The 1,045,784-nt window shown below is 44.7% G+C and overlaps 3 protein-coding genes across 6 annotated transcripts; 2 read left to right on the forward strand and 1 right to left on the reverse strand.

Moving 5' to 3' along the window:
* Window positions 1–46,721: 46,721 nt before the first annotated feature.
* On the forward strand, window positions 46,722–266,136 carry DEPDC1 (DEP domain containing 1). Of its 2 annotated transcripts, XM_069232451.1 has the most exons (12): window positions 46,722–46,967; window positions 87,695–87,960; window positions 105,725–105,878; window positions 120,296–120,402; window positions 123,241–123,371; window positions 146,420–146,467; window positions 148,693–148,833; window positions 166,523–167,362; window positions 197,235–197,407; window positions 204,596–204,772; window positions 233,253–233,438; window positions 263,341–266,136. In XM_069232451.1, exons 1-12 carry the CDS (start codon window positions 46,920–46,922, stop codon window positions 263,479–263,481), a joined length of 2,412 nt encoding a protein of 803 aa, XP_069088552.1. In that variant the 5' UTR covers window positions 46,722–46,919; the 3' UTR covers window positions 263,482–266,136. The 2 variants fall into 2 exon arrangements, with proteins under 2 accessions (XP_069088552.1, XP_069088553.1); XM_069232452.1 differs by lacking the exon at window positions 166,523–167,362 and having other exon boundaries at window positions 46,723–46,967.
* A 65,099-nt stretch (window positions 266,137–331,235) lies between these two features.
* On the forward strand, window positions 331,236–558,338 carry RPE65 (retinoid isomerohydrolase RPE65). The gene is made up of 14 exons (XM_069232453.1): window positions 331,236–331,455; window positions 357,796–357,878; window positions 372,240–372,390; window positions 374,990–375,097; window positions 375,207–375,348; window positions 392,801–392,948; window positions 411,373–411,454; window positions 436,756–436,888; window positions 437,000–437,139; window positions 451,060–451,189; window positions 463,987–464,101; window positions 464,187–464,281; window positions 464,385–464,496; window positions 556,877–558,338. The coding sequence occupies exons 1-14, from the start codon at window positions 331,433–331,435 to the stop codon at window positions 557,026–557,028; spliced, it is 1,614 nt and encodes a 537-aa protein (XP_069088554.1). The 5' UTR covers window positions 331,236–331,432; the 3' UTR covers window positions 557,029–558,338.
* A 23,340-nt stretch (window positions 558,339–581,678) lies between these two features.
* On the reverse strand, window positions 581,679–830,780 carry LOC138293309 (methylcrotonoyl-CoA carboxylase beta chain, mitochondrial-like). Of its 3 annotated transcripts, none has more exons than XM_069232454.1 (12): window positions 830,199–830,780; window positions 805,019–805,218; window positions 788,447–788,625; window positions 786,336–786,416; window positions 764,765–764,943; window positions 742,134–742,326; window positions 719,415–719,506; window positions 663,544–663,700; window positions 655,107–655,229; window positions 630,778–630,926; window positions 625,504–625,585; window positions 581,679–583,464 (listed from the first exon to the last, which is right to left on the reverse strand). In XM_069232454.1, exons 1-12 carry the CDS (start codon window positions 830,498–830,500, stop codon window positions 583,384–583,386), a joined length of 1,818 nt encoding a protein of 605 aa, XP_069088555.1. In that variant the 5' UTR covers window positions 830,501–830,780; the 3' UTR covers window positions 581,679–583,383. The 3 variants fall into 3 exon arrangements, with proteins under 3 accessions (XP_069088555.1, XP_069088557.1, XP_069088556.1); XM_069232455.1 differs by having other exon boundaries at window positions 583,363–583,464; window positions 625,508–625,585; XM_069232456.1 differs by lacking the exons at window positions 719,415–719,506; window positions 742,134–742,326.
* Window positions 830,781–1,045,784: the final 215,004 nt, after the last annotated feature.

Genomic DNA, 1,045,784 nt, shown 5'->3' on the forward strand with positions numbered 1-1,045,784 from the left:
GGGGTCCTACCCCAGTACACATTACTCTACGGCCCTCCAGACAAACAGGTGAGTACACTGTGAGCATGATGCGTGGGCCATGAATGTATGGGCTGTTGTGTGTGTAAGCCACATGTAGGGGGGGCAGAGGGGTCCTGGCCAGAGTGCAGCATGTAAGGGGGTCAATGTATGTGTGTTAGGGGATGTGTCGGATCTGGGGGGCAATGAGTATGACAGTCTGGACGGGTGAATAATTCCCTTTTCTGCTGTCTTTTCCATGCAGGTCAGCGCCCACCAGAAAAAGGGTATTTGGCGTGCCATCGCAAAGGAGATGCGGACCCTGGGGGTCTTTGACAGGCAGAGCACCCACTGCCGCAGGAGGTGGGAGGACCTGCGCCACTGGGCAAAGAAGACGGCGGAGGCCCAGCTGGGGCTGGCCTCCCAACAAGTAAGGGGTGCCGTCGCACCATGACCCCCCCTGATGTTCTGCATCCTGGCGGTGGCCTACCCAGAGTTAGAAGGGCGCTTGAAGACCTCACAGCAGCCACGAGGGAGTGAGTACAGCATCTGAAACCTGAATTTGCGCGCATTAGGAGGTACCTGGGTGGGGGATGTGGGCTGTGCGTGCCCCTAGGCCAGGACGAACATGACAGGGTAGGTCCCTTGTTGGGCAGGCTCAGAATCACTCCTACCCCAATAGTGTTGGCGGCCATCTACTACTGGGCAGGGTCGTGTGGGTTTCAGGTGTACAGCTAATGGCGTTAGGCATTGAACCCCATGGGCTGCTGACTGTCTTAGTAACTGGTAGTGCATGGCCTAGTGCATAGGGCTGCTCCCTGTGTGTTGTGTACGCCAACAGTAGTGTTGTTGCTGGCATTGACCATGTGTATCCTCTGTCTCCCCCCCTTTTGTTTTGTCACCCTGCCCTTGTATGCATTAGCATCATCTAGTGGAGGAGCAGAGGCACCAGCGACGGAGGGAGCTGCATCCCACATGGGCCTGGAGGCCGAATCCACCGAGGGTGAGGACACCAGTGGGACGGAGGGTGAGGAGAACACCACGACGGGGACAGGAGGGGAGACGACAGACAGCAACAACTCCTCCAATGGAAGCTCCCTCGCGGTGGTGGACACCTCTGTGCCCACCCCAACAACAGGTACAGCTGCCACCCCCCCACCAGCACCGCCCTCTCAGCAGCTCCTTAGTGTGTTTCCCGTGCCCGCTCACCCAGGAGGGTGGACATCTCCTTCGCCCCAGGCACTTCAGGCCCTGCCCCAGTCAGCCCTGCTGCCCTCAATGAAGAGGCTATTGACCTCCTGAGATCCCTCACTGTTGGGCAGTCAACCATTCTGAATGCCATCCAAGGTGTCGAGAGGCATTTGCAACAAACAAATGCATACCTGGAGGGTATTCACTCTGGCGTGGCGGCCCAACAGAGAGCATTTCAGGCTCTGTCCTCAGCACTGATTGCAGCCCTTGTCCCTGTGTCTAGCCTCCCTCTTCCAACTTCCTCTACCCAGACCCAATCCCCTCAACCCCAGCCTAACCCAGGCACACCTTCAGACCAGCATTCACCCAAATCACCACACAAAGGTGGCTCAGGAAAACATAAGCACCACACTTCATCTCACAGGCACTCACACAAACACCATACCCATGCAGACACAACAACATCCACTGCCTCCACTGTGTCACCCTCCTCCTCTTCATCCACCTCCCTCCCAGTATCGTCTCCACTCACAACTGTATGCACTACATCCTCATCCACTACCTCCATCACCAGCACGCCCATCACAACACACCCCTCACTGGCAGACACCACCCCACAACCATGCACACTTCCCCTGTGTCCTCTCCCACTGTGTCTGTGACCTCTCCTCCCAAAGTACACAAACGAAAGCACCCACCAAACAGCCATCCAGCTCACAACAGCATCCAGCCCATGCACCCTCACCCAAACTCAGCAGAAAGACACCTCCTACAACCACTCCCTCTTCCTCCACTCCCAAACCCTCTCCATCTTCCCACCCCAGTGTGTCTAAAAACTTTTCCTGGCAAACTTTGACCTGTTCTCTACCCCTTCCCCCCCCCGTCCTTCCCCTCAGGCCAGGGTGTCCAGAACCCAGCCCAGCACCTCGGCTACCAAGTCGCCATCCAATGTGGAAGCTGCAACTCCCAGAGGCTCAAAGGGGGTACCCATAGGGAAAGCCAGTGTATCACCAACCCCTGCAAAGGATCAAACCATTCCGCCACCTGCCAAGGTGAAGAAGGGGCCAGCATGTAGCAAGGGCAAGGAGCATGACCCACCCAACAAGGCCTCCTCCAAACCTACAGCTGACAGAGCCAAGGGCACAACAGCATCTGCCAAGGTGAGAAAGGGACTTCAGTCGACGGAGGATGCAGGTGAAGCCCTGGTGCCCACCAGCAGAAGCGCCAGCCCCGCCACTTGCACCAGGTGCAGCACTGCCAGCCGTCCTGCCGCAAGCTCCGCCACCTGCGCCGCTGCTGCCATCACTTCTGTCAGCAGCAGCATCCCCAGTGGGCAGCCATCCGAGGCTGCAGGAGAAGGGCTGGAGCCTCCCTCCACCACTGCCAGCACCGGCACCTGCACCACGGCCAGCACCGCCAGCATCCCGCCGCAAGCACTGCCACCTGCACCGCTGACAGTAGGACCACTAACAGCAACAGCAGTCCCAGTGGGCGGCTGTCCGAGACTGCATGACACGAGCTGGAGCCTATCACCACCACTGGCAGCACCCCCACCAGCTCCGGCACTACCACCACTTAGCAGTCTTAGCCACCACAGGATGGAGTCTAGCCTTGCCTCCATGAACTATCATCCAGCCTGTTCCCTGCAACTCTCGTGCCTCAGACACCCAGGTGAGGGAATGTGTACTCGCACACCCCAAGTACTTCATCACTGAACACCAAGCCCCCTCCAGAACCAATGGAGAAAGGCATCCACTCACCCTATCCTTGGCAGGATGAAGCACTCTGGGCACAAGGCCCCCTCCAGAACCAGTGGAGAAAGTCATCCACTCACCCTATCTTTGTCAGGATGAAGCACTCTGGGCACAAGGCCCCATCTAGAACCAGTGGAAGAAGGCATCAACTTGAGAGACTGTGGCTTTCCACTCCCCAGGAGCAAGCATTCGGCAAACCACCCACTTGAGAGACTGTGGCTTTACACTCCCCAGGAGCAAGCAGTGGGCAAACCACCCACTTGAGAGACTGTGGCTTTGCACTCCCCAGGAGCAAGCAGTGGGCAAACCACCCACTTGAGAGACTGTGGCCTTGCACACCCCAGGACCAAGCAGTGGGCACACCACCCACTTGAGAGACTGTGGCTTTGCACTCCCCAGGAGCAAGCAGTGGCAAACCACCCACTTGAGAGACTGTGGCTTTGCACGCCCCAGGACATCGCTGTGGGCATTGAGTCCCCTTGAGGAGTAGTGGCGTTGTACCATCTTCCGGCTGAGGTGCCACCCCTTCCCCATCCCCGTGAGGTGCCTGCGTGTTGTCGATTGGATGCCCCTGCAGTGTTCTCTCCGTATTGAGGCTTGGCCCATCATTTTTGGCCCAGTGGCCCAGGAACATTTGTGGTGGACAATGTACGGACTTCTGTACATTTTGCATATTTGTGTACATACTGTTTTTCAAATTCTATTTCTGAAATATCACTGGTTTGACTCAGTTCCTTTTGTCCTTGCGTTCTTCCAGGGGATTACGGGGTGTTAATGTAATGTTGATGTATGTGTTTGTGTGTATGGTGTTGTGGGTGAGGGTGGGGGTGGGGATGGGGGTGTTGCGTGTGTGTCACTCTCGTTTTCCTCCCCCCCTCCCCTGTGTGCTAGGTGCAGTACTCTCCGTGGTCGTCACCGCCGACTTTGGTGTTCCTGGTAGATGAGGAGGTAGACCAGCATCGGGCGGACCTGCAGCTCGGGCTCCATGGCATTCTGGTTCTTCGTTGAGTGTCGTGCGGTGAGTGGTTTCCCTTCCAAACACTGTTTCCACCGTGCTTTTGATGGCATTGGTATCGCCTCGGAAAAGCTGGCGGATTGGCAGGTTGTAATGGGGTGGGCGGTACATTGTCTTCCGCCTGTCTGTTGGTACTGACCGCCGCGGTGTTGGTTGCTACCGCCGTGGCGGTCAGAGTGTTAAAGTGGATGTCTGTGATGGCGGTTCCCGCCGTGGTCGTAATCCCTTTTTTTTTTTTACCGCCGGCCTGTTGGCGGTAATAACGCCGCTTTAACACCGACCGCCAGGGTTGTAATGAGGGCCATTGTATTTACTTATAAGTCTCTAATAAAGTGCTACTACATGTACCGAGAGACTAAATGAAATTCTACTAGTGGGTCTACAGCACTGATTGTACCACCCACTTAAGAAGCCTTTAAAAATATGTTTCAAGCCTAGAATTGCAGACTGCATGTTTAGTTTTACAGATCCTGGTAATGAAAAACTATTAAATTTGTTTTCCATTACTACGGCAAGCTCTATCTCTCCCATAGGATAACATTGGGCTTCCTTATTACATTTCATAATGAAATATCTTTCGATTGGGAGCAAGTAGGAATGTAGACTCTGGTGTCTAAAGAGTAAGAATTTAAAGAGAATTTAAAACCCTTTTTAATGGTGAAGTTGGATTTTTTGGTCACAATTCTGAAAAATGCCAATTTTTGAAAGTTGGCATTTTCTTGTTCCAACCACTTGGTGCCTGCAGCCTGTATCCTGGGTCACATGACTAGGTGTAGCTGACAGTTGGTCTTACGTATTGTTCCCAGCAGTGAGACAAAGAGTGAATAGGCATTGGGAGGATGGGCAATCTCTGACGTGATAAGTGCGGAGCTGCCACCTACCTCACTTGCACATCCCAAAAGCACTGCCTCAGAACAGTCACAAGGGTTTTGACTCTAGCCGTTTTGTGCCTCCAGAGAAGCTGGGGCCAGGGCTGGGAGGCAGGAAATTCCAAACAACTCTGGGGGTGGAAACCTACAGAACCTTCTCTCACTTCGAAGATGGCACCAGCATAGATAATGGTCCCTCAGACCCAACTCTTATGTACACTTCTGGACCTGGGGAAGACTCAGAAGGACTGCTGTGCTGCTCTGTTGTAAGAAGGACTGCTACTCTGTTTCCCTGCTTCTCTGCTTCCCTGCTGCCTTATTGAAAGGACTGGACCTGTATCTTGAACCCCAGACCAGACCACCAGAGTGACTCCAACGGCTAGTTGGCTAGCCCCCTGATCAGAGCCTCACATAAAATAAAGGTCCCAACCACCTTGAACCCAGCCCTTGAACTCTGAATGGGGGTGTTGCGTGTGTGTGTCACTCTCGTTTTCCTCCCCCCCTCCCCTGTGTGCTAGGTGCAGTACTCTCCGTGGTCGTCACCGCCGACTTTGGTGTTACTGGTAGATGAGGAGGTAGACCAGCATCAGGCGGACCTGCAGCTCGGGCTCCATGGCATTCTGGTTCTTCGTTGAGTGTCGTGCGGTGAGTGGTTTCCCTTCCAAACATTGTTTCCACCGTGCTTTTGATGGCATTGGTATCGCCTCGGAAAAGCTGGCGGATTGGCAGGTTGTAATGGGGTGGGCGGTACATTGTCTTCCGCCTGTCTGTTGGTACTGACCGCCGCGGTGTTGGTTGCTACCGGCGTGGCGGTCAGAGTGTTAAAGTGGATGTCTGTGATGGCGGTTCCCGCCGTGGTCGTAATCCTTTTTTTTTTTTTACCGCCGGCCTGTTGGCGGTAATAATGCCGCTTTAACACCGACCGCCAGGGTTGTAATGAGGGCCATTGTATTTACTTATAAGTCTCTAATAAAGTGCTACTACATGTACCGAGAGACTAAATGAAATTCTACTAGTGGGTCTACAGCACTGATTGTACCACCCACTTAAGAAGCCTTTAAAAATATGTTTCAAGCCTAGAATTGCAGACTGCATGTTTAGTTTTACAGATCCTGGTAATGAAAAACTATTAAATTTGTTTTCCATTACTACGGCAAGCCCTATCTCTCCCATAGGATAACATTGGGCTTCCTTATTACATTTCATAATGAAATATCTTTCGATTGGGAGAAAGTAGGAATGTAGACTCTGGTGTCTAAAGAGTAAGACTTTAAAGAGAATTTAAAACCCTTTTTAATGGTGAAGTTGGATTTTTTGGTCACAATTCTGAAAAATGCCAATTTTTGAAAGTTGGCATTTTCTTGTTCCAACCACTTGGTGCCTGCAGCCTGTATCCTGGGTCACATGACTAGGTGTAGCTGACAGTTGGTCTTACGTATTGTTCCCAGCAGTGAGACAAAGAGTGAATAGGCATTGGGAGGATGGGCAATCTCTGACGTGATAAGTGCGGAGCTGCCACCTACCTCACTTGCACATCCCAAAAGCACTGCCTCAGAACAGTCACAAGGGTTTTGACTCTAGCCGTTTTGTGCCTCCAGAGAAGCTGGGGCCAGGGCTGGGAGGCAGGAAATTCCAAACAACTCTGGGGGTGGAAACCTACAGAACCTTCTCTCACTTCGAAGATGGCACCAGCATAGATAATGGTCCCTCAGACCCAACTCTTATGTACACTTCTGGACCTGGGGAAGACTCAGAAGGACTGCTGTGCTGATCTGTTGTAAGAAGGACTGCTACTCTGTTTCCCTGCTTCTCTGCTTCCCTGCTGCCTTATTGAAAGGACTGGACCTGTATCTTGAACCCCGGACCGGACCACCAGAGTGACTCCAACGGCTAGTTGGCTAGCCCCCTGATCAGAGCCTCACAGAAAATAAAGGTCCCAACCACCTTGAACCCAGCCCTTGAACTCTGCCTCCTGCGAGTTCTACACCCCCAAGTGGTGCCAGCGGAGTCTTGGACCATTTGAAGTTGGTCTGAAGGAACTCTGTCCGCCACACCCAACCAACTCAGCACAACACATCATCTTGCACCTCCACATTGGAACTGTGCAATGCATCTCTGACGCAGGACCTTGCAGCACTTCGGAACTGTTGCTGCACGATGCATCCTTAATGCAGGACCTCGCATTGCAGCCCTGCAACTCCTCAGAACTGGCATACAGCGCATCCTCAATGCAGGACCTTGCATTGCAGCCCTGCAGCTCCCTGGAATCACCACTGCACAGCACATCCTCAATGCAGGACCTGAGATTTCGGCTCGCAGCCTTCAGAACAGCCACTGGACATCGCATCCTCCATGCCGAATCTATGATGCTCCACAACTGGGATTTGAGGCATTTTGTTCAGCAGTCCTAACTTTGTCCCTGTTTCCAGCTCTTCGCACCACTATGGTTGGCCTGAACTTATACTTTGTCCAAGTCCGACACAATCAGATAACCACAGTTGACGCTTTGTGCTTTTGAGCACTATTTGCACTGAAATCTTTAAAACTGTATTCTCTGGTTCGACGGATATGATTTCTGTAGTTTTGATCTCAAATATTTTATTAAAATGTACTCTATTTGTCAAAATTGGTTTGAGATTCTTCTTGTGTTGTGCTTCCACTTTATTACTGTTGGAAGTACTGCATGAATACTTTACACATTGCCTCTAAGTTAAGCCTGACTGCAATTTTAAAGTTTTAAATAAAAATATCAGCAAAAGCAGAAAACACCAACTGAGGGTATCTGATTGAGATGGACAATGACAAAGTCACAAGTTCAGGTCGACCGGGATGGAGCACATGGCCATGTTTGGCCTGCTGCGAGTTGTACCTTTTGTCCCTTTGATGGATTTTTTGTCCTTGGTGTGAGGTCTGTGCAGTGCTGCTTTGCAAGCCTTCATGTCACTTGGTGTCAGTTTCTATGAAGCTTCCTACTGTGTAGCAAGGCTTTGGCCCTCATTATGATATTGGTGGTCTCACAGCTGACCGCCAGTGCAACGGCTCCACTGCCGGCCGTATAATGTTTTCCCTGCTGGGCCAGCAGGCGAAACAGTGTTTCCGCCCACCGGCCCAGCAGGGAACAGGGCCTTAACATGGTCAGCGGCTCCAAATGGAGCTGCCGCCAATTTTGGTGTGCAGCGGGTAAAGCAGCACCCGTTGCGCAGATCACTGCACGTAAATCGGGCAGTGACCTGCGTGGGCACTCCACGGGGGACCCTGCACTGCCCATACCAGTGCATGGGCAGTGCAGGGGCCCCCAGGGGGGCCCCGGAGCACCCCTTCCACCAACCTTTCCCTGGCGGGGGAACCCGCCAGGGAAAGGCTGGGGGAAACAGGGTACATTATCCGGAGGCCCTGTAGGATAATGTAATCCGCCATCGTCAGGCTGCCTTTCGGCGGCATCCTGGTGGTGGTGGAGGACCGCCTGTGGCGGTCTTCCCTTGTTAATTATATGGCGGTCGAGACCACCATGCCGGTGGCAGTAATTTCCGCCACTGCAGGCGTGGCGGTCTCGACCACCATGTACATAATCAGGACCTTTGTGTCACTTGGCTTTGGTTCAGATGAAGCTTTCAGTGGTGGAGATAGGCTTTGCATCACTTGGCATTGGTTCCAGTGAAGCTTTCAGGTGTGTGGCAAGACTTTGCGAAGCTTTGCATTGCACGACGTCGGTTCAGATGAAGCTTGCAGCTGTGCAGCGAGGCTGGGGGCCAGGCAGTCCATCTGAAACCTTCCATAGGTCCAGGGGTGTACTGAAGAGTTGCTCTGGTTGTCCAATATTTATACCTGGTGCCAGCCTTTGAAGTGAAGGAATCTTCTAGGATACTACCACCTCTGGTTCTGGGAAGTTATTCCCTTCCCTTGTCAAGGCTCCATGAAGTCTGGGGTGACAAAAGACTAGTGTAAGGGTCCTTTGTGTGTGTGCTACAGGTGGCCCTTTGAAATATAAGTGGGGGCAGGGAACCCCTTAGACCCCAGCAATCCAGACAGGAGGATCCATCCTTCCTACACCCAGTTCCCTTTGCTTCACTGTGTGGCAAGATTACCCCCCCAGAGCCGAGCCATTCATGATCATATAGCTCAAAGGCACAAAAATGGTAGGGCAGGAAAATGCCAACTTTCTAAAAGTGACATTTTCAAAGTTGTGACTTAAAATCAACATTACCATTAAAGAGGATTTTAAATTACAGTTCATTCGAGTCGAAACATGACATTTCTAACTGCTCCTAATCAAACATTATCACTTATTAAATGTAATAAAGCAACCCTATGTTAGTCAATGGAATATGCAGCTTTACAACTATGAAAAAAAAACTTTAGGAGTATTTCACTACCAGGACATGTAAAACTTAAACCTACATGTCCTACTTTTTAAATACAAGGCATCCTGCCCATTGAGTCTTTATGGCCTCATTTGGGGTGACCTATATGTATTAAAAAGGAAGATCTGAGCCTGGTAATTTTTTGCCAAGTCACAATGGAAGATTAAAACTGCACTACACACTACAGCAGCATTCCTCAGACAGGTTATCTTAGCGGGTGGCACAATGAGTGCTGCAGGTCTACTAGTAGCATTCATTTTACAGGCCTTGGGTACATGTAACGCCATTTACTAGGGGTTTAAAAGTAAATTAAGTGTGCCAATTAGGTGTACGCCAATGTCACCATATTTTAGGGACAGCACACAAGCATTTTAGCACTAGTTAGTTTTAGTTTAGTGAATTTGTAGAGCACGTGGCCACTCGAAGGCTTCCCAGTGCTAAAAGTAGACCGCCAAACTAAGGGATGCCTATGCTGTGACTAGAAATGTCTTCAGTTTCCTATGAAAAGAAGCTTCCAACTGCTCTTGCCAGAGTTCCAGAGGGAGTGAATTCCAAAGGTAGGCGGCTTTGACAGCAAAAGAACTGCTTCCCAATATTGCTTTCCTAAACTAAGGAGTGTTGATCAACAAGGCGGTGGAAGATCTAAGTGCCCTCTGAGGGGTATAAGGTGTTATACATTGCCTGAGAAACAGCGGACCCTTGTTATGGAGGGCTTTATATGTCATGCAAATAGCCTTAAAGTTAATACGTTGTTCTATGGGAAGCCAATGAAGCAAGGCCAGTGCTGGTTTAGCAGAGAGCCGTGTGTTCATAAGCAAATGTGCGGCGGCATTTTGCACGACCTGCAATCTCTTTTTTACGTAGCCAGGAGAGCCAAGGAAAAGAGAGTTACCATAGTCTAAATGAGATAATATAAGGGCCTGAATGATGAATCTTCTAGCCAGGAATGGTAGAACTTTTGTAATTTTTCTGATGGTTCTTAGTAGGCCAAAACAAGTTGCGGCCAACTTTTTGAAGTGGCAGTCCATCTTCAGACGAGAGTCTAGCCAGAAGCTTAAACTTTTTATGTTTTCCTTTAGACGGAGGAAGGACTTTAAGATCTTCCAATACCAGGGCTGGAGACTTAAGGAGAGGGCAGTTCCCTACTAACATTACTTCCGATTTATCTTTATTCAGTTTGAGTTTAGAATTAGCCATCCATCTAGCTACATCTGCGAGACAGGAAGATAGGTTGGCTTGTACTTCATTGCCAGTACTGGAGAGAGAAACTACCAACTGAGTATCTTCAGCATAAGATACCAGGGAGAGACCGTAAGGTTCCACAATCTTAGCTAAGGGGGACATATGGATGTTAAAAAGAGTGGGGCTCAGCGGGGAGCCCTGAGGGACCCCACAAGTGAGGGGGAATATGTTGGAGAAGAAGGAACGATCAAGGACTTGGAAGGTTCTATCTCTCAGAAAGGAGGAAAACCACTTGAATGTGGTGCCTTCAATTCCTATAGATAACAGTCTTTGGAGTAGTATATTGTAATCCACAGTATCAAATGCGGCACCGAGGTCCAATAGAATAATGGCTGCCTGTCCACCTAAATCCGGTCGTTGACGAGTTTCTTCCATGACGGCGATTCTGTGCTTTGTTGTGGTCTGAAACAGTGGTAAATTGTACAGAGACCTAATGCCAACAAAAACAGGTTCAGCGACACAAAGCAAAAATCTGGGGGAGATTGAGCAAAAAGGGCCAGGTCAAACTCTGGGTCTTCACAGGCTCCAGCCCTGGTGCATAAGCCAAAGTCAAAACCACCTAAGACACTGCCCTGTTTATTCAGGGTCCTTCTTAGTGCCGACCCTAAAATTGAAGGAGTCACAACCCATGAAGCTGGCTTCGACATCAACTACAGAGTTGATAGGTTAAAACATCATCTTTGTGGCAAAGAAGAAAATAAAGGGTAATTGCCATTAAGAACCATTATCTGATCACCTTCCTAGGGCCCAAATGTTTGCCCAATAGTAGGAGTGGCCACATCTCTGGAAGGGGACATTTCTTATCACTTTGGCCCTACTTCGCAAGAGGTCTTGTCTTTTACAAGCAATGGAGGCTCTGGAACTGACTTTGCCTTCTGTCCAACATTCCGATAGAACTCTTGCCATCCGCCACAGTTTCTTTTTAGCCCTTGCTCCCAGGGTTTTCCCAGACCCTATCATGGCAAATTTTTCTCCTACTACAGATCGCCAGAGAGATTAGTGGCTTAGATGTCACTTTCAAACTAGAACCCAAACACCTTTCATCCCACCCCTCTGGACAGTGAGTCTAAGAAACTTAGGCCTTTATTATGACATTGGCAGTAAATCCCACTTACCGACATACCAACTGCCGCCAACATAACGCCGCGGCCGCGGATAAATGCCAACCATATTATGACACACACATACCAATCTGTCACTATACAGCCACACACACAAGTCCACCAGCCCAAAGGTCAGTGATAAACTGGCGGTATCCAAACCCACACCGTTATGCCAACAGAACTACGCCGATCACATTATGGCCCATGAATCACCGAGGCGACATTCCTTGGCGGTAAACCATTGGCGGGACATATCGCTGCGCTCATATACACACACTCAAACAAAACTACACCACATTGGACAATTCAAACTACACACACCTGACACCCATACACACACCACACACACACACGCACACACCCACACCACTATAAAACACCCACCCACAATACCCACATCCCTTTACGACTAGAAATAATTGCCACTAGAGAGAGATACAGCAAGAGCACCCACACAACCAGAGCCAAATAACACCATCACCTATACACCATCCATGCACCTTACATGACACACCCCAACACATCACCCCACGCACCCTCACCCACACCACTCACACTACACCCATGATACCACAACAACACCCCTAGTTCTCAGAGGAGGAGTAGCGGGTCTTGGTGGAGGAAATCATCCGGGTAGATCTACTGCTATTTGGATCACAGGTGCAGCAGACATCAGTTGCTAGGAAGATGGAGCTATGGCGGAGAATCGTGGACAGGGTGAACGCCAAGGGACAGCATCCAAGAACAAGGGATGACATCAGGAAGAGGTGGAACGACCTATGGGAGAAGGTGCGTACCGTGGCAGCAAGACACCAACGAGCTGCACAGAGGACTAGCGGTGGACCCCCACCTCTGGGAAGAGCAAGTCTTGCAATCCTGAGGGACTCACTGGAGTAGCTGGAGGACTGGACAATGGTAAGTCAACATTCACTACTTATCACCCCCCATACCTGCATCCCATCTCACCCCCTCACCCTCACTCCATCCCACACACTGCACCTCCACATTTGACTAACCACAATGCCAAGCCCTGCATGCTATACCAACATCACTCCCAGCCCTGCATGGACACCCATCACAAAGCATGCACAGTATGGGGGAACTAACAATCCCACAAATACATCACCATGCACAAACAAAGGTGGCAGGGCAACAGCAGCGATAGAGGGGAAGCTAAGGATGTACAATATGTCACAGATATGAAGCATAATACATCACTTACATCCCCACAGTTGCCCCAGCCAATGCCAGCAGAGAGGAGGGGCCACGACAAACCAGTCCCCCAACAGAAGATGCCCCCAGTGAAGACAGTAACTCTAGACTTATGAATCTGGATGAACTTCGTGGTCCATCAGAGACCACTAGTCAGTCGTCAGCCCAGCCAACTCCCAGTCACCACAGAGCCTCCCCCATCAGTATCCAACACCACAGCACCCACCAAGCATCCCCACACCTCTGTCCCCAGGACAGGTCAATCAGCAGTGCACCCACCTGTACAGGGACCCCAGTCCACACCTTGCCCCCAAGACAATCAGGGACCTGGGCACAGTGGCAGTGGGCACACCGTTCAGGGGACACAGGCACAGGGCAACAGGGACACTGGGTGGACAGCTGTGCCTCAGGGGAGGACAGGGAACCGACTCTTCAGGAGGCACCCACCAAGATCCTGGGGGCTTACCAACAAACCCAGGACACAATGGGCCAGAACCTCACCAACATGCAGGAGAACAAGCGGCTGCAGGAGGACTACCATCAGGAGATCAGGGAGAACTTGCAGGCTCTCAACACCACCATGATCTCCATAGCAGGGGTGCTGGCAGACATGGCCAACATCATGAGGAAATCGACAGCACACCAGCGGGCCCCTACCACTAGCCAGTCTACTGACCAGCCCCTCACTTCTGCTGCAGCTAGTGGTCAGGAGGCCCTCCCTACCACAAGACCCACAGGCCACCAGCACCCCTCCCCCTGCAGGAGGTGAACCACGCTGCAAACGTTCCCTGTGACCCAGACAGAAGCCAGAGACACTTGCCAAGACCAAGACCACCGCCATGAAATGAGACTCTCCTGATTGTCCCGCTTGTGTCCCACCCTGTCAACTTGTCTACTCTAAACTGCCTTTCCTCCCTTTCCTATGGCCCCTTGGACACTAGACCTGTGCTACAAACAGACTGGAACAATACCCTGGACTTTCCTCTACCATCACCCCATTCCATTTAACTTTTCCGTCAATTATTTGCACTACAATAAACACCCTTGAACACAACTTGAGTGACACTGTTTTTTATGCGTTGAACATGTGCATTTATGGGAACAGTCACATCTAGTGCAAATGATCTGAACAGTGTGATAGCATACAAATAATGACCTGTAGCTTGTCTGTAGTAAGCACATCAGGACATTGGTGTCATATCACCATCATCTGTAAAATGACAAGCCATAGGTGATACTAAGTTGAGATGCAAAGGAAGTGAATGCCTTCATGCTACAGCCACACAGATAAATCAATAGTCAGAGTAATGGCCAGTTCCACTGTCTCACCTGTGTGTCATTGGAACTATTGACGTATAACTGATGTTCTGCTGTCCACATCCTCATCCTCTGCCTCCTCATCCTCACTGTCCTCAGGGTCCACTGCTGCCACAGGGTCATCTCCAGTCTCCTCCTCCTGCAGAAAAGGCACATGTTGTCTGAGGGCCAGGTTGTGCAACATGCACCATGCCACTACTATCTGGCAGACCTTCTCGGGTGAGTAGCATAGGGATCCATCTGTCAGATACAGGCATCTGAACCTGGACTTCAGGAGGCAGAGGGTCCTTTCCATTATTCTCCTGGTTCGCCCATGTGCATCATTATAACGGTTCTCAGCCCCTGTCCTGGCATTCCTCATAGGGGTCAGGAGCCACAATAGATTTGGGTAGCCAAGTCACCTGCAAGTATTGAGGGACAAACATTAACCTTTCATGTCATTTGTGGGGGGGATGTCTGGTGGTAGTGTACATGGTGTGTGCCGGGCGATGTGTATGCCAATGGAGTTGGAAACGGGATTTGTGGGCCATATGTGGGACAGGCTGGATTGAATGTGTAATGCTGTCCTCCTGTCTGTATTACCTCTGCAGGTCAGCGCCCATCAAAAGAAGGGATTGTGGTATGCCATTGCCAAGAACGTGAGGACCCTGGGGGTCTACAGCAGGCAGAGAGCCCACTGCAAGAAACGATGGGAGGACCTGAGACGCTGGGCACAGAATACCGCGGAGGGCCAGCTGGGGATGGCCTCCCAACGAGGAAGGGGTGCCCGTCGGAATCTGACCCCCCTGATGGCCCGCATACTGGCGGTAGCCTACCCAGAGCTGGATGGGCGCTTGAGGGCTTCACAGCAGTCACAAGTGGGTGAGTACAGTGGACATTACTACAATAATTGGTAGGTGGCATGGGATCCGGGTGGTGGCTGTGAGTTAGTGGGTGCCTCTTAATGCCAGGACAGACATTGTAGCATGATCCAGCTCAAGGGTAATGGGTGTTTGGCAAATGTAGGTAGCCTAGCTCAGTTGCATTCCATGTCAGTCAGGGCTTTGTGGGTCTCAGGAGGGGGCCCTCATCTTGCTGTGGCATATAGCTATTTGAATGCCAGTGTAATGCATAGGGCTCAAGCCTGATCCCTGTGTGTGACGGTGCTGTGTATGCCAACTGTGGTCTTGGTGCTGTAATTGACCCAGTGCTCCCTTCCTCTCCCTCCTCCCCTTTCTCTTTCTGTCATCCTGTTCATGTGTGCATTAGCATCATCTGGTTGAGGAGCACGGGCACTGGCGACAGAGGAAGCTGCACCTCACAGGCCCCGGGAGGCAGAGTCCACCAACGTAGAGGGAACCAGGGGAACGGAGGGCGAGGGGAGCACCACAGAAGAGACAGGAGGAGACAACACAGACTCTTATTACTCCCCCGATGGGAGCTCCCTGGTGGTGGAGGAAACCTCTGTGACCACCCCTGCTGCAGGTACAGACGCCACCCCCATACCAGCACCGTCCTCCCAGTCGCCCCTCAGCGAGTTGCCTGTGCCCGCTCACCCAGGAAGGTGGGCATCTCCTTTGCCCCAGGCACCTCAGGCCATGCCCCAGTCAGCCCTGCTGCCCTGAGTGGGAAGGCTATTGACCTCCTGAGATTCATCTCTGTAGGGCAGTCAACCATTGTGAATGCCATCCAGGGGCTGGCATCCCAGATGCAGCAATGCAATGCATTCTTGGAGGGCATCCACGGTGGATTGGCGGCCCAACAGAGATCGATTAAGGCTCTGGCTTCCTCTCTGATGGCAGCCATTGCCCCTGTTCCTACGGTCACACCTCCAACTATTACTTCCCAGTCCCAGTCTCCTCAACCCCGACCCATCCCATGCACACATACAGACGAGCATGCACACAAGACATCACACAAGAGTGGCACAGTCAAACACAGGCACCACACTTCAGTCCACAAGCACTCAACAGACAGTTGTATACACATTCACATCCACTGCCTCCACTGTCTCCCCTCCTCCTCCTTCTCCACCACCTTTCTCACAGTCACGTCCACACAGCATGCACTGCTTCAACAGCCACCACCAGCATCACCACACCAAGCAGCACCCACACCTCACTAGCAGACACCTCCACAACATCCATCCAGTGTCCTCTGTCCTGTCCCACCCTTTCTGTCCCCCATCCTAAAGGAAACAAACGCAGGCACTTAGACACCCAACAGCCTCCACCTCACATCAGCACACTGCCCATGCACCTGCACCCAAGTCCAGCAGACGTACTACTCCAACAACCACTCCCTCAACCTCCACTCCCATCCCTCCTCCCTTATCCCGTCCCACCATCCCTAAGAAGCTTTTCCTTGCCCAACTTGACCTCTTCCCTTCCCCTCCCCCCCATCCTGCCCGTAAGAGCAGGTTCCCAATGACCCAGCACAGCACCTCAGCCAAAGAGTCCACGGGGACAGTGGAGGCACCTCCTAGTCCTGGAGGCAAGACAGTGAAGGATCCCACTCCACCAGCTAGGAAAGGAAGGTTCCCACTCCACAAGCCAGGAAAGTGAAGGACCCCATTCCACAAGCCATTAAAGGGAAGGATCCCACTCCACCAGCCAGGAGGGGTAAGGTTCCCACTTAACCACCAATGACAGCATCGGTTCCCATTCAACCACCAATGACAGAAGAGGTTCCCACTCAACCACCAATGACAGAAGAGGTTCCCACTCAACCACCAATGACAGTAATGGTTCCCACTCAACCACCAATGAAAGGCAAAAAGCCCTCACCTCTAGCTGAGACACAGCATCCCACACCTCCAGCAGAGGCTGCCCAGGAGACACCTCCCCCAGCAGAGATACAGCAGCCCTCACCTCCAGCAGGGGCTGCCCAGGAGACAACTCCCCCAGCAGAGACAATGCATACCTCACCTCCAGCAGAGGCTGCCCAGCGGACACTCCCCAGCAGAGACACAGCAGCCCTCACCTCAAACAGAGGCTGCCCAGGAGACAACTCCCCCAGCAGAGACAATGCAGCCCTCACCTCCAGCAGAGGCTGCCCAGGAGACACCTCCCCCCTGCTGAGACACAGCAGCCCTCACCTCCAGCAGAGGGCATGTAGGCTACCCTCCAGGGACTGTTGTGCTATGGGCCCTCTCCAGAAGCATTGGGCAAGTTCCCCACCTCAGAGACTGTGACCTTGCACTCCCCAGCAAAGGGAAATGGGCATGGAGCCCCCTCCAGAAGCAGTGGGCATGTTCCCCACCTCAGAGACTGTGACCTTGCTCTTCACAGCAAAGAGGAACCGGCATGGAGCCCCCTACAGTACCAGTGGGCAAGTTCCTGATTTCAGCTGAGGTGCTCCCCACCCCTCTTCCCCCTGAGGTGCCTGTCCACTTCCGAGATGTTGCCCCTGCACAGTTTTGTGCGAAGTTAGTCGGGATCAAGTTGGGGCTTGGACTGTGCCCGGGGGCCTTATGTACTTTGGACTGGGCATTGGGCCTTTCTGGACAATTGTTTATATATCTTTGTTCTCCAATTGGTTCATATGGTGGCTGTTGATATGCAATTACAATATCAGTGCTGCCGACCTTAGTCCTTGTATTATTATGCCGTGTGTCCTGTGCCATTGGTTTTCCTCTGCAGATGGTTTTGTGTATGGTGTGTGTGTGAATGGTGTGTGTCATCCATGTGTGTCACTCTCCTTTTCCTCCCTCCCTCCCTTGTGTGCTAGGCGGCTGTACTCATCATCGTCGTCTTCTTCAGCGTTGGTGTTCCAGGTAGAGTATGGCGTAGAAGAGCATCAGGAAGACTTGAAGTTCTGGTTCCATGGCGACGCTGATCTTCTCTGTGTCTCTGTTGGTGAGTCTTTGGTCTTCTGTGATGTGTTTCCGGCAGGCTTTTGATGGCATTGGTACCGCCCTAAAAATCGTGGCGGTTTGATGTGTCATAATATGGTGGGCGGTACCTTGACTTCCGCCTGGCTGTTGATGGCTACCGCCGTGGTGAGTGGTGTTAACGTCCTGGCGGTTGGTGTGGTACATTGCCTGTCTATGGGATTTCTCACGGCCATGGTCTTAATTTGGCAGTAATTACCGCCAGCCTGTTGGCAGTATTACCACCACTTTAGTCACCGCCAATGTCATAATGACCACCTATGTAACTTATTTCCACTAACCTCTTGTGCATAAATTATGAAAAAATGGAAGTAGGGAACACTGAGTAGTTTCCAAGTTTTAGGTGGATTAGACAGAGAGCAGCTCCTTCATATGAAGCCCTCTAAGGCATCACAACACACTAAAACTGCTCACCTGAGCATAGAATTAGCACAGTACCAATCTACGGCAAGCTAGAAAAGTGACAAAACATTGTGTCATTTATGAAGCAAAGTCTCTAAGCATAGGATTAGCTGGTGCCATCCATACCAAACTAATAAGTGACAAAATAATTTTACCATTCCAGGCACAGTATTACAGCTGTGGATTGGTAAAATGCCATTCAAGCCAGGCTAGAATGTATGAAAGGAGACTCTGAGACATGTGCTTCGCTCTTAATAGCCCTCATCAGAGGTACAGCTTTGTCCAGGCACAAGAGAACACCCAATATCAGTCAAAGCAATACCTTTCAGGCTTACAGTGCCACATAGATTATTCAAAATGGAAGCAGGGAACCATAGGTACCAAGATTTAGGTGGAGAGCTTGGATTGCACTAATCCTGTGCTTAAAAACTTTCCTGCATGAATGGCATAAGACTTTGTCACTTTTCTAGCTCCGCATGGATGGCACTGTGCTAAACCTATGCTTAGAAACTCTGTTAGAAAAACAGACATTTGAAGTGAACAGTTTTAGAGTGTTATTGATATTGTAAAGTGCTCCATGTGAAGAAGCTGAGATGAGTCCCAAGGCCCACACTCATGAGTGGTCCACCTCCAACAGTGCACAGTCTTCCACTCAGCACGGCATGGAGATGTCCACAGGGTCTGGCTCCCACCTCGCTTTTTTTTAACTTAGTTTTCGATCCTGTGGGACTCTTGCTGAAGTAAGGAGGATCTTACTGGTTCCTGCAAGACTGCAGAAACCCAAAATTTTTTACATATGGCTCCAGGGCCACAAGGTCCAAGGGCTCAGGGTACCTCTACCCTGCTGCCTTATACCTTTTTTTTTTTACGTCACAGGGACCAACCTTTCTCTTCATGTTACTGCCGGCTGCGGGAGCGAGGCAGCCTATAGGAAAAAACAACTTCACCCTATCAGATCACTCTTTGATTTGAAGTTGCATGCCGGCAGGACTCCCAAATACCTAATCTTCTAACTGTTTAAATATTTTGAAACTTAATTTCTCAAAAACTATTGATTGCATTTACACCAAGTCCTAAAAAAGCATTCTAGCTTTCTTCCAAATTTGGTTTATTCTATTCAGCTGTTTTGGCTGTGGAGCTGTTCAACAATCCCTATTAAACTGCATGGGGGAAATTGTGTTTTAGAATTCCCCTCCTTTTCTCAGACCTTGCTTAATGGATCACCACAAAAATTTCAAGAAAGGTGCTAAGGTGGGTGACCATTTTTTCAGGTTTCGTCAAGCGGCTATGGTAACTGGGTCCTAACTAAAACTACACAGTGCCAGCCGCCACTGTAAGATTAGATGGATAGATAAATAGATAGATATCAAGTAAAAAATAACAGTTCTCATATGTGCTGCTAGAAATAGGGACTTTGGTTGGCAGTCGGGTTACCCCGTGTCCAAGCAAGGACCCTCACTTTAGTCAGGGTAAAGGAGAATCACCCTCAGTTAACCCCCGCTCACCCCCGTGGTAGCTTGGCACAAGCAGGCAGGCTTAACTTCAGAGGCAAGGAGTAAAGTATTTGTACCAACACAAACAGTTACTCAGTGAAAACACTACAAAATAACACAACACAGGTTTAGAAAAATAGGTAATATTTATCTAAACAAAACAAGACAAAAATCCAACATACATAAGTTATGAATTCAAAAAGCAAAGGAGTCTTAAATCCGTTAGAAAACAGTGAGAACATTGTAGCGTACAAAAGTACCTGGGTAGGGTCAAAATAAAGCTGCACGGGTGAGCGTGCGGCGAAAAAGGCCAGCAAATCGTTGATTTCTCATTCGCAAACGAGAGCGTGCATCATTCCTCCTCTGGTCCAGTCGGCGTGCGTCCTTTTCTTCTCTCCTGCAAGAGAGCGATGCATCGATTCAGACGGGCACCTCGGGTCCGGGCAGGCTTTGTGTTGATTTTCCACAGCAGGCGATACTTCGGCAAATTCCGGATGCACGGTGTCAAGAACCCGCACTGCGTGGGGGCCTCCGTTGTTACAGCAGCCACTGCGGGTGTTGCACGTCGTATCTCCAGCCATGTTGTGTCAATCTCCCAGCCGCAATGCAGGTGGAGCGGAGATTTTAGCCACGAGGCTGGTGGCGCATTGTTTTTCAGACGCGAAGCGGGTGGTGCATCGAAAGTTTCGCTACACAGCGGTCTTTGCATGGATGTCTGTTCTTTTCCACCAGCTCCACCTTTCAAGGGCCCAGAGACAAGTTAGAGCACCACTTGGCAAGCAGGACTCTCAGCCAAAAGCCCAAGTGCTGCTAGCAGAGAGTAGTCTTTGCTGTCCCTGAGATTTCAACAACAGGAGGCAAACTCAATTCAAGCCCATGGAGATTCTTCACCAGTGGGAAATGACACAAAAGTCAGTATTTGTCCTTTCTCAGGCAGAAGCAGCTATTACAGGCCAACCCAGCAAAGCAAAGTCATAGGCAAGGGGCAGTACACCTCCTCCAGCATCTCCATCTCTTCTCCTTGGTAGAGGTTCCTCTTGATTCCAGAAGTAATCTGATTTTCAGGGGTTTGGGTTTTGGTTGCTCTTCTTATACCCCTTTCTGCCTTTGAAGTAGGCCTACTTCAAAGGAAAGTCTCTGTTGTTTTCAAGATCCTGCCTTGTCCAGGCCAGGCCCCAAACACACTCCAGGGGTTTGGAGACTGCATTGTGTGACAGCAGGCACAGTGCTTTCAGGTGTAAGCAACCACTCCTCCCCTCCCCTCAGCCCAGATGCCCACCAGGCTATGCAGGCTACAACCCAGCTCCCTTTGTGTCACTGTCTAGAGGTGCAAACAGCTCAACTGTCAAACTGAAGCAGATAGGGAATCCACAAACAAGCAGAGCCACAGAATGGTTTAAGCAAGAAAATGCCTACTTTCTAGAAGTGGCATTTTCAAACACACAGTCTAAAAAACAACTTCACTAAAAGATGTGTTTTTAAATTGTGAGTTCAGAGACCTCAAACTCCATATGTCTTTCTGCTCCCAAAGGGAATCTATGCTTTAATCATTTTTAAAGGCAGCCCGCATGTTAACCTATGAGTGAGATGGGCCTTGCAACAGTGAAAACCAAATTTGGCAGTATTTTACTGTCAGGACATGTAAAACACATAAGTACATGTCCCATCTTTCCCATACACTGCACCTTGCCCATGGGGCTACCTAGGGCCTACCCCAGGGGTACCTTACATGCATAAAATGGGAAGGTTTAGGCCTGGCAAGTGGGTACACTTGCCAAGTCGAATTGGCAGTTTAAAACTGCACTCAAGGACACTGCAGTGGCAGGTCTGAGCCATGTTTACAGGGCTACTAATGTGGGTGGCACAACCAGTGCTGCAGGCCCACTAGTAGCGTTTGATTTACAGGCCCTGGGTACCTCTAGTGCACTTTACTAGGGACTTACCAGTAAATCAAATATGCCAATCATGGAAAAGCCAATGCACACATATAATTTATACAGGGAACACTTACACTTTAGCACTGGTCAGCAGTGGTAAAGTGTCCAGAGCAAACAAAACAGCAAAAACAGAGTCCAGCACACAGAAACAACCTGGGAAGTAGAGGCAAAAGGTTAGGGGAGACCATGCCAATGATTCCAAGTCTAACACGTGGCCCTCCCAGCCGAAAGGGGGGAGCAACTACCCAACCTCATGGGAGTTCTCATCACTAAGGCAGAAGAATCTGGACAGACCATCAGCATTGGCGTGGTCAGTGCCAGGGAGGTGTTCCACCGTAAAGTCTATTCCGTGTAGGGAGATGGACCACCTCAACAATTTAGGATTCTCACCCCTCATCTGCATTAATCATCTGAGGGGCCTGTGGTCTGTCTGAACCCGGAAGTGAGTCCCAAACAAGTAGAGTCTTAGCTTCTTCAGTGCCCAGACCACAGCAAAAGCTTCATGCTCAATTGCACTCCACCTATGTTCCCTGGGAAGTAACCTCCTGCTAATGAAGGCTACAGGTTGAAATGGGCCCTCTTCATTAAGATGTGAGAGTACGGCCACAATACCATGTTCTGAGGCATATGTTTGCACAACAAATTACTTGGAATAGTCAGGTGCCTTCAGCACAGGAGCTGTGCACATTGTAGACTTCAGGGCATCAAAAGCTGTCTGGAAAGAATCAGTCCAGATAACATTTCTGGGCTGCTTTTTGGAAGTTAACTCAGTCAAGGGATTCCTCACTGTGGTCAGTAGCCATGAGAGGTTGGGGTAACCAGAGTCACCTGTAAATATAGGGTGACAAATGTTAGACACACACTAACCCTTAGGGGCAATCCCATACCCAGACATCAACATATACTCGGTGTGGACCTTTGGCTCACCTATTAGCCACACCCGGTGCCTCTGGAGTTGACCCATCACATATGGGATGCTGCTATTTCTCAATATAAAGGCGTCATATACAGAGCCAGGATATTTGGCATTCACATGGGAGATGTACTGGTCCGCCAAACACACCATCTGCACATTCATCGAGTGATAGCTTTTTCTATTCCTGTAAACCTGTTCATTTCTCTGGGGGTGGGGGTACAAATGCTACATGTGTACCATCAATGGCACAAATGATGTTGGGGATATGTCCCAGGGCATAAAAGTCAGCCTTCACTGTGGCCAAATCCTCCACCTGGGGGAACACAATGTAGCTGCCCATGTGTTTCAGCACAACACTCTGGTCAACACGTTGGAGAACATTGGTTGAGACATCCCTGATGCCATGGCCACAGTTGTTTGGAAGGAACCACTTGCCAGGAAATGGAGCACTGACAGGACCTGCACTAGAGGGGGGATTCCTGTGGGCTGGCGGATAGCTGACATCAGGTCTGGCTCCAATTGGGCACACAGTTCTTGGATTGTGGCACGATCAAGTCTGTATGTGATGATAATGTGTCTGTCCTCCATTGTCGCAAGGTCCACCAGGGGTCTGTACACCGGAGGATGCCGCCATCTCATATTCTGCCTCAGCGGTTGAAGCCTATGGAAGAGAACGGTGAGCAGAGGGTCATATTTCCACGTCTATTGCACTAATGTTGATTAATTTACTTTACAGAAGCAGTATGTGAACTCGAGAGTCAGTTGATGTGCCAATGTCTGCTGTAACGCAGTTAGGTGTCATGCCCTGTGCCCCCCTGAAATGGCGGCTGCCTGACCTGTGAGGAAGGACAAGTGGAAATGAGGTAATTGCGCTGGCGTTGTGCACCGTCGCGGTAGGTGGTCGATGACCGTTGCGCAACTTCGCATTGGTTATTATTGGGCCCTATGGGTTCCAGGAGCCAATGGCAATGTACGCCGGTGGTGACGGTACGCACCGCTGCGGACGTGACCGCCATTTTCTAACTATCCACTCACATGCTACCTGACCTTCAACAGGAGAGGACCTACACTGCTGTGACCTGTGTCTGGAAGCGACAATGGCTCATGTGTCTGGGGAAAGGGCCCCTGCCTTCACTGCGAAGGAGTTGGAGGAACTGGTGGATGGGGTCCTACCCCAGTACACCTTACTCTACGGTCCTCCAGACAGAGTGCAGCATGTAAAGTGGTCTGTGTATGTGCGTAAGGGCATGGTTGGGAACTGGTGGGCAATGAGTATGATGGTACGGATGGGTGAGTAATTTCCTTTTCTGCTGTCTTTTCCCTCCAGGTCAGTGACCAACAGAAAAAGGGTTTTTGGCGTGCCATCGCCAAGGAAGTGCGGACCCTGGAGGTCTTTCACAGGTGGAGCACCCACTGCCGCAAGACATGGGAGGACTTGCGCCGCTGGTCAAAGAAGACGGCGGAGGCCCAGCTGGGACTGGCCTCCCAACGTGGAAGGGGTGCCCATCGCACCATGTCCCCTCTGATGTTCTACATCCTGGCGGTGGCCTATCCAGAGTTGGATGGGCACTTGAGAGCATCACAGCAGCCAAAAGGGGGTGAGTACAGAATCTGAAACTGACTTTGCGCGCGTTAGGAGGTAGCTGGGTGGGGGATGTGGGCTGTGGGTGCCCCTAGGCCAGGGCGGTCATGGCAGGGTGGGTCCCTTATTAGGCAGGCTCTGAAGCACTCCTACCCCAATGGTGTAAGTGGCCATCTACCACTGGGCATGGTCCTGTGGGTTTCTGGTGTGCAGATGCTGGTGTTAGGCATTGTACCCCATGGGCTGGTGGCTGTCTCAGTAAATGGTTGGGCATGGCCTAGTGCATAGGGCTGATCCCTGTGTGTAGTGTACGCCAACTGTGGTGTTGTTGCTGGCCCTGACCAAGTGTATCCTCTGTCTCTTCCCCCCCTTTTTGTATTGTCACCTGTCCTTGTGTGCATTAGCATCATCTGGCAGAAGAGCAGAGGCACCAGTGACGGAGGGAGCTGCATCCCACATGGGCCTGGAGGCCGAATCCATCGAGGGTGAAGGCACCAGTGGGACGGAGGGTGAGGAGAGTACCACAACGGGGACAGGAGGGGAGACCACAGACAGCGACTACTCCTCCGATGGAAGCTCCCTGGCGGTGGCGGACACCTCTGTGCCCACCCCAACAACAGGTACAGCCGCCACCCCCCCTACTAGCACCGCCCTCCCAGCAGCCTCTCAGCATGTTTCCTGTGCCCGCTCACCCAGGAGGGTGGGCATCTCCTTCACCCAGGCACCTCAGGCCCTGCCCCAGTCAGCCCTGCTGTACTCAGTGAGGAGGATATTGACCTCCTGAGATACCTTACTGTTGGGCAGTCAACCATTCTGAATGCCATCCAGGGTATCAAGAGGCATTTGCAACAAACAAATGCATACCTGGCCGCCCAACAGAGAGCATTTCAGGCTCTGGCCTCAGCACTGATGACAGCCCTTGTCCCTCTGTCTAGCCTCCCCCCTCCAACTTCCTCTACCCAGACCCAATCTCCTCAACCCCAGCCTATCCCAAGCACACCTTCAGACTAGCATTCATCCAAATCACCACACAAAAGTGGCTCAGGCAAACATAAGCACCACACTTCATCTCACAGGCACTCACACAAGCACCATGCCCATGCAAACACACCAACATCCATTGCCTCCACTGTGTCTCCCTCCACCTCATCGTCCACCTCCCTACCAGTAGCGTCTACACTCACACCTGCATGCACTGCATCTTCATCCACTACATCCATCACCAGCACGCCCATCACAAGACAGCCCTCACGAACAGTCACCACCCCCACAACCATGCACACATCCCCTGTGTCCTCTCCCATTGTGTCTGTGACCCCTCCTCCCAAATTACACAAACGCAAGCACCCACCCACCCAACAGCCATCCACCTCACAACAGCATTCAGCCCATGCACCTTCACCCAAACTCAGCAGACAGACACCTCCTACAACCACTCCCTCTTCCTCCACTCCCAAACCCTCTCCATCTTCCCGTCCCGGTGTGTCTAAAAAACTGTTCCTGGCAAACATTGACTAGTTCCCTACGTCTCCCCCCTGTCCTTCCCCTCGGGCCCGGGTGTCCAGATCCCAGGCCAGTACCTCAGCCACCAAGTCGGCGGACGCTGTGGTACCTGCAACTCCCAGAGGATCAAAGAGGGCACCCGTCAGGCCAGCTAGTGTGCCACCGACCCCTGCAAAGGACCAACCCATTCTGCCACATGCCACGGTGAAGAAGAGGCCAGCATGCAGCATGGCCAAGGAGCATGACCCACCCAGCAAGGTCTCCTCCAAAACTCCAGCTGCCAGTGCCAAGGTCCCAGTAGCATCTGCCAAGGTGAGGAAGGGGCAGAAAAGTCAAGGCAAGGCACTTTAGGCCTCAGAGGCTCCAGGTGAGGGCCTGGTGCCCACCATCAGAACCGACAGCCTCGCCACCTGTACCGCGGCAACCACCGCCACCTGCCCCGCCGGTGCCACAACAACTGTCAGCAGCAGCATCCCCAGTGGGCGGCCGTCTGAGGCTGCAGGAGACAGGCTGGTGCCTCCCTCCACCACTACCAGCACCTGCACCATGGCCAGCACCACCAGCATCCCCGCCGCAGGCACCGCCGCAAGCACCGCCACCTGCCCCGCCGCTGCCACAACAACTGTCAGCAGCAGCATCCCCAGTGGGCAGCCGTCCGAGGCTGCAGGAGACGGCCTGGAGCCTCCCACCACCACTGGAAGCACCCCCACTACCACCAGTTTGCAGTCTTAGTTGCTGCAGGATGGAGTTTGGCCCTGCCTCCTTGGAGTATCATGCTACCTGTTCCCTGCAAATCTCGTGCCTCAGACACTCAGTTGGGGGAATGTGAACTGCCACACCCCAAGTGCTACATCACTGGGCACAAAGCCCCCTCCAGAACAAGTGGAGAAATGCATCTACTCGCCCAATCCTTGGCAGGATGAAGCAGACTGGGCACAAAGCCCCCTCCAGAACCAGTTGAGAAATGCATCCACTCACCCAATCCTTGGCAGGATGAAGCAGAATGGGCACAGGGCCCCCTCCAGAACCAGTGGAGAAATACATCCTCTCACCCAATCCTTGGAAGGATGAAGCTGACTGGGCACAAGGCCCCCTCCAGAACCAGTGGAGAAATGCATGCACTCACCCTATCCTTGGCAGGATGAAGCACAATTGGCACAAAGCTCCCTCCAGAACCAGTGGAGAAATGCATCCACTCACCCAATCCTTGGCAGGATGAAGCAGACTGGGCACAAGGCCCCCTCCAGAACCAGTGGTGAAATGCATCCACTCAACCTATCCTTGGCAGTATGAAGCACACTGGGCACAAAGCCCCCTCCAGAACCAGTGGAGAAGCCACCCAGTAGAGAGACTGTGGCCTTGCACTCCCCAGGAGCAAGCAGTGGGCAGCCCACCCACTTGAGAGACTGTGGCCTTGCACTCCCCAGGAGCAAGCAGTGTGCAACCCACCCACTTGAGAGCTTGTGGTCTTGCACTCCCCAGGAGCAAGCAGTGGGTAACCCACCCACTTGAGAGAATGTGGCCTTGCACTCCCCAGGACCTAGTAGTGGAGCCCCCTCGAAGAGCAGTGGTGTTGTACCATCTTCCGACTGAGGTGCCCCCCCTTCTCCGTCCCCCTGAGGTGCCTGTGTGTTTACGACCTGAGGCCCCTGCAGTGTTCTCTCCGTATTGAGGCAGGAGTCAAGTGTGGGCTTGGCCCATGATGTTTGGCCCAGTGGCCCACGGACATTTGAAAAGGACAGTGTACGGCCTCTGTACATATAGTAAATATTTGTATATACTGTTTTTATATTCGTCAAGTATATTTGCATATTTCAAAACATCACTGATTTAACTCAATTCCTTTTGTCCTTGGGTTCTTCCAGAGGGTAACGGGGTGTAAATGTAATGTTGTTGCATGTGTTTGTGTGTACGGTGTTGTGGGTGAGGGTGGGGGGGTGGGGGTGTTGCATTTTGCGTGTGTGTGTCACTCTTTTTCCTCCCCCCTCCCCTGTGTGCTAGGTGCAGTACTCACCGTGGTCGTTGCCACCGCCTTTGATATTCCTAGACCAGCAGTTTGGGCTCCATGGCGTCCTGGTTCTTCATTGATTGTCGAGAGGTGTGTGGTTTCCCTTCCAAAGACTATTTCTGCCGTGCTTTTGATGTCGTTGGTACTGCCGCGGAAAAGCTGGCGGGTTGGCGGGTTGTAATAGGGTGGGTGGTACATTGTCTTCCGCTTGTCTGTTGGCGGTGACCGCGGCGGTGTTTGTTGCTACCACCGTGGCGGTCAGAGTGTTAAAGTGGCTGTCTATGTTGGCGGTTTCCGCCGTGGGCGTGATCCCATTTTTTTTACCGCCGGCCTGTTGCGGTATTACCGGCACTTTAGCACCGACTGCCAGGGTTGTAATCAGGTCCTTCCTCTTTAATGTTAGCCCTTACCCTGTCAGTCACTCTGTAAACTTTGTGTTATAGTTTAGGACTGTCCCCAGTATCCACATCATGTGTACACAAGTGTGTGACCCATGGGATCATGGAGAACAGTGAGGCGACCTGACCCAACACCTGGCGACAGTCCCTCTGGTGGCTTGGGGTCAGGGAGGGGGCGAGGGTCACTCCCTCAACAGACCCATCTTGTTCTCCAGCAGACAGGAGGTCAGGAAGAGGCCCACTATCTTCCTCCACCCCATCAACTATTGCTAGGAGCATGGCAATTTAGTCCGCTCAAAGTGTGGCTTGAGCCAGTTCACATGCAGGATCCTTAAAGGGTTCCTGGGAGTACGCAAGTCCACCAGGTAGGTGACTTAACTCTTGCACTCCACCACCTCAAATGGCCCAGTCCACTTGACCTGGAGCATCCTAGGCTCCACTGGCACCATCACCCACACTTTCTAACCAGGTTGAAACTCGACCAGATTGGCATTCTGGCCATACCAGCATTTCATGTCTTCCTGGCTTGCTTACAGGTTCTACTGTGTGAGACTCTAGAAGCGGCCAATCTGGTTTCTCAGAGCCAGCATGTAACTGAATACATCCTAAGGGGGGCTTACTAGGGGCTTTCTCCAGAGCCTCCTTGACCAGAAGCAAAGGTCCCCTCACAGGGTGGCCATATAACAGCTCAAAAGGAATAAACCCAAGCCCTTTTTGAGGCACCTCCCTGTATGCGAACAGAAGGTAGGGCAAGAGGACGTCCCACTTCCGCCTCAAGGGCTCTGACAGGCCCATTATCATGCCCTTCAAGGTGCGGTTGAATCTCTCAACCAGACCATTGCTTTGGGGGTGGTAAGGTGTGGTGAACTTATACATTACCCCCACACACCTTCCACAGAGACTTCATATATGTTGATATGACGTTGGTGCCCCTATCGGACACCACTTTCTTGGGGAACACCATGTGGGTAAAAACCCCCATCAATGCACAGCTCACCACAGGGGCAGTGATCAATCTCAAAGGAATGGCTTCCGGGTACCGGGTGGCATGGTCTACCAAGACCACGATAAACCTGTTGCTCATGGCTGTTTTGGGATCCAGAGGCCCTACGATGTCAATACCAAAACTCTAAAAGGGGGTATTAACCACAGGGAAAGGTTGGAGGGGAGTTCTACATTTCCCCCCACTCTTGCCACTTCCTGACAAGTTTGGCAAGACCTACAATGAGCATCAGACAGAGTGCCTGTGCATTTGGAGCCAATAGAAGTGGGTGATAAGCTGTTTAAAGGTCTTGTTCTGCCCCAAATGACCAGCTAAAGACACGCCATGAGCCAGACCCAGAAGGAAGGCTCTGAAGCACTGGGGACCACCAGCACACAGGCTGACCCAGGCTCAGGAACCTTAGGCTCGCTATATAGGAGGCCATCCTCCCAGTAAATCAAATGTGATCCAGGCTCCTTGCCGGATGCCTGGTCTGCAGCCTACTGCTGCAAACCCTCCAGAGTAGGGCATGACTTATGTGCCTCACAGAAGGCTTCCCGGGTGCCCCCCCCCTTCATGCTGCCACTGTGACACTCTTTCAGGCTCCAGGGTCTCCTGATCACCCTGACGGGCTGCCATAGACCGGGCAGACACACAGGCCCACCCAGGCAGATGCAACATTTCCAAGCATGACCTTCGTTCCACCTCCTGTCAAGGGCAATCCTCCAGGTTATTGCCAAGCAAACATTCTACAGGCATAGGTAGACTCACAGCTACCTTCAAGGAACCTGAGACCCCACCCCATTCAAAGGGAACTTGCGCCACTCTGCACAGGTGCTCTGAGTTGTCCACTGCAACTACTTGGTGAAGTACACAGGGATCTATCTACTCTTCAGACACCAGGTGACTCCTCACTGTAGTGACACTGGCTCCTTTGTCTCTCAAAGCCTCCACCCTCTGTCCATTGATGGTCACCCACTGCCTGTACTTCTTAGTGTTATCAGGCACAAGGGTCCTCTGGACCATCTCACTGTCCCCCAGTGAAAGAAGGGTCATCTCAGCTGGGTCACACCCACCTGGAACCAACTCCTCCCCAAGCGCTACACTGGCCAAACCCTGTGACGGAGCACCAGTGGATGCCGGTGTCCATTTGGGACATTTGGGGTCCCCCCTAAGTGACCCTCCTGATCACATGCAAAGCACTTGCAGGACCCCTTCTCTGGAGGCTTCCCTGTAGAGACTCATGGTTTCTTATCTTCTGGGGGCTGGGATTCTTTACCCTGCAAACTAGGTTGGGGCCCTTTTGAGAACGCCCCCTGTTTTCCCTTACCCCCCCACTTCTTCTGATGGGGACCCTGTCCACCCTTGGCATGGTCTCCCCCATACCTCTTTTAGACCCTGGTGCTCTCCCAATGGTCTGCTTACTGCGCAAGCTTCATGGGATCAGTCAGCTTGCTTTCAATTAGGTGCTGGCGCAGCTCTGAAAACATAAACTGTACAAGTGCTCCCAAGCAATCAAATTGTAAAACACCTCAAACGTTGTTACCTTACTGCCCTTCACCCAACCATCCAGTGACCTGCAAAAAGAATCAACACATTCCAACCATGTTTGGGTTTCCTGCTTCTTACAGGACCTAAATGTGTCATATACTGATCAGGGTGAGACCATACCTACTGATCAGGGCGTCATTCATGATAGGGTAAGTGAACCCCTGGGGCTACCCTAAGGATGTCAATCAATCAAGTAAACCACAACATTATGTCATCCTCCCTCTTGTAATCCTTCACAAAGTTCTTAGGAATGTGGACCCTCCTCTCAGGCTGCACTGTTTTATTGCTGCCACCATCCCTGCTAGACTGGCTATTCTGATCCAACTCCCTCAAGCTGAGCTCATAAGCCAACAATACCTTTTTCTCTTCTATGGCCATCTTCATTTTCTCCAACTCCAACTGGTGAGCCCTCTCTGCCTGTCTGTCCTGCAACTCCTCATGAGTCAGACCCTTGGATGACACACTGCTACCTGCCCTGGAGACCCTCTCCCTGGACATAACAGGCCCATCTACTATACCATTGTGAATACTCTGCATCTCCTCCTCCTCCTCACTCTCATCCTCATCTTCTGTGTGCCCATCAGCTTCTTTGGCTGTCACCCAGGCCCTTAGTGCCTTTTGCACCTCCTCCTTCCTGGTGGAGCTCTTAATGGGACAGGCAAGATCCTTACAGAACTGTTTCAGTGGGGCAACTGTCTAACTCTCCAATTTTCCTAAATCAAAAGCAGCTCCAGCTGATGCATCTCCAGATTGAGTCATGATGAAGAGTTATTAGTACAAAGTTCCAAAGGCAGAAAAACAAATTCCCAAATGGAGTTCAAAAGTCAATCAAAGATTATCACAAAAATGGAAGTAGGGAAAAATCCAAAACAGAGAAAAAAGCAAAAATCACAAAGACAACTAGCATGTGGTCACATAATGGTCTGCACTGAAAACAGCAGTGTACACTTAATCACTGTATGTCAAGTACAAATACAAGTCCAATCCCAACAACAGATCACCAATGTTAGAAATGGGTTCTTTGGTTGGCAGTCGGGTTATCCCCTGTCCAAGCAAGAACCCTCACTCTAGTCAGGGTAAATCACCCCCAGTTAACCCCCGCTTGCCCCCTTGGTAGCTTGCCATGAGCAGGCAGGCTTAACTTTTAGAAGCAAGGTATATGTACCAACATGCACAGTAACTCAGTGAAAACACTACAAAATGACACAACACAGGTTTAGAAAATAGGTAATATTTATCTAAACAAGACAAGACCAAAACGACAAATATCCAACATACACATGTCAAGTTATGAATTTAAAAAGCAAAAGAGGCTTAAATTCTTTAGAAAACAGTGAGAACGTTGTTAGTAAAAGTATCTGGGTAGTGACAAAATAAAGCCGCACAGGCGAGTGTGCATCGAAAAAGGTCAGCGATGCGTCGATTTCTCATTCACAAGCGAGAGCGTGTGTCATTCCTCCTCCGGTCAGCGTGTGTCGTTTCTTCTCTCTCGCAAGAGAGCGATGTGTTGATCCGGACAGGCACCTCTCAGGTCCAGGCAGGCTTTGCATTGACTTTCCGTGCCCGGCGATGTTGCGTCAAAATCTGGTCACACGGTGTCAAGAAACAGCTTGCGTCGTTAACAGCAGCCGCTACGGGTGTTGTGCATAGTTTCTCCAGCCATGTTGCATCGATCTCCCAGCAGCGATACAGGTTTAGTGTCGATTTTAGCTGCGAGGCGGGTAGCGTGTTGTTTTTCAGCCGCGAAGCGGGTGGTGCATCGAAAGTTTCCCGCATGGCGGTCTTTGCGTGGATTTATGTCCTTTTCCACCAGCTCCACCTTTCAAGGGCCCAGAGACAGGTTAAGGCACCACTTGGCAGGCAGGACTCTCAGCTGAAACCTCAAGTTCCCTAAGTGGGAAGAGTATGCCCAGGTGTGGGTTCCTTGCTCACTGTGCCACTGGATTCAAGCTAGCCTGGCTGATGAAGGGTGATACCCTAAAACCGGTCCCAGGATGCTTGTTTCCGGTCCAGGGAGGACCTGGCTTGGCAGTTCAGGCTGGACTGTTCCCGTGAGGAACAGGGTCAAGACTGATTTGCATATGGCTGGGTCCAAACTGGGGTGGCATGGTGAGCAAAAGAACGATGGATTAAACCCAGATCTGTGACTGGGGGTGAGTGTTTACATTGTTCAGCACTCTGTCCATCATCCTTTTGTGTTGCTAAAGCCCAAGTGCTGGCAGAGAGAAGTCTTTGCTGTCCCTGAGACTTCAACATGCAGTTGTAGGCATTAACCAGATGTTTTTCTTTCCAATACATCGGAAAGTGGTTTCAGTCGACACATTTACTTTTAGCTGGCAGTGCAGCACCATGTTTTTAGCTACATAACGATTATCCTTTCCTTAGAACATTTGTTTATGATACCTATTGAGTGGGTCCCTCAGATATAAAGCGCTCTACATTTATTTTTAAGTTGAAGGTCCTGTTCTCATTACTTTAAAGTGTGGTTTTGTTGTCTTTTCCCTCTCTACTTTACCCAGATACAATGTTAGCATAGTGGCTCGCCTTGTCCCATGGAGCAGAGTCCATAATACAGGATAGGTAAGCAGTGCTTTTTTCCTTAATATGGTAACATACGTACATTAATTGGTCTGTAATTCCCACACTTTTATATGGTTACCTCTGTGCCAGTTGATCTACCACATAACATGGTGGATATGTTTCAGATTATTTCCATCTCCAGGCTCTTTTAGATCCCATCTTGCTGATGTGTAACTCATGTGAGTAAGTCAACTCACTGTTTTGGCTTCCTTTTGATTTCCCAATATTTGGTATAGTTTCCATGGAATTCATATTTAAGTTCAGGAGAAGTTATTGTTGTTCATTGGTCCTGAAGAAGCGCCAGATGATCCGATTGGACGACTGTGCGGCGTCAAACATGTTGATCTTTTTTGGTGGAAGCAAGTTCCTTCTGCAGTGTTGTTAGTAGAGTGTGGGTACATTATTTCCTGTTTACTCTACTTGGTGTTTTTTAACCTTGTCCAGGTTCCTGCCATATTCAACAAACTAGGGTTTGGAAGTTCCTGAGGCAATTCTAACTTTTTTGTCTCCTCTCTCCTGTTTTTTCTAGGTCTTTGCCAGTAGGTTTGAGTCTATTCCTACGTGCTCTCCACCTTGGCACACACTACTAGTTAAGATCTCTGGCAAAGAGCCCCCTTGCGGGCCTGTCAGATATTGCAGCGCCAGTCTGACGAGGAGCTACCCTATGATGAAGCATGACATCTAATAAGATGTATGAGGGTTCTTGCTCCTGTTTATAGGAGTGCATGGTGATGTTTCCTCCTATACATTTTTTGGAACAGTGTATTTTTGTTTACTATTGAGATTGTTAGGGAGAGTGTACACTGGACCATTGATTCTCCCTGTCCCTCTTTTGATTGTATAGCCCTGAGACTTCAACAACAGGAGGCAAGCTCAATTCAAGCCCTTGGAGATTCTTCATCAGTGGGAAGTCACACAATCGTCAGTCCTTGTCCTCTCTCGGGCAGAACCAGCTACTGCAGGCCAACCCAGCACAGTCACAGGCAAAGGGGCAGTACTCCTCCTCCAGCTCTCCAGCTCTTCTCCTTAGCAGAGGTTCCTCTTGGTTCCAGAAGTAACCTGATTTTCAGGGGCTTTGGGTGTTCTTCTTATACCCCTTTCTGCCTTTGAAGTAGGCCTACTTCAAAGGAAAGTCTCTGTTGTTTTCAAGATCCTGCCTTGATCAGGCCAGGCCCCAGACACACATCAGGGGGTTGGAGACTGCATTGTGTGAGGGCACGCACAGCCCTTTTAGATGTAAGCAACCACTCCTCCCCTCAGCCCAGATGCCCATCAAGATATGCAGGCTACACCCCAGCTCCCTTTGTGTCACTGTCTAGAGGCGAGGTGCATACAGCCCAACTGTCAAACTGACACAGACAGGGAATCCACAATCAAGCAGAGCGACAGAATGGTTTAAGCAAGAAAATGCCTATTTTCTACAAGGGGCATTTGCAAACACACAATCTAAAAAACAACTTCACTAAAAGATGTGTTTTTTAAATTGTTAGTTCAGAGACCTCAAACTCCAGATGTTTATCTGCTCCCAAAGGGAATCTATGCCTTAATCATTTTTAAAGGCAGCCCCCATGTTAACCTATGAGAGAGATAGGCCTTGCAACAGTGAAAACCACATTTGGTAGTATTTCACTGTCAGGACATGGAAAACACATAACTACATGTCCCACCCACCTTTAACATACACAGCACCCTGCCCATGGGGCTACCAACGGCCTACCTCAGGGGTGCCTTACATGTATAAAAGCTTAGGTTTAGGCCTAGCAAGTCGGTACACTTGCCAAGTTGAATTGGCAGTTTAAAACTGCACTGCAGTGGCAGGTCTGAGCCATGTTTACAGGGCTACGAATGTGGGTGGTACAACCAGTGCTGCAGGCCCACTAGTAGCATTTGATTTACAGACCCTGGGCACCTCTAGTGCACTTTACTAGGGACTTACCAGTAAATCAAATATGCCAGTCATGCATAATACACATATAATTTATACAGGGAACACTTACACTTTAGCACTGGTCAGCAGTGGTAAAGTGTTCAGAGCAAACAAAACAGCAAAAACAGAGTCCTGCACACAGAAACAACCTGCAAATTAGAGGCAAAACGTTAGGGGAGACCATGCCAATGATGCAAGTCTAACACATGTACATAATGAATTGCTAAGAGTATGGAACTTTTAACAGTATAGGTTATCTTAAAGTTCTACAGAACTTTAGCACTAGCTTTGAGGAATTACATATTGCAGTACAGACTCACTGGCTGGCAGAAGTGACAAGGCAGAGTGGTAAAGTGTTATGTTTTTGTTTACTCTCTTATTTCATTCCCCTTCCTCTCCTTTTACCACTGGCCCTCATATCCCTGTGGAGGCTGTGAGAAATAGAAAAGCTCATCACTCCTGTTTGATCCTGCACACAAGGTTAGTGCAACTTTACACTTTTTTAGTGTACTTTCTGTCTGTTTGGGAAACTGCAATTCTAATTACATAGAATTCATAGTCAAGAGAGAGGCTTTTGGGGTCTTCTAGTTTACAGTCTATAGGTTCTCCTTTGTTTAATAATGAATGAGGGTCTCTAAGTGCCATTGTCAGAAGCCTGGGGCTGGATTTTGCTCCAAGGGGGTCAAAGCAGTTCAGACAGGCACACTCATCCTTTAGCTTTCCTTGGAGAACGCCAGTGGTTCCCAGCCTACCAAGAACCTTCATAAAACTCTGAGCCAGACCTATCTCCAGGATGAAGGCCTCTGCTGTCACTCCCATGGGGATGCCCTACTTGTATTCAAAGATTCGTCTTGTAAGGAAATGAATGTCTTCTTTAGAGTCTTAATATGACTCTACAGGAGCTGTCTCGAACAGAGATCTAAGTGGATAGTCAAGAGCATACTACTATGGATGAACAAGTTTGTAATGATTTAAAATTAAATAACAAAATGCTATACTGTGGAACAGTACTGCCACAAAAGACAAAGGTGTATTTAGACAGACAGACATGCTATCACTAAATGGAATCAAAGTTCAATGGTTCTTAAAGACGTTGCTGGGAAAAGGGCTCTACCGAAATTCAAAGATGTAGCTTAAATCTGAGGGCAAGTATGGATCTCAAATGCATTAAGGAGTTATTCATCACACCCTGCTCAGTAGCTACTTGTATTATATACTATGCTTCTGAACATAAAGGCTCTTCATGTCTTGGATATGTTCTTCTACCCTTTTGATTAAGAGCACAATAACTTTCATCTTAAAATGGAGTTTGCTAAGCACAGCTGCCATAATCTTTGTCCCACTCCCTCTTGCCACAGGCAAGCAAGGGACGGCAGCACAATACACCACACAAACTGCTCCCTTTGCACTGAAACTAGCAAGGGCCGTCGGTTACATGTGTCACAGACCCATATTACTCCTAGAAAGTCAAGGCAAGTCATTACACAGGGTGCGACACAGAACATTACATTGCTGCCAGGCACAATACAGCACAAAATATCACCTATTTCACCAAACCACTAGACCCCATGTTACTACTACAGCAACACACTCCTCCAGCTTCTTGTGAGAGAACCTCAGAGTTGCCCGGGACACAGGTAAGCCAAATGGAGGGAGATGAGCAGAACTCCTCAGCAAGTAACTGACCAGCTGCTTGGATGTATAGCAGACATACATTGTACATTAACTTTCCCTGCCGATGATAACATAATGATGACAACGTGGTGATGATGGCACTGTGCGGGCATAGATAGGGCACACCATACAAAAGAAGTAAACCTGCATCTCCCTTTCATCTGGGAGTACACCTTCAGAACACATGTGTATCAATTATGTTACATTATGATCGCATTTGAGGTTATTTGCACTGCAAAACTGTTGCCTAAGCTACTGGATGCAACTATTGTACTTACTTCTATCAAAGCTGTGACAAACAGTACAAAATATAGAAACTATGGGGGTCATTCCGACCCTAGCGGTAAATACCGCCAGGGCCGGGGACCGCAGGAGCACCGCCAACAGGCTGGCGGTGCTCCCTTGGGCATTCTGACTGCGGCGGTTCGGCCGCGGTCAGAAGAGGAAAACCGGCGGTCTCCCGCCGGTTTTCCGCTGCCCTGGGAATCCCCCATGGCGGCGCAGCTTGCTGCGCCGCCATGGGGGATTCCGACCCCCTCACCGCCATCCTGTTCCTGGCGGTTCCGCCCGCCAGGAACAGGATGGCGGTGAGGGGTGTCGTGGGGCCCCTGGGGGCCCCTGCAGTGCCCATGCCAATGGCATGGGCACTGCAGGGGCCCCCGTAAGAGGGCCCCACATTGTATTTCAGTGTCTGCATTGCAGACACTGAAATACGCGACGGGTGCCACTGCACCCGTCGCACACCCTCCACTCCGCCGGCTCCATTCGGAGCCGGCCTCCTCATGGAGGGCTGTTTCCCACTGGGCTGGCGGGCGGCCTTTTGGCGGTCGCCTGCCAGCCCAGTGGGAAACCCAGAATGACCGCCGCGGTCTTTTGACCGCGGTACGGTCTTCTGGCGGTTCCCTCCAGGCGGGCGGCTCCCGCCGCCCGCCGGGGTCAGAATGACCCCCTATGTCTATAACTTTATTTTCAGGGATGCAGAATTAAATAAAATCAAAATCCCAGAAAACAGTCCCAGGTATGTTTCATTTGTTCTGTCAATACGTTCCATATACATAATGTATACAGCCTTCGTATGTGAAATAATTTTTTTTAAAACACTTAGGCACAGTTATTCAGCCTCGTCTTCCAATTTGCATGACACATCAAATCAAAGGGACAACAATAACTAGAAATTATACTCTTAAAAGTGACCATATTTTATAACAGAACTTAGTGGCTCATTTAGGGTTTGGAGAAGGAGGAACTATGCAGTAAATCAGTGGGGTTTCTACTCTACAAAACGTACGGTTCCCCTGCCTCATTTCGAGGCGGTGGAATGGCTAAGTTTCTGACAGAAGAGCCTCACCTGGCTTTGCCATCAGAAACCTTTTACCAGAAGCCAAACCACAACAGGGTGATGGGTAAATGCCACGAAAGCTGTGATGTATTTAGAAGAGGTGTTCAACGGGATAATTTTGCTGCCTAGGCCTTCATGATAGGCATGGTGATCCCAGACAGGCAAAATATTCAATGGCCCTCAAATGCAGGGAGAAAACTCCCTGTGCGACAGGGCCATTAATATTTAATTGGTATTTAATGGCAGCCAACCGCCCACCATTACTATTTTGTAAAGTGATATCACCATGGGAGCACTTTTACCGAAACGACCAGGAGCTGTCTTTTGCTTTCCCTCTGAAGGCTGACACCGGCAGGCTGGCTAGGTGCCCACCAGGGTTTGAATGAATTTGTTTGTCATCAATAACTTTTCTTGCTTAGCCCGTCCCTGAAACAATCTTTCTCCTCTTCATGATCACCATTCCCAGAGTCCAAGGAGGATGCAGCACCTGCAACAATTACCCACTACAAGGATGCCATTCTTCAAACTGGAGGCTTGCTCATCTCCCGCTACATAGCTCCGACCAGCAAGAAAGACAACAGGTGAATCATTGACTCTCTCAGATCTTTCCTATATAAAGGTTTATTAAAAGCTCGGACTAGAGACTATTTCTACCCTTATTTATTAGGCAGTTCAAGACCAACTCCACCAAATGCACCCGTTTGGAACAGATTCTTGTACTAGTAAACACCCATGAAAAAGTGATTATGTTCACCGTGAAATATGGGTCTAAGCGGCCAATGGATATTGTTACTGCGAAAACATCCGAAGATGTCTTCAACAGCAATTACATCTAGCATTTACATGCACGTGGTACACTGAAGTTATTCAATGTATACCTTCAGTCTTAGATTTTCAAACTGAAGCAGCCAAGATTACTCCAACTTAATTTCAGATCGCTAGGTTAGTTTTGAATAATACCAAAAAACGTCCCTCACTTGGGGATTTATAGTGTAGGCCCTTGTTTAAGGAGCATACAATTATAATTTACTATGTTTCTCAGGACATGTGAGCAAACGCAACTTAGAGAATGGAGAGTCTACACAAGCACAAACAGCAATATCAATCTTGAAAGGCCACAGAGGCCCAAAAAGCCCAGTGTCCATCCATTCAAGATAACCCGAAAAAAATCAGCCTATTGAGGTGGTCTGTATATGCACTAAATCCCCCTATAAATATGACACGCCAGCCTCATGTTGGGTGAAGACCGGGCCATACACACAGCAGCGATTTTACACTGGCAAAAGACGCACTACGGATAAGAAAGTATCTCATCTACCTTCTCCGCCCATCGCCTTTGTATCTTAGACAATAGTAGGTATTAGGGATTATCAAGACAGGGAAGCGCTGAATTTTCTGGAAAATCACTCAAAAATATGCTTACAGGAAGAATGGCTGGAGAAACCAGCAAGGGTTAATTTTCCTCTTGGTTTCATTTTGATTATTGTGAAAACCATATGTAGAAGACAATAGGCCCTTTTGGGTGGATTGTTATAACACGGTGTTATAGCCTGTACACAAATATTTTCTGACGGAAATCCCCACAGATTACCATAGTATGCAAGTCGCGGCTCGCGGGTGTAACTGGGGGTGGGGCGGCACGCGGGCTGGTGTGCGGGGGGAATTAATAAAATAAAATAAAATAAAAAAATAATTACACTTACCTCCTCCATTGCCGCAAAGCGCTGCACCTCTCCCTCGACGTTGCTGCAGGAACAGGCTCCCAGCCTGCAATGTGCCAGGATTGGCTGGGAGCGCTCCCAGGCAGACTGGGGGCCTGTGTAGACTCTCTCCAGCCCAGCAACACTGCATGTGTGTTTGGCCGGCCCGAGACAGCCGGCCAAACACACACGCGCTCTAAGTGGAGTGCACAGTGCACTCCCCTCGTCCAGGTCGTCCCACAAGGCCCCACCCCTTTCACAAGGAAAGGATAATAAACATGATTTATTATCCTTTTGCTGTGAAAGGATTTGCAACGGGCGCTGCTGGCGGGGAGGCGACGCTCCTGCGCCGTAGCAGAGGAGCCACCATGATTGGTTACCCCGGCTGAGAAACCACATTTTTTAATTTCCTTTGTTTTTAGGCTTGTCTTTATTGCACAGTTGTCTGCGAAGACTTATGTGATCACCAAAAGAATCCATCTTCTCCAAAAACATGTGGTTGAAATAGTTGTGTTAGTTCTCCTAACTAGTAACTGAATTGCTCAAGCCTGATAGAGACATCGTTATGGCAGTCCATAGGTCAAATACAGTAGTACATAATATTGTATGGTGTCACCCAGTGACAAATATGGTAGGAAAGAGTTCCACATTGTGAACTTTTTTTCCAGATATCATAAGAAAGAGTTTTACATTACACAGTTTGCCACAAACCAATTAAAGTAGCTTCGCATTGTGAACTCAGTGGCAAATACAATAGGAGGATGTTTTATGTTCTGAGCTCCTTATCAAACACTACAGATAGGGACATTACATCGCGAACCCTATGATAAATGCAATAGGAACGAAATGTACATTGTGAACTCTATGACAAACAACATAGGAAGAGCTTCTACATTTGACAAATACAATAGGAATTCGTTTTACATTGTCAACTCCCTGACATTGGAATTAGGATAGGGTTTACTACATATATCCCTTCTAGGCTGAACCACAATGAATACTTGGTGTCTCTTAGAAAAAGCAAATGTTCATGTCAATGTATACTTTAAGTCAGCTTAAATTGGGTGATGTGTTGAGACCACATGGTAATGTTCATGCTCATGTTAAAGCCAACAGGCTTGCTTTATTGATTATTAAATGTTGTAAGTCAGTAGATCTTTCATTGTACATAGTGAATGAGTTGGCAAAGTGTCTAGTATTAACCTTTTTGATTGTGAACAGGATCATGTTTTCCAAACAGCCCATATAGAACTGTTGCTGTTTTTATGAATAGAGCATGTTAGTGCACAAACTGTCACCTGGTACCTCACAGCAAACAGGAGCACACTACATTTAAACATGTAAAAGAAAACAGACACTTATGATAGCGCATAGAAGACTAATACATGTTTAAAGCAAAACAGTCAGCAAGCATCACAAATAAGTAGGGCAAGATGCCTAAACACCAGACCAGAGATTCACCCCCTTGTCAACTGGAACAAGGCAATGCTAAAATCCATGCATCTTGGTGATACATTTATACACCATTTCTCAATGCAAGTGAATGGAAGCAGGAGCATGTAACAGACAAAAACCTACGGAAAGGCACAAATGAGCAAGTGCCAGGCTTTTCTTGTGGGAAGAAAGCCCTCAGAATCTTATACTGGTGCCTCGAACAAGAAGCTCACTCTACAACTTTCTGCAATCCTCGTTTTGAACTGCCAAGTTCAGAATGAGGCTACACTTACTGAAATGGTTAACAAAGGATAACAAAATGGTGGTTAATTTAAAATGTGTTTATATATCCAATAATAGTAAGGTTTTAGTGTGCTTTAAGCAGGTACAAAAACAATATCACAAATGATTCATAAATGACATATCAGTTCATTATGTTAAGGCACTTTTGTGGATTTACATTTTCATAGAGTATAAGCAGTCATTAAGGCATATATATGTAAATACGCATTCTCTGAATTTTAGTTGCCCTAGTGATATTTTGTGAGGGCACGACTGACACTCTGGTTAGTATGCAAACCCCCAGTTGAAGACATTCCAATTTGTAATTCCACCTGAAATCTTATAAATATTTGTCATCTTGGTTATAGTATTTCATTGTGTGTCAATTAAAAAACTTTCCCTTTCTAAAGAAAAAAACAGAGTAGACGCTGATTTATTGTTAAATGGAGCACATGGTCCTTAGTTTGGGGGCCTGGGTTACAGATTGCCCAGGGCTAGAGGTGAAAGACATCCACTGACACAACTAGATCTATTAAATTTCAGCTGCCGGGGACCTCTTATAATTGATTTCTCAAATACAACAGGAAGTGTATTAAAATTGTGAAGTCTTTTCCTAACACAATAGGGAGGAGTTTTACACTGTGAACTTTCTGTCAAATACAACAGGAAGGGTTTTTACATAGTGAACATGTGACAAACACTACAGAAAATGGCTTTACATTTTAAACTAGTTAACAGATTCAGTAGGAATAATTTACATTGTGAACTCTGACACATTTAATAGAAAGGGGTTTAGTACAAAAGACCCTGTTTAGGTTTGAACACAAATGCTAGCTAAGAAGACACATTAATGATCATATCAATATGTACTTTGGGTCTACCTAAACTGTTTGATGGAACTATCATGTAACAATCGCATGATAACATTTATGTTAATGTCAACAGGCCTACAACAACAGACATTGTGACATCCAATGTTCCTTCTGTACAAAGACAGTATGAAGGAAGTATCCACTGCCTCTAGGCTGTGCTGGCATCCAAAAGTGGAAATGCAAAACATCAATCAGTAATATTCATTTTTTGGAACCCGAAAGACGGGTGACCCACAGACTTTTCTTCTGACTGTCCATCTCTCCTGACAGGCCTCCAATTTACATTATGCATACCTTGACAAAGCCTGTAGATGTAACCTTATGTTTTTTTTAAAGCCTCCTATTTTCTAATAGGTACATATAGGACCATTGCAGCATTTCCAATTAGAGCATGCTGGTAAGCAAATTGCACGTCCAGTACATAGATGGAAATGGGCTGCTGCCTTGTTTTCTCTTTTTACACTTCTTCATCTACTGTCTAATGGTATCCAACCTTCAGGTGTTCTGAGAACCACCAAGTGGGGTACTGGTCATGATGACTTTGTAGATGATGCAGCTGGTTTTGAAAAAGGTTTGGGCTAGCAAGGGAAGCCAACAGTTCAGTCAGGATGGGGATGAGAATGAGGTGATAATTTTTCTTCAGGCCCTGAATGAGATGTGCTGCAGCTTGTGGGATGTCCTTACGGAAAAGGGTGTTTCCTCTATCCAGATGCAACAGTGCGATGGCTGTTTAGAACAGCAGTTCTAAATTTGCTTTCTGTAAGGATCGATTTCACTTTTCTTTAGGAGAAAGCTGGTACCAGGCCTACTTTGGGGAAGTCCAAGGTGAAACAGGTGACTTGGTATTCAGTGAAAGTTCTAAGATGCCAAGGTTGTTTTGATTGAGCCAGGTTTGAACTGTTTTTGTTTGTTGTTCTTACAAAATAACAGGAATTCTGCCTTGTTTAGGTTGAGCTTCAGGTAGATACTGGATCTCCGGGTGTGAATGATGTGCAGTCTGTATCTGAGATGTTGGCTATCTAAATCAGAGAAGACTTTCAAGTCGAGTTGCTTGTCATTAGTATATTGGTGAATTTAGATTCTATTTTTTGAGTGATGCACCCTGTGGCTCCATTTAGAGGTTGAAGGTGACAAGGAAAAGTATGGAACCCTGTGGGACTTCACAAATAATAGGGTTTTTTGAGGCCCGGAGGTGCCCATGTGAACAAATGGTGTTGGCTGGAAAGGTATGAAGAAAGCCAGTGAAGGTCATTGCTGCTGAGTCCCATTAGAGACTCCAGGGTAAGTGTGAGGGTGGTATGGTCGACTGCGTCAAGGGCAGCTAGGAGGTTCAGCAATATCAGGAGGCAGGGATCTACTTTGTCTGTGGAAGGAGGGTATTAACTATGATATGGACGGTAGTGGTCTCCATGCTGCAGTACGATCTCAAGCCACAATGACAGTTGTGCAGGGGATGGTTAGAGAGGCATTAAAATTGTGAGTATGTTGTGAGACAGCATTCATACAGAGAGCTTTGATGAAGGATGGGTGTAAGACATCATCTTCATATGTAGTGGCTTTGAGAAATGTGAGTATGTTGGCGAGAAAAGATAAGGCTTTGAAGAATGAAAATTGCAGTATTCAATGAGAAAGGGCAGGCACATGAGATGAAGCAGGCTTATTGTTGTTGATATGCTGTGGGACCTATTGTGTTTTTTTACTCAAGAAGTTCATAGTTAATAGCCACCAAGAAGAACTGCGCATTGGTTCGAACAGTGATGCCATCAAAATGTCAACACTAAATTCATCACAAATTTTATGCATTCCACATTACTTGTTCTGACTGAGTATACTCCTTCTAATATGTTCACAGCTTGCTGCCTCCTTTTGGACTCTACTTTCAGCCCCTTTATCTTGTCAATTCAACTCGTTGATAGTATATATTCAGTGCTTAATTTGTAAAAGAATGAGTGCTGGTGCTCAAAGCTCTGTGCAGAAGCCTGCAACTGGTGCTATTAAATGTTGGTGTACTGAATACCAAGGCTGCATAGTCTTGAATCCACGTCATGCCTGTTTAATCCACTACCAGATGCCTTGTGCCCCTTTATCACTTTCGCTGGTACCTGCTTTGTTCCTTCCTCCGTCTTTTTACTTTGTGTGTTTTCCCTTTCTTGCTCTTGGCAAATGTCTTCTGTGGAAAAATATGTGCTGCTCCCCAAAAATGAGTGCTGTCGCTTGTGGCACAGTAACTGCCAACTTCCTGTGGACACCCATCAGTGGAGACACCCCGCCTGACTCGACCAGGACCTCATTTGAGGCCATGGGAGGGGGAGGAAGAATGGAGTGTTGTCTTAGGCAGGCTAAACACATATGTGCACTTAGGTTTCCCCAAGCCGGCTGTGTTGAACAGCCAGGCTGGAGAAACTGCACAGACCCCAGGGCAGTGTCTGAGCAGCAGTCCAACACACTCAGACTAATCCTGATGCTACTCTCATGCTAGGTTTAGCATGAGAGCAGTGCCAGGATTGCTGGGGAGCCTGGGGTGGTGTCCCAGTGAATGCTGGAACACCAGAACAACAGAGGAGCAAGGCGGCAGGAAGGGTACGTGTTTTTTTTTATTATTATTTGTTCCCCCTGTCCCTGTTCCTCCCCCCCTCCAACACACTAGACATTTGCAGAGGCCGCCGCTGCCTCCCACCCTTATTCTGGCCTGGCACTGCCTGTAATTAGGAAGCCCACACAAACATTCCTGAACTCCGTTGGAGTCCTAGGCCAATCATTCTGGCATTGCATAGATCTACAGTTACAATACCGCTCTGCATACATTGCACCTGTCTTCATTCCCGACAGCGATCTGTTTGGCGTCAGCAAGTAATAACACATGATGTATTCTGAAAACGCTTGTACTGGATTGCCTGCTTTGTTTTTTAACCTTCCACTCTTTCAATTACCAGCACTTTGGGTCACTGCAGTACGTGAGTATTCCTGCCTATTTCGCCTCGCTCACTCAAGGGCTGTTGTTCTGGATGAATAACTTGGGACTCTGGGCGCATCGCTGATGTATTGCACCTGTCAGATCATGTCTCCTAAATTTCCTGCTTTTCTTCCTTATCCAGTTTAGGCCCTTTGTAGGTCCTTGAAAGTATAGAATGGCATGGTCAGCATTTGCATCAGCATGCAGCGTTATTGTAATAGGGTCCCCTATCCTCTGCTAATCTCCTTTCCTTGTTTCTTTTATGAGTTGACGGGTGTGTTGCAAACTGCTTATGGGCTATTTCCCTCCTGATGATGATTCCGTATGTACAGGGGATGGAAACATTGTCAACAATACTTTACAAACCTACAAACCATTTCGTCTATTATGTCTGTCAGGGGTACACGCCTAGGGTGATGCACTGGAATGAACTCTTCACTATGTGTATCACGTGTAAACAGTGACAACTTTCACTTGTATTTATTAAAGTTATGTCTGAATTATGACTATAAAATAAATTGTAGCAACATTTTGTTACACTGTATATTAATTATAGGAAGATGGTTAGGCTCTCATTGAAGCACATTGCTATTCACCAAATGCCTTATTGAGTTTATTTGTTTTACGTTGCTGTCATAAAATTTTGAATTTACAGTTTTTCTTTTTCACAAAGACAGTCTAGCATAAAATGTTGTGTTATGATAAAACAAAAATAAACCTGATCTTTTGTCAAAAGTATCAACTACACAATATGTGCTAATGTGTTTGTCTTTTAATTTAACCACTTCCAAAAAATGTTGTCTTCTAATTCCTTTTAATAATACTTTTCATATTCTTGTAACCAAGATGTTGCTTTTTTGAGGGATTTTCTTTCCAAGACAGCTGTGGATAAACACAAAGTTACCCAAATATTATCAAAATAGTTCCCTAACAAAAAAGCAGCCCTATTGGCTTTGGAAATATTTATTTTACATAAATAAGTTTGCATTTGGTAATATATCTAATAATAATAAGGACAACAGAAAGAGAATAGAATAACAAGGCAACTCATATATCATGTATCCAAGAAAATACAAAAAAATATATAATCAACATACCCTGTGGAAGACAGCATCACTTCCTTGGCATTCTGTTATGAGAAGCAGCACGTCCTGTCAGTTCCATGTGACAATTATGGTTCCTGTTTACTTCCATGGACAAGATATATTACGCTAATTTAATTTCTATGAACATTTCAGCCACTGAGCCCTTCGTCTGTGTCAATAAACAGCCTTCTCTCGTTCTCGCTCCTGTTTCCGTCACGTGAGACTCTCGCCTCCAATCAGAGGCCAGCATCTTGCACGGCTCGAACATTCAAACAGAATCAACGCTGGCAGGAAGCAGACGCTGCGGCTCGTGGGTCAGCGCAGTGAGACCCGAGGGCAAGGATCGCAGCGCCTGGGGTCCCCGCTGCAATGGAGAGCCGTATCGTTACACCGGGACCCTACCGGGCGACAAAGTTGGTAGGTGATTGTCCTGTTTACTCGTTAGAGGCCAAGGTGTCACAGGGACTCGAAAAGCTCGGGTAAATAGTAATAACGTAGTGAGAGCGAACTACTCACCGGTCCCGACCCTTACAGTCATACCGTGTGTCCCTTGAGTTGAAGCCCCCTAGGCGTACTGTGTCCCTTATTGGCACCAATGCTCACCCTTCAAACCAACTATATAGCCTACTAGAGTGTCTAGTAAAGGGGAACCCAGCTTTTTACCGACCCACGCTTGTTGCATTCGCGCAGGCCACGGGTTTTTTCCTTGCTTGGAGTACCACCTCCCCATGTCAGTCCAGCACTCTAAACTCACCATGTTTAATGTCGACTTTCTCAGACCTCGTTTGTCGGGTCATAGAGAGGGGGTCTTCCGCCTGACTGTGAAGGGTTTGGTAGGCGTTCTGTTCTAAGTGAATATCAGTTTAATTGTTCTGAAACATTACGAGTTTGTCTTAGAATAACGCAGATGAGGTTGTAATAACATTATCAGAAAATAGACACACCCTTCCTTCTTCAGCACACGTGGCAAGAGACTATGAATACTTTGTACGTGCCTCGTTTGCCTAATGGCTTTTCAACAAGGAGCTTGACAGTGCATAGTTGCCAAGTTTTCATTTGGCTTCCCTGTGACAGTTCCATATTCATAGGGTCCTTGGGTATGATATTTCAATGCCTTATGTCTCTCCAGTCTTTCCCTCTACATGATCCTCAGAACCCGCAATACACTTTATTTTATGTACCCGAGACTGTGTTTTCAATCGTCCCCTGCATGTCAAAATAGTTTTGAATCAAATTAAAGATGAATTTTCTAAGATGTCCATGTTCTATAGCGAAGTGTTTCTAAAGAGAATGATTTGGATCAAGTTAATATTTTGTAAGTCTTGTAAGACATTGTTTTTTCATTTGGGGTGGGGTTGGGGGATGACCCTTCTCAAGCAACAACCACAATGCCTGTCCAGGTGAATCACAAAAAGTCACTAAACTGACCTGTTCTTAACGCTCTGGTAGCTTGACACAAAAGCAGTCAGGCTTGACTTGGGGGCAATGTTTAAACTAGTTATGCAGCACTGGTACAGTACTACAGTGAAAAAACAAATTCCGAACCAGTTTAGTAAAATATAGAAAATGTTAATGCATAAAATAACACAAAAACAAATAACATCCAATCTGTAGAACTATAGTTACGAATTTTTTATTGTTTTCCTGAAACATAGTGCCCAACAGATAAAATTGCCAACTGCTGGTCACGTGAGCTAGTGCAAAGTCAAGAGTTAAGGCTGACAGCAGCGGATCGCTACACAGTGGTTTGGAGCCGGTCGAGGCTAAAACTTAGACGAAATTTGAAGAAAAAGTTGCTGAGAAGGTAAAGTTCAGTGGGGTAAGGCAGACTGTGTTATCCGGGGAGGAGATTCCCCTGGGTGAGGTGGCAGTTAAGAATTGCACATTCTGACTTTGACAATTTTTTTGTAAGTCAAAAATCTCTAATGGGACGGAGCTGTAGCTGAGGAGGGGAAAGGCCCGCTGAACAAAAGTATCTGCTGCGGAGAAGAAAGTAGTGAGAGGAACTGCAAAGTCATGCCCGACCGTTGATGCACAAAGGGCGGTTCAGCGAGCATGTAGTTCATGAACTACTGTCAGTTCTCAGGCTCTGTTTTGGTGGAAGATTTTCAAAGTCCCAAGTTAAAGTTTTTGACCTTGTGGACCACTGGAAGGACATGACTCACTTCAAGCACGGCTCAGGTGCATGTTTTAAGTTTGTTGGAGCTTGTCATGTCCCTCTAGCTCAGAACAGGTGGCCACCCAACTACCCCAGGTCACTGTGGTTGTTCTGGGATCAGGTAGCAGGGTAGTCCTCAGAAGGTACAAGGTAGTTTTCAAGCATCAGAGCAGTCCTCTGAGGGTACAAGGCAGGTTTCAAGCTGAAGGACAGTCCCTGAATAGCAGCTGGACAGTCCTCTGAAGGTACAAAGATGGCCTCAAGCAACAGGGCAGTCCTCTGAATTATAAAGCAGTCCTTCTGGGGGTCCTCCACAGATCCACGAGTGACCTGGAAAGTTGGTCTGAGAGCTCAATATTTTTACCTGGTGCCAGTCTTTGAAAGTCAGAGAAACTTCTAGATTTGCTCCCCACATCTGGTTCTGGAAATTTCCTTTGTCACTTGCATAGGCTCTTTACCATTAAAGATGATTTTAAAATACAAATCCCTTTGAGACCAAACATGACCTTTCCACTTGTTCCTATCAGAAGTCAGGACTTACTAAATGCAATAAGGTAACCTAATGTTATCCTATTGGAGAGGTAATCCTTGAAGCAGGGAAAACAAATGTGAGCTTTACACTAGTAGAACATGTAAAACCTAAAAGTACATGTCCAACATCTTAAATACACTGCACCCTGCCCTATGGGCTGTTTAGGATTTACCTTAGAGGTGACTTATATGTATTAAAAAGGAAAGTTTAGGCTTGGCAAAAGGTTTATTTTGCCAAGTGCGCTCTACAAATCAATATCACATAATATGTAGAATTGGCTGTTTTAAACCACACAGGCTGCAGTGGCAGGTCTGGGTCGTGTTTTGGGTGGCACAATAAGTGCTGTTGATTCACTAGTATCCTTTAATTTACAGGCACTGGGTGCATGTTGTACCACCTTACTAGGGACTCTGAAGTAAATTAAATATGCCAATCTGGTGATTTACTATCTTTTAAGGAGTTAATACAAACAGTTTAGCACTGGTTAAGAGTGGTAAATGGTACAGCGTCCTACAGCCAACAAAAATACACTTCAGGAAACAGCAGGTGATAAGGCAAAAAGTTTGGTGAAAGACCACACCATAGACTGTCATGTCTAATACTTATTGAATGTGCATTTTGAGCAGCTTCTGTTAGCACCAACATAGCCCTGTTTGCATGGCCTTAATTGGCAGGTGCTGTTGCAGTTAAGGAAGCATTTGATTGTAAAGTTTTTTGAATATATAGCCAAAGCCTTTGGCTCCCTCCTTGCAGATGGAGGAGTTATGACACATGCAGAAACAAATAGCTATATCAGAAACAAAACTGGTGGTTTCTTCCATTCCTAAATGTTTACGTGCATTTTTTTTCCAAATTAGGTTACGCTTCTATTCTAAATGCTACTTCTGTCTTCTTTAGGTGTTTGTTAGTCATTGGTCAGTAAATAACAGCGTTTTATCAATTGGTAATTTCTGTACTTGTTTTTTTAAATCTCAAAAGATTTTACAAATCTGTAGTAACGTGTCACAACATATTCACCGGTATAAAGGACCATATCAGAATGTTAACAAATTTCTTCATATAATAGACATTCTGTTTCCAGATAGCTATGTATAACATGTCATTAGTTATATTGTTGGAGATTAAGCATGTAGTGGAGTCTCATTGAATTCTGACATACACCAACCACAAATAGAACAAGCATTTACAATGCATCGGGTCTCGCGTTTGCTCATGTTAGAGCTGATCGCGTTGTAAACTCCTAACCTGACTTTTCACCTATCAGGCAAAAGTGCATTTATGTACATAACCCGAAAAAGTGAAATCAAGTAGGTAAAGCGCTCGACTTTTGCCAAGCGAGATCGGGCTCGTAAATTAGAGAAAAAGAAGTCCACGAGCCTGATGGAAAACAGCGAGCCTCGCATGTTTTCTATACTTGGTCGCTGCGCTGGAGGAGGGCTAGCCACCGGAAAAGGCATGCCATATGCGTGCCTTCGACTAATGAAAGCAAGCAGATTTTATTAGGGAAGCCCACCAACCAATAAAAAACACTGATGTGAAGTTGACAGGGCTCTGAGCCCTTTTATAAATACAAAAGAGTCTCGCTGCGAAACGCATGCGTGAGCGCATGCAACGCAGGCTCGACCCTAAAAAAGAAACTCTTAAGAAGGGAGGGCTTAAATCTGAAGCACAGCCTTTTGGAGAAAGGAAGGAGGGAGCGAATACTATTACAGGGCAAATGTACATTAATTACATTCCATTTCCCATGGTGACATTGCCTTGAACAGCCCATATATTATTTATCAGCATTATTTCCATTTTACATTTTCTTCAACCATCTAGTATTAGTGTCATCCTTGGGTTTCTGCGTGGCTCACATAACACCTGTGGATTGTTTCCTAAGATCTCTGTATTATTCTCTCTGTGACTACTTACAAGTCAACAAAGGACATATGTCTAAGCCTTTGGTATCCATTCTGTATCTTGTGATAGAACTGTCCGGTAACAGACCGGGGCCTCTTTTAGTGTGTCTGATTTGATACTCATCAGGTGTATACTGAAGAAGGGGAAAAAATGATGTATTATCATATGGGTTGTACAGTCATTCCATGTCTGTACATTTCAAGGAAGACTGACATCTCATCTTCCATACGATCCTCTCGTAAGATGCTATTTAATACATTTCCATAATCTACTCTCCATGCAGGTATAATATGGGGGAGCACCAGTGTCTCAAGTTCCTCATTTCTGATGAGGCTAGTGCTGTTCATAGCCATCCTCTGAGATGAGAGGATATCTGAAGTAAGTCAGTTGTATCATGTAGTAGAGCTAATTGGTTGGAAGTCCTAAAATGGTGGTCAGTGTTTTATTATAAATATCCTGCTAAGCTTGGGTAGCTGCACAGGATGTGTAACCGGTCACAATCTGGCTGTCTACAAATCCAACATTTGGAGCCCTATGAGAGACCTAATGTTGCTGATTTCTGCTGTGCCATCAGTGGTATCTGGTGTTGAACTTGATGTTTCAGGGTTTCAATACTATGCTTTATGCTAGAGAAGATTAGATCAGTTTAGTTTGTTAGCTTAATCTACAGTCTGATGGTTTTGTGATGGTACCTCTTTTATATGAAAAATGTGGTTACTTCATCAGTTTTTAAATCAAGAAGTGTCTCTCTGCTACAATTTTGCCTGTTACTAATTCACCCTGGGGAAGTTTTTCTCTACTCTTGAATGTAAATTAAGTAAAGGAATTCAACCGGTATGTTATTGATATAACTGGTATTGCTGATATGAAATGTGTTAACCATTTATTTAATTCTTGTAGCTTGCTTTCCGGTCATTGGCGTATCAACAAGTTATCATTGACCGCTCTTCCCCAATGCTTAACTTTTCGTATAGAAGACATCACTGTAAATCATTTCAGTATGACCCATGAACAGGTTAACACGGTGCACATATCTGGCTATTTTTTCTAGCTCTAGATATGTCATAATGAAAAATTAAAACTGACATGCAGCATTTCGAAGATCCTATTTGAGTCAGTATGGTGGTATGAAGTTCTTTACTGCTTGTAAGCCCTGTTCAAGTTTGATGGAAATAAAATAAAATAACTGTATCCAATGTCACCAGTAAGTAATCATCTGGCCACTCAATATTTTGAGGTTTAGGCAAACTGTCTTTGGTGTCTTGAAGGTGCAGTGGCAGAAAATCAAGCAGGTGTTTTTAAAGCACACTACTCACTCGTACGGTCTCAAAGCGCTGAGGTGTGTCCCCAGAGATCAGTTGAAGAGCCAGTTCTTGAGGTCCTTCCTGAAGTGAGGCAGCAATAGCTACTGTCTGAGATGAAGAGGTAAGGTGTTCCAACCTTTAGCACCCAGGTATGTGAAAGATCTTCCCCCAGCCAAGGACTTCTTTGTGCGGGGTATATTGGGGAGTGTCCGCCGGGACGAGCGGAGAGGTCTGGAAGGGGGTGTACCAGGTGATGTGGTTACTGAAATAGCTGTGTCCGCGGTCGTGGAGTGCTCTGTAGGCGTGCACAAGGAGTTTGAAGTTAATCCTCTTCTCAATGGTGAACCAGTGGAGGCTTTTCAGGTGTCCTATGATGTGCTCTCAACAGGGAATGTTTAGGCCACGTCTAATGGTGGTGTTCTGAATCTGTTGCAGCTTGCTTAGGTTCTTTTTGGTGGTTCCAGCATAGAGGGCGTTGCTGTAATCAAGTCTACTTGTGATTAGTGTGTGTGTGTCATCGTTTTTCGGAAGTCGGTTGGTATCGATCTGAAGATCTTCCGTAGGAATCGGAGGGTGTGGAAACAGGTGGCGGCAACAGAGTTGACCTGTCTGGTCATGGTGAGCGTTGTGTCTAGGATGACATTGAGGTTTCGTGCAAGGTCTGGGGTGGGCCTGCCAAGTGTTATGGGCCACCAGGAGTCTTCCCATGATGAGGATCTTGGTTTTGTTGGTGTTTAGCTTAAGGCAGCTTTCCCTCATCCAGGTGGCGACTGCTTCCATCCAGTTCCTGAAATTCTTCTTGGCTGTTGAGGGGTTCTCGGTCAGGGAGATGATCAGCTGGGTGTCATCTGCTTAGGAGACTATGTTCATTCCGTAGTTCCTGATGATGGGGGTGAGTGGGGTCATGTAGATGTTGAACAGCGTGGGGCTCAACGATGTTTCTTGGAGTACTCCACAGCTGATGTCTGCAGGTTCTGACAGGTGTGGCGGGAGTCTGACTTTGTGTTCTGCATGTCAGGAAGGAGTGTGTACAACAAAGGGCCTTGCTGTGTGAAGTCTAGCGCGTAGGGTGAGGTGGGATACTGTATTGAAGGAGGCTGAAAGATCCAGAAGGATGTGGGCTGCTGTATGGCCGCAGTCAAGGAGGGAGCAGATGTCATATGTGGCAGCGAGCGGGGCAGTTTCCATGCTTGGAGGTAATTATCAACACATTCAGTATATCTTGATACAAAAGGGCTCAATCCCTGAAATGATGAGGCACTCTGGAGTAGGGGAGTCTTTTTCGTGTAACCTTCGGTAGGAGGTAGAGCTCTGAAATGGCTGGGTTTGTTTTGAAGTGGTATTATTATTTTTTTTCTTTTTTACTTGTCAATATCTCATTTAGTTTTAAATTTAGTCATTGAGATGTTTGGGTTTTTACTACAGTCGTCATTGAAATATATTGGTTTTAATCTTCAGACTCCTTTTATAGCAAGTTCTGTATTGGGCTTAAGTTTCTTCAGCACTTGATACAACTCTGCATTTCAGGTTGTTTTTAGGGCTTTATAGAAAATTTCAATGGGCATAAAGAAAGAGTGGTTTTGAGTTGGTGTTGTTTGAGTAATAGTTTATTCACAACTCAGAAGTTAGATTTTAAACAGTGAACATTGTTGAGGTATATGTCAATGACCGCAGAGTAAATACATCTTCAGAATGGTGACTAGCTACATTCTTGTAAAGTGAGAATTGCATAGCTCTAAATGGGCTTTGTCTTTGTGAGAGAAGTCTGTAATTTAAGCTTCCTTTGGAATCAAAATGTCAATTTCTGGTTCCCCTATGGCCCATATAGTGGATGGTTAAAAGGAGATACCACTCTAAAAGTTTAATTAACACATGAGATTGGAAAGCCTGTTGACATCACTCCATGAGGGCTTAAAGTCTTGTCATCTTGTGATGTTTTCCTTCATTTCTGTTTATATTCAGAGATTTTTTTTTTATAACCTATTTTATTATATTACACAAACATCAGAACAGTCAAGCGACTTGTGTTATAGAGAACTTGTAGTGTTATCAGTCATGTAGACCCAAACCATAAAATTCCCACCATTTGCACAAATCTTCCCATGCTTCTGTTAACATCCCCGGCTGTATAAATGGTCTTTTCTTATTGAGTGCACCAGTCATCTCCCGTCAAGCAACCAATGAGGGAGGGGGTCCTGAAATTCCACCGCTGATGGCAATGTCCCTCCTAGTGACTAGTGGGGCATATTGCAGCGTTGCTTCTCTTCCTCCCCGCCCCCCAACAAGGCCTCTAGCAAGCGCAGAAGGGCAACTCTTGGGTAGAGAAATAAGAGCTGGTGAAGGGCAGACGAGAGTTCATACTCTATCCTCTGCCATTACAGGGTCTAAGAAATATCTAAGGAGAGGTGAGCTGCAAGAGCGTGCTCTAGTTGTAGGTACTTGTGAAATTGGGTATCAGTCTTGATACTACTTTAGTAGAGGTGGAAACTTCTGAAAGTGGGCCCCAGACCAGACATTCCGAGCTGGGTGATTTCTCTCCTGTCCCATTTTGTGAACTCATCCAGGCCTGCGGTGTGATGTAGCAATGTGTCCAACCAGAGAGTAATCATGCGTGCCAGTCTACGGTCTCAGCCTGGATGAGGTGTGAAGTGGCCTGGCTCAACACAGATGTGCCTGAGGAAGGAGATCTCCCCTCAGCAGATGGGGAAGCAGGGAGGGGAGGAGGGCTGCCAAACTGGTCTTCAAAGGCAGGAAAATACATTTGGACCATCCCAGCAACACCCCACATCCTGCAAACACAGATAATTAGGTGCCCCCTTTATTAGATTAGGAGAGGGCACGAGAGGGGTGTATTTAAGATTTTTAGCCACACCAGTGGGTGGGCTCAGCCAGATGTAACCTCCAAAAATCACTTTCAACCATGATGGATTTTTGAGGAATGTTGCTCCCTGGGATTGATTTTTGCCACACTTCCCAGGAAATGGTCATCACAGGGGGGAAGGACGCTGCCCCTGATTGGAGAAGCAGGACACCCCCCACCCCCTGTTTTTCAAGGATAAAACTGGCAGACCTGCACCCACACCTCAGATTCCAACAAGGAAGAACTACAGAAGGACTGCCCTGCTGGACCCCTGGCCTGCACCTCAACACTGCACTCTGGAGGGCTGCACACTTGGGCTTCACCACAAGAAGGACTTTTCCTGGCTTCAACTGGTTTAAGGAGGGACTCCCTGTTTGCTACAGGTGAAAACTTGCTAACCAGAGACTCCTGAAGAAACCAACCAGCTGACCACTGTCCAGTTGCCAAAAAGGAGTTTGCGCCAGGTGCATTCTGGGAGTTGTAGTCCCCACCCTCAAGGAGCATCTCAGAGCTTCTGGAACCTTGGGGTGAGCTGTGGACCTCAAAAGACCTTTAAAGGAACATCTGGAAGAAGATCCAGAAGTTTGCAGAACTTTTGAAAAAAATAAAGCTGCATAAAGGGACCAACCCGCCACAGCAACTCTAGCCGGCTTGCCTCAACCACGACCCTGCCTGACTTGCAGGTTCATTCCGGTGAAGAAAATCTCCAAAAAAGTGTCTAAGTCCGAAAGTAGGAAGTTGACCGGGACCTCCCCGGCAGTGTATCCGAAGAGGGCTTCAAGGACATCGGATCAAGATTCAGGTTTGCCCTGGTCGAAAGATTTTCACCTCGAAAAAACGACTGTGCAAAGGTAAAAAATCTCCAAGGGCTCCCGCGACGCGTATCTGAGGAAGAGTTCTAGAAGGTCAGATTGGACTGGTGACTTGGTCCTGCTGAAGAAAATCTCCAGAAAAATAACTAAGTCCTAAGGTAAACTTTAGACCGAGGCGTCCCGCGGGCCATTAAGTAAACTAAAGCATAACCTTGAAATTTTATATACTCCTGATTTGATCAAAGAAGACTTGTTTTGTTCTCCTGGTTTCAAAGTCTACCCGCTGCCATTGTAACTTTTTTGTTTCTAAACTGATGCTATCATGGAATTGCTAATGCCAGTTGTGAGACTTGTTGTGGCTTTGAGGATCTTAAGACAGTCTGAAGTTAGTGGGCACCAGTTGTGTCATATTACTTCCAGACTGTGGACCTCAAAACTGGGATCTAAATAGCACTTTTATTACTGTCTCGGGATAGTGAGGAAGAGCAGGCTAAGTATTAGTCATGGACATGATTTGGGCTAGAAACTCAGCAATGCAGCAAACACATCTTTTTTGCATCGAAAAGAAAAAAACTTTAAAGCGCACAAAACAAGATACTGGGCATAATATTCCAAATGTGTACATGATTGCAGGTGGAAATATTCGTTTGGGCTTACTTTAAAGGTCCTCAAACTACAAGTGGCACACAAGGAACAGTCACATTCACCTCAAACTATATGCAGTAATAGCCAGGCCTTGGTCAAGGATATCACAATATAATATATCAGAATATAAGTCTTGCAAAAACAATACATTTTTCACCAATGGGAACATTTCAAATTGGTACCAAAAACATGCACTCATTTTGTCTTTCATTAATAACATTCTACTCCTATGGACTTCCATTATATCTACCAATGGTAAGCCGTGCTAACTTCATTGAGTCTTATTTCAATTATTATACCACGTTAACTAGCGACCTCCAAGGAGCCAAAGTGCATCACTGCACTCTAGAGTGCCACAGCATAAGGCCCAACTCCGGGGTGCTTGAAAAATCTGAAGGATATGTTTTGCCAGGGTCACAATTTATAGGAGTAGCACACAAAGGACAAGAAATCAAAAGTGGGGAACCAAAAGAGGCTGGATCCCACCGTCTACAGACACAGCATATCAGTTAGAAAACTACCCTCACTCCCTAATAGTGACATGCTTTATCATAGGGCGATGCTGACACATTCCCACACTAGCCAACGCAGGAATGGAGCAAAAGGGAAGGGGAACAAACATTTATAGAGCCAGGAGCCCAGCTGTGCCAAATAACGAAACATTATGAGGCTTTTTGGGGATCTGCACTCCTACTGGCTGCCCACCAAATTTAAGCAACCTCTTTTTGTGATGCCTTGCTCTTCGTGGACAGGGCAACACAAAATGCATATTAACAAACGTTGAACAGGGGTTTACAAGGTGTTTATCTGCCCAAGGACTTGTCCTATTCTGTCTTTGATGTATCTGCCAGTACATCTTGTTTTCAGTTGTGCTTTTATTTTTAAAGCTTCCAGAGACCAGGCTCCCGTGTCGTGCTCTTGACCTCCATGGCACTGTGTAAATTCTGGGCTGGCTTCTTACAACTTTCTGGTGTATCCCTGTGAGACCACATTGATGGAGCCAACTTATTTTCTTCTTCTCTTGCACAAGGGAGCCACGGTGTTTCCTGCTTTGTCAGGTGCTGCCTTTCTAAGAGAAGGAGGCAGGTGTGCATGGTATGCTGCAGTCCGGGGGAGCACCCACTCTGGGCCCCCAGGTCAGAACCAGGGGCTTCAGAAGCCTGGACTTTATGCGGAGTGGCTACATTACCTCTAATAGGGGCGTAAATGAATTTCAGTGGTGTGATGGTGCCCAAAACTCTCCTGGGGAGTCCAAGTGGCTAAAGACTTCCTCTGGTAAGTCTAATATACCACTTACGATAAAAAGACATGTGGCGGTACCCCTTACCTTCTGTCCAATGCAGATCACAAAGTGCTTCACAAAGCAGGTTAACATTTTAAAATACCTTTCCTGCTTTTAGTGGCTTTCTGCCTTTTAAGATTTTTGGTTGTTTCTTTGATTGTTTTTCTGAAGCATTTGGGAACTATTGGACCTTCTAAAAGCAGTGGACTGCCATGCCACTCTTCAGTGACCCAGAACTCTTGGTCACTAGCAGGGGGCCTCTGTGCCAACACAAGCCTTGGGTACCCCTTTCTAAGGCATTTCCAGCTAGTGTCTGTCACTAAATTTCAAAGCATCCTCCAGGGGTGTGGAATTACATTAGCCCTACGCCCAGGACATATTGTTTGGGGGTAGGGAGAACAAGTTTTCATGTTTATTTTGTCCTTTGGAATAAGTAGGCCCAACTCCCTTCAGCACAAACCCTTTACATGCCAGTATACAGGGAAGGAAACTGTCTGCAGGTGAGGTAATGTGTTTAATGCAAAAACCTTTATTATTAGGGTGAGTGCTCTAAATCAACATTGTAAGATCACACTGCACTACTGACAGTGGTTACAGTAAAACAAATTGTGTACACGTGCTTGAAAGTTTAACAATATGAACTATCAGATTCCCAGAATGCTCTCTGATTAGACGCAAATGTTTGCAGAAGCTTGAAAGCAAGATTGATGGTTCTTTGGGTAAAAAACGTTTTCTTAACTTGCTGTGAAAGTTTTTAGGTACTATTTCTTCGAAGAATTATTTGCTAAAATGTGTTGGTACATGCTAGTATTATAAACAAATATTCATAATGGAAAATCAGCGTAACCATTTTCAACACGATATTGGGAAACATGAAAACAAACAAGCACTGACCAAGCCAACTGATTTGACATTGGTGGTCAGTCTTTTTGTTTTGTCAATACATGTTTTGTCTTTACATGACTTTTGTAATACTATCATTTTGGGAGCTGCCAGGCCCTCACCACTGTAACAAACATTGTCAAAAAGCACACAAAAAAATGCTGGTTTTAAAAAGCACACATTGCCACAGTAGTCCTGACACTGAACAAAACTACTTTGTGTGCCAATATGCTCCTTTTGGAAGAGCAGAAAGCTGTCACTCACAGTAAAGCCAACCTGTAGATGGATAGGGAGCAAAATAGAATTTTGATAAAAACAAAATGTCTTGGTTAATGGTTGACCTTTATAAGGGCCCCAATTCTTAAATAAAGTCACAAAAGTGCACCCAAGGTGTATGTCTATGGTTTTCATGAATTTACAGAGGTAGACCAGGAATTCGTAATTCTCAAAACTATTAGTGAACTGTATTTTAGCACAAGCAAATGAGCCTGTGTAGAGTTGCTCATGTGAAAATCTGTTGAACGTTTACAAGTTCACTTTCCCTCCAACTACTTTTATCTCAACTCTGGAAGAACTTCTGCCCTTGTCAGGAGTACATTTCCAACCTTTCACAGTATGGGAAAAGATTAGAGAATAGCTGGTGAAAATCCTTAAAACATGCAAGTTAGTAGGCTGCACAGACTCAAAGGCATTCCAGCCCTGGAACTATTGCTTACTGCTTCCTCCTGCCTCAGTATGTAGATCTGCAGAAAGGTGGCAAAATAACAAAATCTGCTATAGCAGTGCTTGAAATTGCTAGTATTCAAGCCGACTATAGTATTAGCCCTGACATAATCAGAGAGGCTATTGCATAGCTCTTACATAATGAGATTGCTGCCATAATATGTTGCTGCACTACATGGCACCAAAGGGACAATTAGATTTTTTTACAGGACATGTCGATTTATGAAGCAACCTGTCCCCTGGACAAGTAGACATTTTGTTAAATTCCACACCCCTGTCCCTCGCCACCTTTTTTGTTGTCCTCCAGAGGTGGTAGTAGTAATTTATTGGCACAAGTTCTGGCAACATATTCCACTAGAGTCTAAGGCTATAAGTCCAGACTGTTCCTCCCCTATAGACAGGGTATCGTCGGCAAACTGGTTAGTCACGTTCCTCTTCGAGATTCCAGTCTCCTCAGTCGTTACCCTTGTAGGAAAGTGCCCACTTTCTTGGCATGGGTCCCCCCTTTTTCTGCCTGTTGTCAGTGTATTTTGACTGTGTTCACTGGGATCCTGCTAACCAGGACCCTAGTGATTATGCGCTCTCCTCCAAATGTGGTTGCTACTAGCCTTTTCTTCCCACAATTGGCATACTGGTGCCCCCATATAAGTCCCTAGTATATGGTACCTAGGAACCCAGGGCATTGGTGTTCCAGGGGATCCCTATGGGCTGCAGCAGTTATTCTGCCACCCATAGGGGCCCCATGCAAAGGGTTCTGCAGGCCTGCCATTGCAGGCTGTGTGAACCGGGTGCATGCACCCGGTTTCACTACAGGTCACAGCAAGTCACTCCTATAGTAGGCCCAGTCCAGAGGGTAGGGTGCAGGTACCTGTGTGCGAGGGAACCCCTGCACTAGCAGAGGTGACCTCACAAACTCAGCTTGATTTTACTGGACTACGTGAGTGTGGGGACAACATTTTTGCGTGTACTGGACATAGGTCACTACCTATGTCCTGCTACATAATGGTAACTCCGAACCTGGACATGTTTGGGATCAAACATGTCAGAATCCTACGATAATACTGTTGCAAGTATTGGAAGTATGATCCCATGCACTCTGGGGGCTCCTGAGAGGACCCCCAGCATTGCTACCACCAGTCTTACAGGGTTTTCACAGGCTGCCCAGCTGCTGCTGCTGCAGACTTGTTTCTGCCATCCTGCTGCTTGATATGATCAAGCCCTGGAAAGCAGAACAAAGGATTTCCTTTGGGAGAGGAGGTAACACCCTCTCCCTTTGGAAATAGGTGTGACTGGCTTGTGAGGGATAGCCTCCTCAAGCCACTGGTTTTGCTTTAAAGGGCTAACTAGCAGTGCCTCATCTCTCCCAAATGGAAGAGACAATTGGGCAGCCAAGCGCATGACATCTTAGCACTTCCCAGGGAAGTCGTGGTCACTCTGGTCACAACCGGTTCTCTCATACACAGTACGGTCTCATATATAAATGACAAAGGCAGTTTAACTTTTAAAGATTGGTTTAATTAAACGACTGCATTTTAGATAGCAAAGCGTGAGCTGCAATAACCAGAACTACACAACACAGTAGTATTAAAATAGTAATGATGAGAGTGAAGCACAACAATAAGGCTATCATAGTGCCGCTAGATTATTTTCTCTCTAAGTTATATTTCGAGCACAGCATGTGAAGCTCTAATCCTGCCTTTTAGGTTCCCCCGGGAGGACATCAATCCTCATACCTGAGCAAAGGCCTGTAATCTGCAACGGGGCATTCAGCATCTAGTTGTATGTTCCTGGCCGGAATCTCCCTCTTGACGTGTACCAGGACTAGGAAGTGTTTTTATAACTAACACGCAGATGTCCTAAGAAGATGTCGCTACGTAAGGATGTGTATTTTCTACGAACGTTGGAGACTAAACTTTTACCACGTTTACCGGCAATGTACCTGACTGTAGCCTTGACTGAAGCACAGGGCGATCAAGAATGCATTATTTGAGAACACAGTGCTGAACTAAGCTAAACGGTGTGATAGAAGAAATTAAAACGACCGTAAAACTGGTTACTGTAAAATAACAATGCGAAGCTGAATAAAATATATCTAGGGCAAAGTGCACAGCGGCCTAATATGATAAACTAACATGCATGAAGCTATATTAAAAATGGCTACACTACACCCTCCCCCTTGTCGGTAGAAAGTGGTTTAAGGCTAAGCTAAAAATGCTCTAAGCTAAAATATATTTTAAAAACCCTACTGAATTTTAATATCTCAAGATGAGACACAAGCCTACCATTTGGTAATTTTAAAAATGAGCATGCGGCCAAAAAGCTGAATTCAAAGGAAAGTGTCAATTTAGGACAGTTCCAAATGAAGCATCCATCATGGAAAGCAGGAGATTTTCCACCTCAGCAGATGACAAAACTGGTAGATCCATGCCAAAAACTACCATGGAGCAGGTGTGTTCCATAGCCCCAGTGTCAACCAAGGCGGCATCCAGTGCAGTGCCTATGAACGAGTTAATGGTAACTTCCTCCAGGAATGGTAGCTTGTAATCAGCTTCTCTGAGCAAACGCAACCGCAGCGCGCATGTCTGGCAATGAACCCTCAACGAGAACATCAAGAGATCAGCATCTATCACTGAGGGGCGTTGCTGTGAGAGACAAACTTCCAGTGCAAGTTCAAAAGAGCACCAACGGCACCGAAACACGGGCTGCACACAATCCAAAACCGGTCTGAATGACAGAGACCAGTCACACCCCAAATGTTCCAGGAGTGTTGCTCCAAAGTGCTGCATCATGCGTTCACGACACAGCTGCGCTTATGGGAGCGCCCTCATTTGTCCTTGTTGCGGCGGGACAGCCATTGCGGAAAAGCAACAGCAAAATGCCGGCTAATAAAGCCAAAGTTATAGGAAATCCCCCAAAAATGCTTCCGAAAATTGAATGAATAGCCGAAGGTATTAATCCGAATATGGAGGAAAAGGTGTGAACAAAACCAATACCAACAGCTTTGAAAAAATGTGCTAATCCAGCCGCGCTGGGCACATTAAATATACGTCCCACGAGTTCACCAAAGTGTCTCGGAAAGTTCGTATTTAGCAGGGACTGTATTTCCGCCGATGACCTTGCCACCTGAAGTGCGTAGGTCTCGCGTGCAGATGTAAGGGCCACAGGCTTCTGAAACAAAGCCTTCAGTCTACTTAACTTTTCAAAATTCACCTTTTGAAGTAGCAATGTGAGGCCAAATATCTGCTACCTACCTAACTTTAGTGTGGGGAAACCAACACGTTCCCGCAGCAAGTAACGATCTTAGTGACCGAAACAACATAAACTATTCCGGCCCGCATGCCACAACCGTATTCACTATTGAGGAGGACATAGCTGCCGTTTGAAAGCACCTGGAACGTGCGTTTAATCAAGGGGACTGGAACTCCCTTCAGATAGCAAGCTAAGTTCGCAACTGAGGCATTACACGCCCCATGCAAGGACAGCTGCTTACAAATCATCGAATGGCTGACTGAAGTCTCACATTCACTGCTGCTAAGAAAGACCTCTTTCATGCCATTGCGGCATCTGTACGAGAAGGGAAGTTCCCACACGTCATGGATGTAACTATCTCCCAACTTTTCATATCTGCCTGCCGGAACATGTTTCAAACAAGAAGTGAATTGTAATGTAGAAATAGGCAGATTAATAACCCTGTGTATCAACCACTCTGCTGAGGGAATCTCGGCCACGGTAAAAGGCAATCTTTCTATCTTTTCAATGTTGAGCATGACATAAGTCGCCTCCTTTTTAGCCATTAGTTGTTGTTGTTGCGTTAAATTAAAGGAAAAAAATATTTCCCTGGCACTGATGTGCTGCCACGGAACGCGACCGCCTTCAATGTCTGAAGTGTCCAACCCAACTGCATAATGGACCTGGTCTGACTCTGTCCATGATATAAAGAAGACACATCAGATCGTATAATGTCTATAGCAAAAGAAACCATGTTAAATGTATATATCCGGTCGGACAAGGTGTGCATCCCATTATCCACAACAGCTAATGCCTTTTTCAAATTTTCCTGATCTATCTGCCTTAACCGGGCTGCAGCCTCTTGTTGGGAAAGTTTCCATATTTCATTGTATACCTCCATACAAGAAACGCTTCCTACGTGGTATCTTTGGGCCTGACAAAAAATCTTGTAAGTCAGTGTTGTTAGACAGGAGACTGAGATGTCTCTCAACTGCATCTAGTGAGGATAATTTTAGCCACACCATGCATAAACAAGTCCACAACGGTTCAAGGACCCCAGTCCCTACTCTGGCGCGAAATATGACAATGGAAAGGGGAGTGACCACTCCTCTGTCCATCAGCACCCCGGGGTGGTGCCCAGAGCTCCTCCAGAGGGTCCCTGGATTCTGCCATCTTGAATCCAAGGCTGGCAGGGAACTCTGGGAGCATCTGAGTGGCCAGGCCAGACCGGTGACGTCTGAGGCACCCTCTGATAGGTAGTTACCTGGTTAGGTGACCAAGCCCCCTCTTTGGGCTATATAGGGTCTTCCTCTGGGGTGGGTCCTCAGATTCGGCTTGCAAGATTCCAGCAGGACTCATCTGCAACCTCTGCTTCGACTTCTGGCATCAGGAACCATGACTGGACCCTCCAGGAATCTACAAGCTGCAGATCCATGAGGAAGACTCTTCTGCAACACTGTATCCAGAACTCCTCCAGCTTTGCAACATTTCCCCCAGTGTGCATCCTAAGAAGATGCACATTTTCAGACCTGCACAAGAAGGAGGAATCTCCCTTTGGGGTGAAGGCATCACTCCCCTGTAACTACAGGTACCTCGCTGCATCGACGACCGGCTGCGTGGATCTCCCCTCATCCTGAGTGGTGTGGGTCCTGCATCACGGGTGGTTGTCAGGAGACTTACCCTTGGACCTATCCACCAACTGTCTCAATTTGGTGGTGGTAAGTCCTTTCCACTCCATGCAAGACAGTACCCCCGTGCACTGCATCCTTTGCAGCTGCCAAGGCTTGTTGCTTCACCTCCAAGGGGAACTTCATGTGGCTCCAGCTGGTCCCCCGGCAGCACCCCTTTTCAGTCAATCGTGAGTTTGCCTTTGTCAAGGCTTGTTGGTGAAAATCCTTCACTGGCGCCCATCTACAATCCAGCTTCCAGCGTGGGACACCTTTTGCACACATCAGGAACTCTTTCCCCCAGCTTCTGTGATGCAGTACTGACCTGTCTTCCTTCCTCGTCAACCACCTCCAAAATGTACCTCTGGGTGGGTAGTATCTCCTAATCACCCCCCTCCCCCCCCTCTTCTCCACAGGTCTCCATCTTTTGGTTTTCCACTGTTGGTTCCTGGCAGGCTGTTCTGGGTGTCTTCATTTTCTTCTTTTCATCCTTTTGAGGTGGTTTTTTGGAAATCAAGTGTTTTACTCCTCCATTCCTGGTCACGGGGGGGGTACTGTATTACCTGTGTGGTTTCTTAGTACTCCCAGCTCTCCTCCACACGATTTACTTACCTAGGTGGGGGCCCTGTGTTTCTTAGTATATGGTTTGGGCTCCCCCTAGGGCTACTAACCTTTTTGTGCCTCTTACTTTTTTTGTGTGTGTGTGTGTATGTATGTGCAAAATATGTGTGTATTTACTTATTTTCTATTGGAGGGTTGCCTCTCTAGTATTTTCTGATACTGCATTCCAAAAATAAAGTACCTTTTTTTTGTACAGCCAAGTGTTTTCTTTGTGTGTAAGTACTGTGTGACTGTAGTTGTATTGCATGAGCTTTGCATGTCTCCTAGATAAGCCTTGGCTGCTCATCCACAGCTATCTCTAGAGAGCCTGGCCTCTAGACACTTCCTACACTTAACTAAGAGGGGATACCTGTACCTGGTGTAAGTACCATAGGTACCCACCACACACCATGCCAGCTTCCTACATTGGTGGTGCAGCGGTGGGATAAGCACTTGCAATTGCCTTACCACTCTTTCACTTGGTGCTTTCTGCAAGATAGACCACTCACTAGTTAGTTTTACACTTATACCTAGTAATAGGGATAGTCTCTTAATGTTTGGGTAAGAGAGTGGTCTGGTATAGCCTCTGCTCCAAACTTCTGCAGAAGGAGACTAGAAGTTAGGGAGGTTCGGCACACCCTACACCACTCTAACATGTCTTCAGTGCTAACACATCTGAGAACATGGATTCTCCCTATGAGGATCTCGCATTCCAGGAACAGGGGGAAGTGTTCAAGCAGGAGCCTGAAGACCGGGAGGAATCCTAATAAGACTCTGCTTCTTGGCCTGCTCCTCCAGGATGACCAGGAATAAGCTGGTAGACATGAGTAGGAAGAAGAGGAGTCTACCCTCCCCCGTTAGAAAGAGAGGATCTGTACACTGAGGAGGGTCCCTCAGGAGATCACTGGGTCTCTAGTAAACTCCCTAGTGTAGCTGCGAGCACTACAGGTAGGTCCAAGGGGGGCCATGTCAGTAGGGTCCACCTTTGTTCCCAGGGGACTAGTACAGAGGGATACCAAACCTAGGGACACATCCTGCCTCTCTCATGTCACCCTCTGTAACAAACGGGGCCAACTGGTCAACTCCAGATGACTCCTTATATAGGGAACTTAGGAAACTAAGACTTGAGGAGGCCAAGCTGAGGCTGCAACAGCTTGCTCTAGACGGGAAGGCCTTGGCAGTGGAGAGAGAGAGGCAGGGATTGGGGATCGCACCCCATGGTGGCAGCAATAACTTTGGTTTCAGGGAACCTAGGGTCAGGGAGGACTCTTTTGATTCCAGAAATCTTATTAAGGTTGTTCCCCCATACAAGGTGGGGGATGACATCCAGAAGTGGTTTGCTGCTCTGGAGAGGGCCTGTAAAGTTCAGAAGGTCCCCCGGGAGATGGTGGGCTTCTATTCTGTGGCTCTTCTTCTCTGACAAGGGTAGGGATAGGCTTCTTACTGTCTAAGAGGAGGATGCTGGTAACTACACAGTTTTAAAGTCTGCTCTGTTGGGATTTGGTCTTACCACTGAACAGTACAGGATTAAGTTCAGGGAGACTAGGAAATATTCTTCCCAAGATTGGGTTGATTTTGTGGACTGCTCTGTATAAACTTTGGAGGGCTGGTTACATTGTAGCAAAGTCAGTGACTATGTGGGCTTGTACAACCTGATTCTTAGAGAGCATATACTGAACAACTGTGTGTCTGATTTGTTGCACCAGTACTTTGTGGACTCAGATCTGACCTCTCCCCAAGAATTGGGAAAGAAGGCAGACCAATGGGCCAGAACAAGGGTGAGCAGAAAAGCTCACACTCGGGGTGACAAGTACAAGAAAAAGGAAGCAGTCTTTGTCAGGCCCACAAAATTCCTCTGGAGGTGGGTCCAAATCCACTTCCTCTTCCCACAGCAAAAAGTGTTGGTGCTATGTCTGTATGAACATGGGGCAGGAGACAGCTCCTGCCCTAAGAAAAGCACCAAACCACCCACCACTACAGCCCCCACCTCTACCACTAGTGCCCCTAGTAACAACCGTAGTGGTGGGTCAGGCAGCAATAGCAACTCCAAGGGTGTGCCCGGGCTCACTTTAGGAAGTGTGTTGAGGTCTGGCTTAGTTAGGGAAACTACTGAGGCTGTTTTAGTCTCAGATGGGGGCATTGATTTTGCCACCCTTGCTGCCTGCCCTCCTAATATGGGTAAGTACAGGCAGCTGCCCTAGGTAAATGGTGTTCAGGCAGAGGCCTACAGGGACACAGGTTCCAGTGTCACTATGGTGACTGAAAAACTGGTGTCCCCAGAGCAACACCTACTTGGTCAGCAGTACCAAGTGACTGATGCCCACAACAACACTGTAAGCCACTCCATGGCAGTTGTTTGATGTGGGGGGGGGGTGCGCTACGGGCCCTAAGAAAGTAGTAGTGTCCACAGACGTACCTGTAGAGTGTCTCTTGGGGAATGACTTGGAGACTTCAGCTTGGGCTGAAGTGGAGTTGAAGGGCCATGCAGCAATGCTGGGCATCCCAGGGCATATTTTTGCTTTAACTATCCCTAGTTAAGGCCAAGAAGCAAAAAGAAAGGAATCTTGGAGCCTGGAACAATGGCTCAAGAGGCTTTCAAAGCCAAGGGTAGGAAAGGCAAAGGTTGCCCCTTACCCCACCCTCGAGTGAGGATCCCACCTCTCAGGAGGAGGAATCCATTCTCCTGGTAGAATCTATACTTGAAGAGTTGAAAGCTGATACAGCTGAACTTGAAGGTGCAGGGGGGCCTGCCAGGGAGGAGTGCAGTAGGGAACAGCACACATTTCCCACACTGGAAGGGTTAAGAGAGCAAGCTGTCCTTTAGGAAGCAGGGGATGTCAGCAGCACCCACAGGGTGTACTGGGAGGACAATCTCCTATACTCGGAAGCAAGGTAACCCAAACCTGGGGCCACTAGGAGATTGGTAATACCTCTGCAGTAGAGAGTTTTTGTTGAAACTGGCACATGACATACCCCTGGCAGGTCACTTGGGGCAAAGCAAGACTTGGGACAGACTTCCACACTTTCACTGGCCCCATATGTCTGAAGATACAAAGCATTTTTTGTCGCTCCTGTGTCACCTGTCAAGCCAGTGGCAAAACAGGTGGCACTCCAAAGGCTCCCCCTAATTCCACTACCAGTGGTTGGGGTTCCCTTTTAAAGGGTTGGGGGTATATATTGTTGCCCCTAAACCCGCCCACTGCCCCTGGAAACAGATTCATACTGGTGGTGGTAGACCATGCCACTGTTGTATAGCCATTTTAGTTACAGCTCCATGCACCTTATTTTAGCATACTAGGCCTGCCGCTGTGCACTTTAATCTAGCTATATTTTTTGTCCTCGTTTTATTATTCTAACAATAGCCACTTTTACGGTCTTGTTTTATTTATTTCTAACTGTTTTTGCCTAGGCCAGCAATATGTTCTCAAACAAGACATTCTTGCTCACTCTGCTTCTTTCAAGGCTGCAGTAAGATAGGTTGCCGGTGAACGTGGTACAAGTTTTGTCTCTGACATTCATGGAAAACACGCATCCTTACGTAGGGACATTTTCTCAGAACATCAGCTGTTTAATTATAAAAACACTTCCCTGTCCCTTACACGTCAGAGGGAGATCCCAGCCAGAGGACCAAAACTGTATGCTGATTGCTGAACGCTTCGCTACAGCTACTTATGCAGACTCCAGGCCTTTGCTCAGGTATGGGGGATGATGTCTTCCCAGGGAAAACTGAAGGGCAGAATTAGGGCTCTGCACGCTGTACTTTATTATAGCCCATGTAGGAATTAGTCTATTGTCTCTAGTGACAATATGGTAGCGTTATTTCTATGCTTTACTCTCCTTGTCACAATTTTAATCTTGTCATGCTGTATCGTCCTGGTTATTGCAGCCTATGCTTTGCTATCTAAGATTCTGTTGCTTCATTAAAATCTTATTGAAACATATACTGCCTCTATTTTGTCATTGTGTATGTGAGACTAATGTAACTGAGAGAAACGTATGAGACCTGAGTGACCACGGTTTCCCTGAGAAATCAATTGTCATGCGCTCGGCTGTCCAATCATCCCTGCCCTTGGGTAGAGATGAGGCACTGCTAATTAACCGGAGCAAAACCCGGATTGGGGTGAATGGTGTCACTTGTAATGGGTCAGACTCGGTCTCCTACACCGCAGGCGATTCTGCTGCTCAAAATCCAGTAGTCTCATTAGAATGAGAGCCTACGCGGCACCACCAGTTATCCAGAGGCCATACCGCTAAGGACCACTACAGCTTCTCCAGGTGCAAAAGCCTTACTGGGAATCTTCTCTAGGGTGGTCTTCCCAAAATAGGTGGTACCAGTCAGAGGTACAAACTTCATGACTTCATACCTCAAAGCCATGTGGAAGGAATGTGGTGTTACTTACAAGTTCACTATCCCTTACCACCCCCAAACCAATTGTTTGGCTAAGAGGTTAAACAAAACCCTCCAAAGGTATGATTATGGGCCTCTCCGAAAAACTCAGACGGAGATGCTATGTCTTATTACCATGCCTCCTGTTTTCCTACAGGGACGGTCCTCAGAATTGAGTGGGCTATAGCCCCTTTGAGCTTCTGTTTGGTCACCCTCTTAGCGGTCCACTTGCGCTTGTAAGGGAAGGATGGGAGCAGCCTCGCAAGCTCCCTAAACAGAACATTGTACTTGGTCTGAGTTCCAGGATGGTAGAGTACATGGAAAAAGGCCACTAAAAACCTTCAGGCCAGCCAAGAACTGCAAAAGCTGCGGCATGATCAGAAGGCTGTCCTAACTGTATACCAGCCAGGACAGAAAGTGTGAGTCCTGGAGCATGTGTCTCCCAGGGCACACCAAGAAAAATGGAGCAGTCTCCACACTATATTGGAGAAAAAGGGTGAGGTCATCTACTTGGTGGACCCTGGTACTCACAGAAGCCCCCTTAGGGTGCTTCATGTGAATTGCCTTAACCCCTACTATGACAGAGCTGATCTGACCCTGCTTGTGGCAACTGCTGAGGGACAGGAAGAAGAGTGACCCTCTCCCTGATATCTTCTTCACCACTGCAGCTGATGGCTCAGTGGATGGAGTGGTCGTAGCAGAACGTTTTTCTCTGACACCTGGTCAGACTACATGGTGTGAACACACCATTGATACAGGGGACAGTATGCCTGTTAAGAGTAAACTTTACAGGCAACCTGGTCATGTTAGAGATTGCATCAAAGCTGAAGTAAAAAAAAGGTGGTTGACCTAGGAGTGATTGAGCACTCTAGCAGCCCCTGGGCTAGCCCAGTGGTGCTGGTACCAAAACCTCACTCACAAAATTGTAAAAAAAATAAATAAAAAGAGATGAGGTTCTGTGTAGGTTATAGAGGGCCCAATACAATCACAAAGACCAATGCTCACCTTATACCCAGGGCATCTGCCAAGTATCTAAGCACCTTTGACTTGACTGCAGGGTATTGGCAGATCAAATTGTCACAGGATGCAAAACCAAGAACTGCATTCTCAACCATTGGGAGGGCATTATCAATGTAGTTATGCTCTTTGGTTTGAAGAATGCACCTGCCACTTTCCAAAGGCTGGTGAATACAGTCCTCCAAGGTTTGGAAGCGTATAATGCAGCTTATCTTGATGACCTAGTTGTCTTTAGCTCCACCTGGGATGACCACCTGGTCCACCTGGGGAATGTTTGAGGCCCTGCAAAAGGCAGGCCTCACTATCAAGGCCTCTAAGTGCCAGGCAGGGGAAGGTTGTGTATATCTGGGCCACCTGGTAGGCGGAGGCCAGATTCAACCACTGCAGGAGAAGTTCCATACTGTTGTAGACTGGGCTCCCCCCTCCAACACAGACCCAGGTAAGAGCTTTTTTTTTATGCCTCAGTGGGTACTACAGGAGGTTCATTAAGAGCTACAGCTCCATGGTAGCCCCTCTTAATGATCTCACATCCCCCAAAAATGTACAAGAAAGTTTTGTGGACAGCTAGCTGTCAAAAAGCTTTTGAGTACCTGAAACAGGCCATGGGCTCTACATCCGTGTTAAAAAGCCCTTATTACTGCAGGACATTCATTGTCCAATACTGATGCTTCAGAGGTAGTGTTGAGCTGAGAAAGAACTGCCCCCACCCCTGAGGGCCAGGCTCAACCAGTTGCCTTTATCAGCAGAAGGTTGACCCCTAGAGAGAAGCGTTAGTGAGCTGTAAAAAGGGAGGCCTTTGCTGTGGTCTGGGCCTTGAAAAAGCTGAGGCTGTACCTGTTTGGCACTCACTTCATAGTTCAGACAAACCACAAGCACCTTCTATGGCTCAAACAGATGAAAGGTGGAAAACCCAAATTGTTGAGGTGGTCCATATCCTTACAGGGAATAGACTACACAGTGGAACATAGACCTGGGAGTAACCACTCCAATGCAGATGGACCCTCCAGACATTTCCACTTAAGCAATGAGACTCGGCAAGGTTAGCCTTCTTGTCCTTCGTTGGGGGGGTGGGGGGGAGTTGTGCAGGAAAGTGTCCTCTTTCTTGGCATGGTTACCCCATTTTTTTTTTGCCTGTTGTCAGCGTGTTTTGACTGTGTTCACTGGGATCCTGCTTACCAGGACCCCCGTGATTATGCTCTCCCCTTCAAATTTGGTTGCTACTAACCTTTTCTTCCCACAATTGGCATACTGGTGCCCCCATTAAAGTCCCTAGAATAGGGTACCTAGGTACTCGGGGCATTGGGGTTCCAGGGGATCTCTATGGGCTGCAGCAGTTATTCTGCCACCCATAGGGAGCCCATGCAAAGGGTTCTGCAGGCCTGCCATTGCACGCACCCGGTTTCACTACAGGTCACAGCACTTTGTAACTCACCCCTATAGTAGGCCCTCTCTGCCCAGAGGGTAGGGTGCAGGCACCTGTATATGAGGGCACCCCCTGCACTAGCAGAGGTGCCCCCATGAACTCCAGGTCCATTTTACTGGGTTTTGAGAGTGTGGGGATACCATTTTACATGTGACATAATGGTAACTTCGAACCTGGGCATGTTTGGTATCAAATATGTCAGAATCATACCCAAGTACTGGTGCAAGTATTGGGAGTATGATCCCATGCAGTCTTGGGGCTCCTTAGAGGAAACCCCAGCATTGCTACCACCAGTCTTGCATGGTTTTCACAGGCAGCCCAGCTGCTGCCACCCCTCAGACTGGTTTCTGCCCTCCTGCTGCTTGATCTGACCAAGCCCTGGAAGGCAGAACAAAGGATTTCCTTTGGGAAGAAGGTAACATCCTCTCCCTTTGGAAATAAGTGTGACTGGCTTGGGAGGAGTAGTCTCCCCAAGCCACTGGTTTTGCTTTGAAGGGCACATTTGGTGCCCTTTGTGCATAAACCAGTCCACACCAAGTCCCTACTCTGGTGTGAAACTGGACAATGGAAAGGGGAGTGACTTCTCCCCTGTCCATCACAACCCCAGCGGTGGTGCCCAGAGCTCCAGGGGGTTCCTGGGTTCTGCCATCTTGATTCCAAGGGTGGCAGGGAACTCTAGGAGCATCCGAGTGGCCAGGCCAGACAGGTGACACCAGAGGCACCCACTGATAGGTAGTTACCTGGTTAGATGACCAAGCCCCCTCTTTCAGCAATTTAGGTACTTCCTCTGGGGTGGGTCCTCAGATTCGGCTGGCAAGACTCCAGCAGGACTCCTCTGCAACCTCTTTGTCTTCTGGCCTCAGGAACTGCACCTGGACCCTCCAGGAACCTACAAGCTGCAGATCCATGAGGAAGACTGCAACATTGTATCCGGAACTCCTGCCAGCTTTGCATGTGTTTCCTCGGCTGTGCATCTTAAGAAGACTGCAACTCTTCAGCCTGCACCAGAAGAAGGAATCTCCCTTGGGGTAAAGGCATCACTCCCCTGTAACTACAGGTACCTGGCTGCATCGACGACCGGCTGCGTGGATCTCCCCTCATCCTGAGTGCTGTGGGTCCTGCATCATGGGTGGTGGTCCGGAGAGTCGCCCTTGGTTCTCTCTATCAACTGTTGCACTTTGGTGGTGGTAAGTCCTTTCCATTCCATGCAAGACAGTAGCCCGCATGCACCGCATCCTTTGCAACTGCCAAGGCTTGTTGCTTCACTTCAAAGGGGAACTTCAGGTGACGTGTATCTCCAGCCCCCAGCGTTCCCTCCTGCAACTTCTGGACCTCTGTGTGGTCCTCCAGTGACGTGGGAGCAGCTTCTCTGGTGCTGCGTGGACTGATACATCAACTTCTGTGTCCCTGTCCTGTGGGACACCTGTGGGTGCCTCCTTTGCCATTGTGGGCCTTCTGCAACGCGGAGGGTCCCCTTTGACTCCTCCAGCCTAGGTAGAGTCCTCCTGAATCTTTCTGGTCCCCGGCAGCACACGTTTTCCTCCAACAGCGAGTTTGCCTTTGCCAAGGCTTCTTGGTGGAAATCCTTCACCGACGGCCATCTGCAATCCAGCTTCCAGCGTAGAACACCTTTTGCACGCATTAGGCACTCTTCCCCAGCTTCTGTGCTGCAGTGCTGGCCTGTCTTCCTTCCTTGTCAACCAGCTGAAAAATGTACCTCTGGGTGGCTAGTATCTCCTACTCCCCCTGGAGTCCACAGACACTTCTGGACGTGGTCCCATCTCTCCATTAGTCTTGGTTTTCTTCTGCTGGTTTCTTGCAGGCTGTTCTGGGTGTCTTCATTTTCTTCTTTTCATCCTTTTTGAGGTGGTTTTGGGGAAATCCAGTGTTTTTACTCCTGCATTCCTGGTCGATTTGGGGGGCGGGGTAGGGGGTTTGATACTGTATTACTTACCTGTGTGGCTTCTTAGTACTCCCCTCAACATGATTTGCTTACTTAGGTGGGGGACCTGTAGTCACATTCCACTTTCTTAGTATATGGTTTGGGCTCCCCTAGGGTTACTATTGCATATTGCTATTTTACACTGTTTTCTAACCTTTTTATGCCTCTTACTGTTTGTGTGTGTATGTATGTGTATATATACATCGAACGTTGTCAAAACTTCACAGGGACAAATGTCCCATGACGAAGAGCAACGGGCTGTGATTCCAAGTCAAAAAACGTGTTTTATTAAATGAAAGTAATCCTGACGCGTTTCGGAGCACTAGCTCCTTGATCACAGGTCATATACACTGCTTCATTATGCATGCATTTAAATCAAGAGGAAAACAAACCACATCAACAAAGGACTCAAGGCACTAGTTACAAATGTGTTAGCCATTTTGCAGTGGAGTCCATACACTGCACTGCCTGGTCACTCCATTTTTGTTTGTCAATGTTCTTAATCTAATATTAACTTCATTACTCACATTAGTAAACAGAGACCATATTGCATGCTTATACTTCGTATACATATATCTATTTCCATTTATGTTTACATAGCTAATGAAAAAGTACTTTACTTGTCAGCCATATTTAAAAGGTGTCCCATATTTGGAAAAACTCATATGAACTTGTACATATATAACTTGAAAGGAGCCAAAGCAACACATAAAATTATGTTTCTGATTCAGTAATTCTTCGCACACAAAATCCCAAAGGAAATATAAAATTGATATATAATACTCATCTAATCTGTAGAGTGTGCTCAGATAATATAATAGCTCCTTGCACTTCCAGCGCACATTAATGTTTTTATCTTAAATGTTGGGCATTCTTATTTGAAAATAATAACCCTTTTGCATTTCCAATTTTTCTGTATACCTGTAACAAAACATAAAGAATACTTTTAAACAACAATAATAGTGCACCAGCCATATTATTATTCAATTTCCATCCTTATGCGGTTCACAATAAGACTTACTGCCCTATCAGTCTAAATAGAGCAAAGATGGACAAAAAGTTCCTCATCCTGATTAAATCCATCTGGGACACAAGTGGAATACTTAATAATTAATTTAGATGATAATTGTCTCAATTCAAGTTCTGTTGCCCCCTCTTATATTAACTGGGACATTATCCAACACACAATCTCAGCAAATCCCTGTTTTTTTTGATGAACCAAAGCAAAATGTCTGGCCATTGGGTATGTTTAATCTTCATTAGTTATAGCTCACATATGTTCCAAAATTCATTTTCTTGCTATATGAATGGTACTGGCAATATAATACTTGTTACATGGGCAACTGAGAGCACAGACACAAAATTCAGTATTACAGTTAAAATGCTTTTTAATGATAAAAGAACTTGCATTTCTTGATAGCTGAACCTTACTCGAATTGTTACTGCCCCTACAGGCTTTACATTTGCAACATATGAAAAAACCCTGAATGATGGTTCTCTCATTCCCTCAGAATATTGAATTAGGCTTTTACATAAGCAATCTTTAAGGGCTACACATCTTCTAAAAGTCACCTGAGGTTGTTGTCCAATTACATCTACTAAGTGTTCAGCACTTTTAAGAATATTCCAATATTTCAACAAGATGCGTTTAATTTCCCATGCTTGAATGTTAAATGTAGTGATAAAGCTAATTATCTGAGAATCATCCTCATTAGGGCATTTATGGGATATCAATAATTTCTCTCGATCTAATGAGTACTTTCTTACATGTATTCTCAATTAATTCACTAGAGTATCCTCTTTCTAGGAATCTATTTTTCATTGTTTGCGTTTCCACCATAAAATCACTATCCTCACTGCAATTTCTTCTAGCTCTTAAAAGTTTACCATAAGGGATGCTATAAATCAAATTTTTAGGATGGCAACTATTCGCAGACTGTTCCCTGCTGTTTTCTTACAAAAAACTTGTTAGTCTAGACCGTTAAACTTGCAATTTCAGAGCCAAAAATTCAATTTGATTGATGTATGTGTGAAGTCAGTTTTAAATTCATCTTATTTTCATTTAATTGATTCACACATTTTACAGCCTACCCTTCCAGATACAAAAAATGTCATCAATGTACCGTACCCATAATATTACATACTCATCAAACATCTGCATATTGTACACAACTTGCTCATCTTGCTCCTCCCACCAGCCAAGAAAGACTGCATAGCTTGGAGCAAAGCAAGTACCCATTGCAGCCCCTTGCAATTGTCGATACACTTGATGATTAAAAATAAAGAAATTATTAGTTAGACATATTTGTATAATATGTAATAACATTTCAGTATGCTGTAGATAAGACCTTGATCTTGGTCTGAAAAAATGTTTACAAGCAAAAACGCCTAATTCATGAGGGATACTTGTCTAGAGACTGTCAACATCTAATGTTAATAGTAAAAATTGCTCATCCCAAGTAACCTCATGAATTCTTTTTTAAAAATCCTGTGTATCCTTAATATAAGATGGTAATGCTTCCACAAAGGGTCTAAGGAAAAAATATATTTATTTTTGTACAACCAGGTGTTTTCTTTCTTGTGTGTAAGTACTGTAGTGGTATTGCATGAGCTTTGCATGTCTCCTAGATAACTCTTGGCTGCTCAGACAGGGCTACCTCAAGAGAGCCTGGCTTCTAGACACTGCCTACACTTCAATGAGAGGGGATACCTGGACCTGATATAAGGTATACCATAGGTACCCACCACACACCTGGCCAGCTCCCTACAAGGGGAATAAAAATATAAGTGGAGCGTTCTAGAATGTGAAGACAATCCAGAAATGCCATATTATCCCTCACCCCCTTACTAACAATACCTGAGAGCAGCCTCTGGGCTGTGCAGCTCTCCTGCACAAGATTCTGGAAATTTCCAAGACGGTGATTTAAACAGACTGAGAGACCTCTCTTGAGACTGACTTTTTCTTACCCAGAATTGTCTCTTCCCTCCAAAACCTCAAAGGGTTCCTGTGGGTGTCGGATCTACCCCATTTCCCTTTATGTATGAACAACATGCACAGGCTTGTCAGAGAGGCCCCCAATAACCTTATGCAGATTTCTTCCCCTCCCCGTCCAAGAGAATGCAAATGTGTAACAATGGGCTTATATTTCAGGGGGAAGCGTTAATGAGTCAGCTGGTCAACAGTAAATATCTTGACCCAACAAACCAGTTACTTACCTTCGGTAATACATTACCTGGTAGAGACTCTGTCTAGCTGCAGATTGCTTACCTTTGTTTTTCCAGAAACCTTTGCTGATCAGTACCCCTTGCTTGTGCCAACGGGTTGCTCAGTTTGGGTCTGCGTGGTGGTGTTGGCGCTGCGGTCACCTATATTGGTGCCATGCACACGCGCGTCCGATTCTTTAACCACAACGCCACGTTAGAAGCGCAGAGCAACAATAAGAACTGGTGCATAAGTGTGTCCAAACAAGGGCCCTAAAAAAGGATCACCTTAACCCTAGTAAACAATTCCTTGGAGCGGTGTGGCATGGTTTGGTGTAAGGAATCTGTAGCTAGATAGTCTCTACCAGATAATGCGTTACCAATAAGTACCTTATAATTCAGATAGACTTCTAGCTGCAGATTCCTTACCTTTGGTTAGATAACCACGCCGTATCCTCCTGGTGGTGGGCTGTGGACAATGTTTTTAGACTAGAAAGTCCTGCAGGACCAAACGGGCAAAATGCCCGTCCCTGCGGACCTGACTGGCTAGACAATACTATCTGGAAAACATGTGCAACGATGCCCTCAGTGCTACCTGGCAGATGTCTGGGACCCAAACTCTACATGCTAACACCATTGTCACAGCTTTTCCCCTGGTGGAATGGGCCACCAAGCCCTCGAGAGGCTGCTTCGTATTGTCCAGCCCTTCTTTGCTCCCACATACCTCACAAAGATTTGGTCCTCCACCTGGAAATCATTTTTGTGTGCGCTGAATGAAGAACGACAATGTGCTTTTGGGTCCAGTCAGTGTAGTCGCCCCTCTTCCTTAGAGGGATGTGGGGGAGCAAAGAAGGTGGTCAAGGTGATAGTTTGACCCAGATGTAATGGGGTCACCACCTTAGGAAGGAAAGACATTCGTGCAAAGCACTACCTTGTCTTGAAATATTGTGAGTTATGACAGCTTAGATGATAGGGCCTGTATCTCATTTACCCTCCGGACAGATGTTATTGCCACTAAGAAGGCTACCTTTTATAGTAAGCAGCCAAAGGGGACAATTGTGCAGTGCCTCAAAAAGGGGGCACACATAAAGTAAGTGGGAACCAGGCTAAGAGCCCACTGAGGCATGATAAAGGTCATTGGAGGAAACATATGTACAAGCCTTTTAAGAAACCTATTTACAATGAGGGACATGAACAGAGAGGGTTGTTCAGGCCGCCGCAGAAAGACGGACAGAGCAGAAAGATAGCCATTCAGCGTGACCAGAGCGGAACCCTGTTGGGCAAGAGAAAGAATTAAAAGAATATCAGATAGAGAAGCAGATAGAGGATCTATAGACTTCTCTCTACGATATCTTACAAGTCTTTACCAAAAGAAGGTGTATACCTTTTTTTGTGGAGGAACGCTTGGCTGTCAGGATAACGTTACAGACTTCAGGAGGAAGGTCAAAAACGATCACCTGTTGCAGCTTAATCTCCACGCATGAAAGCACAAAGTTGACCGGTTCGGGTGGAGAACCCTCCCCTGCTACTGCAACAGAAGATCCTCCCGAAGGGGCAGCCTGATCACAGGATCAGTGCTCATTTTCAGAAGCTCTGGATACCAGGCTCTTCGTGCCCAGTCCGGAGTCACAAGGACTACTTGGGGCTGGTCTGTCTTGATCTTCTTGAGTACTCTGGGCAGGAGTGGTATGGGCGAAAAGGCATACCGAAGCCCTGAGCTCCACTCGCAGTAAAAAGTGTTGCCGAGCGATTGCCATCTTGGAAACTCCAACGCGCAATACTGCTGACATTGCACGTTCTTTTCTGAGGCAAATAGATCTAAGCAAGGCGCTCTCCACTGCTGAAAGAGACCTTGCACCACTTCCGAATGGAGATGCCACTCGTGATCCGCTAGGCATCGATGGCTGAGTTTCTCTGCCCTGTATTTAGAGAACCTGCCAGGTGTTGAACCACCAGGGTTATGCCCTGCTTTTCCAGAGATGCAGTGCCTCTTGACAAAGGGTCCACGACCCCACTCTGCCCTGCTTCTTGCAGTACCACACAGCGGTAGTGTTGTCCGTGAACACATGCACTATCCTCCCATTGATTGTCCTGAGCTTCAACATGTTTGTTTGGAGTCTTAATTCTGCCAGAGACCTTTGATCTCCACCTTTCCCAGATGACTGCCCCATGCCAGGAGTGACAAATATGTCATTACTGTAAGGTCTGCTAGGGGAAGGGTGTCTAGTTGGGGAAGGAAGAGGAGTCTGCCTCTGACCCAATCGCAGTTCGAAATCCACCATTGTAGGTCTTTTGCAGTTCCCTCTGAGGTCTGGACCCTGTCGGAGAGGTTTCCGTGATGCTGTGCCCACTGAAATTTTGGCCACACTGCAGAGCCTGCTTATGCCATATGCCATGTTTTACCAGCAGGAGACCCTGAGGCCCAGCAGCCTCTGAGTCAGTCTCCCCGAAAACCAGGATAGAGGCCAAAACATCAGTATCAGAGTGTGAATATCCTGGACTCTCTGCTCGGGAGGAAGAGCACAAAACTGTACTGTGTCCAGAACAGCTCCTATGAAAGAGCATCTGAGAGGGAGTCGGGTATGACTTTGGTGTGCGTTTTATAGTGAACCCTAACGAATGCAGAAGGTTTGCCGTAGTCTGGAGGTGGGAGACCGCCTGGGGCGAGCCCGCCTTTATCAGCCAGTTGTTGAGATATGAAAATACTGAAACCCCTGACATGCGCAGATGAGCTGCAGCCACCACCATTACCTTATTGAACACCCAAGAGGTGCTGTTCAGGCCAAATGGCAGCAGGGTGAACTGAAAGTGTTTGTGGCCTACCTTGAACCACAGGTAACACCAGTTAGCAGGCAGGAAGGGAATCTGAAAATAAGCATCAGTCTTCTAGGACTAGGGCAGACAAGACCTGAGCCAACGTGAGCATCTTGAATTTCTCCCTCTAGAAGAAGAGATTTACTGTTTGTAGGTCTAGAATAGAGCGAAGACCCTTGTTCTTTTTGGGTATCCGAAAGTAGCAGGAATAAAAACCACTGCCTACTTCTAATATCTGGACTCTTTCTATGGCTCTCTTGGCCAAGAGAGCTGTCTCTTTTTCTCAGAGAAGTAACAGATGATCCTGAGGAGGAATAGGAGGAGGAATAGGAGGAGGAATAGGAGGAGGAATAGGAGGAGGAGGAATCATCCACTGACCTATGAACCACCAATGCGTAGTAGCCACAGTGTGGGGGGGGAGGAGAGACTACACCCGTATGTAGAGAGGTGCCCAGCCCATTGCCCTCTCCTAGCTCCTCATATATCAGTCCAAAGATCTCTCCAACTGGTGTTCTAAAGTGTCCAGTGACCCCCTTCCACTCTTCTCTGATGCCTGGCTGTGAAAAGTAAGGCTCAGGCAATGATCTGGCACCTGTTGTTGGTGTTCCGGATAATTGGCAATCATAAAGGGGCTGGTGGCGCCAGCGGCACTGGGAGCATCGACGTCTGGACTGGTGCCGGAGAAGGTTGCCTTGGTACAACTGGTCCGGATCTGGAATCGGATCCATGAGACTCTCCTGGATCCAAGGCTAAAGCTGCTGGCGTAGAACCGGTTGGGGCCTCCTCTGATCCCGCGGGGCCAGAGGGGTTGGCCTGCTTAAATACTCAGCGCTTGACTGCGTAAAACTCCTTGATCGGAGCAGGTGCTGCTCTGGCACCTGGAAATGGAGGGAGGTGCGGAGTGGAACTAGGCAATGGCTCCCTAGAAGCGTGCTGAGAATGCAGATGTTCCGCACTCGTCTCTTCGGCCAACTGACGAGGAGAAGTTTAATCCTCTTGGACGACTTCATATGCCTCTTTCCTGAGTGTTCTGTGGACCTCGAATGGGAAGAGGAGGACTTGGGGCTCCGGGAGAGGTCCTGCAACCTCCTTCTCGACTGAGACTTCGGAGTTGCACTTTCTAGTGTTGCTGACTGCCGAGCTGCAAGCAGCTTTAGTGACCTCTTCCTCAAAGCCTTTGATGTCATGCCCGCAGTCTGAGCACGACTTGGAGTTGTGGTCGTGCTCGAGGCTCCAGAGGCAAACAAGCAGGGGGGTGGGGGTGGGGGGGGTCCATAACCGATATTGTGCTGTAACAGGCTCCACTTGGTTTTAACCCAGCCTTGCTTGATGACCTCCCTCGACACACATGGGGAAAAAAAAAAAAAACTTGTCAAAGTTAAAAATGATGTGCACTGACTGCCACGGAAAGAAAAGAACTGGCGCCTGCTTGCCTGAGTGACGTCTATGTATGTGACGACAACATTATTTCCGGTGCCAATGAAGCTACGTGGACCTGAATAGAGCCACCCAACAGCGCACACAAGCAGTACTGCTCTGCATAAGTTTCCACATCCAGCCCGATGACTGGGAAAATCAAAGGTAAGGAATCTGCAGCTAAAAGTCTATCAGATAGGAGCGGTAAAAACCTGGATTTAATTATGGCTGCCAGAAAGAAAAATATCAGATCAACTGCAGAAGCTACCCAAAGACAAAAGGAGGACTGGGTCAGCAATATTTATAAACACGATTCCTTCTCTGTATCATTCAGCAAAAACATTCCAAATAGTAGTTGATTGTTAATCCACTCAAGATCACAAATATATGAAAATGTCAATGAATAGCAATATATGGGGACTTAGAATTTGTACAACAATCTTTTACTTATACAGATTTATCTGGAAGTTCAAATATTATACAGAAGAATCTACAACAAATAACAATGGTGTTGTGTGAAGTGAAATTATCAGAGTGCAAGTAAGAGCAGGGAATTAAAACCGTAACTAAGTCATCATCCAAAGGCAGTTAGACAATGGACTGGTCAGTTAGAGGGCTAATACATAAACTGATAATGAGGAAGGAATCCATTATTTGTGCAATGGCTCCTGACTGACCACTTTCATAATGAACTTATATGCCCTCTATTGGTGATTATGTTTTGACCCTTAGCACAATTTAGGGGCCATCATAGGGACAAGAAAAGTGTAGCAGACATAGACTAGATCCTACTAAAATAAGCAAAGGTATAGGTTAAAACTTGGTGGGTTTCAGTGACAGGAGGGGGGGGGAAGGTAATTTATCTGTCTCCAAAGGATATGTTTTTACTAAATTCACTTGATGAGGAATGTCGCTAAAACAAAAAAATTGACAAGTTAAGAATTGATCTTAGAAGAGGGGCATGACTGTGTATCGGGGGGGGTGCAAAAATGCACGACTTACAGAAAAAGAGCAGCACTGTCCTATGTGTAATGAGGATGTAACAAGAAACAGTTTGGGCTTGTTGAAGTTTTAATCGGGTAATGTGGAGAAACCACAAAAGCACAGCAGAGCTAGGGCAATGGATTAGCTTCTAGAATAGTGGGGGGGGGAAATAATTTTAATTTGTGTTTTTTTTTTTTTAATGGAATTTTGACTGCATAAGTGAAATGCAAAAATATAGAGTTTAGTCGAGCTCCAATTTAGGAGGTCCAAGCAGTGATTGGTTCCCTTGTGGTCCGAGCAGTACAAGGCTCCCTTGGTGTGTTTGGGAGAGGTGAGGGAGGGGCAGGTGGGGTTAATGCAGATAACTTAACACAGGCTCTCACCTCAAAACGCACAACAATAAATCATTGTCCAGCCAAATACTCCCTTATCAAAATAAATATTTTATTTCAACCACTTACCTATTCATTTGTTTTGCTAAGTTGGGTGCACGCAGACTAAGTGGCTGTTCTTGGTGGATGCAGGATCTCTCACTCGCTCTCCTGCAGTGATCGGAGCTTTCCTGCGGAGGTGTTTGTTCCCTTCTGATGGGGGATTGGCTATGCTGATCCTGACCTAGGTCCCTTGTTTAGGAAACGGTGCTCCCATGGTGTCCTCGCCTTTCCAGCAGAATACAAGCCGTAGTCCTTTTGTGCTTCCCTTGACCTCCTCTGACATATGGGGGGTCACCACAACTTGCTATCCACAGTCTATGGCCATTCAGCATGGTTAAGTTCTCTATAGCGGCCTCTCTTTTTATACAAGGTTGTCATATTGCTACCGCACAAGGCTTCACCCTATACTGAACGACCGCTTTTTCCACGGCTGTCCCTCCTAACATATGGGGTCCTTACAAAGCCAGTGGCTGCTTGGCAGATGACAGTTCTTGTGGTTTAAAGTTTCCCTTCGTATAGTCTTTTTGTTCAGATCCTCAAATGTGATTCATGGCCTGGGTATTTGAAGTTTTATGTTGAGATTCTTCTTGTTTTGAAGTGCCTACTATTCTGCTCCCTCTTCCTCATAAGAAGCGGTCTGTGGCAGCAGGGTTATCTCCAAAGGTGATTTTCTCACAACACAGGCCAAGGGAGTGATTGGAATGTACACCACAGTGCTATGTGCATCAAAAGATAAACCTAAGGCACCCATGCCTTTGATTTCCTTATCAGCTCCATGTCCTTCCTGGGATGTGCTCAGGCCCCTTCCTTGTGGAGATTATTTATTTATTTATTTATTTATATATATATATATATATTTCTACAGCACTTGCAATATAGCACGCACTGCCCAGCACTCACAGGTACATACACCCAGCACAGCACTACATCCTTCAGGTCTGTACCACTGACAGGCACCTCTAGCTCATGCACGCACTACTCAGTACCACATTATGCCTGCATTGCACTCTTGGTTGTCTGATAGCATATCAATGCTGAAATTTTAGTGGACCGAATATCATGTTAAAAATATTGAGGACCGAGATATTGAGAAGGTAAATGCAAAAAGGTAAGTCTAGATTTACTCTTCTTAACTCCATATCTCTGTCCTGTCTGTCAAGTGGAGTTAAGTGTAGTAAAACTTTGCTTACCCATAGAAACTTAACTTCACCATGTTCTTGTCCTCAGTATTCTTGACGTTTTGTCCACTTGATATTTTTGGGAACTATATTCTGTCCAAACTTCGCACCCTTCCTAGGCACACATACACCCAGTATAGATACACTACTTCAGCACAGCACTTCACACTAATTTGATGTAGCTGAGGAGGAGTTAGGCACGCAATCCATGAGACAGTCCTTTGTCATAGTGAAAATGATTCATGTTTGCGAATGGCGACAAAAATCAGTATTCGGGATCCAGGCATCTGTATAGTTGGGCACTCGGGACAGGGGTTCACGTCCATTACCATGCAGAGGACGTTTCCATCCCAACAGCTTCCAATTACTCCACTTAAAACCTTAGGTACCTCCTTCCTTCTTTTTTTTTTTTTTTTAATGGAAAAATCTGATGTAAAAGACCTGAAACGTGATATTACTCATGTTGTGTTTAACTCTTCAATGATCGTATGCAGGGACTCCACAATACTATTTGAGTAACTGTTTCTAGCAGAAAACAGATTTATTTTTTTGGTACACTTAATGCTGTAGCCTGAACAAATGTATGTTACTCCTTTCTCAGCTGTGTAAGTCTCATTAAGTCTGACACATTCACCTATCTGATACTTAATTTAGACATTTCAGACTTCAGTGAAGTTATTAACATGCATCTGTCACAATGGATGGACTTGTTGCAAGCTTTATGCAGAATTATTTCCTGATGCCTGTGTGTAGAACTCAAGTAATTTGTAAATTGTGCATTAATGACAGTCTTATTTTCAATAACTTAAATCCAAGCTGGATTTTTTTTCATATTTCATACAGCCATTTTATTCACAAGTAATTATTGGGATTTTAAATCATGAATCTTGTAAGAAACATTAGGAATATCACTTTGTCAATAGATATACAGTCTTCTGAATGTATGTTACATGATATACTGTTTCTTTATTAAACATAGCGTGTTCAAGTGTAAGCTCCTATCCTAGAAAATTTTGTTTAATTTGTTATGCTCCAAGGTATATGCTTAACTGAAAAAGTGCTTCAAATTGAGTCTACTACTTAAAGTGAGACTAAGGAACTTCTTCCTAAGATGGTTAAAGAAAGCTATCAGTGGTGATCTGTCAAAATCTGGCGAGTTGCTGATATTGGAGCATTTACAGAGGCAATTCCGTCATGATCTGTTGTGATTACTTGATGACTTTGCAGAGTAGCGGTCTCAATGATGTTTATAGTTTTACATTGTGAATCTCTCTATCCAATGCAAGCACGTTAGGTCTTGTAACAATGCATTATTTCAGTGGTGTAATCACCTAGTGGCTCAGTGCATATCCCATAGATTTGTAGCCCCATACGTCTGCACAAGCATCTTGTAGTAGCTTTGTTACTTTAGCAGGTTGTTCTGAATTGGTATAAAACACTGTCTCATGAAGATAATGGTTTAAGCTTTTGACTATTAACTACTACTACTTTTCACGTTGGGCAGTCCATCACTTTTCTGGGGTTCTTTGACCATCCTAACCCTCTTTAAAGAGGATTGACCACCCCCCCCCCCCATCCCCACAAAAAGAGCAGTCAGCTTTTTTAATGACTGTACCCCAAATGATGGCAGTTGATACAATCACCTTTTTTCAGGTTTCTGTGGCAAAGAATGGGACGACTCTGCAGAAAAGCACTCTGTCGAGGTGGCTAGTCCTCTCCATTAATGCATTGGGCCAAAAACAGCACCTGGAAGGTCTAGAGCCCATTCCACTAAGACTACCCCCCACTGTGTTTGCATGGAGAGAGCCCGTCCTCGACATCAGTCAGGCCATAATATGAGGGTAGGTGTATATGTTCTTCAAGCACTACTGCCTTGACATCTCGGTCCACTGGGAATGGCGTTTCTCCTGTTCGGTCCTGCACGATTTTCTGGTCTGAGATCACTTTAGACTCTCGCCCTTTGTTTGGTATCTTTTCACAGGGTGAGGAATCCGTTGTTAAAAGTATCCATCAGAAGAACAAGTTAATTACCTTTTTGGTAAGGTTCTTTCCGGTGGATTCTTTATCTAACCACATATTCATCACTGCCCTCTCACCTCTGCAACCTTTTTTTTAGATGGTAATGAGTACTCCAAAGAACACAAATTAGAGATCTGCACTTTGCTACTGACAATAGTTTTGTTCTCCATGATCCTGGGGGCAGAAACAGTCAAGCAAGAAAATAACATCAGCATGGAGAGGTGGGACTTGCATGCAGCTGTATTCCGTCACTTACAGAGGGGGAACAAAGCCTACGTAGAGTTGTGCAGCACCATCTAATTGCGCGTGGGAGCATTGCCACTGCAAAGTTTACATTTTCAGTCCGGTGTCTGTGGGATATTCTATGGTGAGGCAAGTGTAATTAGAATATCCACCAGAAAGAGTGTTACCAAAGGTAAGTAACTTGTTACTCTGCAACTTCGAGCCTTTTTTCATTTGCCTGGTTAACGCTTTTTATGCAAATCACCCTTTGTGTATTTTGAAGGGGCTTTCAAGTTTCACCCTTCTTCAGTATACTGCAGTGGGACCCAAACTTGGTCCTTGCTTGTGTGCTCCTTTGGAACCTCTTCATAGTTGTACCTTGAAGCGTCTTACTCTGCAATGAGAAATTCGGTTTTCAGTCACTTCTCCATGCTGCGTCAGTGAGCTACAGGAAATGTCAGTTAAGTCTCTGTACACTACATTGTTTTTTGACAGGCTAGTGCTTTGGACTTTTTTGTGTGAAAGTTTTATCACCTGTCTATATAGGGCTGTTCATCTTGCTCACTAAGTTCTTCTCTCCTCACATCCTTCTAAGGAGTAGTGGCTGCAGTAGTTAAATTCATGGCTGCCCTTTATCTCCTACATTAATAACTAAAGCACACCGTATGGGTTGGCATTAACTGCAAAGAAAGGGAAGACCATGGAAAAACAGAGCTTTTTGCGAAGGATAGTCCTTTGCATTAAACTATTATACATTGTCCGAAAAGCTACCCTCGGTGGTGGTGGGGGGCTCGCTGCTCATTGCAGTAGCGCAAAAGCCACAACTACAGCCCAAGTTTTAGTGTACCTGTTTTAGACATATGCCAGACTGTCAGGCAGGCATCTGTCTATTCTTTCTCCAAACACAACTGTATCGATTCTCAGAGTTGGGGGCATTGCTTTGCTATGCATGTCATAATGTGAGTAGTATGGACTTACATATATTAATCAGAAAAATTATTTCTTACCTTTTGGTGCCTCTCTTCCTGTTGGATACTCCATCGTACCGCAGATTCGTCCTGTGTCTTTGGAGTGGCTTTTGAGAGTTAATCAGGTTCAAAGTCAGATTTGGCACACTGAGGTTCTCAGTCTGAGTCATGCTCTCCATTCGAGTACAGAGAAAAAAGAAAAAAAAAGTGGCGTTGGCATGCAGGGTGGTGGCGCCATTCTGCTTTGTGCACAAAGGTGGGATGGAGTCCTGATGAAGACCAACGATACCACCTGCCAGCATGCAGGCACTAGTGCACGATTTTCCAGATCCAGTTTGTTAGCTGGGGTGGTTCCTCACATGATGAGAGACCATTATGAGGCGTAAGTAACTTATTGGATGTTTCCAAATATCGTGTTCTCTTTTGTCTTGTCTACCTAATAGGAGTATGGACAGTTTCAAAAATGTAAAATTCTGCTGCTCAAGAGATGCTTTTTAACTAATTGATTATTTATTCTTACTTTTCTCTGTTTTCCTTTTTATAGTGGAATGAAGTTACTAAGTATTTCCGTGCAGGAATGCCAGTAAAAAAGCATAGACAACATTTCAAAAGCTATGGCAATTGCTTTACTGCAACTGATGCTGTGGATTGGCTTCATGAACTGTTGAGGAATAACAGTAACTTTGGTCCAGAGGTCACAAGGCAGCAGACTCTGCAACTATTGAGGAAGTTTCTAAAGAATCATGTCATTGAAGACCTGAAAGGTAGATGGGGAACAGAAAATCTGGAAGATGACAATCATTTGTTCAGGTATGCTGCAGAGATGACTAGAAGGTATAACAATTGGTTTAAACATTGAATTAATTGATTTTATGATTTGTTCAAACGTTGTAATAGGTTGCAGTAGGCAACTAGGAACAGATAAGTGTTACTTTTTGTTAGACCCGACATCTCTGGCATGGTATTATACCCCCCACACCACACCACTACACTTTTTTGCCTTCATGTAAGAAGGCTGGCCTGGTGTGTGGTGGACCCCTAAGGTGTGTGTTTGCACCTTATACCAGGTCCAGGCAACCCCTATTAGTTAGTGAACAGTGCTTAGGAAGCCAGGGCCCTTTAGTGGTAGCGGTGGTGAGCAGCCAAGACTTCTGTAGGAGGAGTGTCTAGCACTTGCAATACCACAGTAGCCGCACAGTAACTTATCTCACAATGAAAGGAACCACACCGTGTAGCAAAAATAAAGGTACTTTATTACAGTAACTCTGAACTAGATCACTTCTAGGCAGCCCCCCAACTGGAGGGAAGTATACACTATATACACACTATATATACACACTCTAAGTACTAGGAATTAGCATAGAAAAACAACAAGCATTGGTAAGAAATAGCAAATAAAAGCTAGGGCCCTATTTGGTTGGGGGGGTGTCAAACTAACCTCTTAACATAGGCTAACAGGATTTGGTAAAGGAAGTTTGCAAAAACAGGACCAGTCCAGTGTAACCCAACTCTGGATTCTGGATGGAGGGGACCTGAAAAATAAAGGGACAGTCCAGTCCACGCAGGAGTGTCCAGGTGGGGCAGGAGCCACTGCCCACCCTTCTGTGGGAGAAGATCCAGGTCGATGGTGGAAGATGAAGGCCAGCTGTGAAGGTACCTGAAGTCTCGCAGAAGCTGTCCCATACCGGGTAGCAGATGAGTCAGTGGTCTAGAGTACCACCAACAAACCTTGGCAAGTGGAAATCTGGGCAGAAGAGGATTTGCAGAGCTAAAGAGGACCAGCAAGGACCAGGAGACTCTACTCTGGGAGGGTAGTGCAGTCTAACCCTAAGCAGTCCGAGCCAGCAGAAGCAATCGTACCCCTCTCTGGCAGCAGGCACAGTAAGTTGCAATGAGGCCCAGTCTGCACATCTGGAGAGGAGTTATGCGTCGCTGGAGCAGCAGAGGAGACTGTCCTTGCAAGGATGAAGTGCTAGAGGCCGTGGCTACTTGGAGCCTGAAGATCCCTTGGAGCAGGAGTCAACAAGCTGGATGCTGCAAGAGTATTGGTGCACAGGGATTCTGCCCTTCTGGGCGAGGCAGGGCTCACCATCTCCCAAGCTGGACAGAAGGCAGAGAGGAACAAGAGGACCACTCAGAACCACAACCTGTGTTTGGAATTCCACGCAAATCCAACAGAACAGATCCCAGCTGCAGGGCGTTGTTACCTTAGGTGCCTGTGGATGTAGGGGAGTGACTTCTTCACTCAGAAGATTTCTTTTTACTTCTTTGGTGCAGCTGAAGTCTTGCCGACCCCAGAGGATGCTCAGCGGTGGAAATATTGCAATTGCTGGAAGAGCCGGAGAAACAATGCTGCAAGGCGAGGTCATCTCAGGGGTTGCAGGCTTGTTTGATTTCCTTAAAAGTCCAGCAGTGCTTCCGATGGCCAGGAGCAGAAGAGGTAGTTGCAGAGGAGCCCTGGTGAAGGCTTGCATGTTGAATCTGGGGACTTACCCGCAAGGGAGTCTCTAAATTGCCCTAACATGGGTCTTGGTCACTATGCAGGATGACCACCTATCAAGGGGGTGAGGGGGGTCACTTGCGTCAGCTACCTGTCCTGGCCAACCATATGCTTCCATGTGCCTCTGCACATCATGTTTCTGATTCCTGATGGACAGGGGAGTGGTCACTCCCCTTTCCTTTGTGCAGTTTTGCACCAGAGCAGGGACCAGACGTCCCTGGAGAGGTGCAAACTAGATTATGCAAGGATGGCACCAAATGTGCCATTTTAAAGCAGTCTGGTAGCGCGGGGAGGCTACCCCTCCCCAACCCAGTAACACCTATTTCCAAGAGAGAGGGTGTTGCATTCTGTCTCCCACTGGAAATCCTTTGTTCTGCCTTTTCCCCGCATGAGCTGGTCGAACAGCAGGTGGGCAGAAACCTGTCTGAGGGACTGCAGCAGCGAGGGACTGCAGCAGCATGGGCTGCTCGCAAACCCTGAAAGACTGGCAGGAGAAATACTGGGAGGGGGGGGGGGGGTGTACTCTAAGGAGAGTGCATAGAATAATCCCACAAATACCGGCATTGGTATGTGGATATGTTTCCGACATGTTTAATACCAAACATGCCTAGGTTCGGCGTTACCATTACATAGATGGACCATGGGTGAGCTGTGGCCATTACACAGCTAAAATGACTTCCCTGCACTTACGAAGTCCAGTGCATTAGAACTGGAGTTTTTAGGGGCACTTTTGCTCATGCCGGGGTTCCCTCACAAACAGGTCCCTTCACCCTGACCTTTGGGCTGAAAGGGCTTACTATAGCAGGGGTGTGGAATTTATTAAAATATCTACTTGTCCAGGGGACAGGTTGCTTCTCAAATCTACTTGTCCTGTAAAAAGATCTACTTGTCCCTTTGGTGCCATGTAGTGTGGCGACAAATTATGGCAGCAATCTCATTATGTAAGAGCTCTGATAATAGCCTCTCTGATTATGCCAGGGCTACTACCATAGTAGGGCTTGAATACTTGCAGTTTCAATCCCTACTGTAGCAATTTCCTTATTTTGCCACCTTTCTGCAGATCTGCATACTGGGCCTGGAGGAAGCAGTAAGCAATAGTTCCAGGTGTGGAATGCCTTTGAGTCTGCAAACCTACTAACCTGCATGTTTTAAAGATTTTCACCAGCTTCTCTCTAATATTTTCCCATAATAAGAAAGGTTGGACATTTACTCCTGACAATGGCAGAATTAGAACTTCTTACAGGGTTGGGAAGAAAGTGGCCGGAGGGAAAATTAACTTGCAAATGCTCAATAGATTTTCACATGAGCAAATCTACACATGCGTATTTACCCATGCTAAAATACAGTTCACAAATATTTTAAAGGGGTACGACATATACCATGGGTGCACTTTTGTGACTTTCTTTAAGAATTTGGGGCCACATGTAGGTAGGTTCAGATTTGCGACCCGCAAATTGCGAGTCAGAGCGACTCGCAATTTGCGAGTCGCAAATCCAAATGTAGGATGGTGTCCCTGACACCATCTGTGATTCGCAAGGGCTTCGCAAATGCCCACCTAGTGAATAATCATGAGGTGGGTCGCAATTTGTGACCCCCTTGCGAATAGCGGCCCTCACAGGGATGGTGGCCTGCTGGAGACAGCAGACCACCATGTCTGTGACTGCTTCCTTAAAGGAAAACGAGATGCATTACAAAAACGAAAAATGAAACGTTTTCGTTTCATTTTTTCAGAGCAGGACCACTGCCTGCTTTTTTTTTTTACAGTGACATTCACAATGGGGAAGGGGTCCCATGGGGACCCCTTCCCATTTGCGAAAGTGTTAGCACCCATTTGAAATGGGTGCAAACTGCGATTGGTTTGCGCCCGCGTTCGCGGTCACAAAACAATCCTACATTGCACTGCGAGTCGCAATTTAGAAAGGAACACCCCTTCCTTATTTGCAAGTCGCAAACCTGTTTTGCGATTCGGTAACCAAGTTACTGAATCGCAAAACTGGATTTGTGCATCGCAATGTGCTTTTTGCACGTCGCAAACAGCGAAAGTCGCTGTTTGCGACATGTGGGTCTTGGTCCCTAATTAGGTCTGGTGTTAACAAAGATATTTTGTTTTTACCAAACTTCTATTTCTCTCTCTTTCGGCTGGCTTTACTGTGTGATCGCATTCTGCTCTTCCACAAGGAGCATATTGGCACACAAAGTAGTTTTGTTCAGTGTCGGGAACTACAGTGGCAATCAGTGACGTAAAGAAACTGGAGGGTGCCCCTTTGCAAAGAACATAGAGGAGCCCCCTCTCCAGACTCACTCAGGGCAGGTGCTGTGTTGAAGGGGCCCCCTGGGGGGCGGCTGTGGGGCCTTTGTTATGCCACTGGTGGCAACGTGTGCTTTTAGAGTTCAAAAACATTTTGGGTTTTTGCCAGGGTTTATTGTTGTGGGAGCTACCAGGCCCTCAACATTGTAACAAAGTGTTACAAAAGCCATGTCAAAACAAGACACTCATTGATGAAACTAAAAGACTTATAAAAAATGTCAGACCAGTTGGCTTTGTCAGTGTTTGTTTATTTTCATGCTTCCCATATTCGTTTTGAAAATGGTTACACTGAATTTCCATTAGAAATATTTTTGGGAAATACTAGCATGCATCAACACATTTTACTAAATGACACTTCATTTGCATCTAATCAGAGAGCATTCTGGGAGCAGTATACTTAGCCTCATAGGCTAAACTTTTCAAACGTGTATACACATTTTTTTTTTTGCACTGGAACCAACGTCAGTAGTGAAGTGTGACCTTAAAACATTTATTTACAGCACTCACCCTAATAATGAAGGCTTTCAAATAATGAACCATAAATACAAGTTCGAACAGCATTATCTTTTGGAAACACATTACCTCCACTGCAGAGAGTTCCACTCTCTGTAAACAAGCAGCCAAAGGGTTTGTGCTGCAGAGGGTTGGGCCTACTTGTCCCAAGGACAAAGTAAACATAAACTTGTTGCCCTTGACCCCAAACAAGATGTCCCGGGCGTCGGGCGATAGGAATTCCACATCTCTGTATAGGGATGACTTGTATAGTGACCAGTAGTGACAGGATGCATGCACCTTTTCACACAGGCTGCAAATGGCAGGCCTGCAGACAGTTTGCATGGGCTACCATGGGTGGCATAAATACATGCTGCAGCTCATGGGGGACCCCTGGTGTACCAATGACCTGGGTACCTAAATACCATATACCATATACTAGGGACTTAGAGGGGTACACCAGTATGCCAATTGTGGGGTGTAAAGGGTACCAAGGCAACCAAATTTAGAGGAGCAGGCACAATCACTGCGGTCCTGGTTGGCAAGATCCCAGTTAAACCAGTCTAAGCATACTGATAACAGGCAAAAAGTGGGGGTAACCATGCCAAAAAGAGTAACTTTACTACACTTCTCCTGTTTTTGGTAAGTTCGTTTTTGTTCGCTTTAAGACTCTGCATACTTTATTCCTGTCAAGCAGTGCTAAAGTGATGGTGTGCTCTACTTCAGATATGGTATAATTGGCTATCACCTAAGTGGTACATTTGATTTACCCTGTAAGTCCCTAGTAAATGGAACTACATACTGAGGACCTGTAAATTCAATGCTATTAGTGTGCCTGCAGCATTCATTGTGCCATCCACTGAAGTAGCAATTTGAAACCTCTCAGGCCTTCCACTGCAGCCTGCATTGCAGTTTTAAACTGCTATTTCGAAACTGGTGCAGAGTAAACTTTTTGCAAGGCCTAAACTCCCCCCCCCCCCCCCCTCCCCCCCCAAGGTATACCTTAAAGGTTAGTAGGGCAAGCTACAATGTATTTAAAAAGTAGTACATGTAGGTTTCATTCCTAGCAGTGAAAAACTCTGAAAGCAGTTTTCACCATGCAAGGCCTATCTCTCCCATTGACTAACCCTGGGTTGACCTATTATATTTACTAAGTGGTAACTTTGGCTTGGGAGCAAATAGAGATATACTACTTAGAAGTGAATGCATTGTAATTTGAAATCCTCTTTAATTGTAAAGTTGGATTTTAGGTCACAATTTGAAAATGCAATTTTTAGAAAGTTTTTTTTTCTTGTTGTTTTTTTTGTTTTTTTTGTTGTTGTCCTAACCATTTATGCCTTTTTGCCTGTATCCTGGGTCTTTTGGGTGCTGTCAGAGTAAAGTGGAGACAGAAATACATAATCTGAGCCTCTGGCTGTGACAGAATCTAGGGAAAGGTGTCCACTGGCACTGCACAAGTAAGTCTTTTGACCCTGCGCTAATGGATAATCATTTATCTTCTACCAATGTGGTTTTATACAGTTAAATCAATCTGTAGCACAGCTTATCACCTTTAGGGTTTCAAGGCACTGTTGCCGACGTGCTGCTCACTTGAATAGCTAGGTCTTAAGGGCTTCAGTGATGCTGTCTGTCTGAGTTTGAGCGGTAGCGTGTTTCATGTCTGGGCTGTGAGGTAGAAGGATCTTGGTCCTCCCCCCACCCCCCCCCCACCCCCTGCTGTGCTGTTTCAGATTCTGGGAATGGCTGCGAAGGCAAGCTGGGAAGAACGGAGTTGTCTGTTGGGTGTGAAGGTGAGGCAGTGGTTGAGTTAGGCCGGTCCTATGTTGTGTAGTGCCTTGTAGGTGTGTGTCAGAAGCTTGTAATTGATGCGTTTGTTGACCGAGAGCCAATGTAGGTCTTTGCAGTGGTAGGAGATGTGGCTGTGTCGGGGGTTGTCCAGTAGGAGCCTTGCAGCTGCATTCCAGATTCTTTCTAGTTTTGATTGCAGTTTCTTTGTGATGCTGACATAGAGCGTGTTGCTGTAGTCCAGTTTGCTAATGACGAGTGCGTGGGTGACTGTCCTTGTCTCAGCGGGGATTCATTTGAAGATCTTTCAAAGGGTGTGAAAGCATGACGAAACCGCGTTGACTTGACAGGGTAATGGACAGGGAGGAGTCCAGGATGATGTCCAAATTGCATGCGTGGTCAGTGGGAGCAGGGGTGTTTCCCAAGGCAGTAGGCCACCGGGAGTTGTTCCAGGTGGAGGGGGTAGAGCCGATTACGAGGATCTCGTCTTGTCCGAGTTGAGTTTGAGGGAGCTGGCTTCAATCCAGGCAGCGACTGCCCTCATTCCATTGTGGAACTTTCTCTTGGCCTTTGCTAGGTCGTCGGTCAGGGAGAGGATCATTTTGATATCGTCAGTGTAGGAGACGATGTTTAACCTGTGTTGTCTGATTTTTGCGAGCGGGCCATGTAAATGTTGAAGTGTCTGGCTGAGTGAGGCTCCTTGGGGTATTCCGCAGCATGTTTCTTTGGGTTCCGATGTGAATGGTGGTAGTCTGATATTCTTGTGTTCCTCCTGTAAGGAAGCATCTGATCCATTCCACTGCTTCATTGCCGGCGTCGTGGAGTGTGGCGGGGAGGTCAAGGAGGGTGGAGTGTGGCGGGGAGGTCAAGGAGGGTGGAGTGTGGCGGGGAGGTCAAGGAGGGTGGAGTGTGGCGGGGAGGTCAAGGAGGGTGGAGTGTGGCGGGGAGGTCAAGGAGGGTGGAGTGTGGCGGGGAGGTCAAGGAGGGTGGAGTGTGGCGGGTGGATGTGTCTTCATGATCCAGTATGGCACGTATGTTGTCTGGCTGCTAGGAGTGCTGTTTCGGTACCATGGTTGCTCCTGAATCCGGATTGGGATGGGTCTAGGTTCTGATGGATACAACTACCTGTGGATTCCTCACCTCATGAATACTCCCATGGCGCCAGCATTCGACGGAAATCTTCTTACTAGTCTCTGCACGTTGACGAGGACGTCACTCTAGCCCACGCGACGCCGTCTGACGTCATACAGGCAATAAGAGGTCCTCGACGACGTGCGGACGTCCGTTCCCTTTTTTCCGTGCATTCGAAACGGTTATCTTCGAGGGAGCAACTGTTACTCTTGCGGTTACAGTGTATATCTTGCTGCGTAGTCTTTCGCTGTGGAAATAATGTCGCAGAGAAAGTCTGGATTTAAGCCTTGTCGTGAGTGTGGAGGCAAGATGTCGGTGACGGATCCTCATTCCGATTGCCTTTGGTGTTTGAGCTCCGACCACGACGTCTCGACTTGTGATTCATGTCAGCACATGAATCCAAAGGCCCTCAAGGAACGTGAGGCGAAGCTGTTTATGGCCAAGTCAGAGGAGAAACATCACAAAAAGTCTTCTTCCCCAAGACATCGGCGTCATCGAGACTCCCGGCGCCGTAGAGAATCTCGGCGTCATTCAAAGGAGACTCGTTCCAGGTCTCCGGATCGGCGCCGAAGGACATGGGAGGTCAGTCCCACGGTTACGCCGCATCCTTCGACGCCGTTGCCCTCTCCGGCGTCTCCAACTTCACCTGGACAGGCGTCGGTGATTGAGGTATTGGAGCCTCAAGTGTTTTCTCCGGCGCAGACGCCGAGGCCGGCGTCGGGGTCGCCTCCGAGACAGGCACCCCAGTATCCGGCTTTTCCCACCCCTGGAGCCGATAGTTCCGCATTCTTGAATGCGATGTATGCCATCTTCCAACAGATGGCTCCAGGGGGTGCTCCGGCTGGGCCTTTGGCCTTTTCTTTGGGTGATCCTGCGCCTCTTCGGCCGGCACCCTTTATGCCCTTTCTCCCGTTTGGGAACGTGGGCTCGGCGCCAGTGTCGGCGCCGGTGGCCGCTCCGGTGGCTTCAGAAGGATTGGCCCCGGGGATTTCCATCCCGTCGGGATTTCGGCCTGTGACTCCGGTGGGTCCATCTGCTTCAGTTGCTCTTCCGTCGGCGCCGAAGTTACCTGTGGCGCCGGATGCGGCGTCGGTGGCTTCTGAAGATCGGCGCCGATCTTCGACTTCGGCGGAGGCATTGTCGACTCCGCGTATTGAGCAACGACTTCATTCAAGGAGACGTGCTCTCCGGGTATTAGAAGAGCAGGAGTACCAACGAGCCCTAGAGGAAGGAGAGCTAGAGGACTCGGGTGATGGGCTGCATGGACTGGAGTCGGCCAGTGGGCTGGACACTTCCCCTGAGTGGGACCTTTCGTCCCCGGGGGAATATACTGAGGAGGCTGCTTCCTTTCATGCAGTGGTACGGAAGGCAGCTAGTTTTTTGGACCTGCCTTTGCCGGTGGTGGAGGCAAAACAAAACCTTTTGACAGAGGTGTTACATCCGGCCTCAGCCGCGGCGGAGCCTCTGTTACCATTTAATGACACTCTGCTGGATCCGGTGTTAGAGGTGTGGAAGAGGCCGGCATCTTCCCCAGCAGTTCACAGAGCCGTGGCCAGGAGGTATCGGACGGCTCCAACTGACCCTGGTTTCCTATCTAGGCACCCTACGCCGGAGAGCTTGGTGGTGCAGGCCTCCTGTTCGTCCAAGTCAGCGCCTGGTTCTTTTCAGACGGTGCCTGGGGACAGAGATTCAAAGAAGCTAGAGGCGCAGTCGAAGAAGATTTTTTCGTCCTGCAGTCTGGCGTTAAAAGCCACCAATGCAACCTGTATCCTGGGGAGGTATATTCATGCTCTGATGGATGACATTTCCTCTTCATTTACAGAGCTTCCCCAGGGTCTTTTGGATCTTGTCTCAAATGCCCAGGCTGCTGCGACCCAAATTATCCAGACTGGACTGGATACCACCGACTCGGTAGCCAGGGCAATGGGCACAACTGTGGTGGCAAGGAGACAGGCCTGGCTCCGTAACTCGGGCTTTTCGGCAGATGTACAGTCCACATTGTTGGATCTCCCGTTTGATGGGGACAAACTGTTTGGAGCTAAGGCTGATTCGGCCTTGGAACGTTTTAAGGAAAGCAGGGCCACGGCTAAGTCGTTAGGGCTCCAAGCTCCTTCTTCCACGGCCTCTTCCAGATTCAGGAGGTTTCGTGGATTTGGGCGTGGCTCTTCCTCCTCTTCCTTTCGGGGGAGATATCAGCAACCTGCTTCTTCCCATCCCTATAGATCTTTCAGGGGGAGAGGTAGGGTCCGCACCAGAGGAGCCTCTCAGCAGCACTCTGCCTCTTCCTCATCCTCTGGCGGGGTGCAGCAGGGGAAGCAGCCTTAGGCTTCTACCATTTCCCACTCACTCCTCTCCTGTAGGGGGAAGATTACAGCATTTTCTCACCAAATGGAAGACTGTTACATCGGACACTTGGGTTCTCAGTGTTGTGGGAAAAGGCTACACCCTTCCCTTTCGGGAGTTCCCGCCCCTCATCCCGCCCCGCCCTTCGTATTGTTCAGAAGAACACCTCCTGTTGCTAGAACAGGAGGTGCAAGTCCTCCTTTCAAAGGGCGCGGTGGAGTTGGTCCCGGAGCAGGAAAGGGGTCGAGGAGTTTACTCAAGGTATTTCCTGATTCCCAAGAAGGATGGTCGTTTGAGACCAATTCTGGACCTGAGGATCTTGAATTGGTTCCTCAAGCAGGAAAAGTTCAAGATGCTGACCCTAGCACAGGTGCTTTTGGCGTTGAACATGGAAGACTGGATGGTGTCTGTCAACTTGCAGGATGCTTACTTTCATATCCCGATACTCAAGTCACACAGGAAGTATCTCCGGTTTGTGGTGGGATCGCAACACTATCAGTTTGCGGTCCTTCCGTTTGGTCTTACTTCAGCACCTCGAGTCTTCACGAAGGTGATGTCGGTGGTTGCGGCAGAACTCAGAAGGAAGGGGATAGCAGTATTCCCTTACTTGGACGACTGGTTGATCAAAGCCAAGTCCCCGGAGCTTGTGTCGCATCATCTACAGTCAACAACCCAGTTGTTGTTCGACCTGGGTTTTTCGGTGAACGAGCCCAAATCTCACCTAGAGCCCTCTCAGCGCCTCCTGTTCATAGGGGCAGTACTGGATACAACATTGGGTCGGGCCTTTCCTCCGCCTCAGCGGATTCAAGATATTCAGGATTTGGTTCCAATGTTTCGAAATGGAGCGGTAGTTCCAGTCCTCAAGGTCCTTCGTCTGCTCGGTCTTTTTGCCTCCTGCATTCTGTTGGTCACGCATGCTCGCTGGCACATGAGGGCTCTTCAGTGGTGCCTCCGAAGGCAGTGGTCTCAACACAAAGGGGATCTAGAGGGTACTGTCAAGATCTCCAGAGATGCTGCTGTGGATTTGAAGTGGTGGATTGCAAGCAACAATCTTTCACAAGGAAAGCCGTTCCAGCAGTCGCCACCAGTGGCCACAGTCCTAACGGATGCTTCCACTCTAGGGTGGGGAGCTCATCTGGGGGATCTGGAGATCAAAGGTCTTTGGTCTCCAGAGGAACAGATGTTTCACATCAATCTGTTAGAGTTACGGGCTGTACGTCTGGCTCTCAAGGCCTTCCTCCCTTCCCTTCGTGGTCAGTCGGTACAGGTCCTAACGGACAATACTACCACGATGTGGTACATAAACAAGCAGGGAGGAGTGGGGTCGTACCTTCTCTGCAGAGAAGCTCTTCGACTATGGTCCTGGGCAAAGGACCATCGGATTTGCTTGATAGCAAACCATCTGGCCGGAGTTTTGTGCGTGCGGACAGTCTCAGTCGCCACTTCTCGGCAGACCACGAGTGGCGTCTCCATCCAGATCAAGTCCGTTTAATCTTCCAGAGGTGGGGGTTTCCTCGGGTAGATCTGTTCGCCACTCGAGAGAACGCGCATTGTCCGTTGTTCTGCAGCCTTCAGTATCCGATGCAGAGAGCCTTGGGGGACGCGTTTCAAATAACCTGGTGCGGCCAGTTGCTTTACGCGTTTCCTCCCATACCCTTGATTCCTCGAGTATTGAGGAAGATTCGCCAAGACCGGGCTCTAGTAATCTTAATAGCTCCGGATTGGCCAAGGAGGGTGTGGTACTCCGACCTTCTCCAACTCTCAATGTGCCCGCCGCTCCGTCTCCCTTTCAGGGCAGACCTCCTCTCGCAGTCGCAGGGGCAGGTTCTACACCCCAACCTCCAGAGTCTGCACCTACATGCCTGGAGATTGAACGGGGCAACCTGAGTTCCTTCTCTCTCCCGCCTGAGGTAGTGGATGTTATATTAGCGGCCAGGCGACACTCCACTAAATCTATCTACGCTAATAGGTGGTCTAAATTTGTTGCGTGGTGTGGAGAGAGGCAGATTGATCCTTTGCATGCTCATCTATCGGACGTTTTGTCTTTTGCTCTATCTCTGGCGCAGAAAGGTTGTGCAGTGGCTACCATTAAGGGTTATTTATCGGCCTTGTCAGCCTTCATATGTCTTCCAGACCAACCATCTTTATTTAAATCCCCTATTGTTATCAGATTCTTGAAAGGTCTTCTAAATCAATATCCTCCAAAGCCATTCGTTATGCCGAAATGGGATTTGTCCTTGGTCCTGACTTTCCTTATGGGGTCCCCTTTTGAACCTATGCATTCTTGCCCCTTGAGGTATTTGGTTTTAAAAACAGTCTTCCTGATAGCTATAACATCAGCAAGGAGAGTGAGTGAGTTGCAGGCCTTATCAGTAAAGCCCCCTTATACAACTTTTTATGGGGATAAGGTGGTGTTGAGGACCAAGGCTGCTTTCCTCCCGAAGGTTGTTTCACCCTTCCATTTGGCTCAGGCAATTACTTTGTCCACGTTCTATCCTCCGCCTCATCCTTCCAAAGAGGAAGAAAGACTGCACCGTCTGGATCCAAAGAGAGCGTTGAGCTTCTTTATTGATAGAACAAAGGATTTCAGGCTGGAGGATCAGCTGTTTATTGGATACGTGGGCAAGAGGAGAGGAAAGGCAGTCCACAAGAGAACACTATCCAGGTGGGTTGTTCTTTGCATTAAAATATGTTACTCTTTGGCAAAGAAGGATCCTCCTGAGGGCATTAGAGCTCATTCCACCAGAGCTAAGTCGGCCACTTCGGCCTTGGCCAGGGGTGTTCCTGTGGTCGACATCTGCAAGGCCGCAACTTGGTCGTCCCTTCACACTTTTGCAAAACATTACTGTTTGGATTCTGAGGTTAGAAGGGACGGCCATTTTGCACGGTCAGTGCTGCAGGATTTCTTGGTTTGACCATTTAGGCACCCACCGCCGGGCGTGGTACTGCTTTGGGACTCTATTCATGAGGTGAGGAATCCACAGGTAGTTGTATCCATCAGAAGAACGAGTTACTTACCTTCGGTAACGACTTTTCTGGTGGATACATTAGCTACCTGTGGATTCCTCACGGTCCCACCCGCCTCCCCGTTGCCTTTCTGGTCTTACCAAGTAATCCTTGAGTGCGCTCCTCTTGGTCTTTGAGGGTGCAATAGATGTGTATATAATATATATTTATATATATGTATATATCTTTGTGTATATACTTGGTGTGTGTATATATTTTAAAAGAGAAAGTTTTATATATATATTTATATAAAAAGATTTACAGCTATTCATACAATGTTGTGTATTTTTACAATATAATGGGATGTTGCCTTGCTCTTGCATTGCCTGGTTGTTCTCATGCACGTAAAAAATGATTGGTACTGACGTCCGCACGTCGTCGAGGACCTCTTATTGCCTGTATGACGTCAGACGGCGTCGCGTGGGCTAGAGTGACGTCCTCGTCGACGTGCAGAGACTAGTAAGAAGATTTCCGTCGAATGCTGGCGCCATGGGAGTATTCATGAGGTGAGGAATCCACAGGTAGCTAATGTATCCACCAGAAAAGTCGTTACCGAAGGTAAGTAACTCGTTCATCTGGTGTCTTGAGGAATTCGGTGAGTTGACAGCCTTTTCCATTACTTTGGCTGGGAAAGGAAGCAGAGAGATCGGTCTGTAGTTCTCCAGCTCTTTTGGGTTGGAGGTAGGTTTCGTGAGTTGCGGTTTACTCTCTGCATGCTTCTAGTCAGATGGGAAGGTGGCGGTCTAAAAGGATCTGTTGATAATCCAGCAGAGCTCTGGTGTGATGGTGGCTCTGGCCAGGTTGAAAATGTGATGTGGGCATGGGTCCGAGGGTGCTCCCAAGTGGCTGGAGTTCGTGAGTTTCTGGGTTTCCTTTGTGGTGATGGGCGTCCAAGAGTTCAAGATCTAGTGCAGCATGGGGTCTGTGGTAGTGTTAGTGGGTGGTGCAGGTGGGCTTTGGTTCTTGAAGCCTTCGTAAATGTCCTGGATTTTCAGGTGGACGAAGATGGTTAGGTCATCGCAGAGGTCTTGACTGGAAAGGATGATTAAGGTGTCTGTTCCGGGGTTCGTGAACTCTTTGACAATGATGAAGAGCTTCTTGCTGTTGTGAGCGCTGGTGCTGAGGCATTTTAAATGGTGACTTTCTTAGCAGTTCCAGTGGTGCACTGTGTCTGTGTTGTAGACTGTGCGGTCTTTGGTTGATTTGCTGTTCCTTCATTTCTGTTCCAGTCTTCAGGAGCATTTGGATTCTTGAATGTCTGTTGTGAACCATCTAGGTGTCTTGCTTTGTTGGTTTCCTGAGGGGGGCTACAGTGTTAATTACCACCTTACTCCGGTTCCGAAAATATTTGAAATGAGAGAGGACATGAAGTACAGGTTGCAAATTTTATAGTACGAAATATTTATTGTTGACAAAAGTAAAATTTGCATAACTTTACATCAAGAAGAGAATGGAGTTTTGATCCTTTACATCAATGCATCAAGAAAATGCATTTGTTTTCTTCCTGTGATGATATGAGAGGCGTGTGAATAACTTTACTTGTATTTGCTTGTCTGGACTGTAAGAAGTAGCCTGTTTCTTTTGTTGCCCCTTGAACTTGATTTGCATGTCACTAGTGATTTGTTTCTGCCATCAACATCTATACTTCTTTTTTTTTTCTCCATACATCACTTCATAAAAATTTATTTCATTTGTAAGCATGGTAAATAAAAGTTGTTAGCATTTTTCAATGGGACTAACTTTACTGACCTGCGAAGGATGGAAGATTAATTCTGCTCTGTTGGAATCCAACTCATCACTGTTGGGTCGTTGATATAGGTATTTCCTTTAGTACAGGTGGAGTATTGTGGTTAAAGGGTTCAGGAACCATCAAGGGTGCCATATTATCTGGGTGTCACCAAAGTTATTTCCATTTACCTGATTGTACATATTTCGAAATAAGTGCATAGTCTTTAGTAATGTATACATAATAAAAGTACTTTTCTTTTTCAAAAGAAAAAGCACTCACTGGACAATAATTTGAATGTTGTAGTTGTGTACCAGTGAGCTGTGATTACTAGACCACCGCCTAGGGCTTTGTCTGCTCTGCTTCACTACCTAAGAGTAGGGCGCTTGGTTCCCATTAAAAAGAAAATTGCAGACCTATCACTTGGGAACAGCGCACATCCTTCACAACTAATAAACCTATTTCCTAAAATCCTACGCTCAGTAGAGGCAATAGAGCTACTTTTTAGTAGACTAACAGAAATTGTATCCAATCAGATGCAGTGCTCAAGGCAACCAACATCTGTGGAGTGTTTAAGATCCTCTATCACTAATGCTTCGGAAAGCTCTTATTTTCATGGTGTCTGTCTACAGCTTCGCTGTCAGAACAGACATAAAAGTAAAACAAGGGAAGTAACAATTATTTTAATAAAAAGTAAGGTGAAGGTTCTGAGTAAATGTACAAATGAGGAGATGGTGATGAAACAGTAAATTATGTCTTACCCACAGAATGAGGAGGAAATGGAAAACAAGGGAAAAAGCTGTCAGGATATGGCAGAGAAATAGCAAGTGAGAAAATGGTATGTAACGCCTGATAATCTGTAAAACCCTTATTGTGGAAAAGCAAAACTCCGTAAATACCAAAAGCACTCCCCTAACAGACTAGCAGTTTCGCTGCACCGGGAGCACTCCTGCACCCATTACAGGGTGCCAGTGACACACTGCTGGAGGCATTCTTTCATCTCATACGGACTAGAAGTGTTGCACTACAGATAGTATTCTACAGCCATCATAAGTAGGTGTCGTACACTACCAAACATTCTCTTGCATCCCTCACAGGGTACTAGGAGTGCACTATTGACAAGACTCTAGTCAGACACTTCTGACAGCAATCTTGCTACCCTCCCATACAAGCACCCCACACAGTCTAGCAGACGCATACTGCCAACAACACTCTGACAAGCATGCCCTCCCCCAAATGCTCGCTTGCTCAAAATGGAAGAAGCCTGCTGGATATGGCTAATAATTTAAGGTGTCTCTTCATTGATTGGTTAGTTTGTGTGGCATTGTAGATGTATGAATGGGTGAAAGCAAGACCGAGTCCTTGGGCGGCAGAATAGATGGTTCGGCGTGAATATGGGTCGCTACGTTCATAGATATGTGAATGCTAGGACTGATGGATGATTGATGTTATGGCTGGAAGCATCCAAGCCTCTTCAGTTGTAAGCTGGCAACATGAGCTTTTTCGATGCTTACTGGGCATTGGTGTTGAATGTGAAACCCCTGCCCTTTTCTCTATGGCATTGTGATGGGTGCATCTTTTTCTTTGTAACAAAGATGATCCATTACTAATACCCTCTCACTGAATTCCAATCCTGTTATTTATCTTTACTATCCTAATTTAATGCAATATTTGGAAATATTGCTGTGCACTTCACATAAAATAAGACTCCTCTTTGATTTTAGTAGTAACTATGCAGTACTTGACCTGTAATGAATGTGGACATGTAAAGAATTAGGTGTTTGTTTGTTGTTTTTTTTTTTTTTTTTTTTTGGTGAGGGTGTGGGGTGGGGGGGGGGTTGCTTCCCTTCACATGAAAGTGGATGAATGACAACCTGTCTATTGTTGTACTGGGGAAAGTGGTTGAAGGGAAAGTTAACTTGTAAACGCTCAACAGATTTTCACATGAGCAAATTTATACATGCATATGTGCTCGTGCTAAAAAGCAGTTCACAAATAATTTCTAGGACTACAATTTCCTGGCCTGCTTCTGTATATTATTGTGAATTCATGAAAGCTGTAAATCTGCATTAATGTAAGGGCATATGTCATACTGCACTTTTGTGACTTTATTTAAGGATTGAGCCCCTAATTAGGTCTTGAATTAACTGAGACCTTTTTGTTATTATTAAACATTTCTCTCTCTAAAGACTGGCTTCACTGTGAGTGACGTTTTGCTATTTCATAAGGAGCATATCGGCACACAAGTAGTTTTGTTCAATGCCAGAGACCACTATGGCAATGTTTGCTCTATGAGAATATTATTGCTTTTCGGCAGTGTTTGCTATAAAGGTGAGGGCCTGGCAGGTCCCGTAACAAAGTTTTACAAAAACCACGTCACAACAAGCCATGCATTGACAAAAACAAAAGGCTGACCACCAATGTCATACCTATCGGCTTTGCCAGTGATTGCTTATTTTTATGTTCATGTGTCATGTTGAAACTGGTTGCACTGATTTTTCCATTCTGAATACCATTTGGGAATATTAGCATGCATCAACACATTTGAGTAGATGATGCTTCGTAGTAATGGTGCCTAAATTTTACAGTAGTTTAGCAAAATCTTCTTTTTTTTTTTTTTTTTTTTTTTTGCTCCTAGTTTCAATTTTTGTGAATATTAAATTTAAAGCAAGGACTCATCAATCCTGCTTTCAAGCTTCTGCAATTATTTGCATCTAATCAGAGAGCATTCTGGTAGCATTCTACGTAATCTCATATTGCGACACTTTGCAAACGCCTGTGCACATTTTTATACTAGGACCACCGTCAGCAGTGCAGCCCAAGCTCATATTTCCTTAGGGCACTCACTGTAATAATAAAGGCTTTGCATTAATGAACCATAAATAAAAGTTCAAACATCATTAACATATGGACACAAAGATTACCTTAAGTGCAGACAATGCCCTTTCCCTGATCCATAATTCAGTACTGTAAACTGGCAGCCAAAGGGTTTGTGCTGCAGGGGTGGGGCCTACTTGTCCCAATGACAAAATAAGCATGAACACCTGTTGCCTTTGACCCCAAACAATATGTCCTGGGAGTCGGGCTATTGGAATTCCACGCTTGTATTTTCACTATGAGGTAGCCTTCCAAAATAGTATTTGTAGCCATTTTTTAAAAATGTTAATGTGGGGAACTAGTGTGTATATGTATGTATATATGTATATATATCTCCAGCTCTGTCAAGGATTCTCCTCGCACCAATAAATTGTTTAATGACTTGTCTTTACTTTTTTTAATACAGGTTTCCTACAAATTCTCCACTTAAAACTGTGCCAAGACATCCCTTGTGGAGAAGGAGCAGCTCAGAAAATATATCTAAAGATAAGGACAGCATCTTTAAACTACCTCACTTCCCCAGAAGGACTCCTAAAAAGTGTGATTTGCCTTCAGCTAAAGTAATTTTTATGTATAGAAACTTAATGTTTACTGTTTTTTGCTGTTGTTTTAAAAGCCTTTCTTTTGTTGCAATGGAGAAATAATCTTCCAGTATTCTTTTGGCATTGACCACAAAGCTATGATTGTTAAACTTTGTTTGGAATAATAATCAGTTCACCTAAATACATACAACAAATAAGAATTGTGTAGGAAATCTTTTTGTATTGCCTAATCACTTCATCGTGAGCTAGAACACCTGTGGGCAGAATAGTGCCAACCAATAAAACAATATCCTTTCCCAGGTGGTTGGTTTATTAGCTTTTATTGGATTCAAAACTAACCTGGGCAGTTTCCAGATTTTCACTGAATACCTGACAAGAACACAACTATTGCCCCTCCAGAGACTCTGGTAAGATCTTCAATTGCAAACCAGGAATGCTGATCCTCTGCCAGAGTTCAAAGGTATTTTCGATTTTTCGAGCATTGCATGAGGGTGCTAGGCAACAGCAGAGTGGGTTTAACTTATCGACCTTACTACTATAAATGGAAGAGATTCTGCATATGATATGCAGAATGTCGTGCATCAACTCTGAAATCAGTTGCTTGTAGTGCTGTCACACATGTAGGAAATGGCCAAGTACAGTATCCACCATTTATCTATTTGTGTGAGATTGATAACTGCCTAACATTACAGAAAGAAACCCATGTTGCAACCCTCCCCTTAATTTAACTCTTAGTTTGGGATTTCCTGAAAGTCCTTCTTTAATGGTTCTGTTGTTCAGACCACTTGCATAGAAACTGAATGTTGTGCTTAATGTCTGCCTGGTTTGAGCAGATGCATCTGGGAGACTTGAAATAGTTAATTTTTAAATCAAACTTCCTGGTATAGTGACATAACTTGAGTAGGAAGTGTGGGTGAAATTTGAGCCTTTTCATTACTTGAAATGTTTGCATGCAACTTGTTGGACAGGGTCACACTATAGACTTGCCAAAGGTGATTTGTGATATCCTTTTCAATGAAATGGCGGCCTCTGGTTTTGTTCAAGCAGCAGACTCTCAGTTTTATGGTACAATTAATTTAAATTATTTCTAAAAACACGAAAGTAAAATAAAATACACCTTCCTTCAGCTGTGGGGTCAAACAAACCCTTACGGAAAAAGCCATCTTTAGACCTCTCCCACCACCCCTAATTGACGTCCACGCCCTGCCTGTCTAACACAATTGTTTTGGTCTTTTAGCAAATCTTAGTGGTCACCTAACAGACCTGATTGACAGGCAGTCCTTAAGTTCCTTAGCTTCCCAGTGTTGTCCATTGTTTTTTTTTCTACCTTTCCTTTGTGGGTGGTAATCTCAACACCCCGAGGTACCTGGAGGAATTATTTTCCTACTGTTCCATGGTTAGGAGTGCAAGACACGGACCCCTCTGAATTTCAGTCTTTTTTTTCCTCGTGTTGCACAGATATGGAAGTCTTTTTCCATACCTCTTTTTTTTTTTATCCTAGATGTAGTGGAGCCCACTGTCTGTGTTATGGGACCTTGTTCGTGTCCCAGCATGCCAAAATCACCGGTTTAGCTGCACATAGAAGAACTGTATTACCCACTTTCGTTCGCCCAGAGTAAGTAAGCTTTACGGTTTACCCATAGGGTTATGTAAGCAGAGAGACTCATGATAGGGTAGTCAAACATCATATCTATTTCATTCAGTGCCTACCCCAGCATCAGGTATGCTTGGGGCAGTGCCAAAGCAGGCGTCGGAGCATACCAAACCCTCTACAACCTCACCAGCTGATCTGAGCTGTTCACTGCCTGCATTCCCTCTACAGTATAGTACCACTATGTGGTCATCTTTATCATAGTTTCCTTGAGTGCAGTTTTAGATGCTGTGATTTGTGCCTAGTGATGGACTACAATTCATCCTGTGGCATCTAGAGTCTCTTCCAAATCCCTCTCCCATTGGTTTCTGGCCTGCCAATTACCTGGGGACCTGACTGTGTAGAAGGCGTTTGTTACTGACAAGATGAATTTACTCCCTGAATTTGTGATATGCTACTTCTCAGAAGGCAGGAAGTTTCTGCACACTGCTTGTTTTAATGATGGAATGGTTCATCCATTGTTTTCCCTGGCAGCATCTAACTCTCACTCTCCTTCTGGCAACCCATAATTAGACCGGTTTAAAAGATTTGATGCCCCCCATCTCCTACAGATCCCTGTTCCTCCTGCATCTCACCTTCTGCCATTCTCAAAAGTACTCTTCCATAAGTCTGACTCGCTGATTTCCAAATCTGTGCCACAGCAATTGTCTAGTCTGTGAAGCACCAGTTATTTTCTTTGTCATTATGGTGCCATCCCACCACCTGTCTTAACTGGACTGCATTATAATAGAACAAAGTTTTGGGGTGTCCTTCCCTCCCACTTCAACTAGTCAATATATTTTTTTGCTGTCATTTTGTGTATTTTTCCCGACCACGTAATTTTTTTTGAAAAGTTGTGGAATGTGCAATAATGTGCCCTTAGCTGCTGTAGTGAAAGGGTCTGTATTAATAACAGGAGCTGGGAGCACTTTCACCTTTACTGCTGCTATGCATCCCAGCCAGGTTAGTCCGGCTTTATGCCAATCCCAGAAGTCTAATTTCAATTGCCACAACAGATCGGCATATATATCAGGGGATGTCTTTGCTAAAGACTGTGAAATTTTTAACCCTAGGTATGGGATGCTGTTTTTTTTTACCCATTGTTATGAAAGCTGAACTTCCAGCATCACCTAGACTGCCAATTTTGAATGTTCTACTTACTGTGATTGTGAGAGCATATCACGCAACATTTTTCCTGCCCACTATTCTCCTTTTAAGTATATCTAGGTGGCCCAGGTAATGAAAATCTAAGCTGACAATTGGCAGATCACCCACTGATTAGTAAACTCACATAACCAAAAGCCATCCTATTACCACCATGGTGGCTGATCGAGTACTGTAAGGGAAGAGGCACTACTGCCACATTGAAGGCCAGTGCAACATTCTTGGAAATCGCAAAGGTAGCCACATGGGAGTCCTCAGCAAACCTCTGTGAGCACTTAATCCCCAGATCCCAAGGCAGTCCAGCTCTGCTGAGGAGTTTGTTCTGATTAGGATGCACCACCTCTCCAGATCAAGGTATTTACTGTCCAGTATTTTGTTAATAAAGCATGTGAATCTAAAATAGATATGATAAGCCTAGTTCTCCAGCATTGGCTTCTTTTATAGATTTACATACAAATAAATACTACATCCACTGTACTAAAAGGAAATAATGCTGGAGAACTACCTTTACATTTAAGCAACCTAATCGTCTTTCATGGCCACAGTGTTCTAGATCCAATGTGAGGGTTATCTTCTGGCGTGCAGGAGATAGTTCTGTTATGTCAACAGCAGTATCGCAGAGTGCACATTGTGGCAATAGCAGGGCTGGTGCCGCAGTGAGTGTGGGCTTCAGGAGGATGCTGGGAGGTTTGGCTCTTAAGGAGTATATCCTTGCAGAAGGGTGAATAAATGTATTCTAATTTCTCATATATGAAATTCAGGGTGGGTACCCTGTATATATGTGGCTCAGGTAGCTCTCGCTAATAATCACTGGTAAGCATAAATAGATCACCCATAAATGTTTGTTCTACAAGGCGGGGTCCTAACAAACAGGTGGCCGTATTTGATGAAATAAGAAGGCTTTGCTGCCTGCTGCTCTTTCACTGGTGGCCATAGGAGAAGTGGCCCCATGCTTTAAATTATTCTCAGTCCGGGAGCTTGTATGCAGTGCACATTGCAGCGCTCAAGTTCTTGCACTTGCACTCTGCTGGTACCTGTAGCTTGTTTCGTCACTGGTCTGCAGTTTCTGCTTTGACTGTTGCTACTTTTTTGGCTGTAGCAGAAATAATGCCTGAGCACCAGTATGAGAGCAAATGAGCTGTCTTGTAATCTCTTGGACTTTCTGCTATATTGCCAGTCTGCCACAAGGTGAGAGGAGGGTGAGGATGGACTATTGACTTGCATCTTTTTTTGCATTTATTTATGCCTGTTGCCTTTCACTGACCTGCTTTTTTCCTGCTCCATACTTATAGGGACTTACAGGGGGTGCTAAAGGTTTTACCAGTTGGGAAACAACTGTGCAGTTTTAGGAAAGGGATTTGGCACTAGAAGATCTGGTTAGCAGGAACCCAGTGCACTTTGTCGAAATTGTATCAGATACCAGGCCAAACAAGTATGGCCTCATCATCTTCAGAGACCAAACTACAGTATAGGCTTCCCTCAATGGCACTCCAATGCTGCTCCCTGGGGAGTAACCTCCTGCTTATGAAGGCAACAGGTTGGTCATGGTCATCATCATTGATTTACAATAGAGCTGCTCCTATCCCATGTTCAGAGGCATCTGTCTCCACTATGAGCTGCTTGGTGTAATCTGGAGCTTTTAGAACAGGTGCTGAGCATATTGCCTTCAGTGTGTCAAAGGCCTTTTGACAGCTCACTGTCCAGTTCATTTTCTTGGGCATCTCGTTGGAGGTTAGTTCTGTAAGAGGTGCTACAATGGTGCTATATTCTTTCATGAACCTCCTGTAGTTCCTAGTAAAGCCAAGGAATGCCCTGACTTTGGTCTGGGTGATTGGAGCTACCCAGTCCAGAGTGATGTGGATCTTGGGTTTCAGTGGTTTTTCTTGGCCTCTGCCTACAAGGTGACCCAAGTTTACAATCTGACCCTGCCGTATCTGGCAGTTGCTTGCCTTAATAGTGAGGCCTGCACTTTTTAGAGCCTCTAGGAGCTTCCCTGGGTGTATCAGGTGATCCTGCCAGGTGGAGCTAAAGACAGCAATATCATCAAGCCATTCTCCACTGAAGTCTTCCAATAAAGCCAGGTTTTTGTTCACCAACCTCTGGAAGGTGGCAGGGGCATTCTTTAATCCAAATGGCATAACAGTAAACTGATAATGCCCATCAAGAGTGGAGAATGCTGATTTTCTCTTTTGCGCTAGATGTCAGAACTATCTGCCAGTGCCCTGATGCAAGATCAAAGGTACTGAGATTGTTGGCTGTCTCTAACCTTTCAATTAGTTCATCAGCCCTAGGAATTGGGTAGGCATCTGTTTTGGTCACAGCTTTGAAGCCCCAATAGCCCACACAAAACATAATTTCTTTCCACCCTGGGAATGAGGCTTGGGGACCAAGACAACTGGGCTGGCCGAGGGGCCATCTAAGCGTTCAATGACTCCCAATTCCAGCATTTTTCTTACTTCGGCTTTGATGCTCTCTTTGACCTGATTAGACTGTCTGTAGATTTTATTTTCGACAGGTGAGCTGTCCCCGGTGTCCACATCATGTGTACACCAGGCAGTATGACCAGGGGTCAGAGAAGAGCTCATGATGCAAGACTTGATGTAAGACTTGCTTGCAGTCAGTCTGCTGTTGGTCAGTGAGGATGTCTGAAAAGACCACTCCTTCAACTGAGCCATCTTTGGGGTTGCTGGAGAGGAGATTAAGGAGAGGTTCACTTTCAGCTTCCTGTCCCTCATCAGTACCATGAGCATGTCATTTGGGCTCTTTCATGATAGGGTTTAAGGCGATTGACATAGATAATGCTTTTGGGGTTCCTGCAAGAGCCAGAGTCCACCAAGTAGGTGACTTCCCCTTTTCTTTCTAGGATAGGGTAGGGTCTACTCAATTTGTCCTGGATAGTCCAAGGAGCCATAGGCTCCAAAGCCCATAACTTCTGCCCTGGTTAGAACTCCACCAGTGCAGCCTTTTGGTCATACCAGAGCTACTGGACCTTTTGGCTGGCCTCAAAGTTTTTGGGAGCTTTTTCAATGCACTCGGCCTTTTGAGAACGAAGACCAAGCACATAGTCTACAATATCCTATTTAGGTTCTCTGAGAGATCTCTCCCATCCTTCCTTCAGAAAACAGTGGTCCCCTTTATAGGTTGCCCAAACAGAAGTTCAAAGGGGGAATAACCTGCTCTCTTCTGTTGCACTTCCCTGTAAGCGAAAAGCAGGCATGGAAGTAAGACATCACATCTCCTTATGGGAGGGAATCCACCCATCTTACCTTTCAATGTCTTGTTGAATCTTTCAACAAGGTAATTGGTTTGTGAGTGATATGGGGTAGTGAACATATAGGCCACACCACTTTAAGGCCACATGTGTGTCAGGTAGCCAGACATTAAGTTTGTACCTCTGTCCGATACCACCTCGTTTGGAAAGCCCCCTCTGGTAATGATACCAATGAGGGCCCTAGCTAATACACATGCAGTAGTGGTCTTCTGGAATGGCCTCGGAATACCTGGTTACATGACCCACTGCAACCAGAATAAATTGGTTTCCTGATGCTGTTGTAGGGTCAAGGGGGCCAACATTGTCAATCCCTACCCTCTCAAAGAGAACCCCAACCACTGGAAGTGGAATTAAGAGGGCTTTTGGGTGGCCCCCTGTCTTGCCAGGCTTGACAGGTGGCACAGGAGTTACAAAGCTCCTTCACCTTCAGGGACATACCTGGCCAGTAGAACTGGTTCACTGGCCTACTCCATGTTTTAGCCTAACCAAGATTCCCAGCTTGGGCGATATCGTGGGCCAAAGTGAGGCGGAACTCTTTAACTGCTGAGGCACTGGCCCTCTCCTAGTTGGCACCAGGTTTGGGGTCTCTGGCCATAGTGAAAAGGAATTTGTCCTCCCAATAGGTTCTGTGGCGCCACTGATACCTTCCTTCTGATCTGCAGCTTGCTGTCTCAGGCCTTCAAGAGTGGGACAGGTCTTCTGCCCCTGGCACAGATCTTCCCTAGAGGTTCTCCCTGGGCCTAAGAGCTCTGTTGTGTAAGGCCCAAGTTCCTGAGGCTCCGTTCCTTCTGGTGCTCACAGGTCTTCTCCCTGAGGAGACTGTACCTGATCTGGTATCCGTTTGGAAGCTGGATTCCCCAGACTTCTTGCCCGTTCTCTTGGTAGGTTGGGCCTTTATTGCAGACTCCAACTCTTTTTCACCATGGACTTTGCTCTTGTTTTTACACATACCCATTCAGGTATACCCAGCGTAGCTGCATGGGTCTTTCTTTTGACCTCAACCCAAACTGAGGAGTCCAGATCCTTGCCTTGCAGACATTGTGCATGGTTAGCAGGAGATACCACCACCACCTTCTTCTGGCCAGTAGCACCTCCCCATTCTAAGGATACCGTCATATGTGATGCACCTTAGCCTGATTATCAGCACTGAGGACTGTATATCTCGCCAGTCTAGTACTGGTCTCAGGACACCAGTTGTTCAGTCACCATGGTGACATTGGCACCAGTGTCTCTCAGGGCTTCAACTCTAACCCCACTGATATGTCTGTTGTCTGTATCTCTCCAGATTACTGGGCCAGACAGCCAGGGCAGCTACATCCACCCCACCGTCTCAAACTAGCGTTGCCTTGGTGAACTCACTGACATGGATTGGGAAGAGTCTCAGTGGGCCCACCCTCCTGAGGTTTTTTTAGGGGCCTTTAGAAGACCCTTTTTTTTTTCTTTGCCCATTTACCATCTTTCCCTTGGGAGAGCTTTTTGGCCTCTTTCTTATGGTCACTGCTCTCACCTCCTGCAGATTGGCTTTTGTGGGTTTAGGCCCTGTGCCAAGTTTCCATACTTTACAGAGCTCCTTAAGCAGAGGTACCCTAAGGTGCTGATAATGTGCTAGGTTGAGTTCCTGGGAAGGCCCTTCCTCACATGGTGTTTAAAGTAGTTGGGAACTTTTTTAAATTACTTTTTAAAAATGCTAAGTATTTTTCTAAAGGACCTAACGTACTTTACTGATTTTAAGTTCTAAAGAGTTTTGCAAAAGGGACTTAACCAAGCCCCTACAGGTATTTTAAATTTAGAAAAAAAAAATTGAAAAAATACTTAACAGCAATTTTCAGATTCCTCTGTGGAATCACTTCGCAACCAAGTGGTACAGTAGATGTCAAGTCTTGTACCCTAACGCTGCCACCAATGTAGGAAGCTGGCCCTTTATGTGGTATGTGAACTCCGTGTAAGGAGTCCAGGGGTTTCCCCAGTGAGCGGATAGGGCTTGCTTTGCTCTATGTAGGGTTAGTGTTGTCGTGCAGCCACAGTTTTAACACAGGATTGCAATGCATATACAAATACACACAGTAGTTAATAAATGAGACACACGACTCAAGAAGCAGATATTGGTATATATATATTTATGTATCAGAGGAAAAATTGTTCAGGTAAGTATGTCTTTAAGTAGGAATTCTTTTCACTTAAAAAAAGTGGACACTTAGTGCAGTGTCTGAGTTCTGCAATGTTATCCTATGGGAGGAAAAAACGATTCTGCAAACCGGTAGATTAAAACACCTTACAAGACCAATCTCCTGGGGTTAAGGAGAGTAGTGGGCAAAATCCAAATCGGACGGGTGCAGAGTGCAAAACAGTGAGTGCCCAATGCGTTCTTATGGTAATTGGACACTGCGAAAAGAGGCTGCAGGCTCTGGCCAGGAGGTCAGGAGGGCTGAGCCAACAGCAGGGCTCAGGCCTCACGCCTCATGATGCTCAGGCACAGGTAGGCACCTTTGGTCCTCTTCTCCATGGCTCTGGGGCAGTGGATGCAGTGGTGTCCTTAGGTGTCTGTTTTTTCTGACCAAAGCAGTCGTAGTAGGAGAGGGGGGGCTGCTGCGTGTAGAAGCTGCAGGAGTCCGAGTCCAGAAGGGGTGAAACCACAATAAACTCGGACTTTGGAGGGCTGGGGAACTTTGCTGGCACCAGTGATCCACTTCAACTCGGGTCGGAGACAGCGGATGCAGTGGTAAATTCTGGTGTCCGGTCTTGGCAGTTCCAGAGGCTTCAGAGTCCCTTCTTTGGAGTTTGTAGGAGAACTGGTTCACTGTTCATTGAAGGTCTTGAGTCTTTTTCGAAGGCAGGCAGTCCTCCCGGGTTTCTGGAGTCACAGCTACAGAACAAGTCGACTTTGGTGCAGATTTTGATGCTTGATGCAGTCAGGCTTGCAAGGTTGGGAGCAGGCCAGCTGCTTCTTTTCTCCTCTTCTGCTTTCGTTGCTCTTCGGTGTCCTTTGGTCTTCCTAGGTCATCAGGATTTTAGGCTCTCCTTCTCTGATGCCAAAGGCTCCCCAAAGTACTGAATTTAGGGGATGTAGGTAGTAGTGAATGGGCTACTAACCCTTGGGGTCACTATGCCCCCATATATGACCACTTTGTGTGGGAAGTGGGCATAACCCTGTCCCAGAATTCTTAGGTATGCCACCTCAAAGTAGCCTACCTTAGAGGTGGTACTAGCCTGAGGTGACAATCCTACCTGAATACCTAATTTTCTTGCCTGTCCTTCCTAATGGGTTCTGGACAGGGGGTAGCTTCCTCTCCTGTGAGGGGGGGGAGGGTAGATTTGCATTTCAGAGGTTTGAGGCTTGCTGCCTTAGGAAGGCTAATCAGCTGCCCTCCTGTGGGAGGGGGTGTCACACCCTCTTCCGGGGCAAGCTTTTGTTCTTGGCCTCCTGAGGGCAGAAGGCTCTTGCCCTAGCAGTCCAGAATGGTGTCTCGGTGGCAGATTGGCAGAAACTGGTCAGCGAGGTCACCAGAGGCTGATAGTGTTTCAGGGGGCACCTCTAAGGGGCCTTCTGGGTGCATGTATTGGTAAAACCAAAGCCTGGCATCCGTGTGAGTTCACCAATACGAGATGTTTGATACCAAACATCCCGATCTTCAGTGAAGCCGTCATGTAGCTGGGGAACTCATATTGACTATCATCCAGCACATGCATTTAAAATAGTTTCCCTGGTCACTTACTATGTCTGAGAATTGACAGACATAGCAGGGGGCAATCTGCTCATGCATATATGCCCTCACGTGTAATATAATACACCATGCCTTGGGTCTGCCAGGCCTGCTAGAGGGGTGATGCACATATATTGCATACAGTGTTAGGGGACATGTGACACAGGCTGTGTGCCATGTTGTGTTTTCACTTTGAGTCTGCACCAAGACGCACCCTGCAATGGCAGCCTGCCATGTGCTGGGTGAGGGGTCCCTTAGGATGGCCCAATTTGTGCTGCAATACTCTTTAGTGTCCTAGATACCAGGCATATCATTTACTAGGGACTTGCAGAGGGTGCTGAAGGTTTTGCCAATTGGGGGAAAAAACTGTGCAGCTTTGAGAAAGAGATCTGGCACTGGAGACCTGGTTAGCAGAAACCCAGTGCACTTTCAGTCGAAATCACATCAGACACCAGATAGAATGTTGGGTGGTAGGGGGTGTAAAAACTAGACACTTGACACTTTTTACTACAATCACACTGACGTTTTCTCTGTTACTTAGACTGTTTAAGAACTTGGGCTGCTGGCAATAGTGTGGTAATTTGTTTGGTCAGATGTGGGGGGCGAAAGTCTGGACGAGACCGTGATGAGGCTAGGGGAGGATTGTGACTCAGACCAAGGTAAAACAGTTTGTCTCGCTGCAGCCTATATTTTATAATGGAGTAGAGCAGAGGGGAGTCTCCAACCTTTTCTGTAATGAGGTACTTCTGATCAGTGAGATGCATTGAGAGCTACTGAAGTTCAAGCAACTCTTGCATTGTTACCAGACACCACTGTGCCAAGCTTCATTGACTTTAAGCCTAATGTCCACAGAGGCAGATATTATGGTATGAACAAAATGCTTCGACTAGAGGGCACTATGACAGGGCTGACATATGTGTAATGTTTCAACACATTAAATTTTTCCCATTTTAAAAAAATGGCTGTATTTTGCAGTTATAAATATGGCACAGTGTCTACTAGCTACAAGATGCCTAGTGTGTAAATGCAGCCCTTGGAAATAGGTTAAAAAAATTAAATGAAAAGTTAACTTTCTCTGTTTATGGATTCAGTATAACTCAATTTGTTTTCTCCCATTTCAAACTGTTGCATCTACAAACTGTAGGCATTTTGCGCCCAGTGGCCTGCGGACATTGGTCCATATTTATAATAGAAAAATAAAGCCATTTTTTTCAATGGGGGGTTCTTCAAATGAAGAAATATACTACATAAAACATTAAGACATATTTAGCTTAATTGAAAGTGGAGAAAAAGACTTGATGGAAACTTTGTTTTCTTCACTTTAACTTTCTCCCATTTAAAACAAAAAAAAAAACTATTCTTCAGTCATAAATATGGCACAGTGTCTCCTGGCCACTGGGAGTAGGATGCCTGCTATCTGCAAATGCTTTGAAAGTAATGATTAAGTTAACCTTTCATTTGAGTTTTCTCTGATTTCAAAGTATTCAGGAACAGCATTTTGTTCTAACAATGTTAAATTGTACCCCATGCTGGGTAATAAAGCACTATTCATCATCAGGCCCTGCTGTGTGCAGCCTGAAGATGATAATGTAAAATAAGCACAGCCTTCCCTTATCTTTGAAAGGGAAAGTTACACTTATTTATTGATCTGGTGCTTCTTTAAAAATGAACTTAAGTCTGCGAGCTACTCTGAAAGTATCTTTCAGCGACTGGAGTAGGGTGATAGAATGCTTTCACCTGGGCCACCCCAGCACCTGAAGATCGCGTTTAACGGTTTTACTGGATTCTCCATGTAAGGAAATGGCTCCCTGTTGAAGTTACCCCCCCCCCACTTTTTGCCTGATACTGATGCTGACCTGACTGAGAAGTGTGCTGGGACCCTGCTAACCAGGCCCCAGTACCAGTGTTCTTTCCCTTAAAATGTACCATTGTTTCCACAATTGGCACACCGATAAGTCCCTTGTAAAAGGTACCAGTGGTACTAAGGGCCCTGTGACCAGGGAAGGTCCCTAAGGGCTGCAGCATATGTTGTGCCACCCTAAAGGACCCCTCACCTAACACATGCACACTGCAATTGCAGATTGTGTGTGTTGGTGGGGAGAAAAAGGCAAAGTCGACATGGCATCCCCCTCAGGATGCCATGCGCACACACAATGCTGCCTGTGGCATAGGTAAGCCACCCCTCTAGCAGGCCTTACAGCCCTAAGGCAGGGTGCACTATACCACAGGTGAGGGCACAGCTGCATGAGCAATATGCCCCTACAGTGTCTAAGTCTATTCTTAGACATTGTAAGTACAGTGTAGCCATATTACGTATATCGACTGGGAGTTTGTCAAAAACGAACTCTACCGATCCATAATGGCTACACTGAATACTGGTAAGTTTGGTATCAAACTTCTCAGAATAATAAACCCACACTGATGCCAGTGTTGGATTTATTAAAAAATGCACACAGAAGGCATCTTAGAGATGCCTGCTGTATTTTACCCAATTGTTCAGTGCAGGACTGTCTGTCTGTGCCAGCCTGCTGCTGAGAGAAGAGTTGCTGATCCCATGTGGTGAGAGCCTTTGTGCTCTGAGGCCAGAAACCAAGCCTGCACTGGGTTGAGATGCTTAACACCTCCCCCCCTGCAGGAACTGTAACACCTAGCAGTGAGCCTCAAAGGCTCAAGCTTCGTGTTACAATGCCCAAGGGCACTCCAGCTAGTGGAGAATCCCGCCCCCTTGACACAGCCCCCACTGTTGGCAGCAAGTCCAGGGGAGATAATGAGAAAAACAAGGAGGAGTCACCCACCAGTCAGGACAGCACCTAAGGTGTCCTGAGCTGAGGTGACCCCCTACCTTTAGAAATCCTCCATCTTGGTTTTGGAGGATTCCCCCAATAGGAATAGGAATGTGCCCCCTCCCCTCAGGGAGGAGGCACAAAGAGGGTGTAGCCACCCTCAAGGACAGTAGCCATTGGCTACTGCCCTCCCAGACCTAAACACACCCCTAAATTCTGTATTTAGGGGCTCCCCAGAACCTAGGAAGATAGATTCCTGCAACCTAAAGGAGGAGGACTGCTGACCTGAAGCCCTGCAGTGAAGACGGAGACGACAACTGATTTGGCCCCAGCCCCACCGGCATGTCTCCCTACTTCAAAGAAAACTGCAACAGCGACACATCCAACAGGGTCCAGCAACCTCTGAAGCCTCCGAGGACTACCCTGCATCTAAAGGACCAAGAAGCTCCCGAGAACAGCAGCCCTGTTCAAGAAATTGCAACATTCTGCAACAAAGAAGCAACATTTAAAGACCCCACGTTTCCGTCCGGAAGCGTGAGACTTTCCACTCTGCACCCGACGCCCCCGGCTCGACCTGCGGGAAAACTAACACTACTGGGAGGACTCCCCGGCGACTGCGAGCCCATGAGTAGCCAAAGTTGACAACCCACGCCCCCACTGCGAAGCCTGCAGAGGAAATCCAGAGGCTCCCCCTGACCGCGACTGCCTGTAACAAGGAACCCGACGCCTGGAACCAGCACTGCACCCGCAGCCCCCAGGACCTGAAGGAACCGAACTCCAGTGCAGGAGTGACCCTCTGCCTAGCCCAGGTGGTGGCTAACCCGAGGAGCCCCCCCCCATGGGCCTGCCTGCCTGCATCATTTAAGAGACCCCCGGGTCTCCCCATTGATTCATACCTGATGCCTGTTTGCACTCTGCACCCAGCTGCCCCTGTGCCGCTGAGGGTGTACTTTCTGTGCCTGCTTGTCTCCCCCCCCCCCCCCCATCCCCCCCCCCCCCCTCCCCCCCCCCCCGTGCCCTACAAAACCCCACTGGTCTGCCCTACGAGGACGCAGGTACTTACCTGCTTGCAGATTGGAACTGTGGCACCCCTGTTTCCATTGAAACCTATGTGTTTTGGGCACCATTTTGACCTCTGCACCTGACAGGCCCTGAGCTGCTGGTGTGGTATCTTTGGGGTTGCCTTGATCCCCCAATGGTGGGCTACCTTGGACCCAACTTTTAACCCTGTAAGTGTTATACTTACCTGTGAACTTAACATTTACTCACCTCCCCCAGGAACTGTTGATTTTTGCACTGTGTCCACTTTTAAAATAGCTTATTGCCATTTTTGTCAAAACTGTACATGCTATTGTGATTATTCAAAGTTCCTAGAATACCTGAGTGAAATACCTTTCATTTGAAGTATTACTTGTAAATCTTGAACCTGTGGTTCTTAAAATAAACTAAGAAAATATATTTTTCTGTATAAAAACCTATTGGCCTGGAGTAAGTCTTTGAGTGTGTGTTCCTCATTTATTGCCTGTGTGTGTACAACAAATCCTTAACACTACAATCTGCTAAGCCTACTGCTCGACCACAGTACCACAAAAATAGAGCATTGGAATTCTCTTTTTGCCAATCTTGCCTCTAAGGGGAACCCCTGGACTCTGTGCACACTATTTCTTACTTTGAAATAGAATATACAGAGCTAACTTCCAACACTCCAAGTGACGTTTTCTCAAAGGCTCTTTTGGCACTCGCAAAGAGTTCATTTTTTTTATTTTGTTCCAATCTTATATAGTGTGGTGTGGTGTGTGTGGTGTTTTTTTTTTTTTATTTTTATTGTTTTTTTTATAACCATCAAGTATTTTGGTTACAACTAACTGAGGTGACTTTATACCTAGGAAAACCTACAGGAAGAGTTGACGGCCAGCAATAAAGAGACGTTGCATTACAGGGAACTGAGGGAAGAGGAGGTGGAAGAAATTTGGCGAAACATAGTTTTGATTCAGTAAGTAGATGTTTAATCTGGGTATCTAATATCTCTTTGGAACGGTTTGCTTTAATGTAAAAGGTGTATGGGCTGCAAAACAAAAGCTATTTTGCTGGATAAAACTGAAATAAATGAGCTTGCCTGAAGGTTTAAAGGAGCTATGTCTTATTGATTAAGAGTAGAGCAGGGGAGTAGAACTATAGTTCCTTGTTGGATAACTTAATGTTTGCATTTGATCTTTCATAGACTCACATGCTTGTATCATTCATCCCCTGTCAGGCTGGGAACCTGTTATTTTAAAAATGGCAAGCAGTTTTAAAATGGTCATGCACGCAACAATAGTTTTTGTTTTAAAAAAAAAAAAGTCACCTTATTTGAAACAACCCATGTTTAAGTCTGTGAGTTGACGTTCTGAGCTCATTACTCTTTGAGACCAATTAGCTCATATCTCTAGGACAGTTGTGTGGAAGGCCCTAAAAACTCTGATCTTTGCTGAAAAAACCTCACCATTCTGGATTTTTTTCCTCTTCTTCCCAACATTCCATTGATCATTTAACCTCCGCCCTTGCAACTGTGAGATGTTTCTGAGGATTTTTTTTTTCTTAATATTCAGTGGCAGAAAGTAGGGACTAAAAAAAAAAAAAAATAGCCCTGGTCAGAGAATCACTAAGAAAGAGATTTTTTCAAAATGTATTCAGACTCCAAGAAAAAAAAAAGATATACACTGATGGACCTACACTTGCAGTGTTTCTACTGTCTTTACCCAGTGCACAAAACGTCTAGCTGTGACATGTATGATTTATTTTCTTCTAAAATCTTAAAGGACTGGGAGGAGGGGCTGTCAATGTATCTTCTTGAAATGAAGAACTTTTCCCACTCCAGTGGGGACGCCCCTCAGGGGATGATTCAGAGTGAAGTGCTCCTCCAAGCACTTCCATGAAGGTCACTCAAAAGGAATCACTTGGTGCTCCAAGAGTGGTGGTTTTCCAGAGAATCATCTGTTTTCAGCATAGCAAAAGGAAAACCCAATCCTCTTCTCAAAAGGCAGAACAACCTGATTGGAAGGTGGTGCAGAATACTGATGTCTCTGAGGCCATGTGAGCTCTGGCACCAAAACCATTGTCAGCAGGATACCCATCGTCTTTGTTGAAGAAGATGCTATTGTCGATAACGTATTGATGGGCCAAATGATGACAGTCTTATTGACCGCTCCATCGCTTAAGAAGGTATGAAGTACAGAAAGGTGAACTTTGCAGCAATTTTGAGTTTCAGGAGTTTGAGTAATGCTCAGTCTCTTCTCTGTGGTTCATTAAGTAATTAATAAGTTTCAGATGTTTTTGCCGGTTTGACGGCTTTTGATTCTATTAGAACGGAACACTGTCCATAACCATTTGAGGCTGCCATTGTGCCATGCACGCGGCTCTCTAGGCAGACTTCCTTTCTTCTAGCACTAAAGTCAGTGAGGCGCGTGTGAGAGCTTCAGTCTTTTACAATTAGATAACCTTTCTTGTACTTCTTTAAAGACAAGGTAACCTTACGAACACAAATTACATGCCCAAGATGTCTTTGGATTTTTATCTAAATGAACTTGTCCTGTTTTATTCCTTTCTTTTCCAAACTCTTTAATGTCCTCTGAGAGGCCACTCCGTCACTGGACGTCTACAGGTGCCTCAAATTTTACATTAAGGCTTTAAGCACTGTAGTGTTAGATCAGCTGGTCTCTCCTGGTCCCCAAGGCAGAGCAGCACCCCTGTTGAAACAGAACGTTGCCCACCTGCTGTCAGCTTGCATCATATTCTTTTTCAGAATGTGTGCCCTAGGATGTTGGCTGACTGCACATTCCACAAGAAGGATGTCTGCTAGAGCTTCACCTACTTTGAAGTGCCACAACCTGAGCATTGGTGAAGCAAGCATACATTAACAAAGCACTTGAATGAAGATGCCTCAGAGGGTGAAACAGTACTACGTAGCCTGTTGCATTAACGTTGAGCCCCCTTACCATGTATTAACTATTTATCATACTGCTTGCTATTCTGATTGAAGCATGTGAATCTATGAAATATCAAACTCTAAAGAAATTAGTTCCTTGTAACTCCAGTTCTCCAGCATTGGTATCTTTTACAGATTCAAATGCAATCGACCCTGGTCAGAGGCTCCCAAAATATTTACACAATAATATCTTTCACACGTGTGCTGTGAAATCCGTGGTATAGTGGCCCCTAGTGGAAACAGTGAGCTCAGCACTTCAACCTCATTGACTAACGTTCGGGTTGATTCAAAGCAGCTGGTTATGCTGTTAACTGTATACTGTACTGCTGCTGTTTAGGCCTCTGGTCATTTTAACACAGTTTTTGCTATTTCAAATGCATTGAGGATTCCCAGTCTGATAACAGGGAATGAATGAAGTCTGCAAATCTGTAAAAGACCTCTGCGCTGGAGACGTTACAGGTAATTAATTTCATCCTCCTTGCCATTTTATTAGCTAGACAAGCATGTTGGCATGAATCTTTTGCTTTGGTTGCGTGTGACTATTGATAACGTGATCAAAGAAATAGTATATTAAATAGATCACACACTTTCACAATACTTAACACAAACACACAATTTAAGTGTTTACAAATGTTTCATTATTCAAAGAACATTGTTGAAAATACTAGGTTTCTGATGCAATGTTGTGTTAGACTTTACAAAAATGCAGTTTAAGGGTAGTGTATTTTAGTTAAGTCAATGTTCAAAATGTGCCTTAGGCCTATGAAATACTAGCTGCTCTTTTCAACTTAAACATATGTTGTACTAAAACATTTTTCTTAAGGTGAAAATCTGAAAATGTAATGTAAATATTATATAATTTTTAAGCTTGCAGAAAATATTAGGCATCTCATCTCTGGAAGATGTGCTGGATCCAACACAAATTAATCCTCACTCTGTGATGTACAACATGAACAATACAAGCAAGCATGGTGTTGTGATTTTACAGAACAAGTCAGGTTGGTTTTTGTTAATGTTTGAAATGGTTTTGTTTTTAGTGCGGAAATGTATTTGAGACTGAATAATATTATTAGTTGTCGATCTGTGCTTTGGAAAATAGGGTGAGATGGCTAAAGACTGCCAAAGACACAATTATTTAAAGGTAAACTTTGTTTCCACTCTGTTTGAAAAGTGAGCTTCTTAGAAGAAGAATGTTTTACCAAAGCCCAATTTAACTCCTAGATCAAATGGAGTTTAGAGGTAGGAACAAGACCATATGTTTTGCTTAAATGTTCATGGGCTGGCATCTAGAAATATACTTCTGTGTCCTGTAAGAGTTCTTTTGAATATATTCGTACGAAATATGTAAGGCCTATCACCCTCTGAGAGCTTAGGTGTACTTCCATGGGCCATCACTGGCAGGATGGCTGGGAGCTGGGTTAAGCAAGGCCCCACTTACACCTGATTAGGCTGTGTCGTACCTTCTTAGAAGGGATTGCATACATATGTAGTTAGTCTGGAGCCAATACAAGGGAGGCAGGAACCCCATGCACTTCAACAGGAAATCTCTAGACGCTACTCCCATTTCAAAGGAGGGACCAGGGTATAAATATTGGACCTCAGATACCAACTCTTCAGTACACTCCTGAACCTGTGGATACTACAAAAGGACTGCTTTGATCCCAGAAGGAATGTCACTCTGCTGCTCTGTGTGCTGAAGTGTGCATCTCCTGCTTCCACATCCTATGCATGCTGCAAAAAAATCTTTAAATGGTTACCTCAGAGCACTAGACGGACTGTCACGCAAACACTCATCGCCAGCAGACTGGACTACAGCTACACTCTCTGTGCCGGTATCTCCAAACAACTCCTACACAGACTCCAGACCATCTAGAGCACCACTGCAAGATTTGCACTCTACCTCCTATGCTGCACCTACATTTCACCACACCTCGTGGAGCTTCACTGGCTCCCCATCCACAAGTGCAGCCAATTCAATCTTCTCACACACACACACACACACACATACAAAGCCTTACACAACACTGGACCAGAATGCTTGAACAGGCGCATACACTTTCACAAACCCACCATACACTTATGCTCTGCCTCACACACTCACACATTCCTCGTATCTGCAAAAGCAAAACTGTTGGTAGCTCATTCTCCTACATCGTACCCAAGACATGGAACAACGTCCCTCTACACATCAGAACCTCCTCCTCACTTCTTGCGTTCCACAGGAAGCAGAAGACTTGGCTCTTTGTATAAGCACCTTATGGACCACAAAACTATACACCTGCCTAACCGCCTGGTACCCTCTGGTGATTAGTGTTCTGTACCAATCAGTATAACACAAGATTGGACCTGCACCCTTTATCCCAGGCTGAAGTGATTCACAAGCTCCAGGGGCTCCATACAACTGCCCAGCTGACCTGCTGCCTGGACCTGCCTGATCAATGTTAACCTCTGCTGGAGTGAGTTCCTGACCCGCAAGTACTGGACCCTTGATGTGGCTCATTTGAGCTTTCCTGATGTTTTTGGGCTCTTTGCGAACTGGACTGTTCACGGCAAGTCCTTGCTGCTCCCACCCATCATCAGTGTGGAGTTCCAGTGAATCAACTCTTCTCATTACAGTATTGACTGCTGCGGTGACTGCCAATGAGAAGCTCCAGCCCAGTCTCTCTGCAATGCCACTAGGATGTGCGCCGTACAGCAGCGACTGACTGTGATTCCCGGCCGGCTCTTCACGCTACTTCAATGGAAACCACAACACTTTTTTCCTTATCCATGCTTCTCCTTCCACCGTGAATGGAACTCTTGCCGGTGGACTGAGAAGGTAACTCTTTTAGCAGGACTAACCTTGTCTCTGTATCTGACCCCCGTGGTCCATTGCAGGCAGCCTAAACTGATGACTTTCTCCCGGGTTTGCCAGACTAGATAGCCCTGAGTGGCACTTTGTGATATTCGGCACTATTTTCACCCATATCTGTAAAATTTCATATCTCTGGTTATACTGATTGGGTTTTTGTTGTTTAGTTTCAATTTATTTATTAAACTCTACTCTATTTTCTAAGTTGGTGTGATATATTTTTTTGTTTTGTGTGCTCTGTATAAATACTTTACACACTACCTCTAAGTTAAGCCTGACTGCTGTGTGCCAAGATACCAGGGGGTTGAGCACAGGTTAACTTAGGGTTTGCTTGTGACCTTCCTGACAAGAATTGTGGTTGCCGCTTGAAGGATTTCACCTCTTCTCAAACCGAAACCAAATTTCTTACAAAATTTGATTATTTTGGTTGGGTAACTTAAAACCTCCAGGATTAATCACAGCCCTTGTCATGGCCCTCAGAGTCACTAAATGAAACTGTGCTCAACCCCTCCCTCCACGTAGCTGTGGCACACAGCAGACCAGCTTAACTTAGGGCAGCGTGTAAAGTAATTATGTAGTACCCAAACAGTAATACAGTAACTAAATAAGAAAAATATTGTAGAATTTAATCAACAAAATGACAGTGAAATTATAAAAATCCAATAAGAGGAGCAGGAGGTATGGATTATTAAGTTTTCTTTTTTTTTTCTCCTCCAAACGAGCACCGAAAAACACAAAGCGCCAATGACAATCAATGGTTGCAGTAGACCGGGACCTACGCATGATCTGAGGCTGACTACAAGAGAGCGCAGGTTGAATAAACTAACCAGGTTTGTTCTGGTGCAAGATTTTACTTGGACTTTTGAGTCCCAATCAACCACAGGAGTACATGTCTTAAGACCAACAGGACATCAGTGGGGACAATTTAACACTTGCATGGCGTCAGGCAGAGGCCAACAGTGGGGACGAGTCCAGGTGTAGTTGCCACTACAAGCTGAGTCGCTTTGAGGAAAAAGCCTCTTGCATCTTGTCTCCCTGTGGCCACACAGGAGGTCAGCCAGCTGACCTTTGAAGTCCACGTTTATATCCTGGTTACAAGAAAGGAGGTCCAGTCCTTCGAGGATCCTCTCTGGTCACAGACAGCCGATTCACTCCTCTTCTGATCTTACGCAGGCCCAGAAAGTGTTCTGAAGAGCGTTCCTGGGGATGGTAAATTTATGCCTGGCACTAGCTACTGAGTGGGGGTGACTACTAGTCCCACCTAACCAATGGGGTAAAAGTTCCAAGGCTCTGACATACCTACTTTTGCAGTAGTTCCTGCTTTCCTTGCTACAGACCGGCCCAAAGTGCAATGGTTCGGGCAGATGCAAGATGGCGAAGGTCTTCTGCCACATTAAACTTGGGCTGATGCTTAGGGGGATGGGGGATGGAGGTGGGAGTGGGCTGTGGTGATCCTAGCGTCCTCCCAGACCTAACACTGAAATCCAGTTTGAAGCAGTTACTGTACCTAAAACAAACTCTGAGGCAGAAGCCTTTTGTACAAAAGCAGGAAGTTTCAGCAGCCAGACAGTGGGTACACAAATATTGCCTGGTCATTTTGTGCTCTTCCATTCACATGTGCCAATGGGTGACATATGGCTGAACAGATCTGTCAAACAGGATTTGACACTGTGTAGTGTCACAGGGTGCCCACAGCTCCTACTCTTGAGTTCAGTGGAGTCTCCTCTGTCCTTGCCACTGTAGGAACATGTTAACATTCATTTTTAACATATCTCACTTTTAGTACCATGCATTCTTTCTACACTTGTTCTGTCAACTCAAACTGAACTGTATTGAATGGCCTCCAAAGGGTCTAGGAAGGAACGCTGGTTATAGTGTGCAACTTTCAATTGCCATCTTAACCTATTTACACTGCCTAGGTGCCCTGTCTTGCTAAAATATAAATATAGGTTTAACTTTTTCCTCTGCAGTCAGAGGATCGTGCAAGCCCCCTATCTGCATTACCTTGATTCTTGGACTTGGTCTCTTTTCGCTTGGGAGGTACTACTAACAATTTAGGCAGTCTATTTTCCCCACCCCCAGCTGAGGGGTTCTCACTTGCATTCCATTAACCTATGATCTAACCACACAAATCGGTGAAGTCGGGGCAATCCAATGGGGGTATCCAGAATGTGCACCAATTAATCTTTTAAGTCATCTTTATGGCTCCTATTCAAGAGGGAGGTTCCTTTTTTTCTCCTGGCCACTGGGTTTCTGTAACTAGTCTACAAAAGGTTGTAATATAAGTCAAGATTCTTAATGCCCTGTCGTAACTTTAATACCACATTATCACTGGCCGAACAAAGGGTTGCTTAGCAAAGAGACTGCACATCATCTCGTCAAACCTTTAAAAATCATGCAAGATCGTGTCCTTATTTTCAATGAGTGAGCTCGCCCAGTCAGCAGCTGTGCCTCACGAGATAAGATATGATAAAGGCAATTTTAGTTGTGTCTGAAGAAAAAGCTCCTGGTTTTACAAGAAAGTGCAATTGCCACTGACTCCAGAATGCATCAAATGTATTACTATTCCCGAAATACTTTTCCGGCAAAGCCAGGAGCACAGGGACTGGAGTGGTTACAGTGCCATTCACCGGATTAACAGTTCAGGTGGCGGAAGTACTGGTAGGATTTCCCATATTGCCAAAATATGTTGGTTGTACAATGGGCCCTGTACTTTAGGGAATCCCGCCTGCCCACACGAGAGAACCAGGGTGAATTGCAGGGACAATATCGGACTATCTCATTCTTAAGCGACAGATTCTCCTGTTGCAAGGATTGAGCTCCACTTTGTACATCACACAGTGCCCTTGTTAATTCTAATGCACTTGGTGTCTTCTGATAAGGCCTGAGCTAAGTCTTGAACATGTAATTGATCGTCCATATTGTCCGATCAGTGGAAAGCACACAGCTTAGTTTCTGTCACACTCCTATCTAGTTCCGACCGCAGAGACAATGCTGGACCTCTTAGTGCCCCAGAAGTCAGCCAAAGAGCAAGGTCCAAAACCCTTTAATCATACGCTGCCCGAGAGGAAGGGGGTTGGGATATAACAAGAAAAAGATGAACTTATTTCACTGGGTCTGGAGGAAGGGTGAGGAGCAAGAAGCCCAAGAGGAGGTTGAATCGTAGCTCTGGATGCGAAGGCACAGGAGACTTACACTGAGTCAGGATCACAGGCAGGCTTGGAAGACTATAGCACTGGAGGTTTCAGGCGACTCGGAAGGTGAGTGCAGGAAATATGCTTGTGCAGGACTGGAACAAGGCCAAGCCCCAACTCTGGTTCAGACAAGACTGTTCCAGAAGGGCAAGTGGCTGACATGGAAGCCTGGAAAGTTCCAATGGAAACCTGGGCGAAAACACATGTTAACCAGACGGGTGTGACCTTTGCTGATGGCAGGTGCAAGTGACGGAATCAATTAACCAAAACAGCTGGAAACAAAGAGCATTAGCCGTTAGAGTAAATGTCATACCAATAACCAAGACGGGTGGAAAAATACGCCTCAATGGTTACATGCAATAGGTAATGGTGGATGGAGCTAATAAACTATGAAGCATGTGACTCTTACAAGAGTGCAACCAGATGGAGCAACGAACGGTACAGGTGGTCAAGGGGGTTAGGAGCTCTGGGAGGGAAGAGTAGTTTGCAGGAGGCAGTAAGGTGCCACAAGGGAAAAGCAATATGAGCCCTGTGTCAAAACCCACAGTACAGAGGGTGTGTGGGACACTGGGTTTTAAGGGGTTTGTTCCTTTTCTGTTGCTGAGGTTTTGATCAGGAGCTAGTCAGCTAGCCCTTGGAGCCATTGGTGGAATTCAAGTTTTTTTTTTTTTTTTTTTTTACTATCAGGACATATTTTTAAAAACACTGCTGCCTGCCCTTCGTGCTGTATAGGGCCTATCCTAGGAGTGACTAATATGTATTAAAAAGGAAGGTTTAGGCCTAGCAAAACATTTATCTTGTAGGGCGATTTGGCAGTTTAAAACTGCAGACTCAGGCTGCAATGGTAGGCTTTCGACATGTTTAAAAAGAGCTACTTAAGTGGGTGGCACAATACGTGCTCCATGCCCACTAGTAGCATTTAATTTACAGGGCCTGGGGACATGTACCATGGTACTAGAGACTTACATGTAAATTAAATGTGCCAGTTCGGTGTAACCCAATTTTACCATATTTAAAGGAGAGAACCCAAGCACTGTTGCACTGATTAGTAGTGGCACATGTGCATAGTCCTAAGGCCACAAAAACAGGAGGATGGAAGGCAAAAAAAAGTTGGTGGGGAGGGACCACAACAAAAATGTCTGGCCTAACACGTGATATTTGCAAGTTTTTCTTCAAACTTCTGCCCTGTTCTATTAAATTGTGACTCTGCTTTAGTGAAATTAAGGCCCTCTGTCCCATACAATACATATGTTTCTTTCTTTACTGAAAACGTAACAAACATATACCATGAAACTGCTTTGCAAACATATAAGCTAATGCACTGTTAGCAATGCTGTATAATTTCTGTGAGCTAGCTTCTCCTTTTGGTTTTTTAATCTGTACATGTCAACTCCTAGGGCTGGTTTTCTAGAAGCTCTCCAGGGCTCAAGTCTTAACCCGTTATTTTTAGATGTGGTGCTAGCCAATACCTTTTCTTAGGAAACAATGAATATAGATACTATACATATTGTGCCTTGCCGTCAAGTCCCTGGCCATCGGTCTTTAGTTGTGACGGTCATGTTTTTCGTCCTCCAGGCCATAGTAAGTAACATGGGGCACACGATCGAACCACACCTAGTGATTGACTTAATTCTGTGTGAGTGACCGCATTCTGCCTAAGCACAATGTTGTCACCAAAACAGTAAATAGTCCTGTACGGTGTTTTTCCCCGCTTTCAATCAGGCCTTATTTCCTACTTGGTTTCTGATAATTCTATAATCTAGACTATGCATATTATAAAATTGTAGGAGTGTCAGAGCGCTTGTGTTCTTCTCCAAATAAATAAGATCAGGAAATCCTCTGTATGCAGAACTCGTGCTTCCTACGCGTGCATCTACAAATAAATATTGCCAGTAGGTTTAACCCACGTTTACAATGAAATATGACGCAAGCCAACATTCCCGTAAAACACAAGAACCAACCCGCATTTTCAAGTAAAGTGCATCCGTGTAATTACGAGGAAGCCTACCAGTAAACCATACCTATATTATCAAATAAAGGATTGTGTTTTGGTATTAAATATTTCTCACGGGTTACAATATTATTTTGTACACTAACTTCATTTTGCTTTCAGGAAGCCTTTTCGTGGTTGTACTATTGCTGCCCGTGTCACCGTGAGACACTGCTCTTAACCGATTTTTAAGTTGTATATCAATCCTTGTTGTGCTTTAGGGATTGTTCGTGCACCAAAACCCTAACACTTCAAAGTGATCCATCACTCAAAATTTAATTGTTTTATATGTGGAAAAACTGTGTATAGCCAAAACGTTTTTAAGCTTTTCTCCGCTTCAGCGCACTTCGGCTCAGCACGCTCAAGACTGGCTGCTTTGTTTCCTCTCATGAGTGTGTGGTCCCCTCCTTCGCAGAACGCCTCTCCCTTTCTTCTTAAACAAAAAGCTCTCGGTGGTGTAATTTTCCGGGGCCGTTTTGTTTTAATAATAAAGTAGGCCAATGAAATGAAGTCCAGTAAAAGCACACAAGTTGTCCCAGATGCATTCTGCCCACAGGTGGTGCTCTTCTTCTTTTTTTTTTTTTTTAATTAAGCCTCGGGTATTCTGATTTCCATGGATACAGGGGGGCATCCCCTGGGTATGTTTTCATATTGCGAGTACAGTAACGGAATCTCCTGTCACGGTTAATTGTTTGTTTTGGTGTAAAACACCATTGTTTCCTCCTCTTTGTGGGTACATGTGGAGAGGTTCGAGAGGAGAACGGGCCCACTCCTTACATGCTTTACATGGAGACGGTAACATCAACTGCTGCATTTTCTCGCTCAAAGCCAACACTGCAAATTGCAAGTACTTACACTGCAGGTGTGAAGTCTCGGGTGGTTATAGGAAAAGCCTTACCGACAGGCTAGTATTATATTTGACAGGATGCAACAAAGTTATTTTTTCTTTTTTTGGTTGAGCGCGCAAGCGCTCTGACGTGTTGTGAGAATTGTGGGCTTTTAACCACGCCCCTAGTGCACACACATCATTTTCACTCGTTTGTGGGCTTGTCCTTCAAAAATCATAATTGGTAAATGCTTTAAGTTTTTTTTCCCTCCTTGAGGCGGTACCGCCTTGGCCATCGACCTTGTTACAGGAATAAATGCACGTTTGCTGATATTTTTGACTGCGAGTGAAATTATTTTTCCTTTTGTCTCTCCTTTGCTCATGGCGGCCGTGGCGCTTTGAATCTGCTCCCTTATGTCAACGGTTTTACTTTTCTTTTTCAAATTATGTGGTAAAATAAGTCCAGTTAGGAATTTTCAACATTAATAACTCTAACCCGAGCAAACGCAAGACCTATTGCATTGCAAATGTTTGTTAATCCAGTGCAAGTTGCAACTCATGTCCGAGACTGAGTCAAGGCCAAATTTTGCTTCTTTACCTGAAACGCTGACATACTAACTATTGTTAAACTTGATAAGAGTAGCCACTATCAGTTACAGTGCACAGAAATTAAACTAAATAAACAACCCCTAGAGGGACTGAAGAGCCTTTTGCTATTGATTGTGTGTTTAAAACTGTTTTTGAAGTTCATTCATCCGAGTGGGACACTGATAGAATTAGCAACGGTGTTCTTTCTGTTAAGTTGCCTTTTTTTTAGGTCGAGTGCACAAGCGCTTCTGACCTGGTGTCGGGCCTTTAACCACGCCCATCACTTTCATTCTTTCATGGGATTGCCTTTTAAAATTCCCTTGATTTCATTTGTGAAAGGCATGCATACGTTATGCCTTTCTCAGTGTTTAGCCATCCTTGAGAACACCGGCCAATTACTGAAAACATGAAGCTCCATGTTTTCCGCATGGTTTCTAGACTACTTTTTCTTTCCTACATAGCACGCTCTCGTTCTGCAGTAGTGGAGCACCTTGCATGACTACCAGTTTACTTCTATTGTTTGAGTTCCTGCTGTAAAAAAAAAAAAAAAAAAAAATTGAAAGTGCCATGAGTACGACTGAAAAACAAACAATGACAAGTAACTGGTAATTACTTGTCATTGATAGTTTTTGTTCATCAGTCGCGCTCATGGCTCTTTCAAGTTTTATACAGTGGGAACTTGATCAGCAGGTCTGCTGTATAAAACTTGAAAGCGCCATGAGCGTGACTGGAAAAACAAAACAATGACAAGTAACTGGTAGTTACTTGTTTTTATATTTGCAGGGGCAGTTTATATAGCGCAAACAACCTGACATTATTGAAGCGCTTTATATAAGCACAAGTCACATTACACAGCTGCATATTGATTTCTTGGTAGGCACTGGGATATTAAGTAATTTGCCCAAAAGCGCAGGAAGTTAAGCTGATTGCGCGACTCAAACCTATTTCACCATTGCTTGCTTTCTCCCCGACCCTACCAACCTTCCCATGTTCATGGTGTTTGTTGAAAACATATTGTTTTTACACTGGAATTTATGTCCTTCCTTTAATTTATGGGATTTTTTTGGATTGTTTCTAGTTGATTCTTCCCTGCCTTGTTGCCCCATCAGAGGCATTAATCATGTGCTTTAATTATTTACCAATGTTTTTTTTGTGTTTATGGAATTTTTGTTAATCCGGTTTTGCTGTTGCGAATAAAAGTGCATCCATGGTTTTAACTAAAATGCTTACTGCTCGCTAACTGCAGTGGGGGAAGGGACAGAGCTTCTTTGTCTCAACTGTAGCAGTGCCATCTCAAACACTAAGACACACACACACCACACCACACCACCGACCAGCTCTCCACATCACTGAGCCAGAACCCTCCCGCCAGCTCAGCGGACCCCAACCAAGCAGCCAACAACCTTACACAGTGGATCACCAACTGCGCTGACAACCTCGCACCTCTGAAAACCCATCCCATCAGGCCCAACCGCAAGAAAGCCTCCTGGTTCAACAACGACCTCAAGAACTCCAAGAAGAACTGCCGCACCCTCGAGAAAACCTGGCGAAAAAACCCGACTACAGACAACATGACCGCCCTCAAGTACGCGTCCCGTAAACACCACCAGCTGATCCACACCACCAAGAAGACCGCATTCAAAGAACGACTAGACCACAACGCACACAACAGCAAGGAACTCTTCAGCATCGTCAAAGAGCTCTCCAACCCCAGCGCCGGAAACAACGACATCACCCCCTCACAAGACCTCTGCGACTCACTCGCCTCGTTCTTTCACCGCAAGATCGCCGACATACACAACAGCTTCGGCGCACAGACCACGCACCCAACCACCAAACCGACGCCCCCAACACCACCCTCCGCTCCTGGACCCCGGTCAGCTCCGAAGACACCATCCATACGAGGAACACCATCCATTCCGGATCACCAACCGACCCATGCCCCCACCACGTCTTCAACAAGGCCGACTCCGTCATCGCACCCCATCTCTGGGACATCATCAATTGCTCCTTCAACACCGCCACCTACCCGGAGAGCTGGAAGCATGCCGAACTCGGCGCCCTCCTGAAGAAACCATCAGCAGACCCCACCGACCTCAAGAACTACCGGCCCATCTCGCTCCTCCCGTTTCCTGCCAAAGTCATCGAGAAGACCGTCAACAGACAGCTGGCCGCCTTCCTCGAGACTAATGGATCCCTCGACCACTCACAGTCCGGCTTCCGAGCCAACCACAGCACCGAGACCGCCCTCATCGCAGCCACTGACGACATCCGAGCCCTGCTCGACAACGGGGAAACAGCGGCCCTCATCCTCCTGGACCTCTCCGCAGCGTTCGATACGGTCTGCCACCGCACCCTAGTGCAGCGCCTCAGCAACATCGGAATTCAAGAGAAGGCACTAGAGTGGATCATCTCGTTCCTCACCAGAAGAACCCAGAGAGTCCGCCTCCCCCCGTTCAGATCCGAGGCCACCGAAGTCATCTGCACAAGGATCATCACTCAGCCCCACCCTCTTCAACATCTACATGAGCCCCCTCGCAGCCATCACAACCTCAACATCATCTCCTACGCCGACGACACCCAGCTGATCCTCTCCCTCACCAACGACCCAGCCACCGCCAGAACCAACCTGCACGAAGGGATGAAAGACGTAGCCGAGTGGATGATGAACAGCCGCCTGAAACTGAACTCAGACAAGACGGAAGTCCTCATCCTTGGATCACCACCCTCTGCCTGGGACGACTCCTGGTGGCCCCCTGCCCTGGGCAGCGCACCCAAACCAACAGACCACGCACGCAACCTGGGCTTCATCCTGGACTCCTCCCTCTCGATGACCAGACAAGTCAACGCCGTCTCATCATCATGCTTCAACATCCTACGCATGCTCCGAAAGATCTTCCGATGGATCCCCACCGAAACCAGGAAGACGGTCACCCAGGCACTCGTCACCAGCCGACTGGACTACGGTAACACCCTCTACACCGGAACCACGGTCAAACTACAGAAAAGACTCCAACGCATCCAAAACGCCTGCGCACGCCTCATCCTTGACATCCCCCGACACAGCCACATCTCCGGACACCTGAGAGACTTGCACTGGCTCCCCGTCAGCAAGAGAATCACGTTCCACCTCCTCACCCACGCACACAAGGCCCTCCATGACATGGGCCCCAGGTACCTCAACAACCGCCTGACCTTCTACACTCCCACCCGCCAGCTACGATCGACCAGCCACGCCCTCGCCGCCGTGCCACGCATTAGAAAAGCCACCATGGGAGGAAGATCCTTCTCCTACCTGGCAGCCAAGACTTGGAACTCCCTCCCCATCCACCTCCGTCTGACCCAAGACCACCTCTCCTTCAGGAAGCAACTCAAGACCTGGCTGTTTGAGCAGTAGCGGTCCCCCCTCCCCCAGCGCCTTGAGACCCTCCGGGTGAGTAGCACGCTATACAAATTCTTTGATTGATTGATTGTAAGCATTGCATCAACAGAAACTGGAAATGGCACAGAAATTTCAGTGTTCGTATCCTTTGATATTTTTGGATTGTGCATAGATTTTCCGGCCCATTTCCAGACAAAGCATTTTACTTTAATTTTATTTGCAGGGTGAGTTTAGTGCAAACTCAACCCTAATAGTTTGGAGGGCTTTATGCAACCACAATTTACATTACGCAACTACACCTTACTTATTATCCTTGTGCCTACCAAAAATTCATTTGCCCAAAAGCACAGGATGTGGAGATGATGGCGAGACTCAAACCTGGTTCACCAGTTCCAAAGTGGGCATCTCTGGTGGTTACTACTGAAGAGGAAAGCTACAAAACGAGCTACAACAGTTAACCTGTAGGCAAAATAGTCCTCCGGTACAAACCGCTAGAGATGCAGATGATTATAATGTAGTATGTCAAAGACTAACAGTGACCAATGGATGAACAATACGGCTGAACACTGATTTTAATTAAAACAAATGAGAACATTCTGGCATCAAAAAATATATATGATTTTATTCAATAGTTTTACAAAAGACTAAAACATTGGGAAATACTAAAAAAAAAATATGTACAAGCACAAAGAACTAAATACCTAACTCAATCATTCCACAATCATACTGAGCTAGAAACAAAAAAATATATAAGAGATACAAAAGTAAGAACCACATGAAAAATACTGAGACTTACATATTTATAATAATAGCCTAAGACGGAAAACGATTACGAATCCATGATAAAGAAATACTAATCTAAAGATATACAATAACAGTCAATGCTCTAATATTAACAAGATCTATGATTGGGAAAGAACGATGATGGAGTTATGCTGTCAATGAGATACAGTAGGAACAAGGGGCCTACGCGTGATTCGGTGTTCCTCAATTGTTGGGGTCCCCTTCATCAGGGCCATTCCCAATAGTATAATCCAATGACAATCTAATCTTAGCAGCCGAACATCCTGGTCATTGCTTGTTATAGGTTCTGGATGTGCTTGAATAATATAGGCATAATATCTAATAAAAGAAAATATAATTATGTACATATATAAATATAAAAAGCTTGTGTTCTGGAAGTAACCAATTCTGATTTTTATGAGACAGAAATAAAGGGATTGTAAAAACAATTAGTTTGAATGTGAAACTAAAGATACACGAAATCTGATGATCAGTAACCTAATATGTGGAAGTACCGTATTCAGTGCTGATTTCTACTGTATCTCCCAAATCAATAATCAAAACACCCAGGTGAGTAGTGAAGTAATATAGTTTGGAGTTTTTTTTTTATATGGTACCTGTTATATTTGTCTATTGGTACAACTGGCATAAAACGGTTCCATTCTTAAGATTATACGCAAAAATGCCATTTTGTTGTCAATAGGGTGAGACGTGCTAATGGGGAGAAAAAAGGCTCTAATTAGTAAAGGAAGTCTTAGACACAGGATATCAGTATAACTATATACTGATATGGCTAATGACGGATTGTAAAATTAGCCGACAAATAGAGAATTCTTTATATATGAGATCGAAGAATCACCTGAAGATCAGTTGAATGAAACGGACTTGCAAGTTTTATATTGCGATCTTTAGGATGTCCTCGAACTCCAATTAGGCACAATGGAAGTTCCGAGGTATATGCTTCAATAAGGGAGCTAAACAAGGTAAAAAGAAAATATCACGAGTGGCTCTTGAATAGTCTCATTCGACTAAAAAAGGAATTTATTTATATAGAAGGTGATCAAGGGGTCTCTCAAACAAAGGAAAAAACGAATATTCTTACCTGTGGGTATGACTGCTTCACGTTCGATGGATGCTAGTCGCGGCCGCCGGAAGCGTTCTATTTAATGCTAACTCTAATGGGAGGGCTCCAGGGAGCTCAGGAGCCCGCGCAATGATGTAAACATAGCAATTCACGGGGGCCGCCATGTTGAACTAAACAGTATAGACTGAGTCTGGCGAAAGTGAGCAAACCGATAACAGGATAGTTCTCGGTGAAGCCTAATACCGGCCGTCTAAAATAAGATAAAAGGCATTGTGGCTATACTTGATACCCTACAGCTGAATAAACCATATTTGACAAGGCATTCAAAGTGACTGGACGCATTGGGCTGCACATACAAAGGTATCCAATGAAAGCCAAATGGTTGCCTTAATAGAATGGACTGAATTCATTACGAAGAATTTTACATTAAAGGAAGGCTTCTGGGTCTATAGGAGGTCACAATTAGCTAATAGATATTTATATTTAATATTTCATATTTCAATACTAAATGAAAAGTTTGGAAACATATTGAAAAATATTTTTTTAATATGCTCCAGGCTATTCTGGAAACTTCATAGAACAATAGCTGGAGAGAAAGAGGATCTTATTAAATGACCACCAGCAAATGTTTTTTAACGAGAAAGGACTCCATACCCCACAAAAAATGAATAGGGATAGGATCTATTATATAATAGCATTTTCCCAGGGGATGTATTCATTCAGCCCCTTTTCACAGCTGTCCAAAGTAAAGATCCAATAAACCTCCCGCTTCTTCCTGATCTTATTGGCCTCGACCGATCTTGATTTCTTGATCTTTTCCAATACAGTCCAAGTAAGGTCATCGACCTTCTGTCCATGTTGTTTCCAGTGTTGGACTAATGGGGCATTCTCCTTATTACGTATGTTGGACATATGTTCCAATATTCTTACTTTAACTTCTCTCCCTCTTTCGCCAACATATAATAGGGGACAGGGACAGCGGATCAAGTAGATACAATTAGCTGTTTTGCAGTTGGTCTTGTCAGTGAATTTATAGTTTCTATGTTTCCATTGGAGAGAATCTGCTACTATCGCTCTAGGGCAAGCTTTACAATTACCACATTTATGGTTGCCCTTAATTGGTTGGTCCCCACAAATGGATTTCTGACAAAAATTCTCATTTCTCGGAGGAGACGCTCTAACTAGTTTATTGGAAATGTTTAGATTTTTCCTTAATGCCAGGAGCGGGCGTTCCAGTGGTACCTGGTTAGGGTTACTGTTGAGGATGTTCCAGTTGGAGAGAATTATTCTTCTGATTTTTTTTCATTTAAGTTGGAATGTTGAACCACACAGACCATCTGAGATTTAGATTTTTTTTTTATTCTGTTTCTCAAACATACTGGTCCTGTTGTAATACTTGGGCTCTTTTGTACGAGTCCCTAACAACAAGTTTTCTATGGTACCCTCGCAGAATAATTTTTTCTTTCTTCAAGATGTTAGCTTGGTACTCAAAGTCCTGCAAATTAGAACAGTTTCTACGAATACGTAGGAACTGGCAGAAGGGTATACCTTGTTTTTGGCTAGTAGGATGGAAACTGTCAAAATGGAGTATAGTGTTTCTGGCTGTCGGTTTAGTGAATAACAACATCTCAAGTTGGAAACTATTATGGCCAATCCAGATGTCTAAGAACTCTACCTTTTCTCGACTAGTGTGAATAGTGAATTTTAGATTTGGATCACATACATTGATCCACTGACTGAATTCTCTGAGATATTCTTCTTCTCCTGTCAAAATAAAGAAAATGTCATCTATCTATCGTGACCAAAAATCAATATTTTCAAAGAAAGGAGCCATCTCAGTGTAGATGTGGATTTCCCCAAAGGAGCCTACATAGATGTTGGCTACACTGGGAGCACAGGCGCCCCCCATACTGACTCCTTTCTTTTGTTGGTATAACTGTCCATCAAATTCAAAGAAATGTTCTCGTAGAACAATGTCTAAGCACTAAGATGAAGGCAGAATGTTCTGTTATGCCTTCCTTTTCGAGTAGGCAGGCAACCGAATGCCAAGCTTCTTTCTGTGGGATGTTCGTATATAATGCTTCATTGTCCATCTGAGGATCTGAGTAGTGGAATTAAAAGGGATATCTTCTAGTTTGGCGATTATATGGCTGGTGTCTCGAATATATGCAGGAAGTTGAGCTACCATACGATTCAAGAATTTCTCTACGTATTTAGATAGAGGTTCTGTCAATGCCCCTACAGTGGAGACTATGGGTCGCATCGGAGGGTCTGCTTTGTTTTGATGTATTTTGGGTACTCCGTAAAACACAGGGGTCCTAGTTTTCTGAGGGTTCAAATATTGAAAATCTTGTTGGCAAATGAGACCCTTATCTAGAGCCTCATTGCTTATTAGTGTTATCTCTCTTCACTTGTTCCTGCCAGCTTCTCCCTGCTTTTTGATGATAATCAGGTTCATTGAGCATGGTCTCTGGCGGTTACACAATATACATGGGATAACCAGGCAAAGGAAACGATTTGTTGTAATGTTTCAGTACCATACAAGTGGCTTCATTCCCAACCTTTCTGGCCTTATTCAATCATTGGTTTAAAATTACCAGTTACTGGCCTTTCAAAAGCAGCAGTTTATTATTCCAAACCTTACTGGCCTTTCTCAACCGGCTGTACATAACCTCCAGTTTCTTACTTATGATATTATTTTATTATGAATGTGATTGAATTTGCAATTTCATGAACATTACCACATCTGGTGAGTTTCAGGCGTCCCGGTTAACCTGCTCCATCCCCCACTTTTCCCAGCACAAATGTCCTCAAACAGGACTCGGGGAGCTGCTTAGTCACCATGCCCCGCTCCCCCTGCAGTGTACTAGCCAACTACACATTAATTCCTCTTGATTATTGTCCGTCTGCTATAATGCAGGTACTTTTACTTCTAACCGCCTCCCATTCCCCTTGCCCTCTGTCAAGGTGTGTATTTGTGTTGTTTACCTCAGCTTCTATCAGCATGGCGCCAGCTTCTATGCAGCTCACACACCTATCTATTCACCATGGCACATAATTCCACCTCACACATACACTACACACCACACAATTCCACCCAACACAATTCCATAACTAACAATTCCAATTCAACCCACATATTTCCACTCCAGACAACATATATCCATTCCACACTAAAACGCATAGATAAGACTTCATTTACAATGCCAATAGCTATAACTCTCGCAAATGCGAGACCAATTGCCTTGCAAATGCTTGTTAAGTTTGGACTAGAGGCCGCTTAGCTGTCTCTCTCACTTGCCCCGTTTAAAAATAAAACTGTACTCACACACTTGTGTGTGTATGTGTATATAGTGTGTGTGTGTGTATATATATATATATATATATATATATATATATATATATATATATATATATATATATATATATATATATATACATATGATTATAAAAACAAATCCCTTTCAGGGTTAGAGTGACGCATAAATTATGCAAAAAAGAATAGAGAACTCTGGGTAGTTCCCAAGTTCAGATGGAGAGCAGCTCTAGTAAGGAGCACTCTGCAACACCAGCACAGACAGTGTCAACCTTGCCGAGCTGTAAAATTACAAAAGCCATTTACCAGTCCAGGTGTCGCAGAGTGCTCCTTACTAGAGCTGCTCTCCACCTAAACTTGGGAACTACCCAGAGCTCTATTCTTTTATTTATTTATTAATTTATATATATGAGAACTCTGGGTAGTTCCCAAGTAAAAGGTGGGAAGACCTTTGCTCACTACTAAGGTGGACAGTGCAGGGCAGAGCTTTCAGGTGATTTGCATTCTTGCAGCAATTTAAAGGGAGACCGAGGGACGCTAGGGGAGGGGGGGGGCTTCGGCCCTTGTCCCCGGGCCACATTTGGCCCCAGGAACGCCATTCCATGGGACCCAGCTTTTATTCAATAGGGGAGGGCGGCCATGTGCACCCCCCCCCCCCAACCCCTCCCCGGGCTGGATTTGGCCCTGGGGCACCCCACCCCCTTGGGCCTGGCCATCTGTCCTAGGTGCCTGCATTGATCTTGCACACATGGAGCTGCTAAAGATGCAGCTCCCTCTGTGCAAGAGCAGTTGTTTCATCTCTTTCCCAGTCCGCATCCCTGTGGGCAGGGAAAGAGATAAAACCTCTGCTTTCAGTGGCCAAACGCACTTTGAAAGAGGAGTCTTTGCTCCGACTTGGCGGGAGCTGTCAAAGCTCCTGCCAAGTCAGAGCAAACAGCAATCTCCTGTGGCTATGTCTCAGGGGTGGGCACCCTGGGATATTGGGACATAGCAGGAGCCGGCCCTGGGAGGTGGTGGTCTCCAGGACCATTATTAGCTCCACGAGGGGGACTGCGTGCCCCCGCCAATGTTTAAGTTACTCCCGGGGAGGTGGTGGTCCCTAGGGGTCTGCAATGGACCCCCTTAATCATATCAGCCCCAGGGAGGTGGCGGTCTTGGGGAGGGGGGAGAAATCTTTCGGCCCACGCACATTTCGGATTTCAATTTTCCCAAAGGGAAGTAGTGGGGCGGGCTGCGTGGCTAACCCCCACAGCACCCAGAACATTTTGACATAAGGTGGCGGTCCCCGGGGGTAAAAGAAGCCCAAGAAGGGGTGTCCTTTGCATTCTTTTTTCAATCCCCAGTGCCCCCAGGCCGGGCCCACCCAGGGAGGGAAGGGGGTGGGTATAGGAAAGTGCCCTTGTTGGCATGGTTACCCCCCCCCCCCACTTTTTGCATTATATTGATAGACTTGACTGAGACTGTGGTGGGATCCTGCTAACCAGACGCCAGCACTAATGTTCTTTCTCAAAAGCTGTACCATTGTTTACACAATTGGCACACCCCTGGCACACGGTTACGTCCCTTGAAAAAGGTACCCATTGTACCAAGGACCCTGTGGCCAGGGAAGGTCCCCAAGGGCTGCACCATTTAAAAGGCCACCCTAGGGGGGGGCCCTCACCAAGCACATGCACACTGCCTTTGCAGTTTGTGTGTGCAGGCGAGGAGAAAGTCAGTCAACAGGGCACTCCTCTCAGGGTGCCATACACACAAACCACTGCCTGTGGCATAGGTAAGACACCCCTCTAGCAGGCCTTACAGCCCTAAGGCAGGGGGCACTATGTCACAGGTAAGGGCAAAGCTACATGAGCAATACGTCCCTACAGTATCTAACTCCATTCATAGATATTGTAAGTGCAGTGTGCCGACATTGAGTGTACAGGCTGGTAGTTTGTCATTACGACCTCTACAGCTCATAATAGCTTCACTGAATACTGGAAAGTTTGGTATCAAATTGCTCAGCACAGTAAACCCACACTGATGCCAGTGTTGGAAAATTACCCTGAGGGCATCTTAGAGATGCCCCCTGTTTGGTAGCCAAACTGCTAGTGCAGGACTGACCAGGCTGTGCCAGCTTGCCACTTTCAGATGAGTTTCTGACCACAAGGGGTGAGAGCCTATGTGCTCTCTGTGGCCAGAAACAAAGCCTGCACTGGGTATTGGGGGTATTGGTGCTTCACACCTCCCCCTGCAGGGACTGTAACACCTGGTGGTGAGCCCTAAAGGTTCAGGCCTCTTGTTACAGTGCCCCAGGGCACTCCAGCTAGTGGAGATGTCTGCCCCCTGGACAAAGCCCCACTTTTGGCAGCAAGTCCGATGGGGAAAATTAGGGACAGCAAGGAGTAGTGACCCCCTCAGCTGGGACCACCCCTAAGGTGTCCTGAGCTGAGGTGACCCCCCACCCCCTTGCAAAATCCTCTATCTTAGTTTGGAGGGCAGGGATCAAACGTGTTAGGCCTGTGTCCCCCTCCCCAAACAAAAGGAGTGGACACAGGAAGGGTGTAGCCACCCTCCGGGACAGTAGCCATTGGCTACTGCTCTCTGACCCCTGTAACGCCCCTAAATCTATGATTTAAGGACTCTTCTGAACCTAGCTCGTCAGATTCCTGGAGACCTCACAAGAAGGGATTGGTAAGCTGAACCCCAGCAGAGAAGACTGAATATGCAAACTGACTTGGCCCCAGCCCTTCCGACCTGTGTCCAGCTTCTAAAGCCCTGCTAAAAGAAAGCAATGCATCCTGCAGGAGCAGCAACCTCTGAAAAGCCTCCGGAGGACGACCTGCATCACAAGGATGAAGAACTCCTGTGGGCAGCAGCCCTGTCCAAGAAGAAACTCAATCCAAGGACTCCAGAAACACCCAGATCTGCAAGTCCTGCCTACTCTACACCTGATGCCCACGGCCTGTGCCCTTGTGGCCCAACTGAGTAGGTCCCCAGGCAATTCTGAGCAAGTGCCTACTCTGGGTTAACTCCTTCTGTCCAACATGATGACGCCTGAGCCCTGGGGATCCCTCTGACCACGACAGAACTGGATAAAGACTCCTGACACCAAAAGTTACCCCTGCACCGGCAGCCCCCTGGCCTTGGGGAATCTGACCTTCAGTGCAGAAACGTCCAGCAGGCACCCCTCCTCCTTGTCCAGCCTTTGGTTTCTCTGAACCAACCCACTGGACTTCAACTGTGGCATCTTTTGTGACCCCAGGGTCCCCCTATAGAGAACCATTGGGAGCCCGATGCTGTTAGTAGCACAGGGGCAGCCAGGTGCAGTGTGTGTGTTTGGTGCTGACCTGTGGCCCCCCGAGGTCTGCCCTCCAAAGACGTGGGTACTTACCTGCAAGCAGGCCTGAATCAGAGTGCCCCCCGTGTCCAGAGAGCCCATGTTAAATCAACCTCAACTTTGACCTCTGCACCCGGGCGGCCCTGTGTTGCTGGTAGTGTGTGTTTGGGGATAACTTTAGCCCCAGCCTGTGGACTTTATAATACCTGGAGTCTGGAACTATAAGTCTTGTACTTACCTCAAAACCATACTAACTCCCCGCCCCGAACTGCTTCTGAAAATTGCACTGTTAACTTTTAAAACAGATTAATGTTATTTGTTTGAAAACTGTATAACTTGCCCATTCTAAACAAAGTGGTATTGATACATATGTTGGATACTTACTTGCACATGTACTTATCTGCAACTTGAATCTTGTGGTTCTAGAAATAAAGTAACAAAATATATTTTTGCCCTATAAAAACCATTGGCCTGGAGTTAGTCATTGAGGGAGAGAGACGGAGAGAGGGTGAGACACAGACCGACAGACCGAGTGTGTGTGTGTGTGTGTGTGTGTGTGTGTGTGTGTGTGTGTGTGTGTGTGTGTGTGTGTGTGAGGCACTACCTACTTTAGCCTCTGTCAAGCCTCTGGGGAACCCCTCGACTCTGTGCACCATATCTCATTTTGATATATTTTTTACAGAGCCAGCTTCCTAAGCTTCCTACAACAGGAGACCAGCTTTTTGAAATTTATTTTTTATTTTAAATTCTCAGAAAAATATTTGGATCCAGATCTGCTGAGATTCCAGAGATAGATATATATATATATATATATATTTTTAAAGCTTTTTAGCCCTGGGACCAAGGCTAGGCGCTCAAGGTGACCCTACCCAGCTGAGTCCCAAGATAGCTGCCAACATTTCTTTGTTGAAGTGTGAGCAGCCAATCAGATATCAGCATGGGAACAGTTACATCTGCGGAGGATCGCGTCCCTCGATGTGTATATATTTTAATCTCTAATACTTCAAAAACTACTGAATGGATTTACACCAAATCACAAAAGGCACGCTTTCTGGTCCAAGAGCTAACTTCCTGCCAATTTTTGTGTAGTTCTGTCCAGTGGTTCGGGCTGTAGTCAAGTTCAAAATCGCTACAGGAAATTACATGAGAAACTCGATTTGGAATCCCCTGCTTTTTCTCAGCCCCCGCTTGACGCTCACACCGAAACTTTTCAAGACAGCAACTGAACCCACTGAAGTTCTATATATATATATATATAAGTTCAGCAGTTATAGTTATACTTATAATTATGTTAAACTTTAACTGGTTGCATAAAGTTACTTAACGGCACATGTTAGTTTGTTCAGGTAAGTATAATTGCGGAATTTCTATAGTTTTACATGGGTAAAATGTCAACCTAACTAGAACATCCCTGTAACCTTTGTTTTTTTCTTCTTTTTTTTTTTTTTTTGCAGTGAATTTCTGTGGTTTTTGTAAAATAGTATCCAATTACTGCACATTAATACAACCACTGCTGGGCACAGCCTTTGGAATTGCATGGAGAAAAAAAGTTTTGCTCCCCCCTCTCTCTTTCTCACAAAACATTCCACATACCAGCTAAAGTCACTGGCATACTCATTTTGAACATTTTGTGAAGATATGTCAAATGGCGCCCAATTTATAGGCAAAACAAACAATGTTTTTCCTATGGAAAGTAGGTCCTAACTATAACTACCTACTGGCTATCACCAATAGGTAATAAATAACTAGAGGCGCTTTGGTTTAACAGTTTTCATACACTGATGCGTTCAACTCAATTTTGTATCTTCCCTTCAGCATCGGCTAAGCGGTCAGCCCCCTTCAGGCATTGACCATTTTGCAAGTTGAGTAATGCGCTTTTTTTTTTTTTTTTGTGATCGCGTGTGTATCAGCCCTCCGAATAGTCTGCCTCAGTGCCATGGTTAGTGCGTCAAACTCTGTATTAGTTCATTATTAATGTTTTTTTTTTTTTTGTTTTTTTTAAGGATTTGTAACCCATTTTTAGCTAGAGGCATTTTTCCCTTTTTTTTCTAATTAATTTAATTTCTCTTGCATATGGTTGGAAAACATTGCACACTTACCAAGTTCAGACCTGGTGGTTTTGCCAATGCTCGTTTTTCATCAAATGTGGTCTTTGACTTGTAGCATTAACGCTTCACCTTTCAGTGGAGCATGTCGTTTATTTCTCCTACACACCCATGGATCAGTAAAAGCACTTGGCCACTTATTTGAGGATTCGTGCTACTCTGTCTTGCTTTGCAGCATCTGTATACAGTGCTGATGAGAGGCAGTAAATGTTTTAAAGATAAGCATTTTGTTAATGTTTTGTCAGACGTCAATGGAAATACAAATATTTTATGTCCTTTGAGCCCTGTTTTAATCCAGTTTAACCCTAGACTGCATTTCCTAAATCTAGTCTAAAAGCTAGTTTTAATTCACTATCTTTGGCAAGCACTTACAAAGCGAGAGCTAATCTAGGAGGTAGAAGAGAAGGTGACACAGTTAATCCCTAAACGTTTATATCATAGCATTCATTTCTACCAAATAATTAGTTAAACTATTTTTTTAGTTTTCTGACAAATTACTATTACTGCTCTGAACCTGTAGCATTTACAGAATGTACCAAAGTAATACTGCGAACTTAAAACAAAACTATTGTAAACATTGTCTGATTTTTATTTTTTATTTTTATATACAGATGATCTTCCTCATTGGGTGCTGTCAGCTATGAAGTGTCTTGCAAATTGTAAGTATGCTGCTATTTTCAATATCCCAGTAATCTTACATGTAAGACTAAGATAAAAGGTGATGCAAAATTGTCAACCAAAATAGTGCAGTCTGAAAAAACAAATTCTATTTGAGTTTACATATTAGAAAAAATTTTAAGGGTCATTTATGCTCTGACCTCAGAAAACAGTACATCCCCGTAACATTTAAATGTCACCTGACTTTCTTTTGGATCTGCAAACGTTACCTTCTTTACCCATCTGCTACTTTAAAGATTAAAGAGAGTCCGGCCCAAAGACGAACCTTGAGTGACTCCACATAGAAGCTGAAAGGGAGCGGCCCTGAAGTCACCACAGATAACAGTGATCGATCTTTCAGAGGAAGGAGTCCAACAGCTTCAGTGCCATGTCCCTCAAACCTACCTGATTAAGCCTTTGCACCGTTCAAGCTGGCGAGATGGTGTCAAAGGCTGCAGACAGTTCTAGCAGGATCGGGACAGCACCCCTCCCCTGTGCTGTGATCCTTCCTGAACCTGTTTGAGAGGTCCAGGAGATCGTGATCAAGAAGGAATTTAGCTAAATCCTGATTGATGTCTCTCCAGGATTCTTAACAGGAGAAGGTAATAAAATGGGGTGGAGATTTTTCATGACACCAAGGTCGCCCTTGGGCTTCTTTTTCAACAGAATTGCTTCTTTCCAGACCTGGGGGGAAACTCCTTACTCCAACACCCCTGCATAGGTCTGTTCCAAGACCTCTGCTACAAGCTCTGGGACTACCTGAAGAACTCTAGTCAGACAGGGGGGGTCAGCCAACAATCCAGAAGAAATACTCAGAAGCAGGGTCTTAATCTTAGAAGCCAGCAGTGGAGAAAAACTATTCAGACTGGCCCGCAAGATGTGCCGCAACAGCTACTCCAACCCCCTTACTTGGCCAGGAGGCATTTTCCAACTGATCCTCCAAAGTAGCAGGGAACTCTGCATGGATCTTCAAGATTTTGCCTTTAAAATAATGGGTAATTTTGCTACAAAAAAATTAGGAGATTTGGAGACTATCTAATCTTCAGGGTAAAAAAACTGATTTGGCCTCTCTAATAGCAGTTTTATATTTAATAGTCAAGTTTTTGAGTTTAGCTCTTTCCGACAGTTCTGGGGATAGTTTCCACTTCCTCTCCTGCCTCCTACACTGCCTTTGGAGCTCCTTCAGCTCCTATGTATACAAAGGGGCAGAGGGTTTCCTCCTATCTTTAGCATTCGTTTTTTTCCTGGGGGCTGCACAAACAAACTGGGCCGAAGAAAGTGACAATTCCAGTTTCACCTACAGTCAAGCACTCGGTGCAAGAGTACTCGCCCTTTACACCATGAAGAGGGCATTCTTATCCAAACAGGTTTTATGTGTGGTGACTCCAACAATCTGAGTTTTGCAGGTGAGCTCATTGCCACCAAGTCACCTTTGACTGTTTTGACACAACAGTAATGCTTTCTGCATGTAATGATCATTTGTATATTGCACACACCAACATGAATTACCCCTGAATGCTCGAATAATATGCACCATTTTTGTAGCATATTTGGCCAACGTAATGTTGAAAGTTTTTATCATTCTCTGATGGATAAATGGTTGCGCCTGAGCTGTTGGGTTTTTGAAGAGGTGTTCTGAAGATCTCGGGTGTGTGTATTGATTGACCTCACAAAGTTATTTCATTGTATAAGCAATGGTGAGGGTATTGATACTTCTGTGCATGATCTGATGTGGTGTTACTAGCGTTTATGGAGCAAATCCTCCCCCTTGCCTTTAACCCCCTTGTGCATTGTTTGTCATTCATTTGAATGTAACAGCCTCTACTAGGCATGTTTCCACATGACATTCAAAAATCACATGCATTCACTAGAGTAATAAGAGGGAGAGTGTGACTGGAGGACGGGTAACGTGAGACTTTTCAATTCCTAATAGTATTACTAAATGTACAGCAACAAAAAAACATATGCTCAATAGCATTTCCACTGTTCCTTGGAACATGTTTTTTTTTATGTATGTATGTATGTATATATGTATGTATGTATGTGTATATATATATATATATGGAGAGGGATAGAGAGATATGTGTATATATATATATTTTTAATATCTTATATTTCTTTAAATCTTATTTCAAAAGTAACACTAAGGTGATTTATCCTTTTTTTACAGAATTTAAACAGTTACTGAAAAGTCATATTAATTGGTGCCTTTTCTTTCTTAATATAGGGCCTAGAAGTAATGACTTGAGTCAACCAACTTATATTGGCTTTGAACGAGATGTGTTCAGAACTATTGCGGACTATTTTTTAAATCTTCCTGAACCTTTGGTTACTTTTCAGTATTACGAACTTTTTGTCAACATTTTGGGTATGTATATAGTTTTGGTAATGAGTCGAATATATTTCTCTTATTGTCTTTTGTATGTTCAACTTCTTACCTTAAGATGAAAACATAAGCTAACTTACTCTATGGAAAAATTAACATGAAATCTGTGTAGTCCATTTGGAAGACCTGCATAAATAATAAGAGGCCATTTAGAATATATTTTATTAAAGCAATAAAAACCAGTCAATTGCAGGCTTATTGGTAACAAATGTCATCACTGTGTGGTCCCTGTTTTTAGGTCTGGCATTAGTTAAGACCTTCAGATTTTGTGAAAATGACATGCAAAGTATATTTAGTTATAGGGGCCTTCAGATAGCCCTCTTGATCCACTAACAAGTCTATTGTGTCATTCTCATTTTTAGGTCATAGCCTACCAGCATTCTGGCTTGCTAACAACATCTTGGGGACGTTCAGAAAGCTGAGCTAGGAATGCATTTTGCCCATTGATTGTCATTGGCTTTGTGGTTTGTAACTCACGTTTTCTTGCTTATGATTTGCTGGCTTGGGCTCTCTAGGTTCACTTCCTCCCTCCCATGCCAGAATCTTATTTACCAGTATCCTTCCTAAGGCCCCCTTTCTGTAAACAGGCTTGTACATCTTGTTCTTATCTTGTCACATTTGCTGTGCCTTCAAAAGACAGATCAAATGTCAAGGTGTGTCTTCCAGAGAGCTCGTGTTTACTTTGCTTTTGGCTGACTTTAAAGTGAGTGTTTAGAGGAATGCACATTTATTGTAGGCATGGAGAGAAGTGACTTGTTTTTATTTGTTGTAGACACAGACACAGGTACTTTAAGCAGGACGACTTGACTTATTAGGTTGAGCGCACCAGCCCTTCTGACCTGCTATCTCTTGTCTGGGCTTTAACCATGCCCATCTCACGCCCATCACTTTCATTTGCGCGTGAGCTTGCGTTTCGAAATTCTCTTCATTTTATTTGTTAAAGGCATGCATATGTCATGCCTTTTCGGGTGTTTAACCCTCCTTGAGAGCACCGGCCAACTACTGTTAACATACGCAGCATCCATGTTTTACGGACAGTTTGTGGATTACTTTCTTACTTTCAGCTTGACCTTCTGTCGATCGGCAGTAGTGGAGTGATTCGCATAACCACCACTTGTTGTTGTTACTTTTTTCAGTCGCTCTGATGGTGCCTACAATTTTTGTACAGCGGGAACTTGATCAGTATTGGAGAGCTTTATGCTCGAGTTCCTGCTATATAAAAATCGAAAGCGTCATGAGCGGGACTAAAAAAAGATACAATGGCAAGTAACGGGTAATTATGCAAATCGCTCCAGTACTCCCGATCGAGTTTGAGCGATTTCCATAACTACAAGTTATTTGCCATTGTTTTTTAGTCCTGCTCAGGGTGCTTTTATTTTTTATACCGCGGTAACTCGATCCACACTATTGGAGCACTTATGTAAATCACTCCAATACTGCCTATTGAGTTCCCTCTGTATAAAAATCGAAAGCGCCATGAGCGCAAATGAAAAACAAAAGAAACAATAACAAGTAACTGGCACTTATGCAAATCGCTCCAATACTGCCGATTGAGCCCCCTCTACGGAAACTCGATCGGCAGAATTGGAGTGATTTGCATAACTACCAGTTACTTCACATTGTTTCTTAGTTACCTCTCTTCACAGTTAAGGAGAGGTCAGCGTATCCCATTTACGCACAGCTTACAAAATGTCAGTGCAAAACTCCACTTACATTTTGTTCATCATTGTATAGAACTGTGATACACTATCCTTCACAATTCTTGTTTCACTGTTTCTCGTTGTTTGCTTTCATCCCGCATGATCTTGTTGAGCTGCTTGCTCAGTGCTATTATGCGGCAGGAAAGGACCAAGTTGGGAGGCAGGGTTGATCAACCTATGTGGAACAAAGGTCCACGGATCCATTTACAATCCCAATAGCTCGAACTCTTGCAAATGCAAGAAATATTGCATTGCAAATGTTTTACTGATATATTAGGTCCAGTTATAACATGTTCCTCAGTTGCTTGAAGCTACTCAATATAAGATCCTCCCTACTTGGGCACAGAGCATCGTCATTTTCGACGAAAGTAAGCATCTGGCGACGTTGGTTGCCTAACATGCGAGCATTACCCCCAAGACTTACTGACTGCATAAACGGGGTGGGGTTTTACTTTCCAGGAGAACCCATTTGGTTACTTCACCTTATGTCGATCAAGTTTGGAGCCCGCTAAACTGATTTCTGATGTTCAGAATTGCTAAGTAAGCCTTCTTCTAGGAATGATTGTGCCGCAGAATGTGAACACCTTGCAAAGGTTAGGTGCTTTGCAGTCTTTAATAGTGACGTGTAACCAATAGCCAGTTTGCAGGGCTTTGTAAGTGAAGCCATGTCTTGGAAAGTTTATAGTAGAGACGTTGGGTTTAAAATATGCAATTACTATACCCACTCCACATTGATACTTGTCTGTGGTATTGGCATTCAGTTTCCTTACAATGGCATCATATTTCCAATTGGTATTGTACGGAATCTAGATTTATCCATTGAGCCTGTTTTGAGGGTGGTGGCTGTTGCTTTCAACTCACCGGTTACCTTTGCCCATGCTCATGGGTGTAGGAAGTGTAGGGGACGTGGGGGATACGTCACCCCGCCCCCCAGAGTTTGGATTGAGAGGGGGGGGGTCACAGGGGGGCAAGGGTGGGGGGTGATGAGGGGACCAAAAATAATTTCCCCTTCTCTTCTGTGATTCGCAGGGCCATTAGTGCGTGAAAACGCTACGTATACTGGCCCTGCACTTGACCTGTGACCTGCCTCCAGGACACTCGCCCTCTGCCCTTTTGTTGTGCTGCAGCACACAAGGAATCCTTTCTCACCTTGCCGCCACAGCTGCCTGCAGTCTGCACTTCAGAGAACAAAGGAAGACAAGAGAGGCCTTTTGTTGATGGCTGTCTGCATTCTGTCCCTCCTGAGCCCTACCCTTCCTGTCCCTTGAAGATCGAACCCTGAAGACAGCAGCAAGATTTGAAGAAGGTAAAGAGGTTTGGGTAATTAAAGTATTTCCAAGTATCTCCCTTTCTTTTTAAATAGGGTGGTGTGTTGCAGAGTATCTCCCTTTTTAATAGAGTATTGTTGAGTTACTGTGAGATGAGCAGGGCAGGCTTTAGCGCGCTGGTGGCACCCTGTGCGACAATGTTTTAGGACCCCCGTTTCTGTCACCACTATCCTCATCTGTATAGAACTTGCCTGCCCCAGTGCCAGTTATGGTCCTGTCCCCCTAAGGTGACATCCATCAAGTTAATTCCGGTGATTAATGGTCTTCCTGGTGAGAGATTGAAGTTTTGTCTAGTGGAAGTTTTGACTCTTCATAACGTACAGGGTTAATATGCCTGCCGCAAAGAACGTCTACATGCAGATCATAAAGTGCATATATTGTGAATAGCTCACTGGGTTACTTTTGTCAGATGTAGGAAAGTACCCTCCTTTTGGCAGGGTTGCCCGTATGTTTTGACTGTGTTCACTGGGGTCCTACTAACCAGGACCCCAGTGACTGTGCTATCTCCCTTTAAATTTGGTTGTTTGGAAAACACACACACACACACACACACCCCCCCCCCCCCCAACATCTGGCATACTGGTGCCCCCTTAGAAGTCCCTAGTATATGGTACTCCGGGCATTGGGGGACCAGGGGTTCCCCATGGGCTGCCGCATGTATTATGCCACCCCTAGGAGGCCATGTAAAATGTGTCTGCAGGGCTGCCATTGCAGCCTGTGGGAAAAGGTGCATGCACCCTTTAATGTCAGGTCACTGTCGCAGGTCCTGTAAGTCACCCCAATGGTAGGTACTCCTAGCCAAGAGGACAGAGTGCAGGTACCTGTGTGTTAGGGCAGCCCTGTAGGAGCAGAGGTGCCCCCACGAACTCCAGCTCCACTTTCCTGGACTTCGTGAGTGCGTGGATGCCATTTTATGCATGTACTGGGCATAGGTTACTACCTATGTCCAGCTACATAATGGTAACTCTGAACCTGGGCATGTTTGTTATCAAACATGTTGGAATCATACCCCAATGCTATTGTCAGTATTGATAGTATGATTCCATGCACTCTGGGGACTCCATAGAGGATCCCCAGCATTGCTCCTACCAGTGTTCTGGGGTTTTCTGGGCTGCCTACACTGCCTCCACCCCTCAGATGGGTTTCTGCCCTCCTGCTGCTTGAGCAGCTCAAGCCCAGAAAGGGTGAACAAAGGATTTCCTTTGGGAGAGGGAGACAACACCCTGTCCCTTTGGAAATATGTGTTACAAGGCTTGGGAGGGGTAGCCTTCTCAAGTCACTGGTATGCTTTGGAGGGCACATTTGGTGCCCTTCTTGTATAAACCAGTCTGTACCGGTTCAAGGACCTCAGTCCCTGCTCTGGTGTGAAACTGGACAGTGGAAAGGGGCGTAACAATCCACCTGTCCACCACCCCAGGGGTGGTGGCCACTTGATTCTGCCATCTTGAATCTAAGGTAGGCAGAGGCCTCTGGGAGCATCTGAGTGGCCAGGTCAGGCAAGTGACGTCACAGGCCCCTCCTAATAGGTGTCACCCTGACCAAGGTGACCAATCCCACTTTCTGGGCTATTTAGGGTCTCCCTCTTAGGTGGGTCCTCACATTTAGTGTGCAAGATTCCAGCAGGATTCCTCTGCAACGTTTACTTTGACTTCTGGCCTCTGGAACCGCAACTGGACTAAACAGGGACCTACAATCTCCAGCTCCATTCTCCTTCCAGCAACTGCAACATTTCCCCAGCTGTGCTTCCTCTGAGGGCGGCAAGCCTTCAGTCTGCACAAGAAGAAAGAAGGAATCTCCCTTGGAGTGAAGGAGTCACTTTCCTGTATCTGCAGGCACCAACTGCAATGAAGACTGGCTGCCTGGATCTCCTCTCCTCCTGAGCCATGTGGATTGTGTATCAGGGGTGGTAGTCTGGAGTGGTCTCCTTGTTCCTCTCTACCAGCTGTTGAACTTTGGAGAAGTTAGGCCCTTGCCTTCCCACGCAGGACAGTACCCACATGCACTGCATCTCTAGCAGCTACTGTGGCTTGTTGGCATCTCCTCCAAGGGATATTCAAGCTTTGTGTACTACCAGCCCCCAGTACTCTTCCCTGTGAGGCACAGCCCTCTGCATGATTCTCCTGTGATGTGGGACCTCTCTTCAGGTGTGCTGAATGGGCCTCTCTGACTCCTGGGCTCATTGCCTGTGGATCTACTGTGGGGGGCTGCCTCTCATTCTCCAGACTCTCTGCACTGCTGAGGGTCACCTGGGACTCCCTCCATGTGTTGAGTCCCCCTGGACCTTGCTGGTCCCCTGCAGTTTCACTTTTCTTCTACAGCAACATTTGCCTTTGCCAAGGCTTGTTGGTGGTTTTTCCATACCACAGAATGACTGCAACTCTTCATTCGGTGTAGGACGTTGTCTGCATCACCCAGGAACTCTTCATGTGCTCCAGTACTGCATTACTGACTGTGTTTGTCTCCCTGTCGACCAACTCCTGCATCCACAGACGGGTGGGTAGTGTCTCCTGCCACAACCGGACACTCCAACGTGAACTGGACTTGGTCCCCTTCTTCTCCAAGTCTTCCTTTTCCAGGATCCACCTCTGGTTTCTTGCAGTCTTGTCTGTGTCTTGCAATGTCCTTTTGGTGGGTTGGGGAAAAACCTGTAACTTACTTCTTTCCTCCTGGTCGCTGGGGGGGGGGGGGGGGGGCTCTGGTACTTAACTTTGGGATTTCCTAGTTCCTCCAGCTCCCCTCTTCTGATTCCACTTCCTTGGGTGGGGACTAGACTTTTGCATTCCACTTTTAGTATAAGGTTTGTTTCTCCCCCCCCCCTGGCCTTTAGTATTGCCTGTTGCTTTTCACTGTTGCTTTTTATGCCAATTTCTGATTGCTGCTGTACATATAAAAGTATGTTACTTACCTCCTATTGGAGTATTGCCTGTCTAGTGCTTTAGTGTTTGTGTTACTGTAATAAAGAACCTTTATTTTCGTAACTGAGTGTTTCATTCATGTGTGTAAGTGCTGTGCGACTACAGTGGTATTGCATGAGCTTTGCATGTCTCCTTGATAAGTCTTGGCTGCTCATCCACAGCTACCTATAGAGAGCCTGACTTCTAGACACTCCCTACACTTAACTAATAAGGGGATACCTGGACCTGGTATAAGGTGATACCATAGGTACTCGCCACACATCTGGCCAGCTTCCTACATCAGAGAGCTCCTTTTTTGTCCTCTGCAGTTTATAAATTGAAACCTAATATAGAACAGAGAGCAATTAACTCACCACAGAAATGCATGTAAACTTCAAGGTACAGATTAAAACGTTATGATTTTCCCCACTTTTCCATTAACTTAATGTTGCAAAACAGGTTAATTTGAGTACAAACCAATTCTTATTATTAAAGAGAGCCTCCAACCATAGTGCTATGTTTTAAATTGAGTTTGCTCTTCCCCAGACAAAGCACTCTTAAACAATACCTGCTACCAGTATGGATGAGCTGTGACTCCTACACCTTGTAGTCCTCAGTCTTATGTACCATTTCCTATACACTGATTTGCACACACATGATGATTGTCTCTGTGTAATGTCTGTGTGATGTAAAGTGCCCTGACACCCTAGACCGGAAAGAGGGATGTTTGATGGAACAACACATGTGTAAATCATGCATGCCTTAATAATGAGGTCTCAACAACGACCGTGTCTTTACCACGCATGCCTTTACAACGAATTTCGTTGTAAAAGCATGTTTGGTAAAGGAACATGCGTGGTAAATTCTCCCCGCCCTGCGCCCTTACACCTGATACCATATTCCAGCCCACCCAAGCACTTAAGTGACCCACCCCCTGCCCTGAGCCCTAAACCTCTTCCCCTTCCTCCCCCCGGCCCTGAGCCCTAAAAGTAACCCTCCCCCGTCCTAAAAACTACCCCAGCCTCCACCCTGAATCCTAAAAACCTACCCCATTCTGTCCTAAAAACTGCATGACCCCCCACCTTGTACCCTATACCTACCCTGCACTGTCCTAAAAACTACTGCGACCCCCACTCTAAACTCGACCCCAGCCCTACTTACCGCTCTCCTCTGCTCCTTCCTGTTCCACCCGAACAGCTAGATTGCATATGCGTGGTTACAGCAGAGAGAGCATAGTAAAGACGTGTGGTAAAGGCATGCGTTCTAGACCCATGTGTGTGGTAATGGTAGCGTGGTCAATGCATTGTATTGCCAACAAAGTCACACTGGGCACCACCAGGCCTAAGGCCAACCCTGTCAGACAGCACAGCGGTTCCACTTCAGTGACTGCGGATAAGATCAGGACTGGCCCTGATGAGTACCAGACCCGGATCCATCCTTCTGGCTAAGTGGCCCTGGGGTAGGTCCCTCGATATGGGAGGGTATTCCTGCCCACGGCAACCCTTGTAGGTGCAAACTTTGTGTGGGGGCCCACCTCAAGGTTGTCCTTGTCCCCCCAGAAAATGTGTGTCCTACACCCCTGCTGCAGGCTTCTTAATAAAGTAACTATATTTTGTCTATTGTGACAGACGATACAGCTGCTGCCGAGCATGCTGATACACGTAGGGTGAAAACCTGTCTGTAGTTTTCAAGGACTGCCGTAATTTCGGCCTGCCGTCCGTTGTCCATGATGAAAGGCTTAATGGAGAGAATTTTTCCTAATTTTAGCCTTTTAGCTAAAGCACAAAATGTAATTAGGACAGATCAGTTTCCCCAACTAAATTGAAAGGCAGGGAGTCTTGTGTGCTCTGAGGGAGGGAGGGGCAGACAGATAAGAAAATACTTTCTTGCCAGGCTGTCTCCTTCCCTTAAGAAATGCAAATGTGTGCAACTGGTAAATCTGCAAATGTTAAAAGGGCTTGGAAACCTGCCTTAACTTTAATCAAAGGAGTCACTTGAAGCTTTATGATCACATCTGAAGGTACTTTCTTTTAGAGAGGTACTGTAATGGTATTTCGAGGTGAGCTGTGGAGTGTGTGGTTTTAATGGACTGTTATAAAAAATGTTAGTACTAGGTATAAACTGCATATGATTCAAATCTGTATTTTAGAAGGACATTTTTTTAAATGTACCTCATAGTACTAACAAACATTGGCAAAGCCAATAGGTCTCGGTCTCGTCTACGCAAGAGTTGTTGGCTTTGCCAATGTGTTTTATTCATGTTATACACCAGAGTGGCTGCTGTTTAGCATGGCTGAAAGTTCGTGGCATAGTGGTGTGGAGTAGAGTGGCATGGGAGCAGTGACATAGAGCACAGTGGTGCAGAGTAGAGAGAAGTGGGGTAGAGTACAGTTGTTTGAAGTGCATTGGTGTAGGTTGGTGCTAGCGCGCCTTGTCCTTAGTAAGTAAACTTACAAGGGGACGAGTATAGGTCGATGAATCTTTTGGATCACATAGGGTATCCAAGTCAAGAATAGCGAGCTAAAGACAGTATCAACAAATCAATTCAATCATCTTAAATGTACCATGAACTAATTTAAGCAAAAACCACCATGACTCATATGGAAACTAGCTCTGTTTATTCCCTATTAGTTACAACTCTAATCATGAACCTCTATTCAACAATATCATGACTTTCAACCCTTATTAGGAACATAAGCAATTAATTCTCATCATTTTATTAATATGCAATCAAACTTTAAACAAAGCAATAGCAAATCATGAGCTATCGAATGATTCAGCAATATAAGTCAGTCAGTCTGAGTCACCCTAAGTCACCCTTGTCAGCCTACGTATCTCCAGATTAGCATCAGCATGTGGGTCTTCATGCTAAAAACAATTTTGTCAATCATTAATTTGGAAAAATCTATCTAGAAAGAAAAAACGTTTTAAAACAGCGCAGTTGGTACCTAGAAAGAAATACATTCATTAATCAGTCAGGTTATAGCTACCTATCCAAGATGGATCAGCAACGAGTCAGACTTCGTCATCAGTCATCAATAAGACTTGGGCTCCCAAGAAGCAAGCCCAAGTTTCAGCACTTCGGACAGTGTCTCCTGATGTCATCAACTTTCGCCTCTCCGTTCTGACTTTTCCCCTCATGTCATGACTTTTTATTAGGGTCTCTCAGTCCGTCCCACAATTTGCCCATTGGTCAACCTTATCAGGGGTTATGACTCTAACCTATAATTTTTGTTTACCACTTGTCTACGTTATTTTGAGAGTCCATTAACATGATTGGTTCTTCTGTCAATGAGAACATCATCCTGTTCTTCAGGTAACGAAATTGTTGCTCCCAGCTCTCAGTCTGTATTTCCATTGTTCAAGTCCTGGGAAAGTACATTTAGCCTACCCTACACATAATTGTATCAATTTGTTCTGATCGTCCCCTGTCCGCTAGAAGGTTTGCAGTTTTTTCTCTTAGTACGGCTCATTGTTGAACTCTGTATTGTTCAAGGTCTCCTTTTCCAGTTCCAGTCTGCGGCGGTTCATCGCGGCTCCGCGTTTAAGCAGGCAAGGCCCAGTGCTGACTAGGCCTCTGGCTAAGCTAAGAACGTATGGCATTACAAAACATAGATTATATCGTTAATTATGATATATTAATACAACTTTAAAACATTTCACATTATTCAGTATTGTTAGCACAGATGGGGACCACTCCTTTTGCACATTACACGTTAATTTCACTCATTAATATCGTTCCTCTTATTAGTATGTATACGCAAATCATTAGCATATTCTCATATTAGCATATCTGCTGCAACATTGGCATGGGGCAGAGTAGAATGGCATAGAGTGCAGTAGTACTGGGTAGAGTTGGTGTAAAGTACAGTGGCGGAGAGTGCAATGGTGCAGTATCTCGGTGCAGTGGTGTAGGATCGAGCACTGATCCAGGGAGCAGTGGTGTAGAGAACAGTGGTGCAGAGTAAACGGCAGTGGAGTGCATTGGTGTAGAGTACAGGTGCATGGGGCAGAGTAGAGTGGTATAGAGTGGAGTAGGGTGGCATACAATACAGTGGAGTGGAGTAGGGTGGCATACAATAGAGTGCAGGAGCTTAGAGTGGTGCAGAGTATACTGCTGTAAAGTGCAGTGGAGTGGAGATCTGTAGAGTGCAGTGGAATAGTGTATTGGGGCAAAGTGCAGTGGTGTAGAGTGCTGTGGTGCAGAGTAGATTAGAGTGACATACAGTGTATTGATGTAGAGTGCAGGGGCATAGAGTTGAGTGTTAGAGTAAAGTGCACTATCATAGAATGTATTAGCATAGAGTGCAGTGGTGTACAGTGCAGTGTTGCAGAGTGGTTTAGAGTGGACTTGTGCAGACTAGATTGATGTTGCCTAGACTGGAGTGGTATAGCTTGCAGAGGCGCAGAGTGCAGTGGTGTAGAGAGGCGTAAAGTGCATTGGCATAGAGTGGTACAGAGTAGAGTCAAGGCATAGTGTGAAGTAGTGGAGTGGAAAAGAGGGAGAAGAGTGAAGTGTCGTGCAGTCACATGGAGTGGTGTAAAGTGGAGTGATGCAGAGTAGGGTGGAGTGGAGTATGCATGGTGTGGTAACACACTGCCATTACAGACAACACTTTTTTGATTGAAATGACCATTACATTTGCACAGACATACAGTTTTTCAAATAAAACTAATACAGTGTACAGACCATATGTGGAAATTGCATCACCTAATGCAATTATGTGTTTTAATCATATAAAGGTATTTGTTTCCAGCACAGTTCAGAATTAACAAAAATTTACTTCATTTGTACTCCTAATTCTGATATATTCTGAAGTTTATTTAAATGTTGTCATGTGATAGAAAAAAACTCTTTCCTAACCTCAGTGTCCAGCAAGATTGTTGCATAAATCCTTTTACTTTGAAGTCAGAGAAAGAAAAGTAAACACTAAGTTCCCACCTAAGACAGAGCCTGACATTTGACCTTGTTCTTTGAATGCACAGCAAATGTGATGAGATAACAAGATTTACAGGCCTGTTTATAGAAAGGGAGCACTCAGAAGGATACTGTAAATCAGGTTTGGGCAAGGGAAGGGACGAACTCAAGTTGCATAGCCTAAAACAAGCAAAGCCATCAAACTGAAAGCAACACAATGTGAGTTACAAATCACAAAGCCAATGGGTGGAATGCATTCCCAAGGAACCTCTATGAATGTACTTAAAGTGACAGCCATAGGATACTTTTTTTTGGGGGGGGGGGGGGAGGGGGGGTTCCAGTTTTTTTTTTTTTAGTCCAGTCCATATTTTGCAAAGGTTTGGCCACATCAATATCCCAGTTAGTATGACGACAAGACTTGGAGTGGTCTCCATGTTGCAGGAAAGATCTGTACACCTATTCTGTCAGTTTGCCACCACTCCCTACGGTGTAGAACTTCTGGCACACCTCGTATAGGGTTAGTACTAGGTGGAAGACATGAAATAGGGCATTTAGTGATTGGTTAAGGTGGTTGGAAGAAAGGAATTGACCGGGGTGAAGATTGTAGCCTGCCACAAAGGTTCGGAAATGTAGTAGCTCACCATCCAGAAACAAATCTCCCAATTTTAAGACACCTGCAGCATGCCACTGATGGAGTTGCTCTGAGCCCAGCCGTCCTGTGTGAGTGGGAATGCATGGCAAAGGTAGTGCAGGAACACATGGTTTCTTCGTGTCAGTGACTTTACAGGCTGTAGCAAGGCAAGAGAAAGCTGTGCGTGATAACCCCGGATGGTGAGCCGTAGAATGGTCAGTAGGAAACAATGAGCAGTGCAGTAAGCCGTCTTTGCGGATAAACCCCATCTCATGCAGGAGGTGGGCAGAAAGCCAGCAAGCTTGGACCTGTGCAGCTGAATAATAGCGTTCTAAGTCTAGAAGGCCTAATCCGCCCTCCGTCATGGTTAGCTTTAGAGTGGAATGAGCTACTCTGTGGCCCCCTGCGACCAAATCAGATGTGTGACATATCTGAAGAAGGAATGAAGGACGACCCGGGGAAGGTTTGCAAAATAATACTATCATTGGGGTAGCTTACAATCTTCTGTAGTGCCACATGGCCCACTACAGAAAGCAGACCACCAAAAAGCAAACTGGGCTCGGAGGGACCATGACGCTCTGCTGAGATTTCCATCCCGCAAATCAGTGGGAGAATGGTAGATACTAATCACTAGGTATCGAAAGGTAACTGGTTCCCAGTTCAGTCTGAGGTCTAATTGTATATAAAGGGAAAAACAGTGCCATCTGTTAAAGAAACACTAAACACACACACTGAGACTGTACGACTTTACTGTGGCCTGTTCAGAGTTTTCGGTCAAGAGCTACAACTTTGGCAAAGGAACAGAGCGACTGTTTGACGATTAACTGATGCTTCAGCCAATCTGTTTCCTTGGTGTTTAAAAGTATGACTTTTCCACAGCGGATTGGTAGCCAGTCTTATTTTTATGGGTAATGTACAGGATCCCTTATGGGCTTCTCATTTAGCTGATATCTGCCTTCTTTGTCTGGGTGGCGATAGGCCTAGATTCGAGCAGAGTTTAAGTCATGCAGTCCAGGTCATCTATAGGCAGTGTCTGGATAATATTACAGCAGAAGTATTTGTTCCCAGTTTTGGCAGTGTCCTTGTGCTAAACTAGCGAGTATCCCAAAGTAATGTCACAATTGGACACATTTTAATCACATTTTGGCGAGAATCACATTACAGTGGTCAATGATGAATTGACAAATGCTTCAGGCAAGATTGGAAAGTAATGCAGTAGCACAGTAAGTATTTGGTGAGTGAGGGACTAGCATTCACAACTACCCCTCCCTGCAGTTTGGGACCTCTGGGCCATGTAGTCAGAGATGTAAATTTCCAAAGGTAGCAAGTAAAGCTCAGTGGTGAGAATGGAAGCCTAATAGGGCTAAACTTATCCTGTTCCATGATTGAGTGATCTTCCCCACATAAACTACGCTGCTGTAAATGGGATATGGGGCCAAGCACGAACTGCTGTAGCCAGTTTGCTTAAATAGGCCTGGCACCATCTGCACATTGTTGGTGCCAAAGCAACTAGAACGCATCACAGCTCCATCCAAGATGTCAGGGACAAAGGTTAATGCCATAGAGTGCAGAGTCAAACTGCTACTTACACCCACCAAAATCCACAGACTGAGTTAGAATCACCAATATGGTTTCCAGTGGAAGAAAGTGCCTCATTTGCTTTAGTTATATGAACTGCAGAACAAGTGCTTGATTTACAATTGCCTACTAACATTCTTCAGGAGGGTCCAACTTTTTCTGCACCATTATTTATATTCTGTGTCCCTTATGGACACCCATATGGCTACTTGGTCCAAACTGTGCTCTGTTCCTCCTGTCAATCGACCTGTTGTCAGACGACATGGACTGCCCTCCAGATTTAACAAGATGCCCTAAACCTGAAAGTCTTGGTGCAGGCGTCGACTAGTAAAGTCACTCCTATTGCTATTCCGACCAACCCTCTATATAGATTTGAAACCTGTTGATGCCTTTTGATACAGATTTTTCTCTTAAGCAATTTTGGCCTCAAGGGCCTTCCACGTAGTGTATATTCTGGGTGGTTACACTCCTTCTTTTTGGCACATTTATAGTGAAATCTTGCCATCTGTCCCAGAGGACTGCTGGCTCAAAATGTACATGATGGCCAGGATGCAGCTAAATACGTCTTGCGTGCTGTTTTGACGCCAAAGATTGTGGGCAGAGCTATTGGTATCACTGTACTGCTTAGAAGGCACACATAGATACGGTCAACTGGGTTTTCAGAGGATTTCTAGCCATCCCTAATGGACTTGCCCTTTATTGCCTCTAGATAGTTTGTGGGAAAGGCCGATTCAGTGCTTGACCAATTTTTATTTTTTAAGGACAGTCAAGCCACAGCATGATCCTTGTGACTTTTATCTCCTGCACCAACAGTACTATATGTTCTAGGGTTACTTGGTGTGTGGGGCTAGCCTACTGACAATACAAGCCTACCTAGTCTGTGCAGCAGCAGGTCCAGGCCTTTCAGGGCAGCTGGCCATGCCTGTTCAAACCGTTAGGGACAGTTCCTCTACCACCTCTTCCCCTCCTGCTGCAGAGTTGTCATCCGCCTTTAACTTGCCATTACAGACCCATGCTCAGACATTACAAGGCACGATACAATATTTCTTCCCCTTTTGGAGAACCATTACGTCAAACAAGTAAGTGTTTTAAATCAGTCAAAGAGTGCTATGCATCCCCTTCACTTTCTTCTCACCCCCTTTCCCTCCTACATTCTGCAATGTTGCAGCAAGAAGTTGACCACCTGCCATTGATCAGGTGTGGGCTTTGGAGAGAGAATGGTGTCATCTGTCCACTGAATGTCTTTCTGCAGAAAGACAAATTCAAGATGCTCACCGCATTGAAGTTTCTTTCTGCTGTGGACCTAGGGGGCAAGATGGTGTCCTTGTACAGGAGCTTCATTGTTCAGTGGGGCATGCTCTGGTTAGAGCTCTTCATCAGTGACTAGAACAAGTAGTGTCTGCTCCATGGCACTTTGGAATTTCTTCCAGGAAAGTCACTCGGAGACTCCTTCCAACTGCGATGGAACATTGGTTTCCAGTACGCCTTCCCAGCACAGATCCTCCTGTCTCAATTTTGACAAAACCCAGGGTAGACTAGGCCCAAGTCATCTTAAAAGCCTCTGACTAGGCTGGCAGAATATACTCTCCAGAGATCCTGAGAATGAGCATTTGTCTTCCGATATGACCACCACTTTGGGAGGACATCTTGCTTCAGCAGCGGGGGTGGGTCCTGCACTTGAATCTCTGCCTGAGTGTCAATGTTATCCGTTCAGCGTGATGCCTTCCGATAAACTCTAGCTACAAGTTTGTTGGTTTTTATGTGCTCTTCATATAGTCCATCCGCAGGCTAAAAGGTCGGATGCGTTTGTATTTTTTAGTTGGCCCAGCAAGGGCTTTTACCGAGCACAGGTAAGGGTTCCAACTCTATTTAAATCACCTTTTATCAAAGGTCTTATTCACATGTTTACATGCAAAGCAGTTTGTCATGGCGCAGTATGGCTTGAACTTGGTGTTGGCATTTAACTGAAGATTTTTGGAGACTTCCTGGAGGGTACAATTTGAGATGTCTTTAGTCTTGCAGTAGGCCCATTTACCTCTTCTTCAGATAAGCTATCCTATACCCTTGAGTTTCCATACTTGAAATCTTGCTCAACATTTTCCAGATAATTCACTTTTTCCCTGCCCTTATGTGTAGATTGTTTGGGTCTGTGACATGCCCAGTCTTCGCTTTTTAAGTTCTGTACATGTAACCTCTAACCACTATTGGTCCACCCTGTAACAAGGTCAAAGTACCTTTATTTGCTCCCTGCACTTCGTCCCCGGTAACAAGATGATGTTGGTCAAAAAAGTTCCATTAATACTCAGTCTTCCAAGCTAATGCTGATATTTTTCTGGAAGCTGTGAATTTTAAGGTGGAGGTGAAAGTGGCGTATTCAGAGTCTAAGTTCACTCCACTCTGGGAGACTGCTTGAGCAAAGTCAGCTGTAAAGTTAATGAGTCATTGGCCTCCAGGCTCTTCTCTAAATCGTGGTGTTGCAGTCACTATAGGTCAGGTCACAGATGGGCTGTATCCATTATTATTTTTTTCAAATGCGCAGGTGAATGCAATGCATCTTCCAGTTGGTGGCATCAAGCTTTTTAATCTTCAAGTCTATGGCTTTTTCTCCATTCTGTCCTGGTGTAGCCATTACAAGTATTGTCATTTCTTTGAAGGCTGACTGGGAATGATTGTACTTGTGGGAATTGATGCTTCTGAAACTCAATTCCAGGCACATCTTCCAGAGACTAACAGCAGTGCTTTGCCATGACTTTCCTAGCTTTTCCTTCTGATGAAAACAAGCCAAACCAATGCCACAAATAGGACTCTATAATCCAGTTGTTTGGAGGGAGGTGCGGGGCTCAAGGCTAGTGGAGAGGAAAGCAAGTGGTTTACATGGTTATTTGCCAGAGGCTTAGGCGCCCTTATGATTTCTGCACCCATTCTCATCTGACCCGAAATTCATGGAGCTGTCAAGCGTGCAGTGTAGATAGCACCATCCGTTCCATTGGTCAACTTGAGCTGTGGAATGAGTATGATCCTGAATTACCACCTTGTCAATCTTTGATTACAATTTCTGCCATAGGACCCTTTTTTGTTGGCCATCTTTACCACATCATGTCAGATGTGCAGCGGGGAGGTTGAATGGCTATGTGGTTCAGGCATGCACACTGCTGATGTGTAGGTTATCTCGTGCCATTTTACTCAGGAATATTGTTTGTTCACTGTTGAAAGCCCTACATAACGTTACATTTATCTTAAATGGCGGTGTGCACTTTTTTTAAAGAATTATTTTCTGGTACGAATGATGGAGGGGAAAATGTGATTTATTGATCACAGAAAGGAAGGACTAGCATCATGGTGGATGACCATTGACTGTTCCTATATAGTTGTTGTGCTCTGGACCTCCTGTACAAGGTGAATCTGTTTTCCCGGCACACCTCAGGAAATGGCAAGACCATAAATTGAGCAGGTAGCAATCCTTTCTGTAACCCCCAAGATGAGATGTTTCTGGGTGAGGGAGACTTTGTAGCTTAATAACCAGATGCTTGATAGAACTCTTTTCAGCGCCACACTTCTTGTTAAATGTAGTCACCACTTGAGCTTTGCTGCATTAGTGTAGTAAACCTGATGCTGTCAGTCTACAGTCTCAATGAAAGGTGGGTGGTGGGAAGTGCTTAAATAAGGGTCTCTACTTTCGTGCGTCGAGTGAACAGTGACTGCCTCTCAGTAGCCCTTCTCCAGTTAATGTTTTATAAGGAAACCGCTTTAAGATTGTTGATGAATATGTTTATGCATTGTATGTTTTCTAAAATTGTTTTTTTTTTTCTTCATATTGAGATTTGTCTGATATTGAAATGCTATATTTAGCAGTTGCTTGCTTTAAGTGGATTTATTTTTGCTTCTTTGGCCGTAAATGCGTTGCTATACCACTTATGCTTTGCTGTATGTGCTCTTATGGAAAAAAGGGTACAGCTAACTGTCCACCTTTTCAAGCAGAATTGAATGGTTCTCTCGCTCTCTCTCCTGTTCTAATGGTGGTGGTAAAATATACATCAAAGCACAAAACATGCTTCAAGGGCAAGTGTCCTCTAAATTGTTTCACTTGGTAATTTTCAATGAATTCGGTAAGCATCGTGCTCGTTGCTCAACTCCTGCAACTATTTATTGTTTTTGGTGGTGGCATTATTTTAGATTTTGGGGGCTGCGTAATGTTTCATAACAATAGGGAACGTTTGTCTTGACGTTCATTACATGCACCACGAAGCCAGGTATGATGCAAGAACATTGCATGCCATATACTTACAACGCTTTTCCTGACCTTTCTTGTTGACAAGCCGAGCAGCTTATGCACCTTGTTATGTCATGCTGTTAGTTTAGAAAAGCCATTTACTGTGCACGTGAAACACTCATTAACATTTCTAATTTGGGCGTTAAGTGCTTAACTTGAAATTCAGTGTTTTAGAATAGGTTTTCTGTGCATTGCTTTCCTTGCTTGTTAAAGTGCTACTTTAGTACACTAATACATTCCTTCTTTTAACATTCGTCTATGAAATTGTGTGATACTTGCTGACATTTGAGATTGCCTATTTGTCTTCCTCTTTGTGCATGCCCACTTTAATTTGTCTTTCATTTTGTGGCAGTTGTGTGTGGCTATTTAACAGTTCCAAATAGACCCAGTGGAAAGCGAAAAATTAAAGGAGAGTCAAGTGGGCCGCAACCTTCAAAAACACCTCACCTGAGCAATACCAACTTCTTCAAGTCGACAGAATGCCTGCTGCTAAGTTTAATCCACAAACAAAGCGAAGAAGAACACGAACAAGGTGTAGATAACATTTCCACAGAGAAACTGCAGAAACAGAATCGCCTGATTCAAGGAGAAAGTCTAAGAGTTCAAGGACATCCTGCGTGGCGAATGGCAAGTGCGGATGACCATGTGGGAGGAAGCTGTCAAAATCTTTCAGTTTCAAAGGACATTACTGTTTCAGCTCCTAAACTCAGGCCTAGATGTTACTCCTTGGAAGGTGTTGCAGATTTTCAGTCGGAGTCTGGTTTTCGAGAGTGCACAGTTACAACTGGTCAGGCATCTTTCACAGAGCCGGTTAACAAAGACATATTTACACATTCCCAGTGCCTGACCGAATCTGTGTTCGACCTCGGTCCTCCCAGCAGCGCCGTTGAACAGCAAAGGAGGCTGTCCGCTAACATCGACGATATGCACCATGAACTGCCAAAAACTAAACAACTCAGCAGAACCCGAAGTCTTGGCAGTTGTCACAGCACAAACGCTCCTGTGGCTGAAATCACGGTGAAACCGAACAATACACTCAAACAAGGTTTCTCTTCAGTCAGAAGCGAGTCAATAAATTCGAGCACCTCTGTCACAAAAAGGCTATACCAAAGCGCGAATGAGCTTGCAGAAACCTCTTCTCCTGCACCCTCTTCTCTGCCATTTACCTCAAAAAGCTGCCATGGCTCGCAAAGTAAGAATGCTTTTTATCTTTGCATTGAGTTTTCGCTTGAACTTTTTATGTCTAAATACTCTGCTACTGCACGCCTCTCACCTTATTTTAGCGCCTTCCAAGTATTTTATTTTCTGTATCTGCCAGCCTTCTCTCTCTAATACTGCTGCAGTGTTTTGTTTTTTTTTTTGTTTTTTTTTGGTGCCCCAACATAACCAACTGCGTAACGAGCTTGGAAAAAGGGGAAAAAAAAACACGTTTTCGAAAAGGGGTATCTTAATTTGTGACACACTGTATTGCCAAAATTAGTTCATGTTCTGTTTCTAGCATTTAGGACACTTTTATTCCTTTGAACCTTCTGATAAACTTTCTTTGCGAAATCTTGTGTGCATGTAACCACTTATTGGAACAAAGAAATAATTGTATGTCCGCCGGCTTAATGAAGAAAAAAATTGAACGCTAATACCAAACATCACTTCGGAGCATGGGATTAATTTCCTGCAGTGACTATTGCTTTAGCATTGAACATACTTCAGTAGCATTATATAGATCTCTCCGGAATGTCTGTAGGCTGTCTAATTCCTCGCAGTCCAGTTAGTGACCTCCTTTAGGAATCTCCCTTCATGTAACTAAAAATGTGAACCTCTTGTTTTAAGTTTCATGGTAAAAAGTTTTATAATTGGTAAGAAGTTTGTGATGCCGTGTTGCCTTGCTTTCTCTTGTTAATGGGACATACGTGGGAGGCAAATTATATAGCATAGGTAAATATTTCGGAGAAATTCCTAGCAGAAGAATTCGATTTACTCCTCTATTTAAACTGTCACTAGTCTCTACATATAGTAGTTCTTTACCATATTGTAAGGACACCGGAGTAATTTGCAACATGAAGAGAAATCATCCACGGATACACTTGCTTTTGGCCTGCATCTGCCTAGACCTGCTCACTCTGTACCAGGTAAGTGTACCCTTCCACCAGTTCCTTTCCCTCCACTGAAAAATATAGCATCTGTTTTCGCGGCCAAATAATTGGTGCCTAGGCCTGCAGTCCCTGTACACGATTGAAAAATAGGATATTTTGTTGCTAGAGGGTCTTTGGTTGCCGCCTTTATTGGTCGCCTTACCTTTCCAGAGCTTTCCTAACCACTGAAGAGTTAACAATTGCTTGCAAGAAGTGGATAGAAAGGTGGAGGTTCCAGTATGCCAACCTCAAATGAGATACTCTCAGAACCAACATTTGTTTGTGGAATAAATTCACAATGTCTTGATCACTTGGAGGTGTCACTGACAGCTCAGCACGTTTTCTGCTCCTGATGCCAGATGGAACAACCCTGTTGAAATGCTTATCCCCCCAGAGTTGGAAATCACATTTTCCATCAAACTCAACTGACAAGTGGACCTTCCCTGTTCTGGTGCATACCATGTGCCCTCCACTGCCTACATCCCTTCTGGGTAGTATTTCATTCCAGTGACTGGGGCATTTACTGACACAGTCCCCATCCACGTTCCACTACACTTCTCATAAAGGTTCTGTTTTGGGAGGGTGAGAACCATGCCTCACAGTTTTAATGTAGTCTGCGATTCCACAAGCTGCACTCTTGCACCCGACCACCGAAATGTCAATTACATTATTATCCCCACTTTGCTGGAACCCACATCTTGAGTCAACGCACCACGACTGAAAAGTTTTATTAATACACCATTGGCTTTAGAGGAACGTTCAAAAACCGTAGAGGAGTCAGTCATATCAATTGGTTCCACAGAAGAAGCTGCGATCCAGTTTGTATAGTGGAGAGGTCATGCAAAGGACAGGTCGTCCTGTCTCAGAGGTGACCATTAAGTCACTGAGGTGATGACACTGTATAGATGCTTATTTTTTTAAGTTTCCTCTCATCAGGGGTTGCAAGTTTCTATACTTCTTTTGAAGGAACTTGTACCAGTTTCATTTGGAACGAGTTTTTAGAGCTCTTTTATTATTATTATTTTTAATTATTAATAGAAGTCCTTTTAAAACTTCCACTTGAACAAAAAAAATACTTTTCATGCCTTTCCAATTTTTTGATGCGGAGGATTGTCCACAATCTTGTTAGGAAAAATTATTTAAATATCTTCATAGGTTTATAAGATGACTTTTGATGGATCTCATCTATGGAAATGGGCTGCAGTGGGCGCAGTCACCTTTTGGAGTGTTTTTTGATACTTAAGTTATATTCTGTTTAGGCAAACTATTCTCCTGTTTGCATCTACTGACTGATTTTCTTGTAGCCAGTCCAGTGCCATTGATTTTTCAAAGGCAGATGCCTAATGCAAAGCAGCCACGTGAGCAACCCACCCACTCTTTATAAGTGTTTTTATAGAACATCAGTTTCAGAGATGTTTTGTATAGTAATGGTAAGCTATTAAAACGCTTCGTCTGAGTTTTGTTCTGTGATCCATTTGATATTTTTTACTTAGTCATCCTGCATGTGAAAGCACTAGTTATCAGAGTGACTTTTGTTCTCCTACCCTGAATAACCTTTAATCTCTGCAATCCATTCTCTGTAACTCCTACTTAGTTTAAGGAGCAGGGGGAGGGGCACACCCATCCCCTCCAGCTTCCAAACTTTACTGTTGCTGTGCAAATTGCCATTTTCTGATCGAACTCGAAGAAGTATGTGCTGTGTCATTTGTTTGCTTTGTTCCTGTCCCTTTTCTTTCATTGCTTAGAGTGACAGTGGGGGGGAGTGGAGGGGTGAACGAGGAGTAGGTTGGCACTTTGAGTAACAGTACATCATATGCCCTGTGAACAAACCAGTAAAAAAAGAATTCTGTAAATCGTTTACCATTTTCATATGATTGCTGGCCAAAGTAAATAGGTTTTTTATGGATACCTCTCCTGCAGGTTCCTCACCTCATTAATACTCCCCAAGACTCCATACTAGTCCTTAAAACACTTCTCTATAGAAGAGCCGGAAGTGTAAATAAACATATTGCATTAATCCCTCTGTATTCTGAACATGTAGATACGCTGTTTTTATTTTAATATGTAAAGGATTGTAGGTCTTAGTCTCAAATCTCAGGCATCTGCTTCAGCCTCCATTGTTCCTTTACACTCTGTCGGCCTGAAGCTTTTATTTACGGATAGATTGGCTTTTTGTCTGATTGTAATACAGAAGGGAACCTATAGGAAACTGGATCCCTCCCTTTTACCAATGTACCATAACTCCTAGTACCAGATGCAGTCATAAGGACTGCACTTCCCTTGTGTACAGGATTGGCAGCGTGTCAGGACACTTCATTAACCTGAGATGGGTGTTTCTCTGTAACTGACAGTCATCGAAAGTGCAGTGTAGGAAAGTACCATCTTTCTAGTATAGTTACCGCCAGTTTTTGCCTGATGTCAGTGTGTTTAGACTGTAGTTAATTGGGCTTCTGCTAACCAGGACCCCAGTGACTGTGCTCTCTCCTCTAAATTTAGTTGCTTGTAAACTTTTCACACCCTCAATGGCATATTGGTGCACCTATGTAAGTCCCTAGTAAATGGTATGTAGGTACCCAGGGCACTGGTACAGCCGGGGACCCCCCATGGGCTGCAGCAATTTATGCCACCCTTGGGAGCCCATGCAAACTGTGCCAGCAAGCCTGCCATTGCAGCCTGGTGACATGGTGCATGCACCTTCAACTTAAGATTAAAGGCTTGCCTTATATCCTGGTCACTGCACTGAGACACTGTAAGTCACCCCTCTGGTAGTCCCTTTAGCCCAAGGGCAGGGTGCATGTCCCTAAGTGTGAGGGTACCCTTGCATGAGCAGGGTAAACCTACAAACCCCAGATCTCATTCCCTGGACTTTGTAAGTGCGGGGAAGCCATCTTAAGGCATGTAGTGGACACTGGTCAACACGAGTGGTCCAACTACATAATGGCTTCTCCGAACCTAGGCATGTTTGGTATCAAACATATTGGAATCATGCAAATACAACAGAGTCCAGCGCTAGTTGCATAATCCCCCTGTACTGGGGGATTTCTCCAGTCCTTCCTGTGCAGCTTTATGGAGTCTGGCTGCCAGCCCACGCTGACGCCAACCCCAGACACTGTTCTCCCCTCCTGCTAATGATCCTGGCTAAGGCAAAACAAAGGATTTTCTGCAGGGGAGAGGTGTCAACTCCTCCCCCTGTGTATTGGGTGTCTAAGAGCTAGGGTGGGGTGACCTCTGAACGCCACCAGACTGCTTTGAAGGGCCTTGTTGGTGCCCTCCTTGCATAATCCGATTTGCACCAGTTCAGGAACCCCTGGTTCCAGCTCAGGCGCAAAACTACACAAAGGACAGGGAAGTGAACCCCCCGTGCAGCTCCTCACTTAGGGAGGTGCACAGAGCTCTACCAGGTGGTCGATTCATTCTGCCATCTTGGAAACAAGATAAACAGAGGCCGCTGGGAGCATCTGACTGGTTAGGCCAGGTAAATGACGTCCCTGACACCCTCTGATAGGTGGTCACTGCAGAGAGTGACCAACCCCCCTTTGTGGGTTATTTAAGGGCTCCCCTGAGGGTGGGTCCTCCGATTAGTCGAGCAGATTTTACAAGCAACTCTATGCAAGACATATGCTCCTGGCCTCTGGAACCAATTCTGGTCTGCGTTGCAACCGAAACAAGCCTGCTTCTGGTGGGAAGGCTCCCACTGTAACATTGTTTCTCCAGATCCTGCAAGAATTCTGCAACATCAAAGGCTGTGCATCCTCCAGGGTGACAAGAACTCAGTTTGCACCTAGAAGCATGAAGGAATCTTCCCTTGGAGTGAAGGAGTCACTACCCTGCATTCGCAGGCACCTCAAGACAACTTCGACTGACTGGTAGGATCTGCTGTCCCATGGACATTGAAAGGCTCTGTATCGCAGATGGTGGGTCTTTGGCTTCCTCTGGGTCCTGCTTTTCTTCTGACCAACGTGGGAGACTGTGGGCCTCTGCTCCTGCCACTGACCTGGAACCCCTGTGCACCGCAACTGTTGCTCCTGCCAAGGCTTGTTGACTCCTCCTATAGGAAATCTTCAGGCACCAAGAAGCCCCGGCCTCTAGCACTCTGCAACTCTGTCAGCCCCTGCGACATGAGACAACTGTTTTGTTGTGCTGCTGAGGCCTCCTTGTGACTCCCCATGTCCATTGCCTTTGGGTCACTTGAAAGGGATCTAACGACTTATGCTGGCCTTCCCGCATGCTGCAAGCCAGCCCTGTCTCCCCCATGAGGGGAGAGTCCTCTGGACCGTGCTGATCCCCCAAAACTTTGCAAATGCATCTTCAGCTCCTGTTTGCATTTGCTAGTGCTTGTTGGTGGCCTCACTGATCACTGACCCTCCTTCAATCCGGCGACTGTTGATGGACAGCTCGTAGGCGACTCCTGGGATCTTCTGCAGCTCCTGAATCCCGCAGATGGACTTCTTCCTCTTCTGACTCCCAAGAACTTCACTTTTAGGATAATGGACATTGCCACCTGCACAACCTGGGCACCTCCAAGACTGCTAGACTCCGTCCCCTTCCTTTTCAGGTCCTCCACGTCCGGAATCCATACCTGGGTTCCACTGGCCTGGTCCATGGGTCACAAAAGCAGCTGGACAATCTGCAGTTTCCATTGTGTTCAGTGAGAGTCCTTTCTCCCCTCTGCATCTGGATCCCAGGTGTAGGGTCTTCTGGGTAGTCTTGAGTAGGGGGCACTCCAACCTTACTCTTGTCTGTTGGTTTTTTTCGGGGTCCACTGGAAAGGGCCCTGATACACACGAACGCCATCCACCACTTCCCTATGTTAGCCTTTGGGACAACTGGGTAGGTAACCTCTCTGCGCCTGATCACTGGGAACACATCATACTTATCTCTGGTGTTTTCCTCTACCCCCAGCCACTAGCGAACTACCACTTATCTTGGTTGGGTTCACTATTTCGCATTGCCCTAAATTAGTATATGGTTTGGCCACCCTATAGGGTCCTGTATATGTTATGCTATTTCTGCTGGTTATTTTGTGTGTAGATATTTCTAAAGGGAGATATACTATTGGGTGTCTAGTAGTAGTGCTGTAATAAAGAATCCTTTATTTTTTGCAACACTTGTGTGGTTCTTTCTTGTGAGTAAGTAAAACTGCCAACAACTGCTATGATGGCTGGGTAGGTCAACTTAGCTGGTTGATAAATAAAAGCTTTCTGATGCCGTGTCAGTCTTAGTCCCATGAATTTGCCTGTATTTAATCTGTCCTATTTCTAAGTCATTCAGCACTTTTGCTGAAGACGCTTATGAAAGTGGATGTGGCTAGAGACTTCAAGTTTAACTTAGAAAGTATAAAGTGTCTCAGCCGTGCTGATTAATTTGTTTATTGCACATGGCAGTATTGATTCCAGTAAGACCGCTTCTAGGCTGTTTTCTGTTGATGAGTTTTTCTTTAATATTTAGACATTGTGTAGAATTCCTGTATCCTATAGAGACTAGTTGTAGATTCCTTACCTTAGAATTTCCCCAGGTGTCAGACTGGATCCAGATATTTTTCTTTGAGTCATCCTCCTGTGTCGTTGGCGTCATGGTCACTGTGATGATCTCTTGGTCGTATATAGACGTCACCCCAGTGAGCTGATGTTACTACTTTTCACCCCAGCCTACTTGCAGACCTGGAGAAGGGCTACCTTCATTTACTTTTTTGACTGGATTTTTGACTTTATCGAGGTTTTTTTTTTTACCTATCTGGTGTTGCGATGTCATCCTGGAGGACTGGAGTTAAGCTGTTGGACTCTTGTCACCGCATGTCAGTGACTGGTCTGCAACTTGTGTGCTTGTGGTGTTTGGAGCGCGACCACGATCCGAAGTTGTGCTCAAAGTGCCGTGTCGCTCCTGGACTCGTTCAAGAGGAAGGTCACGAGACCGCTTGCTGAGCAGTCACTCTTCACCCTACTCCAAATTGTCGGGAAAATTTGGGTCACAAAAAAGTCGAACAACAGTTCTTCGGCTTCACCCTGTTGCTCGGACGATCGACGAGGAAGGAGCGTCAACGCTCTAGGCCTCCATCTTGGAGGCTGCTTCTGGGTCTGCTTCGTGCCTCCCAGAGTTTCCAGGAGCCAGAGCCACCCCTGCCCAACTCAGTTTTATGAGGCCATGCGCCTCATTTTTGGGAATTCCTACCCTCTTGTGACACCTTTGGGCCCAGTAGGGGTCAAAAAGGGCCCCTCTCAGACTCCGCAGTAGCGGCGTTGGGTCCAGACTCATACTTATTCCCAACTCTGAGCCAGAAAGACCTCGCTCGATGGCGATTTCTTCTTCAATGGAGATCTTGCTCCCAGGTTGGATCCTGACCCTCCTGCCTCTGGGTACTGGTACAGTGAGAGTATGGAGGGGTCGCTGGATCATTTGAAATGCCAGCTAGATGACCCTGACGTGGACTGGGCTGAGGAATTGGGTGAAGCCAGTGGTCTTGATACTTCCCTGACTCTGGCATGCTTTCTTCCCTACCGTGGCTACAGAGGGAGGAGTTTCATATTCAGTAGTGGTGAGAAGATGGACTGGGGTCGTAGACCTCAAGCTGCCTTCGGTGGCTGTCAGGACTAACCTTCTGACTGAGGTGCTTCAACCAGGTTCTTCTGGGTTAGAACTGCTCTTGCCCTTCAATGAAGCCCTCATTGATGTCCTGCTCGGAACATGGTCTAAACCCACCACAGGGGCTCCTGTCAACAGGATTATAGGAAAGTCCCCTCTTTCTGGCATGGTTACCCCCACATTTTGCTTGATGTCATTGTGCTTAGACTAAACTGGGATTCTGCTAATCAGGACCCCAGTCATTGTGCTCGCTCCTCTAAATTTGGTTGATTTGGTACTTCATACACCCCACAATTTGCATACTAGTCTTCTCCTGTAAGTACCTGGTAGATGATTCTTAGGTACCCAGGGTATTTGTACACCAGGGGTCCCCCATGGGCTGCAGCATGTATTATGCCATCCATGGGAGCCTATGCAAATGGTGTCTGTAGGCCTGCCATTTGCAGCCTGCGTGAAAAGGTGCATGCACCCTTTCACTGCTGGTCACTACACCAAGCCACTGTAAGTTCAGCCCAAAGGCAGTGTGCAGGTCTTTGTGTGTGTGAGCACCCCTGCATGAGCAGAGGTGCCCCTACGAACTCCAGTTCCAATTCCTTGGACTTCGTAAGTGTGGGGAAGCCATTTCAGTTATGTACTGGCCACCTGTGGTCCAGCTACATAATGGTAACTCTGAACCTGAGCATGTTTGGTATCGAACATGTCAAAAACATACCCCCATACTGATTTCAGTATTGGTGGCATGATTGCATGCAGTCTGGGGGTTCCGTTTGGGATCCCTCCCCAGTTCACCTCCTGCCAGTCTTCCAGGGTCTGCGAGCAGCCTGCGCTGCTGCAACTCCCCGGATACAGTTCTGCCCTCCTGCTGCTTGACCAGCTCGAGCAGGGGACAGCAGAATAAAGGACTTCCTGTAGGAGAGGGGTGCAACCTCCTTTCCTTTGGAAATAGGTGTTACTGGGCTGGGGAAGGGTAGCCTCCCCGAACCACCGGACTGCTTCGAAGGGCACATTTGGTGCTCTCCTTGCATAATCCAGTTTGCACCAGTCGAGGGACCACTGGTCCCTGCTCTGGCGTGAAATGCAAAAAGGAAAGGGGAGTGTCCTCTTCCCGGTCCTGCTCCACCCATTGGGTGGTGCCCAAAGCTCCTCCAGGTGGCCACTTGGTTCTGCCATCTTGGAAAAAAGATGGCCAGAGGCCTCTGGGAGCATCTGACTGGGTAGGCCAGGTAGCTGATGTCCGAGACCCCTCCTGATAGGTGGTCACCCCAGAGAGTGGCCAAACCCCCTATTTTGGGACTCCCTTGAGGGTGGGTCCCCAGATGTGTCGTGCAAGACTCCGCCAGGACCTCTCTGCAAAGACATCTTCTGCTGACCTCCAGAACTGCTACTGGGCTGCACAGGAACAGAACAAGACTGCACCTCCTGAGAAGACTTCTCCTTGCAACATTGTTTCCACGACTCCATTCAGCAACATCTCCACCGCTGTCCATCTTCTGGGGTCAGCAAGACCTCAGCTGCGCCAAGAAGGAATCTCCCATGGAGTAAAGGAGTCACTCCCTGCATCCGCAGGTACCTAAGCCAAAGAGGTCCGGATTTTGGGATCTTCTGTCCTCCAGATCTGCAAACATTCTCCAAACCAGGCGTGGTTCTAAGGGATGCCCTGGGTCCTATCTGCCTTCTGTCCAACATAGGAGACGGTGAGCCCTTGCCTCTTCCACCAGTACAGACACCTTCTGCACCTCGACTGTGGCACCAACCAAGGTTTGTTGACTCCTGCTCCGAGGGATCTTCAGGCTCTAAGTAGCCCCGGCCCTCAGCACTCTACCACTGTATGGACAGTCACCTCTATGCTGCTCCAGCGACGAGGGACTTCTCTTCAGGTGTGCTGACTGGGTCTCACTGAGACTTACTTTGCCTGCTGCCAGTGGGGGCTCCAACTGCTGTGCTGCATCATGAGGGTCAGCCCGGACTCCCCTCCGATGGTTGAGTCCCCAGGACCGTGCTGGCCCTCCACAACTTTTGCATTTGCTTGTTTGTGGTCCTGACCACTGACCCATCTGCAATCTGGCGACCGTCAAGGGACAGCTCATAGACGACTTCAGGGACTCCTTTGCAGCTATTGGACGCCACAGCTGGACTTAATCCATCACAGTAGATCCTGATCTTCAGCTACAGAAGGTTGGGCATTGGCTCCTGCCCCACTTGGACACTCCTGCGTGAACTGGACTCTGTCCCATTCTTTTGCAGGTCCTCTTCACCCAGAATCCGCCATTGGGTTCCACAAGTCCGGTTTTGCTTCAGCTTTCTCCAACCATGACATCCTCATGTTAGCCTTAGGGAGAACCCAGTAACTTACCTCCCTGCTCCCGGCCGCTGGGGATCTTCTAGGTCTTTACCTTTTGGGGGTTCCACTCAAGCCCTAGCCCTTGTCTAACTGCTTCATGCACTCTGGTGGGAGAAATTAGGCTGTCTAGACACTGTAACACTAACTACTTGGGGTTTGCCTGGACCTAGTATAAGGTGTAACACCATAGGTGTCCACCACACCCTATGTCAGCTTCCTGCAAGGACAGTCGCCAACCACCATAGATCTGCAACCAACAACACAAAAATCCTTACCCAACATCCTAGGCCTGAAAGTTTGGTCATCCAGGCTTCTTCATCTTCTGGCACATTCCCTTACACAACCTGGGATAGGGAATCAAAAAGATTGGACCAACTTGGGACCCAGCATGCCTTTTGGGCTGCTGCTCCCATACCTTATGGGATACAGCAAGTGCTGCCACAGGTCCAGGAGGAGACCCGGGCCATTCTCTCATAGGCTGTTGCTGATGGGAGATATGCAACCAAGGTCACGATTCATTGTGGGCTGGACACAACCAACTCAGTAGGACGATAAGTTGCGTCAACCGTGGTCTTGAGGCGCCAAGCCTGGTTGAGGACATCTGTCTTTTAGGGAGATGTCCAGCAATCGCTTATGGACATGCCATTCAATGGCACCCATTTTTTTGGAAACAGAGCAGACTTTGTGCTCGAGTGCTTTAAGAAGCCCTGGGCTACAGCTTGCTTCCTTGACTTCGCAGCTGCCCTTCGCCCCCTCAGTCTGCTTTTCACCCCTTTCCTGGCTACAAAAGGGGCACCCACTGCGTTAATTTCCCTCCAGCCACTGACTCCAGCGTGCTGAACATGCTGCCCAGCCTCTGTGGCTGAGGACATGGGATCCAACGTCCCTGTGGATCTGGGAGCCAGCAGTCTGCCTAACCCCCTTATCCAAAGCAGCCTCCAAGCTTTCTAGTCCGTCCGCTCCATCACAGACCAGTTGGAGGCAGGATTCCCCATCACCTGCCCCAATGGGAATCCATCACGACGGATAGGTGGGGTTTTGCAAATAATCTGAAGGGGCTACTCCCTCACCTTCGAGATTACCCCTCCAGCTATGCCATCATACTATGATTGAATGACGGAAGATCACTTGGCACTTCGCCGTGAGGAAGTTACGGCTCTCTTGGACAAGGGAGCCATGGAGAGGGTCCCTGTGCCAGAAGTAGGTAGGTCATGGTTGTTGTTCCTGCTACCTTTCTGGTGCCCAGAAAGGACAAGGGCCTCTGCTGTATTGTAGAGCTCCAGTCCCTCAGTCTCTTCCTCAGGAAGGAGCAGTTCAAAATGGTCACTCTGGTTCAGGTCCTATCTGCCCTGGACCGTGGAGACTGGATGGTAGTGTTGGACTTGCAGGATACCTACTTTCACATTCCCTGCCTGCCCACGGATGTTTCTTGTGGTTCTGTGTAGGCCACAAGCATTTTCAGTTTACAGTGCTCCCCTTTGGCCTTACCAGCGTCCCTCTGTTGGTCACAAAAGTGATGGCGGTGGTCGCAGCTCATCTACGCCGGCTAGGGTTTTTAGTCTGTCCCTACCTCGAAGGCTGGCTCACTCCAGGCTGCAGTCTCCAACCTCCAGACTACAGCGGACCTCCTGCATTCGCTGGGGTTCACTATAAACATGCCAAAGTCACACCTGACTCCCTCTCAGGCTCTCCTTTTCATTGGAGCTGTTCTGGACACAGTGCAGTTCAGGCTTATCCTCCCAAGCAGTTAGTCCAGGATATTCCGTCTGTTACTGATGTTTCAGCCTTTGTCCTGGGTTTTGGTGAGAATGACTGAGATTGCTGGGCTTCATAGCCACCTGCATCCTGCTGGTCACACATGTCAGATGGCATATGCAGGCTCTGCAGTTGGACCTGAAGTTCCATTGGGCGCAGCATCAAGAGAATGGCTCTGACATGGTCCAGATCTTGGAGGGGTCTGCGCAAGATTTGCAGTAGTGGCTTTCAAACTGCGATTGGGTCAGAGGCAGATTCCCTTCCTTTCCCAACCAGATCTGGCAGTAGTAACAGATGTGCCGTTCCTAGGATGGGGTAGTCACATGGATGAGGCGGAGATCAGCGGCATCTGGTCTCCTGCGGAGTCAAGGCTCCACATCAGTCTTCTGGAGTGCAGGGCGATCCGCCTTGCATTGAAAGCATTCTTTCTGTCTCTCAAATGGAAAGTTGTGCATGTGGGCACTTACAAAACCATTGCCATGTGGTACTGCAACAAGCAGGGCGGGCGTGGAGTCATGGACCTTCTGTCAAGAGGCTGTGTGCCTCTGGACGTGGCTGGAATGTCCAGGCATATCCCTGGTGGTTCAACATCTGGCGGGCTCGCTGAATTCCAGAGCAGACTAACTCAGGCGTCAATCCATAGGTGACCACGAATGGCAACAAATGGCATCTCCATCCGGAGGTGGCGCAAGGTTTCTTTCAGCAGTGGGGAGATCTTTGGTTAGATCTATTGGCCTTCGCAGAGAACATGTAATGTCAGAGGTTTTGCGCATTGGAGCTTCCAACTCTCGGTCTGCGATGCTTCTTGTCTCGAAGGGAACTCTGGCCTCTTATATGCCTTTCTGCCAATATCACTTCTGCCCAGAGTTCTCAAGAAGATCTAGAATGACTCGGCCCAAGAAATTCTTGTGGCTCCGGACTGGGCACAAAGAGTATCGTATCCTGAGCTTTTGAGCATGGCCATCAATCCTCCACTCAGACTGCCTCTTCGGGAGGATCTTCTGTTGCAGCATCAGGGGATGGTCCTCAACCTGAAACTGTCCAGCCTCCACTTTCTTGCATGGAGCTTGAAAGGTGGCAGTTGACAGCTCTCAACCTTCCGCCCGAGTCTGTAGTGTAATCTTGGCAGCCAGGCATCCCTCCACCAAAACAATATATATGCCTGTAGCTGGAATACATTTGTGGCATGGTGTAGCAAGTCTGTTGATCCCCTTTTTTTCCATTCTGTCTGAGGTTCTTTTGTTTGTACTCTCTTGCCCAGCAGGGCTCTGCTTTGAGGACCCTCAAGGGTGATCAGTCTGCCTTCTCTGCTTTGCTCAGACTACTCGATCAACCCTCCTTTGTTTAAATCTCCCATTGTTGGTAGATTCTTCAAGGGTCTTAACCACAAGTTTCTGTCTTCCTTGTTTATAATGTCCCAGTGGGATTTGAACTTGGTACTCACTTTCCTCATGTGTGCTCCATTTGAGCCTCTGCAGCTGACTCACTCTACATGCAACCTCTTTCTTCGAAGGACTCCCTTCAACACTGTCCATCCTGACAACGTAGTCGTCATACTAGGACCTCTTTCTTACCTAAAATGGTCAATCCATCGCCTTGCCTACTTTTTACGCACCTCCACATTCTTCTCGTGAAGAGGAGACTCCACTGTCTGGACCCAGAAACAGTGTTGGCGTTTGTAGGAATGTAACCTCTTTTAAGCATGGTTACCCCCACTTTTTGGTCTGTTTGTCAGTGTATTTGACTGTGTCTACTCGGATCCTGCTATCCAGGGCCCCAGTAGTTTTGCTCTCTCCTGTAAAATGTACCTTTTTCTTCCCACAGTTGGCATACTCGTCCCCCAGGCAAGTCCCTAGTGTATGGTACCCAGGGAATTGGGGCTCCAGGGGATCACTGTGGGCTGCAGCAGTTATTCTGTCTCCCATAGGGAGCCCATGCAAATGGTTCTGCAGGCCTGCCATTGCAGTCTGTGTGAAATGGGTGCATGCACCCGTTTTCACTACAGGCCACTACATGTCACCCCTATGATAGGCCTTCTCTGCCCAGAGGGCAGGGTGCAGGTACCTGTGTGTGAGGGCACCCCTGCACTAGCAGAGGTGCCACGACAAATTCCAGGCCCATTTTCCTGGACTTTGTAAGTGCGGGGACACCATTTTATGCATATACTGAATATAGGTCACTACCTATGTCCATCTACATAATAGTAACTCCGAACCTGGGCATGTTTGGTCTCAAACATATCGGAATCATACCCCAATACTGTTGCAAGTATTGGGCGTATGATTCCATGCACTCTGCATGTCCTTAGAGGACCTACAACATTGCTACCACCAGTCTTACATGGTTTTCTGGGCAGCCCAAGCTGCTGCCACCTCTCACAGGTTTCAGCCCTCATGCTGCTTGATCTAATCAAGCCCAGTAAGGAAGAACAAAGGATTTCCTTTGGGAGAGAGAGGTAACACCCTCTCCCTTTGTAAATAGGTGTGATTGGCTTGGGAGGGGTAGCCTCCCCAAGCCACTGGTATGCATTGAAGGGCACATTTGGTGCACTCCGTGCATAAACCAGTCCACACCAGTTCAGGGACCCCCAGTCCCTGCTCTGGCGTGAAACTGGACAATGGGAAAAGGAGTGACCACTCCCCTGTCCATCACCACTCCAGGGGTGGTGCTCCGAGGATCCACTGAGGGCAGTGTGTATACAGTTTGCAATAGAAGAAAGAAGGGATCTCCCTTCGAGTGAAGGAGTCACTCCCCTGCATCTGCAGGCACCTGCTGCAACGACTGGCCTGGCTGGTTGGATCTCCATTCATCTTGAGCCGCGTGGATCCTGCATCATGGGTGGTGGTCCGGAGTAGGCCTCTTAGTCCTCTCTGCCATCTGTCCAACTTTGGTGGAGGTAAGCCTTTGCCTTCCCACGCAGGACAGCACCCCCATGCAATGCATCTCTTGCAGCTGCGAAGGCATGTTTGCATCTCCTCCAAGGGATCTTCAGGCAACGTCCAGCTCCAGTCCCCAGCACTCCTTCCTGTGATGCACAGCCCTCTGTGTGGTTCTCCTGCGGCGTGGGATCCTTTTCTGTAGTGCTGTGTGGGCTCCTTCTGTGACTCTTGTGTCCCCGTCCTGTGGAACTCTTGTGGGTGCTACTCATGTGGACTCTGCAACACTGAGGGTCCCCTGTGACTCCCCCCTCCTGGGTTGAGACCTCCTGGGCCTTGCTGGTCCCCAGCAGCACCACTTTTCCATTAACTGCAAGTTTGCCTTTGCCAAGGCTTGTTGGTGGAATCCCTACACCGACACCCTTCTGCAATCTTCACTCCAGCGTGGGACATCTTCTGCATCCATCGGGAACGCTTCTCTGACTCCAGGGGTGCAGGAATGACCTGTTCTTCATCACAGTCTACCAACTCCTGCAACTACATTTGGGTGGATAGTAGCTCCTACTCCTCCATGACTCCACTGTGACTCTTGGACTTGGTCCTCTCTCTTCAGAGGTCTTCTGTCCTCAAGAACCCACTGCTGGTTTCTTGCAGTCTTCTTTGGGTGTCTTCTTTTTCTTCTTTTCCTCCTTTTGGGTGGTTTGGGGAAAATCCAGTGATTTACTCCTGCTTTCCTGGTTGCTGGGTGGGGGGGGGTTACTGTTACTTACTGCTGTGGTTTTCTTGTACTCCCAGCTCCCCTTTACACATTCCATTTACCTTGGTGGGGTATAGTGTATATATTTAGTGTATTACTTACCTCCTATTGGAGGGTTGCCCTTCTAGTATTTTGTAGTATGGTGTTCCAAAAATAAAGTACCTTTATTTTTGTACAACTGAGTGTTTTCTTTCATGTGTGTAAGTGCTGGGTGACTACAGTGATATTGCATGAGCTTTGCATGTCTCCTAGATAAGCCTTGGCTGCTCATCCACTGCTACCTCTAGAGAGCCTGGCTTCTAGACACTGCCTACACTTCAATAAGAGGGGATACCTGGACCTGGTATAAGGTGTAAGTACCTTGGGTACCCACCACACACCAGGCCAGCTTCCTACAGAGTTCTACTTTGAGCGTACCAAAGAGTTCCGGGTTGACGATCAACTTTTTGTGGGTGCGAAGAAAGGTCAGGTGGTGCGGAAGAGGACTATCTCTCGATTGGTCATTCTCTGCATTAAAATGTGCCACTCATTGGTGAAAACTTAACTCCTGGTGGGTTTGTGTACTCATTCAACCAGAGCCACAGCTGCAACCACTGCCATAGCATGCGGAGCTCCAGTCTTGGACATCTGTGAGGCAGCAACATGGGCATCCTTGCACATGTTTACTAAACACTATTGCCTGGACACTCAGGTCCGTAGGGATGGGTACTTTGCCCGTTCGGTCTTGCAGGACTTCCTAGTATGATCTTCGTTTGCAGACCCTACGGGGATGTTATTGCTTGGGTATTTATTCTATGGTAAGGCATTTGTAACTAGAAGTCTCTATCGGATGAACAAGTTACTTACCGTCGGTAACAAATTATCTGGTAGAGATATATTCTAGTTGCAGATTCCTTACCGACCCACCCATCCTTACCGCTCTGCGAACTGATTTCTAGGGACAGGGACCTCCCTTTCAGTGTTCTTAAAGGCTCTGCACTTCTGCCGTGGAAAGTCATGAAAAGAAACTGATGTAACTGCAACGTCATCACTGTTACCATGATGCCAGTGACTGATGTGGAGCCGACTGACACCACCTGATGGCGCGCAGGGGTACTGCTTGAGGAAAAATCTCCCAATCCAGTCTGACGCCTGGGGAAATTCCTAAGGTAAGGAATCTGCAAGTAGAATATGTCCCTACCAGATATTTAGTTACCAAAGGTAAGTAACTTGTTCTTCTGGCAAACCTAGTACCCAATCCAGCAGATAAAAGATGGGATCTGATGCTATTGAAAGGCAATCACCACACCAGGTGCGAATCTGTCTGTTTCTTATTAATCACATTTTATAGTGCGAAGTGGCGTGTTAGGCTTGTACATTTCGTAAATGGTTAGATAGGCTTATGAGTGAGAAATGTTCTACTGTTAAATGGCCATTAGTTTTTGGATATTTCTTCTAACAATGATTATTTTCCGAAGGGTTATTTTGGTAATATTTCATCTTTAAAGAAGGCCGGCAAATTTACCCCCTTGTGCTCACTCTAGACCGCGTTCTAAATGAAGAGCCAGATCTCGACCAACCTTGAACTTATCTCCACATTGGCTTCTGAGTTTACGCCATAGACCTGTGCCCCACATGTCTGACTCTGGAAAATTATACCAACAAAAAGAACAAGCTTACTGCTATATCATGTAATCATTGTCACTTCGCTGCCTTACCACGAAAAAAACTCTTGCTTTGTCAAATAAACTTTTTTTTTTTTTTAAATATAAAAAGAACCCTTACCCACCAACCTAGTTGGTGGCATGCTTCATCATAGTGTTACCACCTAGAAAGCTGACAGCATCCTAGGTGTACTATGACGCCTGATGACAGCGGAGCTGGTTTTTGAAAAGTGCAGTGGGTGCATCAGTGAAAAGGATATCCACCCAGTGAGGGGAAATTTTATCTGCAAACGTGGACCCCTGTGGTAGGATTAAAACAAAACCATTGATGGATGTGATGCTAGACATTGGCGATTTCTTACATCCTAGTGCTTGGTCAAAATGTTTCAGGCAAAAAATGTGTTCCAAAAGTCGCAATGGCTTTCTTCAGGACTGAAGTGGGTAGGGCCACGAAACAGCCCTAAAGAGTGAGCTCAGACATACTTAGGCATGTGGGTGTTTATTCGTAACTTACAATATTCCCCAAGATTTTTGTAGTATCTACTCGCATTGCTACCGATATCAGATGCACCTCCACCAAGAGTTTCTCCGATCCATGATCTTCTTACTTCAAACTAGGTATTAGTAAGAGGAGCAACAAATTTGAATCTAAATATACCCATTGCTGCAATGTCCTCTTTTGTAATGTTTGAGACTTTACATCAAAGAACAACCTCACAGCTTTAAGTTCCTCTGGTTCCCAGATTGTTATACCTGCGATGCAATTGTTTCTTACACGTGCATTAGTGAAATCTGCTCCATCTCCAGTCCTCAAAATATAGTCCACTAGACCAAGATGCGCTTGCTGCTCTTTAGAGCAGATCCTCTTCTGATTAGGTCATTGTAGCAGCAGCAAAGAAGTCGCACACTATTGCTCCTTCATCTTAGGTACCACTGGATAAAGTAAGTAAGTAAATGCACTTGGAAAAAAGATGTATAGAACATCAGCATCAACTATAAAGGTTGCTAGTGCTTCTGCTTTGTTGGGAAGATCTGATGGCTCTCTGTGGAACTAGTTAGATTAACAGAAAAACTCCCCAAAAGAAGACCAAGTTTTTCCAGAAATCGTAAAGGAAAGCAGTCTAGTGGCAAATCAGATCATGAGTGCAGCAGCTGTTACATCTGATCTGGCTGCTCATAGATGTTGTCATGGGATCTGTACATGTACACCATATTGGGTCAGACTAACCAGTGGCACAGCATTGTATTCTGAATTTTCAGTTTTCAGGGAACGCACTCTTTGGGTCTCATGTGGATGACCAGATGTACTGAATGAAAACTGAGAAAGGCATCTTGAAGGCAGTTGGCCTAGAAAAGAGACTATTTAAAAGGTGTAGGAAGCTGACCTGGTGTGTGACAGACACCTATGGTTTTAGCACCTTATACCAGGTCCAGGCAACCCCTATCAGTGAATGAAGACAGTGTCTAGGAAGCCTGGGCTCTCTAGAGGAATGCTGTGGATGAGCAGCAAAGACCTATCTAGGAGGAGTGTAAAGCACTTGCGATATCACAGCATTCACACAGTAACTTATCACACCTGACAAGAACCACAGTGTTGCAAAAATAAAAATACTTTATAGTAGTATAGTAACACTGAACTAGATTACTTCTAGGCGGTCCCACAACTGGAGGTAAGTAATATATATATATATATATATATATATATATATATATATATATATATATATATATGTGTGTGTATATGTGTGTGTATATGTGTGTGTATATGTGTGTGTATATGTGTGTGTATATATGTGTATATATATGTGTATATATATGTGTATATATATATGTATATATATATGTATATATATATGTATATATATATGTATATATATATGTATATATATGTATATATATATATATATATATATATAGTTAGTAATAACTAGGAATTAGTATAGGAAACAACAAGCATTGGCAAAAAATTTAGAAAATAGCTAGGGCCCTAAGGGAGGGCCAAATCATATACTAAAATAGTGGAATGTGAAGTGAAGTCCCCCAACCAAAGATGTAGAGTAGTTCGATGGAAGCTGGGAGAACTCAGAACTCTAAGAGGTGAGTACCTAGGTGACCCCCAGTGACCAGGAGCGCAGAGGTAAGTACCTGATTTTCCCAAGGACTAACAAGAGAACTTAGAAAAGGAAAGAACAGGACCAGACTAGAGGAACCCAAAGGTGGATTCTGGAAGAAGAGGACCTGTAAAAGAAGGGGAAAGAGTCCAGTTCACGGTGTCCAGACGTGTCAGTGGAGTGTCCAGACTGGGCAGGAGCCATTACCCAGCATTTAAGATCCGGGCCAATAGAGGATGAACATCATCTGCTGTGGAGTCCAGGACCTGCAGAGAGGTCCGTGGAGCCATGCAGTTGCAGCCCCCACCCGCCACACTGGCGGCAGGCACAATCAGCACACCAGGAGAGGAGTCCCACATCACTGGAACAGCAGAGGAGATACTGTCCTTGCAAGTATGAAGTGCTGGAGGCCGAGGCTACTTGGAGTCTGAAGATCCTTTGGCGCAGAAGTCAGCAAGCCTTGGTTGCTGCAAGAGTCATGGTGCACAGGGACTGTCCTGCAAGGAGAGGCAAGGGCTCACCGTCTCCCAAAATGGACAGAGGGCAGAGAGGACCAAGGGGACCACCTGAGACCACCAACTGTGTGGCAGGATCCATGCAGTTCCAGAGGAGGGCAGATCCACACAGCCGGACGTCGTTGCCTTAGGTGCCTGCAGGGGAGTGACTCCTTCACTCCAAGGGAGATTCCTTCTTGCTTCTTGGTGCAGCTGAAGTCTTGCCGACCCCAGAGGATGCACAGCCGTGGAAGTGAATAATGTTGCAATGCGAGGTCGTCTCAGGAGTTGCAGTCTTGTCGGTTCTGCCAGCTGCCAAAGAGGTTGATGCAGAGGAGTCCTGGTGGAGTCTTGCATGCCGAATCTGGGACCCACCAGCAAGGGAGTACCTAAAAAGATCTAAAAGGGAGTTTGGTCCCATTGCACGATGACCACCTGTCAGAGGGGGTCACTGACTTCACCTGCCTGACCCGCCCACTCAGATGCTCCCAGGGCCTCTGCACATCTTGTTTTCAAGATGGCAGAATCAAGTGGCCACCTGGAGGAGATCTGGGCAGCACCCCTGGGGTGGCGATGGACACGTGAATGGGGATTCCCCTTTGTCCAGTTTCGTGCCAGAGCAGGTGCTGGGGGCCCCTGGACTGGTGTAATCCGGTTTATCCAAGGAGGGCACCAAATGTGCCCTTCACAGCAAACCGGTGGCTTGGGGAGGCTACCCCTCCCCAGCCTTGTAACACCTATTTCCAAGGAGAGGGTGTTGCCTCCCTCTCCCACAGGAAATCCTTTGTTCTGCCCTTCCCTGCCTGCGCTGGTCAAGCAGCAGAGGGCGGAATCCTGTCTGAGGGGCTGCAGCAGTGCGGGGTGCCCGCTCGTCCTGAAAGACTGGTAGGAGCAATACAGGGGGTCCTCTAAGGAGTCCCCAGAGTGCATGGAATCTTGCCACCAATACTGGCATTAGTATTGGGGTATGATTCAGTCATGTTTGATATCAAACATGCCTAGGTACGGAGTTGCCAATATGTAGCTGGACCAACTGTGGCCAGTACATGGAAAAAATGCCTTCCCCACACTTACAAAGTCCATTGCATTGGAACTGAGTTGGTAGGGGAAACTATGGTCATGCAGGGATGCCCTCACACACAGGAACCTGCATCCTGCTCTCTGGGCTAGGGTGGCCTACCATAGGGGTGACTCACAATGACCAGTAGTGAAAGGGTGCATGCACCTTTTCACGCAGTCTGCAATGACAGGCCTGCACAGATAGTTTGCATGGGCTCCCATGGCTGGCATAATACATGATGCAGCCCATGGGGGAACCCTTGGTGTGCCAATGCCTTGTGTACATAAATACATATACCATGACTTACAGAGGTGCACCAATATGCCAATTGTGGGATGTAAGGGGTACCAAAGCAACCACATTTAGAAGAGAGCACAATCACTGGGGTCCTTGTTAGCAGAATCCCAGTGAAAAACAGTCTAAGCATACTGATAGAAGGCAAAAAGTGGGGGGAGGCATGCCAAAAAAAGACAGTACTTTCCTACAGGAGGTACAGACCCTACAATATGTTTTCCTCAGAGGGTTCAAACCCCTCATTGGTCTCACCAGCACCACCAATAGCAGCCAAAACAGCTCGATCAACCTTGAAAGCCAGCAAGCGATAGGGGAACACAGCAGCAGTCCATATCTCCTGGAAAAACTCCAGCAAAGCAATGAGCCTTTTACTTTCTTCTTCTGTTATCCACTCCGGTAGGGGTTGAATGTTCAAAATAATTATTCTCTTCGCTTCAGGTCCCCTTCCTCTGCAATTCCACCATGCAAAACATCACTTTTTCAGAAAGACCTCCTGAAAAGGGAAATCAGCAATCGGTTTCAGAAGAATGCAGTGGAGTGGGTTTCTCGTCATAAAAAATTGGAAATGTATTCCCATTATTTTTTGGTGCTGAAGAAAGGACCATACAAAGAACTCAGACCCATACTCTATCTTTGAGTACTAAACGTATACATAAAGAAGTTCAGGATGTTGCTTAAGATTTACCCCCAACTTCACCACGGGGACTTGATAGACCTGCAAGATTCCTACTTTCATGTTTCAATAATAGCAAAACATTGAAAAATTCCTTGTTTCGAAGTGGGTAAAAACCATTATCAAAACAAAGTTCTACCTTTTGGGCTAAGGTCAGCCCCTTGAACATTTGCAAACAGCATAGCAGTTTTTGAAGCGTATCTAAAGAAACAGAAAATCTTTGTCTGTCCTTACCTCAACGCCTGGCTAATAAAAGGCATAGCCGCAGTGGAGACTGAAAATGTTTCTCTGTGCTGCTTCAGAACACTAACCAACCTGTGTCTGCAGGTAAGCCTCAGTCTGCTACCCACCCAACTCAAATTATACAATAGCAGTCCTGAATATTCAGTCCACAAAAGTGCATCCTTCAGAGGAGATGTTATCATCATTCAGCCTATTACGTACTAGTCATTCAGGGGCAAGACAGATCTCATCACTACTGGGGTCAGTGGCTTCTTGCATCTTTCTAATTCCACATGCTAGGCTTCTCATGAAGCCCTTACAACAATGCCTAGAAGATCAATGACATCTGTTGTCAGATCCCTGGGAAAAGAAACTGACCCTCTTGCAGCATGTGATCCAATATCTTCCATGATGGAATCAACCGAAGAACTTATTAGGGATACCATTCCATCAGGATCTGCCAAATCAAACTTTGATCACAGAAGCCTCTTTCCAGGGTTGGGACTCAAATGGAACAGCTGCAAGTAAGGGTTATGGTTAGACAAAGAGAAGACTTAACATTTCAATCTTCTAAAATTTGAGAGCAATCTTTCTGGCCCTGATGTCCTTCCTGCCATCAATAACAACAAACTCTCTGCTTCTTCAGAAGACGCCTAGAACACAAATACATTACCTGAACAAGCAAGGAGGAACTCCTTCTTGACCCCATCTCTAGAAGCTCAAGCCATCTGGAAATGTTTAATAACTGGGAACTTAACCATAACAGCTATTCAGCTCCCGTGTCTTCAGGCAGATTCCACCAATTTATCCTCCTTGGGAACTTCTTTCCAAATCAGTGGGGCCCCTTTTTGAACCCGTACACAAAGCCACCTCACACTATTTTACATGGAAAGCAGCTTTCTACTTGCTATTAACTCTGCACATATAGTTAGTGAGATTAAGGCTGTACGCGCCACTGAACCATGCGTAGTATTCCATAGTAACAGATTGGTTATTGGGAGGCACCCCAGTTTTCTCATTAAGGTGGCTTCAGATTTCCACATAAACCAAACTATTTACTTAACCACTTTTTTGCAAAATCCTTCAACGCCAGCAGAGAAGACTTGCATTCTCTAGATTTTAAGAGTATTAACATTTTATGTAGGCAAAACTAAGGATCTAAGAAAGCGAGATCACCTTTTCACAAACTATGGTCTAACACATACAGACTTCCTTTGTCTAAAAAAATGTATATCTATTTGGATTATATTATTCTCTCATACCAGATAGCAAAAAAGCCTCTACCTGGTAGACATAGTACATTCTAAACTGGGCAAAGCTGCTGCCAAGCTCTTCTCCACAGTGTTCCCTTTTCAGACATTTGGCAGCTACCTGGAGATCTCTTCATACATTTACTAGACACTATGGTTTTGATTCAAACTCTAGAGCAGACACTCAAGTAGGGCAGACTTCTTTGGGGGAAAGAAAAAAAAAACTTTTTGGGTGATGGTTGGAGCTGTTTTTATTTCATGTCCACCTTTTTGTTGGATGGATTTGCTATTCTATTCACTGCTTAGGACTATTGATGAAGATTCCGTGGATGAGAAGGAAAAGTTACTCACCTATAAGCCTAGTTCTCTTCCAGGAGAATCCTCATCAGTCATATGCGCACCCCTCCCACCACCCTGGACAGGAACTATTACAGCTCTCTAGAATTGTTTCACCCAGGATTCCTAATTTCCGTAAAATGCCCCAGAATCCTGTTTCCAGCAGCCAGAAAAATGAACTGACCCAACTGTAACCTGTGAAGAATGAAGGGATACAGAGGGTACTGTGAGGTTCTTAAAGGCAGTGTCCGTTTTCTGTTCTGTGCTTACATTGCAGCCTATTTTCTAACAATGCCTTAGTCCATTTCTCTTCGCTTTTAAAAAGGTTTGTAAAATATGTTTTATGGTCACCTTTTTTTATAGCGACACCTGTCTATGCAGTTGCCCTCTCTCTCCTCTCCTCTCTCTCTCTCACACTCACTCACACACATACATATATATTCTAGGCATACATATATGTATACTATTTGTAGTGCTCCAGGATACCAGCACATGGGTGGAACTATTCAGTGCTTATGACTTTGAGGGTTCCCATGGAAGAGATCTAGGATTAAAGGTGAGTAACTTTTCCTTCTCATGGATGTGGCTCACCAACCATCCTAGCCTTCGTATCTTTGGTCCAGGTCCTTCTTGTTCTTTTGTGCTGTCTTTTTGCCATCCTGGACCTTCCTGGTACCCTCCGTCTTGTCCCATCTGGCTTGGTTTCTTTCTGGTCCTCTTGATCCTCATCACCTTGTCCTGGTTTTTATCATCGTGAACGTCCTAGCTCTGGTACCGCAGTTCTTTGTCCATCTGGTCTCCTTAGTCTTTGTCCTCTTGGTTGAGGTTATCTTGGTCCTCCTGGATCTTTTCCTTGTTCATTTAGTCCTGGTACTGCAGCCATTTCTTTTTGCTTTCTTCATCCAGGTTCTCTTTGTTTGGGTCCTCATGAGTCTGATCATTTGGGTCCTGTTCCTCCTGGCCACGGCTGTCAAGCCTCTATGCTCTGCTCTACTTTGAAATCCAACCCTGATCCCCTAGGTCCTAATTTTCATGGCTCTCTTATCCCTGGTATGGTCATGACCTTTTAGTTCACCTGGTCATTCTATTGCTGGTCTTCTGGGTGTCTTTGTACTGGTCCCCATAGTCTTCCTAGTCCCTGAACTGCATACCTTTGGTTTTCTGGTACTGCTGGTCATTACTCTCCAGGTCCTGATCTTTGTAGAGCTCCTCAATCTGGTCCTGATTCTCTTGGCACTAGCCCTCCTCCTGTCCATCATAGTTTTTATGCTAGATTTTGAACTTAATGACCGTGTACTTCTTGGTCTGTCTGGCCATCATTCCTATGTACTCCTGAATGTTCCTTTGTATCCTTGGTCTCCAGTTTCACAGGCTCCCACTCCTTAACTTTTTCGCCTATCTTTCCCTCCCCGCCCCCAAAATTCTCATCCATCAGTCCTCCTTGTCCAGGTTTATCTTTTACCCCGGTTTGCCTGATCCTAGTCCTTCTGCACTTGGTTCTGCTGGTCCACGTAGTCCTGAGCTTAACTCTGGTACTTTTTTTGTTTCCTTCTCATGTATTGGGCCTTCTGGTGCTTGGTTTCCATAGCCCTCCCCAGGTCCCCGCCCCTCCTCCCTCACATCCTAATCCTACTAGTTGTCCTCTGTTGCCTGTTCCACCTTGTTCTTGTCAATCTGACCTTGGTCCACTCCACCATGGCCTCCCTAGTAATGGTCCTCCTGGGCTTGGTCTTCCTCATTGTTCATGTGGTTCTTGCCACACTGGTATAGGCTCCCCCTGAGTCTGACCCTCATGGACCTTCTTATCCTGGTCCCACGGGGCCTAGACTTCTTGTTCTTTTAAATGCACCCTGGACATTCTAGTCTAGGGTCACAATGTCCTGCTAGCCCAGGTCCTTTCTGGTTGTCATCTTCTCAGTACTGGTCCATTCGCTTCTGGCCCCTTCGTCCTCTTTGATCTGCTCTGGCCTTCTTGTGTCTGGCCCTTCTTTCCATTGGTCTCCTGGCCCTGGTTGCCCTTGTTACTCTGGTCGTGGTCAGTTTTTCTAGGCCTTTCTTGTCATTATGGTCCAAAGCCTTCTGTTTCTTCTACGCTTGGTTCATCTGTTCTTTCTGGCCTGTGTCCAGATCCTCTTTTCCATATCCTCCTGATCCTTCTCACCCTGGTCCTGGTACCCTTGTCCTGTTACTTATCTATTTGTTCCTGGTTCCCTCTGGCATTGGTAACACTGGTTCTCGTACATTGGATCTCCCTTAGCCTGTTTTTTCTCGATCAAGCAATCAGGATTTATAAAGTGAGTCTAATTACCCGATAGGGTATCCAGGTGCGTCTCCCATGAATCTCCCACACAGAACAAAATGCTCATCATTGTACTTGTCCTCGTGGCTCTGATCATCCTAGCCCTCCTAGTGGGCCACCTTCTAGTCCATATTCTTCTCTCCTTATCCTCTTACTGACCTACTTCTTCCTTTCCCAGACTCCCTCCACAATTACTTTAGTCAGGTACAGCCTCCGATCCTGTCACCAAGAGCTGTTTTGTTTTTTGCCTTACAGATGTCTTTTCCTGAGATCGCACTGTCAAGGACACAAATAAGGACTCCGTAGAGACAGGGCCTTTCCCACTTAAAATGCTGCTTAGCATGTTAGAATTTAAAACTACCACTTCCAGAAAACATTGTACAGGTGACTAATGTTAGTGAGGCTAAGTGGTCCCTCATGGCACAGGACCAATAAGCATCTATGCCCGACACCTACTCTGTGAATACTATGAACAGGTGTGTTTGCTCACAGGCTGCGGAGTAATCTCCTGTCAAACATCCAGATGCCTTATTTACATGTTCCCCGCATTCACTTTTGCAGGGGCCCCATTAATGTCTCACTCAATTTACGTACCCTCCCACAGCACCACCCTTTCCCTCTCCCCCTGCAAATATCCCAAAGCACTGCCCCCAAGCACCACTTTCCTTCTGTGCGCTTCCCTCTCTCTAGGACCTAAATAGTACCTTTGTATCTTAATCCCCGGTTTACTGCTGCTTGTCGACTGTTGCTTTATCAGGCTTTAAATACTAAGCAAGCACAACCTGCCCTTTTGAAAGAAGCCTAGAGGCCTTCCATGCGAAGCGCCAAAAGAGCCCACCCCTTAAAAATCATCAAAAGAAGGTTCATGATCATTACCAATGTAATCTCACGACTGAATGAAACATTTATATAAGATGCTTCAAAACCATATTTGCAGGCAGACAACCAGTCTTAGACTGCAGCACAAAACACCTGTGTGACTTATCCTGAAGCTCCTGAAATAGAAGTTTGGTGAATCAAACTTCTGTTTCAGGAGTTTCTGGATATGGCACAGAGATGTTTTGTGCTGCAGTCTGACTGTCTGCATGTCTAATCTGAATATTAAAATAACATTTTTTTATTAAAAACTGATTTTGTTTTTCATCTGTAAACATCTTAGCATAATTCATGCACTTAACTTTGTACAAACTGTTGTATATTGGGATAAGCTCTTGCATTCAAATGCCTCACATGTTGCGTTCTCATTACAAGATGGCTACCACCCTACCATTGCTTGTTATCTGGCCACAAGTCAAAGTGAACATCATCTCTACTGTTTAGCTTGTGGCGGGCTAACAGCAGAGATTATGTACTAGTTTGGCGGCCGCCCAGTAAATAGCTGAGATTATGTACTATGTGGCCAGGTAAATAGCCACTTTATTAAAATGAGTTCTTTGAAGGTTCCAGTAACTTAGAATTAAAAAACTACAGCTCAGTCGATTTTAAGTGGAGGAACCATCAACTTTTTAATCAGTTTGCTCATGGGAAGATTGGCATCTCTACTTCATTATTCTAGAACTGAAAAAGTTAGGCTTCATTATCTCTTCAAGAACACGTTACCCTTTTTGTCTGCAGCTATACCACTGTAATGGCCTACCTGGACAGACAGCAGGCAGAGAATCCTGCTTGCCATGGACCTCAGATGCTAGAAATTGAATAGTTACACCTTTGCTTTTTTTTTTATATGAAAGAAGGAACAACTGGACGTAGTTCATCAAAAGGTTTCCAATGAAACAGCTAAATCCTGTTAAATTTAAACTTCATAGAATGTCCTGAAATTATTCTTACTTGTAGATCAATGTCTTTCTTCCCTCAGGCAAGTGAGAACATTGATATTGCTGTGTGGACTAGCACAGAATCTTTCTTTCAGTATTTGTATCATACTAGTTTGAAGATTTTCACCCCCACTGTTGTCTTCATGTGTCAAGATCTGGCCTCCCAGTAATACTGAAAGTCATCAGATTTTGGTTTGGCACTCTGGTTTCTTGAATGCCAATCGACATGACTTCTGCTTAAAGCACCCAGAGTTTAACCAGCTTATGGTTTTTATAATTTGTTTATTTTAGCCAGAAAACATAAATGTTGATTACAGAACTTTAACGTTCACACTGTTTGAGAGCACATGGAATTCCTTGCTTGGAAACAAAAAGATTAATAAATCCATTTCTTTCAATCACCTGGCCCGAGTAATTAGTCTTGCAATGCAGACCTCCCCATTTCGGAAAGGAGTCTAGCAGTTGGATGGCCGATAGTTTTCCAGAGCTGTGTTAACTGGCTGCCCCCAGGTTCCAGTTAAATACTGTGCCACATACCTTTCTTTCTCCAGCACTGGAGTGTGCCTTCTAGGTGTATTCTGTACCTTTACCCACGGTTCTATTGTCAGCCACTTAAAGTCAATTGGGAGGTTGCCAACCAGATCAGGAATGATTGTTGCATGCTCCTCGCAAGCTGATTGTTCCACACTTTGCCCCCCATTTGCAATTTCTGATTTGATCCCACCTAGACATGGGCTTCTGGCATTTTTGACTGGTGCTCATTTGGGGAGGGAAAAACCCCAGAGCCTTTTCCTTCATTAGCAGCTTAATTTTCAGGTGTGCTCAGCTGGGGAAGCTGTGCATTAAATTGCTCATAGAGAAATATCAGAACTGCCTCTGGCGGTACTGATGGGTAACATACTTACCTATGCCTATAGTTCCTTATCTAGCAATATTAACTCCACAAAACCCTGCCACCCACACAGCTCATCAGCAGCTCAACCTCTTGCTGCTTCCTTTTAGCATGGCGCTTGATCTTCCCCGGGATTATGGCAATCCAGCCCTTAAGACTTTTGTGATTTTCTTGAATATACCTAAACATGGTGTTCTCAGTGGGTATCGCTATTGAAATCTGCAGGACACAGCACAACACAGATTTCACATTTTAAGAGGTCAACGCTGTTGGAATTTAATTTAGTAATATTTCAACCTGTTTTTTGCAGTGCTTTCACATTGCAGAACAATGGTAAAAACAGATTATTTCTGTTATAAAGATCATTATGGCTGTAATTTAAAAATGTTACCTTGCAGACGCCGTCCCAATATTTTAGAGCTCACGTTGTCCTTCCTGTTCCTATGATACTAGCTGATGTCTTATTATCCCTCAGCTAGATACATTAGGTTTGATCTTCTCAAGGCAAAGACTCAGTGATGCAAAGTGGGGTAGAGTCAGAATGTGTTTACTATGTGCAGTTCTTTTATGCTTTGGTAAACTTCTTTGTGTCTCATCCAAAAAACTCTGAAAAGTAATTTCCTAAAAAGAAGGGACCATTGGCCTTTCCCTGTCCCTAGCGAGAAATCCAGAAACTGTTCTCATCTGTCCATGCTAAAGGTGACTTCATCCAAACCTTGACAGAATTCAAGCTTTTTACAATAGTTTCCAAAAAGATGGACAACAAATATTGAGGTCCTTATTACGTGGTAATGATGCGGGTGGTATTCTTGCATTCCTGCTGTTTAAAAAGATTTCTGCACCCTTATAAATGCAGAGTAGTCTGTTTCCTTTGATTATCGCCTCTTGTTTAGGACAGTGGAGGGACCTGGATGTAAAAGTGTAAAAAAGGTTACTAACCTAGGTATAGTAGTTTTAGTACTTACACTTCTAGTCCATATGCCCTGTTCATTCTGAATACTGATTTCCATCCTAGCAGCTTGTCTCAGTTATGTGCTATTGGTACATGTTTTTGGTAAGTAAATGAGAAGTGCAGTATACTGAGGTTGCACATGATGGTAGTGGGGACATGTAATTGGTGTCCACATTAGTCTTGGTCTCCTCATATTTTGTCTTACCAAGCAATGGATCATTAGGCAATGCTATTGCCATAATCTATAAAAGGAATGAGCATAAAGATCCATAATACAGGCATTGCTAAGCTTCTGTTTTGCAGTTCTTGACCCCCCCCCATCATATTTTCAACACTGCATTTGCTTTGTGGAATGCTTTATATTCAGAATGATTTAGGTTTCCTACCTTTTAAACTTCCTTACCAACTAAATATGCTGTAGGACCATAGGGCATGTGTTGTCTCAATTATAACACAAGATTTCCTGCAGACTGAATCCCATTAACATTTTGACATTATTTGACTAACTTAGATTCTGATTAACTTTTGATTCTTTCTCCTTTTAATCGTAATTGTCTTGTATTCAATATCTATTCTCAAACTTGTAGGTTTACTCCAGCCTCATTTAGAAAAAGTTGCTATTGAAGCCTTGCAACTTTGCTGCTTATTACTACCTCCACCAAATCGCAGAAAACTTCAACTTCTAATGCGCATGATTGCGCGCATCAGCCAAAATGTGGATATGCCTCGATTACATGATGTCATAGGAACTAGGTCTTTGGTAAGTGTTTTGTGATTTCACATCATACTGCTTTGAGCAAAACTGTGCTATCCATGTTGATGAGGAAATGGATGGTTTTGTGTTTAAGAAATGAATTCTTATTAGGTCTTTAATGTTAATGTATTTTGTGAGGCCTCTGGTTATGCTTGGACTGCTGAGTGAGATGGTACGGAGTTAGCTGTTCTATTGGAACCCTTTCTTCTCTGTTTCTGCATTCGATTGGGTAATTTCTCTTTTGTCTAATTGAGCCTTTGGCAATTTCCTTAGTTAAGGATTGGATTTTATTTTACAACTACCTTAACTTAATCAGTTTTATCAAAATGGGGCTGGTATTGTAACTGAGAAACTGTGCCGAAGTGGAACTGCTGTTTTAGCCCACTGTGCTGCTTAAATTGTACTTTTATTTGTGTCCAATAAGTAGTCAATGATAGATTGGCCGAGATGAGAGCTACTCGCGCTAACTGGTATAACATTTTCTGTTTGCTCTTATGGAGTAACACCATCTCCCACTAGCATCCTGTCCATCAGCGGTAACACTTTGGCCCGAGTGCAACTTGTGGCAGTTTACACTGCTTTTTGGGGTTTGTGGAGGAGAGGGGGCTGGTGCTATCAAAGACTTTTGCTAGCTAATATCCCCTCGACATCTTGGTACTACAGTTGAAGTCTTCAGTACAGTCTTCATAGCCCTTTGAAATTAACTGATAATGTATGTGAGCTATTCAGCTGAATAGTTGCATAGTTTGCCAAAGCAATACTAGTGGAAAAGTAATGGAACAACTTCATTAGTTCAGTGTCAGTAAGTTCAGACCTTTGTATTTAATAACCTTTTCTAATAAGTGTTTTGAACAATCATGCCAGTAACTTCATCTGTTGAAATATCTCTGGATAATTACATCTTAAGTCAAGTAGATTTGCCACAACTACAATTTGTTAGGCCAGCAGATTTAGCCATCAGCCGTAATAACATTTCAGAAATAAGTAATCCAAAGGAAGAATGTCTTAAATTGCTTTGGCTGGGATCATAAAAACTCCATATTAAAATATTGTCACTGGCTTCATATGAAAGAGATTCAGTTCATTGGTGTTCACTCAAGGCTTCTACAAAGAAGCATTTAAGTACCTAATGAACCTATCTCTCCTCACACTGCCCAGAGACCATTCCACTCAGTCATCATAAATGTGATCCACTTAACTACACAGAAGTGATACATTGCCCACAGACATGCCTATCTAAAACAACGTTCCCAGAGCCTTCACTTTTCTATAGGAAGTTGTGGACATATTTATCCAACCAAGCCCATAAAACTCATTTTCCCTACCTCTCTTTTCTGTTCACCATTAGGTCGATGTCTTCATGTGGTATGTTCTGTGTTAACTGCATTTTGATTTGGTTGTGCTGTAAAATATCCTTGTCTTGCGGACTGCTTTGCTGCTGTGGTCTAGGTACCAAATGTGAGCCTATGAACTCTACAGGTAGCATGTTCAAGTCTGTGAACTGGATTGTTGGGCTTTGCTTGTAATGCCAGCTTTTTAGAGTGGCGATTTCCAGGTGTAGTTTGTGGCTGCAAGTAGTAGTTATTTGCACAGATTTTAATAAAACTGTTCTGCTTGGGCAGAGGTCCCCAATGTGTAGCCTGGAAACAAAATGTTGCTTGAGGAACCCTAAAGTATTGGTTTCAACTTTTACGTCAATGCTGCACTGGTTGCACATTTTTTCTTTATCAACTTGATTGAATGGTGAAAGCTGTAGTGGCCAGATACTTGCATTTTGCATGTGGTATCATTCTGAGCACAGTCCCATAGCCAGTAATGGTAGTGCAAAACCGAGGGCTGATACTGAATGCATCATTGAATCTTGAACATCAGATTTCATTGGTGACCAAACCCTATTTTACTATCTCTAAATTTAACTCATTTTTTCGGACCTGTCCATATAGAATAAAAATGGTAAATTATTTTATTTGGTTTACATTCATTAGGGACATTTTGCATACTTGGGTTGACCAAAGTATTATCCATCTTCTACACAATAGGATGGACGGGTCTGTATTTAGCCTTTAAAAAATGTATCACCTCTGTGAACGCCCACCAATTCTTCTGGCTCCAAGCACTGAAAATAATGTTCTTTAAATCAGCCATAAGTGTGCATAAGATACTCTGCGGAACCGGTTGCAGATTTCTAATGAAAAATGTATCCAAATAAGTTCCATCTTTTTCCTTGAGGCGCAGCTGCCAACTCCTGCTGAAGGTTGTCAAGTCAGAAACATTGTTTGACAACTTTTAGAGTTCAGGCAGTGGAAGTATGAACCAGCCTCCAAACCAAAGTGCATTCTGAATCCTTGCTTATACATTTTAGAAAGAAACTCAAGACCTAGAGATTTGCAGATAATATTTCATGACTTCATTTCTAGCTACCTTACACTTGAGACGGACAGCTAATTTGATGGTGCCTTTTGTAATGGATGTTTTTACTCTAAAAATATATATTTGAGCTAATAGCATTTAAAAGCTTTTAAGAGGAACCTTTTAACAACTTAATTTGGAGTTTATTTCTTGAGCAGCACCACAGCATTGTACATAGCTTTCTCCCTCTTGCAGTTAATGTACATAAACAAGGTTCCTTTAGTAGTCTTAGTTTTTATGTACAGTGGATTTTACAGGCTAAGTCTTAACCAAAGTAAATGGCATTCTAAGCTATAAAATGCAACATTTGCCTCTACATGTCCTAAGTATTAGTAGGAGAAAACGGTTAAAATGCATTAAAGTGATTTTTCATTCTGATCAGTTGCCCCGGTCCCTCACAGCTCTTTAAATCCAGTTTTAACCAATGGTTCGGACTAAAGTTCTTAAGAAGGCACCATTTTTGTATTAAATTTCAAAGAGGGCTTAAATTGTACCACGTATTAGCCAGTGCTATTAGCCCAAAAGTTAAAGGCACAATTTGCTGACATATTTCCATGAAATCGCTTGTTGTATAACTGACTCGTGTATTGGGTCTAGCGGATTAAATCTTACAATCTGTTTAAAAAAGATTGTAGGGACAAATGCTAAACAGCCTATGTCCTACATAATGATCTTTAGTTCCTACAATGTTCCAAAGAGGCAAATTAATCTAATGTGCTTATAAATGCACCATCTACCACTAGGATTTTCCAGAGTACGATGCAAGGGAATCCTCGGGTCTCATTTCAAGTAGTCTTTAACTCCCAAAATATTTTGGCAAGCGTTACCAGGCATTTTACTTTAAAATGTTAATTATCATTACATTTCTCCAAAATTCCTTAGGGAGCATTGTCTCCATTCTCATTTTGCAAAGTGGTATTTGAATCCTAAAATGACTTCATAGATATCACTAGCCTTATATATTTAAAACTGCACCATGCAGGAAAGTAACATCATTCTGACGTACTTACCCCCACTTTTTGCCTGGTGTCAGTGTGTTCAGACTGTAGTGCACTAGGATACTGCTAACCAGGACTCCGTTGACTGTGCTCCCTCCTCTAAATATGGTTGCTGGTAAACTTTACACTCCACAATCTGCATACTGGTGCCCCCATGTTAGGCCTAGTATATGGTACTTAGTTACCCAGTGCATTGATATACCAGAGGTCTCCCATGGGCTGCAGCATGTATGGTGCTACCCATAGGAGCCCATGCAAACTGTCTCTGCAAGCCTGCCATTGCAGCCTGAGTGGAATGGTGCATGCCTCATTTCACCACCAATATAAGGCTTACCTTATATTGCGGTCACTGCACTTTAACACTGTCACCTCTCTGGTAGGCACCTTCAGTCCAAGGGCAGGATGCATGCCCCTAAGTGTGACTGTACTCCTGAATGAGCAGGGTACCCCTACAAACCCCAGACTCCATTCTGTGAGCTTTGGAAGTGCTGGGATGCCGTCTTAAGGTATGTAGTGGACACTGGTCAATACGTGTGGTCCAACTATATAATGGCTTCTCCGAACCTAGGCATGTTTGGTATCAAACATGTTGGAATCGTGCAGCTACACAGATTCCTTTGCTAGCTGCATGATCCTCTATACTCTGGGGGCTCCTTAGAGGATCCCCCCCGTTTTGCCTGTGTAGCCTTACGGGGTCTGGCTGCCAGCCCTTGCTGCGGCCAACCCCAGACACTGTTCTGCCCTCCTGCTGATTAACGTTGCTCAAGCAGAGGAAGGCAGAACAAAGGATTACCTGCACTGGCGAGTTGAGACCACCTCTCCCTTTGAAATAGGGGTCTCTGAGCTGGGGTGTGGTGGCCTGTAAGTGGCATCAGACTGCTTTGAATGGCCCATTTGGTGCACTCCTTGCATAATCCAGTTTGTACCAGCACATCTGGCTATGTGGCAAAACCACCCAAAGGACAAGAGTGAACACCGCCCTGTCCAGCCCCTCCCTTAGCTAGATGCACCGCGCTCTGCCAGGTGGCCGGTTAATTCTGCCATTTTGAAAATAAGATGTGCAGAGGCTCGGGGAGCATCTGACTGGTTAGGCCAGGTAGAGGATATCCCTGACCCCCTCTGATAGGTGAGTCACGTTAGAGAGTGACCAACCCCGTTTAGGGTTACTTAAGGGTTCCCCCGAGGGTGGGTCCTTTTTGCCTTTTCTTTCTCCTCTGGTAAATGTGCCTTATTTCTCTACTTCTACAGGAGGAATTCAAAAGAACTTTGTCTAAAGCCCCATGGAAACAAAGCATGTGTGAATCCTTGGCTATGGCCAGTGAATCAACTGTGCATTCTACTGACCCCACCAAAACTTCGGTTTTGAAAAAACTTAATATCCCTTTGAACCTTTCGGATTGAATTGAATGTGCCCACGTACGGGACGCATCCCTTACAGATCTATTAGCCAATTCTGACAGCTTGGGGTCAATCCTCTTGAAAAGACTGCTCTGTCTTTCCATACATAATTCTGAGTTTGTATTATCGAAGAGGCACATTGCCCTTTGCACCCATTTGTGTAGTTCTTCAGCATCCGAACTTGAGTTGTAAAAAATAATCTCTTCAGAACATTTTTTGTCAGTGGTCCCTATATATCTGGGAGTCTGTCCTGATATACTTTCATTCCCTTATCTGGCCCATTCTAGGATCTGTACCAAACTTTAGAAAGGTCTGTCTTCAAATTCAACTCTGGGATGAACACTATTTGGTAGATAAAGTAGGACTTGGGCAGTTAGGTTTCACAAGCGTTCTTACTTTTTGGGGCATTTCCTTTGTAATCCAATGCCTAACATATTGAGCTAAATGGTGGGCCGGTGCAATTTGATTCATTATTGACTCAGAATCACCTTTCGCCTCAAACATGTGGCCACCACATTGCTCTTTAAAGCTCTTATCCTCATCTCTTTTATAGTTGTATCTAGTTCACTAGTTTCCGACGCCCCCCCACCTCCACCCTGCTCAGCCAGTCAGAATCATTATCTGAACAACTCAGTTTAACATCTCCACTGCTTGTGGAGTTATCACATGCACCACTTTGTGGCTCTTTTTGGGCTTTTGCAGCCTTTTCCTCAGTTTTGTTATATTATCCTTATTATTCTTAATCAAACTGCCAAACCTCTTCGATTTACGTACAGCGGAATGTGTAGTTAACTTGTTTTACCTGGTGGCCCTGCACTTCAGGTTCTCCTATTGTCCAAATACTCTCTTCCTCAGTATGTTTACCAATACCCATTTTTATAGGCCTGTCTTATCCACTTGCCCAATTTTTTTGCTAAAAAAAATATAGCACAGTCTGAAGTTTCTTCTAAATGACCTTAACCTCCCTAGGAAGACTCTTTACCACTGTCCATTGCCAAAAACGCATAAAAGATCTTGAAATTATTTCCTGAAATGCCAATTCAAAATAAGTCTCCTCTGATCGATCCTCTGTGGAAGAAGTGTTTCTGGTAGAAAAGCTGCTTCGTTGGTAACACTTTGTATGGAAGATCTAACCTCTTTCCTACTCAGTCATCTGAGCCAGGCGGATCTGGCGGATGAGCCAGGAAACACAACCTCTCACCAGCTCGAGCACTCTGTTTAAAAGTCTGCTTTGCACTCATAACGTTGATTTATTTCCAAAGGGGCGTGGAGTCCGAGCTAAAGCTAAATCGAGCTTGTTGGTACACCATGTGTCCTCAGCAACGGTTGTGAGACTCTAAAGGCAACAAAAAACAAAGCATGTTTAGTGTTCCTGACAGAGCACTCGTAATTGCCCATCTACCAGTTAAAAAAAATACTGTACCTCTATTAAATTTATCCTCGTATTTAAACTGCACTTGAAAATACTCAACCCACATTTTTACCAGCAACTTATTTTTGCTTATTAAATCTCCCAAATGTATCTAAAGCATTAATATTTAAATCTGAAAATACATTGTATCATACTAGAAAGATATACACTTAACTTTCCTCTTGCTTAGTACTTTAGCACATATCTTGTGTGAGCAACAAAATGAAGATGGCTGCTGGTATTGAGATTTTAAAAATGTTATAGAATGTTGCAATTTTTAATGTCCTAAAATTGTTTTCTTGATGCTGTATATAAAGTTGTAATTCTTGCTGTAATTCATTCCAGCAACATCTCTGCCATGGTATATTCTATTGACCGTACCTGATGGATTGTTTATGGCATTACCTTTTGTAAAAAAAAAAAAAAAAAAAAAAACTTAACAATAAACCAAGTTCCAGGCTGACACGCAGTGGGTTTCACAAGAGCAGTGCACCTTAGCACTCCTTTCATATACACTTTTTTGCAAGGCAGAGGGACCACCCAGAAGAATATTCATACATTCACACGGTAGATCTGTTGTCGCTGAAATGCAAAAGTGGCCCAGTAGTACTATAAAGTATCTTCAGGTGAAAACCCACTCCATTTTTAAGGCTTTTGGTAGGGTGCTATTGTAGGCTTGCTCAGATTGGCAGGACTGCAAAGGACCTTCATGGGCGAGTTTCCTTCAAAATGCATGTCAATTTGTGCAGCTGTGCTGCTTGTTAAAGTAAAGGTAGAAAATGTGTGTATTATCAGCTTGGTGATAAAATGCATTTTTATAACAAATACCAGAACTGGAGAACATTACCTAAATGTTAATTATTTTTAGTGACTACTGTCCAACTTAGTGTATGTATTGTGTCTGTACGTCGTAGTGTTGCAGTTTTTGTAACCTAAAAATATCGTTTAATTTGGCTTTCCTCCTATTTACATTTTTAGATGGTACAGACTTTTTCTCGATGTGTGCTTTGCTGTGCAGAGGAAGTAGACCTTGATGAACTCCTTGCCACAAGATTAGTTTCATTTCTAATGGACCACCATCAAGAAATTCTTCAAGTACCAGTGTATTTGCAGATTGCAGTACAGAATCATATAGACTACCTTAAAAAGGTCCCGGTAAGTGCAACCATTGTACAATGTGTCCAGGCTCTGTAAATTAATATCTTACCTAACTTTATAATATCTAAATTAACAAAGCCCTTAGTTTGATTTTTAAAAAAAATGTCACTTTGTAGTTCAAACAAATTCTTTTCTCTGGGCTTATATTTTTGTCTTATATATACAAGAGAAAGCTACAGGGTACATTTACTGTCAGTTGGCTTTGCTTATTCTATACTACTGAAAATTACCGGTTTTATTTGAGTTGAATACTTGTCTATTGGTACATTGTACTTCATTCTTATCTTAAGGAACCTCCCTGTTTTTGACTGTCATTACTGTGTGTCATCACTTTTCTTAGAATGACCCAAAAGTCTAAATGTTTTCTCCGTCAACCCGAAATGTCCTGTTGGTAAGCAATTATATCCTGAATGTTCAGTGCCATTTCAATGGAGCCTTAAGAACATAATTTCCGTATTTTACTGTATTCTTCTATTACTAAAATATTTCACATTTTGTGTATGGGGTTTGAAAATCTTTTTCTTCATAGTAGGATCATCATTGATGGTCAAATGTTTGAATAATTCTCCACTGTGTTCATAGCAATTCTTCCATGGGTTTAACATTGTAGAATGCCTTTCAACCATAAATTTGTGATATTATGTCCAGTGGAAATCTATTGCATGCTGTTTATCCTGAATGTTCAAAATGTTGCTGTTGGATGTCTACCTTTAAGGTACGTCCTCTATCGAGGGGGGACTTTCAACACTGTGCTTGATGGTAAAAATGCAGCCTGATAGGCTTTAAGTGTAGAAAAAAATACCAGTGCTTTTAAGAGGCTGTGAGGCACCCCTTCCCACAGTGCACTGTACCTGCAGCCACGTCGGCACCTGTTTGTCAGAAGATGAACCCGAAGACTTTGAAAGAGAGGTGAAACTTTTTATGGCCACGGCAAGGAATAAGGAAAGGAGTTGTTGGAAATCTAGACCTTGTTCGGAGTCGCTGTCTCTTCATTCTTCGAAGTCATCTCAGAGGAAGCACAAGAAGAAGCGGTGTTGCAGTTCTCGACATCTCTCTTCGAGAGAGGTTTCTCCGACATTGGTATCTCTGCATCAGAGGTCGGCAGAAGGCTCTCTGGCTCCGTCTCCTGCAGCCTGTAAGGCATCACCTTTTGAGCCCTCAGACTTCACCTACTGATTCGGAGTCAGAGGTGGGCCCTTCGCCTCCAGTTCTTCCTCCACCTCCTCAACAGGGGCAAGAATATGCATCTTTCCCTGCTCCTGGAACAGAGCCTTTCAGCTTGCTAAATGCGATGTACAGCATTTTTAGCAGGGCCTTGACTCCATCTGGTGTGCCAGCGGGCCCCATGGGTCAGATGTTGTAGTTGCTGTGAGGTTTTTTGGCGCAATACTAGCAGGTGCCGTTCCGGCCATTGATGCCGATGGCCCAGGTATCCTGGTCTTTTCTGGCACCAAGGAAGGTGCCTCCTTCGCCAGTTGAGACTCTGAAGGAGTCAATGGCACTGATTGCACCCTCTCCAACATCAGATGTCTCCATGTGGTGTTGCATCTTCCAACTCCAGTTCCAGTGGGTTCTGCGGTCCAGGTATCAAAGTCTCCAGCACTGCAAGTGATGTTACAGGCGCCAGTTCAGACTTCTCCGGCGCCACAACTGCATTCAAGTCATAGATCCCCAGAGAAGCTCAGCGCCTTTTAGAGGAGGAACATTTGTGTACCCAGCAAGATCTGGCCTGGAAGAGGGTGAGATTCTTTTAAATGATCCAGATTTTGAAGTACTGGATGTTGCAAGTGACTTGGACACTTTCCCAGAATCAAAGATATCATCACCAAAAAGACATGCCTCTTCCTGAGGTCATGTCATATCATGCAGTAATAAGAAAGGCTGCAGACATGTTGGAATTGCCCAGAAATTAAGCTTAACCTGTTGACGAGAGTACTGCATTCAGCTTCCTCTGTATCAGAACCACAATTGCCTTTTAATGAGGCTTTAACTGAGCCCGTGTTGGACAGTTGGCAGAAATCTATGTCAGCCCTGCAGTGTGTCGACCCATTGCCAGAAGGTACAAGCGTGCTCCAGGTGATCCTTTAGTAATCCGCAAAGAAGGTGTTTTCTTTGGGGAGTATGGCTCTGAAGTCTGCCGAGGCTGCTTGTCATTTGGATGATGTTCAGAGACACTTTGTGGACCTGTTAAATGACAGCCAGGTGGCAGCAAGGCATGTTATTCAGTCTGGCCTGGATTCAGCTGATTCTATGTCTAGAGCAATGGAGACCTCTATTTGCTACGTTCTGGTGGATTTGCACTTCAATGGTGCAAGACTATTTGACGCCAAAGCTGTTTCTGCCTTAGAGGGATTCAGAGAGAAAAGCGACTGTGAGATCTTTAGGCTTTCAATCTCAGCCCAGAGATCACAGGCTGCTTCGCAAGTTCCAGGGGTTTGGCTGGAACTACTACTTTTGTGGCAGGCAGCAGTTCCAGCAGCAGTCTTCGAATCCACTTTACAAGTCTTACAGAGGGTATACCAAAGTTAGACAGCAAGGAGCTGCCCATCAGCCTTCCTCCTCCTCCTCCTCCTCCTCCTCCTCCTCCTCCTCCTCCTCCTCCTCCTCCTCCTCCTCCTCTTACTCTTCTTTCCAAGCCAATGTCACAGGAAAGCTGCCCTAGTTTCACCTTCTTAGAGCATGCTTTGCCAGTGGGAGGAAGGTTGTCCTATTTTCTACTATAGCAGAAGTCCATAACTACAGACCTGTGGATTTTGAGTATAGTTGAAAACTGTTACACCCTGCCCTTTCAGGTATTTCCCCCACCCTTTTACCCAACAGAGTTTTTGTTTAGAAGACCATCTTCTGCTCTTCCAACAGGAGGTCCAATCCCTACTTTTAAAGGGAGCAGTGGAGTTGGTTCCAGAGCAGGAACGGGGTCAGGGATACTATTCAAAATACTTGTTGATTCCCAAAAGACAGTTACTGTACGGTGGGGAGCACATCTGGGGAATCTGGAGATCAAAGGACTGTGATTTGAAACAATCTCTTCTGGAGACCAGTGTGTTGGAATTGCGGGCTATAGGTCTGGCTTTCAAGGCCTTCCTGCCCTTCATTTGCAGTCAGTCAGTGCCGGGCTTGATAGACAATATTACAGCAATGTGGTACGTCGTCAAACGTGGAAGTATAGGGTCAAATCTTCTCTGCAGAGAGACTCTCTCGAGACTGGTCCTGGGCTCAGGACCATTGGTTTTGCATAGCGGCAAATCACTTGGCCGGAGTTCTGGATGTATGTGCAGACAGTCTGTCTGCATTTGTCAGCCAATCACATGTGGTGTCTCCGTCCAGAGTTGGTGCTTCACATCTTAGGTCTAACTGAGGGGTCCCCCAGAGACAGGTTTGCCACTCAATAGAACACATACATCCTGTCGTTCTGCGTCCTCCAGTACCACCCCTCAACCACCTCCAACACCCCTGTTTCTTCACGTTTTGAGGAAGATTCTCCAATACCAGGCCCAAGTCATATTAATAGCTATGAATTGGCCGAGAAGGGTGTGTTACACAGACCTTCTTCAGGTTCTATACTCTCCACCTCCAGAGCCTGCACTTGCATATCTGGAGATTGAACAGGGCAACCAGAGTTCTTTTTCTCTTCACCCAGATGTGGTGGATGTTATTTTATCGGCCAGGCAACCCTCCACCAAGTTGGTCTAGGCTGGCAGATGGGACTAGGTTTGTAAAGTGGTGTGTAGAGAATATTTGAGTGACCCTTTAAAAGCCCACATGCCTGATATTTAACGTTTTGCGCTTTCCGTGGCGCAGCAAGGTTTTGCAGTTGCCACAGCTAAAGGATATTTGTCTGCCCTTTATGCATTTATTTGTTTACTCAACATACCCTGTTTATGTCCCTGTTTAAGTCCTTTATAGTGCTATGGTTTATTAAGGGACTTACTAATCAATATCCTCCCATTCCATTTATCATGCATCAGCGGGATATTAATTTAGTGTTAACATCTTATGGGCACTTCATTTGAACCCTTACATAGCTGTCCTTTGAGGTTACTTAATTTCAAAACTGTTTTTCTGGTTGCCATAACATCAGCTAGACCGGTTAGTGAATTGCAGGCATTAAGCTTGAAACCCCCTTTCATGGCTTTCTGTGCAGATAAGTTGGTATTGAGAACCAGTGTTGCTCTCCTGCTTTCCCTTCCACTTGGCCAGTCTATCACCCTTCCTACTTTGTATCCTGCTCCACATCTATCTAAAGAGGAGGAAAGGCTTCATCGTTAGGATCCTAAAAGGGGCTGTGAGCTTTTATGTGGACAGAACTAGTGATCGCTCTCTGGACGATCAGCTGTTTGTTGTCTTTGTGGGCAAGATGAAGGGAAAAGCAGTGCTTAAGAGGACATTGTCCAGGTGGATCATCCTGTGCTTAAAGATCTGCTATGTCATGGCTAACAAAAAAACACCTGAAGGTAATAGAGCTCATTCTGCTAGAGCTCAGTCTTCAACTTCTGCTTTAGCTACAGGTGTCCCTGTAGTTGGCATCTGAAAAGTGGCACCTTGGGCCTCCCTACACTAGTTTGCAAAGCACTACTGCTTAAACTCCAAGGAGGTACGGTCACTTTATTCATTCTATTTTGCAAGATTTTTTGGTACAGACACAGGCACCCACCTCTGAGTGCAGGACTGCTTGGGGATTCTATTTGAAAGTTTTTGAATCTACAGTTAGAATTATCCATCAGAAGAACAAGTTACTTAACTTCAGTAATGCTTTTTCTGGTGGATACAATGTCTACCTGTGGATGCCTCACTAACCCACCTGCCTCCCCGTTACTTGTCTGCATATGCCAAAAAGAAATCTGTTTGATATTATGTATGTATGTCTTATTTCATATACATATTTGTGTATATGTGTGGATTGCCACATGTTGTTGCAGTCATGATGTTGGTGTCACCTTTTTGCCTGAAGGCATGAAGAAAGTGTTTGTAAACTGACGTCAGTACACCGAGGACTTCTTATGGCTCCGATGATGTCACATGAAGTCGAATCCGAAGTGGTGGCATTGTGATGTGCTCATTGATGATTAGAGCTATGAAGAAAAGTTTCTGTGGAATGCTGGCACACTGGGATATTTGAAAGGTGAGGAATCCACAAATAGATACTGCATCTACCAGAAAAAGCATTACCAAAAGTATTAACTTGTTCTTTGGTGTCTAACCAACCGCTTATTGTCACAGAATCTCACTCAGATCTACGTAGCTTTGTCTATCATCTTTGAAACCTGTGACACAGCATCTTACCATTCTCACGATTTGCCAGGATCGAAGAAGATGCTGCAAATGAAAAATAAAGCAGAGACTTTGAAAGTGGTTGGTCTGGAAGAGCAGAAAGTCTTCAAACAGCAATATGGACTCAAAAACAAAAGGTATTTATATCATAGGTTTGTAACCTGAGATGGCCATACCAACCTCCGCAACACCAAAAGCAACTGCAAAGCCAGTATCAAAGATGATACCAAAATCAACAAAAAATACTCCTTCTAAAACAGCTTACTCTGGAGAGAAACTCGTTGGGTAATGAGCAGTGCTAGGTCAACATATTCTGGAGATCAGTGGTCTCAAAGAACATACAATTGGAAGACTCGATACATTTGATAGTTGCAATACAAAACTCTCTAGCATGGCAGTGAAAAAGTCAAATTTTACTATTGGTAGTTTTGTTTCCATGGACAAATTAAACTCTGACCAATCCAGAAATCTAACACTCACATTTGTCCCATATTCCAGGTATACAGGATGTAGAGGCAGATTTATTTCAGTTAACATTGCAAAGAAAGTCGCAAATGGGTGCTAAACGATGAAGTAGTACACACTATTTTTGCAGAATGGGATACTCCAACTTTAAACTTAGCCATAACTCAAAACAAAAAAACACTTAGACTTCGCATCCAGAGCACCAAAGATGAACTCCTTGAGTAGCGCTCTTTTGATCAGTTGTCAACTCAGTTTGTCTACATCTCTCCACAGCTTTCAGTGATACACTCGTAATCCTCAAACTACGGAATTTGAGAACAAAAGTGATTATAGTAGCACCTGATTGTCTGTCTGAGACAATGGTTGGACCCCGAAGTTCTACAACTGTCCCTGTTACATTACAAACAATTGCTATGCAGACCCAATCTTTTAACTTATGGGCCAAATGCAACATACAGGCCTTAAATCTTTGAATTTGGCTGCATGCGCCTGAAATCGGACGGTATAGGAAATCGGACTGTATGGTGATTTAAAGCTACCTGATGACTATATGGGTGTTTTGAAAGAGTCCGAATGGCGGCCTACAAGGTCCTGTTATGCGTTAAAGTGGAACAGAATTTTCATCTGGTGCCAATACAACGGTCATGATCCCATTACTGGTCAGGAAAATGTCATACTGCCATACTTGCTTAATCTCAAAAAAGCAAAGCTACAAATTTGATTGATGAAAATGCATTTGGTGGCTGTAACTGCTTACAGAAGATCACTGCAACTGCTGGCAGGATCCTGGAGCATTAAACTTCTCCAAATTTGGCTTTTTTCATTCAACATCTTAGATTTTTTCTTGACAACCATTTTATTCGACCTTTAGGATCTCTCCTTGGCTTTTTCCTTTTTTACCTGACAGAAAATTAAGGTATTTAGTCGGATAACATGCCTTTTTTTATTCGAAAAATGCCCAGCCTATGGGAGAAAGGCCAAAACAGACCCTCATGAAGTCTGTGTCATTGCTTTCCAGAAAGTCATGTCACCACTGCAGGAACTTTTCCAGGCGTATCCTGAAGGACAACAATTTGCCACTTTGGCACTGAGGAGCAATGAAGACAACAGACACAGCCTGAAGGTGGAACCTCACAGTGAGTAGAGGGTCAGTCCTCTAGCAGGGCTCTGTCCTTTGTCTCTGGAGTGTGTGCAGCAAAGAAAACTCTGAAAAAACGCCATCGGTCCCAGTTGACTTCGAGGAGAGTTACGGCACCTACCTGTTGGCCCTCAACAGCTGGTTTGACATTGAGGAAGCGCAGAAGATCATCATCGAGGCAAGGTGGGTCAATGTCGAAGAATCGCACAACATGGACACACAAACCTCATTCAACGTTGAGGAATCTTGGACACCAAAGCAGTCAACACTCGCCGTCAAGGTCCGAATCTGTTGTGGCACCTTTAAAGGTCTCCATCACGGGCAACATCTAAGTCGAAGGCAGTCTGAGTCTTTTAACACTGACAAGACTAAAGGAGGTAAGGACAAAGGAGGCGTATTTATTCACCAGATTCAAAGTATTCCAGAACACACTCCGCTTGTTCAATGATCGACTGTGTTTTCCAACACCAGGTCATCTCCTCGACCACCTCTGCCATTACCATTGCAGCCTCATCCAGAGCCTACTATGCCGCCTCCTACCAGTGCCACTCCTGCGTCCAGTTGACACTCCTGTAATGAGACCTATATATCAGTCCAGGCCGTGCCATCATTCAAGTCTGCACCGTCACAGCTCAAAGGTGTTCATCGATATCTACCAGGCGCTGCCGCCATTGTCATTATTCACAACGCTATCATTCAGGATCTTGCCGTCGTTCCACAGACCCATCCTTCACTTGTATGGGAAGATAGTCTCCGACACCTACAGATTCTCCACCACTTCAGATTTCACGGTGGATGATATCACCGTTCCAGGAGGCATTGGTGAGGGGAGCTGCAAAGCTCAACATACCTATGCAGACTCCAACCCCCTCAAGCTCAGTGATCTTTGAAACACTGCAGCACAGGTCAGCATCACAACCATTACTACCAAACCATTACTACCACTGGTGCCAGGTCTACTAGAACCAGCTATGGATCTTTTTCTGACTCCAGCCACAGTTAAACCAGCTCAATCAAGGCTTCAAAAGAAATATTGACCTCTGGAACAAGATCCTGTCTTCCTCCATGCTGACCTGTCTCCAGACTTGGTGATTGTAGTGGCGGCAGAAAAGCGCTGTGCCACTACTCCTGCTTCTACAGTACCTCCTGATAAGGAGAGTAGAAAGCTGGACTCTGTGAGGCGGAAGGTTCACAGCACTACAGCATGAAAGCGGCCAGTGCAACCACCCTTCTCTGTAGATGTGATAGGGCATTATGGGAATCCATGTAGCAGTTCACAGAACCTCTCCCCAGAGAAGAGAAGACTTAATGACAATTGAGTGAAGGCTTAATGGTTTCTAATCAAACTGTGAGCGCTGCAGCAGACTCTTCCCTGTTTCGGGCACGTGACTACTGCCGCAGCATTGGTCTGAGGAGATATTCTTGGCCCTGCCCTGTATCCCTCATGCCAGAGTCAACAGAGAATACTAAATCTTCCATTCTCTGGCTCTACTGTATTTGTAAGCCACATGGATGAGGAGATGGCACACATGAAGGTGAAAACTGCGATTCTTAAGACAGTAGGCTTAGAGAAACCCAAAGAACAGAGAAAATCTTTCCAGCCCTATCAACGTTCCTATACTGGTGGTGGGGGGGGGGGGGTCAAACCTCTCGGTGGTGTCAGGGTTCCCAACAGTCACAGCACCAACAACCATATCAGCAACACCAATGGAAGCAGAATGGTTACTCCACCCTCCCCACCCCCTCTTCTGTTACCCACTCCGACTGGGGGAGGAGGGGGTATTTTTCACTATCTGACAGAGTGGCAAAACATAAAAAATTGCCTCGGTTCTGAATATTGTGCAAAATGGGTATTTTGTCAAATTCATCAGCCCTTCATGCCTCAAACCGTCCAATTTCCATCTCCCATTGCTACAATCGGAAGTCAGCATAGTCTTAAAATAAGTCAGTGGAACCAGTTTCCCACAGACAGTGAGGAACATCTATTTATTCCAGATACTTTCTGGTGAAAAAGAAAGACAAGAATGAATTCCAACCCATACTAGACTTCAAATCAGCCAACAAATGGATTCAGCGGGAAAAGTTCTGGATGCTGGTAACACACTAAATCTATCCTCAACTACTCCAGGGGGAACTGGTCTTGTTCCATCGGTCTTCAAGATGCCTACTTTCATATTCTAATTACAAAACAACATAGAAAGCTCTTGAGATTCATGGTGGGCAGGACCACTATCAGTACCAGGTACTTCCAGTTGGCTTGAAGGCAACTCCCAGAACTTTCTCTAAGTGCATGGTAGTAGTTGCTGCCCACCTCAGAAAGAACAAAATCTTTGTCTACCAATACCTAGACGATTGGCTAATCAAGGTGTCAAAGTCTCAGGAAGTCCAGCTTCATTGCAACTGTACTTGCAATTTCCTTTAACAGCTGGAGCTCCATGTCAACCTCCACAAATCAGCACCTATCCCAGTCCAAACCTTGCATTATCTGGGACCCTTCATTGACACAACACAGGCAGGAGTGTCCTTCGGAGGAGAGACGCTTACCAGTCCTTCAGAAGTGTTATTCTCTCACGAAAGTCTCCCATCCAACAGTGAGGGCAGTATTGTGTCTTCTAGGCTTGTTGGCTTCCTGCATCTTCCTCACACATCTCCACGTGCCCTCTCTAGGAATGTCTTGAGGACCAATGGGACCAACTGACAGGCAACTGGGAAGACAGGATAAAACTATCTCCATGTGAGCAGCCCCTGAGATGGGTGTTCTCCAGCCAACCTGATTTGAGGAATGACATTTAATCAGCAGGTTCCTCCTGAAACAATAGTGACAGATGCATCTCTACTAGGTTGGGGAGCCCACGTGGATCCTATCCAGATTCAGGGCAAGTGGTCATAGAAAGATGACCTATTACATCAGTCTGCTCGACTTGCCCGCAGTCCACCTGGCGCTGAGAGTTTTGTCCATCGTTCAAAACCCAGTCCTTGCTTATTTAGATGAACCATACAACCACCATGTACTATCAACAAGCAGGCAGGGGTGCAAGATCCAGGCCTTTGTCACACAAGGCCCAAACAATGTGGAAATAGCTCATAGCCAGGGACCAGACGATCACGGCGATGCAACTTCTTGGTGTCCAGAATGCTCAGGCAAACGCTCTGCTCGAAAACCATGAACGGGTCTTACATGATTGCGTTGTGCAAAACATCAAGTTGTGGGACACGCCAAATATATATTTTTTTTTTTGTCCCCGCAGAAAACAAAATATGCCAAAATGTCACCTAGAGATACTTCCAACCAGGGACTCTGGGGAATGCCCTACGGATCGACTGATCAGACAAATTTCTTTATGCCTTTCCACTGATTCCCCGGATCCCATCTGTCCTCATCAAGCTGTTCCACACGAGAGACAAGATGGTCCTAATAGCTCTATAGTGGCCACGTCAGAGGTCGCTTATAGACTTTTTCACTGGTCAGAGCATCTACATTTCCAGCTGCCATGCAGAGCAGATTTCCTAACTAAATTTGGAGGGTACACCCTGATACTCTTCTCCTTGAATTTGGCTGCATGGCTCCTGAACTAGTACAGTATGGACATTTGAACTTGCCACAAGACTGCATGGAGATCTTCAAAGAGCCAAGCAGCCTTCCACCCCGTTCTGCATATGCCTTCAAGTGAAAGAAATGTTACATTTGGTGTTTCCAAGAACATGGACCCTGTGACTTGCCAAGAAGATGTCATTCTTCTATACTTGCCATGCTTGGCAAAAACTAGCTTGCAATTCTCTTCCATAAATGTTCAATTGGCAGCCCTTACTGCCTACAGAAAATGTCCTTCACAAACCTCTTGTTTCAATATCTGTTTAATAAAAGATTTCCTAGATTTGATGATTTTCCCTCCCGTTAGGTGTACTTTACCTCCTTGGGAACTCAACATAGTCCTTTCACGTCTCATGCAGCACCCTTTTGAGCCCATTCACAAGGCATCCCTGCAACATCTTTCTTGGATATCAGCCTTTCTTGTAGCAATAACTTCCGTCTGCAGGGTTAGTGAGATCCAACCATTATGTCCTCACGAACCATAGTCTTTCACTCAAAGTGGTTACGAGGACTAGCCCAAAATTTCCCCCCAAGATTATTTTTGATTTCCACGTAAATCAAACCAGCTCTTTATCAACTTTATTTCACAGTCCCTCAACTTCAACTTAGAACCCTTCATTCCCTAGATGTGGGAAGAGTCTTGGAAGTTTTATCTCAACAAGACATGTAACATCCCCAGATCGAACCAATCAACTATGGTCCGGTCCATGCTGAGTTAGCCACATCTAAATAGTCCATTTCCCAATGGATAGTTTTCTGTATCTTTTTGTGGTGTTGAAAAGCTAACAAGACACTAATTAGTAGACCAAAAGCACACACCACTGGGGTAAATTGGCTACTGCTGCTTTAATGAGGCGTATCCCTATAGCGGATATTTGCAAGGGAGCCACGTGGAGATCTGCACACTCGTTCACCATGCACTACTGCCTGGACCCAAATTCTAGAGCAGATGCTAAAGTAGGACAGTCCTCACTCAGAAATCTGTTTGCTTAATGGCTATCTTACTCATTCCTCTGTTTTACCTGCAGCTCTTAGTAGGGATGGGCTTGCTACTCTATTCAGTGCTTAGGACTATCGATGGAGATCCCTTACGAGAGAAGGAACAATTTCTTACCTGTACCTCCAGTTCTGTTGTAGGGAAAGTCCTAAGCAACCCTTCCTTCTCCCCGGCGGAGTGGACAGAGATAAATATGAGACAAACAGACATTCAAGCATAGCCTCAAAAAGAACTGAAGCAACTGCCACCTGCTGTGCATGATGGGATACTGGTGGACTCTTGGCTCTTAAAGGCACGGTCTCTATTTGTAACTCTCATAACGACAGCTTATGGGGCCACGCTGTCCTGCTTTACTTCATCTCTATACTCTATTAAAAAAGGGTTTCTAAAAGACATTTATGCTGTTTACCAAAACATCATCAGATTATATACATACATAATTCTCCTGGCCCCTTATTTAAGTACAAGATGAAGAACTGGGCCATTGTAGCCTACTCCAAGAGGTTACATAATATTTGCTTCTCTTAAGTGACTCGGCTGGCCTGCCAGAAGAAAGGCTAACATCTGCACTTAAAGATATATTATGGAAAAAGCGCTCCAGGGTCCCCGCAACTGGGCGGGACTATTCACTGCTTATTACTATCAGTGGAGATCCTCTATGAGAGAACTGGAGTTACATGAAAGGAACTGTTCATTCCCTGAGATTACTGTACTGAAAGACTTCTTTGAGGGTCTTAAGGTTTTTCCTAAATAAAAACAAGACTGTCATCTTCATAGGAGATGAATTTGATGTTTATAAAATGAGCCCTCTTTTTGAACAAACACAAATAAACTTAATATCTTTCATGGAAAACTGCTTTTTGGTAGCAATTGAATCAGCGAGATGGGTTAGCGTGCTGCAGGCACTATGAGAAGTATAACCGTTCACTGTTTTTCATGCCAACTGGATAGTCTTAAGAACTCACTTCTTAGCACAGTTTCGAGGTCAGTACAAGACGTACAGTTCTAGTCTCTGTGGGTTAGGATGTCCATAGGTTGGCGTTCAAATTAACCCCAAACACCCACCTCCAGCAACATGGAGCCAGCCTGGTTCAGAGGTGAAAGTTGGTGTTGATTTAACATGCTCACCTATGGAGACTGGGGGCAGCTGGAATCAAGCCTGCTTGCAGGTAAGTACCCATGTCTTGGGATGGCAGACCTGGGGGGCTTAAAGGGGGGAACTGGGTCACAGGTCTGCACCAAACACACAGTGCAGGCGCATGGGCGACAGGGTGCAAGCACAGCATCAGGCTCCCACTGCTTTCCTATAAAGGGACCCTGTGGGAGGGGGGGGTCACAAAAGATGCTGCAGGCTAAGTCCTGGGGTTCGGTTTCTGAAAACCAAAGGCTGGAAAAGGAGGAGGGCCACCTGCGGGAAAACGCTGGACGAGTGGTCAGATTCCCCAAGGCCAGGGGGCTGCGGGGGCAGTGGTACCTTTTGAGCGTCTGGTATCTTCGTCCGGTTCTCTCGTGGTCAGGGGGTCCTCTGGATTTAGACTGCAGGCGTCGTTGGACAGAAGGGATCAGCCTTGGGTGGACATTAGGTCAGAAGCGCTTGTCAGTTGGGCCACCTGGACACAGGCCGTGGCCGTCCGGTGCAGAGTGGGCAGTACTCGCAGATCCGGTACGGTTCTGGAGTTTTGTTGATGTTTGTTTCTGGACAGGGCTGCTGTTCCTAAGGGTGACTACACCCTTCCGGTGTCCGCTCCCTTTGGGGACCCAATTGGCCCCTGTCCCCCAAACCAAGATGGAGGATTTTGCAAAGGAGTAGGGGGTGTCACTTTAGCTCTGGACACCTTGGGGATGGTCCCAACTGAAGTGGTCACTCCTTAATTTCCCTTGAGGGCATCTCCACTAGGTGGAGTGCCCTGGGGCACTGTAACAAGAGGCCTGAACGTTTGAGGCCCACCACCAGGTGTTAAAGTTCCTGCAGGGGGAGGCTTTGTTTCTGGCCACAGAGAGCACAAAGGCTCCCACCCAGTGTGGTCAGAAGCTCACCTGGAAGTGGCAGCCTGGCACAGACTGGTCAGTGCTGCACAAGAAGTTTGGCTAAAATACAGGGGGCATCGTCAATAAATCCAAAACAGGCATCAGTGTGGGATTATTGTGCTAGCCAAACCTCCAAGACTTCAGTAAAGCCATTATGGAGCTGTGGAGTTCGTAATGTCAAAACCCCAACCCATATACTTTATATGGCCACACTGCACTTCTAGAGACTGTAGGGGCATATTACTCAAGCACCTGTGCCCTCACCTGTGGTACAGTGCACCCTGCCTTAGGGCTGTAAGGCCTGCTAGAGTGGTGACTTACTTATGCCACAGGCAGTGGTTTGTAGGCATGGCACCCTGAGGGGGTGCCATGTCGACTTCGTCTTTTTCTCCCCACCAGCACACACAAGCTGCAAAGGAGACCCGCGCACACTCAATCTAGTCCGCATCAATATCAGACAAAGTGTGTGTGTGGGTGTGTGGAGGGTACCCATGCCAAAAGGGGCACTTTCCTACAATTGTGCTTCCTACTTTCTTCCCTAACTCATCTGTGGAGGCAGCAAGCCCTACACTTTCTAGATGTTAGAAAGGTGCTAGTTTATTTAGATAAATCTAATGATGGTAGGAAGCCTAATCTGTTACTTGTAAAATATTTTGGTCATATTAGGTAGATGGATAGTAAGATGTATTTCTTTACTGCCAGCCCTCTAACAGACCTCTTCCAGGTAGACCTATGGCCAACCCACAAGAGAAGAGGCTGCAACCACATCCTAGGTTAGACATGTTCCAGTTTTGGTCAATTTTAAAGCTGCAGCATAGATGTAAGTACATAAGTTCAAGAGACACTACCATCTCGAAACAAATGGCTAGGCAGTGGTTAAAGTATATTGAGAAACACTTGAAAGCAGTGTTTATACAACAGATTTCTAAAGCTTTTATTACATTTTACTTCGACCTAACAGCCATATTATATATTGTTAGCTTGCTACGTTATTGAAGTTTTTGTGACTACCAGTGAAGATCCTATGATCTTCATTGATGTCATAAACAATGAGGTCTGGGCGAATTTTTAATTTACCCTGTTTAGGAAATCTCCCTTTTTTTCCCGTCTGGGCAGCCCTCACTTTTTTGCCTTGTAGCTGATGTAATTTTGACTGAAAGTGCACTGGGGTCCTGCTAACCAGGTCCTCAGTGGCAGATCTTTCACCCAAAACAGTTTCCCTAATTGGCAAAACCTTTAGCACCCGGTGTAAGTCCCTACTAAATGGTACCCCGATGCCTAGGGCCTCTGATACTAAAGAGGGTCCCTAAGGGCCGTAGCATGAATTGTGCCACCCTAAGGAACCCTTCACCAAGCACATGACAGGCTGCCATTGCAGGTTGCATGTCTTGTTGCATACCAAAGTGAAAACACTACATGGCACACAGCCTGTGTACCCTGTCCCCTAACACTGCATGTAGAATATGTAAGTCGCCCCTCTAGCAGGCCTTGTAGCCCTAGGATAGGGTGCATTATATTGCATGTGAGGGCATATTTGCACAAGCAGAAGTGCCCTTGCTGTTTTTGCTGATTCTCAGATATAGTAAGTGCCCGGGGAAGCTATTTGTGGTAGCTGTGCTGAACATTGGTCACTATGAGTTCCCCAGCTACTTGATGTCTTTACTGAAGATAGGGATGTTTGGTATCAGTTTTGGATTTTCCAATACATACACCCAGAGGGGACCTTGGAGGTGCCCCCTTAAAACCTACCAACTACTAGTGTTGACTCGCTGGTCCTGACCAGTTTAGCCACCTTAGACACAATTCTGACTCCCTAAGGTGAGAGCCAGTGTTTTTTGCGGCCACAGACAAAAGCCTGCACTGGGCGAGGTGTTGACCACACCTCCAGGCAGGACTGATGTTCCAGGACGGGAAGCATCAAAGGCCTAGCCGCCTTTGTAATGCAACCCAGGTCTCTCCATATGACGGAAATGACCAAAACCCCTGTCCTGACCCCACTTCTTGATGGCAAGACATGCAGGAAAATTAGTCAGATTAGGATGTGTGCCCACTTCATGCCAGTCCCACTCATATGGTAGACAAGCTGAAATGAACACCACTTTTTAAATTCCTCCATCTTGTTTTGGGTAGCATTAGACCTTTACAGTCAGGGTTATGCCCACTTCCCAACGGAAGTGGTCATAAAGAGGGTGTAATCACCCTAAAGGTGGGCAACCCATTGGCTGCCACCTTGCACTCCCTAGAACGCCCCTAAATTGAGTATTTAGGTAACACCCCTGAACTGAAGAACTCAGATCCTGACGACCTAAGAAGAACAAGGACAAAGAAGAGTCCCACCCGCAGAAGGAGAAAAGAAGCAACTGACCTGCTACCTACCCCTCCGGCCTGTCTGCTACGCTCAAGGGACTCTGCACAGAAACCCAGGAGGACTGCCTGCCTGCCTTTGACAGAGTCAAGACTCCTGTGAGCAGCGGACCTGCTCCGCAACCAACTCTAGTTTAAGGACTCTGCAGCCTCCGGAACCGCAAGGACTGACATCTGAAGTTGCCACTGCACCTGGCGTCACCGACCCGAGTGGTGCTCTGGTGCCATTAAGGTTCCCCAGAGTCTGAATCCACCATGGTTTCGCCCTTCATGGACTTCCTGAAGTCGCCTGCTGCCTCTGCATGCAAGGCCCCCTCTCTCGCAGCCTCTGTGGTGAGAGAAAACTGACACCTGAAGCACCACTGCAACAGTCGCCTATGGTCCCTTCTGAAGTGGGTCCCTGGCATCAACAATGTCCCCCAACTCTCCAGGGCTCGAGTTTACTGTGGCTGCACCCCTCCCGGACTCTGACGATGCCTGCAGCCTCAGACCGCAAGGCCCCTCAACCACGAGAGTTCACGTCACAGAAACCCAATGCCAAAGGACACCCCTGCATACATCATCCCTGGGTTTTGGAGATGAGGGCCAAAGGTGCACCTATGTTTCTGAGCACCCCACGCTTGGTACCTACCTGTTGGTTTTCCCCGATTGGCTTCCTAGCCAGAGCCTGCAGCCTATTTACACAAGACTAATCCCCATTGAAATACATTGGGTACCTGACCGCTGTAGTACACCTCTGCTCCCGGCCGCCCGAGTTCTGCCCGGAGTGACCTGTTGTTCTTCTGACCCTTGTCCAGTACTTACTGTAAGTCTCTGAGATTGGTCTTGTAAGTAGTTGTATAATACTTGTTTGCTGACTTTGTTTACCTCCCATAGGTTAACATTGAAGACCTAAAAAACTGCACTGTCCATTTTTGCAAATGAAAAGTATTTACTCCAGTATTGGAACTTTAATTGATTCACATGCTTGAATCATGGGAGTTCCCCCCCACCCCCCCTCCACCCCAGTATTGTAGAAAAGTAATGTCACCATGGACATAAACAGAGACCTTATGCCTTTAGGTTTAGTACCATATCAGTCATTATTTTAAAAATAAACGTAAATCAACCACTCAAGAGGCATCACCCTGTAGAACCTTCCTGAGAGAAGATCCAGTCCCTCAGATTTTCTGCTGCACATCGTGCTAGGGAGTGTCCACTGAGCTCTGCTGAGTTTGTTCCTGTCAAAATTCTTCAAAAGGTTTTATACTGATTTTCTTGTTGGCATTTCAGATATACCCTGTGCATTAGGTATCTGTGTTTGTGGTGTTTCAAACTGACGTTTTAATAGGTCAGCCACACCTAAAAAAGGACTCTTCGGATCTTGTGGCACTTGCAGAAAAAAGAGGCTCCACATAGACGACCCCCATCAGGATTGCATCTACTATCCTGCCCATAAAACTAAGGACTGAAAGGTATGTTGCAAGTTTTCTACTAAGACTTCAAAGGACTGTGAAGGATGACTCCTTCTATAGCTCCAAAAGCTAAAAAGCAGAGAAAGTTCTGTTTCTGATGAGTAACGCGTCGTCTATAGCCTCTCGGAAGTCGCTTCTTAGGAGAGTCAGAGGATTCTACAGCCCATATCTCTGATGAACGACCAAAGAGTCCAAGAAGTCTTCTCAAATCTCCCACATGCATCGCAGTCCTTCCATGTCACCTCATTAGAGTGACTTCTCAGGACGAAAGAGAAAGACTTGTTCACATTACTCCAAAAGGCTTCAAATGTAGACTTCTGAGCCTCCACCACCTCCATCTCAACCTTTATCTGCTTGTCTGACAGATGGCTCGTTAATGAGAAAATCATAGTTGACATTGATGATCGTTACAGCAGCATCAACTGGCTCTACTGTTAACACTATTACAGTGTCAATGGCAGCATATTCAGCATCGACAACGTCATTGTCAACCAACCGTATGCCTATTTAATCTCCAGTGAAGATTACCTCCTCGTCGATGCTCCAGTCGACGAAGACACATCTGCCGATGACGTCGACAGTGAGTGACCCATTGACAGTACTTATCCTGTCAACGACTATACACTCATCGACAGACTGAAACGATCTTTCCTTAAGCTTCCATCGTCTATGACCTCAACGACCATGACCACAATCAAATCTATGAGAAAGTAGAAATTAAGCCAAAAATTACTCTCACCTCCTGGATGAAGATTCTGAAGACAACAGTCTTCTTGGCACAGCACATAGCTCTTAAGAGCTTAATGTTACATGCCAGGAATACTCTGAAGAAGTTGAATGCTATGAACAAGACTTACCCTTAACAGTACCAAGAAGAGGTTGTATGCCTTCCTTCACTCTTTTCAGACCTACAACCTATGCTGTCAGACTCCGGAAATTGTATCTTCCAGCCTCAGGCCATGTTCATCACAGTCCGATTCCATCAGCTTCTGTGCCTCTTCAGCCTTCAACTCCCCCCACCTATGTAACAGTTGCCTACCCAACCCCCCACACACACAGGTAGCACATTCCCCACAGGTGATGAATTTTAATGACTCCACATCATCTGAGTGTTAGAAATGGGGGGGGCTTTGGTTGGCAGTCAGGTTACCCCATGTCCAAGCAAGGACCCTCACTCTCCAGGGCAAAGAAGAAACACACCTGGTTGACCCCCACTCGCCCCCTTGGTTGCTTGGCACAAGCAGGTAGGCTTAACTCAGAAGCTATATGTAAACTATTTGTACCAGCACACACAGTAATACAGTGAAAACACTACAAAATGGACACCACACCAGTTTAGAACAATAGGCAATATTTATCTAAATTAAACAAGGCCAAAACGACAAAAATCCAATATACACAAGTTAAAATATGAATTTTCAAAAGAATAAGTCTTACTCCATGGAAAACAATGGAAGCTATGATTTTGCACAAAGTACCTGGTTAGCGTCAAAAATAAAGCCACACTGGTGAGCGTGCATCGGAAAAGGCAGCGATTCGTTGATTCCTTCTCCTGTCAGGTCGTCTATTTCTGGACGGGGCACATCTGATCCACGGAGAGCCGGGTTGACTTTGACGCCCAGGGACAATGTGTGGAAAATCTGCTGCACGATGTTAGAAAACCGTGCTGCGTAGTTATCAGCAGCCACAAGCAGGTGTTGCACATCGTTTCTCCAGCTGCTATGCATCGATCTCCCAGTCGCGATGCAGGTGGAGCGTCTATTTTAGCCACAAAGCCAGCGACGTGCCGTTTATCAGCCGTGTTTCTGATGGTGCATGGAAAATTGCCCCGCACAGCTTTCTGTGCAGGAATTTTCAGCTGTTATCTGCCAACTTCACCTTTTAAGGGCCCAGGGACGGGATAGGACACCACTTGGCAGGACAGGAGCCTCAGAGAGTGCAGATGTTGGCAGAGGAATTCTTTGACGACCCTGAGACTCCAAAACAGGAGGCAAGCTCAGTTTAAGCCCCTGGAGATTCTTCACAAGCAAAAATATACCACAAAGTCCAGTCTTTGTCCCTTTTCCCAGGCAGAAGCAGCAACTCTGCAGTATAGTGCAACAAAGCGCAGTCGCAGGCAGGGGCAGCACTCATCTTCAGCTCTTCTCCTTGGCAGAGGTTCCTCTTGAATCCAGAAGTGGAGTGATTTTTAGGAGTTTTGGGGCCAATACTTATACCCCTTTCTGCTTTGAAGTAGGCCTACTTCAAAGAAATGTCTGTTCTCAAAATCCTGCCTTGCCCAGGCCAGGCCCCCGACACACACCAGTGGGGTTGGAGACTGCATTGTGAAAGGGCAGGCACAGCCTATTCAGGTGTGACCAATTCTACCTCTGCTCTAGCACAGATGGCTCATCAGGATATGCAGGCTACACCCCTGCTCCCTTTGCCTCACTGTCTAGAGGGGATTCACAAACACCCCAACTATCAAACTCTACCAGACAGGCAATCAACAAACAGGCAGAGTTGCAGAATGGTTTAAGCAAGAAAATACCTGCTTTCTAAAAGTGGCATTTTCAAATTAACATTCTGAAAACCATCTTCACTAAAAGATTTATGTTTAAATTGTGAGTTCAGAGACCCCAAACTCAATTTTTCTATCTGCTCCCAAAGGGAATCTGTACTTTAAAGTTATTTAAAGGCAGTGCCTATGTTAACCTATGAGAGATGGGCCTTGCAACAGTGAAACCTGAATTTAGCAGTATTTCTCTGCTAGGACATGAAAACAAAACACATTAGTATATGTCCCACCTGTAACATATACTGCACCCTGCCCAAGGGGCTGCCTAGTGCCTACCTTAGCAGTGCCTTACATATATAGAAAGGGAAGGTTTAGGCCTGGCAAGTGGGTACCCTTGCCAAGTAGAATTGGCAGTACAAGACTGCACACAGTGGCAGATCTCAGACATGTTTACAGGGCTACTCATGTGGTTGGCACAATCAATGCTGCAGGCCCACTAGTAGCATTTGATTTACAGGCCCTGGGCACTGCTAGTGTGCTTTACTAGGGACTTGCTAGTAAATCGGATATGCCAATCATGGATAAACCAATCACCATTACAATCACCATTACAATTTACACAGAGAGCATATGCACTTTAGCATTGGTTAGCAGTGGTAAAGTGCACAGAGTCCTAAAGCCAACAAAAACTGGTCAGGCATAAGAGACAGCACTCCATAGTTCTTAGATGCAAAAATAGATTTAATGGCGACCTGTTTTGATGAAACGACTTCACAGCCCATGAGCACTGTGGTGTTTCACTTTCTTTAAAGAGACCTAGTCCACCCACTAATAAACATAGTAAAAATACTTTGAAACATCCCTCAATTCGATCATACCACTTAATACCAAAAAGAGAAGACAGTAAAAAGAGAGAGGAAAAAAAGGAGGAACTAAAAGATACTAAAAATATATAATCAGTATAAAAGGTGAACTGGCCAAAAATAACCAATCTTCAAAATAAATATAATATTATGTCTCCAATATTATCTAATGATCCGGAAATATCATCCTGTTATTTCAATACCTTCTACCCATTCCTATTGTACAATAAATCGATTTTATAAGCTAGTTGTAGCCTCTCTTCACTTTTCAGAATCCAATTTATATTTTAATTTTGATTTCTTAAATTTACATTCTATATCTCTGGCCAAGTGGCCATAATGATATAAAGCTTCAAATCATAAACATTTTCAATTCCATTGTCAAGGGATAAATCAAAAATGCATATATTGATATCAGCAATTTTTCTGTCTATGGAGCACATATGTATGACTTTTGAAAGCCAACAAATGAAACTTTCATTTTGGAAAAAACACAAGGGCTTAAAATTCAGCCCACAGGTACAAAAACTTCCTCATCCATATTGAATCCCATTGGGGTCCTACTGTGGAGACGGATAATATATTCTGATTCCATTATGCGTAGTCTTCTTTCCCTGTCGCCACCTCTAGCAGAACACCGCACCCTATCAATGCCAAAAAATGAAAGCATATTAGGATTTTTTGAGTACATTTCTTTCCAATGCCTTGCTACTGGATAATTCTGAACACAGTTCTTTATTTCTCTCAAATGTTCAAGTATTCTTTACAGGAAAATTTGTACTACCCACATATATTAACCCACATGGGCAGGTAAGGACATAAATAGAAAAATCACTATTGCATATGATAAATTTATCAATGCTCTTGCTTGGTCCATTAGGTAACAAAGTCTTCACGTTCTTACTACCGCTGCATGCCTTACATTGTCTACACTTAAAGAAACCTTTCTGTTCCGATAACCAACCTTCCTGCCTGGTCTTCATATTCAATTTACGCTGCACCAGCATGTCTCACAAGGACCTTGATTTACGATAGGTGATCAGAGGGTATGGTGTAACTTTCTTTCCAATAACAAGGTAGATTGTTATCAAATGCCAATATTTAGTAATCATTGTCTTAATCTTTGCTGACTGAATTATAGGTGGTGATCAGTCTTGGCGCCACTTCATCTTTTTTTTAGTTTTCGGCTTCTGAATAAAGAGATCTTGTCTTCCCCGGGAACTAACTCATTTTTGGCCGCCCTTAATACATGAGAGGGATAACCTCTAGCTCTGAATTTATCTATCATAGTTTTCTCTTCCTGCATGTATGCTTTCACAGTACTACAGTTACGTTGAACTCTAAGGAGTTCTCCATAGGGCATACTCCATTTGAGATTAGTGGGATGATGACTACTCGCATGTAGTAAACTATTACCAGCTGTTTTTTTTGTTTGTTTTTTTATATAAAAAAGGAAGTACATATTTTATCCCCTTCAATCTTCACATGCACATCCAAAACATCAATTTCCGTGCTATGTATCTGATGCGTAAATGCCAAATGTAATTAGTTGCATGAAATGTGTTCCAAAAAACTCTGCAAAAGGCTTTTAGGACCATCCCATATTACAAAAAAATCAATGTACCTGTTTCATAGTACTTTATGCCTAGTCCATCTGATATTCTCTTCCGTCCAAATAAGTTGCTCATCCCATGAAGATGCCTGCAAAACGTAGAGCAAAACAACTGCCCATCACTGTACCTGTGACTTGTCTATACCACTCATCATAGAACAAAAAGTAGTTCATCTCTAGGAAAAATGTCAACATATCCAAAAGCATTGTGTAATCATTTAAGTATATGGCCTTATCTCGAAAAAAGAAACGACAGGCTCCAATCCCCAATGCATGATCTATACATGTATTTAATGAGACCACATCAATGGTAGCCTTCAAATATGTAGAACGCCAGGGTATCTCTTCAATTTTGGTGATGAAGTCAGCACTATCTCTGCAAAATGAGGATAGATTTAAAACATACAGTATAAAAAATCTAAATACATAGAAGTAGGTTCTAAAAGGCTGCCATTAGCTGAAATGATTCGTCTACCTGGAGGATTATCCTTGTTTTTATGAATTTTGGGGAGCATATAAAAACAAGGTCCCACAGGTTTGTGAACATACAAAAATGTAAACTCTTCAGTACTCTTAAACACCTTTTCCTCTCCATTCAGTTAAGAGAACTTGATATTGCACAATGGAGTGCTTATAAGAATATCTCGACATCTGTCATTTACCCTCATCAGTTGTCTATTTGTCTCCTGTATATATTTCTGAGCATCCCACAGAACCACATTGCCCCCTTAATCAGAGGGCTTGATTACAATAGTAGAGTCCCGTGTCTTTGATTTCAAAGCTGACTTTTGATTTTCTGAAAAAAATTTATTACGCTCTTACCATATCTTCATAAGATCTCCCACTACAACCTCATGAAAAGTGTCAATATTATCAGGTGTATTGGGGATATACTTTGATTTAGGTTTACGAGTTTGAAACCCTTCTATCCAATTCAAAATCCATAGACACCAGAAAAATGCTCTCTGTGTCATAATCCAACGTCTGTTCTTTAAAATCACTCAGACATGAGTCCTTCAATGTCACTGAGGCATAAACTGTCAAAAGTATAGTCGACATATAGGGGAGTGGATTTAAACTTAATTATTTTTCCCTCTTGTTGAGAGAAGAGCTTCATCAATGTAAGTTTACGAATAAACAAAAACAAGTCTATACATGTTCTGCAAAAATCCATATTGACCACAGGCCTCATTCCAACAGATTGTTCACCTTCATTCAACTTATGTGAGGACAAATTTATAACAGTTAAACGGTCCTTGGCCATCATTTTTTCTTCATCTGCAGTGTGGCCTTCCCATGCAGCATATCTGTTTTGTCTTCCTCTTCCCCCTCTCCTGGTTTTTCCCCTCTTACGTTGCTTGCATTTCTTCCTGGTCCGATGTTCTTTCGTGGACCCCGGCTGTGCTGTAAAAAATGGTACTCTTCCAACGTAGTAAAGGGAGGTTCCTTCCTCCTGATGGTATGTCTGCTCTTCCAAATACGAAAAACTCACAGATCCCGATTCTGATATCAACTCCTGATATCTAAGTGCCCCTGCTTGCTTGAATTGTCTGACTGTGTTATCGTACTTTCTACCAAAGGTTCAAATGCATCCAGTGGCATAATCTTGTTTGTCTCAAAAGAATTTCTTTCTTTTTTTCTCTCTCTCTCTCACTCTCTATATATGTAGATATAGAGATATGTAGATATAGAGATATGTAGATATAGAGATATGTAGATATAGAGATATGTAGATATAGAGATATGTAGATATAGAGATATGTAGATATAGAGATATGTAGATATAGAGATATGTAGATATAGAGATATGTAGATATAGAGATATGTAGATATAGAGATATGTAGATATAGAGATATGTAGATATAGAGATATGTAGATATAGAGATATGTAGATATAGAGATATGTAGATATAGAGATATATATAGAGAGAGAGAGTTTATTTTTTTCACAGAGAACGCACCTTCCTGATGGTTCATCCCAAACTAGATTCTGTCCTCTCTCAGGTCCCGAAATCCTTCCGCAGCCCCGGACAAGGAGGGTAGATGCCTCAATAACATGGGAAAGTGTTTTTTGGCTATGTCGGCGCTCAGAGCAGCAAATTCACTAGCTCTACTTGACAGATATGATCGGCAGCTGTACTCTGAGATTGCTCCGTATCTGGACAAGCTTCCAGATTATATCAAAGGAGGTGCTAAGAATTTTACTGGATGGAGAATGCACATCTTCAGAGGTCATGGAGTGTGCGATGGACATCGCTACTACCCAGTTCACGCAGCTGCCTGGGAAGACATTTTATGCTGTCAAGGTTTGTTTAAAGCTACCTCTTTGAGGCCTGAGGTTCAGACTGAAATATTGGACCTACTGTGTGACCGGGAAGCTTTGTTTGGGAAGCACGTCAACGACTCCCTACAGGCGCTAAAAAGTTACTGAAACAGCCAAGTGGTTAGGCACCTTGCAATAAAGAAAGTTGCCCTTTCATGGTGCCTGAGGAAGAGGGCCGCCATCTTATAGAGGTGGATACCAGCAATACCGTTATTCCACATATTTTTCCTTCTGCCAACAATTTCAGTCCCCAAACCAGCAATGGCAACCACTATCTGCAGCCTATGTCATGCCTTCTCATAGAGGAAAGTCCGCAGGGCAAGGGCATCAACTGTCGACAATGACCTCTTCCAGGCACTGGTTACTTCCCTCCCTTGTCCAATCAAGGTAGCAGGGAGAGTAACCTACCATCTGCACCGCTGGAGACAGATCAATGGGTTTACAACTAGTCCAGTTCTGACACATGCTGGAATTCATACAAACACCACCCCGTTACCCCCACGCCATCTCAATACTCTGTACAAAAACACATCTTTTTAAAAGGAAAGTCAAGACAATGATCAAGAAAGGGGTGGTAGAGTTCCATGTCTCAGACAGGGAAAGGTTTCTACTTCTGTTTATTCTTGATTCACAAGAAGTCAAAGTGTGTTAGACCAATCTTGGATTTAAGAAAACTCAACAAATACCTCAAAAAGCAATCTTTCCAAATGGCTATATTGCAAAATATATTGCAACTCCTCAACAGCAGAGACTATAGGTCGTCCCTAGACCTTCAAGACGCATATTTTCCTATTCCTATCCGTCAGAACCATAAGAGGTTTCTCGGGTTCACAGTAGCTGGCAACCACTATCAGTTCTGAGTATTACCCTTTGGTCTCAAGTCCACTCCTTGGATTTTTAAACAACGTCTCTTTCCAGTGGCGGCTTTCCTCAGACAGCAACAACAGCAAGTCTTCCCCTACCTTGACAACTGCCTGTTTCAAGGCTCCATCCAACCAGTCTTCAAGGGTGTCTACCATGGCTTGCATTCTCCTGTTCAAGTCAGGCCTAACTCTCAATCACGCCAAATCATCCTTCCAAGCGTCCAAAAGGTAAGGTTCTTAGGAGCCATGCTGGACACAAACTTAAACTGGGCATCCCCCACGAAAGAGAGGCAACAAATCTGAACAATCTGGCAAAGTTAGTACAAAAAAGTCACTTTCTGTTAACCTTCACAAATCCCTCCTGGGCATGATCTCTTCCTGCATTCATCTAATACCACACTGTCAGCTACAAATGCCTCCAGTTCAGGAAGCGTTGGACACTCTATTGGCACTGGTGACTCAAAGCTTTGACATCTTCCAAGTTACTCCACCTATTTTCAAATCGCTCTCCTGGTGGACATAGACAGTAAACCTGTCAGTAGACCTACTGTTCCCAACTCGACCCTCACCTCTGGTGATTACAACAGATGCTTCCTTGGATGGTTGGGAAGCTTAACTCAAAGATCAACAGAAAATGGCCACCTTCCCGTCAGGGTTTTCACGTCAACCTACTTTAGTTGAGAGCACTGCATCTTGCTCTACAAGCTTTCCTTCGAAGGATCTGACGGTCCTCAGTGCTCATACAGACAATATGACGATGCACTACATAAGCATGTTGGCACCAGAACTTGCCTGCTATTCTTGGAAGCTCAACTAATCTGGAGTGGTGCATTTATCCAAAAATACATCTGACTGCAGGATATGTACCTGGGCACAAAAGCAATTTAGCACACAGCTTGAGCAGGCTGAATACACCCTGTCACGAGTATGAATTGTACCATCACACACTGGATCATATCTTCCTTCAGTGGGGCAAGCCAAATCTCTACCTCTGTGCATTGCAAGACTGCATCCTCATCCCCATCCATGTTCGTGGGGAATGCATTTTTGATTGCATGGTCCGGTATATTTGCTTACGCCTTTCCTTCAATTCCTCTCCTTCCTGAAGTCCTCAGGAAGATGAAGACCACGCTGAGCAAAATAATAACCATAGCTCCAGCATGGCCGGGCAGCACTGGTTCACTGAGTTTCTCATCGTTTTAATGCAGCGTCTCATTCCATTCAAACTGATCTCATCCATATGGACGATAAACCAGGGACAAGTTGTACATTCAGACCCCAAGTCTCTTCGGTTTGCATCCATGCTCCTGAGTTCCACGAATTCGGACACTTAAACATTCCTTGGAATTGTAGGGAGATGCTAGCTAGATCAAAAGCAGACAGTACCAACACAACTTATCGCTTAATGTGGAAAAGGTTTTTCATATGGTGTCAGAACTAAAGTTCACCCCATCTTCGTCACCTGAGGAGATTTTACCTTGCGTGTTACACCTTGCTCAGTCAGGCTTAGCTCATGCCTCTACTTATAGTATACCTTGCAGCAATTTCTCACCTTAGGCGAGCACCAAAAATCCCATCTCTAGGGTCCATGAGGCTCATTAAGGAATTCCTTAAAGTATTGTTCAGAACATTCTCACCGGTGAAGCCACCTCCACCGCTGTGGCAACTTAACACATTACTTTCACAAATGATGAAACATCCTTTTCCAGCCTATCCACAAAGTAGATGTAAAATTTCTCGCTCAGAAAGTAGCTCTACTCCTCACCCTCACATTGGCTAGACGAGTAAGTGAAATTCAAGCTTTCACTATCCAGGAACCTTTTCTTCAATTCAGGGATGATATGATTATACTAAATGCCTTTCATCTCAATGAGCCTGCAATTCTAAAATAATTTTTCCTAACCCCTCAGATGTCAGATGAACGAGCATTGCACTCTCCTAATATTAAAAGGTGCTTAGAGTTTTATCTAGACCGAACTAAAACTTTTAAGTCCAACCAACTGTTTGTAGCATACAGCACACCTAGAAAGGGTTTCCCTCTAACAAAACCAAGTATCTCCAGATGGCTATCTAGCACCATTGTTTTGTCATCAGAAAGCTTGTAGACCATTGGAATAAAAAATACAAACTCTTACCACAGGAGCCATGTCCACATCCATGGCATTGTTTGCAGGTGTATCGTTACCAGAGATATATTGCAAAAGATATATATATCTATCTATCTATCTATCTAAGATCTGTGGTGTCTTTGAAAAGGAGGTCAATACTGCCCTGTACTCTTATTCAAGCATGTGAAGCTATGAAAGTTCCAATTCTGGAGGGAGGAAATAAGGTATTTACATGTATCTGTAGTTCTCCACTACTAGAATCTTTCTATGCTTGGTCCATACAAAAAAACCGTGCTCTATACCAGTACAATGCATTGTGGGAAGGGATTTATCACATTTTAGCAGATCTCTCAAAGGGGCACACAGATAAATGGGGCAATAAAAGTTTAATTCACTAATAACTCTGGCGCTGTTGGATAATTCTTTATGCAATTTGGCAGCTAGCAAATTAAGCTTGGTGCAAGGAAAGGAAGGCCCTATTGCCAAACCTTGCTTCACACAGCTGAAATGTGTTGGGTGGTGCTGGTCTTGGCTGAAGCCCGTTAACGAGCACAGAATGTGTATATAACAGGTAAATGCTGTACGTCATAAAATAAAACCTGAAATTCAGAGAGAAAACCTAGTTAATTGTATGTTAGAGATATTTTTACCCTTCGCTGATCTTTATCTTCAACTATCTATCTAAAGGCTTCTGGTCCTGGTACAGATATCCTTACATGGTGCAACTTTCAAATATGTACTTCTTCTCTTCCAAGTGTTTTCACTGGATGGATGAGGGGAGAAGGGCTGTGGCAACTTTATGGTATACCATGATTGATTTGTATTGAGAGACAATTGAATTGAAATGCATGTATTTTCTCAAACTGGTAGAACATCCTAAATAAAGTGTATTGCTTTTTAGATCACACATCCAGTGATAGCAGTGAGTGCAATGCTCCCAACCTATTCCTTCTGTAAACAGATAAGTGCCCAGGAGTTTGAAGAACAGAAACAATCTACCTCACAAGCGGCAATGGAGGAGCTTTTAGAAAACATTGTTAAGGACAAAACATTATCTCTAAAAGAGAAAAAGAAGAAACTCAAACAGGTAAGAAATGTAAAAGCATACCTCCTGGTAATGTTATCTCTCCTTCTCGACCACATGCGTGATCTAATAGAAAAGGGTCAAGTGCAGTTGTGCTCTTAGAGTGAACACGACTGCAAAGAATCAGAGCACAATACATACAGTGATTAAAGTCAGAGTAGTTTTCTTTCTTGGTCCTTGATCAGCTAAGTGTCTATGTTGGCCAATGGGAGGCTAGCCAGAAGCTTTCCCTGGTTGAGAGGTCGCATGCCTCAATAGGCATTGTGGTCCAATTCTCCTGCTCCTTTTCTGTGGTAGTAGTGCCATTCTAAAAATGGTAAGCACTGACAACCAGTACACGTCAGAATTGTAACCCCTTTAACTGCTCAGGCTTTTCTGCCCCAGTGCTGATTCCTCTTTACGTGCTTAGCCCTTCATAACTTTACCCACAGAAGATATACATGCCAGATTTGTGTCTCGCTTCCACCAACCCCACCCTTCGCCATGATCCTGGGGATTTCAAAGGTACCCGAGATTGGTAGGCTTCCCTGGTTGCAACCAACTAAATAGCCAAAGTATATCTAATTGGTCGGTGTTTTCGGAAGCATGGAAATAAAGTAAAAGGTTTGCTGTGTAGGATAGTCATCCACCCTGCTTTCAGGAAAAGCATAGTTGTATCATACACATGTTTTATACAGTTTTTCCAAGTCTGGCTTTTCCAACGAGTAGGCCGGGAGCTACTGGTAGCTCTCTGGCTGCCTGTGATTCGCTCTCCTCTATGTAGCCAAGACTAGAAAATGAAGTTTTGGTTTGGTTGGATTAGATATATTTCTTGAATTTTAAAAAGTTGCATTTAAAAGTAAAATCTGTGTTTTTTTCATATTAGCAGAGGTTTGCTGGAAAAAATATATTTAAAGCTCTCACCCCTCTAAGTTTATACCATTCCGCCAGATAAAGGCTAGGAAGACGCCCTCTGCCCCTTGGAGCAGCGAAACACTGATCACTGAGAGAAAGCGTTGCAATGTGCTTGACTGCACATCAAGAAAATCCTATGATGCTGGGGCATCATAGGATTTACAGTAAGAACTTTACAGTACTGTAAATCCTATGATGGCCACTTTACAGTAAGAACCCTGCCTAGGAAACAGTTTCCATTGTCAACAGTTAAGCAACTTCTACCATGACCAAACCGACAGAGGAATCTAATGACCACTGTAATAGAATAGCATTTGTATTTTTTTGTGGAAATTGTCAATGGTATCTGAGCCTGGTGCCTGGGGGAGAATTCAAAGATAAGGAATCTGTGGCTAGATCCTGTCTCTACTAGATAATGTGTTATCAAAGGTAAGTAACTTGTCCATTTATGCCCAGTTTCAACCTTATGCTACTGCTGGTGTTGAATCCATTGCTGAACATCAAGAGGAGGCTCTGCTTTGGTTTTACCCTCTTTTTCCGCTCTATGCCCCTCAGTGAAATATGGCTCCCCGGATGATCACCTCAATCGGGATACTATCCTAAAACTGCAGGAATTTGTTCTTCCCTGCTTCCTTGACATAGTCAGTCTTTCATTGTCCTCGACTACTGTTCCCCGGGCATGGAAGCAGGTAAAAGTGATCTTACCCCCCCCCCCCCCCCCCCCCTCAAAAAGCCTTCCTGGTAATTACCTGGTAGGTGGCAGAAAAACAGACAAACTTCTAGCAGCGTTCTTAGAAGCCAATGGCATTTTGGGCATTTCCCAAAATGGCTTCAGGTCCCATCATAGCTCAGAATCTGTCCTCTTGCCTCTCACTGAAATGCTTCAGAGTGGTGGATGAAGGTGGCTCTGCAGCCCTCATTCTTTTAGATTTGACTGCCACCTTAAACACCATCTCTTGTAAATTGCTTTTACAACACCTTCACGATTTAGGCATACGGGGCAAAGCGCGGTCATGGTTCAAATCCTTCCTTAGCCACTGTTCTTTCAAGGTCACCAGCCCCCCCCCCACCCCACCCCTCCTTTTTCTTAATCTCCCAGCCTCTTCTATCCCGCCCAGACTGCTGTAACATCCACTATCTTGGTTGCAAGAAACCTAGCCTAAAGAGATTACAGTGTGTCGCGGCAGCCACATTGCTGTTTTTCCTCGCAAAGTGTTCTTCCGTTTCGGGACTTCTTCGCAAGCTCCATTGGGGAGGCAAATTCATTTTAAAGCCCCTAGCACTCCCATCCTCTCTGATCTTATGCAACCCTATCTCCCAACTAGTAAACTTTGTTCGGCCGAGCTAAATCTGTCAGTAACTCCCCGGTTCCACCAGAAGCATGCCGAAGGCGGCTCTAATCGAATTTTGCCTCTGACCCTCTGGAACTGATTGCCTCTTGTGCTGAGAAATATCCACAAACATTTTAATTTCAGGAAAAAGCTAAAAACTCTCCTTTAATCTCTTAGGAGGTTCAAATTACTTTTGCTGCTCTTTCAGTGTGGCACTGTAGTCCGGTGGTAAGCGCTGGAAGCCCCGTTGCTGGGGCAGCTATGTGCTTTATAAATTTAATTACCATATCATATTTAAATGGCAATTCATGTTACGTTGAGGAATCTTATTAATGTATTCTTTTTCTGGTGCCGGGGGCCTTGCATGTGTCCATTTTATGACATGGAGAGGCATTCAAAATTTAAATTGATACAACTTTTCTTTACATTATTGCTGACTTTGCTTGAAGCACTGAGGTGGTCACTACAAGTAATCCTGCTTGCCTGATGCAATTTGGGCACTGAAACCCTTCATGCAATGGCCATTAGTGCAATCTTGTCTGAAGGGGTCACAGATGTAACACTGGTAATTTTTGTGTTAGCTTGGAATCTTTTTGTTATTGAACAAAAGTAGCCGTAATTCATTTTTTCCTAATTTTAGTGATTTCAACCCACTTTCATTTTGTGGTTGAAACAAGTGTTAAACCCATTGTTGATCACAAAAAGCTATACATTGCTAAAAGGTAGAACAATTTCTGAATTCAGGAAGGGGTAATTTGTGTCGATATTTGAACTTTTTCCCCAAAGAAACTAATAGTTGAGATAAAAAAAATAATGAACATAACTAGAAATAAATTGCAATTGATGACCAAGTTTTCATCTGCCCTTTTATGTCCCAATGACCAATTTACGAAAGCAATATATTGTTACATCTGTCAGACCCTTCTGGACACAAGGATATATAGTGTTTATAGGTTTTCCAAAACTGTTAGGTACTTTGAACCAACAACTAAGCAGCAGCTTATAAATGTTTACTGTGTGCAGACCATGCATCACTTCAGATGGTAAAATCTAATGAAGGAAAAAAGAATGAAGGAAACCTATATTTCGGAAATATGCAAAAACATCTGTGCTTAAGAATAGTGGTTATTTGTACAGCTCTGAATTTGGGTTTACCCTTGCATCATGTGATTGAGAGGGCATTTTGCAAAATGTGTTTTCTGGCGCACTCGCATTTGGAAGCCAAATGTTCAGGAAAATCAAATTGATAATAAAAAAATGTTAGATTGTTGTGTTCCCACAAATCTCCCAATAAGGACAATACCCTACTTGTGTATCTGCAACGGAACTCCCCAAAACACAACATCAAAAATTGGAGAGAAAAACTTCCTAGTTTGGCGAAGTGGATAGTTCAAGAACTATGGCGACGGTTCTGCCGCCACCAAGGGAAGCCTATCAAACCTAACCATGTCTAGAAACTAGACACTCGGAGTCCATGGTGCTCTGGCTTGCATGGATCCCATTGTGTTTTCATACCCACTATGCCTTTCAATCCTTTGCCTAAATGTACACATTTTCATCTCGTTTCTGTGAGAAAGTTCAGTAATGTGCAGGGATCCACACTTGCGAGCATTTCCACACATGTCCCTGTGCAGACTCTAATCCACTTGGGTAGGTGGGCTCAGTGCCCGCCATGCAACTGGCACTAAAACGCAATGTAGAGACAGTGACATTTCCTGATTATTATTATTATTATTATTATTATTATTATTATTTTATTAAATGACCTGTTGCAATGTAGTAGCTGCCGTATTTGGGGTTTCATTTGAAAAGGCATCGCTGGAGAGAGAAGACTTTCCCTTTTCCAATGACTCTGTGATGCCTTCCCCATACAGAGCAGTTGCCTGGTGGGAGATATGCCTCTGAAGATGCTCAGAGCTGAACTCTCCTGCTCCCAGTGTTTCTATATGGAGGGTGGGGCGGGAGGCGGTGTCAGTGTGATTTCACTGAGTTTAGGGGTAGGGGCTGGCACAAACGATTCAGTGTCGGCCCCCATAAGTGCACACATGAAATGAAGAGAAATAAAGTGCAAAGATTGGAGGTTCTCTCGTTCCACCCTAGCAGTATGACATGTTCATATACAATGCACTGCGGAGGGAACATAGTTTGTCAAAAGGTTGCCCCGCTCCGGCAGTTTAGTGGTTATAAAGTCAGTATATAAGTAAATATCACCACTAGCGCATTAAGGCATTACACCACTTATGTGGACCAACAGGAGACAATGTTTTCTGGATAGGAGGAAAGTTAGTGAGGGAAGGGTTTTAAAGTATAATGGGAGCATGTTGAATGTAAAATGTGCTTAGCTCTGACAATTCACTTGTAAATTTGAAAATAAATTGACAACAGTGGCGAGCTCCACCAGAACCCTGTGCACAGGGCGCAGACCCCTGACTGGGTCCTGGTGGGAGAGGGGCCCTTCCAAGCACTTTGCGGGGGGGCCTCAAGTTTTGTTACGCCACTGCCTGCATCTGAACAAATCTTTGGCTGAAGAATGCTGAATGCAAGGATACAGGGGAAAAGGATAACATAAACCAATAGAAAGGGGAAAGAGTGGGCGTAGTTGGGAGGAACAAGAATGCTGTACATACTGAGCACAACTGATCAAAAATAATTAACATGATGCCTAGGCAGAGGGACCAAACAGAGGAAAGAGAGGGGTGAGTAGGTGCAATGAGGAGCCTACAAAGGAAGAATGTTATAGAAAAATGCAAAAGTAGAAATATTTTCCTGATGCCGGTCATGGAACCATATAAGTTATCCAACCAAATTAGTTCACTGGATGGGACAATAAAATGAGCAGGGTGGAAACCCATCAAATTAGGTGCTGGGAATTTAAATAGGCAAAGCATTAATTCCTGAGGACGGGGTTTCCCCAATACTGTAAGTATATGTTAAAAGATACACGATAGGGGTACCCACATGCACCTAAAAATTTCTCTAGCAGTGCTTAAAAGTGTTTATGCAATTACCACGATAACCTGTGTTAATTCAGATTTGGGCAGTACAACCCTAAAGGTTTAGTTTTGTTGCTCTAAAACATTATGCTGTTCCTGGCCTTAGAAGGCACCTGCTCAAAGAAAGCACTGGTTCTAACTCTTGTTTCTGTTCTCTGTGCTGATGTTGACAACTTAATGATTCTACTGCCTAGGTCGGAAAAGAGGCAAACAATCCAGCTGCCCATATAATACCCTTAGTTTGTTTTCTGTTGAAAAAGGAGAAACAATCCGGGTGATTCTTATACTGCATCTTGGTTACTGTAATGTGGCAACTGATTTATTTAAGGTGACCTGTAAACATGATAAACACACATTCACTGGCCTAAAATGTCAATGTTGTCTTATAATATCAACATTAATTGGCATGGCAGCTAAGACACCTCCAGCAGGGTAGCTTTCAAGAGCTGAACGCAACACTAGCCACACATATCTAAACCAGCAGTAACACCACCAAGGACCTCTATAACTTTGTTAAAGAATTCTCCAACCCGGCATCCAGTTAAAACATCACACCCTCACAAGAGCTGTGTGACAACCTTGCCCATTTCTTTCACAAAAAGATTGCAACCATGTACAGAAACTTTGAACCCGAACCTACAGACTTCGACAGAGTCGCCACCAACACCAGACACAGACTAAACACCTGGAACTTTTGGTCTACAGAGGGCATCACCTCCACAATGAAATCCATCTACTCAGGAGCCCCAAGACCTCTGCCTACACCACATCTTCAAAAACTTTTGGTCTACAGAGGGCATCACCTCCACAATGAAATCCATCTACTCAGGAGCCCCAAGACCTCTGCCTACACCACATCTTCAATCTCTGAAACCAAAGGATCAGCCAGGAGCTCACCACTCTATTTTATCACTACTTCAACCTTCCATGACGCTTGGAAACATGCCGAAGTCAAACCACTACTGCAAAAACCCACTGCAGACCCCAACACACTCAAGGCCAGTCTCCCTGCTCCATTTCCCAGCTAAGGTACTTGAAAAAGATCATCAACAAGCAACTCATGGCCTAGTTGGAGCAGAACCAGCTATTCAATGTCTCCCAATCCTGCTTCCACATCAAAAACTGAACCGAGACCGCCATGATGCCAGCCATGGGTGACATCCATGCACTTCTTTGACAGAGGAGAAACAGCAGCCCTAATCCTCCTCAACCTCTCAGCAGCCTTCAATATCACCACACACTGATCAAAAGACTCCACATCAGCATCCAAGAGGACACACTGAGATGGATCACCTTCTTCCTCACTGGAAGAACCCAGAGGATTCTCTCGCCTTTCACCTCTGAACCCAAAGATATTACCTGTGTGGTCCACCAAGGATCCTCCCTCAGTCCCACACTTTAAAAGCATATATGACCCTGCTAGCCAACATAGTCAATTCCCATGGCCTCAACAATCTCCTATGCAGACAACACCCACCTCATCCTCTCACCGACAACCCTACCACTACCAAAAGCAACGTCCACTGATGCATGACAAGCGTTGCTGACTGAATAAAAGAAAATTGCCTGCAGCTAAACAAAGACAACACATGGAATGATGCTTGGTGGCCTTTAGAACTACGGCCCACATCTACTCCCTCCGAACATGCCAGAAACCTTGTAATCATCATTAACAGGCTCAACCTGGAATACCAGATTAACATCATCTCTTCCGCCTGCTTCTTCACTCTGCGCATGCTCCACAAGATCAAGTGGCTACCCCTGTACACAACATGCACAGTGACACAGGCCTTCCACAACAGTCAACTAGACTATGGCAACACTTTCTACATAGGAATCGCCTCACAAGTCCTACAAAGACTTCAGACCATACAGAACACAACAGCCAGCGACTCATCCTTGACCTTACTCGACAATCACATCACACCACACTGCAGGCAACTCCATTGGCTCCCTGTGTAGAGGAGGTGTGTTCAAGCTGCTGGTCATGCATACAAAGCTCTACGCAACCAAGGACTCACCTACATTAACCTCCACCTGAATTTCAATGAACTGTCCAGAAGAATATGCTCCATCTCCCTATCGCTTGCCCACACTACATACACCCACCAAAGCAGAAGTGGAGGACTTGCCTTCTTCCACATAAGAGCAAAAACCTGGAACAACCTTCCCCAGATCTGTGGACCATCACTTCTTATCCGGAATTCTGCTGAGCCCTGAAGACCAGGCTTTTTGAATGAACCACTGAGACCTCCAAGCACCTGGATACCTTTGAGGGTGATTAGTTGTGCTTTACAAACCCTGTTTGACTCCTAAAGGTCAATGAATCTATATGTAGAATGTGTGTGCATGATGCATAGAACCTGTTGGTACAAAGACCTTCGATGTACATAAGACTCTAAGACAGGCAAGAGGATATAAACAAGCTATTCTGCGAATTACTGTATTCCAGGACACTACCTAGTTGAGTTTGGAGGCAAATGTGCAAGTACGAAGGTATCTTTTAAGAAGACCGTTTTCTGGAAGTAGAATTCAACATTCCGTAAACTTTGTTAAAATATTTACAGCACATTCAGGATGAAATACAACATGAGTGTGCTTGTGCGCACTCATCAGCCCTGATCTTGATCTTAAATTACCTATAACGGTGTGAAAACACATTTATACATGATGAAATGACGGAAGTAAGCCTCATCCTTGAGGAAGGGAGGAAAATAGAAGTCTGTTAATGCACTGTAATTTTGTGCCACTAGTACAACAGGCTACATGTGAACACCCGGCACTGAATTTTCACTGTTCTTTTCATGCTTTTCAGATAGCTGTTTTGAGACCCGGAAAATATTTGTTCTATTGTACCCTTTTAAATGGTTTGAATGTTAAAGGTCTGCTCTTTATTGGTAGTGCAGTTGAGGCTTATTGGCATCATGCACAAGGGCTGTGAAAGAATCCCAGGTACTTCTGCCATGAGTTACTTCTATCTGTAAGTTGCTTGTAGGGGATTTCTGGGATTTTTCACCTCCGTACTGGCCCATGGGACTGGCAGTCAATTGTCACCAACTACTTGCACTCAAGACAAAGGAAGATTTACGATTTGAGCATATCTGATAGACTTGTAGCCGCACATTCCTTACCTTAGAATATTCCCCTGGCGTCAGTGAATCCGGAAAATCTTGCAGGTCCTCTGCGCACTGGTAGATGGTGCAAATCGGCTACGCGCAGGATGTGATCTGCGCAGTGCCTCTATATGTGCCATCCCAGCATGCTCACATTTTTCCAAATAGTGCTGATCTGCGTAGCTCCCACAGTCCTTTTTATTTATTTTTTTATTTTTTTTTACGTTTTTTGCTGAACCCTTTTTGAGGTGTGGCTCCCAGTGTGCATGAGGGATGTTCCTTAATAACCTGTGGGTTTTAAACCCTGTGAAGCCAGCCACAGTCAAATGTCTGACACATACCTGGTTTGCCTATGGTGCCTGGGGCCGGGCCACAACTCTAAGAGCTCCTGGTTGCTCGGCACCAGATGACTCCTCACTGCTTTAGGTCCTGGTCGTGTGGAAGGTCCAGGACCTGATCTCGAAGTTGCTCTTGTTGCTCTTCTAATTCTAGATCTTTTTCTGATAAGGCCCACAAGAAGTCTAAACCCTCTTCGACTTCACCTTATCAGTCCAAGTTAACGATGCCATAAGTCTAGACCTCGCTCAAACACTCCTGGAGCCTGAATTTAGGTTCACTTCACGCTTCCCTGAATTTGCCAGAGCGACCCCATTCCAACAATGAATTTTATAAGACTATGCACCTCCTATTTGGGCGAGCTGGGCCCTATGGGTACGGAAGCTGGCCCGACTGGATTTCTGCCGGTGGGTTTGCCCTCTGAATAAGTGACCTTCTCTGGAGTCCGTTCTAGTGGTGCCATTCCCAGGGCTGCTGACCCCATGATCATTTTCATATCAGATGGGGTGCCCGACCTGCATTATCTAATATAGAATCTGGCGCCAACTGGACTAAGACCCCTTCGGGTTTGAAACACTGACTCCCTTTTTTCACCAGGCCTGTGGAGCATAAGATTGCGGCGTATCTGAGGAGCCTAATGTTATCCTGACCATCTTAAATTTTAAGGAGCCCTGGGACAAGGATAACTGGCATGAGGAACTGGCTGATACCAGTGGTCCTCGCACCTCACCAGACTGACGTGGTCTCTTCTCCTAGCGTGGCTTTGGAGGAAGGTGCTTTTCTTGCCACTGTAGTGCAGGGGGCAGTTGAAATTGTGGACCTTCGCTTCCCTTTGTGGTTTTGACAGAGGTTCATCAACTCAGGGTAGCCCCCCATGGAACCTATTTTCCAATTTAATGAATCCCACACTGATGTCCTACTTAGGGCCTGGTCCAAGCTCTGCACAGGCGTGACTTTGCACAGTAGGATATCTCACCACCATCACTCTGATCCTGGGAATACAGCATTCCTCACCCAGCACCCCACCCCAGAGAGCCTGGTCGTTCAGGCCTCCATGTCCAAAGTTAACCCTGGTGTGTGCCCCTCCACCACAGCACTGGTTAGGGAATCCAAGAGGCTGAACACCTTTGGCAAGAGTGTTTTCTCTTTCAGCAGCCGCCTTCTCTGTCCAGTGAACACCATGTGCCTCTTGGGTCGGCATTCCCACACAAGAAGGGCTTGAGCCTTCCTGACCCAGGTTTTGGCAGCGGCACGGAAGCAGCAAAGTTCACAATACGCTGTGGACTAAACACAGCACTCGCTAGGTAGTGAGGTGGCGCTTCATCATCATGCCTGACCGAGGTCAACTGACTTCTCATAGGATGTCAAGTCATCCCTTATGGACATGGCATTTGCCTGATTGACAATAAGGCAGATTCGGCGCTCAAGCAATTTAAGGACAGTAGAGCCACTGCTTGATCATTGGTACTGTACATGACCCCACACCTGCCCCACTCTGCCTTCCGGCCCTTCCATGGCTACAAGCCATGTCCATTTTCACTCAGCTACCACAGGCAGTGGTCTCCCCAGTCCTTTTGTGGCCACAGATACGGCTCCCACAAACCTTGTTGGGCCCAAAGCCAGAGATCTGCCCAGTCTGCCACATTGTTGGTGGCAGGATCATGTACCACCTATTCCGCTAGCAGTCCATATTTTGAGACTAATGGATGTCACAAACTGTTCACCCCAATAGCAGGCCTATTGAGTCCTAAGACAAGGTGCAGCATATTAAACATGTGCTTAACATGTTCTGACAGTTAAAAACCCACAATTGTTTTTACTGGGAGAGACTGGTAGCCCCATTGACAAGTACACAGTTGCATGCTGACCCCTCAGCTGTGCCAAATTTTGAATGGGACTACCAAAGTTGGTAATTCAAGGTATCGAACAGCTTGTTACATTAAGCCTGACTTGATGCCCAAGTTGAAATTAATGTAACATGTTTCTACATGCAGCTTCTAGAAACTTGCCATTTTGTTGCCCAGTTTTACAGTGGCCACTTGCAGAGACTGGCCAGGAGGTAGCTTTCTACCCGCCTGTGGAGACATGTCAACAGCTTCCAGGACTGGTAAACATAGAGGCCTGCCGATGGAGGTGTTACCTCCACCTGACAGGAAGTCACAGGTGTTAGCTCAAAAGGCACACTTAAAAGATGGAATCTCCTTACAAGGGCAAATGTTGAACACATTAAAGAGGGGCTGTACTTTTGTTCAAGTAGACAGGTTGGCGTCTGGGACAGAATGGTGGAAACAATGGCCAAACCGTTTTTTCCATGGGTGTTTAGTCCACAGGTAGCCACACCTCTAAGAGAAGGGCCCTGACATCTTAGGAGTGGGTAGAATAGACTACTCTGGGATAGATGCCTCACTTCAAAGGAAGTTGTCATCGGGCATGAGGGAACCTAGTAGGTCATTGACTAGTGACTGCAACCCTGCTGTGGGCATTTTCTGGGCATCAAAGGGTCACCCCTGGCATCCAGAACTCAGATCTCACATGACTGGAGAGGAGGACGAAAGTACTGCCATGCTGAACCTGGAACCAGCAAACAAGAGGCTGCACTGATCTTGGACTGCACGTACTGTTGCTTGGGCTACTGAATGAAAAGACTTGTGCCTGCAGTGTCCTGCTTGAACCCTCAGGAGTGACGCTTATGGCCCAGAAGGAGGAAACCGCTGTGTTTTGTTGTGCCTGGTGACCTGTAGTCCAGCGGCAACTGGACTTTTGCTGGACCTGTCGTAGTTGGACTCTTGCTCTAGGCAAGCCTGCTGGTTTAAGGATGACAGTATTTTTGTTTGTAGGCGACTAGGCCACTCCTAAAACAAGTCACTACTGTCAGCCCAACCCTCCTGGCTCACAAGCAGTACCTCACCATTAACTCAGACTGTAAAAGGTAATTTGTGGCAGCCTTTACATATTGACTGAAGATTGAAACATCTCAGGGGAGTCGTGGTTAAACGGAGATAAGCCTTCTCTCACATGAGCAACAAGTCTCAGTCACACACAGGCAATAAAGGAGATGCAGTATAGTTTTCAATAGGGTTTATTAACAAGATTGCAATCTACTGTAAATTGGCTGCAATGACTAGGATAATGAACAATGCAAGAAACAGAATAGTAAAAATGAGGGTCGTAAATACAAAGACCCCCACAGTCTTCCAATAACGAGATGTGAAATAGACCCTAATACTCTAGCATGATGAACCTAATCTCTAACCTACAGAGAGCTAATTGTGTTAAACCTAATCTGCCAGTACCATGTCCATGAGAAACACCCTCCAATCCTCTTTACCTTGGAATGAGGTCTCTAGATCAAACTCTGTGGGGACACACAGGCTGGGTCTGCATCAAGGCGACGTGTAGCATAGATAGCATTAATGCCATCTGGTAGGAATCCCTCTGATAGTCCTATGTGCATGAGGTTTTTCTAAACAGATCTTGTAGGACCCCTGACACAGGTATGTTCCTAAACACTAGCTAAGAAGGCATGCTTGGGACGGCAATTATATAAACAATTCCCTGAAAAAGTATATTATGTTACTGTCACACAAGTGGGAAAGTACAAGGTGTGAATACCTACGTATATCACTTATCTTTGACGTGGATAGTGACTCCTTCAGAGTGGCACTGATAACGTGAAATTAAAACATCTTCCTAACTATAAACATAGCAGCCATTTTGGAAGAAATAATTAAGTAAATGTGCTAAAGCAGTAGGATAAGTGGGTTAAAAGGCACAAGGTGACGAGGGCACAGGCCTAAAAGCCATAAGGCTAAGCTATCTCCTTTTTCCCCAATAAAACCAAATAGGATCCACTACAGACCTATGAGGATTTTGAGGGACTTAGACCTCTGTGGCCAAAGTAAACCCACCTGGACCATGGACCTGCATCCTGGAGCATCTTCAGCATCCTGTATCCCTTGCATCCTGGCCACTAGATAAAAGTAAAAGGCAAGGAGACACTGACACTGGAACTGGCCTGAAGACTGATTTTTGTATTCAGGTAATTGTTTCTTCGGACCTTGCTGATCCTCTTGACTCACTCTGCCAGAGTTAGTCCCCAAAAGTCACTCTAAGTAACTGCATTCCGCTTAAACCAAAGTTTTTTTGAAAAAGTTTCTAAGTGTCGGATTGTTTGCTAGTGTTTGTCCGCAGTTAAATAGTCTTGATTGATTCTTCCCAGTAAAAAATATCACTGGATTCCTCTGTTGGACCTTTTTCGTTTTGGTATCCATAAATTCTTAAAAATATATTCTATGTTTATAAACTGGTGTTGGATTTCTTGAGTGTTGAGTGGCTTTCAATTGTTTGTTTGCTATTTAAATGCCTTACGCTTGTTCCTTTGTTGAAACCAGACTGCTTGAAGATACACCTGCTAAGGTTTGACAAATGAAACCGGACTGGTCCTTAAGGGGCTGGTTGTGTTACAAGGAGAGGTCGCACCACCATAAAATTTACTCCATTTCCTCACATACCTTTTTATTGTGCCGAAGTATGGATGCCTCCGCCCTATACTAGACCTGTGCCCTTTCAGCTACTTCTGAGTAAGGAGAAATTCAAAATACTCAAGTTGGCTCAGGTCTTGTCTCCCTGGTCACAGATGTTGCCTACAGTTCATGGTTGAAAGCACTTTTAGTTCTCCATGCTCCCCTTTGGCATCACAAGTACTCCTCGGTGTTTACAAAAGTGATACCAGAGGTTTTAGCATATTTGCGGAGGTCAGGGGTTCCCGTCTTCTCCTACCTCGACAAATGGCTGCTGAAGGGGGCCTCGCGCCAGGTGGTTGTCACGCACCTCAAGACTACAGAGGACCTCCTACATTCGCAGGGGTTCTCTATCAATGTGCCAGAGTCACTCCTGACTCCCTCACAGACACCTCCTTTTAGCAGAGCCATTCTGGACACAGTACAGTGGCGAGTACAGGTTATTTAGTCTATGATTCTGATGTTTCAACCTCTCCTGAATTTCGGCAAGACTGACTCTAAAACTGCTGGATCTTCTGACTTGCTGCATCCTGTTGGTATAGTATGCCTTGTAGCATATACACACACTGCATTAGGTCTGAAGCCCCAGTGGGTTCAGCATCAGGGGAATCTCAGACCTGGTCCAGATATTGGAGGAAACTGCAAAAGACCTGTAGTGGTGGTTTTCAAGCCAGGATTGTGTCACCTGCAGGCTCTGCTCCCTTCCCCAACCAGATCTAACAGTAGTGGCAGATGCATTACTTCCGGTTTGTGGTGGTCATCTGGGACAAGTGGAGATCAGGCCACTCTGGTCCCCAGCAGAGTCTCAACTCCACATCACCCTGTTAGTTGAGTGATTTCCTTGCAGTAAATGTCGTTCTTCCATCAAGGGTGCGCCAGTTCAAGTATTCAGACTGCTTCACCGCCATGTGGTCCTGCAGCAAACAGGGCGGGGTGGTACTTCAAGACTGCTCTCGCTTAGTGACTCATTTTATCATTAGTGGGACTCGGGACGCTTGTACACCTTCCTGCTGATACAGCTGGAGTGGTGAGTTCTAAAGATCAAGGTGGACCTGGCCCAAATCATCCTTGTGGCTCGAAAATAGGGCACAGGGAGTGTGGTATGTCAAACTCCTAGGCATGAGCATCGGTCTTCCAATCATGCTGCTCCTTCAGAAGGATCTCCTGTCACATCAATGGGGGAGGGTTCTGCACTCTAACCTGCACACAGTCTGGATTTATGCATGGCGATTGAGTGGCAACAGTTGAGTTTTCGGTCTCCCTTTTGATGTCTGTGAGGTCATCTTGGCAGCCAGGCATCCATCCACAAAGATATTATTCGCCGGCCATAGGGAACAGTATGTGGTGTGGTGCACTGACAAACATGTTTAATTTCTGTCTGCAGCCTTGTCTATAGTGTAATTTCTGTCTGCAGCCTTATCTGTAGTGTTAATGTTTGTTTTTAGCCTGGCAACACCTTGCTCTGGGCACAGTAAAAGGAAATCACTTAGGCATCTTTGATTTTTTTATTTATTTATTTTTTGTCTTTTTTTTTATTTTATTTTTTAAGGTTTCTGGATCAGCCTCCTGTGTTAGTCACTTGTTGAACTTTTTCTGGATGGCCTCCAACATATGGTTCCACCCAAACCTTTTGTTATGCCCCAGCGGGACCTTAATTTGGTTTTAACTTAGTGTTCACCTTTTGAACCCATGCATAGTTGTCATCTAAGACTCCTTACTATCAAGACAGTCTGTTTGGTGGCCTGGGAATATTCTGAAGTAAGGAATCTGCAGCTAGATAGTCTCTACCAGAAAAGGAGTTACTCAAGTTAAGTAACTTGTTCTTACTTCCTATTTCTCCATCTTAAAGCAACTTGCTGCAGCATCTGTAAGACATTAACTTCAGAGACTCTTAAGTGCAAGATAAGGGTATTGAATATTTCCTTTCTGGAAAGGTATAGCATTCCCATTTCTAAAGGGGGTTCCTTGTTTTTTGGGGAAGATTCAGTGAAGTCCACCAAGCACTACAATAGTGCAGCACAAAAACCAAAGAATATGGTGCTCCCTCGTATGGAATTTACTTTAAAAGCATTTATAGCCTCCTCATCCAAATTAGAAAAAGCCTTTCTTAGAAAATGTGCTAAAAAAAGAGGGGGGGGGGAATCAAGTCAAGAATAAGCCTGTGAAAAAGATTGTGCGGTAATCTAGGGCTTATGACATCCAGTAAGACTTGCTGCCCAAGTCATTGAAAACTTTAAAAAAATAATAATAATAATCTACGAGAAAGGCCCTCCTGGTGCACAACCATTCCATCAACTGGTACATTTCAAATCAAGTATATTGGCAGTGCCCTTTTGACAACTAGCAAGCAGTTGACCAGGCCCTCATGTTATGTTATGGTCTTTTATAAAGCGCATGGCTACCCAAATGCCTACCAGCACGGATAGCAGACCTCTGAGAGATAGTCTAGTGGTTATACTCTAAATGGCCACGTTTTAAGTAGTCAACAAAAGGAAGATTTATGGCTAGTAAGGCAGAGGGGAAGAGGCAGTTCCATTACTTGGCTTCAAGGTAGGCCATGGAACTTCCACCCCATCTGGATTCATTTACTCTGGAAACTGAGGCCAAAGCTGCTAATGAGGACCTAAGCTGTCTGAGGGGCCTATAGAAGGACCCCAATGCCCTTAGCAGAGGGGGGCCTCTATTATGTAAGGCCCTATGGACGCAACATAAGGTTTTGAACTTTATGCGTTGTTCCACAGGTAGTCAATGGAGGGAGGAAATAGCCACTTTGGCAGAGACATGACTCTGTATGTTTAAAAGAAGACGGGCAGAGGCATGCTGCACCACCTGCAGCTTTCTAGTCACATATTTCGGGGAGCTGATATAATGCATTTCCATAATCTAATCTGGAAATAAGGGCCCGAACAATGATTCTTTTTGTAACACATGGAAGACTTTTGAAAACCTTCCATGTGAGCCTAAGTAAGCCAAACCAAGTGGAAATGATCTTATTAACATGGTGCTCCGTGGTAAGGCGTGGGTTGAGCCAGACTCCTAGGTTCTTAATATTATTCTTCGGGGAGGGGGGGTGGGATTGTCCAAGGATTCCAAAATAGAAAGATTGGATCCAAAATAGAAAGATTGGACCCCAATTGAGGGCTGTATCCTAATATTATTTCGGTCTTGTCTCCATTAAGCTTACATCCTGACATCCATCCCAACACCGCCTCGAGACATAAGGCGAGTAACGAACAGTTGGGGCTGAAGTTGGTGGACAATGATCATACAAGCTGAGTGGCATCTGCTTAAGACACCAAGATACCAAAAGGCTTCACTATCTCTGCAAGAGGGATCATATAAATGTTGAATAGTGTCAGACCAAGCGACGAACCCTGCAGCACTCCACAACTGGAGGGAAAAGACCTGTCCAGTATCTGAAACAATCTGCCCTCCAAGAAAGAGGAGATCCATCTAAAGGCCCTACCCAAGATTCCGACCTGCCTCATTCTCAAAAGTAATATATCATGATCGACAGTGTCTAAGGCGGCACTAAGTTCAAGAAGAATAATAGCTGTCGCTATCCCATGATTGAGCCGCCTTCTGGCCCCATCCTGGACTGCAATCAGGGCCAATTCTCTGCTGTGAAGGGATCTACATCCCATCTGAGTGGGACAAAGGATATTATTATCTTCAAGAAAACTTGAAAGCTTGGTGTTTAACATGCTTTTCGATTATTTTAGATAATGCTGGCAGCAGAGAAATAGGCCTGTAGTTATTCAACTGAGCTGCATCCAAGTTAGGCTTTTTAAGCAGGGTTTTAACTATGGCATGTTTCCGTTGTTCTGGAACAAGACTCCTGTAAAGTGAAGCGTTTAGAACATCAGTAAGAACTGGGACTAAGACCGAAGCACCCAGAGCCAGCACCTGAGGAGGAGCCGGTTCAAGTGGGGAGACGGATTTAAGAGCTGCAATTAATTTGGATACCGTGTCCTTAGAGAGGAGAGCAAATTGCGAAACAGAAACGGCGGGTGATATATGCTGCTATATAAAATCAGTAGCATGAGGAGAGTTTGCTGAGAAAGCTGAATAAATATCTGATATTTTTTGGTGAAAAAACAGTGTCAGATTCTTGCTATGTTATTGGGAGGCACTCATGAGTTCACTATGAGTGTGAGACTGTGCGATTTCTTTAAGTATTTAGAAAATCTCTTTTGGCAAGTTTGAAGACTGTTCAATTCTAGTAGCATAAAAAATAGATTGATCTGATTTAATTTCTGAATGGAAAAGTCCGATAGCTTTCCTATAGTCCTGCTTCAGGGACACTTCATAAGATTTTCTCCATCTCCTTTCCAGACGCCTGCATTCCCTTTTTAGGTTGTGAAGATGGGGAGAGAACCAAGGAGCACCTTTTTATACTGCGCCCCCAGGTTTAGTAGAATAAGGAAGTAATCTGTCTAAACTTTTGGAGATTCAATCATTAAATTACTTTAGATGGCAAACTTTGTTATCTCTAAGAGAAGGTTTCTGAACCCCTCCCCTCCAAAAGCCTGTGTTCAGTGGCCTTGGGGTGTGGTCTGTGCCGCATAAATGACTGCACCTTGACTATTCCTTAGATCCCGGTTTCCCAAACTGTGGGTTGCGCCCTCTGCTGGGTCTTAGGTTTATCTTGTCTCCTTTGCCAGTTCTTCAAAGAGCGAGGTCAAATGTCAGGCTATATCTTCTGTCAAATTGCTGCTTATTCTTTTAACGTGGGATTGCTATTTACTTTTCTTTCTCTAACTGCAAAATGAGATGTTTTAAAAGCGAATCATGTGTAAGGCACCTGTTTTTTGTTTTTTTTTGTTTGTTTTATTTTTTACATTTCCGTCTTTTTAGCCATATTAATTTTTTTGCTATTTTATTGGTACTTATCCATATTTATTTTGTCTTGAATAAATGGAGTTGTACGTTGGTATATTTCCAAATTTATTTAACCGATAAACATGCGTTCACACTTGATGCCTGTCTCCTTTTAGCAAATGAAGCAGTTAAATATAGCAATACACTACAACTATTGGCATTATATGCACACATGTTGACACATGCCTGTATTTAAAGGCATCTCATCTTGTTTTTAAATCCCCATGGGGTCTATCTGCTTAGCAGTTGGTCTGGAATTCATGAAGGACAACAGTGTCACTCATAAAAAGCACAATTTTCTGTATATTTCTGCTTTTAACCCCTTTGCTGCCAGGCCTTTTCTCCCTCAGGTGCAAGGCCTTTTTTTGGCTATTTGGGGCAGTTCGAGCTTTGGCCCCCATAACTTTATGTCCACATAAGCTACCCATGCCAAATTTGCGTCTTTTTTTCCCAACATCCTAGGGATTCAAATGTCGTTTTTTTTTTGTTTTGTTATTTTTATGGGGCAAAGGAGCTAAAGAAGCCGACTTGTGGTTCTTTCTCTGAAAATGGCATCAACAAAGGGTTTGCGGTGCTAAAATCACCATCCTCCCAGCTTTCAGGAACAGGCAGACAATCAGAAAACCAAATTTTTCAACACAATTCTGGCATTCTACATGGACAGACCCAATTTTTACTATTTTGTTTTTTTTCAGCCTCCTTCCAGTTAGTGACAGCAATGGGCATGAAACCAATGCTGGTCCTGGACAGCGAAACATTTCTGAAAAGTAAACAAAATACTGAATTCAGCAAGGGGTCATTTGTGTAGATCCTACAAGGTTTTTCCTACAGAAAGTAACAGCTGAAATACATTAAAAATATTGAAATTGAGGTGAAAAAAACTGCCATTTCTCTCCATATTTTACTCTAACTTTTTCCTGCGATGTCAGATTTTCAAAAGCAATACACAATTATGTCTGCTGAACTCTTACGGTGGTGGGGATATATGGGGCTTGTAGGTTCATCAAGACCCCTAGGTACCCGGAGCCAATTGAGGAGCTGCACCTTGCAATGGGTTTTCATTGTATACAAGGTATACAGCAATTCATTTGGTGAAATGTATAGAGTGAAAAATAAGTATAAAGGAAACCTTTGTATTTCGAAAATGGGCTCAAGGTAAGGTGTTGAGAAGCAGTGGTTATTTGCACCTCTCAGAATTCCGGGGTCCCCATACTAGCATGTGAAATAGTTGTCTTTTTTTACAGTCTTACATTTGGAAGGAACAAATGTAGAGAAAGACAAGTGGCAATAACACTTGTTCTGCTATTCTGTGTTCCCACTAAGTCTCCCGATTAAAAATGGTACCTCACTTGCGTGGATAGACTTAATGCCCACGTCAGGGAATGCATCATGGACAGACACATCACTTTTTTACATTGCAATCTGATGTGTTTTTTGGAAAGTTCCTAGCTGTGGATTTTGTCCTTTAGCCCAGCCGGAACCAAGGAAAACCTACCAAACCTGTGCATTTTTTTTAAACTAGACACCTAGGGGAATTCAGAATGGGGTGACTTGTGGGGCTCTCACCATGTTCTGGTACCCAGAATCCTTAGAAAACCTCAAAATATGGAGAGAAAAAAAGAGTACTGGACTCAGCAGCCGCATAAGGAAACCTACCAAACCCAAACATTTCTGAAAACTAGACACCCGAGGGAGTCCAGGGAGGTCTGACTTGCGTTGATTTTCCCCCAGTGTTTTCTTACCCAGAATCCTCAGAAAACCTCAAATTTAGCATTAAAAAATCTAATTTTCCCACATTTCTGTGTGGTAACACCTCACTGGCACAAATTTCCTACCACCAAACGTTCCCCTCAGGCTCCCAGTAAAAAATTATACCTCACTTGTGTAGGTGGGCCGAGTGCCTGTGACAGGGAAGAGCCAAAAACATGTCAAAGATGAGGGGTAACCGGACAGGTCCAAAAGGACAGTTTGCGGGGGGGGAATATGCATTTTTAGGCTGACTAGTGGGGTAGAATTTTTATCTGTATGGATGCGACAATGCTGGGTGGTAGGAATTTTGTGGATTCCTGCAGATTCTGGCAGGTTCCATCACAAAAATGTGAAGAAAATGTGTGATTTCAAGCAAAGTTGAAGGTTTGCAGGGCATTGTGGGTAAGAAAATGGTGCAGGTGCATGTGAAGCACACCACCCTGGACTCACCCAAATGTTCAGTTTTCAGATGTGTGTAGGTCTCGTAGATTTTTCTACATTGCAGTGTCCAAAAAGTGCAGCCCTCACCATTCCAGGTGGGATGATTTTGAGAGTTAGGCTCTCATGGCCCAAATGTGAAACCAAAACCCAAAATAATGAAAGCTGAAACTGTTACCCCCTTCAGTTGGGGTGGGGGCAATAGATTTTGAAAGGGCAAACAGAAGTGCTTAACTTAAAAGACATACTAAATGCCTCAAAAGCTGAGGAGCAGGAAAGGTCTTCTGGGGTTTCAAGGCTGAAAAGAAAAAAGGCACTTCCTTTGAGATAGTCAGCCTGATGGGAAAAAAATGTTCAAGTGGGCTTTTGCTGCTGACAAATTACCCATATCTTCAGGGAACTGAAGTCTGAGCAAGGAAAGTGAACCAATTGGACAACCTGAGAAGAGCACATCCCAGTTATTCTGGAGGAAATGGAGGGTCAAGAAGATTTGGGTACAGAGAAGTACCTAATTTAGAAATACAGGTTGAGAAATATGATAGTGTGCGACGTTCAGGAAGAGGAGTAAATATAGTGTAAAGTTGATGCCGACACCACTTAGGAGGAGATGTATATCATACGACACCATCCCTACCCCATAAATCTGTCATGGGCTGATCAAAAGACACATACATATTCCAGATGGAGGTAGAACAAGTCTTGTTTCTTAATTTGAAACGTTGTCTCCTACACAGAAGAAATTAAAACATGTTGATCTTTCCTCCCATTCTCCAGCAGAGGAGGAAAGTATTTTCAGTACCAGAAATCCCCAGCACTGTTAGCCTCGCAGAGAATAGAACTATAAATCCTCATCTCAGGACCCAAAATACATTGATACACATATGGAATCAGAGACACTTATAGCTACTGCAGAAAGGAAGTGGGTGCATTCACCGGCTACTGGAGGTCCTCCACCAAAAACAGTGGGTTGCAATATGGAGAGAGCAGTGGCTACACTAAAGTGCATAGTTAATTTGAATACACTTCTCAGAATGTATGCTTGCCAGCAGTGGGAATATATAGACAATTAGATAAAATGCCTGCCCAAATAAAACTAGAGGAAATGCAAAAAACTATTGGGTCTGATTTGGAGTTTGGCAGATGGGTTACTCCATCGTGACGGATATCCTATCTGCCGTATTACAATCCCATAATAGCCTATGGCAACCGTAATACGGCGGACGGGATATCTCATGTTTGTGATGGAGTAGCCCGTCTGCCAAACTCTAAATCAGGCCCATTGTTACAGTTAAGTAGGTGGATGCTAACTGGTACATGCAGATCTATTGTGTGCAGCTGCCATTATTAAAACTACTACCGGCTGCTCTTGAGCTACAATCTTTTAAGGTTTTGTTTCTATTGGATGCTAATTGTCAGGCGCTATTCTGTTTGCTGCCACCCTTTAGTAATCAATGTAGGATCAGTGAGTTCTTCTGAATTTGTAACCATGTTCGTGTTCCCTTAAACAGTCATGGAAACCAGGTATACTGGTAAAGTCTACTTTTTTTTTTTTTTTTTACATTTTATTACATCATTTGTATAGTCTTTTGCTGTCACTAATGAGATTTCAGCATGCTTTCTAGGTTTCAAGTCAGTAGGCCCTCCGTTTGTTGTGTATTGTCAATACAGTGGGTTTACCTTGTTTGGTCTAATGTGGGGAGTATGTCGGTGTTCATTGTGGTTCAGAAGTGTGCTCCAAACATGACTCTGACACATGGTAGCGCTTAAGCATGGTGTGATCACTGAAAGATTTGGGATCGTATTATTGGCATACACTTACCATACTTTATGTTGACTTTGTAGAGATCGCTCTTAATCACTTGACTTTTAGAGGACGTCTTGAGACGTACACAAAGGGAGAGTGTTACTCTAGGATCTTAAGACTCCATCCCTATGCAGGGTCTTACATGCATAACATGGGAATAAGAAGAATCAAGAGAACTGACTCTGGCAACCAGAAGCAGATCTGACATGACTCTGGAAAATCAAGGGTGCTCCCACACTGGAAGAATACAGTGCCCCAGGAAAAACAAGACCATTGGGTACATGCCATGCAATTCTTAAAATGCCATAGTCCTCCATTTAGATTTTATTTATGGAATGGATGGATATCCACTGCTAGGTTACTTTGTTCTTTTTTTTCTTCTTATTATTTTAGACTACAGCTACTGAAGTCTGCTAATATTCAGTAACGAAGGTCTGTGTGTTACTAACTCCTTTCTAGAGTGCAGTTGAACAGTGTTAGAGCTGGCATCCCTGGTGACGTTTGGTCTAACTTTTTGCCCTGTGATGACCTGTTTTGCTTACCTTGTTTTTGCTGGTTTTAGGACTCTGGGCATTTTACCACTGCTGACCAGTGCTAAAGTGCATGTGCTTTTTTCCTAAAACATAATAAAATTGGCTTAATCCACAATTGGCTTATTGAATTCACTTATAAGTCCCTAGTAAAGTGCACTACCTGTGCCCAGGGCCTGTAAATTAAATGCTACTGGTGGACTTGCAGCACTGATTGTGCCACCCACTGCAGTAGCTCTTCAAACATGGCTCAGGCCTGTCATTGCAGAGCCTGAGTGTGCAGTTTTAGACTTTGTCTACCTGGCAAGTTCAACCACTTCCCCGGCCCAAACCTTCCTTTTTAGGGTGAGCCAATGCAGCTTGCATGCGCTGTTTCTCAGCATGCTGTAATCTACTTCTGTGGACTTTCACCACGCCCATCACTTTAAATTGTTCCTTGATCTGTCTTTCAAAATTCATTTGGTTTGTTAGGTAAATGCTTTAGGTTTGTCCTGCCTTGAGGATGTTTTGTTACCGCCATGAAGACTGACCCATTTACATGGATTATTGCTCAGCCATATTCCTTAGTGTCAGCGCACTACTTTTTCCTTTTGTCTCCGCTTCAAGCTTGTGGTGGTATGTTTCTCTCTCTGGCATCTTGCTGCTTCTGTGTGATGTCTGCTCCCAGCAAAGGCTGCAAGTTGGAGGGAGATTCACTCGACCCGAACATTGGGGTGCTTTGCATGAGCATTAGTTAAATTTGCAGCCCCATTCCTATATTCTTTGCAAGTTTAGCAGTTGAAACAATATACAAACAGGTGCCTTTTAAATAGAAAGCCACCAACGAAATCCTAAACGGCCCTCCATGGCACAGCGGGAGAGCCAATACTACAGTATTCATTGCACTTGGGAAACTCGCCCCATAATGCCTTGTGGGGTATTCCATTTACCACACATTTCTGCCCATAACTCATACTGTGATGGTCCAAGGATAATGGGACCACCACCAAAATATTCAGCACTGCGTGCTCTTTCTGTCCAACTCACCTTCTAGGTCTGCTAGGTTGGTGGGGGGCAAAATCATTACCTACCCACCATCCAATGTCTTCAGCTCTCTCATGGTTTGCTTTCAAGCTGGGGGTAGTTTGTATTCTAAGGGCCTTGTTTGTGATAATATTCTAGCAGGCCCGGTAGGCCTGAAAATGGGTAATGCACTGTTTTCTTAGGCTGAATATATTGTTCCCTTTTCATGTGGTTATACCGTATAGTTGCAGATTATATGGTTACATGGCCATGTTTCTTCCCAATGCTGTTTCTAATGTGGTGCCCGCTTGGGGATGTTCTGACCAATGCAGTCTAATGCCAAATGTATGAAGGAATGCATAGTTTATTTCTGATTAAGGTTTGATGTGCCACATGGCTAAAAACGTATAAGGTCCCAAAGGCGAGACCTATTGGGTATGCCAATTCTTGTTAATACATGCAGGTCACCGCTAAGGTAGGCCCTGGACAGCCTCATGGGCAAGGTGCACTGTATTTAAAAGCTAGCATGCAGTTTTGAGTTTTACATGTTCAGGTAATGAAAAACTCTTAAATTAGTTTTTCACCACTGTAAAGCCAGTCTCACCCAAAGGTTAACATTGGGATTGCTTTATTACATTTTATAAGTGTTATTTCCAATTGGAAAGTGATGGGACATTCACCTCCCCACCCCCTCATCCCCCCAATCCCCTAAGTTTGGTGTCTCTGGAATCACAATTTAAAATCACAACTTATGGTAAAGTCTGAATTTAAACTCTAATTCTGAAAATGCCACTTTTAGAAAGTTGCCGTTTTCTTAATTTAACCATCTGATGCTTTCTACCTGTTTCTGAACACTCATCTGGGTGTGTGACGGCAGGGCTGTTGTGTATTCCCTCCAGACAGCCAAACACAAAGGGAGCTTAGGTGTGACTGAGTAGCCATCTGCATGTTGATTAGCTATCCTGGGCAGGACTGGAGGGAGGAGCTGACACTTAAACCAGAATGGGCTGTGTCCTGAGCCCACACAAAGGGCTGCATAACCTTGTGCAGTGTCTCTGGAGCCAGGGCAGCAACAGCAGGGACTCTGTACACTTGATCTCTGTTTGAAGACTCCCCCACTTCAAAACACAACTAGGTATAAGAACCGGACCTCAGATACATCAAATCAGTATACTTCCAGACCTGAGGGCATTCTGCCGGGAAGGACTGCTGTGCTGCTGAAAGGACTGTTGCTCTGCTGGACTTCTGCTTTGCCTGCTCTGCTGCCTGCTGCCCTCCTTGTTTGGGAGTGAGAAGGACTGGACCCCCTGCATTCTCAGAATTAAAGTGACTCCAAGGGCTTGTTGGTTTGTCTCTTGTTCTGAAGTCTCATGAATATCAAAGACCTCATTCGACCTTGCTACAGCCTCAGAACTCATGTCCACTCGGAGTCCTGCCCTATCTGATAGAGACCCTCTATTAGAAAATTCCTTACCTTTAAATTTCCCACAGACTGAATCAGGCCAATTTTCTGAGCTGTACCCCTGCATGCTGTTAGGTGGTGTTGAACGGCTCCACGTCGGTTGTCTGCGCTGGATGTGATGTTGCGGTTCCTATATAGGCACCACCCCAGCACTTTGATTTCAGTTCCGTTCTTTACCCGCCAGCTAGGGCTGATTTAAAGAAAGTAACCCCAAGTAATTTTTTGACTGTCTTTTTCCGACTTTTGTCAGAATTTTTTTAATTTATTTTTTTAAGAGATTTCAACTCTTGGTACATCGATGATGCCATTGTGGAAGACAGGGTTCACTCCCTGCGGTTCCTGTCATTGGGTGATGTATGTTACTGATCCACACCTCTTATCTATGGTGTCTGGAGCGCAACCACGACCCAAAGTTGTGCTGTAAAGGTCGGCCCATGCATCCAAAGGCTTTGAGGAAGCGGTCCCGGAAGCTGATGGTGGCCTGACGCTCGACTCCGCTCAGAGATCTTGGTCAAGAGGAAGGTCTCATAATTGGTCGCGGGAGTCCTCCATTGTCCTCTCATTCCCAGCCCTCTGGGCACTAGGGTACGTCAAGGCACAAGAAAGTCTATTGTTGAAGCATTCTTTGACTTCTTGGCCGATGAGACGAGGGAGCGTCGACGTTTTAGGCCTCACTGTGCAGAGTCTGTGCCTGGGCTGACTCTGCAGCTTCCCAAGTTCCCAGGAGCCAGAGCAACCCCTGCTCACTTAAGAGTTTTATGATGCCATGCACCTAATTTCGGGGCACTGCTGGAGCATCTTCGGCCCCTGCAGATTCAGAAGGGGCCCCTTCAGGTTCCGCACCAGCATCTTCAGCCTCAGCGTCAAGGGACAACAATGGATCCAGACGTGGTTCTGGACTGACTCAGGTCGTTCCATTCTGACCTACCCTGACGGCGGTGCCGATGCTCCTGGTGCTGCCCGCACCCACAGGCAGCGCCATTCCCAATCCAACACACAGCCGGATGGGTGTCATATGGCTCCAATGCCAGCAGGAGCCTTGTCTCTTATGTCTGAGTCCACGTTCTTATAGGATAGGGTACGGTGAAGAATGGGAGGGGTTGCTGGACCCTTTAGAATTCCAGCTCCAAGAACCTCTGGACTGGCGTACAGACTTAAGTGAAACCAGCGGACTGGATACTTATCCAGATAGTGGCATGCTTTCTCCTCCTACTATCCCTTTTAATGAAGCCCTCACAGGTGTCCTACATTTTTTGATACAACACCCCACCCCTGAGAGCTTGGTTATCCCATCCTTCACTTCCCAGTGCTCGTTTTGTTCTGCACCACCGGATAGGGAATCCAAAAAGTTGGATACACTTGGCATTGCGGTCCGTGAACACTGGATGCCTTTTGGGCCGTTACTCCCACACGCTATGGAATACAGTTGCAAAAGTGCTGCCACAGGTACCGGAGGTGGCCCGGACTGTACTCTCGGGCAGTTTCTGATGTGAGTGACTCAGCAAAGATCACCATTCGTTGCAGACTAGACACTACCGACTTTCTAGGTGGAGTGGTTTCGTTGACAGTGGCACTGAGGCGCGACACCCGGTTGAGGATGTCTGGCTTTTCTGAGGATATCCAGGTTACTTTGATGGACATGCCCTTTGATGGCACCCGTCTCTTTGGAGACAAGGTAGACTTTGCACTCAAGCTTTAAGGATTCTCGAGCTATGGCCAGACCTCATTCCCTTCAGTCTCCCTTTCACCCCTTTTGTGGCAATGGAAAGGGCCTCAGACTGAGGGCGTGGGATCCTCTGACCTCTTGGATCAGGTAGGCAGCAGTCTGGCCAGTCTGCCAACCCCCCATAACCCAGACCATCTCAAGGCCAGTGGTAACTCCTCCGATTAAAGGTCCAGTTGGGACCTACAGTAAGCCAGATGTGGCAACCAGTTCCTCTTGGTGGATCCAGCATATTTACCCCAGTGTCGAGCAACTCTTCTTTTTTGCTAATAGGAAGGCCACAGACACAAACTTATGGTTTAGCAGTTACAAGTTAATCAGCCACAGCAGGCACACTATAGGACCGCAGTCCACTAGCTCAAGCACCGTAAAAGGCTGCTTAAGTAGGTGGCACAATGAGTGCTACCGATCGACTAGTTGCATTTGATTTACTGGGCCTTGGTACATTACTAGGGACTTAGAAGTACATTAAGTATACCAATTGGGTGTAAGCCTTGTTACCATAACTGAGGGAAATTGCTCAAGCACTTTAGATCTGGTTAGCAGTGATAAAGTGTACAAAGTCTTAAGGCCAACACAAACATGAGGATTGAAGGCAAAAAGTTGAGGTGGTGAAGCCACGCCAAAGATTTCTGGTCCAACAGGCTCCCATGTGGTCTGTGGAGTAGGTGGGACAGTGCCCCGCAGAGGTACAGGGGCATCCCTTCAGTAAAGACGTGCTGGCTGGCGCTATAAGAGACTCTCAAGCAAGTGCAGTTCTGGACGGAAAAAAAAGAAAACTTAAGTGTATCTATGCAGTCATGGCCACTTCAAACCACTGTCCAGGGCAAAAGTATCAGCCTACAAGCCCTTGCTGGAAACTTACCAATTAGCATATTTGGCACAGAGTGCACCAACATGGCAGGGGCACCACAGGCGGAGCAATTGTGTTGTGGTCCCACTGCCCTAAAATAACCCACAAGAGGTCTACAATCCCTTCCTACATAAGTGTCTCTTGTGCATGATTCCAAGACTCTGGGGGAGGTTTTTGGTAGTTTTGAGTACAGCTTTAGCTTTTGTCCTGAGGCTACAGGGCCTAAACGCTTATCAGGTGGGTCCTGTGAGGCTCCTAGGTGAGCTTCCAGCACAGAATTTTTTTATTGCCGCAGTATAAAATGGCATTTAAACACAATGCATATATTTGATAGTACCTTTAAAATGTTTTTCGCATTACTGATGTTTGGTTCTGGAAGAGCTTATGTTCTAATGTTGAATTACGTGGTGATGCACTGTTGTAGTTCGTAGGCTCGCCTTTGTTTTAATGCAGTCTGTTTGTGCTAGATACTTGGGAGGAGGGGGGAATTTGTTTTTAAGTGGTTAGGGTTTGATGTGTAGACCGTCAAACGTGCCTCCTGCTGCGTTCCACTGTACATTTAGGCAGTTTTTTTACCTGGGTAACCTTTCTGTGTTGTGCTCTCCCTATAGGTAGGGAGGCGCTTGAGAGAGTGTCCTCATATATATTTGGTTTTGTGTGTAAATAATTCCTCTTTTCTAAGTGATGGCTCTGATGGGGCCCAGTACACCATAGGTGAAAGAATCCCGCATTAAAATAGGGGCCCAATTCTACTGGGGCCAGCTGACTGCCCTGGGAACATCCAACTCGTTTTTCTCACATTGACCTTGTCTGAAATCTCTCCTTTCGACTCATTTGTCGAAGTGGCAGCCTCTGTGAAGGGAACAATCTTGTCCTCCAATATGTACACAGAGAATCCAAATGTCTTGAACTTGGAAAGGGCAAACAAATCTACCATTCCAGGAATCTCACGCCCAGACACGCTAACACCATAGTGATCATGGCACCCTAAGGTTAATGCCATTAGCACTTCCATGTCTGGTGGACAGTAAATTTGCACTTTGCCTTGGGGAAGAAGTAGCTGACCAAAATGTGTTGTAGTCAATGGACCTGTAAGACACTGCAGTATGCACCACCACGCTTGTATATTTAAACAGGTGGCCCAAGAGAAGAGTCCTGACTTGGTTTAGAAGTCCAAAATATGCGACCCCACCCAAATCCATTGTCTTCTGTTCAAATGATCAGACCCCTCTCGCCCTTCAGTCACCTAAGGGCTTGTTGGACCTTTAAGATAAGGTCATTTTTTGTCATGATACTCTATTCAGTGCCTCCTCTCGCTTGACCCCCTAGTCAAAGATGGGTCTCTCTTTCGTGCGGAATTCCCATTAATCCTTTAGGCTTCAGTGGTGACAAATAATTCCCAATGACTTCCTCAGAGCTTGAGCATCAATCACTGCTCCATTGCAGAGGAGAGACAGAGGCCAATTAGTGCTTTAAAATCCTGTACATTACAAACGGAGAGGGAACGAGATAAGGAATAGCTATATTTCATTTTGTAAAAATTTCTTCTACTGTGTAAAAATGTCTTCTACCCCCTTAGTTCTTATTCTATTTCCACTTGTAATGATCCTAGTATTACTCCCCCGCACTGGGTAATTGATTTAAAATTTCTGCGGATGGGGAGCCCAAGTTTGTGTTTTGCATGGACAGGGTGAATGACCCTCTTGCAAGTGGGTGTGTGAAACGTATTGCATATTCATCCTGGTCAAGCTTTGCTGCATGTTTTATATTTCAGCTTTTACCTGTACTACCATACACTTCTATTATTTGCTCCACTTTTGTTGGGGAATGTGGCACTGAACATGACGCTGAATGTTTTTCGGTCCCCTGTTGCCCCTTGCATCTTTGGAAAGATGGTGAAACAAAGTCAGGAGAGAATTGGAAGAACTACTGCTAGAACCTAAATGCCGATGTTCTTTTATTCGGTCAGAAGTTCGAAATGTCTGCTTCCAACCTAGAGCCTTCGTTTGTTTTTGCAACTCATTTCTTTTAGTGCGTCACTTACTTAATCTGCTTTAAAACATTCACAGTTGAAGGTAGGTGGTACAAAAGGGCAGGGAGCTCTACCACTGTTCCATGTTTTTCTACTGGCCCATATGCGAGTAAATGTGTGTCCTGAAGTGCTCCGGTGCACAGTCAACACAAAGAATAAAAGAATTGCAAGTTTGCCCTTAGAATGCTTTCCCTACCCTTATACGTGTGAGGTTATTATTGTAGCTAATTATGAATTTTTACAGTTTCAGAAAGAATATCCAGACATTTATCAACGTCGCTTTCCAACCACAGAAAGTGAAGCGAAGCTGTTTGCCGACAGGCCTACAATCAAGCAGCCAATGTTGACTCTGAAAAAGCCAAAATTTCACAGCTTGCGATACTGACTATCTTCTTTGTGAACTTGTTTTTATCTCTGAATTGCCTTATAATCCTTTTCGAACAAACTGGCGAGTTTGGATAGTGCATTGTTTTTAAAAGCGCCTTTATCGTCGGGTAAATTTAACTTGTTTATAAATTGATAGAATTGTACATTTTCAGTTAAAAAGAGATGGAGTCATAAGTGACCAAAGAGAAACGATTTTAAAAACACAACTGACTTTTGGTGGGACTGAAAGCCATAAAAGATTGCCTCTTAATGGAAGGTTTCATTGGCTTGCACAGGCTGTCATTTTCCCTTTAAACATTTAGCTTTGAGGTGGGTTTGTTACCACAAGCACTATGTACAAAGAATTCTAGGATAAAATAAGGTGACATTTTCACCACTTGACTTCAACCACATTTCCCTCACAAGGTTCTGATCATTAATTTTCAATACCGGAATAATTTACTATTGGAAAACCATGGCTTGAAAAAAGCAAGATGGCCCTGCCCTGTTTTCTATGCTGTGCATAGTGCTTGCCCCAGAAAACGCTACATAAATGAAGTGTACTTTCTTTGTAATTATTTACGCTATTGAAAGTCAGTTCGTTTTTATTTGGTTCATTTTCTTCTTTGACAGTGGTCTAGGTATGTTCTGATTCGGTTTGTGTTGGTATCCACTGTTTTGTATTTTTTGTTTTAGATGATGAAATGAGTGCAACCTAGCGATAGGAAACATTTGGCCTACAAATGGCTTCAGATTGTACACTGGATCCCTATCTAATGAGTCTCTCCTCAGTCCTCACACAATTTATGGAGTAAACTGGTACTGGTAACCCATCTTTATCCAGACGTCTGTAAGAGGTGGATGTGTCCCTGTCCTAAGTAACCTGTTTTAGTTTCTTTGTTTGGATATGGTAGTCTTTGTGTATTAAAGAAGTAGAATGTCCATCAAGTCAGAACAAACATCATCTCCAGATTTCAACTGAGTCTTTGGTCCAGGCTCATTCATTTTCTCTCTTCATGGTCTATACATTTTTTGGTTTCAACCCAGTGAGAGGAACACTTATTACATTGTATGAGACCACCCTCCCCCTAACATGGTCCAGAGGAGAAGTTTGTGATACAGTAATATACATTTATTGTGGCCCACTCGATCAGTCATTGGCACTTTGCTTGATAACCCATGGTAAGAACACATCAACAGTTGTTCTTTAAACAGCTTCATTCGAAAGCAAGGGAATCTCACTGCAAAATGAAAGATTTGGTTTAATTAGCCCAGAAGGTAAACCTGGCTCCCCTTAACTGAGAGCTAAATCCCAGGCAGCAAGTAATGTATTGGTGATGTGGTTATTCCAATGCCAGAAATCATTATATGCAAGGCAACCACATAATGTTCATGTGGATGTGGGACCGAAGATGGATCTTTTGATTATGCTTCCTTTCAAAATTAGTCAGTGTAACTCCCCTCCCTGTCCCGTTTTGTTCACTGAGCGATAATTATCATTGAGACTCCCTTCTTGGTAATACAAAATTTGTCATTCTGACCTTCTCAGATTACCTTTGGGTTAACCTTTTGGCTTAGATCCAGAAGATGCATTTAAACCCGAGGCATTAATAATGTACATTTGCTCTATTGTGAAGCTTCGAGTTGCAATTCCAGCAGTGTTTTACTGAACTGGTTGGAATAAAGTATCTGAATTGAAGGACAAGTCTTTACAGTAGGCATTTGCTGTGTTGTTCCCTGTTTGTGTATTTTGTGCTATTCGATGTGTTAACTGAAATTTCTATAACCCGTGTAAACCAAAGTAATAATGGAAAACAACAATCTTTACTCAATCAAGCATACTATGTGCATGGCAATGAACAATAATTGGAATATGTTTTTTACTTTTATCCAACACCACTGAGGGCTTTGTCTTGTAGCTGCTGTGAAAGCCAAAGCCCAGCCTGAAAGCCAGAGAGAGAACAATCGTATCTGCTTGTTGACCCCATGGGTCTGTATGAGTGTAGTATTAAAGATTTTTGATCTTGAGTGATTATTATTCTATCAAACATTTCTGTTGTGTCAGCTACTTGTATATGGCTCTAACTGCTAACTAGTGTTTCAGTTTTTAGTGTTGGTGACATTTGCTATTCATGTTGCAGAGAATAAGTGTTGCAGTGAACTTTGGAATTTTAAGGAGCTGCGCAAGGAACATAGCTTATTTCAGTATGAGGAACTTGACAACCTAGATTTTTCACACAATTTTTATGGGTTGTAGTTGAATTACAGGACCGTGACTTCTGATGTGTTAGCACTATTCCTCTAAGCGATAAACTATATTTCTCAACTTTGGCTTTGAACCTTAAACTAGTTCTTTACATCAAGGACTATCTATTTGAAATTTGCATCTGGAATGGTGATTTTGTTCCTAACGTCCAGATCTACAGAATAAATACAACATTTCCGTGAACCTACAGGTTTTTGCCCATTGGCTAGAGCTTTAAATACTATTAAAACATTTTTCCAGTTTGTTTGTTCCAAAGACATACATTTCGCTATCATCCATTACCAAAGCTCGGAGTTTGAAGAGATTTAAAGTATTGATTTCCCAAGGACTGTGATCATGGGAACACCTGTCACAGATGGCTTACTTTGGAGCCACAGTGTTTATTTTTTTATCCTAGTACACGTTAGTGGTATTCTGCACTGCTTAAGTCTGCAAAGTATAAGTTCCTTGGATGAAGGCTTGTACTATAAGAGGCAAGATCAGTACGTCTGCATTTCTTCATAATGTCGATTTAGTAAGTCTCTTCAGTTAGGCCCAGTATTCTCACATGATGGGTAAAGGACTCCATATGGTAGTACACTGACATTGCTGCATCATTGTTTCCTTGTAAAGCTTTACATTTGTCTCCTTCATCTGAAGTACTGCCTGACTTTTTACTTTGATGATAGAAATTAATTGGAGTGGGGTTTGGTGGGGGGGTCTTGTGCTGTCGTGCCCTGTCTTCTTAGCTGTGCCTTCTCAGTTATGTAAATATGCTAGGCTTTTTGGTGGGAAAGCATTGGGGTATGCGTGGCACAGACTCCTCAAATAGCCAAACACCAACAATAACTGAAATCCACTGACTCCTGCGCTCCCTTCCCCCATGCTCCAACACACACACACTCACACCCCGATCCCCCCCCCCCCCGCCCCCACCCACCCCCCCAGAAATAAAAAATGTTTCTGTGGTAGCAAGTGGAGACACAAAAACTTGACTTGTGCAAGTTTCTTGGAACCTTCCTAAGAGCTTTTCTGCTGCATTTTGCACAAATTGTATATAACTGTTTGAAGCTTTTATTTATAAGTGTAAGTGTATATCTGTAACTTTATTACAACATTCATATATTTTACTGTATTATTGTGTAAAGAAAACATTTGTATATATTTTAACACTTTCTTATGATACCCTAATATTTCCAAAGTTAATGTTCGTGTTTACAGCCAGCACACTATAAACGATACATGCAGATTTTTTAAATTGTTTCTCATTATTTTTGTCTCCGTTTTTTAATGTTGTATACATTACCACATTTGTTTACATATAACTATATATCCTGAATTCTTAGAGTTTTGCAAAATACTGTAACATGGACGTTAATAAACTTTAACCTATTCCTTATCTATTCTCCTGTTGGGTTTACTTTTGTAGTGTTGGTGAGCTGCAAGTATATTTGTATATTGCAATAGAGATGTCTCACGATTATATCTGTGCATATTAGCGCATCATACTCTATGCCACATCCTAGTTTTTCTGTCCCTCATATGCGCTATTAAATCTCATTGATCCACTCATAAGATGTTTCTGGCATTACATATAAATAGCTTTCTTCTGTGCATTTGTTATGGTGTGAACCTGTATTCCATGCTGCTCAAGGAGGTTCTTCTGTTTTTGCTGCTAATGCTGTTAGGATAATGTCCCAGTTACTGTATTGGTCCTTTTTCCCCCTGCCGCACCTGGCTTATGATAGCTTCATTCTCTGCGTTAGCCCACCTTCCCAAGTCTAGAAGACAACTTTTAATGGAAGGAGTCTCTTTTGCCTTCCACCTGATCACTATTTTACACTTGGTCAATGAGTACTAAGTCACATTTATTAGTGTTTTTTTGCGTTTTGTAAGGGACAGTGTATGGGTCCTGTAATACATGCTGTAGGGTGACTTCCATGGTTATCTCAGTGATCTGTGATGTTGTTTTCCCATATTGTATCATCATTGCACAGCCCCACACCATGTGGTAGAAATCTGTGGGTGATGGCTTACATATGGGGCAGTTGCCTATCAGTTTTGGGGGGGAAATAGGCTTAGTGAAGGTAGTTAAATTGCACAAAATGAAAACACAGGTTTCTAGATGCTAGTTTTGTGTATGCCCAACTCCATCAAATATCTTTATTGAGCTGTAAGGCATAAAAGGATAATACAAAAATATAATAACAATAGTAAGACATATGCAAGAATATAAATAAAACACCGCCTAAAAACAGTGATACAATAAAATCATTATCAGATTTATCAAATTGTAGCTGAATAGTAGACATCCATAACACATGGAGAGATTGAGGGAGAAGTATATGACTAGGAAGAACTCAACCGTACTAATCTCCCTATGTATGTAACCAGGAATCACACAAAGAAGTACGGGATTCACTGGTAAATCAAAAAGCGTAAACAAGGGGTAAGCTTATGCCCTCTGCCGCTTAAAGTCCTTACTAGGAAAATGGGGTCAGTGTGAGGCTGTGGAGTATTACAGAGACAAGGGGGAATTTCCTTTACGGACTAGGTGGTTTCACACACTATATAGTGTCATGCTTCATCATTTGACCACCTAGCCCCACCCAGGTAGGACAGTGCCACCTGGGCGGACTCAACCTCACTGTTAAAAGAACAGGAGGGAGTGCGTAAATAAATTCTTGGTCTGGAAAGATTTGGGATCCAGCTAAACTAGGGACAATAAAAGCACCTAACCAGTCACCTGTACTAAGTTACAATTTTAATAATGGTGTCTGTTTGGTGTGGTTAAAAACAAAAATGGGACACCTCCGTGAGAACAAGGACTCACAGGGTCACCTATCTAAAAGTCGGTTGCCAACATGTTTCTGCCCTTAATGATGAGCTAAGGAAGGTCTCTGGGCATTCGTCAGGGCCTCGGATCCCTAAGACTCAAATTAGAGTGAAAGAGCCTACTCCAAGCGGTCCAGGGAGAGGACGATATAGGCGCCTAGCGAGCGCCCCCTTTGAAGCATGTTTGACAACAAGGGGACACTCCCCCTCCTGGATACCAGAGACCTGTAGCCTCTAGGGATAGGGCCTCCTCAAGGTAATTCCTTGGGTAAGGTAGGCCCTTTACCTTATTCACCTTATTTCCTTTTCTCCACATATTGGAGCCATGCTATGATCTTTCTTGCTTTTGACAATTTCAGAACACTTTAAGTAGACTGCAGTCCTCGCACTAGTTTTGGATGACGGTTGTCATTTATTTTTCTTAATATTGCTTAATGTGTGTTTTGCACTGCACCCTCAGCCTTTGGCTCACATTTTCTGCCCCATTAAAATAAGATTGATTGCATCATAATCCCATACTCTGAAAACAGATCACTGTTCCTCATGGTCAGTGCTGCCCGTGTCCAACTTTCAACCTGGCTGCACCCCAGCCTCACTGCTGTACAACATGACAAGACAATAGCTCTTGCATAGGTGAGACCTATTGGCTTTGTGAATGCTTGTTTTTTTTTTTATAATTGTGGATCTCATGTAAATGCTGCTGTAAATATCAGATTCATTTTTGGAATATATGACCAATAAAATGCAAGCTTGTTCAGCAAGCTGTAAGTTTTCCAATATATAATATCTTGTGTAAAGAAAATGTATTGAAGAAAGTAAGTGGTAACATAATGATGAATCAACAAAAATAATATAAAATGATATAATCATTAATATTACTATTTTAATAAGTAAAAAAAGGGAGGGGGATTGTAGGAAAAAAAGCAGTACAGTTGTACATAATTGAAGAAAATTAGTACAAGAGGTAATTAATCAAAAGTGCATAGAAAAACATTAAGTAATATAATAGAATGGCATGAACATTATTATGAGAACAGTCATTGTGTTTAAGGAGTTGAGGTGGCACCTATGTAGGCATGCCAACCAGGCGTGTCATTTCTTTTTGTGCCAGCCAGTGGTGATTCAAGAGAAGAGCTACACCACCCCACCCTCCCGCGCCGGTCAATTTTAGAATTTACTTTTTGACTTTGTGGAATATTTTTGAGGTTTACCTCCTGGTGTGTCAGATGTTGTCACGCAAGGTGGATTTTAAGCCCTGCAGATCCTGTCATCGGGCGATGTTGGTGACTGATCTACACCTTGTCTGTCGTGTTTGGAATGACCCAAAGTCATGCTCAGAACCCGGGCCATGCATCTGAAGGCTTTGATGGAGCAGTCCCTAGAAGCTGATGGTGGTCAGGCATGTGGCACTGCACATGTCGATGTCCCGGTCGAGGTAAGGTCCTGGGACCAGTTCCAGAGTCATCCCACTCCAGGTCCTTTGGACGATAGGGTAAGTTGAGGCACAAGAAGAGCAAGAAGTCGAAGCGCTACTGAACTTCTCATCCTTCGGCTGACGCGACAATGGAGTCTCTGCATTCTAGGCCTTGTTCTTCAGAACCTGCACCTGAGCTGGCTCCACCCCACCCTGACGTTCTAGTAGTTGGAGCGACCCCTGCCCAACTGAAGGAGTTCTATGAGACTGTGGGCCTAATTTTTGGACGGTCTGACCCCAAAGACGTTCCTTTGGACCCTGTGAAGTTAGAGGGGGCCCTTTCTGGTTCCACAGCTGAGGCCTGTGCTCCAGTGGGCCCCTGAGGGTCCAATCCTGGATCTGGACCTAAGCTGGTTGTACCATCTCTACCTTCCCTCTGCGCTGGTCCCAATACTCCTAGTGCCCACCTGTGACTTAATTGTCATCCCTGACTCCGACCCGTAGCTGGGTGGGTGTTTTCTGATGCCGACAGAAGATTTGCCTCCTAGATCGAACCCCGAGTCCTATTCTGTTGGGCTTAGGCCTTGAGGAAGACTGGGAGGGTCCCTGGACCCTTTGGAATACCAGCCCTCTGAGAAGGAAATGGACTGGCATGAGGATTTGGGTGAGGCCAGTGGACTGGACACCTCTCCAGATACTGGTAAGCTTTGTCCCCGTACCATGGCTATGGTGGCAGGAGCTTCTTATGCAATGGTGGTGAGGATGGTGGCTGAGGTCCAGGACCTTCAGCAGCGGTTAAGAATAATCTCTTGATGGAGGTGCATCCACATGCGAACCCCTGCTCCTGTTCAATGATGTCCTCAATCAGAGCATTTGTAAAGCGCACTACTCACCATTGAGGGTCTCAAGGCGCTGAGGGGGCTGCTACTGCTTGAACAGCCATGGCTTGAGGTGTCTCCTGAAGGTAAGTAGGTCCTGTGTCTGTTGCGGGTGGGTGGGAAGAGGTCCACATCTTGGTGGCGAAGTGGGAAAACGATCTGCCACTGGCAGTCGTTCTGTGAATGCGTGGGACAGTGGCGAGGGCAAGGTCGGCGTTGGGTCGGAGTGTTGAAGGAGAGCTGTCTGAGGTATTCTGGTCCGGTGTTGTGCAGTGCCTTGCGAGTGTGGGTGAGGAGTTTGAGCGTGATTCTCTTGTTGAAGGGAAGCCAGTGTAGGTCTCAGGTGGGCTGTGATGTGGCAGGGGTGGGGGATGTCCAGGATAAGACATGCGGAGGCGTTCTCTATGCGTTGCATTCTTTTCTGGAGCTTGGCTGTGGTTCCTGCGTAGAGGGCATTGCCATAGTACAGTTTGCTGCTTACGAGGGCTTGGATGACCGTCCTTCTGGTTTCAGTGGGGATCCATTTGTAGATCTTCCGAACCATGCGGAGGGTGTTAAAGCAGAAGGAAGCAATGGCGTTGACTTGCTGGGTCATTGATAGTGATGAGTCCCAGATGAATCCCAGGTTGTGTGTGTGTGGTCGGTGATGTTTCCAGTGTGGCAGGCCACCAGGATTCGTCCCATGCAGACAGCGTGGCTCAGAGGATGAGGACCTCAGTTTTGTCGGAATTCAGTTTCAGGCAGCTGTTCTTCATCCATTTGGCGAAGGCCTTCATTCCTTCATGGAGGTTGGTTTTGGTGATGGCGGGGTCTTTGGTGAGGGAGAGGATCAGCTGGGTGTCAGCGTATGAGATGATGAGGTTTCAAGATCGGGCGATGTTTGCGAGTGGACTCATGTAGATGTTAGAGGGTTGGGCTGAGGAACCATCCCTGGGGTACGCTGCAGATGATTTTGGTGTCTTAAGAGCAGATTGGAGGGAGGCGGACTCCGAGTTATGCCGGTGAGGAAGGAGGTGATCCATCACGTACATCCTTTTGGATACTTTGTCTAAAGCCTGCACACGGATTCCTGTGAATAGGACAATTGTCTGCCACCATTGCTCCACACCTGGGGCCCAACCTTCCTCACACAACACCCCAGAGAGTTTGATGGTCCAATCCCCACCTTCCCACGGTGTGTTCCCTACTGCTGCCCCAGTTAGGGAATACAAGAGGCTGAACTAATTTGGGAAGATGTTTTCTTCCACTAGCCTGGCATTGCAGTCTGTGAACAACACACGCCTTTTGGGCCACGATTCCTACAATCTGTGGGACATGGTTGTAAAAGTGCTGCCACAGGTCCCAGGCTGTACTCACTCAGGCTGTTGCTGATGGGAGAGATAAAGCAAAGTTAACAATTAATTGGGGGACTTGACACAACCGACTCCCTAAGCAGAGCGGTTTCCATGATAGTGGCCCTGAGTCACTATGCCTGGCTAAAGACCTTTTTGGGGTGGGGGGGGGGGTCCGTATTGGACATGCCCTTCGATGGCACCCCTCTCTTCGGAGGCCAGGCAGATTTCAGCCACTCAGCTCTTAAAGGCTTCTCGTCGGGCTATGGCCAGGTCCTTGGGACTTGTGGTGACTTCCCATACCCATCTGCCTTTCCAGGCTTCCAACCACACCAATTCCCACCCAGCCCCAATGCCATGCATGCTGCTCAGCCTCTGCATGGACGAGGACGTGGTACCCACCTACCTTGTGGGTCAGGTGGCCAACAGTGTGGTCAGTCTCCCACCGTCCCCATCTGCAAGAGCCTCTAAATCCTCCTAGCCTGTCTTTTTACCACTATGATGCCACTTTTTACCACTATGCACACCTAGTTGGCAGGATTCTGCCGTAACATTGGACAGGTGGGTTTTGCAGATAGTCCGAAGGAGCTACTCCCTCCCCTTCAAGACTACCCTCTACCTATGCCACCATCCTACAATTGGATGACAGAGGCTCACTTGGCACTTGGCACTTCTCTGCGAGATGATTGACTCTCTTGTTTTTAATAAAAGGCAAGTTAGAAATTCAGGGAAAATGTACTCCCTCTTGTTTATTGCTTTGTAATCTTTTACGAGACAAGTTTTTTTTATTACAGAGAAAGGAGTTAAAATAGTATATACTTTTTTGAAACAAGATGGACTATTGATGGGAATTATGTATAAAAAAAGAATGAGGACTAACATCTTAATTGTCTAGTCTACCACACCATTATAGGAACCAAAGATGTCATTGGGAGGTGAGAAAGGATTGCATTGCAACAATGGCAGCAAATTTGAGGGGAACAGTATTTTCTTGAGTCAGTAAACCAAAGGCCTAGATATTTTTGACCTGATTCCACGGAAAATTAGAGAAGAGTAAGTTGTGCTTAAAACCTTTATTAAAAGGGAGGTCCTCATGTTTGTCAGAATTTAGTTTGTATCCTGTGAGGGAGGCAAAAATAATTTCATCCAGAAATATTGGTAAGGAGACAGTAGATGCCATTTATAAAAGGTTGTTGTTGGCATATACTTAAAACGTATTCTGCTTATCGCCATATTTAAAATCATGTCCAATTTTGGGTAAAAAAGGGTTGAGTGCTGGAATGAAAAGTAGACGTAAAAGGACATCCCTGTCATACTCTTCTGTGTAGAGAAAACGGGGTGGATATTAAGTCATTAACAAAAATTGATGCTTTGGGAGATGAGTATAAAACGGGGTCCTAAATTAATGAACATATGTCCAAAGCCAAACCAAGTGAGAGGAGAGAAAGTGAAAACGATAATGCATACAATCAAATTATTTCTCAGTGTCAAAGTAGATGCTGCTGATGAATTTTTGCAAGATTTGGACTTGCTCAGAATATTGAAGAACAATCTAGAGTTGTCTGAAATTTGTCTGCCTTTAACAAAACCTGATTGTTCCTTTCAAAATTAAGTCAGGAGTTTGGAGTCAAGCTATAAAGCAAGTTTTTCAGCAAATCTTAACCTTGATGAGGAAAATTAATTTGTAGTTTTACAGAGCTTAGGATCTTTTATTATCCTTAGGAATAAGACCCTTTAAGGATCCTGAAAAGTGGCAGTAGCGGATTTGTTAGTAACAAAATATGTAAATAACTGATGTAATTTAGGGATTAAGGTTTTTTTTTAAAGTGAAGGTTAAATTCTATGGGAAAACATTGTGTCCAAGGGCTTTCCTCTTTTAAACGGAATGCATTGTACCACAAATAACTGTAGCCGAGATACCAGCTTGAAGAGAGAAAAAATCTGTGTTTAAATCAGATTCTTTTCAGATGAAAGATAGATATTGATTAATATCTTATTGACCAGGATTAGATTCTGGTGTATGGAAAGAACTGGAAATTCAACCAAGATCTGTGGGGGTTATTACAACTTTGGAGGAGGTGTTAATCCGTCCCAAAAGTGACGGATATACCACCAGCCGTATTACGAGTTCCATAGGATATAATGGACTTGTAATACGGCTGGTGGTATATCTGTCACTTTACCGTCACTTTTGGGACGGATTAACACCTCCTCCAAAGTTGTAATAACCCCCTTTGTCTCTAAATAAAGGAAAGGTATCATCAATCATTAAATTTATAAAGTGCGCTATGTACCCGTTAGGGTTTCGAGGCGCTGTTGGGGGGGGGGGGGGGGTCGCTGCTATCGTTCGAAGAGCCATGTCTTGAGGAGTCTCCTGAAGGTGAGGAGGTCCTGGGTCTGGCGTAGTGAGGTTGGGAGTGAGTTCCAGGTCTTGGCGGCGAGGTGGGAGAAGGATCTGCCGCCAGAGGTCTTTCGCTGGATTCGGGGGACGATGGCGTGAGGGAACGTAGAAGTTGAGTCTGGTGTTCAGGTAGGTGGGTCCGGTGTCGTGTAGTGCCTTGTGTGCGTGGGTGAGGATTTTAAAGGTGATCCTTTTGTCCACGGGGAGCCAGTGGAGGTCCAGGTGGTGGGAGATGTGACATCGGCGGGGTATGTCGAGGATCAGGCGGGCGGATGCGTTCTGGATGCGTTGGAGTCGTTTGATGTCTTTTGTTGGGATGCCTGTGTAGAGTGCGTTGCCGTAGTCGAGTCTGCTACTGACGAGGGCTTGGGTCACCATCTTTCTGGTTCCTGTTGGAATCCACTTGAAGATCCTGCGGAGCATGCGGAGGGTGTTAAAACAGGAAGAGGAGACAGCGTTGACCTGTTTGGACATGGTGAGAGCGGAGTCGAGGATGAAGCTGAGGTTTCGTGCGTGGCTGGCTGGGGTGGGTGGGGGGGCCCAGAGCGGTGGGCCACCAAGAGTCGTTCCAGGCCGAGGGGGTGCGACCAAGGATGAGGACTTCCGTCTTGTCGGAGTTAAGTTTCAGGCGGCTGTTGCTCATCCATTCGGCGATGGATTTCAGTCCCTCGTTGAGGTTGGCTTTGGCAGTGATAGGATCTTTGGTCAGGGAGAGGATGAGCTGGGTGTTGTCGGCGTAGGAGAGGATGCTGAGGTTGTGCTGGCGGGCCAGTTGTGCGAGGGGGGCCATGTAGACGCAGATGAGGTTGGTGGCTTCGGAGCGGAAGGGTGAGAGTCGGACTCTCTGGGTTCTGCTGGAGAGAAAAGAGGAGATCCAGTTGAGGGCTTTGTCTTGGATACCGGCTTCGTGGAGGCGATTTAGTAGGGTGCGGTGGCAGACCGTGTCGAAGGCAGCGGAGAGGTCTAGGAGGATGAGGGCTGAGGTTTCGCCGTTGTCCATTTGTTGTCTGATGTCATCTGTGGCGGCGAGGAGTGCAGTCTCTGTGCTGTGGTTGCGTCTGAAACCGGATTGGGAAGGGTCTAGGATGGAGTTGTTTTCGAGGTAGTGGGAGAGCTGTGCGTTGACGATCTTCTCAATGACTTTCGCTGGGAAAGGGAGGAGGGAGATCGGTCGGAAGTTTTTGAGGTCGTTGAGGTCAGCCTTAGGTTTCTTGAGGAGGAGTTGGATTTCTGCGTGCTTCCAGCTGTCCGGGAAGGTAGTGGTGTTGAAAGAAAGGTTGATGATCTTGCGGAGTTTGGGGGCGATGGTGACGTCGGCTTTGTTGAAAACGTGATGTGGGCAGGGGTCAGAGGGAGATCCTGAGTGGATGGAGTTCATGGTCTTTAGGGTTTCGGCGTCGTCTACTTGGGTCCAGGTGGTGATGCGGTCGGCGTGGGAGGAGTTGTTGGGGGTGGGGTCTGGCGTAGGTGTGGTGTTGAAGCTGGTGGATGGCTGCGATTTTCTGGTAGAAGAAGGTGGAGAGGTCGTCGCAGAGTTTCTGGGATGGAGGGACGTCGTTGGCGTTGGGGTTGGAGAGTTCCTTCACGATGCAGAAGAGTTCCTTGCAGTCGTGAGCGTTGTTGTTAAGGCGTTCTGTGAAGTGGGAGCATTTGGCGAGTCGGATCATTTGGTGGTGTTCGCGGTTGGCTTCCTTGAGGGTAGCAAGGTTGTCGGGTGTGCGCTCGAGGATCCATTTCTTCTTGAGTTTCTGGCAGGTGCGTTTGGAGGTGGTCAGTTCATCTGTGACCCAGGCTGGTTTTTTCTTTTCTTGGTTGACGGTGGTCTCTTGAGTGGTGCTAGGATGTTGGCGCAGTTGAGGATCCATTGTTGGAGGTTGATAGTGGCGGAGTCCGGGTCGGTGGGGTCGGGTGCTGGGTTTTTGGCGAGGGTGCTGGCTAGTTGATCTTCGGTGACTTTTCACCAGTGGCGGTGAGGCGGTAGAGGGGTGCGGTGGTGTTCGGTGTTTTTCTTGAACGTGAAGTGGACGCAGTGGTGGTCGGTCCAGTGGAGTTCGGAGGTGTGGCTGAATGAGATGTGGTTGCTTGCAGTGAAGAGTGGGTCAAGGGTGTGGCCGGCGATGTGGGTGGGTGTGTTGACCAGTTGACGGAGTCCGAGGTTGGAGAGGTTGGTGGTCAGTGATGCAGTGTTGGCGTCATTGTTGTTCTCCAGGTGGAAGTTAAGGTCTCCCAGAAGGATGTAGTCTGAAGAGGCGAGGGCGTGGGTGCTTGCGAGGTCAGAGATGGTGTCGCTGAAGGGGGCTCTTGGTCCTGGAGGACGGTATATGAGGGTTCCTCTGAGGGTAGTGTTGGGGTCCATGTGAATCTGGAAGTGGAGGTGTTCGGCTGTCTTGAGGGTGTCGTCCGTGTGGGTGTGGATCTTGAGGGTAGATTTGTGGGCGATGGCTATTCCTCCGCCGATTCCGTTGGTGCGATCTCTTCTGGTGATCTTGTAGCCGTCGGGGATGGCGATGGCGATGTCTGGGGCCAAGGAGTCGTTCCACCAGGTTTCGGTTAGGAAGGCTACGTCTGGGGCGGCGGTGTCGAGCAGGTCCCAGAGCTCAATGGCGTGCTTTCGTGCGGAGCGTGTGTTGAGGAGGATGCAGTGCAGGTGGTTCGTGTTGGTTGTTGCTGGCTTCGTTGTTCTGTTGCAGGTGAAGTTGCAGGTGCGGCAGGAAAAAGGTCCTTTCGTGTGCTTCGGGGTGGCCTGGAAGCATTCTTGGAGGAGCCAGGGTTGAGGGCGAGGAGTTCGCTGGCCGAGTAGCAAAGGCTGGGGGTGCGGGGGCGTGCGGACCAGGGGGGGTGGCGCTGGGCGCGGTCCAGGCGCGGACGGGCATCTCCGGTGCGCCCGCTGCGCGGACGCACAGCACCAGCCAGGGAGAAGGGAGGGGGCCGCAGGGAGGCGGGAGGGAGCGGCGAATGGGCGCGCGAGGGGGGTGGGGCCGCAGGGAGGCGGGCCGCAGGGAGGCGGGCCGCAAGGGGAGATCGGCAAGGGGGAGCGCCCAAGGGGTGAAAACCAGGGAAAAACAAGGCACAAAATACAATTATGGCACAAGTTACAATCGGGGTACAGCAATCAGAGGGGCACAACGGGGGCAGAAGCGCAAGGAGGCAAGGCGCTTGAAAAAAATAGAAATGCACTTACAGGACGGCAAAAAGCGGCATATGGGTCGAGTGAAGCTTACTAGAGCCCACTAGACACCAGGGATGAGGTGCAGGAGGATGCCTGCGGGTGGAGGAGGGCCTCGAACACGCTAGCAGCAGCGTGGGCGGGGGTCAGGGGCAGGAGACAGCAGGTTGGTGCTGCGGACGTGGGGGGCGAGCTCTAGACCTAAGGCAGGTCAGAGGTCGCTCACTCGCGACGCGCAGCGCCAGCCATTAAGAAGGGAGGGAGGAGCAGCTGGGAGGGGGGAGGGAGCGGCGAATGGGGGCGCGAGGGGGGCGTAAAATAGTATGTATTTTGGCATTTTTTTTTTTTTTTTTTAACGTTGATATCTGACAGACTTCTAGCTGCAGATTCCTTACCATTTCAATTTCCTGCCGTCCGCTTCAAATCTAGAATTTTTTGCTGAGCAATACCCTGAGTGTGCCATCGGGTGGAGTAGTTCAGATCCGCATGCGTTGTTCAGCTCTGCATGCCGTCGTCGGAGCAGTCTGTGACATCATGATTGCCTATAAAGGCACCACCCCAGCGTGCGTACATCAGTTCTTTTCATTCCGTGCCGGTTAAGCGCAGGTCTGGGACCTAGCTACCCTCTGCCTTTTTTGGCAGGCCTTTTTCGACCCTTTTTCTCAAAGATTTTTTTGTCTGTTGAGGAAGACTGGGTTCAAGCCGTGTGGTACATGTCATCGCGCCGTGTCTGTGGCGGACCCCCACCAGGTATGTCTCTGGTGCCTCGACAGAGACCCGACTCTAAGTAGTGTTCCAACTGTATGCACGCTGTGGCACTCGTTGCCCTAGAGTAAAGTATCAGTAATAAATTTTCCTTGTACAAGTGTAGTTGCCCATAAGCATAATTTCTCACCTATTAGACTTATTAAGAATATACAAATAAACACAGAAACAGATCTAGTAACCTTAAATTATTTTTTTTTTTTTTACATATCTAATTAATAATACATTCAACAAAATTCCTTTCACTAATAAAACTAAAATAACGTCCCATTTCATCAGTCCATCTCCCTATAAATAAACTGAAAAAATGTAAAGAATTGTTCCATGTGTTGCCACAGTCCATTAAGTTTAAACGTTGATTATTGCCATTGCTCCTCAAGATTATGTGAGTTCCAGGTCAAAATCCAAAATAACAAGTCCAAGTCCTTAGAACGACTCCTCAGCCAACACGTGTTTCGTCATTTGACTTCCTCAGGGCTGGAAGTTAGTCGCATCTCAAATTTTGAAATTCTGGAGATCATGAGTCAATCAAAGGAAAACACAAAATTTCTTTAAATATGATATAGTTAAACAAAATAGCCAATCCATGGTGTCTTAATGTTACCAAAAAGATGTTTATCTCCAAAAGAAACTACGTAAGTAAGTGTGTTAGGTAACTCAGAAAATTCTGTGAGTGTTTTATTACTAATATTATCATGCGTCCAATCCCTGACTTGCCCCCATACATGCACTAAAAATCACCACGTTGTGATTAAGAAAGAGAGCAGAACAAAATATGCATGCACTCCATATATCTAAAAATATATAGGAAAAGATGGGGAGCATAGTAAGAAAACAGAGTTAAAGTTAACCCTTAAATAGAATAGCACCTCTATTTGTTGTCACAACACCAATAGGGGGGTTGAGCTGTGTACCATAAGTACCTGATGTGGCCTCGGGAACACAAACCCGGTCTGCAATTATCTCACTGTAAACCAGTACACTGTCTTAGTCATAAGTCTAAGGCTGTCATCTTGAATCTGCTCTTATGTTTCTTCCCAAAGAGTATTCTGTAACAAAAAACTAATTAAGAAACTATCTAGACATTTATAAATATTAACGCCATCCTTATTTTGTACTAAATCAGCTAGTCCTTATCGTGACTTGATAAGCTCAATCAAATAAAATAAATATCAAATAAAGGGCTTCATCAACCGCGAACCCCAGCGCGAACATAGCGCAAACAACCACCAAGTTCTCCCTTCCCCTAAATCGTTAGTCAGCCTCATATTGCTGCGTTAACTCAGAAAATACTCTGAGCTGTTCAATTAAATAAATTTTGCATTTACCGCTTACCTAGGAAGCTTCACACGCAACAGAAGCCTTTCAATAAGTGCCGGTGTCCTTCCTCTCACCACCAAACATTCTAATAGTTGCCGAGATCGGCGTTACCTTCCTCCATTAATGGAGGCAACACCTGACACAATGCATATTTTAAGCATTTTGAATGATGTTGAGTGGGAAGAAGGTATGTTATTAGTTACTCTTGACGTGGTATCCATTTATACTTGTATCCAACATGATGTGGGTCTAAAAGCTACAGAGTGGTTTTTGAATAAGCAACCTGTGAATAGATGGCAACATACTAGGATGGTATTGGAAATGATCTCTTTGATTCTTGAAAACAATTATTTTATCTTTGAGCAGGATTGGTTTAGACAAAGACAAGGGGTGGCTATGGGTTCCAGATTTTCCCCCTCGTATGCGGGACTTTTCATGGGCCGGTACGAGGAAAGGTGGGTCTGGGGTCCAGGAGCTGCCCAATGGCAGACTTATATCCTCTATTGGGGTCATTATATTGATGACTGTATTATGCTATGGACAGGGGGTGTCAACCAATTACTAGACTTCATCGATTATTTGAACATTAATGATATGAATGTCAAGTTTACGTGCAAATATAGTTCGACTAGCATAGAGTTTTTGGATGTGGAATTATATGTTGTAAATAACCATATTGAAAGTAAATTGTTCAGAAAATCTACTGCTTGCAATGCGGTATTACATGCGGCAAGCGCACACCCGAAATATCAAATTGAATCAATCCCCTATGGAGAGATGGCGAGGGCTCGTAGGAACTGCAGTAATGATAGGAAATTTGAGAATTGTATTGAGGAAATGGGTAACCGTTTTAGAAGAAGAGGATACAGTGACACCGTTATTACCAAAGCACAGAATAGAATTAAGCATGTTCCAAGACATATGACGCTAATACCCAAGACCAAAAAAGCACCATTGCATAAGGACAAGAAAGTAAGATTGGTCACAGACTTTACAGGTAGTAGAGGGATTTTGAAAAAATGCATTACCAAACATTGGCATATTTTACTTCGTGATGAATTGTTGAAGGAATTTGTCACGAGTAAACCTACTTTTACCTTTCGAAGGGGGCGAACATTGAAAGAGATCCTCAGCCCGAGCTTCCCAAGATCTGTTTCTAATGTCAATTGGTTGCGGGCACGGAGGATAGGATTTTACAAATGTGGTTAATGCGGATTATGCAAGTGGGCCTGCCATGGGCAGAAAGAATTTTCTAACACATTGGGTCAAATATTTCCTATTAGATCCACTATGAACTGTAATACTTCTTTCGTAGTGTACATTTTAGTGTGTAAATGTAAAAAATATTATGTTGGGAGTACAATCAGACCCCTAAAAGTAAGATTTGGAGAGCATGCTAGAGCATTGGCTCAGAAAGATATTAGATATCGCAGAATGTAAGTCTTAGATTTACTTTTTTTGGTTGTGAACAAGTATTTAAAGATGTGAGAGGTGGAAATAGGGAACTAACATTGCGTAGAAGAGAAGCAATGTGGATAATGAGATTAAGAGCAGTAGAAGACGGATTGAACACAGATAGGGAATTAGAATATTTTTTGGGTGACTGAATGTACTATTTGGAAAGGAGGGTAGAATGTTTAATTAACAGTGTTGTAAATAAGTTATCTGATTGTGGGATGACTTGCCTGGGACTAAGTTCATGTAATGTTGTTCTAATGGAATGTTATGTTTTGTTATTTTCGAATGGGGCGTCACTGTGATATACTTGGGTGAATAAGATTGTATTCATGCTGTTGGATACAACTGATAACTTTTTAAATATGTACCTAGGGTGGTAATGGTTTTGGACACAATTTATAACTCTTTAAATGTATATTTTGTGTGGATTCTGCTCTAAAATATGATCTGCATTATGAACTGTGAAGTAATGGGAAACTTGCTTAGTACTATGGATAGTATTTGAAACTCTTTACGTGGTGACTTGACACTATAGATTTTAATAATATCCTTTTCTTGCACATTTTTCTTTCTGAGACGGTACATCATTTTCAGTTTCCTAATTAACTAACTTTCACAGTTTTTAATATAAGGTGTGTTGTCTCAATAACCAATTGAGGGGCGGAAATATATCTTTGTGTCTGAACATTCTAATGTCCAACTAAAATGCTCCAATGTACTATACTTAGGAATTGTGAGATTATAGTTGAATGAGAAATATGTTATGATTATTTGCCTGGTAGCAAGGGGAGAGTGCTATTATTTACATATAAAGAAAATGGATATATATCATGGATCGTATTGTTATTAAGGAAATGGAGTGAATGGGCTTTGTAAAGACTGTAGTCCGTTTTCTATTTTTATTGGAATAGGTGACTAGTCCTTTCACTATTTCGATGGAGGAGTTGCCTCCATTAATGGAGGAAGGTAACGCCGATCTCGGCAACTATTGGAATGTTTGGTGGTGAGAGGAAGGACACCGGCACTTATTGAAAGGCTTCTGTTGCGTGTGACGCTTCCGAGGTAAGCGGTAAATGCAAAATTGATTTAATTGAACAGCTCGGAGTATTTTCTGAGTTAACGCGGCAATATGAGGCTGACTAACGATTTAGGGGAAGGGAGAACTTGGTGGTTGTTTGCGCTATGTTCGCGCTGGGGTTCGCGGTTGATGAAGCCCTTTCTTATTTGATATTTATTTTATTTTATTGAGCTTATCAAGTCACGAACATGACTAGCTGATTTAGTACAAAATAAGGATGGCGTTAATATTTATAAATGTCTAGATAGTTTCTTAATTAGTTTTTTGTTACAGAATACTCTTTGGGAAGAAACATAAGAGCAGATTCAAGATGACAGCCTTAGACTTATGACTAAGACAGTGTACTGGTTTACCGTGAGATAATTGCAGACCGGGTTTGTGTTCCCGAGGCCACATCAGGTACTTATGGTACACAGCTCTACCCCCCTATTGGTGTTGTGACAACAAATAGAGGTGCTATTCTATTTAACCGGTTCTGTGCCTTGGATGAGATGATCTCGTCCAAGGCTACAGTTCCCCTGTGCCTTGGACGAGATCATCTCGTCCATGGCACAGGGGAACTTGGGGGCGTGCTAGCGCGCCCCCGTGCACCCCCCTCCCCCAGTCTGGATGGAAGGGGAAGACCTTCCCCTTCTACCCCCCTCCCAGCCCACCCCCCCGTGACGTCAGCGCGCGAGCGCGCGCTGATTTGTCACAGGGGCCTCCCTAGTCGCGCTGGAAGCTCTGCTTCCAGCGCGATTGAAAAAGAAATGCAAAAGCATTTCTTTTTCAATCACTTGGGAGGCCCGGAGGGGCTTCAAAGGGAAGGAAAAGTATTTCCTTCCCTTTGAAGTCCCTCCGAGGGTTTCAAAAGCCGGATTGCTTGCAATCCGGCTTTTGAAACCCCACTAGACACCAGGGATTTTTTTTTTTTAATTGAAACTGACAAAAGGGAGCGACCCCTTGGGCAAGGGTCGCTCCCAGGGGGGGCATTTTTTTGAGAAGGCCTTTTCTGCCCACCTCTAGGCACCAGGGACCATTGTTTTTTTTTTTTTTTTTTTTTTTATGTTTAATTTCTTTTTTTTTTTGGTGGGGAGCGACCCCTTAGGCAAGGGTCGCTCCCCTTGGGGGCAAATTATATTTTGGCCATTTCTGCCCCCCTTGGGGGCAGATTGGCCTATTTTGATGAGGCCAATCTGCCCCCAAGGGGGGGTAGAAACCACTAGACACCAGGTATTTTTTTTATTTTTTTATTGTTATTGACAAAAGGGAGCGACCCCTTGGGCAAGGGTCGCTCCCAGGGGGGGCATATTTTCGGGAAGGCCTTTTCTGCCCCCCCTGGGGGCAGATCGGCCTACTATTAGGCCGATCTGCCCCCAGGAGGGGCAGAAACCTCTAGGCACCAGGGACTTTTTTTTTTTGTTGTTTTTTTTTTTTTTGTTTCATTTTTATTTATTTTTTGGTGGGGAGCGACCCCTTAGGCAAGGGTCGCTCCCCTTGGGGGAAAATTATATTTTGGCCATTTCTGCCCCCCTTGGGGGCAGATTGGCCTATTTTGATGAGGCCAATCTGCCCCCAAGGGGGGTAGAAACCACTAGACACCAGGGAGTTTTTTCTTTGCGTGAATTTTACGCAAAGGGAGTGACCCCTTAGGCAAGGGTCGCTCCCTGGGGGGGAGGGCAATTTATTTTAGGCCATTTCTGCCCCCCCTGGGGGCAGTTCGGCCTATTATTAGGCCGAACTGCCCCCAGGGGGGGGGCAGAACCCTCTAGGCGCCAGGGCAATTTTTTTTTTTTTTTTTTTTTTGTTGTTGTTTCTTTTTTTAGAGATGGGGAGCGACCCATCAGGCAAGGGTCGCTCCCCTGGGGGGCAAATTGTATTTAGGCCATTTCTGCCCCCCTTGGGGCAGATTGGCCGATTTTAGGTCAATCTGCCCCCAAGGGGGCAGAAACCACTAGGCACCTGGGATTTGTTTTTTGGCGCCAATGTCACGCAGGGGGAGCGACCCCGTAGGCAAGGGTCGCTCCCGGGGGCGGGGGTGGGGGCTGGGGGGGGGGAATTTATTTTAGGCCATTTCTGCCCCCCCTGGGGACAGTTCGGCCTATTATTAGGCCGAACTGCCCCCGGGGGGGGGGGGGGGCAGATTGGCCGATTTTAGGTCAATCTGCCCCCAAGGGGGCAGAAACCACTAGGCACCAGGGATTTGTTTTTTGGCGCCAATGTCACGCAGGGGGAGCGACCCCGTAGGCAAGGGTCGCTCCCGGGGGGGGGGGGACTGGGGGGGCAAATTTATTTTAGGCCATTTCTGCCCCCGGGGGGGGGGGGCAGAACCCTCAGGGCACCAGGGCAAATTTTTTTGTTGTGTTTTTTTTTGTTTTTTTCGAGATGGGGAGCGACCCATCAGGCAAGGGTCGCTCCCCTGGGGGGCAAATTGTATTTAGGCCATTTCTGCCCCCCTTGGGGGCAGATTGGCCGATTTTAGGTCAATCTGCCCCCAAGGGGGCAGAAACCACTAGGCACCTGGGATTTGTTTTTTGGCGCCAATGTCATGCAGGGGGAGCGACCCCGTAGGCAGGGGTTGTTCCCGGGCAGGGGCAGGGGGGGTCAAATTTATTTTAGGGCATTTCTGCCCCCCCCCCCCCCCCTCCCGGGGCCGGCTGAGCTAGAGGCCAAACTCCACAGGTAGGCACTTTGCAAAAAACACCTCTGTTTTCTGTGAAAAAATATGTTCTGTCCACGTTGTGTTTTGGGCCATTTCCTTTTGTGGGCGCTAGGCCTACCCACAGAAGTGAGGTACCATTTTTATCGAGAGACTTAGGGGAATGTTGGGTGGAAGGAAATTTGTGGCTCCTCTCAGATTCCAGAACTTTCTGCCACAGAAATGTGAGGAACATGTGTTTTTTTTAGCCAAATTTTGAGGTTTGCAAAGGATTCTGGGTAACAGAACCTGGTCCGAGCCCCGCAAGTCACCCCTCCTTGGATTCCCCTAGGTCTCTAGTTTTCAGAAATGCACAGGTTTGGTAGGTTTCCCTAGGTGCCGGCTGAGCTAGAGGCCAAAATCTACAGGTAGGCACTTCGCAAAAAACACCTCTGTTTTCTTCCAAAATTTTGGATGTGTCCACGTTGCGCTTTGGGGTGTTTCCTGTCGCGGGCGCTAGGCCTACCCACGCAAGTGAGGTATCATTTTTATCGGGAGACTTGGGGGAACGCTGGGTGGCAGGAAATTCGTAGCTCCTCCCAGATTCCAGAACTTTCTGCCACAGAAATATGAGGAACATGTGTTTTTTTTAGCCAAATTTTGAGGTTTGCAAAGGATTCTGGGTAACAGAACCTGGTCCGAGCCCCGCAAGTCACCCCATCTTGGATTCCCCTAGGTCTCTAGTTTTCAGAAATGCACAGGTTTGGTAGGTTTCCCTAGGTGCCGGCTGAGCTAGAGGCCAAAATCTACAGGTAGGCACTTCGCAAAAACCACCTCTGTTTTCTTCCAAAAAATTTTATGTGTCCACGTTGCGCTTTGGGGTGTTTCCTGTCGCGGGCGCTAGGCCTACCCACACAAGTGAGGTATCATTTTTATCGGGAGACTTGGGGGAACGCTGGGTGGAAGGAAATTTGTGGCTCCTCTCAGATTCCAGAACTTTCTGCCACAGAAATGTGAGGAACATGTGTTTTTTTTAGCCAAATTTTGAGGTTTGCAAAGGATTCTGGGTAACAGAACCTGGTCCGAGCCCCGCAAGTCACCCCTCCTTGGATTCCCCTAGGTCTCTAGTTTTCAGAAATGCACAGGTTTGGTAGGTTTCCCTAGGTGCCGGCTGAGCTAGAGGCCAAAATCTACAGGTAGACACTTCGCAAAAAACACCTCTGTTTTCTTTAAAAAAAATAGGATGTGTCCACGTTGCGTTTTGGGGCGTTTCCTGTCGCGGGCGCTAGGCCTACCCACACAAGTGAGGTATCATTTTTATCGGGAGACTTGGGGGAACATAGATTAGCAAAACAAGTGCTATTGCCCCTTGTCTTTCTCTACATTTTTTCCTTCCAAATATAGGAGAGTGTGTAAAAAAGACATCTATTTGAGAAATTCCCTATAATTCACATGCTAGTATGGTCACCCCGGAATTCAGAGATGTGCAAATAACCACTGCTCCTCAGCACCTTATCTTGTGCCCTTTTTGGAAATGCAAAGGTTTTCTTGATAGCAATTTTTTACTCTTTATATTTCAGCAAATGAATTGCTGTATACCCGGTATAGAATGAAAACGCAATGCAGGGTGCAGCTCATTTATTGGCTCTGGGTTCCTCGGGTTCTTGATGAACCTACAAGCCCTATATATCCCCGCAACCAGAGGAGTCCAGCAGACGTAACAGTATATTGTTTTCCATCATCTGACATTGCAGGGAAAAGTTACAGAGTAAAACGTAGAGAAAAATTGATGTTTTTTTCACCTCAATTTCAATATTTTTCTTTTTCAGCTGTTATTTTCTGTAGGAAACCCTTGTAGGATCTACACAAATGACCCCTTGCTGAATTCAGAATTTTGTCTACTTTTCAGAAATGCTTAGGTTTCTGGGATCCAGCATTGGTTTCATGCCCATTCCTGTCACTGACTGGAAGGAGGCTGAATCACAAAAAAATTGCAAAAATGGGGTATGCCCCAGTAAAATGCCAAAATTGTGTTGAAAAATTGGGTTTTCTGATTCAAGTCTGCCTGTTCCTGAAAGCTAGGAAGCTGCTGAGTTTAGCACTGCAAACCCTTTGTTGATGCCATTTTCAGGGGGAAATCCACAAGCCTTCTTCTTCAGCCACTTTTTCTAATTTTTTTGAAAAACGAAATTTTCACTGTATTTTGCCCAATTTCTTGGCGTCCTTCAAGGGAACCCACAAAGTCTGGGTACCTCTAGAATCCCTAGGATGTTGGGAAAAAAGGACGCAAATTTGGCTTGGTTAGCTTATGTGGACAAAAAGTTATGAGGGCCTAAGCGCGAACTGCCCCAAATAGGCAAAAAAAGGCCTGGCACAGGAGGGGAAAAGGCCTGGCAGCGAAGGGGTTAAGGGTTAACTTTAACTCTCTGTTTTCTTACTATGCTACCCATCTTTTCCTATATATTTTTAGATATATGGAGTGCATGCATATTTTGTTCTGCTCTCTTAAACACAACGTGGTGATTTTTAGTGCCTGTATGGGGGCAAGTCAGGGATTGGACGCATGATAATATTAGTAATAAAACACTCACAGAATTTTCTGAGTTACCTAGCACACTTACTTACGTAGTTTCTTTTGGAGATAAACATATTTTTGGTAACATTGACACCATGGATTGGCTATTTTGTTTAACTATATCATATTTAAAGAAATTTTGTGTTTTCCTTTGATTGACTCATGATCTCCAGAATTTCAAAATTTGAGATGCGACTAACTTCCAGCCCTGAGGAAGTCAAATGATGAAACACGTGTTGGCTGAGGAGTCGTTCTAAGGACTTGGACTTGTTATTTTGGATTTTGACCTGAAACTCACATAATCTTGAGGAGCAATGGCAATAATCAACGTTTAAACTTAATGGACTGTGGCAACACATGGAACAATTCTTTACATTTTTTCAGTTTATTTATAAGGAGATGGACTGATGAAATGGGACGTTATTTTAGTTTTATTTGTGAAAGGAATTTTGTTGAATTTATTATTAATTAGATATGTTAAAAAAAAAAAAAAGATTTAAGGTTACTAGATCTGTTTCTGTGTTTATTTGTATATTATTAATAAGTCTAATAGGTGAGAAATGATGCTTATGGGCAACTACACTTGTACAAGGAAAATATATTACTGATACTTTACTCTAGGGCAACGAGTGCCACAGCTTGCATATAGGTAGGCTGATTGTGTTTCAATCAGTAATTGGGGTTAGGGTGTGTTCCCCATAGTAGTGCACCGTTGCATACAATTTCGATAATTTCGATTTACATTGAGAAATGTCCTTGCTGCACCATATCTCCTCTTCAATACACCTATCTAGCGTACAAATTAGTGTTCCAACTGCCAGCCTCTGGACCTGGAAGCTTTGAGAGAGCCATGTCTGAAGCTCATGGCGGCCTGGCAGTCGATGTCGGTTGGTGCGACTCCTAGGAGGTCACTGTCCTGCTCGAGGAGGTTGTTGCCGGACCGCTCCAGGATCCCCAAGTCCTCTTCTTCGCACTTGAGGTCCTCGGGGAAGAGGCACAAGAAGACTAAAGTCCAAGAGGGCTTTGCCATGCCCATCGGCCAGCGAGGCAACTCTGGAACGCCACCGTTCCACGCACTGTTCTGTGGAGCTGATTCCAAGGCCGACTTAGTGTACCACACCCCCTCCTCCATACTTCCCCCTCCCCTCCTATCCGGGAGCCGGCATGCTCTCACGTCCTTCTGTGGCTACGGAGGAGGGAGCTTCATACGGCATGGTTGAGTGTAGAGCAGCCCAGGTATTGGACCTAGAGTTGCCTACGGTGCCGGTCAGGACTAATGTCCTGACACAGGTGCTTCAGCCGGGGGTTTCCACATTGGAACCTATGTTACACCTCAACAAAGGCCTTACTGAAGCCCTGCTGGGGATGTGGTCCAAACCCAGCACAGGGGCTCCTGTAAATAGGACAATCAGCCGCCATCATTGACCAGCTACGTCTGACCCTAGTTTCCTCACCCAACACCCCACCCTGGAGAGCTTGGTGGTCCAGGACTCCACTAACCATGGTGCCTTCCCATCCGCTCCCCCGGATAGGGAATCCAAGAGGCTGGATCAGCTTGGTAAGATGATGTTCTCTTCCTCCAGCCTGGCGTTGAGATCCGTTAACACCTCATGCCTATTGGGCCGTTTTCCCCATACCTTATGGGATACTGTGGCACAGGTGCTGCCCCAGGTCATGCAGGACACTACATCAAGCCGTCAAAGATGGGAGAGATGCAGCCAAGTTTATGATTTGTGTGGTTTGGACACGACCGACTAGCTGGGTAGGGCAATTTCATTGACAATGGCCCTTAGACGCCATGCCTGGCTTCGTACTTCTGGCTTTTCGGGGGATGTCCAGACAAACCTCATGGACATGCCCTTTGATGGCTCACACCTTTTTGGAGAAAATGCAGACTCTGCGCTTGAGCGGTTCAGGGTCTCTATGGCGACAGCCAGATCCTTGGGTCTCTCGGCGTCAGCAATCTGCCTTTTGCCCCTTTTGAGGCTTTGGAAAGGGTGGGGTTCCACGCCACCCTCAAATCAGCAACCGTCCTCCATCTCCGCATCCAGTGCGAGGACGAGGTTGTGGTACCTTTAGATCCAGAGGGTCTGGCCCTCCTCCTTCACAGCACCCAAGTTCTCCTAGTGTGGTTCTGCAAGACCACATGCATCCAGTTGGAGGGAGGATTCGATTTCATCTCCCTCACTGGCGGTTCATAACATTGGACAAATGGGTCTTGCAGATCATACAGAGGGCTATTCTCTCCCCTTCCAGTTTTTTCCTCTCTCCAAGCGTCGATTAAATAAACGGCTGATGGAGGATCGCTTAATTTTGCTCTGCAAGGAATTTATGGGTCTCTTGGCCAAGGGAGCAGTGGAAAGGGTCCCGATGTCAGACATAGGCAGTGGTTGTTTTTCCCGCTACTTTCTGATCCCCAAAAACAAGGGTCTTTGCCCCATTCTGGATTTGCAGGACATCAATCTCTTCCTCGAAAAGGAGACCAAGGAGACTAGATGGTAACGTTGGACTTGCAGGATGCGTATTTTCATATCCCCATCCTGCCCGCCCACAAGTGTTACTTGCAGTTGAAGGTGGGCCACAAGCACTTTCAGTTTACTGTGCTACCCTTCGGTCTCACCAGTGCCCCTCGGGTATTCACAAGATGATGGCGGTGGCAGCAGCTCATCTTAAGTTGGGGGTTTCAGTCTTCCCCTACCACGACGACTGGCTGTTGAAGGCTTCTACGCCCCAGGCTCTCGTCAACCACCTTCAGACTACGGCGGACCTCCTGCATTCTCTGGGGTTCACTATAAACGTGCAGAAGTCACACCTGACTCCCTCTCAGAAGCTCCCTGTCATCGGAGATTATCTGAACGCAGTGTTGTCTGGTTTATCCTCCCCAGCAGCGAGTCCAGGATATCCAGGTTATGATACCGATGTTTCGGCATCTATCCTAGATTTCGGTGAGACAGACTCTGAGCCTGTTGGGATTCGTGTCCTCCTGCATCCTGTTAGTCAAGCATTCCAGATGGCATATGAGGGCTCTGCAGTGGGACCTGAAGTTCCATTGGGCGCAGCATCAGGCGAATCTTACCGACAGTTCAGATCTTGGAGGGAACCGCAAAAGACCTGCAGTTGTGGTTAGTAAACTGCAATTGGATCAGAGGTAGACTCCTCTCCCTTCCCCAGCCAGATCTCACAGTAGTGACGGAAGCGTCACCTCTGGGATGGAGCAGCCGTCTGGGAGAGGCATAGATCAGAGGCCTCTGGTCTCTGGTGGAATCTGGGCTCCATATCAACTTAGTGGAGCTCCGGGCGATCCGACTGGCATTGAAAGCATTTCTCCCTGTTGTAAAAGGGAAGATAGTGCAGGTGTTCACAGACAACATCACGCAATGTGGTACTGCAACAAGCAGGGTGGTGTGGGGTCATGGACCCTTTGTCAGGAGGCTCTGTGTCTCTGGACATGGCTGGAACAGCAGGGCATAACCCTGGTGGTTCAACACCTGGCAGGTTCTCTGAACGCCAGGGCGGACAAATTCAGCTGTCGATGCCTAGTGGATCACGAATGGTATCTCCATCTGTAGGTGGCACAAGTACTCTTTCAGGGTTTGGGAGAACCTTGGTTAGATCTGTTTGCCTCTGCAGAGAACGTGCAATATCACCAATACTGCACGTTGGAGTTTCCAAGGTGGCAATCGCTCTGCTGCACTTTGTCGCGAGTGGAGTTCAGGCCTCCTGTTCGCTTTTCCAATCATACCACTTCTGCGCAGAGTTCTCAAGAGGATCAAGAACACCTGGGCCCAAGTAATCTTAGTGGCTCCGGACTGGGCATGGAGAGTCTGATATCCTGAGCTTCTGAAAATGAGCATTGATCCTCCGATCAGGCTCCCCCTTCGGGAAGATCTTCTGTTGCAGCAGCAGGGGAGAGTTCTCCACCCGAACTGGTCAACTCTGCGCCTTTATGCATGGAGATTGAGCGACGGCAATTGATGGCTTTTCGCCTTCCTCCTGAAGTCTGTAAAGTTATTTTGGCAGCCAGGCGTCTCTCCTCTAAAACGGTATACTTCTGTCGTTGGAAACGCTTTATATATTATTGTACAGAAAGGTCTATTGATCCTCTTTCTGCTTCTTTCTGATATCCTTCTCCTCATACTATCTCTTGCCCAGCATGGTTCTGCCATGGGCACTCTCAAGGGCTATCTTTCTGCATTATCGGCATTCCTTCGGCTGTCTGATCATCCTTCACTTTTCAAATCTCCCATTGTACATAGATTCCTCAAAGGGCTGTACATATGTTTCCCCCTATGCCCTTTGTTATGCCCAAATGGGACTTAAATCTCGTCCTTTCATTTCTTGTGTGCTCCCTTTGAGCCCTTACACAACTGTCCCCTCCGGCTGCTCACCATCATGACAGCCGTCTTAGTGGCAATAACATCTGCCAGGAGGGTGAGTGAGATGCAGACTCTTTCATCCAAGCCACTGTATCTCACCATATTTTCAGACAAGGTGGTTCTCAGAACTCGTGCCTGTTTCCTCCCCAAGGGGGTGACTCCATTTCATCTCTGTCGGAACATCACGCTGCCCACCTTCTTTGCGCCACCGCATCCCTCTAAAGAAGAGGAGCAACTCCACCGACTAGAACCAAAAAGAGTGTTGTTATTCTATCTTGACCACACAAGAGTTGCAACTCTTTGTGGGGTATGTGGGAGCAAAGAAGGGTCAGGCAGTGCAGAAACAAACCATTTTGCGCTGGGTCGTTCTCTGCATTAAGATCTGCTGTGCATTGGCCTGGAAGCTGCTGCTTGAGTGGTCATTCTACCAGGGGCAAAGCTGCTAACATTGCGCTAGTTCGGGGAGGACCAGTCCTGGATATCTGTCAGCCAGCAACGTGGGCATCCATGCACATGTTTACAAAGCATTACTGCCTGGACAATAAGGTCCGGAGGGACAGACACTTTACACTAAAAAGTCTTGTAGGACAGAACTGGCAAAAGATTTATCCGCAGCTCACCACCAGGAGGTTATGGCTTGGTTATCTATTCAAAGGTAAGGAATCTGCAGCTAGAAGTCCTATCAGATGAACAAGTTAGTTACCTTTGGTAACACATTATCTGGTAGAGACTCTATCTAGCTGCAGTCTCCTTACACCCACCCATGCCTCCCCGCTCTGTGGATAAGTCTAGCAGGATCAGGGTTTAGCCCTTTCAGGGTCCTAGTTTTGCACAAACTGTTGGTTCTACCCATGACTCTGTGCTTCTGGAGTGGAAGTTCGTGGGTAAAAAAAACTTACGTACTCGTTCCGGGGTTGTGCTTTTATAGGTGACATTACAAACAGCTCCAATGAGGCTTATGACGCCAGCAAAAAATTCTGGATTCGAAGCGGACTCTAGGAAATTCAAAGGTAAAGACTCTGAAGCTAGAGTTTCTACCAGATAATGCATTACCAAAGGTAAGTAACTTGTTATTCAAATAATTTTATTAAGTGTGTTTTCAAGAGGATACAGAAGGAAAGTAAAACAGGCAAGGATACTGGTCACATTGAGCAGGATCAAATGGTATGATCGGATTGACAGTAAATACATACTTTGCCTTCGAGGAGGGCTAGAGATAGGTAGATTAGGTTAAGTGGATAGGAAAGAAGGGGATGAGAAATGGCGCTGTCCTTGTGGTTGTATGATTTCAAAGTTTAGGAATTAGTATTGTAGTCTGAGAGGTGGAGGTTTTAACACTGTGTACGGTTGCCAAGTATCAAATTAAGAGGGTTTCATTTTCTGTAGATATAGATCTAATTACTCCATAGTTTGCGTGTGGTTTCAAGTCTGTGTTAGATATATTATTGTCCGTGCTTCTTGTAAAGCAGGTCTAGGCACACCAGTTGTGGAGAGATAAGTTTTTCTATGATTTTCATTAGCTTAAGATGTTTTTGATTCCTATAGTCAGTAAGAGGTATTCAGATTAGATTGTTGAGACCAAGGGCCTAAGGTTCCTAAGTGGAAATCGAGAGCTATGGTGTTTTCAAAGATGTCATTGATTGTATTTTGGTTCTGACACAAGTCTTTGTGTTTAGTGCAATGGAATAATTTGTTCAAGTGAGCCAGATGTTTCCTGATAGTTCCAGCAGGTGTTAGTCTGTTAATCCCAATTTTGAGTTTTTCGGGTGTCCAATAAAGTTTATGTAATGTCCAGTATTTACATTTGAAGGAAGACGGGAGATAATTTATTTTTGAGATTTTGAGAGTGGATGTCCATAGCTTTTTCCAAGTATTGTCACTAATACTAGTGTCAGGGGTGGTGTTGGAAGGGTTATTCTATCTAGAGTGGATTTCGGATACAAGTGTTTGGTTAGCGGTGGTGGCTGTTAGGGTTTTTTATATTGAGGAGGCTGCATGTGGTTGGTGGTAGAGTTTGTTAGAAATGGGGTCTCTAGCTGGCAGGGGTATGTACCCTTTTCCAAGTAGGGACCACAATCCTAGTCAGGTTAAGTCACAGCACAATCCAAATTATCCTGTGCCCACCCTCCGGTAGCTTGACACTGAGCAGTCAGGCTTAACTTAGAAGGCAATGTGTAAAGTATTTTTGCAGAACTTTATACAATAACAGTGAAAACACCACACAGGTTTAGAAAAATATGATATTTATCTAGTTATTGATAAAATGATGCAAAATCAATGTACAGTGATCAAATGATGAGTTCTTTGAGGTTTAAATCCAACCATAGTACTGAGAAGACAAAATAGCTCCAACTGGGGCTATCACTCCATCGCTAGCGGAGTCGTTCCCAACAATCCTACACCACTGGTGTTGGTCACAGACTTGCACTGACCCCCAGGTACAGTACCTTGTAAAATTGAGGCAAACCAAGAACAAGTGTGCCATATGGAGGCGGAGAGCAGCATCTGTGCGGTGTCAGTCCCTTACGGAGTACGGAGAAAGGCGTTGGTTCTGCACTGCGAAGCAGGTGGAGGTGAGGTGTTGATCCCGTCTGGATTCGGCAATGTCAGATGCATCGATCCTCTGTGACCTGGATGGTTCGCTAGTTCCGGAACATCAGGACGTAAGATGTTAATTTCGCAGTGTCGCAATGTCACAGTGACCCTGTGTGATATCGGAGGAATCGCGGCAACGTCGGACTTGCGTTTAAGGCTATGGTCATTGTGTGCAACGAGGTCCACAGAGTGGGAGCAGGCTGTGGCATTGCTGGAGGCGTTGAAGTAGTTCCAAAGACAGTGTACTAGCAAAAAGATAGGAGTGAAGGTCTTTGTAGTCCCCAACACCCCAAAACAGGAGGCAAGCTCAATCCAAGCCCCTTGAGAGCACTTTTGGGGTAAGGTAGAGTCCTTCCAGCACAGTTAGAGAACAGCAGGGCAGCAGTCCTTTGGCGCAAAGCAGTCCAGTGAGTCCTTCGTGCAGCCAGACTGATCTTCTGACAGAGTTCAGGTGCAGGTCCAGAAAATGTCTTATTTGGTGGGGGTCAGAGTCCCAGTTTATATACCCAAAAATACCTTTGAAGTGGGGGAGAATTCAAAGAGCTGTTTTGAAGTACACAAGTTCCCCTTTCAGCCCAGTCCTGTCTGCCAGGGTCACAGTGGGTGTGATCTGTCCTTTGTGCAAGAGCAGGCCTCTGGCCTTTGAAATGTAAGTGTCAGGCCCTCCATCCTTCAATCCCAGGAAGACCCATTCAGTATGTAGTGAATTCAGATGTGACTGAGTGTCCTGTGTTTGTCTGTGTGAAATGCACAAGTGAGCTGTCACCCAGCACATACCTGACGTTGATTGGACAGATGGTTCTAAGTGCAGAAAATTGCTAGTTTTTATAAAAGTGTAATTTCTAAAACAGTAATATAATATCCAACCTCACCAATTAGCAGGATTTCTATTACCATACTGGCCATACTACCACTCAAAAAGTATATGAGGGTAGTCCGAATGCTAGTCTATAAAAGGAGCAGGCCTCATAGTATTGGTGAACGAATTTAGGAGTTGTTTACTACCAGGAAGTATAAAACACATATGTACATGTCCTGCCTTTTACCTACATAGCACCCTTCCCTATGGGTTACCTAGGGCCTACTTTAGGGGTGAGAAAAAGGGAGGCAGAATAAGGGGAGTTTAAGGCTTGGCAAGTACTTTAAAATGCCAAGTTGAAGTGGCAGTGACACTGCACACACAGGCCTTGCAATGGCAGGCCTGGGACATGGGTAAGGGACTACTCATGTGGGTGCCACAATCAGTGCTGCAGGCCCACTCGTAGCATTTAATTTGCAGGCTCCTCTGACACATATAGTGCACTTTAGAAGGAACTTACTAGTAAATCAAATATGCCAATGGGGATGAACCAATGTTACCATGTTTAAGGGAGAGAGCATATGTACTTTAGCACTGGTTAGTAGTGATATAGTGCTCAGAGCCCTAAAACCACCATAAACAGTGTCTGAAAAGTGGAGGGAGGCAGGCAAAAACTTGAGGGATGCCAGGCCTAACATTGGTCGATACATCTATATAAGGTTGCTAGTGTGTGGTCTGAGGATCTTGTTTAAAGCAACTCTTATTGTTTGGAAGTTGTAGAATTCGATGTTGTCTAGTTTGTGAGAAGTGAAGTTCAGCAAATGTTTTAGGGTAAGGTGGGAGTACAAGATCTTTAATCAAAAGGATCTTATTTGATGTCCAAGAGGGCCATGAAGGAAATTTGTCATAATTTTAAATTTTATGATTGTTCCATAGGGAAGCATATTCTGGATTCTATTTGGGAGTTTTCTAATAATTTCAGTGCAAGAATCGTCTTTCAATATACTGTTTGCTTGTATGAGTTGTAGCTTTTTCATGGTTAGTAACGAGGTTAATGAGTAAGGTTTTATTGGGGACTTTTCTGTGTGAAACCACAATGGTATGTTTTGAGTTACCATTTAGATGGCATGCTTGATCAGGAAGGAAAGTTGGTATTAGTTCAAATTTGGGAGGTTTCAGCCTCTAGAATGTTTATTTAGATTTATTTTTTTAAGGCTGATTCTTTTCTTTTTCCATATAAATTGTGATTAGATTGTCTATATTACGGAAAGTTGTCAGAAAGCTGTATAGGTAACATTAATAGGATAAAGCTGATGAGGTGTAATCATTTTGATGCTTTCTAGACATCCCCACCATGTAATGAATGTTGGTGACCAGTTTGAAAGCAGATCTACAATTTGTTGGAGTAGGATATCTTCTGTTTTCTTAGTGTCATCTAGATTGTTTTTTGAAAGAGATGCCTAGATATTTAATCTTTGTGGGCAGCCTTTTTAGCTTTGTATTATGTAATATAGAGGCACATGTTATATTGTTAAGGGGAAATACTTCAGTCTTGTCAAAGTTTAGTGAGCAGCCTGAAACTTTTGCATAGGAAACTTTATCAAAGGCCTTTTCTGCATTTAAGGCCATGGCGATTGTGGGGAGGTTAACAATTTAGCTTTATCAATTGTATGGAAGAAAACTCTTGCGTTGTCCGCACCATGTCTTCCTTTAATAAATTCAGTTTTTGATCGATGTATGGGGGAGGGAAGGACTTTTTCTAATGTAGTCGCAGAGATATTTTTGCGTAAAGTTTACAGTCCAGGTTCCAGGAGGGAGATAGGCCTATAATTCTTTACTTCAAGGGAGTCTTTTGTTTCTTTATGTATCTCAGTAATAATGACTTCAGAAGCAGACTCTGAGATCATGCCAGTCTTATCAAAATGGTGGAAGAGGGATTCCAGGTTGAGGGTAAGTTCATTTTGAAACATTTTATAAAAATTTGCAGCAAGACTATCCAGTTTTAAGGACCGGATCGCCTTCGTCATTTCCAGTCGTGTAAAGGGGTGGTTGAGTTCTGTGGATTCTGATTTAGTTTTGGGGAGGTGTTTCATTTCTAAGTAATCATTGCACTCCTTGAATGTGAATTGATGTTTAGGGTTATATAAATCATGATAACATTCTTTGAAGGCTTTAGCAACTTCCAAAGAGCCTGAGGTTATTGATCCTAATTTGTTTATGATCGAGTGGATGTGGTTGAGGTGATTTTTAAATTTTAGATCGTTTGCTGTTCTGCCAGCTTTGTTGAACTCCGTGATTTTTTTCATTTTGTTGTTTTGAACCCATTTGTGTGCTCTATTACATAACATTTTATTGTATTCATATTTTAGGGCTTTCAGTAGTAGTGGAGTTCATTGGTATATATGTCCAAAGAATTTTGCTTCTAGTAGTTTGATGGATTGTTAAGATGCCAGCTCTTCAGTTCCTGTTTCTCACATGAATGCCTCATTTGTTTGAGATCTGTTGGATGTGTATTTAGAGGCTGATTTCATGTCAAGGATAGTGTCCCACTGAAGATTGAAATTGCCTGCTAGAACGATGCTGGAGTTGTTTGGAAGTAGGCATAATTGTTTAAAGAGATCCAGAATGCATAATCACCTGATTTTGGGGCATAGACATTGACAGTAAAAAGTTTGGTGGTGTTATGTATGGCACAGCTGATTGACTATCTTCCCTCATTAACATGTGTATTTCCTGTGACTAGATTGGCTTTTTGAGATATAAGGGTTAGGACTCCATTCCAATTCTTTTGGGCAGGGGAGCCAAATCCATTCTGAATTGCTTTATGGTGTATTTGTAGTCGTGACCCCCGTCGTGTGTTCAGAGATAGTACTCAGTTATTTTTATTCATTATGATAGTGTGGGGATGATGTGATCTTCATGTTGAGCTCTGTTGGACTAAAGGGGGTGTATGCTGGCAGATTTGTTAGTATCAAATGGAGATATGGTATGGCAAGATATATGAGGAGTATGCAATTAGGATGAGAGAGTGCGTTCTGTAAGTAAAAGCTTAGATCTTGCATAGCATGGTGATATATAGGATTTTGTATTGTATTAGGTTATTGGTAAGAGTTGTGACATCCCTAGGGGGGGGGGGGGTGGACAGAAGGAGGGAAGCAGAGCATATTATGAAGAAGGATAGACATAGTAGATAGGTAAACCCTCTAACCCACTCATAAACTACCCAAAAACACCTTCTAGAGAATGGGAGGTGACAGTAGAGGTACTAGGGGGATGGCCACTTGAAGGGAGGTGGGAACTAGCACGTGGCATTCGCCAAGACAGAGATAAAGTGAAGTGATTTAATAGTTAGGGTACATGGAGCCAGGTGGATGATTTGTTACGGGCGTAATACTGGATACAGAAACTTCTTAAAACAATAGAGGATAGAAGCAATGTGCCAGGAGAGAGGTTATTGGATTATGTGAGGTATTAGTATATAGTTAACCCAAAGGTAGAGCATTCCAAGAGGTAACTAGAAAGTGACTTTGTACAGGTACATATCTGAGGTGACTTGTAGGTAAGTGTTACATCAGTGAGATCAAGGAAAATAACCTGTGTTCTGTCCTTAAGATAATGCAGGGAATAATCATAAGTAAGAGAACATGACAATGGTCAACAGAGTGCTAGAGCCGTTTTAAAGAACAATTAGCAAAATAGGAAAAGGACTTTAACAGTTTGCAAACAGTATAAAGAGCTTCAGGCTGTTGTTTATTCAATATATAACATGCAATTGTCTTACATCAAAATCAACAGTGAAGTTACAAGCAAGTACGAATTGCAGTGGCATATATATGCAACAGTGATAATATGTAATGACAGGTGAATTCAAAATTCATATAAACATATGCAGCCTGAGAGGCAGTTAAAGAGAAAGGGAGTAATGTATTGGTGGAATACTTGCCAGAGGTGACTGTTACAGAGAAATAGGGTGTGATAAGTCGTAGATTCGTTATCTATTCGTATTGGTTAGTTTACAAAGGGACCAGTGGGCGGCTGCAACAGAAGAGGTCAGAAGATTAACCAGTATTAGCGAGGTGTTAGGTAATATAAAAGTAACTTGTCTATACTGTGGGTCCTGCCATTAGTAGCATTTTGAGACTTGCAAATGCTTAAGAGCACAAAGTGGAGAGAGCTAGTTATGTGTCCATGTTTTGCAGAGACAGATCTAAGAAATTCTCTAATTCCTTCGGTTCATCAAAATAGAGAGTTTTTCCCTCTTGGAAGATTCTTAGTTTTGCTGGGCCCGCAAATGAAAAATTTAAATCCATTGCTTTCAGTCTGTTCCTGCGTAGTACTGTGTGTTTCGCCCAGTCTTGGGAGATACCAATCTTATGTCGTTTCCAGGAGATTGATTTCACAGTTCTCATGTGCTGGAGGATCATTTTGGTGTGTTCCAATCTTAAGGGTCTGAAGATCATATGCCTGGGTGTCTTTAGGTGTTGTCTTGATTTTTTTGGTACTCTATGGGCTCGTTCGATTACATAGTCTTTCTTGAAGTCGATTTTAAGCAATTGTGGTATCCATGGCTCTAAGAAGGACACACAGGATTCTCGTTCATCCTCCGCTTATTCAGGCAGACCAAAGATTCTAAAGTTCCCTCTTTGGTTTCTGTCTCCTAGGTCTGTGATTTCTTTTTAAAATAGTATCTTCTTTTCATGACACTGTATTCTTTTTTCTAAATAGTGTGACTGATCTTCTACTTTGCTGACTCTCGATTCAGCTTCGTTCATTCTTTAGTTTATGTTGTATAATTATTTTTTAAATATCTACCATATCTAGTTGTAGCTTATCTTTGTTAAGCTTTGTTGACCTGGTGATCTCATGCAGTGAGTTCAGTTTGACCAAGATGACACCAATAGAGTTTCCATGCTCAGTTTTACTTTTGACAGGCGAGTCGAAGTGGTGGATCAGATATGGATCTTTTTTTTTTGTCCAGGTTTGTACGTATATGGTATGGGAGACTGCTTTTTTAGTGCATCCTTGTGCAACAATACAATTGCTTTCTCAGAGATCCGTTTAGTAACATTCAGTAGTTGTGGTTTGAAGCGTAGGTTAGCGGAATGGCCTAGAAACAGAATTTCAGCATAAATAGTATTGAGCTGATCTTAATGATACCAGTACCTTTAGTCAGTAGGCAAAGTGAATAAAGGTTGGTTGTACTGTTACTGTTATCTCTAGGGCGTAGTATACATTTATTTTGATATTATCAAGTTGTTTTGATGTTCAGATTGGGTATTAAGAAAGCTCTCAATCTGAGGGATTGGTAGTACACTGTTCTTCAGTTTTAAGTTTCACTATGCTTAAGCTTAGAGAAGTGGGTGAATTATGTCTCTTGTTTGCTGTTACTAGTGTGCTGATCGTCCGTGGGTACAGTAGAGCATCCACTTGCTGGTGTCATACTTAGTCATTAAAGTTAACTGTAGCTGGCGTGCCAGATAAGCGACACATGTATCAGTTATATCGCGTACATCTAGCTCGCAAACTGTTAGGGCGGGCAACTCCATGATGGTCTGTTAGAAAAGCTAATATGTGGAGGTATCTCAATGCAATGCACGTATAAACAGAGGCTTTAAACAATAGAGATCTAGAGTGTTTTCAGAGCTTATATGTTAGAGAAAAGGCAGGTGATATGTTTAGGCAGTGGTGCGAGGGCTGTGCAGTCCGTTGAGGGAGCCCGGTAGAGCAGACGTGTTGCGTGTATTTATTACATTTAGTGCTCCAAATCTTAGCTGCTTTACACAGCAAAAAATGGTTCAGTTGAAATATGCCCACTGTTAAAGTTGCTGTAGCATCGACCTCGGTAGTCACGGCTGAATGGTATCACTTGCGACCGTCGCGTATGATATGAAGGTGCATAGGTGGTGCTATGTTGGGGCTTCCTGGGGAATGGGTGCACGAGATGTTGAAAGGCGCTCACTTAAGTGGTCCGGGGTGAACAAAAAATGCTCAAATCGGCTGGTCTTTTGATCACTGGTTCCATGTAGGTTGGCAGATGGTCTCTCCTCGATGCGTGGAAGGAGAGCGATTAGGCAGCCATCTTGCCTGGGCTCAGACCACGCCCGACCTTTATTTATTTGTTCTTTTTTAACTTTAAGACAATTTGCCAAACATTTACTCACTTTGTTTTGTCCTCTGTAATATTTGGTGCTTAATTTGAGGAGACAAGATGTGGTATCTTCTGTAAAGAGTTTTACATTCAAATTTGGCTTTCACTAATTCACCTAAACATGACTTGGATTTGGCTGTTAAATATGAGTGTTCTAATATTATAATACATTTGATGATATCTAATGCTTTTTTTGTATCGTATTTTCTGTTTTTTAGACACCTAAATAATAATGTAGTCTCTAGAAGCCACCTAAAAATATCCCCAATAGTCAGGACAAATCAGTAGAGTTGTTAGGTGAAAACATTCAGTCATAAAAACTTCATAACTGTGAGTTAAAGTGGTGTCTAATAAGAGGTTAGTATTAAAACGCCATTTTCTATCTGTTGAGGGACAGGAAGATGATCTAGGTCTAACATAACCGGGGCATGATCAGGAATTTAACAATATTAGCATTTAAAATATGTTGTGATAAGGCCTTAGAAACAAACAGCTGGTCAATCCTGGACTGGGAGAAATGCACAGGAGAAAATAATGTAAATTTCTTTAAACAAGAATTAAATAACCCCCTGCAGTCTAAAATCGATGTTTATTTGATAACAAATGAAAAAACAATTCCTAAATGTTGTAATAAAAGTATTTTTGAGGATCCATGCTGAAAAAGATATATTACAAGATTGCAGTCACCTCTAAAAATTGAATAGTCCTTTGTGATAGACTTTACTTTCTGTGTAATAGTGGACCTGACTGATGAATCCACATGTGTGTGAAAACAAACTTTAAAATAGCAAAAGGTACTTTATTAGTTACTTTCACTGCAAGCCATCAACCTTCCAGGTCTAACTCCTGAGATATCAATGTAAATTCTAACGCAGTGATTCCCAACCTGTGGTGCCCCATCCCCTGGGGGTCTTTTATTCCTACTCAGGGGGTCTGCAACTGTTCAGAAAATTAAATAACATTAGGCTGTAGGGCTATACCCCAGGTTCAGGAGCACTTCACTTTAAACTAATATAGGGAGTTGCAGGCACATGCTGCAGTGCGTTTAGTGTGATCTGCAATTATCAGGGGATTATGAAAATGACAAGTTAGCTGTGGTGATTAATATACTTGCTGGAGAGGTCTTAGTTTTGTCTAGTGGAAGTTTTGATTCATCACAAAGAAAGATTCTAAATGTGCCTGCTGCAAAGCCCAACTTTAACCCCTTAGCTGCTGGGCCTTTTCCCCCCCAGTGCTGAGCCCTTTTTTGGCTATTTGGGGTAGTTCGCGCTTAGGGCTTCATAACTTTTTGTCCACATAAGCTAACCACGCCAAATTTGCGTCCTTTTTTTCCAACATCCTAGGGATTCTAATGGTACCCAGAGTTGGTGGTTTCCCCTGGAGGAGACCAAGAAAATAGCCAAAATACAGTGAAAATTTAGTTTTTTCCAAAAAAATGTGAAAAAAGGGCTGCCGAAGAAGGCTTGTGGTTTTTTCCCTGAAAACGCCATCAACAAAGGGTTTCTGGTGCTGAAATCACCATCTTCCCACCTTTCAGGAACGGGCAGACTTGAATCAGAAAACCAAATTTTTCAACACAAATTTGGCATTTTACTGGGACATACCCCATTTCTACTATATTTGGTGCTTTCAGCCTCCTTCCAGTTAGTGACAGGAATGGGTGTGAAACCAATGCTGGATCCCGGAATGCTAAACATTTATGAAAACTAGACAAAATTCTGAATTCAGCAAGGGGTCATTTGTGTAGATCCTACAAGGTTTTCCTACAGAAAATAACAGCTGAAATAAAAAAATATTGAAATTGAGCTAAAAACAACAGCCATTTTTCTTTGTTTTACTCTGTAACTTTTTCATGCGATGTCAGATTTCTGAAAGCAATATACCGTTTTGTCTGCTGGACTCTTCTGGTTGCGGGGATATAAAGGGCTTGTAGGTTCATCAAGAACCCTAGGTACCCAGAGCCAATAAATGAGCTGCACCCTGCAGTTGGTTTTCATTCTATACTGGGTATACAGCAATTCATTTGCTGAAATATGAAGAGTGAAAAAGAGGTATCAAGAAAACCTTTGCATTTCCAAAATGGGATCAAGATAAGGTTTTGAGGAGCAGTGGTTATTTGCACATCGCTGAATTCCGAGGTGCCCATACTAGCATGTGAATTGCAGGCCATTTCTCAAATAGACGTCTTTTTTACACACTCTCTTATATTTGGAAGGAAAAAATGTAGAGAAAGATAAGGGGCAATAACACTTGTTTTGCTATTCTGTGTTCCCCCAAGTCTCCCGATAAAAATGATACCTCCCTTGTGTGGGTAGGCCTAGTGCCCGCGACAGGAAATGCCCCAAAACACAACATGGACACATCCTATTTTTTTTATAGAAAACACAGCTGTTTTTTCCAAAGTGCCTACCTGTAGATTTTGGCCTCTAGCTCAGCCGGCACCTAGGGAAACCTACCAAACCTGTGCATTTCTGAAAACTAGAGACCTAGGGGAATCCAAGGAGGGGTGACTTGCGGGGCTCGGACCAGGTTCTGTTACCCAGAATCCTTTGCAAACCTCAAAAAGTGGCTAAAAAAACAAGTTTTCCTCACATTTCGGTGACAGAAAGTTCTGGAATCTGAGAGGAGCCACAAATTTCCTTCCACCCGGCGTTCCCCCAAGTCTCCCGATAAAAATGATACCTCACTTGTGTGGGTAGGCCTAGCGCCCGCGACAGGAAACGCCCCAAAGCGCAACGTGGACACATCCAAATTTTTGGAAGAAAACAGAGGTGTTTTTTTAGAAGTGCCTACCTGTAGATTTTGGCCTCTAGCTCAGCCGGCACCTAGGGAAACCTACCAAACCTGTGCATTTCTGAAAACTAGAGACCTAGGGGAATCCAAGGAGGGGTGACTTGCGGGGCTCGGACCAGGTTCTGTTACCCAGAATCCTTTGCAAACCTCAAAAAGTGGCTAAAAAAACAAGTTTTCCTCACATTTCGGTGACAGAAAGTTCTGGAATCTGAGAGGAGCCACAAATTTCCTTCCACCCGGCGTTCCCCTAAGTCTCCCGATAAAAATGATACCTCACTTGTGTGGGTAGGCCTAGCGCCCGCGACAGGAAATGCCCCAAAACAGAATGTGGGCACATCACATTTTTTCATAGAAAACAGTGCCTACCTGTGGAATTTGGCCTCTAGCTCAGCCGGCACATGGGGAAACCTAGCAAACCAGCACATTTTTGAAAACTAGAAACCCAGGGGAATCCAAGATGAGGTGACTTGTGGGGCTCGGACCAGGTTCTGTTACCCAGAATCCTTTGCAAACCTCAATGTGGCTAAAATACCACATTTTCCTCACATTTCGGTGACAGAAAGTTCTGGAATCTGAGAGGAGCCACAAATTTCCTTCCACCCAGCGTTCCCCCAAGTCTCCCGATAAATATGATACCTCACTTGTGTGGTTAGGCCTCATGCCTGCGACAGGAATAGATCACACAACGGTCAATGTTGGTCCTTACGTGAGGCAGCTGTTGACCCTGGGGTGATCCATTCCTGACACAGGCACTAGGTGTAGGCACTCAAGTGGGGTAGTGTTTTTATCAGGACAGGTGAGGAGTCACTGGGTGGTAGGAATGTTGTGGATCCCAGCATATTCCTGTAGTTTGTGTGACAGAAATGCGAGAAAAATAGTTTTTTTTCAACATTTCAGCTTTGCAGGGTATTCTGGGTAAGAAAACTTTGGGGAATCCACACAAGTCACACCTCTGTGGACTCCCCCGAATGTCTAGTTTCCAGAAATGTTTGGGTTTAGTGTGTTTCTCTATATGGCCGCCGAATCCAGGACCAAAAACACAGGTGCCTGCCTTACAAAACCAGTTTGTTTTGCCGTAGACAATTTTGATGTCTCCACAATATGATTTGGGTGGTGGAATTTGGGGCTGAACTAAATTGGTGAGCTCCCAAGAGAGCACTCTCTCTCTGCTTGCCACCGCATTCACCTGCTCTCTGGGTTGGCCTAACCCACTATTACCCAGTTGCACGAACAGCTTGCGAAGGGACAGCAGGACTGTCCTCATCACCTCCCTCATAATGTACTGGAAGAGGAGTTTTCGAATGGGACTCCTCTGACTGAAAAATCACTCCCAGAGTCTGCGCCATTGTCCTATCCCTCAGATGCTGTCTCAGTATCTGATGTCTCAGTCTCTGATCCTATGTCAGAGCGGTCCTCTATAACCCAAGTGCAGGCAGCAGTCATCCATCAAGATGCCATCTCTGCTATTGGCTAAACTGTTGCTCTAAAACACTAGCCTACGTAGACAGTCACAAAATCGATGGTGTGTGTGAGATACGTGCAACAGTAGAGGCCACCTTACCTGCGCTTCTTCCCTCAATCAGCACGTACTTTCAAGACACTCAAAAAACACCTTGTCACATACCATTCGTCACAGTCTTTAGCACCTCCTGCGCTCAGTCCAACAATCATTATTGGTGCTCCCACTCCCTCCTCCTCGGATTCCCTCATTACCACCCAGCAAAAGTGCCCTTCATCTCTCCATAGACTTTACTAATGTACTCAGCTATTTACATAAAATACAGATGTGCTCTTTGCAGTAGGCATACAAACCTTCTGCGCTTCTTTATGGCACTAAAACTGCCACTAGACAAGTCAAACCCTTTTCCCCCCAGGGAAACCACACACATATTGACAAAAGTGATGTATATATGACAGCCAACCACCTGAAACTCAACTCAAGCAAAACCGAAATAATCCTCTTTGGCCCACACAAAAACACCTGGGACCCCCCATGGTGGCCCACCACGCTAGGCCCTGCACCCACCCCCGCCAACTACGCACGCAACCTCAGCATCACCCTAGACTCCTCCCTCTCTATGACCCAACAAATCAACGCTCTTACCTCCTCATGCTTCAACAAACTCCGTATACTGAAAAACATTCAAATGGATCCCCACAGAGACCAGAAAAACTGTCACTCACGCACTCATCAGCAGCAGGCTTGATTACGGAAACGCCCTCTACGCCGGCACCACTCTAAAACTCAAGTGCAAACTACACGCATCCAGAACTCCGCAGCACGACTCATCCTCGACTTCCACCGACACGAACACATCTCTCCACACCTCAAATCCCTCCACTGGCTCCCCATTGACAAAAGGATCACCTTCAAGATCCTCATCCTCGCACACAAATCACTCCACAACACAGGCCCTGCCTACCTCAACGAGAGTCACCTTCCACACCCCCACACGAAACGTCCGCTCAGCTGACCTCTCTCTCGCCTCTGCCCCCCGCATCAAACACACCACCACCGGGGGCAGATCCTTCTCCTACATTGCACCCAAAACCTGGAATGCACTCACAACCCACATTCGCAAGACCCAAAACCTACTTCTTTTCAGGAAGGGCCTCAAAACCTGGCTTTTTGAACAGTGAACCTCCTAGCCCCTTTCCCTCCCCCTGTCCCCCCCCCCGCAGCGCCTTGAGACCCTCACAGGTGAGTAGCGCGCTTTATAAATCTTTGATACAGATCTACCTATATATATATATATACATATATATATATATCTCTACATAGATATATCTATAGATATATCCATGTACCTAGATATATCTATCTACATAGATATATATATATATATATAGATATATACATATATATTTTTTTTAGTTGCTGTATGGTTTCCTTGGGGGCCAAAATGGCCCCCAGGGAAACCCTACAACATCTAAAAAAAAAATTGCCCCCACGGGGGGTCACCCTGCCCACGGGCGACCCCCTGTCATTTCATTTTTTATTTTTTTATTTTTATTTTTGGGGAAAAAAAAAAATCCCCGGGGGGGGGGGGGGGGGCGCAATCGCGCCCCCCCCCCCCCCCAGGGGGCACCTACCTTTTTTTAAATAAAAAAAATTATGCCGGGGGGGGGGCGGCCCGTTTTCCGGGGGGGCCGCCCCCCAAAAGTGAAATCCCTGGTGTCTAGTGGGGTTTCCTGGCCCCCGATCGCAGCTGCGACCGGGGCCAGGAAACACTTTCAGGAAGGCCTTGTAAGAAAGGGGAGACTCTCCCATTTCTTACAAGGCCTTCCCGAACGTGTAAAAGGCCGTTTTCCCCATGAAAGCAGGAAGCGGCCGCAAGGCTGCTTCCTGCTTTCATGGGGAAACACCTTTGCAACGTCAGCGTGCCTCGCGGCGCGCTGATGTCACAAAGGGGCGGGGGGAGACACGGTAGCTTCCGTGTCTCCCGGGGGTAGTAAAAAAAATAAAAATAAATCCTCGGCCGCGACGCATTCGAGGATTTATTAATGCCCTTCCTGGTGTCGGCCACTGGTCGTGACCCGCACCAGGGAGGGTGTGTGGGCGTCGGCCAGTGGCCGACGCCCGCACTCAAGCGGTTAACATGCAGATCAAAGATTTGTATTCCATGTAGATAACCCAGTGGGCTTATGATTTTGTCATAGAGATAATTTTATTATTTGCATAAAATATAAACCCTCTAATGTGGCACAGTGACCAGCAGCAAACAGCTGAACACAAACGTCAATGCATTGGTTTAGAAACTTAGTGTTTTTTTCCCCCCTGAAGTCTTTGTTTTTATTCTAAGGTTGCTACATACAGTGCCTTTGTGTAGTAATGTTTTTTAATAGGGCAAGCAACCCCAACCACTGTTACATTTTAAATTCTGGCTCTGTTTCTCCAGGCCAAGCACTCTTAATGTTAATTTCCTACCAGTATAGAAGATATACAGCTCATACACCCTGTATCCCTCATTTCCTATACACTGATTTACACAGTTGTATGAATCAAAGTCTCTGTATAATATTTTTGTGTGTGATGCAAAGTGCTCTCACACTATATTAGGAGGAGTGGTGCTATAAAAAAATATATATATAATTATGAGAGAGAGGCCCAGGGAGATGAGGGGCATCATTGGAAGGTGTTAGTGAGAAAATCCATGGAGGACAAGGTGATTGTCAACAGAAATCGCCATACCGGGCACCATCTGCAGTGCCTGGATTGATAAAGTATGTGTATATAACCAATCTTAATTGAACATTTTAAAATGCTTTTTAAATGGGAAGGAATTTAAAACGGGAGGCTAACAATTAAGTTGATAGCCTTAGCTTGACTTTAGAAACAGCACAAGTACTTCAAACAGTAGTATGGATAATTAGTGGCCTCAATTCAATGGCAAAGTATACTAAGTGATGCAGTGGAGCACAGCATATAGCTTTTTTTTTATTTTTATTTTTTTTAGAAATAAACCCAAATTCTGAGAAGCTCCGACTTTCTCATTAAAATTATAATTTCAGTTTTTGTTTGTGAATTAAAGAACATAATTCATATTTGTGTATTTTTTTTTACATATACTTGTTTCTGTAGTTGTGTATTTTGTTGAGGTTCACATCCTAGAAATTGTTTAGGCGGGTGTCTCTGGTTTCCACTAGTGATTAAGTGGGTAGTCCACAGAAGTCAAACGTTTGAGAATCACTGACCTACTGTATGTTTTTTACGAAGAATAACCACACCATTTCGTTTACCAGATCTTGGTGAAACAAAACCATGACCAACCCATTTTCTTAACCTCTGCTTTATTACAAGAAACTCACGTAGTTGACACAATGTTTACATTTATTTTGAATACATAGGTAAATACCCTCTGTCTTTTGATAGGTGAGTCCAGCGTTTGACATTCCATGAAGTTGCACAAAGTAATTTATATAGAATTAGAAAAGAAGTGTGGGGAGTACCATACACATAAATAAATGTAAGTAAAATATATACATATAATGTAAAAATTGGTAAGCATGAAAGTCAATAGAATAGCATAAATGAGCATCATTATGAATTGTGGAAGGTATTGAATGATCAAAAGTAGAAGAGAGTAAATGAAAAAAGAGAGGATTTTATAATGGAAATGAGGTGGAAGAAAACAATAAGAGAGATAACAAAATACTAACAATAAGAGACCAAGATAAATAAGACATATCGGAATAGCATTAGTGTTTTCCATATAGGGCTTTCATCCAGTTTAAGTTCCATGGAAATGGAGGCAGGAGATTTGCCTAGAGATGGAGGGTCCTTCTAGGAACTTTTAGTTGGTAAAGACATAGGAATCTTAAAAATTCATCTTAGAAGATGTTGCATGTGAGGTTGTACCTACGGACGGTGAAGAAGGTGACTTTGAATTTTAGGCTGTTAAATGCTACTTTCCATGGTGATATCCAGAGCAGAGAATGAGTTGTACATATCTACAGTATATTGCTGTGACACAGGTGTAAGACTGGATTTCAAGAAGTCAAGAGGTAAGTACAGGGTATCTGCCAATGTATCAGCGGCAGAGGAATCCTCCTGCTGATAGGGTAGCAAGGATTCCTCCATGATAGTCTCATGTGAGGGTTATCCCTATCTGCACTACCCAAGTGGTCTGAGTAATATTGAGGAAGGTGACTGATTTTTCTTTCTCCATCCCTTGGCATCAGAAACCCTGTTCTATTCACTCTGTTGTCCTGGCCCTTGCCAGGTGGGTGAAGTACCTAGTAGGGCCCCCTTTACGGGCCACAATGAGTAGTTTTTGTCTCAGGAACTAGCCTGGTGGGAGACAGTATTCATCGGCAAGTAGTGCAAGTCATGCCAAGCATCTGCCACCGAAGGGGTAACAGTCTGAAGCACTGGAGGCTGTGTATTGGGATCCCAGAAGCATAACCTACTGTGGAGAATAAGTTAATGCCCTACATTACCTATGATATGCTAAGCAAACTAAGTTAAAATATTTGGGTGTGGTTAGGCAGGAAAGTCGTGGGGCCCAAGTATTGAGCTTATTGTAATAATTTATAATAACTGCACTTATATACATAGTGCAGGATCTGGAGGCTGCTGTTCATTCACTTGTGGTCAGAAAGCATATACATGCATCTTTCATGGTAGAGAATTGTGGTCTCATACAAAGATGATTTTTCTACATCTCTAACAAAAGTTAAGGTATTGGAGACTAATGGTCCCCTTTAAAAAAATAAGTCACATCATTTGCTAGTTTAACCTTCCCCTGTCACCTGAGTGCAAATAGATCTAATGATAAAGTATGTTAAAAGGCCCTGAATCCTGAATCCTGAAAAACAGCTGTTCTCATTAGAGCTGTACCAAACAGTTTAAGAACCTACAGGGAGTAACCTATTTCTGTTATATTCACTTGAATGCCCATTTGACATACTAAATAGGTGTGAAATACTGCAACTAAATTTAATAAAGTTACATTTTGTCACTTATCCAAGATACAGTTCATTATTGGTGCACTTGCTAGTAATGAGGTGAGCAGGATACACTGAGCTACTCACTTTTGGGGGAGGTAAATTATGGTCCAGGAAAATGGATTTAACTGCTCTGAGTATTTTGATTAAACATGTCCTTAAAATTGATTATCCTGCTCTTCATAGGCAAGCCAGCAAAAGTATAATCAGAATATTGGACACAATAGTACATTATCAGTTTTAGATGTAATGAGCTGAAATTTTACAGGTCTGGAGATACTTAATGAAAGTGGGGTTCCCAATTTAGTGGTTACATTCTTCAAAGTGTTGGGGCTCCAACTGAAAGAAATGTTAAATAGGATAGATAGTCACGTCACTGTTAGCTGTGAAGATGGTGACTGAGTAGTTATTTCACTACTTTAAAAACAGACAATAGTCCTGATGCAGATGTAAATATTCAATCCTCTGTTGACTATACGTTCTCTCAGTTTCTGGAATATTGCTGAGATAGACAAAAATTGAGGTTGGTGTGACGGGAAAGGCTTGACGTGCTTTTTAAATACATTTGTATCTAGGAATCATGAAAGTTGACATTTTCATTCCAGTGATTGCTTATGCAATATTTGTGTAAAAAAGGCATATGGGCAGGCAAAATGGTGTGCAGCTCACTTTAGGTAGTGCCAACTTGAGAGGGTAAAAAAAGAAAACCTTTGCTCAACTATAAATGTCTTCTTGCAGTCTTGATTATGTTCAATAACAATCAATGTTCAACAAGGCAGATATTGGTAATCAATGTTTGCTTGCCACCTTTGATTTCTAAGTGAAATATGCTGAAATCTACTTTAAGTGAAGTTGAATGCTGTGGACATTGGGTTACTGGTTGAGAAGTGTGAAACCTTACTTAAGCAGCAATCACAATCCTTGGCCGAGTGAAACAGAAGCAAACCCCAATTTAACCTGTGCCTAATCCTCTGGTAGGTTGGCAGAAATGTAGTTGGGCTTAACTTAGTGTGTAAAGTATTTGTGAGCACACAAACTTTAAAATGAAAACACAACACAAGAAAAATCCCACACCAATTTAGAAAAACAAAGTACATTTTAATAAATTGACACCAAAACGACAAAAATCCAATTAACCAGAGATTTGCAATGTTGAAGGTTTAAGTAAAAATTGTATTTAAAAGCATAGAGCACCAACTGTGGTTATCTGGTTGCACCGTACTGGAACAAAGTCATAAGTTCAGCCCAACCGCAATGGAGCGGGGCCCAAATATAAGGACAGGATAGGCCTGCTGAACAAAGTACCTTAAATCCTACTTGTGGAGCATTGCAAGGTCCCATGTCAAGGATGTGTCGCCCAACCATGCTTCAGAGGAGCTGCATCTGCAATGTGAGGTCCTGCATCAAGGGTGCATTGCACAGCAGCAATAAAGTGGAGCTGTGATGTGAGGTCCTGTTTCAGAGGGATTGCTAAGCTGCAATCCCTGATGATCTACAAGATCCTGCATCAGGGATGCTTCGTTCAGCAGTGGGTCCAAAGAGTTACGCGCTGTAATGAGGGGTCCTGAAGTCAAGGGTGTATCACACAACTGCGGTTCTGAGGTGCTATGAAGCCCTGCATCGGGGATTAGGTTGTGATGTGTAAACTGCTTTGGTTCTGTTTCAACCACAGCTGAGCACCTTCAGGCCAACTTCCAAGGGTGCAGGCCTGGGATGGCACCACTTAGGCACTTTGGGTAGGGTAGGTTGGGGGGGGGCAGGGGGATGGAGCAGGATTCAAAGAAGACAGAGTCCAGGTACTGGGTTAAAGGTAGAGTGATCTTTTTCTGTTCTTGAGGCTAGCCATTGGAGTCACTCCGGTGGTGTGGGTTCAAGATGCAGGTACATCCCTTCTTACTTACTCAGGTAGCAGAGTAGCAGTCGTTTTCAGTCTTCCATAGGACAAGATGTGTACAGAAGAGCTGGATCTAATGGTCCAATCTTTATACTTGGTGCCAGCTTTGAAGAAGGGGAAACATTTAGAGTCCTACCCTTAAAGGGGTGTCTGGAATTTCTTGCCTCCTTGCCCTGTCCGAGATGGCCCATCCTGCCAACACCTATTCCCCCCTTTGGCTTACTGTCTGGCAGCAGTACACAAAGACCAACTGCCTGCTACATCTAGTCATTTGACCCAAGATACAGGCTGGAGACACCAAATGGATGGGACAAAAAATAGCAACTCTTCAATAGTGGCATTTTCAGAACTGTGACTTAAAATTCAACTTTACCATTAAAGAGGTTTTTAAATTACAACTTTTTAGAGACCAGACAACATTCCTGCCTGCTCCCGATTGAAAGTCATCACTTATTAAATGTAATAATGTATCACAATGTTATTCTATGGGAGTGGCAGACCTTGCAGTAGTGAAAACAAAATTAGGAGTTATTCACTAACAGGACATTTAAAACGTACAAATACATATCCAACTTTTTGAATACACTGAGTTCTACCCAATGGGCTGATTAGGGTCTACCCAAGGGGTGACTTACACGTATTAGAAAAGGAAAGTTTATTTTGCCAGATCAAAAAGGCAGTTTATCTCCCCCCCCACAAGTGACCGATTGCACACAGTGCTTTCCCCCATTGACTTCAATGGTATTCGTTTGACAAGTAAAAGTGCATATATTTTTAGACGCTTTAAAAATCCACAACTCCAGTTGTATGTAAGATGCAAAGTTTGTTTTGGTATCTAAATTAGAATAATAATCTGCTTTATTTTACTAAATTGGTGTTGGATTTCTTTTGAGTCATGCCAATTACTTATCAATATTGGTGTTGCTTTACACATGTTCCTTTAAGTAGCCTGACTGCTCTTTGCCACTCTACCAGGACTGAGCTAGGGTTTACTGGTGTGAAACCGAGGTCCACTTCTGGGTAATGTGTTAGTATTACATGGTAAGTGTAGGAAGTTGGCTCTGTATATACTATCTCAAAGTGAGACATAGTGTGCACAGAATCCAAGGGTTCCCTTTAGAGGTTTATAGTGGCAATAATAGATAATACTAATGCTCTATTTTGTGGTAGTGTGGTCGAGCAGTAGGCTTATCAGAGGGTTGTGTTAAGCATTTGTTGTACACACACAGGCAATAAATGAGGAACACACACTCAAAGACTTAACTCCAGGCCAATAGGTATTTATATAGAAAAATATAATTTTCTTTATTTTAGAAAAACAAGATTAAGAATTCAAGCAAATACATAAATTGTAAGATACTTGGCATAAGTAAGTATGGAACTTTGAAGTAAAACAATAAGGTACACAGTTTTGCCAAAAATGGCAATAAGCTATTTCAAAAGTGGACACAGTGCAAAAATCAACAGTTCCTGGGGGAGCTAAGTACAAGTTAGTTTAGCAGGTAAGCAAAGCACTTACAAGTTCAGTCTCCAGGGCATAGGCAGCTCACTGTTGGGGGTTCAAGTCAACCCCAAGCACCCGGCACCAGCAACACAGGGCCGGTCAGGAGCAGAGGTCAAAGTAGGGCCCAAATAACATAGATGCCTATGGAGACTAGGGGTGCTCAAGTTCCAATCTGCTAGCAGGTAAGTACCTGCATCCTCTAGGAGCAGACCCGGGAGGTTTTGTAGAGCATGGGGTGGGGTGTAGGGTCACAAATAGGCACACAAAATACACCCGCAGTTGCACAGGGGCGGCCAGGTGCAGTGTGCAAAGTAGGTGTCGGGTTTAGTATTGATATCAATGGAGGGACCCAGGGTTCACTCTGGCGATGCAGACAGGGCACAGGGGACTTCTCGGGCAGGCCACTGACTGGGCAACAATGAGGGCCGCCTGCTGGTCACTCTTGCACTGGTAGTTGGTTCCTCTTGGGGGCTGAGGGTGCAGTGCTTCTTCCAGGTGTTGGGTTTTTTGTTACCGGGCAGTCGCGGTCAGGGAGAGCCTCTGGATTCTCTCTGCAGGCGTCGACATGGGGGTGCAGGGAGGTTGTCTCAGGGTGTCCACGTTGTGGAGTCGCCTGGGTGTCCTCGCTGCAGTGTTGCTTTCTCTGGAAACGAGCCGGGGGCGCCTGGTGCAGAGTGTTGGGGACTCACACTTCAGGAGTGAGGCTGGAGTGCCTTTAAAGATGGTTCCTTCTTTGTTGTTTGGACAGCAGGAGTCCACAGGAGTTTCTTGGTCCTTTAAGCTGCAGGGCAGTCCTCTTAGTCGGCAGAATTCGCTGGTCCCTCTGGATGCGTTGCTGTTGTAGGTTCTTTGAGACTGGAGACAGGTGGGTAGGGCTGGGGCCAAGTCAGTTGTCATCTCCATTGTCTCTGCTGGGCTTTCAGGTCAGCAGTCCTCCTTCTTTAGGTCGTCAGAAAATCTGTTTTCCTGCGTTCATGGTCGACCCTAAATACTCAATTTAGGGGTGTGTTTAGGGCTGGAGGGCAGTAGCCAATGGCTACTGTCCCTTAGGGTGGCTACACCCTCCTTGTGCCTCCTCCATGTGGGGAGGGGGCACATCCCTAATCCTATTGGGGGAAATCCTCCAAAGCAAGATGGAGGATTTTCTAAGGCAGGGTTCACCTCAGCTCAGGACATCTTAGGGGCTGTTCTGGCTGGAGGGTGACTCCTCCTTGTTTTTCTCATTACCTCCTCCGGACTTGCCACCAAAAGTGGGAGCTGTGTCCGGGGGGTGAAGGGGGCAGGCTTCTCCACTAGCTGGAGTGCCCTGGGGTGCTGTAACACCAGGCTTGAGCCTTTGAGGCTCACCGCCAGGTGTTACAGTTCCTGCAGGGGGAGGTGTGAAGCACCTCCACCCAGGGCAGGCTTTGTACCTGGTCAGAGTGCACAAAGGCTCTCACCCCATGCGGCCAGAAACCCGTCTGGGTGTGGCAGGCTGGCAGAAACTGGTCAGCCTAGCACTAGTAGTTGGGCTGGAATGCAGGGCGCATCCCTAAGATGCCCCCTGTGTGCATTTCTCAATAAATCCCACACTGGCATCAGTGTGGGTTTATTGTGCTGAGAAGTTTGATACCAAACTTACCAGTATTCAGTGTAGCCATTATGGAACTGTGGAGTTCATGTTTGACAAACTCCCAGACCATATACTCTTTATGGCCACCCTGCACTTACAATGTCTAAAAATTGGCTTAGACACTGTAGGGGCATAGTGCTCATGCAGCTATGCCCTCACCTGTGGTATAGTGCACCCTGCCTTAGGGCTGTAAGGCCTGCTAGAGGGGTGACTTACCTATGCCTCAGGCAGTGGGTTGTGGGCATGGTACCCTGAGGGGAGCGCCATGTCGACTTAGTCTTTTTCTCCCCACCAGCACAGACAAGCTGTGAGACAGTGTGCATGTGCTGAGTGAGGGGGTTCCCAGGGTGGCATAATACATGCTGCAGCCCTTGGAGACCTTCCCTGGCCACAGGGCCCTTGGTACCAGGGGTACCATTTACAAGAGACTTATCTGTGTGCCAGGGCTGTGCCAATTGTGGAGACAAAGGTACAGTTTTAGGGAAGGAACACTGGTGCTGGGGCCAGGTTAGCAGGGTCCAGCACACTTTCAATCATAACTAGCATCAACAAAAGACAAAAAGTTAGGGGTTAACCATGCCAACAGTGGCATTTTCCTACAGTAATCCTCACCCCCGTCATACCACATAGTAGTGCCACCTTGCTACACACCACTTGTGAAGTTTATAGTAATTGTAATGTTCATGAACAGCAAGTGCGCAGTGACCCTGTTATTCTATTCGAATAGTAGAATGAGTGTATGTATTAAAAGCTCTGCCAGCATCTGCAGTACTCCTGTCATTAGAGTTGCCTGTTCAGTTTTGTGTGAGAATGACTTTTATAAGGTGGACAATGGATGACGTCCTGAGCGGAAAACCCCAGACCCTATCTTTTAGCCTGTTCTGCTTTGTTTTACAGCTTCTCTGGAAAAATCCACAGTTTCTCTCAAGAGCAACCCCTGGAGTGTGTACCTGGCACTCTACATGTAGGCAGAGCCCCTTGCAGTGGATGTCAGGGAGCCAATGCAGTGATTGCAAAGGGCAATAACTAATAGTACCCTGGGTATCCCTCTATCTGATTGAGACTTCTAGCCACAGAGTCCTTAAATTAGAATAATCCCAGGCATCAGTCTGGGTGCAGACATTTCTTTTTAGAAATCCCCGCTGCGAGCCGGTTGTTGGGGTCGGTTGGCTCCACATGGCGTCATCCACACCAGAAGTAACCTGCGTGGTGCCTTTATAGGCCCTCACCCCAGCTTGCTGACCTCAGTTCCTTCTGATTGACTTCGACCTTTTTGTCAACAACTCATCTTTTTCTTTTTTTTTTACTAAGTCACCGAAGACACCCAGCGGGGTCAAATCTTGTGGAGCCTGTCATCAGTGATAGTTCCACACATGATCTGTTTGTGGTGCCTTGAGAAGGACCACGACTCCACATTGTATGCAGAGTGCAGGACGATGAACCTGAAGGCCATCCAAGACCATGCCATGAAGCTTTTTGCTGATCGTCGCATGACTCTGCACCGCTCCAGGTCCCGTTTGCAAAGAAGGTCGTGGGACCACTCCCAGAGGCGTTCCCGTTGGTTTTCCTCTCACTCCACGACTTCTTTGGGTAAGTCCCACAAGCAGTCGTCCAAGATGTCAAAGTGCTCTTCAACTTCTTGGCGTCGCTTCAGTTTTATAAACAACTCCACAAATCCCAAACTTGTTCACAGGTGGTCCCTGTGCAGCCTGCATGGAAACTGGGTTAGCTGTGCAGTTCCCTGAAATTCCTGGAGACTTAGCAACCCCCGCTCATCAACAGTTTTATGAGGCAATGAGCCTCATTTCTGGGTGGTTGAATTCCTCTGGAGCTCCTTTGGGTCTCACAGTTTCAGGAAGGTCTCTGACTGGACCTCCACCGTCAGCTTTGTCCTCTGCACCAGTCGACACCTTAGGATCTGTTGGTCAATCCAGATTGAGCCTGGCCCAAACTTCCTCAGAGGGCAGTTCCAGTGGCACTGTTCAAGTGCAGCTGATGCCTATTGGTGGCGCTAAACACATCATGATTCCCAACTTCAATACGAAGCCGGACCAGTATCACACATCTGTTCAGATTGAGACCAGGCCCACCTGGCCTGAATTGGAGATAGAGCCCTATTTCACAGAAGGGTTCACTGAGGAACGTGAATGGAGGGAATCTAAGGATCCCTATTTCTACACTGACCACCCTAGCAAAGGCAACTTGTATGAGGACCTGGCTGATGCCAGTGGTCTAAATACCTCACCAGACACTGGCCTCCTCTCCTCTCTCAGTGGCTACAGAGGAAGGAGCTTACTTTGAGATGATGGGCCATAGGGGGCTGAGGTCTGGACCTACACCTGCCCCTGGTTCAAGTGAAAACAAATGTTTTGATGAAAGTGTTTCAACCAGGGTTATCTGCCACAAGAGATACCCTTTCTACCCTTTAATGAAGCCCTCACTGATGTCTTGCTCGGGTGTGGGCCAAGCCCTGCATGAGCACTACTGTGCACACGTCTATTTCTCGCCACAATCGCTCCTCTCCTGGAACCCGGCCTTCCTTGCCCAGCATCTCACCAATGAGAATCTGGTAGTCCAGACCTCAATGTCCCAAATCAATCCCAGTGCGTTTCTTACTACACCACCAGATAGGGAACCCAAGAGGCTGGATACCTTTGGAAATTTGATTTTGAGGATTTTGCCTTCTGCACCTTGGCACTGCAGTCCTTGAAGACTGCGTGGTTAGTGCATCATTATTCCCATATTGTGGGGGATATGTTGCACAAGTGCTGCTTATGGTCCCTGGTGAGGCTCAGGCCATACTCTCCCAAGCTATTGATGATGGGAAAGATGCGGCAATGTTCACAATCCAGTGCAGTTGGATACGACTAACTCAGTGGGAAGAGCCAATTGATTCTTCTGTGGCACTAAGTCATCACACCTGGTTGAGGAATACTGGCTTTGCAGGGAACGTCCAAGCCTCGCTCATGGACATGCTGTCAATGGAACCTGGATGGGCATCCAATTGGTGGCAGAATCTGATACCACCTGCATCAAGGAAGGGTCATAACCTCTGACAAACAGGGGCTCCAGATTGTTCCATGGGGTTACGCCCTCACGTTCCAGCTAACCCCACCTCCACTCCCTCCATTCCCAAATCAGCCGGCAGAGAACCACCTTACAATTTTGCGACAGGGAGTATCGGCCCTTCTGGCCAAAGGGAGCGCCAGCATTGCACGTAGGTCATGGTTGCTCTTCCTTTTACTTTCTGGTGCCAAAGAAGGTTGGAGGCCTCTGTCCTATCCTACACCTGCATCCTCTCAACTACTTCTTGAAGAAAAAAAATTCAAGATGCTCATCATGGCTCAGGTCTTATCTGTTCTCGACCCTGAAGACTAGATTGTAAACTGGGACTTGCAGGATGCTTACTTATTTGTTCCTGTCCTCCCTGCCCACAGAGGTTACCTGTGGTCCACTGTGGTCCAGGAGCATTATCATTTCTCTGGGCTTCCATTCGGTCTTACCAGTGCCCCTCTGGGGTTCATCAAGGTGATGACAGTAGTTGCAGCACATCTGTGGAGGTGAGGGGTTCCAGTCTTCCTCTACCTTGACGATTGGCTGTTGAAGGCATGCTCGCCCCATGCAGTTTTCTCCCACCTCCATACTAAGGTGGACCTCGTGCATTTGCGGGGCTTCACTATCAATGTGCTAAGAAGACACACCTGACTCCCTCTCAGGTGCTCCCTTTCATTGTAGCTGTTCTAGACAGTGTAGTTTTGGGCTTATTCTCTGGAACAGCGAGTCTGGGATATTTGAGCTATGATTCAGATGTTTCAGCATCTATCCTGGATTTCGTTGAGACTGACTCTGAGGCTGCTGAGACTCATCGCCCTCCTGCATCCTTTCATCAAAACATGCTATTTGGCACATGAAGGCTCTGCAGTTGGATCTGAAGTCCCAATGGAAACACTATTAGGGAAATATCTCTGACCTGGTCCAGGTATCCAAAGGAACTGCAAAAGACCTGCAGTGGTGGCTAATGGACTGCAATTGGGTCAATGGCAGGCCTCGCTCTTTCCCACCCAGAGCTCACAGTGCTGACAGATGCGTCACTCCTGGGCTAGGACAGCCACCTGTAAGAGGAGGGGATCCAAGGGCTCTGGCCTTCAGTAAAGCAACAGCAGTTGAGGAAGGTTCTAACGCTACTACCGTTTTTGGCTAGAAGACTGGTCATTCAGGCGCTGATAGGTTCCCGGATTGATTATGGCAATGCCCTGTTTATAGGATCACCTAAATATGTTATCCAAAGACTGCAAAGAGTACAGAATGCTGCGGCACGCCTGCTTTTAAACATCCCCAAGCAACATTCTACACGAGCAGGAATCGTCCTTACACTGGCTCCCTGTAGAGGAGAGGATTCAGTTCAAGGCCCTGTGTCATATTCACAGAGCCATTTTCAACAAGGGTCCTGAAATGCTTAAAACACTGGCACAGGTCTATATTCCAGCTAGGCCACTCAGATCCTCATCAGCCAACTTGATCATAGTACCGTCGGTGAAGAAAGCAAGATGGGGAGGAAGATCACTGGCATATCAAGGTGCTTTGCTCTGGAACAACCTGCCTATCAATATAAGATCTAACTCTCAAGAGACTTCCTTTAGGAAGGACTTGAAGACCTGGCTATTTAAAATCTAAACTCCTCTACTAACAAAAATAGCTCACTTCCGCTATGGTAATACAAGCGCTACGAGGCCTTCAGGCAGTTAGGCGCTATACAAATAAGTATAACATAACATAACATAACATCAACTTGTTGGAACTGAGAGTGATCCCATGTTAGAAATGGGGTCTCTAGTTGGCAGTCAGTTTGCACTCTGTCCAAGTAGGGTCCCTCACTCTAGTCAGGATAAGGGAGACACCCGCTCAGATAACCCCAGCTCACCCCCTTGGTAGCTTGGCATGAGCAGTCCGTCTTATCTCCGAAGCAATGTGTAAAGCATTTGCACATAACACACAGTAACACAGTGAAAACACTACAAAAGGACACCACACCAGTTTTAAAAAATAGCCAATATTTATCTGTGTAAAACGAGACCAAAATGAGAAAAATCCCACATACAGTAATAAAGATAAGAATTTTGCAAGAATCAACTTAAAAATACAATTCCTTGAAGTCGATAGCTCCACCTGGGCCATCACGGCATTGTGAACAAAAAAACCTAACAGTTCAGGCCAGCTGCGGCATCACAGGCCAGCTGCGGTGCTGGGAAGACACGCAAACAGTACCTTGGAATTGCAGGGTGTCGTGATCCTCGCAATGAGATCTGGAGAGCGGCGTTGTGGTGTCTGTTCCTGAGTCAGTGCGGGGGTCGTCGGGCCCTTGAAGTCATATGCGTTGCAGATCGAGCTCCGGACTGATAGTCAGAAGCACTGGCATGGATGCCGTCGGCGCTACGGTGCGAAGCCAGCGATGCGACGTGCAGTGCCCACAGGTAACAGTACAGGCAGCAGCTCGGTGATGCCATCCAGCAGCGCCGGTGAGAACCAGGGCTACGGTGTGAAGCGGGATAGTGCGACATGCAGTGTCACCAGCTCACGGTGCAGGCAGTGACGTTGTTGCTGAAGTGCTGTCGTCGGTAGGCCCAAGTTGGCATGCGGCATCCACGGGTCGCGGTGAAGGCAGGGACGTCTGTTGACGACACTGGAGTTGATGGTGCTGGCGTTAGTGAGCTGGGCTGCGGTGTGGGGCAGGACGGTGCTTCGTGTACCTCACAAGCAGTGTCCACAGGCCATGGTGCAGGCAGTACTTAGGTAAAATACTTTAATTGCCATAAATTCACAACTAATTTACAATTTCTAAGCACGTTGCGGTCATTTTATTATGTTATGTGATGGGTGACACCATATTGAGCTCACAAGTCTAGCGCAACTTGTCTTTTCAAGGTGGAAGCTAAAGATTAATCACATTGAAGTAAGGCTCTACTGAAACGTATTCTCGAAACTTGTGTTTTGAAAAAAAATGTTTAAAATCAAAACAATTAATCTGCTAATGTGTGAAATATAAGTCCGATAAGGGTGCAGGGATGGTTTTGCTTTATGCCAAGCTGTTAGGATGCAGGATCAGTTTGGCGCACAATAGTTAGGCACAGGACTATCAGTACCCGAGCAAGTGACAGTGCCCATGCAAAGTTGGGTTTTGATGCATACACACAGGCAGATGGGTATAGGGCAAGGTCAAATTACAGTCCTTGCATCCAACCTTCTGGCACATGGCTTACAGCGAGGAAGACACATGGGTCACTGGGTGCAAGCTGGGTCTTGGGAAACAGGGGTAGGACACACGGGCAGTTGTGTGCACGTAGTGCCCCACAGCAACTGGCCTAAGGGCATGCACGCCTGGGAATGGCTGCATGAGAGGTTGGTCGCAGACCCGATCCTGCATTCAACCAGTAAGATGCATGGGCAGTCTGAAGTCTAGGACATGCATTTAAGCCATGATGCACACATCCAAAGTCTGCGTAAGTGTTAGACCTGACAGCCTTAGGGTGGTCCACCAGCTTTTTGCCTGCCTCCTTCCACTTTTATGACACTTGGTTTAGGACTGCTAACCAGTGCTAAAATGCATATGCTCTCTGCCTTAAACATGTTAACATTGCTTCATTCCAAATTGGCATATTTAATTTACTTGTAAATCCCTAGTTAAGTGTACTACACGTGCCCAGAGCCTGTAAATTGAATGCTACTAGTGGGCATGTAGCACTGGTTGTGTCGCCCACATAAATAGCCTCTTAATGTCTCAGGCCTCCCATTGCAAGGCCTGTGTGTGCAGTTTCACTGCCACTTCAATTTGACATTTAAAAGTACTTGCCAAGCCTTAAACTCTCCCTTTTGTTTTGTTTTGTTTTTTAGATATGTCATGAGGGTCCTAAGGTAGGCCTTAGGTAACCCATAGGGCAGGGTGCTATGTAGGTAAAAGGCAGGACATGTACATGTGTGTTTTATATGTCCTGGTAGTAGAAAACTCCTAAATTCATTTTCCACTACTGTGAGGCCTGCTCCATTCATAGGATAGCATTAGGGCTACTTAGGGCTACCCACATATACTGTTTTAGTGGTAGATTCTGAGTCATATTTAGTATGGCCAGAATGGTAATACAAAATCCTGCTTAGTGGTGAAGTTGGATTTTATATTACTATTTTAGAAATGCCACTTTTAGAAAGCGAGCATTTCTCTGCACTTAAAATCCATCTGAGCCTTACAGCCTGTCTCCAGTCCACGGCTGGGCTGGGCTGGGCTGGGCTGGGCTGGGCTGGGCTGGGCTGGGCTGGTTGACAGCTCCCTTGTGCAGTTCACCCAGACAGCCACAAACACAAGGTGCTCGGCCACTCCTGCACTCATCTGCATACTGAATGGGCCTTCCTAGGCTGGAAAGGTGGAGGGTCTGACACCTACATTTCAAAGGCTAGTGGCCTGCCCTCACACAATGGACTGCCAAACCCCCTACTGGGACCCTGGCAGAGAGACCTGTACTGAAAGGAGACCTTGTGCTGTTCAAAACTACTCTTTAAAGTCCCCCCCCCCCCACACTTCAAAGGCATTTTGGGTATATAAACTGGGTCCCTGATCCCACCAAATCAGACACTTCTGAACCTGCAACCTGTTGAGAGAAACTGCCTGGCTGCCCAAAGGACTCATCTGGATTGCTTTGCTGAGAAGGACTGCTGCCCTCTGACTTTGCTGAGAAGTGCTCTCCAAGGGCTTGGATTGAGCTTTCCTCTTGGTTTCTGAAGTCTCAGGGCCAAAAAGACTTCATCTCTTCAAGGAACTCTGAAAATTGATGCACAGCTTGCCGGAAACGATGCACAGTCTGCCTTGCAACGAGAAAATCGCTGCACAGCCAAACTGGAACAATGCAGCCCGACTTCCCTAGTGAAGATTCATCACAGCGCTTGCCTTATGACTGGAAATTCAACTCACAGCCCTACTGGATTAACTCACAGCCAAGCCGGAATAACGCAGCCTGACTTCCTGAGTGAAGAATCGATGCAGTGCCTGCCATGCAACAGAAAATTCTACGCATCACCACACCAGATCGACGCAACACCTGTGACTTCGTCCCGCACACCCAGGATTTCCACACATTGTCCCTGAACATCAAAAAGGTCCCCACATCGCTGTGAGGAACCCAGCCTTCGTGCCGGATATCGATGCAAAGCCCCTTGCAGCGTGGAAAGAAACGACGCATCGTCTGTGCCACGCCGGAAAATCCACTGCACACACTATTTTTCCATGCATCTCCTCCTCTGCAGTCTCCGTGCTTGTTACTTTTGATGCAAACCAGGTACTTTGTGCAAACAAGAGACAACTGTTGATTTCTAAGATTTAAGACTCTTTTTAATCTTGCAAAAGTGATATGTCAACTTGTGCTTATTGAATCTTTATCGTTTTGACCTTAATTTAACCAGATAAATATCTAATATTTTTCTAAACCTGTGTAGTGTATTGTTGTGGTGTTTTCACTGTTACTGTTGAAAAATGGATTATTGGTAAGGGCAGTTAAGTACCTACATTTAGCAATAGACCACTAACCTCCACTTAGGTCTCAATAAATTAAACCCAGCTGAACCCTTGGTAGCTTGGCAACGAACAACAAGGCTTCAGGAGACGTGTGTAAAGCATTTAAAAATCACAAAACAGTAAATAAGAAAAACCCAAACATCTAACACCAATTTATAAAAATAGATTCTATTTTTATCTTTAAAATGACACCAAAACGATTAAACTCGGATAAGGGGACCAGAAATATTAATTTTTAAAGAATTCATGTTTTCTAGCGCATAGAAGCAACTAGTGCTCAAATGGTTAACCAAGGTCACACTGGAAAGGAAGTCCAGAGTTCAGGCCACCCACGATGTAACACTGTCACACTTACTTTCAGAAGTGTTTCTTGATTCAGGAAAGTGGTCCACAGCACCAGCCAAGGGTTCAAAGGCTCTGGTTTGCCTCTTGGGGTCGGGGACTACAACTCCCTCAATGCACCTCTTCAACTTATGGAGTTGCTCCAAATGTCTCCAAACTTGTGGATCTTCTTCCAGAGGTCCTTGCAGTGTCCACAACTTGATCCAAGGTTCCAGAGGTTCTGAGTTGCTCCTTTGGAGTTGGGACTACAATTCCCAGAATGCACCTGGTCAGAATCCTCCATAGGCCGCTGGACGCTGGGCTCTACTTGCAGGACTTGATGCAGGGGACTCTGGGCAGCTCCTTTGTACCTGTAGCAAACAGGGAGTTCCTTTTTGAAGCAGTAGAAGACGGGCAAAGTCCTTTTCGTGGTGAAGCTCAAGTGTGCAGCTGTTTCAGTCCTTCGGAGTGCAGTGTCCAGGTGCAGGTCAAGGGTCCAGCAGGGCAGTCCTTCTTCTGACGTTCTTCTTTGTTGGGCTCTGGTAGGGAACTGAGGTGTGGGTGCAGCTCTGCCATATTTATTCTTGCTCTTGGGTGGAAAACAGGGGGGATCCTGGGTCTCCAATCAGGTGCAGGGTCCTTCCACCTGTGATGACCACTTCCTGGGAAGTGTGGCAAAAATCAAACCCAGGGAGCAACATTCCTCCAAAGTCCATCATGGCTGAAACTGATTTTTGGAGGTTACATCTGGCTGAGCCCACCCACTGGTGTGGTTAAAAATCTTGAACACACCCTTCTCCTGCCCTTTCCTAATCTAATCGGGGAGCACCTAATTGTCTGAATTTGCAGGATGTGAGGGGGGTGCTGGGTTTCTCCAAATGTCCTTACCTGGCTTTGAAGACTAGTTTGGCAGCTCTCCCCCCTTCCTGCTTCTCCATCTGCTGGGGGAAGTTCTCCTCCCCAGACACATCTCTTTGTGTTCAGCCCAGGCTACTTCACATCTCATCAAGGCAGCCTGGCCAGGCTGGCCAATCAGAGCAGAGCATTACAGGGCTGAAGTTGGCAACTTCTTAGGTAGACTTCTTTTAAACTCTTTACCTGAACAAGTTATATTAAATCCAACAATTGTAAGTTGTGGGATTTATTATAATAATTAATTTAATACCAAACCTGAGGTATCTGACACTTAAGGGGACTTTATAGATTAAAATAGTCTCCCCATTCTAGCCTATTGCGGCCATTCACTACAATGAGGGAAAAACTAATTTGCCTGTTTTACCTTACCAGGGCTTATAAAACTATTTTTATAAGGTCCCTGCTTATAGTTGCATGGCACCCAGCCCTAGGGACACACCTTAGGGATGAGCTTTTTGTACAAATAAGATAGTTTAAGACTTTTGGAAGTACTTTTAATTCCAAAGTCGAATTTGCATATAACTTTAATTTAAAAGCAGCCAGAAAGGCAGGCCTGCCTTTAAAATGACACTGGGCACCTCAGCAGTGCACTTATGGGTGCACTATCTATGCTGGGATCCCTAAACCTACATGCCCTACCACATACTAGGGACTTACAGGTAGGTTGACATAGCCAATTATAATTAGCCTAATTTGCATACTTACTTTATACAGAGCACAGGTCCTGGGACTGGTTAGCAGTACCCAGGGCACCATCAGAGTCAGGAAAACACCAGCAAAAAATGAAACATGGGGGCAAAAAGTTAGGAGGCCTCGGCAATCAGTCCTGTTTTCTCACAGTTACTGTATGGTTCGGTGCACAAATACTTTTCACATTGCCTTCTAAGTTAAGCCTGACTGCTCAGTGCCAAGCTACCAGAGGGTGGGCACAGGATAATTTGGATTGTGTATGACTTACCCTGACTAGGATTGTGGTCCCTATTTGGTCAAGGGAGGATACCTCTGCAAACTAGAGACCCCATTTCTAACAGCTAGTATCTGTTTGAGAAGGTGTCCACAACTAAGCATCAGTAAATATCCTTAAAAGTATAGAGTGGAAATAGGAATAGGAATGGGAAAAAAATATTCAAAATAAAAAAGGTGTCAAATTATATAAAATTAATTTAAAGAAAAATAGTTTAGAAATATTCTTTGATTGGACTGGCTGCAAAAGACACTGCATAGAAAACTCCTTATTGAAAATTGTGTCTTTAATGAGAACTGTTGGTGGAGGGGCGGGCGAATGAGCGTTTTAAATAAATATTGGGTGATGGATTGATAGAATTTGCAAGAAAAGCAGGTAAAGGCTTAAATTATTTTGTAAAAAAGTTATATGAAAGTATATTTTTGCAGAACATAATGCAAATTAGATGAGTGTTAATTAACTGCCAAATGCACCCATCACTTTTGGGAGTGGGCTAATTGGGAGCGGTTCTAGAGTAATTTAGTCTGAAATGTAAGTTTTAAAATCTAAAGAGTAAAAACTGGTTAGAGTATACAAATAATGCTCGTAAATAAAAATGGAATAGAGGGAAGAAAATGTACTTAAGTAACTGCACTAGTAAGAATCCCTTCAAAACACTCCCTTTTATAAGGAAAATACAGAGAATGGTTAAAAAGATATTTTTTACAGGAATGGCTGAAGATACTATTATTCACAATGCAGTCTTAAAATGAGGAAATTGCATCTCCATAATTAAAAAATTTTAACACACCAAATAAACAATGATAGATTGTCGCAAATATTACAATAATTGCAGTCACCTTGGAAAATAAAATGTTACCTTCATAAATAGAAACATGGCATATTTATTGCATCAGGGTCACTGGATACATGCTTCAATACTATCTCCATAGCAGGCTAAGTTTCGTAAAGAAACAGGCTAACCTCTGCTGCTCTGTAGGATTCTGCTGTACAGGAGATTGTCTTCTCTCCAAAAAAAAAAAACATTGCAGATCCCCGCTGATTCTAGAGCTCTGCAGCACAGAAATGTGAGGTAAATACAGGTTTGTAGCCAAAGTCTGCCGTTTGCAAGGTCTTCTGGGTAAGAGCACATTATAAGATCCATGCAAGTCACACTCTCCTGAACTCCCCTGGTTGTCTAAGTTTCATAACTGTCTGAGTCTGGTAGGTTCGCTGGGTGATTGCTGAACTAGGGTCCTAGTTCCAAAGTTACCCACTTTGATTAACAAAAACAAAATAAAACACATTGATTTTGCTTGGTGATGTGATGTCTCCTGACTGTGTTTTGGGGTGCTATTGTGGCTGTTAGGACCAGTCACCCATGTAATACACGGTTTTGTGTCAGGAAATATGTAAGAATACAGAATGGTAGAACATTTGCTGTTACCAATTGGATTTTTGTGTTTTGGCTTCCAAATGGAATCCTTAGTGCAACCAAGAATACATTTTGCCAAATGGCATCTAAATGTACAAATAACCACTTTTCCTAAGCTCAGTATATCGTGCACATTTCAGAAATATGTAGATTTCCTTTATACCCTTTTTTCACTCGTTAAGATACGAATTACTGTGTGATTGGCACACAGTGAAAAACAATTCTAAGCTGCAGCTCAGTGGTTGATTTTGGGTATGGAATGTTTTGAAAAAGCTATAGATCCCTGTGGTATATTGCTTTTGTAAATCTCCATTGTGGCAAAAAATTACAGATGAAAGCATTGCCACCATGATCTATTTTTCTTATTTATTTTTATTTTAACGATTATTTTCTTTATGGAAACCATGAGGGTGCTATACAAATGACCTCTTGCTTAAATAAAAATGTTTACTTGTCAGAAATGTCCAGCTTTGTAGGCTCACCCATGGATTTCACACCAGTTTCCACTGCAAACTGCAAGTAGGAAAACCCAAAAATTAGAACAAATGGACTACCTCTTAAAAAAAAAAAAAAAATGCGATAGCACAGTTTTTTTTCCCTAAAAGCTGGCTAGATTGTGAGTCTAGCACAACAAGCCATTTATTGGTGTCATCTTTAGGGGAAAACAATTTCTTGCACAGCACTTTTTTCTATTTTTCCCAAAGCACCTAAAGTGTAGCTAGATTTTCCATCCAGGGAAATGGAGATACATGGAATACCTTTAGATTCCTCAGGATGTTTGAATAAAACCCAAATGTGGTGTGGATACATTCTCAGGGAAAAAAGGTGTGAAGGTTTATGCACTAGCTACCTCAAACATCTGAAAGAGAGCTTTGCACAAGGGAAGAAGGTTGGAGTCCTAGCAGCCAAGTGGTTAATAGACCTTTCTCTAAAGTCAGACATTTTTATATCAATTTAGTGTATTCTTTCCATATTTTAAAAGTGAAATATGTTTATTCTTTCAAGATTAATTCAGATATTCAACAAAGTGATGTACATTTTTTTTTTCCTCTGAGCCCGCTCTTGTTGCATCATTTGGGGCCCACTATCATTGCCTCTTGTCCCCTTTAAGGCCCAGCGTGTGTCCTCCTTGGTGCGTTAAGAGCCTTTCTGTACAATCCATGATTAGAAATTGAGTGCAGGGGAAGGGTGGGGCTGCATTTCAGTGGTAAGGTACTACAAAAGAAAAGACATATTATACTCACTGAAAAGTGTTGTGTTGCGCTTAATCTGCACAAGTCTCATGATCTTCTTGATTTCTTTTTTCCACCTGCCTTGCTATGAAACTGAAGTAACTACCACATCATTTGTCATTTAATGCACTGATGTGCTCCCTCAACCAACCTCCTAATTTAGAATGGTTTAATTTGTGTCACAGGACAACTACCTAAAACATGCACCCTCGCGGATTTACTGACTTGCCTGATGCTCTGCAGATTCCACTGTGGCAGGCAAGTGGTTTTAATGTACTTATGCAGCTGCTAAGTGCCATTGTGTGCATCAGTGCAGTACCCCTAATGTGATTCTCTTCTTGGGATATTAGCTGCTTTTTATAGAAGCTCCTGTGTAAACAGGCCACGTATTTGTAGCTGCAGGGTGACCAAGATGCACCTAGCAGTTTCTGACCAAAAGGATAAACGTAGGTCACTGGGTCCTGTTCACATTACTTATTGGTGCGCTCAGACTGGCTCCTCCATAAAAGAAAGCATATTTCATAAGCAGGGTCTGATGTCTCAGTAGACTAATGCATCTACTCCATGAATCTGCATATCGCCTCATTGTCAGGGGGGTCCTGTCAATCCTGTATCTGCGTGCTCTTCACTTTTATCGCTTATGATAAATATTGTTTGCTATTTTGCTAACCATCGACTTTATGCATTTGTCAAGCACGCGATTATAGGTCACATGGTTTTTAGAACGTGCTCCTAGTTTTGTAGGCCATGTCCGTTTGAAAGCTTTGCTACACCCCCTTAATAGACTCCTGGCCCCCCTTCCCCACCTCCCGGGGTATGTTCATCTCACTTAAAGCCCCGGAGCACCCCGTGACCCCCCCCTGCAACCGAGGACTCTCCCTTCGTGTGCGGTGAGCTCTAAATGGCCAAGTGGCTCGAGGCAGCAGCAGTGCATGGATAGGCCGCATTGCTCCTTGGAACGCGCATAGCAGCTTCAATGTATTTCTGCCATACCCCGGAGTGAGGTCAGGTAGACTGACACCAGTGCCTTCTTCCCTCCATCGTGGATTAAATTCCCACCGGCTAGATGGCCTACTCAGGGCAAATATGTAACTGTAGTTAAAATTATATGCAATTATTTGTGTCAGAGCCAGAGGAATGGCCCCTGCTCCATAATGAATTTTGACCTTTATTCTAGTAGGGGGAGGGGGAGGGGGTCAAACCACCACTAACCTGCCTTAGTACTAAATAAAACAATCAATATGTCCACTGGTCTTTATCCTTTGGTAAGAGAGAATACAGTGACGAATCGAAACTGGAACCCCCCCCGCACAGAACACGCACCCCCCACCGTCCCTCTGGATTCACTCAGGCCAGGTGCTGTGCTGAGGAGGCCCCCGAGCGAACCGCTGGGGCTTCGGCGGCCCTTGTTAGGCCACTGAGAGAATACAGAGTGGTGTGTTTTTTGTGTGTGTGTGTTTATTTTATTTTTTTTACTACCGAAACGATTCATATTGCATCGTTTATTGATTGGAAAGTGTGTGGTAGAAATGTATAGATGACACTGGTAGTATCACTTAAATCTACCATTAAATTTACCATGCATAAGAAGAATATAAGCAAGTGGCAAATTTGTTTGTACAGGTATCGCGCATTGCAACCCATAACTACTTCCTAGAGACGAAGGTAAAAGAAGAGACAAATTATACAAAATCACCTGTGAACATAAGCCAAAAAATGTGCGCATCTTTTTCCCGGCATCGTCTGATATTTCCTTTTACAGGGCAAAAGGAGTTCAGGCAACCACACCTCTAAAAACAGCTACATATTGCTTATTACTGTGAAACGTGACTCTTGGGGAGACAATACCACTTGTTTGAAGAACACTTTAGATTCGCAGCCTTCGTTCCCCGACAAAATGTTGCAACATTTTAATTCGTGTCTTTTTATTCTACCTGCACAAAGGACGCTTCGCTGCGGCTACATTTCGCTCTGCTTACTCTAAATTGCCCCTCTTGGGAGCGAGTTACACAATGCGTGACTAAAATCTCTAGTTTCTTATTTTTTTATAATCCCTTTGTGGGTGCATCGGATTTAGAGATCTCGAACTTTCCAAAGCCGTCCTTGCGCAGAAAGAAACGAGGCAATAAAAGCAGAGCACCAAGAGGATTCCAGCCTTGAATGCAACTTCTGTTCGCATCCGCGTCCCTCATTGGCCGGCTGGGCTTGTTAAGGCCGTTATTCATCCCGCTGGAATCTGAATCCGGATAAATACTGAGCTGGAGGCAGCCCCGAGATTCTCATCCTGAAGCGGAACCTGCCGGAGGCGCACTCCCCATGCACGCTAGAATGTCCGGCCAGTAAGTACCGCCTCCTTAGCACCGTCCGTCCTCCGCGGCACAGGCTCGCAGCGACTGTTGTGTTAGTGGGACTTATTTATTTACGTAGTAGACAGTCTCTGACTAATCTGCACACTTAACTGGTTTGACTTATAGCCGAATGTTGCGCACATTTATTATCACATATTGTGCAGTGGTATAAGACAATGTGCGATGTAAGCGTGCGTGTTTGTCAGGTTAACTTGAAATGTTCGCTTAAAAAATTAAGAGTGGCTCGGGCGTTTGTAATTTTTTTAAACTGAACATAAGTTATTGGCACCGGGTAGGCGCTGGCCAGCCGCACTTATGTGATAATAACCGTACTCTGGTACCCACCACAACCATGGGCGTCAATTCACCAAAATGCTAGGGGTATTGGAAGTGACGTCGCGTGTCCTTTGACCGCCACTTTCACTCAGATACTTACACATACACTCAAATTCACACTTAGACACGCACACACTCACCTAAACACAGTCTCACCCGCACGCACACAACATGCATGTAAAATCATTTTTGCTTGTTCCAGCTGCCATGGAAAGGCATATTCACATTTTTATTACACTAATAGTTAATAGTATTTCATTATTCACTATTGGTGTTTAAAAAAATTGACGGAAACAAAGAGAGTGAGCCCCGACTTAGTCCATTAGGAGGAGCTGCAACTGTGGTCCTGGCACTGAATTTGCCCCCTCTGAGGCCAGGGGTCGCAAAGGGCAAGCTGGAGACCCCTAAATGACTTCCATGATCACAACCCTCCTGGACACAAAAATTAGTTGACTCAGGTTTAGTCTACAAGATTGCATTAGCTTTACTCATCACGTTACAAAGAAGGAAACAGTTTGACATTTTAAAATCAAAATAAGCTAAGAACCATGCCATAATCAAGTTTACCACATATGACCGTCCTTCTTTAAGCAGCTTTTACGTATGCCAGAAGAGTAAAGCATATATATATATTTTTTTTTTTTTACACACACCGCCACTGAGTTAGGACCACATTTCCCATAAGAAGATATTTCTTTGTTTTTCTTATAACTTTGCTGCCAACTAACGAATCTTCACGAAACTTTTCCAAAGAAACCTTTATCTACCGACCCTTCTTCCTTGAGAGTTTCAGGGTGATCTGTCAAGCAGAAGCTGAGGAATAGGGGACTGGACAGTAGCGGGAGGGGAGGAGGATTGGGCAGGGTCCTGTGTAACCACCATATTAGCATCATCACCTAATGTAGGTCTGGTATTGGCAAGCGTGGAAAGCCAAATGCCTAAGTCTAGAGAGGGGGTGGGCGCTCACAGGGAGCTGGGTGCAGGCCTTAGCCACAGGCCAGGTCTGCCCAACCTATCACCGTTCATGGCCTTAGTCATCTTACTTTACATTAACAAAAAATAGAAATTCACGAAAAAAACAAAGGTAAAATTGACAGTTAGGAATCGTAATAGCTAACTTTACATTTAAAATAGAATGCCTTAGAAATTCACTGGAAAAAAGTACTTTAGTCAGGTGAAAAGATCAGTTAAAACATAACATCTTAAACTAACAAAACCACTGAAGTTCACCAGTTATAATTATCTCATGTAACTATAACTTGTGCCCTAAAGTAACCATAACTTGCGCATCCACCAGAACAAACGAAGACACAATTTCTTCACGTTTACTTTAGTGAAATGTACTTTTAGTAGAAATACAAAATACAAAGAAAATATTAATCCCAAGCTCTTCCAGCCCCAATGTTTCCGCTGTGGACCTGGTCTACAGCCTTGAAATGTTCTGTGCAAAATCACTGGGAATTCTTTTTTTATATTTCTTTTTACTTCATGGTGCCCTTTTATTGGCGATAGATAGAGAGATGCAAAAAGAGTTAGACCTAGCTCGGAATTACAATAATTAAAAAAGCAGGGTAAACAAAAAAAATAGTTCTATTTACATGAGAAGGTCAATTCTTGATAGAAAGGAGGAAATATTATTATAGCTATTTGAATAAATAGGAGGAGTTTGGACATGGAGGTAGTGATGAGCCACTAGCCACCGCAAGCACAGTGCAGAAGGGGCTGGTTGTACCAGGGACATTGATGATCAGTGCTACCAGGAGAGAGGTGCAGGAAGGACGGATTGTACCAGGGACAGCAATAATTAGTGCTACCACAAGGGAGATGCAGGAAGGGCTGTTGACACCAAGGACAGTGATGACAAGTGCTACCCTGAGGGAGGAACAAGAGGGACTGATTGTACCAGGCGTCCTCACACGTAGAGTACTGCAGCCACACGAGGGTCGGGTGGCATCTGTGTGTTATTTCATGTCCCTCCATGATGGTCCCAGGTAGCAGTGGACTAGTTCGCACATCAGGGGTTATATCACAGCTAGGGGGTCTCTTTTCTGTGTTAATGTTAAGTTTGGCGGGGGGGGTGGAAGAAGCAATTTTCCAAGATGATGCTAAAGTTTGTGTTTTTAATTTTCCCCGGATCTGTGGATCCGCCAATACTCGCTGCAAATATTTTAAAACAAAATGCTGTTCTGCCCTGAGCTAAGGGTGTCCGTACCATGGTCCTTTTCTTTTTTTGTGGAACTCTGCTGAAGCCGAGTCCCAAGATGACTGCCACACTTCCTGGCGGAAGTGTTATCAGCCAATCAGAGCTCTGCATTTCCCTGTACAAGCTTGTTATTATTCACAAAACGTTCGTCCCTCTAGATATCAATATTTCTTTTTCTTTTAATATCTCAAAAATTACTGAATGGATTTACACTAAATATCAAAAAGCTCTCTTTCTGGACCAAGAGCTACCTTTCTGCCAAATTTGGTGTAATTCAGTCCAGCAATTCAGGCTGTAGTCATGTCTAAAATCCCAATGGGAATTATAATTGCACACAAAACTTGTTTGCCGCCCCGTTTTCCTCAGCCCCGCTTGACGGATCACCCCGAAAATTCCCATGTACAATAAGATTCTCTGGAACACTTTTTTTGGGAAGATTTTGTGAAGATTCGTCAAACGACACCAAAGATATAGGCAAGTCAAAAAATGTTTTTTCAATGAAAACATGGCCCCAACTATAACCACTTACTGGCGGCTGCATTATATATATATATATATATATATATATATATATATATAGAACTGCAAAAAAAAATTGTTAAATATTTCCTCAGAGACAGGAGTAGTAATGGATGTTTAAAAAAGCCATAGTGGTTCCTCTGCTGGAAAAAAAAACTCAATGATGATTCTGATTTTGAAACACTACAAGCCTATATCCCTGCTGCCTATTTGTGCGAAAAGTTTGGAATCTCATGTACCTCAGGTATGATGTACCCATTTTCATGCGTCAAACTTTCACGGCCTGACCCCCAACAAGCACATTTTTGACCAAAGCATAACACCAAAACAGTGTTTGTCATTGATGGGCAAAGGAAAGGTCTGGATGCAGGGCCAGCTATGGCATTGTTCCTGCTTCCTCAGCCTTTGACACGGTTGACCATGGAGTGCTGCTCCACCATCCAAGGCCCCTGGGTATTTTTGAAATAGCTCACAAAAGATTGAGTCCATTCTTTTGTAATAGAACTCAAGTGGTACATTTATTGTCCTTTAGAGCTATCAAAGTTAAAGCTGAATGTGGGTTCTCCGAGAATAAGCCCTTTCATCTCTTTTGTTTAACATTTAAATGCAGCCATTGCTAGAGGAGCTGACTAAAATAGGGTGGCATATTTTTAACTATGAAGATGACTTACAGATATTACTATACTTACAGTGTCAGAAGATGTCTCAGTCTCTTTTGCAAGAATCAATGTGCTTTATCCACGGTTGGCTAAAGACAAATTTCTTGAAAATAGAAGCTGAAAAGACAAAAATTGTGGTCTTCAATGGTAACCAAGATCCTAGACCCACTAATGGCCCAGTGAAAAGTTTCACCAAAAGTAGCTGTGAAAAGCCTGGTCATTACTTATCCTTGAGACAGCAAGTGAAAAATGTGGTCTCAAAAGGTGGTTTCATTCTCTGGACAGCTAGGAAACTCAATCCATATTGAGTAGAGAGTCGTAGAGTGAATTAGCATAGTCAAATAGCGTGGCGTGGTATACAGTGCAGTGAGGTACAGTGTAGCGACAGAGTCGAACATTGTAGAGTAGAGTTCAGTGAGGTACAGTGTAGTTGTGTACAGGGAACTAGCATAGAGTGGAGTAGGGTACAGTGGTGTGGCGTACAGTAAAATATAGATTGGCACAGAGTGTGGTTAGGTTCTGTGAAATAGTGGCATGGTGTACAGTGTAATAGTGTACACTTGAGTGGCATAGAGTTGCGAGGCATAGTGAAATAGCATAGAGTGCAGTGACATAGTGTTACAGTGGAGTGGCGTACAGTGGCATAGCCTAGACTGGAGTGACATACAGTGGAGTGTCAAAAAATGGCATAGCATACAGTGGAGTGATGTAGAGAGGAGCATCATAGAGTGGAGCTGCATACAGTGTAATAGCATGTAGTGTCGTAGAGTGGAGTTGTGTACCCTGGAATAGCATACTGTGGAGGTGCATACATTGGGGTGGGGTAGAGGGGAGTGGCATACGCTGGATTAGCGTAGAGTAGAGTCACAATGACTGGAATAGCATAGAGTGGAGTGAGGTAGAGGGGGTGGTGTACAGTGGATTAGCATAGGGTGGAGTGGCATAGAGTGTAATAGTGTACTGAGGAATAGCATTTGCTTGAGCGGCGTGAAGTGACATGAATAACATTGACTGTATTGGTGTACAGTGGTGTGACGTAGACTGCAGTGCCATATAGTTGCGTAGAGTGGAATGGTGTATAGTGGAGTGGTGTAGAGTGGAAGTCTGAACTGTAGTGGTGTACAGTGATGTTATGTAGAGTGACAAGCCATATAGTGGAGTTGAGTAGAGTAGAACTAGAGTCGAGTGTGGCACTTTCAACAGATGTAGCATGAAAATGGATGAACGGATGTAGATGAATGTGGCAGGAATATAGATTATGGGGTGTAAATGGCAATTTTTGATAGGTGTAAATAGTTTTATTGTTCTCTATTGCCACTTTACTAAAGTGGTAATAAGTAGAGAAATGTATTTAGATTTATTAAAAATATTTGTAAAACACATTATGGAATACTGGGCTATTTCGATTTTTTTTTTTAAGTAGCACAGTAATTTGAAGGTATTACTCTGGTACTCCCTAGACTGTTTTTTATAAAGATTTATATATATATCGCTAATACAAATACTCTGTAGTATCTATGTTTGTGAAATAGTGTATTGCAGTATATTTTTATTTTTTTACATATTTAAGTACCGCTGTACTCCCTAAGTTATATCGAGGTACTCCTTAAGTATATAGAAACTTATAACTAATGTTCCTTACCTGTCACCACTTAACTAAAGTGGTAATAAGTATGGCAAATAATAAATTTAATAGCTATATCTAAGGCCCTTCGCAAGAACACAACACATTTTACTTAAAAACAACATGGCTGCTTTTATCTTTTGTAAAGGGAGTCATTAGCCAGTCATATAATGCCTTATCTTCAGCATATATTGTGGTACTTTCTTGAAATTTCGTCAAACTACAGTTGTGTCAGATATCACCGAGTTAAAAAGCTTTGTATCTTAAAAAAATAAATACTTACCCTACTTACCTGTAGACCAAAAAGGATCATATCCACACCTTAATCTGTCATTCTGCCAAATGTCATGGAAATCCGACTGTTTTCTTTTGCACTATGTCCAGTACAAAAGTCTATGGAAAATGAATTGTGAGAAAAACATGTTATGGGACTGGCACAAAGCATCATGTGAGGACATAGGTGGCTTTTACATCTATTATCAGGGTCTTAGCATGTGAAGTGTGTGCTTTAGAAAGAGCCTTTTGTTTACTACACCAGACTGTCAATTGATAGCGAAGCACATACTTTATTTCACATCGGATGCTACAGAACCTTGCTAACGGATGATCTGTCCTGCAAATTAGCCTTGCTTTTGTGAGTGAGCACTACAACATCTTGTCTCTGCAAACTATTGTGAATGTCCACTGCTCAACTAAGAGCATGCCACTCACTAGCCACAAGCCCCGTGGACGTCTGCTCTGCTGCCACACTATTTCCCTTTAGTTTCAAAGGCTATAGGGAATCTGGCCTGATGCCACAAATATCAAGTTGGTTCAGTGCCCAGTTTAGTCAAATGGCTCCATGTCAGCGGACACGATGTTTCTGGTACTGGATTTCGATTTTACAGATCATTATCGGAAGTGTTAGTTCATTCAATGAAGCTAACCAAGATAACAGACCACCAAATGTCCTGATTTGTTAAATGCATGCTAGGACCAGCCACGTGGTATCTCTGTGATATAGGTGCAGATTTACTGTGTGTCTGGTGGGCGCTTCCACAATGCAAAAAAGCACACATTTCCTCACCAATCACCTTAAAAAAAAAAAAAAAGTATTTTGCCCGGAAAGTTGACCCTTGCAGAGATACAAAACTGCTTTACAGCATAAAGGGCCAACCCCATGGTAAATTGAGGCAAGGGGGCATTTGTGGGGTGGAACAGTGCAAACACTCGAATGGTCGTGATGCAAATCATGATCAACTAAGGCAGTGTGACCTGGCTTTTCATCAAGCCCTCATGCCACATTAAGCCTGACACAAGCAAAGGGCCATATAGTATGGGTTTTACCTACTCCTAACATGTTCTATGGGAAAACACACTATGTTGCTGACTCCCCGTGCGGTTGACTGCACATAGGCATTTTTACTCGAAGGTGTACCTAATGTACAAACAATACTCTAAACCATCCAGTAGCTTGCCTTTGTGCCATAGCGCCTGGCTATATATTGTGCACAGCAGCCCTTTTTAGAAAGACAGCTCTGTCAGTCTCGTTGTGCACAGTGTTCCATCATTCGTGCTACGCAGCACTCATAGCTTTCCTGAAGCACTTTGTTGCGTAAGATAGTAATTCTGGATCATGGAGTCTGGTCACCGTACTGTCTAAGAGGAGAAAGCCTCCTGTACTGCGATTGCTATAGGATCATGTTAAACTGCTGGCTCTGAGATTTCACATGAGGGCAAAAAAGTAGGAGTCCTCCCAAACTCAGTGCAAAAATCTGGAAGTAAAAAAAAAAAAGGAGAGATACATCGAGCATTAACTTTGCTAGCAAATCTCATAATTTGTGTTGTTGCGGTTCCCACTGTCTTGAACAAAAGATAGTTTCAGGGAAAAGGTGCAATCCGATTCAGTGTTCCAATAGCACTTACTACTGACTCTTTGTAGTAGGGTACAGAGGAAGTGCATGCAGGAGAGGGGATAGTGCATTAGTGGATTTTTTGGAGGGTGTGAGGCAAGGACAGAGGGTGTCTCCTCACATCTTTTGGTTCGGCCGATAGAAAAAACCTATAACAATTTTTAGTTGACCCCGATGTTCCATGTTTCCATGTGTTAAAGCTATTCAGCAGGGAGCCTCTCTGAATCAATAGATAGAAGACAGTTTAAAAACCTATAACAATTGTTTGTTGATATCAGTGTTCCATGTTTCCACGTGTTACAGGTATTCAGAGCGGATCCTCTCTGCATCAATAGTTAAACAGAGCACCTTGAGACCCTATCGGTGATTACCCTCGCTTTACAAATCCTTGATTGACAGTCTACCAGCGAGGGCTTAAAAAAGAGCACATGTTGCAGGCGTTTGTGTTTACTACTTTCACAACTGAGAAATTGACCTACTTTGTACATTAACTTGACAATTACTGATCTGAAATTTTGTTATGGATGCTCCTCCTCTCCAGCTGTTCCCCATGCTCAGATCAGCCCACGCCAAATACCTGGCTTCCTGCTACCCTCCCCCTTCAAAGTAATACCTGGCTTCCACCAATCTCCCCGAACACCCTTGAAAATACCTTCTCTTTCCTCCAGGCACCCAAAATATCTAGCTTTCTTCTACCCTTCCCTAACTACACTCCATTAAGCTTTATCCCACAAAACAAAATAAGGTCCCTGGCATTTCGAGTCCTTCTCACCTCAATTTATGATCATGTCCTTTCCCTTCCTGCTTGAAGCTATGCTCACCACTCTTACACAAAGAGCTGGTGCCACATTGACAGTGGCTTTGTGAGAGCCACACCTCAGGATGGCCTGCTTTACTCACAGTGCAGGTCTGCAAAGACAGAAAAGATTGCAGCTGGAGACACCCAGCACCACTCTTATTCCCACATCTCCTTCCAGTCTTTGGAGACTCATCCCCCTGCCTCTCTCAGATCTCTAGAGACCCAGGTAAGGCAGTGGATTGCTATCAATCCGAGCAGGGGCTTCAGAGCCTAGCGGTTTGCTGTTGTAATATCAGAGCAGTCAAGAAAATGAGCACGTTATATTTCATTGTTCTGACTTCAGGGCAGTTCATAATCAGATTTTGGGAACCATATTCTAGATATTGGCTTCCCGTGAAAACACTCAATAAGAAGGTACACTTTATTTCTGTGTTGTATGTAATTTGACTACATATTACCATTTCCCATGAAGTAATTAGGGTACATATATATTAAGATTTCACTTGCTGCAGCACAGGATCCAAATTTGCTCTGCTTTATGGAGAGAAAAACAGTGCAGCAGCAGAGCTACAAAGATTGACCTGCTGCTGAAGTCATCCTCTGTGCTGATGCACAGACCGCCTGCTTTGCTCTAAGCGCAGCCGTGACTCTGGAGCAAGTGAAACAGTGCACCCTTGTAGGATTCGTAGTCTAGGCATGCCTTCCATTAAAACGTTAAATGTCCTATGTGTAGATAACAGTAGGACAGTCTGACGTATTGGATGTGTCCTGTACACTGCAGCACACATACAATGTATCAGTTTCTAGGGGAAATCAAAGCACTTCCCCTTGTTTGGGCCTGCCTCCAATAGTAATTTGTGACACAAAGTCTGGTCAGACAATCTCATTTGATCGGGCTTTGTATTAAAATGTATTGGTGTTTGTGTTAACCCACTTGGAGTAACGGAAGGCTGATGGCAATTACGAAGTTAAATGTTATTCATTGTCCACTGAAGGGTATTACTCGGTCTGTAAATATGCTTGTTTTTTTAAAGCACTGACTGTGTGCATCCACCGCTGGAGGACATGCAGCCTTTTCAGAATCTGTCAGAAAGACAAGGACCATTGCTCTGGTCACCCAATGCGGCCATATCGCCATAAAACTTAAATTGTTAAGCTTGTATTTCTGTTTTGAACATGCACATGCCCATCTTATGAAGAACTGGAATCTAATATTTGCACTGGTATGCATACATCCATGTCCTCCAGTTTTTCCACACATGACTGTCAGTGGTAATTTTGGGGAGCAGAAACACAAATTTCCCCTCCATTTGTATGTGATTGTAGCAGAATGAAAACATTTGCTGCTCATGTGAGATAGGAAACCTGGATGTTCAATTCGCCGTAGATGGGTGCAGGGTTGCCAGTTGTTCCTCCTTGTAAATCTTGGTTTGCACAATAAACGCAAAAAACAGAAATGATTAGCATTTTATGGCTTTTTTATGAGTTAAGGACACCCAAGAAAGAAGCTTGAGATACGAAATTTGAAGTTTACACTAGATTTTTAACAAACAGAAACTTGCTTTCCCTTCTAATCCTCAGAATAATGTGGTGCTGTAGGTCAGCTAGAAGTTCTTTATATTTTTATCCATCGATTCATATAGCCTTTTGATCCTAAATTGGGCCAAAGATCAACAGCAGTTGTTAAACAAAATGGCTAGCTAATCTGCTGCCCTCAATCCATCACATCTAATTTTTGAGAAGGTAATGTGATACCACCTCAGTGCAACACTTTTTTGTCATTCAGCGAGTACGAAGAAGATTATTACATAAATAATATATTTGGCTATAGGTACTTGCATTCTATCCAATTAGTTAACTCCAGTCATGGCACATGGTAGCAGGAGTCTGCTTTAGACACGTTTTAGAGTTTCAAATAAATTATTTATCTCCTCACAAAACCAGCAATGTAAGCTTAGAACCAGTTGACTTCTTAAGGGAATGCTACCTGGTCTTTTCTCAGTTGCTTGATTTCACACACTTTCTGCGGAACCTGGATGAAGATGATACCCCTGACCCTCCGCTGAGTGGCAGAGTTGAAATGGTGGTTGAAATGCTGTTTTATTATCAATGGATTGGGACCCACAGTGTTTGGCCTGTGTAGATGCTCCTATCTTGTGAGTGCTGGGACTGTGCAAGCTCTCCATTCAAGATTACTAGACCTCTTCTGTGATCCTGAAGGTGCTGATGTGTGCAACTACCCATGGGCGCGGACATGCAGCTGCTGCATCTGTGCCTGAGAGTCTGATAGCCAGGGAAAAATGACTGTAAATTGATGTCATGTGACAGCCTTGATCTGTACGCCTCCTCCGTACGAGTATTGGAAAACCCAGTGCTGCCTCTGCTCATCCAGGACTGGACTGGAGAGGCTCATCCATGCTAGGTAAACTTCTAGCTAGATGGAATGTTGCAGATGACTGCTAACACAGCTTTTGCCTTTGGGAGCCTTATGGCATTTTTGCCCTGTCTTCTGGTGGTTTGGCACAGTTACTCATGAAGTTAACTATCAAGATGAAGCAAGGCATTTCCCAGCACTGCTTGTATTTGGGGTCATTGATATTGCAGTACTTGTTGTGTCCGGCTCACCAGTAGATGAAGTTTAGGTTTTGATCATGGGAAATCCTTCATTAATCTGGTTGCTATGCTCTCCTAGGGATTGGAGAAGAATGTTCAGTGTGTTGTGCTGGTCTGTGCTCTTGATGTATATGCTATTTTTCTGGGAATTGCTACTATATTAGCTCTGCACCATTAATTAACCAGAATCCACCACCATTTCCTATATGTGGCATCTTTCATTTGCAAGTAGGGACTCTTGTACACTGTGGTGGTGGTGTAGAGGGTTTCCAACCCCTCCCAGAAGTGGTGCCCTCCGGCTAGTATGGAGTGTCGTGTGGATTATTCAAGACTCATAAAGTAGTGGAATTGCACATTCGAAGCCTATGACCAATGACTTCACAAACTATCCCGGCATCTCTACAGCTCTTTTTGTAATAGAGCTTTTGATTTCAATGCCACCATATCCCCATATGACCCAAAGTCAAACTTAAAATGAGGTCAGTGGGTAGGACATTATCAAGGTCATTTGGGAATCATTGACATGTATATGGTGGAATTTCATGAAGAGACATACCTACTTGAAAAGAATACTAAATAGCCTACAACTCTCTAGGGACTTCATTTTATGAAGGGCACTTGCATTACATGACACCTGATCAAGGAAACTTCAGCACAAGATATTATAGCAAGAACACACATTTCATAGTAATTACTCTGTGTGCAATCAAGGAGAATGTTACATTTGAAATATTCTCCTTTTAAAGGTTTTGTTACAAATGCTTTCATCCTTTAACACTTGAAATGTTTGTGCAGCAAATGCTTTGTTTAGTCAATTCTCCATGCAGTGCTGAGCAATGGGGCACTATTTTATATAGCCTTCAGTCACCATGCAATTCAGAGTCCCTTACAAAATGCTCTCTGCACCACTCTAGTGTGGCACATACTAAACACTTGATAACTTTGTTTTATCGAATTTATGTGAATGTACTGGAACTTGTATCATCTTCCCTAGCATTAGCTGGAGAGAGCAAGGGAGATCTGGAAGGTGAATTCAGCAAAATAGTTTGTGGACTATAATCATGCTTCCCAAGTTGCTTGTTATTGACTAACTTAAAATCTGACATCTCTTATGCAGATGTGGTTATTCCATGGGCATATTTTGTATCTTAATATATTAGCATAACTTAGACACTAGTCCAGAAGAGATGCAGATTGGTCAAAGAAGAGTGGACAGCGTATGTTATTTTATGCACATTTATATGGTGCACAATTAACATTGGTTTGGTCTCCTAATGATGTAGGCAATCTGGGATGTATGTTACCACCCAGTTTTGTAATTTTCTCCAAGTGATAAAATGGGTAATTCTGTGATTTTGGGTTTCGAGCATTGATTGGTCCATACTTCTTCCTAGAAGGGAAGAGTAACACAATGGGCAGAGGACGGAGGGTTAGGTGCCTTGATGTTTGCTTTGAAGATATGGACTTTGAGAGTTCTGATACAACTTTATTTCGGCTAAAAGCCATAAAAGTATCCAATAAAACAACATACCATATTCACACAATAAAAAAAAAGGATAGAAAGAGAAAAATGCCATATAATACATTGAGGCCCTGCCACTTTCTTCTAAAATAGGACAGGCAATAAATATTTTAAAATGATACAATTTTATAAAATTATAAACCATTCTGACTTAGTTCCACTTAATTATCTGCTTCTGCCAAGATTGTTTTTAGGCTTTAACAATAAGTCAGCAAGATTTTCTCTAGTTCTTACAATCCATGTACTTTGGAGGTATTTTGCGACTGCAAAGACTACCTTGTCACTTGTATCACTTGCCAGTATTCGTAAGGATGTATTGTATTTCCTTATCCCCAGTGATCTACATGGAGGAATGATCCACTTCTTCCTAGGGACCAAATATCTAGGGCAGAAGAATACAAAGTGTGCAAGTGTCTCTGGTTGCTTGTGGCAGAAATGGCAGAAGCTCGAGTTGTTATTCTCCTTACTCCACCTTGCGGTGAATGTATTGAGTGGCAAGATCCCTAGCCTAAATTTAATAAAAAGGCTTTTAATGTAAGGAGGGTTTATATTGTCCATGTAGGCTTCAAACTTGGGGCTGCATTTATGGTCTAAAAACTGTAATGTCCTGCTACCTTGGTTCTTTTCAATCCACGTCTGCACCAGAACCATATCCCAGTAACACACCGCCTTATGCGTACTTTTGCTTCCTTGGTTAAATTGCAAGGATCTCTCCACGCCTCCTCAATTTTAATGAATTGTCTCATATCTCTAATGTATTTGAACCAAGGAATTTTCAATGCACCACCATCCGCTAGCAGCTCAGCTGCTGCTGCTTGATAGGTGGACAGATGTTCAGATGTCCAAAGACCAACCCAATACATAAGTGGTCTCAAAGCAATTTCATTATGGATCTCATTTAGAGCTAAGTCAAATCTGAGGGGTGTGAGAGGAGTACTAGTCGGCAAACGCAAAAAGTTACACATAAAGCGATTTTCTTCCGTTGTCAAGCTTCTGGAGTTGCAGTGTCCCCATAACTCGGCACCATAAATTGAAGCCGCCACTGCCTTATATACAGTAATGGCAGGTGAGATTTCCCCTTCCGAAATGTTTGCTATTTTCCTCCCTATCACTGCTGACCTCTGCCGGAGGACAGACAGACTCTTTCCAATCTGTGCCGACCAATGTTGGTCATCTGCTAGTATGATCCCCAAAATATCAAATTGGCTAACTCTCTCTACCAATTGCCCAGCTATAGTAATTTTTCCCCTGACTGACTTATGCGGGTTAAAAGCCATAAACTTGGTCTTAGTTGGATTTATTTCAAGGCCCCTCTTGGCACAAAAGATAGAAAAAGCATCAAGTTCATTTTGGAGGCCCATTGGAGTTCTTGAAATCAATAGAGTGTCATCAGCGAACATAAGAATGGGGACCGGGACTCCTACTAGCTTCGGGGCATCATGGTTACAATGCGTCAGCTGATCTACCACACCGTTGATAAAGAGGTTAAACAGTATGGGAGCTAAGACACGCCCCTGTCTGACGCCCCCTATCAACGGGTATAGCTTCTGTCAGGTCTCCACCTTGAGACCAACGTACCTGAGCATAAGTTCTCTCATGGAGATGTTTTATCAGTCTCATCAGTTCTTTGTCAAGTTGATAGGACTCCAAGACATTCCATAACAAGTCCCATGGAACCAGATCAAAGGTGTCCTTTAAATCAATAAAGGCCACATACAAGTGGCTCTTATTGAGTATCAAGTATTTCCAGCAGAGGAGGTTGAATCTAAATGCCTGGTCTATTTTGCTAACTCCTTTCCTGAATCCCGCCTGAAAATTGGAGAGGATCTGGAAGTCCTCTATCCATGTCTGCAGTCTGGTCAGGACCTGCTTACATTATACTTTTTGACTCACTTCAATTAAACTTATTGGTCTATAGTTGGTTGGTAATTCCCTTGACCCCTTTTTAAAAACAGGAACTATTATTGCTCCTTGCCATGTAGAGGGAAGCCCACCACCCCTCAAAATCACATTGCTAAGTACATTTAAATATAAAGACCAAGTTCTGGGTCGGGATAGATACAAGTCACCTGGAATACCATCTAGACCAGGGGCCTTTCCTTTACGTAATGTTTGAAGGGCCAGAGTAGTTTCTTTTAGGGAAAAAGGGTCCAGATCAAAGTTAGATAAAATAGCTACCCCGGAGGTTGGTATATAGGAAGTAGAAGGCCCCTCTAGTGATGTTGGAACAACGTTGATGCAGCTAATCTGAACCGCTGTATACAGATTTCCAAAGTGCAACACCCAGGTTTCTGGCAGGATTGCTGGATAGCGCTCCACGTTTTGGGGATGTCCTTTTTCTGCCACCAATTTCCTAAACAGTTTTGTGTCGTCCTCATGGAGAGCATCTACCAAAGCATTCCGATTTTTGTTTTCCCACTCTTTTTTGGCATTTTTCAATGTTATTTTGTATGCAGTCCTAGTTGCTCTTATCTCCCAGCGACTCCCTACCTGCAATGCTCCCAACAGCTGTAGTTTAGCCTGTCGGCAAGAACTAGAGAACCATCTCAGAGATCTATCCATGGTTTCTACCCATCTCCTTACTACCTGAAAGAATGGTCTTAACCAGTTGACCAAAGTACCATGCAAATTAATCACGTCAACCAGTGCAAAATCAGTGTGCTTCAGGGGAAGAAGAGTCGATATAACTACATTATATATTGATCTCTGGAACTTTGCATCTTCTGCCACCGTTTCCCATCTCACATTTTTATAATCATTTGTCGCTATTAAAATATTACCCTTCACCCATTTAGTCAGTTTGCTACAACTAAATGTGGAGGTTAGGAAAGATGTGCAGAGAGTTTGATGGTCACTATCATCTCGTGGGGAGACAACCATATCAATGAGAGAGTTCCAGAGTATATCGTCTACTAGAATATAGTCTAAGTGGCTCACATATAGTCATTTTTTATATGTAGGCAAGGCCGGAGTATCCGACTTCGTATTCCCATTTACTACTCTTAGTCCCATAGTTTTTATTAGATTCTCGAATAGGTCTAATGCTCCCCCTGTTTTCTTTGTTGTGACCTGAACCGGGCCTGATCTGCCTCAGGGGTCTGCAAACTGGGTTCCTTCTTGCTGGTAATCATCCTTATGACTCAATTGCATATTGCAATCCCCTGCAATGATTATGCCCTGCCCCCATGGTAGATGGTTCAAAAGATCTGTGAGCGAATTCAGCAAAGCAATCTGTAGGCTTTGTGGGCCAGGTCTAATGTATATATTTACGAATACTATACGAGTAGGCCCCCTTGGACTGCTAAATTCCACCTCCACAGCTAATATATCACTAGTGGGGCCCTCCCAGATGGCGATGGGAGCGCAGCCTTCTGAAAGGTCCAGTATCCTGCTCTATAAATCATTGAAGGGGCCCATGTCTCCAGTAAAAGAATGATATGATGTTGATCTATAAAACTACACCACTCTGAATTAGTTGTTTTTGAAAGCAAACCTGCCACATTCCAGGATAAAAGTTTGATTAGGGAATCATTACCATCCCCTATATTTAACAATCTCTCATTAGCCTTTTTATAGAGGATGCTACTTCACAGTCCCACCCTTCTACTTGGCCATTACAATGTGTTTCTACCTCTGCTCCCGCAATGCCCAGTGACAGATTACTAGGGGCACAGGGTTCCATAACCCTTTTAGTAGATGCACCGTCCCTCTCTGCCTTCGCTATGGGAGCTTTGCGTCAATCCTCGGTTGAAGTTGGACTAATCCTAAGGCCCTGCCTTGAGGTATATATTCTGGGAAGCAATATATTGCTAGGGCTACCTCTAAAAAACAAATTAGCCATTTATGGCGGAATCGTTTGAGTAAGAGTTACTTGGGATAGGGTACCAGGTCTCAATCTTTGCTCAAGCGCTAGAAGACCCTTTACTCAGCTCTGGCTCTTCAATTTCAACCCTATGAGGTCCGTTTCTAAGCTGTCACTTGAATATCTCTGGACATTAACTATGTCGTCCCGTATGACGGTCCTACATTTCTTTACTCCCCTTATCCAGTGGATTACTTTATTTTTGAGTGAATCCCCTTGTTCCTTAAGACCATGGTTTAACTTTGGAATGTACATCATATATATGTCATATTGGCTATGCTTGGTCTGGTTCATCAGAGTACTCCGTAGGGGGTCTTAATTACTGTTGTCTGAGGGCTTATTTCTGTGCGCCTCGTGGTTTACCCCTCTTATCAAGTTGATGACACATTTGTTTGGGTTAGCCACTTCGGGGGCTACACAGCCTTCCGATTGGCAATTTTGCAATGCCACTCCAGCCATCTTTCCCTTGTGTTTTCCTGCCGTAGATGTTTCAATTGACTGAGTTTGCATGGATAGAGAGTTAAACTCAGGTTTGAAAGAGGATTTCCTTATGTCCCCGATTACGGCAGTTATACCGTCCAGTTTCTCATGTATCATATGACTCAAGGATGTGATATATTCTCTTAAGTTCACTATCTATGCTCTTATTTGTGTTAGCTGTACCTCAACAGGGCGTTCCCCCTAGGTGACTAAGGCCCTCATTCTGACCTTGGCGGTCTTTTCGCGAGACCGCCGAGTTACCGCCGCGGTGAAGACCGCCGACCGCGGCGGTATGCCGCTGTGCGCATTCCGACCGCTGGGAGCGTTCCGCCGGGAAACCGCCAGCAGCCACACTGGCGGTCGGCGGAAAAGTGGAGACTGGTCAACCGCCACGCCAGCAGAACACCGCCCACAGAATTACGACCCACATATCTGTGTGGCGGTCTTCTGTTGGCGGTGTTCTGTTGGCGGTCACCTCCCCATGGCTCCCGTCGCCTCCCGGAGGACCAACGCACAAGGTAAGTTGACCGTCCGTGAGGGGAGGGGGAGGGGGGGTGTTGTGTGATGTGGGCGTGCATGGGGGTGTGCGTGTGAGTGTGTAGAGGGGGTGTGTGAGTGCGTGTATGCGGGCGGGGGTGCTGCTGTGTCTATGGGTAATGTGTGCTGTTCGGCAGGTGCGCCTGTCTGCATGTATGTGTGCGGGTATGTGTCCCCGTTGTGTGTGTGTGTAGGGGGTGTGTATATGTGCATGTTGGGGGTGTGTGCATGTCGGGGTGCATGTATGTGCATGTCGGGGTGGGGAGGGGGTTCGTACCACTTCTGGGGGGTGGCAGGGGGGTGGAGGGTGTGGGAGGAGGACTCGGGTGGGTAGTGGGGGGTGGGGGAGACCCCTATCAGTGCCAGGGAAGGAATTCCCTGGCCCCGATAGTGCTTACCGCCATGGTTCCCGACCGCAAGAAACCGCGGCGGTAGGCAGGGTCATGATACCGTTGGCGGTCTTGGGACGACCGCCGGGCCGGAGTGCGCAAACTCCAGCCCGGCGGTCATGACCGCCGTGGCGGTCGGAGTGGGGAAGTGGCGGTCGATCGCGGCGGTGACCGCCGCGGTCAGAATGCCATTTTTCTGACCGCCGGTCTGTTCGCGGTCCGACCGCCGCCTCTCCGCCGACCGCCAAGGTCAGAATGAGGGCCTAAGTGTGTGAATACCTCCTCAGCTTCCTTTGGTGCACTCTCCTCTATACTAGGAGTTGCCAGAGAGACTAGGGGTAAGAAACGATTAAAACAGTTTATAGGGGGTGATGCACTGTCCTGCTGATTAGGCACACTCTGTTTAGGGCACTCTATGGGGTAAATGAGGGTTTCTGATATAGTAGACTCCAAGTGAGTCCCTCGTGTGGGGTTTTTACAACAGCTCTCTGTTCGCAGGGATAAGGAAAGACTTTATGCCTTTGGTTGCAACATCGTTCCCTCTCTTGGAGGACTTGCAGGTTTTAGGGGCTAACAAACTCTCTACTTCCTCTATTAGATTGTCAATTTCGGTCAGTGTGCAATTTTCAGCAGCCTGCCGAGGTAGTTTCCTCGCCCCTCCCTGCCCAATGGGATTACCACTAGCTTTCCTTTTCCCCCTCCTGGTTAAATATAATTTCTCAAAAATGGATATGGGGGAGAAAGAAAAACCAAGAGACTAGGCCCTGCCCTGTCTCTTCTTGTCAATGACGGGCAAAGGACGGGCCTGCAAGGCGGGAGGGCGATGGTAGTTTTAAAGGGCTTGGTCCCGCCCCTAGCCGCCGCCAACAAAGTCCTGTCTTTCCCGCGAGGCGGGAGCGCGATGGTAGTTTTAAGGGGCTTGGTCCCGCCCCAGCTGCCGCCACAAAGTCCTGCGCTTCCCGCAAGGCGGGAGCGCGATGGTAGTTTTAAGGGGCTTGGTCCCGCCCCCAGCCGCCGCCAACAAAGTCCTGACTTTGAGAGTTGTTTTCAACTCCACATGAGAGGAGGTGACTCAAAAGGACATCTCAGAGCAGCCTTACCAGCAGCTGGAAGGATCCAAACCTTGATGAGGTACAGTGGGCTTGTGTACATTTAGAAGGAGTAGGTTGACTTAAAATAGTAAAGGAAGTGGGATTTGGTGGGTCACAAGATGTGAGAGAAGGAGTTGTAGATGTTCTGAATACACGTATTAATATATTGTACTGTGTCCCAGTCCTGGTGAATATCCACCCTGTTTGGCGATGAAAGGTGGCAAATATTTTGCAACTTGTGCATGTGGCAGTGTTGATAATATTGTCTAGAGGAGAGAGTGCAAATTGGTAGATCCCTGAAGTTAAAATATTTTTTAACCTGATTTTTTCATAACCAGTTCTTGATCAGGAAATAGCCACCAGTGGTGAGCAACTGAAAAATCAGCATGCCCAATTTTCCAGGGGAGGGGTAGACAGAGAGAACTAGGTGGAATGGTTTTACATACAAGGGTGGATCAATCAAGGTATTAGGGGGTTTTAGATGTACTAAGTGTGGTATGTTTTTTGTAGAAACGCAAAAGTCCATGAGGGAGATGGGAGGTAAACAATCCTGTGAACACCCTTCCATTACAAGTATACAAACAACAAAAAGGTACTCTGTTGAAAACAAAATGATGGATGGTGTAACAAATCAGTCAAAATCTATCAAGAGTTATTTATCACAAGGGGTAATCCTATGTTGGCTACAACCCTTGGTACGGTCAAAAGAGCTCACCTAAGAAGGGTTGTAGACCACATTTGTTTACCACTCTAGACTAATGTAAGAAGGTGCCTATGATGAAGCATGCCACCTATGGGTGGGTGAAGGCCTTCTGTTCTAAAAAAGGAGGACTTTTTAATGATTTCTAACAGCCACACGGGCTGCATATATATTGTACAAAAATTGATACCCATTACTTTTTTATTTAATGGGTTCATGAAACAGTATCATGCCATTGTACACTCCACTGTTGTGTTTATGTAGGCTTATGAGGCATTTCTAAAGAGTGAACCAAGCCAAAAGTCAGCAGAGCACTGTACAGGGGCAAAGACAAGTCTCAATTCAGAGTATAGGAGAAGTAGCTGTTTTGTGAACTGTTACTATTAAGTGGGCGATGATTTTAATTTGATCCTAATCATGAATATACCGGTCTAAAGACTTTCCTAGGCAGCTAGCACATTCCCCAGAGAATAATATAATAATATTAGGGCATGCTAAAGGGGGTGTAGCCGTGCTTTTAAGTAACAGATATAATTGGGAATATGTCAGCCTCCCCTATTCTACAATTTTTTGCCAAATAGTACAAGTACAACTTAGAGGGGAGAAGGGTGAGAAAATACCCGTAACTATTATAAATGTGTATATCCCTCCTGAAAAAGAATGGGACGCTTTACTCCAACAACTCTTAGTAAAAATTTGTGCTATAAGAAACCCTGTCAATTTAATTGTAATGGGGGACTTAAATTGCAAAGTTTCTAACACTACGCTTTATTCCTTTAGTAACCTAGACCGGGAAAAATAGCTTAATATCCAAGCTATCAAGTTCCCTCCTAGAATTAGGACAGATGAAAGAGGAATATCCTTGTTGAAAGGCCTAAGGGCTTGCGGCTGTATCATTCTTAATGGGCGCTACAGTATGGATTCACCTGCAGCCCCCACCCATAAGTCATTTAAGAATAACTCCATAATAGACTACATCTGTGCTTCGTATAACCTGGCTCAAAAAGTTGGGGACATGGAGGTATTTGACATTCCATACAGTGACCATAAAATCTTAAGGCTCTCCTAATGCCTGAAGTTAGGGGCAACAGATCCATGGTCTTTAAAAGGTGTAAATATAAGTAGTAAGAGAAAAATAGGAGAATGTCTTGGTCGACAGTAAAAATGCTACCGATTTAAGCCACTGCTGGAGAACATCATTGGAAATCTGGAGGTGTGGGGGAAAGATGCTCTAATACAATTTCCCAATTTAATAAGGCATATTACTGTGCATATGCAGCCCGAGCATAATTTAACAAGAGTGGATAACGACCAGCTCCCTATTCTGAACTTGAATGGAGTAATAAATAAGTTAATACGTCAACATCTGGAGTACAAGTCTAAGGAGATGAATAGGGAAATAACAAAAGTAAAGAGAGGAAGATCAAGGCTGAAACTGACAATTCAGAAAAAAAAGAGGACCAGAATTGGGTGGCACTGAGGGAAGCTGCCAAAAAGAGAAACACCAGATTATTCTGGACTATTATATCAGAGGGGTGTGGAAATTGTAAATACTTAGTGCCCGCCCCGATAGCAGAGGAAGTTTGGAAATGGTATATTCAAGAACTGTACGCTGAAAATCAGGGTGCTGACAAGGGGAGAAAGGAGATAGTACTAAATAGAGGTGGAGAAAGGGTTTATGCAGGGGCACCAGCAGTGATAGAACTAGAAGGGATCATAATATCAACACGTTCTTCAGTTGCCATGATTCCAATGACCCTAATTAAAAGGGAGCCTTTGCTCGGGGCAAAACTACTTCAACCAGTTTTTGGCCTATGTTATGCCCACGGCACCATCCTGGAATCATGGACAGGTAGTATAATAATTCCTTTACATAAAAAGGGAGATAGATCAATCCCGTCAAATTACAGACAAATTGCCTTATTAGACGCTACAGGAAAGATATTTGCAAAAAGTATCCTCCTTCAATTGAGCGATTGGGTGGAGGAAAAGGGTATCTTACCAGTGGAACAGGCAGGCTTTAGAAAAGCCCATAATACCTTAGACAATATCTTGATTATGCAAACCATAATTGATAAGTATGTCCAGACTTGGGGAGGTATATTGTATGCAGCATTTATCGATTACTCCACAGCATTTGGCAGAGTGGATAGGGGAACACTGTTGAAAAAACTCCAAGATCTAGGAGTCCCATCTGGCCTCCTGCAATTGGTGATTGCCCTATACTCATCAACCTGGTGTAAAATCTACATGGGGGGAGAACATGGACTATCTTCAAAGGTATTAACAAAAATGGCTTAAAACAAGGTTGCTTACTGGCCTATTTGCTTTTCTCCCTCTATATCCATGACCTACCTTTAAGTCTCAGGAACTCCTCTGGCGATGCCCCTGCGGTCGGGGGCCGGCCAATTGTGTGCCTGATGTATGCGGATGATATAGTAGTGTATGACCTTACCCCAAAAGGCCTAAACCATCAGTTGGCTGCTCTGAAAAGCTATTCAGAGAAACACTACCTGAAAATTAATACAGCTAAGTCTCAGGTGGTCTGCTTATCCGGGAAGATCCATAGAAGAAAAGTCTTGTTTCCCTGCGTAATAGGTCAACATAAACTGGAACAGCAAACATCATACCAGTTTTTAGGCAAGGCCTTTTTGGCTTCAATAAAAGATTCTGATCACATACGTCATAATACCAATAAGGCCCTGTCACTAGCCCAAGGCCTGTCGGCCTTTTATAAGGCTAATGGTAAGCGTCATTTTACCCACTTACTATCAGCCAACCAGGTCAAGATCCCAGCAACTCTTTTATATGCGATAGTGTATTGATACAACTAAATGGGATTTTTTTGACAAGACGGAAGGCTGCATTCTGAGACGCACGGTCTCTTGTAATCATGCAGTCTCAGGGGCTGCATTACGCCTTGAATTTGGCATTAGGAGCATCTTTGTGCAAGGCCTTGTGGCAGTGATAAAAAGGGCGTACAACCTCATGCACAGTGAAGATTGTACATTGAGAAACTTGGCATATAGTGAGATCTTTAGCAATCTGAGGGAAAAATCTGTTTTTTTAGAAATTACATCAAAGTTATACAACTCCTAGAGGTAGACTTGGAGCTTTGTCCTTCAATTCCCTATGTATCATTAAAAAAAATTCTGAAGGAAGCATCATGGTCCAAAGGCTTTTCGATGGACTTGGAGGTGTCGCAAAAGAAGAGGTCTAGAGAAGTTAACTACCTCGGTAACTATGAAAATGGTGCAACCCTACTTGACCTGGAATTTAAACCATGGGGTGAGGCGATTGTGTATGCTGGTTAGACTAAATAGATTGCCATTGAAAGATCTCACCTCACGGTGGGATGGTTCTACTAGCGTTTGTGATCTGTGTCAAGGAGGGGTACAATCTCTTATACATGTCTTATTTGTCTGCCCGGCTCTCGCCGTTCCAAGGAAATTTTGGTTGAAACCCCTTTTTTTTTTGCAGCTTAATATTAGATCTCACAGAAAGGCGTTGGATTTATGTTACACCCTCCACAATGAAAGATTTTGTTACAAGATTTTTAAGTTCTTTCAATCAGTCTTGCAGACATTCTGAATTTGGTGTTTTAAATAATGAAATATTGCATTATGTATTTTTTTTTGTGCTCTTTTAAGAAATATGTATCGTATTATGGGGAACTTTTATGGTTTTGTATCTGTATTCATGTGGATCTCTCAGGAGTTCCATAACATGATAATAAAAATGTGGATGTTTTTGTTTAGGTATTTTGTGACCCAGTTGACCTCAGTAAAATGAAACACACAAAAGTGATTGGATGATGCATGCAATAAGTCTGATCACTGGCAGTCTCTCAGGATAGCATTCCAGTCTGTCGTTCTTTTGCCCACCATGCCAACTCAGTCCAGACCCAGCCGTATGCAAATCAGTCTTGATCCTGCTCCAGTAGGAACAGTACAATCCCAACTGCCAGGTGAGGTCCTTCCGGAACCAGATCACAAGCATCTCATGACCGGTTTGGCCCTTATTAGGGCTCTTCAGCCAGGTGTAGCTTGGCTCCAGTGGCACAGTGAGCACAGGACCTATGTCTTGTCTTACCCTTGCCCACTTAAAGCATCACTTGAAATACACAAAAGATGATGGTTGTATATGTAAATGCATTTGTATGAGGTTCTGTAATGAGGCCATTTAATGTGAAGCACTACACATCATGGCTACCTGGAGGCCTCCCAGCGCTGTTAAGACACTGAAGGTGATCAAAGAAAAGGTTGGAGAAAATTTAGATTTCAGTCAGGTCTTCAAAGCTTTGCGAAAAGGAAGCTCACACTCCAAAAGACGCAACTCAGAGGGTAAAGTATCCCAGTCTGGGAGCCAGATAAGATGCAGACCGGCACCTCAGTGGGATCTATGAATCCTGGAGATCTTCACCAAATGGGCTGAAGAGGAATGAAGACCTCTCCTGGGGCCCATAATGCAGAGGGACTTAAACTGTACTCAGGGTTCCACCAGAAGCCAGTGTAGGTCTCTCAAGGCCTTGGAGGCTGAAACATGTTTAGCGATGTTCATTACCAGGTGTGCAGCAGTATTTTGCACAATCTGCAGCTTCTTGACAACATAACCGGGTGAGGCTAGGAACAGGGCATTCCTGTGGTCGAGACAGGCTAGCACAAGGACCTGGATGATAACTATTCTGCTGATAAAAGGAAGGAGATGGAGAATCTTCGATAACAGTTTCAGAGTACCATAACAGCTGGCGGTGAGCTTTTTCGATTGATGGTTCATAGTGAGGCCGGAATCATAGCAAAACCTGAGGCTCTTTATTGAACTTTTAGGATTGGGCAATTCACTGGGACAATCTGGGAGGGTGCTCAAAGTCAAATAACTAAGATTGTTGCCCAACAATATGACCTCAGTTTTGTCCTCATAAAGTTTCAATTTGCAGTCCACCATCCAGCTGGCTACTTCCTGAAGACAAGAAGCCAGAGACAGGCGACCAAAATGTACATCTGGGGAGATTGACATAACCAGCAGTGTCATCAACATGAGAAACCAACAATAGCACATGGGCTTCGACTAGCTCACCCAGAGGACCTAAATAGAAATTAAATAGAGCGGGGTTCAAGGAAGAGCCCTGAGGCACCCCCACAGCAAGACGGAAGGCTAGCTGAGAATAAGGGCTGGTCCTGGGCCTAAAAGAGTGATTCTGCAGGAAAGAGGAGAGGCAATCTAGAGCTCTGCCCATGACACCGACTTTAGATATCCTACGCCGGAGAGTAAGATGATCCACAGTGTTGAAGGCTGAACTAAGATATAACAGGATAATAGCTGCTGAACCTCCTTAATCAGGGAGGCTCCTAAGCTTCTCAACCACAGCCAATAGTGCTGTTTCTTTACTGCATAGGGGCCGAAACCCATCTGGGTGGGATGAAGCAGCACATCTCATTCCAGGAAGCCAGAGAGGTGCTTGTTGACATATTTCTCTAGCAATTTAGAGACTCCAGTTAGAATATAGATTGTCTTATAATTACTCAGATTGGACAGGTCTAGGTTCGATTTCTTTAAAAGTGGCTTAACAATTGCATGTTTCTATTGCTGAGGAACAAACCCACAGGAGAGCGAAAGATTGAGTAGCTCTGTCAATACTGGGGCAAAAACATGGGACCCTTGGCAGAGAATATGTAAGGGAGCAGGGTCTAGAGGCTAGCCTGATTTTGCTGTATTTAGCAGGTCCTTGACCATACATACAGTGAGCGGTGGAAAGACTAAAAGAGTACACTCTTGCAGATCACAGGAGGGTTCTCTGGAGCAAGAGTTGGCTGCATTGAAGGTATTAGAAAAGGAGGAATAGATGTCTATGATCTTTTCTGAAAGAAATAGGCCACTTCATTGTAGTGTTCAGTTGATGCCATTGAGGAGGGGCCGGCTGTTGAGGGCTGTGTTAAAGCACAGATTAATCCTGACTGCAACAGCATAACAGCAGTGAATTAATACTGACTGGAACACTGGAACAGATTTTGATTCCATTCACTGCAGCAAATGGAATGTTGGCTTTACGGCTCACCTGCTGAAACACATTGCAGTGAAGGTAATGTGTTGTATATGGAAAAGTTCTACACAGTACTTCATCATTTTGAACGATTGATTTTGTGTGACTATTTCTTTGTCTGGCAATCTCCCCAGATTATAAAGTCTGTTTCAGCTCCTATGCCTTTTACAGATTCTATCCAGTTTTTTATAATTGTTTTCTGCTCATCTAAGAGGACCAATATTGCAATTGTTTGGGGGCTGGGGGCTAGAGTAAAAAATTAAAATTCAATGTCATTTAACGGGATGTGATTTACAAACCCCGATTTGAATTCATTCGACCTGTTTGATGCTAATTGGTGTAGTTTTTTGGTTGAAAGCTCCATTTGTGACCTCTACAACATGCCACTCCTGACATAGTTGATGCAGTGTGAAGTGCATTGTATGACTTGGTAATAAGGGTAAACATTTCAAATATCACATTAGAGAATCATTATCTTTCTCACTTGATAGACTGCAGTGCAGCAAGGGTACACTAAATTTGAACTCTAATCTCATTAGGTAGAGCATAGCAGCGCAAAAGCGCTGCTTTTCCGACGTGTTGATATCTAGGTGGGCTTTTAACCACGTTCACCTCACGCCCATCGCCTGCACTCGTTCGCGGGCTTGCCTTCCAAAAGTCCTTTGATGACATTAGTAAATGCTTTACGTTTGTCCCGTTTTGGGGACCGACCGTGTTACAGGGATAATTGCACATTTGCCGATATGTTTGACTGCAAGCAAACTTCTTTTTCCTTTTGTGTCTCTCCGTCGCGCTCATGCACATGGCGGCTGTGGCGCTTTGAATTAACCTGCTTATTAGGAATTTACAACTCTAATAGCTCTAACTCGAGCACACGAGAGACCCATTGCATTAGCTTGTTTTTTTTTTATTGTAGTATGTCCTAACGGAGCACAGCAGTTACTGAGGTTCTTCAGTTGCACACATCTTTCTACTACCACTCATCATGAGAATAATCGCACTCGTAAAATGATCGTGGCAGGAAATTTTGCTAAAATTGATTTTGGTAATATTTAAATTTTTCAGAGTGGAGCATCCTGCAGGTGGCTATAAGAAGCTTTTTGAAACTGCGGAGGAATTGGCATCTCCAATAACAGCCCACGTGACAGGTATGTAATCTAATTTACTCTCAGAAATATCTCCTACTGCCATTATATCAATCACACCACAGTATTACCAGGATTTCTGAAACCGCCCTCTCTTTGGTGATAAATCTGTAACAGGAAGGGTATTCCTATCAGTTTTATGTGCTGATGCTGAGTTTCAGGAAAGGTTGTGAATCAGGCCCTCGCACAAAGAATACTAGATTTATGCATGGTCTTTATTTTCTAACTGTAGCTAATTCACAAGTGCATGAAGTTCACCAAGGTTGCTACCTTGCACCTGTTTCCTAACCCTCTTTCTGCATACTGTAAGCATTGCATATATTATCCATTCATTGAATTATGACCTTGTGTGAAATGTCATTGTTATCTTTTTAACGTTTTGTGTTTCAGTGCTTTCGTTATTGTGTATACTAAGTACAGTTATCCCGCGATTTTGCACAGCTTCCTTCATAAACTGTTTAGTGCAATTCAGATTATACAGAGACAGTGAGCTAAGGATTGTAATAGATTACAGGAAGCATGTAAGTGATAAACTAGTACAAAAATAATCTGTTTTGCATGGGTTTCACCTGGGAATAAAATACACTGTTTTTCAGACACCAAAGAGCTTGGAGGACCAGAGGTGGAATGTGAACTGGGTCGTGCATGTCAATGATTTCCATTTTTTTGAAAATCCTGTTAAATGAGTGAGATGCACATGAGAAGTAACTAAAAGGAGTAGTGGGCAATCAACAGCGAATTAAATAGCCATCCATAGTTACAAAATTATATTACCAATCCTAGTATTTATTTAAAAAAAAAGCTCAAACCAGCTGTTACTCAGGAGCCCTAAAACATTACTTTCAGACCCTCACAATTTGCTAAATAGAAAGATTTTTAACTCTCGTTCAGAAGCAATTGTTTCCAGAGATGTATCCAAACCCCAGGCCACCCGTACCTATTTATTCCACTGTGAGAAAGTGCCTCTTTTCCGTGATCACCCTGTTATTTTGCTGACTGGTTTTGCTGGCCTTTGAACTCTGCCCTTGATTACTTTGGCATAGTTTTAGAGATCTGCACAACTCTGTGCAGACACCATGTATAGCTTACACTTGATATTTTTAGTTTAATGCAAATGTGTCAAGCGTGAACTCTGAAGGTGTCAGAACTTGAAGGGAGAAGTTAAAATAGCTGTTTCTGTTCTAACACCCATATGTATCTTTGCTCTCCACTACAGAAAAAAGCTGACTGGACTTACTTTAGTCTTGGCATGAAGCTAGAACTTTATTCAAGGATCCGCCATCTATTGGATTGGTGTAATCCATTCAGTATTTCTAGAGAATTTTTTTGTTACAAACATGTGTTTGATGGGCTTGAATGGTTAAAGATTGAGATATTTGGACTGGTTAGTCCATGGACAGTCCTCAAACGCAATTTCGCAAACAGTCTACAGCTCTCAAATTTTCATCCCAATTGGACAAGGGACATTTTTTCTCCAGTCATCCAGTTCAGGTCCATGGTTCCAGAGTTATGAACGCAGACCTCATACTCTGCTGCAATCACTCTTACAGGATGCAGGGATTTGAACCCACATCCTGTAAAAAAGTAAATCAAGAACTGCACAAAGTGGATAACAAAGCATCACCTGAGTCAATGGCTCACATAGGCCCCCATTTGTTAAAAAAAAAGAGACTTAATAAAAATAATTTGCTTTCGGATAAAGTAAAAAAAAAAAAAGGATAAACAGAATAAAATTTAGCAAGAAGTTAAAGCTTTAATCAAAGTTTGCTTTTTATAGTTGGTGTAAATCTGTTCAATCATTTTGAGAAATGTATGTTTAAAGTGGTGCTTGGGTTGGCTTCAGGGTTAAAACTGTAACTAAATCTGGATGGTTGGTCCTGTGGCATAATTCAAGAAATAATGGCCCTCATTACAACCCTGGCGGTCAAAGACCGCCAGGGCTGTTTCGATGACAGGCTGGCGGTGCCAATCCTTGGTATTATGACGGTCGCACCGCCACGTTGGTCCCGGCGGTTTACATCCAGGTTGGTCCCAGCGGTTTACCACCACGTTGGTCCCGGCGGTTGTAATCCCCCCAGGGCAGCGCTGCCCAGGGGATTACGAGTCCCCCTCCCGCCAGCCTTTTCATGGCGGTAGGAACCGCCATGAAAAGGCTGGCGGAAAGGGGAGTCGCGAGGACCCTGCACTGCCCATGCCTGTGGGTGCCTCACAGGGTAAAGCCAGGAGGGGTTCCACAGTGGTATGCGTACAGCGCCTTGAGACCCTAACAGGTGAGTAGTGCGCTATACAAGTGCAAAGTTTACAGTTTTTACAGTGAGCGGTGGAAAGACTGAAAGAGTACACTCTTGGGGATCACTGGAATGTTCTCTGGAGCAAGAGGTGGCTACATTGGAGGTATTAGACCTCTGGCATGGGCAGTGCAGGGGCCCCCTGGCACAGCCCCATGGAGCTTTTCACTGCATAGCTGACAGTGAAAAGTGCAACGGGTGCAACTGCACCCGTCGCACCACAGCAACACCGCCGGCTCCATTTGGAGCTGGCTCCCGTGTTGCGGCCGACATCCCCGCCGGCCCAGCGGGGATGTTGTAATGGCCACCGCGGAAGTGCGGCCGCGCGGCACTTACAACTTGGCGGGCGGCGGTTGCCGCCCGCCAAAGTTGTAATGAGGGCCAATGTCTTTTGATTGCCAAAGGGAAGCTTTTCCTACTGGCCTGGCTGCACCAAGTGATCTGACTCACTGGTGGCAGAAATGGCCTAAAATAAATTTGCTCCCCCCCCACCCCACCCCCGGGAATACAATTTGCCCACCAGGGGAGCGACCTTTGCCTAATGGGTCGCTTCCCCTCTCTAAAAAAAAAAAAAATAATAATAAAAAAAAATAACCCAAATAAATTTGCCCTGGCGTCTAGAGGTTTCTGCCCCCCCTGGGGGCAGATCGGCCTAATAGGCCGAACTGCCGGCAGGGGGGGCAGAAATGGTCTAAAATAAATTTGACCCCCCACCCCCCGTGGGAGCGACCCTTGCCTACGGGGTCGCTCCCCCTGCGTGACATTGGCGCCCCAAAAAAAAAATCCCCGGTGCCTAGTGGTTACTGCCTCCTTGGGGGCAGATTGACCTAAAATCGGCCAATCTGCCCCCAAGGGGTGCAGAAATGGTCTAAATACAATTTCCCCCCCAGTGGAGCGACCCTTGCCTAATGGGTCGCTCCCCATCTCTAAAAAAAAACAAACAAACAAAAAAAAAAACCTCCCAAAAAAAATTTGCCCTGGCGCCTAGAGGTTTCTGCCCCCAGGGGGGCAGAAATGGCCTCAAATAAATTTGGCCCCCATACCCCCCCCCCCCCCCGGGAGCGACCCTTGCCTACGAGGTCGCTCCCCCTGCGTGACATTGGCACCAAAAAAAAAAATCCCCAGTGCCTAGTGGTTTCTGCCCCCCTTGGGGGCAGATTGGCGTAGCAAAAAACGGCCTAAAAACAATTTTCCTCTCCAGGGGAGCGACCCTTGTCCAAGGGGTCGCTCCCCATCTGTAAAACACCAAAAAAACAAAAAATCCCCGTTGCCTAGTGGTTTCTGCCCCCCTTGGGGGCAGATCGGCCTAATCAAAATAGGCTGATCTACCTCCCAGGGGGGCAGAAATGGCCTAAAATAATCCCCCCCCTCCCACCCCCACCCCCCCCCAGGGGAGCGATCCTTGCCTAAGGCACTAGACACTCCCTGGTGTCTAGTGGTTTCTTCCCCCATTGGGGGCAGATTGGCCTCATCAAAATAGGCCAATCTGCCCCCGAGGGGGGCAGAAATGGCCTAAATACAATTTGCCCCCCAGTGGAGCGACCCTTGCCTAATGGGTCGCTCCCCATCTCTAAAAAAAAAAACAAACAAAAAAAAAACTCCCAAAAAAAATTTGCCCTGGCGCCTAGAGGTTTCTGCCCCCAGGGGGGCAGAAATGGCCTCAAATAAATTTGGCCCCCATACCCCCCCCCCCCGGGAGCGACCCTTGCCTACGAGGTCGCTCCCCCTGCGTGACATTGGCACCAAAAAAAAAAATCCCCAGTGCCTAGTGGTTTCTGCCCCCCTTGGGGGCAGATTGGCGTAGCAAAAAACGGCCTAAAAACAATTTTCCTCTCCAGGGGAGCGACCCTTGTCCAAGGGGTCGCTCCCCATCTGTAAAACACCAAAAAAACAAAAAATCCCCGTTGCCTAGTGGTTTCTGCCCATCGGCCTAATCAAAATAGGCTGATCTACCTCCCAGGGGGGCAGAAATGGCCTAAAATAATCCCCCCCCCAGGGGAGCGATCCTTGCCTAAGGCACTAGACACTCCCTGGTGTCTAGTGGTTTCTTCCCCCATTGGGGGCAGATTGGCCTCATCAAAATAGGCCAATCTGCCCCCGAGGGGAGCACAGGGGGGAGCGCTAGCGCTCCCCCCAGTTCCTGTGACTTGGGCGAGGTGACCTCCAAGGCACACGGGAACTGGTGCCTAGGACGAGGTGACCTCGTCCAAGGCACAGAACCGGTTAAAAGGTAGAGCATGTACTGGTGTGTTTTACATGTCCAGATATTGAAATACTGGTAAATTCGGTTTTCACTATTATAAGGCCTATCTCTCCCACAGGGTAACATGGGGATGGCCTTGAAATATCTTTTAAGTGCAGTTTCCCATTGGGAGCAGACAGAGATCTGATATTTGGGGTCTCTGAACTCACACTTTAAAAATACATATTTTGGTAAAGTTGTTTTTTAGATGGTAAGTTTGAAAATGCCACTTTTAGTTGGGCTGTTTGTGATTTCACTCTAGACAGTGACACACAGGGAGCTGAGGTGTGTTCTGCGTATACTGATGAGTCCTCCTGGGCTAGAGTGAGAGGGAGGAGCCGACAGCTGCACTTGAAAGGGCTGCGCCTGACCTCACACAGTACAGTCTCCAACCCCCTAGAGTGTGGCTGGGGCAGGGAAGGAAGAGACAGGGTCTTGTGCCCTACAAAGACTTTCCTTTGAAGTTTGCCTACTTCAATGGCAGAAAGGGTTGAAAGTATTGGACTGCTGACCCACCCACTTCAGAACTCTTCTGGACTGGGGACATTCTGCCAGGAAGAAGAGCTGAATGTTGTAAGAGGAACTGCCACTCTGCCTGTTTCTTTGCTGTGCTGGGCTGATGCTTGCTACTTCTGTCCTGGGAGTGAAATGACTGGACTTTGCTTTCTACATCCTGCTTTCCAAGGTTCTCCAAGGGCTTGAACTGAGCTTGCCTCCTGTTGTGAAGGCTCAGGTACATCAAAGACTTCATCCACCAGTGCCTGGACTCCACTGCTGAGAGTCCTGGCTTGCTAAGTGGTGCCAAATCCAGTCCTAGGGACCTTAGACGTGGAAGCTGGTAATCTGAGTGAAAATCCATGCACTGAGGCCATTGTGGCAGAAAAGTAAACACAGCACCTGCACCATGGCTGAAAAATCAACACAGCGCCGGTGAAATAGGTGCATTGACAACTTAGTGCGGGTTCATCTGTGCTGTCTGGATTTTCCATGCATCATTCCTGGGCATCATTTCTCTACATCGACGCCGCTCTGCAACCAGGAATCATCGCAACGCTAGTCCGACAGGAAAAGAATCCACGCATTGCCAGCTGGGTGGAAAAACAATACAAGCATCACCAGCCGGGCATGAAAAGAATCCACGAATCACTTGTCCAGTGTGAAAATAATCAACGCATCGCTTGCTTTTCCGATGCATCACCTCCTTTGGGGCCTGCATCATCTTTGTTTGTGACGCACTTAAAATACTGTGTTATAAGCATACAACCACTGTTTTCTCAGGATTAAGAATCTTTTAAACCTTTAAAAAGTGATAACTTTATTTGTTTATGTTGGATTTTTGTCGTTTGGATCTTGTTATTTAGATAAATATTGACTATTTTTCTAAACTGGTGTGGAGTCCTTTTGTGGTGTTTTCACTGTGTTAAGGTGTGGGTTTGTGCAAATACTTTACACATTGCCTCTGAAATGAGCCTGCCCACTTATGCCAAGCAACCAAGGGGGTGAGCAGGGGTTATCTTAGGTGTGTGACTCCTTTACCCTGACTAGAGTGAGGGTCCCTACTTGGACAGGGTGTAAGCAGATGGTCAAATAGAGACCCCATTTGTAACAATATTCACTTTAAAAAACAAAAGTTAAAATAACATTATAGTTAGGTGAAATGTTCAATAACAATGTAAAGTTTTATACTCTACAAACAACAGAAATCTAACAGTTATAGTAATCTCAAGTAACTCCAAAACGTGCCATAAGGTAACTATGTATAGCTAATGCCCCCAGCATGCACAGTTTTCTCCTCAATAATCTAATTGCAAATCTTGCAGTAATATTATAAATGATGTCATAGAAGGTGCCATGAGTGATGTAATATGTGGGGTAATTAGCATGGCACGGTGAGGACATGATTTATAGTTACCTTAGGGCATGAGTTATAGTTACTTGAGATAACTATAATTGGTGAATTTCTGTGGGTTTTAAAATGTAAAATGTTACATTGTTACTGAACATTTCACCTTACTGTAACGTTACATTAACCTTTGTGTTTTTTCAGTGAATTTCTAAGTTTTTTTTTTTTTTTTTTTTTAACATAAACTAATATTTTATAACCATATGTAAAGCCAATCATACCCCATGCACGGCCTGAACTAAATGCACGGCCTCACTAAATGTTGAAGTTGTATGCAAGGCAGAGTACACTTTAAAGGACTTTAAGGCAAGTTACCCAAGGAGTACACATCAGTTTTAGATGATCAGATACTGTGACCTATTTAGACTTTAGAGGCAACTTCACATTAGGGAAGTCATGTTTTATGTTGCATGATTTAATAACAGCCATCACATTTTCCACATTGAATAGTCTAGGATTTGTGCATGTGAAAGTGCATATTCCATACATACATGTCTCTTCACGTTGTAGCTGAATGCCATTAAACCCAGTGACAGGGGATGCAACATAGCACACAGATGTAGAAGGGTTGTAGTGCAGCACTAATTGGGCATTTGAAGGGTAGATTCAGGTGACCACACAACCTGCATAATGCCCGACACATCATTGCAAAATCAATGCTTATGTTGCAGTGTTGCTTAATATTACCACCCAACAAGTCCTTCTGATTGTGCCTGATAATGCGAGAGCTCCCTCACCCACCCACCAATCCAAATAGGATGCAGCAAAGGCAGCTGAAGAAAGGGTACTCAGGCCACAATTACAACTACAACTAACCACTTCTAAGGTAAAAGGGTGTGATTCATTAATGTACAATAATAATGCAAGAGGCCTGTTTGCTGCTTTGTTGGAGGAACAACATGTATTTTTCTGTTTATTCTTATATAGGGTAATTTAAGCAAGAAACCCTGCCAAGATTGGTTGGTACTCAATGGTGAAACAGTCAGCGTATGCTAAAACGCAAAAAAAAAAAATCATCTATTGTTAATTCCCTGTTTTTCCTGCCTCTTGTGTCTTGTCAATGTAGGTTTCTCAGTGGAGGACCCTGCTCCTCCACCCTCACCAGTTTGACTCCTTGTACCACATCCTCTATAAACGAATGGCACTGAAACACTGCAGAGGCTAGATTCCATCTCACGTTGATGTGATGTGGTAATTTGCTCTGCAGCATGTCCTTGCAAAGTCTGCAGAGCTTCAAGAACTGTTATGTGCCCTAGACTTTTGGCAAAATTCTGGGTACCCTGGCCCATCTCATGTTGTATGATTACTGTTCTTTGAGTTAGGACACCGGTGACATTGACCAATTTATATACAGACCTCACATGGCAGTCTGTCTTATCCAGAATATGGTGATTATGCTGCTTTTAAGCATGACTTATTAATAGATGCATGCAGTGCAATGACAGCTTCTATTTGGGATTCAACACCTTAGGACAGTGATTGCAAGCCCTGATGAATCTATGTGCCCAACATATCTATTATATTCTTCGGTGCCTGCATGGCTGCCACTGTACAGAGCACATTGCTCCTTCCGTGACCTGACACTCCATGCTAGAGATAGATCTCTCTCCGCCCTTGAGCAACAAGCGGCATAGGTGTTGCGCCAGGTTTGCAGTTTGTGTTGCATCATCTGAGACCTTGCTGTGTAGTTTGTTAGGGTGTGTGATGTTGAAGTGACAAGTGGTTATGGAGATTTATAACAAGGTGCTCTGCACTGTAACAATGCTGGCTCTGTAGTGGAAGTGCTGTTAGGGACTGTCATTTCGTCCTCCAGTATCTCCATCCTGGTACTCTGCAGCCTCATTTCCTGGCTCTTTGTCTTCTGTCTATATATCCATGGGGTGAATGCATCATTGTTATGTGCATGTTGAAGGTGACGAGGTATACTGGATGAAAGTGTACGTGTAGATTCATGCATGAATATGATTTCAGAGAAGCTTGCAATGCACGCCAAAAGTTGTTAACAATTGTGTCCCTGCCTTGATGTACTAAAAGTCCCAGAACATTGCACTGGTAAAAGCCTCCCAGCTGCCACTCCCACCAAAGGCAAGCCCGTCTGTGCCCGTCCGCGCCTGAACCGCGCCCAGCGCCAGAACCCCTGGCCCACTCAGGCACACCTACTCCCCCCTCACCCTCTACTCTCTCAACCCAGGACCCCGCCCCACATGCACCACATCTAGCCCCACACACACACTCATGGCCTCTTCACCTGCCACACCTGCCACTTCTCCTGCTCGTCATCCCTCACACCACACACCAACCATAGCGACCCCGCCTTCAACAAACACAACACCCCCAACACAAGGCTCACCTACCCTGCCCCCACCAACCAACCCTGCAGCACACCAGCCCACAACCAGAACACACCCCGCAACAACACCCTCACGCACCACACCAACGCCACCCACCACAACCACCTGAACTGCCTGCTCCTCAACATCCGCTCCCTTCACAAACATGCCATAGAACTCTGGGACCTCATCACATCACACTCACCTGACATTGCCTTCCTCACGGAAACCTGGACCAACCCCTCCTCAGAACCCGCCATAGCCACCCCCAAAGGATACAAACTCCAACACAAAGACCGCCTCAACATGCCAGGCGGTGGCATCGCCATCCTACACAGAGACACCATCAAAGTCACCACCTGCTCCCAAGACACTATCGGCAACACTGAACACATGCACTTCCTCATCCACATCAACAACAACCCCACCCTCAGAGGTACACTAAACTACAGGCCACCCGGACCACCCCCCGCCTTCTGCAACACCATCGCCGACAGCATCAGCCCGTACGCCCTCACCTCCACAGACTACATCATCCTCGGTTATCTCAACTTTCACTTAGAAAACCCACAAGACCACAACACTACCTCCCTCACAGACCACCTCAACAACCTCAGACTCAAACAACTGGTCACCGCACCCACCCACTCAGCAGGACACACGCTGGACGCAATCTTCACCTCAAGCCAACACATAGCTTACACCCACACCACCGAATTCCTCTGGATTGACCACCGCTGCATCCACTTCTCCTTCACCAAACCCCCCACACACTACCATCAACACACCACACCCTACCGCATGTGGGACAAGATCCCCACAGAACAACTAAACTCCCAACTGGCCCTAACCCCCCCCCCCCCCACACCAACGACCCCAACACAGGAGCACACAACCTCTCCAAATGGATCACTACCTGCGCAGACACACTAGCCCCCCTCAGAAAACACATCACCACCCGCAACATCAAGAACGCCCCATGGTTCACCCCTGAAATCCAAGCGCAAATGCTGCCAAGCTGAGAAAATATGGAGACTAGAACCTTCCTCAACCAACTTCTCCACCCTCAAAACCACCATTCGCACCCATCACCAACTCATATGCACCGCCAAAAGAGATCACTACAAGACACGCCTTGACAACAACTCTCAAAACAGCAAAGAACTCTTCACCATCATCAATGAACTTGCCAAACCCAAAGCCAGCAACATAGACCCCACACACACATAGCCCCTCTGTGACGCCCTTTCCAACCACTTCCTCCACAAAATCCTGGACATCCACAACAGCTTCATACCACACACACCCACCACACATACCCCTCACTCACCCAACTCGACCCCCGCTCAAGACCCCAACCACACTATCCACATGGCCCCCCACCACACACGAAGAAACCGAAAAAAACATGAACTCCATCCACTCCGGTTCCCCCTCCGACCCCTGTCCACACCGCATCTACAGCAAAGCTAGCCCTACCATCGCCCCCATACTCTACAACCTAATCAACTCCTCTTTCGACTACGCCACCTACCCAGACCCCTGAAAGCACTGGGAAATTACCACTCTCCTAAAAAAAAAAAAAAAGCCGACCCGGAGATCCTCTCCAACTACCGCCCCATCTCCTTCCTCCCTTTCCCCACCAAGGTTGCAGAAATATTTGTCAAGACCCGCCTATCCCACTTCCTCGAAGCAACCAACAACCTTGACCCCTCACAATCTGGGTTCCGCAAGAACCACAGCACAGAAACCGCCCTCATCGCATGCACTGACGACATCAGGACCAAAGTCGACAAAGGCGAGACCGTCGCACTCATCCTCCTAGACCTCTCTGCAGCTTTTGACACCGTCTGCCACCACACACTCCACACACGCCTCCACAACATAGGAATCCGCCACAAAGCCTTAGACTGGCTCACCTCCTTCCTGACCGACCAGACCCAGAGAGTCCGCCTTCCACTCCAACACTACCAAGATCACCTGCGGAGTCCCCCAAGGGTCTCAGCCCCACACTCTTCAACATCTACATGATCCCCCTAGCCAACATCCTCCGAGCACACGGAATCAGTATCCTCTCCTATGCAGATGACACCCAACTCATCCTCTCCCTCACCCGCAACCCCACCACCGCCAAAACCAACCTACACGCCGCTCTCCTAGACACTGCCAACTGGATGACCACTAACCACCTCAAGCTCAACTCAAACAAAACCGAGATCATCATCTTCGGCCCCAACAAAACCACATGGGACGACTCCTGGTGGCCCACTGCCCTAGGTCCCGCACCCACCCACGCATGCAACCTCAGTGTCATCCTCGACCCCTCCCTCTCCATGACACAGCAAATCAATGCTCTAACCTCCTCCTGCTTCCACACACTCGGCACTCTAAAAAAAAAAATCCTTCAAATGGATCCCCCCAGAAACCAGAAAGACAGTCACCCACGCACTCATCAGCAGCAGACTGGACTACGGTAACGTCATCTACGCTGGCACCACACTCAAACTCAAACGCAAACTCCAAAGAATCCAGAACACAGCCGCGCGCCTCGTCCTTGGCCTCCCCCGCCATAAACTAATCTCACCACACCTCAAATCCCTTCACTGGCTCCCCATAGACAAGAGAATCACATTCAAGATCCTCATCCACGCACACAAATCCCTCCACAACACCGGCCCAACCTACCTCAATGAAAGAGTAAACATCCACACTCCCACATGCAACCTCCGATCAGCCGACCTCGCCCTAGCCACAGTCCCCCGCATCCAGCGCACCACCACAGGAGGCAGGTCTTTCTCCTACCTCGCCCCCAAAACCTGGAACTCCCTCCCCACCGACCTTCGCAAAACCAAAGACCTACTGGTCTTCAGAAAGAACCTCAAGACATGGCTGTTCGACCAGTGACCCTCCCTGGCCCCACCCCCCGGTCCCCCTCACCCCCAGCACCTTGAGACCCTCATGGGTGAGTAGCGCGCTCTACACATTTTTTGATTGATTGATTGATTGAAAGTGCAATGTAGAATAGATGTGCAAACTGAAGTGTTGCTGGATCTGCATACGTGACTGTATGATGTACTGCCACCACTGAATGTTCTTGTTAGCATATCTAAAACATCTTAAATTTACTTTGTCAGTGACTTGTTGGTGGCCCTGTTGTCACAGACATATATATGACCCTCAATCCTGTGACCGCCTGAGATATCAAGGTGCTTTTTATGATCTCCTCAACTCAGTAGTTCTCCACTGGTCTCCCATATTTCCTTTCTCCTGTTAGCCACATTTTCTTTGGTTCAGGAGCATGTCATGCCACCTTGGTCTTACGTCTTCCATGCTTCTTGATCTGATACGCACACCTCTGATGTATTTCTAATCCATAATTGTCTACTAGTGACCTCTGGTACTGTGAGTGAGGACTTCCCAAAAACTGGTCTTTCTGTGCCACAAAGTTTTCCTCTAATGAAGGAATATCCTGCTCATGGAAGTTGAGCTTGGGTTTTTTTGGGCCCCTTTTCACATTCTTACTCTTGGGTTGCTATTTCTAGCACTCGGTTACCTCACTTGTACTCAGCTTCTCCCCTATGCACCTATCTGGCCTCGGAAGGGGAAGGTTTAGCTCACTTATGTTTGTGAGGTTATCAGTAGCTTCTAGCACGACCTTCACTATTTACTGATTCAAAATTTGGAATTCGGTAAAATAAGAAATGTCTATTTCAGATTGTCAATGAATAACTAATTAGGACTCATTGATGCGTTATTGTGATTTCTTGAAAAATGAAATTTTCACTGCTTTCCCTGCTTCTTTGCTCAACGTGATTTTGCAATTTTTTTATTGCAATGTGCTACTAGTGTTGATTTCCAAATCTCAATCACCATATTAGTGTGTAGGGTCCCTAATTCACAAAATGCCCATGAGAACACCACCACCAACTCATACCTATATATTTCAGTGGTGCTTAGCTGAATGCAAGTAAACCTTGATCTTTCTAGGCGTCCACGTCACATAAATTGTTTGAATTCAGTCATGTATAGGTTTACCAATCTTTTGAGCTTCTCAAAAGTGACAGGAGCACTTGACTGCAAAACAAGATTTTTGTAGCTTCTCTAATTTAGGCCTATTGACCTAACCCTATGACTAGAGATAACTTACAGAACAGAGGATACAGAGGTAATGTAAATGCACAATTGTGCCTGATTATTTTTCTTTTCTTGGTAACCTTTTTTATTTCATGTGAAACAATCCTAGCCTCTTCACCACCTGTAAAACACTGGGCTGTAGAGGACACTTTCCGAGAATCCCTGCAGTACTTAATGAGGCACAGGGTAAGCAGTACAATTAGTGTGAGAAACAGCATTGACAATGTATGTGAATAAAATAATTACCACTTTTAAAAGTGTTCAACAGACTGGCAATGCCGCCTCTCAACACTCCCAGCGAAGAAGCCTTTTTCTTGCTCCCAAACCGGTGCTTATCACTGCAAAATTCCAGCCCATGATTGATTCTCTGCATTGGTAGTTGCCATTACAAAAGTTGGCAGAGCCTAATTTTGTGATTCAGTATTAGTCACTTGTTGGGCCAGATACAATTCTTAAAATATTAGGTGTGCAAAAACCTTTAAAATAGTCTCTTTGGTGTTTTGTATATAATATTCCACAGAGTGAATTAAGAGTCTGTAAGGACAAAAACGGTTTCATTTACTACTATCACTAGCTATATAAATCTAATCTGGCAGTAAATGGAATAAGATAATTCAGAAACCAATTTCTTGTCCAAATCCTCACACACAATTTAGCATGTCCTGGCAACATGAAGAAATATACTAGCTTGGCCATTGGAGTAAGGAACTCTACGGTCCAGATAAGGATTTAGTTATATTGAACACTCTTGAAGAATTACCTTGTTACTTGTTTTCATAAATGAGTCTAAAATGTTCAGTAGGTGGTTGTTCAATTACAAAAAATGGCAGGGACATGCACAAAAATCCTTTTAATCATAATTTGTCACAGTAACCATGCCGATCAGCACAGATGTCTGTTCACCAATGGAGTTGGCATGAAAATATAACAAATGTGAATAATTCTTTGCAGCAGGCTAAGTTAGGAAATGAGAGAGAACAAAATGTCCCTGTGTTCATGTTGTGATCCATGTGTAAGATACACTGCAATCAACTCAGAATCTCTTTAAATGGGATATGTAGGAAACAATTTCAGTATAAAATAAATTAGGATGAATTAGTATTGCTTATCAATGTTTTGCCCAGGGACAAATCTGATAACCTTATTCTAAATGTTCAAATGTATAGTTTCAAATATATGGGTATTAGAATGAAAACCATAGATGAAGAATTGTCTAAATATATTCTTCCACTCAAACGCTGAAGGATTTATGGGCCACTGAATATATAATTAATATTGTGTTATGTTATTGGGCTAATATATTTGATTATACTTTCTTTTTATTGTATTGTTTTTTTTTAATGCAAAGTTATGTGAATGTAATGGAGGTGTGCTTGAATATGATGTATAATACGTCTGCTATTATGTACTATGTGTCCTTCAGCTTAAATAAATGTACTTCACTTACTTGTCTTTTTCACTTCTTAGGCAGAATTCCTGTTTGGCTAACTGGAAGTCTACTAAGATGTGGCCCTGGGCTATTTGAAGTTGGATCAGAGCAGTTTTACCATTTGTTTGATGGCCAAGCCCTCCTGCACAAATTTGATTTTAAAGAGGGCCATGTTACGTATCATAGGAGGTAAGTTCAAACCATTTACAACATTTCTTAGACTATGAATATAAAACTAATAATTTTAGCAACAGATGAGGAGGCACATAAAACATTAACAGAAAAAATGATTTAACGTTGCATTTCATTAAGAAAAGATATGAATGTCTGAGGTGTGAATAGCATCTACTGGACTTAGCAGCTAAAGGCCTGTTAAATTTGGAAGCATATGGAATGTAAAATATATTAAGGCTGCAGCCGCTATCTGGATAACTGCTCCAACAGTGGTGTACAAAAGAACCTCCAACGTCTGTGTAGTGCAGTTATTAATACTGGACATATGGGATGCCTGGACTTGGATTATTTGATAAGAAATAATGTGTGTTTGAAAGGGCATTATTCAAGAGACTTTTGAATATGTTCTGGATAATTCAAGATAGTATCATGAATTAAGAAAGCAATAGTTTTTTCCTATCATCTATCAAAACAAGCAAATAAGTATTAGCACATCCAATATGTCAAGCCTTCAGCTGTACTGAAGTATGAACTGCACCACTTCTTTTTCTTATTTTTTTTCTCAAATACCTGACTGCTGCTAAGTGCTACAAAGCCACTTGCTTTATAATTTGTATTTTCATTTTACCATTCTCAAATAGCCATTTGTCATGTTGGAATAGTAAAGTAAAATAAAAAGGGCCATGGCCGCATTGTCAAATGAGAGCAAATGCTAAACGAACTTGCACCATTCCACATCAGCAGCCATTGTGGCTTTTCGGTTTTTTGCGTTGCCCTTCTAAGGCAAGGAAATGGGACAGCAGAAAAAAAAGACAACAGAGGCATAAGAAAAGAGAATATAGTGTTTTATAGGGATGGGTTAAAGGTCATTTGAAGCAATCCCTGTCTCCATTGCATAACAATAGGTAAATACTTAATCATAAATAGAACTTGAAAATAAAACCAGATTTGAGAATCAGTTGTCAGTCATCAACATAATGGTAAGCATTAAAATCAAATGGCAAGTTGAGGCAGAAGAGGTGTGTAAAATGGGAACAGTAAGGTATCATTATTATATCCTTGAGGACCACCAAAGAACAATAAAAAAACTGCAGAATATCAACTTTCCAGAGATAGAGAAGGCACACTTTGAAAGATGGGAGTGGGTGGATGGTCATAAATGCCTATGGCAGAGTGTCAGGTGAGAATACCAGGTTGAGTCTGTGTTTTAAAGACTGGCAAAACATCTTTTAAAATGAATATCTAAGAAAGTTTATGACTTCAAGATTCAGGGAGAAAATCTAAATTAGGGGAATCATGCTAGATTCTTTTGGACGTTTTAAGATTGAAGAGTGAAATAATGAGAGACCACTGCAAATAATAAAGGAAGAATTATGGTAGATGTGAGGGAGGGTGGAATTTAGATGTATTGAGGATCAAGTGGTTATCTTTTAAACAGGTAAAAAGCAATAACTGATTTTAATAAAGCTGGAAAAATGTCACTATAAGAGAAGAATTGGAGAGTAGTTAACCATGAAAAAATGTATAAAGGTATTGGACAATGGCACCTTTAAGAGTGTCCACTTGAAAGGCATTAGAAAAAGTGCGGAAAAACACAGAAGTTTACAAGAGACAAGGCAACATGAATCAAATTCTGGTGATTGTGAGCAAGGAATGACAGAAGATTAATACAATCATAGAAAAAAACGCTGATTAAATCAAATTTACATGTAAAATAGGAAGTAGTCACCACACATGATAATGCTGGGTCAGGTGGAAGTAGATGGTAAAGAAAAGAAAACATTGTTGTATTTCAAACAAATGAGTGATGGATAGAAGGCGTCCTCTGTGAATTAAAGTTTTGAAAAGTATCAAGATAGCTAGTATGTAGACTAAGAAAGGAAACATGCATTTCATGCATGTGTCAATCATTCAATATGACGTGATGTGCGAACCAGGATGGCTCAAGGATGAGTCATTTTTGAGGAGTTGTAACTGATGGCTTCAAAACATTCCAAGGATAAAGCGACCCAGAATAGAATAAAGCACTTCAGGCAGTGTTACAGAAGCCCAAGTGAGTCTGGAAAGTGAGCAGGGTAGGGCCAATGGTACAGTGTCTGTGATGACCTTGCAGATGAGGCTTTGATGGGGAAGCAGAAAGTATGAAATTAAATAAGCAATAATCATTATCAGAAGTATGAGACTGAGTAAGATGAACTGAAAGAAGTGAATAGATGATAGCATTTATGGTGACGTTAAGAATGTTTCGATAACTATTTGTAGCAACAAAAGACAGGCCAGAGTGATGAATGATTAAGTGATTGTTTAAAAGAAAGGCCCAGAGAGTGTTAATAAGTGGATATTGAATTTGTACAAAAGAGTTAACAGCACAGATGCAAGAATGCTATACAAGAGGAAAGGAAAGATACTGAGGATGATACATTATGAGTATTGATTTAAAAGTAGGTTTAAAATGAAAGATCATATGAAATTCTGGTAAAGTTGAAGGTCAAACACAATAGACCTCTTCATTTTGTTCTCTGAGCAATCTCCAGATTTTAACACAATGTGCAACAATGATAATGGAGTGAAAGATATTGTTTTATTAATCATAATTTTTCATGAACCATTTTAGGTATATTCGAACGGATACTTATGTAAGGGCTATGACTGAAAAACGAATTGTCATAACAGAATTTGGCACTTTTGCTTTTCCTGATCCATGCAAGAATATCTTTTCCAGGTAAATAAGCTTGCTTCAGTTTACACAAAGGATATACAGTTTATACGTGACTGGTTGTCAGGTTCTGAAGGCCAGACATATTAATCATGTCTTAAATTATTTTACACAGATTTCTTTCTTACTTCCAAGGATTGGAGGTTACGGATAATGCTCTGGTTAATATTTACCCTGTTGGAGAGGATTACTATGCATGCACTGAAACCAATTACATTACAAAGGTTAACCCAGAGACACTGGAAACTATTAAGAAGGTAAACTTAGTGCCCATAAATGCATTTGAACATTTGTTTCTACAATGTTTTGAAAGAATATTTCTAATAAATAACTCCTGCAGAAAAGTTGAGTCTTATTTCTTCCTTACCATGGCTACAAGACTCTTTTCTAAGTTAAAGCACTAGTAGAAATTAGAAAGCCACTCAAAAATATATATTTTGCTTGTGTGGTAACTAGCACTAAAACATAAAATACATATGTGGTTTATTAAAGAAAAAATGTCATATGTTTACACAGATCAACACTGTATAAGGCAAATGGGTTGGCACAGCATAACTGTATTTCTTCCATAGTGTGCGAGATGTTTACCACTGCTGTGATCTGGGTTACTTATATCCTTACCTAAAAGTAACAAAGTTATTGTGAAAGGTAACTACTGGTTGGTGATTTTGCTCATAACGCCATGATTTCTAAAGGAGAATTTTTCTTTGGGAATAGATATGTATTGATAGTTTCCCATTTTTATTTCCGATTGTTACATTTCATGCATATCCTTTTGTGGAGAGCACATCTCTATGGAGAACCCAGAAACTGTCCATTTGTGATGAAAATGGTAAGGATTCAAATGTGAAGTATACACTAGTAAAGAAATTCTAAAAGAAAGCCTACACTTTTATCCTTAATGCTAGTTACACACTATGGAATGGGTGCCCAACATGCTATACAAATGCAAAATATGTATAATTAGCCACCGACTATGTAACTCAGTTATACTGAGAGTTATTGTTTGCAAATCTATCCTATTTGGATATCATGAAAAAATGTCTTGGATCTAACTGTCCAGGTCCTAGGTTGGACAACCTTTTACTATGAAATCAATATACATTATAGCAGAAAGGACTAAGCCTTAACAGAAGCACTACACTTTATACATTTGTTGTTGTTGTCACCATGAACAATTGTGTTATGCATCATGGGGACATACACTCAAAGCTCTGTTTGTGGCAGAGTACTGGGGTGATCACTGATTGGATGGGGAAATTGGTAGGAGTGGTAGGTGTTACTGAATCTACTCTTTGACATGCCATCGACATTCTATGCATGTTAAATGACGTACATGAGCCATAGGAAATAGTAGTATTAGGGTAATGGGGAGAGAGGCTCCATTCATGTTGTGAGCTGCAACTGAGCTTGAATAAGACGCAAACAACCTTAACCACAAAGGTAAACTAGTTTCTGTGAGAAATCCATTGATCACCATTACGTTGCTTGCCTCAAGCAACAAGACCTTCCTATGATAAAATGCAAGAGTAAATGCGCAACAAGTAGCTAAACAGCAATCAAATACCAAAATAAAAATTAGTTAGACACAAAAAGAAGGGTATGTGTGCAACAAGTAGCTAAACAACAATCAAATACTAAAATAAGAATTAGAGACAAAGCACAAAACAAACAATAGTGAATGTAGGGATCAACATTTATAAAGAAAACCCCCTTCCCACTCTCAGGAAACCACAGAAGCAAGGCATTTGATGACACCTTATGAGAAATGAAAACATATTATGTTTATATGTATGTATGCAGTATTTGAATAGCACGAATTTAGTCATAAGGCATCAGCTTGTATACATGGTCAAAGGCAAAGATATAATCAGCAAATTAGGAAAGAGGCAGCTTGGTTCTAGGAGCAGAAGTGGACTGTTACTGCAAATGTGGAAAACGTATACTCCAGCCTCTTGATCAGAATGTCAGCATCCTCTGTGTATGACTCACAAGTGAATGAAGGATGATGAAATTTTCATGGTTGTTCCTACAGAAGACATTTCCTTTGAACTGGAGAAACACTATCTTTATGTTGGGTATGTTGATTGAACGACATGGCTCCACTGAATATCCATAGCTTTCCTTCTAGAAGGGAAAAAGGTCCTACACATTTTATTCAGTCAAAGGTGTCCAACTTGGCAGATGACCGTGGATTTCTCATTTTCATCTTGGGCATTTTGTAACCAGTGCTTCATTTGCAAAAGAAGAAGTGCCAGGGATGAATGTTTGTTTCTTAGAAGCCTGCCACTTGTGCAGTCGAACATCTGGGTTGCCTAATGGCAAAGGTATCAAGTATTGATTCCACCTCATGTCTCGTTTATCCAATGACATACACTTCATTTCCCGTAATCTCACTTATGAAGGTTCTCTTTCCTTCATGTTTTCTCTTTGTCTGTTGTTTTCCCGCCACTCCCTTCTTCCCTTTTTTCACTTTTCTGCCATTCTGTCTTTTGTTCTGGATCAGAGTTAGATGATGAAAAATAAGTCCCTGTCCCTATAAAAGAAAGCTGATGGGACCCACCTGCAAACACTGGATCAAATTAAGCACTGTGTGTGACCATTAGTTTGCCAGGTATGTTTGTATGTATATTTCTATTTAGAGTGTAAATCTGGCTAGAGAGCAGTGGATCACTAAACAAGGACAGGAGCCCTGAGTTCTGATTTTGGATAGTTTATGGTAAAGCAAATGTTCATGGGTGGTAAATGCTATCATGTAAATATCTAGTTTGTAAGTCTTCTGAATTGCATAGGGCTGGGACAGTTCTGAGGTAATGAGATAGTGTGCCAGGTCCTGTGACCACAGATGGAGATGGATTGCCTTATGTGCTTTTGTTTTGTTTCAGTTTTTTCATTTCCGGTTTTGTGATTTCTTGGCTTCTGTTTTGCCATTATCCCCCTGAAGTGGTTAATTCCTCTGCCAGGTATTGAGGGTTGCCAGTTTTGGTGGCCTTGTATCTTAAAGCTGATATATGCTTGGAGATACAGTCAGCATAGTTTAATCTGGGTTGCAGTGATATACTTGAACTTTTATATACCTTTGAGGCTAACTCCTTTATGTGAGATGCCTTTTGGACAGGCAGTGTGGTGTGTGGAGGCACCACAGCAAAATATTGACCCCCATCTTGGTACGAGGTAAGGGGACTAAGGTTTGGATAATTGTTCTAAAATTGATATCTATGAAGCAGGCATTGCTTTTCTCTCGGAGGAAGAACTGATACCAGGTTTTATTGGCAATGTGTTCTTTGATGGAAAGATTAGTGTCTATGGTGAAATTAAGTGAATTTACTGTCAGTATCAGCTAGGGAAGAGGAACCCATTCAGCTTTGTTTTAGAAAGCCAGGCTTTAATTTGATTTGTCATTGCTTGTTACATTTGGTCTACAGTAGGAATTCTTTCTTGGTCATTGTGAGTTTTATTTCAGCACTAGTCATCCAGTTCTGAATGAGAATGAGGCAGATTTGAGTTGATGGATGCCATGTGTGATGAAGACTTTCAGAGTTTTGTGTCATTGGCTTGCTGATGCATCTTGATGATAATGGTAAATGCCATTCCAAATGGTTCCATGTAGAGCTTGACAATGATGGGACATTTGGACCAGAGACCAGTGTTTCCAGAGAGCTTAATGTTCCTGTTAAGACACATTGTGGTGGTTGGAGGGTGGGAAATGCCCTTGTATGTTTTCAGCATGTGAGTTGGTGCTTGTTGGTTGACTGTGTTAAAGGCTGCATATAGAAGTTTGGCTGAAGAGACAGGTTAATTTTTGTTGGCTATTAAGAGAATGGCCAACAGAATATTCGACGGGTGCCAGTCTTTGCATCAGCACCTTCTAAACCCAGAGTGGCTGTCATGTCAGAGTTTATTCTTGCTAATATGATCTTGTATTTTAATGGAAACTGCTTGATTGAAGATTTTACTGATGAAAGGTAGGTGCGTAATGAGTTTAGTTGGCTAAATCGTCCAGTTCCAGTGTAGGTTTTTTCAACTAGGTAAGACTTTGCTCCATTTTAGGAGCATGTGGTAATGTTTGACTGAGGCAGACTTACTGAGATTGAGAAGTGTGTTGAAGATATCCCTTTGAGCGATTTCATGATGGATGAATGTAGAATGTAGTCATTATACATGTTGACCTTGAGACAATTGATATTGTTGTTATGTTTGTGAGAGGGTAAAGGCAGTCTACTTGGGGTGAATCAGTGGAGGATGTGTCAGGGCACTTAGGGCTCAGAGGATGAAGCCAAAGACACATGAAAGCCCCAGATGGTGAGGACTGCACCTGATCCTACCATTGCACGCTCCCTAAAGCCACTCACTTGTGACAGGAACCCAGTGCAGGCACCTATCTCTATTAAAGCTGAGTATCTGCCAGACTTCCACTCATCCACAGCCAGGCTGCTATCTGGGCATCCTCTGCCTCTCTCTCATAGCTACGTTTTTGCCCACTTCTTTCAATCAGTGCTTTCTTGCCCATCTGCCTTGCCTCAGGTCATATGAATGCCACCCTCCGTCACACACAGGAGGCATCTCCCGAGTCCTGGTGCTGGCCATTTGCCTCAGTGGATCTGTGGTGGTGAAGTATCTCCAGTGCACAGTGGGTATGTCAGGATGCCTTGTTGAGGAAAGAAGCTTTGTGAAACCTTTCTGACAACTTTGTTTGCCTCAGAGCTTTTACATCCAGTGCTCCTTTCCTGAACCAAATGTATTAAAGGAATCCAGGTGTTGTATTCCTTTGGAAAATGTACCCTAGATAAGATATTTCCTTTGATATTTGCCTCACCCAAGATTGTGATTTAGCCTCTTTTTTGTTGTATTGTTACTTCAAGGCTGATCCATCCACCTTGCCTATACATAGATGCCAACTGAGTCCTCCGAGGTTTTGCAACTTTGCTTGCTGTAGTTGTGGGGGCTTCTTCTCCTTGACTTTCTATTCCTGTTTTGAAATGGTTGCTGTGTTTGGTTTTTTTTTTTCTTCAGTATCCAGTTTTCCCCCCTTGATTATTAGGGCTGGAGTGGGAACTAAATGCAGTGTCTGAAAAACAGCCACTTTCACTTCATTCCTGCTTTCTCTCTGTTACCACCACCATTCTCTCTCCTGTGCTCTTTCTGTATTCAGTCTCTGAGCTCCCTCCTCTCTCTCTGCTGAAGCCCATGTTGTGGCTGCTACAATTAACCATAGGGAACTGGAGAAAGCGAGAGAGAGAGACCTTGAGCAGACATGATCTTCAAAATAAGGCCTCCGATGGCACTAGCATCTCTCCCTGCCAGTAATTGAAATGTCTCATGAGATGAATGGTGTTAGACCTCTCAGCTCTTGGCATGGTTTCCCCTGTCTTTTTGGCTTCTGACCTCCCATTTATGATCCTGTGCTGAATTTTGTTTTTGCTGGCTTTAGGACTCTGGGCACTTTACTACTGCTGATCAGTGCTAAAGTGCAAGTGCTCTCTGTCTAGATTGTATTGATGATTTGTTTATCCATGATTGGCCTATTTGATTTACTAGTAAGTCCCTAGTATAGTACACCAGGTGTGCCCAAGGCCTGTAAATCAAATGCTACTAGTGGGCTTGCAGCACTGGTCGTGCCACCCATATGAAGAACCCTGCAAACATGTCTCAAGTCTGCCATTGCAGTGTCTGTTTGTGCAGTTTTAAACTGCCATTTCAACCTGGCAAGTGCACCCACTTACCAGGACCTAACCTTCCCTTTTACTATATGCACGTCACCCCAAAGGTAGGCCCAAGGCAGCCCCATGGGCAGGGTGCAGTGTATTTAAAAGGTAGGGCATGTATTGGTGTGGTTTGGATGTCCTGACAGTGAAATACTGCTAAAATTGGTTCTCGCTATTTTAAGGACTATTCCTCCCATGGGTCCCATGGGTCAACTTGGGGATTACCTTGAAATATCTTAAGTGTTATTTCCCATTGGGAGCAGATAGATATGGGGTTGCTTTGTTGTGCTGGTGTGCTGCTTGCTTCTTCCGTCATGGGAGTGAAAGGACTGGACTTTGCTTTCTACATCATGCTCTCAAAGGTTCTCCAAGGGCTTAAAATGAGCTTGCCTCCTATCAAAAAGTCTCAGGGACATCAAAGACTTTATCTGCCAGTGCCTGGGCTCTTCTGCTGAGAGTCCTGACTTGCCAAGTGGTGCCAACTCCAGTCTCTGGGTCCTTGTAAGTGTAGTCTGGTGACCTGAAGAATGAAATCCAAGCAGCGATGCGTTGCAATAGAAAAATCGATGCAGCGCCTGTCCTGTGGCTTAAGAATCAACGCAGTTCCTGTCTCACAGCTGCAGAATCTGCGCATCACCTGTTTCACCGTGGTCCCATCAACAGGGCGCATCTGTTTTTTCTATGCATTGTCCCCGGCCGTCAATTTCTCATCTACCCCACACCACAGTAAGCAACTGATTCTGCGTGTCCTGAAATCAACGCATCACCTTTACTGCGAGGAATTAATCGACGCATCACTTCCACTGCCAGTAAGGAACCGCTGCATCGCATCTCCTGCGAGGAAGGAATTGATGCATCATCTCCCAGGGCATTAAGGAACTGTTGCATCGCTTTGATTTTTTTGGCTCCTCGTCTTTGTTTTTGACACATCCCAAGAAAAAGATACAACCATTGATTCCTATGGATTAAGACTTTAAAAAGTGATATCTTTCCTTGTTTATGTTGGATTGTTGTTTTGGTCTTATTTTACTCAGCTAAATATTGGCCATTTTTCTAAGCTGGTGTGGATACTTTTGTGGTGTTTTCACTATGTTATTGTGTGTGGGTACAAATACTTTACATATTGCTTCTGAGATAAGCCTGACTGCTCGTGCCAAGCTACCAAGGGGGTGAGCAGTGGTTATCTTAGCTGTGTGACTCCCTTACCCTGACTAGAGTGAGGGTCCCTACTTGGACAGGGTGCAAACCACTGCCAACTAGAGACTGCATTTCTAAAAAATGGCCTTGCCAGCCCTGCTTGAATATGAATATTCCATTCTGCCTATCATATCATTCTTCACTCTCATTTCCACGGTGCATAAAGAGATAGTTGCAAAAAGTGGCAGATATTAGCTCTGCATGAAGAGTGTCATTGCACCATGGTTGCCTCGTAGAACGGAGTTTGACAATATGTTTGCTTCCTTGATGTTCCCAATGTCAGTTCTGAATTTGTTTATTATCCCAGTGAACAAGTGATTGATGGCATCACATGTGTTGATTTTGGGAAGGACTTGGTCAGGTGTTTTACTAATTTGAAGCGTACTTAATTTATGTTGCTTACCTAGCTAATGATGGTGTTGTAGAAGGTGGCGTTGGCAGAAGTGATAAGGGATCTGCATCTAGATCATAATGTTTCAAGTTCAGTGACTTTTTTGGGTGTTTGGTATGCCTCCATTTCTTTTCTTGTCTTCATGTGGAGCGTCTGTTCTCTGAGAGGCCTTTCGTGTTCCATGGTGCATGCAGTTTAAGCGTGGGGTATTGTGTTTTCAGTGGTGTGTTGAGACCCACATGGTTTTTCCAGGCAGAATTTTATAAACTAAGGAGTGTGTTTACTTCTGATGTAGGCTGTCATGGTGGGGAGGGCCTGAAGAGTTCAACTTGGAGAGAGTTCATGGGAAAGTCCTTGAAGGTGTGGTAAGTTCATTTGTCTCTTTTCACCTTACCTTAAAGGGTTTTTGTGGCTTGGTGGATGGAGTAGGGGGTGCTGAGCTGATCCATCCAGTCCAAAGATAACTGGAACCTTTATTTGATTTAAGGTGAGATGGTTATGATTAAGTTTAAGGTTTTGCTTTTGGAGTGTGTAGTCTCAGTGATGTGTTCCTTGATATCCAGGCATTTAGATGAGTACATAAGTTCATTCTTTGATTATCTTTGTAGTGGAGCATCTGAGGAGGTTGAAAACTATGGGGAATTTTAGGCTGGTTTGCAGCATAGGGAAGATGTGATGAAGCTACTTATTTCTGTGGAGATGTTCATTTTGGAGCCATATTTATAGGAGTAGTGGCACATGAGGCGCTCAGATTACCTTAAAGCTGCTGCTTTGCTAAGGTTGCAGCATAAGGTGGTCTGCAAGTCCCTCTTGTGTTCAGTGTGCTAGAGGCCTGTAGCCCGATGAGATTAAGGTATCTGGTATGTATGTAGATGTGGATGTGAGTCAAGTTTCTTTTATGAAATGTGCATCAAGATTTTATGAACTTTGCAATTTTAGGTGCATGGAGAACTGTAGAGTGATATTGAGCATCAAAAGAAGGTGTGTTGTTTTGGTGATTTGTTTTGGGTGATGGATGTGTGCTTGTGAATGAAGTGTGTATGAGGATCTGGGCATTTACCATGTGAGTGTGATGTGACTGTATAGTAGTTGGGTCTGGGTGTTAGCATGGCCCATTGGGGGTATAGTTTATGAAGGACAGGATCAAGGTGAATTACCTGGTAGAAGGGCTTATTTCCGAAAGGCTTCCCTGGTCCTAAAATGTCCCAACAGGAGATGCACTTGTCAGTGCGTGCCCTTTCTTGGAGATGCCCAGGTAGTGGAATGCCTTGTGGAGTTTACTATAGGAGTGGGATAGCAAGACATTTTAGGTGGAAACTCAGTAATGTCACTTACAATAGAGGTGGGTGGATGCTTGGATGTGGGGTAGTGTCACTGTTCAAATCCGTAATAGGAAATGGAGCCAGCTTGCCTTTGTTCTTGTTTTTAAACATGGGTTTGGTTTAATCCAATGACATCATGCCTGGTAAAAAAAAAAAAAAAAAAGAGCTAGCTATTATGATGATGTCACTTCCTATTGTGATGGATGAAGAAATGGGGATCTTCTTTTCTGTTTTTTTCTATTCACAGGTAGTTAAGGTGTAAAGTGAAAGTAACTCAAAACAGAGGTGTGAATGAAATTGGAAAATAATTCAGCTGAGTGCAAGGCAGAATTAATGTATTTGCAGTTTTGTTTACTGCAGTCTGGGTTGTCAGATCACTTTACATAGGAGCATTTTAATAGCAAACTTGCAGAGCACATTAGCAGGTTTTAATGAAATTTTTGCTTTTCCATTGCTAGTTAATATGTAGGTGTAGGAAGGTAGCCTCTTTCTAGCCTTGTTACCCCCACTTTTGGCCTGTTTGTGAGTATATGTCAGGGTATTTTTACTGTCTCACTGGGATCCTGCTAGCCAGGACCCCAGTGCTCATAAGTTTGTGGCCTATATGTGTTCCCTCTGTGGTGCCTAACTGTATCACTGAGGCTCTGCTAACCAGAACCTCAGTGTTTATGCTCTCTCTGCTTTTAAAATTGTCACTGCAGGCTAGTGACTAACTTTACCAATTCTGATTGGCACACTGGAACACCCTTATAATTCCCTAGTATATGGTACCTAGGTACCTAGGGTATTGGGGCTCCAGGAGATCCCTATGGGCTGCAGCATTTCTTTTGCCACCCATAGGGAGCTCAGACAATTCTTACACAGGACTGCCACTGCAGCCTGAGTGAAATAACGTCCACGTTATTTCACAGCCATTTTACACTGCACTTAAGTAACTTATAAATCACCTATATTTCTAACCCTCACTTAGTGAAGGTTAGGTGCAACGTTACTTAGTGTGAGGGCACCCTGGCACTAGCCAAGGTGCCCCCACATTGTTCAGGGTAAATTCCCCGGACTTTGTGAGTGCGGGGACACCATTACACGTGTGAACTACATATAGGTCAATACCTATATGTAGCGTCACAATGGTAACTCCGAACATGGCCATGTAACATGTTTAGGATCATGGAATTGTCACCCCAATACCATTTTGGTATTGGGGGGACAATTCCATGCATCCCCGGGGCTCCAGCATAGAGCCCGGGTACTGCCAAACTAACTCTCTGGGGTTTTCTCTGCAGCTAGCGCTGCTGTCAACCCTCAGACAGGTTTCTGCCCCCCTGGGGCCTGGGCAGAGGGGGTCTGAATTCCTCTGCACTTCCCTCTTAGACTTCTGCCAAGGATCGACCGCTGACTGCTCCAGGACGCCTGCAAAACTGCAACAAAGTAGCAAGAAGACTACCAGCAACATTGTAGCGCCTCATCCTGCTGGCTTTCTCTACTGTTTCCTGGTGGTGCATGCTCTGAGGGCTGTCTGCCTTCACCCTGCACTGGAAGCCAAGAAGAAATCTCCTGTGGGTCGACGGAATCTTCCCCCTGCCAACGCAGGCACCAAACTTCTGCATCACCGATCCTCTGGGTCCCCTCTCATCCTAACGAGCCTGGTCCCTTGAACACGGGAGCTGGGTCCAAGTGTCCCCGACAGTCCAGTGGCCCCTTCTGTCCAAATTTGGTGGCGGTAAGTCCTTGCCTCCCCACACCAGACAGTAATCCTGTGTACTGCGTGAACTGCAGCTGCTAGGGCTTCTGTGCACTTTTGCAAGACTTCCTTCGTGCACAGCACAGCCCAGGTCCCCAGCACTCCGTCTTGCATTGCCCAACTCGCTGAGTTGGACTCCAACTTCGTGGGACCCTCTTTTGTTGTGCTGAGATGACCTCCGTGCTCAGATCTTCTGAATGCCTGTTCAGGTGCTCCTGTGGTGCTGCCTGCTTCTGCGTGGGCTCTCTGAGTTGCTGAGCGCCCCCTCTGTCTCCTCCAAGGGGCGACCTCCTGGTCCTTCCTGGGCCCTGGCAGCACACAAAACCTTCGACCACAACTCTTGCAGCTAGCAAGGCTTGTTTGTAGTCTTTCTGTGTGGAAACAACTCTGCATCCTCCAGCACGCCGTGGGACATCTTCTGGCCAAAGGAGAAGTTCCTGTCACCTTCCGTTGTTGCAGAATCTTCAGCTTCTTCCACCCAGAGGCAGCCCTTTTGCACCTTCATCCGGGGTTTAGTGGGCTCCTGCCCCCTGGACACTTGCATGACTCTTGGACTTGGCCCCCTTCCTTTACAGGTCCTCAGGTCCAGGAATCCGTCTTCAGTGCTTTGCAGTCAGTTGTTGCCTTTGCAGAATCCCCTATCTCGACTTTACTGTCTTTCTGGGATAGTAGGGTACCTTTACTCCTACTTTTCAGGGTCTTGGGGTGGGGTATCTTGGACACCCTTAGTGTTTTCTTACACTCCCAGCGACCCTCTACACACTACACTAGGCCTGGGGTCCATTCGTGGTTCGCATTCCACTTTTGGAGTATCTGGTTTGTGTTGCCCCTAGGCCTATTGTCTCCTATTGCATTATATTGTGTTCTACGGTGTTTGCACTACTTTTCTAACTGTTTACTTACCTGATTTTGGTTTGTGTGTATATTTTGTGTATATTACTTACCTTCTAAGGGAGTATATCCTCTGACATACTTTGGGCATATTGTCACTAAAATAAAGTACCTTTACTTTTATTAACTCTGAGTATTGTGTTTTCTTATGATATAGTGCTATATGATATAAGTGGTATAGTAGGAGCTTTGCATGTCTTCTAGTTCAGCCTAGGCTGCTCTGCTATAGCTACCTCTATCAGCCTAAGCTGCTAGAACACCTCTAATCTACTATTAAGGGACAACTGGACCTGGCACAAGGTGTAAGTACCACAAGGTACCCACTATAAGCCAGGCCAGCCTCCTACAGTAGGCTAATTACAGTTTCTTTGCAGTCCTATCAGTTCCAGGTTCTTACCATTTTTCACAGGTTCATAATCAGTTGTTCTGTCCATTCAGTAATTTGTGAAAAATGAAATTTTCTTTCAAAGAATATTTTCTATTATTTCCAAACAGTCATAATAGGGGTTAGTCCTTATTGTCAGAAGGATGAAGTTAGAATTGTTGGTTGCTTCCTGAGAAGGCCTTTTTTTAACGTGGTGGCATTATTGAAGAGAGGTGTTTCCAGATGAAGGATTTTTTTTTTACACTGCCAGTTTCTAGGTGTGATTTTTATCTTTGTTAATCTCCCTCCAGAGAAAGATGCCTTTGCATTTCAGGATGTGTTTTGTAGGCCTCTCATCTTGGTTCATCTTGATTAAAGACATTCCAGTTTCTGTTGCAAGGGTTTTGGGTGTCAGATTCTGTGTGGCGCTCTCAGCAATATTCTCTCCTTCAGTAGTTCCTTAGAAAACCTCTAGGATTTCTTAGCGCCAGGCCATCAGCATCCTCTGCCATGACTGATTGTAGTTTTAGATGGAATTTACATCACCTATAGCCTTTGGGCTTGTGTATGAAAGACACCTGGGTTCCTATGACAGCCTGGTTGTTGTCTTTAAAGTCACATATTCAGATCTTTATTTTTTTAATTTGCCCAAACGTTGAAATTTTGGAACAACATATTATGAACGATATAATGTAGAGGTCTGACCACTTTACTGGTATGGTGGCCTGACTCTCTATACATCCCCTTTTCAAGCTTATGAGTTCTAGAATGGCGTTTTATTCATGAGAGGGTGACATTGTTTTGCAGAAAGAAAGAAAGACGCTAGTGCAGTTGCCTTCTTACTTGACACCCCTTCTCCCAACCCCAATGCAATTTAAAGTATCTACGAAGATTTTTTGGTCCTGGTTAAACTGATTTTCTCACATGTACATTCAAGCATTTATTGTACGGAGAGAATATCTTCTATGGGAGACTGTAGACAATGTGGAAAATTGTTAGTTTGGCATTTGATGTTTGTACTTCGACTGACCGATATTAGAAGGGTGAACATTGTTCCCCTCAAAGCTTTTGAATTTAATGGAGGATCTATGAATTATTGTGATGCCCTCAACTAACTTTCCTTAAAGGTGTAGGCAGTTGGTTTATTAACCTGAGGGCATCTGGAGCTTGAGAATAGGATGGGATTTATCAGTAAGCCAAGTTTCCATTAGGAATATTATGTCTGTTATTAGAATGCATCGAATCTGCTATTTCAATTGTGTTTGGCTGCAGATCTGAAAATTTGCAGTATGCAGCTCAGTTTGGAGTGCTCAATTTTAGGTGTAGATGCTGGGTCAGAGGAAAATGCATGCAATTGCTCGGATTCACTTTATTTCTGTTTTGTCGAGAAGTTTACCTATTTTACATCTTGGAGGGAACTGTCGAGCAGATTTTAGCACTAATCAAGAGTTTGGATATGGTTTATTATGTAATCAATTTGTAGATGCTAGTTTTCAATAGAGATTGCATCTTTTCAGTCTAGTCTTTATTGTGCATGAAGATTTTCTGTGATTCACATATGGTTGTGTTTAGAAGGCTGGAAGTTGGAGACTGGGCTTATTTCCCCTTGCATGCATTGCTTGCTTCATGAGACTCACGACTATTGTAAAATGAACCCAACTTCAGCATCACACTTATCAGCACAGATTACCTATGATCTGCACATTTGGCTTTGGTATCATTTTCCAACATAAATTTACAATTTGAATGTCTCACTAAATCTAATACAACAAAAGATATTAATGGGGTAGTACCGGTGTTGATGGGGATTGTTCCACATCCTGAGAACATAGATGGAGATGGCTTGACTTCTGATTTCCTGACTTTTTGCAGATTTTTCCAGTCCAGTGATGTCTTTGCTTCTTGTGAGGCGCTACCAGGAGAACTTAAAACCTAAAATCACATTTTCTACTTTTTGAAACATGGTGAAAAAATATACATCTTTTATATTCGCTTCCCACATCTGTACAGTTGTGCCGGTAATCTTCACACATACAGCTGCCATGCCAGAGTGCTGTTATGGCAGTTTGGAAATAAAAACACGTCCTTTAGCAGAACACTTTTGGTTGGGCCTCTCTAGCATGCTCTATCCCTGCAAAGGTCAAAATATCTATTGACCACATGCAGGAAACATAAAAAAGATGGATTTCCTTACATGGGCAATAATATTTTTGCTGTACGTCAGAAGTAACGTCTCCGTTTACTGAATCATATCTAATATATTATTTTGTTTCAATTTAAAATGCATTAATTTGTATTCATTGTGAACAATCGCTTGTAGAAGCATTTCTTATAGGTGTGCTCTCAAAATTTGACTTTGGACCTGTTGTCCATTTTGACATGCACATTCCTACCTTTTATATTTTAAGCTTTGTAATATTTGCGCCCACCAGATTTACACTTTATTAGTCTATCAGAGTCAATATTTAAAAAAGGGCTAAACTTAAGAGTCCACCAATCAGGCGACACCACACTGTAGAACCCTCCCAAGAGAAGATCCAGTCCCTCGGATTTTCTACATCACGTTGTGTTAGGGAGTCTCCACTGATCTCTGCTCAGCTTTTTCCTGTCTGGAGAATTTTCTCTGCTATTCTGACTGGAAAAGTCTATTTTTGTCACAGAGTTTCTCCTCTTGGAAGATTTTCTGTACTGACGTTTTTTCGCCATGTCAGACTAAGAGAAGAAAAGTTTCTTCAGGGCCTGCAGTACCTCTGGAAAAAAGAGGCTTCCTTCAGAAGACCCACAAAAGGACATCATATATTCTCTCTATCCTGAACATTCAGCTAAGGATTGCAAGGTATGTCTTACCTTTTTAACATAGACATTAAAGGATAGAGAGGGAAGATTGCTAATCTGCATGCAAAAACAAGTCCCGAAAGGAGCCAGTGTCGGACTTGGACAGTGGGGATTCCTCGTATTCTTCTAAAAGATCAGAGAAGGGAGAAAGATCACCCCATTCAAAGACTGGTTCTGAGCAACCCAAGAAGGCCTTAAAAAAGGCTCTTCATGAGTCTTACATAGGTCGCCGTCCTTAACCATCTCCTCAGGAAGGTAAAACCTCCTCTACAAAAAAGGAGAAAAAGGAAAGGGCTACCTGTAAAAAACCTTCCTCAGCTCCACAGGCTGACAGACCGTCATAACTGATCCCACTGTATCTTTCTTGTCGACCGTATCAGTGTCAGCATCATCGATGACTTGTCCGTTGATGGTGCAGATTTAATCTACTTCCTCATCAATAACACCGATGACTCCATCGTCGATGGCCCTTGCTTTAAGGACGAAAGCACTGCTGCGGATGCCACTGCCGATGTCACCACAGCGGACAGTAAAAATAAAGATAGCTCATCCATCGACGACCTTGTCAATGGACTCGTTGACAAGACCATCAACCACAGGTTTATTTCCTAAGCAAAAAAAGAAACTGCTAGCAAACCTCTCCCAGCATGATTACACCTCTTGATCCAGCTCATCTTTTAGATGAAGAGGACTCTGAGGAAGAGAGCCTTTTTGGCCTGGCACACAGTCCCTCAGAATTGCACATTAAGTGCCAGGACGATGATGAAAATGAGGGGGAAGATAAGCAACAGGAGTACTACTCCTTACAGGAACAATAGTAACAACCATACCAAGATCAAATGTTTTGCTTGCCTGAATCTCTTATTTCACATCTTCAAATTATGCTTTCAGATTACAGAAAGGGTTTTCCAACTGAGGCACCACCTGCACAAACAGCTGTTCTTCCCATGGCTCCAGCAGCAGCTGCATTTACGCCAGCACAGAGACCGGTATCACTACCAACCACAGTTAGATGCACTCCGCGCATACCCCGACTGCATGACCCAGACACATTGGGTGAAGGGAGGGAGGAAGGAGAGTTACAGGAAACCAATGCAGAATGGGATGAATATCTCATACCTACACTAGATTCTCCATCACCTACCCCAGTGGACTCGCCACCTGAGGGCATTTGTGGTTTTCGCAACCTGCTGGAAAGGGCACCTAAAAGGTTTGCACTCCTTATGCCTACCAAACAGACAGACTGTTTCTTATATGATTTTAAGGAACTTTTCCAGAAAAGTGTGCGATCTATGCCTACAGTAAATTATATATTGGAAGAAGGCCTGAAAGTTATGAGAACTCCAGCCTCGGTGACAGCAGTTCTTCCACACCTAGAAAAAAAATACAAGACACCGGATGATGCCCCGGCCTGTCTGACGTTCCACCCAAAACCTGATTCCATGATCACATAAGTGGCCCAAAGAAGATTAAAAAAAATCCACCACACCAATCTCGGCACCTTAAATAAAACCTAGTGGTGGTCGCCACTAGGTAGTTATATTTAGGACCTAGTTTCTATAGAAAGAGCTGTTATTTGCTTGCCTATATCTTTGGCACTGCTTGACGAATCTTCATGAATTTCCAAAACAATTCAATAGTCATGTGAGCTGCTGTCTGAAAAGGTTTAGGGTGATCCGTCAAGTGGGGACTGTGATAAAGGAAGGGTGTAATGTAGAGCGTTTCCGATGTTAATTCCCATAGGAAAAATTTAACACCGATAGTGCCAAAACCACTGGACGGAATTACACAAAATTTGGCAGAAGGGTATTTCTTGGTCCAGAAAGAGCCCTTTTTGTTATTTGGTGTAAATCCATTCAGTAGTTTTTGAGAAAGTAAAGAAAATCCAAATTTGTATATATAGGGATGTGTAGGATTTGCGACCTCTCCTGATCTCGTGCTGAGATCTGATTGGCTGCCAACACTTCAACAAGGAAGTGTTGGCAGCCATGTTCGAACTTTTCTTGAGCTGAGTCTCAGATAAAAATATTTTTTTTTAAAGAAAAGGGACCAGGATGCAGACATCCTAACCCCTTAGCTCTGGTGGTGGGGGTCCCAGAGAGACCCCCCCAAGGCTAAAAAGCATTTTTTTTTTATTTACGGTGGGAATCGCAGCAGATCTGCCGTAAATTTTAAAAAATAAAAAAATAAATGAAGCACGGGCTCACACTCTTCACCTTCTTTAAGGCCCCCGGCAGGCCGAGTTCCAGGAGCATTGTTTATTTCTAATGGGGCGGCGGGCCCCCATAGCCCTGGGGACCTCCACCTCCCCAGGGCGATGCTGGAAATATGTGCAGGGCTGCATGGCCCCCGAGGACCACTACCTCTCCAGGGCTAATTGTTTTATTTCTGTGGGGGAGGCCCGTCGGCCTTCCCCACAGCCCCGGGGACCACTACCTCCACAGGTCTTTAAGCAAGGATAATAGGGGACCACCACCTCCCTAGAGCTTTAAACAGTTAATAGGTGTGAGGGGGCCACTGTTCCCCCTCCCCCCGCCCCCCAAGAGCCCCAGGGATCACCACCTCCCCGAGGCTATCTTTAAATTATGTGGAGGGTGAATTTCTATAGTTTTGCACGTTTAAAATGTGAGCCTAACAATAACGTCCCTGTAACCTTTGTTTTATTCAGTGAATATATATATAAAACGGTGTGCTCGTATTACTACTTGCCACTCTGATTCAAGCATGTGAATCTATGAAAGTTCAAATACTGGAGTAAGAAAATAAGTTACTTACTTGTAACTGTAGTTCTCCAGTATTGCAATCTTTCATAGATTCACAAGCGACCCACCCACCTCCCTGGGGAAGCTCACCTTTACCTCTCACTTCTGTATCACTGGTAAGCTCTATTGCTTCAAAAATCTGAGAGACTGGGGCTTCTCTTGGGAGGGTTCTACAGGACAATGTAATCTGATTGGTGGACTCTTATGTTTAGTCCTTTTTTAAATAATGACTCTGATAGACTTGTTTGAAGGTACCAGTAACTACCATCTCGATGACGGGGAATGATTCAATCATGTGAATCTATGAAAGATTCCAATACTGGAGAACTTCAGTTACAGGTAAGTAACTTATTTATTTTCTTACTGGTGTACCCCAGCACCTATCAAAAATTAGTACAAGTACATTTCACAATCAATGAATAACAAAACCCGAATACATTTCTACCTTGCAAAGGCTTTTCGCAATGTATCACTCATAAATCCACTACTTTTATTTTCTAGGTGGATCTTTGCAACTATGTTTCCATCAATGGTGTAACAGCCCACCCTCACATTGAAAATGATGGAACGGTTTACAACATTGGCAACTGCTTCGGAAAACATTTTTCATTTGCCTACAACATTGTAAAAATACCTCCACTCCAAGAAGGTCTGTTGAAAAAAAAAATACATTTTTGTCAACTGTTTATAGTTGTTGTTAAAACACAAGTTTGAAGTTAAGTTTCAATTACAAAGAAGTTTAAGTCGCACATAAAGAATTGCACGCTGCAGCATTGGAAACAAGCAATGGCAAAGCTAAGACGTCTAAGCTGTAATCTTCCTTGTCATAATGGCCTCAACTAACAACTGAAAATTTCCTCTTGCTTAGTGATCAATAAATATCGACAAAATGCTACCCAAGCCACGTAAAAATAAGAGCCACTGTCTAGTACATATTTAGTATTAATAATTGTGACAAATGGGGCATTAATAGGCCCTTATGAAAAATACAGTGACATTTCGGATGTCTCTAACTTTTGTAGCATGGTGCCATAAAGGCTTTTGTTATGTGCGCATTTTTTAGGCCGTTTTGATAGTATTTTTGGGGCAGTTTTGCATTCTTACCATTTCAAGAGATAGATTGAATGAATATGACTAGTGAGTGACTGCCTTTTTTGTGGTTGCTTGATGTCTCTAATTTGTTTTTACACGTTAACGCACAGTCAGTACAAATCTATATGTATTATACAGACTGTTGATGACAAGTAATTTCGGGATCTAGAATATTTATTATTTATCTTTTGAAAATCATCCTTCTTAATAACAACAACAACCCTCTTTAGACAGACCGTTGGAATTAACTGGGCTAATAGAAGCTATGTGAATACCAGCCATACGTTTTGCACAGGGCCGTTCCATAATGGTGCCATGTGTTGTCTGCGGAGCTCCCCACAGCCTGTACCATGATAGACATTCCCAATAGTAAGTGGGTGACTGTCTATGTTAATACCGTAGGGTCACACAAGTAAGCCAGGACTGGTTTGCAGAAACCCTAACCTCTCCTACCGACATAAGGCCTTTCATGGGCAAACCCACAACCACATTGAACTTTCCAAGAGGCCGGGTAATTGCTGGATTGGTGATATTTGAATATAATGTAACATAAAGTAAGTGTGAAAGGTAGGATATAGACACCAATGCCGGTGTGACAAGCACATAGCTCAAGAGTTTTCTAAAAAACAAACCACATCAAAAGCTGGAACACTTTTATGCCTAATCTCACATTTTGAAAATCAGTCTGGGATGGATAACTTCAGCACCCTTTCTTAAACGGTGACATTACATTCCGTAGAAGATATAAGTATTTCCACATTTTGGCCCTCTGAATAATCAATACACCTACAAATGCAAAGAAATAATTTGTGTTTTTTAATATACAGTTGTGTGCGCACACACACCAACCCAACATTTGAACACAGTATATACAATGAGGATACATAGAGACAATGTGCAGTGGGAGTAGACAGAATAAAATAAGCAAATCTTATTGGGCACAACAGAAATTGCAATAAGGCAAGTATTTTATATTTGCCAGCTGATTAAGTGGTGATTCAGATATTCTTTACACTAGTTGTGATACCAGTTCTGATTTTGCCAACTGAGAGTTGTAGATTCAGCTTTTCATGGCAGGAGCAGTGAATGGTATTTGAAATATTGGTAGGTGTTTTCAGTTTCTCTGAATTGTGCCCTTTATGTTACAGAAGGAAACACCACATAGGATAGGAGCACACAAATGGTGGTGCAACAGCGTGAGGCCCTCATATTCACGCACAGGCCTGCAACATCACCACAATCCCGTATATTCACACAGGGGATATTTTGGTTGTATTTAGTCAGTACAGAATGTAAAGGGTTTCAAATGTGAAATCAAAAACTAAAAGGTGGATATGCGGGTAGAGTTCTTGATGTCAATAGTAAAGCATCAGCAAATGATAATGCAGTTTGACAGGTTAGGGCTCAAAAGGCCTCCTGGATTTTTTTTGTTAACATCACCTCTTAGATGAGTGAACAGTCATCCTCAACAAGTAAGGGCAAGTGAAAATAGAGATACACACACAGACAAACACACACTCTTCCCTCTTCTCCCCGGCCCCCTTCTCCCTAGGATACACAGCCATGCACACTGTGAGCCAAATACATGTATCTAGGTACACCCAGATATGCTAACGCACACTCTGATGAACAAATACTGACATATACGGACAAATGCATAGAGAGACACTACACAAATGTATAGTGAACCACAGAGAAACACACACAGAAACATACAAAGTTACACAAACAGACACAGAGTCACTCCGGCGCATGAAGTGGCACCTCCTGCCTATGCTCTACAATGCACTCTAAGCAGGCACAGGCTGCACATATTCCTATAACAGATTGCAAACTCCACAGCTGTAGGAGCTGTATTAACATAGGACCGGCTTTACCTGTCCTGCCTTCTTCACTGAGGTGTTCATCGGAATTCACAATGTGAATTCACCCCTAGTCTAATAAGTTGTGCCTGGCTGAAATGCAAGTAGTATTTTAGATGGCCCCTAATGTGAAAGTCAGGTGACAGAAGACAGCCGCCCCTCCCCCCACCATGGCTGAGAGACGTTCTCACCTGCTGAAAGGAGGAAGCTTTTATTATCTTTTTATTTTTCTGCTTATGTAGGGCGGGGCCAGCATTTGCCACATCACTGGGTGGGGGGAAGGAGTGCCAAGGCCAGCCAAGCTGACATGCGCACTTAGAACTCTCCTCCTGGCTGTGTTTCACAGCTGGATGGAGACCAAGTGCAGGCTCCCACTCCCTCCCTGAGCACCATTTCAGCCTGCTCAGGCCAATACTGCTGCTTTGTTCATGCTGTGTAACAGCATGGATGAAGCTTCTGGATTGGATGGGGCGAGGAAGGCAGAAGCACTGGAGCGGAAGGTAGATGTTCTTTTTTTATTTTATTTTTATTTGCCCCCTCGCTCTGCATGCTGCCCGACCAGCCCTTTCTGCCAGCAGTCACCCCTGGAGTCGTGGATACATGAGCAGGAAGCATAGGTGGGGGGCCTAAGAAAAATGGTAACATCACACAGTGCTTAATTTGTACAGGATTTAGTGCCAGAGTCCAAGGATTTGCTCAGAAGCCCACGCCCATCAATAACAAAGATTAGGGTGCTAAATACCAAGGTTCCATTGTCTTGATTCCACCTCATGCTTATTTAATTCACTATCAGATTCGTTACTCCTCTTTATCGCTCTCTTGCTGGTTATTTTTCATACCTGCATTTTCCTTTCATTGCGGTTTTTCCTTCTTTCATTTCTTCTCTCTTGCTTTGGATTAACATTGGTTGAGGGAAAATAGGTGCCAGCCCCCAAAAATAAGTGTTGGTGGGCCCTTCTTGCAACCATGGTTCAAATTAAGCACTGCATCACCCCCATCTTCACGGAACTTCATTGACTCTTCTTTCCAGCCCACACTATTTTGATAACCAACTCCTTCATTTACAAAGCCATCACAACCAGCAACTCTGCTTATTTTGCAGATAGGCTCACCACCTCTGGTTGTTCTAAGCACACCTGCAACCAGGACAATATCAGACTGCTTATTAAGGAGTCTAAAGAAACAAAAGAAATAAGAGAGGCCTTCTATGCTCATAAGATTGTGAGCAAACATCCCTGTATCTATCGGTCCCAACCCAATGCTTCTCCGATTTAGAAAAAACTTGAAGACACACCTTTTAAAAAAAATAAAAATCCATCCTTAAATGCATTATTTCACTCATCCATCATCCATCCATCCATGCATCCTTTCACTCACCCACCAACCCTCTCACATTAATTATGAGCATTTTTCTGCTGAGTTGCGGACAGAAGAGAATCATCAAGAACTCCACCCTCCACTGTTGCTGCTACTGCAGGGGGTTCACGACACCCGTGCCACATACATACATACATACATACATACGTATATGAAGGATTGTAGCGGCTAACAACATTATTAAGCCTCCAGACTGATCAATAATAATCCTAAAATGGGGAAAATGATCTCACTTGCTATACGAGTTTCTTAAATCTCTTCAGTACAACTTAAGTAGGTTTCACCTAGAGGAATGCTATAGAAGATGTTGTTGGAGACAAAAAAGCAGTGGCAGCTTCTAAACTTGTAAAAAGGTGGGGCACAAAGTCATACACTGTGCTTCCCAACCCCCAACCCCAATACCTCCCACCTCACAGGCTTTCAAATTGAACACACAAATATACTTAAATGTTTAAACACGTGCTCAAGCATACAAAGACAGTCACACAGACATACACATACACTTCCTGGCACACACACAGACACACTCATAAAAAACACAAACCTTACATGCCCCCCTTTGACATTAGCGTGCACGCTGTCTAATATCCTTATCCTCCATCTTCTTACTCTAGCTAGGCTAGCAAAGCACCAATAGAATGTGCACTGGCCTATATCCAATCAGACACCAGAATAGGGTTAGAGTTACTAAGGAAGACCCTTTTTTCTCTATTCTGACTTTTTTTTGGGGTAAGAGGGCGTAAGAATTACAAGTCCTGAAGTTCCATTATCTGGCATGCTGCACTGCCTGTTGCTAGTGCAGTATGTCAGCTATGTATTGTGTCTGAGTGAGGCCGGGCTGTAATAGTCCCCTCCTGACCCATGCGCAGTACAGCAGCAAGGCCTTCTTCTTCTGCTGCTAAGGGCACATTACAGCTTTTACATCTTAATAAATGGCCCGTGTGACCGTTTGTTTTCCTGCAAAACCGATAATATTCAAGCATTTCACCCTTGGGCTCCTCCATCTCGTCCAAACCTCAGAAGTTCATCTCACCCACACCCCTAGAGTTTCTCCATCAAATCCCAACACACAAGGCTTCTCCTCACTTTCAGGTAACAAGGCAACTGCATCTCACCCAACGGTCCAAGACTCCTCCATCTCACCCACCTGCTGGCTCCTCCCTATCAACTCAGTGCTTCTCCATCTCGGCCCAGCTACAAGTCAATCTTTCCCAACTCCGGGACTCCTATATCACATCCCCTGTAGCAACGACTTCTCTGTCTTGTATCCAGACAAAAAAGGTTCCTCCACGTTAAAGCAGTCCCAGTGCTCTCCTCCCAACTGCTAAATTCAGGGCTCCTTTTCATTGACAGGAGTGCTCCATCTCAGTCTGATTCACTTTAATCACTACTTATGGACAATGGGAATAAAATGTCCAGTCAGGTGCCATGAGAGAAGGGAATGACTCGCCCATCCGGGCTTACTTAGCTAGATGGAATTTCTGTAGGGGCTGGCAGAGTCAACAGGCAGAAATGACCCTGATCTGAGAAGAGGATGAGTGAGACTGACTGTGCAGCCGGGAGAGAAACAAAATAAGGAATTTGAAGGTTCTTTGCAGGAGAAATTAAGGGCCTTCCCAGGTCTATAATTTAAGTGAGCAAACCTGTTCTGCTTTTGCTCCTGTCATATGGCACCAATGTCTGCCATTGCTGCCTGTAACTAGAAGTTACTGAGTTGCTGAACCAGACCAACTCCTCTGGCAGGTCCTTGCGTGCTTTGTTCATCCCAAGCCAGAGCTTGGCAATGAGGGGACTTATTTAGGACTATTTCCTGGTCTAGTAATTGATCACTACGGCAGGTTGTTTATGGGAGTATCAAACAGACGAGTGGTCATGCTGCTTTACTGCCGACATTCATGCACACGCATGACACTGGGCAAGGTCTCCACTCCTTAGATCTAATATGTGACTTTAGTTGTATTGGTTGTTTGGCCAAAAGCAAAGGGTGAAGGTTAAGTGAAGAGATGCTAGCTAGTCTGAATGCACCAGGCACCTCAAGAAGGAACACAGGGCCATATGTACGAACACATTTTCCCATAGACACAGAATGGGTAAAACCCTTTGCTACATCTAGCCCACAGTGTGATACGAAGGGTAGGAATGTGAGGAGACAAGTGACTGATTGCAGGAAAATGATAGAAAGTAGTCACCTGTTGCCCCCATCTTCAGTTTCAACAAGCAACACAAACGTTAATATGATCAGGGCATAAGAAACAAAGAAGGAACGATGAATACACGCAGCGCCCAACATCTAGTGACAAGAGTGCAGGGACCCAAAGCAGAACTGAGCAATGGCACACCACCTCTCCCAGGTGTATTCAGCTCTTTGGGATAGACTATAGCACACCTTGCTCACACACTAGTCTGTCACTGACAAAACTCTGTAAGTCATGATTTTCCTCTACTGATATACCAGCAGGACTTACATGGGGCGTGTTCATCCTCTCCCTCGTTTCATCTTCTTTTATTCCACACTTGAGGCAAAGACTTCTACTCCCTGGGAGAGTTTTCACCTTTGGCTTCTAGTCTGTTGAAGTTGTCATTTTCTAACACAGATGCGCGAGTCTTGAACCCTTCCAGATACGTCTTCTGCGACTGCTTCTCCTTTTCCCTTCGCGGTAATTTTATTGAAATCGAAATCATTGAGTGATTTGACCGGAAATCATATGTCGGGAATAGCAGCCCCTTTTAAATAGCATATCCCTTGTTCAATGTGCCTTTCCTTAAATGTGCTGCGATTTCTCTTGGAAGGACACCTTCCCAAACTTGGGAATACTCTACTCCCCCTCTAACATGGCACTGCACGTAATCTGCAGATGCTACTCAAGTAGGACAACACCATCACCATTTCAAATGCCCTATATTGTGAGATGGCTTGCGTTGCATTCAGTACATGGACACCGAATACCCGAAATGCCTGTGCTTTCAGAGCTGACAACAAATAGGCTTTGACGCCCCTTGTCTAATCCTTAGCCCAGATCAGTGCCGGAATCTACACACAGCAGAATCTGCAAAAAGTAAATGCGCTGTTAGATCTCAGTTAACTTTTTGTTGTTGCTGCTTCCTCCTGCCAGTGCTTTAAATGGGCCGGTACTGGCCTGTACTGAGTACCGGCACTTTTTGCTCTGAGAGGGGGAGTACCGGCACATCTCAAGAAAACCGTAATACTTTTAATTGGAGAGCACCGGCACTTCTCAGAAACAAGCAGGTACTCTGGCACAGAGTACCTGCACTTTAATGTTTCCATTTCAAGCACTGTCCTGGACCCCATGAAGCCAGGGGTCGCAAGGGAGTGACAAGGGTATTGAAGGTGAAATTAGGGTTGCTCTTACTGCCCCTAGGTCCCCCTCGTTATTGCCTTTAATTCGGCAGCCCTGAAACACTTAAACGGAATTGTGGTCTGCACATTCAGCCACCCAGCATCTCTCCTTTGTGTGCTAATGCGAAATTGTTATCCTTGGGTTTATCCCAGTGATAATTATATTTAAGAACAAAAGCCTTCTTTAGATTGGGGACTAATGCTCTCTCGTTAATTGCCCTCATGAATGACATTCTTGGGAATGTTGTAAATTTACTTTGTCTGAGTGAGCTGTGTTCTCAGGAAAGCTGCTTTCATGTAATCCGATTCACCCACAGAATACTTCATTGTGTATCCAGCAAAATAAATGGGTTGCCTTTGTTTATTAAAACTGTCTTTTTTTATGGGTGTTATACTTATTGGTGCCATTCATAAACAGTAAACAACAAATATGTCCTTCCATGTAAGAATAATATATATATGCTGAAGACTAAGCGTTTTGAGAGTATAGTTTCAAAGACAAATTTAAATTCATTAGGTCGAGCGCTTTAACCACGCCCACCTCACGCCCATCACGTTCACTCGTTCGTGGGCTTACTCTTCAAAAATCCTTTGTTATGATTGGAAAATGCTTGATCTTTGTCCCTCCTTGTGGTGGTTTGGTTACCTCCTTGGCCATCGTCTCTGTCAAATGGCTAATTGCACTTTTGCCGATTATTTTCACTGCCAGCGATCTTCTTTTTTCCTTTGTGTATCTCCTTTACACTCATGCTCGTGGTGGCCGTCGGCTCACTTATGTGAAACTGTTTTACTTTCTAGTTTCAATTTAAGTGGCAAGAAAAGTCCGGTTAGGAGTTTACAATGCTAATAGCTCTAACTCGATATTGCACGTAATTAATTTAAATGAAATACACTTCAATTTAAAACTGGTACAGGTAGAATCCTTAAATGTGACCTGATGCATTTCGAAGTGAAAAATCAAATTAACACGTTACAACCTGTATTGTTGTGTGCGGATGCTGAAGCTTTTCATTAGTGCAATGGCGGTATATTGATAGCAATTATGCAAATCAGTGCTCCGCCATCTTGGAAAGCACTGACTGTTTCACCTAAAAGGGGCAGAGGTTGATCTCACTGTAGTCCTACTTCTGTTTCGAGCACTATGTCTATATGTCTTGCTCTAAGTAGCTCTAACCGTGTACATAGGTAGATGGTGTTTACCGGCCAGTGATCTCTCTCTAGCACCCTTGCCTGTGTTCAGTGGGGTAACAAAACTTAAGGGGAGCCCTACAAAGTACCTGTAGGGGGGGCCTCTGGCATGGGCGTAGTAAGTGTGGGGGACGCGGGGGACGTATCCCCCCCAGATTTTGGAGGATGGGGGACACGGGGGACGAAGGTGGGGGGGACAAGGGGACAAAATAATTTCCCCTTTTACATCATTATTCAGAGGGCCATTAGCGCACAAAAGCGCTACTTTTAATAGCCCTGTAGGGACCATCCTCCAATCTGATGGTAACAGAATGAAGGTGAGTCAGGAGGCCCTCTGCCGTTTTGTTTGTCCTGTTCACAGCTGTGGGCATTAAGGGTGCTCATAAGAACAAAGGACACCAGGAAGAGAAGAGTTTTGGATGATTACTGTCTGCATCACCTGCCTGCCTTGAAGAGGAGCACTGCAGGAGGCCTTTAAGAGGAGCTGCAGAACAATGAGGAAGATCTAAAGAGGAAACAGAGTCCCACTCAGCCTGGTGCCTGCAGGCTAGAAAGGAGACTGTGAAACACAGTATTTGCATTTGCCTAAGATCACACCAGTTGGTGAAACAGTGAAGTCGAAATTGGGCCCAGATTTTACCCTTTCCCACAACAATTTAGGTATTAGAAGGGTATATTTTTCTAAGATTTATGCTTAATGCTTTTTTATCTAGGTAATGAAGGGCTTTATTATAGCGTGGCTAACAGGGAGAAGCCATATTTCATTTTGGGCTGTTATACCTAGCGTTATTCTTTATGTTGTTGTTATCGTTACATACTTAAGAATATTGAAGTATATTATCTTTTCTTTATCTTTTCTTCACTCTACTCTGAAACAAACTACCCTATGCCACTGCACCCTACACCACGTTTCTCCACTCAGTGCTACTCTACGCCACTGCAATCTATGCTGTACCACTCCACTCTACATCACTCTACTCTGCAGCACTCTACACTACGCCACTGAAATCTATGCTATTCTACTCTAACCATTGTACACTACACCCCTGCACCCTGCCAGTGCACTCTTCACCACTTTACTAAAAACCAATGCACTCTATGCCACTGCACTCTATGCCAATCTACTCTGCACCACAGCACTCTATTCCACAGCACTCTAGGCGACTGCACTCTATGCCACTCTACAATACACCACTGTACTCTGCGACCCTCTAATCTGCAACATTACACTCTGCTACTGAACTCCACGCCACTCTACTCTGCACCACTGCATTCAGTGCTACTGTACTCTGTCCCAATGCACTCTTTTCTGCACCACGGCACTCTAATCTACTCTACTCAACACCACTCCACTGTAGGCACTTTACTCTACTTTGAAATAATCTCCTCTATGCCACTGCAATCTACTCAATTCCACTCTTTGCTATGCCAGTCTAATCTACCCTACACCACTCCAATGTACCCTGCGCCACTCCAATCTGCTCTGCACTATGCTACTGCACTCTACATCACTATGCTCCACTCTGCAACAATCTACTCTTAACCACTATACTGTACTCTGCAGCAATCTACTCTATGCCACAGCACTCTATGCAACTCTATTCTACTCTGCACCACTGTACTCTAAGCCACTCTTCTCTACTCTGCATTACTCTACATCACTGCACTCTACACCAATGCATTCTCTGAACCACTGCAATCTATGCTGTGCCACTCCACTCTGCTCCCCTCTAATCTTCACCACTCTATGCTACTGCACTGTACGCTAAACCAGTGCAGTCTTCGTCAATGCACTCTACACCACTTTACTCAAAACCAACGCACTCTATACCACCACACTCTACACCAATCTACTTTGCACCACTGTACTCTATGCCACTTCACTCTAGACCACCCAACTCCACTCTGACACTTCACTCTGACATTACACTCCATGATACTAGACTCTGACACTCTATTCCGTTAAACTCTAACACTTTCTCCACTCTGTAACTCCCTACACAACTCCCTACACGCCACTCCATTCCACTTTACTCCACCCTATGCCACTCCACACCACTCTATGCCACTTCAATCTACGATACTCTACTCAACGCCACTGCACAACCCTCCATGCCACTCCACTATACAACAATGTACTATGCTCAACAGCACTCTACCCAACTTTCAATATGCAAGTTCACGTTGCTTTACTTCACTCTACTCCAGTTCACTCATATTTATGCCTTTCCATTCTACGACACTCTGCCACTCCACTCTGACACTCTATTACACTGTGACACTACTTCACTCTACTACTACTTTATGGCATTGGCGCTTGATTAGAGATTCAGATCTCCATTGATTGCCTTGTCACTCATATGAGACGTGAGTCAGATTTATCTTGGCCGTTTTGGTTACAAGCACTCTGTAACCCTTTTAACTCAAGCTTAACAAAGGCTTAGGATGATCCTGATACTTGTCTAGGGGATCGAAATATCATCGGCCAAAGTACCTTGACTTGAATTTGTGATATTGTACATAAGTTGGCATAAGCATAGGTACTATGAGCTAATGACTTCTTGATTCACTATTTGAGTCATTCATGTAAAAGTGGGTGTATAAAAGCTTGTAAATCATTATTGTGGATGCTTACCTTGTAGGACAGTAGCCTCTTTCTAGCTTGGTTACCCCCACATTTGGCCTGTTTGCCAGTGTGTTTGAGTGTGTCTACTGGGATCCTACTAATCAGGACCCCAACAGTTATGCTCTCTCCCTTAAATTATGGTTGTTGCATACTGGTAACTCAGTATTTCACCCAAGATTGGCATTGGGGTTCCAGGAGATCCCTATGAGCTGCAGCATTTCTTTTGCCACCCATAGGGTGCCCATGCAAAGGCTTCTGCAGGACTGCCACTGCAGCCTGCATGAAAAGGTGCATGCACCCTTTCACTGCCAGTTACACTGCACCAGGTCACTTATAAGTCACCCCTATAGCAGGCCCTCCAGCCCTGAGGGCAGGGTGCAGAGTACCTGTGTGTGAGGGCACCTCTGCACTAGCAGAGGTGCCCCCACGACCTCCAGGACCATTTTCCCAGATTTCAGGAGTGCGGGATGCCATTTTACACGTGTACTGGAAATAGGCCACTCCCTATTCCCAGCTACATAATGGTAACTCCGAACATAGGTATGTTTGGTATCAAACATGTTGGAATCATACCCCAAGGCTTTTGAAAGCATTGGTTGTATGATTTCATGCACTCTGGGGGCTCCTAAGAGGACCCCCAGTATTGCCATTCCAGCCTTCTGAGGTTTTCCAGGCAGCCCCAGCTGCTGCCACCTCTCAGACAGGTTTCTGCCCTCCTGTTGCTTGAGAAGCTCAAGCCCAGGAAGGTAGAACAAAGGATTTCCTTTGGGGGAGGGGTGTTACACCCTCTCCCTTTGGAAATAGGTTTGGAAGGGGTAGCTTCCTTCCCCAGGCCACTGGAAATGCTTTGAAGGGCACATTTGGTGCCCTCCTTACATAATCCAGTCTACACCAGTTCAGGTACCCCCAGTCCCTGCTCTGGCACGAAAATGGACAAAGGAAAGGGAAGTGACCACTCCCCTGTCCATTACCACCCCAGGTGTGGTGCTCAGAGCTCCTCCAGAGGGTCCCTGGGTTTTGCCATCTTGGATTCCACGTTGGCAGTGAACTCTGGGAGCATCTGAGTGGCCAGTGCCAGCAGGTGGTGTCAGAGCCATCCCCTGATAGGTGCTTACCTGTTTAGCTGACAAATCCTCCTTTCAGGGCTATTTACGGTCTCTCCTTTGGGAGGATCTTCAAATTCAGATTAGAAGACTCCAGCAGGAATCCTCTGCATCCTTTACTTCACCTTCTCACCGAAGAAACTGCATCTGGACCCTCCAGGAACTCCACAAACTGCAACAACGAAGCAAAGACGACTTCTGCAACATTGTAACTTCAGCTCTTGCCAGCAACTGCAGCTGTTTCCCGGTCGTGCATCCTCAGAGGACAGCCTGTCTTCAGTCTGCACCAGAAGAATAAACGAATCTCCCTTGGAGTGAAGGAGTCACTCCCCTGCTTCAGCAGGCACCTCTCTGCAATGATGACCATCTGCATGGGTCCCCTCTCCTGACGAGTTGAAGGATCCTGCATCACGGGTGGTAGACTGAAGTGGTCCCGATGGTCCTGACGTCCTACTGTCCAACTTTGGTGGAGGTAAGAGCTTGCCTTCTCACGCAAGACAGTACCCCGTGCACCACGTGTTTTTCAGTTGCCAAGGCGTGTGGCATCCTTCTATGAAATTATTTGTGCACAATTTAGCTCCGGCCCCCAGCACTCCTTCCTGAGATGCACAGCTTCCTGAGTGGTTCTCTGGCGGCATGGGATCCTTTGTTTTTGTGCTGCGTGGGCCTCCTTTTGCAACTCCTTTGTCCCCATGCTGGGGGACTCCTGTGTGTGCTGGCTGGTATTCTGTGGGCTCTCTGAGTTGCTGAGAGCCCCCTCTGACTACTCCTCCTGGGTAGAATCCACCAGGTCCCTCCTGGTCCTGGGCAGTACCATTTTCCACTAACTATGAACTTTGCCTGTGCCAAGGCTTGTTGGTGGAATCCAGCGATGCAAACCAGACTGCAATCATCCATCCGGTGTGGGATATCATCTGCACCAACCCGCATCCATCTTCTTGGGTGCAGTACTGACTGTTGTTCTTCACCAGTGGTTCTTCTTTTGCACCTTGATTCGGGTTAGCAGGGGCTCCTGTCCTCCCTGGACTCTTCTGTGCTTCTTGGACTTAGTCCCATTCTTCCACAGGTCTTTAGGTCCAGGAATCCACCCTTTGTGTCTTGAAGTATTTTCTGGTTCTTGCATTTCTCGTGTTCTTGTGTGTTCTGGGAAAGTTACTGTGATTTACTCCTGCTTTCCTGGGCTCTGAGGTGGGATCTATTACTTACCTTTGGTATTTTCTAATATTTCAGGCGCCCCTCTACATACCACACTTGCCTAGGTAGGAAACCGACATTCGCATTCCACTTTCTTAGTACATAGTTTGTGTTTCCCCTCGGCCCATTTCTAACCATTGTGATTTTCACTAATTGCACTGTTTTCTGTTTTTATTGCTATTGCTGCATACTAGTGTATATAATTGGTGTATTACTTACCTCCTAAGGGGGTATAGTCTCTATGGTATTTTTGGCATTTGTGTCACTAAAATAAAGTACCTTTATTTTTGTAACACTGCGTATTTTCTTTCATGTGTGGGAGTACTGTGTGACTACAGTGGTATTGCATGAGCTTTGCATGTCTCCTAGATAAGCCTTGGCTACAGCCACCCCTAGAGAGCCTGGCGTCTAGGCACTGCCTACATTTCACTAATAAGGGATAACTGGATGTGGTATAAGGTGTAAGTACCATAGGTACCCACTACAAACCAGGCCAGCCTCCTCCAAACCACTGTACTATATAGGTTACTTTTTACATTTTTCTTGTAATTGGCGACATTGGGTCATCCAGATAACTTGTGTAATGCCCGAATACCAGTCTTTCTCGATTTGCCCTGTTGATGTTTTCCCACTACATTTGATCTTTTATATTTTGATTGAATAAATGCATAAAACATTCCATTTGCATACTACTTTATTATCATTGTTTATGGGAGAGGTGTTGCATTTTTTTCCAGGGACCCCTGTTCCTTCAAAGTTAAGTTTACTGCTCCATTCTAGGACACTCTACTTACTCCATGATACTATGCCACACCAGTCGATGACACATCATTCTCCTTTATGCCATTAACTTTGAGCCATGCTGAATAGTAGTCTCACTAGTGTACAGCATGGCTAAAACACATTGGCAAAGGCAATAGAACTTACATGGGCGAGACCTATTAGCTTTGCCACTGCTTGTTTATAAGTTATGAACTTTAAGGTGACTTGCAATATCCTTATGTACACAGGGGGTATTTTACCCCATATAATACATGGTCACACCACCAGCTTTCCCACAAACCACTTAAAACCTTAGTGCATAGGTTCTGTCATTCCAAGCTATTAAAGTAGAGCAGAAGAAAGAAAAGCAACATTCAATTTTTTGCTTTAAACAGCTTTATTAATTATGCTCCTTGACCTGATCTGCCTTTTACCTTGGCTGCTAGCTCTGGCAGAAGGCATTGTAATGTCAGAACTCGACTGCAATAACCCTATCATAGTCATTTTCTGATGTCTTTTCTTTATAATCAGTGAATGTCTTTTCTTTACACGCTGTGACTTGGTGCATCACAAACAGCCATTTCTAAAGAAATTAGTGACTGCAGTTTATACAGAGATTAGAGAATCCATGTTTATATAGACTGTAACTCCAAGAGTTTCTTCAGTTGAAATGCTTCTAGTTATGACTGATGTTGAGCTGAGCTTCCCAAGATCACACACAGGAGTAGAAGTGTTATTAGAACTATGGTTTCCGAGCACAGTTTACAACTATTGTACCTAATCGCTTTTGATCTCTCCAGTGCGGTTCCAATTGGCATGAGGCGAAGGGCATGATGGGTGTGGGGCGCAAAGGGTATGTTCTTCCTTTTTACCCTCCTACCTTGATTTGCTTGGTGCATGAAGATGCAAGGTTAATCAACATGTTATTTTCACAATTGAGCTAATTACTTTGTGAATATAAATAACAATAAAATATACTTTCAGACTGTGTAAACATGCCTTCCTTTCTCCCTATTTCACTTCCATTATATATAATTGTGTATATTTATCGGAGCCTGCAGTTCGTAAACAACGAGCGATTTGTATAGTGTTGATTGAAAGCCCCCAAGGCTGTCCCTGTCCCCCCCAGATATTTATTGTCTCCTACGCCCCTGGCCTCTGGACCCAGTCAGCAGACTGCCGCTCGCGCACTGTGTACTGTGATGAGGGAGCTCTGGAGCTCTGGAGCTCGGGCCCCTTTAACGCAGGGGCATTTGTTACGCATCTGCCTCTTTCTATTAAGTCCGTCCACCCCTGCCTCTGTCACTTTTGAGGCTATGATGTTCTGCCTCTCTCTTGCTCGTTGTTGCTTGAAGACCCCAGCCCAAGTCACCAACCCCTTCCTGCATCCCACATGAGAACACCGCTTTCTACACTGTGCCTGTTTTTCACACAGCGCACTCATTAGTCTGTGCCTCTTTCTGGCCATTTCCTTCCACGATTCTTGACCCCTGTCCCCCTCACCCTTACACCTGTCCAATTCAGCATCCGCCTCCTGCCTTTTTCTCAGTGAGCAGTAGTGGTCTTTCAGGCTGTGGGGCTGGAATACATCTCTCATGAGACACTCATCTGCCCATTCTTAATCATGCACAATTCCCGAATCCGCCACCTTTGGATTCCGTGTTGAGCAAAATTTGAGCTCAGACCAGAGAGGTATTCTGTGCCTAAACTCCTTAAGGTGTTACTTAGAGGAATTTGTATGAAAAAAACACAGGCGACTAAAGAGGAGAGTGGGTTTAACATGCAGAAAAACTGCAACGTAACGTTGTTTCCATTCTACCTTGAAAACTCGTTGCACAAAAACAAGTAGTTGCAGTATTTTCATGAACGCCTGTAAGCCAGACCTAGCACACAGCAAGATCAATTCCTAGATTCCTTAGGAAAATGCTGTACATACTGATGGATGGTTAAGGATACTATGCCCCTGCCAAAGAAATCTGAGTGTAACCTACAGGAAATAGGCTTAAATTCCAGCAGGCCAACTCATCTTTCGGGGGTTGATTGCATGGATACCATTGGCGTAGCTAAGAGTAGACTTGCTGTTCTTAGAATAGTACACTTGCTTCTAGAAAAACGCACGCGCATATCTTAATTAGACAAGCCATGTTTTAAACTTTTCTCTGCGCTAATAAATCACTTCACTAATTGGGCCCGTTGAAAGGAGCAGTACACTTTAACATGATTTATATTGAAACTTATAGTTGTGTTTTTCCGTTGTTTAATCTTTCTCTCAATGTACTTACTTAACTTGAGAAGTTGTGCTGTTATTGTGCTTGTTTCTCAAGTGCTGCTACCCTTCTGTCATCTCTTTCTCTCTCTGTGTCCCCCTCTCTTTTTTCTCGCTCTCTCGTACACACACATACACACATCAGTCTCTATTTCTTTATTTTTCACCTCACAAACACGGACAGACACTACCTACGACTAAAACACACACACACCAACACGGACACGCGTTTACACACACAAACAAACCACCATACATACGCAAGCACACAAAACACCTGCATCTCATACCTTCAAACTTTGCATCACCACAGAAAATATACACACCATGGCACCCACACGCCAGTTGACACACCATCATTCTACAAGCACACACTACCAAATCATTAAAACAAAACCTATACACCACATCTTTCAATCGCACACACGATAACACATGCACATCTTGCAACAGTGAACCTTGCACAAGTTGTACCAGCTCTGTGTGTGTATAAAGAAGCGTGTATTGTGCTGCCAGTACAGTTATAGTTTTGTCAAACGATTCCTGAATTTTAGTTTTACATGATGCACTTATTTTTTTGTGTGTAAAGTATGGGACTGCTGTGTTCTGTGCAGTTATAGTTCTGTTTATTTCAGATAAGTTTGCACTGCTTCTGAGCATTCTGTGCATGTTTTGTGTGTCAGGAAACGTACTACTGCTGTGTTGTACCAGTTCTACATGCAAGAAGATGCATGCATTAAGCTGTCTGTACCATTACTATGTGAGGGGGAAGGCCTACACCACTTTTGCACCTGTTTTGTGTGCGTTTGCGTGAATATGTGTACTTGCAGTGATGTGTAAGTGTGCACTGCTATAACTTTCATTGTATCAGTTCTTTATGTGCTTGTAAAGCTTTCACTGTTACTGTCAGAGATTTTGTACCTGTTCTTTGTGTTATGAAAATTGCATGTGATGTGTTTGTTATGTTTTACTGAAGTATTGTAAACATCTTTTCGTCTTACAAAAGCCAGACCTATTGGCTTTGTCAATGCTTGTTTGTAATTCCAGACATTTCTTTCTTTGTGGTGGCTTTAAAGCTCCCATGATTTCGAGGTGAAATGTTCTGCTTACCTATTTTTTGAATCTCTAGTATAGTACTCGTTGAAAATTGGTCTAGCAAGCAAGCACTCTAGCCTGTTGTAATCTCCCTGTGGGCTTTTAACCACGCCCACTCTTGCTGTTCATTCATTGTTGTGCTTGTCTTAAATACTTCATTTTTATTGGTGCGTTTTGTGAAATGTTTCTTCTTTGTGTGCAGAGTTCCCTCCCCAGGCGTTTTAACTAAGCAAACATTTTAATTTTGGCCATCACACTATGTCACGCTTCTTCCTATTACTGCGTGTAATGGCCCCTCCTCCAGCTTTGGTTTGCCTTTCTGTACATTCAGCAGGGAGCCAATAACGCTCACGGCAGCGGTGGCGCTTTGAATCGGCTTGCTTCTGTCAACTGTTTTACTTTTAATTTTCAGTTTATGTGGCAAGAAAAGTCCAGTTACCAATTTACAACGTTAATAGCTCTAACTCACGAAACACGCGAGATCCATTGCATTACAAATGCTTGTTTTTATTTGTATTTGGTTGGAGGTTGACCTTTGTGTAGGGGAAAAAAAACGAAAGAGAAAAAAATGTCCAGGCATGAATGGGACAAAGAGCCAATGCTTGTTTTTATTTGTATTCGGTTGGAGGTTGACCTTTGTGTAGGGGAAAAAAAACGAAAGAGAAAAAAATGTCAAGGCATGAATGGGACAAAGAGCGCAATCATTATTGTTCAAGCCACCAGTCATAATATTAAGCACTAAGATGGTGGGGTGATAATACCACGTGAACGGCAATTGGGTTGGCGCAAATTACGCCTGTTACGCAGAACGCGTTTAACAATTTGACAGTCTGACATCAAATTTGAATGTGACAACATACCTTGTGTACTAAAAAGCCTCACAAGATATCAGCAGGAGGCATGCTCGAGCAGAAAATGTCTCTTGGCTACAGCGTATGTGAGATTTACAGCCCGTGCTAGGGACATTTTCAATTCAAATCAGTCTGCTGTGGGTGAAATAAGACGATCCTGAAATGTGAAATTAATTGCGTAATGAAAATTCTACCCAAGTCTAGTGTTACTGCAAGTGTTGCATTTGGCTTCTGTTGGGACTATTGAATGCCTTGGTGGATAGCATATAGTCATGTCTAAATATTATTTTGCTTTACAGACAAAGAAGATCCTATTAACAAAGCAAAAGTCGTCGTGCAGTTCCCGTGCAGTGAAAGGTTTAAACCATCCTATGTTCACAGGTATGCTCTTTCTAATATGACAGAAAATCTTTTTTAACGTTCTTTTTTCCCGAGTGAAATGTGCTTCTCAGGTTCTCAAAACAGGCTTTTTAGTAAGATCTGTAAAGTCAATACAGATCCTTACATGCAGAAGTTACAAGAGCACCATACCATGTCCATTAGGCCCGTATGCACATTAATGTACATAAAACACGGAGCAACCAACAGACACTTAGTACACTTGAATCTTACAGTATTTTATTGAGACAGTCAACTGATGGCATTTCCCTTAAATGTATGAGTCTAGTCTTATTATTTTCTGTTAACACATAAATTGTATTGGCATCCAAATAATTAAAGAATTGTGTCGTTTTAGGTGAATACGATATTTTACCCTTGAAACACCAAAATCTCCTATAAACTGTGGTGCCACACCAGTTATCAGGCTTTGACTTCTCCGTCCATAACCACCTATTATAAGATTTACATGGAGAAATAGGCCTGTGATATGGATCATACTGCACATCACATTCTTGGGTTTCAGCAATGCTATGGTTTCCAATACAGAGCATTACTTCGAGTTGGCTTGGGTTAGTCGTTTGCCGCACGACTTAGTTGTCTGCTCTTGTTTCAATGGTTTCCTCCATCTTGTTGGTTTCATTCAGGATTATTTCGATCTCATTGTCCTTATTGGATGAGTTTTATTCTTCCACTGCATAACCAAGGTAACTCTTGGATTTAATACTGACATGGTTTCCTTGTTTACGTTTTTTCTTTATGACCCCTCCCCATGCTTTTGCTTTGCTGACCTCTCCACAATGCTTACCGCCTAGTGCCCACTCATTATCCCTCTCCCTGTGTTAACCTTTTCTTTTAACTGTTTTAAAATGTTTGAGTCCGAGGGGCTTTCGTGCCACTCCCATTCCCCTTTGCCCCCTCACGCTCTTTTTGGTCCCCTGCCCTCCACAGTGCTCGCTGCTCTGCTCGATAATCTACTCCCTGAGTTTATCTTTTTTTTTTTATTTTTTTTTTATAAAAGGCCTTGTAGTAACAGAGTGATGCCTGGATGACTGCTTCTTTTTTGTGCTTAAAGCAATCTTCTTTTTTTTTTTTTTTTTTTCACATTTTAACTTACAGTTGTATCATAACCAATCGCCATGTTAGCATGGTTATATTAAATATGTTAGCCATGTCACAGTGCATGCTCACACCTGCTTATGTGTTATGATGCATGCATGAGCATCAACAGGTATCTTTAAATTGTTTTTCTCCAATAAAAAACCTGTTGCAAGATTGCCAGACAGGCGTGCACCATCGTCAGTGTGCACACATGGGTCTGGCAGCAAACAATGGCATATCCAGCAGCTCTGGCTTCTAGAGCCGAGAGCTATTGGCTCTAACAATACTTGTGACTACATATGATAACTCTTTTCTTTCTCCCATTTGACTGTTTTGCTTTCTATCATAGGCCATATTGTCTATTTTATAACATTGTCTATATCAGTGCACCAAGAATGCCTCCACTTCACAGTATTCCAGCACACACTTGAGGGTGCACACATTTCTGATTTTTAAAAAAAACTCTTTACTACATTTCCCACTCTTTGGTTAACAAAGTCTAGTTTAAAATGGTGCTGCTATTAGATTAGGATAATCCTGCATCTCTGGAAGGGTGCAGAAAAAAGAGAAATGTGATCGTTTGTAGCAATTCTGCCCCAAAGCTTCAGATCAAGTTAGCAAGGTGTCAGCCATTTGAGATAAGTGGGCCATCTTCCGAGTCGCCCACCTGTCCAGACCTCACTCGCCACACCGTCAACATGACCAGTGTGAACGGAATTTGTGCTGGTGGGAAGAGAGGCCGCGCTAGTATTGGTGATGCTGTACCTGTCCTAAAAAGGAAGAAATGCTTGTGCTGCTTTTGTGTCACACCTGTTTTGAGAGGGAGAGGAACTTGCCCTGCTGTTTCTGTTTTCTGCAAGGATGGGAGCTGCTTGCTAACTAAAGTCCTACCATGGAAGGCTCTATGCTGAACCCTAAATATTGAACCTGAGCTACTCTCTCAAATTGGACTATGTGCTGTCTTTCCATCCTGGACCAATGGCTGCCCCCCACCCTGGAGCCAGTGCTGAGCCTCCACCCTAAGCTCAGTGTTGTTTCACGCTTGGACCCTATTCTACTCACTTGGATCCTGCGTTGCCCCCTTAAACACTGCTGTGGACCGGGCACAGCTCATCCTACAGAGGCTCGCTCTGATCCTCAGACCATGTACTGTTCCTGACTGCACCCCGTGCTGCTCTTGCCCCCAGGATCCTCCATTGTTCGGGCACTTCTGTTCTTACCTCCTGGCCCCAAATTACTCCAACCTCTTTGAGCCGCTCCTGGCCCTTTTCCCTTTAAACCATGAAATGTTCATCCTGCCCAAACCCTGATATGCTGTCCTGGGCTTTGTGCTGATGCTTGCCTCCTGGACCTTCTACTGCTCTCTGCGCTGCTCCTCTTTGGATCCTTCACTGCTCCTCACAGTGCCTCCTCAGCACCCCGGACCTGAGACAGTGCTGCCCTACCAAGACAGATACCTGCTTGCTCAGATCCTGAGCTGCTAGCCTGATCTCCTGCACCCGTACTGCCGCCTGTTCCATATACTGCTCCCACGGATCCCCCAAACTATGTACTGCTGCCTGAGCCTCTTCCAGCATCATTGACTGTGCCACCCTCTCCCAGCGTCTCTCCGAGTAGTGCTGATTGTTCTGGGCTTGTGAAACGGTATTCACTGTGTTATACAAATATTCAAAAGAAGTATAGCGTGGACAGCACCTGTGACCCCATGCGACCTCTGCTGTCCATTACTCAAGCTTACAAACATAGTTTGGAAAATCAATAACCAACGCTCCTTTTCATCTGTCTTAGATGACTTTCTATACACAGTTCTTGACATAGGTCGCTTTTATGCCACTAAGCCTCTCCATGGCTACCTGTAGTTGTTAGTGGTGAGACTAGGGTAGGTGAAAAGACTAGAAAAGTGAAACACAAAATTCAGCCTCATTACAGAAAATCGCTTTGATTTTATCAGGAGTTTTTCTTCTGAGAGTCTTAAGTTAACTCTTGGGAGAATGTAGTATTACTTATTTTTTATTTAAAAAATAGCATATAAAATTCACGTCCCCATTACTTAGACCCTCGTTACTACCCTGACGGTCTTAAGACTGCCAGGGTTGCGGTGGTCATTGGACCGCCGCATTGGCGGTGGTCCAACCTCCACATTACAACCACAGCAGTAGCGTTGTGGTGGGACCACCAGCACTGCCACTTTTTGTCGGTGTGGCGGTGCTGGCAGTCCTAATCTGCCACGGCAGCGCTGCCCTGGGGATTACAACTCCCTTCACCACAAGCGGTTTCATGGCAGTAGCACCATCATGAAACGGCTGGCGGAAACGGGGAGCAGGTTGCCCAAGAGGGGCCCCTGCACTGTCCGTGCTCTAGGAATGGGTAGTGCAGGGGCCCCCCTGGCCAGCCCTGTCGCAAATTTCACTGTCTGCTTTGCAGACATTGAACTTTGTGACGGATTCTGGTGCACCCTACGCACTACAGCATTCCCACCAGCTCTATTACGAGCGGAGACAATGCTGTAGGTCCTTTGCCACTGGGCCATCGGGCAGAAACTTAGTTTCCACCTGTTGACACAGCGGGAAACTCGTAATGGTCTAGGTAGGAAGGCAGCCATATTGGTGGCAACCTCCATGTCTGAACTTCGGCGGACGGGCTTTTCAGTCCGCCAAAGTCAAAATGAGGGCCTTAGTGTCTGTGGTAAAGAAGTTATGTTTGATTTTATCGATGCAATAAATCCATACATGAGTGCCGATAACTACCCTTTTATCACATTACTGTGTGTGAATCAAAGACTTAGTAACAATAAAAAAAAAAATCTGTTGTCATCAAATCCGGTGGTTCTTGAAATTTATATCTGGGTCAGTATATCTGACTTGGAAGCAATACCCATTATTTATAATACTTGCCTGTCCATCAACCCAAGCTGAATGTTCGCAAAATACCTATTGTGGTTTACCAAGAACTTGCAGGGGCATACATCCTGTCCATTGCTTACCATTGGTTGGCTTTCTTGTCACTCTCATTGACGTGCTTCTAATTCAACGACTTTCCTTGTCACTCTTGTATTTGTTCCTCCCACAGAGCACAATGTATTTGCCATCCTTTGGACTGGCTGACTTATGTCCTTCCACTGCTCACTTTTTGTGGACTACTTTTTTCTTTTTAGTTAAGCACTGCATCAGAGTCCATTTATTCCCTAGCTCGCTCTCGCTTGTGTTTTTCTCCCCTCCCTATCCAGTCAGATACCCACCATGTGCTCTGTTTGCTGTCTACCTCGTTGCTTTGCGTTTTTGTACTCCTCCCCTGGACTCTGTGTTGCTGTCTCCCATGTGTGCTTCTTCCCCACCCCAATGTTTCTCTGTTCATCATGCCCACTCACCTGCTGCTTCCCCCAGCCTGTTCGCCACTTGCTTCTACTGTTGACCTCCACCCCACTGTTTTTTTTTCATAAATATATAAGACCAGGCAGCCAGTTGCTTCACAAAAGTGCTTTCACAGATTTGCATTTTTTTATTGACTAATTGAACTGACGTCACCAACAGAGGAGCATGGCACCAACATCCTTCTGTAGGCGTGCATGAACAGAGTGATGCAAGCAGGTTATTGTGCCTTTTTTTCTTTTTTTTTGCCACTACTGAAAAGCATTGGCAGAAAGCTTTGGCAAAGACAGTAGGTCCCTAAGAGGGAGAGCTATTAGCTGTGCCAAAGCTCGTCTTCCAAATTACCTGTGATCCCTTGTGTTCCCCATGTGCTGTCTATGGACTACTGATCATAGTATGAAAGAATGATTACCAAGGTTTTGCTTTCGAACAACATTTTTTTCTGTACATGCGTACCTTGCATGTATGAATGTATGCTAGGGTTTACTGTCCCTCTGAGTTTTAAACGAGTTTTATTTTGATAAAGGAGAACCGCCTCAGAAAGTCCATTAATTTGTCTGCATTTTCAGTGGCCCTCCCCTTTATATGCTAATTAACTGACCCTTCCGACCAATTTGACTTATGGAACCAGCTTGGACATTTCTCTCCTAGCTAGAAGTGGATGGTAGAAATATTGAACTCAGAAGGCAGGTGCAGTATAGATAGGCTATGTAGGTAATCAATTAATCTGATGTTTAAGAACTGTGATCCTGAACTTGCATTGATAACAGTGAAGATCTGGACAATGACTCCAACCTGGAGCTTCCCATCTTTTTCCTGTGGCTGCAAACCATTCTGAAAATGACCTGCCTGACCAATCTTTCCATCAACAGTGGTCTGTATGGGTTTATACTGGCAAGACCAGTACCAGTGTTGAGAAACCTGAAGTCTGACAGAAGTGGAGTTAAACAGAAGCCTCACATCTAGCCTCAGAAGTGACAGATAATAGTCCTGAACTCAAAGGACAAGGAGAGAGGAGCAGTGACATTGGTCCAGCATTTCTATTCAACATTCAATCTGTTCAGAAAACTAGGTAATTTCCTGGCAGTGGCATTCGTAGGACCATGAGTCATGTGTAGCATTACTACCTGGTTCCTGTCACTAAGACCTGCACAGTTCCAGTCCTGGTCTTTGGTGCAACAACGTATGCATTCTGGGAGTTGTAGTCTTGATTCACTTTAATTGAACCAACAGAATCAACACAGCTGAAAACAGTGGTTGCTTACAAGAAGGTCTAAGACCCGGCTCTGTGATCCCTTATGACATGGATCAAGGGGTGCTTCGTCCAGTTGCCCTTGGACTTCCACCAAAGGCCGTGATTGTCATGTTCTTGTGGTTCAGTTCCCTTTCAGCAGGACTGTAGTGTAGTACATGTAGGTTCACTTATAGGGGGGATCTCACAACCATAAAGCCCGAGGGCTATTCCTTTAATCCATCAGTTCCTCTAGTTAGAGCTGCAGTGACTCTTCTGGCCTGCAGATGATCAGCTGCCTTAGGGTGTGCACTCAACTGCATCTCATCTTCACAGCTCCTACATGTCTTCCAGCTCACGATGATCACTAGGCAGGCCAATATCAGCCATCCGGTCTCTGCAGGGAAACAGTGTGACTTAAAAACATCAGGGGACCTGTTATACAAGTGCCTGAGGGGGTGCATCGGGCATTAGAGCCCGCTTTATGCGCCGTCAGGGCACTTTGGTATTACATAAGGGGTCGCAGATGCTTCTGCATTCCCTGCTGTAATACAGATAGCAATGGTGCACATATAGTGCCAGCTCTATCATTAGAGAGCATGGCCCATGCAAATGTGGGAACCACTTTGTCTCTGCCCCCGCTCACAAACTTGGGCGCAGAGGCAAACATGCCTTTAGAAGGCGTATTGAATGTGTGCCAGAAAAAGGTGGTCTATTTGCAGTGCGCCTTCTAAATACAGCCCTCTAAAGGGATGAAAGGGGGTCCCATCAACCTCCCAGACATTCCCTTGCAGGCAGGAGCCCTCACTCACTGCACCAGCTGCAAGGGAATTTCTACTCCCTTTTAAAAGTGCACGCGGATTGCTACCTGCACAGAGAAACACAGAGCAGCTTTTAAACAGCAGTTCCATATTTCTCTTGAATGAACTGCCTTGGGGCAGTGCATTCTTCTTGATAGGGTGCATTTTCCATGTTTGCACCTGGCACAGCTGCTTTAAGGGGCACCGTGGCGCAAACATGGAAAATGCACCCTATCTGTAATAGCAGCTTAGTTGTTTTAACTAGCCCTACCTGATAGAGCTCACCATTTCCCAAAAGGAGAATGGGCTACAGCAATTCATTTTGTTGCGGCAGACATTTTACTCTGCTACCGCGCACAATTGTAAAATAAAGCATTGGCAAAGCCAATAGGTTTCCCCTATGCGAAAACTATTGCCATTCTCAATTATTTTTCTTACATGTTGCACAGCAGTTGATGGCCGGCTGAGCAACATGGTTTAAAGTAGTAAGGAAAACACAAAAAACACGCTATGGTGGTCAAAGCTGTTCACGTCATAGTGCTTTAAAAAAAAAAAAATTCATTCAAGCCATGTTGCTCATCCAGTTAACTGCTGTGCAACATGTAAAAAAAACACATTGACAAAGCCAATAGATTTTGCATAGGCGAAACCTTTTAGCTTTGCTATTGCTTGTGCTATCTTACGCCATAGATTTCGATCAGGTGGGCTAAAATTTGCGGAAAGACAAACAACTTCAAAATACCGAGGGGACTGAGGCTATGTCAGTCTGACTGGATTTCCCAAGCAATTAGTAAGGCCAGGGACAGGGAGAGCCAGTACAGTCAGGAGAGTTTTCTACACGTCGCCGTCCAGGAGGCACGAAAAGGCTGGGGTGATCACAGTAATCCAGACAGATGCTATTATAAGTCAGGTGGCATTGAGTGACCCCACTGCCAATTGCCTGACAAGTGCACCAGCCTCTGGTACATCTGACCTGTATGACGAGTCTGAAAAAACATATGAATGGGCAAGGTCAGACTGAGACAGAAAATATGGCTGGTCACCAAAATGAAAGTGGCCCCCATCATCAAATCAGATAGCTAAAAAAGGGGCCCACAAGTGTGATTCAGGGCAGCTGTGGAATAGTAAAGACATGCTATATATGTGTTTTGCAAGGTATGAGAGGCTGCATACATGTGTGCTTGCTGCAGACAATGGTGCTGGTAATATCACGGAAATCAACAGTAAAAACAGCCTAGCAGACCAAAAAACAGAAACAAAAGTGGCCCCCATTATCAACTCAGATAGCTAAAAAAGGGGCACCCATGTATAAATCAAGGCAGCTTTGAAATAGTAAAGACAAGCTATATACGTGATTTGCAGGCCATGAGTCTTCATGCATGTGTGCTTGCTGCAGACAATGTTGTTGGTAATATCACACTGTGCAGGAGAAAAATAAAAAAGAGAGCACAATTTAAGAAAAAGATGAGCTGGGGCACTAGTTCTGGTGGATGGGTGGAACTCATCCTCTCTATGTTGTGTTGTTCGCCATGACATCCACACACTACTGACGTGATCCAACACTTACTATGGAGGCCATGAAGTCGGTATTGCACACATAGAAACACAAAGCAGGAACAGTAGCAGCAGCTGCGCTCACAGGGTCATTAAGAGGTAAACTTCAAAGTTCATTTCACACTAGAGAGAGGAAATTCGGACTTCCACACCGCAGGAATCCGATGACTGTATTGATTAGTAGCACAAGTGAACACAGACACAATTTGTTTATAAAAGAAGATATTATTTTGAACGTATGCTAGTGAATTAGGTAATAACAGAAATCCATGTCAAAATGTTAACCAGTAAAACCTAAGGTTATTAAAAAATGTAATGCCCAATCTTATGTATTTAATGTAGTTTTTCTTATTCTCCTTGTCTAGTTTGAAGCTCCAAATTGAGAACCTGTAGCGGTGTTGCCTTTGTATATTTATTAGTCCATGCAAACAGTTCTTTATTTTTTATTGTTAAACCAAATGTGACATGTTGCCTCTGAATTTAAGCTGCAGTATTGCATTTTGTGGAAGGGACAGGAAGGGCCTCAAAACACATGCACTAAACTGATAGTGTGAAAATACAAAAAAATAAGTTCCACCCACCAAAGCAGATGAAAATGAGTACCACAGGACACTGATAAGAGAAACACACAAAGAACAACAGGAAATACAACTCTACGCACAAAAGAAAGAGAAAAAAAAAAGTGGCAAGCATAACAAGCAAATAAGAAGCAAGGGTGGGATGTAAGCCATTTCATGATATATTAAATACAATAGATTTCACAAGCATAGAACAAGCGATGTGCAGGCGAAGCCTTATGCTGAATTAACTTTCGATATGTTTAGGAAAATGGTGTAACCTCTAAATTTTAAAAGCTAGGATACTCCACTTGCATGCCATTTTTGGTTTCTAGTTTTAGATTCTATAAAGTCAGGATAGATAAGGAATCTCCTGCTGGGATGGAGACCCCAGTGAAGCATACTATTTCACAAGGCCCTATATAACTATGCATGGTTATAATGTCCCTTTCCTGTTGCGCCAATTAGCCTCAAGGAAATTATATGAGCAGCAACAGAATCTACTGTTGTGCTGTAATTCTAAATCTGATTAACTTGCTCAGCTGCTCACTATGACAGGGCTGAGATAAAGGTGCTTATGCAACTAGTCAATTTATTTCTTATTACCAAATAATACTTACCACCCGAGTTTAATCATATGCCAGTTACACAATGCATGCATTGCATAGTTTACACTCTAGCACACTGTAATTTCACTAATTCTTTACTTCGTTTATAAGATGTAGCCCTGCTATAAATGGGGAAATCTGTCATTTCAAATACCCACTCACAGAAAAACACAGGGATCATGGAAATTGTATTGGTATAATTATGTTGTATTGTATTTGCATTTTATAGCACTTTACCACCTCTTGCAAAGGCACTAAAGAACTCCAGTTGCTCTAAAGTATACAGCAGAAAAAAGTGCTATTGTTGTGTTGTTAGTAAGTTTTAAGACTTGGTGTAACATTGTCTTACGCATGAATAGGAATGTGAAAGAATAGCAAGAGATATCTTCAGAAAGAGCTTACGCAAACTATCATAATTTAAGGTCATATGTGTGATTTGGGAAAATTCCAAGTCTTCATTGCTATTCTGAATTTAAGGTGGCTTTAGGGGATTGTTAGCTATAGGAGCAAATGGACAAGCAAAGAGCTCCACCCCCTGTGCTTTTGGTGGACCTACTAGCAACAAAGGCCACGTCACCTGAGGCACTTAAGCCACCAGATAAAAATGTTTTATATGCATACCAGAGTGTAGTCGCAAACTACTGATGTGCTTATTGCACATACCACCTTTGTGGTTTGGCTGAGGACCCCTTCAGAACAGGGGTCTTCAAACTGTGGAGCGGGCCCCCCAGGTGAGCCTCAAGTCAAGGAGCTGGAGGCCTATCCCTAGGCTCTAACAGGCCCAAACATGAGCAACACGTATAGGAAGACACCCGTAACCTTCCACCTTTTACCTGACACCCAACTTGCATGCCTTGGTAGGAGAGGTTAAGTGGATGCGGGGTGGAAGGGGCAACAAATCCAATATGGTGCTATAGAAGCAGTGAAATGGGAGGTGTAAAAGTCAGAGTCACAGAAGGAAAGCAGAGCAGCCAGAATTGATGAACGCTCACCATCGTAAAATCAACAAAGCTACACTGGAACCACACAGTGCATGTTCCAAAACATTCCAAATGCTGTCAATGTGGACCATAAAGCATTTCGAGTCCCAGATATCGAGCATAAAGCATTTCCGGCAGAGTACAAATGCAAATCTTTAAATTACTGCCGAAAGCTTTGCATTACAGTTTGCAGAGAGATTATGAAACATTTCATGTGCAAAACATTTAAGAAAAATATCCTTTTTGATTGGGCCAGTCTCTCAGCTTCAAGTAGGCCCATAAGAACGTGTGCGAGGGCCTTGCGTCGGTCCTCAATACTACTACACCAAGATGTTTAGCTGGGAATAGGGAACCTAAGGAGCAGGGGCTGCGCAGGGTACCTCGAGCGACATAGCAGGGATTTGTCATGCAGTCATTGTGGCTCAGTCAGCAAAGGTGAAATAGAACCATAAAATGCATGCCACAAAATCTTTTAACTACTGTTCATGGACCGCCCATTTCATGCCACAGAACTGTACTAAATGCAGCTCATGCCAAACATTTCTAGCACCCTACAAGCACAAAACATTACTGCATTAGAGCTCATGAGCAATATAGGAAACATATCCTGGGCAAAACATTGAAAAAAATAGCTTTATACCCCTTTCAAGAAGCTGGAAGGCATTTGCATTAGCACCATGAGGTGGAGGTGGTTGGTTGGAAAACTGATGAATTGGAGTGTGGACCTTATGGGAAGCTTTTTGGTATATTGTGCACGAGTGACCGGAGTGGTGCACTTAGCCTGTCTTGGGTCATTGTATATAGGCATATAATGGCAAAAAGCAAAGAAAGCCATGTAGAATGCATGCACATTACTTTAGTGTTTTTTTGTGCATGCTTTAGGGGGTCTTCACAGGATACCCCCAGGAGGAGCAACCCAAGGCATGCACTAGAAAGCAGCAGCCATCCTAAGTGACTAAAGAGTCTACTTAGGGGAAATGGAGAGTAACATGCAGGCTTATTTGAGAAAAATGCAGCCACAGGGAATATTATTTAAGGTCTAATCAGGAGGATAGATGGTCATTGAGCTAATTGCAGGCACACAGGGTACCATTATCACAGTTGGGAGAGCATGCCCACACCAAAGTAACCACAAAAATAGGAGAAACTTGTGGCAAGTCCCAAATCAAAGAAGCTATTGCCTAACATCTAGCCCCTACAAATATCATTCACCATATTGACATTGGCAGTTGGGAGTGCTAAACAGAGTTTGCTTGCTAGGTTCCACCCAGGAGCATCAGAGGAGCAGCCCTTAGTTAGTCCTGGTTACAGACAACTAGGCTAAATAATTTATAAGGTCCACACAAGAGCAACAGGGGAGCAGACTCTGGCATACACTGGTAATAAACAGTCATGATAATGACTTTGTAGGGTCTCCCAGGAGCAAATGAGCAATTGAGGAGCAGCCCAGGGGGTGTACCTTGGTAACAGGTAGCCAGGACAAATGCCATATAGTTTCCAGCTAAAAGCAACAGAGGAGCAGCACGTGGCATGCACTAGTTATAGGCAGCCAAGCTAGATGGCTTATATGGTCCACCGAAACGGGACAGAAGAGAAGCTTACTGCCTGCATTGTTTAGAGGCAGGCAAAGTAAGGGCTCTATGAGTAGTCTGAAGTGAAGCTTACTGCCTGCATTGTTTACAGGCAGGCAAAGTAAGGGCTCTATGAGTAGTCTGAAGTGAAGTGGTGGCCACAACACATGTGGATATTGCACTTACAAAACTATTAGTGCCTACAGTGAGGTAAGGCTGTGAAAGAAATATAATTTGTAAGTTTGATCAACTTGGGAGGTAAGAATAGGGGAGGATAGGTGTGGGATGGGTGTAAATCAACATTAAAAAGGAGACTCTTTGGATTAAAAAAGTAAAGGAACAGTATTTTTGAATCTCTTATGGGGAACGTCACATTTTGTCTGTAAGTTAATGCATATGAAGAACACTGTCAGGTTAATTAAGAGAGCACCTTTTGATAGCTAAGCACCTTTTGATCCTCTGACCTCCTGGTCAGTGTCTGTTCGCCCTCCTCTGTGCACCCCCACCTGTTTGCTGCTGCCTCTGCTTGCGAGCGAACCGAGAGCCTGCCTGACTCTCAGTTCGAGATTAACCTCCACCTGCAGGCTCTTGCCTGCGCCTTATCCCTGGTGGCCTAGTGGCTATCTAAATGTAAGTATCTTGCTGTCTCTATTTACTTCTGCTTATTTTTCTGTCATTTTTATTTCATTTTTCTTGTTGTCTCTTTCTCTCTCCTTTCAGTCTCCCCGTGTTTTTCTGTGCTACTGCTGCCCCTCTGGTCCCGCCCCCTCCCTCCCTGTGAAGCGCTTTCCCGCGCTCCCGCCTCCCAGCTGACCGGATCCCCCTCCTCCCTTCCCTTCTTAATGCCGGCTGCTGCATACTGAGAGGGCAGCTCCTCTGACCTCATGGTCAGCGTCTGTTAGCTCTCCTCTGTGCAGCCCCACCTGTTCTCTGATGCAAGCGAACTGAGAGCCTGCCTGACTTAGTTTGAAGCCCACCTCCACCCACAGGCTTCTGCCTGCGCCTCATCCCTGGTGGCCCAGTGGCCATCTGCATGTAAGTATCTTGATGTCTCTTTACTTCTGCTTATTTTTCTGTAATTTGTATTTACTTTCTTTCTTATCTTTCTCCTTTCACTCTCTGTGTTTTCCCGCACCCCTGCGGCCCCACCCCCTCCCTCCCTGCGAAGCACTTTCCTGCCTTCCCAGCTGACCGGACTGCCCGCCTCCCCCTCCCGTCTTAATGGCGCCTGCTGCATAGTGAGAGGGCGACTCCTCTGACCACCTAGTCAGCGCCTGTTTGCACTCCTCTGTGGAGGTCCAACTGTTTGCTGCTGCCTCTGCTGCGAGGGAACTGAGAGCCTGCCTGACTCTGTTTGAGGTCCACCTCCACCCGCAGGCTCCCACCTGCGCCTCATTCCTGGTGGCCTAGTGGTCATCTGCATATAAGTATTTTGTTGTCTCTCTGACTATTTTTCTGTCATTTTTATTTTATTTAATTTTCTTTTCTTTCTTTCTTTCTTGTCTTTTTCACTTTCTTTTCACTCTCCCTGCATTTTCCTGCACCGCTGCTGCCCCTCTGGCCCCGCCCCTTCCTACTTGCGAAGCTCTTTCTCACCCTCCACCCTCCCAAATGACTGGACCCCCCACCTCCTTCCCCTTCTATATGGTGGCACACCAAAGGCAAGCCTGCCTGCTTCCATCCGCGCCTGGACCGTTCCCAGCACCTTGATCTGTGGCCCTCCAACCTTCCATCACTGCAACGTGGAGACCCTCCATTTGATGAACCCAGGATGATCCGCTGCCTGCCACCTTGCATCAACCAGACACACCTATGAACCGTTCCCTGGCCTCCACTGCCGCCGCACCCTCACCCTACACCAAACACCAGACACTCACACCACGGAACCATCGAACACCAACCTGGAGCATCTCAGCTGCATCCTCCTCAACATCCACTCCCCCCCACAAACACGCCATAGAACTCTGGGACCTACTAGACTCCACCCGCCTGGACATCGCCTTCCTCACTGAAACTTGGACAAACCCAGCATCTGCACTGGACATAGCCGTCGCCATCCCCAGTGACTACAAACTGCTCCACCAAGACCGGCCTTCTCGTCCAGGCAGCGGCCAGGCCATCATACACAAATCCTCCCTCTGCTTCATAGCTAATGCAGAAGAACACTCCCCCCTCATAGGGCACCTCCATTTTCAGATACAAGCCACACCCAAGTCAACTTTCTGTGGCACCCTCATCTACAGGCCACCCGTCCCCCGTCCCACCTTTACCAACTCCATCACCAACATAATTTCTCCTCATGTTCTCCCCTCCTTGAACCACTTCCTCCTTGGCGACCTCAACTACCACATTGACAGCAGCAACGACACCAACGCTGCTTCCCTGCTTGACAACCTCGCCACAATAGGACTAGAGCAACTGGTCACCTCGCCAACACACATTGCAGGACACAAGCTCAACCCCATTTTTTCTACCAGCAACATTACTGTCGACAACACATCAACACATCACTGTGCTGACCACAGCTGCATCCATTTCACCATCACCTCACCGACCATCCACCTCCACACACTTCGAGCCCCAAGCAGGGAATGGAACCAGATCACAGAGAAACAGCTATCCTCAGCAAGTCTCCCCACCCCTCACATCAGACACTAACATCTCGGCATGGAACTTCCACCAATGGATCTCCGAATGCACCAACAAACTACCAGGTCTCCACAAGACCTCAGCCAAACACCACCGCAAGAAGGCCAGCTGGTTCTTCCCCGCACCCCAGGACTTCAGGCGCTCCTGCGGACAGCTAGAGAAAAGATGGAGGAACAGCAAGTCCCCAGAAGATTTCGAGGCTTTGAAAGCGGCCACCAAATCCCACCACCACCTCATCAGAGTCACCAGAAAAGCCACCTTGCAGGACCGCATCAGTACCACCGCTCTCAACATCAAAGAGCTTTTCACTGTGGTCAGAGAGTTTGCCAACCACCAATCAGAAACAGCAAACATCCCTCCATCTTAAGACCTCTGCGAGAGGATAGCCAACTTCTTCCACCGGAAAATGAGACATGTATGACCGCTTCAGTTCCCAAGACCCACCGAGCCCTCCAACAACCCCCACATCCATCCCATCAAACCATCACAAATCCTACAATACTGGACCCCCCTTACCACATACAAGACCCACACAATCATGAGCAGCATCCACTCCGGAGCCTCTATGGACCCCTGTCCTCACCACATTTTCAACAAGGCCCACACATCCATCGCACCCGAGCTCCGACACACCCTCAACTGTTCCATAGAGTCAGCCACCTTCCCAGAGGACTGGAAGCACCCCAAGATCCCCCTGCTGTTTAAGAAACCTATGGCCGACCCCCTGGACCTCAAGAATTACTGCCCCATCTCTCTACTGCCTTTCCCAGCCATGATCATCGAAAAGGCCATCAACGCTCAGCTCCATAAGCACATCGAGGACAACAACATCCTGGACACCTCCCAATCAGGCTTCAGGAGCAATCACAGCTCGGAAACCGCGATACTCGCCACCACAGTGACATCTGCTTGTTCCTCGACCATACAGCAGCCCTTATCCTACTGGACCTATCAGTCTCCTTCGACACGATCTCACACCTCACCCTCTGCTCCGGGCTCCACGCAGCTGGCACCCGCTGAAAGGCCCTACAATGAATACGCTCCTTGCTGTCTGGCCGAACACAGAGAGTCAGACTTCTGCCTTACCTGTCGGAACCTACAGAGATGAGCTGAGGAGTTCCACAGGGCTCCTACCTGAGCCCCATTCTCTTCAACATCTACATGGCCCCACTCTCATCCATCGTCAGTGACCACAGACTAAACATCTTATCCTACGCTGACTATACCCCTCTGATCATCTCAGTGACCGAAAACCCAACTACCGCCATGTTTCCACATTGCGATGGAAGCCATCGCCGCCTGGATGAAGGACAGCTGCCTCAAGTTCAACTCTGACAAGACCGAGATCCTCATCCTGGGACCATCCACTTCAGCCTGGGATGACTTCTGGTGGCCATCAACCCTTGGCACCCTTCCACCCCAACAAACTACGCACGCAACCTTGGCATCATCCTAGACTCATTGCTCAACATTACCCGCCAAGTCAACTCAGTCACATCCTCCTGCTTTTACACCCTCCGACTTCTACGGACGATCTACAAATGGATCCCAAAGGACTGCCGCAAAACCGTAATCCATGCCCTGGTTACCAGCATAGTCAACTATGGCAATGCCCTCAACGCGGGTATTACCTAGAAGAACCTCAGGAAATTACAGCACATCCAAAACACCCCCATCAGACTCATCCTGGACATTCCCTGCAGTGAACATATCTGCAGTCACCTGAAAGACCTCCACTGGCTCCCTATCGAGAACAGAATTAACTTCATGCTCCTTGTCCATGATTACAGGGCCCTCCATGACCTAGGACCCACCTACCTCAACCAACGCATCACTTTCTACTCCCCCACCAGACCTCTCCGCTCCACTCAACAAGCACTAGCCACCGTACCCCGCATATGGAAGACTTCGGCTGGTGGGAGCTCCTTCGCCTACCTCACGGCAAAGAGCTGGGACACCCTGCCCCTGCTCCTCAGGCAGTCACCATCACTACCCCAATTCAGGAAGGACCTTAAAACCCGACTCTTCGACTGAAGCTCAGAGGACAAACGTCCTTAGCGCCTTTGAGACCCTCACGGGTGAGTAGTTGCACTTTATAAACCCTGATTTTATTTGCTTTGATTTGAGTTTGATTCCGATTTCATATTTGCAAGGGCTGTACAATATAACAATACTTTAAAAAAAACACAATGCAGTTAAGAAATGGAGCACTGAAAACTGAGCCAAGTTTTAATGAAAGAATAAAATGTATTAAGTAGAAAACATGCAAACTAGAAAAATGAAAAGAGATGTGAAAAGATAACAGAGGCTGGAATCCGGTGAGGAGAGAGTGTGACTCAATCTTTTATCTTGTTGAACCTGGTGAAAGGAGCATCAAAAATTGTTCAAGGGGGGCATCTTGTGAGGAGAAGAAAAATGTTCTCTTTACACAGTCCTGCATCACTAAAAGTCACACACAATAACTATTCCATAATATTCTTTAATTTGATGACGTCTGCTTGGGTTTAGAGAAAAATGGTGGCATTATTCAATCTATAGCCCCTTTCAAAATGACCCCCTTTAAACAGAGAAGGATTCATTTAACACTGTAATTACAACTGGCATAAAGGATAGAAGGTTATTGTTTATGATCCACTTGTCCTGTTGTATGGAAAGGGTGCGATGAAACCATCAATTTAGTGTGATAAATAAAAACAGCAAACTTCACTAAATGATATTTGATCCATGAATATAATGGGCATTTATTATCTAACCATAGGCGTGAGGCAACGATTGCTATGTTTGTAACGATCAAACCACGGATCTGCAGTTCTTTGTTTTTGTAAAAAGAGGTTAAACTGGTGAAATGTGGGGTGTTGCCACTGGAAATCCATTGCATTTAATTACTAGAATTCATCAATGAATAGCAATTAGGAAACAGGCTGAAGAAATAGCAATCTGTAGGAAGGAATCTCTCCCAGAAGGCATCAGCTGTGACTAGGGAAGAAACGATCTGACCAGGTCAATTCGGCCTATCTTTCTCAAAGAGGTGATCAAAAGTGTCCATATCCTAACAGGGTGATGTTTGATATGTGTGCCCTATCTATGAATATTATTGGAATCTAAACAGTGGTGAAGTATTGGTGAAATGCAATGTGCAGGTATGTCATCAGTCAGTCACTAACAAGGCTAATACTACATCAAACTGGATTAGCACCGACACAAAGGAAAGAGCTCTGTATTCACAAAAGCGCGTTTGTGGTAGCAGCAAATCTTTGAACAGTATTTAAAAAAAACAAGAACCCAGAGAAATGCATAAGGCTCTGTAGGTCTCACTGTAAGTGTGTGCTGTAATTAAACAGTAATTGCTAGTTACTAGGTGGTGAGGAAAGGGTTTATTGAAGAGTAAAAGTATTTTCCTTCAATCGGTTAAAAAAAAGGAATTGTGCATTTGCACAGAGGATTATGCCCCCCCCCCCTTTGTGGAGTTTTCTAATATGGAGAACACCGTATAGCAGCAATAGGAACCAAATAGGAATGTCTCATGACTTTCCCAGGTATCCACATTGAAACCCGCGCATGGCACAATCGTCCATGTGGATTCATGTGAATGTTTTTGTATCCTGGAAAGTAGTAAATCTACACTAGTACATAGTTGTAAATCTGTAAGAGTATATTTACTGTTTTCTTTGTGAATCACATCCTGTGCGTTATCATCTTTGATTCACCTTCTTAAAAGCAGCACTGTATTAAGGCATCACAAAATATCATAAAGAGTGGAGTCTGAGGCACACAGTGTGCCTTCCATCACATACATATACTTCATTTGCATTTTTTTCACATCAAATATTAGTCATGCAATGAAAATCATGCTTAATATTTATTGCTCGGCCCGAGACTCGAGTGTTGGGCTAGGGGGTCAAATTTCAAACTTCAATGGTATATACATTTGCTTGAATTTCCTAATTTTGCTCAATTTTTGAGAGAATTTCTCTTCTTGAGCTAAAAATGTTTTAGTGTTAGCCTTTTCTACTAAAAATCAACCCATGGGGGAATTGTTTTCCATAATTTGCCCCACTATTTGTCCCATTTACAAAAATGCATTCTTTAAAAATCTGAAGAAGAATGCAAAGTTAAAAAACATAGGGCCAGATGTATCATCACGGCCCTTTGCGATTCAGTAATAGCGATTTTTAAGAAATCGCTATTACTGACTCGCAAAGTCCCATGTATCACATTTGCGATTCGGTAATAGAGATTTCTTAAAAATCGCAAATGCTATTACCGAATCGCAAATTGCGATACTGGCCCCATTCGCAGCTGTGGGCCTGTTGGCCCATAGCTGCGAATTTTTTGCATTTCCAAAATTGCGAATTCTGAACCAGAAATCGCAATTTTGGAAATGCAGAAGATCAGGGTGCTGGGGGCCTAAGGCCCCCTCTGCTGCACCCCAAAATAATTTTTTGCAACATGTAAGGTACACACATGCCAAAAGGGCATGTGTGCTTTACATGTTCAATTTAAAAATGCAGTTTAACTGCATTTTTAAATTTTGCACCAGGTTACCACCTGGTTTGCATGTGCAAAATGCCATTCTGCGAAAAATCGCAATTTGCGATTTTTTGCAGCATCGCCTTGCGACCTGGATTTTGCGAATCGCAATTTGCGACTCGCAAAATCCAGGTCACAACGATAGAAATCGCTATTTTAGCGATTTCTACTTTGTGGTCTGCGAATGCCTTTCACGCATTGCAGACCACTATTTTGCACTCGCAAACGGCCGAATTTACCGATTCGCACCGTTTACGAGTGCAAAATATTTTCATACATCTGGCCCATAGTTCACTAATTTTTGAAGGGCAGACCTTTACAACTTCGCACTCACCTCATTTATTTTGTTTAGGAAGGTAGGAGCTGACAGTAGAAAAAAACAGATACGCTTGTTCCAAGTGGGAAGGGATATCTTCCTACACAAAAAGAATCTTGAGGGGCATTTTCCTCTTACTATGTGGCCTGCAGAATCCAGCACACACAGAAAGAGAAAGTAACAAGGAGTGAAAAAAGATATTTCTCCCCCTTATGCCGTGCCTGGAGAGACGTAGGAAGGGTGTTCCCTTCCTGCACAAAAACAATCCCGTCTGCAACACAGAGGCCCTTGCACCATGGTGCAAGGGTGCCTGCGTTGGCACTAGGCAGCACCTTGTGCACCAGCGCACGGAAGACAGGAATGAGTAATACAATGTTAAGTATGGCACATTACTGCCCTTTCCCCATCACCCAGCGCAGCAAGGTGTGCAGGTTTGCATCAGGGTTCTTTAGTCCAAGGGTGTCTTGCATGAATTGTTTTGCATTAGATAGGTATTCTCCTCTGTCACTCAGTTTAAAAAGGTGTATGAGTCGTGGCTAAAGAGCACACTAGCGCTCGTCCGTAACAGTTCCTCTTGTTTGCCAGACTAGTAAAATCAGCATAAGTAAACTGGGAAGATTTTACTGGAAGATCACCCCACTTGGCCACCTTGGCAGAATAGATGGAATTGATTGAGGGCTTTTTGGGAGGGGGGAGAGGCTTAAGGGGGATGGATACCATGTGTCCACTCCGCTCGAGGCACTCTGCAAGGACAGGTCTCCTGCAGCACTTGAGATTAAGCACAAACAGTCAGAAGACTGTCAGAAGCAATGCTAGATTTAGACATACATAGGGCATATTTTGTGCCAGCAGTTATTCTTAAGAATGATCCTTCCGGACTAGGCAGCTGCCCAGTTGCGAGCAGATAGTGGAGGGTTCCTGCATATAATAAGGTCCAGCCAAATTGCTAGGCAATGTTGGTAGTGAGTGGCTTCTTCTCTTCGAGGAGTGGTGAGGAACCTGTAGTACTTATTTTGAAGCAGTGTATTCTGGGACTACATTGTAGACTTAAAGGGGCAAGAATATGCTACAGTTGCATGGTGCTCTACTTCCTCCCCTCTAAGATACCTATTGAGGTGCACTTGTGACACGATATGTGTTTGTAATGAAGGGACACTGTTGTTAGAAAAAAGCTATGGCCAGGGTACGCAGAAACAAATGACTAATTAAGGGTATGGAAGAATGGGATTGGATGGCTAGTGATGAATTGCATCAAGAAGAACGTGACCATGACCTTTGAGCTAACTAAAAGTTAGGAGCTCCATGTCTTTGATTTTCCCTGTCCTAGAGAAGAAACTCCTGATAACTTCTGGTCTTCCCAAACCCCGGGGTAAGAATTTTAGCCGAATAACAGGTATATTGCACCATTTATTTAATGGATGCAATAAACATTGCGATATGTTCTAACATAGGAAAAAACTGCTTACTGCAGATGTCAGTGGAAAACGGCCTAAAGCTGGTGCAATGTACAGATTGTGGCGAGTTAGTGTGTCACAAAATAAGAAAATCTTTTTATGTCACTTTCCTCATATTCACGCCCATCTATGTGGTAACAGAGTAGTGTGCATAGAAATTAAAAGAGCTGAAACTATAACCTAGCAAAATTCAATACCTGTAAAAATAAAATCAAGGTAAGGTCAGATATGAATAGGAGGCTTTGTTGATATCTGTGCCTTTGTCACCATATGAACACAGGAATGAGTTATTTAAAGACTAGAGATGCCTTTCACTGAAGAGCCAAAATGGGACCTCACTGATGCATCTTTGAATATGTGGAGCTCTGAGGCAGCCAACAAATGCCACGTGCTACTTAAGAACACTGCAAAAAAGAGAAATACAAAAGTAATTATGACACGAACAATGGGTAGAAAAGAGTAATAACTCCGTTGATCCACGCCACATCATGTCTCCACACAGACATTTTGTTTTTAGAATTTAAAAGCATTGAAATCAGAGATGGTCTGTTTCCTAAATGATCTGCAGTAGGTGAAAGTATGCACTCTTGTCCCACATGAAACTCTTTTTATGGTCCACTACACTGTGCATGAGTCCTCTAATTTGTGTCTTCGGTGTTAGACTAAGAAGAGGAAGGCTTTCAAAAGTTCATTCATATTGCTTTGAAAAATGTGAGGACCACCTTTTCTTTTTAGTATTCCTTTTCTCTTGCCAGCGCTCTGTGTGAACCCTCCAATAATCGTCTTTATCTGTCTTCTATTCTCAAATGCTATATTATCCTTCTGGTGCAGTTAATAAATATTAATAAACAGTTGTAGTCTGTGGCACTGCATGTCTTTGTGTCTGGGTCATAAAACCGTGACCATTTGCAAAAAAATACCTGGGCGATCTGATAGCAATGGTACTGGAAATGTAACTACTTTAAAGTGACACCTTATAATTCAACATTGTATTTCAGCCCATCAGTGCTTGTTTTCAACATGCTCTCAAGTAATAAAAAACAATGTAGCTTTGTTGAAGGAAAAGCATAATTATATATCGGATGCACATTTCGTGAGAGAAAAAAGTTACTGTGCTAAAAATATATGCACTGTAATTTTGACCATAGATAGTGCTGGAGGGCTTCACATTCTTCAGTATATTTTGGCTAGCAACTAAATAACTCACAATTTTCATTTTTGTTTAGTATATGGAAACACTTGGTTTTGGACAGTTATTTGTTCCATTCGCTATCTATGAGCGACTCTATGTGTAATCTGTCTCTGTCAGAGGTAGTTTTCTTATACTTTGCTATGAAAACTGAGCGTGAATTTCCAAAGACTGACATTATTGGTGGGAGGGATGCTGCTAATTCACTAGACTTGCAATACCAGTAAAGAATGTAAGGGTCCTTAATACGACTCCTTTAAAGACCTACATGTGAAAGGTACAGCACATCTGTTGTCTTCCATGGCATATTCCTTAATCTATTACACTCAAAGAACACTAATTGAGCCGTTTCTGGATAAACTCCGGGTTTTAGCCAATTTGTGATGTCATCCTTCAGTACCTCAACCTTTAATCTGATCACTCCCAGAATGCCTGTGTAGAAACAATTGTGAAAAACGTAGAGATTGGGTGTTAGTTCCAACTGGCCGATTCTCTCACACGATCCCCATCACAGTGTGAACCTATCATACTCAGAAGTCCAAGACTTTGGTATCAAGATGTAGTAACCTGTCTGCTCACGTTTACTTCAAACTACAGGAAAAACACTCTACAAAGTTTTTTAAAATCTCATATCCTTTCCGGTTCCTGGGTTAGACAATTTAGTAGTGCATAGTCAGATTACATCCTTTATGTGCTCATTGATAAGAACTCCTTCTCCTTTGACAGTCCATCAGGCATGTTGGATCATCCGCTTCAAATCACCACTGCTATCCCTTGATGAGGAAGCTTCTTGAACTAAAAAAACAAACCTTCTTAAACATGACAAAAAAATCTATTAGAAATAACAATGAATTTCATGCAGATGGTATGGCTATTGAAAGGTTGTGGGAAAAGGTTGATAAATATATGATGCATCTGCTCCCGTAACTACAAATCAGGCACTTATAGAGCACAAGTACTGACAAAGCCAGTAGGTTTGGATTGCATTTTTTAGTGCTAACTAAAACAACAAAAGCTTGTACAGTGAAAAAACAACAAAAAACGTACTTTCTGTACATGCTGCACGTATGACATAAATAATTAAATGTGTGATGATTCAGGGTATTTTTGAGATGTAATATAATCCCTTATTCATTGCAATTTATGCATTCCACAGGAGATTGAATGACACACCAAATAGCCAATTGAGGTAGAGTAAAATCTCCTCTGAGTGAAGCCAAAACCTATCCAAAAAATAAGTGTATTTTAAAGAATTGGTAACAATTGGTCAGTGGACAACTGTGCTCTAGCCAGACCTAAAAAAAGGTCTAGAAAGCAACTGGTGCACTAAAAAGACTATGAAACAAACAATGCAACAACCACAGTAGTGTCTCTGTGTCACAAGTGCAGTGGTTAGGCCCATCTTGGGCCATACACCACCAGCAACATCTCAGTGCATCGGTGCAACTGATGCAATTTAGACACATTTTCAACAGACTTTGAGAAAACAATCTACAAGATCACAAATAAACTAAAACCTCTTGCCTCACCCTCTGGTTCTTACAAACCCTACCAGACCCCCACCATTTCTGTTCACTACACAGGTCATCAACAGCTCCCTAAAATCTGGGTTTATCAATAGGAAAATTAAAATGACTATTATTACCCCACTTCATAAGAAATCGGCAGAAGAGTCGGTAGTCCTGTCAAAATACGAATTGATCTGCTATCTGTTCTATACTGCTAAATTAGTTGAAACTTTAGTAACTTTACAACTTCGTAAGTGTCTGGAAAACAATGGCCTTGTTTAATCGGACTTCAGGCTACAGAGGAGCCAGATTACCATAAATATATACCATTGCTGATGATTTTGCGAAATACCATTACATCACGGAAATACTGTGAATGTTTAACACTAGAATAAATGTTGGTAAAGAAGCACAGAATAAAGTGGTACAATTGGTGGGGTAGCAGGTGCATTATTACCACCCTTTGGACCCCACATTTTATCACAGTTTTTTGCACCCGCTCTTTATCTTTGGGTAATACTGCACCTCAAAAAAGCAAAGTAATGTTATTACCACTTCACATTTTCAAACCAGGATTTAACATGCTGCTCTGGCTCCCATTCTAAGTTGCCAGGTAATTGGAGGTGGAGACACTTCAGCCAGAGTTACCAAATCTGGGTGGTGTCTTCACCCTTATTAATGACCATCTGAGTTCATGAGCCCAGAATGGGAAAGAACATGTAGGAGCCAGAATTACGAGATTCATTACTTCAAGTGGTTCACCATTCCAAACCCAGGATTTGGTTGCACTGGGTGCATGGACTCACCTGGTAAAATTTAGAATCATGCAGGGTGGTATTTTTTTGCGAAATACCACTCCAAATGACTCAGAACAGGGCCAACTTTAGCGCTGGTGGCACCCTGTGCAACAGTCTGTGTTGGCACCCCCTATGACCACCGCCTCGGATTTCTTCACTACCACTCGGCAAATGTGCCCCTCATTTCTCCGTTGCCCACCTTTCACATACATTCATATGTTTTAAAGCACTTGCAAAGGCTGGCTTTACTAATCCACCCAGGTATCCGCATAAAATATAGTTCTGTTCTTTGCAGCAGGAACATTAACCCTCTAGGCTACTTTACGGGGCGTCAAAGCTGCCCTTTCCCTAGCAGGGACACTAATCACAAGAGTTATCTTGGCATTTCAATTGCTTCCTGAATGCTGAGCGCACAAGGAACTTTTCAGCAGATGCTTTTAAATTGCAAGTGTCTACTTTCTTGCAAGACACAGCGCCCCTCTGAGGTCAGCACCCCCAATCCAGGTCAGCACCCATTGCGGTCGCACCGCCCTAAAGCCGTCCCTGACTCAGAATGAGGGCTTTCAAATGAGAAAATGCTGTTTTTGCCTTCAATTGGTCCATTGTAGGTTTTCTTAGTCTTCTTTGTTGATTTAATTATCCCTGGCATTTAGTAACATTTTTCCCCTTTAACCCTAGTGATGAAAATGATGTGCAGGCAGTGGTGTTGTCTCTGCACACACTTTTCCTACTTTCTTTGTGAATCGGCCCCAGAATTGTCTTAAACTCAGTGGCACTTCTGTCTGCAACAGTGTAGCTTTTTGGGTCGTTTTGTTACCTTCCTAAAGTAGTTCACTAAGAATGCATAAAATATGTTTTGAAAGCATATATACTGATGCATCCACGTCCCTAGTGGTCGAAGTATGTTGTGTGTGCCTTTATTACCAATGCATTAGGGAATGCTAGAATTAGCAATGTTGGATTGTCCTATTTACTCATTTTGCAGATTTATTCATTGGTTGTTATCGCATTAAACAATTTAGTTGTTACAGAAAAAGAGCCCCATCTGAACGACTAAGGAAAAACAACTGATGATTTTTTTTGTTCAACAGTTTTGGTCTAACTCCAAACTACATTGTCTTTGTGGAACAACCTGTGAAAATCAACTTGTTTAAGTTCCTTTCTTCGTGGAGTATTTGGGGAGCCAACTACATGGACTGCTTCGAGTCTCATGAAACAATGGGGGTGAGAGTACTGTTTCTGTAATATTAGATTAAACTACCTTTTACTATAAATAAATATAGTTTAGAAATAGAATAATTTTATAAAGCCTGACAAACATGACTTGTGTTTCAGGTCTGGATGCATGTAGCTGAAAAACAGACTGGTGAATACCTCAACATCAAGTACAGGACATCAGCTTTTAACCTCTTCCATCACATCAATACATATGAAGACCATGGATTCCTTATTGTGGATCTCTGCTGCTGGAAAGGGTAATAGCATAGGAACTGAATTACTAAATGTTATATCTATTTTTAAAACTAAATCTAAGTTTAAGCTAATAAATGTAAACTCTTTTATTTACATTTCTATGACCAGTGACGCCAGATGAAAGCAAACATATTTAGGAACACATCTTTTTATTATTATTGATTTTAAAATGTGAGAACAGTCTTCTGCGGACTCTGAAGTAGAATCTGAAGTCCCATTGGGGTAACATCAAGGGGACCTCCCAACCACATTCAGATTTCAGAGGAGACTGCAAAGGACTTGCAGTGATAATTGGTGGACTGGACTGGAGTGGCAGATCCCTCTCTCTACCCCACTTGGAGCTCACAGTGGTGACCAATGCATTGCTTCTGGGTTGGGGCGGTGTTAGAAATTAGGTCAATAGTTTGCAGCGGTATGCACCCCGGCCAAATAGGGTCCCAATCCTAGTCAGGGTAAACCAAATACACAACTCAAATTAACCTGTTCTCACCCTCTTGTAGCTGGTAGCTTAGTAATGTGTAAGGTATTTGTGCAACACAGACACAGCAGCCACAATGAAAATACCACCAAAAAAGACTTTACACAGCTTTAGAAAAATAAATTAGGTTTATTTGCTTAAAATAAGACCAATTAGTAATGAGATATTAATTTAAGGGAAACAATGCATAAGCAGTGCATTTAGGAACTGTTAAGTTTTTCCACCAGGTAAACTTAGACCAGGTAATCAAGGAATGCACATCTCTTATAAGAATTATGGTATTCTCTGCGGTCACGCTCTGCTGCCGGGTGTTGTGATCTCAGTCAAGTCTATCCCCCAAAAGAAATTCTGCTAAGGCAGCAGAGAAGCAGTTAGTGAGTTGGAGGCTCCAGGAACCCCAAGCACGATGGGGGGAGATGTCAACCAAGACACAGGAACTGCAGATATTCTAAGTTCTGGAGCACTTTCAAAAGTGTTGTGGAGAGAGGTGCTGAGCAGGACACGAGGGCTACAGTCATGTGCAAACGGTGTGTTCCTGGGAGCAGCCAGTCACAGTAATGGGGTAATCCTTTCAGTGGAGCAGCCTTTACTCCTGCAGAGGTGCTTCCTGGTCCAAAAGTGATTTGATTTTAGGGGGCCAGAGACCCAGTACTTATACCAAAAAGTTACCTTGATGTGTGGTGTGACTTCAAAAGGTTTCTCTGAAGTGCACAGCTCCCGAATTCAGCCCAGCCCTGGCTCCAGAATATCAGTGGGAGGTAATCAGACCCTTTGTGTGGGCTCAGGCCACTACCCTTTGAAGTGCAAGTATGAACCCTTCCCAACCTCCTAACAGACCTATAAGAATGTAGATGAATGCAGATGTAGTTGAGTATCCTGTGTTGTGGGTGTTTGACGGGAAAGCACAAGTGTATCTGTAACCTAGCCCACACCAGACGTGGATTGGAAACAGGCTGTAGGCACACAGAGTAGTGAGAGCAGAGAAATGCCCACTTTGTAAAAGTGGTATTTCTAAAATAGTAATAATAAATCTGACTTTACCAGTAAAGAGGATTTATCATTACAATTCCAGTGAAATTAAACATGATGCAGCTACTCCAATGCTGGCCTATGATAGGGGCAGGCCTCACATTAATGAAAAGCGACTTTGGGAGGTTTTTCATTACCAGGACATGTAAAACTAAAATGTACATGTCCTGCCCTTTATTTACATGGCACCCTGCCCTACAGGCTACCTACGGCCTACCTTAGGGGTAACTTATATGCAAAAAAAAAAAAGGAAGTTTAAGGCTTGGCATAATGTTTTAAATGCCAAGTCGAAGTGACAGTGAATCTTCACATACAGGCCCTGCCACTCTGCAGTGGCAGGCCTGTGAGATGTTTATAGGGCTGCTTAAGTGGGTGGCATAACCAGTGCTGCAGGCCCACTATTATAATTTAATTTACAGGCCCAGGGTATATGGTATCACGCTTTACAAGGGGCATACAAGTAAGTTAAATATGCCAATTGTGGATACACCAGTACTACCATGTTTAGGGGTCAAGCACGTGCACTTTAGCACTGGTTAGCAGTCCCAAGGCCAAAAAAAAAGATACAGCAACAAAACAGGAGGTAAAAGGTAAGATGTCTGGGGTAAGACCAATCTAACAGGCAGCCATTTGGGAGAGATGGAGATCAGAGGCTTGGCTCCATGTCAGCCTCTTGGAGCTGAGAGCCACCTGTTTGGCAGTGAAAGCCTTCCTTCCGTCCATCAAAGGAAGGCTGGTACAGGTACTCTCGGACAACACCTCCACCATGTGGTACTGCAACACACAGGGCCTGTGGGCCTTGAACCCTGTGCCTTAAGGCCTTGCACCTATGGAAATGGCTGGACTGCCAAGGAGTTTTCTTGATGGCAAACCACCTGGCTGGATAATTGAATGGCATGGCTGATGAGCTCAGCTACCATCGCCTTGATGTATTCCTCACCATAGAGAAAGCGAAGTGTCAGCACTTCGGCGTTCTGGAGTTTCCAGGGTGCCTTTCACTTGGGGATGCATATCACTTCAAGTGGAACTCAGGACTCCTGCATGCTTTTCCACCAATACTACACCTACCTCAAGATCTCAATAAGATAAAAACAATAGGCCCAAGTCACCCTAGTTGCTCTGGATTGGGCACAGAGTGTGGTATCCAGAGCTCCTCCACTTGAGCATATGTCATCCGATAAGGCTGTCCCTTGGGGAGGACTTGTTGTCACAGCAACAGGGCATGGTCTGTACTCAGGCTTTAGCAATCTCCACCTTCATGCTTGAAGAGAAGAGAACTATCTCTCCTGGATCATGCTCTGGATTAAGATCAGCCAAACAATGGCTAAGAAGCAGCTGCCGGAAGTACTGCGTGGTCACTCTACCAGGACCCAAGCTGCTACCACTGCATTAGCACAGAGAGTCCCAGCCTTAAACATGTGCCAGGTGGCTATGAGAGCACCCCCACATACCTTCATGACACACTATTGTCTGGACAGCCAGGTTTGTTGAGAGGGGCATTTTGCCTGCTCGGTCATGCAAGACTTCATAGTTTGAGTCCATTCACAGACTCACCTCCATATAGGTACTGCTTTGGTATCTACTCGGAATGTGAGGCATCTGTGGCTAGGGGTCTCTATCAGATGAAAAAATTACTTAGCTTTGTTAATTTTCTTTCTGGTAGAGACTCTGTCTAGCCTCAGATTCCTCACCGATCCTTCTATCCTCCCCGTTCTGTGATTGGACTGTATGCATTAATAAGATCCCAAGTCTAGGAATCTCCATGATGCTCTCAACCAAGTCTCTCTTGGGCTCTGCGTCTGAGTGCGTGGACATCCTCGAAAGCAACTGACATTAGTGTGAAGGGGTGGTGCCTACGAGGACTCCTCATGTCATTTCTGGAGCATAACAGCGTCCGTGCGCCGCAGCATGGTGCCACGTGATGGTGCGCCGAAAGTTTTCCAGATCCAGTCTGATGCTCGGGCAATATTCAAAAGTTGAGAAATCTGCAGCTAGATAGCCTCTACCAGAAAGAGCACAACTGAAGAGAAGTAACTTATTCCTTTAGCCAGGACAAATGGCCCATTGTGATGAGGACCGGTGTTGGGCATCTCTTGTGTGTCTTACAAATTTAAAAATGAGAACTGAAAGCCAAACAGGAGGTTATTTGAGACAGAAACTGATAGTTTTCCCCTGTTCTTTTTTGTGCTTCTTGGAATTAGTCGTACGTTTTAAGATAAATGTTTGTGAAAATTACCATGGAACTCAATCTTTTGTGAGAATACAATATTGAAAACATCTTAAAGTGATGAAGAAAACTTCTATACAATAGCTATTTAGAATAGACTACAACATTCCTATTTAAATTCTATTAAAAAAATAACTCTTCTAGGTATTACCATACACTTTAAGAATAAAAATTGAAGAACAGCATGAAATAAAACAGGGAAGAAAAACAAAGAGGAGGAAATGATGTAAAAGGGAAATAATAAAAAATGGTAAATGAGGATAAAAATCCAACTGAGCAAATTATTATTTCACATGTGTAGACTCCAATATAAATTTGTCTTTTAATGCAGGAGATAGAAATATTATAATTTGCAAGTAAGAAAGGAAAATCCAAGTATGTAAGGAAATGACAGTGGTTTAACAGCCTCCTTGTGTCATATTTATAATGCAGTTGAGTACTGAATAAGTCGATGGAACCCAAGTATTTTGAAAGTATCACTGTAAACAAACTGTGTGTAGATAAGGGTTCAAATCATCATTTGTCATTTGACCATTATTAGTATTCCCCTTGTTATATGTTATCTGGTGCATAAAACGGCTATTAAAAATGTTAAAAAGCTGTGTATTGATTGTAAACATCTGATATATATTTGCACACATTTTGTCCCAAGTTCAGTAGCCCACACAACATCCAAATGAAGCTTCAATTTAAAATCCAATACCGGTTTTCGTCTATGTTAATTTTAATTCCTAAAAATAGAATAATTCTTAGGAACAGATCTGTTCCTGATTGATTTGAACATCTAAAACCAGTAAGCAAATGAAATTGACTATAAAGGCCACTTGAATATACCACTCTAACAATGAATACTGAAATAAGAACAAATTAGCCCAATCAAAGCTACCATTGAAGCATGTAAGGAATAGCTTTATTACATTCAACTAGTTATGCTACCTTTATTTCTTCACCTGTTTCAAAAATATAAATTTGAATTCTGATATATTGGTTATACCAAATAGCCAGATGCATGAGTATATCAATGATTTTGCAATGGGAAAGAAGGTTGTAATAACTGTATACGTGTCTTTAGCAACTGAGTTTTTAGAAAGAAAAGGCCAGTTCCGCATACAGGTCAATTTTCTAAAGATCAAAGAACAAAATCAAAATTGTTTCTGATTTCTATTGTCTAGTTGTATTACATTGAAAAATTGACGTTCTGAGTGTCTTAGACAAGTAGGCGCTATTTATTGCATCCACTAAAATTGACTCCATGCAGTTTGGAATTTTTTAACGTCCGAAAAACAACTATTCAGATTATTTGCAGAATAACATGTCAACTTGGTGAACTAACCACCATACTGTTTTGCATAATTAAATTACAGCAGGTTTTCTCTGCCAAAGTGTAACAAAGGGAGAGGTATTTAATACACTTGGTAATTAACAGGTTTGGTAAATACCATCGAAATCATAATTCAGACCGCCTCGCAAACAGAGGTTTGTGCTGGGGTTGGAAACTAACAGATAAGTTAGTAAGCAGGGCTTCAATATTACATTTCTCAAAATAGTGAATTGATATTCTGTTTTGTAGCGTGGTCTTTTTAATTTAAAAAAAAATACAAATTGGCCTTATTTATATTGCCTAACAATGTTGTGTTTACAGAGTCAATTCATTTAATAATTTAGAAAACTAGAAATGATGTATTGGCAAAGAGCAATTGACGATACAATCCTCTTTATAGAATTAAGACTACTGCACCAAGGCAGATATAAAAGTGACAGTTTGTTAAACGGGAATTATATTTACATTAATTGTGTCATTAATCTTAAGAGAAAATAAAATACCCAGACCTTTGCACTTTTCTTTATTCATTCACTCAAATCACTCAGACAGGCTTATTGCCTAATTTATTCAAAGCAAAATTTTCAGTTTGATCTCTATTTTATAACCTGAGACACTAAAAAGAAACTAACTTCATTCCTAAAAGACTAAGGCCCTCATTCTAACCGCCATGCGGTAACCGCCATATGGCCGCTCTGCGGTCAAAAGACCGCTGGGGCCATTTCAACTTTCCCGCCGGCCCAGCGGGAAAGAGGCCTGCAACACTGAAGCCGGCTCCGAATGGAGCCGGCGGTGTTGCAGGTGTGCGACGGGTGCAGTAGCACCCGTCGCGCTTTTCACTGTCTGCTAGGCAGACAGTGAAAAGCAGGCTGGGGCCCTGCACTGCCCATGCCATTGGCCCAGGGGCCCCAGGACACCCCTTCCCGCCATCCTGTTCCTGGCGGTAAAAACCGCCAGAAACAGGGTGGCGGGAAGGGGGTCAGAATCCCCATGGCGGCGCTGCTTGCAACGCCGCCATGGCGGATTTGGGCAACCGGGGGAAATCCGGCGGGAAACCGCCGCACCCGGTTTTCTGACCGCGGCTTTACTGCCGCGGTCAGAATGGCCCAGGAAGCACCGCCAGCCTGTTGGCGGTGCTTCCGTCATCCGCGACCCTGGCGGTTTTTACCGCCAGGGTCGGAATGACCCCCTAAGTGGCATATTTAGGAAAAGTGGCACTGCACACAGTGCAGCGCTACTTTTTTTGCGCCCTTTAACGCCCCCCCCCCCACTGCCACCATGTGTGCGCTGTACCTGAAATATGGCGCACAATGGCGCAGAATAGGGGGCAGTAGCGTCATTTATATTGATGCTATTGATGTACACGGCAGGAGTATCGCCAAAATATTGGCGCTACTCCTGCAGAGTACATAGGGGCCCATTGTATTAAATGGTGTGTCCCCTTTTATCGCCTGCTTGGAGCAGGTTTTAAAAGTGCTGAAAAAAATGACGAAAGGAAATCTGTTATTGGCTTTTTGGACAGTAAAGAGAGAGATAACCTAATCGAAGCCTCCGGTCCTATAATAGAATCAATTTGTCCCTAAACCCTTGCCTTGTTAGGGATCTAATATACATGGTTGTTTCATCAATGGTAAATTATCATCTAACATTGAGATGTCTAGCTCATCTTTTTCTGTACCTAGTATCACTGGAAATAATTGAGGCTAATCTTTTACATAACTGGTGTCTCCAGTGTTTGAAATACCCTTATACGCCATTAATAGTTTGAAGCAAATTGTGTTTATTGCTAACTTTTAAACAGCTCACCAACGCCTTTCAAATGTTAGTTCTGAAACCAGTATTAGATTTTTTAAATAAAACCATACAAGCATTTCCTGTAGTCTTCCTATTAATGTTTGCAATGATCAATCATTGCAAAATGTTTTATGATTTATTAGTAAAACAAATTGTACTAATGTTTTATTTACCCGAAGTACTTTATCAGACAATCCTCCAGTTGATGATCTCTTTCGGTGCTCATATATAACATATAATGAATGTTCCTAAAGTTGCCCTATGATCATGCTAATCATAATGTATACATGTATGTCCAGTCTTTCAGTTGAAAGATTTAAAACATTAAATAAACATTAACAGACATAATATACCTCTCTCTGACTGTCCTCTTTCTATGTCCTCAAATTCGAATATCAAAATTGCAGAACCATGATCCAGAGTTAATACAGAGCCAGCCTTACAGCAGACACGTTTACAAATTAATATACAGAAGCAATAATATGATCAATTCACTGCTGAAATCCATCTCACAAAGAGAGGAAAGCAGAGTCTCTAATTTCAGAATTACACATTCTCCACAAACCTGCAAGTCCGCTAGTTGCAAAAAAAATAAAAAATCATACTAACATCATTTGGATCCAGAATGTATTGGTCCTCTAATGTTCTTTCGCTAAAAGAATCAATACTCATAAATAATCACTAGCAACAATGATAATGTCATCACCTGAATTGTATATTTGAATTTTATGTCAGTCTAAAATGTTTGATTGCACTGGTCATTGCCATGGATATTAAGAATGTTAATGCCCACCCCATTACTTTTACATCATTCATAGTGTAGCAAACTTCATCATGCATGTGCAACGTCCATATACAAAAACTTGTTAAATGGTATAGCAGCGCCAATTTATGCTCTGATGCCAGGGGAAATAATGCACTTCCTATGCATTACTGTTGCTTCTCAGATTTGAGTGCTAACAGTGTGTTTCAAGTGAAAATAGGCAAAGGATGTGCAGGAAAGCTGCCATGTCGGCATGGTCACCCTGTATTTTTCACATTTTTCCGCACCCTATTTTTGCTGCCATTAAGGCTCTTTGTATTGACACCGCTATTGAGTGGCACAGTGCTTGTGGTCTGCTTCTATAATGGTAGAATTAAAATTGGTATCATCCAATTGGCTCTCTCTTTCTTGTAATGTCAGGGTAGATGGTACAGAAAATGCATCAATGGATAGAAGTTAAATGTCATGTGGATGTTGTACATGGTTAACATTGTTTTTTTTTTCCTTTTACACCACCCATATATTTTAGACTGTTTATTTTAAAACCACTGCAAAGCCACATTGCAAGGAATAGTGCCTTTGCCAAGTAGGGAAGCCTCTTTTTATGCAATAGATAAGTTACCCCTAAAGGGTGTTTTGTTAGCCCACAGACTTTGTTGCTTGAGATATAAGATATGCCATGCTGCATATTGAGTATATCATACCCTCACAGTGGAATTACCCAAAAGCTGTTTCATTGCATGTTGATACAGCGTGATTGACCATCTTATTTTATATCATCACTTAGAAAAGATTGAAAATAGTTCAGAGTCCTTTAAACAATCTAATCAAATGGGTAGATTATTGAGAGCTTAAGTGGTAAAATGTATTTTTAAACATCTACTTTGTGCTGCCTGGGAGACAACTGGTTAAGAACTAGTTTTTCACTCAAACCCACAACAGATGCTCAATACACATTCCTATCTGACATTTAAAAAATCTGCTGCCTGAGGACAGTGGTTTGGACTGTGGAAGGCAGCAGTGTTGCACACAGAGATTAGCCATCTTGGTGGGGCACTGGAACAATTGGAAGATAAAAGTACTGCCTGCCCAATTCTTCATTTGTCTTGGTGGTACCAAATATTGTTGGATCTGCTGTCATTCATTGCAAGGTCATCCATGACTTTCTAACTTTAACCCCAGCTGGAGGGAAAAAACATTATTGACACCGCCAGAGGGAATGACACCTTGTCTAAATAGGGAAGTGTCTTTGGGGGGTGAGGGGGTTGATAGAGCCCCTCTTGATGGATGTAGGGGTTACCCATGTTGAATTTAGAGTTTGTAGCGATTTATTGCAGTACCAAAAAATGTGCCAAAAAGGAGGTGGGAATAGGATGAGAGACTAGACGGGATCAGGTGTAGGAAATCTCATCACTGCCTAATCACATAAGAATGGAACCTCACCACCACCACTGCAGAAGACTCATGGACCTTGAAAAACAACAGGTGAAGAAAGAAGACAACACTCGAAAAGTGAGTCAAGTCCCCTAACTCCTGGTGTCACCTAGAGATGGGAACTGCTTTCCAATGGTGAAGTGTTTGATCTCCAGTCCTACCCTGGTAAAATCTGGGCTGCAGGAGTGGTCTGGAAGAACTTCTCCAACAGTGGAAAAAAAGTGTGACTTGGGGCCTGATTTAGAAGTCAGCCGAAGGAATACTCTGTCACACACATGGCGGATATCCCGTCACCATATGAGGATCCCATAGGATAAAATGGAATTGTAATATGGCGGACGGGATATCTGTCACGTTTGTGATGGAGTATTCCCCTCCTCTGACTTCTAAGTCAGGCCCTTAGTCATTTTCCACCTCCGGAGGACCGGGACAAGGTGCTGAACTGTACAAATAAAGTCTGCATTCTAGGTAAGAAAAACAAGCTCATCCTGCTTGCAGATTTTTGCCACACTAAAAACAGGTTCCTTGAGAACCTACATTAAAGGTATCCATCTTTGTAAAGCCCTGCTACAGCTTTCAGCCTTGTCCTGCTGGTGGATTTTGCAATTCAAAAAAGTGACTAAACTGGAACGCAAAACCTCAGACCAGGGTGATGCAGCGAATCCATCCCAGCTGTGAAGCAACCTCAGCAGCTACAAAATCCAACTTTGTCCCACTCTGAGCTTCTGGTGCCAAAAAACAATGGCTTTAGATGACTTATCTGACTTTGAGGACCCTCATTGGCTTTCCATCTTGGACCTTACTACACTGGAAGACCTCCAAAAAGAAGACTAGGGGCCTGTTTTAGATCTTGCCGAATGAAATACTCCATCACAAACATGATGGATATCCCATCCGCCATGTTACAATCTCCGTAGGATATAATGGGATCGTAATATGGCGAGAGGGATCTATCGCGTACTATTATTTTTTTTTACAAAGTATTCCCCTCTCCCAAAATCTAAACCAGACCCTAGGTCTTAAAGTTAAACCTTTGACCCGGGTAAACATTTTGGGGTATCAGACCTCCTGTCCATTGCTATAAGCCTGAAATCGCACTTAGGTCCTGGCCAACCACGAACTGATACTTTTGACTGGTAGTTTACTTTTTCTAGGCACTTTTTACATTTAAGCTTTAAAAAGTCATATCGCTGATTCCCCTTAACTGATTATGATCAGTCTCCATTTTTGTGAATTAATTTGCCAATTCTATTGCGTTGTTTTTCTTGACTTTAAATGTATTGGGGTTGTTTGAACTTAAGTCACGTTTCTCTGGGGAATTGTCTGCTGCTTGTGCCATCACTACCAGAGGATGAGTAGAAGTTCTCTACAGTCATTGTTTTAGCCAAAGCAGATTGTTGGTGGACTCCTGTCTGACATCAAGAACCCAATTCCTGGCAAAGGCTTTTATTATTGATAATTTTCACAAAACATTGTCTTTTGTTAAAATTATTCATACTAATTCCTTTAATAATTCATGATCTTGAACTATTTGCATTCTCATAACAGCAGAATGGTAACTATATTACAGTAATTGAGACTGTATTCAAAGTTATATACTAAAACACAGGCACAACAACTGCATGAGATAGTTATGCTTCTAAACCACATTTCTGTAGTGTGCACATTAGCAAACCATTCTTTGCACATTGTGAAAATATCACTATTTTATCTTTAAGTACACGCTGTAATTTGGTAGAAGGTATTGCACACAGTATTTTTACATTTTTCAATATAAAGGCATGCACAAAATTGGCAACAGAGTGAAGGCAGAAGGTAAACGTTTTGCCAATTGTGTCCAACTATAAATGAACTTGTTACTCATAGCTGTACCTGTTTCATAATGAAAACATTTATTGCAAAGTTCATAGATTAACATGCCATCTGCTAATATAATGTGCTTTTTAGGAATGAAGCCAAAGGCTAAGTTCCTTTATACGATTATGGATTTCCTAGGTGACTTGCAATATTCTTATCATGTATGGCATGGGGTCCTTTATCCCATATAATGCACAGTCACAGCATCACCTTTCACATAAGGCACTTAAAACATTGATGCATTGCTTTTTCATATGAAAGAGACAGCATGTTTGCAAACATGAAGAATAAAAATAAAACCTCTACAGTTTTAAACACATCAACAACCTGTTACATATGTGTTGCAAAAAGACATTTGAAGCTGTTCAGTATAAGTTTGTTTTAAAAAAACAAACGCTGCAGTAGCTCAGAATGTGTAGAAACATGCAGAAAGATTCTACCTTTTTTTTAATCTAAGGAATGCAACAAATTATCATGTTCTTTCTGCTAGTCACTGTACACTAGAAAAATAGAGCAGAAGACTGGAAAGCAATGTTTCATTTCAGTTGCTTTAAACTGCTGATCCATGACCTGACCTACCGTTCACCTTGGCTCCTGGCAGCAGGCATTGTGACTGAGAATTTGACTGCAATAACTTGTTACATTTGCATTCTAATGTCCTTTTTTTATAATCAGTGACTGAGTGCATCACAGGTTGTCAACTATAAAGAAATTAGAGACAAGCCTTTATACAGGGATTGCTGAAGCCCATGCATCACAACAAGCATAATATAGTTACTTAAAGGGGCTTTCAGCCATCTCTCTTCAGTCATTGGCCTGTTGTTGTGCAATTCCCGTTTTGCTTCCGCCCATTCCAGCAAACAGCATGGGACAGTGTCCAGCCCAATTAACCAGCTGGTTAACATCACTTTGAGTGACTGCATTTTGCTCTTTCACCAGGAGCATATCTGCACACAGAGTTCCCTTTAGTCCCAGTGATGCCTGATGTGATAGTAGGACTCAACTGAAGTGAGCACATGGACCATTCCACTTTATCAGTTCCTGTCACCTTGCAATGCTGTTGAAATTTCCTTTTGAAGTGTACTCCAGCTATTTCACTGCATACCGAATGTGTTCCTGGACTCAGTTTCACCAATGGTTCCTTGATAAACTTTACCTGGAAAAATAACTTATGGTGTTTAAATTGCAGCACATTTGGTACAGTTGTATTTAAACATCAATGGGATGTATTTATATCCAATATTTTATACTGTGAACCCTCTTTCCTTCCTTCTTTCCATCTTCTTTCTTTCCTTTTCTTCATTCTTTCCTAATTTCTTATTTTGTGCCTTTTTTTTCTTTTTTGCCTTTTTTCTTCTTTCGTTCATTCTTGCCTTTCCTTTTTGCTGTTTCTTTTCTTTCCATTCTTCTATTTTTACCTTTCAGTTATTTCTTTGCTTCATTCCTTCTTTCTTTCCGCCTTTCCTTTTTTCATTTGTTTTTATTTTATCCATTCTTTCTCTATTGCCTTTTTACATTCTTTCTTTACTACTTTTTTTTCTTTTCTTCTTTCCTGCTTTCTCTATTTTATACTTTCTTCCCTTTCTTTTGTTCTTTTTTGCCTTGTTTCCTTTTTACTTTTCCTTTCCTGATTTGCACCTTTATTTCTTGCCTTGTTTTCTTTTTTCCTTTTTCTTTCCTTCTTTTTGCTTTCTTTCTTTCTTTTTAACTTGTTTCCTTCTTCCTTTTCCTTTTCTTCTTTGCTTGTATTCCTTCATTTTCTTTTTTGCTTTCTTTTTCATTCTTTCTTTTTGCCTTCATTCCTTTGTTCTTTATTTTTGCCTTCTTTCCTTTTTTCTGTTTTGCCCTTTTTATTCTTTTTTATTTTTCCTTCTTTCTTTTTTGACTTCTTTGCTTTTTCTTTTCTTTTGTCTTTTTTGCTGTCTTTTCTTTTTTCCACCAATTGTTCCTTCTTTTTTGTTCTTCTTTCCCTTTTTCTTTCCTCCTTTCTTTCATTTTGCCCTCTTTCCTTCTTTCTTTTTTGCCTTCTTTATTTCCTTGTTCTTGCCTTATTTAATTTTTCTTGCCTTCTTTTTGCCTTCTTCTCTTTCTTTCACTTCATTCCTACTTTGCCATGCTTGCCTTCTTTTTTCTGCCTTCCTTCCTCTTTGTATTTCTTCCTTTTTTTCTTCCCTCTCCTTCCTTATTTTCCTTCCATCTTTTTTGCTGTCTTTTTTCAAAGGTGAGGGTAGCAGCCAGTGCCAGACAGATGGATCTTAGGTCTGTGTTAGGCAAGACCTTTCAATTTTAATACAAGTGTGTATAACATAGGTTTTCAACCAGACTTCATCCATTAGTCTGTGATTGTGTCATTCACATTTTTCTTCCACGCTCTGTATTATTCATTAAGGGGCACCGGTAGCCCACCTCAGCCATTGGCTGACTCTACTGTGATTTATGGTATGCAGCCCTTTCACAAAGAGCACATTCACACATGAAATAGTCATTTTCTGTTCCATAGTAATGTGTCCTTTTTTGAGACCAGAAAAAACACTTTTGCCTTTAGCCATTTTTTTCTTAGACTTTTTATTTATTTATTTAGATGTAATGTGTTGCAAAGCATGATTGACTATGGCAGACCTATTGGCTTCGTCAATGCTTGTTATTTTCTTGGGTTGCAGCTAGTTAAGTGACTATTTGTTTGCTTTTGAACAGTTTATAGCTGCAAAAAAAACCTTTGGTAATCATGCAGCCTATACATAGAAAAAATGCTTACCTCCTTCACATGCTTTAAGATTCAAATTTACACTTGACATTAGTTTTGCCCTAGACCATTATTTAGATTTGTGGTTCGGTTGTGACATTAGTAGATCAATCCATTTGGAGAATAAGTATAAATCCTTCTAGATACTTTGTAGCCTGCAGGAGATTAATCAGTCACTCAAATGTCCTTCAGCTGAGACGGATCAGAGGTTTACCTCAATTAACGTTTGTAAAGGTTTCAGAAATGTCTTAGAAATACTTTTGTTTCTGTTTTCAGGTTTGAATTTGTCTACAACTATCTATATTTAGCCAATATGCGTGAAAACTGGGAAGAAGTGAAGAGAAATGCAGAGAAAGCACCTCAACCAGAAGTTAGGAGATATGTTCTTCCACTGGACATCCACAAGGTAATTTTTTCAAGCTAGGTTAGATAATTGATAAAAACCAAGCAAGCCCCTTGGCCATTGTAAAATGAAAGCAGAAAATGTTAATGTGTCTGACAAGTTCCTCTTCTGTGTACCATCTTTTGATATCATGTATGTTGAACATCGCACAGCCTCACTAGGGCTCTCTCTACCTACCCTTGTAGGACTACTCTCTCAAATGTTGTCTGACAGCAGGAGTGCCTAAATTGAACCTGTACCTGCAATGTCAGCACATGTGACCATATGGTAGTTGACTGCAGTTGTATTGAAACTACAAGTTTAGTTGGGTTCATCTTTACAACTGACATTTGACATACGTGTTTATTGAAGTACCTGTGTCTCTGTGAGTATATTTTAACACAGTGCCTACTAGTTTACTTAAATATTTTTAATAACAATGGCCTCATTTGGGTGTATGTGTGCAAGATTGATGGAGCTCCTTTCTTCAGACTAGACTTCATAGTTTGTTCCTAATTATGGGTGCTCTAAAACTTTTCATATGTGTAGAAACTGCTGTGATTGACATATCACAACTGCGAGTGTGTCTGATTTTAAACTTGAATACATTTGGGAAAGTAAAACCTTCCAACATTTTTTGGAGGGAAAATGCTTAGTAAATACAGGGGCGTGGGGGTTATTCGACAAATGCTGAGTATGATTTCCCATGTCAGGGGGAAAACTTGTAATATGTGCTATTAGTTACATCCGATATCTAACATACTGCTTAGTATTATTATTTATCAGGCACAATAAATATAACACACAGCCAATAAGGCCTTAGTTGTTAATGCATTGGAAGCATCTTAAATATTTTACAATGCAGCTAAGGCAAATTCACACCAAATTCTTTTTTATTTTTTTATTTGGATACCTTTTTAAAAAAATGATACAGCCACATCCAACATGTCAACATGTTTCATTCTATAAAGAACTTCTTCAGGGTGTTAGTGTGTTCATTGATCTGTTTAATTCCAGCCCACTAAAGGGCCAATGTCGAACAGAGCACAAACCCTCCAGACAATATTTTCAAATGTTCTTCCTATTTTAGCTCGTAAGGCAAATTGTAGACACCAGAATCTGCTAGTCACACATGGCGTTTAACAGTATTCTAATAATAAGCTTTATGTCATTCTTATTTTAACCTGCCAACGGCCCCCTTTTGATAACGTAATTAATAAGGGAGTTATCTTTGACAATTGTAACCCCTACCAGGATCCCTGAAAATTAGCATCAAAGTGCTACCCCCAGAAGAGAGATTGAGTCCACCAGCGGGTATAACACCTACTTGGTGTGGACTTGATGATGAAGCATGCTGCACCATTTTGTGCGAGTGAGAATCCCTTTAAAAATATTAATTACTCCTTTGCTGAAGTGTATAAAGGGACATGTATGCCATGTAGGGACAGGTGGGCCACCTCTTTTTGTAGGTCAATGTCACATGCCTAATGAAAATGTTCTATTTATGCTGAAATTTAAAGTTGATAGGTATAAAAAAAATCACACTTGTTCGAGGAGCCTAACACTTACCTTTTTCTTCTACTCCGATTTAGACATTTATAATGAGTTAATCTTGGGCTGGGCACTCTCTGGAGGGTCACCCCTAAACTTTTTATTTTGAGCCCCTACTGCTTTTTGCCAGGTCTAAACATTCCTTTTTAATACAGAAAAATGTTCTCTAGGTTAGGCCCTAAACAGTCCATTGGGCAGGGTCCAGTGTGTTAAAAAAAAGTTGGAGATGTACCTTTCCGTTTTACATGCCTGGTAGTGCAAAACATGCAAATTTATTTTTCACTAATGTGAGGGCCTACCTCTCCATTGGAATACAAATTGGGTTACCCTATTACACTTACTACATGATACCTTTTGTTTGGGAGGAGGTGGGAATGTCATGTTTAGAGTCTGATAAATTTTAATCGACAGTCAAAATTCTAACCATGCCACTTTTAGAAAGCTGGCATTTTCTTGCCCTCACCATTTAGTGGCTGCAATCTGGTCCTGGCTCACATAACTAGTTTTCAGCTGGTCCTTGGCCACACACTAGAGGGTCTCAGTGTTGGCAGGATTGGTCATCCTGACTTGATAAGAGGGGACGAGCTGTCACAGTTCATGCACAAAGGACTTTATACTTGCCTATTGTACCTGCAGATAAACTGGGCCCGGGGCAGGGAAGCAGGACATTCCAAACACCACTGTAAGGAGAAAACTCCAGAAGCTTTTCCCATTTCAAAGTTAGCACCAGGTAGAAAAATGGGGCACTCAGACCCACTCTTCAGTACACTCCTGGACATGTGGATACTACAAAAGACGGACTGCCTTGCTGCAGGGGACTACACTGTGGCCTGAGGCCTGCCCTGCTGTCTGAGAAGGAAGACTGGACCTGCTCTCTTCATCCCAGGCCTAGTGACTCCCAAGGTTTAGCTTACTGACTTCCTATTCTGAGCTACAGGGATACAACAAACTCTAGAGTCCTTCCTGCAACTGCCCAGCTGACCATAAACACTGGATCTGTAACTGGACCTGCCTGAGCCCTGTGGGTGCTGGCCTCTTCTGGAGTGAGTTCCTGATCACCATATGCTGCCTCCCAGGTCCTGGGCCCTTGACTGGTACATGTGAGAGCTCCTCCTGGCATAACCAAAGGCTCCACAAAGTCCGGCGCAAAGCCCCCAATGCCTTGCCAGACAGTTGCAAGTTTCACTGGAAATGATGCAGAGTGACACGAAGTCCCACAAAGCCTAGCCCTACAGCAACCAACCCCATCACAATCGACGCAGAGCAATTCAAATCCTTTCCACACAGCTGCCAGCTTGACCAGCACTGATGCTGAGTGAAGCAGGGCCCTGCAAAGCCTCACATCTCATCAGAACGAATGCTGGATGACCTGAAGCCTTGCAAAGAAATGCTGCTGAGACCAATGACGTAAGATACAATCGTCAGATGCCAAACATAGTCCTGTGCTTGTGCTCCATCACAGTCGGCCTGAACTTGTGACTTTGTGGCGGTCCAAACAGACCAGATATTTTCCGTTGCCACTACTTTTATCCAAATCTTCAAAATTGCAAACTTAATCCACACAAAAATGTTAAAATCTAAACTTGTACCTTTAACCCACACTTCTGCATGCATTGTCTGTACCCTTTCATATAATAACTCTTACATCATTTAAAATAATAGTATTTGCAATAATGGCTATGTCCATACAAATCACGTCCTTTGTGAGAACACAGTGCATGGTACAGTGGCAAATTGTAGTTAATGTAGTGCGGCTACTGAGTTGAATACACTGTATATGAAGGAGTGCAAGATATAATAATTTGACAGTGGTGGGTAAATTATAAAATAAAAAGGTATACGTTTAGAATTTAAATTTTGTTGTGTAGTTTAAGGTTCGTTTGTATATAAAAAATAAAGTTATATTAATTTATAGGTGGTTCGTAATTTATAAATTTAAGATATAACTTAAACTTTAGGATTTGTAGTTTTTGTGTATTTTAGGTTTGGTTTGTAAAGAGAGAAGTAGTACAATTTCCCAAACTATAACAAAGGTTTAATCTTTGTTTTATTTCACTGAATTGTTGTTTTTTTTATTTTATAAAAATGTGTTTCAAATGATAGTTTACTGTTGCTGAATTGAGTGTCATTCAGTGGAATGTCGTACAGTGTACTGTCATAGAGTGTAGTGTCCTGGAGCATAGTGGAGTGTGGTGCAGTGGAGTGGCATACAGTGGAGTGTTGTGGAGTGGGGTATAATGAAGTGGGGTAGAGTGGTGTGGTGTAGAATGGAGGGGTGTAGTATACACTGGAGTAAACCGTTATATGGTGCAGTTGCATGTGGTATAGTACAGAGGTGTGAAGTGCATTTGAGTGGATAGGGTAGCTTTCAGTTGAGTAAAGTGGAGTGGGATAGACTGTTGTACAGTTGAGTGGTATAGAGTAGCTTAGAGTGGAGTGGCGTAGAGTGCAGTAGTGGAGTACAATGAACTAGTGCCTTATTGAGTAGAGTATACTAATTGTGCTGGAGTGTTGTAGAGGGAGTTGCATAGAGTGCTATACAGTAAGTTAGAGTGCTGTACACTGGCAAGACAGGAGTACATTGTTGTACAGTTTAGTGCTATACAGTGGAGTATAGTGTGGTACAGTGGAGGACCATATGCTGTTGAGTGGAGTGTAGTATTGAGAAGGGCAAAGTGGAGTGTCGTGGAGTAGAGTAAAGTGGAGTGGCTTAGAATGGAGTAGCGTACAGTGCAGTGGCATAGAGTGGAGTAGCATACACTGGAATAGCATACAGTGGAGTTACACACAGTGGAATAGCATAGAGTATAGTGTCACAGAGCGGAGTGACAAGCAGTGGTATTGAGTGCAGTGGTGCAAAGTGGAGTGAGGTACAGTGTAGTCACATACAGTGCCAGAGTGTAGAGTTTAGTGGAGTACAGTGGAGAGGCATAGAGTGGAGGGTCTGTAAGATACTGGGCTCTTTGCAGATGCCTCCACCTTTTTGCCCCATTTAGACTACCTAATGTTATTATTTTGTATCTGAATGTGCACTGAGGCCTGCTAATCAGACCTCCGTGCCAGTTCTCTTTCTGTCAAATTGTACTGTGATTCTGTAAACCCAATTGGCAAGGAACTTACCACACCTGTAAGACCCTAGCTAATGGCATGTTTTGCTTTCACTAATGACCGAGCTGACAAAAATCTCTGGAATGCGCTTCTTAGATCAAAGAAGACATTTATTAGTAATTAACCAGAAGGTTCCTAAAAAATGAAGGAGATTTGTTAGTCGAAGGCACCCGTTTGAAAGTAGTCACAGCAATGAAAGGAAAATATATCAAAGTGATTCTCAACTGCAATGTACACAGCAAATATATGTGATTATATTATAGCATAATTGCAAAGCAAAGGATAAAGTAAAAATTCATCACCGTAGGACCTGACAGATGCTTCATCTTTCTCATGCCAGCAAGAAGACGACTCCTGTTCAACTGCGAGAAAGAGATATCCACCCTCACGGGACAAGTGTCTGCGTCAAGCATTCTACGTCTACTCCTGACCGAGGTCATGGAAATTCCCTCGCTACTGAGCAGGGCCACCTCTTTTATAGTTTAAACAACCATGGAAAGAGCCTTCTGAAAGGCCCTCCCCTTTCAGATGGAAATATTCAAACATGCTGGCTACTGTAAGTCAGAGTTGGAAGAAAAAAGTTGAAAATTGGCCAACCTTTCGAGGCTGTCCTTCCAGGGCCAAACTGTTCCCTGAACTGAAGAAAACAAAAAATATGCACTTTCTTATCATGCTTTTGTGTTCGGTAAGAGAAAATACGAAGAAACAAGCTTAGTTTACCATGTGGAAAAACACAGCTCAACTGCAATGTCTCAACTGCAATGTCTAACGCCACGATAAAGCCAATAGGCAGCTAAACTGAATACAAAATGTAATCTGCAACTGGTGAACACTGAACAACTAATATGCACAGTGGTGCAACACAAAGTCAGTGGTCAAACACATCTATTTTTACTACATGGCACCAGTTGGTACCCAGGGCAGGGTTGGTAAAGGGGTCACACGGCTGCAGCACTGATTGTGCCAGTCGCTGCCATGTCAGCCTGCACGAGCAGTGTGTCTGCTTGAGTTTGACTCTGCCTAGGCCAAGTGCAGGCAGAGTCCCTTCACTACCAATAGAACAGATCAGTCACCCCTAAGGCAGGCTTCCTATAGCCCAGGAGGCAGGGCGCACTGTGTTATGAGTGAGGACATATATGCATGATAGCATTAAAGCGTAAAAATGCCCAGATGTCCAGCTCCAATTTCTCCTATGTCAAACACCATGCTTTTTTAATCCTGAGCATTATTCTCATGCCCAGGATTATCTAGCATGTACGCTGGTGGTGTCCTTGGAGGATGCCCACCAAGTTGCTTTCTTTCCTTGGCACGCTCCCCAGAGCCATTTGACGCCAAGACAAGAGTCTGTCCTCCACCTGGTTGTTTTAACACTTCCCCCTAGATGGAGACAAAGGACCTGGGCAGGGAGGAGGTCACACCTCCACCCTCCCAGGATAGCTAGTGCTTATAGTAATCAAGGTGGTGAGCCTCAAAGGCTTTCACTGCCCTTGTTATGTAATCTCTTGTCCCTCACTCGAGGACAAAGCCTTTCCAGCCCTGTCCAGGCTGACAGGCGGGAAAATTAGTTATGCATGAGGCGTACACCTCAGAGAGGCTAGCCACACCTTTAGGGTGGGCTAGGACGACTGTACAGCCAAGAACAGGTTCCGCCAACCCCGAATGAATGGGTTCTGGGTAGAAAAGTGACGTACACCCACAGTAAGTCGTCACCTCAAGGGCAAACTAGCCACAGGGACCACTATCCCACTGGCCACTGTCCCTCACCCCTTTATCACCACCTGAACTAGGATTTCAGGGGCTCCCCTGACACCTGAACCTCAGTTCTGACTTTGAATCCAAGAATAGGCACAGTGAAGACATCACAGACAACAGGCCTTTGGACTCCGTCGCAACACAAAGAGAGGACACTTAAGTGCCCTGAAGAGACCATATACTGCAATTGTGTGTTCGGCGTGTGAGTGTGGCAAAATCTCAGAGGGACTCCAGTGGATCCTAGAAACTGAAGCAGAGTCCCCTGACTGATGGAGCCAGTCACCTGCAACTTGCCGAACAATCATCATACTGTATCACAAGAAGTGCATCCCGCCAGGCCCCTCTTGAGTGAGGCCCACAAAAATTGGTGACCTGCACCCTGGGAGCTGTAGTGAGCCTCAAACCAAGTTTCAAGCTGCTACACTACTCCTGTCGACCTCCAGCCAATGAAGTACCTGTGGATTACTTTTGCCACTGCCAAAGTTGTTGGTCACCAACCCAGGAACTGACCCATCCCTGGACGTCATCATCTGCAAGGCAACTCCCAGCAATTGTGACCGAGATCGGCAATGACACAATTGCTGAGATCCTGCATCCTGAAGAAGATGACTTTGACTAAGTGGCAAAGCACCTTTGGTGCAACCCTCCCATCACTGACAGCTGCAAAGCCACCTCTGCACCTAGAGCTGCCAGATGTGGTGGCAGAGTTCCAACTGTGGAATCCCGGTTCTGGGACCCCAAAGGCCTTTACTCTTCGAGGGTCGTGTGTAACTCCATTTCCAAGTTTAGTTTTGTAGAGTGCTACATCTTTGACAGCACTCGCAGTTCCTGGTCTTCTCTAAGAACAGCAAGGCTTCTTCTGCACCCAGACTCACGGGGCACGGTAAAAAGGTACTGTCTATAGAAATGTGGTCTATGGACCCCTCAGACCTTAACTTCAGGTAGGTTCCACAGAATGGGCCCCACAAGTGACTGATTGCACACTGTGCTTTCCCTACTGACCTCAATGGTAGTCGTTTGATAACTAAAAGTGCATCTATTTTTTAAACGCTTTGAAAATCCACAACGTTGGTTGTATGCGAGATGCAAAGTTCGATTTGGTGTCTAAATTAAGATACAAATCTCCTTTATTTGTCTAAATTGGTGTTGGATTATTTTTTTGAGTCGGGTCAATTACTTATCGTCCATGTTGGTTTAGAAAAATGCTTTACACATGTTCCTTTAATAAGCCTGACTGCTCTTTGCCACTCTACCAGGACTGAGCTAAGGTCTACATCTGGATAATTTGTTCGTATTACATGGTAAGACCCCCCAGTCATACAACATAATATTTCTACCTTACTACAGGGGCGTAGAGTGGAGGGACATAGAATGCAATGCGTACAGTGGAATGAAACACAGTGGGGTGCTGTATAGTAGAACAGGGTAGAGCGGAGTAGGGAAAGTGGTATAACATACAGTGGAGTGGAATAGACCAAAATGTGGTAGAGTGGAATGGTGTATAGTGGAATTGCATAGTGTGGTGTAGAGTGGACTGGCATGGAGTGAGCTACAGTGTAGTGGCGTACAATGAAATAGAGTGGAGTGGAGTGGTGTACTGTGGAATAGTATGCTCTGGAGTAGAGTGGAGTGGGCTAGAGTAGAGTAGCATACACTGGATTGGCGTACAGTGAAATAGTGTAGAGTGGAGTAGCATGCAATGGAGTGGTATTGAGTGGAATAACGTTGAGTATACTGACATGCAGTTTAGTTACGTAGGTTGGAGTGCCATATAGTGAAATAGCATACAGTGGCATAGAGTTGAGTGTGGAACAATGGAATAGCGTAGAGTGTAGTAGCCTGAAGATGCACAGAGTTGAGTGGTTTACAGTGTAATAGCACAAAGTGGAGTAGAGTGGCATACATTGGAAAAGTATACAAAGCAGTGGTGTACACTGACGTGGTATACAGTGGATTGGCACAAAGTGGAATAGTGTAGCGTTGTAGAGCAGAGTTGCATACAATGAAATAGTGTAGAGTGGAGTGGCATAAACTGGAGGGTCGAAAAGTGTTATGGTGTACAATGAAGTGGAGTGTGGTAACTGAAACAGACATAGCGGGAAAGTGAGTGAAAACATGTAGATGTAATGTGGCAGGAATATATATTTAGAGGTGTAAATGGTAATTTTTGGTTGTAGGTATAAATAGTGTGAATGTTAAATGTTTAAAATTATTTAATTACATATATTGTTATGCAGTAATTTTGCAGTATACCGCAGTACATACATATATATATTTACACCTACACACTGCTGTGAATTTTGCTATTGCTGTTAATTACAATATATGAAGTACAGGAATTCCAAGTTCATGGCAAAATACACACACACGCTGAAGAATATATACTGACATGCTGTTTAAATAGCACTTTATCTGAAAATCATCGTATATAATTCTGCAGTGAAAACTGTGAAACGGCATTGTATACACGAACTTTGTAATAAAATAATTCTGTCATCCTAAGTTTCTGAACAGTGGGCCTGATTCACAAAGAGAGTTGCAAATATGTACTCTCAAATTTCATCTACCTCCCGGTTCAGACTTGAGACTTTTTGGGAATTCACAAACATTCTTGGGAATATGCAGGGAAAGCTACCCCAAATCATATTATATTATCAGTGAGATTTTATTTCTGATGTGCAGAGGTCTCTATAGTTAAGATCAGATCCCCTATACAAATCTAGTTTTTTTTCTCTGCAGGGATAATATTTTTCCCCTAGAAGAAACCCCTTAGCTACACATTCAGCAAATCTAGAGTCATTAACCTTCCTTGAAGGCTTGATTAAATCTCTGATCTTTCCAGGTTATGAAAGGGAGAGGAGAGTAATTTGTGATTTTCAAAAAAGAGACATGTTTGTGGGTGATCATAAACTTTTAACCATTGTTTGGATTGCCCAAGTCCTGTTCCCTGAGTGGAATTAGCAGGTGTGGACAACTTGCTGATATAGCCACACACACAAACGGGCATATGTAAGGTATATTCATTCGTAAACATAACATAATACAGAATGTACTTTTCTGAATAAGTCCCCATAAGTTGGACCATTTAATTGTGAATGAATCTAGTTTTCTTTTCTTTAGCAAGGAATTGACCTGTTAATACAAACACCTTACCATTAACCTTGAAGTAAATAATATGCAGAAAAAAAAATCCGAAATACAATGCTACATTATAATATTGGTAAAAACAAAGCAGAAGCCCTAGACTAATGCAGTGACCTTGCAAACAGTTTTACAGAAGAAAACTGCTGCAAAGTAGATCTTACTCTAAAGTATACAAAAAAGTGATGGATGGAATGGTTACATTAACTTCAGCCACTGGTAATTACTCCAGCCACATACCAATTCATTGTTATTTTGCACATTATGCCACCTCAGTTTGGACCCAGCCATATACAAATCAGTCTTGACTGCTTCAGTGGGAAAAGTCCAATCCGAACTGCTAGGCAAGGTCCTCACTGAGCCAGACTACAAGCAACCCAGGAGTGGTTTCACCCTGCTTAGGGTTTATCAGCCAGGTTTAGCTTGATTCAAGTGACACAGTGTACAGGCGACTCATGTCTTGGCATTCCTGCCCTACTTAGGGTGACATACTGAAGTATACAACAAGTGGTGGCTAGAATAAATCTCAGCCACTGATAATTATTCTGGGCCACATCCCAATTCATCGCTATTTTGCACACCATGCCACCTCAGTTCGGACCCATCCATATGCAAATCGGTCTTGACCCTGCTCCAAACCACCAGGCCAGGACCTCCCTGAACTGGAAAACAAGCAACCCAGGACCAGTTTTACCCTAGTTAGGGCTCATCAGCCAGGTATAGCTTGATTCAAGTGACAGTGTGGCATGGTGTGCAAAAGAGTGATAGACAGGGATGCAGACAATCCAAAGGACAATCTAGCCACTTCAGAGTGGAAATTTCCTGTAAGGCTGTATCAGTCTCTTAAGCTTCATCTTTGCACTTCTCTGTGCATCTGACTTGTTCTCCCTAATGCCTACTCTTCTCACCGCCTGAGTAACGTTTTAGGAATAATAGAGAAAATGTTGCCTTAATCAAAAACATCCAGTAGTGAAGTCTAATTCACTGTTATTCTTTGCATATGTTTTAATTTGCCCTAACGAAACATGCAAGGGTTTATCCTCAATCAAAGAATTAAGAACATAACAAATTTGGATTACCATGAAACAAGAGCTTACAAAAGCAGAAACAAACCCAGGCTAAACCAATAGCACCATGATAAATAAGACCCATTGGCCCAACTCCCCTTTAGTTTAAAAATTGAATAACATTTTGTACAAGACACATTTCATGCTCCAAAGAAACAATGGTCAATAGGGATGTAGAAATCCTTTTGATAAAAATATACTTTCTACATTTCTCAATGTTGCTTAAGTCACTTAAAACAAACACTGGCTCCTGTGTAGAAAGGAAGCCTGGTGACATTTTGTATTTTCTTAGAGCAGACCTAGTGCTTCCTTAAGTAGCGCACCTCCTAATTTTTTTTCACTCTGCTGTTATCAATCAGATCTGCTTTCCTCATCTGGAATAACAGGACTCTTCAGGGGTCTACTCATAATACATGAAGTAGTGTCAAGCCCCACCGTTTCCTGCTGGTGTTCTTCTTGTGGTGCCTATTAACTTCACCTAGTTGTTCTCACCCTACGTGACTGTCGAAAGATTTTCAGCATTACCCTACCCCATGTTTAATACCTGTAATACTGTTATGCCCAGTCCCTATTCCTCCCATCAGTCGTTCTGGCTTCTAGGCCACTGAACAGAAAGCATATTTTCCAAAGAGATTCTTAAAAAAAGCTGGGTGCATATTTAGCCAAAGCCCTAGTGCCCAAATACTACCATGTTGCTGGCCTCCAAGGTCGCTAGATGCTGTCTGCAAACGGTTTCTTGCAGTGGCCTGCTGCTCCAATGCGGTGCCACTTTGTTTTATTTTGTTTTTGTCCTTTGGGTTTCAGTGGCGGCTGCTGCTGATCAAGGGTGGTGGTGTGGGATGGGGCTTACTATGGGGAGGTTAAAAATAATAATTCAAACAAACTTACCTGCCTGCCGCTCCCAGCTGCCTCTGTCACTCCTCTGTTCCTGGCAGTCACTGGGGCACAGGCTCCCAATCCAGGCACTGCCCTCCTGCTAAAGCAAGCATGAGAGCAGCGCCAGGATTGGCCAGGGCAGGCTGGTTTGATGCTCGCTCAGGCACAGAGACCGTATGCCATTTCTCCAGCCCGAATGTGTAACATAGCTGGGTTGTAGAAATGTAAGTGTGCATGTCGGTTTGGCCATCTTAAGATGGCCGGCCAAACTGACATGCGCATTTTATAGTGCCCTCCATTCCTCCTCCCTATGGCCTGGCCCCACCCTAGAAGTGCTGTCAAACAGTAACAAAATGATAATAAAATTATTTAATTATTTTATTATCATTTCATTTGCCACTGCCTGACTGACTGGGGGGGGATAACGCTCCTCCATAATGTCCTCTGTTGAGATTTCTTCTCCTGAGCAGGTGAGCATTCTGTCGTTCTGTGCCTTTCTTCACGGAGCTTCGCAGCTAGAGGTGTTATTCAATAATCTCTTTCATCTTGCTCCCTCACAATCTGATATAGTTCCTTTGTATTTTTGAGGAAGATAGATCAGCAGCACCCCTTCGAGCAGTACTTTATAATACTCCCTTTTAAGAGAGACAGTTAATGATACAGTCAGGCTTTCCATTTCTATGGGTTTCTGCAATGCATAGTAACATACAGCACAGTTTCTGATCATATGCTAGGGACCCATTATTTCAGGCATTTGGTACAACCAGTGAACTTGCAAATAACCTCACTTTTAGATCCATTACACATAAATGTATCTAATGAATATTCATGCACATTTGAAACGTCTGTCTGGATTTGACCCAAGAGGTATGTCAATGAGTAACTATGTCCATGTCTGTCTTCCCAGGCAGGGAAATAATGCAAGTCCCTGCGGTGCGGGGGGTTTGCAATCCTCTAATGGACACCCTATTCAGCCAATGTATATCTGTTAGATTTAGAAGACTCAGGAGCACCTCATCACATTCAGCAGGAGGCCGTCATTTGTGTTTGCCACTGTGCTCAGTTTATAGCATGCACACATTACTCTCCATTAAATAACCAATTGAAGCCACTTCAGCGTTATGCAATGATATCACTGCATACTTTGTGGGGACTATCTTATGTTAACCTCAACTGCAGGTGGAATGCCCTTGGGTCATAACAAGTGCGCACCATATGGCTTCAAAAGGTAAATCTAACCGGGCAAGCATTACAAATATGCATCAATCAAGTGAATTTACTTGAAAATGTTTTAATATGGTTCTCAAAGTTGTATTTTTGTTCTAGGTTGACACAGGCAAAAATCTAGTCAACTTGCCTTATACAACAGCGACAGCAGTTCTACGTAGTGATGAAACAATCTGGCTAGAACCGGAAGTTCTCTTTTCAGGGCCCCGCCAAGGTAACTATTGCGAAATGTAGGTAGAATCGAGTCATGATGGGGAAAACTGAGAAAATAATCACTGTCTTTGTTTTTTACTTCTCAGCCTTTGAGTTTCCACAGATTAACTACAAGAAGCACAGGGGCAAGGATTACACCTTTGCATATGGCGTCGGACTGAATCACTTTGTTCCTGACAGGGTAAATTTGCAGAACAATTTAAAAATGGGGATCAATCTGTTGTCTAATAAAATAATACAAGAATGCATGATGCCTGACACCTTTACCATCTCTTGATTTGCAGCTTTCTAAGTTGAATGTTAAAACAAAGGAGACCTGGGTATGGCAGGAAACAGATTCATACCCTTCAGAACCCATCTTTGTTGCCCAACCAGATGCGATGGAAGAGGACGATGGTAAAATCTCTTCTTGTATAACATAATTTAAATGCATTTTCCATAAGCGGTTTTTAGGTCTGCTGTCAAAACACATAAAATAAGTCAGCATTGATACAAAAGGAGAAATGCTCACTCTTAGCAAAAAAAATTCTAAGGTATTTTTTAACGTAGTGCTTATTGTCACACCTCTGCTGTTTCTAAGTGCTGTAAATAACATTTGCCACTAATATCCAATTCAGTGGTACTCAGTGTACCCTCTCTCCAAATTGAGTAGATTAAAACAGATGGTTAATGAGTAGGTTACGTACCAGAAATGTGACATTTCCACATATTTTCCAGTTGTGTCCATTCATTCACAAGTTTACATTTACAACTTAGTGGCAGAAACCAAGGACCATTTTACAAAGCCTAAAAAGCAATGTTTTGCCCATATCTACCTTGTGTTAAATCCCCTTGAAATAAAAATAATGGATAGCTATTAGCCTAGAGCCTTTAGCATTGATGGCGTGTCCATGCAAGCATCAACATTGAAGTACTCCTCATGGAAAGAACGGGGCACTATTTTCTCTCGTGCATTTCCACCATCAATGCAATCATTGAAGCCTAACCCAAATGCAACTGTGCACTATGCATGTGCTAATAAACCCTAGCCAGATAATGAGTGGGTAAGAGGTGTTGAAATCCAGTATGATAGAAGTGGATTTAGTTCTAGAATGGTGGTAGCGTCCAGACTTTGCTGACTTCCAGAGACTAGTTCAGGTGGCAGCTAAGAACATCTCTACAAGAGGTGCACGTGAAACAAATACTGACACATGACGATGTCTAATAGCATGGGTCCAGATACATGAATGTTTTAATCTGATTACTCTTACCACTCAAAATTACAAACACTACCCACTGGGGTTGCCATTATTGGCAGCATATCTTCCATAAACATTCCTGTCGTAATGGCAACTTTAAAGACAGACTTGTGTGTCCTTTGTCTGATACCTCTCAGATGACCACCCCAAAATATTTTAGCCTGAGGCGCAAAAAGAATACTGGGTACTTTGCACATGATTCTTGTCAAATTCTTTTTCACACAGCTGTTATCCTTGAAAGCACATAGTTTCCTGACTTAAATACGTCGTTATCACCTCTTTACTGTGGTGAAATTCTACTCCATTGCTTAAGTCCTGCATGACAGGTGTTAGTAAGCGTTTTCTGTTTAGTATAACTGCTAAATAGTGTCTCTGCTCTAGGCAAGAAACAACACAATGCAGGTATCCATAAGAAAAAACAAAAGGTCATTTTCTTCAAAGTAGAGCATATATAGCCCATACCTCTATCCTCTGTCGTCTCCTGTTTCCCATCCCAAAATGACACAGGCAGTCATCTTTCTTATTCAGTCTATGGCTTCAGTAGCCATCTACGGTGGGGATGAAGAGTATTTGAGTAGCAGAGTACTCTCACACAGTCATAACATGGATGCTGAAAATTTGGGCCAAGGATATGTCAAAAATCCAGCCACCCATGGATTTGTCAAATGCTTCCCCTCATAGCAACCTCCCCACCATCACCCAGGAAAAAGTCGTGCCACACAGGTGCAGCAGCCTTCAGCATTAGTGTTTCTCAAAGGGTGTACTTGTGTGTGATACATCTAATTGATGCAAAGCTTGCAGCACCAATGAGTCATATTGCAATGTTTCACAGCATAAAAATGCTGTTACTAGATAAAGTTACGAAGAAAATACAATGTGGTATATTTTCTTTTGCAGAAGTTAGTTTCATTTATCCTTTGTCTTATGAGAAGGTTGTTTTTAAGCTGTATGTGTTTTTTTGAATACTCTTAAGAGGTTATTGAAACTCAGAGAATCATAATTGTCAGAAATTAGGTTATTAATTTGGGAGGGTGAGCAGGGATGACTGGGCAGCCGAGTGCATGACACAATTGATTCCCCAGGGAAATCGTGGTCACTCAGATTGCATCCGTTTCTCTCAGTTACATTAGTCTCACATATACAAGGACAATCAGAGGCAGAATATATTTCAATAAGGTTTTATTGAAGCAACTACATCTTAGATAATAAAGCATGTACTGCAATAACTAGGATGATAAAGCATGACAGGATTACAATTGTGACAAGGAGAGTGAAGCATAAAAATAACGCTACACTATTGTCACTAGAATCGTTGAAATAATTCCTACCTAGGCTATGTTAGAGCACAGTATGTTAAGCTCTAGTTCTGCCCTTCAGGTTCCCCTGGGAAGACATTATCCCTCATACCTGAGCAAGAGGCCTGTAGTCTACATAAACTGCTGTAGCGAAGCAATCAACAATCGGCATACAGTTGTGGTCCTCTGGCTGGAATCTCCCTCTAATGGTCAAAGTAGTGTTTTTATTAAAAAAACAAAACACAGCTGATGTTCCAAGAAAGGATCCCTACTTAAGAGTGTGTATGTTTCTATGAACACTAGAGACAAAGCTTTACCATGTTTGCCGCAACATATCTTACTGCAGCCTTGAGAAAAGCACTGAGTGAAAGAAATGTCTTGTTTAAGAACGCAGTGCTGTCCTAGGCAAAGAACAGCTAAATAGAGACAATAAAACAAGACCGCAAATGTGGGTATTGTTAAATTAATAAACAAAGCTGAATAACATATATCTAGGGTAAAGTGCACAGCAGCAGGCCTAGTTCACTAAAATAATGTGTATGAAGCTGTAACTAAAATGGCTACACAACACTATGGTGTTATCACCGTATACCAGGCCCAGGTATCATCTATTAGTGAGGTGTAGGCAGTGTCTAGGAAGCCAGGGCTCTCTAGAGGTAGCTTCGGATGAGCAGCCAAGACTTATCTAGGAGACATGCAGAGTTTATGCAATACCACTACAGTCACACAGCACTTACACAGTGTTACAAAAATAAAGGTACTTTATTATAGTAACACAAACACTAAAATACTGTATAGGCAATACCCCACTAGGAGGTAAGTAAACCCACTAATATATACACATTAGCAATCAGTAATTACCATAGAAAGCAATAGGCATTGGTAAAAGCAAACGGTGAGAGCCCCAGGGGAGGGCCAAATCCCTATACTAAAAAAGTGGAACGTGAAAGGCAATCCACCCCTCCCCCCCCCCAAGAAAGTGGAATCAGTAGAGGGGAGCTGGAGGAACTAGGAACCCCCAAAGGTGAGTACCAGATTGACCCCCAGCGACCAGGAGAGCAGAGGTAAATAACTGTTTTTTCCTGTGTCCATTACACGGGTAAAATGGCTTCCCCACACTTATGAAGTCCAGGAAATAGAGCTGGAGTTTCTTTGGTTACCTCTGCTCATGCAGGGGTCCCCTCACACACAGGTACCTGCACCCTGCCCTCTGGACTAGGAGGGCCTGCCATAGGGGTTACCTACAGTGACCTGTAGTGAAAGGGTGCGTGCACCCCTCCCACGCAGGCTGCAATGGCAGGCCTGCAGACACATTTTGCATGGGCTCCCATGGGTGGCACAATACATGCTGCAGCCCATAGGGAAACCCTGGTACCCCAATGCCCTGGGTTCCTAGGTACCATATACTAGGGGCTTATATGGAGGCACCAGTATGCCAATTGCAGGGGTATGTCCTAAGCAAGCAGATTTAGAGGGAGAGAGCACAGTCAATGGGATGCTGGTTAGCAGGATCCCAGTGAGCACAGTCAAAACACACTGACAGCAGGCAAAAAGTGGGGGTAACCATGCCATAAAAGGGAACTTTCCTACATAGTTTACTTAATTTGTCACAAACTGGCTGCATTTTCAAATATCTTACGGGTTAATATCCCTGCTGCAGAGATCGTGTACCCCACAATTTTGTGTCCAGTCACAGTTTTGCCACAAAGTAGCATAGAAGGTTAATGTGCGTACTTCAAAGATTATTGTGTAACATACAGATTAGGTATTTTATTTAGATAGGCAAGTGGGCTACAGCTTTTGACACGGATATTTAGTTACTTCCAGTTTATAAACTGCATTCCTTCCAACATAGCACACTGATCTATTTACTGGCATACAGAAGCTGTATGTCAACTGTAAGTCATGGGTTTACATACTTTGGGGCAGATTTATGAAAAGTGGTGCTGCACCTAGTGTAGTTCCATTTTTTTTGCGCCCCTTAGCACCCCCTAACACCACCATGTGTGCGCCGTATTTAAAATACAGTGCACCATGATGATAGTTAGGGAACTAGCGTCATAATGTTTGAGGCTAGTTCGGCGCTTTGCAGGATTAGCATAAAATATGTTGACGCTAATTCTGCAAAGCACCCAGAGGCCCACTGAAACCCATTGGAGTCTCCTTATAATGCCTGCTCTGAGCATGCGTTAAAAATCCCAGAAAAAATGACTCTAAGAAATCTCTTAGATTTCTTTGCAACATTTTTACGGCCCCCCTAGCACATGAACGCCCCCCTTTGCATACATTATGCCTGGTGCTGGCATAATGTAGCACAATGGGTTACCAAGTGGCGCAGTGCATGCATTGCGCCACTTTGTAAATATGACGCAGCATTTTTGACCTGACGCCACATAAGCGTTAAAAAAAATGATGCTAATGTTGCGTTGGAATGGCGCTAGGCCCTTTTAAATCTGGGCCTTATTGTTTTTTCTCAATCTTTTGTTATGCTAAGATTGAAAAGAGGGGTTCCTGTGGGAAGTAATACAATTTTGCTAGTACAGACAACTACAATCACTGTTTTACGTTTTATATTCTGACTGTTTCTTACAACTGTTCATGCTACAAGTCAAACTCTTGGGCAGAACAGTAGTCCAGCTGCACATAGTTCATAGCTCCTAGATTACCCGTGCTCTAACTAGTACATAAAAGGCTAAAAAAATGCTCCATGAGATCCCAACCTCAATGAAAACTCAGCAGCATACTCCACAACCGTTCATTGTATTATTTTTTTGTGAAACCTCTTTTACAATGTGGAGGTGCTTCACAACGAGCCCACACATTTGACCATCCAGAGCTGTTCTATGCCAGCCGTGCAGTAAGAGCTGTGGGCAGGTAGTGGCACTGGACTTGGGTGACCGGCATTCCAGATTTGCTGGGACCGACCCATTTGTTCACCTGTTGTCCCGGCAGATTTCGGGAAATTTAACTCATGTCCCTGTTTTGAGAGAGGGTCGACTAAAACAGTGGGAGGTGCCTTTTAGGTTTTCCAAAGCAGAGATAGTGAGCAGCTGTTATAAGAAATCCATTTAATTAACAGGCATGATAGTATCTTTAAAATTTGCATTTTGTATATGTTCTTAGTGCCTCTGCTATAATTCTATGCTGATGAGTACTGTCATTCTGTGGGCTCAGTTGAAGTAAATGTGTAGTCCCTTTTCTATTTTTATTTTTATTATAGGTCCCAGTTTTTTACTTTCAAAATGTGGTCATCCATACACTGGACTGAGGCTGTCATCTTTGCTCTCATCTACTTTACATAGGAACCACTTTCACAACACACCAAACGGTAGATTACATAGCAGTTTAAGAAAAGAGGCCAGGTAATGTTTGGGCACATAGTCCATGACATATCTTCTCACCCTGTGGACCAGCGACAGTGAGTGTAGACCAGCTACTACATCAACCTACATTGCTGTTTACCTTGCATGGAACCTTAATTCACGTGTGCCTAGGTCTGATGCAGTTCGCTTTGTGAGCTACAGGAGAAAGCCCCCCCAAAGTGAGTTTCCGAAAGGGTTAGCAACTGTTCATTTGAACGTATCTGCCTAAGCATCAAAGCTATACTCTGAAGCAGTGGTTCCCAGCCTGTGGTCCGGGGACCCGTGGGGGTCAGCAAAGCCTCCTCAGGGGGTCCGCAACTGCTAAGAAAATTTCATAATATTAACAGATCAGGTGCCCAGCTTTCAGTAATGACCCAGTGGGGCGTCCCCGGATTCCAATAATAATTCACTGGGGGTCCCCAGGTTCCAGTAATGATAAAGTAGGGGTCCACAAAAGTCAAAAGGTTGGGAACCACTGCACTAAAGTCTAGCAGGCATCTGGAGGCAAATTAGTTTGTTGTGTGCCCTATCCACATCTCTCATCCACTGCATCTTGTAGATTCATGGCTGTGGTACCTATGTTAGTAGGACTGGAAGTCTCAGCAAAGGGGTTGGGGTGCACCGTCTGTGATAAACAGTAAGGAAGGCATGAGTAAACCGTGCCTTTTACTAGAATAAAGACTGCCCGAAATACATTCCCTGCAGTGATGTGCTGCTTAAAGATTGCTTATTTGCCCAATTCGTGGACACATGTTCAGTATTTGGTACTGGGATGCATTACCCACACCGCTTGAGTCTCTTTTCATTTTGGTCAGCTGCAGGAAAAATTGGAGAGCATTAAAATATTTCAGAAATGAAAAAGTCCTCCGCCTGCCTTTCTGCTTCTGAAGAAATGGTGAGCTCCACCCAGGTGTGACCGCATGTCCACTCCCCCAGTACCCCAACACTCCCTATCTCTAGTTTCCTGAATTTTTACCCTTCTCTTTCTCGAATTTTAATGTATTTTTGCTCTGTCTCTTCCCCTCTTGGTCTCCATTTCTTTATCTTTCACTTCCTCCCTCCGCCTTCTTCCTAACAGCTGCCTCCTGCATTGCAAAGCAGTGATCCTCCCTCATGTCTTGAAGCAGAATTCAGAAATGAATTAAGTCTCGCCGCTCTGCGGCTGGCACACACTTATACTCTCTGGCCTTCTGAACCCTCCTTTTCTTCCAACTTCAGGAGACAGTCAGTCCTCTGATGGTCCAAAATAAGATAATATAGTTTCTGCTTTCCCCATGAATAAATGAACCAATAGTCCTGGGGGCAGGGGATGGGTCAAGTTCTTTCTAGCCTCTCACCATCGTACCTCACACACATTGCTCATTAACTTCACAAGATAACTTTTGTTTTTTCGATTCCTTCTCTCTGACCACACAACCTGTGAGCAACATGTTGCTGGTGTGTGACACCTCTGCTCTGACCAACCCTCCCTTCCCTCCTTTCTGCGTGCATTGTCCTCCTACCACCCACACTCCTGAAGTGCGCACAGGCAGAAAGTGGTGAAATAAATGCAGAAAACGTGCAGGCGATGCTGAATCAGATCCTAGCTTGTGGAAATGACACTTGTATAACGTAACCAGATGTATTGGATTTGAACCAGACAGGCATGGTTTTTCAATGACTGTGCCTGCACCCTAACCTTTGTTACAGAAATAGATACATGTCCCGGTTTTGAGACAGTGTCGGGTGAGCACACACATTGATCATTGAGCTTGGAAGGCTTATGTTCACACCGGCCCCCTCTTTACACCAGGGACAGAGTTTTTTTTTTTAAATGACTCTCAGGCAGCACAGTAGGATTTTATGAGGGGTGAATCAACCACTGCAGAGCCCATCAACTGAGGCCAGAATCACAAAGCTCCCCTTGCAACAGCAAAGCAGAGAAAGTCTTTAACTTTCATGCTACAGAGGTGTGCGTTTCTGTAGCATAAAGAGAAAGACTTCCTTGTTCATGCTGTGGTATGTTCACACACACCACCACCACACTGCCAGCCGCTAGTAGGTAAAGTTAAGGGACCTAGTTTTCATAGAAAAAGTGCTTTTTGACTTACCTATATCTTTGGCACAGTTGGGCAAATCTTCACAAAGTTTTCCAAAATAAAGTGCCCTTTAGGATCTTGTTGTGCTTGGAAAGTTTCGGGATGATCCGTTAAGAGGGGCTGAGAAAAGGGGGATGGTCAAAAGAAGTGCATTTCCCACGTTAATTCCCATAGAGTCTTTAGATACACCTGCAGCCTGAACCGCTGGACGGAGGTACACAAACTTTGGAAGAAAAGTAGCTTTTGGCCAGGAGCTCAGGCTTTTTGTTATTTAGTGTAAATCAATTCAGAAGTTTTTGAGATATAAAAGGAAATCCAAATTTGCATATCTGGATGGACCCTAAGCACAGAGCTCGTGGTGAGATCTGATTAAGTGTCAGCACATCAAACAGAAAGTTATGACAGACATCTTGGGACTAATATACATGATAGCACCCCATTGATACGCATTGTAGTGAACAGCAGGTTTTGAGGGTCATAAAAAAAAGAGGACATATAAAGGGTGATAACAGATTTTTGTTACATTATAAATCATTTGTTGATGGTACCATACTAATTTTAGGAATTGTGCCTTTTTCCAAGACAATTTTACCTTGCTGAAATTTCATGAACCATGTCTGAGAGAAAACTGTTTTCTAATGATTTTTCCCTAGAGGTTATGGAAGGTGCTCCAGAAGCTAAAATGAGAGCATATTGTCTACAAATCCACACTCCTTCACAGCCAAATGAGAATGAAGTCTGACATTTTCATTAAAATATGAATTTCCAAATGGAGCACTCTTTCATTTAATTCCCTTGTTGTACTGCAGCCTCCCAGAGTGTTCTGAAGAACGACTAGAGCACTAACAGTCTTAATTTTTACACGCCTGAAGCCATCTTGATTGAATAAAACTGGTAGAACTTAAAAAATGTAATTTAGAAAGAAACACAATGAGGGGGTTAATTTGGTCATACAAAGTATGGTTAGTGCTGTAGAAAGAAAATTGGGACATGTTTTACGTCAGTTCTCAAATATCTTCCTCTTCTATTTAATTAAAACATTCTGACATGCAAATTGAAACATGCACTTTCAACACCTGCAGCAGACTGCCAGTTAACTCCCTATTGATCTGTGGCTTTACTACAATGTTCTAATGAGCAACTAGAGTGCTAACATTCTGAATGTTTGAAAAAGTGTGACACATCTGATCACCATCTTGATGAAATTGAAGTCAAAAACTGAAAGCAAAGCATTTTCTACTGAGGATACTGCAATAAATAAGGATGATCAGGGAGCTTCATAACAAATAAGTCTCTCAAGATGGCCACCAGAGAAAAAAAGAGCCAAAATGTAGCACAAAAAAACAATCAAATGTAGCCCAATGACAGAAGTGTGCAAAACACTTTGGAGGAGTGTTAATCCGTCCCAAAAGTGACGGTAAAGTGACGGATATACCACCAGCCGTATTATGAGTTCCATAGGATATAATGGACTCGTAATACGGCTGGTGGTAAATCCGTCACTTTTCCGTCACTTTTGGGACGGATTAACACCTCCTCCAAAGTTAGAATAACCCCCTTAATTTCTCTGTTTGTTGCAGTTTTATATAGCACAGACTTGACCCGAAGGTACTAGAGTGCTTTACATGAGCATCAGTTACATTACACAAAGACACATTCATTTTGGTTTTAGACAGGGGGAGATTAAGGGCCTCATTACGAGTGTGGAGGTCCAAGGACTGCCACACTCGCGTTGACGGTCGGACCGCCGCACTCTGTGTGGTCCAACCTCCCAATTATAACCCTGGTGGGCAGACCCGCCAAGGTAACACTATCTCCCCCCCTCCCATCCCCCCCCCCCCCCAGGAACATTGTTCCCAGCGGGCTGACGGCAGTCTTGGTTGGAGTCAGCCAGGGCGGCACTGAAATCAACGCCGCCTGGCTGATTACAACCTTGTTCTCTGTGGTTTCCCCACCATGAAAAGGCTGGTGGAGAACAAGTGCAGGGGCCCCCCTGCCCAGCACCATTGGAATGCTCACTGTCTGCTTTGTAGACAGTGTGCATTCCAAGGGTGCTGGACGGCACCCTCCGTGCTACGATAAAGCGATAATGCACTGCTATATCGTAGCACGGTCCGGCAGTAACATGTATTGAAATGTTCCTGCCGGTCAGCCTGGAGGGAACATACGCTCAGGGGTGACGCTACTGCCCTGGCGGTGGGGTCCTCCTCACAAGTTTGATGGTCCTGTGGTGGGACCGCCAAACTCATAATGTGGGGTAAGTGATTTGCCCACAATCACAAGATGTCAAGCTGATGTTGAAACTCAAACCTGGTTCACCCGTTGCAAATTCTGCTGCTCTGGCCATAACGCCACGTTCTCTCCCCCAAGTGAAACATATAATCAAGAGATCAACTGGATAAAAAAACATAAAGATAGCAAATCATTTAAAAGTTTATAGTCTCTATATTGGAACTCAGACAATATGTCCTCATTTTCGTTTTTTAGAGCGCAAACCATAATTACTATGGAAATAAGACTTTCTCATTTTTATAGTTTCTAAAAAAAATGCTTTAGGTGTTAGTTTTGATTATATCAAGATGACGTCAGGCTTACTACACTTTTGTAATAAATAAAGAATGTTAGCAATCTAGTTGTTCATTAGAATACTGTGGGGATGCAGGGGTCAGGGGCACGGACTTGAATAATTGAGGGCAGAGAGGAGGGTGCAGAGGAAACAAGCTGACCATGATGGGCAGGCGGGAGGGGGAGTGACACCACTATGGACTATGGAGGACAGGGGGAAGGGTGGCAGGGGCAACAAACCAACCATGCAGGCTAGACGAGAGAGGCTGTGGCAGTATAACAGACCTTTAAGGGCAGAAGGAAGAGACTGTGGCAGTACAACCATATATGTCAACAGGCCTGATTAAGGCAGGAGACTCCTGATGTCTTTAAGCCCAGAAGGGCCTTATTTTATTTGTCTCTTGCCTACAATTTCCTCTTTTTCAATGAAAGTCAATAGGGAAATTCAGTTGCACAGGTTTTGTTTTCAAAATCTCCCTCTTACCAAGTTTGAAATGTTGGTAAGAATGGTCCATTGGATCCCGGAGGGCAGGAGGAATGGAGTAGGGACATGGACTTGGATAACAGAAGGCAGGAGGGAGATGGGCAGTAACACCAAACTGGACTTACAGGGCAGGTGTCAGGGGTTGCAACAGCACAATACACAAAACAGGGCAAGTGGGACAGCAGCGCAGCACAACAGACCATGGAACACAATAGGGAGAGGACCGGGCCATGCACATGGACATGGACATTAGAGAGCAGAGGGGAGAGAGGCAAGGGCAGCAAGCGGACCATACTTGACAAATAGGAGGGACAGTTGTAGCCTAACTGACCAAGAAGGGCAGGTGGGAGGAGGCAGTGCCACACGTCTTTGTTTTTGACGGATCCCAGGTATTTTGTGCTAAAAAAGATACAACCATTGATTCCTATCGATTAAGACTCATTTTAACTTTAAAAAGTGATATCTTTACTTGTGTATATTGGACTTTTGTCATTTTGGTCTAGTTTGATTCAGAAAAATATAGGCTATTTTCCTAAACTGGTGTGGAGTCCTTTTATCTAGTGTTTTCACTGTGGGTTTGTGTGTGTGTCTGTGTGTACACAAATACTTTACACATTGCCTCCGGGATAAGCCTGACTACTCATGCCAGGATACTACCATCTAGAGACCCCATTTCTAGCAACATCTTCTATGACATCATTGATAATATCACTGTAACATTTGCAGTGAAGTTATGGATGAGAAAACTGTGCGTGGCAAGGGCGTGCTGCAGGATTGCTGGAATCGCTTTAAGCTTGTTGGAAGATGGCCCCGCCCACTCCTGGGCTGTCACTGCTAGTGCACCTCTTGGCGCGTGCAGAGTTGGGAGATGGAGTCTGCTGTGACCTGAAGAGTCGGTGGGGGCCATAGACCCCTTGTTGCACTAATAAATTACAAACACACACTTTTGGTCCATAAAGACGCTTTTTTGTTGTTTGTTGTAAATCCCTTCAGTAGGTTTTGAGATACTAAAAGAAAACTAAATATAGATATCTGAGGCTCGAAGGATTCACAAATACTCCAGATCTCGTATAGAGATCTGATTGGCTACCAACACTTCAATCAGGAAGTGTTGGCAGCCATTTTGAAACTCGGCTTCGGCAGAGTCTCAAAACAAAAAAACAAAAGAATATGTAAAGGGGGTTAGGATACTGTTACCCTACCCCGTTAGTCTTGGTGAAGGGGTCCCCCAGAGATCCCCACAAGCTTTAAAAGTATTTGTTAAATCACAGCGAAAATTGCGGCAAATTCACAAATGTCACTGTGATTATTATTATTATTTTTTTTTCAATTTTTGCCCCGGGGTGGGCCAGGTCCGTGCAGCGTACAATAAAAATAGCGCTTGTTTTCGTAATGAAGACCACGGGATTCAGTACTTCTCTCTGAACGTCAACAAACTTAAAGACAGCAAACTTCTCCTGGAGATGGTGCTGAAGAAAGCTCTGGACATGGAAAGCCACAATCAGAATGAGATGAGTCATGGTGTCTTCGACAAATGACACTGCACCCTCGTTTGATGAGACAGTGTTGAAAGGGAGTGTGATGGGCAACGCACTGGCTTGCAACCTGCTATCAAGTTGAATGCCACTGACATGGATGAAGGGTTGAATGTGGGCATCAAGTGCTCGTATGAAGAGCACACCTCTGGCGTAAGGTGCACCCTGTTCTCCTTGGAGCCTCTGATACGCCACATCTGCGTGGAGAGCAGCCTGGACTTTGAGGAATCAGGCATGTATAACATCCACATCAGGGCACGGGCCGGGAGTCCCGGAAATGGAAGGGTGCTGCCTGGTCCAGGTGCATGTAGAGGATGCCAATGACAATGCCCCCAAGATGCTGCTGACTTCTTTGGCCACCTTGGTACTGGAAAACACCCCAGTGGGCACTGTGGTTGGGATCTTCCTGGTGGGGGATCGAGATACCGGGCAGAACAGGCAGGTGTATTTGGAAATCTCACACCTTTCCTTCAGGATTAAGTCTTTGGGCAATCACTACTCGCTGGACATGTGACGGTGAAATAATACGTGGCTGTTGCCGTAAAGTGGGCACACTCCTGCTGTCACACTAGCCTGCTCCTGGGGCTATCTCGGAGACATCTCTCCACGCTCCTTGCCAATCCCACGGTAGTAGGAGGCTGTCTCTCCTCTCAGTTAATTCATTGCAGCTCTTAATGCCGCATGAGTGCCTGAAGCTGCCTTTTTCTTGCACCTTCTCGCAGCGCTCGGCTGCTCCTCTGGCTTGAGCAATTATGTGAAAAACAGAAAAATGAGTGTCCCTTAGGAATTGTGTACGTGAAGCAGAGCTGGCCTTTGCTAATATGTGCCCTGGACGCGGACGGAGAGACATTTAGCGCCCTTGGAGATGGTAGTGAATTAAATGAGGCAGCAGGGGGTCCATTTTGTGTTCACTGGTCAGTACCTAGAGGAGCAGCAACTGGCCCCTGAACTCAAACATCCCCGGACCTCCCCCAGCTCACCTAAATCACTGAAAACTTAGGTGCCTCAATGGTTTTGTTAATGTTTCAGCAGGGGTCAGAGGGTGAAGGGAGGATAAAGGAGAGGCTAAAGGGGTGTTAAAAAAGGTCGCCTGTGGTATGATAATGAAGGACTAAAATGACAGGAATGAACAGGTAGGGACGAGGCTGGAGCAAAATGACAAAGACGCTGCTGTTGGCATAACAACGCACAGAGATCCATGTGCACCTCAGAATATTGGTGACCTGGGCTCAGGCCCAACTTGCCCATGCTGAAGGGTGGGTCCTGTCTGTAGGTCACTGTGGTCGCACAGGATACTGGGAGTCTGAAACTTGGCTCCAACGTGTCAGTGGCCATTTATATTCTGAAGCAAAATGGCAATCCCCTCGTGGTGCTGTAACCCATGCCCCCCACTAAGCTCACACTGGACCAAAGTATCTGGCCCTCTTTCCCCATGGGGTTCCTGGTCAGCAAGGTAACGCCGTGGATGTGGACTCTGGCCACAAAGCATAGCTGTCCTACAGCCGGCTGCAGTCTACAGACCCTTCTCTGTTTCAGATATCTTTGCACACCGGAGAGCTCTTGGCTGCCAGGAGCTTCCAAGATCGAGATAACCTTACACAGAGAATGCTCATCCTGGTCAAGGACAACATGGACTCACCACTGTCCACCGCGGTCACCATGGTCCTGTCCCTAGAAGACAACATCCGGGAAGAGAGCCCCGGGTCTTATGATTTCCAGACACAATCTCAGGGGGGAATTGGATCTGACACTCTACTTAATCGTGTCTTTAGTGGCAGTAATTGTGCTTGCACTGATAGCCTTCACAGCCCTGTCGGCCAAGTGCATCTTGAAGGATAACACTGTGTCCTCTGGCTGCTGCCTTAAGAAGCTGAAGCCTGCAGAGGTCTCCCAGCAGTACCACACCACACCACGCCACCCTCACCCTGAACGCTGATGGCACCCTGAGGTTTTTTGGGTGTCAGTGTGTGGCCGAGTGACCGCCTTACCCAGCGCTACGGGACCTCTGCTTCCTGAATCAGACACAAGTCAGTTCACATTTAAGTGATCCGTGAACTTTCCTAAACTCTGAGAATTATTGAATGCTACAGAGTCTTATGTCTCTGATCTAGATGAGTCAAACAAACTCATCCAGGTGAGATGGTAAAGTGACATTGGTGTCTCAAAATGAGATGGTAAAGTGACATTGGTGTCTCAAAATGATTGTAGCCTGCTGGTCAAAGGGCGCCCCTGTTCTAGGCCATCAAGGGTGTAATTGGACCAACAAATACCACATCTGAGTGACCTCTTTATTACCCTGAGGTCACTCAGACACAGTGGTAGAACAAAGTGCTTTTAATAATGTGGTGTCATGCGGAGCTGTGTGTTCTTGCAACCTGATGCACAATGTCATGTGTATGTTTTGGTTGGCCCACTAAAACACTACCCCACACCTGCAGTACAATATGCAGTTGTTGTATTACACTTTCATTTACACCAGCACTTTACAATAAAATGTCATCTTATTGGATGTGAAGGGCTGCAATAGTATTTTTAATTGACAACTGTTAGAAATGGGGTTTCTGGTTGGCTAGGGTATGCACATAAGCCAGGCAGAACCTACCCATTCTAGTCAGGGCAAGAGGGTTACATTCCAAGATAACCCCTGCTCACCCCCTTGGTAGCTTGGCATGAGCAGTTAGGCCTAACCCAGAGGCAATGTGTAAAGCGTTTGCACAACACACACAACACATGTGATGCAATATATACGCCACAAAGTAAACACAACACTGGGCTATGTAAAAATAAACTGTATTGCACAAAACATAATTAGACCAAACATTACATGTCAGTAATACCCTGCTACTTCAGCAGTTGTCAGAACGTTATAAAGGTTACTAATACTCTGCAAGAATAAGCAGTAGTCACACTAGAACACATAAGTACTCAAAATTCTGCAACATAAACAGTAGTCAGGAATCACATTAAAGAAAGAAATGCACTTGTTATAAACACATCATAATTATCCATAAAAGGAACATTAGAGAACATATGGAAAGTCATAAAATATGCAGGTTACTATTCCAGGCCCATAATAGCCATGACAGGAATATTTAGCAAAGCATAGGTAGTCTCTGGAAAGTACCTGGTTTGATGTAGAGGCATAGGTGAGCACACGCCCTAGTGACAACATCACGGATAACCCCAGCCATCACGTCAGCTGGGGGCCCTGGGGTCAGTTACTGCAATGCTTGTGTGATAGAGCTCGGGTGTGGACATCAAAGAACCCCTGCCACCCTTTGTAGCACACATGAAAAGGTGGCAATGCAAGAGGGCCCCTACTCCATCTTTACTTCTGTGTGTCCACGTTGTGATAAAAGCATGGCCTCTGTGGGCACACCTCAACTGAACCCCCACTCTTCATAGAATGCCTGCTTGCTGCCATCTTTCCTGGATGCTGGGGTTCTGACTTATCGTCCCCGGCGTGAGCTGGTTTCATGAAGGCCATTTGATTAGATTGAAATAACATCACTAGTCGGCTGTTTAAAAAAGTTTTGTGCCTTTGCCATTATTTTACTAAATTAAACAGCAGCATCTGCAATTAAACACATACAGTGCTCCAGGCTGAAAATAGGCAGCGTACCCCAAGTTGAGGTCTCACAACTTATAAAATGTTTAGTTGTAGAGCTTCCTTCACATCGACTGCGCTCATGAAAAAAATGTGTTTTAAGCGATTTAATGATATGTGGTGGGAATAGGTTGTTGAAGATGTGAAATCTCCGCGGGGGACTTCATCAGTGTTTAACCTGCTACTTTTCTGACACGTTGCTTATTTCATTCTGTGAAGCATACTGTGTGCAGTCTGTCAGCTTGCTTGGTGGCCTGAAAGAAAGACGCACCCAGGGTCGGCTTTAGCGCTGGTGGCGCCCAGTGCGACAGTCATTTTGGCGCCCCCCAACAAAACTCCCCAAGTCAAAAAGGAAGATCATCCTGGAGTCATTCTGAAGTCATCTGATGACTTCAGCTGGGCTATTCATGTAATTATCTGGGGAAGTCATCCCAAGCCATCCTGAAGTATCCCTATAGGGCGAAATATTTAAATGAGATGACTCTAGAGTCATCACGGAAACTACTCCAGGATGGATTCTTGATAACTTCAGTGAAAAACATGTGATGATCATTTACTGCTGAAGGATGACCCCAGGATGATTTCTGGATAAGGCTGGATTACTCAAGGATGGGTTCCTGATTGCTTCAGTGAAAAACATGTGATGATCATTTATTATTGTAGGATGATTTCAGGATTCGGCTGGATTAGTCCAGGATGATCCTAGGAGTATTCCAGGATGGGGCTGTATTATTACAGAATGATGTTGTGACGACATAATAATGAGGCTGCATTACTCCAGGGTGGCACCAGGATAACTTTAAAATGAGGCCAAATGATGACTTCATGATGGAGATGCATTACCCCCAAGATAGCATCGGACTGTATTACTCCATGATGATTTCAAGATGGGGATGTATTACTGTACGACAGTGGTTCTCAACCGTTTGACTTCTGTGGAACCCCCACTACTTGAACTCATGGAACCAACAGCATTATTGCTGGAATCTGCCCCCCTCCCACCCCAATGAGTCATCACTGGAAACCAGGGTCCCCAGCTATGCATTTCCGATTTAAACCGCAAAATAATACACAACAAATACAAAAACAGGCATTTACTAAACAAACACACAAATGATGAAACTTTATTTCATTCACAAATAAACAAAATCAACATTTTATTAGGAATGTTGGTGCTTTCCCAAATCAATTTAGGTCACTCATCGACTATACTATACTATACTCTATTTGATGCACTTTCAATGCTCCCACAAATAAATTTGAGGATTTACAGTTGTACATTTTGCTTCTTTATTTAAATACATTTTATTAGTCTGTTAATATATATTTTTTTTTTTTAAAGTAGTCGCACACCCCCTGAGTAAGATTCTCCCCCCAGACCACAGGTTAAGAACCACTGCTCTAAGATGATCTCTAATATAAATGGGTAAACTTTGTCTGACATACCGTGGAAGTTAAGAATTCCATATATTTTTTTAATTTTGTCTCCAGAGCGGTTCATGGTTACAAAAAAATGCAAGTAACTGCTTCATGGGCTGTCCCCAAATAAAAAAAAAAAAAAAAAAAATTGGATTCATAGTCTGAACAGGAGAAAACCACAAAAACTGCTCAATGGAGGCATGCTCTGCCTATTGTAACTCTAAATGGGTACCTAGCATCCAATCAGAAGGGTCTAACCCAAGAGAAGTATTAGGATTGGCTGAAAGCAGAAATTCAGAATTAATGTAAGAAAAGGATGTGGTTAGTCTCTTCTGATTGACTTGTAGGAAGACATTCACCCTAGCACTGGCCTTGCTCACCAGTTACAGATTGTGATTGGTGGAATGGGCACGCTTACCCTCAGCATTACATGGATCACTATGGGATATTTTTAGCTGTTCACTAAGTTATGCGTGCACAGAAAACCGAAGAAGAAACACGAAAAGGCAACTTCACTTGGAAACAGAAAATTTACCTAGCCTTACCTGTGAGGACTTCAAGATACTTTTAGGTTACTACAGGGCAATTTCACAATTACTACTTTGAGTGTTTTGTGCTCTACCTAATTGCACAGGTGTGTTAAGCTATTACACAAACTGGAGAATCACTAATATTTCACTTCTTTTAATCTTGTCTCACCTCGATTATTTCATTTTGATCTTTGTCACTCCAATAAAGTAATTTTGTTAATGGAGGATGTACAACAAAGCAAGTTGTGATGTGAAAAGAAAAAAAAAGCTGCGAGTGGCTTGGTAATTCTATGTGAGGCAAATACGGTTACGCAGAGCTATGGGTGAGATGTGATTGAGTGGCTCATGTGAATGATTACATTGGTGAATGATAGTTGAGATGGGTGAATGGTGTGAGCAAGTTAGACACTGCTTGAGTGGATTCAGCTTATTGTTGCTGTGAGCAAAGCATGTGATTGTGGCTTGTGTTGCTGGTGTGAGTGACTGGTGTTTCTGACTAGCCGAGAATGAATGATGCATGTAGCTGAAGGCAAGTGGTTCTTCTGATGAGGTGGTAGCATCAGAGCAGTAAAGTGAGAGAAGTGAGTGGCTACTGGAGAAGTGTGTAGTGAAAGTGGTTTTGTCAAGGGATACGAACATCATAGTGTGGTGAGTGGTTAAAGGTAGTGGCTGAGATGAGATAGTTGTTGGGGTCGTTACTGTGTGTTGGGTGATAGTCTAAATGATTGGTGCTGAAAGAAAGTGCTGTTGCAACTGCCTGAAGTGAATGGCGTGAGTGACTGGTGTAGGAAGTGGTGCCGGAAGCATGTGTCATAGTGGTGTTCTAAAAGGATAAATGGTGTTAGGTGCAACATAATGTGTGTTGTGAGGGGTCAGTGAAAGGGTGATGGAGGAAGGTGCTTATGCATCTTGTATGTGTTTAGTGCCTCAAACTCGTGTAGTTAGATGATGGGGAGTCAATGGTGTAAATCAGTGCTGAGAGTGGGTTATCAGTTCTGCTGATGTTCCTGTGTACTATTCAAAGTGATTGAATGGTGCTTTGTGAGGATGTTATGTTGAGATAAGCGATTAGTGTTGTGAGACAGTTATATGAGTAGTGTTATAAGTGAGTGGAATGTGCTGCTGGCATGTGGATGACAGCTTTGCTGCACACAGCTAAATTACGTTAGGGGTGAATGCTTTGAACAGGTGGTTGCATGTACAGTTATAATGGAGGGTTGTTGTAAAAGACTGATAATATCAATTTTGCAAGAGGTAGGCGCTGTGTGGGAACAAAATCTTGCCTAGTTGTGCTACATGAAACAGGATTTTTTAAATTTCAGAACAGGGCAAGACCACATGAGATCCCACCCGACCTGTCACAATTCTTAGCCCAGCTGTGACCATTGCAAAGCAGTAAGCTTTATCCTGTGATCATTGCACTCACAGATCAGGCCTAGATTACAATGGGCAAACACGTTCTCAGGTGAAGGAGTATGGAAGAACTGTGGATAAGGAAGGAAGGAAACCATCAACTATAGGTGAGAAGGAAAAACAGATAAAAAGGGAGAGTGCAAGGAGAAGAGATTGGAGGGTGAGCCAAAAGAGAGAAAATGAGAAGAGAAAAGCAAACTGGGGAATGCAGAGACTGGAGTTGAAGAAAGTAACATGATGAGAATGAAAAGTGGAATGAGGGGAAAGGAAAGGGGGTTAGGAAAAGGAAGGAAATGGGAACTATAAAGGAGAGCATTAATGGGGACAGAAAGGACAGTGGAAAGGAAAGATTGAAAAGTGCAAAGCAGTTAGTGACTGATTGCATGGGAGAGTGAAGTTTAGAATGGGTTGGAGAGTGAGAGGCTGCTGCTCATTGCTGGTGTGAGTAAAAAGGATATGATTGTGGCTATAGTTGCTGAAGAGAGGTGTGGATGACTGGTGTTAACAGATGAGAATGAATGATTCATATAGCTGGAGAGCGGTTCAATTAAAAGGTGTTAAGTGGGAGGAGAGGTGTAATGACTTAGTAGTTAAGCAGCAGAGGTGAATGGCTACTGGACATGCATGTAGTGAAAAGGGTTTGTGAATGGTCAAGGAACACAGATGTCTAAGTAAGGTTGTGAGCGGTGAAGTCAGTGGTTGAGAAGAGGTAATTGAGTGGGCAAATTATTGTGTTCGTGTGATAGTGGGAGTGTTTGGTGCTGAAAGCAAGTACTGTTGCAACTGCCCGAAGGCAAATGATTGACCTGTGTAGTAAGTGCTGCTGCAAGTGTGTGTCACAGTGGTGTTCTAAAGGGATGACTGGTATTGCATGTGACTGAATGTGCGTTGAGAGGTGTCAGTGTCTGGGTAATGGAGGCAAGTGACACTGCATCTTGTGTGTTTAATGTCTCAACTGGTGAAAGATGTGAGTCAATGGTGTAAATAATTAGTTCTGTGAGTGGGTTATCAGTTTTTGCTGTGTAGCGCTGCAAGTGGCTGTGTGGTGCTTTGTGAGGGCACTATGGTGAATGAGTGAGATGAGCAAATATTGTTGTGATACACATAGTAGTGGTGTTAAAAGTGAGTGGAAGGTGCTGCTAGACTGGACAGATGAGCCTTGTTGGTCAAGGCTAAGTGTGAAGTTTGTGGGGTAAATGCCTTGAACAAGTGGTAGCGTGAATGAGTTATAATGAAAGTTGTTGTAGAAGATTGATAAGTGAATTGTGTAATAATGTAGCTTTGCAAGGAATGCATATAAGTGGAAGGATAAAAGATGCTACCTAGTTCTGCATGTAGGGAAACTGTGGTGTATGCTAACAGACGTTGTGGCAATTGGGTTCTGAACTGTACTGAGTGCTGAATAGTAAATGGCGTGGGAGAGTTGTAATGAGTAGGTTGTAAGTCAATGTAGGTGGTATCACCAATTAAATGGTGAGTGAACAGTGTCATGAGTGAACAAATGTTGATCTAGTGGTGTGTTCACACAAACTAATTTTCCTTCAGAGCCAGGGACTAATATGGCATTGTGGGCTTTTGGAGAAGAAAAATATTTCTGCTGTTAGACAATTGTTTTGTATTCATATGTGCCTGTCAAGCTGCCTAACCATGTTTGGCAAAAAACATGATAAAACAAATACAGTGACAAACCCAAAACGCTGGGGATTATTGCAAGACCTTTTGGCTTTGCCATTGCTTGTTTCGGCAGGAGAGTCACGAACAAACAGTTCTGGTGAAAACAATAATGCACAAAATTGTGTGCTAATATACTAGGCCTGGATTCCAATCTACAAACACTTTATAAAGGTGAAAGAGTAAGGAAAAAGAGTGGTGATGAAGGAAAGGAGGAGACAGGTGGAAACCATGAAAGTTATGTGCAAGAAGGAAAAACATAAAAGGAAGAGTGATGAAGGAGGAGAGGTCTGAAGGCAAAGGTAGATATGGCAAACAAAGAATGTGACGAGAACTAGGGAAAGCAGAGATTGGGAAAGCAGATTAGAGAGGAACATAAGAATGAAAAGAGGAGAAAGGCAAGGGAAGAAGAGCAGACCGAGGAGCATGTGAAATTAGAGCGGAAGGGAAATACTGGAAGGTGAACAAGCATTAGCAAAGCCAATAGGTTTCACCTAGACAAGAGCTATTGGCTTTGGCAATGTGTTTTGCCATGTTGTACACCAGTGTGGTTGCTGGTCAGCATGGCTAAAAGTTAGCGGCGCGGAGTGTCAGAGTGGAGTTGGGAAGTAGAGTGTCATAGAGTAGATTTGTTGGAATGTCCTAAAGTAGAGTAGGAGGAATAGAGTGGCGTAGAGGGGAGTAGAGTTTAGTGGCAGAGTGTCATGGAGTGGGGTGAAGTGGAATGAGGATGGGGTAGATTGGAGTAGAGTGGGGTGGACTGAAATGGGGTGATGGGGATGGGATCAGGGTGGAATTGAGTGGGGTGGATTATATTAGGGTGAGTGGTTTAGAATTGAGCGATAGGGCTCGGTGGGGTGGATTAGGTTGGACTGGAGCGAATTAGATTGGACTGGAGCGAATTAGATTGAGAGGACTGGACTGGAGTGAGGTTGATAGGACTGGAGTGGGTTGGACTGAGTGGCTTGGGGTGGGGTGCATGATTTGGAGTGGGGCTGGCTGGATGGATTAGAGTGGGATGGATTGGATTGGGATAGAGTGGGTGGATTGGAGTAGAGTGTGGTAGATTGGAGTGGGGTGGGGTTGACTGGAGTGAGGTAGGTTGGATTGGGGCATGGTGGGCTGCAGTTGGATGGATTTGATTGAGTAAGGTGGAATGTGTTGGATTGGGGTGGACTGCATTGAAGTGGATTAGAGTGCACTGGGGTGGATGGCTTGGGGTGGGGTGGACTGAACTGGGATGGGGTAGATTGGAGTGGACTGGAGTAGGCTGACTGGATTGGAGTGCAGTGGACTGGGATGAGGTGGGGTAGATTAGGGTACAGTGGGTTGGACTGGACTGGAGCGGATTGGACTGGAATGGGGTTGGGTGGACTAGAAGGTATGGATTGGAGTGGGGCGAGTTGGATTGGGGATGAGTGGGGTGGATTGCACTGAGGTGGGGTGAATTGGATTGGCGTGATGTGGAATGGAGTTGGCTGGACTGGAGAGGGGTGGATCTGTTTTGGGCGGAGTAGATTGGAGTGCGGTGGATTGGATTGAGTGTGCTGGATTGGGGTGGGGTAGATTGGACTGGAGTGGGGTGGGATGGATTAATGCGGACTGGAGTGGGGTGGATTAAAGTGGATAGTATTGGACTGGGACGGACTGTGGGTGGATTTGATTTGAGTGAGGGGAATTGGGTAGCGGTGGACTTGATTGGAATGAGTTGTTTGGATTGGAGTAGGGTGGGGTGAATTGGACTGGAGTCCAAGTCTTGTGCTTGCAGGGCACTAGAAGTTAAAAAGAACAAAATAGTACCTTGATCACGTCGGGAGCAGCAGACGTACACTGATTAAGTTGAGTCAATTAGTGCTTGGTCCCTGTGCCACAAACAGGAATGGAAATGATGCCAGGCCTGAAGTGAACGAATTACAAGGCTGTAAAGAAGAGTGCCACACAAGCCAACAAATTGTAAGTGAAAGGCTGGCTTCAAGCACTTTACTGTACACAAGAGTGTCTTGCAAGCGAGACGCATGTGCTAGCGCATGCACTCGCAGGCTCGACCCTAAAAATTACATGGGGATATTATGCTGAAACAGAGACAGAGGAAACACAGAAATAGGGCAGAGTGAAGGGAAGGAGTGAGGTGAGACAGGGAGGAAGAAAAAGCTACCACCTCTTTCAAAATAAAATCAGTCAATCCTATTCAGACAGGTTTCAACATGCACTCTTGAACTAATAAAGCACAAAATGCAGCTGAGTCTGCACCGCTGTTGCTGAGATGTAACCATACACTCTACTACACTCCTTAAGGAATTCCCACATTCGCAACACTGTCTAGGGTTTCCACGTGACAGGTTTAAAGATATCGAGGATTATCTAAAGCCGGTATTTTTAGCCTTTACCTGTACATTCTTTACATACTTTAACAAAAAATATAATTAGAAAGCACTTTTAAAAGGGTTATAACACTGAGCTAAAGATCCTTGGCTAATAAAAGTAGTAAAAGAGAGCAGACCGGATACAATTTACAATGCACAATTTTTTTAAAGTCCTATGTAGCATCACATCTGGGTCTTTGCAGACTGATAAAAAAAAAAAGAAACAACCGATATTTTACTGTTGGCGTTGGAAAGGGGCAAATTTAGCAGTGTCCCAAAGAAACCCCCACCTTCATGTACACTAATTCACAGCTTATTTCCATTCCTCTACGAAGAAAGCCACAATTTTTAAATCGCGCAGAGGAGAGATGGGACCCTGTGTTCACCTCTCTCACATAAAGCACATTTTGGCGCCGCACACACAAAGAATGGCGGGCTCCCGGCTTTGAAACAAAGCGCGGCATTTACGCGAATTCAAAGTGCGAGGAGGCGGCAAAAATCACACCTGCTTCCCTTTGCGCCTCCTCCCCCTGTCCCACCATCCAAAAATACCGACAAAACAGAGCAATGGTTTCTTCTCTCCCTCCCTAGTGAGCTCAGCCCGAATCTGCACAGTGTCCGTGCAGCAGAACTTCTCTTCACTCCTCCGTCACACTGCTTCAAGCCCTGCTTGTTACCACTCGGCTTCCGCTTCCGCTCCCGCTCCAAGACGATAATGTAGGAATGTGAGGAATAGAAAACGGACTGCATACACATACGGTGTAACTTGGCGGCCATCAAGCATTGGCAATCGCAAACAGTGTCCTTTTACCCCATGGAATGTAAAGGTGGGCCATCCAACAAGTTAACACAGAGAGCTGAATTACGTGTTGGCTCAGACTCTAAGGTCCCATGCATGATCAGATTCTTGAATATTTGGCATGCCAGCATGCATATATGCTAGTACACCCAATTCAGGTGGGAGGCTCCCGAATTTTGAAGCCAAAAATGCCTTTGTTTTGGCCGTCTCCCAGCAGAAATTGCCTCTCCCCGAATGGAAGTTAAATGGGGGGAAATACATTCGCACGTTTTTTATTTTTCAAAAATCTCCCATTTTCACTTCTAAAATATCGGCATGTATGAGAATGTAAAAAAGATCATGTTAGAATAAAATAAGGTGTCTTCAGAATGCAAGACAATATATTTTCTTTTTAACATGCTGAAGCGTCTCACCTTAGTAAAACAGAATACTTGCTATCTATTAAAATCGCACATTATTCAAGCATGAACTGAGAAACATTCCTGCCGGCTCTGATGATATTTCTTTTACTAAACTAAGAGGCATGTCAAAGTTCATGTGCCCTATGTGGCTCGTTTCTTATAATAGCTGGGGTAACATTAAAGACTATTAGATGAAACATGAGATGTTTTTCTACAGCACACATAAGGAACTCACATATTGGAAAGTGAAAAGTATGCAATACTGAACAAACAGGAGCTTCTCAGATATAAAGAATTTGCCTAGGATCACACAGTTTGAGCGTTAAGGAAAGCTAGGATTGTTCTCAGAATTTCAAATTTCAAACTTTGAAATTCAGCCACTAGGTAGGTGTCTCTTTCTTTTTTTTAATTTCTTTCTTTTTTACTTTGTTTAATAAATGGGTACTAAAAACTCAAAATGGCAATAAAGGAATTATCAAACTCCCTAACAGAGACAGGTACATTTAAGCACAATCATTTACTTTTTTCAAATGCAACACACCTATAGCCTACTGTCATGTATAAAGTACTTCTATAACCAGGCTGAGCCAGCATAGGTAGTCATATTGACCTTGTCTATTCCTTACTGTGAAAAGGGAATCTATAAAGGCCCTCCCCACACTGCAGATTCCGTTATCCCAATCTACTATGCTCTATAGTGTCCTTACAGGTAACGGACATTTCTAATATATATCCTCTTTGGTGTGTCCAAATATCTCTGGATCAAGAAGTGTAAGTCAAAACAAAAGGAGTAGACCTGGACCAAGTTATTACAGTACACATAGCCAAGTTTCCCAGGTATGTGTGATGTGCTGTTTCAGTACAGGTTTTTTCTTTGAATTCTTTTAGTTGTAGACCTGTTTATTCCATTTTAAAATGGGACTGTATGTCCCAGAATTAAAATAAAACCTAGATTCGATTAGCACATCATGCATAGACTTGGAAACCTTGCATCTATTCCTTCATGGCAGGCACAGGATCCCTGTCCCATCAAATGGCTACCCTCCTTTTAGCCAGGAGGCAGCTATAGCCATAAACCTGTTAACGCTTTCAGTGGCACCATTCTCATGACCTAATATTGTCACCAGCAGTGAAGAGTTCATCTGGCAAGCTTCCATCTCAGATAGTATTTCAAACGTTCTGAAACTATTTTGAAAGTAAAATAGAAGATTATAAATAGCATGTTTCAAAATTGCGTTAATGAAAAGCAACCTAACTGAAACGCACATCTGTTGAACGTGCATAGTTTCGGCATATACTTTGTATTCATAGCTCTGTGCACCAAAATGGAGAAACTTTACCTTCTGTGAAGGAGGGCAAAGATTCCCAACTATGCCTGAGTTCACATAGACAAAGTTTAAATCACTTGCATCGTGAACACTAGACTGTTTTCCAGCTGCAGGTTATCCCACTATGTGTCATTTTGAGGTATACGACTGGACAGGGATGGTGGTAATGCAGGACCTGGGGTATGTGATTTTAACTTTGGGGAAGGTGGATGGGCTTAGCTATAGTGGCTTTGCTGGGGGGGGGGGAGGGTAGATGGGTCAGGCTCTGATTAGAGGACATGCCAGTGGTAGGCTCACTAACTGGGGGCAGCTGGCAAGTGACATCAGTTCACCAGTGAAGCTCATAGTAGAAATATTTTTTTATTACTCAAAAGGACATTGAAGTTACCCATTTTAAACTTTAAAATAAGAAGTGAAGTTGACAGTTAATAGGTGAAGGTTACTACATAGCACAGAACAAAAAGCATTATATGCCTTTTCATGCCACATGCCACCTAAATCTAATGACCCTGCAGATGCTCAATGTACATCTTTATTGATAATACATCTTGCTAATTTAACACAGGGTGCTTGCTTTTATCCATTATAAAATCAATTTAAAAGTAAAAAAGAAGTCAATAAAAATGTTAACTTGTGACTCACATTTGTAAAGTTCTCCAAGAACATTGTATGCTTATCTGCATGTAAAAGGAAATTTGTGAAATTGCTAAATGGTGTTCATTGTTCACTAATCAACAAATAGTTGTGAAATTAAGAATAAAGCTTAATGTTTCTAACAAAAATAAAACCAAAACAGAGAAATGCTCTTGAAGTAATGAGTAAGTCCTACTCAAATCACCAGGGCCAGTTTAATCCTCTTGGTGCCTATGAAGTAATCAGACAGTCATCTTTAAATCATCCTCAAATCATCAGAAAAAACTCATCTTGAGAAGTAATCAAGTGCTAATCCTCTGATCATCAGGAACAATCACATCTTGTGGAGTCATCAGATACTCATTCTTAAATCATCCTGAAGTCATCAAGCAAATTCACACTTTGTGAAGTCATCAGATACTCATTTTCAAGTCATCCACAAATCATCAGGCTCATGTTTCTAAACTCTGCTGATGACTTCAAGAGCTTGATGATGTCTGATGATGTGAAAATGACTTCTACAGTAGTTGTATGATCATCCAATGACTCTGGAATGGCTTCTAAAGTAATCCTGTTTGACCTGGGTCCCGAGCAAAAGTGCCCCTCATCTCTCCATGGCTCCCCTCTCACATACATTTTATTTGTTTTAAAGCACTTGTAAAAGCTGTCTGTACTAAGACAAATGTATAACTACACAAACAAACCCTTTTTTAGCAACATTAGTAATAGATAAAGAAAGGCGGCATGGGGGGGAAATATTTTATGCAGTTTGCATGCAGCTCTTTGATGATAGTTGGTAACAGTCATTGTTCTATATTAGGGTTGTATCTTATGAACTGTGGAAAGAAAAGAATCTTTGTGGCAAAAGCAGTCATCCACAGAAAACACAGATCTGTGATCTGCAGGGTACATGTTCTTTGCAGCAGGCACATTAACTCTCTGTGCTACTTTGTGGCAAGTCAAAACTGCCAATAGACAAAACTCCAAGGTCCTTCTCTAGCAGAAACATTAATCACAAGAGTTATCTTGACATTTATTTTTGCTGCCTGAAAACTGGAACACAAAGAATGTGCTTTTAAGTTGTAAGTTATTGCTAAACACAGCGAGGTAGGCGCTCCCTCCCTAGGTCAGCGCCGAGTGCGGTCGCACCAGTCGCACTGCCGTAAAGCCAGTCAAGGAAAGCCAGGCAAAAAGAAAATCCCAGCAGTCAATTTAATTATCTAGCTGGGACACAATCTGGAAACCGCAAAACCAGAATAAGATGAGAGTTTAACAAAAATCTAATGGTGCCTCTGTTTTCATTTCTAGCACTGACGCCGTGATCCCAGGGACCTGCTCTGGGGGGTGTAACCTCTGCTCTCGGGGCCTGCGTTCCTAAACTCGCTTGTTGGGATTTAGGCGCAGAGTGGAAACACCAATAGACAGATGTAGAATGGTCTGCATCTGAAGTTCTAGTCCAATGAATCAGACTTATGGGCGCCCCGAGGTAGACGTCTCTCCACACTGTTGGTGCACACAGGACATGCACGACTTACCACTATTAAAGCATCGGGCTTGTAAATGATCATGGCTGGAATGTAATTTTGCAAATAGCTGCCATTGTATGAGTTCGGATGGACTTCGTCCCTTTCCTCGGTCTCGACGCACCAAGGCTCTGACAATGATCATAGGGGCATATTTATACTCCGTTTGCGCCGGAATTGCGTCGTTTTTTTGACGCAATTCCGACGCAAAACTAACTCCATATTTATACTTTGGCGTTAGACGCGTCTAGCGCCAAAGTCCATGACGTTTGCGTCATTTTTTAGCGTGGACACCTACTTTGCGTTAATGAGATGCAAGGTAGGCGTTCCCGTCTAAAAAATTGACTCCGAGGCATGTGCGCCGTATTTACACTCCCGGACAAAATTCACTCCCGGGAGTGGGCGGGTCAAAAAAAAATGACGTACGGCTGCTTTTGCGCCGTTTTTTAGCACCTGGAAAAGGCAGGCGTTAAGGGACCTGTGGGCTCTGAAGGAGCCCAGAGGTGCCCTCCCATGCCCCCAGGGACACCCCCTGTCACCCTTGCCCACCCCAGGAGGACACCCAAGGCTGGAGGGACCCATCCCAGGGACATTAAGGTAAGTTCAGGTAGGTATTTTTTTTTTGGGCATAGGGGGGCCTGATTTGTGCCCCCCTACATGCCACTATGCCCAATGACCATGCCCAGGGGACAGAAGTCCCCTGGGCATGGCCATTGGGCAAGGGGGTATGACTTCTGTCTTTGCTAAGACAGGAGTCATTTCTATGGGGGTTGGGAGTCGAAAAAAATGTCGCAAATCGGGTTGAGGCGAAAAATTTGCCTCAACCTGACTTGCCCCATTTTTTGCGCCCAAGCTCCATATCCCCCTACGCCGGCGCTGCCTGGTGTACGTCGTTTTTTTTCACGCACACCAGGCAGCGCCGGTGGCTAACGCCGGCTAACGTCATTGAATAAATACGGCGCCTGCATGGCGCTTCAGAATGGCGTTAGCTGGCGCTAATTTTTTTGACGCAAAACTGCGTTAGCGCAGTTTTGCGTCAAAAAGTATAAATATGGCCCATAGTCTCTTGATATGTCATTCCCATACATAATGTTGTGTATTCAGCTGCACAGGCCTACATTGGTACACATGCTATTCTGCCATTGCCCGCTGGGCACAACAATTCACCAAAGACGTGTTAGGTTTCGAACAATATGAGCACTGGATGAAAGCTGGCTAGATTGTAAGTTAGCAGCCCTGCCAAATGAAGCAGCCTGATGGCACTCTCCAGCTTTTCAGCGCAGGAGATTCAAGTAAGAAGAAAATGATTAATGTTGTTGTACGTTTTCAAGGGGGCGCAAAGAACAGCACTCCTCAGCGGTGTAGTGTTCTGGCGACCGTGCCCTGTGCGAGCTGCAAGAGTACAAGACACCTTGTTCTAGCATCAAGCAAGACCTCTCTTAAATGACAGCAGCGCAAGCTTCCCGGTGCACCCTTTGTGTATACCTCATGTGTCTGGTCTGAGTTGACATCAGACACTTCACATTCTGATGTAAAAACCTTTGAAATTCACTGAAAAAAAACGAAGCTGACAGGGACATTATAATTAGGAAATAGAATTTAAAAAATAGAACTTCAACGAAAAAACAAAGGTTACAAGAACGTTATTGTTGGAAAATAAAATTTAAAAAAAGTATACATTCACTGAAAAAACCAAAGGTTACAGAGACGCTATAGTTAGGGATTGAATTTACTGACACAAAACTGTAGAAATTAAGCAGTTATAGTTACCAGCCCTAAATATAACTTACGCTCCCTCAATGCACTACTCATGACATCACATATTACATCACTCATGACGTGGTCAGTCACATCACTCATGACATCTCAAATTACATCACTGATGAGAACATCCACCTAGAGACTCTCACACCCAACTCACACACCCATACACACATCTCACACACCCACTCACAACCTCACACAACTAGTCACATATACATTCACACACCCATGCAGCTACACACAAAAACTCTCATTCATTGTAAATTGAAACTGGCATCTTGTTGCAGCACCCCCCCCACACACACACGTTTTGCCTGGTTTCTGGATGCAACTTGGACTGGAGTGCACTGGGATCCTGGTAACCAGGTTCCCAGTGCCAGTGTTCTTTCCCTAAAAGCAGCTAAAGGTAATTGGCAAGACCTTTAGCTGCCACTGTTAAGTCCCTAGTAAATGGTACATAGGAATCTAGGGATTGGGGTACTAAGGGTGGGCCACTGAGGGCAGCAGCACTGATTGTGCCACCCTCTAGGCCCATGCATTCCAGTGCACCCAGCCCTACTATTGCAGGCTGAGTGCCCAAATGCAAACCTAAAAAGTAAACTTGACATGGTACACTGTCTGTGAGCCCTGTCCACTCCACACTGCATGCATTATAGATAAGTCACCCCTCTGGCAGGCTTTCAGCCCTAAGGCAGGGTGCACTATATTGTATGTGAGGGCTTAGCTGCATGAGCAATATGCCCTCACTGTGTCCTTGCCAATCCTGGGACATAGTGATTGAACAGAGCAGCCATTTTAAAGTGCATGTGCTAAACACTGGTCAGTACGAGTTTCACAACTACATGATGGCCACTCTGAACCCTGGGTTGTTTGGTATCAAACAACTCAGGATGATAACTTCCCACTGGTGTCAGTGGTGGATGTATTATAAAATGTACCCAGGGGTCACCTCAGAGGTGCCCCCTGCAAAAGCTAACTACTGTGGCATTGTTGTTGACTGGTTCTATCGAGCCTGCCACCACCAGACATCCAATCTACAACATTGGGGGAGACATCTGTCTCTCTGGATTGTAGTACAATGCCTATCCTGGGAGGAGGTGCTAACACCCCCTCCCTCAGGAATGTGCACTGCCCTGGCAGCGAGCTTCAAAGGGCTTACCGCCTTCGAAACTCGACCCCCAGGACTGCTGCCAGCAGCAGATGGCCGCCCCCATTGTAAACCCCCACTTTTTACAGGAGCAAGGGAGAGAAAATACACAAAGGTTATGAGGAGTGGCCCCACCTGGCATGCACCACCTCTAAGGTGTTGCCTGCGAGGTGTACACTCCATTTCATTTTTCCTCATCTGGGAGGGAAGGAAAATAGCCGACCAGGTATAGGGATGTGACCTCTGCCCACCTGAAGTGGTCACTCAGTGGGTGTAGCCACCCTAAGGTAGATGACCTATTGGTCACTAGCAGGTTCCCCCTAAAACACCCCCTAAATTTAGTATTCAGAGGGCATTCCTAGACAAGGAAGTCTGATTCAATTGACAAAAAGAAGACCAGCACAAAGAAGACCAAAGCACAAGAACTGTGGACCTGCTGCATCAAAGAAAAGTCGCCAAACTCTGCCTGCTGCACCCAGGACCCAGCAATCACACTGAGGGAGCTGCTCAACAACTGGACAACCCTACAAAAACCCAAGAGGACCTCCAGGCTTTACCAATCACCTGAGAACTCGCTCCAGAGTGGAGGTACCACTCTGCATCCCAAAGAAACCATCAAGCCAGTGAGGGTCACTTTACTGACCATCTGCTAACTACCGAACCGGATGCCACAGCTGGACCAAACTATATACCGATGACCACAAGGACAAACCCTGCCAGTTTGCCAAGTTTGGTGGCATTGCGACCTTCAGCGGCCACACCATGCCAATACCCTGGGTATTGGTCAGCTAACATCAGGCATCCAGAAAAACAGCTCTCTTGGGGCTGCAAAAGGACCAGAAGGAAGCCCTAGTCGAGGGACTTCAGGAACACCCTGGACCTCCCACCAGAGTGCCCCTGTTGTCCTGCAAATGATCCTTGAACCAACTCCTGCTCCTGAGGGCATCCTTGCGCACAGCTCCTGGCTCACCGATTCGCTCTGCACCCGGCTGCCCAGTGCCCTCCACCGCAGAACCTGATGTGCCCTAAGGGCCCCCCACCACTTGCAACTGTGACACTCCAAGGGGACCTCAAGGAACCATCTTTAAACTTACCTGTGCAGTGCTTTTCCAAGTGTTCCCTCGCGGTGGCCCTGCACCAGATCCAGAGACCTTTTCCCACTGCTCCAGCCGGAACCAGGAGCCATCCAAACTTCTCCAGCTGGCACAGTGTGCCCATGGATGACCTCGACCAACCTGCAAAAGAAGAACTTGCTAAACCAACTGTACTATTTTATATGTATTTTTAAAGATGATCCTCCATTGATTCCTATGGTGCGTAATTATGCATAAAAAGACGATTTTTTTTTAAACTTCAAAAATTTATATCTCTAAAGGTAATTACCCAATTCTGATGATCTTGGTCTTAAACTTTATATAAAAATCTGAAGTATCGTTATAAATTGATCTCAACTTATTCTTTTGAGGGTGTGAGTTGCAAGATTGATGCTGTGGGTACAACAAATGCTTTGCACTTCTCCAAGACTGGCCTAATTGCTCAACCAAGCTATCTTAAAAATTAGAGCATTAGGTGATCTAGTTTTTGCCCCTGTAAACCAATGTGTGTTGCCTGGACCCCCTGCATAGTGTGCCTAGCTTTGCTCTCTACATAGTGGGCCAGCCTCCTTCAGTATAATACTCTCACACACCCATTCAGTCAGTCACACAATCACTCACTTTGGCATAGAATTAGACACCAGCTTATACACCCATAACACCATTCACACACCTACACGGCCACCTATACAGCTAAAACAATTTTCACTTATTCTTATATACACCCACTGACTGAGCCACTCACACACCCATACATCCAGGCATACATCATACTACTCAGCAATACATCCATCCAGACATACAGACGTATACAGCCACCCAAACAGTGAAACACTCACCCATACAGCTACTTCTACACCCACTCATCCATACAACAAATAGCGCAACAATTCACTCGCCCACAGTTACTCACACACCCACTTGCTTACCCTTATATATACTGCCACATATACTCACTCTCCTATATAGTTACTGTTACAAATACATACTCACACACTCAGTCACACATAGTCACTAACACACCCTCTAACATGCACATACAGATACTGGCACAGCCTCTAATTCGCTCAAAGAGCCACTCACTGAGCACTCAAACACTCACTCACTTACTACTACAACTACTCAGAAAACCACTCACTCACACATAGAATTAATCTCACATCCACCTGTTTATTCATACAGCTATACACAAACCCACTCACTCAGTAAAAGAGCTAGTGGTATACATTACAAATATTATCACTGATCAGTAGCTGTGAAAGAGTACTAATTTGAGTCATGCAGTACCTTAGTATGTATGCTTTACTCACAAACATTTTTTACACACACAGACTGGATGATGTAATGATTGATGTTATCAGTGATATCAGTGATGTCACTGAGCATGTCATGAGTAATGTAATGGATGAGGTCATAAGCAGTACATTGCTGTGGCGTAAGTTATAGTTAAGGCTGGTAACTATGCAGACATTCTACGGTTTTGTGTGAGTAAATTCAGTCCCTAAATATATCATCTCTGTAACCTTTGTTTTTTACAGTGAAAACAATATATACCTAGCATGGCGTGACTCTTCCGTTCATAATCGCCGGTGGTGCCAGTACCAAACGCGTGCCACCGCGTTAAATAATCACACACTCCTTTTCTCCTTCAAAAAAGGATTTGGCACCCCACAGTTGCTAAAAAATACTAATTTATTGACACACAAAGGAACGAGTTTCGGCAGTTATGCCTTCATCAACCTCCCGGTCGCCATATTGGGTTGCTGTTATATATCACATGATCAGTACTTCGGATCTACTTATTACTTAAATATTTCTAAATTAGCCACCCTGCAAGTCAATAATAATATATAACATTTCTCACATTAAAAAACGTCAGTTATAACTTATTTTGGCTTATCTTTAATACCGTTCGTAAATCCACCTAAACAAAATAACATAACGATATGGATAGTTATAAAATATGCACATTTCCATTTCAATTACAATACATTGGAATTACTAATTATAAATAGATACTACCCCCTTTATATTTTTAAATAATTAATGGGGTTCCTTACTTCCTACTTCATATTACTAATATAATTTTATCATTTTTATACACATTTATACTATCCATTTTGAATTAACTTAAATTTGAATGCCCATAACTACCCAATTCAATTACTTGTGATCTTAAACGTTATTTTAGGAGATATACATGACATGCTCACCAGTATTAAATAACCAATATCTATTACCGCACTCTCTAACTCAATTTTCTTGCCTCCTGCTAGGTGCTTCTGAGCACTAAATATTATTGTAAATGTAATATACATTTATATATAGATGCATATATATGTATATATATATATATATATATATATAAATAAATCGGAAAAGCCGTTGACATAGAAATAGGACTACGTGTTGGCACAGGTCAGTGCAGTGTCAACATTTAGTCCTATTTCTATGTCAACGGCTGCCCCATTTTTGTGTTTTGAAAATCTAGTCATCCTACACCAGGGCAAATGCAGCATTTTTCCCTGGCTAGACCGGATCCCAGATTCAGCTCAGGAATAACTGCCAGATCAGAATACGTTGCAGGGCTAAGCTACTGAGATTTCCAGCTTTTTGCATGCACGCTGTGTGATACCTGATATTCACCAAGCGACCATGCAAAGGAAGGCGATATTGGAGTGAGTTGGAAAGTATGGATTTACCTCGTAGAATGACTCAATGCAAAAAACAAACCTTCACAAATATAATAGGTCTGGATTTATTTATTCTATACGTGGAAGTGAGTCTTCATTGACAGCTGAGATTGTTTTGATGGGTGAATGGGTACATCAGGAAGATTAAGTAGATGAACAGGTGGAGGCATGACTGAACGGGTGATGGAGAGTATGCACTGAAGAATCATTCTGGCATCCAGGCAGCATTCAATCCATGCACTCATCTCATCTATCTATGTATGCTATCAGTGTCCTATTCATCTGTCCATGCACACAGTCACTCACTCATCCATCCACTCTGACTCAATGCGTCATTCACTCCACCATCGACATTATCAGGACCATACTAGACAACAGCAAAGCTGCGGCCCTCATCGTCCTGGACCTCTCAGCCGCGTTCGACACAGTCTGCCACCACACCCTACGCACATGCCTCAACAACGCAGGACTCCGTGACAGAGCCCTGGACTGGATCACCTCCTTCCTCACCGGGAGAACTCAGAGAGTCTGCCTCCTTTCAATTCCACTCTGAAACCACCAAAATCATCTGCAGCATACCCCAGGGTTCGTCCCTCAGCCCGACCCTCTTCAATGTCTACATGGCTCCACTCGCTAACATCGCCCGATCTCACAACCCACAACCTCAACATCATCTCATACGCCGATGACACCCAGCTGATCCTCTCCCTTACCAAGGACCCCGCCACCATCAAGAACAACCTCCACGAAGGAATGAAGGCCATCGCCGAATGGATGAAGAACAGCTACCTGAAACTGAATTCCGACGAGACTGAGGTCCTCATCTTCGTCTGCACCCCCTCCGCATGGACGACTCCTAGTGGCCTGCCACACTGGGAACTGCACTGACACCCACCGACCACACACGCAACCTGGGATTCATCCTGGACTCTTCACTATCTATGACCCAGCAAATCAACACCATCTCCTCCTCCTGCATCAACACTCTCCGCATGCTTTCGAAAGATCTACAAATGGATCCCCACTGAAACCAGAAGAACAGTCACCCAAGCCCTCGTAAGCAGCAAACTGGACTATGGCAATGCCCTCTATGCAGGAACCACGGCCAAACTCCAGAAAAGACAGCAACGCATCCAGAACTCCTCCGTACATCTCATCCTGGACATTCCCCGCCACTGCCACATCACAGCCCACCTGAGAGACCTACGCTGGCTCCCCGTCAACAAGAGAATCACGTTCAGACTCCTTACCCATGCTCACAAGGCAGTGCACAACACCGGGCCAGAATACCTCAACAGACTGCTCTTCTTCTACACCCCAACAGCTTTGCTCCGCCGACCTTGCCCTTGCCACTGTTCTGCGCATCCACATCTGCTGCCAAGACGTGGAACACTCTTTCCACCCACCTGCATCAGACTTACTTACCTTCAGGAGACATCTCAAGACATGGCTGTTCCAGCAGTAGCAGCCCCGCCCCCCCCCCCCACCTTAGCACCTTGAGACCCTCACAGGTGAGTAGTGCACTTCACAAATTCTGTGATTGATTGATTGACTCCACTCACCCAATAAGACCCACAACCTAATGGTCCATGAAGAAGAATATTTTCTTGTTCCACAAATTTATCTATAAGATTTGTCAGTGCCTGTTGTTCTGCGATGCCAACCTATGTAAAACAGCCGTGATTTGTAGGTAAATTAATAAAGCATGCATTCGAAATGCCAGAGAAAATCCTCCTGCAATGTTAAGCAGCAATAGGAGAAGTGGATGGAAGATGTCCACGGGGTCCTTGCTAAGAGAGTGTCCATTGATCACTTTGTGAACAGATGGGTAGGAGGCATGTTGGAATAGCATGAATGGCACGATCTGCCTTTGAATATTGAGATTGTCCATCAGTGCCTTGTCTGCTCAGTTGCTCACCCTAAACACTGCTCTTGTGACAGTGATTTTAGATCAAGCTGTCATTATCTCTGTTTGGTGGTTTAATTACTCACTCATTTACACCTGCATGTCGCATGACACACAAAAGGACAATTTAAAACTAGAAGCCATCACAATAAGCAGCAGCAGGAATGAGGAGGGGGTTCTGCAAATACATGAATGCTGTCAGGGTGAATGTCAGTTGTTACTTCTCAGGTCATCACATCGGGGCCCATTACACCATGGGCATTTGAGTGGGATTACCATTACATCTCGTGTTTTTACATTAGGAGTGCCTACATTTTGCAGGTAAGTTTGGTAAGCATAACTTTTCATGAAACTTACCATAAAAAAGTACATCCACATCAGCTACTTCCTGGAAGGTTTATGTGTGATCATCATGCAGAGGTGGAGAAAATGATAGGGTCCCAAGACATATTTTCCCCATGTAATTTCCTACTGGAATTTTAGACAATATTTCTGAAAAACCAGCTGAGCAGATTTACACCAAATATGGCAGAAAGCTAAATCTTTACTCAGAAAGTGTGCCTTTTGTGATTTGGTATAAATCTGTTCAGCATAGTTTCAGAAATTAAGGTCCAAAATTATTGTTATGTGGACACATGGTCCAGCGGTACTCCAGTGGTATCGCAAATTAAAAATAAAGCGTTCTGAATGATCAAGGGGGCTTTATTTCCCCCACAGGTTGATACCTCTGTGTCATTGGAATGGCATGGTCCTGTGATACTGAGTGATCTGTCCGCTTTATCAAAAGAAACATTGTGGCATCCATTTTAGGACTCTGTTATCATGCCCTGAGTTTGTTTGGAAAAAAGGGTATGAGAGCGGATACTCTGACCCTGCCTTCATGTATGGGGGTAGTATGTCCCAGAGTGAAATCACGCCCTCCCAGGTAAAAAAAAAAAAAAAAAAAGAAGAATTTCAGCTTGCCTGTCTAGAAGTGGAGTCCTGTGGGACAAGGCCTGGCCTTTCCCTGTGGTCCCATGGGACCCAGGGTAGTCTCTCGAGAGTACCACAGAACCAAAGTAAAAAAAGAAAACCAAAATAAATTTGTTGAGTGGGTGTTCATCAGAGGTTGGGCAAACAAGGATGTTGATAATCTGTGGAGGGTTGAAAAGGATTAGATTGGATGATTTCATCAGTGATGTCATTTGAGATGTCATCAGTGTCACTGAACATGTCATGAGTGATGTAATGTCATAAGCACTACATGGGGGGCTTGGCCTTTAACGCGGGAGCGGGCCTTTAATAGCCGGTAGAGCCCACTACGGCGGGTTCTAAGGTTATATTAGAACATTGGAATGTTCAGATCTCCATTGCAGACAATGGAGTGCTCTGGGCTTTTACTGTCTGGTAAAAGCCCAGAGTGTCAACATTACAATGTTCTCTTTGTTCACAGCAACAGCTGTGAACAAAGCCTCAGGGAGCCCGAGGGGATTTTAATCCCCTCGGGCTTCCTGTGGAATTTGTTTTATGTAATAGAACATTCTGCCCTCTAGTGGCAGAATGTTCTAATAGCCTTAGAACCCGCCAGCTCGGGCCTTTAACGTGGGAGCGGGGCTCTAATGGCGGGTAGAGCCCGCTACGGCGGGTTCTAAGGCTATACTAAATGTATATGTATATTTCATAAAGTCAGATACTGCAATGTTTAATAAGTGACTGCCATAAAACATTTTGAATAAGGCCTTTCCCAAAAAAATTAGCACCTCTTAGAGTTTTTCTTTTAACATTTTTCAAAGCACAAAGTGCAGCCATAGAACCACTCACTAGGGTTTTCTGCACTCCAGCTGAAGAGCATGCAACTTCAGCTCTGAGTTATAAAAAATATGATAAGATGTCCTTGGGTCGTGGATTCCTTTTTTTAATGTTGCGGGGGGCTAATGCACTCCCTGCAGCCATCCACAACATTAAAATAAAATGTTTGGTTGTGCTCCTCCTTGTTCTAGGAGAACCACCAGCTAGAATATATGTTGGGTGAAAATGCTCTGGAGCATTGGGGTGCTTTTTGCTAGTTGCAGTGAATAATAAATCAGCGTCTCTTGATGCAAATTTATTTTTCATCTTTCCATTTTTTTAAATATTGGAGACAGGGGTGTGCAGACCCCCTCCCTGAGCTTCAAAAGGCCCCAGAGTCCACATTCCCTGAGCCAATACGGGCCCCAATGTCCCCATTCCCCGTGGTTTTATTAATTTTTTATGGGGGGCACTAGCCCTCCCTCACTTGATCCTTTATGAGCCCCAGGGACCAAATTCTCCTGCTCCGTATTCATATTTTAGGGAAAGGAGGTGCACGACCCCCATCACCCTGGTACCCTCAAGCCTCGGGCCTAAGTTTGGCGCCCTGGCTCCCACCTGGAGTACCAACAATGTAATATAATGTAAGGTGGATCTTTAGAGCACTGCTTGTCACCCGTGAGGGTATCCAGGCGTTGAGTAGGTGAGTGGAGGGGTGTGGTGAGGCTGGGCCTGAGGACAGGCAGCATTGATGGTCCTGCAAGAAGACTAATTAAAAAGTCAGGTCTTTAGCTTCTTGTGGAATTCAAGAAGTTAGGAGGAGGTCCTGATCAGGGGAGGTCATTCCATGATTTGGAGGCTTGGTAGGAAAATGATCGACCTCCTGTTCTGCTTCTGCGGATGCGGGATGTGAGTGATGCTGAGAAAAGTTGTCAGGTGGGTTGATGCAAGTAAAGCTGGTGACTGAGGTATGTGGGTCCTGTGTTGTGTAGTTACTTGAATATATGTGTGAGAAGTCTGAACTGGCAGCACATCTGGATGGGGAGCCAGTGGGGAGCTCTCAGGAGTAGTATGGTGTGGATTCATCCCAGGAGGACAAGGGCGAGTCTGGTGTTGTCATTTTGGATGGTTTGAAGTCTGTGAAGAAGATGGGTTGGGATGCTGGCATAGAGTGTGTTGCTGTAGTCCAATATGCTTGTGATCAAGGCCAGCATAATGGTACATCTGGTGTCCATTTGGAGCCACCTGAACATTTTCTTTAACATGCAGAGGATGGGGAAGCATGGGAAGGTGATGGTGCTGACCTGGAACTTCAAGATGATGTTGGCGTCTAGGATGAGGCATAGGTTAATAGCTTGGTCAGTTAGGGAGGGGTGTGTATGGGTCCTAGCTCGGTGGGCCACCAGGTGGAGTCCCAAGGTGAGCGCTTATTCCCCAAAATCAGCACTTCAGTTTTGTTGGTGTTAAGTTTGAAACAGCTTTCTTTCATCCAGTTGGCCATTCTGGTCATGCATTTTTTGAAGTTTGTCTTGGTGGTGACAGTGTCACCTGAGAAGGAAACAATGAGCTTGGTGTTATCAGCATATAAGATGATGTTGATTCTGTGGGATCTGATTATGTTAGCCAGAGGAGTCATGTACAAGTTGAAAAGTGTGGGGCTCAGTGATGATCCTCGTGAGACTCCACAGAGGAAGTCCTTAGAGTCTGATCTAAATGGTGTGAGCCTGACTCGTGTTCTCCCGGAGAGGAAAGAGGACATCCATTTGAGAGCTGGTCCTTGTATTCCCACTGTGTGTAGTCTGGCAATAAGTGTGTGGTGGGAGACTGTGTTGAAGGCAGTGGAGCGGTAGAGGAAGATGAGGACGGCGGTCTGTCCTGGGTCAAAGGATGATGCGTACATCGTATGTGGCAGCGATGAGGGCCTTTTCAGTGCTGTGGTTGTTTTGGAAACGTAATTGCCACTCATCCAGGAGTTTGTGGCATTCTAGGTGGTCAGAGAGTTGTCTGTTGATGGCCTTCTCAATAACTTTTGCTGGGAAGGGGGAGCAGTGAAATGGGTCAGTAGTTGCTGACTAATTCAGAAATGGCTGAAGGTTCTTTGAGGAGGGCAGTGACTTTGGAGTGTTTCCAGCTACTTGGGAAGGTGGCTGTCTTAAGGAAGGTTATGATGTAAATGAGTGTAGCACTGACTGGTAGATATAGTAGGCTGGAGTCTGTGGGCTGTTTTCATTACTGCTGCAGTGTCTTTGATGGATAGTGTCTCTTTGCTGTCAGTTGGTAGTCTTTGATTGATGATGCTAGCAGGCTGAGAAGGTCGATGTGTGGAGGCTGGGGTTCGAAGTTACTGTAGATCATGGTGGTTTTTACATGGAAGAAGTCAGAGAAGTTGTGATGGAGTTATTGTGTAGGGGTGAAGGCATTGGTATTGGCTGTTGGGTTGGAGAATTCCTTGAACATGGCAAAAGGTTCCTTGCAGTTATTGGAGTTAATTCTAAGGGTTAGGACTGTTTTCCTGGTCTCTTTCACTTGGTGGTGATAGTGTCTAAGTGCGGTCTTGTAGGTGTTTGTTGCATTAATTCCTCAGCTAATTCTCCATTTCTTTTCGAGTTGTTTGCAAACTCTCTTGGCTTCTCTGTGGTCAGCATTGTACCACCTATCTTGTTTGTTGGATCTTTTGGATTTCTATTTTTTCAGGGGCCCGAGGGCCGATGGAGGAGAAGATGGGGTCTAGGGTGTGTCTGGCAATATGGGTAGGTCCTTGTGCAACCTGGGTGAGGTTCTGTAGACTTTTCAAATCAAATCATTAACATTTATAAATCGCGCTACTCACCCGTGCGGGTCTCAAGGCGCTAGGGGGAAGTGGGGTTACTGCTGCTCGAAGAGCCAGGTCTTGAGGAGTCTCCGGAATGTGGAGTGGTCCTGGGTGGTCCTGAGGCTGGTGGGGAGGGTGTTCCAGGTCTTGGCTGCCAGGTAGGAGAACGACCTCCCACCCGCCGTGGAGCGGCAGATGCGAGGAACGGCAGCGAGCGAGAGGCCGTTGGAACGGAGGAGACAGGTGGGGGCGTAGTAGCGGAGGCGTCGGTTGAGGTATTCAGGTCCCTTGTCGTGGAGGGCTTTGTGAGCGTGGGTGAGAAGTCGGAAGGTGATCCTTTTGCTGACTGGGAGCCAATGCAGGTGTCTCAGGTGTGCAGAGATGTGGCTGTTGCGGGGTACGTCGAGGATGAGGCGGGCGGAGGCGTTTTGGATACGTTGCAGCCAGTCCGTGGAGTTGTTGTCCATGGGCTCATCGAGTTTAAACTTAGGACTGCCTAGGAGTATGTAGTGTTTGGTGTCCATGGTGAGGGGTGCAGTGAGGAGGTTGCTGAAGTGGGTGTGAGGTCTTGGGGGAGGTGAGGATGCCTTTGATAGTGGTTTTACTGTCTGGAGCTTGACGTGATTGCGTCCATAAAAGTGGCTTCAAGGGTCAGTGTAAGAGGTACACTAGATGGTCTTGCTGTGGATGTTGACAAGTCCTCCCACTATTATATAGGGTTGGACCCAGTGCAGGATTTTGTGACAAGTAGGGGATGGCTGTGGTGATGTCCAGCGGAAATGTGGGGTTGAGCAGGGTATCTGTGAAGAAGCTGAGGTCCGGTGTGTTGCAGTCAGTGAGGTCACAAATCTAGATGGTGTGCTGTACTGTGTGATTGCGGGTCTTGAGTTTGACTTGGTTAGGGGTGCGGTTTATGAATGGGTGGTGGCAGTGGGTATGTGGAAGCATGTGAAGTGGAAGTGCGAGCAGGCAAATGGGCCTACCATGGACTAAGGTGCAGCTTGACAGTAGAGTTTGTGGCAGCGTCCAGGGTTGAGCAAGTGGAGTTTGTTGGTGGCATAGGTGTGTAAGGCATTTGGACCAAGGTCCTGGCACTGGGCGTGGTCTAGGTGTGGATAGGCTTTGACAGGAATGCCTGTGGTATGCCAGCGGCATGTACACTGTGCATGGCCTTCATTAAATACAGCCTTTGAGAGTGGGAGGAGCGTGGGCCTGTGGGCGGGCTCAGCAAGAGCGGGAAAGTCTGGCAGGGACAGCAGGAAAGTCAGGCGGGAGTGGAAAGGTGGGGAAATGTGGAGCAAGTCAGGAGGCAAAAACTGGCAGAAGAGACCAAGATGGAAAATGGAGCAGTAAGAGTAGCAAACGATTGAAAAAGGGCAGTTAATAGGAACAAATGATGCACAAAGGAGCAGTTTAAAAGAGACAGTGGGCAGACAGAACGGACGGCACAAAGAGAGAGTAGTTACTAAGTTCGGGCAGAATGAGCAGCTAACAGGACAAATAGCAGGAGACAGACACCAACACAACTAAAAAGGGTAAGGCAAGGTGAAGATCTTGCTGAAGCAAAAGAGAGATATCTGGGCTTGGGGGGTGGGGGGGGGAGGTTGAGCCCAAAAGGCCCACAGCTTGCCGGCATGCACCCATCCTGAGTATAACAGGAGCATTTTTATTTTTGTCTCTGCTCCTGCCAGGTAGGAGCAATCTGTTTCCTTGCCTGCAATAGCATGGGCAGTTGAGAAAATGCATGCTCCCACCTGGCAGGAGCATATTTACAGCTCCCTCCAGGTAGGAGCACACCGTTTTTTCCATGTCTTTGCACTTGCAGACAAGGAAACAGTGTCCTGGGCTCTCTCTAACACAAAAATTGAGCCTACCCTGGGGGATGGAGTTCCCTGGGCTTCGGCAAGGCTTTGAGAGGGGGTCAATGCCACTTTCCCCTTTACATAAATAGTGGTTCCTGGAGATAGGGTCTTCTACGACCCTCAAGGGGGAAGGTTGAACACCCCCTTCCCTTTTAAGCAGTGCCACTGGAATTATGTAGCAGGAGAAGGCCAAATTATGTGGCTGGGTTAAGTAAATTATGTGTCAAAAAGAGGCCAATTATGCAGTACATTTTGTGATAGTATTAACAGCATTAATTTGTCATTTTTAAACTTAACACTGTCTAAGCATTAGTTGTCCCTCATTATTATCAGTTTAGCACCTAAATATAGCAGTAAGCTACAGAAGATTTTGCAACGTGCCTTCCACTGCACAACAACACGTGTCTCTCCAATTTTGCAATGTTAAAATCTGCAGATTATGCAGCAGACAATGGATTATGGAGCAAATGCAGTAAATTTACAATTATGCAAAAATTGCCACGCTGCAGAATCACATAATTCCAGTGGCTCTGCTGTTAAGTCATTTTGGCCCTTGGGAAGGCCTTTAGAGGTTCGGAGGGAGAGGGCTGCATGCCCCTCCCCTTTCATTCATAATCAGGCCCCCTCTTATTGAAAATGTTTTCAACCACCCCGTCCCTGCCCCACCTTTGGTGTTTTTCTTTGAAGTGCAGACCTTTTAAAAAACAAAATTACAGTGGATTCACACATCCACTGCAAATCTATGAGAAATTTGTGGTCACCAGGCCTATGCTTTTTAATGCTCTTTTTTTCCAGCGAAAGGGCCTAAATCCAGAAGCCCTAAGATGACTTCCATCACACCATTGTTGATATGGCGGCATACAATCAGATCTCTTCTCCAGATCCATGAGCTCCATGGATCCAAAGTGGCTTCAAATATAGTGTTTTTGACACCTAATTTCTCTAAAATTACTGAACGGATTTACACCAAATCACAAAAAGCTAATTTTCTGGACCACAATCTAGCTTTCTCCCAAATTCGGTGTAAATCCATTCAGCCATTTGGGCTGTAGCTGTATCTAAATTTCATATTGATAAATGAATGGGAAAAACACATTTTGGCTCTCCCTCCTTTTTCTCAGCCCCCGCTTGACAGAGATGGATGAGATTTGTTTTGGAAAGTTTCATGAAGCTCCATCAAGCGATGCCAAAGTTATAAGCAAACCAAAATGCCTTTCCTATGGAAACACAATCAGGGCAGTTAAAGCTCAGCTCCACTTTTCATTGAAAAGTCATTTTTGAATTGCTTATAACTGTTGACCTTATGAACGGACTTACATAAAACGTTCCTCTATACTAATTCAGGCAGCCAAGTTTCAGCATGCTACATTTCGTGGCTAAAAACTTTTTACATGTGGGGTGGGGGTTTGGTGGGTTAACTTTATTATTTAATATTTAGCTCCCATGGGAAATTTTGCCAAAAGATTGGAAAAAAAAAAAAGTTTAAGGGGTTGATACCAAACTCAGCATGAAGGTGGAACTTTACTCAGAAATTCTGATTTGCTTGGTGTAAATCTTTTCAGTAGTTTTTGAGATACTTTCATTTAAAAATGGTGTCCAGTGGGATTTGGAGGTTAACACTTTTATATATTTTGTCAGTTGAAAAGCCATTTGATAATTTGCATATCATTTTGGTATTGTTTGACAAATATGCCTGGAATTCGGCAGACATTTAGGAGCTCGTTTACAAAGGTTGGCACAGGGCATCTTTGCGAGCCCTTTTGCTGCGTTGCCCTACGTCAAAACAATAGAGCAGGAATGCACCTTATTTACAAGATACAGTGCATTCCTGTCCCCTGTGCTGGCGCACAAATTACTGCCATGCACATGGTGCAAGGATGCTTGCGTTGCGGAGAAGATTGTTTGCAGGAAGGGATACCTTCCTGCACAAAAACAATCACAAGACGTGTTCTCCTCTTTCTATGTGTGCTGCAGATTGCACCACTTTACCTCCACCCCTGAGGTGGTGTAGGAATCTGAAGCATACCCAGCCTTGTAAATCTGGGAATGCATCAGATTCCACAGATGTTGGGTGGGAACACCCACAGCAACACCCATGGGACGCCCCTTTCATTCAGAGTTATGCGTTAAAGGGGGCCATATTTACAAGGCCATGAAAAGCCACACAAGGTGGCTTTGTGTTTCCTTGTAAATATGGCCCTGTAGCCTGCGCCACCGGTGCATCAAAAAAAGTGATGCACTGGCAGTACAGGCCATTTGTAGTAGTATGTTTAGATATTTATTGACATTTTCAAATTTGTGTATGTCCATAGAGAAGTTAAAAAGGGGTGGGAGAGGTGTTAGGGTTCATTTGCTGATAAAAATGAGAGAACTGACAGAGGGATCTGCACAAAACGTGGCAGAAGTTAGGAAGGATTAATTTTCTAGTGGTCTGTTGAGTTTTATGCCAATCCATAAAGGGTGAGAAGTGTTTAAAGGGGGCAGAATCACTAACATTTTCTTGTAGTTAGACGCTGGTGTTGTTTCATCAATTTGTGGTAAGTAGTTAGCAAATGTTATCCAGTGGAAGTATGTTAGGTTTCAAGAAGATTCAAATGCGGGGTGAAAATAGTATGGATATACTAATAACTTTTGCACTGTTTGATGGATCTCCACAAAATGTGGTAGTATTTTTAGGTTCCTGCAGATCCACCAGGGGTGGGGGCAGTTAAAAAGCGGGGCAAAAAAGTGTTGATTTGCTAATAACATTGCATTGTGTGAAGAACCTGCACAAAGACTGGCAGAAGCTTTTTTTTTTTTTTTATTTAACTAGTGACAAGCTTTGTACCATTCCATCAAAGGGAGGGCAATACAATTCTCACTTGCTTATAACTTTAGCATTTTTGTTGGAGGCAGTTAGCAAGATACCCTCAGTGCAGGTATTTCAGGTTTTGTGCAGATGCGGTGGGGCAGTGGGGTTTGAGAGGAGTTGAAGAGTGGGTCAAAACATTTTGGATTTACTGAGAACTTTGGCATCGTCAGATGGATCTGTACAAAATTTGGCGGAGGCTTAGCATGTTCAGCCGACTCTTGGATTTATCAATTTCATGCAAGTCCATCGAAGGAGGGTGTTCTAAAGGGCAGGATGAGAGGAGTTTTCATCTAATTTGGCACTGTTTGATGGATCCATAGAAACTTCAGCAGATATTTAGTAGATTTCGCTTACTGTTAGTTATGTCAGTGTTTACGCAGATCCATCAGAGGGATGGGCAAAGATAAACAGGGAGACAGTAATAGTTTCATTCACTAAAAACTTTGGTGCTGTTCAATTAATTGCATTACATTTAGCAGCTTGTAAATTAAGCTTGGTGAAAGGCCATGCAGGCACTTCAACCACCTCCTGCTTGGACACAGCTGAAGGCACGTGGGCTCAAGGATATGCCCAGTGCAGATTGAGTACTTGTCAGGCTGTGTGCAGTGGGGCTAGGGTGGGTGGTTTACAGGCAATGGCCCTGAAGTCAGTCCCAGAAGTGCAAAGCTGAAGACCATTTGCAGTGCAGGGTGAGGTGGCCATGGCAGATCGGGAGCAGGGTCTGCCAGCAGGCCATGCTGCGCACAGCCAAAGTCCATGCACAGTGAGGTTAGAAATTAACCGGCTTTGGGAGTTAGACGGCCAGGAGGCTTCAGATGCTATAGTACTCATGTGCGTCGGATGGCTTGCGCACATGGCTCTTGCAGGCACAAGAGGGATTTCTTTTAAAATGAAACAGCCTTCCCTATTTCCAGAGGCTGTTTCTTTTGTTTCAGTGAAATAATTATCACCGCGCGTGGCGTGCTGATGTCATTTCACTGAAACCAAAAGTTAAATGAACTGATCAGCTCATTTCACTTTCAGTGCCTTAGTGCTTAGGGGGCGATTTCCTCCCCTTTCCAGTGATACCCCTCCTTAGTGGATCCCAGCTTGGGGATTGCTGCAGGAGGGCGATCCCCAAGGAGGGATCCACCCACTAGGCAGCAGGGAGGGGAGAATGGCCCCTTGGGCAAGGACCCCCCCCCTACCCCCCCTGTATTTGAGGCATTTTCTGTAGCCCCTGATCTGCCCCCCAGAAGGGCAGAAAGCCCATTAGTAACCAGGGATTTATTTTGATACACATCTAGGGGTGGGGGGTTACCCTAAATGGGCATTGTAATGCCCACAATGCCCTGAAGAAATCAGCACAGGCTTTCTGCCCCCCTGGGGGCAGATGGGGCAATACCCTCAAGTCTGTCCCCCGAAGAGGGGGGGGCGCAGAAAGCCCACTAGGCACTATGGATTTTTAAAATTCATCTAGTGGTGGGGGCTACCCAGAATGGGCATTGCGATACCCCTACACCTCCCTCCCAAAAAATCAGCACAGTCTTTCTGCCCCTCCGTACTTCCCCCCCGGCCAGGCAGAAAGCCCACTAGGCACCAGGGATTTTTGTTATTAATCAAGGGGCGGGTGCTGCTTGAAATGGGAATTGCAATGTCCCATCCATCCCCAGAAAATGGCACAGTGTTTCTGACCCCCATAGGAGTCAAATGGGGGCAATAGGCCCTCATCTGACCCCACGGGGCAGAAAGCCCACTAGGCACCAGGGATTTTTTTGGGGAGTGTAGGGGTAGGGGCTGCCAAGAATAGGCATGGCTTTGCCCCATCCTCCCGTCCCCCCCAAATAAATGGGCACAGTTTTTCTGCTCCCCTGGGGGCAGCAGATGGAGATTATTAACCCAGGGCAGGCAAAACGTCCACTAGACACCAGAAAAGCATTTTTTTTAAAGAAATAGAGGGGTGGTGTCTGGCCAACATAATGGGCATGGTTATGCCCCCCACCCCAACTGGACGGGCAACTGTCTTTCTGTAAACTTCCCAGCCCCCCCCCCCGCGCGGACTAAATCATCACATCCCGATGGCAAGCAAGAGGACATTTGACTCCTTTGGGTTTTGATTTTACATATGGGCCAAAAGAGCTCAGCTAACTCCCAATATCGTCCCACTTGCAATGGCGAGCGGCTGCACTTTTTGGACTTGGCTACGCTGCCACCTGGAAAAACCTACCAGACCCAGACACTTCTGAAAACGAAAGGTCTGGGGGAGTCCTGGGTGGTGTACATCACAAGCACCACACTCCATTTTGTTACCCACAATGCAGTGCAAACCTCCAACTTTGCCTGAAATCACACATTTTCCCTACATCTCTGTCATGGAAACTTCTGTAATCCGCAAGAATCTACAAAATCCCTACCACCCAGCATTGCCCCATCTGTACAGATAAAAACTCTGCTCCATCTGTGTGGGTGTTCAAAACAGAGTCAGCGTAAAAACGTACGAAAAAGACTGCACTTTTGGGCTTTGGTTCGCCCTCAATTTCCACACATTTTTGGCCCTTCCCTGTCGAAGGCAGTTGGCCCACCAACACAAGTGAGGTATCATTTTTATCGGGAGACCAAGGGGCATGCTGGGAGGTAGGAAATTTGTGGCTCCCCTCAGATTCCAGAACTTTCCATCACAGATATGTGAGTAAAATGTGCTTGTAGACACATTGAGATTTGCAAGGGATTTTGGGTAACAGAACCTGGTGAGAGCCACACAAGTCACCCCACAATGGATTCCCCTGCATGTCTAGTTTTCATTAATGTATAGGTTTTCTAGGTTTTCCTCAGTGCTACCTGAGGAAGGGCCAACAAACGACAGCCACCCAATTTGCAAATAATGGGTCAGTTTTGCATGAAAAAATGGGATGTATCCATGCTGCGTTTTGGGATTTTCCTGTCACGGGCACTAGGCCTACCCACACAAATGAGGTATAATTTTCATCAGAAAACTTAGTAGAATTCTGGGTGGAAGGAAGTTTGTGGCTCTGTGCAGATTCCATAACTTTCATCACAGATATGTGAGGAGAATGTGTTTTGTTTAAATCAAAGTTTGAGGTTTGTAAGGGATTTTGGGTAAAACAACCTGGTGAGAGCCACACAACTCACCACACCCTGGATTGCCCTAGGTGTCTAGTTCTAAACAATGTATAGGTTTGCTAGGTTTCCCTAGGTGCCAGATGATGTAGGGCCCAAAAACCACAGATACCCACTTTGCAAAAAACGGGTCAGTTTTGTGTGGAAAAAATTGATTTATCCCTGTTGCGTTTTGAGTGTTTCCTGTCACAGCACTAGGCCTTCCCACACAAATAAGGTGCCACTTTTATAAGGAAACTTGGTGGAACACAAAACAGTAGAACATGTGTTATTACCGACTGTCTTTCTCTGCATTTGCACTATCCAAATGTAGGAGAGAGTGTCAGAAAGAAGTCATTTTGAGAAATGCCCTCTAATTCACCTGCTAGTATGGGTAACCGTAAATTCAGAAATGTGCAAATAACCACTGCTTCTAAACTCAATATCTTGTTCCCATTTCAGAAACAGATAGGTTTCCTTAATACCTACTTTTCTTTCTTTATATTTTACCAAATGCATTACTGTATACTCAGTACACAATGAAAAACCATTGCAAGGTGCAGCTCAGTTACTGGCTCTGGGTACCTAGGGTTCTGGGTGAACCCACAAACCCTATATATCCACACACCCAGAAGGGTCCAGTGGACGTAACTATATATTGCATTTGAAAATCTACCAAAGCTAGAAGTTACAGATTAAAATGTAGACACAAATGACTGCTTTTTTAACTCAACTTCAATATTTTTTTTAGTTCAACTGTTGCTTTCTTTGGGAAAGCCTTGAAGGATCTACACAAATCACCCTTTGCTAAATTCAGAATTTTGTCTACTTTTCAGAAATGTATAGCTTTCTGGGATCCACCATTGGTTTCACACCCATTTCTACCACTAACTGGAAGTTCAAAGCCCCCCAAAAAAAGGAAAAATGGGCTATGTCCCATGGTGAGTGTAGCACTGCAAACCTTTAGTTGATGCCATTTGCAGGGAAAAAACGTATGCTTTCTTCTGCAGTATTTTTTTCCCATTTCCCCCCCAAAGAAACAAAATTTAGCTGAGTTTTGGCTAATTTCTCTGGCCCCTCCAGGGGAATGCTCAAACCCTGGGTGCCTTTAGAATTCCCAGGATGTTGGGAAAAAAGATGCAAATTTGGCATTGATAACTTATGTGAACAAACCGTTAAGGGGGCCTAAGTGCAAACTACCCCAAATAGCTAAAAAAGACTTAGCACGGGAGTTGGGGGTCCTAACTTCGAAAGGTTTAAGTAAGGCTGGGATCCTGTGTCTGCAGCCTTCCTGCATTAGAGGAGCAATGTAAGTTTTTTAAATTTTATTATTAACCCCACCCCACCCCGTGCCGCCCGCACCCTATTACTACCTCGAGCCGCTCCTGCAGCTCAGCCATGTCATTACCAGGATTGTGCTGTAAGAATGCTTGTTCCTTAACAGGGTCATAGTCTACAATGCCCCTATCTTATTACAGCTTAACTAGTGAAAGGCAGTGCAGTCTAGCATAATTTTGAAACAAAAACATGGGTAACGCTGAACAATGTTCATAGGACACACATTGCTTTGCCATATTACACAATATCATTTACACATTTCTGGGCTCCCACTGAACAAGTAATTGCAGTTCTGGGATTTGTAGCATCAAGACTAAGACATTTGCTAATCATGATTAGTAAAGGATCAGGATGGGATACAGCCATTGCATTACCAAATATGTACTTCTATCAATGGCTTAACAATTCACAAACATTCTAGCATTTCTCCCCCTTCCTTGAAAGGACTTCATTGACTGCCCCTTCCTTACAGAAACACTTCAAAGTCTGTTGTGTAATCTATAAGGCACCCACTTAAGCAAACTAGACTACTTCTTACAAAAGTCAACATGTCTGATGGATCCTGCGCTCTTAGTAGCACATCCCGGGCAAGCAGTATTCCAAAAGATGCCCAAAGAACACACTTTCTGAGTCTACAGACCAAGACTCCTTTCATTGCAACTCAGATTTACTTGTTGGTTGGTCCAAATCCGGAAACGTCCCACACTCTCTTCCTACTACTCTATGCTGGATTACTTTCCTCTCTGACCACTGCCTTTTAGGCCTAGGTTTGCACTTGAGAAATACCTCCTTAAAAATATTTGCATTGATATTTTTCAATTATGCCATCAGAACAAATGAAAACATTGCACATTTGTAGAACAGCCAGGCTTGAGGCTGAAAGAAGCATAAAAGAATAAAGACTAAAATAGCCAGACAAAAAAAGGATGGAGAAAAGCAACCAGTTTTGCCGTTTGTATAGAAAAATATTGAAGTACCATTTACAGAGATCTCACAATACGGTATTACACCCATTCTTATCAGGGCATTTAGATCATATATTCTGCTCATAGTTGAACAATACATCTTCAATCCAATCTATGGCAAAGGGGGTCGTCTATGACTTCCAAAGCTGAAAGATCAATTTTTGGCCACTATCTATCAATAGCACAGCCATAGTTGTTAATCGTGTTCTAGTTAAAATAAGAGGTTATTATATGGAAGCATACCAGTGTAGCTGACCAAGGTAAGGTCTGTCTGATAACTAAATTGTTCCCATTTAATATAAGAGTTTGAGAAATTTGCGTTATTTCCTGTTGCATAATTATGCAGAATTTCAGAAAAAATGTGAAATGCCAATCTGGAATTCATGTTTAAAACTGTGCAAAAATCACACAAATGCTGTGAACAAGTGCCACTCATGATCTGTTTGTTCACATTGTTCTGGTCCTCCAGCTATAAGATTTTTACCCAAACAGACTTGAAATTAAGCAATGTGGTGTAATTTTGCCCAACAAGCATAATGTAGAATGCCAACAATTACACTGGCATAACGAAAATATTGCCTAGGTCTATTTTAAGATATTACTCTAAATGTCCGTTTATTCTTAAAATTCCAGACTATGTGATTTAAGGTTCCTTGTTCTTTATTAAAGGCCTAAAAGAGACCAGAATTGGAAAGGCCTTAATCGTTCCTGTGTTACTGGTGCTGTCTAATTCTTCGAAACTTTCTGAAAGATCACCTGGTCTTGAGTTGACTTTGTGTCATCACTCAAGAGATAAAGAATTATCACAGTTTAAAACTAAATATTTTTGATAAGATGCCCGGTAGGGATATAGAAGCTATATTCTGAATAATATGGATCTCACCAGTAATAATCCTTAAAAGTATTATATTTGCCAGTTCCTTCTTTTTATTTTACATTTCAAAAATTAAAGAACATATTTTGCTGCCAGGCACCTCTAAACACTAAAAAAGGCAACTGTGATAAACATTCAAAGCTGGATTATTTCATACTGAGGTATTTTCATACATGCAAAATGAGTTATCATTGCCGCAAACTATATGCTTCACCTGAGCACTACTATATTTCATAGACGGTGAGACCTTTTAAGCAGGTAAATTACCATAATTTGCAAAGACATTAAACTAAAAGGTGTCACTTAGGTTTCACCAACATAGCACCAAGTCTTGATATCTTATAAGTGAACGAAATCCAAAACCACCCTGTATTTTTCATCTATTTAACAAAACCCAATAAATTTAGGATTTTTCTGCATTCATCCCACAAAACATTCTTTTAACTATTATGAAACTACTTCAAGAGGAGATAATGGAAGTGGTAGATTTTGCAAAACATGCAGGATTTTATGCAATGTGAACATTTAATTGCAGTAACTTTACCTCATAATTTCAGATGTTGCCTCTCTCTCACCTATGCAGTATGTGTCAGTTTCAACGTCTGCATGGCCCCGCTCGCTAACATCGCCCAATCCCACAACCTCAACATCATCTCATACGCCGACGACACCCAGCTGATCCTCTCCCTCATCAGTGACTCTGCCAAGACCTACCTCCACGAAGGAATGAAGGTTATCGCCGAATGGATGAAGAGCAGCTGCCCCAAACTCAATTCTGACAAGGCGGAAGTCCTCATCTTCGGCTCCACCCCCTTCGCATGGGATGACTCCTGGTGGCCTGCCACTCTCAGAACCACTTCGACTCCCACCGACCACGCACGCAACCTAGGATTCATCTTGGACCCCTCACTATCCATGACCCAGCAGGTCAACGCCATCTCCTCCTCCTACTTCAACACCCTCCGCATGCTCCGAAAGATCTACAAATGGATACCCACCAAAACCAGAAGAACAGTCACCCAAGCCCTCGTAAGCAGCAAGCTGGACTACGGCAATACCCTCTGTGCAGGAACCACGGGCAAACTCCAGAAGAGGCTGCAACGCATCAAGAACGCCTCCGCACACCTCATCTTGGACATCCCCCGCCACTGCCACATCACAGACCACCTGAAAAACCTGCACTCGCTCCCAGTCAACAAAAGAATCACCTTCAAACTCCTCACCCACGCTCACAATGGACTGCACAACACCGTACAGGAATACCTCAACAGACGATTCTCCTTCCACACCCCGACCCAGCATCTCCGCTCCGTCGATCTCCCAACCGTCCCACTTGTCCGCAGAACTACAACTGGCGGTAGATCATTCTCGCACCTCACCAAAATGTGGAACACTCTTCCCACCCACCTGCACCAGACCAAAGACTGTCTTACCTGCAGGAAACTTCTCAAGACCTGGCTGTTAAAGCAGTGGCAGCACCACCCTCCCCCCCTCCTTAGTGCCTTGAGACCCTCACAGATGAGTAGTGCGCTTTACAAATTCCTGATTGATTGATTGAATTTCTACGAATTCAACTTATACATTTCTTCTTTCATACATAGTTATAATTTCATTAGAGAAAAATATTCAGGTAAATAATACCAACTTTAGACACGTTCATATTCCAATTATTTAAATGTGACTGAAAGCAATTGAGAGTAATGAGGAAAAACCTGACTTGATAGCTTAACAAAACTATCAGTTCCAGACTGGGATTGCAAAAGGTTCTACAACCAGTTTAAACAAGCATTAACAACGCCAATATGTGTCACCCAGAAGGAAGGATTCAGTGCTATGGGCAGTGTAAGTAAACGGGGCGCCGACTTTGGAACTGAGTATCCAGGTTTGAGTGTTGGCGTCACCTCAACATCCTGTAATTCTGGGCAAATCACTACATCTCCCCTGCCTTAAAAATAAAAATGAATGTGAAGTTGTGTATGTGTAACTGGTGCTCAAGTAAAGTGTCATATTATCGGCTCGAGTTTGCACTCTTTGAAAACGCAAAAAAATTAACTAGTACCTCAATCGCAGGGAGAGGGGTGGAGGGAGACTAATTAAGTTAAATTAACCTGTATTTGGGCCGTGCTCCACACAGCAACAAGGAAGTGACAAATTAGAAGGCAGCAAACAAGTGATAATGGTACTAGCAAATGGTAAGTGATGGCAATGGGTGTTGCTGTGGCACGCCCACAGCAACACCCATTGCATGTCCCTTCCACTCCAAGTGCTGCTTGTGAAGGGGCTGTAACTTACAAGGTGGCGTTAAGCCACAAAAAATGGCTTAACGCCACCTTGTAAATACAGCACATCACGGCTCTAGTCGTGACTGTCTGTCCTCGAGGATGTTACATCGTCTGATAAATGGTGCTGCCTAGGTTGCTGGTGTTACTTCCTTACATGTTTTCCATGTCCGAGTGCGGAACATGAGAAGGAACACATAGAACTTCACGAAAGCAGTCAGCAAAATCACAACAGTAATCATTTGTATACCATTGGATCTTGCTAAGAACAACACTAACTCTGATGGGACGGTGAAGAATCTGTGAAAATAAGTTTTCCACCAGGAATGTTGTTAGCAAAGGCAAGTAACATATTCTTCTAATGATGGTTACTTCGTAAAGTGTGCTGTTGCCCACAAACTGCTGTCCTGATGCCAAAGCGCTAGATTACAGAACAGACCGGCCAGAGGCCGGGATAGCCTAATAGGTAGGACAAAATACAATGTTGTCAGCTTCTGGGGTTTCTCAGCTTCAGAATAACTACCCAGCAAATATCAGTCACCAGGACACCCCTGGTGAGAGTGGTAGGAGGCACGAATGTGTACGAATGCTAATTGAGGGTTCTTTGTAACCAAGACATAACACATTGTAATGTAAAGATTCATCCAGTACGAATTAGTATGTTTGGTTAATGCCTTTACTGGCTCCAACAAAGCCTACAAAAACCTGATTATCCTTGCACTGTATCAACATAGTAAGAAGCAGATTGCCTACCCTGTGTAGCACTTTCCTAACTTGGAAGTTTGAGAAGGGAACAAGAAAGATGACAGAGTGATAGGTTAAACTATGTGGAAGGTCAAAACACTTTTAGTAGAAAGTATGAGACAGTACGTTCAACAGATTTGTATGCAAGACAGTAGTGAAGAGTGGCTAGACCGGCTGGTTCTGAAAATCCCTGATCTCAGAGGCCGAAGTAATCATCACTATGAATACAGTCTTTAAAATCATGTGGTGAAATGAACACCTGTTCATCGGTTCGAATAATAATAAGACAAAACATTGGCAAAGCCAATAGGTTTCGCCTATTCAAATATTAGCTTTGTCAATGTTTTTTACACGTTGCACAGCAGTGCGAGCTGCTATGTAACATGGCTTAAAGAGACAAGCTCACGCTATGCGGAAAACACCAGGCAGTTTGACAGGCAAATACGCCAATGACTGTGACAGGCAGGCGCAAAGTTGCATTTCAAATGTGTCGGGCATGGATATTGAGGAGATTTTGCAGCTACACTGGACAATACGTAAAGTCAGTGATGCAAGGGAGAATTTCTCAGGGTCTGACACTCAGCCGAAGAGAAGCATTCATTCAATGCTTAAATCGCCACTACCTCTTAATAAAAAACTTTGAAAATAAGTTTTGTTGCAGTTTTAAATAGCGTGAACTCAAGCCGAAGGTGCACTAGTTACATTATACAAGGACACATTCATTTTTAGTAAGCATGGGGAAGATAAGAGATTTGCCCAGAATCACAGGATGTTGCGCCAACGCTGAGACTCAAACCTGGCTCCCCAGCTCTGACCATTACAGCACCACACCCAAACTATCATGAGGCATTGCCGCACTGATCAAAACAAAGGATATCTGGGTACAATGCATGCAACTAAGCTTGCATGAAAGCAAAAGCCTACCTAACCTTCTATGTATATGCACCCCAAGAAGAACCCCTCTTTCAAATGGTTTGTATTCCCTTTGACAGTATGAGCAACTAAGAATTCTTAAAAGGCGAAGAAAACATTTTTGCATGACGTTGCCTGTGAGACGTCAACATTATTGAATGTGGTGTGTATGTTCCTGCATACCTCTCAGGAACCTTCAACTTCGGAAAACGCCGTAGAATAGATGTAATACTCATTCTCATCCTGTACTGTACATCAAACTACCTTAGCCGGTTTCTGTGATTGTTTGGGATAAAGGCCACTTTTCTTTACCAAAAACCTACATTTTGTCACCTTATTATTACAGAGCTTAATTATCTTGCCTTGCCCAGTTGTTGAACTTCATCACAGTTCCAGAGGAAGAGACAATAAATAATACACGTTATTCAGAGTCTGCATTTTCAAGATTTAATCAAGAGCCATACTGTGCTTACTAAAATGAACTGATGCACAAATGAAAAAAATACCCTTTGCCTTTTCACATGTTCACCAACCATTCTCTGTGTTTGTTGCCTGCTAAAAGAGCACTGGGTAGACGCTCTAATAACCTATCAGTGAAATAATAAAATGAAGCCCGTTAACAATAGCAAAGAAAGTATCATCTGGCACTCATGTTTTAAGAAAAGTTGAAAGATATCTAAGCGAGTTAAGCACTCCCCGTTTCTGTCTGATATCACTGAGCTTCCTCTGTTTAAACAAGTTTGAGGGAGGAGTGCGGATGGCTGTGGTTGGGGAAAGAGCACTTCTATAGTAACGCAGTCACACAGCACTGAGCAAGATGGCCGGCGCTGCTTTGGAAAGCGTAATTGAAATGCTTTTCAATTGTTCATTCCAAAGGAGTGTCAGCCCTCTTAAATGGTGAGTTAATTGTCCATGGAGAGGGGACACGATGTTGCGTAAGAACTAGAGCGGCTTATGTTGAAGCTGGGGAACCCAGTTTGAGTCTCGACAGGAGGCTCAAATTTCTGTAATTGATTTAAGAACAATGGGATATACAAGGGATTATACAAATACAAGTGATTCTGGGAAACCACAGGGTGTGGGGGAGGTGATAGGGAGCACAAACGGAACACATGCATTTGTATGGAGTGTGAAGATGTTTAAAAAAAAAAAAAAAAAAAAGCATGCTTGAAATGCGTTCAGCCACAGAGAGATTAGGTAAAGGGCGGAGGACAAACAAAGCAAGCGCTGTGCAGGCAAAACCTACCAAAAACAAAAAAAGAGTTCCACAAAAGCAGATGAAACCAGTACTTGATCCTCGGGACACTTGCAAGAGCAAACACACGAGGAACAAGCATTGATAAATGCAGGAAATAGTATGCTGCCGCCATGGAATGGAGGGAAAGTAAGTGGCAAGCACAGGAACCAATGAAAAGCAAGGGTGGGATATAAGCCCCTTTTAAGATTTATATTGAATACAATAGATTTCACAAGCACAGCGCAGGTGCTTTGCAGGCAAAACCTAAACAGCATTGCCAGGTTTAACTGCGGAACAAGCAAGGGTTAGGGCAAAAACAAATACAAAAAACTGTCCAAAAACATACCCCTTGAGCTAATATGAATAATAAAGGCTGATTAAGAAACATAAAAATTCAGATAGAGCAGCCAAATAACCTTTAGTGGTGGAAACCACAATATTTGTTTTGAGCCATAGCAAAGAGTTCTATGCACAGAATTCCTATTTGGGAGAAGAACAGAGGAGGGGACAATATTATAATTGGTGCTGTAGACAACCAAAGCCTGTAGCAACATAAAGCTGGGTGTTATGGTGGGTCAGAGCCACCGCCATTGCAGAGCCCACAGGATCTATTGCACTTTTGAGAGCCATAAGAGGCCCAGAGGGAGGAGGGGCCTGACGATAACCAGCATGTCCTGACAGACTTCGACCTGAGATAGGTCAGCGGCCAGAGCCCAAAATTCCAGCTATTAAAGACCTGGGGTTAGCTCTGAAGACGGTAATGGAGCAAGACGAACAGCACCACACATTCTGTGAACGTTCCCTGAAGAAATAAGATGAATTCTACTTAGTGTGATGTTTCTGTTCCTTGCAGTAAGAATCCATGGGGGACACTCTGCCATGAGACTCACTTGAAAAGATGAAAGAGAGAAGGGGCAGCACATGGGATGTCGAGAGGGCCTGAGCCAAAACAGTTTGGCTTCTCAGTACTTGACGGCCTTCAGGTGCATGGAGGAACAAGAGTTGCAAAACAAAGGGTTGTGGTCAGCTCCCAGAAACCCATTGCAAATGTTTGGGTTTTAACAGGCCTCATCTTTTGATATCTTCAATGGGATTTAAACCCCAAGATTTTAGGAGGAGACATATGATCTAATCTGCTGCCTGATGTTGATTGACATTTTGGGTAAAACACCGAAGGCAAGCTTGGCACCCTGGTTGGTAAGTCAAGGTGTGGCAAGAATCAATGTCAGTATGGCAGGTGGTGCCATTTAAGGGATAGAGTTGTCATTTCCTGGACAAGGGGAGTTGGATCTTTCTGGATCTAGGCTGGACCTGGAGTTATTCACAAAGTGAGAAATATGTGGGGAGAAACATCCATAAGAAGGACCCTTTGATAAACATATCTTCAACAAGATTGACAACCTGTTGTATATTTTTAGCAATCGTGTATTAGATGAATGGGGCTGAACTCCGATCTTAGAATCGTCAAAGTTAATGCTTCCGTTTTAGAGTTTTTTAGCCTTACAACATGAATACGATAATTAAATGATAATTATAACAAGCATTGGCACAGCCAGAATATATTGCTGTTTTTAAAGAAGGAAACATTTTCTTGCCTTTCAAAAGCTGCAATCTGTACTTTCCTGATGCAGACTGCAATACTGTAGACCATTAACAGAAGTCCCAGAGTTACACACACACATTTTCTGTACCAGACTGCAGCACTTTAAGCCATTACTCAAGCTCCAATAGGCATAGCCTGTCCCTTTTTCACAAAACAAATACAACTGCTACCTTAGGGCAGTAGCAAGATATATGTATTGGAGAGGGTGAAGCAGGTAATGTGTGGTATGTGAGATACTGGAAATAGGTCAATATGGTAGGTAAGTTTTGGAAGTAGGTCAGGTAGGTTAGGCATGTTAGATATTATGGGTAGGTTACATATGACAGGGAGGTATAGAGAAGGTGTGTTGGATTAGTTATGGTTGGTTGGTATTCCACCAACCACCTCTTTATGGAAATGCCCAAGTGGTGTCCCTCCATGAAATAACATTAGGAACTGCATACTCCTTGTGTATTTATATTATATATAGGGGAGTGTGTAGGCTGGACCTTAATAGCTCCCAGTCCCTTTCTTGTTGACGACAGAGTAGATTATGAACATCTTTAGTGGCTTGAAAAGCATCTTAGATTGTAGGAAATTCGGGGAATCTATATCAGTTTTGATTGACTTTAGTGATTTCAAACAAAAAGATTTAACTAATTTCCTTTCCAGCAAATATTGATGCATTTTCAGGTAATCTCCATGAATGGCCGCAACAAACAAATCTAACTTCTCATTAGTATGATCAGAAATTGTCTAGGTGTTTTTAGTTTTATTACACTTACAAAAGGTCCTGACATTATGAAAAACTATGTACAGGAGAAATAAGTCATATACCTTATTGGATGGATGGCAATGACTCCAGAACTGTTGGAAGTGAAATATGAAGTACATTCTTCCTAATTTCTCTACAATATTAAAACTATCTAGTGATGAGCTTCTGGTAGATCTCTTAAGTTGGTAGAACATAACGGTATCTGAAAGGATGCTTTAATTCTCTGCATTATCCAGTTAGGAGAGTCATAATATAGCAGTGATTGTTTTATTTATCAGGAGAAAATCCCATCATTACACAGGAATACTAGCTTTTATCTACTCGTTGCTCAAACAAAGTGACAGCTTTAACAACAGTAGTTTATGTGTACTTACCCTGTAATTTTCAGTTTAGATCAAACACCAGCTTTGTCTCCTAGGAATCCTAGGGCTTCATTCATGAATTTAATGTACTTAGGGCCAGATCTGCTGAAAAGTGGTGCTGCTCCAAAATTGTATTTATAAGAATACGGCACACACCTGCGTTTCCAAGGATATCTGCGTTGAGGGGTTTGATTGTTTGTGCGGGAAGGTGTCCCTTCCTGCACCTAAACAATCACTAAAGGCAATTTGGTACTTCCGAGTGTGCTGCAGAATGCAGCACACACAGAAGTGCTAAAGCGTCATTTTGAAACGATTGTTTATGTGCCGGAAGGGACACCTTCCCGCACATAAACAATCATTTCTGGCATTTTGCTCTTTCCATACGTGCTGCAGAATGCAGCACGCATAGAAAAAGCAAAAAAGAAGGAGGAAGAAAAGTATTCCTCCTCGTTGTGCCTTGCTAACGGCACCCCTGGAGTGGCGGTAGATCTTAGCGCTGCCTCAGGAAAACACATAAATCTGGGGCAGTGTCAAAATGCAATGGGTGTTGCTGTGGCACGCCCACAGCAACACTCATTGCATGCCCCTTCCACTCAAAGTGCTGCTTGTGAAGGGGCTGTAACTTACAAGGTGGCGTTAAGCCACAAAAAATGGCTTAACGCCACCTTGTAAATACAGCACAGGGCATAGCGCCACCAGAGCGTCACAAAAAGTGACGTTCCAGTGGAGGTAGGAGCTCATAAATATGCCCCCTAATGTTTCCAACATTGATCTTTATAATTAAAGTAGCATGAATGTTGTCATCAATGGATTGTATATCTCATTTCAGAACAGTTATTTTTGTAGCTCTTTGGCCTTTGTAATCGGACAATCAAATTAAAATACACTTGCTTGTATCATAAGATGCTTAATTTTTTTACTGTAATTCAGCAGCCCTCATCCTACTGGACCTATTGGCTGCTTTTAACTTAGTCTCACACCTCACCCTCTGCTGGAGGCTTCACGCAGCCAGCGTCTGTGTAAAGGCCATACAATGGATACACTCCTTCCTGTCTGGCAGAACACAGAGAGTCCGACTCCCGCCTTACCGGTCAGAACCTATGGAGATCAATTGCAGAGTTCCACAGGGTTCCTCCCTGATCCCCACACTCTTCAACATCTACATGGCCTCGCTCACATCCATTGTCAGGGACCAATGGCTGAACATCGCCTCCTATGCTGACGATACCCAGCTGATCATCTCACTGACCAAAAACCCCACTACTGCCACTGATAGAAGCCGTCTCTGCCTGGATGAAGGACAGCTGCCTGAAGCTCAACTCTAGACGGAGATCCACATCCTGGGACCACCACATTAGCCTGGGACGACTCCTGGGGGCCATCCACCTCCGGAACCCCCACTTCCAAATAAACCATGCACGCAACCTCAGCTTTATCCTGGACTCATCGCTCACCATTTCCCACCAACTCAACTCAATCGCATCCTCCTGCTTTCATACACTCTGACTTCTCAGGAAGATCTACAAATGGATCCCAAAATACTGCTGTAAAACCGTGACTCATGCCCTGGTTACCAGCAGACTCGACTATGGCAATGCCCTCTTCACCGGTACAACCCAGAAGAACCTGAAGAAACTACTGCATGTCCAAAACACCTCTGCCAGACTCATCCTGGACATTCCCCGCTGCGAACATATCTCTAATCACCTAAGAGACCTCCATTGGCTTCCTATTGAGAAACTAATTACTTCCACGCTCCTCGTCCACGCTTAGAAGGCCCTTCACAACCTAGTACCTGCCTACCTCAACCTTCTACTCCCTCACCAGACCTCTCTGCTCTGCTCAACAAGCACTAGCCCCCATACCCTGCATACTGAAGACCTTGTCTGGTAGAAGATCCTTTGCCTACCTCGCAGCAAAAGACCTGGGACACCCTGCACCTCAGGCAGCCACCATTGCTATCTCAATTCAGGAAGGACCTTAAAACCTGGCTCTTCAGCTGAAGCTTGGAGGACAAACCCTTATGGGGAGTAATTGTGCTTTACAAACCCTGATTTGATAATAAAATTGATGTAATCGATACTTTGCAACAGCATTCAAGTAACTTTCCAATTAGAAACATCCTACCCTTCTTCAGTATATTTGGGCCAAAACGTTTCATTTTCACACATTCATTTTAAAGATCTAGGTAAATCTTCCCACCATTGTTGACTCAAATTTTGACTATGATTTTGAATGGTAATTAATGTATCTTCAGTGTTCAATTGTGCATTTTGTTGCAAAAGTAACACAGAATGATCAATGTATCCTTATCCTTTCAACCTCATTTAGGGATCTTGGTCACAACTATCCGGTATTTCAATACTGAATGGACTGGTAAAAGGGATATTGATTGTCAAATTGTGTCAGGCTATTAAGTTGGGTAACCAGATTGCCAAGTGTCGTGATGTCATTTTTGCTAAACTCTGACTCTGCCCTCTCCCTTTAGTAATGTCAATATTATTTCCTGCGTTGTAGTCTTCTTAGTATTATGATCTGGGTCTGTTTGTGGAATGTCCGAGTTATGCTTTCACCTGCTGCAGAGACTTGCCTTTTACTCTTCCAAATGCATCCGAATCTGTTTCAATCACTCTATTTTATTTTTTAAAAGCTCCCCCCTCAGATGGGCATTTCGGAACAAATAGCATTACTACTTTTGATTCAGTTTCAGTGTATCATCATCTTTATGTATGATTACTTAAAATTCTGACAAACACGTTTGAGAAAAATTAAAAGGGGCGGGGGACACTAAAACAGCTTCAGGATTTAAAACAGTGCCTGCAATGCAGTAATAAAATTAAACCTCTCAGTAGGATTAAAACCAAAATATAAAACTTATGGTTAAAATGTTTGCTGGATTCTGGCATGCACCACGGCGCCCATCTATTGTGCATGCCAGCTGCGCAACTAGGGTGCTTTATGATCTGCATTCAGCATAGTCAAGTGCAAACAAAATATTCAGTAAAGTGCAGTGTGCTAGTGCTCTCTGGAATACAATAAAGTATGATGTGCCTTTACATGGGTGCTCTACCACATTTTAAAACCTAGTTGTGCAGCCTATGCGAGTCATGCACCTGCTTGGTTCGACAAGCTGTTTGCTAGAGTGCTGCATACGTATTAGTGTGTAAACATACTTTGCGTTAAGGAGCATAGTGCCCTAGTGCGAAACACCTTTCTGCAAAGTGAAGGCAAGAAGGACAAGCACTTTGGGAATCAAGAGGCACAATTCCTCATGTAGCAACAGAATATCTGCACATTCAAATGATGAGGCTAAGAAGAGTTATTTGTCCATCCCCCTCCATGAACAAACACCATGCAGGCATCTCCCAGCCTCAGCAAAGAACTTCCTAATCTGTACTTGTTCCATTGGGACGGCTGTTGTGCAGATGTATGCCAGCGCTGCTTTACACATTCTTACCCCAATTAGCAAAAAGAAAGTTCTCAGGTAGAGTCATCTGTGATGGTGCATTGCAGGACAGCAGCAGGCAATATGTGCAGCCGATTCAGAATGAAATTGGCACAACCTACATTGCCCGTGACCGCTGGGAATATTCTTCCAGTGGGACTTGTTTTCCCATCTCAGCAGAGTTAAGAGCCTTGCCAGGAGTATGTTCTTTAGGGCTTGCCTACCCAAGGCTGCTTTGAGATATGGTTGACAAGAGGTGACTACGTGCAATGTGGCGAGACCTTCTGCACCCAGAATGTTTCTGATTTGTTCTATGTCCTGCTCACTTGATACGTGCTTACCTGGCACGTTTATGGTCCTTTTTAGTAGGGCTGTTGTTATGAGAGGGTCTCTGTTATGCCCTTTGGGGACGGGTTGAATTGGGCGCTGGCACTGCCCAAAAACGTTGACCAGCAGCTCTTTTTATCCTAGAAAATCGCAGTCAGCGCTCCTCTCATAGTCTTGATCTGCTCTTGACACACGATGATAGTGCTTGATTAGTTATTTTTTGTACTTCATATCCATTTTTACAAGATCAAACTCTAGGCAGGTCAAATCTGCACCGTGTGAATTTTGGTATATTGAATATTTTTCTATATGCTGCTGTGTGGCAGCACTCTAGTGGTTCAGTGAGCATGCCTGGGAAGGGCAGATGGCCATACATTATCGTTGGTAGCACTTTCACTCACAGAACCCTTCGGATCCCCTCTGACGAATGGCTTTGAAGCTTGTGATGAAATGTACTTAGTGCGTACGTTGTCTTTGCAGCTTTGTCTGCCAGGACCTTGGCCTGCAAGGTAGGTTTTACTGTGCCTAAAAGCCAAACACCTAGATAATCATATTTTCTGGTGGTGCTGGTGCTTAGTGGGCCCAGGTGCCAGTCCAGCTGATGTTTCCAGGTTCTTAGACCAAATACAAGGACCTTGGTTTTCATGGCATTTGCTTGTAAGGCATTCTTGGAATTGCATGAATTGAGTATGTTCAGGGCCCTTTTCATCCCGATTCAAGTTTGATCCAATAGGACAAGGTCGTCAGCATACTGCATGATGGGGAGTGTAGCAAACTGGCACTTTATGTGGTATGAAAATACCATGTAAAGGGTCCAGGGGTTCTCCTGTTTACCCCCTAAAAGTGCTCTATTTAGGGGTAGTGCGGTCAAGCAGCCTTAGGCTTAACACAGAGGAGTGCAAGACATCCACAAATACACACAATAGTCGATGAATGAGACACATGGCTCAAAAAGGAGATCCACACCAATTTATAAAAATAGCAAGTACCTTTAGATACGTTTAGGCATCAAGAAAAATTGTTCTGGTACGTACATTTTTAAATAGCAATTCTTTTCACTTTAAAAAGTGTACACTTTATGCAATTTCTGAGTTTTGCAATGTTATCCTATGGGAGGAAAAACAAGTTATGCCAACAGGTAGAGTACATCGACTTATAAGACCAATCTCCAGGAGTTAAGGTGAGTAGTGGGCAAGGTCCAAGGCAGCACCAGCAGTACACCCTCAGCGGCATGGGGGCAGCGGAGTGCAGGGTACAAAAACAGCACCGAATGCCCAGTGTGTTACAATGGAGATCAGTAACTGTGAAAATAGACTGCAGGCTCTGGGCAGGAGGCCAGTCGGGCTGAACCAAGAGAGGGAGGCTCAGGCCTCATGATGCTCAGGCACAGGTAGGCACCGTTGGTCCTCTTTTCCACGGCTCAGGGGCGATGGACACAGAGGTATCGTTTGGTGCTGGGTTTTCTTTACCAGAGCGGTTGTGGTAGAGGGGGGCTGCGTGCAGAGGCTGCAGGCATTGTCAGGGAGTCCAGGAGGGGACTCGGACTCTGGAGGGGTGTGGAAAATTGTTGGCACCGGTGGTCCACTTCAACTCGGGGCAGAGACGGCGGGTGCAGTGGTGACTTCACGTGGCTGGTTTTGGCAGTCCCAGAGGCTTCAGCATCCCTTCTTTTGGAGTTTGCTGGAGAACAGGTCCATTGTTCACGGGAGGTCTTGAGTCTTTTTCGAAGGCAGGCAGTCCTCCCTGGTTTCTGGAGTCACAGCTGCAGGATGAGTTGAGCTTGGTGCAGATTTTGTCAAGGGATGCAGACAGGCCGGCAGGGTTGGTACCATGTCAGCAGCTTCCTTTCTCCTCTTCTGCTTTTGTGGCTCTTCAGTGTCCTTGGTAGTCAGGATCTGCTTCTCTGGTGCCAGCTTGCCACCTTAGGAAGGCTAATCAGTGGGTCATCCTGTTTTCTGGGTGCAGGTATTGGTAAATCCCACACTGCCATCAGCGTGAGTTCACCAATACAAGATGTTTGATACCAAACATCCCTATCTTCAGTGAAACCATAATATATCTGGGAACTTATATTGACCAGTGTCCAGCATGTGCATTTAAAATAGCTTCCCTGGTCACTTACTAAGTCTGAGAATTGACAGACATAGCAGGGGCATATCTGCTCATGCAGATATGCACTCACATGTAATATAATGCACCCTGCCTTCGGGTTGTAAGGCCTGCTGTAGGGGTGACTTCCATATGTTGCATACAGTGTTAGGAGACATGTCACACAGCCTGTGTGCCATGTTGTGTTTTCACTTTTGGTTTGCACCAAGACACGAAGCCTGCAACAGCAGCCTGCCATGTGCTTGGTCTGGAGTCCCTTAGGGTGGCACAATTTGTGCTGCAGCCCTTAGGGACCCTTTTAGCACCTCATGCCATGGGTACCAGGAGTACGATTTACTAGGGACTTAAAAGGGTGCTGAAGGGTTTGCCAATGCACAGTTCTGAGAGAAAGAACATTGGCACTGGGGGACTGGTTGACAGAGTCCTAGTTCACTTCAGTGAAAGTTGCATCAAATACCAGGTAAAAAGTGGTGGGGGTGACACCACACTGCAGCAGAACCCCAGTTCGCTAAAGGACTCTGATGCCAACTAAGTTTGTTCTTTTTTAACAGTTCCCCGCTTAAGTCTGCTGTGTATTAAATAAACAAGGTGGTATCAATAACGCACCTTTGATTTAAACCCTTATTTGTATAGATTTTTGCCATGGTATGGCTCTGTGTGATTTTAGTCCGGATCCAAGGTTCTGTGTACAGTGCTGCCGCAAGTAGTTTCCTTGGGATGCCCCACTTAGCTAGTTTTGTCCAAAGGATGCTTCAATCTATGCCATCAAATGCGGCACTGAAGTCCACAAAACAAGCATAAAGTGGGGGAGTTGTACTTTTGAGTTCCTTAGCGCCCAAATAGGCAAGGGAGATAACATTGTCCATGATAGAAGAATTTGGCGTGAACCCCGTCTGATACTGTGGCATAATGTTATTCTCTTTGATGTAGACCTCCAATTCATGTAAGAGCACTTTAGCGAATGCCTTAACATATACATACAATAGGGCTTGAAGCCTGTAATTTTCTGGTTGTGTGTTATCCCCCTTTTTATGAATTGGGTACGAGATGGAGCCTTTACATGAATCTGGGATAATGGACAATGAAATGGGGACCCCAGAATTCCTAATCTTCCTCTAAGATTCTTCCAGGTAAGCTGTTTGGCCCGGGGGCTCAATCTTTCTGGATGCCCTTCAGGATGGTAGATGTCTCTTTTTTGGAGACTACCATTGTGATCTCCTACAGGATTCTAAGTTCTCATCAAGGGCATCATTAATGCTATAATTGATTTAATCTGGATCAGAGTATAATTTTGTTATGTGGGCCACCCAATCCTTATCAGGGACGGCATTTTCCCTTGTGGGTCTGTTAGTCAAATTGTTAACGTAACACCAGAACTCCCCTGACTTGCTGGGCATTTGCAAGGAGTATATATCTTTCCATTCCTCCTCTATTTGTTTTTGCTTTAAGATGCTTTTTTATGTTGTTTCCTAGCCTCCTTCAGCTGACTTTCCCTGCTCTTCTCTCATCTGTGTAGTCGCTTGGCGCTGCAACACCTGCTTTTGCTGAATTCTTTATTTTCCAGTTTCTAGTGTGTCCTACTGCACGTAGGCACTCTTTGCTGGTTACTGTGTTTGTATGGCTGCTTTGGCCTTTTGAGGGCACTGAGAAAGGTATTAAGATAGCTCCTGATGGAATCACGTAGGGTGATGATTCAAGGATTGATCCTTGCCCTTTTGGACTATGATAATGCCCTCTATTTAGGCAGCCCAAAGGAGGTGATAAAAAAAGCTTCAAAATGTCCAAAATGCTGCAGTCAGCAGGGGAAGTGCTCAAGAAGCTTCATTGGCTTCCCATAAAGGACAGAGTAAAATTGGTACTGTGTACTACATAAGGCTAGGTACAAGACTTGCCCATCCATTCTGCAGGGCGTGGCTATCCCCTATTGTGCCTGGGACCTGAGATGATGATTATAGGATGGTGGTCTCCTTCAGTTCTGTGTTCGATTTGATAACTAGCATACCTATTTAGAAGGTTCTTAATTAAAAAAAAATGTAATCCAATGTAGAAATGTCTTAATAGGTGGGCCTTAATTTGTCCTCCAAGAAGCATTTTTTGCAGACTGAGCCCAGCCCAAATTCACTGGTACAGGCTTCCAGGATGTTTCGACTGCAGTCACCACCCCTTACCTCAGGTCGGGACATATCGGTAGTGTTGAAGTCTCTAGCCACAATGCACTCTTGTCCCGAGTGCTTATAGAGGAAGGCTTTTATCGGGTCAGCGCTCTTCAAAATATTTGCTGTTTTCACCTCACGATGTGGGTTGACATACAGGTTTACCACTGTGTCTGGAGTTGGTAATCCATCCAGTTCAATGCCATTTATGACAAGAATCTGCACGTCGTGTGCACTGTTTCTCCATTATGCAATCTGAACCTGCAGGTCTAATTTCACATATACTGAGGGGCCGCCCATTGGTCTTCAAAACAGGTTTTTCTTATGTGCTGCGGAATGCATAGACTGCATCTCTGGAATGGAGATAGGCATTGTCGACCACATCTGTAGACATAGGATCTCTCCAGTATACAAAAAAAATCCATGGTGTTTTTGTTAGCAACTAGAGAGCTCAGGCCTGCCATATTCCAGCCTACAATCCTGATTGTGGCTCTGGAGGCCTTCTGCGTATTCCCATTGGTGCTAGGAATTCAGCAGCCCCTTAGTTTAGAGGGCTGCTGGTAACCAGATTCAATCAGGCATCTCCAAGCATGTGCAGGCTGTTGGCTCTGTGGTGCAGAGTCTCTCTCTCGCCTGACCCCATTGTCAACTGGACCATGATGTTGTTCTCCCAAGAACGGTATATGGTTTATGTTGTGCCTCTCAAAACAGCCTTTGATTCGATTTTGTGCTTCGTGTAATGTGGTCTCTGTAGTATGATGTGGGGGTATTTTTCTGTTTCAAAGTAGTTTATAAGTACGCCCCATTCCTTGAATTGTTCCCTATCCGCCATGATGTTCCGATCATCGACCATGCCTGACCATTTGGTCAGTGTTGACTCTCCTTGATCCAGTGATAGTGCTTAAACTTCACTGACATCAGATGCACGGATGTGAGATAGGAAAGTGAGGGTATGCTACTTAGAAGGTGTAAAACATTGGACTGGTTTAAGATGTTGCATGACCCTCTAGTGAATTGGGGAGTGAAGATTAATGCTGCAGGTGTGAAAGCTATTTGAGGATCCTCTCTTGGTCCTTGATCTTTATGGCATCAGGAGTGGCCACTCAAACTGAAGCTCTCATGGGACCATTGGCGGTACTGTCTTGGGTATTGAGCAGTCAGTGAGGACTCCGCCGACATGATGGTGCTCGACTATTACGTGTCTGGTCGCTCTATTGGCCTGAGTTCCCTCTCTAATGTTGCTTGCTGAGTGACTGTGGTGTAGTTCTCATGGTGTGGATCACAAGGTTCTGTTTCTTGACTACAGGCACCCGATGCAGCTACTTCACCCTGAGTGGCATACCCTACAATGTGGCTGACTGATTTTGCAATTCTATACTTAGGCCTGACTTTACTATTGTATGCTCAGGACTCATGGGAGTTGCGTTAAGCAGTCCGGCAATGTGCGGTCTCGGTTGCGCACTCGTGGTAACATTGATTCTAGTGGTCACGGCCTCCGAGTAGTTTTTTTTCCCAGGGGTTGTATAGAGTGGGTGGCGTTGTCTGAGTGGGAATTTCATTTCTATGACTAGCATCCAGGTGCAACGTTGGACTGGAGCCAGCCGAAATTGGTTCGCTTTCTCCCATGCATTCCCTTTTTCCCATGCATTCCCTTTTTTTTGTCTGGTAAAGGCTGATTGAATATTCTTTTGTTTGATGCCTCCAGGCTATTATCTTTCCCATTTTCTCCCTTGTTCAAATCATGTTTGGTCCTGGCAGTTGACTCAGTGTTGTTTTGCACAATGTAAATCAGCTTGTTTTTCCTTTTGGTGATTTTCAGTGATTTCCGTATTTTTAGGTCGAGCATAGCAGCGCGCATGCTCTGCTTTTCCGACGTGTTGGTATGTATCTGGGCTTTTAACCATGCCCACCTCACGCCCATCACTATCACTCGTTTGTGGGCTTGCCCTTCAAAAATCCTTTGATGACATTGGTGAATAGTTTACGTTTGTCCCTCCTTGGGGAGGTTTTGTTACTGCCTTGGCAATCGCCCCTGTTACATGGCTAATTGCACTTTTGCCGTTAAGTTTGACTGCGAGCGAACTTCTTTTTCCTTTTGTGTCTCCCCTTATCGCTGATGCTTATGGCAGCCGTGGTGCTGTGAATCGGCTCGCTTATGTGAAACTGTTTTACTTCTGATTGTCAACTTATGTAGCAAGAAAAGTCCAGTTAGGAGAAATGCTGAGGTGCCATGAGTCTTAAACTTGCGCTGGTCTGGCATGTGTCTCTGTCTCCCTTGATGCCTCGTAAATCTGCACTGCCTGCTACGATTTCTAAAGTCAGAGGGCTTGCCGCAGGCCTTACTGCTGAGTTCTGGTCTGCTTGTCTCTGTGCCCTCCTTAGATCAGCAGAATGTCTGTGAGCTTCAGAGAGTCTGTGAGAGTTCCCAGTTATAACAGAAGGCGGTGGGGTGGTGGTGTACCTTGCACGTCTGGGTTGAGGGTTGAGCTTGTGCAGTCGAGGGAGCCGATGGATAAGTAGCTCATTTTATGGTATGGGCAGGCATGAACCCCCCAGGGGATTTGTCTTGCGCTGTCTAGCAAGTCCTGCTTTATCCTTGCCTTTGCTTGCCTTGCAGTTGCTAAAGTGCTTCCAAGCTTTATAGAATCTTTACAGATCCTTTATGTATGCTTTATGGTGCTTGCTCTGCGACAGGAGTCGGTGCGCACTCTATGGCACTTGACAGACACGAAGCTCACTGGGGGCGATCTGGGTTGTGAGGCGCATCTAGGCACTGGTTACTAATGTGCTGCCAAGTTCCCAAGTACTACAGTAGCCTGGCTTGACTTAACTCCTTAGCAGTGCCCCTAAACCACTGTGTGGTGGCCTTTAGAGATGCGCACCAGGACAGGACTGTGGAGATGGAAAAGAGAGTTGTAGAGGAGGTTCTAGTGTGCAGCGGCCAGTTAAGGCAAGGAGTAAGGGCAACACAATCATACCTGCAATCGTGATCCTGAATCATAAAGTCAGCGAGTATTGTTGTCTGCATGTAGTTTCAGTGTATATTTCCATATCATACACAGAAATATAAATTTCTTTACATGGAGCATATTTCAGCCTTGTATACAGTCGCGACTCGCTGCTCCTCCGCGGTAGCGGTAGAGCCACCCTAGCTTGTATTCCCCTGGATGCTGTTCACAAATACAGTATGAATTATCTGATGCCTTGCATGACTCCAAAAGGCACAAAGACAATTGTTATTTGATATCTAGATTTTTGTAAGCTTGCTTCAAAATTGTCGGTAAACAGTATGGTTGGGTGGGGGGGGCGTGGCTAGCCTGCCGGCAAGATGGCCGTCACTATGTGAGGCTCTGCCGGGCTTAGGGCATCAATCCTGCATTTCTCCTGTCGGATTGGCAGCAGTGGAGCTCCGTCGACGGGCGAGGTCTCGCTGGCAGTGGTGCTCCCGTTTTTATTTGGTCCTGGACTGGAGGGGGCTCCGCAGCGGCCCGCTGCGTGTAGCTAATGGGTGGGCTCGGGCCTGCTCTCGGCCTGCGGCACCGGGGACGCGCTCCTATGCTTGTGCCAGCTAGTTGCCGACTGAGTCCGTGGAGGGAGAGCTGCTGCCGGCTGTGTGCTGGGGATGGCCGGGGCTGAGGCGCACATTTGCGGGGCCGGCTCGGCGGTCACTTCGGACCGCCGCCCTGTGCCGTTGTGGTCGTTGGCCTCACGGACCTGTGGGGTGCGGCACTTTACCGCATTTGGTGCCGGCGGCCTGCACGGTGCTGCCGAACCTGAGAGCCCCTTGGCTGCTGGCAGACCTGCCGGACCATCAAGGATTTCGTCTGGGGTGGCTGCCCCGAAGCTGTTTGACGGGTGGGGCCCCTCCTGTTCTACTGGGTGCCCGGACACGGCCTTGCCCAGGAACTGAGACCCCTGTTTTGGCCTTCCTGGCGGGGGTGCTTAGTGAAGGGCCTCTGGGCGGCCCCATTGCCGGTCAGATCGGACCGGGGGGGGTTTTGGGGGCCTTTTGTGGCCCTATGGAGGCGGGAGGAACCGATTTGTGCCCTGCGGAGGCCTGATCTGGGGATGACCTTGGCTATGCTGGCTGATTGGTAGTGGCTCCCTTTCTGAGTGGTGGATAGAGACTGGCAGTAACGGAAGGGAGGCCAGCTGCCGGGGGGATGTTGCGCTATTCTTGGAGCCGCATATTTGTGGTGCTGCTCTCCCGCGTGTACCTGGCGCACTGGTTTCCTCTTTTCAGCAATTGGAGGGGAGCATTTCCTTGGTGGGCTTGTGGCGGCAGCCGGCATGGGAAAGGCGGAGCAGAAGCAGGCGAAGATCTCCTTTGATGGCGGTAGGAGGAAGGGGGGCATCTCTGCTTCTCAGTCGGGAGAGCTTCCGGCGGAGGATGGACCTTTGGACACATCGGTCAAAGCCATGTTTTTGGATCTTAAAAACAGTTTGGCAGGCATAGACGCTAAATTGGACCACCAAACTGAACAGATGGACCGCATCAAGGCCAGAGTGGATGATCACGATGCTCGCTTTGACTAGTTAGAGATGCACACTTCGGAGCTGGAGGATCAACGACACATAGAACGGGAGCAACTGTTGCGGATGGGACGGGTGCTGGAGGTTATTCGCAATAAAAATGAAGATTTGGAGGCTCGGTCGCGCCGTAACATTAGAATGATTGGCCTTGCGGAATCCACGGACATGGGCAGGATGGAGGACTTTGTGGTGAAAATGTTTGCAGACGTATTTCCTGGAGAGCTTTCCAGGATGTTCGTGGTGGAGAGAGCTCACAGATCGCTTGGCCCTCGGCCTCCGCCGCGACCCATCATTATCCACCTGCTGAACTACCGCGATAGGGATGCAGTGTTGCGGCTAGCCAGAGAGAGGGGCCCGGTGATTTAGAAGAACTCAGAGCTGAGCTTCTTCCCTGATTACACTCCGAGTGTGCAGGCGGCCCAAAGGGCCTTCCTGCCAATTAAACGCTCGTTAAGTTTCACTGATGCCAGATTTTCTCTTATTTACCCTGCAAAGCTCCGTATACAACATGGGGGCACATTACATTTCTTTACAGACCCGAAGCTGGCGGCTAAGTTTGTTAAGACGATTCCCCGGAGGCCTGCAGCTGTGGGGGTGGCAGATGCTGGAGCTGAACGATCAGACCTAAGTGACAATGATTAACTGCCTATGAGTGCTGGAGAACCAGTAGATCTTGATGACCCAGTTGGGGGGTCTGCGTGGGTGGAGGGTGGGTCTGTTTGCAATTTGTTCCCTCTTTGTTCTTTGGTCCTTTATCTCTGCTTCCTTTTCCTATGTGCAGCTGGCGGGCTGGGGGGAGTTGTGTGGTGGCATGGAATTTTGGTATTGTTGCTTTGGTGATGCTGGGTAGGGTGGCACCTCTTCATTGCCTCATCTGGAATGTGCGTGGCCTGAATGATGGACATAAGGTGCCGGTCATGTCTGCCTATGTTAAGCGCCAGAATATCGACATATGTATGCTGCAGGAAATGCACTTGTTAACGGCTACGCAGCATCGTTTGAAAGCCAGGTGGATCGGTGAATGTCACAGTGGGGTGTTCTCGCGGTATGCAAGGGGCGTGGCGATTTTGCTGCGTAAGGGGCTGCAATGGCGCACGCAGCGGGTAATAGTGGATCCGAATGGGCGCTGTGTTCTGATGAGTGGAACGCTACTAGACAGACCTTCCAGGCTTGTCTCGGTTTATGGCCCTAATGTTGACGACCCTGAATTTTTCTGCGAGGTCTGGCGCCTGGTTGAATCGTTGGGGGGTGGCACTGTGATTTGGGGAGGAGACTTCAACGTAGTTCTTGACTCGGAGAGGGATCGGGAAAGCTCGTCCAGGGCGCGACACTCTGCCGCTGCTAATGCTTTGTCGACAGTTATGAGTGATGGCACCTTGATTGACATATGGAGGGCGAGGCATGGGGACAAGAGACAGGGCACAGGTGTTAATTGTGTGCACAATAGTTGGTCCCGCCTGGATCGCTGGCTGGGCACGCGCGATGTGGAACTCTGGACACGATCAGTGGAGCTTCTAGCCCAGACTCTGTCAGATCACTCTCCGGTCGAGCTGGAGATGCCGGGGGGCGGGCAACGCTTTTGCCTGGCGGGCAACGCTTTTGCCTGGCGTTTGTCACAGGGGGCGCTTCGGGATGTGGCGTGTTGCAAGGAGGTTTGCAAGGCTATCACTCAATATTTTGACGAGAATATTGGATCGGTGGACTCTGCTGGGATGCTTTGGGAGGCCTTCAAGGTGGTTATCCGTGGAGTGTGCCTGTCGAAGCAGCACGGGGTGTTAAGATCGCTGCGGCGGGAGTTGGCAGATATGGAGGCTCGAATTGCTGATCTGGAGGCCAAATTGGTGGTAGATTGGTCTGGTGAAACGCTAGCGGCCATGCAGGGCGTGGTGTCTCTCTATGAGGAGGCCTCTTTGCGGGAAGTTTGTTTTTTGGGGAAGTATGCCAGGGCCAGGCACTATGGTGAGGGTGATAGAGCGGGACGCGCGCTGGCGAACATGCTACTCAAGCCCTGGGCTAGCAGCTATGTTACTGAAATAGATGGGTTGGAGGGTGAGCGAGTGGCTGGGACGGAGGGAGTTATGAATGTTTTTACGAGATATTTTATGGCTTTGTACTCTGCTCCCAATGAGCTGAATAGTGAGGCTGCGCTGGAATATTTCTCTGAGATCAGTCTGCTCTGGTTTGACGATGCACATAGAGCTTATTTTGATGCTTCCTTCTCCGTGGATGAGGTGAAGGCGGCGATTAGCAGCCTACCCGGTGATAAGTCCCCTGGATTAGATGGCCTGACCCCTGCTTTCTATAAAGAGTATTCTGATATACTAGCTCCTCAATTGTTGGAGGTTTACGCTGAGGCGATGGAGACTGGAGCTCTTCCCGCCTCCCAAAGGGAGGCGCTGATAGTTACGATTCTCAAGCCTGGCAAGGACCCCCATAGTTGTGATTCACCGCCCCCTCTCTTTGATTTATGTGGATAATAACATTTTGGCCAAGATGATAGCAGCGCGACTGCAGCCGTTGATGTCGCAGCTGGTGCTGCCTGACCAGTCTGGGTTTGTTCCGGGGCAGTCGACGACGCATAATCTGCGAACGTTCTTTGCGGTGATGGGGACGCTTGAGGTGGAGTTTTTAGATGCCATGAAGGCGTTTGACTCACTGGCATGGAAATACTTATTTGCGCTGCTCGGCAGAGTGGGCCTGGGAGCGCAACTTGTTACATTGATTCGGTTGCTGTACACAGACCCTGTTGCTCGATTGCGGCTAAACGGCAGTATCTCGGACCCATTCCCGGTGGCCCAGGGGACCCGTCTGGGTTGCCCCTTGTCCCCCGCTCCTTTTTGCAATGGCAGTGGAGCCGCTCGCAGCCTCTCTGCGACAACACCATAACAGAGGGATGCCGTTCCGGGAGCGGCCCATATTAATCTCGATGTACGCTGATGATATTGCGCTGTATGTCCGCGAACCGATTAAGAATCTAGATGTTCTGCTTAACGAGATTGTTCGATTCTGTGCCTTTTCTGGCATAACGATCAACTGGTCTAAATCGGTTGTGCTGCCTCTTAATGCGGGGACGGCAAGCTTCCTGTCCGGGCATCCTATTGAGTGGGCGAGCGGTCGGTTTGATACTTGGGAATTTCGCTGAGCTGTGATGTTGATTACGTAATTACGACAGGCTGGTAGCTTGGCTGGAAGACAGGATCGAGGTATGGCGCTCACTGCTGTTGTCGCTCATAGGGCGCATAGCTATTGCTAAAATGGTTGTGCTGCCAAAATTTCTGTTCTTATTTGTGAACCTCCCACTGGCACTTACTGCGGGTTTCCTGCGGCGCCTTCGTTCGGCCCTTATACGACTGGTCTGGGCAGTAGGCAGCCCAGGATTGCTTGGGAGAAGCTGACATTGCCCTTTGAACTGGGCAGTCTGGCTGCCCCTGATTTGGAGCTTTAGTATTATTGTGCGCAGGCCCACTTTGCGTACTATTGGATACGCCCTGTGCGCTACCTGCCACATCTTGCGCCTGAGAGCGATGCGGTGTGGCCGGATAGGCAGCCGCAGGTCCTTGGGTGTTTGTCTCGGCCCTGGTCCCGTGGAGTGGATACAGTGATGTGCACTTCCAGAGCCTGGGAGGCTTTGTTGCGACGGTCTGAGACATGTGAGCCCTTTGCTCCCACGATACCGGTGTTGGCTGTCGCTGACGAGAGGATGTCCCGGGACAGGCGGCTGCGGGACTTCCTTGATGGCTTGGGTCTATCTACTTTGGGGGATTGGTTTGAGGGGGGGGTGGGCGGCTGATCTCACCGGAGGCAGCACTTGGAGAGGGAGCTGATAACGCTATGCATCGGTTATATGTTTTGCGAGTCTATGCGATGCTTCGCACGCGTTTTGCGGGTCTCCCGGCGATTCCGAGGACTTGTCGGGCTCTGGAGATGTTGTGGTGTGTGCAGTCGCCACGCAAACTCATTACTAGGCTGTATGGTTGTGTGGGAACAGCAGAGGCATATTGCTATGTCTGCTAAAGCCCGATGGGAACTGGACGTTGGGGAGTACATTTCTGAAGAAGCGTGGAAGAAATGCTGTGCGCATATGAGAGTGCTGTTGCCGAACTATCAGCTGCGACTTACCCATTTCAAATTTCAGCATCATATATATTGCACCCCTCGAAGACTACGCTATGGGGCTGCGCGCGGATGCCAATTGTGAAAGGTGTCGCGCCCCGGAAGCTGATTTTTTACACACTTGCCGTGGCATTGTGGGAAGGTGCGTGCCTTGTGGTTGGAAGTGATGATTGTGATTGTGGAAATGACTGGCCTGGATCTGCCTCTGTCTCCTGTGCTGGTGCTGCTTGGACTAGTGGACGGGGTGCTGATGGATTCGCGGAGGCTGGTGGGACTACTGCTGCTGTTGGCTAAGTGAAGAGTGGCGATGTGTTGGGGGAAGGGCCGGGCTCCTTGCGGGGCCGACTGGCTGCGAGATGCAGCGTTCTGTCAGGAGCAGGTAACGATTGTTTGGGAACTGGTCCCTGAGGGCTCCCGTCCGAGGGACATTTGGGTGCCCTTGCGCTCCTATCTGGAGTCTCATAAATGAAATGTTGTGGGCTTTCTTGGTTGGCCATGCACATGGAAGACCCGCTCTGCGTTACCGCCTGTCTGTGCCATGTTGGTTTGCTGGGATGGATGACTGTGCTGCCTGTGTTCCTCCCTGCCGCACTTAACTCCTTTTGTTGGTTCCTTACCGGTTCTTTTTTCCCCTGGGAACGTGGTAACATTTAGCACTTTTTGGAGATATTTCTAATGTTAAACCCTATGGCCAGTAAGTGATATGTTGACCGGACCCTGCTGTACTGAGTACAACGGGACCATGTCCCTTATTACATTTATTATTGGCTGGCTATAAATTGATGCTTGGGAATTGCTGGGATTGTCTCTGTTTGTATATGCCCTGCTCCTGGGCTTGTTGTTGTATGGCTGTTAAACTGAATAAATAAAAAATAAAAAAACAGTATGGTTTGTTGGGAATCTACTGTAATTAGGTGTTTTCCCATGTAATGGGTTGACATACTTCAACCTAATGTTGCACATTTCACTAGGGTCATAGTCTAGCGTTAAGTCTAGATTCAAATATAAATAAGCTTGTGTTTTCCAGTATTGTAGACAACAGTGTCCCTTAAGATTTGGGCATTCTTTTTAATGGACTAGTATTTGAGTGTACAGCTTCCTTGCAAAAAAAAAAAAATATATATATATATATATAGAATTACAGGATTCAACCTTGTGCAATAGAAAGAAGTAACATACGTATTGATATTTAATGTCACCAAGTTACTACTGTTTTCAAAACTCCAGTATGGGGACAACACTTTCAATCAAAAAACGGAGTGACCATCATTCCGTACCTGTCCAACTATCCATCTGAAGTAGCCACAAACAGTTGAGGTTGACTGATCTTCGTTTCTTTCAGTTATCCCGATAAGAATTAGTCTGATTGGTGAAACGCTGCCTTTTACACTGTCGCAGACGCAAGCGTTCACAAGCAGGCACAACAACTCTTCAGCTCACATGAGATCGAAATGTTTAAAGAAACTCAGGCCCATATTTATACTTTTTGACACAAACCAGCGCCGGTTTGCGTCAAAAGTGTTACCGCCGGCTAACGCCATTCCTACGCGCCATTCGGGCGCCTTATTTAAGGAATGATGTTAGCCGGCGATGCAGACTGGTCAGAGTAAAAAAAAAAAATGACTCAAACTAGGCAGCACTGGCGTAGGGGAAAATGGGGGTTGTGCGTCACAAAATGGTGCAAGTCAGGTTTGAGGCAAAAATCATGCCTCAAACCGGACTTGCGCCATTTTTTGACGCACAACCCCCATTGAAATGACTCCTGTCTTAGCAAAGACAGGAGTTATGCCTCCTTGCCAAATGGCCATGCCCAGGGGACTTCTGTCCCCTGTGCATGGTCATTGGGCACAGTGGCATGTAGGGGGCCCAAATTAGGCCCCCCATGCCACTTTAAAAAAAATACTTACCTGAACTTACCTGGGATGGGTCCCCCCCATCCATGGGTGTACTCCAGGGGTGGGCAAGGGTGGCAGGGGGTGTCCCTGGGGGCAGGGAAGGGCACCTCGGGACTCCTTCCATGGTCAGAGACCATGGAAGTGAGCCCACAGGTCCCTTAACGCCTGCCCTCACCCAGCTGTTAAAAAACAGCGTTCCTTTAGGCTGTGCGCTGTTTTTTAAGGCCCGCCCCATCCTGTGCGTCAAAATGACGCTGGAGTATAAATAAGGCGCACAGGCCTTAAAGTCATTTTTGGGGCGGGAATGCCTACCTTGTATGTCATTAACACAAGGCAGTGCCGCATCCAAAAAATTTCGCACACTGAGGAATTTTGACGTCCGCGGGCTACAAAGTTTAAATATGGTGCATGGTTTGCGCCGCATGTGCGTCAAAACCTTTTGACGCATATTCGGTGCAAACAGAGTATAAATATGGCCCTCAGTTTGTTATATTTTTTTAAAGAAAACCAATAACTTTAGGGGAAGAAAATATACGATAGGTAGGTTTAAGTGTATATACTAAGGGGCTCAATTGTGTCTACCCAACTGTGCATGTATGAGATTGTATTAGAAACATGATAATCCATGCAAAATAAGCAACTTTTTTAAACTACAAAGATTCTCAGAGTTGTCTTTTTATAGCTATTCCTTCCAAAGGGACTGCCTCTCTATGGCCTTTGAAGTACTGGGATAAATAAAAGTTTAACACGTTTCTAAAATCATAAACCTGCTTCCCATTATGCTTTGCACACTATTACATATTAAGTAATATAATGATTGGCTACAAAAAAAGTATCCTGTTTCACATCTTGAGGAAATTGTATTTAATCAAAAGTGTTTTAAAATGCCTTTATTTAGTCCAGAACGTTTGTCAACTATTTTCACCTGCAAACTTCTGTTTATTGTCGAGGAACCTGAGGTACTGCACCCCTTCTGCACCCTCCAGTGGGACCTCTAGCAACGACACGTGGTACTGCAGTCTCTGATATCCATTACATTCCATTGCCTGCTTTTATATATGTCCAGCCTCTTTCATTTAGGTCTCTGGCCCTAACCTCTCTTTTTTGTGCATAGGCCAGACCAGTAAGAAAGGGGCCCTGTAGGTGTTTTACTATTTTGTGGGACATAATTATAGATGCTAATTGTTTATGCTTGTCTAGCTAGAGAGAGAAGTGGGGTATATCTTCATAAAAGTATAGGAAGGAGAAGAGGTGCAATGGGGGCATTTACTGTCTGTGGCAAATACAGTTTATGATTTATGTTTATAAGGCAGCTCCTACTGGGGTCCTCTGCATTCTCTCCAGGACTATATTTAGTGAATAGGATTTGCAGAATACGCTTCATCTTTCTAAATCTTCGCTGTGTAAACATTATTTACAATAAAGACAGAATAACATGACAGATTATTAGATTGCGCTGAAGGGACTTCCTACGAAACATTCACGAAATGTATACTCATTAACCTTGGATTGGAGAATGGGAGACAGTACCACCGTTTTCCAATAAGGAGAGAGAAAATTCTCCCTCCGCTGCACATACAATGGACCTTAGAAATGTTGATGAGTAACAGAGCTGAAGTGATGGCGTGCCAGCTGATAGCAGCAGAAGCAAGACGCACAAAATTTGCCCAGAATTATGGATAACCTTGCGACAAATGTGCAAGCTTAATGAAAAGCATTCGGACGATTTGAAATAAGATCTAAAAGAACAGAATAAGGTTAGACTGGCGACCATGTGCTGTATGAACTGCTATGAACTGCAGCTCGGAAATTAAGTAATTGGCGAGACTTGGGTAAACTGACTTTCCATAACATAAGGAACTGCTTGAATAACAGTTTGTGACAGTTAATTGGAAAAAAAGTAGTATTGTTTGGAGAATATTCAGGCCAAAACAAATCTAGCCGCTTTAAATTTACTCACATGAAATAAAATTTACTCATTTGGAAAACAACAATTGGCAAAGCCAATAGGTCTCGCCTCTGTGAGAGCTATTGGTTTAGCCTATTTTAGCTGTGTTGTACAGCATGTCTAAAATTTTAGTAAAAAGTGCTATAATTCGGCCTGTATTGTTGCATCATTTATTAAGGTGGGAGGGAGGGTGTGAGGTAAAAAATAACATGGAAAATGGGAGGGAAGAAGTAACAAACAATAGCTGTCTGAAAAAAGTATGATATAGTCAGTGTTGGCTGCCTTTTTTTTGTCAGGTGGTGGGTGGGCAACAGACGAAGGGTGGAATAGTGGGAGGGAATAAGCAACCTGGTCAATTAGGAGGGTGATAAGAAGGAAATAAGTACAATGTTCAATGAAATATAGTGTTTAATTAGAAGGTATCAATTAACATCTAAATTGAAGCACATGCATTTTAATTACTCGGTTAAGGCAGGAGGAAGAATAGGAGGAAATGAATGAAAAGTTATGTGGTCTTGACAGAAAAAAATTCTCTTCCCACAGTCCTGATCAGAAAATGTCACAGTGCCCATCTAAAACAATATCTGAAAAGCCAATTGTGTTGTATTTGATATAGTACAGATCTAGCATAGAACAAGCAGGTGTAATTCATGCTTCTCTTACATACAAACTAGGTGCAACACATCTAGCAACAGTGCACTCTGTCTTCACATACAGCACTAGCAGCAGTGCAGGTTTCCCTCACACAAACAACAGAAGAAATGTAGATTGCTGCACAAGGTTCCCCACACACAGAACTGTCCTAGCACAGGCAGCCGCAACAAAAGATACCCTCTCACAACAGAACAAGAGTAGCACAGTGTTAGAAATTGGGTCTTTAGTTGGTAGAGGTATATACCCTGTCCAAGTAGGGAACACAATCCTAGTCAGGGTAAGTCACAACACAACCTAAATTATCCTGTGCTCACCCTCCGGTAGATTGGCACTGAGCGGGCAGGCTTAACTTAAAAGGCAATGCATAAAGTGTTTGTGCAATAACTCATAAGCAACACAGTGAAGACACCACAAAAGGTACTCTACACCAGTTTCTGAAAATCGATATTTATCTGAGTAAAATAAGACCAAAACAATAAAAATCCAATATGCACAAGTCAAGATATCCATTTTTAAAGGTTTAATTGAGTCTCAATCCTTAAGAATCAGTGGTTGTATCCTTTTAACACACAGTATCTGGCATGCGCTGAAAATAATGACAGAGGGGCCACAGAGGATGCATCGAAAAGTAAAGCAATGCATACATTTTTCAGGCACGGCAAAGACGATGCCTTGTTTCTTTCCACATTGCAAAGCGATGCATGGGTTTCCAGGAGTCAAGCTTTGGTTGCTCACTGCGATGAGGGGATATTCTGATGCCCAGGGATGATCGTGGAAAACCTAGAACGTGTTGAGCAGAGGCAACAGGTGCTGCATCGATCCAGCAGGTGTTTTGTTGAATTTTGCATGCGTTGTGTAGATTTTCCGACTCAATGGATTTTCTCTTTTTTGGTTAAGTATTTGATAGCCATGCGACCTCAGAACAGGAGGCAAGCTCAATCCAAGCCCTTCGAGAACACTTGAGGAGAAAGGCAGAGTCTTTCCAGCAGAGTCAGGGGGCAGCAGGGCAACAAGCAGGCCAGCAGTCTTTCTAGCAGAGAAGTCCAGATGTGTCCTTTGGGCGGCCAGGCAGTCCTTATGACAGAGTCCAGTTGTAGCCAGAAATGTCTGATTTGGTGGGGTCACAGACCCAGTATATATACACCCAAAAGTGCCTTTGAAGTGGAGGAAACTTCAAAGAGTGGTTTTGAAGTGCACAAGTTCCCCTTTTCAACCCAGCCTTGTCTGCCAGGAGCCTTTTGGGGGGTTTATCAGTCCTTTGTGTGAGGGCAGGCCCACTGGCCTTTCAAGTGTGAGAGCCCCTCCACCCTTCCTGCCCAGGGAAACCCATCTGTATGCAGATGCAGCTGAGTGTCCCATGTTTATGGCTGTCTGGGTGGAATGCACAAGGAAATCTGTCAACGAGCACAGACGAGACGTGGACCGGAGGCAGACTGTAAGGCATAGATGGCAATAAGTGCAGAGAAATACTCACTTCCTAAAAGTGGCATTTCTGAAATAGTAATGTAGAATCCAACTTCACCAGTAAGTAGGATTTCTCACTACCATTCCAACCATAGCAAATATGATGTATGTTCCTCTGAGGTCAGAAATTACAATTACCACTTACAAGCATATAAGGGAATCTCTAATGCTGGCATATAAGAGGAACAGGCTTCACAGTAGTGAAAAACAACTTTGGGAGTTTTTCACTACCAGGACTTGTAAAGCTGATAAGTATTACATAGCACCCTGCTTTGTGGGTTACCTAGGGCCTACCTTAGGGGTTAATTATAGGAAAGAAAAGAGAAATGTAAGCCTTGGCAAGTACTTTTAAATGCCAAGTCTAAGTAGCAGTGAAACTGCACACACAGGCCTACCAATGGCAGACCTGAGACATGGTTAAGGGGCTACTTATGTGGGTGGCACAATCAGGGCTACTTATGTGGGTGGCACAATCAGGGCTGCAGGCCTACTAGTAGCATTTAATTTACAGGCCCTGGGCACATCTATTGCACTTTAGCACTGGTTAGCGGTGGTAAAATGTGCTGAGTCCTACAGCCAGAAAAAAAGGACATCAGAAAAATGGAGGGAGGCAGGCATAAAGTTGGGGTGGGGTGGGGTGGGGTGGGGAAGACCACCTTAAAGCTCTCAGGTCTAATACACAGGTTGCAGTAGGAAGGCAAACATCCGTCATGTACCTATAACAAAGTGCAATAGCACTGGGAGTAGCACAGCAAGCTTTTCTAATACACAAACAGGCAAACATGGTATCAATTTAAGCTTCTTTGCACAACTTGGCAATGGAATGATGTTGAAAGTAAAATGCGTCCTATGTTATCATCAGTTCAAACCAAATTCCAAGTCAATTCTAAATACAATATAGCCTTATTTATACTTTTTGGTGCAAAACTGCACTAATGCAGTTTTGCACCAAAATGTTTTGCACTGGCTTGCGCCATTTTTTTAGCACCAGCTGTGCTCCATATTTATGAAATGGTGCAAAGGGTAGGCTAGCTTAAAAAAAATGACGTTAGGCAGGTTTGAGTCAAAATAAATGATTCTAACCAGATTAGCATCATTTTTTGACGCTAAGGGGCATATTTATACTCTGTTTGCACTGAAATAGCGTCATTTTTTTTTTTAACTCTAATTCCGTGCAAAACTAACTCCATATTTATACTTTGGTGCTAGACCCGTCTAGCGCCAAATTTATGGAGTTAGTCATTTTTTGGAAGTGGAAACCTACCTTGCCTTAATGAGATGCAAGGTAGGCGTTCCCCTGCAACAAATGACTCTATGGCCTTAACGCCATATTTATACTCCCATGCAAAAATGGTGCAAGGGAGGGAGGAGGCGTCAAAAAATGGGGCAAAGTCACAGGGTGCAATGGCCATGCCCAGGGGACCCCTGTCCTCTGTGCTGGCCATTGGGGTGGTGGGCATGACTCCTGCCTTTTCTAAGGCAGGAGTCATGTGGCATGGTAGGTTTAGCACCATAAAATGACGCTAATCTGGTTAGAGTCATTTTTATTTACTCTAACCTGCCTAAAGTAATTTTTTGGTGCTAAACCCTCTTCTTCTATACCGCCAGCCCCACCCGACTAAAGTCATTTTTTTTTTTTTTTTTTTTTTAACTCTAGCCTACCGGCTTGCACCATTCCATAAATATGGTACTCAGCTGGTGCACAGAAATGGTGCAAGCCGGTGCTAAACTTTTTGGTGCAAAACTGAGTTAGTGCAGTTTTGCAGCAAAAAGTATAAATAAGGGCCAATATTTTGTACGTTTGCGCCACTTTTGCGTCAAAAAATGATGTTAATGCGGCGCAAAAAAAGTATAAATCAGGGCCTTGGTGCTAGACGAGTCTAGCACCAAGGTATAAATATGGAGTTACATTTGCACCGAATTAGAGTAAAAAAAAAAAATGTTAATTTGGTGCAAACAGAGTATAAATTTGCCGCAGAGTATAAGCATGCCCCTAAATATGGCGTTAAGGCCATAGAGTCATTTTTTGCACGGGAACGCCTACCTTGCATCTCATTAAGGCAAGGTAGGTCTCCTCTTTCAAAAAATGACTTTAACTCCATAAATTTGGCGCAAGAGGGGTCTAGCTCCAAAGTATAAATATGGAGTTAGTTTTGCACCGAATTAGAGTAAACAAAAATGACACTAATTCGGTGCAAACAGATAATAAATATGCCCCAATGTCCCAAAAAGTGAACATTCGGTATGCATTAAACCCACAAAATGCTATGTTCTGGCCACAGTAAACTGCTATCCGCGCTCATATATTCTGTCTGCAGAGAGGGCACTGAGAATATTGTTGTCCTGTGCTTGGAATTGGCGCTTTGGGACAGGCTGCATGGAAGATAAAGATAGGCTGCTGTAAATCTAACAGATGAGGGCCGTTAAACGCAAAGTGATACAAAGGGAGAACTGTTGCAGGCCACATGCGTGTCTTTATTACAAACTCAGTTAGTTCTTTCAAGATTTCGTAGCTGACCTTACATCTGCTGGCTGGCTATCTGCAGAGAGTGTGCCAAGAATGGTGGTGGCCGGCCGTGGCACTGTTTACAGAGGGGCTGATTGTCTGCCTTCCTAGGTCAGCCTCGTGATGACGTCCATCCACCTTATTATTATTTTTTTAAAATTCTTTACCGTTTCAAGAAGAAAGTTAAATTTGCACGAAAGCGCACTCTAAACAGTAACAGCCAGGTAGTAAATCGCAGCTGCAAGCAACTTAATAGAATTTGGATTTTTTATTTATTTTTATATTATGAACTCGGGGACTGCAACAGCCATTCGGGGGAGTGCTGGGTAAATGCAAGATAGGGCGAGCACCGTGGATTGGGGCAGTGGTGGTGCATTGAGAAGTGGATGGGGAGTGGATGAGGAAGGACGCCAAAAGCAGCAAAACACAAGCTTACAATGTGTCTGAGGGGCACTAAAGGTCAGTGCTTAATTTGAGCCAGTGGTTTCTGGTGCGAGGCACAGGCACTTATTTTTCTGCATCAGGCATTTACTGCGAGCAAAAGACACATATGGGAAAGACGGAGGAAGAGAAAAATGAAAAAGCACCACTAAGGGAAAAGTTAAAAGCTGCAAGAGTGAGCTGAAGGGGCGGAGAGTGGCTGTAAATGGATTAAAGAGGCCCGAGATGGCTTTAGGATTATGCAGCCTCGGTATTCTGTGCTCGCACTTTTAATTGCAGCAGCCGCGTGTTTCAAAGAAGAGCTGTGGGCACTGGCATGTTTTTATTTGCAAATTAAGCATTGCTAAAGGTAAAGGAGCCATCACACGCTGATGATATGGAAGCATGAATATGAGGAATGTTTAAAGATAAATACAAAAAACACAATATGTGGCCAAGGGCCCCTCTTAAAGAAAAATGCTGTCGTCCACTGAAAGCAGGCATGAAACCTGTTTAAGAACACAAACTGTGGACAGGGAGCACTCATAAAGGCTGGCTAAAGCTAAAGAAAACAAAACACTTATGTCTCCAAGCCTAAAAAAAATCTGCATTGCTCTTTCCTCTAAACGCTCTCACTTTGAAGCCAGGCAAAAGCAAAGTAAAACCAAGCTCTCTGTAAGACACAGCTTGACATTTGTCCTCTGTCTTTGAATGCAGAGCAGATGTAACAAGATAAGAAAAAAAAATGTACAAGCCTGTTTACAGAAAGAGGACTCTTGGAAGGATACTGTAAATAAGACTTAATCATGGGACGGAGTAAGTGAACTTCGAGGTCCCTCAGTAGGCAAATCGGAAGCAAGAAAACATAAGTTACAAACCACAAAGCCAATGGTAAGCGACGGGCAGAATGCATTCCTAGGTCAACCTTCTGAAACCCTCCAAGATGTCTTTGGTATATCAGACAGCTGCAATGTCGGGTAGGCTGAGACCTAAAAAGCAATGTGGCTATTAAAAATAATGCCCAAGTTGCTTATGTTGGAAGATGGACTAGGTGCTGTACCCATGGTAGTTAGTCACCTGTTATTATTATGTCATGTTCGTATTTACTATATTGAGTTTCATTCATTCACTCTGCAAATTGAATTAGGCAGTTCTATTAGTAGACTTAAAAGGGAGTTACTTTTCTGTTAAGCCAAAAGGAAATCTGAGTGGTGTTGGTGTAAAAATACAACTGGAAACCAAAGTATCTAGTCAAACCGGTCCAGGATTATTTAGCAGTGTTGGGCTCAGTGTGGAAATCTGAGGTACACAACTCTTGAGGATTTTAAACTCAGAAGGATAGGGTTGAAGAAATACTGAGTGTGCCCACTCAGAAAATATTGCAACCAGCATAGCACACTGTCCCCACTCACTTATCCCTCAATGAAGAAGAGACTGCATCGGATAATGCTGAGGGATCCAGTAGGTCAAGTGTAACCTGACTGTGGCACTTAATATTACTGTAGAATCGTCAGTGGCTGCTAGGACACAGACTCCGATCCATAAAATGGATGGAATCTAGCTATGGTGAGACTGTTAAGTTCCAGAAAAGACAAAGGTTCCTTGCTGGCCACACACTGTTGTCATGGCCTGAAGAGGAGGGAGAGGGTGAAAGACTGTTGGTGGGGGGTGGAAGGGGCAAAGAATTGGTCTGGTAGTGAGAAATCGCATCTGGGTCAGTTTTAGTTTTTCTTCTTTTTAGTGTTGAGTCTGTGAGTGCATGCACTAGTGCATGCGTCTAGCTTGTGAGACTCTGTTGTGTACAGTAAAGGGCATGGAAGCCTGCCTGTCGCTTACCATTTGTTGGTTTGTGTGGCACTCTGCCTTACAGCCTCATAATTAGTCACTGCAGGCGGGAAAGAGGTACTTTCCATTCCTCTGTGTGGAGCAGTAACCAAGCACTCATTTATTCACCTTAATCAGTGCCCGTCCGCTGCTTCCAACATGACTAAGGTCACTGTCAAAAACGTGTCCAGCAGGACAAGCAAAATTGCAAAGTTGTATTTTTTTACATTTTTTTTTATAGCTAACTTTCTTTTATTTTGCCAAGTCGTCTTTTCTCACTTTGCACTCTTGTTTTCTTTTGTCTTTGCTCATGGGCGCTGTTCTCAATGATAATGATCTTGCTCTAATTACTGCAAAGTGATATTGTTTCTTTTTTATGTGTAATTTCTGAAATTATACTTTAACGCATAATCATGCAGTACACCCCTATCCACACCAGTAGAATTTGCTTCGTTACAATCCACTTCACACCAATCCACACCCCTCAATCCAACCTAATCTGCCTCACTCCAGTCCAAAGCAATCTGCCCCACTTCTATCCAAAACAATCCAAGCCACTCCAATCCACCCCAATCCCATCCAAAACAATATGCCCCATTCTAAAATCCAAAATAACATGCCCCACCCTAGTCTGCCCAATCCAAAACAATGTGCCCCACTGCAAATCTGCTGCATTCCAATCCAAAACATTGTGTCCCACTGCAATCTAAAACCGCCAGCCCCATTCCAATTCAAAACAATCTGCCCCACTTCAAACTGCCTCACTCCAATCTGCCCCACTTTAGTCCAAAACAGTCTGCCCCACTCCAATCCAAAACAATCTGTCCCACTGAAATCTGCCCCACTCCAATCTAAAATAATCTGCCCCACTCCAATCCAATTCACCTCACTCCAATCCAATCCACTTCTATCCACCCTAATACAATCTGTCCCACTCCAATCATCCAAAACAATCTGCCTGGTTCTAGTCTGCCCCACTCCAATCCAAAACAATCTGCCCTACTTTGATCCAAAACAATCTGCCCCACTCCAATCCAAAACAATTCACCCGACTCCAATTCAAACCACCCCACTATGTCCCGTTTCACCCCACCCCACCCAACTCCAATCCACCCAAGTACAATCCAGTCCACCCCATTCCAATCGATCCCACTCCAATACACCTCACCCAATCCAATCCACCCCACCTCCATCAACCCCACTTTACCCCAATACACCCCACAAAAATCCAATCCACATCACTACAGTCCACCCCATCCCATCCCACCTCAGTTAAGTCCACCCCACTCAAATCTAATCCATCCACACCACTCCAAACCAATACTCCTCGATGCAATCTACCCCACTCCAAACCACCCCAATCCAGTATACCCCACTACAATCCAATCCACCCCATTGCAAACCATTCCACTGCAGCCCACCACACCGAAAATCCAATCTACCCCACAGCATTTCAATCCATCAAACTCCAATCCACCCAACTCACTCCAGTCTACCACGCACTACTCCAATCACCCCATTCCACCCCACCCAAATCCCTTGAGCCCACCCCACTCCAAACTACCCCACCCCAATTCACTCCAGTCCACCCTATTCCAATCCAGTCCAACCCACCCCAATCCTCCCCGCTCCAATCCAGTGAATCCAATCTACCACAATCCAGCTCTCACTCCCACCCAAACCAATCTACACCACTCCACTCAATCTACCCCAATCTAACCCAATTCAATCCACTCTTCCCCAATCCAATTCACCCAACTACCTCAATCCACTCCAACCTGTTCCACCCCCACACCACTGAATTCTACTCAACACTATGCCACTCTACTCCACTTACTCCAATCTATGACGCTCTTCTCCCCACTCCACTCTGACACCCCATCCCACCAACTTTTAACCATGCTGGCTTTGCAGGTGCTTGTTAGCAAAGGGGTTACAGTGGCATCGTCCCAAGCAGAGTGCATTAAGGCAGATGAGGCATATATTACAGATATCAGAAATAACTGGGGCGGTGGTGGTAGAGACAACTTCATTGATTTAAATTGCGCATTGCCAAGAGGGGAGTTGGATGTAATGATCAGGAGTTTAGCTGGGCAATAAGAGAAGAACTCTTCAGAATAACTGAGGAGAGCTGCTAGTGCCTGCACAACAGAGAAAATAACAGAGGAATTGAATGGTCCACATCTCATCTGACGTTTCCAATAGTCGTAAAAGTTTTTTGAAAAAAGTTAGATCAGAACACCACTTTTGGAATGTGTTAGTCTCCTAGTCACAGGCAGAGTGTGGAAGATAACCTTTGTTAAGATAAGAAGTGTGGCGAACCCTGGAATTATGAACAGTCCTTATAAACGGCAATGTGAAAAGTTTTAAAGTGGACTTTGTGCATATTTTATTTCAAATTCCACTGCTCCATTTTTGTACGTTTTCTTTTATTTTCTAAGTGTTCTTCTTTGTACCATAGCTAGCATGTAAGATAGGACGAGTGGGTCTAAATACCAATAGTTTATTTGAAGAATCCAAATCAAGAGCAGATGAATATTTCTAGCATTACCTTAGGCACCATCAGATATGGATCCCATGGTCTGATTACTGTCAGGCAAGTAATCATAACTAGAGATTTTAGACAATGCACGGTAAGGATTTAGTGACGAAGTTTGGGATAGTGGCTCGTTACTGACAAGGGGAAACAGAGGCGCACTGCTGAGTGGCCAGTCAGGGGAAAGGTTATACCCTGGTCAGCATAGGCACATAAATACTGGCACTGGCATGTGAGTCCCTGCATTGGCACTAAAGAAGCTCCCTTGTACTAGAACATTGTACATAAGAAGTGATCCTGTCTCACAGCAACATCTCTATAAATTACATTTAAGGAAGTGGGTGCACAGAAGCAAATACGGGTAAAACCGGGTGAAACCAGCCATTGGCAAGCAACACCCATTTATGATATTCGAAAGCAACTGTTTCCTGGCCTATTTAGACGTGGGGGAACTTCTGATGGACCGCTCCTGTAGCCTCCATTTGCACTCTATCATTGACTTTGACCTATCAGTCACAGGACCACCTCCTTTATTGCCTCAGCATGGTCACCCTCTGTAGGGTGGGCCTCAGAGCACAAATTATCCCTGCTCTGAAAACTCCCTGATAGTCTCGTTCATTTAAATTTTGTTCTGCCCTCGTGAAAAAAGTGTCCAAATCATAAAGAAAAACACTTCTTCTTGGGAGTTCTGCAGTGGCAATCAAAAACGTAGATTTTGATGCTTTTGCACCAGTGATCACAAAACTAATCACCACATGAGACATTCCCAAGCCCTCAAGCATACATTCTTTACTATTCACTTTATGAAATCCTTTGGTGACCCAGAAAACATTTCCGACCACAGATCCATAGTCATTTCCCACCAACGTTCACTTCATCTAAAGTCTAGTGGCCTACTACATGACTTCCAGTCTGGTTTTAGACCCTGACGAGGAACTGAGACAATGCTCCTTGACATCAGGGAGAAAGTACTTGATACTTTGCCTGGAAGGCAAATCAGTGCCTTAAGTTGGTAAGATCTCTCAGCTACATTTTGTACCACTGAGCGCAACCCACTCCTCGAAAGACTGACAACAGTAAGAAGCATTGTCAGTACAGTGTTAACATAGCTGCTTCCTTCTTCCTGAAATACACACATCAAGTCAAACTGGATGTCTTCCTTTCTAGAAGATCAGTATCTAAAACAGAGCAACCCAAGCGTTAGCCTTGTCACCTACACTACTGAATATTTACTTCGCTCTACTCACTGATTCTTGACACCCACAACGTTAGTTCTCAAATGAATGCTGGTGACATGCACCTCCATCTCAAACTTGATGAGCCTGTTACAGGTTCAGCTCTGGACGAATATAAGCTTACGCTGAGCACAAGCTTGAGATCCTACTTATTGGTAAAACCCTTCTCTCCCTCCTCCCTAATGGCCTGGTATCACAAACCTGAAACAGTTCGTCAGGGAGCACAAAATTCAGTCTTGCATTTAATTCTGTACTGCTTGGGCTATTGCAATGGCATCTAAACAGGACTCCCTAAGTAATTTATCTCTAAATTACAAAGGTTCAGAATCATCATGCTCCACTAATATTCAGCTTAGAACAGAAAGATCATATTACACCAATAAAGTCCCTCCACTGGCTACAGATAAAGCAGAGGAGACAATTCAAAACCTTTTCTATGGTCCATAAAGCTGTACATTAACTTGCCAAGATGTTTAGCCCCTACCAACCTATAAGAAGCCTTAGGTCTGCCAAACTCAAATACTCTCCATCTGACAGACCAGATATTTAGCTGACTGTCTCTACATAGTCAAGGTTCCTCCCTGTGGAATACCCTACCACTACCTCTGAAGCTTGACAATGTGTTCTTCAAATTCAAGCAATCCCTAAAATCCCACTGCTTCATTCAGGGCCATGACTAACCTCTGTTCTTGTACACCTCCAATTGGCAAGTAGCAGCTGAAGGACTATCCTGGATTCTAAACACTTTCCCACCTGCTGGTACACCAAAGACTGATTAGCACCTCAACATCCAAGACAAATTATGTGAACTTAAAAGCCCGTATTTATACTTTTTTTGCGCCGCATTTGCGTCGTTTTTTGACGCAAAAACGGCGCAAACTTGCAAAATACCATTGTATTTTGTAGGTTTGCGCCATTTTGCGTCAAAAGCGGCGCAAATGCGGCGCTAAAAAAAGTATAAATACGGGCCTAAGTCTGCACCATCAAAACGTTTGACAAAGTTCATCTTCTTACAATGATGCAGACTTCTATATTCGGCCACACCCAAACTACTGGTTGACTATACTATTGGAGACCTATTCTCCTTCCTCCCTTCCTTGCATCTCCTCCTTGGGCACTCAGACTACCACCGTTGATTCTAAACACTTTACCAAAGAATGAAAATAAGTGATAAATAAATATACATTAAGCTAACAAGTGGTGGTGAAATGTATGTAATGTTTTTGCTGTGTTCTTTGCCCTACTGTTTTATCGAAATACATTTGATTATGCCAGTATTTAATAAAACTTGTCACTTTTTAATTTCACAGGAGTGGTGCTGAGTGTAGTCGTCAACCCTGGACCAGGACAGAAACCTGCATTCCTCCTAATATTAAATGCAAAAGACATGAGTGAAATTGCTAGAGCAGAGGTCGACACAAACATTCCAGTCACCTTTCACGGAATGTACAAAAAAGCTTGATCATGAGAACCATTGTGTACGTTTTAAGTTATCCCCGCCTGATAAATACTTTGTTTCTACTTAATTCCTGAACTCACCACTGGAAATTCAAAAACCACTCTTGGGATATTACCACATTGTATATACTTTAGGTCTTTGACTTTATACTATGTGAAATTATTATTAAGAAACTCTTATTTATCTCAGTAGTAATAAAAACTGCATTCCATTATATCACAAAACAGAAATGTTATAAGACATTAAGTATAAATATTTTAGGATCAAAGTCATGCACAAGATATTGAATTATACAAACAGTTGCAGCTGTATTTACTACCATCTCTACTTATTTGTGTATAGTACTTTAGGATGAATAAATACATTTTAAATGTATTGCATATATTGTTTTGACTATTGGATATTTCAACAATTTCCAAGCATGTTCCAGACTTACTTTAAGCTAACCATATATATTCATCAATATGGCAATGTAAATAATGGCCACCAGTAGGAAAAGGAAATCAGGCATCACTGTACTCAAGAATGACACTAGAAATAAAATTGTCTTACTCTTCAATACAAAACAAACCCAAAGAACATGTTGCTCAGATAGCCACCCTGGAGCCAATAGAATGCTCTACCCATCCACAGAAATACAATATAAGTAGCCTTTCTTGGTACGTCTCCCACACTTGTCTCTAATGCACAACTCCTTTTATTGCGAGGTCACAATTTTTTAAGTGACATAAAAAACTAACAGTTGTGTTTTACCTATAACGAAAAATCTGTAATACGTTCTTAATGTAAAATCCTTAATACTTCCCATTATCTTTTGCACAACTGTCCATTTACTGGTCGTCTACCGCAGTGATGTTGGAAATGCTACCGACTTGTCACTAGGCTTAATAACATACTGCTTAACCCCATTATCATTTTGCTAGCCTGATTTCCCCTCAAACTCCCATTTCTAAGCTTTGATAAATCATTTGCAAGGGCTCCTGCAAAGCCAGTACCATTTGAAATAAAATGTTCATGTGATTGCACAGATTCAAATCTAGGAAGTCCACATACTTAACACAATTCTTTTGTGTTTCAGAATCCTAATCTCTGCTGCGCTGCGTTTATCTCTTTCTCATTTGCCCAAACCAATTTACAGCTCCTATGACTCCAAAATGTTATATTGGTGTTTATTCTGCTTTTGCCTACCTTTCCTCTTTCACTATATGCTATTGCACAGTGTTATGTTCCCTTTTACATGAAATTGTACTGTATAACTAATAAAGAAATACTATATAAAGCACTGCACATAAATAAAATGGTGAAGAAATTGAGTATTTTGTTTTAAAAACTACGTACTTACTATATGGTTTACAGTTTAGCAAACCAATGTTGTACGATCTAAAAACGACATAATTCACAAGGGTTTTAAATGAAAAAGTCCTGGTTTCGTCTTTTTGTTATATTTCCTAGCTAGATAGCAAGCACACTTGCAAATATTAACTTGTTAGAAAGAATAGATTCAACGTTCACACAAAAGTGTTTAAATATATCTGCCATGTAGCATGAATTTTACACACACAGTAAATGCTTTAATTACCCTAGTCCCAATTTTTCTGATAGATACTTCTAACCGTAGATTCCTCACCTTTAGAATACGCCCAGGGGCCAGACTGGATCCAGGGAATTGTTCAGCGATACTCTTGCACACCCATAGATGGCACTATGCATCTCCACAAAGACTCTACCACCAAGAAAGTCTTAGAGTGGAGCTCTATGTAACCATCAAACTGTGTTCTAACATCAGATCCTTTCTTGCTGCTCCCTTCGATATAGATCTGGATCACCACTCTTAACTTCAAAGGCCCTCCAAAGGCTCAACCTTTGCAAATGGTATGCCTGGAAACAACATCCCCACCAAATGCTACAGATTTCAAATTGTGCTGGACTGCAGAAAGCAGATGTGGGTCACAGAGCAGAACATAGTGTGTCTATGGTGCTTGAGCTCCAGGCACGAATCTAAGTCTAGAGACAAGTGTGCCCTCTTGCACCAAGCACAAGAATAAGCTCAGTTTGAAGCATAGGTTCCACTCCAACTTGTCAGTCCAGGTAGAGGCCGCTCCCATGAAAAATCCACTTCCTCATCAAAGTCTTCAGGTCTAAGACAATGTTTAGAGATAAGTGTATGAAGGCTAAGTGGGACTAGTTCTCTATCCTAGCACCCAAAATCTGGAGAGAAGACACTAGAGGATTTAAATAGGGATCACACCCCTTCAATGGGTACTACGGGTACTGCATCTGACTCCATCCCACAGCAGGTCTCACCACACTCCGAATTTCTTGGGCTGTCATTGACTGCAGCAGATGATGGTAGCTGTGCTGCAAATCTTTGGTGCAATTCTGCCTCACTCTGAAGTGCCTTTTGTCTTCACAGTAAAGCCAGCAAAGGTGATGGATGGAATGCTTGAATTAATCTCAGTCACTGGCAATTACTCAGGTCTACATCCCACACAATCGTTATTTTTCTACACCATGCCACGTTAGTTTGGACCCAGCCATTTGCAAATCAGTCTTGACCCTGCTCCAATGGGAAAAGTCAAGCCCAAACTGCCACGCTAGGTCCTCCCCGAATCGGAACAAAAGCATTCCATCTATCACTTCTTATATACTTTGGTGGGTTGTCCTAAGTAGGACAGGTATGCCCAGCTGTGGATCCTGTACACACGGTGTCACTGGAACCATGCTATTCCTAGCTGCTGAGCCCTAACTAGGGTGGAACTGGCCTTGGGTTGCTTGTGTTCTGGTTCAGAGAGGACCTGACCTGGCAGTTCAGTCTGGACTGTTCCAATTGGAGCACGGTCAAGACTGAGCTGCATATGGCTGGTATCAAACTGAGTTGGCATGATGTGCAAAAAAAAAAACAATGGACTGGTATACGTTCCACAGTAATTAGCAGTGGCTAAGATTAATTCAAAAATTAGTAGAAGTTATTTTAGTGCAAGATTAGGTGTCAAGAGATGGGATAATACAAATTGCTCTCATTGGGATGTTTTTTCCTAAACCCAGATGCTTCTTTTCCAACATATATATGATGTGTGCAAGGAAAAACAATACATAATTCGTTATCAGGGTAGTCTTGCATCATCAAATGGCATTACTGAAGAAAACAGACCGGCAAAGATTTGTTTTTAGATCATAAGTTAAATATACCTTACAGTTGGAATGTTTCCTTGATCAAGACACTGTATATAAAAAAAGGGTATTAAAATGTTGGTACCTGCTATCAGTTGATATCTCTTAGACTGCCTCAGGAATATTTTTGAAAATCTTACTTCAAGTGCTAAATGAAGAAGTCACCATTTTAAATGTAATTACCCTGGAACAATTTGGATTTCAGCATGGACTAAGTACCTGTCAGAACATATTCAGGTTGTCGTATGTCACATTAAAGACGTGTAAAAGTGGATATATGTATGTGTATATATATATATATATATATATATATATAGTTTTCTTGACTTTCAGGTGGAGTTCAACATTGTGGAATGTGGATACAACTGGGTAAAAGTAGCCATTTGTAGGACTTATTTAAACCTTTTCATAATAGAAATTGGACCTCAGTCTGACTGAATAATGATGAATAGCTGTCCAGATTAATCCCAACAAACACTGGCTGGCCCAATATCCCAACATGTTTGTCAAAGTAGTATGCCTTTTCCCATCAAAAATATAATGAATATGCATTTTAATACTGTTCTCTATGCAGATGACTTATCTCCTTTAGACAGTGCACCAGAGGGACTGCAGTATCAAATGGATAAACTGTAGTGGTACAGTAAATTCATTTTGTAAAAATAATGTCACTTTTTTCACAACCACTCATGAATGAAAATAGGTATATAGCTGAGTGAGGTGTGTACCGGTGACACTGTGAACCCTCCAATTCTAGCAGCTAATGTACTGCACCTGGAACCAGTGAACAGTATCCCAAAATCATTTATTGATTCTTTATGGGCCTTGTGAGACGCTGCATTTTTTTGGCATGTCTCTGCTGTCTTTTTGCCTTCTGAACTACTGTTTTTATGGTGTACTGGACTCTGTTTTTGCTCGTTTATGGTCTGTGCACACTTTACCACTGCTAATCAGTGCTAAAGTGCAAGTGCTTCCTATATAAAATTGTACTGTTGATTGGTTTATCCATGATTGGCATATTTGATTTACTGGTAAGTTCCTAGTAAAGCACACTAGAAGTGTTGAGGGCCTGTAAATCAAATGCTACCAGTGAACGTGCAGCACTGATTGTGCCACCTACATGAGTAGCCCTGTAAATATGGCTCAGACCTGCCACTCCAGTGTCTGTGTGTGCTGTTTTACAACTACCAATTCGACTTGGCAAGTGTACACACTTGCCAGGCCTAAACCTTCACATTTTCTACATGTAAGGCACCCGTAAGGTAGGCCCTAAGTAGACCTATGGGCAGGGTGCAGTGTATGTTAAATGTGGAACATGTACGGATGTGTGTTACATGTTCCAACAGTGAAATACTGCTAAATTCATTCTTCAGTGTTGCAAGGCCGATCTCTCTCATAGATTAACATCGGGGCTGCCTTTAAATAAATTTAAAGTGCAGATTCCCTTTGAGAGCAGATTGGACTTTGGGGTCTCTGAACTCCTAATTTAAAAATACATCTTTTAGTGAAGTTGTTTTTTAGATTGTTAGTATGTAAATGCCAGTTTTAGAAAGTAGACATTTTCTTGCTTAAACCACCCTGCTTGTTTGTGGGTTCCCTGTCTGGGTCAGTTTGACAGTTGGGCTGTTTACACCTTTCCTCTAGACAGTGCCACAAAGGGAGCTGGGGTGTAGCCTGCATATCATGATGAGCCATCTGAGCGAGAGTGGAGGGAGGAGTGGTCACTTACACCTAAAAAGACTGTGCCTGCCCTCACACAATACAGTGCATGTCTGGGGCTTGGCCAGGACAAGGGAGGATCTTGCAAACAACTGGGACTTTCCTTTGAAGTTTGCCAACTTCAAAAACAGAAAGGGGTATAAGTATTGGACCCAAAACCACAGACTTCTAGAATCAAGGGGAACCTCTGCCAAGGAGAAGAAGTGAAGAGCTGGAGGAGGAGTACTGTCCCTTTGCTGTTTTGCTTTGCTGGATTGGCCTGCAGTAGCTGTTTCTGCCTTAAACGAGAGCAAAGGGTGAACTTTGCTGTGTATCCTGCTTGAGAATGTTCTCCAAGGGCTTGGAGTAGAGCGTACCTCCTGTTGGAAGTCTCAGGGATATTAAAGACTTCAGTTTCCTCTTCCTACAGCACCGGCAACTGTGTGTTTTGTGATGTTCAAGGAGAAAAAACACTGCAACGCCATCAACAACGCCACTGGCCTGCACTGTGACCTGCCGACGCCGCACTGCCCCACTTTGCACTGCAACTCTGGTCTCACTGACAACGTCATCGGATGGCTTCACTGAGCCACTGCTCGCACTGCGACCTGTGGGCCCTGCACTCTGGCATCGCCTTGCTCACACCACAGCCTGGGCACCCCCGACGACGACATTCCTGCTGACACCGGTGCCGCTGCCTGTGGAAACCACACATGAGTAACACGCAGCCCCCGGTCCACTGACGCCAGCACAATCGACTCCAGTGTTGTCACCATACATCCCTGCCTGCCCCGCGACCCATAGACACCGCACAGAGCCCGTGCCGCACGGCTGACTTGGGCCTACTGACGACAGCCCTTCAGCAATGATGACGCCGGTGCCTGCACCATGACCTGGTGACACCACACGCCACACCACCCCGCTTCACACCGAAGCCCTGGTTTCACCAACGCCACTGGACACAGTCATCGAGCCGCTGCCTGCACAGTGGGCACAGCATGTCGCATCATCTAGCTTCGCACTGCAGCCCCCACGCCATCCACAACAGCATTCCTGACTTCATCAACCCGGAGTTCAATCTGCAACGCATGTGACTTCAAGGGCACGACGACCCACGCACTGACCTCTGGAACCAACACCACAACACTGCTCTCTGGATCTCATCGCGAGGATCATGAAGCCGTGCATTTCCAAGGTACTGTTTGCGAGTCTTCCCGACACTGTAGCTGGCCCGCAACACCAAAGCCGGCTAGTTTTGTTCATCACGATGCCAGGTGAAGCTATCAACTTCAAGGAACTGTATTTTAAGGAATTTTTGCAAACTTCATATCTTTATTACTTTATGTTGGATTTTTCTCGTTTTGTTCTCGTTTTATATAGGTAAATATTGGCTATTTTTCTAAAACTGGTGTGGTGTCCTTTTGTATTGTTTTCACTGTGTTATGTGCAAACGCTTTACACATTGCTTCTGAGCTAAGCCTGACTGCATGTGCCAAGCTACCAAGGGGGTGAGCAGGAGTTCAGTCAGTCAAAATAACTTTATTCGGCGGTTAGCCACAAAAGTAAACATGCATGAGCAGGAGTTATTTGAGCAGGTATCTCCCTTATCCTGACTTGAGTGAGGGTTCCTACTTGAACAGGGGGCAAACCGACTGCCAATTAGAGACCCCATTTCTAACAGGCCTCTTTTGTCTACATGTCCAAGCCAAAACTCTAAATTACACTTTATGGAAATATCATGACAGATGTGACTGAACTGCCAAAATGAGTGTAGTACACTAAAGGAGACAGGGGGCAAAAAAAGTGTTAACAGGAGAGCAACATACTGGATCGAAAAAGTAAGGAGAGAAAAAAAGAAAGATACAGGGAGATGGGGGGGGAAAGAAGACAAAGAAAACGGGTGAATGGATAGAAGTGGGACAAAATGTGTGGAAGAAAGAGTGCAAATTTTGGATTGAAGGGAGAAAAGATGACCTTTCCAAAGAGCAAGGGATGAATTGAAGAAATGAAGGGTGAAAGGAGGGGTCTGTGGACGGATGGATTAAAGAAAGGGTGGCTGAACAGAAAAGTGAATGGCTCGATTAAGAAATTGTTAAAAAAAAAAAAGTGAAGGAACATTTTAGAGAGGTTTGTACATGCTCACTCAGAGCCATTAGAGGTTTTCTTCAAAGCGGGTGCATGTTAATAACTCGACTTACATACCATGACTCACACAAGTGCATCCGAGTCAAGAATAGTTGTTAAACAATCATTAATTCTTCATTTTCTGTCCCTGGTATGAACCCCCTGGAAAAGGCCTAGTGTTTGCCACTTTACATGTACGGGGCCCAGGATATTGGCTACTACCGTGGAGTTGCCTCTTTTTCAGTTAACCACATGGTGGTAATATGGACTGTTGATAGGGCACAGAAATGGAGCACACCAGCTTGACAATTTATGCAGACTAATTTGTAGTTGGGTTTTATCAAGATTTTAACCATTTTATGTGAATTTTAAAACGATGTTCACAACAGTGGTTTACATAATCCTTTAATTTTAAATTTTGTAATTTAAAATATTTAGTATAACATATTAATTTATTGAGCAGTAGACTCAGATTCTACCCATATTTCGAGACACAAATATGGTGCTGTGGTTCCTCTATGAGCATGTGATTTTATATATGCTAGTGTGGCAAAGGTGGTATAAACTAAGGCCCATACTTATACTCTGTTTGCGCCGGATCTGCGTAATTGTTTTTTAAAGCAAATCCAGAGCAAACTTAACTCCATATTTATACTTTGGTGCTAGACCCGTTTAGCGCCAAATTTATGGAGTTTGAGTCATTTTCTTACCGTGGAAACCTACCTTGCGTTAATGAGATGCAAGGTTGGCGTTCCATGAGCAAAAAATGACTAAGGCCTTTGCGCCTTATTTATACTCCCGTGCAAAAATGATGCACGGGGAGGGCCTTAAAAAATTACTCTTAACCAGTTTAGAGTCATTTTTTAACGCCTGGGTCAGGGCAGGCGTTAAGGGACCTGTGGGCTAATTTCCATGGTCTCTGACCATGGAAGCAGTCCACAGGTGCTCTTTCCTGCCCCCACGGACACCCCCTGCCACCCTCAACCACCCCTGGAGGACACCCATGGATGGGGGGGACCCATCTGCGGTAAGTAGAGGTAAGTATTATTTTTTAATTTTTTAAGTGGCATAGGGGGGGCCTAACGTGGGCCTTCTTACATGCCATTGTGCCCAATGGCCATGCCCAGAGGACAGAAGTCCCTTGGGCATGGCCATTGGGCAGGGGCATGACTCCTGTCTTTGGTAAGACAGGAGTCATTTCCATGGGGGCTGTGCGTCAAAAAATGACGCTAGTCAGGTTTGAGTCAATATTTTTTACTCTAACCTGACTTGCACCATTCTTTGATGCACAACCGCCATTCTTCCTAATGCTTCCGCTGCCCGGTTAGAGTAATTTTTTTTAACGCTAACCAGGCCGCAGCGCCGGCTAACGCCATTCCATAAATAAGGCACCCGGCTGCTGCGTTAGAATGGTGTTAGCCGGCGGTAAACTTTTTGATGCAAATCTGCACTAGCGCTGATTTGCGTCAGAAAGTATAAATATGGGCCTAAGTACTGCCCTCAAGTCAGTTTGGAAAGGATGGATTATAAACTCTTGAGGGTAGAGGGGGTTGGGGGAAGACATGTTGAAAATGATTTAAAGGCAGAAGCCTTTAAAAAATAATCTTTAAAATATGTGTTACCTGCTTTAAGAGTAATAAAAAGATGTGGAGTATGCCACACATTATGGAGGGTACAATATTTAAAATCTGTTTCTAAATCGACCTCAGGCCCACCCCTATTAGAATTTCCCTAAAACTTATATTACGGTCTCCTTGAATCAGGGTAACACACTTTTCACATAACTGCAACATCTGCAGACTACAAGTTCTCAAAGTATGCAAATAGTTAAACACCATGCTGGAAAGTTGACTATGCCCAACATATAGCTAACAGATTTTACAATGTCGATTTGTAGAAGTCCTTGATGCTATGTGAGTTCCCACTAAGGATGCAAATTAACTTTTGTTTAGTGCTAGGCCTACCAGACCAAGTGTGGGAGATTCAAAGCTTTGAATTTGGTGTGAGCTAGAAAAGATAACCTAAAATTCAGGCTGAAACTGTTTTTTTTTGGCCATTTATAGACATTTTCCGAATCAAGCAACTACACTGGTTTTGAAGATATTTTAGAAGTATCCTGGCATCATCTGGTGGTGTGCGTTTTGTAGGCGAATCAGCTGTTAGGCAGGGCACTAGAGTTCAGTACAGAGATTTGTCAATTTGTGTGTTCCAGTGCCAAGTGTTTATAGATGTCAGAATATTATGCTGTTGACGTTCTTAGCCTGAGACAGAAGGATATGCTGGCACTGTAATACATTTTGACTGCAGGAGCATCATCTCTCAACTGCTCGTCTACTGTCACTTCAGTGGTATTTTGCACAGCGGAAATTTTAATATGGTTTCAGTCTTTAGTAGTAAAGGGAGTGAGAACTTACTCTATCCTTCCTCTCTTGTATAATGATCTACTGGGTTAAGGTTACGCAATGTCTTCTCTGTGCCACTTCACTGAACTAGCCATTCCGCACAGAGGCTCTTCATGGACTTTATTTAATTAAATTGTGTTTAAATACAATAGGGATGCGCAGTCATTATAACATTTTATGAGACACGTTATCTGGGTAAGTAGTGACAGATCATTGACAATATCACTATGATGTCTTGTCATATGTCATCTAGAAAGCACTTGGGGGTAAGGGTATGTTACTATTAAATTGCAAATTTCACAAATGTTGTGAAAACTTAAAATACTTCAACGTCTAACTGTTGTTTCTGTACTATATTTGTAATATTATGTGCATTTCCAAAGCTCATTATCACCCACGAGTGCATCCTGAGTATCTGTGTATAGGTCGGTGGTGATGTACATTTTGTACAAGTTTGTTTGGAGAGAAAAAATATAAAAAATTAAAATGAAGTAGAATTGGATTATAAAAAATATATATTTTATTCACTTGTTAATCTTTCCATGTCAAACTCAAGAAAATGTATAAAACCAAATATTTGCTTCATTAAGAAATCCGAAGAAAGCACAAGGTCAGAAAATGCACCCTAAGGGACTTAGGCCCATATTTATACTTTTTGCCACAAAACTGCGCCAATACAGTTTTGCGTCAAAAATATGACCGCCGGCTAACGCCATTTCTTTGTGCCGTGCGGGTGTCAAATTTATACTTTGACGTACGACAGCGCAAACCACAGGTGTGAGGCATTGTTTTTTACTCAAACCACTGCATCACGTCGTAAAGGAAAATTACGTTAACGCAGCGGAAAGGACTGTGAGCTGGTTTATGACACCGCAAACCGGATATGCAGCGTTTTTTGACGCAATAGCATCAAAAATTGCCGCAAACACAGCAATTTGTGCAGAGGAGAGCCAAAATGGATCCCAGATGCTTGCACAGACCCCAGGAAGATGACAACAGACCAGGAACCAGCCAGGAGGACCCACACAAGACCCAGGACAGAGAGAAGAAGAAAAGAAAGTGTCGCTTCAGTGCAGAGGAACAGGAAATTCTGGTGAAAGAGGTGACGGAACACCAGCACCAACTGTTTGTCACCTCAAAGTTGCCAATCAGTAGGAGAGAGGCAATATGGCAACAAATTGTTGACAAGATCAACAGTGTGGCAGAAGTACGCAGAACAGTCATCGAGTGCAAGAAACGCTGGCATGACTGCAAGCGCAGGACCAAGGAAAAGATGTCCAGGAACAGGAAGGCAGCACTGCAGACTGGAGGTGGGAGTCCAGCACCGTAGGAGGCCCTGGACCACATGGAGGAGATGGTCGCAGCCGTCATCCCTGAGGAGATCGTCACAGGGATTCAAGGACAGGACACCCCAGACTACCAGGAGACAACGCACATGCAGGGTAAGTCGCATGGGGAATTAAAATGCGATAATGTTAACGCCAACCGGGGCGGTGGACATACCTACTACACAATGCATGTCAGCGATGATATTCAGGGAGTGGAATGGGTAAAGTGCCACGGCATGGGGGCATGGCCCGTACTGAGGAATCCCGGGGGCACACCACTACACAACACCAACAACCTTTGCATGGGGATATGCTGCCATGCCAAAGATGTTGCAAAGATTAAGCCAGCCGAGCCAACATAAAACTGGCAGCCCGTCACACGTCAGCCAGCATACTCCCTACATTAAATAGGGCCCAATTAACAACCTCTGGCCAAACCTGCAAGTGGAATGTAATATTTACAACAGTTGCCACTACCACCTCTGCTGTGTGTGCAGGTCAAGTGGCTAATGGCAGTAATGTCCCCATGGATCAAACACACCCAAATTAGAGGGTTCAGGATGACAACGTTATCAATCCCATGAAATCAAGACAAATGTTCCAATCCTGTCAAATGTGATAGCCAAAAGTTGCCACACACTTCACCCATTGTCATGAACATTAGGAAGTACACAGCACTAATGTCATACCCATGCTCTGCATATGTCAGGGTCCACCCTGTGTCTGGGTCACTATAGCTCCAATGACACCATGCAACATCCCAAATGTCATACTGCTCAGACAACAGCATTGAGGGGGAGGATACATGTAACTGTTCACAGAAATACACCAGCACAGTCAGAGGAGGAAATAGGACACTGCTACAACTATCAGTGCAATCCAATGTACCACACATTTCCTAACAGCAGTACACATTACCAATGCTGACATCCATATAGTGCCATAACAATGCTATACATAGTATATGCTACATCTCAACTACATATAGGTGGATGTGAAAGATCAGAGGCTGGTGCAGGTCCAGATTGTTATTTGTGGTGCTAGTGCCATCAGAGGACCCACTTCCAGTGAAAGGCCTCACCATGAGATTGGAAGTAGACGGAGGGTTGAGTAGGACAAGAAGGTGGCAATTCACAATTTGGCCAGAACCAACACCTAGAGGATATGATGCTGACAAGTCCACTAACTGACCATAATACATGTGACATGCAGGTGGGGCATAGGCCTGAGAGAATGCCAATCTGAAAGACAGGAATAATGAACAGGAACCATTATCACAATGTGAAAATAATCGGAAGGCAGGCATGTCACATTACAAAGCCCACAACACTGACACACTTATTGTACCATATCTCATTGCAGAGGACGATGGATCTCCTGCGGATATGCCTGTCCAGGACTACCCTGATGACATGGATGACGAGCTGACAAACATCAGCCAGCAGACCCTCCAAGAGGTCCTTGGAACCCTTCAGGCCCCACCCTTAGTCACAAGGAGGAGCACAAAACTAACAGCCATCACAGAGGGCCCACCCACAACACCAATTGTACAACCTGTCAGCTTCAACACAGCTGAGGACTCTGACGACACTGGCACCAGCTTTGAGAGAACTATAGTTGGAGTACAGTGGGAGCTGGCCAAGGAGGTGCGGGTGGGGATGCAAAATATGGCAGCCAGCCTAGAAGGGGTGCGTTCGTGCATGATGTAAACTGAGGAACAGGCAGCAGCTATGCAACGGCGAACAACTATCTTGCAGGAAGTAGAAAAAAGGTTGAAGGAAGCACAGCCATAATACAGTTGACCCAACACCTACAACAGCAATCCTGTCAACGCGTGCAAAATTGAACACCCCTCAGGTCCGACCTGGCTGCCTACCACCATGATGTGGCTGCTATTCTTAAGAACCAGCAGATCCTCCTTGCTGCAGTACTGCCCTTAAGACCCCCACAGTTAGCAGCTACCAGGATGTCTGACTCCACGTCTTCAAACACTGAGGTGTGTGTTGCCCCTTCACAACCACCACCACTAAGGGCAGAGGAGACTACACACACATCAAAAGATGAAGACGTGAAACAGATCACCTTCACACGTAAGAGTACCCGGTAGCACTAGTTCCTGCCACATGGCCACATATTACCAAGGTCCTGTGCTTTGTAACATGCCAGTCTTGCAACAACTTTACTCAAGCACTGTTCTGCAACCCACTGTTTATCTTGTCACCCTGCCCTGTGATTGTCTCTCACTAACTCATTGTCAAATACTGTCCCTCTGCACTGTCTGACACTTCACCCCAGCATGTCCAATGACATGTCCTTTTGCACATGTGTCTGATCACAATGGAAGATGTCACAATAATGGACTCACAATCATGGACAATGTACATATAGCACTACAGCACTTTTAAAATAAATAGCACTTACACAACCACTTTGTCTCTGTGTAATGTGACACATCAACCGTGCAGTAGATCAGTAATGTTTGCCTCCTGTCAATGATTATAGATTGTCAATACAACTGCCCTGAAATAATGTGGGCTGATAACTATGCACAGTGGCCTGGATTGTACCATCATCTGCCCTTCCTGAGGGTTAATTCTGAGGGAAATAGAAACTATACAGTATAATGCTGTGTTGGACAGAATAATGCTTCCTCAAGGGATGTCTAAGCCAGAAAATACTGCCTTCTTTTGTTGCTGAAAGTGAAAACATTAGTATTTGACATTTGCCCCAATTTTAACCTAACACACACCAAACCGCATGAAGGGATGTGTATGAGTTTCCATACAAATAAGTAACCATGCTGCACATTGTAACAATTAATATGTGTGAGTTATGTACACTACAAGAGAGTATACTACCACTCACCTTATAAGGAATTGCTTGGACATCAGGCTGCAGGCAGACTTCACAGTGTCCCCAATACCAATTCTGGTAGCACAGTATGTGACATTGAAAACCTACATCACAAATTAACCACACTTAGGAATCCATAGTAACCATGAGTGGTGGGTGCAATGAATGGCTGAATCTTTGCTAAGTAGCTTTGGGGTAGCTGCCAATGTATCAGCTCAGTTGGGATATGGTTGCAGCATGGGACACAAAAGCTACTACAAAAGAGACACTGTTCACTCATGGCAAGGCCCTCATCTACAAGTATTTGGCGCATACTGTAAAGGGTTACCTACATATTTATTAAAGAGTAAAAACAGAAGTTGAAACTAGGGGAAACACCTTACCTAACCTAATCTACTCTAACTACACATTACTCACAACTGTCCCTAACTAACCTAAGCTAAACTTACTTATCACATTTAACGAAACGACCTAAACATCAACACCCCACCACCCCTTATAAGTCGGGACATATGGAGGACAACAGATACTAACCTAAACACATACTATCCTATACTAAACATATATATATTTTTTTGTAAATTTTCTTTTGTAATTGTTTTTTTTTTTTTTTAAACACCAAAACCCCAACATTGCCATACACACACACAATAAAAAACTGTAGAAATAATCCGAAACCCCCACCCCCTACCCACTACTACTAACTAAACTAACATCCTATACTAACCTAACACTTTGCCCCCTAAACCCACTAAGTTTAAGAACCAGGAAAGAGGAGAGAGGGGAGGGAATCATGTCCGCGTTCATGCCTACAGGTTGGCCCTCCTCAGGGTCTTTATAATGGCACACACCCACCGGTTAACCTGTGCCACCTCCTGCTGCAGTCTGGTCATCTTTCGTAGGACACGGTCCAATTTCTTTTCCATCTCTGCAAAAGCTGCAGGGTCTATGGCTGCAGCAGGGGTGGTCTGGGTGCCAGCTGAGGAAGTATGGGCCCTTGTCTGTGCAATGTCTGTAGGCTGTGGGGCAGGTGGTGCTGTGACTGCTCCTGGAGCTGTTGCAGTTGATGGTCCCGCAAAGGTCCCAGCTGCTGTTGGTGCCACCTGGCTGGCAGTGGTGGTGCTGGTGGCTGTGATAGACATGGAGGGTCCCCCTTGTGAAAATGCCCTCCATGCTCCAGAGGCTCTTTCATGGCGATATCATCTTGCCATGTTGCAGTACCCAGACTCAAAATCAAGAATGTGGCGGTATCGCATTGCCTGGCGTTGAAACTCCCGAATCTGGAGTCATATTTGCAGCTGTTAGGACAAATAGAAAACCAAACATTAGGTACTGCATTGTGTGAAATGGCTCAAGAAGTAAATCAGACATTACATCTAATGTATCTGTAACAGCCCATATCAACATACAGATCACTGACAGTCCCTGAGGAAGTACATGGCAAGCCAGCCAACAAATGTCCTATCATCAAATAGCACATCCAAACCCTACAAGATGGGTAACAACTGGAATGATTTTGGCATCATAGTTCTGCCAGTTGTCAGGTAAAAATCATGCTGCATATCCTCCACCACTGCCAGGCCAACAAATTTCTATGTACTGGATGACAATCTAGGGCCACAGGATCTGTGAGTTGTAAATGGACTTGCCAGTATAGAAAGCATGTGCTAATCATGAGTGGGTACCCTAGGTTTGGACAAGTGATTCACTGATTTACATGTCTGTGTACCAAACTTGGATCATCAGTCCTAGGTACACTATTCCCAACTCTACGCCTGTGCCTGGGGGGGTGGACAATGAACTAATAATTTCTAACAACAAGGACACCCAGGAAGCTTTGGAAAGCTGTACATGGGTTTGGCCAGCACACCACAGGTAAGGAGGAACTCCAAATAGGATACACCCAAACCTTGGACAATCCCATCAACACTTATCTTTGGAAATGCATACCTTTGTCCACATCAGTTACTACCAGTAAGCCATGACTTACAACAAACAGATAGATGCTAGCACACCTCTGGGCATGAGCTGCATGCACACCTAGGCCATTGTACTCAAGTGCCTCATACTCGTAGCACTACATGTGGAGCTACATGCTGCTAGGAAGTTTAACATACAGTCAAACATGTCCATTAGTGAATAGGGAAGCTGAAGTCTGTGGCTAACACTTTGGCATCCCTATTCTGGGAGAATCAGGGTCTGACTGGCTGACTAATTCACTAATATAGTCCACTGTCACTTTTTCAGATTCAAGTTTTATCCACATGACTCATCCCTATTCACGTTGCCGTGCCTACAGGACTGACCTAGAATCCCAAATTATGACAATACGATAAGGATCGGCCAACTCAAACATGGTGATAAAATGATATTCCACTCATGGAACAAAACAAATGATTGACCAGCGCATCACACCTTGCTATGTGTCCAACACACAGGAGTCAATCCCACATCATCAGCTAACACAACACAGAACATAAATATCAACACTTACTGGAGATGTCTGGGTCCGCAAGTCGAGCCACTTCTCCAATAGTGTAGGGTGCCGGTCCACCTGTAAGGCATGGAAGGGAGAAATGTGCTCAATGTCTGTGCACTGTACAACAATTCAAAATACAAATACTATGTGTAATGTGAACTCAGAAAGTAAAGCCTCTCAGACATGATGATACTGCATCCTACATACCACTGCAAACATGTACAGATCCGGGGACTCCAGTGAGTGATACACACACATCTGCACACATGCAGTGGCCCTAACTATCATGTCGTGGCAAACATGCTCCTTCATTAGTGAGACAACATCATGGAGTGTATTCCTCTCATCATGTGTATCCATGAGAGACATCTAAAGCCACTTTCCGTGAGGACTGCAATACCAGTCACCCAGACATTGTGACTAACACCAATTTTAGACACACAAGTACAATGTACAGAGGGACAGGGACAGTTGTTACCCCTCAATTTGTATCATTTTCTTCAATTGATGTGCCACAGCTATGGTGAGTTGCACCAACCATAGAGATATGAACCCACCTTTTGCCAGCCATCACTAATTGAAATGTGGCACTACAAACTCCAAATATCAGTCTAAGATTTTAGCTGAGCGCAGCTATAACTTGTTACGCATGTGTCCAAATCCAGTTCAGGACGCAATATTTCTGAAAATTTTCGGGATTTCTATGATCTGTTTCCTGACACTCTCACCGACCACACATGAAACATATGTTTGCGGCACATTGCCATCATCAATTGACGTGCAGGCTGCACTAATTGTCTGGCTACTGTTGTGTTTATAAAGTTAGTGTAGCTGTTGCGTCAACAAATGACGGTAATGTGTCGCAAATTTCTACACCTCACAGGCAACTGTGGCCCATATATAAACATATTTTGCACCACATTTGTGTTTCTGTTTGACACAAATGCGGTGCAAACTTACTACATACAATTGTATTTTATAAGTTTGCGCTGCTCTTGCTTCAAAACAGCTTGCAATTGCAGTGCTAACAAAGTAGAAATATGGCCCTGTATGTTTCACTAGCATTCCACATGTTCAAAAACATTGCCGGCAGATTATGAACAAATCAGCTACTGTCACTACAGAGCATTTAAACGTGCACATTACCCTGATTTGTACTCACCAACAGGGCCACCAATCACAAAGCCCAGGTGGTCCCAGCAGATCTTGCTCCCTGCCCAGCAGTGCTTCAGCTGGTGGTCATTTCGTGGTGTGTTGTATATCCTCTGCAGATGGTGCAACACCTTTGCCCACCGGATCCTCCGCGTGATAACCTTGGATCACACGACCACCTGCCTCAATCATCAGGGGTAGGAAATGGCACACCAGCCAAATAAACCCACCCAGCTCCTCCTCTCACATCGTGCCAAGACAAGGCCTACCCAACATTATATCAGAAAAATAAAGATGGGATAAATGGGAAAAAAGGAGAATAGAGAGAAAGTAGGACAGAAAAAATGCAAAAAAACAACAAACACAGCCCAACTATACCCAGACTCCCAACACAATAAAGACAAATGTTGACAACACAAATGACCACAAAAAAACTCAGACAGGATACCACAGACAGTTATGAAACACAAAAAGACAATTTAAAGACAACAATGGAGACAAAATCACAAAATGCATAGAGACCCAATTTTAGACACAGCCACACAGTCAGGAAATATCACAGACTGCAAAGTGAAAGTGAAAGTATACCCACTGTACCAATTCTGTAAACAGGATATCCTATTACATCACTTCCTACCTCAAATGCGGTGCGTTTTTATTGTTATGCGTCAAAATATTATGGCGCTTACAGTCTGCGCGTAATTTTTTACATTTTTACGCACGAGTAGATTTAACCCTGCATCCATATGGTTAAAAAATGTTTCCAACGTAACCAATTTCCGGGGGTACAGTGTGGGAAATACCGCTCAGGGCCAATGGATGTTTCAGAGCATTGTGCCTCATATTTCTAAGCATAAGCGTCATTTTTAGATGCGTATGCGTCAAAATATCTGACATAAACTGGGTTTGGGTCATTTTTCCATTTTAATGGAACATGACAGTTGTGAAAATACAGAGATAGGCTGATTGCACCCACTTTGGGCATTACGGTGTATGGGCACATGTGACAGATCATACTATTGCGGACCATGATCCGCTACTTGGTGTACAGGATTTTCACTCTTTACTGACGCAATAGATGGCCAAACGTGTGGCCTACTAATATGTATTACCCAATTTGGGCATGTTTGCGTCAAGAGAGGATAGCAAGGCGGCGCAAATCAGAATAATAAGTCAATGCCTATGGGTCAATGTGTGTGATTTGGCTACTACTATTGTTGTTGACCCACTGTGTGACCATCACAAGATGCATTGTAGCAAATATGCTTGTATGCATGTGGAGTCACTGTGTCCAACCCTCAGATGCAAGTCAGTGTGGAAATGAGAGAGGACATGTGTAAGTCATACATGTAGCAACAACTTCTGTGTGCACTTCCTACTTTTTTTGTAACAAACACCACAAATGACAAAGCATGCACTGGATAGATAGCGGATGGTTGTTCATGTCAATGGTCATGAACTTGGCCATCACATGTCCTGGAATGTTGGATACATCTTCCTAGGCACTTGTTTGTTGAGCCACCATGAGTCAGGCATGGGTACATACTATGTGGGTACCGTGTTTGTGACACGAAGAACCAAAGATAAACCACATTTGTATTGTTACACCACAGTTGAGGTCATATAACTGAGCCATGTCTCTCCTGTGGCAGTGGCGGACCAGCAGACCAAGCAGCACGTGTTTCCAGTGGTCAAATGCACAGAGGTGTCTGGTTCATGTGTGTGGGCCAATGTTTCGCCTGTATAATTATTGGGATCTATGTTGTCACAGTTACGTGCAGGTCTAGTCATGAATCTGTGGCGCCATTTCCTGTATCTACAAAGTATCCTTCGCAGATCTATAGAAGTAAGGCCAACGAGGATTTGAGAACAAACATGGGGATTGCACATGGGGATTGTCCAACCCTGTCACTGCAGACGTGTTATGAGACTGTCAACAGGGCAACCTTGTAGTGCTGATACAGTTAATATCTCAGGATTATTGTACCAGCAGGTGTCATCACAACATCTGTACACAGGTTGGCCTCTAAAATTCCCACTGCACCTGGGAACATCACTGCCTCTATGCTGATTAATCTCACAGCCATTCACCACGCACGCCCCATCAATATGTTGGGAGCAATGTGAATCAGCGTGAGGACTGTCAGGGTCCTAACATGTGTAGGCATTTCGTGCACATTATCTGACGTTGTTGGTTCTGCCGGAGGCACCATACCCAATCCCTGCATACAACCATGGTACACCGTCACAATTTGTCACTCATGCATAGATGAGACCCAGACAAGAGACAGTCCATGATTCGGGTATTTGGAGACAAGTTCCCACCCATGGTACAATAAATAAACTGATTATGCTATACAATTTATTTGAGTATACATTGTAGACCCACCTGACTCAATACCCCAGGAGGAATAGGAGGTTTGGGAAAGCAAGTATGATACAAATGTAGCCACAAGGAACCTTTAGGGTAACGCAAAGACAGGAGCCAGTCAGGCTAACAGGATGCAGGGTCAATCAGGATCCAGACAGTTCACAAGGTAAATACACAGTGGTCAGACTGAGACTGGTCAAAGGAGGAACAAGACAGCTGAAATGGAAAAATGTGTTTTTCCTGTGTTTTGGAAGGTAAGACATTAACCCAAGGGCTGTGTTACACAGCTGAGTTAAACGACAAGGCATAACAGTGTTATAGATAAAATGGCAGCTTCTATGCTGTTCCAAGCATCAGAAAGGGCAGTGCATGTTCAAATGGCTGGTCTCCATGGAGGTCCTCACAGGTGTGTGCAGCATCAGTCTCTCACAAGTCCTGTATGTGAGATTCAAGTTCAAAGGGCCAACAGTACCTTTCACATGGAAATCACTGTACAAGTGATAACAGATCTTAGAAACTACAAGCCAGTGCATTATTTAATGCGACGTCCATGCAGACAGAAGTACAATGACTATGGCATACCATACTAAAGGGTGAAGCACACTGGATTTAGACTGTGAGTGTGTAGAGGAGGGATTATCTGGGTACACATATTACCATTCCAGGGACCTCTGAAGACTGGTGGGGTGAGACCGGGAACATGGGTGTGTCAGGACTTAGGACATGGGCTGACATGTGAGTAATGCTTGTCATACCTGGGGCACTTGTGCTATGACTTTACTGCTTATATGGAAATTTAATAGTCACACATTGTCCTTGCAAAGATAGGTGATGTAACAGTTACTGCTGTCAAGGGTCTGGTCATACATTCCTGTTACTAATGCAATAGCACATCCACTGTCTCATGTATGATGAATTTTTTTCCATTATTGACTTAGTTGTGTGCCATATGCTGAAATGAACCTTGTTGCCAACATGTATGTGTGAAATAGGTGTGGTCCTCTGCTAGCGCCCTTCAAATGTGACATGTACAGGATATATGTCATTTACAGTGTGAGTGAATGTGGCTGTACATTCATACGCATCTAACTTGTTTAGCAATGTTCTGTGTCTTAATCGGTATTTCAGCAATGCTCCATGAGGCTACACTCTGAAGCTGATAGTTAGAGATAATGTTTAGCAAAAATGATTTTCCAGACCATGATATGGTGATTAGTATAGGTGTTTATTTACATATGGTTAGACAGTGGTGATGGGTGAGTAGGGTCAAAAGAAATTTTGTGCAATCTGTTGTCTCTGACGCAATCCTGCTGCTGTGTTTGGATGGTCCCCCTCATGTTGATGGCCAGCATCCTCCTCTTCCTCCTCTTCAGGCATTTGTGGGTCAGGTTCATATAGGGGAATGTTCCTTCTTACACATACGTTGTGCAGGATGGCACAGGTCAAAATTATTTTGAACACCATTTCTGGTGAGTATAGGAGGCTGCCTCCGGTGATAGAGGCACCTGAATCTTGACTTCAGGATGCCAAAGGTCCTCTCGACTATGGTGCGTGTCCTCCTATGTGCCTCATTATAGGCACGCTCTGATGCAGTGCTTGGATTGCCAAATGGTGTCATAATCCATGGCTGGATCCCATACCCCTGATCAGCTGAAAGAGAAAATGAGTGAGAATATGTTGATGTGGCTTGCCCCATACATATCACCTTGCATGGCAGTAGGTCTCTTGTATTGTCTGTGACTCATTGGTGTTTGTGTTATTGTGTCCATTGCTAGGCTTCTAGGATGTACCATCAGCATTGGGTTGTTTCCTTATCTGAACGGGAGTTTGGCTGTTGACTGGATGTCAGCAGCATTTTTGGAGAGTTGCAGTAGAGTGTGTACTCCCTTGCATTGTGACTTGTGATACATGTGTCCCTGTGTCTTAACTGGGGGTGAGATGATAGTTGCATACACAGAATCAATTCGACAGTGATGGTAACACGGTTGCATCTATGTACCCTGGACATCCCATACAATTTGACATATGCAATAGATTAATTTAAGCATCAGTGTGACCCTTTGATTTGGCAAGGTGACTTTGTGCAAAACATCTCCGTACGTTGTGAACACTGACGTGTTAACAATTGACTATACACTAGTTTCACATGTGTGACAAGTTCACTGCAGAACTATTTCTCTGCCCTTGCCAAGTCGACTCAGATTGTTACGTGTTTCTATACTACTGAACATGAGAAGGTTCCGATGGCTAACTTGGTTGTGAGGTTGTTATTTAGAGTTTCAGAAGGTCCGTATGGCAGTACATCTGTTGTGTGTGTGTGTTAATTTGTTGCAATGCGTAAATTTAAGAATGTGCACTTTCAATATTGTCCCATCAAGATGTGTTCTTTGCACAGTCCACTTGCTTCTTGCTAGTGGGCAATGTGATAGCAGGAGTGATGTGAGATATTGGGATGGCCTCAATGATTGCACGTGACCTTCATTGTACTCCTCATCATGCTATGTGTGTCATGGTGTTTGACCTGCAGCTAAAAACATTACACACCCCTTACACAGTACGCATTGATTTGAAGGGTGTTGGATTGAGCGTTATTGATGTGATATTGAAAGTTTCATCTTCCCAGATGTACTGCCAGTTGGAGCCATGTGTTTGTCATTGTGTTGTTTTTTAATTGTTCCCTTGTGTCTGTGGAGTGGCATCAGTTGTTATTTGGAACTGTCATTTGTCCCTAGGTGCGTCTCCCATTGGGTGAAGATATCAAACATGCCTAGCGGTGTCACAACCTCAGTGTGTTCCTGTCCACATGTCGATGTCATGGTGTATGTGTTGTGTGTCCTAGAGGGTTGCTGTGCAGTGTGTATATAAGTAAGTTTCTGTACTTACCAACAAGTAGTCCATTTCCATATCGTCCATCCTGGAAGTGTTGATTGATGGTGTAGTGACGGAAGATGAATGAATCATATCCACTCCCAGGATACTTTGCCACGATGTTGGTGATCAATCCCTGGTGATTGACAATGTCCTGCACATTGATGGAGTGTGTGTGCTTCCTGTTGCAGTATAGATGTTCGGTTGAAGCAGGTGGCACAATGCGTACATGTGTGCAGTCAATGGCATCAAAGACGTGTGGGAAGCCATTAATTAGGTAAAACCCCTGTTTTGTCTCCTGCTGCTTCTGCTGTGTGTTGGGGAAGCAGATGTGGCGGGTGTGAGTGAGACGATGGCATCCAGTACCTTTGGGAGGAAGGTGGAGAATGATAGCTGTGAGATCCCAGCAACCAGGGCGCCAGTGGTTTGAAAGGAGCCACTTGCCAACATGTGTAGTACAGCTAGCAGCTTGGTTTTGGGTGGAATGGTGCGTGGTGTCTGCAAGCTGGGTGGCAACTGTGGCTCAATGTTGCGCAGCAGCTGCTGAATGGCTTGCCAGTTCAGCCTGTACCTCTGAATGATGTCTTATTGGCGGAGTCTTATAAGGGTTGTCCTGGCACAGAATATCCTCTCCTGCTTTCTGCGTTGCCTTTGGGGTCCCTGATGGTGTTGTGGAAGCTGCTGTTGTTGTTCCTGTGCTCTGCGTCTGCGTGCATGCATGATGAAAAGCACTTCCATGTCTTCCTTTTGGAGCTCTGCTGTTGCTTCTGTGTGGTTTCTTTAAATCCAGGTGTGTTTGCCCCATTTTAACGCCTGCGTTATTTTTTTACGCAAATCGGATTGTGCGTCATTTTCTGCCTCCGCCTCCTGGCCATGCGTCATTTTTGCACTGTAGCATAAAAATGGCGCACAGGTGTTGTCATTTTTTGGACGGGAACGCCTACCTTGCATGTCATTAACCCAAGGCGGTTTCCCGCATCCAAAAAATGACACACAGAGCAGGATTTTGGCATTCACGGCCTCCGGCGTCAAAGTTTAAATATGGTGCACGGTTTGCGCCGAATGTGCGTCAAAAGTTTTGACGCACATTCGGCGCAAACAGAGTATAAATATGCCCCTTAGTCCCACGCTCTTTACCACTGACCTCAGTTGGAAGAGCATTGCATTGAAATGTGGAGCATAGAATCAAGGAAGATGGAAGAGTGGGCCTCAAAACAGAAGTGCCTGGAAATGGTCCAGCATGGGGATATTGTGATGACCCAAATGAGACATGTAAACGTAATGACGAATGAGAATCTCATTAGGCAGGAAGATTTGCCTACCCAGCGAAGATACGCTATCACTGAAGATTACTAATGCACAGGTGCGGCACGTCCTTTAGGGCAGAGGGGCCACGCCCCCCCACCTTTTGCTCCTCATGAAGAGTGGCTGTCAGGCTGAACAAAGGTCAGCCTGACAGACACTCTTCATGTTCAGGTCAGGCAGCCAGGAGAAGACATGTGCGATTTGCACAGACTCCTGGCTGCCGGAGTTGAACTTTGCTGAGCTGAAGAGGTCACAGCTCCTATGGGCGTGACTTCCTCATCTCAGCAAATGGTTCCTCAAGTCCCTTTTCCTCAGTGACAAGAGGAAGCGTCATCCATTGACTGTGACCTGGGCGATTCAGGTTTAAGCCCTGAAGTGTCCAGGGCAAGTGTCAATCAGTGACACCTCGTCACAGAGTGGGGTGGGGTCAGGTCAGCAGTCTCACTGACCCCATCCCACTCTGTGAGGAAGTTGGGACTGCTGCCCTCCCTCACTGGCTGACCTCAGGTCAGCCAGTGAGGGAGGGCAGCAGTCCCTACCCTCCTGGGACCTCCGAGGCTGAAGCTAGGTGTGTGTGTGTGTATCTGAGTGATCTTTTTAAATGAATGTTTGGTGCATGCGTGCAAGTTTGAATGTTGAGTGTTGTTAATGCATGTGCGTGTGAAAGTGTGAGTGTGCTTCCCACCCGCCCCCCTCCCTCCTAAAACTGCTAGCCGCCACTGCTAATGCACCAATGTTTTCTTACTTACAACAAAAGAGGACTGTAACTCTCAATCTACAGCAGTTTAAAATCCGTGAAAAGTCATGCAATAACCTTTTATCAATCAGGTTGTATTGAACAGACAATATAAAAAGAATAACAAAATAAAAATAAAATAAACAAACACACAAAATAAACCGTATTTAGCAAATAGCCTTTTAACAGCCAGCTGAGTGTATATTGTTTATTTATAGATTTTCACTTTTGTATGAATAAAAGTACAATACATTAAAAGGAATTACTTAAATACACAACATTTATCATGAATTCTCTCATTTTAATTATTTAGGCAGTATGTAATATGACACCTATCCTTCTCAGTTCTGTAATGGGAGGGTTTCTCACACTCAGAAATGCTACCTGGAAAAGATTTTAAGTATTAGCTAAGAGTGGTATGCGTTGTTAATTTTGTCAGACCTGTACATAAATTAGGCATCATCGCCTGTACATTAATAACAGAGATGCACATAGTATACACATTTGCATACATTAAACATTTCATCAGTTAGGAAAATTACTCCTTAAGAAATTATTTTCTACTTGATTTTACTTCCATCACAGTATATGATGTTCACATGCAAGCCCCATTCCTAGAAGTCCTGAAAACTTTGCAGAGATCTTTGAATTTCACTGCACCGCCCACATCTGGCTCATCGGGGTGTAAGCTCAGCACTGGATACATGTCGTACTTTCATGTCAAGACTTTTGGAAGATAACCAGTTATTACTTTGTAAGTTCTTATCTAAGGCCTTATGTAGTAGCCACTTTCGCAAATCAGTTTCAATCGTTCACAGACTAGATTGTACATACTGGTGTAAATTGCGATCAACCTTTTTATTACAACAGGTAGCATGTGAAATTACTCTATATCTGCCAAGTTTACCAGGTTCATGTCTGATGTGCTGCTCTAGTCCAGGTTTTATCCCCCTTGAATTTTGGGACATGTAGCCCGTTTCATAACGGAATGAACAAGACTACATGTCCGAGAACTGAAAGAAAAACTTGGACTGGAGCAACACACATTGCATGGTCCTGAGAAATTTGCAGGACAGTTACTCATACAGAAGGGGTCACCAAATAAGCTGCCTAATGAATATTAATTAGTCATTTCGAATTTTGTACTTCCCTGTGAATGGCTGCAAGCAGAAAGATGGTAGCCTGCAAGGAACAGCAGATCACCGCATCTGCCTTTGCTTTTCTAAAGGAGAAAATTATTTCTTGTTTAAAGTAGGCCGTGCCCATTACAAAGTGAGGCATTGTTTAAAAAACGTTTCGAGTTTGGAAAGACATCATGTTTGCATATATTGGGTTCCTAGGACCACTGTCTGATCTCCCTGAGACTGCCTGACACAATACCCATGGGAACAGATTTCCCTTTTGGGCATCAGTTACCACCCCAACTTGAGAGGTGACTATTAACAGGAGTTTTGTACATTGACAATATGTGTTTTGTGCTGTAAAGTCGGACTTACAGGCTTTGCAATTGCAAAAAAACTTCAGTACCTGAAGCTGCTTATTTACACTTAAGGCATTACTGTGACACCAGCAGGCACTGTTCATTTGTAAAACTTATCAATGTATATTTTTATACAGGTTTGGCATATATAATGCACTCAAATCACATCTCCGTGTGCACAAACAATATGCACGCATCTTTTATGCATTTTCTGGTGTAACCCAAACACGCATAAAAAAATTCTTGTCTTGAGCCTTATGCTATCATTTTCAAAAGAAACCAAATGATTTACAGCAAAGATATGACAAGAGAACAGGGGTTCAACATTTGCCACAAATTCTAACATAAGATTTCCGATTAAAAATACAATCAGTTCTAATACAATTTGGGATCACATTCTTATCACTGAAATTCCTTGTAGAGCTGAGGGCCGGTTCTTCTGTTTAATAATTCTTAAACACTGGGATATTATCTAGAGAAAACACAAAATGAAATCAGGTGAGAATTTTTGCAACATTTGATACTGAGGTTCATGTGCACAAGTTGCACTGCAGATGCATAGAAAGAGACAGTTGTTTTATACTGGTACAAGTAAATTGCATGTATTTTCAGTAATTTTCTTCAAACACAGAATTGCAAAACAGAGCTTAGGGCCTCATTACGAGTGTGGCGGTCCGAGGACCGCCACACTCGGATTGATGATCTGACTGCCACACTCCAGGCGGTCCTGACAGCCCAATTACAACCCTGGCGGGTCTACCGCCATCCCCACCCAGAACATGGTTCCCAATGGCATGATGGCAGTCAGTGTTGCACTCAGCCAGTGTGGTGCTTAACTCAGCACCGCCTGGCTGATTACAACTCCCCTTACTACCAGCCTTCCCATGGCAGTCTGACCAGCATGGAAAGTGTGGCAGTAAGGGTGTGCTGGGGCCCATGGCATGGCAGTGCAGAGGCCCCCCTGCCCAACACCCTTGTAATACGCACTGTCTGCTGTGCAGACAGTGCGCTTTCCATGGGTCTCGGAGTGTTAGGATATTGGCCTTGACTCCCTTAAAGGAGGCGAGGCCAATATCCCAACACTGTTCTCACCGATCAGCCTGGCAGGAACACGCATTACAATGTTCCCACCACTCAGCCTGGCAAGAACATTGTAATGTGCTCGGAGGAACATGACGGTGGCGTGCTCCCCGTGGTGGGACCGCTAAGCCTTTAATAAGGCCCTTAGTCTGCACTATTATCTGAAAGGAACACACACAATTATGGATGGCTACACATTAGGAATTATGCAACTTTCAATGAACAAATGACAGTTAATTAACATGTAACTTAAGCTCTCTCGAACTGGAACATCATGTGGCAATACGATTTACTGCCTGCTTCTTTACATTTCCTTAATTTCACTTGTGTGGTGTTTGTTGCATAAACGTCCCCACCAATAGGCTAATGCACATTTTACCGTTTACGCAGTAGGAAAGTCAAGTAGCAAACCCCACACTGAATGGTGCGCAACAACGTATGTATGTGCTCTCTGTCCACTCCCTGAAGAAGGTCAGAAGGTTTCACAAAGACAAACTAAAACGCCCTTTACAGTATCCTTACACCCTGCACACCCTTATGAGCTCAAGACTTACTGGGAGGAAGTGGGAACACCAGAAGGGTACAAGGTTATAAGCACAAAAAACACTACAATTAAATAATACACAAATGTAGGTTTCAAATTAAAAAACACTGAGAAAAATTAAGTGAAAATAGAGGCAATATTGTTGGCTGCTTCACTGAAAGTTAACTGGTCCAATAGATAAAAAAAGAAGCCTGGAAACGAATGTAGTATTACAGGGAACAAGATAAAAAGTCAGAAAAATGTCCAAGGACTAGTAAGTAGTTTTGAGCTTTTTCTACCAGGGCATGTGTAAATGTTTATCTAATAAGTGCACATATCCATAAGGGCTTTGGGTATTTCCCTAGAGCAAAAAGTTACTTCATGATGAATGGCTTCATTTTTTTGGTCTCACTACTCTAGCACAGCAGTGGTCACAAGACTTTATCTTACAAGGTCTCCATGGAACTGGAGAAGCTGTGCAAGAACAGATGACAAAGGCAGGCAATAGAAATGAACAAACCCTTTCCCCAATCACATGGTGGAGCTCTTCCCCATTTCTCTAATGTGTGTGACCTTTCTTTTCATTTGTGTGAACTTAGGCCCATATTTATACTTTTTTAGCGCCGCATTTGCGCCATTTTTTGACGCAAAATCGTCGCAAACTTACAAAATACAATTGTATTTTGTAAGTTTGCGCCGATTATGCGTAAAAAAAAAAGTATAAATATGGGCCTTAGTATTTTATGTATGCTTCTACTAGACAGAGATAATGTTCTAGAGGCAAGTAGTCAATTAAACACGCAGAGGAAGTAGTGAGTTACTTATCTCTAACTCACTTTTCCATGCGAGTAGCTTTCACAGATTCACATGCCACAATCACTTCCTGTCATCAGGTTAGAAATGGACATCAGCTCAAAAACATCATTTATTTAATAGCAGCACATCCACCTCATTTAAAACGAAACCAACTTTAGCCAATCAAGTTGAAGTACTTAGCTCTCTACTCCCCTAGAGGCCACCACAGATAAGAATTCATAGCACAGGTATAGAGGTTACTACTAACAGGTATCTGACCAGATAGGTTGGAGGATGGCATGTGAATCTAGGAGCGATACCCAAACTAGAGACTGGAGTTACAGATAAGCAATTTTTCCCTAGCACTGGATCATTCATAAATTCATATGCTTGAATCGGAATGACAAGCACTATACTATACTACATTTCAGATAAGTTTGCAGCCAGCACTATTTTGTGTGGCTAATTAGAACGGGAATTCAGGCTGTTATTCCTGCACCAGGGGCAGAAATGCTTCCAATTGTTTATGTCTTCATCAGAGCAGGCTGACCTACTTGCACCTGTGGAAACCTGCAGTTTGCTCAGGTCCCCAAATAACAGAGTAACAGATTGGTACAAATCATGTTTTAAGGTTCGTTGACTAGAGTTCATGATGTAGAACACTTGCCAGTCATTCCTGAAGGTTAGTTTTCAGTGGATCTTCAGAGGCATCAGACTATGTTAGTGTACCAAAATTGGTGTGGACAATGCTGGGGCTATCAATGTCAGTGAACATCCCTGTGTCTTGGTCTTCTTCAATACCCTGGAACAATGGGAAACAGTGAAAAAGCAAATGCAAATATGTTCGGCCTTGCCATCGAGAAAGCACTGCCCTTGGAGCCTAGATGTCAGTACCTGCTTGTGTACAATGGGCACAGTGTTGTTTATTCTGCAGAGTGGCAAACTGGCCTAAGATGAGGTAACTCCACGTCTAGAAAACATACTGGGGTTGACGGTGGTTAAGTTCCCACTTGTGGCAATCTGACAGAGCATCTGTGAGCATTTGCCTGCTCATTTTAAATCCCTCGTAGGTATACAGTAGAAATACCAATCCGTTTATTATTGCCCAGGTCCATAGTAGTTGTGCCTCTTCCAATAGAGTATGTGATCCTTGCTTGCTGATAAAATACATATAGGTCATGTTGGAAGTTCTGATTAGGACAGCACGGTTTGCTAATCCTGGAACAAAATAGACCTAACTGAATGAGCTGTAACTACCAGATGATAAAATAAAAAGGACTTCTCTTTGTGGATTGCTTCTGCATGGAAGCCCCCTACCCTTCAATTGAGGGGTCTGTCATAGTTTGAAAAAGGAAGCTTATGTTGTAGATGTCAAGAAAACCACCAGAGCAGACGGTAACAAGTGACTCTCACAACATGATTCCACTAGTTTGTTGCCTCTTGCCACCTGCCTTCGAGTTCCTGTTGGATTGGTCTCTTCCGCAGGTAGCAGAATGGAATGAGTCCTATGCAAGGTGGCATGACGTCCAGCAGCTAATGTTATGTCTTAAATGGTATTTATTGCAGATGTCCGCAGCCATCAACTACAGTTTTGGAATGTGCTACACTGATGAAAACGTCCTGCTGAGCTGTTTGTGGAGGACTGCTCCCAGAAACTCGAGCTGTGTATATTTTTCCACATTGAGAGTGAGGACTAACTGATGCAAAAGGTTGATAAAAGCCTTTGTGAGGGTGCAGGTTTCCTCTACCGAAGGCGCTTTCACTAAACAATTGTTCTGGTATGGAAATAACCTAATAACTAGTAACTGTGTCTCCGAAGCAAAGAAAGGCTTCTATGAGGGCCAGACCCTCTGTGAATATCGGGGGCGGATTTCAGGCAGGGAGTGCTTTCGATTGAAAGACCTGCTACAGAGAATCTCAAAAACTGTCTGTGCTTTCAGTGTACATGAAAGTAGGCATCCTCTAAATTCAGGGAGGTGACTCATTTTGGCAGCAACAGAAAAACTTTAAGAGGTATTTTTGAGAAACTTATTGCCCAAGTTTCCCTGGACCTCAGGATTGGTTTTACAATTGCTCCTCTAGGGAGGTGGAAGAAGATGACCCACCATAGTTCTTGAAGATGCAAGTGATGTGCAGAACTTGAATTACTGAACAATCGCTTGAGAGTTTCTCAATTCAGATGTACAGTGTGAAATTCCACACCCATAGCCTGAGTGTGGCAAAGGCAGAATTAGGAAGCCAGGAACTCTTAGTGTAGTTCTGATAGCACAAATTGGAAGATCCTTTCTTCTTGACAGCAAGCAGATGCTAGCGTTGACGCTACTGGCCTCTGCCTGAGATACAGCCCTTATTTTATCCTAACAGCCTGTATGGGTAATATTGCCTGCCGCAGACCTCAGACCGGCCAGCAGGGCCTCTACATTTGTGTGATCTTCCTGTGTCATAAAATGAATGCCCACCCCAGGGACAGAGTAACGCCTGTGTCCATTTTTATCGACTGCAGGACTTTCTTGATATGTTTCCCAGTCACAAGGCATGTTGAGAATCTTGACCTTATGCCTCAGGGTGGACGCAGGTGGATTTTAATCAGCTCCATCTTTTAAGCACTGCAGACACTGCCAAATCCAAATAGAAGAAGCCTGCATTTGTAATATACATCGCTACATCGTTTATATCTGCAGCATATGCCCCAACTTTAATGATGGCTTTGTTCCTTCTATTATCGAGAAGGAGCTTGACCAGATGAGAAATGTCTTCCAACATCAGGTGATCACGTCCCAGAATGGATAAAACTGCTTTGATGGAGGTTACAGAAGTAAACGAAAAGTGATAGGTTTGATGCTTGAATTAATCTCAGTCACTGGTAATTACTCAGGGCTGCATCTCTGTCCACAGTTATTTTACCCGCCATGCCACCTCAGATTAAACCCAGCTACATGCAAATCAGCCTTGGTCCTGCTCCACTAGGAACAGTGCAGCCCAAACTGCCAAGCCAGGTCCTCTCTGAACTAGAACACATGCAATACAAGATCGTTTTTGCCCTACTTGGGGCTTTCCAGTCAGGTGCCACTTAGTTCCTGTGGCACAGTGAGGAAGGGTCCCACGTCTGAACATACCCATCTCACTTAAGGCATTACACTGAAGTAAACTAAAAATGAATGACCGTTACAGCCATGGAACTGCCCTTGTGCCACGTAATCTATTCATTTTCCATCCTTGTCTGGAGGCCCAGATGCAAGTTTAACGAGGAAATTTGGCTTAGAATGGCCAGTGAGGTGTCCAGGAGCCTATTCTGGCATCCTTTATTTTTATCCAGCTGTGAAATGAAAGTCTGAATTATAGCAGCATTCTTAATTAGTTTTAGCTCTTTCTTCTAGATGGAATCTAGAATTGTGATTGACTTGACTGACTTCATAGGCTGTTCTATAAATTCATAGAGGAAGCAGGAACAATGCCAAAAGTGGAGTTAATGCTTTCGGGAGAAGTCCGGGTGAAGCCTTCAAGGCCCTGGCCTGGATGTGGAACCTTTACATAAGAGAAATGTTTGAACAGACAAAACTTCGAGCAATGTTTTGGACAGTAAGAGTTCCAGGCAAAAAAGAGCAGCTGGATCCTGCACAGTGTGGGCGTGGCCATCTCGTTAAATGGCTGGGGATAGAAGAGAATTCCATGGGCCTTACGAGTATGCTACAGGAGGTACTACAAGAGGTTAAATTGATCAAGATTACGCAAGCAAAGGTGGCAAATAAATTAAAAGAGGCGACTAGAATCAGTGTGTGTAAAAGTGGCGAACCTCTCTACCAGGCTAAACAAGATGCAGCAAAGGGTGTCAAAATGAGAAGATAAGGTCCATTTCTTTAAAAAGCCAATAAACAGTTGGAAATACGATCTCATAGCTCAAAGAGAAACGGGAGCAAATGGAGAATCATGCTAGGAGGTCTAATCTACGGGAATTTCAAACCATAGTGAGGATGTTTCTGGATGTATACCATTTGAGGAAAACCTGATTAAGACCTTTGTGATCCCAGACCACAATCAAGATTAGACAACTATGAGGGCCTACAGAGTCCCGCCTCATGCTGTTGGCCAAGCCAAGTACTCCAGGACTACTTTGGTAAATTGTGGAGGTTACTGACTAAGGTGATTAAGGAAAATACATTTAAGTCAGCAGATAACTTTGGGCCGGATTACAACTTTGGAGGAGGTGTTAATCCGTCCCAAAAGTGACGGTAAATGAACGGATTTACCACCAGCCGTACTAAGAGTCCATTATATCCTATGGAACTCGTAATACGACTGGTGGTATATCCGTCACATTTGGGACGGATTAACACCTCCTCCAAAGTTGTAATCAGGCCCTTTGTGTTTTGATTTTTTTGGATGTGGCAGTTGAATCAAGGTGAAAAGAATTCAGATGTATGATTCTTAGATATGAGTCCAAGGTTTCGAGCAGCTGGATCGCAGGCCCCCATAATACAATTTTCAAAACCCAAAGCATTATTCAAAGACTTTTTTCAAATATTTTACAATACTAAAAGATGCTGCTATGTTTTTTAAGACAATGGTCTAGTGCTGAAAAGCTGGTTTATGGTTGCATGGTTAATGGGGATTAGAAGGTAGAAGCAGGGGACTCTGGCACTCTGACATGGAACCAAAATCCTGGAGGGTGGGATGTAAGTAGTGTGAGGGAAGGCAGGACTCCGACAAAGGCATCGGGGGGAGGGGCAATAGGGATAGGTGATGGTGGGACGGTTGTTCAGGGGAGCTGTATTAAGTGAGATCCAGAGCACTTAAGACAGGTAAGATATGCCACTGGACAGGAAAATAACACGGTAGGCCCAGTAACTGGGGAGGCCACTTAGGATGGGATAGCATAGCTGATACTTAAGAACTGTAATGGCAGTAGATTGTTTTGGGGTCTGGGCCTGTCCTTTTTTGGATTTAGGAGTCTATTCTTAAGGATAGGAGGCACTGTAGCACTTTTGGATATTTTTATTTACACTTTACCAGAGATGGTAAAGCACAATTGGAAGAAAGAGAATCATAAAAATGCAGTTTGGGTATATTGGTTACTGAATTTTAGCAAGCATGTGAAGCACTTTAAGGAACATGGTCGCACTCTGAGCACTTTCCGTGTGAATGCTCAGGGATAGAAACGGGAAGGAGGAAGATGCTTAAAGGAATGGTCTCATTTAACACCGATGGGCTAAAAAACAAAGAATATGTGAGCTATTGAAGCCCAGACAGAGTAGTGTAATCCAACAGTAGTGTTATTGCAGGAGACTCACATCTCATTAGGAAAGTTAGCAAAGTTTTCTATGCTCAAGAAAGGGGTGCGGTATAGAGGCTTTTCATTCTCCGGTTAATTGCTCTGTTCCTTCAGGGCAACTTACTTTTATCAGTTATTATGTCCCTGCAGAATATAATGTCAGGCCATATGAGGAGTTATTTCAGTCTTTAATGCAAATCCAGGCAAGATTATTATAGGCGGAGATTTTAATCTGTTACAAAAACCCGGGGTAGGCTCTCCTTCAGGTCTCAGAAGGCAGTAGAATCCCAGGGTAGTGAAAGTTACGCAAAATTATCAAAGGATCCTCTCTTTAGTTGACCTTTGGAGGGAATTTACGTGTTTTTCTGGAGGTTTCAATCAGCTTCTTGGATCGATTTTATTTTAGTCTCAAAAACCCTGGCCTATAAATGTGCAAAAATTGGCCTTGGAGTAACAAGTGCAAAACTGTACAATACATTTTTTCGGCACCCTTCGGAGGGTAATGGCAGGGAGTTTGAGAAGGCTAAACGGGCCCTATGTGACTATTATTATGCTAAGTGTTATGCATCTAAAATGTTTTTTTTGCAGAAAATCTATGAGGAGAGTAACTATGTTGGGAGTTTCTTGGCATGACAAGCTCCTTAGCACGTATCTAGAAATACTATTCATGTTCTGAAGTGCCAAGGGTGCATAGTAAGGAGCAGGAAAATCTGAGCATTATATGCAAATGAACAGATATAATAAAATAATTGACAAGGGAACATTGGAGATAATTTTGGGGGGGGCTAGCTATCCCCCACACTTTCAGAGGAACACAGAAAAAAATGCCCACCCCTTCTCAAAAGAAGAGATGGTTGAGGTAGTAAGTAGTTTGCCAAATTGCAAGGTTTGTGGCCAAATGATTTTCTGTCAGAATTTTATAAGGCATTTCTGAATGTTTCGATGGAGAATTTGTTGATGATTGATAATCCTATGCTATACGGGGGCCCTATAACATCCTTTTATAAACTAGGAAATGTGAACAGTTTAACAAAAAAAGGAATGACAGGGAAGACCCACCTCATATCGTCCGATAACATTGCTACCAATCTGATACATTATGACCAGAAAGGTTTTATTGCTGGGCATCAGTTAAGAACACACACATATTATTTAATGGAGGCGGGATTACCTTTCTGTATATCAAATTCCTGCTGCCAATCTTCTATAAGATGCGGAGAAGGCCTTCAACCTTCTGATCTGGGAGACTTGTTTTGGTATTTTGGAGAAAGTTAATATGCATTCCCACATCGCAAGGTTGATTCAAAAGAAGCATGAGGGAGCAGAGGAAATGTTATAAGTAATGCAGCAGAGGCCACAACAGTGCAAGTACAGCGCGGCGCCCCCCGTCACCGGTGCTATCTGCTTATTCTATTGAGCCACTATCTATTGCAATACAGAAGATCTGTCCTCCTATACCACAGACGGATAACATAAAAATTGACATGCAGATGACATAATGTTGCTTCTTGACGCCAGGAGGAGAATGCAAGAAAAAGTATTTGAGATCTTTTCTATGTATCAGATAACTCTGAGGCTTAAATTTTGCTCCCAGATATTGCCACTTGTATGAATGAGCAACCAAAGCAATATCTGGGTAATAGATATACATTGAAGAATGAATATATGTATGAGCTTAATTATGTCCCACTGCGTTTAAAAATTAAAGCACTGTTTGCACAAGGGAACTCGGTCCCCCTTACCATTTTAAAGAGGGTAGCACTGAAAAATATGACGATTCTTCCCCTGTTTCATTTTCTTTTTTTAACAATTCCTTGTGCGCTAGCAACCACTTTTTTTTTTTTATAAAAAAAAGTGAAATCCCTTTTTACATCTTTTATCCGGCAGAATAAAAGAGCTAGAATAGCACTTTGAATAGAGATGTGGAGGAAGGTGGCTTAGCTCTCCCCAATTTGCAGGAATATTATCTTGAATATGTTTGCACAATTTAGGTCCAGATTTAGAGTTCTATAGGTTCTTATAAAGCACATGGCTACCCGAAGGCCTCCCAGCACTGAGACAGAAAAACAAGGGGACTGACCATGATGTTACAGAGGATAAAGTCACGTTTTAACAGCCTTATAGAAGACCAATTCATTTGACAGTAAACTTATTTCCACTGGAAGAGTGTTCCAAATTCTGAGGGCCTGACAGGAAAACAACCGACCACCCCATCGGTCTCGTCCCACTTTAGGCTCTTGCAGCAAGTAAACTGAAGAAAATCCAAGTGCTCTGCTTGGGATATAAGGGGTAGCCAACAATTTCAGTAAGGTAGGGCTAGAATCGTGATAGGATCTGTGCATAATACAGAGTGCTTTGAATTGAATTCGCTGCTCAACTGGCAGCCAGTGGAGATCCTTCAAGATCCACTTAGCAGATTGACTCCTTGAGAGATTCATAACGAGTCGCGGAGCATCATTCTGGATTATTTGAAGCTTTTTCAGCACAGATCGAGGGGAACCAACCTACAAGTCTTCTCGCTAGTTGGGGCAGTAGGTTCAGAACCTTTCTTAAGATTCATAGAACATCAAAACAGGTAGCAGATAGTTTAATGGCTTGGTGCTCCATAGTCCGACTGGAATCCAGCCAAACAACCACACTCTTTATTACATCTTTGGGAGAGAAAAGGCCTGCCAGCCAAACAGTCAAGAGGGAAGGCAAGGTTCTTCTTGCTGACATTATTGCCTTCGGTCTTACCCTCATTGAGCTTCAGCTTAAAATTGGCCATCCAGCTGTCCACTTTCTGTAGACAGGGTGACAAGTTACAATGGTCAGAACTCACATCTAGGGAGATGGAAAAATCCCAGCTGTGTATCATCTGCGTAAGAGACCAGGGACAGCCCAAAAAAATGTACAAGTGCAGCCAAGGGAGCATATAGAGGCTGAAAAGAGAAGGGCTCAAAGAGAAGCCCTTTGGCACCCCACTGCCCAAACAGAGAGTGTTAGAGTACTAGGACTAATGGAACACCTGAAAACTCCTATTCTTCATGTAAGAAGAAAGCCATTTCAAGGTTTGTCCTTCGATCCCCACTTAGGAAAGCTTTTTAATCAGTATAGAGTAATCAACATCAACCATATAAAAGGCTGCATTAAGATCTAGTAAAAGGATTGCTGCCGGGCCTCCATTGTCCAAGATAATTTTTAATTCCTCCACGACCGTTAGGCAAGGCCGTTTCTGTGCTATGTTAAGGTCTGAAGCCCATTTGAGAGGGACGCAGAATGTCATTACACTCCAGAAAAGCAGAAATATGATTGTTTACATACTTTTCAAGAAGTTTAACCAGGCCAGGTAGCCGTGAAACAAGCCTACAGTTACTGAGACAGAGTGGATCACGTCAAGCTCTTTTTTTTTTTTTAGCAAGGATGTCTCAATCACATGTTTCTAAGGCGACAAAAGGTCTCCACTAGAAAGGGAGAGATTCAACAAGCCGACTAAGGTTGAAACAACACAGTCTCCTCCCTGATGAATTATGTGGGGATGAGCAGGGTAGACACCTTGTTAACAGCATGTGTCTCAGTAATAACTTTCAACATATGAGATATTTACCTTGGGGAGTTTACTGAATGTTCAATTTTCGTAGAGAATTGTGTTGATTGAGCAGATCTTATGGCAGCATGGTAATGTCTGATAGTGATTCTATACCTCAATTTACTTGCATCATCATATATTTCCCTCCAACCTCGTACCAGCGTTCACACTCCTTTTTTTTTTAAGGCTGAGAGGCTGGAATCAAACCAGGGGGATTTATTTTTCTTTGCACAGCCTTGACCCTAGTAGCAGGCAAAACCTGATCTAAGGAGGATGGCCACCCATTCATTAAAACAGCAGGTGGAATGGGTGATCGAGTCCATTAGATTAGGTTTGGTAGACTACAGAATGTCAGACTAGGCTTCCAAATTGAGCCTGGATCAACAGTGTCCCAGTCTCCCACTGGGCAACAGTGTACATGGGGCTGGTGGTAATGCTAGAGAAATCGGCACTAAGAAGTGATCAGACCAAGGTAACGAAGTAGGCATCTTCACTTATAGAGAGTCTAGGTTACTGAACACCAGGTCTAGGGTGTGACCTTTTTCATGACTGGGCCCTGTTACAAGTTACTTTAATTGTAAGGAAGCCAAGTCCTATACAAGACATTTAGCAGCCCTATTTTCCGTTACGTCTAGATGTAGGTTAAAGTCTCCCAAAATGTTAAAGATTGCCTTATTTATTGCTATATAAGTAACCAAATTTGAGAAATTCTGAAGAAAGTCTAGGTAATGGCAAAGTGGTCTATACAGTATAACACCTGAAAAAGTGAAGGTGGGTACAGTGTCAAGGATAAAGTGAGGCTCTCGCATCTTACATCCTCAAGGGAGAAAAAGGATCCTTTTATCGTATCTCTATATATAATCACAACTCCTTCACCTAATTTCCCAATCCGGTGAAGAGCCTGTATAAAGCTTTCATTTAACATGACTCAGTAAGAAAAAGATTGTCTAGAGCTGCTTCATCTAGTAATGAATAAATATACAATTTATGTGCTGCCAAAGAAAAACAATTAACCAAGGACATGCACCACTTTGCCACAGGATAATGAGTAACCACCCCTGATGGAGAAAAAACACACCATTCACTGGTTGGGGAAGAAAGGCTGAGGTCAATGAAATGGGAACAGGGGTCAGTTAGTTAGATTTTTTTAAGAACAACTTTATGTGTTTGATTTCAAAGGAATATAGTAGAAGGGGTGCTTTAAAGCTGACTAAATAACCCAAAATGTGCGCTAAAAGATCTTGCAATGGTTCTTTAAAAATGGTTGGATCATTGTATGTGTTACTCAATCCTCCACATTAATGTTGTTACACCCTTGCTGGAACTGAATTGGGATTTTAAAGAAAGGATGGACCGAAGTACATTTCTGAAATGGGGGGCAATGGGTTTTACCAAGGTTACTGATTTCATAATAGGGGATAAGTGGAAAAATTGGTCAGAAATCAAAGAATAGAAAGGGAGAAGTTTTGGCTGCTGGGTTCTTATAAAGTTTTAGGGCCTCATTACAAGTTTGGTGGTCGGACCGCCAGACCACCATCTTTGCTGTCCCAAAAAGACCGCCATGTAGGCGGTCTTGCAGACCACTGTATTACGAGTTATACTGGCAGGGCCGCCGACCGCCAAACAAAAAAGGCAAACTGGCAATGGCACGGAGGGCCGGAAACAAGCAGATCGCACTCCAGCACTGACAGCCCTGCAACCAATCACTGACCCTAATACAAGTCCAAAGTCACAGTGGCGGGCCACCCATGGCGGTCAGCCAATGGCAGTCTGAACCATGGTGGTCCAATCTCACCAAAGTAATACACAACTGCACATTGGATGCATTTGAAAACAAAACAGCTGACACACATTGCCACACTGGACACACCTGCAAAGGACACTATAAAACACACCCCTTCACACATCACAATCTTCTGCATTTTCACTGCAAGACAACCCACATAACAAAAACTCAATAGAATAGGCACCCCTTCAATTTCTTTCTCAACATCACATACCACATCCTGCACACACTTTTGTCGAGTCGTACCCTTTTGCACTTCCCTTCTTTAGTAAGTCACTGACACCTGTTTGTTTATTTTTTTTCCACCATGGCACATATTAAAAATCTCCATTTCACTGATGAAGAGTTAACAGTCATGGTGGATGAAATCATGAGAGTAGAGCAACAATTGTTTGGAGCCCAAGTCCGGCACACAACTCTCAGTAGGAAAATGGAAATGTGGGACAGGACAGTTGACAGATTGAACGCTATAAGCACCACCTTGTGCACAAAGGAGGATCTCAGGGAGAGGTGGAATGACCTCAGGGGCAAGGTTCATTCCCTGGTCTCCAGGCACTAGCTGCAGGCAAAGCCCTTACAACTCTATCCCTAGGAGGGGAAGGTCTTGCCCATTCTGCATCCTGATGGCTTGACAGGAATACCTGGGGGAGTTGAGTCTGGTAAGTCACAACAATAAAAATGTCACCAAAATGCTATGTCATGCATGCTCACTGCTCACCTTTTGCCAGAGAACCGCCTGGCATCACACAATTGAAGTAGACTCACCTGGGGGAACAACTCTGTGTATAGTGTGTGTAGTACTTTAATAACAGTCCGAGCGTCAGCCGAGCGTTGTGGTCACACCCATAAAAATCTGTAGCATGAATCAACAGCGACTAAAATATACTTGTATGCACTATCCGGTGTTAGGGGACCACAATGATCCAAGTACACACATTGTAATGGTTTGTTTGAAATCAAGAGGGGTGTATGCGGCGAGAGTTTGGCAGTGGAAACTTTGATTTGTTGACAGATGTCACAACAAAGGACATATTGCTTGGTCTCTTTATAGAGACCTGGCCACCAATAACGGGCCTGCAAGATCGAAATTGTAGCCGCCACACGAGCAGGGGCAGATGCCACCTCCTCATGCACTGCTTTAATCAATTCTGATCTTATACCTCTATTGGGAATGTCTCGTAGTCCCAACGCCTGGTATCTTAACCTCAGCGTTCAGCATACCCTCCCATTCGTTAGTGATACTTGTTAGGACATTCTTTAGGATAGAGGGTACCATCAGCCGTAGCTGTCACGGCTGCCCATATGTCTGCGTCCAGTTTTGAACTCAAACGAGTTACTGCAGCTACAGCAGCCACAGCTGACTTTGCTGCTTCATCAGCCAATGTATTTTCAGCAACGTGAATCCCAACGTGCTGGTGTCCAAGTGTATGTACATCATGGACATTTGGTAGTGCCTCTTTCAGATCTGCTACTTTCCCCCACAGAAGTCTGTGTTTGATGGTGTTGCCTTTGGAATCTCTGAACCCATTCTGGTGCCAATAATGCAGGTATTCATTAAAGGACTGGACACAATAATATGAATCACAAACAATCAGCGTAGGCTGTGAAGATCCGTGTGTTCTAGTGCCATCAGCAGAGCCTTTAGCTCTGCCAACTGTGCTGTGCAATCCCCTAGGGTTTGCGTAAAGGTATGTAGAGGACAAAATTTATCGCCCTCCATATAGCCACTTACGATTGCGCAAGTAGCAGAATATTGGTGTTTAATGCCAATCGCGGGTTGTGCTGAGCCATCGGTGTACATGACTATGATACTGTTCAATAGGCAATGTATTTGATGGGAGTGGGTACTCTATTTCGTACTGTAAAAATTCTTGAGTTTGTAATTTTGGGTCAAAATGTAGTCTACCTCAGTGTCTGTCAAAGACGCAGCCCATTGTATCCAACGTGGATGTAATGCTTTTGCGTACGGAATGCTGGCTTTTGTAACAGCCTCTAGGGCTGCGATCGGAGAAACGACAATAATGCATTTTCCTTGGGCTAGAGGTCTTTCTTTAATGACCGCCATCTGTACAGCAGTGAGAATTTTCTCAGTGGGAGCAAAGCGTTGTTCTGCCGCTGAATATAAGTGTGATTTGTATGCAATCGGGACTGTCTCACCTTCATTAAATGTGACATAGGTGAAACCAATGACACCAGCTATTACTCCGATGACCAAATGTGTTTTGTTGTCCCTTGTATGTAAGTGTTGTGCTGCAAGCATGTCTGTTTGCAAATCTCAAAGAATTTGTGTGTGTTGAAAAATCAGGACGTATCAGATCATATAAAGGTTTTATGCGTGTAGGATAATTTGGAATGTAAATTCTGCCAAAATGTAGGAAACCCAATAGAGACTGGAGTTTTTTTTATCGTATTTGGTGGTTGTAACTGCGCTTTTTTCTAAGAATTGTGGCACTAGGCTCTTTCCTTCACTTGATAGCTCATATCCCAAAAACAGGACGCTAAGGAAGGCAATTTTAGTTTTTTTTAAATTGAATTTGTAGCCAAATTCAGCAAATCCTACCACAATGCGGGCTACCCGTCTTAGATGTTGTAGTAGTTCATCATCCATAAGATAGATATCATCTACACAGGACAATGCTTCAGCGTCAATCTCATGCAAAATTGCAGTCACACGAGCTGCGAACAGTCCTGGACTGTACTTATAGCCCTGAGGTAAACAACAGAATTTTTTTTGGGAGCCTAGTGCGCTGAAACTTGTTAAGTCTCTACTCTCAAGCGCTATATTCTGGCAGAAAAAAACATTGGAAATGTCCAGTGTTGTTTTGTATTTTTTACGCACTATATTGTTCATTAGTGCGGTGCTATGTGAGTTCTGTATAGCATAAGTGCGTGTATGATTGTTTAAGTGTGTGTAGTCTAAGACCATTCTATAAGAATGGTTTGGTTTAGCTACTGTGAATAATGGATTATTCATTGGGGAGACACAGTGTTCAATTACACCCTGGTACTCTAATTGTGTGAGTAATTCTCTCACAGGTGCTTTTGCTTCGTGTTTTATAGGATACTGAGGTTGGGTTGAGGTTCATTTTTAATCGGAATTACATGGTAGGGGATTCTTTTATCCCATCCTACATGATTTCGGTATAACGCAGGAGCCTGTGCCAAAGCCCAATCAATGGCATAGGATTCAACAAGTTCCTCTGGAACAAGAGGCAAGAAGGAAGGCTTAATCACGTCTTCCCCATATGGAAAGGTACGGACAAAATCAGGTTGCCAATCTTGTTCGGCCAACAAATATCATATATGTTTACTACGCGATCCCAAAAGATTGTGTCTATTATGCGCTCAATGTCTCCTTCTAACTGTAGCGTTACTTTATACACCCCATCAGGTGTGGAGACACGCATGTCTGCAGTTTCTACTTGAATAAAGTCATCAGTTGTTTTCACCTCCAGATGCTCTAGAAGATTCCAGAGAACTATTGTGACCTCTGCCGCACTGTCTAGCAGTGCTAGAGCCCACTTCTTGTCCTTCAAGAGGACCTTCTTCCTGAGTAGCATGTCGAACTGTGACTGCTGCCACTTTTTTATTTTTCAATTGTGGTTTTTGTTGGGCAGGTTTCTCTTCCTTTTTAACAGAAACCTCCGAAGAGCGTTGTGATTCTTGTCTCGGTTTCACGTACTCTGTCCTTCGCTCTGATCGGCCACCTCTCTTATTTCGTTGTTCCGATGAGTCCTGAAAGGAAAGGGATTGGCGTATATTGAAATCTATCAGGCATTTTTATATTATCTCTACTTCTGAGATTATATCTGTTCTGTGAGGTCTCCATACGCTGGGATTTTCCCCTCTCTTTTTTAGGAGTTTGTTGTTTTTTAACTCAGCGTTTCTTATTACCCTCAGGAGTTTGCTTGGGAAAAGCTTTAGTTGATTTGCCCAGAAATTGCGGTTTAGACGGTCTGACACGTAAACTGTTGCGACCTATGCTAGAATAAGTCTCTGCGATTATTTTAGGCACCTTGCGTTCCTGATCCTGTTGCGGAACGTCACGGAGCCGCATGGGCACTGCAAGTGCGACTGCTTCCCCTTTAAGGTTACTTTAAATGATTGAAGAAACTGAGGCAAAATTGCCCATCAATTGCATCCCCAAATCTAGGGCCGGGGCAGCCCCGTACTCATCTTGAATTTGTTTCAACACCTCCAGTAAATTGGCAAGTGTAGGTGTACCGTGCGCAGTTGTGTAGAGCACGGCAAATACCGTGCCCCAGGTATTACAGTTATCTACTGTAGGGACCATCCCAAAAGGCAAGCACATTGTTAATATTCTATGTTTATCCTGAGGTCCCGTAGAGGGGAATACTGCCTCCAGTGCATTCATTTTTTGTGCTAACCAAAACGGAGTTTCCTTCCATTTGGCGGGTACTTTACCCATGATCGAATGTACAGTCGCAGGATTAATAACTGGCATAGCTGCATGCGGATGTGCTGGAGCAGCAAGTGCTGGGTTTGTATTTAAAGTTTGCATTATGAATTGTACTAATCGTCTATATATATATATATATATATATATATATATATATATATATATATATATATATATATATATATATATATATATATCTGTTATTTCAGTATATAAACAACGAACCTCAGCCACCACTAAATTTGCAACTTCAGGATGTGGTGTATAGGTGGCCAATAAAGGCCAGGTAGGACCATCATTACTTAGTGGGCCTAACCTTACTTGGTAATATTGTGTGGGATAGGGCGCTATCAAGCCAAATGTTATGTTCTTGAAGATAAAGGTATTTTTAAGTATGCATACGCTCTGTATTGTCCAGGCGCATTTGCAAGTGTATAATGATGAAATGTATTTGTGTTCCCATGAACTGCTAGAAAGGTGACCCAAGAATAAAAAAGTTCTGTTCTATAAGCTGCATGGGCATCCACCACAAATGTGACTGGACCCCCCTGGGGCGGTAAGCCATTTACTAATAAATGTGTAGTTAGAGGTTGTCTGATGTTAACTGCTATCTGTACCTGCAGTGGATTCGCCATTATAGACAAGCTGTAAGTTCAGAGAAGGCACACCAAATAGGGTTTCCCTTTTAAAGTTCAAGCTTGAACAACCCCAGTCACTAATAGGATAGCCTACGTAGCTGGGGTGGAAATCCTCAGTACCACGGACGTCTCTGTATACGATACTGAGGCATCATTATATATAATGAGACAGAGATACTCCTGTGGACCTGAAAATTAGAGCCTGACCAAACATTGGCGGCGCCATGTCGCGTAGGCTCTCATTATTCTAATGAGACTACTGGATTTTAAGCGGCAGAATTGCCCGCGGTGTGGGAGACTAAGTCTGACCCACTGCGGGTGAAACCCGTCACTCCAATCCGGGTTCTGCTCCAGCTAACAACAGTGCCTCATCCCCCCCAAAGGGTAGTGATGATTGGCAGCCGAGCGCATGACATACTTGGCTTCTCAGGGAAGTCGTGGACACTCAGGTCTCATCCGGTTCTTTCACTTACAATTCAGTCTCATATATAAATGACAAACAGAAGCAGTATATGTTTCAATAATGAGTTTAATAAAACAACTGCATCTTAGATAGCAAGGCGTGAGCTGCAATAACCAGGACGACACAACATGACAGTTTTAGAATTGTGACGAGAAGAGTGAAGCATAAAAACAAAGCTATAAATAATCCCTACCTAGGCTAGGAATAAGCACAGCATGTTAAGCTCTAAGTATGCCCTTCAGGTTCCCCTGGGAAGACATCAACCCCCATACCTGAGCAAAGGCCTGCGGTCTGCATTAGCATCTGCAGCGAAGCATTCGGCAATCGGCATACAGTCGTGGTTCCCTGGCTGGAATCTCCTCTAACGTGTAAGGGACAAGGAAGTGTTTTTATAATAACAGCTAATATTCTGAAAAAGTGTCCCTACGTAAAGATGTGTATTTTCTATGAATGTTGGAGACTAAACTTCTACCACGTTCACCGGCAATGTACCGTGTTGTAGCCTTAGAAAAAGCAGGGAGTGATCAAGAATGTTTTGTTTGTAAACAGAGTGTTGGCCTAGGCAAAAACAGTTAGACGGACGGAAATAAAACAAGACCGTAAAAATGGTTATTGTAACAATAATAAGACAAAGCTGAACAAAATATATCTAAGTTAAAGTGCACAGCCGCCTAGTGTGTTAAAACAACGTGCTTGGAGCTAGAACTAAAATTGCTACACAACAAAAAGAAGTGTGCACAATAGAGGAAGAACATTGGTCAACTGTGTGTACTTGAGTGAGTGACATGATTGCAACACACAGCAGGCACTCTATCTGTAACCCCCAAAACCCAAAAATCAGCACAGTGTTCTCTTCCCTAAAGACCACAGCATGTAAATTCCCGAGTCAAGTTTACTCACCTGGGGGGGATGACATTTATTACGTGCATGAAGGAGAAGGAATGACATGACTGCTAAGCCAGGAGGCGTTGTCTCTCTAAATCCAAACACAAGCCCATGGTACAATTGTCCAAATACCTTTGTTCGTTAACTCACAATGGAAGTGTACTCTGCTGGGAGGATAACTTTTGTATTGTTTGTTTAGTACAGGGAGTACAATGACTGCAACTCCCAGAAGGAACCTTCCCTGTAACTCCAATCACCATCCTAATGTCCACTTGTCCCAGTGAATCTGTTAGTGAACTCTCAAAGGACGTTTACTCAACTGGGAGGATAACATTTGTCTAGCGTTGGGAACTAGAGAGAGTGACCTGAATGCAATTCCCAGGACGCACATTCAAGTGACTCCAAATAGCAGAACAGTGGTCACTTATCCAAAAACCCTTTCCTGATCAGTCTTAAATTATTTTTACTCACCAGCGACAGATCAAGATACAAATCATGCTCAACTCAGATGTGGCTGTGAAACTATTGAGGACAGGAAGGACAGCTCGTCCAGTGTGCAACAAAAATGCTCAATGGGCCCTCAAGATGCATCACCAGAATGGTATTGGCAGCAGACAGATTCACAACTCACTGATCACATCATGACTCCAATCACATAAACAACAAACCCCTGAGTCTGCCTGCATAACAATGAACTAGGCCTCAAAAGAGTCAAAGCCACATCCTGCCCAGCCACTGTTTTGCCTTCACTGGTGGCAATATGTAAATCTCTTCTCATCCTTCTAAGTGCTGATAAACTGCTAAGTTCAGCAGCTACTTGATTTAAATGGAATTGGTATGGTTCACTAATGTAAGCTCAATACACCAAATAGCATGGGTACCTGTCACAATGGGATAACCTGCAATCAACTATGTACAGCGGCTTTGCAAAATGTCACGGCAAACTTTTGGAGATAGATGTCAAAAATCAACTGATAACATTGTATGTTTCACAGCAACAGGTTGAGCTGCCACTGGCCACACAGAGGTCACAGAAGAGACTGCCACTACTTCCCTGGATGAAGCCCTCACTGAAGACAACACTCCTGGATGTCTGGAATTGGAGGACAGTTCTGGCCCATGTAGACAACCTTGTCAGACCGCTACAGTGAGTCTCACTGTGGCCACAAGAAAGACCTCCCAGACCGGTTGCCTCCACATCACAGTCAGTCACCCACCAACCTGTGTCCCTACGACAGTGTCAACCATGCTGTGCCCCCCAATCCAGGATCCTGAGTCGCACCACCTCAGACAATGATTGTCTCGAAACCAGTAGGCAAGGGCACAGGCCCATGGGGGTAGGATGCGTGGGAGGGATGTTGTGAGCCAGCAGCGTGAGGCCACAGGAGATGCTCCTGGCCAGGACACCATCAGCCACATCTTGGGGGTGTACCAGGAGTCCCAAGGTGTGGAGGGCCTGGTATTTTCCGAACTCCAGGAAATCAAGCAGCTGCAGAGGGAAGCATATCCTTAAGGATATACTTATACAGTGGGAGGCCACCAATAGCAACCTGGCCTCCCTAATAGGGGTGTTGAGGGACATTAACAGTACCCTGATCAGGGATTGTCATCAACAACCTACCCCTTCGCAGCAACACCAGGTCCTCATCAGTGCCAGTCACTAGAAGCGAGGCCCTGTCAGGGGAAGAACCTGCCCCCAACACCCCTGCCTCTGCAGCAGTAGATTTCCCCCCAGCACCACCCTACCCACGCCAGCGGGGACGTCCAGCTAAGAATCCAGGCAGTGCAAATGGCAAGGAGCTCCCTTGTGTGCCACACATTCACTCTGTTGACTGTTCTTCAACCACCTTCAATTTCGTGTGGGAAGGGAACACTGGACTTTGGACTTCTAATGCTGTGGCATCTACTATAATGATTTAATCCACTATGACTGAATCCTTCACTTTTCTGTTCCTTCATGTCCCTTATTTTCATTCTATGCGCAAAGTTACAAGAAATGCTTCTGTTTCAATTTTAGCTATTCAGAGACGTAATACCATGTGAAGACAAGATACTAGTGCAGTGAGGGATGTGGTATAGATACTGTGTCCTGCTAAGGATTACAACCAACACACACAAACACATTGGTACAAGTGTCTGGTCCCACCAAAAATTGTATTCCAGTGTGCAGCACACAGGCTACCAAAATGTTTGGACTGTCATAGCCAAGAATGGCTGACTCATATTCTGTCAAGGTTGATATACCAGGGTATAGCCCACAGAGCACAGATGTTCAGGGCCTTGTCAGACACTGCCCTGTAGAATAGTCAAATAGAGAAGTGAAGGGTGTCCACCAGCTGGAGCCTTATCACAGACCAAAACCAAGTAATCCAACTTAACATGTACCAAGGTACAGACAGAGGGCAGTACAACAGTCCCTGATCACAGGTCCATCATAATCCAATGACCATGTATCTAGTGGTATGACACAAACATATGTCAATGTTGCGGCACAGGAACTGGGGCCTGCAATGTTGAAACATATCTACAGTTCCATACAGGTCATACAAGAATAGTGTTTAGCCTATGTGAAGGGTGGATGCCTGGAGTGCACTTGATGACAACATATTTAATGCCCACATAATCACACACGATGCAATCAGCCCAACACAGCACAAAAACAATTATACTGTGCGCTTCAGACCTTCCACCCAAACAATGTTCAAGCTGCATGGGCACAGGTCTCATACACCCCAAATCAATGACCTAAATTACCTGGAACAACCCATGTCCACTTTCTATTTTGGATCAGCATCAGATACCTATCAATGTTGCAACTCTGAAATGTACACATAAGAATGTCATGGTGAAGGTACCAGGACAAAGGCAAAACAAGGAGTATAGACTTAAAAAAATACCTATTACACAAATCACATAGCAAGCATCTGGAAAGAAGTTACGTTGCAACGAGACTGACAAACAAAGCAGCTACATCAAGGTGGGGTTACATCAAGGGCTAACTCTGAAACCACCCTTTGGCTAATTATTGCAGATTATTAGCTCCCTAGTTGTTGCCAAAACACTCTACTCAACACATTCTACCAACTGCAGTTCTTCGTGCAGTCACAGTCATTACATCACATGACAAACTCAAGAAAAGTAGCTATTGATGAGCTATTCCCGCAAGTCAGCTCCTTCCTCTTCACCACTGTCATCCTCACTTGCCATTTCAGGAGGCTCATCCTGTGGCAATGCAGGCTGCCCCTCTCTGAGATGTACGTGATATTCCTCAGCAGGGCAATGTTGTGGAACATTCAGCAAGCCATAATGATCTGACACTCTTTTTTGGATGAGTAGAGGAGGGCTCCACCAGTACAGTCTCGACACCTAAATCTGGCCTTCAGGAGCCCAAAAGCCCACTCCACTACCCGCCTTTGTTCTTCCATGGGCATCATTGAAGCGGACTTCCCCTGGCGTAGCTGGATTCCTTAGTGGCGTCAACAACTAAGGATGGTTTGGATGTGCAGAGTCTCATGTTAAGGAATGGGATGTATGTGCAACAATGAGTCCCTCTCATCAGAATTGTGGCACCAGACATTTCAAAAACAGGACAGATGTGACTTACCAACCATCCACACTATCTGGGTACAGTTGTGACATCAGCTGGGGGGGTAGTGCTGTTCCGCGTAATGAAGGAATCATGGAATGAACCCGGATAACGGGCACAGACCTGTGAAATATATAGGTCTGCCAAACATACAACTTGGACATTGATGGAAGGAAAGTTATTTCTGTTGCGGTATACTTGTTCATTGGCCTGCAGTGGGACCAAGTCAACATGTGTGCCATTAATGGCCCCCACCACATGTGGGATACTTGCAAAACCATAAAAAAAGTCAGCCTTCACATGGGCTAAAGCCTCACGTCAGGGAAATTGGATGTAGCTGTCACTGTGCTTAAACATTGCAAAGAGGACATCCTTCAACACAAGAATGTACATAGGTTGGGAAATACCACCAGATAGGGCCACTGTTTGTTAGAAGGACCCTGTGGCTTGGAAGTGCAACTCTGACATGACTTATACAATGGGTGGTATGCTTGCTGGATAACTAACAGCCGGCATCAGATCTAGCTCCAACTGACAACCTAAGTCCACAATTGCTCGCTGGTTCAGAAGGTAAAAGAGGTTTATGTGGTGTTCTTCCATAGTCTGAAGGTCTGGGAGTGGATGGTAGACGCGTGGTTGTCCCATACTCCTTCTTTTTGGGTACCTTTACAAGAAATGAGTAATGACATTATTCATTGTGTCCCCAGCCTCAAACATGATGCATGTCAATGATAACGTGTTCCGAATGCAAAAATTACCTTTGATGGGGTGGACTGTGTCCCACTGTAATTTACCATCAAATGAGCAGATCTGTATAAATGCACCTCACTTAGTCAGAGGGATTCCGACCAGATGCCATCGCTGCTATCGCTGCTGCATGTCACCTTGACGCTGACCCAGTCTTCGTGTCCTTACGGAATCTGAGCTAGAGACCTCATTCCAAGGTAATGAGGGTTGGGGGGCTCTTCTCATGGACATGGCATTGGTAGATTAGGTTTATCACACCTAGCTCTCTTTTAGGTTAGATATTAGGTACATGACATTAGGGTATTAGGACATATATTATATCGCATGTCACTTCAAGTCATTGCAAGATGGGGGCGGTCTTTGTATTAAGGACTCTTGTATTTACCACTCTATTTCTTACATTAATCATTATCCTAAACATTGCAGTTTTGCTAAATAAAACCTATTGAAACTTTACTGCATCCCTTTCATTGCCTGTGTTTGACTGAGACATGTTGTTCATGTGAGAAAGGGGTAGTTTCCGTTTAACTACAACACTCCCTGAGATATCACACTCTTGAGTCCATGCGTAAAGGCTGCCAGAAATCACCTTTTACTGTTTGGGTTTTTGGTGAGGTGCTGCTTGTGAGCGGGAGAGTTAAGACGACAGTTGTGATTTGTTGTAGGATTGGCACAGTCACCTACAAACATAAGTACTGTCATCCTTAAACCAGCAGTCTTGCCTAGAGCAAGAGTCACAGTACGAAAGTATGGCACATGTATGGGCCACTTAGATGGAGTTAATTGCTGGGGCCTACTTGGCATCCTGGTTATATTTGCTATTCAGAGCTGCTGTTCAAGTTTGATCATGGACATGTGATGACCCTATTCCTCTTTGCAGCATCAGCACCGGCAAGCAGAGGAGACGGGGCAGAGCCGAGTGGGGAAGCATTTGGCCATGGGACCTCGGGTCAAGACACCACTGACATAAAGGGACCCAGTGGCCCAGAGGGTGAAGGGAGTGCCACTGGGGAGACCAGATCTACATCATCATCAGGATTCCTCCTCCAGTGGCCACTCCTTAGTGGTGGCAGACCCATCCGGGCATCCCCCTGTACCATGCTTGTCTACTACCCCTGTTCTAACTGCAACTTCCCTGTTGCTCCCCACCAAGTTGGCAGTGCCTACTCACCCAAGAGGGTGGGCGTCTCCTTTGCCACAGGCACCTACGCACCTATTATCCCTGCTACCCTCACTGAAGAGGCTACTGACCTCTTGAGAACGATCTCTGTGGGTCAGTCAGCCACTGTGAGTGCCATCCAGGGAATGGCCACCCAACTACAACAAACCAATGCATTCCTGGAAGGCAGTCATGGTGCAATGGCTGGCCTACAGAGATCTTTTCAGGCTCTGACCTCCACAATGACACGGTCAGTCATCCCACCACCTTCCATCCCCCCTTCATCTCCCTCTTCCCAATCCAAATCCCCCCTTCTCCTACCTACCGAACAAAGCACAGACACAGATCCGCATGCATCCACATCAACAACCAAGAGGAACAAACACAAGCACCACAAAACACACCGGCACACACACAAACAACAGCCACCCACAGACAAAACTACAGTCACAACTTCCCTGGATACCCCCACAACCCCCAGCATCATACACACAACATCAAGCATACCCAGAGGCACCACACCAACAGTCATTGACATACCCACCACACCCATCATACCAGCTGACACCCAGATATCCACAACAAGTGCCACACCACAACTTCAGACACACAAATATCCACTAAATTCAGCCAACCCGCAGTCATCACCCCAACAGACACACACACACATCCACCACTCCATTCCCCAGTCCCTCCACTGCCCATACCCCCACGATACTGAAAAAGTACTCACTCACCCACCAAACAGGCACTCATCACACACAAGCATTCCTCCCAGAAGCACGCACCCACAACATCCAGACCAACACAGTCTACAACCACTCCCTCAAGCTCTAAATCCCAACCCCGTCTGATGACCATCCCTGTGTCCCTAAGAATTTTTTTTGTTTGACCTAGACGTTTACCCGGTTTCCTCCACCCCGGTCTCAAACCTAAGAGGCCACCAACCAGCTCTCAGCCCTTCCCTTCCACCCCCTAAAGCCTCCCCTGTAAGCACCCATACCTCCCCCACAAAAAGAAGGCCAACCCTCTGAAAAAAAGACCACCCCTCCCAAGTCCTAGCACAACGCTCCCTTTCCCGATCGTGCCCCCCATATGATGTGGGTGGTGGCGCTAGGATGTGTTTTTGAGGTTAATCATACAGGTAGGTGTGTGTGTACTTACGGTTGGTGGTGCAAACGGCAGCGCTGATTTTGTGGTATTTCGATTATCATCATCAGCAGCAGGACATGTGTGATGGGCTCCATGGTGGAATCGGATGTGTGAGGCTGCCTGCAGGTGAGTGTCTTCATTTATACTGTACGTTTCCGCCTGTTGATAGGTGGTGGTTGGACCGCCATTGTTACATTGGTGGTGTGCAACCTCATAATGTGTCTGGCGGCAACATAGGTTCCGCCGGCTTGTTTGTGATGCAACGTGACTATGGCGGTCTGTGCTGCCTCGCAGTGCTGGAAGAACCGCAGCGTTTTTTGCTCCATAAGCCCGCAAGACTCTTAATACGGCGGTCCAACCGCCATCCTGACGGCAGTCGGACTGCCACCACCGCCATGGCGGTCCATGAACCACCTACCTTGTGATGAGGCCCTTAGAGCCTCATTACGAGTCAGGTGTTCTTCAGATTCCCAGACTCATGGTAGCGGTCAGACCGCAGCAGCTTTGATGATCTGACTGCCATAATCTGACTTTGTCAGTCAGACCGCCGTTCCTGCCGCAAACATGGTACCCAATGACATGACGGGCTGGTCTCAGTCATGGCGGCGCTGAATTCAGAGCCACCCTGCTGATTACAACCTTCCTTTCCACCAGCCTTTTCAAGTCTGGGACCCTGCCATGAAAAGGCTGGCAGAAAGGTAGTGCAGGGGTCCACAGGGGGGCTTCCCTGCCCGGCACCATTAGAATGCACTCCATCTGCTATGCAGACAGGGCGCATTGTGAGGGTGCCGGTCGGCCCCCTCTGTGCTACGAGATAGCACTTGGCTCCTTTAAGGGAATCAAGTGCTATCTCGTAGCACTGTTCCAATGCTCTATTTCAAGGATTCCGCCAGTTAGCCAGGTCAGGCTGGCGGCAACCTTGTAATAGGGCGACGTGGGATGCCATGGCGGTGGCATCCTCCCCGTGAGTTTGGGTGTCCCGTGTTGAGACCGCCAAACTCGTAATGAGCCCCTTAGACTCTAATTTTAAGAACTTTGACATTAGTTGAATATTTGCAGTCAAAATTTGATTATTTTGATTGAGGCCTCAGACTTAAAACAACTAGGTGCATGGAAAAAGCTGCTTGCATCGCATTTAGGGTCAGATATCTGTCAAAAGGTTATTAGTAAGTGGGGAAAATATGAAGGGCTTACATTAACAATGAAATTAATAAGGTAAATGTCATGGTCCTGAGAGGTGCCAACTGAAGTGGAATGCAGTTTTATTTGAAATGGCTGCTTCATAAAACCCCACAATTATTTGCCAAAATGAATTCAGCATTGTTCAGTTGCTGCTTTAGATGTGAATAGACTGTAGTTGCAAATTGGACACATCTTCCTGTGCAGTGTGATGTTTGAGTATTTAGAGTCAGTTTGGCAGATACAACTGGTACCTAGTATCTGGCTGATATTACTAGGCTACGATTTTGACGTGAATAATTCGGGGAAGATGAAGCAAGTAAGAGCAAAAGAGTCATTGTATGCTCTTCGCTGCAGAGACGCTATGAGATTTAACAAACTATGGGGTCAATTTATGATGGAAATGCCTGCTTAAGGCAAAAATAAGTAGGTCATTCTTTTTATGCTTTATATTAATAAACTGAGCAGAGTATTTTTGTATGTTACTATACAGTTTCTGAAATGCTATTCTATGAAACTGAATGTGAATGGTATGAAATTTGTTATCGTATTTCACAATTCTTTTTTGTATTCTTTTTTATTCTAGATCTCAAAATAAAAATATTATAAATAGAATGTGTATATATATATATTATGTGTGTGTGTGTGTGTGTGTGTGTGTGTGTGTGTGTGTGTATGTATATATATATATATATATATATATATATATATACACACACACACACAATATATGTAGGAAGCTGGCCTGGTGTGTTGAGTTATCACCCTATACAACAGGTATCCCCTATTAGTGAGGTCTAGGGAGCCAGGCTCTCTAGAGGTAGCTGTGGATGAGCAGCCAAGACTTATCTAGGAGACATCCAAAGCTTATGCAATACCACTTATAGTCAAACAACACTTACACACATGAAAAAAACACACAGTGTTACAAAAATAAGGGTACTTTATTTTAGTGACACAAATACTAAAATACTATCTAGGCAATACTCTACTAGCAAGTAAGTAAACAGACTATTATATACACCTTAGTAATCAGGAGTGGGCATAGAAAGCAACAGAAAACAGTGAAATAACAGTAAACAATAGCGACCCTAGGGGGAGACCAAACCCATTTAATTCCATTGGAAAATGGAATGCAAATATCAGACCCCAACCTGGGTAGGTGGAATCTGTAGGGGGGGGGGGGGGGGGGATACTAGGAACCCCAAAAGCTAAGTACTAGAGTGCCCCCCAGCGCACAGGAGAGAAGAGGTAAGTACCTGGTTTTTCCTAAACCCACAGAGAAAGTTTGTAAAAGGACTGTGCAAGACCTAAGCAAGACTGGAAGAAACAGAAGATGGATCCAGACAGAAGAGGACCTGCACATGAAGGGGACCAAGTCCAGTTCCAGTTGGAGTGTCCGGTTGGGGTAGGAGCCACTGCCCATCCTTCTGGAGATGCAGGACCAGTTCGACAGTGAAGACCAGGAGTCGGCTATGCAGCACCAGAACAAAGGAAGAGTTCCAGGAGTGATGCAGTCGATGTCCCACGTAGGAAGAAGAGTTGCAGTCCGTCAGTGGGGTGGATAAAACACCAACTAGCATTAGCAAAAACAAGAGTCACATATGAAGAGTTGCAGAGCTGCTGGGACCAGGAAGGTCTGAGGGGACTCAATCCAAGGAGGGGAGTCCCAGGCGACCCTCAGCAGTGAGGCAAGCCAGAAGTCGAGGATGTGGCCTCCACTGGCATCACACAGGCAGCAGGCACAGGAGTCGCAGTGAGGTATACTCTGCATACCTGGAAATGTGTCCCACGTCGAAGGAGCAGCACAGGCAGGAGACTATGCATCCCAGAGAAGAGTGCTGGAGGCCGGGGCTACATGGAGCCTGAAGATCCCTTGGAAGGACAGCCAACACGTCATAGTAGCTGCAAGCGTTACGTGCTCAGGGGTACTGCCCTGCAAGGAGAGGCAAAGACTCACCACCTCCAAAGTTGGCTAGCTGTAGAGGGGACCAAGGAGACCACTCAAGACCACCACCTGTGTTGCAGGATCCACGCAGAGTTGCAGGAGGGAGGAACCATGCAGCCGATTGTCATTGCAGTTAGTGCCTGCAGATGGAGGAGAGTGACTCTTTTAGTCCAAGGGAGATTCCTTCTTGCTTCTTGATGCAGAATGAAGACTTGCCACCCTCAGAGGATGCACAGCCAGGGAAATGTTGCAATTGCTGGAAGTAGCCGGAGAAACAATGTTGCAGAGTGGAGTCGTTGCTGGAGCTTCATATTGTAGGTTCCTGTGAAGTCCAGTTGCGGTTCCAGTAGCCAGAAGTCGAAGTAAATGTTGCAGAGGAGTCCTGCTGGAATCTTGCACGTCGAATCTGAGAACTCACCCAAGTGGGAGACCCTATATAGCCCTAAAAGGGGGACAAGGTCACCTAGCAGGGTGACCACATATCAGGAGGGGGCTGTGACGTCACCTGCCTGACCTGGCCACTCAGATGCTCCCAGAGGCATCTGCCTACCGTGAATTCAAGATTGCAGAATCAACTGGCCACCTGGAGGAGCTCTGGGCACCACCCCTGGGTTGGTGATGGACAGGGGAGTGGTAACTCCTCTTTCCATTGTCCAGTTTCGCACAAGAGCAGGGACCAGGGGCCCCTGGACTGGTGCAAACCGATTTATGCAATGAGGCACCAAATGTGCCCTTCAAAGCATACCAGTGGCTTGGGGAGACTGAAGACTCGCCGCCCTCAGAGGATGCACAGCCGGGGAAATGTAATTGCTGGAAGGAGCCGGAGAAACAATGTCCCAAGCCATGTAACACCTATTTCCAAGGGTAGAGGGTGTTGCCTCCCTCTCCTAAAGGAAATGCTTTGTTATGCCTTCCTGGGCCTGCGCTGCTCAAGCAGCGGTGGAGTGGGGGGGAGAAACCTGTCTGTAGGATGACGACAGCGCAGGCTGCACGGGAAAACACTGCAAACCGGTAGGAACAAAGCTGAGGGTTCTCTAAGAAACCCCGAGAGTACATGGAATAATACAACCAATACGGGCAACAGTATTTCAGTATGATTCCGACATGTTTGATACCAAACATGCCTAGGTTCGGAGTTACCATTATGTAGCTGGACACAGGTAGCGACCTACGTCAAGTACACAGGTAAAATGGCTTTCCCTCACTCACGAAGTCCAAGGAAATGGAGCTGGAGTTTGTGGGGGGCACCACGGCTCATGCAGGGCTGCTCTCACACACAGGTACTTGCACCCTGCCCTCTGGTGTGCAAGGGCCTGCCGTAGGGGTGACTTATAGTGTGACCTGGTACAGTGACCTGTAGTGAAACGGTTTTTCCACATTTAATCCTCATGAAATTAATTCTAATGAGTGCGCTAATTTCACATACAGCCCAGAGTGTCAAATGTGAATCCAGTTATTCTTCTAAACCTCTGACTCTTCTAGGCTATTCACAGATGTCTTCAGAGTACTCACAAAGCCACCAAGCAATCCAAGTGTCTTTTTTCCTGGAAATTAAGGTATGATCACTTCTAGGACCAGCTTTTGAGGCTATGTACAATTTTCAAATAATTACAAAAAGCCTGCAAAACTGACACAGGAAAACAAAGAGACAAATCAAAACATTTACACCAGTGACTTTCTCCCTCTCGTTAAAGCTAGGAGCAGAACAGTAACTGACAGATATTGAATCAAAAATACTGAGTGACATGAATGTTGTGTCCAAAATATTTCACGACAAAAATACTGTGTAATAGAATATAGAAGGCAAGATAATAGTGTATATACACTACTGTTTACTATAATATAGATGTATCAAATATAATTTTAATCATTTAACATAAATTATAATACTTTAGGTGTTATTACCGTAATTGATTATTTTAGCATGATTTGTAATTTTTAATATGATTTTTTTAACATTTATTTAGCTATTTATAGTTTAAATAATGGGTTGTTGGTGTTAGGGAATAGGACAGGAAGTTATTTAAATTAAAAATGGATTGTTCGTTTTTAAATACTCTTCATTTTAATCAAATGTTTTATTGGAGAAGGCAAGGTAAATAATTATTATATTTAAGTATTCATTTATATTTGAGTTGCGGGTTGTTTGATTTGTAGGAGAATAGGATGTAAAGCTACTGAAATTATTTCAATTTTTTATACTTTTTATATTACTTAAATATGTAATTGATAACTATGTAGAATGTAAAACTGATCATGTTTAAATACTTTTCCCCTTAATCAAATATTTTATTGGAGATTAGGCAAAGTAATTAATTGATTGTTATTTTAATTATTTAATTGCATTTATGATTTATTTTAATGTATATTTTATTTTTTTATTATTTAAGTAATAATTTATAACTGAGTTGCGGGTTGAATTGTAGGAGAATAGGAAGCTACTGAAACTATTTCAATTTTTTTTTTTTACACTTTTCATATTACTTAAATATGTAACTGGTAACTAAGTAGACCGTATAACTGATTGTTATGGATATTACTTGTATTTTCATTAACTATCAATGCATTGATCAGTCTATTAAATTATAAACGTAGTAAAATATAGTTTATATTTATCAGTTTTTGATTTTGCTTTATTTGCATACTATTTTAAATTTAATGTTTTATATATATATATGTAGTTTATTATTTTTTGGGGGGCTGCATATTGTATTTTTTAAGCAGAAAGGACAGAAGTATATATTTTAAATTAATGCACTTGTTTTTTATTTGTTAAACGTTTTTACTTTTTATGTTTAAATTGATTTATTTGTACAGCATATTTTTATGTTTTAATAATTTTATGATGTCCGGTATTTAAATGTTTGTTTAAGCATGATTAGGAGTTGTAATGATATATGTAAGCCTTCCTAATTCCAACACTTCCCATGTTTTCGATTGAGTTGGAGTAGAAATAGTAAATGTAACCCCTACAAAGTTCAACTCTTTCCTTAAGTTTGCTTATGCTGCAGTGGGAAAAGTAAATGTAACTCGCCTAAAGTCTCATAATTTCTCTACTGTTGCTTTAATTGGAGTGGGAACCAGTAATCTGATGTATCCAAAGCCCAACATTTTCCCTACTTCTGATTAGATTGTAGTGAGAATGGTAAATATAACCACTTCAAAATCCAACACTGTCTACTGGTACTTACGATGGCGTGGGACTAGTGAATCTAACCTCTGCAAAGTCCAACTTTTCCTACTTTTGCTTAACTTGCAATTAGGTTAGCTAACCCGACTCTACTGCTAGTGTATTTTTATTTTTGATTGTTGGTATTTTCAATATTTTATTTTTCTTTAATGTTTATATTATTTTTTAAAATATATGTGTTTATTTTAATGTTTCTTTTTATATTCATTTTATTTTGGAATAACCGTGATAAGATTAAGTTAGGTTTCTTAATTTTAATTTATCATTAAAATTAAGTTATGTTTTATTTGTCAAAATGTTATATTTTTTAAAATACATCTGTATTTGTATATTTAGTCCATGGTATAGGTTAAAACTATTTAATATTAAATTTAGTATATACATTATATTATATTTGTTTTGGTTATGTATATGCTCGTTAATTTTTACTTTTAAGTTATTGCTAAGATATTTAATTCAATGTACTCTAAAAACACTGCTTCAATATTTTTAAAGACTATATATATATATATATATATATATATATATATATATATATATATAAACTTCAAAATACTCTAAATGAACTCATGTGGCCCAAGAGGGGTGGTGCAAAAACTGGCACGAGCAAGCCGGTAATTCGTAATCCAAAGGAACAAAATAAATATTATTTGCACACTCAGGATTCAAGGAAAGTGAAGATCATATTTAATCACAGCACAGCGCGTTTCAGCTGACACAGCAGCCTTGGTCACGTGATGTTCACCACCAATCCACCATTACTATTCATTCAGAAACATAGAAATGAGACAAAAAAAGCAGATAACTAGAAATGTAGACCATCAAATCACAACCCCATTAAATATACATCAATGTTATAAATAGTAACTAGTAAAATCAGTGCCATTATAAAAAATATATAATTAAATAAATATTGGGGTACATTATCATACTAAAAGCAGAGGAAGGAAAAGCTGTAACTTAAATGGTAATCCACCGGACTATATTATCCTAATAAAATATTATCAATTTTAAGCCCAAAGGTGAACTAAAACCACATGATGTAACATACATTATATACATTGTCAGGAGAGTAATAATGATTTAAACACTATGGGGGTTATTACAACTTTGGAGGAGGTGTTAATCCGTCCCAAATGTGACGGATATACCACCAGCCGTATTAAGAGTTCCATAGGATATAATGGACTCGTAATACGGCTGGTGGTATATCCGTCACTTTACCGTCACTTTTGGGACGGATTAACACCTCCTCCAAAGTTGTAATAACCCCCTATGTTACATAAATTGGAGACATTGAGTAAAGCTGAAATATCTAAATGGTGGGAAGCTACATCTTTGCAGAATTATGTTGACCAACAAATGGTTCCAAGGGGCCTACGTATTTTTTTTTTACACCAATTTATGAGACACCTAATCCAGAGATGTTAAAGGAATGGGCAGAAAATTCAGCTTTGAGCTCTGGACATATGCTTCAGATACTTATCAAATATGCGTGACATGTTTGGAAAATCCTATTAGGGGATATTAAGAAAATGAAGGATGATTTGGATCTACGATCTGAAAAGGAAGTGATATTAAAATTTATGGAGACAATGAATATAAGATTGAAGAAATATGGGGAGGAAATTAAAATTAAAAAAATACAGAAATTACATAGAGATATAGGTGACTATGAAAGTGGAAGAATTTTGACTTTCGTCAGGAAATTTGATCATTTATATAAATCATTCTCTTTCTCTGTTTCCCATTCAATGGAGGAGAGACAATCTTCTTTGGAAACTGATGTGGAAAGTGCAAGGAAATCTGATATCCCCAGTTCTACGGAGAGTGAAAAATCTATTGAGGAAGTCACTAATAATCCAGTTACTTTTTTAGGCGAATATCACCTGCTGCGACGTGGCAGGCAAGTTTCCAAGAATCAACAAGGACAAACTTCCAATTACAAAGGCAGGACATCAGGCCGAAGAGGAAGACGGGAGGAATCAGAAGAGGTGAGAAAGACTCAGAAATCGCAACAAGAACAAATTTCGATATGGGGCAAGTGGGAAAAACAACAAGAAGCTCCAACCCGCAGATATAATGGATATAAATATGGTGAATAAAACAGTTGTGAATTTAATTAATTTTGTATTATCTGATAGCGATAAATCAACACTATGTTTAGGTCTCTCATTCTGACCCACAGAACGTTTTAATTATGCTGAGACAAGGATTGACTTCTTTAAGTTTATCAGAAAACTTAAATTGAGAAAATGGTTTAAACAAAAGAATTCCCCTGATGTGGGGGATGGAGGTTACCAAAGGGACGGTTCCCATGATGTGCTTAATATTAGTGATGTGGATTCTTTAATTGCATTGTATGAATTGGAGAACAACGAAGTAGACTCCACTACAACTAAGAATGTTTATCAAATTCTCGATGAGTTAAATATTACGTATGATTTGTCTGTTCCATCTGGTTTTAAGCCTAAATCAAAAAAAAATCCTATTATGAACCATGATAACATCAATACATTCTACGATATGGTGGTAAAAGATGAGACACAATTTCGTCATAAAACATGGTTTATATCCAGATGTAATCAAAATCTAACACAATCGCAGAGAAATTTTATTACAACTTTGGCTAGTGATAGAGATACAATTGTCTGCCCTGCTGATAAGGGCGGAAACATAGTACTCATGGATAAACAAAAGTACATTGAGGAAGTTATGTGTCAACCTAGTGAAACACATTTCTATAAGATTATCACCAAAGAAGTATATACTAATAGTATTGTGGGGATTTGGCAGCTACTTATGGAATGGAAAAATAAGGGTCTATTGTTATGGGAAGAATACTGTTTCTTAAAAAGAGATTTTCCCAAATTACCGGTGTTGTATATTCTTCCAGAGATTCATAAGAATAGGACCAACCCTCCAGGAAGACCTATAGTATCATCATGTGGAAGTGCATTGGAGAATGTTTCCAAATATGTTGATTACTTTTTGAGAGAATTTGTTGTCAATCTACCCTCTTATGTCCGTGACACTAGGGACTTCCTGGGTAAGCTCGAAGGAATTGTATGGGAAGATGATTTCCTATTACTAACTTTGGATGTCAATTCCCTGTACACTATTATCGACCATGATAAAGGTATTGCAGCTTGTAGACACTTTTTAGATGCAAGATCATTGAAATATCTGGCACATACTGGAATGATAATAGATACGATAAGGTACTGCTTGATCAATAATTTCTTTTTGTTCAATGGGGTCCTATAGCAGCAGATTCTTGGGACTGCGATGGGCAGTGGTTTGCTCCTAATTTTGCCTGCCTTTTTTAGGCTGGTGGGAAGAGAACATCTTTAAAGATGAAGAAAAATATCCAGAAATCAGTCAGGCAATTCTATGGCTAAGATATATTGATGATCTTTTTATTATTTGGAACGGTTCTGAAGAAGAAGCTACTCATTTTGTTTGTAAACTGAATAATAATGATTTGAATATAGGTTTGACTTATAAAATGGTTAGATCTTCAACTGAATTTTTAGATACCCTTATAAAGATTGATGAACATAAGATTAATACCGAACTTTTTCGTAAGTGTACAGCAGGTAATAGTTTATTACATGCTTCTAGTGGCCATCCAGAAAATTTAAAATGGAATATCCCCTATGGAGAGTTGTTAAGAGCCAAGAGAGTCAGCAGTACTAATGCAGTTTTTGAAATTGAGCAAAGAGAGATGATTAAGAGATTCAAACAGCGAGGATACCCCAAGTGGGTTATCAAAAAAGCAACTGATAAAATCAAGGGGATAAAAATAACTGATATCTTATCTGATAATACTACTAAACAAAAGATAGATGACAATGATGGCACTAGACTTATTATGACTTATAATGATGACACAAGACAGATTAATCATATAATTGCAAAGAATTGGAAGATACTAAAAAGTGACCCCGTTATTGGGGGTTCAGTACAAAACAGGCCTCAGATTACGTACAGAAGAGGACGTAGCTTACAGGATATGATAAGATCTAATGACATTACCACTATTTCACAACTCAGGCAACATGGCTTACAAGGTTTCTTTCTATGTGGGCATTACAAGGCATGCCGTAATAGTGTTATGCGAAAACAATATGCACTATGTAAACCTGGTAAAATCAAATTAATCAATTCATAACATGTAGTACTCCATTCGTGATCTATATATTGGAATGTCCATGTCAAAGATGGAGTGTTGGGAGTACCAAACAGAGTGAAAAAACGGCTTTTGAAACATATGTGTGCAATAACTTCACTTGATGAGCATTATCCGGTGGCAAGGCATTTTAAAGAAAAACATAACTCTGATTTGACTCAGTTATCTTATTTTGGCATTGAACATGTTCCTCCATTTCACAGAGGGGGTAATAGAGAATTAACATTGAGGAAAAAAAAAAAGAGTCAAAATACATTTTTAGATTTGGAGACTAAGATACCTAAATTGATTGAACATTGGGGAAGAGTTGAATACCCATTTATATGATAATTAAGGAACAATCTTAATAGGGTATTCAATAGTGGTTACCAATCGAACATTGAATATTGGGGAATAATTGAATACCCGTTTATTTGAAAATCACTGAGCATTCCAGATAGGGTACTTAGTAGTGGTTACCAATGAATTTAAAAGAATTTGAAATTACTGTAAATTAATAGATTATGTAAATAGGAGATTTTAGTATCTATATAAAGTATTTTTTATGATAATGTGTTTTCTAGTAGTTGATTAGATTTGGGGATATATGGCCAATTGATTAAATGTATTTATTTATATATATTTCCAGATGTAATGGGTCGGATGGAAAATATGCTAACTTCTACTTGCCATCGCTTTCTCTATAGTACACGTTATTGGGTGTTTTCAGTGCAGATTTACAGATAAGAAAATGGAAAAAAAATATTTTATACACATTTATATAGTTGGTCTGTCTCATTAATATTAACTGCAATAGACATTTACAAATCAAGGGGAATGAATATTAAAGCTATTGTGTTTAGGATTGTTGACTTATTATTCAGAAGAAATTCTTTACATCATGTGGTTTTAGTTCACCTTTGGGCTTAAAATTGATAATATTTTATTAGGATAATATAGTCCGGTGGATTACCATTTAAGTTATAACTTTTACTTCCTCTGCTTTTAGTATGATAATGTACCCCAATATTTATTTATATATCTTTTGCAGTATGATAGTTTTTTATAATGGCACAGATTTTACTAGTTACTATTTATAACATTGATGTATATTTAATGGGGTTGTGATTTGATGGTCTCCATTTCTAGTTATCTGTTATCTGCTTTTTTTGTCTCATTTCTATGTTTATGAATGAATAGTATTTAGTAATGGTGGATTGGTGGTGAATATCACGTGACCAAGGCTGCTGTGTCAGCCGAAACGCGTTGTGCTTTGATTAAATATGATCTTCACTTTCCTTGAATCCTGAGTGTGCAAATAATATTATATATATATATATATATATATATAATTGGAATACTTATTAAAAATATTTATTTTTTAATATATATTTTTTTGTACTTTCATATTTTGAATGGCATGATATTCTGGTAAATCAATTTTGTTGTTGATCTTCTGTCATATAACAAGCAGGGCATTGCAAAAGGTAATCCAACAAAAGCTAAGATTTCAGTGATAAAATGAAGTGCTATGTCAAACCAGCTTCAAAGACACTGACACACATTATTTCTGTGAGCTTGCTAAAGCCCTTTAGAATCATGTAGTGTAATTGGATGCCAGATCTTTAGGATGTTTAAGACTGTACACATAGACCCCTCCTGTCCACTCATGGCTGGGACACACTGGACTACATGGACAGTAAGAAAATCTCTAATCTCTTCAGATAGGATGGAGTTTCCCCCAAAGAGAAGCACAATGGTCTGCCAAACATCAGTTCTTTTTACGTTTATTTGACGACAGAGTTGAAGAGTAGCCCACCACTGAAAACCGATTAAGATTTTTTTTTTAGAAGCAATCTACGTCAACTTTTCTATTTGTTATAGTCAGGAATTCTGCACCAGAGTGACATATATGCTGTAAACAACTGTAAACTTTGCACTTGTATAGCGCACTACTCACCCATTAGGGTCTCAAACCTGAGGCTATGTATCACAACCAGATCCAACTTTTCACAATACAAAACAAGTTGAAGTAGGACCAGTCGTTGAGAGGATTCAGATGCTGTGCAAATCATTCAGATTTTTAGAAGCAGACCAGTAACATTTCAATTGCTTATCTTTATCAGTGAACAGGATGTGCTACATGCATTGAAAAGAAAGAAGACAAAGGACCAGCAGGCCCATGTAGCCAAAGCCCTTTCGAACTCCCTGTGTTTCAGTAACAATCTTCTTAACCTGCTGTGTTACACTGGTGCTACCCCCCCACAACTCTTACTTTCTTTGGTGTGCTCTGAAGTTATTTTCTTTGGTCGACCATCAGTCAGTTTCTAAGAAAGAAAGTGACTACTGAAAAAACGCTCAAATAAATATTTAAACCAAACTATGCTAATTGACCTGTCATGTGCAGCCACTAGACCCCTATATTTCTCTACTACATTCATGTTCAAAATGTATTCCAACACCTCTCGGCATTACACTTTCAGTGCACCAGAACATTAAATATGTTGTCCATTGTAAAATAATGTAAAAATTTTAAAAAAATAGAAAGGGAAATTAAAATGGAAAGACTGCATAATATGACTTACAATGCAAATAATTCCAATCCAAATTGTAGTACCTAAACAAATACTATGGGATAATGTAGTACTAAACACAGCTCTGTTCTCATGGATTGCGATGGTTAAAACTATGCAGAGCAGTTCTCAAAAAGACGGGATGTGAGTGATTTATTTTTCTCAAAGAAGGTGGCCCTGAAATCACCTAAGGCTATTTAAGGGGTATCTACCTGGGATACTCTCAAATACTGACACTGTTTAGCACAATTTTCAAGTCAGAACATTTCTGCAGCAGGTTTATGTTGACATTCTGGAACTGTATGAGGTTCTCCGTATCCATCCCACCGCCATGCAATCAATATCCTATCAATAAGGAGTTTGAGAGCAACAGAAGTAGTAAGAGATACCCATTTACTACATAAAAGAGGACATTTAAATGTGTTCACTCAAAGTAGATACCTCTTTATTTTAAGTGTTTTAGGTATGAGACTCAGTTCCTCCAGGGGACAGTGTCAGTCACTTAATGTCAATGGGCATACAAGTAATAAGTGGTGCCTGTGTGAACCTGAAGACTGGGAGAATTGGCTGAAGGTCTGAATTACCCTCTCTAAATAGTTGTGGGTGCATCTACGACCATAGAGTAATTTGATATGTGTTAGGGTGAGTTACTTGTTATTTGGTTTTCTTCATTTTGAATTATATTAGGGAAGAGGAGAGTAAGAAAGCCAGCAAGCTAGACTAGAGCGAATAATAATGTCAGTTGTTGGGATATGTTTTTATGTTAAATGGATGTTGTTAAAATACATCCTATGCCCTTGAATTCTTCTTGTTCTAGAAATGTGGTGTTTTGTGTTTCACAGTAGCTGTGAACAATTTTCCAGACAGGTGCTTCAATTACTTCATGAACAGGTTTTACCTTCCAAAGTGCCCAAGCTGCCATTCTGGTAAGACAAATGGGCTGAAGATCCCTGCCCAGACGTACTGAGAAAGGATATGTGTGATATAAGTGAAGAATGTTTTGGCATACCTGATCTAGAGTACAAAAATATACAAGTAAAAAATCAAAAGAGCAAAGAAAAGGCATGGGTTAAGGAGGAGAGGTTTAGGGTTATGTTTAGTTTATGTTTAGTAGCTAGGGTAAGTTGTGCTGTTATGGATGATGTCAGCTAAAGTGTATGGAACAGGATTGGAGTAAGAGTATGTGATAACTAATTAGTATAGGTGTATGTTAATTTAGAGGTTGGGTTAACGTTATAGGAAAAGATGGTTAGTTTGGGTTAGAGTACTGGAAGGGGCAAGATGTTGTGAAAGAAGAGTGCCACGGAAAGGAGAATGTTTTACTCCCCTGACTTCCTAACTTGGTACAAGAGGAGAAAATGTTAGGATGAGCATTAAGGAGGGAGTAGTGTTTGGATTGCAGTTAAAAGTTAATGTATAAAAGGAAGTGGTAAACATTATTCTTGTTACCACTACACGTTTGTACTTTCCACAGACCTACATGTAAGGCAAGACTTGTTGTACAACATTTTTACATAGAATATCTTCTTGGAAGCCTGGAGGCTTGACTCAGTACATTGCCTTGCATATCTATACCCCTGTTTCCATGTAGTTGGCATACGTTTAGGCATACAGTGGTCGCAGAGGAACAACAGGTGACCGCAAAGCACTGATGCTGCTTAAAGAGCTAAAGGATTTTTCTCACCTTTGTACCACCTTTTACACCACTTCGGCATGTCATTACCACCTGATTGCCATTGTCAAGTCTGTGGCCTCAGGTAAGAATGAGACAACTGTTAAGGCTGGAAACAAATAAGCTGCCTGGGCAGTGCCTGCCTCTGTTTCTGAAGGATGAGCAGGGCTCTGGCATCTGCACTGGATTGAATACCCAAGTGAGAGAAAGTTGTAATGTCAGGTAAGAGATGAGAAAAAGGCATAGAGAGGGGCAGAATACAGTGGCCCCCACCAATGCAGCAAACCTTGACATCTGTGTGCATGCTTGCAGCTGGGTTGCACACACAACTGCATGCCCGCTTCGCTGGGTGAGTTCGTGAAAACTTGCACTTAAGTTCGATTCAGAATTCACTGTACTGATTCCTAACAATAATAGTATGGTTTGTGATGCCAACACCAATCTTTAAAGAGCGAGGGAAGAGGGCAACTCAATAACCCCTGGTGAGCCTGGGTAATAATTTAAACTGAGGTAAATAGCTGTCAAGGAAATTATTTGCAAGAAAACTAACTTGAATTGGTGAGTATTTGTGTGTCCATCTGGACGCATTGACTGAAACTTAGGAGAATTAATAACAGCAATCTTTGAAGAGAAGGAGAATACAATAAAATACAACTAAGGCACAACAGTTGTAATATGACGAACAATGTGTCTGTATTGAAAACGTGAGACATACAAGTGAGTCTGAAGGGGTTCCTAAAAGAGAAAAAAACATATCTATCCCATATGTTTGTTGCACACAATTCAACATGGAAATAAACTGAGATAGATATAATTACTCCACTCTCAATACATCGAACATTGCATCGAGTGTGTGTCTCACCACTCTTAGTGTGTGCCAACCCAAATGTGTACTCTGCCAGTTGAAGTGCAAGCACCATCATCTTTAAAAATGCTCTTTTAGAGTATGCTTTTAATGTTTTTTTTGTTTCTTTCCGTTTAGTACCTAATTAGGGGTCCTTACTGAACATTACTAACTGCATTTAGTACTGAAGATGGTGTTGGGTAATTGATACAATGGGAGACCGAAACGCTGATGCACACTCCTCTACCCACACATACGACAACCGCCACAGGAACATATTCTACACTGCAAGGGCTCGATGTTTAAGAATGTGCCAATTCACTGAAGAAGATCGGGGATTTGCAAATGCCCTTCACTTATCCTACTAAAAGGAACTGAATGCTAAAAGCTGAATCCTTTGGAAACTTCACAAGGATTGGTCTACATTTCAGCAATTTGTTAGAACTCAGGTAAGGGAACACCAAAGTCTAGTCGCAAAACATAGATGATCCCAAGCTCAGTGGACAGGTAATCAGTGCTGCAGGCAGTTGTGGCATTCAATATGATTCTTAACTGAAGAGAAGACACCAAAGGTCAGAGTGAGAGAGGGTTTGACTCAAAGTTTCTAAATTGTAACTAGTAATCCTCATTGTTTCTTCATTAGCATAGCTTCCAAACTGAACTATTGTAGTTAACTTCACTTACTTATATCCGCTGCCTTCATCAGGCATCTCTAATCATGGTGTAGGGCATTTCTATTTTCCTCCTGGCTAATGTCAGTCCTAAATCTATGAATCCAGGCTTTAGAAAAACACGAGCATCAAATATGAAACACCATGAGAGAACTTCACCAGAGGTAAATAGTAAATTTAAATGAAACGTACTCGCCTAGTGTCTTGAGGTAGAATGACTCCATCATCCCAGAGTCTTGCAGACGAGTAGATGGCTGTGCTTTCCTCTTCCAACCTAGAAAAACAAAATGCCTATCTTTATTTTCCACACGTATGAAAACATTAAATATATTTGAAACCATGCAGAGGAATACTGGATGAAATCACCACAAAGCTCTACTTTCCTGAGTGTTATAACGTAGTCCAACCCTATACAAATCTACCACATAAAACAGGACCATTTAAAGGAGTCAGTGAAAGCGAATGTCACTTCATTTTTGTACTACTTGAGATGTGAGGCAAATTTCCCCAGTGGGCAGAAGGCCTACCTACTCCTGAAAAGTACAATGAGATTTAAAATTACAAGTTTTCTATAGCAGTCACTATCATAGGGCACTTTCCTATTGTGTAAAATGTAATTATACCATTTATCGGTTACATGACCCTGGAAAGAGCTGTCAAAACCACATTTGAACGATATAGTTAGCCTTGGTTTCAAAATCCAACTGTTAAAGTAAATGTATATCCTATATTATCTTTGCAAGTGTTTTCAAACATTAAATATATCACGTTTTGCCTCATCTCAACGAGCCTGTGATTTCAAACTATTATTTCTAATGACTCTACATGGAAACCAAAGGATTGCAAAGGGGAGGACCTTAAGCCCTGCTAGGAAGGTCATCTGTGAATGAATATGTCTCAACAGCACCTTTCTAATTTATAGAAGAAGTCACTCAAGACACAGTGGAATCAGAAACAACATGAGGAATGCAGTCAAGAAGAGCCCAGTGGCTTAAGTTGGAGTTGGGAGGCAGGAAAACACTCCAGAAAGCTGAGGCAGGGTATCGCCATTTTGGATTTGCATGCATGGAACTCTGGAATAGTTTGGTTGACACAAACTATACGTTCAGGAACTGCATCAGTTTTTTCCGCATAACTGGTAGAAGGAAGCCTAGGAACTTAATTTGACATATCTAGGGCTTTTTGATCCAATCCAGGCTGGAGTACCCCTTAATATGCAGTTCTCAACTGACATGAGGAAAGAATCATGGTAAAATAAAAGAAAAAAGGAGAGTCCCTTGCCATATGTACTGAGGAATTCTTAACTGAGTAGTAGAATAAGCTGATGCCTGCCTAGTAAGTTCCTACTGTCATTTCAACAAACTCCATGCTTGGACGGTGAAGTGTTTCAACTTCTAGAAATATTGCCGAGTTTGAATGTAAAAACTTTCAGCGAAACCCACTACTGTGTTTTACCCAACCCTCCTCATGTGTGGGGCAGCCATACAGTGTATCTAGGTCCAGGATAAATGCACGGAAATACTTTTAATTTTCTACTCCTTTGCATTTCCCATAAATTAACATTATATAATGTTTCCCAGTGCTTTTCTGTGGCTAGTAGTTGATCTCTTTTCAGTTGTGAATCCTGCTTCACATTTCATTCGCATTTGTGAGACTTGTCTTACTAAAATATAAAATGCTTGTCTTTTTAATGCAATCTCATAAGCCCTTTTAAATTCCTTATTTCTTGACCGTGTTGTTGTTTGTATAATTGGTGCATACATATACCAAATGGATTTTCGAGTTGTGCATTGCGGGTTGTGCCAAACCACTAAAACTGTGCCAAAGATTTCACACAAAAAGCTTTTTTATTTTGGGAGGGGAGCAGACGGTTCGGCCTTGTAGGAGTATGGTAGCAGCGAACATAAAGTTGGGACTCACCATCGCCACTAGCCTTATAATTTACATTCTTAAAGAAAATAGCATCCGACATTCCCCTTTGCTGTAGAGTTCAACCCTTTCGTTTACGTCGGTATTTAAGTTTCAGAGCAAAAAAATGATGGAATAATACTCAACCTACTTCCCCGTCACTACATAACAATTGTGCTGCACAATTGTTTCTAACCTTAAGAACCATTCATCTTTCACATCCACACATACATTTGTAAATACCTAATAACATACAAATAGCCACTATTAAATATATTATTTAAAAGTAAAGCTGCGTGTTAACAAAGAGAAAGCATGGCAAAAGCAACAATTCCATTTTATCTCCCACCACAAACATTTTCAAATATTTACTATGGGCTAAGGCATTGGAGTGATGGCCATCCCTTAGAGTGCAACGCACCAATGAGATTGAGGCATACGAAAATATTAACATTTAAATTATTCAAAGGGGGCCAATTTGTCTTTTATGGGAAGAAGTCAAATAAATCCAGGTTTTTGGAGCAAACTGATTGAAATTCCTAACAGGGATACCACAATTATGTATCCTTAGCCTTCCAATGAAGAACTTATGTAACAATAACCCGGTAACATATTGAAATCTGTAGTCTTAGTCTAGGTCTTTGTCTAAAATACTCTCTCTTCATTAGGAATAAAGGGAAATTTGCAAGGTGATCGATTTCCTTTCAATCACATCTGTAAGCTTGGCAGTTTGATTATCAAGTGCTTCTCTGTTTCTTTTCTAATTCAGCTGTAATTCTCCTTCCTCCTTGGAGTGAAACCATGATATTTTGCAATCCCATGTAAATAGACCAATGTCTTGGATGTCAAAGGCATTTACCTGATCTTCCTCCTAGCACAAAAAACATCCATGGCGCAGAACGCGCCCTGACAGATACAGGTCATCTCTCTCCTTGTCAATAAGCTGTGGCTCTAGGTATGCTGCATGTTGGGATTTCATCTCAAGATAGCACTTTCCCTTTTCTGGCAGAAAATATACAATCCACATTAAACGTATGGTTGAGAATTCAGTGGCTTGTCAGAAGTGAATATGCATCTATAAATAACTACGAATCAGCAAACACTTCCGATTTGGAATGCGGTTTCTGATCAGACGAACTACGCTGTCCTTGAAAATAGGTTAGGGTGGAGTTGCAGCTCTCACTGCTGATATGTGAACAGTAGGGTCCTGTGCTCTTTTGGGAACTGTCAGCACTGCTACAAGCATTAGCTCTTGAAAGTGAGATGGTGTGCTTCGCACAAAGCTCACACAACTTTGTCTAAGAAAGCGATGAAAGCAAATGAAAATGACCAGACAACTGTAGCTGGTCCTCCGTGCGGGACCCCAGCACCACGCACTTCACAATTTTACTGGACCACATGAATCTCCCTACTCAGTCAGTCACACAAACCCTGTTATTCATAATCCTATTAAAAACATGGGAGCATTACAATGGCAGGTCAACATTTAGCACCACTGGCACATTATCCACTTTGAACAATGAGTTTTAGGATTGCCTTGGTCATTTTGGGTCCTGGCCTAATATTAAGATGGAGTTTGGTTGGTATGGGAGTTATATGCATAAGCCTGCCCTGCAGTGGGTGGCTTTTGGCATACCCTGGAATGTGCTAATAAGTACTTTAGGCTTTCTCCTTTGCACAGCAGTCACTGGCCTTCACATGAATTGCTGATTGGAAGTGACAGTAGGTCCATCATTTGATCTTGTACTGCCTGCGTCTTAACACTGGTGTCATATCACTATGACATAGGTTCAGCTACAACCCCGTAGGTAAAAGAATCAGTGAACCCCTCATATGAGTGGGGTTCTACCACTTTGAGAAATCTTTGAACATATAGACCATACTATGGGTTGAAAGCATATCTTTCAAAACATACAATTGGTCAAACCAACGAGTTTCAGAAATGGTTCCAAATAATGCAGTAAGTGTCTGCTCAATAAATTGGACCACTATTATGTTGCAGCAGCAAATGACTTTGCTATGCCAGAATTTTGTTTTCAGCATACAACAAACAAATGCAATGGCGTGAACTTGACTTAGATCACTGTAACTAAAGGTAGTCAATCTAAACTCTACAGCTCTTCTAAAGAACCTTGCAAACCTTGGCCTCACCCAGTACATTACCAAACCACCCACACCGCTGGACAACTATTGGGCCAATTTTACCCTCAATAAGCAATATCACAGTCGTCAAGCCAGCAACTATGACCTGAACAGACCATGCCCTCATCAGTTTCAGTATACCTATCCTGCACCATCAGAGACTTACCACAACAGGAACTGCCCACCAAAGCTGGGTAAGCATTTCAGAAGAGGAGTGTGCTTCTGCCCTCTATGAGCATCGGCTCAAGCACACCAGCAAATTGCTGAAATGCATCAAAAACCTCAACAGCTGGGTAACTGCATGTGCGGACACCTTGGCTCCCCTCAAGCACAATCTGAATCAAGCAAGAGCCCGATCACAGGCACGCTGGTACACAGAGGAACTCAGGCTGTCAAAATACTACTGCAAGCAACTGGAGCATAAATGGAGGACAAGTCAATACACCGCATATAAAGACATCTTCAAATGAGCCCTAAGACATTACCACCAGCAGATACAAAGCACCAAGCACACAAAAGTTGCAGATCTCATTGAGGACAGTGCTAGCAGCAGCAAGGAAACCTTTGCCATCATCAAAGATTTCACCACATCTTGGTCACCAGCAAGTTGGACTATGGAAACACCCTCTATGCTGGGATCACCAAACAACTCACTAGAAAACTATAGACCATCCACAACTCAACAGCTTGACTCATACTCAACCTCCCACACACAACTCACTTTACATCACACCTCAGAGAACTACACTGGATTCCAATACACAAACATGTGCAAAACGTCTTACACACACATTCAAGGCACTCCACAACTCAGGCCCCACCTACCGAACAGTCGCTTGTCCTTCCACCAATCATCCAGACACCTCCGCTATGCAGGACTCCTACTGTCTAATATTCCATGCATACACAGAACCAAATCAGGAGTATAAGCAGTCTCTTGCATCGCTCCTAAAGTGAGCAATGATGACCCTCCCACATAAGAGGCTCCTCCTCTCTTCTTGAATCCTGCAAGAAGGCCTGGTTTTTCAATTAGCCAAGGCCTAGGCACATACCCCTTCTCAGTGCCAGGATACCCTTGTGGGTGATAGTGAGCTTTACAAATACCCATAATGAGCAAAAATTATCAATTCAAAATGTTGTGATTCATAAGTAATGAGCCATTTTGTAATCTGCATAAAATTCCTAGTCGTTCCTCCCTGGTACGATAACATCCTGGACAGTGCAGCATTACGGTCATTTGATACCTCTCCTGTGTGTTACTTATTTATTTAACACAGATATTTCATAAATAGTACTGATTTGTGTAGAAAATTGCTTCTGATGAATGCATTTCGACAGCAGGTTTTGTGAAATGTTGCGTACAAACCTACGGAGAAAGTTTCTCAAATATCAGACACCACATTCTGAAAATCTTACATTTTCTTTAAACGCTTCAGCTGAGTGTTATCTGTAAAGCTGTCATCTTCTCTTTTCTGCGTCTTCACATCTACAACTCTTGAATCCATAATGGCAGTTCTTGCGTTTGGCCACAGGAACAAAAAGTTTGGCTCAAAGGATCTACCACACTAAAGAAAGTGAAGGAATCATTGTTAAATCATTTTTTTGCATTTGGTAGAGTTAACTTACCAGCAGTTGGCATTTGCTGTACGTCTTAAGCTTTACTGAATTAGATTAACTTCGTTTGCTTCCAGGTTTGTGTGCATTCTGACAAATAAATTCCATTACATTTTTACCAAAAACACATTTCTAAAACGTTTATTATTATGCCTTATACTGAAAAGTGAAACATGTTTTCCATTTTTGCAGCACGACTAGAAGTCTCCAATAGTGTAAAAAACACAGCATGCACCTCTGGGTGCATATCCACGATAATAAATTGCACTGATTTTTAATTTGTTTTACAAAAATGCACAATGTTTTGGTGTGTTTCTAACAGACACATGAAAACATTCCAAATGAACCAATATTAGATCATGTATACCACTGCTACAGTCTCGAAGCAACAAACCAAAGCAGGCTTATGTGTGATTATGGTGTCCACTGTGTTCCAAATGTTAACACAAAACCTCGAAGGACACAACCCTCCGTTGCTGACATAGGTGAAGTCCAGAGGTTCAGCCAAACACAACAAAACTTAATGGTGTTTCTGATGATTTTGCCCAACCAAAGAAACCCCTTAGAGGATGGCAGACATATTTTCACTTCTTTCTGGGAAACCATTATGGGTAATAGACCAGATGTACTAACATTTGTTTTTGTGATTACCAATTAGTAAATTTCTGACATTAGATATTTGGTAATCACAAACACTAATGCACTAAAGTGTGTTTTACACTTTTTGTGATTCCTAGTGGGTCGCAAATAGACCCACCTCATAAAAAAATAATGAGAAAGCTCTCAGTTTGCAACCCATCGGGAACCACAAAAATCACAGAGATGGTGGCCCGCTGGAGTCGCAGACCACCATGATTCTGATTGCTATGAAATAAAGCAATCTTTTTTTTTTTTTTTTAATGCAGCCAAGTTTCCTTAAAGGAAAAAGAGGTGAGTTTCAAAGGAAAAATTAAATGTTTTCTTTAAATTTTGTAAGAGCAAACAGTGGTCCTTGGACCCACTGCCTGCTCTTTCAAATATTTTATTAACCATTCTCATTTGCAAATGGGTTACCACCAACTTCAACTTGGTGATAAAAAGCGATTGTTTTGCGACCACTTTCCAGCCGTAAAACATTGATACATATCAATGGAAGTCGGTATATGGAAGGGACGCCCTAAACAAGCCCCTTCCAAATACAGAATCACAATTTGGGGTGATACATACGAAAATGCCCTTTTTGCATTTATAAATGGCCTGGTTCTGAGAATCGGCCATTTGAGAACATTAAAAGCTTTGTACATTTAGCCCAATGTTTCTCTGATAAAGGGGCAAACACAAATGAGGCAACAATGTGTATTCTTAGTGTCTCAACTATTTCACCTATGTGTAAAATTATGTCCTGGCAGAAGGAAGATTTTCTACACAAGACATGATGCAAATTGTAAAACATTCATTTTTTATTGCTTTTTTCCCCAATCAACAGTAAGATTCAGCTCATTCCCCACCATAATGCACTCCCAGAAGAACCTACACAACTGGTGCTATATCAAAACATTGTAAGTCACATAAGGTGTATAGCACATCTTGTATGTGGTACAGCCATATCTAAAAGCAATAATCCATTAATTACATTTTCAACTAATTTCCCCCGGGAACATCCAAATGATACTGGTCATCTACCTCCTCAGTATGGTTATGCAATAATTTTATCTTTACCAATTCCCATTCCATAGTTCTGCCCTGGTTTGCACCCATGTACTTCAACTTTTGCCTCACATCACATTCAGCAGAAACCCATTTGAATAGTTATTTTTCTCTCTGTGAGTTAGCTGACAAATGAATCGTAATCCATCGCACTGTGATATACTTGTTGGCCACAACCAGACCCAATTCAACCATCTTAGACATTACTTTGGTGTGTTTAGTTGTAGGTAAAAGCCCAAGTAGACATTTACGTGCTGTTGTTTGCAATGCCATACCCAACAATTTACTGAGGTTTTCAACCACCTTTATCCAGAAACTCATTATTCCTGGACATTCCCACCACATATGCATCAAGATGCGTACTGCCCTATTACACCTGGGACAGATCTCTGTATCATTAGGATTTCTTTTTATGCTGTGGTGTTGCATATACCTTGTGAATACATTTATAAATTACTAGTTTCAACTAAGCGTTACAAGTGACTTTTTTGTTTTACAATTGCAGAAAATTTCACCCCATATTCGCTCCTCTCCTTCTTGTCTTAGATCTTTTAATAGTGATGTAGTCTACATTTTAGTGTGGTCCCTCATGTCACAAAGTAATCAGAATGTGACAGTTTATGCTTTATGTTAATTGCAGTTTTAGTGATTTAAATGTAGAAGCTGCACGTATACACAATTTAAATGTGCATTAATTTACACTGTAGAGTTCGACATAGATGGAATTTGAATTAAATCACAAGTTAACATGATTAAACTGATATCATAGTGTAGTTAAGGCCTTAGACTAACAGAATATATTGAAGCGATATTGAATTTCTAATGATTAATTAATTAAAATGCATGCAAAAATGAAAGAAATGTACCTCTTACCTCTCAGTTATATTTAATGAACTGCATTGTTCTTTTTTCACTTACGATGTATGTAACATGCATACTGTTGAAGCATTAATAAAGAATTTTTAAGTTTGCATCTTAAAATTGAAAGTATTAAAGTGTATTAGTTAAATGTATTGCTATAATTCACTAGTGTTCGTTTAATTGAGGCCTGTAGTTTTGTAATTTCTGACTGTGTATGAAATGCTGATTCATGAGCTTTATTTCAGATTGTGTTCTCAGGAAAAGACTAGGGGACAGATGTATCAAAGATTTTTACCCATTCTGTGTCTATGGGAAAATGTTTTCGTACATATGGCCCTAGATGTTGGTATTATGCCCATTGTTTAGACATAGAGAGAATGTATCTTATCATTTGTGCGAGTACACTATTGTGGAACATGGATTGCCATTACAATACAATTGTTTCAAACTTACGTGGAGTTGCACAGATGGAAGATGTTCCTATGAATAGACCTTGGAATGGAAGCTGATGTTGCAACCTAGAGTAGTGTGATAGATTTTTATTGGATGATGCACCTTCAACATAATGTGGGCTGCTCTTTGGAGCGAATCAAATTCTTTCATTAACTTTAATATATCCTTGGTTAGTTGGATTTCGAGCAGTTCTTCAGATTCCCCTGATGCTTGCACATCTCCTGCATTCCTGCACCTTGATTGATGAAGAATCTCGTATACTGAGCCCCATGGATAGGTATTTTCCTCTCTGTTTGCCCCTTTCAGATGTCCCTTTGAGATTTAGGGATTTTCCTTATCCCTTGCAGAAGACTTTTGATGATGCTTCGGACATGCTAACGCTTTCCCTGTTTACTTATCTTTTGCCCACCTTAGTTAATCTTCTTTTGCACAAGATTATTTTTCACATTATTTTTGTCCTTTATGTGCTTTTTGTCTGCATGTATTTGGCCCCGCACATGTATTTCCCTGATTTCGTTTGCAGTACACCTTTCCCTGTGCACAGCTAAACATATGACACTGCTAAACTAATTCAACTGATAATTGCCAACCCTGAGTGGAATTTTCTGTCTGTATCGCTGATATTTTTGTTGCTGAAATGTACGGTTCTTCTTGAATGTTTAGTTCTATTGAGGTTTATTTGGTTGAATTTATTTTGTCACCCTCGGCAATCATTGGTGATTATGTATCTTTATAACGTGGTTTTGCGAATTGCCTATGACTTTCAGCTTGAGTTTGTAGTAAACCCCTTAACTTTATTTTTACTGGAGCTTTTCTTCTGTGACCACATTGGTCATGGTGTGCAATTTAGTTAGGATGTATTGAAATTATGTTAATGGTTCTACCACACCATAACTTCCAGAAATTTCAAATCTAATGTAGCGCAGACCACCCACATGTCCACCTAGGTTTGCCAGTTGACAAGAAAGGCAGTGATTTGATGTCATATTTATTGTTTGTGCTGATGTGTCACCACTGTAGATGGAAGGGGACTTAAAAATCCTCAAGGAAGGTCCAAGCATAACAGGTAATTGCACTGTATGGCTTGATGTTTTTGTCATTAACATATGTGATGCTCTGTCTCTAATGGTCTTGTAGCAGTTTTTATAATTTTGCTATTGTGGGTAACAATGTCTAAGGATGAGGAAACTTCAGAGAAATTCAGGTTACTCAGGAAAGTGACAGCAAATGTGTGTGCATTCACAATCCATGATCGACATCTTTAACTTTGTGCAACTTCCATGTATATATAATAGATGTCAGTTCTGCTGTAGTTAGACAATTTTCGAAAAATGAAGAGGTCTTGAAAGTTGGTTTCAAACTTCAATTGTTCTTCAGTACTTTACCACTACTTCAGAATAGTTTGTAAATGTTTTTATTGAATGACGAGATAGTTGGTGTTTATAGTATTTCTTTTTATTTAATTCAAGTCACGGGATGATAAAAAATTGAGCAGCCATATAACACACTGAATGCTAGTGAGAAGGAAGAAAATCCCTAATAAATGAAAACACTGGCTTCCACATGAGGCTGTGCGATTTGTGGGGACTGTCTCCTATATCAGGTGTCTCCCAGTGTTAGACACTGAAAATGGCCTACTCCATCATGTCATTCATGTACAGTCTCTAGTATCAACACCTAGACACTGGACACACGGTACACCACCTTATGCCTAAAGTAACTGCCACTAGACACTGAATATGTCACCAAAATGTTCTTATGCAGGAGGAGCATCACTAATTTCTCGCTTTCGCAGCACAATATTTTGCAATCTGGCCCTCAATTGGTCTTTCTCCTTTCACCGATTCCCCTCTTTCTACCACTAGTGGAGTCCCTCTAGGTTCTTCTTGAGCACCACCTTATTCAATATCTAAATCGCTCCTCTTGCTTCATTAGTTTTTTCATTAAATCCCAGACAGTGTCCTATGCAGTTGACACACAAATAATTTCATGTATCTCTGAAAATTCTTGATTTTAAACAGGTTGAATTTCACATCTGCATAACTTCAGTAGCAGGGTGGAGAAAATCCAACTGTCTTGAGTAAAATAATGACAAAAGAGAGGTCATGACATTTGGCAAACAACCTTTTTTCAAGTAAAATTGTTGGTGGCCTGCTGACCTAGCTTCAACACTAATCCCAGTCCCCACAGCTAAAATCCTCGGATTTTGTGTTAATCAAAGTCTGCTCATTGGCAGTCAAACATCAAAAGTTGTCTCCACCTGCTTCTTTTTGCTGAAACAGAGTAGGAAAATCCACCCCCTTCTGCCAGACATGTAACACCATTGTCCATGCACTGATTACTTTTCGCCACAACCATGAAAACTCTTGTTATCTTGATCTCTATGAATGAATGTGCACAGCTACTCCTACAGTGTGTCCTGCAGCACCCTAGTCCATGTGCCAATTATAATACGTGAGTTTATCATTCTTTCCTTAAACCGGCCTCTTCCTTGATGGGCAAAGAGGTCAGAAGTTTATTCCAAGCCTTGCTTGCTATTACCGAAAAGGAAAGCCACCTCCTGAACTGACCAGGCAAATTTTGGGGATCATGACATACAGCACCATTGCCTAGCAAAGAGCTTTAGGATAATTATAGTGGACAATCAGGTATCTGGGGCCACAGTTGAGGAAGCCAACAATGCTGAACAAAAGTTAAAGCTTTAAGCAGACTTCTCTCCTCGATGGGCAGACTTCCCGCAAGGGAGACAAAACTGAATCTCTCCTAGATTGGCCCAAAATAAGATGAGCTGCTGCATTCTGGACTATCTGCAGTTTCCTTATCTTATAATCGGGCACGCAATATAAAGCCAGTTTGAGTAGTACAGTCTCAATGTTATCAGAGTATGGACTACTGCTCTATCAACATCAGCTGGTAAGAGGTCCAAAGATTTCCTTATAGCTTGCAGCAGACCAAATCAGGCCCAGATTCTTTGCTACCATCTCTGGGAGGGAAAGAGGAGTAATGTCTCATGTCAGCTAAACTTGGTCCAAAAGCTTTTGGCCTTCCAAAACAAGAGGATCACGGTTTTTCTGCATTGCACTGAAGGTAACTCTTGCTTGATATCATGATTCTAGGTTGTTCAAAATGCTACTGATTGCCCTTTCTTAACCTTCTCAGTCATCAGTCCGTTTCGCCTCACCTCAAAACTCTTCACTGGCTCCTCATCAGGAAATGATCTCTATTCAAAGCTCTTCTCTCTTTATCTCACAAAGCCTGTTCCAAAAAAGCACTATGTATTCAGGAAAATAGTAGACCTTACCATCTGTCTAGGTCTCTACGGTCAGGCTCTCTGTTCAATATGGCAGATGCAGCTTTTTCTTTCTAGCGGCAAAACTCTAACACTCCCTTCCACCCAATCTCAGGATCATCTCTCACCAGTTAGATTTCAGAAACAAAATGAAAACTTGTTTTTTGAACTTCCATTGTAGCATCCACTTCTTATTTTATACTGCTCACTGTCAGTCTAGCTTAACCCCATGACATGCTTTTTGGACAAATATGCCCTCTACAAAACCAGAACAGAGATATATTGGTGCTGGCTGTTGAGGTGGAGAATTTCCTTCAGAACCTCTGGATTTGTCATATATTAAAACAGTCAGCTTCTTATGTACTCTTGTCTCTGAACAGTGAAAATAATAGGTTTCACACTAGCTGACAAATAAAAGGCAGATTTTACCATGTCAATATTCTAACTAATACACTGCAGTTGTTTGTGGCGACTGTAACTCATGGAGTCATCTTGCTGAATGATGTCTAACACATGGATATGGATGCACAGATATTGTGAGGTCGCTTGTGCTGAGTTATTGCTTTTGCTCATTTTTTTTAACTGCTTAAACACAGTAAAGTAGGCTGGTGCTTTTTTGCAAGGTTGAGTATTGTGCCTCAAACAGATCAAGTGTGCTGTAATTAGCAAGTGATGTAACCACAATTGAGTGAGTAGTGTACTGGTGGTAAACTGTTACGTTTGTTGTCTCAATGCTGTTAGAAAAAACCTAAAGGCTCGATGTAGGAGGATGGTAATGGAAAAACCATCATGGCTTTACAGAGTAAGTCTACTGATGGTGGAATTAAATGGTTACTTACCAGTAGGAGTAGTTTTGCAGCCTAAAGAGTTTTCTGGAGTCACAAGCTGTGCATCATTCCAACATCTAGAGGTTGGGCCCAGAATTGTCTCTCATTGTGGGTGTCGTCGACCACCATTTAGTAGCCATCTCCGGATTCTTTTTCCCCTTTGTTTTTGCTTTATGGTTTTTCCTTTTTCATTTTCGACCTCTTACCCCATCTGTCCTGTTCTCTTTTCTGGCGAGGTGGGTGGGTCGCATATGAATCCAGAAAACTCTTCAGGCTGCAAAACTACTCCTACTGGTAAGTAACCATTTCATGTTGCAGTATGAATCCTTTTCTGGATTCACATGCTGTGTATTAGATTGTGTAGCAGTTTCTCCCCTTTATTTGGGTTGGCTGGGTTGAAATGATCAACTTGCAAACAGGTGCTGCAGTAACTTCTGTCCCACCTGGGCTTCTTTGTGCATTTGGTTGTTTGCTACGAATGCCAGGGTTGCACCCTTTTTCCTTGTTGAGTGTGCCTTTGAGCGGTGCAGCAGTTGTTTGCCTGCTGCTGCGTACCATGTCTGGATTGTCTCCACAATCCATTATGCAATGGTCCCCTTTGTGACAGGGCTCCCTTTATTGGATTTAGCATATGCAACAAATAATTTGTTACCCTTCTGGAGTCGCTTGGTCTCCTTCAAGTAGTATATTAGTGTCCTTCTTACGTCCAGTGTATGTAGTTTTTTGTCCATTTCGGTTTGCAAGTTTTTGAAGAAAACTGGTAACTGTACTGTCTGATTGACGTGAAACTTAGTGAGAACTTTGGGTAGGAACTGCGGGTTTGTTCGGAGAACTACCTTGTCCTTGTGTATTTGTATGTATGGTTCTTCTATTGTTAAGGCTTTGATCTCACTTACTCCCTGTAGCGATGTGATCGCAATTAGAAAGGCTGTTTTTAATGAGAGAAACCACAATTCAGCCTTGTGCATAGGTTCAAATGGTTTAGTCATGAGTTGTGTTTAAGCTCCACATTGGGGCTGGTGCCTTTCTTTGAGGGGCAATTTTTACATCCTTCCAGAAACCTCTTCATCACTGGTGCTGTGAAGAAACGTTTACATAATTTCCTCTGGCGTAGGCCACGATTGCTGCCCGGTGTACCTTGAATGAAGAGTAGTTGATTACGCTGTCCAGTAAGTGTGTGAGATGGGTTATTACAGTCTCATGGCTAGATATTGTTTGTTAGGTATTGTTTCCTATGCAACACAGGAGGTATTTTTTCCATTTTGACGCATAGTATCTCCTTGTTGTTGGTTTTCTAGCTTCCTTTAATATCTCCATGGGTCTGTGTGGTAGGTTTAGGTGTCCAAATTCTATGTAATCAGGCGCCATGCTGTTAGATTGAGTGTTGCTGGTTCTGGGTGGAATACTTGCACCCCTTGTATTGTGAGTAGGTCTTGTTCCGGTTTCATCTTTATATTCTGTCCCTTGGACAGTTCTAGTAGGTCCGAGTACCATGCTTGTCAGGCCCATTGAGGGACAATAAGAATGAGATTTGTTCCTGGTCTCCTGGCCTTCTCCAGTACCTTTGGTATTAGGGGAAATCGGTGGAAAGGTGTAGGCAAATGTCCCTGACCAGTTTAGTGACAGGGCATTCACTTTTGATTGTGGTGTGGAAACCTGGAGGCGAAGCGTTGGCATTTTCTGTTCTCTGCCGATGCGAACAGGTTTGATTGATGTAGTGTCCCAGATCCTGAACATTTTTTCGAGGCTCCCTTGTTTAATTTCCCATTCATGTGTGCAATTCTCTTGTCTATTTATTTTGTCCGCTTCTATGCTGTCCTTTTTCCGTTAAGTGTATCGTTTGTAGATTGATCCCTTGATGTATTGCCCCTTTACATATTTCTTGGGCCAATCTGCATAGGAGGAACGATTGTGTACCACCTTGCTTGTTCAGATAGAACATTGTTGTTGTGTTGTCTGTCTGTATTAATACTGTTTTCCTACTATTGGTGATTGGAATGCTTTTAGGGCCAGTAACACCGATTTTCAGTTCTAGGAAATTTATGTTTTACTACATCCGTTTTGTTCCATAGGCCTCAGATTTGTAAATTATGTGTGTGTGCTCACACCCCTTGTGGGCTGCATTTGTGGTGATGGTCACAGAGGGATTTGTTGTGTTGAAAGGCCTTCCTTTGTTTATGTGCCTGGATGTCCACCATTGTATCACCTTTTGTATTTTCCCTGTTACAACCACTAGATCCTCCCAACTCCCTGTGGTTTGTAACCAATTGTTGGCTAGCCATTCTTGGAATGGTCTCATGTGAAGTCTTGCGTGTGGTACGAGAGGGATGTAGTACACCATCATGCCCATCAACTTCATGACTGTCCTCACTGTCAGATATTGTCCCTTCTGATAAAGGCGACTTTGCTCTCTGATTGCCTGTATCTTATTTTGGGCAGGAAAAGCATGTGCTTTCCTGGCATCGAGTCTGGCTCCTAGGAACATCTTTTCTTGTTGAGGTTGTGGTGATGATTTTTTTGTAGTTTATGCTGAACCCTAGCTTTTGTAGGGTTGTGAAGACTGTTTCAGTCTCCCTTTGACATTTCTCCTTTGTATGCGCTCTTAATACGCCAGTCGTCCATGTAGGGGTAAACATGAACTCCTTTCCTTCTTAAGAATAGGCAACTGCAGCTAGGTATTTTGTGAAAATTATTGGTGCAAATTTTATTCTGTATAGTAAGACCTTGAATTGATAGTGTATTCCTTCTAGTATGAATGTGAGATATTTCTTGAGCGCCTGATGTATTGGTATGTGTAGATAGGCGTCCTGAAGGTCTATGGTTGCCATGTAATCTCCTGTTTGCAAGAGGGGTATCACCTCGAAGCGTTGTCACTTTGAAATGTTGAGTGTGGATGTATTTGTTTATGAACCTGAGGTCTCAGATCGGTCTCAGTAAACGGTCCTGTTTTGGCACAAAGAAGTAGGGTGAATATTTCCCCTTTTTTAACTTGTTCTTTGGTACTTTTTCTACTGCATGTTTCAGCAACAGTTCTTCTACTTCCCTTTTTAGTTGAGCCAGCTCTGCTGAGTGATACCCTTTCTTCCTTAGTAGATTTGTCAGTGGTGTTTTTGATAGTTCTATACTGTATCCGTGGCATACCACGTCTAGTATCCAATTGTCTGTGGTAATTTTCTTCCACTGTTGTGGGGCCTCGCTATTCTGCCCCCTACTGGTGTTGTGTAGGCGCTTGAGGGCATTTGCGTGTCATTTGGTTTTCCCCCCTTGTTTGGGGGGCTGGCCCCTTGCCTTCACTCTAACCCGAAACTGCTGTCTTGTGGGGTGTTGCCATTGTTGGCATCCAGTCTGCTGGATGCCCTGCAATGAGTTGGATGATGTTGCTGTTGTTGCCCAGAGGTAAAGGTTTCCCTTCCTCTGGGCTTTCTGATGTTGCTCCCTCTCCTGAAGCTACCTCTTAACTGTAGTGCCCCCTTGCCTTGGCGTTGTCCTTCTTGATTTGCTGTAAGGACTCGTCCACTTCTTGGCTGAATGAGGGCTCTCCAGTGAAGGGTTTGTCATTTATGGAGGCCTGCACTTCCAGTTTAAAGCTGGAAATCCTAAGCCATGCATGCCTTCTTAGAGTTGTCCCTGTGCACATTTGCCTGCTCGTCTAGAGCGGATTTTAAACATGCATTGGCAATGGTTTTCCCCTCTTGTATAACTGCTTTTGCCCTCTTTTTATCTGTTTCTGGGAGCTTTTTCAGGAGCTCTTCGATTTCGTCCTACTGCTAGTAACCGTACCTGTTCAGGAGGGCATTGGAGTTGGCTATACGCCACTGTGATGCAGCTTCTCTTTCCAATTTCTTCCCCACCATATCTAGTTTTTTGCTCTCTCTTTGTGGAGGGGAGCCTGTGGAGGAGTGTGCATTGTTCCTCCTTCTTGCTGTAGAGACCAAGATGGAGTCCACCACTAGATTTCCTTGAATGTATTTGGGATTCTTTGGGGGAGAGTTTGTATCTCTTTTCCACCCTTGCTGTGACGCCCTTGGCTGCTGCTGGATGCTTGAAGGATTCTCTACCCTGATCCAGTATGCTTGGTAACATGGGGCGGTATAGGCTCCCTTTACTTGTTGGAATGAGGGTCTCCAGTAGGAACCAGGAGTCCCCCCCTTCTCTTCCTCCAGGGGTACTCCACATGTGTCGGCTGCCTTCTTCAATAGGCTATTGTAGCATGTGATGTTGTCAGGAGGCAAAGGTTTTGAGGGGTAGCTATTGATCTCCTCCTCTGGGCTCTATTTCGAAGTTCTGCCAATCATCCTTGAAACTCCCTGTGGCTATCTCCTCCTCAGGATCGTAGAACAACTATTCTGCCTCTTCTTCATGTAGTTCGGGGTTGCAGGGGTTCGAGCCCAGGTTCTTCCTCCTCAACTTTCACGTCCATGGAGGTCGTTAAGGGTTTCGATGGGATTCAATATTGTTTTATCAAGTCGTCAAACTCTTTTTTCTTTTGTAGGAGCGCTGCCTTTTCAGTCTCCAGACAACGTCTCCTCTTCACCTCCAAAGCCTTTTCGACGTCTCGCTCCGTCGAAGGTCTTCTTTTCAGCGTATTTTCTAGTGATACCCTTGGGGTTTCTTTCTCTGATGTCTTCGGTGTCTCTTTCCCCAATGGTTTTGGGGTCTCTTTCGCCAGCTGGGGTCCCGACTTTCGGCAGCCGGCCCTCTTCGGTATCCCTGGTGTGGGATCCGAGGGGGTCTCTTGCTTGTGACTGACCCTCCATCGTCATTTTCTTGGATGCCAGACTGCATTGTCATATTGTTTGAGGGACTTTCTCCCCAGAATTCTTTTGTGTTTTTTTGTTTTTTTTTACTTTTCCGTGTCTCTTTTCTACGTCTCTTACTGTCTTCTTTTCGGGAGTTTTTGTTTTTCCTCTGAATCTCCTTCGAGCAATTCGACGTCCGACCCTTCATGAGTCGATTCTGCGCCTCTCACTTGCTCTTCCTCATTGCTGGATAGTCCTAACTCCTTCAGCGACCCATGGTGCTTTTGGCTCTGCATTGCGGCCTTGTACTTCCCCCCCTCTGCTTTCAGCGTGCTTGCAGTGTCTTGGGGACGAATGCGTTGCAGTCTTTGCAGTCCTTGTCTTCATCTCCTTGATTCCTCGGGAGACAGAGGTTGCAGACCTTGTCTGGGTCATGCTGGGCAAACTTGTGACAGTTTGGGCAGAACTTAAATTGGGTGTTTTCTATAACCCCTATCTTGCTTCATTCTCCCACTCCCCCGATTTTCCCCGGCGTTCTCCACTGGGAAATGTGTCAGTCTGTCTCCTTGCCTCTGCTTTGTTGGTCTTGGCATTCTCTTTCGTATAAAAACTTTGAAATATTTAATTTATGTTTTTTGGCATCCTCTGTCCAAAACTTCAGAGATCCTTCTTTGCTTCCAGAGGCATAGGCGGAAAAAAAGAATCTGAAGATGGCTACCACGTACAGGAACTTCCGGGGTGCCATCTGACGTCATGCGGGGATGGACCTAATACCAAATGGTGGTCGACGATGCCCAAAAAGAGAAAAAAACAAAAAAACAAGAGAATAATACCAGACCCAACCGCTAGATGGCAGAATGATGCCCAGCATGTAAATCCAGAAAACGATTCATGCTGCAAAACTACTGCTGAGTTAGAGTTGTTCCAACTAGTGGGAATTCTGCTATACTATCTCTGCCAGATATACAACAGCTTTGACTGATAAGTAATGATAATAACACAAAAAATTGAGGTGTTAAGCCACCATATTGTGAATGAACATTCACCCAACACTGATATGGTAACATCCGAAATTCTCAGATATAGAGAAAGAGCAGACTAAATTAACTAAGAGAGCCCTACAAGAGGAACACCTAGAAAATTTGCTAACATACTGTAATTTTGACAGAGAAAATTTACATTGTTGCTGGATAGCCACTGGGGATTTACTCTTGCTAAACTGTTGTGGCAGAATACTTGCCGCCAGAGCAGAGGTACTCTATCTGCCATGGACCAAATATTATTTTCACAAGACTAACTCTAAATTGGGTCAAAAGTCTAGAGTGTGGCTAGATTTGGGACTTTTCACCAACTGCTTGAGACTACATTCTTCTAGGGATGATGTGCACAATCACCTGAAAGAACAGAAAACAAGCACTGGGGTACCAGTAGTTCTGGTTTTAATGTGGCAACGGGTGCATTTGCAAAAGCATGCCGACATTATAGTTCTATCCAGCAGGAGATTAAAGCCAGACCTACTGGCTTGGACAATTCTTGGTAGAGGTGGTGGTACAACAGCTGGTGTTATGGTATTGGTTAAACATTTATGGTGGTGGTTTTTGTATTCTATGTCAGGACCGGAGGCTAGGATTAGGCTTTTCTCTCTACCCTTTATTAAACAGCAGCGAATCAGAGGTGTATAAGCTACATTTCCCATAGTCAACATTCTAATCATGTCTTTAGCCTATAAGCAGTCTATCCTCCCCACAAAGTCTGTCTTCGCTGTTTGCATCTCCTCTTTCTTCACTGCTCTGCAGCTGAGCTGAGTGCCTGGGGCGTCTCTGTGACTCCAGTTTCCCTTTCTTAACTACTTGTTTTGAAGTGTGCTTTGCAATTTGCGCTAATGCTTTCCTTTTCAGGTACACCGGCCGCGGGAATTAGACAAATGCTGCTCCAGAGTTGCTCTTATCATTGTTTTCGTGCCTTAGTGCGATCAGGCCAGACGTGGTGAGGTCCTCCATAGGACACTGCATAAACTGCGCAACTCACGCTGCTCTTAGAACTTTTCCGGATCGGCACGCGGATTCAAATTATTTCTTCGAACTCGCACATCGATCCGACAGCTGATTCCTGGCTCCCTGCCCCACCCGCCTGGAGCACGATGCCCTGCTTGAGGGGCCTCTATTACGCTAGTAGACTTTCGCCTGTTATCTACACCAGGCCCAGGCGGTGAAGTGCCCTAACAGACAAGAAGGGCAACCTGTGTTGCAGGGCTAAATCCTGTCAGATGTCATCGAGGCCCCCATAACAGGCTGGGAAACCCCCACCCGGGAAAGCTCCTTCTGTAGTGTCCTGGTAACCCCAGGCCAACACTACCCAGAATTCCCTTGGTAGCATCCTGGTAACCCCAGGCTAACACCAACCAGCTATGGCCTAGTGAGTGGGACAACCCACCTCATACCAATCCTCCCTAGCCATCCAGGGTACCCCAAGGCCTCAGATATACTTAATAGGTGCGAGGAGGAACAGGTTGTCTACCCCCCGTGGATGAAAACGTCTGCAGAATCATGGACGCCTCCATTTGGTCAACGGTCCAACAGGCGGTGGCCCCCCCGGAGCAGAAATTTAAGCAATATGCGCAGTAGTGTGTCAGACCCTCACCCCCCCATTCTGGGCAGGAAGACCTTCTAGGGCTTACAACCCTATAACCTCCAGGTTCCACCACCCCTGCTGACCCCCCTAAATGCAAAAGGGACGATACGGACACTGACTCAAGGTCCTTCATGGCTCATTCCCTTCCTGCAGATGAGGCAGCCCCAGGTCCATCTGGGTCCCAATCCCTCCTAAATCTTTGAGCCCCCGATACCCCTGCTAGGGACACAGATACCCCACTCCTCGGACGGGGAGCAGAGATCAGGGTCATGCTCAGTCAAACTGGTGGAGGGTCCCACCCAGGGCCCGTCCAACGTGCTGGACCTGGACCTCCTCCTCCACCCAAGCTCCACTGAATGGAACCCAGCAGATAAGGTGGCAACCTATGTTGCTGGTCGGCTGTGTAAGCCTCTTGACAAGGAGGACCACAATCGCTTACAAGCTGAATGCCCCCGTCCCTCGTTAATCGATAGGGTGGATCTGACCCAGAGGTCGACGAACGGATGGCCACCGTCCCGAGAAAGTTCATGCGGGACCCCAAAACGGAGATTGATAGATCCTGGTGGGCATGGCAGGACAGGATGTGGCCGGACCGCTTACCCACCTTCTAGATATGGCTGAGGATCCCAAGTCCTCTCACATGTTAATATCCCCATTATTTCTGTCAGGCTTGACCCAAAGGGCTCTTATCTTCCTGGGGAACGCAAACTGCACCATCTCAACAGAGAGGCTCTGTTCGCACCTCATCAAGATTGACCCCAAACTGGGGGACCTCACCACCTCGGATGCTGGCCTCCTTGCCCAGGAACACCTTTTTGGGGATCCATTTATCTGGGAACTGGGCAAATTCGTCCAGACGTTAACTTTTTTTTGACAAGGCCCAGTCATCGGTCACACATATATTTACCCCTCAGGTTTTCACAGGGGCTGCCCGTGGCAGGGGGCACGCAGCTGTCCGATCGCAGTCACAAGCCCATGGTAGGAGCAATGCTTCCAAAAGCGGACAGTACCAGGAGGACTCCAAGTTTGGAACCCTCTTTCCGACCAGACTTTATCCCAGACACAGGGGATTGTGTGGCTGTCACAGAAGTGGCATTTATAACGCCTCCCAAGGTGAGTGTCCAAATATCCTTCCACCACAGAGTTGGAGGCAGGCTTTGAATGTTTCTTTACAATTGGGAATCCCTTACTTCTGATACTTGGGTGCTTCAAACAGCGCAGGGCTTCCAAGGCAACACCCGTCTTTGATGTTTTCTCCTGCAGGTATGGCAATGGTGGACTCTGTGGTCTCCGATCTGTTGCACAAAGGTGTGATCGTGGAAACCAGGCCGCACCCATCAGGGTTCCGCAGCAATATCTTCCTATTGGACGAGATGGCGGCCAAAGGCCTGTAATCAACTTGAAAGAGTTCAACGAGTGGTCGGTCTACCGCCACTTCAAGATGGAAGGGATATGTCTTCTCCGGGACTTCCTTCACAGAATGGAGCATCTGGATCTGAAGGACGTTTACTTTACGGTCCCGGTATTCAGCCCCCATTTGTGGTTCTTGCAATTTCAATGGTGGGGCAGACTTTTGAGTTCACAACACTCCCCTTCGGCCTTTTATCCGCACCCTGGTGCTTCATCAAGGTAATGAGACCAGTAGTGGAGTTCCTCAGAGCGCGAGGGGTGCGCCTCATCATCTATTTAGACAACCTATTTGTTATGGGTCAATGTCCCTATCTCTTACTGTCCCACCTCCAAATGGCGGTTACCCTCTTGGAGTTTCTAGGCTTCATCATCAAAGTTCAGAAATCGGTCCTCGTCCCTAATCAATCCTTAGTGTTACTCGGGTTTGTGGTGGACTCGTTCGAGCCACCCTCAGCCGGCCTCCGCAGAAGGTCAACAAGATCAGGTACGAACTGCACAGGATGGCAGCCAGATCTTCCACCTCCCTCTGGCAGCTAGCCAGGCTCGTGGGTCTACTCTCAGCCTCTATTCAAGCAATATTTTGGGGCCCTCTTCACCCTGGGCTCTCCAACGCCTCAAAATGAGGACCCACTTATTCACAAGTAGCCCCACATTTGGAGGAAGCACAGGAGGCAATTCACTGGTGGCTGAATCATATGGAGGCCTGGAACAGGTGGGCAATCTTCGGTTCTGCTCCGGACCTAACTATAGAGTCTAATGCCAGCAGCTTGGGCGCCATTTTTGGTCAGTTTTCCCCTGGAGGAAGTTGGCCATCTTGAGAAAAGGCCACGCATATCAACTGCCTCAAGCTCCTAGCGGGCTAATTCGCGGTCAAGTGCTGGACCAAATCTCAGACGAAGTGTTGCATCCTCCTGAAAATAGACAACGTAGCTGCAGTACATTACATAATCCATGTGGGAGGCACTTGTTCCACGGCACTGTCGGACCTTGTGGGGTCATTCTGGGAATACTGTCTGGCGAATCAGATCTTGGTAACGCCGGAACATCTTCTGGGTCAGTCCAATCAGGTGGCTGACTGGCACTCCGACACTTGAAGGACACCATTCTTTGGCAACTACACTCACGTCTCTTCAATGAGATTCAGTGCCGGTGGGTCACTTCTCAGTGGATCTCTTTGCCTCCATGCACGACCATCAGTTTTACAGGTATTTCAGCTTGAAGCAGGACCCAGGGGCCACCGCCACAGATGCGTTTCTACAGGACTGGCAGGCGGAACAAGTCTACGCCTTTCCTCCATTAACCATGATAACCCGGCTCTCATCGCAGGTGAGGAGACAGCAAGCAGACCTGGTTCTGATACCGTCAGTATGGAGGTTGCAGATATGGTTTCCAGCTCTTCTGGAGCTTTCCTGGGATTTTTCAATTCCTCTACCTCAGTGTCAGGATCTCATAATAGATTCCAAAAGGAATCCACACGCTCTGGTTGTACAAGGCTCTCTATGGCTTATAGCGTGGAGGTGTTCCGGGAACAATGGAAAGTCCTGGGCATTTCATTGCAACCTGCCTCTCTCTTGTTCAAAGCATGGACGGATAACACCACCAAACACTACTGTTCCACATGGGCTAGATGGTTGGGCTAGTGTCACACCAGACACTTGGATCCAGTGGGGGCCAATGTTGTCCACGTTCTGAATTTCCTAGCTCACCTGGCCGCGGAGGGCCTGGCCTACAGGACGATTAATACCTTTAGGTGCTCTATTTCAGCCTGATATGCACCCGTTGGGGAGCACCCCTTGGTTGGGAAACTAATGCTGGGAATCCGCTTATCGCACCCCCCAGAACCCAGGTACTTAACGCTCTGGGATGTAAACAAGGTTCTGAACCTTTTCCTATCCTTGCTAGCCAATAAGTATCTTTCTCGGAAGGAGTAGTCCGCCAAACTCGCACTCTCCTGTGGACATCACATTGGACGGGGTGACTTTTCACATACTTAGACGAACAAAATTTAATTCTCGTGTGGTCTCTTATCCTTACTTTCTAAACTCCCCCAAACTATGTGTAGTACAATGTATTAAGATCTATGAGGCTATGACAGCAGATATTCGTCCCCATGGGGAGAATAAAAAACTGATCGCACTAAGGAAACCCTTTTGGGCAGTGTCTTCCCCCACCATTGCGAGATGGGTGATGCAAGAAGCAGGCACGGACACAAATATCTTTGGGGCCCATTCGGTCAGAGAGGCCATGGCCTCTCCAAAGCATTTTCAATAGGGGCCTGGCTAGAGGACATTCTTAACGTGGCTGATTGGTACTTGGACTCAACATTTAAGAGGTTTTACTTCAAACCTATTGCCCATCTGGCGTCATTAATGGTGGGGAAGCTTTAAACTAGCGTAATCCTCACCTCCGGTCCAGACACAGAATGAAATATTTCGTACCTTTCGTAAAGGAATGTTTCATTCAGGACGGAGGTGAGGATTAACCCACCAACGAATGACATTCAGATTCCCCCACCTGTTAGATTATTCATTGTAAAGGTGAGCATCCTCTCTTCTGGTAATAGTTAATGCTGTGATTGTTATTTGTTGAGACGTTTTCTATTACAAACTTGTGGAATTTACAGTCTGAAATTGTTCAGTGAGTTAGAGATTATATATCTATAATTCCTGTTGTCTGATTTCTTGCAGGATCTGAGGGGTTCAAACAAGACTGAAGAAGAACTTGAATAATTTAAGTCAGTGGAAGAAAGAGGAGATGCAGACAGCGAAGAGACCTTGTGGGGAGGATGCACTGCTCATTAGCTGAAGACATGATTAGAATGTTGACTGTTTTTTGTTTCTGTTACTTTCCCAAGTGCATATGGAAAATGTAGTTCATACACCTCTGCCTGACTGCTGTTTAATAAGGTTGAGAGAGAAAAGTGTAATCTTCACCTCTGTGTCCTTAATAGAGTTTAAACTTTCTGTTACGAAAGCTAGGACATTTTTCACTGTTATTGGTTGTACTAGTGGTGTACTAGTGGTGTTGCTATTTGAGGTTGTATTGGTGATAGTTGTGTGGTACGGGGGTGTAATTGCTAGCAACAGTGAGAAATTGCTGAAGTGGCATTAGTGGTATTGGTAGTGTAACTGGTATTGTGGAGGTAGCATCTGCATTTTTGTGGTGTTGATGGCGGCGTTGAAGACGGTTGTGGTAATTGCATTAGTGGTGTTGATAATATTGTTGATAATATAGATGATGATATTTCTGTTATTACTGGTGGTAACATAAATGTGTGGTGCACTCTGCTTTGCTGGGGCACCTGTCTTCATAGTGAAAGATATTAGCGCTATTTTTCTGGCTTAACCATAGCAGGGCAAGGGACATTTAAAAAAAAATCCTTGTCTACAAAGTAAATATTGTATCTCAGTTTATAGCAGATCATAGCTACAATGAGGGGACAACTTGACTTGAGGCACTAAACACATACATAAGAGTGTTTCCCTGTATTAGCTCATTAATGCCACACTGCAAGACGGTGAAATCCTAATCAGCAGAAAAGTAGGACATCTACCTAAGAAACATTCCCTAAAAAAACACCTATGTACTTAACAGTTATGACTGTATTATTGTTATCTCATTTCTGATTACCACAATCACAGTCACATAGCCAGAAGGTAAACAATGTACAAACACCCCTTAGGTTGGCAAAAAAACAGTTTTCCTTGCGCTTTGGACAAAAATCAAAAGTGGTTCCTTTTGCTTTCCTATATCCATATGACCGCGTAGGAGCACAGAACAGCAACATGGTTGAGATCACCAACATGCATCAAATAAGCAACTATGCTTGAAAGTAACACATGAGCACAAAAAAACTTCACATGAAAATAAAATTTGTATTAATGTTTTTATTAGAACCATGGTTTAAATCATCACCTATTTACTGACTCACCATAACAGCTTGACAGTCCTTTCAGGTGAAGGGATCAAACTAACACTAGTTTCAAGCACACAATACTCAGCATTTCTAGTTTACAGCAAACTGCAACTCGTATTACACCAGGATGGAGCGCAACGTATACTTAATTTCCTGATAAATGAAACAGACTCATTGTAGGAAGTGCAGGCACCTGGAATATCAGGGTGAACTATAGCCAAACATTTTTGACTATGTGTCCGAAGTGCAAATTTGCACACCAATTAAAACTCACCTAATTGTAGCTGTGCATGATAAAAGCCTAAACTCAATACCATTTAAATCTCAATGCAGATCTGCCAACTAATATTCAACTGATATTTAATGCCATTGTCTCATCATCCTAGTTTGTAACCCTCTTAACTGCTACCCCAGTGATGTACAATGCTTCTCCTGCCTGACTTCCACCCACCCATCTATCCATTCATACATACATAGAGCACCAACTCTCTCAAACACTTCACAAACTATCTTATTTAGTTTGGAGGGAAGTGCAACTAGATATCATGAGCTTCAGCACACAACAAACCTCTCTGATGCGGTGGTTCGAGCATTCCAACAATAAGGAACTGAATGTTATCTAAATGAAGGTAAAGTTAGTTCTGATCCATACAATGTTCCATACAACTCTTAAAACTGTTCTTTTCAGGAAGTACCCCAACCACTGCTTACAACTAGGCCAAAATAATCATTTCTAACTGCGCACCCCTTATTTACTTCCAACTGCTTAAGATATTGAGTAAATAATGTAGAAGACCTTGATGGATCATTCAGCCAATTAAACATTGATACTTAAAAAACAAAGACATAAACATGATCATCACAACATATCTTTCACAGTGAATCATCTCTGAACATCGATCTAAGTTATATGTTTACAGGTGGTCCAAACTTCAGATGCGTGTATCTGAAGGTGGGACCATCTTGGTGCTCACCGATCTTTTGATGCTACTGATCCCTTCTCACTGGTGTCTTTGACGAGCCTCTGATATTGTCTCTGTATTACTGTGTTTCACATAGAGGCAGCACATTCTGGTTGTCTGAGGCTGGACCCTAGCCAGGTAGAACCCACCACTCCTGTCAAGGGTGGGTGATAACACTTACTGTATAACCTGTGCTCGCTCTTGGGTAAATTGTCATAGAGCAGTCAGGTGCATCACTGGGGAAATGTGTAAAACAAAGACACAGCATTTCCCCACCACAAACACGTTAAGCAGCACAATGGAAGCTTCACACACATTGTATTTATAAAAATACTTTATTCAACAAACACCTTGTCAACAAAGTACTGGTATAATGTAACTCTGGGCCAATGCCCCAATTTGCAAAGGAAGCTACAATATGAGGCCCAGCTGTGTTAAACACTACAACTGTATGTATATATGAGAAAAATAATACATTCCCTCCCTGCACCCACATAAGGTGCCAAACACTGTCAGCATAAGACCCACCCTAGAATTCCCCATAATCAGTGTCACACACAAATTCAGGGTGCATCCGTTTCCCAATGTTAGCTGTATAATGTACATACAGCGTTTACAACACTTATGCGTAGCTCTACGGCTGAAGCCGCAATAGTAAGATCTAATGCCAACTGTACGAACTTCCTGACAAGATAAACGTGACCAGCAGCACCATGTAACTGCCTTTGCATTCACCCGCACTCACTCCAGCACATCTCGTATGCACTTGCTCCTGGCACCCTAATGCAGTGCCCTGATGCCCAGATAGTAGATGCCACTGTTTGTGAGCATCCTGGGTCCCAAACCGCTCCTCCACCAACAACCAGTTTCAGCTATCCCACACCTCCACAAACCAAAGATTGCATCCACCTTTCCGTGGTTACTTGGCTGTTCACAGCTAGTCACTAGTTTCAGGGTTCCAGGTTCAAAGGGAGGGAAAGAAAAGACAACAGCCAGTAAAGGAGACTTTCGAACTCCCCACTGAAGGTTCAATCAAAGGTCTGCAAAATACAGGTGGAAGGTCACAGGGGTAGCCGTTAAACACATAGGCGCATAGTCAGACAGTTCAATGTTACCAAATAGTTACCAATGTCAGCAACTCTGGAATGGAGAGGCGCCGTTGGGGCCGCAACACTTCCAGGTGCACACAAGTTACTAGGTCCGCACCTCCTGTACCAGGAGATGCCACGTCTGGGGCAAGAAGACTCAAATGACTCCAGGTGGTTACGATTCCACATGAAGAGTGCTCAGTGTTGTAACTCCACAAAAGGAGGCACAATGTCAGAGGTCCCCTGATCTGAGTCGCCCTAACCATAGATCATTCACAAGCCAATTCCTAAGACAGTACCTCATCGGAAAGAGGTACCCACCTGGTGTGTGATGACCTGAACTTCACAAAAACCCTCCTGGACTCCCCCACATAGGGATGTAAATCTGGCATCCTTCTGAGAGGCACAACATCTAGCACATAATGACCTGAGTCGCACTAGACCATCCGGTCTCACTCAGAACTTGGTTTCCGTACCTCTCTGGAATGAGGCACACTGTCTAGTACTCAATGACTTGTAGTCGCACCAGATTCCACAGTCACACACTTCGACACAAGCTCGGTCCTGTCATACGAGGGCAAATACAGCACAACTCAGGCTGCACCCCCACCTCCGAGGGTTGCAACCAATGAACAGCACACAATGAGCTGCAGCCGAGACTCACACAAGAGAAATGTGACACTTCACAATAGCGAGCCACGCACTGGGTGATCCTATTCACACCAACAACATGTTTTGGCGTACAGTGGTCCCCACAATGAAGGGCCACTCACCTGAAGTGCAGGCAGTCCTTGGCAAGCTCCACACCAGGCAATTCCAGTCTCAAGACACAATACAGAGGGCACCGCTCTTCAGATATTACTGGTTGTCGATGTGAGCCCCTCTAAGGAGGTCTTTGATGCCCCTGAGACCTCCTCAGAGAACAGGAGACAAGCCAACGTGGGCTTGGAGAGTTACCCGATGGGATGCTACACAGCAACTAGCAATCAGCTCCATGCCAGTCTCTAAGCAGGAAGGGGTGCGCGGATCCCACCTTCAGACAGCTAATCTCCTGGTCACAACGGATTCGTCTGGCACTGTGCCCATGCAGTGAAGCAGCACCAGTCCTGCATCGCAATAAAGGTTAACTGCCTTGCAGAAGCTGACTATCCCTAGTTAAAATAGATTGTTCTTTTGAAGTTGGGGGTGGTTCAAAGGGATCCCCTTTGAACCAGAGAGGTCTTCCCTGAACGTCCTCCCTGTCGCCCTGAGGCTCTGGAATGTAGATCTTTATCTTTAGTGGGCCCATGTCCTGGCTTTGAGAGGCCAAGTGTCCAATACATCTCTCCTCAATCTATCTATCCAGGCCCGAGATGGGAGGGACCTGTTGCTCTGGATGCCTGAGTTTTATAGCAGTCCCATGGGGAATGCACACATGTGTTCTCCCCCGTGACTCATAGAATTGAGCCTAACTTACAAGGCACCAGAACCGTTTAAGAACATAGAAATGCTAAAACCACCTTTACCATCAGAAGGGGTTTGTCATCCTGAGTGCAACGATTCTAAACATCATGAGGCTGATCCCCTGCAATTAACTATTGCAGCCAGACTTAATAAGACTCATTCTCCCAGGTTACCTTATGAGTAGAGCAGTACCCATAGGTAGTGCGAACACACACTGGTGTTCAGCACTCATGCCCAGAAGGCCACGTGGGACACTTTAGTTAAAGCCACCACAAAGGTGCAAGTGCACTAATACTGGACTGTTCTATCAGGCTCAGTTCCTATCTTAGATTACCCGTGCGCAAATGTGCACATCGTGGCAAATAATGCCAGCTCCAGTATTTATATAGGAAAACCACCAGGGTGCATTTTGCACACCCAGGCGAGTGTTACTTCCAGGCTCTTTGTGAGGACCAGCAAAAACATCCTAGAGAAAAGTGGAAAATTTGGGGCAACCACTACTTCTATGTGTCAAGTCTCACAGTTTCCTACTTTATCTTATGACATTTGCTTTTTTGTTTTTCTACGGTAAAGCACTCTTCCACCTGATGGGGTGCACTAAGCATTACATTTTATTGCATCCACAATGGGGGCATTTAAAAAGAAGTCAATACTACTCCAACGTAATAGAATCGGATCACATGCATTACATATAGCACTTCCTCATTCAAATATTTCAACTTAAAGACATAGATCACATACATTCTGTTTCAGAGTACATCTGATACATCAGTGTACATAGTATTTCAAAAATACTTACTGATTACAAATTACATGAAAACCTTACCATAGCATAGCTTTCGCCTCCAAAGCAACCACCAACAACCAGCGTTATCTTTGGTACAGAAGCACAGGCAACAGCTGCCATCATAGAGGCCTGCGCCTTTAATCTGTTAGTTTGTTCTTCGGCCTGAAATTACAATAACATAAGAAGTTTACTTCTTTTCTGATTCATCTGTAATAACAACTTTAGCTAACTATTATTTTAATTCATTGAGAATTCCAAGAACAGCAACAGGCATTAGAACCTGGAATCAAATGTTCAGATCTGGAAAACTAATTTGAATGCTCCCTTAGCAGGCAATAATTGCTCGTACTGTACCAACCAGGAACCATTTAGAAATTGCCAGACCTCTATTATGTGGTCTCAAAACAGTAGCTATTAACTCTCATCTTTTTATAGGTCTGGCATGACAGTCCAGCAGACTTTGAAACCACTGGCTTACCTGCAAAAAATAAATTCAATGATTTGCTTGAGACAACGTCAACCATATGTTATATTAGCAAAGATGAATATTTTGGTCTCACTGTCATGCTATTCACTGTCTGGTGCATCCTTCTGCCATCTTTAGAGTGGCTTCATGGGCAATACAGCAACAGATGAGGGACTATTTTACAACTAAAAACTGCATTTTACCACCACACTTTTTGTCACATTCAATTATTTGTCTCCTACATGCTTTGAACGCAGAAAGAATTTGTTTTATTACCACAACACACATTTTTTTATGCTTTTGTCATGACTCATGTGACAGCCTGATCCTAACACGTTCTCCAAATTGATTTTGATTTACTACATCGTCAGGCTGTACTGATGTGGTAGCAAGTAACCAAATAGAAGATGTGTGTACGAGATATATGCATTTTAGTAAGTGTGTAGTTGATCAGAAACAACATACCAAACCACCTCAACACTCCAGCACCACAAAGGCCACTACACTGCCACTACCACATGACTACTGCTACCAATAGCAGCGATATAGCCACCAATATCACTCTTTACTCTTTATTGAATATCTGTAGTTTTGTAAAATATGTGGCTGAATGTAATGGCTATGAAGGCATAGAGTATGTTTTTCGAGACACGCAGGTAGTAAATTCTTATGTCACTTAGAAGGTTTGGAGTAGAAGGTAAAATTAAGGTAATATAGAGTCACCAAATTTCAATGAGTTCTTCATCCATAATTTCTAAAATGTTTTTGGTATACATCTTGCATTGGATTACCTATCAATTATGTAATGGTATGTATCTAGCATTGAATTATTTGTTAATTACGTCATTCATGTTAGCATTGCTTTCACATTTTCAGCAATTATTACCATTATCAATACTTGGACTTCTCTCCAGAAGTACCCTTCTTCTTCCCACCTTCATCAACCCTTTTATCTTCATTCATCCTTTATTTGCCAAATTAGTTTCTTGGATAGCGGCTTTGATTATATTTATGAAGGAGAGAATTTTATATCTCTTTATGAGGTTACTGATCTCTTTAACATTAATGAAATATATTTAACTATACGAATCATGATATATGCTTTAATCTACCCAGCTACCTAGCTGCATTTGTGTTTCCATCTATGGTTTGGTTTTCAAATTCATAATGTTGAAAAATAGGAGGCGGTGGGCCCCTTTATTGTCACAAATCACCACCACCCATACAGTTTATTGGTTAAAGAGATATTATTGACTCTCTTTAGTGACTGAGTGAAAGAACAATTGTTTATTGTCTTGGATCATTTCTTCCATAATTGCGACCTAAGATTTAAATAATTCTCCATGAAAGATAAGTTTGGGCATCACGTTTGACCCACAACACTCTATGATAGGCTAAATAAACATCATATATTTGAGTTGCTACCATCAGAGTGGTACCTAACGCAAGATGCACCATTGTCTTTACATGAAACAGCTTGAGTAACTACTGGCAGACACTGTAATTTCTAGGAGTAACTACAGAGATGCTTTAAAACCGAGGGTATCATTCATGTTGTTACGAATATTTAATATAATCCAGCCACCCCAAATCCCATACCACACCTACACTGGCTGCATGTCCAAGCTAGGATTGTATTACACACCATAATACTTATTCACAGATTTTCACATGGAGGTGAGCCTGAACAATGCTAATAGCTAACATTTGTTGGTATTTGCCTACCTGACAACATGGGTTAGGACAAAATGTGCCCCTAAATAGCCACTTTCTAAGTCAAAAGATGGTCTGGAAAACTAAGCAGCCCAGGACATGGAACTCTTCAGCTCGTTTTCACTGATCCGCAGCATCAACCAATTTAAGTCGTACCTAAAGACCAACCTATACTCAGTGGCATAATTAATACAAGGGACATGTACACAATTTTGAAACCCAATGGTTTTAATGCTATGTAAATGGCTATGGCTTGGCATGCAATGGTATGTTACATTAAACAGAACAGCATTAGGTATGCCTGTTTAATCATACCCTTGCATTCTTTCACTCTCATTTTATTGCTATCAACAAGGACATTTGGCAGCCAAAATGACTACAAACATTCAAGCTCTGCAAAAGGTGGGGAGAATGACATAAAAAGTGACCAAAACAGTGAGAGCTTCTAGTGAATATCCAGGTTTGTGTCAGACAGATGTATACATTTAGGGTAAGCAAAAATATAGGAAGCAACATTTTCTTTTAATTGAAGCCTTAGATTGATATTGAATAACAAGGAGTCCATAGCTTTAAGCAATCGTAACTCTTGCCTCCAGTCCTGCCATTGAATTTGCTAGCATTGGCAATAGAAACCTTTTAGTTCCAATAAGAAAAGGGAGGCAAGGAGTATCCCACTCACCATACATACTGTAGTTTATAGTACTGTTTGTACTCTCTCTGTATATATTTTGAAAGCATACATAATAATGACTTTTTAGACATTCTATGACATAAGGGTAAAAAAGAATGTTACAAACATTTATGTTTTTCTGCTTCTTGTATGAAATGAAGCCTAAATAAAGATGCCTGGGGAAGTAGTGAGATAGAAAGAAGCTACTACATCCCAAAGAGAAAGACTAGGATGAAAGCCTTATGGGGATTAACTCATATCTAGATTTGAATGGATAGGCTTTTTCATGTGTTTTTTAGTGTAGTTCTAAGACAAAAGATTCATAGGACATGTAGTTTAAGTAGTGTTTCGAGCTGCTACTTTAAAAAAAAAAAATCACAAATAGGAGAGGGAATCCTCTATGGAGAAGGAAAGATTGCGTGAGAAGAACATTCATGAAAGGTGTTACTAAGGGATTGTGTCTTTTGAGATCCAGGATTGAAATGACAGTGCCAAGCCCATTTGTTCAAGTATTGTGTGAAAGGGTCCCAACAGACTCAATCAAAGAGAAGTAAAAGCAACATTTTGAGTGCAAACATTTTGTAACTTTCATTGGTTTGTATTTATTGAAAGTAGTATTCTGCTTCACCAACTTTGTTAAGACCTCTGATTAATACTATTGCTTGCAAACCATTTTGGAATAGAATCTTGAACATGGGTTTAAATTTTGCTAAACCGATTTGAAGTTGTTGTGTGGTCATCGTCTACTATGGAAGATGGACAGCTGATATTTTTGTAGGACTGCTTCCAATGTCTCCTGGTGTATATATATATTTTTTAACTGAGCCAACAATGCTATGCACATGAAACTACTTCATAAATTTTCAGAATAAAGGGCCTCTTTATGAGTTTGACAGCCAAATTCGCAGGGAGGACACCGCCATTACACCAGTGCCCCGCGCCTCCCTCCTCCAAGCGTATACAATGCTCCCGCCGGAATGACCGGCAGGTACATTGTATTATGCGTTCTCGCTGGGCTGACAGGCCCATCTTATGGGGACTTATTCAGAAAAGTACATTTTGTATTAATTTCTGTTTACGAATGAATATACCTTACTTATGCCCGTTTGTGTGTGTGGCAATATCAGCAAGTTGTCCACAACTGCAAATTCCACTCAGAGAACAGGACTTGGGAAATCCAACCCATGGTTAAAAGGTTATCACACACAAGCAGTGCTACAATATTGGTCTCGGACAATAACGGAGCACACCAGCATCATAGGAATGCGCACAGTCCCGGGGTGACCGCCATGGAAAGGCTGGCAGAAAGCTAAGTTGTAATCAGTATGGTGACACTGAGTTCAGCGCCGACGTGGCTGTGTACAACTCAGACTGCCGTCAACAGGTCATGAACGATGTTCCTGGCGGGGATGGCGGGTCCCCTCGCCTGGGTTGTAATGTGGCGGTCGGAATACATGGAGTGCGACGGTCTGTCACCTCAAGTGTGGTGGTCCTTAGACTGCCACACTCTTAATAAGGCCCAAAGTCTCCAAGGTTATGATTTTTGGATTGGCAATCTAAGACTGAAGTCAACAATAGCTATACTGTGATCTGAGAGAGATATTACCATTTGGCCTACCTAAATTGAGGATATTACATTTGAATGCAAAACAATGAACAAACTATTGTGTATGGATTATGCTTTCTACACGTGTCCAACTAAACCAAGATCAGATATCATGCACTGTGAACATAAACCAGAGCTTCAGAATGAAACATTTAATTGTTGCCATTAAAGTCTGTGCTCAAACCCTCACCACAAATATCTTCCACTTGCAGCACTGTGAAATGTTGAGCAGTCTTCTGTAGATATTCTAATTATCCTCAGAACGGAGGCTGAATGGTTTCTAAAGCCATGGGGATAACCCACACTTTTCTTTTATTACAATGTATAGGTCCACAATGTAAATTTGCAGAGCTCCTACTGTGAGGCACCCTATTATTAGGTCTCTGAAAGTGAATAAATTAATTTTACACATATCACAGAAAGGTAAAAAGAAGTGTGGGGACTAGACCTCTTTATTTGTAAAAAAAATAAAAATAATAATAACAAACCAACATTCCAACACAGGATCTGGCTGAAGCTCTAACATCTCTCCGTACACCCCAGAAAGACATCCCCCAATGCCCCCCAAAACACCTGAAAACCAAAGACACCCCATTTATGCCAGATGGCCCCTGCAGCAGTGGGATGAGGTAACACCCAGAACCCTCATTTTCTTCTGATGGACAAAGCATTAATAATAGATTTATTTACCAAAATAAATTATAGGTTCAGGGAATTAAACTGGAAAGGTAAGCAAGAATATGGATTGCTTATGTGGTAATACTGAAAAATATGTTTACGAGGTGATTAGGGATTGAGAAACAGTTCCTCAATTCCTTATTCCTCATTTTGAATGTTATCTGAAATGTTCTTCTGAGTCAGTTTCATGGTTTAGTTTTATACTCAGGGGGCTGCATTCGATTTGGTGGTGTGTGTTGAGAATCGGTGAACTGTGTGCTTGACAGCAGTTAGTATTCTAAACCTTTTTGTACACTTGGATAACACTGGTTATGGTGTGACAGGCTAGGCCCTGTGATGTCCTAAAAGAATGCTGAGGGCAGGCTGATTGGATATTGTCTGAGAGGCCAACAATTGGAATCAGAAGTTCATGCAAGACTGACTGACTGCCATGCAGAGGCACTTGAATTTGAGTTCTGATATCAAAGATCTTAGGGATGTATTTGTTTGAAGTATTACCTGGAGAAACTCTTATACTTAGCATGAGTAAGGCATTAATGCTCACAGTTTTGGAGCGTGAGGTGGTCATCACATCCTCCCAACCTGTCAAGAGTTCTATCTATGCAGAGGCACTGTCTGAAAATATAAGAGAGAGAATGAGTTGCGAGAATCCATGTTGTTGGCACTGGCAGAGCTGAGTAGTGATGCTTTTAAAACCCTGACAGTAAGGTAGAAATGATAAACGTCAATGTGACTATGGTAACTGAATGAACACAGAAATTTAAGGAAGAGATTTGGGTAGAGCAGCACATGTATAATTCTGTTTAAGTCACAATTTATGATGTGAGACTTTTCAGTATTATTTTACACAAGATTAGACAAATTATTGCATTGTTGATAGGATAACCAAAAAGTTGAATGCATGTTTAGATGTGATCTCTTGAAATACTAATGAGGTAAAAAAAGATAATTACCTTAATGTTTCTTAATCTACTTGTGAGGTAACCCTAAAGAGGTGAGATGAAGTGTTTCACCATGTGATACAATAATTGCCTAATAAGATAAACAAAACATTTCTACAAATCTGTCTATACTCATTAACCCTTTTTCTGCTAGGCCTTTTCCCCCTAGAATGCAAAGTACTTTTTTGACTATTTGAGGTAGTTTGCGACTAGGCCACCATAACTGTTTTCCACATTAGGTATGCAAACCAAATTTGCATCCTTTTTTCCCAACATTGTAGGGATTCAAAAGATACACAGGGTTTGTGAATTCCACTGGAGGGGACTTAGAAAATCGGCAAAACATAGCTAAATGTTTTATTTTTGGGAAAAAAGGAAAACAGTGCTCTGCAAAAAAAGTGACTGTTTATTCCCAAAAGATGGCAACAAGGAAAGGCTTGCTCTGCTACCGTCATCATCTTCCTGGCTTTCAGGAACACGCACAGCTGAATAAAAATAAAATAAACCTTTTTTTTTTTTTTTTAACCACCGTTTTGCCATTTTTCAAAGACATTGCCTATTTTTCAGCTTTTAACCTACTTTCAGTTAGTGGTGGAAAGTGGAGTGAAACCCAGAAAGCTATAGACTTCTGAAAAGTAGACCGAATTCTGAGTTTATTAAGAGGTCATTTGTTAGATCCCTCAACATTTAAAAAAAATAAAATAAAAAAAAAAAGGAACTACTGAACTACAAAAATATTGAAAATGAGTAGGACAGAACGTTCTTTTGTGACAAAATTTTCATTTGTAAATTCTTGTCGTAATGGTCAATTTATTAAAGCAACATACAATTATGCCTGCTAGACCCTTCTGGTTGCAGGGATTTATAGGGTTTGTGGGTTTTCAGTGATCCCAAAGTACCTAGAGCCAACACCTAAACAGTATCTTACAATGATTTTTCATTTTGCACCTGGTATAGAGCAATTCATATGGTGAAATATGAAGAGTGAAAAACTGATATCAAGGAAACATATTCATTTCTGAAATAGATATGGCGTTTAGGAGGTGTGGTTAGTTGTACATCTCTAAATATGTGGGTACCCACACTAGCATGTGATTCAGAAGGCGTTTTTCAAAATATTGTCTTTCTTACACACTGGCTTACATTTGGACGGCTCAAATTTAGAGAATACAATTAATAATAAAAATTGTTCTACTGTACTGTATTCATACATGTCTTCTGATAAAATTGGTACTTCACTTGTGTGGGTAAGCATAGTTCCTGCGACAGGAAAGGGACCAAACCACAACATGGACACATCACTTTTTTCCCCCACTGAAAATATACCCTTTATTAAAACGTGGGTAGCTGTGGATTTTGGGCCCTAGGTTAGCGGGCACCTAGGAAAAACCTAGCAAACCAGACACCTAGGGGACTCCAGTGTGTGGTGATTTGCATGGCCCTCATCAGCTTATTGCCCAGAATACCTTGAACCCTGAAACTTCGACTAAAAACACACATTCTCTTCACATTTCTGCGAGGAAAGCTTCTGGAGTCTATGGGGAGCCACAACTTTACTACCACCCAGCATTCCCCCAATACTCCTGATAAAAATGGTATCTCACTTGTGTGGTTAGGGCTAGCGCAAAAAAGCAACATTGAAAAATCAAATTTTTCCACTGAAAACTGACCTTTTTTTGCAATGTGACTATCTGTGGATTTTGGGCCCTAGCTCATCCAGAACCTGAAGAAACCTACACATTTTTGAAAACTGAAAACGTGTGGAATCCAGGTTGTGGTGCTTTGTGTGGCTCTCAGGAAGTTTTCTTACCCAGAAGAACAAGGGACAAAGAAGAGATCTCAGGCTGAAGTCACCTTTGATTCTAAATGGCCCATTTGCTGCTATGTCTAGTTTTAAAGCGTCTTTTAATTCTCACTTTTATTCATCCTTCTAAATACCCCTTATTCTACATATCACTAGATTATCTGCTGCCAGATCCTTTGTGAAGTTTAAGAACATCTAATACATAGAACATGCCTATCTTTCCATGACTATCTTTGATCCACCTTTACTCTGCTAGCTAGATGATCAACAGAGCTTAAGCTAGAGGTAGGATATTATGCTCACCTATACTACCTAGGGGGAGCATAAACACTTGCTTGCACAGTTGAACACATTTACAGTGCCTTGTTCTCTGTGGATTTATAATGTTTATTTATAAACGTCTGTCTCTGAACAAAGACTGTTCTATTTTAGACCTGTTCAAGCGTAAGGTGGTGTGAAAACTAGTACCAAACCTAGTAGCAAATCCATTGCCTATTAAATTACGTTGGAGGGGAAAAAACAGCAAATATTTTACGAAAGTTAGCTTTCAACAAAAAAAGTCCTTTACAAGCTTACATGTTGTCTTTTGTCACTATACCTGTGAAAGATGGGACACGATTGATGGATAAGAGGATGTGTTCTGAAGAAACAGGATAGGAATATTTCTCTGGTTGCACAGCTGTACAAAATGGCTTCCTTTCAAAGATGCATCATGTGTGAGTTCTCCATTGTTAGCCACTATCCCAACTAGATGACTAAGAAAGAAAATATGAAGAACAAACTTAAAAGATCATCTGCAAATGAGTCACCACTTTAAAAAGCAATTTATGACACATGGTTAGCTCCACTTAAGTACTTGCAAACCAAATGAATAATGTTTGATGTTTACATCAAAGGCACACAATAATGATGCACACCTTTAAGCTTCCCAATATATGAATGTATGTTCTGCATAAATGTAATCATAATGAAGTTTGGGAGCATCCTGCTGACTCTGCCACCATCCCCTTGGAAACAACAGGCAGGGGGCAAATAAAAATAACACCAGAACTCGCACCAAAAAACAACATAAATACATGCATTTTGGCATTTTACAAGATGCTCCTGCCTTCTGGTCTCTTTTATAGACAGTCACCTCTGAGCTGGGTGGTCGTAGTCCTAAGGACACCATACCCTGTCAATCGCCAAGATAACAGATATTGGCAAAGCACGTACGTCTCTCCTTTGAAAGGCATTAGCCGATCTTTTAGTTTTGCCAATGCTGAAAAAGTACCATCAAAATGGACAAAATCAGTTATTGCAGATGTTGAAGAGCATTAGCAAAAACAGCACAAAAAAACCCCAAAATTCCCATCTGAAGCCTGACGACATATATGCGCGCATACACCAGATAGCAGGGTCATGATCCTAGGGTGACTATTTTTTGTACTTTTGATTTTATAACTCCATGATTGAGCGTGCGTGTGTGTGTGTGTGGGGGTTAGGGGAGGTGGTAGATAAAAAGAGAAACTGCGTCCAGGTCGTCAAAAAAATGAAAAACAAATTAAAAAAGGACAGGCAGGGAATAAGAAGGGAAGCATGATTAGGTAGCACCTTAGAGATACCATGTGACAGGGAGCAACGGTGAGCAGGGCAATGCCAGGGAGCTAGGTGGGCAAAGCAATGCAGGGTGACTTTGTGCATCCTTGTGTAATTCTAATCAAATCTAGTTACCTAGGTTTCAAAATAAACACAAATAAAATTCGGATGTTAGGGTGTATTTGAAGAGAAAAGAAATACAGGACAAAATGGTTTTAAGATTCAGAAAAACTAGGTAATACAAACAAAAAAAGAATCACAGCTCACACATAAAGCAAACTGTATTTCGTGGGTATTAAGACAGGGTTCATATACGAAAGCACAGGCAGAGGGGTAGGTTCCTATAGCATTTTTCTGAAGTAAAGATGATAAAATGAGTAGCAGCCCCGGGAACAGCCATCATACAGTACTACGACCACAACTCCCTGCTCAACATTCTACTCTCCCACACCACATTCCAAATTCCACCCTTAACCTTCTGCATCCCACATTTAACACATTACATATACAGCCAACGTACCTACAACTCCACACTGGTTTTCTTGTTAAGCAGGATAGGGATACTCCTCATACTACAATTTTGAAAAGGTTACCTTGGTCTAATAAGCAGTATAACAGGGCAAACTACTCAAGTAGTGCAGATCAAAGGGTCCAGTAGGGAATACAGGTGCATTGCAAGGGCACAATACACAGTACAGTTTAGGAGAGAACAACCTAAAAGGTTAACAAGTGATGAGGGGTTTTACAGAAAGGCATGCTGATCAGAAATTGGATCCAGAAATACAGTAATGGGGCAGGAAACATGTGAGGTACTCCTTGCTTTGATATACCAACTTCATTGATTGTCTTGTCTGAGGGAAGAGGAGAAGGAAAATCAGAAAATGTCAACTGATCAGTTGGCACCAGTGTCAATAAAGCTAGGTAGGCTATCCAGTAGAGACTCATTGGATACATTACAATTTCTAATTTATAGGGGCGAAACTGTTACTGGATCAATCAGCTCCTCTTAGGTTGTCCTAGTATTATGGAAATTGTTGCGGAGGTGAAGGAAGACTGGTCTTTTTGGGTTTTCCACCTATCGTCTGAGGGCAATCTCTCTTCCAATTCTAACCAACTGGCCACAGCTGAAACAAAGTGTTTTTGGCACAGTAACCCTACACCCTTATGTTCCTTGACCGTTCCACCTCTTCTTCCCCTCCAAGAGTATTCATGTCCCTTTCACACTGCCAGCTGGAGGTTGATAGGTGACCAGCAGGGGATGGATACGGTGACCTTTGATCTCTACCCCGGTACTGGCACAAGAGAAACGAAGTTGTGATATCATCTAGTACCGTGGTTCCCAACCTTTTGACTCCTGAGGACCCCCAATGAATCATTACTGGAAGCTGGGAACCCCCGAGCAATTTGTACAATTTAAATTTCAAACATTAATTTGCAATACAAGTACACACCAAACAAATACTGAAATTACTAAAGATATAATTATTTTATATTGAAAAAATATGCAAAAATCAAACAATTTTGATGGGAAGGTTAGTGATACATCTCAGTGATTAACTTTTCAATGTTTGGTTTTATTTAAGAAAGTTGAAACCTCAGGTCAGATTCTACATTTCCCAAGCGATTTGTGTTTTTATTTTTTAGGTACATAAGATATGAGAAAACTTTTTCACATCAATATGTGGTGGGGAAAGGAAGTAAAACCATAAGGGCATCTCTCCTCCCCATAACATCTCTGTCACATGTAATTCATTTGTTTTATAGCACCTCTCATACTAGTGTAGGGTGTCCAAGCACTTTTTAAAGGGCTACAAGCTGTAGGATTCACCAGTTATCCACACCAGTAGGCATTTTCTATGAGTGCTGGTCTGGAGAAGCACAAACTGAGGATTCAGAACATAACACAGTGGTTAGCTTTGACCTTAATAATAAGAATGTATTTCTACGCAAGCAACCCTTTTTTAGCAGCATAAGAAAAATAAAAGACTGGGGGGGAACTATAACTTCCTAATTTGTGCCACGCAGTTTACATGGAGCTCCATGATGGCAGTTTATAGGCAACTGTGCTAGATTAAGACTGTAATTTACGAACTGCTCAGTAACAAAATAATCTCTGTAACATAAGCAGTAACCCACTATGATATGCACATAAAATACAGTTCTTTGCATGATACACGTTCTTAGCAGCAGGCATATTAACCATCTGCGCTACCCTAGATGAGTCAACCTGCCACTAGACAAAACTCCTATCTCTCACCAGCCAGTACATTAATCACCAGTTAGCTTGACGCTTTTATTTATTTTTGCCCCATAGCTTTGCAGTGCTTTTAAAACTGATGCACAATGGAAGTAATAAATATAAAAACGCACACTTTCCTGTCAGATGCCCCAGATGGAGAAAAGCTTTTTTTTATTTTTCATGGTAATAACCTAGCATTTTAGCTTTTCCAGACACGCTTTACTGTCACTTATTTGACATTACTGTCGGATTATAAGGGCTTCCATTCACAAATTTAGGAAGGCCTTCTATTTGCCAGAGGAAACGTTTTGAGTTCTCTACTTTCAATATAAAATGTGCAAATCAAACCATGTTGAAGGTACCTACCACAAAAAGGTGCTTGTCCCTTTCTCTGTTATTGACCAATCATTTAAATACCTGCAGGTACTTTTAAACAACAGGTCAAATCTAAGGGGCTCGGAGTAGCCTTATTTGGAACCATTAAAGTAATACAGTTTTGATTCCCATTTAACCTGGCTTTAAAACAATCACACTATGAAAATGGATTTAAGTTCAATGTCAACAACTATTCATGCCAGAGAGGGAGAATGGAAAGTTCTGCACCAGGCAAAACAGAATAGGTAGTCTGCCAGTTATTAACAGCTCATGCCGATAGCGAGATGACCAGGAAGTATCCATTCGCACCTGTAGAACAGTTATGTTCCACTGGTCTCCTTGCATTTCATAAACCTTTGATCACAATTTGTTTGGTTCTCACAGCTCATGTGGCTGCGGATCCAGTGGTCAGCGATTAATAGCATTCAATCATTTAGTTCTGAATGAGGTACACACACAAATACAATGTCATTCCTGATCACCTACCTGCTCTTCCCTTAAATTCTAATTGCACTTTAACCCGTGGTAACCTATTTTTTTCACATTTAACAATCCGTTTCTGATCCTTATCTAATAAATCCCTCCAACGTCTTATACCCAGACCCTCAAACAAAGTTATACTAATTTTAAATCAATAGAAATATTTGTAAACTCACATTTAAAGTTTGATTCATGAAAACTGTCTAAAATGGTTCACGAGCTGAGAGCTGGGCTGACTCCCACATAAGTACCCATAAGGAGAATGTTGTAGAATATGATGTGACAATAAAGAAGTAAATAAAAACACCAGGTGAGTCATACGAACCCATGTGCCAGTCGCTCATGACAAACAGAGAGATGATGGAAGCTCCAGTTACTGTGTATACTAGTCAAAAGTGATACTCTCAAGATGAGTGTTAACCATTTTGGTTATTGATCATCATCAACAACATTTCCCAGGGTGATTAGATGGAGACATTGGAAAGTGTCTAAATCCATTTTTCAAGGTGACAGCTTGCTTCCATTAAAGACTTTGTATATAGCAAAGAAACAACAATAATCTATTTTGTTTCTTTCTTATATATCAGTGCTTGCAACTTTCATGCAAGGTTTGTCAAGTGTTCCATTCCCCTTAACTGGCCATCGAGGCTAGAGTGTCTCTGGATCCTTTGAACCTTACTGAGAATTGTCACAACTACTTATTACATCAGCTTGAGGTTGCTATGTACCACATGACTGTCTACTGCTCTGTAAAACAGTTTAAACCAAAAATGTCCTTTAATAAAATGCTGGATTCTGGAGACCTCCATGGTGGTCCAGAGTTTTCATGCTTGACCATTTTTTCCCAGCAGGTGATTTTGACATTTGTAAAGAAACAACGTAAAAAAGGGCTGTATTTCGGAACTGACATCGTACATCAGAAAGCAGGAATTGTAATATAACCTATGGTGAATTTTGGGAACCTGATGACCTACAAGAGTTTTTGAATTAGAATTGTGGTTGGATTTTGAAAACATCAATCATCGTTCAGAGAGAGGTGATCCACCACATGTAAATGAAAAAGTCCTTCCCGCTACATAAGTCTATTAGAAATCCAGCACAGTCACATACCGGGATAGGAACATGAGACACAAATATCCATGAGACAATCAAGATAGTATTAAAAAAATATCAAGAAATCTAAATAAGGCATCTGAGAGCAAAACCAAGGAAAGGTGTGTTGAAAAAATTTTACCAACACAGAGTTACCTGGTAATTTCTTTATTGGCCTGATATTAAGAGTCCAGCTCTCCCTATACTTTGTTTTACAAAAACGTACTTTTCCAGATCTTAGCCTTCCTAGTAGTACTAATAACATGGTCCACCAATACACTCTATAGAAGAAGCCATGCCCACTCAACATAACATTGTGTGTACTGTCTAAATCTCACTAACTACCATTCCCTCTAGATGAGCACACAAGGATTAATAACATGACACTTTTCCCCGTTGTTAAACAAATGTGTTTTAATAAGACAGTAATATACCAGTGCAGAATAAATGAATGAAGCGGTGGTAACTGTTATATGGGTTTATGTAGCAGCAACATAAGAGACTCGCTTCCTTTATCTAAGGTTTGTGGCCTTAACTGCAGTTGCAAATTGCTAAAAAATCATTTGGTGCCCATGCCTTGGAAGCACTTCTTCAACACTGTGATACTAAAGTCACATGGAAAAAAGGAATTCTAGCAACAAAAGTGGCTGCCTTGTGATTCCGAATATACTGAAGAATGGATAAGCTGCATGAAATCTCTTCTGAAAGGATAGTGGAAATCCCTGAAATGAGGAAGCAAAATGCAGACCAGCACCACATTACTGTATCAACAACTGCTCTGGCCTGGGACCAGGCCCCTTTGACAGATATCTAAATTTTTCCTGTTCGAAACAAGAACAATGGTCTTCTGTGATAATGGGCCCTTTCAAATCTTCAGCACATGATGGAGATCAGTAAGGGGCATACCTCTGGTGAAGTCATCACAGAAATTATGACAACCTACTTCAAATAGGCTTTATAGACAAGTTGCAAAAATAAAGGGGGAGAGCAATAGGCAACTGCCTAGTGCAGTAGGTGTATGCTTCGAAGCATTTGGCACAAGACAGACTGACAGTTGCTGGATGTGACGAAAAAATGGCTAGAACCCAGCATTGTAGAGAGAACGAGGCACAATGTCAATGAGAAAAAGAACATGAAACTTTTGAGAAGTGTTTTTAATAAGACGTTTCAAAGGCAAAATCAACAGGCAGAAAAACAGAACTGAGGTGGTAGTTAAAAGTGATTGTCGGAAATTGGGTTTTTGGTTGAGGGGTGGGGGGTGATGATCCTTCTCAAGCAACAAATACAACCCGTGTCAACAAACGTCACCAAATTAACCTGCGCTTAACCCTCTGGTAGCTTGGTATAAAAACAGTAATGCTTAACGTAAGAGACAACGTGTAAAGCATTTATGCAGTACACAAACAGTAATAAAGTGAAAACACAACACAAAGGATATCCACACCAATTTAGAAAATTAGAGTAAAACATAATAAATAAAAGGAGACTAACCGCAGCTGTATGCAGCTGAAGAGTCTAGAATAAGGTTAAAAGTGGCCCGCTTTAGTTGTATTCAGGTTGAGGGAGGACCTGGCTTGGCACTTCGGGCTGGACTGTTCCGATTGGAGCAGGGTCAAGACTGATTTGCATATACCTGGGTCCAAACTGAGGTGCCATGGTGTGCAAAACAACAATGGATTGGGAGGCAGCCTGAGTGTAAGGAAATGCCTCCTTGGCATGGTTGCCCCCTGACTTTTTGCCTTTGCTGATGCTATGTTTACAATTGAAAGTGTGCTGAGGCCTGCTAACCAGGCCCCAGCACCAGTGTTCTTTCCCTAACCTGTACTTTGGTATCCACAATTGGCAGACCCTGGCATCCAGATAAGTCCCTTGTAACTGGTACTTCTAGTACCAAGGGCCCTGATGCCAAGGAAGGTCTCTAAGGGCTGCAGCATGTCTTATGCCACCCTGGAGACCTCTCACTCAGCACAGACACACTGCTTGCCAGCTTGTGTGTGCTAGTGAGGACAAAACGAGTAAGTCGACATGGCACTCCCCTCAGGGTGCCATGCCAGCCTCTCACTGCCTATGCAGTATAGGTAAGACACCCCTCTAGCAGGCCTTACAGCCCTAAGGCAGGGTGCACTATACCATAGGTGAGGGTACCAGTGCATGAGCATGGTACCCCTACAGTGTCTAAACAAAACCTTAGACATTGTAAGTGCAGGGTAGCCATAAGAGTGTATGGTCTGGGAGCCTGTCAAACACGAACTCCACAGCACCATAATGGCTACACTGAAAACTGGGAAGTTTGGTATCAAACTTCTCAGCACAATAAATGCACACTGATGCCAGTGTACATTTTATTGTAAAATACACCACAGAGGGCACCTTAGAGGTGCCCCCTGAAACTTAACCGACTATCTGTGTAGGCTGACTAGTTTTAGCAGCCTGCCACAAACCGAGACATGTTGCTGGCCCCATGGGGAGAGTGCCTTTGTCACTCTGAGGCCAGTAACAAAGCCTGCACTGGGTGGAGATGCTAACACCTCTCCCAGGCAGGAATTGTCACACCTGGCGGTGAGCCTCAAAGGCTCACCTCCTTTGTGCCAACCCAGCAGGACACTCCAGCTAGTGGAGTTGCCCGCCCCCTCCGGCCAGGCCCCAATTTTGGCGGCAAGGCCGGAGAAAATAATGAGAATAACAAGGAGGAGTCACTGGCCAGTCAGGACAGCCCCTAAGGTGTCCTGAGCTGAGGTGACTCTAACTTTTAGAAATCCTCCATCTTGCAGATGGAGGATTCCCCCAATAGGGTTAGGATTGTGACCCCCTCCCCTTGGGAGGAGGCACAAAGAGGGTGTACCCACCCTCAGGGCTAGTAGCCATTGGCTACTAACCCCCCAGACCTAAACACGCCCTTAAATTTAGTATTTAAGGGCTACCCTGAACCCTAGAAAATTAGATTCCTGCAACTACAAGAAGAAGGACTGCCTAGCTGAAAACCCCTGCAGAGGAAGACCAGAAGACGACAACTGCCTTGGCTCCAGAAACTCACCGGCCTGTCTCCTGCCTTCCAAAGATCCTGCTCCAGCGACGCCTTCCAAAGGGACCAGCGACCTCGACATCCTCTGAGGACTGCCCCGGCTTCGAAAAGACAAGAAACTCCCGAGGACAGCGGACCTGCTCCAAGAAAAGCTGCAACTTTGTTTCCAGCAGCTTTAAAGAACCCTGCAAGCTCCCCGCAAGAAGCGTGAGACTTGCAACACTGCACCCGGCGACCCCGACTCGGCTGGTGGCGATCCTACACCTCAGGAGGGACCCCAGGACTACTCTGATACTGTGAGTACCAAAACCTGTCCCCCCTGAGCCCCCACAGCGCCGCCTGCAGAGGGAATCCCGAGGCTTCCCCTGACCGCGACTCTTTGAACCTAAAGTCCCGACGCCTGGGAGAGACCCTGCACCCGCAGCCCCCAGGACTTGAAGGACCGGACTTTCACTGGAGAAGTGACCCCCAGGAGTCCCTCTCCCTTGCCCAAGTGGAGGTTTCCCCGAGGAATCCCCCCCTTGCCTGCCTGCAGCGCTGAAGAGATCCCGAGATCTCTCATAGACTTCCATTACAAACCCGACGCTTGTTTCTACACTGCACCCGGCCGCCCCCGCGCTGCTGAGGGTGAAATTTCTGTGTGGACTTGTGTCCCCCCCGGTGCCCTACAAAACCCCCCTGGTCTGCCCTCCGAAGACGCGGGTACTTACCTGCAAGCAGACCGGAACCGGGGCACCCCCTTCTCTCCATTCTAGCCTATGTGTTTTGGGCACCACTTTGAACTCTGCACCTGACCGGCCCTGAGCTGCTGGTGTGGTGACTTTGGGGTTGCTCTGAACCCCCAACGGTGGGCTACCTTGGACCAAGAACTGAACCCTGTAAGTGTCTTACTTACCTGGTAAAACTAACAAATACTTACCTCCTCTAGGAACTGTGAAAATTGCACTGTGTCCACTTTTAAAACAGCTATTTGTGAATAACTTGAAAAGTATACATGCAATTTTTATGATTTAAAGTTCCTAAAGTACTTACCTGCAATACCTTTCAAATGAGCTATTACATGTAGAATTTGAACCTGTGGTTCTTAAAATAAACTAAGAAAAGATATTTTTCTATATAAAAACCTATTGGCTGGATTTGTCTCTGAGTGTGTGTACCTCATTTATTGTCTATGTGTATGTACAACAAATGCTTAACACTACTCCTTGGATAAGCCTACTGCTCGACCACACTACCACAAAATAGAGCATTAGTATTATCTCTTTTTACCACTATTTTACCTCTAAGGGGAACCCTTGGATTCTGTGCATGCTATTCCTTACTTTGAAATAGCACATACAGAGCCAACTTCCTACATTGGTGGATCAGCGGTGGGGTACAAGACTTTGCATTTGCTGGACTACTCAGCCAATACCTGATCACACGACAAATTCCAAAATTGTCATTAGAAATTGATTTTTGCAATTTGAAAAGTTTTCTAAATTCTTAAAAGACCTGCTAGGGCCTTGTGTTAGATCCTGTTTAGCATTTCTTTTAGAGTTTAAAAGTTTATAAAAGTTTGAATTAGAACCTAGAACTAGTTGTAGATTCTTAAAAAGTATTCCAACTTTTAGAAGCAAAATGTCTAGCACAGATGTGACTGTGGTGGAACTCGACACCACACCTTACCTCCATCTTAAGATGAGGGAGCTAAGGTCACTCTGTAAAATAAAGAAAATAACAATGGGCCCCAAACCTACCAAAATACAGCTCCAGGAGCTTTTGGCAGAGTTTGAAAAGGCCAACCCCTCTGAGGGTGGCAACTCAGAGGAAGAGGATAGTGACTTGGAGGACAATTCCCCCCTACCAGTCCTATCTAGGGAGAACAGGGTCCCTCAAACCCTGACTCCTAAAATAATAGTCAGAGATGCTGGTTCCCTCACAGGAGAGACCAACACCTCTGAAATCACTGAGGATAGCCCCAGTGAAGAGGACATCCAGTTAGCCAGGATGGCCAAAAGATTGGCTTTGGAAAGACAGATCCTAGCCATAGAGAGGGAAAGACAAGAGATGGGCCTAGGACCCATCAATGGTGGCAGCAACATAAATAGGGTCAGAGATTCTCCTGACATGTTGAAAATCCCTAAAGGGATTGTAACTAAATATGAAGATGGTGATGACATCACCAAATGGTTCACAGCTTTTGAGAGGGCTTGTGTAACCAGAAAAGTGAACAGATCTCACTGGGGTGCTCTCCTTTGGGAAATGTTCACAGGAAAGTGTAGGGATAGACTCCTCACACTCTCTGGACAAGATGCAGAATCTTATGACCTCATGAAGGGTACCCTGATTGAGGGCTTTGGATTCTCCACTGAGGAGTATAGGATTAGATTCAGGGGGGCTCAAAAATCCTCGAGCCAGACCTGGGTTGACTTTGTAGACTACTCAGTGAAAACACTAGATGGTTGGATTCAAGGCAGTGGTGTAAGTAATTATGATGGGCTGTACAATTTATTTGTGAAAGAACACCTATTGAGTAATTGTTTCAATGATAAACTGCATCAGCATCTGGTAGACCTAGGACCAATTTCTCCCCAAGAATTGGGAAAGAAGGCGGACCATTGGGTCAAGACAAGGGTGTCCAAGACTTCAACAGGGGGTGACCAAAAGAAAGGGGTCACAAAGACTCCCCAGGGGAAGGGTGATGAGACAACCAAAACTAAAAATAGTAAAGAGTCTTCTACAGGCCCCCAAAAACCTGCACAGGAGGGTGGGCCCAGAGCCTCTTCACAAAACAATGGGTACAAGGGTAAAAACTTTGATCCCAAAAAGGCCTGGTGTCATAGCTGTAAACAGCATGGACACCAAACTGGAGACAAGGCCTGTCCCAAGAAAGGTTCCACTCCAAACTCCCATCCAGGTAACACTGGTATGGCTAGTCTCCAAGTGGGATCAACAGTGTGCCCAGAGCAAATCAGGGTCCACACTGAAGCTACTCTAGTTTCTGAGGGTGGGGTGGATTTAGCCACACTAGCTGTCTGGCCGCCTAACATGCAAAAATACAGACAGCAACTCTTAATTAATGGGACTAGAATAGAGGGCCTGAGGGATACAGGTGCCAGTGTCACCATGGTGACAGAGAAACTGGTTTCCCCTGGCCAATACCTGACTGGAAAAACTTACACAGTCACCAACGCTGACAATCAGAGAAAAGTACATCCCATGGCAATGGTTACTTTAGAATGGGGAGGGGTCAATGGCCTGAAACAGGTGGTGGTCTCCTCAAATATCCCAGTGGACTGTCTGCTTGGAAATGACCTGGAGTCCTCAGCATGGGCTGAGGTAGAGCTAAAAACCCATGCAGCAATGCTGGGTATCCCTGAACTGGTGAGTGTGAAAACAAGAGCACAGTGCAAGGCACAGGGTGAACAAGTAGAGCTGGAGTCTGGAAGAATGGCCCAGCCTACCAAGAGAATAGGAAAGTCAGTTGGGAAACCAACTGCAACACAGCAAAAGAAAGGGAACCTCTCTTCTCAGGAAGAAGTTCTGCCCTCTGAGGGAACTGAGCCTTTGGAGCTTGAACCTTATCAGGTTGAGCTCTTAGGCCCAGGGGGACCCTCAAGGGAGGAGCTGTGTAAGGGACAAGAAACCTGTCCCTCTCTTGAAGGCCTTAGGCAGCAAGCTGCTGAAGAGTCCAAAGGCAAGAAAAATGGAACGCATAGGGTCTATTGGGAAGATGGACTCCTGTACACTGAGGCCAGAGACCCCAAACCTGGTGCCACTAGGAGAGTGGTAGTGCCTCAGCTGTTCAGGAAGTTCATCCTAACATTGGCCCATGACATTCCCCTTGCTGGACATTTGGGACAAACCAAGACGTGGGAGAGGTTAGTCAACCACTTCTACTGGCCCAATATGTCCAACATGGTTAAGGAGTTTTGCCTCTCCTGCCCCACCTGTCAAGCCAGTGGTAAGACAGGTGGGCATCCAAAGGCCCCCCTCATTCCACTTCCAGTGGTGGGGGTTCCCTTTGAAAGAGTGGGTGTGGACATAGTTGGTCCACTGGAACCTCCCACAGCCTCAGGAAATATGTATATCCTGGTAGTAGTGGATCATGCTACCAGGTATCCTGAAGCTATTCCCCTTAGGTCGACTACTGCCCCTGCAGTAGCCAAGGCCCTCATTGGTATCTTTACCAGAGTGGGTTTCCCTAAGGAGGTGGTGTCTGACAGAGGTACCAACTTCATGTCAGCATACCTAAAGCACATGTGGAATGAGTGTGGAGTGACTTATAAATTCACTACACCATACCATCCACAAACTAATGGCTTGGTTGAGAGATTCAACAAGACATTAAAAGGCATGATCATGGGGCTCCCAGAAAAGCTCAAAAGGAGATGGGATGTCCTCTTGCCATGTCTGCTTTTCGCTTACAGAGAGGTGCCACAGAAGGGAGTAGGATTCTCACCCTTTGAACTTCTGTTTGGTCATCCTGTAAGGGGACCACTTGCTCTTGTTAAAGAAGGCTGGGAGAGACCTCTCCATGAGCCAAAACAAGACATAGTGGACTATGTACTTGGCCTTCGCTCTAGAATGGCAGAGTACATGGAAAAGGCAACCAAAAACCTTGAGGCCAGCCAACAGCTCCAGAAGTTTTGGTATGACCAAAAGGCTGCACTGGTTGAGTTCCAACCAGGGCAGAAAGTCTGGGTTCTGGAGCCTGTGGCTCCCAGGGCACTCCAGGACAAATGGAGTGGCCCTTACCCAGTACTAGAGAGGAAGAGTCAGGTCACCTACTTGGTGGACCTGGGCACAAGCAGGAGCCCCAAGAGGGTGATCCATGTAAACCGCCTTAAGCTCTTCCACGACAGGGCTGATGTCAATCTGTTGATGGTAACAGATGAGGATCAGGAGGCAGAGAGTGAACCTCTCCCTGATCTTCTGTCATCAGACCCAAAAGATGGGACAGTAGATGGAGTGATCTACTCAGACACCCTCTCTGGCCAACAGCAAGCTGATTGTAGGAGAGTCCTACAACAGTTTCCTGAACTCTTCTCCTTAACCCCTGGTCAGACACACCTGTGTACCCATGATGTGGACACAGGAGACAGCATGCCTGTCAAGAACAAAATCTTTAGACAATCTGACCATGTTAAAGAAAGCATCAAGGTGGAAGTCCACAAGATGCTGGAATTGGGAGTAATTGAGCGCTCTGACAGCCCCTGGGCTAGCCCAGTGGTCTTAGTCCCCAAACCTCACACCAAAGATGGAAAGAAAGAGATGAGGTTTTGTGTGGACTACAGAGGGCTCAATTCTGTCACCAAGACAGATGCCCATCCAATTCCAAGAGCTGATGAGCTCATTGATAAATTAGGTGCTGCCAAATTTCTAAGTACCTTTGACTTGACAGCAGGGTACTGGCAAATAAAAATGGCACCTGGAGCAAAAGAAAAGACAGCATTCTCCACACCTGATGGGCATTATCAGTTTACTGTTATGCCCTTTGGTTTAAAGAATGCCCCTGCCACCTTCCAAAGGTTGGTGAATCAAGTCCTTGCTGGCTTGGAGTCCTTTAGCACAGCTTATCTTGATGATATTGCTGTCTTTAGCTCCACCTGGCAGGATCACCTGGTCCACCTGAGGAAGGTTTTGAAGGCTCTGCAATCTGCAGGCCTCTCTATCAAGGCATCCAAATGCCAGATAGGGCAGGGAACTGTGGTTTACTTGGGACACCTTGTAGGTGGAGGCCAAGTTCAGCCACTCCAACCCAAGATCCAGACTATTCTGGACTGGGTAGCTTCAAAACCCCAGACTCAAGTCAGGGCATTCCTTGGCTTGACTGGGTATTACAGGAGGTTTGTGAAGGGATATGGATCCATTGTGACAGCCCTCACTGAACTCACCTCCAAGAAAATGCCCAAGAAAGTAAACTGGACTGTGGAATGCCAACAGGCCTTTGACACCCTGAAACAGGCAATGTGCTCAGCACCAGTTCTAAAAGCTCCAGATTATTCTAAGCAGTTCATTGTGCAGACTGATGCCTCTGAACATGGGATAGGGGCAGTTTTGTCCCAAACAAATGATGATGGCCTTGACCAGCCTGTTGCTTTCATTAGCAGGAGGTTACTCCCCAGGGAGCAGCGTTGGAGTGCCATTGAGAGGGAGGCCTTTGCTGTGGTTTGGTCCCTGAAGAAGCTGAGACCATACCTCTTTGGGACTCACTTCCTAGTTCAAACTGGCCACAGACCTCTCAAATGGCTGATGCAAATGAAAGGTGAAAATCCTAAACTGTTGAGGTGGTCCATCTCCCTACAGGGAATGGACTTTATAGTGGAACACAGACCTGGGACTGCCCATGCCAATGCAGATGGCCTTTCCAGGTTCTTCCACTTAGAAAATGAAGACTCTCTTGGGAAAGGTTAGTCTCATCCTCTTTCGTTTGGGGGGGGGTTGTGTAAGGAAATGCCTCCTTGGCATGGTTGCCCCCTGACTTTTTGCCTTTGCTGATGCTATGTTTACAATTGAAAGTGTGCTGAGGCCTGCTAACCAGGCCCCAGCACCAGTGTTCTTTCCCTAACCTGTACTTTGGTATCCACAATTGGCAGACCCTGGCATCCAGATAAGTCCCTTGTAACTGGTACTTCTAGTACCAAGGGCCCTGATGCCAAGGAAGGTCTCTAAGGGCTGCAGCATGTCTTATGCCACCCTGGAGACCTCTCACTCAGCACAGACACACTGCTTGCCAGCTTGTGTGTGCTAGTGAGGACAAAACGAGTAAGTCGACATGGCACTCCCCTCAGGGTGCCATGCCAGCCTCTCACTGCCTATGCAGTATAGGTAAGACACCCCTCTAGCAGGCCTTACAGCCCTAAGGCAGGGTGCACTATACCATAGGTGAGGGTACCAGTGCATGAGCATGGTACCCCTACAGTGTCTAAACAAAACCTTAGACATTGTAAGTGCAGGGTAGCCATAAGAGTGTATGGTCTGGGAGCCTGTCAAACACGAACTCCACAGCACCATAATGGCTACACTGAAAACTGGGAAGTTTGGTATCAAACTTCTCAGCACAATAAATGCACACTGATGCCAGTGTACATTTTATTGTAAAATACACCACAGAGGGCACCTTAGAGGTGCCCCCTGAAACTTAACCGACTATCTGTGTAGGCTGACTAGTTTTAGCAGCCTGCCACAAACCGAGACATGTTGCTGGCCCCATGGGGAGAGTGCCTTTGTCACTCTGAGGCCAGTAACAAAGCCTGCACTGGGTGGAGATGCTAACACCTCTCCCAGGCAGGAATTGTCACACCTGGCGGTGAGCCTCAAAGGCTCACCTCCTTTGTGCCAACCCAGCAGGACACTCCAGCTAGTGGAGTTGCCCGCCCCCTCCGGCCAGGCCCCAATTTTGGCGGCAAGGCCGGAGAAAATAATGAGAATAACAAGGAGGAGTCACTGGCCAGTCAGGACAGCCCCTAAGGTGTCCTGAGCTGAGGTGACTCTAACTTTTAGAAATCCTCCATCTTGCAGATGGAGGATTCCCCCAATAGGGTTAGGATTGTGACCCCCTCCCCTTGGGAGGAGGCACAAAGAGGGTGTACCCACCCTCAGGGCTAGTAGCCATTGGCTACTAACCCCCCAGACCTAAACACGCCCTTAAATTTAGTATTTAAGGGCTACCCTGAACCCTAGAAAATTAGATTCCTGCAACTACAAGAAGAAGGACTGCCTAGCTGAAAACCCCTGCAGAGGAAGACCAGAAGACGACAACTGCCTTGGCTCCAGAAACTCACCGGCCTGTCTCCTGCCTTCCAAAGATCCTGCTCCAGCGACGCCTTCCAAAGGGACCAGCGACCTCGACATCCTCTGAGGACTGCCCCGGCTTCGAAAAGACAAGAAACTCCCGAGGACAGCGGACCTGCTCCAAGAAAAGCTGCAACTTTGTTTCCAGCAGCTTTAAAGAACCCTGCAAGCTCCCCGCAAGAAGCGTGAGACTTGCAACACTGCACCCGGCGACCCCGACTCGGCTGGTGGCGATCCTACACCTCAGGAGGGACCCCAGGACTACTCTGATACTGTGAGTACCAAAACCTGTCCCCCCTGAGCCCCCACAGCGCCGCCTGCAGAGGGAATCCCGAGGCTTCCCCTGACCGCGACTCTTTGAACCTAAAGTCCCGACGCCTGGGAGAGACCCTGCACCCGCAGCCCCCAGGACTTGAAGGACCGGACTTTCACTGGAGAAGTGACCCCCAGGAGTCCCTCTCCCTTGCCCAAGTGGAGGTTTCCCCGAGGAATCCCCCCCTTGCCTGCCTGCAGCGCTGAAGAGATCCCGAGATCTCTCATAGACTTCCATTACAAACCCGACGCTTGTTTCTACACTGCACCCGGCCGCCCCCGCGCTGCTGAGGGTGAAATTTCTGTGTGGACTTGTGTCCCCCCCGGTGCCCTACAAAACCCCCCTGGTCTGCCCTCCGAAGACGCGGGTACTTACCTGCAAGCAGACCGGAACCGGGGCACCCCCTTCTCTCCATTCTAGCCTATGTGTTTTGGGCACCACTTTGAACTCTGCACCTGACCGGCCCTGAGCTGCTGGTGTGGTGACTTTGGGGTTGCTCTGAACCCCCAACGGTGGGCTACCTTGGACCAAGAACTGAACCCTGTAAGTGTCTTACTTACCTGGTAAAACTAACAAATACTTACCTCCCCTAGGAACTGTGAAAATTGCACTAAGTGTCCACTTTTAAAACAGCTATTTGTGAATAACTTGAAAAGTATACATGCAATTTTTATGATTTAAAGTTCCTAAAGTACTTACCTGCAATACCTTTCAAATGAGCTATTACATGTAGAATTTGAACCTGTGGTTCTTAAAATAAACTAAGAAAAGATATTTTTCTATATAAAAACCTATTGGCTGGATTTGTCTCTGAGTGTGTGTACCTCATTTATTGTCTATGTGTATGTACAACAAATGCTTAACACTACTCCTTGGATAAGCCTACTGCTCGACCACACTACCACAAAATAGAGCATTAGTATTATCTCTTTTTACCACTATTTTACCTCTAAGGGGAACCCTTGGATTCTGTGCATGCTATTCCTTACTTTGAAATAGCACATACAGAGCCAACTTCCTACACTGAGTAATTACCAATGGCTGAGATTATTTCAAGCATTCCATCCATCAATTTTTGTACATTAGTATGTCACCCTAAGTAGGGCGGATATGTCCAGACGTGTGTCGCATGCACACTGTATCACTGGAACCAAGTTACACACAGCTGATGAGCCCATAACAAGGGTGAAACCGGTCCTGCGTTGCTTGTGTTCAAATTCAGGAAGGAACTGGCTTGGCACTATGGACTGGACTGTTCTGATTGGAGCAGGATGAAGACTGATTTGCATATAGCTAGGTCCAAATTGAGGTGGCATGGTGTGCAAAATAACAATGGATTAGGATGTGGCCTGACTAATTACCAGTAGCTGAGATTAATTCTAGCATTCCATCCATCACTTTCAAGGCTGGACTGGTCATACACTGGGAGGCTGGAAGGTACATGCCCGCTTTTGTTATTGGGGGCCAGTTTTCCCCCAGTGCAGCAGTTTTAAAAGCACTAGAGTTCCAAGTATATCCAAACGTTTTCAGGCAACAATAGAAGTGCCAGGATAACTCTGGTGATTAACGTACCTGCTGGAGAGTGAGCAGAGTTTTGTTTAGTGGCAGTTTTGACTCATCTACTGGAGTACAAAGGGTTAATATGCCTGCTGCAAAGCGCAGATTACAGAACAGTATTATAGGTGCATGGCTCAGTGGGATACTGCTTTTGTCCTAGAGATCGTTTTGCTACTGTGCAGGTCATAAGTTACAATCAATCTTGCACAGTGAGTTATGAACCGCCATCAATGAGCTGCATGCAAACTGCATGGTACAGGTTAGAAAGTTATTTTTTTCCCAGTCTTTCATTATCCTAATTTTATTACAAAGGGTTTGTTTGGGTAGAAATAAATTGCTATTAGGAAAGTCAACCCTAGCCACTGTGTTACGTTCTGAATCCTGAGTTTATGCTACCCCAGTCCAAGCACTCTTAATAAAAGCCTACCAGTATGGATGACGTGACACCTTGTAGTCCCCTTTGTCTTAATATAACATTTTCTATACACACAAATGATTCATTGTCACTGTATGTGTGTGTGATGTAAAGTTCTCCAACACACAACGGTGGTCAGAGAAGTGCTATAAAACAAATGTGAGAGAGGGGGTATGGAGAGATGAGAGGTACTGCTAGAAGGGTACTGTTAGAGGGTGACAGTGAGGGAACCATTGATGAGCCCCAAAGAAGATAGCCATATCCTGGTGCACTTCAAGATCATCATTTTCTATTCTTCAAAAACGAATACAGTATATGGTTTTTGCCATTTGTTTCCTGATTTTCTTGGCAGGGGTGTTAGGGAGCTCGCTATGTACCCTATGGGGATTGATCTGCCAAAATTTGCCAGGGCTGCTTTGGGTTCCCAGTCCAGCCATGATCACGTTTTGTATACTTTAAATTTCAAATGTGGCATTTTCAGAATTGTGATTTATATTCAGATTTTATCATTAACGAGAATTTTGCATTTAAATTAATTTAAGACCAAACATGATTTTTCTACCTCTTCTGAGACAAAAGCATTTAAAGTAATAAGGTAAGCCAATGTTATCTTATGGGAGGTGTAGGAATTGCAGTAGTGAAAAATTAATCTAAGAGTTTTTTACTACCAGGACATAGCGTAAAAGTACATGTCCAATCTTTAAACGCACTGTATCCTGCCCTAAGGGCTGTTTAGAGCCTACCTTACAGGTGACTTATATGTATTAAAAAGGACGCTTTAGCAAAAGGTTCACTTTGCCAAGTCAAATTGGCAGTTTAAAGTTGTATAAAGGCTGCAATGGTAAGCCTGAGACATGTTTTAAAGAGCTACTTAAGTGGGTGGCGTAATAAGTGCTGCAGACCCACTAGTACCATTTAATGCACAGGCCTTGGATACATGTAGTGCCACTTTACTGGGGATGTAAGCAAAATTAAAAGGTGCCAACTGGGTGTAAGCCAATTTTACAATGCTTAATAGAGTGAGCATAAGCACGTTAGCACAGGTTAGCAGTGGTAAAGTAAACAGACTCCTAAGGTAAAAAAAAATGAATTTCAGAAAAGAGATGGGGAAAAGGTCAAAAGAAGGGGGGGAAGGCCACACGAACCCTGTCAGATCTAACAGTGACTTTATAAGGTGCCTTAGGTCTGATGCATGGGTGGATGCTCTTGAAAGCTAAACTTTTCAGAGCAGTTTTCAGGCCTGCGGTGAGGGATTAATTTAAGCATGGTAAAAGAGATACACAAAACAACAGGACACAATACAACTGCCTACCCTTGACAATTCTACAGACAGGAAGACACCCACAGTGCTGAATTTTTAGACTGGACACAGACTGTTTATGGCAGGCCAATTTGGGGAAAATGAAGACGACTATCCTAAAGGTACAAATTTAAATTATGAGCTGATCGACTACAGCATAATATAACACCTAAGCCAAGCACACAAGTAAGAAAGAATAGAAGCGATGGGCATTGGGAAAACACAAAGTCACATGCTAATTGCATTTTGTCCACGTGGTCTTCGATGCGGAACATGACCATAGATGTATAGATAGACTTCACCAATAATTATCCACAAATGTAGCTGTCAAATCTTAAAAGTCAAACAACAAAGAAAAGAGCCTCTAATTCTGGTCACAGCAATTTAAAACGAGCACTGGCAAAGTCAATAAATCTGGCCTTCACTGGAGAGTTGTTGCCTTTGCCAAGACGAGTTTCCTTTTATAGTTTGATAAACCTTTACCATTTCAAGATGGCCAACACATTTGGAAGCAACTTGCCAGCCACCTTGAAAGAGTAAAGCAAAAGGCAAAAGAATTCCAAGATGGCTGCATTCATGCAGATGCACCAGTGGCCATATTGGAAAGGATTTTGTTATATTTTAGGCAAAAACATTCAAAGATGGCCACCCAGATATGTTTACCGAAGCGCATTCATAGGCAGCCATCTTAAAATGCTTTTTGTTAGGTCTACTACATATTTTACCCTCTGAGGTCAATAAGATGAGGGGAAAAGCAAGATATTCAGTATCCTGATACCTCAATAGTGAACATTTGCTTTATAAACACACTTTATGTTAATAAGTTGACACAATATGTGTGGTGAATCTTTGCAGTTTTTTTTTTTTATGGTTCCCGAAAAGCGACCAAAGTCTGGCCTTAATTAGCTAATGCAGGTACATGGCATTTGTGTATGCCTAGGCCTCCATATATTGGTTTGTTAAGGATGGGGATAATGACTTTTTTAGTGATACTTCACAAACTTTAAAAAGGCAATATGATTAAAGAAGCCCGGCAGTTGAGGTCTTTGAGTCATAACAAGAGTACGACTTTTCAGTCAAGTTCCATTAAAAAAGGCATCTATTTAGCTACATGCGTAAAAGGAAATAAATGTTGTCATTTAATATTGAACCCAAAGAGCATTATGGGCCAACATGTGCTTCGTGATTCTTCCAATCAATTGTTGCTTGTTCGCCTAATTTTAGATTGTTATATTTGATGTTACACAACCAAAATAATAAAAATAAGTAAATATAGAGCCAAAACTTATGACAGACGAAGGAAACGGGGAAGCGACAAGAAGAAAGAAGAGAAACATAAACAAAAACATAAAAATGTAACAATAATAAAAAGACAATGGCAAAGCCACTTTTCTCTGAGCAGCAGAAATGTATTGTAATACAGCTCCATTCTAAGAAAGATGAAAGGCCAAATACCCATGACCATGAGGTCAAGCACAGATTTGGGCAGTTGGTACATTGGTACACAAAGCAACCAGAACCAGGATTTAATGTTGAAATCTGCCCCCTTCGCAATAAAATTGAACGTTAGCAGTAACTCTAACAAGACAAGCAAATATAAAAAGAAAAATGCAAAACCGTATTCCAGATGACTAAAAGGCCTCTCCATGAGTTCCCCTACATTATACTATGAATGGCTGCAAACTGAGAAAAAATAGGCACAGAAAAGTAAATATAAGTGCACTCTCACTGCATGGTTAAGCTCATGCTCAACTTTATTTACTTTTCATTTTATTACGGCTTTAAGGCTAAATAAATAAATCACACCATAGCTTTAGAAAAATCATGATGCTTTATGCACAGAGACTGCATTGTCTGCAATAAAAGCTCATTATATGATGTTAACACATAAGTGATTGATACAAAAAGACCATGGCTTGGAACATCAGCCCTGGCAATGAAGTGGATTTTTTGTAAGCGTCTGTGCACATGTAGCAAAAGGCAATCACTCACAGTGAAGAAAGCCCATCAAGGAAGTCGGCTGACCCGTATGCCTTATGCTGTATGTTGTGGTGGATGAAAGCCAAAATGTGAGTGACACTAAAACAGACCAGTAGATGAGAAGGGGTGACTGAAAGCCCCAGTGTGAGAAAGTGCCTCTTTTTGTATGATCACAAACCACCCACAATTTTTGGACTGATGCTGGTATTTCTTTTGTCTGAAATGCATTAGGTCCTGCTGGCCAGGTCCCAATGCATTACTGCATGTTCTCTGACCCTCAAATGTATATGCCATTGGCTTATATCCGGCAGGCACATGTTAATTTGCTTATACACACCCACTATTTGGTACAGGGTGTATCTAGGGTTTGTAAGTCACGTCACTAATGAACTGCAGCACATATTATGCCACAACTGCAGTGACAAAGTGAAAACGCAGATCTAGGTCTACCACTGCAGCCTAGTCAGGCAGTTGTTAAAATGTCAACATAACATGGCAAATTAAACTCTTTTGCCAAGTCCAAATCTTCCTTTTTAATATTTAGAATTTACTCAGAGCGAAGGCCCCATTAGCCCGTTAGGCAGGGAGCCAAATATTAAAAGTAAGGACAATTTTATTTTATGCTCTACAAGTTCTGACAATGAAAACTGACAATTGTTTTACTGTACCAAGGCTGGTAGTTTCACTAGCTAAGAAGGGGTTACACTAGTCCATCCACTAAGTGTTAACTTCCATTTGGGACCACCAAATATAGTACTTCAGGGTATTACAATAATTGTTACATTAAGCCTGACACGTTGCTGAAGCTGCATTTAAAGTAACTTTTAATGTCTATATATATATATAATAATATAAATATAATATGGTATGAACATAATATAATATAACATATTATAATATAATTTAATATATAGATGACTTTAGAAAGTCACCGCCTTATTGCCCTAAAGTTCTAGTGCCCATTTCTGATGCACAACAACTGTCACCCGAGGCAACCTGTTGTCCTGCTGCCAAGAGGTGTGTAAGGCTCTCAGGAAAGGGAAGCAAAATGTATGCTGGTGGGAGGAGGTGTGACATCCTCTTGACATGATGGCCAGAGGGCTGTGGCCACAGATGGAACAGCTTCAAAAAAACTATCACCTCTGAAAGGCAAATACAAGTCCCACCTTCAGAGGGGTAAACCCATAGCAGAACTGGTTTTCGAGGAGGGGTGGCTCATTATACTGGACATACCACAGGGGTGTGCCTATATCTCCGACCCAGGAAAAAGGGTCCCAACATCATGCATTTTGGTAGACAGATGTGCTGTTGGATCGTTTAGTGCCAATCCTACAGAAAGTAGTTGGATAGCCCCATGGAAAGTTGCCCTTATTGGTTAGGGATTCCTCCCCACCCCCTCTAAATTGGTATAAAAGTGGCACACCTGGCTTCTAGCTTCAGAACTCTGCTGGATTCTGAAAGTACAGAAAAAGTACTGCACCTGCTCAACCTTTGAACCTCAGAAAACAAGGCTGCACCATCAAAGACTGCACGTGTGTAACCAAGACAGGACTTCAGAAAGAGAAGGGCTGCTCCTGGTGTTGCCTTCATAGAGAGAGACTCCAAGGGCTAGACCTGCTCCCACATGTGCCGAGGACCAGTGGGTGAATTCCAAAAGCTAGTTGATCAGCAGAGGACCCCAATGACAAGCCCATTGCCAAGAAAAAGAACCAGAAAGGTTTCTGTGCAAAGGTAAAATCTTGTCCAGGACCAATCCAGCACCTACCTATCCATGCTCCATCGCAGTCGGTCTGTACTTTGGCCTGGCTCCTCAAGTTCGAAGCCCATAGACTACCGCTAAGAGTGAAAAGCAGTGACTTACAAAACGTTTTGGAGTAAATTGCAGTAATTCATGAAAGCCTTGCAAAATCATAATGCTTATTCCCTTCATCTGATATTTGTCATTTTTGTGTATATTTAAAGATGGAAATATATACTATTATGATAAATTGAAGTAGAGTTTTAATTGTGTCAAGTTTCTTGCTTATTGCCTGTTTTGGTACCGAGAAATGCTTTACAATTGTTTTCCTTTGAGTTAATTCTGACTCTTATGTGCCACAGATACTCAGGACTGAACCTAGGTTTGACTTAAAGAACCCTAGTTGAGCTTGATAGGGAATAGTGACATTATTAATTAATGAGGTCTCACAACCACCCCAATTAATAATCAACTTTTCTCACACCCGGTATGTATGAATGTATGTAAAGATGTATTTAAACGTTTTTAGTGGACAAATGAAGAGGGGTTACTGAAAGCCACTCTGTGAATCTATGTATATATGAATTTTTGTGGAAACAAAGGGTAGTGGCTAAAGCAAGACTTACAAAACGGAGTAGTTAAACTAGCAATAGCATTGGCGAACGACAGACATTGCTGTATTTCATGCCTACCCATCCAACATATAAGAACGTCAGGAATTGGAGGATAAAGTTAATGATCATTGGCAAAGAGACCTGGTCTGGCTTTACTAGAGAGTATGCATTGGCCAACACTACTATATACTGATATGCATGCACATGTGTGACTAAGTGTTGCCAATGAGTATACTAGCTGTGCATGAGAGTGAGAGAGTCTCTCTCTCTCTCTCTCTCTCTCTCTCTCTACAAGCGCTGCCTGCATTTATTAAGCCTACCCATCCAACATATAAGAACGTCAGGAATTGGAGGATAAAGCGAACGATCATTGGCAAAGAGAACTCGTCTGGCTTTACTAGAGAGTATGCACTGGCCAACACTACTGTAGACTGATATGTATGCACATGTGTGACTAAGTGTTGCCAGTGAGTATACTAGCTGTGCACGAGAGTGAGTCTGTCTCGCTCTCTCTCTCTATTTCTCTCTCCTCTCTCCTCTATCTCTCAGCGCTGCCTGCATTTATTTCCACTTTGCACTCTAATCTGCTGGGAGTGTTATTGGTTTGTGCATGCAGTAAAGACCAGACCTACTGACTTTCAACCCAAACATAACATCTCAAACCCTCATTTTAGACATTACACAGTGTAAGCATATATAACATGATACAATGTAACGCCACACTACAGCCTAACATCCGATATTAGAGAGAACGCAAAAGAGCACAACACAATGTAACATAAAATGACAGAGGCCTCCAGGCCCAAGTAAAATATGCATATTCATGTATATATGTAGGTGACATTCATAAAGACTGAACCTAGGTGAAAAACAGAAGGGCACTGTACTGTGTCATGGGCAGCAACACAGTGAATATGTTTAGGGAGGTAGGTAGTATTTAAGAATGAACAAGGCTTTAGGCCTCCTTGTGCTTTCAGTTTGCAAATTTTTAATGTGTGTGGTTTGCACAGCTTGACACAAACTCATCTTCCCAGCCCCAACCTCTCCCATCTGTGAAACACTGAGGTCAGATGTGAGCATCATTGTTTATCTAATAGTGAGAAATTCAGTTAGTTCTACGATCTTGTTCACTCTGTAACACTTCTAAAATGTAATCTTTTCTGTGTCTGGTGTTCCTGAAGATAAGAGATTTACAGTCAAAAAATTTTACTAGTTGGCGCATCAAGGATTTTCAGTTCTATTAAGGTCACTGAGGCAAGGATTATGCTTCTCTTGCTTTACTGTTTAAAACACAGCAGTCAATTAAATCATTTTAAACTCAAAACTACATAACCCATGAGCGCCAGTAGTTGAGTGTCCTGCCTAATCATGGGGCCTCATCCCTGTACATTTGCTCGTGTCAACAAAGGCCTTCCTCTTTCTTTGCAAACTTCAACAATAATGCATCAACAACCTGAATCCCACGGAACATCTTGTAACACCAACTTTTCACAACAATGGCAAATTCAAACTCCGCAGATGACGTACTTCCATCCTACCAATTGAACAGAACATCGACCTTAAGGTGTTCTGCCAACATCACAAAGATTTATTATCCATTCCTGATGAAAAACTAAGAGAGAATAACAACAACAAATAATAATAATAATGAATCATATAATTCAAAACAATCCTGAGTGGAGAAATTCTAATATGAACAGTGAGAATAAATCAGTATTCATAATTCTTTGAAATTACATGAAAGATCTTAAACAATATATTGCTTTTGTGGGTGGGATAATCCTCGCCTCCCTATCCTTAATAGAACAGAAAACTCTTGACACGTCAGCTAGAAAAAAAAAAAATTCTATGTCAGGACCAAAGGCTTCAGGTATGCTAGTTTAAGGTTGAGCGATCACCATGAATGCAACATCTACAATTGGTTTGTGACAGAACACTTTAAACGTGGAATAAGAAGACCAATCTGCCATGGCGATAATGTCCTCTAAACGAGAACCAGTAGAAAAAGCCTTAGAGGCCATGGCCCCACGTACATGTGAGCATCAAAATGGGAAACATCAATTCCAGCTTCTCATAACAACCATGTAACCCAATGGGCCAAAGCTGATAAAACTGGATGGAAAGGTCTCTGAAGAGAAATGAGCAATTGACCTGCGGAATCTCTGCAAATTCTCAGGTACATTTTTCCTAATGTTGGAAAGTGGATGATTGGTAAGGGCAGGTATGTACCTATAATTAGCAATCAGCCACTAACCCTCACTAGGTCCAGTTAGGCCTCAATAAATGAATCCCCGCTCAACCCTTGGTAGCTTGGCAACGACCTACAAGGCTTAACTTAGGAGACAGGTAAATTATTTAAAAATCACAAAACAGTTACTATGTAAAACACAAAACACTATAAAAATCCAACACTATTTAAAAAAGATAGAGTATTTTTTAATATTTAAAATTACATCAAAACTATAAAAATCAGATAAGGGGAACTGGAGATATGAATTCTTAAAGATTGAATGTTTTCTAGCACATAGAAACTAAAACCGCCAATCTGGTCATCTGGTTGCACTAGACAGGGGCAAAGTCAAAGCTTGAGGCGCACCGCGATGGAGCCCTGCTCGGCTACAGCAAGCAGGAGGCCTCGGTCAAAAGTTTATTTTCAGATTTAGGGCCTCATTACAACTTTGGCGGTCTTTTAGGAAGACCACTGCGGTGGCGGCTGTCAAAAGGCTGCCACGTTAGTGGTAATCTGACTGCTGTAATATGACTCACACTGTTAAGACCGCCAAAAAACAGCCACAAATCTGGCACCACCAGGAGACAGGAGGGCGGGAAAGAGGCAGTTCCACCACCAGCCCAAGACAATTCCACCCACCATATTGTGGGCCACAAATCACCACAGTGGTTCTTTAATGGAGGAAAACCATTGGCAATGTGAACCACCGCACTCAGAACCCAGCACTGTCAGAACACAACACCACATTGGACAGTTTGAATAACCCACTCCCGACACACACAAACACCAGACATACCTACTCACTGCATTATATAACACAAACCTTTGCCACAAATGCGATGTTCACATACAATGAGAGCAGGCAAATACACTAATATAGCACCATTACACCATGGGCACATATACACATCTTAATCAGCACACACCACACAACTGCACTACTAACACAAAACACACATTAAGACCACACACACAAGCGTCCATCACTCACCATGCACTGCCCACACCCCATCAATCACCCTACACTGAACCCTTACACCCAAAACACCCCCCATCCTCAACACAACAACTACCATGTTTCCACAAAAGCACCCACGGTTCACAGACGACGAGTTGAGGTTTATGGTGGATGAAATTGTCAGGGTAGAGCCACAACTGTTTGGAGCACAGGTCCAGCAAATCTCGATAGCCAGAAAAAAAGGAGTTGTGGCAGAAAATAGACAACAGGGTCAACTCAGTAGGCAACCATCCAAGGAAGAACATCAGGAAGAGGTGGACGACCTCAGGGGAAGGTATGTTCCATGGAATCACAACACCAGATCGCCGTGCACACCTCCTCTGCCATAGTTCACATCTTTGTAGGAGAAGTTCTTGGACATTCTGCATCCCGAGCATCTGACTGGAATACCTGGGGGAGTGGACTCTGGTAAGTACACACAACTTCCATGTCACACAATTGTTGTGTACCGCATGCTTCCTCACCACCAAAACACTCCCCCCAATTCACTGTATGTCTCACTACACCTCCCACCTATTCACCTAATGCCCCTCACCTCCATGGCCACACGTCCACCCAACCCAAATGCCCACACAGCTCTTGGCAAAGGCATGGATGGCATTAGCTAATATTATCACTACAACTCCCACAATGCACTAGCCTATCTACATGAATACCTGGAATGTGCACATCACATCCCTTGCATGTATGACTATTGTACTAGCTATACCAAATAGATGGTAAGAGTGAGGACCTCTACATGGCAATGGATGCAATGCAATGGCACAACACAATGCCAAAGAAGGCAAAACACAGCTACAGCACTGTGACAAATCCTATTGGCCACTAATCAGGATCCACAACCCAGAAAATGACCCACCATAGTACAGAATGTAAGATGCAAAACTCCATGCACATGCACAACATGCACAGACAGGGCAATTAACCTTGCATGCACAAATACCCACTTCCCACTGGGACACCATGCTGCAGTGTCCAGCCATTACCTCTCACAACTAGCAAGCCTGAATAGTCACTAGCTAAAAGTGGAGAACAGTCATGTGAACTATCAGACGGTACCAGAACACATCCACAAAGCCAGAGTTACTAAACCTGAATGACACCAAGCAAAATGGAGTGTGGTACACGTCACAGACCACTAACTACCACCAATGGTATGCTGTGCAGCATCTGAGTTTGTCATTTCTGGGAATCATGTCAAGTCACTGTATGCATATGATAAAGAGATAACCAAACACACATCCAACATTCAACTCCCTCTCTCACTCCATCCACAGGTACCCCTGCCAGAGCCACCATGGAGAGGATACCAGAGACTGCCAGCCCTCCTTAGGAAGAAGGCCCCCAGTAAGGACTACATGGATGGATGTCAGGACACTGGCAACCTACCTGGCCCATCTCGAACACCTGGTCAGATCAGTCTACGACTCCCTGCCTCACCCTGCCCACTTCAATCCCCCCAACCCTGTGGCTTATACATCACAGTCAACCCTTTGTCCTTAAACCTGTGTTGCAAGGACTGTTAAAACTATTGTGTGCCCTACAGTACAGAGACCTGAGTCGACCCCTCACACCCCAGACAATGAAGGTACTTCAAAGGCTGGGCATGGCACACGGTGCCAGGGGCATAGGCACATGGGAGCAAGGGGCTTGAGAGGGAAGCTGTGGCCATAGGATGGGGCCCCGAAGGGACCCTACTGAACAGGAAACCATTTCCCAAGTCCAGGGAGCATACCAACAATCCCAGGACAGGATGGGGCAGATCTTCACCATGTTGGGGGGAAACCAAAGGCTGCAGAAGGAATACCAGCAGGAGGTCATGCAGCAGTGGCAGGCACACACTGCCACCATGGCCTCCATTGCATAGATGCTGAGGGATATCAACACCACCCTGCGTGCTTCCACCACCCACCAGCCGGCCTCTTCCGCTAGCAACATAACATCTGAGCCATCCATATCAGGGGCAGGTAGTAGAATCGAGGCCCTGTCAGGGGAACCACAGCCCTAAGACACCCCTCCCTCTGTAGCAAAAGAACACCCCCGCAAATGTGGTAGTCCATCCAAACATCCGGCTGGAGCAGATTCCAAGACCCAACCCACTGCCAGGAAGTGAACCTCACCTGATTTGTCTCCCTTGTGTGCCACTGACACACCCTGTTGACTGTTCAATGACATAACTCCATCTGCCTATTGGTACATGGTCACTGGAACTGTGCAACCAACTGCTGTACCACCTGCTCTGATTATTCTATCTACCATGATCTCACTTATCACCTGTTGGACAATGTATGCACCATCATTTTGTAATCACAATTTCATTATGTGCACAATAAACACCAATGGAACACAGCTACTGTATATGTTTTTTCATTTAATTATCAACAAATGTAATGATTGCAAATTGTGATCTGGTCATGCCCCCCTATATCCAACAGGCAGTGGAATGGACAGCAGAGGGAGGCATCCTCAGCAGGAGACACAGTACAACAGATATGTTTCAAGACAGATGTCAGAGACTCAAAAATCCAGGGCCACACAATTGTATAGTCAGTATTTCAACTTGCAAAAAGTCAACGACAGATAGCACCATCAGGATGGAAGGCATGGAGCCACACAAAGCACATATGCAGTTCGCAGATGTTGTGCTCAGTGTAGAGTACCTCCTACACAGGGGCACCCAGAGATTACCTATACATCCCCAGCCACAGAATATTCATCACTAATCACTTTAGGTGCCATCTGTCATGTACAACCATCAATTCTCAAATCATTTAGCAATGTCTAATGACATAGAATACCTCAAGCTATAGGTAGCAGAGGCACACATTTCAATATCACACTCAGTGGGTGGAATGACATGAGAACAGGAGAATAAGGCAAACATAACTCAATAGTGGTCTGTACAGTAGAGATGTGAATGTAGGAAACTGTAGTGAGTACAATTGTAGGAGTTGAGACACTTTTACTGTTCACTTTACATTCAATCAGTCAGCTCCCCCAACACACACATAGGGTTACATTAAACCCCCACTGATGAGTCAACTCAGGAGGACTATTGTCAGCAATTCATGTGGATATACAACACTTGCAAACCCACATTCGCCATACCTGTATGTCACTGAAAGTACTGATTGATGAGCTGAATCCTAAAGTCAGCTGCATCTTCCTCCTCATCACTTGCTATGTCAGCATTACCAGCCACTGGTCCAGCTGCCTCACCGACATCAGATAGCAATGGTATCTGTTGTCTCAAGGATAGATTATGGAGCATGCAGGAGGCTACTATTATCTGGCATACCTTTTGAGGTGAGTAGAGGAGGGCACCTCTAGATAAATGCAGGCACCTGAATCTGACCTTCAGGAGGCCAAATTTTCTTTGGATTACACGCCTCGTCCTCCCACGGGCCTCATTGAAACCGAGTTCCCCATCCTTGGCAGGGTACCTCACTGATGTCAACAGCCAGGGAAGGTTAGGATAGCCAAAGTCATCTGTGTTAAAAAAAAATGTAGGACCAGTGAAAATACAGGTACAGCGACAGGGAAGAATGTGATGACAGGTGCCATAACAGTGAATCACCTTCATATGCAAACATACCGAGGACCCAGGCCCTCTGTGTGTAGTCGTGCCATCATGTGTGGGACATTGTTTTTCTTCAAAATGTAGGAGCCATGCACACATCCAGGAAATTTGGCTGTGACCTGTGAGATGTACCGGTCTGCCAGACACCACCTGAACATTTATGGAGTGGTAGTTCTTCCTCTTCCTATACACCTATTCATTGGCACTGGGAGGGACCATGGCTAAATGGGTGCCATCGATATCCCTTATCACATGAGGGATGTGACCATTTTATCATAAAGGTCTGCCTTCACATAGGCCAAATCTGCACATTGGGGGAACCTGAGGTAGCTGTCCAAGTGTTTCAACAATGCACACAGTACATCCTTCAACACAAGACTGAATATGGGCTGTGACATCCCTGCTGTCAAGCCTACTGTATTCTGAAAGGAGCCTGTGGCACGAAAGTGTAGCACTGACGGGACTTGTACTGTGGGAGGGATGCAATAGGGATTGCGTATGGCTGGTAAGAGATCAGGCTCCAACTGTGTACATAGATCCATGATGGTCTGATGATTCAGAAGATAGGTCTGGATGATATGCCTGTCCTCCTGGGTTGCAAGGGCAACAATTGGACGATACACTGGTGGCTGTCTCAATTTCCTCATGGCAGGATATCTAGATAGAGGGGAGAGAATGTTCATTGAGAAATGCATTTGACCCATGTAAGCAGAACATGCCAAACTCACACACACCTAACACTGCAGGACATGCGTAGCACTGCTGACACATACTATTATGGGAATGCTGAAGCGGCTTAGACACCATCCTTGCAGCACATTGCTGAACCTGTAAGTCACATGGGACACATATTACATGTGTAATGTACCATATGTGGCACACTGAGCTGTCCTGCACTGTTCAACTGAATAGTAATGGCCCACATATTTAGGCACATCAAAGCATGATATGTGCACAAAATTGCAGCCCTGTGTCCTGCTGCACTGGACAAATGGAAGTGACCTAAGTCCGCCAGCGTATGTCGTCATGGCAGAGGGCGGTCGCAACCGCCGTGCAATTTGTTATTGGTTTGCGTTGCTGCCTATGGCAGACTGGGGCCAATGGTAAGGACTGCCGGTGGTACGGTCCTGTGCATTGTGGCCGTGACCGCCATTTTCTGCAGTCTTGCTCGCTTGACTCCTGACACTTTTGCTAGGAAGACCTCCATGACCTGAGCTGATGTGCACTGTCACATCCTGCAGGTGATAGGGCCCCAGACGTCACCCCAGAAGAGCTGGAGAAGCGTGTGGAAGAGGTCCTACCAATGTATGGACAGCTCTATGGGGCACCAGAGGAGTAGGTGAGCCCAATGCCATAGTCACGTGTGATAGCGGTACGTGTGATGGTGAATGGGGTAAGTGTACCGGGTGAGGGAGCACATGCATGCAGAGGGCATGAAGTGAAGGCGTGCGAGCCAAGAGGATGGGTATGTGTGGGCACTTTGTGGTTCAGATGTGTACAGGCTACTACTGTTGGTACGGTGCCACTGTACATGATTTTCTCCTTTTGTCTGTCATCCATGCAGGTAAACGCCCATCAGAAGAACAGGATCTGGCGTGCCATCTCCAAGCAAGTGTGGACCCTGGGAGTCCGCAGCCGGCGGAGCACTCATTGTCGCAAGCGGTGGGAGGACCTGAGACGCTGTGCCCTGAAAACTGCGGAAGCCCAGGTGGGGATGTCCTACAGAAGAGAGAGGGGTGCTGTCTGACCCTGACCCCACTAATGGGCCGCATTTTGGCGGTGGCCTACCCTCAGATGGATGGGCTTTTGAGGACAGCACAGCAGCCACACTGGGGTAAGCACCGACTGTATCCTGGGACTTGACTCGGGTTGAATGGGATTAGCTGCCTCACTGTAGCTTCTGTGACAATGTAGTCAATGCAACATGTATGTAAACTAGTGGGAATGGGTAGTAACCATCCGGTCTGAGTACAAGTTGTAGATGTGTTTTGATGCTTTACTCTCAGTGGATGTATATCTCCCATATCAAGACATCTCCATATCTAGATTGTGGAGATGGTCTAATGACATTGGCACACGTGTGACTCCATCCTGCCTATACAATGGATGTGAGCTTGTGTATCACCCTAACCATTGAGTATGACCTGCTCCATCCATCTGTATTTGTGGGTCTAAGGTGTCAGTCCACTCCCAGCTGTGTAGCATACCTGTAAATGCAACTGTGTGACTCTTTTTGTATCACAGGGACTATATACATCAAGTACTGGTAATGGTATTGACTGAATGTGAGGCAGTGATTACATTTCCACCACAGATATGGCCTGTATAGGACTGGACTAATGGCTTGATAGTTGTATACCCATATATTGGTCATCTGCTAACTATAGGGTAAACAAAGGTGAAGGTTGCAAAAGTAGAATACTTTTACATGTACATTTGATTCGGTCTGAATGCATTCATCATGCATTTCTAAGTGCTAGACTTGTGGGGATGAAATCTTGAACCCAATGGGATGGTACTAGAGGTGGTAAGTGCCTAGGCAGACCTCGTCATTGTCAATATGGTATGTATATGCCATGTATGCCATTGCCCTAGCAAATACAGTGCTTAGTTACTGCGTACATCACGTTTCAATGGTTACTGGGGGTCAAATCTGATGGAGTGGACAATGTCGGCCACCCTTGGCCTAGCTTAAGTGGCAGATTAGGACAGGATTGGGTGATTCATGACTTACAGGATGTTGCTATGAATCAAATGTTGTGTAATTTCTCGTGAAGCTTCCCTATGTAGTAGTGGGATGTGTTGTCAGGGCAAAGGCAGTGGTGTTGGTCCATGTGTGCACAATGCTTACATGTATTTACCATCTGAGATGTGTGTTGTCTGGACTCAGGTACTGGTATTCACAAATCTGGAATGGTGTGTGTGTGTGTGAGGATGGTGTTATGCTGTGAAGTCCTACTGGTGACACTGCATGGTGGTGGTATTGTATGTGGACCATGATGTAATAGGTGTGTTCCTGAAGTTCATCAGTTGTGACACTGCACTCAGTGATTGGGTATGGATGTGTAATATGTGCAATATGGGCCACTGTAGATGCACTTAGATGTATAATTAGTTGTGATATGTGTATTTGGTGTCTGCAGATCTTCCTTCGTGATTGGGTCCCTAATAAGCACATGGCTATACCCCAGACCTGTATTGTACACATCAGATGTCACCTGTATGGGTGTCTAACTTGTAGTGGCTAAATCAGTTATATCTACAATGGCATAACTGTACAGAGTGTTAGGTCAGTCATGTAATGTGATAGACAACTGCTGTGTGGTGTGTGAGTGGAGTAGTCTTCACTGTCATGGTTATTTTACAAAGGGCATGGACTGATCAGCTGTTGTAACTGTAGAGGCCTGATGTATTTCGTTCAGTCAGTTGAACTTCCAATGGGTGCTAGGGGTATGGAGAAGTATGATGTGAAACCAGTGAGTCATTTGTACTTCATCCAGGGCATGATGTACATGCAAGTATGGCTTTGGTGGTGCTCATGTGGATGACTCCAGTTGTATTGACCTACTTGGATATAGATGTAGGTGTGAGGGTTGGCAACAAGGGGCGAGTACTAGTGACATGTGACATGATGTAGGAAATGTGTATTGGCAACTGAGATTGCCTAGTCAGGATATGTATTCTCACAGATGTGCATGTTTACATATATGTATGCAAGGTATATGTCAACCCTTTCTCGCCCTATCTCTCTCTCTCTCTCTTCCTCTCTCTATTTGTGTGCATCAGCCTCAGCAGGCGAAGGGGAACAGGTGAGTGGGGATGCTGCAGGCCATGGGACCCAGGGGAGACTGGATCTTCCACGTCACCTTGGGAATCCTCCTCCAGGGGACACTCCTTGTTGGTGGCGGGCCAATCTGGGACCACCCCAGCACCATCTTTGTCTGCCACCCCCCTTACTACCACCGCCCTCCCTGTAGCTCGCCACCCAGTTGCTCATGCCCACTCACCCAAGAGGGTGGGCATCTCCCTCACCGCAGGCACCTCTGCCCCAGTCAGCCCTGCTGCCCTCAGTGAAAAGGCTATTGACCTCTTCTGTGGGTCAGTCGACTATTGTGAATGCCACTCAGGGACTGGCAGCTCAAGTCCAGCAGAGCAAAGCGTTCCTGGAGGGCATTCACTGTGCACTGGCTGGCCTACAGAGATCCTTTCAGGGTCTGGCCTCCACCTTTGTCTACCATCACCCCCTCAACCTACCTCTTTCCAATCCCAAATCCCCCTTCCCAAACCCAGCCAAAGCACACAGACATACAAGCATGTATCCACCTCAACATCCAAGGGTAGTGCAGACAAACACCAGCACCACAAGACCCACCACCGGCATGCACCCAAGCACCCACCGGCAGACACACCAACACTCACTACCTGCACAGACTCCCCCAGCACCCCCACCTTCACAGACATTACACCAGACACACCTGCAGCCACCACACCAACATTCACGAATCTAGCCACAAGCTCTATCTTACCCACAGTAGCACAATATCAGACCCGCAGACATCCACCCCAGCCACTACATCCGCAGACACCACACCCACATGCAGCACATCTTCCATATCTGCAGACACCACCCCAACAGTCAGCACCTCCTACCCCACTCTTCCTAAAACACATAAACACCCGCACTCACCCACCCAACAGACACCAAGCACCCACATGCGTTCCTTGCATGCACATGCACCCAAGACATCCACCAAGACACCTTCTACAACCACTCCCTCTACCTCCACTCCCAAACCTTTTTGTCATGACTGCCCCCGTGTTTCTAAAAAGGTGTTCCTCTTGGAGTCTTCACTGTTCCCTACTCCTCTCCCACCCTGTGATAACCCTAAATGGTCTGTGTCCCTTCCCAAGTCCAGCCCTTCCATCTCCAAGTCCTCCCCTACCCCATCTGCTTGTAAGCATGCCCCTCCCCCTGCCAAGTTGACCCCTCCCAAGCCCAAGCCCATAGTCCCCCCTCCCAAGCCCAAAGACCCCCCTCCCAAGCCCAAGCCCAGAGACCACCCTCCCAAACCCAAGTACAAACCACACACCCCAATCCCTGAGGTGCCTGCCTGTCCCCTTGATGCCTCTCCCCTGTGGAGGTCATTTAGCAGTCAGCAGTCATGTAGGGGCACACAGAAGTGCCATTTGTGCCTTGTGCACTTTGGACTGGCCAATGGCCTTCTGTTTGTATATAGTTATTAATTTATTGCCATATTTATATATCTATTTATTATATCTGGGCCAACCAGTTGTTGGTTCAATAGTAACATACTTGTCCTGCCTTTCTTTCCACATAGCTGTTTTGGTCTTGCTTTGGTTTATGTGTGAGTGATGTGTGTGAGTTGGTTGTGCTAGTTGTTGCGTCTGGGCAGCTTGTGTCGCCCTGCCATGGGTCTGGCTGTATGTTGTGTGTGGGATATGTTTGTGTTTGGAACGTGCATGTATGTTGATAATTTGTGTATTGTTTGTGGTGATGTGCAATGGTGGTGTTCTGTGCCCTTGTGTAGTTGTGTGTGCGTGCATGTGCGAGTATGTCAGAAGCTTTGTGTGTTAGCGTGGTATTACATATACCTCGTTGTACGGCTGTATGATTGTGTATATTGGTTGTCAGGTGCTGTAGCATGTTGTATGTATGTAGTGTTATGTGGAGGTGTGAAATGTGTTATCCTGCTGTAGCGTTTGTAGTGTGGGGGTTGTGGTGCAGTTGTGTGAATCTAGGTGTTGTGTATTGCTGTGTTGGACTATGCCGGTGCTATGTGTATGCAGGGTGGTGTGTGTATTGTATGGGTGTGTTGGCAGTGGTGTGTGCAGTATGGGTGTGCGTGTGTATGTGAGCGTGTGGGCATTTATGTGTGTGTGTCACCGTTGCGTGCTGTCCCAGATGTGTATGTTGTGTCTGCATGTGTACTTTAAGTTTTCCCTACAGTGTCAGGTAGGTTTGTGTACTCATGGTTGTTGTCGTCGTCGCTGGTTCCGGAATCGTTGTGCGAGCAGGAGCATTGAGAGGACGTGCAGTTCAGGTTCCAATGCGGCTCCAGACAGGTATGCGTTCCAGAAGGTGAGTGTCTCCTTTTATAGAGTTGGTCTCTGCCAGGTTTTTCATGGTGGTGCGACCTCAGGGGAAACCTTGGCGGTGTGCACCCTTGTAATCTGTCCAGCAGCAACATGGTGTCCGCCGATCCCAAGGCGGCTACCGGCGTCCATGGCGGCAAGTCCGCACTGGCGGTACAGGCAATGGTTTGGCTATCTTCTGTTGCGAAGACCGTCATGGTCATAATTTCACGGTCTTCTCCCCCGGGCCATCGGTGGTGCGGCTTCCGCCACCACCATGGCGGTCCTGGTACCACCAAATTTGTAATTACACCCTTAGTCTTTTTCTTGAAGATTTTCTTCAGCAGGATAAAGTCACCAATCCGATCCGACCATCCCTGGAGGTCTCTTCAGATACACGTCGCAGGAGAACTCTGAAGAATTCTACCTTCAGACTTAGATGATTTTTCAAGACGGAAATCTTTTTCTGGGCCAAAGCTAAATCTTGATCCGACGTCCCTGGAGCCCTCCTCAGATACTTTTTACGTTCGGAATTTGTGCTTTTTTTTTTTTTTTTTAGAGCTTTGCCTTCCGACGGGGATCGACCCTCCACAGCAAACCGATTTCGATGCAAGATTGTCAGATCACCTTTCCAGGAGCCCCCGGAGAAATCCTGGAAGTCTTGGGCTCTGGAGCTTTTTAGCGGGACGAACCTGCAATTCAGGCCGGGCTGCAGTTGAGGGAAGCCGGCTTGACTCACAACAGCGGGTTGGTCCCTTTATGGAGCTTTTTTCCAAAAGTTCTCCAAACTTCCGGATCTACTTCCAGAAGATTTCTGAAGGTCCTTTGGGAGTCTACAGCTCACCCCAAGGGTCCAGAAGTTCTGAGTTGCTCTTTGAGGGTTAGGATTCCAACTCCCAGAATGCACCTGGTTCAAATCCAAAAATGACTGCTAGCCACTGGTCAGCAGTGTCAGTTCCTTCAGGTTTTGATGCAGGGGACTCTGGTTAGCTATTTTTCACCTGTAGCAAGCATGGAGTCCCTTCATGAACCACTTGACGACAAGCGAAGTCCTTTTAGCGTTGAAGCCTAAGTGTGCAGCTGCTGCAGTCCTTCAGAATGCAGTGCCCAGGTGCAGGTCACGGGTCCTGCAGGGCAGTCCTTCTTCTGTTGTTGTTCCTTGTAGGGATCTGAGGTGTGGGTGCAGCTCTGACAATTTTATCCTTGTTCCCGGGGTGAAAAGCAAGGGGGGTTGGGGGGGGGAACTGTCAAATCACAAGCAGGCCACTACTATCTTGGATGACCACTTACTGGGAAGTCTGGCAAAAATCAATCCCAGGGAGCAACATTCTTTATAAATCAAAAAAAGCAGAAACTGAATTTTGGAGATTAGGTCTGGATGAGCCCACCCACTGGTGTGGCAAAATCCTTAACATACCCATCTCCTGCCCTCTCCTAATCTAATCAAGAGGGCACCTGGTTGTCTGGGTTTGCAGGAAATGAGGGCGGTCCTGGGCTGCTCCAAATTTCCTTCCCTCCTCTGAAGTACAGTTTGGCTGCTCGCCCCCATCCTGTTTCACCATCTGCTGAGGCAGATCTCCTCCCCAGGCACTTCCTTTGTGTTCAGCCCAGTCCACTACGCACCTCAAGGCAGCGTGGCTGCCAGAGGCTGGCCAATCAGAGAAGCGTACTACAGAGCTGAAACTGGTAACTTTTAGGAAGTCTTCTAAAACTCTTTCAAGGTGAAAGGTATATTAAATTCAAAGCGGCAAGTTGTTGTATTTATTATTTTATATGATACCAAACTTGACAGGTTTAGCTCATTTACACACTTTAATAGTTAAAATAAAGTATCTCTATTTTAGCCTATGGAGCCTATTCACTACAATGAGGGGAAAACAAATTTGGCTATTTTTCCTCACCAGGGCTTATAACAAAAACTTTTATAAGGTCCCTGCTTATAGTTACACTGCACCCAACCATGGCGGCAACCCAGGGAACACCTTAGGGGTGACTTATATGTACAATAAGGTACTTTAAGACTATAGAAGTACTTTTAATTTCAAAGTTGAATTTGCATGTACCTTTAATTAAAAAGCAGCCAGCAAAACAGGCCTGCCTTTAATATGACCCTGGGTACCTCAGCAGTGCACCGATGGGGGCACTACCTATGCTGGGATCCCTAAACCTACATGCCCTACCATATACTAGGGACTTATAGGTAGGTTGATACTGCCAATTATAATAAGATTAATTTACATACTCATTTTAATCAGAGCACAAGCCCTGGGACTGGTTAGCAGTACCTAGGGCACCATCAGAGTCAGGAAAACAACAGCAAAAAGTGAAAAATGGGGGCAAAGATTTAGGGGACTTCTGCAAACAGCCCGGTTTTCTCACACATAGGCTATCGCCACACATAATTTCTGATTATGAGGAAAAGCAGGATACGTAACGCAGCGTGATGCAGTTTTAGTAGGTCTTGAAATACAGAATGACACCCAAGATGGAGTAAGTACGCTACCTAATATATCTAATGCGAGCACATCCAAAACACACCTACATGATATCAAATGTAGAAGTATTAGCTTCACAGGCAGCTGTTTACGAGCAAGATCTTTGTTTGTAGGCCAAGCCCTGAGAAAAAGCTATACCACATTTACATCCCATAAAAGGAAACATTTTGGTTGAGGAGGCGGAACCATCACAATGCCCCTGAGAAGATTACAAATCAAGGGATGTCACCCCACAAGCTTGCCATCTATATGTGGATGCCCTGCCTGTGGGAAACGGGCACCTTTTTGCAGTACCCCTCCACTTTTTGCCTGGTTTCTGGATGCAACTTGGACTGGAGTACACTGGCATCCTGCTAACCAGGACCCCAGTGCCAGTGTTCTTGCCCTAAAAATAGCAAAGGCATTGGTACAATTGGCATCACCTTTAGCTGCCACTATAAGTCCCTATTAAATGGTACTTAGGTACCAAGGGCATGGGGTACTTAAGGCTGGGCCACCCTCAAGGGCCATGCGTCCATATGCACCCAGCACTGCCACTGCAGGCTAGGGTCCTGGTGCAATCCCAAAATGCAAACTTGACATGGCACACAGCCTTTGTGCCTTGTCCGCTATACACTGAATGCAATATAGGTAAGTCACCCCTCTGGCAGGCCTTCTAGCCCTAAGGCAGGGTGCACTATACTGTACGTGAAGGCATAGATGCATGAGCAACATACCCCTACAGTGTCCTTGTCAAACCTGGGACAAAGTAAGTGAACAAAGTAGCCATTTTAAAAGCATGGGCTGGACACTGGTCAGTATGAGTTTCCCAGCTGCATAATGACCACTGTGAACCCTGGGTTGTTTGGTATCAAACAACTCAGAATGATAAATCCAAACTGGTACCAGCATTGGATTTTTTGCAAAATGTACCCAGGGGTCTCCTTAGAGGTGCCCTAACTACCCCGGCATGGTTGATGGACAGTCACAACCAGCCTGCCACCACCAGACAAGATTCTGAATCACTGGGGTGAGAGATCCTGCTCTCTGGGATTCAGAACAAAGCCTTTCCAGGGTGGAGGTGCTAACACCCCCACCCTCAGGAATGTGCACTGCCCTGCTAGCAGGCTTCAAAGGGCTCACCGCCCTTGAAACTCGACCCCCAGGCCTGCTAGCAGCAGATGCCCACCCCTGTTGCAAACCCCCAGCTTTGGTGGGAGCAAAGGCAGGAAACCAGCCAAAGGACAGGAGAAGTGCTCAGTCCTGGCTTGCACCACCCCTAAGGTGTTGCATGCGAGGTGACCTCTCAGTTTTATTGTCCTCCATCTTGCATGGAAGGAAAATAGACAATCAGGTGTAGGGAAGTGACCTCTGCCCAAAGGAAGTGGTCACATAGTGGGTGTAGTCACCCTAAGGTAGATGACCCATTGGTCACTACTAGGTTCCCCCCCTAAAACGGCCCCTAAATAAAGTATTTAGTGGGCATCCCTATACCAAGAAATAAGATTCCAGACTTTTTCCTATGTGCCTCAATATATTGATACTGTGAGTGCAACAAATGCTTTGCACTTCTCCAAGATTAGCCTAACTGCTCAACCCAGTTACCATAAAAATTAGAGCATTAGGTGGTCTAGTTTTTATCTCTGTAAACCAACATATGGTTGTCTGGACCCCCTGCACAGTGTACCTAGCTTTGCACACTATATAGAGGGCCAGCATCCTACATGGCCAAAATAGTGGAGCACAAATTATTAATTGTCCTGTACGCTAAACCCTGAGTAGCTAATAAAGTCACAATCATATCAATTCTTGCAGCAAGAACTCAATACTCCGTTCACTACACCAGCGTGCCCAGCGTTGCCAGGCCGCCTCGTATCGCGGATGAGTCAACGGAGCCCAAGATTGTGACAAGGTGGACATTGTCCAACGGAGTGCACCGGGTCCCCCCCAGCCCCATCGACTGCAATCTGATTCCATGATAACTTTTCAAATTGATGCGAAAATGGCCTTGCCGTTCCATGCATGCATGTGATCCAGCCATCAGGAAATCTCTGTCCTAGTCTCCTCTGGTAACACTATCCACTCTGGATAAGGCATACCCTTCCAAAGTTGTAGGATCTTCAGTCTTTGAAAGGGTCGATAATGAGGTGGCCTTAGAAAGATGGCCTGAATTCATTATTCCAAGAGACCCACCAGATGTGCTAATATCCTCAATAATATAGTCGGTGAGGTAAGGGCTCTCCTCAATTCTTTCTTGAAGGAAATCCGTTTCGTCAGAGGCAACCGCAGTTGGGCCTGGACTGAATCCACCTGGTCTGGAAAGGAATTTGATTGATTTCTCAGAGTTGATGACAAACCCGAGATCTTGGCGGAGTTGAAAGAACCAAAAGAGGTGAGGAAGAACCATATCATTTCTTTGCATCATTATCAGAATATGATCGAGATATATGATGAGACGTATGTCCCTCTCACTGAGGTACTGAACTATTGGTCATAGCAGCTTGGTGAAAAAACAGAGGGCAGAGGAAAGACCAAAGGGAAGGGCGGTGAATTTGTACCTTTGTTGGTGCCAACAAAATTGGAGAAACCTTCGATGAGGGGGAAAAAAAATCACAAGTGTTAAGTATGCGACTTTGAGATTCGAGACGCACCATTAAATCACTTTTGTCTTATAGGTCTTGGAGCTAGTGTAGGCCATCCATTTTGAAATGGTGATACACCATCCATGAGTTGAAATGCTTGAGGTTCAGGACCAGGCGGGAACCGCCACACTTCTTCTGAACCAGAAATATTGTGCTGACAAATCCTTGGGGATGTGGAGAAGTCCTGATTATTGCCTTCTTTAAGAGCGGCGAGCAAACCTCTTAATCTATGACATTGCTCCCTGTTTGGGGAAAAAAAAAAGAAGCGATGAGGGGAGACTCTCTTGGAGAGGGGTGAAATAAAACTCCAACTTGAATCCCTGAACCATCTGTAACATCCGGGGGTCTTTGGCGATTGATTCCGATGAGTGAAGGGGAAAGCTTATAATTTCCCCCAGCTCACTTCTGATGACGGAATAAAAATTACCTGTATAGGTGGGATACAGGCGTTGGACCCTCCACAATATCCACCTCAGTGGGCATGGGCATGACCTTCTCTGTTACGAGTGGGACAGAACTTGGAGGAATTATAGGAAGAACCTCTGACTCTTTGTAAATATCCTCTAGAAGCCTGGTTGAAACCACGGCCAGGCGCCCGGACTCAGAAGCATCCAGCCCTCGCAAAAAAGGCCATTGCTGAACATCTTCTTCATAGGCGTTTGGACTTTGTCTAATGGGGAAAAGGTGATGACATATTTGCTGAGGTTGTTAACAAACTTGCCACCGAACATTAATCCATTTGCTGTGGTTTCTGCCTCTGTAGAAGCCAATTCCACCAGCTTTTGGTCAATGTACATGACATATAGCACACTGTGGCGCTCCGACATACAGCACAGTTGGCATTGCCCAAAAGACAGAGCTCTTTGTGCCAATTCAAGAATGGTCTCTGGATCCATCTGTGAATTAGCCACTTTTGCTTGGTCCGCTAGGGGGCTGAAAAGATCCAAGAGCTTATCTTGGCATCCGTGTCTTGCTTGATCTAGGCCCTTTTTAGGATTGTTAGTATTTTTTTTTTTTTTTTTAAGGACGGTCACCATATTGGGATCCAATTCTGCTGTGTCTGCGTCTTTACCAAGAGAGGGTGGAGGACATTCAGACCTCACTCTGTTAAGCACCTCACGTTAAAATACTTTGTGCAGCTTGTCGTGGACATATTGTGCCACCTCAATGCAAGTGGCCCATTCGGTGGAACGTGGGTGCATGATATTTTCGGGATCAAATAACAAGTTTCTTGGCCCTGGGACCTCAGCAGTGGAATAATGAGTTTTAGGTTTTCGTGGATCCTCTTGAGCATGATTCGAGTCAGAGGAATATGAGGAAGATACAGAATTTAAGTCTGCTGTCTGTGACTTTGGGATAGAAAAGGCTCTTGAAGATCTTGCAGAGCAATGCTCTCATATTCATGGTCTCATAGGACCGAAGTGGTCATTTGAGCTATAACTCATGCATAGGACAAACCTCCTGAAGAGGATCTCTGGGAAAAGCCCAGGTCGTTAGTTTGTAAATCTATAGACATGACGTCAGGAGGGGATCCCCCATTAATTCATGCGAGCCATATGTATGTTACCAAAGGTTGAGTAAATGACTTCAGAGCCTTAATTTAAGAGCCTTATTAAAGAAATCCTGCACATCGTTACCCAATGTTTCCACCAATCTCTCTTCCATCTGGTGTTCCTATGGCATCTCCGACATATCTAGGTAATTTTCATCTTCTTCAGCATAGTACGCCATTTTAGTGAGAATGCTCACAAGGATTGCAAGAGATTCAGGGGGATAAATAGCCTGAACAACAGGTGTTATGGAGTCTCTGCGGAGATAAAAGGGAACAGAAAACTGTCCCTGCCAGTCCAATATAACATGGAGGTAGCTTCCCTAAGGCAAAGCCCTTATCTTGTTTATACAGCATCATCAGGCATTTCAAAGGGGCAGAGCAACTTTCTCAATTTCTACACAGCGCATGAAGCCAATCGGGCAGAAAAAATGCTCAAATTGGGTTTGCACACATGAACAGGGCAGAAAGTGAAAGAGGACTGAATCCTCGAAGTGAGGCGCGCATCCACTCAGAAACCCCACTCTCACTCCACAACTGGCGCACATGACAGGAGTAATCTAAAGAATCCCCCAGGCATAAAACACTTAGGGGGTCATTACAACATTGGCGGTAAAAGCCGCTTACCGCCGTGCAGAAGACCACCAACACACCGCCGCGGAATACCACCACTGCCATTATGACCCACAGCTCGGAATACGCCAAAATCCAGACACCCACACAAGTCCACCACACCAAAGGTCAGTGATAAACTGGCGATAACAAAACCGCCACCGTCACGCCAACAGGAATACGCCCACCCTATCACGACCCACGAATCCACACAGCAGTCTTTCAACCGCGGTATTCCATTGGCGGTACACACCTCCGCGCTCAAAATACACATTCACTTACAAAAACAACCACATTGGACAATTCGAAATACACACACCTGATACACACACCACTCCCGCACACTCAATACACTATAAAACACACACCCACAAACCCTTACGACAACAACTGCGACAGAAGACCAGAGAGAGACACCACCAGAAAGAACAATAGCATCCACAGGTACTCAACACCATCATTCACACAACATCCACGCACCTCACACAACACACCTCTAAATATCACCCCACACATCACAACACACACCACCCCACACATCACCCACACCACCCCATGGCACCGCAAAGACACCCCAGGTTTTCTGAGGAGGAGCTCAGGATCATGGTGGAGGAAATCATCCGGGTAGAGCCACAGCTATTCGTATCACAGGTGCAGCACACCACCATAGCTAGGAAGATGGAGCTATGGCGAAGAATCGTGGACAGGGTCAACGTAGTGGGACAGCACCCAAGAACTAGGGATGACATCAGGAAGAGGTGAAACGACCTACGAGGGAAGGTGCGTTCTGTGGTCTCAAGACACCAGATTGCAGTTCTGAGGACTGGCGGCGGACCCCCACCTCCTCCCCCAGAACTCACTACATGGGAGGAGCAGGTCTTGGCTATACTGCATCCTGAGGGCCTTGCAAGAGTAGCTGGAGGAATGGACTCTGGTAAGTCAAACCTATAACTACTTCATCCCCCACCCACCTGCATGCTATCACATACCCCTCACCCTCGCCTTCACCCCATCACTCCAACTCCTCACATATGTCCCTATATCACAAACCACACATCCCAAACCCAAGCCCTGCATGTAACACCAAAGCATGGGCACCCATCACCAAAGCATGTCCACTGCATATACCCATACACCCCCCTAAACCATTATCACACAAGGTCCCACACAAGAATGCAAGCACTGGGCTACAGGGTCACCCACCCATTGCACACCATGGCACACACAGATGCAATATTCATGCTTTTACACCCCTGCAGGACCCTTAGCCAACGTCACCGGACAGGAGGGTCCAGACATGTCCACTCCACCCACAAAAAAGGCCCACAGTGATGACAGCAGCTCTGTCCAACTGGATCTAGATGACCAGCCCGGCCCATCTGGGACCTCAGGACAGTCTGTTTCCTTCACACTGGCACAAGCCACAACAGAGCCTCCCCCCTCTGGAAACACCAGCACAGTACCCACCCAGCGGGCCCATACCTCTGTCCCCAGGACACGTCAAGCAGCAGTGTGTCCACCACTACAGGGAACCCAGGCTAACCCACCACCCCAACAACACCAGGGACCTGGGGGCAGTGGTAGTGGGCACACAGTTCAGGGGACAGAGGCCCAGGGGAACTGGGAGGGCTGCTCTGCGACAGGGGGAGGACAGGCCCAGGGAACCCACTCTCCACGAAGCCCTCTCCAACATCATGGGAGCCTACCACCATTCCCAGGAGATGATGGCAACGGTACTGGCCAAGTTTCAGGAGACCCAGCGGCTGCAGGAGGATCAGTATTTGGGGTTCAGAGAGGAACTCAAATCCATCAATTCCACCCTGGGCACCATTGTAGGGGTGCTGAAGAAACTCGTCAACACCAGGAGGGACACTTTGGCACAACAAGGGGCCCCTGACACTAGCCTGGACGATGAACTGCCCACCACCTCCGCCAGCGCTACTGGCAGGAGGCACAGCCAAAGGACCACGACACCAGCACCCCAACCCCTGCAGATGGACAACCACCCCGCAAGCGGTTCCTGAGATCCAGGACAAAGACAGAGAATAATGCCTAGACCCCCGCCAAGAAATGAGACCACCCTGATTGTCATCCTTCTGTCCCACTTTGTCACCCTGTCCATCCATCAACTGCCCCAGCTCCACTTCCTATGCCCCTTTGGACAATGCACCTGTGAGACTAATAGACTGGACTCTGCCATGGACATTCCTCCACCATCACCCCTGACCATTTTACAACCCCTCCACTATTTTGCACTTAAATAAACACCCTTAAATCACAAAACAATCTGGAGTCAGTCTGTGCTTTCGAAAATGTGTATTAGCAATAACAGTGGCAAAATGCTATATCCAATGTAATGTCAACATACCTATGTCACACAGCTCTAGTCCATGCGGAAACAAAGCAGAGGTCACACAGTGGGACCCACATCTGTGAAATCGAAAGGGAAAGTGACAACTCAGTGTCCATACACTGGGTGAAAATGAGAGATGAGAGGTAGAAGAATTAAATCAGATGTAGCAGGCAGTGTTGTCTTCTTACCTGTGTCTCACTGGAAGTATTGCTGGATCACTGTGTTCCTGTTGTCTATGTCCTCTTCTTCTGCTTCCTCATATTCACTGTCCACAGGCTCCACAGCTGCCACAACACCTCCATATGGACCATCTTCCTGCAGAAAAGGCACCTGTCGTCGCAAAGCCAAGTTGTGAAGCATACAGCAGGCCACAATCATCTGGCACACCTTCTTTGGTGAGTAGAATAGGGAACCACCTGTCATATGGAGGCACCGGAACCTGGCCGTCAGGAGGCCGAAGGTCCTCTCTATAAACCTCCTAGCGTTCCTCTGCCCTTGTCCTGGGATTCCTCACTGGGGTCAGTAGCCATGACAGGTTGTGGTAACCAGAGTCACCTGCAAATGTCGAGTGGCAACTGTTAGACACACACTAACTCTTAGGGACATCCCCAGACCCAGACACCTAGTCACACTGTATTGGGTCCATGTCCTCACCTAATAGCCACACACGGTGCTTCTGGAGTTGCCCCATCATATAAGGGATGCTGCTATTCCGCAGAATGTAAGCGTCATGCACTGAGCCAGGAAATTTGGCATTCACATGGGAGATGTACTGGTCTGCCAAACACACCATCTGCACATTCATAGAATGGTAACTCTTCCGGTTTCGGTACACCTGTTCACTCCTGCGGGGGGGGGGTAACCAAGGCCACATGTGCCCCATCAACGGCACCTATGATGTTGGGGATATGTCCCAGGGCACAGAAGTCTCCTTTCACTGAAGGCAAATCCTCCACCTGAGGGAAAACGATGTAGCTGCGCATGTGTTTCAGCAGGGCAGACAACACTCTGGACAACACGTTGGAGAACATAGGCTGGGACATCCCTGATGCTATGGCCACTGTCGTCTGAAAAGACCCACTTGTCAGGAAATGGAGTACTTAGAGCACCTGCACTAGAAGGGGGATTCCTGTGAGATGGCGGATAGCTGACATCAGGTCTGGCTCCAAATGGGCACACAGTTCCAGGATTGTGGTACGATGAAGTCTGTAGTCTGTGTCGCTCCTTCATTGTCGATAGGTCCACCAGCGGTCTGTACAATGGAGGATGCCGCCATCTCCGCACCTGGCCCAGCAGACATGCTCTATGGAGGAGAACAGCGAGCAGAGAGTCAACCAACACTGAGGTACATAAACACAACTTAATCGGAACATGTTTTAAAATTGACATATGGCTGTATTAGTGTTTAAGCAAGGCCTAGATATGTGTGACGCAGTAAAAAAGAATGCCATGTGGCCCCCTGAAATGGCGGCTGCCTGACCTGTAATGTGGGACAAGGAGATATGAGGTAACTGCGCTGGCGTTGTACACCGTCGCAGTAGGCGGTCGAAGACCGCGGTGCAATCCTGCATTGGTTAACATTGGACCCTATAAGTCCCAGGAGCCAATGACTATGTACGCCGGCGGTGACGGTACGCACCGCAGCGGACGTCACTGCCATTTTCTGTCTGTTCAATCACTTGATACCTGATCTTCGACAGGAGAGGTCCTACACTGCAAGTGCTGCTGTGACCTCAGTCTGGAAGAGACAATGGCTCGTGTGTCTGGGGAAAGGGCCCCTGCATTAAGCACAGAGGAGTTGGATAAACTAGCGGATGGGGTCCTACCCCAGTACACGATACTCTACGGTCCTCCAGACAAACAGCTGAGTACACTGTGAGCATGCTGTATGGGCAATGCCTGTTTGGAGTGGTGTGGATGAAAGATGGGTGACGGGGGAGAATGAGGTGTGCATGAAACGACGGTGAGTGCATGTGCGTCATGGCAAGGGTAGGGATGCGGGCTAAGGACTGCGACAGTGCGGACGGTTATATTTTATCCTTTTCCCCTGTACTATTCCTGTAGGTCAGCGCCCACCAGAAGAAGGATATTTGGCGTGCCATCGCCAAGGAAGTCCGGACCCTGGGGGTTTACCACAGACGGAGTACCCACTGTGGAAAAGATGGGAGGACATTCGCCGCTGGAGCAATAAGACGGCGGAGGCCCAGCTGGGGATGGCCTCCCAACGTGGAAGGGGTGCCCGTCACACCAGGACCCCCCTGATGTTCCGGATCCTGGCGGTGGCGTATCCGGAGTTGGATGGGCGCTTGAGGGCATCACAGCAGCCACAAGGGGGTGAGTACACTCTCATTCAGCTGATTCAGCGCGCATTGTAGGTGTCTGGGTGGGGGAGGTGGGCTGTGGGTTCCCCTAGGCCAGGGCGAGTTTAGTAGGCAAAGTCCCTTCTTAAGGCAGGCCCTGTGGCACCCCACCCCACTTGTGTACAGAGCCAACTACACCTACTCAGGATCCTGTGGCTTCCATGTGTGCAGCAATCGGGCATAGCCTTGTAAACCATGTCCCTGTCATTGATTAGGGAACTCCAAGTGCACGGCATAGTGCAGGGGGCTTCTGTGTCTGTAGTGTCCGCCAACGGTAGCGGTATTGGATGCACTCAACATGTCTTTCTTCTGTCTTCCCCCCCCCTTTTGTGGTCTCCCTGTGCTTATGTGCATTAGCATCATCAGGCGGAGGAGCAGTGGCACCAGAGCAGGAGGGAGCTGCATCCCACATGGCCCTGGATGGCGATCCAACGGAGTCAGAATTTACCAGTGGGACGGAGGGCGAGGGGAGCTCCACAGCGGGAACAGGATCCGAGACCAGCGACATGGACTCCTCCTCTGATGGGAGCTCCCTTACGGTGGCAGGCCCCTCTGTGCCCCCCACATCTACAGGTACAGCCGCAACCCCCCCTACCAGCACTGCCCTCCCAGCAGCCCCCCAGGAGGGTGGGCATCTCCTTCACCCCAGGCACCTCAGACCCTGCCCCAGTCAGCCCTGCTGCCCTCAGTGAGGAGGCCACTGACCTCCTCAGGTCCCTCACTGTTGGGCAGTCTACCATTTTGAATGCCATCCAGGGTGTAGAGAGGCAGTTGCAACAGACCAATGCATACCTGGAGGGCATTCATTCTGGTCAGGCAGCCCATCAGCGAGCTTTTCAGACTCTGGCCTCAGCACTGATGGCAGCCATTGTCCCTGTCTCTAGCCTCCTCCCTCCAACTTCCTCCACCCAGACCCAAACCCCTGTACCTCAGCCTATCCCAAGCACACAATCAGACCAGCATGCACACATGTCAACACACACGGGAAGCTCAGGCAAACATAAGCACCACACATCCCACAGGCACTCACGCAAGCATCATACACATGCAGACATACCAACAGCCACTGCATCCACTGTGTCCCCCTCCTCCTCGTCTCCCTCCCAGTCTCGTTTCCACTCACACCTGCATGCACTACATCGTCAGCCACTATCTCCATCACCAGTACACCCACCACCACACCCCGCTCACGTGCAGTCACCACCCCCACTAACATTCACACATCCCGTGTCCTCTCCCAGTGTGTCTGTGAGCCCACCTCCCAAGGTACACAAACGCAGCTACACACCCACCCAACAGCCATCCACCTCACGACAGCCTCCAGCCCATGCACCTTCACCCAAAGTCACCAAACGTACACCTCCTACAACCACTACCTCCTCCTCCACTCCCAAACCCCCATCATCTACCCATCCCAGTGTGTCCAAAAAACTTTTCCTGTCCAACCTTGACTTCTTCCCCTCACCTCCCCCACCCCTTCAGTCTCCTAGGGCCCGCCTCTCCAGGTCCCAACCCAGCGCCTCAGCCACAACATCAGCGGGAACAGTGGTGACAGTAGTAACCGGCTTCTGGAGTGCACCAGGCAGCAGGGCAGCCAGTGTTGCAAGAAGCCAGAGCATGGACAGTCCCCCACCTCAAAAGCACAAAAAGATGGCCAGCGCCCGGCGGGAGAGAGGAAAAAAATCTTCCACCAAAGCCTCTCCCAGGGGTACAGTTTGGAGACAGCTGCGCCACCATCCAAGGTGGGGAAGGGGCACAGTAAAACAGGCAAGTCTGTGAAAACCTGCACGGCGGACAAGACCGCCACAAGCACCGCTGCCCAGGACACCTCCTCCACAAGCACCGCTGCCCAGGACACCGCCGCCACCAGCACCGCTGCCCAGGACACCGCCGCCACCAGCACCGCTGCCCATGACACCGCTGCCACAAGCACCGCTGCCAAGGACACCGCCGCCACAAGCACCGCTGCCAAGGACACCGCCGCCACAAGCACCGCTGCCAAGGACACCGCCGCCACAAGCACCGCTGCCAAGGACACCGCCGCCACCAGCACCGCTGCCAAGGACACCGCCGCCGCCAGCACCGCTGCCCATGACACCGCCGCCGCCAGCACCGATGAACAGGACACCGCCGCCACCAGCACCGATGAACAGGACACCACCGCCACCAGCACCGATGAACAGGACACCGCCACCACCAGCACCGATGAACAGGACACCGGTGCAAACAAGCACCGCAGGCCAGTGAGCGCCAAAGATTCCGATGCTACTGAGGCCGCCACGAGCAGGATGAAGCACTCTGGGCACAAAGCCCCCTCCAGAACCAGTGGAGATTCACATCCACTACCTCAGTCCTTGGCAGGATGAAGCACTCTGGGCACAAAGCCCCCTCCAGAAGCAGTGGGCAAACCACCCACTGGAGAGACTTGAGAGACTGTGGCTTTGCACTCTCCAGGATAAAGCAGTGGGCAAACCACCCACTTGAGAGACTATGGCTTTGCACTCCCCAGGATGAAGCAGTGGGCAAACCACCCACTTGAGAGACTTGATAGACTGTGGCTTTGCACTCCCTAGGATGAAGCAGTGGGCAAACCACCCACTTGAGAGACTGTGGCTTTGCACTCCCCAGGATGAAGCAGTGGGCAAACCACACACTTGAGAGACCATGGCTTTGCACTCCCCAGGATACATCAATGGGCATGGAGCCCCCTCGTGGATCTAGCGTCGTACACTCATCCGGCTGAGGTGCCCACCTTCCCTTCCCCCTGAGGTGCTTGTTGTATTTCTATCTGATGCCCCAGCAGTGTTCTCTCAGTTTGATCGGGTATTGAGTGTGGGCCTCGCCCATGCATTTTGGGCCCAGTGGTCCACGGACTATGATGGTGGAATACCTTGGGCTTGTATTCTTGGTGTTTATATTTGTTTCTAGTGTATATATATGTATATGAATGTATATAATTTTGATTACTGTTTTTGAATAGATTACAAACGTTCGACTCATTTCCTTTTGTCCTTGCATTCTTCCAGGGGGAGTTGGGGGTTGTTAATGTAATGTATCAACATGTACTTGTGTGTGTTGTAGTGGGTGAGGGTGGGAGTGTTGCGTGTGTGTGTCACTCTTTTTTCCCTCACCCCTCCCCTATGTGTCGTAGGTGCAGTACTCACCGTGGTCTTCGCCGCCATCTTTGTTGTTCCTGGTAGAGAAGCAGGAAGATCAAGGCTGGCAGTATCTGGAGCTCGGGTTCCATGGCGTCCTGATTCCTCATGGGGTGTGTAGATGTGATCGTTTTCCCTTCCAAGTCCTGTTTCCGCCTTGTTTTTGTTCGCGGTGAATCCACCCCTGAAAACGTGGCGGATTGGACTGTTGTAATACAGTGGGCGGAACCTTGTCTTCCGCCTATCTGTTGGCGGTTACCGCCCCGGTGTTTGTACCACCGTGGCGGTTGGAGTGTTAAAGTGGCTGTCTATGTTGGCGGTTTCCGCCACGGTCGTGATTCCATTTTTTTTTACTGCGGCCTGTTGGTGGTTTTACCGCCGCTTTAACACCGACCGCCAGGGTTGTAATGACCACCTTAGTCGCTGTCAATAAAAGATCACCAATGGTCATTTAAGTTATGATTATCACACAAGAATAAAGAAGTAAAGCACTTATAGCCGGCTGCTATAGCAGCAAAGAGGAACAACTGATGACAAAAACATATACACAGGGATGAGGCCCCATGATTGGGCAGGAAACTAGACTACTGTGGCTCATAGGTTATGTAGTTTTGAGTTTAAAGTGTTTTAAATGGCTGCTGTCTTTTAAACAGTAATGAAAAAGAAGCATAATCCTAACACTCCAGTCCTGTGACAGAATTGTATACAAATGGATGGTTACTCCGTTTATTGAATGGAGGTGTTGTTTATATTCTGAATGTTGTATTGTTTTCTGTGCAAGGCATAGTACAATATGCTCATTAGATGTAAGGCAACAATCAATGCTATAATGTGATGTGTTTGCTATTTACCTATTGGTGGTGAAATTTTACTTCGTCACACCGCAATGACTGCACCATTTTTATGTCTAGGATTTATAAAAAACCTCCATTTGGGAGACAAGCCTAGATATCCCCTTGCTTCCCTTGGAGACTGACTCCATGCCGTTCTGGTTATCACTCTGTACTTTTCTCAAACTTCTCCTGCCTTATTGAGAAGTCCTTCTGACAAATACTTGGACTCATTTTCCTTGTGCTAGACTGTATTCGGCCCTAGCTACCGAGTGAAATAGGGCTTGTCTCTGCTAGACAAACAAAAATGAGGGACCATAGCCTTAACAATATTTCACTAGAACACATCAAAATTCTAGGAGTATGAGCTTCCCCACAAGTGTTCTGTTTGGTGCATATCAATGTTTAGAAAATACAAAAGCGACACTGTTTAAGTTCCTCCAATCTGCTGTCTTGCTCCTTCCGTTGATCCCCTATACACCCAGCTCTGCACTTATCCCCATCCATGTGCCTAGATCTAAGAGTATTTGTGACCTTCTCAAACTAAACACGTTTTCTCATTCCCTGTTTCTCCTTGAATCAATTTAACAGAGTTCTAGCAATTCTCCATCACCATGAGAGAGCAGCTCAGACAGGGCAGCCAAACTCTCCGGGTGATGGCTCCATCTCAGAACACCCACGCTCCTGCATCAATGGAGAGGTCCTAAATTTGATATGGAGTCTACCTCCTCTTTCCGCCGACAATCGGACAAACAGCTGTATGGGGGCTAATGAGGGCCGGAGAAAGGTCTCAGTCACGCAATGGCTGACAGCCTAGAGCTCCGCACAGACCTAAGAAAAGCTTATATTTGGTGGTTCTGTCTCAAAGTAGTCACCATGCACAAAAAACAGCAGAAGCCAGCGTAAAACTGTAACAGCTTGACTGATGAACTAGATTGCAATGGTATCACCTGGTCTAAGATGGCAGCCACATGACCACATTCATGTGATCGCCATCTTACATGAAGGGATTCTCACCACAATACAATGGGATTTATCAGTCAAGGCTTTCCATTAAATAGTATGTTTTGTTTTCTATATGTCACTCAACTACCTGCTTCTGAGGGTCGACCCTGCATCGCTTGCGTATCGCTTGCGAGGCGCTTTAGGAGTTAGAAAAGGTCTCGGAGCCCAGTCCATGTCACGTCAGTGTCTTTAATTGGCTTCTGGGCTTGCCTGTTAATATCTTCTTGCTTTTATTAGTGGAAGGCACGCATACGTCATGCCTTTTCTGGTGGTTAGCCCTCCTCGAGCGCAGCGACCAAGTACTGAAAACATGCGAGGCTCGCTGGGTTTGTGGACTACTTTTTTTCTATTTTCGCAGCGCGATCTCGCTTGGCAGAAGTCGAGCGCTTTGCATAATATCAATCCTGGCACACAGTTAATTGCACTTTTGCCAGTTACGTAGATAATTGCACTTTTTCCGATAGGTTTCATTACAAGTGAACTGTAGCAGCACGATTGCGCTGTTTTTTTCTTTCAATCTGGCAAGAAAAATCTGGTTGGGAGTTTACAACTAGTAATAGCTGTAACTCGGACAACTGCGAGACCCTAGTGCATTGCAAATGCTTGTTTGCTCTTGTAGCCCTTCTCTTTGCAGCATCCCAACAGCAGAGTGAGGGACTTTAGTGATGCTTGAGCCCTCTATCTGTGGCCCACTGTACTGCAACACCCAATCAGCAGCTCATCAAACATGAGCCCAGAGACAAACTTCCTGGTGAACAAACTTCTTCAAAAAGTACAATTCCACAAAATACTGCACATCATCACTAACAAGCTGTACTCCAAAAGCTTGTGGTGAGGACTGACCCGACGTATGTTGGCAAAACGAGGCATCCAAGCATTGTTTTTTTACTTCATCACTTTAGGACATCACATATCTTGTCTGAGATGCTTTCAGATCATCTCTGCTTCGGTACTGCACTGGCTGCCAGAAGACAGAGAATTATTTTCAAGTCTTGCTTTTGAGCCCATATGCCACTTTCCATCCAGTTTACAAACCATCGTTCTCAGAACATGCCTTGACATGAACCAAAACGGCCCTTGAGATCAAACACTGACCAAATACTAGTTCTCCCAACATATTGTTGGAACACCTTTGGCAGCCAGCTTTTTCAACAGTCACAATGAAGCACCTGAAAAAGTAATAATAGATGGTTGCTAAAGTGCCATTCGGAAAGGGGACACTTTTCTACAGCTGGTGAACTTGCCCCAGTATACAAACATACTGGAAGAAGTTGGCGGCAGCAATAAAGCTAAGACAGGGGTCGCAATCACCAATGAACAAATTGATTCCGGACCTTCGTTCAGAAGAGTGGAAAGAAATAAAGTTTAGGGAATGGAAGCTCATGTTTTCAGGTTTTTACTAATTGCCCAAACGGCCCTAGAGAGGCAATAGAAAGAGGGCTTAAGCCCTATGTTGTTCATGTGCACATGTGAAGGTTTGGGAGTCAGCGGTTTTAGTCTTACAAAGCACGTGTGTCCTGTGTTCCTCCACAAGGGCAAAGGCTCCAGTGATGTAAATTGTCTACACAGCCTGAGGGACTTGCATTTATTTGATCTGATAACAAACAACTAACAGAATGGAAAACACCTACACACGGGAAGGATGAGACTAAACTCACATCTGAATGAAATATGGTTTGTCAAACCAAATGCATGATGTGTGTAAGGCCCTTTGTTGATCTTGATGAAGCACACGCTAAAAGGTGGAAAGGGGTTGCAGTTGGAGGGATGTTGTTTCAGAATGTACATCCCCATAAGCACACGAGACACCTAACATGGGAGGTTTGGCAGGTCATTTAAATGTAGTAGCCAAACTACTAAACAGACAAGCTCCTTCACAGGCAAAGCGACTGTAAAGGTCTAGGAACTATGAAGATGTTGTGAAATACAGCTGAGACTTTACTTAAATATATGAGCTGATCTGTAGTGCATAGCTGATACGCACCCCAGTACATCCTATGCTTTGTTACAAAGACTCTCTAAAATATGTACTGAACCATTTTGTAAATTCACAAAATTGTGGCAGGCAAACTTACTTTAATCTTACCCTTCTAAATGTGAAAATCCTGTTACCAATGATGTTCCATATTCCGCTTTGAACTCCTGGAACTTGCTGCCATCTACCAGACGACTCAGAATCTACAAAACATGGATTGCTTTCAGAATATTTTGAAAAATTGCAAGCATTTAGAATAATGTGTTTTATTTTGCAGTCTTCCAATGGTGATCAGAGAGATACAATATAATTTTGTGTGCTATTGTTGAAATATATTAAGGAGCAAGACCCATGACAAGGTGCATTTAATTGATCTCATGATCTTCTAAACCTCTCTGGTTTTAATTATCTTTAGATAGACCCAAGTCTAAGGAAACAGAGAAACGGTTTACCATTCTTAGTGAAGCACTTTATACAGGCACTCTAGTGGAGGGCTTCCATCAGAAGCTAATATTGTTAATGCCAGATCTTGAAATCCAGTTACTCACTGCAGTAATGCACCAGTAGAGTACATCAGAGTAAAAGCCTTCTCCACCCCGGTGATGCCTCACAGCAAAGTGGGCTCTTCCATGGGCTTCTACTGGGTTATCTGGGTCTCTGAAAACCCAAAGGAAGTGGGAAATGTAGGCACTCTGCGTCTGCTTCTCCAGGTCTCGGCGGACGCAAAGGAGACAGGTGAGAATCGGAGAACAAACTGCTGCCTCTGTCACCTCCAATCACCTACCTCCGGTTCCCAGAGGCCAGAGGAAGATGGCAGAGTGGCAGGTGGTGAAGTGCCTTCACCACACTCTTTCCCCATTGGCTTCCTTGGCTCAATACCAATGACAGCAGCTATGACAGGGCCGCTGAGAACATGCACTAGGGTCTCTGCTGTTTCTTTTTAAATAAGAAGAGACCAGGCCCTCAAAAGAGGAAAGTTCAAAGTGAGGTGTCACCGCGAACCGGAAGGTTTTAAGATGAATAATCCTGGGGAAGAGGACGTAGGAGGGGCTTCCCAGGGAAGTTGAAGGAGCTGCCAATTTAAATGTATGAGAAGGGAAGGTAAAGAGAGGGTGAAAATATAATAAAACATAGGTTATTTCTTTTTAACAATGTGTGTTGGAATGGGAAGTTCAGGATTGACAGGACAGGGAGCAGACGGCACTCAGTGTGTGACTCCCCTTTGAAGGCTGCTTAGGCAAGGGCCAGGCAAAACACATTTTTAGATGGTATAGCTATCAGCTATCAACAGAGAGGTTCCCCCTCATGATTTCAAATGGCAGAGAGAATCTGAGATTCACTTTTATAATCTCTGATGTCACTTGGAACCCCTGGGTGAAAAACAACTGCTAATGATAGCTACCCATCTACTGGTCTACTTGTTTGATGTGCTATTAACTATGTATGGTCAACCTTGAGGGGACACAGTAAGCACCCCATATTTAATTTTCCTTTTTTATATTGTACTTTTAGAGGAAATGGCATATATGACATATATAACATTTTTGTGTATATGGCAACAATTACACTTAAATGTAACTACTGCTATGGAAACATTTAAGAACAAGGTAATGGGAACCATCCAAAGTGTAAAAATACACCATGGCTTCAAAGGAAAACAACAAAGAAAATGCTAAAAGAAAATGGCAATCCTAGAGGGAAAAGGCTGGACAAAACAAGACTCAATGATCACCACAGCAAGATCAAATTACAAATGAAATCCACAGCTTAACCTTACACTAGGATAGATCTAATCAGAAAAATAACAGATAATATCTTCAATCTTGGATTTCTTTAATCCATTTCCAATTTCTATGGCAAGGGAAAGACTGCAAAATGTATGCCCAGGAAATAATCATATTTAGTGATGTAGGAATTCAATGGCCCAGTAAACTTCATGTGAAAATGCAACAGAAAAGTCTCAAATTACATAAAAAAACCTGAGGGCAATAAAACTATAGCACAAACTCAGTATTAACTAGAAGGAATATGGCGCCCAATCACTGAAGGTGTTAGAAAATAAATTGTACGATTAAACCAATTTTGAGAACCTTACTTTACATATGGATCCCATTCTTAAAGGAAAACAACCCTTAAAGTTAACAATGAAACTTCTTTCATCCATTCTTGAATTTATTTATTGCCCCAATACTATGATGAATAGATACACAACTATACATGATGTACAAAGGGGGCATTTTCTGTTGAGCAATAACAATATTCTTGTGCCGAAGATTGCTGACTTTCACTTTCTATACTATCTGTTAAAATAGATTTTTTTGCAAAGACACCATACTGCACAGACTACAACCACAGCTGGTTCACCAAGGAACTGCACTCCTCTAATCGCAACTTCCGACAACCTGAAAGAAAGAGGCGCATCAGCAAAACAACAGAAGACAGCACTGCCTTCAGGACCGCCCTCAACGAGTACCACCGCCCCCTGAAAGAAACCAAGAAGAATGCACTAGCAGACCACATGAAAGCCAGCACAAACCACAGCAAAGAACTCTTTGCCACTGTGAAGGAGTTCACCAATCCCACAGCTATCCAGAACAACATCACTTCCTTCCAGTAACTGTGCAACAACCTTGTGTGTTTCTTCCACGACAAGATCTCAGCTATCTGCGAAAACCTTGAACGCCAACCCTCCGCCGCAGACAGCATTAGCCAGCTTACATGCACAAACATGAACCCCGAAAACCTTCTCACCCAATGAGAACTCCTCACCACACAAGACACTATCTCCATCATGAGCTCCATACACTCAAGAGCACCCACGGACCCTTGCCCCCACCATGTATTCAACCTCAGAAGCTAGACAATCAGCGACTAACTTAGGAAGGTACTGAATACCTTCTTTACCGGTGCCTTCATGCTGAAGTGAGGATCCTCCTGAAAAAAACATCCAACGACCCAGCCGAACTGAAGAACTACCAGCCCATCTCTCTGCTCCCCTTTCCAGCAAACGTCCTTGAGAAAGCCAGCAACTCACCCCACACCCAGAAGACCACACCATCCTGGACCTGCTTCCAATATAGATTTCGAGCTAACAACAGTACCAAGACAGCTCTGATTGCAGCCACAGAGGACACCAGAGCCCTCCTTGACCATGGGGAAACAGGAGCCCTCATCCTCGTGGACCTGTCTGCCGTGTTTGACACTGTCTCCCACCACATCCTGATCAACAGACTCCACCCCATTAGGATTCAAGGAGATGTCCGCAAATGAATCGTCTCATACCTCACCGGCAGAACCCAAAGGATCAGTCTCCCACCCTTCATCTCAGAGCCCAAGAAGATCATACGTGGAGCTCCACCAATGACCTTCCCTCAGCCCGACCATCTTCAACACCTACATGACCCTCCTGGCCATCACCGTCAGATCACATGGACTCAACATCAACTCCCATGCCGATGACACACAGCTCATCCTCTCACTGTTCAAAGGTTACAAAGCCTTGCACAACACCGGACCAGAATACCTCAACAGGCGGCTCTCCTTCTACACCCCGACCCGGCATCTTCGCTCCGCCGACCTCAATCTGGCAACTGTCCCACACATCCATACAACTACAACCGGCGGCAGATCATTCTCACACCTCACCGCCAAAACGTGGAACACTCTTTCCACCCACCTGCATCAGATCAAAGACCTCCTTACCTTGAGTTAACTTCTCAAGACCTGGCTGTTCAAACAGTAGCAGCATCTCCCCCTCCTTTCCCCCCTTCCTCAGCGCCTCGAGACCCTTGCGGGTGAGTAGTGCGCTTTACAAATTTCTGATTGATTGATTGGAAGATCCCTCCACCACAAAAGCTAACTTCCATAGATACATGATGAACATAGCGGACTAGACAACTGTCTTAAACTCAACACTGAAAAAACTGAAGTCCTCATCTTTGGGAACACCACCTCACCACGGACTGACACATGGTGGCCCGCATAGCTTGGCACACCACCCTTCCCAACAGACCAGCAACCTCAGCATCATTCTGGATAGCAAGCTATCCATGAAGAAACAAGCTGACGCAGCCTTTGCATGCTCCACAAGCTCTTCAGGTGGCTCCCAGCTGACACCAGAATAACCATCACGCAGGCCCTCTTCACCAGCAGACTGGACTACGGAAACACAGCACACCTCCTGAAGAGACTCCAAACAATACAGAACACAGCAGCAAGACTCATACTCAACCTCCCCAGAAGGACCCAGTTCACACCCCATCTCAAAACAATACACTGGCTCCCGATTCAGAAAAGATGTCCGTTTCAAATGCTCACCCACGTCTACAAGGCCCTGCATAACAAAGGACCAGCATACACCAACAAAAGCTTGAACTACCACCAACCGACCAGACACCGCCGATCAGCTTCACTCTCACTCACAGACACCTCACACAGCTGTCAAGCCAACAGAGGAGTAAGCTCCTTCTCACACCTAAAAGCCAAGGCTTGGAACAACCTCCACCTGTACTTGAGACTGTACCGTCATTCCAGCGAATCAGAAGAGAACTAAAGACCTGGATGTTCAAATAATAATTTCTCCATGCAGCAGCATACAGCTGCAGGGCCTCGAGACCCTCACGGGCAATTGGCCGCGCTCTATAAATGTTTGATTAACAATTGATGTGATATTTTAAAGCAACAGTCTTTTTCCTCATGTTGCAATGTTTTCATATTAGATGTATTGGCACACCTTTTCAATGAGAGGCCATAATAATAAAAGCATGTAAGCCACATCAAGACCAGGTAGATTATGAAGTGTACCATCCACTATGCATGGATAACACTGAAGCTGAAATACATGGCAAAATACTGGCTAATAGATTTATGCAAGTTGGCATAAAACAAATCCACAAAGACAGAGAAAGCTTAACACACATAGTAGACTGACTAATTCATGTAATGGGTGAATGTGCAGATGTTGATTAAGACCTGGTGGTGGCCTCTTCAGGTGCTGAGAAGGCATCTGACACTTTGTGGCAATAGTACTTTGAGGCACTGAGGCAGATTAACTTCAGTCGCTCATTTATAGGCTGGATAAAATTACTAGACAGGCACAACCAACAGCAAGATTGAGGACAAACACAATCATTGCAGATCAGTGCCCTTGGAGAGGGGAACCAAATCAAGGATGCCCTTTGCAACAACTGCTTTTTGTGCCAGCCACTGGACCATTAGCTTGTCTGCTTCGGAGGTCCCTTATGGGGACAGGTATAAAGGGAGGAAACAGGGAGCTCTCTTTGTGTGTGACGACATGTTATTATAAATGAGAAAACGGAATATGATAGTGCTAGAGACTCTGGGGAGATTCAAGCTCTTACGTGGCTTGAAGGTCAAAAATGAGAAATCACTATTAATCTTGTTGGGTATAAGCCATTGACTACTGAACACAGAACATTAGAATGCGGCACTAGGATGTGAAGGTGAAGTTTACCAATATCTGGGAATACAAGCAGCACACATAGAGAAAGAACATGAGTTTAACAAACCCAAACTTGTGAATGACCTTTGAAGACAGGTACATTTAGAATACCCAGCCACGGTTGCTGGCTTGCAGAGCAGCACTACTGAAAATGGCTGTACTAGCAGTACCTTAATTTGTTTCATTGCTTCAATCCTCGAAATCCCAGGCTAATGAGGAAGAAAATGGACAGTGTAATAAACACTCTACTATGAGTTTGGAGGTGCCGCAGATTGAAAGTGAAAGTGACACATAGCTATGGTGGGATGAAGCTAATGATCTAGAGAAATACAACTAGGCACCATTATTAAGCCTTTAAATGTTATTGCTGGTTGGCTAACCGAGGATTCTGCAATAGATGGGCTCTCTTCTTTGAGTCAGGACTAACAAGAGATTTTCAGAAGAAAATGTTTGGCACAGAAGAGAGGCATGACTCCTCCCTGGCCCTGTTACAGTTGAGGTGTCTAGAAAAGGACGATGAGAACATCTGTCAGAATACGCTGTAAAACAAACAGGTCCTATTTGGTCTTTTCCAAGTTGTGCACTAGCAGACATGGGCATTGATATGTCTAGATGGAAAGATACAAAGAGTTGAGAGACAACCAATTTTTTACATTTCAGGAGGCTAGCAATACTTTGAAGGTGGACTGTGGCCAATATTTACAATGTGTTAGATTCTCATAGATGGCAGCTCGTCCCAACTGCAATAGATCCCTCCAATACACTGACTGCACATTCAAGTCTGCGATCATCAAGACGGACAGCAACAACATTATTTAGTTTTGTTTAGATAAGATATGCCCAAGATAACACTTCTGAAGGGTTAATGGGACAGGATTTTGGAATAGAAACACAGAGTTTAGGCCGAGCTCTGGCAAGTGTAAAAAAAGCATCCAATATTGGACAGCAATTATAAAAACAAACACTACACAAAAGGTTAAGATGGAACCCAATTAGATGCCTACTGAACACATCACCATATAGGATTAAGACAAAAAAGCAGCCACATATATACTGTTGGAAGCTAAATATTAGACAGGTGTATGGTGGAAGGTAACACCCAGCCTTGGTAGTAGAATGTATAAAAGGTGTAGGTTAGGGGGCACTGATAGAGGAAATATGCATTAAATTGACCTGCTCCAATGAATATTTTGTTAAAAAAAGTTATTGGAATGGAGAAAAATCTGAGAGTTATTTGACTCACGTGAACTTTCATTCGCAAATGTCCGAAATGTTGGTAAATATTTTAATGGCTCTCGTAATGTATTATTTGATTTTATTTTATTAACCAGTTATGCTTACATAATTAATTTATAATATACATTATTGATTGTTGATGGCACATGATGCGTTGAAAAAGGGGAGGCAAGATTGAGTTCAAGTTGACCAAGCCACTTTGGTGCCGCAGCAAGTTCTGCTTTTTGTTTCACACAATAAAGGTCTCTGCAACCAGAGTACAGTCCTTCTCATTACTTATAGGAGAGAATGTGGAGTTTATGAGACGCTGTGGCATGGCTTCGAGATGAGCACCACCGAACGTTTGGTTGCAGTTCAACAACGCTGTGGCAACAGGTGAAGATAGAGATATATATATATATATATATATATATATATATATATATATATATATATATATATATATATGTAATCTTGTTACAATGTTATACGTTCTCTATATGAGATACACTACCATAACAATAGACAAAAAATTTATGGTACAGGCACGAACTTTACAAGAACCACAAGTAAAGTGCCCTTCCATGTCAGAGAGCCCCTACTATTTTGCAAACTGTAGTGATAGTTTTTTTTTTGTTTTATTATTTTACAACTTGCCTTAGCTACAAGGTCACATGGTCTCTAATATTTCTGTTTCTTTTTAAGGTCTGAGCATTGTACCATTGATGGAGTTCAAGATGGTCTACATTTTTTTATTTCCAAAACACTCTTCCTGGGGCTGTACGTTGTGACAAACATGACTTTTTAAGGTTTCATTTAAGTCAAGCCTACAAGACAGCTTGAAAATACCCACTGTGAACATACAGTGAGCGTACATCCCACCAGTTGCTTACCACTGGCTGGCTTTATTGTTGCTCTGATTTGCTTGTTTGTATTCAGTGGCTTGTCCATCTTGTGTCTGTCCCTCCCCTGAATCATGGCGTTGTTACCATCTTCTTGACTGACTGACTGACTTGTGTCCTTCGACTGCTCACTTTTAGGGAAATACTTTTTCCTTTTAGGCTACGCACTCCATTAAATTATATGTGTTTTTCTGCTCTCACCCTCGCGTCCATCCCCTGCCCTCCTCTCACTGCACTGTGCTTGCTCTCTCCCTTATGGCAGCTTTTTCTCACACCTCTGCACTTCTCCCCTTGCCCTGTACACTTCATGTCGATGTATCCCTTTCGTGCTTCTCGTCCTAGCCGACACAGCTGCTAGTGGGAGCAAACAGAAGCTTCATGCCAGCACTGTCTGGAACTTACAACTGTATTTAGTGTCATAACTGTTTTTATACGCAGATGCTGTAACTGTAAAATACACGTACAGGTGTTTTTTTCAAGTAAAAACAGTGCAACCAAACCGAGAAAGCACCATACTTCAACAGTCTTGGGAGAGGTCTAATCAATCCTTCACATTTTACATTCTAAATTCTTAGCACGCTACATTACAAAACACAGCAAATAAATGCAAAAAATAAATAAGCTAATACATAAAGTTACAACAAGTATATACTCATATGCAGAACATTTGAAAGCATCTGACAGATAAAACAATATTTTATATATACATAGGCAAATATAAAGAATATGCAAATATAAAGAATAGAGCCCACAATCATAAGTAAATGCAAGATCAAAATCATCACACCTTTGGATTTCACCTCATTCACCAAACTCACCACTGGCCACTTTTAGTAATAATATTTGAGAATTATAGCGTACTTATTGACTCAGATGTATTAAAAATGTAGGTTTGGTCTTGGCAATAGGGTTAACTTGCTAGGTTGACATAGCAGTTTAAAATGTACATGCTCTATAATTTCAGGCCTGAGTTATGTCTTAAGGGCTACGGAGGAGGGTCAGTGCTGCAGGCCCTGCATACTGAAGTGCACTTTACTAGGCACTAATAAGTAACTTGAATATGCCAGTTGTGGACAGGTCAATGGTAAGATGTTCTAGGGAAAGACCACATGCACTTTAGTACTGATCAGAGGTGCTAAAGTGCTCAGGGCCCTAAAGCCAGCAAAACCAAAGTCAGCAAACAGATGGTCAGAAGGCAAAAGGTTATGGGAAAACCACGCCAAGAATGCCAGGTCTACCACACACTAAGGCGGTCATTCTGACCGCGGCGGGCGGCTACCGCCGCCCGCCATGCGGTCACCGCCATTTGGCCGCTCCTTCCCACTGGGCCGGCGGGCGCTCGCCAAAGGGGCGCCCGCCGGCCCAGCGGGAAAGGCCCTGCAACACAGAGGCCAGCTCCGAATGGAGCCGGCGGTGTTGCAGGGGTGCGACGGGTGCAGTTGCACCCGTCGCGATTTTCACTGTCTGCTATGCAGACAGTGAAAATCATGCTGGGGCCCTGTTAGTGGGCCCCTGCACTGCCCATGCCCAGGGGCCCCACGACACCTGTTCCCGCCATCCTGTTCCTGGCGGTAAAAACCGCCAGAAACAGGATGGCGGGAAGGGGGTCGGAATCTCCATGGCGGCGCTGCAAGCAGCGCCGTCATGGAGATTCAGCCCAGCCAGGGGTAATCCGGCGGGAAACCGCCGGATCCCCTTTTCTGTCCGCGGCGGTAGGGCACTGAAGCACCGCCAGCCTGTTGGTGGTGCTTCCGTGTCCATCCACCCTGGCGGTCCATGACCGCCAGGGTTGGAATGAGGGCCTAAGTCTCTTTATCGGTCAGAGTATACAGTGAACAAGAGTCCGTCCACAAGGCAATTTTCATACCACACACTTCCACCATGCATTTTGGAGGACGATATGTCTCAACTCCAACATTTATATTAGAATTAGTTTCTCTTGACATACCACACACCACCAATACTTCCAAACTATCATCTGATTCCATTGGATCTTGACATTCCTCATCATGATTCTCACTCTTGCACTATATTCACACTACTGTTAAAGTGCTTAGTTTCCTACTTATATACTCTTGAAAAACGTCTGATAATTTTACATCAGCAACATTTCGCTTTTGCAGCAGGACAATTACCAGAAGCGGCAACATGCTTGTGCCTCCGAAGCGAGAACATGTCTTTTGTTACCTTCTGGAACATTCCTCAATTTATCAATCCTCTTACCCTTGGACTTGTCCAACACCGGTAAGGTTGTCAACATAGGTTCAGCTTTGCTTCTACACACCTCTTCTTCAATTAATCCACACAGCATGAGGTGTTTCAATGCTTTTAGCTACCATTAATGATTTTTCCAAGGATGGTCCTATCAAATCCAATAACTTCTCTTGTATTCACATATTTGAGGTATTGTTAATTAACTGATTACAAATAATTTCTTCATGTAAATCCCTACATTTGCATGTTGCAGCTAAACACTGCCACATAATCATCAATAGTATGGCAACTGTGCTGGAGAAAAAAAGCTTGTGTCGTTCTGCAGCAACACTGAATTATTTTCCATAGTTTCCATAAAGTACCTTCATAGCAGACAAATAAGCATTATCCAAATCTTCATCCATATCTGACCGATTGTCCCCACCCTCACTATGACCTGCAAAACCTGGCAATGTTTTTAATACTTTTTCCACCCTCCACACCCAAACTGTGCTTCAATGTAACCAATTTTCTTTTTGCAACAAGTACATTCCCACCTAAGTCATCTAAATATGTCTTGAAAGATCCTTGCTAACCTTTTCAGGGCATGATATATTCCCCTGGAGTAGTAAGAAATGTAGAAGAGGTGCAACTGACTGCATTAATGAATGAAACTAAAATTCAATAAATAACCAACTAATAAAGTTTCTCTGCAGCAAGTTAAAGGCACCTAATTTTTTTCAACAATACAAGGTTACATAGCAAAAGTAGTCACTGTTGTTTAAATGGGTTGGAAAGAAACTACATAATAAAAATTGCCACCAATGTCAACAAGAGACCGGTATTTGTTTGCCTGAATGGCTAGAGACTCTTGACCAATCTGCACAGCTTATACCCTGCCCAATCACAGCCAATTCCCAATAACCAATGGAAATCCTCCTTACACTTAACCAGGTCACGTCTTGAACCAGGCAAATCAGCAGCACATCAGCAACTCAAAATCAGGTATGCTTTCAAATTTCCTCACAGACAGCATCAGGTTTTCTTTCTTACACAGTGACAAATTGTATATCAGCTCTGCTCCTAGCAGTCTGGCTTCTTTTTCTCCATGACAGTATTTGTGAAATAACAAATGCATCTCACTCAGAAGCCACAAGGGAAGCATCCGTTGGGACATGTGAGATGGCTGGTGAACGTGGCACATCCTAAGTCAAAAACTACATGTGTGTAAGACAGGCCTCATAACAATGAGCCAACTCAAGACATTAATGTAAATCCAAAACACTTACTAATTTTGGCATTGTCGATGAGGAATCAGCAGCAAGTTAAACAGACATGTAGGCCTGTGAGAGGCTTGTAGGGGAATATGTTTGCCACAAAAAAATCAGCAAGGTTGGGCTGGCATTTCACAGTGATCTCGCCCCATCCTTGTCACCACTAAAAAGATGCTTCTACAATAAAACACTAAGGCCCTCATTACAACCCTGGCGGTCGGTGGCAAAGCGGCGGTAACACCGCCAACAGGCCGGCAGTAAAGAAAAATGTAATCATGATCACGGCGGAAACCGCCAACACAGACAGCCACTTTAACACACCGACCGCCATGGCGGTAGCAACAAACACCGCAGTGGTAACCGCCAACAGTCAGGCAGAAGACAGGGTTCTGCCCACTGTATTACAAGAGGCCTATCTGCCACCTTTTCCGTGGCGGTACCAACGACATCAAAAGCACAGCGGAAACAGTGTTCTGAAGAGAAATGACTAACCTCTCAATGTTCAAGGAAGAACCAGGACGTCATGGAGCCCGAGCTGCATGTCTTTCCCATGCTGGTGTATCTGCTCATATACTAGGAGTACCAACGCCGGCGACGACGACCATGGTGAGTACTGCACCTAGCACACGGGGGAGGAAAAAGAGTGACACACACACACACACACACACACACACAACACCCCCACCCCCAACACTGTACACACAAACATCACATATGCACCCCATAACCCTCAGGAATAACGCAAGGACACTGGAATGGAGTAAAATTAGTGTTCTATTAGAAATAGTTATAAATATGTTTAGAATTAAAAAACAGTATTTACAAAATATACTATATTTACAAACGGCGGGACAATGTCCACTCAAAATGTCCGCGGCCCACTGGGCCAAAACACATAAGCTGAGCCCACACTTCACTTGTGTCTCAATACGGAGAAAACACTGCAGGGGCATCAGGTCGAAAACACACAGGCACCTCAGGGGGAGGGCGGAAGGGGGGGAGGCACCTCAACCAGAAGATGGTACAACACCACAGCTCCTGGAGGGGGCTCCATGCCCACTGCTTGGTCCTGGGGAGTGCAAAGTCACAGTCTCTCAAGTGGGTGGTTTGCCCACTGCTTGGTCCTGGAGAGTACAAAGCCACAGTCTCTCAAGTGGGTGGTTTGCCCATTGCTTGGTCCTGGGGATTGCAAAGCAAAGCCACAGTCTCACAAGTTTGCCCACTGCTTGGCCCTGGGGAGTGAAAACCACAGTCTCAAGTGGGTGGCTCCTAAACTGGTTCTGGAGGGGGCCTTGTGCCCAGAGTGCTACATCCTGCCAAGGATAGGGTGAGTGGATGCCTTCTTCCACTGGTTCTGGAGGGGGCTCTGGGCCCATTGTGCTTCATCCTGCCAAGGACAGGTTGAGTGGATGTCTTCTTCTACTGGCTCTGGAGGGGGCCTTGTGCCCAGTGATGCAGTACTTGGGGGGTGCCAGGTCACAGTCCCTCATCTGGGTGTCAGAGCCACGAGATTTGCAGTGGCCAGGATGCATTATACTCCATGGAGGCAGGACTACAGTCCATCCACCGACAGTTACGGCTGCGCAGTGGTGGTAGTGCCGGTGCTGGTGGGGGTGCTGCCAGTGGTGGGGGTGGCTCCAGCCCTTCCCCTGTAGCCTCAGACAGCTGCCCACTGGGGCTGCTGCTGCTGGCAGTGGTGCTACTTTCAGCGGTGCAGGTGGCGGTGCTTGCTGGGGTGCTGCGGCGGTGCAGGTGGAGGTGCTGGCCACGGTGCAGGTGCTGCCAGTGGTGGGGGGAGGCTCCAGCCCTTCCCCTGCCGCCACGGACAGCTGCTCACTTGGGCTGCTGCTGCTGACAGTAGTGGTGCGTGCAGCAGTGCAGGTGGCGGTGCTTGCGGCGGTGCAGGTGTCACGACGTACGCGCTGCTTTAACCTGGAGTCCGTAGAACGAGTGGCGAGTATCTTGTTCCTGAATGTTCGGCCTTGGCCCAGGTAGGGGCAACTCTTTCTGGTAGCCACGGTGCTGCAGGCAATGGAAACGCCAAGAGCAGGCCGTGTCCTTCAGAAGTTAGTGCCAGAGGGAAAAAAAACTCAAAAGGGGAAAAAACCTCCAAAAAGGAAAGGTTCCTAAAACAGGAGCAAAATGAATAGGTAAATACAAGAGCAAAAGTACGGGAAAAAACACTGGGACAGAAGTGAGCCAGTATTGAATACGAGGAAGCAGGAGCGAAGAAACCATCCAAACAGAAAGTGTTGCAGCGCAAGGAGAGAAAGAATCACAGCCCTTAAATACCAAAAAACAGGAAGCGACCAACAGGGAGAACAAGGACACCATCTTAGATAGGGAAAAACACTTAGAACATAATGGACTAGGAGCCATAGAGTAGTGAACTAAGGCATGGTGGGAAGAGAGGGGTAATGTGGGAAAAGGAAAAACCATGAAGGAAGGCACAATGAAAAGACAGAAAAAGAAGAAGAGAAGAAGAACAGGTGAGTGGGGGAGGTCAGACCTGCATGTAAGCGCGTCGCGCTAAGAAAGAACGAGGCCCCATGCCCAATTTGGGGCCTCATAATGTGCACAGCAGGCTGGGACGCGGTGCGTCTTCATGCCACGTGCCGCGGCACGAGCCGAATGTTTGACTTGTGCTGCGCGCAGCGGCGCGACAGCAGGTGGCAGTGCTGGCCGCAGTGCAGGTGGCAGTGCTGGCGGTTGTGCTGTGTTTGGGTGCAGGTGCATGAGCTGGATGGCTGTTGGGTGTGTGGGTGCTTGCGTTTGTGTTCTTTGGGAGAAGGGGGTCACAGACAGATGGGGAGAGGACACAGGGGACATGTGCATGGATGTCGGAGTGGTGACTGCCAGTGAGGGGTGTGTAGTGATAGGAGTGCTGGTGATGGAGGTAGTGGGTGAGGATGTAGTGCATTCAGGTGTGAATGGAGACGCTACTGGGAGGGAGGTGGCAAGGAGGGGGACATAGTGGAGGCAGTGGATGTTGGTGTGTCTGCATGGGGATGGTGCTTGTGTGAGTGCCCGCAAGATGAAGTGTGGTGCTTGTGTTTGCCTGAGCCACTTCTATGTGTTGATTTGGGAGAATGCTGGTCTGCCTGTGTGCTTGGGATAGGCTGGGGTTAAGGTGACCTGGACTGGGTAGAGGAAGTTGGAGGGGGGAGGCTGCAGACAGGGACAATGGCTGCCATCAGTGCGGAGGCCAGAGCCTGAAATGCTCTCTGTTGGGCCGCCACACCAAAGTGAATGCCCTCCAGGTATGCATTTGTTTGTTGCAAATGCCTCTCGGCACCCTGGATGGCATTCAGTATGGTTACCTGCCCAACAGTGAGGGATCTCAGAAGGTCAATAGCGTCCTCACTGAGGGCAGCAGGGCTGACTGGGGCAGGGCCTGAGGTGCCTGTGGCGAAGGAGCTACCCACCCTCCTGGGTAAGCGGGCATGGGAAACACGCTCAGGGGCTGCTGGTATGGGGGTGGCGGCTGTACCTGTTGTTGGGGTGGGCACAGAGGTGTCTGCCACCACCAGGGAGCATCCATCGGAGGAGTTGCCGCTGTCTGTAGTGTCCCCTCCTGTCTCCGTCTTGGTGCTCCCCTTGCTCTCCGTCCCACTGGTGCCCTCACCGTCGGTGGATTCAGCCTCCAGGCCCATGTGGGATGCAGCTCCCTCTGTCGCCGGTGCCTCTGCACCTCCGCCAGATGATGCTAATGCACACGACAGGGTGGCAAATCAAAAAAGGGGGGGTAGAGACAGAGGATACACTTGGTCAATGCCAGCAACAACACTACCATTGGCGTACACAACACAAAGGGAGCAGCCCTATGCACTAGGCCATGCACTACCAGTTACACAGCTAGTCACCAGCCCATGGGGTACAATGCCTAACACCATTAGCTGCAATCTAATTCTGTACTCACCCCCTTGTGGCTGATGTGATGCCTTCAAGCGCCAATCCAACTCCGGATAGGCCACCGCCAGGATGTGGAACATCAGGGGGGACAGGGTATGACGGGCACCCCTTCCTCGTTGGGAGGCAAACCCCAGCTGGGTCTCCGCCATCTTCCTTGCCCAGCGGCGCAGGTCCTCCCACCATTTGCGGCAGTGGGTGCTCCGCCTGTCAAAGACCCCCAGGATCCACAGCACCTTGGCGAAGGCACGCCAAATACCCTTTTTCTCATGGGCGCTGACCTGCAGGAAAAAGACAGCAGAAAAAGGATTAGTCATACTGTCCGGACTGTCATACTCATGGCCCACCATATCCCTCCCGTCCCCTTATGCACATACATTGACCACCATACATGCAGCACTCTGCCCAGGACCCCTCACCCCCCACCCCCACATGAGGCTGACACACACAGCTCTCCATACATTCATGGCCCATGCATCATGCTCACAGTGTACTCACCTGTTTGTCTGGAGGACCATAGAGTAAAGTGTACCGGGGTAGGACCCCATCCACCAGTCTCTCCAACTCCTCCGAAGTGAAGGCAGGAGCCCTTTCCCCAGACACTTGAGCCATTGTGACTTCCAGACACAGGTCACAGCAGCACTTGCAATGTAGGTCCTCTCCTGTTGAAGATCAGGTAGCAAGTGAGTGAACAGATAGAAAATGGCGGTCACGGCTGCAGCAGTGCGTACCGTCACTGCCGGAGTACATAGTCATTGGCTCCTGGAACCCATAGGGCCCAATGTTAACCAATGCGAAGTTGCGCGGCGGTCGTCCACCACCAACCGTTACGGCGCACAACGCCAGCGGAATTACCTAATTTCCACTTATCTCTCCACAGAGGTCAGGCAGCCACCATTTCAGGGAGGCAAAGGGCATGGCACCTAACTGCGTCACACCAGACATTGGCACACCACCGACTCTCGAATTCACATACTGTTTCTGTAAAGGAAGAGATGCATCATTATTTCAATAGATGTGTGAATATGACCCTTTGCTCACCGTTTTTCTCCCTAGACTTCAACCGCTGAGGATGAACAGACCCCCGGTGGACCTGGCGACAATGGAGGACAGACACATTATTCTAACCTACAGACTTAATAGGGCCACAATCCAAGAACTGTGTGCCCAATAGGAGCCAGACCTGATTTCAGCTATCCGGCAGCCCACAGGTATCCCTTCTCTTGTGCAGGTCCTGTCAGTGCTCCATTTCCTGGCAAGCGGTTCATTCCAAGCGACAGTGGCCACGGCATCAGGGATATCACAGCCTATGTTGTCAAACGTGTTGACTAGAGTGTTGTCTGCCCTGCTGAAACACATGCGCAGCTACATCGTATTCTCCCAGGTGGAGGATTTGGCCACAGTGAAAGCTGACTTCTATGCCCTGGGACATATCCCCAACATCATTGGTGCCATTGATGGTACACATGTAGCATTCGTCCCCCCCACACCCAGGAGAAATGAACAAGTGTTCAGGAATAGAAAAAGCTATCACTCTCTGAATGTGCAGATGGTGTGTTTAGCGGACCAGTACATCTCCCATGTGAATGCCAAGTATCCTGGCTCTGTGCATGATGCCATTATCTTGAGGAAAAGCAGCATTCCATATGTGATGTCTCAACTCCAGAGGCACCAGGTGTGGCTAATAGGTGAGCCCATGGTCCCCACCCAGTTGATGTAGGTATATGGGTGAGGGGTGGTCCCTAAGGGTGAGTGTAAGTTTAACAGGTATCCCTTGAATATTTGCAGGTGACTCTGGTTACCCCAACCTCTCATGGCTACTGACCCCAGTGAGGAATGCCAGGACAAGGGCAGAGGAACGTTACAATGAGGCACATGGGCGAACAAGGAGGATCATTGAAAGAACCTTTGGCCTCCTGAAGACCAGGTTCGGTGCCTCCATCTGACAGGTGGATCCCTGTACTACTCACTCAAGAAGGTGTGCCAGATCATCGTTGCATGTTGCACGTTGCACAACCTGGCCTTGAGACACCAGGTGCCTTTTCTGCAGGAATATGATCCTGGAGATGGTCTTGTGGCAGCGGTGGACCCTGTGGACAGTGAGGAAGAGGAGGCAGAGGAAGAAGATGTGGACAACAGAAGCTCACTCATACAACAGTACTTCCAGTAGCACACACGTAAGACACTAACTTCACTTTCCATTGCAGTTTTGTGTTAGACATTGGACAGGGCAGCCTGATTTCCCTATGTCTATGGCCACTTACTGTACCCTTTGGCATCTCTATTTTCATATCTCTGTGGCCCACTCTGACTCATGGTGTGTTTAGTGCTGCCCACTACAGGTCATACTAATGTATATATAACTGTACATATGATTTGAAATGTTTACAGCTTGTTGAACTAATACATATTTCAATCAATTGACAGACTCCATAGTTGTATTTGTTCCAAGGGTGTTTATTTAAGTGCTAAGAGGTGGAGGGGGATGTCCAATTGGCTGGGGTGATGGTGGAGGAATGTCCAGATAGAGTCCAGTCTCTTTGTATCACAGGTGCATTGTCCAAGGGGGCATAAGAGGTGGAGCAATGGCAGTTCAAGGTGGACAGAGTGGAATAGTGGGACACAAGGGTGACATCCAGGAGAGTCCTATTTCCTGGTGGGGGCCTTGGCAATGTTCTCTGGCTTCTGTGTGGATCACAGGGACCATTTGCAGGGTGGTTCTCCTTATGCAGGGGGTGGGGTGCTGGTGGCCTGTTTGTCCTGTGGCGGGGCCTCCTGTCCACTAGCGCCGGCGGAGGGCTGTTCTTTGAGGTGGCTAGTGTCAGGGGCCCGTTGGTGTGCCACTGCCTCCCTCGTGGTATTGGTCGTGTCAGCCAGCACCTCTGAAATAGTAACCAGGATGGTGTGGATGTGTTTGAGGTCCTCCCTGATGCCCAGGTACTGTCCCTCCTGAAACCGCTGGGTCTCTGCCAGGACCCTCAGCTCCTCCTCTGAAAACCTGGGGTGTCTTTGGGGTGCCATGGATGTGGTGTGAGTGGTATGTGTGAGGGTGTGTGGGTGCTGTGTTGGGATGTGTGCTGTGAGGTGCGTGGATGGTGTATGGGTGATGGTGTTCTGTGGCTCAGATTGAGTGGGTGCTCCTGGCTTGTCTCTAAGTTAGCAATCTTTTTTTTCATTGAAAGGGTTGTGGGTAATATGGGTGTGTGTTTTATAGTGGGGTGGGTGTGTGGGTGTGGTGTGTGTATGTGTGTCAGGTGTGTGTAGTTTGAATTGTCCAATGTGGTGTAGTTTTGTTAGTGTGTGTTTAGTTTGAGCGCAGCGGTGTGTACCGCCAATGGTTTACCATGGTTGAAAGACCGCTGAAGTGATTCGTGGGTCCTGATACTGTGGGTGTAGTTCTGTTGGCGTAACGGTGTGGGTTTGGTACCGCCAATTTATCACTGACCTTTGGTCTGGCGGACTTGTGTGTGTGTGTCTGTATAGTGGTGGATTTCTGTGTGTGGGTCATAATACCCATAGCAGTATACCGCCGCGGTCATGGTATGTTGGCGGCCATCAGCACGGCGGTAGGAGGCATTTACCGCCAATATTGTAATAAGGGCCTACGTTTTTTGACTACAATAGAAAGGGCTTCAAAACAGCTCTTCCCTATAAAACCATGTGTGACTTGCATGAGGTCACTCCCCTATAATGAGGGATAAGACTCAAGTTTTTGCCTGCAGAAGCACATTCTACCTGAAGTACATGTTGCATATACAGCAAGGGGATACTCTAGTCAGCCGCGGTGTTGGCATTTATGTTAAATATCTTTGATCACATTACCCCTTAATTGAATGGCTACAGCTGCATCTCCACCAACTGAATGGCCAACTTACAGCTTTTGCAGCAAGCAGACCCAATCATGAAACTCTGGAGCCAACAGGATCTAACAGAGAGATTGTTAAAATTTCATGTTGTCAATCAGTTGTGTTGATGTTCTCATCCACTCAACTTTGTCATGATGTTGCACATTTTGAGTGATCCTACTACATACAATAAGCCTGTTGGAATGCTTCATAAATGAACAAATGCAAAAATAAACACATTAAGAATGTTGACTGAGTGTTCTTTTTATATTTTTATTTTACTATTATCCATTAATTACAATAATTGGCAAAGTCAATAGCTCTGGTTTTTATGTGCCAACATAGGCAGAATTAAAACATTAGAGCAAGTCACAAAGAGGGGAGCCAGTTGTGAAGTCATCAATCATGAAGGTCACGTTCATTGAAAGCGCTTAAGTGGGAGGTGGAGGGTACACCAAAACCGCCAATAAAACTAGGTAAATGATGAATAATACACTGGGCTGAACAAAGATGTGATTGACAATGTCTCAAACCAATAGCTGAAAGAGGCAAGTTGAAGAAAGCAAATTATTAAAAGGGATGGGCCCAAAGACAACCTTAGGTATATTGTTAGCATTAGACCTCTTTGACAGCTGTGCTTTCAAAATAGAGAACTCAAAAAAATAAAAAATATTCAAATCATTATTGCTGAAAAATACAAAAGGTCATAAATTACACACAGCTTACAAATACCATAACACCATGCTTATTAAAGAAGGCATTTCTGCTACCATGCATTTTCATTTTACAGTTTTAGTAATACTGTTAACTATTTGACAATTATGGTTAAGCCCTTGGTGTCTTTATATTTATGTTACTAACACTCTTACTTAGCTCTGAGAAGAAATAACTAGTTACATCAAATAAAACAAATTAAGATCAATCTAGTAATTGAAGTAGTCTGCCACAGTCGCACTGATGCTTCTAGAGTAAAACTGACCAAATTAAAATTAAATTAAATTAAACCGGATTTATAAAGCGCACGGCTACTGAGAAGAGAGCCGGGCAGTAGTCACAGAAATAGAAGCGGAAAAATTGCCATCCTTACTTTTGAGAGACAAGCCAGGTTTTAAGTTTCTTTTTAAACTGACACTCAGAGTCAATCTGTCGAAGATTGAGAGGTGGCTTACTCCATGGTAAGGGGACTAAGTGGGGAAAAGAGCAGCCTCCACTTTTGAAAGGCAGATCCTAGGGTTTATTCTATTGGAGAAACACAAATTCCTATTTAGGCAGTATGATTTTATCCTAATTGATCGATATCTTGGGCCTACTTGATGCAGTACTCTAAAGTCAGAAGCAAGACTTTGGACAAAATGTGTTTATTTACTAGGAGCCAGTGCAAGACCTGCAAGTGAGAGGAGGTATGAGCCCTCATTGGAAGATTGAGCATTAAGTGTGCCGTAGTATTTTGTGTTATCTGTAGTTTTTCTTACTAGGTTCTGCAGGAGACCTGAAAACATCTCATTTGCATAATCCAGAGTAGCCATAATCAGGGCCAAAATCACAGTTTTTCTGGCTGGCACAGAAATAAAGTGCATTAATTTTTTGGATGTGTGTAAATGCCCAAAGCAAGTTCCTACTGCAGTATCTGTTTTTGATAGAACAGCTGCTTGTGAAACTTGCCCCGCAGGTTTTTAACCACCTCAATTTACAGACTTGGAGGGAAGATTTTCTAGCATTGCCCTTTAGTTGGTTCAAGCGCATCCATTGAACGGCTGCAAACATGGTTTAATGAAAGCTGGGGTAAAAACTTCACCTTTGTTAAAAGAAAAGCTGAGTATCATCAGCGTAGGAGATTATGTTGACACCTAATGTCTCTACCAAGGAGACCAATGGTGTCATATAGATATTGAACATCATAGGACTAAGGTCTGAGCCCTGAGGAACTTCTACTGTGATTTCTCTTGCACCTGAAAAATATGAAGGTATCCATACTTCCTGCCCCATCTTCCAGAAAGTACTTCAACCATGTCAATGCAGCACTCCTGATCCCTATGTCCTGGAGGTGAGAAAGCAATCTAGGATGGAGCACCTTACCATAGACTACTGATAGGTCTAACAGGATCAGTACAGCCTAGATCCAGGGTATCTCTGACAAGTTCAGCCATTTCCAGTAGGATCTTCTCTGTACTAACATTATGCCTAAAGCAAGACTGGCTGGGGTAAAGCAGCCTGACAGCTGCTGATTTACAATTTATTCCAATAATTTACATAGCGCTAAGAAGAAAAGAGAAGGGTCTATAATTCTGGATCAGCAGTAGGTTTTTTAAGAAGAGATAACTAGATTGATGTCTTACCCTCCAGGGCTAAAAGAAAGGAGGGACAGGGATCCGAAGGTGAACCTGACTTCAGATGTATGATAGCTGACCTAGCGTCTTCTATAGAGAGGGAATTAAAGGAGAGTACTGAACAGGACACATTTTTGGGGGTTGTGATCGTAGTGGTTAGACAAGCATCAAGCGTCCCTGTCACATTCAAGCTTGTTTGTATTTCCTGCATTTTGTTGTGGAAGAACACAGCTGGTTGTTCGCACCACTTAGCTGAGAGTTCCTTGCTTCTTAGATGGGCAACTGGCTCTGTGAATTTTTTTTTACGATTTTAAAGATTTCTCTAGCTTTATTATCAGCTTCCTCAATCCTGTCTTCATAGCATTTCTTTTTAGTTGATTAAATCAACGCTTGCTATTTCTTGCGGGCCCCTTTATAGTAAACTATTTTCCTTTATTTTATATTCTTTGCATTAATTCCTTTTTTGCTAACTTTTTTGCCTACACTTCAGACTATCGTTAAACTATGGCCCAGAGGGCCTAGCTCTGCACAAGTTGCGTCCTGACAGTGGTGCCAATTGTTTCAGTGTCACAAATCCAGTTGTCTACCTCCACGGTGTCTGATTCAACCGAACCCTGGAGCAGCGGGGTGAAGTCTTTCAGTGCACTCAAGAAATTACCCTGAGTAAACTAAGAATACCGTCTAACTAGGTTAGGAGTTAGACAGTAATTTGGAATGATCTGCAAAGAAATGGGCCAACTAAACTGAATTAAATAGTAATTTGTGCTTAATAACGTAAAAGGGTCTGACATCAATGATCTTTTATTCGAGAAAACAATGTCAAACACATGTCCTCCATTATGAGTAGAATTGGAAAGAAATTATTAAAGTTGCAGGGGTAACATAATATTCCTTAAGCTACCCACTTCTTTATCTGAGAGGCAATCCCAGTGAATACGGAAATCACCTAACATAATAAAGTGAGGGAACCACAATACTAAAAGTGATTTTGCCTCGGTCAAGGAATCCCCAAGGGGAACCGCCGGTCCTGGTGGTCTATTTATCAATACTCTGCCCACTGACTGTTCAGCATTCAATGAAAGGCAAAAATTAAACACTTCTGCCTCTAATAACTCATTCATAGGGAAGATAGTGCAAGCATATGCCCAATGTGAAGTAAGAGGTTCATTTTGCAACACCAAATTATTTTTTATGTAGGTGGTTTATAAGGCATTATAAATGGATATGCATAGGGCACAACAGAATTGGTAAGTCAATGTCATGTCAGTGTTGCTGAGGGAGATTTATTTTTTATCAGTCACCGCAGATCAGGCGTGTAGCTGGACAAACAAATCCCTCCTTAGGGCTACATCTTATCACAAACTTAGAGTCCATTCGCTACATCAACCAATACAGAACAAACAATCAAAAAGTGGTGTTCCACTTAAATCTAAGATTATGAACACATTTTGTTAGGTTTTTGGGTGATGGCATAAAACATGCTATTTTATGTGGTTCCCATTATTAAATAATAAGCTAATATAGAAAGGCTTCAATATAGCATGCGAGTCAGGCAGGCTAATTAAAATCTGCTTTGATGACAGGCCAAATACAACTTGCTATACACTTATAAGAGCAGGCAAATAACAGATGTCACATACACATCTTCAAAATACTGTATCATTTGTGGTATGAAAATCAATAAGGCTCAATAATGGTACTTACCAGCTTAATATTTAGAGAACAATTGAAGTGCCGTGGTGCAAGACCTAAGAGTTCTTGTGCATCATACAATGGATCGTCATAGTCCCATGTTTCTTCAGGAAGTGGGTCAATATTTAATGTTGAAATAATGTTTCGAACACAATTGTATGCTTCCTTTTCAGAAGGCATACAGTGATCAACACAGCCACTCACTCTGCAGGAAAGAAACTTTTATCAACACCTAGAATTCAAGCCTCTCTTTCAGTAATCATAAAATGAACATTAATACAGGAATAATTAAACTGTTTCACTCACATTAAAGAAAAGAGAAAGAAGAGAACAGGGAAAGCTTTTAGACTTCTGAATCTTTTAGTTGCACCAATTCAGATTTCCAAACATGCATACAAACCAGTGTTGCCCTGCGCTAACTATGCAAGGTATGCTGTCATACTTTAACATACAAGACTTTCAACTCTGCTTAAAGCAACATTTTAGGGGCCTCTACCAGGACAAAGAAAGAATAATGAACTCCTTCACACTATTTGCAAATTCCTTAATTATTTGCTAATTTGGTTTTGCTGGTAGATAGAATTTAGCTTGAAGCACACATTTCTCCTCATACAAACCAAACAAATCGAGATAGATTCCAGATTTGCAGCTCTCTCGCTGTCCCAAGAGAAAGAAAACTTGACGTTTCATGACCCTTTTTGATTGCTCAGGTGTATCTTATCTCATCTTCCCAAGCTCGTTCAGAGCTCTGAAAGCTGGAAATATTTCCCTTACTAGATTCTGCAAATTTAATACCTGAGAAGATATAGCAGTTAGAAAGATTGTGATGCATCTTGCAAATCTTCTGACCAAAACCCTTACTACCTTCTGCCTCCTCTAGGGCTTTTAAATTAAATGTATTGCTTTTCAATTACACATTTTGTGAACTTTATCTACAACAAGTTGAAGAGATGCCACCCTTCCTCAAGGCCTATCAGGTGGCATTATCTGTTGATCCCCAAACATAATTCTTCCCTTGAAGAAGGGAAATCATGAGTCATTTCCCTTACCTCTTTAAATCTCCTCAACTGTATCCCGCAGCACACAGATGCTTAATTAAAACCCATCGGGCAAGATTTGTAAGGGTTACCCAAGATTTAATTAACTTATTAAATTAACTACAATGTGCACAAGACCTGATTAAACTGTATCTCTGTGCCACAAATCAGTATATTACATAAACCAAAGAACAATTACTTATCATGAGGAATACAGTTACACAACACCTGTGCTTTTAATGTTTTAGGAAAAGTCAAGACATTTTTCTTGTTGATATGAAAAGGAAGTTTGAGCCAAAGTTTGGGTACAATGATCTGAAACCTCCTGCCACCCCGAGATTTGTATTTGGTAAGGGAAACAGTAAGAAGCTTGAGGTCGGCCTATCATAAGGATTTTGCTGGCACATGTAAACCAAGGTCAAGATCCTGAAATTGACATTGGCTTTCACAGGCAGCTAATGCAAGGATATTAGATGCACTTTTGCGTTTTGTGATTTCTGCAATCAAGTTCATGCATTCCTGAATACGACCATATTAGTCATCACAATCGTCTGGAATTAATTATGAGTCCAAAGGGTGCCAAGACTTTAATCTTCCTTGTAAATGTTAAGGGACATCCAAAAAAAAGGTGTGAGTGGGAAACGAAGCACAGAAAATATGTATAGGTGCTTTGGCCTCAAGAGCATTACTTCTCTCTCAGAATCATTAAATGTGAGCCGACTACAACTCAGCCAATCAGTCAGGGATTTTCAGAAGCACTGCATTTGTCATCTCAAAGTTCTCCAGAGGCCCAGCTACCCAAAGACACATCTGGACATCGTCAGCGTAATAGTGATATTTTCATTGCATCGAGTTAAACAGTAGCTGTAAAAAATATTAAGAGCAATAGGCAAGAGAGCAGAGCCATGATGCACGCTGTAGTTGATGGGAAGAAAAGGGCAGACAAAACATTCCAACTTCATGCACTGAAGAAACAATATAAAACAGCAGAGTACTTCTTAAGATCCCCCATTCAGATTTCTATTTGTCACAGACAGAAGAATGTGCTCCCTGCTCTTCAACTCACATACTGAATTGATCTCGTTTTTTGCATATCAAAATGGGATTAGGTTGTTCTAGGACAAGTGGCAAGGAGCTGAATAAGGAATAGTGAACAATATATAACCTAGCTATTTTCAACAAACAAAATAACAACTGGAACTGCTCAGAGTGTGGTGGCATCTAGGTCAGCACCTGTGAACTCCAGGCAGACTAAAACTCAGTTGTGCATGCCGGTGGGGGTCTAAACCCCTGCTAAGATCCTCAAAGTGTCTGTCCTGTTCTTTTGCACTCCCATCTCATTCTTCCCATAACCCATTCTTTACAAGGGGCCTCACACCACCACTAGCATTCTGCAGGAGGTCGCTATTGGCTTACACCATTGTTTCTCCTCCTGCTTTGTCACAGCTATGCAAGAAAGCCTTGCCTGGCTCTTCTGATTCTCAGGTTGCAAAAGATCCAGATGGGACCCTCCCAAGCATACAGGCGAGATTGAGTCAGGGCAGAGGCAAACGTCTCTGTAGCCTCCACTCCCCAAACCTGCCCCATGACTCCACCTCAAGTTCTCTCATCTGCTGGGGTTAGGCTGTGTAGATTGCATCTGCCTGTTGTTCAGGCTTATACCAATACTTCCGTGACAAGCGACCCCACCAAACTCAACAATCTCTAAAAGGTATGACCACTCAAATGCATACTCCAAGGAAGGAAAATGTGAGACTTTTCTTTTCACTACACTGCATTATTTCTATAGATGGGTATCTAGTATATTTTACTCCATAGGTCCATTTCACAGGGGAAAATAATATGAAATGATACACACAGGGCTTTTCCCTGAAATACCTCTGTTAGAAATGGGGCCTTTGGTTGACAGTCAGGTTACCCCCTGTTCAAGCAAGGACCCTCACTCTAGTCAGGGTAAAAGAGAATCACCCTCAGCTAACCCCTGCTTACCCCCTTGGTAGCTTGGCAGAGCAGTAGGCTTAACCTCAGAGTGCTAGGTGTAAAGTATTTGTACCAACACACACAGTAACTTCAGGAAAACACTACAAAATGACAACACCGGTTTAGAACAATAGGAAATATTGATCTAAACAAAACAAGACCAAAACGACAAAAATCCGACATACACAAGTCAAGTTATGAATTTTTAAAGGTTAAACTCAAAAATAGCGCTTAGAAACAAAAATGCTTCAATGAGATGTTAACACAGCGTCGTGACGGAGTCGTTCCCAACAAGCCGACACCAGCGGCGCCGGACACGGAGTCGTGTAGACCCCGAAGTACAGTACCTTTGGTGAAGAGTGAAAACAAGCCGATGCGCGAAGTCGGGGATCGCGGCGTCTGTGCGAAACGTTGAATCCGCGCACTTCGAGCGGCGTTGGTCACGACGTGGTGCAGTGACTTCCACGGAGTCGCGGATTTCAGCAGGGCTACTGCGGCGTCGGGCCTGCGAAGAGCGTCGCGTTCCAGCGAAGGTTACGGCATCAAGTGCAGGCGGCGTTACCAGATTCAGCAGCGGCGTCGGTCCGAAGTCGTCCGAAGTCGATTTCCTTGGATTCCACCAGCTTTCCTTTCAAGGGCCCAGGGACTGGATAGGGCACCACTTGTCAGGGCAGGAGTCTCTCCAGAGACTCCAGGTGCTGGCAGAGAGAAGTCTTTGCTGTCCCTGAGACTTCAAACAACAGGAGGCAAGTTCTAAATCAAGCCCTTGGATATTTCTTCACAAGATGGAAGGCACACAAAGTCCAGTCTTTGCCCTCTTACTCTGGCAGAAGCAGCACTGCAGGAAAGCTCCGCAAAGCACAGTCACAGGCAGGGCAGCACTTCTTCCTCAGCTATCAGCTCTTCTCCAGGCAGAGGTTCCTCTTGGTTCCAGAAGTGTTTCTGAAGTCTGTAGATTTGGGTGCCCTTCTAATACCCATTTTAGTCTTTGAAGTCACCTTTCTTCAAAGGGGATTCACACCTACTTGTGAAATCCTGCCTTGCCCAGGCAAGTCATCAGACACACAGCAGGGGGTTGGAGCCGGCATTGTCAGAGGCAGGCACAGTCCTTTCAGATGAGAGTGACCACTCCACCCCTCCCTCCTAGCAGAGATGGCTAATCAGGAAATGCAGGTTACACCCCAGCCCCCTTTGTGTCACTGTCTGGTGTGAGGTGAAAAACAACCCAACTGTCAAACTGACCCAGACAGGGAATCCACAAACACGGCAGAGTCACAGAATGGTTTAAGCAAGAAAATGCCCACTTTCTAAAAGTGGCATTTTCAAACGCACAATCTCAAAATAAACTTTACTAAAAGATGTATTTTTAAATTGTGAGTTCAGGGACCCCAAACTCCACATGTCCATCTACTCTCTAGGGGAATCTACACTTTAGTCATATTTAAAGGTAGCCCCCATGTTATCCTATGAGAGAGACAGGCCTTGCAACAGTGAAAAACGAAATTGGCAGTATTTCACTGTCAGGACATATAAACCACATTACTATATGTCCCACCTTATCCATACACTGCACCCTGCCCTTGGGGCTACCTAGGGCCTACCTTAGGGGTGCCTTACATGTAAGAAAAGGGAAGGTTTAGGCCTGGCAAGAGGGTACACTTGCCAAGTCGAGTTTACAGTGTAAAAATACATTTACAGACACTGCAGTGGCAGGTCTGAGACATGATTACAGAGTTACTTGTGTGGGTGGCACAACCAGTGCTGCAGGCCCACTAGTAACATTTGATTTACAGGCCCTGGGCACCTCTAGTGCACTTTACTAGGGACTTAACAGTAAAACAAATATGCCAATCATGGAGAACCAATTACGTACATATTTTACACGGAGAGCATAGGCACTTTAGCACTGGTTAGCAGTGGTAAAGTGCTCAGAGTTGAAAAGCCAACAGCAACAGGTCAGAAAAAACTAGGAGGCAGGAGGCAAAAAGACTGGGGATGACCCTGCATAAGCAAAAGTCCAACACAACCCCCTACCAGCCTAAAGCCAGGGGAGAACAATCAATACCTTGATGAACTTCCATGATTGGGGCGTTAGAACAAGGACCCAGGCCCACAACAGCAGGGGCATGTTCCAGTTCTACGCCTTCCTGACTCCAGTTGGATCCCTCTGTCCATACTCTCAGGGCCCACTAAGCTAACCCATGGCGAACCCTCCTCCACATCTGCAGACACCATCTGTGCAGCACCTAACTTTACTTTGCTCACAGATGTATCCCAATGGGCAGATAGTACCGCCAGGGCCAACACAGGGGTGTTGCCCACTCCACCCCCGGGGTGTGACTCTCGCCCCCCCCAGGGGCAACTCTGTCCACCAGGACAGCAAGCCACAGTGACCCCTGACAACTGTCAGGGATGAGAGCCTGACCTCAGGCCTCTCTAACCACTGTGACTGTGGAGAGTGGGGGACGGTAGCCCCAGGTGCCTGGCACCCTTTGACCACTCTCTCTTCCACCAGGTTAGGGATGACAACCTGACCCTGGTCCTCCCCTGTGGGGTTCTGTACCCTCCCTCCGGAAGCAGTACCCCCAGAGTCAAAAATTGTCAGGATGCTTGTAGAAGCAGTCCTGCACAATTCCTCCACCAGTGCAGGGATGTTAACCTGCAACTGGTCTTCCTCTCTGGGGCTCGGTACCCTCGCCGCAGGAGCGGCACCCCCGGAGTCCAAAATTGTCAGGGTGATTGTAGAAGCAGTCCTGCACAATTCTTCCACCAGTGCAGGGCTGTTAACCTGCAACTGGTCCTCCAACCTGGGGTCTGTACCTTCAGGTTGGACTAGGGCCAGGGGTGAGGCTTCCCTCCCCCTGCCCTCCCTTCTGGGGTCCTGCACCCCCAGAGTAAATAATTGTCAGGGTGCTTGTAGAAGCAGTCCTGCACAATTCTTCCACCAGTGCAGGGATGTTAACCTGCAACTGATCCTCCAACCTGGGGTCTGTACCTTCAGGTTGGACCAGGGCCAGGGGAGAGGCTTCCCTCCCCCTGCCCTCTCTTCTGGGGTCCTGAACCCCCCAACTAGGAGTGCCCCCCCCCAGAAGACAACATGGTAGGGGCACTGTTAGCAGTAGCCCCTTCCTCCAGGTCAGGGGGGGGACACCCTGAACCTGGCCTTCCAATCTAGGGTCTGTACCCTTAGATTGTTCTGGGGTCAGGGGTGAGTCTTTCTCTCCCCTTCCCCTACTCTCAGGGTTCTGCACCCACCCCTCAGGGAGAGTACCCCTTGAAATCACACCAGGGGGGGTGATTGGGCAAACAGCCCCCCCCCTTCAGGTCAGGGTTTATCCCCTGCACCTGATCCTCCAGTCCAGGTTCTGTACCCAAGACTGGACCACTGCCTGGCAACCCAGGAATTCCTGGGGTCATACCTACCCCCCACCAGGTCAGAGTTTACCTCCTGAACCTGATCATTCAACCCAGAGTCACCACCCTGCGGTTGAAGCACTGCCTGGCACCCCAGGACTTCCAGGGGGGCACACTTACCCCCCTCAAGGGACACACTGTCTCCAAGGGCCACACAAGAGTCTGGCTGGCGCAGGTCTCCTGACCTCTGCCCATCTGACAGAGTCTGGATTACCCCCAACCCAGAAATGGTCTTACCAAGGTCATTCCTGGGGGGGCTCTGCTCTCAGAGCTGACCCCTGACCCTCCAGGTTCTCCACTGGGGTCCGCAACCCCCTCTCAACCCTCTGTCTGGACTTCGGCACCCCCTCACTAGGAGTGGTACTGCCAGACACCAGAACTGGTGGGACGCTGGCTACAGCCGCCCCCCCCAAGTTCTCCTGACACTGTGCGATCTCCCTCAACAGATGGCCCTATGGTACAGGCTAGGCTCCCCTCCTGGTGTTCCCTCATGGAACCCTCCAGGACCTGGGACAGGATCTCGGGCACCTTGGACCTCAGCCCATCCCCATTCCCTCTCCTCAGAGACTGGACATGGGGTCCCTCACCCATCCCACTACACTGGGACCTACCTGGGACACTACAATCCTTCCCTACCTCACCTGGTTGGTAAATACCTAGACCACTCCTCTCCGGAGCCCACCCAAATGCCTCTTCAGACTCTCTGGTACTCACCAAGAGGTCTGCCTCCATTGTAAGCTCCCTGGGGTCAGAGAACTCACACTCCACCTGGTGTTGGCGTAGCTCTGGAAAATAAGGACTAGACATATGCTCTCCAGCAATTACATGACTCAGCCCTTTACATTAATTAACCAAAGTACCCTTCACCCAACCATCCAGTGACTCTGCTTTGAAAAAGCACCCCACATCACCCTCCTGAGACTGGTGAGACAGTACCTGACTGTCCCTGACACTCAACCCACACTCTTCTGGGATGTCTTCACACTCCATAACCAGGACTTCTACCTGGGGGGAACCCCTCTCCCCGTCACTCTCACCTAGAGTCAGTAGAGTGTCCCTCCCACCAGTAGGAATATGACTCCCCATGCCAGTTCCCCAATCCACCTCAGGGACCCTGTGCATCACTGGAGCTACCTCATACCCCTGAACCTCCTGGCGTGTGCTAACTCCCTCCTTCAAGTAGGGCACCACATCTCTGGGCATGTGCACTTCTTCAGCAGCACTAGATATATAATTGTTGCTGCCACCATTCCAGCTGGATTCAGCCCTCATGACTTCCAGCTCCTTCATTTTGAGCTCATAAGCCCAAATCCTCTTTTTGATCTCTAAGTCCCTCCTCCTTTCTTCCAACTCCTTCTCCCTTTGCATCGTCAACTCCTTGAACCGGCGAGCCCTCTCTGCCTGTCTGTCCTGTAACTCTTCAGGAGTCAGACCCTTGGATGACACCCTGCTACCCCTCCTGGGGACCCTCCCCCCACGCGTAACAGGTACCTCCACTACACCACTGTGTATCCTCTGCACTTCCCCACCCACATTCTCCTCCTCTTTGTGCCCTCCAGCCTTCTTGATTGTCACCCAGGCCCTCTGTGCCTTTTGCAGCTCCCCCTCCCTGGTGGAGCTCTCAGTGGGACAGTCAAGATCTTTAAGGAACTGTTTCAATTGAGCAACTGAGTACTCCTTCAGTTTCTCTATTTCAAACACCTCGAGCTGTTGCATCTCCAGATTGAGACATGGTGGTCACAAGTGCAAAGTTCCAAATGCAGAAAATAAGTTCCCAATGAAGTAAAAAGAATCAGTCAAGGGATCAGCAAAATCATGGAAGTAGAATAAAAAGAGTCCCAAAGATGAAAAATCGAAGATCACCAAACAAGTAGTATGTGGTCACGTAGTAGTCTGAACTCAAACAGTAGTGTACACTTAATTACTGTATGTCAAGTACAAATACAAGTCCAAATCCCAACCGCTGATCACCAATGTTAGAAATTGGGTCTTTGGTTGAAAGTCAGGTTACCCCCTGTTCAAGCAAGGACCCTCACTCTAGTCAGGGTAAAAGAGAATCACCCTCAGCTAACCCCTGCTTACCCCCTTGGCAGCTTGGCAGAGCAGTAGGCTTAACCTCAGAGTGCTAGGTGTAAAGTATTTGTACCAACACACACAGTAACTTCAGGAAAACACTACAAAATGACACAACACCGGTTTAGAAAAATAAGAAATATTTATCTAAACAAAACAAGACCAAAACGAGAAAAATCCGACATACACAAGTCAAGTTATGAATTTTTAAAGGTTAAACTCAAAAATAGCACTTAGAAACAAAAATGCTTCAATGAGATGTTAACACGGCGTTGTGACGGAGTCGTTCCCAACAAGCCGACACCAGCGGTGCCGGACATGGAGTCGTGTAGACCCCCAAGTACAGTACCTTTGGTGAAGAGTAAAAACAAGCCGATGCGCGAAGTCGGGAATCGCGGCGTCTGTGTGAAACGTTGAATCCGCGCACTTCGAGCGGCGTTGGTCACGACGTGGTGCGGTGACTTCCACGGAGTCGCGGACTTCAGCGGGGCTACTGCGGCATCGGGCCTGCGAAGAGCGTCGCGTTCCAGCGAAGGTCACGGCGTCAGGTGCAGGCGGGGTTACCAGATTCAGCAGCGGCGTCGGTCCAAAGTCGTCCGAAGTCGATTTGCTTGGATTCCACCAGCTTTCCTTTCAAGGGCCCAGGGACTGGATAGGGCACCACTTGTCAGGGCAGGTGTCTCTCCAGAGACTCCAGGTGCTGGCAGAGAGACGTCTTTGCTGTCCCTGAGACTTCAAACAACAGGAGGCAAGTTCTAAATCAAGCCCTTGGAGATTTCTTCACAAGATGGAAGGCACACAAAGTCCAGTCTTTGCCCTCTTACTCTGGCAGAAGCAGCACTGCAGGAAAGCTCCACAAAGCACAGTCACAGGCAGGGCAGCACTTCTTCCTCAGCTATCAGCTCTTCTCCAGGCAGAGGTTCCTCTTGGTTCCAGAAGTGTTTCTGAAGTCTGTAGATTTGGGTGCCCTTCTTATACCCATTTTAGTCTTTGAAGTCACCTTTCTTCAAAGGGGACTCACACCTACTTGTGAAATCCTGCCTTGCCCAGGCAACTCATCAGACACACAGCAGGGGGTTGGAGCCGGCATTGTCAGAGGCAGGCACAGTCCTTTCAGATGAGAGTGACCACTCCACCCCTCCCTCCTAGCAGAGATGGCTAATCAGGAAATGCAGGTTACACCCCAGCCCCCTTTGTGTCACTGTCTGGTGTGAGGTGAAAAACAACCCAACTGTCAAACTGACCCAGACAGGGAATCCACAAACACGGCAGAGTCACAGAATGGTTTAAGCAAGAAAATGCCCACTTTCTAAAAGTGGCATTTTCAAACGCACAATCTCAAAATAAACTTTACTAAAAGATGTATTTTTAAATTGCGAGTTCAGGGACCCCAAACTCCACATGTCCATCTACTCTCTAGGGGAATCTACACTTTAATCATATTTAAAGGTAGCCCCCATGTTATCCTATGAGAGAGACAGGCCTTGCAACAGTGAAAAACCAAATTGGCAGTATTTCACTGTCAGGACATATAAACTACATTACTATATGTCCCACCTTATCCATACACTGCACCCTGCCCTTGGGGCTACCTAGGGCCTACCTTAGGGGTGCCTTACATGTAAGAAAAGGGAAGGTTTAGGCCTGGCAAGTGGGTACACTTGCCAAGTCGAATTTACAGTGTAAAAATACACTTACAGACACTGCAGTGGCAGGTCTGAGACATGATTACAGAGTTACTTGTGTGGGTGGCACAACCAGTGCTGCAGGCCCACTAGTATCGTTTGATTTACAGGCCCTGGGCACCTCTAGTGCACTTTACTAGGGACTTAACAGTAAAACAAATATGCCAATCATGGAGAACCAATTACGTACACATTTTACACAGAGAGCATAGGCACTTTAGCACTGGTTAGCAGTGGTAAAGTGCTCAGAGTTGAAAAGCCAACAGCAACAGGTCAGAAAAAACTAGGAGGCAGGAGGCAAAAAGACTGGGGATGACCCTGCATAAGCAAAAGTCCAACAACCTCCTTTATTTTAAATCAGTTAATTCTCAAGGGAGGATATTTACCTCTGGCTTGGTAATGATTAACTGAGATGAGAACCCTTATGTTTTCATTCAAGAGGCACCTTCTGCCGTACCTGAAACCTACACAACTCAAAAGGCACTGGGCCATGGCCACACTTAGAATTCAGCTTCCATTAATCTTTGTAACAAAATAATAACAGTTTTTGAAAACAATTCACTGATTGGCCTAGCCAACAAGCTTTAGCTGCAAACAATAAAAGTCTGCATTTTAATGACAAATATCTTAAATATGTATTCTAACATTAAAATAATCAGACAAATTAAACATGCATGCAACAGAAGACATGAAGCCAAAAAGAGAACAAAGTTAGGCTGACTAGGCTTAGTGTCTCCCCCGACTGCCATCTAAACCATTTGTCCTACAACCCCGCCTTAGACATTTACAAAAAAAAGATTCAATGTTAACAATGTTAAAATGAATCGAATGCAAACAGTAGCCATAACACAGCTAGTAATAAAATACATTCTGTGCCTATCCAAGGACTAAATATGTGTTTATTCAAAAGGGATAACCGTATTGATGAAGCAGAAATTGAGTCTATGTGAATTGAATTACCTAATTATGTTAAGAGGTCCCAAGAAAAGGAGACTGAAGATCAAACAGATATGACAATTTTGGACATGTTGCTTTTTAGAATGCTTTAAAGACAAGAACTAACAGCATGTTACCTATTTAATGCGTTCTTTATCAGTAAATGTGATATATTTTGTCAAGAGGTTACATCAGGATCCATCTATTACAATAAAAATGCAAATAATGGGATTTGAGTAATAGGGGAACTGCGTTATTTGATCAATCGCATTTGGTAAACAAAGTGTGTCATCTGAATTACACCAATTTTATCTTCTTGACAACAGAAGAGCCAACATATTTTTGACAAAACTGATTTCACAGAAACACAAACGGACAAGTTACTTAGCTTCGGTAAAGCCTTATCTGTACAGACAATATCTAGTTGCAGATTCCTTACCTTAGAATTTCCCCAGCCATCAATCTGGGTTCGGAGATTTTTTGAGAGACGTACCCCTGTGCACGGTAAGGTGGCATCAATTGGCTCTGCATCTGTTGACGCAATGGTCCGCACCGGATATGATGTTGCTGGTCCCATATAGGCACCATCCCAGAGTGCTGACGTCAGATTTGTTCGCATCTTTCCACCCTAAAAGTGCAAAGCCATAAAGACCACTGACCACTTGTGCGTCTAAACTAGGGCCCTGCAAGGAGAGTCCGGTAAAATCAGTTGCACAGCAAGAATGATGGATGTGTAGTGAGTCCTAGTTTATTTTAAGGGGATACAGGAGTTTGCTTAGTCTTTGGCTTGTAGACTCGTGTCCTCGTCACCCAGTGACTTTTACCCTACTCAGCTTGCTCTGTTTTTAACGCATTTATTTGATTATTTCTTTTAAGATGGCTGCCTTAGTTTGACTTAGGCCCATGTTTTGATTTGCACTATCAGTGCCACCGTGCTAAGGTGTCAAGATCAGGCGACAAATACAAACTGTAGGTGTTCACTTTAGGTACTTTCCCTCTTCATGCTGTCAAGGGAATTGTTTATATTAATTATCGTCTCAAGCACGCCTTGTTATCTATTGTTTGGGAACAAACCTACGTCAGGGGTCGAAGTAGATCTGTATAAATACTCCTCACTTAATCAAATAGTCAGAGGGATTCCGACCAGATGCCATTGCTGCTATCGATGCGGCACATCGCCTTGACACTGACCAAGTCTTCGTGTCCCTGCAGAGTCTAAGCTCGAGACCTCATTCCAAGGTAACAAGGGTTGGGAGCTCTTCTCATGGACATGGCATTGGCAGATTGAGGTTTAACATACCTCTTCTAGGTTAGGGGTTAGGTCTACATGCTAGCGTAGTAGGACATATCACACAGCTCATGCTATTTCATGCTACTGCAAGATGGTGGTTGTCTTTGTATTAATGACTCTTTCCTTTACCATTCTGTTTCCTGCCCTGTTCATTATCCTAATCATTGCAGCCCATGCAACTTATCGCAGATTGTAGTTTTACTAAAATAAACCCTATTGAAACTTTACTGGAGCTTCTTTATTGCCTGTGTGTGACTGAGACATGTTGTTAATGTGAGAAAGGAGTCAACCACGACGCTCCCTGAGATGTCACACTTTTGAGTCCAAGTAAAGTCCGTAAAGGCTGCCACAAATCACCTTTGACTGCTTTGGGTTTTTAGTGAGGCATTGCTTGTGAGCCGGAAGGGTTGGGACGACAGTTGCGTTTTGTTGAAGGATTGGCATTGTCACCTACAAATATAAGTACTATCATCCTTAAACCAGCAGTCTTCCCTACAGCAAGAGTCCAACGACGACAGATGGGTCAGTAAGGAATCTGCAACTAGATATTGTCTCTACCAGATAAGGCGTTACCAAAGGTAAGTAACTTGTCTATCTGAGAGAGACATCTAGGTACAGATTCCTTACCTTAGAATAGATACCCAAGCAATATCATCCCAGGAGGGTGGTATGCAATCTAAAATGACACTAGAAAGTCCTGCAGGACACAGGGTTGTGGAATTCCTCTAGCCAGACTCCCAGGACATATTGTTTGGGGTCAATGACAACAGGTTTTCCTGTCTATTTTGTCCTTTGGACAAGTAGCCCCAAACCGCTGCAGCACAAACCCTTTAGCTGCCAGTTCAAATAACATTATGGATCAGGGAAGGGCACTGTCTGCAGTTAAGGTGATATTTGTGTTCTTATCTTAATGCTGCTTGAACGTGTATTTATGGTTCATTAATGCAAAACCTTTGTGATTAGGGTGAGCACTCCAAGGAAATGTTGTAAGCCCCAAGAATGCACTACTGACAGTGGTTCCTGTATAAAAATATATACAGAGGTGTGCAAAGTTTAACAATGATGCTGCTTATAATGCTCCCATAATTCTCTCTGATTAGATGAAATTATTTGCAGAATCTTGAAAGCAAGACTGATGATTCTCTGCTCTCAAAATAAATTGTTCACAAAAAAAGTAACTAGGAAAAAAACGTTTTGCTAAACGACTGTGAAATTTTAGGTACCATTTCTTTAAAGCATCATTTAGTACAACATGTTAATGCATGATAGTATTTAAAAACAATATTCATAATGGAAAAACAGGGTAACAGGTCTCAAAGGGTTATGCAAAACATGAAAATAAACAAGCATTGGCAAAGCCAAACGTTCTGATATTGGTGGTCAGCCTTTTAGCTTTGTCAATGTGTGTCTTGTTTTGAAATGGTTTTTGTACAACTGTTTAGCTGTGGGAGTTGCCAGGCCATCACCATTATAAAAAAGAAAAAAAGAAATTGGCATAAATAAAAATAATTTTTGCTCTCAAAAACTACATATTGCCAAACATATCCTGGCTCCGAATAAAACTACTTTGTGGGATGATATGCTCCTTGTGAAAGAGCAGAATGCCGCTGCTCACACTGAAGCCAGTCAATAGATAGATAGAAAAAGAGAGAGAATTTGAATAAAAACAAAAGGTCTTGGGTAATGCCAGACCTAATTACAGGCCCAATTCTTAAAGAAAGTCACAAAAGTGCACCCATGGAAGATGTCCTTGTATTAGTGCTAATTTATGGCTTTCATGAATTAAAAAGGATATATGTGGCACCAAAAGGAAAAGTGTTTTTTCTTTTTTTTTTTGTTTTACAGGCCAAACAGATTTTTAAAGCAAGCTGTCCTATGGACAAGTAGATATTTTAATAACTTCCACATCCGGGAGGACAGAATGGGCAAAATGCCCGTCCCTATGGACCTGACTGTCCAAGCAGTAGTGTTTAGTAAACATGTGCAGAGATGCCCACTTTGGCATCTGACAGATGGCCAGGAATAGAACTCCCTGTGCTAATACAGTGGCCACAGATTTAGCACTGGTAGAATGAGCACGCAAACCCTCAGGGGGTTGCTTCATAGCCAGTGCGTAGCACATTTTAATGCAGAGAATGACCCATCTGGAGATGGTTCTCTTCTGCACTTACAGACCTTTCTTCGCACCTATGTAACCAAACTATCCATCCGTAACTATTTTCTACGATCAAGGTAAAACGCCAATGCTTTTTTTGGGTCCAGGTGGTGGATGTTTCTTAGAAGCATGTGGGGGTGCATAAAAAGTAGGCAAGGTGATGGACTGGCCTACATGAAAGGGCGGAACCACTTTTGACAAAATGGAAGCCGTAGTGCGAAGCACCACTTTGTCAGGATAGATGGAAAGGTAGGGTGGCTTAGATGACAATGCCTGTAGATTCACTCACCCTGCGGGAAGATGTAATGGCCACAAGGAAGGCTGTTTTCAAAGTGAGAAGCCTGAAAGGACAATTGTGGAGAGGCTCAAAAGGAGAGTACATCAAGAACGCCAAACCTAAATTCAAATCCCACTGGGGAATAATAAACAGAAATGGAGGAAACATATGAGTATGGCCCTTAAGGAGCCTTTTTACAATAGAAGATTTAAACAAGGAAGATTGGCCAGGCAACCATAAAAATGCAGAAATGGCAGACAGATAACCTTTGAGACTGCACCTAGTAGAGACCTGCTGGCCCAAAGAAAGAGGTGCAGAAAGGGGGTCAACAGGCTTGTCTGTGCACCATGCCACAAAGTTTTTTCAACTACATATACTGTTTTAGTGGAAGGACACCTGGCTGGTAAGACTACGTTGCAGACTTTGGGCAGAAGGTCAAAACCTCTCAACTGCTGTGGCTTAATCTCCATGCAAGAAGGCTGGAGACTGGGCAAGTTTGGGTGGTGAACCCTCCCCAACTGTTGTATCAGAAGATCCTCCACTCTGGTTGGAGGATCGACGGCCATACTCAGTAGCTTGGGATACTAGACTCTTTGTACTCAGTCCGGAGCCACAAGGATTACTTGTGCCCAGTTGCTCTTAATCTTCTTGAGAATTCCAGGCAGAAGTGATATGGGCGGAAAGGCATCCAGGAGGCCTGAGTTCCACTCGAGAAGAAAAGTGTCACGAAAAGCACAGTCAATGTCAGCACGTTTGGCTCTGCCAATGGCTGAATATTTTAACGTTTTCCATAACCGCTTGAGTGTTGTTGCTCTGCTTTTCAATTATGAATATTTTTGGAAAATACCAACATGCATCAACACCTTTTTACTAAATGATGCTTTAAAGAAATGATACATACAATTTCACAATAGTTTAGCAAAAATAGTTGCCTCTGACCCAATCCTAGTCCCTTAGCCACCACTATAGATCTCAGGCAGTTCACTCCTAGATCTGGACCATGTCGGAGAGATTCCCCAGATGCTGCGCTCACTGGCACCGCAGGTCCCACTGCAGAGCCCACATGTGACACCTAGCATGTGTCACCGGCAGGAGGCCATGCGGCACAGCAGCCTCAAGAGTTATTTGTACCGAAATCCAGGATAGAGACTCAAACATCGGTATCATAGCCTGAATATCCTGAACTCGCCACTCAGGACGATAAGCCCAAAACTGCACTTTGTCCAGAATAGCTCAGATAAAAGGAAGTGTCTGAGAGGGAGTCAGGTATGACTTTGGCACATTTATAGAGAAACCCAATGAATGTAGGAGGTCCACCGTAGTCTGGAGGTGGGAGGCAACAGCCTGTGGTGAACCCACCTTAAACACCCAGTCGCCGAGATACCCGGAAGACTGAAACCCCTGATATGCACAGATGAGCTGCAACCATCACCATCACCTGGGTGAACACCCGAGGAGAGCTGGTAGGGCCAAAAGGGAGTACAGTGAACTTAAAGTGCTTATGGACTACCCTAAACCGCAAGTAACGTCTGTGGGCAGGCAGGAAGGGGATATGAAAATACGCTTCCTGCAAGTCCAATGCTACCGTCAAGCCTCCTGGGTCCAGGGCAGATAGAATCTGAACCAGAGGGAGCATTTTGAACATCTCCTTCTAGGCAAAGAGATTGCAGGACCGAACGTCTAGGAAAGGATGGAGGTCCTAGTACCAGAAGGTAGCAGGAATAGCGACCACAGCCTATTTCTAACACAGGAACCCTCCCTATGGCTCCCTTGGCCAAGAGAGCTGTAACTTCCTCTCGGAAAAGTGCCAAGTGATCCTCTGTCATCTAATTGTAGGATAGTGGCATGGGTGGAAGGGTAGTCTCAAAAGGGAGGTAGTAGCCCCTTGGGACTGTCTGAAAAACCCACCTATCTGAGGTGATGGATTGCCAGCGGAGCAGGTGATAGCGAATCCTGCCTCCGACTGGTCCTTGGTGAGGGAGAGTCACAGTAGGAAGGTTTGGAACAGCTACGGTGGGGGGGGGGGGGCAGAAATGGTGGGGGAGGGTGGACTGGGCAGACCATTGCCTCCCTGATCCACGAGGACGGTGGATCCCACGTCCCCAGCCAGACAGAGGTTGGGCAGCATGCTAGGCACAGTCGCTGGAGGTGAACGGACGTGGCTAGGTGTCTCTTTCATAGCCACAAAATGGGCAAAAAGCCGAGGGGCTGCTGCAAGGCCTAAGGACATAGCCGTAGCATGAGAATCCTTGAAGCGCTCGAGCACCAAGTCTGCTTTCTCTCTGAAGAGACAGATGTCATCAAAAGGCATGTCCATAAGATTAACCTGGACATCCCCCGAAAAGCCAAACATCCTCAACCAGGTGTGGCACCTCAAGTTCGTTGTTGAAGCAATCGCTCTACCCAGTGAGTAAGTCATGTTCAGTCCACATCAGATTGTGAACTTGGCTGTGTCTCTTCCCATCATCAACTGCTTAGGAGAGTACAGCCTGGTCCTCCGCCGAGACCTGTGGCAGCAGTTGCATAACTGTATCTGTCAGCGAGTGGGAATAATGGCCCAAAAGGCATGCGGTGTTCACGGACCTCAATGCCAGGCTGAAGGAAGAAAACATCTTATTCACCAAGTGCGTCAAGCCTCTTGGATTCCCTATCCGGGGGTGTGTAAGGGAAAGCACCGTGGGAGGTAGAGCCCTAGATGACCAGCTTTCAGGGTGGGGTGTTGCATCAGGAAACCTGGGTCACCCAGTGCACGGAGATGGTGGTGTGCAACTGTTCTGTTCACAGGAGTCCGTGTGCTGGGTTTGGACCAGGTACCCAGTAGGACATCTTTAAGGACTTCTTTAAAGAGAAGCAGGGTTTCAGAGGATTAAGCCCCAGACTGAAGCACTTCTGGAAAGAGCTTAGCCATGGCTGCCACCATAGGCAGCTTAAGGTACAGGACCTCGGCTGCTCTCTGGAACACCACAGAATATGAAGCTCCCTCCTCCGTAGACATGGTAGGGAGAGAGAGCATGCCAGTATTAGGTGAGGTATCCAGTCCACTGGCTTCACCCAGGCCCATACACCAGTCCATGGGGTCTTGGAGCTGGTATTTTGACCCCTCTCCTTCCTCACCGTAACCTAGCCCACAGTAGTAAGGCTCAGGATCATAGAGAACAAAGCCTCGGTCAGTGCTGAATTCAGGGTCGTACGATGCCGATCCGGCTCTGTGTCACCAATTAGGATGGGGCACCGGGCATGGGTGGCGCTGAGAGGGTTGACATCGGGGCCGGCCTAGATCCAGCAAGGGATCCATGGATGCCCCTCGAGCTGAGGCCAAAGCCCCTGGCGCAAAACCTAAAGGGGCCCCTTCTGACTCCAAGGGTCGAAGGCGCACCTGCGCAGTAGGACTACCCAAAAATGAAGCTCCTTGAATTGGGCAGTGGTTGCTCCAGCTCCCGGAAACTTGGGGAAGCGCAGAGTTAACCCTGATCCAGGTTCTGCAGAGGGAAGCCTAGATTGACAACACTCCCTCGACTTGTCAGCTGACGAAGTGAAGTTGAAGAATGCTTCGCTTTGTTCGATTTCTTCATGTGTCTCGACTTACCCGATCGTCCCGGGGAGGGGGGCTCTGCGACCGATCCCAAGATCTTCCTCTTGACTGAGACTTATGCTGAGGCGAGCAACGGGCACCAGAAGCTTAAGGGACTGCTCCCTCAAAGCTTTCGGATTCATAGCCTGGGACTCAGAGCATGACTTCAGGTCGGGGTTGCGTTCCTAACACCAAAGGTGCACAAGGTGCGCCTCTGTCATGGACATCCCTCGATGACAGGATACATAGGGCTTGAAACCAGTCTTGCAAGATTACATCCCTCGACGCTCCTGGAGTTAAATACTCAAAAAAAGTTTTGAAAAAGGTCAAAAAAGACCAGTCAAAAAATGACTGAGAGCTAGCTCTTTCTTTGGATCAGCGCTGGCTGGCACAGAAAGAAACAACTGATGTCAGCACCCCAGGGTAGTGCCTATATAGGAACCGTGCCTTCATATTCGGCACAAAGGACTGATCAACGCCACCTAACAGTGCATCAGGGTACTTCTTGAGAAAAATCTCAAGATCCAGACTGACACCTGGGGAAACTCTAAGGTAGAGAATCTGCAACTAGATGTTTCTATCTGATAAAAAGTGACTGAGAGGTAGCTCTTTCTTCGGATCAGCGCTGGTTGGTGTGGAAAGTAAAGAACGGATGTCGCTGTGCTGGGGTGGCACTTATATGGGACCTGTGATGTCATATCCTGCACAGACGACACCGCCGGACACGGAGCTGATCAATGCCACCTAACAGCACGCAGGGGTAGTGCTTGATAAAAATCTTCAGCTCCAGACTGATGCCTGGGGAAATTCTTAGGTAAGGAATCTACAATTACTTGTTTCTAGCAGATATTATTCTACTTGTATCTGTATGTAATGTAATTTCTGAGAAACGTTTGAGGATATAAGAGACAATGTGTATGGGACTTATAATCCAGACTATACACAAAATAGCACAAAAGCAGCAAACACGTGAAAACAGAATATGGTATGGGGAAAGAGTACCGGCATATCATAATTCAGAGCTGGAGTCTCAGCAAAAAAATAACTACAAAAAGACAAGATGCAGAGTGCCCGGAGTTGGTGGTATTCTGGCGCAGGTGTAAAACTGTTTTTGGAAGAGCCATTGTTTTTTAAAGTGTTACATTCTGAAGACACGAATACTTTGATCACAGACGATCTAGACATTTAAATGTACACAAAATAGGCTCTGCTTCCAGATAAATGCAGCTCAAAGACCTGTTCTTTGCTTGTGTAGACTGCCAAAACATTCACAAAAAGTTCTGTTAAAGCGCTGCCTAACAATGAGCGCCAGGTGTTTGTTCTTAGGGAGAATGGTTACAGACACCAATTGGCAATAACTGGGGAGGTTTCTCCATTCTGGTATCCTTGCAGATTGTCTGGCATGAATCAGTTGAGTTTGGAATTTGCAGACGTCCTGGTTCACATTTACCACCTCAGTGAAATAAAAAAATTAAACAAAATCCCACACCACTATTATGGTAAGATTTCAATGTCTCCTCAGCTTCAATTACACAAAGTTGAATATTGATATACTTTGGGACTTAAGGTATAGAACATCATCCAAATTACCAAGTACACTAATGCTGCCACTGAAATCCCAGTGCAACTAATGAGCTGAGCGACACAGGTACATCGCACTAGACAGAAGTGAGTCCTTTAGAATGGTCACTCTGGAAGACTAGGATTACTGAACGTCATTTTGTAAAAAAACAACATCATAGTGAGCAACGGAAAAAGATGAAAGGAAACAATAGGGAAACAGGTTATCACGCAGCAGTATCTGAGTAAACAGTACACAACGAAGCAATAGGAAAGCGACGAAGAAGAGACACTGAAATATGAAATACTGTTATGATTTCTTTGAAAACAAGAAGAATAAAGGTGAATGAAGTGAAAGTGTAGGAAGACATTCTTTCAGGATGTACTAAAGGAACTTCAAATCAATTGCATAGAAAGCATACTGGGCTACACAAAGCCCCTTCTGGGCATATTGTTGGAGATGGAACATATAGTATAAGAGTCGTACGCGGAGAAATACTACAAAGCATGAGGAAATGTTGTGAAAATCACCAAAACCAAACCCTATGGAGCAGTACAAGCAATAGTTTTCCTAAAAATAAAACCAGGGAAAGCATTTCCTCTTGGGTCACCAGGAATACATACATCATCATGAACCTTGCAACCTCTAAACTTTTTTTTTTTTTTTTTTCTTTTTTAACTATTGAATGGTCTTGGACAATCTCTGTTGCCCTGAAGAATAGCACAATGCTCCCTAATGCCACAAAAAACAAAGCCTCAGTACTGTCACAATTCACCTTCAGCCATATTGAGCCCATTCAGTCATAGGAAGCCGTCATACATAGCTGTAAAGTAATAAAAGTTACATCCAGGTTGACATCCTTTTTTAGCAGAACATGGATGTCTGGGGTGTACATGTTAAAGTAAACCCCAAAAGACAGGTTGAGCTGTACAAAAGGATAAACATAGACACAAAACTAAGGACAGCAAAAAGTTCTGTGGGACGCCACATAAAATTGGTCTCCACTAAGGATCATGGAGGAAGAGATATGGCCGACACTTGCCTGAGAAAAAAGGAGTTCTCAAGTTAGTAAGGGTCTACCTTACTAAATGTGAAGGTGAAGTTATACAACAGATCAGAAATACACACACCCCTCAAAATCAATAAATGTACTGCTGATGTGTTTTTGAGGCTTTTAAGGACCAAAGCCTGTTAGAACAAAGTGTCTAGTCCATTTTTAAAACCAAACAAGATACCTTTTTTCTGGTTCCCAGTCCAACCCTCACTAGTAATGTGGATCAAGGTAGTAAACACATCTAACCAGCCATCAAGCGCCTGCCATTTCTGAAATGGTACAAGCATTAACAGTTCTACGTGTTTTGGTGTGTTGTGGTTAAACGCCAGGCCCTTCTTCATTGTTAAATATAATTAATTTATGACCAGCAAGCAGCTAAAATTTGCCTCTTTGAATTTTAGGCCCTTCATTGTCTCAATCTTCTCTATGTTAACAGGCAGGAAACAGTCAAAATGTTCTGCCATGTAACATAAGCCACAAACACATAGCAACTGGTTGAAAAATGGCTTCTAACATTACTTCTCTTTCGTAATGATAACAGTAATGACTTGTTTTGTAAGGAGTGTTTTTACTCCCACCTGGTTTATCCAAATGCTATGACAATTCAATTAGATTTAACATAGTTCAAAGTTACTGATCTGGAAAGGATGAACAGCCAAGTTGCCCCTAGAACGGTAACCTGTGACCTGCAGTTTGCATACTAATTTGTTGGTCCATCACCACACTTCATTTCTATTTTACTTGTCGTCAGTATATTTGGAAATTAGGTGATAAAGAATAGAGGCCCAATTTCGAGGGCAGTAAGCAAGGAGATTCAACAATGATGTCGGACAGAGAAGGGGGAATATAGAGGCGAGGGACCGATCAGAGACTAACTGGAATATCACATAGTATTCCTGTACCCAAACGTAATAACCAGCAGGGTTCAATAGATGTGCACTGACTCCCACAGATTTTACGTCATTGATGGGCTTTTTTTCCTGCACATTTTATCATGTTTTCCTAGTGAAACGTCTGGGTGTAAAAAAGTAATGGTTTTCCTGTGACACACAATTACGTTTTCAGTAGATAATTCCCGTTGCAGAGAGTAATTCCTGTTACCAGGCGAATCAGAAATTATGGGTCACTTAAAAAGAGGGCCTAAGAGTAACACCGCATTTTTTTCTGAAGAATGCAGACCTTTCTTACAGGCGATAGCAACCAAAAGACTGAGCACGGATGGAAAGTGCTAGTGTCAGATAAAAAAAAAAAAAAGAGTATTTAAAAATTTGCAGAAAAATGCACTTTGTCAAATCTGTAATCAGCATAACATGTTACACTAGTTTTCCATCTCCGCGGCAGTTCAAAATTGCATTATTCGCAGCGTCGCATAGTTTTGTGTAAAAAATCCTGTAAAAAAAAAACTGATTGCCGTTTGGAAAATATTTTGAACTGCATTTACGGTTATTTACAAAACTCAACAATAGGTTTGAAAAAGTGTACGCTACCTCCAAAACAGACAACACAATATATATGGCCAGAGTGATAGGGAGGTGGATTGTATAAGATGCATTATGAGATACCAACATTTTAATGAACCAAGCAAGTTAAAATACAACTAAATTCATACCTGGCATGAAGCTTTGCACCTCCCAGGTTTTCAGGAGACACCTCTTCTCCAGTGGCAGCCTTAACCAAAGGGGGTCCGGCCAGAAATATTGTTCCAATTTTGTCTACGATGACCGTCTCTTCTGCCATCGTTGGCGTATACGCACCACCAGCTGTACAAGAGCCACAAACCACTGCCACCTTGTGTTGATAAGAAGAACCAATAAGAGTAACCACTTAAGTAACTGCTAGAAACAACAAATGATTTGCTTATGTCCTCACAGTGGTTTCAACAGGATGTGTCCATGGTAAGACTTATCTTGTAGGGTTACCTAAAGCTCATCTACCTCACTGGGCCAATTCAGTATTTACTGATGTTTAATGGAGATCACAGTGTGACCTAGTCGAGCTCGAGATCACCTAGCATATAAATGCCAATGATATCCAACTCGATATGATCTTGTATGGAGTTGACTGTGAGGATCTCGCTAACTTTTAAATTCGAAACAGTATTACAGTTGAGGGGCTACATGCTCTGCCTGAAAGTACTAGAGACTGGAACTGTGCCTATGTGATCCAATACCTATATCAGGAGATGGATACATTAATGTTTCAATCAAAATATTTTAACTGCACTCCATTGTAGAAGTCTGGCACTATCCCTCACACAAAAATTAACTTTGAAAAACAATATAGCAGCCATAGGGCTTTTACTTTTATTTCTCTGCAGCTTTTTTTCAAGAAAGCACAGAGGAGTACCCAACTACCCGAAATTAGGCTTTTTCTTTTTAGTTAGCCTAGAGGATATTTAAGTGACCAGTTCTCACCAGATTCAGCCAAGTTCAATGTCTCTTAAGAGTGGAAGAGCTAAGAAACTAATGTATTTTGTAAAGACGCATGCCCTATGCGGGGTCAACTACATTACTACCAGTTATTTCATCACCTGAGAACAACACTGCCACCTCTACACAAATCTGGATTTTGAGAGTGCAAGTGACAATCAGATTTATTGCTTACTATAAAGTGGGCGTTGAATTAGCCCCAAGAAACCACAAGCGCACTTTGTCCATCTCCTCTCAGCCATTAGCTTCAGACTTCGTTAATCATGTCTTCACTCCATCCAGTGGAAGGATCCTCTCTCATCTAAAGTTACTGGCTGTTTGGGCGCAGCCTTCCACCTCTGCATCAGTGCTTGCAATGAACTACAGGAGGTACTACTTGACCACTATAAATATGTCTGTTTTTCTGGCTTCCTCCTGGTTCCTCTTCTGATCATGCCACTGTATGCCCTATTCCTCCATCTCTTCCCTCCTGCACCCCTCTCATTAATGAATTTATCTAATTTCTTAATTACCAATCATTCCTGTGTGCACTCACTGTTCCTTCACCCGGTCACCCTCTCCTACCTCCCTTCCACCCTCCCACCGTGTGTGCCTTATCTGACACCCACTCCCGTTCCTCCTGGCTGCTTCTCATATGTGTGGCCGGGACAGGGTATTTTATTATTGTTTGTTTCACAGAAAGGAAATATGTGCTATATTCGAAGCACTTGTCTTCATAACTTTCCTCTTTTTGTTTCAATGAAAAAACAAGGTAAGGTAGAAAGGGAGTCATCACTCAAGTCCTTACTTTTGTTCCATGACAAAGTAACTAAAGTAGAAACGAAATGAAAGCTCCTTGGCCATCCACCCATTTAAAATAGAAACAAAAACAGGGATGTATAAAAGGCAAAGGAGTCTTCTAATCTATACAATTAAAGTTAGCAGAACCTTCAAGAAGTTATGACTTTCGTTTGTGATGGGGTGCAAACATTATTAATACAAATTCTGATACTATAACAAAACAAAATAATGTGCAAACTTAAAACGTGTTTTGGAAATATGAGCACCTTAGTGGCAGCCACCATCTGGTTCAACTTTATAAAAATAGTTGTCTAATGAAAATGTATTTTGATTATTCATAATTAGATGTATTGAAAAATGAATATTAATATGTATTAAAGGGATTAGTATTAACATGTATTAAAAGGATTAATAGTTTAAATATTATGAAATGTTTTATTCATCATGTTTAGCATTATTTAAAAAAAGGCCTCATGATTCAGTAATATCCCAGAAGCAATGTTTTTAGAAGTGTAAACACTGCAAATTATGGTGGTTATTTTGACATTGGCGGTAAAAACTGGCTACTACCGCAGTGACGGTCGCCAAAATACTGCCACCGCGCCTACCATCCGTCCGCCACATTATGAGCACTGCTGGACTTCCGCCACAAGAAGGGCAAAAATCTGGCACTGTTCATGAAGGCAGACGGTGGTAAGGTGGTGCTGCTACCACCAGCTCCGCCATGCCAGTAGAATGCATCCAACTGTATTATGACAAGTAATACGGCCTGGTGCTGTTCTGCTGGAAGGGCGCTGCTGCGGTAGCAGCGCCCCTTTCCGTTCCCTGCCAGAAGACCTCCCGCTCAAGGTAAGTCAGGCTTCCGACAGGGGTGGAAGGGTGGGGGGGTGTTGTGTGTGTGTGTGCATGAATGTGTGAGTGAGTGTGTGAATGTGTGTGTGTGTTGTATGCATGTGAGTGAATCTATGTAAGAATGGTGAAGTGAGTGCGTGTCTGCATGGCAGTGTGATTGTGTGTAAGAATGTATGCGAGCATGTCTGGAAGTATGCGTGTGTCAATGCATGTATGCCAGCGTGCGTATGCGTGGTGCATGTCTGCGGGTGTGTGCGTGTGATGATCAGAGGGTGTGTGTGTGTGTGATGATCAGTGGGGATCAGGGATGTGTGTGTTTGGATCAGGGGTGGGGGGATATTTAAATGTCGGGGAGGGGGTTTAGTGGGTGTATGGGGGGTGGGAGGGCTTTGGATCGAGAGTGGGGGTAGGGGTGGTGGTAGGTGTCAGGTGTGTGGTGGGGGAGGGTGGGGGAGCCGCCTACCAGTGACAGGGAAGGAATTCCCTGTCACCGGTAGGGCTGCAGCGAACCTGCCATTCTCATAATATGGCGGTATGTACCGTTAGCCTGTTGGCGGTACTACTGCCACATTAACACTCACCGCTGGGGTCATAATGACACCCTAAGTTTCTCTAAGCATCCTGTCTGACTTGTTCACTGTGGAAAAGTTATGTCCTTATGTTGGAACATTTGTTTGTCTTCCTGGTATGAGATAGTGTGTAACCTGGAACAATAGTCTCCAGTGCTCATGTATAACCTGCAACAATTGTATTCTGCTGCAGAAACTGGTGGCTGCAGTGAGAGATGATGAGCCAATCGTGGGTGCAGAAAATGAAGAAAAGATACTTCTGAGAACATGGATTAATGTTTATTGGCTCTGACCTAAACCACCTCATAGGCTGACCAATAGAAGCTTAGCTAGTTGCTTTCTAGGGTTTTAATATACTCACGCGATGTAAGGGAAGTTCTTCTGTTTTCTCATCTGTTCTCAGTTGTCTGCAGTGTTCTACTCTCTAAGCTAGTGTAACGATGTGCTGTGCCTTTAGCTTTCTGCCACTGATGGTTCAGATGCATTACAACCAATTTTACTGAACTGTTCCCTATGTCCCTGCCCAATTAAGAAGACCAGAAGATGCTCCACTGATGAAGATATTGCTGCTTGCTGATTCATTTAGGAGAGATATAACTAAATGCACATTTGTCTTTCTTGCAGATTTTTTTGTTTCCTCTCTTTAGAAAACCCAGCCACTATTTTTTTGTTAACGCCATAGTCAGATGTTTTCCAAATTAATTTTTGTCTTCTTTTCTTTCTGCATGAAGCCCAAACATGCTTTTCAAATCTGAGTAATAGTTGAGGATGTCACAATCTAAATTTGAAAGTTTCATATAAATTGATTGCAAACAATTAATTTACAATGACTAAATGTATTCTGTTTATATAATTTATCTGTTATTGTTGTTATTCTGCATAATGGTTCTTGAATGCTTAATGTTAAATATTCTGGATAGCTTAATATTCTTACAAAGATTTGTCAGCCCATGTTGTTCATGTACTTTTATCATTTGGTCTTACGCTTGATTTATGTGATCCTAGCACTGTTAACCAAAAGGGCAATAAATGTTTGAACTTTATTAAACAGGTGTGGTGATTCGTTGTCATGTAGGTGATGGTGCGCATAAATTACTGACTCCAAACTAAAAGTGATGTTTATTGGTTTAATAAGGTTAATGTTGATTGTCAGAATGGTATCTCACCCCTATCTGAGTCCAAAGATTTGTGTCGACCTCTAAGCGTAATCAATGGTTAACCTATACGTGTCACCTTATAAATCAATTATCAAAAGACATATTCGGCTGGACATGCCCACAATTTTGGTAATAGCAGAGGATGGTTATGTCTCAATATGAGGGTATCATCTGATGTTTTTGTCTCATTAGGAAGGAAACGTCCTGTTTTTATTACTTATATGTCATTTGGAAAGAATTGGGAGATTTGGTTTTACCAGTGCTTGTAGGAATGTTGAACTTTGGTTTTGCCAATTCTCGTTGGGATAAAATTTGGTTTTGCCAATGCTTGTTTGAAGATGTTTCCAGCGTTCCTAGTGTGATTTGTGATTGAACTAGGGTTTGCGCTTGCAATGCTTTAGCAAATCACAGGTGAATTGTGCTGTTTGCGAGAAATAGTGGTTATGCGTACTCCAACATAGTTTGTTAGGGACTGTGTGTACTCGAAAGGGTGCACATAGGGAAGTCGTCGTACTTCATTTGGGTGTGGCGCTCTGTGCTCAAAAATTGCCCACATGGTTGTTGGTATACTGACCCTGTGTGGTCTAAGACTACAGAGGATTGAGTATTGCTGACACTTGGTTTATAATTTATCTGCTTTGTGTGGTCAATCGTGCTTGGTTGACAAATAGTATACCTAGAGTGTGTGTCAAAGGAGTGTTAGTTTGACAGATATTGGTGATTCCTGAGTGCTCAAGGAGGATCTAGAATTTGTTATGGGTGAAATTTGCTGGTCGAATTTTACTTGTGCATGTGAGAAAGGTGAAGTCGAACGAGTAGCTGTCCGAGCTAAAAGCCGCAGTCAAAAATTCTGTAAGGCTTCCCTAGTGATTGAGCCCCTACCTGTAGTAAACAGACGAATCGGTGTGTTAATTTTTAATTTGGTGCTCGCAATAATTTTGCATTTACTTTTGTGTGAAATCGAGTTCTGGGAGACAAGCCACAAGACTTTGTCGACCGCTGTGCACATGAGTGTGATGTCACTTAGGTCCGTGCTGGGATAGGTCAGTTGGTGAAAAGGAGTCGCGAATTACATTTTTCAAAACGTTAAAGAGTGGGCTTAAGGGAGATGCTTTCATTCCAGTTAAAGTAGGAGAAATTGCCCCTCCAGAAGGTACACCTGCATACATCGTAATTGGAAAAAAAAGTACTGCAGCATTTATTTGGTTTAAACAATGGTGCAAAATTACAGAGAAGGAAGGGAGCTTAGTGTTTCCTGCCTATGGAACATTTAACAGGAGAATTTTAGAGAATTTGAGGAAGGTGCTGTACGAATTAAAACTTCCTCCGAGACCAGCACAATTTGAATTAAAATTTGAGAGGAGAATGAGAAAAGTTGAATAGACATTATTCGAGGCAAGTTGGGGCAATGAGCAAACATTTTGGAGAACTGAAACTTTACAGGAAATTAAAATGTTTTCTGCAATTACACAAAAGACAAAGAGCAGTGTCAGATAAAAGATAAAGACAGAGAATAAGGACTCTTCTGAAGAAGATCAGTCAAAGTCAGATGAGACTCGGAAATCATTGTCTTATGATGAGGACTCACATGATGATGAATTGATAATGCAGTTACTGAGAAGTTGTCTTCCACCATATGCAGCACAAGAGGCAAGTCCAGGTACTAGTACTAATCAAAGTGCACCAGTACCAGTTGTAGTAAAACAGAGTCAAGTACAAGTTGCAACTGATGCCCCTGCTATTTCTGTAACTCAGAAACCTATGACTCAGACCGTAGGACGACATGTAGTCTATCCTACAATTCCTGTTGTTAAGTTCTGCACCGAACATGACAGTACCAGTGGTGAAATCATTACAGAGATCACCGATTTACCAGTGATGGTACAGATGGAGTCTACACCTAATTTAATGGCTCCAGTGCAAGTTCAGACAATACAGAGATATACATACACCTGTAACAATGTCACAGTCAAATTCTTCAACATTGTCAGGTCAGAATTCTGGAGTGATTTACTCGATGTTCAATCAAGCCCAGGAGCATTAACAGTACCTGTTATGATTGGGCCTGTTGTACCATTGTTTGCCCAGGGAAATAATGAAAGTATATCTCCAATGAATCAGACTTTTGACAAGACAGGTCCACTGATTGACTGAAATTACCCTAGGACTTCTCAGAATTTAGTAAAGGCAGATTTGAATTCAAAACCATTTCTGATTATTCCAGAGACTCAGTGTATCACTCAACAGAGTGTGCCCAATGTAAATAATAACTTCACATTACAAGGTTTGACAGCTCAGCAGTTAATAGACTGGTTAGAGAAAATACACGGAGTGAAAACCAATTCTGAAGGGATAAATTCATTGAACCTGGCAAGACTTAAATTAGAATTAAATGAAATGATTGAGGAAACACTCAAATTAAATAGAATTGACTCCTATTATGAAGACAAATTACGTTTTATGTTTAAGAATGTTACAAACCGAGCAGGATTGGTACACCAGGAAATGGCAGAGCTTGCAGAGAAATATGAAGTAGAAATTGAGAAATCAAAGCCACTGAAAAGAAGTTACAGATTAGAATTCGCTTCAAAAGATACTGAGAACATGAGGTTACCAGGAATTGAAATTCATGTTAAGGAATTAATTCAGAATATTCAGACATGGGGTGCATTAGATGAATGAGAAGGCAGCTGGGTAAAGAAAAGAGATCAGAAGAAAAAGGAGTCTGTAAATTCAAATGCTGATGTGCAGCAGACAGATAATTCAGTGAAGATATTTCCAATGAGAGAAATTCTTGGAGGAAATTTTGTACATGTCCCTTGGAGTAAAAGTAATATTTTGTTATTAACAAATGACTTCCCGAGATTGAGAAAGAAACCAGTGGAATGGTACCAGCAGACAGACAGATTTGTGAAACTTACAAAGTGCCTGCAGAAGGATTTGAATACTGTTAGAAATGGGGTCTCTAGCTGGCAGTCAGTTTGCACCCTGTCCAAGTAGGGACCCTCACTCTAGTCAGGATAAGGGAGATACCCACTCAGATAACCCCTGCTCACCCCTAGGTAGCTTGGCACGAGCAGTCAGCTTAGCTCAAAAGCAAGGTTTAAAGCATTTGCACATAACACACAGTAATAAGTGAAAACACTACAAAAGGACACCACACCAGTTTTAGAAAAATAGCCAGTATATATCTGTGTAAAACAAGACCAGAATGATAAAAACTCAACATACAGCGCTAAAGATATGAAGTTTGCAAGATTTACTCAAAAATACAGTTCCTTGAAGTCGATAGCTCCACCTGGGCCTATCACGGCGTCATGATCACCAAAACCAACAGTTCAGGCCAGCCGTGGCGTCGTGTGCCAGCTACGGTATCGGAAAGACCCGCAAACAGTACCTTTGGAATTGCAGGGGGTTGTGATCCTTGCGGTAAGCTCCGGAGAGCAGCATCACTTGTGTCCCGGTGTCGGTTCGGGAGTCGTCAGGCCCTTGAAGTCACACACCTTGCGGATCGAACTCCAGGCTGATGAAGTCAGGCGCGCTGGCGTGGATGGCATCCGGGCTGCGGCACGAAGCAGGACGATGTGACGTGTGGTGTCACCAGGTCACGGTGCAGGCAGCGGCGTTGTTGTTGCTGAAGCGTTGTCGTCGGTAGGCCCAAGACAGTGGTGCAGGACGGTGCTTCGTGACCCTCACGAGCGGTGTCCACAGGCCACGGTGCGGGCAGGGATGCCTGGTGACAACACTGGAGACGATGATGCTGGTGTCTGTGGACCAGGTCTGCAGTGTGGGACGATACGGTGCTTCATGTACCTCACAAGCGGTTTCCACAGGCCATGGTGCAGGCAGCAGTGCCAGTGTCAGCAGGAGCGGTGTAAGGGATGCCCAGGCTGCGGTGTGAGCAGGCAATGTCAGAGTACAGATCCCACAGGTTGCAGTGCGAGCAGCGGCTCAGTGAAGTCATCCAATGACGGTGTCGGTGAGACCAGGGTCGCAGTGCGAAGCAGAGCAGTGCGGTTCTGTGCGGCATCGGCAGGTCACGGTGCAGGCCAGCAGCTTAGTTGGCGGCGGCGCAGTGGTTTCTCCTCTTGAACAGCACAAAACACACAGTTCCCAGTGCTGCAGGTCGAGGAAACTGAAGTCTTTGGTGTCCCTGAGACTTTCAATAGGAGGCAAGCTCTACTCCAAGCCCTTGGAGAACTCGCTCAAGCACCACACACAGCAAAGTTCAACCCTTGCACACTTTTCAGGCAGAAGCAGCAACTGCAGGACAGTCCAGCAAAGCGACACAGCAAAGGGACAGTACTCCTCCTTCAGCTCTTCTCCTGGGCAGAGGTTCCTCTTAAGTCCAGAAAGATTCTCAAAGTCTGGAGTTTTGTGTCCACTACTTATACCCGGTTCTGCCTTTGAAGTAGGCATACTTCAAAGTAAAGTCTCTTATGTTGACACAACCGTGCCCTGCCCAGGCCTGGCCCCAGACACACTCCAGGGGGTTGGAGAATGCATTGTGTGAGTGCAGGCACAGCCCTTTCAGGTGTAAGTGACCACTCCTCCACCCACTCTAGCCCAGATGGCCCTTCAAGATAGGCAGGTTACACCCCAGACCCCTTTGTGTCACTGTCTAGAGGGAATTCACAACAGTCCAACTGTCAAACTAACTGAGAAGGGGAATCCGCCAACAGGCAGAGTCACAAAATGGTTTAAGCAAGAAAATATCTACTTCCTAAAAGTGACATTTTCAAATTCACAATCTAAAAACCAACTTCACTAAAAGATGTATTTTTCAATTGTGTGTTCAGAGATCCCAAACTCCATATTTTTATCTGCCCTCAAAGGGAATATGCGCTTTAAAGTTATTTAAAGGTATCCCCCCATGGTAACCTATGAGAGATGGGCCTTACAACAGTGAAACCCGAGGTTTGCAATATTTCACTGTTAGGACATGTATAACACAGCAGTACATGTCCTACATTTTATATACACTGCACCCTGCCCACGTGGCTACCTAGGGCCTACCGTAGGTGTACCTTACATGTACCAAAAGAGAAAGTTTGGGCCTTGCAATTGGGCACACCTGCAAGGTTGAATTGGCAGTTTAAGACTGCACACACAGACACTGCGGTAGCAGGTCTGAGCCACGTTTACAGGGCTACTTATGTGGGTGGCACAATCAGTGCTGCAGGCCCACTAGTAGCATTTGATTTACAGGCCCTTGGCACCTCTGGTGCACATTACCAGGGACTTCACAATAAATCAAACATGCCAATTATGGATAACCCAATAATTAGTACAATTTACCTAGGAAGCACTCGCACCTTAGCGCTGATCAGCAGTGGTACAGTGCATAGAGACAATAAACCAGCAAAAACAGACCTGAAAAAGTAGGAGGAAGAAGACAAAAAGTTTGGGGATATCCCTGCAAAAAGGGACAGTTCCAACAAATACCTTGTTAGAAATAGTAGTTCCAGCTGATTAGTGGGTGGAATGCCAAAGGGGAGTTGATTAATCAACAAGTGAGCCTCCACGAGACCCAGTTACAGATGCACCATCTCCGGATGTAATAAAATACTATTACAAAGTGATTTAATTTTTGAAAATGAGAATTCCCCCTAAAACTACTGATTGGCAGAGAATCGATAGGACACCACAGGAAACAAAGGAGTCAAGACATGCATATTATGAAAAGTTGTTTCAAGCATTCAAACATTACAGTGGTACAGAATCATCTGAGTTCAAACATATGATTAATTTTGCATTCAGATTTGTTGAAGGATTGAGACCTGAAATTAGCTAGTTGTTTAAGAGTCAGTTGATTTGCTGGCAAGCAAAACCAGTTGATGAAATATTACAGCTTGCTAACTACTGTAGTTACGAGATTGAAATGAAGCAGAAAAAACTGAAGGAAAAGACAATGGTAATGCAGATTAAAGCAGCACAATTGGGAATGCAGGGAGTTTTTCCACAGAGAAGGAAACATGCAAGTGTTTCAGAACCAGGCAAGAGGTAGAGATCACAGTGAAAATGGAAATGGAAACCGTGGTGTTGATTTGAATACGGTTGTTAATTCAGCTGATATGCAGACAATGAAAAGGTTGTTACCTTGTCATGCTTGCAGGGGCCTAGGGTATTGGAAACAGGAGTGTCCAATGTTGGTACAGGAAAGTGTTGTTACGCAGATGAATGAAAGCAATCTTTATCCAAATATGAGAGGACCGAGAATGGGGGTCCTTATTTAAATGTCCATAATAATAATCAGATGCAGGTTCCTCACCAAAAGGAAATGTAAAGACCCCAAACAATGCAACAGATATAGGTGCCACATTTTCAGGTGTCACAGTCACAGCAAATGCAGCCCAAAATGCAAATGATACCAAAGCAACAAATGCAGATACCTAAAGCTCCAATGGTGCAGCAGCAGATGATGCTTCCTCAGCGGAACACAGGTCAAAAGTTAAATGTAGGTAATCATACAGTACAGCAGTTCACACTTCACAGTGAGGATGAAACAAATGATGAAGTGATGAGTGTGAGTTTGTATGAAGAAGAATGTGTGTTAGCAGCTTCATTAGAAGTGGATCAAAATGGTCCTTATGTAAATGGAAAAGTAATGGGTCATCAGGTTTCATTCCTAGGTAATAGAGGAGCTACATGCTCTACAGTAAGAACTGCAGAGATTTCCAACGTACCATTGCTGGTCAAAGAGTGCAAATCAATTCCTGACAAACCAGATCACTAAACTGGTTCCTGTTAAAATTGGCAAATTTGAAGGTTTGCACTAATTTGTTGTCTGTGACTCAAGTCCAGTTTCCTTACTGGGAAGAGACCTGTTTTGCAAAACAAAATGTTTGGTTACCTATACATATGATAGAAGTCCTATTCAGAGAAATAGTGGTGATGATGATTCGTCTATGAAAGTTAAATGAGATTCAGTTAATGAAGAATTTCCACAGATTAGTTTCTATCCTGCATTTACAGTACAAGACCTGCCAATTGATTTACATTTAAAGGTTTGGTATCTTTCTAGGAAAGACATTGATCTGATCAAAGGAGTTGAACCAGTTAAAGTTACAGTCAAATCTAATGCAGTTTTTCTGCAAACTCCTCAATGTAATATGGCACGAGATGTAATTGAAGGCGTAATTCCTGTAATTGTAGATTTAGTGAAGCAGGGAGTAAAAAGAAGTCTTAAGCAGCCCATGTAATTCTCCTATTATGGGTTGGCGAAAACCAAGTGGGAAATTTAGAATCATTCAAGATTTGAGAAAAATGAATGACCTAGGCCCTCATTATGACTCTGGTAGTCCATGGACCACCAGGTCCGCGGTGGCGGTCTCACCAGCGCAGATCGCCGTATTACGAGTGCAGCGGTTTGGCCACTGCCAAACTGCCGCATCCCCGGTGCTTTACTGGGGCCCACAAGGCTGGAGGTTTCCACCTCCAGCCCGGCGGGAGTCGAATAACCGTGGAGGATATTTCGACCAGGGACACCGCCAGGAAAATGCTGGAGGAAAGGTATCCCGATTACAAGAACTGTCGATGGGATACCCCCCAAACACCTCCACGCACCCACATACAAACATACCACACAGCACGTACACACACCAAATACACATACAAACATACAAACATACATACACACACACACACACACACACACACCCCTCTTGCCCCTTACTCATACACACACGCATGAACACTCTTCCTCCATTGCCCCCACATTCATGACACACATACACACACTCAAACACACCCATTCACACCCCCCACACGAGGTGCTCCTCCTTGACGGGACAGGACACGGCACCCCCACCACCAGAAGACTGCCACACAGAATTACTGGTCGTAATTCTGTGGGCGGTCTTTTTGTGGCATGGCTGTGCCGGCAGTGGAACCGCCTAAGCGCCGCTGACCCCCATCGCGAGTGCCACTGGATATCCAACCACCGGCGGTGCGGATATCTGGTAGCAGTCATAATATGGCTGTCGGTAGACCAACAGCACTGGCAATCTTCCAGCAACTGTGGCGTTCTTCGGAAAAGACCAACGCAGTCGTAATGAGGGCCATAGTGGTAAAATGCTGTCCAGTAGTACCAAATCCAGCAGTGATTTTGTTTCAGATCCCATGTGACGCAGAATGGTTCATGGTGGTAGACTTATCACAAGCATTTTTCTCAGTGCCTGTACACAAAGATAGCTAGTTTCTTTTCTGTTTCAAATTCTGTAATTGTGTGTATCGTTGGTACAGAATCCCAAAAGTCTTTTCAAAGTCTCTGTCAATATTTAATCAGGTGTTGAAAAAGAATTTAGAATCATTGGAAATGCCTTTCCAATCAACATTAGTTCAGAATATTGATGATCTTTTGGTTGCTTTAAAGACAAAAGAAGGATGCAGGCAAAATACTATTGCTTTGTTGTATCATGTGGGTGAGAATGGACAAAAGGACCATCATTACGAGTCTGGCGGTCCTAGGACTGCCAGAAGCATGGTGGCGGTACGGCCTCCACATTATGACCATGGGGAAAGCTCCACGGTCAGACAGCCGGCACTGCCACTTTTTCGCCGGCCGACATTCTAGCGGTTGCACCGCCATGTAAAAGCTTGGCAGTGCAGAAAGTCCCCATGGCCAGCCCTGTTCCACTTTTCACTGTCTGCTTGGCACCAGATGCACTGCAACATTGCCACCGGCTCTATTATGAGCCGGTGTCAATGTTGTGAGCTGTTTCTCGCTGGGCCGGGAAACAGTTTCACCCGCCAACCCAGCGGGAAACTCTTAATAGCCCTTGCAGTCAGAGCACTAGCGGTTTTCTGACAGCAACGGCTTCCACGGACGGGCGTTTCCATCCACCAAAGTCATAATGAGGGTCAAAATGTCTTCAGCAAAATTACAGTACTGTCAGAAAGAAATGAAATATTTAAGACACCAAATAGATAAAGCTGCAAGGAAAAGTTTCCAGATAGAGAGTTACAGCTATTTTGCAGCTGAATTCTCCAGTTACACAAAGAGATGTCAGGATGTTTTGGGGAATTGTGAGCTACTGCCACCAATGGATTGCTAATGTTTCTGTTATTTCAAAGCCATTGCAGAGACTGACCTACAAAGATATTTACCAACCAGTCTCTTTGATGAAGCTTGTATGAAAGTTTTTACTGAGCTGAGAGAGTGTCTGTGTAGAGCACCAGCTTTGGGAATGCCTGACCACACGAAACCACTAATGTTGTTTTGTCATCAACGTGATTTCTGTACCCTTGCTGTTTTGACACAGGTATATGGTGGTGTAAATCGCCCTGTAGCATATTTTTCAGCTACTTTGGACCCAGTCGCAGCACCTTTACCTGGCTGTTTGCGGACTGTGGCTGCAGTTGGATTGAGCCGCACTCATCTCATTCTTTAACTGTCCTTGTCCCTCATTCGGTTGAAGTTTTGCTCACCCGAACAAAGACCCAATACTTGACAAGTGCATGGTTAACTTGTTATGAGTAGTTAATCCTAGGCTCCCCGAATGTTACCTTGAAAAGGTGTACTGTGCTTAACCCAGCAACCTTGCTCCCAGGAGACAATGTTAAAACTGAAAAACTGAAAGAAGTTGAACATGACGGTCTAGAGGTTACTAAATTGTGCACAAAACCCAGACTTGATATTCAAGTACCCCATTAGAGGAAAATGGTCAAATTGTTTTTGTTGATGGTTCCTGTGTAAGAGATATGTGGGGACACTGAAATCAGGATATGCTGTGTGCACAATTTCTGGTATACTCTAAGCTTCATGGCTTCAAAGAGAATTTTCTGCATGTGTAGCTGAATTGGTGGCTCTGACTAGAGCATACTCTATTTCTGCACAGCTTTAATTTACACTTTTCGCCGATAGTCAATATGGATTTGGTGTTGTCCATGTCTTTAGGTAGTTGTGGTTGCAGAGAGGTTTCATGACCTCTTCTAGCTCACCGATTAGAAATGATGATTTGTTACAAGCCCTACAATCACCTGAGAGGATTGCTGTGGTTAAAAGCAGTGCACACCAGAAATGATTTTGTTTCAATGAGAAATGCTTATGTGGATCGAGTCACAAGATTTTGCGCACTGAATTGCATCTCTTTTAATGAGGACTGGAAGGAAATAAAAGATGATGAAGTAAATGCAAATTACATGTTAAAAGTGATTGATACATGGGAGGAAATCAAAAGTTCACAAGAAAATGTTTCTGAAGATAAAATGTAATAGTTTTCAAAGAGACAATGATAAAATTTGGGTTTCAAATGAAGGGCAGGTGGTTTTACCAAACTGTTTACTGACATAAATGGAAATATACTATACACAAGGGAAGCTTGCTTTAGATTTTCAACATGTAGGAAAGCTTTCAATTTATAGACCTCAATCCGAAACGGACACTAAGGCCCTCATTATAACAATAGTGGTATAGACCGCCTACTGTTGCGCTGACGTCCACCAAAATACTGTCGCTGCAGCTACCAGCCATCTGCCATAATATGACCGTAGGCGGAATTCCGGCTGCGGCCATGGCAGCGGATGTTGGTAAGGTGGCGCTGCTGCCAGCAGCAGAGTCACGCCAGTAGACCACCGCAGACCGTATCATAACCCTTGATACAGCCTTGCAGTGTTCTGCTGGCGAACGCTGCTGCTGGCAGCAGCGCCCCGTACCGTCTTCTGTCGGAGGTCCCCCTGAAATTAGGTAAGTCAGGTGCTCCGACAGGGGAGGGGTGTGTATGTGTGTGTGTGTGTGGGGCGGTGTGTATGTTTGTGTGTGCGTGTATGCAGGTGTGTGGCATGTGGAATGCATGCGTGCATGTATGGTTGAGAGTGTGCGTGTGTTGTGTGGTAGGTATGTCAGTGTGTGTGAATGGATGAATGCATGCGCAGGTGAATGTGGGTATGTGTGTGAATGTGTGTGTTCGATGGTGCATGAATGTGCGTGTATGTCGAGGGGTATGGAGTGGGGGGGCAAAACGGGGGAGGGGGCGGGGAAGACCCCCATCAGTGACATGGAAGGCATTCCCTGTCACTGATAGTGCCTACCGCCATGGTTTTCGTGGTGGCAGAGAAGCCACAAAAACCATGGCGGTAGGCAGGGGTCATAATCCCGCGTGTGGGACAGTGACGGCCACCTGGCTGGAGACAGAAGTCTCCAGCCCGGTGGCTGTTACCACTGTGGCGGACGGAATGGTACATTTGTGGTTTGGATTGAGCCAAGCCGCCAATGTCATATTTTGGGGAAGAGTACCGCCAGCCTGTTGGCAGTACTTTTCTTCAAAATACCACCGCCCGCCTCGGTCATAATGAGGGCCTAGGTTTGTGGAAACGAGTGAGAGCAGACATGTATTTCTTTTTAAGAATACATGGGACTTTGTGCTAAATGGACAAGATCCTGCAATTCCTGGGGTATTTTACATCTGTGGAAAGAATGCTTATTATCATCTCCTGAAGAGATGGTATGGACATGTTATTTGGGAGTTGTATTCCTGAAGATTTACCAGATTGACAATATCGATGACACACATAACTCAAATTAATTGCAAGGATCAAGATCAAAAAAGGGCAATTTATTCTGAAATAATTGGGGATATATTTGTAGAAGTTATCCCTTCTGTAGCAGTTGTTCTTAATGCTCTGCAAATTAGGAAGTTGTCTACTATTGTGGATTACATACTAAGTGATTTTTCTGGAGCTGTAATTTTAATGGATATTGAAACGGCTGCGGTCTGTTCAATGGTTCTTCAGAATCGCCTTGCGTTAGATATCCTTTTAGCAAAGTAATGCAGAGTCTGCCGGATGCTGAGAACGAAACATTGTTGCACATATATACCTAACTATAGTAAAGGAATTAGAAATGTAATTAAGAACCTGATAGATTCCAATTCAACTTTAAAGGACCAGAAAGAACCAAGGGTAGGGGAGATTATTGGCAAAAGTGTTACTAAAGTGAAAAATTGGCTGGGTAATCTTGGTCAGGGTATTGTGGGAAAAATATTGAAACCATTATTAATTGTGGTTGTATATGTCATCTGTATAATCAAAATTTACAAACTGTACATACTGATAAAAAGACAAAGGGTGAAAAATGAACAGAGGAAGGAAGAAATTAAACTAGAAAAAATGAGAAGCAGATATTTTCATTATTTGACAAAAACTGTACATACTGGAGAAAACCGAGAAACAATAGACAACCTAAATTTTGAACTGACTCACAAGTATTAATAAGTATATTTTGTGACAACACATTCGTCAGAGAAGGGACTGTTGGAGTGCAAACATCATTAATAAAAATTGTGACACTAGAACATAACGAAATAGCATGTAAACTTAAAACGTGTGTTTTGGAAATATGACCAACTTGGTGCCAGCCACAATCTGGCTCAACTTTATATAAATAACTGACTAAAGAAATTGTATTTTGACTATTCATAATCAGATTAACTGAAAAATTAATATTAATAAGGATTAATAGTTTAAATATTATGAAATGTTTTATTATTCATGTTTAAGCAGTGGTTTTAAAAAGGCCTCATGCTTCAGTAATATTCTAAAAGCAATGTTTTTAAAAGTGTTAACACTGCAAATTATGTTTCTCTAAACATTCTGTGTGACATGTTCACTGTGGAAAAGTTATGTTCTTATGTTGTAACATTTGTTTGTCTTCCTGGTGCGAGATAGTATGCACCCAGGAACAAAGGTCTCCGGTGCTCATGTATAACCTGCAACAATTGTATTCTATTGCAGAAACTGGTGACTGCAGTGGGAGATGATGAGCTAATCGCAAATGAAGAGAATGAAGAAAAGATACTTCTGGGAATGTGGATTAATGTTTAATGGCTCCGACCTAAACCACCTCATAGACTGACCAATAGAAGCTTAGCTAGCTGCTTTCTAGGGTTTTAATATAACAAACTTAAGTGATTTATGGACAGTTGTTCTCTGTTCTTAGCTGTTCTCAGTTGTCTGCAGAGTTCTACTTTCTAAGCTAGTGTAATAAATTGCTGTGTCTTTAGCTTTCTGCCATTGACAGTTCAGATACATTAAGGCCAATTTTAATGAACTGTTCCCTATTATGTCCCTGTCCAATGAAGACCAGAAGATGCTCCACTGATGAAGATATCGCTGCTTGCTGATCCATTTAGGAGAGGTATAACCAAATGTGCATTTGTCTTGCTTGCAGATTTTTATGTTTTCTCTCTTTAGAAAACCCAACCGCTATTTTTTGTTAGCGCCATAGTCAGATGTTTTCCAAATACATTTTTGTCTTCTTTTCTTTTTGAATCAAGCCCAAACATCGCAAACAATTAATCTGAGATGAGTAAATGTATTCTGTTTCTATCATTCATCTGCTATTGTTGTTATTCTGTATAGTGGTTCTTGAATGCTTAATGTTAAATATTCGGTCTAGGTGAAGTTTCTTCCCAAGATTTGGTCAGCTTGTGTTATTCATGTACTTTTATCATTTGGACTTGCGCTTGATTTATGTGACCTTAGCATTGTTAATCAATAAATGTTTGAACTTGATTTAACTGGTGTGGTGATTCATGGCCACACCGGTCATGGTGCGTATAAATTACTGACTCTAAATTAATAGTAATGTCTATTGGTTTAATATGGTTAATGTTGTTAGGATGGTATCTGTAGGAAAGTCCTCCTTTTTGTCCTGGTCACCACCACACTTTTTGGACAGGTACTGGTGGTTACTGACTCTTGGCTGTGCCCTGGGCACTGCGACCAGTCCCAGGGCCAGTGCTCTGTGTAAAGCGGATATGCACATTAGGCTAATTATAATTGGCAAAGTTAACCTACCTATCAGTCCCTACTATATGGTAGGGCATGGAGTATTAGGGACCCCAGCATAGGTAGTGCCCCCATAGGTGCACTGCTGAGGTGCCCAGTGTCATTTTAAAGGTAGGCCTCCCTTGCTGGCTGCTTTTAAATTAAAGTTACAAGCAAATTTGACTTTGGAATTAAAAGTAGTTCCAAAGTCTTAAACTACCTTATTTTTACATATAAGTCACCCCTAAGGTGTGCCCTATGTGCCCCTAGGGCTGGGTGCCATGTAACTATAAGCAGGGATCTTATAAAAATAGTTTTATAAGCCCTGGTGAGGTAAAACAGCCAAATTCGTGTTTCCCTCATCGTAGTGAATGGCCTCCATGGGCTAGAATGGGAAGACTTAATGAATTGTTATTATATATCCCACAACTACCAATTGTTGGATTTAATAGAACTTGTTCAGGTAAAGAGTTTTAAACTTTACCTAAAAAGTTGCCAACTTCAGCCCTGCAGTGTTTTTGCTGCTCTGCTCTGATTGGCCAGCCTCTGGCAGCCTGGCCAGGCTGCTTGATGAGGTGTGAAGTGGCCTGGCTTCACACAAAGAGATGTGCCTGTGGGAGGAGATCTCCCCTCAGCAGATGGTGAGGCAAAAAGGGGAGGGATGCCAAACTGGTCTTCAAAGGCAGAGAAGGACACTTGGAGCAACCCAGCAACACCCCCACATCCTGCAAACCCAGACAGTTAGGTGCCCCCTTGATTAGATTTGGAGAAGGCAGGAAAGGGGTGTGTTTAGGATTGTTAGCCACACCAGTGGGTGGGCTCAGCCAGATGTAACCTCCAAAAATCACTTTCAGCCATGATGGATTTTTGAGGAATTTTGCCTCCTGGGATTGATTTTTGCCACACTTCCCAGGAAGTGGTCATCACAGGGGGAAGGACCCTGCATCTGATTGGAGAACCAGGACCCCCCTGTTTTTCACCCAGGAGCAAGGATACAACTGGCAGACCTGCACCCACACCTCAGATCCCCATCAGATTCCAACAAGGAAGAACCACAGGAGAAGGACTGCCCTGCTGGACCCCTGGCCTGCACCTGGACCCTGCAGTCTGAAGGACTGCACCAGCTGCACATTTGGGCTTCACCACAAGAAGGACTTAGCCTGGCTTCAACTGGTTCAAGGAGGGACTTCCTGTTTGCTACAGGTGAAAAATTGCTAACCAGATTCCCCTGCACCAACTCCTGAAGAAACCAACCAGCTGACCACTGCCCAGTGGCCAAAAAGGAGTTTGCGCCAGGTGCATTCTGGGAGTTGTAGTCCACACCCCCAAGGATCATCTCAGAGCTTCTGGAAACTTGGGGTGAGCTGTGGCCCCCAAAAGAACCTTAAAGGAACATCTGGGAGAAGATCCAGAAGTTTGGAGAACTTTTGAAAAAAGCTCCATAGAGGGACCGACCTGCCGGGGCAACTGTTGCCGGCTTGCCTCAACGGTGACCCGGCCTGATTTGCAGGTTCGTCCCAGTGAAGAAAATCTCCAAAAAAGAGACTACATCCGAACGTAGGAAGTTGACCGGGAACTCCCAGCCAGCGTATCCGAGGAGGGCACCAAGGGCGTCGGATCAAGATCCAGGTTTACCCCGGTCGAAGGATTTTCACCTTGAAAAAATGACTAAGTCTGAAAGTAAAAATCTCCACCGAGGGCTCCCGCGATACGTATCCAGAGAAGAGTTCCAGGAGGTCGGATTGGACTGGCAGGTTCGTCCCGCTGAAGAAAATCTTCAGAAAAACTACTAAGTCCGAAGGTAAACTTTTGACCAGGGCCTCCCGCGGGCTGTAGCCGAGCCGGGCTCCATCGCGGTCGGCCTTAAACTTTGACTTTTCCCCGGTCGAGGTGCGACCAGATGACCATATTGGCGCTTTTTGTTTCTATGCGCTAGAAAACAATAATTCTTTAAAAATTCATATCTCCTGTTCCCCTTATCCGATTTTATTAGTTTTTGTGTCATTTTAAAGATAAAAATATAATCTATTTTCATAAATTGGTTCTGAATTCTTAAACTGTTTCCTGTGTTTTATTTAATTACTGTGTTGTGATATTTGAATGCTTTACACTCTGTCTCCTAAGTTAAGCCTTGTCGTTCGTTGCCAAGCTACCAAGGGTTGAGCTGGGTTTAATTTACTGAGACGTAGCTTGACCTAAGTGGAGGTTAGTGGCCTATTGCTAATTGTAGGTACTTACCTGCCCTTACCAATAACCCATTTGCCAACAGTATCTCACTCCTATTTGAGTCCAAAGACTTGTGCCGACCTCTATGGGTAATTGATGATTTCCCTCTACGTGTCACCTTACAAATAAATTATCAAAAGAAATATATTTGGCTGGACATGACCACATTTGTTGTACGGGACGCGCACCATCTGTTAATTCATTAAAGCCAGATCTACTGCCTCTACCAATGCCTTTTTTTTTATTTTATTTTTTATAAAGAATTTTATTGTTTTTTTGCAAAAACAGGTGAATATATAGTACAAAATAGGTCACCTCCCGCTCCCTCAAGCAAGCTACCATGCAATACTGTTCATCGAAGCTAGATGGCACAGACACATTTCGAACGGTCGCCCCACAGCAAGTCGTCTACAGCCCAGGCTCGGACCAGGAACCCCAGGTGGCCTCCCACTTCCCCCACACTCTCCTGTACTTGTTCGGGCATCCTCTCACTTCCCGCTGGGCACACAAGTGCCTTTTTTCATATTTTAATACAATTCATAGACTTTCACTAACTGTATTTCAATTAAATATCCCTTAAACCTTGATAGCTCACTTAGAACAATACAATGCCTCGCAATGAGTTTAGTGGAGATGCTGTAGTGATCAGGCGCAGTACATTATAACTTCTGCATTGGTCAGTGTAGACAAAACAACACACAAATGATGGGCTTTGAGCACTAATAGGCCACTCAGCACTGTCTACTTTTCTCAATATGTGCAGTGTATATAAGCGGACACTTCTGGGCCTCAAAGCGCTCAAATTCAATCCACCTCAGAGAAATGTAGTTAAGAAGCCCTTCTCTGAACTTGCCATGAAACCACAACCTGCACGGTGACAGGCCGTGATCCACAGGTTTCTGACTTTACTGACACATCCAAGGAAGGCGTGACACTGCTGGACCAATCATACTGAACTGCATCAACATTTGAAAAGAAGCTAGTCCGAGAGGTAATCCTTTGACCATTTCTGGGTTACAAACATAAATATTTAATTATATTTTGGAAGGAGAATGATAATTAATTAACGACTGGACAATTGTTAAATCATAAAAACAAATGTGGTTATTTGTGAAGAGCATTAATGCCTACAAAGGTGGAGAAGGGCTACAGAAAATCAAAAATAAATCAAAATACGAATGTGGGATTAGGCGGCTGAAACTTCGGGGTTAGGTAAAAAGAACAGAGAAAAGGGTTTGCAAATAATGCTTGAAAATAATAAAACATGTGAGTAAATTTTGGAGAAAAAAAACGACCTTTCATTTGTTTTGTTTTTTAAAAGGAAACCGTGTCTCCAACCTCATGAAAACACTCTGAAACACAAACACGCAACACTGCACACACCTACTGCTTGACAATACCTGGGGTATTTTCTTAGCGGACATAATTGCCTCGTTGTAGAATGTTCTTCCGCCATGGAACTGGTCTGCAAACATCTCAGCCTGAATTTAAATAAAAAGCACACAATGGAAAAGCGGTTTGCTAGAAGAACATTCAAAGTGAAGACATAACTACCCCAATATCACTGAATAATTAGGGTGCTTTTTAGATAGCCACAAACAGCAATTTAGTAATGTTCATAAAGCATCTATTCTTATAGATATACAAAGAATACAGTTTATCCAAAACTGTTTCAGGGTGCTCCAAGTGGAGTGACAGCGCAGAGCACGTGAACAAGCTAAATGCTCACACCAAAAGAGATTTATTTATTTTTTAAACAAAGAACAAAAGGCTCTGCTTTAACTGTAGAAGATATACACGAGAGCACAGACTTCATCAGTTCTTCAGACTCCTTATGTATAAAATGAATGGAAGTCCAAAACAGGAATAGTGACAACATTTCAACCCCTTATCCTAACAACCTAACATGGGGCTTTCATCAGGAAAAACGTGAAGGTAGCACCCTCCACTAAAGTTGTCAGAAAATACGTTTGGACACAAGTGCTGCTAAAATGGCAAGATTCAATAGAACTAAAGAATCAGTTTGGCTCATTGCCCCGTGGGAGGGAAAAAGAACAATGCAAAACAGATTTGCTTCAGGTCGCATTCTACTCCAAGACTGCTGAATGACCTTCATGGTTGTGCTCATCTAATCTTTATCATTTGGTAATATTAAGGTGTGTCTTGCGTGCCCCCCATGAATGTTAAGAATTGTTTTTGAAATGACTGCAAATTAACCACGATTTGTTCTAAAAATAGATATACAGGTTCATGGGTAATACCTGGCTGACCCATATGTCTAAGCATCTTAGGAGCAAGTAGTTCGAAACAGATTAGAACAAGTTGTTAGAGCCAGGAGGCAAATGTTATTTAACACTAACATCTCTCATGGATCTAGCAAAAAAAAACAATCAGGAGCAAGGAACTGACATACACAAGAAAGCCACTTGAATCGTGAGCAAAAAACAAACCCAAAGCCTGCTTTAAGTCTGTGTTGGCTACAAAAGATTGTCTGCCTAGAGAAAGCTAAAGCTTTCCGTAGTTAAAACCTAAATAATATTGCCCAAAGCTTCTCCATCAGTGCTGGCTCAGCAAATTGAAGACGGAGGAGAAGAAAAGGTCCAGGGTTCTTGGGCTCAAGGAAAAAGCATGATGTTCAGCTCCCAGTAACCTGTGCAGTCCCCAGGCTAGAAAGGCTGGTTACCTCCATCTATTTCCTTGGGACATCAACAAGTGGCAATAGGGTACTGGTCCAAAATCCAGCACCTATCCATGGAACTGACTCAAAACAAGAATCCTCTGCTTAACACGGGCATCATGATCAAAAGGTACATGAGAACTAGGGTCAAACAACAATGGACACTGAGGTATCCCTTCAACAATAGACACCGGAGTATCCAAAGTTCCTCCTCTACAAAGATAGTATGAGGGGAAACGGAACCATCCACTGCTTCTGGGCTGTGCTGGCACCTGAAAGTGGAAATTAAAAACATCAATAAGTAATAGTAATTCTTTGAGACCTGGAAGAGGGGTGCCCTCTTCTGATGGTTTATCTATCCGGTCAGACAAACAAGATTGTAAGACACAGTGAGGTAAAGAGCTATTTTTGACTTTGCTAAAAAAAAAAAAAAAAAAAAAAAAAACACCACACATGAAGTGTTTCACAGCTTTGCACAACCGATATTTGTTAACCTATGTACGGTAAAGTGGTACTTTAGGTGAATCATACACCTAAATGAGAAATATTGAAAATGTGTATTCCATGTGGTAACCCACCTTTACCATTTTATTACATTTGTTAATCGCCTACAGATTGCAAAAATCTTCTTGAAGGCATCTTAAATGCTTCTGACGTCATGCAAGCAAGTACACAATATCAGTATTGTATTACAACGTACTAGGTAAATTTCTGTTGTTTGGAAAAGTGCGCGCTTCTCAGTAAACAACCAGCTAAAACAGATCAGGTAGGCAATACAAATGAAGACCACATTAAGCATTTTTTCCAACACAGGGGGTGCTGTGCGTATGTTACCTGAAGAGGCAAAAATGCACCTGCGCTGTCAACCATGTATACTGTAGGAAGGCAATTCTGCATAGCTATATCTTGAGCTCGGAGGAATTTCTTCACTGAAATTGGATACGCTGTTCCTCCTTTTACAGTTGCATCATTAGCAATTAACAGGCACCACACGCCACATATTTTTCCAACTCCTAAAATGAAAATAAGCGCTAAAGATTATAAATTGACGACATCGTAGACAAACAAAGCATTAGTTTATATTCTGGAGGTTAGGGTTATATTAGCATGGCAGTAAGAGGGTTTTTTTCAAGCAGACACAACAAAACACTGGTTCACCTCTTTACATTATAAAATTTACCTCCGAATTGACTTGAAAATGGAGGACCTCTCCTCTTTGTGAGCTTTCTGTCCATCAATCAATACGTTACACTTCTCTGAATGTTTGTGTTCCTCAACACATAAATAAATAAATGACTTGCTGTTACCATCTTTATTACATTATGTTCATGCTAAGTACAATGTGCTCTGGCTACAGAAATGGAGGGCAGACAGAAATATACACACACACAATGAACAAAAAGGTTACGTTTAGCCTAAAATATCAGTTAAACATACCTCCTCAAACTAAAAAGACACTAAAATTCACCAGTTAACTATAACTAGTTATTTATGACCTTGCATATTACATCACTCATGGCATGTGCAATAACACCAATGACGACATCACTGAGCACATCTCAAATTACAAAACTGATTACCTCATCCACTAATCTTCTGTTCAAATCAGACCAGCCTTTCCAAAATGTTAAAAAATACTAAATGGTGGGCAACCATGTAAATGTCAAATTGCATAAACATATGTGATCATACTACTCTAACTACCTCCAACCTAATTTTAACCTTTGTTTTTTCCAGTGAATTTCTGTGGGGTTTTTTAAACGCAAAGTTTGACCTTACTACCATACCTAACTATACCGTCACTGGCCTGTGGCAGATAGGCCCTGCACCCAACCCAATTGGTGGTAGCCAATCACCCTGTGCATGGCCAGCCAATAAAAGTGCTTATCACAATACAAAAGGGTGTCATTTTCTACTGACTGTCATGGGCTCACTAGATTATTATATGAAGGCAAGCCTATTCACTTTGTCAAGAGGTCACCATATTAATATACGAAGGCAAGCTTATAGGCTTTGTCAAGAGGTCACCATCTCAATAAAACAGCAATCCTGAATAAACAATGAACTAATAGAATGTAAAACTATATTGAAAGGTACTGATTATTAACAAGCATTGCAATGTTTGTCAATAAGTATTTAAATCAGAGGTCTTCAACCTTTCCTGTAATAGGAGATACCTATAGTCAAGGAAAAAGATCCCGAGCTACTATATGTTTTGTAGTAGTGACCAAATCAGACAAGATTACATTAGATGACATTAGTGACAACTTTATTTTTGCAAGATTACGCGCAGTGATAACCTCAGTTCATCAGGCAGGGTTACCACAGTAATGTAATGTAAAAAAGAAAAAGCCATTGACAATGTGGAATGCCTCGATCACTGCAATGAAACTGGTACCAAATTAATAATATTAGAAATAAGTCTCCCCAATCCCGCATGACTTATCACTCGAGTATCAGTGTTAAATCTAGTTTGGAAAGTCAGCCTTTATTCTCCAAACATGAGCTTTTTCATCTTGACTACATGTATTTGTGGTTTGGTATACATACATTAATTCAATCAAGCAAACTTCTAATTTAGCATGGCTGGACTGCATAACTACACCCATGAGAGCTACACATAGGTAAACTGGACAGCTACTAGTAGCTTACGGGCTACTCTTTGGGGAAGACTGTTTAAATAAAGCATGTGGTTTCAGTAAACACTGTCAGAGTGCTTCTTTTAACTCAGGCCAAATATTACAGCCTTAAGACCAACAACAAGGAGTTCCTGTTATCCTTAGGTGAAGAACAAAAGCTCCTGCACTGAAAATGCTTAAAGACTCCATAAATCATTCCTGGGATTACACTGTATGCACCCCAGGAACATAGGGTTATATTTAATAATTTCTGGGGGACTGTTGCACACCCTACAACACTTTTGTAACATGCAGGTGGTGCCTCTGCCCAGATTGGGGCACCACAAAGTAGGGAAAGAAAAATGTATATTAGCCCACAAAGAGCATTATGGGGTGTCCTTGCACGGAGCTCCAGCGGCTCATTCATTATTATTTATTACTTTTTTGCGTTTTACTTAATTTTTGATTTATGGCTTTCTTTTTGATTGGGGTCCTATGGGTGGAGCTCCAACCTCTCTCACCTCCACTCCCTGCACATAGCCCCTCTCCTCTGGCACTGCGCGGGAGCCGGTAACATTTATTTTGTGCTCCTGCTGGGTAGAAGCAGCCTTTTCTATTCTATCAGCAGAAGCAAACCGCTGTTCTCCTGGCTGCCCTCCAGCCACTCCATATTCATCCCGGGAACTGTGTTCCCGGGATAGTGTTTCTTCCGGCCCCAGGGGATGCGAGCCCATACTTGGCATGTGGAGGGGGCAGGGAGGGGAGTGTGCTCTCAAGCCCCTTTCCCCAAAGATAAAATAAATGTGTGTGTCGACCCTAAAATTCAATGAAATACAGTTAGTCCTCTAAGATAGATATCCAGCCCCCATATATGTATATATATTTTTTAAACATCTCAGGGCCTAGCCCCCCAAATACTGTAATGGCCGCCTCAAAATTTCTATTCATGTTGCAGCCAGCCAATCCAAGCTCTCACTCCACAAAAGCCGTGGCAGTCAACTAGAAGTCTTGAATTTTCAAATTTCAGCCCAAATGTCACTATAGCTATGAATTCTGAACATTAATTTCAACAAAAGTACCCAACGGATTTACACCCAATCACAAAAGCAGTCATTTGGGAGTAAAGCTTACAGCCAAATTTGGTGTATTTCCGTTCAGTTGTTTTGGCTGTAGCACTGTCTAAAATTCCATATAGAAACAACATGGGGGAAAAGGCGTTTTGGGATCCCAGCCTTTTTCTCAGATCCGGCTTGACAGATCAACCCGAAACGTACCAGGAAGGAGCTGCAGTGGATGACATTTTTCCTTGAAACATTTATGAAGATTCGTCATACGGCACCAAAGTTACTAGCAAAACAAACAAGCATTGGCAAAGCCAATCGGTTGCGCCTATACGAGAGCTATTGGCTTTGGTATTGTGTTTTAGCCATGTTGTACACCAGTGTGCCTGCTGTTCAGCATAGCTAAAAGTTAATGACATGGAATGGAATGGGGTAGGCTGGAGTGAGCTAAATTGGGGTAGAGTGGAATGAAGTAGATTGGATTAGAGTAACGTGGGGTAGAGTGGAGTAGATGTGGTGGAGTAGGCTGGAGGGGAGTGGAGTGAGGTAGAATGGAGTAGACTGTAGTGAGGTAGACTGGAGTGGGGTAGATTATAGAGAAGCAGAGTGGTGTAGATTGGAGTGGAGTAGATTGGAGGAGAGTAAAGTGGGGTAGATTAGAGTTAAGTAGACTGGAGGAGAGTGAAGTGGGGTAGACTGGAGCTGAGTGGGGTAGATTGAGTGCCGTGGGGAGGATCGAGTACACTGGAGTGGGGAATGGTTTAGACTGGAGAAGAGTAGATTGACTTGAAGTAGACTGGGGTGAATGTGGGTGGAGTGGAGTGAGGTAGTTTGGAGTGGAGCGTAATGGGGTAGATTGCCGAGGATTGGGAGAAACTGGAGTGTAATGGATTGGGTTAGGTTGGAGTTGAGTGGATTAGGGTAGACTGTGGTCAATTGGAGTAAAGTGGCGTGGGGTAGACTGGGGAAGAGCAGAGTGGGGTATAGTGGAGTGGATAATTAGAGTGGGGCACACTGGGGTGGAGTGAGGTAGAATGGAGTGCAATAGGGTAGTTTAGGTGGATTGAAGCAGGGTAGATTGGAATGGAGTGGGGTTTATTTGGACTGGGGTGCGCTAGACTGGAATATATTGGAGTGGGATAGTTTGAAGTGGGGTAGATTGGAGTGAAGTGGGAAAGGGGTGTGGGGTAGAGTGGAGTGGGGTAAATTGGAGTGGGGTAAATTGGGGTGGGGAAAATTGGGGAGGGGTAGATTGAAGTGGGCTGGAGTAGATTTGAGTGTGGTAGGTGGGAGTAGGGTAGATTGGGTGGACTGGAGTGAGGTTGGATGGACTGGGGCAGATTGTGGTGAACTGGAGTAGGGTAAATGGTGGTAGATTGAAGTGGGTCAGATTAGAAAAGAGTGGAGTGGGGTGGATTGGAGTGGGGTGAATTGGATTGGAGCGCGGTCGCTTGGAGTGGAGTGGGATAGATTAGGGTGGAGTGGGGTAGACTGGAGTGAAGTAGAATGAACTGGGGTAGGGGAGATTGGGATAGATTGAAGTGAGGTAGCTTGGAGTTGCGTAGACTGGAGTGAAGTGGAATAGGGTAGATTGGGATGGGGTAGATTGGAGCAGTGGTAGATTGGGACGGCATAGATTGAAGTAGGGTGGCATGAAGTGGAGTGGGTAGATTGGAGTAGTTGGGAGTAGGGAAGGTTGAGATGGGGTAGACTGAGGTAGGGCAGACAGGGTGGGGTAGATTGGAATGTGGTGGATTGGGGTACATTGGGTTAGATTGGAGTACACTAGCAGATTTGAGTGGAGTGTGCTAGACTGGAGTGGGGTGAAGTAGGGTAGATTGGGTGGACTGGAGTTGGGGTCTAGACTGGGAAAGAGTGGAGTGGAGTTGCTTAGATTGGGGTAGATCGGAGTCGGGCAGATTATGGTAGATTGGAGTGGGGTAGACTGCAATAGATTGGAGTGAGCTAGAGTGGAGTGGGATATGGTGGAGGGGAGTTGGATAGATTGGAGTAGAGTTGCATAAAGATTGGAGTGGAGTTGAGAGTGGAGTGGGGCAGATTGGGGTGGAGTTGAGTAGACTGGAGTAGGGTAGCTTGGAGTGGGGTAGTTTAAAGTGGGGTAGATCCTGGTAGATTGTATTGGAGTGGAGTGGGGTAGAGTGGAGTGGGCCGGGGTAGACTGATGGTAGATTAAGGTAGAGTGGGTATATTAAGGTAGAGTAGGGTAGACTAGAGTAGATTGGGGTGGGGTAGATTGAAGTAGGGTAAATAGGGGTGGAGTGAGGTAGAGTGGAGAGGAGTAGGTTAGAGTGGGTTATACTGGAGTGGGGTGGGGTAGATATGAGTGAAGCATGGTAGATTGGAATGGGGCAGATTAGAGTTGTTGTGTAGCCATTTTAGAAATAGCTCCATGCACGTTAGTTTGACACATTAGGCCGCTCTGCACTTTAACCTAGATATATTTTATTCGGCTTCGCATTGTTATTTTTACAATAACCAGTTTTACGGTCTTGTTTTATTTTCATCTATCTAACTGTTTTTGCTTAATTCAGCACTGTGTTCTCAAACAAGACATTCTTGATCATTCTGTGCTTCAGTCAGGGCTACAGTTTGGTGTGTTGCCGGTGAACGTGGTAGAAGTTTAGTCTCCAACATTCGTAGAAAATACACATCCTAACATAGGGGCATTTTCTTAGAACATCAGCTGTGTTATTATAAAAACACTTCCTAGTCCCATTGCACGTTAAGAGGGAGATTCCAGCCAGGGAACCACGACTGAATGCTGATTGCTGAATGCTTCGCTACAGATGCTAACGCAGACTACAGACCTTTGCTCAGGTATGAGGGTTAATGTCCTCCCGGGGGAACCTGAAAGACAGAATTAGAGCTTAACATGCTGTGCTCAGATTATAACTTAGATAGGAAATAGTCCATCAATCCTACTAACAATATGATAGTGTTATTCTTATGCTTCACTCTTCTTCTCACCATTTTTATATTGTCATGTTGTGTCGTCCTGGTTATTGCAGCTCACGCTTTGCTATCTAAGATGCAGTTGTTTTATTAAACCTATCATTGAAACATATACTGCTTCTGTCTATCATTTGTAAATGAGACTGTATTGTGAATGAGAGAACCGGATGTGACCTGAGTGACCACGACTTCCCTGAGAAGCCTAATATGTCATGCACTCGGCTGCCCAATCATCCCTATCTTCTGGTGGAGATGAGGCACTGCTAGTTAGCCGGACCAAAACCCAGATTTAGAGCAACAGGTGTCACCCACCTTGGGTTAGACTCAGTCTCCCACACCGTGGATGATCTTGCTGCTCAAAATCCAGTAGTCTCATTAGAATAATGAGAGCCTACGCGACAGAGTGACGTGCAGTGGGGTAGATTGGGGTGGAGTGGGGTAGACTCGGTAGATTGGAGTTGTGTAGATTGGAGTAGACACTGAAGTGGGGTAGATTGTGGTACATTGGAGTGGGGTAGCCTGAGGTAAACTGAAGTGCAGTAGAGTAGACTTGAGTAGAGTGGAGTTGGATAGACAGATTGCAGTGGAGTGCAGATTAGAGGGGTGGGGTACATTGGAGTGGAGTGGGGTAAACTGAACTGGGGTAGATGGGAGTGGAGTCAGTTAGTTTGGAGTTGAGTAGTCATAAATGATGCCACAGAAAATATCATACGTAATGTTATATGTGAGGTCATATCCAGTGCATGGTGGGATGCAAGTTCGAGTTAGCTCTGCTAACTATAACTGCTGAGTTAGTGTTTTATTTAGTTTAAAACGTTAATGTTCTCTATGACAAACCCACCGAACTAGAACATTACTTTCATCTTTAGGGGCGTTTCAGTGAACTTCTCAGGTGTTTTTTTGTTTGTTTTTTTAAAAATAAAAAACAGGTCTTTTTATCACACCTACCTATAAAATTACTTTAACCTCTGGGTTTTTTTTCAGCAAATTTCTAGTTTTTTTTTTTAACGTAAAGTAATATTTAACTACTATATGTAAATCCAACCCCTGTCACACACGGCGGGGAGATTGGCTGCAGGGCCCCCAAAGGCAGCCAACCCACGCGGTGCACAGCCATTGGCCTTTGACCAGCAGGATGTTGGCTGCAGGGTTTGGCCCTGCAGAACCTAGGGTCTTTTTTGCCCTGGGGATCCCATGCCCCAAGTCCATTTCTAAAAATAAAGGGGGACGGCCCATGCCACCGAGTCATTATCAACCCCAGGGGGCCCCCATCCCATGCGACCTGGTGTCAATATTATGGGGAGGGAGCACGGGCGCCACCTCCCCAGGCAGATATCAGCCCGGGGTTTCAACCCCCAGAGCCAGGTGTGATATTTAGGAGGAAGGGAGCACAAAGCTTCTATAGAAAGTTCTGTACCTGTATTTGACAGTCTAATCACAGCTTTCCCATCTTTAGAAAATCTCAAGAGTCAATCCAAGCCAACACATGGCACGTGCGTCTCTGTGGTGATGTCATACTGATCCAGAAGGGACAGTGCTGGGATTCATATAGACACCACCCCTACAGGAGGACTTCAGTTTATTAATCTTTCCTTCGGTGCCCTCAGACGGGCATAAAGGTAAACAAATGGTAGGTGACAGTGTGACAAAATATAACTCTGGGCCTTTGTTCTGCTTTCCTTCTTATCTCGTATCAGAGCTTACAGAACATATCAAGAATGCACTTCTGAGTTCAAAGAAGACCTTTATTGTTAATTCTTCCCCACCCACAAGTTCGTGAGAGACGAATTAATAGATTTCAAGCACAAAAGTAGCCACAGCATTAAAACAAAGTATATCTCAGTTGCAATGTACACAGCAGGTTATATATTTAATGCAAAGCAAAACAAATACTTCACCGTGTGAGAAACTATTAACAGCTTCATCTTTCTGGGGTCTGCAAGTTGATGACTCCGGTCAACTGCGAGAAAGAGATTATCTACCCACACGGGAGACTGGCAACTGGCACCAAGTTCCAGTCCGAAGTCAGGCAGATTTGAATCTAATTCTCTGAAGCCCGAGCCATCCTTACAAAAGCGTGCCCCCTCCTCAGGAGGGCCGTGACTGCAGGATTGCAGTGTGCGGGTGCTGCTTAACTTGGGGCCCGCTAGCCTATGCGCCTCGGAGGTCCCGTTGCTACAGGGACCTCGGGTGAGCCTGAGGGGCGGGCCACCTGGCAGTGCGCAATCACCAGCGGTAGCTGACTGCTGGTTCCCCCTACCACCTCCCAAAAAGACAAGAGTGTTGCCAGTAGAGCATCACTGGCTCCCCTGGACTTGTGCTGTGGGAGTCGTTGGGTGGTGCGGCCCTGGTATGGCCCTTGGGGGCGCCCGTGCGGCAGACGGTGGCGCATCCCGCTGCGGAGGATCGGAGGCCTGGTTGCCTTCGTGGGGCTGGCGGCAGTGTGGGGGGCGGCCCATGGTGCCCCTCCCCTCTGACATACTGCTGGGCCGCCGGAGGGGTCGCACCCCAATTTGCACAAGGGTCCTGCCTGGTTCCCGTTTGGCTATAATGACTTGCAGAATGCCCATCAGCAGTGGTCTTGGCTGAGATCCTGCTTGCCTTGTCTGTCCGTTCTGGGTGTTCCAACAGCGTCACGCTGCTGAGCTGCCCTCCCTTGAGTGGGTGGTTGGAGTCGCTTGCCTGGTGGCCCGGTTGAGGCCTTTATGATCACGCCACCTGGGTTGGTCCTGGCAAAGTGCGTGGCTTTACCCAACGATACTTGGTGCACTTTTGGGCCGTCAGAGGCTGAAGGGCAGCCCTGGATGGCCATGGGCGGAGGTGACGCCAAACGACAGAAACTTTCTTTTGAGAAGAGAGGGCAGGGGGACATGGTTATCGCCCCGGCGAGGGACTTAGATGACACCCGGAGCAGTCAGATGCGTGACCAGACACTAGGAGCAGAGGACCTATTGACAGAGCTGGGGGCTGGATTTCATGCCATCGATATAAGATTTGACTTGCTGACCACCAGGCTTGACAACATGGGCAGTAGGTTGGATAAACAACAGTGGCGACTGGAGGTAGCAAAGGGTTGCATCTCTGCCACTGAGGATGACACAGCAACGCTGAGAAAACGCCTTGAGAATGCTGAGGGGAGGTTACAAACTGTGCCTATAAAAAACAAAGATTTGGAGGCAGGAGGGCGCCATAATAACCTGCGCATAGCTGGAATTGCAGAATCCTCCAACACTGGCCGTCCTGACTTGTTTGTAGAGAACCTGCTGGTGGAACTACTGGCGCGCCAAGGCTTCACTTCAACCTTTGTGGTGGAAAAGGCACATGGCACCTTTGGGCCTAGACCTCTCCCTGGGTCACCACACGCTTGATAATTGCTCGTCTACCGAATTATAGATACTGTGACACTCCCCTCCATTGTGCCAGAGAGAAGGGCCCCTTGCAATATCAGGGAGCAGCTGTGTCAAACTATCCTGATTTCATGCCTACAGTACAGGAAGCCAGGCGGAAATGTTCGGAAGTCAAGGCCACGCCCGTTCTCTTGGCGTTCATTCTGGCATGATATATCCAGCCAGGTTGAGAGTGGAGGTGAACGGTAAACCGCAATACTCTGACAATACTAATGACGCCATGATGTTCTGCAAGTAGCATCCTCAGTTGGACGGATTGCCTCGTGGGTCCCCGCAGGGGCGTGACATTCGAGCAAGGAACTGTTTTTCCTGGATTAGATGAGACAGACTAAGCTATGCCCCCCCACTGTGTTTGACTAAACAATGTTTCTCCATCGACTGTATATGATCATCGCTGTTTCGCCCCTCTAGTGCCTTTAACTCAGGTTTTTTAGTTCAGTTGTCCTCTCGTACACATGGCTAATCCTGTTAGCGGCCTAGGAGTATTAAATGGCTGTGTTATCATGCTCCCATGGTTAATACCAAGATATTTGTTCTTCTGTTGTAATGGTCTTTGTTTAGGGTCTTGCGGGTTTCGCTTGGCGTTTTTAGGCTGGGTGTGGGAGGTGGGAGGGTTGTTTTATCCATATGGGTTGTGCAATGTAATGTTATGTTATGCAATGCAGTTTATTTACACACTTACCTTTCCTACATATGGCTACATATTTCCTGCATACAGGGGCTAACGCCGCCACAACAAAAACTTCTTTAGACCTTACACCCATATCCTGGAATATACATGGCCTTAATAATCCTCGTAAAGGTAGAATGGTGCTGAAGGACCTCTGTAGGCATGCAGTGCAGATTGCCTTCCTGCAAGAAACACACCTCCCCGCTGGCACTGCGCCCTCCTTCACATCTATGTGGGGCCCCACACTGCTACTTTGCTAGCTACAGCACCTATTCTTGGAGAATATGTATTTTGGTTCATAAAACCATACTTTTTAGGCCACTATCAACCCAGGTGGATGGCAATGGCAGATATGTGATGGTTGCGGAGCTCTTGGATTACCATAAGATCCTACTTGTAAATGTCTACGCACCCAATATTAACGCTCCTGAATTTTTTCAAGAAATCAATCCACACATTGATTGCTTTGATATAGATCACATTCTTGTGGGTGGTGACTACAATTTGGCAGTAGACCAAGCATTGGACACCACTTCTCATGCCCCAATGTCTAAACCTCGCTCCATTAGGGCTTTGACAGATCTTTGCAACACTATCGCTTTACATGACCCTTGGCGAATGCCTGGCACAGGCATGCTGGCCTACACTTTTTGTTCAGCACCCCATGGCAACTGGTCACATATCCATTATTGGCTTTTTCCGGGTGCTGCTGCGCAATGGGTCACAGATGTCAAACACATATCTCGGACATTGTCTGATCATTCCCCGGTGCTACCTACACTTTCTATACCCGCGGCCTGTGGCACCAGGAAATTTTGGAGGTTGCCGGACATGGCATTGTTGGACACTCTGTTTTGTGCATCCTTGCGGAAAGCAGTGGTTGACTTTTTTAAATTAAACAAGGACTCAGTGGGTACCTGGGCGGTGCTGTGGGATGCCTTCAAGCCTTTAGGGTACACACCAGAGGCATCTGTATTTTCACACACTCTGTGCCCTGTACGATATACAGCATGGTCTTGCACAGGTGGAGGCACAGCTTGCTGATATTGACCGTGAAACGGTTGCTGCCGACACTGCCTCCTCAACTAGGTCATAAGCTTTTGCTTGATGAGTTTAACGCACTGGCAGAAAGTGAGGTGCACTACATGGGCAAATATACAAAGGTCCACAGATATGGAGAGGGGGGACAGACCCGGGAGCCTGCTGGCCAGACTAATCCGACCCTCTAAAGGCCTGATGGCAGTACTGCTGTTGGCACCACCGAGGTCCAGGTGGAGCCTCTCAAATACTACTCCAATCTATACACAGCACAATCAATGCCGCCAGGACCCGCATTACAAGACTATCTAGATGACATTGCTATGGTCTGGATAACATCCGCCCCACAACATTTCCTTAGCGAACCTTTCTCTGCTGAGGAGGTATCGCAGGCAATAGAGTCGCTGGATGGGATGCGTGCCCCGGGGCTGGATGGGTTCACTGGGGCGTTTTATAAGAAATACAAGGATATTCTTAGCCCTCGCCACCTGCCTTCCCCAACTGTTGGATACGATTATCTCCCCTCTCAGTTCGGCTTTGTTCCACACCGCTCTACCTCCATTAATCTTCGCACGGTCTTTGCGGTGCTAAACAGAGTGTCCCCTGAGGTTCTGGAGGCGACTGCCTTATTGGATGCCGAAAAGGCTTTCGATCAATTTGAGTAGCCCTTTTTACATGCTATCCTCAGTAAGCTCGGATTCCCCTGGGGCTACACCAAACTGATTTCCCTGTTGTACTCACAGCCCACAGCAACCATACGGCTTAATGGTGAGCTCCCCTCTTTTTTCCACATAACACGCGACACACGGCGGGGGTGTCCTCTGTCCCCTTTGCTCTTTATTCTTGCAATGGATGCCAGTGCACAGAGTCTAAGGGTTCCCCTTAGAGGTCGATAGTGGCAAAATTAGATAATACTAATGTTCTATTTTGTGGTAGTGTAGTCGAGCAGTAGGCTTATCAGCATTTAATTCAACTCCCAGCCAATAGTTTTTCCTATAGAAAAAATATATTTTCTTAATTTATTTTAGAACCACAAAATTCAAGATTTGAGGTAAGTACACAAAATGCAAGGTACTTCATACAGGTAAGTATAGAACTTTGATTCAAAGCAGTAGTACACACAGTTTTAGTTAAAATGGCAATAAGCTATTTTAAAAGTGGACACAGTGCAAAAATCAACAGTTCCTGGGGGAGGTAAGTTTGGTTAGGTTTTTTAGGTAAGTAAAGCACTTACACAGACAGTCTTCTGGGCATAGGCAGCCCACTGTTGGGGGTTCAAGGCAACCCCAAAGCCACCGCACCAGCAACACAGGGCCGGTCAGGTGCAGAGGTCAAAGGAGGGCCCAAAACACATAGGCGCCTATGAAGAACAGGGGTGCTCTGGTTCCAGTCTGCCAGTACCTGCGTCCTCGGGGAGCAGACCAGGTTTTTTTTGTAGAGCACTGGGGGGGGGGGACAAACAGGCACACAAAACACACCCTCAGCGGCACAGAGGCTGCCGGGTGCAGTGTACAAAGTAGGCGTCAGGTTTGCTATTGAAAGCAATGGAGGGACCTGGAATCACTTAGGTGATGCACACAGGGCACAGGGGGGCTTCTCGGGCCAGCCACCGACTGGGTTAGGAATAGGGCTGCCTGCTGGTCACTCCTACATTGGAAGGTGGTTCCTCTCAGTCCTGGGGGCTGCGGGTGCAGTACTTGGCCCAGGCATCGGGTTCCTTGTTACCAGGCAGTCACCGTCAGGGGGAGTCTCTGGATCTTCTCTGCAGGCGTCGCTATGGGGGTGCAGGGGGGTCGACTCAGGGTACTCATGACGTCGTAGTCGCCTAGGAGTCCTTTCTGCAGTGTTTGTTCTCTGGGTGCAGAGTGAGAAGTCTCACGCGTCTTTGGACGTTGCTAAAAAGTTGCAAAGTTGTTGCAGTTTTTGAACAGTACCGCTGTTCTCAGGAGTTTCTTGGTCCTTTGGGTTCAAGGCACTCCTCAGAGGTCGCTGGTCCCAGTTGGATGAGTCGCTGTGCAGGTTCTTTGAGTCTGGAGACAGGCCGGTAGGGCTAGGGCCAACTCAGATGTCGTCTCCATCGTCTCTGCGGGGCTTTCGGGTCAGCAGTCCTTCTTCTTGTTGTAGTTGGCAGGAATCTGATTTCCTGGGTTCAGGGTCGCCTCTAAATACTAAATTTAGGGGTGTGTTTAGGTCTGGGGGGGCAGTAGCCAATGGCTACTGTCCTGGAGCGTGGCTACACCCTCTTTGTGCCTCCTTCCTGAGGGGAGGGGGGCACATCCCTATTCCTATTGGGGGAATCTTCCAATCTTAAGATGGGGGACTTCTAAAGGCAGGAGTAACCTCAGCTCAGGACACCTTAGGGGCTGTCCTGACTGGTGGGTGGCTCCTCGTTTTCCTCATTATCGCCTCCAGCCTTGCCGCCAAAAGTGGGGGCAGTGGTTGGAGGGGCGGGCATCTCCACTAGCTGGGATGCCCTGGGGTGCTGTAACAAACGGCATGAGCCTTTGAAGCTCACCGCCAGGTGTTACAGTTCCTGCAGGGAGAGGTGAGAAGCACCTCCACCCAGTACAGGCTTTGTTCCTGGCCAGAGAGCACCAAAGGCACTCACCCCATGTGGTCAGAAACTCGTCTGGTTGTGGCAGGCTGGCAGAAACTGGTCAGCCTAGCACTAGAAGTCGGGCTGGTATTCAGGGGGCATCTCTAAGATGCCCTCTGGGTGTATTTTACAATACATCCCACACTGGCATCAGTGTGCATTTATTGTGCTGAGAAGTTTGATACCAAACTTCCCAGATTTCAGTGTAGCCATTATGGAACTGTGGAGTTCGTATTTGACAAACTCCCGGACCATATACTCTTTATAGCTACCCTAAACTTACAATGTCTAAGGTTTTGCTTGGATATTGTAGGGGCATAGTGCTCATGCACTTATGCCCTCACATGTGGTATAGTGCACCCTGCCTTAGGGCTGTAGGGCCTGCTAGAGGGGTGACTTACCTATGCCACAGGCAGTGAGATGTGGGCATGGAACTCCGAGGGGAGTTCTATGTCGACTTAGTCATTTTCTCAACCCAGCACACACAATCTGTAAGGCAGTGTGCATGTGCTAAGTGAGGGGTCCCTCCCCAGGGTGGCATAAGACATGCTGCAGCCCTTAGAAACCTTCCCTGGTACCAGAGCCCTTGGTACCAGGTGTACCATTTACAAGGGACTTATCTATGTACCAGGGCTGTGCCAATTGTGGGAACAAAAGTACAGTTTAGGGAAAGAACACTGGTGCTGGGGCCTGGTTAGCAGGGTCCCAGCACACTTTCAATCATAACTGGCATCATCAAAAGGCAAAAAGTCAGGTGGTAACCACAGCAAGGAAAGCATTTCCTTACAGTATTCATATACACAGAGACAACGAACAAGTGCTAAGGCTCAATTATGGACCTACAGTGGAGAGACTCACCGCCCAGGTGGATAGATGGGAAAAGCTGCTGCTCTAGATGGCGGGCTGGATATCGCTTATTATAATGATGATTCTCCCACAACTTCTGTATCTATTTTTGAATATTCTGAACCAGCTTACTAACTCCTTTTTTTGTAACACTCCGTAGCTTCATAATTCGGCTGATATGAGCGGATAGACATCCGCACATTCGATGGGAGGTCCTCACTCTCCCTTATGAGCAGGTTGGATTTGGGTTCTCCACTTCCAGCTCTACTACTTGGTGGCACAATGTCAGTATATTTATCTCTGGTATCATCCTGATGCTCGGCTTCCTTACTCCATCCCAGAGCAGGACCTGGCGGCTCCTGTACCACTGAGCGTCCTTCTACTGAGGCTGTTCCGCTACATTGCAGAGATATTCAAACTCTTTCTACAACTAGCTGGGCATGGTTTAAACTTGCTTGCTTGCTTAACTGCAACACATTGTATTCCCCCAGCACTGACATTGATTAATAATCAATTTATATCCATTACACAGGAGGTGCTGGTTCAGCGCACATTACATACTTTTCAACTTCATACCCTAGGTGATGTTTTCCAAGAATACTACATACTTTCACGCACTACAGATACTCCCTTTACAGACGCCACACAATTGCAGCACTCTGTGCTATGCCGTTTACAACGTGCTATGCATGCAGGCTACACTATATATCCATTGGCTCCTGCCGAGTTTACACCACTTACTCTGGTTGCTGCAGCGGACCCGGGGAATGCTGCCCGCATGAATCTGAGCCTTTCTTCCACTTGCCCCAAATGCTGTGCTCCGCTTGCTGATTTTTCACACACGACTTGGACCTTTCCCAGCGTTAGTCACTTTTGGTGCAAGATATATGACAGATTGTTGTTTATTGGTGGTTGGCCTCTGCGACCTAACCCACTTATGGGCCTTCTCAGCTACACTGATGACTTACCAAAGTCCATAAGATGCCTAACTGCGGTCTTGCTCTTGTTGGCTAATCGGGAGATAGCGTTTTGATGGGGATCCAAATATGCACCAAGCATTCATCCCCGGTTGACCAGCCTTACGTATTGCAACACCAATAGCAAAATCTACGCTTCACTACAGCCTGTGATGTCTAGGCCTAAGGATATTTGGCAACCGCTGAGGGACTATTTGACTACACTAGCCACTTCTCCTCCAACATCACAGACCTATAATGATGCCAGCTCATGTTGCATCCATTCTTTCCATGTCATTACTTCTGCTTCAGTACTAGTTGTCTTTTGCCTGCCAATACCCGGTTGCCCTTTGATTGCAAACAGTAGTACTATATATGATTTGTACTGACGTTCTGCCACTTACATGTGGTACAGTTTCCATGTTTGAACTGCATTGCTAAGTGTTTGTTCTTTGGTATGTTTTACAATTATAAATAAAAATCACTAGAGAAGTGCTAGGAGGAGAGCCACAGTTGCCAATCAATTTCACAACTGACTTCATCAGGGTGTGCGGTCAGAGTTTTTTTTTTTACTCCTGAAGATTGTGCCACTGGCATGACTTCAGTGCCCATAAATTTAAGGAATTAGGAAGCAACTAAAAAGGTGCACTCATTTGCATGTACTGTTTTTCTGAAAGAGATATAGAAGGTCTGTTCAGGAAGCCGCCCTCTGCAATTCATACATAAATGAACACATGTAGAAAGGCTGCAAAGACCCTGGAAAAAGCGATCATCTTGATTGCTCTGTGGAATATGACTGGTTATCAATGATTTCTGAAAAACAAAAGCTTAGCGAAAGTTTCACAAAAATCAAGCATTAATAACTAAGCTTGAAATTAAAAATACATGTCAAGTAAGTTTGGACACAGACCAATGAGTGATCCTTAGTGCAGTTAACGTTGTTACCTTCTTGAAGGAAATGGACATATGGTATTTTGGAGGACTGTATATCAAGAAACATGTTATTAATTTCTTATGGAAGTAGATTGTGCTACCTCTATAAAATGTTTGAAATCCCTACACAATATACAGTCTTTGCCTCGTCACGTGGGGAGGGGGTGAGTAGTATAGATTGGGAGTTTCTTGTGTAACAAAGCAGCAACAAAAACGTAAAAAATGTGAAAAAGATCTAATGTAAGCCATAACACGTTTTAAATGAGACCAGCGTTTATATTAGGCAGTAAAACTAAAAATACCCTCACCGGTGATACATCCAGCAGATGGGATATCACCATACGGTAACCTCAGACCAGCCAGAGGAGAAAGCTCAAGAAAGGGCTCGCTATTATCCAGAACCATCCGCAAGCGCTCACGAACAAGCAGCTTTTTGTTTCTCTGTGTATGACGCGCAATCGCGTGTTCTCCACCTCCTTGAAGGACCGTCTCATACAATTCGGAATACCTGTCAGAGGACAGAAAAGAGTTATTAACTTGCTAAGATTCATAGGGAATAGCTTGTTAACATATACTTAAGATAGTCAAAGTGCAAACGAATATCAGTGCATGTCATTGTACGAAAAAATTCATCTGACATAAATACCACGTCTTAAATATTGTTTACAAACCTAACGTACCATTGGGTGCAATGTTCTATTAATAAATCCAGCGGGCGATATTTTTTTTAATGGTATTTAGGACGCAGAATTTATGTCCGGTGATAATTTAACCACAGCTAATGGTGAGGCACAATAGGCAGCAATACTTACAATGATAACCACCAGTGATATTTACAGTGCTTTCAATAAAGACCATACTCGGTTACATGAAATTATTACACAAATTACAGTAAAACTAAATTATTATTTGTTTTACTATGAAGAACACATATTTGAAATAGGCAATAAATATCATCACAAGACCATAGGAGTAACAATAATATTTAAACGAGGAGAAAAATACAGGACCGAGTCCTGAGGTATTACAAATGCTTCTTACCAGACTGAAAAATATCTATTCACATTTCTTTAACACACCTAACATGTTACTTTTACTTCTGTACAAACGGACTAGTACCATGATCTCTTGGCCAGCGCTGGCAATGGTCACCAGTCAGTAAAAGGCAAGGCGTGACCTGGCTTACCCTATTTGTTATTTTCTCCTTATAGATCCCTACATAGTTCACCTTGAATCCTATACCATATTTGGTGAAAAGTAGTAGAACTAACAAGGTACTCACAAATCACAGTGAGTCCTGTCTGTAACGCCTGAGACTGCACTGCTGACAAATTAATAATAGCATGTCTAGATATCACTACAGTTATTTTGCAGAGGGACTGTAATCAACTGGGACAAAAGTCCATACTTTGTACATAGCTGTGGCAAGGTTTAAATATTTTTGAAAGACTTTGCCTGTTAGTTTCCCCCATTAGGAATTTACCAGTATGTCTTGCCACTTGACCTTCTGATTCATCAACTAATTGAAGTAGACAGAATTGTGTGTATATATATATATATATATATATATATATATATATATATATATATATATATATATATATATATATATATTTTCCACTTTGTTAGCAGAATAGCAAGCAAACATACTAAACGTACTGACCTTTAGTGTAAAAACAGTGGCCAAGGACAAAATACAGCCCCAATCTAAAACAAATATACTTTTTTGAATGCCTGCAGCCACTTTATTGCGTCTACTATGAAAGAAAGGCACATGTATTTTGCGAAAGTGGGTTATTAGTAGGGTGAAAGGAAGCCCCTCCAAAAGTAATAAAGTCACTATTTTTGCTAGGTCCAGTAAAGGTCTCAGTAATTTAAACCTGAGCTCTACCCCTGGTGGCTAGGGCACAGAGAAGTCAGGCTTAACTTATGAAAATGTGTAAAGCATTTAGAAGTACCAAACCAGTTAAAAAGTAAAAAACACAACACAATTCCCAATCCCATTTATAAAAGTAGAAAATATTTTAATGAACAAACTGACACCAAAACAAAAAGAAATAAATAAGGTGAACCGGAGACATGAATTTTTAAAGTTTTAAATAAAAACAGCACCAAAAAGTGCAAAGTGCCAACCACGAGCAACAGTTACACTTCATTAAACATGGGTGAGGTTTAAAGCCCACAGCAAGAAAGTATGAGTCAGGTACACATGTCGGAAGTGTCCCACTTTGAAAGTTGCCTTCACACTTAGAAACTTTCCAGGTCTCAGAAGGATAAGGCTGCATGCCGAATCCAAGGACCGGCTTGTCGAAGACATGTTGACAAAGGACGAGGTCTTTGGGAAGCCAGCAATGAAAGTGGGAAGCTCAGAGCGAGAAAAGTACACAATTTGCATCCAGGAAGTTGTCAATCTCAATTAGATGTTGATCAGCAGCGGACCAGGTGAATCGTTCTACTTTGGAGCTTAGACTCATTTGTGGAAGTTGCATTTCCTCAGCAGGGCAGGGCTGTAGCCGAAGAGGGTTCAAGATCATCAGATGACGGTCGCTGAATCAGATTTGAAGAATGTTAAGTGAAAACCACTGCAGCTGCACCCTCAACGGATGGGCTGGCATGTTGGTCCCAGTTCCAAAACAGTTCTCCATGCATAAAGATAGAAAATATTTCCAAGTCTGACACCAACCAAGAGTTTCAGGACCTCAAGAAAATCACAAGGGCACCAGAACTCACTCCAACAGAAAGCACTAATAGGATCCAAGGGAGCATCATTTGAAAAATGTGAGTTGGGCTGTTCCAGGAAAGTGGGCTTACTGCAGCTTAAACAGGTGGTCAGCCAACTGACCCTATGGCAAACTCTTTAGCTACCACTGTCTTCGTTGTCCTGGGTACAAGGGGGAGCAGGTCTAGCCAATAGGGTTCTCCTCACAGGTCTCAACAGCAGGAGCAGACCTTCTTCTGCCTTCCACAGGTCCAGTAGTGTTCTGATGAGGGTGCCACATTTACGCCTGACACTAACCCGTGGGTGGGGCTGACTTCTGGACCCTCCTTACCCAGCAGCAGGGAAAAGGTTCCAGCAGTGACCCTTCCCAAATTTGCAGCAGTTGGTGTGTGTCCTACTGCAAACAATCCCCTAGTGCCCCTCTCTACCTAAAGCCAAGACAGCAAAACTTTTCTTCTCCTGTGAGAGATTGTGTGCCCACCGTAGAGGTGTGGCCAGGGACATAAGAAATTCCTCCTCTCTGGTAACTGAAACAAATGGAGGAAGTTCCTCTTCCAATGAGCCTGGTGCCTGACTGGCTAGAAGGACTAAGATTAGGGGCAGGCCCAGGTGGTAGCTACATCTGCCTGTAACAGAGTAGACCTCTTTGAAGATAATTAAGTTTCTGGGCACTGCCCTGATGTTCATCCTGTCAGAGAAATGGAACACCCAAGGCCTTTGCTTCAGCTCTGGGAGCAAGACCACATCTCATCATGGAGGTATTCAGCTCCTGGGTGACAGTTAGAAGCTTATGCAAATGGGCTTCTAGAGGCTTTAGGCAGGCAAAAAGCAACTTTTTGAAACAAATGTTTGTGAATTATTTAGTACAAATCTGGCTTTACCAATGTATTGGATTTGTAATAAATATTTTAAAAAGTTCAGTAGAGGTGGAGAAAACATAATTTATTTTAATATTAACCCACAATTCTTTTTTTTATTTTTATGAAACGGCTAACCCAGCTACAGTGAAAGTAGCTTGTGGGGGCCTTTTCACTGGGGCATGCTTTACATTACATTTGTATATGCCCTACTTTATGGTTTCAGGCATCCTGCTATATTAGGCATTAACGCTTAAAAAGAAAGTACTTCGCTGTCAAAAAGGATTATTTATACAGGTCGAATTTTCAGTTGAAACCTGCACAGTCAGGTTCCTGGTGGCAAGCGTGCAGTCATGTTTTGCATTGCCACTTTTGTGATGTAATCCACTAGTGACATTTAACTTACAGGCCCTGGGTACACTATGTATCATACAATAGGGACTTATAAGTAAGTTAAATGTGTCAGTTAGGAGTACAGCCAATTTCAACATGTTTTATGGGTCAAAGCACATGCACTGGGTCCCAGTTAGCAGAGCCCCATTGCAGAGTAAAACAAAACAGCAGCATCAGTCCAAACCAAGTGGGGTGGATAATGCAAAAAGGGGCATTTTCCGACAAGCACCCCCTCCCCCAATGAAAAGTGAGGAGCAACTCAGACATTCCCTTAGCAGTTCTCAATATTTAAGAGAAAGAACCTCTACAGGACATCTCCATTGGAATGGTCAGTCCTACGTTTATGTTTGAGTGTAAAGTCTATGACCTGCAGGGTGATGGACCACCTCAACACTTTGGGGTGTTCCCTACTCATCTGCATTAGCTATTGGAGATGCCTGTGACCAATTTGAGCCCTGAAATGAGTCCCAAACAAGTAAGGTCTCAGCTTCTTCAGTGGCCAATCCACAACAAAGGCTTTATGGCACTTGAAGTCTGCTCTCTGGGGAGATGCTGTCTGCTGCTAAAGGCAAGTGGTTAATTCTGACCCTCATTAGGTAGCTGTGTAACACTTCCCCAGTCCCATGTTCTGAAGCTTCCATTCTAGAACACAAATTCCTTGCTCAAATCAGGTTGAGTACTGGTGTTGTACACAGCACCTCCTACAGGGTACCAAAAGGTCTTCTGACCTTCCTCAGTCCTTATGACCATTCTGTTAGCTCAGACAGAGGGCTACATTGGTGCCATTCCCGTGACAAAATCAGTAATAACCTGTCAGAACCAGGAAAGCTCTTAAACCAAGTCTGGGTTTTTGGCGCCATGATTGATGGGTCCTGAGCTGGAGAGGCTGCACATGTCATCTGTCAACTTTGTGACCCAGGTGCACTACAGATCCCTGCCCTATCTGGTACGTGCTGGCCTTAATAGTCAAGATTTGCCTGTTGCAGGTCCTGAAGCACTTCTACGAACTGGGTCAGGTGCTCCTGCCAGGTTGAGCTAAAGACCTCGTTATCATCAAGATATGCTGCACTAAAGGTCTCCAGTTCAGACACTACCTCGTTTACCGGCCTCTGGAAGCTGGGAAGTGCATTTTTTTAAACCAAAGGGCATTTCATTTTTATTTGGAAGTGGCCCTCGGGAGTTGAGAATGCTGAACTCTCCTTTCCTCCCTCAGTCAGGGCAATCTGCGAGAACTCAGAAGTTAAACTGAGCATGCTGAGATACTTGGCAGCCCCTAACCAGTCAATGAGCTTCAGTCCTGATGACTACATTCAGTCCTCAGAAGACCATGCAGAACAAATTATGGGATCCCTCCTTTCAGGTTGGCCTTGGGCACCACTTGGCTGTCCCATGGATTTACTAGAGGGCTCCATCAGCCCCAGGAGCAACATTTTGAAAACTTTGTACTTGATGCTGGCCCTATGTATGACAGCATGTATCTTACTTTTGACAGATAAGGTGAAGTGGAGTTTCAGACAGATTGCTAGCCCAAGAAGCATCAGGTGCAGACTAATATTTGGTGCAGTCACCCTATGCCAGGTCCAGGGAAAGCAGGGCAGTCCTTGGTCAGCCCTCTCTCAAATACACATGTGATCTGAGGTCTGGGAATCCGGGCTGCCACTTTTATGCCCAGTTCTTGCCCTCATGGGATGCAGCAGCTGCTAGCCAATGCACTTCCAGGTCTCCTCCCACCTACTGATGTATGGAGTATAGCATATAGCTAGCCCAGGATGCACCATTTTGCCCATTCAAAACATGGCAGAATCCCTCTGTTTGTGTTAGGAGCTCCCTAACTCATCTCAGAAGTGTAGGTACCTGGGGACTACATGCCCACCTAAAAAACTGTTTGGCAGCAGCTTACCCTTTTCTGTCCATGATGCAAGCTTGTCTGCAAAAGATAAAGAGCAGCCACTCTTGTGTGTGACCACCCTTTGCCCTTCAAAGGCAGCTTCACCTCTGAAGCTTGCATTTTGGGCTCACACCCTGTTTGGCCATCCAGACAGGAGGTCACACCTCTTCCAAAGTGAGTTCCTTTGTGCTCCTGTCTGATAGTCATTCACACCTCTCCAAAGAGGGCAGAAGACTGTTTTGAGGTCAGCAGCCATAAAAAGTCACTAGAAAACGTTGGGTAACAAAGTGGAAACTTTCTAAAGTTGCCAATTGTGCAACGGTTACATTAAATTCGCCTTGAGCAACAAGTCGGGTTTAAGGGGTAATGCAATAATTATTTTGATACCTTGAAGTATCATATTTTGTAGTCCCACTCAAAAGTTAGCACTGCTGAGTTGTTGGCCTGTTGCGTACTTGCCAATGGGGCTACTGGCCTGTCTACAGTACAAATGGCAATGCAAGGTTTTGTTTTTGTTTTTTTACTGTCAGGGCATTTAAAATCATGTGTCCTACATTTTAATATACAGTACACTGTGTTAAGGCTCTTTAGGCCTTCCTTGGGCGAAATATAAATTAACAAGCATTTGCAATGCAATGGGTCTCACGTTTGCTCAAGTTAGAGCTATTAGCATTGTAAATTCCTAAATGGACTTTTCTTGCCACTTAAATTGAAAATGAAAAGCAATACAGTCGACATAAGCGAGCCAATTTAAAGCACCATGGCCGCCATGAGCATAAGCACAAAGGAGAGACACAAAAGGAAAAATAAGTTTGCTCGCTGTAGGAAAGTAGCCTCTTCCTAGCATGGTTAACCCATTTTTTGACCTCTCTGTTTGACTGTGTTCACTGCGATCGTGCTAACTAGGACTCCAGTGATTATGCTCTCTCCTTTAAATATGGTTGCTAGAACCTTTTTCATCCCACATTTGGCATACTGGTGCCCCCCCCCCCCCTCTAAGTCCCTAACATATGGTACGTAGATACCTAGGGCATTGGGACACAAGGGGATCCTTATGGGCTGCAGCATATATTATGTCACCCACAGGGAGCCCATGCAAAGTGTTCTGCAGGCCTGCCATTGCAGCCTGTGTGAGAAGGTGCATGCACACTTTCACTACCAGGTCACTGTAAGTCACCCCTATGGCAGGCCCTCCTAGCCGAGAGGGCAGGGTGCAAGTACCCAGGTGTGAGGGCACCCCTGCACTAGCAGAGGTGCCCCCACAAATTCCAGCTTCATTATCCTGGACTTCATGAGTGCGGGGGACTTCATTTTATGCGTGTACTGGACATAGGTCACTACCTATGTCCAGCTACATAATGTTATCTCCAAACCTCGGCACGTTTGGTATCAAGCAGGTCAGAATCATACCCCAATACTGGTGGAAGTATGATTCCATGCACTCTGGGCGTTCCTTGGACGACCCCCAGCATTGCTACCACCACTCTTACAGAGTTTTCTGGGCAGCGCAAGCTGCTGCTACCCTTCAGACAGGTTTCTTTCCTCCTGCTGCTTGATCTGATCAAGCCCAGAAAGGCAGAACAAAGGATTTCCTTTGGGAGAGGGCAGTAACAACCCTCCCTTTGGAAACAGGTGTGACTGGCTAGGGAGGCGTAGCCTCCCCAAGCCACTGGTGTCCTTTGAAGGGCATATTTGGTGCCCTCTGTGCATAAACCAGTCCGTACCAGTTCAGGGACCCCCAGTCCCTGCTCTGGCATGAAATAGGTCAATGGAAAGGGGAGTGACCACTCCTCTGTCCATCGCCACCCCATGGGTGGTGCTCAGAGCTCCTCCAGAGGGTCCCTGGGTTCTGCCATCTTGTTTCCAAGGTTGGCAGGGAACTCTGGGAGCATCTGAGTGGCCAGGCCAGGCAGGTGACGTCAGACCTGCCTCTTGATAGATGCTTACCTGGCTAGTTGACCAATCCCCGTTTCAGGTCTATTTACGGTCTCTCTCTTGGGTGGGTCTTCAGATTCGGCTTGCAAGATTCCAGCAGGACTTCTCTGCAACCTACACTTTGATTTCTGGCCTTTGGAACTGCGACTGGAACCTCCAGGAGCCAACAAGCCGCCTCCTAGCTGCAATATTGTTTCCGGGGCTCCTGCCAACAGTAGCAACATTTCCACCAGCTGTGCATCCACTGAGGGCGGCGTGTCTTCAGTCTGCACTAGAAGAAAGAAGTAATCTCCCTTGGAGTAAAGGAGTCACTTTCCAGGAACCTGCTGCAACGCCAACCTGCTGCCTTGATCGCCCCTCATCTTGAGGTGCGTGGATCCTGCATCACGGATGATGATCCAGAGTAGTCCTCTTGGTTCTCTCTGCCAGCTGTCCAACTTTGGTGGAGGTAAGCTTTTGCCTTCCCACGCAGGACAGTACCCCGTGCATTAAGTCTCTTGCAGCTGCCAAGGCTTGTTTGCATCTCCTTTGAGGGATCTTCAGGCGACATGTAGCTCCAGCCCCCCGGGGCTCCTTCCTCTGACGCACAGCCCTCTACGTGGTTCTCCTGCAGCGTGGGATCCCTTTTCTGTAGTGCTGCGTGGGCTGCTTCTGCAACGTCTGTGTCCCCATCTTGTGGGGCTCCTGTGGGTGCTGCCTCCGCTCCTGTGGGTCCTCTGTGTCGCTGAGGGTCCCCTGTGATGGCTCCTCTACGGTTGAGTCTTCCTGGGCCTTGCTGGTCCCCAACAGCACCACTTTTCCACTAACTGTGATATGCCTTTGCCAAGGCGTGTTGGTGGAATCCTGTACCGATACCCGTCTGCAATCTTTACTCCAGCATGGGACGTCTTCTGCATCTATCAGGAACTTTTCTCCAGCTACAGGGCTACAGTACTGACCTGTTCTTCCTCATTGTCGACCAACTCCTGCAAGTACAGCTGGGTAGGTAGTAGCTCCTACTCCTCCTGGACTCCACTGACACTTTTGGGCTTGGTCCCCTCTCTCCACAGGTCTCCCTCCTTCTCCAGGAATCCACTGCTTGTTTCTTGCAGTCTTGTGTGGGTGTCTTCTTTTCCTTCCTTTTGGGTGGTTTGGGGTAATTCAAGTAACTTACTCCTGCTTTCCTGGTCACAGTGGATAACTTAACTGCAATGTATAAATACGTCTAGACATTTTTAACCATTGACAAATTAATAGAATAATCGTGAAAAATTGAGATGGTGGACCTCGATGATTTTTTTTCCACTGGGGGGGGTCGCTGCATTAAAAAGTTAGAAGACCACTGCCTTAGAGGGTCAGAGCACTGGCGCTGGAGCATGCTTCGCAGGACTCCATGCACTTACAGATTTAAAAAAAACAGAAAGCATCAGTGCAAAGGTTTGGGGGTGATCATGCAAAAAGAGGTATTTCCTTACAAGCTTTAAGTTATAACTCCTGTTCATCTTATCTTAGGGAGCAAACGTTTTGGGGGATCTTACCATCCCAATTGGTTTGTAACAATATCTACAGTTTTCTTTTCGATACCTACTTTTCATGTCCTGCTAGGCGCAGGGAATGCATTATGAGTTTTTAATCATGTGCGCTTGTTGATTCTGCAATGAAGAGTAACATTCTTGGGAATCATCCTATCTCAACTTATCGACTACCATGCTGATAGTTTTCAGTTCCACTTTTCTTTTTACTTCTTGAGTTATTCTTAGCTCTTATATGCAAACACTGGTCCCTATCATCATCATTCTTCAGAGCTTCCATTCCATTTTCCTTTCTAAATACCCCTTTGTGATTCACCCTCAATGTTAGTTATTAATTCTAATTATTGTGAAATGAAAGCTCCAGACTACATTTATTTTTCTACATATACCTTTCCAATTCAATATCTTTTATGAGTCCCATATGCTGGAAATCTGACACTTTACCTATTATGATGTTATGTTCTGTCCTTTTCCAAGTTAATATTGGAGATACGTTTTCTGGTTACTGATTCTTGACCTGAATACTGCTGGGACCCACTTTAATATCAGTATGCTACATTCCTGGGCTACCTACAAAAATGTTGGTATCATGTTTCACTGGCGCACAATTCAAGGAGTTGTTCTTATTTTACCAAGTGCACTGGTGCTCCCAATTCAAAATCAGAAATATTATTTTCAGGCATTGTTTTACTTTACCAGTACCTTTCAACCCTGCAAAAGACTGAATAAAATAAGATTTAGATTTTCCCGAGCGTAATTTTTTTTTCTTCAATTTTTTATGGGCCCTCCTTGAGGATTAACAGAAGGTCTCTCCAGCATCATTCATGATTGTAACAATTTGATCGTAGGGTTCCCTTAGATTTCCCCCCTCAGATTTAATACAACTCATTTTCTGGGCTACAACTACATTTATCTGCCCTCACTTGTTCTACACGGCCTAACAATATACATTTGCCCATAAGACTATCTACTTTGTTATCCAATGCCACAACATACTGGCTAAGCAATGCTATGAACTTTAAACTTGCAATTTGGTAGATTTTTGACTGCTGCTTTCAATGAGCCACACGTTGCTTCAATCAATATTGTCGTAGGCATTACAGATATTTTATATGCTATAAAGTTCAAACGTGACTCTACCACAGACTCCTCTAGCTACGACACATTCTTGCATTTTGTTGATAAATCAATCAACTAATATATACATTTCTCTCCTTTGGATTTTTCCTGAATCAAAAATATTGAACACTACCACTAGTGTCACTCCAATTGAAAGGTATATTGTGTGCTAATAAAATGTCTTCTACAGTTTTTCGTTTTAATGGCTTATTGGTGGCTACCAGATAGATGTCAACTACATTGTCAACATTTGATTCTTTATCTTACTTATACTGACAGTTACTAAATCTTTGGGTGCAATTTAAAAAACTGAACTATCAACATCAGCCCTGTCTCTATCAGTGAATCGTGGCCCTTACTAGGTGATTCCTCATGGCAAATCCAGACTGGACCTGTCAGCCATGCACTCTGATTACACAGTAGGAGATTCACTTAAATGCTCAACTTGACTAGTATTGATTGATCCTACCCAGAGTCTTTGAGACTGTATACCTATATGGATTTCTTCAGTTAATAGTTTATTTTATGATAGAGATAATATGTTGCTCAAATATTATGATAAAGTCACCTCATCTTTTTTCGTATTTATTTCCTACTGCTTTATTGATTTATAGCTAAGGCTTTTGTTTTGGTCATCGTTTGCGTCAGATCTAAAACCTTCAAAATAGAGCAATCATTCCCACACCTCATGAACTTTATGCTAACAAGCAATATTTCTATTGTGTTACTACAGAAATAGCTCCTGCTTTTAAACCCCTGTGGGCAATTCAGGATAAGCAACACCAGTCCCTCTGCAAATTCTTTTCAATTTCCCAATGTGGGGAGTTCTTTGCAATTAAGGCAATGGAATGGACACCCACAAACAATGCAATCAATCAATCATTTGAAAAGAAGTCTCAAGGTAAGGTCACACTGTAAATACTTGCTCATTTAAGCCCCAGGGGGAAAATCGGGTTAAGTCACATTGGTGCCTCAGCTCCTGCCCCTTTCTACACCACCTCGTTCAATTTTCTAGTGCAACGACTCCTTTCCAATGGGACACAGGAAGGGCAACCACAGATGCAAGATACAATAAATCCTGGGGAGAGAAAGCCACCACTGCCCAATAATTCTTCCTAAAAAAACATAGTTAAATATACTTGTAGGAAAGCACCCTTTTGACATGGTTATCCCCCACTTTTTGCCTGGTTTCATTATGTAGCTGTGACTGCTAACCAGGTCCTCAGTGCCAGATCTCGTTCACCAAAACTGCACAGTTACTTTGCTCAATTGGCAAACTCTTTAGCTACCACTGTAAGTCCCTAGTAAATGGTACCCCCTGGTACCTAGGGCTTTGGGTACTAGGGAAGGTCTCTGAGGGCTGCAGCACCAGTTGTGCTACCCCTTCCCCCGCCAAAGACCCCTCACCAAACCCACACAGGGCTGCCATTGCAGATTGATGTGATGGTGTGTGCCAGGCCTTCTATCACTGCATGTGCCAGGTGTAAGTCACCCCAAAGGTAGGGTGCATCAAGGCACATGTGTGGGCACATAAGCATGAGCAGATATGCCCCTGCTATGTCTCTGTCGATTCTGAGACATAGTAACTGAACAGGGAAGCACTTTTAAATGCATGTGCTGGACACTGGTCACTACGAGTTCTCCAGCTACATGATGGCTTCTCTGACTCCTGGGTTGGTTGGTATCAAACATCTCAGAATAATAAACCTCACTGGCCCCAGTGATGGATTTATTAATAAACGCACACAGAGAGAACCTTAGAGGGGCCCATTGAAAAATTACTAGCTACTACTGTGCTGATTGACTAGTCCTGACCAGTTCAGCCACCACAGATACATTTCTGGCTCCCCAAGGTGCGAGCCAGTGCTCTTGAGGGCCTGAGACAAAAGCTTGCACTGGGCAGAGGTGTTACCACCTCGCCCAGGCAGGATGGACATTCCAGGGTGGGAAGCTTCAAAGGCTTTGTCGCCTTTGTAATGTGACCCAGGTCTCTCTAAATGGGAGAGATGACCAACCCCCTGACCTGACCCCCTTTTTGGCAGCAGTAAAGGCGAGATAATTAGTTAAATTAGGAGGAGTGCCCACTTCATGCCAGTCCCAGCCCTAAGGTGGACGAGCTGAAGTGGACACTGCTTTTCAGTTACCTCCATCTTGCTTGGAAGGAATTAGGCCACTAGGGTTCTGGTTATGTCCACTTTCCAGCAGAAGTGGTCACAAAAAGGGTTTAGTCGCCCTAAATGTGGCCAACCCATTGGCTACCACCTGGCACTCCCTGTAATGCCCCTAAACAGAATATTTAGGTGGCACCCCTGAACCCTAGAAGTCAGATCCTGACGACCTACAAAAAACAAGGACAAAGAAGCGTTGCACCTGCAGAAGAGGAAAATAAGAAGCAGCTGACCACGCCGGAATGCCTGCTGACCTGGAAAGACTCTGCCCAAGAAGCCAACTTGTTCAGCCATCAACAAAGACTCAAGTATCCTGTGAGCAGTAGACCTGCTCTGTAACAAGAAACTCCAAGGAAAAGACTCTGTAGCTGCTGGAACCTCAAAGACCCAACATCTGAATTGACCACTGCACCTGATGTCAACGACCCAAGGTGAAGCCAACCAACGGTGCCAACGCACGTTCCCAGCTGCCCAGAGACCGATTCCAGTGTGGACTCACCCGAGACACCTGCAGCCTCTGTATGCAGGCCCCCTTCTCCCACAGCCTGGTGGTGAGAGAAAACCCAACACCTCAAGCATCCACTGCACCCGTCGCCCCTGACCCCATCTGAGGTGGGTCTCTGGTGCCAACGACATCCCCCACCTCATAAGAGCTTGAGTCCACCCTAGGTCCACCCCTGCCGGACTCCCTGACGACGCCTGCAGTCTCAACATGCCGGACCCCCTGACCACAACTGCTTCCATATGAGAAAACCCGACGACTATAGACACCCCTGCATCCATAACCCCTAGGCACAGGAGAAGAGGACCAAAGGTGCACCCATGTCCCTGAGCACCCCAAGTCTACTACTTACCTGCTTGTTGTCCATGACTGGTTTCCTAGCCAGAGCCTCTTGAGTCTTGAGGTCCAACTCCCATGGAGAACCACTGGGCACCCGGGCGCCTTATTGCACCTCTGCACCCAGCCGCCCAGTACGACCTGTTGGTGTGATTCTGATCAATGCCCAGTAGTTCCCTTTGATCCCTAAGATTGGCTTCGTAAGTTGTTTTTAACCCTGTGTTTGCTGAACATTGTTGATGTTTTCTGATGCTTAAAGGTCTACTTACCCGAGTACAAAGTTCTTAGGTTTGAAACATATATAAAAGGAATTATTTTTCTAAATTGGTCTCGGATTTTTTCTTTGAGTGTGTCTCATTTATTGCCTCTATGAGTACAACAAATGCTTAGCACTACCCTCTGGTAAGCCTAACTGCTCATCCACACTACCACAAAATAGAGCATTTGTCCTATATACTTTTTCCTCTGCAAAACCAACTGGGGATCCACTGCACTCTCTCCACAGTGTACTTCATTTTAGTGCACTGTATGGAGAGTCAGTTTCCTGCAATACTTAACTGACTACCCTGTGCCAAGGTCCATATTTTTGTAAAAGGCATGGCTTCGGCATAGAGCATGTGAAACCACATTGTGACCACTGGATTGCTAGGCAAACTGTCTGGCAAAATAGTGTAGCAATTGTGTGGAATGTCATCTGTGTTATGGCAAGAGAAGACATGCAGACTGTATGGGAGAGTTTATAAATCTTCCCTCCTCACTGAGTGGGTGTTCTTTATTAGTCTGCCTTAGATATGTAATGAGACGTTGTGTTGCTTCATCCCTGGTTTTGTGTTTCTGTATACCTAGATCATTAGTGACAGGGTTAGATTCCTCAGCCTCGGAGGTGAGAGGGGTGTGGTATTTTAAATCTAGACTTTACCTTGAATGGGCCTTTTTTAAGCTGGCTCTCTGAGATTTAAGTAAATGGTCTGATTAGAGGGCTTCTTTCGGAATGCTGTTCACTTTCTTGTTTTGTTGAACTCTATGCTGGAGCATTTTTCCCATACTCAAATAAATTCTCTGACGAGGCTGACAACCTTTTCACCCAGCCGGAGGAGAGAGACAGTTAACATTCATAGGAATACAAAACACATCTCGATTTACCCTGTGACCAATGTGGACATAAAAGGAAAAATAAATCCAAAATAGAAGTTCAAGGGTGTTTATTACAAACTAGTACACAAGTTAATGTAGACAATTCGTAAAAACAAACGAATAAAATACAAGACCATCATAGGGTTTCCTAATCTTTGAACAAATAAATCTTAATTTGCATGTAACATACTAAAAATTCAATGCGAGCAACACAAAACAATAACAATAAGACTTGGTGGTCACTGAATAGACGTAGACCAAGTCTAGTTAATATGGAAACAGATTTAAGTTCATCAAGTTAATTATAAGTCAGGGAACTCCCCACAGAAATGTCACTAACTGATGTGTTGGGCAATCAAATTTGGGGACAAAAAGTAAAAAGCAAAAATAGGACAAATAATTTGGAAGAATTACATCTGGGACAACTGAAGACTGCCTAAAGGCTGGTAAAAAGTATTTAGATGTAGAAAGCGACAGCATTTAGAAGGTCTGTCACTAGTCTTCTCAAGGGTCAGAAAATCCTAAATCTAATCTTTCAGCATAGAGGATGGTTGGGGGAAATAAAGTATTTCAAATCTATACCTATAATATCCATACAATAAGCCAATGCAGTAGTCACCAGCAATAATGGCAAAGAAATCAGAAAAGTCTCTAGTCATCAGCATAAGGGGGAAATGGCAACGTGTCCACAGGGAAAGGGCAATTTGAGCCAAGCAAAACAAAGTGTTCTCAAGCAGATTCAAGGTGGGTCTGCCTCTCAGTCCATCAGGATACCATAAGTCCATGAAATGTTCTGATCTGCTGAAAAGTTCACAATTTAGAATCAAACAATTCCATCATCCAATCAGGGGACATCACACATTGGACATCTGTAACATTTGCAAAAATGTACATCCCCTTCACGGGCAAAGGGGACTATCGTCTTCTCCTATACCGAAATGATAAGAATTGTATTTTACTTGTCCATAGTTTCTCCATGTTCCCTGTTCAAGGACAACTTCTCAAACTCACATGGCATAAGACAACAGGACATTTGATTTTTAGGCAACTATTTGGTGAGAATATTTAAACATAAATTAACACTTCATGTGATCAGAACCTGAAAGAAATGTCACTTTACCAAGTAAAAGGGCGGTTTCTGCACAGTCAGTGGCCTCACAAATTACTATGGCTAAGTTAAGAAATTAAAGTTACATGGCACATTTTAATATACAATTTTGATCATTTAATATCAACTCAATGCTCTGTCATTATTCATTCTTAATAAGGACTCATGTTAGTGCATTCTAAAGGAAAATAATCAAAAAAATCATGACATTAAATATAACGCAGAACTGCACTGGACCATAGGGGTGTGGAATGTAATCAAATATCTAGTTGTCCACAGGACAGGTTGCTTCATAACTCTACTTGTCTTGTAACAAAATCTCCTTGTCCCTTAGTGCCATGTAGTGCTGCGACAAATCATGGCAGCATTCTCACTACATAAAGGCTTTGATAACAGCCTCTCTGATTATGCCAGGGCTCATACTATAGTAGGGTTTGAATACTAGCAAATCCCTTATTTTGCCACCTTTACACGGATGTACATACTGAGGCCGTAGGTTGCATTAAGCAATAGTTCCAGGTTTGTAATGCCCTTTTGAGTCTGTACAAACTTTAAAATGTGCATGTTTTGGGGGTTTTTACCAACTCTTCTCTATTTTTTATCTATACTGAGAAAGCTTGGAACATGTATTCCTTGCAGTTGGGGAAAAAAAGTAATTGGAGGGAAAGCAAACTCAAAATGGTCAACAGATTTTCGCATAAGCAAATTTAGACATATATATTTGCATGAGCTAAAATGTAGTGGACAAATATTTTCTAGGAGTACCACTTCCTGGCCTACTTCTGTAAATTCTTTGTAATTCAAGAGTCATAATTCAGCACTAATGCAAGGACATATACCATGAGTGCTATTTTGTGACTTTCTTTAATAACTGAACCCCTAATTAGGTCTGATGTTAACCAAGACCTTTTGTTTTTATTACAATTCTCTCTCTCTCTGTCTGTCTATTGGCTGCCTTCACTATAAGTGACAGCATTAAGGTCTTTCACAAAGAGCATATCAGCACACAAAGTAGTTTTGTTCAATGCCAGGAACTACTGAAGCAAAGTGTGCTTTTTGAGACCAAAAATATTTTGGCTTTTGCCAATGTTTGTCATAATAGCGAGTGCCCGGCAGCTCCCATGAGAGTAGTTTTATAAAAACCATGTCAAAACAAGTCATGCATTGATAAAACCAAAAGGCTTGAAACCAAAGTTGAACCTACTGATTTGACAATGCTTGTTTATTTTCAAGTTTCCCATAATCTTGTTGAAGTGGTTACACTCATTTTTCAATTGTGAGCATATTATTATTATTATTATTTTTTTTTAAATACTAGCATGCATTAACACATTTTACTAAGTGATGCTTCAAAGAAATTGTACATACAATTTCACAGCAGCTTAGCAAAATGTTTGTTTTCCTCTGCATCTTTTTAATAAACATTTTGATTGTGAAGTCAAAGAATCCTCAATATCGCTTTCAAGATTCTGCAACTATTTGCATCTAATCAGAGAGCATTCTGGGAGCATTATATGTATCCTCATATTGTTCAACTTTGCAAACGTGTGTACACATACTGGAACTACTATCAGTAGTGCTGCCCGAGCTTACAACATTTCCTTAGCGTGTGCTCACTCTGATAATCAATGCTTTCCATTAAGAAATCATAAATCTAACTTTGAACAGCATTAACACATCAACATAAATGTTACCTTCACTGTAGAGAATGCCCTTCCCTGATGCATAATGTGGTAATGTAAACTGGCAGCCAAAGGGTCTGTGCTGCATGGGGTTGGGCTTACTTGTCCGAAGAACAAAATAAATATGAAAACTCGTTGTCCTTGATCCCAAACAATATGTCCTGCGTGTCAGGCTATAAGAATTCCACACCCCTGGGACCAACATACATGGGTGGTACTTAAGGGTTAAACACCAAATGTCATCATTGTTTTAATGGAATCTGTTAATTAACATGTTAAGGGAACAGAAAAGATCAAAACAAATATCTAAACTCAAAACGCTAACCTATAATAAATGCACATCACTATGGTTTGCAGTGCACCATTTTACATTTGAACTGTTAGGCATTAGTACACTCAAACGAATATATAATCACATTTAGAGCTATATTGTGACAAAAAGGTAGCAGCCATATTTCTGCTGCATCGTCTGTAAGCATCCAGGTGCTGCTTTTCATCTTCCATATAGTTTAGCTCTGCCGCTTTGGGAGAGCTCTCTTCTAAATCTTATTTTTCAAAGTCGGAGTTGACACTTTTCGAGCTGGGCTAGGGCAGTCATGATGTGGTCAAACTGTACACCTCTCTCCGGGAAGGTAGCCCTATTTTCAGCCATTTGTGTATGCTCCTGAGCCATTATAGACTTAACCAATCCCCACTAGGTGTAAGATCTCCTTTATGTAAGGAAGGGAGCTAAGGGTACTTGCATAGATAACTTATTTATACATAAATTGCAGCAGCACTCCGGACATTTTCAGGTGGTCTTGTGTTTCCTGTGGCAATAGATGCACATTCAGGTCAGTGTGCATTCTATAGTAAAGCGAAGAGGTTGTGGCTCATGTGGAAGCAGACTAACATTAAATACATATTTTGCCTGTCAATGGTAGGCATGGTATTCTTTACCCCATGGTCTACTTTAAAAAATACACTGTGCTTCCCTACTGCTTTTATTTTGTATGAAGTTGTCGTTTTTGTCTTGTGTGCAGATAATTTTAAACTATGTTTTTCTGCTTCACATTGTTCATGGTTGCATGCACAAGTGTATACATATTTGTAGAATTTGAGTATTCCTATTTTGTTTTTGATGTTTTGGTTCATTCTAGTGCTATTAGATTTGTTTCAGAAAGCCCATCGTTCTTCTTTTTCGATTTTGGAGAATTACAGGTTATTGTTGTCATCAAGCTTTGCCTCCTGCTAATTGAATTTTCAATTTACTGGTGTTTTTTTCTTTGTTTTGGTTTATGCAGTTATATTTTGGCATGTTGGGGTTATTTATTGGCAGACATTGTAAAGCACTGAACTGTTGTGCTTACCAAATTTACACTGGTTGTTACTATAACAATATTGACTTTCTTCTTTGCGATCAGAGAGAATAGGTCTTTGTTTAAAACAACATGTCAATGTGGCACCGTGCCAATGCTGTGTAAATTAGCAATTTAATGTTTGTTTTATGTTTCTGGTGTTCTACAACCTTCTTTGAAAAGGGGACATGGAAAAAAATTAAATGTATACCAACACTTTCTGGCACGGATATGCTTGCAGCTCCTTTGTGTTCATATAACTTCATAGGGCCAATAAATCTAGATTTCTGCTGTGCCCACAAGTTTAGCAACACAACAATTGCAGTTCTAGCAAACTCAGGTCGACTACTGACTTGTGCACAAGATCGAAGACCATGAGCCCTAGCTCTGGACACCTTAGGGGTGGTCCTGGCTGAGGTGGTGACTCCTCCTTGTTTTTCCTAATTATCCCTCTGCACTTCCTGCCAAAAGGGGGGGCTGGGCATCGCCACTAGCTGGAGTGCCCTGTGGCATTGTAACACGAAGCCTGAGCCTTAGCCTTAGAGGCTCACCGCTAGGTGTTACAGTTCCTGCAGGGGGAGGTGTGAAGCACCTCCACCCAGCGCAGGCTTTGTTTCTGGCCCCAGAGAGCACAAAGGCTCTCACCCCAGGGGGTCAGAAACTCGTCTCTCAGTGGCAGGCTGGCACACACCCGTCAGTCCTGCACTGAAGGATTAGGTAAAATACAGGGGGCATATCTAAGATGCTCTCTGTGTGCATTTTTTAATAAATCCAACACTGGCATCAGTGTGGGTTTATTATTCTAAGACGTTTGATACCAGACTTCCCAGTATTCAGTGTAGCCATTATGGAACTGTGGAGTTTGTTTTGACAAACTCCCAGACCATATAATTAATATGACCACACTGTACTTACAATGTCTAAGAATGGACTTAGACACCGTAGGGGCATATAGCTCATGCAGCTATGCCCTCACCTGTGGTATGGTGCACCCTGCCTTAGGGCTTTAAGGCCTGCTAGAGGTGTGACTTACCTATGCCACAGGCAGTGTTTTGTGTGCATGGCACCCTGAGGGGGATGCATTGTCGACATTGTCTTTTTCTCCCCACCAACACACACAATCTGCACTGGCAGTGTGCATGTGTTAGGTGAGGGGACCCCTAGGGTGGCACAACACATGCTGCAGCCCTTAGGTACCTTCCCTGGTCACAGGGCCCTTGGTACCACTGGTATCTTTTACAAGGGACTCATCTCTGTGCCAGGGGTGTGCCAATTGTGGAAACAACAGTACATTTTTAGTGAACGAACACTGGTGCCAGGGCCTGATTAGCAGGGCCCAGCACACTCTCAGTCAAGTCAGAAGCAATATCAGTCAAAAGGTGTGGGGGAGGGGATAAGGGGGACTGCAATAAGGGCCATTTTCCTACAGGTACCATTTACCTGGGACTTACAGTGGCAACTAGAGGTTTGCAATTGGGAAAAATTGTGCAATTTTAGGGAAAGAGATCTGGCACTGGGGTCGCAACTGCACCAGAAACACTTGTGTGTGTCCCATTTATTACCTCTGTGAGTACTAAAAATGCTTAACACAACTCCTGGATAAGCTTAACTGCTCACCCACACTACCACAAATAGAGCTCTAGACCTACCTATTTCTGTCTCTGCACATCTTTGGGGATCCACTAGACTCTGTGCATAGTGTACTTCATGTTAGTACACTATATAGAGAGCCAGCTTCCTCAATTCAGCGCCTTGCTAATGAAGTCTTCATTTTTTTCTAAAGGGTGCCAAGTCTCTACCCTCCTCCTCTCCTAGTGTCTGGATCTCCAACCTCAGCCACAGGAATGAAGGCAATACAATTCCACTGTTTAAGGAAACTGTCCTTGCCCTCCATATTATGTCATGCCACAACCAGGAGCATCACAATGGATCCCTCTTCTTTTATAATTAATATTGCAAGTCAAACATGAGGATGAACAGCACCAGACATCCACTCCAGCATTTGCGGAATCTCCTTCTCAATGTTTGCAATATTTACCCATATATTTTCTCACACTGCTATGATCCTGAGGTTACTGCTACCTTCGAGCATAGTCTCAAGTTCCACATATTTCCCAAAGTAGGCATTAAACCATTGCTTTATACTTCCAACCTCTGAGTTGGTCAACTGTCTTTCCTGGTGCAGTGGACTGACTGAGGATAGCCAAGCAGTGGACAGACTGTTAGCCTGTTTCTAGGTCCTATCAAGGGAACCTAATATATAGACTATCTTCACATAAAATGTATGTTTTTTCTTTCTACAGTCTTGCGTCTTCAGCTTACGGGCTACCTTTACTTAAAACAAACTTCTGATTATCACCGCTCTGTTTTCTTTCAAATTACCTTCTATTTCTCTTCCATCCTCTGTGTCTCTCTTTCCTCAGAGCAAAAACCTCTCAAAATCAAAGGCATGTTTGCCTTAATCACTAGGAATGTACTTCTGAAAACTGCTCACAACTGACATAAAAAATAACATCTCCTTCTGTGAAAGTCATACCCCTAGGACCAAAAAAGACCTAATCTCCTCAAACTCATCTACTAATCCCATCAACAATCTGCATGGTCTCACGAACCCTTCACCTACTAATGATCCCACCTAATTCGTATTAATTCATCTACCATAAATAAAATTGGAGTGAATGCATGGAATCCAGTGCCAAAACTAATCCAAATAATCAACAATAACCAATAACACTGAATTAATCCCTTACAGTAAGGCACGTCAACATCTCAGCAGTGGTAGTAAGCGCTATACAAATTCAACAATATAGAGTGCACTACACATCTCTTACGGTTTTAAAATCATGAAGATACTTAAAATGGCAATTACTTTCTTCCCCGCTGGTTAGGCCTATATGTGGCCAATATAACAAACACATTTTATATATAGGAAACAGTTTCATTTCCTGTTCTACACACCATAGTGAGTTTAGTTTATTGACTCCTCTCAATCATAACAATAAGGTGATGGCACTTATAATTCTACACTAGGTTACTTTCACATTTTGGGTAGCCCACATACTCCCATCTGTAGCAAGATGAAGGTATTATATGGTATGACGAAGTAGTCTTACCATAGAATACCAACACAATACCCAGTATTGGACCTCGGATTTACTCTTGGAAAACTCTATCTCAGTACTGGTAGTGTGGCAAAGAGCAGTCAGGCTACCTAGAGGAACACATGTAAAGCATGTAACATTACCAACATGGATGATAAGTAAATGACACGACTCAACAGAAATCCAACACCAATTTAGAAAAATAGATTCGATTTGACTCTTAATTTAGACACCAATACAAACTTTGTAGCTTTTGCACAACTGTAGGTATGGATTTTTAAGTCTTTGGTAAATACAGTACTTTGCAGATTTAAAGAGCTTCCACTGAAGTCAACAGGGAAAACAGCAGTGTGCACTCAGTCACTTCTAGGGTGAGTTCCGGTGAACCCACAGAAATTTAAGGTACTGCAGGGGCCTAGACCAAGAGTCAACAGTCAGATTTTTGTTACCTTGCCGAGGGAGTCCGGTTACAGAGGTGACTTGGCTGTCCTTAGTGCTGAATGGGTCCGCAGTGACTGGTGCGCTTTGCACTCCGTTGCAAAACTGGATTTGGGGGTCAACTCACACTCTACCCTTTGGATGTAGAGGTCTTTGGGGGGCCAGGACCAGGAATTGAGGCTTGGATCTTCACCACCTTGTCAGGTGGCTCCGGGAGCAGAGGTAGCTCCTAGCTGTCAATCACCAGCTGGTCGTGCCAAAGGTGCTTTGCTTCTCCAGTCGAAGTCACTTCCTTCAGACTGCAAACTCACAGGAAGGAGGTCGTTGGCAACATCAGTGCCTATGCTGGAGGGAGGGGGGGCTCTGGAGTTGGTGAACGTCGTGTAGCCGTCAGCTTCCGTGCAGGTAACAAACAAGCTTTGGTAGCTGCAAGGGTGCTCCACAAGCTTTCTGGCGGCTGAAGGTCGTTTGGTGGGGAGTAGAGGCTTGAAACTTGGCACAGGCCTCACTCCCACTTCTTGAATATTGAACACCGAGATTCTTTGGGCGCAGACACTCGGATCCCGTGGGTCGCAGAGCTTCATCCTTAGCACTTCTTTAATCCTGCAATTTGCTGTGGACTAGTGCCAGCAGTCAGGGGTGTCTTTCTTGGGGTTTCAGTGTCCATGGGGTTCCCACTGGTCAAGACCAACTAGTTTTCACCACTTGCACATGCCAGGCATGCGGTTCCAGTACTGGATTCCACAGGTCACTCTGTGTCCTCTTCTTCGCGCTGGAGCTGGAGTCCATCTCCTGTTGTTGGTGCAGGCGTCTCTTTGTGCTTCTTTCTTCTTGTCCAGGTAAGATCTAAGTTCTGGTGCCAGGGAAGCCCCTTAAATCCTTGTTTAAGGGTGTGAAGGACAGTGGCCAATAGGCTACTGTCCCTGTGGCTAGTTCACCCCAGCAGTGACAACTTCCTGTGGGGAGTAGGTCACTCTCTACTCAGAATCCACTACTATAGGGGTCTGCCAAGATGGCAGAACCCTTCCTTAGCTGTGCAGACCTCCTAGCCCACCCTCAGAGTTGTGGCTAATTTGAAGGAGGTGCACGCCTCCTGCATAGCTAATTTCCCACCTGCCTAGCTGGGCAGGGCAGGAAGGCCTTATCCTCCACTGGGGGGACAACTACTTGCACACCAAATGCGGGTAAAGCCTTTAAGGCTCACCGCCCTGATTCTTTTTTCACTAGCCAGCCTGGGAGGGAGGAGGTGTGACCTCCTTCCTGCCCAGGACCTTTGTCTTACATCCTGCCAAGGTGTTAGCACCACCAGCAGGAGGTCAGACTTCAGTCTGTGGTGGCTCGGGAAAGCCTACCAAAACAGTACAGGACTTGGTAACCTGGTGGGAATCCTCTAAGGGTGCCACCTGGCCAACTTCTTTTTAATCCTAAACATGGGCATCATGTTCAGGGCCATTGCAGTGCTGGGTATCTGAGCAGTGGTCAGATGCCAGTCCATGTTATCCAATGGACTTCCAGTTACTCGGGTCTGCAAAGCAGTTTAAATGCCAGCACAGTGGCATATGTGCTCTTGTGATATGCCCTCACTCATGGAACATTGCACCCTGTCCCCTGGGCTAGAGGGGGCCTACCTTAGGGGTGACTGACCTGTCCATGGACAGTAACAGGGACTCTCCCTGCGCCTGGTGAGGGTAGAGTCTCACTCGAGCAGCAGACTGCTTGTACAGTCTGACATGGCAGCTCTGCAGTCTCTCTTTTACTTGGGGGGTACTCAGGGTGGCACAATCAGTGCTACAACCCTGGTATCCCCTTTACCACCCTTGCCTTGGGTACCATGGGTGCTATTTACTGGGGACTTACCGGGCTTATAAGGTGCTTGCCAATTGGCCTATGTAATTCAACATTTAACATGTACTGGTTAGAAGGCCTCAGTACACTGAGAGGCCAAATACAACAGCATCAAGCAGTTCAAATGGGGGCAAAAGGTGGGGAGGGCATCTGCAAAGAAGCCCAGTTTGCTACACCACCCAATGGAACAAATAAAGGGTTGTGCAGGTCTCTCCTAGAGGATGGGAAGCATCTCCTCTTCTGTTCACGGGTAGTGTCACTTTCTATTAGGAGGGACAAAGGGAAGCAAAATAGAATAGCCAGAAGTCTGACGCATACTGCTGGCATCTCAAATGCCCCAACTAACAAAATCATTCCATTCAATGCACTTTCCAAACTCCACATCAAGCACGCACCTACTCACACACCCAGACTCACCAGCCACATTCACACACCCACAGGCTACAACTCTCATGATATTGTCCACATTGATGTGAGGAAAGGGGCACCCCATCACCTTCAGCTTCATAAGTCAACTACAAATTAGCTGCAAAGTGGCTCCTTGCCACCCACAACACGTCCAATAAGTCATCATTTTAGGTCAAGCATAGCAGCGGGCAAGTGCTGCTTTTCCGATGTGTTGTTATCTATTTGGGCTTTTAACCACACCCACGCCCATCACTATAGCTCGTTCATGGGCTTGCCTTTCAAAAACCCTTTGTTATCATTGGTATATGCTTTACCTTTCTCCCTCCATGGGGCGATTTGGTTACCGCCTTGGATATAGACCCTGTTACATGGCTAATTGCATTTTTGCCCATACGTTTGACTGCAAGTGGACTTCCTTTTCTATGTCTCCTTCACGCTCATGGCGTGGCGCTTTGAATCGGCTCGCTTATGTGAAACTGTTTTACTTTTGTTTACTTTTACTTTTCATTTTTAATTTATGTGGCAAGAAAGTCTGGTTAGGAATTTACAACGCTAATAGCGCTAACGCGAGCAAATGCGAGACCCACTGCATTGCAAATGCTGGTTTATCTTGCAGCACTTTGCATGCTGAGATGCCTGAACAAATATGTATGTTACAACTTAAAAAGCACGTCCCAGATTGCAGTAATGTTAACTAAAAAAAAAAAAAAAAAAAAAAACACAGTTCAAGCTGAAGGTTTAACAAATGACATAGGGCCACTTTGCAGCTGTGGTCTAATTTTACACAACGTAGAACAGAGATTATCAGAAATGTCATTAAACATCCAGTATCAAGTTTACAAAGGTTAAATTAACCAAAGCAGAAATTACAATGTTCTGGTATGTTTGAATGATTTCTTCGGCGGAAGTTGGACCCAGAGACAATGGACTACATACGTGCTGAGAGTTGCTGAAGTAATGATCGTTAGCCTGTAGATAAATAATTAAAAAATATATAGTAAATTTACCTTTGCTGACTCAGTTCACTGTTCTTGAAATTTGCTTCATACACATGTCTGTATATGGGTAGGAGTTTTCCATCTAAGACCGGGAAAGAGCTCGAGTGGTGTTTGGGCTTGTTAAGGGGTCTTGACGTGATACCGAGAAATGAACGGCTGATCCTGTAACAGCGACTGCCCTGGGCTGCTTGTTTCACGTGTAGTGCTTGGTCTTGCAAAGCCCCTACGGACACCCTTCCTCTGGCGAGACATTTCGATCCACTATTGCACAACTGACTGGCTATGCCCACCCTGTACCGCAGGAGAAACATGAAGCTGGGTGGCACTTCCCAAAAGGAAGGTCAGGAGTACAAGAGAGGTGTAAATGCCGTGCAGCACAGCCAGGAGCGGGTCACTTTTCTTGTTCAGTTATCAAGAACTGTTACTGTGCATTACAGTCAGTCTTAGTTTTCTTTCCATCCGGATACAGTGGTTGCCAAAACCTATACGGCTGTGGCTATCTAGTTTTTTAAGGCTTTAGTTCAAGCCCACGAAGGTACAGCGCATAAGAAAAAGAGAGCGTCCCACCATGGAAAACGAAACAAACACACTGCCTATAACAAGTGCCGCTAAGCGATTCATAGACATAGAAAAGGGCGCATAATGTCAGCTGGCAGCCATCTTGTAGTGTCGAAGTTTCCCACTGATGGGAATCTGAGTACCAAATCTATCAAATCTGTTATTATCAAGCGCGAAACGCCCTTTGGGCTAATTGACCTTTGGTTGCCCCACCCCCAGTGAGCTGACATGGGATGAGCTAACGAGCTGTGTGCCTGCGGTGAAAAAGTGCCCACACCTCTGCTGATGAGTTTACATCACAGCCTTTACTCACTGATCACTGCCACAGGATCCCTGAGAGACGTTGTGGTGCATACATTAGGGTGACCAGAGTTTAAAAACCAATATCTGGGACACTTAGCAAACATATAAGAAGGACTACATTTCAGTCGAATGGTGCAAAATGACAGCACACATCAACATAGAAACACAGACAAGCTGGCACTACAGCTAAATTAATTTTTTTCTAGCTATTGCATCAAGAATTTTAGATTCTATTAAGGACACGGAGGCGAGGAGTATGCTTTCTCTTTATTTTACTGAGAACACAGCAGCCAATGAAAAGTGTAAAAACTTTAAACTACATATCCCATGAACACTAAGCCATCTAATCATGGCCCTTCTCTGTCGATATAAATAGCTTCAACCCTAGAGTCTTCTCTTTCTTTGCCATAACCAACAAGATTAAGAGTCAATATAGAACATGCAGAACACCCTTCCGTCCACCGTACTCCTGGAACGTGCCATCCGTTCGAGAACCACTCCGTTTGGTGACCTCAGCGGTAGAACAGACAAACTACAATTTTGTTCTAACATCTCAACTGGAGAAATTCAGGAAGCAATATTACTGGTTCCTGCAGAAGGAGACAAGCAAAAACTGATATCTACACATATATGTATAGGGTTGGGTACTTTTATCAACTATTAACATTTATTTGATAAACAACATTTATATCATGCAAAGCATGTATAGTATAAACTTATGAAGGGTTGGAAAATCCTCGCCTCCGTGTCCTTAATAGAATCCAAAATTCAATAGCAATAGCTAGAAAATGTTGAATTCTATGGCAGTACTGGAGGCTCCAGATTATGCTGTTTTGAAGTTTATTCACCACTTTAGACACTACATCAACAATAGGTTTGTGATAAAATACTTTGAAAAATACTTTGAAGGTAGAATCATTTGACCAGTCTGCTGCTGCAATAATAGCCTCCAATCTAGCTCCTGCTGAAAACGCTTTAGAAGCCATAGCTCCTCTGACAGAATGAGCTCCAAAGATGTTTAAAAATGTAAAGCTCCCCCCCCCCCCAGAAACCACCCCACCAGGCGTAAGTAAAAATGAAGGGCACTGTACTCACCCCCTTGTTGCTGCTGTGATGACCCCAAGCGCCCATCAAGCTCCGGATAGGCCACCGCCATCAGGGGGGTCAGGGTTCGACAAGCACCCCTTCCTTGTTGGGAGGCCATCCCCAGTTGGTCCTCCACCATCTTCCATGCCCAGCATCTCAGGTCCTCCTACCGTTTCCGACAGTGGGTGCTCCACCTGCCGTAGACCCCCAGGATCTGCACGTCCTTGGTGATGGCATGCCATATACCCTTCTTTTGATCGGCGCTGACCTGCAGAGAAAATGCACACATGGAAAGGTATTAGTCAGACCGTCCTGCCTGTTACACTCATGGCCCACCATGCCCCTTCCCATCCCCATTAGCATAGATATGGGCCAGCATACATGCTGCACGCTGCCCAGGGCCCATCCACCAACCCCCCTACACGAGAACTTTCACACAAGCACTCCATGCATTCATGCCCCATGCATCGTACTCACAGTGTACTCACCTGTTGATCTGGAGGCCCATACAGCAGTCGGTACTGCAGTAGGACCCCATCCACTAATCGCTCCAACTCCGACGAAGTGAAGGCAGGGGTCCTTTCCCCAGTCACACGTGCCATGATAAGTTCCAGACACAGGTCACAGCAGCACATGCAGTGTAGGTCCTCTCCTGTTGAAGGTGAGGTAGCAAGTGAGTGAACAGATAGAAAATGGCGGTCATGTCCGCGGCGGTGCGTACCGTCACCCCCGGCGTAGATCACCATTAGCCACTGTACCCCATAGGGCCCAAACATAACCAATGAGGATTTGCACGGCGGTTCCCTACCGCCTCCCACAACGACACACAACGTCAGCTGAATTACCTCATTTCCACCTGTCCCTCCATACTGGACAGGCGGACACCATTTCAGGAGGATGGGGGTGGCCATGGATCCTAACAGCGTCATAGTTCACAATTTCACATTCTGGACATGTGTCACCAAAATATTGTAACAATCACAATATGCATTGAACTGTAGTGGTTACAATGTACAGATAATGACCAGCTTCTCACTATTTTACCCCATAGATTGCAACCGCTGCAGATGAATAGGAGATGGAGACATACCCCGTGTACAGACCCCTGGTGGACTTGGCAACAATGGAGGACAGGCACATTATCCTCACCTATAGACTTGACAGGGCCACAGTCACAGAGCTGTGTGCCCAATTGGAGCCTGGCCTGATATCTGCTATCCGTCTCCCCACTGGGATCCCCCCTCTTGTGCAAGTTCTCTCAGTGCTCCATTTTTTGGCAACAGGTTCTTTCCAAGTGACAGTGGGCTTGGCAGCAGGAATGTCACAGCCAATGTTCTCAATAGTGCTGGACAGAGTATTGTCTGCCCTGATTAAACACATGTGCAGCTACATTGTTTTCCCACCAAGTGGAGGATTTGGCCACAATGAAGGCTGACTTCTACGCAGTGGGACATATCCCCAACATCATTGGTGCGATTGATGGGACACATATTGCATTTGTCCCCTCCCCCCTGGCTAAATGAACAGGTCTTCAGAAATCGTAAAAGTTATTACTCGATGAATGTGCAGATGGTGTGTTTGGCAGACCAGTACATCTCCCATGTCAATGCTAAGTATCCAAGCTCAGTGCATGATGCTTTTATCCTGAAGAATAGCAGCATCCCAAATGTGATGGCCCAACTCCAGAGGCACAGGGCGTGGCTAATAGGTGAGCTCTGGTTCCCACCCAGTGGACGTTGGTGTATGTGTATGGTGTGGGCCATATGGCATAGTGTGTGGCTAACAGTTATCCCTCGATATTTGCAGGTGACTCTGGTTACCCCAACCTATCATGGCTACTGACCCCTGTGAGGAATCCCAGGACAAGGGCAGAGGGACGTTACAATGAGGCACATGGGCGAACAAGAAGGATTATTGAACGTACATTCGGCCTCCTGAAGGCCAGGTTTTGGTGCCTCCATCTAACAGGTGGATCTCTGTGCTACTCACCCAAGAAGGTCTGCCAGATCATCGTGGTATGCTGTATTTTGCACAACCTTGCCTTGAGATGCCATGTGCCTTTTTTGCAGGAGGAGGAGGAGGCTGGAGATGACCGTGTGGCAGCAGTGGACCCGGTGGACAGTGAAGATGAGGAGGCAGAGGATGAGGATGAGGACAACAGAGGTGCAGTCATTCGTCAATGCTTCCAATGACACACAGGTAAGACAGTGTTATTTCACATTTCATTGACAGTTTGATGTGTGACATTGTACTGGCAGGCTGTGAATTCCTACTTCTATGCCCACTCACTGTACCCATTGGCATCTCTTTTTGCAGATGTTGGTGCCCCACTATTGCTTCTGGTGTGTTCACTGCAGCAAACTACAGGTCTTCCCTATGTAAACATTACTGTGCAGTTGAATTGCAATTTATAATCCTTGTTAAACTATTACATTTTGAAATCATTTGACATACTCCATACTTGTATTTTTTCTAAGTATGTTTATTGCAGTTCTCTGATGAAAAGTGTGAAGTGCAATGGGCTGGGGTGATGATGGAGGAAAGTCCAGGTTAGAGTCCAGTCTATCTGTAGCACAGACTGCCATTGCTCCCCTTCCTATGCCAAAGGGGCATAGGAAGGGGAGCAATGGCAGTTCAAGGTGGGCAGGGTGACAGAGTGGGACACAAGGGTGACAATCAGGAGAGTCTTATTTCCTGGTGGGGGTCTTGGCAATAGTCTCTGGCTTCTGCCTGGATCGCAGTGAACGTTTGCGGGGTGGTTCTCCTTTTGCAGGGGGAGGGGTGCAGTGGCTTGTTGGTCCTGTGGCGGGGCCTTCTGTCCACTAGCAGCACCGGAGGTGGAGGGCTGTTCAGTAGTCTGGCTAGTGTCAGGGGCCCGCTGGTGTGCCACTGCCTCCCTCATACTGTTAGCCATGTCTGCCAGCACCCCTGCAATGGATACAAGGGTGTGTTAATGGACTTCAAGTCCTCCCTGATCCCCAGTACTGTCCCTCCTGCAGACGCATGTTCTCCTGCATCTTGTCCAGGATCTGGCCCAGGGTATCCTGGGAATGATCCTGCTCCCAGGATCGTGGCGAGTGCCTCCTGGAGAGTCGGTTCCCTGGGCCTGTCCTCCCCCTGGCGCACAGCAGTCCTCCCAGCTTCCCTGTTGTCCTGTGCCTCTGTCCCCTGAACCATGTACCCAATGCCACTGACTCCAGGTCCCTGATTGTCCTGTGTTTGTGGTGTTCTCTGGGGTGCCTGTAGTGGTGGATACACCGCTGATTGACGTGTCCTGGGACAGAGGTATGGATCTGCTGGGTGGGTGCAGTTGTAGTGTTTCCTGAGGGGGGAGGCTCTGTGGTAGTGTGAGACTGTGCCTGGGTAACCGACTGTCCAGAGGTCCCTAATGGGCCAGGTTGGTCATCCAGATCCTGGCGACCACAGCTGCTGTCATCACTGTGGGCCTCTTCTGTGGGGGGACTGGATGTTGCTGGCACCTCTTCTCCGGTGACATTGGCTGAGGTACCTGTGGGGATGTAAATTCAGTGTTATTGTTTCTGTGTGTGACATATTGTGCATGGGTGGGTTGCCCTCTATGGTTGTTATTGCCCTGGCAGCTTTGCCTTGTGTGAGTTATTATTTGGTGGGCTAGCTGATTGTCTCTAGTGTGCATGCAGTAGTTATAGGTGTCCATGCAGGTCTGTGAGTGGTGTCCATGCATTGGTATGGGATGCAGGGCTTGGCATTGGGATGAGTGGGTTGTGATGGTGGGGTGTGTGGGAGACAGTGGAGTGATGGGAGCGATGATAAGGGTGGGGGTATGTGATGGCAGGAAGGTAGGGGGGTGATAGTAATAGAGAGTTGACTTACCAGAGTCCAGTCCTCCTGCTACTCCTGCCAGGCCCTCCGGATGCATGATTGCCAAGACTCCCATGTTGTTAGTTGTGGGGGAGGAGGTGGGGGTCCACCGCCAGTTCTCATTACTGCGAGCTGGTGTCTTGCTGCAATGGAACGTACCTTCCCCGTAGGTCGTTCCACCTCTTCCTGATGTCATCCCTTGTTCTGGGGTGCTGTCCCACAGCGTTGACCCTGTCCACGATTCTCCGCCATAGCTCCATCTTCCTAGCAATGGATATCTGCTGCACCTGTGATCTAAATAGCTGTGGCTCTACCCGGATGATTTCCTCCACCATGACCCTCCTCAGAGAATCTGGGGTGTCTTTGTGGTGCCATGAGTGTAGTGTGAGTGGTGTGGGTGAGGATGTCTAGGGTGATGTGTTGGGGTGTGTGATGTAAGGTGCGTGGGTGGTGTATAGGTGATGGTGGTATATGGCTCTGGTTGTGTGAGTGCTCTTGCTGTCTCTCTCTGCTGGCAATTATTGGTATTCGAAAGGGGTTGTGGGTAATGTGGGTGTGTGTTTTACAGTGGTGTGGGTGTGAGGGTGTGACATATGTATGGGTGTCAGGTGTGTGTAGTTTGAATTGTTCAATGTGGTGTTGTTTTGTTTGAGTGTGTGTATTTTGAGTGCGGCTGTATGTACCGCCAATGGTTTACCACCATTGAACGTCTGCCATGGTGATTCGTAGGTCATAATGTTGAGGGTGTAGTTCTGTTGGAGTAACAGTGTGGGTTTTGATACCACCAGTTTATCACTGACCTTTTGGCTGGCGGATTTGTGTGTGGCTGAATAGTGACGGATTGGTGTGTGTGTGTCATAATATGGTTAGTGGATATCCGCCGCCGCCGCGGTATGTTGGTGGCAGTCAGCATGGCAGTAAGTGGGATTTACTGCCAATGTCATAATGTGGGCCATAGTTTTTTATTATGTGGAAAAGGCAGATACGAAATATACCTTGATGAAGTCTAAGTACGTCTGGTAATGGAAAAAGATATTCCTTCCGGAGTAAATACTCTACTTGATAAATCTAAAGCCTTGACATCTGAAACTCTTCTATAGGAGAGTAAGCACAGTAGCATTGTCAGTTTCGCTCACAATTGTTTACGGGACAAGTCTTCGTTAGAAGGTCAACCTCTAAAACATCGAAGAACAATATTAACATCCCATAAAGATGAATATTTCAGTTGAGGGGATTTTACCATACAAATACCCCTGAGATTCTTACAAATTAAAGGATTTTCCCCCTGCGGTCTACCCTGAATATGAGGATGACCAGCCGAAAGAGCTGAATGACAATTATTAATTGTCCTGTAAGCCAAACCCTGTGAAGCTAAATCAGACAGAAAATTGGCTATGACATGAATTTATGACCCCGCGGGATCCAGACTCCTCTCGCTGCACCAACATAACCACTTCCTCCAGGCTTACTTATATCTTTTATGAGTGGAGGAGGCCCAAGATTGGGATAAGAAAAACAGTGCAGAGTCCAAAACTCCAGACACTTGCCATTGTCTCCTGAAAGTCTCCAAGCCATCAGGGACAATAGTCCCTGTAGAATCAGAAGATGCGAGTTGCCCAACGGATTCCTCAGAAGATCCTTTCACACTGGCAACATCACTGAAAAGTTGCACGAGAGGGGCATCGCAGATGGGAACCAAGGCTGTGCTCTCCAATACGAAGTCACCAAGATAACTTCCACTTGATGTCGAAGTATTTGGGCCTGGACACGTGGAATCATGGCGAAGTGGGGGAAACACATACAGCAGATCTCCTAGCCAAGGCTAAAGGAATGCATCAGTCGACTGAGAATCCGGCCTCCAGCTGAAATAACACAGAACCTGGTTGTTCAACCAGGAAGCAAACAAGTCTATTCGACAAGTTCCCCACTACAGTTGAAGAGCATGGAAAATCTGTGGTTTGAGCTTCCAATCGCTGCCATCCCGCAGGAAGTGCGAGTTCCAATCCGCTGTCGTATTGGAACGACCCCTAATGTATTCCACTATCACAGATATTTGGTGTTCCAGACAATAATGCCAAAAATCCTATCCAATCTCTGCTAAAAGGTGAGATGTGGGCCCTCCTAGGTAATTGATATATCTGACTGCGGGCACATTGTCCATCCGGAGGAGGATGCAACATTGGACTTTGCAAGGGGAAAGCGATCTTATTGCAAACGCCCCCACTAAGAGTTCCAGACAATTTATGTGGTAGTCCAACTCCCCTGGGGACCAACAACTCCCTGTCTATACTGAGCTACAATGAGATCCACAGCCCCACTGGCTGGCATCCAACTCTATTATTACATCTGGACTGAAGGTAAAAATTGCTCTGCCGTTCCAGGCATCCATGTGGGAGAGCCACCAAGATATCTCAGTCTTGGCTTCCTCCGTGAGCGGAACCAACGCCGAATACTGTAGACCTTTCTGAAGATGTAAAATCTTTAGTCTCTGAAGAGCCCTGTAATGTAGAGACCCCAGAAAAATTGCTTGAATTGAAGATGCAAGAAGACCGACAAGACATGCCAACGTCTTCAATCATATACTCAAAGAAGCAAAGGCTCTCCTCAACTCTTTCTTGATCGAAGCTGGTTTTCTCAGAGGGAGAAATAACAGGGCTTTGACTGAGACTATCTGAAAACCTAAGAACTCAATATTCTGTGCTGGCACCATATTGAATTTCTCAGAATTGATGATGAAACCGAGATCTTGTAATAACTGGACTGCCCAATTGAGATGAAAAAGGATTGTGTCTTTGCCCTCAGACATAATTAGGATGTTGTTGAGGTAGATAATGAGTCTCATTCCTCTTTCCCTCAGAAATAGTACCACTGGGTGAAGTAGCTTGGTGAAACACCAAGGAGCTGAGGACAGCCCGCAGGGAAAAGCGGTGAACTCGAACCAATGGGACCCCCACTGGAATTGAAGAAAACGTCTGTGGGGTGCGAAAACCGGCACTGAAAGGTACGCATCTTTGAGATCCAAGCGTACCATCCAATCACCGTTTCTTAACAAATCGTGGAGGAGATGTATACCCTCCAATTTGAAATGGCGGTATACAATCCATGAATTGAAGTGTTTGAGATTCAACACCAGACAAGAACCTCCTCCTTTCTTTTGTACTAAGAAAATTGTGCTTACGAACCCGTGAGAATGAGGCATAGTCTCTACCACAGCCCATTTCTCTATCAGCGCAAAAATCTCTTCCTCGATAAATGCACGATCTTTGAGGGAAAAACGAATAGAAGAGGGGTAACCCTCTGAATTGGAGAAGCGTAGAACTCTAATTGGAACCCTTGGACAGTTTGTAACACTCATAGATCTTGTGTGATGTTCTGCCAAGCAAGGAGGAACTGTTGAATTCTGCCCCCCAAGACTACTTCGGAGAAGGGAATGACCCTTACCTGAAGGATTGGTGTCTTGAGAGGAACCTCCTCCACGGTACCCTCTGGAGGAACGGCCAGTCCTCTGTAACGACTGGGATAGAAGGTCGCAGAGCTGTATGCACCTCCCTTGCCCCTTTGGTTGGCAACTCTTGAAGTCTGGAATCTACGACCTGGTGCTCGGCCCCTGAAGCGCCCGGCCTGGCAAAAAGAATATTATTGAAAACCTTTTTAATATCACATTGAGCTTTGTCGAGTGCTGTGAACTTTGCAACATATTTGCCCAAATCCTTGATTAATTTGTTGCCAAAAAGCATGCCATTATCTAACGATCTGGCTTTGTTATTTGCCAAGTCTGCCAGTTTGGGGTCCAACCGTATTAGGTAAGAGCGCCTTTGTTTGGTTGACATGGCACAGTTCGCGTTGCCCAGAAGACAGATAGCGTGTTGTGCCCATTCCAGCACGACTTCCGGATCCAGCGGAGTATTGGTTTCTTTGGATTTGATTGCCAAATCTGACATTTTTGTCAAAGGCCCTGACAAATCTAATAGTTTATCTAGACAACCGCGCCAAGCACAGTCAAGTACATTTTTGGGGTCTTTGGCAAATTATTTCAGGAACGTCACCATACTGGGATCTAACTCTGGGGTATCCGCTACTTTGCTGACCAATGAAGGGCGGGGGCATCCTGACCGGAGAGTGTTGCGAATTTCTTTTTCAGAATTTTGCGCAGTCTATCCTGAACATAATGGGCCACCTCAGCACTAGGAACCCACTCCATGGATTGTGGATAAATTATATCTTCAGGGGAGAAGAGGAGATTCTGACCACTCGGGGAAGGTGCCAGGGGTGACATGACAAGATCTGCGTTTCTTTTTGAGCAGGGCGAAGTCTGTTAGCGAGTCGTCCGACTCAGACTTAAAAGAAGACTGATCTTGCAAGTCAACTTGAGATTGAGGGGGCTTGGAGAAAGGGCCTGCTGATTCTTGTGGGAACAACCTCCCATACTCGTGATCACACAGCACTGAAGCTGCAATCTGTGCCAGTATTTCAGCCAAGGAAGATCTCCCAGAGCACTGTAAAGGGAGGCCAGAAACCACCAAAGGCTCAAATATTTGCGAACAAGCTTGCTGACTGCCTTCGCCTAAGAGCTCTCTCTTGCCAAAATTGGTCAAGGGCTGAGTGAATGGCTTTAAGGTCCTAATTAGACCCCAATTCACAGAGTCTTGCACATGGTGTCCAAGTGCCTCCACCAATCTTTCCTCCATTTGGTGCTCAACTGGCACTTCTTGCAGCTCCTGATACTGCTCCTCCTCATCAGCATAGTACACCATGATAGTACTGCTGGGAGGTATGGAGAAGTTCAAGTGGGGGGAAGAACCCTGGAGCAGGTGAAGTTGACTATCAAGAAAAGAGCAGCAGTATAGCTGCTTAGCCATTCAGTATACTGTGGAGGGAGCCACCTGCTAATATTCACATCAAGGAATTACCCCCTGGGTCAAGCCCTAGTAATGTTTATTGCAGCCCCGTCGGGCGATATGAAAAGGTGGAGTGCACGCTTTGATCCGATTGGAAAAAGAAAATCTTCTGATTCTGGTCAACGCGCATGCGTGTCAAGTGCAACTGAAAGAGGACTGCGTCCTCTAAAGAAATAACATACCAGAAACCCCCATCGGCCTCGCTCCCGCTCCACACCAGCATGGACAAGGGATCAGGGATCTCTGTGAAAGATAAAGAGCGTGACAGTGCGATAACAACAAAATGAGTGCGCCCGCTTGAAATAACCAAATTATACCATAAAATCGAAATATTCAGATCATGCACGAAAATCACTTATCTGGCTGCTGCAGCAGCAAAGAAAGAGGACAGACTCTAGTGTTAAAGCTATTTATATCGACAGAGAAGGACCATGATTGGGTGGCTTAGTGTTCATGGGATATGTAGTTTAACGTTTTACTGTTTTCATTGGCTGCTGTGTTGTCAGTAAAAGAAAGAGAAAGCATAATCCGAAGCCTCAGGTCCTGCCATAGAATTAAAAGCAACTTTTAAACCCATCCATAGGGGTGTTAAATAAATTGCATTCTGAAATGAGTAGCTCACTCATCCCGCCTTGGAGCATCAGCATGAACTGTTTCAGTAAGAAGCAGCTGTTCTGCTACAGTTAGCAAGATTTCAGCAGGATCACAAACTTTTTGAAAAATATTTTACATTTTGTTTCATCACAGTAGGTATGCCTCACATATCTCCTCTCAACAACCAGGGGGACAGAATGCTTTTGTACTGCCCCTGATATAGTTTTTTTTAGTTAATTCTAACAATAGCTGAAATGTTCACAGCAAACAATAATGGTGGCCATTTCATTTCTAAACCTCCAATAGCCAGCTAATCTGAGAACTCGCTCCTGTAGGACTCACAGGACTGTTATTTTGGGCCAAGCCATTTGAGAGGGGTGTGATAGTCTCTCATGGCTGGTCGGGTCCCCATGTTTGGGACACTGTTTGCTATGCATACTGATGTAAGGGGGCAAGATAATAAGAGGATGTGTGGCTTCGCGCCACAGGTTAGAAACCCACTAAGCCTCATGAGTGTGTGCATTTATTTTAGCTGCTTCCTGCGAAGTGCATGAGTTTGCCCGAAGTAAAAACGCAACAAATTGGCGCTGAGCGCTGGTCATGAAACCCAGTGTCAACATCTGATGTGAGCGCATCGTACCTGAGAACACGCCACATTCCAGGTCCCGGTGGCCGTCACCTTCTACAAGGCTGCAGTGTTTTCCGCTGTGGCTGCCTCATCATCGGCACGCCCCCCAGATCTCCAGGAGCTGCTGCAGCTCGCATGGTGGGTGCACACCCAAAGAGGCCCCGCCCACTGTGCATCCCTGTGCGTGTCTCTCTGGAGGGAGTGCACTGCTGACAGCCGGGGGGGAGGGCGTCGCATTTTCAATTCACGTGCTCCGCAGCCCTGCCCCCACAACTTTGTGTGAGCAGCTCCCGGGACACTACAAAAAGAAAAAAACAGACAAAGGAACAGCACATCACCGTGCGGTGCATCACGCGTCTCCCACAAAGGAGCGTGTAAGGAAGGCTGAGAGAAGTGTGGGCCCACAAATAAAAATAAAATAAAACAAACTAACTTGCACACACAAAGGTGGGGACAGGAAGAACAGGGCAGCTATAAGCCAGAATTTAAAAACAAAAAGAGGCTACATACGGGACAATGAGTCTCCTATCTGACTGTAGTATTATTCCAACAAGCCAATAACTAGAATTGTAGATGTCCACATAATCCTCCAGTGCACACTACAGTAGGAAACTAGCAGCGCCACCACTGCACCTGACTCCCTGGAAAGGGCTGTAGGCTGTTAAAAAAAAAGCACAGTTCAGCACCTGGAAGGGGTACTTTACATGGCTTCCATACCCACTCTAGAATCATTTGTTGCAGATAGTCAGCTGTCTGCACAGGCCACCCAATAGAAAGAATGGCTTGAGAGGTTAGAAACCTGTTTTTCAGCATTTGTTTTGGACAATGATAGACGCCGTCCTATACTTATACACCTGGGGGCGCGATGATACACAAAATCAGAAAATCTGCTGTTGAGGAAGGACTGCCTTTTACCTATCAAACACTAAAGAGGGCCCTCACTGCGTACTTTGAACCCCTCGAAAACCTAGATTATGAGAGGTTCCTACCTGAAGATTCGGTTGACACTTTCTATGCAAGACTACGAGAACTGGCGAGCACTTGCACACTCCCAGATGCGGAAGATACAATAAGAGCGCAGTTCACCCAAGGGTGCCACTCTGTGAAGCTAAGAGAGGACATCCTACACGTGCCAGGCATGACAATGGCATACATCCTCACCATGGGCACGTCCAAAGAGCTGACCCAGACTCGAGCTGCTCACATGGAGGCAGTGCTGCAAAGACAGGTAAAAACAGAGCCAATTAATGTGGTGGCCACCACACCTACAGACAAGAGAAAGACCCACCCAAAACCGAAATCCACAGCAAAAGGGTGCTACATGTGTGGTGGTGTCTACCCACACTCAGGACCATGTCCCGCTCACAGGAAAAGGTGCGCAAACTGCAATAAACTCCACCATTTTGCAAAGATATGTCGATCCACAGCAGCACCCAAGCCTGCCAAGGCCAGAGGCATAAACTGCGCCGAACGTACACTACGTCATGAAGACAATGATGACATGGGTGTTGACGTCGACAGTGAGGATGTGGTGCACATCATTCATGCCATACAGCCTGAGGGACAACCCCAGTGGCAAATACCAAGATGCAACATCACAGTCGCCGGTAACCAGGTATCTGCCCTCAAAGACAATGGTGCGTCCATAAACATTCTGGCACAGTCTGTCCCCGAGAACTTGTCCATCCATCTGACACTTTGTCCTACCAGAACACAGGTCTACGTTTTTGGGTCGTCAACTCCACTGCCCCTGGCGGGAGTATTTACAACTGAGATTGCCATGGCCAGCGGACCACCAGTGGCAAGATATTTGTCACCCGTTCTGAATCAGGCATGCTGCTGCTGAGTTGCAAAACGGCAGAGAAGCTACACCTGGTGTCATTTGCTTTCAGTGTGCACATGGGGACAGTTGAGGATATGGTGTCTTCACATCGACGAGTCCATTCAACCAGTGGCATTGAAGCATTGATGGGTTACATTTCATCTACACCCCAAAGTGGAGGAAGAACTGAAAAAGTTAGAGCAAGCCGACATCATTGAATGGGTAGAAGGACCAACCCCTTGGGTGTCACCTATCGTGATCACTCGGAAGCCCAAACAACCAGAGGAAGTGAGGATATGTGTTGACATGAGACTGCCTAATGTAGCGATCCAAAGGGAGCATCACCTAACCCCTACGGTTGATGACATTGTGGCGGAGGTCAATGGATCAAGATGGTTCTCAAACAAAGATGGATCTCAGAGCAGGGTACCATCAATTGCTACTGGCCCCGGAGTCTTGAGCCATCTCCACATTCTCAACGCATGTGGGACTCTGCTCCGTATAAGCGTCTTTGTTTCGGCATTTCAAGTGCCGCTGAAGTTTTTCAGGACACGATCCGTGGAGTGCTTGCTGGTCTGGAGGGCAAACTCAATGTCAGTGATGACATCCTGGTGCATTCCTGTACCATCAAAGAACATCTGGAAAGGTTGCAAGCCACCTTCATGAGGCTGCGCAGCAGTGGTCTGACCCTTCATTGTGAGAAATGTATGTTTCTGCAACAAGAGTAAAGCTAGACCGAGACAAAGTCAGAGACATTCAGGCTGCTCCAGCTCCCACATCGGTTACTGGAGTCCGGAGTTTTCTGGGGATGGTCACCTATTCTGGGAGATTCATCCAAAATCTCACTTCCCTCACTGCTCCTCCTTGGGAATTGACCAAGGCCAATGCTAGCTGGGAGTGGGGACCTGCAGAGGAAGCTGGTTTCAGGGCTACCAAACAAGCACTGTCTGCTCACACCACCCTTGTGTACTTTGATCCCTCCAAAGACTCTGAACTCTCTGTTGATGCCAGTCGAACAGGCCTTGGTGCGGTACTGTCCCTGAAGGGATTGGATAGAGAGTGAGCTCCGGTAGCCTCAGCTTTTCACTGGGGCTGCCGTAATTTTCACCTGTACTTGTACCACCGTCTGTTTGTGGCACCGATTACAAACTATTGATACCGCTTTTAAATGGATCATCACCCAAACCACCTCCCTGTATTGAGAAATGGACCCTCCAACTACAAGAATATCAGTTCTCGTTAGTGTATTGGCCTTGATCGCAGAACCCAGCGGACTACTTGTCTAGACATGCTAGACCTGCTACAGCCAGTGAGGAGGAAGATGCCGAAGAAGTAGTAGAGTATGTTCAAATGGTGGTGGAACAGTCCCGACCTCTGACCCTCTAGTTGGAGGAAATCTGGACAGCAACTCAAGTGGATGAGTGTCTGCTGTTGGTCATCTCTGCAATCACCACAGGAAAGTGGCACACCCTCACACATCATCTGTCAAGGCAAACTGAAAAGGCGCGTCCAACATTATCATCTTTCCCTTCCATTCGGCAGGAATTAGCCATGTCGCCGTACGGATGCTTACTGCGAGGACCTCTTTCGGTGAACTCTTAATCGCTGCAACAACGAGTTGTAGACCTTGGCCATTCATCGCATCAGGGGATTGTTAAAACCAAAGACCGTCTCCGATATGGTTTCCTGGGCTTGATGAACACGTGGAGCGCACTGTGCGGCATTGCCACATATGTCAAACGGTTGGTCTTATGGATCCCCCTGCCCCCATTATCACTGAGTCCATCCCATCGGTTCCATGGCATCGTGCCAGCATGGATTTTGGTGGCCTACCAGATGGATTACACATATTAGTCGGCATTGATGATTTCTCCAAATACCCGGATGTTGAAATCCTCGATTCCACCACCAGTGCTCAGACGATGCCACACCTGGAAAAGATCTTGGCCACCCATGATCTCATCAAAGAACGCAGAACAGATAATGGGCCACCATTTTCAATCCAGGAGTTTGCAAGTTATCTGATCTCTTTGGGAATCCACCATATCAAAATCACTCCTCGCTGGCCACAGGCGAATGGAGAGGCCGAACAGTTTATGCGCACTCTAAACAAGGTCTTGCGCATTGCTGTGGCGAATGGACAGAACATTGAGCTGGCCCTGTATGCCTTCCTGCGGGAGCATCGGCTAACTCCCCATACCACTACTAAGGTGGCTCCCAGTGTGTTATGCATGAACCGTCTTGTAGGTGACACAATACCACACTATGAAAGTCCCTCAGCTGTGAACGGCGAAATGACTGCATGTCCCAACGGAGACAAGCCAAGGGCCCAGCCATCCATGTAGGACACTTGGGCCCTCATTTTGACCTCGGCGGTCTTTTTTCAAGACCACTGAGGTACTGCCGTGCTGAAGACCGCCAGTGCAGGCGGTTTTCCGCGCGGAGTATTATGACTGCTGGCAGCCCTCCGGCCTTTTTCGGACGGAGAGCCGCCAGCAGCCATACTGGCGGTCGGTGGAGAAGTGGAGGTTGCTCCACCTCCAACGCCCGTCATCAGAACACTGCCCAACGAACCACATCCTATGATTCGGTATGGCGGTGTTCTGGTGACGGGGTGCTGGCGGCGGAGCAGCCCCCATGGATCCCGTCCCCTCCCAGAGGATCAATGGACAAGGTAAGTTGATCGTCCGTTAGGGGAGGAGGGTGGGGAGGTGTTGTGTGTGTGCATGGGGGTGTGCGTGTGAGTATGTAGAGGAGGTGTGTGAGTGCGTGTATGCATGCGGGGTGTGTGTTGCGTGTATGGGAAATGTGTTCGGGTCAGTATGTGTGCATGTCTGTTTGTATGTGTGTGGGTATGTGTTGTTATAGTGTTTGTGTGCGTGTAGGGATGTGTGTATGTGCATGTTGGGGGTGGGGGTGGGGGTGGGGAGGGGGGTCCTGCCACCTTTGGGGGTGGCAGAGGGGTGGGGGGTGTGGTGGGAGGACTCGAGGTGGGGGAGGTGGAAGGGGGAAACCCCTATCAGTGCCAGGGAAGGAATTCCCTGGCACTGATAGTGCCTATCGCCATGGATTTTGTGGCGGTTCCAAACCACCCGAAATCCATGGCAGTATGCAGGGTCCTGATACCGCCGGCGGTCTGGTAATGGCCGCCGGGCTGGAGACCAAAGTCTCCAGCCCAGCGGTCATCACCACCCTGGCGGTCAGAGTGGAGAAGTGGCGGAACATGGCGGTAACCGCCATAGTCATAATTCAATTGTTTTTTTCACCGGCCTGTTGGCTGTATTTCCGCCACTTCTCCCCCGTCCGCCAGGGTTGTAATGAGGGCCTTGGTGTTAGTCAGGAATCGACATGCTGGAGAAAAGTTCTGTCTGCCATTTGAAGCTGTCCCATGGACTGTAGGTCAGGTAAAAGGGACCCTGATCACTGCGCAGAAAGGAAATGATTCCATTACGAGGAATGTACCGTTCTTCAAGTGGTATCGATCGTTGGAGTCACCACCGAGGGAGGATGGTGGTGACTCGACTCACATCTGTGTGACTCCACGAGAAGTGGGGACACCCGTCCCATCACCAAATGGAAGTACGACTCTGAGTCCAGCGGTTGGGCAAGATGAGGTTCCTAATCAGGGGACGCTGGATGAAAGTCAGTCTGGGGGCCGTGACGATGAAGCCGGTTGCCAGTCAGGCTCTGTGACATCCAACGAGAATGCAGTTGTCCAGACGCATGGCACCACTCGATATCACTTAACACCCAAACCCCAAGTGTCCACCAGACTGAAAGACTTTGTGGTAACATAATCTGCATAAAGCTCAAGTTTGTTTTTGTAAGTTGGTTTCTTGATTCTGATATGTTTATTTTTTTTCCTACGGCAGGTATAGGAGGAATGTTATGTTGGTCCGAGCCATTTGAGAGGGGTGTGCTAGTCTCTCATGGCCGGTCGGAACCCCATGTTTTGGACACTGTTTGGTACGCCCCCTGACATAAAGGGGCGAGATAATAAAAGAATGTGTGGCGTTCGCACCACAGGTCAGAAACCCACTAAGCATCATGAGTGTGTGCATTTACTTTAGCTGTGTCCTGCGAAATGCATGAGTAGACCCGAAGTGAAAACGCAACACAGGACTGTCTGGAACCTGCAGGACAGAGAAGGCTGATGGGAAAAATAAGCCTCTCAACCAATTGCAGTACTCTATTTTTAGGTAGAGCATAGCAACGCGCAAGTGTTGCTCTTTTCGACATGTTGCAATCTATTCCGTGGGCTTTAACCTCACCCATCTCACGCCCATCACTTTCCTTCGTACCTGAGCTTGCCTTTCAAAATTCCCTTGATTTAAAAAAGAAATACATTACATTTGTCCCACCTTGAGGCTGCTTTGTTACTGCCTTGGAGACTGACACTATTGTATGGATTATTGTACGATCGGCCATATAGCTTAGTGTGGCACACTACTTTTTTCTTTTGCCTCGCCGCTTCGTGCTGCATAGCCGTAGGTTGTTTTTTCCTCTTCCATTGTTTTGGGCATGCCGCTGTTTTCGTTAAAAAAACTTTTGGCCCTCATTACAACATTGGCGGTAAATGCTGCTTACTGCCGTGCAGAAGACTGCCAACTCACCGCCGTGGCCGCAGAATTCCGCCACAGCTATTACAACCCACAGCTCGGAATCTGCCAAATTCTAGACACCCACACAAGTCCGCCACATCAAAGGTCAGTGATAAACTGGCGATAACAAAACCGACACCGTCACGCCAACAGGAATACGCCCACACTATCACGACCCACGAATCCATGCAGGGGTCTTTCAACCGCGGTGTTCCATTGGCGGTACACACCGCCGCACTCAAAATATACACACATTTACAAAACACTACCGCATTGGACAAATCGAAATACACACACCTGATACACATACACACACCACTCCCACACACCCAATACAATATAAAACACACACCCACATTACCCACAAACCCTTACTACCACAATTGCGACTTAAGGCCAGAGAGAGACACCACCCTCTACAAACTAGCATCCACAGGCACTCAACACCATCACTCACACAACATCCACGCACAAAACACCACACACCCCTAAACATCACCTCACACATCACAACACACACCACCCCACACATCACCCACACCACCCCATGGCACTGCAAAGACACCCCAGGTTTTCTGAGGAGGAGCTCAGGGTCATGGTGGAGGAAATCATCCGGGTAGAGCCACAGCTATTTGGAGCACAGGTGCAACACACCACAATAGCTAGGAAGATGGAGCTATGGCGCAGAATCGTGGACAGGGTCAACACAGTGGGACAGCACCCAAGAACACGGGATGACATCAGGAAGAGGTGGAATGATCTACGGGGGAAGGTGCGTTCCGTGGTCTCAAGACACTAGATTGCAGTTCAGAGAACTGGCGGCGGACCCCCACCTCCTTCCCCAGAACTAACAACATGGGAGGAGCAGGTCTTGGCTATACTGCATCCTGAGGGCCTCGCAGGAGTAGCTGGAGGAATGGACTCTGGTAAGGCAAAGCTTTTACTACTTCATCCCCCACCCTACCTGCATGCTATCACATATCCCCACCCTCGCCCTCACCCCCATCACTCCAACTCCTCACATATGTCCCCCTATCACAAACCACACATCCGAACACCAAGCCATGCATGCAACAACAGAGCATGGACACCCATCACCAATGCATGGCCACTGCACATACCCACACACACCCCTAAACATTTAGCACACAAGGTCCTACACAAGAATGCAAGCACTGGGGTACAGGGTCACCCACCCATTGCACACCATGGTACACACAGATGCAATAATCATGCCTTTACACCCCTGCAGGACCCCTACCCAACGTCACCTGACAGGAGGGTCCAGACATGTCCACTTCACCCACAGAAGAGGCCCACAGTGATGACAGCAGCTCTGTCCAACTGGATCTAGATGACCAGCCCGGCCCATCTGGGACCTCGGGACAGTCGGTTCCCCTCACACTGGCACAAGCCACAACAGAGCCTCCCCCCTCTGGAAACACCAGCACAGCACCTACCCAGTGGGCCCATACCTCTGTCCCCAGGACACGTCAAGCAGCAGTGTGTCCACCACTACAGGACCCCAGGCTAACCCACCACCACAACAACACCAGGGACCTGGAGGCAGTGGCAGTGGGCACACGGTTCAGGGGACAGAGGCACAGGAACACAGGGGAACTGGGAGGGCTGCTGTGCGATAGTGGGAGGACAGGCCCAGGGAACCCACTCTTCACGAGGCCCTCTCCAACATCATGGGAGCCTACCACCATTCCCACGAGACGATGGCAACGGTACTGGCCAAGTTTCATGAGACCCAGCGGCTGCAGGAGGAACAGTATTTGGGGTTCAGGGAGAAACTCAAAACATCAATACCACCCTGGGCACCATTGTAGGGGTGCTGAAGGAACTCGTCAACACCAGGAGGGACACTGTGGCACAACAAGGGGCCCCTGACACTAGCCTGGATGATGAACTGCCCACCACCTCAGCCGGCGCTAGTGGACAGGAGGCACCGCCACAGGACCACGACACCAGCACCCCACCCCCTGCAGATGGAGAACCACCTCGCAAACGGTCCCTGAGATCCAGGACAAAGACAGAGAACAATGCCAAGACCCCCGCCAAGAAATGAGACCACCCTGATTGTCATCCTTTTGTCCCACTTTGTCACCCTGTCCATCCATTAACTGCCCCAGCTCCACTTCCTATGCCCCTTTGGACAATGCACCTGTGAAACAAATAGACTGGACTCTGCCATGGACATTCCTCCACCATCACCCCTGACGATTTTAAAACACCTTCCAATATTTTGCACTTAAATAAACACCCTTAAATCACCAAAAAATCTGGAGTCAGTCTGTGCTTTTGAAAATGTGTATTTGCAATAACTGGAAAACTGCTAAATCTATTGTATTGTCAACATACCTATGTCACAAAGCTCTAGTCCATGAGGAAACAAAGCAGATGTCACATAGTGGGACCCACATCTGTGAAATGGAAAGGGAAAGTGACAACTCAGTGCCCATACACTGGGTGAAAGTGACAGACAGATGAGAGGTAGAACAAGGGTATCAGATGCAGCATGCAGTGATGTCTTCTTCCCTGTGTCTCACTGGAAGTATTGATGAATCACCGTGTTTCTGTTGTCGATATCCTCTTCTTCTGGTTCCTCTTCTTCACTGTCCACAAGCTCCACAGCTGCCACAACACCTCCATCTGGACCATCCTCCTGCAGAAAAGGCACCTGTTGTCGCAAAGCCAAGTTGTGAAGCATACAGCAGGCCACTTTGATCTGGCACACCTTCTTTGGTAAGTAGAATAGCGAACCACCTGTCATATGGAAGCACCGGAGCCTGGCCTGCAGGAGGCCAAAGTTCCTCTGTATAACCTTCCTCGGTCGCCCATGGGCCTCATTGTAGCATTCCTCTGCCCTTGTCCTGGGATTCCTCACTGGGGTAAGTAGCCATGACAGGTTGGGGTAACCAGAGTCACCTGCAAATGTAGAGGGACAACTGTTAGACAAACACTAACTCTTAGGGATATCCCCAGACGCAGACACCTAGTCACAATGTATAGGGTCCATGTCCTCACCTAATAGCCACACACGGTGCCTCTGGAGTTGCCCCATCACATAAGGGATGCTGCCATTCCTCAGAATGTAAGCTTCATGCACGGAGCCAGGAAACTTGGCATTCACATGGGAGATGTACTGGTCGGCCAAACACACCATCTGCACATTCATCGAATGGTAACTCTTCCGGTTTCTGTACACCTGTTCACTCCTGCGGAAGGGACCAAGGCCACATGTGTCCAATTAATGGCACTTATGATTTTGGGGATATGTCCCAGGGCATAGAAGTCACCTTTCACTGTAGGCAATCCCCCCTGATGTTCCGGATCCTGGCGGTGGCGTATCCGGAGCTGGATGGGCACTTGAGGGCATCACAGCAGCCACAAGGGGGTGAGTACACTCTCATTCAGCGGATTCTTGGTGCATTGGAGGTGTCTGGGTGGGGGAGGTGGGCTGTAGGTTACCCTAGGCCAGGACGAGTTTAGTAGGCAAGGTCCCTTCGTAAGGCAGGCCATGTGGCACCCCACCCTACCTGTGTTCAGAGCCAACTACACCTAGTCAGGCTCCTGTGACTTCCATGTGTGCAGCAATCGGGCATAGGCCTTGTAACCCATGTCCCTGTGATTAATTAGGGAACTCAAAGTGCACGGCGTAGTGCAGGGGGCATCTGTGTCTGTAGTGTCCGCCAACGGTAGCGGTATTGCATGCACTCAACATGTTTTTCTTCTTTCTTTCCCCCCTTTTTGTGGTCTCCCTGTTCTTGTGTGCATTAGCATCATCAGGCGGAGGAGCAGTGGCACCGGAGCAGGAGGGAGCTGCATCCCACATGGCCCTGGAGGGCGACACAATGGAGTCTGAAGCCACCAGTGGGACAGAGGGCGAGGGGAGCTCCATGTCGGGGACAGGAGCTGAGACCAGCAACACGGACTCCTCTTCTGATGGGAGCTTCCTTGCGGTGGCGGGCCTTTCTGTACACCCGCCACCCCCCTTACCAGCAACGCCCTCCCAAAGCCCCTCACCGTGTGCCCCGTGGCCGCTCACCCAGGAGGGTGAGCATGTCCTTCCCCCAGGCACCTCAGCCCCTGCCCTTGTCAGCCCTGCTGCCCTCAGTGAGGAGGCCATTAACCTTCTCAGATCCCTCACTGTTGGGCAGTCTACCATTTTGAATGCCATCCAGGGTGTAGAGAGGCAGTTGCAACAGACCAATGCATACCTGGAGGGCATACATTCTGGTGAGGCAGCCCAACAGCAAGCTTTTCAGACTCTGGCCTCAGCACTGATGGCAGCCATTGTCCCTGTGCCCAGCCTCCCCCCTCCAACTTCCTCCACCCAGACCCAAACACCTGTATCTCAGCCTATCCCAAGCACACCCTCAGACCAGCATGCACACACCTCAACACACAAGGAAAAATCTGGCAAACATAAGCACCACACCTCCCACAGGCACTCACACAAGCATCATACCCATGCAGACATACCAACAGCCACTGCCTCCACTGTGTCCCCCTCCTCCTCGTCTCCCTCCTCCCTCCCTGTCTCGTCTCCACTTACACCTGCATGCACTACATCTACAGCCATTACAACCATCACCAGCACACCCATCACCACACCGCGCTCATGTGCACTCACCACCCCCACAACCATTCACACATCCCCTGTGTCCTCTCCCAGTGTGTCTGTGAGCCCACCTCCCAAGGTACACAAACACAGCCACACACCCACCCAACAGCCATCCACCTCACGACAGCCTCCAGCCCATGCACCTTCACCCAAAGTCAGCAAATGTACACCTCCTACAACCACTACCTCTTCCTCCACTCCCAAACCCCCTCCATCTACTGGTCCTAGTGTGTCCAAAAAACTTTTCCTGTCCAACCTTGACCTCTTCACCTCACCTCCCCCACCCCTTCAGTCCCCTAGGGCCCGCCTTTCCAGGTCCCAACCCAGCACCTCAGCCAGGAACAGTGGTGCCAGCAGTAACCGGCTTCTGTAGTGTGCCAAGCAGCAGGGCAGCCAGTGTGCCAAGGAGCCAGACCACGGACAGTCCCCCACCTCAGAAGCATAAAAAGTTGCCCACTGCCCGGCGGGAGAAAGGCAAAACCTCTGTCACCAAAGGCTATCCCAGAAGCACAGTTGGGAGTGGGAAGACAGCCACGCCACCATCCAAGGTGGGGAAGGGGCACAGAAAGAAAGGCAAGTCGCAGCAAACCTGCACGGCGGACAAGACCGCCAGTAGCACCGCTGCCAAGGACACCACCGCCACAAGCACCGCTTCAGAGGACACCGCCGCCACAAGTACGGCTGCCAAGGACACCGCCGCCACAAGCACCGCTTCAGAGAACACCGCCACCACAAGCATGCTGCCAAGGACATCGCCGCCACAAGCACCGCTGCCAAGTACACCGCCGCCACAAGCACTGCTTCAGAGGACACCGCTGCCACAAGCACCGCAGGCCAATGAGCGCCGAACGCTCTGACACTACTGAGGCCGCCACGAGCAGGATGAAGCACTCTGGGCACCAAGCCCCCTCCAGAACCAGTGGAGAAAGGCATCCACTACCTCAGTCCTTGGCAGGATGAAGCACTCTGGGCACAAAGCCCCCTCCAGAACCAGTGGAGAGATACATCCACTACCTCAGTCCTTGGAAGGATGAAGCACTCTGGGCACCAAGCCCCCTCCAGAACCAGTGGAGAAAGGCATCCACTACCTCAGTCCTTGGCAGGATGAAGCACTCTGGGCACCAAGCCCCCTCCAGAACCATTGGAGAGATACATCCACTACCTCAGTCCTTGGCAGGGTGAAGCACTCTGGGCACCAAGCCCCCTCCAGAACCAGTGGAGAAATGCATCCACTACCTCAGTCCTTGGCAGGATGAAGCACTTTGGGCACAAAGCCCCCTCCAGAACCAGTGGAGAGATACATCCACTACCTCAGTCCTTGGCAGGATGAAGCACTCTGGGCACCAAGCCCCCTCCAGAACCAGTGGAGAGATACATCCACTACCTCAGTCCTTGCCAGGATTAAGCACTCTGGGCACCAAGCCCTCTCCAGAACCAGTGGCGAGATGCATCCACTACCTCAGTCCTTGGTAGGACGAAGCACTCTGGGCACAAAGGCCCCTCCAGAACCCGTGGAGGAAGGCATCCACTACCTCAGTCCTTGGCAGGATGAAGCACTCTGGGCACAAAGCCCCCTCCAGAACCAGTGGAGAAAGGCATCCACTACCTCTGTCCTTGGCAGGATGAAGCACTCTGGGCACCAAGCCCCCCTCCAGAACCAGTGGAGAAAGGCATCCACTACCTCAGTCCTTCGCAGGATGAAGCACTCTGGGCACCAAGCCCCCTCCAGAACCAGTGGAGAAAGGCATCCACTACCTCAGTCCTTGGCAGGATGAAGCACTCTGGGCACAAAACCCCCTCCAGAACCAGTGGAGAGATACATCCACTACCTCAGTCCTTGGAAGGATGAAGCACTCTGGGCACCAAGCCCCCTCCAGAACCAGTGGAGAGATACATCCACTACCTCAGTCCTTGCCAGGATAAAGCACTCTGGGCACCAAGCCCCCTCCAGAACCAGTGGAGAGATACATCCACTACCTCAGTCCTTGGCAGGATGAAGCACTCTGGGCACATAGCCCCCTCCAGAACCAGTGGAGAAAGGCATCCACTACCTCAGTCCTTGGCAGGATGAAGCACTCTGGTCACCAAGCCCCCCCCAGAACCAGTGGAGAAAGGCATCCACTACCTCAGTCCTTGGCAGGAGGAAGCACTCTGGGCACAAAGCCCCCTCCAGAACCAGTGGAGACTGTTATCTACTTGAGAGGCGGTGGCTTTGCACTCCCCAGGATACAGCAGTGGGCAAACCACCCACTGGAGAGACTTGTGATACTGTGGCTTTGCACTCCCCAGGATACAGCAGTGGGCAAACCACCAACTGGAGAGACTCGTGAGACTTTGGCTTTGCACTCCCCAGGATAAAGCAGTGGGCAAACCACCCACTGAAAAGACTTGTGAGACTGTGGCTTTGCACTCCCCAGGATAAAGCAGTGAGCAAACCACCCACTGGAGAGACTTGTGAGACTGTGGCTTTGCACTCCCCAGGAAAAAGCAGTGGTCAAACCACCCACTGGAGAGACTTGTGAGACTGTGGCTTTGCACTCCCTAGGATAAAGCAGTGGGCAAACCACCCACTGAAAAGACTTGAGAGACTGTGGCTTTGCAATCCCCAGGATAAATCAGTGGGCAAACCACCCACTGAACAGACCTGAGAGACTGTGGCTTTGCACTCCCCAGGATAAAGCAGTGGGCAAACCACCCACTGGAGAGACTTGTGAGACTGTGGCTTTGCACTCCCCAGGATACAGCAGTGGGCATGGAGCCCCCTTGTGAATCTGGCATCATGCACTCATCCGGCTGAGGTGCCCCCCCTTCCCTTCCCCCTGAGGTGCCTGTTGTATTTCGCTCTGATGCCCCTGCAGTGTTCTCTCCGTTTTGATCCCTATGGACTTGTATTCTTGGTGTATATATTTGTTTATAGTGTATATATATTTTTGAGTACTGGATTTTAATAGATTACAAACGTTCAAATCATTTCCTTTTGTCTTTGCATTCTTCCGGGGGGAGGGGTTTGGGGGGTGTAACTGTAATGTATCATGATGTATTAGTGTGTGTGTTGTAGTGGGTGAGGATGGGGGTGGGGGTGTTGTGTGTGTGTGTCACTCTTTTTTCCCTCCCCCTCCCCTGTGTCGTAGGTGCAGTACTCACCGTGGTCTTCGCCGCCGGCGTTCATGCTCCTGGTTTAGGAGCAGGAAGACAAAGGCAGGGAGTATCTGGAGTTCCGGTTCCATGGTGTCCGGATTCCTCGTAGGGTGTGTAGAGGTGAGTGTTTTCCTTCCAAGTCCTGTTTCCGCCGTATTTTTGTTCGCGGTGAATCCGCCCCGGAAAAGGTGGCGGATTGGCCTGTTGTTATACTGTGGGCGGTACATTGTCCTCCACCTGTCTGTTGGCGGTTACCGTTACGGTGTTTGTTTGTACCGCCGTGGCGGTCTGAGTGTTAAAGTGGCTGTCTATGTTGGCGGTTTCCGCCACGGTCGTGATTCAATTTTTTTTACCGCCGGCCTGTTGGCGGTTTTACCGCCGCTTTAACACCGACCGCCAGGGTTGTAATGACCACCTTTATGTTTGTTTTAAAAAAGGTTTTAGAGCGCAAACTCAATCAGAGAATCACTTTACATGAGTTTGTGAAATTTCATATAGTGCAGACTCGATCGGAGGTGCGCTTTATATAACACTGAAGTTTCATATAGCGCAAACTCGATCTAAGGAGCGCTTTACATGACTACCACTTAGAAGTTCAGCAGTTGCAAATATACAAACTGGAGCAGTTACAACAGTAAAAAAACATAGAAATCCTTAACAGAGTTTCCCGGCACAGTGTGAGAGTCGATACTACAATATTCACTGCACTCGGGGAAACTCGTCCCATAATGCTTTGCAGGCATTTATTTGTCAAACTGTTTTGGCCATAACTCAGCCTTTGGTGGTCCAAGGACAATGAGACCACCATCAAAATGTTCAGCTCGGTGAATTCTTTCAGTCTTTGTCATCTCTGGGTCCCCACACTAGGTTGGGGAGGGGACCTCAAAATAGTAACCTCTCCCAACTTTCAATGTCCTTTAAAGCTTTCTCATGGCTGAAACTTTTGTTTTACAGTTGGGAGTAGTTTGTATTTTAAGGACCTTCTTTGTAATAGTATTGCAGTAGGCTTGCTGGGCCTCAAAATGTGTAAGGCACTACGCCCTTTAGAGGCTACAAATGTAGTTATATTGCTTTATTTTCTGACAATTTGTTTTGATATTACTAGGTCTTCTAGAGGCTGTTATGGGCATTACAGTCAAGACACTCCAATATTTTCTTTTGGAAACTCGCCCCATGATGCTTTGCGGGGAATTTCTTTTACAAAACATTTTTGCCCATAACTCACCACCAAATGTGTTCCTTCTGTCTAGATCATCTCTGGGTCCCCACACTAGAAACTCACCCCATAAGGCTTTGGGGGTCATTCCTTTTACAAAACATTTTTGCCCATAACTCACAGCACAACTTGCTCTTTCTGTCTAGGTCATTTTTGGGTCCCCACACTAGAAACTCACCCCATAAGGCTTTTGGGGTCATTCCTTTTACCAAACATTTTTGCCCATAACTCACAGCACAACTTGCTCTTTCTGTCTAGGTAATTTTTGTGTCCCCACACTAGATTGGGGGTGACCCCAAAATAATAATATAAAACAATAAAATAAATGATAGCCATATTTTCATTTTTGGCTGCAGATAGAGGAAGAAGGTAAATGGAAGTGCTTTAGTTATATGCAGGACCACTAGAATTTTGTGATGGGGAGACCAAATTATGCAACGGGTTGACCAATTTATTTGGCAAGAAAAGTACAATTATACATTTAAATAGCTCTAACTCCACTAAATGTGAGACCTGTTGCATTGCAAATGCTTGTTTAATTTGAGCAGTCACGGGCCTCTCGCTGACCCAATTGTCCAAATATTAAAATATTTTTTAACCTTAATTTGTCAAAAACTACTGAATGGATTTACATCAAATCACAAAGACCACAGTCTGAGAACCAAGATCTAGAGTCCCGTCAAATTTAGTGTAATTCCATTCAGCAATTTTTGCTTTAGCTGTGTCTAAAAAAGTCTATACTAACTGCTTGGAGAAAATTTCATTTGGGACCACCTCATTTTTCACTCAGTCCCCGCTTGCCTGATCACCCGAAACTTTCTAGGAAGGAGCTAAGGTGATGATGCTTTTTTTTTTAAATGACACCAAATGCATTAAGTGAATTAGCTTTTTTTTGGAAACTGCAACAAAGTTATTAGTACACCAAAAACAAAAAACACATTTCCTATGAGAACGCAATCATATATATATATATATATATATATATATATATATATGATGCATCTTGGGACATGGAGTTCGTGATTATCAGGTCACATGATCAGTAATTCAAAAAGCACTGGCTTTGTGATCACTTGCATTGTCTCACCTATGATCAAGGCAGCTGGAGCCGAAACACGTCAGGAAAAGGAGAGCTGTTGTTCACTCTTAAATAAAGCACTTGGATGGTTCCAAACTGGTGCTTCAGCTACTTTGTTGTGTTTTTATGTGAAGATGGGATGCTTCGCCCTCCTGCTGAGGCTGGCCTGCAAGGGTTTAGGGTCCCCTTATGGAGTGTGTTGTGCAGAAATATGTATATACATACATATTATTAATATGTATACAGCGTTGTGGCAGCATACTGAGTAGTATTCAGTAGGAGTGAAAAGGTCTTTTTACCTTTATCACTAGAGGCCTACAAGGCTCACTTATTTAAAGTTCTGCTGTTATGTGCTTAACTTACCCTGGCGTACAAAGGTTTGGTGCGTAGTGCGGTGCAGTGTGTATTTGTTATTTATATGTGCTGGGTGTATATGTGCCTATGAATGGTACAATACATGGAACAGCCTGGGTTTGATTTTGAGAGACTCACGGCCACTGGAATTTTGAGATTGCCACATAATTGCAGATTTTAACAAAAAAAAATTTCTAGCTCACACGATTGAAAGGTTACTAATAATGCTTTGACACATGTTGCCACCCATTGGAAGGCCATCTGGAAAGCTAGACTTGTCACCTTTCTGTTGCTTATTGCTATATTTGAGTGTTGAATTAGCACAAGTGAGGTGCAACCAATACCTAGACAGTGTTTCCAAATTTACAAATGGTGAAATAATGATGTAATGCTATTACAAAATGTGCAGCATTATGCCGCATATTTTGCCATTTCTTGCTGCATAATTTACTCAACCTCACTGCATAATTTGGCTCTCTCCTGTTGCATAGTTCCAGTTGCCATGCCGAGGACTAACTGCCGGCACATGAGAGTGGGGAGATTCTCCCCCAGATAGATTTGTGAATTGCTACATTCCTCTGAGCTGGGAGATTGTGATGCTATTAATTGTGTTTGACCAATGACTTTGTGTTTCACCACTGCGCATATTAGTTGCTCAATGTTCACCAGTAGCACATTATGGGGGTCATTCTGACCCCGGCGGTCATGGACCGCCGGGGCCGGGGTCGGCGGTAGCACCGCCAACAGGCTGGCGGTGCTCCGCCGGGCATTCTGACCGCGGCGGTACAGCCGCGGCCAGAAACGGAAAGTCGGCGGTGTACCGCCGACTTTCCGCTGCCCATGGGAATCCGCCATGGCGGCGCAGCTTGCTGCGCCGCCATGGGGATTCCGACCCCCTCACCGCCATCCTGTTCCTGGCGGTTCCGCCCGCCAGGAACAGGATGGCGGTGAGGGGTGTCGTGGGGCCCCTGGGGGCCCCTGCAGTGCCCATGCCAATGGCATGGGCACTGCAGGGGCCCCCGTAAGAGGGCCCCACTTTGTATTTCAGTGTCTGCTTTGCAGACACTGAAATACGCGACGGGTGCCACTGCACCCGTCGCACATCCTCCACTCCGCCGGCTCCATTCGGAGCCGGCATCCTCATGGAGGGGTGTTTCCCATTGGGCTGGCGGGCGGCCTTTTGGCGGTCGCCCGCCAGCCCAGTGGGAAACCCAGAATACCCGCGGCGGTCTTTTGACCGCGCAGCGGTATTCTGGCGGTTCCCTCCAGGCGGGCGGCTCCCGCCGCCCGCCGGGGTCAGAATGACCCCCTATATGTGTTGTTCAGTTTAGCCGCCTATTGGCTTTGACATGGCATTAGCCATTACATTTTGTATTCAGTTCAGCTGCCTATTGGCTTTAACATGGAGTTAGCCATTACATTTTGTATTCAGTTCAGCTGCCTATTGGCTTTAACATGGAGTTAGCCATTACATTTTGTATTCAGTTCAGCTGCCTATTGGCTTTGACATGATATTAGACATTACATTTTGTATTCAGTTCAACTGCCTATTGGCTTTGACATGATATTAGACATTACATTTTGTATTCAGCTCAGCTGCCTATTGGCTTTGACATGGCATTAGACATTACATTCTGTATTCAGTTGAGCTGCCTATTGGCTTTGACATGACATTAGACATTACATTTGATATTTAGGTTAGCTGCCTATTGGCTTTAACGTGGAGTTAGACATTGCAGTTGAGACATTGCAGAGATGTCTGTGTTTTTTCCAAGCTGTGTTTTTCCACAAGATGAACCAAGCTGTTTTCATCACACCAGACCTTAGCTGATAAGAGACGTAGATTTTGTGTTTACCTCGCAATCCATTCTGAGAGCGGAATGGCTCAAGAGAACTGGCCATTCTCCAAGGTCGTTCAGATCTCACACTGAGTTTGCTTTTAAGGATGAGTCTCGGCTACAGTGAGTTAGATTTGAATCTGCTTGACTTCAGGCTGGAGCTAGACGTCAGTTGCCAGTCTCCCGTTTGGGTAGATAATCTCTTTCTCGGTGTTGACCTGAGTCATCAACTTGCAGACCCCAGAAAGATGAAGCTTTAGGCCCTACCGCCTTGCCCTATGGTGATGAATTTGATTTTTATGCTTTGCTTTGCCATTATATTATATATTTGCTGTGTACATTGCAACTGCGACTACTCTTTTAAACGTGTGCTTGAAATCTACTAATTTCGTCTCTCAAGAACTTGTGGGTGGGGGAGAATTAACAACAATAAAGGTCTTCTTTGAACTCAGAAGTGCATTCCAGAGAGGTTCTGTAAGCTCCCATAGGAGATATGTAGGAAAGCAGAACAGAGATTCAGAGATTGGTCCCTGGGAAGGGATCTGGGCACATCTCAGAGGAGAGATGTAGTTGACAAGAGAATCAAACTGTAGTTCTGAGGCCCTGGGGTAACCTTGTGATACACATACCACTGTGGTTGACATCCAGGTGTGAATCTCTAGTTACTCCCATGGCTTGCATTGTAGACTATTAGCTCTGGACCTGCACCTGCTGTGACAGACTGCTTTCCTGAGAAAGGGCAGAGGAAAGGGCACTACAAAAGGAGGCAGACCCCCGAATATAAATTTCATGACTCATATTCTAAATCACATTTGGTGTCTGGTAATGGACTGTAAGAAGAGGAGCTTGAGGCCCCTAAAATGATAATTTGTCAAGCAGCCAATCGGGCTGTGTGAGGAGAGGAAGTAAAAGGGGTACTCGAGGCCCCTAAAATTGTCAACTGTTAAACAACCAGTCGGGCTGTGTGAGGAAGAATGCTCTGTAAGACGTCTGTCTATAACCAGGAAGGGACCCAAGGGGGATATCACCCAGGGAATCCAATACCACCTGCCCGGGAGCCTGGAGCACCAGTGCCTACCTGCTTGTCACAACCAGTGTGCCCTGTGAGGAATAGGAGAGCATTGGAGGAGGTGGGGTCCTGTGGGGGATCCTGGCAATTGGATTCCTGTAAACAGGTGTGAGGAGATGGCTGCTGCACTGATCAGGTAATTGCCTGTGTGCAGGTTAAAGTCGGTGACCCCTATTTGCCAGAGGAGAGCTGCCATGAAGTGAGCTGTGCACTTTACTGCATTGTTTGTGTTATTGCTCAGGTGCATGTTTGAAGTCAGCGACCCCGTATGCCAGGTGGGGCCTCTGTTAAGATTGTTGCTATGGCAATCAGGCCGTAGCCATGTGCAAGGTGAAGTTTAGCAACCCAGTATGCCAGGTAGGGCCACAGCGGAGATTGCTGTTGTGCTGATTAGGGTGTAGCCCATTGTTAGAAGTTGGGTCTCTACTTGGCAGAGGTATGCACTCTGTCCAAGTAGGGGCCATAATCCTAGTCAGGGTAAGTCAGAGGCACACCCTAAATTAGCCTGTGCTTACTCTGTGGTTGCGTGGCACACAGCAGTAAGGCTTAACTTAAGAGGCAATGTGTAAAGTATTTGTGCAGCACTTAAATTACAGTAGCACAATGAAAAACACCACAAAAAGACTTTAGAAAAATAGAAAATAAATATTTGAGTAAAATAAAACCAAACAGACAAAGATCTTGTAGGTAGAAATCGAGATATGAATTTTTGAAGATTAAGGCCCTCATTTGAACCCTGGCGGTCTTTTGACCGTCAGGGTTAATGTAGCGGTAGTACCACCAACAGGCTGGCGGTACATACCACCACAATGTGAGTTGTATCGCCAGTTGTGCTGCAGCCAACCTATCACTTCACTACTCATACCGCCATGGCGGTATGAGCTGCCAGGCCGGAGATGTCAATCTCCGACCCGGCGGCCCACAGAGTACTGTCAGAGGCATTATGAGCCGGCCTATCGCCATGGTTTCCATGGCGTTAGCAACACCATGAAAACCATGCTGATAGGCGGCTGCCCCACCCCCCCAACATTCACCTGATACCCCCCTCCATTGAAACACCTCCCACCCACCCCCATTTCAGATTCCCTCCACCCCCTCCGATAGGCGCATTCATCCCGCACGCCCCCTATAAACACACACACACACACACATCACCCCCTCCCCACCTCCTTACAGTCACAGCGCCCCTCACCCCACCCTCATCCCCACATACACGCACACACACACACCCACATGCAACATGCATACACCCATTCACTCATTCACTGGCATACAAGCATTCACTCATTCACTGGCATACACTGTTTCACATACGCATTCATCCAGACATACTCACAGACATTCTTACACACAGACACATTGACATGCAGACACGCACTCACTTCACCATTCCTACATGCATTCACTCATACCCATACAACACAACACACAGACGCATTCACACACAAATTCACACAGTCAGACAAACACAACACCCCCAAACTCCCACCCCCCTCCCCTGTCGGACGCCGGAATTACCTTGGGGGAGAGATCATCCGGCAGGGAAGGGGCACTGCTACCGCCAGCAGTGCCCCACCAGCAGGACACCGCCAGGGCATATTGCAGCTCAAAATACAGCTGGCGGTGTTCCATTGGTGGGGCGGTGCTGCTGTTAGCAGCGCCAGGTCACCACCATCCGCCAGTATGAACACTGCCGGATTTTCACCCTTATTGTGGTGGAAGTCAGGCAATGCTCATAATCTGGCGGACGGATGGTCACCGCTGCAGTGGTATGGGGAGGCTGTCACCGGGGCGGTAGGCGGTTCTTACCGCCAATGTTAAAATGAGGGCCAAAATGTGAAAACAGTGCTTAGAAGTCACAAGTGGTCAAAAGGTTACTTGAGGTCACATGGGACTGGTGCAAATCCAAAGTTCAGGCTGACCACAGTGGAGGGCAGGCTGACTAAAAATCCCATGCAGGATCTGCTGAAAAAGTACCTTTGATGTAACAAAGCGTCGATGGCACGATGTGTTGATATTTTCCATGCAGTCCAGTCACTGCGTTGTCGTCGGCCTCCATGGAATAAAGGCAATGCGTTGTCATTGAGCCATGCAGAGCATTGTCATCAAGCCACTTCTTCATCATCAACTTCTCACGCAGTTGAGGTGATGCATCAATTTTTGCAGAAATCAGTTGCAAACCCACCTCTGAGGCACAGCACTGGAGGGGGGTGGCACCTCAGGTAAGGGTAGGACTCACAGATGGCAGAGTCCAGCAGCACCAGGAGAGTCTTTGATGTCACTAAGACTGCAGGAGAACAGTGGGCAAGCCAATAATTGGAGAATCTTGGGTTCAGAAATGTAGAGAGCAGGTCCAGTCCCTTTCACTCTAGGCCAGAAGCAGCAGCCAGCAGGCCAAAACAGCTAAGCAAGTAGCAATGTGGCAGTCCCTTCTACAGCACAGCACAGCACACAGCAAGTAGTAGGCCAACACAGCAATGCAGTTGCAGAGTGGCAGTCCGTCCTGGCAGCACAGCAGTCCTTCTTGCTGGCAGAATGTCCTTGATTCCAGTGGAGTTCTGATTTGGAGGGGTTTTGGGATCCAGAACATTTACCCCATGTGCCTTTGAAGTGGAGGCCTTTGAAGATCACAAGGTCCATGCTCCTCCTTCCCTGGCTCCAAACACTCTACGGTGGGATAAGCAGCCCTTTGTGCGAGGAGAGGCACATCCCTCTTCATGTGCCAGTGTCAGCTCTGCCCTCTCACCCAGCCCAGGATGACCCATGAGCCTGATGATGGGCCATCAGTATGCAGATGTCACAACCCAGCTCCCTCTGTCTAGAGGGACAGTGCAAAGTCCAGCTGTTATCCACCCCAAACTTTTATTCAGAGACAGGAAGAGGCACAGAATGGTTAAAATAAGAATATGCCAACTTTCTAAACTTCACCATACGTTGAGATCTTAAATTGTGAGTCCAGAGTAACCAAACTCCACATGTCCTAATTGGAAATTATACTTAGATGATGTTTTAAGGCAATCCCAATGGTAATTTATGGGAGGAATAGGCCCTGCAGTAGTGAAAAATGAATTTAAATGCTTTTCCAGGGCTGCATGTGAAAAACTCACTGCAACTTCAGCGCCCTGAATTACGGGCCATGCGGCCCCAGGGGAACTTGCCTGCTATACAGTGCTTTGGAGCTGGAACACTTTTAACTTTTAATAAGAAATCAGAGTGGGACTCTTGATACTCAGAAATCTAGTGGAGGGGCATGGCCTGGCAGTTGCCAAGATGGCTGCATACTAAGCAAGCTCCAGTGAGTTCACATTACAAACCCCAACATCTGACAACAATCTGCTCAAATCCACTTGCAGGAGCGCCCCAGATGACCCTGGGCATCTGCTAATCCCAGGGATTATCGTGCTTTGAGGCAAGTGGCTGATCACGGGCCACAGAGGTGATCGCTGGAGGCCCCAGGGAAATGGTGCCATGCAGAAAGAGCAGCAGGGAAGGGCGCGGGGGCCATCCTGACCCCCACAAGACTTGGACAGGCCCAAGCATGGAGACAGTGACCACTTCAAGGACAGACATCGGCGACCAAGTGGGCTGTCTGTTCGAAGGACCGTCTGGATGGTGATGCTGGGCCTGGCTGCAGGTGGCGCGTGGAGCGGTGAAGACCACTCGCGCTACCTACTCTTGGAGCATGGGGCTCGTACCGGCGTCATCGAGGAGTTGAGCGTCAATAAGAGGTGAGTGGGCCACCCCAGTGAAGTGGAAATGGCTGGGACTCATCCCAGGACCTGTGAGACGCCCGTGTTGCCAGGGGGCCCCGTCCAGGAAACTTGTGAGATGAAGTGGTGTGGGGGGGCTGTGGAGGTGTGCAGCTTGGTTTGAAGTTCCCCCCATCGGCTGGTGTAGTTTGCCCCTCACTCTCTCCAGGGACATATGAGACTGCACACCGAAATATCTGGCACATTGGAGGACATCCCCGTGGAGTTCCGGGTGACGACTGAGGCATACAGTTGCACCACTGGCGCAGGCCTGACTGCTGGCCTGGCTGGGAACTTGGGTGGGCCAGGAGGCAGCTAGAATGCCCTGTACACTCTAACTAACTAACTTACGTAGTTGAATCAATCTGGGGGTTGTTATGTGAGGCGTTTGGGGGGCCCCTCCTCCCTCCTTGATATCGACAGGACAGTGAGACCCAAGCTGGACGAGGAAACCCCAAGGGACTGGCCCAATACAGTCCAATGAAATAGACAATTTGCTACAGCCAAACAATCTGTGGCGACAGCAGGTGGGGAGATTGAGGAGCGGGGGCATCCGAGCCCTCGCTAGGCACTATCATGGCGGCGATCCAGGACCCGAAAACCTCCTTGGAGCCCAAACTGGACGCGATAACCATCGATGTTAATCTGCTGCGAGCCGTTCTATAGAAGATGTCCGAGAAAGTCACGTCAGAGGAATCACACATCAACCTGCTGCAATCCCCATCCAAGAAGTTGGAGAAACAGGCCCAGTGCCTAACACGACAATATGAGTTCATGGCTACAGGACTTGAAGACCAAGAGGGCGGGGTGCAGAGGAACAATCTCTGAGTGGTGGGGGTCCCTGTGGGGTGGAGGGGCCCAGTATGGATCTTTTCCTGGAGGGTTTGATAATTAATACCCTCCTCCCAAGCATCCATTGAAGATCTTCTCCGTAGAGCAGGTGCATAGGGCGCCTGTGCCAAAGCTGGGGGCCCCGCTGAGGACAATTATAGGTAAGGTGTTCAATTATCGAGATGCCATCCTGCAAGCAGCCCTTTCATAAGGGGATATAACATATGAATTTTTTCACATATTTCACATTCCAGGGGCATTGATAATGCTGCAGCTTCAATGAGGTCAAGAAGGTGCTGCCCTCCAAAGAAATTAAGTATATGATGCTCTTCCCGGACTATTTACGGGTGATGGCGGAGGGTAAGTCCTAGTACTTCAATACGCCCTTGGAGACCTGGCCCTGGGCTGAGAGCTGAGGTATCCCTGGAAAACGGTCCTCGAAAGACCCAAAAAAGGGCTGCTCAGCAGGATGTTGGGAGAGCATGCCAGAGGAACTGCCTTCAAAGTCTGCAACGGAACTTGTTACGACTGAGAACTGACCCTGGTCCAAAAATGAGTAGTGGCTCTGACCCTAGGCTAACATGATTGGTGAGATAGCGAGGTGGAGATTTGGCTGGGGGAGCATTAACGTTCCACAATGTGTTTGTACTGGGCGTGTCAGAGGAGCTGACAGTAGGTTTCAAAATGTAGTGAGCAACTTAGATGTGTACCTTCCTATATGCTTGAAGGGGTTTTGAGTAATCTGGACTTTAATTAAAGTTGTTTGGTGAAGCCAGCCAATCCTTAGCTAGTTGAATGGTTCTGCTGGGATGACAGGCGCTCTGCAAGTTGGAGTGGTGGGCTATCTTATGCCTACTTTGCCGGGGAGCAGGGTAGTGGGGTTAGAGGGGAAATTCAGTTAAAAGTTGTTCAACTTACTTTAGTGTGTTCATGCTCAGTGATTTTTTGTCCTCATGTTTGGGGACGTACATGTGTCAGATGTGGGGGGAGCCACTGTGTTGTTCATGCACAAGATGGGATTTTACAGCCATAACAACTGCAATAGTATACCCGACACAACTCTGAGGTAAAGGTCATGACATGGAATGTCAATGGCCTTGGTAACAAGATTACGCGCACCATAGTTCTCAGTACATCTGTAGACACTTGCCACACTTTGTCCTGGTGCAGAAAAACAATCTGAAGGGCAAGAGACACAGGGCGTTAGACCGAATGGAATACTCCCTTGTAGCTCATTCAGGTTGTTCACTCAATTCGAGGGGTATGGGAAGATTAGTTAAGACATCTGTCTCCTATATGCCGTGTACAACATGGACAGACCATTGGGTACATTTGTGGCACAGACAGGTACCTGGGGGGGGGTGTTCCATATATGTGCCTCCAAAGCTTCACATGGACAACTTCCATGTGCATAGTGGGGTTTTTCTACGCGCTTCCACAGGAACGCTGGGATTAGGTGGGGATATGAACAATGCATTGGACCCGAAAAGGGACCAAGGAGCCCTGGGGAGGACAGACATGGGCCCACCCAAGACGTTCGTAGATGCAATGGACATAGTAGATTAGTGGTGCGAACATAACCCCAACGGGCAAACAGTATACATACTTTTCCAATGCACACAATAGCTACTTCAGACTGGACTACATATTCACTCAGTACACACAGGTGGGACAGTTCTGTGGGGCTGAGCACTTGGTGCGGGGCATATTGGATCATTCCACAATGGTAGTTGAACTGACAGGTCCCAGGGTAGGGAGGACACTGCCTCACAGGATAGACCCCTGGTACTTTAAAGATAGATCCTTTCAGGATAAGATGCAGGAACAGACGGCCCAATACTTCCAGGAAAATGAAGGAACAATTGCCTCACACAGCACTTTGTGGAAAGCTTTTAAGACTGTCTTGCATGGCCATGCACAAGCCTTGATTGATGGCATTAACAAAGAGTGTACCTTCCAATGCAATGTGCTAGAAAAGGAAACTTTGGATGCAGAAATACTGAGGGTGAGGCGGCCGAGCCTGAACCAAAGTCATATGCTTCAGCTGCGACAACAGGAGCTTAAAGACCCAGCAGAAAATAAGGCCAGGTCATGTGCACTGGCAACGCAGCACCTCTATGACATCGAAGATAAAGCTAACACACTTATAGGGGGTCATTCCGAGTTTGTCGGGCGGCCAATTGGCCGCTCCGCGGTCAGAAGACCGCGGGGGCCATTCTGACTTTCCCGCGGGCCAAGGGAGCACCCGCCGGCCCAGCGGGAAAGGGCCTGCAACACTGAAGCCGGCTCCGAATGGAGCCGGCGGTGTTGCAGGTGTGCGACGGGTGCAGTTGCACCCGTCACACTTTTCACTGTCTGCTAAGCAGACAGTGAAAAGCATACTGGGGCCCTGTTAGGGGGCCCCTGCACTGCCCATGCCAGTGGCATGGGCAGTGCAGGGGCCCCCAGGGGCCCCAGGACACCCGTTCCCTCCACCAGAAACAGGCTGGCGGGAAGGGGGTCAGAATTCCCATGGCGGTGCTGCTTGCAGCGCCGCCATGGAGGATTCGCCCAGCCGGGGCTAATCCGGCGGGAAAACGCCGGACCCGGTTTTCCGACCACGGCTTTACAGCCCCGGTCGGAATGGGCAATGAAGCACCGCCAGCCTGTTGGCGGTGCTTCAGTCGTTCGTGGCCCTGGCGGTCAAAGACCGCCAGGGTCAGAATGACCCCCATAGTCTGGCTTGAAAGAAGGGACAGGGAAAGAAACTGGGTTGTGGCATTGAGGGGCAAGGAAGAGGTGACTCACTCTACTGGGGAAACCATAGCAGATGTGTATGCCAAATATTACAAATGACTCTATATTCCCCAGCAATCCACACAAGGATTGTGTGGATCTCTTGAAAGATATCTCCCTCCAAGTTCTCTCTGGGGATGACAGGGTTGACTGGAAGTGGACTTGAATGAAGAGGAGGTTGGGAATGCGATCAGGGAACTCCTTTCAGGAAAGACGGCCAGCCCCAATGGACTGCCCATTGAATTATACTAATGTGTGGCTAAGGATGCGGCACAGCACATGCTGAATATGTTCCAAAAAGCCAGGAAGGAGGGGACCCTCCCCTTAGAACAAAGAACAGCCACTGCGGTGATTCCCAAATAGGATGAGACCAGAGGTTTTTTGTTCATACCAGCCCATATCCTTCCTAAATGGGAGGCCAAGGTACTGGCGAAGGTTTTGGCAAACAAACTGAAAAAAGTCATTACAACCATGATCCACCCAGACTAATCCAGGTTTAAGCCTCATAGAGCCCACACATGATACCTGACTGTAAACGGAGAGAACACTGCAGGGGCATCAGATCGAAATCAAACAGGCACCTCAGGGGGAGGGGGGGCACCTCAGCCAGATGAACGCACGACGCCGCAGCTGCACGAGGGGGCTCCATGCCCACTGCTTTATCCTAGGGAGTGCAAAGCCACAGTCTCTCAAGTCTATCCAGTGGGTGGGTTGCCCACTGCTTTATCCTGGGGAGTGCAAAGCCACAGTCTCTCAAGTGGGTGGTTTGCCCACTGCTTTATCCTGGGGAGTGCAAAGCCACAGTCTCTCAAGTGGGTGGTTTGCCCACTGCTTTATTCTGGGGAGTGCAAAGCCACAGTCTCTCAAGTGGATACCAGTCTCCCCTGGTTCTGGAGTGGGCTTGGTGTCCAGAGTGCTTCATCCTGCCAAGGACTGAGGTAGTGAATGTGATACTCCACTGGTTCTGGAGGGGGCTTGGTGCCCAGAGTGCTTCATTCTGCCAAGGACTGAGGTAGTGGATGTGATACTCCACTGGTTCTGGAGGGGGCTTGGTGCCCAGTGTGCTCCACATGCAGTGTGGCCAGTACAATTCCCTCACCTGGGTGTGTGTGCCACGAGATTGCCGAGGTACAGGTAGCATGATACGCCATGGAGGCTGCGACATACCCCTCACTGCTGCAGCTTCGCGTTCCACCTGAAGGTGACAACTGTGATGTCTGTAATGCTTCATTGAAGCTTCCCAGGGTCCTGGAACTCACCACCAGCCTCGGACGACTGACCACTGGGGATGGTAGGCATGTCTGCGGTGGTGCCACTGTCCGAGGACGTCATGGTTTCCCTGGCAGTACTTGCGACGGTGTCAGTCGTGGCGGTGCTGGCTGTGGGGTCTGTGGCGGCGGTGCTGGCTGCGGGGTCCGTGGTGGCAGTTCTGGCTGCGGGGTCTGTAGCGGCGGTGCTCGCGGCGTGGTCTATGGTGGCAGAGCTGGCGGCAGGGTCTGTGGTGGCAGTGCTCGCGGCGGGGCCCATGGCGGCGGGGCATGTGTAAGCACCTGCTGAGGGAGAAAGCTGGATGTCTCCTGCAGCCTTGGACACCTGCCCACCGGGGAAGAGGCTGGGGACTGTCACAGCAGCTGTAGACGTTCCAGAGGCGGTGCAGGTGGCAGTGCAGGTGGCGGTGTACGCCGCCGTACAGGTTGGCGTGGACGTGCACAGAAGGTGTGACACTGGTCCCTCAGTCTGTGCCACCATGCCCTCTCCTGACCTGCCCTTCAGTTTTTGGCCCTTCCCCACCTTTGATGGTGGCGCAGTTGTCTTGCCACTATCCCCTTTCATTTTCGCTGACCCCTTGGGGGCAGGTGTTTTCGGCTTCTTCCTCCAGGGTTTGGGCAACTTTTTAACCTTGGCAGGTGGCGGAATGTCCTTTCCCTCGCTCCGTGGCACACTGGCAGACCTGATGGTTGGCGCACTCTATGAACCCCCAGTTGCTGGCACCACTGTGCCTGGGGATGTGGTGACTGAGGTGCTGGGCTGGGACCTGGAAAGCCTGGCTCTAGGGGAAGGACGTGGTGGGGGGAGGTGTAGGAAAGAGGTCAATGTTAGCCAGGAAAAGTTTTTTAGACACACTGGGACGGGTAGATGGAGGGGGTTTGGGAATGGAGGAAGAGGTAGTGGTTGTAGGAGTTGTACGTCTGCTGAATTTGGGTGAAGGGGCATGGGCTGGAGGCTGTTCTGAGGTGGATGGCTGTTGGGTGGGTGTGTGCCTGCGTTTGTGTCCTTTGGGAGGAGGGCTCACAGACACACTGGGAGAGGACACTGGGGATGTGTGAATGGTAGTGGGGGTGGTGAGTGCACGTGAGCCATGTGTGGTGATGGGCGTGCTGGTGATGGAGGTAGTGGCTGAGGATGTAGTGCATGCAGGTGTGAGTGGAGACGAGACTGGGAGGGAGGAGGGGGACACAGTGGAGGAAGTGGATGTTGGTATGTGTGCATGGGTATGATGCTTGTGTGAGTGCTTGTGGGTTGTGTCATGCTTATGTTTGCCTGAGCCACTCTTGTGTGTTGATGTGTGTGCATGCTGGTCTGATGGTGTGCTTGGGATAGGCTTAGGTACAGGGGATTGGGTCTGGGTGGAGGAGGTTGGCGGGGGGAGGCTGGACACAGGGACAATGGCTGCCATCAGTGGTGAGGCCAGAGCCTGAAATGCTCTCTGTTGGGCTGTCTGGCCAGAATGAATGCCCTCCAGGTATGCATTTGTTTGTTGCAAATGTATCTCAATACCCTGGATGGCATTCAGAATGCTAGACTGCCCAACAGTGAGGGATCTCAGGAGCTCAATAGCCTCCTCACTGAGGGCAGCAGGGCTGACTGTGGCAGGGCCTGAGGTGCCTGGGGCGAAGGAGATGGCCACCCTCGTGGGTGAGCGGGCACGTGACACAAGCTGAGGGGCTGCTGGGAGGGCGGTGCTGGTAGGGGTGGTGGCAGCTGTACCTGTTGATGCAGTGGGCACAGAGGGGCCCGCCACCACAAGGAAGCTCCCATCAGAGGAGGTGTCGATGTCGCTGGTCTCTGCTCCTGTCCCCGCCGTGGAGCTCCCGTCGCCCTCAGCCCACTGGTGGCTTCAGACTCCGTTGCTTCACCCTCCAGGGCCAAGTGGGATGCAGCTCCCTCCTGCTCCGGTGCCAATGCTCCTCTGCCTAATGATGCTATTACACACAAGAACAGAGAGACCACAAAAAGGGGGGGGGGGAGACAGAAGAAAGACATGTCCAGTGCATGCAACACCACTACCGTTGGCGGACACAACACACAGGGAGCAGCCCTCTGCACTACGCCATGCACTAACCGTTCCTAGAAATTTCAGCAGACCATGGGGTACGAGGCCTAAAACCAATTGCTGCACACCTGGAAGTCACAGGAGCCTGACTAGGTGTTGATTGCTCTAACCACTAGTGGGGTTTGGGTGCCACATAGCCTGCCTCACAAGGGACCTTGCCTACCAAGATCACCCTGGCCTAGGGAACCCACTGCCCACCTCCCCCGCCCAGACACCTCGTAATGCGCGCAAAGTCAGCTGAATGAGAGTGTACTCACCCCCTTGTGGCTGCTGTGATGCCCTCAAGCGCCCATCCAACTCCGGATACGCCACTGCCAGGATCCGGAACATCAGGGGGGTCATGGTGCGACGTGCACCCCTCCCACGTTGGGAGGCCATCCCCAGCTGGGCCTCCGCCGTCTTCTTGCTCCAGCGGCGCAGGTCCTCCCATCTTTTCCGGCAGTGGGTGCTCCGACTGTGGTGGAACCCCAGGGTCCGGACGTCCTTGGCGATGGCATGCCAAATACCCTTCTTCTGGTGGGCACTGACCTAGAGGTATGGTACAGGGGGAGAGCACATCACTTACCCGTCTGGACCGTCATACTCATTGCCCCCCGTTCCCACCCTTGCTCTGACGCACATACACTCCCCATTCGCACATGCAGGCCTCAGCCCCCCCATGTATCTTCTATCCACACCACTCACAACAGGCACTGCCCATGCATCATGCTCACAGTGTACTCACCTGTTTGTCTAGAGGACCGTACAGTTGCGTGTACTGGGGGAGGACCCCATCCACTAGTCTCTCCAACTCCTCCGAAGTGAAGGCACGGGGCCCTTTCCCCAGAAACATGAGCCATCGTCGCTTCCAGACACAGGTCACAGCAGCACTTGTAGTGTAGGTCCTCTCCTGTTGAAGGTCAGGTATCAAGTGAGTGAACAGACAGAAAATGGCAGTCATGTCCGCAGCGGTGCGTACCGTCACAGCCGGCGTACATCGTCATTGGCTCCTGGGATCCATAGGGCCCAATGTTAACCAATGCTGAATAGCGCCGCAGTCTTCGATCACCCACTGCGACGGTGTAGAACGGCAGCGCAGTTACCTCATATCCCCTTGTCCACCTTACAGGTCAGACAGCTGCCATTTCAGGGGGCCACATGGCATTAATAATAACTGCGTCACACCTATGTAGGCCTGGAATACTCACAGTTACAGGCACATTGCGTATTAATACATTTCTGCAAATTACATTTTGGGATACCTCAGTGTTGGCTGACTCTCTGCTCGCTGTTCTCCTCCATAGGGCACGTCTTCTGGGACAGGTGATGAGATGGCCGCATCCTCCGGTGTACAGACTCCTGGTGGACCTGTCCACAATGAAAGAGAGACACATAATTATCACATACAGACTTGATCGTGCAACAATCCAGGAACTGTGTGCCCAGTTGGAGCCTGACCTGATGTCAGCTATCTGCCATCCCACAGGGATACCCCCACTAGTGCAGGTCCTGTCAGTACTCTATTTCCTGGCAAGTGGTTCATTTCAAACAACAGTGGCCATTGCATCAGGGATGTCCCAGCCAATGTTCTCTAACATGTTGTCCAGAGTGTTGCCTGCCCTGCTGAAACACATGCGCAGCTACATCGTGTTTTCCTTCAGGTGGAGGATTTGCCAACAGTGAAAGGTGACTTCTATGCCCTGGGACATATCCCCAACATCATTGGTGCCATTGATGGGACACAAGTGGCATTGGTACCCACCGCAGGAGTGAACAGGTGTACAGAAACCAGAAGAGCTACCATTCTATGAATGTGCAGATGGTGTGTTTGGCAGACCAGTACATCTCCCATGCGAATGACAAGTTTCCTGGCTCAGTGCATGACGCCTACATTTTGAGAAATAGCAGCATCCCTTATGTGATGGGGCAACTCCAGAGGCACCGGGTGTGGCTAATAGGTGAGGCCAAGGATGCAATACAGTGTGAAAAGGTGTCTGGGTATGAGGTTGTCCCTAAGTGTTAGTGTGTGTCTAACAGTTGTCTGTCGATATTTGCAGGTGACTCTGGTTACCCCAACCTGTCATGGCTACTGACCCCACTGAGGAATCCCAGGACAAGGGCAGAGGAACGCTACAATGAGGCACATGGGTGAACTAGGAGGGTGATCGAACAAACCTTTGGCCTCCTGAAGGCCAGATTCCGGTGCCTCCATATGACAGGTAGTTCCCTCTACTACTCACCGAAGAAGGTGTGCCAGATAATCGTGGCTTGCTGTATGCTGCACAACCTGGCTTTGCGACGGCAGGTGCCTTTTCTGCAGGAGGATGGTCCAGCTGGTGGTCTTGTGGCAGATGTGGAGCCTGTGGACAGTAAAGAAGAGGAGGCAGAAGAAGAGGATATCGACAACCAAAACAACATAATCATGCAATACTTCCAGTGAGACACAGGTAAGAACATGTCACTACTTCCCACACCGTTCATACAATTTCTGGAGCTAGCATAAGTCTGTCATTTTCACTCAGTGTATGGACCCTGACTTGTCACTTTGCCTTTCCATTTCACAGATGTGGGTCCCACTTTGTGCCCTCTGCTATATTTCCTCCAGGCCTACAGCTGTGTTACATCGGTATGTGCACAAGTACATTGACATTGCTATATTCCATGGTTATTGCAATTACACGTTTGTGAAGGCACAGACTGACTCCAGACTGTTTTGTGATTGAAGTGTGTTTATTTATGTGCAAATAAGTGGAGGGGGTTGTAAAATGGGCTGGGGGGGATGGTGGAGGAATATCCATGGCAGAGTACAGGTACATTGTCCAAAGGGGCATAGGAAGTGGAGCAATGGCAGTTGAAGGATGGACATGGTGACAAAGTGGGACAGAAGGGTGACATTCAGGGGGATCTCATTTCCTGGAGGGGGTCTTGGCAATGTTCTCTGTCTTGTTCCTGGATCTCAGGGACCATTTGCGGGTGGTTCTCCATCTGCAGGGGGTGGGGTGCTGGTGTTGTGTTCATGTGGCGGTGCCTCCTGTCCACGAGCGCCGGCGGAGGTGGAGGGTTGTTCATCGTCCAGGTTAGTGTCAGGGGCCCCTTGTTGTGCCACTGTGTCCCTCCTGGTGTTGACAAGGTCTTGCAACACCCCTGCAATGGTGACCAGGGTGTTGTTAATGGACTTCAAGTCCTCCCTGATCCAAGGTAGTGTTCCTCCTGAAGCCGCTGGGTCTCCTGAAACTTGGCCAGTACCGTTGCCATTGTCTCCTAGGAATGATGGTAAGCTCCCATGATGTTGGAGAGTGCCTTGTGGAGAGTGGGTTCCCTGGGCCTGTCCTCCCCCTGTCGCACAGCAGTCCTCCCAGCTTCCCTGTTTTCCTGTGCCTCTGTCCCCTGAACCATGTGCCCACTGCCCCCAGGTCCCTGATTTTCTTGGGTTTGTAGGGTTGCCTGGGTTCCCAGTTGGGGGTGGCACACTGCTGATTGACGTGTCCTGGGGACAGAGGGATGGGCCCGTGTAGTGCTTTCCTCTTATCTAGTTTCTAAGCACTAACATAACACAACAGAAATGCACTTCTGAGGTCAAAGAAGACTTTTATTGTTGTTAATTCTTCCCCAACCACAATATTTATGAATGACGAATTAGTAGCTTTCAAGTCCGCGTTAATCAAACAAAATATATCAGTTTGCAATATACACAGCAGGTTATATTTATAAGATATTGAATGCAAAGCAAAACAAATACTTCACCGTGTGGGAACTATTCACAGCTTCATCTTTCTAAGGTCTGCAAGCTGATGACCCCTGTCAGCCGCGAGAAAGAGAGATTCATCTACCCACACGGGATTGCTGGCAGCTGGTGCCAAGCTCCAGCACGAGGTCCGGCAGATTCGAATCTGACTCTCTGCAGCCTGTTACATTCGTTACAAAGGTGTGCCCCCTCCTCTCAGACCTGGGAAACTGAGCAAGCCTTTTGGAGACTGGCCAGGTCTCCAAGACTACTCCTGTTCCCAAGCTCAAGCAGAGAGAACAACACCCATGTACTCTCTCTTATCAGGTCTAGTCTACTGTGAGAAAAACATCTTGGTTCAAAAACACAGCTTGGAAAAATACAGCTTGGATTCTCAACTGCAATGTCTAACTCCACGTTAAAGGCAATGGGCAGCTAACCTAAGTATGAAATGCAATGTCATGTTAAAGGCAATAGGCAGCTAACCTAAATATCAAATGCAATGTCTAGTGTCATGTCAAAGCCAATAGGCAGCTGAGCTGAATACAAAATGCAATATATAATATCATGTCAAAGCCCATAGGCAGCTGAGCTGAATATAAAATGCAATGTATAATATCATGTCAAAGCCAATAGGCAGCTGAGCTGAATACAAAATGCAATGTCTAATATCATGTCAAAGCCAATAGGCAGTTAAGCTGAATACAAAATGCAATATATAATATCATGTCAAAGCCAATAGGCAGAATATCTAATAGCATGTCAAATCAATAGGCAGCTAAACTGAATACATCATGTCAAAGCCAATAGGAATGCAATGTCAAAGCCAATAGGCGGCTAGACTGGATACAGCATGTCAAAGCCAATAGGCAGAATACAGAATGTAATGGCTAATGCAATGTCAAAGCCCATAGGCGGCTAAACTGAATACAGAAAGTAATGGCTAATGCCATGTCAAAGCCCATAGGCGGCTCAACTGAACAAAACATACCATGTGCTACTGGTGAACATTGAGCAACTAATATGCGCAGTGGTGAAACACAAAGTCATTGGTCAAAACAAACTTTATCAAATGGCAGTACATTCCGCCCTTTGACCAATGAATTTTTGTTTCACATATCTCCTGTTTCAAACAAAAACAAAAAAAAACATCAGCACAAAAAAAAAAACATTATCAGAATGATCAAAGCAATCCCTGTAAAGCAATAGAAGTGAATTAACACATTGATTTCATAACCTTTCACATCAGATACATCTACATAGAAAAGACTGGGCAATTTTTATACTCTGAGTGAGTCTCTAATTCAACAGTGTTAGCAATTTGATGTGGCATGAGTTCTACTCATGTAAAGAGGCACGGTCAACCTGAAAGGTTTGCTGGAAGGTAAGCAAAAGTCAGAGTTCCATACGAGAAGGGAAAAGAAAACTTAGTTCCAGTGGAAGAATGCAATCAAACAAGTTGAACTTGAACTGAAGGCGCAGTTTGCGCAAAATGGATCCATGGTGCTGGCACTTTACTCAGCCAGGTTCAGGTTGGGGGTTCGGACCCTTCCCCGACCCCACACGCACACACCGGAAGGGGGACCACACAGCACACTCAGGGACAGTGGCGAAACGTGGTAGGATCTGCAAAAGAAACAAGTATGACTTTTCTTGCAAATAACATTTTTCATTTAAACTGCACCCTTCCTCTTTCTTTCCCTGTTTTATAATCAGCAGGACGTTTTTGGGGCCCTTTGTTATATTTTCTGCAGGTTTTGGAGGATCACTTGGGGCTTCAGCCCACACATCAGCACTGAGGTTTTTATCTGCTGCGCCACAGCTTCCCTTTTCTTGCACTGTCAGAAGGGCTGGGGCAGACTCCTTCTTTACCAAACCTCCATTCACTGCACTTTTGCCAATTTGGGCCATTCTGTCTCCAATTTGTATGAATGAATCAGATTCTTTTCTAGGTATCAGCATAATTTCGATTTTTCCTTGGTAATTTGCAACAATCACTCTCCCTAAAACCTGATCAATTTGCCATTTCTGTTCTGGTAACTTTCCTCTCCCCAACTGCTCTGTGACTGCTTGCATGACAGATTGCTTTTGTGCGTACTGCACAGTTTTTATCAAATCTAGGGGCATCTCTCTCATCTCTGCCCACCTGTAAGTGGCTTTTTCTCTCAGCTGTTCACATTTCTGGGGCACCCACTTAGCCATCCCCACTAAGGCAGAATTCTGGGTGTACACTTCTCTCTCTGAATTTTTCTCATTAACATCTGCAAGGTAATTGAACCAGTTAGGTGCTAAAACATTAGCAATGGACCAAAAATCAGCGTAAAAATGACACATCTCACGTAGCTCTTGCTTTAAAATCTGACACACATTACACAAGGCTGTTCCTTCTCCTGTGCCAGAAAACAACATTTCAGTCAATGAATCATTAGTAAAACAAACATGCTTTTTATCTTCAGTAGACACAAATTCAAATGGTGCACACAACTTCACCTGTAATTCTTTTACCTGTGGTACTCTAGCCCTGTCTTGCAAGTACCAGATCCATTGTATGATTCTAGCTAGGGGCACTACTTTCTTTCCTTGTTCTTGAGTTACATGTACATAAGTATTTCCTTCTTGCACTGCGCAGAAACCTAAAGTCTGCATTATTTCATTTGCCAAATCACAAGCGCGCAGCTGCATATTATTTTTCACAGTGACCATATACAAAAGTGTTAGGATTTCACTCAAATGAGGGCTATTCTTTTTCCAAAAATCAAACAAGCTAATGAAAGTCGGCTCTTGCTCTAAAATCTTTGGTTTTACTTGTGCATTTTGCAACGGTTACTCGTAAATCACATTCTGGTCTCTCTCGTCGTGTTATCAGTTAAGGATTATAACTTTCAGTCAGGCTAATTTGCTCACGTAAATTCCTATTTTCATGTTCCAACTTCCTACATTTCTCCTGCATTTCTCTGTAAGCAGATAAAGGTATCCAGACCTTTCTGTCATCATTACTTCCAAAACACACGTTTTCTACATATGTACAACATAAATTATTTCTCAAAACATTATCAGGCCTTTTAGCTACACATGCATTTTCTTCTGTAATTCCCCAAACAGAAAACAATTCACAGTTTTTCTTAGCACCCTCAGGCAGTTTATCAACACATGTCTCAGACATGGTCTGCCGTGCTACTGTGATTCTCCAAACAGAAAACAATTTCTGTAATTCTCCAAACAACAAAAAACAATTACAATTTTAAAGTGTGCACTTAGAAATCTACTAACTCGTCAACACCCTCTTAATCACCTCTTAATGACCGACGCCCCACTTCTGGTACCAATTGTAGTGCTTTCCTCTTATCTAGTTTCTAAGCACTAACATAACACAACAGAAATGTACTTCTGAGGTCAAAGAAGACTTTTATTGTTGTTAATTCTTCCCCAACCACAATATTTATGAATGACGAATTAGTAGCTTTCAAGTCCGCGTTAATCAAACAAAATATATCAGTTTGCAATATACACAGCAGGTTATATTTATAAGATATTGAATGCAAAGCAAACAAATACTTCACCGTGTGGGAACTATTCACAGCTTCATCTTTCTAAGGTCTGCAAGCTGATGACCCCTGTCAGCCGCGAGAAAGAGAGATTCATCTACCCACACGGGATTGCTGGCAGCTGGCGCCAAGCTCCAGCACGAGGTCCGGCAGATTCGAATCTGACTCTCTGCAGCCTGTTACATTCGTTACAAAGGTGTGCCCCCTCCTCTCAGACCTGGGAAACTGAGCAAGCCTTTTGGAGACTGGCCAGGTCTCCAAGACTACTCCTGTTCCCAAGCTCAAGCAGAGAGAACAACACCCATGTACTCTCTCTTATCAGGTCTAGTCTACTGTGAGAAAAACATCTTGGTTCAAAAACACAGCTTGGAAAAATACAGCTTGGATTCTGAACTGCAATGTCTAACTCCACGTTAAAGGCAATGGGCAGCTAACCTAAGTATGAAATGCAATGTCATGTTAAAGGCAATAGGCAGCTAACCTAAATATCAAATGCAATGTCTAGTGTCATGTCAAAGCCAATAGGCAGCTGAGCTGAATACAAAATGCAATATATAATATCATGTCAAAGCCCATAGGCAGCTGAGCTGAATATAAAATGCAATGTATAATATCATGTCAAAGCCAATAGGCAGCTGAGCTGAATACAAAATGCAATGTCTAATATCATGTCAAAGCCAATAGGCAGTTAAGCTGAATACAAAATGCAATATATAATATCATGTCAAAGCCAATAGGCAGAATATCTAATAGCATGTCAAAGTCAATAGGCAGCTAAACTGAATACATCATGTCAAAGCCAATAGGAATGCAATGTCAAAGCCAATAGGCGGCTAGACTGGATACAGCATGTCAAAGCCAATAGGCAGAATGCAGAATGTAATGGCTAATGCAATGTCAAAGCCCATAGGCGGCTAAACTGAATACAGAAAGTAATGGCTAATGCCATGTCAAAGCCCATAGGCGGCTCAACTGAACAAAACATACCATGTGCTACTGGTGAACATTGAGCAACTAATATGCGCAGTGGTGAAACACAAAGTCATTGGTCAAAACAAACTTTATCAAATGGCAGTACAGCCCGCTAGGTGGGTGCTGTGCTGGTGTTTCCTGCGGGGGAGGTTCAGTGGTGGTTTGTGACTGTGTCAGGGGAACCGACTGTCCCGAGGTCCCTGATGGGCCAGGCTGGTCATCTTGATCCAGTTGTGCAGAGCTGCTGTCATCACTGTGGGTCTCTTCTGTGGGGGGACTGGCTATGTCTGGCACCTCCTGTCCGGTGACGTTGGGTAGGGGTCCTGTAGGGGTGTAAAGGCATGATTATTGCATCTGTGTGTGCCATTGTGTGCAATGGGTGAGTGACCCTGTACTCCAGTGCTTGCATTCTTGGCTTGGTCCTTGTGTGATAGTTGGTTTGGGATCTGCGTGGGTATCTGTAGTGGACATGCTTTGGTCATAGGTGTCCATGCTTTGGTGTTGCATGCAGGGCTTGGTATTGGGATGGCTGGGTTGTGATCGTGGAGCATATGTGAGGTGTTGGAGTGTTTGGGGTGAGGGTGAGGGTGTGGGTATGTGATGGCATGCAGGTGGGGTCGGGGGATAAAGTAGTAAAGATTTGCCTTACCAGAGTCCAGTCCACCTGCTACTCCTGCAAGGCCCTCAGGATGCAGTATTGCCAAGACTTGCTCCTCCCATGTTGTTAGTTGTGGGGAGGGGCTGGGGGTCCACCGCCAGTCCTCTGTACAGCAATCTGGTGTCTGGAGACCACGGAACGCATCTTCCCCCGTAGGTCATTCCACCTCTTCCTGATGTCATCCCGTGTTCTTGGATGCTGTCCCACTGCGTTGACCCTGTCAACAATTCTGCACCAAAGCTCCATCTTCCCTGCAATGGAGGTCTGCTGCACCTGTGATCCGAATAGCTGTGGCTCTACCCGGATGATTTCCTCCACCATGACCCTGAGCTCCTCCTCAGAGAACCTGGAGTGTCGCTGAGGTGCCATGATGTGGAGTGGGTGATGTGTGAGGTGGTGTCTGTTGTGATGTGTGAGGGGATGTGTTGGTGTGTGTTGTTTGAGGTGCGTGGATGTTGTGTAAGTGATGGTGTTGTGCATCTGTGGATGCTGGTGTTGTTTTAGGTAGTGTATCTCTCTGGCCTGCTTTTAAATTTCTGGTAGTAAGGGTTTGTGGGTAATGTGGGTGTGCGTTTTATAGTGTTGTGAGTGTGTGGGAGTGGTGTGTGTATGTGTATCAGGTGTGTGTATTTCGAATTGTCCAATGTGGTTGTGTTTTGTAAGTGTGTGTGTATTTTGAGCGTGGCAGTGTGTACCGCCAATGGATTACCGCGGTTGAAAGACCGCTGCGTTGATTCGTGGGTCGTGATAGTGTGGGCGTATTCCTGTTGGTGTGAAGGTGTCGGTTTTGTTATCGCCAGTTATCACTGACCTTTGGTGTGGCGGACTTGTGTGGGTGTCTGTATTATGGCGGATACAGCGTAATAGCTGTAGCAGAATTCCACGGCCGCAGCGGTATGTTGGCGGTCTTCTGCACGGCGGTAAGCAGCATTTACCGCCATGGTTGTAATGAGAGCCTATATGTCTTACAGAGCACCTTATTTTGGGTGCCACCTGAGCAATTCAGGGATATTAATGGCAAGCTGTGAAGCCTCTGTGGGATGAGGGTAGTTCACGCATTTCTTTATGCAAGCTCCAACGTGGAGTCTTCGAAGGTGGGCTGGCAATTCCCGATATACGCATCTATTACTGGGCAGCACAACTATGCACAATAAATGACTGGGTATTCACGGACAGAGATGACCCAGCATTCCCAGTAGACAGGGAGGCAATTGGATCGCAGGGCTATCCATCAATGCTCTGTGGTGGAGGGCGGGAGGACCAATTACCACTACACACCCAATCAGTAATATGGGCGTGGAGGGAGGCAAGCTAATTTCCGGGTTGGGGAGACAGGCTTACATGCCAGACACCTATCTGAAACAGTGAACTACTGTTTGAGATTGGGAAGTTACAAGGCTTTAGAAAATGGGGACAGATCAGCATAGACCACTTGGGGGACATCTGGAGAGGGGGAATGTTGTTGCCGTTTGCAGATTTAGAGAAAGAACATGGCATGGGCAAGTCTGAATGTTTTAAGCAGTGGCAACTGGGATGAGAATTGTGATGCCTTATCCCAGATGGGGAACAATGTCTGGAGTCTTACCCGTTAGAAGACCTTCTCCCTGATTTATAAGAAGGTAATCAGCAACTCTCCTGACCTACTGCAGACCTTATGAGTAGCCTGGCAGGGTAACATAGGGCTAATTGAGGATGATGAATGGACGGAGGCATTCCAGAGCCCTAGGGTGATCGCAAGAAGGGCCCGTTTGAGGTCACTACAACTCTGAATCTTACACAGGGCATACTACCCTTGGTTATTGCTGTACAAACTGGGATGGTGTGACTCTGATCAATGAGCTAGGGGAGGCAACATGGTGGGGTCCTTTTTCCACATCCTGTGTGAATACCCGGTAATACAGCAATATTTTGGGAAGATAGCACAGATTATGTCCAAGGTTACGAGTCGCCAGATACTGCTGGTGCCCAGGTGGCTACTTTTACACATGCATGGCCCACACACTTGAAGATCTGGCTGTGGGTGGCTGCAGGGGTGGCTAAGCAGAACATCGCAAGAATGTGGGGCGCGAATGGGCCACCGGGAATCCCTGATTGGGAGCAAGATCTGGAACGGTGCCAGCTGGCAGAGCAAGTAGTCTACCAGAGTTGGGGCTGTCCGAAGAAGTATGAGAAAATATGGACACAGTGGTCGACATACACAGACTCAGAGCGATAACCAGGGCAAGCGGGCAGGATCTAAGTGGGGGGAGACAGGTGGGCTGAAAGCTATAATATTGATTAAGAAAAACTTTGTGTTTTCCATGTAACTGAAACTTCATATGGTCATACTTGGTGAGGGTGTTATGTAACTCAGCAGTAAAGTCCATATTTTGTACATGGATATCATTTAGGGGTCGCAAGGGGTCGCACCTGTGACCCCTGGGTTGCCCTTTGCTACCCCTGGCACTGCCTCTGTGACCCCTGGCCTCAGAGGTGACAAATTCAGTGTCAGGAACACAGGGGCAGCTCGTCCTTACGGAGGTCAGTTGGGGCTCCACTCTCTTTTCTGTCAATTGTGTATTAACCCCATAGGTGTGGGCATCAGCCACTGGCCGATGCCCGCACACACTCCCTGGTGCGGGTCACGACCAGTGGCCCACGCAAGGAAGGGGTTTGAAAAATCCTCTGGTGCAACGCAGCAGAGGATTTTTTTTTATTTAAAACACCCTGGAAGAGCTTCCATGTCTCCCCCCCACAACCGCCCCTCTGTGACATCAGCGCGCCGAAATGCGCACTGACATCACACTCCGTTTTCCCCACCTGAGCAGGAAGCAGCAGGTAAGGTCGCTTTCTGCTCCGAGGGGAAAACGGACCCGAAAAGGCCTCCCCACCGGAGCAGAAAGCAGCCTTACCTGCTGCTTCCCCACCATTCAGGAACGCCTGATTTGAAAGGGGAGATTCTCCCCTTTAATAAGAGGCCTTCCTGAAATGGTTTCCTGGCCGTAGATCGCAACCGTGCTGCGATCCATGGCCAGGAAACCCCACTAGACACCAGGGATTACAGTTGGGGGGTAGGTCCCATCTGAAAATGGGCCATCCCCCTGGGGGCACATTTAAAAAAAAAACAATATGTTAGTTTATTCCAGGGGGACTTGATCGCCCCACCCCCCACTTCCCGGGTTAGATTTTTTTTTTTCTTAATAGCAGTATGGTTTCCCTGGGGGCCATGATCGCCTCCCCCATGGAAACCATACAGCTATTAAAAAAATATAGCTAAATATAGATACATATCTATATTTAGATCTATATAAAGATAGATACTCATATATATAGATAAATATCTATATATCTGTCTATATCTATCTATCTATATATATATATATATATATATATAAATATATATATTTTTCTCGATTCCCTGCGGGCTGTGATCGGGAAACCACACCCCCATATATAAAAGTGATCTCTTTGCAAATATATATTCGCCACCAGTTGTCTCGCAGCTCGCATCTTCAAAGCAATGCACATACTCCAATCCACGCGTTTCAACTGAAGCTTTTGGGCAGCAATAAAAAAGTCAAGCTAACTCTTGTGATTATGTTTCTGCTAGAAAAGGATTCGACTTTTGCCTAGTGGCAGTTTTAATGCCATAAAGTAGCGCAGAAGGTTTATATGCCTACTGCAAAGATCAAAACTGTATTTTATGTGAATAGATTAGTAAAGCCAGGCATTACCTGCGCTATAATACCAATTAAATGTATGTGTGAGGGGACTATGTAGAGATGAAGAGCACTTTTGCTGGGTGGTAGTGGGGAAATCCGAGGAGGAGGTCATGGGTGTGGGATCACCAATAATAAATGGCGGACTGGGCAGCAGAGGCACTAAAGACTGTGACGACTGGTATGTGACAAGGTGAAGTAACAGTGTGTCTTTTTTTTTTTTTTTTTTTTTAGTGTCTTGAGAGAATGTGCTGATTGAGGGAAGAAGCGAAGGTAAGGTGACCTTTAGCGTTGCACACATCACACACACCCACCAGCAATTTTGTGACTGTCTACATAGGCTAGTGTTTTAGGGGGGCAGTTTAGCCAGTACCAGAGATGGCGTCTCATTGGATGACTGCTGCTCAAGCCCTAACTCGGGTTATAGAGGGCAGCTCTGATGTAGGATCAGAGACTGAGACAGCAGATACTGAGACAGCATCTGAGGGATAGGAAAATGCCGCAAACTCTCTGAGTGATTTTTCAGTTGGAGGAGTCCCATCCGATAACTCCTCTTTCAGTGATTCTGAGGGAGGCGATGAGGACAGTCGTGCTGTCCCTTCGCAAGCACAGTCTGTGCAGCTTTACAATAGCGAGTGCTCTCTTGGGAGCTCCCCAATTTAGTTCAGCCCCAAATTCTACCGCCTAAATCGTATTGTGGAGACATCAAAATTATCTATCACAAAACATCCTGGTTATTAAAGCAAGCACCTGCGTTTTTGGTCCTGGGCTCGGAGGCCATATAGGAAAACCTAGCAAACCCAGACCTTTCTGGAAACTAGACACCCGGGGGAGTCCATAGAGGTGTGGCTTGTGTGTGGATTCCCCAAAGTTTTCTTACCCAGAATGACCTACCAAGGTGAAATTTGAATAAAAACTCTTTTTTTTCTTGCATTTCTGTCACACAAACTACAGTAATATTCTGGAATCCAAAAAATTCCTACCACCCAGTGTTTCCCCACCTATCCTGATAAAAACGCTACCCCACTTGAGTGCCTGTACCTAGTGCCTGCATCAGGAATGGATCACCCCCGGATCAATAGATGCCCTCATGTAAGGACTAACATTGACAGTTGTGTGATCCATTCCTGACATGGGCACTAGCCCTACCTACACAAATTAGGTATCATTTTTATCGGGAGACTTGGGGGAATGCTGGGTAGGAAAAAGTTTGTGGCTCCCATCAGATTCCAGAATTTTCCATATCCGAAATGTGCAGCAAACATGTTTTGTTAGCCAAATTTTTAGGTTTCCAAAGGATACTGAGTGACAGAACCTGGTGAGAGCCCCACAAATCACCCCATTCTGGTTCCCCTAGGTGTCTATTTTACATAAATGTATAGGTTTGGTAGGTTTTCCTAGGTGCCGGCTGAGATAGAAGCCAAAATCCACAGCCAGGCACTTTGCAAAAAACAGGTCAGTTTTATTGGTAACATGTGATGTGTCCACATTGTGTTTTGGGGCATTTCCTGCGGCGCGCACTGGGCCTACCCAAACAAGTGAGGTACCTTTTTTATTAGAAGACTTAAGGGAATGCTGGGTGGAAGGAATTTGTGGCTCCCCTCCGATTACAGAACGTTGCAGCACCGAAATGTGAGGAAAATTTGTTTTTATAACTCAATTTTGAGGTTTGCAAAGGATTCTGGGTGACAGAACCCAGTGAGAGCCCCACAAGTCACCCCATTATGGATTTCCCTAGGTGTCTACTTTGCATAACTGTATAGGTTGGGTAGGTTTCCCTAGATGTCCACTGAGCTAGAGACCAAAATCCACAGCTAGGCACTTTGCAAACAAAGCCTTTGTTTCCATTAGAAAAATGTGATGTGTCCACGTTGTGTTTTGGGGCATTTCCTGTCACGGGCACTAGGCCTACCCACATAAGTAAGGTACCATTTTTATCAGGTGACTGGGGGAATGTTAGGTGGAAGGACGTTTGCGGCTCCCCTCAGATTCCCGAACTTTGGAGTACCGAAATGTGCGGAATTAGTGTTTTTTTAGCCCAATTTTGAGGTTTGCAAAGGATTCTGGGTGACAGAACCCAGTGAGAGCCCCACAAGTCACCCCATACTGGATGTCCCTAGGTATCTACTTTCCATAAATGTATAGGTGTGGTAGGTTTCCCAAGGTACCGGCTGAGATACAGCCCAAAATCCACAGCTAGGCACTTTGCAAAATACACACAATTTTTCAATCGGAAAATGTGATGTGTCTACGTTGCATTTTGGGACGTTTCCTGTTGCGGGCACTAGGCCTATCCACACAAGTGAGGTACCATTTTTATCAGGAGACTTGGACGAACATAGAATAGGAGAACACATGTTATTGCCAGTTGTTTTTCTCTACATTTTTGCCTTCCAAATGTAAGGCAGTGTGTAACAAAGAAGTCATTTTGAGACATGCCCTGTAATTCACATGCTAGTATGGGGACAAAGAGATGTGCAAATAACCAGTGTTCCTAAACTCCTTATCTTGTGCCCAAATTTCAAAATACAAAGGTTTCCTTGCTAACTATTTTTCAATCTTTATATTTTACCAAATGAATTGCTGAATACCCGGTTTACAATGAAACCCCATTGCAAGGTGCAGCTCATTTATTGGCTCCGGGTACCTAGGGTTCTTGATGAACCTACAAGCCCTAAATATCCCGCAACCAGAAGAGTCCAGCAGATGTAGTGGTGTATTGCTTTTAAAAATCTGTCATAGTTGGAAAAAGTTACAGAAGAAAACGTGGACAGAAATGGCTGTTTTTTTCAACTGAATTTCAATATTTCTTTATTTCAGCTGTTATTGTTTGTAGGAAACCCTTGACAGATCTACACAAATGAACTGTTGCTGAATTCAGAATTTTGTTTACTTTTCAGAAATGTTTAGATGTCCAGGATCCAGCATTGGTTTCACACCCATTTCTGTCACTAACTGGAAAGAGGCTGAAAGTACAAAAATTAGTAAAAATTAGGTATGTCCCAGTGAAATGCCAAAACTGTGTTGAAAAATGTGTTTGTCTGATTCAAGTCTGCCTGTTTCTGAAAGCTGGGAAGATGGTAATTTTAGCACCGCAAACCCTTTGTTGATGTCATTTTCAGGGCAGTACTTGTTTCCCATTAAAAAAACACACACATTTTAGATGTATTTTGGCTAATTTCTTCTCTGGGTACCTTTACAATCCAGGGAATGTTGGAAAAAAGGACGCAAATTTGGCGTGGATAGCCTATGTGCACAAAAAGTTATGGGGGCCTAAGCGCAAACTAGCCCAAATAGCCAAAAAAGGGCTCAGCACTGGGGAGTTAAAGTAATAGGAAATAATAATATAGTATTCCCTATTAGAGTAATAAAAACGGAGTACAATTAGCCAGAATAAACCCTTCCATGCCAAATGAAGCAAGTAAAAAGTGTTTTTAAGTGTATGTTGTGTGCATGCGAGTATGTTTATATGAGAGAGTGTATGTAAGTGTAAGTATGTGTGTGTGAGTGAAAGTAGAGGTCAAAGAGCGTGTGATGTCAGTTCCGCTACCCCTGGTGTTTTGGTAGATTGACGTCCATGATTCTGTACTGTCTAAACTAAACATTGTACGCAGATCAACTGCTTATATAAAAAGACATATTAAAAAAAAAGAATACTAGTGGGGCTTAACCTGAATGTCGCACATACTGAATAGAGAATAACCACTACCGCTAGCGAGAAGGGAGTGGGAATCAGCATCTCATTTGTAAAAACACTGGATCCCTAACCTCAGGGGACTGTGAGTATTGTTTGTGAATGCCTTATTTTACTTTATGTTGGCAGATACATACTCCTTTTTTCATAAAAGCTATTATATGACTGTACAATCATGTATTACTGCTGCTCAAGGTATTTTGAGTTGTGAGCCGGTGTTCACCCCCCTCTGTCTACCTGACACCCTAGAAGTCTTGGACTGCTTGACCCATGCTATCACTGAGAGTCAAGTGCTGAAGGGGTACTTGGCTCAGTTGCTCAGAACCCATAGTAGGTCGGGCCCTGGGATATCAAGAATAAGAAGCCCCAATCCCCTTGGTTGGGTCCAGTAGCTCCTGCTTGCCCCGTGGCCTTCTGAACAGGGGTCTAACAATGTATATATATATCTCAAAACCACAGACTCTCGTTTTGGAGGGAGATACATTATTATCAGTCATGCTACTTACTGAGACACTGCTACAGAAGAAGTAATTAGGAGCCTGTTGCAGGATGTGCGCTAGTAATCACACAGGACTCGTCGGATGTACATGTAAGTGGTATTTTATTGGTTGATTATAGCAGTCTGTTGTAATGGATGGATGTCTTGCTTTGTTTCCACTCTCCAAGTCTCTACTTCAGGCAGGGGTTCATGGTCTCTTCCTCATCTCTTTTTGTTTCCTTAGGTCTCTCAGGAAGCACATGTGGGAAGAAGAATAGTCTTGGTAAGTGTTAGTGGTCTTAGTTTTCTCTTCCTGCCTCTGTCTTTCCCTTTTCTGCTTGTTGTCACTTCCTGGTCTTTGGGTTTAATCTTTTTCTCTATCTCTCTCTCTTTCTCTTTCCCTGTCAAATACTGTTTTCCTTCCCCTTTCTGTTCTGGGGTGGCTTTTCTGGGTTTTTCCTCTGTTCCTTATCTCTGGGTTTTCTCCTACGGTTCCTGGTTGCACTGTCCCTGTATTACTTGCACTTCGTTATGTCTTTCTATTCAAAAACATGGTTCTTGTTGCGCTTCTATCATTCTTTTCCTTTAATCCCACGCACCCTCCCTCGTGCCTTTGTCCTTAACAATTCATGCCCTCCAGCCCTTGTGTGATAATCCTGAATAATACGTGCCCTCCAGCCCTTGTGTGACAATCCTGAATAATACGTGCCCTCCGGCCCTTGATTTAATAAATAAAATTCCCCCTCCGGTCCTCCCTAACCCTGCTCAGGCCACGTCCATGTACCTGACTCTGCCACGCTTCTCCTGAAGCGTGGCGGGTAGTCGCGGTCTGCTCCCCGGAGCCTGCTCTCTTCGTCCCCGATTGGGACCGCCAACTTCCTGGTCTTCTCTCTTCTCCCGAACTCGAGTGGAGTGGATGGCTCCGTAAGATCCCTGGGTCCTCCGCTCCCGTCTGTGGTTGCACTCCCGTCCTCGTCCTCCTCTGCCGTCTCCTCGATCTTCTTTCTCTCGTCTTCTCCCCTCTCAATCGCCTTCCTCTTCCCATAATGCGATGCCTGGCAATTTAAATGTCCAGGTTCCCGCTGGTGTGGACGCTGGACAACGCGATTGGTGGAACCTGGAGACACATCCGGGGCAGCAGAGGAAGCACCAGCACAAGCAGGGGCATTGTGCAGGCCGGCCCAGTCCGGCCAGTCACAGACACTCCCCCTAGAGAGCGGCAGCCGATGACGCTCAGGAGCCGGATAGCGGGACAAGAAATCAGCATTCAGCGAGTGGCTGCCAGGTGAGTGCATGATCTGGAAGGAGAAGGGTTGCAATGAAAGAAACCACCTCAGGACACGAGAATTAGAGTCCTTGTTGCGAGCAAGCCAGGTGAGGGGGCGCATGATCCGTGAGAAGGGTAAATGTCCGACCAGTGAGATAATACCGCAGTGACTCCACAGCCCACTTAATGGCTAAACATTCTTTCTCAATTGTGGGGTAGTGGACCTCTCTCTGGAGGAGCTTTCGACTAATATACAGTATTGGGTGTATGGACCCATCCTCCTGAATTTGGGATAAGACCGCCTCAAGCCCCACATCGGAGGCGTCAGTCTGTAATAGGAAAGGCTTTTGGAAATCCGGACAGCATAATACAGGATTTGTAGTCAGGGCACTTTTCAAATGTTCAAAACTGCATCGTGCAACTTCGGAGAGGGAGGTTAGAGTATTGGGACAGGACTTCTTGAGCAGATTGGTGAGTGGTTCTGCTACCGTGGAAAACTGAGGAATAAACCGCCTGTAGTACCCAACTAAGCAGAGGAAGGCCCTTACATCTTTCTTTGTTCGTGGTACGGGTATCTGTTTGATGGCATCTATTTTTTCAACCTGAGGACGAACCAGTCCTTCTCCTAAGACATAACCAAGATATCCGATATTAGTGTAACTCAACTTGCATTTGTCTGGGCTCGCGGTTAAATGGGCTTCCAGTAATGCTCTATATTACGTCCAGATATGCAGCCACATATTGCTGATGGGGTCGTAAAGCCCTATCCATAAGTCATTGGAACGTGGCAGGGGCCCCGTGGAGCCCGAAAGGGAGGACTGTGAACTGATAGAGACCCGACAGAGCTGCAAATGCAGTTTTTTCTCTGTCCTCTTTTCTCAACGGGATTTGCCAATACCCTTTTGTAAGATCTAGAGTGGACATATATCAGGCTTGGCCCAATCTCTCAAGGAGCTCGTCGATGCGTGGCATGGGATACGCATCAAAGTACGTTAACTCGTTGACTCATCTATAGTCTACGCAGAAATGAGTACTCCCATCCGGTTTTGGTACCAACACCACTGGGGAACACCAGGGACTGTTGGAGGGTTCTATAATACCAGCCTCCAACATTGATTGGACCTCTTGCTCTTTAACATTCTTTTTTACTTCTGGGATACAATATGGGCATTGTCGGGAGATAGCCTCATTCTTGGTTCGTATCAGGTGTTCTGCTAACTGCGTTCGTCCAGGATGTTTGGAAAAGACATCACGGTACTTCTCAATTACTTGTATTAATTGTTCATGATGGGCATCTGTGAGGGTGGAATTCGTCTGAGGAAAAGACTCCTCAGTAGGATGTTGCTTGGGAAAGGATAGATATGGGATTTCATCCGTGGTCACATTGGTGATATACCGAACGGGTTGCACGCCTGTTGGTTCTTGCCATTTCTTTAAGAGGTTTATATGGTATATTTGTTCTCTACCTTGGCCGTGGGGAAGAGCTAATTTACATGTAGTGGGATTAACCTGCTCAATAACTTCATAGGGTCCTTGCCACCGGGCCAGTAGTTTGTTTTCACAACTGGGAAGGAGAATTCAGGCCTTGTCCCCTACGTTTAAACTACGGAGGACACTTTTAGTATCATAAAAAAAAAATTGTTTCTCTTGTGATTCCCGTAAGGTGTTGTGGGCTTTTTCCCACACTGTATGGAGATTATCCCTCAAATCCCGAGTGTAAGTCAAGAGGTCTTTTACCTCCTCGTCGGACTCTTCCCATTGCTTGGCCAGCATTTCGAAAAGAGTTCGAGGAGGTCGCCCGAACAATAATTTGATAGAGAGGACTGAACGTGTGTGCGAATAGCATAAAGTACGAGGGGCAATTTTTTTCTCAATCTCCACCACCTTCGGTAATGTTCTTCCTGAGTAAAGATTTAATTGTCCTATTATACCTCTCCACGAGACCGTCTGTTTGTGGGTGGTACACTGATGTTCTGATCTGCTTCACTCCTAGTGTTTTGCTTTTTTCGGCCATAAGGTCGGTTAGTATTTCTTTGGGGAAACCTACCCTGGAAAAGAAATCAATCATTGCTTGTGCAATCAATTTAGTGTGTATACTAGGGAGGGGAATAGCTTCTGGATAACGGGTGGCCTAGTCCACCAATACTAAGACATATTGCCGTCCCCCACATTGACGGATTGAGGGGACCAATAATGTCCATGCCTACGCGTGAAAAGGGGGTCTCTATGACTGTCAGGGGCTGGAGCAGAGCGGGTTGGTGTGGAGATGGATTGAACAATTGACATTTTGGACAGTCAGAGGAGTGCCTACGTATGTCCCCGAAAACTCCAGGCCAATAGAAACGCCTGAGTACTGCCTCCTCTGTTTTTTCCCTTCCGAGATGTCCCTCTCCATTGTCCCCATGAGCTAGATGCAAGACCTGCTGTCTGTGACTACTGGGAACTATCAATTGTTTCTGCCGCCCCTCCTCTGTATTTGGGATTCTATATAAGAGATGATTGTGTATAAGGAATTTCGGACCTACCGCATGTTCCTCTGGGTTCAGGGCTTGTTGCCACGCGTTTTTCAATGAGGGGTCATTTCGTTGGCTCTGTTGGAAGTCCCCTGAAACGGTACACACCTTGCTTGCTACTTCCGGGCTAGGACTGGGTACAGTATTGTGGTTTTGCACATACTGTTGTCGCTGTACCCTTTTTTGGCATCTTCTGAGGGGTACCTTTGGGTTTTGACTTACTCCCTCGCCTGCTCCAAAGGGAACTTCCTCCCACCAGGTTTTAAGTGTGTGCTCCTGACCTGCTTTTGTTAACAACGTGGGAAAATCCTTATAGTCGGTTCCGATGATAATGTCCTCTTCCAGGTGAGGCAGCACACCTACTTTGAGAGTTTCTTTCTGTTCTCTCCACTGTAATTGGATTAGAGCTACCGGGTAATATCTTTGATCCACATGTACACATGCGATCAAAACTTGTGCCTGGGGTAGTCCCTGTCCGTGTTCTACCAACTCCTGTCGTATTACGCTCTGGCTACACCCGGAATCGATTAGCGATGTCCTCTTCAGCCATTGAGAACGATAGGGAGAGTGTAGGTAGGTTTGTCTCCACCAGCCCAGAAGACTCTTCCTTTTGCGACTCCGATCTCCATAGGTTCCTCCATATCCTTTTTATGCGGGCAATATCGTGCAATATGACCCCACTCAGAGCAGTTGTAACAAAGAGGACCCGTGTTTGGATAAGTGGGGTTAGAGGGATTGTTCAATAGTGTACGGTCTTGTCCCTGTGCTACCATTTGTCTTGGTGTTGTTCCTCTTCCTACAGTCGGGCGCATAGGGGAAGGGGCTGTGTGTCTACTAGGGTTGGCCCTGAAATCAGGGCCCCTGTGATACACACAAGCGAGATCGATAGCTGTTTCATTGGTCAGCCCTGGGTGCTGTCTCACCCAGTTCCGGGTGGTACTGGGTAATGCATCCAAATCCTGTTCCAAGACTATGATGTCGAACATTTCTTCTCGGGTTTTTTCTGTTGGATGCAACCATCTCCCCGCTGCATGTTGAACCCTATAGTAGAGGGTGCGGGGATTCTCCTGTTGTTGCCACTTGGTTTGGCGAAATCTGGACCGGTAGCTTTCGCTGTTTAGCCCTACCCGTTCTAGTGTAGTTTTCTTGATATCTTTATAGGGAAGAGTACCACTGGGGTTGATAGCTTCCCCATTTCTCTTCCAGCCAACTAGCAGTGCTTGCTACTCTCTCAAAGTTGGTGAAAAAGGAATCCGGGTCTTCATGTTCCTGGTACCCTTGCAATACGCTGCTGGGTACATTGGGATGCACCTTCATGTGTGCTATGGTGTCTGTAAGCTTTCCCAAGGCTGTTTCATGTACCAGTTGATTGTTCGCCATTATTGTGGCTTGGCTCTTGAGAGCGTTCTGTAGGGCCTCTCGTTCTTCTCTGGCTTCCTTCATTTGCTGCTCCCACATTAGTTGCAGGTTTCGCTGTCCCTCCGCCAGCTGTGCAAATACGTCCGCCATGGTGGGTTTCTCCTCCATTATGACGTGTCTCTGATCCCACTTCTGACACCACTAGTTGCAGGATGGGCGCTAGTAATCACACAGGACTCGTCGGATGTACAGGTAAGTGGTATTTTATTGGTTTAGTATAGCAGTCTTTTGTAATGGATGGATGTCTTGTTTTGTTTCCACTCTCCAAGTCTCTACTCCAGGCAGGGGTTCATGGTCTCTTCCTCTTCTCTTTTTGTTCCTTTAGGTCTCTCTGGAAGCACATGTGGGAAGAAGAAGAATAGTCTTGGTCAGTGTTTGTGGTCTTAGTTTTCTCTTCCTGCCTCTGTCTTTCCCTTTTCCGCTTGTTGTCACTTCCTGGTCTTTGGGTTTAATCTTTTTCTCTCTCTCTCTTTCTCTCTCCCTGTCAAATACTGTTTTCCTTCCCCTCTCTGTTCTGGGGTGGCTTTTCTGGGTTTTTCCTCTGTTCCTTATCTCTGGGTTTTCTCCTACGGTTCCTGGTTGCACTGTCCCTGTAGTACTTGCACTTCGTTATCTCTTTCTATTCAAAAACATGGTTCTTGTTGCACTTCTATCATTCTTTTCCTTTAATCCCACGCACCATCCCTCGTGCCTTTGTCCTTAACAATTCGTGCCCTCCAGCCCTTGTGTGATAATCCTGAATAATACGTGCCCTCCAGCCCTTGATTTAATAAAAAAAATTCTCCCTCCCGTCCTCCCTAACCCTGCTCAGGCCACGTCCACATACCTGACTCTGCCACGCTCCTCCTGAAGCGTGGCGGGTAGTCGCGCTCTGCTCCCCAGAGCCTGCTTTCTTCGTCCCCGATTGGGACCGCCGACTTCCTGGTCTTCTCTCTTCTCCCGAACTCGAGTGGAACGGATGGCTCCGTATGATCCCTGGGTCCTCCGCTCCCGTCTGTGGTTGCACTCCCGTCCTCGTCCTCCTCTGCCATCTCCTCGATCTTCTTTCTCTCGTCCTCTCCCCTCTCTATCGCCTTCCTCATCCCATAACGCGATGCCTGGCAATTTAAATGTCCAGGTTCCCGCTGGTGCGGACGCCGGACAACGCGATTGGTGGAACCTGGAGACACATCCGGGTCAGCAGAGGAAGCGCCAGCACAAGCAGGGGCATTGTGCGAGCCGGCCCAGTCCGGCCCGTCACAGAGGCTCAACACTCCAACCCTCATAGAGACAAGGTACACAATCGGGAAGTGGGGCTCAGGTAGAATCCAGGGGAAGAGGGTAATAGTTAGAGAGTATAACTTTTCCTCTACTTCCTCTTAACAGAAGGGATCCTCAGCTCCACTAAAGGTGTGACCTTAGGGATCAGCGACCAAGGAAGTCAGATGACACCCACTCAATTCATAGAAGACATTGGACGTCTCTCTTCTTTTTCTCTTTTCCAGCCCCCTTTCCCTTAGGGACTTCTCGTTGTACACTTTTGTCTGTGCAGTGTGCATGGTGCCAGCCTTCAGTGGGATTCATAGTCTCGGTTTTGCTCCTGCAGACTCCTGGAACAATTTGTGTTAATGTTTTCCTTGTCCTGGCATTGATAGTGGCAAACTCCTAAGCCAGATAATTAGGTAGTGATGCAAAATCTACCTTTGAGGTTCTGCTATCGACCCTCACTTATTTCCTCAGTGAGGACAGGCACTGATCTTTATGGCATGTGCTGGGCCTGACACCATGGGCACCTGGTCACAAGTTCAGCAAAACTGGCATCCATTTCTGAGAACCGTACCTTTTCTCTCAGTCTTTGTTTTTTAATGTCTCAGTGCCCTACATAGGCAAGTTGAGCAACTTCACTTTTGAGTGCTTTTAGGTTGACTAAGCTATGACCTTGGAAGAGGATACCTTTGTAGGTGGTTCTGAGCTCATCAGGCACCTGCCACAGTGCTTTGAGGTTGTCCCAGTATTCGTTTTCATGATCCCCTACATTCATGATCCCCTACATTTACCAGAAAGTCTTTGATTCAATCTCACTGCCATCCATGCCTTTTGAAGGTACGAGTCACCCTGTGTTGCTGCTGTTATTTCCAGGAACCCAATGTTGTGGGGGCAGCTCATGGATGCAATCTACTCTGTGTCTTCAAAGGCCCCAGTTCTGGTCCCAGGATGCTTGTTTCCGGTCCAGGGAGGACCTGGCCTGGCAGTTCAAGCTGGACTGTTTACACAGGCAACAGTGTCAAGATTGATTTACATATGGCTGGGCCCAAACTGGGATGGCGTGGTGGGCAAAAAAAAGATGGATTAAACCCAAATCTCTGAGCCTGGGGATGAATGTTTACATTGTTCAGCATTCCGGCCATCATCTGTTGTTATTTTCCTTTTTTTTTACAGAATGTGCATATCACCATCCATAAAGTTTATTGAGTTCCAACGGAGAGTATATGTCCAGAAATACTTGTATACATGCACCTTACCAATTCAGAAGAGCAGTCAGCTGTCGGTAAACCATTTTTGGTACCCTTTTTTATCTTCACAGGTGCCCAAAAAAAAGATTAATCTACAAACAGAAATAACACTAGACAATCAGCTAAATAAGAAGCAGCAATCAAAGGAGCGCTATAATCTACCCCAGCAGTCGGCAAAAGAAGTAGCAGCATGACTGTCATGGACAAGGTAAGTAGTAACATTGTGAAATATAGAAGTACAGGCAAGGATGGACTCTTTAATGCCCCTTTTATGCTGCTGCATTCGAGAATCCTAACCAAGACTAGCGTGGCTTCCAGGAACAGAACTAAATCAGGGCGACGCAGAAAGACTAGATTGCGTCCCCTGCCATGGCATCTCTCCTCACTTCATGTTTTTTGGCTGCGTGGTGTTCCTGAACAGGGATGGGCACTACAGCTGTGACAATCTGAAATACCGTTTCCTAGTGAATCAATCAGGCCTACAGCTGATATTATTGGTAAGTAACTATAACCATCTCAGGCCTACCGTATTGAACTTAAGCTTTCCCGCAGTACAACCATCAGACTTACAGTCTTAATATTACAAAAGTATACCAAAAACAGTTCATAAAGCAAAATGCTATCTCTCCTAGGAGGGCCTAAGAGGGATCCTCACACTGCAAATCTTCTACACCCATGGTGTGTCAGAGGGAATAAACAACACTAAAACCCTTGCCTACTATGACATTCTGTTTGATTCATGTAACAAAACAACTATCTGTATGCTACAATACAGAGTAATAATAATCCACACTTAAATGCCCAATGACTTTAACATGCTTTTCACAATCAATATGTGAGGCCTACTGCCCTTATTGTAACTTTTCATAACAATCAGACCTATAACCTTTATCATTGGTTTGGCTCCATAACCAACCCAGACCTCCTGTGTTGTGTATGTTTTCCCACAAAGCAGCCATCAGGTGTACTATACTAAAATTATAAATGTGTACAAAATTACAGTTGGCACAACAATAAACACTCTGTCCTAATAAGGATTATCGTAGTGCACATCTTCTATCTCCACAGTTTGTTCTGGTGGGTCACCAACACCCAAAACCCTTGCCTACTATCGTAATCTGTGAGATTTCATGTGACAAAATGCCTGCCTCCATGCTTTGCACAGTGCAGTAACAATCCACCCTTAAAAGCATGTTGCCTTTAACACATGCTTTTCACATTGAGTACTGCAGGTCTGCTGGCTTTGTCAAAGGATATGAAATCTGGCATGGCATCTCCTAGTCAACCAATAAGGATTGTAGCCATTATCATGGCTTGACACTATAGCCAACACACACAGGCCTATTGACATGCACATAAACTAGCAGCCATCATGCATGGTCACACAATTACAAAGATGTAGAAGAATACTGTTTGCAAAACAATATACAACCCATCTTGATAGGGCCTGAAAAGATCATCACAGTGAAAACCTACAGGGTTTGCCAAGGTGGGTGTACAACACCAAAATCCTTACCTACTTTTGTAATTTGTGATTTTACATGTACTAAAAACCTGTTTATAGCTTGTATCACAATGTAGTAGCAATCCGCTGTCAAAGACCTACTGGCTTTAACAAATGCTTTCCACAATAAATAAGCTAGCCCTACTGCATTTGTCATACCTTTCATCATAAGCAGTTCAGACCTACGGCATTGGGCATAACTTTTTCCAGTGCACCAATGAAGACTAAAACATGTCACCATAACCAACTCAGGCCTACTGTTTTGAGCAGAAACTTTCCAATAAGGCAACCATCAATAACACAGGTATAACATTACAAAGGTATACCAAATTATAGTGTGATAAGCAAAATAATATCACTTCTAAAATGTCATTACAAGGATTTTGACAGAACAAATATCCCATGGTTTGTCACAGGGGTTAACCAGGATCAAAACCATTGCCTAAACAGTAGTCGGCGAATTTCCATGTAACAAACTACTTCACTGCAGGCTTTTATACAGAGTAATAACAATCCATCCTTAAATGATTTCTCTTAACAAATGCTTTTCACTATAAATAGGTCAGGCCCACTGACTTTGTAACATTTCACTATAAAATGATCAAGCCTTTAGTCATGGTTGTCTTGCCACTGTAATAAACTTAGTCCTGCTGTTTTTCGTATAAGCTTTACCAGAAGCCAAAAAGTGGAATAGAAGCGCTCTTTTCACTGGAAGCACACAACTTTGGCCCAATCAACTCCTTTACTCAGGGAACCAAACACCTGAATAGAGCCTAAGCCACTTTCTCAGTGAACGCTGCACTGTTAAACCAAAGCTAGCCATGACAATGTTGTGCCCTTAAATAATGTATTGGGGCACTGGAAGACCCTGGTGAAAAGTGGTACAGTCCCAATAAACCAGGACTTCAAGTCACTGTAAGTGTGAGAGGCCAGAGTGATGCCTAGAATTTAAAGAAGTCAAACTAATTTACAACAAGGTTTGCACAGCCAAAATGTTTGGCTTTAATGTGCTAACACATGCATACAACCACATGCACAAATACACACTCCATGTCTGTGTGTGACCTATTTCTGTGTCTCTATGGCTGTACACTATTTGTTATTATCAAAGCTTACTGTAAAGCACTTCATCAATCCACTCCAAGGCTTTTAAATCTCTCCATTAGTCAGCAAATGCAAAGTCATGAATCACTCGTTAATCAAGATCAATAAAATCCTTATACCACTTTATAGAGAAATTTAAATGTGTCACACTTTCAGATCGTGAGACACCTCAAAAGTAACCATTTACATGCAGTTATTGAATTTTATGTTGATAGTGCTACCACATCTAAGGTGAAACCATTGACTATTGAGGTGTTCTCATATTTGTGGTCTGAGTGGTGACTTAGTAAGGTATGTCACTATTCCCTTCTGAAGATGCTCAGAACCATCTGTAAGCTACTTATGTATTAATTCTAGTTTCAATAGGCTTTTTGGAGTGCTGACTGTTTTGCATTGAATTCCAAATGACAATCTAAAAGTGGCAAAGATAGAATTATTAATAAGTGCCTAAACATAGAGTAGGCCTACTCTGATTTTCTCAAACCCACATATGTGATCTAGTACAGCCTCCATCAGTATCCTCAGTTTAGGTGATAGATTGTCAACTATTTACTATCATCTGTGTGCCTTACCAGCAAAACATTTACCACGGTTTTGCTGCTTGCTGTACAACAGTGGAAAAGCATACACAGACGAGATTGTGTAAACAGCAGTCTAATATTACTAAGGGTTTTGTACTCAGTAATTTGATTCCCTTTGCAATAAATAAGAACTACTCTTCATTATGTTGCATATGTATGCATTTGGACAGTTTATTTGATAATGTAACTAGACCAGTATTCTTTTCAAAGCTTCAGATTAATAGGGTGGGCCTGGACTATTGTAGAAGGAATATAAAGTGGTCACTCTGTTGTGAGAAGAATATCGAGACCACCTCTAGAAACTCTAGACCTAACTCCAAATACGTACTTTGATGATATAGTACATTTCAGGTGTGTAGCTGTGTAGTTAACAATAGAAATGATGTATACCTCCCTCTGTGCAATTTCCTCTTTGATATTTTGTTCATGATTATATGGCAACTCAATATACCTTCTGCTATATTCCAGACTACAACCCAAATTTCTGGGTGCCTGAAGGGACATTGAGAGCCACTGTTTCTTTATGGGGATAAACATGGACATCTGTCTGTATTGGAAAGTGGGAAGGCAATTTGGTTGATGTCCAAACTTTTGGGAGCATCATGTAGGGGTGATTGTTGGCTTCTCTCGTTTCTAAGCTTTTCCTCTCGGATGTGCATGATACACATCTTAGAGTGGATGTGTTTGTGTGAAGGTTTAAAGGAATTGGCTAGAAACCATGGGGAATATAACGTTTAGGGGTAACCATAAAAGAGTGACTCTTTTTGAAACCTGCAGTGATTATGAAAAGAACGATATTCAAATTAATACTGAGAACTCTGGTTAGATTTAGCATATCAGTTGGTGACCACCTTATTCCTACTTTGTGGATCATGTATAGTAGGTGCCAAAATAAAATGATTTGCTTTTTAGTCCACAGTGATGCTATTTGGATCCAGATGAAGCTGAAATAGCTGGAACTGGTTGAATGTTTAGTCGTAAAAGAAGCTATGGGATTAAGAAAATTAATTCCAGTGAAAGCCATATGCTCTTTGTACAATAATGTCAAATTAATACAATCTGCAATGCAGTTCTTGTATAATATAAAAATGGAAAAGGCACACACACAATGTACACGACTTGGAAAAAATCTACAGAAAGTGTCTTGGTTATTGCTGTCCAATGGTTATTGCTATGATTGCTGTCCAACAGGCTGAAAACCATGATCTGTGGAATCAATTGACTAATCCCAGGTAGCTAGGCTCAATTCAAATCTGTTTTGAAAAAAAACACAATGAATGCCTAGTCAACTAATGAAGCTCTTGCCTCTCTTATTCTTAAGAAATCACATACATTTTGGGGGTGATTCTAACTTCGGCGGGCGGCGGAGGCCGCCCGCCGAAGTTCCCCCACCAAAATACCGCTCCGCGGTCTAAAGACCGCTGAGGGTATTTTGGGATTTGCCCTGGGCTGGCGGGCGGCCGCCAAAAGGCCGCCCGCCAGCCCAGGGCAAATCAACCTTCCCACGAGGACGCCGGCTCAGAATTGAGCCGGCGTAGTGGGAAGATGCGACGGGTGCAGTGGCACCCGTCGCGTATTTCAGTGTCTGCATAGCAGACACTGAAATACTTTGTGGGGCCCTCTTACGGGGGCCCCGCGGCACCCCCTACCGACATCCTGTTCCTGGCGGGAGACCCGCCAGGAACAGGATGGCGGTAGGGGGTGTCAGAATCCCCATGGCTGCGGAGCGCGCTCCGCAGCCATGGAGGATTCTGTAGGGCAGCGGAAAACCGGCGGGAGACCGCCGGTTTTCCTTGTCTGACCGCGGCCGAACCGCGGTGCTCCCGCCGACCCTGGCCCCGGCGGTCTGAGACCGCCGGGGTCAGAATGACCCCCTTTGTTTTTGAATTATTCATCTGGGAACCCTGTACATTAACATATTTTTTTCAATGAATATTGACTTTCAAAGAGAGTGTACACAGATTTGTTGCCAGGCCGGGGAGGGACAGGCCTTCAAGTCCCAACAGCACATGCAGTAGGAGGGCCGCTGCAGTGTCTTCAATGCGGCTACAGGTGCAATAAAGGAACTCCCTGGGCCCCACTGTGCGGGGCGCTTTATTGAACAGGTCTTCAAGTCGTCCGTACAGCACACGCGCCAGGAGGGCCCTGCAACGTCTTCAACACGCCTGGAGGCCAACAAAGAAACTCACTGTGCCCCCTGTTGGGACGCTTTGTTTTTACTCGGGAGGGGGGCGGAAAGGGGGAAGACTTCAAGTGCCCACTGCACACACTGCAGGAGGGCTGCCACAGCATCTTCAACATGACTGGAGGTGCAGTAAAGGAACTCTTTGGGACCTGCTGCGCAGGAAACACAGGCGAAGTTTGGGCCAAGAGCGGGCCCATCTGTGCCCGTCAGCGGCAAGTAAGGGATGGGCTGGCCTGCTCTCCAGTGTTGCCAGATTTTACAAGCCTTCTATAGCCCAAAGCTGTTGAACAACCAGCCCAAAGTAAGCCCAAATGAACCGGTCCCAGCCCAAAAAGTAGCCCAAACTTTTAACACTGAACTAATGCAATCATAGGCTGAAGCAAACATTTTAAAGCATAAATCTAATTTCTATTGTAAGCAAATATGTGAATATGTTTCAGGCAGACAATTGACTCTTTGGATTTGTCATGTTTTGAAATGGGGAATGAGCCAAAGGATGGCAACTCCCTCGTATTCAAGGTTAAGTAAGAGGTATGCTCTAGCTTTCAAACTGGTTTTACAATAAAGCAACAATTCACCGATAACAGCAAAAAGTTATACATCTTAATGGACTACCCCTCATACTTACTCAACTTTTCATGCCGAACTCAAGTTTGTGGAAAGCAGACGCAATGCTGTTTTCCCTTTGCATTTTACAGTTCAAGTCCTGTTAATCCCAATATGTCAGCCCCAACATGCAAAGATAACATTTGCTACATTAGCTCAGTCATTAACCTATGATAATCAACACCCCCCAAATGGATTCAAAGCACAACCTTTGTTCTTTTCACTGCCTTTCAGATGCACACAGTAGATAAAGGTGAAATGCAAGTAGCCATCTAGCATTCCCAGTGTGTATCTGCAGTCTGCTCTACTACTGTTCTACTTTCTGGACTTTTCATTAAATGGGCAGCAGACCAACATTTCACTCATTTCCTGCCTCCTTCGGACGTACTCAGGCACTACCCCTACATTTGTTTTAGCGGGCTACCTCTACCCTGGTGCATGATCTGGGTGTTCTAAAATTCTTCCCAGCCAAAGCTTATCGAGTAATTCTTGTCTAACCATAGTTATTCAAGTTCCCGAATCCAATAACAGTTTTACTGCTCTGTCACCTATCTCGATTTCCGCACATGGGTCCTCAGAGGTTGAAGGATCACCTGTACTCACCGCACCTTTGCTACCCACTAAAACCATATCCTGGAGTTCTCCCTGTATTTTATGTAAGTGGCCATCACAACCTTTTTCCTCAAGGATTGCTACTACACCGTTAACCCTACATGTATGTTTCTTCTGGCTTTGACATACTTTGGTGAAATGACCCATTTTATTGCAATTTCTGCAAATGACATTTCTTGCCGGACATTGTTTCCCACTTCTGAAATGTGTTACATTTCCGCACCTAAAACACATATTTGTTTACTTAAAGAAATTATTTTCTGATTTTGCAACATCTTTGGAATAAACAGAGTCCTTATCATTGTTTTTCTCTTCCTGCTGTACAATGTTTACCACTTCCGTTTTTTTCTCTTCCATTTCTTTCATAGAGATCTGTAAGGTTTCTCTACTTTTAGCTAGAGGCAATGTTTTGTCTCGAGTTGGATTAGCTAAAGACAGTACCTTTCTGCTGTATTGCCTTGTTTGTACAGTGGCATATGAACTGGTCACGAACCAACTGATCTGTAAAATTTGCAAAATGGGAATCTGCCACCAGTCTTCTGAGTGCGGACACAGACATATCCACATTTTCCCCAACCTGTTGTTTCCTCATAAGGAATTTGTGTTGCAAAACTTGATGCTCAAATACCAAGTTTGCGTATCACAGTATGTTGGGTGAGGAGTTATTTTGAGCAGAAAATGTATGTGTGTGCATCACTGAGAAATCAGGAGTTGACACACAATACATAAGTGGGTTAATCACTGTACAGTTGATATTGACGATAAAGTTGTAATAGTGTGTGTATCACAGTAATTTTGGACGAGGAGATAGTTGGAACAGAGCATGTAAGTGTGCCCATCACTGGAAAATCAGAAGTTGGCACGCCATATAATAGTGTACCTTTTAAAGTAAATATGACTGATATATATATATATATATATATATATATATATATATATATATATAGTGCTAGTAAAGGCCTTGCAGTTGTTTGTCATTGAAAAGTAAATATGCATATATGCACTACTACTGCTGCGCATGTCACTGCTCCCAATGTATCCAGACTGCTTATAATTTGAACACAGTAACCAAATGTACACTTGCTGCTGACCATAGAAGATAATGATGGCTGTGATGCTACTTCAAAATGTATCTCTATTTTAAAAAGATATTAGTTTCACAGCGTTATGTCTGACAGAGCCAAACTCAAAATGGCAGCACTGATCATCACTGTGTAAAGCTCCAAATATATAATGGCTGCCAACAACCACATTGAGGATCCCAATCTAAAATGGTGTGTTAAATTGTGAAAACGTTCCCAATTAAAAATGGCAGCCACATTGGGGCCCGACGTTTCTACTGGTCACAGGACCTTACACTGAAACACCAATGTTATGCTGCTGAAATGCCCTGTTAACAAAGTTAAAATGGTGGCTTAAACACCTAGGTTGTGACATAAGGAGCTCTCCCTCTGTGCACACATTTGAGTCGCCCCGGTAACTGCTCCCAAAACCAATTTTGCCCACCCGACATGGCAGCAAATATCTCCAACATAGTTAACCCAACATTGCAGCGCTAACAGTCAAGGGCTGTAAAAATAGTTTAACTTACAGTTTGTAACTTTCTGGATCACAGTTGCTTTTTGTGGCTCTGAATCATATGTGGGTCCGGTGGCAGCTTCAGCTCGCCACCAACAAACGTGTGGTAATCGCCTCACCAATGAAGAACAAGTGACACCATCTGAGGTAATTTTTCATGCTTGCTGGCCCAGGAGTCAGTGTCGCACCAGGGGGCTGTCAATTGGTAGCGCTTTCGCGCGCTACTAGATTGACGGCCCTCTGCCCCACTGAGAGCTCGTGAGCTCTCAGTGGGGCAGAGGGCCGTCAATCTAGTAGCGCGCGAAAGCGCTACCAATTGACAGCCCCCTGAGACACTGCACGGGCGCGGCGCACACGCTGCTTCCTGCCCCCGCCGGCTGCAGTCCCTCCTGCGTGCGCGGCGGTGCCGCCCCGCCGCGATTTTAGCGGAAACAGGGCTAAAAATAGCCCAACAATCGGGGTCCCCGCAATTGGGTTTTTTTCCCGCACAAATGGGAAAAATATCACCCATTTGTGCGGGAAACCGCCCAATCTGGCAACACTGCTGCTCTCTTGGCCTTGGCGTACAATCCGGGGCGAAAAGGGCCGCCTAGAGATCTGACACAGTTAAGAGTCCCCCATACCATCTGCAGCCTGAAAGGTGCGCATTCAGTGTTCGTATTTCTTATATTTTAAGAGCAATTGTTAAAATGGGAAAGCTCAAAGCTTGAGTCTGTGCTTCAACATCTGCCACACCCACAACTCTGACAAGTATGGATGCGTTTTTGACTTGGGCAGTAGACAACATTAGTAAGGAAATCGTGCTGGCAGAACGCCGTCTCTCCCCCTCTTCTCCGCCAGTTCTGCGAGAAGCGCAATCTGCCAGACCTTCAAACCTAGAGCTAGGACCAGGACTGTTAACTGATTCGAATGAAGGGCGGGAGATTCATGAGCAGGATTACTCTACCTCGGAATTTACCATCTCGCCTTTGCCCCAGCCGCATGTAATCACCCTGGAGCCAGAAGTCATGGTGGGTACTCCTTCAGATCAGGGAGTGGTGGGGAAAAGAAAGAGGTGGATGCGGTAACTAAATCTAAGTGCCCAAGGGTCAATATAATCTAATCATCGAGAGAGAAAAACCCAGTAAGTAGGGGAATGGAAAAGATGGGTTCAAGACTTGATCACTTTGATGAATCGTTTTTGCTGCACTGGACACTAGGCTAGAACCCATTTTGGAGCAGTTAGAAGTTATAGACTGAGAGCTCAAGTGGGGCTCTCAGTCTCAATGGGGCTCTAAAAGGGTAGCTGCCATGTAGTTCGTACAGTGCCGGCTCCCTTCACTACACCTACATTGATGTCGATGCTAGCTATAGAGGAGATGGTGTGTACTAAAGTCACCCCTTTAGCCATCTCAGCTTGCCCCTCTTTGCAGAATGATCAGCAGGCCAACCCTGCAAGTGGGGATTCTAGTGCTAATAAACCCCTCTTGAACTCAAATCCCTGTAATAATTCTAATATATAATTTGCAGGAACACAGAAGCCTAGGGGGCCTCCTGCTTGAAGGGTTGTCATGGAATGTTGTCACGGAAGGGAGGCAGGTTTTGTGAGTGAGGGCTTAAGAAATGATACCACTCACCCCTGTCCTCATATTCCACCAGAATGTACACTGTAAATTAGTGTTTGGGCCAACATCCCTAAAGTTGACCCTTCACATCTGGAATCAGATGCCTTTCTGAGAAACAAAGTATCACATTGACTGGGAACAAATTCATGTAGATCCTCTGATTTTTTTTAAAGAGAGATTATCACCACAAGGAGGGTCTCTTGGATTGGCCCATTGCCCCACAACCTTGCAGGGAGGCTGTGTGATCATTAATTTTAGAAGACCCAGCTTAGTTCAGGCACTTTTATACTCTCTTAGACATACTGCTGTCAATTCAGAAGGCATTAAAGCCCTTCTGCTGTTTTTTTTTCTATCCTCCCAGGGTTCAAAGGCTTCTGGTCTGTTGGGGCAACTACCGTCAGCCTGGTGCAGTAAGGAGCAATTTACTGTCTTACAACTTGCACCATAACCTTCTAATGCCTCTTTCTAACAGGTTAGATATTCTGTCCTCTTTGGAGCAATTGGACTGACTGCCCAATAGGGAACTTCCCTCAGAGGAAAGGCCTAATTCTCCAAATTCTCCAGTAACTACCAAGGATCCTCCAGTGCAGGCCGGCATTTTGGGCTTAATCTTGTGGAACGTGGCTGGTTTCCACACAAACAGGAGGCCCAAGAGTGGCTATAGTGGATCATTATCAAGTACTGGACATGCTGCATATAAACCGGTTTGTCACTTATCATGTCCCAGCTACCCCCTCCACTTTAGGGCGGGCTAAGCGGGGTTTGGCCACTTTTGTGTCTGCCTCCCTGGTAGATTGCACTGTATCCAAAATTATTATTTCTCCTTTTTACCATGTATTACTGATTACTTTACAGAATCCCTTTGATTTGGTTTTGGTACATTTTAACTATAACATTTGTGATCATTCAAAGACTAGTACTTTGAATTATTTGGAGGACGCCCTGCATAAGATTTTGAATGACCATACAAAGGAGGTGGTAATTGTCTGGGCTGGGCGCTTTAATATTGAAGTATGTGTTCTTTAGTGTAACTCCGTTGTGTGGAATATGTGATGAATTTCATCAAACCTTCACACACTTTAAACTTACACCCTATGGCCATTCACTGAACAGGATAATTTCTGCACATAATCTGATATTTGCACTAGATCATACACAGCTGAGCAAAACAAAATTCCCTACCTTTATGGGTTCTTAATCAAACTCTTTTATTAATCATGTACTCATCTCTAGGCCATTATTATCAGCATTAGTAACATGTAAAGTCATGGTCTTGTGTTTAAGTGATCATAATCCACTCACGTTGGAGCTCAAGTTAGCCTCAACTAGGGTTACACAGACGATCCCTCAACCTTAGATAGAGTAGTATTAAATGGGAGAAGATAGACAAAGAAGCTTTTAATAGGGATCTTGTATTGTAAAATCAATCGGACATTGACAAAGTCCTGCAGGAGGATGGTAATCCGCTATAAATTATAACTGCATTTTCTAGGTTAAATAGTTATATGGCTGATAAATAAACCACAGTTGCCCTAAAAAATAAGGCTAACCCATGGAGGTTTAATAATTCCTGCTCCAAAGCTTATAAGCTCTTAAAACCCGCTCTAAATAAATGCCTGCGGGATTAGTCAGAAATAACTCAGGCACAGAAACTTTACAAAAAGGTAATTTGCACAAGGAAGGTTGAAATTAGGGTAAAGGCCTGGGAGTACTGAAGAATAACAAGTGAGCTGAAAGATTCTTTTTTTATTTATTATTTATTTATTTATACAAATTTGCATAAACCAACAACAACAGTCCCAATAGCTCCAGATACAACATAAGGAGTCCATAAGTGTGCGCACAAGAAAAGCCAAGATAACAAAAGACAAAGTCCAAGGAAACAAGGAACCCAGCAAAGGTCGAACCCCTAAGTTCAAATACCATCCCATATACATGCCGATAGGAGCAACAGGAAGCACACCCCCAGGGGAAATCTAAGTACAGAAGTACTTGGGGTATAAACTAACAACAATCACAACAGCAGAAGGATGGAGGCAGCCGAGCAGACGCACATAGCAGGATCGTCCACCAAACAGCATTCCCCACACGTGCGGGAGCAATACCCAATCCAAACAGTCATACACGTGACCTCGCACCTACCGCAAAGACTCTCTCAATTTAACCAGTGGATTCCAAAAAGGAACAGAAAGGCACCCAAATGTCTCTAGGGCGAGAACGCGCCGGGACCATCTCCTAAAAGATGGACAGCTGCTCCTGACAGAATGCGGCATCCTGCAACCAATCATCCTTCCGCAGAGCCCTGCCCCACCCCCAGCAGACCTCCACTCTTCTCTTCGCCAACAAAAGCAACATACCTACGAGGCATCTCCACTCCGACGCCACCCCGTCCAGCAGGCCTAGCAACGCCACCACAGGAGAGAAAGGCAGATTGAAGCCAGTCATGCCGGCTAACGCATGCATCACTTCACCCCAAAAGACGCGCACCTCACCACAAGTCCACGGCAAGTGCAGAAAATCAGCGTCTGGGGCAAGGCAGCGTTCGCATCGCGCATCGATGCGCAACTCCATAGCCCGTAGACTGAGGGGGGTATAATACAAGCGATGTAAGAATTTAAAGTGTATGAGCCGCAGTCTATAGTTGGGCGACAGTGCTCTCATGTGCGCACAGCAGCTTCTCCACATAGCATCAGTAATCTCCTCCCCAGCATCCCTCTCCCATTTGACCCTCGCAGCCTCCACCACCGCCCGCCGCTGCTCCTGCATGCATCTATACAATTTGGTAATAAGCTGACGTGGGTACTGCGCGTGCCAAAGTAGCTCAAGCGCCTGGCAAGTTTGAGGCATAGTCGGAAGACCAGTAAATCGCACCGGAAGCATCGCAAATACCCGCAACAAATACAACCTATGCAACACATTTTCAGCTCCATCACTTAGCGCCTCCTCTGGCGACTGCAAACGCTCATTCACAAACCAGTCCCCCAGCAGAGACAACCCGGAAGAAGTAAGAAAGTCCTGCAATCGAACATCACTGGACATTCTTTCATCTGCAACATCCAACACCGGCATTGTAGGCGCAAAAGGCTCACATCCATCTGACCGACCGACGCAGCAGAGCGGCCCAAGCCCCAGAAGTGCACGCAACGGTGGCTACACCCCTAGGGCGAGTTCGGGTCATACATCCAAGCACCCTCGGCAGCCGGTCCGGCCACACCGCATCACTCTCAGCCACAAGATGAGGTAAATATCGCACCGGGCGGATCCAAAAGTATGCAAAATGGGCCAGAGCACAGTAATAATACAATTGCAGATTAGGGGCGGCAAGCCCCCCTAGCTCAAACGGCAGCGGCAGCTTCTCCCACGCGATCCTGGGCTGCCTGCCTGCCTGCCCACACCAGCTGCACCAAAGCCGATCGAAGCCTCCGCAGGAAGCTCATGGGCAGCACCAGTGGAAGGTTAACAAAAAGATACAGAAATGTGAGTAAAACAACCATCTTGGCAATGCCAATGCGCCAAATCAGCGAAAGCGGCAGGGAGTGCCACATCTCCAGCCTGTCCTCCAACCAGGCCACCAACCTACCGTAATTAGCAAGCCAAAGGGTCTCAACGTCACAACTGAGCCATACACCTGGATAGCGGACTGGGCCCACCGCCCACTCAACAAGATAACGCGACGAAAAGCGCGCGTACTACTAGTAAGAGGGAGCACCACCAAATTGGACCAGTTCATCACAATGCCAGAGAAGGTACCGAAACGGACAACCTCAGTGAGCAAAATATCAAAATTCCCACTCGGCTCCCGCCTATACAGCGCAATATCATCCGCGTACATTGAGACCAAAATCGGGCGCTGCCTAAACTGCAGCCCCCTGTGGTTGTGATGTTGCCGCAAATAGGCCGCCAGCGGCTCCATCGCAAAAGCGAAAAGGAGCGGGACAGAGGGCACCCCTGACGAGTTCCCCGAGCCACCGGGAAGGGGTCTGATATGCATCCGTTCAACTGGAGCCTCGCAACCGGATCCGTATAGAGCAAGTGGATGAACCCTATAAAGTGCGCACTCATACCAACCCTGCCCATTAGCACGAATAGATAGGGCCAGGACAGGGAATCAAACACCTTTGTCGCATCCAAAAACACTGCACCAGCCTCATCTTCCGCCGTGAGGCTACCCAGCACCGCAAAAAAACGTGCGCAAATTGCGCGCCCTTGATCGCTCCGGCACAAAACCAGACTGATCCAGGAGCACCAGCCGCAACATCAACGGCTGCAACCGGAGCGCAATCAACTTGCCCAAGATTTTATTGTCAACATTAATCATGGAGAGCGAGCGGTACAAGCCGCAGCTACAAGGATCCTTGCCTGGCTTAAGTATTGTGACAATCAGCGCCACCCGCAAGGAAGCGGAGAGAGAGCCCGCTTCCAATGCCTCAGCATAGACAGGTAAGGAGCCAGGACATCGGAGTACTCCTTATAAAAGTCAGGAGTCCACTAATTACTGCCTTGACCTCCTCCACCGAGAAGGGCTCGTCAAAATAGGTTCTATGCTTGTCATCAAACCAGAGCAGACTGATCTCGGCAAAATAAGCCTGCACCATATCAAGGTTCGGTTCAGCAGGGGCCGAGTACAGATCCTCAGAATATCGTGCAAAGAACTGCATAACGCCTGCTGTTCCAGCCACCCGCTGGCCTCCCTGCCCGTCAATTTCAGTGACATACCAACTCGCCCAAGGCTTGCGCAGCATGTTTGCCCATGTACGACCTGCCCTGTTGCCCTCCCCATAACGCCGGGCCCTGGCATCTTTCCCCAGGAAACAAACCTCCCGATCGGAGGCCTCTTTAGATCGGGAGACCGCATCCCACAAAGCTGCCACCATCTCACCAGCCCAGTCCGTCGCCAATTTTGCCTCCAACTCCACTATCTGAGACTCCAGCTCAGCTAATTCACGACGCAAGGCACGAAGCACGCCGTGCTGCTTAGAGAGGCACACCCCTCGAATGAACACCTTGAAGGCCTCCTAGAGCGTTCCGGCTGAGCTCATCGACCCGTGGTTCTCAGCAAAGAAATGCAAGATGGCTTCCCGAACCGCCTCACGAAATACCGCATCTCGAAGAGCTCCCTGCGGCAAGCACCAAACAAACGCGACCCCCGGAGTCCCAGGTATCGACAGCTGCAGCTTCACCGGAGAATGGTCCGAAAGGGTCTGGGCCAGAGGCTCTACTGATTGCGTCCACATCTCCACATGCCTAGTCCCCAACCATCGGTCCAAGTGAGACCAGCTATCATGAACATAGTTAACGCACGTGCCCTCCCTCAGCTCCCCATGCTTAGCTCTCCATAGATCAACCAAAGCACCATCACTCATCACATTCTTCAGAGCAGCAGCAGAATGTCGAGGTCTAGTCGAGCTCTCCCGATCCCTCTCCGGATCCAAGACCACATTGAAGTCTCCCCCCCCCAGATCACAGCCCCACTGCCCAACGATTCCACCAAGCGCCACACCTCACTGAAGAATCCAGGGTCATCCACATTAGGGCCGTAAACTGACACCAACCGACAGGGCCTGTCCAGCAATGTCCCACCCAGCAGCACATATCGCCCATTCGGATCCACTATCACACGATGCGTACGCCATTGCAGCCCCTTGCGCAGCAGAATCGTCACTCCTCTAGATGTAGCTCGAAAACACCGCTCCATGACACTCTCCAATCCACCCCGCCCTCAGCCATTTCAACGTGTGCGCCTCCAAATGAGTCTCCTGAAGCAGACACAGATCGATATGATGCCTTTGAATGTAAGCAGATATGTGACGCACCTTACGCTGATCATTCAGGCCACGCACATTCCAGGTAAAGCAAATAACCATCGTCATTGCCCCCAGCCTCATCCCAACAACATTTCCATTCGTCCCGCCACAGAGCCACCCGCCACCCGCCACCTCCAACCAGCCACACCCAGCACAACAGAACAGTAATGAAATCCTAACATCACAGATACAACAAACCAGGACCCAGTCCCACCCCCACCCACGCAGACCCCCCAAATGGGTCAAAGCAAACCCCCCCATCCCCAAACAGAGGAGATCTAAACCCCACAGCATAAGAAAAGGACTCATCCAGGGCTCGTAAGTCTAGCCATCCAGCCCATCCAAAGAACAGACAGGCTAGAAAGGACAAAGGGCTAGAGAAAGCGGATGAACTGATTCAGCAGCGCTAAAGAGGAAGTCAGAGGCACCACCAGAGCGGCACCCGCCAGGATTCAGGGCCAACCATCAAAGCAACTTCAAGGCAGTCAATCAGTGTCACTGAGGTGTGCCCGCTCCGAACTCAAAGCTCCAGATTGTTCAGCTGAAGAGCGCCGCAGAAGCGTCTTGATGAATTTGGCCGCCAACTTCGGATCCGTAAAGAAATGCAATGTTCTGCGGTGTTGTATCCGAAGCTTAGCCGGGTAGATAAGTGAAAAACGAGCTGCAGTCAGACTCAGAGAGCGCTTAACCGGCAGGAACGCCTTATGCGCCGCCTGCACTCTCGGAGTGTAGTCCGGAAAAAATTGCAGCTCAGTGTTTCTGTACACCACCGGGTGGCGGTCCCGAGCTAGTCGCAGCACAGCATCGCAGTTGCGATAAATCAAAAGGCGAAAAATAACAGGTCACGGCGGGGTCCCTGGAGGGGGCCTGCGGCCCAGAGACCTATGAGCCCTCTCCACCACCAGCATGCGAGAAAGCTCACCAGGAAACAAATCAGCAAGCATTTGCTCCACGAAGTCTTCCATCCTGCCCATGTCCGTGGACTCAGGAAGGCCAATCAACCGAACATTATTGCGCCAGGACCGCGCCTCCAAATATTCGTTCTTGTTCCTAATGACCTCCAGCACTCGCTCCATCTGCAACAAGCGTTCTCTCTCCCCGTGCAGCTGATCCTCCATCTCCGAGGTGCGCGACTCCAGCTGCTCAAACTGAGCATCATGCTCATCCACCCGAGCCCTGATGCGGTCCATCTGCTCTGTCAAATGATCCAACTTGGCATCTATTCCAGCCAAGCTGCTCTTAAGATCCATAAACATGGATTTAACTGAGACCTCAGAGGGCCCATCATCCATCTGCACCTCACCAGACTGCAGCGCGGCGGTGCTCCCCTTCCGCTTACCGCCCTCAAAGGAAATCTTGGCCTGTTGCTGCTCTGCCTTACCCATTGCGGCTTCTGCGTAAAGCTCAGCCCCAGACGATCCACCAGGCGCCCAAAGGCAGATGGACCCACAGCAGGCAAAAGACCAACCGACAACTCTCAGAGGGTTCAATAGCCACTGGTCAAAGCGCACCCACCGACAGCCGCACTCCTCCAGAGGTAAGTGCCCAACAGCCGCAACACCAGCAGTCGTCTTCTCAAGTGCACGTGAGGTAATCCAATTGCCTCCTCAGCTCTCCCCAAGCGCCAAAAATAAGGAAGAGAAGAAATCCTCTGTTGCCTCCAACAGGGCAACAATGGGCAGCACTAGTAGAAAGCGCTACTGCCACCCGCGGGCCCAAACAAAAAAGCCCCCTCCCCGGCCCGACCCGACCGGTGACAAGCGACTCCACCACCCCCTGCTGGCCCAGCAAGGCCCCCCCTGGCCCGATCCGGCAAGTGACAATGGATTACAGGCTCCTCCAGCAGGGGCCCACCACCTGAAGTTCCAAAGTGAGAGCACCCCTCACAAGGCCATAAAAGGTGGGCCCCCAGCCGCACAGGGGGTTCCTCCGGCCTGCAACGCACAGGGGCCACGGCACCGTAAGGGCTCCACCGCCCGATGGCCCCCGCCAGCCACCTCCAAGTCAGACCTGCACCACCGCTGGTCTGCTACCTCCAAGGCGGGAAGGCCTCTCACCCGTGCCGCGCAACTCCAGGCAGCCGCGCGCCGCGAGGCAACTGTGCTGCGCCAGGTCCAGCCCGGGCCTACAGCCTCACGGGGGGCCCCGGCCCGGCAAGTCCGCCAAAGGCCCCCCAAGCAGCACCGCCTCTCACCTCGCTGCAGCGGGGGCGCAGGGGAACCCCTCCTCTGCCCCCACAGCAGCCCACGGCAGCTCGTCCGAGTCGAGCGTGCCGCTCCTCAGGCTAGACGCCGGCGGGGCCTCCGTCACTCCGCCGGCTCCCAGGGCAACGAGACGGCAAATTCACGGACCGGGGAAAGCCCAGTCCAGTCACAAAGGCCTCCGGCCGGGGGGGGGCACCTCCAACGCCGCTGAATCAGGGGAAATCAAAAATTATAGCCCTAAGTCCGGCAGAGCCTCACGCTGTGATGGCCATCTTGCCGGCAGGCTAGCACCGCCCCCGAGCTGAAAGATTCTTGAAGCTTTTGGCAGATCGTAAGTTCTTTGAACCCTTTAGGTGAGGCCTTGCCAAAAGTTGAATGTGTTATTTCTAGTAAAGATTGGGTGGTTCACATTTCTAATGTTTTTGGTCCTAATGAGCAGACCCACATCCTGGGTTCTGAAAAGGAACCTCTTTGTGACTTGACTTCTAGCCAGGCACTGTGCAGTGCAATATTAAGTATCTGACGTTATATTAGCTTTTGAGAGTAGTCTCAGGTAAAGCCCGGAGACGTGATAGGGTCCCTTGGGATGTTTTTAAATCTTTTCCACAGTTTTGGGCTCCTTTATTACCCAACATCATAAGAAGCGCAATAATAGGCACCCTGGTTAAAAAAAAAACATATTTAAACACAAATTTGCAATGCAATAGGTCTCGCATTTTCTTGAGTTAGATCTATTGGCATTGTAAATTCAGAACTGGACTTTTCTTGCCACGTAAATTGGTCAAACCTAGCTCATAATTTTGTCTTTTCATGCCATGTTTTGGTGGGCACTGGCGGCTACTGACATCAGAAATCACAGGCCCTTGTGGAGAGACAAGAAGATGAATGCACTACCTCGAGTTGTGTAAGCGCTTGAACAGAAATTGGAAAATAAGGCTGGAAAAGTATTTTCATTTTATGTTAAGAGAATGAAAAGTCTTGCAAGCATTCTTGTCTCGCATTTCAACAAAGCTCTAATAAAGTTAACAATACCAGAGCAGCCTGAGAAGATTTATGGCCCCAATAAAGGAGACAAGCTGTGCCCTGTGTGTGGATGTTGTGAGAGCTGGCAGAGAGGGTGCTCTGTGGAGAGGTAGACTCCAGATGCGAGACTACGCCAGTTTCACATCATTGCTGCTCGGTTTAGCTACATTCTACGAGAAAGGGCATATTGTGGCTTTGGTGAGCAGTGAGCTAAACGTTTAGGCACTGGGTGTTTCATATGTAAAATAAACTTATTTAATTTCATATAAACATGCGCAAAATACCTACGTAGGCAGCTACCAGCCTAAAAGGGAGCAACAAAGAAATAACAAAAGAAGTCCGTCACAGCAACAGATAAAGAAACCAAAGTGAAATAATACAGTAGCTGGTCACTGCTCTGAAACAGGAAGATTAGGGAGTAACCGGCAGAACTGACCACTAGCGAGCAAGAATCTTTAAAGTACTCTGCAGCCAACCAATTAAATTGCTTTAGGCCATAAGAAGTATACTAAAAGTATACAAGAGGTCGAATGCTTACGCTCAACCTAAAAAGGAGATAAGAGTTCCCCCCATTGCTATCGCCCAATATCTCTCCTAGACAGTACAGTGAAGATCTTAGGTAAAGTGATATTGTCCAAACTTGAAAGTTGGGCAAAAGAGTTGTAGGGGCTCTCTGATCTGCAGTTTGGTTTTCATCCAGGTCTAGGGACAGTTGAACAGTCATTAAAGCTTTGGTCTAGAATGTTAAATCTACGGACTGACAGTCCTTCTGATTCCCTGCTCTGTAGGCTCCATGGTCACACCACATCCAGAGCTCGATATAGTAAGGGAGAGGATCTCACCGAAGAATTTCCTTCATTAACCAGGGTCAGATATGGTTGTGTCTTGGCCTGTTTTTTATTTTTTTATTTATATTAATTCCCTGGGAAACCATTTTATGAAGGTTGGAAAAAATATCCCCAGGGTAAATTCTAGAGAAATTCCTGTTCAGCTTTACGGAGATGATGCTGTTCTTATAGCCCGAACAGCCAACGCGGTCCATCTCCTGTTAGATGCTTTTAATAATTTTATGACTAGTTTAGGCCTTAAGACCAATCACTCTATGTCCTTTGTTATGAAATGTGGCCACAAACTATCTAAGACTAAAACATTTTTACTTAGTGGTGAAAAAAAATATGAAAACTCCTCACTTTACTTATTTGGGGATTCTGATTGATAGATGCTGTTTTTAGGTTTTCTAAGTGGATGGGGCACAAGCCTGTGAGAGAAATTCTTTCTATTTTCAATAGCAAATGTATGCATGTGGCTACATTTGGTGCAGGAGTAGGGGGTATGCGATTTGTAAACCCTTGCAAATAGTCAAAAACAAGTTTCTAAGAAGGTTGTTGGCAGTTTCACAATCTGCCACGAAGAGGTTGGGCTCTTTAATATAGAAGATAATGTTACAAGGCAGCCTTTATTATTATGGCATAGAATGTGGAGAAACCCTGAGGCACAGCTGTGCAGAACTATAATAATGGGTTGTATGAATCTGGATAAGCATGTCGACATCCCTTGACTAAAGTACATTAAAATGAGCTTTGAAAGGCTCAACATCCCTGCTTTCATTTATAATCCTGATAGTTTAGCTTCTGTTTCCCCAAGGCAAACCAATTAACTCTTTAAAAAATACATACTGAAGGGAGCGGTTAGAGACTAGATATAGTGGGACAGTAAGCATCTCCTGTGATCTACCTGTGCATCCGGCACCTTATTTACAGATTATTGCTAATGAGAGACAAGCGTTTTTGATGACAAGGTTCCGCCTTAAAACAATACATTTTCTGATGGCTTTTCCCCAAAAAGGTACTTGGTTTTCATCTCTTCACCCTTGCCACTGTGAATTACCGGCAGAACAGAGCACATTGCACTTTTTACTATTTTGCACTCAAAGAATACAGTTCTTGCTCCCAGTATTACAAGCATTAAAAACAAAATCACATGTAGCAGCTTTTACTTATTTGCACCAGTTGGGTAATGGAACTGTTATATATGTTTTTTAAATTATATTATAAGTGCTTTGAAGATATGCTCTATAAATTGAGGTTTACTTTTAACTTTATGATGCCTCTATTTGATCTTTTTAATGTTTTTTTTATCATTAATCATATTGTATTTGTAATTGTGTGACTTTTACAGCTCAAGTGAGCGAAATCAAGTATTTTCATGATGATGATACCCTGATTTATATGCACCAAAAGTCATATAAGAATGCAGCTGGAAGCTGATACAGTGTGTCTTGCACTTGGCCCTTTTTGCAAGGTAATCCCCAGTCTTTTTGCCTCCTTCCTCCTAATTTTTCTGACCAGTTTTTGTTGGCTTTAGGACTCTGGGCATTTTACCACTGCTAAGCAGTGCTAAATTGCATATGTTCTCTGTTTAAATTGTATTGATGATTGGTTTATCCATGATTGGCTTATCTGATTTACTAGTAAGTCCATAGTATAGTGCTCCATGTGTGCCCAGGGCCTGTAAATCAGATGTTACTAGTGGGCCTGCAGCACCACCCACATGAGTAGCCATATAAACATGTCCCAGACCTGCCCTGCAGTGGCTGTGTGTGCAGTTTTTACCTACCACTTCGACCTGGCAAGTGCACCTACTTGCCAGGCTCCCTTTTACTACATATAAGGCACTCTCAAGGTAGGCCCTAGGTAGCCCCATGGGCAGAGGGCAGTGTATTTTAAAGGTAGGACATGTACTGGTGTGTTTTACATATCCTAACAGTTAAATACTGCCAAATTCGGTATTCACTGTTGCAATGCCTATCTCCCTCTTAGGTTAACATGGGGGCTGCCTTTAAATAACTTTAAAGAGCATATTCCCTTTGAGGGCAGATAAAAATATGAAGTATAGGGTCTCTGAACTCACAATTTAAAAATACATCTTTTAGTGAAGTTGGTTTTTGGATTGTGAGTTTGAAAATGCCACTTTTATGAAGTAGGTATTTTCTTGCTTAAACCATTCTGGGACTCTGCCTGTTTGTGGATTCCCTGTCTGGCTCAGTTTGACAGTTGGGCTATTTACACCTCTCCTGTAGACAGCGACACAAAGGGAGCTGAGGTGTAGCCTGAATATCCCGATGAGCCATCTGTGCTGAGAGAGAGGGGAAGAGTGGTCACTCACACCTGAAAGGGCTGTGCCTTCCCTCACACAATGCAGTTTTCAACACCCTGGTGTGTGTCTGGGGCCTGGCCTGGTCAAGGAAGGATCCTGTAAACAACAGAGACTTTCCTTTGAAGTTTGCCTACTTCAAAGGCAGAAAGGGGTATAAGTATTGGACCCAAAACCCCAGACTTCAGATTTCTTCAAGATCACTTCTGGAACCAAGAGGAACCCCTGCTAAGGAGAAGAGGTGAGGAGAAGTGCTCCCGCTGCCTGTGACTGCTTTGTTGGGCTCTCCTGCAGTTGCTGCGTCTGCCTGTGAAAGGGGACAAAGACTGGATTTTATTGTGCATTCCTGCTTGAGAAGAATCTCCAAGGGCTTGAACTGAGCTTACCTCCTGTTTTGAAGTCTCAGGGCCATTAAAGTCTTCCTATGCAGCACCTGGACTCTCTGCTAAGACTCCTGCCCTGCCACGCGGTGCCCTATCCAGTCCCTGGGCACTTGAAAGTTGGCAGAACAAAGACTGAAATCCATGCACAGAACGCCGTGCCCAAAGCCCTCCTGCTGCTGCTATTGAATGTGCGAGCACGGAATACTGAGGCAGCATAATCCTGAAGCCATCTCGGGCCTCTTTAATCAATTTAAAGCAACTCCCTGCCCCTTAATCTCACTCTGGCAGCTTTCTGCTTTCTACCTTTTTCGTTTTTCTCTTCCTCCGTCTTTCCCATATGTGTCTTTTACTCGGAGCAAATGCTTGAGGCAGAAGAATAAGCGCCGGTCCTCAAAAATAAGTGCCAGTGATCAGCACCTGAAACAATAAGCACAAATTAAGCACTGGGTTCCGATTCCTACAGATCTGGCAACAGGTAGGAGAGAGAAAGTAACTTGATGAGGATCACACATTGGGGCACACATTGGGGCATATTTAAGAAAAGTGGCACTGCACGCAGTGCTACGCCACTTTTCCTGCACCCTTTAGCGACCCTTACTGCCATCATGTGTGTGCCCTATTTAAAATACAGTGCCCCATGGCGCAGTGTAGGGGGCAATAGCGTCATTATTTTTTTTTACGCTATTGAAGTACTCTGCAGGAGTAGCGCCAAAAATGTGGCGCTACTCCTGCAGACCACATAGGGGGGCATTGTATTCAATAACATGCCCCCTTTTAATGCGTGCTCTAAGCAGGTGTAAAAAGTGCCAAAAAAATGAAACAAGGAAAACTGTTAGATTTCCTTGTGTCTGTTTTTTTGGCCACCCTAACGGGGGAACACCCCGATTGCATATATTATGCCTAGCACAGGCAAAGTGTTACAATTGCGCCAATTTGTAAATTTGGTGCAGAGTTTTTGGCCTTCTAGCGCCACATTAGCATCAAAACATGACGCTAATGTGGCGTTAGAATGGCGCTAGAGGGCTCTTAAATATGACCCACTGTGTTTGCAAGCGGAGGCGTTAGAGCCCACGTCGTCTGGATCCTCGGTCGCCATTCAATGGATCACATCGGTTTCATGCTCAGTTTTCGTTTTATTTACATTTGGATTTTTTTTCTGATTTACAGGCGAGATTTTGGTAATTGTAGTATGTGAAAACAAAGGGCAAGTTCCTAAAATATGGCTTTATCGTCGTATGTGTAAAATGCGACTTTCACTGTCTGTGTTTTGAAGTCATGTTTATTATTAGACAGACTGTGCCCCCATTGGTTGATCAATAATTCTTGTACATGTTCTGTGCCCACTACCTTATGTTTATTTATAGCAACAGCAAGTATATTCCTCTGGAAGGCAGATTGGATCACATTATTTCATAGGCATGACAATTCCCGGAATGTGTTCACACTGCTTTGTAAGTCGATGCTCTGAGCACATGCATCACAGTTATTAAAGGTTGCACATTGAGCTGCAGGAGCTTGTCTCGTTTTATCCGAGTCCGTCGCGCCAACATGTCTGCGTTCATCAGAAATCCAAGCATCACAGGCGAATTCAGTCTCCCCTGCAATTGCGGATACAATACGGAATAGGATTCTGCATTAATGAAAACTGTTTGGAGAAGAAACTCAGTTTATCATCTAAATATTCCAGTTTCATTAATGTATTTATAATGAAGCAAAAACAGATTGGCAAATAGCCTACATGATGGCCTGAGAACATACGCACATACTGTATGATGTTGCGGACTGGAATCGATGCAAATGCTGTATTTTGTGAAGAAACGTAGACGACATCTTTAATATAATGTAAAGTAAAAGTTACTTCGCTAACTTTTCCAGAGCTTTTTTTTGTGTCTAAGGAAACTGTCGTCCACTAGATGGGGCTCTTGCCAAGGGATTTGATTACAATAATCTAACCTCTTTAGATGCCTCGGAACTGTGTGCCCTATGTACATATCTGTTTTGTGCTCTCAAACTCCGCAATTCGCATAACACAGAAGGGCATATTTAAGAAAACTGGCGTATTGCTCCCCTAACGCCACCATGTGTGTGCCGTATTTAAAATACGGCGCCCCAGCGTCAGAATTTTTGACGCTAGTCCGGCTCTTTTCAAGATTAGCGTAAAAAATGTTGACACTAATCCTAAAAGTATCCAGAGGCCCTTTGTAACCAATGGAAGCATCCTTTTAACACCTGCTCTGAGCAGGCCTTAAAAGTGCTGAAAAAAATTAAGCAAAGAAATCTCTTAGATTTCTTTGCGCCATTTGTTTGGCCCCTCCTAAAGGGGTAATGCCCCCTTTGCATACATCATACCTGGTGCAGGCATAATGTAGCGCAAAGGGTTACAAAGTGCTGCAATGCATGCATTTTGCCACTTTGCAAATATGGTGCGGTGTTTTTGGCCTTCTGATGCCACATTAGTGTAAATAAATGATGCTAATGTGGACTTAAATTGGCGCTCTTAAATATGCCCCAGAGTGTGTCTTGGATACAGGAGGATGAGCCAACAAATTAACAGGGAGAACCCAACCATGAAAAGGGTGGACTTTGGCACTAAGAACCAGTACATAAGCCGAGCCCACATCATTTTAGAATTGATAAAGTGTTATCAAACTTTAAGAAAGTGCATTTCTTAACACAGGGAAGCTTTTCACCATAGACCTGTTAAGGTGTTTTTCTCATCCTTTGCAAGATTTGAAAACGCTTCCCCAAAGTTTATGGGATGTTTGGACCCAGTGTGGAGTGTGGTTAACCATAATTAAATTTAAACACCATGACCCCTGTGGCAACGGAAGAAAACTCCAAACAATAAAAGTTTCAAAGCTTTATTTTATAACCACAAAGCCAAAGTCAGGTAAATAGTGCGCAAGATCAAATTGTAAAAGGAAATAAAACCCATAGGCTGACCAAATCTACGAAACAAGTTTAACCTACACAACATCAACACCATTAGACATTCCAGAAGAATAATGCGTATTAATAAAGACACAATTTGTGACATGGAAACAATCTTTAACCTCTACAGTGCGGGTGTCGGCCAGTGGCCGATGCCCACACTACCTCCCTGATGCGGCTCACGACCAGTAAGGGGGTAAAAAAAAAAAAACCCGGGAGACTTGGAAGATCTTCTGTGTGTCCTCCCGCAGCCCCACCTGCCCCTTTGTGACGTCAGCGCGCTGCAAGGTGTGCTGAAGTAACTGTTTGTTTTCTCCACCGGAGCAGGAAGCGACAAATTAAAAATATATATATATGAAATTGACAGGGTGTGGCCCGTGAGCAGGGCGACCCCATGTGGGGGCAATAATTGTTTTTAACAGCTGTATGGTTTCCCTGGGGACCACTATGGCCCATATATATATATATATATATATATATATATATATATATATATATATACAGAGAGAGCGAGAGAGTGAACACTTTTGTCAACGTGTGGTTCCCTGGGGGCTAAAACTGGCCACCAGGAAAACCACACTGACATATAAAAGTGATCTCTTTATATATATATATATATATATATATATATATATATATATATATTTGCCACCAGTTCTCTTGCAGTTGCAGCTTGTGTCTTCAAAGCAATGCACATACTTCAACTGACATGTTTCAACTGTAGTTTTTAGGCAGCAATAAAAGGTCAAGTAACTCTTGTGATAATGTTTCTGCTAGAAAATGATCTGACTTTTGTCTAGTGTCAGTTTTGATGCCATAAAGTAGTGCAGAAGGTTTATATGCCTACTGCAAAGATCAAAACTATATTACGTGTGAATAGCTGAGTGGATTAGTAAAGCCAGCCATTACCTGTGCTTTCATACATATGAAATGTAAGTGCGAGGGGGGGCTATGGAGAGATGAAATGCACTTTTACTGGGTGGTAGTGAGGGAATCGGAGGAGGGGGTAATGGGAGTTGGAGAACCAATCATGATTGTTGGACTGGGCGCTAGAGGCGCTAAAGACTGTGACAATTGGTATGTGAAAAGGTGATGTAATAGTGTGTCTTTTTTTTTTTTTTTTTAGTGTTTTAAGAGAACATGCTGATTGAGGGAAAAAGTTAAGGTAAGGTGACCTCTACTGTTGCAGGTATCACGCACACACACACACACCAGCAAGTTTGTGGCTTTCTACATATGCTAGTGTTTTAGAGCGACAGTTTAGCAAGTATGAGAGATGGCATCTCGTTGGATGACTGCTGCTCAAGTCCCAACTCGGATTATAGAGGACAGCTGTGATGTAGGACCAGAGACTGAGACAGCAGATACTGAGACAGCATCTAGGGGATAGGGCAATGGTGCAGACTCTGGGTGTGATTTTTCAGTCAGAGGAGTCCCATTCGATAACTCTTCTTCCAGTGATTATGAGGGAGGTGATGAGGACAGTCCTGCTGTACCTTCGCAAGCACAGTCTGTGTAGCGGGAGAATAGCGGGTTAGCCCAGCCCCGAATTCCACCGCTCAAATTGTATTGTGGAGACATCAGAATAATCTATCACAAAACAACCTGGTTTTGTAAGGCAGGCACTTGCGTTTTTGGTCCTGGGCTCGGCGGCCATATAGGGAAGCTTACCAAACCCAGACATTTCTGGAAACTAGACATCCAGGGAAGACCACAGAGGTGTGACTTGTGTGGATTCCCCAAAGTTTTCTTACCCATAATACTCTGCAAAGCTGAAATGTTGAATAATATTTTTTCTTGCATTTCTGTCACACAAACTACAGGAATATGCTTAGATCCACACAATTCCTACCAGCCAGTGTTTCCCCACCTGTCCTGATAAAAACGCTACCCTACTTGAGTGCCTGTACCTAGTACCTGCGTCAGGAATGGATCACTCCAGGGTCAACATTTGCCCGCATGCAAGGATCAACATTGACCTTTGTGTGATCTATTCCTGTCACTGGCACTAGACCTGCCAACACAAGTGAGGTACTATTTTTATCGGAAGACTTAGGGGAATGCTATGTGGAAGGAAATGTGTGGCTCCTCTCAAATTTCAGAACTTTCCATCACCACAATGTGAGAAAAAAGTCTTTTTTTGTGCAACATTTTGAGGTTTGCAAAGGAGTTTGGGTAACAGAACCTAGTGAGAGCCCCATAAGTCACCACGTTCTGAATTACCCTAGATGTCTAGTTTTCTAAAATGTATAGGTTTGCTAGGTTTCCCTAGGTGCCGGCTGAGTTAGAGGCCAAAGACCCCAGCTATTCACTTTCCAAAAAACAGGTTAGTTTTCTTTGGGAAAATGTGATGTGTCCACGTTGTGTTTTGGGGCATTTCCTGCCGCGGGCACTAGGCCTACCCACACAAGTGAAGTACCATTTTTATCGGGAGACTTGGGGAAATGCTGGGTGGAAGAATGTTTGCTGCTGCTCTCAGAATCCAGAACTTTGCAGCACCGAAATCTGAGGGGAAAGTTGTTGTTTTTTGCCAAATTTTGAGGTTGGCAATGGATTCTGGGTAACAGAACATGGGGAGAGCCCCACAAGTCACCCCATTCTGAATTCCCGTAGGTGTCTAGTTTCCAAAAATATATATGTTTGCTAGGTTTCCCTAGGTACCGGCTGAGCTAGAGGCCAAAATTCACAGCTAGGCACTTTGCAAAAAACATGTCAGTTTTCATTGGAAAAATGTGATGTGTCCACGTTGTGTTTTGGGGCATTTCCTGTTGCGGGCACTAGGCTTACCCATACAAGTGAGGTACCATTTTTATCTGGGGAGACTTGGGGAAATGCTGGGTGGAAGGAAATTTGTGGCTCCTCTCATTTTAGAAATGGGGTTTCTGGTTGGCTAGGGTATGCACCTCAGCCAGGCAGAACTTACCCACTCTAGTCAGGGCAAGGGAGTTACACGTCCAAGATAACCTCTGCTCACCCTCTTGGTTGCTTGGCACGAGCAGTCAGGCTTAACCTGGAGGCAATGTGTAAAGCGTTTGCACAACACACACAACACATGTGACACAATATCCCCACCACAAAGGAAACACAACACCAGATTATATGAAAATATACTGTATTGTACACAAGGCAATTATCAGACCAAACATCACATATTAGTACTATCCTGCTACCTTAGCAGTTGTCAGAACGTTATACATTAGTTACTCTGCAGACCAGCAGTAGTCACACATAACACACAGGTTACTCAGTATTCTGCAACATAAGCAGTAGTCAGGAAACACGTTATCACATTAGAACACTTGTCATAAGAATATCATAAAACGCCCAACATTAGAAAACATATGGCAAGTTAGAAAAACATATTAGCATGTCATGCCCATAACAGGAACATTTGCATACACATATGTAACACCATCAAAAACAGGTAGGCAATATATAAATCAGAAGTCTCTAGTAAGAACTTATGTTCTATATATTGTTCCTTTAACAGTACCTGGCTTGATGAAGGCACCTTCAGTGCCTAAAAGGCGAACAATGGGGCCCCCGGCGCTCCTCTGAGCAAAACGGGGGCCTCCTGTGAGCATTGGGGACCGAGAGGGGCGGCACGCACCCTCTCCGAATTCCTGACGGGCCCCTTCTGAGACCAGTGAACACTGGGGGCCCCCGGGTCTCCACCGGCCCTCCCATGGGGGGCCAATATCACCCAAGGCTTTAGGGACAAGAGGGGGGCGGCACGCACCCCCTCCAATTTGCAGCGGGCCCCTCCTGGGGCCATGATAACATGGGGCCCCCCTAGGCCTCCACTGGCCCTCTCGAGGGGGGCCCAGGTCAGGGAAATCCTGGGAGTAAGGAGGGGGGCACCACGCACCCCCTCCGATTTGCGAACGGGCCCCTCCGGGGACCTGCGAACTCCTGGGGTCTCCCTGGGCCTCCGTCGGCCCTTCCACGTAGGGAGACCCCTACACAACTGCCCTTGGCCCACGAGGGGGGCCCACCAGAGAGTCCGCGCCACGGACGAGCCTCCGATGAGGCTGCCGCCCCGCCCGCACACTCAAGGAGAGCCCTCCGGGCCTTGATCAGGCGAGGGAGAGGCGTCCTCCTCTCCCTCCTGCTCTGACGACACGCTGGCCCAAGGTCGGGCCTACCGGTGCCCCGGGGGCGCTCCTCGGAGCGATCCCTACCCCGGGGGCACCGCTAGGAGCAGGCTTGCTCCTCATTCTTCAGCGTCGGTTTTCTCATGCCCTGGGGGCACTAGAAGGAGCGTGCACTCGCGTTCCAAGAATGCAGCCTCCCGGCCCCCTGTACAGCCCGGTTGCGGCGGTGAATCAGGTAGCAAAAATAAAGTGCTTTTCAAAGCGCTAAGGCCCCATCTGCATCCTGGGCTGCGGCGGTGATTTGTTCTCCTGCAATTAAGAGAGCGCCTTGTCAAAGCGCTACGGGCAAAGTTGCAGAGAGCGTTTGCAGGGGTCAGGGGCCACAGCACCCTGCCCCTGGGAGCAAGTCAGACAAGAAAAAGCACAGGGCTGGTGGGCCCAGTTACAGGCCAGCACAAGGGGTTACCAGCAGTGGCAGTTCCTCCTAGTGACCAGGCAGGTCACAGGTCAGCACAGCAGCAGCAGTCCAAGGTGGGTTCCTGGTGACTCCATTCATCAGCGTTCTGCGTCCAGTTTCAAGTTCCAAGAATGTTCAAATTGTGGGGAAAATTCCCCTGTACTTATAGTCAGTTCTTACAGTGTTTTACAATGGTAGGGAGAGGAGGTTCCAGCCAGTTACAACTGGTTCTGGGAGTGCCCCCTCTCTCCTTTAAGCACAGGCTCCAAACATCAGTGGGGGGTTAACGACCCTATTGTGTGAGACCAGGGCACAGCCTTTACAAATGTAGGTGTGCCCCGCCTCTCCCTTCTCTCAGCCCAGGAAGACTATTCAGTATGTAGATGCACCTCTGTGACACCTCCACCCTCCCTGTGTACAGGCTGTCTGAAAAGTATGCACAAAGCCCCAACTGTCACTCTGCCCAGACGTGGATTGGAGTCAAGCTGCAAAACACCAGAGTCATAAGTACAGATAAATGCGCACTTTCTAGAAGTGGCATTTCTGTGATAGTAATAAAAAATACACCCACACCAGTAAGCAGTATTTAAAATCACCATCACAGCCATACCAAACACGCCTACGCTACCCCTCATAAATCAGACAATACCCCTTACACATAAGGCAGGGCATTTCTAATGCAATCCTATGAGAAGGCAACACTCACAGCAGTGAGACACCAAGTTAGGCTGTTTGTCACTACCAGGACAGGCCATGCAATATAGCACATGTCCTGCCTTTCTACATACATGGCACCCTGCCCATAGGGAGTACCTTAGGGGTGACTTACATGTAGTAAAAGAAGAGTTCTGGGCCTGGCAAGTAAGTTTAGATGCCAGGTCCCTGTGGCAGAAAACCGCGCACACAGGCCCTGCTCTAGCAGGCCTGTGACAGGTTTGAAAGTCTACTTCAGTGGGTGGCGCAAGCAGCGCTGCAGGCCCACTAGTAGTATTTAATTTACAAGCCCTGGGTATAGCGATACCACTGTACAAGAGACTTATAGGTAAATTAAATATGCCAATTAGGTATAAGCCAATCATACCAACTTTAGATGGGAGAGCACCTGCACTTTAGCACTGGTCAGCAGTGATAAAGTGCTCAGAGTCCTAGAGCCAACAGTGAGAGGTCAGAAAAACCAGGAAGAAGGAGGCAAAAAGACTGGGGGTGACCCTGCGTAAGGCAAAAAGTACAACATCTCAGATTCCAAAACTCTGCAGCACCGAAATATGAGGGAAAAGTGTTTTATTTTCCAACTTTTTAGGTTTGCAAAGGGTTCTGGGTAACAGAACCTGGTGAGAGCCCTAGAAGTCACCCCATCCTGGATTCTCCAAGGTGTCTAGTTTTAAAAAATACACAGGTTTGGTAGGTTTCCCAAGGTGCCAGCTGAGCTAGAGGCCATAGACCACAGCTAGGCACTTTCCAAAAAACACGTCAGATTTCAATGTTAAAATGTGATGTGTCCATGTTGCATTTCCTGTCGCGGACAGTAGGCCTACCCACACAAGTGAGGTACCATTTTTATTGCGAGACTTGGGGTAACACAAAATAGCACAAAGCGTTATTGCCCCTCGTATTTCTCTACATTTTGTTCCATCCAAATGTAAGACAGTGTGTACAAACGACGTCTATTTGAGAAATGCCCCGTATTTCAGGTGCTAGTATGAGGACCCCAGAATTCAGAGCTGTGCAAATAACCACTGCTTCTCAACACCTTATCTTGTGCCCATTTTGTAAATAAAAAGGTTTCCTTGATACCTATTTTTCAATCTTTATATTTCACCAAATGAATTGCTGTATACCCGGTATACAATGAAAACACATATGAAGGTGCAGCTCATTTACTGGCTCTGGGAACCTACGGTTCTTGATGAACCTACAAGCCCTATATATCCCTGCAACCAGAAGAGTCCAGCAGAAGTAAGGGTATATTGCTTTTGAAAATGTGACATCACAGGAACAAGTTACAGAGTAAAACATAGAGAAAAATGGCTGTTTTTTTAGCTCAATTTCAATATATTTTTATTTTAGCTGTTACTTTCTGTAGGAAAACCTTGAAGGATTTACACAAATGACGCCTTGCTGAATTCAGAATTTTGTCTACTTTTCAGAAATGTTTAGCTGTCCAGGATCCAGCATTGGTTTTACACCCATTTCTGTCACTATCTGGAAGGAGGCTGAAAGCCCTAAAAATAGTAAAAACGGGGTATGTCCCAGTAAAACACCAAAATTGTGTTGAAAATGAGTTTTTCTGATTCACGTCTGTCTGTTCCTGAAAGCTGGGAAGAGGGTGATTTTAGTACCACAAATCCTTTGTTGATGCAATTGTCAGGGAAAAAACCACATGCTTTCTTCTGCAGTATTTTGGTTAATTTCTTGGTCTCCTCCAGGGAACCTACAAATTCTGGGTATTTTTAGAATCCCTAGGATGTTGGACAAAAGGATGGAAATTTGGCATGGATAGCTTATGTGGACAAAAAGATATGAAGGCCGAAGTGCGAACTACCCCAAATAGCCAAAAAAGGGCTCAGCATGGGGGTGAGGGGGCAGCAGCTAAGGGGTTAAATCAGTCTGTGAATATAGTAGTCAGATTGAATTACAAAGATTCAGAAATCAGGAGTTTAGACATGCTATCCTCACTTCTAGCCAATTAAGTACAGGCATGTGTGGGAATGGCCTAACATGTGGCCAAAAGTCTAAAGGAAAGAGAAAAAATAATTTGGAAAAAAACATTTGTCTCTGACTAAGTTAAACTAACAAAAAAATAAAATAGGCGTGTGTCAGCATGCTAACTTCTACTAAAGAAACCCAGGCCAAGGGAAACTAACATTTACATTATAATATAGATCTCCTAGAGTCAGCATGCAATCCAGTTTCTTTAGCTAAACATGTAGATCATCAACAAAGTCCGTTAGAAGCATTAGCAGGGAAAAAGTGCAGAACACGGGCTGCACAGGGAATTCAGGAAACATCCAAGAGGCAAGTAAGCAGAACAAGATTCTAAAAGGGCTCTGACTGAAACTTATAAGGCCCATCTCTAATTAGAAATACTCAAAACAGTTTGACTGGCCAGTTCAATTAATCCACATCACGCAAAAGGGGCAATGCCCAATTACAATTGAGCACAAATTGAGTTTGCAGCATGACAGAAAATTCTCAGGTTTGGTATGGAGTAAGCTCTTTTTTCCATGTTAATACAGTAGACTGTAACAATTTTGTACCTCATGTTACAATCTGCATTTTCTCATGGAGTAAGACGATTTCAACAGTTCTCGAGAGAAAGTTCAGTTGAATAGTAGCAACTGCTTTAGCTTTCAGTATCCAGGTCTGTATGTACTAGAATCAAGGTTATTGAGAAACAGTCTTATCCATTTGAACAATAGGACCCTTTACTATTCATGAGAAACGACCTAGTGGAAAAATTAATGTTAGAGGAAAATAAATGATTAATTACTTTTACATTACTGCAAATACAAAGAAAAATATTTATAAAAAGCGAATGTTTTTTAATGAACTGAGGAACCTTCCTTTCCCCACCCTGATGACAATGGTATTAGCAAACTAAGAGGCAAGTCAGTTGTAATGTGTGCCCTATATCTGCCTACGGGAGGTTTGTGTACAGCATTGCAAGAATGAAATGGGCGCTAGTGGAATCAAGGAAAAAAACCTTTAGATAGCTGTGGAACAGTAAAATATAGCATTTTCGGAGTTCAGTGGGCCCATTAGGGCTCCCTAATGTGATTAGGACGTTCAGTGAAATAAAGGATTTGCTCAGGATCACACAAATTGGTTAAGTACAGATGCTGGGATTGTTTCCGGATTTTCCGATTTTGCTCTGTGCAATTTGCCCACTAGATGGTTATCTCTTCTCTGGCATCAAAAATGAATGCTCTGTCTATAATTCTTAGAGTACAAGATTAAAGTGTAGGTGATAAGCCTAACCCCAATTTTATTTTGGGTAGTGTAACATAGTACAAACTTTGCCCAAGAGTATAAGAACTCTTTATAAGATACATAGATTGTAAAAAACAGAGTTTTGTTTCAGCACAGTGAGATTCACCAGAATTCACAGCTGAGGTCGGATTGGAACTGGTTCTCCATGATATATGGTTGGCATGTATAGCCGTAAGGCCACATCAACTCCTGTGAAACTTGGCTTGTTTTGGGCTCTAGGTTGCAAGAGGACATTGAAATGAGGCAGAGCTCAGCTTCTGGCTTGAGCTTTCAGTGGCTTGCCCACCGCTAGTTTTTAAATATATAGAATCCTTTTTATGAGCAGGAAAAATCTTTCAGAATCTCATAAAAAGGGGTTTGCAAACCATTATCAGTGATAAAAAGGAGGGGGCGTGAACAGGATGTCCCCCTTCAGTGGAGAGTCACAATGGAATGTATTAATGCTCTGTAACTACAATTGCAGTCACAAACTATTGTTCAGCTACCTCAAAGGCGGTGCCATCTGATTCATAAATGGAAGGCTGTCCGTAAGGGTCAGCCCTCCCTTTAGGAATGTTGTCAGGCAGCTGCAGGCAGAAGGTAATGGTCAAGGGACCCTGCCTGCTCCGCATTTGCTTTCATTTTTGTAAAAAGTTGCACTAGACCTTAAATGGAGCGGACTGCTGCATGGACAGTAATCTACTGTCCTGTGCAGACCACCATCCCTGCATTCGTAGCCACTCATTATTGAGCCAAATTTGCGACCTGCCTAACTATTTATAACAAAGTTCATTTTGCAACCCCTGCGAATGTACAATTCGCATTGCAATCTATTAGTATATAGGTTGCATCACAAATTAAATACCCATTAACAAACCGATGGGTGTGCAAAATTATACATCATGGTGTGTGGATAGGTCTCTGTATATCAGGCCCTAAATTGCCTATAGTTTTGTATCAGGTCTCATATATATTATATGCTATTTTATTACTCTTGTAATAGAGGCTAACCTACAATAAACTAAACTAAAACCAGGAAAAAAGGAACTGAAACTGAACTGACATTACAAATATATTTTCAAAAATCTTCATTGAGTTACACAGTAGGGCGTTAGAGACAACACCTTCGTCTCAGGTTTGCTGTAGTCTGGAAGAATTTATTACAACAATTAATAGCCTGTGACTCAGAGATAATCAACAAGAGGATCCTTCTTACATCACTGATAGAGACGAGGTTCCCAATAAAAGGCACAGCTCAAATAGCCATCCTCCTACACATCCTATTTTAGTAGTGATCATAGGCAGGTGCGTATCTTCAGTGGGGTGTCACAACCCCCTAATACATTTATTACCTGATAAATAGTTGGGTGCAGGGGCTTTCAGTCGGGTATGGGGGGTGTCTGTTTAATTTCACCAGCAATTGTTACATACACACAGATAAAAACACATACTCTCTCCCTCTCTCAGTTTTGAAAATCCTAAAAATGTTAGTTATATTAAAAAATATTAAGTTTTCTCTCACATAGTACTTCCACCAATCCACAGTCCTCCCCTTTCCACTGCCTCTTAGGACCCTCTCATGCACCCTGCTTGTAGCATAACGTATTTTAACATTATATGCCAGCTTGGTTGTTGGACAATCTCACCCCCCCAAATCTTACTGAACAAGCTACGCCCCTGAACACAGGACTAAAGTCCCACTAGAAGAACAAGAAGGCGTCTCACTGAGCTCATGAGAATTAGTAGATAGGCTTCATGAGTAGAAAAATATGTAAATGGTTAAAGGAGAGCAAGCTAGATTTCAACATTCATGTCTTCAGTGCAAGGATGCAGCACATCCAAGGCTTGAGGACGGGCTCATGCGGTAGGCTTGAATGCAGGAGCAACTGATATATATATATATATATATATATATATATATATATATATATATACACACATATATATATATATATATATATATATATATATATATATATATATATATATATATATATATAGGTTAAAGTAATGTTACAGTTAGGTGAAATGTTCAGTAACAATGTAGGGTTTTAAACTCTAAAAACAACAGAAATTCACCAGTTATAGTTACGGTTATCTCAAGTTACTACACTTTGAATATGTATGCATAATATAAGGCAAAGTATCTAATAATGAATTGGTTGTTGATCAGATCAGGTATTTAATTTCAAGGAGGCAAAGCAAATTAATTATGTGTTGATTATGAGAAAAAACGCTTTGATGAACAATTTTCGATTGACTCAACTGTGGAGTTGGAAATACTGACTGTGTCTTCACTTAATTGATTTTGTGCATTTAGCAGTGATTGTAAAAAGAGAACTGCCTTAGATACATAAAAGGTTGACTAGTTCAGGATATCAGACTTTGACATTATCATGCCTTATCATGCCTCTAGAGGAGTACCTCTTTTGTTTTTACTATTCATCTGTGCGATTGAATCACAGAATACAATAATCAAGGTTTGGTAGCCGAAACGTGTCTATTGTTTATCATTGGTGAATAAAGAAGCACTTTAATTTCGTAGAAGAACCTACTTCGAAATGCATATATATATATATCCCTTTCCAAAGCGGTCATCAGTGTAGTCGCACTCTCTCTGCCGGTGCAAGCATTAGAGGTTTGACTGAACCTCCATAAACGGTTCCATGTCAAAAGATTAGGAGGCTACACTCCTGGAAGGCTTGTGTAATATCCCATGCCAACCAACGCTTTTCAACTACCTAAGTCTTGTTCACGGATAGTGAGTCCTTTTCTGTATCTTTATATACATGTAGCAACTGTCAACAATCCTGAGGCATTCTGGAATTAGTAGTTCTTCAAAATACATGTATTTGTTCATATATTTGTCGGGCATTAAATACTTCAATGTATAGCATTGCAAATCTCATTTTGGTGCATATATCTTTTGCATTTTATCTAAACATTATCATTATTTCATCATATGACTTAATTTGAATGTCATCATGACAGCAATCTCATTGAATCTCATTAATCATGTACATATTTCTGAATAAATATGCATAGCAACTGCATGAGTGTGAATTTGTCCCAGTGACATAATTATGAACAATCCCTAGATGTAGCAAAATCCGATTTTGCGACTTGCAAATTGCGAGTCTGAGCGACTCGCAATTTGCAAGTCGCAAAATCGGATGCAGAATGGTGTCTCAGACACCTTCTGCGACTCGCTATGGGGTCGCAAAGACCCACCTCATCAATATTCATGAGGTGGGTCGCATTTTGCGACCCCATAGTGAGTCCCTGCGCTCACAGGGATGGTGGCCTGCTGTCGTCAGCAGACCTCCATGTTTGTGACTGCTTTTTAAATAAAGCATTTTTATTTTTTTTCATTTTCAGCCCGTTTTCCTTAAAGGAAAACGAGTTGCAAAATGAAACAAATACCGAAACCATTTGATTTCGTTTTTTTCAGAGTTGGCAGTGGTCCATAGGACCACTGCCTGCTCTGAAAAAATATTTTTTTCGACATTCACAAAGGGGAAGGGGTCCCCTGGGGACCCCTTCCCTTTTGCGAATGAGTTACCACCAGTGTGACACTGGTGGTAACTGCAAGTTGCTTTGCGACCGCATTTGCGGTCACAAATCAACTCTGAATTGCGATGCGAGTCGCAAATAGGAAGGGAACACCAATTTGGGAATGAGCATCGCGTGAGGCCGTTTGCATGGCGCAAACTGCGTTTTTCACAGTTTGCGCCATGCAAACGGCTTGCTACATCTGGCCCATAGTCCCGTTCTTACTGAACACTATAGTCCTAGTTCCAGATAATCTCATTAACACTGTGTTATGTACCCTCAATCTCAGTCCTGTCACTATGGTTAGTCACCACACAAATATTATCATAATCAAGTATTATGAAAAGCTGCCCTTCTATGATGGTCTTATCCATTTTTTTGACTTGCTTATATCTTTGGCACCGCTTGACAAATCTTCACACACATTTTTTTTTAAAAAGTGTTCCACAAAATCTTTGATCTACCAAGCGGGGGCCGAGAAAAAGGGGTGGCTGTGGTCAAAAAAGTGTGTTTCCCATTATAATTCCCATGGAGATTTATGACAGGACTATAGCCCAAACCGCCGTAAGGAATTACACCAAATTTGGTAGACAGATAGCTCTTGTTCCAGAAAGAGTGTTTTTTGTTATTTGGTGTAAATATGTTCAGTATTCTTTTTAGATATTAAAAGAAAAAGAAATATGCATATCTAGAGGCGCAAAGAATTCATGACTAATTACGACCTCATGGAGGGAAATGCAGAGCTCTGATTGGCTGCCAACACTTCACCCAGGAAGTGTTTACAGCCATTTTTGGGACACAGCTTCTGCAGAGTCAAAGAAAAAAAGATGAAAAAAAAAGAAAAAGGGCCAGCATATGAACACCCTGATCCCTTAGTTCTGGTACTGGGCTTCAGAGGGACCCACCCACCCCCGAGAGCAAAACAGAATTTTTAAATAAATTTTCACCATGAGTCATCAGAAAAAAAAATAAACAAGTGTGGCCTCTAGCACTTGTTTTAATAAAGCCTCTGGGTTGGCCAGATCCCAGGGAAAAGAAGAGAGGTGTACGGGGCCCCCCTCCTAGGGCTTCTATTAGCACCAGAGTCTGCCACCTCCCCTGGGTGATCAGAAAGAATAATGTGAGGGCTGCACAGCCTCGGGGACTGCCACCTCCCCTGAGCAAAACAATGTTTTAATAGGGGGGAGGCCCTATGGCCACCTCCCAGGGGCTAAATTAAATACGCATGTGGGGCAGAAGATCCCACTGCCCTGGAGACTGCCACCTCCCCTGAGCTAAATTACATTTGTATGCAGGAGCCACGTGGACCCCCTGCAGCTCCGGGGACTCCCACCTCCCCAGGGCAAAACATTATTTTAATATAGGGCAGGCCCTTTGGCTTCTCCCAGAACATCGGAGACTGCCACCTCCCCGGGGAACATATTGAATTAAATGTGTGGGGCCACGTGGCCCACCACAGTCACTGGGACTGCCACCTCCCTGGGGCTAAATTAAAAGAATGAACGGTGTCCGTTGTGGACCCTTGGCCCTGAGTATCACCACCTTCCCAGGGCAAATACAATGTTGGAGGGGGGTCTCACGCTCCCCTCGTGGAGCCTTACATAACCCTGGGGCCCACCACGCTCCACGGCCAGCTCCTGCTGTGTCGTGGGGTGCCAACCCCAGGACATAGCTAGCAAACATAACCCTGCTTTCTGCAAGCAGGAGCTGTCAAACAGCCCCCGCTTGCAGAAGGAAGAGTTTTCATCTGTTTCCCTGCACACAAATATGCATGCAGGGATACAGATAAAAACATTGTCCTGCAAACATTGTCTCGCAAGCAGGGAGCTGCTATTTCAAGCAGTGCGGGCTCCTGCAGGAGGCAGGGAACCGGCTAGTACCGCAGGGGCCTTGAGGATTCCACAGCGGTCCTGTCAATCTCTCTCTCTCTTCCATCCCATAAAAGAATGGAATAGAGCGAGAGAGAGAGATTATTATTAGTGATAAGAGATAGAAAAACCAAGACCTTAAACTCAGACATGCAGTGGCCATCTCATATGCAAAAACCATCATGCAATATTTGGTGCCATGCTCTATACATAAAAAAAGATCACCCTCATGTAGATGTGCCTCCATCACCATAATAAGTGTGATATCGAAACCTCATCACCACCACATCCCTGGATGTCGCCTTCCTCACAGAAACATGGCTTAACCCCTCCTCAGCTCCAGATAGCGCCATACCCATCCCAGACGGCTACAAGATCACCCACAACGACCGCACGAATCGCCTCGTTTGAGTCATCGCCATCGTCCACAAAAAGTCCCTCCGCCTTTCCACCAGCACCGAAGACACCACAACCAGCATGGAACTCCTCCACTTCCAGAGTGGAACCAACCCTAACACCACTCTGCGGGGCACCCTCATCTACAGGCCGCCAGGCCCCCGCCCCCATTCTGCAGCACCATTGCTGACCTAGCCACCACCCACGCTCTTACATCCAAAGACTACATTCTTCTGGGGGACCTCAACTTCCACCTGGAAAACCTAAACAACAACAACTCCACCACCCTTATCGAAAACCTTGCCAACCTCGTACTCAAGCAACTCATCACCACACCCACTCTGCCAGCAACCACGTCTCTGTCAGCCACACTACCGAACTCCAGTGGACCGACCACCGCTGCATTCACTTCACCTCCAACAAACCCATTGGTCTCCACCACACTCCACAACTTCCCTGCAAAAATTATAACAAGGCCACTAAAGCCCTGCTGACCGCCAGCCTCAACATAACACCCTCCAAGCCGACGACAACATCAACACTGCCGCACACAACCTCCGCGAATGGATCTCTGACTGCGCCAACACCCGTGCCCCCCCCAAAAACACCCCACTACAGAAGCACAGCCAAGAAAGCAAACTGTTTCACCCCGCACTCAAAGAATCGAAGCAAGTCTGCAGATGTCTAGAGAGTAAATGGCGCACCGACAAGACCCCCGCAAATCAGGAAAACTTCAAAAACTCCATCAAATATCACCACCAGCTCATTAGGACCACCAAAAAACTCACCCTGCAACAACGCATCAATAAAAACGCCCACAACAGCAAGGAACATTTCACCGTCATCATAGAGTTCACCAACCCCAACTCCACCGACATCCCCCCATCGCAAGAACTCTGCAAAAACCTTGCCAACTACTTCCATCGCAAGATCGCAGACATTTACAACAGCTTCACCACCCAGGCCCCCCCACGACTCTCACCACCAGCCTGTCGACTGAAGCGTCACCACACCCGCCCACCCTCCTCCCCTGGAACAACATCACCGACAATGACACCCACAACATCATGGCAACCACCCACTCAGGAGCACCCACCGACCCCTGCCCTCACCACATCTTCAACAAAGCCAGCGACATCATCGCACCCAAACACTGGCAAACCATCAACCTTCGAAACTGCAACCTTCCCAGAGAGTTGGAAACACCTTCCCAGAGAGTTCAAACCTCTACTGAAGAAACCCACCAGACCTCACGAACAACCGGCCCATCTCCCTGCTCCCCTTTATATAATATATTTATTAATTATCTATTACGATGTTTCCACTGTACTGACCGGTGGGAACATTGTATTACGATGTTTCCGCCAGTTAACCGGCAGAAACAGTTCCATGGCACTGGCCTCGGCAACAGTTTATCGGAAAAAGTTTTGTTTGTTTATCAGTAAGGAGAAAATTGTAAAGAAGGGTGAACTGCTGCAAGGAGTGAGTTGTGACATAACAGTGTGTCACACTGGTCTTTCGGTGTCAAGCCGTGCTGCGATTGGTTAAAGTTTGGCGAGGTGTATGTGGTTATTGGCTGATGATATTTCCAAATTGTTGATGCATACAGAAGAGATTCTAAACACTTAAGATGCTGTGAGTTTGACATTGGATTGAAATCATTAAATTCTAAAGGTAATCAGGAGACTAGGGAGAGGCAATGTAGTGATTCCTGTTAGAGAAGGTGAGGAGACTCCTCTGGAGGGTATGCTAGCATATCACACGGTGGTTGATGGAGGGTTACATACTTGTCTTTGGCTTCGCGAATGGTATAGAGTCACAGAAATGGAAGAGACATTGAAAATCCCTAGGTGGGATTCATTTAAATTGTGAAACCTTGGAAAGCTGAGAGATGTTGTGCATGATATGAAACCACTTACTAGGCCTATGGAGAACTAAAATAAAACAGCAGTGAGAAATTATGCAGATGCAGTTTGGGATCATAGAGCACAGGTATGGAGAAAAAATATAGCGGAAGTAACTAGACTGTATCCCTTACATAAAAAAGAAGAAACTGTCAGGACAAACGATTGTTAGAAATCAGTTAGAAAGAAATTTAAAAGTGATAATGATACAAAGATCAACACATATTCAGATTCTGGAGATGACAAATTGATAAAAATATTATCGAAACTGAGTGAAAGTCCAAGAGCTTTACCAGTAGGCCAGAAGAGACTCTGTTCTGATATCCATCAAAACATAACTGTAGCATTTGAACCGAACACCTTGCTACTGTGACGCTTTGAAGTCATTACATGGAGAGACCAATGCAATAACAATCTCTCTATTTCTCTCTCTCTTCCATCCCAGAGAGAGAGAGAGAAAGTGAGAAATTGAGAGAGATTTACAGAGAGAAACTGAGAGAGATTTAGAGAAACAGATTGACAGAGAGATTTGTTGGCGTTTATAAATGGAATACTTAGAAGGAGATATTTCCAGACAAATTGAAAAAAAATATATATGTCAGTTAAAAAGAGTGAGATCACATTTCAGTAGGAACCTTAAATATTTGAAGTTGAACAGAAACTAAAGCAATAAAATAACCACTGACACAACTACACTGCAACCCTCAACTCTTTGTGAGATTCTGAGATGCTAACCAATAGGACATAGGTGACTCCTTACTCTGCATTGTCCAGGCACAACAATGACATTCAACCCAATCGATTTTCTTGGGAAAAAGATGTAAATATTCCATCCCTAGGAATGCTTAACATTTAAAACACTAGTAAATAAACAGACACACTACGATGAAATACCAGGATTCATACCTTCAACCTCCTGAGTGACAGTCCAAGAGCTTTAGCAGTAGGCCAGAAAAAACACCGCTCTGCATCAAAACATACTTATAACAACTAAACCAAACATCTTTCTGTTGTGACGCTTTGCAGTACAAAGAGCATAACTTGGCTGTGCCATTATGCTTTTAAAGAAAGGGGAGAAATTAAGCATTTAGTGGTATATGTAATATGTGAAATTATATCCATGTATGTGTGGCACATTAAAAGACCACAACATTTTAGCATACTCATAAGTAGGTATATAGAAATACTACATGCAAACCAGATTTATGTAAAATTAACCAAATGTGTTGGAAATTTAATGCTTTCAAAAATGGTATATAATATAATCAGACGTTATTTACTGTGTTTATGACAACTGTACGTATACACGTATGACCAGAATGTGCTTTTACATTTATTTTACATGGGCTGGAGTTAAAGCCTACGTGACTTTTTGTGTTTAGTTTCAACATGAAGCTTGTTTTGTTGCACATTATTTTTCCCACTAGCAGGTGCAATTTTACCAGTCTCCAGCTAGTGAAGAACACATTGTTAGTTTAGACAAGGTGACATGAGAAAATGACTTTCCAAGGTTGAAAGGAGTAGCAAAAATGCCATGAAGAAGACTCCCTCCCGAATTCCTGTGCCTGGGAGAGATTCAAGGTCATTCAGATGTGTTAGGAGCTAATTAAAGGGTGCAATGTATGTCCATGCTGTGTCAAATAGAAGGCTTTGGCTGTGATGTCAGCTACTGGAGCATCTTGCAAAGAGATTAAAGGGTAGTTCAGTTAATTAGAGAATCAGATGCCCTTGACTCCTTGACCAGAGCAGATCCCTTAAAGAGGTATAGACTTCTTTCCATTGCTTTAGCTGAAGTGGCTTTATGCTACACACATCTATCACTTGCACAGAATGCCTACTGGAATTTCTGTGATTCTAACACTTTCAAACTAAGGGGCATATTTAAGAGCCCCTAGCGTCCCCTTGCGCAACATTAGCGTGATTTTTATTTTACACTACGGCCCAACAAGGCCAAAATCGCCGCCCCAGATTTACAAAGTGGTGCAATGCATGCATTGTGCCACTTTGTAACCGCTTGCGGCACATTATTCCTGCGCCAGGCATAATGTATGCAAGGGGGCGTTCCCCCGTTAGGGAGGCTGAAAAAATGGTGCAAAGAAATCTTTTAACGCCTGCCCAGAGCAGTTGTGTAAAGGGGGCATGCCATTGTTTTCAATGGACCCCTAATTCCTGTTCAGGGTTAGCGCCAAAACCGTTTATCAATAGCGTCAGAAATTCTGATGCAATTGCCCCCCACCCTGTACCATGGTGAGCTGTTTTTTATATACAGCGTACACATAGTGGCGGTATTGGGCGCTAGGGGTGCAAGGAAAGTGGTGCTGAATTAGGTACAGTGACAGTTTTCTTAAATCGCACCACTTTTCTTAATTCTGTCCCTAAATCTCTTTTAGCTTTTTAGAATAGTAGAATTATTTAGATTAAATGGTGAGGCAGGAAACTCAAGGTCTGAGTTCAGACCATCAAATTCTCTTCCTTCTATTTTGCGTTGTTGCTGCAGAGAGCTTAGGGACAGATAAACGTAGCTATTTTCTGCTTGCAGAAGGCCTGATTTGCAGAATTGGGCTGTTTGCGACCAGAAAATGACATTTTGGTATGTACCAATGCTATTTTGCGATTCAGTAATCTATTTACCGAATCACAAAATAGGTCTGTGAGTTGCTATTTGAAAGGGATGTGCTTAGGGCATCCCTTCCAAATAGCGAGTCGCAATGGCATGTATGATTGTTTTGCGACTGTGAATGCGATCGCAAAACAAACGTAGTTACCACCAACTTCGAGTTGGTGTAACCCATTTGCAAACGAGAAGGGGACCCCTTTCTCTTCGTGAATGGGGGGCGGCAACAATTTTTCTGAGCAGGCAGTGGTCCCACAGCCCACTGCTTACTCTGAAAAAATGAAAAGGAAACTCCTCAATTTTTTTTGTAATGCAGCCCGTTTTTCTTTGAGGAAAATGGGCTGCATTACAAAAAAACTGCTTTATTTAAAAATTAGTCTGACAAGGTGGTCTGCTGACCCCAGCAGGCCACCATACCTATGAGTGCGGCTATTCCCAATGAGGTCACAAGTTGTGACCTACCTCATGAATATTAATGAGGTAAGTCATTTGCGACCCCATTGGGAATCGCTGAATGTGTCCGAGTCATTTTGCGAGTCTCTAATTGCTATTCGCAATGAATCACAATTAGAGACTCGCAAAATGAAATTGTCATACATCTAGCCCTTAGTCTTTTATATGCTGGTGAACTTTAATTTTGTCTTGCGCTTTAATTCTTCTTTGATGATTTTGAATCTTTATAGCATGATTTTGAGACTCATATACGTATGTTTGTCTTTAAGTTTGTAATAAATCCTTTTTTGAAACTTAAGTTCATCTCTGAGACCTCGGGCCTGATTTAGATCTTGGTGGTTGCACCACCAAGCCGTGTTGGCCGTGGACTCGAGAAGACCGCCAAGTTGACGGTCTTCCACCCACCATATTTAGATGTTATATTCCTGCAGGGGGAGTCATGATGGCGGCTTCCTGACAGAGGGAGGATGTCGCAGGACTCAATGGACATTGTACTATCGCTGTGGCTGTGGATTAGAGGTAAGTCACACACACTCTACCTTTGCCACATGTGCCCCCCTGTATCATACAACACACCACATATATACCTGTATCCATTGCCATTCCACCACAACACAACACGGACATGCAGCAAACACACAATGCCAAACATCCATGGCACAACATACACAAAACATTGACACTGCACCCACATGACACAACCAACACAACTACACACTCATCTACACAAACACATGCACACACAAGCACAACTACACAGTTTGATATGTTGTGTACCAGTGTGTCCACACCTGTGTCTGACCCACTCGTGTGCCAAGTGTGACTTGGCTGATTGGATGGGAAAGGGGGTAAATACCCACCTTTTTCCCCATTCCATGACCACTGTCATTGTTGCATGTCCATTGGGGCCAGCGATGTCCTCCCTCCACCAGCAAACCTCTGCCAGTACACCACCTGCAGGACTGTAACATCTAAATACGTGCAGCGGGAACCCGCTGACCCTGATGGCGAAGAAGAGCACTCCGTCGTGGCGGTCGGCGGTTCCGTTGCAATACATCTAAATGCTGTGGGCAGAAGACTGTCACCTAGACAGTCTTTTCAGGTCCACCACCTAAAGCGGATTGGCATTAACATAGAAAAGGTCTAAATCATGCCCCTAGTTCACAGCACTTGGAAGTGTAATGAGTTAGATAAGTGGGAAGCTGAATGGGCGAAAAAGAAAGATATAAAGAAGCTCCTGAAAGAGGTTGAGAGGTTTGTGAAAATATTGCAGGTGTTGTGGTTTGATCTGAACACCATTTCTTACATTGTTGTTCCAAGTGATTTGTGGGCAGAACGTAATGTTGCTGTTCAATGGCCTGAGGCAGAGCCAACACAAAGGGCAACACAATGGCCCTCATTATGACCCTGATGGTCTTAAGGCCGCCAGGGTCGCAGTGGCAGTCAGACTGCTGCCAATGTGGTAGTCCGACAGCAACATTACAACTGTGTGGTTGCCCCACGGTCAGACCGCCAGCACCGCCACTTCTCCTCCACTGGAGGGTCTGGCAGTGCTGGCGTCCCAATCTGCCAGGGCAGCGCTGCAAGCAGTACCTTCTCTGCTGCGATTACATGGCGGTAGCACTGCCATGTAAAGGCTGCCGGAAACAAGGTGCTAGGGGGCACCATGGGGGCCCCTGCGCTGCCCGTACACTTGGCATGGGCAATGCAGGGGCCCCCAGGGCCAGCCACATAGCTCTTTTCATTGTCTACTTTGCAGACAGTAAAAAGCGCATCAGGTGCTGGTGCACCCTATACACCACAACATTGCCACCGGCTCAATTATGAGCCGGCGTCAGTGTTGTGGGCTGTTTCCCCCTGGCCAGCGGGCAGAAACTCTGTTTCCGTCCGCTAACCCTGTGGGAAAATCGCAAAAGGGGCCGCAGGAAGGGGACCACACTGGCAGTAACCTGACCATGGAACTTCGGTCGTCCGCCAAAGTCGTAATTGGGGCCTACGTGTTATAATGAAAGTTCCCTCATAGCTGCTGATGAAAAGTATCAACAGATTATGACATTTTTGAAGGCAAAGGTTCCACCTCAAGATATAGATTGAGTTAAGATTGATAGAACAACTCAGGAACCAAAGAAACCAATTCATGCTTACTATGAGAGACTGTTGCAAGCATTCAAGCAGTATAGCGGAATGGAGACGCTTTAACCTAAGGTTATGGGACATTTTGTGTCAAGGTTTGTTACAGGATTGAGACCTGAGATCAGCATGATGATTCAGCAGCATTTGATTTGTTGGCAGAATAGGTAAGTTGACGAAATTCTGAGGTAGGCCAAGTGCTGCATCAATTAACTTGAGTAAAACAGCAGAAATTGAAGGAAAAGCACATGATTGCTCATATAAAGGCAGCTCAAAGAGCTAGTCAGATTCTGCCAGTGGCAAACAATGTTGCACCATGCAAGTTGTATACCAGCAAGGGGCAACCCCAATGCATGTTAATGGTCGAGGAATGCCTATTGACTCTGGCACTATAATGGATATTAACAGTTTGAAATGGACCTCTATGTGTCACATCTGTAATAAGATGGGGCACTAGAAGCGGGAATGTCATTTTAATCCAGATAATCAGCTTCAAAACACCATATTTGTGCCATCTCAGGATGCAACTCCCGAGCAAATGCAGAATATACTGAGACAGAGAGGTCAAACGTTTAATGTGCACCAAGCCCCAATGATGCAGGTTCCACAACCTCCAATGCCACAACAGAATGCGGGTGGTTCTAAATTCAACACTAATGAGGATCCTAATATGAGTATGAACTCAATTCAAGAAGGAAATACTTTCCAGTAGTGTCCTATTTGATATTAAAGAAGGAAGTGGCTCCGATCAGTCAACCTGACAGTGCCTGAGAGGGGAGGAAGGCTGAGTACTTGGCACAGCCTTACAGGTGGACCAGAGTGGAAATTTCATAGACAGTGAGGTGGATGGCTACCTGTGTTGTTCTAGGTTAACACTGGTGCTACATGCTCTACTTTGAGAACAGTAGAGGTCACAGAACTGGTCCTCTCTGGAAAATGTGTCCAAGTTGTAGGAGTAGCAAATAAACAAATCACAACTCAGGAAATTGAACCAGTTTTGGTGAAAAAAAGGGTCCTTTAAGGACAAATACATATTTGTGGTGTGTGATTCCAGCCCAGTAAATCTTTCGGGAAGAGGTTTATTGTGTGAATTAAACTGTCTCATCTATTGTACACTAACAGATGTAGAGATGCAAACTCATGATGATGATGTTGCCTTTAAATTGGCCAATGATTAATCCTTTTGTACATTGAACTGAATAAAGGTGTTGAGCCTGTTCGAATAATAGTCAAGCCCAATGCTGAGTTCCTGAGAACACCCTAATACAATCTGACACCTGAGACAATTGCAGGGATTCGTCCCATATTCAAGTCCATGATCCAGCAGGGCACTCTAAACACTCTAAAGGACATAATGGCCAATCCTTGCAATTCTCCCATTATGGGCTTACAGAAGCCGAGTTGGAAATATAAAACTGTGCAGGATCTCATAGTCGTTCCTTGTTGTCCCATGGTACTTATTCCAGCTGTGATATTGTTTAATATTTTACGTGAGGCTGAGTTGTTCACTGTCACTGACCTGTGTCAAGCCTTTTTCTTGCTACCCTGGCTTGAGGATAGTCAGTTCCTCTTTGCATTTCAGTTAGTGAATCGTGTTTTGGCATGGTGTCGTGCCCCGCAATGGTACACAGAGAGTCCTTTAATTTTTAACCACATTCTCAAGAAAAACATGGAATCTTTGGTTATGCCTTGTAACTCGGTTCTGATTCAACATATAGATAAATTATTGGAGGCGTTTAATACCCAAGAAGCATGTTGGCAAGATACTGTTCATTGTTGAACCACTTGGGTGAGAATGGACTTAATGTGTTCCCAGGAAAGTTACAGTATTGTCAAAAAGAAGTCCAATATCTTGGTCATCATATGGAGAACGGAGCGAGGAAAATGTCACAAGAGAGAATGTCATCCATTCTGAAAATGAGTCCGGTAACCACACAAAGAGAAGGGACGATGTTTTCATGAATGGTGGGCTACTGTCGTCAGTGGATTCCCATCTTTTCCCTAATGGCCAAGCCTTTCCAGAGGCTGACACCCAAGGATGTGTCTGATCTGAGACCCTGGGCCAACAAATTTCTGATTTCTTTCATAGAGCTGAGAGAAAGCCTCTTTTGTGCCCCAGCACAGGAATGCCTGATTATAACAAGTCATTTACTGTTTTCTGCAGTGAGAAGGAGGGCTGCGCTCTCTCAGTGCTTACTCAAACCCACGGAAATGCCAGGAGGCCTGTGGCATACTTCTCAGCTACGTTAGATCCTATAGCTTCTGCATTGCCCAGTTGTCTCAAACCTGTGGCTTCTCTCAGCATAGGTAACGAGAGGTGTGAAAATATTGTTATGGGTCATCCGTTAACTGTGTATGTACTTAATTCTGTCCAATTATTATTGACAAAAACGAGGACCCAGCATTTGACAAGCAGCTGTTTAACTAGACATGAACAGATAATACTCGCTGCTGAGAACATGACTGTCAAGTGCTCTGGTGTTCTAAAGCCTTCTACCTTATTACCTGTACCTGATTGTGAAAATAGTGTTGAATGTGAAGTGGACCATGATTGTCTTGATGTTACTGAATTGTGCACCAAGCCGAGACCAGACATATGAGATGAACTATTACCTAAACCTGATTTTGTGCTTTACGTTGATGTTTCATGTTTACAGTGGAGAAAGTTTAAGAGTGGCTTATGCTGTCTGCACTCTTTTGGGAGTTGTTGGAGCTTCAATTAGTATTCTCCACACAAGTTGCTGAATTAATTGTACTTACTACAACAGGCTGTGTCTCAGGGATCACTGACACAATATTGATTACACAAATATAAAGAAACAAATATTATGTAAAAAAATCAGTGACACATAAACATACCCACATATATGTTTTTGTGTGTTTACACATAGATATATAACATAACACTATTATAAAAATATATTTTGCATCATATTAATTTTTTTGTATTTTATTTTTCAATTTACTACTATAAAAAAATATATATCTATACACATAAATATGTACATATATGTATGTATATATACATGTGTGTATATATGTTTATATATGTGTGTTTATATATATATATATGTATATATTTAAGTAACAAAAAAATTGACTAATCGAATGCAAAATATTAAATTTAGCAAATAAAAAATAAAAAAGACATTTACTAAAAATATTAAATACTTTTTAAAATATATATATACAGATAATATAAAATTAAACAAATCAACAAATAATAATATTATGATATAACAAACAAAATTAAAAATGTGTTAAGTTTGTGAAAAATGGATATACTATTTCCAACAGTGAGGAAAGCGCTGGAGTCTGGAGATGTAACATTTTCTATTCCCACTCCGGTCTGTGCAGCAGTAGGGAAAGCACTGGAATCTGGAGCAGTAAAATGTACTGTTCCCACTCCAGTCTGTGCAACAGTAGGGAAAGCATTGGAGGATAAAATTTGATATTCCTACTCCAGTCTTTATAACAGGAAGGAAAGTGTTGGACTCGGGAGGGGAAATTTGTACTATTTCCACTCCAGTCTTTGTAACAGTAGTAAAGCGTTGGACTCCAGAGTGGTAAAATGTAATATCCCATTCATGTCTGTGCAACAGTAAGGAAAGCACTGGATTCCGGAGGGGAAAATACTACTATTCCCACTCCAGTCTCAGCAACAGTGGGGAAAAAGTTGGACTCCGGACAGGTCAAATTTACTACTCCCACCCCTGTCAGTGCAACAGTAAGGAAAGTGCTGGACTACGGAGGGGTCAAATTTAGTAGACCCACTCCAGTCTGTGCAACAATAGGAAAAACGTTGGACTCCAGAGGGATAATATTTACTATGACTACTCCACACTGTGCAACAGTAAAGAAAGTAGTTCACCTCAAACACGTAACATATTTTAATACCTTCATTAATTCACCAAAACCATAGAACTGTGATAATAGAAATTATTAACTGTTAATTAACTATTACCTAAAAAACTTCCCACGCTATTTCAAACACAAACAACCTGTAATTAATATATAACATGAAAATATATATTTATTAAGCAACATATAATTATAAATACATGAAATAGTTTATTAAAATCCAACTCAACCCTAAAATATAACTTAAAAAATATAATAATTGCACAATTCACACAATTATTTATCAATTAAATAATTAATAATACATTCAAATGAATCAAATATTTATTAGTGAAATAATAATTAACTGCCCACCCCATAGCCCTACAAACCCAACCACCCACACCTAAAATATAACTAAAGAATGAAACTCACACAATTTATATAAATAATCAACAGTTCGATAATTAATAATACATTATTAATGAATTAATAATGAATTATTACTCAATTAATAATTACATCCAACCATATAACCCTCAAAACCCAATAACCCACCTCTAAAATATAACTTTAAAAATATAACAATCACAATTTACATAATTATCAATTACATAATTAATAAAAAAGTAATAATTAAGTTTTCATTGATTATTAATCAATTATCAATTAACTTGCCACCCTATACCCCTGCAGACCTAACAACCTGAACCTAAAATAAAATGTTTAAAAAAATTACACAATTTACATAATTCTCAATTACATAATTTATATTAATTAAATATTAATAAGTAATTACTTATACTTAATTAACTTTCCACCCTCTACCCCTGCAAACCTCACAACCAGCTACGACACTATAAATTATTATTACCATAAAATTAACAATTTAAAATAATTACAAAGTATAATTATGCAAACAATATATACCATATAGAATTAAAATATGAACTGAAAAACAGATAATAAAAAACAGTATTTACAACTATATTATTGAAAAAGATATTAATAACAAAGGTATTAATGAAAATGATATTATCAACACCGATATTATAGATACAATGCTCTTTACCTAAAAATAAATATTCTTGTCACTGAAATTTCTGCATTACAAAAAGAATGTATCACAATATTAAAAACTCAATATTTATGTAGCTCGGTATTTCTAATCTGATATTTTGTCCAAACACTGTGCCTCTGATCAGTTGAAAGTGACAGTCTTTACCAACAGTCAGTGCAGCTTTGGTGTTGCTCTTGACTTTGGACAGCTATGGTCCCAGAGGGGGTTTATGACATTCACTGGATCACCGTTTCAGAGTGGCAAACAAGTGAGAAACCTCATTCACGCATTGCAAATCCCTGAGCAAGTCAAAGTTGTCAAATGCCCTGCATATTGTACTGCCATTGATCATGTGACTTTGGGCAATAATTATGCAGATGAGGTTGTGAAATACTGTGCCAACATTGTTTGTACCTTTAATGGGGACTACATCAATGAAGGAATAGATGAGACTAACTATGACCTTTCGTTGAATACTGTTGTAAAGTCCCCTTTTTGGATGGTCACCCCCCACTTTTTGCTGCTTGTTGCTTTTGACCTGAAAGTGTACTGAGGCCTGCTAACCAGCCCCCAATACCAGTGCTCTTTCCCTAAAATTGTACTGAGATTTTGCAAACCCAGTTGGCAAGGACTTTGCCACCCCTGTAAGGCCCTAGTAAATGGTACCAGTAGTACCCAGGGCAGGGATGGTAAAGTAGTGCCCAGGGCTGCAGCCCTGATTGTACCACCCTGTGTGACCCAAGTCAAAGCAAAGCCTGCAGAGCTGCCATGTCAGCCTGCATGAGCAGCTTGTCTGTTCCAGTTCGACTCTGCCCTCACCAAGTGCAGGCAGAGTCCCTTTACCGCCCATAGCACAGGCTTACAGTAATTAAGGTGGTAAGCCTCAAAGGCTTTCACCGCCCTTGATGTGTAATCTCTTGTCCCCCACTTGAGGACAAAGTCTTTCCACCTTGATGAAGCTGGCAGGTGGGAAAATTAGTTATTCAGGAGGTGCACACCTCCAAAAGGCTAGCCACACATTCAGGGTGGGTTAGGAGGACTGTCAGTAGAGGGGAAGTTCTGCCATGTTGACAAACCTTAGGAATAGTGGGTTCTGGGTAGAAAATTGATATACTCCCACAGGAAGTCATCACTTCAGGAGCGGACTAGCCACAGGGACTAATAGCCTAATGGCCCCCAAATCCTTAATGCCCCCAAACCAAGATTTAAGGGGCTCCCCTAGCACCAGAACTTCAGTTCTGACTTTAAATCCGAGGAGAGGCACATAGACCGTTACCGACAACAGGACTTTGGATTCTGCCGCAGCACAAAGAAAGGACACCTAAGTGCCCTGAGGAGGCCATATACTGGAACTGTGTGATTGTCATGTGCCTGTGGTGAAAACTCATTGTTCCCAGCAAGAAGGACTCCAGTGGAAGCCAGAAAGTAAAGCAGACTTATCTCACTGTTGGTCCCAGTCACTTGCAACCTGCAGAAGAATCGTAGTGCTGCAGTCCCAAGAAGTGCAACCGCCAGGCTCCTTGTGAGCGAGCCCAAAGAAAGTCAGTGATCTGCACCCAGGAGTGGTAGTCAGGCTTTCATTAAGTTTCGAGCCGCTATCCCCTTCCGGACGGCCATCAGTCAACGAAGTAACCATGGACTGCTTTTGTCACTATCAAGGCTTGTCTGTCACCAGCCCGGTAACCAACGGCTTCTCGTACACAGTCTCCAGAGCAGTTTCCCGCATAGTGACCGATGTCAGCAATGACCCCACTCCCGTGATCCTGCACCCTGAAGGAGTCGTCTTCGAGAGGAGCAGCAAAGCATTTTTGACATGACCAGTCCTGTGATTGACAGCTGCAAGGCCACCTCTGCACCTGGAGGCGCCGGACATGGTGGGGAAGTTCTAGTTGTGGAATCCAGGTCCTGGGACCCCAAAGCCCTCTACTTTCAGAGGGTAGAGTGTGAGTCCACCTGGAAGTGCTGCATTTTTGACAGGGCCCACAGATTCTGTCAGCACCAAGGACAGCTAGGGCACCTCTGCACCTGTACTCCCTGGACAAGGTATGTAGAAACTGACTGTTGAGGTTTAGTCTAGGGACCCGCAAGACCTTAACTCCAAGTGGTTCCCCGGAGCTCACCCCACAAGTGACTGATTGCACACTGTGATTTTCTCAATGACTTCAATGGTGGTCATTTGACATTAAAAGTACTCTATTTTTCAATGCTTTAAACATTCACAACTCCAGTTGTATTTAAGATATAAGTTTGTTTTGGTGTCTAAATTAAGATAGAAACCTGCTTTATTTTTCTAAATTGGTGTCAGATTTTTTTCAAGTCATGTCATTTACTTATCATCCATGTGGGTGTTGTGGAATACTTTAAACAAGCTCCTCTAAATAGCCTGACTGCTCTTTGCCACTCAATCAAGATTTAGCTAGGTTTTACTAGTGTGAATCTAAGGTCCACTTCTGGGTAATGTGCTAGTATTATATGGTAGGACTCCCCAGTCATTGCACATAATACTCCCACCTTGCTACAACTACAGCTGATACATGGATAGAAGTAAAAAGGCTTCAAGAGGAAGGGTCAGAGGAAGAAAAACAAAGTTGGGTCAGAGCAGGTTGTGTTAAGTGAGATGATGACATTTAGGTCTCGATGGATAGAAGACTAGTGTTGCCCAATAGCTTGTTGCCCACAATGGCTAGGCATTTCCATGGTCCAGCTGATGTTGGTAGAGATACCATGGTGAGGTTGTTTAGACAGATCTGGTTTAATCCTAAATTCGGATTGATGGCAGGTGTTTTGTGTCATGGGTGTATTGTATTTCAACAGAATAATACTTTTAAGAGAAGTGTAGTTCCACTGAGTCACATAGGGAGATGAGGAGGACCATTCAATAGGATGCAGTTGGATTTTATCAAGATGCCTGTGTGTAACAGGTTGAGATACGTCTTGGTGGTTGTCTGTATCTTCTCGCATCGGGTCGAGGCATAGCCAACCAGAAGAAACGATAGTCTCACTGCAGTAAAGCTGTTTTTCAAGGAACTCGTACACAGGTTCCACTTTCCAACTTTTCTGGAATCAGATTGCGGGACTCTTTTAAAAAATTAGATCCTGAAGTTGTTATGCGCAGCACTACAAGTTGAACAGAAACTGCACTGCAGCTACAGACCTGAGGCTTCGGGTCTGATGGAGGAGGTTAAGGCTACACTGAAATCCAGATTGGCAAAAGGTGTGTGTTTTGATGTCTCTGAAATGGCCTGATGCTTTACTCCTCGTGTTTGTGAGTCTTCGGGGTGTACCTGATCGAAAGACTGGACTGTCCCTTCATGACATCATTATGGGGAAGGTGATGAGACTGCCGGCAATTCCTGCAAATGCACTTGTGAACATTACTGATGATATGATTCTTCACTACTGCAAAGGTCTCATCAGGTTGAAGTGTCTACAGCCTCTCCCCATCAAGAGCAGTGCAATTACCTCAGTTCTGATGATTGGGTCTAGGTGAAGAAACATGAGGAACATGTGTTTGGAACCCTGTTGGTGTGGGCCATACCAAGTAAACTTAGTTACCACAACTGCTGCAAAGTATGGAGGACTCCCAAAAAGGATCCACGCTTCCCATACTCACAGACTTGAATGGTCCCTTGATATGACAGCACCTGTTCCACAAGTGCTGGTGGTTACATAGAAATGAGAGGAGCAGGTCAGTCAAGCTGTTGAGGTCAAACAGAGCCTAGACTAGCACTCGATCTGTCTGTGGGGGGTCTGGAACAGATCACCACTGAAACTGAAATCGAAACTGAGCAAACTGAATCTTGTTCTGAAGTGGTGCATGAGTCAGATTCAGAGTCAAACCCTGACGAAGGACCTAGTGCGATGAGAAGGCGAGTGGGAGCTGGAGACAGATGGCCCAGAAAGCAAGTAAAAGAGAAATGAGTTTGCCTGAGGAATGTGTGCCACAAACAATCCCTGTAGATATTGAGAGCTCTTAATTGAGTGACAGTGAGGATGAGGGTGTGACAGTGAGGGGATCATTGGAGGTACTCTTCACCTTCACCAACGGTAGAGAGTGTCACACAGCTACACGTGGTGTAAGAACAGTACAAGCCGCAAACCAATGTTAAGGAGAGAAAGGTGTAGAGTTCACTTGGAAGTAAAATGCATGATTTACATGATTGTAGTTAAAGGAAAACCTGTGTGTGTGGCAAGCTTGAAGGAATTGATGGCCCTAGCACACAGGCGATTGAAGGTGATCAAAAAATAGAAGCAGGAGATTAACTTAGTCAAAGGGTGCACAACATCTCATAAAGAGTTTTAGGGAGGAGCATGATAAAACACATATACAAATATACATGTATTTAGGCATGAATGTCAATTCACCAAAATGCTAGGGGTAGCAGAAGTGACATCACACAACCTTTTGACCTTCAGTTTCACACACACACACTTGTATTCTCATACATACACACACTTTCACTTACACACATACTCTCTCTCACATAAATACACGCTCATCCACAAACATGCACACAACATTCATTTAACAGCACTTTTTTTTTATTATTTCAGCTGCCAGGGAATACTAGATTCCAGCTAATTGTACTCCATGTTTTAATACTCTAATAATGAATAATGAAACATTATCCAATATTAGTGTAAAAAAATGGTTAGAGAAAACAAAGTGAAGCCCCAACCGACGTCAATAAGGACGAGCTACTTCTGTGATTCTGACACTGATTTTGCTACATCTGAGGCCAGGGGTCACAAAGGCAGTGCCAGGGGTTGCAAAGGGCAAGCCAGGAGTCACAACTGCGACCCTTGGTGACCCCTAAATAACGTCCATGCATTCAGGCATGGAGAATGGTTAGTTTGTTCAGCATTGTTAGACCTGCAATAAAGGATGCTTAGTCATTTAGGTTACTGTTTACAGGTGTGGTCTTTTCACTCTCCCTGTAGCCACAGTAAAGAGCTGTTTTTACATTGCAAAGAGGAGCATGTCTTTTTAATTTTTTTAAGTTACCCTACAACACAATAGTAGTGCTATTCACAGGAGCATTTTCCCCTATACCCTCTGTAGAGAATGGCTTATCTCCTAGTGTTTCCCCACGAACATTAGGTAAAAGGGATAGTAAAAATGTATAGCTTAGATGAAAAACCTTTACATTTAAATGAGTCAAAAAGAGACTATTCTGCAAATGTAAATTTAAGGTAAGTTTATGAATAGATTAACACAATGAATGCCAGGGGTTGTTACATTTTGTGAGAAGGTCATTATATTCTGTTGACTTATGGATTTTCTTGCAGTCTTTTATTAAGCATACTTTACAATGAGGGAAGTATCTCAAATTATTTTTTGAACTATGATTTGGTATTACCAGAAATCCCTTTCTTTAAATATATGAATATGAATCCATACCTCCAACGTGCAGAAACAGTAGGAAATATTTTGTTTCATGAACTACTTTAGATACTGTATTTGCACACACACACCCTGGCCAGTTCAATGGCATTGGCAGACATAGAGAAAAAATTTCTAAATTTAGTAGAAGATAGAATGGAATTTGAATCCAAATCTAATACAGATAAGGATCTTAAAGCACAACACAAGTGAAATAAAAAGGAAATTGAACAACAAGTCCAAGGAAACTTACTAGCTTTTACTTTAGATTGACAACACAAAGGGAAGCTGTGTATACATATTGATCAGAGCTACCTGGACCCATTGTTCATAGGGCGGAGTAAATGTGAACATGTTTTCAATGGTAGAGGCAAGAGTGATTTCTTTTTAGATGGACAGGATCCAGTGATTCATGGAGTGTACTTTATTTGTGGACAGTATGCCTATTTCAAGTTGCTGAAAGGATGGTATGTTACCTTGGGATGATAGTATTTCCAAAGATCTGTTATGTGGAGCATTTTGAGAATTCTTTGTGGGATGTGAAATCTAAAACTAGATGAAGAGCTAGTGCTAGAGAAATAGTAGAAGTCATGTCAAAAAAGGGCGGAGTCTGTCGCATATTAAAAAGGTTCAACAATCAACATTCCGGACAAAATTAAAGACCTGGAAAAGTGTATTCGGAACATATTTGGGTTGACAAAAGACTTGAAGGAACTGAAAGTGGCAAGTGCATGGGAAGCGATTGGAGATGGAATTGCTGCTATAGTTAGAAGGTTTGGAAAACTAGGAAATTGAGCTGTAGAGTTTATTCTTAAGCCATTGTTGGTTATTGCCATATGTGCAATAATTGTGGTGGCAGGATATAAGATTTTTCAATGAATGAAAGTTGAGAAGACAAAGAATAGAAAGGGAGCAGATGTTGGATTGGAAGATAGTCAATGTAAATATTATGATGACATGAAGCATCTGGAACAATCGAGCTGAAAAGTGATGAAAACTACAAGGTTCAAGAGAGTTTCATTTGTGAAAGAAAGAAGTTTGTGATGACATAATACGTCATCAGAGGAGGTTTGAAAGAGCAAAACTTGGCCCTGCCATTGTGCTTTACAAAAAGGAGAGAAATGAAGCATTCAGCTGCAAATATAACGTGGAATTATATCAATCTACATGTGGTACATTGAAAGAACACAACATTTTGGCATACTCATAAATAGGCATATAAAAATACTACATGAAAAAAGCATTTATGTAATATTAACAAATGTATTGGAGATTTAGGGGCATATTTATACTCCGTTTGCGCCGGAATTGCGTCGTTTTTTTTTACGCAATTCCGACGCAAAACTAACTCCATATTTATACTTTGGCGTTAGACGCGTCTAGCGCCAAAGTCCATGGAGTTTGCATCATTTTTTAGCGTGGACACCTACTTTGCGTTAATGATATGCAAGGTAGGCGTTCACGTCTAAAAAATTGACTCTGAGGCATGTGCGCCGTATTTACACTCTCAGGCAAAATTCACACCCGGGAGTGGGCGGGTCAAAAAAAATGACGTACGGCCGCTTTTGCGCCGTTTTTTAGCGCCTGGAAAAGGCAGGCGTTAAGGGACCTGTGGGCTCTGAAGGAGCCCAGAGGTGCCCTCCCATGCCCCCAGGGACACCCCCTGTCACCCTTGCCCACCCCAGGAGGACACCCAAGGCTGGAGGGACCCATCCCAGGGACATTAAGGTAAGTTCAGGTAAGTCATTTTTTTGTTTTTTTTTGTGGCATAGGGGGGCCTGATTTGTGCCCCCCTACATGCCACTATGCCCAATGACCATGCCCAGGGGACAGAAGTCCCCTGGGCATGGCCATTGGGCAAGGGGGCATGACTCCTGTCTTTGCTAAGACAGGAGTCATTTCTATGGGGGTTGGGAGTCGAAAAAAATTGCGCAAATCGGGTTGAGGCGAAAAATTTGCCTCAACCGGACTTGCCCCATTTTTTGACGCCCAAGCCCCATATCCCCCTACGCCGGCGCTGCCTGGTGTACGTCGTTTTTTTCCACGCACACCAGGCTGCGCCGGCGGCTAACGCCGGCTAACGTCATTAATTAAATACAGCGCCCGCATGGTGCTTCAGAATGGCGTTAGCCAGCGCTAATTTTTTTTACGCAAAACTGCGTTAGCGCAGTTTTGCGTCAAAAAGTATAAATATGGCCCTAAATGCTTTAGAAAATGTTCTATTTTATAATCACTCTTCATTTACTTTGTTTCGAAGAATTGCACATATAAACGTACAACCAGAATTCGCATTTAAATTTATGTTACCTAGGCTGGATTTAAGGCCTACATGAATTTCTGTGTTTAGTTTCAACGTGAAACTTGTTTTGTTGTGCATTATTTTTCCCACTTGTAGATGAGATGGCACCAGTCTCCAGCTAGGAAGCACAAGCTTGGAAGTTCATCTTCTCATGTCACCTTAGATAAGGTGACATGAGAAGATGAACTTCCAAGGGTGAAGGGAGTAGCGAAATGCTGGGAAGGAAAGTCCCATCCGAATTCCGGTGCCTGAGAGAGATCCAAGGTCATGCAGATGTGGTAGAAGCTAATTAAAGGTTGTGATTTATGACCATGCTATGTCAAAAGGAAAGTTTTGGCTGTGATGTTAGCTACTGGAGAATTTGATAAATAGATTAAATTACATTTCCGTTTATTGGAGATTCAGATGCTCTTTAATCCTTGACTAGGGCGGACCCCTTAGAGAGGCATAGGCCTTTTTCTATTGTTTTGACTGAAGTGGCTTTATGCTACACAAATCTCGCGCGCAGAACTCCTACTGGAATTTCTGTGATGCTGACACTTCCAAACTCAATCTCCTTTTTAGAACAGTCAAATTATTTTAATTAAGTGATGAGGCAGGTAACTTGAGGTCTGAATTCAGACCATCAAATTCTGTTCCTTCTCTTTTGAGTTGTTGCTGCAGGGTGCTTGGTCTTTTACATGCCGGTGAACTTTGTTCGACCCTTTAATTCTCCTTTGTATCAGGCGCCGCGCGCATGATTGTGGCGGCCCTTTTAAGGTGGAGCGCATACCCTTTATGCTTTAAGGCTACATGCTGCACCATGACAACTGTTCATCGTCAGCTTCCCTCCCCCGTACTCACCTGTGTGGAGTCTCCATCCTATTCTTGTCACGTTCTTCCTGAGTGCTTGGAGTCTTCATTTGGAGGTTTATCTCTTCTCCTCCGAGTCACCGGTTTCCCTGCTTCTGTTTACTGTAATCTTCTGCCAATCTGCAAAAGACACTCAAAAGACATTATTCAAGAGGCAACCTATACAAATTGGTAATTTTTAGTACGAATTGTACTAAAGACAAGAAATACAAGAGAGAAATACTTATCTGATGGAATCCCATTGAAAGGACTGGTGAAGTCAACCATTTTTTTGTTGTTGTTCTACTATAGGAAAGAAAATACATTTATTATTGTTTTCAGCAGTGTTTTGTTTTAATACGATCCAGGACTCATATTAAGGTTGTTATTGTATATGTATAGACATTAATTATTGCAGATTGAATCACGGCAAGAGTAATGAAATGCTGTGTATTTTATGATTTCAGGAGATAAAAGCTGATTAAGCCTCGGAACCATTAATTGAACCTTGATTCACAGGAAAGGACTAGATTTGTAAAACCTATACACTTAGGTTGGTATTAGTGTGAACTGTCATATGTCGACATGTATCTGCAATTATTACCTGTAGAATTATTTATCTTGAGTATGTCTTCTAGAAATATTGCATAGAGAAATTCAGTCTGCAGGAACCAGCACTTAAAAAAGGGAGAAGGGACATTAGTTAATCAAACTTGGGTTACATAAAAATGAGAAGAAGTCAAATTTAGAATTCTAAATACCAAAGGTTGTTCTTATGTTTTCAGAAACATAAAAAACAATCAACATCGCATGGTGGAAATCTGGTTTGGGTCCTGGTCAAGGTTCGTCCCTTCATCCTGGTGGGTCAGGCAGACTTCTTTGGAGTCTGTTTTATAGGGGAGTTGGGAACCACATTGTGTCCATTTCACTCCTGTGAAAAAGTACACACCTGAGATTACGACAAGCCCATGTAAAATTTTGACCTGAGCGAAATGGAGACACGAGAGGTCAGGCTGGCTGATCTGTTTCATATGATTGGCAATTTGCAAAAAGAGACTCAGGCACTAGCACAAAGAGTAGATGCCAAACAAGGTGGAACCATTGCTACACCTCCTGTTTCAGGTGTGGACCATCGGCATGTCTCCTTAGAAGGGACTTTTGTGCAGTGTGTGGGGGCTGTACCTAGTCAGAGTAAAGGTGCATCAGTAATTCAAGTTACCACACCACCTGCTATTCCTTTGGCTCCTCCTGAGTGTTTTCTGTGGATCCCTCAAAATCAGCTACTTTCATAAATCAGTGTCAGCTACATTTAATTTGCATTTCGGCTTGTTTTCCAATGATCAATCTAAAATGCCCTTTATCCCGGTCTCTTTGGGGTGTACAGCTGCTACGTCGTCAATTCCAATTGTAGAAAGAGATGACCTGTTGTTATACAGTTAACCTGCATTTAAGACTGAATTGAAAAACAATATTGACCGACACACATTCATTTAATCAGTAGATACAGAATTATTGAACTTAAGACAATGTAGTAAATATTTATTAACCTACAACACTATGTTCAATCAATTACTAGCAGAATCAGGGATGCCGGAGAGTAAAGTAAGTTCCTTTTTTTTTAATAAGGGATTGTGTGATGAGTTAAAAAATGTATTGGTTCAAGTGGTTGCCCCTCCAGATAACTTTAGTGAATTAATAGACTTAGGGGGTCATTATGAGTTTGGCAGTACCAGCACCAGGATGTCAGAGGCGGGCGGTCATACCACCAATGAGCCGAAGGAGAAGACCGCCAAATGATGACTCTTCCCAACAGAAGACAGCTAAACAACCACTAGTACTGCCAGTGCGGTCATACCATCATGGACGGAGGTATCTACCTTCAGGCCGGCGGACACCATGTTCCTTCCAGACATATTACGAGGCTGCACACCGCCAAGGTTTCTGCCGCAGTGGCACCACCACAAAAACCCCGACGGAAACCAACTCTATAAAAGGAAACACTCACCTTCAGGAACACATACCCGTCTGAAGCCGCCATGGAACCTGAACTGGAAGTCCTCCCACTGCTTCTGCTTGCACAACAACTCCGGAACCAGTGACGAAGAAAACAACCGTGAGTTCACACACCTACTTGACACTGTAGGGAGAACTCAAAGTACACACACTACATACACATCCAGGACGGCTTGCGATGGCAACACACACACGTAACCACACACCCATAAGCACACACACACACCTACATACATACACACATACCCATACTACACACACTATGGCTAACACACATGTGCAACACACACACCAACCCGCACACAAAGCGCACCGGCACAGTCTGACACAGCAGTACACAACAGCACCGATACACACAACAACACCACAACTGCAACTACACAAATGCTTCGGCAAGCAATTACATTACACACCTCCACATGACACTACATACATACAACAACACGTAACAACACCTGACAACTAATATAGACAACCACAGAGCCATACAATGAACCACAAGGCATACCACATTAACACATGCACAATGCATCTGACATATACATCACAACACACACGGACGCACACAAAACACCACATAAGGGCACACAACACTACCATTACAGATGTCATTAGAAACTATACACAATTCATCTACATACATGCATGTACCAAACACAAACATATCCTACACACAATACACAAGCATGACGGTGGGACAAATGGCAGGGCCACACCTACACATGCCTCCCAGACAGAACAGCTAGCGCAACCAACACACACACACACGTCACACACACAAGCCAAATCTATCAAATACAAAATAGCCATGTGGAAAGAAGGCCAGGACAAGTATGTTACTATCAAATCCAACAACAGGTTGGCTCAGATGTATTAAAATATGATATATGGGAGTATAAATATACGTATTTACAATGTGAAGGCCGTTGGCCAGTCCAAATCTAAAAGTGCCAAAGGCACAACTGGCACCTCTGTGTGCCCCTACTTGATTCCTGACTGCTATATGACCTCCACAGGGTAGGGACATCAAGGAGGCAGGGAGGCACCTCAGGGATTAGGGGGAGTGGAGGAAGGGGTTTGGGCTTGGGTTTGTGAGAGGGGTCTTTGGGTTTAGGCTTGGGGGGGGGTCCTTGGGCTTGGGTTTAAACTTGGGAGGGGTCGACTTCTTGGCAGGGGAGGGGCATGGGTACTAGCAGGGGGGACAGGGGAGGACTTGGAGGTGGAAATACTGGACTTGGAGAGGGATAGAGACCGTTTGGTGGTATCATTGGGTGGAAGTGGAGTAGGGAACAGGGAAAACTCTGAGAGGAAATGCTGCTTAGACACACGGGGCGGTGATGACAAAAAGGGTTGGGAGTGGCAGTAGAGGGAGTGTGGTGTGGATGTCTTGGGTGCAAGTGTATGTGATGGATGCTTGTCGGTGCTGGGTGTATGTTGGGGGGGGTGAGTGCAGGCATTTGTGTCTTGGGAGGAGAAGGAGGTGCTGGGAGATGCCATGCTGGATGGGTGACTGTCTGTTGGGGTGGTTTCTGCAGGTATGGAAGACATGCTGCATGTGGGTGTGTCTGTGGTTGTGGTGGCTGCAGATCTGGTGACTGGGGTGGATGTCTGCGAGTCTGCTATTGTACTGCCTGTGGATAAGATAGGAGTTGTGGCTGGGTCAGTGACGTCTGGTGTGGTGGCTGCAGGTGTGTCTGGTGTAGTGTCTGTGAAAGAGGGGTTGTGTAGGAGTCTGTACAGGTAGTGGATGTTGGTGTGTCTGCAGGTGAGTGTTGTTTGTGTGCATGCCGGTGGTGGGTCTTGTGCTTGTGTTTGTCAGTGGTACCCTTGGCTGTTAAGATGGTTGCATGCTTGTGTGTCTGTGTGCTTTGGCTGGGTTTGGAATGAGGGGTTTGGGATTGGGAAGAGATGGGTGGAAGGGGGACGGTAGACAAAGGGCGACTGGCTGCCATCAGTGTGGAGGCCAGAGCCTGAAAGGATGCACTGTGAATATCCTCCAGTAACGCATTGCTCTGCTGGACTTTAGTTGCCAGTCCCTGGATGGCATTCACAATGGTCGACTAACCCACAGAGATCGACATTAGGAGGTCAATAGCTTCCTCACTGTGGGCAGCAGGGCAGACTGGAGCAGGGACAGAGGTGCCTGCGGTGAAGGAGACGCTCACCCTCCTGGGTAGCAGACATTGTCCCACTCCATCAAATGTGCCCCCAAGTAAGCATTGAGACATGATGTAGGCACCATATAAGCTATGTAGCACCGTAATTGCTAGGGCATTGGCATACATAGCATATACATTACATGTTGACAATAACTAGGTCTGCCTAGGCACTTACCACCTCTAGTACTATCCCATTGGGCTTTCTAGCACTTAGCACAAGTCTAACACAAGTCTAGTACTTAGAAATGCATGATGATTGCAATCAGACCAAATCAGATGTACTATTCAAATGACCCTACTTTAGCTACCTTCACTCACCCAACAGATAGCAGATAACCCTTATATGGGGAGCGAACTATTAAGCCATTAGTCCAGTCCAATACAGCCCCTATCTGTGCTGAAAATGTAATGTCTGCCTCACATTGAGTCAATACCATAACCAGTACTTGATGTACACAGTCCCAGTGGTAAAAGGTGAGTCACACAGTTGCATGTACAGGTTTGCATACAGACGGGAACGGACTGACACCTTAGAGCCACAAAGGGCCAAGTGCAGATGGATGGAGCAGGTCATACTCCATGGAATAGCGTGATACACAAGCTCACATCCATAGTCAAGGCAGGATGGAGTCACACATGTGCCAATGTGATTTAGACCATCTCCACAATGCAGACATGGAGAAGTCTGGATATGGGAAATGTACATCCACTGACAGTAACCCATCAAAACACATCTACAACTGACACTCAGGCTGGGTAGTTACTACCCATTCCCCCCAAGTCTACATACATGTTGCATTGACTACATTGTCACATACGCTACTATGAGGCAGTTAATCCTATACAGCCTAAGCCAAGTCCCAGGAAACCCCCTTGTGGCTGCTGTGCTGCCCTCAAACACCCATCCACCGCAGGGTAGGCCACAACCAAAATGTGGGCCATTAAGGGGGGTCAGGTTCCGACGGGCACCACTGTCTCGTTGGGAGGACATCCCCAGCTGGGCCTCCGCGGTCTTCCGGGCCCAGTGTCTCAGGTCCTCCCACCGCTTCCGACAATGGGTGCTCCACTGTCTGTGGACCCCCAGGGTCTGCTCTTGCTTAGCAGTGGCACTCCAGATCCCTTTCTTCTGATGGGCATATACCTGCATGGATGACACAGACAAAAGGAGAAAGTCATACACACTGGCACCACACCTATAGCAGTGGACTATACACATCTGCATGCATGTACTCCCTCACCAGTACACTTACCCCATTCACTGTCACACGCACCCCTATCACACATGACTATGGCATTGGGCTCACCTGCTCCTCTAGCGCCCCATACAGGTGTCCATACAGGGGTAGGACCCCATCCAGCAGCCTCTCACCTGCAGGACCTGGCAGGATGGCTCCATGAGACAGCATACAGCAGCTCAGGTTGTGGAGGTCTTGCTAGTGACAGTGTCAGGAGTCAAGTGAGCAAGGCTTTACAAAATGGCAGTCATGGCGGCCACATACAGGACCGTCACCGCTGGCAGTCACTGCCATTGGGCCCAGACCCCATAGGCAGTAATGTTGACCAATTACAAGTTGCCCTGCAGTTTTGACCGCCATCCGCCATGACGACACACGCTGGCGAATTTAGGTCACTTCTATCTGTCCAGTGCTGCAGGACAGGCGGTTGCCATTTTGTACCCATATCATAAGTGCGTCATACACATATTTAGACAAATTGGGGCGCAACCTTATGTTGTGCCATCATGGTAGTGCTAAGACATGTGACATGCTTGACAAAGTGACCTGATGTGGCAGTATATCTGTTGATGGGCTTGTTGAGATATTCAGGGGCACATAGGTGATGGCAGGAATAGGTATATCCTATTACTTTTGTAATGATCAGTGCAGTACATCTCAGTCTGCCACATATGGCATGTGATATGTGTCATATACGACTTACAGGTTCTGCATTGTTCTGCAAGGCTGGTGTCCAAAGCCATTCAGAATGCCCATTACATTATATGTCTGCAGTACTATGCATGTCCTACAGTGTCAGGTGTGTGCCATTTTTACATGTTCTGCTATATGTGTCAAGTGCATTTCTCAGTGTACATTCTCTCCTCTCCACCTAGATATCATGCTTTGAGGAGAATGAGACCACCACCAGTGTACCGTCCACTAGATGACCTTGCAACCCTGGCGACAGGCATATCATCCAGACCTATTGCCTGAACCGTCAGACCATCATGGATCTATGTAGACAGTTTAAACCAGATCTCTTACCAGACATATGCAATCCCTACGCCATCCTCCCACAGTACAAGTCCTGTCAGTGCTACACTTTCTTGCCACAGGCTTCTTTCAGAATATAGTGGGGTTGACAGCAGGGATGTCACATCCCATGTTCGGTCTTGTGTTGAAGGATGTACGGTGTGCATTGTTGAAACACTTGGACAGCTACATCAGGTTCCCCCAACATGCAGATTTGGCCTATGTTACAGCAGACATCTATGATATGGGACACATCCCTCATGTGGTAGGGGCCATTGATGGCACACATATAACCCTAGTCCCTCCCAATGCCAAAGAACACGTGTTATGAAAATGAAGAACAACCATTCCATTAATGTTTAGGTGGTGTGTCTGGCAGACCAGTACATCTCACAGGTCACAGCCAAGTTTCCTGGATCTGTGCATGACTCTTTTATTTTGAGGAACATCAATGTCCCGTACATGATGGCATGACTACACACAGAGAGGGTCTGCATCCTTGTAATCAAAAGACCATTTGGACTCCTGAAGGCCAGATGCAGGCGCCTAGACCTGTCTGGAGGTGCCCTCCTCTACTCACCCCAAAAGGTATGCCAGATAATAGTAGCCTACTGCATGTTCCACAATCTAGCCCTGAGATGTTGATACCATTGCTAGCTGATGAGGGTGAGGCAGCTGGACCAGTTGCTGGAAAACCTGACACAGCAAGTGATGTGGAGGCAGAGGAGGAAGGGGCAGCTGATTCTAGGACTGAGCTCATCAATCAGTACTTCCAGTAGCATACAGGTATGATGAGTGTGGTGTAACAAGTGTATGTCCACATGTTTGGTGACATTAGTGCTCCTGAGTTGACTCATCAGTGGTAGTGTAAGGTGGTCATATCCCTATGTGTGTGTGTAGGGGGGGGCTAACTGATTGAATGTAAGGTGCACAGTAAAAGTGTATCAAATCTAACAAGTGTACTCACTGAAGTTTCCTAGCTTCACATCTCCAATGTACACAGCAGCGTTGAGCTCTGTTTGCTGCATGCTCCTGTGCTCGTGTCATTCCGCCCACTGACTGTGTTAAAGAAATATGTGCCTCTGCTACATATGGCTTGAGACATTCATAATCACTAGCCATTGTTCAATGATTTAATAATTGAGGGTTGTAATTAACAGATGGCAGCTACAGTGATTACTGATGAATATGCTGTGACTGGTGTTGTGTAGGTAAACTCTGGGGGCCTTGGTTAGGAGGTATTCTACATTGACCACAACATCTATGTGCTGCATATGTGCTTTGTGTGGCTCTATGCCTTCCAACCTGATGGTACTCTCTGTCATTGTCTTTTTTGAGGTTGGAATACTGAGTATACTGTTGTGTGGGGCAGGATTTTGGACTGTCTGACATGTGTCCTGGGACATATCTGTTGTACTGTGTCTCCTGCTGAGGATGCCTCCCTCTGCTGTCCATCACACTACCTGTTGGATGTAGGGGGGCATAACCATATCACATTTTCCAATCATGACTGTTGTTGGTGTTGTAATGAAGAGACATATACAGAAGCTGCTTTCCATTGGTGTTTATTGTGCATATATTGAGATTGTGACAAAAATTATATGGTTCATGCATGGTCCAAGAGGTGATGACTGAGGTCATGGTAGATGGAATCATTCGAAGATGGAGTCATGTCATTGAACTGTCAACACAGTGTCTCAGTGGCACACAAGGGGGACAAATCAGGTGAGGGTCACTTCCTGGCAGTGGGTGTGGTCTTGGCATCTGCACCAGCTGGATATCTGGCTGGACGACCACAATTGCGGGGGATGGACGGGTTCTTCAGCTACAGAGGGAGAGGTGTCTGTGGTTCCCCTGGCATGGCCTCCATTCCCCTAGCTGCCACTGATGTGGATGGCTCAGATGTAATGTTGCTAGTGGAAGGGGCCTGCTGGTAGGTGGATGAAGCATGCAGGGTGGTGTTGATACCCCACATTACCCCTGTAATGGTGAAATTATGGGCCTGCCTCTGCTGCATGACCTCCTGGTGGTATTCACTCTCCAGCTTTTGGTTTTACCCCAACATGGTGATAAATCTGGCCTATCCTGTCCTGGGATTGTAGGAAAGCTCCATGGACTTGGGTGATGGTTTCCTGGTCAGTGGGGTCTCTTGGGGGTCACATCCTCTGGCCCACAGCCTCCCTCCAATGCCCCCGCCCCCATGTGCTTGTGCCTCTGGCGTGTCGTGCCCACTCTCAGTGTTTGCAGGACCTTCATTGTCTGAGGGTATGAGGGATCGACTCAGGTCCCTGTACTGTGGAGCACACAATAGTTTAATCAGTCCTTTGGACACAGGTTTGGGGACAAAGGGTTAACTGTGATATTGTAGCTAGAGGGTTGGGGTGGATAGATGTGGGCAGGGAGTCATTGACTGACCAGGTGTCCCAGATGGGCCAGGTAGGTTGTCAGTGTCCAAACATCCAGGCGTGTTGTCCTCACTGGGGCTTCATCCTGAGGTGGGCTGGCAGTCAGAGGTATCTTCTCCATGGTAGCACTGGCAGGGTTACCTGTGGATGGTGTGAGAGAGGGAGACACATATTGTAGATGTATTTGGTTATCTCTTTATCATATGCATACAGTGGCTTGACATTATTCCCAGCAGTGACAATGACAGATGCTGCACAGCATACCATTGGAGTTAGATAGTGGTCTGTGACATGTTTACCATACTCCATTTAGGTTGGTGCCTTTCAGGTTTAATTACTCTGGCTGTGTGTATGGGTACTGGTAGTGACTGATACTGTAGTTCACATGACATGCACTGTCACCTCAGGACTATTCAGGCTTGGTAGTTGTGTGTGGAAAATGGCAGGACATAGCAGCATGGTGTCCTAGTGGGGGGAGGTTATGGGAGTCTGCAAGGTTATTTGTCCTGTCTGTGTATGTTGAGCATGGAGTCTGCCATCTTACAATCCATACCATGATGGGTGACTTTCTGGATTGTGGATCCTGATCAGTGGCCAATTGGATTAGTCACAGAGCTGTAGCTGTGTTTGGCCTTGCTTGCCATTGTGCTGTGCCATTGCATTGCTAGCATTGCCATGTAGTGGTCCTCAGTAGTAGAATCTAGTTGCTATAGCTGGTCCAATAGTCATTCATGCAAGAGTTTTGATGTGATTATCACATTCCATGTATTCATGTAGTTGGGCTGGTGCATTGTGGGAGTCGTAATGATGGTATTATCCAATGCTATCCGTGCCTTTGCCAAGGGCTGGGTGGGCAGTTGGGCTGGGTGGAGGTGTGGCATGCAGGAGAGGAGCATTAGGTGGAAGGGTGGGATGTGTAGTGAGACATGAAGTACATTGGGGAGTATTTGGGTGGTGAGGAAGCATGCAGGATATGGCAATTGTGTGACATGATAGTTGTGTGTACTTGCCAGAGTCCAGTCTGCCAGGTATTGCAGTCAGGCCCTCGGAATGCAGAATGTCCAAGACCTTCTCCTCCCAAGATGTGCACTGTGGGAGAGGAGGTGGGTGCCCACCTCTAGACTTTTGCATGATGCTCTGGTGTTGTGATGTCATGAAATGCACCTTCCCCCGTAGGTCGTTCCACCTCTTCCTGATGTCCTCCCTTGTGTGTGGATGAATTGACCCTGATGACTATTCTCTGCCACAACTCCATTTTCCTGGCTATGGAGGCTTGCCGGACCTGTGCTCCAAACAGTTATGGCTCTATCCTGATGAGTTCATATACCATGAACCTCAGCTGTGAACCTTGGGTTCTTTTGTGGGGACATGGCAGTGGTTGCGTTGTGGGTGGTGGGGGTGTTGTGTGTGTAAGGGTGCAGTGAGGGTGATTGCTGGGGTGTAGGTGGTGCGTAGTGGGTGATGGATGCTTGTGGTGTGTGTGTGGTCATTATGTGTGTTTTGTGTTGGTAGTGCAGTTGTGTTGTGTGTGTTAGGTGAGATGTGTAGCTGAGCGTATGGCGTAATGGTGCTATATGAGTGTATTTCTCTGCTCTCTGTATATTTATAAATCGATGTTGCAAAGGATTGTGGGTTGTGTGGGGGGGTGCTTTATAGTGCAGTGAGTAGGTGTGTTTGGTGTGTGTATGTGTGTCAGGTGTGGGTTATTCAAATTGTTCAATGTGGTGTTGTGTTCTGACAGTGGTGGTCTCTGAGCGCAGCGGTTCATACCGCCAATGTTTTTCCGCTGTGAAAGTAGCACTGTAATGATTTGTGGCTTGTAATATGTTGGGTTGAATTGTGTCTGGTTGGCGGTGCTGGTGGTGGAAGAGCCTCTTTCCCGCCCTCCTGTCTCCTGTCGGTGTCTCATTTGTGGCTGTTTTTTGGCGGTCTTCATGGTGTGAGTCGTAATACGGTGGTTAGATTACTGCCAACATGTTGGTCTTTTGGCAGCCGCCACCGCAGCGGTCTTCCAAAAAGACTGCCAAAGTCAGAATGAGGCCCTTAGGTGTGAAACTAGCTCATTGTCTGGCTGAGTGTAGGCATGATGAAGGTAGAAACAAAACTAAAATTTAAGAAAAAAAGATCTGACCCAGACAAAACTGCGACCCAGACAAAACTAACCTGACGCCAGGCAGATAGGCAGTCTAAGAGGTCCTTTAAATGAGGAGGAAAGGCAAAAACAAAGGACATTCAAACTCTGTCTATATTGTGGAAATAAGGGTCATTTTTGGCGTGACTGTCCAATAAAACCAAAGAGAAAAGGAGAAGTGGGAAACTAGGACACCCAAAACCTGATGAGGCAAGTGTTTTGGGTACACAGACTAATTTAGCTTCCAGAACCCTAGCACAAACATCCTGTATCCAGCAATACCGTCATTTCAATGTAAAGTTGTCTTGGAATGGGGTTTTGGTTACTGTTGGAAAATGGTCCTCTCTGAAGGGTCTCCCCAAAATGTTTGCCTTCCTCCTCTTTTTCTGACCTCATTTTTGTTGGCTTATGGACTCCTGACACTTTACTATTGCTATCCAGTGCTAAAGTGCATGTGCTCTCTCCCTAAAACATGGTAACATTTGCTCATACTGCATTGGCATATTTAATGGACTTGTAAGTCCCTAGTAAAGTGCACTACATGTAGATTAAGACCCTCATTACAACCCTGGCAGTCGGTGTTAAAGCGGCGGTAATACCGCCAATAGGCAGACGGTAAAAAAAATGGGATCACGACGCGGCGGAAACCGACAACACAGACAGCCACTTTAACACTCCGACCGCCATGGCAGTAGCAACAGACACCACGGTGGTCACCGCCAACAGACCAGCGGAAGACAATGTACCGCCCACCCCATTAGAACCTGCCAATCCGCTAGCTTTTCCGGGGCGGTCGGTAGGGGTAGGGGGGTGGCAGCTGTACCTGTGGTTGGGGTCGGCACAGAAGGCTCCCCCCGCCCTCCATCCGACTGGTGCCCTCACCGTCGGTGGATTCAGCCTCCAGGCCCATGTGGGATGCAGCTCCCTCCATCGACGGTGTCTCTGCTCCTCCGCCAGATGATGCTAATGCACACAAGGACAGGGTAACAAAACAAAAAGGTGGGGGAGGGGAGAGACAGAGGATACACATGGTCAATGCCAGCAACACCACTACCATTGGCGTACACAACACATAGGGAGCAGCCCTATGCACTAGGCCATGCCCAACCATTTACTAAGACAGTCACCAGCCTATGTGGTACAATGCCTAACGCCATCATCTGCCCACCAGAAACCCACAGGACCCTGCCCAGTAGTAGATGCCCAGTAACACTATTGGGGTAGGAGTGCTCCACAGCCTGCCCAACAAGGGACCTACCCTGCCATGTTCGTCCTGGCCTATGGGCACCCACAGCCCACATCCCCCACCCAGGTACCTCCTAACGCGCGCAGTCAGGTTTCAGATTCAGTACTCACCCCCTTGTGGCTGCTGTGATGCCTTCAAGCGCCAATCCAACTCCGGATAGTCCACCGCCAGGATGCGGAACATCAGGGGGGTCATCGTGCGATGGGCACACCTTCCTCGTTGGGAGGCCAGCCCCAGCTGGGCCTCTGCCATCTTCTTTGCCCAGCGGCGCAGGTCCTCTCACCTCTTGCGGCAGTGGGTGCTCCGCCTGTCAAAGACCCCCAGGGTCTGCACCTCCTTGGCGATGGCACACCAACTACCCTTTTTCTGGTGGGTGCTGACCTGCAGGGAAAAGACAGCAGAAAAGGGAATTAGTCACCCGTCCGGACCGTCAGACTATTTGCCCACCAGATCCCACCCATCCCCTGACGCACATACATTGACCACCATACATGCTGCACTCTGGCCAGGATGCCTCTGCGCCCCCTACATTCATGGCCCATGCATCATGCTCACAGTGTACTCACCTGTTTGTCTGGAGGGCCGTAGAGTAACGTGCACTGGGGTAGGATCCCATCCACCAGTTTCTCCAACTCCTCCGCAGTGAAGGCAGGGGCTCTTTCCCCAGACACATGAGCCATGGTCGGTTCCAGACACAGGTCACAGCAGCGCTTGCAGTGTAGGTCTTCTTCTGTTGAAGGTCAGGTCGCAAGTGAGTGAATAGATAGAAAATGGCGGTCATGTCCACGGCGGTGTGTACCGTCACCGCAGGCGTACATCGCCATTGGCTCCTTTACCCATAGGGTCCAATGATAACCAATGCGATTTTGCGTGGTGGTCATTGAGTGAGGAATGCCAGGACAAGGGCAGAGGACCGTCACAATGAGGCACATGGGCGTACAAGGAGGATTATAGAAAGGACCTTCGGCCTCCTGAAGGCTAGGTTCCGGTGCCTCCATCTGACAGGTGGATCCCTGTACTACTCACCCAAGAAGGTGTGCCAGATCATCGCTGCATGTTGCATGTTGCACAACCTGGCCTTGAGACGCCAGCTGCCTTTTCTGCAGGAGGATGTGCCTGGATATGTTCTTGTGGCAGCGTTGGAGCCTGTGGACAGTGAGGAAGAGGAGGCAGAGGAAGAAGATGTTGACAACAGAACCAGAATTCAGCAGTGCTTCCAGTGACACACAAGTAAGACACTGTAACTTCACTTTACATTTCAGTTATCTGTTGGACATTGTACAAGGCAGCCTCTTTCCCTATTTCTATGGCCACTGACTGTACCCTTTGGCATCTCTATTTTCAGATCTCTGTGCCCCACTCTGGCTCCTGCTATGTGTAGTGCTGCCCACCCAAGGTCATCCCAGAGTATATTTCACTGTACATTTGAGTTGCAATGCTTTGATAATGTTGTACTCATACATTTGTGAACCATTTGACAGACTCTAGATTGGTATTTGTTCCAAGGGTGTTTATTTAGGTGCTCATAAGTAGAGGCGCTGGGCTGATGGTGGAGGAAAGTTCAGCGTAGAGTCCAGTCTCTTGGTATCTAAGGTGCATTGTCCAATGAGGCATAGGAAGGGGAGTAATGGCAGTTCAAGGTGGACAGGGTTATAGTGTGGGACACAAGGGTGACAATCAGGAGAGTCTTATTTCCTGGTGGGGGTCTTGGCAATGTTCTCTGGCTTCTGCCTGGATCTCAGGGACCGTTTGCGGGGTGGTTCTCCTTCTGCAGGGGGTGGGGTGCTGGTGGCCTGTTGTTCTTGATGCGGGTCCTCCTGTCCACTAGCGCTGGCGGAGGTGGAAGGCTGTTCCTTGGTTTGGCTAGTGTCAGGTGCCTGTTGTTGTGCCACTGCCTCCCTCATGGTCTTGCCCATGTCAGCCAGCACCCCTGCAATGGTGACTAGGATGGTGTAGATTTTTGTTTGGTCATCCCTGATCCCTAGGTACTGTCCCTCCTGCAGCTGCTGGGTCTCCTGCAACTTGGCCAGTATCTGGCCCACCGTCTCCTGGGAATGGCGGTATGCTCCCAGGATGTTGGAGAGTGCCTCGTGGAGAGTTCCCTGGGCCTGTCCTTCCCCTGTCGCACAGCAGTCCTCCCAGCTTCCCTATTGTCCTGTGCCTCTGTCCCCTGAACAGTGTGCCCACTGAACCCAGGGCCCTGATCGTCCAGGGTTTGTGAGGTTGCCTGGGGTCCCTGTAGTGGTGGACACACTGCTGATTGACGTGTCCTGGGGACAGTGGCATGGGCTCGCTGGGTGGGTGCTGTGCTGGTGTTTCCTGAGGGGGGAGGCTCTGTGGTCTGTTAGGACTGTGGCAGGGGAACCGACTGTCCAGAGGTTCCGGATGGGCCAGGTTGGTCATCCTGATCCAGGCGTGCAGAGCTGCTGTCGTCACTGTGGACCTCTTCTGGGGGGGACTGGATGTGGCTGGCACCTCCTTTCCGGTGACGTGGAGTATGGGTCCTGTGGGGATGCAAATGCTTTGTTTATGTGTCTGCGTGTGCCATCTTGTGCATGGGTGTGTTTCCCTGTATGATTGTGATTTCCCTGTCAGCTTGGCCTTGTGTGAAGGGTGATTTTGTGGGCTGGGTGAGTCTCTCCTGGGCATGCTGTGGTGATGGGTGTCCATGCAGGTCTGTGATGGGTGTCCATGCATTGGTGTAGCATGGAGGGCTTGGCATTGGGAGGGGTGGGCTGTGTTAGCGGGGTATATGTGAGGTGGTGGAGTGTTGGGGGTGAGGGTAGGAGTTTGTATTGGCATGCAGGTAGGGTGGGGGTGATAAAGTAGTTAAGATTTGACTTACCAGAGTCCAGTCCACTCCACCTGCTACTCCTGCGAGGCCCTCATGATGCGTGATCGCCAAGACTTGTTCCTCCCATGTTGTTAGTTGTGGGGGTCCACCGCCAGTCCTCTGTGCTGCTGCCTGGTGTCTTGCTACCATGGAACTCACCTTCCCCCGTAGGTCGTTCCACCTCTTCCTGATGTCATCCCTTGTTCTTGGGTAATGTCCCACGGCATTGACCCTGTCCACGATTCTCCGCCATAGCTCCATTTTCCTTGCAATGGACGTCTGCTGCACCTGTGATCCGAATAGCTGTGGCTCTGCCTGGATGATTTCCTCCACCATAACCCTTAGCTCCTCCTCTGAAAACCTGGGGTGTCTTTGGGGTGCCATGGATGTGGTGCGACTGGTATGTGTCAGGATGTGTGGGGTGATTTGTGGGGTGATGTGTTGGGGTGTATGCTGTGATGTTCGTGGATGTTGTATGGGTGATGGTGTCCTGTGCCTCTGATTGGGTGGGTGCTCCTGGCTAGTCTCTCTCTGCCTGCTATATTTTTTTTCACTGTAAGGGGTTGTGGGTACTGTGGGTGCGTGTTTTATAGTGTTGTGGGTGTGGTGTGTGTATGTGTGTCGTGTGTATTTTGAATTGTCCAATGTGGTGTAGCTTTGTAAGTGTGTGTGTATTTTGAGCGTGGCGGTGTGTACCGCCAATGGTTTACCTTGGTTGAATGTCCGCCGCTGTGATTCGTGGGTCGTGATACTGTGGACGTATTCCTATTTGCATAACGGTGGGGGTTTTGCTATTGCCAGTTTATCACTGACCTTTGATGTGGCGGACTTGTGTGGGTGTCTGTATTGTGGCGGAATTCTCAGTGTGGGTCATAATACCTGTGGCGGAATACCGCTGCGGGCACGGTATGTTGGCGGACGTCAGCATGGCGGTAGGCGGTATTTACCGCCACGGTTGTAATGAGGGCCTAAATGCTACTAGTGGGCCTGCAGCACTGACTGTGCCACCCGCATAAATAGCCCCTGCTATGTAAGTAAAAGGCAGGACATATACTTATGAGTTTTATATGTCCTGGTAGTGAAAAACTCAATAATTCGTTTTCTGCTACTGTGAGGCCTGCTCCTCTCATAGACTAGCATTGAAACTGCCCTCATTTACTTTTAAGTGGTAGATTCTGATCTGGAAGGAGTAGACATGTCATGTTTAGTATGACCAGAATGGTAATAGAGAGTCCTGCTTACTGATAAAGGTGGATTTAATATTATTATTTTAGAAATGTCACTGTTGGAAAATGGGCATGTCTCTGCACTGACTGCCACCTTTGCCTTACAGCAGTGGTTCCCAACCTTTTGACTTCTGTGGACCCCCACTTTATCATTATTGGAACCTGGGGACCCCCACAGAATCATCATTGGAATTCAGGGACCCCCCCACAGAGATATTACTGTAAACTTGGGACCTAATGTATTGACATTATTTAATTTTCTAAGCAGTTGCGGACCCCCTGAGGAGGCTTCACGGACCCCCAGGGGTCCCCGGACCACAGGTTGGGAACCACTGCCTTACAGCCTGTCTCCAATCCACATCTGCTCTGTGCTGGGTGACAGCTTCATGTTTGCATTCCACCCAGACAGCTATAAACACAGGACATTCAGTCTGATCTGCATTCATCTGCATACTGAATGGGTCTCCCTGGGGAGGAAGGGTAGAGGGGCTCCCTCTTATACTTCAAAGGCCTATGGCCTGCCCTCACACAAAGGACGGATACCCCCCACAGGGATCCTGGCCAACAGGACTGGGCTGAAAGGAGAGCTTGTGCACTTCAAAACCACTCTTTGAAGTTTCCCCCACTTCAAAGTCATTTCTGGGTATACAAACTGGGTCTCTGACCCCACCAAATCAGGCACTTCTCGATCTACATCTGAACTCTGCCAGAGAAGCTGCCTGACTGCCCAAAGGACTCATCTTGACTGCTTTGCTGAGAAGGACTGCTGCCCTGCTGGCCTCTGACTTTGTTGGAAAGACTCTGCCTTCCCCAAAGGTGCTCTCCAAGGGCTTGGATTGAGCTTGCCTCCTGTTCTAAAGTCTCAGGTGCAACAAAAACTTCACCAGCTAACTTTTAGCTAGTTTTCCGACTTCAGGCATGCCAGGAACGACTTCAACTGCACCAATGCCAGGGTGCCCTGTGGAGGTTGCTGCATGCAATGACCGAGGCCAGCAATGCAAGTGCAATGTTGCCGCAACATCGTTGACGTCATGCAGTGTGATCGCAACACTGGGAAGTCGACTTATCACGTCTAGACCAATTGGATTCATCGACCTTGACGGGTCACAAGGAACCGACGCCTCACCACCGACTGTGCATCAGCTCCCCCTCCAACTAAGCAGAACCAATGCCTCACCTCCCCTGCTTCAGAGTACGGACCCAACACCTCACCTCCCTGGACGTTGTAAGGGACTGACATCGCACCGGCTCCACTAGCGCTGGATCTCCACAACTGTGTCAGACGTCTTTGTTCTTCGTTTTCAAAGGTACTGTGCCTGGGGGTGTGTGCAACTCAGTGACCGGCGCCTGTGGCGTCAAGATTATTCGGAACAACTCCGTCAGCGACGCTGTAATAGCCCTAGTTGGAGCTATTGAATTTCTAAGCACTTTAGTGGGATTTAGACCCTCATTATGAATACGGCAATAAACACCGTTGACCGCCGTGGCGACGGTAAACAGAAGGCTGCCTTTGGCAGTGAACAGAAACCCTTCATATAGTGATGCAAAAATCAGAAACTGACAAAAATCTCCCTGCCACCAGTCACTGCCAGGACCATTGTCGGCAGAAATGCTGGACTTCCCACTCCGCCACTGCTGAGCACACAAACACCCCGCCCTCCAAATAATGAAGAACAAATCACTGCAGCGGTTAGTGGAAGCCGAACGATCATTGGCGGTACAGACCGCCACGGGCGGCAAGTGAACCCAACAGCAGGAAATCCATACATTGGGAAGTTTGAAACGCACACACCTGACACACATCCACAACACTATAAAACACTCACAGACACACCCCACAATCCTTTGCAATGAAATTAGGCCAACTAATACAGAGAACACCGGAAGCAGACACCGTACACCACAATCCACGATAAATACACCCAACCACACAAGAGTACCCTGACCTAGATCCACACAAGACACCATTCACAACACTCACCATGGCACCCCCAAACACCCACGCTTCACAGAAAGGGAGCTAAGGATCATGGTGGACGACATCCTGAAGGTCGAGACACAATTATTCGGGGTACAGGTCCAGCACACACCCATCACCAGGAAGATGGAACTATGGCAGACAATAGTCAACAAGGCCAATGCAGTGGGACACCATCCATGCACCAGGGACAACATCCGCAAGAGATGGAATGACCTGCGTGGGAAGGTAAGGTCCATGGCATCCAGGCACCACATTGCACTCCAGAAGACTGGGGGAGGACCTCCACCAACACCACCCGACTACACTGAAGGGGAGGAAAAGGTACTGGCCATCCTGCACCCTGAGGGACTCACTGTACTCACTGGAGGAATGATTAGAGTAAGTCATCTACAACTACCCCATATCCATCACACCTGGAATGTATGCACCACCTCACCCCTCCAACTACCACCAGGACCACAACCCCACCCAGGCCACAATCACTACATCCAGTCACCCTGCATGCCTACAAACCCACCAACAGGCCCACATCCCTCCCCCTGTGCACAGCCACCCACCCCTGAAAGGAATCACAATGGCTTACAGCACCCACAATGCACCTCCATATCCTAAGCAAAAAAAGCAATGCTAACCTCACGAAAGCAACCTGCATGGCCCCAAAGTGTGAAACCTGCACAAACCCGCCCAGTCCTGTGCACTCCATCCGATCATGCTAATGTAACAGACATGTCCATTCCTTCCAACAGGCACCACCACCCATGCCACCCTGACCGACAGGACAAGGAGTGGCAGTGCCCCACAGGGAGACAGAGGCACCTCCCAGGACACTGGGGATGGACCCTGGACACTGACAATCACCCTGGCCCCTCACACAGTCCTGGACTGTCACCATCCAGCAGCCCCACCCAGGATACCACTGACACCCCTACAACCCAGCCAACAACATCAACCCAGGGCAACCGTCCCCATACCTGTGTATCTAGGCCACAGACTGGTGGAACACAAGTACAGAGGCCACAGTCACCCCCTACCAACAGGCAGGAAGATGATGGCCCCAGTACAAGTGGTACCGCCAGACCTGTGCAGGGAACCTAGGCACAGGGGGCTAGGCCCAGTGGGAGGGAATCAGTGGGCCGGGGGGAGGCACAGGATGGATGCTGCAGCACATGACGTGATCTCTGAGGTCATGGGAGCATATCACCATACCCAGGACAGATTGGCCCAGATAGTGTCCACCCTGGAGCAGAGTCAGAGAATGCAGCAAGCACACCACCAAGAGGCCATGGAGCAGTGGAAACTGCACAATGCCACAATGGTCAGCATAGCATGTGCGCTGCTGCACCTTGTCCCAACACAGCCTGAGGCCAACACAGACCAGGAAGCCCCCACTACAGGCCAGGATACAGATGGGACAACAACAGCATCAGCAACAACTGCACATGTACCACCCTCTCAGGACACACAGGGGACATCCATCTCAACCTGAACCGGCCAACACCAGGCGCCCAAACGGATCCTCAGGCCCAGATATGGCACAAAAATACCTGCCAAGAACAAGGCCCCCTCAAAGAAGTGACTCTGGCAAGAACTGTCCTCCAAGTGTCCCACTGAATCAACCACCAAACCGTGTGAAAACTACAACAAACTCTTGTGAACATTGATGGACCTACCACTACTGCCAGCAATGCCGTGACCATGTTGCCATATTGTACAACCACCAGTAGGCCACTCCCATCACTGTAATCTGCACGATTTAATCCCTGCACCAAATAAAACACCTTTTCACCTGTTACAATGTCCTTGTCAGTACGTTTAAACAAAGTGAAGTATGGATGTAAGTGTATGATAACTCTTTTATTGTTATCTGAGTAGCAGGAAATGCACCACACGCCTTACACGTTGTTGTGCCTACAGATGTGATGAACTTTTATACTATATTCTAATCTGTCCTATGCAGACCTGGTCACAGTGGCAATGAGTATTGACCCAATACCCCCCCAGATGACAAGGCACACTGACAGTATGATGCACAGACAGCAATCTCATCTAATTGTCCCACAAAGGTACTGGAAGTAGAGTTGTATCAGTTGGGTCCTGGTATTTGCATCTTCCCCCGCCTCATCATCACCATCACTCTCATCCCCACTCTGAGGAAGCTGGTCTGGATATACAGCACCCTCCTCCTCCAAGAGGGGGATAGAATTTCTCACAGCCATGTTGTGCAGCATGCAGCAGGCCACCACTATTCTATAAACCTTTTCAGGCCCATAGGCCAGGGAGCCGCCAGAGATATGTAGGCAACGAAATCCAGCCTTCAGGAGACCTATTGTGCACTCTATCACCTTCCTAGTACGTCCATGGGCCTCATTGTAATTCCTCTCTGCATCTGTTCCAGGATTCCTCACTGGTGTCAGGAGCCTTCGCAAGTTGGGATAGCCAGAATCACCTAGAAAAAGGTGCAAAACAGGACTTTCATTGACAACCCTCAGAAGCAGACAGCCTGGCTGTCAGCTGTGTGGCAATACGTGTCAGAAACACCTACCTATGATCCACCCTCTGTCCAGTTGTAGTTGTTCCATCTTGTGTGGCACAACACTGTTCCTCAGCACAAAGGAATCATGGACTGAACCAGGGAACACGGCATTCACATGTGAGATGTACTGGTCTGCAGTACAGACCAATTGAATGTTCATGGAATGAAAGTTCTTCCTGTTTCTGTACACCTGTTCACTGTCTCTTGGGAGGATGATAGCTATGTGGGTGCCACCAATGGCACCTATCACATGGGGTATGTTGGCAAAGGCACAGATGTCCGACTTGATGGCAGGGAGATCAGCACTTTGGGGAAACCTCACATAGGACTGTAGGTGTCATACAACTGCATTCAGGAATCTTGACAGTATTATGCTAAACATAGGCTGTGAAAAACCTGCACCCATGCCCACTGAATTGAGCCCGTGGCCAGGAAATGGAGTGCAGAGAGCACCTGCACTTCAGTAGGGATAGCATGCTGATAACGATTTGCCGGGGTCAGTGCTGGATCCAGTAATGCACAAAGTTCATGAATAGTTGCACGAGTGAGTTTGTAACTGATAATGATGTGACGCTCCACCATGGTCCGCAAATCAACAACTGGTCTGTACACCGATGGGGCCCTTCCTCGCCACAAGTGTCTGTACCTAGGAGAGCTGAAAACACGTGTGAGGAACACACATACATCTGCACATATTGTTTTTAATTCAGGACTGCAGGCATGATTGTTGACGACACAAATGCTTAGTGTGTGTGACATTACAGCAACATGACCACAATGATATATCAGGACTGCTCAGGTGAGGTAATGTATATTGTTACATGCCTATGGGTGCTTAGGGGACAATAGGGCCTTGTGCAGATGAGGGTTTTACAACTGCGTAGTTAAGGCAAAAAAATGTCTGCCACCTGTAATCCAGAAGTGTTGTGGTGGAAGTGACCTGATACCGCTAGCGGTTGACGTAATAGCATAAGGCGGTGTTTACCGCCGTGCGCAAAGTCATTGGTTAACATGGTTGTCAATAGGCAATCTTAGCGTATCATGATAGCCGCCGGCCGTGACGGTGCACACCGCCGTGGTGCGTACGCAAACTCGTCACCTGAAATTCACTTGACTCCTTGATCTCATGCATGCAGGTACTCCACTGAGTGCACTGCTGTGTCCTGCCTCTGGTCATGGAAATAGCACGTGTTGCAGGGGAAAGGGCCCCGCCCTTCACCGATGAGGAATTGGAGAAGCTCATGGACGGGGTCCTGCCCCTGTACGCCAAGCTCTACGATCGGTACAGGTGAGTAGAAGGATTGGGGGGCATGGATGTGTGTAGTGTTGGGTGTTGGCTTCATACATGTGTGCACCTGTGATACTATATGGTCCAGGGTCCCTGACATGCTGCGTGTGTGTGTGCTGTTAGGCTGTTTGAAATGTCCGTCCCATCGTGGACATATAGCCAGCTGTATATGACTGGCCAGTGTCTCACCTCAGTGTTACTTGTCTGTGTGTCCCATATAGGTCAGCGCCCACCAGAAGAGGGGACTTTGGCATGCCATCGCCAAGGAAGTGTAGACCCTGGGAGTCTACAACCAGCGAAGCACCTACTGCAGGAAGAGGTGGGAGGACCTGCGGCGCTGGGTGAGGAAGATCTGCGAGGCTCAGCTGGGGAAGTCCTCCCAATGAGGAAGGGGTGTCCGTCGGGCACTAACCCCCCTTTTGCAAAGCATCCTGGCGGTGGCGTACCGGGACCTGGATGGGCGCTTGAAGGCTACACAGCAGTCACAAGGGGGTGAGTCCATATACCATATTTTGGCCCCTTGAGGGATGTGTGTGTGTGTTTATTCGTATTTATGCCGTCTAGTGCCAGGGACTATGACTGATGTCCATCTACATAATGGCCCCTGTGGGGAGTAGGGGTGTTTGGCTCAAGTCTGCAGTACGTCAGGTCCTTTAGTTAGTTGGGGAATGGCTGTAGAGCCGGGTTCTGGCCACTAGTCAGGGGCATAGCGATATGTATTGCTGTAGGTGCTGCCTGGAGGGAGGTTTCCTGGGTGGGTATATGTGTGAACCACTAATGTACCTCCATTCAGCTATTTGCAAGTGTCTCTCCTGTTTTGTCTCCCCATCCCTTTTCTCTTGTGTTGTCTGTGTACATCAGCATCATCTGGTGAGGGAGCTGAGGCATTGGCGAGTGGGGATGCAGCCGCCCATGGATCCTCGGAGGCAGAGTCTCCGATGCCAAGGGGACCAGTGGGTTGGAGGGCGAGGGGAGTACCACAGGAGAGGCAACTACCACTGGAGGTAGTGACTCCCATACTTCCTCCGATGAGAGCTCCCTGGCAGTGGCAGACCCTAGTGGGCCCACCCCTACTGTGTCATCTTCCACCACCCCCATACCATCACTGCCCTCCCATTTGCTCCCCACCGAGTTGCCCGTGCCCGCTCACCCAGAAGTGTGGGCATCTCCTTCACCCAAGGCACCTCATCCCCTGCCCCGGTCAGCCCTGCTGCCCTCACAGAGGAGGCTATTGACCTCCTGAGAACCATCTCTGTAGGGCAGGCAACCATTGTCAATGCCATCCAGGGGCTAGCATCAGAGGTGCAGCAGACCAATGCCTATCTGGATGGCATTCACGTTGCCGTGTCAACCACCTCTACCCCTTCCAGCACCCCACTCCCTTCACCTGTCCAAAGCACACATTCTGACATGCAGGCACACACCTCAACACACAAGGAGCACACTTCAAAACACAAGCACCACACCTCCCACCACAAGCATACACACAGCCAACATACACATGCACAAGCACCAACATCCACTTCCCCCAGTGTGACCACCTTTTCCGCATCCCTGTCTGTCCCCTGTACATGCACACCCACAGGCACTGCACCCTCATTTGATGTTGCTGACCTGGTTCCTGCAGTCACCACAATAGCACACATCCATTCATGCACCCCAGACACCACACCTATACTCACCACAACAACTTTAGTTGACACATGCAGCACATTCACCAGACTTGCAGACACCCAGACAACATCCATTTACACTGGCAGCCTGTCTTGTCCCACTCTGTCCACCCCCCCTCCTCCCAGGACACTCAAACGCACCAAAACCCCCACCCATCACACATCCACCACACCTCAGCATACTGTCCAGTCACCTGCAGCCATGTCACACACACCTACACCTGTCAGGACCACTCCCTCTACCTCCACTCCCACGCCTTCCTCCAGGTCCACCCCAATTGCACCTAAGAAACTTTTCCTCTCCCGTGTTGACCTAGTCCAACCCACTGGCCCACCCATCTCGTCCCTAAATGTGCTCACCTCCTTGTCCTGTCCACTCCTCCCACGTCACAGCCCGCCCCTGTCCGCCCTTCTGTTATGCCATTGATTGTGTTTGACCAATGACTTTTTGTTTCACCACTGCGCATATTGGTTGCTCAATGTTCACCAGTAGCACATTACATGTTGTATTCAGTTTAGCTGCCTATTGGCTTTAACATGGCAATAGACATTACATTTGGTATTTAGGTTAGCTGCCTATTGGCTTTAACGTGGAGTTAGACATTGCAGTTGAGACATTGCAGATGAGCTGTGTTTTTTTCCACATGGTTGACCAAGCTGTGTTTTTCGAATTGAATTCACACCAAACCCTAGCTGATAAGAGAGCGTATATTTTGTGTTTTCCTTTCTACTCAGACTTGGGAGGAGGAGAGGCTTAGGAGATCTGGCCAATCTCCAGTGGCTTGTTTATTTCCCAACTCTGAAGGAAGGGGCCAGGCTTTTTAACGGTGTCCCTGGGCAGCAGCAGGGGGGAGTTTTCCAGGACTTCAGTCAGGTGAGGACGTCAGCTTCCTGGCCTCCCGTTTGGGTGGAAAATCTCTTTCTCGCAGTTGAACAGGAGTCATCAACTTGCTGGCATGAGAAAGCTGACAAGCAGTGATAGGCCCTACGGTGATGACATTTTTACTTTTATTCTTTGTTTTGAAGTTATGCTATAATATAATCATATTTATATATGCTGTGTATATTGCAGTTCAGAAGTACTTTGATATATTTTGTTTTAATTGCTGTGACTACTTTTAAACATGTGCTTCCAACCCACTAATCTCGTCTTTCAGGAACCTCATGGTGAAGTAATAATAATAAATGACTTCTTTAAACTAAGAAGTGCATTCCAGAGAAGTTTTGTAAGCTCGGTCATAAGATAAGGAAAGCAAAACATTTTGGCATTAGTCGTCAGTCTAGGAGTCCAGTTAGAGATTGGAGGTGCACGAATTTAAAGTTTAATTGTTTTTGTTGTTTAGAGAATTAAAGAAGCACGGCAAACTTAATCCCACTGCTTAATTTGTAAAAGAAAAAATGCCGGGCCAAAGTTTTTCTTAGAAGCTTGTCACGGTTGATGTATACGAAGGCTATTCCAGCTCATGCGTTGTTCATCCACCATCACACACTCCTTGCCTTTTTATCTCACCTTTTCAGATATTTTCATCCCTGCTTTCTCCATTTGTCTTTATCTGTCCTTCTCTTCCTCCCTCTTCCCCTCTTTTCTGCCTTCCTTTTTTTGTTCTTGCTCAATGTCTGATTTTCTTTTGTAAATAGTTTTATTGTTTTTACATCAAGGCAGATATGAACAATGAAAAGTAGCACATTTAGGCAGTATATCTAGCGCAGAAGCACAGCATTACCTCTCAGGGTGATTTTCTTTTGTAAATTGTTTTATTGTTTTGTACATCAAGACAGACATGAACAATGAAAATGAGCACATTTAGGCAGTATATCTAACGAGGAAGCACAGCATTACCCCGCAGGGTGAGGAGTATTGTGAAAGTACGTGAAAGTGACTCACTACTCAAATGCTTAGCTTAGCCTCCTTACATATTGGGAGAAAGTATACAAAATACAAACATTGAGTCCACTCCCCCATAGTAGAAGCAAACTGAGGGGTAAAAGAAAGCAGTCAGGGAGCACGGCATTCAGATCCACACGGCAAAGAGACATTAACATTCAAGAGGCATTAACATTCAGGAAGTTGAGTGGGTACCGATGAGGGTGTGGTGCTGTGGGGAGGCCGGCGGTCATAGATCTCCTGCTGCTCAGCAGACTGAAGGATGGCACGGGAGGTCCCAATTGGACTGGGGTGTTGGGGCCGGGGTGGGGGGAACATCAGGGAAGGCAGAGATGCAGAGCATGGAAGGGATTCTTGCAATGTCACTGTAAGTCGGTGGAGCTTAACGTGATTGCTGGGCACACTCTCTCTCTCTGCTCGGAGCTCACAGGGGGAGTTCACAATTTCCTGTCAGAAAGTGGGTGAGGAGAGTGTCCCAGGCAGGGGAGAAAGGGCTCTTGTGAATGAAGCTGACCTCTTCGTATCGTAGGGCCTTTTGCTCCACCTTCTCCTCCTTTCTCATCGACCCATGCAAGGTCGCCACTGAGGGAATTGAGGGGGCTCTTTAATGGAGAGTGAGTGCCATTTTGGCTAAGAGCAGTGCCATGCCAGGAAAGCTGGTGGAATACCATAGTCCACAATGAGGTGTTCAAATGTCAGGAGTTGCCCCGTCCTCCATTGTATTTAACGACTGCTCCTGGGGGGGCCCACCAGAGGGAATGCTAGTGCATATGCCAGGAAATGGCATGTGAGGTGGTGGTGCCGAATCAGGCATCTCCAAGCCTTCTTCACCTGAAGGGACCACCGGGATAAAGGTGTAGCCTTGGGAAGCAAAGTTCTCAAGATTGAGGTGTGGGGCTTAGAGCCAGGTCCCTGACATATATCACCAGGTTGCACTCAGCTATCCAGTGTGTCACCCACTGTAGCTGTCCCACCAGGAATTAGGCCTCGAAGGAGGGGGCACCGAGGCTCCCCACCCAACTGGTAGCTGCAGGGTGAATCAATGGTGGCTACTTTCCCAGGTGAGGTCACACAGCATCGTATCTAGCTTGCTGAAAAAAGTTTGAGGCAGGATTAGAGGGAGATTGGTGAAAAAATAAAGAAGCCTGCAGAGCATGAACATTTTGGCCAGAGCTACTTTCCCACCAGGGGTATAGTCCCCCAGAAGCACACCAATGCTTTATAGCCACCGGAACTGCTCAAAGGTTTCACTCATATAGATCTGCAGAGGTGTGATAGAGCAGGACTCCGGGGTAGCGGACTGAGGCCTCCTGCCATTTATGGGGGATATATCTGAGGTGGATCTCCCTTGGATAGGCTGAGGCTTTAGCCCAGTTGACCTGTACACCAGTCTCTTGGGTGAATCAATTAATGTGGCATTTAGCGGGGAGCGATCTGCAGCTACATCCTGCAGATACAGGAGCAGGTCATCACCATAGAGAGACACTGCGTGCATCCTATAGGCTAATAGAATACCCCAAATTTGACCCCCTTTCTGCAGCCATAAAGCAAGGGGTTGCATAGCGATTGCGAACAGCTTGGGGGATAAGATCCTGTAATATGCAGCAAGGATCGTAATGGGCTGATATGTTACCAAAGTAGTGGGATCTCAACAGGATTGGAGTATGGAGATAAAGAGGATGTAAGTTGTGACTGAGCCTAGGGGTCAGATAGTGTCAGATGACAGGTGCGCTGGTCGGAGCTCTAGCAAGGAGCATCTGCCTTCTTGACCAAGCAAGCCACGCATGCCCCTTCTCTAACGCCTGATGATGAAAAATAAGTTTCAGTCTCTAACAAGCATTTTCAATGCAGTGAGTCTCGCATTTGCTCGAGTTAAAGTTATTAGTGTTGTAAACTCCTAACCAGACTTTTTTTGCCACATGAACTGAAAATGAAAAGTAAAACAGTTTTACATAACTAACCGGTCTTTTCTTGCCACATAAACTAAAATTAAAAAGTAAAACAGTTTCACATAAGCGACCCAATGGCCGCCATGAGCGCAAAGCAGACACACAAAAGGACACAGAAGTTCGCTTGCAGTGAAACATATCAGCAAAAGTGCACTTATCCAGGTAACAGGCAAAAGTGCAATTATCCATGTAACTGGCAAAAGTGCAAATATCCATGTGACAGGGTCGATGTCATGCAAAGCACTCGACTACTGCCCAGCGAGATCACGCTGTCTACAAAACAAAGAGAAAAAGAAGTCCATAAACCATACCGAAAACATTGAGCCTCGTATGTTTTCAGAAGTTGGCCGGTGCACTCGAGGTGGGCTAAACACCGGAAAAGGCATGGCGTATGCATGCCTTTCACTAATTAAATCAAGCAAATTTTAAAAGGCAAGCTCACGAACCAACCAAACTGATGGGCATGACATGGGCGTGGTTAAAAGCCCACAGAGAGATTACTCCAAGGACAGAGCGCTTTGCGCTCGACTCTAAAAATTAGTGCTACTGGGCCCCACCTGCAGCACCCATCTTAAATGAAGCACTGCCTATAGGTGACTCTGCTCTCTAGCACAATTTTCTCATTATGAACAAATATTACTTCCAAGAGTAAGCGCCGTTGCCTAACTTGATAGGGGCCATACATTTTGCGGAATAAAAGGTCTTCAAAGGGATGAACAATTACATTTACTGTGGTGATGTTCTTAGTAATAAGCGTGTCTATGTTCTTTCACAGGTAAATTTTAGTTAAAAGCAGTATTTTATGTCTATGCTGTCAATCTGCAAAAAGTACAATTAAGGTTTGTTTTACACTGTGTAATTTAAAAAAAACTGTGTAGCCTTTGTAATAGGAGGGAACTGTCATTTTCCTGGACATTAAGTCACTTTTACCAATGTGTACAGTTTTTCACAGGAAGGAAGTGTTCCTAGTTTATTGCACCATTCCTTTACGCACTTGTAGCAGGTAGTGCAGTCAATATGGACAGGGTTTAAACTGCAAAAGGAGCAGTGGTGAGAATGCTGCTCTGTGAAGATGGTAGAGGGTGCTCACGTTTTAAAAGGGCTATGCTGAGGTGCTCCTGTAAAGCCAGGCAGTACACTGAAGAGTGATCGACTTAGTAGTTTTCCATCTCACTTTACTGCAGGTTGCAAAGTAAAGGACGTGCCTTCCAAAGTGCTACAAATGGCAAAATTGCAATAGCAATTATTATCCTCATAAGGTACAGGAAATTAAAATAATATAAAATGTGTCATTGTTAAGCATGGGTTCACCCAGTGAGATATTTTGGCACAGATTAACAGATATTTTATTGTGTCCGACTTGGCATTCACTGTACTGACCTCAGAAGGATGAAAGGAAGAGTGGATGTGCGGTAATACAAGCACAAGATCCTGTGGCCAACTTCTGCAGTGGATGATTTAGTACTCTGTGCATTTTCTGTATAATCCGAGGTTGGGTATGTTTATATTACACACCCATCTTAACATCAGCATGCCTGTAGAAAGTAAGTTAAGCCAATATTGCCTTGGAATAAATAACTTATTACAATTGATTAGTGACACCACCATGCTGTGTCTTCTTTCTGAAGCAGTGAGAAAATGTTAGAGCTTTCAGCCTTAGAGCAAATTGTTTGTCTACTTACCCCCATTTTTCTGCTGAAATTAGTTTTTGTTGGCCTTAGAACTCTCCCACTGCTAACCAGTGCTAAAGGGCTTGTGCTCACTCCCCTAAACATGGTTAAATTAGTTTACACCTAATTGGCCTATTTAATTTACTTAAAAATCCCTTGTAGAGTAGTATACCATATACCCAGGGCCTGTAAATTAAATGCTGTTAGTGAGTCTGCAGCACATAAGCCACCCGCTTAAGTAGCCCCTTATAATAAGTCCAAGGCCTGCCATTGCAACCTGAAAGCAGTTTTAAACTGTCAATTCGAATTGCCAATGTATCCCACTTGCCAAGCCCTAACCTCCCCTTTTATTGCATATGTCACCTCTAAGGTAGGCCCCAAGGAGCCCATACGGCAGGGTGCCATGTAATTAAAAGGTTGGGCATTTACATGTCCTGGTAGGAAAAACTCTCAAATTTGTTTTTACTACCGTGAGGCCTATCTTCCCGTAGGATAACATTGGGTTACATTATTACATTTAATAAGTGTTAATGTTTGAGTGAGGATGGATAAGCATTTCATGTTTGTTATCCATGAAACTGAAAAGTCGGATTTTAAATTACAATTTTGAAAGGCCACTTTTAGGAAGTTAGCATTTTTCTTCCCATAGCCATTCGGTGCCTGCAGCTTCTCCTGGGTCACATGACTTTGTTAATTCCTCCCAGATAGTCACACAATAGAGGGATTAGGTATGCCTGAATGGACCATCCGCTGGCAGGATATAGGGGGAGCTAGGCACAGCTCCACTTACAACTGAATAGGCTGTGCTCTGCCTTTACACAAAGGACTGTCACCTCCACATTGTCTCTGCAGCTAGCTTATAGCCGGGGTATGGGAGGGGAGTCAGGAAATTCGAAGCACTTCAAAGAGAAACCTCTTGAAAATTCTCCCAACTTCAAAGAAAGCACCCAGTATATAAAAAGGGCCCTCAAACCCACTCTTCAGTTCAATTTCTGGACCTGCAGAAGTGCTCTCAGAGGATTGCCTACTACTGTGACCTACTAAGTACTCCACAAGGCTGCTCTGCTGCACAGGAAGGGCTGCTTTGCTGCCTGAAGCCTGCCTTGAAACCTCAGAGGCCACCCCTGCTGTTTGAGCCATGCATCTTTGCCTGGACCCATAACTACCAGATTGAGTTCAAGGTCTAGTTTGCTGGTTTCCTGTTTAGAGCCACAGGGAAATAAAGGACTCCCACCTTCTTGAAACAACACCTGGACCCAGGGTGAGTGAGTCCTGAACCCCCAAGTGGTGTCCCGTCAGTCCTCAACCCTTGGTTGTGGTGCTCAAGGTGCTCAGATAGCAAAAATCCAAAATTTGGGACTTGGAAACTTTTGGGTTCAAAACTGTTCAGGGAATCGAAGGCAGACCGGGACCAACCTGATAGTCAATCGTACTAAGGTAAATCACTGGAACGTCTGACTTTGTAGCTGCTCTTGCTATAGTCTTCCCCACAGGAGCAAATCTTCTTCAATGGTCCTTTGCCAAAAGGCATCCGACTTCATGGAACTGTCTTCGGCTACAGCCTCTCCTGCCTCATCCCCCTGGAGATTTTTGACTTCTAAAAAAGTGACTAAGCCCGAAAGTAGAAGCCTTCAACACATCTTTGTCTAGTGGATCCCGGACGACAACGCTCCCTTCTCGGACACTGCCTGCAGCCTGGCCCTGCTGAACTTTACCTTCTCAGAACGTTGTTCTTGAAAATTCTTCTAAGCCTGAAGGTAAGCGCTGACTTCTTGTATCTGGCCCGCCCTTCATTGCAGTCAGCCATCTTTCGACTTTGACCCTGTCTCACGGGACTAGATGTTCGTGGTTGGCACTTTGATCTTTTAAATATTTTAAATGCTAGTTTTCTCTAAAACATTAAAAATTCCTAACTCTGGTTCTACTGAGAGGGTTTGTGTGGTTTTGTTGTAAAATAATTTATTAAAATTAACTCTATTTTTCAAATTGGTGTAAGATTTTCCTTGTGTTGTATTTTCACTTTATCCCTGTTTGTGCGATGCATAAATACTTTACGCTTTGCCCTTAAGTTAAGCCTAACTGCTTGTTGTGCCAAGCTACCAGGGGTTAAAGCCAGGCTAATTTAGTGACTGTTTGTGCTTCACCCTGCCAGGAATTGTGGCTGTTGCTTGACCAGGAGTAACACCCCAGTCAATCAACAACTCAATATCTCACAGAGAAGTGCACCACTGAGGATTCCTTCTGTGTGATGAAGCAGGCAGAAAAGGAGAGAGAAAAGTAAAAACTCGCAACACTTACAGTGCCCAGAGACACTGTTGCCTACATCATCTCCCTCACAATGTATGTGGTTAGGCAGTGCATCATTTTGCTGATTCAGCCCCACTGCGTTAAAACTGAGCAGACATACCTCCTCCAAACAGAGAACAGTGCCCAAGCCCCTTTCTCACACGACATACTGAAGCAACAGTGCAGTGAGCAACTAAATTTATTATGAGGGCAGCACTTGTCAAATGCAGATTCACTTCAAAATAAGATACTTTAGCTTAGAAGTCATTTAATTACTTTTTTCCAAATGCACACCTGCTACAAACTCTGGGCAAAGAGGATGTTTTTTATTTGGAAATCTTTTCCTTAGCTTCTAAGAGACCCATGTTTTTTTAGCTGTGAAATTGTTTTACCTGTGTATGATTTGTCAATTTATATTGCATTTAATGAAACCCTATGTTGTATAATTGCAGACACTGTACTTGGACTTCTGACATAATCACTCTTTCAATTGTATTCACACTTGTATGTGGGGATTCACAAATGACTAGCTTAGTGTCTGAGAAATGTATATTATCAGTATATTTCGAATGTTCTTTCGACCTTCTCGCAAGAATGCCAGACACAGAATAAGAATTCCACTGCATGGTGAATCTCTGTCCGTGGGCAAAGAATGCAGAAAAAGTATTGAATTGCATTGCCTCAGGTGCTGTCTCACTGAGTATGGGGATGAGCCACTGAAGGCACGAACCAGGCTCGAGGCAAATGCCTGCCTCTGTTTTAGCTCAAGGCCTTCTTAGAACCTCGAGCCAAAAATGGACCTAGCTTTCACAGGAGCGAAGTGTCCTTGTAGCTAGATCTCCTGGCCCTGGCACATGGGGGACTGAGTGTGAATCTCAGATTCAGATCAACATTCTGCGAATATGGGCGAATCTCCCTAGGTTGACAAAACAGTGTAATGTGTATGAGTTTTGGGAAGTGCTGTTATGTCCTTGGGCAAAAATGTGATGTCTGCACGTCACTGATGCTTTAATCTCATACACCGGCAATTACAGACAAGGCATTATGTTTGATGTGAAAAAAAGATACCCAGCTAGAGGCCAAGTTGCAGTGTGACACACAGAAACAAGGGCCACACCTGCCTTGGTTAACAAAATTATGTTATCCTAGGCAAAATACTTTATTTCACGGCGCCTCCTTTTTGTTCATCATCACATATGACTGCGCTTTCAAATACGGAAATTAAAAGTGAATAGCCTATAATGCTACTAAAGAAGAATCTAGGCCACAGGTAGGGCACACAGGACAACTAACTTGCCTCTTAGTTTATTATTGGTAGTTTTATCTGAGCAGGGTTAGGAATGTTTCCTCAGTTCATGTTTAAAAACTCTAATTTTTTATAAATACTTCTCAATGCACTTGTATAATAAAATATACTAATGTCAAGCACTTTCACGTGTTAAAGAAATACACTTTTTTGAATTTTGAAGACCCTTTATCATATCTTACATGATGTTTGTGGCATGATTTACGCACAACATATTTTCACAGTTTGGCTTGTCTCTGGTCTCCCTCTTAATTTGTTGGCACGCCCAACTCTATCACTGAGAGCTTACTTTTGATATTTTGCTTTAATAAACATATTTAGATCTCATGAATGTGAGAAGATATTGATTTTCCTGGTGCATTGTTCACAAAAGTGCCTATTTTCTGCCTGAGTAGAGATGAGATCTGGATTGGATTCCACACAATGACCCCAGGCACCAAAGCTAAGGGCAAGATTTCTCCAGGAGAACTAGAGTGGAGTGCGGCTGAACACTCGCCCCACTAATCAGGTCAGATAGTGTTAGTGCAGCTGAATTACTGTGATGCTATTAATTGTGTTTGACCAATGACTTTGTGTTTCACCACTGCGCATATTAGTTGCTCAATGTTCACCAGTAGTACATTACATGTTGTGTTCAGTTTAGCTGCCTATTGGCTTTAACATGGAGTTAGACATTACATTCTGTATTCAGGTTAGCAGCCTATTGGCTTTGACATGGCATTAGACATTACATTTGATATTTAGGTCAGCTGCCTATTGACTTTGACATGGCATTAGACATTACATTTGGTATTTAGGTTAGCTGCCTATTGGCTTTAACGTGGGGTTAGACATTGCAGTTGAGACATTGCAGGTGAGCTGTATTTTTCCAAGCTGTGTTTTTCCACATGATAGACCAAGCTGTGTTTTTCACACCAGACTATAGCTGATAATAGAGAGTACATTTGGTGTTTTCCTTTCTGCTCAGCCTTGGGAAGAGGAGGGGTCTAGGAGATCTGGCCAGTCTCCAAAGGCTTGCTTAGTTTTCCAGAGTCTGAGAGGAGGGGGCACGGTTTTGGAACGATGGCTCTGGGCAACAGCAGAATTAGTTAGATTGAAACTATCTTGACTTCAGACAGGAACTAGACGTCAGTTGCCTATCTCCCGTTTGGGTAGAAAATCTCTTTCTTGCAGTTGAGCCAGAGTCATCAACTTGCAGACCTCAGAAAGATGAAGCATAGGGATAGGCCCTACAGCCCTATGGTGATGCAATTTTGACTTTTATGCTTTGCTTTGAAGTTATGCTATAATATAATCACATGTATTTGCTGTGCACATTGCAACTGAGAAGTACTTTGATATATTTAGCTTTCATTGCTGCGACTACTTTTGAACGTGTGCTTCCAACCTACTAATTTCGTCTCTCAGGAACCTCGTGGTGAAGTAATAATAACAATAAATGTCTTCTTTAAAATCAGAAGTGCATTCCAGAGAGGTTCTGTAAGCTCGTCATGAGATAAGAGCAGGAAAGCAGAACAATTACAAGTTGGAGCCTAAACATATTTATTTCTTTTTTGCTATCTGTGAGAGTGCAGATTATTAGTTTGAGGGGATGTAAATCCTCACCAAGTAATACTGTCACAATTCTGTATGAGGTCTAGTTGTGTTTGAATAGTTTAAGCCTGATCTCAACTCTTGGAAGCTGTAGCACAGAACAGAAATACCTAACTTAGAAGAAATGTGTAAAGCATTTATCAGTACCAAAGTAGTTAAAAAGTAGAAAACACAACACAGTAAAAAAGGTCCACTCAAATTTATGAAACTAGAGTAAAATGTAATTGACAAATACACACCAAACTGCTAAAAATCGGATGTAGGAAACCTGAGAAATTAATTTAAAAAAATGTAAGTAAATAAAGTGCCTAAAAGTGCAAAGTGCCAAATCTGTTCTGTGTGAGCCGCTCATTTGAATTCCAGGCGTTCCTAAGGGGCAATGACAATTCCCTGATCCCGGTGAGGACTAATATGACCACGATGAAGAGTACAATTGCCCTCTCACAAGTCCTCAAGGGAAAGGGTGTTTTGGAAGAGAAAAAGAAAAAAAAAATACCAGCTTCTGCTTCGTGGACTGCAGAATCGGACTGCTGGACCCTGGACTGCATATCGTGTTGGGTGTTCGGACTTCTGATTTCTCAGAATACTGGGTTCCTATTTTTTAGGATGCAGGGCTTCAAAAGTATTACTTCATTAATGCATTGAACTTGCATAATACATTGCATAATGTCAGTTATTGTTGACACATTATGTATACTTTTCTTTAAGGCTGAACAAGTCTCTTCCTCTTTTTACAATACTTTCAGAGTCTCGGAAGAAATGTCCAAACTCAAAAACAATCAACTTGACTAAAGGGCTTCTTAGTGTTCTGGTGTAATCTCTTGCCAATAATAGTTTTGATAAACTTGCTCTATTTCTGATCTCCTAATTCTCAGGGATGTGCTTGTTACAGGAAATATATCTTTCCCTAATGTCTGTTTAGTGGTATCTTGGATTCCCACCCAAATGATAAATCACGCTAGTTCTTATTGTCATAAATTATTGAAAAGACAGAGCTCTGTTTTGTTTCATTTAAGCAATTAATCTTTCTTTACCTTGAAATGAAGTTACTTGTTTGAAAATTTCAGAAGAACCCAAACTAGGTTTTTCACCTTTCTTATTTTCTCTCTTTTACAGGAAATACGGGATCGTCGGCAGAAGATGGAAGAGGAGAGCCGGGACTCCGCAGGAAGCCAAACGGAGGGTGAGGATCACCGGAACTCGGCTGAAGGCTGTCCTGAGGACGAGAAATGCTGGAACTTGACTAGAAGCTGGTCGGAGAACGAGGAACACTGGAACTCGACTAGAGGCAGGCTGGAACACAAGGAACTTGACTTGCATTGGAACTCGACCAGAGGTAGGCTTGAGGACAAAGAACTTGACTTGACTGGAAACAGGTGTGCAGAGCAATAGGTACGAAGCCAAGCAAGACCTCAGACTCACAAGCATCTTTAAATAATCAAATGTGCACATGTTCTTTTTGGCAGTTGATTGCTTGTTAAGGAAATGAGCAATTGTGAAGAGCACATGTTTTGGCAGTTACAGTTGGAGAAACCAATTGGAAAGGCAATTGGTTGCTCGTTAAGGAAATTAGCAATTAACCTCTTGATTTTGGCACATGTTCAATACAGATCACATTGTGAAAGCACACATTTTGGCAGTTACAATTGGCACAAGTTTAGCAGGCGGGATACAATATGCATAATCAACAAGCATTGGTTATAATAAATGAGGCGTTTAACAAGCATTGGTTATTGCAAACTTGATATTCAAGGATGTAATGAATATACCCAAATAGGTCTGAATGTTGCAAGCAACAGCACCTTAATTGATGTCTTGGAAGTGCTAGTGTACCCACAACACAATCACAGGTATCTGGTTGTGCTAGCTGAAAGTCTAGTCCAACCATGAGGTACTGCCGGTTGGATACAAGAACCAGTTTTGTGCCAGTGGAAAGCTTATCCTCTGACTTAGAAGATTTTCTGGAGACAAATCCTCGTCGAAGAGTTGTCGGCAGTTCAGTCTGCAAGCTGGGCCTGAAGGAGGACTCAATTACACCAGCTTAGTGAAGCACGGGTCCTTGGAGTGAGTCTGGACTCCAGCAGGAAACTTGGTGTTGTTGTTATTGATGGGAGGAAAGCTTTGAGTCGGAGAAGTTTGGAATATGTGCCCAAAAAGGTCTCCATGCCACCTGAATGCTGTTTAATGTTGACCTCAGTGAAAACTCTTCATGTTCAGGCATAGAAACTTTTTAGAAGCCGAAATCCTTTCAGCAGTGGAAACATGCAAGTTGAGTCTAACTGGCTATTTGACATCAGCTGTTATGGCTTTGGCATTGGTCCCAGTCTTCACTCATTCCCTGGAGGAAGAGTTCTGAAAATGTTTTTAAGGAGCCAGTTTTGCAGGTGTTTGGTCAGAGGAATACACTCTAACACTAGCCAAGGGTCCAGGACCTTGTGGGATCCTCTTTGGGGTTGGGACTCACTTGTCCAGAAGCCACCAGCAGGCTCCAGGGCAAATCTAGTTGGGACTGGTCGACTGGGGTGTTGGACAAAGTTGGCTTCTTGCACCTTTTGTGACAATGTATGTTTAACAAGAGGTCAAACAACTTATCCCTGGGGTCCATTTCTTTGCCCTGGCTACAAGTGGGAGTAGGCAAAGCCCTTCAAATCTCTCTCAATAGGTTCAAGAGCAGGTGTAGACCTTCTGTCTTCCACAAGTCCAGAGCTGTTCTGAAGAAGGTATCCGTGGGTGCCAGGGTTATGGCTGGCACTGGCTTGTGGCTGGGGGAGACTCCCTGACTGATAGGAACATTTTCTAGGGGCAGTCCCACCAACTTTGACATAATTTCAATGCAGATGGGGTCCTACACAATTCCTCAATGCAGTATTGTGCAAAATCCTACATTGCAGAACCTTTTGTACTTTGGGCAGAGATCAGAGGGGTGTCTAGGGAAATTAGAAACTTTTGCAAACCAGTTCTGGAACAAGTTTCCCCCCCACTGGGATTGGTGCTAACCTGACTACGTGGACAATGGAAAGGGCGGCCATAGGTGTGATTTACATCTGTCTATGGCAGAGAATGCCCCTTTGAAGCTAGTGCAGTTGGTGGGCACATCTCTTGGGCCATCATGCCAAAAGGAGGTCTCCCCTCCTTCCACCCAATGGCTTTTTGTTGGGAGCCATTCACACCTCCTTGCAGGGGATCAGCAGGCATCCAGATGACAGCTGTCTATTAACTCTAAATAGGCTACTAGAGGCTTTAGGCAAATAAATAGTGACTTTCTAATGTCACTATTTCTGAACTAGTTTGCCAACATTCAACTTTAGCATTATGTTGGATTTTGTTTAACTAGGAAAATTAGTGTTTGTACCAATTTTCTAGCTAGAGTCCATCTGAAGTTAGCTTTAGTAAGTGTAATAAAGTAACCCAGTGTTTTCTATCTTACAGACAGCGTAGCTCTCATGGAACACTCCCACTGTAGAGAGTACAAAAGCCAACAGCATCAGTCCAATAAAATGGGGTGGATCATACAAAAGAGCCATTTTCTTACTATATGTGTGCTTACCTGTCTGTTTAAGGTGCACCTTAGTGGGCTGGGTAGAAGACAAAAGGTTTAGACTGGTTGGGTAGACAGAAATGAAGAGTCCTCAATAGAAAAATCACTGTGTTTCTATCTCGTGGTATTGAGTAAGTAGGCTCTAGAAACAGTGCAGAAAGGCAGGAGTGCCAGGAATCTAGCAAAGACTCCTTTAAGGATGAATGTGTGCACGAAATGTGCTCACTGATCCAGCCTCCCCGGATTAGTCTGCTAGTCCTGCTGGGGTACTGGGAGATCTGCCAAATACAAGGGAGGAGTTGCCCTGACAGAAACATAGTTCTCAACTCCCTGCACAAGATGAGTTAGACAAATCAACTGAAGTTCCCCTCCTTACATGTCTTCTCTCACTCCCTCCACAGGATGAGCTGCTGCACAAGGCTGTTAGACATCTTTTTGTGTTTGTTTGTGTGATTGTGGACTAGTAGTGGGGCTAAGACATGTAAAGTAGAAGAAGAGCCCCATTCAAAGAAGATTCCTATTCATACTATTTATCACCAGTATGGACAAAGCAAGTCCAACTATTTGAAAGAACGAGTGGGGCTCACTAGCAGGGTTGGAAAGAAAAGCTCTCTGGTAGGGAGTGCCTTTGATTTAGTGTGATTGACCAATTTGAGAAAATGATTAAAAGGCCCCAAAAATAAGATTAATGCAGAATGGTGGCCGGGGTTCCTTCATTGGTATGAAGAACAAACAAGGGTAAAAACGAATCGCAGGTCTGAGGGATGAAGCAGACTCATGAGAAACACCAATATCAAATTTGCCATTTGAGCAACAGGACTAGGGTCTCTTGCTCCCTCATTGCCCTCTTCCTCCCTACTTAAATAACTGAAACTAACTGAAGAGAGAGAAGGCATTTTAGATGTCTTGAATTTCTCTATACCACAGAAGATGTGCCTGAAGAGGGGCCTGGAAATGACATTCTTCTGGCAGTCCCACCGGCAGGAGGTGCACAGAAAGACAGCATACAAGCGAGCACAGGGGGCGCAGTGAGGGCAGCAAGGCCATCAATTAGTAATGAGGCATTAGAAGACACAGCACGTGCAACGAGAGGCTGACTCCACCACTCAATCTTCTCTCTCACAATCCAGCTTTGTTCAACCTCACAGAGATGCTGAATGGACTGGGACAGTAGTCCAACGTTCATCCAGGAAAATATGAGATGTATTGCCAAGTGCAGAAGACAGAAACCAAAATGGCCAGGATGATAAGCATACACCATCTGTTAGTAATAACGAGGTAGAGGGGCTTCAAAAACTTCATAATATCCTTCCCTTAAGACACTGTTTTGCTTCAAGAATCACTGTTCATGTCCCATGACCTCCAGCTGATTTGATCACCATCAAGAAAATTCCTCAACATCTGTGACAACCCTGCAAAGTTCAGTGAAGAATTGCAAATGGTGGTTGAGCTGTATATGTTGATGGATTCTGTTAGGGTTCCATTCTCCCTCAAACTGTAACCTGCTCCCAGGCTCACCCAGCTCACCGACACCAACATCCCTTGCATCGTCACATTCTCACAGAATCCACAATCAACATCCTATAGCATGTCCTCTCAGCCCATGCACACAGACACATCACCTCAATACACTGCAGTGCTTAATTTGTAAATAAAAACGTGCCGGTGCCCAAAGCTCTCCTCTGAGACACATGGCTGCTGCAATTAAATGTGTGCGTACAGAATTCTGAGGCATCGTAATCCTGAAGTCAACTCAGGCCTCTTTAATCCATTTACAGCCACTACCTGCCTCTTCAGCTCATTCTTGCGGCTTTCTGCTTTCTCCTGTTGTGACAATTTCTCTTCCTCCATCTTCCCATACGTGTCTTTTGCTGGCAGTAAATGCTTGAAGCAGGAAAATAAGTGATAGCCCTCTAAAATAAGTGCTGGTGCCCCGCACCGGAAACCACCTGCTCAAATTAAGCACTGCTACACTGTGATTTGTGGTGCTATATTAAAAGCAGAAAGTTAAGGAAGCATAATAATGTCCTCCGTTCTTTGATGAAATCAGCACATTGCTTCATTATTCTGGTTCTGAAAATCTGCATTTTTTATTTTAGCCTCTCGCCCATTCACTATACCACACAAAGAAACGTACCAATTAATTAAGAGGCATGTTCAGTTTTAGGGCAGCCCCATTGACTTTATCAATGGTTGTTTACTTTTGGTTTGGTATTTCACCACAGGGCCAACACTGATCGAGCATTAGCATGACTCCTCTAACAGGCAAAAAAGAGGGTTAATACTTTTTATATGACTTGATTTGCTGGGGACCCTTCAAAGAGTGCACCTGCTTAGCAGTTCAACATGATAACTGCAGCAAGACACACAGGGACTGTCATCAGGAAGGAATGCGTCGAACTTCATCTTCGCACATTATTTCCACCCTTGCACCTCAAATTCTGTTTCCGTTTTCAGAGAACTGTCTCGCGCTTTTATTTATTTAAGGCCAATATCTCAAAGTATACCAGAGTGTGAGAAGTGTCTAGCTTATCTCGATGCTTCTGTGTGCAGGTGTGCCCCGGGCCCTAACGGAAGGAAGGAAATTAGGCCCCTGCGCCCTAGTCTCATAGTAAAAAAAAAAAAAGTTACCAATTTGGCGAAGTGGACCTCTCACAGCTCTGGGCCCTGCGCCGCTACACCGCTTCCTGCATGGAAGACAAGAGACAAGCAAATGTCAACACCTGTCCCGATTGTATCCCAAAAGTTCGTTTCTCCTCTTCAGTGGTTACAAACTTACCTCCATTTTACAACACTAACTCTCCGTCTGTCCATCCAGTTACAATGTTGTTGTCTTGTGAGTCCCTAAAGTATAGTGCTCCTCCTAGGGGGATCCTTCTGAAAAATAAGGCTAGAATCATTGGGAAATCACCATCAATTCGCTACTTTTACCAGCCATTGGTCTAGTTTTCAGAACGTGTTACTTAGGGGAAGACACCTGGAACCCATTAGGCGTCAAGGCATTACCACCATTATAACCCAGGGCTCACCAGCCACCAAGAAGCTTATTTCAAAATACTGTTAATTTGTTATTACCTGCCATTAGCCTACTTATGTTTAGAGAGTTGTCATTTGTTTTGTGTTACATTTGCATTGAAAAGTATGTGAAAGAGCAAACTTTAACTGTGTTTGTGCAGCTGAGCAGGTGGCGTCAAACCTTCTAAAAGGTTCCAGTTGGTTTCAGTGTTAACAAATCCGGGGCGCACTTACAAATTGTATTAAAACTTTGAAAAATGCGGTGCGGGTCTGGCCCCATTAAGTGGCATGTTAAAAAGTCTGCCTTGTTTGTGCTGGCATGTTTGGTAGTAACTGCTTATTGTGATACCTTATTCCATTTTAGCCAGATGCTCTTTGATTTGAAGTAATCACAATTTGTAAGCTTCCCCTTTGAATCTGGCATGGTCATAATAATATTCAAATACGCGGCGAGAGGGTTATGATTTCAAATCCCTTAAAATGGGATACAATTCAGGTGACACCATTTTAAAATCAATTGTACTCCCATTCACACTACCCATATAAGTTGGTGCATCTGACGTACCATTTCATTTAAAAACATTAAGTCATATTTCATTATTAACCTATTTAAGGAATCGCATACACAGAATAAGAAAAAATTTGTCATTTCATTACTACCCTGACCCACAAAGTCTCATACTCACTGACCACTGAACTTACAAACTTTTGCATTAAGATCACCTGCCCACAGCAAGAGGACTGTGCGAGGTCTTGATTTATAAAAATCTTCTGTGAACCTTTCAAACTCATCTATTGGTCTCCCAACACTGATTAAAGAAGTTGTAATAGTAATATAAATCTATCAATAGAATATCATAAGGGGTCTCAAGGGTAGGGAGAGTGACTAATAAAAACAGTGAAGAACACATCTTACTTACATGAATTATAGTGGTGTTAACAGAAATAAATGTGGCTAAGCCCATTTTAGCTCTACCTTCATTAGAGGGGTATGCATAGGGGAAGAAGTCATAAGATCCATCAATATAAAGGTCTTCCCTCATCCATGTCTGCTGGCCGCAGATGATATAAAACTTTTAAAGATAACCAATTATCATTAAGAAATTTAGCATGAGCTCCTGAGATGTCCCAAAGGGTGAAGGAGATACCCTTTGGGGGGGATATGAAGTGGATTGTTTTGGCTATCTCTAATCTGGATAGCATCAGGAAAGGACACAAGTGGAGTATGCTGTACAGCGTAGATGGGGCATAGTTGTCAGCTATTTGAATGCAACCCCTCAGGAGGAGTAAAAGGATTTGATGTGGGGATGCTGTAACTCCTCCCATGGCCCCTATGAATGCCGCAGCCCTATCCGGTAGCTGGGACTCGTAGCATGGGGACCTCGGCGGTCTATAAAAATATCCTGAGGGGCGTGCCTGAATGCTGGCCTTATTTAAATTTAGACCACATAAATTATGTAACATTTATCTCATTAATGAAGGGTTCTTAAAACTCCCTATCGCACAATTACCATTTGAGCCCATTGTGTAATGTATCATTTTTGGCCTCTTGTGTGTTCATGCAGTCTACCCTGTTATTATTTACAAATAATATTTATGAATAATATTTTTTGTTTGAGGATTCTTTTTTTAATAGCCAGGCCACTATTTTCAAAGGACTGTGTTTTGAAGATCCAGGCCAGCATAGTCTATGTTTTATGCCCATAATAAGTATACTTTTCACCAGTATCTAATGTATGTGTTAAGTATCTAAAATATTATAAATTTCCTTTTGGTTATGTCTATTTTACAATATTTCCTACACCTTCAGAAGGTCTCAGGGTGCTTCCCATCTATTATTTTAATTTTATCCTTGAGTCACACCATGTGGCGCCTAACATCTAGCCAAAAACCTTATTCTATGGTCAAATATACTTTCCTTATTACTACCTTCACCGTTTCCCACTTTTAAAGCCTGAGCGGAGGTACGGTACCATTTAGTTGCCAAGTACTGTTCCAAATATTGTCTGATTTGAATCGCTGATCCTGAAGGGCATTCAATGTTAGCATCAATGTGGGTTTACAGACCCTTGCTTTGTACCAGATGTAGTTCAGTTACAACAAGTGATGTGGCAGTGTCCTATCCAAATAGGATCTCACAGAACACCTTATAGGAAATGTTGGCTGATCAATGTGCAAACTGCCTTGATTTGAGATGTATGTGGCGCTGAGAAAAATTAAGATTTGTTTTAGATGTGAGTGGCACACCCTGGATGCCCAGTAAGTACACCCTTCACAAGACAGTTGCCAGTGTTCTGTTCATCCCTTTGCTATTGCTCAATATTGTTGAACGCTTGCCGATCGAAGAATTTAGAACACAGTCAACCTCCCCCTCATGCATCATTGGGACGAAGGTGACAATACTTTCATGATATTATATCAGGGCTTCTTCTGTCCATGCATATATATGTTCAAGTCTTCTACTGTTGGGGCATATACATTCAGAAAACAGATTTCCTGTCCATCAAGTTGACCATGAATCATCACGCAACTCCTGTATGGGTTTTGCTGAGTATGTTTTGCCATGACAGGTATATCTACTCCCAAAGCCACACATCTCCACCCTACCTGGAAGGGGCAGAGCAGGACACCAAGAAAATATGCACTCTGCACCACCTTGATCCTACAGAAAGACCAAGATTGTTTTATGTTTTTGTATAGATGAGATTACTATGCATCACAAGTACAGTTAGTTAGGCCTCCTACATTCCATGGCATCATTTGCGCCTCTCCTCATAGTCTGTAATGAAATCAGACACACATGGGTATGTACACTGCTCTGCCACACTAGCAAGACACGGATTTCATGTGACTTCTGTTCCTCGCCTCTATTTCATTTTAAATAAAGAACTTTATTGTCCCTTCGTTAACATACTGAATACAAATGAGCAGGTAAGAAACATTCCAAAAGTATCATTCCTCGAATCAGTGAAAAACACTTCATGCCCTGGCAATGCACACAGCACGTATTTTTGTTTTGTACCAATTGATAGACAAATTAAGGAAGTACCTCCCAAGTTCAGGTGGTTACAAAGGTTATCCTGGTACATTTACATTATTTATTTATTGAGGATGCATGCAGGTGAGTACATGCAAGAGGTCTGAAAATATTAATGATGTCCCACTGCAAATGTGTGCGCTACGTGTGAGTGATCCCTTGGTCATGAACAGTGTAAGAGAAAGCTCAGTGTCAAATATAGTCCAGAGAAGTTGGTAAAGCCTCGAAGGAGGGACTTTCCTAAGACCATGAGATGAAGAGGTGCGCAAGAAATGGTCATCCGACTGCCAGGTCAGTTATACACACACAGATCTCAGTTTGTTGCGTTTCTTCAAAAAACTTCATTCATAAAAAATGGGTACTCCATGGTCATGCACCTTTTCATGCTGTCGAGCCATTCGTCACATGGCCTTATCTAAACCTGTATCAGAGTGGTGCAAAACAAAAAATAATAACCTCCTCCACATATTCCCCATACAGGTGCATCCCCCCAATCTAGGGGTTCCCTTATACCACCCGATCACCCTCCCATCAATCCCACACTTTAGTCCATAAAGTGGTGTGTCACTAACAGCTTGTCGGAAACCACAGATGGAATTGAAAACACATAATGTAGGCTCATTCCCTCAAACTAGCCTTAAATGGGGCATCATTCGCCTCATAATGTCATAATACACCTCAAAACCCAAGTAGCATGAAACAAAAAATATTTGAGTGTGCCTATTGCTGTTGATTGGTAGTGATGCAGTACTTAGTAAAGAGGACCACTCTTTCTCTTCACTGGATGCCCCCTTCCGTTAGTTTCAGGTGTTTTTCTTGTGCACTTTTTTATTGTTGTGCTTCTCTTTCTGATCTGTGCAATTGTGGAGATGAGCAATGACATCTGTGCTGAGTACACTTCCTCTATCTGAGAAAGGCTTAGCATTACCAGTGTGATTAGGAAGTGTACATAGCTCATACAAAATGTGCCCTTCATGTAAAGCTTTCATAATAACACGTTTGGCTACATTTGGAGCAACATCATCCCACTGCCATTAACGACATTATAAGTATTCGCTCCATCAGTATCAAATGCGGTTCACTATTTTAACAAATGATGGACCCATTTTCTTAGAGTTATCACTCTTGTTTTTCGTTTTGGTGTCTCCCTTTGGTCTGGTGCAGGGCAGAAGCTCTCCGTGTACCGTTCCTGTTTCATTATGTTACTGCTGCGCAGCACGCCTTAGGCCCTCAATGTGCCGTAGCTCATTGCATTACTTCCGCACAGCACGAGGCGTATTTGTTCTCGACATCGCATCCCGGGATTTAAAAATCAATACCTCTCGCACTTTAGATCTAAACATAGGCAGGGCAATCCATTCGCGCACAGTAGGGTAGCTGAGAACTCCTTAGAAGGTGGGGTCGAGGGGCGTAGCGAAGATGACATTGTGAATTCCAGAGCCTTCTCTCTTTGTGACCCGCAGCTGGCGGCCTTGGATAATGATACATAAAAGCAATCTTGCCAGCAACCGTCATCATTCCGTGCCTCGAACATTCCACAGAATCAAACGAGTTAAGCCGTTCCTGCATTATCCAAGATGTTCATCTGCTCATGCGCATTATTTTATGCACATCTATCATATGTACTGTGCCTGTATGAATAGGACACGACTTCTCGGCCTCCTCCTGTGTAAGGGAAGATATAGAAAACGTGATTGTCACCCTAAATTAATTCTTGAGTATTTATTTTGTAAACCTAAATTGTTTTCCTATCCAGTGGGGACAACCAGCAGGCTTTCAAATATCACAAAAGGCATATAATTCAAGTTCGTTAATGTGTTTATAAATGGGTTATGGCTGGCTCCATGACAGCGTTTTTATAGCCCGCTGCAGAGGGTTATACCAGTTGTTAAAGGTTCTAAACCTATAACGAGGGAGGGGGCCTTCAACAATGGATCTAGCCCGAGGCAGAAGGGCTATATCTAAAGGGCTATTAGAACATTCCACCTACTAAGGGTAAAATGTTCTAAATTGAAGAGGGAGAAACATGTGGTGGGCGGAGCGCATTGAGTTTTACTCGGAATGCCGCAGAGTTGGGTTAAAAACTCAATGGAATTCCGTGGAGTTTCGCATTTTGCAGACTGCTGCCTATCCTACCACCCTTGCGCTGAATGCACCCAATCTCGAAAATGCTAAGCAAGGTCGGGTGCGCTAAGCAGGATCAGGCCTGGTTAGTGCTACTAACCAGGCCCGACCATGCTTAGTGGTGCAGAGATCGGGCGCATTCAGGGCAGGCTATGCCAAAATGGAAGCAAAAGCTGTCATTTCAGGCCTCCTCTAATGACAAAGCCCACCGGCCTAGAGACACACCTGCACACTTGCCTTCACCAACTGCCCTCCTTCACAGACTTGCTTCCGAGGGCCAAGCACACCCCGTGTCTTGCACCAGCCTTGCAATCGCTTTTACAGACAGCCTCAGTCCGCATTTTCTTTAGGGCCCAGCACTAGCAGCAGCAAACCAGCTCACCACCAGCAGCCTGGTATTTTCACAAAGTGCCTAGCCTTGCTTGCCACTGGGCTCTAAGGCACTCTTTCAGGCCACACACATCTCTATGTGGAGGGGCTGCCGGACAACAAAGCTGATGCTCCCCCAGTCTCAAGCTCTCCCTGCTTGCCTCAGCACTGTTGAAGCAGATATGCTAATTAAGAAAATTATTAATGATATATGTGTTTACTGATGAGAAAAATGTAGAGGAATTAATCATAGGAAAATAATGTGCACGTTTGAAAATGTGCCCTCGGGGTTTGATCACCATGTATACTAATAGAACTGAAACTGTATGAAATAATGAAAATATATATAAAAAATTTAATAATATGTCAAATTGAGATGTATAGCCTATGTTTTACATTAATTTGTAGTACTAAGTTAGCTGAACTAAAGGCCTAATTTTCCTGGGCCTCACACACGGGGAAGCTGAAATCACTGACCACTTTGGAAAGAACTGGAGATATGCACTGTCCGTGACCCACATGATGCTAAAGTAACCTAGCTAGAATTGTCTGCAATGTACCGATGGACAGGAGATGATGAAAACAATTTGATACAATTAAGTGTAGAGCAGGCTAAATGTACTTTCTCAGGACTTGTACAGTGGAGCCATAGACTGAAGAGGAACATTCAACAATTTAGATACCTGAAGAGCTGGATGATGAGAACATCGTATGGAGAACCAATCCGCATTTTGTGAACAGACTGATATGGAAATTAGTAGATTCGGTAAACAAAAACTATAGGTTAAAGTCATATCTGCTGACTGACTGACCAATTGGCAATTAGGGGGATGGGCTGAGAGACCCTAATAAAGTCATGACAAGGGGCTAAAATCAGAGTTGCGGGGAGAGAACTGATGACGTCAGGAGACGCTGCCCGAGGTGCTGATATTGGGCTCATACTCTGTGAGCCTGATCCGTAGCTGACTAATTGATGGCCCGAAGATGAAGATTGACTTGTTGCTAATCCATCCCGGATAGGTAGCTATGAGAATGTGACTGACAAATGTATATGCCTTTTCTTCTAGGTACCAACTGCGCTGATTAATAGAATTCTCTTTTAGGTAGATTTTTCCAAATTAATGTTTTCTCTAAATTGTTTTCGCATGAAGACCCACATGCTGATGCTAATCTTGGTTAGGTAGGCTGTTAAGGGTGACGCTGACAGTGACAAATGACTAACAAACTTATTTGCTGAACTCTGCTATTAGTACTGGTATTCTTAACTTATGGAATTGCTATATCACATATGTTTCTCCAAGTGATGATGTTCTATTAATAAATTAACAAATTGAAAAGATTGATTAAAGATTGAATTAACAGATGACTTAGAGTTGTAATCAATAGGGAAATAAAAATTGCTAACTCCTTTCCAAGTTGTGGTTATTCATGAGTAGATGGTTTTAAGGTGTTTTCCATAAAATGTTTCCTTGATTATTGACAGTTAGTGTTGGTTCAATAGTCACTGCATGACTAGGATACTCCATGCGATTCAAAAGGTTCATCAACCTATACGCGTCCCCTTGTAAGCTTACTTACTAAGGACCAGGTGCGCTAGCAGCACTGTACCCCATAACACCACTTCCTTTCCCAAGGACGCTGGGAACTCGGAGACCAACTCTTTTCAATTGGAGCTCTGACTGCAAGTGTCTTTTTTTCCAAGCACACAGACCCCACTCATGTGCAAATATTGTCCATGCCCAGTGCCAGCCCCCGTGTGCACAAGGAAAAGATTGCAAAATGAAGTCTTACCTGAATCACCATTGCCAGCGGCCTGGATCTCTGCCTCCTTCTGCCCCCTGCTCCCTGGCTGCTGAGGACAGTGAAAGGAGGGAGTGCTGTTGCCGGTGCAGCCCCTCAGCAGCAGCTTGCAGCAGTTCCACAGCCATGCCCAACTGCCACGGCTGTCTTCTTTGGCCGAGTGCTCCACTCCGCTGCCAGGGCTAGCAGAGTTTTTGGCAGTACTCCGTGCTCCAAGCAGAGTGTGGAGTGCCAAAAACTCCCTTAACTCCACCAGCGGAGCCAAGGTCACCACCGACCCCTAGAAACATGAAGACAAACATTGGAATGTTGGCACTGTGGGCTTATACCAACCATTATAAGCCCAGAGCTATTCCATTGTCTTCAATGGAGCTCTCAACATTCCACTGTTCTAAAAGCCATTATACGCTATTACCAATGCTGTTTTGTAGACAGTCTAGCACACGCACAAAGTCGTTTTCTCTCTCTCCCCCCTCCCTCTCCTTTCCCACCATCCCCCCTCATTCCCCTCCTTCCCCCAGTCCTGAGATGAAACTGCCTCCTAGGAGGACAAGAATGTGGGGTGTGACGTTATTGATTGTTGTGGGTTCAGGACAGGAGCACTAGTAATGATTGTTGGCCAAGCTTTAAGGATAACGGAATAGAGCCAAAGTGCCTCCCAGTGGGTAACACTGTTTTATTTGTTTTAATTTTTACTATATCATTCTAAAATGATAAAGTAAAACTTGTGGCGAAGGGGAGAGAATTTGGGGACAATCAGATAGAAAATGGAGGCAGGTGCCCTCAGTGGAGGATGGGAGCAATGTCAGTCTATGTGTGTATTATTACTTTTGCATGTACATTTATAGATTATTATATAGTTAATAAAAACAATCTCAAATTAGAAAAACAACGCAAATATATAATGCAACAAATAAAGAGAGAATTTACAATTATTAAAAAGACTGAGTCGATCGCCATACATAGGCTTCAAGACAAAAGCTAAAAACACTGTAAGTCATGATGTTACATACTTATTTCAGATTTTATTTTAAATATGTACTTTGAGAAGCAGCAAGCACTAAAAAAAAAGTGTTATTATTGCATAAATATATCGATTAGGGCTAAATCCACGCCACATACAGCGTTATTATTCACGCAGACTGGTTCGATCCTAGTGCTAATACATTCTTATTATCTGCAGACCACTTTAATTTAACAAACGCAGCTATTAGTTGCAAATTACAGCAATTAATGCAAACTCAAATTGCAACTTCAGAGCGTCTACTTTCAAGTCTTTAAAAAAATGGGTTAAAAGCACCTGCATTCTGAGGCAAGTGCCTGCACAGCTCAAAAAGATGAGCAAATGTATTGGACCAATGACCACAGATCAGGCACTCTATTAAGTGGCCCTCAGACTCAAGCTCCGTCACCCGCCCCCAAAACTAAATGAACCGAAACAAATTTGCAGACAACTGATTATATGGACAGTTGACAGCCATGCTGGCTGCAAGAGCTGGACATCAGATAAGCGACTTTTCTATTGATGAAGTAACCAAGGTCAACAGCAAATTATTTGTGGATAACTTGTTAGGGGATCTGCTTAAATTATGTGAGAGCCTAAAATACCAATATCGCGAATACCGGGCCATTTACAGTTCTTTCAAATCCTAAATACTACAGGTAACACAGTTGTAATCCCAGCCTTTATTTACTTGGACACACAAAAAAAGGGAGCACACTGTCTCACACTCTAGCATAAAATAGCCCCAATGCATCATGGTAAATGCAGTCATTTGATTTAAAGATAGAGACATTTTTCAAAAAGTCTTTCACCTTAAGTAGGTGCAGCAAGTGCCGTATCTCTGGATACGTGTTTCTGGCTTTCGGCCGTCATCAGCAGAGAGAAAATATATCTGAAGGGGTTGCTTGAAATGCCACCGAACGTCTTCACAGGTTTTTGTACCACTCAGTAGGCGAACAGGTGCATCACCAGAGCTCGTCAGCTCGTAGGCTCACGGGAGCCATCAATTAGACACACAAAAAAAGGGAGCACACTGCCTCACACTCCAGCATAAAATAGCCCCAATGCATCATGGTAAATGCAGTCATTTAATTTAAAGATAGAGAATTTTTTCAAAAAGTCTTTCACCTTAAGTAGGTGAAGCAAGTGCCGTATCTCTGGACACGTGTTTCTGGCTTTCGGCCGTCGTCAGCAGAGAGAAAATATATCTGAAGGGGTTGCTTGAAATTCCGCTGAATGTCTTCACAGGTTTTTGTACCACTCAGTAGACGAACAGGTGCATCACCAGAGCTCGTCAGCTTGTAGGCTGGCGGGAGCCGTCAATTAGACACACAAAAAAAGGGAGCACACTGCCTCACACTCCAGCATAACATAGCCCCAATGCATCATGGTAAATGCAGTCATTTGATATTAAAGATAGAGACATTTTTCAAAAAGTCTTACACCTTAAGTATTTCCTTGGACCTCTTACCACAAGATACATTTTATAGATCATCATTTTGTAATGTGGCTTCGAAACCAGCATCTAATTCAAGCGGACTGGGCTGCTGATCGCTGGTTTAATAACCAGAATTCTAATCTAAGTTATGCTCCTGATGTCAAATAAAGGACTTTGAATAAATGCCTACACACGTAGCAGTGTTATAGATCCAACACAAAGTAATTTTTTTTTAAGCCTCGCTGCCATAACCGAAGACTGGTAAAAGGTTTACTCCATAACCTTTGTAGAAATCGCTCTATAAATGGTACAACGCAAAATACAGTGACAGCTTTTAGTTTTGGACTGGACAAATAGACTTGATTTCTCTCCCTGCCACAGAGTCAGGCTCCTAGATATTTATAGAGCTTGTGCATGGGTTTATTCTTAAATAACCAGTTCCCTATCTTTTTAACTATCTTTCCTAAAATTAAAACATTTGGCTTCACAGGATTCACTGCCGTCAAATTATTACAACAGCATCCAAGATCCAAGCCAGTCAAATGGCTCTGTCATCAAGTGAATGTTTTGTTTGAGATGACTGAGTCATCAGCATACTTCAAAAGTGGCACTAAGGCCCTCATTCCAACCCTGGCGGCCATGGACCGCCAGGGTGGATGGCCACGGAAGCACCGCCAACAGGCTGGCGGTGCTTCATGTGGCATTCAGACCGCGGCGGTACAGCCGCGGTCGCCCAGCCGGGTCCGGCGGTTTCCCGCCGGATTTCCGCCGGCTGGGAGAATCCTCCATGGCGGGGATTCCGACCCCCTTCCCGCCAGCCTGTTTCTGGCGGTTTTTACTGCCAGGAACAGGATGGCGGGAACGGGTGTCGTGGGGGCCCCTGCACTGCCCATGCCACTGGAATGGGCAGTGCAGGGGCCCCCTAACAGGGCCCAAGCATGATTTTTACTGTCTGCATAGCAGACAGTGAAAATCGCGACGGGTGCAACTGCACCCGTCGCACCCCTGCAACACCGCCGCCTCCATTCGGAGCTGGCTTCTGTGTTGCAGGGCCTTTCCCGCTGGGCTGGCGGGCGCTCCCTTGGCGGGCGCCCGCCGGCCCAGCGGGAAAGTCTGAATGGCCCCCGCGGTCTTCTGACCGCGGAGCGGTCATTTGGCGGGGTAAGTTTGGCGGGCGGCGACCGCCGCCCGCCAAACTTAGAATGACCCCCTAAATGTCCTCCTAATTTTCAAAAGGGAATTCCCCATATCTGCCTCAACACGGTTAAATATCTGTAGAGCAAGCAAGACCTTGGTTAGTGTAGATTTTTGAGGAAATAGACAGACCTGGGTGTCCTAATATAACCTTTGAGAGTGGGTGGAATGCCCCACTGATTTATACACACAGGAGGCTCCTATAGGTGCAATCTAATACTGATTTGAAGTCCACAAAACATGCACAGACAGGACACCTGTGTGGTGTAATGTAGTTATCAAATAGCATACACAGAGCAACAGTGTTGCCACTCGTCACTCCCCCATCACAAAAACCAGTATGATACCAGGGGAGCAACTGATTATCATTAGCATATCTATGAAGATTTTTTACTAAGAAAGAAGCATAATATTTTGCATCAATGTTGAGTACACTTATTATGTAAATTTAGGCCTTTCTTACAACCCTTTTAGGCCTCACCTCTCAGACAGGTTTCAGTGGTCTGCAGGTGAAAGCTTCTTGTGGACTATACCAAAAATGTATAGGAAGCTTAGAGCCGGCCCATTGTTAACCATTTGTCACTCTTGGTTGCCCAAGGACCACTGCCTACTCTTAAAAAATGAAAAGAAAACTTTTCATTTTTAAACACATCCGTTTTCCTTTAAGGAAAACGGGCTGCATTTTTAAAAAAAAGATTGCTTTATTGAAAAGCAATCACAGACATGGTGGTCTGCTGAGCCCAGCAGGCCACCATCCCTGTGATAGTAGCCATTCGCAATGGCTCGCAAATTGTGACCTACCTCATGAATATTAATGAGGTAGGTCCATTTGCGAGCCCTTGTGAATCGCAGTATGAAACACCTTGAGTTTCATACATTCCAATAGCGATTACTTAATTGCGAAAAACCGCAATTAGGTAATCGCTATTGTGAAGAATGATACATCTGGCCCCTGGTTTTCAAAAATTTACAGGTTGGCTAGGTTTCCCTAGGTGCCGGCTGAGCTAGGGTCCAAAATCTAGAGCTACCCATATCGAAAAAGAGGGTCAGTTTTTGGTGGAGAGATGCTCTACATACATGTGTTTTGGGCTGTCTCATGTCATCAGCACTAGGTCTACACAAACAAGTGAGATACCATTTTTATCAGGATACTTAGGGAAATACCGGGTGGAAGGAAGCTTGTAGCTCCCCACAGTTTTCAGAACTTTCCATAAGAGAAATGTGAGGAAAATGTGCTTTTTCCTCAGAGTTTGAGGTTTGTGAGGGATTCTGGGTTAAAAAAAAAAAACATTGGGAGAGCCATGCAAGTCAGCCTACCCTGGATAACCCTAGGTGTCTAGTTTTCAAAAATGCAGTTTGGCTAGGTTTCCATAGGTGCTGGCTGAGCTATGGTCTAAAATCTAGAGCTACCAACATTGGAAAAAAAGGGTCTGTTTTCAGTGCAAAAATGTGCTGCATTCATGTTGTGTTTTGAGCCCTTTCCTGTAGTGAACACTAGGTATACCCACACAAGTGAGGTACCATTTTTTGTGGGAGACGTGGGGGAATGCCTGGTAGAAGGAAGTTTGTGGCTCCCACAGTTTCCAGAACTTTCCATCATGGAAATGTGCATAAAATTTGTTTTTTTCCTCACAGTTTGAGGTTTGCAAGGGATTCTGGGTAAACAATTGTGGGGAGAGCCACACAAGTCAGCCCACCCTGGATACCACTAAATGTCTATTTTTTAAAAATGTACACGTTGGCTAGATTTCCCTAGGTGCCGGCTGAGGTGGGGTCCAAAATCTAGAGCTACCCTCATCGGAAAAAGAGGGTCTGTTTTTGGTGGAAAAATGTGCTGCCTACATGTTGTGTTTTGGTTTGTTTACTGTCGCAGGCACTAGTTATACCCACACAAGTGAGGTAACATTTTTATAGGGAGACTTGGGGAAATGCCGGGTGAAAGGAAGTTTGTGGCTTCCCACAGTTTACAAAACTTTCTATCACAGAAATGTGAGGAAAATATGTTTTTCAGACACATTTGGAGGTTTGGAAGGGATTCCTGGTGAGAACCACACAAGTCACCCAATCCTGGATTCCTCTAGGTGCCTAGGTTTAAAAAATATAAATTTTTGCTAGGTTTCCCTAGATGCCGGCTGAGCTAAAGGTCAAACTCTACAGCTAGGCATAATGCAACAAAGAGTCAGTTTTTAGTGGAGAAATGTGCTGTGTCCATGTTGCGTTTTGGGCCATTTTCTGTTGCGGGCAGTAGGCTTCCCCACACAAGTGAGGTACAATTTTTATTGGGAGACTTAGGGGAACAAAGAATAGAAAAACCAGTGCTATTACCAATTGTCTTTCTTTGCATGTCCGCCTTCCAAATGTAAGACTCCAATTTACATGCTAGTATTGGTATCTACAAATTCAGAGATGTGCAAATTCCCACTGCTTCTAAACTTCATATGTTGTGCCCAATTTGGAAATACATAGGTTTCCTTGATACCTATTTTTCACTGTTCATATGTTACCAAATGAATTACTGTATACCAAGTACACAATGAAAAACCATTGCAAGGTGCAGCTCAGTTATTGTCTCTGGATACCTACAGTTCTACCAGCACTATATATATCCACAACCAGAAGGGTCCAGCGGACATAACAGTGTATCGTTTTTGAAAATCTGCCATAGTTAGGAGAAGTTACAGATGAAAACGTAAACACAAATGGCTGTTTTTTTCAACTCGATTTCAATATCTTTTTCATTTCAGCTGTTAATTTCTATAGAAAAACCTTGACAGATCTACACAAATGATCCCTTGCTGAATTCAGAATGGCATATACTTTTCAGAAATGTATAGCTTTCTGGGATCCACCTTTGGTTTTACACCCATTTCTACCACTAACTGGAAGGGGGTTGAAAGCACAAAAAATAGGAAAAATGGTCTGTGTCCCAGTAAAATGTCAAAACTGTGTTGAAAAATGTTGTTTCTGACTCAAGTCTGCCTGTTCCTGAAAGCTGGGAAGATTGTGATTTTAGTACCATAAACCCTTTGTTGATGCCATATGCAGGCAAAAAACTGGACACTTTCTTCTGCAGTACTTTTCTCCAATTTCCCCCCTAAAAAAACAAAATATAGCTGTATTTTGGCAAATTTCTCAGTCCCCTCCAGGGGAATCCACAAACTCTGGGTACTATTAGAATCAGCAGGATGTTGGAAAAAAAAGAATGCAAACTTGGCATGGATACCTTATGTGGACAAACATTATGGAGGCCTAAGCGCCAACTACCCCAAATAGCCAAAAAATGCTTAGCACAGGGCAGGGGGAAAGGCCTAACAGCGAAGGGGTTAAAGATGTTTAACCAAGTTCCATACATCTGTTTAAAAATAGTGTTCCTTTCAGCCATTTATGAGCTAAATTGCACATTGATATGTGCAAAGTCTACTTGTGATTTATAGAAAGTAAAACAAACTAAAAAAGGTTGTTCCACATTTCTGTGTAGTTACGTTTATTTGTTTTGTAAATAAGACCTGTTCAATTTTAAGTGAGGAATATTACAAGTTACAACATTACTTAATATGATATCAATTTATGTGGCATCATTGGGTGCTACATATGCTAATTAGCCCCCCACCCCCCCCACCTCCACCCCCCATTTTTCTTAGGAATTGTGCCCTGGACAGATCTGAACTGTAGCAACACTATTACAAAGTGCATTTGTGTGTATGATACTGAAAAGTCATTTTCTGGGATGTGTACACATCCACAGCGATGGTACTAGCCCACTGATACCAAGCTATGGGCTTGTACCAGTACTGATGTACAACCATGTTAGCTAATGCCTAATTCTAGCTGAACAAAGGTAGTCAATGGCTACAAAAGGGCTGCCCAAGCTTTCCTTTCTGTATATGTATCTGTATATATGTGTATGCCTATATGTTGTATTTGGTGTAGCTGTAGATCTCACCAAGCAGCCAAAGCTGTCTGTTGGTGAGATCAAGAAAGGATTTCTATATGTGTACAATAGATAAAGAAGTTAAACCATTACAGGTGCAAAGACAGGAGTTTGGTATTTAGATGAAAAATATCCCCTCTTGCATTCCCAATTGAAGTAGGGGAATACCCCCAAACAGCCAAAAGAAAAAGGTGAGATTAAAATACTCCTGTGGGCGGACCCAAAATGTGATTGACAATGTCTCAAGCCAAGGACTGAAGGTTCCAGAGCCAAATAATCCAAAGGCTAATGAAGGCTGAACCAGTGGCTTTTACAACATATATAGAATACAATATGTTCACCATGTATGGCTCAAGCCCTATTACATGTCAGGCAGAAAATGTATAAGTTAAGAACTAAAACTTATTGCTTACAATTGTGCAAGTACAAAATCATCTGTTTTTATCACTGATTTGAACAGAACCTCAAATGTCAAAGGTACACACCTATGTTTGCCTTTAGTTGTCACAGTTTTCTTTTCTTATATGCAATTGGTTTTTATTTTGCCAAACATATAACATTTTGACACTTGATGTATTTGTTCAAAGGAATCTGGGTACTGAACAAACGCACCATGTCTGTGGGAAAAAGTGTCTTTTTTTATTGTGAATAATTCCATGTTGTGCTCGCACTTATGAGCCTCCCCTTGCTCCATGTTGCTGTCTCACTTACGTACACCCCCGCACCCGTGCTCATTGTTGCTCTTTCCCTAGTACCCCTGCCCCATAGTCCACAAGGTTCTCTCCCACATCTGCTTCTACTTTATACCCTATGAAAACACTCAGCACTCTTTGTCACTCTCCCTGTTATATGCTTCCCCTTCCCTTAACCCATGCTGTCTGTTGCTCTGTCCCTCATGTGCACCCCACTCCATTCCTCTCACTCCTACTGCAGTCTATGTTGCTGTCTCCATAGTATTAACCCCGGAAAACATTCCAGCACCCAGTGCTCCGTGTTGCTGTCTCCCGGCTATGCTTTTCCCCATGCAACTTACACCCCCAAACTGCATTGGCAAAGCCAATAGGTCTAAAAGGAGAGTTGACTTTGGAAATGCTTGCTGTCTTCACTTAGGCTTGGTGGCATGGCTTGGTGCTTATGCAAACTTAGGCCCGTATTTATACTTTTTTAGCGCCGCATTTGCGACGTTTTTTGACGCAAAAACTGCGCAAACTTGCAAAATGGCATTGTATTTTGTAGGTTTGCGCCGTTTTGCGTCAAAAAGCGGCGCAAATGCGGCGCTAAAAAAAGTATAAATACGGGCCTTAGTACTCCAAGCCTCATTTAGAGTGAGATACCCTGGATGTCCCACTTTAGATGAAAATTCGACACAGACATTGTAGGAAGTTGGCTCTGTATGTGCTATTTCAAAGTAAGGAATAGCATGCACAGAGTCCAAGGGTTCCCCTTAGAGGTAAAATAGTGGTAAAAATAGATAATACTAATGCTCTATTTTGTGGTAGTGTGGTCGAGCAGTAGGCTTATCCAAGGAGTAGTGTTAAGCATTTGTTGTACATACACATAGGCAATAAATGAGGTACACACACTCAGAGACAAATCCAGCCAATAGGTTTTTGTATAGAAAAATATCTTTTCTTAGTTTATTTTAAGAACCACAGGTTCAAATTCTACATGTAATATCTCATTCGAAAGGTATTGCAGGTAAGTACTTTAGGAACTTTAAAGCATAAAAATTGCATGTATACTTTACAAGTTATTCACAAATAGCTGTTTTAAAAGTGGACACAGTGCAATTTTCACAGTTCCTAGGGGAGGTAAGTATTTGTTAGGTTAACCAGGTAAGTAAGACACTTACAGGGCTTAGTTCTTGGTCCAAGGTAGCCCACCGTTGGGGGTTCAGAGCAACCCCAAAGTCACCACACCAGCAGCTCAGGGCCGGTCAGGTGCAGAGTTCAAAGTGGTGCCCAAAACGCATAGGCTAGAATGGAGAGAAGGGGGTGCCCCGGTTCCGGTCTGCTTGCAGGTAAGTACCCGCGTCTTCGGAGGGCAGACCAGGGGGGTTTTGTAGGGCACCGGGGGGGACACAAGCCCACACAGAAATTTCACCCTCAGCGGCGCGGGGGCGGCCGGGTGCAGTGTAGAAACAAGCGTCGGGTTTGTAGTGTTAGTCTATGGGAGATCTCGGGATCTCTTCAGCGCTGCAGGCAGGCAAGGGGGGGGTTCCTCGGGGAAACCTCCACTTGGTCAAGGGAGAGGGACTCCTGGGGGTCACTCCTCCAGTGAAAGTCCGGTCCTTCCGGTCCTGGGGGCTGCGGGTGCAGGGTCTCTCCCAGGTGTCGGGACTTAGGATTCAAAGAGTCGCGGTCAGGGGAAGCCTCGGGATTCCCTCTGCAGGCGGCGCTGTGGGGGCTCAGGGGGGACAGGTTTTTGTACTCACAGTCTTAGAGTAGTCCTGGGGTCCCTCCTGAGGTGTTGGATCGCCACCAGCCGAGTCGGGGTCGCCGGGTGCAGTGTTGCAAGTCTCACGCTTCTTGCGGGGAGCTTGCAGGGTTCTTTAAAGCTGCTGGAAGCAAAGTTGCAGCTTTTCTTGGAGCAGGTCCGCTGTCCTCGGGAGTTTCTTGTCTTTTCGAAGCAGGGGCAGTCCTCAGAGGATGTCGAGGTCGCTGGTCCCTTTGGAAGGCGTCGCTGGAGCAGGACCTTTGGAAGGCAGGAGACAGGCCGGTGAGTTTCTGGAGCCAAGGCAGTTGTCGTCTTCTGGTCTTCCTCTGCAGGGGTTTTTCAGCTAGGCAGTCCTTCTTCTTGTAGTTGCAGGAATCTAATTTTCTAGGGTTCAGGGCAGCCCTTAAATACTAAATTTAAGGGCGTGTTTAGGTCTGGGGGGTTAGTAGCCAATGGCTACTAGCCCTGAGGGTGGGTACACCCTCTTTGTGCCTCCTCCCAAGGGGAGGGGGTCACAATCCTAACCCTATTGGGGGAATCCTCCATCTGCAAGATGGAGGATTTCTAAAAGTTAGAGTCACTTCAGCTCAGGACACCTTAGGGGCTGTCCTGACTGGCCAGTGACTCCTCCTTGTTGCTTTCTTTGTTCCCTCCAGCCTTGCCGCCAAAAGTGGGGGCCGTGGCCGGAGGGGGCGGGCAACTCCACTAAGCTGGAGTGCCCTGCTGGGCTGTGACAAAGGGGTGAGCCTTTGAGGCTCACCGCCAGGTGTTACAGCTCCTGCCTGGGGGAGGTGTTAGCATCTCCACCCAGTGCAGGCTTTGATACTGGCCTCAGAGTGACAAAGGCACTCTCCCCATGGGGCCAGCAACATGTCTCTGGTGTGGCAGGCTGCTGGAACTAGTCAGCCTACACAGACAGTCGGTTAAGTTTCAGGGGGCACCTCTAAGGTGCCCTCTGTGGTGTATTTTACAATAAAATGTACACTGTCATCAGTGTGCATTTATTGTGCTGAGAAGTTTGATACCAAACTTCCCAGTTTTCAGTGTAGCCATTATGGTGCTGTGGAGTTCGTGTAAAACAGACTCCCAGACCATATACTCTTATGGCTACCCTGCACTTACAATGTCTAAGGTTTTGTTTAGACACTGTAGGGGCACAGTGCTCATGCACTGGTACCCTCACCTATGGTATAGTGCACCCTGCCTTAGGGCTTTAAGGCCTGCTAGAGGGGTGTCTTACCTATACTGCATAGGCAGTGAGAGGCTGGCATGGCACCCTGAGGGGAGTGCCATGTCGTCTTACTCATTTTGTTCTCACTAGCACACACAGGCTTGTAAGCAGTGTGTCTGTGCTGAGTGAGGGGTCTCTAGGGTGGCATAAGACATGCTGCAGCCCTTAGAGACCTTCCTTGGCATCAGGGCCCTTGGTACTAGAAGTACCAGTTACAAGGGACTTATCTGAATGCCAGGGTGTGCCAATTGTGGATACATTGGTACATTTTAGGTGAAGGAACACTGGTGCTGGGGCCTGGTTAGCAGGGTCCCAGCACTCTTCTCAGTCAAGTCAGCATCAGTATCAGGCAAAAAGTGGGGGGTAACTGCAACAGGGAGCCATTTCTTTACAGACATGGTGGGTAATTCAACTTTAGTGGGCAGGCACCGGTGGGGTGAGGAACCTGTCATCCCAGCCGTTTTGGGGGGCGGGGGGCGCTCTTTTATTTACAAGGAGTATTATGCATTGAGGTAGCAACCTTATTGTCTTCTCTCAAACGTCATATTGATTGGCCAGTGGTGCTCCTACAATGTTTTTCAGTGCATCTCTGGTGCCAGTTGTGTTGCCTTCTTGTAGGTGCAATGTAGGCATGACCCCTTGTTTCCATGACTACACACACGTCATTGCAAGCTCTAATACACACAACATCACAACAACAGGAACCTAATCGCATACAAGCACTCATCACAGAATCCCAATTTCACATGCACTCCGTGACATTTTCCACCACATCCACTCAATGCTCTCAGAAATGCTCTCTCAAGTAAGTGGAACTCCACCAATGCGAAATTATCCCCAGCAGGGCCATATAGAATTCCATATGAGACTTATCAATAAGAGCGGTGTCAAAACTTGACCATTCTTGTGGCGTGTTTTGTTAGTACCGTGCAAAGCTAATAATGTGATCTTACTTCCAGCTTTGTCTTCGTTGTTACATCAGTGAGCCCTCAATCCTGTGAGGCTTAAACACTCCCTCCAACACCGCCGCATGTGTGATGCCGCACCCGATCAGGAATGGGACCAATTCATGTTTGCTTCCTCCAGTGCTGTTCTGTCAATGATATGACTCCATTTGTGAGAACTTCATCCAGTAATATCTCTACAGTGATTTTGATTGTAAATATCCTAGCAGTACGCTCAACCTGCTTTGTGCTTTTACTTTGAAGCTTGAAATTTTGGGTTGGACTCAAGTACATTTCTGAGACATCGAGATCACATTTGCAGTATAACAGTGTTATTGGTAACAGAATTGGTACAGTACTAATTTGCCTAATTTCTTACATTATTTAATCAAAACCATAAGTTTCTGCCTATCATTTCCTGACACCATTCCTATTCCTACTCAACTTTTCACATTATCCTTTTGTGACGATATAAAATATTCTTTCAATCCAATGATTTTCAACTACTACGTTTTGGAATACTGATAGTTAATTTTAAAGAAACCTCAGTATAGGTTTAATACATTGTAAAAATTAGGGTGAATAAGATATTTTACTGGCATTTCCAACGTATCTCCCTGATCGAAACTCCAAATGCCTAAAAGTAAGTTTCAGCATTACACAAACGTTTAATGTGTATCACTGATTTGCTTAAAACATCTAACCAAAAATTATTTCCAACTTGCACAATTGGTTAACTGACTACATTTGCCAAGCAGAGGGCCTCAAGCTCAAATTCTTGTCCAGCCACTACATTTGAGTTTACCCCCAAATGATATATAACACTGTCGACATTTTTCTTATTTGACAATTTCCACCACATTTTTATACACCAAGCTTCAACATCGAGTTTTTGAAATAAGCATTTAACATTTCCTCTGTATTCTGATTGTAACTTATTCTTATATTATTAATAATTGTAATACTTGTGATTTGGCAGCAATGTCATACTTGTGAAGGGTTGTTTCCTGTGAAGAGCCCACAATAGACCCAGTCTAAAGAAACGCTCACCACAGTTGCATGAGGACAGAGTTAAAAATGTTCTGCAGTGTTTGATGTATTGTCAGTTGTGTGTTATCAATCCCACTGATACGACATATACAGTTATATACAGTACATACATAATTTCTAATTGGGCCACGTTAAAGAACATTCATAATGGAGTTCTAAAATACTCAGAAGTAGCGATATGCAGGTCACATGGTTGTAATTTGGGAAGGAACAACTGGGGAAAACATAGTGGAGATTCAAATTATCATGGCAGGAAGTAGGTAAGATATTACTCAGCACAAAGACTGGAGACAGTCAGAATATGAATAGTCACAAAAGAAGATTCATAAAAAGTCCAATAATTAAATATATAAGAACGGGAAAAGACATTAATGTACAACAAACATTGCCCTGTTTGGTGCAGACATCACATCCAATCAAGGTACGACATCGAATCACTTTACATAGGTTTATGATCCTCCTTAAGCACCAGAAATAATGACTTGCAATGCACTTTGTCGAAGATAACCACACTACAGTATGATTTAAATACCTTAAAGCTGTCTAACAACCTGCTAGAAATATATCAGTTATACTCCAACATGGTGTTTTAATCAATTTAATGGGAACTTTTAGCCCAGTAGTTCTTAATTAGAAATGCATGTTGACATGCTTTTTTGTGAAGTTAAAAAATCATGAAAGAGTTTTGATTAAATGAACAATTGCAATCTGAATAGGGATTATCAAGAACATCTCGATATTTCAAGAAGAAAGACTTTGATTATACTGAATGACAGAGTACTGAAGGCAATGTACGTCTTGCAAACAATGTGTGCATTTGTGTGCACTTCAAGGCACACAAGATTATGAATTAATTGTTCTAGCAGGTAATGGGTTTTGTTGGGTTGGGAATGTCCTCTGCTTGTTACACAGGTGTGTTGCCTGACTACATGTGTATGTGGTATCCTGACTTTTAATTTGATCCTGTGTCACTTTAAGAGTGAGCACACAGTCCTGTCCCTGATTATGGAAGGTATTGGACCTGTCCCCTGACCTGGAAGGGTGCACTAAGCATGCTCCTATAGTGGTCAGAGGATTACTGTCTCTGCCCTGAGTATAGCACATAAAGCAGTAGTGGCAGCATAGCAGATTTAGCGTAGCATATTTTGAGATTGATAGTGTCACCAGACCTTTTAATTTGTGTCACTAAGAGCGTGACCTACAGAACTCTCTTGCATAAAGTTCTGTTGTTGTGTGGGTGCCCAGAACTTTGCGCTGACATCCTGTATCTACCTCCAGTGCCTGTGTATGTCCTTCGTGCACTTAGCACATGTGCAGCACTAGAACTCTTTGTGTGAGTAAGACTGAGTATGGAAGCCAGTGGGATCCCTTTTCGATACCTCTGGTTTGGCATGGCAAAAAAGGAGGGTGAGAACAGCTTCCCCAAACTGTGGAGGTGCATTTTCTGTGTGCTTGCGGCTGGAGGGCAGAAGTTCAGACAATGAAGTGAAGAGAAACAAGACATAGCTACCCTTAAAAATCCATGTAGACATTTGTTATCAAGGGCCTGCTGAATAGTTCTTTCTTAGCACTGCCATTGGTTGAGTGTAGAGGTGAGGGATGGGACTGACATTTCTGTTGTGTAAGGTGAGAATGTTTCTAGATCAGGCCTGCTCATTTGTCTGTCCTTGACCACTGGGTCAGAGAGGAAGATGACAGTCAAATGCAGAAAGCTTACTCTTCATTGTGACCATGTTGCGAGTGCTCCAGTTTAGAGACAGACCCAGTGCTACCTGCTGAGAAAAACACCACTCTACACAAAGTCTGTGTCTGGAGAACAGCCTGAGAAGAACACTTGAAGAGACCCACCCAAACTGGCTCTGAAGGGTGAGACAGTGTATCAACATCCACTGCCTAGAAAATGTGTATAAAAGTGTAACCCAAACAGCACCCTTTGTACCAGTTCCATGATCTTCATGATCAAGGAAGAAGAGCTCCGCAGAGCACTCATAGGACTGCTGTTTGACCAAGGCTGGCATCTGCCTTATAGCCAGTGTCCCGCAGTTAATTAGACATTACCTGAAATATGCACTTTCTGCTGGTTGAACTAAGGGTCTGGCAACTGCCTAGAAACCTGCCGGCCTTCTAAGAGTGGGTAGGAGTTTGCCTGGCACTGCAGGCCTTCAGGAGAAAAGACTTGCCAGGAGGAGAAGCCAGGCGTTTGCGTAGTTGGAGGGACACCCAGAGAAAGCTCAATGTCTGAGAGTGAAGCCAGCAGCAACTAGTGCTTCAGATAGTTTGTCCAGTCTCTAAGAAGGTTTCTGGAAATAACTGTGAAAAGTATTGGCCTCTTTCTGGGACCTATGCATGTATGAACTTCTGGTATCAGGCTGTTAAATTTACAGCTACACAAGTGCTGTTGATTATCCACCCTAAAGTATGAGGATGCTTTATGTTAAATACCAGAAATGTCTGCATGGTCATAAAGAATAGGGGAAAATAAAAAAGCTTATTTAATTTGAAAATAAATAAATATTACAAATACTTTTATGTTAAATATTAATTTCATTTTATATATTTATTTTAAATGTAGAACATAATAGTAAATGCAACAGCACTATTAACTTAATGTTTAAATAAATCTTTAATTAATTAAACGTAATTAAAATTATTTCTCTGAAGTTTAAATTAAAAAATAAATTCCCACTTAAAGGAAAAAAATATTATGGATTAATATTTATTCAAAGTTATGTATGGAATTATTTTAAATTAATTTAGTTATATTTTCAGTAGCATTCAAAATGGGTTTTAAATGTTTTCTAACCAAAAAAAAATGTTATTTTTATACATATTTTGATATTAAATTGTAATCATTTATATTTTTAACTAGCCTAAATAATTGAATTTACTTTAACATTATTCATTATAGGGTTTTATTTTAATTTCCTACCTCTACTATTTTCTACGGGAGGGTGTCTCAGTACGGCGGTTGGCCATTTGTGGTGCTGGATTTACTATTTTTTTCAGTAACTTACACGTGGTTTTTGTAAATAAGCATACATAGTAAACATACTCAAAAGTGTGAACTACTCAAAAGTGTAAGCTATCTTTGTGAATCAGCTCCAAGTTTTTTAGTGTTTGGATTGTGTTCCTTTGCTTTTACGTTCCCTTATGGTCAATTAGGTGTGATGCGTGTTCTTTGCTTGTCTGCGTATCACTGTTGATTTGTTTATATGGAGGGTATGGTGCTTGTGCGTTGCATGATAGTATCACAGTATACATTTATCTTTATTAGGTTACATCACAAGGTGCCTCATGTTGCCTGCCATCATGTGGTTCTTGTTTTGGCAGTTGGTTAGTGGCCATTCTTGTCATTCTAGGGATTACTTTCTCCTTGGTCCAGAGGTACCATAGTGGTATTCTGTTTTTTTCATTGTTTTGAAACTACTCTTTAACATGCGTTGTTGTGCAGTATGTGTATCTCCCAAGTATTGTTTATTGAGGATTTATTTTGTCTTATTTAAAAAAGTGATCATCCTACATCAGTGTGGTATGTGTTCTTTGATGGCTGAGAAAACTTTTGTGTGTAGTTTTGCGCTTCATCAATTTGCCACTAAAAAACCCTCTAATAGAATGCTCTTCAGAGCAGGCTGCAACAACTACCACCTACGCATCAAGGAAGCCAAGAGAACAGCCATCACTGCCTGCTTCAATACTGCAGCCAACCACACAAAGCACTCTTCAACATAGTCAAGGAATTTCCCAACTCAACAGAAACTGAGAACACCATCCACACGTCCCAGAAACTCTGCGATGCCCTCTCAGGCTACTTCCACAGCAAGGTCATCACCATATATAACATCTTTGACTCCTAACCTGCTTCTCTCCTCACCCTCAACTACCCCAACCAACCAACGAACACCAGACAAATGATTACCACCTGGTCCCTGCTCACCAGCCATGCCATTATGGCTTCCATCCACCCTGGGGCACCCACTGATCCCTAACTCCACCATCTCTTCAACCTCAATTAGCACGGAACTCACCAGCCTCCTGAACACCTCTATCATCACATCAACCTTCCCAGACAGATGGAAACATGCTGAGGTCAGATCCCTTCTAAAGAAATCTTTTGCTGACCCCTACAATCTCAAAAACTACCAACCAATTTCCTTGCTTCCTTACTCAGCCAAAGTGCTCGAGAAGGCCATCAACCAACAGCTCACTGAACATCTCGAGTCAAACCACCTTCTCGATGCATCACAACCAGGATTCCGTGCCAACCACAGCACCAACACTGCACTGATCGTCACTACAGATGACGTCCAAACCCTCCTCGACCAAGGAGAAACTGTGACTCTGATCCCCCTCACCACACCCTCATGGACAGACTGTCAAGCACTAACCTGTTCATCCCACAGAGGCACAATGCTGAACTAAGTTGCTTGTTCTCAACTCCACCTAGACACTGTGTTCCTCCCAGGTACTTGTATGTGATCAGCACAGGGACGTTCTGGGGTATGGTGATGGATGAGCGAGAGAGAGAGAATGAAAGAATGAGAGAGAGAGAAACACGGATGTCTCGAGGCAGGATCAGGATGGCTAGCGGTGGTCTACGAAGAGCAGATATCTCCTATGATGAATTAAACATTTAGTCAAATAACACCTTTCATGTAACCAATATACTAAAACTACTCTTTGCCAATTCCCACAAACTAGGTGTTCCTGTCAGGGTCCTCTTTCCCACCTTTGATGGCTCTCCCCTCTCTCTTGAGATCTTCAAGCAACAGTATGGAACCTGTAGCCAGATGCCATGGTTAGCCTTCTATACTATCTGCATGTATTTCCACCTTGTTCCTAAGTCAATGTAGCCCCACTGGAAGACCTACCTAAAGTGTCCTGGAAATTCAGTGTACTTCATGCTCGTTGGGTCTTCAGACTTTCTAAAACAATTTCACACTCACAATCATAGACATATAGCAGGCGATAAAGAATGAAAATCAATTCTTAAGTATTTAGATTTCTCAAATATTTAGGGATTAATCAGCGTAGCATGTTATTATCGAAAAGAACACAGTTCAGTGTTTTAACCACACTGAGAGCATAGTGTTAATATACTAAAGTTCACTTTTGTATGTAATTAGTGTCATCACTGTTACATCACAGTGGCAATTGAACTGGAAATAACAGACCTTTGATTCATGTTTTGACAATAGCGTGTGCCAAGTACTTATTGTTCTTTATCATAGGCATTGATTGGTATCACAAAAATGCTACGTAAAACTCAACTATGACAAACATGTTCATAGTACATCATTAAAATAACAATTGTCCAACACACGCTCAAATCAGCACTGTCATTACAAGCTAACAACAATGAGCGTTATTATTCGGCGGCCAGCAAGTATTCGAGTAACCAAGGACACTGATAACATGCCCGCCTAGTGCGCACTGCCGTTTGAACATCCGGCAATCCACTATCAAAGGGAACCGGTAAGAAGCATTTCAAGCGTGAGCAGCTCGTTGCCACCTTTTATGATCCTAATCTTCTTGATCTCTTCTTTCCTAGGATCGGCATCCGCAACGCTGGGCTGTGGAATAGACGATCCAGGAACAAGTGCGGAGGAGCAGACAATCCCACTCTGCATCTGAAGTCCTTTGACAGCAAGCAATCACCTCAAGACTGCTGTGGTTTTAAATACCGGCAGCACCTAGCCACACCCAGTCTGAGTCATCTGGCCACACCTAGTCAGAGTCATATGATTATATGATTGCTGTTGTGCTTTGAGTCTGATAGCTATTTGTTTAGCTCTTCTGGTACCCTGATGTGTTGTCTCCTTTTTGTAAAGCTTGTCCCCAATGGCTGAGAGGCATAGAAATCCTGTAATAAGTGCATTTGAAAGCAGGCTTCTGTTGCCATAGAGTTGGTAGTATATGTGATATTCACTTACTATCCTGGGCAGTGTGTTGGAACAAGTACTCCCACAAGAGTTGACAGTAAGGAAATGCTAGTGGGTGAGTTTCAAGAGGGTATGCTTTGCATATTATCGGAGTGTATTGTGCTATTAGCAAGAGAGACAACGTGGTAATTCTCTAATTACCTACTGGTAGTCCTCATCAAACTGATCCCTTTTCTCTTTTGATAGCGCTGGAACTCCTTCCACATGTGCTATTTGTGTCAATGACTATCTTGGTGCTGCCTGGAACTTGGGCGATAAAAACCGAATGTCCAATGGTAAGGTCAGATTATTATGTCCATAGGGAAGGTTGATTGGCCAAAGGGATTTAAAGGTCTAGGACTGGTGCTTTTTTGTTGGTCTTGACTCTTCTTCAGTATTCTAGAACTGTGATGGTGGACTAGGACTCAATGCAGTGAATATCAATAGCAAATATCAAAAATATTACTAATATTCCATTGTATTTTTGGTGAACGTCGTCACAGAAAATTAATGTGTAACTTCAAAGACACATTTCCAACAAAATCATGCTGTAATCGTCCACAAAAACAATAGATGCAATCCAAAATAATAGCCTTCCCCTCCCCCCGCACCCCCCCTTTTCTCCCGCCAAAATATCTTAAGGGGCTCCCGAGCCTCTCATATCTTACAGGCACTGCTTGGACTTGGGCTACACAGGGCCCACCTTGAAGGGTTGGGGCACCTTAGAGGGCTGCCCCCCCCCCACCGTACTGCAGGGGCTGCAGAGACTTGTGTTACACCCCTGCTAAATATACAGCGAGGCATAGGAGGGGGATCAGGGCGCTAAATGGAGTCCTAGAGCAATGGCGACAGATGGACCAGCCTCTCTTGCAGACACCTAATAAGGAGGTGAACCACTTCCCATCAGTTGCCACAACATACTTATGTATTCACGACAAGAAAGAGCGCTGCTTCTCTCTGTCGACCTATTTTTCGTAACAGATATTTGCAAACAGAAGCATAAGGAGATATTGATCTTCCCAGAATCCCTAGATTTCTTTGCACGTTTTGGAACACCTATTGGAACCCATGTTACTGTTCTAAAATATGAGCAAGGGGACAAGTTTCACATCCAATTATAAATCTGATTGAGGTCCAAAACTTGTCAGCATACATGAGTTCTGTATTGTGAAGATACTAGCTTCTGGATTAACATATTTTTCTCAATCAGTGACATTTTTAGGAAATGGTCTCGTTTTATAAATTGAATAATGCGTTTTAAAAAATCAAAATGTTATTTGTAATATCCTTGATTTTAGTATAGTTGTACTAAAAAAAAAGTATTTTTTATAAACTGTAATGGTGAAGTTACAGAAATAAAAACGTTGAATGTATTACTTTGCTGAAACGTGTGTCCTTGCTCTATTGACTGTGTTACAAAAATATCATAATTAATGTCTCTTGACCTTGTTTTGTGCTTGGGCTGTTCTGCTATTCGTTTTGGAATTCCTTGATGAATTCTGCTTTTTTGGCAAGCTGCATTAATTCTGTTAACTGATATCAAGGTCGTGCTGCGCCTCGAAAATTGGATTACATCTTTTTTTCCTTTGCATTAAGAGTCTCTGGCACATACCGCTGCCTAACTTCTTAATGCCAGCACAGCTCTGCCTGCCCAGGGAAAGGTCTGAAAAATTGATAACATGGTTTAAATTTAGAAGCATTTGCAAGGCAGCGCTCAATGCCACACTTAAGGCGGTTTGCAATCTATATTAGATTTCTCAGGTTCAAAGCCACGCTAGGAACAAAGAAAGGAGTGAAGGAACGAAAACAAAGGGTAAATTAAATCCTCTGATGCATTGTCTTTGTTAATAGGGAAAAATACCTTTTATGGTTGTGAATAAAAATAAATGTTTATGTTGTGGTATTTTAAAGTGCTGCATAATCTACATGCCGCTGCACTTGTTCTAGTTGCTCAAACAGTTATTCTGGATTTTCGACCACCTCTTTCACAAAGGTGCGTATGCACATTTTCCCTTTTACGTAGTGTGTGTTTTTTCTCTTGGTACTTAAAGGACATCAATGACCACAGCAGAATGTCACAAAAATTTACCATCAGTGTGATATTTCAGTGTGAGACCTTTTTTGGGTCTTGCCTAGATACAACTTCAGCTGTTCGCGTCAAAATAAGTCAAACATATGGAAAAACAAAGAGGGTCTTTTGGTGAGTCCTCTTCTTCCATTCTGCCAACCAGAGCATTAGGCATGGAGCAATGGATCTGTCCCAGTGCCTAATTTGTGAAAGAATAAGTGGTGATACCCCATGCTCTACTCCAAAGCCTGTGGACAGTCCTATTAAATGTTGGTGTGCAGAATAATACCAAGGTTGCGTTGTCTTGAATCCACCTCATGATTCTCTAGTCCACCATCATACACTCCCTCCCCTTCATCTCACTCCTGCGTTCTCGCATTGTGACTCCCTTTCTGTCCTTCTCTTTCTCCTTCATCGCCCTGTATTACCCCCCGCACCCTCCTCTTGCTCTGTGTTAATGTCTGGTAAGAGAAAATAAGTCCCAGTCCCCAAAAATGAGTGCAGGTGGTCCTCGCTACCCACCAGCAACCACCAGCTCAAATTAAGCACTGATGAGTCCCCATCGCATGATGGTTGTCTTGTACTTTGACAACATTCATCGAGGCTGCCTAAAAGGAAATGTAATTTATTGCAAGGAAGGGTGTTCCATGGCTCCTGGGCCACTCCTTTATTTACATATATTTACCATTTTTTGCATATTGCAATGTTCGCAATAGAAAGATTTTAAAAAAGTCATATTTGCAATTGTTAGACGCAGTGCATTGTATTTTAATTGGATTTATATAGCACTTAACAGTGTGACAATATTGACTTTGGCAATGCTTGTTTCTATTTTTCGTGTTTGCACACCACTACCAGTGATCACAGCAATGTATAGGATGTTATTCCACAAAACAGGGAGGGCAATGTGTGCGTGACGAGTTAGTGGCCCTCGAAGGAATATGACCTTATGACTTGTTAATCTTTCCCCCTAAGGGACTGAAGCCAGTGATTGGCCCCTTCTTTGCATTTTAGTTCTCCTTGCTTAGGGTCAGGGTAGACACCTTCAGCCTGGAAGGGTTTTTATGTGTCCCCAGAGAGCCACCTTCAGGACATGATTCAGTCTCCACCTCACCCTAAGATCCAAGCCTAGGAACTGCCCTGATTTAGCATATTACATCACGGAAAGCTTGACTCCCCAATACCTTCAAATAAACTGAACCTGATGACGTTTCGTCTTAAGTGGCTGCATCCAGCTTCCACCCCATTTGACCCCCAAGAACCTGGCTACTGTGAGGCCCACCAGCCCAATCCAGAGAAAGGTATATAGAGTGCTCAGCTGCAGTATAAGTTGCTCCCATTCAGATCTTCCACAATGCACCAGATACAGAAGGTCCAATTCAGTTTGCACAACATTCTTACCGCGGGGCTGGGGTGTTACACCCCCTAATAAATGTGTTATTTAATAAATGGGTGGGTAAAGGAGCTTTCAGTCTGGTATGGTAGGGTGTCTGTTGGATCTCACTTGGAATTTTTAAATACGTACTCAAGCAAAGCAAACACACTCGTCTGTTATGAAGGTCTTAAAACATGGTTATATTTTACAAAACAGTGTCTTTTAAGAACCCCTCACAATCAGAACTCCTTTCCTTTGCCATTGGCCCTCAAACTCCCCTCATGTGCTGCGCCTTATATAATGATTAACATGACATGTCAGCATGATTGAAAATCTGAAGGTCAGCCCCCCAGTCTTACTGACCAAGCTATGCCCCTGGTTCTTACATGTATAAAGCCATGACTCTGATTCACAAAATGTGGCATGTACTGATGGGCAAGTTTAGGAGCCCCGTTGCATTCTGCTTGCACCACACAACACAACTTAAAATAGAGAGTTCTGAAGCCAGGCAAGGACAGATCAGAAGGCCCTGAAAAGGCCGTTCCATGGGCGTTGTGTGGGTGTTCCCACACAACCCCCAGGGTTTGTGATGCATTCCCAGATTAACTAGAAGTGCTAGACCTGGGAATGCGCCAAGAAGATACGCCTTCTGAGGGGAAGGTGTCACGAGGAGAACTACCTGTATACAATGCAGGCACTCTGGTACAAGGGTGCCTGTGTTAGCGCTATGCAGCCCATTGTGCACAGGTACAGGAAGAAGGACAGGATTGCGCAGTATTGCATTAACTATGGTGCATTCCTGTCCTTTCCCTGTGACAGTGTAGCACTGTGTCATATTCTCATAAGAAGGCTAGTGTGAATGCTTTCCAAGTTTCCGAACACCCACAATTTTCATTGCCGATTTTCACCCTAGAAAATGTTGGAGATTTCATTCTATCAAGGGTAGATTTAAATCTGTATTCACAGTGGCAATAAGAAGGGAACAACCCAAGAATGGGTGGCGGTGCCGAGGAAGGGATTTCAAACAGAACATTGATTTCTTTGTGGAGAATATAAAGTTACACAGTCGAATTGCACTTATACCAAGCGTTTCCCATTTCGTAAATGTATGTATACATTTACACATGTGGAAGTACCTTTCCATGCCAGCGTTCAAGAATTCGCAGACGTATTCATGGAAACCTGTGACTGTTGAATACTCCTAACATTTGTGAATTATTAAAAATCGAAAATTGACCTCAAAGGTGAGTACATTTCTAATTGTCGTTTTGAGGCATCCGGTCCTAAGTTCTGCTTGAACTTTTCCGACATCATGTGGAAGGTCAAGTCATCCTGTGCATTGGGGAGCCATTGGTACCTACCGTAAAAGACATAGTTCAGGTTGGATTCTTTCTAATTTTCTTTTTGCAGTGAATATTTTACATTTTCAAGGGTGGATTTACCACGTACACAATTTGTGGACATTTGAGAATTTTTTCTAGTTCCCCTCATTTAGCTGCGAGGCATTTCACGGCCAGTGGTCCATTTTTGTTTTCAGGCATTACAGTGCATGCATTTTTGTGTTTTTTAAAATTAATGTTGGACTTATTTTCGACCATGTTCGTCGCTACAATGAATGTTATCGCTTGTATTACTAAATTATATAGTTCTTCGTGGAAAATGTGTTCTGTGCTTGCTAGCTCAATCTAAGCAGTTTGATAACTTTTTAAGAGACTGTCCAGCTATTGTGTGGTCTGCCTGTATGTGTATTAAAAAGCCTGACGTGGTGCACGTTATAGTCAGGGCCGCAGGAATTATGTGGCAGGGAAAAAATATGCGGCACTGTTGACTAAATTAACCGGCAAGAAAGACAAATTATGCAGCATAATGCTGCACATTTTGTGTTAGTACTACCTCATTATTACAAATTAGCATTTTCTGGGCAAAGGTTTCACGTCATTATTACCATTTTGACACCCAAGTACAGAATAGGCAACATAAAGGTGCCAAGACAACCTTTGGGAATGGTCTTCCACTGTGTAACAACTCGTGTTGCTGCGTTTTAGCAGATTTTGGACCTTTTGATCTGGAAACAATTATTTTGTTGAAGTCTGCATATTTAACAGCAGATAATGGATTATGTGGCAAATGTCTCTCATGAAATTTTATTATTGCCAGATGTTCAATTGCTGCTTTTCTATTGCCCTATGTCCTTTTGTATGCCACTTATCAGTTGTACTACCTCAGGCAATGTTTATTCTTACTCCATTTAATGACTATGTTCATTTATTACCCCTGGCTTTTTTAATTACCACGGGTCATGTTTATTAGCCCTCAGCTAAAGGCAGCTTTTTAGCTGTTTTTTGTCTATGGCCTACTATGAGCAATCCTAATACGTACAGTATACTTTGGGTCATTGCACTGCTCACACTGGGTGGCCTTCTCATCCCTATCATTTTCTGTGCATCTCATTTAGTTGCTTCACTTCTTCTTGTGTTTGTTCACCCCCTTGGAACATAGCTCCTTTAGCACCATGTTTACTGGATGACTTGTTTCTTCCAATCCTTACATTCAGGGAAATATGTTTTCTTTTACTCTTAGCTCTCCTGTGTAGTGCATGTGTTTTCTTCCCCCTCACTGCTGTGTGCTGAACATATTGTTTAATGTTGCCCCAGGCGTGTTATATTGCATCAGTGAGGTTTTATAAGCACGTAGAATTTTTTTACCTTCCTTTTTATTGTGACACAGATTTTCCTACCACTTGATTTTTCTGTTATAGAAGGCCTTGCCCTTTTTATTGGCTCCTGTTGCCTTCTATTAACTCATGTATTTTCATATATACCACATAGTTCATATTTCCTTTCCCCTCATTTATCACAAAAAACACAGTGCTTAGCGCCTTGTTTGGTCCATAATTAATTATTCACTTTTTTTCATTTAAAGGCGCAATAGCATTTAATTTACTAAAGTAACCCTCGCATAATCTTGATGCAACTTCAAACTACCTTTCCATTTTTCAGCTGACTTGTTTGTCTAAATTTCTTGATTGCGCAGTTTTCAACCAGATTCAAGTGTTTAAGAACATTGATACATTCCTTCTTAAGCAGGCGGGTTTTCTATCTGTGACCCCGTGTCTCCATATGGTCATAGAACTCCTTAGTGGTTTGCAATATACTTATAATGTATGGTACTTTCTTCCTTATGTAGCAGTTTCTTTTTACAGTCTTCTTTAGAGACATATTATGCTGCCTCTAAAGCCCCCTTCTTGTTGTTTTTCTGTGTAACTCCAGTATCTTCTTTACATTGCTTAATTTGAGCCTTTGGCTTCTGTGCAAGGCATCGGCACTTATTTTTAGGGGCCGGCGCTTATTTTTCTGCATCAGGTAGTTATTGTGGGCAAAAGACACATATGAGAAAGCCAGATGAAGAGAAAGACTCAAAAGAGTGCAAGGGCAAAAAGCTGCAAGAGTGAGCTGAATGGGTAGGGAATGGCTGTAAATGTTTCAGAGGAGAACATTTGGCACTGGCACACTTTAATTATTCAAATAAGCACTGCTTCTTTGTGGATCCAAGTCTGTGTGTGTTTCTGTCTTTTGGTTTTCTCTGTTTCAGGGTAAAGAAAAACAGACATATGCTTGAAGAAATGCTCTCTAAGAAGATTCCATCTATTGTTAGGCATAGGAACAAGAAAACAAGTTCCTCTACAGACATTCTTTACTAGCTTTGCTTCCTACTCACAAAACTGACACACAATGAGGTAAAATTGCCTTGTTCAAGAGTAGAGTAACCACCTCGCTCTAGGTCATTACAAGCACTGTCTCCCCTTTAACCTAGTATTTACTGATTACAGGTGTGTTGGTCTCCTGGGATTGCATAATTCCGGGGCTTGTAGAAGTGTTCCTGCTGCCCTGTAGGAAGACGATCACCCTATTTGAGACTTATAGGATCATATAATGGTGGTCTGTGCCTATGGAGTCAGAATTGTTCTCCTGCTTGATGAGTGACTGTACAGATGGCACAAAGTACCCGGGGTCAGCGCTCACAGCAGAAGAAAGGAAGAGCTGCCATTATACTACATAGTACATGAAAATACCTTAGTGGAAAATAAATGCCACACATACACACACACAACTTATGTTGACCGATGAAGATAACAAGTCAGAAAGAAGATTTTGGTGCATTGCTGGCACGAGCATCTGTGCGTGGACATCTGATACTGATTTATCGCAAAATAAAAAATGTGATACCTATGCCATAAATTGAATTTATGATCAGAAAATAATAACTGTAGCAAAATAATAACATTCAAAAGTATTCCGTCTGTACAGTGTCAGTTGTTGCTTCAGAGGTCATAACATCAGGAGTACATTTCCATCACATTCCTTTACTTCACGGGTAAGTTTGTAAGTATTACTTTAAGATATGTGTATGTGTGTGAATATTGTAATCAGATTTTAAATCTGATATTTATTGTAAGTATTTAAACAAATTATACCATTCAAGAAGTATAATATTTGTATTATACCAAATTAATATTACTTTTCTATTTAATTTAATTTTCATTCAATATATTATGCTACCACAACGGAACGAAATTGTAACATACAAGACAAAAAAAAACGTATCCACAATGTAAATTCCCTGATGTAACTCCCACTATGTAATGATCACCATGTAGTGCTGTGCTAAGTAAACATAATATGCCATTAATGACATAGGAGTTCTTCTGGGAGAAAACGAGGTACCACAATTATCAGAGACCAGCTTAGGTGGTAGAGGGTACGTATGATAAGCAAACAGACATCAGATGTTTAAATGTGGAAATGTAGATGGCTGATTACTCAAGGAATATAGTTGATGTTTTCGCTCACTTCTTATCAATGGATGTCCCATTGGGACAGACACTGTAGCCTGAAGGAAATTAATTAAAACCAAGATGGTGAAGCACTTATTTTGAACCAGAAACGAATGAAGGAACATTCAAGGTAGTGAAGCCAGGGAAACGATCTCCCATACCATGACTAGATGAAGTGCATTTCCCGCTTCTTCATAAATAGAGTGACCATGTCACAATGAGCAAACAACACATGGTCAAATCGAAGAACTAATATCTTGATGCCTGTCCAGGCATCTTGATCTAGTGATAATGCTCAATGCCACAATACACAGAAGACTCACCCAAAGGGTGCGTGTAGCAAACTTAATTTGAAGCAGAGGCTTAGAAAATGTAGCCAGACAATCCAGTATGGAATGGCATGAATTAGACATCTGAAGAATCTGCTAACATAGTTTTCCCTCCAATTCAACAGAGCTGTGCGTGCAGATCATTGTGCTTTGTCTTGGGCACCTTCCTGACCATGCTACATATACATTCATACTCCGGCTTTTGCTACACATGCATCTCTAGCTTTTGATAGCTACACTGAGTATATATTTTAGTACAGATGTGTACATCACAGGAACTAAGGGTCGAATAAGAAGCAAAACTACTTCATCATCCCAGCAATCTCTCATGTAAGTCATTGCAGGTTTTAACCATCCAACAAGAAAGTAGTTTGTCAGTGTAACATGAATAAGCCAGAGGATAATCTTCCCAAAACGGTGTAAGACCCCAAAGGACATACTATTGATTTTCGGATCATGCCCATGCATGTCTTGGGAGGATCATAAGTGACTCCATTTTGTTTCTATCAGTTGAAGTCAGCAGAATCTTTGCTAAGAAAGTTCCAGTGGAATCTACCTATTCAGATGATGCAAGGCTAAACACTGATTTGCTTTTTCAATTAAATGAATGTTTAGTGCATTTGATATACCCCCTTCCACTGCCAAATTATGATTGCAAGTATTTCATTGTATTTTATTTCTATTTTTTGCATTATACCAACAGCAATCAACTGATGTTTTTAAAAGCAGGTGCCTTGAATCAAAGATGTAATCTGAAATTCCATTTTGATAGCATTGTCCCAGATAATACTATGGGATTCAACCAGGTATAATACATGGGATTCTTTAATTCCTGTACAAACAGCAGCCTCCGATTTCCTTATAACCATCAACTAGTGACACTCCCAGTCACCAATACAATATCCGATTTCAGTCCAGTTCTGATGCCACAATACCTGCTGCCAGATCCAGCAGAAAGGCAAACGGAACATTACTTTTCTTTCTTCTGCTCTATTTCAATAGCTTACAGTGACAAGCAGAGAGAATATGTTTATTTTTTGCACTTCTTAGATGGAGAAAAGATAGTATTTTTCTTCATGTTTCTACATACTTTGAGCTACTGCAGGTTGCTTTAAAAAACTGATTTGTACTGAACTGTTCCTAATATCTGTTTATTAGTATCTAATAGGTTTTTGATGTATTTAATTTTGCACTAGAGGTTTTATTTGTATTCTTCATTTTTGCAAACATGCTTGCTCTTTCAAATGAAAGAGCTACGCACCAAGGTTTTAAGTGGATTGTGAGAAAGATGATGGTGTGATCAAGTACAGCATGGAATAATTGACCCTCCCCCCACCCCCGGTGTACATAAGGATATTGCAAGCCACCTTGGCATTCCATAACGTTCAGCCTTGTTGTAGAAAGATGACAGTATTATGTGGTATGACTGGAGGGGTCTTACCATGTAATATTAACACATTACCCAGAAGTGGACCTCGGGTTCACACCAGTAAGCCTTAGTTCAGTTGTGGTAGAGTGGCAAAGAGTATTTCACAACACCAACATTTCACAAAACAACAGGGATGATAAGTAATTGACACAACTCAAAAGAAATCCAACACCAATATAGAAACATAAGGCGGATTGTTATCTTAATTTAGGAACTAAAAATAACTTTGTATCTTACATACAACTAGAGTTTTGGATTTCTAAAGCGTTTGAAAATAGATGCACTTTTAGTTGTCAAACAAATAATATTGATGTCAATGGGGGAAAGCACAGTATGTAATCAGTCACTTGTGGGATGAGTTCCATGGAAACCCTCTGGAGTACAGGTCTGAGGGGTCCTTAGATGAAGTTTCTATAAACAGTACCTTTTTACCTTGCCTAGGTAGTCCAGGTACAGAGGTAGCCTTGCTGTCCTTAGAAAAGACCAGGAACTGTGAGTACTGTCCATCAAATATGCAACACTTTGCAAAACCACACTTGGAGATGGAGTTGTACTGTACCCTCAGATGGTAGAAGTCTTTGGTGTCTCAGGACCTGGATTCCACAGCTGGCACTCTGCCACCATGTCTGGTGGCTCTGGGTGCAGTGGCGGCATTGCAGTTGTCAGTCACAGAAGGGTTGCCCTAAAGATGCTTTGCCACTTATTCAAAGTCACCTTCTTCAGGATATCAGAAGTAAAGTAATTGCTGAAGTCAGTCACTATTGCTGGTAGTTGCTCTTGTGTTGATGATGTCCAGGGATGGGTCGGTTACTGGGCTGGTGAATAACAATCCTAAGCTGCTGCAAAGGTATTCTATGGGTACTTTATTAGCTGGAGGCTGACAGGAGTGGGGTAGCAGCTTGAAAGGTGGTGAAAACCTCACTAAAGCTCCCGAGGTGCAGGTCACTGGTTTTCTTTTCTCAAGAGGGGCCCAATGGGTTGCACTTCTTGTGACAGCACAATGATTCTTCTGCAGGTTGTGGGTGACTGGTTTCACCAGTCAGATGAAGTCTGCTTCAGTTTCTGGGGTCCACTGGGGTCCCTTTTGCTGGGAGCAACAAGCTTTTACCACGGGCACATATCAAACACACAGTTTCAGTATATGGTCTCCTCAGGACACTTAAGTGTCCTCTCTTTGAGCTGTGGCAGAGTCCAAAGTCTTGTTGTCAGTGACAGCGTCTTCTCTGTGCCTCTTCTTGGGTTCAAAGTCAGAACTAAGTTCTGGTGCTAGAGGAGCACCTTAAATCCTAGTTTATGGGGTGTTAAGAGTGTGAAGGATAGTGGTCAATGGGCTACTGGTTCTTGCAACTAGTTTGCACCTGAGGTGATGACTTCCTGTGGGAGTACGTCACTTTTCTACCCAGAACCCTCTCATCTCAAGGTTTGCCAATATGGCAGAACCTTTCCTTGGCTGTACAAACTTCCTACCCCACCCTAAAGGAATGGCTAGCCTCTTGGAGGTGCACACCTCCTGAAAAACTAATTTTCCCGTCTGTCAGCCTTGACAGGGTCGGAAAGGCTTAGTCGTTGAGTGGGGGACAAGAGATTACACATCCGGGTGGTGAAAGCCTTTGGGTGTTACCACCTTAATCACTGTAAACACTAGCCATCCTGGGAGGGCAGATGTGTGACCTCCTTCCTCCCAGGTCATTTGTCTCTGTCCTGAGGGAAGTGTTAGCATGACCAGCAGGAGGGCAGACTCTTGTCTTGGCAGCAAATGGCTCGGGGGTGCCAAGGCAAGAGAAAGGTGACAACTTGATGAGCATCCTCTAAGGACACCACTAGGGTACATGCTAGCTAATCCTGGGCACAAGAATCGTGCTCAGGGTTAAAAAGCATGGTGTTTGACACCAAACACGGGGAAATCGGTTGGGCCATCATGAAGCTGGACATTTGGGGTTTGCCCGGGTGCCAGCCCATGTTATCTTATGAACTGCCAGTCACTTGCGGTAGCTTTAAATTTTAAATGCTATCACAGGGTCATATATGCTTGTGCATATATGTCCTCATTCATAGCACAGTGTACCCTGTTTCCTGGGCTATAGGAAGCCTATCTCAGGGGTGACTGACCTGTACTATGGGCAGTGAAGGGACTCTGACTGCGCTGGGTGTGGGCAGAGTCAAACTCAAGCAGACAAGCTGCTCATGCAGGTTGGCAAGGCAGCTCTGCAGGCTTTGCTTTTATTCGGGCCAAGCAGGGTGGCACAATCAGTGCTGCAGCTCTAGTGATCCCATTACTATTCCTGCCCTGTATACCACTGGTAACATTTACTAGGGCCTTACAGGGGTAGTAAAGTTCTTGCCAAATGGTTTTATAAAATCACAGTACAATTTAAGGGAAAGAGCAGTGTCATTGAGGTCTGATTAGCAGTCCTCAGTGTACTTTCAGATCAAAAACGACATCATCAGTAGCCTTAATGGGGGCAAAAATAGGGGGGGCATCTATAAAGAGCCCAGTTTCTTACACTCAATCCTCTATATGGTTATGGAACTCCTTGATGATCTGCAATATCCCTACAATGGCATCCTTATATCTTACAGAGTCTGAGGTCCAAGAAAAGAGGGAGGGACTAAACCTTTTGTAAATGCTGCATCTCCAGAAATATAATTTTAGTTTTTGTGGATTTGAGCTTGAAACCACTTTACTGCAACTGCTCTAAAACCTCCTGAGATTTGTGGGCTCTTTCAAAACAACTTTGTGTGCCAGTGACACACAAACCTATGTTCAGCATCAGCGTATGTGTGGAAACACATAGGGTCATTTAGACCATGGAGGGCAGCTCTACCTTGTAAATTAGTGCCTCTTGCTTTGACAGGTTGGTAACTTGTGAATGATTTGGGCCACAATTGTGGTTCAAAACATTGATACATTGAATTGTGATCTGGAAAGAGGAGGGGGAACGCTCCTTTCCTGCACCTCTGCCTTAGGGATTTTCAATGAGTTGCAAAATGAACGTGTTAGTTGCAAGAACATTTCAGATTTGCAAAGCACCTTTTTAGTTCGAGTGCGCAAATGCTCTGGCCTGTTGTAAGACTTGTGGGCTTTTAACCACACCCACCGCACACCTATCACTATCACTCGTTCATGAGCTTGCCTTTCAAAAATCCTTTGTTATCATTGGTAAATGCTTTACGTTTGTCCCTCCTCGGGCAGTTTTGTTACCGCTTTGGCCATCGACCCTGATAAATGGATAATTGCACCTTTGCCGATAAGTTTGACTGCGAGTGAACTTCTTTTTTCTTTTGTGTCTCTCCTTCACACTCATGCTCACGGCAGTTGTGGCGCTTTGAATCGGCTTGCTTATGTCAACTGTTTTACTTTTTATTTTCAATTTTTATGTAGCAAGGAAACTCCAGTTAGGAATTTACAATGCCAATATGTCTAACTCGAGGAAACGCGAGACCGATTGCATTGCAAATGCTTGTTTATACTGCGACTTGCTATTTTGTGGTTGGAAACCAAGTGATTCTACGAATCTTAGGCTTTTTGCCAGCAATACAATTTAGAATATCTGGACAAATAACACTCCATGTTATAGCCAATATTTTTTTTATATATGTGCTGTATGGAGACAAAATGGTCCATTATGCAAAATACTGCTTTAGTGCTGAAGTATTGTGTACTTCCATGGTTGTGACCTGCTGTGGAGCAAGATAAAAAAGATGAATCTTGTACCATCAATAAAATCGGGTTATGTGTGTCACTTGTACCACTCTATTAATGCAACATATACGAAAATTCATATAATGCTGCCTAGCTTTTGTCCTGAAACTCTTCTCATTATGAGTCGTCCACACATTTCATCATGATACAATTGTGTTCTCAGTTAGATTGACTATCGTTGCTACCCATCTTAATTGTTCCATTAATGTTCAAAAACCCCTAATGAATTTCGGACCTCCTTGGTCAGTTGGACGTCACAAACTAGAACTTGAGTTGTTGCAAGGGCCTGGCTTTCACAGAATAAACTTTCACTGGTACAAAGTGATACCCCTAGCCCTCTGAAACCCTTTACCAGTAGCGTTATGATGTCACCAGCAAAGTGCAGGAGAGACCGCCATATTGCAGCTGGGAGCTGGAGATGCAGTGTTTTTGATGGGGGAAGAAGAGAAGCAGGGGGGCGATAAATCCCGCGTCATTCTTGGGGATACATTTGATTACTTTATAGTTAGTCCTTTCTCAGGAGCATTATTTTCTGAATAGTTTAAAACAAGGAAGAAGTACTTTATTACCATTAGCATTTTAACGAGAAAGTCAATGTTTACATGACGTTGAGATAAGAAGGTTGTAAGGCGTGGATGTTTGTTCCTGTTGATGGAGAACGATCTAAAAGTTGCGTTTTAGTGTCAAATGTAATGCGTGAAAAGAAATGGAGCAGCCAAAAAAGCACTGACTGTTGAGCAAAATTCTTTAGAAGTCAGCAAGCTAATAAAACCAGATATTTGCCTTTTCCTGGAATAGACAAAATAACAAACAACACCCATTTCCTGTGTTAAGTATTATGTCCTATCGGTATTGTGCTTCAGATTAACACATGGCAAGCCCATACAGAAGATTAGGCCTGATTAATTAGAAGAGAACATAGTTTTAAAAAAGTGTGAGTTTGCATGACTTTAAGGCCCCTCCAGTCTCTGTGAAACAGCCAATACTTTAGATAGGTACATAAAACCCTTAAGTGATTTCGAACAGTCACTTAGCGTAGGAATAACTACCTTCCAAAGCTAAAGGCATAGGAAGGAAGACGAAATGCGGACAGCAAATCTAGTATACTTCTGTATTACTTTAAAAAAATTACATTAATGGTTGATTAACGATTGGTTCAGCATAAAGCACACAACCACGAAATTAATGATAGCTGGCTAAAAAACTGGATCAATAAACAATCTTTGGCTCACTCGTCCCTTAAAGATGAATTATAGTTTAATACTGGCCAAGGAAAAAACATTCACTGTAGACTAGACAATAAGACTTAATTGCCCCTCCTCCTTAGAGCACTTACTAAGATGAGCTTAAATGTGGTCAAGGAAGTAGTTGCATATTTTGACAGATCTGTGTGACAGTGCCATGTCCTGTACAGAACCTGGAAGGAGGGTAGCATACTTCTCTTTAGTTGATTAGATTTGCTTACAATTGTGGAAGGTTTCGGATAAATGCGGCAGAATTTGTTGTGCACCTGGAATGATGGCATTGATACGGCCCGTAGTTGCATGGCTCGACACAGCAGCGGTCTGAGACTAGTAAACATGTGGAGATCATATGAGAAGCCAACGTGGAGGACAGAATGGTGGATGTTTCTTTACAAACAAAATGAGGCTGTGCAATAGACCAGCGCTTGCCCAGGGAGCATGGTCAGAACGTCGAAGAGAGGCATGCGCATGAGAATTCCAAGAGACTAATTCCACTTTGCATTATCAGTCTAATTTTTAGGTCTCGCCTAGGCAGTATATGCGCTGTCTCTTCGAGACATTTTGTTATCTATCAATGGGCTTACAGCCCACCCATTGCTTATTGGTTGGCTTCATTGTCACTCTCATATGGCTGCTTGTGAAGGCTTGATCTGCTGAGCCCTCCCAGGGAGCATGGCTCAAGTACTTGTGTCCTTCCACTGCTTCTCTTGTGGGAGCTATGTTTTCTTTAGCTTTGACCAGTCTTTGTGTTCTTTAACATGTCTCATACGCCTGCTTGTCAGTGTGTGCAGCTTTTATCTCAAAGAGGGGACCTCGCCAAAAACTGAGTTTTATTTATTTTTATTTATTTAACTTTAAACCGTCCTTATATTCATGCTTCTATGTCATCAGTGTGTGACGCTTCTTTCTCTCCGACACATCGTAGGCTTGTTGTTCTGTTTCTTGCTGCTTTTGGCCTCACTCCCCTGCACTACCCATACACTCCTCAATGCACCACCACTGCCTCTAATCCACGTTGCTCACCCTCTCTTGCCTTTACACAGCCCTCCCCTGCGTTTCTGTAGCAGTCTTTGAATTCACATTAATAAACACAAAAAACATCCCCACCTTATTTTAGTTGCTTGCAGCTGCAATTTGTTACCAGGCTGTTTATTTTTTAGAGTGCACTTTCGTACAAATTTAACTTTCGTTTTGAAATGCTAAATAATTAAAAAAAACAAGGTTGGGTGCACGTCATTATGAGGCTGGCCTAGGAAGGAGGATAATTGGCCCTTCTTACAACAGTGCCACAGGCATCACCACATTCTGAGTACAGCCAGAAGATTTAAGGCCATGTCAGCTCATCTATGAAATATTGAAAGAACAAGCATTCACAAAGCAAATAGGTCTTGCGTGTGTGGCAATCAGAGAGCTATTGGTATTGGCAATGTCTTTTAGCCATGTGTTAGGGAGCGGGGTGGATTTATGTTGTTTGGAGTGGAATTGTGTGGGTTTGATTTGAGTTGTTTGTTGTGGAATTGAATTGTGTGGTGTTGAGTGGAGTTATGCGTAGTAGATTTATGTGGCATGATGTGAAATGGAATTATGTAGCTAGTAATCATGTAGTTTTGAGGGTACTGGAATTATGTGGAGTGAGACTGTGTGACATGGAGTGCAGTTTTTTGTAATAGTATTGTGTGTCATGGAGTGGCATGTGGTGGAGTGGAATTATGTTTTGTGGTGTTGAAGTGTGTGGCATGATGTGGAATTATGTGGTGTGCATTGGATATATGTGGTGTGAAGTGGAATTGTGTTGTGGAATGGAATTAACTGGTTTTGTGTGGAATTATGTGGAGTGGAATTGTGTGGAGTTGAATTTTGTGCCATGGAACTGTGTGGCATTCAGTGAAATTATGGTGTGTGGAATTATGTGGCATGGTGTGGAGCGTATTCATGTGGTTTGTTATATGGCCTTGAGTGGATTTATGTGGGGTGTAATTATGTGATGTTGAATTACGTGTGTAGAGTCGTATTATGTGGAGTGTAACTATGTTGTGTGGTATAGAATTGTGTGGCACTGAACTGCGTGGTGTGGAATTGTGTGACATTAAGTGTAATTATGTGGCATGTGTGAGTGGAATTATATGGAGTTTAATTATGTGGCATAGTGTGGAGTGGCATGTGGTGTGAATGCATATTTAACTTGGAGCATTTTCGGAAGATAATTACTGTTATGGCAACAGATACTGTTGACTAAGTCTGTGATCAGAGAGTAGCCTCAGCTGGCAGAGGGTTAACTGAAAAGACAACACTTTTCTGTGGTTATTCCACGTCTGCTGAGTAAACCTGTTTGGCAGTGCCTCTGCTCCAGGACAAGGTGCGGTATCTCTGTGGCAGGAGGGCTTGCGTGCTTCCAACGGAGGTAAACTTGTTCACTGTGACTATATACCACCAGGGTAGCATTGAGCCAGAATAAGATTGAGTGTCCTGTGCCAGGGAGAAGACAGTTTACCTCATGCAGATACTTGTGGAGTTCCTGTTGTGTTTGAGCCAGAAGGCCTAGTGTCCTGTGGCATGCAGGTGGATGTATGCTCACTCTGAGCACCTGTCACAAATGGAAGACCTTCTTCTCACGCACCAGATTCACAGCTGAAGGCCTGCTTTAACCAAATGTCATGTCCAGAGGTTTCAGCTGTGAGAATTCCTCACTGACTGTCTTTGAACCCCTCACTCATCTCGTGCACAGATCAACAGTTATTCTGGATGGCCTTAATACACGCATTCTAAATACCAGGTGTGGGAAAACTGGGCTTTTTGAAGATGTTTCCTCACTTTTTGGCCCCATTTTGACTGACACTGGTGTTTTCGGACTCTGATTGTGCCCTGGGCCCTGTTAACCAGATCTAGGGTCCATGCTCTGATTAAAAAGGTATATGTTAATTAGGTATAATTACAATTGATACTGACAATCTACCTGTAAGTCCCGAGTATAGGGTAGGGCATGTAGGTTTATGGACTCCAGTAGAGTTTAGGCACCTCTGGGTGCACAGCTGTGGTGTCTGGAGTAATTGTAGAGCAGCCTGCCTTGCTGGCAGCTTTTAAAATACAACTAAACCCAAATTCGACTTTGGAATAAAAATATTTCAAAAGTCTTAACCTACCTTATTTTTACATATACATCACCCCTACAGTCTGCCCTAGGTCCCCCAAGGGTACGGTGCAGTGTAATTATAAACAGGGACATTATGCTTCCTCACTTTGCACATGCTACATAAGATCTTCAAGTGGCTACCCCTACACACGAGACACACCGTGACACAGGCCCTCTTAACCAGTCGACTGGACTAAGGCAACGCCCTCCATGTAGGATTCGCCACACACCTCCTACAGAGACTTCAGACTATACAGAACACCTCAATCAGACTCATTCTCGGACTTCCCCGATGTACCCACATTACACACCACCTCATGCAACTCCCCTTGCTCCCCATACAGAGATGGCAATTCAAGCTGCTGACCCACGCACACAAGGCTTTGCACAACCAAGGACCCGCGTACAATGAACACCACCTGAACTTCCACCAAGTATTGTCCATACCCCTCGCAACTACAGAAGCAGAAGTGAAGGATGCTCCTTCTCTCACATCGCAGCAAAAACCTGAAACAGCATCCCCACGCACCTCAGGACCATCGCCTCACTTCCAGAAATCCAAATGGCCCTCAAGACCTAGTTCGAATAAGCCTCTGGGACCTGCAAGCGCCTGGATACCCTATCGGGTGACTAGCCGCGCTTTATAAATCCTGATTGATTGATTGATAAAAGTTGTTTTATAAGCCATGGTAAGGGAAAAACTGCCAATTTGGTTTTTCCCATTGTAGTGAATTAGCTCCATAGGCTTACATGTGAAGGCTTTATGTTTAATTAATAAAGTCTTAATTTTGATAGGAGCAAGCTAAAAATGTCATTCAAGATATCAAATTAACAGTTAGAATAAATCCAGCAACTTGTCAATGTTAGATTTATGCTAACTATTACAGGGAAAGAGTTTTAGAACTCTTTCTAAATGCCACCCAAAATAACCCCTGTGGTAGCCTTTCCTGATTGATCAGCTTCTGGCAGGCTGAGCCAAGCAACCTTAATGAGATGTGAAGTGTCCTGGGCTGAGACAAAAGGATTCATCTGGTGTTTGGAGATCTGCAACAGCAGATGGCAGAGCAGAAAGGGGTCTGGGTGGCCAAACTGGTCTTCAAAGGAGGGACAGACAATGAACAGAAACCAACACAAACCACCCCTATTTTCAGCACCCCAGCCAGATGGGAGGTGCAGTAATTAGATTAGAAAGGGGAGTGTTAGCCACACCAGTGGTTGCGCTTAGCCAGACCTGCACTTCCAGGAGAGGTTTTCTCTATCTTGAATTCTTAAGAATCAGTGCTTTTTGGGTTTGAAATATGTCACACTCTACAGGAAGTGGTCATCACAGAGGTGGCATTCAGCACCCCATTAATCAGGGATGCCCCCTGTTTGCCAACGCAGAAACCTGCATAAATTTGGAAACGCTGCCAAGCAACTCAGATCCCTGCTGGAAGAAAATCAGAAGAAGAAGGACTGCCTTGCTGAACCCCCTGTCTGCACCTGAAGGACTGCACCCACAAGGACTACACTAGTTGCACGCTCTGGGCTGCACCACAGAAAGGATTTTGCCTTGCTTCTAAAGATCCAGGAGTGGACTCCCTGCAAGTTGCAGGCAAAAAGGAGCTAGCAAGAGTCCCCTGCAACAAGTCCTGCAGGAAGAGCCCTGCTACCCGGCGTCCAGTGGACTTTTAAGGATTTGACCCGTGTATTCTGGGAACTAGTCCCAACTCCCAAGGAACAATTTAGAGCTTCTGAAATCTTGGATCAAGTTTGTGGACCCTGCAAGACCCCAAAAAGGACTTCTGGAAGGAGATCCAGACGCTTGGAGCAACTTTGGAAAAAAGCTCGATAAGGTGACCGACTCATCGATGAGAGTCAAGCCGGGGCTGTCAATATGCGACCCAGCCCGAATTTCAGGTTTGTCCCAATGAAGCTCCAGAGCTTTTCCCCATCAAAAAGACTTTCAGGAGTTGCCTGGGACCTTGTGCTGAGCCAAGCCGCTTATGTCACATCAAAAGGCAGCCAGGAGAGGAACCCCGCTCGACGGTGTCAGAAAAAGCTCAAGGAAAGAGACTAAGGGCCTGATTTAGAGTTTGGTGGAGGGGGTCACTCCCTCACAAACATGACGGATATCTTGTCCGCCATTTTACAATCTCATAATAGCCTGTGGAGATTATAATACGGTGGATGGGATATCCATCATGTTTGTTATACCGTAACCCACCTGCCAAACTCTAAATTAGGCCCCCAAGTCCAAAGGTCAAGTTTTGACCCAGGCCTCCCACTCAGTGTATCTGACTGAGGCTCCATCGCGGTAGGCCCCAAACTTTGACTTTGTCCTGGTCAGGCGCGAGCAGATGTCAGCGGTTCATGCTTTTTGCTTTGAAGCACTAGAAAGAAAATGTTTACCTTTTATCTTTAAAAATTCATGTCTCTGCTTCCCTACATTGGACTTTTGTCATTTTTAAGATAGAAATATTTTCTATTTTTATAAATTGCTGTTCGATTTTTATTGTGTGTTGGTGGTTTACGCGCCTGTCTCCTAAATGAAGATTAACTGCTCCTGGGCTAAGCTACCAAAGGCTGAGCAAGGATTCATTTATTGAGACCTTGATTGGACGTTATTTGTGATTATGGCCTTATTACTAAGTGTAGGTAACTACCTGCCCTTACTAATAAACAACTTTCCCACACCAGGGATGGCAGTTAGGAGGACAAGGCACAAACAGAGAAACTTTGCACAGAAACACAATTTACAGAATGGTGTGTCTGATACAGCCACAAAAGTTTCTGTCATAGAAACCTAGCATGCTGATTGCTGTTGGGGTTTATGGTGGGAATATAAACGGCTGTGATTAGCACACACCCAATAGCCATACATTGTAAATGCAGTCAGGATACAAATGGAAGCGAGGGCCGAGTCCAATGTCTGAGGAGCTGCTGAGCTCTTACAAAACAAACAAGAATTGCTGTGGGTATGAGTGTGCTATACTTGTCTCGGAATGTGATGTTATCAGGCAGAAATTGACAGCAGCAAACCCTGTGAGCAGTAACAGTCATTTTGAAATGCCTGTAAAACATGAGCTTAGAAATATTTTTAGAACGTAGAATTAAAATGTGTCTTTCTAAAAAGGCATGGAA

The sequence above is a fragment of the Pleurodeles waltl genome, chromosome 4_2, assembly GCF_031143425.1.
Source record: "Pleurodeles waltl isolate 20211129_DDA chromosome 4_2, aPleWal1.hap1.20221129, whole genome shotgun sequence".
Classification (NCBI taxonomy): domain Eukaryota; kingdom Metazoa; phylum Chordata; class Amphibia; order Caudata; family Salamandridae; genus Pleurodeles; species Pleurodeles waltl.

Coding starts and splice junctions, on each gene's coding strand:
- DEPDC1 (XM_069232451.1), top strand. CDS start 46,920: ATGGAGAGCCGTATCGTTACACCGGGACCCTACCGGGCGACAAAGTTG. Junction 87,961..105,724: donor GATGACAATCATTTGTTCAG/GTATGCTGCAGA, acceptor TTTTTAATACAG/GTTTCCTACAAATTCTCCAC. Junction 148,834..166,522: donor ACTTTTTGTCAACATTTTGG/GTATGTATATAG, acceptor ATTTTGTGGCAG/TTGTGTGTGGCTATTTAACA.
- LOC138293309 (XM_069232454.1), bottom strand. CDS start 830,500: ATGTTTCTCCTGCGGTACAGGGTGGGCATAGCCAGTCAGTTGTGCAAT. Junction 805,219..830,198: donor AGTGAACTGAGTCAGCAAAG/GTAAATTTACTA, acceptor GTCCTCTGACAG/GTATTCCGAATTGTATGAGA. Junction 630,927..655,106: donor GAGGCGAAAGCTATGCTATG/GTAAGGTTTTCA, acceptor CACTTTCTTTAG/TGTGGTAGATCCTTTGAGCC.
- RPE65 (XM_069232453.1), top strand. CDS start 331,433: ATGCACGCTAGAATGTCCGGCCA. Junction 375,349..392,800: donor CACTGGAAACTATTAAGAAG/GTAAACTTAGTG, acceptor TTTATTTTCTAG/GTGGATCTTTGCAACTATGT. Junction 464,102..464,186: donor CTTTTCAGGGCCCCGCCAAG/GTAACTATTGCG, acceptor TTTACTTCTCAG/CCTTTGAGTTTCCACAGATT.